Genomic DNA, 1,000,772 nt, shown 5'->3' with positions numbered 1-1,000,772 from the left:
GTAGAATCCACTCTGCTAGCTCAAAGCAGAGCATTATCAGATCAACTGACTAACCAAAGAAAGTGTATTAATCACAAATTTAACTGAAATTGACTTGAACCTCACATATTCTCAATAAAATCTAACTGCATTTTGAATGCATGATGCAAAATAACTGGATGAGAGTTTTTGCAAAACTACCTTATTTTAAAATAGAAAAAAATTATAGTTTTTTTATATAAAAAATTAATTAGTGCTCCCTAATAAAAGATGAATTGGACCTTCAGAATACTCAAAGCAGAATTTTCCAGCATTAAGTATTTTCAGAGAACAAAACTGAAGCAGAGATTTAAAACATTTTATTATTTCCATATTGCTAAGGCTGGTCCTTTCTTAGGTTGGTTTTAATTTTTTCTTTTTTTACCTGTTCCCTCAAGATTTTCTCCAACAATTCCTGTAGTGGTAATGGTAGAGGCTTTTGAAAAGTTACTTATCACCTCATTAACAGAGATTAGGAAGCTGTATTTTGCTCTGGCTCTTGTTGCTCTCCCTGGCCTTAGCAGTTAGAGTGCAAAGAAATCAGAGACAGAAAGACAGCCATTCAAAGGTTTCTTGAAAATGCTTTAAGGCTGGCCAGAGCATTTTTATTTGAGCTATTATGTCCTATGTTCAGAATACAGAATATAACAGTCTGTGTTGAAACTGTTGTCATGGCACACTGAGCCATTACTATGCTACCATTTTAAAATAAAAATTAAACCTGAATTCTTTAAATGCAGTTATAAACAAATGCACTTAGTAACTTGTTATTCATTTGCTCGGAGCCTTTCCATCTTTATTAGCTATTCATCTTATTTAGTTTCACAGCCTTCCTATGAGATCAAGGTATTAATCTCCTAATTTTATAAATTTAAAAAAAAAACACACACACAAGTAAAGAGATTTTTAAGTTGTTCACCAGTAACTCCATGGTGTGCTAGGAATTGAATGTAAATTTCCTACCTTGTGGCAACATTATCTAGCCACTAACCTTCACTCTCAGGCTAGTTGGCAAAGACCAAAAAAAAAAAGTGAAGCCTACAGGAAATTATTAGACAATACTTAAATATTGAGAACCCGATATGCATCAAATATCAGCCAACTATCCTGGTCACCAAATGTTTCTCTGACTTAAAGCCACATTTATGACCAATTTCGTATCCTTTCTATATATGTGTCAATTGGGACTTATTAGCCAACAGTATGGAGACTAGTAGAAGGCATAGCGCACTGGAAACAATGCAGTCCCTGTATTTTAGAGATTCTGGGAAATGCTTTTTCCTAAGTTTCACATCTCATCACGGAATCTCTGTGGTACCTGGGTAGGCACTGTGTCTAGTTTCGTATTATTACTTCAGAGACAATAAAGTCCCTCTGGTGAGGAGCAGTCTGACTCTGGAAGGCTCGGTCCTGACTTCAGTGGTGACAGTCATTCTACAGATTATCCAGAAACTGGAAAAAACTTACATGAGGATTAAAGTTACAGCTCTGCTCTGCCATAAACGTCTCATGGTCACAACTGTCTCCCCTAATGCTTCCTAGGCTGTCAACTCACATCGCGCCCACAGTTCTCACTCAAGTGTTTTTAAAAGAGGCTCTTTCTCTGCTGCTATTACCTCTTGAATGTTCACACTTGGCCTTCACAAGAGGGACTTAGGAATTTATAGTACACGGACACCTCTGAGTAAGAAAAATGGATGTCCTCCTCTCTGTTAAACTAAATAATAACCCTGTGCTAGTAGCAGCTTTAGAACTAGATTGTCAAATTCCCATTACATTTAATCCTCTAGGTTTAAACCTATAGGACTGGAATTGTATTTCTTCAACTGATGTTCATAGCTTCCAGGTTGTGTCTGGATGAGAAGTGAAAATGTTAGGTAAACATCTTGAAGGCTAAAAACAAATCTGGTTATTTGGGGGATATCCAGGTAACAAATTCAAATTCACTTTGAAACTGAACGTTTGAGGTCCTGTAGGCACAGCCTCTACGTTCTCATATGAATATGTAAGAAGCAAGAAAGTGACTGAGCTTTCATACCAATTTCGTTTACCCCAGGAAGTTTCAGCTCTCATTAACAGCTCTGTAGTCTCTCATTTTGATGCTTCTCTATCTCTATTATTAAATCCTAATGGTTTCCGATGGTTTTTGCAGGGTTGGATTGGGCTGGATTCAAGGTATCTAATGCAGATTTGGCTTCCCTTTGTTTAATTGTGCGTTTCGATGAGGAGTAGCTTTCCTAGTAGAACTGGGAATACAGTCAGAATAGACTGATGTGTGAATGAGCAGATGGGAGCCTGACCTTGTCTGGATGAACTGAGTGGGGGGGGTGGGAGGGAGGAGGGGGAGAAATCAGTGGCCTGATACCTAGCCTCCATCTCTACTTTCAGTTTAACCCTGTCCTGTATGGCTTTAGAGAGAGACAGGGCAAGTCTGGAATTCCAGTTCTGTTCATTTATGAAAGAAGCTGGGCAAGTTACCCTGAGTACCAGCTTATTCATCTGAAAGATGAAGACCAGATGACTGTGGTGGGTATTATAGGATACATTTGTATGCCTGGCACACCACAGGCATTCAGTAAAGACTAACTGTAGAACAGGTCAGAAAACAGTAAACTTTACCCAGCTGCCAGCTGAGACATAGGCATGTTTATCACCAGTCTCCCCTACTAAGCTCTTTCAAGTGGTCTAGAGCCATAGAAATATAAATTTCATAAGGGAAAAAAACTGGAAAGTTCATTTCTCCATTCAAAATACAAACAAAGAGGAAGCAAAGACATCAGCCCATAAGGTAACTCATGTGCACACCGCCATGTTGCACAACAGAACAAGGTATAAGCCACAAGGTATTCTGAGTTAAAGTATTCTGGAACTTGAGAGAGAAAATATTCCTTTCAGCTGAATTATAAGAAAAATATTATATGGAAAAGCTAAGTTTAAGCAGGGGTTAACTGGCAAACTTGCATTTATGATAGTGACTAATTCAATTTGACTAAAGCATAGACTGGATGAAAGGGTAGAGTGTGAGATAAGACCAAAAAAAGGTAGATTTGGACCAGGCTGTTGAGCATTAGAAGGCCAGGATAAGGAAGGCGAGATTCTTCAGCAAAGGGATAACATGATGGGTATGATAACAGCTTCACTAAGAACTGGCTCATCTGGAAGCTTTGAGAAAGGGAGAGTAGAAGGAAGGAATAGCAAATCCAGTGAGGAGGTTGCACAGGTGGAAGACTGCAACGTGCTGATCTATGGGGAGAGCAAAGGAATTAGGAGGAAGGAGCAGATTCAAGAGCTGGGGAGGAAAAATGTACAGAGATTAGCAAATATGCTGTTAATTTGTAAAGAGATGAGGGTAATGTGATATAGTGTTTCAAGCTTTCTTTTGTTACACGGAAAAAATGTATGTTCTGTCTGGCCCGGCTGGCTTGGCTAGGTGGTTGAACATCAACCTATGAGCCAGGAGGTCATGGTTCAATTCCTGATCATGCCATATGCCCAGGTTGAGGGCTCCATCCCCAGTAAGGGGTGTGCAGGAAGCAGCCGATCAATGATTCTCTCTCATCATTCATGTTTCTATATCTCTCTTCCTCTCTGAAATCAATAAAAAAATATTTTTAAATGTTATATTCTGTCTGATTCTGCCTTTATTTTCATTAGAATAATGGCTATGTTTAGCTTTATGTTAATTAACTGCTTAATAAATGTGGGCTGTTTATTATTTCACTAGGAATCAAAACAAAATTAATCCTATGTATGACTTCTCTGTTTTATTCTCCCTAAGGGCACTAGACTTTTTTCATTCCTAGAAGATGGTTCTCAATCCTGGCTGCTCATTAGAAACCCCTGGAGAACATTTACAAAATTCTAATATCTGGGCTCCAGTCCTGGACAAAAGAATTGGAATCTCTGGGAAGTGGACTTGGGCATCAGAATTTTCCACTTTACTCTCCCCAGTGATTCCAATGTGCAGCTTCAGTTGAGAACTATTGACCTTGACCTAGATATACTATTGTCTCTAAATAAGCATGCTTGCTCACATTGCTGTCTACACAGTCTCTGTAAAACTCACCGAGCCCATTCATGATGGTTCATGTCTAAGTCATAAATGAGGGGCAGTTCCCTAGAATTCCCGGATAGTCAGCATTCCTTGGTCTTTCCCCACTCCATACCACTCCACCTTGGGAAAGTTATGTGCCAGATCCTACTGAAGTACAGACATGAGAAAAATCAGCCTGAAGATAAAGCAGACACCAGACACCACTGATAGCAGAGAACAAAGACAGAAAGAACATGGGTCCTTGGTGAATGGAACTACTTATTGTATCAATCAATCCAGAAACCTAATCTACCACTGGATTTCAGGTTATACGAACCAAGAAATTTTACTTATTATTCAAGCCACGTTGAGTTGGGGTTTGTGTTTCAGCCAAAAGACTATCTTATTACATTATCACTCTTTAGTGCTCTTGAAATAAATGGTTTTAGATCTTATCTGTTGATATCAGACTTCAGAAATGACAAACTGCAAACCTGAAATGTGTCATCTTTTATGGAGTACCCAGCAACGATAATCTTGTCTTAGTGGCATAAATACTGGGGCTGTAAGTGCTGCATAGCATGGAAACTTAGACTTTGAAATCTGACACATTTTCCAGCTGTATCCTGACCATGTGACTGTATTCTTTTGTTTTTAGCAGGAGATGAAATTTCCTCATAGTTTTATTTCAATGAATTTTTAAAGAAAACAATTCCAAATTTTAGTCTCTGAATATGCCCCTGAAATTTAATCACACCTATATTACCAGAAACTACTATTATCTATTAAGCACTATTTGTTGAAAATATACTAAAAATCCATTTCTTCAAAAGATGCTTAAGAAACGAGTGTGAAAAAAGGAAAATAATATATACATAACATATAATATACATATACAATTTATATGTAAATATAAATGTAGATTATTATATATAATATATATGATAAGGAAACTCTGAAAGGAAGAAATTATGAACAATGTTTAATTTCAAGGGGAGTAGGGGGCCTGAACAGATGAGGATATTGGAGGAAACATATTACCGTAAACTTTTTATACTTTCTGGTCTTTAAAATAATGTGATTATATTACCTATATACAATTATAATTAAAATATAACTTTAATAAAAACAAATTTACTTAAAAGTTTTAAATATACTTTTTACCAGAAGAACTCCCATATTAATTAATTATTCTACCAGGAACCCACCAACATGAGAAACCCCTACCATCTTCACTAAATGCCATATCAGCCTTTTAGCTAAAACAACACTAAATGAGAAATTTAAAAGCCTTTCTGTGGAATGTTCTTTTTAGTGATCCAATTCTATTAGGACATCCAAAACATTAAGCAAGCTGCCAATGACCCAGAAACCACATCGAGGAAACAATGAATGTCCAAGATGGGATAAAGGGAGTAAAGGGAGAGGAGACGGTTAAAGGTGAACAAAAGAGGCCGAGTTGTCATTCCAGCCCAGAACATCTGAAGAATAAGCCAACAACCAGGTGTCTTACAAAGAGCGCATGGGTATTGGTTGGTCATGGCTCACTGAAGGGTTGTTTGCATTCCTGTCCTCCAACTTATTCCAACCGCCATTTCAACCAAGACCTTGTTCTCTACTTTCCCATCCCTAGGGATAGACAATGGAGTCCAATCTAAAAATAATAATAATAATTCCAGCTAGCATTTATTGATGGTTTATTATACTCATATCCTACCAAGAATATATTTCAGGCTTAAGCTAAGCAATTAGGAGGCACTCGTAAATACAACCAGATCACTAATAAACCTAATTTTTAAAAATGTGACCCTTGGCCGAAACCGGTTTGGCTCAGTGGATAGAGCGTCGGCCTGCAGACTGAAAGGTCCCAGGTTCAATTCCGGTCAAGGGCATGTACCTGGGTTGCGGGCATATCCCCAGTAGGAGATGTGCAGGAGGCAGCTGATCGATGTTTCTCTCTCATCGATGTTTCTAACTCTCTATCTCTCTCCCTTCCTCTCTGTAAAAAAATCAATAAAATATATTTTTTAAAAAAATGTGACCCTTGAATAGATTTGTATATCATACTACAGCATCATTTTATAATGGCATAAAGCTGCTAAAATAACTTTGGCAACTATGTTAAAACATAGGAAAATACATAACAGATAGGATTAAATTTAAAAAAGTAGAATGTCAAATGGTATGTAAACACTTTATAATAATGTAAAAATGTGCAAGTGGATGAGGTAGTTGCATTAGTAAGTGGGATTTCAGGTAATTTTTTTTTCTTTTTCTCAAAATTTCTTTCATTCTTATTTTTACCGCATGCATTATTTTAACTTATATCAGTCAGCAATAGACTCAGCTGCATAACAAGATCCAACATATTGACACATTAAACAAGATTGCAGCTTATTTCTCTGTCACATTACAATCTAAATATAAGCTATGCAGAGCTGATAAGATGGTTCTAAACTATGTGCTACCTGGAAATTCTGTTACTGAGAATGACAGACGGGAAGTTGGGAGTCAACTAGGCTATTTTTGCCTCACTACTCCTTACTTTTTCTAAAGGTATGGAAATCAGCTTGCAGTTGTTTTCAAACACATGTTAGCTGCATGCTCTCCACCTATCCTTATCTAATAACTAGTCCCTTAAATCAGGCACATACTGCCACTGCTCTTGTCACCGGATTAAGTTTTATGCTTTCCCAGAATTTCATATGACTGGCTCCTTCTTATCATTCATGTCTCTGCTCAAATGTTGCCTCCTCAGATACGCCATTCCTGAACTCCCCTATTTAACGCAGCCTCTCATACAAGCGCTGTCTTTTACCTTGTTCTTCCCCCCCCCCCACCCCCATAGTCTATCATTATTTGAAATCGGCTATTTGTCTTCATATTTGCCTTCCCACAATTTAAGTTCCATGGGACAGAGACTTTGTTTACCTCTGTATCCTCCCAGCTGGTAATCCAGCACCAAGTACACTGACACTCAGAGGAAGAAGACAAAAAATGTTGGATGAGTAAGTGAATGTTCAACTCTGCAGTAACTTTAGTGTTAAAAGAGCCCAGCAGGGTAATAATGTAAGATACTTGGCAATTACCAGAAAGGTCTCGTGTTTTCACTTGACCTTAGAAGTATTGAGGCAGGGTGGGGAGGGGGTGGAGGGAGGGTGTGTAAAGATGTTTTGTAAACTAGTGGGAAAATATCTGATTATTATCTAAACTCATTTAATCTTGGAGGACTAATTCAAGATGCAGGCATATGTGTCTCAATAGAAATAGGGTACCACTCAGTTCCATTAAACCCCTTCATCCAAACTTCTGGCCAGCTCATCTTCCTATCACCTTCAGAGTTCAAGATCACAGTTGGTGGCCTTAACAGAAATCACCCTAACTAGATCTGTAATAATGAATATCAAAAAATATTGTAAGTGAATTGTTATTTTTCTTCCTTCCAGTCCGAGGCATGTACAATACCCACTGAATTCAAGGGTACATCCCAGGGTGAATTAATCTGTGGGTGAGGAGAGTTAGTAGTGCTGCCATCTAAAAGGGAGATCTTTTTCTAAATGCAATTTGCTGACTTTTCTACCAAATTTGGCATTATGTTAATGTTTAATAACAGCTCTTGGTGCATGCCTTAAAGATAAGCCAGTAATAAATTCTTTAAATATGCATAGGAGGTACTTCTGAAAAATGCAGAGCTAAGTAAACACAAAATGTGAAGAGATACTCTTCCTCTAAAATGTCAGTAATCATACCTTCCTGCCAAGGTTCAGGGGACGTTGAGGGTTTTAGAGAGTGTCTGGCATGTTAATATTGCTAATGGATCCTTGTGCCGAAAGCATATAACATAATTCATTACATATTATACGACTTCTTGGCATGGCACATAGGAGGCCACTTGAAAGTCAAATTATTCATGTTATTGCTCTGGAGTGACACAAAGCTTTAGCTTTCCTATAATCATTGATTTAAGAAACCTGCTCTTGGGAAAATAATTTTTTAATAGGCTTGAGAACTAAAACAATCACCAGTTTCCCAAACAGAAATCATTGCTTTCCTTGTAAACCAAATCTTTCTCTTGGGTTCCAAGTTAGTCAATGGTGACACAATCCTTCCAGGCACTGGGGGAGAGGGGGTATCTACTGTTTCCTCCACATTTTCAGTGTTCACAGAAAAGCTCACTCGTGCCCTCCTCATCTACTTGTAATTAGGTAACAACTAATAGCTTCTTAACCTTTCTCCCTACCAACAGCATACATTTGAGTTCCTTTCCTATGGCATTCCAGGTGCATTCCAACTTGGATTCATTTCACTTTCCAGCATTCCCTCTCACTACAGACTCCCCCAAGCATAAAATCATTCATATCGCTGTGTCATCCATCATATGGTCCGGAGTCTGAATTGCTAAAATACTATCCCTTTCCGTCTATTCCTTCTTCCTGTTCATCTTCTACTGCTCAGTTCAACTCCTTAGTTACCTTTATCCAATACCATCAGTAGGAACTTCTACCTTGCTCCCATGACATTTTGTTTGTTTATAATAAAATTTAAGATATTTTATTATTACTATTGTTATTATTAAGGCCTTACTATACGCCAGACACTTTCTAAGCAAGCATTAACCCCCTTAAGCATCACCATTATTATTCCATTTTTCAGAGGCCTCTACAAGATTTACCCATTTAAAGCCAGGCAGTTGGGGAAGCAGGGAATTGAAATCTAGATCCTTGGACTCCAGAGAGCATTCTGCCTGATACTACAATTAATATTCAAAACTCTGTCTCTCCATCAAAACTGTTAACTCCTTGAGATGTTGTGTTGTGCCTTCTTTGTAGCTCTGTATTTCCAGTGTCTAGCACTGAGTTCTGTGCATCATAGCTGCTCAAATTCCTTAATGATAAACAGAAAAGGGGATGTGGAAGTTTGACGATTCTGACAGGGTATAGCTTTCTTACACCAGTCTCTCTTCCTTCCATCCACCTCCCCAGCTCATTTGCACAGATTACAAATTTGCATATAATCCATAAAGTGGACGCTGCAGCGATCACAGAGCTCCGAGGCCTGCATTTGCTGAACTATCCTGAGAAGTGAGGCAGAAGTACCACATGATAAGCAGCCTAACACAGGCTCAGTGCTTGAGAGTCAGCTAGAAATACGACCATGGTTTGAGCTAATTTCCACATAACTGGCAACAGTTTTGTCGAAGCTACAAGCATCCCAACCCTCCAAGCATTACTGCCATAATATTTATTGGGCAATAACAATTGCTAGATGCAATTCAGAATGTTGAATTGGACATCATCTTTACCCGGGAGACTGGTAATTTAAATTCTACAGACCGACAGAAATGTAAGGAGTGCCCCTGGACCTTGAATGAGGCACTCAGCAAAGATGCATTAACTTGTTCAGGCTGCTGTGATAGCATTTGGTGTGCTGGAGTAGTGACTTGCCATATAGACCTTAGTGTCCCATACAAGTTAGCACAGCTTCTAAAGGTGATTAATGCGCTAACAGAGCTTATGATGGGAGATCAAAGATGTAGCCACGGTTGGCCCTAGAAAAAGATTGTAACCGAGCTAGAAATATAAATCTCGCCTCTCCTAATAGCATCACCTTCTGCTCTCTGGTATGCGCCCTTTTATTCCACCAGGCTCCATCCCATTTCTAATTTCAACTAATCTCTGCTAAACATTTAACTGGCCATGGGCCAATTAATGCATTACATGTTAAAGTTAATTTTAATTTTGATCAAAGTAATACATGCACATCGTTTAAAAAGTAAAACATGACAAAAAGCAGTCCTCCAGCTCACCCCTTCCCAACCTCTAGTCCTGTTTCCTTGAGTTGTCCACTTTCAATTCTTTTAGCTGTTTCTTTTGATGTTTATATCCATTTTATAAATAAAGTGCTTATACTGTTTCTTTTTCTTAATTTTCAAATTTTAAACATTATTTATCTACTTCCTTCTGTGGAACACAAAGAACCACCTCTCTTAACGCATCCCCACATTCCTTCAAAAACATGCACACACAGCCGAAACCGGTTTGGCTCAGTGGATAGAGCATCGGCCTGCAGACTGAAAGGTCCCAGGTTTGATTCCGGTCAAGGGCATGTACCTGGGTTGTGGGCACATCCCCAGTGGAGGATGTGCAGGAGGCGGCTGATCGATGTTTCTCTCTCATTGAAGTTTCTGACTCTCTATCTCTCTCCCTTCCTCTCTGTGAAAAATCAATAAAATATATTAAAAACAAAACATGCACACACAGACAACAGGGGGATGAGGACATGAGTGGGGATTAGGGGACAAGGGGGCGATAAGGACACATATGTAGTACCTTAATCAATAAAGAAAAAAATTAATTAATTAAAAAAATAAAAGTAAAAAATAAACGCACACATTTCCCTTCTCCATCTTTCCAATATAACCATCACATGCATTTAGGCTAAATCCATAATTGAAGTTTACATAATTATGATTCTATAATTCAATCATGCACTATAATGATATCTTTTGTATAACTTTTTATTTCCTAAGAATTTTTACTTTCTTCTATTTTTTTTTTTTTTGGTTGCTTGATTTTCCACATACCTATCATCAACTCATTCTCAAACTCTCCATTAGAACTGAAAACTCCTCTCAATGTAGTCAAACACCTCATGTAATCTGTCGGCAATTTGTTTCTTAGAGATGTCCCTATGGACTCCTCTGTCTTTCCATTATAATCTGGACTAATTGTTCTCTAGGCAGCTGGACACCTACCATTGTGGGGTTTCCCTTTGCCATCATCCTGGGAATTCCCTTTGCCTCCCTCCTGTGTTAGGTCCTTAATCTTTTTAACTTCATGCCTCCCTCTTTCTCATTTTACTTATTCATTTCATGGAGCATATCCATCCATATTTTTTTGAAACAAAAAGTACAGGGGCAATAATTCTGTAGAGATCTCACATATCTGAAAACACATTTACCCTCATGTTTTGACGCATACAGAATTTTAACTTGGTAAGCGTTTTCTCTCTAAGTTTTTATAGCATTTATCCATTGTTTTCCAGTGTTTAACATTTAATAGACAGAGAAATTGAGGGGCTTTGCAGACAGTGGCAAAACCAGGCCTCAAGATCACACCTCTCTAATTCCAAGTTCAGAAATATTCTTCCCCTATAATACCCAACCTCTATTTACTCAGGTATGGAGGAGATAAAATGAAATTACTTTCAGCAGTCATTGTAATTAGAGAAAGGGCTCACTGGTAGACCTAAAGCTTGAGTTAAAGGGCTGAAGTTATAATGGTAAAATAAGTTATAATACGTACTTAATTTGAAGCACAGAACCCCTCAAATCACAGGGCAATAACTTCAATTTCTACCCAGTATGTCAAGCTGGTAGCATGTCCTAAAGCAAGGGTGGGGAAACTTTTTTTTCTGCCAAGGGCCATTTGGATATTTATAACATCATTTGCAGTTGCTAACAAAATTATCAACTTGAAAATTAGCCTGCTCTATTTGGTCAAACATTTCATTAACTCACCCTAATGCCTTGGCAGGGCCAGACCAAATGATTTCACCCCAGGGGTCGGATGTTCCACACCCTTGCCCTAAAGTTTCTTGGGACTCCAGAGAGTTGAGTGTTGGGAGACAATTCTGCATGGCTCGCTCACACTTCTGCACGTCTTACAAGCAGAAGCACTCTGAACTATCGTTTTTAGGAAGCATGTGTAGCAAACAGCCATAGGAGATGCAGATAACTTCTCGCTCTGGAGCAAAGAGCAGGTTTTGCTTTCAGTCCTGGAAGACAGTGTCTCCTTCTGGAGGAAAAGGCAGCCCTGCTTACTGCCTGTTGTAAACAGTTTGGGCTCCCTAAATTCAGGGTTGCTCACCTATAACACTCATCAGTGCATGTGCACTTGCCACCTGAAGAGGTTCACATTGCCCAGCCTGAGTTGAGGCTCAGGGGACTGGTACACATGCTGATACCACTAGCGCTGTGAGCAATAAACTGTCCGTGGTTTCTGACCCAGAAGCATCATGTCTTCTGTCAGCGCTCGTGAAATTGTGGCAGGCTAACTTCTTGGCTTGCAAGTAGGATACAGGTTCAGACCCTTTTAAAAACTTGAGAGAGATATATCCAAAAGTATTTAGAAGAAACATTTTGTGGAATATGTAAAGTTAAAAACGGTTTCCCTTTAATTTTTTAATTTTTTTATTTTTATTATTTTATTTTATTTTATTTTTGGGGGGGATGGCTTAGGAATACAGAATTCAGAACCAACCACAGCCTCGGAGCCTGGAAATTAAACATACTTTAAATTTGGCATCAACAACTTTAAATATTTTTGCATTGTACCTAAAGTGCCTATGTGTTTCTTATTAGTATTCAATATTTCTATCATCAAGTATTCTCTATTTTTCCAGAGCTCATAACAAAATATTTATCCTCTAAAATATGACCATTTGGGAGGCATCAGGAATAAGGATCCCTTACAATTAACTAAAAACTTCAAGGACTATTTCAATTATTTCTGTAGGCCCAAAGCACAATAAAATCAAGTGTCTTAGAAACCCTCCCATAAACTAAACCACAGTACCCAGAATATCTTTTTTTTTTTTTAATATATTCTTATTGATTTCAGAGAAGAAGGGAGAGGAAGAGAGAGATAGTGACATCAGTGATGAGAGAGAATCATGGATCAGCTGCTTCCTGCACGCCCTGCACTGGGGATCGAGCCCGCAACCTGGATACAAGCCCAGACCGGGAATCAAACCGTGACCTCCTGGTTCATAGGTCCATGGTCAATCACTGAGCCATGCTGGCGGGGCTCTCTTCCTTCTTTTAAAATTGTGAACCGCTTCCTGTTTCCTGTCCCTGCTTTATTTTTCCCCATGCTTAAAACCTCCCTATGTAACCTATTTTCTTACATGTTTGGCTTATGATCCCCCCCCCCCCCCCCCCAGGAGGTAAGTTTAATAAAAGCAGGGATTTTCCTCTGTTTTTCTCATTGTTATATCTCAAACACCCAAAAGAGTGACAGGCTTATGATGGGGCCTCAATAAATATGCACTGAATAAAAGGATAAATTATTTTGTTATTTCATGTTTCTTTGGTGCTGTATTAGCAGCTTGTGGCTTTTGCTGCCAAAACAAAACAAAAAACAATGTGAACTAAATGTGGTATCCTGCTGGCAGCATCTACCAAAAAGAGGTAAAACTGCCGAAACCGGTTTTGCTCAGTGGATAGAGCGTCGGCCTGCGGACTGAAAGGTCCCAGGTTCGATTCCGGTCAAGGGCATGTACCTGGGTTGCGGGCATATCCCCAGTGGGGGATGTGCAGGAGGCAGCTGATCGATGTTTCTCTCTCATCGATGTTTCTAACTCTCTATCTCTCTCCCTTCCTCTCTGTAAAAAATCAATAAAATATATTAAAAAAAAAAAAAAGAGGTAAAACTCCTGTATGAATGGAGCCACTTGCTCAGAGCCTCATAGTGAAATAAGGGGCTCCTGCAGAGCTCCTAAAAGGATGCGCTGCATATAAGCTTAACCAACGGACACAGACACTAGGAGGGTGAGGGCATGTGCAGGGGCGGGGGGATGGTCAATGGGGGAAAGAGGAGACATATGTAATACTATATGTAATACTTTAAATAATAAAAAATTTTTAAAAAGATTATGTCTTCTTGGAAAACGAAATAAATAAAATATAACGATCATCTTGTGCGTGAAGCATGAGATTCTATTACCTCTTAGTATCCATAACTACAGCATTATGACTGGTCATAAAATTACCTAGCCCTTTCTAATCTGTCCATTGACTAAATCTATAACCTCCCAGGGTAGTAAATCCCACAAGTTGGCCATACCTTGGGTGAAGAAACATTTTCCTTATGCTTTTTTATTCTAAATTTATATCAGCCATTAATTTTTACAGAAGGAGCAGCCCTTGTCTTAATAGTTGGAAGACACAAAATTAAGTAAATTGAGCCTGCAATAAGGATGTCATATTAGTCATTTTGTGTGGTCATGTTCCATTTATCATGAGAGCATGTGGCTGTGCTAGAAAAAAATAAAATAGCTAATTGTTTTCCTTTTAGGTTTTCCCCTTCATGGGAGGATAGAAAGGAAAGGTCAGGATACAGATCAAGAGAAAAGGGAGAAAATGAAAACAAGAAACATATGAGACTGTCCAGATCGTGGACTGCTATCATTCTACTTGGGGTTTTTTTTAATTGCTATGATCTAAGATAATAAGATAAAGCAAATTGATCCAATCAGTTTTAAAGCTGACTTCTCCCTCGGTGACCATAATGAGCATTTGACTACTTCTATCCCTTTGGTTAGAAGCAAATGAAAGGAGGATTTGCTCTTGACAGAATCTTGTTCTTAAGGCTAAGGTTGTCTTTAAAACCTGTTAACAACGTATTTTCTATTATAATGACTGCATGGGATTTGGGAGTGTGTGTCATTTTTCACAGGCTGTCGTCCATTTCATTGAAAGGTGTAAGTCAGCCAATAACAGGCAGTTTGCTGCCGGCCACATGGTCAGTTGGGGTGGGGCCTCGGTAGGATTAAGCCTTGGCATGAACAGGGATTGTTCGTGTGTTTGCATGTTTAGCTTTGGTCATTCAGAAGACCTTTCCTCACTATACTAATTACACATTTTTGTAAGAACACAAGTGTCTCCATTATTAAAGGTTAGGCTTCCAATGAACTCTTTTAGGGGTAATGCACAGTTTTAACACAAAGCAAGAAACGGTGGACATGAATGTAACACTGAAACATCCTGCCACCTGCAGTTTTTAGAGAATGGAATATGTGCACCTCGATGAACAATTAATATTGTAAATTATAATATATCGTTGATCAATGTCTACATAGGTTGGCACACATACATTAGAAAAAAACCATCATAGCTGGGAAGGATTTTGCAATCCTATGGTACAACTCGAAGATTTTACAGAAGAGGAAATGAGAACCTGAGAAGTGAAGTGATGTGTTCAAGATAACAGAGCTACTTAGTGGCAGGAGGAAGGGTGTGGCAATCGTGCTAACTTTCAGCAGCAGCCAAGGATGCTGCCTGAGTCATAATATCTGGAAAGAGAAGGACTTTCTCATATGTAACCAAAGGCTGGCCAATTTAAGATTACTCAAGCCCAGCCCTTGCTGGAGTGGTGCAATTGATTGGAGCGTCATCTTATACGCCAAAAGGTGTCAGGTTGTGGGTTCGATCCCCAGTTGGGGCACGTGTGGGAGGCAACCTATTGATGTTTCTCTCTCTCCCTCTCTCTTCCTTTCCCTAAAATCAATAAAATAAAGTAAAATAAAAAGATTGCACAAGCACAGAATAATCTGCTCCTCTTTATCCAGATCTGGAGCACTAGAAAAACGATTTCACCCTGGACACGATCAGAGGGAAAAGCAACTTACAAATTTACAAGGAAAGCACGGAAGTACTGCTCCTTCCTCAGTGATGCCCCTGCTAAAAGGTGAGTAGAGTAGAGTAGGGTCTTTTCAGCAGGGTACCCTTCGATGAATATGGCAACACTGATCAGCATGTGGATCTAATATGTACGAAAATATTATTTCCCAAATCATATGATTCCAGTTTTCTTTATATTATGGCACATAAGTATGACTTTAGTTCACATACTATGGGTCCGGCCAGAGGCATGGAATCGTTCCACTATTGCTTCTGGTATTGCTAATTTTCTATCCTTTAGAGATATTTTTATGCTTTGTGTGTCATTCTGTCACAGGGAGTATGTTGTAATGAGTATATTTATGAGTCCAGCCGCTGGGAGTGGGAACTGATGTATTATGTAGCCTTACACCTCGTGTGCAGCTGAATTATAATGCAGACCTTAACAGCCAAGAATTCTGTGTTCAGAGAAAAAAAGAATTCAAAACATAAACCATGTTCTCGACAGTAGCCTCGAATACTGGACATTCATAACCCACAAATGCCCAGACTATAAATTCGCAAGTTGCATTAATATGGCAGTAAAAGTCACTCTTCTCAAAGCTGCATTTGTAAAATATTTATAAATTCACTTGGTTGTTCCTGGCAAATAACTACATCTGTCAGCTCTGTCTTCCTGCTCCCAACACAGCAGGGCTGGTGTCCTGTTTAATTCACAATATGTTCATAAAATACTATTGGGGGAAAATCAAGATGGAAGATATTTTGTTCTAGGGGGAAATATATCTGTTCCTCCAATGGTTTGTGTTACTATTTGATCTCCTGAGATTTTCTTTCTCATCAAGGCTTTATCCCTGAACAAGTTTTCATTTTATGGGACTTATCTAGTTTCCAAATTAGCAAGCTAACCCCTGTGGGGTTTTCTTTAAAATCCCACATTAATATGCACAACGCAGTGTACTTTTTCAGTCCCAAGGTCAATATGTATCAATGTCACATGTTGATGGAATTTTCTATGTATCATCTCCCTGTAGTATTTAGGAGACCCTTTACATTTAGAGGGCTCTCTGGATAGACCTGTCTAGACAGTTGTTTATTTGTTTATTTTTAAGATAGGAGAAAAATAAGAAGAGAAAAGACACCAGATTGTATTTTCCTACAGATATATGCCACCTAGGGCTAGTCTTTCCAGTCCACTATTTCTGAAAAACGCAAACAGACACACCAAAAATTGCCCTCCCAAATCATACCTACTAACAAGCTGAGTGCTTGCCCACAGAATGTGCTGTTGTGTTGATGTTTATATAATTTTTATCTAGCTTTTCATTTCCTCCCCCGCCCTCCAAAAAAGGATTTATTTACAATTGAAATATATTTGTTATACAAAGCAGTTAAAGGTGATATCAAAGATATAAAACACCATATAGTGTTAAGATCTTTAAATTTTTTTTCTGGGTAATGTATCCCTTTGAAAATCTGATGAAAACTTGGGGCTTTTTCTCCACATACACATACAACACACACTTTTGCATAAAAATTCCTTAGAGACCACCAATACTATTTCATAGATCACCACAGAGAACGAGGAAAGAAAGTGTATATTGGGAAACTAGAGTAAAATTAAGCTTGGAATTTAGCTCTAATTGTTGTAGCCAAAGCGAAATAGAGAATTCAGTGGGTTGTATAGATCTTAATATGTACCAGGTTTTTAGGAAACACATTTTAAGAAGAAATTTCAAGCGGATGGATCTCTAACTAATTTTTAAATATTCAATGAACAATGTCTTTAACAGTAGTTTTGCAAAGGTGCAAAACTATTTTTCACATGGCCATGTTTACATTATCCCCTTCATAAATCCTGAGGATGTCCTTATTAAATAGTAATTTTTATGAGTATTACACCAACTGAACCTAGGTAACCCAGCTTCTGTATCTGACCTGACATAGCAATGAACAGTTTTCCTCTAGAGCAGTGGTTCTCAACCTTCCTAATGCCGCGACCCTTTAATACAGTTCCTCATGTTGTGGTGACCCCCAACCACAAAATTATTTTCGTTGCTACTTCATAACTGTAATTTTGCTACTGTTATGAATCGTAATGTAAATATCTGATATGCAGGATGTATTTTCATTGTTACAAATTGAACATAATTAAAGCACAGTGAATAATCACAAAAACAATATGTAATTATATATGTGTTTTCCGATGGTCTTAGGCGACCCCTGTGAAAGGGTTGTTCGACCCCCAAAAGGGTTGCGACCCACAGGTTGAGAACCGCTGCTCTAGAGAAAGCTCCAAGGCTCCCAAGGCCCAGTGTGCCTGCAGTGGCCTTCCCTGAACCAAAACGCTTCAGCATCCGTGGGGCCTCCTGGGAAACTGCGCAGACTCACCGACCCACACACCCGGTGGGCAGAGCCTCGGGTGGAAGGAAGGCACCAAGAAATACGTGAGTTTAGGAGAACTAAAAGCTATAAATAGGTTAGAGTGGGACTGAGGTTTTGCCTGTCTTAGTTTCTACACACTGGGGACAATCCTACAGTGCATGAGTTAGCCTTTTTTCATCCATAAAGTTTATCAGTCAGGTATGTCGCTTGGGAATAAGAGGAAACTAATTCTTACCAACTAGTCCATCACTGAGGGAAAGAAGAACTGGTCAGGGAAACCTTTATTAGATCACTAGACAGAAATGGATTGCCTGATTATATGGACCCACCGATTGCTATTCTAGTGATTAGCAGCCCAAATCATACACATATACATTTTTTTTTAAAAAAAAATATATATAATGTAAGCTTCTTTTAAGCATTATAGAATGATGTCTTACCAAGCAAGAAGAGCAAAATTTCTTGTTAAGATGCTTCAGACAGAAAGACCTGAAATCATTTGTCTAAGTAATGTCAAAACAGCCATTGCTTCCCTCCATAAGCGGAGTGGCATTGGGATTTACTCTGTGGGATTCGGTTAATTTTGCGCTTGGGCTTGGAAGAACTGGGCTGCACATTCATACCATTGCCTGGGCCACGTTCGGTGGCTAGAACGCTTTAAGAACGGCAACCTTTCTCCAGAACTTTCTTTTGAGTGACATCTGGGGTGAATTAGATTTCTGTTCAGGCCCGGCTTCAGCTACAGATGTGGAGGTGTAAATGTGCTTTCCAGGAACTGTCGATTATATGGTCATGATGCAGACCACTTTTATTAGGAGCTCAAGTACCACATTTCCAGAAATATGAAGAATGACAGCGAGGAAAAAAGCCTTTAGAGCTTAAATTACAACCACATCTAATGAACTCAGAGGTGCTTTTCACTTACGAGGGTATTGCTTTTCAACTCCTGTAGCTTAAATGAATCTAGTGATCATAACAGTAAATATGGGTTCCAAAGGTATCCCAAGAGGTATCATTAGTCCCATATTACATCCTTTTCTAATTTGTGCACTTTCCATGTTTCAGGGTTTCACGGGACTGCTGAAACCCCAGAATTTCATGTTTCCCTCAGCAGTCTACAATAACCCTTACTCTGAATGACATGTATTATTTCCTCGGCAAACATGTGATGTGGGGAGCTTAGTAAAAGATTTATTAGAAGAAACGGCTCGATGTTTTATTTCCTCCCTTAATTGAATACATTATTGCTCTGTGTTTAGAAATGCTGTGTTGATGTATTGCACCTCTGAACAACTGTGCACATGCCATCTGTACAGGAAGGGTTATTAGACTACAAATCAGGATACAGATGTTGGAGGAAATGCAATGTATGCTAAGTCATAATACATTACAGCACATTGTAAATCTATAAATCACGGTGGTCCAGCAGGTTTTTACTTTTAAAAAATTAGATATTGGTACTTATGAAAATGAAGAAACTAGAAGCCCTCTCTTCCATCATACATACGGTGGATAGGTAAAGTGATAAGCCGCTGAGGTGGGTGCTATGTTCCTGGAGATGGGAAAAGGACTAAGTAACTTCAAAAGGAGAAGCTCGCCTTCTTATTCCTTATACTAGTATAAAAGATCCATAGTTAAAGTAACACTCAAAAGCGAACACGCAGATAAGTCTTCTGGGAGTGCAGATGATCACATCTGTATCGATCTAGTTCACAATTTTAAATCTCACCTTCTTATTCCTTAATAGTAGTGCAAAAGATCCATATTTAAAGGAACACTCGAAAGCAGGTAAGTCTTCCGGGAGTGCAAATGATCACATCTTTATTGATCTAGCTCACAGATTTAAATTTTCATCCATTTATTCAAAGAGCATTTATTGAGTACCTGTTATGTGTTAGATGATACTATGCTCTAGGGTTTTATTAAAATGAGATTCACTTGTATTATTTTGCTGCAAGGGCAGCTGTTGAACTTTCCTTTCTTTCTCTAACTATGTCAAGTTCAGGCCTAATATGAACAGACTGCCTCCAGAAAGTTTACAAGGCTACACCAACTACCTCATTGGTCAAAAGGACTAACAGATGAAGCTTGGCCACTGCAGCTGGGAGAATTGCTTTCCTGAGAGATGATGTGTTATTCTTCCATTCGATTCTCGAAACTATAACTCAATTGTATCAATCTTAAATAAATAAAATCTAGGATGTTCACACTTTCGAGAGGGATTAGTGTTCTGTAGATGTATTGATCTTCTGCACTCTTCTTAAAGCATCTGGGGGAATCATTAACAGCACTTTCTTCTGGTCTACTTGCCTGTCATCTGAGGCTCTTCCAGCTCTCTACAAATCTCTTTGCGCTTTATTCACCATGCTTATTCTATAGATAAAGACCTAACATTACTGGCGTTTATGATCGGGAGACTTAAGACTTTAAGAATTAGATTAGATCTACTTTTTAAATAGGGTATAGATTTTCAAGACAAAGCAATCTTTTCTTTCCCTGGAAATATTCAGAAAAGAGTCTGCCTTGGGTCAAGCATCACAGAAGACGATGATTCAAGAAACCACTATAAAAATGCACATATCACCAGGAAAAGAAGAACATCTTACTACCCGTTAAGCAGAGTCAAGCAGATGATTATTATTAACCATATATCACATATGGACAGCAGTTAAGTTGCAAGGCACTGTCATATACACTGTACTATCTCATTTCCCATATGAAGGAGGGTATGTATTCATTCACGCCTCAAATAGTTCATGAATGCCTACTAGATGCCAGGCATCACACTATAGTGCATAAGACACATTCTCAGCAAGCTTACTTTCTAGTCGAAGAGTAAAATGTAAGCCACTTAGATCATCTAACATGCTGTAATGCAGACATGATGAAGTACTGAGGCAATACGGGGTTACCGGTATTATAGCCTCATTTTACAGAAAAGGAAACTGGTCAGTAGTATTAATATTGATAGTACAGGGTAGTTTAAACAATTATATGAGAAACTGTATCAAAGTACTTAGTACAAAGCTAGTCCATAGGAAGAACTCCATAAATGTTATTACTGCAGAGGTATCGTGGACTAATAGAAACATGGAACTTTTTGGCTTGGATCTTAGCTGGTATACTTCTTAGATGTGTGGCCTTGGGAGAGTTGTATGATCAAATCTAGATCTGTTTCCCAAGGGCTAAGATGGGAAGAACAATTGTAACCATTTCCAAGGGTTGTTATTGTGAAATAGTTGTTGTGAGGATTAATTTGATATACATGATCAAAGCTGGGAGGAGGGCTAAAAATTTTAAATCACACCGAGCTTCTAGCCGACTTCTCATAAAACAGCGCTATGTGGCCCTGAAGCGTGAGCCCTTCTGTTTCCCTGTGGATAGGAGAGTCCCTACAAAGAGTTCAAGGTAGGAGAAAGCAGCAAAGAACATTTGGCATCTTGAGAATTAAGGGGGGAATTGGCCCAAATGAAGGGGGCCCAAAAGAGAGAGAGAGCATGGAACTGGGGGTGAGGGGAGGATGTAAATGGGTCAGAGTGGGCCAAGCAGAGGGAAATGGCTCTGAGAAGACAGGAGGAATATGTCATCCACACACCTGTACTTTTTCCGAAAAGAGATAATATTTCCAATAGGTCTGATCCATATTTTGCTAAGTGGGGCATTCTTTTTTTGTTGTTGTTAAATAATTCTTAAAATGTTATGAATAGAGCTTAACTAAGCAAGTGTATCCAAAGTAGTCTAATAATGGCCTTTGAAGATGTTTAGTAGAAACATGCCCTTTTGCCTCATTTGGGTTCCCACAAGGGAACTGTTGGACATGAAATAGAGCCAGTAATGCTCTATAATATGTCCCATGAGACCTACAGGGTTTTCATATTTACTACTTTTCATTTATTTATTTTTTGAATGAGTGATTTCAGTGTTCTTTCTGTACATGATGGGATAGGAAGTGGCTGAAAACAGAGTCCATATATGATCCTCAAAGTGAACATGGCCTAACAATGTGACTAGTAAGAGCGGCAGTAATAGAACTAAGGGAATTCCATTGTCTCCTAAGTAGCAGCCACTCTGATAAACCCCTCAAAACACCTTGCTATATTATTTTTGAAGCATGTCTTCTCTTGGTAACTGAGCAATAAACAATCATGGAGTTTTGGAGCTAAAAGGGAAGATCAAATAATTTAATCCAATCCCCTTATTTTATTATTTTTTATTTTTAACTTTTAAAAATATCTTTGTTGTTGAAAGTATTACATATTCTCACTTTTTTCTCCCATTGACCTCTTCTCGCCCACCCCAGGCCTTCAACAACCTCTTGTCTGTGTCTATGGGTTATGCATATATGCCTATTAGTTCTTTGGTTGATCTCTTCCCACCCACCCACCCCTGCCTTCCCTCTGAGATTCAATAGTCTGTTCCTTATTTTAGACTTGACAGTATTTAGCAGCCATATATAGTAAGGGTACTTCTGTCTTAATTCAGAAACAAGAGGACAATAATTGCAAACTCTTATTGAACATTTATGGCGGGTCAAGCACTAATTGTATTATTTCTTTCTTTCCTCACAACAACCCTGTCCAAAAAGTCCTATTTTAAGAAGAAAAAAAAATCTCCATTTAGGTCACTCAGGTAGAAGAGCCAGAAATTAATAAAGCTCTAGGTTTGAATGAAATCAAAGCATACGCCCTTAATTACTAATACTGTCTGAGATGACTCAGTAGAAAGGATGCTTGGGCTCTAGCACCAACTTTCATGGTAACCTGAGACATGGTTTTGGGAAGTCACCGCCTCTCTGGTTCTCAGTGTCCTGATACTGCTAGAAAGAGGAATCGCTTCCATCCAGTGTGTCCCACAGTATAACTGTGTGTGTGAGATGAGATGATAGAGATTAGAGTTATTTTTAAAGTATTTTACAAATGTAAGGATAGGTCTAAAACTGGAAAATAAAACAGTGGAGTACAAAGAGACATCTCTACAAGCAAGAAGGTATGTGGCTGGTTCAATAGCAGAAAATCAGTCCATTCACTTGTCAACATTTTTACTCACTAGTGGGCATGGAAATGTCAGCTGTGACCCAATGTAAAAGCAGTTGTCAAATGAGGACAGGAAGCTTTGTTTCCTGGACAACTGAGCTACTCTACGACCGAGTTCAGAATTAGGCCTCCATTCACCCACAGGGCAGACAGTGCGGGTTCACGGTAGGGTTCTCAACCTCAGCACCACTGACCTTGTGGGCCAGATCATTCTTTGTTGTGGGGGGCTGTCTTGTGCATTGCAGGGTGTTTAGCAGCATCCCTGACATGTACCCACTCAATGCCAGTCGCACCACACACACACATTGTGACAATCAAAAATATCTCAGATATTGCCAGAAGTGCTCCCTCCTCCTCTCGGTTGAGAAACACTGCACTAGAACATTACAGTAACTCCATTGGAATGGATGTGAACTGAGGGAAAGAAAGAACTAAGCACATTATTTTAAATACTATGAAATTATGAAGATTAAAAAATATATATGCCCCAAGTAGACAATTACCACATTATCTACTTCCAAGGTGAAACCAGTCATTACGAAATAGCATTGTCATACAGCAGGAAATTAGTAAATAGGTATCTGAAGAGAAAAAGAGAATAGGACATTAAAAACAAAACAAAGCAGGATGGGGGATTTATTGAGATAACATACCATACAACTCACCCATTTAAAATGTACAATTCATTGATTTTTAATATATTCATAGAGCTGTACAACCATCACTACAATCCAATTTTAGAACAATTTCAGAGAATGGGGGAGTTTTCACCTGTGGTTTCATTGCTGCCAGTTTAAGGGGTCTCTGTTCTTGTACTAGAGAAATACTGGAAGCCTTTCTCCAGAAATAAACATCCTAACCAGCAATCACCAAGTGGCTGATTGAAATGTGAGCCTAGCCCTGACCAGGTGGTTCAGTTGGTTGGAGCACTGTCCCATACACCAAAAGAGTTGCAGGTTCGATCCCCGGTCAGGGCACATATGGGAGACAACCACATATGGGAGCAACCAAGGTTGCTCTCTCACATTGATGTCTCTCTCTTTCTCTTTTTTCTATGTCTATTTCTATTTCTATTTCTATTTCTATTTCTATTTCTATTTCTATTTCTCCCCCTCTCCTTCCTCTCTCTCAGATCAATTTAATAAAATTAAAAAGTGAGTATATTTTACTCTTTGAGAGCCTAACTTCCTGTGGGAAAATATATATATGGTCTCTCCTCTTTTATTACCTCTGTAATTAAACTGGTTATGCTGTAGGCTAAATTTATTACATTTGGGAACATTTGGAGGAAAAGATTCTTTAAGTTAAAGCACTCTATGTGTAATTACGGATTTCTGCTGTCCATCATTATCACTAAGATGACTCATAACTAGTGTAGCATGTCTAGGCCAGTTCAGATCTTTGGCAGCAATAATAAAATCCTTTTAATTGCCAAGCTCCAATAGGTGACCCTTCGACAAAGGCACTTATTGTTTGTTCTATTAGCTGAAACCAGTCTTTGCATACGTGGACACACAAGCTTGCAACATGGAAATTTTTATTCTAAGTTAGGTGCTATATTTTGCATATGAAACAAAAGCTGTTTAAGTATATGTGGGAAATTCGAATGTATTTCCTTCATGAAGAACATTAATCTGTAAACAAAGGTCTAATTTGAGATTGTCTAAAAAAGGCAAGCACATACCCTCTGATATGCTGCTCAGTCCTCTCCCCTCCTCACCCCGTCCCAAAACTCTTGTGAACAAAAAGTTGTCATAGTACTTGAACCTGATAGAATAATAATGGTATTTCAACAAAAGATTAAATGCTAAGAAATTCTCTCCAAAAAAACAAGTTATTCATTTATTTCTAAATCAATATGCCAGCAAAAACAAGACTATATTTGATCTGGCAAACCCTCCCATGCTTTCAGATCCGATGAAAAAGGAAAAGGAAAAAAAAAAAAAGAATTCTTCCATATTCTTTATGCATAACAAGAGCACTCATTAGATGATGTTTGTTTATATGCGATGATGGCAGAGTGTTTATTTTAGATTGGTTCAGTGCTTGGCATTGGAAGGGCAGTGTTCCAGAGTCTTCCCCCAGTTCAATCTTAAACAACAGTCCTTTTGGTCTTCCATGTACTAACTTGGCTCAAACTGTGCCATGAATTAGTTTTGTATGAAGGCTACCATAAAAAAAAAAAATTACTACAGAATGCTCCACTGGCAGTTAGAGCCAGTACAAGCTAATGCAAGCAAGTTACGCAAGTTAAAATAAACAGCAGAGAATTGGGTGTGAAAAAATATTAATCAGGTATATCCATCTGACTGCTGTAACTTTAAAACATCTGCAGAGTAAAGCCAGTTTTTGTCAAGGTCACTTACTGTTCAGAAAAAGCTTTTCAACTTCAACAAAAATATCCAAGAAACAAAATAAGGGTGAAAAATAACATTCAAATAGGAGTGTTTCGTTTTATGCCACTTGTAAGAGGCAGGGTTTTCAACCTTAATGTGAGCTTCCCAGGTCTTTCTTCCTCTCTCCAGGCGCCGTTCTGCTAAGTCTTAGGCCTTCAGACAAAGAAGATATTTTAAAAATGAATGAGCACCCATATCGCTGACACGCTCAGAGTCGAAGTGGCTGTCACTGGAGGACGTCTCACAACCTGCTTGCCCCCAGACAGTTACCCGACAAGCATTCCTTGGAATGTGAAGACTCTCCTATTCCCATTACGCTGGGGCAGTATGTCTTCAGAAAGCCCTTGTCACATAGACATATGCGGTCTGTAAAGATAGACACCACGTGCTATTTGTTAGGATCGTCCCTCTCGGTGTCCATTTTACTCACCTTCTGTTTGGAGAGATTAGATAGCTAAACACATTTCTTCAGAGCACAGACTCTGGAGTCAACACTTGGCCTCGTCACTTAACCTAGTGGTGTGACTCTGGTCAGTTTATCCCAGTGCTTGGCAAACTGTAGCTCGCGAGCCACATGCGGCTCTTTGGCCCCTTGAGTGTGGCTCTTCCACAAAATACCGACTTCTGTGCATGGGCCACGAAGTTTCAATCGCATTGTACGCGCGGGACCGCATGTGATATTTTGTGGAAGAGGCACACTCAAAGGGCCAAAGAGCCACATGTGGCTCGCGAGCTGCAGTTTGCCGACCACTGGTTAATCCTATCTAATAAAGAGGGAATATACTAATTGACTTCCCCGCCCTCAAAGATGGTAGCACCCACAGCCGATAAGGAGGGAATATGCTAATTGACCGCCATGCCCTCAAAGATGGTGGTGCCTACAGCCACAAGATGGCTGCACCCAGTCCCCACACCCCTGCCAGGGCAGCAGGCATGTGGCAAGGCTGGGCCTGCCCCCAGGCAGGCCCAGCCACTCTGCATGCCTGCCTCTGGTGACCCCCCAGGCCCCTCAGCCCCCCAGCCACCCAAAGCTGCCCGAGGCTCAAGTTACCAGAGCCGGCCAAGGCTTGCACTGCCGGCAGTAGCAGCAGCAGAGGTGTGATGGGGCATCACCTTCCCCTGATAGCCGGGTCGCCTCCCGCCCCTGAGGGCTCCTGGACTGTGAGAGGGGGCAGGCCGAGCTGAGGGACCCCCCTCTCCAGTGCATGAATTTTCATGCACAGGGCCTCTAGTCTATAATAATAAAAGCATAATATTCTAATTAGACTGGACATCCTTCTGGCCGGCCTTCCGGATGAAGCTGGGGCTGCAAGGGAAGCCCAGGTCCTGGGTGCCAGAGGGAAGCTGGTGCTGGCAGCCAGGAGAAGGAAGGCCTGCTCTTGCATGAATTGCGTGCATCGGGCCTCTAGTACTTACATAGTAGCCTTTCCCAGGACACTAGGGAAATACTATACAAGTGACAGACACAGACATTGAGCTTATTGGCAATGGAAGAACAAAATGATGGGCTGCTAATTCCTAACCAGGCAATTGGAGCAGTCCACAGTTTCTGGGTATTTGTGGCCCTAGTCTAGGAAGGTCAACATAGTTTCTCAACTATAAAATAAGGACAATACTAATAGTACTTATTTCAAAGAGTTTTTAGGAGGATTAAATGAGATAAAAAATATAAGGTACCCAGCACATGACTGGCACACAAGAAGAGCCTGATATATATTATCTATTTTTGTTCTTAGATCCTTATGAGGCTCTGGCAGCAGGAAGAGAGAAGGAAAAAAGAGGTAGGAGACCACCCAAGGCAGTGGGGTGTGTACTGGCTGGAGAATCTTTTATCCCTGATTTACAATGAGAAAGAAAAGAACCACTGGGATTCTGCAATGGATGCATTAGAGCAAATGATTAACCAGGGACACCCAGCTTAAGGTGGCAAAGTCCTGTGGATCCTGTTACACCGAGTTTCCAGGACTCCCCCTACCCCCAGTCTGGATGTGTAGCCACTTGGGGATCCATTGGCACATGAGCCAGATATTGAGTCTTCTCTGAGCTACAGCTGTTTCTCTCTCCCCTGGTAACAAAACTCCAACCTTTGTTCAGGTTGTTGGCAGAGATACCTGGATTTCAGGAAGGTTAGGTCCCTCCCTACCTCTACCACAGGGAATGAGCTGAAATAGGTCTAAATCAGTCATAGTAACTCCTTCCCCTTCTTCAGGGAATGGCCAAAGAGTGGGCAGATGATCCAATTCTGGCCAATGAGACATACTGTAAGTCCCCTAGGGACAACTCTTTTCCTAACATATATATATATATGATTCCACAAGGAGGACATTTCTACTTGTCCTCCTACTTTCTGTCCTAAAAATGGATGTGATAGCTACCACCACAGCAGCTGTATTCTGGCCAGGAAAAAGAGAAAGGAGTTGGCCTGGAAATCATTAGATCAACACAGGTAACTGCCTACCTCCAGACTTCATGTAACAAATATGAAATCCCATTTGTTTAGGCCTCTCCAGATGAATGTTCTATTCCTTACAGTCAAATGCATTCCGATACAGTGCTTTGTCTGCTTATCTCTTATCACTGCCTGAACCACCTAAGAGATGGGCTCAAGCCATGCTTTCTACTTTATTTGAACAAGGATTTTAATACTCAACCAGAAGAAACCAGTCTGTTGACCTGCTGCTCTAATGTAAAAGAACTGATCATATCCTGCAATAAGAATGTTGCACCCAACTGGTTTCTTGGTTGAAAACCCAGGTTAAGCAGAAAGGTAAAACCAAATAGTCTCTTATCTACTTGCTTCTCATCTCTCACTTGGCAGCATGTAGCTTCAAAGAGACATCAAAGAATGCCACTCCATCATTTCTGACAGAACCACATTTGGGATGTAAAAATATGCTGAAATTTTGTAACTCTTTGGGCTCCTTGAGCAAGGTGGGATGAGCCACTTGTGTATCTATGGCCTTTTCTCCTCTGTCATCTGCCACCACCCTCTCAGGCATCAGTTGCCACAAGCAATCATCATCCTTATTACTCCAATGCCTTACATATGGATGCTGACTGACAATATCTCAGAGTGCTTCTATAAATTTTCTCTCCCTGAAGGTTCACAACTCTGCCGCTTACCAGTTCTATCAGCCCCATAAAAAGTATTGTGGAGATTCTGAGGGAAGAAATCCTCATTTTTAAAGAGAGATGTCATTTCCTTCCTTCCCTAAGTCTAGCTCTGCTTCAGGCACTACTGACCTCCTGCTATCTACTGAGCACCACTCCACTCCTGAACCAATTATGAACCAGAAGCGAGAGGCCGGGTCCCTAAACTGCTTGGTTCTAGGAATTAGCCTTGCTGCCTATAGCAAATTAAAAATTCACACGTTGCTCTAGCCCAGTGATTCTCAACCTTCTGGCCCTTTAAATACAGTTCTTCATGTTGTGACCCAACCATAAAATTATTTTCGTTGCTACTTCATAACTGTAATGTTGCTACTGTTATGAATCATAATGTAAATATCTGATATGCAAGATGGTCTTAGGCGATCCCTGTGAAAGGGTCGTTCAACCGCCAAAGGGGTCGCGACCCACAGGTTGAGAACCGCCGCTAGCCAGTTTGGCTCAGTGAATAGAGTGTCGGCCTGTGGACTGAAGGTTCGATTCCAATCAAGGGCACATGCTCAGGTTGCAGGCTCGATCCCCAGTAGGGTGCATGCAGGAGGCTGCTAGCTGATCAGTGATTCTCTCTCGTCATTAATGTTTCTATCTCTCTCCCCCTCTCCCCTCCTCTCTGAAATCAATAAAAAATAAGTTTTAAATTTTCTTATCACATGTTGCCCTGGCTGGTGTTGCTCAGTTGTTAGAGTGTCAACTTGTGCACCAAAGGGTCCTGAGTTCAATTCCCAGTCAAGGGCACATACCTGGGTTGCAGGTTCAATCCCTGGCCCTGGTTGGGGGCTTAAGCAAGAGACAACCAATCAATGTGTCTCACATCAATGTTTCTATCTATCTATCTATCTATCTATCTATCTATCTATCTATCTATCTATCTATCTCTAACTCTATCTCCTCCTCTAACTCCCCTCTCCCCTCTTTCCGTCCTTGGTGAGGATTAAAAACAAACAAACAAAACCCATAATCCAACTATATGCTACCTACAAAAGACAAGGGACTTCTTGTTTAATGGGTATAGTTTCAGTTTGGGAAGATAAAACTTTTGTAGATGGGTAGTGATAATGGTTGCACAGCATTAAAAGTACTTAATATTACTAAAATGTACATTTAAAAATAGTTAAGATAGCAAATTTTGTTATGTGTATTTTACCACAATAAATAAATTAAGGAGAAAGTGAATGAAGTATTGATACAGAATACTGCAACATGGATGAATCCTGAAAACATGATGCTAAGTGAAAAAGGCCAGACACAGCTTATATGATTCCATTCATGTAAAATGTCCAGAATAGGGAAATCCATCGAGACAGAAAATAAATTAGTGCCTGTCAGGGGCTGAGGGAGGAAGAATGGAGAATGACTGCTAATGGGCACAAGGTTTCTCTTGGGGTGACAAAAATATTCTGAAAGTCCATAGGAGTGGTAGTTATGCAACTCTGTGAATACACTAAATACCACACAATGGACACTTCAAAAGTATGAATTTTCTGATATGTGAATTATATCTCAATAAAGCGGTTACATAAACAAAACGACCTTTCTCTTCACAATGTTTCTAGAGCTAGAAGACTAATGTAAGATGAGGCTGAGACGGAAACTTCGGCCTTCTCCTTCCTCCCCCAGTGGTCTCCCCAGTACTCAATCACTCTGTCACTGCCACCCCCAGGCACTCACCTGCTCCATCAGCCCCCAGGAACAGGAACAGGTACAAAGGCAGCAGAAAATCACTTTCCCGAGTTCCCACTCCTGGGTCCCCATTAGGTTAGAGACAAACTCTGCCCCCGGAACTGCCGCCTCTGCCTTGGCTTTGTCTAGGAAAACTTTCTCCTCATAAATCACAGTAATGCAAACAGGAAATGTAAATTCTTTCATGTTGTCTATGAACTAATGTTTCATTTGGCCTTTAATATTTTCTTAGAGATAACGGCAATCTGAGTTACGAATTTTTTATTTTCATGCCATTTAGACTTTAACGCATTCATTTTTTCCTCTTACTGCTGACCAGTGAAAACTCCTTTCTTACAAAATATAGATGTCTTTGCGATGTTCCTTAGATATTCTAACTTTCAGAGCCACCATATATCCATCTTTGCTTTTCAACAACTAATCCTCGGAAAGGGGAAAACAAGATAATCCCTTATTTAAATGATTGCTGGAAGAGAATTAGTACAGAATAGCAGGCAACTCTCACAACTCCATCATTCAGAACTTGCAGAATTTTTAAAATAATATTTCAGAAAAATAAGTACTTTAATATTTGGACAGCAATTTTCTGCCTCTTTTAGGCTTCCGTGGTTGAGTCTGACTGCATGCCAAACACTGTGCAGACACTTCACAATATATTTTCTCATTTCATTCTCATTCCAATTCTTCGGTCAACTCAGGAGACTTCCAGTCTGGGCAAGGACCAAGAGTAGAAAAAGAGGGCGGGCATCTGGGAACTGAGTTAGTGGTACCTTTCTCTCAGTTTGCTATACTGCCTGAAATTCCATCATTAAGTTTTAAAGGCTCTTCTGTCTGGTTTTAGAAAGTAGATCCTCCGTAAGCCATAATCAAACATGATCTCAGTCTCATTGATTCTGGGAACTCAGACTAGAAAGAAGAGAACTCGAGGCTGAATCCTGCAGTTGGGCCCAAAAGGCTGTCTCCGTGTGAGGATCATTGGTCATAACTCCTATTTCCTAGGAGACCCAGGCAAGTCTGCAGTCTACAAGGTCAGGGTGGCTTTCGGAGCCCCTGTTTTCTTGCTAGTTCATCTCCTACCTGCTATTTCACTGGCTTCAGCAAAAGACTTTTTACAACCTCTGTCCACCCCTCACTAACGATCAGAATGTTTCAGTGATTTGCCCAATATCATAGAGTAAGTGGTAGAACCAGGATTTGAACCCTCACCAAGATGTTCTTACCACTCAATATTCTTTTTCACCCTAGTAATACATTTCCAAGCAAAGTTTAGGAAGTAACCCAAGAATGTTTTGTTTGATGTACCCCCAATTACTTACTTGACTTTCTGAATACTATTTCCCTAAATGAATTCTCAAATACGACTTTCGGATGCTTTATTTTTACCCAGGTGAAAAATGACTAAATTGCTGGCTTTCTCTGAATACCATCAGTTTAATAAAAATCAATAATTTAAACTAAAACAATGAAGATTTAACCTTGGAATTTCAGGCACTATTGAGGATGAAGGCGAGTCCCAAGTATGACTAATGGATTTAGAAGAAATATCTTAACCTTGGAAAATATCAAAGACCCTTCAGCAAACTGATACATCATTTCAGAATTGTATCCCTAGAAATAAAAGTGTGACTCGAAGAGAATTTTTCCATGATCCTAATTTAAATCAGTAAATGAATGGGTTCAAGTCCCCATAACATAGACCATTTGATGGGATATTTTATCAAAAAATAGAAGAAAAAAAAACAGCATTGCTACAGTGTTTCAAAAAGTGAAATAAAAAGGATCATTGCTGGATGACATTCTTTATTCTTGATTTAAAGAAAAGAGAGGGGGGAAAGCCCTGCTTTTTAAATTCTTTTCAGTCTAGTTTCCTTGACAAACCTGTTTGATGGGCATCAGAGACCTGAAGCGGAGCTTGCAGGGAAAAAGTAGCCATCATTCATGCTTCATTGGATTTCTATGACAGAATGATCACATTCTGCAGAACCTGGCATAAGCACATCATTATTAAGCCTTGCTTTAGCATTTCTTAACTGATCACGGATGCTGTGGTCCTTGGTGGCTCCTCTCTGCTGGCACTGTTTGTAGTTATTTGACCTTTTCTCAGTGGATAATCCACACAAAAAGGCCTAATTACTTCCCCAGCTTTGACCAGCCAGCAGTGTGAATAATCAATGACACTCATTTAGGTATTGCACAATCAGATGCTTATGGTGTTTAAAGAACATTTTTCCATTGACCTGCCACAGCTGTAGGACAATTACAAGCAGTAAAGCTGCTGTTGTAATCACAAGATGACCAAGTGACCTTGCGGGTTTAAAGTTGATGGCTGGGGCCTTGACTGGAGCATAGTCACATTACAGGACATATTTTGAGAAAGAAAGGAGGCTTCATTGTATGCTAATGTGACATGCTGAGCCCCAAGAGCAATGTGCTGAAATATTGACAAATCAGAAGACTCATATTGGCAGGTAAATTCAGTATTTGTATCCCTGGCTTCAGCTACTTCTTCCTTTTGGTACATATAGTATGCAAGTAATATTGGGGGAAGGGAGTTGAACTCTAGGCAAACCTCTTTCTACACTTTTTCTTAAAGTAAACATGAAAGTTAAATGGAAGAAAGAAGCTTTCCTATATAAATAGATACATAAAGATTCCTACAATGTTAAAATGTTTTAACATATTCAAATTACAATTAATCCTTATCCACTCTCACGCCACACTTTCCTCACAAAGATCACTATTAAAAAGATAGGAAGTTGCGCTGGCCAGTGTGGCTCAGTTTGTTGAGCATTGTCCTGTGCACCTAAAGGTCTCCAGTTCGATTCCTGATCAGGGCATACGCCCAGGTTGCAGGTTTGATCCCTGGTCAGGGTGCATAGCATATGGGAGGCAGCTGATGGATGTTTCTCTCTCATATCGATGTTTCTCTCTCCCTCTCACTTTTTCTCTCTCTAAAATCAATAAAATAACAAACATATGAAGTCTGGGGTTCTTTGAAATTCTGACTAGTTATCAAATTACATATAAAGCTGAATTATAAAATAAGTTATAGGAAAATGGAATATGACAACATTTTCAAGAGTGCATTCCTGGGAATACTACTCCCTGGAAAATCCTTTGGAAACAAGGAGTCGCCATCTAATAAATTCAGCAAATGCAGCATAGTACCGTCCTCTTGGAGATTTACAAGGCACGTTAGCATATCAAAGGTTCTGGAATGTGTTTCTCCAAACAGCTTTGGGTAATACTAATATATAGGGGTTTTTTTTCCCTATTGCCATCTTATAGGAAAACAAAATTTGTAAATATTGGTTCTTGGCTCAGAGTGTCAATGAGTAGACTTTCTACTTCACTTTTGAATTCTCTTGAGATTTTCATAAAGTTCCCTTAAGATTTTCATAAGGTTGTGTACATACTTATGAAAAGGAACACAAAGTAAAATCAATTAAAAGGAAAAAAGGCAAGAAAACAAATTGACAGGACAATAAAACAGTTATGCTCCTGGCAGGAAAGATGAAAGATGAAGGAAAGAAAGTATCCTGCATGGAGGATATAAGAGAAGAGAGTCTGGGAGAGGAAAATGTCCCAGATAAAAGGAAAGGAGGGGAAGGTCAGAAGTAATGGCCCACACCATGCTCTCCGTTTCTAAACTGGAAGGCTGTCCTGATTTAATCTGGCAAAAGAAGGCAAACCAGCTCATCGGCATGCAATTGATGATTCACCCAGCCTGCTGTCAGAGGCGGCCCTGTCTAAAGACACAGTAAAGAATGAGGGAAAACAGGCAAAACACAGTGGGGAAGGCAAGCAGGCAAATCCCCGAAAAAACACACACAGCGAAAAGATTACACACTGGAGGGTGTGATCTTCATTGATCCCAAGGGAGCTAAAGCTTTCACGTTAGGGGCTCCTGGGAGATGTAACCCAAGTTTTTACCGATCCTGGAAGAAGCTGATTCATAGTGTTTACAGAGAATGGCTGTGTTTTAACCATTACTGTTCATCTCAGCAGGCATCCCTGTGTTGTCCTTTAGGGAAAGGCATGCTCGAGTGATATGTATCACTCTTTCCTTATTCATGCTTATTGCTTTGTTGGAAACTGAGATCTATAATTCTCTGGATTCTGCAGGATGAGGGGAGATCTTGCCCCTTATTCTGCAGCACTTTCTTTCAAGGACCCAGTAACTGTGCAACTGGTTCCAGTTTGCAATACGTCTGGAAATTTTTCCAGCCTTTGGAATCCACTGATTTCCTCCCCAAACATTACTTCTTACATGTTGCCAAACTGTCAAGGATATGAGGTTATTACTAAGGTCAGTGGTGACAGGCAGTCAGAAACATAAGGGAGCGGGTGTTGGGAGGCAGGGATAGCAGCATCAGGTACGTTTACCCATGAAAATTGCTGAATAAGTAATTTCTTTGGCAATTCTGAAAAACTCAACCTCGTAATTAAAGGCATTCCAGTGAGTGGGGCAAGACTCACTGTGGGGGACGCGTTCAGAAGAATTGCTACCCTGAGTCACACATTTCACCTTCAACCCCACTATGCTTGTACATGGCCTTCATATAAGTGGTAGCATTTTAGATCCCATTCTAAGTCTAGGCCAGAAAATTTCTACAAGAATAAACTAAGAAGAAAAAGGTTGAGAAAGCACACACCCAGGAAATAAAAAATATATATGAATATCTGGCTTCATACTGATTCCCTGAATACTAGGGATGTGAAATTTTGAGACCTAGGCGATGGGATATGTACTACGTGCAGCAAGTTTTTAATGCTTTGTGGATGAAGAAACAGAGGCACAGAGAAGTTAGATGACTTGACAAAGATCATAGTATGTAGCAGAGTAGACCATAGAGCTGATCTAAATTTAGTGCTTTTGATTTCCACTGTAACACAGTTCGCCTTAAAAAAAAAAAAAAAAATCCTCTGTTCATTATAGGTTATAAATCATGTGACAAATATACCAAGACATTTGCAGATATAGCAATCAAACTTGCATGTCATTCTTTTTAGTATAAGAAAATACCACGAGGAGAAACCAAGATGGCGGCATAGGTAAACACCAGAGTTTGCTGCCTCGAACAACCACTTCAAAAATATAACTAAAAGACGGAATGGACATCATCCAGAACCACAGGAAGGCTGGCTGAGTGGAAGTTCTACAACTAGGAGGAAAGAGAAAAACATACCGAGACTCAGAGGAGGAGCAGTGCTGAAGTGAAATACTAAGGTGCGGAGCGGGCTGGCAGCTGAGGGTGCGGTTGTCGTTTTCAATCGGGAGGGAGTCTCAGGCTCTGAGCTCCAGTTCCGGGCGAGTCTCTAGGGACCCAGACTCATACGGGAGAAGCGGGACTGTCTGGCATCGCTCAGAACCCTAGGGCAGCTTTCTCTCCGTGGCGCTTGCAGAGATTACTGAGACACTGAGAAGCAGAGCCTCTGAGGGCAAGACTGAGAGCAGCCATAATTGCTAACCCCACCCTGTTGATCCTGTGGGACCCGCCCCGCCCAAGCCCTGCAGGGAGACTTTTGCTGGATAGCCTCAGGCAAAGGCTAGATTAGCACCTCCCTAGAGATCCAGGAGCCAGAAAGCCCAGAGGTCAGAGTGGGACCATCCAGTTTGCAGCTCAGTGGAACCATAAAAGACACACTCAGGGGGCAGACTCAGTGAGCACCAAAGCCCCATCGAAGCAAGTCTAGCCCCAGAGGGGTGTCTCCAGCACAGAAGTTCTCCCACTGCAGACACAGCTGATTCTCACAGCCAATTGACCTGGAGGTCAATTCCTCACAGTGATAACTACAACAATCAAGGCTTAACTACAACAAGAGTGTGCACAAAGCCCACAAGGGGTGCACCAAGAGTGTCTACCTCAGGTAATTTGGACACTTAGCACAGAAAGGCACTCTATCGACACAGCGAAGCATAAAAAATGCCGAGACAAAGAAACAGGACACAAACAACAGAATTGGAGGAAAGAAAACTGTTGGATATAGAGTTCAAAACCACACCTTTAAGGTCTTTAAAGAACTGTCTAGAAGCCGCCGATAAATTTAATAAGGCCCTCGAAAAGACTGGTGAGACTGCCGATAAATGTAGTGAGATCTTTAAGAAGACTGGTGAGACCACCGATAAATGTAGTGAGATCCTCGATGTTGTGATAATGAACCAACTAGAAATTAAGCATACACTGACTGAAATAAAGAATATTATACAGACTCCCAACAGCAGACCAGAGGGTTGCAAGAATCAAGTCAAAGATTTGAAATACGAAGAAGCAAAAAACACCCAACCAGAAAAGCAAAATGAAAAAAGAATCCAAAAATACGAAGATAGTGTAAGGAGCCTCTGGGAGAGCTTCAAGCGTACCAACATCCGAATTATAGGGGTGCCAGAAGATGAGAGACAGCAAGATATTGAAAACCTATTTGAAGAAATAATGACAGAAAACTTCCCCTACCTGGTGAAAGAAATAGACTTCCAAGTCCAGGAAGTGCAGAGAACCCCAAACAAAAGGAATCCAAAGAGGACCACACCAAGACACATCATAATTAAAATGCCAAGAGCAAAAGACAAAGAGAGAATCCTAAAAGCAGCAAGAGAAAGAAACTCAGTTACCTACAAGGGAGTACCCATAGGACTGTCAGCTGATTTCTCAACAGAAACTTTGCAGGCCAGAAGGGAGTGGCAAGAAATATTCAAAGTGATGAATACCAAGAACCTACAACCAAGACTACTTTATCCAGCAAAGCTATCATTCAGAAGTGAAGGCCAGATAAAGAGCTTCACAGATAAGAAAAAGCTAAAGTTCATCACCACCAAACCAGTATTATATGAAATGCTGAAAGGTATCCTTTAAGAAGAGGAAGAAGAAGAAAAAGGTAAAGATACAAATTATGAACAATACACATCTATCAACAAGTGAATCTAAAAATCAAGTGAATAAATAATCACCAGTATGAACTGGTGATTGTAATAGAATCAGGGACATAGAAAGGGAATGGACTGAGTATTCGGGGGGGGGGGTGGAGGGGTGTGGGGGTGAGGGAAGAGATTGGACAATAATCGTGCACCTATGGATGAGGACAGTGGGTGGGGAGTGAGGGCGGAGGGTGGGGTGGGAAATGGGTGGAGGGGAGTTATGGTGGGAAAAAAGAGTAACTAATGTAATAATCTGAACAATAAAGATTTAATTGAAAAAAAAAATACCAGCTTTACTATATGTATCCAAAAAACAGAAAAATACTAAAATAGTTATGTCAGAGAAACGTCACCTGAACCCGATCTGTAGATAATAAAAATTATTCTTAGCCACATTAATTCAGTTGAGAAAAGATGCTTCATATATAACATCCAAAGTGCCAACCCAAAATAAAAAACAGCAGGATGGCTGCCCTGGCCAGGTGGATCAGTTGGTTGGAGCATCTTCCTGTATGCAAAAAGGCTGTGGGTTTGATTCTCGGTCAAGGCACATACCTACGTTGTGGGTTCAATCCCCCGTTGGGGTGCGTATGGAAGGCAACCAATGGATGCTTCTCTCTCACAAATAAATAAACATATCCTCAGCTGAGGGTAAAAACCAAACCAAACCGAAGGATTGTCATGTTGAAAGCATTTGCCCTGCATTTGTGTCTCCTTAGGGTTGCACCATCCAAATCCTCTGGGCATTATTTGGATAATCTAGAGAAGGACAGCTAATTTTCTAGTGTTTGTTGTTTTTGTTTTTGTTTTTTCATTAAGCTGCTATGTACAAGAGAGCAGCTTCTCCATTCACAGTGAGTTCCTCCATAATTGAGAAACCAATTCAAAGGAATGCTTTTTAAACTTACGGCAACTTAGCAACTCATTATTGTTAATTTTTTTATTAAACCATTCAAAGCATTCTTGACATAAACAAAATTTCCTTTTTCTAATCAGTCAGCACATCTGAACATTAAAGCTTGTTTGATATTGGTTGTTTGCTCTGGGTTATTTGGCCACTTTCATAGTTAATAGAGTTTGGGAAAGGAACTGTAAGAAAGTTTCTGATAATGCAATGAGTTTGTTTACCAAGTATTTCCAAGAAAAGATTTTGGTCAGTCACTTGGGTGTTTTACTTACAAGATGCCAAAAATCTGAGTGCCACAAATATATTCTTGCTCATTAAATAAATGCTAAAAATTGGACTAGATAAGTGATATCAAAATATTCATAACATTGCTTCTTACGAAATTGAATTCCAAGTTCCAGTTTAGCTTGCCAGGAACACATCTCTGCTCAGCCTCTTGGCTGAAAAATCTATCTCATGACCCAGTAAGGCAGCTCCCTCAGCAAGAGGTAGGCATTCTTGAGAGCTGGTATTCTAACTCTAAATTTAAAATGGGAAGAAAAATCTTTAGGGCACATATTGCCCTAAGATGATACAAATTGTGATCCAAGAATGGTGTGGGGACAGACTTTCCATAAACTCCTGCATGAGACTAGTTAGAACCAGGTTGTCCTTACTCTTTTTTTTTATTTTTTTATTGATTTTTAGAGAGAGAGAGAGGAAAGGAGAGAAAAACATTGATTTGTTGTTCCACTTATTTATGCATTCACTGGTTGATTCTTGTATGTGCCCTGACTGGGAATCAAACCTGCCACCTTTTCATATTGGGACAACGCTCTAACCAGCTGAGTTACCTGGCCAGGGTCTGATGGCTGTCCTTACTCGTAGGAGTACATGGCAGCCCTGACTACGCCTCTGAGTCATACCAGAGCTCTCTCATCCCTATAACATTCAGGTCTAGGACATTAACCTAATCACCATAGGCTAGGGGTGGTTCTAGGGCTGAATGTGGTCACAGAAACAGGCTATCGGGATCCTCTTAAAGATTATCCCGTCCAGGGGTACTCAGACTTTCCCAGTTCAGAGCACTATCAGTGTCTTAGTCATTTCTGTCATGGTATCTCTTGCCATAAAACAGTAAATAATAGCCTTATTTATTAAGTAGTTAGGCCCAAACATTTAATAAGTATTTATGTCCTAACAACTTAGTGGCTATTTTATTAAATACACAAATTAAAAGAAAATCGTATTTTTATTTAATTCTTAAACAACCACAATTGCTTCCTAATGTGTGTGCCTGTTTGGCACTGCACATCTAAAGCCTTGGGGTCAAACTGGGTGCCATCACCCTCCTTTCCTGTTCTACGTTGATTTTCACTTAGTACTTTTTTTTTAATCACAGTCAAGGACAACTTAGCAAAAATATATGACATCAAAAGAAATGTAGCATGAGCTAAAATGTGAACTATTTCAAGCTAGCATTTTGCCTAGTATATGAAATATGGAAATTATTACTGTATTTTCTTTGAAATTTTCAGATATTTCGCAACTCTTCCATGAGCTCATTGAAGCACCATAAGGCACTTTAGCACATAGTTTGGGAACTGCAAATCTAGATGAATAGCCCATTTCCTGGATTAGTGAGACCAAGAATTGCTAAAGAAAATTTCTAAGATCATCCAGTTAATTATAGGCTAACTCAAAACAAGAAGGTGTGTTTAAGATACTGAGAATTTAGCCCATGTGCTTATATTGAACTAGATGCCACAGGTCTTGAATCTGTGAAGTCAACTTGTGGAACTACCTCCCAGAGCATTCCTGTCTGCATTCACTACTGGATGGTCTTCAATATACTGATAAAGAAACAAGGTGCAGCCCCAGCTGGTTTGGTGCAGAGCATTGGCCTGCGGACTGCAGGGTCCCAGGTTCGATTCTGGTCAAGGGCACATGCCCAGGTTGCAGGCCCGATCCCCAGTAGGGGGCATGCAGGAGGCAGCCAATCAAAGATTCTCTCATCATTGATGTTTCCATCTTTCTATCCCTCTCCCTTCCTCTCTGAAATTAATAAAAATATATTTTTTAAAAAGAAGAAGAAAGAAAAAAACAAGGTACAAAGAGGTATGGGACTTACCTAAGAGAACAGAATTACTTTTAGGAGCAAGAGTAGCTAGCACCTTCTGCCTGGCCCTTCTGTCCAGAGCTTTCTTCATCCTTCCTTCCCTAATCTAGAGATCTTCACTCCCTCTTCAAATACTACTTTCTTCCTCCTGGTTTCTCCTATTTTTGACCTGTAGTAGCACTCTACTTCCAGGAAGCACCAGGCCCTCATTAGGCCCAGCTACTACATACAAAATCTTAGATACTGTGATAAAAGCTGCTAATTATCACTCAGTATTCATTCCTCCCTCTTCCTTGTAATAGAACATAAAATTTTTATTGGGCTCTCTACAATAAAGGTTACATTTTCCAGACTCCTTTCGCGACTAGATATAGCCAAATTACTCAGTTCTGGCCAATGGGATGTAAGTAAAGTAATGCATACAGTTTTTGGAAAGTGTCCTTAAAGAGAGTGGAGGTGCCTTTATTTCCCCCTTCCTCCTCCCGGCTGGCTGAAATGCGAGCAGGATGACTAGTTCAAGCTGCCATCTGGGACCACAATGTAATAACACATTCTGTACTACGTAAGAACAAGTCCTATAGATTTTCACTGTTACACGTTTAAAATATGTAAAAACGTAGGACACATAACTTTAGGCACTTGTTAGAAGTCTATGCAACCACTCACTATTACCCACTTGAGAATAAACCGGTTTACCAAACCCTATATTCTATAAACCACATGACTAAGTACATTAAAAAGTTAATATATTTTCATAAGGCATGCTTTACCAGGTAAGTTTTTTGAGTAATGTTTATGAACACACCTGATTTGAGAATTTTAAGCTGTTTGAGAAATACAGATTGAAGGGAGTTTTTAAAAACTGATTATTTTTAAAGTACTCAAAATTCCTTTACACTGTTTTACTCTGTTTAGATAATCACTACTGAGAAGAATTTATCTAAATACTAAGCACTTCACTTGATCACAGAAACTACTTAAAAGACCTAATGGAAGAGTGTTTACGTTATGAAAGATAATATGATAAGATAGTTAATGTAAGAACCAGGTATCTTATTAAATAGCTCTTCCAAGAAGGGCATGTACTAAGTACTTCTGGGTTCTAGCTTAAACATATAAACAAATGTAAAATAAACACATTAATATTATAATTATAAAAATTATAAAAATATTGCTAGCAATTAGATACTCTGTACACCCCAAATATATTTTTCCATATTATTTTCCCAACTCTCTCAAACCTGGCCCATATATTTTTTTTAAATCCTCACCCAAGGATTTTTTTTTTCTCCTCATTGATTTTCATAGAGAGAGAAAGACAGAGAGAAACACAGATGTGAGAGAAACACATTGATTGTTTGCTTCTTACATGGCCCCTGACCAGGGCTCGGGCCGGGGAGGAGCCTACAACCTAGGTCAGTGGTTCTCAACCTTCTGGCCCTTTAAATGCAGTTCCTCATATTGTGACCCAACCATAAAATTATTTTCGTTGCTACATCATAACTGTAATGAGTCGTAATGTAAATATCTGATACGCAGGATGGTCTTAGGCGACCTCTGTGAAAGGGTCATTCGACCACTGAAGGGGTCGCGACCCACAGGTTGAGAACCGCTGACCTAGGTACATGCCCTTAGGTGGAATCGAACCCGAGACCCTTCGGTCCGCAGGCTGACACTCTATCCACTGAGCCAAACCAGCTAGGTCATGGCATGTATTTTTTAAAAGTCCTAGAATTTATATGAATTGCTTTTATTTGAGGATTTACACTGGTATTTAAAGCTCACCTGATTTATGATTTTATTCCCTAGCACACTTACATTGGTATTCTTTGGGCTTCAGTTTTAATACTCTTGGCTCAAATGATAATCAGTTTGTGGCAACTAGCATTTTAGCCAGGGAAATAGATTACAAACGATTTCCTTTTACATCCACTTTCTAAAGAGAAAAAAAAAATTTGCTATTTTGTTTAATTCTAACTCTATTTTAAATTGTGCCTTGAATTCATTTAGAAAATAATGTTGAAAAATCAGAATGGCTAGGAGTATTTACCTGCATCCCTAATTAGACTGGAATGGCTTTTCTAAGAAGACTGCAGGCACTCTACCTGTTCTAAGTGAAATGTAGCAATTGCTTCTCAAATCACCATCATGAGAGCATTATGCTATTTTATCTGCCTATATCCTACTTCTGCTTTATGTTGTTGTTATATGGGAGCTCTACAGGAGTATGTTTTCTATCACCGCAAAAGCCAGATAAAATAGTTTAACTACTACATCAAATTGGGGAATTATGTATAGAAATTGCCTGCTGCTGTCTATAGAGTATGTCTGTAAAAGATAAAAGCATTTTTCTCCTTTTAGAGCGAACACTCCCAATGCCTTCTTTGCCTCGCATATAAATTATCTTTCAAGGGACCAGGTGCAATGGGCAAAGAACTGGCTGCCTTCCCAACCCAGCTTTGTGTTTTGATTTCTAAATGTACTTGTCGAGTTAGGAATCACAGAAATGCAGAATTTAGAGTTTAAAAACACCAAGTCAAGAATTGTTTTCCTGCACCTTTTGCCTTAGGGTAGAGAAAAGGGGGTGGGGGGGGGGCTGCCTTTATTTATTTTTTTCATGTCAACTGAAATGAACTTAATTGCTTTTCCTGTGGATCTGTCTGCCTGCACAGGTGGCTGTGAGCGTCCTCTCCATCCCCACTGATCCATATCAGCATGAACCTAAGAGGAACCTAGAATTTGGAAATCAGGTTAGATATCCAGGTGGCTCTCTAGCTTTGGTCCAGATACAGGATGAACATGCTTCCATTGGAAACATTTGTGACGTGATTAAATCATCACTATCCAGCAGAACACCAGTGAAATAGTGGCCCGTTCCTCTCAGACCAGTTTGGAGCCAGACCCACACTGAAATGGGATATTTGGGTAGAGTTGACACTCTTTAAGTATTTCTTCATTGATACAATTTTGAACTCTCAGAGGCCTGCTCCAGAGGACTCTTGGTAGGACAAATCTGTTCTGACTAACTAAGAAATGGCTAGCAGGTAGGCTGGTTGAGGAATTATTGCTCAGAAAGAGAAACTAGAACTGCTCTATCGTCTGGTTTGTACACATGCCACCATTATCCCTTCTATATTCCTATACCCAGGATGCTATAACCCAGTGAGAAGATGCTTCTTAGAGTCTGTTCTTGTTAAGGAGGTGCAATCCTGAGGTGACTTACAATCTCTCAGAATACTATTAGTATCTTTTAGACACTAGTAGACCTGGAAGCTGAAGAAAGACATGGAGCCTTTGCATTTGTTGTTCCCTGACCTGAACATTCTTCAATGAGCCAGCTCCTCATTCTTTGGGTCATCGTTTAAATGTCACCTTCTTAAAGACATATGTCCCTTATGAAGTAGAATCCTCGAACCTCCATCTCTAGTTATTATCCATCATAGCACTCTGCTGATCTCCTTCAGGCAACTATTACAGCCATAATTACTCTAATTGCACGCTTGCTTTCTAATCTCCTGTCTCTCCTCCCTTGAAAGCTTTAGCAATGGAAGCTTCATGAGATATATTGTATTTCCCGGACCTAGCAAGTCCCTGGAACATAGAAGGTACTCAATAAAATTTATGGATGAATGAGTACTGAAGATTACAGAGGAATTTTACTTAAACATTTAAGATGTTTTCTTTTTTATAAGTATATAAATCAGCTTTTACCATATTATTCAGCAAAAACAACTCTTAAAAAAAATCTTAGGACTTAGAAGAAGAAAAAAAAAAGATTGCTTCTTGCTTACTTTTTATATGAGCTGTTGACTGGTTGTGGTTTTGCTCCAATAATCTTCATCCCTAGCCCCAGGTTGAGGCCATGGCCCCTATCTGCTGCATGCCTGGGGTCATCTCATTCTCGTGGCAGAGGGAGAAGAACAAGAGCTGTTGGAAACATATGGTGTGTCTTAAACTAGGATCTGGCATATAGCATTTCTGCTTACAGAAAGATGTTCTCTTATAAGGTACTGGGGAAATAATATAATCAACCACAATAGAATAGTGCACCAAAACCATTACTTATAAATAATTAGTAACCTAACTTTGCTTCTATTTCTGTCCATTTGCTCTATATTCACTGGGTTTATTGGAATATCAGAGATCTTCTATAAGCTAAAACTGAAGACTTGAAGGTGAGTGGTTCTTTCATTCTGTTCCCTTGCCTGATTATATCTGTAATTCCCAGGTTGTGGCCTGAGTATTTCCTAGGAATCTACATGTTCTCACCTGTACAATAGAAAGCGAAGGGCCTCAAACTCCCAAGTGACTCCAGTTCTGCCTGTTCTGAAGCTAGCCTAAGAAGTTCCTTCCCTCAAAAGACGTTCTTCCCCAGTCACAGTAAATAACTGGAATGCATGAAGTAAGGCTATATCTGGCCTAAATCCTAAGGGTGACATTTAAGTAGTAAACCTCATCCTATATACAAAGCATTAACCTGAGGCTCATTATTTAGTCATAAATTGGTATGTGTTCAGTTTGAATGCTAACTTGGGTATTTGTTTATCTCTATTCTCTAATTTCAATATTTATAATTGATTCTCTAAAAGTTTTCTTATTACATAGGTAGAATTGTTGGGAATGCCTATTTAAGATGAAAGTTTTGAACTATGGTCTTGGCCAAGGTTAAAAGTAAAATTAAACCAAAAACAACTCTGAACTGCCCTGGCCAGTTTTATAGGGCAGTGGTTAGCGTGTCGGCCTGAGGACCAAAGGGTGTTGGGTTCGATCCCTGTGTGGAAGGCAACTATGAATATTTCTCTTTCATGTCAATGTTTCCCTCTCCCCCCACCCGCTTCCCTCCCTTCCACTCTGTCTGAAAAATCAATGGAAAAAATATCCTCTGGTGAGGATTAAAAAAACAAAAACAAAACTCTGAACTGAGAACTTCCATGTTGAAAGTTTCTTGTCTTATGACCTTTCTCCAATCATGTGGAATTATACCCTGTAGAATACTGTGGATAATATTCTTTCACAATTTACAAGAAATTTCCTTTTCAAATCTATTTACAATATAAATCAACATACCGAAACTTTCTGTACATTTTTGAAAATTGAAGATATATGTGTAGGTGGGAAATTTTTTAAAAATATGTGAATTCTATCTAGTTTGCTCTGTAAGTGCTATTAATCACATCACCCAGGAGAGTGGGTACAGAACTTGAGATCAAAGTCCCTCCATTTCTATAGATATTTCCTTTAGGTCCAAGCCAAAGACTGTGATTACCATCTCGCTGAGAATTTCCCTGTTTATGCTTTTGGCCTCTTTCCAAATATCCTCACTTCCCTTATCATTTCCTTATAAATCTCATTTTCCACATTTTTTTGTCATTTTTATTATCTACCACTGAGCCTGGGCAAGTCTTCACTTCAGTTTAGACATTAAAGCTTATAGAAGGCAACAAAAGTATGCATCCGGCATATAAACAAAATATGTCCCTTTCACAAGGTTTTCGCACTGAAATTAAAGAAATTTCTCAAGTTCCACAAATTTGGATTTGTGTGAATTCCCTGGGGAACTCCAAACAGGAACTCTCACTTCACTCAGTTTCATTTCTTCAGTATTTAAAGCATGCAAGAAAAAAAAAAAAAAAAAAAGCACAATAGTCTGAAAGAAACAGGATCAGGTTCATTTTCTGTTCTTCTTCTTTAGAGACAACTGCATCCATTTTTATCATTTTAGTACCTGCTCTGGTTCAATCAGCTTCTCTAACCGCTGTGGAATGTGAAATGTCTACATGAGATTGTGGGAGACCTTTTTTTCTTCCTAGAGTCACTACCAGATACAAACAAGGTGATATGTCCCTGAATGCAACTGTTGCTAAACTGTGAGCAAAATAAAGGGAAAAGAAAGACTGATTTAGATAATACATCTAAGATGCTTGTTGAGTGAAATGTCAAGTAGATTCATGTCTTGCCTTGTCCATCATCAGCCAATCAATGACACTTGAACCTGGATGACCAGGTCAACTTGCTACCATTGCTACCAAGTGGGAGAGGGCATGCATAGACCACCTCTCAGAATGACAATTACTATGTAGAGCTATGGTAATTCCACAAGCCCTGGTCATTGTCTTGCTTAGCAAGAGGCTTCCTATGCTCCCACAGCTAAATACCAGCTCACTCAGGTCTTGACACAAGGGAAACAAAAAGACCTTTGGGATATCAACTCCCTGGTGACTCAGGTCTGATCAAAATTGAATTTCACTCTGTTTAGAACAAGTCTGAAAAAAAAGAAAAAGAAAATAAAGAAAAAAGATGAAAGCAAATGAAGCCTTTGAGTGAGCTGTGTTCTGTCTTTTGCATATAAATGAATATGAATACAGTCAATACACAGACTTTTGCCATCTTCCTCCCACTCCCACCCAACTCAGTGACATTTATTTTTTTAGTGACTCAGACTAGAATGTCATCATAAGAAATAAATCCATCATATTTCTGTTTAGGATCAATACTACATATTTACCGTTAATTTGTCATGCTTTCATATGTGTACTTGTTGTAGCCTGTAATCCTTAAATTTGCTCTGGAGATTTGGAGATTTCATCAAATTCCCAAGATCAAAAGCCTTAAAATTTTTGTTTGCATTTACATGCAAAGCTTACAAAATTCTCCAGGGAAAATGGTGGTAAGAGCATTCTTCAAACTCTTGTTAATTGTTAACTGTCAAAGCCTGAGGGTGAAATCTCAGAGGTTTGTTTTAACAGGAGGAAAAAAACATGAAGTTAATTTTACGTTTTCTTAAAACTCAGTGGAGAACATGAACAATATTTTTCCTCTTTAGCTCACTTAAAATATAAGTGTAAGTGTTAGAAAAAGCTATAAGGGCATATGAAAACACCAACTTGTTTTCTCTCTTTGAAAGACAAATGTAGAGTCTGCCTGGGTCATGACTGAGGCAAACTAAGTGGGAAGGAAAGCTGGTGTTTTAGGTGCGTTATTTTAAATTACTCAAGTTCCTAAAGAAATTTTCAGTAACAACTGGTATTTTGATCATTCTAATGCTGTTGAAAAATAACATGTAAAATTAGACTACTATGTATTTATCCCTAACATTAGCAATAAGCTGAAAGACACAGATATAAATTATATTTTTAAATCTTCCTGTCTTACTACAGAATAACTTAATGACCAATGCTATTGTCTGAAAAAACAGTGCTAAATGAACCGAATACAGAGACCTACTATTTCAGCATTTGAGAACACAAGCTCAAATATATAGTGTATGCATTTATTAATATATAATTTTATGTATTATTGTCTTTCTATAAAATAAAATTGAATTAGTTATTTACAAAAAGAAACAAAATCCATTTTAACAGGCACTTTTTTAAATAACTATTTTTTAAATCTCATTTGTATAATAATATATTAGAATTATTATGAAGGACTGTTATATGAACACCTCCCAAAAATACTCAGACTTTTGCCCTGGCCAGTGTGGCTCAATTGGTTGAGTGTGTTCTGTGCACCAAATGGTCACCAGAATCTCAGGGCACATCAGGTTGCCATTCGGATCTTCAGATCCTCTCTCTCTCTCTCTCTCTCTCTCTCTCTCTCTCTCTCTCTCTCTCTCCTCCCTCCCCCCTTCTCCCTTCCTCTCTCTAAAATCAATGAAAACATCTTTTTAAAAAATATTCAGACTTTTTAATAAGTTTGATGTTGGAGTTCATTTATAGTCAAAATCCCAATAATGATCCCAGTAGATATGGATGACATTCTCTGCCAGAGACAAGCTTCAGAACTGGCAGGATTTCCACAGAAGTACTCAATGATAATGATGGCTCTAACATTTTTAAATCTCCAGATCAGGCTATTTTAAAAATTAACACTATTGAAGAAGAAAACCATAAAGATGACTTTCAAAAATGCAAGTCTTGTTTTGTTTAGAATAGTCTACTCAGAAATATTTACTTCCACTCAAAAGGAAACAAACAGTGACAGAGAATTTCGCCTGCATAGCTTACTTTCTAATATTTCCTGTATATAATACATACTGCTTATTCTAACATTGCCCATCTTATATTTCCTGAAGACGTTGAATCAGTGCAATTTCATGCCTAGAGATTTTCAATGACTGAACGATTGGTGACTGAACGATACCAAATTGTGTTTTTAGGAGGAATAACTGTCCAAAAGGAACTCATTTACTAGTTCACTTTCAGCGTAAACGTTTGTCATTTACTTTCCTTATGTTCTCTTTAACTGTTTATTGCAATTAGTAGAACTACTTTGCCATTTCCGTTTGTTTTTCTCTGATTGGCCAGAGCAGTAACGTTCTTCCTGGAAATGCCAGTCAGGGGAATGAGAGAACGTCCAGGACTATACCCACAATGAAGTGCTTTGGCCTAAATACAGGCATTTTAATTGAGTGTGTGTAGGCACAGACATTTCTTAAAAGCTGTGTGAATATTAATCTTCTTAAACTGCAATTTCAAATTAAGATGCTATTGAAAATTTACAAGAGTATTTCCTTAGCTCAACTCCGCTATTTTAACCCTCTGGGAAGGACGGAGGCCTAGGGGGCAGGTCATACACAGACTCTGAAAAGGCTAATAATTTTACTCCAATTGCCCTTTTCTTTTGGAATTTGCTATAATGCTCATATACTCTTCTCTGAGGAAAGGTAACTCTATCAGTTTAAATTGGTAACTACAGTGATGATAAGGAAATATTTTTCAACATTTTGGATTCTTTGGAGCCAATAAGGCAAATTTGCCACTGGGGGTGGTCATGAGCAGAAGTGTAAACAAAGACCCTTTTCTCTGTACCATTTACATGTTAGTGATATTTTAGGTACATGACATAATCCTGCATAAAACCTGACTCACACCCAGCCAGCTTGGCTCAGTGGTTGAGCATCGACCTATGAACCAGGAGGTCATGGTTCGATTCCCAGTCAGGTCACATGCTCAGGTTGCTTGTCAACTTGGTCTCCAGTAGGGAGTGATCGATGATTCTCTCTCATCATGGATGTTTCTCTCTCTCTCTCTCTCTCTCTCTCTCTCTCTCTCTCTCTCTCCCCCTCTCTTCCCCTCTGAAATCAATATATATATATATATATATATATATATATATAATCACTGGAGTTTGAATAAATTATATGCAATTTAGCTTCAGCATTAACTGAATTGTAATCTATTATATTCTTTGAAAATCAATTGTTGATATAGAGCTACTCTCAATTTATGAATATTTGAATAATCAGAATATTCTATTTTCTAACTGCCTACCAGTATTAGAGATGATGTTTGTAATAAAATGCTCTTAAAATTTGGTAGTTGATCCTCCATTAAAATTCCTCTTTTTCCTCTATCATTTTAATGTATTTCTTAAGATGCTGCTTCTAATTGAGATTATCACTCTCCTTGTACCACAATGCCTAGGATTCTTTTATTCAGCTCCTCTTTGCAAAGATTCCAAATAGCATTTAATATCAAGCACTCTGAAGTTTCCCTCATAAAAAGGCACCAAAGGGTAAATTAATTATGTTTACTCTTCTAAGATAACACAGGGCAAAACAAATAGATCTTCCTTTCTGCTTACCCTTGGCAGCCCAGCTCTCTCTTTGAATGAATCCCTCAGCACACCCAAGTAAAGACAAAATTAGCTCTAAGAGCTATTGAGATTAAATCAACGATATTTTTCTCCCTGAGACCTCCCTTGAAAACAATGTACAATGATTCTTGTTTTGAGAATGAAGATTAACTAGTCACCCAGAGCGAAGCTGTGTGTGTGTGTGTGTGTGTGTGTGTGTGTGTGTGTGTGTGTGTGTGTGAGACTATGGGGATTGGGAAGTGCTAGCAGTGGTAAGGTAGGACAAGGACAAGAGGTCCTATGGTGGGGTGCTACCAGGTAACATCTAAGCTTGAGAACTCAGAATTAGATGCCCTGTGCTTTGCACTGTGTGCAAAACAGTTTCTGCAGGTTGCTCCATATAATTGTTGTCTCACAAGACTTAAATTTTACACTAACTAGGTATATTAGCTTCCTATTAGTGCTATACCAAATTGTCACAAATTTAATGGCTTAGAACAACATAAATTTCTTCTCTGATAGGTCTGGAGCGCATAAATCATAACTCAGTTTCACTGAGCTAAAGACAAGGTGTCCTCAGGGCTGGTTCTTCTGGAGGCTCTGAGGGGACTCCATTTCCTTGATTTTTCAGCTTCTAGTGGCCACCTACATTCCCTGGCTTTTGGCACCTTCCTCCATCTTCAAAACACATCACTCCAACTTCTGCTTTTGTTGTTATCACGTGGTCTCTCTCTCTCTCTCTCTCTCTCTCTCTCTCTCTCTCTCTCTCTCTCTCTCTCCTGCATCCCTTTTAAGGACCATTGCAATTACCTGAGGCCCACACTTATCATCCAGGAAAATCTTCTCATATCAAAATCCGTAATTTAGCCCTGACTGGTTTGGCTCAGTGGATAGAGCGTCGGCCTGCGGACTCAAGGGTCCCAGGTTCGATTCTGGTCAAGGGCATGTACCTTGGTGGCAGGCACATACCCAGTGGGGAGTGTGCAGGAGGCAGCTGATCAAGGTTTCTAACTCTCTATCCCTCTCCCTTTCTCTCTGTAAAAAAAGTCAATAAAATATATTTTTTTAAAAAATCCTTAATTTAATCACATCTACAAAGTCTCTTTTGTCATATAAGGCAACAGCCACGGGTTTCCGGGGTCAGGCCGTGGACACGCATGGGGATGATTGCTTAGCCTACTACACTCAGCCAGGGGTGCCTGGGCTGATGATGAGGCTATGGAAGTGAGCTGGACTCCCCTCTACATGTAGCTGTAAAGCTCCATCAGTCACATACACATGGTTTTAGTGTGCAAGGGGCAGAGACTGAAATGGGCATTTTCAATCCCCATAATTCATGGTGAAAACAACAACAGGATCAGAGGAGGTGTACAGAAAAAAGAAGGCATATTTGGGCTCAAATGTAACTCATCTCAGAGACCGACTGTATCCTAATATAGTGCAATTATTATAAAGTCTAGGTCGGAGACAGGATGTAATTTTAAATAACTGGTGTTCTAATCACAATGTCTACTAAAGGAAGACGCCAAGCTTAGGAGAAAAATGAGGTGCAGCTCTGATTACTTTAAGGATTCAATGGAACAGCTTATGTAAGACACTAAGCGTAGTGTCCAACACTTAGTGAATGCTCAAAACTGTTAATTATTATGATGTCTTCCGATTCTCTGAGATAAAAACTATTTCCTTTCCCTCGGCTGGCAATGATGAACCTACATATAGTTCCTTCCCTGTCAAATAAGCACTTGCATTACTACCCCCGGAGAGGGTGCTGACAGTGAGCTGAGGGGAATCTTAGAAGAAGACCATCCCCAGCAGACCGCAATCCTCCCCAGCAGACCGCAATCCTCCCCAGCAGACCGCAATCCTCCCCAGCAGACCGCCAGCACAATCTGACACGCTTTTCTTTCCTAAGTTGACCTCCTTCCCCCGGGTTAAAGTTGAGTAGCCGGGCATTAGCTGCTACTTGGAAAAGTGCTGAGTGGCTGATGTGTGCTGTCAGCATTGTCCAAGGCCAGCCGGAGAATGTCGGCATGGCTCCTTTCTTTCCACTAGCTTTTGGCAAAGACTTACATTGTGATGCTTAGGGAAGTGGGAAGTGATGAAAACGCATAGTTCTTTCCAGCCGTATCACACAGCCACTTAAAATGCCATCTTCCCAATAGTTACTTGAGCCAGTAGAAACAATCATGAAAATGACCAAGGAAAACCATCATTTGAAGGAAAATTTGGTCATTACACAAATTTAAAAATCAGTCTTTCTGTCCCGTATTCTCCCACTGACCTGCAAAAGTTAATGGCACCTACTCCCCGTCTGTAAAAAAAGGGGGTAGTCATAATTTTTGAAGAAAATATTGCAGAAAATATGCATCTATATAAAAACGAGAAATACTAGTAATAGGTAATTTACCTTAGGGAGTCTTATCTTTGTTCTGACTTGACACAATTTAAATTCATCACTGGGCTTGATGGACTTCACTTTTTCTTTCACCCCTCACTATTTTGAACCCCCAAAAGTGCTTTGGCCTTACTATCCACTTTCATTTTTTTTAAAACTTGTGACATTTCCAGCAAAGGCAAAAGAGGCAACCATCCCTCAAGTCAGAATTATCCATCACTCTCCTTCTTCCAAAATCCCTTTTTCTTCTCTCAGAAGTATCCTCTTCGTCCCTGGAATCCTGGCAGCCAAGTCCTTTGGGGCTCTGGTTTGCCTCCAGGGAATTATTTCTCTCTCTCTCTCTCTCTCTCTCTCTCTCTCTCTCTCTCTCTCTCTCTCTCAATTTTAATCCACTTGGTTTTTGTGTGAGATACAACAGACGCAAAAGGAGGTGTTATGTTTTGCTTATTAAAAACCCCACTGGACAATGCCCCTCTAAAATATTTGAAAAATGACGCTAGCCCACTAAAATGTTTTTGTCCTCTAAATGGTATTGAAGAGACCATCTCAGGTCCCACATCTCAATAAGCAAGAATTATAGAGTGGATCAAAAACCTAAGACTTGGTCTTCTTAGTGAAAATAATGAACTCCCGGTTATCTGAACTGCTATCCCTTGCAGATGATCAACACAAATACTCAGGTCAAAGTTTAGTTGAAAACAGTTAACTCCAGAGTTGAGAAAAGGAAGGGGAGATCAGGTAATGAAATACTTAAAATTTTAAAAAGTGAGAATTAGTGTTCCCTCTTCAAGGTTATCAATTCCATGGAGGGTTAGGGCAAGGTAAACCGCCTCTGCATGAATTATTATCCTGTCAGAGAGTGATCACCCTATTAAATAGGTTAACCACCTAATCCAAACTCAGATACAGAAGGATGCATCATAAGGGGAAATATATACGTGAAAATGAAAAAATATGTTATATGAAATGTTAAAGTTCAGGGTACAGGGTGATAGGGGAATTAATAAGTAACAAACTCAGAAGGAAAAGGCAACCAGGACAATATTTATTATGTCCGTTTAAAGACCAAGACCTATTAATATTTCCTGCCCCAGGCTTCAAAATTGTTCTCACTCCCCTATAATCTTCTAGTCTCAGACAATAAGATTATACATACACGTACAATCATCCAGTGAGACAATTGGATATACAATTTCCTATTTCCTCTAGGGTTTCCTAGCAGCGCTTGAAATCTAATAGAAACAAAACGTTATGAAGGAAAATGAGTCTGTACAGTCCACTTCAGTCTTAATTCCATATTGTGTGCTTAAAATGCTCCTATTATTCATTTGAATATCTATGTCTACTAGGTAATACAGAGAATGATTAATATGTACTAAGGAACAGAAAGGGAATTGGCACCCCCAGTCATGACCCTGACTGGAGTAAAAAACCTGCATGGGAAATCATTAATATTTCCCTGCTCCTGCATGGCCAACCTCATGCTGAACAATAGTTCTCTTTTTTTTTTTTACAATCTTCACCGAAGGAGTGAGGATATTTTTCCCATTGATTTTTAGAGAGAGTGGAAGGGAGAGGGGAGGTGAGGTGAGGAGAGAGAGAGAAAGAGAGAGAAATGTGAGAGATAAACACATCAACTGGCTGACTCCCATATGCGCCCTTGAATCTACAACCCAGGTGCGTGCTCTTGACCGGGACTTAGACCCATGACACTCTGGTAAGACCACCAATGCTCTAACCACTGATCCATGCCCACCAGGGCAATAGTTCTCTTATATATATTACAAGACATTGGACATAGAAACGTGGTTTCTTAAATAAAATGGCTACCACAGCTTTAGAATTTAGCCTGATATTCAAGGCCAGCCCCCCCCAACCCCCCCCCCCCCCCACACACACACACACACACGCGCGCGCGCGCATTGCCCAGTCTTCTTTTCCAACCATATCTCTCAGCACTTGCTATGAAAACTTTCTACTCCAACCAGGCTAGCACACTCCTATTCCCATGCATATTCCCATCTCACTTATCTTGGGCTACCTGAAAAATAAATGGAACATCATCCAATATCAATCCATTAGAATAAGATATCATAGAACCTTGGTACTGGGCATGATTTTTGAGGTCACTTGGTCTCATCTCCTAATCTACAATTGTTCCCAGAAGTGATCCAACAGCTAATTTTAGACCTGAACACCTATTTTTTTCTGTTTTTTGTTTGTTTGTTTTTGTTTTTTTGTTTTTTTTGTTTGTTTGTTTGTTTTAAATATATTTTATTGATTTTTTACAGAGAGGAAGGGAGAGAGATAGAGAGTTAGAAACATCGATGAGAGAGAAACATCGATCAGCTGCCTCCTGCACATCTCCTACTGGGGATGTGCCCGCAACCCAGGTACATGCCCTTGACCGGAACTGAACCTGGGACCCTTGAGTCCGCAGGCCGATGCTCTATCCACTGAGCCAAACCGGTTTCAGCTGTTTTTGTTTTTTTATTGTGAGCTTTACTGCCATGCAAATTATCTTCAGGAATAAAGAAAGCAAAAGGAACTTGGAGCCTTGTATTGAAGAATCACTGGTTAACTTATGCTAATGGACAGAATTAAGGGAAGTGGGGACATTGGGCACATGTAGAGCCAGAAATTAGTTTCTGATACTATTCTCCAATAAAAGGAACCAGGGCTCCTTGAAGAAATGGCTGGTTCTAGGACTGATTTGGGAAATATACAAGATGAGTGTGGAGCATCTTGTAGTGCCAGAAAGTAAGGAAATAATAAAAAAAACCCACAGTGATCGTGTATGCCAATGAGCCACAGGAGCCAATGGAAGGAGTCTCCAAGGGCCAAAGCTGAAACAATGTGAGCAATAAAAGATAGCATTGAATTAAAAGCCCAAAAATTAAATAAATATCCGTGAGTCCATACTAATATAAAGGATTAAGTAAATACAGATGAATAGACAGACCTCCTGTTAGAAGAATTTCCAATAATTTACATAAATATTCCACCCTCACAGAAGGACAACCCCCCACTCCTTCAGTGTACGCTATCCATAGTGACTGACTTCCAGAGAATACGGTAAGGAAAGGAGGAAAGAGATGAACTTTACAGTAGAGAAAGCTGACGAACACTGCCAGCCAGGTGATGAAGGCTGTCAATAGTGATAAGTCATGACGATAGTATATACCCTTGAAATAGAGTGATAAAAATTTATCTCTGTGGTCTCCCTCCTAAAAACACATGACTTTGGTCTAATCATGAGAAAACATCAGACTAACCCCAATTGAGGGATGTACTACAAAGTGCCTCACCAGTACTCTTCAAAACTGTCAAGATCATCAAAAATAAAAAAAGGAAAGGAAAGTCTGAGAAACTGTGGCAGCCAAGAGGAATCTAAGGAAGAGACGTGACTAAATGTAATATGGTATCCCAGATAGGATATTGGAACAGCAAAGAGAACTTATGAGAAAACTTGGGAAATTTGAATAAAGTATAAACTTCAGTTAACAATAGTCTATCAATATCTATTCATCAATTAGGACAAATGTACCACTGCAATGTAACAGGCAAAGAATAGGGGAAGCTGGGTGTGGGGAACATGGGACTCTGTTCTTTGCAATTTTTCTATAAATCTAAACTATTTTCAAATTAAAACTTTATTCAAAAAACACAGCAAGGGCAGTGAGGAGTTTGGAGAAGTTAGTGGGCAGTGGGATGGAAAAGAAAGGAGAGGATGGAAATATGGAGCCATTCAAGAGGAGCCTGAATCCAGTTGAAAGTCAAAGGGTTCCCAGTCCCAGAGTAACCTGGGTTCCCCTGGGATCCTTCTACAAGGGATGCTGGCACCCCTTCCCACTCCACCCCAACCCCAGCCTGTTTACCTCTCAGTCCTGGCCTCCGTCCTGAGAAGACACTAACAACAGGCCACTATGGTTTTAAGTAGAAACAGAACAAGGGGAAAGTGTTAAGAGAAGGAAAAATATACTGAAGGCTCTTCCCTCTTTCTTCAGATCTTGTCTCCTTCCTTATCTTCTCTTGAAGAAGGATAGGCAAGATGATGATGATGATGATGACGATGATGATGATGATGATTTCAGAGAGGACGAGAGAGGGAGAGATAGAAACATCAATGATGAGAGAGAACCACTGATCGGCTGCCACCTACATACCCCCCACTGGGAACCAAGCCTGCAACCCAGGACCCTTCAGTCCACAGGCCAACGCTCTATCCACTGAGCCAAACCATGTAGAGCAAGATTATTATTGTTAATATTGCCGATATGTGACTTAGAGTTTAATCAGGTAAACAAGCCACTAAAAGTATTTGAAACATAAGAAATTGGTAACACAAGTGAGAGAAGAGCTAACCTGTAAACTGGAGACAGTGAGGCAGACCAAGATCAACAAAAGCAGGAAGCCACAGCCCTACCACCCCCTAGCCTAGAAGGTCTTGACAGGAGGCAGTGGCTGGGGCTTGGGGAGTGGGGTCACCTCACAGAAGCTAGAACTGCAGCTGAAGAAAGTTGCTGCCTGAGGCAGAGCAAAATAGCTAAATACAGTGGCTCCTACCTTCCTCTTACCCGTTAGCCTCCCTCGTTCACTCAGAAGCAAGGGGAATGGAGCCTGCAAAAGCCTGCCCTCCTGTGTAATGCGGGCAAAGCAGGGCAGGCTGGGGATGAACCTGGAGCAATGGGAGCTACACATTAAGCTACTTCTTTAGAACTACTTCTAGTCTGATGCACAATGAGGTCTGGGCAAAACCAGCAGGTTGTGGAGGTTTTTTAATTGGGAATTTTTAAAACCTTTTTTATAAGTACCTTCTGTGGTAAACATGAATGATCGTTCCCATTTTATAATGGGAAGATCGGAATGGAGCTGTTTGTATGAGATCTCAGAGAAGGGCTGGAGGAAAGACAGAACCTGTTTTGTTTGCAGCACCATTTTCTGTTGTTTCACCTTTTCGCCATTTTGTTACGCAGAGGATCAGTGACCGAGTTACAACTAAAACTGGGAACGTAGTGCTTTGTCCAATAAAATGATTCCTGTGCCAAACTTAGCTTTGGAAATAGTAGTTTGATTGTTTCCTTTAAAGCCGGGATTTGCTCTGGACAAAGCAATAGGTCCACCCATGATAAGAAAACAAACAAAAATGACAAACAGAGGAGCCAATATTTTATAGTTTCTGCTAATGTCCAGTCACTCTGGACATAGGCAGCCAAGAAGACTCAAATTAAAAGATGCCACATATAAGCAGGTAGAAAAAAAAGAAACATCTAGCAAGTTTTCAGAATATATCTCGTCTTTCTAGGAGTCTTGTAGCATCTTAAATGGTATTTCTATTACAAAAGTCCCCTAGAAATTGAATGGACCCCAGGGAATGTCACAGCCTCTTGTTCTATGTCTTGTGTGACTGAGTCAACTGGATTCTGGCTGACTTAGCAATACTCTGAGAATCCAGGAAAAGTTTGGAAGTTCCTTTAGTGTGGGTGGGAAAAGCGTGTCAGAGGTGACACGCGAACTCATTTTTTTGGTTGATTTTTCTTTGTTAAATGGCATTTAAATATATAAAATAAATATCAAAAATATAAGTCTTTGTTTTACTATGGTTGCAAATATCAAAAAATTTCTATATGTAACACGGCACCAGAGTTAAGTTAGTGTTTTTCAAAATGCTGACACGCCGAGCTCAAAAGGTTCGCCATCACTGCCTTGGACTATACTGCTCTTGTCTGAGCCACCCTGCAGGTTTCATACAGGATCCTTCTCTGCTCTCCTTGGGATTGTGGGGAGCTGGAGGGAGGGAATTTGTTTTTTTTTTCCGAGGACACTGAGACACTGTGAATTCACAGTACAGGTTTGAAAGGCTATTAGATTCTTGGGGTGCTAAACCAAGAGGGTAGAGAGTAATGATGATGGTGGTAAGAACATAAGATCTGGAAAGACAGGGAGCATATTTTATAGTTCCAAAAGTGATAAATACCTATGTATGAAAGAATTTAATGTGAAATTCACATGAGTGTTGGATCCTCAAACTCTAACACTAAGCTAGTATTACTAGAAGTCTACTGCCCCAAATTTAGTCGCCTCAAAACACTGTACTCAGACATAAAGTTTAGGAAGAAAATGATGGTGCAGATTTAATAAGGAGGTATAAATAAGCTTTCTGCCTCTCAAGATATTTTTCAGTTTAACTTCATAATCACTGAACACCAACGTAAGTTCTATCGGACTTGAACTCCATAGATGCAAATAGCAATCCTGCTGAGCACAAGCATTCATTCAAATTGAATTGGAGTAAAGCATAGACTTGCCATCTTATTATGTACAAATGTGGAATAATTTTATTTCATCTAGGCAAGGACAATTTATTATGTTTATCACTGCTATTATTGTTGTTTTATAAAATTCATCCAACTGCATATCAATCACTTTAATAAGAAGTTTATTTTGCAAACTGAACTTAAACCAAAAGTAAAGCTGCCTTTGAACTTAAAATAAAAGCCCTTTGAAGGGATATAAAAATCACCCCTGCTTCATAACCTTTTTTTTTTTTTCTGGAGAACTTCCTAAACTGGATAAAAGACTCACTTTGCATTTGCAAACAGGAAATTCTACAAGCTCTATACCAAGAGCAAAGCTTAGTTATTAGGTCAGTTGCTTACACATATTTTTAGAACAAGCATTACTTCAGCATTTCAATATTGGCTAAAACAGCTTTAATATTCAAGACAGGATGTAAGATGCTTAGCTGATCCAAATGCCAGTCTATGGATCTGAAAGACTAAAGATCACATCACTGGAAGGTTGACAGAAGTGACACTTTGCAAAGTGCCAATGATTTATGCCAATGTCTTGCTTGATGATACTGTTATAGACAGCACTGTCATTAAAAAGTCCCTGCTGACTTCCTTGTACATTTATGGTGCACAAATTATAGGTGAGCCCAAAGATCGAACCCTCCCTGCCTTTTAGATTTCAGTGGCCATGTATTTCTCATTTAGGTTAGTTATCGCATGCACCCCCTTTTTTGCCTGCTTCCTTGTTTCATCTGTAAACACGGCAGTGAGAAGGCCCGGAATGAAACGAATCCTGCTAGGAAATGTGAAAGTTAGACACACGTTCCCTGCAACTCCCACATCCATAAACTGGAAGGAATATTTTTCAAGTAGCCAAAGTCGTTCACAGTCTGCTCCTATTAGGACAAAGACACCTAACACAGTTTCTAAAGAGCGTATTTGGAGGCAAAGCTGTGGAGTAAACTGTCAGGATTACTATGGCTTAACATTTGGCGACGCGCGTGAAATTCTATCACTGCGGGCGGCTCCGGCATTTCCAAAACAGCAACGAGCAGATGAGGTTATTCTTTTAAGTGCTTACTTTATAAATTTTTCTGCTTCTCTTCTCTCTCAAATACTTATTGTGTAAATAGAACCTAGTTTTTAGAAATACTCTGAAGGAATTTTAAATGGCATTGTTCTAAAATCCCATTTACTGGTACAGAGACCATTTTATCTTGTACTTGGGAAAAAAAATACTCCAAATCTTATTAGCCAATCTCAATTTACTGAAGTAAAATGAGATTAAAGGAACTAGCTGCTATTTCTTTTTAACACAGATTACAATAGACTTGCTGCTTTTTCTTTCTGAAAAATGTCAGACAAGCTCAGAAACATGTGTATGTACTAATTTGACTACTTTTAGTCTCTTCATCTTTACCTCACAGGAAAATAGATGACTGAAAAAATAGTGTGGAAAGAGACTGGCCCCCAAATAGTATTTAATTGCAGCTCTGTTATTTGCAGTTTACAGTGTTGGTTTGCTCTTTTCTTAGTATGCTATTAAATACAGACTATACTAAATTGGATTCATAGAATACTTTAAGGCCAAATTTTTCTAAATAAAAACCATTCAAGGTGAAAATTATATTAAAAACTAAGATTTATAAAATAAGAAATGCCTTTCAATTTTTAAAAAAAAAAAGAGAGATGAAATAGAAAGCTCAACCTAAAATAAACCTATAGCAGTATTAAATCAAGATTTCCTTTTCAGCAAACCAGCCACATTGATAATTAAAATACTGTCTCCTGGAAGCAACAGGGGCTGTCAGCAAGGAGACCAGGGAAACAAAGCTTCAGCCACAGGGACTGGGGTTTAGGAACAGCTTCAACCACCGTGGGTGCCAGTGCCCAGCGGAGAGCTGAGACACCGGGCTGCGCTGGCTGCTTGACTACATATCAGAGACAGCACAGTAGACCAGCCTGTTGTAGAGACGGTAGAAGTGGGGGCGAATGTTAAACGGTGGCCCCAAAGTAAATGTTATTAAAGTATTTAACTTTTAATTATACAAATAACACAATCATACATTCTCCTTATTTAAAAAAATAAACATAACCAATAAAGCCAAAATTTACTCCAACCCTCTGGATCAGTGGTTCTCAACCTTCCAAATGCCCCGACCCTTTAATACAGTTCCTCATGTTGTGGTGACCCCCAACCATAAAATTATTTTCGTTGCTACTTCATAACTGTAATTTTGCTACTGTTATGAATCGTAATGTAAATATCTGATATGCAAGATATATTTTCATTGTTATAAGGTGAACATAATTAAAGCATAGTGATTAATCACAAAAACAATATGTAATTATATATGTGTTTTCCAATGGTCTTAGGCGACCCCTGTGAAAGGGTCGTTCGACCCCCAAAGGGGCTGCGACCCACAGATTGAGAACCACTGCTCTGGATGCTCCAGACCTTTTTAAGTTCATTTACATATTGGAAATGACCTAAATGCCAACCAACACAGGAGGATGGCTACAGATGATGGCTCCTACATACCAGAAGTACTATGCAACTTCAGATTTTTTTATGCACAAACATGGAAAGATCTCTAAGACATACAGCTGAGCAAAAAGGAAAAAAAAAAAGAAAAATTACGGAATGAATATATCTTATGATATCATTTATGTGAAATAGGTCATTGATGTAAAACATTATTAACACTCATCTCTGGGAATCTTCTTGTGGATCCCAGCACCTCTGTCTGCCCCCATCTTTAGCACATAATCGTGGGTCATCTTGTAACTTGTTTTTTGGTATCTTACACTAGTAGTTAATTTTTCATTTAAGGGTACTTTCAGAAACCCTCATAGCACCAAGAATGCCCAGAATAAGCATTCAGTGAATACTATTTACACAAATACTTTTATGCATAGTAAGACTGGTGATAAAAGGTCACAGCTATAATTCCTGGAAGTTTATTTTAATGGGATTAGAATAATGTGTCATCTTATATAAATGTTTATTCACCTTCTTTTCATAAGAGAAAAACAATGACATTTTTGTTTTACAACCTTTAAAGTTGTCATGAATATAGAAAGGCTGCTGGTCCATTTCCCACTTGCTGGTTATTAGTAATCATTTACAGTACTTAGTAAAAACTATTTTAGAGACTTTTATTTGTGGTTGTTTTTTCTCTGTTGCTTATTCACCATGTGGCCTGAGAGAAAAGGACATTAAAAAAATTTCTCAGCCCTAACAGGTTTGGTTCAGTGGATAGAGCGTTGGCCTGAGGACTCAAGGGTCCCAGGTTCGATTCTGGCCAAGGGCATGTACATTGGTTGCGGGCACATCCTCAGTGGGAGTGCGCAGGAGGCAGCTGATCAATGTTTCTCTCTCATCGATTTTTCTAACTCTCTATCCCTAGCCCTTCCTTTCTGTAAAAAAATCAATAAAATATATTTTTAAAAAAATTCTCAGACTGGTAATTTGTACCTCCTTATAAGTATTTGTCTACAGTTTAAAACGCACACTTTACTTTGCCTAAGCTAAAGTATAATTTCACTTTATCCATCAATAAATGGCATTCAATCAAATATGGAACTTGAATTAAATCATGGGGTGAGGTCTCTGCCTTAATAAAAAATTTTACCACTTTTTCAAAACATTCAGCTTGCTCCTTGTCACTGAACAATTCATACTTGTAATTATTGTCCTAACCTAAGGAAAATAAGAGAATGTTTTGTTTTGTATCTAAGGACTATAAAGCCTGCCGTCAATATGTCCCACGCTGTAATAACTGCAGATAATCTAAAAACATGCAAAAAATTATTTATTTTAACACAAAAGCATCACTCAAAGTGTAATTGACCAAATTTTAATTCTGTGGATCAAAATTTAATGGATCACCTTGGCCAGTGAGGCTCAGTTAGTCCCATATACCAAAAGGTGGTGGGTTCGACTCCAGGTCAGAGAACATACCCAGGTTGCAGGTTTCATCCCCAGTAAAGGCGTGTGCCTACCGATCAATGTTTCTCTTTCATACCCATATTTCTCTCTCTTTCTCTCTCCCTTCTTCTCTCTAATATCACTTTCAAAAATCTTCAAGGACCATCTGCAAATAAATACTTAAATAGTCCTCAAGTTTACATTTCCTCTGCCTTTCAGACTGTATTATTTCATACATAATATAATCAAACCTTTTTAGTTATAATCAACCTCAGTCTAACTTCCTGGCTATACCTCCAGCCATTCCTGAAAACATACCACATGCTCCTGTCTTACCACATTTCTCACTTGCTGGGGCACTTTTCAAAAAAAAAAAAAAATAGATATTTGCACATGCTGTTTCTTCTACCTGTGATGTCTTAGCTATTGTTCTTTGTAAACTCCCATGGATCCTTTCATACTCTGCTTCAGTGACACCACCACAGTGAAGCCTTCCCCATCGCCACCGAGCAAGGAAAGTTATTACATGCTTTGCACTTTTCTCCTCAATAGGATTTACCTTATGCTACTGTGTTTGTCTGTTTATTAGCTTCTGAGTTTCTTGATAGCAGGGACTGTGTCTTTTTTATATCTGTATTTCCAGAAACTAATTGCAGCACCGACCTCAAATAGGTGTTCGCTACATGTTGACGGCATCAACAAATTTCTTGTCATTTCTTTTCAATGTAATTGTCCCAGATCAGTTAGCATAAGTCATGTGATGGCTACAGATGCAAGGATGTGGAATGACCCTGTAAGCCAAAGGGGCCTAAATGGACACTAGTAGGAAGTCTGCCTTGGCCTGTGAGCAGGAAGTTCACAAAAATAACTTGTTTCTTTCGAAAAGCAACATTTCTCCATAACACAAAGGGTCTCAGTTCACAGCCTTGAAGACAGAAGTTCTTTATTCCATTTTACATACACAATCGGCATTGAAAGAAAAAGGACCTTGGGATCTTAACCTACAAAATGCAAGTTTTCATTTGTTTAAAAAGAAAAGAATAGAGAAAACAAAACTGAGGAAGGGAGCCCAGAAAAAGGGTCTCAAATTATCTGGGAATTAAGCCAGCTATCTCAGCGTTCCGACTGCCTACGAGCAGACAACATGCGATAGGAATAGCAGGAACAGGCCCCACCATCTCCTCTCAGGCAGGCCAGTCCTACTCAGCCTATAAATACGTCGTGTTCTACACCGGTTCAAATTGAGCCTTCAGTAGCTGGGGTGCAAGCAGCGTGCTGAGAGCTCGCTGCCTGCTCACTCCTGCACACCTCCTTGCCAATCGCTTTGTTTACAGTGCAGGGTCTCCAGCAACCGCTGAGAAGTCGGCTCTTATCTAGCAGCAGGTGTCTAAGGAGCGCTTCTGGTAAAAGCACTTCATGAGTGTGTAGAAAGGGCTTAGCAGCAGGGCCATAAACAAGTTAATTTACCATAAAACTGAAGAAGTTTAAGCTTCTGGCAATGTGTTGTGGTTTTTTGTTTGTTTTTGTAAAATTTGCAAAAATAAGATACTTATCCTCGATGAGGTAAGACCACTGCCTCTTTCCACACCGACTTTCCTTTCATCACATTTACTTTCATATGAAGGTATCCCAGAGAAGCTACACACATTTGGAGATCCACGGGGAAGCGAAGTTGGTGATAAATTTGGTTTGGCCTAAGTAAGATATTTATGTGATTTGCATTCACATCCATGTAAAAGGAAGTTATTACCAGCTGTTCCCAAAATAAGAATGACTTTCAGGAATACCTCTACCACCCACTGTGCAAACACATACCGTGTCGGGATATGAAGAGGCAGGGCCAGATGTTGTTTCACCCTATATTTGGATAGTATGATGGAAGGTACTACTCCCTGTTCCCCAATTATGTTTACACTATGTCCTCTGTGCCTTTGCTTTTGTTATTTCTTCTACCTAGCTCTGCCTTCCCACTCCTCCAATGAAACTCTTACACAAGATCTGATCAAATACCATCTCCTCCATGAAGCCTTCCCAAGTATGTAATAAATCTCTCCATCTGTTTTCCATCCTATTGCCTTTGTTTGTGTCTTTATTTAAAAACAAGCAAATGCTAACTTGTGTTGTAGTTATTTGTGAAAGGGACTACTATCTCTTCTACTAAATTGTAAACTCTTTAAGGGCCAGAAAATGTCTTACTTAAGTTCGTGCTTCCCAAAAATGGTGCCTGGAAAATGTTGATGTGAACTTAATTTTCTGGATTGCTCCGTTCTTTTGCTAACATGAAGCTGAATATATTTACTTGTTTCATGCACTATTTCTGCTTTAGAACAGGGCTCCCCTACAAAGATATAGAGATTGAGACACAGATATACATACATATCACTGATAAGTAAACAATTAAAAACCTAGTAATCTCACTCCTAGTGGCTTCATAAAATGAAGTTCTAGGTAGTAAATTAATCTTTGCAAGACTAAGGGCTTAAAAGAAGACAGAAAGACCATTGAAGGTCACAATTTGCATATTGATCTAACTGTATGCTTATTCTCTTACAAACACGTAATTAACTTTGTTTTTATTGAATTTTGGTTCTAACCCAATTTTATTAATCAGAGTTTCACTGGTAATTTCAGTGAAGTATGAGAGACAGGTGTAAGCTAAGAAGATTGCATGTATACTAATCTATCTGTCTAATAGATTTAATACATACTGAATGCATTATTTTGTAGGCATTGGATTTCATCAATAGCTCTGTTCTATTCTTATATTTCATGGGACATGAACTATCTTACAGGTAAGACTAAATTTAGTCAAAAAGGTATCACACAGAAGAGATAAAAAATAAATAAATAAGCCATAATTAGAAGCATCAATTATCTGTTATGAAAACAGGATAATTAATGGTAGACATATGACTTTTCCCCTAAATATTGGAGTTTTAGAAATGTCTTTCTGTAATCAGTGGCAGTAGTGGACAGGGTGCTGACTTGGGAACCCAAAGACCTAAGCTGCATCCCAACTGTTCTATTTATTAATTCTATGACTCTAGGTAAGATGGCTTAACTCAATAGCTCTCACGTGCTATTGGAAATAATGATATTCAATATTAACACTCATTATGTCTACCATATAGGTCTGTTTGAAGAGTTGATGGTACTCATTTGTTGATTTACCAGCATATATTTAGAAGCTAGGCCAGAAAATTAATATCAAAGCAATTTGTAAATTTCAAAGACCTCTAGAAATAAAGGAGATTATTTAATTGAGGAAAATATTTGATTTGGCTACTTAATATTGCAGTAAGAGACATAACTGTGGAATTTTTGACATATCTTACTAAACAGGAAAATGACCGCCATTTTAATCAATACAAAGTCCTATTTCCATGGCTTAAGTAAAAGATAAATATTTAAGCATTTTCTCCCTAATCTAACACCAACGCTGAACTCATTATACATATGTAGGAAATTCTAAGTATATGTACATATGTGTATATATACACACATACATAATGTATTTATATATACATAAAATGTGTCTATTTATGTATGTGTATATATACATGCATATATACATAAACACCACACACAAACATAACTAAATGTCATATTTTAAAGACTCAGGACTTGCACATAGTTGAATTCTAATGCAGTTGAATTCTAAGAACTTTTTTAAAAATATATTTTATTGATTTTTTACAGAGAGGAAGGGAGAGGGATAGAGAGTTAGAAACATTGATGAGAGAGCAACATTGATCAGCTGCCTCCCGCACACCCCCTGCTGGGGATGTACCTGCAACCAAGGTACATGCCCCTGACCAGAATCAAACCCGGGACCCTTCAGTCCGCAGGCCAACACTCTATCCACTGAGCCAAGAACTTTTTCAATAACATTTCAAGAGGACACCAGCAATTTTCTAGTCATTGAAATATTAACATCCCTTTACTAAATAATCCAATATTTTCACTATTAATCACTGCCATCAGATTAAATCTGGACTAAATGGCTCTAGTGGGAGAGCAAAAGTCAGAAACACATCCAGGATGCCCTGGGAAGTCCAGGATATCAGCTAATCAAAAACATTTATATGGCTCCCTCCTTTGTACAGTTAGTCCTAATTGCTATACAGAGAAAAAAGAAGAAAGAAAAAAAGAACAAAACAAACAAACAAACAAAAAACAGAAAAACAGTCCCCAACCTTGAAATGCTCACAATTCCACTGAAAAATCAGAAAAGACATGGGAAAATGTCTTCAGAAATCATTCAGAGAACAGCCCAAGTGCAAATGAATACCATATTGTGTAGCTTTTCTCTTTCTTCAGTGTCTCACTTGGGTCTGATCAGAATAATCTAGAAAAGGTGAGAAGGAAGAAGGGAGGGAGGGAGGGATGGAGGGAAGGAGGGAGAGAGAGAGAGAGAGAGAGAGAGAGAGAGAGAGAGAGAGAGAGAGAGAGAGATATGCTGGTCACTAAATTGAATGCTTTACTTGAAGAAACAGACTCATAGTGTTTAAATGGTTCCTAAACAAGGTCATAAATCTAGTAAGTGACATAACCAACTTTCAAACCAAAGTCGGTCTGATTCCAATTCCCTTAACCACTACACCATATGGCAACTTGTAAGAACACTGAAAATTGTTAATAACGTTACTGGGCATATTTTTTGAGAACTCTTAGTAATTGTTGAGAAAACTCTATTTAGATTACTTCTATGGCCTGCCCATACTACATGAAAATCACTGTGGTCAACTGAGTGCAAAGGGTTTAGACAGTGAAGATGGATCTAAATAGAATCCAACTGACATTGAGGTGAAGGGATGTCAAAAGGCTAAGTTAGTAAGAGCTGCCAAGACCCCCGTCTGAACAGAGAACCAAGTGAGAGTGCAAGGAAGAATGCTGGGCTGGATGGTGTGGTGAGAAAAAGTAGTCTTTGTGACAGCCATGCACTACCCCATCCAGAACAGGCTCAAACTCCAAGATTGCCCCAAACCAACTGACAGTCTTAGGATCAAAGGATTCCCTCTTTTCTGAGCAAAACATGCCTCCATGCCTTTTTACATGCTGTTTCCTCTGCCTGGAACACTTCCCTACATATCCCTGGCAAATGTTTATTTCAAGACCCAGCTAAAATGTCAGATCAATGGCACTGCCTTCCTTGACTCTCCAAGAAAAACAGAATCACTGGTAGTTCACACCTCTGAGAGAGAGAGAGAAAGAGAGAGAGAGAGAGAGAGAGAGAGAGAGAGAGAGAGAGAGAGAGAGAGAGAGAGAGAGAGAATTCTGATTAACTAAATTTATTTATAAATTGCTTGATTCATGTAACAATGAGTGTTGTACAAGAATGCAGGTTGTGCAAACTACTTTTTCTTTGTTTTTGTTACTTCTTACCTGAGGATTTCCATTGATTTTTAGAGAGTAAAAGGGAGAGGGAGAGACAGAGAGAAACATCAATGTGAGAGAGACACATCAATTGTTGCCTCCTACACGCGCTCCAACTACAGCCAGTGATTGAGCCTGCAACTGAGTATGTGCCCTTGACCGGAATGGAACCCTGGACCCTTCAGTCTGGGGTCAAAGCTCTATTCACTGAGCCAAACCAGCTAGGGCTAAACTATTCTTACAGTTAAGTAAGTAACCATTCTTAAAGCCAGGCTATCCCTCTAAAAAGTTTGAAATCATATACACATTTAGAAAATAAAGACATCACTACTGCAAGTGAGCTACATCTTTTTTTTTTCTTTTTGTTGTTGTTGTTGTTGTTGTTAATCCTCACCCAAGGATATTTTTCCATTGATTTTTTAGGGAGAGTGGAAGAGAGAGGGAAAGATAGAGGGAAACATCAATGTGAGAGAAACACATCAATTGGTTGCCTCCTGCATGAGCCCCAACCAGGACCAAGGCCCGGGAGGAGTCTGCAACCAAGGTACATGCCCTTGACTGGAATCGAACCCAGGACCTTTTGGTCCACAGGCCAATGCTCTATCCATTGAGCCAAACCAGCTAGGGCTGTACTACATCTTTACTTGAAGTGACAAAGTGCTCTGCCCCTCACTGTAGGCCAGGGGGCATGCTCATTCTCATTTTGAAGTACTAATCTAGAAAAACCTTTACACATTTGAGGCACCAAAGGGTATCTCATTTACCTTAAGACTCAACTGCCTCTGAATATGAAACACTGTGAAGAAGCTACATGGTGAAGTAGAAAAACCACTAGTTTAGCAATCAGGAAAACTGGATTATAGTCTTAACTCTGTAGGTTTTCAAGTCACTGAAATTTGGGCCTCAGCAATCTTTCTCTAAAATAAGACAGTCACCTCTAGGTGGTTTGGCTCAGTGGATAGAGCATCGGCCTGCAGACCAAAGGGTCCCGGGTTCGATTCAGTCAAGGACATGTACCTCAGTTGCAGGCTCCTCCCTGGCCTGGGCCCTGGTCAGGGCTTATGCAGGAGACAACCCATCAATGAGTTTCTCTCACATCACTATTTCTCTCTGTCTTTCCCTCGCTCTCACTCTCTCTAAAAACTCAATGGAAAAGTTATCCTTGAGTGAGGATTTTCAAAATCTATATATATAAAAGGCTAAGCAACCATCCAACCTGCCAGTAGGTATGATGCACACTGACCACCAGGGGGCAGACGCTCAATGCAGGAGCTGCCGAGCTCCAGTGACTTGGCAGCTGCGGTTCTCTGGTGATGCACCCGGAACCAGAGAGGAGGGAGCCCCGGAATTGGGGCTCTGGTTCTGGGTGCATCACCAATTCCAGGGTGCATCACCCTAGAACTATCCTCTTGCAATCTGGGACCCCTCAAGGGATGTCAGGGAGCTGAATCAGCTGATACCCGCAGGCCAGGCCAAGGGACCCCAGCTGCCGGAGGGACCCCACTCACTCCACAGATGCCCTTTGAGTTCCGGCACCACCCCAGGTGTGGCTGGCTGGGGAGGGACCATGGGAAGTTGGCTCCAGGATGTGTCCAGCCTGTCTCACCCAGTCCTGCCCCACCAGCCACCTTCTAATTGATTTCCTTTCAATGTGCAGGAATCCTTGCACTGGGGCACTAGTAATAATAATAAAATAAGAAAGTTGATTAGACCAATTGTCTTCTCAGGTCCTTTTTTGCTTGACACCATATTGTATGATTCTATTATAAAATGAAGGACTAGAACTCAATGAGCAAATTCAGAAATAGGCTCTGCAGGTAAATATAACAAAACAAAAAAAAACCAACACTACAGGCATATTGGGGACAAAGAGAGAAATTTGAATATGGACAGGTTGTTGGATGATATTTGAGAATTATTGCTAATTGTCTTAGGTATAATAATGATATTGTGGATAGGTAGAAAAATTTCCTTACTTTTAGAAAGTGTTTGCTAAAGTATATTGGATTGAACTGTCATGATATCTGACAGTTATTTGGGATGGTTCAATAGATAAAGGCAATAAGCCAAAATATTAACAATTAATGAATCTCAGTGAATATAAATTCCTGTATGCTTTAAATTTTATCAAAATAAAAACTAAAAAAGAAGCTCTTTTTTGTACTTAAACATGCTACAGGATGGCCTAGGAGAATAATGTATGGGGACTGATGTACCCTTTTGACCTAGAAGTGTACTTTCAAAACCAGGTTGCTGACTTCCCTGGGGTTCCGTAGATGGGGAAGAGACAATGAGAAATCCAGCCCATCACAAAGGTATCAGTGATGGCTATCATCACCTCAGCAAATTCCATACCCTCAGTAACACAGTGCCCTCAGCCACCATCTCCAGATCAATATGGCTATCAATGACAGATGGCCAAAGCATCCCTGTCCACTCAGGTCATTCATAGTTCACATTGTCCGACAGGATTTAGGAGTCTTGTGTCATTAGACTGTCTTTAGAAAACAACCTAGCCATTAAAGGCGGAAACAGTAATGTTGTATGTCAGATAGCACACTGTTGACAGTTTAAATATACTCAGAAAGCTTAAAATGGGTTGATTTTCTGTGCACTACAATTACATTTTTACTGGCGGAGAATGTATCATTAAAACGTAAATGCATGTTGAAAGCAAAGCTATAAAAAGACTTTCTGTCACAAACCATTTCTAGACACACCATACCAAGGAAGAAAAAGTAATATTGTTCCGCATTGATTTGATCAAAATTGTAATACCTGTGGAAAGAAGGGACTTTAGTTCAAATGTAATTTTTAATGTGGTTTATACTTCCCAGAATCTGATTTGGGATCCATTTAGTTTGGAGACAGCACATGAACTGGTCACCCAGCTGGAAAGAACCCTTGCAGAAACATCGCACAAGGACACCAATAATTTTCTAGTCATTACAACATTAACATCCCTTTACTAAATAATCCAATATTTTCACTATTAATCACTCAGCCTGTCCCTTGAGTTACCTAAGGTAAGGTATCACCACCTCTTCCTCAAAAGGCATGAGTGTGTAAGCAACACAAATATTGATGAGGCCCTACATAGACTACGAATAAGTATCTCTTCCCTATTTCAGTCCTTAAATAAAGCTTACTCATTAGTAATTGGGATCTAAGTACAAATAGTTCTGCGAATAGTTGCTAAATTAGTTATGGATGCACAGGGAAATCCATTTAACTCATTTCAAGCAAGACCTTGGAACTCATTTAGCCATTTATGTTTATGACATACGAATAACAGATTTATTACTATCATGGGGCAAATTACTCCTTGTGCAAGTACTACTGCCTGTGTTTTCTGAGGGTTGGACTTGGCCCAAATTGTAATGACTCACAATATTTTCCTTCATGGCAGGATTTCTGCGAACAGTTGCTTTAAATTGAAAAACAGTCCCAGACTTGTTGGGGGGAGACTGAAGGAAGAGGATGGCTTGACACTGGTGAGCAATGTGGTCACTGAATACAATGACCTAGTTCTGGGCAAGGAAAAGTCACAAATGCTCCTTTTAGAAAGAGAAATATGTTTAGAAAGAGAGAAAAATGATGTCGTTAGGAAGAAACTTCCTTCAGGCAGATCTCAAAAATAAACTGGTAACATTTCTATGGTAGTTGCTATAACACTTCCTCATCGACAAGAGAGAATTCAAGAAGAAAAGAATCGTGTCCTCTAGAAAAAGCAATGGGAAGCCTCTGGCCCTCCGTTTAATTTCTTCTAGCTAGACCATGAAAAGTTTTCTAAAACCAAGTGTCTTTTGAGCCTCCCTTCTCTACCACTAAGAGCAACAAATACAGCTGTGCAAACAGCAGGAATGTGTGTTCCTGTGGTAAGATGCTTGCCCTGGCCCTTCCTGGGGGAATTCTCTGTCAGGCATGTGCACAATCCTCTGAGTCAGCAGAGGGTGAGGAGGTGCAGGCAAAGGTAAATTCCAGCCTGAACCAGTAAAAGAAGATATTAGGCAGATTGGTAGGGATTCTTGGGCAATGAAAAGGGAAGATTCTGATAGCTGACAAGAAGGAAGGAAAAGATAGAAAGCCTGGAAATTGGAGCTGCCAAACATACAAGCTCAGAAGGTGAGACATACTGCTCTTCCCTTCTCATCCTTTTTTTTTTAATAATAATATATTTTTAGTGATTTCAGAGAAGAAGGAAGAGGGATAGAGAGCTAGAAACATCAGTGATGAGAGAAAATCATTGATTGGCTGCCTCCTGCATGCCCCACATTGGCGATGGAGCCCGCAACCCAGGCATGTGCCCTGACAGAGAACTGAACTGTGATTTCCTGGTTCATAGGTCGACACTTAACCACTGAGCCCCACCGGTCAGGCATTTCTCATTCATTTTTATATCTTTCCTTTTAGTCATTTTGTCACCTTATCTTTTCACTAGTGAGAACATGGGCTTTGGAGATGGTGTCAGGGTTTAAATCTAGTCCATCATGTACTGTGTATGGTTTTGATAATTTACCTAATATCTCTAAACTTCAGCTTCTGCATCTATACGATGGATGGAATGACCTCATGGAGTTGTTGTAAGGATGAAATCAGATAACATAAAATATACAGCAGGTGTCTGGCTCATAGTGGGTGCTTAAAAATGTGTTAGCGTCTTTCTCTCCTTCTTTTACTCTTTTCATCTATATTCCTTTTTTTTTAACTTTCGTTCACATCTGCTTGGACACAAAACTTGGGACACTTTACTTCATCATTCACTTTCTATGGGTCAGTAACCTTGGATAGAAAAATTTCCCAATCCCTAGAGTAAATAGGACGTTCAGTCAAAAGGGCTGATGGCCTTCATGGTTGTCTGAATCCCAAAAGACTTAAGTTTCCTGTTGATCTGATGGAGAACAATTTCCATAACAGGAAGTTTCAGAGAATCTGGGAATTAGAGAAGAAGGCCTGGCTCCTCTTAACCAGAGAGTGTTAGTACTTGGATTCCCTCTCAAGCAATGTTACAGCAGCCGGCAGAGGCTCCAAGGCCCTGGGCAGACCTCCGCCCAGCCCCTGGGACAGGCCGTGTATACCCTCCTTTGTAGCAGTGAGACCTGGGCTCTAGGGGGCTGCTTTATTAAAAGCAAGTTTCAAGAGCAGAGAAGTGTGGACTGCATCCATAGACAATAAGTTCTGTGTTCAAAGTGAAATGAATCATAGCTCAAATCCAGCGTTAGTTAGTTTTGAACCAGAAATTCGAGTACTGTGACGTGTGTGTGTGTGTGTGTGTGTGTGTGTGTGTGTGTGTGTGTGTTGTGTGTGTGTGTAGCAAAGGTGGTGGGATAGGTGTCAGGGAAGGCACCCCAAATTCATTTCAGAAAGCAACCACAATTTAAAAAAAAAAAAGAGCAAAGGGGTAGGAGAGAGTGAGTAAGAGGAAGGAGGAGAGAGAAGGAAACATCTACTCAAGGGGAAGCGGGTTCTCTCTTCTTAGCCTCCAAGAGAGCCCTCCCTCAGTGGGCAGCTGGAGAAAAGCACTTGGGCAGGTTGCCTATAGTGGGCAGCACTGCTGCCCGCTCCCTCCTTCCTGGAGTTCCTCAGCCCCTGGCTTGCTGGGCACATCTTTATTCTATTCCTCCTGCTGCACCCGCCCTGGTCAGTGTCCAGAGTTCATTCCTTAGAGCTCTCACTCCAGAAGCACTATTTGAAGAATTTTACTGATTTCCATAGCTTCTCTTGCCCCTTAAATACTGACAACTCCCAAATACACATTCTTTTTTCTTAAACTCCCGATCAGCTCTGGCCAGTGTGGCTCAGTTCGTAGGAGAGTCATCCATGCACGAGAAGGCTGTGGGTGTGATTCTTGACCAGGGCACATACATACCTAGGCTGTGCATTCAATCCCCACTCAGGGCAAGTGCGGGAGGCAACCGATCAATGTATCTCTCTCACATCAGTGCTTCTCTCTCTCTCTCTCTCTCTCTCTCCCCTTCCCACTCTTCCTAAAACTCTTCCCACCATCCACACCGATCTACCAGTTCCCAAACTAAAAGCAACTCTGAAGTCATTTTTGATTGTTTCTTCTTCAGCTCCCAAGTCCATCCTATCACCAGGCGCTGTTGGCTCTACTTCATGACTCTCTCTCCAGTCTACACTCTTCTTCCAATCCTATTGCTACTGTTTTAGATAAAGCTCTCATCACCTCCCACCTGGCCTCCTAAATAACCTCTCTGTTTCTGGTATCTTTTCTGGACAATTTTTGTATCAAAGAGAACTTTCTAAAATATAAATCTAATACTTTCTCTTTTAATAACCTTAACTTCTGATGGATCATCTCTGCTTCCAAAACTAAAAATACAAAGGTCTTCATAATCTTACTTCAATCTTCTTTAACATTCCCCATCTCTTGCAATTCCCCCTACAACATCCCACAACCCTTATTTCAAGCCCTACAGTTCAGCCACACCAAGCTGCCTGCCACTCCCCAAACACATGACCCTTGTTTTTCTCCTGTACATGTTCTGTTCCCTCTATATGCAAAGCTGTTCCTGCCTGGTGAGCCCTCCACCTTTTTTAATATTCAGCTCAAATGTCACTCTTCTATAAAGCTTTCCCTCACTGCCCAAGAAATTTCATCTACTGTGGCATCTTTGGTCCTTTACCAGGGCACTTTTCAAGATGCACTGCAAATACTGGTTTATATATTTATCTCCCTGGACAAGTGATTTGAAGATTGTGAGCTCCTGAAAGACAGGTATCAGCTCTTACTCCTTGTGGTGTCCCCAGCTGTTCACTAAACCCTCAATAAAGGCTAACGGATATCAAGAGAACCAGCTTTCCACACAGAGAAGAACCAGAAAGTGCTGCCCTTTCCCAGAGAGAGCGCCGCAGGCCCATGGGGTCAGCCTGGGGTACCAACCCACAGCTGGAATAAGATCAGCATATTTCCTTCAGCCTAAAAGAGGGGTTGAGAGAGGGTACGAGACAGAGGGGGGGTGGGGGAGAGGGATAGATGGCCACTCCTTTGATGACTCAGTGTACTTTTCCCACATAGACAAAGAGACCTGATTCCATGGTTACAAAGTTGAGGACTAAACAGAACCTTCTCACAGTGCTCTGTTTTCAGTAGATACTGAAAAGCACTTGAATAAATTAATATACAGGTAAATGGTATCTAGTTGGATGAAAATTTGCATTAAAAATTAAAAACTGCGTCTCTCATGTTAGTTTTTCTTTCTCCTTCTCTCTTTCTCTCTCTCTCTCTCTCTCTCTCTCTCTCTCTCTCTCTCTCTCTCTCTCCCTCCCTCCCTCTCTCTCTCTCCTCCCTCTCCCTCTCCCTCTCATTTTCGCCCTTCTTTATTTAGCTGAGATCATTTCCGGCAAGCAGAGAAAAGTTAAAATGGCCACTGGGAAATTTTTCTAGCCTCTATACTCAAATACCCTCTGGAAAAATACACTAGATTTACAACCACAACATATACAACTGGGTATCTTAACTGTAAATCTAATGTAGTGATTGTTCCTTTAGATATGTCCTTAATTTTACGTGAGTGACAAATACACCCTTTAACGACTATAGGTTCTAATCATTTCCAAATGACTGATTTTCACTGCATTGCTACCGTACATTTTCCTTATGTAAATAACTAAATATTTCTAAATTGCACCATTAGCATAGAGGAAAACATTTGCTATTTATTTTTAAATGTCTGGGGAGAGGGTTATAAGCATATTGCTAAAAAATGAGCTTTATAACAATTTTGTAAGCATGTTATGTTTGAAAATACACTATTTACCTAATGGAAACTATAATATTAAAACCCGACAAGCTTCTATAAATTTATCCTTTTAAAATGTAAACTATTAAAATATGAAGAGAAATCCTTTTTATGCCAACCCCATATCAAAGTCCTGGGGATTTTGCATTTATACGGAGCAGAGTTCATGAACTCCTGCTCACCATGTTAACAATCTACCAGGATTTCTAAAGACTCAGCAGGGGTTAGAATTAGAAGGCTCTGCCAGCAGCATCAATAACAGGAACAGTGACACTGTGCTCCTCAAGGAGGGCTCAGCACATTCAGGGACTGGAGCCTATAAAGGAAAGAAGTCTACAGTCAATAATTCCAAATAAAATCTAGAGGGACACATTACTTCAGATTTGGTTTGGGGGAATTACATATATGGGTGTATGTATGATCTGTGTTAGTATAGTATATATATATTATGTCATGACAACCATATTCATCTTAAAGAGGCTTACCACTTAAAAGGACTTTTGAGTTCAAATTTTTGTCTGTTTTTTAATGTGTTTTTTAATATATTTTTATTAATTTCAGAGAGGAAGTGAGAGGAAGAGAGAGAGAGAAACATCAATGGTGAGACAAATTTTTGTTTTGATTCACATGAAAAAAAAAGATGTAAACAAAACCACAAATATTTCTCTTGGAGGCAAGAAAATGGCTAACTCACGAAGGAAACCTTTTGGCTACACCCCAAGCAATTTGGCGTGTCCTGTGCCAACGCAGGTGGCAGGTCAATTCAGAGATATGAAAACAAAGGGAATACACCTCAATTTATATATACGTTAGAAGCTCATTTCAAAGCATTTTTGAAATAAATGAAACTTTGTACAATACAAATTGGTTGCCTATGGATTTTCACAGGCAAGAAAACATTTCATATATTTTTTAAAAAATTGTTACCCAATTACCTATCTTCACTCCCTTTCCCATAAAAGTGTGATTTTTTGAAATGGGTTCTGGGGGCTTGGTTTAAAAAATGGCTCAAGAAAGGACAATATTCGAATGTTAAGGCCACGTTAACCATTAGCGCTCTGCTATTTTCCCTTCTCTCTTTGGAGGCCTAAATAGTATAAAAGGTCTTCGTTTCCTGTTGCTGCCTGTGGCAGGAAGAAAGTAGATCACATTCTACCCGTTTGTTTTTGAAGCTGAAGGAAAATGACAGTGATGGCTAAAGGCAGCGTGGGCTCTGCGTTGAGATTACTCCATATCCGTGATTTGCAGTTGAGTCTCGTGACCTTTAATTTTTAGCAAGCTCAAACATTATAAACCCATACATTTACAATGCCCACGTCTGTTGTTCTTTTAGCTCATCATCCTTGTAGTGGTTATTCCACACTAAACAAAGACTTCGTGAGATTTCATGGGGTTCTTGTTAACTATTCTCCAATTAGGCTAAATGATAACCTCAATTTTTTATCCTTGCAGGTAAACCTGCTTCGATAAGTCTGAACTAGTGATTTCACAATCATCTCAATCTTCTCTGTCCCTAATTCCACAAAGCAGATCCACGGTAGTCATGGCAATTTTTACTAGGGAGCTAAATTGTCTTTTTTTCTAAATTACCATATGCACAAATTCTGCCTGTAAGGAAAGAGCTATGTTATTTGCAGCCATGGACAAGCTATTTGTATCTAAGACATTCAAAATGACAAAAAGTTGAGAGAGAGAGAGAGAGAGAGAGAGAGAGAGAGAGAGAGAGAGAGAGAGAAGAGAGAGAAAGTTAATAAGTTAATGGGAATATATAAGGGAAATTTATCAGAGTCAGCAAGTTTTCTTCCTTCCTTAACCATGCAAACCAGGAAATTCTTTTGAACAATAACAAGTTTAAAAGTATATTCCATTTCATTATCAATCCACAAAACGTTTGTGTAACACATAAACTATACATTTGTATTTTTTTATTTCATTTTTAAGTATAGTGATAATCTTAACAGATGAAAATGGATCCATATTAAAACTATGACATAAAATCACACATATATGGTTATTAACTTGAGAAAACAGGAGATTAACCTGCTTCTTGATGTTGTCATCAAAACAAGCATTTAGTAAACTGCTAAATATTATATATTTAAGATATATAATGTCCTTTCTATTTTAAATACTTTACCCTTTACTGAGGTTTTTTATTTGATATGTGTCCAAGGTACAATGATAAATCTTCTCTCCTGCTCTTTGATAAGATGCCAGAGCTTTCTTAAAGGTTTAAGAATAGAGCTGTTGAACTATTTTTTTTCTACTGCAAGTTATATATGAGAGTTGGTAGCAGCCTGTTGAAAGAACTTTACCTGTGGATAGCAGTCCTTATCTCACCTCTATCTATCATGCTATCAATTTCTTTATTCCAGGAGTTTACCTTTGGGCAGCTCATACACCAGCTGTCAATCTTTCCTCACCCCGAGACTTCGCAGCAAACCAAGCTCAGGTGTATTGAAGCTTCACAAGAATAAATTGTTTTCCTTTCTCCAACTAGGACAGGTGTAGTCAAAGTGCAAGCCTCCGGCATTCCAGATGTGCTCTGTCACAGTGCAGCCAGAGTGTTTTTATCCCTGCCTCCCAGGTCACGGCTTCTTATCTGGAGATTTTCTAGATTTTGCTTCTTGTCCTAGCTTTACCTTTGCCCCACACACCTCTCACTAAGGCAGATTTGAAAAGACTGAAACAACCCAAATGTCCATCTGTAGTGGGCTGGTTAAATAAATTATGATACTCCATAAATGAATTACTAGGCAAAGGAAAAGGAAGGAAGGAAGGAAGGAAGGAAGGAAGGAAGGAAGGAAGGAAGGAAGGAAGGAAGGAAGGAAGGGAGGGAGGGAGGGAGGGAGGGAGGGAGGGAGGGAGGGAGGGAGGGAGGGAGGGAGGGAGGGAGGGAGGAGGGTGGGGGGTAAGGAGACACTGAGAATGTTCTCTATGTATTGGTATGGAGAGATTTCAAAGATATATTAAGTGAAAAAGGAAAACACAGAATAGCATTACCTTTCGTATTAAAGAAGAAGAAAAAAAAACATTTATGATTGCTTGTATATTCCTAAAGAAATTCTGAAAAGATATATTAAAAACCAAACACTGGTTACTGGGATTGGGGGTGTGGGAACTAGGCATGATGAAAGACCGGTGAGTGAGAGAACAAGTTTCATGATATACCTTTTTTTACTTATTTTTAAACTGTATGACATATTGTCTATTCAAAAATTTAAATTAAAAAGAAATAGTGGCTTTATTTAGTGCAAAGGGGCTAAAAGAAAAAAATACTAAGAAAGTCTCATTCTTAGTCAGCCTATTGACACTATACAGACGGTCCCTGACTCAGAGTGGTTCGACTGAATGATTTCACCTTTACGATGGTAGGAAAGCGATACACACATGCATCTTTTCCAAAGCTAGTGACATGTGGTACCACACTCTCTCGTGATGCTGGACAGCAGAAGGCCGCCACCCTCCTAGTCAGACACGTGACCACAGGGTAAACAACTCATACTCTACAGCAGTGGTTTTCAACCTTTTTCATCTCATGGCACACATAAACTAATTACTAAAATCATATTTTTTGCCAATCTGACAAAAAAAAAAGGTATAATTTTGATTCACTCACACTGGACAGCTTTTTAAAATCCTCACCTGAGGATATATTTATTTATTTTAGGGAGAGAGGAAGGGAGAGAGAAACATCAACCAGTTGCCTCCCACATGCGCCTGGACCAGGGAATCAAACCTGCAACCTTTCGGTTTACAAGACAGAACTCCAACCAACTGAACCACACTGGCCTGCCCTGTTGTCGTTTTGTTTTTTGTGGGGTGTTTTTGGACAATCTAAAGGAAAAGAGGTCAGTGCCCCTGACTAAATACTCAGGAATTGCATGTTTTAAAAATTCTTGTGGCACACCAGTTGAAAACCGCTGCTCCACAGTGTGCTGTGCTGCCAGCGCTGTTTGTGTGTTGTTCTGAGCACGACCGAGGTAGGCCATGCTGAGCCATGATATTCAGCATGTTAGGTGTGTTACATGCATTTTGACTTATGATGTTTTCAACTGACGATGGGTTCATTGGGATATAATCCTGTCATAAATGGCGAAGCATCTATAGTCTGATGTAGAGAATGACCAGGAAATTAAAAAAGAAAATTTAGAAAAGTACCTGTGAAAGAAGCTAGGACCGGTTCTGGTTGAAGAATGGGCTGAAAGACCTCCAAAATATTATCTACTAATCCTATGGCGTTTTACTGGTTTTCATCCATGTGTTAAGAGTGAGCAGAAAGTATGCTAAAGAGGACTTACATGGCAGTAGGATTGGACACGCTCTCCTTGAACATTTTCTTCAATTTTTTAAAAGACACCCGGGGCACTGCCTCTTTCGCACGCAGGTCAGATTCCAAAGGCGGAAGGTGAAGTGCAAAACCCGGAGCCCTGGAGCAAAGCCAACGCCAATGCCGAAGCCAACGCCAATGCCAACGCCAAAGCCAACGCCAACGCCAAAGCCAACGCCAACACCAACGCCAACGCCACCTCTCCCACTTAGTGGCTGTATGCCCTGTGTGCACCATTAAGCTGCACGGTGCCTTGCTTTTCACTGCTCAGTGGGGGTCAGAATAGTGTCTATCTCATAAGGCCACTGCGAGGACTAATCGATACACGAGAAGAACTGCGCCTGACTCCAGTAAGAACAATGTGAATGTCTGCTACTTTACCTGCTTGCTGTTTACCTTTCTTTAAAAGTGCTTCCTCCCTGGCCTAATACTCACCCTTCCCATGAACCCTTGTTCTTTTTTCTCCTTTTTCCTTCCTTCTTTCATTGAAGATTATTTTAGAGGAAGGGAGAGAAAAGAGGGGGGGGGGGACATTAATGATGAGAGAGAATCATTGATCGGCTGCCTCCTGCACAACCCACACTGGGGATTGAGCCTGCAACCTGGGCATGTGCCGTGACGGGGAATCCAACCGTGACCTCCTGGTTCAATCCAACCGTGACCTGCTGGTTCCTAGTCCAACGCTCAACCACTGAGCCACGCCTCCTTTCTTTTTAATGAAAGGATGTAATCAGTCACTAAAATACTCCCACGGCGTTTCTGAGATAAGATCATCCCAAAGAAAGATATTCATAAAGGAAGAAAGTGTGGGGAAATTCAGATTAAGAATAAGGACATAAAGTTAACTCCTTACCTTTCTAAGCCACTTTGTAAAGCTATATGTTATCTTATTTGACCCTCCTAGCAACTCTTGAGACTATGGGGGTGATTTTAAATAAAAAGGCAAAGGCGGTTAGCAGGAGGGCGTGAGGCCAAACTGCGTGTTACAGGCTAGCGATAATGTCTGACTAGCTCAGTTCAACGGTTCGCTGAACACCTGCGAGAGCTGGGCACTGTGCTGACCTCCACATTCCAAAATGCTCTTCGCTACAGTTTCCACGGGATAAAGCATCTCTCCGAGTTTCCCTCAACTTGATGATCGTGCTACTTAAAAGCTACTGTGACATCATGGAATAGAAAGGACCGGGCATTCCCTGGCAAAAGATCTTGGGCTTCCTGAGCATGGGTAACTGACTTAACGTCTCTAAGCCACTTTTCCCATCCCTAAATGTATGAATAACACCACCAGGTGGTTGTAAGGGTTAAACAAGAGCATGGATATAAAGGAAGTTTGTAAACTATCAAGTTCCATAGCAGATATCAGATACTGCTCCCCGACTTAGCAGTGGAATGCAAGTTCAAACCTAGGTGGGGGAGGAAAAAAAAAAAAAAAAGGTGACCTGATAGGAAAACATCCCTAGGTCCTCAACCCTTAAAAGACCTCCCAGGGAGCGTAGCAAGAGTACAAAAACTCACACTGTCTCCCCTGCGGAGGGTACCCACTGAGCCAACAGGGGTAGGCAGCATGGGTCAATCCCATTTTAGCAAATGTATTCCTTTCCATTTGCTCCAACTGGTGGTAGGAGGTGAAAGTTGTGGGGGGAGGAGGGGGATGGGGAGCAAACTAGACAGCTGGTGCTACACGAAACAGAAAGATCTGTTTTACCTTAAAAAAAAAAAAAAAAAAAAAAAAACCTGTGGGAAATCGTGGGAGAATGAAAGAAGCAAGCAAGTGCTTGGGGCATTTCAGCTGGTAAGTGAAAGAGAGAGAAACTGCCCCAAGACAGATGCAATCCACACCCTCCATCTGCAATCGGAGAGAGGCTCACATGTCAGAAGAGAAGTGTGTCCTCCCGCAGGGGGATTGTGAAGGCTGTCAATGTTCTAGCCATGAGAAAACAAAAAATCTATATAGAACATTCCAACATGTGGAGGCCTGATAGAGCTCAGAGCAATGTTCTATGGGAGTTTGCCTCTTGCGGGCTTCTCGCTTGGACCGGGAATGTCAGCAGGAGGCACGCTTCCCAGGGAGGGGAGGTGGTGTCTGAACCTGCTCAGAGGCAGGCCCGCTGCTTCTGATTTAGGGAGTCAGTAGAGCGAGGCAGTTAGGTAAGCCGACTGTCAGTCACCCCGCCTGGGTCCACATCCCAGCTCCTCTGCTCAGCGCTTAACCTGTGGGAGTTTGAATTGCTTTCCTTTGTAAGTTGCTTAACGTGGCTAAGCTTCAGTTTCCTGGTGTATGAAATGGGGGCTAATCATAGTCCCTTCCTCAGGATGCTGCCGTGATTAAAGAAGATCATGTTTATAAAGCAATTAGAAAGTGCCTAGCATCTAGTAAGTAGTTAAACGTTGGCTAGTATTATGGTGTTGTTACAAGAGGCAAGTTCGCCAGCTTACCTCAGTTCCTAAGGCTGCGGGGGTGGGGAATGTTCATATAAGGCCCTTGGAATCCTTTGATCTGGTCCCAGGCATTAGGAGCGAGTTCATTAAATGTTTGACCGAATACAGCGGGCTGATTTTTAAGCTGATAATTTTGTATGGCCCCTGAATGATGTCACAAATATCTGAGTGGCCCTTGGCAAGAAAAAGGTTCCCCACCCCTGGCTTAGAGACTAGGGAGTTAGAGTGGAAGACAGTGAAAACTGTCCTGTAGCATCCAACCGAAGAACAGACCTTGCACACTCACTGGCAACTGAAGAAAAGTGTCACGCGTTTGTGTTGTGAGCTGTTTTAGACAACAAGTTGAACATCTGCATAGAAAGGCAGCCAATCCCAGGGAATACCTAGCATCGGAGCTCGGTTGGGGTTCCGGCTCCTGCTCTCACTAGCTCTGTGGTCTTGGGCAAGCCAGATAAGCTTTATGCCTCTGTCCTACGTTTGTAAAATGGGGTGACACTAACAGTACCCATCTCATGGTGTTGGAGTGAAGATAAAATGAGACGATGCATATCTTAGTTCAGCCCTTAGTACATACAGCCCTGGCAGATGGAAAGCACTTAATCATTGATGGCTAATATGGCTTCCTCCGCTGCAAAAGAAAAGAATCAGCGTTGTTTATTAATTTAATTTAAAGCCCACCTTTCAGAGTAGAGAAGCAAAATATACTCTCTTTTGGGAATCAAGTCCTACTCTCATCAGAAGTAACTTTCTCTTTTATGGTTTATCAGTCTTGCCCTGGCCATGTGGCTCAGTTGCTGGCCATCATCCCTTGCACCAAGAGGTTGCTGGTTTGATTCCCAGTCAGGGCACATGCCTAGGTTGTGGGCTCCATCGCCAATAGGGGACGTTCTGCTCTCACATCCATGTTTCTCTTTCGCTCTCCCTCTCCCTTTCTTTCTCTCTAAGAAGCAATAACAAGTTTAAAAAAGGAAAAGATTTATCAGTCTTTCCTAGAAAGAAGCAATTTACCCGGGGCACTAGAATACTTTTAGATGGGCCTACCATGCAATCTGGCTTTCATTAGTATGCTTTCACTAAACTGAGCAGAAAATTTATCTGAGGTAATTGAAAATTTTGAATTGTCTCTGCGAGCTATGATTAATATTCTTCCCATATTTATGTGTTGTGTTTTATAATTAAGTCATAGTCATAAAAGCAATGAGGCAAACGTCTCGAAAATTCTAGCAAAATAAAACAAAACTCATTTGCTTAAAGGTTTATCAGCCTTATAAAATTCATTCTGCATATTTTAAAATTTTGCCAATTCAGTAAAATTCAGTAGATGCACAATTTAAAAATGTCTATTAAGCACATCAGAAAATATAAATACACCCATTCATCTAGTCAGTCAATGTTCCTGAATGCCTACTATGTGCCAGACACTGCCCTCTGTTTTCAATCAAATATTCCATATTTATTCACTCTTACAAAGGTCTTACATTTATCATTATTATCTACATATCATTCAGATTTTCGCATGATCCGATAATATTGCAATCTGATTAAATCAGCTAAATATTCCAAACTCTGTCACTTTAAGAATTTGTAACATTTTCCATTAACATTCCTCTCTGGTTTTATGTACTTGACTGTGCTGTGGGATGCAGCATAAATTATCTGCCTTCAGCAAAACGAACAGCTGAAATGCACTGCCGCCTGACAGCACTCGTTAGGCCGTGAGCTGCTGTGAGCACACACTGTGCTGGTGATTGTCTGCCTTCCACTTGCCTCAAGAAAGTCTGTAAGTGGTTCAAAACGTGAGAGTTTGGCCACCCGGTACCCAAAATGAGCCCAGTACTTTAGCATCATGCTTAGGAGTTAATTAATAAGCCACAGGCTTTTCAGCAAAAGCTTTCTAATAGAGCCTAAGAAGAGGATAAGTCTATTTTTAAAATACAGAAGTCATTGTTTACTTAGCTAAAAATTCTTCTTAAAATATCACCTCTTGCGGTCTCCCCATCCATGTCCCTAGCCTAGCCTGTCTAGAAGACCCTGCCTCCCTGCTCCATCTCCTCCTCTGTCTCCACACCACCCCAGGGAATTTTCACATAGCCTTGGCTGGGACCAATCTGAGCACTGAGCACACTCTGGGTGCTTATTCAATGCCCTTCTGACCTCTCGCAGCTTCTCCCGGGTCATTTTTTTATACATATATAGTTACTGGTGTCTCTATCTCTCTCTTCAACTCAACTTTGAGTTTGTTCATCTTGTGTTTCCCATAGTCCCTGTCTGTTAATGATCAGGTGAGTGAGCCTGGGTTGATACATTCACACATGATGTACCTCAATTTCCTCATCTAGCAAATGGGCATAGCAATATCTGTTTTGCCTAACTGGAGTTTGTCATGCCATCAAATTAGATAATACTTGTGAAAATAAGCTTCGAAAGTACTACACATGCTTTTGGAAGTGACTTGATGATATTTATCAAGAGCTTTAAATTTTGTCATTTTTTTCTTATTCACTAATTATACTTCTAGTTATCAATCCCTAAGGAAAAAACTGTATATATGGAATAATTTTAAATACAATTCAAATATTATTTATAACAAAAAAATAAAATTATATAAACATCCAACAAGAAGATGGCTAAGTAAATTACTACATATTGACTCATTAAACATTATTCACCAGTTTTTAATCATAAAAATTATTTTTAAAAATGATATAACAAATAACTTGAGAAATATTTAAGATGCAGTATTCAAAGAAAAATGAGTACCAGAATTGCACATCTAATTCGACAGGTGTGTACAAAAAAATCTACTCACAAAAACACTTATTAGGAGTAAGTACACCAAAATACTAATAATATTTGGGAATAAAAGGGTAATGAGTATCGTTCCTCTTTATGTTCCCTTGCATTTTCCAAATATTGCATAATAAATACATATTACTTTGAAAAGAAAAGGTTTGAATAGCTTTGTGTCCTTAGCTTATGTTATTTTACTATTGTATATAGGCTCTGGGATTGATCATTTTCTTAAATTAGAAAATAATAATTACATTAGGGTATGTTGTATTTAAGCAACCAAGAAAAGGTTTTAATCGGATTTACTCTGCCTGTACTCAAAAATAACCTCAACACTTTCAACCAGTGAGTACCAAGTCACTCCTCTCCTCTTTGTTAGTCAGATGTTCACGGTCAGCCACTGTGAGGACCTTCTGTCTTCTAACTCTATAGATGAGTGCAAGTGCTAACGTTGCCTTTAGAGTAGTTTAGACTCCGAAGCCACTTTTTACTTTCACTTTTGAACCTTGTCTTTCTTAAATAGAGTTATTATGTTTGAAAGAGTCATCTTTGCTCATGTGTTCAGCAAGTTTAAGTATTTTTCTAGGTTACCGTCAAATGCCAAGGTTAATAAGTTTTATCAAATGTCGTTCAGGCTAGTAAATGTTTCCATACTGGGGAGAATTTTTTTTTCTTCAAAAAGGAGAAGAAGAAGGGAGGGGGAAAAAGAAAGTGTCTACTTTCTTTTCGTCAAAAAAACTCATTCCATAAAGTCACATTTTGAAAGTGAATGGTTTAATGCTACCTTAAATATAAAATTCTATTTATTTGCTTCTCATTTTCAGGAACTTTTCATGAACTCTTTTTTAAAGCACATCTCATACTGAAGGTTGTAATTCCCATTCTCTTTCTAGTAGTATCTATACTGACTTAACTTAGATAGAGAATAGTTTTTACTAACAAAGAAAGAAATCTAACCCTTGTGTGTATTCCATACCCAAACCTTCCTTTTAGAGCACATGGATAAGAAAACGGCTTCGTTTGACTAGACCAGTGGTCGGCAAACTCATTAGTCAACAGAGCCAAATATCAACAGTACAACGATTGAAATTTCTTTTGAGAGCCAAATTTTTTAAACTTAAACTATAGCGGTAGGTACATTGTTATTAACTTAATTAGGGTACTCCTAAGGCTTAGGAAGAGCCACACTCAAGGGGCCAAAGAGCCGCATGTGGCTCGCGAGCCGCAGTTTGCCAACCACGGGATACCATTACTCTTTCCGAGGTGAATTTTATTAATATGCTTTTTCACTGAATTTGTCCAATCACATCTAATTGACCCAAATGCCTCATCAAGCGCCGAAATCAGGTCAAGGATATGAGCTGCTAGTGATGGTATTTTAAGAGAAAACCAAATGCAGTGAAGCTAGACCAGCTCCTATTCTGTCAAAACACACCATTTCTTGGGCACACACATGGTACAGTTCACCAGCAGGCGAAAGTGATAAGCTGACAAGGCAGCGCATTCCTAGGGAATGGTTTGGCTGTTTTGATGATGGGTATGCATTCATACCTTTTAAAATAAAAATACAGTTAATAATAAAATCAGACTTTTGATTCACAACTAGGAGATTTAGAAATTACCTACCAACTATAGATAATCATGTAGATCTTTCATGGGTGAGAATGGTGTCTCTTTTACCTCTTCCATCCAGTATCTAGAACATTACCTGCATATAGTAAGTTCTCAATAAATGTTTGTTAAACCAGTGACACAACGTTTTAAGTAAAAGAATTTTAATAATATGCTTTGCAAAATAAAAAATATGAACATATACAAGACAGATAGCCTAAAAATATACCTTTTTCAAGGATCCCCAGTTAAATTTCTATCAGGAATGGAGCCTGTTTCAGAAGTTTAAATACAGGACAGTTTTGACTTCTATAAAGATCTCAGTAGCTTTAGTATCTCAGGTAAGTCAACTAGCTCCTGTCTGTACATTTTCTTACTGTGAAAGTGGAGATAATGCTACTTACTACTTCACAGGGGGTGCTGTGTGAATTAATTGGTTAATGTTCTTAAAGCACTGCCTAAGTGCTAATGTTATCATTAGTGTGCACTGTATATCTCTGTGCAATTATCTGCCAACTTAAAATTCTATGGCTTGCAAGGGTGTCTCACTCCTGGAATACTTACAAAAGGTTAAGGAAAGTTCAAGAAGTTAAAAAAAAAAAAAGTACATGGACTAAGTTAGGGTAGAAGAAAGAGAAATTTGGAATTTGGCAGGTTTTATTACATCTTTCTCGTTACATCAAGTTACATGTTTCTTAGACTAAAAACCATTGAACTGTGCATTTTAAATGGATGAATTGCATGGTATGTGAATTCTATTTGAATAAATCTATTATGAAATAAATCCAACCTCATCATCACACCAAAATAAAGTTTCTACTCCTTAAAAGTGTGGCTCATTGTTCTAGAAGAAGAAAAGTTCTTATTCACACACATTTTGAGTTCAGATATGCTTGTACATTTCTTGATTTAAGAAATCAATTTTCAATAGAACTAAGCAATTAAATTATGCATTGAGATAAAGTTATAACTTACTTGTGCCAAAACCAGTTTGGCTCAGTGGATAGAGCGTCGGCTTGCGGACTGAAAGGTCCCAGGTTCGATTCCGGTCAAGGGCATGTAACTGGGTTGCGGGCACATCCCCAGTAGGAGATGTGCAGGAGGCAGCTGATCGATGTTTCTCTCTCATCGATGTTTCTGACTCTCTATCTCTCTCCCTTCCTCTCTGTAAAAAATCAATAAAACATATTAAAAAAAAAACTTACTTGTAATAATTTCATTATTAAGTATAATAGTTGTATATTTGATCTGATTAATTGAAACAATCTATCTTGAAACCAATATGACCAGATCCAATAATGCCTATCTTTGCTTTTGGCTGCTATTAATATCTTAGAATATTTTGGGGGAGAGAAATTCTTGAATGCACAGAATGAAATTTCAACTGAATAATAACAGTAGTAGTGTAGTAGTAGAAGTAGTAGTAGTAGTAGTAGTAATACCTTACATTTGTATCATGATTTATATTGTACCAAATGGCAAGAAAGGTGAAGAAGGGTTTGAGACTTTACCCTATTCGCAAACTAAAAAGTCAGCCTGCCACCATGTCATGGATGCTGGCAGAAGACACAGGACTCTTGGAACAGAGACAAAGGATAGTTTCTTACTGACAGAACAGCATCATTTTCTTGTGCCAGTTCTCCAAGCCCCAGTCGCCACAAGGTAACACAGCAAGGGCCAGGACACACCTGCACACACAGTGTGGGTTGTGTTAATGGATAGGAACCCTAACACCATCTTTTCCCTCGGCTTCAGAGAGAGGCACTCTCTCTTCCAAGGCTGTTTGCAGTACCAACAGTCTTGAAAAAACAGTACTGAACAAAAGGTTGGCAATGGCTATGCTTACAAGCCAGGCAGAAATGTTAGGGAACCAATGAGAATTATGTCCTAACACTAGGATGACCATATATCTTGGTTTGCTTGTGACAGCCTTGACTAATTTCTACTGTCCCAGCTTAATTATTAATAGCACCCCTTTCGCTCTCACAAGTGTCCCAGTTTGGACCAGAAATTCTTAAGAAATTCCTCTGATCTAATCAGTTAAGATTTAGGTCAACCAAATAAGAATGGAGGCCAACACCATACACAAAAATTAAGTCAACTCCTAGCCAGTTTGGCTCAGTGGATAGAGTGTCAGCCTGCAGACTAAAGCGTCCAGGATTTGATTCCAGTCAAGGGCACATACTTGGGTTGCAGGCTTGAACCTCAGTTGGTGGTGTGCAGGTTGCAGCCAATCAATGATTCTCTTCTCTCTCATCATTGATGTCTGTATCTCCCTCTCCCTTCCTCTCTGAAATCAATAAAAATATATATTTTTTAAAATTAACTCAAAATGGATTAAAGAGCCCTGGCCAGGTTGGAGTGTCATCCCACATACCAAAAGGTGTAACTGTGTGTGATATGGATGCTAACTAGACTTATTATGGCGATCAATATATACAAATATTGTTATGTTGTATACCTGAAACAAATATAATGTTATATGTCAGTCATATCTTAATTTTAAAAATGAATGGAGGCCATATGTCAAATCATGTACATCATTTTAATAATCACTAAATAAAAGGGACTTCAAGTACTTATCTAGAATGAAAAGATTATTTAGGAAGAATTAAAAATTGAATTGATCATTAAGACAAGCCACTAAAAATGGCAACTGAAGCTTTCACATAGCTAGTGTAATATTTATATTATTTTGCTCAAATACTTGTGCAGCTTTGGTGAAAAGCCTCAAATAATTTTTGCTCCAACTATCCCTAAAACTAAAAAATAATTTTCTGACTTTCCATTTTTAGTTGTAAAAAAATATTAAAAACATCTAGTGTATTTTAGTTGCATCCATTCAATCCACTCCTGCCAGGTTCTCCATCCTCTCTCACCCTTCCGGACAATTCAAGCTGTTTGATTCCACTTTCTCCTCATCTCCTTCCCCTCCACTCTCACCCTGGGGTCAACTCTGACCCTTGTCTCTACAATCAATCCTGACCTTAGACAATAATGATTTAATGAGTTTTAACTCAATACTATGGAAACAAGCTCAACTTATCCCTTCGGACTGGCCCAACTAGTCCAGTTTCGTCGAGTGTACTCTAGTCTTATTCCATAGATCAAATCTCCATTTATGGCATGTGAATCCTTGATGGCCTCATTCCCTGAATTTCAGTTGGTATTTCAGTGCCTGGGGTTATGAGCCTGCAAGGCTTTTGTCAGGCCCCTCTCAGGGAAGAGAATCCTGCAGCAGATCCTAAGTCCCAAGGCAAGGGTTTTGAAGTACTAATCTGACCTTGACGATTTTCAAACACCACAAGCTCCTGGATTCTCTATACCTGTCTTCTGCATGCCTGTTGAAGAACACCATTATCCCCACATGAGACTGTCACGATACTAGTGTATATAATTTTACTGGCATATCTTTCACCTCAGCTATAATGGAGAGCCCAACAGCTTGCACATCCTCTCTAAACCCACCCAGTCCCATGATAATGATCATTTCAAAAACCTCAGATGAATTACAGTTTTATCCTTCCCACCCTGCCATTCTGCCTCAGGTGGCCTGTTTGTACCTGACTCTATTCCGAAACCCTTTGAGAATTTCTGTATTGCTGTTCTCCTTTCACAACTATACCTAAAGAATTAGTTACATGACTCCACGGGTTCTCAGTATGAAGTCAAGAAAGTTTAACAAAATGTCTGTGTTGCAAAATAATTTCAGTATATGACAGATTCTGAGAATGCCTGGACTTTATGAGTTTAAGAATTTTCAATTCAGATAGGTCTTTAGGGAATTATTTAAATCTCAATGTAAAATAAAATGATAAAAATCCAAGTAAAAATTGTATGTATATGATGATTGCAACTATGTAAAAAAACATTATGGATGTGAGCAAAGCCTGAAAAACAATCTACAAACAGCAATGCACTTTATACACAGGTGAATAGTTAAGTCAGCGTAATGTAATTATGGGATTCTTTTATTTTTCAAAAATATTCACTTTTGCATTTTGATAAGGAAAATAAATATGTAATATAAGGAATGATAACATTAAATAATATTTGCCAGTATGCTGAGATAATTCAATGACAAATAGTGTAGTTATCAATTATTCCTTTTTAATGATTTCTTTCTTAATCAAATCTTGGTTTAGCTGTGTATTGTAGAACATGCCCCCTTTCCTATGCACATGTGTATTTTCCAGAGACCCCAAAAGGTTAACAATTGTGATATATCATTATATACTAACAGTTTGGTCTAATGGTTAAGGACTGATTCAGCAATCTTAATATCTTCCTCTTAGTGCTATGACCCTGGCAAACCACTTAACTCTATCACCTCAGTTTCTCTCAAAATGAATAATAATTGTTGAATTAGGAAAGTACCTACAAAGTATATTAATAGCCTTTAGTGATAAATGAGAAATGAATATAAACTAATATATTATAAAGACCCAGTTCAGCTAGTCTTCTAATATAATACATACAATTTTAATTTGATAAAAATGTGCTCTTAGATTATAAATATGACTATTGGCTATGGAATGCAAATTAGACTATGAGTATATTAAAATACTTTGTTAAATATCAGAACATTTTGACATAAATTTTCAATGAGAAATATAGAATGACATGTAATGACATATAATTGTTTCCATGGCCCAAAGTTAGGATTTACAATTATAAAAAGAGGAATTGTTAATTGGTTAAAAAAAATGACTCTTAATATGTAAATGGTATCTCTAATTTAAAAATGTAAAGTTAAATTTAAGATGTATAATGGTAATTCCACAGACTCACCAATTGTAATGATACTCCCTCAAAGATCCTGCTTTTTCACAAGTTATTGCAGAAACATTGCAGCAAAGATTAATTACATTCTACTATCTAAAAAGTATACATTCAAGCTGTTAAATGAGTGAACAGAGATCTATTATGACTTTAACAAGAACGTTACTCTCCATGGGGATTACTGCTATTAACAGTAGGAAATGCGTCATTTAAAGACATTAAAATTGAATGGAAATGTTTTCACCCATTTAAATAAAAGTCCTTGTTCTTCACAATAACACTTGTTTTTGCTAGCTTCTTTACTATAGGAATTTATGCAAAATTTTTCTGGTTGTGCCATTTCAGATGACTTTTATATTTTTAAATCTCTGTATTCCAATTTTTTTTCTTTAGAGACTAATAGAGAGGTATCAAATTAATATAATACCTCTCAATCAGATACATGAAGACTCCAGCCACAAACATTAATAGCACTATTAGCTACGTATTTCAAGTTTAGGCAAACTATTTACATTCAAGGAACTTAGATCCTAAATTTATTAGCTTTCTTCCCATATTTGCTAGATTTGATGTTAGGAATTTGATAAACATAAAATAGATTTGTCAATATAAAAACATCAAATGAGCCGAAACCGGTTTGGCTCAGTGGATAGAGCGTCGGCCTGCGGACTGAAAGATCCCAGGTTCGATTCCGGTCAAGGGCATGTACCTGGGTTGCGGGCATATCCCCAGTAGGAGGTGTACAGGAGGCAGCTGATCGATGTTTCTCTCTCATCAATGTTTCTAACTCTCTATCTCTCTCCCTTCCTCTCTGTAAAAAAATCAATAAAATATATTTAAATATATATATATATATATATATATATATATATATATATATATATATATCCCTAGGAATAAATTTAACCAAGAATGTAAAAGATCTGTACTCGGAAAATTATGTCACTGAAGAAAGGAATTGAAGAAGATACAAATAAGTGGAAGCATATGCTGTGTTCATGGATATGACGAATTAGCATCACTAAAATGTCCATACTACCCAAAGCTATCTATAGATTCAATGCAATTCCTATCAAGATACCAATGGCATATTTCATAGAGCCAGAAAAAATATTCCAAAAATGTATATGAAACCACAAAAGAATCCAGATAGCCACAGGAATCTTGATAAAGACAAACAAAGTAGGAGGGATCATGCTGCCTCATATCAAACTATATTACAAGGCCATAGTAATCAAAACAGCATGATACTGGCACAAAACCAGACATATAGATCAACCGAACAGAAAAGAGAGCCCTGATAAACCCACGCCTTTATGGCCAATTAATATCTGACAAAGGAAGCAACAACATACCATGGGGTAAAGATAACCTATTCAACAAAAGGTGTTCAGAAAAATGGACAGATACTTGCAAAAAAATGAAATTAGACCATCGTCTTACACCATACACAAGCATAAACTCAAAATGTATTAAAGACTTAAATGTTAGACTCAAAAACCATAAAAATTCTAGAAGAAACAATAGGCAGTAAAATCTTGAACATTTCTCATAGAAATATTTTTTATGATATATCGTCTCAGGCAAAGGAAACAAAAGGAAAAATAAACGAATGGGATGAAGCAAACTGAAAGATTTTTACCCAGCAAAGGAAACCATCAACAAAATGGAAAGACATCCCACTGCATGGAAGAACATATTCGCCAGTTATACATCTGATAGGGGGTTAATATCCAAGTTTATAAAGAACTTATAAAACTCAATACCAAAAATACAAACAATCCAATTTTTAAAAAATGGGCAAAGGACCTGAATAGATACTTCCCAAAAGAGGACATACAGATAGCCACTAGACATATGAAAAGATGTCAACGTCACTAATCATTAGAGAATTGCAAATTAAAACCAAAATGATATCATCACACACCTGTCAGAATGGCTATCTATAATAATAAAAGTGTAATATGCTAATTAGACCAGATGTCCTTCTGGATGACCTTCTGGACAAAGCCAGGGCTGTGAGGGAAGCCTGGGTCCCGGGTGCCTGCCGGTGGCCAAAGGAAAGCCTGGGTCCTGGGTGCCAGAGGGAGCCAGTGCCGGCAGCCAGGGGAAGGAAGGCCTACTCTTGTACGACTTTTATACTTTAACTACTTCTGTATAATTTCAATATTTTCAGTGAACCAATACTACTTTTACATCTTTTTTTTTTAATTGGGATGAGTCCTAAATCTATTTGTGGTTTCTCGATCCTAATTGCTGTAACTTTCAATGAAAGAGTAATGAGCTAACTCACTTGTATCCAATTTAGTAGTCAATAGAAGCATGCAGCCTGCAGTTCAAAGCAGAATCGAGAAACATCTAAACACATATATCATCTCCCTAAAAAGGTACCTGACCTTTTTCATCAACTTTTTAATATCAAAATGTTGGGCAGTTAAAGGAAAGATTATTGTACTTAGGAAATAGGATGAAAGATATCAAACTGTTTGCAAAGTTATTGATCAGCTCACATTCAAGATAAGAATAAAGAGTAAATTGGAAAATGTTAAGTACCTATTAAAAATTACTTACACAAGATGAACTAATTAATCAATAGCAGAAACACAACCATTTGTAACTAAATATATATTTTCATTGACTATGGCTACGTACAGCAGCACAATGACACATAGGGAAGAATCCATGCATCCGGCTTGGTGATCATATCTATCTGCTGAATTGCTGGAAATCAGAGTCTGAACTCTCTGGATATACTTACAACGAACATGCATTCATTTATTCACTGACTCATTCAGTAACTCTTTATTGAGCAGCTACTGCTGTGTCAGATATCATGTGAGTCTAGAACAACCAGATATTGGTCTTAAATATTTCCTGGGAACCACCTATGTTTTTAGTACTCTGCTAACTATGGTGGTTATTTTATTTTATTTTTTTTAGTTTAGAAATCTTTGAATAATTTATTGGAGTTTTAGGTTTCTTATAACATTTTGCCTAATGTTGGCTAGAGTGATGTCTACACAATGTCAAAACATGTGGTAATGCAATCATTTCAGTAAAAATGCTGTCATTTTGTAAGAGAGAAAAGGGGGAGAAATTCAAACTGATATTTGAGGTTTGTACAGAGTAAATAACTGATTTTTTTATTATTATTATTAGTTAAGGTATTACAAATGTGTCCTCATCCCCCCCATTAACCCCCAACCTCCCCCCCCCCCAACTATGGTGGTTATTATAGAGGAATGTGGAGAGGCAACTTTCACCAACTATCATCTTGTACAATCAGCACTTAAAACAGAGCTTTAAGATTAGAAGGAATATTAAAGGAGTCATTTTTTACTTTTTTGGAGTTGTTATTTTTTAATGAACTGATAATTCTGTTAGACAGTATTTATTTTCTTCCATGGCCTTACTTGGGCCACTTTGCAACCACAGATAATTTTTCTTTATTTTAAAATTTTACAAGTACATGAAATCCAGAAGTTTAGAGATCATTGTCCTAGGGGTCATCTAGAAAAGATTACCTATTAATCAACTCAATAGATTATGCATAGCCTAGTCAACTCTATTTCTCACAAACTCTAAGGAAAGTCTTAAAGTGTCGTCTCTAATTTTTTTAAATCACTAAGATGTATTAGTATTTACTTAATATTTTTGTAGATGGTATTAGTAGTATTCCAATTTTAATTTTGGATGTTGACACTAACCCAAATGTGATTTGTCACTGCCTTGGCTTTCTCAGAGAACAAATAGGGGAAAAAAGTAAAGACTGAGAAACCCTGTTATTTATTTTGTGGGAATGTACCAAGAACAGTCCTACAAGTCATGGGATGAGTCACTGAATTGCAGAAGACGGCATCTGCCAAGGTTCCATTTCAAAAAGCTAGCATTTCTATAGCTCCCTTTGTTCCTCCCTTGCTGTAGGGCAGATGTCTCACACTATTTAGAACATCAAATAGTGGCTAAGCATCAGGACTCAATAATTTCACTGTCAAATCGATAGCTTCATTTTTATTTCTCTTCTAAAATATATGTTACCTCTGATTTTCTTCTTGTATCATTTTTCTCTTGTAATGCTGCTCTTCTAAAAAATTTTTTTAAATTTACACAAGATTCATCAAGCTACTTGATCTGGGCTTTGTGATTTCCCCTTAAATACATTTCTTTATGAGCATGAGCTTCTGGACATTATATAAGCTATTTGATTCCAGCCTTGATCTTCAAGGAAATTTTCCACTGTGCTGTAATTGTGGTTTCTTGCGTGAACCTGCTTAGAAAGGAATATATGGCCACTGGGACCAAGCCTTTGTCCTCAGCAGTATTTCACACCTTGATAGAGTTAGAATCATCTGTGTGCTGGCTTCTTAAACACATGGAGGCCCAACCTCAGCTCAGTTCAAATGAGACATTTGTGCGATGGCACCCAGACATACAGGGTGGGGCAAAAGCAGGTTTACAGTTGTAAGTGAAGCACAGAGTTTATTCTTGTATTATCATTTATTAATTTACTAGAGGTCCAGTGCACAAAATTCGTGCACGGGGCGGGGGGGGTGGGGAGAGTGGGACAAGTCCCTCATCCTGGCCTGCACCCTCTCGCAGTCCAGGACCCCTCGCCAGCAGTCAGACATGCCTCTCACAATCTGGGATCCCTCTCTCCTTACCACCCACCTGCTCGTTCCTTACCACTCAGCTCACTGCTCTTTAGCGCTGCCGTGGAGGCAGGAGAGGCTCCAGCCACGGCCGCTGCGCTCGCTAGCCACGAGCCTGGCTTCTGGATGAGCGGCACTCCCCCCCGCCCCCTCCGTGGGAGCACACTGACCACCAGGGGGCAGCTCCTGTGTTGAGCATCTGCCCCCTGGTGGTCAGTGCACCTCATAGCGACCGGTCGTCCCTGTCATTCTGCCTTAATGATCGCTTAGGCTTTTATTATATAGATAATTTGTGCATAACACATAAGTAATATATAAGAAATCAGATGACAAATAGCAATACCACTTGCTTGCCCTACACACAAAAGACCTTGACAGCTGCCTCTCTATGGCTCTTCTGTAAAAGATACAATGGTTTGTAATGGTTTGCAGGGCCTTTATTTTCTTTCCTGCCCATGACTATAAGTCCAAAATATACTCCCCAGCTCACTTCAACTGCCATCTCTCCATGCAGCCATCTCAGATGACAGAATCTGGAAGTAACAAATATTTTCCTCTTCAAAATTCCCATATTCCTTTTATGATTATTTCATGTTCCACGTTGTGTTAAGGTCTTATCTCCAGTAAACTATAAGCTCCTTGTAACCAGGGTCCTTGTCATTTCTTCTATAATTTACTCACAATACTTAGCACAGTGCCTGGCATGTAACAGAAACTCCATAAATATTGTCAAATGAATAAATCAATAGCTATATCCAGCTGCTCTTTCCACCCCTGCCTTGTTTCACCTAGATCAATAGCAATGGAAATGCTGCCAGAGATCAAAGACCCATGGGACCTTCTGAATAATAGGTTAGGGAACAAGATTCACTGGCAACTTTGTAGAAACTATACAAGATATTTTACTTAAAGAGATACTGCTAAAGCACATGTCTAAACTTTGATTTATAACCTCTCTGAAAACAATCCTAATCGAATTTTTAGCATCAAAATTCTAACCACAAGTTTCTTTTGGAACTTAGTTATCCCTGCATATCAAACTGTACATAGAAAATGGCTCAAGCTAACCAGACTAGGTTCCTGTATGGAACCCAAGATAGCATTAATAACATTAAAATAAATTTTGAGCTTCACACTCATTTTATAGGTAGTTTTCTAAGAAGATCAATTGCTAGAAAACATGCTGAAATCTCAAAGGAGAAAACCTTAATTCCCCAATAAAAAGACAACTGTTAAAGATGATCGGATTCATAAAGCTGGCAGCTGTGATAGCTTTCAAATGTCTCAATTGCCTCAACAGAAAGAGAGCCAAAGTCCTGTCCATGTGAGCATAGAACACACCTGGCTTTTTAATTCCTTCTTATTGTTTAGAATGCTGCAGTCTTTCAAGACTGTGGCTACTCCTAGGCCTGGTACTGGGTCGGAGGCATGTTTGGCCTCTATGGTTTTAGGAGAAAGGAGCTCAAGTTCCTGATGCTCCGGAATATTTGGATTTTTAGCTGAGTCATTCCTAGTTGGGTTTTTTGTTGTTGTTGTTTTGTTTTGTTTTGTTTTGTTTTGTTTTGTTTTGTTTTACTTTGTATCTCCTCTCTAAATTTCTGGGGACACGGTATCATCTTGGTAGAGGTAACTTGCTTTCTGCATGTGGTAGACATGTTTTTGCTTCCCAGGATAACAATTCCTAAATTTCCATTTGGGGATCCACTCCAGCCCCATTCTCAATCCATGACTAAGCTGATTCTATCACTGGACTTGGGGGTAGAGTTTAAGACCAAGACTAAGTCAATCAAAGCATCCCATCCCCCCAGCCACTGATTGGTTCCTAGGTAGGCACATAACCGAAATAAGACCAATCGGGGCCAAGGAGGTTCAGGTCTTGCATTTCTGTTTGTGCTATGGGAAAAGTGGACTCTTTCCCACCGGATTTGAAATTTGATTATGTTCTTGTAGTTGCTTGAAACCATCATGTACAGCCATAAATTTAACACAGCAGAAAGTAGCCATGTAACCACTGGAGGTGAAAGAAAAAGGAAGATAGTTTCTAAAGGCATTATGTGAGCCCTGAGCAGCTGCCCTTGAAGCCTGTCCCTGGCCTTTAGTTGTATGAGTACAATAAATTACCTGAATGTAGCTTAATCGCTCCCTTTCATAATGAAGCTATACTGTACCGTCAGATGACTTGACAGCATAGCATTTTGTAAGGTTTTCACTCCAAAGGAAGATGCATAAACTTAAAGCATAACTCTTATATATCAAAATACATGAATGAGTTCTGAAAAATGTGGCTTTGTGGCCATTAAATGTTGTGATTAAATCAACCAATATTGCATGCCTACTGTGTGATTGTGCTAGGTGCCAATTACAGCAAGGTCAGGGCAGGTCAGCAACGGGGAATCAACGCAGTCCCTAAACGTTTCCATTTGCTCAATTGACATATATAGCTCTGTTTGAGCTTTTTATAACAATAAGTTTTCAGAGCATTTCAGTAACATAACTGTTACTGGCCCAACCCCCTCTTGGATCATTAGGAGGTCCAGTGACACACCCAGGCTGGGTTAGAACAGGGGTGGGGATTTGCTTAAGGTTTCCCCTGGATCCTGAGCTTAGAACAAGGAAGATCCTAAAGGTAACTTCCAGAAAGAAAGCTGAGGCCAGTCAAATGATCTCACTAAGGCAATAATTTGAGGGGAATGGGTACAGAGTAAAAGAAAAACAAGTGGGAGCCAATGGAGAAATCAGGAGTAACTGGTTGGAACAGAAGATTTCAGAAGATGGAGAATCTCAGAGACTCAGGTTATGACATCTTCAATCAACACCTAGGAAAGGGCTGTGAACGTACCAGGCTATTTCAGAAAAAACAGAAGAAAAATATTGTAGAATCGTCATTATTTTTACTGCTTTAGTGGAAAAAAAAATTCACTTGTCTAAATGGAAATCAAAGGGCATCGGGAAGAGAAAAAGAACCCATGGATTTCCTATCCTATTACACATTTTGCTTCTTTAGGCTGTGAGATGGAAATAGCGGATTAGCAATCAACACCATTCCAACTCCCCTCCAGGGTATCTTCCAGTTCTGCAGAGACTAAAATGCTAAAACAAACAAACAAAAAACCAACCACTTCCCTATATTTCCTTGCAGCAAGAGTTCTGGAATCAGGACCCAACGAGTACTAGTAGATGCAATCACGTGAGATCTGGAAGCTAGAAGGGAGGTGAGAGCAATCTCCCTGCTGTTCTCTCTCTCTTGCTGCTGGCATGTAGGGTCCGGGAGGGGAGAGGTTGGGCTTTTCAGCAGCAGTGTCCAGTCACTAGCTTTGTGAGGCTGCTCTGACGGGCTCTTGGATCCCACAGTTCCATGGCAGCCTCCTGATCTCCCCATGTACCTGGTCAAGTAGCAGCTAACATTTCAGGCCAGTTCAGCCATGTTATTCTGGGAGTTACTCCTGAAGGCCCAACACTGAGCTCACAACTCCAATTTTATAAGAACATTCCTTATATTTAAATCTCTTCTTAAAAGGGCTCGCATGGTTTCTGCTCCCGGAAAGTGGCCCATGAAAGATTCTACTCCCTAAAGCATCACAGATTTGTGATGAGACACAAGTCAAGCCAAAGATGAATCCCATTTACAGGGAGGTGTCTTTTGGGCACAAAAGACGGTACTTAAGAAAACACACTGGGGTGTATGCAAATAAGCAAAGCAGCAGAACAGATACATCTCTGCAGCAGCTGGTAAGTCTTACTGTCTGTCCTTAGGTAGAAGGGTTTCCATGGGACGCACTTCCACCATGACAAGCCACCCGTTTAGCAGTGTTAGCCAAGTTAATGAGGTCGCTGGTACTCACTTATTGCCATTTCCCCATTGTAGGCACTTGGACCCAACGTGAAACGTTATTACATCGAATAGGTCTCCAAATACAGTGGTCTGGTTGAAATGAAGCTATTTGTAAAGGTTATGAATCAGATTAAAAATCCTCATTTGTCACAGTGCCATAGAGGCAATACTCTTCCCTTAGCCGTGGATCCCTCCATGCTTTTCAGAGAAGGACTATCACATAAACCCAGATTACAACATTATTAGAAAGCTTTACCAATTAGTGTATGCAGATGGCTACCTGTTTCTCTCATCAAAAGCACAGCAAGGAATAACAACCATGAAATGCCATCCCTGGAAAAGCATGGGCTTGAAAGTAAATGCAGCAGTTGAATCTAGCACTCCGCAACAGCCCTAGAGGGAAGGTGAGTCAGCTAAAATTTGGTATTTGTAACGATTTTACTCAAAAGCACTCTCATTTTTTCAGCAAGGCAAATAGGAGGCAAAGGATTCTTCCTTCCCCACCCCCACCCCCAATGAAGTCAACGTGGGAGCTCCATCTCTAACCTGTGTTTAGCACTGTCTCAGGGTCATAAATGCCCCCCCAAACCCCCCCCCCCAAAAAAAAAGACCAGGGAGTCAGTTCCTATGGAACTAACAAAGTGGCTGACATATTTCAAATGCAGGGTCTATTTACAAGCTGTAGTGGTCTTTAAAAAACTGAAAATCACAGAGACTTCAGAGAAACAGAGGATTTTATGATTATTTATTGTTTATAAAGAACATTTTTATATGTTTTTATTCATTTTAAAGAGAGGAAAGGAGAGGAAGAGAGAGAGAGATCAATGTGAGAGAGAAACATCAGTTGCCTACTCACACACCCCGACCAGGGACCAAACTCGCAACCTGGGCATGTGTCCTGACTGGGAATTGAACCAGCGACCCTTCGTTGCATGGGACGATGCTCAACCACCACACCAACCAGGGCTTTATAAATAACCTCTTAAATGTATTTTACACTTGGAGGAGATTGTACAGAAATCGTCTTATTTGCATTTTCACTAAATGACTAAACATTTTAGCCATTATGCATATGCTAAAAGTACAAATAATTTGATTTTGATTTATACCTTTTTTTAAAGGTGAGTATATCCATTTTTCATTCATGAAAATCTTAGGAAAAGAAGTATTACAAAAGAGAAAACAACCCAAAACTCTCTATTTTAGTCACAGAAAGCTAATGAGGTAACCTGCATCCCTATTGCTTAGCTCCTCTAAGTATCTACCTCCTTACTAACAATTCTGCTTTATTAAAATAACCACTTCACATAGTATTTCTGCAGCAAGAGGGCATGGCAATGAGCCTAAATCCGTATTCTGCAACTCTGTATGTGTGCTTCCCTTAGCTTATCATTACTGACCAAATTATAAAGATTTAAGCAAGAAATTTAAAATGTAAGCAAGACTTAGAAATAAAGAGCTACCAGAACAAAACAAAGGTTACATTTTATCATAAAATGTGTGTGATTTTAACAACTCTAGAATATATTGTTCTAAAAAAAAAAGAATATGTTGTTCCACTGCTGTAAAATTAATTCTTGATGTGCATATAGGCAAAATGTATATACGCACAGTACCAATATTTCAACACATGACCAAATTAAAATACTGAAAATAGTATAACAACTTATACATTGTTCTTTTCTAAATCTTAACTTGACAAAGCAGGGAGCAGCTGAAGTAAACATTAAGAGTTCACAACTCTATTTCGAAATATAAAATAAAAGAGCATGGAGCCGGTCTCGCTGTTCGTCACCTACGTGTATAGCTCTCCCAAGTGATCCTGCAGTTGCCACACAGTGGGGGCCTCCAGGCCTGTTAGATATCCGGTTCCTGTGCTCTGCAACATGTCTAACTCCCGCACCCAGCAGAGCTCAGGGTCATTCTTAGGTCATGGTGGTTAAAGATGGCTGTCAATTCACTGCCTGAGCGAGGTTTCAAGTCTCCTTTATCTCTGTTATATTGCTGATTCCTATTGATAGCTTAGGAAATCAACCACACCATCCATATGCACCTTAATGGTGTGCTTCATAGCACCACAGTGACTGGATTAAAAGCTCGGGGTGTGCTGTGTTTGAAAGAATCTGTTACCCTTTGAAAGCTAAGAACTGGAACAAATATACTTTCACCTGAATAAACAGTTATGGTTCTATGGGTGCCTTGCAAATTTAAAAAAACGGGGGTTGTAATAAAACAAGTTGAAACTAGCTGATCCTGCCTTTCCTCAATGCAAAGGTAATTATTACTCAGTCAAAAATATGCAGTGAAAAGTGTAATTGCATGAGAAGCCATTATGATCCTGAGAGTATCCACCGGGTGTTTGTATTTTGATGAATACCCTTTTGGATCCCTATGGCCGCGCAACTTAATGTTTGTCACAACTCCCTATGGCTAAGGAGAAAGACAAGCCTTAATTGTAAATTTGCACATGCTTTATTGCAATGCAATGGCATGAACACATTTAACAGGACTGTCATTCCATTTAATTACTCTGATTCTGACACGGACCTACCACAGATAAAATTGATGGCATGAGTTATGAGCCCATAAAAAATCACTGCCTTCTCTTCAAGGGGTGAGTATGAAGGTGTTCTTTCATATTCTGTACAGCTATCTGCATTAGGTGCAGAAAAAAATAAAGCATGGTAATAGGATAGCCATCCTCAAATTGCTTCCTTCCAAACTGAGTTATGCCTGTCACATGACAGTGATGCATGGTCAGTTATTTCTTAGCTTACCTGGGTAAGATCTGTGACATCTAAAGAAAAATAAACAAATAAATAAGTAGACAAGTGGACAAAAATAGAGAATAGCCTTTGCCAGATTAATCCTGCACTTAATCTCTATTAGATTTGCAATTCATCAGCTTTTTCTCAGTAATATTTGATGGTACTCATTACACTTTAGCCTGAGACATGTGGGGGGAAAAGCTCAGGATCTAGACACTAAACTGAAGGGTGTTTTTTTGTTGTTATATAGGAGGTATGACAGGGTATGCCAGAAATTTTAAACACAGTAAGGAGAAGTCAGCAGCTCTATTCAAGGGGGGGTGGGGGGGTGCAGCACCTGGTATCTTGGCATGTGCTGCCGAATAGAAAGGTGCCAGATACTGGCTAGAATATATGCATGTTGAAAGAAAAGCTTTAGCAGCACAACATCAATGTTTTATGTAGCCACATTAAACTGTCTGCTACTTGAGTTCATTTTCCACATTCTTGCTTATGACTCACTAATAAAAGAAGCTAGTATCTTCTTAAAATATCTCCATAAGCCTCCCTCCTCTGTCCATGGAAAAAAGTCCAAATTTCTAAATACATCTATAATTCGATTACCCAAATAAATGATGAGTCAAAGCATCTCTTTTTTCGGCCTTTTAAACTTGAAACTGTCATTGAAAATAGGCTCACATTTATTTATCTATTGATCAAGTAGAAATCATCAATAAAAATATTATACCATGTGACTTCATCCCAAGATTCCTTTGTCTTTCAATTAAGAAATGGTTTTATGCTATACCAACAGGGTAAGATAGAGGATTAAATCAATAGATTATAAATTATATGTAAAAGAAAACATCAGGTCACTGCCCTGATACAACAGATTTATTATTAAAGTAGGTAACTCCACAGCAATTCACTATATTCATTTTTATAAAGTAAGCGGCAGAGAGAGATCAATGATAACTTTGGCTTGCTGTTGCTTTTAGTGGTTCATTTATAATAGCTACTTATCTCCTATTATTTTAGCTTGCTATAATAATGTCAAGCCAAGAAAGAAAGATAATCACCATTATGGGAATATATATTTAATTCGAGTCTGACTGACTATTCCTTAACCTGATTCATGTATCTTGTACAGTGGCCAGAAATACTCTATAAAGGCAGAGTGATTCTTGGGTACACATAAAAACTCCATTATACATTCTACATTAGGGTTAGAGTATAAAAAAATCTGGCAGTTTTGGATGTAGTTTCATAGACATGTTCCTAGATGAACAACCACATTGCAAGGCCCACCCATAGCCCACCAGCACAAACCTGCCTGCTTCTGTCAACATGGAGAATAACAGCCGAATCCCAAATGGACCCGTTGGCCTCACTATGTTTCCTGGAAACTATCTCTGACAATATAAAGCACATTTTTGCTCCAGACATGCAAATGGGCCCATACTCCATTTGTAGATTGCAGCCACCTTGCCATTCTTGAATTAGTTTCCTACAGGCTTCCAAAGGCTGTCTCAAATGAAAGAGAATAAACGCACCGATTTCTTCTGATGAGACTGAAAGAGAAGGATCTTCACCAATTCATGCCCTAGAGATTTTCTTCCAGGGAAACTGGAATTAAATAAATATTGAATCAGGGAGGGTTCCCCCCCACCACCACGATTTCTTAGTGATACAGGAATGATAAATTTTTAAAACTCATGTCTTGCCCTGGCTGGCTTTGCTAAGTGGTTAGAGCCTCAGCCCCTGGACTGAAGGGTGGTGGGTTCAATTCTCGGTCAAAGGCACATACCTCGGTTGCAGGTTCAATCCCTGGCCCTGGTCAGGGTTCAAGCAGGAGGCAACCAATCAATGTTTCTCTCTCTCTCTCTCTCTCTCTCTCTCTCTCTCTCTCTCTCTCTCCCCTTCCTTCTCCCACTCCCCATCCCCCTCCATTCTACTCTCTCTGAAAATCAATGGAAGAAATATCCTCACTCCTCAGGTGAGGGTTAAAAAACAACAACAAAAACTCATGTGTTTTTTACAACAAAAGGTGATTCCACTACTGCTTGCCCCTGTTGGTTGTCTTGTTACTGATCACTCCAGACTCTCTACACTTCTAAATTGCACTATGAGTGTTGAATTGCACATGTAATTTCACTCTATTTAAAAGTAGAGGTTACTGCCCTGGCCAGTGTGGCTTAGTTGGTTGGGGGTAGTGACATGCACTAAAAAGGTTGCTGGTTCGATTCCTGGTCAGGGCACATGCCTGGGTTGTAGACTTGATCCCCAGTAGGAGGCATACGGGAGGCACGCAATCGATGTTCCCTCTCTCTCCTTCTCCCTTCTTTAAAAATAAATTTTTTAAAAAATAGAGATTACTAATATTCAGAATATGTAGAGAAATCCTAAGACTCAACAACAGTAAAACAAATAGCCTAATTAAAAAATGGTTGAAAACTTGAATAGACATTTCTCCAAAGATGTCATACAAATAACCAATAAACACATGAAAAGATGCTCAATATCACTAATCATCAGGGAAAATCAAAACTACAACAAGAGAACACCTCACACTCATTAGGATGATTACTATAAAAAAAAAACAGACAATAACAAGTGTTGGCAAGGATATGGAAAAATTGAAACTCTCATTGATGGTGAGAGTATAAATTGGTACAACCAATTTAGAAAAATGTTCGGCAGCATCTATTAAAGCTAAACAGGCAGTGTCAGTCCAGATCTGTCTCTTGCTTCAACAGTGTTTGGACGGAACAGACCCAGGGATGCCCCTTCTTCCAGCCTCCAGCCACCCTCCTGCATCTTATCCAGTCACCATCTTCAGAACCACCTCCAGAACCAGCCAACACACCGTTTTTTGTTGTGGTGGTTTTTTCTACCTTAACTCCTTATTGCCGTAAACCTTGAGCTCCCAAATTCGTCAGGATTATTCCAAGGTAGAGTCAACCACTTGGCCAACCGGCATCTGCAGGCCTCCCACACCTACCTCTCTCTGGGCTTCTATTACAACTGCAACTATGTGGCTCTCGAGGGCGTGGGCCACCTCTTCCAAGAGTTGGCGGAGAAGAAGCGCGAGGGCACTGGAGTCTCTTAAAGTTGCAAAACAAGCGCGGTGGCTGCGTTCTCTTCCAGGATGTGCTGAAGCCTCCCCAGGACGAGTGGGCAAAACTCAGGACACCATGGAGGCCGCCCTGGCCTGGGAGAGGAACCTGAACCAGGCCCTTGTGGAGCTGCAGGCCCCGGGTTCTACCTGGGCAGACCCTCCTCTCTGTAACTTCCTGGAGAACCACTTCCTGGATGAGCAGGTGAAACTCATTAAGAAGATGGGCAACACCTGACTCCCCTCTGCAGGCTGCCGGCCCTCAGGCTGGCCGAGGAGTATCTCTTGGAAAGGCTCACCCCAAGCACGACTAGAAGCCTTTGGAGCCCAGAGGCCTTTGAAAGGCCCCTCTGCATCCCCTGGTGTCTGGCTTTTCCCTGAGCCTCTCCCTGAAACAACGAGGCATTGTTTTAACCATCCTAAAGCCCTCTCCCATGCATTGGATCAAATAAAACACTAAAGCATTTTGCAACAGTAAATAAATAAATAAATAAATAAATAAATAAATAAAAAGTTAAACATATGCCTAGCCTATGATCCAGAAGTTCTACTATTAGGAATCAAAAGATATAAATGCATATTCTTGAAAGAACATTGTCAAAAAACATCAACAAGAATGTTCATAGCAGCTTTACTCAAAATAGCCAAATATTAGAAGCAATCCAAATGCCATCACAGTAGGATGGACAAATGAGATGTGGTATGTTCATACAATTAAATACTGTACAGTGACTTTAAAAGTAATAAATTATTATTACTAGGCATAACAGGAATGAATCTTACAGATATACATTAAGGGGGAAAAGCCATACAGTAGCTATTGTATGATTCCATTGATATGAAATACAAAACAGATAAGACTAAACAATGGTAGAAGTCAGAAAGTGGGAGATCTAGATTATATCTAATTAACTTCCCTGAAAAATGTAGTCCCTCTGCAGGGAAGTCAACTTTTTTTAAATATATATATATTTGATTTTTCACAGAGAGGAAGGGAGAGGGATAGAGAGTTAGAAACATTGATCAGCTGCCTCCTGCACACCTCCCACTGGGGATGTGCCCACAACCAAGGTACATGCCCTTGGCCGGAACTGAACCTGGGACCCTTTAGTCCGCAGACCGATGCTCTATCCACTGAGCCAAACTGGTTAGGGCGGGAAGTCAACTTTTTAAAGTGCATACATGGCCTGGCTGACATAGCTCAGGAGTTGAGTGTCACCTATGAACCAGGAGGTCACGGTTCAATTCCCAATCAAGGCAGATGCCAGATTGTGGGCTTGATCCTGGGCATGCAGTGTGGGTGTGCAGCCGATCATTGATGTTTCTATCTCTCCCTCCCTCTCCCTTCCTTTCTCAATAAGTCAATAAAAAATATTTTTAAAAAATAAAAAATAAATAGAGTGGCCCTAGCCAATTTGACTCAGTGGATAGAACATCAGCCTGCATACTGAAGGGTCCGGGGTTCGATTCTGGTCAAGGCCATGTATCTTGGTTGCAGGCTCCTCCCTGGCCCAGGCCCTGGTCAGGGCTCCTGCTGGAGACAACCAATTGGTGTGTTTCTCCCACATCAATGTTTCTCTCTGTCTTTCCCTCTCTCCCTAAAAATCAATGGAAAAATATCCTTGGGTGAAGATTAACAATAAATAAATAAATAAATAAATAAATAAATAAATAATAAGTAAATAAAGTGCACACATGTAAAAACACTCAGATCTTAACAAATCCTATAAAGCAGTGTTGGTGTGCAACATAGTTCAAAACATTTTTCTCACAAAATTTCAAACATGAGCAGTTGTACCATACTTCTCTCTAAAATTGAGACTTTAAAGGAGTGCTAAGTCAGTGGCCCCTAGTTCCCCTTTCTATGTTCTGTTTCTACCTAGATGACCCTTTGACCTCCCATCCTCTCTCACCCCCACTAAACCTCAAGCACCAACTTTTCTCTGACCTCCACCCCCTGTCAAAACAGAAAAGACTCTAGTATCAGTTATTTACACTTTTTGATTGACTGATTGGTTACACTTTAGCTTCAATGAGCTTTAGTCAGTATGTTAATTCAAGCAACATTTATACTTAAACCATTTTACACCTCATTGTATAATGAAAGATCAATTCTCCATTGAAGAGTTTTGAGCTTCAATCTAGTAAGCAAGTAAGAAAATATTTTGGAAACAAGGAAGAACTTGAAATCACACTTTGTGTTCCTAACCCTGGGGAGTCATGAGCCACAGAGAATAGCTGACAGGCTACAGAAAAAAACACACCAAAGAACTGTTCCCTCATTCACTCACTCATTCACTCATTCATGCATTCAACATTTATCAAGTGCCTACATGTGCTAGTTGTTACAAACAGAAAGAATAAATTATTAATAATATGGTCTCTTTCTTGAAATATTTACAAAGAAGAGTCACAAATAGAATTCAAAAATTAATAGAATTTAAAGTCCCACAAGGAGAGATGCTCTGACAAACAGGAAATGCTAACGGAGGACAGAGGAGCCAGGACTCACTCTCTCTCTTCCTGAGAGAAGGGGCCAGAATGGGTTCCCTAGTCTTTTGGCCAAATGGGAGATGGATGATTACCTTTCTTGTGCAGAGGGAACTTAAGGCAGCAGAGGCTAACGCATGGCCAGTGTCTCCTGCAGCCACAAACATAAACACAACTTGAGCTGTGGCAGCAGCTGGGCCCCTTCTCTTCATCTGCAGTCATATGGGGAGGTCAGTTGATGATAAGCCTTGCCAAGATGTCCTTAGCCACTTGTAGGGGAGGACAGGTGCAAGCACTGTCATACAACTTCATACACAGACTACACTTGTGTCAGGATGCACCAGTGGAATGTACGTTTTATCTGTATCCATTGAAATACTTATCACTAGGTTTTGCTCTATTGGGGTCTTAAAATTTCGAAGACTCGTTAGTGTAAAATTTAGAATAACAAATAGAAAAGATTGGTAGTCAAGTAATGTCTGTGCCTCACTGTAGCAGTTGAAGGCTTCCTTCTGGAAGCTTGCCAGAGGCACAGACTTTGTCCCTGAATTCTAACAAAGCCAGGTGTGTATACACAATACCCAGAGCTGCCCTGCACCTCCTTTGTTCAATTTTTTGGCCTAAGCAACTTTATTAGATTTTTTAACTCTCCCCTTGTTCCAAAATTTGCAGGTGAATAGGTTGTGTCATGAAACATATTTGATCTTATCTTAGTTAGTGACTAATAGTTTTATATCACACCCATATTTTCTGCGGTTCTAAAACACAGCCCTCAAGCCCCTATTATTCTAATCTCTGAGAATGTAAGAATGAATATTCATTCTTTTTCTTTTTCTTTCTTTCTTTTTTTTACCCTCACCAAAGGATATTTTTCCATTGATTTTTAGGGAGAGTGGAAGAGAGAGGGAAAGACAGACAGAAATATCGATGCAAGAGAAACACATCAATTGGTTGCCTCTTGCACGTGCCCTGACCAGGGCCTGGGCCAGGGAGGATCCTACAACTGAGGTGTGTGCCCTTGACCACAATCAAACCTGGGATCCTTCGGTCCACAGGCCAACACACTATCCACTGAGCCAAACCGGCCATGACTGAACATTTATTCTTTTAACAAGCATTTATCCAGCAGTGAAGCAGGTGGTTAGTTGTTTCCCAATACCCATTTTCTCCTTCCATTTTAAATGGCTCATGGCCAGCCATGAGAGACAGCACATCCTAGTATCCTCTGCAGCTGGGTGTGGCCATATGACTAAGTTTACCACAATAAAATGTGAGTAGAAGTGATATATGCCACTTACAAGTCGTTTACTTCATAGGAAATTGCTTGTCCCTTGATCTCAGTCTATCCCTCTTCCTAAAAACTTGAGTGGAAATATGGGAGTAACACAGCTTTAACCAAGCAGACAAGACCTAAGGAATGTTGGAAAAGCAAAAATGGGAGAAACCCAGATTGTGAATGACCTCATGGTGAAGGCAACCCGCCAGTCTGGGTTCTTACATTCCTCTGAAATTCTACATGCAAGAGAATGAAACTTCGGCCATATTTGAGTCACTAAATTTTAAGTTTCTTTGTTACAGCAACTTAGCCAGACCCTAGTTAATGTAAACGTTCATTCGATGTCTATTGAGCATTTACTATGTGACAGGAACTTCACATTTCTGGGGGAAATATAAAATGTGAAGAGACAGAAAAGTCTCTGGACATAGTTTTACAAAAATGTAAAACTACATTTGCAAACTGTGGTAAACGTGTAAAGGAAACAAAGAGGGTTCGAAGGTAAGGCCTCTCTGAGGAAGCATCATGTAGCTAAGCTCAAGGTCATAGGGAAAAATGGGGTATGGGGACTCATCCCAGGTTGCAAGGTCAATGGGACAAAAAAAGAGCTTGGCTTTTGGATGGAACTCAAGGTGAACAATGTGAGCTGTGTGGCATAATGAGGAAAGGCTCTTCCTAAATGTGTGTGTGTGTGTGTGTGTGTGTGTGTGTGTGTGTGTGTGTGTGTTACACACATACATGTACATAATAATAGCATAGACACATTGAGTTAAATATGGGTAAATTATCTTTGCTTTTATAGTTGCTGCTAACTCTATTTTCTTTTCTGAACCAGAAACTTCCTCTAGTCTTGCACATATACCAGTACTGAATCTGGAAAAATTTTGAGACCTTAAGAACTCTGTCTGAGTTATAGCACCCTTAGACTTTCAGATCCCCTTTTTCCTAAGCACACAATCTCCCCAGGGTCATTTCCATCTATTGTGTCCTCCTTTTTCATCATTTCTGATCACAAACACTTGAAAAGCCCCCAAGTTTCTCTTATTCTTACCCTCTTCTCTTTTCATTCCCTTGATCTTCACAGGAAAGCTGGGGGCATGAATTTTATGTTGACATTTCCAGACACTTCGTCTTCTGCAGCAAAAGTCATCATAAAACCCAAGTCACATGTTGATCACTGTCCCAACCATAAGTAAAGACTTACTCTCAAGGTAAGTTGGAGAGAAAGAAATATCACCTCTAATTACTCTATAGGACTTTGATAATAAAATTCTCAATGTCTAAGTTCTAATAAAAATATTAATCAATAATGTGATATGGCACAAATTAGTAATCATTATGTTTCGTAATTATTTGTACACTCCTTCAAAAGGGATGGTATCTTCTCTCTTCAAAATTTTACATCATCCCTGAATAAGTTTTCATTAATTAAGGAGCAAAGTCATGAGACAGGATTCAAATATAAGGCAGCAAGAAAGAAACCAGAGTAAGGAGATGAGAGAAGTTCCAAGAGGGGGAAGGGATGAGGTTAGTGGAGGTCAGGAAGAGGTGAAGCCAGAAGGAATTCCTAGAGCCAGAAGAACAAATCTCTAGGTTCTTTTGAAGTTCACCTGCAGCTGATAGGTACCGAAGCATCACCCACCTCACACAAACTAGATGCTCAGTCAGGATCTGGACTGGATGCCTTCCTATCATTCTGAAAGAAAAAAGAAAAAAATGAGTGAGAGAGAGAGAGAGAGAAGAAAAGGAAAAATTGGGTCAGTCAAACAAGTTAGAGGAAAGAACACATACAACATTATGATGTATTAAGATGAGTACTCAGCTGTTCAGAGAGAAGGGGGTTGGGAGCTGGGTAAGAAGGGTGAAGGAATTAAGCAAAGGAAAAAAAAAAAAGAAAGATTCATGGACATAGACAACACTATGGTGATTGCCAAAGAGAAGATGGAGTGGGACGAGGTAGAAGAGGGTAAAGGGAGGGGATAAATGGTAATGGAAGGAGATTTGACTTGGGGCGGTAAACACATAATACCACATACAGATGATGTATTGTAGAATTGGGTACCTGAAACCTATATAGTTTTATTAACCAATGTCACCCCAATAAATTCCATTTAAAAAGATAAAAACAAACAACTAACCTTAAAAAAAGATATTCCACCTTAACTGAAATTTCACATCAAATAACCCGCAAATAAAACAAACAAACAAGAAAAAATGAGTGCTCAGGAGCCAGACTGCTAGGTTTAAAAGTACGCTTTAGCATTGTCTAGTTGGGTGACCTCTCCCTTCAGTTCCCTCTTCTTTAAAAAGGAGATTATAGCCCAAACCGGTTTGGCTCAGTTGATAGAGCGTTGGCCTGCAGACTCAAGGGTCCCAGGTTCGATTCCGGTCAAGGGCATGTACCTTGGTTGCAGGCACATCCCCAGCAGGGAGTGTGCAGGAGGCACCTAATCAATGTTTCTCTCTCATCGATGTTTCTAACGCTATATCCCTCTCCCTTCCTCTCTGTAAAAAATCAATAAAAAATATAAAAAAATAAAAATAAAAAAAATAAAAAAAAGGAGATTATAATCACCCCTACACTTCATAGCGTTGTGGAGAGGATTCAAAAGAGCCATTCCATGAAACATGCTTAGCCCAGTGCCTAGCACAACATAAACTATCAACAAGCCTCAGCTACTTTTGTACATATAGGCTCAGCTTCAGGAGAATAACTACTCATGATTATAAGATAGGAAAGCTGTAAAATAAAATAAAAAATAAGTTCCCTTCTACAACTCAGTTAGATAAATTTGTGTTTTCTACGTGGGCAAAGAAAAGAGCCATCTTCAACTCTTTTATGTATTTGTTTAGATTTAACAAGGCAAAAGGGTGTGCATGAAAAGAGCCCAGGGCTGGGGAAGGAGAGAAAATGGAATCTGAAGAACCTGTCATCTGGCCCATCTTATACAGATACTTGCTAAATCACATAGCCCAACTTTCATCGCACAATTCCAGGGCACAGCCCACAGGCCCTAAAAATGTCAAAGCACCATCATTTGGTGTAACACACAACACACGTATCAGGATTCTTAATTGTAAACAAAAGAGACTGACTACTGTTGATTTGATTGAGAAAGGAACACTTGAGTAACTCTGAAAATTGCTAGGAAGACTGGAAATCCAGCTTGAAAAATGGAAAGCTTGGCAGCCAGAGCTAAATGTCAATCATAGAGCCAGTCTGGTGAGTAGACAACTGTCCCTGCCCCAAGTCCTGACTCTGCCACCTGCCCTGCCAAACCACTAGAACTGGTTGCTGCTAGACGCCATCTCTAGCACCTTCACCATGGCTGTGCTGGAAATAGATGAGGCTATTGAGAGCAAAAATATGGCCTTTTCTGACTCACAGTGAGAAATTCCCTGAACATAAAAGTTCAGATGTTGGCCAATCTTACAGAAAAAAAAAAAAAAAAGAATGAAAGAGAAATAAAGAAGAAAACTATCTGAGGCAATAATTCATGGTACATCTACTGTTTTAACGAAACATTAAATAAAAATTATGCCATAGAAACACAGATATTCTTTATGATATAACGTAAGTGTATCAATGAGTTTGTTTCTGTTTTGTTTGTTCGTTTCTTTTGTTTTTAGATTTCACACATAAGTGAAATCATATGGCATATGAAAGGAATTAAGAAGTAGAAATTGTCACTTATCAAAATAGTCATGTGGATGTAAAGTACAGCATAGGGAATATAGTCAGCAATACTGTAATAACTATGTGTGTGTCAGATGAGTACTAGGGTATCAGGGTGACCACTTCATAAGGTATATAAGTATAAGTGTATAATCCCTATGTTGTACACCTGAAATTAACATAAAGTCTGGATCTCTCTCACAGAAGGAATATTTTTTATCTAAGATAATGAATGGCAAGTTAAATCCTGTGGTCCATAGAGAACACACCAATGAAGCCAGAATGCCCCCTCAACTTCCATGGTCTCTGAATCAAGCAGCAACTAAGGGAGCTAACCTGCCATCGGAGTGGCTGGGGCAGGGCAATTAAGAAGCTTGGCTTTCTTCTTGGTTTTGTCTCTACCTCATCTGTCAAACCATATACAGAATTTCTGAAATGGAAGAAATAAAGTGGATTGGCCAGTTTCTCTTTACCCATGGGATAAAAGGGGTCTGAGCAGTCAGTTACCCTGTCTGTAAAATTCATGGAGGCAAGCAGGAAGGAAGAAACCCTCTGGCCATATATCTCATTATTCAAACCTACTTGTTCTTAATAACTTTTAGATCTTCAGTATTTAATTGTTATTGTAATTAATTACTGTAATTACAATAATTAATTATTAATGTTCTTAATATATCTAGCCTGAGATTAATTTTTGCCTGCAATTCTTTTTTAAAATGTTTTTCTTATTGATTTTTAGAGAGAGAGGAAGGGGGAGGGAGAGAGAGAAATAGAAACATGGATTAGAGAGAAACATTGATCCACTACCTCCTGCACACCCCACACTGGGGATCGAGCCAGCAACCCAGGTATGTGCCCTGACCAGGAATTCAACCAGTGACTTCTTGGTGCATGGGTTGATGCCCAACCACTGAGCCACACCAGCCGGGCTGGGTACAATTTTAATACCCATTTACATTTATATTAAAGATGTAAGAAAATATTTTCTTACCACTATTGCCACTTGGCACCACGCTGGGATTCAGTTTCTTCACCTGTAAAATAGAAAAACCATATTAGATGACTTCTAACATCCCTTTTTGTCTTCCTTTCTGTCATTTTGTAACTAACGAATATTAGAAATATTGTAATGTTTATAATTATGCAAAGTGCTTGTTCACTTATAAACGTTAGAAAAGTAGAAGGAAGCAAAGTTATGCTCTTCTACATATCACCCTTAATCTGATTTTGTGTCCATTGAGTTCTGAGAATAACTGGCTTCTAAAGACTGGCCCTTTTTAGGCCTCGTGATATATTTCTTCAAAGTCTTGGTGAACCTACTTCCTCTGCTTATTTTTAGTCAATAAGTGCTAAGAAGTGAACTCTGAAGACCAGCTCTTTTGGGTGAACATGAATTGTTGTGGGGGTTTTTCCTCATTAAATGTAGATTGTGACTAGGTTTGCAGTACATAAAATAACTAATGAAAATTGTGGGGCTGAATATCATGCACTCAGATGTTTCCAGCCATATGGATATTAGCTTACATAAAGACAAAATATCTGTATTAAAAACTGGATATTTCCACTCTAGCTGGTTTTGTTCGGTGGATAGAGTGTAGGCCTGCAGGCCTAAGGGTCCCAGGTTCAATTCCAGTCAAGGGCATGTACCTTGGTTGCAGGCTCCTCTCTGGCCCTGGGGCCCTGGTCAGGGCTCCTGCAGGAGGCAACTAATTGATGTGTTTCTCTCACATCAGTGTTTCTCTCTGTCTTTCCCTCTCTTCCACTCTCTCTAAAAGTTAATGAAAAAATATCCTTGGGTGAGAATAAAATAAAATAAAATGTGGCAAATTAAAAAAAATGAATATTTCCATTTTTATCCACATACTGGGTGTGCTACAGACATAACTTGTGAATGAATATAAATGGTTTCTTCCTTCTCTCTGCAAAGAATTAGCTTAATCAATTAGTGTCAGATATGGAAAAAGCCTTTTATTGTTAAAGTAATCCCCTCATTGACTTTATTGTTAAATTTGACCTCTCTTTATTTAGCTTTGTTTTCACTCAAATATTTGTCAATTGCTTATTTCCCCAAGAATGCATAGTCACAGTTTACATGTAAATCTGGTATTAAACAGTCAGTTTCTCCAGCTCTCTAATTCTTTGCCAGCAAGCAATTACCCACCATAGGACCTCTATCAACAATGATAGCTTGGTCACTCCTGTGTGGTTGGCCCTGTGGAGAAGCCCTACCACACAGTGGATAAGAGTTTGGGCTCTGGGTTCAGTGGACAAGTTACTTAACATCTTGTCACCTCTCCATTTCCTTATCTGTAAAATCAAAAATAATAAAAATGCCTTCTTCTTGGAGTAAAGATGAAATGACTTAATGTATGTAAAGTATTTGACGTAGCATTGGAAATTACTTGGCTCAGAGTAGTCCTGAGTAAATACCAGATTTTCAGCATCCTGAAAAACCACATAAATTTTAGAGGATAAAACTTAAAAGTCAACAAGAACAACTACCTTAGTTTGTACTTTAAGAACCTGAAAGTAGGGGAAGGTATAGAAAGGTTCCGTATGGAAAGGATAAGTGTCCTACAGGGATTGTCTTTTTCTGTTACCGGAAGTCCAGGGCCCTGCGTTCAAGAAGCTTAAGATCCTTTTGGAGGAGTCAAGACTATAGGTCCGTGGGCAGTCTGGTTCCTGGTCCCTGCGTGAAAGGTGAGTTCCCAGGAGGGTCTCAGCTGAAAGCGTGGGAAGTAGTACAGAGAACTTTCTGAAGAAGTGAGACTTGGGGCAAGGCAGGGCTGGCCTCTGCGAGGGAACAGGGAGAGGACAGTGAGAAGGATGCTGCCCAGACTGGAGGGGCCCTGGTCTCCCAGAGGCACCCAGCGTTTAGAAACTTCGACGCCTCACACTGCAGCCCACCGCCACGCTCCCGAGCATCTCCGTGGAGCTAGAAGGGGAATGAATGGCACTCAGTTACACCGGTTCTGAAAATATCTGGGAGGATGGAGCCGGCCGAAAGGAGCACCTCCCTCCCGCTTTCAAGTCTGAAGAACTTGAACTGGAGGCCAGGCTTCCGACGTGAATGCTTTCTCTTGGGGCGAGAGGCGTTCGTCCGCAGCGCTGGGCTCGCGGATGGAAGCCGGAGGCCCTCCCAGCCCGGCTTCCCCTTCCCCGGAAACACTGGGGAACCCTGAGGCCTCGTGGCCCCTGGGGAGGAGCCCCGATTAAGGCTCCATTCACTGCCATCCCACCCGACTCGCTGGGACCGCACCCCGCACCCCGGGGAGGCCCTGACGCTGCGCCCGCCCCGCTGCGCGTGGGTCCCGGAGGGACGCGAAAGGGAGCGGCGTGCGCTGCAGAATTCAGAGAGAAGGCGGGGAGCCGAGGGAGGAGAGTGGCCTTCACCTTGGCGTCGCGGCTCCCTCCATCCTGCGGGGGCCACAGGACCCGCGTCCTCCCGGGCGGGCGCACCGGCCGGGCCGCCGAGAGGCCGGCGCTGAATCGCGCGCGACGCCGAGTTTCCGCGGCCGCGCGGCCCCGCGAGCTGAGCGTGAGCCCGGCTCCCCGCGTGCTCCTCGGGGTGACCCGTGCCCCGGACCGTGTGGCCAGGATTCAGGAGGGAGCAAAGCCCCTGCCCTTTCCAACCATCGCTTTCTGCATGGTTCTTACGGTTCTGGGCGATCTCCCTTTCATAAGGAAGCAGGTTACCATTTGTAAACAGCCAGCACAGCTAAGAGCATCCCAGTCTGAAAAGAAACAAAGTCACTCAAAAATTTTCCCTTTATTTTCTGTTGCAAGCAGTTGCGTTTTTGTTATTGCTTTCCTCCTAACCAAGGAACCACGCCAGCCGAAAATGAAAACGCAAAACAACCTGATTTCTAGAGATTAGCTTTTGGGACTGGATATTTTACGAACACATTTCCAATACTACAAAAGTTAATGGACGGTTTAAAAAATTGGAAACATATTTTGGTTGTGGCTGGAAATGTTGAAAAAGAGACGTTGGTCTTTTCATTTATTGCCCATAAATGCAGTCTTTTGGGAATAGTTTGCAGGATGTAATGGGGGTTGGGACGTCTCCCCCCTCCACCCACTCCCCCCCACCCAAAAAAAGGCCACAGTGTTCATTGGCTAAAGTCTGCGGAGCAGAGTTGCTTGATTGATATTTGGCTTGCAGTTCTGCAATCGAAGGTCAGCTACAGTTGATGACTGGTGTTATTAAAAATAAGGATCTAAAACTCCAGGGATTCCAGTTCAGCTTTTCAAATACTGACAGCCACAAATGCCCCTTTGGGCAGCTGTTTCTGTCTTCTGCGATCAGTAGAACCCCACGGAGGAAAGGAAATGTAGAAAGTCGTGTTACAAGGAAACTTTACTTTCCTTGTTTGGGCTGGTGTGTGTGTGTGTGTGTGTGTGTGTGTGTGTGTGTGTGTGTGTGTGTTAGATACATAAGTGGGTTGTAGAGAAAATTAACAAATATGGACCAGAACAATTCTGGAGGCTATGCTATGCCACAAACCAACCAGAAACAAACAGAAGGAGGGGGGGGAAGATGTGGGGCTAAGGCATCTCCTGGACTATTTCTTGCATCTCTAAGCCCTTTCCAGCTGATACCTCTTGACAATTTAATGGAGGTTGAACTTGGGTGCAGGCAACTTCTCTCTCATTTATTCGCCCCCATTTATAGATAAAAACAACAAGTGTATGTGTTGAATCTTACCTGCTCTATTTCTGTCTTCACACTTTAAGAACATATGTCTTTAACAGCAAGTAGCCTAACGTTTGATTGTTCAAACAAGATGGCAGAAACATTCAACTGGGATTCAGTAATCCTGATGGCCTCAAAATAGAGGTCTTGGCTAGTAAACCAGAAGAGGAAAAACAGAAGCCATATCCAGCCTGAAACAAATCACAGAGAATAAATGCGAGAGGGCAAAATCAAACCAGGAATTCAGAAGTAAGAAGTGCATTGGCCTCCGGTTCTAAGCCACCCTGGTTTTACTCTGGGCTCCAATTCAGAGCCATCCACCTCTGGGTGCCTGTCTTTCTGATAAAATAAGAGGTTGGGTAATGGGTCCTTTTCAGTTCTGAGCATCTAGGTGTAAGCAGTCCTATGGAAGAACTATTATGTTCTCTCAGAACTCAGGAGGGGAAAAAAGGCAGGCAAAATATAGGCTTATCTACAGCAGAGGGTCACCAAACTCAGCCATCTAGTGAGTAGCTTATCTGATAGGAACTTGTTAACTTGTGTCCTTGTGTGTATTGAAAAAGCCACAGCATTTCTGAGAGTTAAGAGACATATTTCGAAGTCCCTTCCAATATAAAGAAAGATGTTGTAATGTGCCAATTTCAAAATTTTAAAACAAGGTTTGTTTGTCATTCAAAATAGTAAATTAAAGACTCAGACTCCTAGAGCTTCTACTGCAAAAATGATTATTCTTCAGGAAGAAACACGAACAGCAATGACCAGTTTTGCTTTGTTTTCCCAGTCGTGCTCAGCCATCAGAAAAGCTTAATAAATCCCTATTTAGTATGCATTTATGCAGTGATTACATGAACTTTGACCTCTGGAGAGCTGTAGCAATTAGCTTCAGCATCCAGCATCTTCTCCCGCCATTCCCTGCTGGCTTCCTTGGGTCTTCCTTTTTCATCTCAGTAATTCGTGTGCTAGGAGAGCGTAAAATTTTAAAGTTGACTTTCCACCTGAGGTATTTGCTTCAGCACAGTTCAATTCCCCCTCTTCACCTCCCTCCTGTCTAAACAGCCATTTCAGATGGATATTGGGGCTCTGATTGTCGATATTACTCAAACGCAAATGGATTTCAATTCAATCTTGCCCTGTACTTTCGCAAAGAAGATAAACTCTAATGGCCCAAAGAGCTTCATTTCATAGCTTGTGGCATCTGAAATAAATCGGATCCCTTCTGTCAGGCTAATTTAACGTTTTTTAAATATTCAATGTAATTTATTTTAAGTCAAATGAAACCTAGTGGATTGGCAAAAAGCTAACAGGAGGAGGCAGGAGAAGGGCAGCTGGAAGCTCCACTCCCTCCTCCTCGCCCTCCCCCCCCCCCCAAAAAAAAAGAGCCAGGAAGGGAGATGAAAGTGCTTTAACTTTCTAGTAAACACTGTTTAGCAAAAGAATAATAGGAAAGTTGCCCCTTTCCCAAAGAGGGATGGAACTATAATTGTTGCCTTCAGCGGAGAGCTCAGATAAACCGCTGGGACTCATTCTAAAGTGACCCATCACTGCATTCATCTCTTCTTGAACTTTCAGTGAACCTGAGATTAAACAGGGGTGAGCAGCTAAGCAGTTTGTTGTTAGCAGCCTTTTCAACAACCCTTTCAGACTGAGTAAATATTGATCGGTTTGAATCTGATTGCCCCAGAGGAAAACACCACAGCATCTGAATAGCTTCCAAAAGTAAACTTTCAAAGGTGAAGCTGAGAACAGACTTCAGAGCCATGGCAGGATCTCAACACAGCCTAGTGTGGGGACTCCCAGAATTTTGGGAGTACTTAAGTGTGATGTGAGCGAAGAGAGGAAAAAAACATTTGAAAACTGGAATTTGATATTGCCTTTATCCCAAGTCCCTAACTGAGGCCCTTGTCCTTTTTAAATCTATCAATAAAATGTTATTTTCTGTTTTTCCTCTTTTGTCATTTCAGTTACCATAGCTGTCATTTTTCAAGATGCTAGCTATGCTCCTCAGAGACCAAAACAGAAAAAGAGAGACCTTGAAATAGAATGTGTTAAGCGCCTTTGATTTAATCGATTGGGACAACTACAAAGATACAAATGTTTTTCTTGTTGAAAGGTATATTAATGTTTCCTAAATGTGTTGCTTATTAACTGATTTATTCCATGACCTATAAAAGGCTTGGGATGTTTAGCCATAATTTATCGTTCTCTCTCTCTCTCTCTCTCTCTCTCTCTCTCTCTCTCTCTCTCTCCTACATTAAAACCAGCACCTTAAAGATTGGAATCTCCAGGATTCCAGCCGGTTGGGCCCAGCTTTTAGATATTGAAATCTCGGCAGTGGCATGCAAATGACACTTTAACACATTAAAGTATTTGGAAACCAGCCATCTGTTTTGCTGTGTGGCCTTACACTAATAAACAAAAGATACTGTATAAGGGAGGGGGGATGAAAGAAAGAGTTGGCTCACTTTGAAGTTCTCACCCATCCACTTGAATCTTTTAGAAGCAACCCCAGAACCCAGGAGCCGAGGGAGGGCACAGGGTGCCCTTGATATGGCCGCAGCAACTACGCCTGCAAAGGCCAGGCTTTCCCCCTTTGACCGGGAGGTACAGGAAATCTCATAGGTGCTCTAGGAGGCCTGTGAATTTCACGTTTTTGTAGGATTCCCTCCCCCAGACTCCCAGCCCATCCTTTGTAAAACAGCCTTTGGAGAGGAAGGAAGTCATATGTCTTTATTTGTTTGTGATGCTGCAAATGTTGTGCTCTACCCTGGGGCTTACTTAAAGTCTCTAAAATTGTGTGAAAGTGAAGGAAAATTGGTAAGCAGTGTAGGAGAGCCACTTGGAACTCTTTGATTTGTTGGCTTCCTCTGTTGGAGAAACACATGTCTTGGTTGGAAGCAACTTGAACAGTGAAAGACTTCAGGGCAGCTTCCACAAGTTATCCTGGAAGAACCTGTTGAGCCCAGAGAAGAAAATCACTACTGTTTTCCAGGGTTATGTGACATGGGATGAAGAACTGAAGACCCATTACAGCCAAGATGGCTGTGAAATCAAATCTTAATGTGATGGGAATGAGATGTATAACTTAGAGGGGATGGTAGGAGGTGGAGGGTGGCAGGAAGGGATAGATAGACAGGACGAATGGGAGGAGGGATGTAAAGGTTTACTGAAAACAGACCACACTCAATTTAAAGGGTGGAATATATTGGAGCGCCGACAATCCAAAAAGAAGGAAGAAGGGTGGGCTGGGGTCCCCATCCTCAAATAGCTTTATACTGGAGCTAATTAAATGTGAATCTCTTAGTTCTTGGTTCACTGATGTGAGGAAAGACTGACTGAAGAGTTTCAGCTTTTAAAGGGGGTTCTGTTTATATATACGTCAGCATTCAGTTGGAGGTGAAAAGGTTAGCACTTGACCCAGGAAGTACCCATGTTTGTTTCAAAAATAGAACTGCTTTATAAAATTCTTCACCAGTTTTTCCATTATAAACTTTGATTATAATAAGGGGACTACTGTTATTTTAAAGAAAATCAACCTATTATAGACATTGGTTAGGTGCAATTACCCTCTTAGGGGAATCTTCAATTACATAGTGGAAAGCACTTTTTTTTTTTTTTTCCAAAAGAAAAGTCCCATCTCTTTGAAAATGCACACCGTCCTTCTCTCCTTCCCCACACAAAATGACTCAACTTTGTAAGAACCAACAAACTGTAGCCAAGCCAAATACACGGATCCTTAAGCATACCTGAAACTTGAATATATTTATTACAGACATCTTAAGACCCGTAAACTCTGCTCTGGATCACATCACTCCAGGATCTCAGAGCTGTTCATGATTGTACAGGAAAGGGGGAATATTGTAGGCTCACAAAGGATAACTGATAGAACTCAGTGTGGTACTTCAGGGACACCAAAACATTGTGCGACATGCAAAAGACTATTCACGAATCACACAAAATATACATTCATTGTGCCATCCATCACATTAACAATTGAGCTGAAAATACATCCTATCCAGCTAAGATAACTGAGGAAGGAAGAGGCTGGTTTGACTAATACCTTTAGGTTCTAAATAGAGTGTGGCCAGAGAAACAAGAAAGGGTTTGGGGATGGGGAGAGACTGAAGCACAGGCAGCAAGGTTTCTGAACCTTGTGGTCTGCAGGCCTTCTTAACTCACTGAAAGAACAAATTGAGGCTACCCTCCGAGGCATCTGATTGAGTTTAAATGAGGGCTTTTATTTTTAACCTATCATCACATATAAAATTGTACCAGCTTTGAGAGTTTGCCCACCCTGTTTGAATCACTTAATCTAAACATTTCTAGAAAATCTGTATAAAGATAAATCTCTCAGGACAAAGTATTTACAACCAGCAAACTCACACACAAGAATGAATTAAATTAAAAGGTGAATTCATTGTGTAAACACGCCCATAGTGCATCTCTTCTCAGGAGCTCCTGGCTCTCTCCTTTCTCTTTACCCCACTTTGAGGACAAAGTAGGGGAGTTCTGTAAATATACAGATAGATAAAAGATGGGAGGCCTCCCTTTGGCATGTTTCTGCTGGCAAAGGAGACAATTCTCCAAAGGGCATCTAAAAGGAACAGTAGGATCTGTGGAAATCTTCTAAAAGTAGGGGCCCTCAGAAAATTGGTACGGGCACCCCATCTGCATTAAGAAGTTAACATACACACCCCTCCCTCCCCAATCAAGCATCTAGTCCAGAATTCTCAGTAAACACATTATCCTGCCCAGGAGCGTCCCAGATAGGATCAGAAAGAAAGAGAGGGACTGCAAATGGAAAGGAAGATAAGCTAAGAATGTGCTTTGAGTAAGAAGTCCCAGCCTGAGGAGTCAGAAGCCTGGGCCGCGGAGTGGAGTTTGGGGCTGGGCGGGCCTCAGTGGGAGGTAGTCAGAGTGTCGGAGGTAGAAGACCCCGGGGAAGGAACGCAGGGCGACGAGCCAGACTTCTCTGAGGACTCCTCGGCCTTCTCCTCGCTTCCCGGCGGGGTGGCGGGAGAGATGGGCAGGAGGCCCTCCTTCTCTCGTTTCTTCTGCTTCATTCGGCGGTTCTGGAACCAGATCTTCACCTGGGTCTCGTTGAGTTGCAGGGACGCGGCGATCTCCACCCGGCGGGCGCGCGTCAGGTACTTGTTGAAGTGAAACTCCTTCTCCAGCTCGGTGAGCTGCTTGGTGGTGAAGTTGGTGCGCACTGCGTTGGGTTGACCGGCGTAGCCGTACTCTCCAACTTTCCCTGGGGGGGAAGCGACGAGAGAAAAAGGTAAATATTTAACAATCCATAGGAGAGCCCCTGTAGGTTCAGAGCAATATTCAGGTAAGGGGGAGATCGAGAATTTCTCCACACACCCCGGGCTGGGGAGGGTGAGTGATGAGGTGTAAAGTGTTCATCTGAAGTCAACCATTAGTGTGGTCAGACCGGTGATGAATGGAGCCCAGAGATATTACCAGAACAGCCTCACGCACGCACACCTACCCACTTCCTACTTCCAGAATCTCTCCATCTCAGCCCCTCTGCAAACACCACAGTCCCAGGGGCTCCTTCGCCTCAACACACACCTGGGCAATCCCCCAATGCCCTACAACACCGGTGGGAAGCAAGTATTTTTTAAAAGACAATTTATTAATTGCCCTTGGAAACTAAGCATACTAACTCCTTCCAGAATCATCACGGAGCATCCGCGGAATGGCAAGACTGACCTGTTTTGGGAGGGTTTCTTTTTACTTTCATCCAGTCAAAGGTCTGCGCTGGAGAAGAGGTCTCTGGTGCTGGGGAGCGACAGGCTTCTTGGTGGCTGGCGTGGAGAGGGGACAAGGAGTTATTATACGTGGCCAGGGCCAGGCTCTGGTGCTCTTGTCCATATGAGTGGTGAATGTACTGAGGCGATCCCACCGCGCCCCCGGCATAACCCTGGTGGTGGTGGTGATGTTGGACCATGGGAGATGAGAGATTTCCAGAGTAAACAGCGGGAGCGCACGAGGGGTACCCCCCACTTACTTCTGCTTCCTGATTTAACGTGTACGGGCTGTAAGGCGCGCCGAAGTTCTGCGCGCCATAGCTTGGACCACAACTCGAGTGGGAGTAGGACACCCCCAGGTTCCCAGGAGTCTGGTAGGTGGCCGGCTGGGGGTGGTGATGGTGGTGGTGGTGGTGGGGCGAGCTGATCTGCACCCCCCTGCCCACTAGGAAGCGGTCGTCGCCGCCACAGCTGTTGGCACTGACCGCGCACGACTGGAAAGTTGTAATTCCATGGTCTGCGGGATAGGCTCGCGCGGAGCAGGTCCCCGAGTCGCCCCCGCTGAGGATGGGGTATTCCAGGAAGGAGCTCATTCTTGCATTGTCCATCTGTCACTGAGTGACCGGGTCCTGCGAAGCCCTAGGTGACCGTGCCAACTTTCTCACTTCCTCCATGGGGCCGGAGAAGAAAAATGATATGAATGTACAGTGCGCAGGAGGGGGGGGGGGGGGGAGGGCGGAGGGCGCTGCGAGGGGCACGTGACGGCGGCAGCCAATGGCGGAGCCTCCTGCGAAAGTTTGCTGGCTCCCGCGGTGATGGATCACCGTTTCTGTGGCATTTAAATCCCCGGCGCTCCTCTGTCCGGGTGACGCGCAGTCGCCCCCCCAGGCAGCCCGGGCGGCGGCCGCAGCTGCGGTGGCTGCGAGGGCAGATCCCGAGCGCTGGGGCGAAGGGGAGCACAGGCTGCCTTCTGCGCGCCGGCTCGCTCGCCCCCCCTCCGGGAGGTGGGGGCTGGGAAGCACCCCCTCCCTCCCCGTGTCCGCCCCCCTCCCCGCCGCGCACAGAAAAAGGAACTGACGAGAGGTGAGAAGGGAAGAGGGCTCCGCGCCCTCCCGGGTGGGGACTCAGGGGGCGGGAGCTCGGGTCGCGCCGAGCCGGAAGGGCAGGATCCCAGCCAGGCTCCCCGGGAGCGCGCACAGCTCTGTCCCTGCCGCGGTGCCTCGGGGCGGTGAGGGGCGCAGAGCCCGTGGCGAGGACTGGGCTGGGCCGCCAGCTCTCCAGGCCCCAGTGAAGAGGAGCGTTCCCAGGGGGCTGGCTTGGAGGAACCGGTGGGGGTGGAGGAGACATGGGCCAGAAAAGAAACTTCCCTTTTCCGTAAGGGTCTGGGAAGCACCCTCCCTCCCCCCACCTCCCCCACACTGAGCCTCGGAGCCCCGGAGCTTCTGTAATTTGATGCCCCGCAGCCGGGGGAGCCCGCGGAGCCGAGGCGGCCGAAAAAGGCCGGGGCTGGCGGGGCTCACCGCCCGCCCTCTCTCCTCGCTCTCCGCCCCTTTCTCCTCCCCACTCAGCTCTGCTCTGGGAGCCAGCCCTACGCGATCCCGAGCAGCGCGGCCGCTGGATTTTGAGGGGAAGGAGGCGGGGGAGAGAGATGACGCGAGCAGACGTGGCCTGCGTGGGGGCCGGGCCGTGCGCTGCAGGCCATCTGCCGGCCCCGCTGGACCCAGGAGCCTGCGCTTTGGGTGGGGGCCTCAAAGGCGGGACCACAGGTCCCACAAAGTACGCTGACCACCCCCTCCTCCGTTTCTCGCTTTCTTAGGGAGGGACGTTAGGAGTTGGTAGAGCTTCCTTTATTCAGCCCCCTCCCGCCCCCCCCATTCTACAGCACGTCTGTAGTGGGGATGTGGGCTGGCAGGTGGGAGGGGCGGCGGACAGATGGCTGATGGTAAATGGGACATTTTCTTCTCCCAACACCACCTCCTCCGCTTTGTAACTGACGTAGTTAGTTCCTTGTGTGAACCTCCGAGTCTTTCCCTAGAGAGACGAGTGCAGATCTGAGCGTCATCCCAGGCCAGGGGTCCTGTTCTCCATCACCCCCATCCTACGCTGATGCTGACGGGTCGTTAATTGCTGTTTACTATTAGGTTTCGCGCCGACCCTTGGCTTGCAGAGAGAAAGGGCCAAGCAGAGGCCGCGAACTGATGCATTCTTAGGCGAAAGAAATGCAGAGGGCATCCGGGACGCTTTGCAGCGACTGATGGATAGGTTTTACTCTGATCTTGTTTACCTCATCAGAGCCAGACAGATAAAAATTACCTGAGGCGTGGATGTGGGGGTCCCACGCCCCTCTAGCTTCCCCTCCCCGGCTAGAAGAAGGAAGTTTTGCTTAAGGCAGGCACAGTTCAAAGGTGTTAGTGAACCTTTCAGGTTTCTGCGTTCTGTTCTCCACATACAGAGGTTTCCCCAAAACCTGTCCCCCCAGAAGGGAACACTTGCGGACATTTGATTATGGACTCCCTTCAGTAGCAAAGAAACATTTCCCCTAAACATTTCCTTTGGGAAAGGTATTTTCATGTGGCCTTTGACCCATCCCCAATCGCAGTTAAGAGGGCGCTCCGGCAGGCGAAGTCACTCCTGCCCCATTTCAGCGCCAGGGGAAAGTCATCCTGGAGGAGGGACTAGGCTAGGCGGCCCTCCTGGAGGAGGCTTCCTTGGTAGCGCCAAGGCCTGCAGCGCTGGGGAAGGAAGGGTCTCCGGTGGGGGAGGAGGCGGGACTGAGGGGGGTTGTGCTGGCTTTGCGCGGGCGATCTGCTCTCCCAGCCGAAGCTCCAAGCTCGTGGGTACCTTCTGCCCCTTGGCCTCCTCTCTGCGCCTTTCCTGGCCTTCAAGGCCCCGGGTTGACGCGACCCCCTGGGCCGCAGGGCTTGTGCCACAAAGCCATCCCGGGACACCACCGGCCTCCTCCTTCTGCGAGCTCTCTGCTCCACGCCCCTCTCTCCCTCCCTGCGCGGCACTTCTCAGGGCCAGCAGGGGTGGGTGCATGTCTTGGCACCGCAGGCAGGCACTGGCACACGGGCAGGCACGCGAGCGGGCGGCCCACCCGCCTCCGCGCACAGCCCCACGCAGGCCCGGCTCCCGCAGCCCAGCCGGCTCCGCCCCGGCTGCCGCCCTGCGCGCTCCTCTCCCGGGAGCCGCTCACAAAGACGGCCTCCCTGGCCCCGAGCCCGCAGGCTTCCGTAGCTCCGGCCCTTCCCCACCCCCACAAAGTCCTGGGGCGCCTTCCGCCGCCGGCAAGACCCTCAGTCCTCCCGGCAAGTAGCCGGCGCCCCCGGACTCGGACTCGAGCGCAGGTCCCTGTGAACGCCCGGGGAGAGAGGGTGCCAGGCGAGTTTGGTCGCTATTTAAAGGACCGCCGGCCAGCGGCTCCAAGCACCTCTTTCGGGCTCTTCCACTCGGAAGGGAAGGAGCGAGGAGCAGGCCAAACGCCGCCCGCCGAGGCCGCGAGCTGCTCACGGCACCCGCGGCTCAGCCAAGCCGTTGTTTTAAACGAGCAATAAAAATGAATTATGACTAAACGCCTTCTAACTTAATGCTTTCGGACGGGGATCCCCGGCAAATACGTAAGAGGATTTTTATTTGTGCATGTGTTCCTGCAATTGATCTCTTTGATGACATTCTCATTCATAGAAAGCGTTTGATTTATGAGCGTAGGACGAATCGCAACCAGCACAGAGGCTCAGCCCTGGCCGCTGCCGGGCAGCCCCGCGCCGCGCCGCGCGGACGGCAGGAAACCCGCCGGGGTCCTCGCCAGCCTCCGCCGCCACCGGGATTTAGGAGGCCACAGGGTGGGGGAAGGTAGGGGGCAAACCCCTGGAGAAAGATCCCGATTTCATCATAACTTACAAGCCTGCGCTCTTAGGAGCCGGGCTCTTAAAGCAACCCGCCCCCACACATGTTGCTCTGCGTTTTCTCACGGTGAGGAGCCGCCTGCACCGAGCTCGGGAAGAGAAGCACAGACGTGGGGAGACATGAGCCGGGGGGCAACAGAACCACCCGGGAACATACCCCCGTTCACATTTTATTGATATTCATTGAAAGTGCTTGTACGCTTTCTCTCTCTAGGCTACTTAATTGATAACCTAGGGTGCAGAAACACTTGGTTTTCCATCTCAACTGGCTAACCTGACTTCAAAGCTTTAATGCCCCATTATTTGCCATATAAACAGATTTAAGAATGAAATATTGATTTTTCTGGCCCTGAAAAAATAATAAAAAGAATCCTCGAATGACTGAACCGGAGGGCTGGAAAGAAGCCTTTCTGAGGTGTATTTTCCAGCCAGTGACCATCATTTTTTTTATGTTGTTGTTTTTTTCTCCCCCCTCTGTCTTTTAGGACTGTTTGCTGGACCCATCCACAGCTGGGAGACTAATCAGCCATACTGAAAATGTTCGACATGGGTGGGGGAGGGGGGAATGTAGCTGTTTGAAACAAACGTGTATAAATAAATGAATTGTTGACCTGGAGATTGGTAGCTTGTTCAAGAAAGTCCATGTCCCTGGAGTTGGGGGTTTCTGTAGGCACTTTATTGCTCCACTTTCTAAAGCTTGGGCTGGGCCCAGTTCTGAGGCTTCCTCATCCTGTTTCTCTGACCAAGTTACATCTATGGCTTGAACCTCTACAATGAAAAAACAAATCCATTCCCCTGAAAGAAAGGAAGAAAGAAAGAAAGAAAGAAAGAAAGAAAGAAAGAAAGAAAGAAAGAAAGACTTCTCAGATGCCCTAACCATTTTCTGGATTTCTTTTCTGATGCCGTCTATTGAAAATTTTGAACATGCCCCCTTAATAAATATATTAAAATTGAAAAAGAAGATGAATTGTGACCAGAATTTTATTTACCAAGTTAGACTAAAAGGAGAAAAAGAAACCATTAGGAGCTTTGAGAAAGGAGGGGGAGAAAAAAAAATAAGAAAGCTGCTTATAGCAAAGGAGAATTTATTCTACCAAAAATACGCATGACAATGCATCCTAATGTAATACAAAAATAAAAAGAAAGTGAAGATACAGTTGTATGGTCACTTTCTTGCAGGCCTCATATATTGCTTTCAGTAAATCACAGAGGGGGGTGTTGGATTAGATTTAAAACAACTAAAACTCCACAGTAACCTGTAAAAGATGCCTCTGAGACTGGGTCGGGGGACTCGCTAAACAGAAAATCTCCAACATTTAGAGGAGGAAGAGGGTAAAAAATAAAATAAAAATCAACTCTCAGAATAAAAGAAGGCCAAACCACCTGGTCAAAGGGGTTTTTGTTTTGTGATGCTTTGTTTTGCTTTAATGTTTTTAGTAATTCAGATGCTGCAAGTCAATTGTGGTGAGTGTGTCTGTGAAAAAGTCAAAGCTGTCAGCTGAAATATCTACAGGGCTGTCGAGGGAACCCGGCAAGCTGGGCGAGACTGCATCTGAAAGCTGCAGGCAGGAATCTGTGGAGAAAACGCTGAAGTCCTGCAAAGAGGGGACCTCGAGGGCCTCGGGACTGTCATTGTTTAGGCCCGAGCCACAGTTCTGGCCCATTGTTGACAAGCAGTTGGGAACAGTGGGTGACTGGTGCTGAAAATGTTTCAGATTTTTCTCATTGCTGGTTAAAGGCGAAACGGGGAAACTCGGGGAGTCGCCATTGTGTCCGTTGGGAGCCTGCTGCTGGGAGAGGGCGTTCTGCTGGAAAGTGTAGCCTTCCCTCTCCAGAAGGGCCCCCGAGACGCCGAGGGCTTGCTCGAAGAGCGACTTCTCCTCCTCGTCCTCCTCCACCTTCTCCGAGTCCTCCAGGCTTTTGAATTTCCCCTCGCTGTGCTGGTTCTCCTTGCACTGGGTCTGCCTCTTGTGCTTCATCCTGCGGTTCTGAAACCACACTTTCACTTGTCTCTCAGTCAGATCCAGCAGCGCCGCGATTTCCACCCTCCGGGGTCTGCAGAGGTACTTGTTGAAATGAAATTCTTTCTCCAGTTCCAAAAGCTGCGTGTTGGTGTACGCCGTCCTCAGGCGCCGGGAGCCCCCTCCGCTGCCATCGGCCACTTCCAGGGACTCTGCGGAAAGGGAAACCAACGAGAGACACGCGCACAGTTGGAGGCGGAGGGGTCCGAGTGGGGTTAGTCCACTGGAGAATAAATATAGCAGAAAAGATCAACGGCAACAAAATGGCCGCCCCTGGATGCAGCAGAGCTATTGTGCTGCCTTTCCTGGGAGCCCAGCCCGGGGACACCCCATCTCTCCCACCTCCGCCCGATTCCTGCCTGCAGCTCCCCCCAACCTCTCCATCCGGGAGCAAACTTTATATTAGCCACACCACAATTTATAATTAATGCATCAGCTGCTTAGCTGAGCGAGAGCGATCTATCACTCTTCATTACTGTCAAAAAGCCAAACTCTAGGACAACTAGACAAGAGGAGGTCAGTTCCAACTCAAATAAATCATCCCACATTTACACAAGTTAGGGAAAGTTCCTCCCCCCTTCTTAAAAATATATATGTCTCCTTGCGGAGCGCAGGATGCCTCTTCTCTCCATCAAACCCACTCCTGAGCCCACAGAGGAAGGGAAGGCAGCCAAGCATCTCCTCCTTCTCTCCCAGCCCACGTTCCCCTCCCCCCAGAACCGCTCCCCGGGCAGCCCCGGCGGGGAGCGGGGTCCCGGGACTGGGGGCCAGGTCTGTGCACTGACCTTTGTGGCCGAGGCAGGCAGGGCCGGCGGCGGCGGCGGCGGCGGTGGCGGATGCGGGCGGCAGCGCGGTTTTCTTGGCCGCCTTCTTCTCCTTCATCCAGGGGTACTCGGGCGGCTGCAGGGCGCCGGCGGGCCCTGGGCTGCCGCGGCTGCCCGCGGGGCTCGGCTTGGGGCGGCCGCCGGCGCCGTGGCGAGGGTGACTGCCCGGGTTCAGGCTGGGAATGGTCTGCTCAAAAGGAGGAGGAATCAGTGTCGAGTGTGAAAGCGTCGAGGTCTTGATTGATGAACTTTGAAATGTATCAGCGACAGGGGGAAAAGATGTCAGGCACTCAGCGAGCGACGGCTGGCTATTGATAAAACCAATCTCTCGCTCAAATTCGTAATTCATGGCCTTCTGCTTGGAGCCCCCTCGGAGAAAAAGTTCCCTCTTCTGGAGGGGCTTTGGGGGGGCGAGGCCCGGGAAAAAGGCGAGTGCGGAGGGGAAAAAAAATCTATCATAGAAGATCGCTGCTGGGGTGTTTTTTTTCTAATTCACTGATTACAGCCGTATGGGGACCGCGCTACTATTAAACTATTGAATTCATGGAGACAAGGTTGAAATTGGACCGAATTGGCTGTCACATGATTGCTTCTGCCCAATGACAATTTGGGCTTTAATCAAAAGAAGCCACTGTCTGTTTGATTGATCCAAAAAAGTCGGGAAGGAACGCCTCATTGGGGGCCAGCGAGGCTTTATTTACACTTTTTTCTGGGCAAAAATACATTTATGTGGGTGTGGGTGGGGATGCCCGGGAGTGCGTGGGGGCGAGGGTGCCTGCCTGCCTTCCCAGGCGCAGCGACCTGGTGTGTGCGCCTGGCGCTGCGTGTGAGTGTGCGAGTGTGGAGTGTGAGCCGGCTGCTGGCCCGCCGGCGGCCGCCCTCCGCCTCCCCCGCACACTCCGCGCATTGTTTGGGACTGTCGGGAAGACGCCTCGCACCTCACAAATCATTTAAGCGCCTCAGTTTGACGCCTGCAGTCATTAACAAAGTAATCCATTAATCTTCAAAGTTTTGACACCCGAGGGCCCCCATCCCAGCCACATAAGTTCTGCTAAGGCAGGAGGAAGGAGCAGAGGGAGAGGAGATGGGAGAGAGAGAGAGAGAGAGAGAGAGAGAGAGAGAGAGAGAGAGAGAGAGAGATCCATTTTGGGGTTCCCCCTCTTTTATTTCCCTTTTACTCCTCCGCCTTTTCCCAAACCGTTTCCTGGATCTCAGAACTGATCTCCTCTCTGCCCTAGTCTTCCTTCCTCTTTCCTTCTTTTCCTCTCCCCCCCCCCCTCCTCTCCTCTCCCCCTCCCTGTCTCTCCTCTGTCCACTTCTCCTCTCCCCCCACCCTCGCAGGCCCTCGCCCCCCTCCAAAAGCCCAGCTCGGAGTCCCGCGCCCCCAGACCCGACCCGGCCCATTGTTAGCTGGCTTTTCCGCGGCAGCTTTGCGTCTGGCTCCAGGGGAAGCGGAAAACGCGAGCCTGCTCTCCGAGCTTCCTGCGCCATCAACTTTTCAGGAGTGGCTCGAGAGATAGATGCATGTGCCAAGCGAGACAACAACCCCAGGTCCATGTGTTCAAATCCCTGTAGCCAGGGCGGCGGCCAGCCAAGGAAATGCTGCCCCGAGCAGCGCAGAGCAGCGCAGAGCAGCGCAGTGGTGTGCGGCTCCTGGCATTCTGGGTTTCATACCCATAGGGCTCGGGCGCGGTGAGTATTTCCAGGAAGTCTGTGGGAAGTTAGCAGCAGCGAGGGAGAAGGTGATTGTTCCTTTTCTTTCTTTCTTTCTTTCTTTCTTTCTTTCTTTCTTTCTTTCTTTCTTTCTTTCTTTCTTTCTTTCTTTCTTTCCTTTCTTCTCCTTCCCTTCGTCTCCTTGGCGCTCTGATTGGGAGCTTGTTGGTTCAGAAGCAGTGAGTGCTCTAGCAGCCCGAATTGTCTCCCACTCCTTGGCCACCAGGGATGTTTGCACTCGGGCTCTGTTGTGGGAAACAGCACCGCAGGTGAGACAGGGCGACCCAAGGAAGAATTATACAGGTTCTCTTTCTCTGTTCATTCTCTCTCCCCCCCCACCCCCCAATTCGGAGATGTGAGACTGAGCGTATCTTGGACTGTGCTGGAGGGTTCAAAAGACAACACCCTTAGGTACCAAACAATAACTTTTTAGAAATCCACCAAGCCAGAAAGAAGGGAGGAGGCTGAGAGAAACTGGAGGGTATCTCTTTTCCCCCAAACCCTGAGGAGGAGGATTCGCCTTCGCTTCCTTTGAAATGGACCCAGTGATCAGGCTCCCCCAGGCCAGCAGGCACCAGTGGCAGGAAAATAAATCATTCTGATGGCTGGGGAGAGAGAGGTTGGCGGGAGAGAAAACTCGATGTAGGAAACAAGCAGGGCCGAGCGAGGCGCAGGGAGAGGATTCCATCTCTGAGGCCGCATCAAAGGGGGTTTGGGTTGGAAATTGATATAAAGTGCCCTCCATCGTTGACTAGCCCAGAGCATTGCCTTACAGATAGAGTTGCTATGTTGGAAAATGTGAGGTTTTTCAGTTTTCTTGCTTTTATTCCAAACAAAGCTCTGAAGGAAGTCTGGGTGCGATCAATCTTGCTCACCAAAAGCCTTGACAGCTTCTGGCCCTTAAGAACACATTTCAGCTTCGAGCTCTTTCCAAGATCAAATGTGGCCCAGCAAAGAGGAGAGCAGGAAACGCAAGTAAACAAGGAAAACTAGTCTTTTAAAAGATATTTTTTGGCAGCGGAAGGAGTTATAAGGCTGCTTTTAGGAAAGTGCTTTTCGGACTCTGGGGTGGCAGCTTTTGGCATTTGCTTTTACCAGAAAATATTGAGGACTTAAGGGGAGGGGGAGCTCCAAGAGGGAGCGTAGCTGCTCCCACATCACCGAGGCTTTGTCAGGGGCTGCGTGGGTGAGAGGTTTCTGCTGCCTCAGCGGCCTTAATTCAAATACCATCTGGAAGAAAACCCTTTTCTCTGGCCATTCAACACAAGAATCTTCTCCAAATCTATTACTTTAACTCAGGAGATATTTTAATAAGGATTTCTTTTTAATATCTAGGAAGCTAAGGGTGAGATCGATATTTTTTCTTTGAAAGCCACAATGAATGTCTCTGGCAAGATGTGGAAAATCATATTGGAGACTCATTTAAAAATCTCTGCCCTGGAGGGAGGAGGAAGCCTCCAAACCAGTCCTCCCTCAGCTAAAGAGTAGATTTTAGAAATGGGTTCCAATGGTGGTATCTCAGAACACTATTCCTCTCTGAGGATCTCTCTCTCTCTCTCTCTCACTCTTGCTCTCTCTCTTCCTCTCCTTCTCCCTCCCCATCTCCTCTCCACACTGTTCCTTATTTTCCCAGGTAATTTTAATTGTATGCACTTCTCTTAAATTATTATTTAAAAGAGGACTCTTGCAGCTGTTCATCCCGCTTAGCTTAGATATGAACAACCAGAAGGGCGGCAGCTCCAGTCCTCACAAAGACTGCTTTTCCAGCCTCCATGTTTCTGAGATTTGCCATATTTCAGCAGGGAGGTCGGTGTGAGGTGGGTGCTAATCCACTTCTTCCATAAACTCTTTAGAAAGCACCTCAGGACAGATGTGGGGAAAGCACCTCTGGCTGTGAGAGAAACAACCAGATCTTTACAGCTGCCCAGGTTTGCATCTTCCGAACCCTTTTCTTTTTCTTAAAAAACCGTGAGGCGGTTTCCTAAAAGCAGCTCCTGCAGGCCCAGCCATGGCTCCAGTGCCTGATTCTACGGACCATCTGAGTGAGCTTCTGAGGGGGAGATAGAGGCCAGAAGATGGATATTTTGGATGCAAACAAAATGGCGACACCTCCCACCTCTGCCTCAGAAACATAGAATCCAACGAGAAGGGGGATTTATTTCTCACAGCAGATGCTCCTGATCCCCAGACGCAGGTGGTTCCTGGCTTCCAGCTTGGAGGTGGGATGCTGATGGGGATGCAGTTCTGAGGTTTGCACTTTCTGAATTTGGTTCCTTCTCTGAGCAATTCTTTAATCTGAAGATGAAAACGCTTCCCTTTCCTGCGCTTGTCTCTGCCTTTCCAGCCAGCCAGTAGGCAGCCCAGGAATAGAAATGTAATGCTTAGCTCCTGTAGCATCAAATGAAAGAAGTTCTTTTAAAAATGCATTTTTATTAGAAAGATATTAATCTCCTTTCTCTCTCCCCCCTCCCCCTGAGGCCAGAAAAAAAAAAGCGAGGAGGGAAGAAGGAGAGGAAATAAATCCAGGGAATGCCAAATCCTTAATTCCGAGAGGAAGCCGATGCTGGGGCTGCAGGAGTCCAGGGAAGGGCCCAGCCCTTCTGGTGATGGAGACTGGGTGAGCCTCTCAGTCTCTTCCGAGCCGCCTCGCTCCCCATGGCCATTTTAGAAGCGCTTCTTTTCTCCCTCCGCCGGATAAAGGACCGCGAAGCATCCGCGGAGAGTCCGGTTGCTCCCCGAAAGTGCTCGACACCCTCTGCGGCTGGCGATTTCCCAGGTTAAGGCGTTGGCTGGTCCGCTCTGGCCGGAGGATGGTCGGGGACAGGAAGGCAGCCCGCCTGGTCCCTGGCGGGGCTGCCCGACACCTGTGCGCCCCCCGCCGCGCCGGGTCGGCTGCCTTTGTTTCTCCCGCACTCGCCTCTCCGCAGCCCCCGCGCCCGCCCCGGGCTCCGCGGCAGCTGGGAACCAGGCAGCGCAGCGGGCTGGCCCTCGGCGTCGCCGGCGTCTCCGCGGCTGCAGCCGCCCTAGCGTTCGCCGGGCTCCCGGGCCAGGCCCCGCCAGGCCCCCGCCGAGCTGCAGGGAGGCCTCGGCCTGCCTGGCCGTCGCCTCCGCCTCGGTTCCACGAGGAACCCCATCTTCGGCCAAAGAACCCCTTCCGAACGCGGATATTATTCAGAATAAAAACTTTTATTTATTTTTTTGTTTTGTTTCTCAGAGTGTGAGCAGCAAGGAATGTAGAACTCTCCAAACAAATCTAGCATTTTTCGCGTTTACAGATTGTTCTCTTCAGTTTCGCCGGATGTTACAAACTTAAATCACTGTTTTCGAAAGCTGGATCCTCTCTGGTATTATTGCATCATTACCTTTTTTTTTTAATAAAGAAATTACATTTCCCTTTCAAATAAAAAATTTCCTATGTACGCCAATACACCATTGAACAAAAGGCCCAAGAAACCTTCTGAACAACCAGGGTACAGAATTTCTTTAATATAAATACGAACGGATGGGGATAAATAATATTTAAAACTTAGATTATTCAATGCTTGCAAAAAAAATATAAATAAATCTGACTGTTCACCAGCATACACACACGGAAAGACGTACACTTAGTCATCCTCACACAGGGAGCCCCTGTTTCAAAGCGCCTTTGATTTTTTTCTCGCTCTTTACAAGAAGTGCAATAAAAAAACTAAAATTAAAAAAAAAGTAATTGCTTCCCCTCGGGAGCCACAATGTACGAACAAATTCACATTGAAGAACTCGGCTAGAAAATTTGTTCATATACCCTGTTTCTGATCAAAGAGTAGAGAAGGTAAAGGGTGCGGGCCAGCGGCCGAACTGGGTCGGGAGGAGATAAATATCGCTACTGATACTGACAGCCATTCCAGCAACCAAGATTGCTACGTCACATAAACTATAAAAACGCGTTACCAAAGAAAACAAAACGGGGGGAGGGGATGGAAAGGGGTGGAAGAGAGAGAAAAGGGAGGTGCAGGGAGAGAACCTTAAGACAAAACAAAAAAAGCAAACGAAGAAGAAAGGTGTGGGGGGGCGGGGGACTCTCCTGGCGCGCAGCCCCGAGTCCACCATCACAGGTGGGTGAGCTTGGGGGCTTCCTGAATTCTTCCCTGAGAAGGATGGTGGGCGGTAAGGTCCGTGTAGGTGGGGTGCGGCTCCCCTGGCCCAGGCCCATGATGGTGGCCGCTGCCCAGCGGCCCAGCACCCCCGTAGTCCATGGCAGCCGAAGCAGCGTGGGGGAGGTGAGTTAGGCCAAAGAGGGCCGGCCCAGAGTTGCTCATGGGCTCCACATAGCTGCCCCCCACGAAGACGGGGCTTCCCTGTAAGTGTGGGGTCCCATAGCTGCTGTTGCCCTGGAGGCCATGCCCGTGCGGGTCATAGTCGGGTGTGCCCCCTGCGCCTGCCCCTGCAGCTGGGTAGCGCTTCTGTGGGGGCGGCGGGGGCGCGCAGCTGGGCAGAGGTGCGGGGTAGGAGGCAGGGGGCAGCCCATAGGTGCCTTGGGGGGGCTTGGAGAAAGGCGGGGGCGACTGGGGCTCGTAGGGGACACTGTTGACCAGCGAATGCATAGAGTTCAGATAGCCGCCAGCGCCTGGAGGCACTGGGCTGCGACTTGGGGACTGGCCCCCTGATGACGTCAGCATGCCCTTGCCCTTCTGATCCTTCTTGTACTTCATGCGGCGATTCTGGAACCAGATCTTGATCTGGCGCTCGGTGAGATTCAGCAGGTTGGCCATCTCCACGCGGCGTGGCCGGCACAGGTAGCGGTTGAAGTGGAACTCCTTCTCCAGCTCCACCAGCTGCGCGCTGGTGTAGGCCGTGCGTGCCCGCTTGGAAGACGCCTGCCCAGGCGGACTCTTGTCGCCTGCGCAGCTCTCCCCTGCCGGGACAGAAGAGAGGAAGAGTGGTGTCAGGGGCTGTTCCCCAACCAGACCCCTCCTTGCTACGAACCCCAAAGTGCCCTCTATTTGTCAGGGCCCAGAAAGGGTGAGGAGGAAGTGCATGCTTCCTCCATCCTAGTGGGAAACAGTGCTGGTAGGTAGCCCCTCATTCAGTCAAATTGCAAATCATAGGCGTCTCCAAGGGGGTCAAGGACAGAAAAGCAGAGCCCCCAGTTTGCCTTCCTGGTCTGTACTTCCTTCCTGAGCTATTCACTTTCTGTCTCCTTTCTGGGCCTGTAGGCCTATGACTAGAAGCTCCCTGTGGGCAGGTCTCACCACCTTCATTCCCTTCACACTCGCTGGAATGTGGGCCACCTAATATACACTCAATAAATCCTTCCTCCAGTCACTGTCTGCGTGGACAGCTGCCTCAACTGGACACATAACTTCCCCAGTGGAGATGGTGGAGCAGGAGCCCCAATCCGGAAGACTTCTCTGCTCAAAGGAAGAGAACCCATCAACAGTATCCATTTCTGGTGGAGAGGCCCAGGCCCCTGATGCTGGGTCCTACTAATTAGGTTTCTCATGTCATCAAGCAGCCTGCCCCAGCTTTGCCTACTAATATTGTGTCCTCCCTGGCCCCCATATCCGAGTGCAGGAAGGTCCCAGATTCTCAGACTAGAGCACTGGCAACTGGAGAAGGCAGGGGCAAAGGTAACTGGGATACTGGGAAGCCCTAAGGCCTAGGGCCTATCATCCCCTGGAGTCGGGTTCCAGGATGCCCATGTGGTTCCCATTAGGATGACAAGTCTGAATCCCCTCCCAGAGGAGATCCTGGCTGCCTTCATTGTGCTAAGTCTGAGGGGGGCCTTCCCAGAGGCAAGGCAGCCACTCCATCTGCTGGAGCAAAAATTAAAAATAGGCTGATTATAAGCAAAGCATTGATTCTGAATTGGAGGGTGATTAGACCTGCTTTTACTCTGACACATTGCAGTGTGGGGTGGGTGTCACTATTGCACTAAAAATAAGGAATTGTACGAAAAAGAAAGTGGACCTCATGTTTGCTCTGCACAAAGGTCCTAACTCCTAGAGTAGAAGTGATTCCAAACTCACTAGGCCCACTCGCTCTTGGGGGAGTCCAGAGAGACTTCCATTAGGTCTCTCTGGGGGTTCCTGTACACATACATAGTCCTGTCACCTCCCTAGTTGCAAAGACTCTGGAAACCTGTGTAGGATAGAGTGGAGGAGCAGTGGGTCCTTGGAAATGTTCCAGCGCTCCAAGCCGTGCTGGCTGTGCCTGGAGCTGGCTTGGGAAACCTGGAGCCAGGCCAGAGGACCCTCCTCCAGAAGGCACCCCTTTACCTGAGCTGGAGCCGCTGGTTTTCTGCTTTGTGTTCTGCCGAGACTCCTTCATCCAGGGGAAGATCTGTTTGGCCACGGTGGGCGAGTTGAGTAGGGGGCTCTTGGCCGCACTGGCAGGGGTGGGGTTGCTGCTGGCATTCTGAGGTGGGGAGACTGAAGATGGGGCTGGGGGCGCGGCAGGAGCTGGCGCAGGGGGCTGCTGAGGTGGTTGAGGCTGCTGAGGGGCAGGGGGCGCAGCCTGGGGCGGTGGCGGGGCCAGGGGTGACTCGCCCAGGCCTGGGGGCTGGCTGGGCGGCCCGCTCAAGGTGTGCAGACATGCCTCACTCAGCTCGTGCGCCTTGGGGTGGCCCCCAGCGCTGGCGGGTGATTGGAGTGAACAGGCGGGTCGGTGGTACTCGCCCTCCGCGCCCAGAGCTGCGGACGCCGAGTATGGCTGCTGGCTGGCATTATAAGCGAACCCGTTGGCTGCCTGGTAGGGGTAGCCACCGTAGAGCGCGGAGCTGTCGTAGTAGGTCGCTTTTTGCATCGCGTTGTTTCACGATCTTGATCACACACTCTGACAGGGGCTTGACTCCCGTGAGGGCGCACATTGGCACGCCCCCGCGGTCACGTGACGCTCCGCCGCCAATGGCTGCCCCGCGCAGACCTGGGGGGGTGAGAATCGCGCGGTGAGGGCTCCGCGCAAATCCATCTTACTCTCAATAGCTAAGTGACATGAAAGCCATAAAAGAAAAAGTGGTCAGCAATATTTAGCTGCACGACTTGGCCCCGGGCGCAGAGAGTCGCGCTATAAAAAGCCGCTGGAATTTACTGGCGGCTACAAATATTTGCTTAACTTGCGTCTGGAGTTGGGGGGTTTTCCGGGGAGAGAGGAGGAGAGTGAGTGAGGGCTGGGAGCTGGAGTCCAAAAGAAGAAAGGCCTGATGGGTTAGAAAGGGACGGGGTTGGGATCCTTCTTTTCCAAGGAAGAAGAAATTCAGGGTGTCCCCTCCTCTGTGCTCCGGCACCTCCTCCAGCGAGCCCCAGGTTCCCCTCCCTCTGGAAATTTTGGAGAAGGGGCAAGGAGGCAAAGGGGAGTCACCATTTTTTTTTTTCTCCAATTCTCGCATTACCACTTCTATTTGCCAAAAGAGCCCTGACAGGGAGTGATGTCCCATCCACCCCCATTTTGGATGTTCCAGAACCAAAGAGAGGTATGCACAAAAAATGTTCAGGTAATTGCCCTACTCGACCCTACTGAATTTCAGAAGCTGAGATTGTTAGGCAGTTATTCTCCCTTGTGCAGGGATATGGCCCACCTCCAAATGAGCCCCTGTGGCTGAGAAGGGGAGAGAGAAAACTTTAGATGGGATATCCTGTGTGAGGAGGGACCACCACCAACACCCACTCCAGCAAATCAAACTCAGATCCTGGACAGTTTTACTCCTCTCCTCTTCCTATTTCTCAGGCATGTCCCAGCAAGCCACTCCCACCTCTTCTCCGCTGCTGAGAAAGGTCCCCAGACCCTCCTGCCTTGGGTTTTCTGAGGTGCTGTTATTCAAGCAACTATCAAATTCTACCTGTTAAAACATGATGGATTAGAGAAAAAAACAACCCACCAGGAACCTGAAAAACCAGCGTTCATCTCCATGACCACGGCTTGAACTCTCCTTCCAACTTAACGATAATAGGTTCTGTCTCAGAAACTGCTATGTAATTTGATGTATGGGGGTCATTTGGCTCTGGACGAGGGATGGGAGCACAAGCCATAAAATCCTGCCAGAGTTCCCTGATCTTTGTGTGCTGTTGTTGTTGATATTTGTTACTTGGCCTATTTACCTGCTTCAGAAACACCAAGTGAAGGGCAACCCTGGAAATCTAAAAAGTAATGGAAAGCCCTCTCAAGCCTTTTTTTGTTTTGTGTTTTAGAAAGCAGTTTGCAGAAGTGAAATCTGTCCCCCACCCCCACCCCCTCCCCCCCAACTCAACCTTTGCATGGTCAACCTCTGGTTCTGCTCAGAAAAGTTCCATGTGAGTTCACATATTCACAGTCACACTCTGACACACTCAGAATGTTAGCATCTGACCATTTAAAGAAAATTACAATGACAAATTCATGAAGAAAATGGTTTACACTTCACACCCCCAACTCTGTGTATTTGAGTCCTGAAGTTATTCAAGTTTTCCAGGAATAGCAGGCACTTTGTTAACCAAAAAAAAATAATGTAATAAGCATCTACTAGTGATGATTACACTGTAATTTTGTCTTCAATAACGAACTCCTTTGAATTTCATTATTAAACCAACAATCTGACCAACATCTGGAAAACAAGCACAATTAATTTTCCAGATCCTCAATTAAAAATTACAGCATCCCTTATCCAGAGCCATTGTGCATGATCTTGAGCCCTGGAGTATTGTTTCTCTTTTGGAGATAGAAAGCTACAGATACCAAAATCAAAAGTAAATAAATGATCAAATAAAATTTAAAACTGAATAGCCCTTTAACGTCTGTTTCCTGTTCTTTCACTGAAAACAGTTCCTATTACATTTGGCAGTGTTAATGTCTGCCATCATAAATTTTTAAGATACTAGGCTTGTGTAAAATAAAACGTCAGGTTAAGAAAATTACTCCAGACACTTGAACAGCAAGATATTAGATAAAACAAAATTAAGTTGATTTTGAATGTGCACTATTTCAAGTGAATTGCTAACCCATTATCATAAGCTACACCGGCCTGCTGTTTACTAAGTCTTTTTGTCAAGTTGTAAAATAACAAAAATACCTTTTAAAATCAAAGAGCAAACAACCCACATAAACTTAAAATATGAATTCACCTCCCAGACCCCACTAAAGCGCTTCCTATTGTTTAAGGTCAGCAGATAACCAGCTAGGGCCCACACAGTCCACCACCCCCAACCCAGCCCCCAAAGTTTACAACCTAGTAAAGAAGTTGGAGATTTGCCAGCCAGGAAACTTTGCTTTGCACCCCCAAACAAGGGCTGGGGAAGGAGCAGATTCCTCCGAGAAGATCTGTCTCAGTAACCCCCAGGTGCGAGAGCTGAGAGTTGAAGAGGCTGAGTTGAGTGCGGGAAGCAAGCCCCATTGTCTCTCCGGAAGATCTGCCCAAATTTCAACCTCTTGCCTTCAGCCACCGCTCTCTCTTTCCACTCCCGCCCCTTCCTTAGCCTGCCCTCACCCCGAGTGTAACTGGGAACGCGGGTACGAGCCCCCAGCGCCCCTTGTCCACCCCTCCCTCCCTTCCCAGCCCCGGAAAGTTGCGGCTGGGCTAGGGGAGCGGGCAGAGGTGGGGGCGGGGACGGGAACGCGGCCTGAACTCGAAGTGTAAGGGTATCAGTCACTGCCGGGAAGGAAGCTCGGGCTTGTGAACTCTTCTTGAACCGAGATCTAAGTCTGCGGCCATAAATCACCGCGACGTACACTCCGCCATTCAGCGCCGAGAGCGCCGGCGGCGGCCCCGCTTACCTTAACTTCTGACGAGCGCCGCGAGCGCAGGCTGGGCTCGGGCTCCGGCCCCGGCCCGGCTCGGCGGCCCGGCCGGGTCCCCTCGGCGCGGGATGGGCACCGAGCCTCGGCATCAGCCGAGACGGCGGGCGGGAGGGAGACCCCGAGGCCCAGGCGCCCAGGCGCAGAGCGTGGCCGCCTCGCTGCTCCGGCACCGCTCGCCCAGGGCGGACTGGGGCGGCTTGGACCCCCCCTCCCACCCACCCCACCCACCCTCCCCTCCCCCACACCCCCGCCCCCTGCCCTTCCCGAGGGCAGCAGCCGTGGCCCGGAGATAAGCGCTAGCCGCGCGGGGCTCCGCCTGGGCTAGTGGCACCGACTTGGGTATGTTTCTTATGAATATTACACGCGGAGCAGCGGCTGGTAGGGGGTGCGGGGGGTGGGGGGGTTGGGGCGGGCGGGAGGGGAGACCGAGGCGGCTGGGGCTGGGGCTGGCGGGCCCGCGTGGGGGATGGGGCTGAGCGAGGGGAGGGCCGGGAGCGAGGTGGGGAGCTCAGCGGCGGCGGGAGGAGGGCAGCCTCCCCCCGAAACCCCACGCCCTCCCTCTCCTCGCTCCTGGGCGTCACTAAAGTCCAGGAAAATTATGCTAATGAGGACAACGGGCTCTCACAAAGGGGTCTCTCGCCGGGTTCTATTTCTTAGGAAGCCGTTTGAGAAACCGTGTCACCCTCTGCCCCAGACACTTCCAGTTGAGGGGCGAGGAGAACAAGAACCAGAGAGAGTCCCCCAGACTTCGGGCGGTTGCCCTCACCTGCCACCCCTAATCCAAGAACCACAAAGCCAATCTCTGGGGGGCTCGGCTAGGGCCTCCTTTCTCGAGAGACCTCCCCACGAGCCTACAGGGCTGCCCGTGGTTATGTTTCTAGGCAGAAACACGGAAATCCTGGCAGCCGGGAGCGAAGGAGCCGGGAGATGCACGGTGGGGGGCGGGGAAATGGGCAGCCCCAGGCTCAGGTACGCACAAGGTTCCAGAAACCTGGGCCTCCGGCCCTTGTGTGCGGGGGTCACAGGACAAACATGCAGGTCACTCACAGGGAAGGACTGATAAAGCTCTGACCCCAACAGCCACCGACATCCACGGTACCACCCCCACCCTAGTCAGTGGCACACAGGGAAGCTGAGCTGAGGAAAGGCCTGAATGTGCCCGCGATATTTCCACAACTTTAAGGAGGATAGTCTCCCTCCCTCCCATTCCTCGCTCAACTCCCCAGATTCAGAAGTGAACCCTGCAAGGGTATGTGTGTGACAAAACGGGAGAAATGGAGCTTTCGTGCAATTCTAAGGTGTCAACGGCCGGTCCTTCTCAAAGGAAGGTGTTAAAAATATAAGTAGTATGTTTAAACTGTCAGGGAGCCAAAGTGTCACCTTAGAGCAAAAACAAAGCCAAGGGAGAAGGGAGAAATCAAAAAGCACTCCGGGCCAGGGTGGCCTCATGCATACCAATGGTTTTTGTCATTTATGGCTGGGCAAGATTTATGACTCGGCGCCCCAAAGCTGTAAACAGAGCACAAAACAGCAAACACTTGCTCCTTATGGCATATTGCAGCAGCTCAACTTGAAAGGGGGAGCCGGGCCGCGTAGGAGGCGAGAGCCGGCCACAGAAATCCGCTCGGCGGCATTTTCTCTTCAAACTGTCCAGGTCCGATGTGGCATTTGAAGAAAGAAGGCGTGGGTCAATAATCAACCCGCACTTTCTCCTCCAAACTGCTGACGCGACTCTCATGCTTCTCAACTCAGCCAGCTGCCTGCAGGGACGGCCAGATCTCTGTGAGACCTGCCAGGGAAGGGATGGCCCGGCCGCGGGATCGAGGGCACCGAGGTGAGGGCTGGAGCGCCCGGGGCGCACACCTTTCCACCAGCGCCAACACTGTGCTGGGCAAAATGCGGGGCTGGACCCGCCAAGCTGGGGAGCCGGGCAGCCGGGCAGCCAGGGAGAGCTGGGACAGGAACGGGGCCCGGGTGGCTTCTGGGCGCGGGCTGCCGCGGGCAGAAGCGGGGTTCGGACCTCAAGGCTGGAGTCTGGCGCCTTGGGTTCAGGCCTCTCTGCTGAAATCCAAAGTGTTGGTTTTTGAAACAAGGCAGGTGAGGTGATTAAAAGATACTAATTTATAACAGCTAAAGGTCATTTTTTGTTTATTTTTTTTAAAGAGGAAAATCCCTCCTGTCAATGTTTCATGGCCAGAAACTACCCTTTGCTGCTGCTGCTGTGTCCTTTCCAGGCAAATCCCGCAGCCATGCACCCGGCTCCACCAAAACCACTGAGGTTTTCTTTGCTAAGAAGACTCCATGGCTCCCCAAATTCCCCCCAAGTCCCCGTGCTCCCAGCCTCCCGCCCTCGGGGACCAGAAGAAACCCTGTTCTCAGCACTAGAAGAATATTTGGAACAGCGAGGGCACGCTGCTGCCTTCTCAGGGGTCTTCTTGTGAAGTGTCTGAGAGGCCACCGTGGCTGGAGCGCTGGCTGGGCAGCCAGGGACCAAGGTGAGGAAGGACTGTTGGCAAGAAGAGGCATCAAAACCCCCAAATGGGGAGGAAAGTTCATGAGGAAATACACTTGCCTGTGAGGGTGAGGCTGGCACTGGGAGGGTGAAAAGAGGCTAAGCTTTCTTATAGCTACAGTTTAGCTGTAACAGTAGCCCTAGCTCTTTCCTTGGAGGAAAAGCCGGTGCTCTCTGTATGTGGCTGCTGGTTTCCTCGCACTGTGCACACTTTTGTACAGAACCGGCTGGAGAGCCCTCCCTTAGATACTTATTCTGCTCGCTAGTACTGAAGCAACAATAAAAAGATGCCTTTAACAAACCTCTATTCCCTCTCTTGTTCTTTCTAGTGAAACTATATTATTTATGAGTCTTTAACTGGGTCAAAAATGCGCCAGAACTGGGTCATAAATCAAATGAAATGCTGACAAGTAATTGAACAGCAATTAAAGCTTACATTTTATTTCTAAGGGGTGTTTTAGAGCACTTGAAACGGCCTCAGTTAAACATGTTACTGCCGAGGCTGGCAGAGGGGGAGGGTGGAGCAGCCCTTCCATTCTAGGGAATAAATCCCACTCAAGTAGAGTAAGCTTCATTTGATTTTTTTCAAGTAGAAAGAAAAAATAAGATTTTTTTTAAAAAAAAAGTCACAGGGCAAACCGGCTTCCTGACTGTTGGTAGGCACCCCTTTCTTCTGCTCCGAGAGCTCTGGGAGAGGAGGAAAGCGAAGTTTCCCTCACCTTTTCCTGGAGTTCCCATCTCTCCCAGGAGCGCTGGGTCCCCAAAGCCCAATTAGTTAGGGCTTTCCCAGTAATTTGGAAGCACACAGTTTCGCTCTCATCTGCCTCCATTCTGGCTGCAGCACCATTTCTGGGGCTTGGAGGCCGGAGAAAAGTCTGCCTCTGCTTCCTGCGGACTCTGCCTCCGGACTCCCTCCAGCCCACAGTGCCCCGGCCAGTCCTCCCACTCTCCAGGCCCGCGGCGGGTGGCCGGGCCACCCTCATTACCAAGCCCAAACCCAGCTCAGGCTCCCTCTTCCCTCTGTCTCCCCAACATTCGAATAACAGAGCTCTTGGGCACCCAGCACGCTGGCCACCCCAAGCCTCTCCTAAATCCGAGCTGTCCTTCTCCACCCCTACCGGGCAGAGGGTGTGCGGAGAAACAAAGGCGTGTCCTGGGGTCCAGCTCCTTCCATCCCGTGTGTGAGAAATCGCATTCTGCAACCCAGCACTGAACAAAGTGGCCTGAAGCATCATCAATAAAATGGCAGCGCATCTGCACACTCATTGATTTCCTTCTCCCAGCTGCTCCTGCTGCCCTGGTCAGCCCTAGCCCACCATCCCTCACCGGCAAACAGCAGCAATGGGGGGAGCAGCGATTCTCTTTCTCCTTCACTCAGCGTCCACCCCCTCCAGGCAGTGTCGCCTGGGAGAGCAGCGCTGGCCACCTTAACCTGCGTGGGCACTTCGGGACCCTCCCTCCGCCTGGGGCTCCGCTCCGGGTCTCAAGCCCCGCTGTAGTGGACAAAGCCACACTAGCACTGGAAGCTACCAGGCCCACCAACTAGCACCCAAGTGCCCCTTCCTTTACACCCCTGGACACTTTTCAGGGAATTAAACTCAGTCTGAGGCGCTACTGGGGATCTTTCAAATGGTTTCGGTTCTAAAGGAGAAACAAAGGAAGAGATGGGCTGAGGGTCCTGTCCCTGAACCAGGGTCTCCTCGCCTGACCTTTGTCTCTCACAGCCATAACTCACTCTAGATATGAACAATCAACGGAAATACCTTAAAATAAATTCCATCCTCCTGGCGTGGCCTCGAGTCCCATCGGCTAGCTGGCCCAGAGCCGCTCCATGAGTGCTGAAAACTGCAACCCGCTAGGAGAGCACTCTCCGGAGAAGGGGAAGGAGAGGAGGAGGTGGGTGCGTGGGGGGGGGGGGGGAGCCTCTATGTAGAGAATCTAGAAAACGTAATCACAGGCGAAGCCGCCCGGGTCTCAGCTCCAAATGCCACAATAATGTGCTGTATTATGTGCTCACGTGGTCATACGTCAACTTAAATCCTTTTATTTGAAATAGGGAATCACTGAAGGAACTAGGTTTCCAAGCAGCACATTTAGCTTTGGGGGAGGGGAGGAGGGGGACCGTGACCCGCAGTAGGGAAGAGTTTTGTCTAGGGCAGTTAGTTGCTGGGGGCATCTGCCCCCCCCCCAACATGTGCCACACAAGGCCAGTTATCTCTCTTATATTTCTTTGCACTTGATACAAACATAAGAAAACAGCAATACTGTCCCCATTCTTAGAGACCACGTAACTTTCCTTACAGTTTTCCACTCACAGACCTGCCGAACCCAGCACACCCAAGCACTCTCGCCTCTCTGGCCAGTACATCAAAAGTCAAGGCCCAGGCCCTGTTTCCAGAAGAAAACCCAGTAATGGCTGGCCTAGTAGTCAGTTGACTCTCTCATGGCCTGCCATTGTATGGAATGTGCTAACACCCACGCCTTACACCACAGCCACTGTAGAAATGCAAAAGGCCCATAATTACCTGACAAAAGGCTAAAGTCCAGTTGCTTTTGTTCTTTTGGATGGGAGCCCCGTAGGAAATAGGTACTTAGCTCTAGAGTGGTGGGTGGGTCAGAGTTTTATAGAATCTGGAAGGACCCAGTGCCCGGGCCAAACCTGAACTTATACTTTTCCTCAGTGCATAGCGGAATGATACATGAAATTATAGGCTTCTAATGATGAAAAACGTAAGGGGAAAGGATCTCATTGTCTTTGCAAGAAGAGAAAAAAAAATTCCTAGCATCCCTTGAATTAACTAACCTACTGCAAGGTAATCTGGGATCCTTTCTGTTCACCCTCCCCTAAGACAACTCTGTGTCCACCAGCAGAAAATGAACTGGACCAACTCTTCTCAGGAGTAACCTGGCTGAAATAAATAAGACCACACACACACACACACACACACACACACACACACACACACACACACAGTCCTGCCTTCTGCTTGGTGACAGTCTCCACTGATTTTAACATTTCACCCTCTCAGGAGCTAGCTAAAAACTTCCTCTTTTTGGATCTTAGTTTCTGAACTTGGGAATGCTCTGAGGTGGAGAGATCCCCATGTGATATTCTTTTGTTCCTGGAGAGCGGGTCTTCGGTTAGCTAGGCCTCTCTAAGCATGAGGACAAACTTGTAGCAGCTGCAGGAGGCTGTGCATGATTCTTCCCGCCCCTCCCCTCCTGGCCTGCAGGGGAACAGAGAGGCCTAGTGAGACTGTAAGGGCCTCAGGAAGGGGGCCTGCTCTTGAGGGTATCCAAATAAAAGGAGGAGACCTCACACCCCCTGGAAGGGAGCCTGCCCTAAGCTGGTGGCAGTGGCAGTATTCCAATGAGGTTCAGCCTGTAGTATAGCTAGGAGAGAACCTCTATGTCACCTTTCCCAGCTCTGACCTAAGCCACAAGCTGGAAAGTATGCATCTAACATGAAAACCTGCCCTCTCAGGTTTGGGGGTGGTGGACAGGACCAAAAGCTGGTTTCCACAAAGCACTCTCCAAGGACTCAGACCAGAAACACACTGTCCTCTGCTCTTCTTACCCATCACACCCAAATATTTTACACTGAGCTCTCCTGACAGCCTAGAAAGAACCTGCAAGTATTGCCTAGTTGTGGGTAACCTCCACTCTCCCAACCAAAGTTTTTGCGGGGGCTTCAACTCAATGATGAGAAGGGGCCCCCTTCAGAACTTGAAGAACCCTCTGGAGCAAACTGAAATTCCCAAGGCCATAAATCAATGGGAGAAGTGTTTGGTGGTGCTTCAGAGAAATGCCTTAACACCAGCAAGGCCCAGAGGCATCTCAGCTCCAGCCAGGAGCCTCCAAGCCGCTATTAACAGCCCAGTTAATGCTCCAACTGCTGTTTAACAATTAACATTACTGACCTGGGGTAGGATACAGTGATTTTGTGGGTTATAAAGGAACATATCTGAGGAAGTCTCAAGAAATTTAACTTTTGAGGTGAAAACAGCTTCCCCAAGAGAGAGCTTGGGCTGGGCAAGCCACCAGAGAACCCGCAGCTGAGAGTCCTCCTTCCCCACTCTGAAATCTGCTTTCCTGGAGCAAGGCTATGGGCCATTTAAACTCCCATTCCAGAGACCAAGAGCGAAGATGCTCAAGTATCTAGGCACAGGCTAGGAGGTCCAGCTGCCAGTACCGCTCCATTCACTCTCTCAGCCCCTAACCTGGCCAGCCTGGGCTGGGGACACATGCCCTGGATCCAGGCCACCAGAGCCAAAATAGGCAGAAAGTTGTCTAGGAAGGAGCAGGTGACTCAGGATGCAGAGCTTTAGTCAATATTTGCAAGGCTGTTGGCAGATTAGATATATCTGTATTCAAACACTGCAATCTGATTTCTCTGTCAAAAATACACTTAACATGTTTCTCCCCTTAGTTAACTCTAGTGGTTTTTCTACTCAGCGTCAGGTTAGGCCCTCTTAGCCCACTTTTCTTTGGTGGAGGTTATAGATCATTATTTAACATGAGATAGTTCCTGTGGGTGCAACTGCACTACAAATGGGCTCCGAGTTCTCTGGACACACACGAATGTGTATATCACTTTATACACATGGTCTCAAACTCCTGCAACTGTTTATACACGCAATGATAGTGTTGTGTGCAGAGATGCAAATCAAATGTTCACACTGAGTGGCAAATTCCTGAAATGCTCTGTCTATACTTGATCTAAATAGACATACAGTAGCTGAGAAAGTAACCCAACTTTACTATTGCTCTGTTTACTTCCTAGCTAATAAAATAAGAATTGTATCTAAAACACCATATCAGCCATAGAGCATCTCCAACAGCATGTTGCAATAAATTAGCAACCTAGTCTCTATTTGGAGAGAAAATTTTAGGGAAGACTGAGGCCTAGGGAATAGAAAACAAAATCTCAGAAAACTTTTTAAAACAAGTAATTCCTCAAAGAACAAAGCAAACCCATTCCTTCATACCAAGCTTAGGGAAGCTATTCCAGCAGCCCCTCCCCCAAATAGGCACGAAATTTATGGATCTTTTACAAGGTAATAAACCACAGTAATTACCTCCCTGCATCCCAAACTAAGAGAACAAATTAAGCCAGAACTGGAAAAGAATTTTAAAGAGTTTTCCCTTGTTTCAAAGAGGAAAATAAAACGCTGAGATAGAAAACCTGTGCTTTTCCTGTAGGAAGAACAGCGGGTCAGCCTGGCTAAAGGAACCTGCGACAGTCTATACTTTGGAAATAAAGCAACTTCCCTCTCGCCAAGGAAAAGCAAAAGGACCAGAGACACTGCGAGGCGGTGAGCCCAGTTTCCTCCATGCAGAGCTGGATTAACCACAATTTCCGAACTCACAGTCTCCGCAGGCGCCGCCAACAGTGGACAAGTAGAGCGGCCCACGCAGCGGCCACCGCCTCCGTGGCCTCTACTGGCTTTTGCCCTGCTGTTCCATGTAGCGATTTGTTTGGAACTTGCTGGAAGAAACAAATACATCCTTCTCACACCCCCGCCCCCCAAGCACATACATCTTTGGTCTCTGCGACCCACCGCGCTTTCAGCAGAACGCCGGCTTTTGCGGGCTCTTTGTCTGCCTGAAGCCTTGCATTCGCGGAACTTGCAGCTGAAAATAACCCAGCTCCAAAACTCTTCCGAAGTTAAATATTGACCAGAGCCTCTTTCCCAGGGCTGCAGCTGCCTGGGAGAGCAAACTCCCGCCAGAGGCCCAGTGCAAAGCCCCAAGCGGTGACGAGTGTGGGCGCAGCGCTTACCTCCAAAGATATTTAAGACTGAACCCCGAATTGTCTCCAACTCCGGAGCGCTCAGGGAGTCGCCTTTTCCGGTGTCCGGGCGCTCTGCGGATAAATAAACAGCAGAGGGTGAACGGTGGCTGCGAAGGAAGGGAGTCGGAGGACCGGAGTTGGAAGCGCGGCCGTTCCGGGCGCCAGGGTGGCCCCCGGGGTGACGCGGACACGGAGGAGTCGCCAGGGCATTCGTCCATGCGGCACACTCATTGCTCGAAAGGTTCCCGTCTACAAATGGCCTGAAGATGGTGATTTATTTTTGTAAAATAAATACATACTCCATCTCCGCACCCACACTCTTCCTTTTCTTTCTTTATATAGGGGGCGGGCAGGGGGAAGGGGGAAGAAAATGGACGAGGCGGAGCGAGATGGGAAGGTGGAAGGGGCTTTGCCGCGGGAGCCTGCTCTGCTCCGAGAGCTCCTCACGCACCTCAACTTGGGGAATGTGAATGCGCGCTTTATTTTCTTTTGCTAACAAAGGGAAGCCTTGTCTGGGAGCGTTCAATCACAGACTCTCCCGAAACCTCGCTAATAGTGTTCATTTCTGTTTGGCGCGAAATCAAACTCCAGCTCAGCCCATAGGCCACGGGCAGCCTTGAGAGGTTTTGTATTTTGGTTCATTCAAGCCCTGGGCGGGTCACTTCTCTGCCCCAGTGGGCTGCCCAGTCCCTCACAGCAGGCCAGCTATGGCTGCTGGAAATAGGGGGAAACTGGGAAGGATGTGGGCTGGGACAATACCCAATCAAGGGGCCCTATCCAGCCTCACCTTGCACAGTGGGGACAAGCTCCTAGATGCCCAAATTCTGCTACCACCGTGTCCCTCAAGATATCTGCAACCCCTCTCTTGCTCTCTAGCTAGCAAAAGGTCAGCCAACTTGAGGGGTCTGGGGAAGACGCTGGGGAAGAGGCGAGAATCGTCCTAGTCAGTGAGCTCTGGCTTGGAGAACTTCTCCGCTGGGCTGCACTCTGCCAAGTGGATTGCTTCCACAGCCCTGTCCCTGCCCCACTACCCCTTCACCCAAACCCGAATAGCCTCCCACACTCTGGCCTGCCCCAAACCAGCCCTCAATGGCTGTCTGGCAGCCATGCAATCCTGCTGATAGTACCAGGAGCAGCTACCAAATACCTGACAGGTCCCCTGACCCCCACCCAGGCTTCCCAGCCCCCTAGCACACTGAACAAGTGGCCGCACACCTGAAGCTGGCTGCCCTCAGCCACCACCGCCCAACCCGCAGCCCCCACCCTCCACCAGGCACTGGGGACTCAGAACCCATGCTGGGCCCCTTTCTCTTGTTCAAACTCGCCCTCTGTGTCTCCAAAGGCAGTGCCCCTGTGGCCTTGGAGCTCCTGGCATGACCCTGAGTGAGGTGGAGCTTAGCCATACAGCACGTTGCCACTCAACTTCATCCCAGAAAGACCGGCTATGCCACCATCTGCCAAGCCACCCCCACCCGGGGACGCTTAGGAGTATTGTAATTATTATGGTTATTATTATTGTTGCTATTTCCTTATCCCCAAGTCAAATATTCATGACTGCTGCTCCCCATAAATCGTTCAGGCTAATGAGTCACAAAGAGATGTTGCCCAGGTCTCTCCCTCGCAATGGCCGCCGCCGCTGCTGTGGCCTCTCTCGGTGGTGTTTTTGGCGCTCGCTTGCTCCCTCGCTCGCTAGCCCCGGCGCGGGTGATTTATGAACACCGGGAAAATTGAACAAAGCCGCGCGCCTGTCCTGTGGTATCTCTGCAGCCTTCCCCGGTGTGAATCAGAACATTACCAACTGTCTGCGCTTCCGTCCCACTTCATCACCAAAGCCAGGCTACGACCGCAGAAAACCCGAGCTCCAACTCACATTTCCCCGGCCGCGGTGCACTCCCAGGACTCGCAGAAACCCTGCAGAAAGAGCTCCCAGACCCAGCATGGGCCCGCCAGCTGGGTCCTCCCCGTGAAGGGCTCTCTCCGACCCTCCTGAAGGAGTTAAAAGCCTTTAGAAATAAATCTGACGGTGTGTGTTTTAAAAAATCAAATAGGAAGTTGGGGGTCTTACTTCTGAGAGAGTCATTCCTAGTGAGGCCCTGCTGACTCCATCCATTCTTGACGATCGGCATTAATTATTTAATGAGTCACGTGACCCCCCAGGATTACAATTTCAATTTCTCCCTGGAACAGGCCTTATACCTTTATCTGCTGCCACCAGGGTCCTTGGTCGGCTTTTTAGTTCCCAGACCTCCAGAATGCAGACCCCCTTGCGCAGCTCTGGGGCAAGGGAACCCCCATGGAAATTCCAGGGCAAGCATAGCAGAATGAGTCAGTCTGGAACTATGAGAATTGTAGACAGTGGGGTGTCCACTGCTCTCCCAGTCACCCTGACCCTGACATCTGTCACCTCCTGGGCTCAGAGGTCAGCCCACCTATCTCAGCACCCTTCTAACCTGGAGAAGCACACCTGTGGCCCTTCATGTCCAGTGTGAACCCAGACTCATTGGCCTTCTGCCAAGGAAAGATGCCTGTGCACTTACCCCTATCCAAGGTGGGACCAAATCTATAACTCATTAACATAAACAAAAATGGGAGGGGGAGCATTTAGCTGCCTCAGTTTCCTCATCATCAGTAAACTAAGATGGGACCAAAATGGCCTCCAGATCTCTTTTTCCTAAGATATTCTTTCAATCTGGGATCTCCTTTACTCCCAGAAATCAATTCCAGAGAGACTGGGGCTGACCTGAAAGGGGGCAGGGGTTACTCCATAGGTTTGGGGCCTTGAGAATAAGACTTGACAGAGTTCCAAGACAGAAATTTCAGATGAGAATATTTCACAACAGCCCCGGCAGCCTCCTAGGTGCTATCAAAGAGTTAGAACACAGGTCTCTCTTCTTCCTCCTATTTTTTCCAGCCCATACTCTTTGAGAGAAGAAGCAGCATTAGTCTTGGGTCCGAAAATAATACAGAGAGGAGCAACCACTGGAGGGGCAGGGGTTGAGCAGGGTGAGCCTGTGCGCTCCAATAGAGGACCTCACCTGGGCTAGGGATGCAGAGAGTGTCACGAACAGCTTTTTGCTTGCACAGAATCCACTCATTCAAATGGGAAGCCCCAGGTCTCTGTTTGCTACATTGATTCTTTGAGTTTTTTCTTTCTTTCCATTCTAAAGAATGGTTGATCTGTTTCCATGTTAAACTGCTGGAGGGAAGGCAGTGGTGGGTGAGAACAGCACAGTTTGGTAGCTTAGGGAAGCAGGGAGAGAGAGAGGAGGAGGCTTGGTGATACCCACCCCATGGGGAGGGGCTGAGAGGTGGGGGAGGATGTGGACACCCTGTGACAACTGAATATAAAGTCAGAGATGCTGTGCAGAGGGCCCACTCCCCATATATCTAGGTAATCTTCCCATGAGCTCCATCCTGGGTATTAAGTACTCTACTCTGCCTGTCACAGTTGAATTCCTGCTGTAATAAAACACCGGGTATATCGTAGATTTCAGCAAAACTAGGAAAGAGAGCCTGCAAAGTGCCATTTTTCTTCAGGGGGGAGACTCTTAAGTACTTAATTCAAACTGTGACCATTAAAGTGTCTCCTATCCGATTTAGGTTGATTTCAGATGTTGACAAAACTTTTATCTCTCCAGAGTCCTGCACAGCTTGGCTATGTGACTAAAGCAGATGAGTGTGTGTTAGAGGGAAGGAGAGAGAAAGAGAGAAAGGAAAGAAGAGGAGAGCCTGTGTAAGGGTCATTTTGGCAGCAGAAGTATAGAGCTCACACAAAATACTACTGTCTTTAAAGGTCAAGGGTTTGAGGGGCCAATAGAGTTTGCTTTAAAAAAAACAACAATTAATGAGATAGAAAATTTGTCCTCTGGGTGAACTCTTATGGTTGCCCTAGCAAAGGGCAGACAATGCACGATTTTGAAGCACAAAGTGGGATTTTCTAAGCTGTTATAACAAGCTCCTTTAAAAGACCAAATCTGAAACAGGCAAAACACTAAAGAAATGGCACAATCATCTGGATTATTTGGGAGCATTTTGACTTGGTAAAACTTACCAATACCTTAATAATCAACACAATTTGGGTAAAAATTCCAATTTTGCACTGGAATATAAACACACACACACACACACACACACACACACATCTCCATCCTTTCTCTTCATTACCCCTTTTAGCCCCATACAACTGCCTCTAGTATGTAGCTAATTAATGCTCTCATCCCCTTCCTCTACTACAAAGGAGAAATATAAGAATTTACCTTAATTGATGACAATCTGCCATGTGAGGTTTTGCAGCTTGACACTCAATTTCCACCAAGAGTCTAGGCATTTTTTGAGCAGACAGGCAAGATGCTGCGTCTTTGCCCGAGACCACGTTATTTGCAAGAAGATCCCTTGCTTCTTCACAGACTTTTCCCAGAGAATGCCTTTCAGAATTGCTGTTGAATTACAAAGAAGTATTTATTGTATGAGGTGATTAATGATTCCTGGGAAAATTGCTATTTTCAGCGTGATTTAATTTCGTTTTACAAGTGCGTGTAGTAGAGGAAGGGTTAATAAGTCTCTGCAGCAGATGCAGTGACTCTAGAGATCCCTGGCACTCATTCACACCTTATAAAATGCACTTTATGCCAGGTTTGGCCTGCCTGGGGTAGGCGGGCACTTGTTTGCCCCTGAGTTTTCTTGGGGAGAGATGGAGGCCCCTCTGAGACTGGGATCCATCACTTCCCTCTCAGATCTGGTTTGTTCATAGGTAGACAGCAGCTCGCCCCTGCCTGTATTACACACAGGCAGTAGAGTAACAGCACTGACCACTGGCCCAGGGTTCACCACTGAGGGGAAAATGTGTTTAAAACTCCTCCGTTATTGCAGAGGTAGGTGAGCGCCCCCTCCCATCTCTGCTAAAATTATTACATGAACTAAACATTGCCCTCAGTCAAGGCCAAGTGACAATTCTAATAATTCTAATATTCTGGGGCTAGTGTGTGTTGTTGTGGGGTTTTTTTGTATCTTGTCCCTTCAGTGACAACCAAGTCCAAATTCTCTTGACTGATTAGTAAATCAGTAAACAAATGCTAGAGTTATGGAGATTATGAAGCAGATTTTATTTTCAACCTTTTAAATCTAGGTCTCTAGGTTGGGCAGAAAAATCTGGGAGCATTTGAGGCAAGTGACCCTAGTTCAGAGTTTGGCTTTCTTCCAGTGTTGAATACTCCCAGGTCTACCTTGCTTTGGGGTGCAATTTAGGGTGTCATTAAGCCTTTTATTTCCTCAGAAGAAACTCTGGAGGGTATACTGGGAAAATCCAGTTTACTTTAAAATTTCTTGCTTCAAAAAAGAAAGAGCATAAGAAAGAAGCAAACAAATAAAAATTCCCAAGCTATGGTTAGCGAAGAGAGCCTTCAAAACAGCAAAGAAACAAAAAGCAACCTCAACCCTTTACACAAACTATTTTTCATCTCCAGGGAAACAGGCAGATGAAGTGCGAAGGTGCCATAAATACCAGAGGGACCACTGCTTTCCAAGTGTGCTCAGAGTTCAGCCAGCAGAGCAGCTGCAGCAGCTCCTGGGCCCGCAGCACTGCACGGTTTCACCTTTCACTGCACAGAAGGACACGTTTCTGTGCCGTACAGAGACTTGAAGCCTGACAGCCTGGCCAAGTTTGGGAAGAAGAAGGAGCCCTCTCAGAGCTCAAGAGCCTTCATGCCCTTTGGAGCTTTTCCCACCGTGGGTCAAACTTGACAAGAGTTCAGCTCAAGTTGAACACACTCACACACATTACATGAGCAGTCAGAATCCAAGTGAACACAACTCAAGCCATCTACAAGATTTCCTCCCGGGCAAGGGCAAGCACTTCAATCCAGAGCACTTTTTTTTTTTTAATTAAAAGTAGGAAACACACAAATGTGTTTTAGAACTTTAATGTTTTTTGAAACAGAGTTTATTCTCAGCAAGGCTTTCTATATAGCCATACCACAGTGTGTACAGTTGGACATGGGTCTAAATGCACTCCCCTCTCCCCAAAGACTGTGCCTCAGAATAAGACAACAATATCTCTACAACAATATTTTAAATAAATTCAAGGAAGGGAAACTATTGTGTCACATCTACCATCGAGGTCTATACATTTGGAGAATTAAATAATCCTGTGAGGTCCACAGTGTCTACTCATGTAGTATTCAGTTCAAGACAAGCTTGTATGAGCTGCCTTAATGAGGGAGGAGAGACAAGGAAGGTAGGAAAGGGTCTGTTTTCTTCTGTTTGCAACAAATATACATACACAGGTCCTTCAGCAGGCTCAAAAGTATGTGATGCCAAGTGGTCCTTCTCAGGTACCCAACCCTGGCAGCCTTCCTTAGGCCGGCAGGTCGCTCCACCAGCCAGCATCCTGGCCACTGGCCTCTCTTGGGTGGCAACCAGCACACACTCTTACCGGGAGAATGTCCTCTTCTTTTTATTACACTTTTCATCAAGTTGGGTTTTGTTTTGGGGTCTGCTGTGGTCCCGACAGATGGACGGACGGGGAGGGGTGGGTGGGGAAAGGGGCAGAAGAGAGGAGAAACGCAGAGGAGGGAAAGAACCGGGTCTAGATCTCCAGGAGGTTATATGGAGGAGGGGATGGGCGTGGAGGCAGCCTGGTGGGGGTGCGGGTGCGGGTGCGGGTTTGGGTGGGGGCTCTGAGTCTGTGCTTTCCCCGGCGGGCCTGCGGAGGAGGAGGCCGAGGCCGAGCTGGAGGACCGCATCTTAGTGTTGGGCAGTTTGTGATCTTTCTTCCACTTCATCCTCCGGTTCTGAAACCAGATCTTGACCTGCCGCTCGGACAGGCAGAGCGCGTGGGCGATCTCGATGCGGCGGCGCCGGGTCAGGTAGCGGTTAAAGTGGAACTCCTTCTCCAGCTCCAGCACCTGCTGCCGGGTGTAGGCGGTCCGGGAGCGCTTGGGCTCCCCTCCGTGATACCCGGGGTTCACTGAGAGCCCAGAACCCCGAGGGGGGAGCCAGCCGAGGCGGAGGGAGTGGAAGGAGCGGGGAAGGAGGAGGAGAGAGAAGGTGGGGTGGGGAAGAGCAAGGGGACATCATCATTATATAATAACCTGACACCAAGTTCACGCAAGATACATACAACGGCACCGAAAGTGTTTCACGGGCTATTGACCACGGGGGACACCCGGGAGCCATCGGACCGGAGCTGGGCCTCGGGCTGCGGAGAAGCTTCAAAGACACATGGCCCGGAGCCGCTGCCAGGGCCGCGGAATTTATGGGGGCGGTAATTGCGGCCCTAGCCGTGCGGCGTCTCGTAAATCTCCCCATAAAGGGGCTCCGGGTACAAAAGGGTTCCCACACTGGGCCCGGGCTGCGGGCGCGCGCACCCGCACCCACTGCAGCTGGGCCGCCGGGGCGCCCCTCCCGGCCCTGCCCTGCCCTGCCCCTGCCCCTGCCCCGGGGCCTCGCCTCGGACCCCGGCCCAGACCCTCCCGCGCCTCCCCAGCGGCGCCACGTACCGGCGCTGACATGGATCTTCTTCATCCAGGGGTACACCACGGGCTCCTTGCCCTTCAGGCCCGGCGGGCTCTTGTCGGCCAGGAGCAGCGGGCACGCGGGGGCGCTGCCCCCTGTCGGGACGCCCGGGGTGGCGGGAGCCTCGCAGCGCCGCGGGGGCGCCGGGGGAGGCGGCGGGGGCTGCCGCCCGGGAGGCAGGACGTGGCTCGCGTGCAGGCCGTGCGCGGGGCCCTTGGCGTGCGCGGGGGGCTGCTCGGGCTGCGGGGGCCGCCCGGGGCTGGCGCCAGCGCGGTAGCCATAAGGGTAGGCGGCGTCGGCGGCCCCGGGCACGGGGTAGAGCGCGGCCGCGGGGTAGGAGGGCTCGCGGGCGGCCCGCGGCGCGTAGTAGGAGGCGGGGGGCTCGCGGCCGCCGCCCGCGTGGGGGAGCTGGGGCTGCGGCGGCGGCAGGTGCTGGGCCGCGGGCGCGGGGGGCTGCTGGTAGCTGGAGCCCCCGCCCGGGCCGCCGTCTCCGCCGCCCGGGCCGCTGTGCTGCGCGTACTCCTCGAAGGGAGGGAACTTGGGCTCGATGTAGTTGGAGTTTATCAAAAACGAGCTCATGGTCATTAATTTGTGAAGTGCAAAAATACTAATTTTTCTCGCGTTGTCGTTTTTCTGGGCTCGCCGAGGCCCCTCCCCCTCCTGCCTCGCTTCCCATCCCCCCCGCCCCCCCCGCTCCCGTCCCCTCCCCCGCTGTCAAGCGCCCACCCCTCCCCCTCCCGCCGCCGCCGCCAATGCCACCAAAGTTCGCGCCGCTCCTCCCCCGCCCGCGCCCGCGCGCCCCCACGTGATCCGCCCCCGCCAATGGGAGCGCGGCGCGCGCGGACCCGGATCAGGAAGCGCGCGGGAGGTGATGGATGCTGCGGTCGGGTCCCCGGCGGAGGGAGGGAGCTGGCGCTTTGGTTCCCCCCGCACAAGCCCCCCAACTTTGAGCTCCGCTGGGAATTGGGGGGCCCTCCAGGCTTCAATTCCCCTCGGACGCCCGGGCCGTGCCCCGTGAGCGCCCCAGTCCCGGCCTAGGCCTCGGAGCAGCCAGGCGCCCGCGGCCAGCGCTGACCTCGGGCCCCGCCTCGCCCGGCCCGGCGTCCTCCCGGGTTCGAGGCCGGCTGGGGGAGGGAATGGGTTGGGATCGAGGAAATAGTCTCATTTTAATCCCGTCCCCGGAATAAAACGAATGAGGTCGATAGACCTGTTTTCTCCCCAGCTGGTCCCCTTGCCCACCCTCTCGCGGCGCCCGCGCCCGGGTCGCCGCTCCGAGAAGCCTGGCAGGAGCCGCGAGAGCGGGTGGCTGAGCAGCCGAGAGAAACCGGCCTGGAAACGTGCAGCTAGGCCATCCCGGTGTGGCCGGACGGGCGCGTTTCGTGCTGCCTTTCTTTTAGAGACAAAATCTGATGGCGGGGCCGGGGGCCTAAGGACACTCAGAACCTTCTAATAGCACCTCCTCTGATGGAGGTGTTGATGTGAGAGTTAAACACTCGCATTTCCTAGGCGCGATTGGGAGACAGGAGGTGGCCGGGTGGGGGTGGATAGGCGCGGCGCCTGCACAGAACTGAGCGTTGAAACCAGCAACGTCCCATTTCAGAACAATCCCTAAGCAGGAACAAGCGGCGGGGAGAGCGCACTGCCCCGTCTGATGGCCGGCGAGTCTTGTCCCGCTAAGAAGATTATGTCTTGTACTTTGGACGCTGCTCTGTCAGACTGAATCTCAGGGTAAAGTTCTGTTTGCAGGACAGCCTATCATTTCTGCATTGCTGGAAATTAGCATATTAACGATAATAGTAGCTCTGGAAAAGGGGGAGAGAGGGCTGCTGCCTGCCATTTGGTAATTGAAATGTGATGGGTAAACTAATTACACCATTATTAACAAATAAATTACTTATTAATTCCACCTAATGTTGATCTTTGCATTAAATACTGATGCCTTACTCCTGTTGTGTACTTTCCTTTTCTGGGTCACAGACACACCTAGATCCTCTACATTTCAGCCTAGATGAAAGCACGACAAGCCAGAAGAGTCACTCTTCTGAAATACTTTCATATTGGCATGTACAGCCAGGACTTTTTTTCAGCTGGTACATCTTACTTGATTTTTCAAAGAGCAGTATAAACAGCCTTCTCACAACTGAGTCTGGAAGGCAGACAAGGAAAGCTACAGCCTAAGCCTGGAGACACTTCAAAAGGAACGTCAGTTCTATCTTCATTTATATCGGTTACTCATATGAGTTACTAAATGCTGGAATATCCATTTGATGGATAGTCATTTAATGCTTAGCCACATAAAGCCTATTATATGGGACTAATCTTTAAACTAATTTAGGAAAAGAGGTTTAAAGGGGGATCATGTTAGCTTTTTAACTGGAATCACCCTGAAGTGGTACAAAGAGGTTTTCCACATTCGCTGTGTGTCTGTGAAGAGTGCTGTCCATCGACATGGGGTACCCTGAATTTTTTTTTTTTAATGAAATCTGAGCCACAGACAGAAATCAATGCTGAGGGTAATCTTTAGACATTCTCTCTAGATTCCCGGGGAAATCTAGCCTGTGATACAGCTGCCTAAACCAATATCTCTCTACAGTAAGAAAATATATATATATATATGCTGAATATATAACTTGAATAATATATACATAATATAATTTACAAAATTGGGCTCGCTAAGCTTGCAGGAGGGGAGGAACATGACAATGAAATTTTGCCGTCATTCTTTCTCATGGCATCAGCCTTGAGTACTAGGGTCTTAACCATGTTTGTTTAATGTTATTTACAGACACAAAAACACAAAGTTCATGTTGTTTAGCCTCAGAACCTTCTACCAGGTTTCTATTTTAAAGTATTAACAAGGCATGGGCACTGTTTTGTATATGGTTAGCCTAAACGAGTTAACTGCCCCTGTGTTTCATGTGGTTATATTGCTTTAGGAAGATGGGCTTACACAGAATCCCCCAAGGCCTGTAACTTGTCTTTGTGGTTCCTATCATAAACACAAACGGAGCCAGGACCACCAAGTGTTATCTCACACACCGACATTTTGACATTTTACTGCAAGATTTATGGCTGTAATAAACAATCTCAGTACCTTTTCTGATCCTTCCACAATCTCCCTGTACAAGCCACAGCATCATTCCACTGAATTAAATAATCTTTTGAAAAAACATTTTTTAAAAAACCACTTCTTGCCTTTACATAAGATCCAGGACACCAAAGTAAAGCCAGAAAGAAACTAACTCAATTAATACATAAACCGAAGTTTACCAGCAGCAACTCGCCCGAGAAAAAGATGGGATGCTCTGAAATGGAGCAGAGAGGGAGTGTGCTAATCTTCGCACACCAACTGGCTCCAGTTCCAAGCAGGGTGGAAGCATTATCCTTTTCTCGGTAAGCACATTTGCCCATTTCCACGTGCAGGGATAACATATATTCCCAACAAAGGCTTTCTTAAAATCCCATTAAATGAAACAACTTTTCATCATGTCCTCGAATCCCAGATGGAGAAGGAGAGCGAAGGGAGTCCAAGGGAGAGGGAGGGCGAGAGGAAGGCAGGGTTTGCAGCCTAGTTTGAATCTGATTTGAATCATTTTGAATATCTTTGGAATAGCCTGCCCTCTTGAATGCAACCCTGTCCCAAGATTCAAAGTGACCGAACAGTGACACCGTGTGCATTTTGTTTCTTATTAATCTTACACATTGACAGTCTTTGTTAAATCACAAGGCGCGCCCTTCACCAGCCGACATTTTCATATTTGTTAGACGCGCTGACCTGAAGTTCACCTCGGCCTTGGACTTTGCGCTTCTAAAAGGTCTATACAGTGTCTTTTAGAGAGCAGGGTCTTGGCCCAGGTCACTCCTTCTCGGGGGAAAACCAAGGAGGGGTGGGGGAGGGAAGCAAAGGAAATGTAAACGTTATGGAATGTATTGACTGTATTTGTCCTTTGTTCTTTAGAATGAGTCCTTCAGACTGACTGCTCATCTCTGAGTGCACGCGGGAATGGCTGAATTTCAGAATGCCTGATGGTGGCCTTTGAGGGCTCTCCCCCACCTACACTAGGCACATGATTTTAGACAAGCAATACTTTATCATCCATTTGAACCATTAATTGTTTGGGGGTAATTTCCTTGCAGTAGTTTATAGCGATGAGCATGATAAAGACTGAAATTTATACTTGCATTATATATGAATTTTCACCAGGATTGTGTAAGAGGCCTAATAATCAAGATCCTCCAAATAAAAAACGTATGCACTCTAAAAGCAATAACTTCAGGTAACTTTTTCTTTTACTTTAAAAACTGGCGAAGAGGTGTCTATGATTATTGAATCTGACATGTTTCTAAGGCGTGGGACATTTTTAACCAATAATACAATAACAAGCTTTTCTCAAAGGGACACATAATTGTCTTGGTGAGTAATAGCGGGGGTTTCAGTTTTCTCCATTTTGCTAGCCCAGATGTGGTGAAGTGTTCACTGCTATAACAGCAATCACCACAGTTGTTCCCTTTCTTGTTTTCATCTGGCACACCCCCATTTGGCTTCAAGCTCTTGGCCAGAGTGAAAACTTTACACATCCAACAGTGGAAGCAATCTGATTACTTCCACTACGGCACTGTTTGGGAAATATTTACCACTGAATGTCCCTGGCACCAGCAAATCCAATCAACCAGAATATATTGGGATGATCTTACACATGCCTAACAAGACTCTGCATTCTGAGTAGTTAAATTAACTTATCTCTATAGTTAAAAAAGAAAAACCTAGAAATATTTTTTCATCTTTCTCTTCTCTGCTTCCCTACAATGATTACTTAAAGATCAATACCTGGAAAAGGAAATCACGTCTCCCAGAAAATAGATTCTAATGGCACCAACACTTACAGCTAATATAGGTGCATGAGAAATAAAATAGTGTTTAGCTCTCCAGTTGCAACTCGCACAGGAGGCATGGTTCCAGTCGGCTTCCTTAACACACTGTTCCCTTTCTTTCCCATTCTCCCACCCTTCCTCCTTAGCTCGCTTCTCCTCTCCTTAGCTTTTATTCCAAATGTGTTTTTAAAGAGTATTTTCTGGAGAACAGAAGTCTGTCACGGTGCTCTGACATTTCTGGATTCCACCTTCCTGCTCAAATGGCATATTCTTTACAGTGTGGCTATTCACTTATAGATTGTAGCATTTCTCTTACATTCAGTGTAGGGTTAACAATAACCGTAATGAAAAGTGTCCGACAACAGGAACATTTTCAGGGTACCAATGAGCATTTTCTCACTGCTGGAGGGGTGGAAGAACCCTGTCCCTTCGGGGGAGGGTTTCCGTTTCCTCCCTCCCCTTCCCAGCTCTAAGAACTCTTGGCATTTAGTGAGTGGCAATTTCAGAAAAAGCATTCTGTGTTTGAAAATTGCAAAGAACACATTTTGCAAGAAATGCGTGTGTTTGCCCTTCTCTCACACACTTTAGGGATCATTATGGGCACTAAAAAGAGAAATGGCAAATCAAAATCACTGTTTTCAAATAAAGGAAGTTTCCTGCCGGTTCTCTTGCCTTTGAAGGTACCACGGGGCATTGGAAACTTGCTACGTTATTTCTTAAAGGTCCGCTGATGACTTCTGAGCTTTTTTATTTTTGGACACACCCGAAGACTCCTGGTTCTCCAGCAATCTAAGGTGTTGGTTTTTCAGTAATCTAAGCCTATTTACCTGCTGCTATTCCCTCAGAATGGGAGCGATAATTCAAGATGAAATACAGCATGTATTACTCTTGAAAAGAGGAATTTTCTATCCTTTTCTCCGTAATTGAGGTCATTCAACCACGAGGGTTCACCTGGAGTCCATACCGTGATACACGCGTCACTCCAAGCCATTTTATCTTTTGTGCTGATAGTCAAGATCGCAGCTCTAACATTGACATCAAACTCTGTCTGGGCAGATGACTAAGAGTGCTGCACAACGTAAACTTTTGACCCTCAACTTTTTGACCTGCAGTTGCAACGCACTAACCACAAAGATATACAAAGCTGTGCCTTTTCTCTCAGGGGAAGCCCCCCCTCCCAGGATCTCAGGGATGCCCTACTTCTGCCACAGCCTTTTAGAACAAGAGGGTGCACTAGATGTGTGTGTGTGTGTGTGTGTGTGTGTGTGTGTGTGTTTGTGACTGTATTTCCTGCCAAACCAGCCTCCTACTTCTTTTTGTCAGCACTTAAAATAGGAAAGAGATTATTTTCAAATCACTCATCATTACATTTACAAGGACAATTGGGAGCAGGGCGGGGGAGCCTCACAAATAGCAAAAGGAAAAAGAAGATGGGGGAAAGCAGGTAATGGAAGTTGGAGACATTTTTCCCCCTTTATTTAAAAATAAAGACGCAGCCCTAATTGTTGGGCGAGCTGGCCCAGGCAGGCGAGTTGACTGTGAACTTGTACTAAAGCGTGCTCTGCTGGCGATTCCTAGGGTGTGCAGATTTATCTTCTCTGCATTTACTTAACCCGGCAGTGAACTGCGCGGGCGTCATTTGTTAGGTGATGACAGACTTCACCTCTAGCAAGGGCTGCTTCACAAAATCGCAATAATTACCCAATAACCTTCATAACAAATATTATTATTGAAAAGGCCAGTTTGTGGGGAGGGGGCATGGTGGGGGAAGGAAGCTTTCTTTGTAAAAAACAAACAAAACAAACCTAGGCAAATCTTCTAGTTCTGGGGCTTTGAATGGCCAGGACTGAGACGCCCCACTCCTGTGTGGGCGGGAGCCTACGTTGACCCCCTTAGCCCTGTCTGGAAGCCCCATTTATAGTTTTGTCATTGACTAGAAAGAAATTCTGCCCTAGAAGCCAAAGGGATAGAGCCACACGGTTCTGTTCTGCACTCTCCATGGTGGGCAAACCTCAGGCAGACTCCCAAGCTAAGGCAGGGAGAGGCTTCGAAGGGCATCTTTTAAGCTAAAAGGGTTGTTTTCCTCTCTAATAGCCCATCTTCAAGGATGTAATTTGCTCTCCCCTCACTAATTGTTTGGATATAATACTCTTCACATCTCAACAAATGAACATGACTCCGTTTCTGGTAGAAAATTCTGTCTTGCTCTCCCAGAGCCGCCAACAATGAAGCAGGGAAAGAGCAGAAGAAAAGGAATCTTGGCATAATGTTGTGGAATTAGACCATGGAAACCCTAACAAACCCCTAAGTGAGTGTGACCAGAAGCTTCCTATTATATTTATAGTTCAGGAAATATTGTCTCTGCGGCTTGTAGAAACAAACAGGGCCCTGCACATTTCAGACACCTTCTCCTTTTACAAGACACGGAACACAGACAGACACTTCTGCCACCGGCTGAGGCTCGATGTCTTCATAAAGCTCTCAATGACAGATATTTTCTAAAGAATTTTCTCTGCAAAAACAACCCAAAAGAATGCAGGAGAAATAACTTATCTACAAAAATGAGCAGATAACCAGCCATCCTCTTTACTATGCTTCCTGTGAAAATAGGAAGAAAGAAAAAAATTTCTCCAGGAATGCTCACGTAGGTCTGACTGGATGCTGTGTGTGTGTGTGTGTGTGTGTGTGTGTGTGTGTGTGTGTGTGTGTTTAAGTCATTTAACTCCATGTGAGTTGGCCTGCTCCTTAAACTCTAAAGTTTTATGAAGATTACAGCAGACAGAAATAAGCAAGCTGACAATATTTATAGCCTCTAAGTCTTTTAAATCATGGGAAAGTTTCTCTATATTGTGTGATGCTGGCTATGGGTCCAACAGCCTTTCTGCCCATTCCCACACCCCAGGGTGGGATGTGGCCACGGAGGTGGTATGGCCACTTCCTCCACGCAAGTTACTCAAGTGAATCTGCCAGCGGCCCTATCACTCTTTTTTCTGCTACTAATTTTAGTCATCAAGAAATCACTCAAGCAAGATCACCAAGTGAGCAACTAAAATAAAACCTTCACCCAGCATTTTCCAATAAAGAACCCAAAACTCAGAGCAGCGAAACAGAGACTCCAGAATTCTTACAGACACTTAAAATAAAAAAGACAACCCAAAGAGAGTTTCTATTCTGGTCCCCACCAAGGTGCAGGCACGTTTTCCTGAGCACTGGCACCGCAATGCTCCCTCTCACAGGGCACAAAACATGACCTCAGGGATCTTCCTTGCCACTCACTATTCAAGAGAAGTGGGACTTGGAGGAGGGTTTCGATCTTTCAGAAAACTTCCCAGGTTTTGCTCTTTGGACCTCTGTCTTTGGGAACATCTGTTGGACTAATGTTGGGTAGGAGTGGCCTGTGTACAATAAAGTATGTAGAAATTCCAAATCTACACTTTAAGTTTTTTCACTTGGAGCACTTAGTACATATCTTTACCAATGAGCACTTGCAGAAAGCTACCCAGTTCCCAAGGAGAAAAGCATGTGGAGGCAGAAGATCCCATTTTTTGTTTGTTTGTTTCATTTCTAAGTTGGAAAATTTGGCTTAATTCCTCAGTCGGGATGGGGGAAATCCGCAAGGTCCCATGTGAGTACCCATCCAGAGAAATACCCATCCTGAGGGACAGGCCACAGCATCCCAGCCACCGCTCTGCCACGGAAGAAGGGGGGCGGGGGGGGGGGGGCGAGGGGTTGGGTAAGGCCAAGCTGGAATTGTACCCAGGAAAGATTTCTTTCACCTTACTTCACCCATTGGTGCAATATTGGGGACTGTTTTGGAAATCATAGATTATGTAAATTTCCTGGGATCAAACAGAAAGAGCAGCTAACAAAAGAAAGGCGGAAATCTCCTACTGACAAACGACCAATTTCTTCCCTCAACTACCCTTTATGACGTGTCAGGGAAAACAACCTAATGGCTCTGGGGACTTTTAAGTTGGGCGTTGAAGACACCTCGATTTCCCCCAAAACTTTAGGGCACAGTTGGGAAGAATTCCCCCTGTATGTTGAGGGGGAGTACATTTCTCTATCTTTAGAGTTATCTAAGGGGGGGGCGCCTTAGTTGCCTTTTGAGGGCCCTGTACATGGATGGTTCAAATTCTACAAAAGAAGAGAGAAAAAGGAAAGAGAGTGAAAAGAGAGGCGAGGCGGAAGAAAAGAAAGCGCCGTAACTCCTTTCATTTAGCCTGGGGATTCAAAGACTAAAGTTAAATCCGGCCATAAAGTTTATTGCTTCAGACTCACAGGCGGGTGAGAACAGTCCCACCGAAATAAAAAGAACGTGCAGGCCAGCAAGGTTCAGGGCCTGGGCCCGGGGCGGGGGAGGGGTGGGGAGCCGGGGTCCCCAGCGCCCTGGGCTCGGCCTGGCAACCCAGGGGCCCCGCCGACCTCTGCCACCCTCTGGCTCTCTGGAGCCGCCTGAAACCCGGCCCGAAGGCGGCCGCCTCCGTTCAGGGCTGCCAAATGACCCAGGCCCCGCGAAGACATATTGCCACAGCCCCACAAGGAGTCCCGCCGGAGTCCGCCTCGGCAGGGCCCGGCCTGGCCTTTCTTTCCAACTCCCAAGCTCAGCGCGGCCCTGGCGCCCGAGCGCGCCCCACTGCCTCCCAGTCCCCACCCCAGGGCTCCGCGACCCCCCCAAGAACCAGGACCCGCCAGCCCGGGATGGGGGCGGCCCAGCCACGAATCCACACGCAGGCCCACCGCACACAAAACTCATCTTTCTGCAGGGCGAGCGCGGCGGAAGTCATTGCCAGCCGCGGCCCCGCAGTTAGAGGCAGGCCTGGGGGTGCGCCGGCCCAGGCGCGGCTCACCGCGTGGCCCGCGGAGCAGGCTCCTGGCGCTGCTGGGGCGCGGAGGGAAAGCTGGCGGGACCCCACCCCCCTTTTGAATTCAGGGGCAACCTCAGAGTTACTGACCCAGAGACAGAGAAAGCGCCCGAGAGAGAACTCCAGGAAGAAGAAAGTTTTCAGGGTACAAATAAACTCGAAAGTGCTCAGGAGGCGAGCTTACCTTAATTCGGAGGGAGCCATTTTTCAGAGAGTTTTGAGAACTTGTGGTTTGGACACTTCTGGACCTAAAATTGACAATTTGAATGACCAGGCGGCACACGTAGCCTGCAAAAGAGTCAAATGGAGTCCAGCGTCAGTGAGATTATATGTTATGTGGTATATAATGTTGGATGTCAACTCCCCAAAACCATAAAACTTACTTTAATGGCCCCACGTGACGTTTTATAGCCAGTGAGCCGATCTGTCTGTGCTATGGATGATTTTACGATCTAATTCATAGACAAAACCCTATTCATTTGGCACCCAAATGTCATATAGCCGGAACTGGGGCTTATAAAGTTTACTGTTTTATAACTTTTAAAAGGAACGAAGGCATCAGTGTAAGCAGTCGGTAAATGTGCAAATCTCTAGTTGTGCTTTAGCCGCCCTGAGGAGTTTCCCAATCGAGCTAGGATGGGGTAAGTACCTTCCATTTGTAGCAAATTAATTGTAGCATAAGAAGCCAACTGGGTTCAGGGTGAGGCGTGGGAAGGGGTGCCTGGGTGGGTTAGAGGCAGCGAGTTTGGGGGCCACAACTTGGCATAGCAGCCTCTTCAAGTGGAGGCCCAGGATGGCCTTAGAAACAGGCAGCATCTGTGTGGGCCCCGTGGGCCGCTAACAAAGCCCTGGGCTCTTCCTCCTCTCTCTCTCTTCCTCTGTTTCGTACCCAGCAAGTTTACTTGGTTTCCTCAGAGATGGGCAGGTTGGACTCAGGCTTTGGGAACACCTACAGCTTCCCACCTTCTGTCCTGAACTTTCTGAAAGGTCAGAGTTAGGAAGGCTGTGGGTCAGGGTGTCCGTCTGAGGTCTCCTGGCACAGGCAGGCTGCTCAGGTAGCCTCAGACTCACCCGCCTCCAGGACTGGACAGACAGACAGAGGAGCAGAAAGAGCCGCTCACTATTTGGCACAAACCAGACCAAGAGAACTTACAATAGAAAGTTTATTTTTTGTTTCCAGTCAGTATTTTTTTCCTTAAAAACAAATACAAAAAAAAAAAAAAAAAGCTGATCACAGTTTGCTTAAACAGCCAGACTTGGACAATATTTGTAACTTTGTTCACAAAAACATACATCACTGAAGCTGCGCTTATCAGAGCCACTTCCAGAGTTCGTGCAAAGGGTCCTACAAAGGCACGCAGGGACACACCGCTCGGGGCCACAGTTTTCGTCACAGAGTCACTAGTCACTACACGTCAAACAAGTTAAGTTGTGTCTCATCAAGTCACCGCTACAACAGCATTACTTACACAAGGAATATAGGTAGTTTGAATAAAAATATCTTTAACAGCTTGGAGCTATTGAGACAGGAACACTTCCACTCACATGCACAGTTAAACAACTGGAGTGCAACACACAACATTGGCACTAAACGAGGTCGAAGGGGGACTTTTTTGTGTGTTTTTTTTTTTCTCTTTTCTTTTTTGTTATAGTTACTTCAAGTAACACAGCTTGCTTCATATAAATAAGTTAAAACATCTATTTTTTTTTTTTCAAGACAAAGCCATTCAGGACAAAGAGATGAACAGAAAGCAGATCTACTTATACAGGCGCTATAATGGCGATAAACAGGCTCATGATTAAAAGATGAATTGGGGCAACGAGAACAGGGCTTCTTCACAGAAGGAACACAGGGGTTTCAGAAAGTCACCTTAGCACTGACACTACGCGGGGCGCTAATACTGCTCAGTACTTTAAGCGCTCAAACACTCAGGGGCGGAAGGCCCCTCCTGCCGCCGCCATGCTCATGCTTTTCAGCTTGTTATCTTTTTTCCACTTCATTCTCCGGTTTTGGAACCAGATTTTAATTTGTCTCTCGGAGAGGCAAAGAGCATGCGCTATTTCAATCCTCCTTCGGCGGGTCAGGTAGCGATTGAAGTGGAACTCCTTCTCCAGCTCCAGGGTCTGGTAGCGCGTGTAGGCCGTCCGGGCCCTTTTGCCTTCCGGGCCGCCTATGTTGTCTGCAACAGAAAAGTCAGCGGTTTAGCCACCAACTCCTCAGCCCCTGGCCACCAAAGTCCGCCAGCTGGACGAGCCAGGGTCCTGAGCAGGGAACAGGAGAGAAAAAGCTCAACAAGTCCTCCCTCTTCGCCCCCCCCCCCCCCCAATTTCCTTCCCTCTTCCTTTCTAGAGAGAAAACAATACGATTTGGACTCTGGGAACAATCAGGCCATCTGAGGCTGGAGCTGCGCCCCTGAGGATCCCTCGCTCTCCCCCCCAGCCCTCTCCTACCCTCTGGCCCTGCCCTGGTGCCCCGAGGCGAGGGCACAGCCCTTCCAGGCTGCCGTTCAGAAACCCACCAAAGCAGGGCCCTTTTCTGAGCGCCCAAGTGGCCTCTAGATCACTCTCCCTTAAAGTTCCAGCCCCGAGAGCCGCCGCCTGTTCCAGCCTGCACGCTTGGGGCGCCTGCTTTCTTTTTCTTCCCTTTCCTTTCCTGCTCTTCCTCCTGCCCCCAAACTTCAGAGTCCCGTCGGCTCTCGCCGGGATTATGCCCCCCCAAAGCCCCTTTTCGGGGACTCTAATTAGTAACGCTGTTTCCCCAGCGTAGCCCTCCTCATAAATTATCCGTCCTGACAAGCCCGATTCACAGCCCCTACTGCCATCCTCTACCTCTGCGCCCTGCTTGGCTGGCCTGACCCGGGAGCGCGTTCCGAGGCGCTGGGGTTCGACCTGGGTTTTCTCCTTTCCCCCCTTTCCACGTCTAAACTTGCCTATCCAGCGGCTCCCCTCACCACCACCACCCCCACCCTGAGAACGCAGGGCGCTGCGAAGAAGAGGAGGAGGATGGAGGAAGGCAGGGAAGGAGACCGGCGGGGAGAGGCTCCACGGGGCTGGGAGAGGCGAGACCAGGAGACAGAACGGGGAGAGAGGGCGGCAGAGGAGAGAGGGAGAGGGAGACGGGGAGCCGCGCCCCCGCGGCCGCGTGGATTTAGAAAAAGGCTGGCTTTACCATGACTTATGTGTAGCTTGCGCATCCAAGGGTAGATCTGGGGTTGGGCAGGCGGCGCCGGGCTCGGCTCGCTCTGCGCGCTCGCCTGCTCGCTGCTGGCGGGGGCGTCCTCCTCGGCTCCGGACGCCGTGCCAACCCCCTCTCTGCTGCTGATGTGGGTGCTGCCGGCGTTGGCCGAGGCGCTGCTGGAGTTGCCCAGGGAGTTTTTCCCGCCGTGGTGGCTGTCGCTGCCGGGCGAAGGGGCCACGGCGGAGCAGGGCAGCGGGTCGGGCGGAGGCGAGTGCGTGGATGTGGCCGGCTGGCTGTACCTGGGCTCGGCGGGCGCCGCGCTGGCGCCGGCCGCGTAGCTGCGGGCGCGTTCCCCGGAGCCAAAGTGGCCGGAACCCGAGCGGCCGACGCTGAGATCCATGCCATTGTAGCCGTAGCCGTACCTGCCGGAGTGCATGCTCGCCGAGTCCCTGAATTGCTCGCTCACGGAACTATGATCTCCATAATTATGCAACTGGTAGTCCGGGCCATTTGGATAGCGACCGCAAAATGAGTTTACAAAATAAGAGCTCATTTGTTTTTTGATATGTGTGCTTGATTTGTGGCTCGCGGTCGTTTGTGCGTCTATAGCACCCTTGCACAATTTATGATGAATTATGGAAATGACTGGGACATGTACTTGGTTCCCTCCTACGTAGGCACCCAAATATGGGGTACGACTTCGAATCACGTGCTTTTGTTGTCCAGTCGTAAATCCTGCCTGATGACCTCTAGAGGTAAACTCGTGCACTAATGGGGGAGTTGGGTGGAGGCGAGAGGGGTGGAGCGCGCGCCCCGGGCGCGTGCCCGCCGCCCGCCACCGCCGTTCAGTCGGACTCGAGCGCCACCCGCTGGAGGCAGGGCTCATCGCTCCGCTTCCGACCCGGGGCTGCAAGGGCCGGGGTCGAATTGAGGTTACAGCCCATTATGGCAAAATTATTGCATTTCCCTCGCAGTTCCATTAGGATGTACCAATTGTGAGGCCGTCAGCTGCCGATCGCGTGCCCGGCGAGGATGCAGAGGACTGGGGGGAGATGGTGACTTGGATTTTATTTACAACAACTTTATTTCCCCGCTGTGCAGCCCCTCTTATTTTTATGTCGAGGTTGGGGTCGGTTCTGCCCGTCACGCCGGCAGCTCTGAAATTTGAAAATACAGATATCACCTTCAGGGGAGTGGGGGGAAGCCATTTAGCCAATTGGAGAAATAAATCCTGCCCTGGGCAGTCGCTACAATTACGGCTCTGTTTTTGGCGAGCGCAGGAGGGACAGTGTCCCCGCCGCTCTTAAATGACAGGCGTCTATTAAAGATAGCTTTTGTGTAGTGTTTCTCCGAGGCGAGGTCACATTCCACACACTTCTATAACCAGATTCGATTTTCCTTTCATGTAAATTTGGCTTTTCGTGTCATTAGCTTGCTGTTTGCTTTGCTTTAAGGATCCAGCCTGGAGAATCTTCACCACTAGGTCTTTTTCCTGGAGCCAGGCGGGCCCCAAGTCGGAGGGGTTCTAGGTGAACCCAGCGAGCGGGCCGAGGCTCCCCGCAGCTACGGAAGCTGCTTGAGGGCTGGCGATTTCTGGGCCGCGTTATTAGGGTTTTGCTTAGTCCTCCAGGAGTGAACTGAGGACGCTAAAGGAAGCATTTCCAGACAGTGCCTCGCATCCCCGTAGTTACTTTCCTGGGTTCTGAAAGATGAAAGTAAACCACAAATGCAGCTGAAAGGCAGGGGAGGGTTTCCCCGCTGGAGGCCCTGCGTCGCAGACAGCCCTGGCAGGCTGGAAACCATGATTCTTGCCGCTCCCACGGCTCTGGGCCCCCTCCTCGGGTCCCGAAAGCGCTGTTGGCACTGTCGGAGGCGAGGAGCTGGATTCCCGAGTCCTGAGCCTTCGGGAGCCCAGCGTGTCCCGGGCTGTGCAGTTCCACCCGCGCTCAGGTTGACTGGGCTCGACTGAGGCTCCTTCTCTTCCACGGACGGTTGTGCGGGGCAGAGAGGCTAGACTCTCCGCGGGGAGGGGAGCCTTTGTTCCTGGAGCTCCTTCCTGTCTGGGGGCAGCCTGGGAGGCCACCGCAGTGCTGGGGCCCCAACCTTTAGGTCCCCTCTTTGCAGTGGCCAGAGTCGATTTGGTGGTGCCCTCCGGGACTTGGTGGCGAGGGACCGGGGCCAAAATGCCCAGACACCAAAAGAGGGTGGGTCCCGGGGTTCTTTCCTCTCCAGCAACCCCGAGTCCCGTGCCAGAGGCGTGCAGAGGCGCTACACAAGACTCAGGGACGGATTTGGGGCGCGCACTGGGATCCGGAGCGGCTTGGGCAGCCTTGGAGAGCGGGATTGTGTGTGCAGTGTGCCCCGCTCCACCGCTGGGATTGGCTGTTGTGTGTGTGTGTGTGCGTGTTATTGTTGTTGGTTTTTTTATGTTGCTGCTTTTTTTTTTTTTTTGTAAGAAATAAATGCTCAGGCGTTTGCAAAGCTCCGGGCTCCCCTGAAGCTGCGTAAGCCCCCCAGATGGTAGCAGGCAGGGAGAAAGGTTGGGGAGCAGGCGAAGGCAAGGGAGCAAAGCCGAGGGAGGTCGCGCCACTGGCCTGGTCCCTGCCCAGGCGCCTACTCGCCCGCTTTTGCCTCAGCTTCCTCCCCGCTGGGCTGTGTGGAATTGATGAGCTTATTTTCCTTTTTCCACTTCATGCGGCGGTTCTGGAACCAGATCTTGATCTGGCGCTCAGTGAGGCAGAGCGCGTTGGCGATCTCGATGCGGCGGCGCCGGGTCAGGTAGCGGTTGAAGTGGAACTCCTTCTCCAGCTCCAGCGTCTGGTAGCGCGTGTAGGTCTGGCGGCCTCGGCGCCCGTGGCTCCCGTACACAGCACCTGCGGGCAGAAAGGGCCAGGCGCCCGTGAGCCTGGATCTGGGCAGCTGAGCCAGTCAACCCCGCACCCCAAGCCTCTGGGCTGGAAACCACTCCGCCTGCACTTTCCCCTCTCCCACAATCTTGGGCCAAAAGCCTCCAGATGGGAGAAGATTATTTCATACCAAGCGAGATGTTTTCCACCTAAAATGACTTGGGGTGGGAAGTTATTGTTTTTTAAAAACCTGCTCAGTACAAAACAAAATTACAAGCAAAAGAATATAACGGGCGTTCTTAATTTGGGGTACCTAAGTCATGTTTTGTGGGAATGCAGTGTGTGTATGTCTGGGAGTGGGGGTGTGGAACCCTATGAGTAGGGTAGGCACCCTGCATCCACATATGGATGTCTGTGGAGATGTGACTGTGGCCAGGCATCCCAGGACGGCTGGAGAAGCACTCAATGTGCTTTTTGGGAAATTAAGAATGGTCAGCCTTCTCAGATCTTTGCAAATTCCCCCAAATTGTATGGCCCCATCTGAGAAATGCAAAGCTTCCTTGAAAAACAAAACAGTGGATGTTAAAGCAAAACACTGTAAGTTTTCAAATTCGCATGAGGCACTGTCCTGCTCCGAGGATTCCCTGTGGAGTTTTTGGGAGCGATGGGCCAACTGGGGTTCCTGGAAATGTAGGACTGTGATGGGCTATTTGTTCTGGTGCCAAAGGGGCCCGTGGGTGGGGGCTCCCTCCAAGCTGGGTGACTGGGATGCGGGCAGGGTCTTAGAAGGAGGCAGAAGTTGGCTGTAAGTGAGCAGTTGAGTGGAAGTGGGAGGAGGGGAGGGAGGAGAGAGAAGAAATACTGCAACTGGGGATGTGGCCCTCCAAGGCTTTGGGGTAACCCTGGAAGAGGCCAAATAAGGGCCTCTTTCTATATGAGTGTATGAAGGGCAGAAAGGAGAGGGGGGTGGCAGGTGAAGGGGAATCAGCAGTGATGGGTGCAGAAGGCCACCTGGGTTTGGGAATCTGAGCAGGGTGCTACCTGGGTGCAGTGTAGGTAGGATCTCCCTCCCATCCAGCCTGGCTTCTCGTTAGTTTGCCCCTGTCTTGGGGCTCACATAGCATGGCAATGACCCCCCCCACACACACACACACACACTCCTCTAAGGTGTCACCTTACATGGACACTAGTGCCCTGCCTTCACTCTGCCTCAGCTTGATTGCTCCGTTGGGAATGGGTTGGTATTTTTTTTAATCTCTCTTTTTTAAAGCTAAAGAAACTTTGTTCATTCTTTTCTCCTGTCTTTCTATCTTCCTTCCTTCCTTCCTTCCTTCCTTCCTTCCTTCCTTCCTTCCTTCCTTCCTTCCTTCCTTCCCTGCCTCCTTCCCCCTCTCCCTCCACTTTCTAGGGGGGAGGGTGCTGCAGGGAAATGTCTTACCCGCACAGGAGTTCATCCGCTGCATCCAGGGGTAAACAGGACTCGTGTACTTCCGGTCGGTGCCTTCGTCATGGAGGGCTTTGCCCGGCACGCTGCTGCTGTCGGATTTGTACTGCTGCTCGGGAGAAAAGTGCAGGTAGTCCCCGGGGCCCCTCTGCTTGCCACTGCCCGAGGGCGAGGCGCCACTGAGGTCCTTATCAGAATAGAAACACGAGGCCCCGTACTCGTAGGACGCCCGGTTGCAGGCCAGGACCGAGTTGGACTGTTGGTAGAAACAAGGTGAGGTGTACGTCTTGTCCGGGAGGCTCGACGCCCCGTACGAGGCCGGGAAGGGCCTCAGCGCGTCATAGCCGGCCGGGTAGAGGGGCAGCTGGCCCAAGAAGGAGTCCTGGCCGCTGGGCAGGCTCCCGGGGAAAGTGGGATTCACAAAATAGGAACTCATTTGCGCGCCCCTCTGCAGGACTGTGATTTGTTGTGTATTAGTACATCTGGCTATAACTATTAGTAGTCATCGAACTGGTTTGTTTCTGGATGGCCGAACGCCAAAAGCGACAGCAGCAAATCGCACCAGCTGACGCGGCGGCGGCCAATGGGAGCGAGCGCCGGAGCCCGCTCCCCGGGGACCGCGGCGACCGAGGCAGCAAAGTTACAAACAGCCCCCAGCCCACCCGCCCGCCGCCCTCTGGCAGATTGATGGGCGCGCACAGCCGGCCGGCCCGGCTCCCTTCCCCAACGCCGGCGGCGGGCACGGCCCTCAGGCCGGGGTAGGGGCGCCCAGGCCCCGCCAGGCCCCGCCAGGCCCGCTCTTTCCTCCTCCCCTTTTTGCCTGGTTAGGTTTTGCTGGTTTCTCTCTCCAAACAGGAACCCTGACAGCCCCGCGCCCGGAGGGGCGGTGACGAGTGTGGCTGGGCGCTGTGTGGCCGGCCCTCCCGGCCGGGGTGGAGTTGCCCCTCCCCCTGCGCTCCCCTACCCTTGGGTGCGGGTCCCGAGCTGGAGACGGGCTCTGAGAAACCAGGCCTGGGCCTCGCTCCGCACCCCTGCGCCTGCGGAGCCACTGCCTCCCCCCTTCCCCCATCCCCCCTCCTACCCAGGGCTCGGGCCTGCCAGCCGCCGAGGGCGGGAGGCTCACCTGGAGCGACCAGGACGCGGCCAAAAGTAGCCTCTTACCCGCCGGCCCCTCCTCCCACGTACAACACGACTCCTTGGAGTCCCGACTCCCGCCCCTCTAAAGGCCAGCGACTGCCTAGCCTCAAAGCACCCCCATAACCTGCGCCCCCCGTTCCGCCTTTGAACCCAGGAACCAAGAGGCCCGAAACCACTGGTTACTGCCCGAAAGGGACCTGCGGAGCCGCGGCCTGGAGACGGAGCTCTGCCGCCGGCCGCCCGCGGGGCCCGCTCCCCTCGCGCAGAGCCCAGGGAATCGCCCTAAACCACCTGGACTGCTCAGAACTGAGACAGACCCAGATGTGGAATCTCTGTCCTCATTCCAGAGGTTCGGGTGACCAGGGTCCCTGGCCCAGTCGCTCGTACAGGGCAGCTCGCCTAGGCCCAAGGCTGCGGGATAATGGATGTGCTTGGTGTCTGGGGCGCCCACGCTGTCCTGGGGTGTGTCCTCTTTCCTGGGACTGGTCTGGGGCCTGCCCGGGACAGTCGCTCCGGAACGCGGACAAGCTGTCTCGAGAGCTCAAGGAAATCGCCCGAATTGCTTTCACGGCAGCCCCAGGCCTGGCCTTCCCCAGACAGGACGAGAAAAGCCTGTCCGAGCTGCGCTCGCTTGCCTGAGAGGTGCCTTGGAGAAAGTTGACTTTTACAACGCATGGATCAGTCTCATTTTGTGAAATGGGATTGTTTCCAATGGCATTTTTTACGACTGTATTTTTGGGGCTTGTAAAACCCCCTTGAATTAGCTTTAAAATCCTCAATTCTGTGGAGATTGAAGAAACACTATTTATATGATTTGGTTGAATTCCCAGAGGGTGATTATAAGCTCTGTAAAACTCTGGCAAATGCAGAGAATGGGGTTCATACTTGGGGGTGGTGATGCCCCTTAGGAATCTGGGAACGATTTTCTTAATCTCTTCCTTGCTTTTTAATTTTTTTCCTCCCTGCCCTTACTTCCCCCAAAGGGAAAAAATTGGGGGGAAAAATACTAGGCCTAGGTTATTTAGGTGCACAGAGCCTAGCGTGCACCCCTGAAAGCGGCTGTTGCCCACCTCTGGGGGCTGTGCCCAGAAGCCTTCTGGCTGTGTGTGCCCCAGTCAGTCCAAGCTGGGAAAGTTTCTCCTTTGCATATATAAACAGGGCCTGGCAGGACAGGATAGAAATTTACATTTCCCTTGCATTTCTTCAGGGAAAGGATTAGATAGACGAAAATAAAAACTCAAGAGTCAAGAATTTTTAAGGGAATTCTTTTTTAAAGCTATTTTCCAAGAAAATCATGTTTGAATTATTGTTTCTTAAATAAGACCACCAGAGGACAGTGATTTCAAGCAAGATATTATGTAAAATTAAAAAAACACCATTTGAAGATGTTGATAAATGATTATGTTTATAATTCTGCTTCATTCCTCCAGGTTCCACACATTGGAGCTGGTGGCAGTTTACTACTCTTATTATTTGTTATGGTTTGACCTGGATTCTCAATCTAATAATGCTCCCAGCCAACAAGAGAATTTGATTTCTCAGCTAAGAGCCAAAAAAACAAAACAAAACAACATTATATTTCTAGTTTCTATAGGCACTAAGATGAACAAATATATTAAATTAAAATCTCCACACGTTAGCCAAGGCTTGTACATATCATGTTGGCAGCTGCCCAAATCTATTTCTCCAACCAGTGACTATATATATATATATATAGAGAGAGAGAGAGAGAGAGAGAGAGACTCAGGCAAGAATAGGAGCCCCGGATGGTGAAGGGAGCCTTTACTGGGATGATGAGAATGGCCATCAGGGCTCTCTTCTCGGTCAAAGCCACACAGAAAGTCCACTTACCTTTCAGCTGCTCTTCAAGGGGGACGGGATGGCGAGCAGGGCCCCACAATCCGCCCTTTCCCTGGGCTGCCCACTGAGCTCCTTGACCTCGGCCAGCCTGGAGGACGGTCTGGCCTGCCGGTGTGGGGGGACCTTGAAGGCCACCTCCTCCACCCTGATCTCTAGCCCAGGCTAGAGCCCACAGCACACAGGTGCGGCCTGTGCTTGTCAGGGGCTCTCGCCTGGACCCAAAGCCCGCCTTCCATGCCATAGCCAGTCCTCCTCGGGGTCAGCCGGGCCCGCAGGCCTCAGGCTACCAGTGGTCTCTGTGATTTCAGAATCCCAAAGCGCTGAGATCCCCAAACGAGCGTGAGCCCCCAGGGCGCCTTAGGACGCGCAGTTTGGACAGAAGCAGCCATGACGTGCCAGGCGGCCTGTGCAACCAGTCTCCATGGTGCTGGGGGGAGGGGGACCCGAGTCTAGTCGGGCGTCCAGCTCCTGTCAGGTGGCCAAGACGGGGGAGGTTCCCGGCCAGTCAGGCCCTGGGAGACCGCCCCTTAAGTCCTCCCTCGCCCCCCTCTCCACGGCCTGCTTGGGAATCTCTGAGGGGCCCGAGCAGTCCTCGCGCCAGGCTGCACGACGCGGGGCTGCGGCTGCGTCGGTCCCGGCGACGGCCACAGCGTGGCAGCAGCGAGCCGCCCGGGCTCGGGCGCAATAAATAATGGGCCCGCGGCAGCCGCAGTCAGGCCGCCCGCGGCCCTGCGATGCAAATGCGCCGCTTTATCCTCCCCGAGTGCACCCTGAGTGCACCCGCAGTGCCCGCGGGCGCCCCGGGCCTCCACGGCCCCTTCTCCATTATCTAACGCACATCAAGGTAGTCTCTTCAGATGGGAAAACATCAACAGCCTAAACCAAACACAAAAAGAACTCGAGCCCAGAGCCTCAGGGCGGTTTCTGGTTGCTGTCCCAGGAAGCTCTCGGGGCAAATCCGACCACAAGGCACCCAGACCCAACCGTGACCGGGTCTGTGCCACCGCACGACGTACAGCTAACCCCGCGGCTCCCTCCGCGCCTCCACCCGGGAGGCTCCACAGTCCCCTCCCCGCTTCCCGAAGGTGGGCCGGTGGTCGCCGGCTCCGCGGCGCCGAGGTCGGTGGGTGGGGGTCCCCCTATCGCCCAGACTCGGTTTGCGTCCTCCTTTCAACCTTCGCTGCGGCCCCTGCCCCTCGCAATAACATCACTCCACCGAAACTTCCCGCCAAGCAGCACCCAGACATTAACCCCATCTTCTCCTCCAACACAGAGTCCCACCCGCGCACCTTTCCCTCTCCCTGCGCTCCTGACACCTCTCTCCTCGGAAAACCGCGTGGAGGGAAGCAGTCGCTCAGCAGAGGACTCTGGCCGGATTAGTAAGTTGTTTGCTTATTCCCCACCCCCCTCATTCCATCTTTCTCTCCACAAACCAAATCCCAGGGAATAGAAGGCGCTGTGCTGATCTAAAACGCCAGTCGATAAGGGCACTTGGCCCTCGTCTCGTCCCACCTTTCCAGGTCGGGAACTGTCCCCAATCGTTGGGGATCAACTGAACCAATTGGGTCATGAATGAAAAAAGAAAAAAAAATCCAAACCCGAGAGGCGGGGGGGGGGGGGGGGGGGGAGCGCAGGGTGCAGGGCCACCTCCTCTGGGGCTAGGCCAGGTCGTCGCTGGGCAGGGGAGAGAGCTGGGCTTGTGCGCCCGTGCCAGGGCGCGGTGCCACTGGCGAAAGGCGGGCATCCGCTGCCACCGGGAGCCAGGAGAGGAGGGAGTGCGAGCGTGTGTGTGTGTGTGTGTGTGTGTGTGTGTGTGTGTGTGTGTGAGGGGACGGATGTGAACCGGTGAGGGTGGGTGACGGGTAGTATGCCCCTCTCCAAAGCCACCCTGGGTGCCCTCACCCAGGCCGCCTGCGCTGGGTGCCATCTCACCACCTTTGCTCCTGTCTCCCCACATGTCTCACCTTCAGATGGCGGCTCCCAGAAGCTCCTGCCCCTCTGACAGCTGTCGCTGGGGCAGCCCGGGGAGACGAATCGTCCTCTTTCCTGGAGCCAGAGGACGCAGGAAATTAGCCAGGTTGCGAGTTGCAAAGAGGCCGCCGCGGCGCCGGGAGCAGGGCGCACCCCACCTCCAGCGGGAACGGCCGGGCCCGGCCAGCCCGGGGCCTCGCCTCGCTCGCCATCGCCGGACAAAGCGCAGCCGAGCCGGCTGGAAGGCAGAGCTCCGAAGCAGGCAGGACGGAGCGGAGCACAAGAATGCGGCTCTATTCTCGCAAGGGAAATTATAAAAAAGTTCATGTTCACGGTTCCCATCCACATGACCGACAACGGCCAATGGAAGGGCCGAACAACTCATAAAGTTGTATTGCAAAGTTGTAAATTTTCATAAACAACAACGGATTTATGACCCTTTCCCCATCTCTAAGAGGAGGCAGCTCTTACACCGGCGCCATCTTACCACCGAAGCCGCCCCGACTTGGGGCCGCAGGTTTTACAGACGCAGTTGAGCCAGGTTTTATTCAAAGAGCAATAAGAAGGGGGGCCCAGCCCAGGCAGGAGCCTGGAGTCGAGGTCCTCGCCCACCCCACAGCTCACGCTGTTCTCTGCGGTCCCCACCGCCCCTCGCCCCTTCCCCAGCCCCTCAGCCTTCCCCGCACCCAGGCGCCCCCGCCCAGGCTAGCAGTGGGGTCTGCGGGCCCTGCCCCTGCCCCTTCTCAGCCGCACTGCTGGGCTCCGAGCAACCCTCGCTTAGCCTGAATGCGGGGTGGGGACCGCGTCAGAGGCCCTGAATTTCACCTCCTAGCCTGGCGCCAGGTTCAGGGCTCATGGAAAATTCTCGGGATCAGTCGCAGGGTGATACCCCTTTGCAAGCCCACCCCGCAGCCTTAGAGGAAAGAGCAGATTTTGGATTTTGGATTCGCTCTTGGAATTTATGGAGGTTTTTAGGAAGGTTCATAGAATAGAATGTACCTATCGAAGATTCCGTTTTCAGAGTATCTGGAAGATGTTTGTGGGCATACACACAAACCAGAAAAAAGTCTTCACCCAGAGAAATTCACATATACAACTGCGGACACACAGAAATGCATACACTCAGTTATGGACACGGAAATACACGCAATTATTTACACACAGAATCACGTTCACTCAATTACAGACACAGAAATACATATAATTGTGGACATAAAAATACACACACACATACACAGAAATAGATATACAAAAAGAGCTACACACATACCTATGCAAACCCAGACAAAAAGGAACTCAACACGCATACACACCAATTCACAGACGCCCAACACTTGGACCCTATTTGTCCTTCCACTTTTGCTTCCCTAAAGCCCCTTTGGACGCGCACAGAGCCAGGGCGTGCTCTCTGGCCATAATGACCCTCTTCCCCAGCCTCCCTCCCCAGATAAAACAGTCCACATTTCTTTGTCATCAAGCATCTTTATTTTTCTGTTACATAAAACACGGTTAGCTGGGCAAGACGGAAAGCATACCTTCCTGTTCCTGGAACCCGAGGCTAGAGCTGAGAGGGACGAGGGGGACGCAGGACAACACGGAGATGAAGGGCACTGGGGAGGGCATTGGCTCTCTCCACCTGCTACAGAATTAGCTCAAGACAACACACCATGCTACATGGTCACCCCATTAACGCATCCTTCCCATGTCACAACATTGCCTTACAAATGAGCTCCAAGACCATATAAATGACAAAAAAAATCTTATTCAAATATACAATATTTGCTATTGTAGGAAAAGTCAGGGTGTACATATTCAACACGGCTGGGCAGTGGGACACAGGGGCGGGGAGGCGGGGAGCATCTCTGCAGTCCTACTAAGCAGCAGCTAACTCAGAAACCTGCAGCTAGCTTGGGAATGCTCCCCTCCAGAAGTGGGGGGTGACAGTCCTGAACTTGGAATATCCAGGCCAGAAAAGAGGGATACTAGGTTGCAGCACTTAGAATGCTTTGGAATAAATATATTATTTTTCAATTTAAATAGAAGCCAATGCCCTGGTCCCTGAACCCCAGCACCTTCTCAGCATAGCCTCAGGGACCCCAAAGGCTGCCAGCCACAAGCAGCAGGGGCCTGGCCTGGGAGGGGCCGGCACTAGGTAGCAGGCGAGCCAGCGAGCACAAAATAGGTAGTTTGGGACAAGTAGGTAGTATTGAGAGTCAGGTCCTTGGCCTATAGGGAGGTGCCGGGTGTCTGCCAGTGTTGGGACACTCTGGGCTTCCTGGGAGTGGAGGTCCGCTGGGCTGGGCCCATAGGTAGTTTGGGGTGCCTCTCTCTGAGGCCTGTGCTAGGTAGTATTTTAGCCATGCCAGCGCAGAGCCAGCCGGCCTAGGGATGGGGGGAAGTGTCTGCTGGGGGGCCTCGGAGGCAGAGGGGACCCCCAAGGGGACCCAGTCTAGGCGGCTGCTGTCCAAAAAAGTTGGGAATTGAAGTGGATAATGGGGTAGATGGGGTACAGGTTGGGGACTGGGTTGTTTTTTTTTTTTTTTACATTTTCTTTTTATTTTTCAACTTTTGTAAATAAAATCAAAGAGTCTCTAAAGACGCTTTCCGGACTGTCTGGTGCAGCCCAGGCCCCTGCTCGGCCCCTCATTCCTCCTCCTCTTCATCCTCTTCTTCCTCCTCATCCTCGTCCTCCGCCTTGTCTGCTGCAGTGGCGGTGGCTGCTGCTTCGGGCACGGGCCCCTCGGGGGCTGCAGCAGCCGCCGGACCTTCGTCCTTATGCTCTTTCTTCCACTTCATGCGGCGGTTCTGGAACCAGATCTTGATCTGGCGCTCAGTGAGGCAGAGCGCGTGGGCGATCTCGATGCGGCGGCGCCGGGTCAGGTAGCGGTTGAAGTGGAACTCCTTCTCCAGCTCCAGCGTCTGGTAGCGCGTGTAGGTCTGGCGGCCCCGCTTCCTATCAGGCCCTGCAAGCAGACGTGTGGACACACGGACACACAGACAGACAAGCGGATGGGACCATAGTCAGGACAGTGCCTTCATCAGGCCACTGACACAGAGCTCGGCCCTTCCTCCGGCTGGACCCAGGGCGCGCTCCCCTCTGCCTGCGCCCCGCTCTGAGCTGGGGGAGGAGCGAGACCGAGAGGGGAAGACCCCAACGGCCGCGCCAGACGCACAGGCAGCTCCCTGAAGAGGGAAGGCGCAGAATCCCCAATTTACAACCGCGCTTTCCAGCCGGCTAAGCTTCCACAATGTCCTGCTTCCCCCTGACAAAGGGAAATTGTAAATATAGAGTGTGGGCGAGTGGGAGACGCCCCGCTTTGGCCATTCAAAGACCAGTGGGGCCGCTTCCCTGACTGGCTAGGCCAGTAGGCGACCCTAGGCAGCCCACACTCCAGGGGCCCCCTTCGTCCCTAGCAGCCCGCGCCCACATCCCGGGACCTCCCTAGGTCACTCCAACCCTCTGTCCCCGCTCCAGCCCTCCAGCCCAGCCTTTAGATGGCCCCTGGCACGGGGGCTTGCGAGGGGCCCTGAAGGGTTCGGCTCTCACAGGTTTTGAGAAAGAAAAACCAGGCTGAAAGGAAAAGGAGGAGGGAGGGAGAGAAGGGCAAGGGAGGGAGAAAGAGAATTGCGAGCAAACAAACTGAACGTTAAAATTCCAAGGCAAATGGAGTTAAATAAATTTACGAGGATTGAACCCATTAATTGGGCCATAAAAAGTTTTATGAGCCTCATTTACATACAATGCTACGGGTTCTCCACGCTATGGCGCCTCGACTCTAATTAGAACCAGAGAGGCAGCGCCGCCAGAAGTCAGGGGGCCTCCCGCCCGCCCGCTCGCAGCCGCCAGGCTCCCAGCCCCGCTCGCTCCAGCCCCGCTCTCCCGGCTCCCAGCCGCCCGGCCGCCCGGCCGCCCGCCCAGCGGCTGCGCCTACCTGAAGACCGCATCCAAGGGTAGATGCGGAGATTGGCCTCGGCCGGACCGTGCAGCGCGCCCTCATCCACCTTGTCGCAGGCGCCTTTGGCGAGGTCGCTGCAGAGCCCGGGGATGTTTTGGTCGTAGGAGGCGCAGGGCAGGTTGCCGTAGGCGTCGGCGCCCAGGCCGTAGCCGGACGCGAAGGGGCTCTGGTACAGGGGGCTGTTGACATTGTACAAGCCCGGCACGGTGGACGCGAAGGCGCCGGCGCCCGCCCCGTAGCCGCTTCGCTGCGAGTTGGGCGCAAAGGAGCAAGAAGTAGGCTCGGCATTTTGGAACAGAGAAGCCCCCGCCGTATATTTGCTAAAAAGCGCGTTCACATAATACGAAGAACTCATAATTTTGACCTGTGATTTGTTGTCCGGCAGCTTTCAGTGTCGGTTTTACGAGGTAGCGTGATATATGATAACATTACACCCCCAGATTTACACCAAACCCCATTTTCTTTTGGACGGAGCTCGCCGCAGCACGTGACCGCCCACATGACCGCCTCCGCCAATCTCCGCAGCCCTCACAGGTGGTCTTGCTCCGCGGGGCCCGCGGCCGCCTAGAATGGAAGGGGAAAGGGCTCCAACGAGTAGCCCACGCCTGTGCCCGCGCGTGGCCGGCCGGGCGCGTCCTGCGGAGAAAGGACCCCCGGCTCCGCGGGGCCCTTCTGACCGCCGCCAACCTGGACGCCTGGCCTGCAGAGGCTGCGCGGGGCCGACAGGGCGCGACCGAACCCTGGACCAAGCCTGCGGGTCCTCTCTACCCACTGACCCCGCCCAGGGAGGGACTCTGCACCCCGCGCACCCCAAAGTGGCCCCTTGGGCAAGTCTCTGCGCTGGGTGAACCGGCTCTTTGCCCGCGTCTCCTCCCGCCCAGGTCCCGCGGGCAACGGGCTGACTTTGAAATCGGATTCAGACGGGGCCAGCGCAGCGTCGTTTCCAACGGCAGCGAGAAGGCCACTGCAGACTGGAACCATGTGGTTCGAATAAAGTCAAGGTCTCCGGGCTTCCTTTCCTTAATCAGGGCGCACTGTTTATCTGCCCTAAAGGAAGCGTGAAGTATTTACCTGTTAATGAGCCTCATTCGCCAACAGATTTACTAACGTGGGATTCCCTTCCCTCCTCCTGGACACTGCTGGCCCCTCGGGCTCTGTGCTTTCGCTTTGGGCACCTGCCTGGCCTCTGGCAGCCCCCAAAACGGATGGGCATTCTTTTGTCCCCCCCACACACACACACACCCAGCAACCCTGGATTCTCACTGGCTGCACCAAGTCTCCCCCAGCTTGGAGGAGCCCCAGGCCCTGCAGCTTTCGGGTACCACTTGTATCCTGAGGTTTCTGGGAGCCTTCCCTGTGGCCACCCCTGCGCTTCTACCGCTCCTCACGGGCCTGAGTGCCTGGGAGCAATAGATGCTGTAGAGCAGTTTGGGGAGGAGAGAGGGAGGCCCAGGCACCTGGGGACTGCAGCCCACACTGGGTGTCCTTTTCTTTTGGAGACCCCCCTCCCTCCCGAAGGCCACCCAGCTCTAGCTGCTTCACCTTTCCCAAGATCAGTTCACCAAGAGTGGAGAGCACAGTAGTCACACTCCCTCCCATCCAGGCCCCCTATGCATGGAGCTTACCTTCCCTAGCCTCCAACCCCTGCCCTGGGCAGGGTTGGAACAGCCAAAGTCCCTGCCGTTCACCGCTCCTTTGAGGGTGATGGGGCGAAGCCTTCCCCCTAAACGCCTCGTAAACTGCCCAGGCCGAGCTGGGAGCCTGGCCGGCAGGTCAGGACGCCTTTTACTGCTCAGCTCTATTGCACACCATAAACCCGACCTCACAATGGAATTGCCCCGGAAATTCTCCTCTAGATTATAGAGTTTGGTTCTTTTTGCACAAAGCGCTTCCCATCACTTTCTGAGGGTCCAGGCCGCCCCGGTTCACCACACCCTCTCAGGGGGTCCTGGGAGCACAAAAGGCAGCGGAGGGCTCAGACCCTGATGCGAAGGAGCCCCAGCTCTGGCCTAGTGGATGACCTGGTGCTGGTGGGGAGGTGGGGGCTGTAGGTGCAGGTGGGGTCAGGGTGGTGTTCCCTGGAGGTACAGGGACCATGGGGGCGATATCCGGGGTACCCTCCATGGCAGAATAGGATGCTAGCTGTCTTGCTTGGGGAAAGGAGGGGATACGTCAGGAAGGGAAGAAAACACAAATATTCCAAATAGCATCCATTTCTGGCAGGAAATAAAACCTCAGAAAGTTCAAGGAAGATGAAACAAACAAGAAGGGGACTAGGAGATCAAAGAGGAGGAATTAGACTGCTTTCGACCAATAAATTGTTCCTCGAGTGACACAGCAAGATGCAAGGAGAAAGACCCCGGCCACAGAAGGCTGTCTGTCTAGACTCGCGTGGCTAAAGCAGCAATGGCATTTCAAGTAGAACCTGCCTAGAGGGAGCTGACCCAACAGAGAGAGTGGGGAGCGATTTCGGGGAGTGCAGGCAGGAACGCAGTCCTGGCCAAGAGCTCTGAAAGTCCCCACCACAGGCTCTTCTCTGCCTGCGTTTGTCTCGGTCTCGGGCAAGTCCAAACAGTCCTGGCAGGACACGCTGCCTTTCTGCCTGGGCCAGGCAGGATCCAGATACTTTCCCGCACGATCCGGCCTCTCTGGACCCATGTCAGCCAACGGGGCCAAGTCCCGCGGGTGCTGCAACCTCCCTTTCGTTTCTGGCTTCTCCCTCCCCTCCGGCCTCCAGTGGCAGCCTTTTAAAACGAAAAGGCCAGGCAGAGCCGGGCTGGCCAGAAGGCCTGTGTGCCCGCGTGTTCTTGAGCCATTGGTTTCCTACATATTTGGCTGAAAAGACACCATTGCCCTGGGTTATTCGTGATCATAGTCACAGAAATACTCCCTGACGCGGCCGAAACAGGCACGTGTAGACGGGGTTCTCCTTGCCCCCTGTCCTTAGATAAAGACGCGGGCCTCAGCCGCCTTGGCGCTGGGTCCCTGTGTGCCAAGCAATCTGTGTTTCCCCGACTTTTTGTTATCGGATTGTCCTCAACATTTAAATCCAGCCAAGAATGTAAACCCAGCTTTCGGGCAGCGAGTGGAGCCTGCCAGAACTCTGCGGCTTCTCTAAAGAAACTGCGGCTGCGGTTCCTATCCGCGCCCCACGAGCGACCCGGGCATCAGCTCTCCGTCCAGTAAGCAGCCCCCAGTCATGGCAGGGGGACAGGTCCATCCCCGAGGAGTGCCCAGGAGCTGGGGCTGCCAGGGGATCTCATCCAGGCGGCTTCTGGGGAAGCGGGTCCTGGGCAGGGCAGCCGAGCTGGGAGAGCCACTTCCCAGCCACAGGCAGGCCAAGGGCAAGAGAGGTTCCTTCCGCCTGGCAATGCAGGAGGCCTCTGAGATGCCCCGGCCTGCACCTACCTGGGCTCCGGGACCTGGGGAGAGAAGCAGTGGCCACCGACCTGCTCCTTTGCCATTTATCTGTAGCGACATAAACCGACCTTTCCATCTGCTGTGGGATGCCGGGCCCCGGACAGCGCTTGGGAAGTTATAAAACCCTTCTCGCCATCAGCTGCTGTGAGACACCAGGTTATATAATGAAATGTAATGAAGGCGTGTGTCTGTAATGCCAACGTGTGTATATAGACAGAGAAAGGGAAGGAGAGAGAGCACACGCGGGAGAGGGAGGAACACCCCCGAGAGATGTCAGCCAAAATCCAGTCCCCCGTTTTATAGCGTGTACAGCCGGCGATGCAGGCTGTAAACATTTTGTGGGCTTGGCAGAGACTCTTACAATCCAAATAAACGCGCGGTGCCGTGTTCACAGGCTGGGGGTGCTTCTTCGGAGAGTCCTGTTTGCTTTTGCGTTTTCTCTGGGAAACTATGTTGCACCCGGGGCTGCTTCTCAGCTCTCGGGGTGCCTCCTGGGAGGCTCCGGACGGACGGGCAGGTTCTCCCCGAGGGTGGGGGGCGGGATGGGCCTGATGGGGTCCCCTCCCTCCTCCTGGCTCCTGAGCAGAGGATGCCAGAGCAGCCTCAGTATCTCCACTGTCCAGGAAATTCAGCGGCGAGAGAAAGCAGGAGCGGCTTTCGCGATGTGAGCGCCTATTCTGGAGCTAGGGTGTTATTTTAATTCTTTTAAACATCACCTTTATTTTAGAATAACCAAAGCAGTGCCTGGTCTGTCCCCAAGGATGCCCATTTCTAGGCAACTCGGCCGCCCGACCTACACTAAACAGACCAAGAATGTCTACCCCCCATTTCCAGCCGCTTAATTTTTATTGTCACATATTCAAGGCAGCCGAGTCCCCGGGTTCTGGCTCACCCGTGGGTGCTGACTCCTCCGGGGCTTTTGCCAGGGCGCAGCCTCTGGGGGTCCCCGGGCTCCAGGACCTTTGGCCCGGTTGCGCCCTCTGCACACCCTCTGGGGGGGTCACCAGGTCCAGGGGGGGCTGTAGGCCGTTAGTCCCGGTGTCTGTCCGCCAGTCAGCTGGGTTCTCCGAGCGCGCGCTGCACCCAGGCGTGTCCGGGGCTGGAGACCGTGACCCCAGCCGGGTCCGCGCGCCGGGAGCTGCAGTCCTGCCGGGCTGGGCCCCCGCGGTGGAGGGGGCCAGAGGGGGCCGGTCCGCGAGCCCCCGCCGCGCCGCTCGCTCGTTTCCCAGTGAGGCATCCTCCCTAGTGGGAGCAGGACGGGAAAGTACACCGCTGCTGTGCACTCAGATCTGGGGCTCAGGTTCCAGAAAGGCTCGCGTCAAGTCGACATCTTAGGAACTTTCCAGGGTGGCGGCGGCGGGAGATGGCGGCGTGGGCGCCTCTTGCGTGGAGTCACACTGCCATCTGCTGGCCGGCTCGCAGCACTGCAGCCCTCGCCGCCGCGCCCGAACTTCGTCGGCACCGCCGCGGGCCCGGCGCCCCACTCCCGGAGCCCGCGAGGCCGGGTCCCGGGGGAAGGGGGGGTCGAGGGGTCTGCGTGGGTCCGGAATCTGCGCTGCCGAGAGGGCAGTGCCCATAAAAGAGGGCTGTTTCCGCAACCGCTTTATCGGCGGCAGACAGAGCAAACAAATGAAAGGGCTTTGGTGGAAAATCTTAATTGGGGCTGGACAGTTGTAAACTCATTAAGGGCCGAATTCCAGACGGTTCGCAGACCCGGCCTTTATGGCGCACCCTGCGTGCCCATTCTTTGAAGTCCCTTCTGTCTGCAACAACACAGGGCGTCCAACCTGGCGGCGGGGTGGGGGTGGGGTGGGGGGGTGAGGGGCGCCCCATCCCCGGCGCGGCGCCCTGGTTCCCCTTTTACGTGTCCGAATCCAGATACCTTTGCAGAAGTCGCGGGGGATGAGGCGGGGGGGGGGGGGGGGGTGCCGGGAGCAAGAAAAGAAAAGGGGGAGATGAGGCCGAACCCTCCGGTCACATCTAGAAGGCGCTCGGGCTCCGAGGCTGTGCCGTTCCCCCGCAGCCCTTTACACCCCATAAACAGTAACAGCCCTCATTTTCTTTTATGGCGCTCCGGCTCCTCGCTTGCCTGGGCCCTGCCTCTGCCAGGACTTGTGCTCGGGGAGGGGCGCGCGGATCAGGGCCCAGCACCCCCGGGCCTCCTGCCCTACAGGAGGTGGGGGTGCAGGGGCGCAGGCCTTCGTCTCCCGAGAGCTTGCGAGCTTCCAAACATCTGTTCCCGAAGCCACGTTGTTGGGGCGATCGGGCTCCCGTTTCCCTCTTTAGAAAGCAGGCCCTCAGCTCGTGGTCCCGCTGCCCCCCCCCCCCCCACACACACACACCACCACCAGGGAAGGCCCAGCAGTCTCCGTTTGGGCAATTCTTGGGGCGCCAAGATGGAAGAGTGGTGCTGGCCAGCGATACCCCAGATGCCAGCCCAGTTCCTCAGAGACCTCCTGGCCTTCTGGCAAATGGACACAAAGTGGGGGACCCGGGCCTCGCCGCCCCGTGTTCCCGGCTTTCCCCCGCCTTCCTCCTTTACTCCGCTGTTGGGGCTGCTGAGCAGCCGGCCTGTGTGAGCCCTCAGGCCAGCCCGTGGCTCTGCCGTAGGTTCCAGCTCCCCAAAGCCCCGCAGAGCAAAATGGAGGTTCTGTCCTCTTCCACCCCACAGGGCCCCACCCAGAGACTATCAAGGCCCCCCTGCCCCAGGAGAAGATGCAAAGAGCTGACCCGCAAAAATAAAATAAAATAATCAATATATTTTATTTGGCAAAAAGTTAAATATCTCAACACAACAATTTGGTCAGTAGGCCTCGAGGTAACTATTGCAAAATATACAGTGTATGTTCAGCCCCCAATGGAAACCCCAGATTCGTCAAGAATACAAATCTACCGTAGCCCACTGGCAGTTTCACAATGCATAATTTATTATCAATAAAATTAGCTCCATTACAGTATCACTTTCCCCCAGTTAAAATTAAACATAAACCATAGGTAGTCACCTTCTGCACATACGTATAGCTCCGAATTTCCTCCCTGTTTGTCTGGTGCAAACACAGTATTCAAGCTGGTCTGATTGCTTTTTCTTTCATATGTGGATTATATACACTAGACCAGACAGGTCTATAGAGCATGTAGAAACTAAAATGCCTGGATTTCAAAAGTGGAGAAAACCATGAATCTATGCATCCCAGAGAACCCTTTCTTTAAAAAAAAAAAATTATTTCACTGAGAAATCCTTACAGCTAATTTACAATCAAAGGCTAACAGCCTAGTTATACAGAAGACATATTCCACTACAGAGCTATACTCTATGCAATTGTCTCCCCCTCATAAACAACCTGAGTTCAAATTGAATTCTATCTTTCACAATCACAACGGGTGTGTCACCCAGCACAGAAGTTTGAGTCACAAAAACATAATTACCACAATAAAACACAGTGTTCAAGTATCGGGCAGATCGCTCTGCCGAACAAAGAGCAAATTAAATTAACTACACAGACTAAAATCTATACAGCCCGCAGTCAACAGTTGTGCATTATAAAAAGGTAGTTGGGTTTTTTTGTTTGTTTGTTTGTTTTAAGTCAGGAACAGGTAGATTTTATAAAATATATACAAGGTAGCGTACACACAGCCATCAGCGCTAATGCCCCCTTCTATTTATTTATTTATTTATTTATTTATTTATTTATTTATTTATTTGTCTTAACAGAAAATGGAAAGCTTACAATACCTCCTCCATGAAAGCGGCAGGCCAAGGAGCCAGCCTGAGAAAGGTTTGCCGGGGGGAGAGATGAGGCCTGGAGTTTGGCCGCTTTGTGCGGGGGTGCTGGAGGCTTGGGTGGTATGGGGGTGGGAGAAGGGGACAGGCAGTCCTTTCTCTTGCCCTCTCATTCCATCTGCTTTCCGAAATGAACTCAAGTAGCATCACTCGTCTTTTGCTCGGTCCTTGTTGATTTTCTTCATTTTCATCCTGCGGTTCTGGAACCAGATCTTGACCTGCCTTTCAGTCAAGTTGAGCAGTCGGGCCACCTCGTACCTGCGGTCCCTGGTGAGGTACATGTTGAACAGAAACTCTTTCTCCAGTTCCAGCGTTTGATGTTTAGTATAGGGGCAGCGCTTCTTCCGCGTGGAGCGAGCGTGAAGCCAGTTGGCAGCCGGGTTGCCTGCGGGGGTTGTGGGGGGAGAGAAATGGGATTTAGAAGGAGAAGCACACACCCCCCACCACCACCACCTGGGCTGGGGGCTGGAGGATCTCCTGGGGCCTCCGGCCACCGTGCAGGATGCTGCTGAATTGGTTAGGGAAGGCGGCAGAGCCTGGGACACAATGGACCCCTGGCAGACAGAAGCGGGACGGTCACTTACAATTGCGCGCAGTAAAATCTCCGCTCCCCTCCCCTCGGAGGCCCTCCTTTCTCCTCCTCGGTGCTCTTGTTCTTTCCTCTCCCCACCCACTTTCAGAACATTGTGTGATGAGTGAAATTGGAAAACGGATCTTCTTCTTGCCAGGCAGGGGGAGACCATGCTGCCCTGTATTCGCGTGGCAAGATTAATATTCTCTGCTCCCCCGCAATAACGCTGCGTCCTCCCTTCCCCACCTTTCCTTCTGCTCTCCCCACTCCTTGTTTGACCCTGGGAGGCCGTGGGAGCGCGCAGGCCTATATTTGGCCCCTAGGAGCCCCAAGGCGGTTGATCACTTCTCCAGTTTATTAGAATAATCTGGCCTGGGGGCCCTCATGGCCCGGTAGCTTGCAGCCTCATCTTGGGCAGGATTTACACCGCCACCGGCTGACGACAAGTGGAGGGAATCGGCCGTCTTCCCCAGCGTCCGGGCGCAGGCAGGCAGCCACCGCTCGGGGATAATTTAGTCACAAAAGACTCTGTGACGGACGCTGCTTTCGAAGAACGGCCCAAAGGATCTCGGTCCTGGTCCGGGGCAGCAGCGAGAGGGTGGCCGGTCTTGGCGCTGCCCGCAGCACCGCCCCGCCCCCTCTCTCGGTAGCAGCCACCTCCTCCCCCCAGCCCAGCGGGCCGCTTGTCAAGGCGCTGTGCTGTGGACTTGGGGCCTCCGTCCGAGGAGTCCCAAACAGCAACTTCTGGCTCCGGGCCTCTGCTCGGGAGGCTCCCAGGCGTGCAAAGGCGGGCTCCAGAGAAAGCTGGCGGGCTGGCAGATCCGGGTGGCCAGCGTGGAGGCGGCAGCCAGTTTGGAGGGAGGAGACACTTACTGGGATCGATGGGGGGCTTGTCTCCGCTGCTCTCATTCTCAGCATTGTTTTCGGAGAAGGCGCCTTCGCTGGGCTGTTTTTCTCTATCAACTGGAGGAGAACCACAAGCATAGTCAGTCAGGGACAAAGTGTGAGTGTCAAGCGTGGGACAGTCACCCCTTCTGGCCGACAGCGGTTCAGGTTTAATGCCGTAAGGCCGGCTGGAGGGCAAGCCCGCGAAGGAGAGCGCACCAGGCGTGGGCTCCAGCCAGGAGCGCATGTACCTGCCATCCGGCGCCGCCGCCGCCACGGGCGCCTGGGGGTGCACATAGGGGTGGTGGTGATGGTGGTGATAGACCGCGGGCACCGTGTTGGCGCCCGCGGCGTGCACCGGGTTCCAGGAGGCGCCGAACACCGCCGCCTTGGACTGGAAGCTGCATGGGCTGAAGTCGGGGTGCTCGGCCAGTGCCGCCGCCTGCCGGGCGGGCTGACCCAGGGCCCCCGAAGCATAGCGTCCGGCGCCCAGCTCGTCCGAGGCGTCGGCGCCCAGCAGGAAGGAGTCCACATAGTAGTTGCCCAGGGCCCCCGTGGTGGCCATCGCCGCACCCCGCGCCCTGCCGGCCGGCCTGACCCGTGGAAATTATGAAACTGCAGATTTCATGTAACAACTTGGTGGCACCGGGGAGGGAAGTACAGTCACCTAATAAGTTGCCGGCGCCCGCGCCCCCATTGGCCACGCGCGTCACGTGGCCGCCCAGCAGAACAATAACGCGTAAATCACTCCGCACGCTATTAATGGCCCGGTGTTTTGCAGTCATAATTTTTATAGCAAAAGCCATATGTTTTTATGCAAAGAGATCGCAGCGCTCAACGATCGGGTTTGTTTTAATTGTGGCCAACGAAGATTAAAAGATCAAATCTGGCCTTGCGTCTGGACTCCCTCCCCTTCGCGCCGCCACCACCAGACACACACTTCTTCAGCGGACTATTTTATATCACAATTAATCACGCCATCAGCCCGGCGCGGGCCCCGCGTGCGAGTGCGGCCGGCAGAGCCCCCCGACATAAAATTAGACAATAATTGAAGCCATAAAAAAGCAACCAAATCGCATTCTCGCTCTACTGTATTTAAATCTATATTTATATTTCATAAGGAGTTATTGTTTCAGAAGCCACACAGGCTGGTGGGAAGTTGGGAACGACCAACAGATTCGTTTACCTCGCCGTGGCTCCCAGTTGTAAAAATTTACGAGGACTTGGAAAGGTTAAATTAGACTGTTGTGTTTGGTTGGCGGGCTCCCTGTAAATAATCCCCCGCAGTCCCCGGAGATGCGAGTTTACCCGGGGTGGCTTCAGAAAGTCAAATTCAACGCAGTAGCCGTCCCAAACGGAGCCGCCGCGGGCCCTGCCGGGGCGCGCTGGCCAGGGACAGGCCGTCCGGAGGACACAGCCTGTGGAGGGCCCCTGGGGTCGGCCTGACCCGATCGCAGGGTGTCCAGGCAGCTCCCAATGTACCGCTGAGTCTCCAGCGAGCGTCAGACCAGGGAGCAGCCAGCCAGCGCTGAGCCCAGTGTTTGGGGGCCTGCTGGGGCCAGCGTTCCATGACCCCCCCTTCCCTTGGACACAGCTGGCGCCCCAGCCCCGTGCTCCGACCTCCGAGGCTCTAATGCTGAGTTCTGCTAGTCGCACTCCCCTAACCCGAGCTGCAAAAAAGCCCCCTACGAGGCAGCATAACAGGCGAATTTGGCCTAAGAGACCTGGCCGCTCAGTAGTCACGAGGCCCGCTCCGGAGAGGCTGGCCTCCGGGCCCAGTATGAATCCTTCAGGCCTCCCTCCTTCTGTCCTTCCTTCCTTCCTCCCTTCCTGGCCACTGCCCCTGGCGGGCCCGCCTGGCTAACCCACGCGGCCCGGCGGCTCAGCGGAGTTACAAGACCCAACGTGAGGCGGCCACAGCTCAAGGCCAGGGCCAGAAATTAAACCGGGGAGGGGCATGGGGCATTGACTTTAATCCCATCCCTCAGCTTGACCAGATTGAGGAGGGTGCTTCTCACCTCCCAAAGCCTTTCAGGGGTAAATTGGCCTCTTTGTTAATTGGAAGGAAGAAAAAACCCCACCAAATACAAGCGGAAAGCAGCGACTCCTAAAAAACGGGGTAATTAAATTCACGTGTGAACACTGTGCCTGCAAGAGTGTGTTTCTCATTAGCCCACTTCCCTGGCGGCGAGGGCGGGCGGGTGGACTGGGCTGCTTCCATCTCTTGTTTTTTTTTGCCTTCAATCTCCCCAACAGTCCCAGTAACCCCTCCCCAAACCCTGATACACCCCTATCCCTCAATGGGGACCTTCAAATGTCATGCTCTCCCCCCAGCTGAAAAGCCACAGGGAGACCAACCGGGTCCCTCTCCGGAAGAAGGAAGAGGGAAGTGACCAACACAATAAACTCCTACCACTGGCCAGGGGGTCCTGGCCACCTCAGTTCCCTCCCGCACTAATATTTGTCCTTCCCGTATAAAGTCCTCCGGGCTATTCCCATCCCCTCCACAGCCCAAGGTGTCCCAAATATCCCGCAGTTTGGGGAACCTCTGAGATTTTCATTAAGAAAATTAACCCGGAGGAAACCTTCACTCCTAATTGTAATTGTCTGCAAACGGGTTGCCTTTTCCACTTTTTTTGTACCCAGAGAAGACACGAATTATTTATAGTATTTTTTAAGTAGAAAGGCCGTCCTTTAAATAGCCTTAGCCCCCCAAAATTGGACAGCTACTAAGTAATTAGCAGGGCTTGAGTGTTAACTGATCCTCACTGGTGCCTAAAATGGGGGGGGGGGGGTGTTCCAAAACCAAAAATATCCCTCTTCAGCCCAGAGGTTTGAGGAGAGACCATTCAGGTTTTTATGTCTGCTTTCATTTTGGAAGTAAAAGGGGTTGTGTGTGCATAAAGAATAAATGGGAGTGGTTACAAACTGTCTCTTTTTGCCCAGAGTTCTAAAACCTTGGCCTCCAAAACAAATCCACTACTCGGGTCCTGAAAATGACAGAGGCGTTGAGGGTAACACCGTGTGGGCCTTTCAGATAACAGGACCCAGAACCGGGGCTAAGAAGTGAAAACAGTGCCGGGGCCCAAAGCTGAGCAGTGCTGCTGGATGGAAGCAGCCCGAAGGCCCCACGTGCGAGCGAGTGGGTGGGGGCTGGAGAGGGATGGAGGTTGTTTTTAGCTCCCGGTAAAAATGAGACTCCTCCGACTGGCTTCCAGCACAACTTGAATACGGACTCGACTTTGTATTCCAATGGCTCAGGAATTTAGAATTCCTTTCCCCTATTATTTGGAACACGGTTGCTAGAAGGGTCCCTTTCTCCAGCAGTCTTCTGCACAAGGATGCCATATCCAACATCCCCTGACTCTGAACCTGATAGAAGCTACTGGCAAGCAAGCAGCCAGTCTTTGCCCTGGCGAGGCCCCCTTATCGCGGTTAAAGCCGGAGCTGAGACCTGCAGGGCCCGAGAGCCCAGGAAGCTTCCGGAGAGTGCCCTCCAGGAGCCTGGCTGAGCCTGAGCCCAGGTCCCAGCCTCCGGCCTCCAGGGAAGCTGGCGAAGGCCTCCTTGCAAAAACCTCGGTAATGCTCCCCCAGCGGATCGCCCGGGCTGCTGTTGCTGACCGATGGAGTAGGAACGCAAGGCCGCCGCCATCCGGTCGTGATCATAACCGAGGCCGTGTCTGCGCTCAGATCCACAGCCCGCGACAGACGCCCCAGCGAACCCTTCCTTGTCAGAACACGATCTCTACTTGAGAGTACAGAGAGAGAGAGAAAAAATAAGACAGCCTCCACCCTGGCTCTTCCCAAGCCAGCCCTAGCTAGGTCCCTCCAGAAGGAAGAGCTGGAGAGAAGAGGAAATGGAGATAGGGAGGGAAATGGACAGAGAGATCAAAGAAAATAAACAGAATTGAAGAAAAGGGAAGGAAAGAAGGGATGAAGTAAAGAAAAGAGGGTAGAGAAGAAAGAGGAAAGAGGGAAGGAAAGAGTCCACAGCGGCTCCTGGGAGCGGAAAGCGGCTACAAGAGAGAAGGGTAAGTGACAAGGCCAGGATGCCAGCCCCCGTCTGCCTTGTCCGTTCTAGTTGGAGCGGAGTGTTCACTGGCAAAGGGATCTTTTCTTATTTCCTGCCCTGGATTGGGGCTGATGCTGCCCTGGCTTTGCAGGAGAATGGCGGGGTCCCTGGTCAGGCACGGGCCATGAGCCCGAGAAGCTCGGGATGGAAGTGTGCGCCCCTGACCTTGAATGGCCCCGGGCCCAGAATTCCTACCACGCCCCCGGCGTCCGCTAAGGCTCAGCTAACCTGACCGTACCTGCAGGGGCCAGGTGGAGATGCGGGTGAGGCCAGCAGCCTGCCAGAGCTCTGAGAAGGAAGCAGGGACGAGGTTCTTGCGCGGGGAAAGCCGAGGTTGCCACCACAGGCCTGGCACGACCAGAGCCTGGATGCCCCGCCCGGCCCGGCCTCCGCGCGCACAGGTACCTGGAGACGATTTCAACTGAAGTAATGAAGGCAGTGTCGTGCTGTCGAGAGAAAGGTGGATCCCAACAACAGGAAACTACCTAAATCACCGACCAGTTCTGGTGCTTGCCCGCCGCCGCCACCGCCGCCGCCGCCGCTGCAGCCGCCGCCGCCGCCGCCGCCGCAGCCAAGGGAGAACCCTGCGATCGCACCCGGCCCGGCCCCTCGCCAACCTGCGCCCGCCGCTGCCAGTGTCCGGGGCTGCCGCTAAGGCATTACGGAGGGAGAAGCCACCGGCCCCTGTAAGGTAAACCTTGGAGAGGGAGGGAAGTAAGTTAACAGCGAGAGAGGAAAATAGAAGGAGGGGAGAGAGCGAGAAGAGAGAGCGAGCAGTGTGCGCGCTGGTTCCCCAAATCTTGCAGCTCAGCAAGCGGGCGCCGAGCGGCGGCAGCCCTGGGAGACTCACAAGCGCCAGGGACAGCCCCGAGCCCGGCTCCCTGTCTGGTCTCGGCCTCCCGCGCTCGCTCCCCACCGCTCGCTCTCCCCCTCTCTCCCTCCCAGCCAGGCAGCCAGCCGGGGCGCGCGCTCCCGCGCCCCCTCCCCCCTGCCGTCGCCTCCCCCCACCTCCCGCGAGCAGGAAACGCGTGGCCCCGCGGAGGGCGACCAGGTGGGGGAGGCTGTGCTGGGGAGGGGGGGGGGGGTCCAGGCAGCCCGGCCGCGGTCTACCTAATCGCTGCCTCGGACGCTAGTGAGGCGCTGTGGGCCCAGCCTGCTCCCGGGATTCCTAGACTGGGGGTCATCTAGGACCAGGGGACCCACAAAATAACCAGCCTGTGCGAGCCTCCCTGGGGCTCCCGAAAGAAATCCTGTTTGGCTTCCTCTGTCTATGAAGCTCCTCTCTCAACTGAAACCACCGGTCCAAGACAGCCACAATCCAGATATACTAGCAAGTCATAAAACTGAACAAAAGCCGACAAACCTTACGGCACCAGGGCTATAGGGCCCAGACAAATTACGACTGTCTAGGTAATATTTAAATAGATGCCTAAAGTAATTGCAGGGGGCGCGGGCTAGTCCTCCTGTTGTAAAAGTGGTGGACGGGATAAAGTGGAAGGTGAAGATAAGAAGTCAAAAAAAGAGGTAAAATTAAAAAGCTTCATTCCACAGCTTTTATTCTTCTATAAGAACATAAACATCATCTTTTTTTTTCCACGCACAGCAGCATTACAATATTAATTTATTCTGATTTAAGATTAGAAGTAAATAGAGCTAGAACTAACATTTATAATAACGATAGAATGCATTTGCATAAAACAAGATTGGCAATTTTTCATAATAATAGACATTTATACAGATTTGCATTTATAGTTTTTTTTTCTTTTTCTGCACCTACAGGTTTGACCCTTTTATGCATGTAACTTCACAGTATAAAGGAAACCAAACAATGTCTCCCTCTCTAGTCTATTCCGCTTGCCCCAGCCCTCCTCGGCTTCCATGAATTTTGGAAAGAAAAAAAAAAAAAGGAAGAAATAAAAAAGGGGGGGGACAAACCTCCACAAGATAGGGAGAGTTGTGGTGTGCTTGTCTTGTGTTACCAGTGGTAACGATTACTTTATGACAAAAATCCACTAAATCCACATGTATAAACAGAACTACATCAGATTATTTATCTATAGCCAGAGGATATGGAAATTCAGAGGAAAGGGAAATAATTTAGTCCCACAATGCAAGACCTTACACAAACTGGAAGAGGAGTTTCCTTATCCTGGTCTTTTTTTTTCCCCCTTCTTTTTTCTTTCTTTCTTTTAAAGCTGGGATATCTTACAGAGGAAGGAAAATGTCATCTTCCTGACTCCCTCCATGTTCCAATCAGCCAAAGTCAAGCCCTTTTGTCAACCTGTATGCCCATGCTCATAAGCCCTTCTCTTTGCCAAGGAAGAAAGGAAGAAAGAGAAAAGAAACCCAAGGGCCTGTATCCCCTGATTAAACACAGCCCAACACTTCAGGCCTGGGGGCCCGCTGGTGGCTCCTTGCACCATTGACCTCAGGCCAGACACCTCAGCGCCTACAATGGGACCTGGCCTTCCGGCTGGGTTTGCCCGGCCCCCCGCAGGAAACCAGCTCCACCGGGAGCACAGGGGCCATTTTGAGCAGTGGAGTCATCCAGACGACAAACCATCCCAGTTCGCACTTGACACTTGGGACAATCTTTATCTACATAGGATTTTAGAGCGATATGGCTTTACCCCAGAACACAACAACAAAAAACCAGCACCTAGCAAACAGACAAAGAAACAAAACGTCAGAACAAACCAGCCCTGCACTGATGTAATGGCCAGCGAAATGGCGAGTGTGGGAGGGAGGAACGGGCGCCCGCACAGGTGCGAGTTCCTGGGAAGAGGCTGAAGACAGAGGGAGGAGAATGGCTCTCTGGAAGCAGGGGGAGAAACAAACAAAAACAAAACGGCATTGCCTGGAGCTTCATCAGGAAAAATTAAAGTTGGCTGTCAGCTCCCGGATCCGGTTTTCTCGGTTCATTTTCTTCAGTTTCATCCTGCGGTTCTGAAACCAGATTTTAACTTGTCTGTCCGTGAGGTGGACGCTGCGGCTGATCTCGAGGCGCCGCTCTCGAGTAAGGTACATGTTGAACAGAAACTCCTTCTCCAGCTCCAGCGTCTGGTGCTTCGTGTAGGGGCAGCGCTTCTTCCGGCCGCTCTTTGCCGTGAGCCAGTTGGCTGCGTTTTCGCCTTTGGTATTGCCTGGCATTTTAAGGGAATAAAGAGAAGGTTAAATCCAGGCAATGCGGGCTGACTACCGGGGTGAATTTGGGCCTCCTCTGCCACAAGAGGGATGCCCTAAGTCACACACACAGAGGTGTGCTCCCCGCTCCCCGTTAGCTTGCTTGCCCAGGAAGAGCAGTTCCTCCAAAAGGAACGTGCAAAATCCAGTGGGCCCCCAATCTACACCCACCCTCCCAATTCACATTTTCATCCACTTCTTTCCAAACACCTGTTTTAGCACAAAGCTGCCAGGTGCTTGCAGAACGAAGGGCCTGGGAGATCAGGCCTGTATACCTTGAACTTAATGCCTTATTTTTTCCTTTGAGTTGTGCCCCAAGACATACAAGCATTTCCTGTAGCCCCCCAGCCTGGGGTCTGGGGTGCTTACTTGGTAGGGGGTTGGGCAGCATAGCTGTGTCTCACTGCAGCCCCCTCCTTGCCCAAGGCCTGGCGAGGAGAGGAAGACGGACATAGTTGGGACTTGGGGAAGGCATGCACACACACAAAAAAACTGATTGGGGTCAAGGGCCTGCCTGCCCTCACATCTCTCCAGGAGCCAGGGACATGCAGTCTGGCGACTCTGAGTTCCAGGGGAAGCGAAAAGGTCCCTCTCTGCCTCTCAGCTCAGGGCCCCGGCTCCCGGGCCGCATTTGCCTTTCTTCTACCCGCAACAAGGATTCCCGCCCCTGCAGCAACTTTGAAAAAAGCATGGGGGATCGTAAACTCGAACTTCGCCGGTTAATGGGCTTATTTATTGGTGCTGGCGGCTGCTTATTTTGGATGCCTTACAAACATCCGTGCTATCTGCGGGCGAGACACTTTCCCTCCCTCCCCTCCCCCGCGTGGGCCGCGCCTCGCAGCCTGGGCCCAGACCACGGGTGAGGGTGCTCCGGCCCACGGAGGACATGCACGAGAGGGGGGCTGCTCGCCGGGATCCTCGCCCCCAGCCGGGGTGAGCTGAGGCCAGCGCAGAGGACGTCTTGGTGTGGGGCACTAAGCTGGACATGAATTTTTACGGCGTCCCCACGCCCAAATATTAAAAAGCAAGTTCACAAGGTCAGGCTGCCTGCAGCTCAGGCCAAGGCCGGTCGGCTGCTGCGCGGACTCCTGGCTTCCTGCTCCTGCCCTGCGCTGGGCAGGCCTGCCAGCCTGCCCGCCAGCCTGCGGCCCGTGACGCGCCCTGCTTACCCAGGGAGTCCTTCTCGGGCGAGGCTTTGCTGCTCTCGGAAGGGGCCGGGGACAGCTCCTCGGCGGCCGAGGACGACGCGTGCGCCTCCTCGTCGCCTTGCGAGCCCCCGCCACCGCCGCTGCATGTCAGCGTGGGGGGCGGCGGCGAATCGAGGGCTCGCTCCTTCCGGGCTGCGTCCGCCGAGCCGGAGGCCAGCGCAGGTGGCGGGTCGAAGCCGCGCCCGGGGGGCTGCGAGGGGAACGGGCCGGCGCCCAGATGCTGCGCGCCGCCGCCGCCGTAGCCCTTGGCCGTGCCGTAGGCCTGGGAGAGGCGGAAGTAGCCGGGCACCGGCACCCCGCTGGAGCTGCCCAGGGCGCAGCCGTCGGGCGGCGGGCCCCGCGGGAAGGGGGCCAGCTCGGCGGCGGCGGCCGAGCCTTTGGGGCATTTGTCCGCCGCGTCGTAGAGGCAGTAGGAGCTCTCCTCTTTGATGTTCTGCGCGAAAGAGCACGAAGTGGCCTGCGGCGGGGGCTGGGGTTGTGGCGGCGGCGGCGGCGGCGGCTGCTGGGGCTGCGGCGGCGGCGGCCCCTCCGGCGGCTCCATCCGGCAAGACCGGGGCGCCTCCAGCCACAGGTCTATAGGCGCGGGCGGGTAGCCGTGCGAGCCGGGACCCAGGCCCCCGCCGCCGCCGCCGCCGCCGCCCGGCGACGCCGCCTCATTGCGCTTGCCTCCCAGAGCCGGGAAGAGCCCGCAGCTCTGCAGCCCGTAGGGCAGGTCGGCGGCCGGAGGCAGGTAGACCCCGCCGTGGGCGAAGTAGCCGCCGCCCCCCGTGCCGCCGCCGCCGCCGCCAGGCTCCACTCTGCCGGAGCTGATGAGCGAGTCGACCAAAAAAGAGTTCGCGGCGGGGCTCTCCGAGCATGACATTGTTGTGGGATAATTTGGCGAAGGGAGCAGATAGCCCTTTCTGGCTGACATTTCTTGTGCAAAACATGCTGAATACGATTAGCAATCCCCCCGCACCGCGGCGGGCGCCCGCAGCCAATCCTGAGCCAGCGTTGCCGCGCGACCACTCCCAGTTTGATTTCGTAGGCTTGGGGCCGCTCTCCGAGGGCGCCCTCCGAGCCCGCGATTGATATAAATATGTAATCTGTATTGACGGACCGCGAGACGCACACCCAATACCTCAGCCCCAAGGCCGGGAGCTGCGGGGGCCGCCCCGAAGTGGCCGGGGTCGGGGGAGGAACCTGGCCCTGGGGCTCGCCCAGCCCCTGCCCTGACTTGAACCCTCTTTGGAACTGTGTTTGCAGGGTCCTGCGGCCCCGCGCTGTGAACCAGCGGGGTGTTTATGGTGCGCACCCTGGCCTGCCTTGGGTGCTCCCCTTCCTTATTTCGGAATTTGCCACTAGCTCTCCGTCCACTCTAAACTCCGAGGGGTCCGAGGGGTCCTCTCAGGGCCTCAAGCTCTGTCCATTCAGGTCTGGAGCTGTCTCCCCAAAGTGGCAGACCTGGCCCTAGGCCACCAGGACCCTCAGAGTGAGTGCCTGAAGTCCAGAGCGACTGGAAGCTGGCAATTGCCACTTAATGTTTGCATCCCACACAGAATTTCCCCCAAAGTGTAATGCCCTGGCCCCCTGTACTCTCCTCTGCCAGTCTGTGGGTCTAGTTGGGTTCTTGGCCTCTGGTGCCCATACCCGCTTGCTCCTGGGTGGACCTTGCTGGGCTAGCATGAGTGGGGGGTGTGGAAGGAACTGGCAACCTGAAAGACTCCTCCGATCCCACTCTGAGTCCAGGTCCAGGCACCCCCAGCCCCATCACCCAGTCGGGCTCCAAGCCCTTCCAGGGAAGTGAAAGGAACGTTGGTCTTCAGGCAGGGTCTCTGGCTTGCCCTGAGGGAGGACCAGGAGGGGAAATTCGGAGGAGGGATGGCCAGCAGACACCTCTGACACAGTATTCTCGAGTTCTCCCTTCAGCCTTGGCATTCACATGCTCCTGGAGGCTACCTGTGACAGAAACCAGTGTCACCACACTCCTGCTTCCGTCCCCTCCTTCCTTCCTCCTCCCCTCCAAACCCGGCCAGAGCAGCCCTCACTCCCGCAGTATATGCATTTTAAGGGGGCCCACGGTGAGGAAATCTGTTCCCTGCGAGGCAGGGCCGGGCTCCTGGCCCAGAGATGGCAGCCTTTAGGGGATAGGCCCTTTGCTGAGCAGACCCCCAGGTCTCCTTCTTCCTTGGCTGCCAGGACCTGCTCTAAGTCAACTGGAAACGGCGGGCCCTTGGCGCTAGCCCCCAAGTGTGGGCCTCATACTGGTCTCAGGAAACTAGACCTTTTCCGGCCGGATCCAGTGGAGCCCGGGAGGTCGCGGCCTTGCCCCTGGCCTGCGGGCTACAGCTCCCCAGGATGCCCCAGGCCTGCCTGCCCCACCAGCTCCAGCCCCTGCGGAGGCCTTGACTGGGGCTGCTGCGCGCTGAGATCCCAGGCAGCCAACCGGCAGGGCTCTGCGCCGCGGGGAGAGACCCTTGCATCCCGGGTGATTTGTCAGGCACGTAGCCTTGTTCTTCCAAGTATAAACCAAGTCCAAGGAGGAAGTGAAGCCTGAGAGGACCCAGGAAGAGCTCTCAGGAGAGTGGGCGACAGCGCCCGAGAGCTGGCTTCTGAGATGCAAGCAGCTACGGTCTCTGTGGGAGCAGCTACTGGGAGCGCAGAGCCCCAGGGCCGCGCCAACGCTTGCGCTGCGCTGCGCTCCAACCACTTCCACCTCTGCTACCCGAGGTTACTGGCTCTGTGGGCTGGGCATCCGGGACGGAGAAAAGGGAAAGGGAGGAAGCAAGATCGAGAGGGACAGAAGGTGAGAAGAACGGAGGGAGAGGAAAGTGAGAAGGTGATAGAGCAAGCCAGTTCTTCCCAATCTGACAGGGTCTTGAGGCTGCGGCATCCATGCAGCAGAACCAAGTGCGGGAGATTAGGAACTACCCTTCACTCTCCATGTCGCTTTCAGGACAAGACCAAGGCACATTCTAACCTGGCGAAGCCCCTGAGGCCCACGAACTTGAGCACAGAAAGGTGTCAGAGCGCCTCAGCCTCGGGCCCTTCTCCGATGGGCCTGGTCCTTGCCGGGCTTGCCTTGCCAGGAGGGTGGAGCTGACAGGACTGCTGTGCTCAACAGTGCTGCGGAGAAATGCTGGGCTTTGCCCCCCAGTGCTGTTCATGCCTCTCCGGAAAGCTCTGCCAAGTGGAAAGTAGGTCACAAGAACGAGAGGGTTTCTTGAGGAAAACACGAGCCCCATCAGGCCAGTGGGCCAGGACTTTGTGCCTTTTCAGACTAGAGGCAGAAAGCGATTACCCAGACCACAGGTTGGGAAGGGCCAATGGCCATAGGATAGGTTGCTTGAGAGGGGCGGCTAAGAAAATAAAGTGAAAGACTATGATCAAAACCCGTCTTTCTTCACCTTTTTGGAAGTTAAGATCCCTTTGCAAAACTAAGGCCAAGTCCCTCCTCTTGACCTGCGGAAAATGGTAGTCTGTGCATTCCCACAATTCGACCCATCCTTTTCCAGGAGTTCAGAGACCCCTCAAAGCCAAGGCCCTCCAGGATGTTCTAGGACTCTCCCGGAATTCAGCTCCCCTGATGATCGGACTGGTCACACAAGCCCAGTGCCCTGTGTAAGCAGCTCTGGCCTGGTCTGATCAGGGCCCGGTAGGGTGGCCAAATGGGCTTCTAGGCTGTATGGGATCCAAGAGCATGCACATGCCAATCCAAGCTACAGAAGTCAGCTTGATGCTGCATCTGCTGCAAGAAGGCTCCTGGCTCCCAGACCATGGCATTGGCACTTGGGCCTTCCCCGATCTTTGGGGAGAACTGGATGTTTTTCTCCAGCATTATTCTTGCACCCCACCCCTTGTAATAAACCAATTGGGATGTTTCCTTTGTGTTGTTTCTTGCTTTGTTTTTTTTAAGCGTGTAAACCTATGTGAGAGCCCCTCTCTGACCTAGGACCACGGCCCAACCCCAAGCTGGGCCTGCAGCGCCGAAAGCCAAAGAAGTGGCTGCGGGTAAGCTTGGGACGCACACTGGCCTGCTGGTTGGAACAAGAAGGTATCAACGTAGCAGAAGCTCAGGTTAAGCCCTCTCAGTCGGTCTGGAGCTCTCAGCATCCCTGACCGCCCCAAGGCTCCACACTCCCCAGACTGTAACGCCGAGGTGTTAGCTTGCTCAATAGACTATTCCATTTATCGAGCGCCTCGGCTTCCCTCAGGTGCCCCCCGCCCCCGCCCCCTTCCAGAGATTAAGAAAAGCGATTCAATTGCAGCAAGGCTGGCTGCAGGACACACTCTCTCCGCTTGCCCGTTTGTCTCTCTTCCTTTCCCCCTCCTTCCCAGCTGCTGAGTTTCTCCCTCGCCTTCTGGATGCCTTTGACCTAAAACTCGGTGGCTGCTTGCTTCAACCAGGCCTGCCAGAGCCCACGTTTTATTTAGGAGTAAACATCGCCTATTTCTACCTGGTAGTAATACCCCTCCCCCATGGCTGTGGAGCCAAAGTAAAGGCCAGCCAGGCGAGTGGAATAAACCCTTTGGCGATGCAGTTCACCGGACAGCGGATTCCTCCTCCTGAGAAAGCCCTTGCAAACCACCACAAAAATCAAACTGTTATTACAAAAAGTTCCTTAAAATGTACTAGTTCCTGAGATTGAGATAGGCAGTAAACAGTTTCTATCTGAATGTTTTTGAGACTCAGACCGGCCATAGAGTTGGGCTTTGGCCCACAGAGGAAAAATCATCGCTACGTTCACATATCCGCTTTAACAAAAAATTCTGGACTGCCCTGATTCCTGCATTTACTGCAGAATTAGAAAAAAATTTTATAAGCAGTGACATTCTTTTCCACATCATCTTTAGGAATAGTAATATTTCCAGGGATATTTGATGTATTTGCTTTGAATCAATCAGGTGCAAAGCAGCCCGCTTTTTTTTTTCTTTTTCTAAATCCAACAACTGAACTGGTCCTGTTCTCCTGATAGGGGGAGTGTTGAGGCCTTTTCACGCACATCCTAAGCTGCAATATTCTTAGTTTTGTCCCTAGTAAACTGCCTCTGTCTTTGAAACTCCTGGCAGCTCTGGGATTTTAGGGATGGCTCAGGCTGCAGAGAGCGCCGCGTGGGTGCCCACTCCTTGGCTGCCTTATTCTGGCAGACTTTGGGGGCCTGTGCTCAACAAAGACTAGTGACTTTGGAGGTGAAAATTTACACATATGTACACACACACACACACACACTGGCAGCACTTACTTTCTCTAAGATTCCCCCGTTCGCCCATGCACTGCATGCTTGTGAAAAAAATAGCCAGCTCAAGAAACCATATGAAAACATATTGGAATAAAGATGTTAATACAGGAAAAGAGGGAATTTGAATCTGCCCTCCAAAATGTAAGTGAAATGACTATTTTGAAATTGTTTTAGGACAACCCTGATGGAGGGATGGTTGACCCTAGTTTGTCCTCGGTGCCAGCTTTTTAAAATATATAGGCATTTGCCAGTACAATGGTAGCATCCTTGCAAAATATGCAAAAGATCTCAATTTTACATCTAAGAAATTGCTGCAAAATCCCAGCCAGGTTTATAGCGGTACCGTCCAAATAAGTGGCAAGACTTATCTGGAAGCCTTGGAAATCAAACGCCACTTTTCTGACTTGGCCTTTTGGGGAACAAAGGTTTCCCGCTGGCTGCTAGGCAGACCTAGAGACCGCACCTGGTTGGAAACCAGCGACCACCGCCGTCTGCCCCAGGGAATAAGACCGCCCCAGCGACCACGGTTGCTGACCACCTCATTGTTTGAGTAGAAACTTTTCTGTTTTCCCCAGTCCCGCCATCTCTTTCTCCCCAACACAAACCCCTATTCCAGCACCGCCCAGACTCTTCCTCTTAGATGCCCCCCATCCCTGGCTCATCCATTCTGAATACTTTTACAAAATGGATGGGTTGCCTTGGGTTTTTAGCGGCGCAAGGAGCTGAAATCGTCAACTTTCCCACTTAGGCCTCCCCTTTCCAACCTTAGGGAGCTAGGCGGAGGTAGGTGGGCTGACCACCTATAGCGTCACCCGGGAGCGCACAAACCCAGCCACTCTCCCCTGCCCCGCTCAAGCATCGGCCACCTCCCTACTCCCGCCCCAGCCCGTTTGAAATCGCTAAACTTGTGGCCTCTTACCTGGACACATTTCCGAAGAAATCCCTGCCAAGGGACAGCTGGCTTCTCCGCGCCAAGAACGCCCGCGAGGCCTAGAGAAGGCGCGTTGCTTTAAATGACAGCACCAACCACATCTTGCAGGAGAGCACCCCTTTTTTGAGATGGAAGGGAGCGGGACAAGTGAAATAATGTAACGTGCAGCTCTTAGTATCAGGAGCGAACAAAGGCCAAGAATCGCGCTGGGGTTCCCGGCTCCCCGGCGGCTTTGACATTGATCGGAAGTGCGCCATCTCGTGGCGGCTGAGCGCCTACGCCGGGCCCGAACTCCGACCCGAGCCGGGAGAGGGAAGCAGGCTCCAGGCAGAGACAGCGAGAGAGAATGTGCCCAGCCCGCTGCTAAAGAGATCTCACTTTTACATCTAAGAAATTGCTGCAAAACCCCAGCCGGGTTTATAGCGGCGCATTCCAAATATGCAAATTGGCCGGCCCCGGACGGGTTTACGACCACATTGTCACAGCCATCGGAGGATGGGCTTTTATAGGGCTCAGAAATCAAACCCTCGCCCGCTCGCCGCCCGCCCGCGAACAGTCCTTCTGGCTAGACTCTCTCTAGCAACTTGGGAGACTCTGGTTAATCTTTAACCATCCCAAAGGAAGTCTTTCCTTAAACCTTGGGCTTCCCTGCCCACCCCCTCCCTGTCCCTCTGGAGAGGCCCTGTTCACCTCTGTGTCTGTCTATCAGCCTAGACATTCATCTCCGGGGTCTGTCCCACTCCCCTTTGAGCTCGAGGTTCCCAGTCGCGCCAGTTAGACAAACACACAAACAGATAAACAAAGCGGGGCCTGGGGCCTGGGGCCTGGGGCCCCTCTCCAAATTGGATCCCGTCTGCTTCTCTGGCCCTGCCTGGGTGGCTAGGGAGAGGGTGGGGTGGGGGTGGGGTGGCAACAAAAGGCTCTGGCCTCTCCGCCCTGCCCCTCAAGGTTATGGTGATGGTGATGTCCAATTTTAAGGCAGAAGTTCAAAGGCAGGAAACAAAGAAGAAGCGAAGAAGCGGCATCTTTCTTTCCCCAAAGGGAAAAGGCAATGTCAGCTGGGAGCTGGCGAGAAAGCACCCTTAGAGACGCTGAGAGTCTGCTCTGTCTTTGGACCCAGACCCTTCTCCCTCTTGCTGAAGGGTTCCCCAGGGCACCCTACAGTGGTTCCACTTCAGTCCTGCTGGTCCCGAGGTGAGGGAGCCCAGCCTGGGGTCAGATCCACTGACCACGTAAGGCCCAAGGTTTTCTCTCAGGGCTGGGGCAGTCAGAGGATGAAACCCCATATTCCAAGTCCTGACATACCCTATTCCTGGGACCCCATTTCCCCAAAGGACCTGGCCAGTCCCTTGGCTTCCTAAGCCTGGCTTCTAGTGGAATTAAATCCTAAGTCACCTCCCCACCCCCTCAGGGGCCTGGTAACTTGCCCCTTCCTTGGTGTGTGTTTGTGTGTGTGTGTGTGTGTGTGTGTGGGGGGGGTGATGGGGTAGACATTTGGCAGTAAAAGGTGAGCAAGGAGAGAAATGTCACACCAGGACCCAATGCTCAAGTTTCCACAGTCTTTATTTCCCTTGTGCCCTGTCGCTTGTATACATGCTGCGACATCCGTGATGGGCGAGAACAGAGGACAGGCCAACACTCCTTTACAAGCAGAGCCACCAGACGTTTCTTAGCACAGGGAGGCAGGTTCAGTGGGCGGGGGCCCGGCTTTCTCAGCTGAGGTCCCCGACACTGTGGGGCAGAACTACCTCAGGGAAAACCCCCAACGCTTTCAAAATATTGCAAGAAATTAAAAAGACCCTTCCCAACCCCCTTCCTGCCCCCTCTTACACCCCAGAGGAAATCAACTAATGGCAAAAAAAAAAAAAAGTATTCAAACAAAATAGGTTATGGTTTCTTTATTTACAAGTCTTTTGAACACCATCCCTGTATGAAGCGTACATTCAAATATTCTTAGCAGTGAGTGAGTTTAACCGTGGAACACTGTAAACAGATAGAGCCTTTAAATATTTTCATCATCTTTTTCTCTCTCTACATTGCATCTTTTAAAATTCGCTTTGGTTCCTGCAGGGAAATATATATATAATATAATATTTATCTGTTAAAATAATTCCAAATCACTCTTGAGCTCTTGGAAGGTCGCTGGAAACTTCCAAGCTCAGTTCCGGGGCCTTGAAAGATAGAGTGTGGCGCTGGAACCGGGTGTTTTGGGGGACTTGCGCCCCTCATAGCTGAGGACTGCTGGCCGGGTGGCTCCTCTGCTGAACAAATCCAAGCTTCCATTAAGTGTGGCAGAAGCTTTGCCAAGCTGCTGCACTCCACAGGCATTTCCTGCAGAGATGTAGGGGCCAGCGCCTGGGCACAGCCTCTCTGCTTTTTGATGTCTTCCACCTTGGGGAGTAGAATACTCTGCAAGCAGGCTTTAGGCCTGCCTGAGCGGAGGCCAGGGCGAAGACCCTCTTGGCTAGGAAAAACTAGGTGGGCTGCAGGAGGCAACTGCTAAGAAGCTCAGGATTGAGACAGTGCAGTGAGTGGCTAGGAGGAGTGGAGGACCACTAATGCCACCTAGAATCGTAGGGTTTTTTGTTTTCCCTCAAGGATCAGCAGCCCTCTCCCACCTCACAGCCACCTTAGTCCAGTCACCTTTCACACTGGCTCTGGAGAGTAGCCCCATTCTGGACATCTAGGCACCCTCCCCTTTCCTCCTGCTCCTGTCCCCAAGCTGAACTGGTTTTGGAGATGGACTAGCTTCTTGATGCCTGGGGGGTGGACAGGCTCCAAGTGGAGGGTCCTGGGTGGGGGTCGATCTCCAAGGGGCCTGGCAGGGGGCCCAGTCCCTGGTGGAGACCACACCCAGCCTGAAGCTCCACAGTCTCCAAGAATGAACCACCAGGGGTCCCAAACCATTCATCCTAGTTGATGCACAATTCTCTGAATCCAATCATTGTTAGGAATCTTAACCACAGATGCCCAAGAGAGTCCCGGCCGCCTCCTTGGAGGCTATCTCCCTGTGGTGGCCCCTCTCCTGCACACCTCCTCTCTTCCAAAGTCACTGTGTGGTGTGCCTTGACCTGGTCAAGGGCAAAATCTGCATATAATCTCAGGCGTATGAAGCCCCCCACCCGGTTCCAGCTGGCTGGAACCTTAGAGGAGTGGGTTGGCCGAGTAATACTGTAACCGGTCTCTGTTAATTTTTTTTTCCTTCATTCTTCTATTCTGAAACCAGATTTTGACTTGACGGTCGGTGAGGTTGAGCATGCGAGAGAGCTGCAGGCGCTTCTCTTTGTTGATGTACACGCTGAAGAAGAACTCCCGCTCCAGCTCCCGGATCTGGTACTTGGTGTAGGGGCAGCGCTTTTTTCGGGTGCGCTGGCCACCTGTGGAGGGAGGAGGAAGAGGCAGGGAGTGAGCCAGGTGTGGGGGCTGCAACCCATCCCAGAGCCCCCAGAGGAGGAAAGGGGCTGGCCCCAGGGACTGGAAGCCCTGCCCAAGCCCCTTCAGGGTCTCCCCAGACCCCTACCTTCAGGCTTCTCCTGTGGTCTGGGGGACTGGATGCAGGCGGAGGCTCAGCCCCAGATAAAAGCCAGCTCCCTAGATAGGCCCCCAGGGAGGCTGCTGAGGCTGCCTCCAGAGCAGAACGAAGGCTCCTCACAGCAACAGGCAAGTTTGAGCTGGGAGGCCACTTTCAAAGCAACGGAGTGGGGGTAGCGGGCGGCCTCCAGCCTGGCCAGACTAAACAAACAGCCACCCAAGGACATTTCACCTTCCAGCACCTGGTGGCCAGTTCGAGGAGGCTGTAAAGGCAGCCCAGGCTTCCCGCTCATTAACATCTGGGGCGGTTGCCGGTTCTTTGTCAGCCCGAGTCCCGGCCCTCAGTTCCTTGCTCCTGGGCCAGCCTCCTGGCCTCCAGGTCAGGAGAAGGCGGTGGGAGCCCCTACCCCGGGCCTTCTCAGCCCAAGGACACACAGCCATCTGGTCCCCCCAGGGCAGGGCTGCTTGCTTAGATGGGTGGAGAGAAGAGGGGTTCCCCAAGCCTCTGGAGGGCAGGCTCCACCCGCTCCCCCTTTGGGGAAACCTAAAGAAAAACCCGCTTTTGACAGACCAAACAGAGACTGAGTAACAAGCGGCTGGACAGGAGGCGGCACGTAATTGCCACCGCGCAGGAGGAAAATGGCTTCCTTTGGACAAAAAGGCCAACTTTGGGTTAATTTGTTGCTGTTAATATATTGCTCGAGCTAAGCGGGCTATTTTATCCATGCAACACGCTTCCCGCGCCATCGTTAAACAGCGACGCCTTTGAATCCCGGCCCGGACTGGCGAGCCGGCGCAACACATGGTTTTTATAAAAATCTCCGGATTACCTCGCTATCAAAGGCTCCCGGAGCCCTCGCAGGGGGAATTTACAGGCGCCCACCTCCGGCTCCGCAGCCCCTGCTGGCCCCGCTCGGGGTCGAGCTGCCGGGCTTGGGCGCGGAGCAGGGGAAAAAGGGAAAAAAGGGAGGGTGTTTTCTCGCAGGCATGCCTGGGCCGGTGGGTATTTCACGGCCAATTTCAGCACTCGCCACGTGATCCCGCCTTTTATAACGAAGTTTTGTTGGGGGAAACCTAAAGGCCCTTCATAAACCTTATATGCTTATAAAACAGCATATAAAAATTTAACAGCGGCGCTGCGCTAGGTTTCCAGCTCCCCTCTCCTAAGGCGCAGGGCCCTGCCTTTATACGTACTGGAGCCGCCGGCCCTGTCCTCAGTGTGGCCGGAAGACGACTCGGGGCTGCTGCTGCTCTCGGGGCGCCGCCGCCGCTCCTTCTCCTCCGCCGCCGCCGCCGCCTCCCGGCAGCCGCCGGCGCCGCCGTCCGAACTTGAAGTTGCCGGCGTGCCCGTGGCCGTCGCCGCCGCCGCCGCCGCCGCCGCGGAGGTCGCCGCGGCCGCCGGGGCCCCCTTGTCGGCGCTCTTGTCCCCGGGGTAGTCGGCGGAGGCGAGGTTCTCCGTGGTGCCGTAGGCCGTCTCGAAAAACTGGTCGAAAGCCTGCGGCAGGACGCCGTTCCTGCCCACGGTGCTATAGAAATTGGACGAGACGGCGGGGGTGGGGTGGTGGTAGACGTTGGCCGAGCTCTTGGCCAGCACGTCGCCAGGCACGCCGGCCGCGCTGGGCGCCTGCAGGCAGTCTCTGTGCGCGAGCTCCTCGGCGGCGTAGCAGTGCGCCAGGTTGCCGCGGGGGTGCCACTTAGTGGCGGGCTCAATGGCGTACTCGCGGAAGGTCACCTCGCGCACGGGTTGGACCTGGGGCAGGTTGGAGGAGTAGGAGTATGTCATTGGGCGCGAAGACGGGGTCTGGGGCAGGAAAGAAGGGAGGCTGGAGAAATCTGGACCGGAGACGTAGTAAGTACAACTTGGCAAATACATGTTAGAGGAGCAGGGACCACGCTCATCAAAATCCATCATTGGGCTACCTTGGGCTCTCCGCGGTAGCCGAGCTTAACATGATTCTCCGCTGCAGCTGCCTCTTTGAAGCGGATCCGTGAAGTAGAAATTTGGAGACGTAAGCTGACGTGGAAATCTATCCCCATCCTTAGCAGGGAGGTGCTGGTCATGTGACCCGATGTTGAAATTGACAAGCTGCGAGCTAGTCCCGGGCCTTTTTTTTTTTTTTTCCCTCTCTCTCTCTCTCTCTCTCTCTCTCTTTCCTTTTTTCCCCCCTCTGCCCTCCCTCCCCGGTTTCCTTTCTTTGTAGCTACCTCAGGGGAAGCAACAGATCGTCACTCGGTGTTCTCACCGAAAGCACGTAATCGCCGGTGTAACTCATGTTGGCTGGGGGGCCTCCCGGCGCGCGCGGCGAGGCTGGGGTGCGCCCCAGTGCGCTCAGCGGCACGGCCCCGGCCCTCCAGCGCGCCGAGGGCGGTGAGAGCTCCGCTCCTGCCACCCGCCACTCCCCGGGTGAGGGGCGCCCCGCGCTGGGGGCCGCCGGGTGGGAGCTCGGCGCTGCGCGTCCCGTGCGTGGTCGTGGAATCAGTCCGCCGGGAGGATCGCGTTCGCGCCGTCTTCTTCGCGGCCCCCCTCCCACAGGTTTGCTCTGGGCGCCGCGGCTGCCTCAGACCCTGGCTGGACCCCCTTCGGGGCCAGGGCCCGCAGCCCGGGATGTGCCTGCCTCGTGGCTCGCCCGATTTGCACGGTGCCTTGATTACACGCTCGCATTCATGGTCACTTCCGAACCGCGTTAGTGCCTTCCGTCCCTAAACCGCCAACGACCAGGGCGGCTTCCCTCGCGGTTTGTCAGGGATCCGCAGGTCCCGGAGGGCCTTCGTCTCACCCGGGATCCACCTCCCCTGCACCCTCCCTGCTGGCCTCCTCACCCCACCCCCTGTCCTTGGAGAAGCCCCCTCCTCCTCGCTGCCGGCCGGGGTTCGGAGTCGCTCGGCAGAGCCCGAGGCGCGGGGGCTGCGCAGCCGCGCGCCGGTCTGCCCTCCGCCTGGCCTTGTAAAGCTGAGGACTGGGGAGCCGGGCGGCAGAGGCGAGCCCGAGCTGCTTCAGAGGCGGTGACAGCCAGCCGAGGGGTCTCCTCCTAGGCAGGCTGCACCCTGGGGGGCCCGCCAGGCTGCGAGTGAACTCCAGAGCTCTGGGGGAGGTGGGGCCAGTGAAGAGGGAGCGAGGGCTAGGGAGCGGCAGAGAAAGGACTACCATGCCGCCTCTCCTTCCGTGCAAAGCGTGAAAGCCAGGGGTGTGCGGGGCAGACACTCGGAAGGTTCTGCGCTTTCCTGCTACGCATCCCACAGAAGAAACACAATGCAAAGAAAAGATGCGCTCCCCAAAGTCCCAGCACCTTGGGTGACAGGCCGCCTTGAAAAGGGTAGGCTTAAGGTAAAGATAGGAGACCGAGGCCACAGGGGCTACTGGGAGTCTAGTTTTCTTGGGAAGAGGAAAGAAAAAAATTGATGGTGGAAAATGGCCACTATTCTGCAGGGTTGAATGAATAATGCTCGGGAGGATGGAAAGAAGTAGTAGATTAACCAGGCATGGCCAGGAGCTGGGAGGGGCCCGCCCCGAGGCCTCCCCACACCTATCTTCTCGGAAGAAGCTGGATGTCGCTGAAGCAAAGTCGAAAATTAAAAAGAATAACCTTTTCCCTTTCCCCATCCAGGAAGTAGCTGAAGGTATTTATATATCTTGGGGAGATTTAGAGTATAAACTCTAAGATCTTTGGTATTTAAGTGTCAACATCGATTTATTTATTTATTGCTGAGCTGACTGTAACTGACTCAATAACAAATCTAATCATGTATTGCCCTGGAAAAGGAATATTCTCATTATGTATTTTCTCCAAATGATGGCTCAACATTGCATTTGAATGTCCGCTGTAAATATCAATAATATCGAGTAATTACTCTGTAGTGGAGTAAACTAATTTATTAGCATGAATGTTTATGCGGCTCCTACTCCCCTCTTTACAAGGGTAGCTTATCACAAATCATACTTCGCAGACACATTGGTTTAATGAACTCTTTATTCCGGGGTTTGCTGCAGGAACTTTCACGCTCCTTGAATCTCTGAGAACTGAACTCAAAATTATTTGTTCGTTTTGAGCTTGACATATCTGTCCACTGTGGCTTGTGCAGAGGGCAGTGACAGTGTGAGGGAGAAGGTCCGGTGGGAAGGAAGGTTATTGGGGAGAGGCAGCTTGAGACCTCTTAAAGCTGCAAGTCACAATTATGGGATTGCTCTACAGCAGAAGAAAAAAAGAAGGAAAAAAAAAAAAAAAAACACCAAAAACTTAGATTTCCAGCAGCGACCCACAAGGCAAAATATTTATTTCTCTACAGTATCTCTTTCTTGGAGACGTCATATACAAGGGAGGAGAGGTTTTCCAATAGCAGTATTTGAGCCATTCTCTGGCTTGATGTTGGCTCTCCCAAACTCTCTCCCAACAGCCCACCCAGTCCCCGCCACCCCCACCCTGGAACAAAAGGAATGCATGAGGGGTTTCAGTGACTGTGCCATAACAAAGGCGCCACCACTGCGGGGCTTGCCCCGCCCCTGGGTGAAGGCAAACAAATTCTTGCACTTGTATTAGGGCTTTTAAGACTATAATTGAACCTGGGGGCGTCTAGGGGAACTGAAAACAGTTCTAGACAGACCTGGGGTTTTATAGCAGTTTTGGCAGTCAACTTCAGCTTGTGCCTGAGCAGACCGGCTGCTGTGGCCCGCCAGCGGGGACGCCAGGCTGCCTCCCCCAGCTGCCTGCAGCCCCTCTTCTAATTAGCTCGGTTTCCCTTGGTGCCAGGGAGAAGGGGTCCCCACAGGAAGGTGGGTATGGGGCTGTGCTCTGTTCCGCATAACCAATGCCTCCGGTGTCCTTGAGAGCCAAGCCGAGAGGGTGCCGCAGGTCTGGAGCCCATGGGTGTCTGCAGGAGACAAAGGCGAATTGCCCAGGAAAGGCTGGAGCAGGGGAAGTGCTCCGGGAGTGGCTGGCGGGGCAATTTCAAGGGCTGGACAGAAGCGGGGTGCCGGGTGGGGCTTGTCGCCTGGAAGGGGGCGCGTAGGGGCGCTGCCTGGAAGATGATGAGGGCAAAGGCTTTTGATGCCAGGAGAAGGGAAAATGCCTGGAACGGTGAATGCTTTAGTTCCCCGGCAGGGACAGGATGGGGGTTCTCAGATCCCCAACGCTGCGCACTGTTCCCAGCCCCTGCCCCTCTTGCCCAGGAACGTAATGACTGTGTGAATGTTTGGTGGTGGGTGGGTGGGGGGAGAGGGTGGGCGCAGCTCTGAGGATCAGGCCAAATCTTGGGGGAGCGCGGGAGGCAGAGCTGCGGGGTTTGGACTTTGCTCTAAGCCTAATTGACTCTTCCGCTTTGTAGGAGGCCCCACAGCAGAGCTGAGCCCACCCGACTCCGGGGAAGACCTAGTGGGGGCTAAGGCCGCCCTGGAAGTCCAAGTCCGAGTTGCATTTCTTGAAGAGGCTGAGCCAGGCAAAGCTTAACATTGGCCCTGGAGACGGGTTTCCCATGAGCTGTTCTTTTTCAAGAGCTCCACAGCGCGGAGCCATCTCCAGAAAACAATCCTCGGCGTGTATTTCCTTTTATCGTCAACCCGGAGCCCCACGGCAGCTAATGCAAGAGGCCAAAAATGTTTTGGAGGAAGAAAAACAAAGGCAGGAAGTGGCGGCGGACTGACGGTGCGTGTGTGTCTGCGGAGAAGGGAGGGAGCCGTTTCAATCTCTTGTTTTTCCAAACTTCTCTTCTTGTTGTTTTTCCAAACTTCAAGGTCTAGGCAGCCCTCGCAGGGCCGGCCCCGTCGCTCCCCGCGCAACATTTTGGAGATGGCCACCCGGAGAGGAGAAGGCTGGCGCCCGCGCCAACCTCGTCAGGCGGAAATGGCTAACGAGGAGATTTGCGCAGCAGAGCAGACCAAGCCTTTCCAAGGCTCGTTTGATTTGGCCCTAATGTCGGAGGGGGTAGTTGGGGGTTCTGCAGCGCCTCCGGATCCTCCTGGGGCGGGCTGAGTGCGCCCTGGCGGTGATGGGGTTATTCTTGCGCCCGCGCTCCACGCGCCTTCCTAGGCGGGATGTTGGAATAAAGTGTGTCCAGGTGCCTCTGCCCAGCACTGCCGCCTCCGCTTCTTCTTGCAGCCGATGGGTCTGGGCCGCAGCTGGAGGGCGGTTGTTGGCGGTGCCTGGGATTGGGTAGCCCTGGCGCGGTCAGTGCGCACTGGGATAATGTGAGGCCTTTCGCTGAGATTGTTGTGCTCGGGGTATTTCCAGCAATCATTCTAGGGACGGAGCCCAAAAGACTGCCACTTGATAGGTGGCTTAACACTCGCTCACTCCTAGGGAGGACAGAGCTGGGGGTAGGGAACACCTCCCGACTCCGGGGTTCCCAACCCCAATGGGCCCTGTTGCTAGGCTGCCTTCTTCTTCCTTAGGACCAGCAGTGACTCATTGACCCCCAAATCTGAGAATCCAAGGTCCCTAGTGCCTGCACTTGCAACCCTTTGATGGCTCTGTGCTTAGTCCGTAGTGTGAATGCCAATACCAAGATGCGTTCACCCCATTCCCACCATGGCCAGTCCAGTCTCTTTGCACCTACTGCTCGCCTGTCTCCCGCCCTGCCTCTTTCCAGCCCAGTTTCGCCTTCTTCAGTTTCCTGCCTCTTCTGATGCATCTCATAGGCTGAGCAAGAACTGAGGTGCCACTGGAGGGCACCCAATACTCAAGCACAGAGAAGGGGACTGCTAGGTTCCAGATTCTTCCTCATTTCAGGCCTCCTCCATAGAGATCTATCCGAACTGGATTTCTCACCTTCTTCTGAACACTCCATTCCAAGGCCCTACATCGTCCTTTTACTCTTCCTTCCTTTCTTACCAGCTCTTCTGCCTTCTCTTCTTAGGACCCAGCTACTGCTTTTCTAGACCCAGCAATCCTGGATGACAGCCAGCCTGGGAGGAGTCAGGCCCTCTTAACAGACAGAAACTCTCTCCCCAAGATCCATAGTCATTTATCTGTGGATCACTTATCGAGCGAAACCAATTTTTTTCTTCTTCTTCTTGCTGGTCTGAGCCTCTACCTTCCTCTATCCTTAAATGTCACACCTGTTTCTAGAAAGCTATACAGAAGACTATTTCAACCCCGTGACCATACTGCACTCAGGTGCAAGAGCCAGCTGGAGGACCCAGGGTGGAAATGGCCATAGCATTCTTTGGGGGGGGGGGGGGGCAGTTCGAGCAGGCCAAGCCTCTACCAAGAACTCTCTCCTTCCCAGTGGGAGGAATCCTGGCTGGGGGTATGTTTGTCTTCCTTGGTGAGTTTGGGAAATGGGCCAGTCAATTGGCAGATCAGAGCCAATCTATCATTTCCAGGTGCTGTCCGAGCTGGCGCTGAGGCTGAGATGAAATATCAGGAGACTCCCTGCTGTCATTGCTAGGTTGGGGCAGGGGTTAATTTATCCCTCAGGCTTGGCAAGGCACCCCACCTGTCCACAAGCTCCTCTACCCTTCCCAAAAGAACAGAGACAGGTAATGCCTTGAACTTGACCTTTTGGCTGGTTCTGACCTACAGGTTCAATCATCAGAGGTGCCTAAATATCTGAAGAAGTCCACATCCTTCTCCTGGCCTCTAAGGGGTGGGGCATAGGGCTCAACTGAAAGCCTTAGTCACCCAAACAATCTGGTTATTATTTAGTTTAGTGGACCCAAACTGATGGGAGGAAAAGGGCTACTTTCCTTGAGAAGAACTATTATTTTCATGGTTGTGTACTCATTAGAGATATCCCCCCCTACCAAGTGGGAACAAATGGGATGGGGGGGGGTGGATTTTGAAGGGCAAAGCCCATGTTCTCAGCGTGTGCCTTCCATTCTCCCTGGAGCTTCGGCTCAAACGGGTTCCCCCAGCCGCTTGTGTCTGCAATAAAGGGGACAAATGAGGGCGGCCCAACCAGAAGGTCAGCTCTGGCCCTGGGGTCTTGGTCCCCACAGTTGTAGCCCCCAGGAGACAGCTCCTCAAGCTCCTCTGTTTCTACTCAGCCACAATGCATGGTTCATATTCCAGACTTGAGAAGGGCGAGCCCCAGTCCAGTCCAACCCTGCCCTAAGAGTCTCTGCCACATGGCCCGCAAGGCAGTTCTGCGACGGTACCCATCCACCGGCAGTCTCTCCAGTGGCTAGTGTCCCCTCAAGGCCCTGCTCCACCATGCAGCCCTAGGGATAAAACTCAGCTTTTCTGCTTTCTGTGTGTGGGGGGGGGGAGACAAAAATCTTTGATTCACCTGGAGCAACAAGCTCAGCGTCAGACCAAACTTACACTGTTTGTGGACCGCTGAGCCTGGTGTGGTGACCTGCTTCCAGCAGGCCCTGAAGGGGCTTGCACCTCAAGAACACAGTGAGGGGGTTCTTGGGGCCCGGGATCAGGGGCTTTTACCTTTGGCAAAATGCACCTCACTTCCTGACCCAGATTTTAGGCAGAAGAGGAAGGGCATCAAAGGGCTCACCAAAGGCCTGCCACGCATTGAGGTTGGCGGCTGGACTCAGGGACCTCAAGAAAGGCTCCCAGCAGGGTCCTTGCTCCCTCCTCCTATTCTGGGCCCAGTTGACCTGATGGCCTTACCCGTCCCCTGTTTCTTGTTTCTACGGGAGTTAAGGACTCAGAACCCTCCGGATCCAACCATGTTCAGTCTCTCCACCTTGCAATTGCAGGCGCTGCTGCCTCTCACCAGGGCTAGGCCTCACGCTCTCAGCCTCCTGGACCCTGCTCTTCCAGGACTCCATGTGGCACAGCCCGGGCCACCCCACCGCTGGCGGCGGGGACTTTTCAATAGGGCTGGGGGGGGATGGAGAGAAAGAACTTCTGCCCCCAGTCCTGGAGCCCGGGCTATCAGAACCTGCTTGCCGCGGCCGGCCAAGTGTGCATCCCGCGCCTTCCTGGGGCCGCCGCTGCCACCGGCCCTGACCGTGGTGGCGGCGATGGCGCGGAGGACTTGACCTTTGCTGCTGACAGGGAGGTCGCTCTTTGAGCTGAAGGGAGGGGGATTCGGCTGTTTCCAGCTTCTCCCGCCCAATAGCAGCCTGGACAATCCTCCCCTGCAGCACCGTTCACCCCCATTCCCCCCTCCATTTCGTGCAGGGTCCGCCGACCCTCAGCCTGAACAAAGCCCCCCAGCAGAGTGCTCACCACCTCCTTTTCGAGCTCCTGTCCCCAACTCCCCGAGGCCAAAGGCTCCGAGTTAAAGCCCAGCAGGCAAGGCCCTCCCCATCGCCCTCTTCTCTCGCTTGACCCCGGCCGCCCTCAGCCAGCGCCAGGGACTACTGTGGGTGCCAACCGGCCCCCAGGTCGTGCCAACTTTGCGCGCGCGGGGTCCTGGCCTCGGGCTGCAGGCGGCGCCGGGCCGAGCGGAGCGGAGCGTTGGCGAGGCGCTGGGCGCGGGGCGCGGCAAGGCCGGAGGCTGCTCGGGGCCCAGGCGGAGACCCGCGGCTGCCGGGGCGCCAGGATTCGGCTGCTCGCGTCCACGACGTGGCCCTGTGCGCCCAGCTCGCTCCCGCTCCCTCGGATCTCACCCCACCCCTTGGCTCCTCGGAAAACGGAAGTGTTTGGTAGAGAAAAACACGGTTTCTTCTCAGCCCATCTCAGAACCCCTTTGAGAGAAAATGCTCCTGTCAAGTTTTATTTCCCGTGGCAAACCACCTTCCACGCTGCCAGGAATGAAGGCCGGGAGAGATTAAATACCCGATTCTTCTCCGGGGAGGGAAGGGCGGGGCGGAGAAGGTTGCCCCCGCACAAAACAGTCGTTTCACTCGGCTCCTCCTCATCAAATCAGCCCGGGGAGGCCCGCGAAGGGCCGCTGGGCGGCGGTGACGTCAGCTGCAGCTGCGGGGCGACTCCCCAGCGCGGGTGCCCCGCGCCCCCGGGGCCGCCGGCGCGCGCCTGGGGGTCCAGGGCCTGGGCCTCGGCCTCGGCCTGCGTCCCTGGGCGTGCCCGCGAGCCCCAAGCGAGGCCGGCTTTGCAGGGGTTGAGCCTCCATTTTGAGTAGAGGGTTCAGGGACCAGCGTGGAGGGTTTGGGGCCTCGACCTTGTCCCCGAGGGGCGCGCTCTGAGCCCGCGGCGGCGCTTGCCCGCGGGTCTGCGTCCCGCACCCGGGAAGCCCCGCGCCGCCGCACAGCCGCGCACAAGGCTTGACCGCCTCCGAGGCGCCCTGGTCACAGTTGTGCCTGGTGGACCCCGCTCTTCGGCGGCGACGGGGCCGTGCAGAAATGAAATTGGCTGTGGCCAGGCCTTGCCTGCGTTGACCGAGACATTTTTCTGGGCCGGCGTCTGTTTTCTTCCCTTGAAAATCCAATTTAAAATAGCAAACTGCGCCTCGGCCTTCGTGGGCGGTGGGCAGCTGCGCGAGGACGGAAGCAGCCCGATCAGAAAAGTGGGTATTTTCATCAAGAACGAAGTCGCCTGTTATTCACGGCGGCCCCGCTGATGAAAACGTATGACGGTGTGCCCGTCCCACGCTGGAGGCAGAAAGCGCCGCAGGCCTCTCGGATGGCGCTACCTTTTCGCGCAGGAAAAATGGCATGGGAGCAACTCGCTGCGCCTTTCTCTGATTCTTCGGGTCTCGGGCTGCTGACACGCATTCGATCAGCTTTAAAGGAACGCGCTGATCAGCGAGCCCCCGCCGTCTCCTCCACAGAGGCCCGCACATCCGAAGGGGCGCCCCTGAGCCCACCGAGGCTGCAGCTGAGCAGTCCCGGGGCAGCCTCCGTCTCGGTTCTGAGCCTCCAGCCTCGCGTCTCAAGAATCCGCAGAGAGGACGGGAGAGGCCGCATCTTCCCCAAACACACTCAGCGGGGTGTAAGCGGTGCAGATTACACGGTGAAATCGCTGTCCCTGCCCGCACACCGCACTATCACCCTCAGCGGGATTGCACTGCCCCGTAATTTTTAAGAAAACATTTCAACTAGGTTAAAAAGTTCTTAAAAATTCTTCCTTAAATTTTTTTCTCTCAAAAAACAAAACAAACAAAAAACAACCCACACAATTTAAATGCATGGCTTCAGCTCTGCATCGGGCATTAATAGTAGTGAAATGAAAAGTGACATTTTACAATCACCCACTTAAAACACCGTAATAAATGTGACAGCATTAAGCGCAGATGGGAAAAGTAGGAGTTTTTCACCCCCTGAATTCCATATGTACAATTTTTTTTAATGGCAACATGACAGGCCATTACAGGATTTAAAATCTTTGCTAGCTTCATAAATGAAAACGGTGTCCAGGCGTTTGCATATTTACAATGTCTTATGCGGAGAGTTTCCCTTTAAAGAAGTATACTCAAGTCAGCTTCAACAGCACTATCCCAGGGTCTGGCGTTATTTTCCCTATATGGTGGCATCCTCCTGAATGTTTTTTTTTTTTTTTTTCTCCCTAAAGGTTTAGACTAATTGATTTGGGGGCATTAGGGAGCCATCATAATCCAGGCTTACTTCAGGTTGTCTGGTAGATCCAGGGGAATTTTAAACAAGAGGGGAGTTAGGTAAGATCAACATTATCAACAACCATTTTAGAACAAAGAGAGGGTAATAAAAAAAAACAAACTCTGAAATATCTTCTGTCATTAGTTTCAAAAACTGCAGAGAGAGGAGAGAGAGGAAAAAAAAAAATGACTACTTTACCCAGAGTTCCTGCAGTGGCGATGGCTGGGAAAGGGGCGGTATCCGCTGCAGAGCTGCCGCTGGCCTCCTTCCTAGGCCTGAGGCTGCTAGGATTTCTTACATCTAAAGAAAAATACCCCCGTCAACAGGACAGTCCCCTTTGGAGCTATTCGTAAACACACAGTTTGATCCAGTTTTGAGGGGGATTTCCCACCACTTTAAACATTGGGGGCGAAAGCTGTGACTTTGGAATGATGGCAGCTCATTCAGAAATGGAGTCCTGTGGCCCAACACTTGGGGAGGTGGATCCGAAGCATCATTTTCATTTGTTTCCACAAGTAGAGTCCCCAGGGCAGCAAAATTTGATTGCCCTTCAAAAGGCCTTTTCGTATGTATGTTTCAAGACCATGCTGTTTTTGAGGACAACTTTAGAGATTCTCTAATTCTCCATCTATAAACAAGCTGTACGTCTTTCAGTTGGAGAGGTTTCCATCAGGTTTGAAACCAACCAATATTATTTTCCATAAAATGATGAATATAGTTCTTCTGGTCACAATGGCTTTCCTCTAACATAAAAATAAAATTAACCTCAACTCAAAATTCTGCATCAGAAGGCTCCTTGGTTCCACTAACATTGCAGTACATATGTGCATAGCATGGATTCCACAAAAACACATTACCCTCTGTGTATAGTAAATATATAAACATACATATGTATTATTTATTACTCTAACCACAGCCCTGATGTGTTGTTGGGGGTCAGAAATAGTAAATATAGTACTTGTTATTATTACAGTTTTGATGGTGGTTGTTCATATTAAATGTATATATTTCTTCCACAAATCAAATGGCAACTCTGCAAACATCAATATAAGCTTGCCCACCTCCCAGGAGCAGCACTCAGCTCTGAGCTATCCAGGATAACTCTCCTTCTGCATCTGTATTATGGTCATTTTGTAGACATGAAATCTTTAAGCTCTTCGTACTGACCTCTTAAGAGGTGGGTTTCTTTGAATCTCTGAAATGTAACTCTAGAACTCTAGAGTTACTGAGGCATCTGAACCTTTTTATTTGCCGTATAGTCTCCCCTATAGCTGTAATTATGATGGTAGACCACCTTGGAGGGTGAGGCCCAGGAAATAATGGTTATTTAAGAACACCTCTTAGATTGTAACAAAAATGTACAGCTTTAAAGGAGATCTGCAGAAGTCTGACACAGAGCAAGTCACTATGAAGACAACTTGAACTTAGCCATTAAAGAAAAGGAGCAAACTTCATCATGTAAAGTACATTTTGCACCTCAACTCTAGAAATTACCTTAAATTACAACATCTCAGGTCATCAGTAATTAATGACACTATATCTGTACAGATTCTACAAATATATATATATATATATACAAGCACACACAAGCACTGGTCAGCATATATGTATACACATATATGATCTATATTCACATATGTACAGACACATGTATAACTTACATATATTCAAATTTGCTCCACCTGGAGCCAAAGAAATGAGCACTAAATCTCTAAGGAGTCAAGAAGGTAAGACCTTTTGATTCCCTTGAAGCTGAAGAATTACAAGGAAGCTTGTCAACGCGAGGTGGCGCCCTTGATCTACTAATCCAGCCGAGGCCAATTCATGAGCTGTCAAAAGTCAAGGTCACAAATTGTCTTTTTTCGTCAAGGTCAAGGTTTAAGGCCTTTCCTAGTCCTGTCATTTCAACAAATATCAAAACCTGCCCTCTCAGACGCATGCAGACCCAACAGCAGATTTTAAAATACGACAGCTTGGTATCGCTGATACTAAACAACTGGTTTTCATTTTCTGCAGGGAGCCTGAGAATTTATACTATCTCTTCCTCCTTTTTTTTTTTTCCCTCCTTTTCAGAATCCATGGCATTTTAACCTTTCTTGAGGCACTTTTCTAAAATTTTAGGATTTTAGTTATGAGGGATTTCTCCCTTTGCTTAAAAAATTTGTAGGGGGGGAAAAAGCTAAATAGAAAAGAATGGTCCTTGGTTTGTGTGGGACAAACCTGCGCCTTTTCCTTCTGTGCAGCGCACGTTTAGCATGGGAAAATAATGAGTGTTTCCTTCAGATTTTAATGGCAGTGACTACTTTATTAACATAATTAACACCACTATAGCACTATCTACAGGCCTAAGGTTTTTTTAATTATTATTTTTAGTTGAGATATTTGGAAAGCAGGTGCACAAATACATTTTCACAGTGTGCTGAATGTCTTTATTTACAAGATAGCATATTATAGTGAATATGAACAAATGACTGTGCTGACTGAAATAACTGCTTGATTAAAAGTGTGCTATGAAGATGAATTCCTAAACTTTCTAATGCGGTCTCATAACACAATAAACAAGGAAAAATATGAATCCCTTAACAGATCACAATATAGAATGTAAACATCTAAATGTTTCAGGGTAATGGATTTCCATTCTAAGTTTTCCAAAAAAGAAAAATCATTTCTTCCGCAATATCTTTAATAAATATTGGGAAACAGCAATTTAAATGAAAAAGAAAATTAATTATATTCAAAACAGAGTCCACCATGTTAGGGTGGCACCTCTTAGATCTCGAGATCTGACATAAAGTGAATTCTGTGAATTGTCTGATGTTTTGAATATTAAAAAAAAAATGAGATCAAATCCTTTGGAAAGTAAATTATATCAGGGCAGAAAACATACTCCAAATGCTACAAAATATGCTTGTTATAAGCAAATAAAGATTATTATCAGAAGGACATTCCAAACTTGGGGTTCCCTTATAGCCTCAAAGACTCAGCTGGTTGTATTACTACCAAGACAAACAATCCTTGGCGGAGCTTTCTCTCCCTATCTCCCTTCATAGAAAATAGTCCACAATCATTACTTCAGTACCTTCTTCTCTTTCCCCCTCTAAATCTATACGTGTTCTGCAGAATATACAACAATGGTAGGGTTTCAACTGAGATTTACCTGAGCCGTCACTTAACATGCAAAGGGGATGCGATGGCGAAGGACAAGCAGATGTTTACAACAGCCTCTTGCTTTTGTAACCAGTTTTCGGATTATTACCATATAACATAACGTCCTAAAATATAACGGTCACATAAATACTTACAGGATTTCAGTAAATGCGTAACTTATCTGAAAATGCATATTTGGGGGTTGACATTTGACACCAGAGTTTGTCATTTAATGGTCTGGTGGGGTTGGCGGAAGAACTGGCAGTCTTCACCATTGCTTAAAGTTTTAAAATAGTTGATTCCACCAAGGAGAGAGAGATTCCCCACTCAGGAAAGCGAAATGCCAGTGTCTCTCTTTCTCTTTCCCATTCTTCAATTATTATTAAGCATTATAATCATGATCTGGGTAAAGCAATGAGTTCCGAAGCGTTCTCTTCAAGTTGCCTTCTTTCTCGCTTTTAATCCATTAACTAGTGGTCTTCAGTTTGTTGATGACTTTTTTCTCTTTGACCCTCCTGTTCTGGAACCAGATTGTAACCTGCCGCTCGGAGAGATTCGTGGTGGCCGATATACGCCTCCGTTTGTCCTTGGTAATGAATTTGTTTGTAGCGTATTCCCGTTCGAGTTCTTTTAATTGCACCTTGGTGTAAGGGACGCGCTTCTTCCTCCCCCGCCTGTAGGAGCTGGCGTCTGAGGGATGAGAGACCACGTCTGAAAGACAGGGGAGAAGGCAAGTTACACAGGGAACGCGGGCCAGGACACAGGGGACAGCTTGATCTGAGCTCTCCGCCTTGCAGCGCGGGGCTACTCTTTGCCACGCACTGCAAAATCCAGCCTTTTGCCCAAACCTGGAGGGTCAGTGGGGAGAGTGATTAGTTCTGCACTGAAATGGAATTACCCAGGACTCCAATGACCGTCCCAGCTAGGCCAGCAGCGCACCAGGGTTCCCTTGATCGCCTGGCCTACAGGCCCACACCTTAGCACTGGGCTAAGGGGACAGCACTTCGACGCCTAGCTCCTCTCTGTATTCCCCAACCCCTAACACTTGAAGCTTCTACAATGAAGCCCTTTCTGAGAGAATGGAATACGGGCAATTTAGTAAACCGTTTCCAGGTCAATTTCCCAGCTTTAAGTCGCTGTCAAGGGCTGGGGAGGGCGGGGCACAAAGGGAGAAGGAAACCAGCCTGGGTCCCAATAAGTTATTCCACCCTTCCCTCACCCAGGGAGAGCCAGGAGCCAGCCCGGCTCCAGGGCAGTACGCCACAGCGCCAGTCAGCGGGGTCGGGCTCCCCAGGGTGCAGCGCCGCCGCAAGGGCAGGTCAGGGAGAGACAGCAACGGGGTCCCAGGGTAGCCCGGGAGCAAGCGGAGGAGAAGCTGCAGCCCAGCCGGAGGACCAGAGCTGAGAGGGGGGGGCGCCATTTACCGGGCAGAGTGGACTTCCAGAGGTGGGGAGGCTGCGCCTGCTCTTTAGGGCAGTACATTTGGCCGTTCCAGCCGTTGGGCAGCGCCCAGGGCTGGTAGCTTTCCATGGGAAGACCCAGGGGTTCGTGGCGAGACTCGCCGGGCCCCCCGAGGCCAGGCACCACCGGCATATCCAGGTAGCCAGGCACGGGCTGGTGGTGGTGGTAAGGCCCGGGCGCGTAACCCTGGTGGTAGAAGGCGAACTCCTTAGCGCGGGAGCTGAACTCCTCGGCCGCCGGGCCGGCGGTATCCATGTACTTGTCCGCGAAGGCGGCGGCGGCCGAGGCGGGCTGCGCGCACGACTTGATGGCGTTGGGGTGCGGGCCCATGCGGGCGCATGGGTAGTAGCCGCTGCCGAAATAGCCGTAGGGCAGCGCCGCGGGCCCCGACGAGCTCTGCGCCGCCGCTGAGCAGGGACTGCACTGCTTGGCCGCCTCGGCTCCCGCCGGGCCCGCCGGGCCGGGCCCTCCCGAGGACGAGGCTGCCGCGGCCGCTGCAGCAGCGGCGGCGGCGGCGGCGGCTGCGGCGGCGGCCGACGGGGGCGCCTCCCCGGGCGCGCTGCTGTAGGCGGCCGCGGCGCCGGGTGCCAAGGGCGCCGGGTGCGCCATCAGGTTGCGGCACTGGTTGGCCGCGGCGGCGGCAGCTGCCGCCGCCGCCGCCGCCACCGAGAAGTTGCCCCCCGCGGCCGCGGCTGCCGGGTGGGGGAAGCCCCCGCCCCCGGCCCCGGCTGCTGCCGCCGCCGCCGCTGCCGCCGCCGCCGCCGCCGCCCCTTCCATGTTCTTGTTGAGCTCGTCGGCCACGAGGCCGCCGCCGTTGTCGTAGAGAAACATGACGGTGGGCTCGATCCAGCGGGGGTGGAGGAGCACGGAGGCTGTCATAGCCCGAGCCGCATGGAGAAGACCCCAGTGGCGCTGTTTTAAAAAGCCCCCAAGAAGTGAAGAGCGCGCCGCGCGGGGCCGGGGCCCGAGCGAGGGGGGCGGATCGCGCCCCGCGGGGTCGCGCCAGGCGGCCGCCCATTGGCCCGCCCCCCTCCGCTCCGCCCACGGCGTATGCAAAGCGGGCGGCTCCGGCCCTGGCCCTGCGCGGTGCACCCGCGGTCCCCGCCGCCGCCCGCGAGGTCCCCAGCGCCAGAGGCCGGGCACCGTTCACCCAGGGGAGAGGCCGGCGCCGCGGGCGGGCGGTGCAGTAGAGAGGGAAGGGCCGCCTCCCCGCCGCTCCCCTTCCTTTCCCTGATCCCAGGGGGGCTCGGAGCCGTGTAAGATTGGGAAGGGACAGGGGCGCGCTGCTGGGTTGCGACGTGAGGCGGTGGGGACAGGTCGGGTAAACCTGCGGTGTCTGGGGACGGGAGCGTAGCGAGGCACAGTGCAGGCAGGGCGTTTCTTGGGGCCGCGGGCGCTGTTTTCTTTGCAGGTAACTACGCGTCTTTCATGGACATGAGCGCTTTCCGCCTCCAGAGCTTGGCGATTTAGCTCTTTCCAGGGAAACAGTGGCTGGGCGGTTGCGGATGCGCCTGGCTCCTGAGTCCCAGGACATTGCACTGGGAAGCTTGGACGGCACTTAGGAGCTCCTTCCCCTTCCTTGTTTACAGTGCCGGTGGGCAGTTTCACACACTCACACTCAGAATGACCCATCGCACCCACACCGACACACACTCAAGTGCACCCTGATCACACATTCACACGCATGTATACAGACTGTTCCTCACTCGGCACCAGTAGCCACTCTTCCTTCTCCAGAGACTGTGAGGTGGAGAGAGACATGTGTGTGCCCCGTTCTCCAGGGCTCCCACGCCTCCAGCCAAGCTGGCCAGTCCTGGAAGGAGTTTAAGAGAAGCAGGCTGGTGGGGTGCTGGCTGGGACTCAAAAGAGCCCCCCTTCTGAGGCCCGAATGAACTTCATAAAGCCTGGGCAGGAGCTGACTCGCCAGGTACCTGGGCACTCCTTATCGCACTCTGTGCTGGGACAGGAAAAGGGGGTTCTTGGGGGCCACGTCATGCCTTCCCCACAGCAGGATGGAGAACGCTGTTTCCACCATGCAGACTGCCCAGGCCTCCTCCATCCAAGAACCAGCCTGAGAAGCCTCCCCTCTGTGCCTGGGGAACCAAACCCTTTTCTGAGGGCCCGGTGGTGGGAAGTTGGTGCTTGAAGAGCCAAGCAGACGCCATAATTTGACGAGGAATTCTGGGGGTCTTGTCGCGGTGGAAGCGTATGCTTCTGTTTGCGATGGTGGAGGCAGTGATCTGGTCAGAAGCCCAGAAGGGGAACATGCGTTCAAAGTGAAAGTGGGCGCATTCCACGGGAACATAGGGGTGTCGGAGCGCTCCAGTCCCTTCCACCCCAGGTGGGCTGGTGAGCTGCCAGGTATGGACCTGCCGTCTGGTCCCAGCTTGCAGACTCGGCCCTAAACTGGGGGCACTTTGAATATCCCAGCCCCTGCATCCCCACTCCCATCCCGCCTCTCTGCTCTCCAAGGCTCCTGGTCTTCCTGCAAGGTCCAGACCAAGACGGCTGGGCTCCGGCTTTTATCCATTCTGATCTCCAGGTTTGCCCGGACCAATGTAAGTGTTGCCCAATAAAACCTTCTGTGACCCCCCCCTCCCATCCCCTTCATCATACACACAACCAGTGTGTCCTTTCCCTGCTGCCTTAGCTCTGGGTAAATATTGATTTGCCCCCAGTTTACCTCCTCCCTGACTGTCCAGTTGCAGACTAAAACACCGGCCTCTGTAGGGACCTGATTTTTGTGTGACTTTCCGGGGCCTGTTTCCCCCTTCCTTCCTCCAAGCGGCATAGTAAAACTCGAGGTGACAAAGAGGCAGGGTAGGGTTCAAGGCCCCAGTTCCTGACGACTTGAGGGCTATTTTACATACGGGTCAGACAGGGCTGGAGGCCAAGGTCAAGTTGAACATTGCCAGTCTAGCCAATCTGAGAACTGCCATGCAAGCCTGGAGACCCAGGCAGCTGTGAAAGGCCCACCGCCCATCTCCCCTCACTCCTGACTCTTTTCTCCTTGGGAATTCTTATTTCTGGCTCTGTTCGGTCATGGAGCAGTTTTTGCTGCCTTTGTGGAGTTTTTCGGGCGGTGTTTACAGACTCTTCTTCTCTGCCTCCGCCCTGCTCTTGGCTCAAGCTTCAAGCCTCTTCTGTTTTCTAGCCAGACCTGGAATAACGAAAACACAGCTCGGGGAGCCCCCACTGAGCCGGCGCCTGTGCCAGCTCACCTCTGGCCATGGCGCAGCTGCCGGTGCACGCAGCGGCCAAGGCCAAGGCCAGCTCCACATTCCTCCATCCCTCTCCCCACTTCACCGGAGACCGAGCCCTGCGTGCAGAGGAAGGGCCCCAGCTCCACAGACTGCCAAAGTCGACTGGGTCTCTCCTCACCAAAAATGGTGAGACAGGATGCTGAGGAGCCCCCCCGATCGAGCGAGCAGGTTTGTCTGGGAGGGACGGCGCTGGGGAAAAGCTTTGGGTTGCATCTCAAATTAGGCTTTTGTTCCTACGTGGCGGCCCCGCCAGGGAAGGGCTTCCAGTCTGAATTATTTATTGAGCCTCGTGGTGGATCTTTCGTGGTCAACTTATCCGGATAGTTTCTTACTCCTCTATCAACTTTCAGACACTCTCCAGACATGGTTACTTGGAGGGAGGCAACCTGTGTTCCCTTTCCCTTCATGTCTTGGATCTCCATAGAGGAGATGATTGTTCTGTCAGGCAAGTCAATGGCGTCCTGGCATGCCGTCACTGTTTTTAAAAGTCTGCAGGCTCCGCGAGATATAGAGCTGTAGCCACTGACCAGTGGGGATGGTTTATGGAATTTGAATGAGCTCCGTGAATAATTTTGGGTCTCAGTTTCTAGGATTTCTACTCCCTTTGAAGCAAGAAAATCTCTTTCTCTCCCCTTCTTGTCCTTTGTCAAGGGGCGTGAGAGATTTGTGAATGGTTCCCAACACCATTTCTTAGCCTCCTAGCCCTGCCGGCAGCCACTACACTGACTTGCTGTGGAAAAAGAAAGGTTGCAGGGCAAGGAAGAACTCGAGTGTGCCTGGGAAGCAAGCACAGAACCCCAGCGCACTTCTTTTTCCGAACAGCAAGATCAAGATTCTTGCCTGCTCAGCTAGTTGGTCCTGACCCTCTGTGTGTTTTTTGTTGTTGTTGTTGTTGTTGTTGTTTTGTTTTTTTGGTGTCTACCAGACTCAGTCAGGAATTCCTATGGGGTTGCAGAGAGGTGCTATCCACTTGAAACCTGGCAATAACCATTTTATCCCTTTGTGAGCTAGGTTAAGGAAGCCAGGGCACCCAATGGGATCTGAGGGAGGAAGTGGCCCCTTGAGCAAGAGGGTGACAGGGGTGGAGGTGTGCCCTGATGTCCCCCAAGGGGGCCCTGACCGGGCAGAAGGGGCCAGATGGGAGGATGGTGGCCGGCTAGGGGCACAGCCTTTGTTCCAGGAGCCAGACCTTTCTTTTGCCAGACCCTTGGCAGGCATGGCTTCTAGCCTCTTAGGGCCAGTCAGGGTGCCTATGGGCCTCAGTATCCTGGAGTCTCCTTCTGAAGAAAGAGATCTTGGCTATTTTTTTTGGGGGGGGGGACGGTGGGGGACTCCTTACCAGCCTGGGCCATGGCGAGCTGGGCTCCTGGGGTTAGAAGAGAAAAGGACAAAGGGAAACGGGGTTTTAATCGAGTTTGATTTTCACTAGCAAATGAAATTTACCTGCTCTCACTCTAACTGGGAGGAGGCTGTCAGCACTGCTCCCTGGCGCTCTTTCTCTGCATCCATCCAGCATTAGGATAAACATTCCTCCGTTGGTTTTAAAGACACTTTGTATTTCAAGATATTCATGTGTTTCTAATGTATCCAAGCAGCTTTACGAGCGGCATTTGCAGAACATCTTAACCCTCTCTCTCCCACGGCAGGAGGGGTGGGGCTGCAGAGATAATGGCAAAGGAAGAAAGATATGGAGGAGGGAATGGCAGAGAAGCCGAGGCTAGCTTAGCAGGAAAGAAAAAGAGATTTGGGGGAAAACAACTGAACAGGAAAGAACCCGGGATCTGCAGTCCACTAGACCACCTGGGGAAGAGACAAGTGTAGGCCGTTCTGGTCACAGTGGGCTTTGTGGGTTTCCCCACCCTTATTCCACCGGGGTGGAAGCTGCACTCTTCTCTTCTCTTCTCTTCTCTTCTCTTCTCTTCTCTTCTCTTCTCTTCTCTTCTCTTCTCTTCTCTTCTCTTCTCTTCTCTTCTCTTCTCTTCTCTTCTCTTCTCTCCTCTCCTCTCCTCTCCTCTCCTCTCCTCTCCTCTCCTCTCCTCTCCTCTCCTCTCCTCTCCTCTCCTCTTCAATTCTCTTCTCTTTTCTCCTTCCTTCCTTCCTTCCTTCCTTCTTTCCTTCCTTCCTTCCTTCCTTCCTTCCTTCCTTCCTTCCTTCCTTCCTTCCTTCCTTCCTTCCTTCCAAGGAGGAAGGGTAAGTTCTGAAGAGACCTGAGCTGAAGCTGGGCAGTAGGCAGGGCAATGGCCTACCCTGAGTTACTTGCTCAAGCTTTGGTTCTAGCTTTTTGTGCATTTGGAAGCATTAATGAGGCAGCAAAAGGCCCAAGGCGGTGGGGACAGTTTTTAACTCTGGGAAGTCATGTGGCTCCGTGGTGACCGATGCTCACAGTGACAATGGAAGTGCAAGCTCCAGGGAGACCCACACAAACTGCACTTGGCCATTCAGATCCCGTCACCCCCTGGATGTGAGGACAGCAAGTTTGGGGAGGAGCAGCTCTTTAGATGTGGGGGGAACGGGGGTCCTTCAGTGCCAGGCCTGCCAGGCCTTCCAGGCCAGCGATGCACAGCGCCTGGGAAAGGAAGTGGCAGGAGCCCCGGGAAGACCTCCGTTGCAGTGTTGTTCCCAGAAAGTTCCTGAGCAAGGAGAGGGCCGCCCCCACCCCCGACCCAGCTCCTCTGAGGAGCAGCCGCCTCTGCACAAGGCCAGCCAGCGCACCCAGACCCCCCAGGGCTGGCGCAAACTTGCATGAGGGGCGCCTTCCGCCTCTGAGACTGGCCGCCGTCGGGCTCAGGGAGGCCTGGGTGACTCCGCCAGCGGCGGCGGTGATGGTGAGGGAGTGCTGCCTGCCCCGACGGGGCCGCCGCTGCTCTGCCCTGGACAGGACCTGGACGCTCAGCCTCCGGTCAAAAGACCAGAGCAAGCGCCCGAGGCAGGGGGATGGGGGGGGGGGGGAGCGCTCGCCTGGCCCCTGGACTCGGACCCACGCCGCCCAGGGAGTGAGCTCCCCGTCACCCGGCCGGGCCCTGGGAGCGCGCGGGGCGGCCGAGGAATCCGAGGAATCCGGCGGCTGCGACGTGGAGAGGCCGAGCGGGCTGTCCCGAGCTTATCTGTCCCCGCGCCCGCCTCCGCCCCCGTCCTAGCTGGATGCTCCCGCCCGCAACAAAACAGGAAACCGGCGCCGGGCTTCGGCTTCATTGTGTCAACAAATAGAAGACAGTGGAGAGTCTGAAGGAGCCGGGGGCTTTGCACCAAGCCCGCCCCGCCGAGTCCCGGCTTTTTCTCGCGGAGAAACCGGTGCAGCAGCCAGGCGCCTGGGCCCGCGTGAGTCCCTCTCTCCTGAACCCTAATGCCCCCCCACCCCCCCACGTTCCGAGTCGGGTGGCGAGTTCCTAACGCCGAGAGCAATGAAGGAGGGAGACTCACCAGCGCAGCCCCGGGGGAGGGGAGTCAGAACAGAACACAGAGGTGTGAGCAGACCGGCCCCAGCGCGTTCCACGCTGTAATCACGACGTGTGTGCCTCGATATGTACACGCAGATTCACGCACCCAGTGCCCACACACAGTGGGAACGACACCCCACGTCGCGTGGGTGAAGCCCGGGCATCCGTCCGGAGGAGACATAGTTCACCCTGTCCGACCAGCTGGGTGACATACTTGGGGTGGCTGGCGTCTTCCTGCCCATTCTGAGATTTCCTCCCATTCACCGTCCCCTCCCCAAGCGGCTGCGTCAATACACCTGTGCCCGGTGGCAGGCGAGCCCCGACTGGCATTTACCTGGCCCGGGTGTCCTCCCCGGAAACTCGGGCTGGCCCTGGGGCCCGGCGCGGAGCCGACCGGGGTGCGGACGCCGCTCAGGGCGCAGTCGCAGCTCCTTTGTCCGGTGGCTCCAGCCCCGCTCAGCCCAAGGCTCAGGGAAACGAAGCAGCTCAATAAAAACTTTGGATATTAGTTTTTATGGGTATTTGCACTCTGGTCCGAGGAGCTGAGTACGGAAGCTCCGTTAATCAGCCCCACAACCTCGCGTTTGGATGCTCAGTTTATGGGTGGGGACAGGGAGATGGCCGGCTGGTCCCTGAGAAATGAGCGGGGAGCAAGGTCGTTTTCCGTTCTTGAAAAACAAGGTTAAATGAGTCCCTCCAGAGGCTACCCAACTGGACTGTGTTTTTATTTGAGCCTCCTGGCAGGGACAATTTTTCCACCTTTGCCTAATACAACATTTTAAAAAAATCTTTTTTATTATGGAATTTTCCAAATGCACGCAAAAGGCGAATGAACCCCTATATACCCAACTCCCACTATTATCATTTTGTCTTTCAAGTTTCATCACCCACGTCCACTTTTTTTTTTTTTAGTATTTTATAAAGAATTCTAGTTGGGAGTCGAATCATTCCATTCTCAACTAAGGTTTTGAGGATAAATTTCAAGGTTGAGCAAAATTGCTCAATAAAAAGGAATCCTTCCCATGCTTGAGGGTAAGAGGTCAGTGTGTTTGAACTTGAATTGTTCTGATCACAATCTAGAGAGAATTTCAGGGTCCACCCTAAAGGAATCTGGACAAAAAAGGGGCTTGGGGTGTGAGGCATCTTGCTAGAAATTGTATGTCTCTTCTTTTTCAAACACACATACAGGGAGACTCATGCTACCCTTTTGTGTGCCATCCTTTGATAGAAGATTTCTACTGCTGCATCAGGACTTGGGGAAGAGATGGAAACCATGGCTTAGTCCTTTCTAGGTCATTGGTTGGCATATATTCCCTTCTTATCGGACAAGTGGCAGTGTTGTATTTCAGCACACCTCTTCCCCTGGTGGAAACCAAAAAGAGATTTCTAGTGATTATGCCAGGAAGGGAGTGTTTGTCAGAATTCATAGCCCATCATAGCCACCACAGTTTTCAAAAAAAAAAAAAATGCAATTCAGTGTATTTTCTTTACAATCTCCTCAGCGGTAATAGATTTTTAAATAAATAAAATCATTGTGGTTTTAATTTGTTTTAATTCAGTGGTCTGGTTGACAATGAGCATAATCCTCCCCAGCAAATTCTGAAGTGTGGTTTAGCGAAAAGCCTGGGCAACTTTAGGAAGCAAAAAGGCGAACGTGAAAAATAGCAAACCCTTGAATCTGACCGGTCCCACTCACTCCATAAGTTCGAGCCCCAGTCGCCTGAGAGGATATTTGTCAGCCTTTCTGAGGCCAAATGTTGGGTTATTTTGCATTTGGATGGTTTATGGTTCCTTAATCAGCCCCCCCCCCCCGCCCCTTTTTTGAGGCATTGTTAAATACCTGGGATGCTCTTATGGTAATATGTGCTAATGCAGCCGCTCTTCACATCAGAGAAGAGCTATTTGGCTAAACTCCTAAGGAGTGTGTAAATTAAACAAGAGAGGTCCGAGAACCGAGGTCATATCACTCTTGAACAATTCCCACTGCACCCATCAGGAGCCACTGGAGATGCTGCCCCAGTCCCTGCCCTGTGGCCGAGGGGCATCGGCAGATTGTTCCCTATCAGGGCTTTGGGCACAGCCGCTCCTTCGGACAACCGTCATCTCTTGACTCCAGGATGGAGTTCACCACAGGGTTCCGGTCAGGGTCAGGCTGGGAACTGCAGAAGTGAGCGGATGCCATCACAGAGAAGCTGGGAGACACAGAGGAAGGGAGGGGTGGGAAGGCAACAAATAAGAAGCAGAGAAAGCATAATTCCCAACAAAAAGTCAAGCCAAGGCAGCCCACGGCAGGCCTGTTTTTAAAGCTCTGCAGAAACATTCTCGGCAGAAGCCTGTTCGCTCAAGAAGCCTGGCTGGGGCCCCGCTGGCGAGGAGCGGGTGCTTAGGCTGCAAGCCTCCCTGTGGCTCCTTTAACTGCACAACAATAATCTGTGATTTGAGAAACCGTTTGGAGTCCAGGATTAAGTGTGGGCTTGAACTTCTGCCCACGGAGAACCCACACAAGGAATTCTGGCTGCTATCAGCTGTCCCGGCACAGGTCTTGAGCCCGACTTGGGACAACCAATCGAGCCTGCTAGCAATTACGTGCTCTCAGCCACTTTTAAAAAGGCCATATTTCTTTACATTTCTAGGACCTAATGTGGGGTTATGTCGGGTCATGGGACCCTTGGCTGGTGCAAAGTAATTTGATGTCATTGAGAGCCAGCAGACTCGTTTGTCACCCCGTGGAATAGCTGTCCCCACAGGCCTGAGATGGGAGCAGAGCAGAGCTGGCTGGGGCTGTGGGATTCAGTCGAGGGTCCAGTGCTGGCTTAGCTGGGTGGGCACGGAGGGGACTTCCTGGGTGACGTGTGTTGGCGTAGGGAAGTGAGGGGGCCAGCTGTGCTCCGAGCATGCACATCAGCCTGTTGAGCTCCTGTGGGACCCCAACTGCTCCAGGCCCTTGGATCTCAGGTTCATCTCCTACAGAATCCAAAGCCCAGCTTTCCATTCCCCGAAGTTCAAGCTGGCTAACACAGCTGCCCTGCTTTTTCCCATCCGCACGCACCACTGCTCCAGCGGTCTACACTGGATTCATAACAACTAAGGGAGCCTGCCTACCTGTGGGACAAGGGTCACCCCGCTGAGAGATGCCAAAGAGAAGTGGGCAGAAGGGGCCAGAACCTTATACCCCTTTGGGGATGGACTTCGGTGTGTGATAGGTCTGGCTGAACATCCTGGGTTTCAGGCATTTGCCCAGAATGGCCACATCCACTATTTCCAGTTACTTTCAGGGGTTTGTTTTTTTTTTTTTTGGGGGGGGGAGGGTGTAGAAAAGTGGTCAGAGGATAACAGAAAGCCAAAAAACAAGTGTTCATGAGCTCTCCTTTGAAAATCAGGGAGGGGCCAAGCTTAGAGTGTGAGTAGGTGTGGAGAAAGCATCGCGATGGGCAAAAGGAGGAGGGGAGGAGGACATTTGTGACAGCCCGGGCTGAGCCTGAGGCTGGTTCCTCCTACAGAGGGAACTCTCAGTAGTCATCCCTGTCCCCTGCAGCCCCCACCCCAGAGGGCCTTCCACCAGGAGAGCTGTAGGCCCACATCTGGGGGCTGGGGGGGGGGAGGGGGGAGGGGTCCTGGGATTCCCGCAGTGAATATGTCCCATGTGTATCCCTTGGCTTCCCAGTGCTGCTCTTCCTCCCAGGATGATGCAATAGATGGAACAAGACGGGAAACAGACCCAGCCCAAGTGGTCACCCAGGAGGCCCAGAGGAGGGAGACCCGCCAGGAGAGATGCTGCGACTGGCAGTTCCGAGGCAACGGGGAAGCCTGCAGGGAGCCCGCCTATCTTTTCGGCTGCCTTCAGGTTAGAAAGAGGCGCTGGCTGGCGCTGCAGAGAGAGCTGAGGTAAGAGACAGCATTCCACGTGTGGGACTCATTCCCCAGGGTCCTGAGAGGAGCTGGGCCTCATAGAAGTTAGGTAGTCTGGGCAAGAGCAAGCCCCCGATGGCCCCACAACGGAGATGGGGCGAAATCCCGCCTGCAGCCCTGGGAAGCCGGCTCCGCAGCTCTGCAGTGCACCTGGCCCACACCAGCCGGCAGGTGGCGAGGGGTCTTCAGCCTCACCTGATTTCTGCGGTGATCTCTTGGTCCCCAGAGTGACTCAGGACCCTAAGGAGAACCCTCATGTGGTCGCTCCAGGTGTCTGCCCGCTCTGGGCCCCTGGGCCCTCAGCTGGCCTACCAGTTCCTCAACCTGAGAGAACTGGACCTGTCCTCTCCCAGGTGGAAGTCGCTCTCGGCCCTGAGATCTTCAAGCCCGGCCGTGCTTCGAAAGGGCGGCCAGGGAAAGCGGGTCTTTGGTCTTCGCCCTCCCACGCCCACCCCATCGGAGGCAGTCAGGTCGCAGCCCGCAGAGGCAGAGGATGCTGCAGTTCCATCCTCTTCCCACTAGATGTCTTCCCAGAATTGCAGGGGGCTCTCAGCTCCCGGTGCCCGAGACTCGGTTTCCCCCGCTGCTTTGGGAAGTGTGGTGTTCTGTTGGGAAAGCAGTTTTCTTTTTTTCTGCCCCCTCCTCGCCCCGCACTGTAAACCCTGGCTCTGGAAATCCACCGGAATCAAACTCTGGCTCCCTGCGGGCCTGCGTCGGGACCACTCTCGCCATTGGAATCTTTTTATGACCTTTGATGTGTTTAAATAACATAGCAAGGCTGAGTCCACACCTCGGATTAAACTTTAATCGGCAGCAGTCAAGGTCGCCCAGGTGGTAAACGCGTTTCCTCCGACGTCTCCTGGCGGACACTGCGGGGCCGAAGTCTGGGGCTGTGGCTCCCACTGTGCCCTCCTGCCCCTGCCCAGGCCGGGTCGGGCCCAGGACCGGGCCATCCCATCCAGCTCCAAAGAGGACTGAGGAAATAGAGTCGGAGGCAGACACCCAGGGTGGGCTAATGACCTGAGCACAGTTTTTATAGCTACTAGACAGAATAGTTAAAAATTCCAAGAGGCACTTCCAATTTCCCCTGACTCCCGAGAGAGAATGGTTGTAGATCCAAAGTCATGGTCAGAGCCTTGATTATTTCCCCTAGGTTGCCCAAGGAGGGGTGGGGGAATTGCTGGTAATGACAGTGCAGCCAAGTTAGCCCATTTGAGGTAGGCGAGGATCTAAAACCCAGGCTGTAGAGACCCTGCCCTGTGCCAGGACATACAAGGCTAGCCTGAATTTCAGCTTGTCTGACTCACCAGGGCTGAACATAATTTTCTGAACCAATATAGTCATCATGGAGAATCGTCTTGGGCAATTATTTACAATCCAAGGCCAGGGCAGCATGTATAGTGAGGGCTACTGTGTGCTCTTAAAAAGGGGATGTGCACATAGGGCTGGAAGGCTCGACAAGTCATCAGTAAAATGGCTTCCTTTGGGGAGAACTGAGGGTCAGAGGGTCCTGTAGAGAATTCACTTTTTGCTATAAATTCTTTTGTGTTGTTTATAATATGTACTAATTTCATGTGTTAGCCATTGAAGCAACGCTTTTCAGAAAATAGGGGGCCCATTTATCTCAGGGCCCAACATCCTTTTGGCAAATTCCCTCCACATATCAAATCAGATGTGGATTCCGGGGAGTCACTAAAATAAGACACCCAAAACTTATGGGCTATGCAGTCAGATTCCCATCTCCTGGGAGGGGTTCTCCTTTCTCTGCTGGGCTGGCTCTGACCCGGAGATGAACATGCCAGCCCTGTATGTAAAACCCTAGCCACTCAAAGCAACAGGAGAACTCCATTGTCTCAGAAGGAATTACAGCCTGATTTCAGAGAGGAAGGGAGAGAGAAAGAGGGACAAAAACATCAATGATGACAATCATGGATCAGCTGCCTCCCGGATGCCCCCTACTGGGGATCAAGCCTGCAACCCAGGCATGTGCCCTTGACGGGAATCGAACCTGGGACCCTTCAGTCTGCAGGTGGACCCACTGAACAAAACCAGCTAGGGCAAAACCTGATCTTCAATTTTCCCTGCAATCCCTGGGCACCTGAGGGTTTATAGACAAGGTCCCTGAGTCCCACAGCCCTAGCCATGGTGTGAATAGTAAATCTTCTTTATGTGTGTATGTGTATATCTGGTGTGCCAATTCTTGTCCCCGAGTTTCAAGCAAGGAGTTCCACATACTCGACTGGGGTACTGACTCACTTGGGTTAGAGATAATATGACCACCGACTAAAGTTAGTGCTTCTTCGTGGGGCCTTGTGGGGGCTGGTAATGCTCTCTCAGGGTCTGGGTAGTAGTTACATGAGTGCACACACATATAAAAATCCAGCGAGCTGGGTGCTTACGATTTTTATGCTTTGCTATATGTAAGTTATATGGCAATAAAAAAATTTTAAAGTGCTTCCTCATAACGACCTGCAAAGTAGGTCCCGAGGTTGTTATAATCGTCTCCGTTTTCCCGACGAGGCAGCTAGAAGATTCAAGGGCAGCTAGACCTTCCCGGCTCTGGGGGCGAAAAGGATCCCTCCCTGCGTCCTCCCCCGAGAATAGCTGCTTCCACGGGGAGCTCTTTCTTCAGCAGTTTTCTCAGGGAGCGGGAAGCAGCTCAGTCTGCAGATGCTCCTCTCAGGGTGGCTGTGCAGCGGCTTTCTTCAAACCCTTTAGCCTTTGAGCGGGGACACCATGGGGAGGCCGCTGTACCCAGAGGCCGTGGAGCCCAGAGGGCCCCACTTCTGTCCCTCTAAGGGGGAAAAGGCCTCTGGGGCTAGGAACTATTTCCTTCTTATCCCAGGCCCCCTGTCCAGGCGCACCCTGCAGCTGAGCCTGGCGGCCTAGAGGCCCCCCCCCCCCGCCCCCAGGCAGCCGCACCCTCCTTCCGGTGCTGCCCCCCCCCCACCCCACCCCCGTTTCTCCAAAGCACAGGGTGAGGAGTGGGGGGCGCTCTGAAATAAAGGTGGCTGCCGTTAGATGGCCGAGGACATAGAGAGCGGTTGTTATTTATTCCAGGCACAGTCGCAAACGGCTTCCAAAAATATCAGCCGAGATATTTTATTGTCCGGCCTGTCTGCAGCCTGTAATTATGCGTTCAAGATGTTTAATGTGTGCAAATGCATTAGCCGCTTTCGCTCGTGAAAGCCTCGCGGGGCGCGGGGCGGCGGGTCTGGAGCTGATTACGCGGTACAGTCGCAAACACGACGCCCTCTCACTGTACCCGCCGCCGCCGTCACGGGCGGCTCGGGGCGTTTACGCGGACAAGCTGGGTTTTCCTTCTCTCCCGCGTGGTTCGAAAGCGGCTGCTGGGCGGCTGCTGGGCCAAGTTCAGGGTCCCGCCGGGAGAAGGCGGCGGCAGGGGAGCGGAGCGCAGCCCGCGCGGGGCCACCGAGGCCGGGCCTGGCGCGGGGCCGGGCAGGGAGGCGGCTGGGCAGGTGGCCGGAGCCCTGGCGGCCCGGGCAGCCCCCGGGTGGGCAGGGTCGAGCCCTCCCCCTGCTCCCGGCTGTGAGCTCTCGCGTCCCGCCTCCCATCAGGCCGCCTCCGCGCCCCGCAGACGCCGGCCGAGCTGCGCCGGGTGGAGATGCGACCTCTGGGCCAGGCCTGGGCCCGGGAACAGTTCTCAGGCCGAGTCCTGGCCGGGTGGGCGCGGGGTCGGCTCTCACAGGGCTGACCCCCACCCCGCCACCCCGTGGACGTGCTGTTTTGGGGCCAAGAGTTCAGCTCGGGGGGGGGGGGGGGACCCCCGCCTCCGCCTCTCGGGCAGCGGGTCAGGCCTGGCACTGGCACCTCCCACGCCGCCACATGGACACCTCGCCCCATATTCGGGCAGTGGCCCCACCCGCCGGTGAGAGTGGCCAGAGCAGGGACAGCAGTCCTGGCCGGTGCCCGGCCCCCGGGGCGGGGCGGGGGGGGGACAAAGGCGCACGTCTGCCGGCCACCAGCTGCCCCCATCCGCCCCACCCCCCCACCCCCCACTGCCATTCACTCGGGCTCTCAGGCCAAGAACAACAAGGCCGCGTCGGTGCGGGCGGCGCTCAGCCCGGTGCCGCCGCCGGGCCGCTGGGTGGGCGATCGCCTTCCCGGTGGCGGGTCGGGGCTGCCCGAGGGCTCCTTTGCTGGAGGCCCCGGGACTCCGCGCAGGAACCGCCCGGCAGGTTCCCGTTAGTGCGAATTCCGCCGCCGGCCTGTGTCCTCTCATGTCTCCTTAGGAAACGACCAGATTTTGAAACTCATTTTAGGCCGCAGATTTAAAACCAAACAAAAACATTTGGTGCTCCCTGCGTGTTGCAGGGCACGGAAGAAAACCTGGGTGGGCGACGGAGGCCTGGCAGGCTGCTGCGGGCCCAGGGCCTGGGGAACAGGCTGGTGTGGAAGGACCCGGGAGGGTGAGATGATCTCAGGCAGGGAAACACTCGCAGAGCAGACAGGGGGACCGCCAGAGGGATCTGTTCCTGCTCCGGATGAATCATGCGGGGAGAATCCCTGCCGGCGGGAGTTCCTTGCGCTCAGACGCCCGCCCGGGGTCCTCAGATCCAGCCATGGTGGGGAAGTTTCTAACATGTGATCTCCCAACCTCCCCCTTAAGGGTGCAGGCTCTGCTACAGGCGATGAAAGGGAGGCAAAAAGCCTCGTGGGGGTCCTGCAACCCAAATAAACGCCAAGCTTTGGTGCCTGGCATAATGCAGTTGCCAAGGCTCCCAGACCTGGAGTTTTGCAGCAGCTAGAAATGTGAGGACAGCAAGACCCGTGGTGGGAGGTGCAGACCAAAGCTTTGAGATTCTCTCCCATTGTTCTTTCTCTCTCCCTTGTGTCTCCCTTTCTCTTTCACATCTTTCCCCACTCAGGGGGGGGTCAGGCCTCCAATTACCAGTGGCTTTGCTCTCAGGCCCTAGTTGGATGGGATGGAGAGACTGGGAAGTTTGAGGCAGAGTTTCACTAGTGGTTCAGATTTCAGAGACCCCCAGAAGTGACCACAACACCTCCCCCCCACCCCCCAAAGAAACCTTAACCACATTCAGTGCCTCACAGGTTTGTGGTCTATGGGGCTTTACAAAGGTTATCTTCTAACACAGAGGTTCCTGGTTGCCTGTGAGGCTAAGCAGAATTTTGTAAGCAGGAGGGGGCAAGGGTGGGGTGTGGGGAGCCAGTGTTTCAGTAGATTTCCTGGCCCAGTGTAAAATTAGTGCTGATCGCAGAAGGCCATGTGCTTCTTATTGCTCTTTTGCATGTAATTTGTCATAGAATCAAGGGTTTCTAAGTGCCCACACAGCAATTCAATATTTGATCCTCCCTCTGGAAAGTGACTGTGATCAGGCCCTCCTTGCTCTCCTCTGCCTATTTTTCAGCTCAAAGGAGCCCACAGAAACACAGGGGGGCCCAGGAGGAGACTCTGGCCTTTGGAAAGATTCTGCCTGGGACCCAGAATCCAGAAATGGTGAGTGGTTTCTCTGTCTGGGGCTGGGGGAGGGCTGCTGGGCTGGACTGCCAGGGGGCCTCCCTTGAAGCTGCGCCCAGTCAGGGACTGGGGTGGGCCCTCAGGAAAGTGGGTGAACAGGGCCACCTGGAAAACCGAGCTTTCTCAGCTGACGAGATTCCCCGGAGGAGGAATTCCCTGCCTGGGAGTGATTGTTGCCAATTCCAGTTCCCAGATTTGGTTTTTCTGGCCCAGGAAAATTGGAGCCTTGTTTAAATCTTTTCGTAGAAGTTATAGACTCATTCTTCAGCTTTCTGTTTTCTATTAGCCAAACAGAGACTTCACGTAAGATAATCTTGGTTTCTCCCTCCGACCTCTGGAACATGTAATTTGGGGGAGATACTGTATTTAAAATGCCAGTCCCCATAATGAGCCCAGCTTAGCAGTGTGAGCTCCCACCCTCCCCTTAATGAACAGTGCTGTCGAGAAATAATTTCACTTTGATCTAGTTTGTGACCTGATTTTTTGGCTTAAAGAAGACTGGGCGGCTAATTGGATTCTTCAGTTGCCTTTAATCTCCACCTCAACACTTGGAACCTGACCAAGCTGAATTAAAACAAGTCTGATAAACAAGATGTAGCTGGCTCCCAGGTTAACAGCAATGAGAAAACGCCCCCACCACTGTGGAGTTTAATGATCACAGCGAGGTTGGCACCTCACAAAAAACATGAGGCTGTAGGCCCCAGAACCTGGAGCACGGAAGTCTTCAGAATCCTTTCCCCTTCCCTCCCGACACCCTGGATGTGGTTTAATTAGAAGGAGAAGGCGAGGCCTAGAGGGAGGTGGGGAAGAAAAACTTACAGTTGGTGAAAGAGGCAGGGTTGGGGGGTTCATCTCAAAGGGAGGCAGGACGTTGAGGAGACTTTGTCCCTGGGAGAGGAAGCAGGCCCGGCCTTTGAGGGCTGGACAGTAAAGACTGCAATTTGAATTTCCAACTGTGCTCCAAGAGTGAGCTGGTGCAGAAGGGAAATAGGATATGAGGGGCAGGGTTATGCAGCCTGAGGGGCTGGGAATCCTGGGTTTTATTTAATCTTTTCACATTCCAGGATTTTGTGTTCTGGAGGCAAAGCAGAAGGAGGAAGGAGCTGGCTGGGACCTCCCCATTCTTAGTGGGGGGCCTGAGAAGGGTTCCCTCCTGGGCTCCCCTCCTGATGCTCCAGTTTGCTGTCTGCTTAGTAGCTGGAGAAGTTCGAAGGGACTATTAGTACTTGCTCCCAGGCAGTGGGAGTTTGGATTAGGTCAGGATCTCTCAACTAAACACTACTGATGTTTTGGGCCGGCTAAGTCTTTGCTGCCGAGTGTGTCCTGTACACTGTAGGGTGCTAAGCAGGATTTCTGGACTCTATCTACTAGATATCAGTAGCCCCTTCCCCAGTTGTGACTATCAAAAATATCTTGACATTGCCAACTATCCCCTGGGGGCCAGGGATTGCCCCCAGGTGAGAACCACCAGTTTAGGCCTCTGTGAGGCAGGCATTTCTGGGGAAAAGGTGGTGTACTTTGCTTAAAACAAATGATCTCTGTAGGGTCTCAGAGAGCCTGGGGAGCAGGATGGAGGGTGGCCTTTCTGGACAGCTGGACCATGAACACCTTCTCAGGGCTGTCTTGAATTTCCACTGAAACACCTTCATGAAGCCTTTGAACAAACATGTAGCTTCCAGGGCATATAACCCAAACCTTTAGACACACCAATCTAGGAGGAATGTGCGTGTAAGAGATGCTGGGGGAGGTGGATCCAGCCTTGAGTAAAAGAAATCTCCTTTTCTTAGCACACCTGGCCTTCCGGTGGGAAATGGTGGAGCTTTGTGTAACCTGTGCTTCTGGGTGTGTCTGGGAGTGGAGAGGCTATTGAAAATGTCCAGGTGAGAGTTGGTTCCTATGATGCCTTTAGGCAGATTCTTATCCAGTAAGGGGTCCTACAACTCATCTTTTCCCTCTGCTTCTCAGACCCAGGCAACCTCATTCAGCAACCTCTTCTCACCTAGATGTTCTGGAAACTGTAAGGTCCAGGAAAGTGTGAGTGTGGCATCATTTATTGAACATTTGGCATTATTATAATGCTGATGGAAAATCATTTAAAAAATAATCTCAACCAGATTCTTCCTCCCTGCCTCCTTCTCCGTCCTTCTTTCCTAACACGTGCACGTTAAACACAAATTTAAAAAAAGTAAAGATAGAGAGAAAAGGTTTAATTCACAAGGCAGTTCTAACGGGCTTGGCTATCAATAATAAGAACAGGGTGAGATTGGATTATATATAATCACAGGCATCCGTAGTCTCTCTCTGGAATAGGTGATTCCTTAAACAAGGCTAACTAGGCACCCAGGAGGCAGGGTCTCCAGATGCAGTAAGCTTTAGGTATTTGAAAAAAAATCACTCATTGAGTGCTTAGAGAGTGCTAGCCATCTTACAAATATTAACTCATTTAATTCGCCAAACTGTTCTAGGAACTATCGTGATCATTATCCCCATCTCACAGAGGCACAGCCAGGTTCAGTAATTTGCCCAAGGTCATCAGCAACTAAGGGGCAATAGCAGGCCTGAACCCAGGCATTGTGTCCAGGGGCCTTGTTTTCAACTGCTAATCACTGCTGCTTCCTGTTAATGCACTGGGTAGAGACAGCGCCCCAGGAGGGAAGCTGGGGAGGTGGGCATCTCGGTACTAAGCAGGTAGCCACTGCTCTAGAGGCCTCACTCTGACCTTCAGAGCCAGAGTCCCTGTTAATAGATGGGTCTATTAATAGATGCTTTTCTGATCGTTGCAAGTAAGTTATGGGAAGTGTAATGCATAGCCCTAATATTACTACCTCAGAAACACAGGAGATGTAATGAAGGAGGGAAGGTTGTAACTATAGGGAAACACCGATTCTAGTAACAGAAGTCAGTGGCAGCCAGAGACGTTCTCCCAGGTTTCCGGCCCTGCTGGTGGCCCCTCCACCAGGCTCCATGCAGGCAGGAACCCCCCAGAGGAGGAAAGGGGCCTGTTATAGGAGTCATCAACCTGTCACCACGGCTAGGGTGAATATGGCTTCTGAGTTGGGGGGAGGGGGTGGAGGCTTAGTATTTAGCACCACCAGCTGCAGGCAAGGGGGAAGGGGCTGTGGAGTGGGACTGGGAAGGGGAGGCTGGAGGGGGAGCAGGCCTCTCCCTACAGCCCTGGAGCAGACATTTATTGAGTCAGCAAGGCTCCTTGCTGGGCACTGCTTGGCAAGGTGCTTGGCACCTAACATGAGAAGGGGTACTTACCCTGAAGGAACCTTCAGTCTATGCATGTTTGGGTTGTGTGTGGGAGAAAGACGGGTGACTACACCAATGATGGCATTGAAGGCTGAGACAAGAACTCAGGGACAGAGTGGCATGAAGAGTGTGTTAAGAGTGTGCAGCCCTAGCCAGTTTGGCTCAGTGGATGGAGTGTTGGCCTGCAGACTGAAGGGTCCTGGGTTCGATTCTGGTCAAGGGCATGTACCTCGGTTGCAGGATCCTCCAGGGTCAGGGCCCTGGTTAGGGCACATGCAGGAGGCAACCAATCAAAGTGTTTCTCTCACATCAATGTTTCTGTCTTTCCCTCTTTCTTCCTCCTTCTCTAGAAATCAATGGAAAACATCCTTAGGTGAGGATTATAAATAAATAAATAAATAAATAAATAAATCTACTGCTTCTTTTTGAGAGAGAGAGAGAGAGAGAGAGAGAGAGAGAGAGAGGAGAGAGAGAGGAGAGTCAGTCTGTGGGGAGTGGGGGTCTGCTTGGGGCAGGCAGTGAGAGGCTGGGGTGTTTGTCCTGGACCTAGAGGGTCAGAGGGGGTCCTCTCTGGTGGAGAAGCAAAGGGCATGTTGGGAACAAGCACAAGCCCAGCTGGGCTCAAGGTCAGGACGGGAGGGGAAGAACTGTCCAGCACCCCGACGTTCCAGATTCTGCACTTCGAAGGGATTCTCTCACTGAGCACGCGCAGCTCTGCTATGACTCGGGACTGTTGTTCTTCCAATTTTGCAGATGAGGAAACTGAGGCAGAGGAGCAGCGACTTGTGCGAGGCCCCACAGCCGGGCGCAGGGGCCCTGCGAGGACCCGGGAGCCGCCAGGTGCACAGGAGGACTCTCGCAGCTCAGGGCGGGGAAAGGGGGCCCAGCGGAGGGCTTTCGTTCGTGGTTCGATGAAGAAAAAGCTGCTCTCACGGTTCTGGATTCCCTGCCCCAGCATCGCGTCCTGGGAAGGACAGCCAATCGCGATGAGAAGCTGGGTCTTCTTTTCCGAGGACGGTCACCGGGCACCAGGTCGTGGAGGCCGGTGAGGAAGCTGGGAAGGCTCCGGGGGACGGACGCACGGACAGAGGGACGGACGCGGGCGGCCGGGAGGGCAAGCACCTGGGAATACCCAAGCCCAGGGAGCGTGGGGTGGAGCCCGGGGACCGGCAGGGCTGGGCCAGGCGCGGCGAGTCCTCCTCCCGACCGGGGCCGGGTCCTGGGAGCTGTCCCGCGGCTGCAGGCCGGCTGAGCCTCCTCCGGCCCGCTTCCCCGCCCTGTCCGGCTGGGTCGGGACGGCAGGTACAGCGGCCGGAGCGAAAGGGGACTGTGACCCTCCCCCTTCCAGCGGGGCGAGAGGCACTGCACTCAGCTCTGCGACTTAATCAGCTGCGTGACGGGCAGAGCCGTGCAACTTCTAATCTGTAAAGAAAGGTTGATGACAACACTAACAATACCATTCCCTACGTGATAGGATCAAATGAAGTCATTTATTCCATGGACGTATGTGATGTCCACCTGCTATACGACAGGCGCTGTGCTAGGCTCTTTTCCTCCTAAAATACTTATTGTTTTTTTCTATTTGTGCCTTTTTGGATACATTTAATTGAAAGACGAGGTACAAAAAAGTACATAGCCCTAACCGGTTTGGCTCAGTGGATAGAGCGTCGGTCTGTAGACTGAAGGGTCCCAGGTTCGATTCCGGTCAAGGGCATGTACCTTGGTTGCAGGCACAACCCCAGTAGGGGGTGTGCAAGAGGCAGCTGATTGATGTTTCTCTCTCATCAATGTTTCTAACTCTCTATCCCTCTCCCTTCCTCTCTGTAAAAGATCAATAAAATTTTTTTTAAAAAAGTACATAAATCATAAGATCAACAAAATATCACAAAGTGAACACATCTGGGCCACAGACCAAGAATCCAAAGATAGGCAGCACCTCACTACCCGCTAAGGTAGTTATTTTCAAATAGTTATTTTCATTCAACAAATGAACAATGCTGTGAAAGGTCATTGCACACAGACAATAGAGTGCTATGAATAAGAGGCCCCTTGTCTAAGGTAGCTGCTTGCTGCTGAGCCCACGGATTTATCTGAGTACTTGCTTCTCCTCGATCTTCAAGGGAGTAGAGACCTGGGTTCTCACCTCCGTCCTCTCACGGAACACCGACCGAGGCGCTGCCTGTGGCCTCTGGTCTCCTTGGAGGAAAGAGGGGCTGGCTTTGACTCTGAGGACCCTTCCTCCGGTGGCTAATGAGAGTGGCTTGGGTGTAGCTCAGAAATAATAGGATGCATTTGGAGTGTGACTTGTTGCACTATTTATTACTAAAACAAATCTTATTTTTTAATGTTTTTTTTAAAATTGATTTTAGAGAGAGAGGAAGGGAGAGGGTTAGAGATAGAAACATCAGTCAGCTGCCTCCTACACACCCCCTACTGGGGACTGAGCTCAAAACCTGGGCATGTGCCCTGACCAGGAATCCAACCAGTGACCTCTTGGTCCATGGGTTGATGCTCAACCACTGAGCCACACTGGCCCAGCTAAAGCAAATACTAGTATGTTCATATCAAGGTGAGTGTCTCCAGCCTGAGGCTCATCATAAATTTGGGGCCTGGGGTTCATCATAAAACCTCAAAGAGGTTCTGCTACCTTAAATAACAATTGGAGATTTCTTTAGAAATCGTTAGAGGGGAGCGTCTCTACCTGTGCAGGCAGAATATTCCTACTGAACCGTCTCCTCAAGTACTTCTAGGTGGTAGGTTGGAATGGTCCATTGTCATTGGTACAGTGTGCTGCCATGGTCCAACCTAACAATTGCAGGGGGCATGGGTTCCAAAGGGTATTTGCCTACCTGTTCATTCCCTGTTAGACAGGGTGATGGGTAAAGTCCAGCCTCTCTTCCTAGGCTGCCTGGCCAGTGCTCAAGTCAACCTCTGCAAAGACCAGAAACCCTACTCCGGCAGAACTGAGTCCTTCATGCCACCAGTTTTCCCCGAGGAAGCCAGAGGTCCTCAGACAGGAGCAGCCTCAGGTGTGGAGAACATGGCAGAGTAGCAATTCCTTACACAGGAGTTGAGGTTTACAATTGACAAAGCACTGGCCATTTTCTCCATCTGTTTCGTGGGTTTACTACATCCTTCCTTGGGTTTTGTTTTGTGATGATGGAAGGGTCCAGAACATGTACATTTTGAAGTGCAAGGTGACTCTGGCTTTAACTTTGGAGTCACGCCGACTTAGATTTGAGTCCCCACTCTGCCACCTACTTGCTTTGTGACCTTGAGCAAGTCTGTTCACATTTCTAAAATTAAGTTTTGTGTTTTTTTGAAACTCAACAATGGTTATCATAATATCACCTAGATAGCCCATAAGAATGTTGTGAAGTTTAAGTTCTATGATGCAAATAAAGCACTTAGCTCAGTACCTCGACTAATGTAGGTGTGATAATGGTTAGCTTTAATTACATGTCATTAATTCTGTTATGTAATATAGTCCTTATATGCATGGCAGAAATCGTTCTGATTTACAGTGATAAAACAGGAAGTATAGAACTACTAACATGTGCTACATCATGGATGAACCTAAAAACACAAGCTAAGTGAGAGAAGTCAGACACAGAGTCCACCTATTGTATGACTCCATCTCTCTAAAATGTCCAGAAACGGTAAACCTCGGGATGCAGAAGGCAGATTAGTGGCTACCTCAAGCTGGAGGTGAAAAGAGAGATGAACTAGAGAAGGGCACGAGGGATCTGACTGGGGGGATGGAAATGTTCTAAAATGGATTTATTGTCATGCGTGCACCTCTGAATAAAGTTATTAACAGTCATTGGATTGTACACCTGAAATAGGTGAGTTTTGTGATATATAAAATATATGTCAATAAAGTTGTTTCAGAAACTCAGGAAGTATCACAGAAGAGAGAAAACAAATTCCAGGTGTCCAGTGATGTGTTCTTTAGACTACAGTGCAGTCACTTGCCTGCTATTGGGTGGGAGAGAGAAGGCAACCAGCAGGGGAGGAGTTACTGTTAGAATCTCCGTTACATAAGGGATGGAACCCAAAATAAAAATAAATAAATGATGGAACCAAGACAATTTGAAGAATGTGAAGATCCTAGTGTCTAAGGAGAGGTGAATGGGAGAAGAATAAAGTGTTTTGTTTTTCTGGGGGGGGGGGTGGTGGAGGCGAGGAGGGGTTAAAAGACTGCATAATAATTGTGGCTTTTATTAAATTCTAAAAAGCATTATATTCTAAAGCTATATTCTAAAAACCTTACATAAAAGCTTTATGTAAATCACCTCATTTAAACTGCACAACATATTGTAAAATTCACATTATCTTCTTTTTGAGGTGATGAACTTGAAGCACAGATAAGTAAAACAATTGGACCAAAGTCATAAGCTAGTAATATATGGCAGAGTTAGGCTGGAACCCAGGTAGTCTGTTCCCAGGCCCCTGCATTTGACTGTGATGCTATTAATGCATATGAAAGAGGAGAGGGATGCCACGGGTCTGGAAGAGCCTGAGATTTTGCCTAAGGAAATAGGATGTTGTTTCATGTATAAATAAGAACCATACCAGCCGCCTGGTGGGGGTGGGTCCTGTTTATTGCTGCTGGGTGCCATTTGGCTATATGGTTATTTAAAAATGCCAGGCAATTCCTTCATTTCTGCTCGTTTGAAGTGTGGCTATGCTCATTTCTCAGAGTATGAACTGAGCTCATGTTTCCGGGATAACATTCAGACTGATTTAAACAATTCCAGGATTACAGCCTAACGCACAGTCCCCGCCCAGCCTCGCTCACAGCGCCCTTCTTCAGCCAGAGTGCCCGCCCCACTCCAATTCCTGCCCCTGAAAATCCTGTTCAACTTTCTAAGGCTCTTCCTCCATAAAGTATAAAGCCTTTCTGGGTTAAATAGAAACAAAACCATGTTTTAAAGATCTGCTCTCGTGCTTTGCTGCATTGAGAGAGAATTTGTGCAGCTAGAGGACAAAACAGGCCACATCTACACAGATCTCGAGAAGTAATGGATTCAAAACTGCAAAGCTTTCAAGGGCCAAAAAACACTGTACGTAATCTTTTCATCTGAATTGTATGAATAGATTAAGGGGAAGTAATATTCTCACTTCTTTCATTCCTTTGGTTGAAAGGATTTAAAAGCCGTTTGCACTTATAAAACAGGCAATTTGTAAGTTGAAAAGAATGCAAGTTTCTTGGATACAGTTCAGGGAGAAGAGATTGAAGGGCAAATTAACATAATAATAAAAAGATCAGAGAGAAGGGAACAAGTGATAACTATCTGGTGGTCTTAGGATGGGGGAGGGGTATGGTTTTTTAAAATCTTTATTGCTTATTTTTGTGTGGGGGAGATACAAAACTAATGCATGCTTATTTAAAAAGGAAGCAAACTTTGCAAAAATATATAGTGTGGCAAGTTAATGTTCCCCATACTCCCCTCTCACCATCACCCCGAAGATAGACAATGTGACGTTTGGGTGCATATCCCCAGATGGATGTGTACATAAATACACATATATTTGCTATAGAATCACCCATCAAATAAAAAGTCCCTAATCATATCTGAGTTGCAGACATTTAAGTTCTTTAACCAATGTAGAATCGTACCATCTATTATAACTTACTTTTTTTTTCTTAAATTTAAGGTAAGTTTAACCCTGTTTGCTTGTGAACAAAGAGATCTCCTTTAATATAGAGTATTTCTCATTATGCATACTTGTTATTTACTTAACTATTTAATTTATATGTTGATGGACAGTTGGCTTATTCCCACTTTCGCATTACCACTACGATGCTGTAGTAAACATTTTTAACACACTGTATAGGAAAAAATTGAAGAGGCGACAAAATAAGAGTAAATTCATAAATGTCAAAATTGCCTCCAAAGAGGTTTAATCTTGTTTTGTTTTACGTGTCTCACCAATAGTGGGAGCACGGCAGTGTCCTTAGACGCTGCCGTCTATCTTCAGAAGTTCTTTTGCACAAACTGAATTATATGGAAAATAGGCTTCTTCATTTGAACTTGACAGAGCTTCATCTTTGTGGAGGGCAGGCTAGGATAGACGAGGGGGCCGGGAAAGGATGACGCCAGGGACCCCTGCGGTGCGTCCGAGGGGTGGGGCAGGTCGGAGTGAGGCCTCCCCCCCCCCAGCCGTCCCCCCCCCCCCTCCGCCCAAATCAGGATGTCTGCAGGGCTCCCCACAACTCACAGGGGTCCGACACCGCCGCCTGGAGCCCAGGGCTTTCTCAGCAGATGGAGAATCCATTTTTAAACCCAAACAGGAATAGGCTTCCACTGTTGCTCGAGTCCAAGTTCCTCCCGAGGAACGGATTCGCGTTAGCTTTCGCAGGCCCCGCTGTCCACCCGGGGGCAGGAAGTGGCGCGCTCTGGGGTTTCTTGCGATGTCACAGGCACCCCGGCAGCCTGCACCTGCGCCTGCTGGCGGCGCTGTTTGCAACCTGCAGCCCCGCGCATCTCCAGTGTGGCCAGACCCCCAAGATGTGTCTCAAATGTGGCAGGACTCAGGAGGCGGGGACCCACAGGGTCCGGTTCCTGCCTGCTGCTTACTCTTTTTTCCTCCCGCCACAGGCAGGCCCACCTGTGGGTAGAGGAAAATAGGCTCCAGCTGACCTATACCCTTCGGGTGCGCTGGGGAAACTGAGGCTGGGGTCGGACCAGCCAGCCCAGCCTTGGCCAGGACAGTTGTGTCCGTCCTTCACGTGGGGGACGCTGCACTCCCCTCCAGCCCCAGGTCCCCAGCTAGTTCGGAGCTTCCTTGAGTCAGTAGACTGTAGATGTCTCCCATAGCCCTGGAAGGCCACTTCTGACCTACAGTCATTGGCCAATACAGAATTTCTTAACAATTCAGATTAGGTGCCAACAAGTGAAAACACTGAAAATGAAATATCTTGCGCCATGACCAGCTGGAGCTGAGAATCGGCCTCCAGTCTGCTCAGTTTCTGACATCTTTCTCGTTGCTACTACCAGGGTGCTCCCATTGGCACGGGTGTTCGTCCCCTGCGGGGTCACGAAATGCCATGGCGGGGCACCCTGGCAACAAATCCTCTTACTTCCCCTGATACTTGATGCTGTGAATTGGTCCAGGTCACCCAGGGTGCGGCAGAGTTGGGACTGGTACTCTAATCACTGATGAAAGCCCAGGAGAGTGAAGAGGCTTGTCCAGAGTCACCCTAGTCATTGCAGGGGCAGAACTAGAGCCAGCTTTCCTGACCATTGGCCCACTTTCCTGGCTGCCCATGGAACTTCGATAAAACACAGCCAGTGGCCAAAGATGTTGCACACGACCATGACCTGGGCTCTTGGACTTTTGAGTTAGTTATTGGTCAGAACAACGAAGCTTCCCTTGCCCCCATCTACACCTACAGAATGGAGAGAAGCCTTAAGGGAGTGGCATGTGTCTTACTTTCAGGAACTTCACAGAACTGTGGGCAGCTGTTCCCCATCCTCATGCACAGTCTGAAAATAGACCTGGCCAGTACTATAGCAATTATACTTGAATGTGCTAATCTGATCGCATTGAAAAATCCATGCATCTAGCCATCAAGGGAATTTTCCCAAACCTTCATACTTGCCAACTATAGGGTGGATGGAGACCAGAAAAGTAACAGCCACGTCACAGTGCCAGCCCTGTCATAATTCTGAATTCTGTCCCCATTTTTCACTGGGGAGCCAGGAAGAATTGGCTAGACTAGCAGAGGGCCTACAGGGGTGGAGACTCCCTATCATAAAACCAGCACAGGGAACCACGGTGGATGGAAAATGAGTTGTTAGAGATAATAACTGGTGTGGGAAAGGAGAAATGCTGCTGAAATGGTTTCTTATTTTGCTTAGAGGCACTTCCCACCCCAGGCTAAAGCATGTAAAAGAGCCAGAGACCATGATGTGTCTCCATCAAGGAAATAAAAGTTTGAGGCATTTCTGTTTAGTTCGCATATGGAATAGCTATCCGTAACAGCATTAGCTCTTCAGACATATCCTCACCTCCCAGCCCTAAGTGAACTGCTTACAAAAGATACATTTTGTGTGTGTGAGAGAGGCTCAATTTGGATTTGCAATCAAGGCGGCTTAACAGTACCCACTCCATATGAAATTACCACCCCATTTTACTAAGGTCCAAGATATTTAATAGCTCACTTACGGTCTCATGACAAATTGAGAACAGAAATAGAAATAGAAATAGAAATAGAAGAGCTGGCTGTTTTTCTCAATTGGTTTTCTGAGAAAGGCTGGTTCATTTTCTACCTCCAGAAATACTTCTCAGTTGCCCCCTTCACAATCCCTCTGTAATGCTGCACTTAGGTGACATCACTGCCAGGTAAAATGGTTTTTATTTTTTTAAAGTGGCATATTGTGCATGTAAAAATAATTAGGCCACTGGTTGTGCTCTAGCAACATTTTCTCTGGTTCGGCTGCCTGCCTGGAAAAAAAGGTTTAGTGTACCCTGAAGTTCTACGAAGATGTTGTGTAATTTGTCAGTGGAAAATATCACACTCACACACACCCTTTTATCACCACCCAGAAAAACTTGGGAAATTCACATTTTCTTTAGAGTGTCCTCCCTCCCCCCTCCCTCCCTCCCTCCCTCTCTCGCTCATCTTTCTGGCTCTGCTTTGAATTTGGAAAACATGACTCCATAGTTTCGCATTCTCTTGTAGGCTTTGGTCCTTCAGGTGTGCTGCTCTATGACATGACGTTAGAGACCAAGGCTTTCCCACCTTGTTGCTCTGCTATATGTAGGCCCAGGAGGTCAGTAGACAAGCTCCAGGCATAGGACAAGGGAAAAAATAAAGAAACCCTGTGCAAAGGGTTTATATAGGGGCAGGCAAACATGGGTTTACAGTTGTGAGTACTCAAAACACAATTTATTCTTGTAGTATTATTTATTAATTATTATATTATTTACCATACAAACAACTGTAAATTTGCCTACCCCTCCTAGACATTGCTCTCTTTAAAAGAAAGTGCCTGAAAATTGTCATGTGACATTTCTGCTGAAGCCCAACATCACATGGCCAGTATAATGAGGGGCAGAGCTGATATTAGAACCCAAGCAGTCTAACTTGAGTCTGTGCACTTAACATTATGCTAAATTGCCCCTACAAGAGGGCAGTGATAGTACCTTATTATTATTTTATTTTATTTATTTTTTATTCTTTTTTAAAATAAATTTTTATTCATTTCAGAGAAGAAGGGAAGAGAGAGACAGAAACATTGATGATGAGAGAGATAATCATTGATCGGTTGCCTCCTGCAGGCCCCACACTGGGGATCAAGCCCACCTGGGTATGTGCCCTGACCAGGAATCGAACCTGGGACCTTCTGGTTCATAGGTTGTCACTCAACCACTGAGCCACATTGGCCAGGCCCTTATAATTATTTTACAGATCACCTGCCTATGCCTTTACCACAAAGGGACCGTTCCATGATCATACTAGGTATGTCTGATTATCTTCGCACTATCCCAGATCCCAATGAGTAAAGTTACGGAAAAGACACAGGATCACAGATGCTATCTGTGATGGTACTGCAAAGATGCCAGCCAGAAAATCCTTGATTTCAGTTATGCATTTACCATGTCCACATTTGTTGAACAACAAATGCATGAATGCACCCTAGCTTTTCTGCACACTTATTTACTTGTGGGAAATGTTACCACCACATAGGGAGAGGGGTGCAAATATATTATTGGTTCCCTAGTGTCATTCTTCTTTACTTCAGAGCCACTACTGCATCTCACTCAAGTGTGTAATGACCCCAAGAAACCAGAAACACCAATCAGAAAGGATATATGCACCTCTATGTTCATAGCAGCACAATCTACAATAGCTAAGATTTGGAAACAGCCTAAGTGCCCATCAGCAGATGAGGGGATTAAAAAACTGTGGTACATCTATACAATGGAATACTAAACCACTATTAAGAAGAAGGAACTTTTATGGTTTGCAGCAGCATGGATGGAACTGGAGAGCATTATGCTAAGTGAAATAAGCCAGTTGGAGAAAGATAAATATCACATGATCTCACTCATATGTGGGATATAATGATCAACATAATTTGATGAACAAGAATAGATCCAGAGACAAATGGTAGAGGAAGGGAGGGGAGATAGAGAGCAGCCAAAGGACTTGTATGCATGCATATTAGCATAACCAATGGACACAGACACAGGGGCAGTGGGGGCTTGCCCAGGGTGAAAATGGCTGGGGGTTTCGGGGTCAACTGGGTAATGAGACATATGTAAAACTTTAGACAATAAATAAATAAATAAATAAGTATAATGTTATGCCCGGCTGGTGTGGATGAGTGGTTGAACATCCACCTCTGAACCAGGAGGTCATGGATGCATATGCCCAGGTTACTGGCTTGATTCCCAGTAGGGGGCATGCAGGAGGTAGCCAATCAGTGTTTCTCTCTTATCATTGATGTTTCTATCTCTCTCTCCCTCTCCCTGACCACTCTGAAATCAATAAAAAAAATATTTTTTAAAAAAAGAGTCTACTGTTGAGAAAGGAGAATCACAGACACAGTAGGGTGAAGCAGGGACACTGTCCTGGTGGGACCAGAGGGAATTGGCGTGTATTGAGCACCCACTGTAGGCCAGACACTGTGCGAGGCCCTTTCATTTGGCATCCTGTATTATCCCCCCTGACAGCTGCCTCTTAGATCTGACACCCTGCAGCTTTGGTCTGCTCAAGGTCACAGGCCAGTAAGTGCCAGAGCTGGGGTTCAAGCTCAAGTCTGTCTGATGTTCCAGTGCATGCTCTTACCTTGTCACCAGTTGTTTTTGAACATGTTGGTTGGACAAGTTTAGGAGCACTCCTCCCCCACAGATTCTGTTCTCACGGTGGTTACAGATTATCTTCCATCTTCCCAAAGGTCCCTGGGATTTGTCTCTCTCCATCCAGACCTCGCTGCACTTTAGATCAGCTCCTTACTGCTCTGCTCCTGCTGAATCAGAAAATCTCAGTCCAAATAGGTTCAGAGAACAGACTGATGGTTGCCCGAGGGGAAGAGGATTGGGGGGATGGGTGAAAAAGGTGAAGGGATTAAGAAGCACAAATTGGTAGTTTCAAAATAGTCATGGGATATTAAAGTACAGCAGAGGGAATATAGTCAAGTGTTGTAACAACTATGGTGCCAGGTGGGTACTTGAAATATTGGGGGGAGATTTTGTAAGGGATACGATTATCTAACCATTATGCTGTACACCTGAAACTAATACAAAATAATATTGAATGTCATCTGTAATTGAAAAATAAAACTAAAAAAATAAAATAAATAAAAAAAAACAAAGGAAAAAAAATCTCAGAGTCTATATCCATAGAGAAAATGGATTCATAGTTATTGGAAGTAAAATTTGCTGTTCACAAGCCTGGGATTTCCTCTGGCTCCCCATTTACTAGCTGAGTGACCTCTGGCCAGTTGGTCAACCTCTTTATGTCTCAGTTTCCTGCCTGTAAAATGGGAGACCCATGCTTTCCTCTAAGGATTGTAGTGAGGCTTAGAGCCTGAGCAAGTGGGGTTTTTCTCTTTCCATTGCCTGTATTAGGAAAAGATGAAGATCGTGATGGAAGGAAGGTTCTGATAAAAGGAAAATTGGCCAATTGTTGGAGATAATCAGGCTCTTCAGTTGTTGATGGGCCATATTTAGGACTAAAATCATGGCCTGACTGCTGCCGCTCATAAATTAAAGTGCAGACCCACTCCTGAAGGCCTAGGTAGGACCAGGGCAGACTTACATCCTGGATCTGCGTTCCTGTGGCCCTTTCCATGCCTATTTTTAAAACAGTGACCTTTCTTTCCTCTTCTAATTCTTTCCAAGAACAGTAAGGCTGACTCCAGAATAATTAGGAAAACATTCCAAAGTTGACATATTGCCAATAATGAAAGTTATGAAACAACTTTAAGTCCATTATAATAAAAACTTGCATTAACAGCACATTATATTGAGGCTTGATGCACAAAATTCGTGCATGGGTCCCTAGGCCTGGCCAGTGATCAGGGCCAATTTGTGGGGCAATCAGGGGGGCCCCCAGTGGCACCCGCCTTGGCCAGCCTAGGGCCTCCCGCTCGCCGGCCCTGCCCCCCACTGCTGCCAATTGCTTCCCTCTTCGGGGTGACCAGCAGGACCTTCGGCCACCTCTACCCCCGCTGGCACCCACCTTGGCTGGCCTGGGGCCTGCAGGCTGGGGGCAGCTCCTGGGTTGAGCGTCTGCCCCTTGGTGGTCAGTGCGCATCATAGTGACTGGTGGTTCCACCGGTAGTTCTGCTGTTTGGTCAATTTGCATATTAGGCTTTTATTATATAGGATACTTTTAAAATATTGGTCGTATCTCACAACTGTTTGCCTCCCTTCGTGCATGTATCAGTATTGCTAGGCTTTAAGGATGGGGCAGCAACAAAGGATAATTCATTCATTCTGTGGATTTCACTACATAAGTCATACTCTTGCCTGTGAAGAGTCTGAGACTTTGATCCTTGTTGTGGCTCTGTGACCTTGGTCAGGTCCTCGGAACTCCCCGAGTCTTGGCTTCCTCAACTGGAAACCGGAAAGAATAACTCTGGCCTCTTCTGCCTCATTAGGGACATGGGAGGGGCACAGGAAATGCTGGACAGAGAAGTCCTTTGGAGCAACCTAAAGTAATAGTGTGATGTCAAGGATTAATATGATGATGCATGAATATAAGTTTCCAGTGAAAATGAAAGGAAAAAATAAGAAACAAAGATAAAGATGTCAAAAGGAATAACAGTGTTCCTTGCTTTGCCTGCCATTCATCAGCTGAGTGATTTTAGAGGAGGCACTTAACCTTTCTGGGCCTCAGTGTTATCATCTGTAAAATGGGGATTATATCCATAGCTGCTCTTCCTATTACACAGGATTATGGTATCAAATGGGACAGTGGATGTGAAAATGTTACTGGAATAATAAAAGACCATCTAACCATAAACCATTATTGATAATAGTAGTAGTACTGCCTGGTGAAGTTGCAGTATTCGCAGGGCTTAGACCAGTTTAGTCACCTTTGGAAATGAAATCAACCCTGTGAGATCACAGGGCGTGGCCTGTTAGCTTCTGCAGACGGGTTGAGTCCAACGAGTAGCAGCCTGGCCTCTGGCATCACACTGCTGGGATTCAAATCTCATCCCTACCACTACCAGGCTATGAGCTTGAGTCAGCTTTGAACCCCTCTCTGACTTGGTTTCTCCACCTTACCTCATAGAATTGTGAGGATTGGTGATACAATGCCAGCAAACCATTTAGAACAGTTCCTATATGTGGGTATTCTTGGTGGCACCTCGGCCTCATGTTGCCTACTTTATAACATTAGCCATAATGTTGCCCTAGCTGGTTTGGCTCAGTGGATAGAGCATTGGCCTGCGGACTGAAGGGTCCCAGGTTCGATTCTGGTCAAGGGCACATGCCTGGGTTGCAGGCTCAATCCCCAGTAGGGGACATGCAGGAGGCAGTCAATCAGTGATTCTCTCTCATCATTGATGTTTCTATCTCTCCCTCTCCCTTCCTCTCTGAAATCAATAAAAATATATTAAAAAAGAAAGTTAACTTATTAAATAGCATCTCAGAGTATGTCTGATACTAAAAAATCTGATGAATGAAAAAGCATCTACTAAACCTGCTTGCTTTTAACCAGCTACAGCAGATGTCTGAATCGCTATCTTGAGATAGCAGAGAAGAAAAATACTTATATATCTCAAGCCTAAGAGTTTGCAAGCAGGAGGTGCTGGCAGAATCCCTGGGGTCCCTGCACATAGTCTTTGGGGAGCCCATAGAAAACCTATTTCTACACCCCACTTTTCCTTGTTCCCAGGCCCTTTTTCCATTCTATTTGTTCTCTGGCCGGATAGGGGTGCCCAGACACGGAGATCTGCTCTTTTTCACTCTGCAGCTAGCAAGCCAGTCCCATCTCAAGGCCCCTGACTCCCTTTTGTGAGAGAAATCTCTGGGCAGGGCAAGTTTTCCACCTGCTCCTGCTGTTTTAGCTCCAGAGCAGTTTCTGATCTGCCACCGACTGAGGCATGTCCTTAGTGGACGAAGGAGATGAGTGAGGAGCTAAATGAGATAATGACACCACTAGGCACTACCTTACCTGAGTGCACAGATGCATGGAGGCCATAAAGCGGAAAGAATGGGGGTGAGTAACAGAGACATAAAATTCTGTAGCAGAGGTCAAAAAAACAAAACAAAACAAAACGTCACCAGGCATTACTACCACTATTATCAATAATAGTTAACAGTTGGGTGGTCTTTTATTATTCCATTATTTTTTAAAAAGCCATTCCAGGCATAGTGAGGATCACAGCAACTTAGAAACCAGGGTGATGAAATGAATCCCAAACCAGAGAGTGCTGAAACCAGCGAGCGCCCCAGAATCACCTGGAGGGCTTGTTAAAACCCATTGCGGGCCCCTGGCCAAGGCGTCTAGTTCAGGCAGTCTGAGGCTTTACCACTCTAACAAGTACCCAGGTGATGCGCGGGCCGCACTTGAAGAAACATTGTCAAAGCGGACTAACGGGTCCTTGAGCCTGAGAAGAGTTGCCACGAGGTCACACTGTTTATAAATTGGCCTCGGAACTAAACGAGGCTCAGGAAAGAACCGCGGGAGGTCTGTGGGGGCAATGCCTGAGCCTCCACAACAAACGGGGCGCAGGCGGTGCATTGGGTTCGTGATTGGTCAGACTGACCAGGGGCATCTATAAGGCACCCCAGCCCTGTGACCCTCCTATGACAGCCAGCCTGGACAGGCTCGGGGGTGCGGTTCTTCCCTTCGAAAGGAGCTGCTCGCTCCCGCCAGCCCCTCACACGTGCAGGGTTAATTACGGGTCCCAGAAGCCCAGGCTAAGGGGCTCCGACCTGCCGCCCATCCCTCCTGGGCTCCAGCGGGTGGTGGGCGCTCGGGACGAGGTGAGGCTTCCTGCAGATGGAAGAGGGGCTGCCCCGGGGGGACGGGGATGTGCCGCCGCCTCGGCACCAGGGCGGGAGGGGAGCCAGCGCGGATGCTGGGACGCGCCACGATTTCCGCCTCTGGCGGTCGGCAGTGGGGGGCGCACCAAGACAGCAGTTCGGGAGCTGCGCTTTGTCACCGCGGCGGCGAGGGGCGGGAGGGGAGGAGGGCGCAGAGAGGGCCACGGACCCAGGACGGGGCGGTCGGCAGGCTCCCAGGTCGGAAAGGGACGCTCAGGGCTGCATTTGGCTCGGAGGCCAGGTCCCGGCCGGGTCTGTGCGCGCACTCCAGTCCTGGGCTGGGGACACCCTCGTCCTGGACCGACATCCCTCCTGCTGTGCCTCCGTCGCGAGGAGCCTCCCAAAGCCGGTACCCACGCTCCGAAACGCTCCGCCGCAGGCGCGCGCCCTCACCCGCTGCGAGCCCAGCCCCGGGGACGGGGACCGGGACGGGGCGCACAGTCCCTCCGCGTCGCGGCGCCCTCCGGCCCTTCCCGTTAGCAGCCACCCTGCCCCTCGCGCCCCGCTCCTCGGAGACTTACGGTGACAGCCAAGCTGGCTCCGGCCCTCCGCTCGCCTGCGGCCGCAGTCGCCAAACGCACCGGAGGAGGTGGCCCCTGTCCGCGTCTTTCGGTGACGCCCAGGGCACCGCGACGTTGTCTGCCGCGTTAGGGACCGTCAGCCTCGGCCCCGGGGTCACAGCCTAACGTCGGAGAGAGAATCGGAGGCCGCGATTTGGGTTAGAATCACAGCCCAGCCAGTTCCCAGCCTCTCTGAGTCCGTTTCCCCCGGCACCACGGGCTCTGACCTTCAGTAAGAAGGAGCGGGCTGGTCTGGGTCCCCCCGTAGGAGGGGGCTCTGTAAAATCCAATCCCCAAAACTCACACAAGAGTTTTTTCCGTTTCGCCCGAGGGAGCGGCTTAGCCCGCCCGACTGGTCAGACTTCCTCGCCCGCGGGCGTTCTTCTACCCCCCACTCCGGCGCCACCGCGTCTCCTGACCCCGCGAGGCCGAGTGGGGAGAGAGGAAGGGGCTGCGGCCTCCTCCTTGGCCCGGGAACCAGGAGAGACAGACGTATGGTCAGTGAACACACAGACACAGACACAGACTCAGACAGACCCGCACCCAGGAGGGAGCATGCAGGGCTAGTTGAGTCGTGGACGAGAGATCCCTCCCCGTAGAGAGTGCGCCCAGATAGGGATCACCGGGTGGGACCGCCCTGCCGGGGCACCAGTGGGCGGGCTCCCTCTTCCAGGGCCAGGCTGGGGGGGGGGGGGGGGCAAGGGGCAGGGCTGTCAGGCGCCTTCGGCCTTTGGCAGTCCAGCACTTGGAAAGGACTTGTGGGGAAATTAAGTCTATTCAAAACAAACGGAAAAGGTACTGGCCTTTAGCTCTTCCCCATGGAGAAAAGGAGCGCATGGTGCCCGGGACCTCATGACTCCTAGCTCCCAGCACTCTGGATCCCCCTTACCCCAAGGGACGGCCAGTCCTGCTTCACAGGAGAAGCTCCAGACCCTCCATTCTCTGCCCCAGGTGCAGCTCCCCTCCTGGGGCCTAGGTTTTGAATGGAGGTGTGCGCAGTGGAGTCAGGAGGATGTGCTTAGTCCAGGAGTCAGTGTGGGAGGCCTGGCCAGGCCCTCAGGTTTGATCACTTGGGCCAGTCAATCCTTGTGAGGGAAAACACCTGGTAAAGCCACACCCCCATCAAAGGGATCAGGCAACTGTGCCTGGGGTTGGGTGGCTCTAGAGGGGCCGTAGAGGGTAGGGGAATCTGGGAAACTGAAGGCGAACCTCAATGCGTCTATACATTGAGCTTTGCCAGAGGCGTGAAGGGGCCACGACTCTCACAAGGTAAAGCTGGCTGGCTGGGGAACCCTGGTGAGTTTTGCCCCTTTCCAGATAGGGGCTCTGGGTCTCTGGATTGTGATGGTCAAAGAGCACGTCTAGACTTTGTCTCTTAGGGTCTCCAGAATCAGCTGCTGCAGTGACATTTTTTATATTTTCCCACCTGCTTGATCCCTCCTCTCCCACATCCCTAAGGGTGGCCCCTGCCTCCCTGCAGGCCCCTGCACAATCCCCACCAGCCTCTGAGCTCTGTTTCAAGAGGGCAAGGCCTGGAGTTCTTCTCCGGGAAGTTTCCAAGTGGTTTGGGGCCCATTTTTGTTCTTTCCTTTCCTTTATGCCCAAAGCAAGTGACCAGAGGTTAGTTACTTGCACTGCCCCACACCTCCCATCTGTGAATTCATCTGGGAATGAGGAGGAGGAGGGGGAGGAGGAGGAGGAGGAAGAGGAGGAGGAGGAGGAAGAGGAGGAGAAGGAGGAGGGGGAGGAGGGGGAGGAGAAGGAGGAGGGGGAGGAGGGGGAGGAGAAGGAGGAGGGGGCGGAAAGGCTTTGGCAAACACCGCAAGTGGCGTTTTTGGAAGGAAAGGCTCACAGTGCAATGCCTGGTGTTTTCCAATAGTTCCAGCGGAAGCAGAGGGACGGGGGTGAGTCCTCACTGTCATGTGTATATGGCCTCTTCTCTGGGCTTTAGATTTCTCAGCTGCAAGAGAGGGATGCTTGGTAATATCTTCCTCAGGCCTGTTGTGCGGAGGGAAATAGCTAAGCCAGATGAAATGCTGGTAACAGTGACTGCTCTTATCATGTGGGGTTTCCGGGCTTCTAGATGGAGTTTCTTTTTGCCCGCATGGGAAATCGGGGGGGGGGGGGCAGGTGAGGACAGTCCATGTATGTAGGCCCCGGGCTTTCTCTTCTGAGGGCAGGTATGTACTCTTTCTGGGATGCCCCTGGATCCACCCAGATCCCAGCAAGGGCTGGAGGCTTGTGGAGGGCTGCCTTATGGAGGGTGAAGGCACTGTTGGGTGCGGAGGCATCCCTGCCATCCAGGGAGGAACAAGGCCTTGGAGGGAGCACTGGTCCAGGATCTGATACTCAGCCAGGCCCTGGCCATTTGAGTCAAGTCCACTGATCACCCCATCACGGTGGAAGAAAAGGTACTGCAGCCATTTGCGGTCTTTTAAGGGAATATTATGTAGATTAAGCAAGAAATGGGCATCAATGCACTTTGTAATGAAAGCAAAATTCAGGACAATAATGGTGAAGGAAAAAACCTGTATCATCTCTGCTAGGATGGAAAGGGGGATGCCTGGGACTTAGGGGGTTTGGGGTTGGGGAATTGCTCCTTGACCAGAACGCTGCCCTTCTAGTTGGTGACTTGAGGCAGGAGCAAGCCTCAAACTTGAGGAGGTTCTCAGGGCTCCAGTCCTGCCCTGGGTCCTCCAGCTCTGGGATGGGCAGGTGATGGATGTAGGGATGTGGGCTGCCCAGGCCTTAGTCCCCAGCTCAGACTGGGGGAGCTGCAGGCTTGGGCCTCCAGGAGCCAGGCCAACAGATGAAGCAGGAAGAGCAGCTGCAGGCCTGGCTGACTCCAAGGGCCTGAGGAGGAGGAGGCAGCGGGTCCAGGAAGCACCCAGTTTCCTGTCCCAGAAGCTTGGACCTTCCATTCAGGAGGTGCAGAGAGAAGGGGGCACTTGTCCTGCCTGCCTGAGGGAGAAACTGCGCTCTGGTCCCCACCAAAGGCCCACGCAACCCCCCAACTTCCTCTGCAGGTGGGCAAGGGGATGGGGAGCGGTCCAGGTGTGCTCTCCTGCCTGGGGGAGCCAGGCCTCTGGAGGGGCCCATCCCGAAGTGCCTCTGTGCTTTGGGTTCCCAGATGGGCTGCAGCAGCTGCCAGAACCAATTCCAGAAGTCCTCCCCTCCCCTCCCCTCGCCCACCCCCACACACGATCCCCGCTTTGGAGACACAGTGGTTGGGGGGAACTTTGAGGGGCTCCCCAGGGCTGAAAGATGACCAGGGCCCAAGGATCCACAGCTGGGCGATGCTTGTTGCTTAAAGAGAAGCTCTCTTTGTTCTGGCGTTTTACCAAGTGAAGAGCAAAACCAAATTTTTTCTCATCAAACTTTTGCTGGCACAAAAGCAGCCAGACCGGCTCCTGGAGCCCCGTGTCCTTGTGTCAGGTCTCCTCGCCCTTTCCTTTCGGCTGGGACTGGCGATGGCCTCTGGGAGGCCCCGCATTTGGCTGGAGAAGGTTCTGGGGCACCGACCGTCCACCGCGGGGTCTGCAGGCCCCAGAGGCATCACTCCCCACCCCTGCCTGCTCTCCGGAGCCGGTTTTCCTGGGAAGCGAAGCGACTCCAGCAGACGGGATCGGCGCTTGTGGTGGCCCAGGCCCGGCTTTCGATTCCATTTAACTCGCCGTCAGCACCTTATCTCCGCGTCGCCTCCCGGGGTCCCCACCCCTCCCCCGCCCGTCCCCGCCCCGGAGGAAGCAGAGCTGCGGGCTTTTGAAGTCCGAGAATTTCAATCCCAGAGGAGCCGCCAGGACCTACGCTGTCACCCAGTGGGGAGGGGACAGCAGGCCAGCTTCGCGGGCAGGGGTCCTCCCAGCCCAGGGAGGTGAGAAGCGTTGGGGGCTGGGCCAGCCCCCGCTCCGGCTGCTGTATCACCCCCTCTCCAATTCCAAGGGGCTGCCCAGATCTGGCGGCTGTCTGCCACGCTCCCTCTATGCATTTACCCTCCTTCGCGATCCGCGTTGGGAAAAGCCTTCCATTCAGTGATAACCACGCTATTAAAATACCCCTAAGCCAAAAAAAGTCCTCAGAAAGTGTTTTCACCTAGTCTCTCCCCCCTCCCCCAATTTTCTTTTCCTCGAGCTACAAACCCCATCTCTCTTCATCTGATGTTGACGACAGGATGCTGTGGGAAGTGACTTTTGGTTACATTTTCCCTCCTGTGCGGGCTTGCAATAGGCCCTAAGGACCCGGGAAACTGAGGCTGGAGTGGGGAGGGGTGGGATGGAAGTGGGGCTGGTCCTTGAAGCTTCACATCCCAGCTGGGAGGAGGCAGCCCCCTCCCCAGAGAGGCTGTATCTGGCCTGGAGCCTCCTTCCTCCCAGCGGCCGGGGAAGCCCCCTCAGTGGGGCCAACCGGGAAGATGCCAGTGACACCTCTTGATCTCTCAATCCCGCCGCTTTCATCAGCAGAAAGGCCCCAGCAGAGGATCAAACGCGCAGCGCTCCCCTGAATGCAAAGCGGGCGGGAGGAGCCTGATCCTTCTGAGGAGGCCCCACCTGGGTGAGCTGGGGGGGGGGGGGTGCTCTTCGAGAAGGGGGAGGGCCCTGGGGGAAGGAGAGGGTGGGCGACCCAGGCCCAGCCTAGGGAGGGCCCCACCCAGGGTGGGTAACACGCCCTCCCACACAGATGCTGGGGCCTGACTGTGACAGGAAGGGGCTAGGGCAAGCAGATGGTCCCCAGGCGCTCTGGTCCCCAGGCGCTCGCGGCTGGCTGGGAAGGGAAGGGCAGACAGATCCCCAAAAAACCACCGCAGCAAAAGGCTCTGGGAGCTGATCCCCTCCACTCCCAGCCACTCCTCTCACCTTGTAAACATCCCCAGGATCTGGGGGCTGGAGGGCTCAGCAGATGGGGGCCTTGGGAGTCCCAGGGCGTGGAGAGGTCTATGCAGACACTACCACCCAAATCCCTTCCCCTGGTTAACCGGCATCTATGAATAAGGGGGAGAAGTTGGAAGTAGGAGCCAGAGGGGTATGTTCCTCTCCTTGAGCCCCTGCTTCTTCCACCTCCCCCACTAGCCCACAGGTAGGAAGACTGAGGCAGGGAGAGAGGGGAAGAGCAGAGAAAAAGAAAAAGGAGGAGGAGGAGGAGGAGGAGGAGGAGGAGGAGAAGAAGAAGAAGGAGAAGAAAGCAGGAGATTGAAAGACAAAAAGATCACCACCGAGGGACCTTTCTTTAGAATTCCAGGATTGGGGCTTTGAATCAGGGCGTGGAGAGGGGCAGCCTCAGTGGTTTAGCGCTAGGAGGGCTGAGGAGTGCGGGAAGGAGAGCTGTGGGGCCGCAGTTCCGGGGAGGCCTGCCTCTCACCCTCACCTGCCTGGCCTGGCAGCTTGCTCCGAGCTGGCGCTGTTTCCTAAAGGTTCTGGCTCCCCTTCCCCGGAAGACCTGGCGGGGAACCTGTGGGGGCTACTCCTAAAGGCACCATTCGATTCCATTTAACTCACCAAGTACAACACGCCCCGCCCCAGCTCTGCGTGGGAGTCCCCTCCTGTCCTCAAGGACTCATAAGAGCACCCAGTCACTTGCTCTTTCTGGGCATTTTGGGTGACGTCTCTTTCAGGACCAAAGGCAGGGGAGGGGGGAACCCTGTGAGTGGAACCTCTGCTGCCCAGTACTGCCGCCCACGCTTGCTGCGCCCCTGCCCCAAGGCTCTGGTGAGAGCCGTGCCTTCGGGCAGCAGCCTCTGGCACGGCCACTGGAGGGGCCGCATTAGTCGGCGCCTCTTCCCTTGAAAAACCTGTTTTGGGGGGAATTCGTTGACTCTGAATGAATACCTTAAACTACGGGTGAGAAGAGGCCACTCTCAGAACCGCTCCCCACCCTACATACCTGAGGTGCAGGCGAGGCCCCAGCAAGTGGGAAAGCGATTTCTTCTACGAAGGAGCGCGCCTGGAGGTCAAGCCGGGCAGTAGAAACCTCAGGCCACCTAGAAGGGGAGGGGAAATTAAAAAAAGAAAGCAAATACTATGAGTCAGCAGCCTAGGCGGGTCTTTAAAGAAAAAATTTAAGACATTTATCTCCAGCCCCGTGGGGAAGAAAAATAGCAAAGGTTGTTCCCAGGAGGAGGGAGATAGCTAGGTAGGGATGGGAGGAGGAAGAGAGGAGAGGACACCCCAGGTTCAAGCTCTCCAGACAGCTCGGGGAGGGCGGACTATGTTGTTCGGTAGCTTGTACAGAGACTCTGGAGCCGTGTGAGGTTAGCTCGCCAGGGACCGGCGGTTGTAATAATGCCCGGAGCAGCGAGCCTTGTGACTCGGCCTTCAGACCCCTAAAATAGGGTTATGGGTTCTCTTATCTGTGTCAGATCAAGGCACCAAGCTAAGAAAACCAAAGCCGAAGCAACAATAAAAAACCTCAAACGCGTATTCAATTACCGAGCCCGCAGCCCCTGCGGTACTCGCGGCGCGCACGCAGCTCGGCTTTCTTCCTGCGGAATCGCATTTGCATCCTCTGCCTGGTGTCTCCCGCGCTCAGTGTGCGCGTCTCTCTGCTTTCACACTCTCCTCCCCATTCGAGCGAGGCCCACACCTGGCGCATCACTGCCGAGCCATTAGCTGCGGGTCTCCTTTCATCTCCGCCGTGGCAGACGTTTCTATTTATCCACTTGCGCTCGCCGAGTGGCGTCACCAGCGGTACTGTAATGACGATTGCAGCGGGAGGATGACAGCTTAGAAGAAGAGGGCAATGGGGCTTCCTCCCAGAGGCGGCGCGGCGCAGAGGAGCGGGCGCATCACAAGGTGACCCCAGCTCCCCACCGCCGCCACCGCCGCCACCGCCGCCACCGGCCACCTCGCGCTCTGGCCGCTCCGCGCCCAGCCGGCCGCCTGGCTTCTCTTTCTCCCTCCCGCGGCCAAGATCTGTCGGACCTCTGGGGACCCAGGGAGCAGGGGGGCTAGGAGCTCACTTGGGGCTTCCCCCCTCCTCCCTCCGGAGGTCTCTGGGATGGAGAGCCGAAAGGACATGGTTATGTTTTTGGATGGGGGACAGCTTGGCACTCTGGTTGGCAAGAGGGTCTCCAATTTGTCCGAAGCCGTGGGCAGCACGCTGCCGGAGCCGCCCGAGAAGATGGTGCCCCGTGGCTGCCTGAGCCCTCGGGCCGGTCCCGCGGCCTCGCGGGGGAGCCTGGAGGAGGAGCCGGTGGACGGACTAGCAGGAAGCGCGGCGGGGCCGGGCACCGAGCCGCGGGCAGCCGGGGCAGCCGCGCTCGGCCCCGGACCGCCGGCCCCCTCGGCCGCCGACAGCATCTCGGGCCAGGGGCAACCCAGCAGCTCGGACACGGAATCGGATTTCTATGAAGAAATCGAGGTGAGCTGCACCCCGGACTGCGCCACGGGCAACGCCGAGTACCAGCACAGCAAAGGTAGCCACCGCCCCCTTTCGGGCCTCCCACCGCGCCCACCTTCCACCTCAGTTCTGGAGGGAAGGGTGACTCCCTTCTCCCGGGCAGGGTGGCTGGGGGCCCACTTGAGCAGTTCGCCCCTGCTATCTGCGCCCTCGTGGGGTCTCCTGCGCTCAGGCATTGGCGGGACTGAGGGTGACAGCTATGCTTGGGTGGGTGGGTGGGTGGGTGGGGAGACGAAAGCCCTGGGATTGAGGGGGATTTAAAATGCACCCCAACCCCCCCAGAGTTTTGTGGTTCTGCTTCAACTGCCTCTGGGAGATACCTTCCCCAGGCGTGAGTGAGATCAAACGCGGGTCCCGGCAGTTTGTGGCTGGCGGGGTGTAAGGCGCATCCAGGCGCGGAAGCGGGGAGTCCATAAAAAACCGTAAAATCGAGGCTGAGCCGGGCCGCCTGGGTGCTGAGGCCCTTCGACCAGTTTGCACGTCGGTCAGAGGTCCAAATTACCTTGTCACTTCCCTGGCTCGGTGGCGCCAGGTCGGAAATGGTCCCAATGATCTAATTGCCTTTGGTCTCCGGTTGCATTTGAAAAGGCAGAGCTCTGGCCCGCCCCCTCCCCCTTTGCTTCCCAGTCCCACTTCTCCACCCAAAGGAAAAGGAGCTGCAGGGGGCAGGAGCCCCACCCTTCGCTGGGTTAGGCCCAAAGGAGGGGGCTGTCATTTGAATTGGAGACCCCCTCCCTGACCACGGGCGAGTGTGTGTGTGTGGGGGGGGGGGGGGACCGCCAGGAGGGGAGTCTCCCGAGAGGGTGGACAGCTAGAGGCCCACCAGCAGACTCCCCCACAAAGCTGCTGTGGCGGCGGGAAGAGCCAGCTATGGAGGGAAAACCACCCTGGCCTTGGCAGCCAACTCCTTGTTGAGCACTCACACTCCCCATTCCCACCTCCACCCAGACTCCCGACCGCAGCGGCCTTAGAACAGCTCCTCCACTCAGACATTCTAAGGTAACAGGGTACCAAGCACACTCCAGGCCACCTTGCAACACATGCCTCCACACAAAGCAAGAAGACAGTCATGCCAGCATCCCACAATGCACCAAGACCAGAGTTCACAGCGCCCCAGTGGATGATGCATCACAGTCTGTTTGCTCGTCAGATACCACAGCTTGCCCACTCCTGGCAACGGCCAGCTGCGAGCTCAGACGGCTGCATCTCCCCTGTGCCCGGGGCAGGTGTCTGGGGGTGGGGGGAGGGGTCTGGGCTTATCCCCGCAGGCCGTCCAGGCCTAGGCCGCTATGTGCTCCTCTGCATGGTGAGCCCTGTCCTCCCTTTCTGGTTCTTGAGGTCCCCAGCACCCCAGCAGAAGCAGTTACTGGAGGGGGACCCCTTTGCACCCCGAATCCTCAGCCCCACATCAGCAGCCTTTTTGTCCGTTGTGTTGTGTTGTGCTCTTGGCTCTGGGCTCCCTGCAGGGCCGGGCTCCGAGGCGCTGACCGGCAGTCCCCAGGGCGGCAGCGAGGCCCCCAAGAGCACCGGCGGGGGCTCGCAGGGCAGCCTGGCCTGCAGCGCCAGTGACCAGATGCGCCGGTACCGCACCGCCTTCACCCGGGAGCAGATTGCGCGGCTGGAGAAGGAATTCTACCGGGAGAACTACGTGTCCAGGCCGCGCAGATGCGAGCTGGCTGCCGCCCTGAACCTGCCAGAAACCACCATCAAGGTATGCGTTCCGGCCCGGGGAGAGGGGCGCGCCCACTGGGCAGGGAGCAAATGCCACTGCCCGGTCCCTCACGTGTGCGGGGCCAGGCACCGGGTCTGTTGGCTCCCGCCCACCTGGCGGCTGGGCTGGGGGTGCAGGCAGGTGTGGCCGCTGTACCTCCCGACAGTCCTCAGGCAGCCACCGCTGCAAGAGGTCAGCTCTGTCCCTTCCGAGCGGAATAACCAGCAGGGATGGGTGCTGCGATGCGACAAGGGAGGGTCCCAAGGGAGTGCGATTGGAGGGGGCTGTTTGTGCCACCTCAGACCCGTGGAGTCCCTGGTCCCCCACTAGCGCACTGGCGCCCGGGAGGCAGGGCGGACCCTGGGGTCTCTCTGAGCCCCTCCTGGGGGTTTCCAGCTCCAGGTGGCGGTGGGGGGATCGGCGTCGTCCCCTGCAGGGGGCAGGCCTCCGGGCCCAGCCTGCGCCTCTCCCCCGCAGGTGTGGTTCCAGAACCGGCGCATGAAGGACAAGCGGCAGCGGCTGGCCATGACGTGGCCGCACCCGGCCGACCCCGCCTTCTACACGTACATGATGAGCCACGCGGCGGCCGCGGGCGGCCTGCCCTACCCCTTCCCGTCGCACCTGCCCCTGCCCTACTACTCGCCCGTGGGCCTGGGCGCCTCCGCCTCGGCCGCCTCGCCCTTCAGCGGCCCGCTGCGCCCGCTCGACACGTTCCGCGTCCTGTCGCAGCCCTACCCGCGGCCCGAACTGCTGTGCGCCTTCCGCCACCCGCCGCTCTACCCCGGGCCCGCGCACGGCCTGGGCGCCTCGGCCGCCGGGCCCTGCTCCTGCCTCGCCTGCCACAGCGGCCCCGCCAACGGGCTGGCGCCCCGCGCCGCCGCCGCCTCGGACTTCACCTGTGCCTCCACGTCCCGCTCGGACTCCTTCCTCACCTTCGCGCCCTCCGTGCTCAGCAAAGCCTCCTCCGTGGCGCTGGACCAGAGAGAGGAGGTGCCCCTAACCAGATAAGGGGCTGCCCGCGGGCTGCCGGCTCCAGGACGCCCGGTGGGGGGGCCGGGGACTCAGCCAGCACCGCTCCCCGCCCCCTGGGCGCCGAGGGGAAAGAAGGGGCCCCGAAAAGCACCACCAGGACTCGGCCTCGAGGAGGGACTCCCGGAAGCGGCCTCGGCCGGCCCGTTGGGGCAGCAGGGGTGGGACTGGCAGGCAGAGGCTGAGCACCTGCCTCTGGGGCGCCCCTCTGGGCCCCTCGTCATCGGACCCCCTGCCCCTAACCCGGGTGGAGGCCTTGGCTCCAAAGCTAAACAAACTTAGCAGCAAGAGCAACGAATATCCAGCCCCCCAGGCCCCTCCCCCCCACAGGCCCTTTCTCACCCGGGGTACCCCCCCCCCCCCAAGTCAAGCCCAAGCACTGGAAGGGGAATTGCTGTCTCTCTACAAAATGCTGTGTGCGCAGCGCAGGTAGAGACTACCCTTGGCCAGCTTTCCCGGGGCGGGAAGGGCTGTGGATGGCAATGCACCAGCCATCGAGGGGGAGTGAGAGAGATGATGTGCTGCCACGGGGAATCCTGGGCCTCCATGGCACCTGGGGACTCGCTGGCCTTCCTGGAGCCTCACTTACACGACACCTCCTGGTTCTGCCATTTACTAGCACCTGATCTCTTTCCTCCTCGCTTCTCCATCGCTCTCAACTTGCAACTCCATCTCCAACCCCCTCCGCCCCTGCCGCCTCCCCCGCCCGCCCGCCCGCCCCCCCCCCCCCCCCCCCCCCCCGCACATTTTGTTCTAAAGTTGGTAGGAAGGCTGCAGACCCCCCAGGACCCCTTGGCCCAACACATCCTGCTTAGTAAGTGATGTGTGTGTGAGGAGGGTTCATGAATGTTGAATGTATAATAATGCTCACCAGAGCTGAGCTGTTAACAAGGCGCCCAGGGAAGAGCTTAGGGAGCGGGGCCTCATCCCCCTCCCTCAGTATCTGCAGGCAAATCAGAGGCGATTTCCAGCCTTTGCCTGCACCAGGAGCTTTCCGGCCTTCCCTTTGTATTTGGCATCTCACATCATTCTCCCTCTCATTCTCCCAAGTTGCCACTGGAGCCTGGCTTTCAGATACTAGTGGGAGCTTCTGCCCATTCGGGGGCACTTATCTTTCCCCTTCACCAGGGTCTGCTTGGAGCCACCCCCAAACTCTCACTCCCACACTCATTCTTGCAGCCAGAGTGAGGGACAGGAGACCCTGTACCCCCCAATGCAAGCTTCCCTCTGGCTGGGAGATAGTGGTTCATTTGGTTTGGTTTTCCTTTGAAGCCCAAAGAATTTGCTGTTACAATTTGTTGACCACATTGCAATAAAAGCTGGACATGATTCTCACTTTAGCATTTTAATTTTTTGGCAGCAGGCAGGAGCTTGACTCTTTTTGAATTGCTAGCTCAGCCATTTGAGGCTTGGGCAGGGAAGGAACCAAGAGATGGACCCCCAGACAGAGTCCCTCAAATCTCTGCTGGGACTGGCAGGCTCCTCACGGTCATGGCACAGAGGTGGAGAAGGCAGGCTCCCAACTGCCCCAGGCGTGGGTCTCCTTAGTTCTGTGCTTGGTGGGCGCCTTCCGGGCAAAACTGGCAGAGCACTGACCCCACTTGGTGCTCCCCCCTGCGATGCTCCCGTCTCCACTTGCTCCAACCGTCTGAGGAAAGGGACTGAGCTGTAGTTTCCTGGCCCCTTGGCCAACCAAGTAGAGATGAACGAGGCAGTGAGGGTGGAAGTGAGTCTGAACATTAGGGGTCAGGGAGATGAGGGAGGAGGAGATCTTGGTTGGGATGGAAGGGTCTGCACCATCCTCAAACTGGCAGTCATCTCCAAGGATGGATTTCTGGGCTGTCAGGGCCAGTCTCCGCAGCCACCTCACTCCCATCCTCTATCACCAGAGAAGAGCCACGTGGCTGCCTGGCTGCCTCTGAAGTCCTGCTCCAGTAGGCTGGGTCCTCCTGGACCCAGTGGGTGGATCCATGGGCAGGTGTGGGCCCCTCAGTTGGCCTTCACCCTCCTTTGAGGCCCAGAGCAAACCTTTCTGCCCACAGTGCCTCCTGCACGCCCCAGCACCGCCTTGTGCTGAGGTCTCCACGGCCCCGCAGCCTCCTCTCCACTCCCTGCCCCGCCCCTGCGCAGCTCCTTCCGAGGCCCGGAAGCTCCCGGTGCCAAATCCCGGCAAATCCCGCGGTTACTACGAGTTGGGCCAAGAGATTGCTTGCGACAGGTAAATGGGCTGCGGGTTGCCGTAATGCCAGGCGTATTTTCAGTTAATAGGGAGGGAAAATGAGGTGTCTGCAGCGATATTGGAAAGTACAAGATCGATGATCCGGCCTCGTGTCCAATCAGCAGCCTTTAATTGACTGTATTTTCTGGGTAATTGAGCCTCTCTTCCTCCAAATTGAAGTGGAAGATGTAACAATACATCTTGCCAGGAGGAATTACTCATTATTTCATAATGAAATTTTCCTTTTGCCAAGGTTTGCGGTTTGGCGCTGGGCACCGCTTCTCCCACTCCCCCCCCCCCCCACCCGTGCACCTGAAAACGGGTTTGCCCGCCTGCATCTGCAGCCACAAGTGGCCTGATACCTCCATGGGCGGGGGAGGGGGGAGGGGGGAGATAACCATGAATAAGACACTGCCCCTCCACGGGCGCAGCCATTTCACCTGTAAAATGAGAAGGCAGCGGGGCTGGAATGGTATTATCGTTACCATTTTTCAACGTGCTGAACGCCTGTTTAGCTTTGCCCCGTTTCCATCCCATTTTGCAGGTGGGAAAACAGAGGCTCCTGGTCTCACACAGCCATGAGTGGCCCACACAGCTTTGAGCTTCCCGCTCCCGCTTCCTCTCCCGCTTCCTCTCCCTTGTCCTGAGCCTCTTTGGGGCCCATAGGCCAAGGTCACCCCTCACAAAGTCTGACACCTCACTTCCCACTCCCACTCCCTGGGCTTCTCAGCCTAGTGGAACCAGGAGGGCAGGGTCTGGTAGCAAAGACCCGCGCTCCATCTCGGCCAGCCCAGCCCAGCCCGCAACACCAGCCACCCCGCAGCCCCAGTGCGTGCTCAGCGCGGCCCGTCGCTCGCTTGTTAGCGAGTGATTGATTGCCTTATTAAAGCGTGTTCTTGTAAGTGTGACCAAACTGATTGCATTGCATATGTTTGGGATAATGCTCATTTTAAACAACAGGATAAAGAGGATGAGCTCGGCAGACGAAATGATTCTGGCCAGCAGCTCCCTAACTCTGGCATTAAATTGCCCAGTTACATAGCAAATCACTTGGTTCCTCCACCCTGGTCCCCATTTTTTCCCTGGCCTGCAGTTTGATCGAATCCTGCAAGGTGGTGTGCCCCACGCGTGGCTTCTCTAGTGACCACATGGGCTCTGTCTTCCCAGCGGAGAACCCTGCAATCCCACCGCCCAGACATCCAGTCCTCCTGCCGCATCCCAGGCGGAGGGCAGAGGAGCTCAGAACCCATCCTTTCTCCCTCGGCCTCCCAGGGGAACGTGGCCCTAGGCCGGTGATGGCGAACCTTTTGAGCTCGGCGTGTCAGCATTTTGAAAAACCCAAACTTAACTCTGGTGCCGTGTCACATATAGAAATTTTTTGATATTTGCAACCATAGCAAAACAAAGACTTATATTTTTGATGGTTATTTTATATATTTAAATGCCATTTAACAAAGAAAAATCAACCAAAAAAATGAGTTCGCGTGTCATAGGTTCGCCATCACTGCCTAGGCCGTCACTGCAAATGGGAGCCCAGGTCCCCTCAGTAAATCGCACATCTCCCCACCCCACCCCCAGACCTTTCCCGAAAGTTTAAAAGATCCTTTTGTTTCCCAGGCTTTTGTTTCCCGCTCACTCGGTTGCTTCCATTATTCCTCCATCGAGAAAAGCCCCGCCACCATATGTCCGCCGAAGAGCAGAGCGTGGGTGTCACAGCGGACAGTTGTCGAGGATGGCCAGACGGACGGCATTCTCCAAGTGGGAAGAGCTTTTCTTTGGTAGCATCCTCTCCATGCGCATCGCCCCGAGCGAGAAAGGGAGGGGTAGGAGCTATGAGTGATGGGGAGGGAAAGGAGGTTGGGGCAAAAAATTGGGATTTTTTTTTCTAATTACTATACCCTCAACCAGGTTCTCTGTTTGTGCCTGGTGCCTAACAGACATTCTCAGCGGCCGTCACCCACTCCAGTCGACTTGCAGGGGAGCCAAACTGCTGGCAGATTGAACTTCCTGAGGGACACCTTTGGGATAGGCGGGCATTCTGATTTGTTCAAGATGCTGGAGGTCATCGGGACGCGTCAGACGCGATGCCACTCTTCGGAGGGTCATTTGCAAGTGCAAGCACACGCATTCGTTGGCAAGACGCAGCTAGAATGTGTCTGGATAAGCGACTTGATTCAAATGGCAAATTTCTTCCATCACTCAGCTCCTCCCTGGCTCTGCGGGGCAGGCGCGTCAGACTGCACTAGGGCGAAACCAAGGCCCAGCCCGCCATTTGTGCCAGCCTGAGGGACCCCCGAAATGTTCACCCTTGGGCGGGGGGCGGGGAGGAGGGGTGGGAAGCCAACCCAAAACGGGTGCTACCGTCTACAAAGCAAACAGAAACTCAAAGTCGTTTCCAAAATCGCCTTCTCAGCAAATAAGTGTGTGATATTCTGAGCCAGAGCAGGAGAGAGAGAAAGATTGCCACTTAAAAATAACATGAAAGCATTAAGTAATTATTTAAAACAAGGCTGTTTAGAAAAATATTTGTATTTATTGCAGCTGCTCAATTGGCCTCGTTAAAGTCGGCAAGCATTTAAATTGTGTTACAATCTCATTTAAATCCCCTCCGTTCCAGCAGGCTGAAGAGCTTGAATAGACCAATCACTTCATAATGATGATGAATGAGAAATTAATTCAGATACAAGCAAGACAATTTAGGCCTTCATCTGTTTAAATAGCCTTCCAATATTATTCGCGATTGCGGGTCACAGATTGAATCAATTGTCCAATCTTGTGAAAGTCATATCCTTGCATCTTCATCCCGATTATTTATAGCGCAGCGAGGGCTGCTGAAAGGTATACGCTGTTAACAGGGACAATTACTTAAAGGGAAGCGTTTATAAAATGGAAAACAAATGCCGGGGTTAGGAACAAATGGGATCAAAAGCAGCCATTCCAGTCTGGCTCCCCGAGGGAAGGGAGCGGCGCGGCTCCCGCGGGGCGAGGGGCGCTCGGGGCCTCCCAGGTGAGGCCGGGTCTGCGGGGAGCGCCGGCCTGCGGGTGCCCGGGCTGCAGCCGTGATTCCGGGCAGCCTGACCTCGTGGCTCCAGGTCGAGCGGAAGCCGCTGCCAGGCCCCCCGGCGGCAGATGTGGCCCTTCCCCGTCTCTCGGGAGCAGCCCACGCAAGCGACCCCAGAGCGTTGCACTTGGTGCCGGGGTCTCGGCCACCACCGGGCACAGACCCCGGTCCAAGCGCTCAGGCCGCCGTCGCAGAGGCCGGGAGGCCGCGCTGAGCGCAGGGGCGGAGGTGCTTGGAGGTCCCTGGACTCGGGAGGCCCAGCCTCCTCTTAGACTCTGGGAAGAACCCCCACTTCCTGAGGGCGCCCCCCCACCTCCCGCCGCGGTTCCTGAACAGAAAGCGCGCCTGGGGTCGCTGCACCTCTTTTCGAGCCTAGACCCCTTCCAGGCCGGCTTCTCGGGGCGCCCTCGGGCCTTGGAGTAGCATCCCGTTCTCCAAAATAAAAATAAATAAAATAAAAAGAAGCGCCCCATCCTTCCCCAAGCAAGCGCCCTCCTCATCTCCTGAAATAACCCCTCCTGGCGAGGCAGCTCCCCGCCTGGTCACCCCGCGCCTCGCCTCGAGGGAGCCCAATCCTGGCGAGGCGGTCATCATGACTTCGAGGTGACATGTGCCTCCCCTTGCTCAGCCGGGTCAGGCAAAGACGCAGAAAAGTGGGCGCCGGGAGATGGGTTTGCTCCCGCCCCCGTCCCGCCGCCCCAATCGGTACACGCGTGCTTGGCCATAACTGTGTGCCGCATCTACGCGGGCTCTGGGCGCGGGTCCTTTCTAGGAGGCGCTCTTCGGAGATGTAAGCGAGGTGGCTCGGAGCGGAGAAGCGGGAAGGGTCATTGGATGCGCGGAGCCTGGAGCAGGAGCCAAGAGCAAGAGGCTCGCAGCGCAGACGGCCCGGCGGCCACGAGGCACCGCACGCGCGCCGCTCCCGGCAGCGTCGAGGTGGTTTTTCTCTTTTCTTCTTCTTCCTCTGTATTTCTGCTTTGAAACAAAAGCCCAACTAATGGATTCCTGGCGCTCTGAGGACCCACTCCCGGGAACGACTTTGATGCATTGCTGTCCAATTAGTGCATTTAATTGGTGTCCTCGGGGACGGGCTGCCCGGAGCTGGGACACAGCCTCCACTCGCCTCTTCTGCACACTGAAAAGGTAAAATTTATAACGCGCTGTAGCCATCCCTTGGGAGTTCGCGCCAGAGAGGAAGACAGGGAAGGAAGGGAGAGATACAGCTCAGTCTTGCAGAGCCCAGGCCCTCTAGCCGAGGGGATAGTGGGTGAGGGTCCAGATCACCCGGTCTCTCCTCAGTGGGGCCTGGCGGGAGGGCTCCCAGGCTGAGTCTGAGGATTATGAATCTGCTCGCAGAAAGGCCAAGGGAGAGTGCATTGTCTGTAGAAGCCCACTCCATGTGGTCTCTCCCCTCGTTAATAATGGCTGTTTGTTAACAAGGATGTGGAGGTTAAATAATCCGGGTGGAAGATTAAACACTGTGCCTCATCAGGACGCTGCGAGCAGAGCAGCACACAGACCTGTGCAGGAGCCACTGGCTGGCTGGAGCCTGGAGGAAGGTGGGAATAAACAGCCTGCAAGGAGCCCTGGCATAGAGGAGGGGAGTTCTGTGCTCCCTTTTCGGGGTGTCCCCCATACAGTCTGCACAGGCCCAGCCCCTAGGTGTGTTGAACAGAAAAACCATAAAGGAACCAGCCCCAATGAAGTGTGGATGCCAGACCTTGGAGATCAGAAATGGAGGCCTGGGTCTGAATCCAGGGCCCCTCTTTGAGGAGGGGCTATCTGCAGCCCACCAGGCCTCCCAATGTCATACATCTGGGAAGTAAGGGACATTTGTACCACATCTGTAACACTGGATTCGAAGATAGAAGATGAAGTTGTAGCTTGGGCTCTGCCCCTAAATAATAGCTGTGTCATCTGTATTGCACTGTTTTCCTAGCTTCATTTTCCTACTGTATAAGATGGACAGGAGACAGGGCTTGATATAGATGACGTATAATATTCCTGTTTCTTTCCTTCAGCTCACACCAGCATTAGGGATCTGAGCACCTATCAGATACTCTGTCTCCACCCCGTCTTGGAGGGTTTAGTCAAGGAGGATTTTGTTCAGCAAATATGTGAGAACCTATTAAGGCCAGTCACTGTGCAATATATATTCTTTAGCTGTGAGAGTAGAATATCAATTTGTATATCCCTGAGTGGTGTTGATGGGGGAGGTGGTGGTAGTGATGGTGGTGGTGGAGATGGTTGTGGTAGTAGTGATAGAGATGGGGTGGTAGTGGTGATGGTAGTGGTGATGGTGGGGATAGTGGTGATGGTGGTGGTAGTGGTGATGGTGGTGGTAGAGGTGACGGTGATGGTGGAGATGGTGGTGGTAGAGGTGATGGTGACGGTGGAGAGGGTGGTGGTAGTGGTGATGGTGGCTTTAGCCATGGGAGATTTCAGTGTTGGCTTCACATTAGAATCAACTGCCCTAAACCAGTTGAATCTGACTCTTGGAAGTGGAGGTCTGGACATCTGTAGTTTTCAATGTTCCCTTAGGTGGTCCCTTTCACTGGTGTAAGTGAAAACTGAGAACCACTGGGGAACGGAAAGCACAGCTTGCAAGTACTCAGTAAATTCTATTAATTGTAACTGAACTGAGGTTGGGATTAATAGGAAAGGAGCTGGGCCTCTTTTTTATCTTTAAATATACATGATCCACTGACTAAGCCAAGTTTTAATAGTTTGGATATACTACATAACTAGAGGTACCCTGACACTTCAGAGCCAGGAGTCACCCTCCAGATCTTTTAGCCAAACTATTTCACTTTGTGGGTTTTTTAGTTTTCTGTAGGTAAAATGGACCTTGTCTGGCTACTGTGGACTTAGAGGAGGCAAAGGATGTTGCATAGGAAATATGCCACCTCTGTTCTCAATTTATTTTGATGTCAAGGTTGGGGTAACTGCACATTTCTTTCGTATTCACTCGGGCAGTGCTGACATGTCCAGATCCAAAGGCCAAAGCTGCTTCCTAAAGGCACTCCAGAACCTTCATTGGAAGCTGTCATTCCAGTTGCGCATCCTGGGGTCAGCCAATGAAATTAGTGAAAGGGAAGGTGCTGAGAAAAACAGGGTAAGGGACACTTTCACCTAGATGTTACCTCACTAAACTACCAGGAAGGAAGTAAAGGAGGAGTTACAAGCTCCCCGTGCAAGCTCTAGAGCAGTGGTTCTCAACTTTCCTAATCCCGTGACCCTTTAATACAGTTCCTCATGTTGTGGTGACCCCCCCAACCATAAAATTATTTTCGTTGCTACTTCATAACTGTAATTTTGCTACTGTTATGAATCGTAATGTAAATATCTGATATGCAGGATGGTCTTAGGCGACCCCTGTGAAAGGGTCGTTCGACCCCCAAAGGGGTCGCGACCCACAGGTTGAGAACCGCTGCTCTAGAGGGAAGCTTGCACATTGTGCCTGGGGTGAGGTTTGGGTGGGGGGGAGGGGCCCTCGGAGAGCGCCACCAGAACTGGCCAAGTGACTTTGGGAATCATGATTGTTTAAGATCAGAGATAGGGTCTGGGGGTGGCAGTGACTCTAAAAGAAGTATGTGTGGAAATAATCCTGCACCTCCGAAGAGAATCTCTAGAATTCCAGGAAGTGCTCTTAGTGCTGTCTGAATAGGGTTTGCTTCTGAACTGCCATGATATCTGTGCAAAACAGCCAATAATTCTACTTTCTGCAGGAAAAAGAGGTTGTTTCTTTTTTTAAATATAGATTTAATTCAATGCATACATAGTAATTCTTAAAGTACTAGAGACATCTTGGTAAGGATGCTTTCTCTCTGCTGCCATGGCCAGAGGCTTGCCCTTGTTGGGACGTCTGGATCAGATCACAGGAATAAAGAGGGAAGGAAGGAAAAGTGGAGTGTAACTGTGAATCTCAGTAAACCACTCAAGCCACAGAGCGGGCTGGGAAGACAGGAACCACCACGTGGGTCTGGAGGCCCACACTTCGGGTTTGAGCTCATTGTGTAAAGTGTGCAAGCTCTCGGTCACTTAGAATTCCCTAGAGGAAAGTCACTGATCACACACCTAGAATATACTGATGACTCTCCCCCAGATCTGGTGCCCTTTTACTAAATTAGAATTACCATTTGTCCTGCTGAAAACCTCACTCTTATTTTATCCACAACAGGGTTTCAGTAAGATGTGACAATGGGTGCTCTCCTAGTTTCACTGTATTTCCCGTTAGTGGAGGAATTGGGCTTGGGGATAAAACAGCCGGAGCACCACAGAAAGTTAGGTGACGTCACAGGACTGTCTGCTGGAGGGTGGACATTTAATGGACTGTTCTGTTTGTATGTTACAGGATTGCCTCTCTCTGGTTTGAAAGGATGGAGTGAGAGGGTTACACAGGCTCTGAGAAATAGCAGAGGGAGGTTCTGGGTTTTGTTGGTGGCATGTGCTGGTTTCTGGGCTATTGGTGGGGAGGACTGTGTCAGGCTTTTGATTTCTTAAACTTTGTTTTTCTTATAACCGTCAGACAGTGAACTGAGGTTCAGATCCACTCCCCATGACCCATCTCCTCACAATACCAACCAGTAACAGTCTTCAGATCAGTCTCCACAATAGTAGGATGGTTTCACAAAACCCTTTCAAAGGTATTAGAAGCTTTTTAAGAGGCAGTTTCTCCTGAAGGAGAGTTGTGAATTTAACTGAATGTGACATTCTTTTCTTTTTCAATTACAGTTCTTTTCTTTTTCAATTATATTAGTTTCAGGTGTATACCCCAGTGATTAGACATTACATAACTAAGTGATCATCCCAATATTTAATATAGTATATGCAATATTAGGTTTACAGTTGGTATATACAAAAGTAGGTTTTACAGTTGTTTGTATGGAAAAATAATACAATAATTAATAAATAATAACACAAGAGTAACCTCGGTGTTTCATGTACTCACAACTGTAAACCTACTTTTGCCCCACCCTGTACATTTGCAGATGTGTGGTATTAGGTTTGCCTACTGGTGAATGGTATTTTATATCAGTGATGATTTTTAGATTGATTCCTATCTTCAGTGATCAACTGTGGACCCCTTAATTTTTCTCTACATCTGTGAAGTTAAGTCCCAGTTTCATAAAGACTTAGTTTTGCCCTTTTTCTACAATGTAATTTGTAGACATTGTGTCTAAGAAATTGCTGTGACTTACACAAGAATGTTTAAATGCTTCATTGATGGACAATCTTGTTGGTTAAAGGAAGTTGCCTTGGTTATTGGCTAATTTACAGGGATTAGAACAAGTTCTGTGCTTTATTCCTTCCTCCCTTCAGAGCCAATTATTCCAATCTCAGGGCAGAGCAACACATTCTTGGGAGAAGGGGTATGTGAAATAGCCTCATTTTGGCTTTTCTGCCTTTAATCCCACTTTTCAGGCCATGTCTCATCTCCCATCACCTTGAATCATGAGATATACAGTGAATGGACTGGGCCCTAACAGTGCTCCATGGATGGAGTGAGGATAATTTATTTCCAAAATTTTCTTTATCAGTTACTTGATACAGAACAGTAGGTCAGTGTGTATGTTGATTTTGTGGGAGGTGAAAAATTAGTGTTGATTTTCTGGAAGGTGAAAACTTAAGCTGCTTCATTCTGTTTATTTCAGAGGAAAATGTTTACCTCAAAAGCTAAAAATGAGCCCAGTTAAAATGAATATTCATGTAAGAAGGTTAAATGTCTTTCAAAGAGTTAAATTTTAACAGAGTACCTTCTCATTTCAAGGATTTTATAAGCACTAGTTATACATATATAAGGAGTTGATAGAAATAGACTTAATTTTATGTACTTGGTGAAAAGAAAGCTCTATTAAAAGGAATTGTGTATTTTGAATCATACTTTGCTAATGATTTCTGTTATTTTGGAAAAACGTTCTATGTAAACAATTTTGATCTAAAACATTGGAAATGTAGTTTTAGACTTCCAGTATCCGTGTCAAGCAGTATTCACCATGCTTAGTCTCTGTGAATTTAATTCTCCTACTGTTTCTTTAAAGAAGGTGATAAAATGGACAATCAACCTATATGTTTTCAATTCCCACTGAACACTACCCTCACAACGATCCCTGCTCACAGTAAATTCTGTGGAATCTGCAACACTGGTTTTTGCTGTTGCTTTAGAGAGTAACTGGAATTCTTCAGCAGTACGAACACTTCCTCAAACAGCTCAAGTGGAAGTCAATCAGGATTCATAAGAGAAATAGTTGCTTACTCAATAACAAAAGAGGCAACCTGATGTAATGGAAAAGGTGCCGGCTTTGAAACCGGGAAGGCCTTTGAGGAAGAATACCTACCCAGCTCCTCTGTAAAGAGGAATGTAAAACTGATAGCAATGCCACAAACTTCCTGCCTCCCCCTAAGGACGAGTAATTAGTAACACACCTCCTTCTAACAACTCCTGTACCTGAAGATAAGGCAGGACGCTTTGAAGTGCAGACTGTGGCAGCAGGGCTGGTCTGCCCTGGGGGCAATGTATTACTTACAACCTTTATGCAGTGAGAATTGCAAATTGTACCACTAAATAGATAAGCTTCAAATCCTGTTGGATCATTTTGAATTTGGAATAGCAAGTGTAAAGACGTTAGAAGTCATGGTTCCTAATATATAATGATGGAGAAGATTTGACTTTGGGTGGTGGCACACAGTGCAATATACAGATCTTATAACATAGAAACCCACACCTGAAACCTATATAATCATATTAACCAATGTCACCCCAATAAATTTAATTTTAAAAGGGGGGGGGGAGAAAAGAAAAGAATCCATGGTTGATTCTTCATCGTGAGTTCTTTGGGGAAAAAACAAAACAAACAACAACAAAAACCCAGCGTAGGCCAGTACCCAGGAACCTCAGCCACAGGCCAGGGCCACTTTCTGGATATGGGAGGCCTTCCTTTCTTCCCTTTTCTCAAGAGTCCTGGGAGGGTTTTCAGAGGGTCAGTTTGGGGGTTTGGGTTGGAAGGGACTTCCTTTCTTTTTAAAATATATTTTTATTGATTCCAGAGAGGAAGGGAGAGGGAGAGACAGAAACATCAATAATGAGAGAGAATCATTAATTGGCTGCCTCCTGCACACCCCTACTGGGGGTGGAGCCCACAACCCGGGCATGTGCCCTTGACTGGAATCAAACCCAGGACCCTTCAGTCCACAGGCTGATGCTCTATCCACTGAGCCAAACCAGCTAGGGCTAGAAGGGGCTTTCTTGAGGCCCACATTTTTATAGAGAAGGAAACTGAGGCCAGGAAGGGTAAGTTAATGACCAATGAGATACTTTAAGTATAATTAAGAAAAAGCACTTTGTTATAACAATCTGGACAAACAGGACCTCTCTTCATTTCCGTTTTTGTTTACTCACACTTTCTATGCCTATCCTTCACCCTGGCAGCTGATTTATAGGCTGACCTTTGACCTGGACCAGTCCATAGATTTTGTGGGTGAGTGTTCTCATTTGCTTTGCATTCAAAGACTGACCTTCTCCTTGCCTTTCTGACTGGTTAAGACTCATGGCCTAGCTCAGTGATGGCGAACCTATGACACGCGTGTCAGAGGTGACACGCGAACTCATTTTTTTTGGTTGATTTTTCTTTGTTAAATGGCATTTAAATATATAAAATAAATATCAAAAATATGTCTTTGTTTTACTATGGTTGCAAATATCAAAAAATTTCTATATGTGACACGGCACCAGAGTTAAGTTAGGGTTTTTCAAAATGCTGACATGCTGAGCTCAAAAGGTTCGCCATCACTGGCCTAGCTGAATCCCAGGCCCTTGGGGTCCCAGGCAGGGTGAAGTTCTGCATTCCATACAGACTTTCCCAGTGGGAATGGGAAGACCAGGCTCCGTTGCTATGGTTACCCTCTTCAATGATACTGATTATCAGGGACCGTCCTTCCTCAAGAACTTGGCTTCTACCTCTTCCAGAAGTCATCCTCTACTGAGTGAGAATGGCTGTTGAACTCTTCACGTACTTTCTGGACATTTATCTTGAATTCATCCTGCCTGTATCAACAAACTCACTTGAAATTTTTCCAAATATCAAGTAGGAATCTTTACCTTTGAATCCAGTTCAAATTTAGACTGCAAATCGAATCTGTTTGTTCTGTGTTGTACAATGTGAATATTCATATAACTAAATTTTTTTAAATCATAAAATTAATATAGGCTCAAGGAAAACCCATGAAAACTGGCAAAAAGGAAGTAAATCTTTATTATTAATATTTAGTGTGCTCCTTTTCAAATTAACATTTTTTTATGTCTATTGATCTTTAAAAATGTGTCTTTTGGCAGATGCATAATTATATTTTAAGCTGAGGTTAATTATGGGTGGATTTCAGGGAACACCTGAACTCTCTGAAATTATATGTAAAATTGTTTGTACATGAAGGCATATAAACTTTTTTTCTGGGGAGAAGGCATACTTTCTTTTTTAAAAATATATCTGTATTGATTTCAGAGGAAGAGAGAGGGAGCGATAGAAACATCAATGATGACAGAGAATCATTGATTGGCTGCCCCTTGATCGCCCCCTACTGGGGATCGAGCCTGCAACACGGGCATGTGGACTGACCAGGAATCGAACCATGACTCCTGGTTCATAGGTCAACGCTCAACCACTGAGTCATGCCAGCCGGGCATACTTTCTATCAGATACTCAAAAGAATCTCCATGACTCCAAACATCTTAAATATCTAAGTTTGCAGTATCTATTTTGCATACTCTAGACGAGCACCTCCTGGAGACATGGGTGAATGCCAGTATATTACTGGGACCTTGCTGGGTTTTAGCATTTTAACTTTTCTGTCTGCATTGGAGTTGGCTGTCCTTGTAAAGGATTAGGTCAGACTGTCTCTATAGCATGTAAGCAGTTGAAGGCTTCTGGACAACCACGCAACATTTTAATTTTCATGATTCTGTTAGATGTATGTAGTGGGAGGAGCCAGAGGGGTCACTGTTCAAGGTGACAGTATGTGGGACATATAGACAACCAGTATTTCCAGATCCCATAAGGGAAGAAGGTCTGATCTGTGCTGGGTTTAGAGTTAGTCTTCAATATCACTACTTAAAGCTGTTTTAATGTAGTTACAAAAATAGAAAATATGTACTCACCACGTGGCAGATAATGTTCAAATAGTTACATGAATTATTTCACATAATCCTCTCTACAGCTAATGAATCAAGAAAGGTTATTATCTCCATGTTACAGATGAGGCTGCCAAAGCTTGGAGAGTTTGTTAGAGGGGAGTCAGAATTGGAATTCAGGCAACTTGGTGCTAGAGCTGGGAACCCTAATGTCTATATTCTGTTGCCTCTCTTGGCAGTAATGGCACAAGCTAATACAACCTAATGTTTTCATATCATTTTACCTGCTGCCTGCTTGCAAGTATATTATTTCATCTCCTCCACATAATCGTGCTGTTGTGGAGTCAACAAATAGTTATTGAATGGTTTGATGGGAGACAGGCATACTTAGCATCTCTCTTTGATAAACTAGGTAAGTGACTCTCAGAAATCTTTGTGGTTTTCTAAAGCTCCCAATGACAGAAAATGAGAAAACAGAATTTGCACCCATGTGACTCTACTCCAGCAAGCTTGCCAATGAATCATAGCTTATCACAGACCACCTTGTTCTTAATGTTGAGAATTTGTTTCCAAATATTTGGAAAGGTTTCTGAAAGGGCAGTTGATTTTTATAAGCACTTGGTGGTTTCCAATGATAGCAGATAAAACTAGACTTGGTTTGATTTGCTTCGATCATTCATGAGAACAAGAAGCAAGTGTAGCCGAAACCGGTTTGGCTCAGTGGATAGAGCGTCGGCCTGCGGGCTGAAAGGTCCCAGGTTCGATTCCGGACAAGGGCATGTACCTGGGTTGCGGGCACATCCCCAGTGGGAGATGTGCAGGAGGCAGCTGATCGATGTTTCTCTCTCATCGATGTTTCTAACTCTCTATCTCTCTCTCCCTTCCTCTCTGTAAAAAATCATTAAAAAAATATATTTAAAAAAAAAAAAAAAAAAAAAGAAGCAAGTGTACAAGTGAAAAAAAAAGAGAAGTTGATTTACTTGTTTTGTATATGTGATCTCATAAAAAGAGCCCGAGAAACTAATGAGATGAAAGAACCTAATTTTCTAAAGATTTATCTTTATTCTGAGCATTGTGCTTATTATGTCATTACAGGACTCTTTCATTTCTGTGCTTTAAACATTCCCTCTAGTATTAACGACATTTATCGCTCATCACTGAAGATAAGTGTCCCATTGGAGAGAGACATGAGCAAGATTTGTGGAATCTATCAGACTTGCAAAAGAGAAAGGTGACAAATAGGAAGATACTAAGAAGGGAAGCTATTGAATATGTAGGTAAGGTGGCTATATTATCAGTCGTTCACCCTTTTCAATAAAAATGTGGGTCTAACAGACCCAGCGAGACTTTTTAATTATCCTTATTATTAAAAGATTTTACTTACGTCAATACAATTGATAATGAAACTGCTCAGCAATAGATTTTCAAGATGCTGTACTTTACACAGAGCACATCAAATTGATTTTTTCATTTCTAGGTATCACGGTTTAAATGTTTCTCAAATGCTGTGCAAAATATTGAAGATTTCTGCAGGAATTTCATCCAGCATGGTATATGTGCCCTGCAACTGGGCTTCCCAGTGGGGCCATCCATTTCTGAGAAACAATTAGTATTGAGTAATTAGTTACAGAAAGTACAAGAGGGTATCCCAAAATACCAAGGTAGAAATGCTTGACAATTAAGTGCGAATTATTTAACAACGATGCCATGTGGTAATGTGGTATTTTTGTAATCAGCATTTTGATCTTTCATACCATTTGATATTTTTAACATACTAGGGACAGTTTCATGTGGGTATGAATATGTACATGCACACATATTTACACATATCATTTATTACACTTTAAAAAAGTTAACTTCTATTTCAAATGATAAAAGTAATATATGTTCATGGAAAAAAATTAAAACTATACAACTGGAGTTCCCCAAGCCAGAGGTAAATAAGGTTAAAATTTCCTGCTAGCAATGTTCACTGTCATATGTATATATATCTTTTAAAAACTCAACAAATGTGATTCTAATACTGTTCAGCAATTTGCTTTCTTTAGTAAACGGTGTCTAAGCTTCATCTTTCTACATCTGTACGTATAGGTCATGTTAATTTTTTTTAATTGCATACCATTGTAAGAATGTACTCATTTATGAACTAGTTTCCTATTGATGGACATTTTTTGTAGTTTCTGTTTTTTTCTTTCTTTCCTAATGCAAACCTATTCATAAGAATGCTCATTATACCATTATCAATCCACATATGTGCATGTACACTGTTGGATGGTTGAGTAACTTCCTAGAAAGGAATCCCTAGGTAAAACGGTGTGTGCATTTTTAATGAACTAATTTTGTACATTTAAGAAAATATGTGCTTAAGTTAAAAACAAATCAATCTGTACAGAAAGTGAGAAGCACAAGTTCCCTTCTCAAGCTCTGACCACCCCACACCCACATTACCATGGTTAAGAGTTTCTTAGTATCCTCTTATAACTTGAAAATAATATATATTTTATATATGTGCATTTAAAAACACAAGTGGGATGATTCAAGATGGGATATGTTCACTTTGTATTGCTAGGTAGTGTGAAATGGGCTCTTCAGAAAGACTGTATCTCTTACATTGCCATCAAAAGTGTATGATAAAACCTTGGCTACTTTATGTCTGATCATGTTCTCCCCCTCTCTTCTGGGCTACTAACAAGAAATAATTGTGATGATGTCCAAATAAATCCAGTTCTGGAGAAGACCAGAAGCGAAGGCATTTATGCCCACTTTGCTAGCACCTATACAGAAGGCGAGGCATTTATTTCCGTTGATACTTCTAAAAACAAGTAAAGTACTATTTTTAAGTTCATGAAAATAGTCCCATGGATTTGTACTATGAGAATAATTGGAAGGACCAGCACCAGGAAGTTTCTGATTTCCTTAAGATACTCTTTCCTAAATGTCACCAAGTTTTATTCTAATATGATTCATAGGCTGTGACTCAGAATTGTCTGTGTTCTCTCTGGTAATGATTTGAACCATATCACATAGTTAAATGAAAAAGATACATGTTTATGGGGCCATTTCTCTCTAAGTCTCTTTATTCAAAACTATTTTGTGTGGCTTTTCTGCCAGCCCACTACTGATAATTGCGTATGAAAGTTATATAAGGTGGAGTACACTTAGGGTGGAGTAAAGCTTATTGAATGATATGGAGGGAATAGTTCTTCTGGTGGAGAAGAATGAACATGCTTGTTTTGGGCTTTTGCAAATACATATCTGTCTGCTGGATTATTATTAAACTAGTTTGTTATTTAGCATCCTGGGTGCTCAAAATATTTTATTTCTGTTACTTTTTAAAAAGTTATACTTTATTGATTTTTTACAGAGAGGAAGGGAGAGGGATAGACAGTTAGAAACATCGATGAGAGAGAAACATCGATCAGCTGCCTTCTGCACACCCCCAACTGGGGATGTGCCCGCAACCAAGGTACATGCCCTTGACCGGAATTGAACCTGGGACCTTTCAGTCCACAGGCTGACACTCTATCCACTGAGCCAAACCAGTTAGGGCTTATTTCTGTTACTTTTTAAAAATGATTTCAGAGTGGAGGGGAGAAGGAGAGAGAGATAGAAACATTAATGGTGAGAGATAATGATTGATTGGCTGCCTCCTGCACGTTCCATACTGGGGATCGAGCCTGCAACCCAGCGATGTGCCCTGACCAGTAATCAAACTGTGACCTCCTGGTTCATAAGTGAATGCTCAAACACTGAGCCATGCTGGCCCGGCTAATTTCATCTTTATAACCAACCCATGAAATAGGTTTTATTATCCTCTAATGTGAAAACTAAGGGTTATGCAGGTTGCCTCATTCAAGGTCAAAATGCTGATAAGAGGCAGAATCAGGGTTTCAATCCAAGTTTTTGATTACAAGTCCAGTGTCTGTTCTATCTCATTCTCTAATACTCTCTCTTTGGCTTTCTGTCAGTACACATCAATATTTATTCCCCACCCCTTTCAAGAATTTTCTGGAAATTTGCCTCATCCAGGAGTCTGTCATTGTTTCCTCAGTGCTTTGTATATACTTGGAATTGGGTCATTACAGATTGCTTTTTATGATGGTAATATTAATTGCAATTGGTTAATTGATCTCTGGTAATTCCATTTCTCCATGGCCTGCCCCTCCAACCAGATTTCAGACTTCTCAAGGGCATGAGCAAGCCACATATCCTTCTTAGTATTTTGGTACTAGCTTATAATGCTTAGGAAAAATGCAGTAGGTGATTAATTGATGCTTATCTAATAAGTGGACAAATAAAATGAGAATTTTGCATTAAATATATATATCTGACTCCAGATAATTCTCCATATCCTTTGATTTCATTCTTATTTATATTCACAAAATCTAAATGCTAATAAACACCATTTGCTTGTTTGTTTGTTTTTACCACAAAAATTCCAACATAATGAGGACACATTTGTAATACCGTAACTAATAATAATAATAAAAAAAAATTCCAACATGTTCCCTATTATGGTAAGTACTGTATTTGATAACCTTTCTAATTAGCATTACATTTCAACTGCCTGTAAAATGCCCCATTACATATTTTTCCAATAGTTCCTGACAGTTTAGATAAGTAATTGTTATTATGGATTACCTGGTGACTATCATTAAATAATTAGAGAGACTTAAACATGCGTAATGCTAATTAGGGAAGTTATCAACTATGGGCAGTTAAGATAATAGGGAACATGATGGTTGTGTTTTGGAACTGCACTAAAAACCTGGCTACAAAGGATATGGATGAAGCTTTTGTGAATTTAGTGCCCTAGGAGGCAAGGAGCCATTCTACAATGGAGAATTCGGCACAGCAGAAAATGACTTTGTGAATTGTACCCCTTTTTTTCTGTCACTCTGTTAATAACTGACTGTGACTGCCAAAATATTTCTCCGAGACGCATCAGGCAAGCACAAGGGTCAAGTCCAGAGCAACATAAAGCCAGAGAGGGCCCCTTATCTGTCCCCTTGAAGCACTCCCCAAATCAATATCACGATTTCCAGCCTCGCTACCATAGACCTACAATCTATTAGGCCTCTACTCAACATGTTCTCTTAGGTGGTATTTCTTTTTCTCCCTGAAGAAATGGTGACTGCCTTATTAAGAAATCATCCAAGATTGACCCAGATTCTCACAAAAGCCACTTGACCCTGAACACTGATTCAAGCAGTTCCTGAAATGCTGGAGAACTGTTACAGCATGAAAGCAAGTAGCTTCTCTGAAAGAACATGACATGGTTTGGGAACATTTAATTTTTTAAAAGAAATATTTCATGATGCCTTCTATCTCTAGAAGTAGGTTTGCTGGGAGTGGTGAAGGAATAAATGAATTGTTTAAATGGCATTTTAGAAGCATATGAAACACCATGCAAAATTTTGCATGTATATGTGCATTTTTCTTAGAAGATCTAGAGCTTTCATCAGATTCTGCCCTTGAGCCTTTTGATAAATGTGAGATAGATGCCAGGCACCAAGGAAGAGTTCCAAGTAAGAGACTTAGAATGCTCTATTGTTAATATTGGTAAAAAAAAAAAAAAGCTAAAATCCAGTGGTGAAGCAAACATTACCATATCATAGAGTTCTTTTTCATAATTATGAGGCAAAGAGCAATGGAGATAGCAGGCTCAGCTCAAGGTCATTATTGTCCATCAGGGGCCTGTTGGCTGCCTAGAGAACTATTCTCTTGGGAGAATAGAGAGTGGAATTTTTACTTCTCAGTCACACAATGTTCCAGAAATCTCTTGGCCACTTTGACACATGCAGTCATGACTCATTTTATAGAGCCAACTTTTAGGTAGGTTTCAGGCACATCGTGCTGGAACAGGGTTAGCTCTGAAATGATCCTATCAGTGGTTCATATGGTTGCATAGCTGTGTTTTAGTTGCCCCTTTTCCTCTTCACCCAATCATAACTGAAGACCCAAATTGTATGTTCAGACACTTGAGTGTCATTTGATTTTATTAAATCTTGCCCATGATCGTAGTGGTATCAGGGTCTGGAAAATTTCTGCTTCTTCATATCAGAATAAGATAAGCAAAATAAGGATTATAAATTTGGCAGATATTTTTTCTTTCAGATGAAATAAAAGCATCTTCATGTAGTCTGCCCATTCCCCAACTTGAGTGTCTATTTAGGTGTGGCTGGGAAGGTTTGCTCTCTCCTATTCAAATTGGAAGCTATTTTCTGGTTCATTCTTTCATTCTTTTACTTTGGCAAACATCTGTGGTATGTTCCTGCATGAATGGGCTGGACTGTGTGCTGTGACAGGAGCAAGGAAGGCTGGTGTCCTACCCATGCCTGGGCTGTGGGAGGAAGAAAGCTTATCATGGGAAGTTACATAACATAAGCACTGAATAGCAGTTCAAGGCAGCCTTAAGGGAGACCTCACAGGCTGTCTATGAGCCCGAGAGGCCCCTGCAGGAGATGGGACTTGAACTGAGTCTTGAAGGATGGCAGCGAGGAGGTAAGGAGAATATGTCAAGGGGGGGAATTGGTCCAACCAAAGGGTTTGGGTTGAGGAATGCAGTGCTTGTGCCCATGTGTGCACACATACACGCACATGCATGTGTTTAAAGCAGAGGAGAAAACTAGAAAGGCAGACTAGGAATGGATCGTGGGAGACCTGCAGTTTTAAGGGTACTTAAAACTTGATCCAGTAGATCATGGAGATTATGAGAGAGGTCATTGAGGGCTCGAAGGAAGAAATCTGTAAAGCACTTTTGTAAAGCACCTGTGATGATGTGTCAGGCTCTGTGTTGGTCCTTTACCTACACAAATAATTTAACCTCAAAACGACCTCTCCAGGAAGCATCCCCATTTTTCAGTTATGAAAACTAATTTAAAAATATATTTTATTATGGACATTATGCCCCCTGATGAAAGTAGGAAAATCACCTATGAAATAATCTAGCCCATAATGGGATTTCTATGTGATCAAGTCTAGATACTGATAATTGTTTACAGGACAGAGCGGAGGAGTATGTGAAATGATGATACACCAGGATGTGAACAACAGACTCCATAATGAGTGAAATGGTGGGATTAAAAGGAAAAGTCTAGAGAAATTTTTTTTTAAAAGTATAATGAACCCACTATGTATTTATCACTCATCTTCAGCAATGATCAGTTGTGGCCAACTTGTTTCATCTTTACCCCTCACTTTCCACCCATCACTAATTATCTTGAAGGAATCCTAGTCATTATATCACTTCATAAATATTTCAGTGTGTCTTTACAAGACAAAGACTTAAAAAAACACACATAATCACAATACTATCACCATACATAAATTAAGTAATAATTTTTAAAATATCACCAAATAGTCATTATTCATTTTTTGATTGTCTCATAAATTAAAAACAAATAACTTCTTTTGCCTCAATCAGAAACCAAATGAAGTCTATATACTGAAATGGGTTCCTATGTCTCTTAAGTCTCTTTTATTAAAAAAACTCCCCATTCCCCTCCCCTTTTTCTTGATATTTATTTGTGGAGGAAACCAGATTTGTCCTTAGACTCTTCCACATTCTGACTTTGCTGATTTGTCCCCTTGTTCCATGACATGCTCCTGTCCCTTGGTTTCCTGTGAACTGGGGCATCACTGGCTCAGATGACGAGTGTGTTCCTTGGCAAGGATACTTACAGTTGGTGGTGTGTATTTTGTGGCGTGTGTCTTCTAATTTAAGCAATTTTATAGTCAGGAAGTGAAGAAGCCCTGGAGTTTCCACTGAGGTCTCTCTGATCCCAAACTTGTGCTCTGGCCACCCCTCCCATCGCCCTCTAAGATCCATCCAGCTGGGAAGAATGAGAGGACTTGAAGGGCTGGAGGCTGGGAACAGGGAGACTAATTCATCACAATGCGCATGTACTAGAGCTAGACAGTGCCCTGGGCAGGAAGACGGCAGGCTGCTGGCATAACGGTCCAGGAGGCAGTGACGAAGAGGAGGACTGCAGATCCCTGTCTCTCTGAAGGAAGGTGCAAGCCACAGGATCTTGTAATGTTTTGGCTCCAGCAGTTAAGTTCTAAGGCGTCCCAGGCACCTGGTCAGGCGGAAACTTTTAGGTTTCTGGGATTTCTGAATGCTCTGCTGAGCTCTTGGGGTTAAGGGAGGGATCAGAATTACCCAGATGATTAACAGATAATTTTGATATCTCAAAAATACTTTCTTTGTTCTGCCCCTTTTCCCAAAACGAACTTGAGATGGAAAATTTTTCCCTTTTAAGTTACATACTTACTCTGTTTTCGGGTAACAGCATTACACATTCATTAAAACACACACATACAACTTCCATCTCAGTTTAACATAGAAATGCCACACAACAGAGCCTTGGTAGAGGTACAGATAGAGGGAGGGGTTTACCCGGAGCTGATATTTAGTGTTAACTTGCTCTGCCTTTGAATTTGTTTGGCATATGTTCTATTGTGGTCAGAAAAAAAACCCCAAAACGATACAGATGTGATTAAAAATAATTATAACAAATGGCATCCCTATTAGACACTCTAATTTCTTTTCATTTAACAATATATCTTGGAAAGTGAAATAATTAGTATATAGGCATAGTTTTATAGTTATAATAGATTATTATATATTATAAAGCAAAAATTATTTGTAGCAATACAATGTGTTGTAAGTTTATAAAAATGTTTATGATTACAGAACAGTATATTAACTTTTATATACAATATTATATTATTACACACTATGCAATTATAAAACAATTTTAGTCATTGTATATAGTCATTGCTTAGAGATTGTAATCATGGAGGTAAAAAATAAAAATCACAGTTACTATTAGTTGATGGGTGGGAGGCTTATATGATTCATTAGACAAGTAATCTGTGTGCTGTTTTGTTCTGGGAACCCCAAGGCGCTGTCTTAATCCTGCTATTAGTTTATCCTGGCTCTGGCCTCGACTGGCCCACCAGACAGCGGTCCAGGAGGCTCTGGCACGTGGGCCTTCTCAGGATGCTTATTCCTATCATGGGCGGAGTGCTGGGCAGTGGTTCTCTTTCTTTTGTCCCTTCTTTTGCTTCCATGGACTAGGAGATAGCATCTTCTTTGCAAAATAACTTAAAAAATATTTCCCCGCCAGTATGTTGAGAGATGTTGTGACAACTGTACTTGTCCATTAATCGAGTACCCCGGTGCTGGGACTGAAGTGAGTCTGAGCACTGAGGTTCAAGCAAAAGTAAAAGTTCTGCAATATGTGTTTTTCTGAGTAACCCAGTGCTGACATGAAACTCACTCACGTCGACACTCCGATGGGATCTCTAGTGACTGCGAGTCCGTGTCCCCTCTCCAGCTGGGAGGTGGTTTGGAGGTCCTGCTGCAGCCGGAGACTGATCACTGGGTGTCTGCATTTACCTGTAGTTTCCTTAAATGTGGTGCACAGGCCACGACGCAATTAAATGCCCCAAACTGCCAAGTTCAGTTTCTGAACGTACATTACCCTAGGCCTGACTTGCATATTAAAGACATCCACTAAACACACAAGTTTATGTATAATCTGTCTATCTGTCATCTGCACTGATCCCAAGTATACCTTATTTTTTAAAGTAATTATTTAAAAGGCCAGACATCACTAGATATGGAACTTAGAATTATCAGAAACCGTACTAATAATTAGCAAAACAAAAGCCACCCTGGAAACTGAGTTCACGCAAGCATATTTCTGCCAGCTTGGGTTTTACTACATGAACACATCTGCAATCGTTTTCTCAAACAGAGTCCATTCACAGATATCTGCCGAGCTTCATCAAAACAAACAAGCCCCTCTCATAAGAGTTAGCATATAAAGCGAGGGTGGACAGAGCAACAATCTTTTCCCCAGGGCTCCCTTTTATCAAACGACCCTGCCCAAAGAATAGGGGCCAGTGTTTTATGTTTCAAGTGTACCATATGGCATGATATGAGTGCACTTTAATGACTTATTAGCATATTCTTCCAACTAGGCCTTCTGAGTTAAACCAGCTTGACAAAATCTGAATTTTAAAATATTTGCACGAAACCTCATGGAATAAACAGGGCTCGGTGATTTGTTTGCTTTGCTAGTAGATGAAAGGGAAGCTCATTGAACCTTCATGACAGTGCTCATGAAAAACATCAGGTTGGCCACCTTCTCTCTAGCCCTTAGGAGCGGAAGATTTCTGGAATGTCTGCAGCGTTATTTAGCCGGGTTTTTCTCCCCTGGACAAAGATCCCCCGCTCTGCCTAGATTCTGTGCTTTAAAGAATGCTCACTCTGTCTTCGGTGACCTTGATCTTTCCTTTGTGGGGAATGAGATGCTCTGGCTGAGGTCTAGTTGCCTGCCTGCCTCATTAAAAAGCCTTTTGGCATTTGGGGGAGGAGCAGGCACCAGGTCAGGATGTGGGGCTTCTCACTGTGGCTTGGCTGGGGAGTGAGGTGAACCTAAGAGAAGTCATGTCTCTGTTGTGACTGCTTGAATGGTCTCTGAAAATGGGGTACATGAGGAGGAAGGTGGACAGAAAAAGCTGTCCACGCTACCTAGGCAAAGGCAGCTGGCTTCTCTGTTTGTGTGCTATCCTACACGCTGAAGCATTTTTCTTTTCAGATTTGTCTGAGTGTAAATGTCTCCTTTTCTCTTTTTCCCAAGTTAGTTCTTGGTACATTCTGTGGATCAGGATGTTGTTGGTGGAGGCTGCCAGTGACCACATATGATGAAGGCGACAATCTTTGGTGACCCCACAATAAGGCTACCTTGTCATCTCTAGTGCAACAATATCATAGGTTTGCAAATACTGATTTCCCTCTAGGAAACCTTTCTAGTTTATGGCAGACGCTGCCACAAACCGCTTTTCCCTAGCTATTTTCTAGTAAGAGGTAACCATGTGACACGGTTATGGCCAATGAGATGTAAGTGGAAGTCTGTTGGATAGTTTCTGGGAAAGCTTTTGCTTTCCTGGTAAAAAGAGACAAACTTTGCTGGCCTGTGCCTTGCCTTTACTTCTGCCTTCTGGTGTGGAATGTAGATGAAATGACTGGAGGTGTGCAGCTATCTTGCAATCATGAGATGACCAGCAAGGAAAGAAGCCAACACACTAAATATATGAAACCAATAAATTGATTAGGAAACCGAATCCAGAGTGGCTCAGCAACTTACTTAAGATCAAACAAGTAAGTCCACTTACTTCAAGGATTGTGTTCTTTATATTTTGTTAATAAGTCAAAAGGCAACACTTCTTACTGTTATTGCACTCTTACTAAATGCCAGACTCCAACTAATCTTTTAACATGTATTACTTTAGTGAACCTTTATAAAAACCTGGTGAAATGCTGTGAACGGAATTGTGTCCTCCCAAATTTATATGTTGTAGCCCTAATCCTCTGTGTGACTGTATTTGGAGATGGGACCTTTAGGAGGTAATTAAGGTTAAATGATACCAGCTAGTATGGCTCACTGGCTGAGCATCGACCCATGCACCAAGAGGTCGCTGGTTACATTCCCAGTTAGGGCTCGACCTCCAGTAGGGGGCATGCAGGAGGCAGCCGATTGATATTTCTTTCTCTCTCTCCCCACCCCTTCTTTCCTTTCTCTCTAAAATCAATCAATCAATAAATAAAATCAATAAAAAAACATATTAAAAGTTATTCTAAAAGATTAAGTGAGGTGGTAAAGGTGGGGCCTGGATCTATTAGGATTAGTGTCATTATAAGAAGAAATACCAGAGTGTTCCCTCTCCCTCTCCCTCTCCACTCCTTTAATATTTAATATTTCTTTAACAGCAGCCAGAGCACACTGAGGCAAGAAGGTACTATTATTATGCCCATTTTGCAGATGAGAAAACTGAAGATCAGAAAGACTGAGTATCTTTATGGTCACAAAGCCAGTAAATGGCATTTTTCCTTTCTTCAAGAGATGGTATCCCTGTGGCCAGTATGTGGTCAGTTTTATTGGTGAGTTTATACTTCACTTTCTAAAGATAAAACAGATTTTACCTTTAGAAATTTGTTCTTATCTCTCCATTGAGAGCTAAGTAGGCTATTTTGTGCGAAAGAAAGCACTTTATAAACCAGAATATGCCATGCAGATTCAAAGTCATTCTTTTTAAGAATCAGTTGTGTATTATGCTAAGCAAAATAAGCCAGTCAGAGAAAGATAAGTATCACATGATCTCACTCATATGTAGAATCTAATGAACCAAATAAACTGATGAACAAAAATAGACCCAGAGACACAGAAGCATGGACAGACCGTTGAACCTCGGCAGGAAGGCAGGGGAGGGTGGTTGGGAAGAGATCAACCAATGAACTTGTATGGATACATGCATAAACCGTGGACACAGAAAATGGGGTGGTGAAGGCCTTGGGGGAAGGGGAACAGGAGCGGGCAGGGAGAGGTTAAGGGGGGAAAAGGAGGACCTATGTAATACTTTCAACAATAAAGATTTTTAAAAGATATAATAACCAAGGAGAATCAGTTGCGTTTCTCGCCTTCATGCTGTTTGCCTTAAATTCCTACTTGTAAGTTTCCTAAAGATCCCAATCAATGAGAGTGATTTAAGAACAAACCAGGTCAGTTACACTCTTTTATCTCCAAATAGAACCAAATCTCCGAGATGCAGAGGCCTTTCTTTCTGGTCATGTCCTCCTATATCTCCCTCTTCGTGTCCTAGCTAAGACCCAGCTCAGTTAGCATGTCAGAGGGAAGGGCGCCCCATCTCAGAAATCCGACCCGGACCGGCCGCGTCTCCAGCCACATGTCCAGCGTTTTTCTGGAACCCTCCCCTCCACGGTCACCCTATTAGAGCCTCCATTGCGGCATGTCATCATCTCCTTAGCCTTCTTTTCTATGGTCACAAACTCAAGGGACGGCAATGCCGGCAAATCTCTGAAGCTTAATGTGCCCAATGAACCCGCGTCTGCCACGGACAGAAGCCTGTACTATTTATGGCACCGAGAAGTGAGAAAATGTCCCCTACCCTGGGTATCAGGTAACTCACACAGTTCTGCCAAAGTTTGGTTGTGAAACACGAAGCCTCTGAAACCCGGTGGTGTTAAGTGCGCACCAAATATTCAATCCAGACATGTCGTGCTTGAACTATTCTGGGGCTCATAAACCTTTCATCAGAATCAGAGGTGAAATATTTGGCCTTATTTGTAAGTCCCATATTTCTAAAGACCTTGGGGGCTCATTTAGTATTCCCAGCAGAAAGGTCATGAGGTGGGTTTGCAGGGGTCCTGGCTTCGTGGAACTGATGACTTCAAGCAGGAGATACTTTCATGATTTTCCAAGAGCCAGTACCTGGCTCCTCCTGCACGTGGCCCACTCTGCCCTGTGCTCGCTCCCTAACCACCCCTCCCTCCAAAGAAACCCTGAACACAAACACTGTTGTACAGGGCTGCTCACAGCCCTTACATTTTCTGACCAAAACACTGGCACCTTTATTTAATATCAGGGAAGGAGCCTACACCTTTTTAGGCAAGTTGTATTAGAAAAGGCTTTGCAAATGGTTTTATTGCTGGAGGGGAGGTGATGTAATTTCATGAAACCTGGAATCCAAGTGCTGGAGGGGTCCTTAGAGATCACCAGTCCACCCTTAGTTTTCCAGATCAGTGCACGGAGGTCCAGACAGGTGAGGGGACCAGCCCAAGAGCTCCATGCTTTAAGTACTCGCTCCTGGGCCTCAGGCAAATGACTAAACCGCTCATGGCCTCCGTTTCCTCATAGAGCAGGGGTGGGGATCCTTTTTTCTGCCAAGGGCCATTTGAATATTTATAACATATTTCGAGGGCCATACAAAATTATCAACTTAAAAATTAGTCTGCTATATTTGGTCAAACACTTAATTAACTCACTCCTAATGCCTTGGCAGGGCCAGACCAAATGATTTTGTGGGCCTCATAAGGCCCGCAGGCCAGACGTTCCCCACCCCCATCACAGAGGTTCTGAGGACTGAGATAATTCACCCAAAGTAATTAGCGCAGTGCCTGGCAGAGTAAATATTAGCCACAGATATTACTGCTACTGCTATTCTTTCCCAGATCACTCATTTCTAAGTTTCACTTTCCCAAGCACCTAGCTCTGCCCTTATGTGACCAGCAGGACACCCAAATCTGGGCCGCAGGGGCTGTCTTATAATAGGATGCTGCGATGTAGTCTTGGAGACTATAATTATCGTACTTTCTGAAATATTCAAAGCCTCCCGAGGTCCCGAAACCTCATGAACTAAACATCACAGTAGCCCACTCCCAGATTCCCATTATCTCACAAGCCAAGAACTGAATTTTTACAACAGAGGTGAAAACCGTTTCCCTCATAAACAAGCTGCGCAAAGTCACTGGAAAGCTGTCTTGATGCTCTTTCCCGAAGACTGGCTCATTTCTTGCTTGATGATTTGTTAGAGCTGTTTGGACAAGCTGGGCCCATTATCTGCAAGTGTTACCTTTTCACTTGCTGACTTCGCTGCCTGGAGTGTCCTTTCCTTATGCAGGCCTCCTCGAAGGTGGTGGCACTAAATCAGGCCTCTGGAGGATTGTGAGCTTTCTCTCCGGGAAGGTCACCTCCGAACACACCTGCCCTCTGGGATCCTCCTTAGAAACTGTGCTGTCGCTCTCTTCTCCAGAAAGGAAGTGGGCAGGAAGGAGCCCGTGGCTTGGCCCATGGCTGGCAGACAATAGCTAGCTTTTCTTGAGCACCTACTTTATGCCAGGCTTTGTTTTAAGGATTTTACATTTATTTTCTCCTCAGCCCTACATAACAACCTTATGGAGTCCTTTTTTCATTTTGCACAGGGAGAAATGGAGGCACCGGGATTAAGTAACTTTCCTAAAGTGACACAGTGCCGGCAGGAGCTGGGACGTGACTCCCAGAGCTGTGCCTTGCAGTGCACGGTCTCATCCAGTCTCATCTGCTTCTGGGCAAATCAACCGGGACTTCATTCAAAGCAGGGGTCAGATGTATTAACTTCCTCTCCTGCCCAGCCTCACAGATCCTAGTTGAGATTGTATTATAAGAGAATTTAGAGATACAGCTTACCCCTCTGCCCTGCTCCCTATAGTCTATTCCCTCCCTGCTCCCCTCCCCTACCTTAGGTAGCTAATGTCATAGGAGGCCTGGGGTGTATTTTTCCCTTGAACGCTTCTGTGCTTTAACTACAAATGTGTGTATTTCTATTTAATATATAGGATCATTTTGGATGCTTGGGTGTTTTATGATACATAAATGGGATACTCAATAGCTTGTTCTACAACTTAAAAAATTAATATATGATTCTGAGTTTATTCACATTGATATATGTAAATCTAGTTCATTCATTTACCTGCTATGTAATATTCCAATGTATAATTAAACTCTAGTTTATTTTTAATTTCTGCTATTGATAAATAGGACTGCTATGAACATTTGTTCATATCTCCTTGGAGAATTTCTTTAGGTGAGAGTGGACGAGCTAAGTTTGTAAGGTGAACTCACTTTTAATACTGCTACCTGGAGATGCCCACAGTGAGCATCCATCCCTTTTCGGCCAGGCCCTTCTAGTCAAAGCCAAATAGTTACCCAGATAATTCAGACAGGAAGTCCTTGCCCAGGTAATTGTTGTAAAAGCAAATATTGGAAATGACAATGAGATAGGAAATTACTGAGAAGTTTGTTACCTTGCTGGCATACCAAGAACACACAAAAATTATTTTGCTCTTAATATCTGATATTGAATTTTTACTATTGCCAGACCTTGCATTCACCATAAATTATAGATTTTATTCTCTCAGCATTTCTATGAGGCTGATATTACCCCCATCTTATAGCCACAGCAAATGGGGCTCAGGGCACGTAAATCACTCGTCTAAGGTCTCAAAGCTGGTAAGAATTAGTGGAGCCAGAACCCAAACCCCGTTGAGGGGACACCAAAGTCTGTTTTCCAACGACTGCCAGAATGCCTCCACACACATATAATTGTTTATTTAGTGATTATAAGAGAATATATTTTTAAGTATCAGAAATGTATCAATTTACATATTAATTTTTATAACCATACCAGTCGCTAAATATTTTAATATCATTCTAGCTCAGGGGTGGGCAAACTTTTTGACTCGAGGGCCACAATGGGTTCTTAAACTGGACCGGAGGGCCGGAACAAAAGCATGGATGGAGTGTTTGTGTGAACTAATATAAATTCAAAGTAAACATCATTACATAAAAGGGTACGGTCTTTTTTTTTTTTTTTAGTTTTATTCATTTCAAACGAGCTGTAGTTTGCCCACGGCTGTTCTAGCTTCTAATTTTATTACTCACTGCCCCCCTAAACCTGACTGATACTCTACTTAAACCAAACCAGTCACTCTTACCTAAATACACCTTGTGTTTTCCTGCCTACTGGTAGATATACTTTGGCTCTTGAAATGCTGAGGGAAGTCCTCATGTCACCAGTTCTGTTTTACCACAGCTCAGTTTAACAAACATTTATAGAGCAATGACTTGGTAGCAACTAAAGAGAAAACAGTAACAAGGAGACTGGGAATGATGGGAAATTTTGGGACGTGGCTGTGTCTCGAGTTTCCACTCATTGGCTGAATCAACAGACTTGAAGGGCTCCCTTCTTCACTGTGCCCTCTGTAGGACACCCCGGTGCCTCTTTCTCCTTGAAAAGGAAAGAAAACCACCTAAGCTGTGTGAGTGTGTGAGTGAACTGTAGCTTGCTGAACAGTCTTAAGAAGATAGAGGCAGGACAGCTTGTTTCTCTTAGAGCAGCGGTTCTCAACCTGTGGGTCGTGACTCCTTTGGGCGTCAAACGACCCTCTCATAGGGGTCGCCTAAATACATCCTGCATATCAGATATTTACATTACGATTCTTAACAGTAGCAACATTACAGTTATGAAGTAGCAACGAAAATAATTTTATGGTTGGGGGTCACCACAACATGAGGAACTGTATTAAAGGGTCGCGGCATCAGGAAGGTTGAGAACCACTGTCTTAGACCCTCACCAGCCTCTTTATTACCTGAAGGCAATTGGCATCCTCCCTTCTCAGGGCCTTTGCTCAAGCTCAACATTTCTTCACAGTGGCACTCATGACATTCCTGGTTGGATAATCCTTCATTGTGAGGCGCTGTCCTGTTCACTGTAGCACGTTTAGCAGCATCCCTTGGCCCTACCCACTAGATGCCAGGAGCATCCCCACACCCAGTCCTGGCAATCGAATATGTCTCTGGACATTGACAAATGTCCCCTGAGAATCACTGCTATAGCTGTCCTGCCTGGCACACTCTTTCCCCAAAGATCCATGTTTCTATCTCCTCGCCTCCTTCAAATCTCAGTGCGGCTCATACCCCACTGAGGCTACTCTGACCACCTTATTTATTAATGCAAATTGTCCATCTCTTAACTCCCTTGTATTCCATACCCTTATCTACTTATTAATTTTTATGACCATCTAATGTACCACACAATGTACGTATTTTTATGTGTTTATATTTGTTTGCTCTCACTATCTCCTTGAGCAATTTTGTTTCTTGATACTTTCTAAGCCGAGAGAGCAGTTCCTCACCTGTCCAAAAAAAATTAAATAAAAATACATATGCAAAGATACATAGTGAAAATCTACTTCTCACTCCTGTCCTCTGTGCTCCCAGTTTTTTTAATCCCCAAACTAAGGAGCCAGTTTTTTCTAGTTAGTGTTATATCCTCTAGAGTTTCTCTATGCAAAAATCAAGCAAGTAGGAATATGTATTTCTTACCAAAGCTTTCATTTTATATTTTTTTTTTACAAAAAGTTGGCACATGTGGACACCTGTTCAGCACTTTCTCTTTTTTTATTTAATTAACCTTATATGCATTTTGATAATAGTTTCTTTGTCTAGGAATTTTCTTGTCTAAGATTTTTGCTTCCATGTTTGAACATTCTCTCTGTGTCGTTAAAACTTGGAGATCCATGGCCTAATAAATACTGCCCGGACCTGCCTGTCCTTTAATAGAGAAAAATACTTGATTTGCCCTTTAAACTGGGATCCAGATTTCAGCCAGACCCCAGCCGGGTGTCAGCCAGTCACAGGTCTGCCTGTCCTGTTTCCTGCATGAGAGCGATTCATTGACTCAAGTCCATATGTCATTTGATTATTTTGGATTATGTGACAAGCTTCCCCTCCCTTTTTGATATAAATTAAATTGGTTCCCCCTAGGACAGGGGCACGCTTTGGTACTTCTTGGAGAGCAGCCAGACTGAGTGAGGACACAGACAGTGTTGATCTGGACCTGTGGCCAAGAATCCCCGAGGGCCTTCTGGGCAGCATTTCCAGCAGTGGCTGTAGGAAGGGCTCCGGCACAAGTAACTCCTCACACAGCTCCGACTGCACTGGCGGTGACCTAGACGTGCGTTCATTTAGAACTGGTAGCTCTGGATTTCCGTGCAGGAGAAGGGCTCTCTCTGCCCAGTTCATACAAATGATGGGTAATCCTGAAAGGCAGACACCAGGAGGCCCAGCGAGATAACCCGTTGCCTTAGGAGCCTAAATGTTCAAAAGGCCCCGGAGAAAAAATCTGGCCTGGTGCCCATGGAGTGACTCTGTGATGGGCACTTCATCCTGTGGAAGCAAGTGAGTGCTGTGTGTTTTGAAATTAAGCACTTAGCGATTATTACTTTAGAGGTCTTAAAGCAGTTAGGTCTCAACTTATCAGGCCTCAATGTATGACATTTCACGTTAGCCAAAACGACTGTATTTTTTAAAGACCTAAAAGATAAAATACATACCAACCTTTGAAATTGTAAACAAAGAATTAGAATGACAGATCACTGGTTAAAAGAAGCTATTATCTTGGATGTACATACAAAGGATTCTCTTCTCATTTGGGAGGGGACATGGTCAGGTCACGATAATTAAACATCGTTTTTTCTCTCCGTAATTCCAGAAAGGTTAACAAGAAGTTACAGCAGGCACAGAGAACAGCTGGAACATACATCTTTCAAATGGGAAAAACTCGTGTCCTTAATCATAGACGAACCCGTGAGGAAATACTTTAGAAAAGACTGAACTCATCCATCCTTTCATAGAAAATGCAATCTAATCAGTCCTCCGAGGAAAGCAGAGGGGAAGGATTAGGAAGAATAGTCTGTGTTTATTTTTGTCTGGGATCTATAGAAGTGTAGGTTTATGATTTGACTTGGGCTCTTGCAGTTAAAATGGATGGTATATATGTAACAGCACTCACTGCCAGGCTGGGGCAGGGCCTCAGTGGTAAGCAGTGGGCCTGGGCCTCCAGAGCCCCAGCTGTGGTCATTGTCCCTGCTGCCTCCTGCCGTCCCACTGTCACTGACTCCCATGACAAAGTCATGGTCAGATGTTTAATAACCATATTTAGTTATGGTTTCCTGGGAAGAGAGCTATCCATTAGTTTAGGTCTTCTTTATTTTTTAATATATTTACTAATACAGTTTATTTCAAGCTTGGAAACAACATTTATTTTTTGCAGTTTTATCTCAGATCTTTGGTTGGTAGCGTGTTTTGGGGGGTAGAAATCTATGTACTCATCTTTTTTTTTTTTTTAACAGCTTTATAAGATATATACCATATAGTTCACCAATTGAAAGTATACAATCCAATGGTTTTTAGTATATTCACAGGATTGTGCAACCATCACCAAAATGTAATTGTAGAACATGCTCATCACTCCACAGAGAAAGTCCATGCAGTGAGCAAAGTTACTCCCCATTCCCCAACTTGCCCAAGGCTGGGCAACCATAATCTACTTTCTGTAGCTGTCGATCTGCCTATTCTGCCTTTCACATGGTTGAAATTGTTCAGTATGTGGTCTTTTGTGACGCTTTCTCCCCTTGGCATAGTGTTTTCCAGGGCCATCTATGTTGTAGCAGGTGTTTGATTAGTGAGCAACAACCCATTAGATAGATACACTACGTTTTATTTACCCATTCATCAGCTGATGGGATTGGGGTTGTTTCTACTTTTTGACTATTGTGGATAACGTTGCAGTGATCATTCATGTACAAGTTCTTGTGTGGATGTGTGTTTTCATTTCTCTTGGGTACATACCTGGGAGTGGAATTGCTGGGTCATATTTATGTTTAACATTTTGAGAAACTGTCAGACTATTCTGTTTTTTTGTTTGGTTTGTTTGCTTTTTAAAATATATTTCTTTATTGATTTCAGAGAGGAAGGGAGGAGAGAGGGATAGAAACATCAATGATGAGAGAGAATCATTGCCTCCTGCACGCCCCCTACTGGGGATCGAGCCTGCAACCCAGGCATGTGCCCTTGGCCGGAATCGAACCTGGGACCCTTCAGTCTGCAGGCTGATGCTCTATCCACTGAGTCAAGACGGCTAGGGCACTATTCTGTTTTTTTATAGAGTGATGACTGTAGGCAGGGGTCTCTGTCAGGATTTGGATAAACAGCACATCTGTGAAATAGTGGGGGTCATAGTTGTATTTGCATCTAACAGAAAAGCCCTCTCGGGCAACTAGAAAATGTTCTTTTGCAATCTAAGGGTTTCTTCCTTTAGTCCGTTTTCCCTTTCTTCCTTCCTACGTCCATTCTCAATTGTTTTATTGTCTCATCAATGTCTATTGAGCCAGGTTACTAATACTGAAGGATTACAACAAGAGGAAAACTAGATAAACAGTTATGAGAGCACCGTCAGACACAGAAATGCACATTGGGCCATATTGACCTAGGCCTCACAGTGCATTCTCCAGGTGAGTACAGTACTGGAAATACTAGGAGGAGGAGAAAGAGGGAGGAGGAGAAAAAGGGAGGAGGAGGACGAGGAGGAGGAGGAAGAGGAGGAGGAGGAGAAGGAGGAGGAGGAGGAGGAGGAGGAGGAGGAGGAGGAGGAGGAGGAGGAGGAGGAGGGGGAGGAGGAGGAGGGGAAACACTCCTCTCCGAACAGTGGTTTACATAAGTATGAACATATGTTTCACATGCTGTTAAGATACAGTACTGCACTGATCTAGTCTTAGTCATTTGCCATCTGGCCTGTACCCTGTCTTATCCTTGAATTCCAGTTTACCTTGGCTGACCCATCTAACCATAAGGCTAAAATCCTGAGAAGAGAAACCATACTCCTGCTCAACTTGTCAAAGAAGGCTGAGTTCACTAGGGTCCCATCTTTCCCGGGTGGGATCGGGGAAATACCCAAGCACTTTGATGAATTACCGTGAACTGAAGATCCCGAGCCATTGATCAGCTTTACTCCACCTCTCCCCACCACCCCGTGGCATGAAGAAAGCAAAAGTTTGATAAATTAAACCTCAACTTTCAAGGCTTTGAAAAGGTCTGTAGAAAGATTTTTCTTTCCTATTTTAATGCTTCATAACCCTGATTATAATAAATACTGCTTACTTCATGTCTAATGGGGCTAACATCATGTATGATAGCACTATATTGGAAGAGACATAAAAATAGAACAAGAAATCATTACCAAGAATGCAAAGCAAATTTGAATAATCAGCAAAGTTTAAAATGAAATATTCCTAGTTGGTCTCACATGCTACTTGCCTAATGATACTGTAACTGTAACATGTGATATAAATGAATCTAGAGCTGTTGAAGGCGCAGCAGTGGAGAGTCACTTTTTCCTCCTTATAAGGCTCAGCATGACTCCTCTGCCTATACCTGGGCATGTGCGCAACTCGGGAAACTCTTGCTTCCCAGCATGCAATGGGCACCTACTCTTTCTGTCTGCCCAGCACCCACTTTCCTCTTTTCTGGTAACCTGATTCCGTCTTGAGAGTGGGGATCCCACTTTCTTCTAGTGTGTGCTATTTGGTGGGACTGCCCTGCCATCCCTGGTTAAGCAATGGTCACATGACACAAGGATAGCCAATCAGATGTTCCCTCTGGGAAATCTGAATCTTGATGGAGCCTGGAAGACAAAGGTGGCATTTATTGACTCCTCCCAACAAAGGTGCCCTGAGAAGACTCCTCACAGCCTGGAGATACTCCAGTCCTTGTCCTTCAGCCTTTCCAGATTTTTCCATTAAATCCCTTTACCCTCTTGTTAACTTTGTCAATTCACTGTAGTTGCTTGCAACGAAAACCCAACTTGATACAGGGCTTCCCTGTCCCTGAGGCTCCTGGTGCGGCAGTATGAGTCCAGAATATTAAACGTTTGTATAGTTAATGATACACATTACTGTGTTGCTTTCCAAATGAGTAGTACCAGTTTATCATGCAACCAGTAGTACAAAGAATGCCAATTTAGCCACGACTTTACCAGTGTCAGATGTTATTATTTAATATCAAAATTGTTTTATTTACAAGTTTAATTATACCATAAATTCTGGGATTATATTTAGTATAACTTAAATTTTTGATGTTCTATAAGAGCCTACAGAGCAGCAGGGGAAAATACAAAATATCTTATTATGCTCAGAATTCTAAAGAATGTTTTTACACAGGCAGAGTGAAAAATTGTGGAGAATTCCCTGGTTGATTCCTGAGGCATACCATTGCCACTTAATGGATCTCTCTATCCTCTCCTCTTCAAAACCTCATGTCAAATCTATATTCTGTTTCATTCTAAGGCATTGTTTCAAAAGGAATTTGTAAGATGCAAATTTTGATGCCCCTACAGGACAGCTATGTGTTTAGAATAGTGGTTGACCCACCCCTAACATCAGGGGAAAATGAAAATCTTTGCTAATTAGGTACCTTTGTAATAAGGAAATATGATTTATATTATGCAATCAAATATGAGCATTTCTTTCATTATAAGCTGCAATTCTTCTTTGTTATGAGAAAGCAAGAGCTAATTTTATTTTCAGATCAATAGTTGATGTGCTGAGTTAATAGATGTGAAATGTGAATGTAGCATAAAATAGCAAGTTAGCCTGCTTGAGTTTGGGCACATCTTTCCAGTCTGCCCACATGGCTGTGGTCAGGTTGCATGAATCACAGAGCCTGCTGCTCTGGAGTTTTCTGGATTACACAGTCCTTCTTGGTTTGAGACAGGCCTCCTGAAAAATCACAATGGGACTCTGAATAAATGCTTTCATCTCTTAGGCCTGCCTCATAAAATTGGTGTGGTTCTGAAATGTGTTTTCTCAAGCGGTGTGATGCCTATTTGCTTTTTGCTGGGCGGGCTGAGCCAATAATGATTGCAATCAATAAGAAATGCTTTCATCAGTAGAGTTTTATGATAGCGGCTTTAAGGGTCTCCTGACATGAGATGAACTCAGTTAAGTTTTATTGGTAATTTACCAGATATACTTCACGAAATATACTCAGAGGAGCTCAGAATTCATTTTCATCTGCAACCACTGAAAGCCTCCAAATATTGTAAGAGACTGAAACCCATTTCCTACCTGGCCAAGACCTGAAGGTGCCAGCCCACACAGCCAGCAACCAAATGTCTAAATCCCAGTTCTTAGTGGGAAATTGGCGAGACATATTTTCAATCCCAGCTTTATTCCTCTCCTTTACCTGTCTTTCCTCCACCACCCCCCTGCACACACACACACACACACACACTCACTCACTCACATTTGCATACCTTAAGAAAATAAAAATAATTTCACAAATGTTTTCCTTCTGCTCATCTATATTTTCAACATTATTATTATTATTATTATTATTATTATTATATTATATTTTTTACCCTCATTCAAGGATTTGCTTTTATTGACTTTAGAGAGAGAGGAAGGGAGAGAGGGGTGGAAAGGGGGGAAGAGAGAGAGAGAAGAAACATTGATTGGTTGCCTCCTGAACCTGCCCTGACTGGGTACTGAATCTGAAACCTAGGAATTGAACCTGCAACATTTTGGTGTACGGGATGATGCTCCAGGCAACTGAGCCACCTGGCCATGGCTCAACACTATTATTATTTTTAAAATGTATTTTTATTGATTTCAGAGAGGAATGGAGAGGAAGAAAGAGATAGAAACACCAATGATGAGAGAGAATCATCGACCGGCTGCCTCCTGCATGTACCCCACTGGGAATGGAGCCCACAACCAGAGCATGTGCCCCATCCAGGAATCGAACCGTGACCTCCTGGTTCATAGGTCGATGCTCAACCTTTGCAGGCCAGGCAACACTATTATTTTTATGAGAAAGAAGTTATTTTTAATTTCAAAAAAATTCAGAAATATATACTCTAAAATGTTAATAGCTTTTTTCCCCCTGGCTGGTAGGATTATGAGTAATTTGAAATTTTCTCCCCCCCCCATTTTTATACAATGAAACTATGCTATTTTTGTAATTGAGACAAAACAATTTCACAATAAAAGTAATTAAAATTAACTCCACCACTCAGAAAGAAGTAGTGCCAATATTTTGGTATATACTGTTTAAGTCTTCTTTCCTATGTATAGAATTTCAAAAATATAGTTACAGCCATACTGTACTGTAATTTTGTTTTAAACCTTACCTCATATCTTAAGCATCTTTCTACATCCCTAATATTTTGTCCACAAAATCATTTTAAGTGACTGCCCAGTAATCTATTATACAACTATAACATAGTTTATTTAAACAATTTACTGTTATTGGGTAACTATGTTTCGTATTATCCCGGTATTAAAAATTGTAATGACTAGTTCCATTGAGGGAATTCCTAGAAGCAGAACTGTTTGATCATGTCTTTTTTTGTAGGTCAATTTTTAAGGCTTGTATTCATATTGGAGACATAAAGCATAGGGTTCTGCTGGTAGAGTCACCGCAGTGGGAACTTGAAAGCAGTGAGGACCTGAGAGGGAACAGGAGGAAAGCAGTATGGTTCCTGAGACCATGGGTCTGGGTTGTGTAATGAGGAGTGTGAAAACTATATAAAGGTAAATAGAGGTAAAGCCATGGTAGACTCAGATGAGGCAGAGAGTTACTGTGGATGCCTGAATCCACCATCCAAAATCCAGAATTTATTCTTGGCTTTGACCCTTTTGCCCAGGCTATTAGCTGAGTTCCTGATCCTACTCTCAGTCTCATTGCTGGTTTTAGGTTTGTTTCACCTTTGCTTTGGGCTGCCATTGTAATCTGTTCAGGTTGTATACTGTGCATTCTAGGGGACACCTCTCATTGTAGTTTGTGACATGTGCCGTGCACAGCCTGCACAGCTTTTTGTAATGGCCTTGGTCCTGCCAACCTCTTTATTGAGGTCTTACCCTTTTGTGACTCAGAAGAGCCCTTGATTCTCAATCTTTTGAACAGATCCTAGACTGACTTTTCACATAAACCCCAAATACTACTCCCATTCATTTGAGAGGGTTGCTATTAAGAATGCAATAGAGGAGATTTATGTTCTGGTTAGAAATTTGGGCAAAGCAGTTCATTCATACTCAAAGTAGGTTTCTTTTCTTTTTTCTAGGACTTTTTTTCATTTGTCTTGGGAACAAGCTAGATTCAGAAGCATTAAATAAAACTGATCTTAAAAATTAAAGATAGAAAAAAAGATCCAACTACCTGGTGTGCAATCTAGCCATCCAAATCCTAAAACTTTATGTTCATCCATAATATTTTCTCCTTAGAATAAAAACACCGGAGTGTAATAGTAAAGCAGCAGGGACGCACTGGAGAGTGAAGTTATCACCTGTCCGCGCGAGAGGAGACATTTAGAAGCACTCTACTCTTTGCAGCCCTCTCTATTATAAAAGTTTCATGATAAATTCATCTCCAGCTAATGTCTCGGGTGATTTAAATATATGGCAGCAGAGTCTCCAGTGGTCAATTGAGGGATAATGACTTGAAGAACAACCAAAGTGGATAGAAAAGCCTCTTAGTTCAAGCTTTTTCTTTCTTTTTGAAGCAATGGACACATCTGTCACAACGGAAAGGAATAGCTGAGGAGGGAAAGGAGGCGGGGAGGCAAAGGGAAAAGATAGAGTCGACTTTTGTGCTTACGTAGTCCAAATAAAGACCAAACAGCGTGCAGCACATGTCATGGTGAATGTCCAACTGGAACATTTCTAGCACATCACAGTGCTGGTTGTAAACGAAGAAGTTTGTTTGGCATAAAGAAATCTTTAGATATATCTTGTAAGATGGATGGTAACAGGAGACTGATCTCTAAAATCTGCCTTCCCCTCCCCCACCCCCCGCCACCCCCCTTCCCCCGACACACACACATTCACTGACAACTGTTATGATCTTCCATCTCTCTCTGTTTTAAAAAATATCAAAAGCCTCGAGGTTGGAAACCTTCCTTCTTTTCACTCTCAGATTTCCCTTCTCCTTCTCTCTGTAAGCACAGTTGCCAGTTATAATCAACTTCAGAACTCCTTTCCCTTCAAAACACGTTTACAATGATGGGACTTTTTTTCATTTGTGAAATGTTATCTGTAAGTAACTTTGAACACTCATCTTTGTTATATATTTAGGAGTACTTGACAATAGGTGTCCTCAGGAAAAATAAAGTGGAAGTCTGAATGTCTGAATAATGAGTATTTTATACTAGTTTCAAGTCAAGGAGAGTATCTGATTTATGAAAAACATATGTAAGTTCTATTAGACCTTATATTCTTTGGAGAGAGAGAGAGAGAGAGAGAGAGAGAGGGAGAGAGAGAGAGAGAGAGAGAGAGGAAGAAAGAGGAGGGGGGGGGAGGAAGGGAGGGAGGGAGGGAAGGAGGAAAGGAGGGAGGAGGAAGTAAGTTATTCCTTGCATTGGAACATGGAAGGCTCTTAGTAAAAGTCTTATATTTACCACATTCTCTCAATGATTTTAAGATTTTTCTTTTTATCACTGTTTTTAAGCAATCTGATTATGACATGTTTTGGGATAATTTTATTTGGGTTTCTTGTGCTTGGTTTTATTGAGCTTCTTGGATCTGTGGGTAATGAAATTTGGAAATTTTCATCCATCATTTCTTCACATTTTTTTGTCCACTCCCTCTTCAGGGATTCGAATTACATGTATATTAGGCCTCTTGAAGTTGTCACACAGTTCATTGATACTGTTTCCTTTTCTTTTTGTATTTTCTCTCAGTGTTTTATTTTTAAAAGTTCCTATTGCTCTATCTTCAAATCCACTAATTCTTCCTTCCGAAGTTTCTAATCTGCTATTAATTCCATCCAGTGTACTTTTCATCTCATAGTTTTCATCTCTAGAAATTTGATTTAGATCATCTTTTCTTGGCACATAATGTCAAATTTTAAAAACTTATTTTGAAATAATGTTAGATTTATAGAAGAGTTGCAAAGATTGTTAAAGCATTTGGAACTCTTTGATCCTTTCAGGTCTTATTTTTCAGCTCTTTTAGGCAGGACCAGAGCTTTAGCCTAGGGCTAATTTTTCCACTACTGAGGCAAAGCACTTCTGAGTACTCTACCAAATGCCCGGGTAATTGTGAGGCTTCCCTTGCTGGCTGGTGGGAAGAGGAACTATTCCTGGCCCTTAAGGATTTCTGGAGATTGTTTCCTCTAATCCTTTCAGGGGCTTTTTTTTTGCCAGCCTCAGGCGGTCTCCTCATCCACAGGCTCTACTCAGTACTTACTTATCTGACTCCTTTGCAAATCTGGGAAGTTCCTCAGGCAGTTTTCTCTCCTCTGGGGCTCTGTCCTGTGTGTTCTAGCTGCCTTGGCTTCCCTGTGTTCCCATCTCTCCCCAGTGCAGGGGGATCTTGGGGCTTTTCCTGGGTTTCCTCTCCCTAGCCTGGCAGGTATGAGGTCATTACAGGGCTCATCTTGTATGTTTCCCATCTTTCAGGGATTGCTCTTCTTCAATGTCTTATATCTAATGACTTGAAAATTACATTTTGCTTTTTTGTTTGTTTCAAGCAGAGGGTAAATCAGATCCCTGTTATTGTGTCATGGCCAGAGCGTAAGCCTCAGTAAATTTGATAAATTTTGTTTAATGAATGAATGAACTCTGTCCTGTCCTGTGAATTAAAATTGTGGGAGCTTTTATGTTTTGTTTTTACTGAAAATTGTTCTGTTTTTTGAAAAGCTAGATTAGGGAAGAACAATAGCTCTTGAGGGCAAAGAAGTTGGAACTATTTGATCTCTTGTCAGGAGACCTTGCTGTAACAGATAACCTCTGACCATTTTATTTTTCTATCTTTGTTTCCCTTTAATAAAAATGGAAAATCCCAAGAGCCTGATTGGTCCAGCTTGGGCCACATGCTCTTCTTTTGGCTTGAGAGTGCACTGTGCCTTGGTTGACAGTTCTATCAAAGCCGCATAGTGACAGGAAGGCAATAGGCAAACTGTATCAAACAAAGGAGATGGATTCTGTGCAGCCAAAACAATAAATGTCTTTTTCTTATGAAGGTGTTTTTTTTTAGTGCTGAAATCTTATTGGCTCATGATATCATGAACTTGCAGGTAAACGACTATTGCTTACTTTTCCTTATACTGTAATACATTTCTAATGTTAGGATTCTTAGATGATTGCTGTTCCATTCTATTATCAGGAAAATGGAACAGCACTGCTACACACACTTGGCTTCTAGTCTGAACTCTTAAAAAATGCTCTTATACTTAATATATTTTAGCACCAAGATGGGTACAAGATGGGGCAAGCCTAGAGGCCTCTGATCTGGGAACCAGGCCAGGTTGGGTCAGGTAGAGAGCATGATGTGAGGGTAAGTGGTTATAAGTGAGAAGGTTCAGAAAGGATAGTTGGAAAGGTGTGTATGTGTGTGTGTTGGAATCCAGGGAGCATGATTAAGATGTAGGCCTGGGGTGTCTCTGGTACCCAGACAGGCAGATTGATGGAGCACATGTAGAACCAGAGACTAGGCATTCAGGTACAATGTAAACTGAGCTTAAAAGAATAAACAGATACCTTATTCTATTAGACCAGGAGACCTTCCAGGAGACCTTCCGGACGTCCTTCCGGACAAAGCCATGGTGGCGGGTCTGGGGCAGAGGCAGTTAGGGGTGATCATGCCAGGAAGGGAGGGCAGTTGGGGTGACCAGGCTGGCAGGGGGGGCAGTTGGGGGCGATCAGGATGGTGGGTGGGGGGACAGTTGGGGGCAAGCAGGCTGGCAGGTGAACAGTTAGGAGCCAGAGGTCCCAGATTGTGAGAGGGATGTCCAACTGCCGGTTTAGGCCCAATTCCACAGGTATTGGGCCTAAACCAGCAGTCTGACATCCCCTGAGGGTGCAGGCTGGGCTGAGGGACAGCCCCACCCCATGCACGAATTTCGTGCACTAGGCCACTAGTATGTAATAACAGTAAAAATTGCATAGGATATTCAATATACTAAATGAGCACAATTAACACATGCTGAAATTGTCACTGCCCCTATTTGTCTCTTGCTTACCAAGTTTCTCTTGTTTAGCTGCTACTAGATATGAGTCATTAGGGATAGACGACCTTTTAATATTATTACAAAGGACAGTGACTGGTTTTAAACAGTGACCGATGGACCATTGATAGCTACATCTATGTTAAGTGGACCTCACCTGAGCTTTAGTTTAATCAATTCCATAGTTCAGCCCTAGAGAAATAAATGGGGATCTTGAAACACAATCTTTTTTAGCTCAATTCCAAAGACATTTCTACACTGATTAACTGCCTCATGGTTCAATAGCTTCCAGAAAAACTCCTATTTCTTAAGTTGCTTGATACTCAAGTTTTCACCCATTAAATATACATGTTAAAGAATTTCCACTTTTTGATTCTTACTCCCTACCCAGTTTGGGAGCATTCTTGAAAATGACAATGAGAAATCAATGCAAGGGGGGATAACTGACGGGTAGACAACCCATCGGATCTGTGACGGTCTCTCGTACTGCTTGTTTTGGGATAACCAGAGTAAATGAGAGGCAGTTCCGAAAGCCATTTATTCTGTCATGTTTTCGGGGGTTAGAAACAAAACCCACAGCAGGATTAGCAGCAATGAACTATTTCATGCCTGTGACTTAAAGATAGCTACTGAGCACCATGTGGTGTTCAAAATTCCTAACGTAGGCTTGGTAAGGTAGGAACAGGAATGGATTTGGAGACAGAGACCTACATTTGTCCCCCAAGTTTAACAATTACCCGTTTGACTCAGCTTTTCTGAGCCTTAGTTTCATCACCTCTAAAATAGAGATACCTACCTCACGGTACCTCAGGGCTCACGGTGCAAATTAAATAATATTTGATGCCAGGGAAAGTGCTTTGTAAATTATTACATGGTTTATACCTGAGAGATATTTTAAAAAGAGAAACAATAATGTTCCATTTACTCAAGCAAAAATCTCCATACCAATCTTGGCAGTAGACTGGAGGAAGCAGGCTCAAAGGGAAAACATCTGGAAGGATTACAGCGAATGAATAGTTTTTAAATGAAACAGCGCTGATTTATTAACAACTTGGAAAAATGTAGTCTCTTTAAACGTTTTCTAAAAGTTAGGAGGGGGTTTAGATGCACAAATGTGTCACCTGTCCTTCCCAGCTCTGGGCTCACACAGGGGGATACTGGTCTGAGACTAATTAAGGAGCTTGTGGATCTGTACGCAAGCACAGCCAAGCTGGGGAACCGGTTTCCCACCGCAGCAGGCTCGCTGCCTTCGCTATGGCAAAGTTCGCATAAGGCTCTGTTACCTCCGGAGAAAGCGTGGTCACCTAGCAAGTTCTAACTGGCTCAACCCTGCCCATATTTCCAAATGGCCCACTAGAAAAATATTTTCCCTCTCAACGAATAAGCCCCTGTGATCTCAGTTTCTCTCCGTGCCCGAATCATTCAGCTCTAGCCGCAGAACTGGACTCCAGCTGCTCGTATAGAGGGGGCCCTGTTGACCTTGAGCGGGAGAATTTGTATGTGTTGTAATACGGATGTCATTAAAATATAACATTTACCCGCTGAGAACAACATTATACTATTTATGAAACCATATAATTTCAATAACTAAACTCAGCAAGATTTTATTGCTCTCTCCACCTGTAATCACAGAAGTGCTGACTCATCATTCCTGCACCCCTGCTTTCCGAGATGCGGCCTCACTGAAACCCGCATCGAGTCTTGCTTTTTTCATCATTCTGTGTAACCTTTTTTTCCCCTTCTTCTTTGCAGTTAAACAACCCCCTTCTAAAAGGTTATAATTAATCAAAGGCTCGAATTAACACCAGGGAAACTTTTGTGCCACAAAATCCTCGTGCCTCCATGGTTAGAAAGGGCTATATTTTTAATACCATGATGATAAATTAAAATTCATGAACGTATTTAAAATTTTTATAGGTATTTTAACAGTCAATTTCACATTCTCTGAAGATATACTAAAAGAAGACTTCTTTGATGAACTGAGTGACTTCTTCCTTATTTCCTTACCCCCTTCTCTGGCTTATTTATTTTACTTTATATTGCGCGCGCGTGCGCGCGCGCGCACACACACACACACACACACACACACACACACACATATACTTCTTCTAAATAGCAGCCCCTTTTTATTGGAATGTTTAAATGATTGGTATCTCTGTTAAGGGCCTTTAGCTATAGTGAAGTGACCATTTATACTGCATTACATCTTTTTTAAAAATATATTTTTTGTTTATTTCAGAGAGGAAGGGAGAGGGAGAGATAGAACATCAATGATGAGAGAGAATCATTGATTGGCTGCCTTCTGCATGTCCCCTACTGGGGATCCAGCCCACACCTGGAATCAAACCCGGGACCCTTCAATCCACAGGCTGAAGCTCTATTCACTGAGCCAAACCAGCTAGGACTGCATTACATCTTGATTCCCCCCCCACCCCCACCCCAAAGGGAGGGGGAGTAATAACTTGCCATAGAGGAGTGGACAGATATTTCACCCAACGCCTCCTTCACTGAACCACAGCTGACATTCACACGGTTAAGGAGAGAAGACAGTATGAGAACAGCAGAAAAGTTCATTGTCTGTGCACCCGACCCACTGTATTTATAATCTCACCAACTTTGTTTGTTAGTATGTTGAGGGCATGTGAAATGTCTTCCTGGCTTCAACTGTGGTCTGAGTGTGTGTGTGCGCAGAAATACGAGGATTGATAGTTACCAGTTACTCACGCCACTCTGATCTGAGAAGTTTTACATCATTTACAAATTTGTACTAAGCTGTTAGCCACCATCATGCCCTGAAGCAGTTACTTCCACAGGTTAATGATGTGTTATATAAAGAACGATTTCCTCTTTTATTCTTGGCACACTTGCCTTTTAATTTCATTTAGCAACCACTTTGTCTTCCGTGGTAGAGGGTGTAGATTTAAATGGACTCTCCAAAGTTTGATAAAAACCGATGTCTGTTCGCCATGCTTTGAACTGTACTTCAACCTTCATAAATGGAGTTTACTGTTTTCTTTTGAAAGGGAGGATCATAAAGAATATTTGATCATTTTGGTAAAGACAGGCTTCTCTTAGTAAAAGAGATGGTATGTAATGAAATGACATTTATAACCTAATGTTATTTAGATAAAGCGGGGAGCGGGGGGGTGGGGGGGGGAGGACCCCAGCAGGATGTCACTGAGGGAAGAAAATCTGAAAAAGAAGGATCTCTGATAAAACATGAGGCGCCTATTCTCATCTTGCTGTGTGGGATCTTGTCATTACTTGCTGGGGAACCCTGGCAAGCCTGTTCAGGCAGGGACTGGCAAACAGATTTATTAATCATTTCAGGAAAAATGAAGAATGCCTTCAAAGACAACACCCTCTTAGCTTCACAGAACCTTTTTAGGTTTGACTGTTAATAAGGTTAAATAAGAGATGGACAATAAAGATCTTGGAGCAGAGCTTATTATGAGAAAAAGTACACATTAAGAATCTGGCTCCCCCACCACTTAGTTCAGCACTCTGTCCACATTCTTCCATTCAGATTTTTTTTTTTTTTATTGCTGTTTGCTTAGGGGAAAAAATGTCCCCGGTGAAAGAATGTGGGCAAGACTACATTAGTTGCTCCCAACTTTGTAGTTCTCTGCTGATTGGCCTTGTAGGCCGCTACTGGCCAAAACCCAATCTTCCCCTTTACAAATAAAAGAGGCATCTGCCAGCATTGTATTTGTTGGGCCTCTTCTGAGCCAATCAGGACCGCCCTCGATGGAGGGGATGACGAGAAGTTTATAATGGGATCAGTTTTGTTTGCAATTTGTTTCTAATAGATGCCAATAAGCCAGTTAACTAGGCTCCAGTTAATGGACATTTTATTGTTTCTCTCCCCGCCATGCACATGACCTTCCCTTAGAAGCATTCACAGTGCCCCCAAACACGTATCTGCTGCCTGGTAGCCGCAGGGCTCTCTGCTCTAGAAAACCTGCTCGCCAACCCCCCGGGCTGCAGACCAGACCAAAATACTTTGATCATCCTGTCAGTGGGAAATTTACAGCAACATTCGGGCTTTTGTTCCATGTGTATTTCTCCAAATATAATATCTCCCTCAAGAAATCAATGATAAGCTGTTAAACTAAAGAGCATGGTAACATCCACAGAGCAGTAAATTAATGGTCTTTTGTGGATAGATGGTTACAGATTTCATCATAAAAAATGGATAAAAGATTACATATCACACAGAGCGAAACTTTTAATAACTCAACATGACTTTTCTTAATGGGTTTTATTCATTTTAATCATTATAGTGTCAATGATGATTATAGCCTTATTAGATTGTAGTGATTGAGGGGCCTGTTTATGAGATATTGAAAATCTCAGGCTGCTCAGAATAGCCCAGCAGCCTGTGTGGGTTTGATATGTAACTTTATCTGGAGGAGCAGGGCTTGTCAGGAGAGTTTCAATTAATACTTTTACTAAATTGCTCCTGTCTTTAGTGACCTAGGTCACAGATGACTTAAGGATTCCACAACATCAGCTTTTCAAAACAGTTGAGCTGTAGCATTGTAAATCAAAGGAGGTTGAGAGAGTGTTTAAATAAGGTAGGACCAGCAAAGGCCTCGTGAAAAAGTGGCGTAAGTCCCTCCACCTCATTTTGCAGCCAATAGGGTCCTCTTTCTGCCCTCATGGTGCCTCCCCAGAAAGGAGTTATTTCAACAACAGGATATGAAATTGGCCACAAGAATCTGGAAGTTAAATTCTCAGTTTTTCCCTCCATGTCTGGACGCATGTTTAAAATGAAAGCCAGGACTCTATTAATGACTCATAAAGTGCTATTCCACTGAAATGCCTCAAGACAGCACATCCTCAGAAAATTATTGTAACAAAGGTGGCAGTGCTGTCCCTAAAAAATAAACAGACAAACAAAATCCTGCAAATGAGTACCTTAGTGGAGCCTGGATCATGACACCATCTGGCTGATACCCTCCTGATTTAATATTGATTCTTCAGAATGTCTATTCCATTACAAACAATTCTGTCACCTAAAAATTATTCCACATGTTTCACGATAATGGAAGCCCTATATAATAGGCCGAGGAGAAGCAGTGCATCATGGTGCCATAGCAGAAGACCTGGTTTTGCATTTGGGCTACCTCCTTCAGCACTGATGTTCTCGGGACAAGTGACTTACACTGTCTGTCCTAGGCTCCATTTCTTCTTCAGTAGCAATAGGAATAATAATAGTACTTGTTTTGCTTATCTCCTTCTCTGGATTATTGAGAAACTCAATGAACCCACATTTGTGCTTAAGAAGCTGTTTTCAACTTATTCTTTAGACCTCCACTAAAATCATGGGGCCAGGTGACCTGACCTTTCTACAGGGTTCAGTATTTAGGTAGAAAATGTCAGGTGATTTGATGAAGATCTTGAAAAGTCAAATTCAATCTGAGTGTAAGTGATGTAGCCCCAATCATTTGAAAAACAAATAATAAAAAATCAACAGGAATCTAGAAGAGGTTCTCATTCCTTTTCTGGAGGAGGAGAGAGATATTTGAATTAAAAAGTATAAACTTAAAAAAAATTAAGAGGACATCACAACAAGTAGAAATGGCTTAAGAAACACAAGTATGTATGAGTAGTGTGTCTCTGTCAGATGGGCAGAGCTGAGAATTAGTCTTAGTCTAGATTTTAGCAAAAGAGAGAGAAACCAAGGGTTGGGACAGGTGGGCAGTAGACAAGCAGCAACTGGGTGTTGAACGTTCCGGTGAAAAGGCAACACACAGCAAGGAGTGAGGTGGTCTAGTGTGGGGAAGAGCATGGGCCTCAGGATCAGACAGCCCTGCTCCAATCCTTCTTCACCTTCATCAGGATGGTCCCCAGCTGCCAGTCCTATTCAATATCCACTTACCTACCAAGGGATGTATGTGGATTCAGTCATGTTTATATCTGCTGGGGTAGATATAGTCTACTTAGTGGTTGGGGACACTCAAATGGCCTCAAAGTTGTATTCCCTTTGTCTATAGACTTCTACTCTTGATCTACACACTCGCTCTGGGAAATTTCATTCAATACTAGGGCCTTCCTATATACTAGTCACTCCCAGATTTCTGTCTCTAGCTCCAACCTTCTCCTGAGGTCCAGACATAACTTTCTAATAACTTTGCCTTGCTAACCATCTTTGCTTAAGTATGTCCTAAATCTACGTTTCTCATCATTCTCCTTCTTTCTCCTGAACTCCTTATCTTGGTTGGTAACATTTCCATTGACCCAGGTGTTATGGTCTGGGTATATCCCCACCAAATTCATACGTTGAAGTCTTAACCCCAATGTGATAATACTAGGAGGCGAGGCCTTTGGGAGGTGATTAGGTCATGAGGATGTAGCTCACATGAATGGTATTAATTCCCTTGTAAATGAAACTCCAGAGAGCTCTCTGATCCCTCCTGCCATATGAAGACAAAGCAAGAAGATGGCCACCAATGAACCAGGAGCTGGGCCCTCGCCAGACACTGAATCTGACAACACCTTCATCCTCCCACCTTCCCAGACTCCAGAAGAGTGAGACATAAATGCTTGTTGTCTAAAGACACCTAATCTACATTGTTTTTGTTAGAGCATCCTGAACATACTAAGATATCTGGTGATTAATTTGGGAGTCACCTTCCACTCCATAGCCCTCACTCCCAAAATCCAATCACTAAGCCTTGTCTAGTCTAATCCCTTACTGTGGTAATTTAAAATACATTTAACAAATTCTTTGACAATCCTCCCATTGAAGGTGGGTCTATGTCTTTTCCTCTTGAAACTAGACTTCTCTGGTTGTATTGACCAATAGTGTGGTGAAAGCAACACTATGTGACTTCCAAGGCTAACCCATAGAAGGTGATTCAGCTCCCACCATGCTCCTTGGAGCTCATCTGCAAAAGGCCTTCATGTTATGGGGAAGTTCAAACTATCACATATGGATGAAGCACGTGGAGTGGCCCTGAGACCACATGAAGAGACAGAGATGCTTGACTTGCGCTCCCTCTGCTTTTCAGGCTCTAGCCATCATCAGACTACAACTATGATAGCCCTGCCTAGACAGACTGCCTGGCTGAGCCCTTCCCAAAGTTCAACCCACAGAAACCACATGATGTGATAAAATGTTCGTTTTTGTTTCAAGCCACTTATTTCTGGGGTAAACTGTAACATATCAATAGAAACTGGAGTAATTACCATCCATCTCTCTCTCCCATCCCATCACCACCACCTCAGATCAGGTCCTCACCACCCTGCCTGGCCCAGGGGTTGGCACATAGGGGCCCAATCAACGAATTTGGCTGAATGAAAGCCAACTTTTTGAGCATAGGCTTTGTGGTCAAGATTTGGATCTTAAATCTAATCAGGCTAGAATTTTGACAACAGATTTCTCCCTCCATTGTAAAGTTGCTGGTACCCGACCCCGATGAATCCAAGAGCTAGGGTGAGATATATACCTCCACCAGAATGGAAACAATGACAGGGAAAACAAGAGGTTCTAAAAAATGAGCATGATCAAGTCCCTAAGAGTGATCTGTTTGAAGTCGGTTCAGATCTTTTCCCCCAAAATTTACTTTTTGTTGTCAGTTGAAATCAGTCCAGTTACTTGAATCTTTTTCTACAAAAGAGCAAAACAAAGATTGCCTAACATTGTTCTTTACATGCCAGCTGGCGAACTCCATTTTCCACTATAGACATTTAGGTTTTAACTTCTGTGAATCCTTAGACAACACTAAAAGCATCCTGAGAGCTTCTGATTTACACATTCACTGAGAAACAACCTTCTGATTCTTATAGCCTTTTACATGTTCCATTTTTCAATTTTATCTATTGGAATGTTAACTTTTCAGTCCTTTTATAAATTGCCTATTAATATTTAATTTCTTATATCATTGTATTGTTAGCAGATAACCACAATCACTACACAGAACAATAACAGAAGATGCATTAACTATCAATGGATGAGGACACAAATTGATAGCAAAAGTAATACACATGAAAAATAGTCTGTCAAGCAGCATCGGCCTCAATGAGCATGAATTTACAGTTGTGTACAGGGGGCACAATGGTTCTCATTGTTGATTCATTCTCTGATTACTCTGTTTGTACGGTAGACAAAATGGTCTAAATGAAGGCCAAGATAATAAGTGAACTACCTATCATCTCTTTTCTTTTTATTCCAAGCTAAGAAATTGGCAGAAAGAGAACAGTAAATGGAGATACCTGCTGGTTCTGTGTCATAGGACTCTTTCAAAACATGGAGGCACTGTGAATTATTTAAGACAGAGAATAGAAAGTAGGACTTTGCAATTTTACTGAAGCTTTATTTCAAGTTCCTTTACCCACACTCCAACCAAAGTAATCTCAGGCTACGGGTTTACTTTCAGTAAAAGGTAGAATGGTCAAGTCAGGAATGAATGAAAGGGTGAAGAATATTGCAGGTGCAGGTTGAGAACTCAGAGGACTATTTTCAGTTAATCAGAGAATCTCTGATTTTAGACCTTAAAGAAGCAATTTTGCCTGCTTGACATCTCTACTCAGAGATCCCACAGGCATTTTAAATTCACCATATTTAAGATAAGACTTATGATTATATTCTTCCCTAACCATTCCATAACACAACAAAACTAACCCTGTTCCTTTTCATCTTGATTTTCTTTCTTGCCTTAATTGCACCGTAATTTTTCCCCTTGCTGGTGTTCATAATCTTACTTCCTGTTTCTCTGTCGACTTACTACTGTATATCCAATAATTGCTGAAAGACACACATTTACCAAGAAGCAGATGAAGCTAAAGTTCAAAGCCCCTCTGTGTACATGTCTCTCTTCCAGGGCTCTGCCAGGGCCCAGCAATGTGTTTTTGTAAAATTTGGAAAAATAAGATGATTCAAGTATCCTTTGCCACTTGAGCTTGAGAATACGTTTATTTGGGTTTAATGGGACATGGTTATGTGTTTTGGCGGCACTCCTGTTTATATTTAGTTATTGCTAGTTGTCACAAAGTAGGGGATGGCTTCCAGTATGTTGGTACTGCCCACGTGCTGAATCACCTGTTTCAAACCACAAAGAAGCAAGGCTGGGGTGTATGGTGCTGGGCAGGTGGAAGAGAAGCAAGATGCAAATAAGGGAGACCGGAACTGGTCTGTGGAAAGTTCTTTCAGCTTCTCAAACACGTAAAATTGCAAGCATTAACACCTGGTAAATATATTAGGTCTCTCGCATTGGGAATATATTCTAAAATGCAGTGTACACATACAATTGAGAATTCACCAACATCTCTTTTTCTTTTTATCAGCTTGTGTTTGTATGGCACAAACCTGTAGCCAGACTATCAATAGTAAGTGTGTCCATAGCAACTCACATGTGAAAGGAACTTAACAGAAATGTTTCTCAATTTGAAAACAATCCTAATAGCTTACATAACTTCACCAATAATTAGTTATGAGCCGACAGAAACTTTTCTAAACTATCAATGATAGAAAAAAATTTTTATCAACCAGGCTAGAGAAAAGACTTATCTTTCCATTCTTTCTATAGAGAGTTCTATTAATAAAATATTGGTCATGTGAAGAAGCAATCAAGGAGTATACAGTCAGAAATATACACAAGCAAGAATCAGACATTTATCAGGCAGTTCATTTAAAACAAATATGGGTATGTTTTTTATGCTAGTGGTAGTCAGGTTTTCAATTTTGTAATTTGTTATCATTTCAATTCTCTTGTTCTAAAAAAATTAACTTTTATGCTGAATATTTTATTCTTTTTGTTTCAAAATAAGTCCTAATTATATAAGCTTCATACCACACCAAACATGGGTTCACCCTGGCCCAGCCCTACAGGGTCTTCCTTCACGGTGTTTCTTGATTCTGTCAGCATTGGAAAGAATATCTTTGGGATATAGAGTTCTTGCCTCTATGGAAATATTTCATCAGGGTAAAACCTGGAGGTGGTATTACAAGATCAAAATGCAGAGACATTTATGACACCGATGATCTTGTTTTTCAAGGATTTGCATAATTTACATTGGGATTGTAGTACAGGTTTGTAATGATTTCACCTTGCAGCACTGAATGATGTTAATTTTCTTTTTTTTTTTTTTGCCACTAGTGAGTTGTTCCTATTGATTTTTTTTTCTTTTTTTGAAATTGAGTGTCTTTATTTGGTCAGAGGAAAGAAGAGAAACCAGACGATCTATGTGAATAAAATTACTTTACATTTTTAGATGAATGGTGGAGGAAGGATTATATGGGGAGAAAAGTTTGAGTGGATTTGATGCAAATTATAAATATAATTTGATACACAAGTGTATCAAACTCTTCATACCCACACAACTATTACCTGACAACCAGGCTCAGTTGGCTAATTGGCTGAAGATGTGCAGATGCAAATATTACTGCTCTATCAGATGTGTAATTGGACAGCCTCTACCAATTAAACAAGGCAGCAAATTGAAGGGGTCCAGGAGATAATTGATTCTCCAAATTAGTAACTCAATTGGCCAAAATTATAATACCTGTTGAAGTTCCCTTAAATTATGCTCTAATAGTAATTAGAGGCTTTGCCTCATGGTCTATGAAATATCTCCCTTTGCTGATGAAGTACTAAGGGACTGGTAATTTAGGCAAATAAATGATGATTGCCTGATCAAGTTGTTAAATTAATATAAAATGTAATGGTAGTAAATTCTCCGATAAAAGAAAATGGTTTAATATCTCAAGTGAGAACTAGCCAAAAATACATTCTGCAAATATTTGGATACATTTTTCATAAGGTCCAGCAGCCCATTCCATTTTGCAGGTTTGCTTGATAGGCTCATTGAGCCATCCTTTTTCTTTTACTATGGCAAAAAGTAATTGTGTCTACTCTATGCCTTTGTCATACCTAATTGCCACTTTATTGTTCCCGAAGGGCAATTGGACTAAGACTTTTAAAAAGCTGAATTTAAAATGACTAAAAAGGATTTAGAGAAGAAACCCAGAGGCTGCAGAGCCCTCACAGCCTGGTGTTATTTGCTACAGTTATATTTCAAGGTAAATTACCAACAATCATACATTGTTGAGAGAGAGAGTAATGGTGCTTTCCCAAGGTCTAAACCTTAAGAACCACGCTTTCACCCTTGTGTGAGACATAGCATGATCTGGTTCTCTCAGATACCTTTCCCGCCCAGCAGTGTCCCTAACTTGAAAAAGAAAACTTCTGATGTTGAGCCGGATACACAAAGGAAAACAAGTCTGAAATAGAAACGGTTGTTAGTCCACACAATGGGAATTCCACTTAATACGAAGCATTTAGAGTGTGACAGGATTTCTGGCATCTTTGTAATTATGGCTCCTGGTTATTTTATAAAAAAAGAAGATTATGGCCCAGTCTATGCGCCCTAGAAAGAAGTTTCACTGAAAAGCAAAATGGGGAGCACCTACTAATTAAATTGCAAGACTGAGTTTTGCGCAAGGATGCTTTTGTATAGATGAATAATTTGGCTGCCTTGAACACAAGTTATAGTTGAAATTATTCCCAAGTCTCTTTAATGTATAAATAGAATCTAAAAGACTAACCCTCTACTGCTGCAAAAGCAATGTAAAAATTGAACATGATTTTTGGAATATTTTTCGACAAAGCAAGTTTCTCCTGGATCGTGGGTAAGCGCACCAAGGAAGGAGGCTGCATTTTCTGTGTTTAGGACTTACTAAGAGTTAGCGGCTCTGAACCTTAATCATTGCAATTCCAGTTGGTCTGCCCCAAGTCAAACACAAAATTGTATTTTAAAGGGGTGAGGAGATGCTTTAAAAATGTTTTCAAAATAAATGTTCTGAATGTCAGTTTGGTTTCTGGGTTAAAGTGCCTCTAAATTACCCAGTTCTAAAATCGCATTTCAAAGCTTCTGGAAACCCTGTCTGGGGCCTGTCTAGACCTCAGAATTGGCCTGGTTTGTTTTAAGGTTTCAACAAGGCCCCAGCCTGCTTGGTTTGCCTAACACCAGGGAGCCACATGTGTGAGACATGATGCAGATTTCTAAGGTACTGTTGTGGCTTTGGTTTTTTTCATTATACCATGTGTGGAAAAATAATTTAAAATATGATATCATGGTATGTTTCTGGAATTGCATCATCCCTTGTCTTCAGGTCCTCTTCAGTGAGGAAGGGCAAAGCAGTGGATCCCAACAGTGAAGAGGGATAAGAGACCTGGCTGCTAGTCTGACACTGTTACTAACCCACTGTGGGACTTTGGGGAAGTCACTCAACCTCTCTGGGCTTAGGTTCTGAAATGAGGATATTCGGAAAATAACTCTGTATAGTCTCTTTGGTTCTACGCTTCTATGATAGTACGAAAAGGGCTGACGAGTTTTCTAAATTTTACTGTTGATGCTTTTACTGGAAAACAAACCAACAATTCAGCACTAATTATATACCAGGCAAACCTGAAACTTCAAAAGGACTTAGCAGCTGGGCAGTCATGAGTTCGTAAACAAAGGTTCAAGGAAACCCAGAAGCTCATGCAACTAGGGCACCAAGCCAGTTGGGGTCATGCATCTGTCACAATTGGTGTTGACAAAAGAGTCAAACTGAATATACACATTTAAAACATAAACACACTTCGGCTATTTCTTAAAAATAACAACACTGTTTTGGAGAGAACTAGAACATGGATCAAATCAATTAGCTCATACCTTAGTGGTTCTGCTTTGCATGCATTTGACAGGGTGGAACATTCATGAGTAGCTATATTTAAGCCCCTGGCGGGGCTGGATTGTGTAATAGTCTGGCGTGAGTGACTTCTTTAATTACTGCTTCATGTGGCACCTGCAGTGGAGTGCTGTGGGACTAGGGAGCCAACCTCACACTGAAGGATGGAGGGTGTCACTAATGTTTGTTGTGTGAGCCTTTGAACTTAGACAAAGCAAGTGGGGCAGTGACTGGGGACTGGAGCACTGGGCATCATATTGAGCCCTGCTGTTCCAGCCAAAGTCATTTACACAGGAGTTCCGAGCAAGGAGGCTCACAGCACTGGACAGTGTACCACTTCTGGCATCTCCACCCTAATTTACGTGGTTCTTGCTGTGAGAGAAAACAACCTCATCTAAAGAGAGACCTATTCAGTCTTTCCTTAGGCAAGAATAGAGGAAGTCTTTTCAGGAAACTGAGAAAAACCATTCTTTTGTCTCTAATAATAACTACTGGACAGACTCATCGGCTAATTGCGAAGCTCTCTTCTCACAGACTCATTTGGTGATGTGAATTTTCTCTTAAAATGTATTCCTGGCCTGGCTGGTGTGGCTCAGTGGTTGAGTGTCAACCTATGACCCAGGAGGTCATGGTTCAATTCCCAGTCAAGAGCACATGCCTAGGTTTTGGGCTCGATCCCCAGTGTGGGGCGTGCAGGAGGCCGCCAATCAATGATTCTCATTATTGATGTTTCTATCTTTCTCTCCCTCTCCCTTCCTCTCTGAAATTAGTAAAAACATGTTAAAAACAAAACGTATTTCTGAAACTCTCTCACAAGAGAATTGCCTGTAGAATGAAAAAATGAATAAAATCTGTAAGAACAGTGTTTCACTTTTTTAAGAAATTGAGGTGCCATTCATGTAACACACAACTAACCATTTCAAAGTGTACAATTAGGGGCATTTAGTGCATTCACAAGGGTGTACAATCATAACCTCTCTCTAGTTCCAAAACCCCAAGTTATCATCACACACCCATGAAGTAATAGCTCCTCACTGTCCCTTCCCTATCTCCTGGGTTCCCTCATCGACTTTCTGTCTCCGAATGCATTTTAAGTCTTGAGTAGCTAGTTTTATTCCAAAGTACTCAGCTCCTAAAGGGTAAAAAGGGAAAGAATGTGGATCTGTCGAAAGCAGATTATTAAATAGTTACCTGTCGGGGCCCCCAGCTTCCTCCCCTGAATCACAACCACCTTGGAGCACAAAATGAGCTGCCGACCAGGCGGGGAAGAAGGCTGTCCATTTAGGATTCCAGGAAAGGCATAGGGAGGGCCGAATACATGGTTTTTAGTTGGAATTTGCCCACATTCAAGGGGATTATGAACAAAGTGAGGAATGTGCTCCTGGCTGCCACCGAGTTATCAGTGTGGTCAGTCTGGCCCGTGAGTTTGCTAACCTCTCAAAAGGACACCCTTGTGCTCCGTCCAACATATTGAATCTGTTAAGCACTGAAGAAAACTGGACTCTCGGAAAAGTCGGTGCTTAAATCTGCGGGAACCTGGACACTCGACTCTGATCTAAAATCTCGGAGGGAGGTGGCTTGGTTAGCAGGCGCTGTTAGGGAGCCATTCTGAAGCTTCAAGAACCAAAGAAGAAATCACCTACCTTTCCTCCTCCTAACTCAGACAGTGCCAAGTCCTATAGCTGAAGTGAAAATATTTCCGTACAGGCGCAAAATAAGAAACAAAACCCAGGACCCACAAGAGCGGCCCTGTGGCCTTGCTTCTTCATGAGCTATTTTACAAACCTGTGGACTCTAGGAATGTGAGTTTGGAAATAGAAAGGGAAAATAACCAAAAAATGGAAAAAAAAGGTCTTTCTCCCCCTCAGGCATTATTCTTCAGGGAGTGAAAAGAGTTTCCAGATACCTGCACATGTTCTAGGATTATTTAAGAAATCTTAATAAACCCACCCCGTTCCCTTATTATCCCACAGCCTAGTCATTTCCCCCCTTTACAGTGAAGTACCAGCTGCACTGCATAGAGAAATGCATGGGTTTCATCTAAAACCTGTGGTTTTTCTTAGGTGAACTCTTTTTGGACTCACATAAAGTAGCATTATACATCAAAATTTTAAAATTTCCAGCCCATGAATTTTTTGTAAAGTAACTTGCCTTCCCCTATAAAATTATACGCAGGTAATGCAATGAATGAAAACTATTTTTTGCCATCTAGGTTTTAAAATTTGTCAGGACTGGCCAAAATTTGCTTCATTGCATGGGGTATAAACACTGTTTTAAGAGAAAAAGGAGAGGTACAAGCAAATGGGAATGTAGTTTGTTTTCTTGCTTTTGAATTTTGCATTTTCTCAAAGTCTAGAAATAAGAGAGCAAGTTGGAATGGGTGTGCCCAGGGCAAAGGGATGAGGAAGAGGAGAAAGGGGGGAGGGCAGTCTACAGGGATTTCCCTAGGGCTGGGTCAGGACAGGTAATGAGCATCTGAAGAGAGAAGAGCTTACTGCCGGCTGGTGACTGTCTCCCCTACTGGAAATCCCAGGGAACCGCAGGTAGGATTTGGTGGAAGGCAAGATGGCTTCACAGGTGTGTGACTTGTGCAGTGTCACAAGGCCTGGTGATCAGAGGCCCACACTTGGTTTAAGGCTCTGTCAACATCTTGACATTCTTAATAATTCTCTTTTTGAATTTGTGTTTTGTATATAAAGTCTGATGGGACATGGAGCATGGGCTGAGCATTTGAGCAATATTCCCGTTCACTGTTCCTTAAGCCCCATTCCCATGTCCGGCTGGTGATGTCTCCTGAACACAAAATTCTGGTGGGCCATGCCAGGGAGTTGAAAGCCCCACGGGGCCAGGCTTTCCATTCAGAAACTTGCTTTCCAGAATTTGCTTCCAACGCAGGAAGACGTGGAGTTCTAGAAAACACTAATGACCCATTGAACTCGGTAGCAGTCACCACGTATACTGAAAATGATGACGTAAGAGGAAAGGGGAAGACAGGGCAAACCGCAGTTCCTTTTCTGTCAATCCCTCCCTCCTCATCAGTCAGCCAAAGCCAAACCATTTTGTGTAGCGTTTTCACTGCTCTGGTAAGAACAAAATACATATGCATGAATGAAGTGCAAAATAAAAATTGTGTTATTTTGGTGATTCTGCATATAAGTTCAATGCTCTTATATTTTCATTTAAAACTGGCACTGCACAATATAAAGATGAACAGTAAAATTCATGCTAATAATTTTTAAAATTGACATTTCTTTTTATTTAATTCAGTATATGGCAAATAAGAGCACATCACAACAAGTCAAGAGACCCAGAAAGAAAAGGAAAAAACTTTTAACTTAGTACTTTTAGTTCCCCTGTTTTTTGAACAAAGAGCCCCACAAGTTATGTGGCTGGTCCAGCGGAAGGCGTGCAGTGCTAAGCCTCAGGGGTGTAGTTGGAACTGCAAAGCTGATCTAATTTTATTTTTAAAATGACTCTAAGTTCCTTGAAAAGACAATTCCTTCTTTTTTCTTAATAATTTTCTTTAATACCAAATGCCATGTTTCTCCTCCAAAGCACTTTGTCCTGCTGTGTTTCCATGAGATAGGCCCATTTTCCAGATGAGAACAGGAAGTTCCCAAGAGTGGCTTATCCTTGGTGTCCCCTCCGTAGGTGGGTGCAAGGCCTGAGAGCTCACGTCCTTCTGTTCTTGGCTGGTTCCTATGAATCTCATGTTCAAATTCATCATTTTATGGTCCATTAAAAAACTTCTTATAAAAATCTTTAAAAGAACATTCACATTGTAAATTTTTTAAAAGTAACATGAAAAGGTTAAAAAATTTTTTTGGTGACTTTTTTTCCAAAGGCCTAAAACCCACAATTGAATATTATTATAATTTTAGGTGTCATTTGTTACAGCTTGCATTTGCTTTCATGTTTGTAACTGGGGTATACTAATCTCAGAGCTATAAATACTTTTTTTTATAATTGTACGTGGAAGCTGTTCCCTGGGTTTGCTCTGTTAATCTTCTCTTCTGACATTAATTTATTGGTTTGTTCTACATATTTTATAAAATCCAACCCTTGAAAAACAAGCCTTAGTAATTTAGTTCCACATACACTTTAAAACTTATGAAATGGCTAGATGTGTTTCATTTATATTCTTTATTATTCATTTGACTTACAAAGTATATAGGCATGGAAATTGCCTGTCAGTTTTACTACTGAAAGCTCTAGCTACTCCTACTTAAGATTAAAGTCATTCTTTTTATCACTCACTTTCCTGCAAGAAATTCTCTGTGTGGGGGGAAATTGTCAGTGGAGAGGGTCTTATGTGGACTTCCAACCCTTTATCCTAGATTATAGTAGGATGTTAAGTCAGGAAATGACATATCGGGCAGGAATCAGTTGTGCTCCCTCCCAAGTCTATTTTAAAGCACTTTCCATTTTAAATATAGCAATAAAATATCAGCCTCGAAATGTCTGATAAGGATAAAAGCAATAGATCCAAATCCAATCTAAATCTGACACTGCCAGGAACAAGAATTCACATTGGTAAGTCAGGACTCATTTATGGGGCCATAAATGGGTGGGCCAGCTATAATTTGGGTATTAAACTTGTAAAATATATTGATGGTATGTAAGAGCTAAATAAATAATTTACTACAAGAAAATTGGAAATCTTTACTTGGTACTTAATTGACCAGTGGGCCTCCCAGGTTCTCGATGGTTCCTTGCTCTGCATTTGTGTTTTCCACAGGCTAGATTTTTCCTCTCCTCACTTCAATTTAATTTCCCTCTGCAGTGAATGATCACAAGTTAGTGCATTTCTGAAAACACACGGTTTCCATTTAAAATTCTGCCAATCCATTAAATGCCTTTGACAATTTCATTTACCATTTAAGAGGATAAATGTCCCACTCTGTTCTGGGATTAGACAAATTTCTTTCTGGCCCCCAAAAGGTCTCTTCACTTCCACATCTCGATTCCTGTTCTGAGCACAGAACAGAGAGGAGTTTCAGTGAGGTGTTTTAAAGAAGTCACTGTACCCTTCTGTTTGGGAGTCTGCTGAATGAGGAGAAAAATGGCGCTGGAAAGCTCTGTCACTGCTTCCCACACATCTATGAGAGGCTAATGAAAAGAGAAAGGAAATGGAAAAGAAAACGGAAACGCAAGCTAAAGCATTGTCACTTATGCATACACATCCAGAAAAACAAGTAGATTTCTTGAGCACATCACAAACTTATTTGCCCTAAGAGAAAGCCTATCTCATATGTACATAACAATGACATGCTTCAAAGGGCTTTTGTAGCTTTTGTCTCTTCAACTCTAGCGATGTTCCCCCACAGTAAACAGGACAGGTATTATGATGTCCAGTTTCACAGAGGAGAAAACTGGGGTTTGGGAAAGTTGGGATTTGTACAAAGTAAGCTGACAAGGCTGGAGCCTCGAACCAAGTTCTTCCAGATCCCAAGTTGGCTCCAGTGTGAAGAGTCATTTTTTGTTTTCAGCTCCAAGCAATAGAAAGGCCAGTTCAAACAAGCTTAAACAATAAAGAGTTGCACCAGCTTATATAATGGAACGGTCAGAAGGAGCGGGCTACAGGTGTGGTTCCTTCACGTGTTGACTTTCTCTGCAGTTCTTTCTCCTCTGTGCTCTGACTTTGGCTTCTGCCTGGCTTTTCTAATGGCTAAAAATGGCAGTCAATTGTGTCTCAACTTTGTGTCTTTAGAATGGGGACAATATCTTTCATGGAAGGCTCTGTGAGAAGTTAATGAGATAACCTAAGTGGTGCCAAACCTACTTGAATGAATACGTTGAATTCAGCTACAGCACTGAACGTCAAGTCTACAGAGGCCTTATTTTATGCCTCTTACGCCTTTCACCCTGAGTGAGTAATGTCAAAGAACAAAGTTCACTGTGATTACATCCCCCATTCTCACAGAAGGCTGGGCTGGGACAGACCACCGTTCTCACAGGAAAGATCTGATGTGGCTGTGTGCGTGCACTTCTCTCTCTCTGTCCCCAAGTCTCTCCCTGGCTCATCCTCTTTGTCTCTGTCTCTCACACTCACACACTCTTTACTCTCAGCAACTTGTTGTGCATGATGGAGGTATACATTAATTACTTTCAACTGATTTTCATTTTACAACACATGGTTGTAACCACAAGTATGGTTAAAACAACTAATTGGAAGAAGATTGGTGGCAATCAATGACAAGTTTAAATTAAAGAATGTGTTCCCTTTAAGTGCAAATATATTACTTGTAAGCATATTTTATGACTGGAATTAGAAAGCAGGGTTCCTGCTGGGCCAGCTTGAATCAACAGACAGACTCGCTGTGATTAAAGCAGAGGCCCATGGCTGCAGCCAGAAGGCGGAAGTCCTTAAAGCAGTTCTTCCTTCTAAGTAGATGGGCAGGCCCTATCAATCTTTAACTAAATGCTGCCTATCACGCTGGCAAAGAATTACGATGACTGTAATGCTGGTAAGGGGAAGCAGGCGTGCTCATGTTCTACTGGTGCACTGTGAATTGAGATTCTCATCTGAAGGCATCGAATCAACTGTGTATCATCAGTGAAGAACTTACAGATGCAAATAGTCGAAAATATAGATAAAAATGACTTAAATAAGAAGAAAACTCATTACCTCATATAACATGATGTCCAGAGGAGAGAGAGCTCCAGGGCTGGCTAAGTGAGTGGCTCAGTGGTCATCAGGGTCCAATGTCCTTTCAGCCTTTCGGCTCCACCATCCCCCCACGCTGGGTTGTCCTCATGATTAATTCCTCGTGGTCACAGGATAGCTGCAGCTGCTCCAAGTATCACAGACTCAACAACGTACATAAGGCTGGAAGAAAGAACGATCCTTTTTTATGTCTCTGCTTAACTGGAAGAAAACTTTTCAGAAGCCTCTCTGCCTGATTCTGAAAATCTTCATTACACAGCTCATTGGCTAGAATCCTATCACATGCCTATTCCAAACCCTATCATTGGAAAGAGAATGAAATTACATGATTGGCTTGGGGCTGGGGAGAGATTTGGCATCCTTTGGAGTCCAGATTCTCAATATCTGAATCAGATGTGAATTCATTTAACAAGTGAATTCTCGCTGTCTAGGCATCAACAGGACTTGCCACCTTCTCTAAGGCAGTGCTTTCCACATCATACCACACATAGAAAATCCTAATACTTGCATGGCACACTGGAATACATTGGAGGGGATAGGGCAGCTTATATCAAGCTTGGTGAAAATAATAATTACTTTTTCTTTGTTATATAATTATGAGAGGAAAATAAAATAAGAAAGATTAACATTGATTTTGTATAAATCTTACTTTTTAAGTTTTTTATTGATTTTTTAGAGAGAGGAAGAGAGAGGGAGAAAAACATCGGATCAGCTGCCTCCTGAACGAAAAGAGCACGGGCCCTTCAGCTGCCTCCTGCATGAGGAGGGCGGGGCCCTCCGCTGCCTGCTGCCTCCTGCACTCCCTCCACAAATCAGGAGACCTCTGGGTGCTCGGGACAACGCTCAACCGAGTTACACCCGCTGGGCCTTTTTTTAAGTGTTAAGATGAGACACTTGAGCTTGCTTCCTTAGAAGAGTATTTTTCTATTTTTGGTTTTATGTTGGAAATGGCTACCTTCCACAAGGCTTTTAACAATGATCCCTTCACACACTTTAGGTCACCAGAGAAAGACTGTATTCTCAAAGTAGGTAATAAAAAAAACTTTAAACCCTTTTACAACCATTCAGAAATTTTCTGGAGTTGCAATTCTACTTAAACATTGAACGGGGGTTTTCCTTTACTTTCACTGACAAACATAATGCTGAAATTTCTTTTATTAATCTGAGTTTTAAATTCATTTCAACATTTTCATAGCAAGCCTTTCAAAATAACAAAGTTCCCATGTGCACATGCAATGTCAGAGCAGACACTGGTGCCTAGCCCAGAAGCTGCTGAAAGGGCTCTGACCAGCGTGACCTAGGTGGTTGCAGCGTCCTCCAGTCCCCAGGAAGGTAGAGGTACATACCCAGGTTGTGAGTTCGGGGCTCGTGCAGGAGGTAACGGATCAATGTTTCTCTCTCACACAGATGTTTTTTTCTCCCTCTCCCTCTCCTCCTTCCTCTCTCTCTAAAATCAATAAAAACATATTATCAGGCCCTAGCCAGTTTTGCTCAGTGGATAGAGCATTGGCCTGCAGACTGAAGGGTTCCAGGTTTGATTCCAGTCAAGGGCATATGCCCAGGTTGCGGGTTTGATCCCCATAGGGGGGTGCAGGAGGCAGCCATCAATGATTCTCTCTCATCATTGATGTTTCTATCTCTCTTTCACTCTCCCTTCCTCTCTGAAATCAATAAAAATATATTAAAACAACAACAACAAAAAACATCAATGAGGATTTAAATAATAAAAACAGAAGCTGCTAAAAGGGCACCTCATCTGCAAACAGAGAGGCGTATGGTGTATGTGAAGAAAATGGTTTCCACCCCTACACTGCGGTGAGAATGTAAATTGGTACAGCCATTATGGAAAACAGTGTGGATTTGATTTGTGGTTGTTAAAAACAAAATTCAACTGAATAAATTTTAAAGTACTTATTGGATTTACTCAGTGATTCATGAATAGGGCAGCATGCAATCTAGCAGATAGCAAGGAGCTTCAATGAGCTATACAAGGCAAGAGATTTTATAGGCAGAAGGGAGCAGCAGAAACAAGGAAGTTGTACTGGGCAAAAATGTAGGTTATTTCAAGGTTATTTTTCTTAGAGGGGATGGCTGGGGTCTATCAGGCAGATAGACTACCTAATACTGACCAGGTGATTCCTGACTGGCTTAAAATTGCATTTCCAAGAGTCAAAACTTGCCCTTACTGGTTTGGCTCAGTGGATAGAGCGTCGGCCTGCGGACTGAAGGGTCCTGGGTTCGATTCCAGTCAAGGGCATGTACCTTGGTTGCGGGCACATCCCCAGTAGGGGGTGTGCAGGAAGTAGCTGATCGATGCTTCTCTCTCATCGATGTTTCTAACTCTCTATCCCTCTCCCTTCCTCTCTTTAAAAAATCAATAAAATATATACATATTTTTAAAAAGAGTCAAAACTGTAATTAAATCTCAGTTTGGTGATGTCGGGTTTAGCACAAGTGATTCCATTTGGGGCCTATTGTCTTGTTTTTAACATGGTGAAGCTGAGACTTGAACCCAAGTATTCTGTCTCTAATTACTGTCCTCTTCTTGTCCCCCAAACAAGGCCTTCTTATCATTTCATGTCACTCATCCTCAGCAGATTAGGGTCAATCTCATTTCTGAGACTTGCTTTTTCTAAGAAAACTATTGTTATGTTGATAAACATACTTGCTCTTGGAAAATTCCTTTTTATTTGGACTAACATCCTTTCTTTGTAATGAAGCCCATTTTTTCCCCTCGTTCTTTTCTGGTAAAAGTGTGTGGGGGGGTAAGAAAAACCGTAATTAAATTTATTGAGTATTACTATGTTCAAGGCATACTTACATGTCTGTCATTATTTAATCCTCACCCTAAATTAATGAGGTAGGTACTCTTATAACCCCATTTTATATAAAAAGGTTTTATTTAAAACCTTGAGATACAAGGTTTTAAATAATTGTCCCAAGATAAAATGACTAATAAGTGGTTAAGCAGGGATTTCAACCCATGTGGTTTGAGTCCAGTATCCTTGTGCATAACTCCAGTACCATGTTGACTTAAATAAGGAAAGAAATCCCTGACAACCTACTTTTTAAAAATATTTGAAGTAATTCCTTTATTCTGTTCCTTCAAATAAACCCAGCTGCTTTTGTAGTTTTTCCCAGATCTTTCCCAGTTCGTGAGTGTGTGTGTGTGTGTGTGTGTGTGTGTGTGTGTCTGTCTGTCTGTCTATCTCTCTCTCTCTTTCATTAGTTGCACACCAGCCATAAACACATTTGGGAGCCTGTTTCTATGCTGTTTGACTCCTGGGTTATTACTTCGACTGTGGCAAAACTATTATACTTAATATGAGTGTAGACCTTCGGGAAGGTCTGTGAGGTCCTGCCTCTTCAAGACCAGCAGGAATGCCTCCTATACTCTGCTTCCGTTCTGTCCAGGCAATACACTTCTACTCAGAAGTTCACATTACATAAAGACTCAGCCAAGCATTATTCTTGAGGCTGCTATCACATTTCTAAATATAACGAGTAAAAAGATTTTCTATTGTTTTGAATAATTTTCAGGTTTATTCGTGTGGACTAATAAAAATAGAGTAACATCAAACGAAAGTCAAAACAGTCAACTGAACCTGTTTCAAAGACTTGGCATTCAGGGTTACTGAAGGGAGTGGGATAAGCCCCGGCTTTCAGGCTAAGGAGAGGGGCTTTCCTTGTTATTCCTGAACACCCAGAGCAATTCTGGGCACAAGATTAGGAAACAGACCCAGGGATCACCCCAGGCAAAGGACTAAAACTTCTTCCTAATTGGTTCTGACGATCCCTGGCTATTATTATTGTCCAATTTCCCCTTGGACATCTCTCTGCGGAGCCTTCCCTGATGCCCTCGAATTGGGTTAGGTGTCCTCCTCCTGTCTCTCCAGGTATCTTGTACTTGCCCATCCTGCTGAGTGGCATGGCTTCTGTCCTCCTGCTGGATTGCAGGTCCTTATGGGCAATGACCTTGCCTTGCCCTTCATTGGATCCTAGTCCTACCTAGTAAAGGGACTCATTCAGAGATGCCCAGTAAATATTTAGTAAATGAATGAGTGAGACCCTATTAGTGGACACTATTTTGTTTCATTTCTATGAAAAGGCGACCCTATTTTCCTAAGTTGGTGAACATAATTAGAGTGTTTTTCTTTCTGACTTCTTTTAATTACATGGATCGTGAAAAACCACAACATACTAGTAAAAATGAACTGGTTCGGAACATCCCTCCCAATTATTAGCAGCTCCCAAGGATTCTACAAAGCATTTCTGTGGTGCTCTCCCTGCCTCACTGAAGTTTCCACAGCCTGGGCCCAGAAAGGACGTCTAAGCGGTGGGGGGAGATCATCCGTGTGGTAGGGGCCTGCTTCCTTAAGCCAGGCTCCCAGCCAGGCCTTTTTCTTCCACTGTTTCCCAGAGATCAAGCCAGTGACTGCTTCCTGCCCCCTGCTGAGCGGGACTGGGGGGGCTGATGGTTTTACTGTTCTTCAGTAATCGTGTAGATTAACAGCTGCGTGTTCGGTAGCTCGGGGCCTCCCTTAAATTGAGAGGGTTGGAGACGCACATTCCACAAGCGGTTGGAAATATCTCTGCCCTGGGTTCCTTATTAGGAGAATGTGGCTATGGCTCTGGGCTAGACCAGAAATAAGGCAATGGTTTTGATGTCTTTTGTTTCACGCAGCCCATAAAAAAGCAGCCTTGCCTCCCTGTCCGCACTTGCTTTGGGCAGATAGACCCTCCACCAGGACTGCCCGTAACTTTCCCTCTCGCCAGCCCTCACTGTTACCTGCTACGGGGTATCTTGCAATATCCTGTTTCATTTTGCAGTAGCATGTAGCACCCTTGTGATGCCCACCCCCACCCGCTCGCTTTGAGACCCCAGTCAGGAAGCCACAGAGTGTTGTCTCCATGTGGTGCATGGTTCACCAGCCTTCCGGCCATTAAGGAGCTGCAGCTGAATTTTGTGATATGCTTTCCTGCCTTTGAGGTGATTTTAGGGAATTTGTGGAAATCAAAGTCTCCTACTGGTCGACAGGCAAGAGTCGGGTAGCAGAGGCCCTGTGCGGTTGATGGGGTATTTGATTCTTTTTCATTCTTATTAAGCCCTGGGAGACTCAGAGTCCAAACCTGAAGGACAAATATATTTTAAATTAGTTCTTAGGGTCTCAAAACGCTGGCTACAAGTACAAAGAAGTTAATGGTCATGTAGGCATTTTTACTTGCATCTCAGTTTTACAGCTTCGAATCCTTATGTGAGCCTATCTGGGCTTCTCTTTGGCCAGAGATGCTAGAGAACTAAGCTGAGGAATAATAGAAATAGTTGAAGACAGGTGACCTGCAGAAAGACTGTAAGTCTGTTTTGACTTTTCTCAGTCAGTACAAGCTTGCCCTGGGGGGTGGGGGTGGGGGTGTGTATATGAGAAAGCCGTACCTCAGTCTAGAAATGTCTGGGGCCAGCACAGAATGAAGAGCAGGGTGACGGAAGCCTTTGTGGGGGTTCAGAAGAAGCCACCTAAAGACTGCCTCGTGGTATGCAGATTGTCTGGAGCTTAAGGCAGTTTTAGCTTCCAGGTCAAGAGAAACTTGTGCTCCTCACTTTAACTACCAGAACTTGAATTTAGGAGCCTTGCTCTAAGAAGAGGTTATAGGCCACAATCTCTTTTTGACCGCCCTGTATGGCAGGGCAAACTTTTATTTACTGAACACCTGCTTTTCTTATCCTGCAACGAGCCTTTGCAGCCCCCAAGGTGCATCACCTCATCCCTTATGCCACCCTTTCCGTCTCTGAACCTCTCCTGCATGCAGGGTCTCTGACTCTCACATGTATATGGGGTTCCCGTACATATATATGTATTACATTTGGTTATTTTCTCTTGCTAATCTGTCCCATGTCTATTAGGCCAGTTAAAAGAACCTTGAGGTTAGAGGAAATTTGTTCCTCCCCCACATCTTCCTCCTAATTCTGATGTATTCACCCAGGTGGAATGTTTCTGTTATGCTTTTCTTTCTTTTTTAAACAATTATGAACATGAATATATGTTTGTTTGTTTTCTTAACATGTGTGTATTGATTTCAGAGAGGAAGGAAGAGGAAGAGAGAGACAGAAAAATCAATGATGAGAGGGAATTATTGATCGGCTATCTCCTGCACACCCCAAACTGGGGATCAAGCCCGAAACCTGAGCCCACAACCCCACATATGTCCTGACTGGGAATCGAACCATGACCTTCTGGTTCATAGGTCGATGCTCAACCATTGAGCCACGATGGCCAGGCTGAACATTTGTAATATGAAGAAAAAAGTCCTTTTGAAGATCTTTGGGCAGTATGCAATATTCAATATAAAAAATGGTGGAAAGTCAGATATACACCAGCATATATTAACAGAGAAGCATAAGAGATGTATGATGTCCTCAACTAGTACCAAATAAAGTGATAAAACAGATATTTGATTAAGAGAAAGTATAAGAAGATAATCATTGCTAAAGTTAAAAAGGTAATCCTGCCAAGCTTTAGAGCATTCTCAACCTTCTGCCCCTTTAAATACAGTTCCTCATGTTGTGACCCAACCATAAAATTATTTTCATTGCTACTTCATAACTGTAATGTTGCTACTGTTATGAATCGTAATGTAAATATCGGATATGCAGGATGGTCTTAGGAAACCCCTGTGAAAGGGTCTTTCGACCGCCAAAGAGGTCACGAACACAGGTTGAGAACCGCTGCTTTAGATGATTTCATTTAAGGCAGTGGTTCTCAACCTTCTGGCCTTTTAAATACAGTTCCTCATGTTGTGACCCAACCATAAAATTATTTTCGTTGCTACTTCATAACTGTAATGTTGCTACTGTTATGAATCGTAATGTAAATATCTGACATGCAGGATGGTCTTAGGCGACCCCTGTGAAAGGGTCGTTTGACTGCCAAAGGGGTTGCTACCCACAGGTTGAGAACCGCTAATTTAAGGGGACATCAATCCTGATGAGAGATTTTGACCTACAAAGGTTCCAGTCCTTAATGGTGAGATTTAGTGCCCTATAGTCACTGACATATACTGGGGTGTGAGGTGGACTTCCAATGTCTAGCTATCATGGCTGGCATCAGGACATAAGGCCGGCCCTGCTTCCCTGCACATTCTGGAGTACGTCCACACCACAGCAGAGGAGCTGCAATGGCTGTGGCTTCTGTGGGGTAGCCAGTGTCACCAGATGATGCGCCACTCAGGAGAGGCAGGTGCTGAAGTGCTCAAATTAACACCCAGAGCTGGAGAGGCACCTTGAGGCTGAAATTTTAAAACTTGTCCGGAGACAACACTGTGTCACCTTGGGTTCCCTTGAAGGAAAGAGCAAGTCAGTGTTTACTCCTTGCTCGGTAGGTAATCTTCTCCCAGAAGCCACAGATTGGTGGGCTACACCCCCAACGTTTCTGGTCCAGGACATCTGGGGTCATCTGTATCTGGATCAAGTTACCAGGTGATGCTGATGCAACTGGTCCATGCACCACACTTTGAGAACTGACCTCGGGGAGAGAAGGTGGAATGTGTTTTGCAGCAAAGAGAATCCAGCAGCTGCCCAAACTCAGCTGGCTTCCTTCCTACTCTGGCTTACTTTATTCTTAATACGCTCCCCATTTCATTGAAGGGTCCTGGGCCATTCATTCATGGAAGGAACCCATTTTTGCCCTCTAGGCTGGCACTCCTTGTGGGTGAGGGGTAGGGTTTGTAGTTTGTCAAGTATGAGGAGCTCAAGATTTTGCTCCCATGGTTGTTTGTAATGGACAAGAGAAGAACTAAGTTCCCAGAGGTGTGCCCTCTTTGCACTGGGTATTCAGCACTGGGAAGCACAAGGAAGTCCCAAAAAGAAACCCTACACAGAAGCTCTGGAGGACCTGTAACTAATGGGCACTTGTAAATCTAAGGGTTTCCTACCAGGGTGAATGCCTTAGGTAGAATGCTCATTAAACTGTCAGCTAGCAGAGAGGTGTTGCTCCTGGGAAGAGGGTCACAGCATCCTGGGGTGGAAAGAAGCCTCCCCCAGGCCACCATGGTCCTCTCCTGCCCAATCACTCACCACCCACCCTAGACTCAAACTCTATTTCCAAAGCCTTTCAGAGGATTTTACAACTCTCCTCCAACTCCACCAGGAAATTATTTATTTTCCCCAATTAAAAATATATATTCTTTTTAAATCTCCTGTTCCCTCTTGCTGGAGATCTCTTCTGTGGAAATTGGGAATGGTAAGCCACAGTCCACGGTAGACAAGTTCTTCCTATACTTCAAGTCCCTTGTAAAATCACTCCTGAATCTTTATTTTCCCTGTTTGTTTCAATATTTTAAAATTCCACATTTATTATTACTCAAATAACACTTGCACACAGTGAAATAACGTCTTTATATAGCACAAAATAGCATATAATGAAAACATGAATTCCTTCCCCACCTCTGACCTCTTGGCTGATTCCCTAGAACCTCCAACATTTTCATATGTACCTACCTGAAGTCTTTCTAACCTAGTAACTATTAATAACGTATTGAAAACTCTTGATTCTCAATTTCAAACAATATATTTTGACACCCTGCTGTGAAAATGAGGAAAATAGCAAGACTGCCTATTGCCCTCTATACGTTACTGCCCTTGAGTATTAGCTCTCCTCACCCATTATGCTCTATCTCTGTCAGTTTAGTTCTTTCTGGCATTTATTACAATGTCTAATTATTTTGTTTGTTTGTTTGTTTACCTGTTTGTTCTTCAAGTCCCCCAGCGGACTATAAAATACTTGAGGCCAAAAGCTTTGTATGCTTTTGTGTGATCCAGAAGAGGCAATACAAAAAGAGTGCCCCCCGCCCCCCCCCCCCCCCCCCCCCCCCCCGCCAAAGAGGTGAGCAAGCGTTATAAGGGACCTCTGAGATCACTTAGGCAACTCTCCCACTTTACAAGTGAAGAAAAAGAGCTCCACTCTGGCCCTACATCATATTGCCTGTGAGTGACAGAAGCTGGCCTAGAACTCAGATCTGCTCACCCAAGACTTTTTCCAAACTCCAGGCTCCCTCGAAATGCACCAAAATATATAGTTTACATCCTAACACCATGGTAAGGTTCACACTCACACAACCAATGTGGAAAATATTTTTTTGTTATTTCAATTGCCATCACTCAGCACCTTCTAAATGACATATTTGAAAATAGCTCCAATATAGTATACTATGTTAAAGGATGATAATTTCATACGTCCACACAATAACCTCATAACTCTTTACAGATATATACAGAATTTCCTGACATAGCTTGATTGAGGAATCGAGAGGGAAAATGCCCCACTGTAAGTTGGGAACCAAGATTCTAATAAGTGACATACCCAAAGACACTTAGAATGGCAAGAATTGATTCCAGAAAAGAATCTCTGTTTCCTGGCAACCAGCACAGTACTCCCTGAAGGGCACTTTGAAGGAAAGTTCAATCAATGGACGGGTCAAATGTTTTCTTTTTCAAATGTCCATTTTGCATGTAATGGCTGCTCTGTGTAGACTTTATGGGGTGTTCTTCTCTTGTTGACGAGATCTAGGGTCCTTCTGCACAAATGCGTGTGGTGAGGGTAAGAAATTACTTTAACTGAGTTTATTGGCATTTCTTAGAGCATATGAGTTCAAAGAAAATTATTACAGGTAAGAGCTCTGTCCGTTAAAACACCACTATATAGATTACATAGTGATATATATGGTCTGAGAGACATCCAAGAAAAGCTCAGTACAGATCTTGCCAATTCTAAAGACCAGCCTTTATAACAGGTCAGTAAATCTTTCTTCTGATCCAAAAGTCACCTGCTTGGCCTTGATCATTTTTTTCAACCTGACTGTCTTCTCACTAGTGGAAATAAATGAAATATAGGAAGGGTGCTATACTCAGATAGTCCTTGGTTTGAACCTGGGCTTAGCTGTGTCAAGCCTTGATTTCTTTAGCTGTGGGCAGAGTGGAATCATACACTTTAGAGGGTTGATGTGATACTTCAGTAGGGCCATATGTAGGAATTTGCCACTTGGTATGTACTTCAGTTGACCAAAACACCTTACTGGTTGTCAAAGATTGGCACGGAGGTCTAGACCATTTGGAAAACAGAACTACTGCTATATCATCACTTGTGTTCAATTAGAAACTTATGTCAGTTTCTCTGTTAGAGCTCAAAATTCTCTATTAAATGTATTTAATAACACCTTATGACTTGGAAACTGGTATTTTTACTTAGAAGGAAAAGTGGAGTCATCAAGAAGTAAGGTCATAAACTTCATGCTACAGGTGTCACTGGCCAACTCTATGGATGAGCAGCTCTTAGAAGTAGCACTGGGGGCCACCTCTATGAGTGTGGAAGGGGTGCTGTGGATCCTGGAGCCTTGGTGCTCTGGAGAGCTATAGAGGATGAAGTTCTTTAAATTCCCAGTCACCACACTGCAGACATCCATTCCCCTACCCATTACCATTATTATGCTGTATGCTAGAAATAATGAATAAGAGGAAGACAGGCCCATGAGGAATAAGCCCAACTAGAAACAGTGAGTTGCCATTTCTAACTCACTCAACTAATGTATGGAGCACTTACAGTACGCTAGACTCTGTGAGTGTTAATGGGAGGGACACCATAGGTGAATCAGTTGCAACCTGTCCAGTGCAGAGCTGAAAATAAGTAGGAAGGATTGTGCTGTGTTATCCTTAGCCAAGTTAACCTGGACCTCAGTTTCCTAAAGTATAAAAAAAAAGAGGGCTGGGCCAGGTGATTTTACTTCTCTGATTGATATTTATAGGCATTTACCCTATGTTCCTTTAAAAAAAAAAAAAAAAAAAAAGCTCTAAAGGATACAGGGATATAAGAAACAAACATTTTAAACAATTTTACAACATCTTAATTTCCTCTATAAAAAGACTTAGGCTGAACTAATGATGGCTTCATCCAAGAAGTCAATTTTAGCTCAACATTTAGGTGTCATTGTGGGAGCGTCCCAAGAGCCTCAACCATTCTTTCCCTTTTTGTTCCTTCTGGTCTACTGCTGCTCCGAGATTTCCATGTAGATTTTTTTCCCCCTTCTCTTGCTGCCTGCTGCTTCTTCCATATTGTTTACTGCCTGTGTTAATTCACTTTTATTTGACCCCTAGCATCATCCATCAAATTCTCATGTGGTCATTAGCATATCATTGTTTTAGTAGGGGGCTCAGCAGTTCCTATCGATCTCTGGCCAAAATTCCTGTTAACTCTTGCAGCTTTTTCTTCCTCCCTCATTTGGCTCTAGATCTTTATGGGTGATATCAGCATTTACTCAGCTTTCCCCATCCATCCTCATACCCTCCCCCTCCCAATCTCAGCTTTCAAAAATGAACAAAGTGATAATGCAGTAGACACTATATGTTAAGAAAACCGGGATTTTGCTTATTAAAGATGTGGATCTGAATTTGGGGGGGGGGGGGACGGGGACTTATTACATTCAATGAAGTTACATGTGAGCTAGGCTCACAACCTATGATTTTTATTGTTAAAATTAGCAGATGAAATAAAGATGATAAAACACAATGAAGAGGGAAATGCAACTTGAGAATACGTTAGAAGTGTTAATTCAAGACATTTCATTTTTTCTTCATTAGCCTCTCTGCAATTAAAAGTACAAGCTAGCCCTAATCGGTTTGGCTCAGTGGATAAAGAGTCGGCCCTCAGACTGAAGGGTCCCGGGTTCCATCCTGGTCAAGGGCATGTACCTCGGTTGCAGGCTCGATAATTGGGGCACGTGCAGGAAGCAACCAATCGATATGTCTCTCTCTGTCTCTCCCCCTCCCTTCCAATCTCTCTAAAAATCAATGGAAAAACATCCTCAGGTGAGGATTAACAACAACAAAAGCTAACCGAAACTAAAGAATTAGGATAAAAGAAAGATATTTTAAAAGACCCAAATTTTTTTAATTATCAGACATTCCCAGGTTTACTCAAAAGTCATCCCTATCCAATCTGGACACTGAGGGGGCAGGGGTGTGACAGATACAGCAAATTGGATGTTGCCCGTTCTATAAAACCTTCATTTTCACAGATGGAGATCAAAAGGAAAACAAAGCACAAATCAACAAACAGAGGAACATAACAATTGAAAAATGGGGGTGGGGAAGAGTGCCTGAGGAGACTTGAAGGTACTAAGGTCTGAGGAGATGCCAACACACAGGTATTTGAACAAAGAGCGTTCTAAGGTTAAAATAATGATGTTCTTTAAAGGGAAAAAGTACTCCCACCCCAGAAACATGTTTTCTGAAAGAGCCTTAATATGATGCAGAAGAAATGACCAGTCAGAGAGAGTTCATAAACCCAGCTCTAGTGAGGAAATGTAAGTCCTCACAGGGACGGCTTCTACAGCCAGAGATGAGATAAGCCTGACTCACGCTTAACCTCGGAGATCTCCTGTCCTCTGGCTTTCTCTATGCAGCCACACTGATCCCTTACTCTTCCTGAACATTCAGGCATGCTCCCACCTCAGGGCACCATACATGCTGTTCCTATCTGCAAAGCTCTTGCCCCAGAGTCACATATCTTGCTCTCTCATGTCCTTTGGGTCTTTGGTTTAGTACCACCTTTTTTACTGAGGCCTTCCTTGGACAGCCTACTTAAATATGAATGCCCTACTCCCACTCTGGCTTTTATTTATTTACTAGTGCCCCGGTCCACGGATTCATGCACATTGAAAGGAAATATTTTAGTATCGCTATTCGCCCTTTCTCTATAATAGAAGTGTCAACCAAATTCACAATCAACAATGACAGATCGAAACACACCGGTGCGATTGGTGCCAGCGAGAGATTGTTTGCACCTGGCTATAAAGCAAATCAGGTTCCTGGGCTGAAGAAACTCCAAGGAGGCTAGTCACTAGGGAGAGGAAGCCGGGCGTTGCTATGTGACGTCATTACCAGCACCCACAGCGACTGTTTCTGGGCTGGGCTGTGGGCCGCATTTTGTGCCATGGGGTCTTGGCAGCGCTGGCTGTGATTTGGTGGGGCATCGCTCTGGGGTGGTGGCAGGGCCTGTGTCCCACTTGGGGGAAGCCGAGTGTTGGTTTGTTGTGCCATTTATTTTTAAATGGCCAGTGCGTGTCATGGCAGCTCCTGTGTTGAGCATCTGCCCCCTGGTGGCAATCATAGTCACCGACTGGATGGACACTTAGCCTTTTATATATATAGATTCCCCTTCCCCTGACAAAACCACCATTTTAGTGATTTATATTTCGTTAATTATTTGGTTTGTTTTCCAGCCCTCCCTCCACAAGAATGTAAGCTCTATGAGAATAAGGAATTTTGCCAGTTTTATTTAGAGGTGTAACCCCAAGGCCTAGAATAATGCCTGGCATATAGTAGGTATTCTGTCTCTCTACTTGTTAAGTAAATAAAAGAATAAGTGACCATATCTAAATAGCAGAACTAATCCCTAGTGTTATAAAATTATTATACTGCAGGCTAAATATATAAATAGAACACATGTGTATATTATCTTCACCCCCTCTAAAAGAATATGAAAGGCATAAACTCATAAGGACTAAGAGAACAAGAGAAGACAGCAGAATAAAAGAGATTTCAACAACATTTTGATGGCTGTTAGTCTTAACTATTTTGCTGGGCTGGGAAAAGCTGTCACATAAGCCTGCAGTAGAGAAAACAATTAGAAACCATTAGAAACTGTACCAGGGTCCTTACACAGGCTCAGAATTTGGGGGTATCTTCTACCTCCTATGTACTTTTCTCAGAAAGCTACAAGACTCTAGTAACTAGAGGATGTACTCACTAAGAAAAAGACCGAGGATGGATGAAATGGGGCTCCAGCACAGAAGAGAGGTCCGGCCTGACAGATGGTTAGCAGGCCCAGGGAGCAACCAGCCCAGATTGTAGCGGGAGAACAAAAGACTCCAAGGTTGATGTCTTCAAAAAAAAAAAAGGAATTGATCGGTAACTTGGCTTATTTGAACATACAGAAAGGAGATTTTACAGTTCTGTCAGAAGATTTAGGGTTCAGTTCGCTATAGGGACCAGGAAAACGAAACAGGAAAAGCAATTATTCACTCCAGGGAAAACAAAAAGTTGTACAAAGGAGGAATGGAAGAGTCTTGGAACATGGGTCAGCTGCCAATACTATTTACTTAGTCATCACAATACTACATTGAGAGGGAAGGGGAGGGCAAGTATTTGATGTATGTGAGGAAGTGACAGGAAAACAACAACAACCTGAATCTTCCATAGCTGGGAGTCTGTAGATCTGATCTAAAACAGAAAAATAAAAAAAAAATAAAAACCAGCAGGAGACACATATTATTTACAACTATGGAGATAAAAACAAGAAGAAATGGCTAAAAATTAAAAGTGGGAACCTCTGGAAAGCAGGATGAAGGGGAGGGAGGGGTGAGACAGGAACTGTAGGTTTTCATGATAAGACCTATAAGCCTTGAGTTGCTAAGCTTGTGCACGTTATATTTGGATATAAATAAAAATTACCAAGAGGAACTTATGCTTTTATTACTCATCTCAAGGGAAAGGTTTTGAAGTTAGAGGTGTTCATCGTTGGAGTACCCACATATATTTATTCAATAGCAAACGAATGAGAATGAGAGCTGTCGCGAGCTTGTTTGAGAGTTTAAAATACCCCAGGTGGACCGATGAGAGGGCCTGCACTGGAAACCAACTGCAGGACGCCCAGAAAATACATGCCATTGTGTGCCCACCACAATGGAGCCCTGGGGCTTCTGCCCGGGTTAACCAATTACACAGGCTGGCAGAGATTGCTCATTTCCATAAAGCTGACTCCACAGATTTAAAAAGTCCTGAATGGGAAATAAATATGCTGCTCTTAATAAATGTCGAGTTAAGGTACAGTTAATATAGTTAAATGTGAAAGTGTATAAATGATATATTTTAATAGCATTCAGAGCACACTTCAGCATTGAGATAAATGCAAACTTAAAAAAATTCTAACATCCTCTAAACACATTGCCTGATCATAGCCAATGATAAATTACCGAAGAAAAATGTTATTCTGCAATGTTTTGAAGATTAAGTAGAGTATGAGTGAAATTAACATTGTGCGTAAGCGAAGCTGTGACTGTATTATGTCAGGGTGGTGATAAAATTGCAAAGGGGACAGAATTAGAGTTTTATGCCACAGGAATGGAAGTAGTTTTCATTTTAATTGTTTTTCTTGAAATGGATTGTTTCTGTAATACACTATATTCTTTCCAGTTCACAGATGTTCAGGAGGGATAAAAGAGTTATAAAATATTCTAATGAGAGCTTTTAAAGTAGCTTTTTTTGGAACAGAAAAAGAACAGCCTAAAGAACTCAGAATTTTTAAAGTACAATAGAGCATTCATATTGCAAATTTAGTGATTCACATTTTGCAATATGGAAACACAAATGGCCTTTTGACATTTATGCCAAGGCTGACCTTTTAGTCAAATAAATCAGGCTTATTTAGGAGATTCTTTTTTTAAAGTCAGGTATGTCCACAATTCTATTTCTTTCTTCCTCATCTCATCTCCTACTGGCAGTCCTTATGCCTGGCATCAGAAAGGCCCCCTTTTCTCTATCACATAAACATGGCTCTGGGCTTTCCCTAACCCAGGTGAGTGAATTTGTTGTGCCCATGAGTCCGAGGCTCTCAGCCATCCCTCTGCCACCGTCAGAGACCCCTCCCTCGCACTCGTCCCGCAGTCTCTACCAGGGACTATGCAGAAGTTCAGCTACGTCCACACGACCTCACTACTAATTCCACACTTGGGATTTCTCTCTCCTTTCTCCCTTCTTCATATTGCTTTGGAGAAAGCCATTATTTTTCCACGATTCTTTCTAAAGCTGCTTGTACTCTTTGGGCTGCATACAAAGGCTTCGATTTATCCTCATGGCCCTGATTTTTCTCCTTTCTGGGCACGTATATTGTGAGATGGTTAGAGTCCTTTGGAGACAAGCATTGAGATTAAAATGTCACTTTCTACCCTTACTTATTAACAAGAACAACAAATATTTACTGAGCGACTACTCTGTAGCAGGCCCTGTGCTGAGCTCACAATGTTGAACAGGACAGAATGGGCTCTGCCCTTGTGAAGCTTACAAGCTGGTGAGCAGCACATCCATAGAACATACAACTGAAATGAATTAGTCAGCAAACCCAGGAATTCCAGGGATGGTAAGTGCTGGGAGAAAGAAGTACAGGGTGCTATACTTGCACAGAACTGGGGTATCTGACCTCATATGGGGCTGCGGGGGGGCGGGGGGGGGTGTTAGGAAACGTTTCCTGGAAGCAGTGACATTTACATAAAAAGCTCAAGAAAAAGTAGGAGTCAACCATGGGAAGAGTAGAACATTGCAAAGGCCCTGAGGCAACAGGCACATTTTTTGTGGTTATTCAAGGGGCTACCAGCCAGTTGACGTGGCCCTCATGCTGATTTTAAATGTCCCTTTGCAACAATTTACAACCTTCAGGAAATGCTGGCATAGTCTCACAATACAGCAGTATAAAATGGCAAATTCTTGGAAAAGTTAAATGAGGCCTGGATTTCCAAACCATTCTGCTGATACTTATGCCAAATGGGCCTTTTTAACATGATATATTTCACTCATTTGTGCATATTTATTTTTTATTTTTTAGTTAATGCTCAGCTGAGGATATTTTTCCATTTATTTTTAGAGAGAGTGGAAGGGGGAGACACAGAGAGAGAAACATTGATGTGAGAGAGACACATTGATTGGTTGCCTCCAGCACGCACGCCCCAACAGGGGCCAGGGATTGAGCCTGCAAAAAAGGTATGTGCCCTTGACCGGAATCAAACCTGGGGACCTTCAGTCTGTGGGCCAACGCTCTATTCACTGAGCCAAACAGGCTAGAGCTGTGCATATTTCTACTGTTTCATAAATAAAACTCTCTGGAATACGCATCGTCTGCTTTCTAAGTGGAATGGAGGTGCCAGATAATCACATCCTCTAAAGTTTTGTCTTACAGAGGCAAGTAGCTTGAGTGACACCACATTTAAGTATTTTAGCATACTTTAGATGTAGAAAAGCCAATCACGGTAAATTCCACCTCCACCACCACTGATGTGAGAAAACCCAAACTTCCCAAACACACTAATTCATGCTGGATCCTTCATTACAAATTTTTTTCTACACAGTAGGTTCCTATAATTCATTCACATAAAGGCAGCTTTTCAGAAGTTAATCTGCATATTATGCGGCAGGCATGCCTCTCATTCTGCATGAAATAGTTTAACTAATTTTTAATCATGTGGTTGGAATTTAAATGTTTTTCTAAGGAGATAAAAGCCCTGCGTTTTTACATCTGTAATCAGAGCGTAGAACAAAATAAAAACCATCTTTGAAGTCAAGAAAATTTAGTCCTGGATAGCGAACAAGAACACAATGACTGTCCATTCCCGCAGTCCTGGGCTGGGCTGCGAGGTGGGTGGCTATGGGTGGGGGCCTGCTTGAGCACGCAGGTCCCACTATTGCCGGGGCTTCCTGTGGGTGACCGAGGGTAGCTGGCTGCCACCTGTGATCGTGTCCACCATGTGCAATGGCTCCCTGCTCACTAGGATTTCCCCCAGGCCTGGTGAACCGTCCAACCAGGCCGAACTGGGTGATTGACAAAGCACTGCTGGACTGGAGGGGTCCTAGGAAATCATGTAGCTCAGTCCTCTCATTTGTTATGGATGAGAAGGCAAATGACTCACCCAGGTTCATAACAAAAGGAAAACTGGAGTTGAGACTATTATCTGGACTTCTAGCCCAAGACTCTTGCTCCCCCTGTTACCATAACTCTTCATCTCTTTATCTCCGGAGTGGGGATCCACCAGGGAGTTAACCTGCCAGTGAACCAGTTCTGAATGAAGAGTGACCGTGGAAAACTCTGGGCTTCCACAACCATAGCTGGGTTTGTCAAGAGGCCGACGTAACCAACCCCAGGCTTCTAAGGACTCTCCTGCTCCCGAACCCAGCTCCCATGCTCTTAGCAGGGGTCTCCACCTCGCTGATTCTGCCCCAGTAGAAACCTGAGGACCTGACACCTTCAGCTCCCACATGCACAGCCACGCTGGGCATTAATCCTGATTTCCCCCAGGAAGAAGCCACAGCTGCCGGAGCGTGTTCTATCGGCTCCACATCACAGCCTGTAGCCAGGAGAGCTGCCAGCTCCCTCCACAAAATTGGGAACTTTGTGGACCCCACGAGAGGCCTTATTTATTACAACTCCCAGAGAAAGCAGACTGGGCAATAATCGTCAAAGTAATATTTACCCCTTAATAACTGCCTATTTTTATACCGGTGTTAGAGGTTAATAGCAGTGTTATTTACTCCTCTGACAAAAAGAACTGAAGGATGTGAAATGTAGCAGTCAATAAAGCTGAACAGTCAGATAAATAACATTCATATTATTTCCTGACAAATCCTTCTGCAACCCTGGGATATAAATAACCCTAAGCAAGCAGTTCCTGCATTACAAGTGTACTGATGTGTAAAATGTAATTTTAAAAAGTGCTTCAAACCCTAGAAGCAGTGGATTCCATGACTATATACATCGGCAAACAACCTCACAATGTGTGAGCCCTCTGGGAACACACGTGCGTCTCAGACACACTTGATATCATGTGTGCATGTCAATGTGGTATCAATGTGTGTAGTCACTGCCTCTCATTTCCTCTCCACGTCTCTGCTTTTCTTCCTATCTCACAATGGCTCTTAGTCTCCTCCTCTCATGCTCTTAAATTAGAGCCCACAAAGGCTCTGTGCTACTCCCAAGCTTGCTGCTCTCACATCTTTCTTAGGTGATCCTGTCCATCACCATGGCTGCCTCGCAAATGTGTATCTCAGGCTCAGTCTCTGAGCTCTAACTCTGGCTCCTTGGGATTTCCACTCAGATGTATAATACACATCTCAGTCATGGTCTGGCCATGAGGTCGCTCTAAATTCTACCTGCAATCTGCTCCCCACTCCTCCAACCCCTGCTGTCTCCCCCAAACCAGCAAATGGCTCCACTTTGTTCAGTTAACTACCTGGCACCCTTTTAATCACTCTCTGATAGTCACCTGCCCCCTGCCTGGTATCTAATCCATGAGCAAGTCCTATAAACTTTTCTTCAAAATGCATCTGGAACCCATCTATCCACCCTCTTTTTTTCTGTCTCCACCACTCTCCCTGTCCACATGCACCCCTTTCTGCTTTCCCAGCTTCCACTCCAGCCCCTCGCTCATTCTCGTCCCAACAGAGTAAGCTTTTAAAATGTGAGCCTACCCGTCTTTCCTTGGCCTGCAGACCCTCCTAACCTCTTCTGCCCTCAATGTCCTCTGGCCACAGTGTCCGCCTCTTTGATCCTCAAACAGGTCAAGCACATTCCTTCTGCCCGGAATGCTCTGGAGCTGCTGGTTCCAGGCTGGCTCTGCAGGCCCTCCTGGCTGTCCAACCACTTCATCTAAATAGATGCAGCACTACCCCGTGCCACCCATCACATCACTGTTACTATTGTCTTTTTTTTTCCTTTCAATTTTTGTTAATCCTCACGCAAGGATATTTTCCATTGATTTTTAGAGAGAGTGGAAGGGTGAGGGAGAGACAGACAGAGAGAAACATCAATGTGAGAGACACATCAATTGGTTGCCTCCCGCACTTGCCCCGACCAGAGCCAGGGATTGGAGCCTGCAACCAAGGTATGTGCCCTTGACTGGAATAGAACCTGGGACCCTTCAGTCTGCAGGCCAACGCTCTATCCACTGAACCAAACCAGCTAGGGCTGTTACTATTGTCTTCATAATACAATATTGTCTTGAAATGATATTGTTCATAGATTTGCTTACATGTTATCTCCACTAGAATGTAACCTCCATAAAAGCAGGGCCCTAGTCTGTCATCTTCAACACTGTATATTCAGTGCCTAGGAAACAACTGGGCACACAGTAGGCATCTGGATCAGCTTGCTATGGCTAACAAAAAACCCACAGATCTGGTGACTTAAACATCAGAAAATTTTTTCTCAAGAAGCTGGAGGTTCTGAGATCAAGGTGTTGGGAGGATTGGTTTCTTCTGATGCCTCTCTCCTTGGCCTGTAGACAGCCACCTTCCCTCCAGGTCTTCACATGGTTTTCATTCTGTACATGTCTGTGTCCAAATTGCTTTCTCATAAGGACACCAGTTATATTGGATTAGGGGCCAGCCTAATGATCTCATTTTAACTTAATTACCTCTCTAAAGGCCCTATTCCACATACAGTCACATTCTGAGGTATCAGGGGTTAAGGTTTCCACATATAAATTTTGAGGGGACACAATTCAGTCCATAACAGCAACTAATTAAAAAAAAGTGATGATTATGGAAGCTAATATTATTGAGAAATATTATGTACTTGACATTGTTTCAAGTACTTTCCTGTATTATTTTACTCTTCACTATTAAGAGTGTCATTGTTATCAATTCCATTTTCCAGATGAGGAAACTGAGACATGGGAAATGAGATGACCTGCTGGCAGTCACAGGTTGTAAATGTAGGAGCCTGTTTGATTCTGGGACCTGAGACCTTCCCCATTACCTTGCACTGTTCCCCTGTGCTTGCAAATCTCTGATGAATGAATGGATGAAGGGAGAACATACAGCTATTGAGGGTGCTGTCAGTGCATGAACACCAAAGGCAGTACCCAGTAGCCAAGAACACCTAGTATCTTAGGTTCCCGTCTAAAAATTATTTGAAACAAAGTATATTAAAGGAATCTATATAATATCCTCAGTAAAATGAAAATTAAATTGGAAAATTAAGAGGAACAAAAGAAACAAGAAACAAATCATGGACACTAATAGAGCTGCTGAGATTAAACATCAGTTTTGACTCTGAACTTCCCTAGTTCTTTTATTCAGAAAGAAAGCATCCCAGTTCCTTAGCAAGATAAAGATGATCCTGGTACATGCCTCAAGCAGGCTCTTACACAATAGAAGTCACTAAGTGACACTATGGACAATGGTCTTTCAGCAAATTCAGGAAAAAGACCAGCGGAATTTTACTTCATAAGGTGTTCCACTTGCATCTTCCTGAAAGCATCCATATTCTTTTCTGCCCATCAGTGACATTCTGCGATCTTGCTCATTCTCAGTTTACTAATCCACTCTGAGTCAGGCCCAGCAAGTCCAGAGTCCTCACTGACTAGCCACCTTCATACCAATTAGGGGGAAGTGCTTGGCTGCTCCTCCACAGAAACTCACAGAGGGTGGTTATCTCGGGGCTGGAATGTTAACTGGCCTGCCTTTTCAAAGAGAGGGGCTGGGTATATGCAAAAAAATGGAATCTTTTTTTTATTTTCTTTCTAAATTAGGATGGGAGTGAGAGTTGGGAAGGCCAGGGAAATTAGCTCTCCTTATAAAAATCAGTTCCTCAAAGAAACAACTGACACAGACTCCAGCCTCAGAACTATAGTGGGCATCGCCTGCAAAAGCCCTGGCATAGGGCCTGCCATTTGGTAGCATTAAATAAGTATTAGTTATTATATTAGTGGCTTAGGAGGAGTGGGAATTCTGACAAGGTGTTCTCCCTAGTATTTTCAATAATATGGACACAGAATAGGTGTTTATGAAATTGTGGAATTTCTAGTAAAGAACAAATTGGAAAGATATTTCCAGAGACATTTTGAAAATATATATCTATAGCCTTACTAATAATCATAAGCCCCAGTTGTAAGCATCTATAATTTTACTCTGAGACAACAAAGATGTGCAAAAAAATTATAAATAAAGATGTTCATTATGAAATTATTGACAATGAAACAAGAAAAGTAGGGGATTAAAAATCTATAAAAATCATGGATCAAGACCGGAAAATTCTGAATAATACTATATTCCTCTTTCTGAAACTGATTTTTCTTCCACTTAACTACCTTGGTTTCCATAACAGCATCTATAAGCCTATTTTATTATTTTCCTACTGTCCAACTATTTATCATGAAAATTTTCTAATGAACAGAAGAGTTTAAGGAATCATACACTGAACATCTGTGTACTCATCTTTTCAAATCTACAATTAGCACATTCTTTTAAAAGAGCAGTAAGGCAGCCCACCTAAGGACAAACTATTTAACTCCTTCCTTACTAATGTACATCTGTGCTTCTTCCAGTTTTCGGTGTTACAAAGCACCTTAAAAATCATCTTTGTACATAAACTGTTGTGTATATGTACAAGTAGATCTGCAGTATAAACTCTTGAAGGTGGGAACTGAGTCAAAAGATATATGGATTCTAGATATTGATGTATATTGCCATGCGGTTTACCAAAATGGTTGCAACAAGAGGGTAGGAGAATGCTTATTTCACTTCACATATGCCAACAATGGTACCATCAAACTTTTAAATAGCTTACAATCTTGCAGATAAAAATGACATCTCTCTTAGTTTGCTTGGGTGCCATAACGAAATATTACAGACTGGGTGGCTTAAACAACAGAAATTTCTCTCTCACAGTTCTGAAGGCTGGATGTCCTGAATTAGAACGCCACCATGATTGGATTCTGATGAGGGCTCTCTTCCTGGTTTGCAGATAGCTGCTTTCTCCTGTCATCCCATGGGAGGGAGGGAGAGAGAGAGGAGGGAGGAAGGAGGGAGAGAGGGAGAGAGGGAGAGAGGGAGAGAGGGAGAGAGGGAGAGAGGGAGAGAGGGAGAGAGGGAGAGAGGGAGAGGAGTGCAGGTGGGTTAGTTATAGAGATCGGATGACTACTCCCTTCTCCACTAGGAGTCCCTAAAAATCATTCCAGATAGAATGATTGGGCAGGTTAGGGAAAGAGGGGAAGGAAAACACAAGGATGCTACGAGAAACTGATAGGAGCAGCTGACCTGGAGAATGACACAGTAAGGCTTGGAACTCTATTTGTTGTAAATATCAGTCTTTAAAAAACAAATACTGCCAAAGGATTCGTAGTCGGCAAGCCTCATCCTGGAAACTTCAGGCAGCTACAATCTGGCATCATGTAGCACATCATCACTGTCTCTTCTGCAAATTTTGGAGAATAAAAAGAATTGGCTAAAACAAATAAAACCTCATAACATCCCCATCGGTTTGTAATCAGTGAATACTGTAAGTGCAGGGGGTCGATGGCTGTTTACAGAGTATGTTATTTTATATATCTTGTAGGAGAGGTTGAGAGGATTCTGTTTAAAAAAACTGCCCAAATAAATGATTTACCAGGGCAGCCAGAGATCAAAGAAATTGCTCAGAAATTGCATCTAAGGGCACCTAAAATTGTAAGTTTATGGAAGTCCCCAGATCCCCAAACCTTTTATGACTTTTATATTAGCTAACCACTAAATTTTCAAAGCAGTGTGGCTGCTGTGGGTTTAATAAGCACTGCCCACTCAACCCCTCCTCCCTTTTATAAATATAAGGGTGATGCGGCTGCGGGTATTTTGAATATATGGCAAATGTCATGGAAGACATACCATGGAGCAAGGTTCGGGCTGGATGGTGGAAATTTAAAATTCTGATGAGGAAAAAAAATTTGACTCCCCCAAAATCCTCTATACTTTGTAACAAAATGATAGGAATTCTGCCTAGGACATACTCTTACCTAGGGTCTTCATGGAAGAGCACAGCGGAGGCTAAGTAGGTCCAGAGATTGGAAACTGGATTGAATGATGGAAGCAGGTGGGGCACTCATTACTCCTGCCCACTGATTGAACTAGAAAGCAACCAGAAAAGTTCCCCAGCACCCTCAGGACTTTGAAGAGTGTCCCTGGAGCTAACTGATGTCCCTCCTCCCAGACAAGCCATAGTCCAGTCTAAAAATGAGAAAAAAATTAGGTGGGGTAATGGTTCTCAAAGTGAAGCAGGGAATCTTTGGGGTTGGTCCCTGAGGTCTTTCCAGATGGTATATAAGGTCAAAGCTATTTTCCTAATAATACCAAGGTACTATATGTCTTTTTCATTCTCATTTTCACACAAATGACCATCAACAGGACTGAGGGAAGAACCGCCCGCCTGAACATTGCTCAGATTACAGAATCATGAGCAAATAACATGGTTGCTGTTTTAAGCCACTGAGTTTGGGAGTGGTTTGGTTTGCAGCCGTAGATAATTGAAATAGACATATTGGGGATGCATGCTGATGCTGATAGTATTGGTGATCTTCATTGGACATCACCCTCATTTTTTTCAACCATCTAGGGACTGGGTTTGGGTATCCACAGAGAGAACAGGGAAAGGGATGATTCAGAACCGACTTCCTGACATGTTGATAATTGGAATCAGAAAGTGAGGCTATGAGCCGTCATGGTTTCCCCTCATGGACAGGGCTAAACGTGGTTACTGACACTTGAAAGAGATTTCTTCTGATGAGTAACAGCAAATTCATAGTGATGCTGATGACAATGGTGATGTGAGGAGGAGGATGGTGATGATGAGTAGGAGGATGGTGACAATGGCAATGATAATTGTGTACTGAGGATAGAGCATGGTCCAAGGACTCCAGAGTCCTGAACCAAGAAAAATGACTCCTGGGGATAACACATTGTAGTGGAGAGAGTGCAGGCTTTGGTGACAGAAAACATGGTCCACGTCCTGGCTTCATGATTCTGGACACATCATGCTGCCAGCTGAAGCTCAGTTGCTAACTGCTAAATTGTACTCCCTGTCCTTCCTCCCAACAGAGTTTTCATGAAGGTCAAGTGAGAGTATGTGAAAGTGTTCTATAAACTGTAAAGTAGCACGCAAAAGGGAAGAATACTAAGATAGAGGTATGAGGTTGCTGCTAAAAGGAGTCTTCTCTCTGCTTAAGCAGATCTGAGAAAACAGAGCAGACGATGAAAGCCCTTTCTGCAAGAATTTTTGAGTTTGCCAGTGGGAGTTAGCATGCTGCCCACACTATTGCTAGCCAGGGAAACTGATGTGGCTCAGCAAATAGATACATGCCCCCTGTTTCCTGATGTCTGGAGAGTGTGGCATTTTCTGTTTCACCGTATCATAGATAAACCAGTCGATATCGCCTAGACCTTCAACGTTGTGCTAGAAATTGGACATGAGGGCTAACGAAGAACAAGTGCCTCCTTCCTTTCTAGCCTGTCTGTGGTAGGCAGAATAATGGTCCTCTAAGGGTGTCAGGGGGAGCTGAGTTTGAATCCTGCCCCTGCCACCAAAAACCTCTAACCTCTGAGATTCCCTTTTATCATAAAGGTGAAATGGAAGTACCATTTTCTGCCATTCTTGGTACTGTTATAATGACCCAGTGGAAAAAAGTTTATGAAAGCACTTCAAAAGCACCAAAATAACATCTGCTTGGATTTTTGTTGTTGTTGGTTTGTCTTCCAGACAGAAATCTCTGCCCATAAAACCTTCCATAGTGATGGGACCCTGATACAAACGCAAGAGTCCATTACCTCATCGGTTGTGTGCCGCCTTAGCTCACCAGCGAATTCCTTTCTTCTCCTTTCCCTGTTCCCTGTACTTACTTGAGTCCTTTGCCTGAGGACTTACCTTTGTACCAAACTTTAGTCTTCCTTCCTAAGTTGTCTGAAGGGGTCTTGAGAGAGACCATTTAATGCAGGGGTCCTCAAACTACGGCCTGCGGGCCACATGCAAATACAAATATTGTATTTGTTCCCGTTTTGTTTTTTTACTTCAAAATAAGATATGTGCAGTGTGCATAGGAATTTGTTCATAGTTTTTTTTTTTTAACTATAGTCCGGCCCTCCAATGGTCTGAGGGACAGTGAACTTGCCCCCTGTTTAAAAAGTTTGAGGACCCCTGATTTAATGGATGGGAAAGTAACCACAGGGTGAAAATGAAGTTTGTTTTTTTTTCTGTTCCTCCTAATTTTGGCAACACTACTCAGATTGCTACTCAGAAAGTTACTGAACTTGGGGTTCTATGTTAGGGATCAGATTTTTGTCTCCCAATATGTATTTTCTCTTCTATAATCAGGGCTTTTAACTGGGCACATGGCTACTGAATGAAAGACCACATTTCCCAGCCTCCCTTGGATGTGGCCATGTGACTAAGTTCTGGCCAATGGGAGATGAGAAGTGATGTGTGCAAATTCTGGGACATTTGCATACAGAAAAGGAACACAAACTCCCCTTCCTTTTCCCCTTCCTGCTGGCTGGAATATTGATGTGATGGTGGTTGTTGGAACAATCATCTCAAGATCACAAGATGGAAGCCATGTGTCAATAATGGCAAACAAGACATCAGAAGCAGCCTGGGGCCCTGATCCTGCCAAGCCCTCCTACCTTTGACACAAGACAGAGAAATGAACTTCTCTCTGACTTAAGTCACTATATTTGTGGGTCCTTTGTGATGGTAGCCTGATATATATCACAACGGGGTTATAAGAGGAATACTTCAAGGTCTATAGCTTCATTCTTTTTGAGCTTGGGAAATTCCATGTCTACTCTAGATTTTGCTCTAAAACAGGAAAAATTCAGATACTTTCCTGTGACTTCCTCCTTTTGCGTCAGTGTTCACCACTACTATTATTTCTGCTGCTGTTATTGTTACATTACCATTGCTTTAAATACACCAGAGGATATGAGCATGAGCAACAATAACTACAACAAAAAAATAGATAAGTTGGACTTCATCAAAATTAAAACCTTTTGTGCTTCAAAGGACATTATCATAAAAGTGAAAAGACAACATAAGGAAAGGAAGAAAATATTTGTAAATCATCCATATATATAAAAAGCCTGTGGCCCTAACGCCGTAACGACCAAAGACTGGCACAGGTGGGCGGGGCTGCAAGCAAGGCAGGGCGTGCATAGGTGGGCGGGGCCGCACGATTTCATGCGCTGGGTTTCTAGTATGTCAGCCAAGAGTCTAGTATCCAGACCAGGGGTCCTCAAACTTTTTAAACAGGGGGCCAGTCCACTGTCCCTCAGACCGTTGGAGGGCCGGATTATAGTTTAAAAAAAAACTAGGAACAAATTCCTATGCACACTGCACATATCTTATTTTGAAGTAAAAAACAAAATGGGAACAAATACAATATTTGTATTTGCATGTGGCCCACGGGCCGTAGTTTGAGGGCCCCTGATCCAGACTATATAAAGAATTCTTAAAGCCCCCAAACATAAAGTTAATCCAATTAAAAAGTGGGTAAAGAACTTGAATAGACATTCATTTCCCAAAAGAAGATATCATCAAAGGCCAACAAGGACATAAAAAGGTGTTCATCATCATTAGTCATTAGGGAAATGCAAATCAAAACTACAGTGGGATGCCACTTCATACCCACTAGGATGGCTATAACTTTTAAAAAAAGGAAAATATCAAGTACTGGCTAGGATGTGGAAAAATGGGAATCCTTGTACACTAATGGTGGGAATGAAAATGATTCAGCTGCTATAGAAAACAGTTTGGTGGTTTCTTTAAAGTTGTTTCTTTTAAAGTTGAACCGAATTACTACATGATCCATTCCTAAGCATAACCCCAAAGAACTGAAAACAGGTACTCAAACAAATCCATGTACACACATGTTCATAGCAACACCATTCACAATAACCCAAAGATGGAAAAAATTCAAATGTCCATCAATGGATGAGTGAATAACACATGGTAGCAGAAACATATAATAAAATATTATTCAGCCATATAATAAGGAATGAAGTATGGATACATGCTATAACCTGGAATACCGTCAAAAACATTGTTAAATGAAAGAAGTCAGACACAAAAATGTCACCTACTGTATGGTTCCATTTATATGAAATATCTAGAGAGGGGAAATTCATAGAGACAGAAAGTAGGAGGGGGAGAATGGGAGTAACTGCTTATTGAGGTTTCCTTTTGGGGTGATGAAAATGTTTTGGAACTAGATAGATGTGGTGGCTGCACAACATTTTGTTGTTGTTGTTAATTGTCACCCAAGGATGTTTTTTTCCATTGATTTTTTTAGAGAGAGTGGAAGAGAGGGAGGGAGGAGGACAGAGAGAGAGAGAGAGAGAGAGACAGAAACATCGATGTGAGACACATTGATTGGTTGCCTCCCGCACATATCCCAGCCAGGATGGGAATCCTGCAACCCAGGTATATGCCCTTGACAGCAAATCAAACCTGCGACCCCTTGGTCCATGGGCCGAAGCTCTAACCATTGAGCAACCGAGCAGGACTGCATACATTTTAATGTACTAAATGCCACTGAATAGTTCACTTTCAAATTAACAGGTTTAACTTTATGTTATAGGAATGAATCTCACCTCATTAAAAACTAGAAACAAAACACCCACCGTGAGGCCCCAAAGCAACAGTGTTGTTTGTTTCCAGAAAGACAGTCGGCAGTACAGGGGTCTGCTTGAAAGGAGAACCTGAACCATCTGAGCAACCAGACCGCTACTGAGCACCTCTCCTCCCCCAGGAGCAAATGCTCCTGCTCCTGCTCCCAGCCATTCATTAGGCTCCAACCTGCTACTTGTCAGGTACCATTAGTCTACAGGCATCCAGGGGACTGGAGCGCCCTTGCTCTTCCTGATTATTTATTATGTTAATGAGAACATGACCACAGCTCTGAGGCAGACGCTGCTGGATGGATATCTAGGCTGTACTCAGGGGCAGGTGGTCTGCACAAAGTGCTGGGGAGGGGTTCCCACCAACAGGTCTGGTTTCAAACCCAACTTTGTCATACACTTGCTCTATATTCTTAAGAAATTCAGTTATTCTGAGGCTGAATTTTCTCACTTTTAAAATGGGATTAAGTAACATTTTTCTTAATTAATTTCAATAGCCAGAAACTGATTGCTTATCAACACCTCCCTTGCTATCCCCCTGGTTCGAGCCACTGTCATCTTCTGCCTTTGCCCTCTCCCCAACCGACTGTTACAATGTCATAAGACTGGTCCTTTTAAACAGAAGTCAGACTATGACACCCCTCTGCTCAAAACCCTCCGGAGCTCTCATCTCAGCTAGGGTAAAAGCCAAGTCCTTACAGTGGCCTCCAAGGACCTACATGGTGGGATTCTTGCTTCCACTCTGATCTTATTTCCTACCACCAACCCTTTCGCTCACTTTATACCCAATGGTCTCCATTCTATTCCTGCCTCAGGACCTTTGCACTTGCTGTTTTCTCTCCATGGAAAGTTGCTCCTGCCTCAGCTCCTCCAGACCTCTTCTCAAGTGTCATCTTACCAGCAAGGTCTTCCCACCCTAGCATTTCCTATTCCCCTTCCCTGCTTGGTTTTTGCTTTATAATACAATGCACTTTGCCTATTCAACATTTAACTCCAAACAAACATATTTTGTTTATTTGTGTTTTTCTCTCTCCCTAAAATAGTGGTTGGAACACAGTAAGTGGCCTATAAATATTTACTGAACAAATGGATTAATGAGTTCTTTTGAAAATCAAGGAAGACAATGAATGTGAAAGTACTCAACAGGTGTACAGTATTTTATTATCGACATCAAAATGAAATTTACCTCAAAAGGCCTATCCGAGGGGATCTTTGGAGAAAACAGATAACAAAATTTAAATTTTCACTATTTAAAAAAATCTCCATGAACTCAAAGGATATTTTAGGATCCAAAAGAACCTCTGTTTTTAGACCCTCATCATTAATAATCTTGCCAGGATTCGTTTTATTAACCTTAACAATATGGACTTCAGAGGAACAGATTCCTGATACATGTGAGTCGAAGGAGCCCAGGTATTTCATAGCCTGTGTGGGATTTTGCAGACATATCAGATTGGCTTTGTATTTGCTCCCGAAAAAATTAAATTAGGAATGGAAGTAATTTGGCTCAATGAAAATAAAAAAACTAAAAAAAACCCTCAAAGTAGAGGGGGGGAAAGGTCAAATCACACTGAGGTCAGGGCTGCCAGGAAGGTTCCTTCTTAAAGTCTTATAAATAGAAGGTAATTTCTAAAATGTCAAGGGTTTCTTGGCTCAATTAAAATTATTTGTAGCACAATGGCTGAGACCAGGGAGTGCTTTAAACCGGGGAAATGCAGTAACAAGAATAATAAGCAAGTAGGTCATTGTTGTTCAGAAGTCTTATTTAAATGGGGAAGAAGTTCAATCATGTCAGATGCTAGAAAGGACCAGTTATAAAGGGAAGAGGAGCTATTTTCCCTCCGATCCCGCCCCCCCCTTCCCCACTTAGAAAGAGGAAACAGCCAAGAGCCATTTTGCAATCGAAACAACTTCATTCCATGTCCATTTGGAAGAAAGAGCCATAACTCACGGCATGCGCCTTTAGGACAGGCTGGGGAATGGCTGGGAGGCAGCAGCCCTGCGCTAAGAGCATATCACTTCTTTCTAAATGTGTTTTGGACTCGGGGGCTGTCATCTACTAAAGGATGAATTTTGCAAATATTATGAACTTATCCATTTGGGAAGCAAAAACAAATATCGGCTAGACCCAGCTTTTGTCAGAGATAAATAGTTCTTTACATAGCACGCCCAGGAGTGCTCAGAGCAACCTTGCAAATTCCAGGGAAGTGTCAGTTCAAGCCAGAGGCGTTATCGTTTATTGTCAACAGGAACTGTCACCACTCAGGGCCATAATCGGAAAAATCACTGATGATGGATGCTGACGGCAATGATGAGTAGTCTTGCAATAAACTTAATTAAAATAATGAAGTGCTACTGCATGCACCTTAGTTGTGGCTCAGGCAGGATAATGTATACGTGCCACAAGGAAGTCACCAGCCAGCATGGCGTTCGTATTTCAAACCTGACACAACCGGGGAGCCCCAGAGACATGTATGTGATTCCCATGGTCCCCTCCCTCGCCTGTGAGGCCCACAGTTCCCATCCCTCTTGCCCACATAATTGTTGGAATAAGTGCAATGACAGGAGGTCTGTTTCAGCTACAAATCCAGCCCGAAGATGGTGGGGACTGTCTCCTCCTGGTTGGCCTTCGCGGGGAGCTGCTTACCAAGCTCCGTGGGGATGACAAGTTGAGCAATGTGTGTTCCCCACCACTGGCCACCTCCCCACATGCGGCTCTTTGGCCCCGTGAGTGTGGCCACGAAGTTTCAATCGCATTGTACGTGCGCGCCCGCACGTGGTATTTTGTGGAAGAGCCACACTCAAGGGGCCGCAGTTTGCCGACCACTGGCCTAGACCATCCGTTCATTTTCCCTCCCAGAGTTTCTGTTAGGGGTAGAAATAGAATATTGGGGACCAATATAATTATAAAAAATATTAACCATGATCAATATTAACTGTGACTGTTTTGTTCTGATTAAAGAAAACACATTCTAACCTGGCTGGGGGTAATATGCAGGACCAGGACCGGGGAGCTCACCTGGAAATTTGGCCCATCCTCCACATCCAGGAGCTGCCTATTATCATGGAAAGATTAACAACCTTGTTATAGAAACTAGAGGTGCCAGCCCTTTGCAAACCCCCAGCCCATATTGCCTGTAAGCTGCCCATTTTGCATACCCATCCTTATCCCTTTTATCTACTTTCCCATGTAATCTTCATCCTACCCAATATAAGCCGCTGGCTTATGTTGAAAAGGAGAGCAGATTTTTGTGGATGACCTGCTGCTCTCCCATACTGTCAGCATTATCAGAGTAACTGCTCATATATGACTCAACCCCGTCTCTGCTGAATTGACTCAAGTAGTGACAGGCAGCCCGAACCCATTGATTGTCCGGTTATACTTCTGCTTTCCTTTCGCCTGTTCCTTCAGCACTTGGGATGTGGAGGAGACAGGAGGAGAAAGAATGAAAACCTTAGAGCAGCAGTTCTCAACCTGTGGGTCGCGACCCCTTTGGGGTTTGAACCACCCTTTCACAGGGGTTGCCTAAGACCATCGGAAAACACATATAATGACATATTGTTTTTGTGATTAATCACTATGCTTTAATTATGTTCAATTTGTAACAATGAAATTGGGGGTCACCACAACATGAGGAACTGTATTAAAGGGTCACAGCATTAGGAAGGTTGAGAACCACTGCCTTAGGGGGACTTCTGAACCACCCAGGAGGCCAGCCTCAGGCCCCGTCCTGTGTCCATTCCACATAATTGGTGAAGGCCTTAAAAACACAAACAGTTCTCATCCACAGGGGGAAGATCAAAGGGACATTCATCCACTCACTTGACTTAGGAAAAAAACAAAAAACACACCCAGCACAAATTGTGGGCTTTTAACTATCTTGTGGGACCAAAAGCCTAATCAGAGTGCGGAGGACTATAAACATGTAGGAAGGGAAGCAGACAGTCATTAAAATCTGATTATGAGCCCAGCAGCACTGATAGGGCCTAATGGCCACCTCCCTGCAGAGGGACGGGGTGAGAGAGGGGAGAGGGAGTAAAATCCGCCTGGAACATCTTTCCTTCGCACGCAGACAAATTCAGAACCATCCGGGTTGCTACAACTTGCTTCTATTTGAGAGAAAAAATGGCCCCAGTGGTTCATGGAATATTTTTCCTTCTGCTTGTTGATGAAACACTCATTGTAAACCAATCACAGGAAAATGCAGGCTCTCCCATAGCAAATCATAACAACTTTCTCTGGCTACTAAAACTGAGATTTGTTTCATTCATTCAACAAATACTTATTGAGTATCTGCTACATGCCAGACTCTGTTCTGGGCATGGCACTGCACCAACAAGACAGCCACATAAGCTGATAGAATTTACATTCCAGTAGAGAGACACATAATAAACATAGAAGCAAAACATGATTGTGTTAGAGGGGAAAACATAATGTAGGGAAGGAGGATAGGAAGTATGTGTAGGGGGTGGCTTCAGTTTTGCTAGGACAGCCAGAAAAGGCCACCCTGAGAAGGGGACACTTGAGTGGACTAGAAGAACTAGAATTGGAATCAGGAGGAAATATCAGGCCAAGTTATTTTAAAAAAAGGAACAGGAGTAGCATTTATGAAAGGCCACCCTGTGACAGGCACAATGTTAGCCATGTTACCTATGTTATCTCTTTCATAGTGCCTTTTGTTGGCACTCATCTAATTGCAACAAGTTAGGGTTCAAGGTCAAATATACTTGGGCCAGTGCCTCAGGGTGTTTGTCACCCCGATTCTGAAGCCCTCATCTAAATGACTCAGATGAGTCACTCTTGGATTAATATCTTGCCTTCAGCAGAGCAAAAACACACATTCCCTGGACCCACTTCCTCTATTCTATTCTTTTTTTTTTTTTTTAATATTGATTATATTACCCTGGGCACTATTGACATTTGGACTGGATAAGTCTTTGTTGTGGGGTTGTCCTGTGCATTGTAAGATGTTTAGCAGAATCCCTGGCCTCTACATCGAATTTGTCTCCAGACTGAGACTTTGCCCCGGGGGGCAAAATCACCCAGTTGAGAACCAGTAACCTAATATGAACTGAACTAACCTAGAAAATACATGTATTTAAGAGAAGTTCAAGATCCCTGGGCACTGATTCGGCAGCATTCATTCAGCCACTCTTTGGTGAACCTCTCCCATGGTCCAGGTGCAGTACCACGAAACTCCAGGTTGGCTCACACCCATTTTTTGCCACCTGTGCCTACACAGCAGGTCCCTCCTCTTTGGCTTCCCTGCCACGAATCTGCCTCCTGCCATACTGTATCCATCCTTCACTCAGTTTCTACAAAGAGATCCGATGCTATCGCTCCTCTCTTTAAAAGCCTTCAACACTCTTACAGAATAAAATCCTAAAGCCCATCACCATGTCCCAGACCCTTCATAGCCGGCCTCCATTTACCTGCCTCGCCTCATGTGCACACGGCACGGCCTCAACCTAATGCTCCAACCTCCCCTTCTGTGTGTCTCAAATGAGGTCCTGTCCTCTTGCCCTGACCACACTCTCCACTCTACCTCAGCTCGACTTTGTCACCTTTAAGTAGCAAAGACTTCCTTACCCTTTAAGGCTCAGCCTCCAATCTCATCTCTTCAGCTAAGTCTTTCCAAACATTCCCCATAGTACCTTGATCTGCATGCTTCTACTATTGGACTGTATCTCAGCTTGTTCGTCCGTCCGTCCGTCCATCCATCCATCCATCCGTCCGTCCATCCAACAAATGTCTGTTTAGCACCTACTATGTGCCAGCCACTTTTCTAGACTCTGGGGATCAAGATCTAAACAAATCTGGCAAAAAGCTATGTCTTCCCTGAGCTTACATTCTACACGGGGACCTAGGAAATAAAATAAGTAACCAAACCGATATCAGCCGGTCATGGTACCAGGTGCGACACAAGGTTCTGGGACTAGAAATGAGCTGGGCCCAGTCCCTGCCTTCAAGGAGCCCATGGTGATGGGAGTGGGGAGATCAGGGGGTTGGTGGGAGAGCAGCAGCGGGGGGCTGGAGGGGAAGGAGGAAAACGCACTTAAATGCTACGCCCACGTGGGAGGGGTCCCCACGATCACAGAGAGGTCAGCGGGCCACGCCTGAGGCCTGGGGGAGCTTAAGGGGAGCCCTCTGAGAGGCGTAGGGCACCTGCAGGGCGGAATGCAGCCGAGGGAGGCCCAGCCCAGAGGTGAACAAAGCAAGGCAACAGAACAGTTTCTAGGAATGGCCTGATCGGATCGCCATCCACATTTACCTCAGGCCAAAGTTGTTCCGTGAGCTCCAAGGCCAGCTGACAAGCGGTGGAGACAGGACTGAAAGCCGAAGGCCACACTCCCGACTCCTGTCCAGCTCTCAAAACCCGCCACTTCCGGAATTCCTGAGCCCCTCGCGTGGGGCGGGACTTCCTGTGGGAGGCGGAGCTAAAGAAACAGCACGCCTTCATCCTCCTAGGATAGACCTCACCTGCACGTGGGTCACATTTCCATAATGCCGCTGTTGAGGGAACCCTCAGGGATAATAAAGGCTGTCTCCCGTGCCTCCCTCCCCAGAAGTGAGAGGTAAACCAGAATACGTAAAATAAAGAGGCAAAAATCATTCTGAGAAGTCGACATTAAATTGACAAATAGACCCTGTGGGTTTTAATGGCCCTGTTGGTCTGAATTTTCTCCCCATCCTGCCAAGGCTTCAGGGATGTGCTGCCTTTCATGCCCGTGAAATAGTTAATCTTTGCAACCAAGGTTCCAAGTGGGAGGTTTAAACTGGAGATCAGCCCGCTCTGCGTGTAGGTCATTTAAGAGCTCAATCTCATCTCTGAAATATAGATTAGCCAGGAGAGTATGAGTTCAGCATTTCTGTGTAATGTTGTTTCATTGATCCTGCAGGCCAACTGGACATGGCTTCAGACGGATACCTAAAAATTAGGTTGAAAACTTTCCCATCTTTTAATATTTTATAACCTGTCAGAAAATCAATTATGGACTCTGCCCCCTTTCAACGCCCGGTTTCACGGGAGCCGATGTTTAACCAAAGCGAGGTTCTTTCCTCTCCTTCACAAAAAGCATCAGGCAAGTTCAGAGTGAATGATGACTTCAGGGGAATTCTTGGATTTGTAAAGATTTAGAGATGAATTGAGTAGCTTTGACCTGCCAAGTCTGGAGCTTGGGTTTCTCTCTCTCCCGTGCAATAGCCAGAGACAGACTCCCCTAAACCCTGGAAAAGATCAGGGAGCCAGAGGTTAGTGCCGTGGGGACCTAGCCATAATTTGAACTTGTCAAATATTGTGATATATTTCTTCAAGCCCAGTGAATCACAAAGGGCTTTCTCTAAAACCCATCCCCTTTTCGCACATGCATATACCTTTTGGAACACAGCCTTTTGGGTTTAAAAATAATTTCTCATTGTTTTGTGGTAGAAGAGGATTTAAAGGAAAGAAAAACATGGGTAGAGATATACTGAAGTGATTTTAATTTCTTTTTTGTCTTTTCTGTATTTCATAACATTTATAATATTAAAATGTATTCATTTTATAAGAAAAATGTAAAATTAAAAAAAAGAAAAGAACTTAGATAAAGTCACACCAACAGACACCAAGAACCTGTGGTGAAAGAGAGTGGAATTCATTTTGGCATCAGGTTAACAATAAAAATTCCACTTCCATCGCATGGGAGTTATTAAAGGAAACATACAGGTACTGAATGGCCATAGTCATCACAATGAACTTCAGTTTGCCTCATGGAAATAGGTATGTTAAGCATTCATGTTCAAGAAATGGGGTGAGGAAGGAGAGAAAGGAGGGAAGAAAAGAGGGAGAAGAAAAGGATAAAGTCCTGGGCTAGGAAGAAAGGGAATAAAAAGAAGAGGAGCTGAAGAGTCAGAAAAAGAAAGTGAATGGAGTCAGATGGCTGTGGAACCGAGAAAGTGTTGGGGTCCGCGTAGGGAAATCCCGGCCCCCTCACACCCACGTTAATTGCAGTAAGTAGAGCAGCAGTACAAACCCCTCCTCCCTGGTGGTATCTATGGCTCAACTAAATGTTATTCTATAAATGGAAGTAAACGCTTGCTAGCTATCTTATGCTGACATTTTATCACCAGAACAGGCCTGGGAGAAAGACACCCACAAGTAGTGCCTTTGGAATGTTGGCTGAAGCTTCCAGAATAGAGATGTCAATCACTTGCCTCTCTTTCCGCTTTCTAACAAACTATAGACTGAAAACCAACAGCCATACATCTATCACCAGCTGAGTCTCTCAGAGCTCCCAGCGGCTAAAAGCCTGGGAAGTCTTGGGAAGAAGGTGATGTGTTTAGCCCGGGGTACAGGGTGAGTGAAGTGTTTGCTGGTAGAAGCAAAGGAATTGGAGCGGTGAAGTGGACATGCTAAGTCACAGTGAACTTGAGTTTATCCAATAAAGAATATGTTCGATTTCCCCTTTCTGCCTGTCTATTTGATTCTGAGAACTCACGTTGTTTTTTTATTGCATTTGCCAAATTTTCCAAGTCCCTGAAATCTGTTATCAAGCAAATTAACTCAGTTTTTTTTTTTCTCTCAACGGGAGGGACCGTATTATTTTCTTATCGCCATTTGGCAAGGACAGTTTACCTTGGATGGGGAAAATATCTAAGCGGGTTTCACAAATCCCACCTCTCAGTAGTAATGGGACCTTGAGCAAGTCAATTTACCTCTCTCTCCCTCGCCTCTAAAATGCAGAAGGTAATACTACATACCTCATGGAGTGGTTGCAAGGATTACCCATGTTAATGAACTTAGAAAAGTGCCCTGCATGACTTTAGTGCTCTGTGTCCACTATTATAAGTCAATCGTCAGCACGTACAGCAGTCCCCTTATCTGAGGGGGATACGGTCCCAGACCCCAGTGGATGCCTGAAACCTCAGATAGTATATATATACTATGTTTCTTCCTATACATACATACCTATAGTAAAGTTTAATTTATAAATTAGGCACAGTAAGAGATTAATAACAACAGCTAATAAAATAGAACAATTAAAACAATATATTGTAATAAAAGTTATGTGAATATGGTCTGTTTTGCAACATATTTTACTGAACATACAGCATGAAAACACTTGACAAAGGAATGATTCACATCCCGGGCGGGACAGAGTGAGATAACATGAGATTTCATCACACTACTCAGAACGGCATGAAATTTAAAACTTATGAATTGTTTATTTCTGGAATTTTCCATTTAATATTTTGAACTGAAACCACAGAAAGCAAAACCTAGGATAAGGGGGGGACTACTGTATTTTAAATACCTGTTGTGTGCCAGGCACCATGCTGAACACCAGGAGTAGCTTATATTCTAGTGGAGTAGTGATAAAACCATAATAGAAATAACAATAACAATGGCAGCTAATACTTATTGAGAGTATGATATCCATAGTCTAATTTGATCTTCATAATAACCGTTAGAGGTAGATAATATTTATAGCAGAGGAATCCACAGGCACAAAAAAGTTAAGTCCCCTGATCCCATCCCACAGTTGGTGAGTGACAGAGCAGGGCTGGAGCCAGCCACACGGCTTCTGAGTCTAAGTCTTCACCACGCCTTTCTTTCCTTTTAGTGGAAGGTGGGCTACTTTCAAATAACAATGGTGGTTCTGGCAACAGCACACCCACCCTGTCCCTCCACATTAAAGAATCGCTGCCCAGCCTTCCATTTCTTTTATGCCAGGCACAGGGCTTTGTGGTAGCCACTCACTTAACATGATAAAATCAACTACCTAGTGCAAAGCATGTTCCCTGCTGGTCGGAGGAACAACTCAGCATTTGAACGAACATTTAGCACAGTTCAGTGTAGCCTTCACGCTGGGAGACAAGCGCACATCTCGAGGCCTACCCCGAGCCAATCACCAGAGAATGGGTTAATTGGTTAATCATATAAATTACAATCACTTAATCATTTTAATCACCATCAGCCAATTAACTTAGAGTTATGAGCTCTGAGCTAACAGTTATGCAAATGTTTGTTCCACTGTAGCCTATTAACAGCCGTATTTTCTCCATCACGCTGGCAGAGAGTGATGGGAGGGAGAAAAGGAAAGTGAGCATTTGTGGAAACTTCTTCCTGTTGGGTTATAATGAAGCGCTCAGTGGGCAGAAGCCCCCAGCACAGTGATTTCTTTATCTTACTCAATGTGTCCCCTGAGTGGGTTAGAGGGAGGTCCCCTGAGGAAAGTGCAGGTCGGCTAAGAAACTGTGAGTCAAGCCCTAGCCAGTTTGTCTAGTGGGTAGAGCATCAGCCTGCGGACTGAAGGGTCCTGGCGTTCGATTCCGGTCGAGGGTACGTACCTCAGTTGCAGGCTCCACCCCGGCCCGGGGCCCTGGTCAGGACACATGCAGGAGACAACCAATTCATGTGTCTCTCTCACACTGATATATCTCTCTGGCTTTTCCTCTCTCTTTCACTCTCTCTAAAAATCAATGGAAAAATATCCTCATTGGTGGGGGTGGGGTGGGGGGTGGGAGAGTGTTAATCGGGGAAAAAAGGAGACATGTAAAACTTTAAACAAACAAACAAAAAATGATACACATAACATAAAAAATATATATCAGGTGAGGATTAAAACAAAAAGAAAGAAACTGTGAGTCAAGACTAAATTGAGCATTCTGTTGCTGGGGGTGGAGGTGGGATGGGGGGCTCTGCTGATTGCCCAGGGTGCTGGCATGTTCCAGCTCAGGAAACTGAGGACCAAATGGGTTCATGACTTAGCTGCTGCCTTTCCTCCACTCGGCAACAGGGAGTGTCCACTGATAATGCAGATCAAGTTCAAAAGGAGTGTTCACCTGTACTTGTTCATTATCATCTATAGTAATAAACACTACACAATAACAAGGAAGACTATATAGCAGCTCTGGGAAGATAAGTCATCATCAGTTGACCAGAAATTTTGAAGAATACCTGAAACATTAGTGATGTGGAGTAGATGTGTTCTATATATCCATTTCCTCGTTTAGTGCCTGGCACATGATAACTGCTCAGCAAACACGTGTGAATGAATGAATTATTCATGGCCAAATGTGAACCTAAGAGCCAGAGAAAGGAGAGTTCTGATCTGTTTAACATGGCTGAGCTCTGCACACAAGCAGGTGCTCGTGTGCATAAGACGGCTGGCCTCTATGGTGCAGCCTTCTGCTTGCTTTCACCTCCCATAGGACCTAGTGAAATAGAGCTTTCTGTTGGGTGGTCAACCGAGTAGACTGGCTCATTTGAGAGCCTTCAGCTGTAATATTTTCAAGTGCTATGACAGTGAGGAACAGTCAGAATTTCAAAAATAGAACTAATTTTGTCAGAAACGTGCAGGAAGTGACATCGTTTTGCTGTTCCTAAAAGGCACATTGTGACTATGGGAGCCTAGTCTTTCTTTAAGGAATACCTTAACTGTCCCTGAGACTTTGCCTGCCTTTGCTGGTTAGTTAAGCATAAGGCTGGGGTTGGACCTTCCTCATTTCTCACACACACACACACACACACACACCATGTTTGTTACAAAATTGCACTCATTCACTTAATAATGCCTATTGAACTTCTTATGTGCCAGAGACTAGGCAAACAGCACTGAACAGCAAAAAACTTGTGACATGACGACAAAGTGGTTTTGGATGCAGAGTGGGAAGGTCAATTCTTGAAGGCTGGCATAGTCTTGGAGAACTTCCTGCAAAAGGTGAGGTTTGATTTAAGGAGAAAATGGGTAGATGAAGAGATGAAGGTAGGGAACTTCAAGGAGAAAATTAATTGGTATCACAATTTATAATACATACATGTCTGAATAATATCCACATCAGTATTGGAGTGATAGTTTGTTTGTTTTTTAAATTTTTCAATTTAGTAGTTTTTAGTCTGAAAGAAGTAACTGGATTTGTTTGAACTTGTTTACACAAGGCCAGAGTTGCCTCACCCCCAGGCTGGTGGATCAGTCAACATTTCTCATAGCTTCCTGTTTGACCTGAGCCAGTGGCATCTCCCCTTTTTCTCACCTGACTTTTCTCTTCCTCAAACAGGGAAAGTGATATTGACCTAACCTACCACTGCTGTGGGGAAAACTGATTAAAATAAAAGATGGCAACACACTTCAGAGAGTGAGGAACTGCTGTAAAATGCCTAACAAGGAGCATGCTTCCTTTAGTGAGACACAGAAAACAATGAATAGAAATGGAAAATTGGACAAAAGTCATATAAAAAGGTTTTAAAGATTTTCTTCCTTCTGCATTTACAACACTCTATTATTGACTTTAGATTTTTTTCTTGCACTTAATTAGTCAAAAGCCAGGCGAACACTCTCTAAAATCCTTTTCCGGGTCAGACACTAGCTGGAGTCCATATTCCTAAGGACAGAGCCATTGGACCACTCCCAACTTTAATTACTTTTTCTTCCCAGTTTTCATAAATACTCAGCTTGCACTATATTAATTTGATCTTGCAAATATAAGGTCGTTTTGTTTGTCTCTGGAGATGCACCCACTTTCCTCCCCATAGGTTCCTAAATTCCTGGGGGAGGTGGGGAGAGCTTGCTTAGTGAGGATGACAACTCTTTTAAGATATCTTATAAAATGTGAACAGCAGATTCAAAACTGTTTCTGACTCCAGCACCCATGAGGTGTGGTCAGGACATATGCCCTGTTTGGTTCAAATTCCTCTAATTTTTCATGGTTCAGGACACAGTTGAAACTGACCCTAGGCATTCCCTGGACTCCAAGTTTGACTTGATGTACATAACATAGGACAGTTTGTGTCTTAGTTTGAGCTTCCCCAGAAGTAGACCCAGAGACAAGGATTCAAATGCAAGTCATTTATTTGGAAGGGGTAGGGAACACTAGCAGGGAAAGGAGAAGTAAGACAGGGAAGGTGGCCAGTAATGGGTGAGTGTCAATTTAGCCAAGTGTCGCAGTGAGCGACTGGAGCTGAATCTGGGAAACGGTGTAGGGCACGTGGGCCTCAGCTAGCCCACCGGATGGCGGGTGAACCAGGGTAGTTAGACACCAACTCCGGTCCGTCACTGTTTGAAGGCTGCTGGGGGTTGTCAATTCCTGGCAGAGAGCTTTGCTTAGTTCCAGAAAGAGCTCTCGGGCTTGGAGAGGCAGGTCCTGGCAGTAGGAAGTCATCCTTGTTCTTGGGCGCGCAGTGAAACAGCGGGTGGAGGGCTAAGGACGACACAGGACGAGCAGCTGCTACAGTCCGAATCACAGCTTTTGTATTTTTTGCTGTACAGTTATGTTTTCTTAAATCCAGCTCTGGAGTACACATCCTTTTAACATGCTGCGCGATGAAATGGAAAGCTCACATAAAGCACTTCTGCGTAACAAAATATGACAGTTGTGGCGAGGAAAGGCACTTCAGCGACTGACTTGTAAGCGGCGCTGGCTGCTTTCCTCGCGGAATACCGCCTTTGACTTGAAAGAACAACCAAAACCAAGTTACACTCAGGAGTTTTGTAGACTTCTCCCTGAAAGCGAACAAAGTGAGGCTGTCACTTCAAGGAAAACAAGTGACAGTATTTGTTGCCAATGATAAAATGTGGTCTTTCAAGTGAAAATTAGAATTTTAGAAAAGTTGTATTGGTTTCTGGGAGTTTGACAGCTTCCATATACTTACTAGTAAAGCATTTTCTGATGAGATTAGAGGTAATAGCAATGGATATGATTTTTGAAAATATTATGCAATAAAATATTGAATGTCCATTTTCCAAGTGACCAATCTGTGATGTTTCAAAATCATGCATGAGTAAAAGATCCAATCAAACAGAGATATTAATGAATGTTAATGTAATAGTGTATGAAAAGTTCATTGATAATAGGTTTAGATTCCACATTGCAAATAACATTTAAGAAAGTGCTACTTGCCAAGTTTTGGTGTAGTATAGAAGAATATCCACAATTATAGGAAAGGCCATTAATATCTGCATAAAAACCAATTTTTTAATATACCTCAATCAAACAATGGATTGCAACAGACTAAATGTGGAATATAACAATTAAGCTGACTTCTATTTGTTCAGCTATCAGAGAGACTTGCTTAAATAAAAAGAATAATGTTATTCTTCTCACTAATATTTTGTTCCAGAAACTGGTACTTTTTCATAAAAATATGTTATTTATGTTGACATGAAGTGGGCTATTATTTTTATTTTAAATTAATTCATTGACATTAAAATTTTAAGATATAATACAGTAAAAATTCATAAATATAGCTTATATAAAAATAGGTTCTTTGGGATCCTCAATATTTAAGCAAGTAAAGGAATCCTATAACCAAAAGGTTTGAGAATTACATAAAATAATGAAAACCATCTGAATAGATAGCTGTGTCAGTGTGCTCAGTTGCAGACGACAGAAACCTCTCTAGCTAGTTTAAACAAAAAAAAATTTATTTAATAATGTTATAGGTTTGGGTTGCCCCCCAAACCTAGATGTTTCCTCTACCATGTTTGTGAAAAGGTGGATTCCATGTCTTCTTGCCAAGAAAAAAGTGACATACTTTCAATGCTAAAAGTGCATGCAATGCAGGTATGTATCATGCTTTAGGGTCCCAAGATTTGTAAGATAATGTGAAAAAAGGAGAGGACATTTTAAAGTAAATTTCACCTTTCTTGTGATTGTCAGACATGCAACTGTTCCAGAAGGAATACCCTGAGATGGTACAATTGATAGTGATCTCATACTTCTAGTTGCAAGACACAAATGGGCCTGCGGTGAATCAGAAATGGAGCCATGAAGCTGAGAAATGTTAATGGTCTGAAGGAGCCATCATAAACTCCTATTTAGACTTTTAATACAACTAAGAAGTGGCATTGCTGCCAATAAGGATAATGAATGAAAGCCATGCCTTTTCCAATTCTCCTAGGTGGAGAGAGAGAGAAATGAGGAAGAACAGATAGAAAATAATGTAACTGTCTTAATTTTTAGCAAAGAACAGTCGAGGTTCCAGTACCCAATAACTAAAAGGTCTATTCACCTGTGGTTTGAAGAGAAATTCTCGCCACTCATTCATTGTGTTCCTGGGAAGGGAAGCTCTTTGAAGGCAGGCACTGGTGTGTCCTGCTCATCTTTGTACCCCCAAGTGCCTTGCATAATACTTGGCATGTGGTAGGTACTCAAAAAATACAAGTTAAAGAAGTGAACTAAAAAGACGTTCTTGCTTATCTTTTATCCTATAGCCACTCTGCATTCTTCAGAAGCCCTAATACTTTCATAAATGTGTGCCTTTGCATATGAACCATTCTATTCAATACGACAACTAATAGAGCTTCCACTAACTGTACTGAGCATGGGCAAATGGCGCAGATATGCCCTTAAAGAACTCTTGGCTGATCAGTGTTATTGTGCCAGTGCTTCTCAGACTTCCATGTGCGAGTGAACCCCTGGGATCTTGTTAAAATGCAGATTCTGCTTCAGTCAGTAGGAGCAGGGCCTGAGATTCTTCATTTCTAACACACTCCCAGCTGATGCTACTGCTGTTGGTCTATGGCACTTTGAGGAACAAAGCATCTGGCACATCTGATTGTGTCATGGCAACTGGGGAGGATGACTCTGTCAACAAACTGAGTCAGAACTTGGTTCCCTTCCATGTATAGACTTAGCCCTGATCATACACCCCCAGAGGTGTTTGAGTCCCAGTGTGTACGCCTCCCAGCACAGATGCCTTAAGGGGTATAGAAGAGACAAGATGGTGAATGCAATCTGGGTGCTGAAGGAAGGTAAGGCATTTACATTCTTTGCATCTGCGATGGAGTCAAGGTCTCGGAGTATATCATTTTTCTTTTCCATCCCTGCAGACAGTTGAGCACATTCTCATTGTCACATCTAGTTGAGGCATTTCATAAATCTGCAGGGTAATCATTTAGAATTTAAGTTCTTTCCCACAAGAAGTGTTCATAGAAGATATGAAACTTAGCAAAATGCAAAGGATTTTTCCCCCATATCACAAATGTGCTTCCTCAGCAACTAACAACTTTCAAGTGATCTGTCACACTTTGCATAATTAAATCACGGTCCCAATGGTAGCAAATCACTGCAGGGAGAGTTAGACAGCACTAATAGAACAAGGAGTATGAAGGGGAAGAGTTTTAGTAAATCTCTCTTTCATCAGGCTAATTACTCCATACTAGTGAATGGAGGTTGAGGAAAATAAACTCTTAATTTAGATCCACCAAGATAATATTTACAGACTCTAAAGCACCAATGGGGGAGCTTTGGAGGTGTGTGTGGGGGGCGGGGGAGGGGGAGGGAATCTCTGCCATCAAGGAGCCTGCATACTCATGAGGAACAAAAGGTCAACAAAATAGAGTTCATCTATGGTGTCAGGAGCACCACCTAGATAATATGATAATTACAGGTTGGTTGTCATAAGGGCCATTTGATAGAGTCATTTCAAATAAAAATTTTCATGTCCACTTTCCTTTTTGTTAATTGAATTTATCACCTCAACCACCCAACAGCATGACTTCTTCATCCCTTAGAACTGTTCTCCTCCAAGACTCTGATCTTAGGTTCAGTTCCCCATTGTATCGCTGTCACTGTCTACTTTTCCTGTACCTCACTCCCAGTTAGCATCACCAGGTCTTGCCATGTTTTCAAATAAGTGTGGTGATTCAGAGCATATAGGAACATAGACTCTGGAGTCTGACCTTCTGGGTTTGTGTGACCTTGGTAAGTCACCTAATTACAGTGTTCTCATCTGAAAAATAAGGATAATGATAGTACTTCTTCAGAAGGTTGGTGTAAAGATTAAGTGAATTCAGTAATACATGCAAAGCACCCAGAACAGAAGGTGGCTCCTAAGCAGGTGTTTGCTCTGCTTACAGCCATTTTTCCTTATTCTCAGAGTTCATCTCCAGCTCTATGGCTACCCTGTCTCCTGATGACAGACAGTCTGCCATGCCTGTCTTCTGTAGCCCTAGAGACCCCTGAAGTTGGTCTTCTCCACTCCCACTGCTAAGATGTCAAGTATTGTTAGAGAAAGATAATGTCATTGACACCTGTTGGTATGTCCTGAAAGGGCGAGGACTACGCCCTCCATATTACCCTGGGTCCTCCATTTTTTGGGCAGAGCCATGTGCTCGGCAAGGCTTCTTCCCAAAAGCCCCAACCCTCTGCTAGCCACACCCAGGATTTCTCTGGACTAACCAATGATAATCAAGGGAAGTGCACGCCATCAATATGACCACATCCTGTGTAATGAGACACCGACTCGCGCCTGGCCAATCGGCGGGGCCCACAGTCCCCTCTCCTGCCCTTACTCCACCCCCCTATAAAACTCCTCGTCCCATCAGGCTTCGCTCTCTCTGCCACTTGGCTTGCCGTTGTGTCGGTGAGTGTGGTGGACGGGGAGCTAGAGCTAGCTTGAAATAAAGGACTCTTTGCTTTTGCATCGGACTGGCTGGCTCCCTGGTGGGCTCTTGGGAATCTTGAAATCTGGGCATAACATTTGGGGGCTCGCCCGGGGCTCCCAAGACCATCGAGGGACCCCCAATCCGAAGAGTCTGACGGACCGCAGTAGGTGTCTGTGTCATTGTGTGTTCTGTTCTGTGCGAGCTCGTTTCTGGAATCTGTAAGTGCCTGAGGGGGTCTAGGTGGACGCACCATAAAAGACCACAGGCGGGGGAGAGTTGGAGGACGTTCCGCTCCCCAGGAGGGATGAGTATGCCCCTCGCGGATCGGGGGAGAGTTGGAGGACGTTCCGCTCCCCAGGAGGGATGAGTATGCCCCTCACGGATTTGAGACGAAGCGGGTCGCTCCCGCCGGTTTGTTGTAAGGCCATCGTCTGGTTGCTTCCATGGAGTTGGAAGGCTGTATTTTCGGGCCCAGTTTAGTGTTCTGTGTTTGTACTGGACGGACGTTATGGGACGGACTCAGACTTCTCCTTTGGGTATTGTGATTGATCATTTCAAGGAGATTGGGGGAGGCTTTAGAGCTCCCTCAGGATTTGGGAAGTTGTTATTGTTTAAACTCTGAATAAATGTCTGGTGAAAGTGTGCGGGTGTGGAGGGAGGGGGACTGCCCTCTCCCCTCCTTTGTGTGGTGGTCAGGTGGCCATCTGAGTGAAGATCTGTGAAAACAGGTCACCCCCTCCCCAAGTAAATGCATCTGGGATTTCTGTGCACATGTAAGGAGAAAAGCTGGCTTAAAACTAATGTGCACACCATCCGATTTTGGATAGAGTTTTGAGCTGGAATCTCCTTTCAAATGTGCAGGATGGATCCCAAGGCTAATCATTCACCCAGGGAAAAAAAGATGCTAGCTAAATTCTAGCAGCAGGATTGGCATTTCCACAATAAAGAAACAAACAAAAAAAAACACTGGTCCTTTTTTAATTAAGAAAGCTTTTCTTAATGGAGGAAGGAGATAGTCACCTCCTGCCTGTAGCAAAATCTTAAAGAATGTGGTCAATTTACAACTGAAAAGACCAGGTAGGCCAAAAACCTGTCTTGCAAGGCTCAAATGTGGTTTTCCAGAGCCACTTGAAAGTAAAAAGTAATTTGCCTCATGAAAAATCTAGAAGACAGAATTAAATCTGTTGGTTAAGTATTGAGAAATGCTGAATATTTAACTTGCCAGCTAAAAGTTTAAGGTTCAGATTGAATTGGGAAAAATTATGTAATTGTGATAACTAAATGCCTTTGCTTATTGATCTGATTGAGAAGAGAGGATTGATTATGTGACCTCAACTGAAGATTTTTGATGCAAGGACCAGTTTAAATTTAATTTATATTCTTTAAAATGATTATAAAAGGTATAAACAGCTAATATATGCCTAAGTTTAACCTAGGTTCTAGATAATGTGTTTACCCAAAGCTGTGGTTTAAATTGCATGCTGTCTCTGCTTAACTAGTGAAATTTCTGTGTCTCTTAAAAAAATTTTGAATGTATTGCTAATCACCTAAAAATTAAGGCTAAGAGTTCTAGCTACCTGGAAAGCATGGCCTTGGTGTGATAGGAGGAAAAAAGAAATGTTAAATGGATGGTAGACCAGTGAGCTGGGACTGGTCACTAATGGTGGATTGTGAGAAGGGCTGTATGTGGCCTAACTTCTCCTTCCTTGGTACCCCTGAAACGTCAGAGAGTACTTCTGGCCTTGATTTTCCAATGTGTTTAATCTGTCGATTTTGTTGTTTCGCCGAAATCCTCTTGAAGGACATTGAATGGTTCTTTCCTTCCTCTTTAACTTTTGGGGGATTGTGTGAATGGATTACTGATGTAGATTATCAAGAATCTCTAAGGGACTTGTTCTGTATCTCGACACAACTGAAACTGATTTGTTGGTATTTTGTGGTATAAATGTGGCATGCACCTCAAAGTTCTTAATGGGGAATGTATCTAGTTATCGTGCCTATTTAGTCTTGATTTCCTTGTTCAATATGAGTACCATTTCTATCTGGATGAGACATAGGTCAAGAATCCTGTCCTGGGACGTGGGAAAGGGAGGCCTCCACATCTGTTCCTGTCAGGCCCCCCATCAGGGGACTTGGGCGGTGTTCCTGTTATCTACTCAAGATCCCAAGACTGTAAAAGTACTTGTTCACTGAAAGGGTGTAAGTATAAATGTTTATTTGATGTTTGTATGTCTACTTGGGTATAATTATTTGTTCATGTAAGTGTGGAAGTCTGTGGGGGAAAAAAAGGCACACGCTTGATTTCTTTAAGGCTGAGTGCTCTGACCGAAAGCAAAGCGCCCCAAGCGGCTTTCCCCAAGGGCACTTGCTCTATCAGAGGTGGAATTGGCCAGCCTAACTAGTAAACATCTCTGTCTGTTTGTTTGCTGGAAACTTTGATTTGCTATGTGATATTCGGTGCTGGGTTGGGATTTTGGAATTCTGGGGTAGATTTAAAAGGTATTTGTGGCTTTTCTAGTCTGATTGGGACATTTAAGGGTGGGGCTCACAGTTCCTCAGGGCAGAGATTTCATGGGCCCTTCCCCCTGCCTGTGCTGAATTAAATAATACAGGCCAGTGTCATTTGGCTTGCTGGTTAAAGGAAGACAATGGACCTTAGAATCTGTAAAGGCAGGTGGGAATGAAGCTGGTCAAATGTACTGAAGGGGTTTGGTACCTGTTGCTGCTAGCAAAGGAGGGGCTGATACCCACTTCTAGCACACTCCCTTGAAAGAGGCCTGGTTGCTGCTCTGCCACAAAGGGAACTGGTAGAAAGGCAAGAAAGCAGAGCGCTGTAACTAATAAACAGGGTTACCTAGAAGCCATCAGGACTTTGAAGTTCTCCAAGAGAGGAGGAATCTGACTTGGAGACTGGCGGGGACTGGGTGGCTTTTCTTTAACAATCTCTTTCCTTGAGAGGGCTCCAGAGAGCGCACGAGGACATTTGGCCGCGCCTCCATGCCATCTACGAGACCGAGACCGGCCCAACCCCAACTCCTCATCAGCACAGACCAGGAGATTGGGTCTACATCAGAAGGCACCACCAGGAGACCCTAGAGCCATGTTGGAAGGGTCCCTACATTGTGGTGCTGACGACCCCCACCACTCTCAAGGTAGACGATGTCGCAACCTGGGTCCATCACACTCACGTCCGGTCAGCAGATCCATCCATGACCCGGAAAGACTTCATCACCAAATGGAGCATCGATCAAGATCAATGCAACCCGCTCAAGCTCAAGCTATGGCGTGCTCAACCTGCCTGATGCTGGTAACATGACTCGCGATCACTCCTATCACCAGGAGCCCCCACAATACTGTGTAATACACTTAGATAATGCCTGCATCTTCATGGACATGGCTCCAAAGAGACAAGGACAATTTATAGGATCACATGTTTAGTAGCAGAAGATTTGGCTGCCTGAAGTGGCCATGATGCCAATATTATGTTTCATTGTATTGATATGTTGTATTAACCTTTGATTCTTTTGCAGGTTTGAATGTATGTTGGCTGTCCTGGAAGGGAGCTGTGTGGGATGGCCCCCAAAAGTAAAGGGTGTCTAGCTGCCAAGAGGGCAGGTGCCCAACTGGGCAGGGAAGGGTGCCCATCAGGTTTTGGTCTCTGTTGAGAGACAGCTAACAGTTGGCAGCCTGTAATACTGTCTTGTAGGCCTGAGTCACCATGCCCATGTCAGGGGTAGTATAGCTGGAAAAAGCCTGTTTAGAATAGAAGGTCTGAGGCATGGTTATGCATAGAAAGAAGGTTTTATGCCAACAGTTACTGTTTTGTTTTAAATCCATGAAAAGGAATTAGCAAGGAAAGTAAGAAAATCTTAGAGTAGATCAGTATGTTTTTCTCCTTATGTAATTCCTCCGAAATCTGGCAATGCTACATGGCAATACATTTCTTTGCATAGATTCAATAAGATTAGTTCCTAATAGTGGTTTTGTTAACGGAAAACTTTGACTGGAGTATCATGTTTTAAAGAGCCCTGTCTGAGCTCTAAAGACTTGAAGCCAGTAAAAATGCCACGAAGAAAGCCTGGTATCCTGCTTGGGAGCCCTGAAGATGGCTGGCACTGGAGCATCAGGCCCATGCCCTACCATCACTGGCGGTTGGTAAGAGTAGAAAGGGAGCAGTAAAGATGCCTCTGCATCCCTGAGGAACCCCCACACACTCTGGGCCGCAACAAGTAGGAGGGCTACTGAGATGGGCCTTAAAGCCTGGAGCGTGGGCTCAGGTGGAGTTGCTACAGGTGAGGGATTCACCTAACTCAGCAGATACTGCAGGCAGGCCTGATGGCAGCTGGATGGCTTGGCTTCCTCGCCCTACGGGGCACATTAAGGTTCAACCATGAAATTCCAGCAAAGGTAGTCAGTTACCATTCTTGTTGTATTTATGCAAACATCAGGACAGTAGATAAATTAGTCTTGATTTGGCTTTTTGATAGCCATGGAGGAATTTTAAGAAGAAAAATCCTATTTCAATAGAAGTTGTTAAATCTAAAATGGTTTCTTTCTCTTCCACCAGACCATTTGTTAAGCTTATAGGGATAGTTCAGTTAATAGTTCTGTGTGCCCAGTATGGGCCTCTAGCAACGGTGGAATAGAAATGCAGTCCGTCTCATGATTGAGCCGGAAGTTCCAAGACAAGGGGGGAATGAAAGGGCGAGGACTACACCCTCCATCTTTTCCTGGGTCCTCCATTTTTGGGCAGAGCCATGTGCTCGGCAAGGCTTCTTCCCAAAAGCCCCAACCCTCTGCTAGCCACACCCAGGATTTCTCTGGACTAACCAATGATAATCAAGGGAAGTGCACGCCATCAATATGACCACATCCTGTGTAATGAGACACCGACTCGCGCCTGGCCAATCGGCGGGGCCCACAGTCCCCTCTCCTGCCCTTACTCCACCCCCCTATAAAACTCCTCGTCCCATCAGGCTTCGCTCTCTCTGCCACTTGGCTTGCCGTTGTGTCGGTGAGTGTGGTGGACGGGGAGCTCGAGCTAGCTTGAAATAAAGGACTCTTTGCTTTTGCATCGGACTGGCTGGCTCCCTGGTGGGCTCTTGGGAATCTTGAAATCTGGGCATAACATGTCCCTCAGGCTCATTATGATCCCTGTTCTTTGGAGCTGTCCCTGGTACACAGAGGTAGGCTTCCTGACCTCGTCCCCTATCAGTAGCTGATTGGCCTAAGAACAGATTACTGGCCCATGCTGGGCCCGTCATTCTCTCTCACAGGAAGTTGGAATAAAGGCCTTGATTTGAGCCTTATTAATGACAGAACTTTAGAGAGAGGGTCCCTGACCTATTCATGCTCAGGCCCCTGGCATTGCCCTGGCTCCCTCACTTTTCTTGGCTTCTATTGAGATACCTTTGTGTCTTTCCAACATGTTTCCTTGAGCAACTTTTTGAGTTCTTCTCATATGCTGGCCAGAGTGCATGTCTACCTTCTACAAACCAAAGGAACCTCAAGAAGCACCTATGAGGTCTTCTACAATGTTGTGCTACTTAATCTCAGATGGTCCATCACTATAGCTCTCCTTTTTTGACTCCTTGGGCAATTCCCCACAGCAGCAACAGTTTGAAAATTTCTCCACGCAGGACTCACTCAACCTTCCCCTACTCCTTAGTACAGTGGTTCTCAACTCTGGCTGCACATTGGAATCACTTGGGAACCCCTAAAATATCAATGCCTGGGTCCCATGCTTAGCAATTTTGATGTAATGGGTTAGACAGCAGCCTAGATGATTCTGATGGGCATCTAAGGTTGAGAACCACTCCTAGCTAGGCTGAGACTATGTTACACAAGCTCCTTCAGCAGACTTGGCTTTCTCCAACAATTTTCACTTCTGCTAGTCCCTATTTCCTTCCTTGAGGGCCTCCGCTGGCAAAGAAAGTACCTGCCCTAAGCGAAGGCCTCCGCTGGCAAAGATTCCTCCAGCCAAGCTCCTCAGAGGAGCCATTAAGTGCTAACCCAAACTAGGAAGACTAAAGGATATATTTATTCTCCTGGGCATCACATGTCTTAGTTATTGCAATTAAGATTTTGTAATGAGTGGAAAATGTGTAGTAATAATAACAGCAAACACGTAATAGATATTTATTACAATAATACTAGGCACTGGATGGGACACTTTCCATATGCATAGACATTATCTAATTTCCACAACCACCCTATGAGATAGGAGCTATTGTTGCCACTGGATAAATGAAGAAACTGAGATATATATAGTGAGACTCAAAAAGTTTCTCAAGGACGTCCAGCTGGGACAGAGCACCGCTGGAATTCAAGAAGATCAATAAACATTTTCATTGAAGGAACATATACATGTGTGTTTTGTTCTAACTTAAGACGTTATCTACATATGGTTTACTCCGGGTTTGATTCTTTTATATGGCAGTCTGACCAGAATTTTAAAATTCAGACAAAAATTAAACAGCTGCTATCCCTTAGCTTACAATAACTTATTTCTGTAGTAATAGCTCCCTCCTTTTTTTAATGAGAAAGAGAACACGGAAAGGTAATTGACAGCATTTGATAGTCTGTGTGAAAGCCAACAATTGTCTAATCTTACCATGTCATATGCTAATGTTGATTAAATTTAATACTGAGATTTTTCAGCAAATGAAAAGAAAAACTTTAATCTCTTTGTATCAGCCTAGGAGGGGCCATTTATGGAATTTTTGCTGTTTGTAATTGACCGCTGTTAGAGCAGACACTGTATAATGCAGTTACTCTGGGTGATTATTTTCTGTGTTCCTTAAGAAATTACAAATTACTCTGCTGAGCCAGTCTGTCCGAGCAGACGGTGGACTCGCCAGCAGAGTGAGGCCACTGCAGTTCCCACCGTCATAACTAGCTCACCCTGGTGACAAACAAACGTGTGTTACCACCCTGGCTACAAAAAGCAATTGACTGCTGCTCAATTAAGCAGAAATGAGACTGTCACTCACGAGGTGGAGACGTGAGAATTGCCTTATCTGGTTCTCAATAGCAATTTGGGTTTTTGGAAGTTATTTTACAGTTGTAATTACAAAGGGAAATGAAGTCTGCTTTGTAATGTTACCAGGTGCTCTGCCTTCCATTATAACTTTGATGAATAGCCCCCCAGAGCAAACTCACTGGCTGGTCTGCTAACTGGTTTTATTACATAAATACAGGAGTGAAAAACCACAGTTCAACTGAGGCAGCATCTTCAGACCTAGGGAGGTGGCGGGGCTGTCCTCATTCAAACCTTTACACAACAAAATCCTTTTGGGCCAAGAAAACCGCATTCCACCTAGACTTTTAACTTAAAAAGTAGAGTTCATGAAATGGAATCAACATATTGCCAGGAGCTGAACTCTTCTATGAACATGTTTTGGGTCCCAGGGAGTTGCTGGAGACAAATGCCATCCCCTGATAAGCTCCACGCCCCACTGGCATCAGGGAGAGCAGGACATCTCTAGCTCTGCTTATAATTTCTCAGTCAGACCTCAGGTAAGTCCCTTCACTTAATGGAGTTTTCTAAAACTAATTCATGTCTAAGGAGAGCTATAGAGAAAAATACTATAGAAACAGACCAGAGCAGAGTTTTGGGTCCCTAGGATATCGGAAGGGACCTGGGCAGCCTAGCTGTCCAGTCTCCTGTTTGCCAGTGGGAAGGACTGAGGGCTTGGGAGGTAGAGTGACTGCCCTAGGCCATCAGGTCAGTTTGTGGCAGGACCAGAGAGAAAAGCAAGTCTCTGAGTCTCAGGCCAAGGGCCCGGACTGGAAAGCCTTAAGTGCTGAGTGGAATCCAATGCAAAATTCACAATTCACTCCTTAAATTTGACAGACGGTGGGTTGCACAGCATTTACTGTCTGTTTCTCAAAAAGAGCATTAGCTAATGGTCAAATGGTCAGGCCATTCCCCCTTGGAGTGAGCATCATTGTCATGTCTATATTAAAGAGGGCACTGATGATATGACATTTTTATTAAGCATGTGCCATCTGTCAGGTGCTGCCCTGATCTGTAAGCTTTCTAATGGGATCCCCACCCCCCTTCCCAAATAAATGAGGAGTGGGATCCTTTCATACCATTCTGCCTAAAAAGTTTCCTTTAAATCTCAGACACAACAACGGAACTAACCAATGAATCTTCGTCTCCCAAGTATTTCAGAAACTCTACACCTCTGGTGGCCTGAGCAAGAAACCACTTGCAAAGAATAGGGTTGGTGTGCTAAGAGCTAACCTCTGACCCTTGCAATAAACAAATAGTAAAGTTGTCTTTTGCTAGTCAGTACAAAACTCCCTCTTGCTGCTCTAAAAACCATTTGGAATTGGTCCAGCTTACATATCTGTTGGATGTTTAAGAAATAGATTAAGAGGTCAGCAGGGAAAAGGAGACATCTCCAGATGTTGTCTAAATGGAAAATGGTAAGAAGAAAGGAGCGGGGGTGGGGTGGGGTGCGGCTAATCAAGACCACAGAACCAGAGAAGCCCAGAGTCACCAGGTGAGGGAGCCTGTGACAGTTGAGATTTGTTCAATTGGGAGAAGCAGGAAACTCAAGTCAATGGGATTAAACTATATTGGGCAGGACCTCTTAAACTTTCAAGTGTGCAGTAATTACTGGGGGGTGGGGGTGGTCATATTAAAAGGCAGATTCTGACTCAGTAAGTCTGGGATGAGGCCTGAGATTCTGCACTTCTAGAAAGCTCCCAGGTAATGCTGATGCTGCTGGTTTTCAGATTACACTTGTGAGAGTATTCAACAGGCCATGCCCCTCACAAGGCAAATGTAGAGACAGGTGCTTCAGCATTCCTTATCCAGAGGCTCTACCTTGTCCCCAAGAATCCAGTGTCTTTCCACTTCTCTGCACTGCTGGCTACAATGTTCATATAATAGCTCCCAGGTCTTGTCTCTTCATTCTTTTTTTTTTTTTTTAATAAACTTCTTACTGATTTCAGAGAGGAAGGGAGAGGGAGAGAGAGATAGAAACACCAATGATGAGAGAGAATCATTGATCGGCTGCCTCCTGCACACCCCCTACTGAGGATTGAACCCACAACCTGGTCATATGCCCTTGACCAGAATTGAACCCGGGACCCTTCAGTCTGCAGGTCAATGCTCTATGCACTGAGCCAAACCAGCTAGGGCATTATCTCTTCATTCTTATCCTGTAAGTGAGAGATTGCCAAGCAAAACTTGGAAAACCAACATGATTGCACCAGCTGAGGCCACATGTCCACCCATGAGCCAACTGAATATATAAAATTTGCTAAGCCCACCAGGCTCAAGTTGGGTCAGGTAGTAGGTCCCTGCAGCAAAAGGACTCCATGGCAGGAAGTGGCTAAGATAAAAAACTGAGTTCTATAGGAGGAGGCATAGAAGAATGGATTGTTGGTAGACGATCAACAGAGCTTTTTGTTACAAGTTAGTGAACATGTGGGCTGGCTCTGCATTTCTTGTCAATTTAGATCATTTGATGCCCTGAAGCTTTTCCTCTGTGTTTGCAAGATCACACTGACAACCCCACATCCACAGAAGGTTCTGCCAATGCCACCCCCCCACACACACACACACCACCACCGCCAAAACACACATGCACACTCATAATCCACTCAGTAAAGGAGGTAAGACAGAGATGGGGCATTCGTGTTTCATGGGTGAAATAAGTTTTCCAGTCTCCCTCTTCTACATTATGGATGCTCTTCCTTGCCCCTACCATTTGTACTATGTTCCTCCAAGATCCAAATGCTTTTTTTTTTGGTGGGGCGGGGGCGGGGGGACCCAATAAAATGTACCTATCCTGTGTTTCACTTTCCAAGGTGACCAACTAGCTGAACTGAAAAACTACTTGATACCATATGTGCCCAACAATGAAACGTGTTCTTCCCACGTATAAGGACCAAGCTTATACTTTTAACTGGTGTCCTCTGGAGTTGCAGGATCTTGAGTGAAAAGGGCCGAGCCCACTAATGGAACTTCAGGCATCATGACAGGCCCCTGGAAATGACATTTTGAGGCAAAGGGGCTGTTTATTGCAAGGCCAGGAGCTTTTGGGAGTCCCTCAGGCCACAGCATATTGGTAGCCATGCATTCTCACCCAGAGCGAATGCTAGCCCAAGACCAGTGGAAAAATGAACTGTCAGATTAAATGCTATTTCCTACAAGGGAGCGTTCTCTAATTGTAGCACACGCACACACCATCACCACCATCATAAATAAAAAAAGCATGTTACTCACATCTCTGTTTACAACTTATCTCACTCCAACTGCTGCTATTTTTGTTTTTCGCAACCACATTGTAAGTTCCTTACAGGTGAAATTTTCAGGGTGCAAGCATGGTACCTGGTACAGGTACCTGTACAGGTGCAGATATTAAATATATGTGTGTAGCCAGTGGAATTGAAGCGGTGAGGGCAGTCACAAACTCACACCAAGATTCTTGCAACGATTACTCTCTCCTTAATAGAGATACTCTACAATAAGCATAACTAAGAATACCACTAGTGATTCACTTCACGTATTTTTGAAATTGAAAAATACTATTAGAAAGAGTGATTTTTTTTCCAATCCATCAAGAATTATACTCCAGAAGGGGAACTCAATAATAGGATCATCGATTTAAAATGAATCAAATATAAATATAGCTTGTCCCCACATTTATAACACCCTTCTCAAAGAAAGGAAGGGAGGGAAGGAGGAAGAAAAAGAGGGAATGAAGGATGGATAGAGGAAGGGGGCCAGGAGGCAGGGTAAATACCTTGGCTGCTGAGCAACAGGACTGAATAGTAAGTTATTTTCTCCTTCGTGGAGGTCCTTATAAGATAAAATCAAAATCAAAAAATAAAAAGAAGAGTCTTTTGAGGATTACATACTATTGTTTGTATATTCTATTAAATCTCCACGTGGGAAATAGCCAAAGCAACCAGCCACATTAGGAGTGGAAAATGCTAGGCCTCCCTACAGAGGCCAGAAGTGCCAACACTGAAATTGTCCTGTGTAGTTAATGTCATCAACTCTGGCACAACTTTGTTTTGCACCCAGAGGAACCCTGGGTCAAGGGGGAGTTAGAATGATCTTTGCTATCCCAGTAATCTTGCCTACTATTTATTTTCCCCCCAAACTGGCAGGAACATTATTTAGATTTTCATTTTAAAATGTGTTAAGTTTGGTTTAACACTGGTTTAAATGATTGGATATTGGTCCAATAAGAGAATAGTTTTAGGTATAAACTGAGATTATAAAACTGTTTCAGAATCTGCTTCCACAGTAAGTCGTAAAAGCTGCCATTTTGCTCAGAGAACCACTGGAGATAATCGTCAGTTCCTTAGGGCTGGCTGAGGAAGTAAAAAGCGTGGGGGAATGAGATATTTTTAGCTTTCTTTCCTCACAATGGGCAGTATTATAATAGAAAAAGGACATAGGAGATCAGCTGACATATTGTGTTGCTCCATGTGAATGTAAGTTCTCTCGGTTTTTCAGCTTCTGCCCGGTTGGCTAAAGGTCTAGCTGGGGCCAAAAGTCGGAATACTCACACATGGCTTCTCCATGTGGCCTGGGCTTCCTCCAACCATGGTAGGTGTGTTCCAAGGGCAAATGTCCTGTCAAGAAGTGAATTAATTGGAAGCTATATCCTTTCTATGACCTCGCCATGGGTGGGCAAACTTTTTGACTCGAGGGCCACAATGGGTTCTTAAACTGGACTGGAGTGCCGGAACAAAAGCATGGATGGAGTGTTTGTGTGAACTAATATAAATTCAAAGTAAACATCATTACATAAAAGGGTACGGTCTCTTTTTTTTTTAGTTTTATTCATTTCAAACGGGCAGTTTGCCCACGGCTGAGTCCTAGCCTCATAAGTCCATTGATTAAGGCAGTCACCCCAGGATTCTAGGGTAGGAAAGACCTCATCTCTTGGTGGAAAAGCACCAGGCACATTGTGAAAAGGACATGTGGGTTGGGGTAAAGGTATCAATGGGGCCATCTCTGGGAAACGCAGTCTGCCATACTATCCAAGGGGGTAGAGGTTACTGCTAGTGATAACATTAATGCTTGGAAGGTCTAATAGACATGGCTATTGGCATACTTTTGTTAAATCCCAGACTAGCCTTATGCAAACTCACTGAAATAGGTAAGGCTTATCTTCAAAGATGTCTCCCTGGCCCTAGGCTTCTACTTTAGTACTCTATTATTGCTTCCTTCTCTCCCAAGGCCATAATGCCTCCTAGGTGCCCCAGGTAAGTCTTCATGGGAGGGAGAGGAAAAGTTAAGATGGCTAATAATGTTAAGCATTTTTTCATGTGCCTGTTGGCCATTTGTATATCTTCTTAGGAGAAATGCCAATTCAAAACCTTTGCCTATTTTTTCAATTGAGCTGTCTTTTTTTAAAGATGGAATTGAAATAGATATTTAAAAAAATTTTTTTTTATTGATTTCAGAGAGGAAGGAATAGGGAGAGAAAGATTGAAACATCAATGATGAGAATCATTGATTGGCTGCCTCTTGCATGCCCCCTACTGGGGATGGAGCCTGCAACCCAGACATGTGACCTTGACTGGAATTGAACCCGGGATCCTTCAGTCCCCAGGCCGGCACTCTATTCACTGAGCTAAACCAGCCAGGGTGAAATAGATCTTTATATATTCTAGATATGAGTCCCTATCATACATATGATGTGCTAAATCTTCCTCCCATATTGTGGGTTGTCCTTTCATTTTCTTAATGGTGTTATTTTGAAGCACAAAAGTTTTTAATTTTGATGATGCCAATTTGTTTATTTTTTCTTTTGTTTGTTTGTGCTGTAGTGTAATATATAAGAAACCATTGCCTATAACAAAGTCACAAAGATTTACCCCTATGTTTTCTTCTAAGAGTTTTATAGTTTTGGTTGTTACATTTAGGTCTGATCCATTTTGAGTTATTTTTTGTATATGATGTGAGGTAGGGATCCATCTTCATTCTTCTGCACCTGGACATCTAATTGTTCACGTACCATTTGTTGATGAGTCTACTCTTTACCCCATTTAATTATTTTGGCACCCTTGTCAAAAATCAACTAACAGAGCCGAAACTGGTTTGGCTCAGTGGATAGAGCATCGGCCTGCAGACTGAAGGGTCCCAGGTTCGATTCCGGTCAAGGGCATGTACCTGGGTTGCGGGCATATCCCCAGTAGGAGATGTGCAGGAGGCAGCTGATCGATGTTTCTCTCTCATCGATGTTTCTAACTCTCTATCTCTCTCCCTTCCTCTCTGTAAAAAATCAATAAAATATATTTTTTTAAAAAAAATCAACTAACAGAAATGTTTGTGTATGTTCTTTTTTCCATAAAGGTCCATTAATTTAGTTCACTGTTCTATATGTCTGTCCTTATGCTAATACCTCACTGTCTTGATTACTATAACTTTGTAGTAATTTTTGAAATTTAGACAAGTGGATTTGTTCAATTTGTTCTTCATTTTCAATATTGTCTTGGCTGTTCTAGGTCCCTTGTATTTTTATATGAATTTTAGGATCAATTTCTTAACATCTGCAAAGAAGTCAGCTGAAACTTGAAAAGTATTGTGTTGAATCTGTAGATCAATATGGGGACTATAGAATTATGTTCATAAATTCACAGACATACTAGTGAGCAAAAGAAGCCATCATAAATAGTACATACCATGTAATTCCACCTGCATAAAGTTTAAAAACTGATAAAACTTACCTATTGCCTTAAAAATCAGGATTTCCCATTACGATGTTGGGTAGTAACTGGGAGGTTGTACATGGAGACCTCTGGAGTCCTGGTAACATTCTATTTTTCCAGCAAGACATTGGTTAGACAGGTGAGTTCACTTTGTGAAAATCCATTGAGGTGTCAATTTGTGGATTTTTCACTTTTCTGAATGTTATATTTGAATGCACTCTTTAAAAGAAGAAAAATTGTGTTATTGAGAAAATGTGTTAATTATCAAATACTCATTATTTACTAGCACGTTCTCTGTATATGATGTATTTCTCATTGTACTAAGGTGTTTTTTTTTCTTTGCATGAAATATTTTCCTTGTGCATACTTTCTTTATATTGTAAGATTAAAATTTCATCTAATAAGTCAATAGCAGAATTTAATTTTTCATTTGCTCTGGACTGTATTCACTTGGGCAGATAACACAATCTGAGTTCCCAAGGGCTATAAGATTTTAAAATCTACCACTTCTCCCTCAATCCCTTAATGCTCAGATGAAGAAATGCCCCAGCTGTAGCTGGCCCCTTATGAATTCATTGTAAAAGAGTTTCCCTATACTTCAGAAAGCAATTCGGAATTCTTCATAATGAAAGGTTCTATATAAAGAAGGTAATATAATGGACTTGGCTTTCAACTTCTTTCATTTAAGCCTTAACAGAAACATGAATCTACTATATTAGCATCATAAACCAATAGGTGCTATATAAATGCTGAGTAGAAATATTCTGGGTGAAGAAAATTGCAACTATCACCATGTATTAGCTAAGTGCTTTACCTAGTATTATGCAAATGAGGATTAATAAGGCAATTACACTTAATTAAAATAGTAATAATAATGCTACATTCCTCTACATTCTTTCAAGTCTCTTGGAGCCCATTGACTTAGTTATTTGGTGTGTGTCTGCCACCTAAATCCCAAGCCTATTAAATGCAAACTCACATGAGATTCCTCTTTGGAATGAAACAATCCTCCTCTGAGTTGGTACCTAACAAAAGCTTCCAGAAAGCTAGGGGGATAGGAGTAAAGGAAGCCCCTTTCACGCACAAGATTCACTAGATACTTTGAAAGAGCCCCTCACATTTGAAACAATACTCCCATGCCCCGGGAAATGTATAATACTGCCTAGAGCAGTGGTGCTCAACCTTCTAGCCCTTTAAATACAGTTCTTCATGTTGTGACCCAACCATAAAATTATTTTCGTTGCTACTTCATAACTGTAACGTTGCTACTGTTATGAATTGTAATGTAAATATCTGATATGCAGGATGGTCTTAGGTGACCCCTGTGAAAGGGTCGTTCGACCGCCAAAGGGGTCTTGACCCACAGCTTGAGAACCGCTGGCCTAGAGTTACTTTGATGCTCCTCAGCATTTTGATGCTTCTTTAGCGCTTCCCAACATTATGACCATCATTAAAGAGTTGCTGGTTGTCATGATAGTGACAACCAGAAATGGCCAATGTTCTCCCTACATGAAGTCTAAAAGTTATTAGAACACTTTTGATGAAAGTTGTGCTAACATGAATCATTATCAACATATTGTTCTTTCTTTATTACATATTTGGGGACTGAGAGGGGATTTCCATTTCTATAGGAGCTGCAGAACAGATAAAAATGTTTTGTGGGTCTTCAAGTCCAGATTTACATAGAAATGTACTTTTGGAGAAATCTACAACTCTTAGTTTTGTGTGTAGGACAGACGAACTACTCTACTGTGTGGGTGAAAAAATGGAAATCTACTTTTATGTCCCATTTTTGAGCTTTACTGTGATGGGATAGAGCACAGTAAGGCAGGCTGTTTGCTTGTTTGTTTGTTTTTATACTCAGCCCTCTGTATCAAATGATGTAAACCACCAATCTTTTTGTAGGAAGTTCCAAATTTCACTTTGGATAGAAACAAATTTGAAAATAGAGTTGGGGAGAGATCGCACAGACTGGGGAGGATGAGAAAGAGAAGATGGTGAGCAGCTGCTCTATCTCACTAAAGATAGGGCCAGGCTCAACTTGAATGGAAGGGTGGGTTTGTATGTTTCTGAAAGGAGCGTAAGTGAAATGTCCAAGTCCCTCACCTCAGGGAAAGCACAGAATGAACCCCATTCTTGTCTCTATTCCTGCAACATCACAGAGGCTTTATAAGACATAGCATATTATGTGCAAGAAGATCCTTGTCCTAAGGGTAGCCTGGTGGGTTCCAAAGCTCTTTCTGCTGTGGAATACTTTGTTCAAGGAAATCTTAACATGAAACCCCAAATAGAAAACAAACGAAAGCCGTCCAAGGGGACCCTCAGCAGTCTGTTATCACTGCTCTAATCTAGTGGAATCCATGAGGTGAGGTCATTGTCAGTGAGATCCACACAATCTTTAGTGACGTCCTCATGAAGAAGATGGGGCCTGAACCAGGCTTTGCATGGCCAGTAGACTTTGCCTGGGTGATGTGTCTCTCGGGGTTCAATGCAGGAAAAATAAACCACTCCAGGCATGTCAAGCAGAAAGGAATGAAGTTCAGAGAATTAGGTGCCTTCCAACATCACTGGAAGGGCTGGAGTTGCATAAGCCAGAGGGGTCTTTAGGCTAGAAGTTTGGTTTCAAGGTCACACCACAGTGGTTGTGATTCAGAGGTCAGGAAACTGCCAGGAACTCTATTGCTACCACTGTGGCTGCTGCAACCACATCTGTCAGTGTCTGCTTGTCAGACGGCACCACTGCAGGAAGACAGCCTCTGCCTCCTCCGTCTTCTAATCTCCATGCAAGAGCATCTCATTGCAGAACCTAAATTGCATCCAGAACCACAGCCTCAAGGAGTCTGAAACAGAGCTTTTAGCTTTCCAGCTCCATGACACAGTAAGGGACCTAGAAGACACTGACTGGACCTGGTCCAGAAGAATCAAGGGTGAGGCAATGTTGGGAAGAGCCTGGTAGAGGTGAAGCGGATGCAAACTGGAGGACAAATTTAGCCAAGTGAAAGCTGCAGTTGTGCTGGGAAGTCAGTAAGAAGCTCCGGGCCCCCAGTGGATCAATGGAGGTGGAGGAATCCCCCACTCCAGAACAGTTGAAGAAGAGCTGGAGCAGTCTTTTATTTCTCTATTGTTATAACATAAGGAATCTATGTTTGTTGTAAAAATATTAGAAAATACGTAACTCCTCACCGCCAAAGTCACTCACAATCCCACCATCGGGAGATAAGCTGCTGAATCTCTTTCCAGATATTCCAGGGTATGTGTTTTTTTACAGTAATATCATGGTTTTCAACTTTTTCTTTCCTTATGAACAACTTTACACATAACAAGAGGCCCCCTAGTGACATTGCCAATGTCTTAGCAGCCACACTGTCAATAGTATGCTGTTACACAGAGATGCCTCCTGTTTTATTTAAGAAATACTTTATTTAAAGCTCCTCTTTGTTGGACATTCCAATATTTTAGATGAAGAGTGATGGAATGAGTACAAATGCAATATTTCAGAGGAGGTTTGAGTTGAGAGGTGTTAAAAGCAAAAACGTCCATGAAATGTGAGGCTCACATGTTACAACTGGAAGGAACTGAGAGGTCATCCTTGTCCACCTCCCCCTGTTAACAGAGGGGACCATCGAGGCCACATTTCACTTTTCTTTTCTTTTTTAATTTAAAAAACTATATTTTATTGATTTTTTACAGAGAGGAAGGGAGAGGGATAGAGAGTTAGAAACATCGATGAGAGAGAAACACCGATCAGCTGCCTCCTGCACACCCCCTACTGGGGATGTGCCCCCAACCAAGGTACATGCCCTTGACTGGAATCGAACCCAGGACCCTTGAGTCTGCAGGCTGACGCTCTATCCACTGAGCCAAACCGGCTAGGGCTATTTCACTTTTCTTTACCCTAAACTCCTTGTTCTCATTCTCTGCCTTTCTTTAATCTGTCCTAAGCCTTGTGTACAATTCATGTTAAGACTCAAATCTTAACAGCAGCAACTAACAGAAAACATGATCTAAAGAACAAGGTCAACAAAAATCCTTTATTCCAATTTCTGTTCAATTCACCTAGCTTTTATGAGCGACTTCTCTGTGGCTAACACAGTGTTTTGTGGGGAGAGGGTGTAAAAAATCAGATACAGACCATCAAAGCACCGACTGTCTACCAAGATGAGAAGAAACCTTTCAGTCATGTGGAGGTCCCTGCTTGTCTTTTCTGTTGGAATGGCCCTGGGTCGCAGGCAATTTCTTCCATAATCCCTTCACCTCTTGGGCTCTGGTTGTGAAAAGGCAGAAAAGTGAGAAAGAACTGGATATGGTTTCCAGTTTTCCAGTACAGGAACATTTAAGACATGACCTTGAATAATTTTCTTGTCTAGACATCCTTATTTATTTATTTATTTATTTGTTGGTTTGTTTGTTTGTTTTTAAATATATTTTATCGATTTTTACAGAGAGGAAGGGAGGGGGACAGAGAGTTAGAAACATCGATGAGAGAGAAACATCAATCAGCTGCCTCCTGCACACCCCCTACTGGGGATGTGTCCACAACCAAGGTACATGCCCATGACTGGAATTGAACCTGGGACCCTTCAGTCCGCAGGCCGACGCTCTATCCACTGAGCCAAACCAGTTACGGCAATCTTTTTATTTTTTAATAAAGCAATAGGCGGTTATCCCTTGTGGTTTGTAGCTACAGTTCATTACCAAAAGAACGCCAGGCTTTCAACTTTCAAATGGTGTTACATCCTCCTCTGTTGCCTCTTTCTAGGTCAGGTTTCCCCATCTCGATCATCCCTCTCCACATAGTGATCACACATTGCATGTTTCAAAGTGTTCGGTTAATCATTCCACTTTTTCCAAGAGAGTAGCTAACTCTTGATATGCTGCAGGTTTTGAAAGAGTAAATCTGCCAATAAATAAACTACCCAGACCAAAAAGCCATCCCACAAATTCTCCCAAATGGAGCTGAACTGTAAGCAGAGAAATGCAGCAATAACAATCACACGCTGCCTTGGAGCTCCTGGACCCATAGGTCCACTGGCCCAACTCCAGTGGGAATGAAGCCTCCGCTTGTCCGTCCCTGGACACTTGACCCACACCTTCTGAGCTCTCAGCTGGATGCATCTGCAGCCGTTTGGGGATTATAAATTCCGAGCATGGTTTAAGATCTGGTCATTTTGCCCTGTTGTTCTTGTATTCTTCCTCTTTGATAATTTGTAGCTTTTAATTTGTCTGGTCAGAGGAATAGCTCTTAGCAGATGGTTGTAATCAGTCCCTAGGGGTGAGCCTTGGAGGGAAGTTGGACGAGAGACTCCAGCAAGGATCAAGGATTCTGTGACTCACTCAGCTGGACCCCAGGCCAGGAGTGAGGGTGCTGATTGCTTCCAACCTGTTCTTCAGTGAGTCGTAAATGTCATTGGTCTTTCTTCACATGGTAGGGATGCTATCCACATAAGAGAACATGAAAAATAATATGTACTAAAAATGTATTCGCAGGATCCAAATTTATGCGTGCCTAGAATTGAATTGTTGAGTCCAGTCCTTTTGTCATTCTTCTTATGCTCAAGTTTTAGTAACAGGATGTTTTCAAATAGTTTACATTTCTCCTGGGACAACTTCCCTAACCAAATAGCTGGGAGTTATTTAGTTCTGCTCAATTCTTGTTGTTTCCAGTCCCTAGATTTAGGCCATTTCTGCAAGCAGGATCATGCATTGAAGATAATGGGATTTTCTTGTCTGTCCTGAAGGAGAAAAACTATTAGATCAGTGGGAATTTTGCAGAGAACTTTATTAAATCCTTGAATGTTAAAAAGTTTAGTTAATTGGCATCCACATATGATAGAAGCAAATTGTAGCTGGCATTCAGAATATGGTTGATGAAAATGTTAGTGCTTATATATAGATGCTCCTTGATTTACAATGGAGTAGCATCCAGAAGTTGAAAATCATAAGTTGAAAATATTGTTAAGTTGAAATGCACTTAATACACCTGGCCTACCTTAAATGTGCTCAGAACACTTACATTAGCTTGCACCTAAACAAAATAATTTCGCTGCTGCTGGCCAGGATCATGAGAGCATATTGTACCCATATTGCTAGTCCAGGAAAAGATCAAAATTCAGAATTTTAAAAAATATATTTTTATTGATTTGAGAAAGGGAGGGAGAGGTATAGAGAGATAGAAACATTGATGAGAAACAGTTGGCTGCCTCCTGCATGCCTCCCACTGGGGATGGAGCCTGCAACCCAGGCACGTGCCCTGACCGGGAATCAAATGCGTGATCTCTTGGTTCATGGGTTGATGCTAACTACTGAGCAACAGAGGCTGGGCTCAAAATTCAAATTTTAAAGTATGGCTTCTACTGAATGGGTATCACGTTCACACCATCATAAAATCAAATCATTGTAAATTGGGGACCACCTCTATTTGTTTTATTAATATTATTTTATGTAATGTTATTCTCTAAGAAAATTATATTTATGAGGCTTTTGCTTTTACCTCTAAAGCCTTTTACTGTACTCCAAATTATCTTTCATTCCTTTTCTAATTACAAAGTATATCTTTATTGTGGAATATTTAGAAAACTTAAAAGTACCTGTGATTCTTCAATCTTGGGGTCATTTTTTAAAAAACAGTCAATGGTGCCCTGACTGGTTTGGCTCAGTGGATAGAGCGTTGGCCTGAGGACTGAAGGGTCCCGGGTTCAATTCCGGTCAAGGGCATGTACCTTGGTTGTGGGCACATCCCCAGTAGGGGGTGTGCAGGAGGCAGCTGATCGATGTTTCTCTCTCATCGATGTTCCTTACTCTCTATCCCTCTCCCTTCCTCTCTGTAAAAAATCAATAAAATATACTTAAAAAAAAAAAAGACAGTCAATGGTGAACATTTTTTTTTTTAACTCCTCACCTGAGGATATTAGCCATTGAGTCTTTTTTGGGTTTTTTTCTTAGAGAGAGAGTGGAAGAGAGAGGGAAAGACAGAGAGAAATCTCGATGTGAGAGAAACACATCAATTGGTTGCTTCCTGCATGCACCCCAACCAGGGCCTGGGCTGGGAGAAGCCTGCAACCCTTGACTGGAATTGAACCCGGGACCCTTTGGTCTGCAGGCCAACGCTCTACCAACTGAGCAAACCAGCTAGGGTAGTGAACATTCTTTGAAATCTTATACAACTTAATTTTTTCTGAATTAAATACTTTCCCATTTAAACCCTGCTTTATTCTTCTGACAAATCTTGTTCTAGCATCAGGGCTCCATGATGCCACAAATCAAATGCCACAACTCCCAGTTCTACCTACATTGACTCCTCTTCAGAAAAGTGGACAAGAAAATATGGGCAAGAGGTGGTCTAGCATGGCTCCTCTCACTGGGGCCTTGGTTAAACCACTATTTCTGTCTTAATGTAATATTCTGTGAATAACATCTAGAACCATGCATGTGATTGAGGAGATCTCTCAGTACAAGACATATGTATTCAACAGGTATCAGTCCTGGCTGGAAGAGAGTCTTGAGAAATGAATATTTGGACTTGGACATATTGCTTTTCGAGGAAGAATGGTGTTTCTGAAATCAGGGGCAAAAAAAATGAGTGAATATCCAGTAGGCAGCTAACCGGGCCTGCAGGGGAGATGTTACTCCCAGAGGAACTTGGGACAAATCTGGGACACTAACCAAGGGACTCTAACCCAGGATCCCAACAGCTTGGTGCTAAGTAGACTTATTATGCATGTTTCCCCCATATAAATCCAAAAGCCAATCAACAAGACAGTTATTTTTTTAGAATTGGTCAACACAAGTAGTAAGAGATGAAGTAATATTCTTTTTTTTTTTTTTTTTTTTTTTTCGCCCTATGCTTGTCTCCAAGACCTGAAACTGAGAGCCACCAGTCAGTCAGTCAATCACGGTTCACTGGGACTGCTGTAGCACTGGGAAGTAATATTCTTGAACAGGGCCCATGGAGCTTTTACTGAATCATGGAGATGTATTTATGGCCACATTCACCCCCTATCTCCAGCAGATACTTTTCAGATACAACTAGGCCAAGATCCATGTCAAGAAATGTTTATTCTAGAACCAGTAGTTTTTCACACAATTTCTAAACTGAAAGATATACTCTGGCTAATAAATATTAGATACGGAAAAAATTCTGTTTATTTAATTCAACAGATTTTTATATTAGTATAACTTAATTATGTAGGTTTGGATATGTGTGCATATCTTACCTAATAATAGACAAACATGTAAATTGACCATCCCTCTGCTATGCTCACCAGCCAATCAGGAGAGTATGCAAATTAACCCAATAAAGATGGCGATTAATTTGCATATGTAGGCGCGAAGCTGCAGAGCAAAGACTGAAGGCTCCTGCCGGAGCGAAGGCCTGGGTCCCGGGTGCCGGAGGAAAACCGGCCGGCAGCCAGGGAAGGGAAGGCCTATTGCACGAATCTCTTTGTGCAATGGGCCTCTAGTATATATATGATTTTGTAGGACATTATTTATTTAATGGGCTTCAAATGTAACTTGATTCTAAAATTTCCTCTAAAGCTACATTTCTATGACTTTTTCTTAAGCTTACTGGTACATTTTCCTATCTCAATTTCAAAGTAAAGGCATTCTCCAGCCAATACCCTCCACCTTGAACCCACTCTAAGCTAAGAACTTGCTAATTATCCATCACCTCCCCATTCTTCACCTTGTCTTTCCTCCTATTTATCACTTCTATTCACTCGCTCTAGCTTATAGATTGGGAGAAGTGTCTAGAAGCATAAAGGAGATTTTATTCGGATCAGCAGCTGTCACAACAAGGTTTTGTTTTACTGCAGCCTTGCCCTTCCTTGCTCTTTTCTGCAAGGGAGTGGCTAATTGCCCAGATTTCTAAGATCTGGGGTTTAAAACTCCACCTCTCTAGGCTGTACCTATTACTGGATGAGATAACTACATTGGCAGAGGTGCACATAGCTGTTTTGATGGCAGAGGACATTAATTTGCAACCACTGCTGCACAGAATGAAGGAAACTCAACTGCTGCCCCCCTGGGAGAAGCCACTTAGGCAAGAAAATAAATAAGAGGATTTTGATTATATTAGGAACTCTTAGGCTTGTGCCCAGGGACGCTCCATCTTTAAACTCTTGTCGTTTTTTGTTTACACAAAAATTATAATGGAAGAAAAAGGGCTCATAGTTCTCTGTACAAGCATTTCACATTTTAAAATGTTTCCATGTTCTTTCAGGGTAATGCAAGCCACAACTTGCATTACTTCATCTCATTAAATGAGATAACAAATGCAAAGGGCCCGGCATGGTCCCTAGCACATAGTAGGCCACATAGAAATGTCGTTTTTTCTTTACGTCTCATTCTTTTTCTTTACATCTCTATCTTGTTGCCCCTGCTTCTTTCCAGAAGTCATATCGGAAGAGAATTCAGAATTCCAGCATGTCTGCGCTGGTTGGTCAGAACCAATGAACATAACGCCCTACTGCTGGGCGTCAAGCACTCCCTGCACGTGCTTGTGGGTGAAAGACTCTTCATTGTTGGGTGCAAGGAAGCCATGTTCATGCAGTTTGCTCTTCCCCCACCTGCTACAGTTAGTTCTACAGATGGAGTGTTGGTCTATTTGCGGGAGAAATAATAACGCACATAAAGAACTTTAATAATAATGCTGTGTGCCAGGTACTAGATGATAATACTGTAATAACCATTACTAGTGTAGCTAATAATTACTGAGCACTTATATGCCGAACCCTGTGCTAACTGTTTTTACACACTCAATCTACTTATTTACTGAATAGGCCCAATGAAGTAGGCTCTAATCTAGAAACATCTTTATCTCTTTCAAACACAGTCTGTCAGAAAGGGGACAATATCAGAGTCCTGTCTCTGCTGGTCACTTCCAATGATTTCAGGTATGACAAAGTCCAGTCCAGACTAAGACAGAGCTTTAGACTCAGATCAGGTTTAAAGCTGCCTGGATCCTAAATGGCTTCCCAGTTGCCATCTGCAATCCCCGTGAAGACCAGCTGTGCCTGACTTCATGGGCTGCCCCTGTAATTGCTCAATATCCTCCTCTTTATTTGAGCAAGCTGGCAACCTTACAGCCATCCTTTCCTGACTAGAAGAAGATGGGCAATAAATTCTCAGCAGAGCTTTTGAGAAACAAGACAGTTTGGCGGCAGCAACCTCACTGGCCACCACCCAATTGCTCTGGCAGGAACTGGCTGCCTTTCTCTACCTTTCTCCCTGGGAGAGTTCATGTGTTGTTGTGATTTTTTAATTATCATCTGTTTGTGTGAAGGGATGCTGAGGCTGAAGTTTCAGCCAGGCACCAAGAGTTGGGGGGAAGGGGATTTTTTTTTTTTGAGGAGAGTATTTGGGGGGAAAGTCTCACCCTTGATCATGAGAGAGGTTCTGCCCTCTCACCTCCAGTGAGGCGGGGCTACTGGGCAAATTAAATATGTAAGTCCTGTGAAGTGACTCTCTAGCTTCCTCTTTCAGTCTGTTGGGGCCATGATTGCTTGGTCCCTCTTTGTAAATCCAGAGGGATGTCTTGGTCCACTCTTTCAAATGTTTGGTTCCTTATCACAGAATGGCTTCATCTTGGGGATTCTGTTAAAAGCTGAGACAACAGGATAAATCCTCTCCCACATTCTGGGATACAAACAATATCTAACTTAATTCTCAAAACAGCCCTCTGAGGCAGATAGTAAGATTTCTGCACATTACAAATGAGGAACTGTGAGGAGAGTCAAGATCTTATCCCAGATCACACACTGAGTAATGCTATTACAGGATTAAAACCCAGGTTGGTCTGACTCCAAAGCCCATCCTTCCCACCTACCCCGGGCCGAGAAGATACCATATCATAGCCTGGGCAGGGTAGTGGGGGTGCCCACAGTGGCTCTGCCTCTGATGGCAAGGGCTCCAGGGAGCCTAGATGTAAGAATCACTTGGGAGGTGGTGGGAGACAGGTCTGCAGAGAAAGGCTGAGGCCAGATTGTAGAGGGCCTTGAGTGTGGGATGTGCATTTAAAAATGGTGGGGGATCCATAGACGAGTGGATAAAAAAGCTGCAGAGTATTACTCAGTCATAAAGAAGAATGAAGTCTGACCATTCGCGACACCATGAGTGGATCTATAGGGTATTATGCTTGGTGCAATAAGTCAGTCATAGAAAGACAAATACTGTATGATTTCACTTATATGTGGAATCAAATGAACAAAATAAACCAACGAACAAAATTGTTGAGTGCAAGGTTCATAGACACAGAGAGCAGACTGGTGGTTGCCAGAGGGGAGGGAGGTCCGGAGGACTGGGTGAACAAAGGTGAAGGGGTTAAGAAGTACAAATTGGTAATTACAGAATAGACACAGGAATGTAAAGTACAGCATAGAGAATAGAGTCAATAATATTGTAATAACTATGTATGGCATCAGGGGACACGAGAAATATCACGGGGAAAACTTTGTAAAGTATTATAATTATCTAATCACTATGCTGTATACCTGAAACTAATAAAAAAAAATATTGAAAGTAAACTGCAATTGAAAAAAACAACACATAAAAAACAACAAAGCAACAAAACCACATAAAACAAGGAAAAGGAAACTACCAAAAAAAAAAAAAAAATGGCGGTGACGTTCAGGCTCTGCCAGAGATAATGGGAGTCATTAGAGTTTTGAGCAGATAGTGAGTCCCTCGTATCCCTTCCTCACAGGTTGTCCAGGTGGTGGAGTGGGAACAGGTGGAGGGAGCAGGGCTGCAGTCCGAGCATATGGCAACCGTCTGAGGGAGAGGGATGAGCCCGGGAGGCAGTGCTGGCGGGGATGGAGGAGGAAGGACTGGTGCAGGAGGAAAGTGGTGACCTGCAGCGCCCACCAGTCCGCACACACAAAGCATGGAGGCAGGGACGGGAAAACAGTGTGAGCGCTCCCCAAGGTGCCCCGGAAAGAGCAGATCCACAGGCCTGCCTGCGAGCCCAGCCCAGCTGGCACACACGACAGAGAGGCGCTGAGCTCTGCAAAGGTAAGACGGGGCTCAGCAAAACATGTCCCTGCAGCATTAGACAGCAAGGCCCAAACATGTGTTTGCAATGAATTCCTGGGCTGCTAACATTTAACACAGCTAGTGACCTGCGGAGACTTCAGATCTGGGGACAAGAGCTACCTGCAAATCTTCGTTATTACTTGAGAAGCATGCAAAGGGAGCCTGGCTGGCTCACTTCTTTTCCTCTTCTTCAAATGTACATGCTGGAGTCTTCAGGGTGACGGTGTGTGTGTGTTCACATCTAAATCGCCTTCTCCCCGCATTCAGTAGACCCCTTTCCCTGCCTGAATCCAGTCATCTTGCAATGCCTAGGAAACTCCAGGTCAAGCACGAAACTTCTCATTCTAACTCAATTTTTGCTTCTATTTAAAAGGTCCATGAGGTAGCACCCACAGGTCAACTTCTTGTTCAGCCATAGGTCCCTTTGGGCTGGGATAAGGGGTCGTGTGAGTGTCTGCCTTGGGCTCCCAGATGAAGTCCGCATTGCTGATCCCACCAGTCCTTGTGATTGGTCCCCTTCTTGCCCTTCCAGTCTCACCTCTTATCACTCACGGGCTTGCTATGTCCCAGCCTTTCTGCTTCTTCACACCCAGAGGCAGGGGCACATTTTATTCTTTCTGTTTTTTTATTTTTATTTTTATTTTTATTTTATTAAATCTTTATTGTTCAGATTATTACATTTGTTCCTCTTTTCCCCCCCCCATAACTCCCCTCTACCCAGTTCCCACCCCACCCTCCTCCCTCACTCCCCACCCACTGTCCTCATCCATAGGCGCACGATTTTTGTCCAGTCTCTTCCTGCATCCCCCTCCTCACCCCCCCGAGAATAGTCAGTCCACTCCCTTTCTATGTCCCTGATTCTATTATAATCACCAGTTCATTCTGTTCATCAGATTATTCACTTGATTTTCAGATTCACTTGTTGATAGATGTGTATTTGTTGTTCAAAATTTGTATCTTTACCTTTTTCTTCTTCTTCCTCTTCTTAAAGGATACCTTTCAGCATTTCATATAATACTGGTTTGGTGGTGATGAACTCCTTTAGCTTTTTCTTATCTGTGAAGCTCTTTATCTGACCTTCAATTCTGAATGATAGCTTTGCTGGATAAAGTAATCTTGGTTGTAGGTTCTTGGCATTCATCACTTTGAATATTTCTTGCCACTGCCTTCTGGCCTGCAAAGATTCTGTTGAGAAATCAGCTGACAGTCATACGGGTACTCCCTTGTAGGTAACTGAGTTTCTTTCTCTTGCTGCTTTTAAGATTCTCTCTTTGTCTTTTGCTCTTGGCATTTTAATTATGATGTGTCTTGGTGTGGTCCTCTTTGGATTCCTTTTGTTTGGGGTTCTCTGTGCTTCCTGGACTTGTAAGTCTATTTCTTTCACCAGGTAGGGGAAGTTTTCTGTCATTATTTCTTCAAATAGGTTTTCAATATCTTGCTCTCTTCTTCTGGCACCCCTATAATTCGGATGTTGGTGCGCTTGAAGCTGTCCCAGAGGCTCCTTACACTATCTTCGTATTTTTGGATTCTTTTTTCATTTTGCTTTTCCGGTTGGGTGTTTTTTGCTTCTTCGTATTTCAAATCGTTGACTTGATTCTTGCAATCCTCTAGTCTGCTGTTGGGAGTCTGTATAATATTCTTTATTTCAGTCAGTATAGGCTTAATTTCTAGTTGGTTCTTTATCACAACATCGAGGGTCTCATTAGATTTCTTGTAGATCTCATTAAGTTTATCAGCAGTTTCTAGAAAATTATTGAGAGACCTTAAAAGTGTGGTTTTGAACTCTATATCCAGTAGTTTGCTTTCCTCCATTTCTGTCATTTGTGTCCTTTTTCTTTGTCTCCACATTTTTTATGCTTCCCTGTGTTGATACAGTGGTTTTCTGTGCTAAGTGTCCTCTAGGGCCCAGTGGTTCAGCCTCCCCAATTACCTGAGGAGGACACTCTTGGTGCACCCCCTTGTGGTCTTTGTGCACAGTCTTGTTGTAGTTAAGCCTTGATTGTTGTAGGTATCACTGGGAGGAATTGGCCTCCAGGCCAATTGGCTGAGAGAATCAGCTGTGTCTGCAGTGGGAGAACTTCTGTGCTGGAGACACCCCTCTGGGGCAAGACTTGCTTCAATGGGGCTTTGGTGCTCACTGAGTCTGCCCCCTGAGTGTGTCCTTTATGTTTCCACGGAGCTGCAAACTGGATGGTCCCACTCTGACCTCTGGGCTTCCTGGCTCCTGGATCTCTAGGGAAGTGCTAATCTAGCCTTTGCCTGAGGCTATCCAGCAAAAGCCTCCCAGCAGGGCTTGGGTGGGGTGGGTCCCATAGGATCAACAGGGCAGGGATAGCAGTTATGGCTGCTCTCAGTCTTGCCCTCAGAGGCTTTGCTTCTCAATGTCCCAGTAATCGCTGCAAGCCCCTCCAAGAGAAAGCTGCCCTCGAGTTCCGACCACTGCCAGACAGTCCCACTTCTCCCGTGTGAGTCTGGGTCCCTAGAGACTCACCCGGAACTGGAGCTCAGAGCCTGAGACTCCCTCCCAATTGAAAACAACAACCGTGCCCTCAGCCGCCAGCTTGCTCCTCATGCACCTCCGCACCTTAGTATTGCACTTCCGCACTGCGCCTCCTCTGAGTCTTGGTATGCTTTTCTCTTTCCTTCTAGTTGTAGAATTTCCACTCAGCCAGCCTTCCTGTGGTTCTGGGTGATGTCGTTCCATCTTTTAGTTGTATTTTTGAAGTGGTTGTGTGAGGCAGCAATCTCCGGTGTTTACCTATGCAGCCATCTTGGTTTCTCTATTCTTTCTGTTTTAAATGTCCTTCAAGGGCCAGCACCATGCACACCCCTCCTTCTTCACCCACTTCCAAACCACCTTTAATACCTGGGGTAGGTGACACCTCTTCCCAGAGCCGTTTTCTCGCCCACTGCTCTGAGCTTTCTTCTGTGTTCACAATGGCTTGGTCACAACACTTTCACACTGTGTTTTAAAGCATTTTTCTCCATATTATAAAAGTCACTCATACTTTTTATAGAAAATTTGGACAATACAGAAAAGCTTATAACTTGGGGTTATAAGCGCATTTTGATGCATTTTTTTCAGCCATATTTTTATGCATATATTTACACATTTTTACATACTCAGAAAAGGGGAAAAATCAAATGCTGCTAAAAAGACAAGGAGAATATTGAATGAAAACAGTTCAGTGCATGCAATGTTTCTAGGTGGCTGGAAACTTTAATAGGCAGTTCAGAAAATGTAAAGATCAGATTGTAAGGGGTGTGTGTGTGTGTGTGTGTGTGTTAGCACCAGTTTAACAAAAATATGTGCTGGGAAGTTAGAATTTAAACAAAGCTGCTTATATAGCTTGTATTCTCCTTTTTTGGCATTTTATTATGTTCTAAAACTTTTTTAAAAAGCATTTCTAGACTATAACCCTCTGTTTTATCATTCTCACTGTATTACATACTGTTTGCTTACTTTTTGGTACCCCCTACCAGACTCTGTGCTTATTCAGTGCAGGACCTGGGAATTTTATCATTTTATATCTAATACCTAATACAGCCTGTTTGGTTAGCATGTCATAAAATGAATGAAGGAAAGATTACCTCACTCTTCCTGAATTTTTTACTCAGTCAACCAACCCCTGACTAATTGTTATCTACTGCTGAGCTGTCTGAGACTTAGCGTGAGTCCACAAGCCACGTGCCCCTTCAGGGATGAAGGCCGGACTCTCCCAGCTGCTGGGAGTCCTGCTGACGAAAAGCTCTTGGGGACTGTCTCTCCTAAAGGGAGCTGCTTTGTCCAATGTCACCCCCTTTCCCACGATGGCCTGCATCCAGTCCATGGAGGTATAAAGCCCTGGCCCCAGTTCCCCAAATGCAGACAATGCCGAGGGATTTTCCCAGCTTCAGAACTTCCCTTAGTGTCTGCTGAAGTCACGAAGACCACTTCACAGCCCAATAATGCTTCCTTCTTTCCTTTCCTCAGGGGCTAAGATCAAGAGCAACCCCCCAACCCCCCCCCAGTAAACTTTCTGCACTTCAACCTCCACCTCAGAGTCTGCCACCTGGAGAATCCAACCTACAACAGGAGGGATCTAGAAGACGCCTACACACACCCCTAACTTGCATCTTACTTCCAGATTATAGATTGTAAACTCCTTGAACAGAGACCATGTCTTATGCATTTCATAGCACTGGGTCTCACCAAAGTTTCTAATGCATAGAACACTTGCAAATATGCCCCCCAATGAAACGTTAGCAATGAATGGGGAGGGATATGTGAATAAGGGGTATTCTGAGTGGCATCAGCTCAGTGTTGATAGCGAGTAGAATTAAAGGCAAGAATGATTAATAAGTGATTCCCAAGGTTCATGTCTGAGAAACCGAGAAAGGGAGATGCTGCTGGGAGCAGAAGTTAATTTTGTGAACAATTGGTTTAAATTAATTTGATGTAAACATGTTGCATTTGGTGTGTGCAGAATCTTCAATGGAAAATTTCTAATGGGCAGTAGTTGATCTAGAACCAAATCTTGTGTATGAGACAGTTTAGAAATGTAGATTGAAGCTGTATAGATTCACACAGAGGTAATAGTTGAAGCTGTGAAAATAAGTTTATAAATTCCAAGACTAGCAGATGGCCCTTCAATTAAAGGAGAGAAGAGGGTGCATTGAAAGGAAAGAGGAGAGGTCAAGTAAAAGGCTCAGTATGTGGCAGTGTCTCCAGAAACAAAAAGAAGAAAATTTTAATAGTGATTTTATCCTGTTACTATGGCTCAAGCCATGTGAGCTGTACACTGAGTTATCTGTCCCATGATGTGAATATAGTAGAGAACACAGAGACAATGCAGAGAGCAGGGCCAAACTCCAGGGGACAACTGATATCCTCAGAGTAAGAAAAATATCAAGATGATAGAAAAGGGGAATATCTAGTGAACAATACAAAGCTCTTGGAAATTAAATACATGATAACAGAAATTTTAAATGTAATGGATTTGGAAGATAATTGACTAACTCTTCCAGAAATTAGAATACATAGGCAAAAATATGTAGAAGTTAGAGAATTAATGTGGGAAGTCTAATTTCTGAAAGATAAGACAGATAAAATGAACCAGAGATTTATTAAAATATATATACTAATAAAAGGGTAATATGCTAATTAGACTGGGTGAACTAGACATCTTCCGGATGTCTGACTTCCTTCTGGACAAAGCCACGGTGGCGGGGGCCAAGGCAGAGGTGGTTAGGGGCGATCAGGCTGGCAGGGGGGCAGTTAGGGGGTGATTAGGCCAGCAAGCAGAGGTAATTAGGAGTGACCAGGCTGGCAGGGGAGCAGTAAGGGGGCAACCAGGCTGTCAGGGGGGCAGTTAGAGGGTGACCAGGCCAGCAGGGGGGCAGTTGGGGGCAATCAGGCCTGCAAGCAGAGGCAGTTAGGGGTGATTAGGCAGGCAGGCAGGCAGGCAGGCAAGCAGTTAGGAACCAGTGGTCCTGGATTGTGAGAGGGATGTCTGACTGCTGGTTTAAGCCTCATCCCGCAGGGATCAGGCCTATACCGGCAGTTGGACATCCCCCGAGGGGTCCCGGATTGGGGAGGGTGCAGGCCAGGCTGAGGGACCCACTCACCCATGCACGAATTTTGTGCGCCGGGCCTCTAGTATATATATAAAAAAATTATAGAAGAAAACTTTCCTGTAGGATGTGAGTTTTCAGATTGAATGGACTCAACGAAGGCCAGCACAATGAATGAAAATGACCCAAAATAAAGTCTATCATCATAATATTGTAGAGTTCTGGGGGTAAAGAATAAATGTCTTTGAAGTCCTAAAGGAAAATAATTTCAAAACTAGAATCTCACACCCAGCTAAGCTTTGACAAGAAAGACAATCTCAAAATGTATCTTCCATGTATCATTTTCAAAAAGTTATCTTTGGTGGAGGATATGCTCCACCAAAAAAATGCAGTTAAGAGAGAGTATAACCCCTAGACAGAGACAACAGTGTGGTGACGGCCAGAGGGAAGGGGGTGGGGGCTGGGTGGAGGTGGGCAAAGGGAGGGGGGTGGGGGATGCGGACATCTGTAATAGTATCAACAATAAAAATGAAAAAAAAAAAAGAGTAAGGTATGACATTAGCAACAATAACAACATATAAACAAACAAAAACCACAGGATCCAAAAGAAAAGAGAAGAAAAAGGAATTCCATGGATGATAAGGTGGAGGAATATGAGAGGGCTGAATTCTGATCTTCCATAGCAGGAAGTTAATGAATAACACCCATAACTGAAAAAAATTTTTAAAAAGCAGTAAAATATTGTTACTGAGAAATATGACAGTACATAATAGAGAAACAGTTAAAGGGATGAAAGGAATTTCCTGGAATCTCATGGAAACAGGAATTGGAAGACAGAGTGAAAAAAAATGCTGTTTTTCTTTCTTAGTCTTGTAGTAGTTATTTGACTTTTAAACTAAGCACACTTATTACTATCATACAAATTAAACTTAAATGGCAAAAGGTCCATTAATATGCCAGAAGTAATCTGTAAATTGTGTGCAAAAATAGCCCCTCCCCCACACTATTAGAAGTAGTATTTCAGGAGCGAAAGTGAGCCCCTCTGGTTTGTCTTTCTTCCTCTGCAAATGGCTTTTGGAGCCAATTCTTGGGAGCCCATCAATCTGCCAATTAGGAGCAACTGCAAGATTAACAGCAGGAATCACGACTGCAAGGAAACAGTTACCATCCCATAAAATTATTGCCTTTCCCAAATTAGAATAAACCTGTCAAGACAATGTTTAACTGTCTTTATGTAAAAATCAAAACGGTCTGACTCCAACTGACAAACAGACTCTTCCAACTTGTCTGCCACGAAGTGCTCCCTTAGTAAGTCGTATACTTCAAGTGGCATTTGCCGTCTGGGGATATGCAGTTGGCCAGCCCACGAATCCAGAGAGCTGGCTGCCTCCGGCGCACGATAGAATAACTGGCTCATTTCGTTATCCTGGAAGTCCCTGCAGGCTGGGTGGATGTCGCTCCTGCAGGAAAACTATGAAGTAAAATATCATCGCACCCTCACTGATCAATAAAACAAAATAAAAAATCTAGCTCCTCCACTTGGATGAGAGGCAATTTTCTGTGGCTTCTCATAGTTGCTAGAACTTCACAAATACACATCCCCCAAACCACCAGATGAGACCAATTGGTACAGTACTAGCTATTTTTATGTGCTGCCTCATCCTTTATACAAAGTATCTCAGATCACTTTAAAGTGAGAGGGCAGAATGGAGAGTGTGAGTTATAAAGCCTGAGGGATCAGGACTAATGCTGCGGAAGTAGGACATGGCCCTCTAAGGCTTCTGGGAAGGAAGGAAGACTAAGAGTCAGATGCAAACCACACTGGTAGGCCCTGGCAGGGACAGGGGGAGAGTGGTAGCGGGAGCCACGCTTCACTCCTGAGCTGAGGAGCTCACCATGAAGGAGTGATCAGAGCTAGAAGACAGACGTACACTACAAGGGCCTTACGCTTATAGATCTCTCTTGGCAATACTTTCCTTATTAAGATCTTTATTGAGATATAATTCACACGCTACACACTTTTATACCCACTTAAAGTATAAAATTAAGTGGTTTTTAGTACCAGTATATTTACACTATCGCGCAAACATCAATTTTAGAACATTTTCATCACCTCCCAATAAAATTCATACCCCTTAGCAGTCACTCTCTTTCCCCTTCCCTACCCAACACCCAGTCCTGGGCAATCACTATTCTACCTTCTGTCTCTATACCTTTGCCTTTTCATATAAACAGAATCATACAATATGTAGTCTTCTGTGACTGGCTTCTTTCATGATGCCTAAAGCTTTCAAGGTGCATCATGTTGTAGCAGGTAGCAGTACTCCATGCCTTTTTACGACAGAATTATATTCCACTGTATGCATAGACCACATTCTGTTTGTCCATTCGCCAGTTTCCACTTTGGGCTGTTATTAATGCTGCAGTGAACATTTATGTACAAGTTTAATGTGAACATATGTTCCCAATTCTCTTGGCTACATATCTAGGAAAGAAACTTCTGGGTCACGTGATAACTGTGAGAAACATTTGGAGGAACTGCCAGATTGTTTTCAAAAGCACCATTTTACATCTTCATCAGCAATGTATGAAGGTTCCAATTTTTCCACTTGTTATTATTTTTTTAAAATATATTTTATTGATTTTTTACAGAGAGGAAGGTAGAGGGATAGAGAGTTAGAAACATCGATGAGAGAGAAACATCGATCAGCTGCCTCCTGCATACCCCCCACTGGGGATATGTAACCAAGGTACATGCCCTTGACCGGAATCAAACCTAGGACCCTTTAGTCCCTAGGCCAACACTCTATCCACTGAGCCCAACTGGTTAGGGCTCCACTTGTTATTACCCGTCATTTATTATAGTCACCCTCATGGGCATGATGTGTTAGCTCATGGTCCTGATAATCTCTCATCTTTACCTTTGTTCCTACACTCTCATGATATGTAGGCATTAATGGCCAGCAGCTTTTTTATTAAAATTCCAAGACGGAAAGGAAAGAATTAACAAAGAACTCTTGAATTTTGGTGCACCTCTTAAAGTTGTCCACAGACCCCAATTCTTGGAAGAAAATTTACCCAGTAGTTGAAAAGAGTAAACACAGATATTGAATAAACTATACATCATTGCTATTCATCGCATATTATGACCTAGTCAGGACATACATACCAACACAAAGCTGCACCATGTGCCTTGGAGGAAATTAAAAACACACTGGCTTCTTATCACCAAGGGCTTGCAGATTCTGGAACTGGTAATGATAGAATAATACTGTTTGCACACAACTTTACAGGTTATAAAGAGCTTTGAAATGCAATTCTCTCTCTCTCTTTTTTTTCAGAAGCTGAGAGTTACAGCAGCCAGGACTCTGCACAAGCAATCAGGGGCTCACCAGAAGGCATGACAGAGGGAAGATCTCTGACAGGACACACTTGGGGGGCCCCACAATGCAGGGAGGACGAAGAGCCAAGAAGGACTGATAGGCTGAGAAGGAAGTCCAACCCATCCTGATGCCACAGGTAGAAGAAACAGCTGGATACAGCTGGGCCCACTGGGGGGCCTTGGTACCCAGACAGGCCACAGAGGATGGGGGACCATAAGGGAGAGTGCGTGGCATGCACCAGCATGGCCTCATGGGCCGACACTGGCTTTCCAGGGCCAGCTAGCTGCCCATCCTTCCATCTGTGTGCTTTTTCTGTAAGTTGTTTTCTGAAACACCCTCCTCCAACTTCCACACCACACCGCCAAAGGCATTATCATTCAAGACAGTGTCACTTGCTCATTGAAAACCTTTTTCCTCTCATCATGGCTTATAAGCAGGCAGCCAAAATGCAGTGTTCAATGTTGTTCCCAATCTGACCTGACCAACCACATTTCCCAGCTCCTCTGCCACCCCTTCCCCTGACATTTGTCATTCTCCCCACATACTCTGCAAAGCCTTCCCTGACTCTAGGCAGAACTGATTGTCCCTTTGCCTGTGTCCCTCACCCTTTGCTTTACAGCATTATTTCCCTCATCGTCATTTAGCATGTAAGATGCAAAGCTGTGTACATTTCAGTTTCTCACATTGTGAAGTCTCTGTAGATAGATCTTTGTATCAACAGTGCTAGAGTGGGTTATCCAAGTGGCAATGTACCAAGGTAGTGTACAAACGAATGGGTAGATGAATCAATAAGTATATTTGCACAATTAATGCCAGACCAATTTGGCAATATTTAGAGAAATACTGCCTTGGACAAATGTTATGGCTAAGAGGTCATCTCCACGTCATATCAGAACAATTGGAAAATTGTGCTTATGCTTACAATTTTGTTATCAAGAAAACCCATCTAAACCTATGTAGACTTGCTTCTATTAGAGCTTTCTTTTGCTTAATGTTCATAAAGGATATATAAGCATTATTCAACCAATAAATGCAATAATGATAAAATGTAAATGAAAAAAATGAAAGCATGCAGCTTCCAAGGCTGAGCTGTGAGAAAGGCTGTTTCTGCCCTGGTGTGCTAGACATGCTCCTTCTTGGAACCCAGATGATGCTATGAGAAGCTCAAGCCATGTGGAAAACGGAATGGAGAAAACTAAAGTGCTCTGGTCAACAGCCCCAGCTGAACTTCCAAACAACCATCACCAATTTCCAGCCATGTTGGTGAACCAGCTTCCAAGTTCCATATCAGGGAAGCCCCCAGTTGATGACAGCAGCCCCATCCAACACCACATGGAGCAGAAGAACCATCCAGCTGATCCCAGTCAACCCTCAGAGTCGTGAAATACAATATATAGCCATTGTTATTTTAAGCCAGTAAGTTTTGGTGTGGTTTGTTAAGCAGCATAAATAAGTGAAACAACCCTGATCTGGAACCAGGCAGGTTGTATTTACCACAAAGGGAGGCCAATTCAAAATTCTGCTCATCCCTAGGAACACCACAGTGGGATAGAAATAAGACGTTCTGCCTCTCAGGAAATTCCCAAGAGAAAAAGTTAGTTTGCTGTGGAAGAATTAATTAGAACAATGCAGTAAAGTGAGATAAACTGTGCTATATCAGCAGTGTCACTGGCAAAGTGTGCAAAAAAACAACCGTGCCATTTAAGCAAGCAATCCAATTACTACAATATGCACAAAGTGAAATAATCAACTTGCAGTTTGATGAGAAGAGTACATAAAAATCAGTAACTATAAAAAACACAGTGGAATCAATAACGTTTATGAAAATGGAATTCGTTGTGTGTGAATGTGGGTAACAAATGCACAGCATGTTCCATACTTATGAAATGAGAGGGCCACCTTCAGAACAAAAAGTTAACAAATACTTATCTATGGCTTGATTTGTTTTCATTACATATAGGACTATTGGGTTTATTCTAACTTTTAGATTCTGCTTTCGCCCAAGCATCTGTCACTTGCCCATTTGCCTCCAACCTAGAGGACTCTGACTTAACAATGTCCACTTAGCATCACTTCTGTGAAGCCTTCCTTTATTTCTCCTGCCAATAATTATTCATTTCCCAATGATACTTTTTGTTAAAATAGCATTTATTGCTTTGTTTCAATTACTGGTTACATGAGCTCATTGGGGGCAGGACTAAGCCTTATTCAGTTTGGTGTGCCCTCAAATGGGTAAGACTTGGTCCCAGGAATGTAGAACAACTACATAATGGGTGTTCAGTATTCAGATGGATAAATGGATGGAAAGATAGAAATAAGGTTAAATAGATGGGCCTGTGGACTACCCTTAAATTGTGACTTACAGAAAATCACAAGAATTGGAAAGGCAGGATGTGAAAAATTAAGTGATGGCTTGAGAATGTCTTTAAAGGAAGGGCTTAAGCATGTGGGTACCATTGGAAGAAGAGGTTGGAGAGCCTGAGTTGAGGCACAAGCTCTTTTAATTTAGATTTCATATTGATGTGGGGTAGATTTTGGGGCACGGTTCAAGTCTATGGAAAGACCAAGACCACCATTGGTATAGGCATTGGAAAAGTTATTTGCAAAATGAGTTTGGTTGGTTCTCAAAAGGTTAGTGGTTGGTGGCAATACCTGGTGTACCCAGAGAAGTCCACTGGGGCTGAGAACAAAATGAACTGATGGGGTTTGAAACTATCCCACTGGGGCAACAGCAGGAAAGCATCCTGATTTCACAGCATGGACACCTCTGCAGATGAGGTCTCTTTTTTCCAGAACAGTGTTCTCAACAAGGTCTGCACTCCGTTCCTTAGAGACTTTGATTTGATTGATTTGAGGACAGACCCCCTCAGTATTATTTAAAATCTTCCTATGTTTTTTTTCTATAAAAAATGTTTTTATTGATGTTAGAGAAAGGGATAGAGAGATAAAAACATCAATGAGAGATTAACATAGATCCGCTGCCTCCTGTGTGCATCCTACTAGGAATCCAGCCTGCAACCTGGGCATGTGCCCTGACCATGAATAGAACCAGTGACTTTTTTTTTTTAATTCATTTCAGAGAGGAAGGGAGAGGGCAAGAGAGATAGAAATCAATGATGAGAAAGAATCATTGATTGGTTGCTTCTTGCACGCCCCACATTGGGGATTGAGCCTGTAACCCAGGCATGTGCCCTGACCAGGTATCAAACTGTGACCTCCTGGTTCATAGGCCAATGCTCAACCACTGAGCCACACTGGCCAGACTTCTTCGGTGTTTCTAATGGGCAGTCAGGATTAGGAATTACTCATTTCTCTAGAACAGTGATGGCGAACCTTTTGAGCTTGGCGTGTCAGCATTTTGAAAAACCCTAACTTAACTCTGGTGCCATGTCACATATAGAAATTTTTTATATTTGCAACCATAGTAAAACAAAGATTTATATTTTTGATATTTATTTTATATATAGTGGGGCCTTGACTTACGAGTGTCCCGACTAACGAGTTTTTCGAGATACGAGCCGTCTCTCGGCCGATTTTTTGCTTTGAGTTGCGAGCTAAAATTCGGGTTACAAGCCAGCTTCAGATACCCCACAGCTAGTTGGCGCAGCAAACATCACAGTGAATGCCACAACATCAGCCCAGCATCACGTCTCACTCGTTCACTATTGATTTGACATATGAGTAATTTGAGTTACGAGCTCCGTCATGGAACGAATTAAACTTGTAAGTCAAGGCCCCACTGTATTTAAATGCCATTTAACAAAGAAAAATCAACCAAAAAAATATGTTCGCGTGTTACCTCTGACACGCATGTCATAGGTTCGCCATCACTGCTCTAGAAGCTTACATTCAGATTCAGATATGATGACAGGGACCAGCGTGTACAGGACACTCTGGCAACAGAATAAAAACACTGTCTGCATATGAAGAGAGCCACACTGAACATACATGAATTCAGCTGACATTTACTGAGTGTCAGTGATGTGCCAGGCTGTGTGCCAGGGGCTGGGATACAGTGATGTGCAGTGCTCAAGGAGTTTATGTAAGTCTAGTTAGAGTATTCGATGTTAAATAATAAACACATATGTAATTACAAATTGTGATAAGTGCTGTGGAGGAAAGAGCAAGATGCTATGATACAGAATAATCCACTTTAGATGGAGTCAGGCAGGAGAGGAAAGCAAGGAGCAAGCCCCATTTAGGCTGAAACCTAAGAATACAATTCAATGGCACAGGTATTTGAAGAGTTTGGGGTCACATTAGGTTGTACCACATGAAATTGCAGAGATTTAACCACCTATGGCCTACAAAGTGGCAATTTCATATGGTTCAACCTAACATGAACATGTAATCTGAGCAGGAACCTGGGAGAGAAGGCAGGGGGTGTTCTACTTTCATCAGAGCAGGGATGGATGGTAAAGATGAGCGATAGCCACGGCCAATGGAAGAAAATGTGCAACTTCACATTACAAAAATAGCACTGGGATCTGAGCAAAGTAATTAATGTTTACAGCATCCTTTGGATTTTAAGTACCCATGCTTGTTTCAAATCACTGAATTGATGTTTGGGGGGAAATCTCAACTTCCATGATCCCCCCTCCTTCTAAAATAGAGGTGGAGAGGGGCTATTGTTTCCAGTGTTGGTCTTGGGAGTTGCGCATTTCTGAGTGAATCAGCCAGTCCATCTCCATGTAAACCACAGTGTTGGATAGGAAGTGTGCCCATGTTCCAGTTACCACTCATGTTCCAGTTACCATGACTGCATAACAAACCACCCAAACTTGGTGGTGTAAGACAACAACCATTTATTATGCCCATGGATTCCAGCAATCGCTGTTGGAAAAGGCACAGTGGGGATGATTCTCCTCCACTCTGTAACGTGTGGGGCCTCAGCTGGGAAGGGCTGGACAGCTGGAGGCTAGAATAGCGGGAATTGGAGGATCCACCTCCCAACTGGGTTCTTCACTCATGGTCTGGTGCCTGAGGTGGGATAAGTGGAAGGCTGTCTCAACCAGCCCCACAGACTGGACTGCCCCACAAAGCTCAGGCTTCCCACAGCCTGGTGGCTGGGTTCTGACCGGAATCAGAGGGGTCTGGAGAGGGAGCACTCCAGGAAAATCAGGCTGGAGCCACAGGGCCCTTTCCGACCTTGTTTCAGGAGTCACAGCGCATCCTCTGCCCCGTTCTATAAATAGAAGCAATCACCGCTCACCCAGATCCAAGAGGGGGAGGGGGGACCAAAACCCTACCTGGGAAAAGTGTCAAGGTCACAGCCCAGAAGAGCACGGGGGATGAGAGATGTTACTGCTTCCATCTTGGAAAATATAATCTGCATGAAGTGATGAAAGAATAGCACGAGAGAGGCTTTCATGGGGGAGCTAGGATCATTGTGTCTGTGCAAAGTGAAGGTGAGGGCCACTTGCCCCTGCTGCAAGGAAGCAGTTACTGCACCCAAAGGCGTTCCTCTTGCCACAGGGTGCGGAGAAATGCTGGTTCTTCCTGGGGGGATGGCGACACACACCACATTTAGAGAGACAGCGGCCTTCTGTGGGCAGAGCTAGAGCTTTACTGAGCATAGTGTGTGTGTGTGGGGAGGGGAGGGGGGGGGCAAAGTCTTCTAAAAAAAATCAAAGGTTCGGCTTGAAAAGACTGTGTCTAGAGCAAACTGCAGAAGCAATAATTGGGATTTAGTGGCCTGAAGCAAGAAGCAGATGTCAAGATTTAAGGTATCATAGACTGCAGCCCGGAAGGAAAGAGCAAATGGAAAAAATACCCTGAACTTTCTCAACTGGCAAACGGGATGCGAATTTTAAAAGACTTAGCCCATTCATTCTTCTCCAGGGTGTCAGTTAACTAACAGGTTTTAGCAAACCAGCAGCATTTTAAAGGTTCAGAGAGAGCGAGGGAGCCTGGCAAAGGCTTGGGAAGTGAGGCCTTGCTTGGAGAGCACGAGAGGTTTCTGAGGGACCCTCGAAAGCCTGATGTACCCCACACCCCAACACAGCTCCCCTGATTCTGAAGAAGGAGGTCCACGTAGAAGCAACTCCTGCACTGCAGGGGGCTCTGTGATCCCCACCACCCGGCTGCTGCCCAGTGCAGTGGAGCCAAGTGGAGGTGGCCAGCCTTCCCGTGAGCCCCTGAGGCCTCCAGGGCTGCATCCTTAGTGCAGCCCATTTGCAATGGACCAGGGTTCTTGGTGACTCCCTCGATGAAGCCACAGCCGAGGACCCCCTTCCACGTCCACCTGCTCTGACAGACTGAGTCAGTAGGCCCCTGGCATGGAGGCGGCACCCATGCTGGACGCTGGCCACTTCAGGACAGTGATGAGACCCTGAGTCAGGCAAAGGTGAAGCAAGGCCTCTAACTCCCAGTGTGCAGTTCTTGGTGGAAGACAGGACCCCTTGACTGAAATCCTTGGATCGGGAAATGCCTTCCATCTCGGTGCCTACATAATTGTTTGCAGGCTTCCCACATGGGCCGAAATTACCACAAAAGCACACACGTTTGAGCCAGAGAAAATTGGGAAATAAAGACCTGAACCAGAGCAGCAGGACACTAAACCGTTGATAAAATCCAGCTCCTTGGGTTTCTTTGGGGCCTGGCTCCATCTGATTGATGCTCATCTGGCCTGGGCATCCTTGCAGATGGCTGTGGCCTGTCTTACCCCAGAATCCCTCTTCATGCTTGGCTCAGATGCGGCCTGTGTGCCCAGGAGGACTGCATCTGCCTTACATAAAGATTTTTTTTTAAGAAAGATGTTTTTCTTTTAATAGGGAGCTTGTGATTTTTTTAAAAAATATATTTTATTGATTTTTTACAGAGAGGAAGGGAGAGGGATAGAGAGTTAGAAACATCGATGAGAGAGAAACATCGATCAGCTGCCTCCTGCACAGCCCCCACTGGGGATGTGGCCGCAAGCAAGGTCCATGCCCTTGACTGGAATCAAACCTGGGACCTTTCAGTCCACAGGCCGACGCTCTATCCACTGAGCCAAACCGGTTAGGGCAGGAGTTCGTGATTTTTACTTCGACTCCTGACTGCAGTGGGGATCCCAACCCAGGAAGGACTTCCCTGGACTCCGGCGTGTGAAGGAGACCTAACTTGCCCGCACTTCCTGGGTGCCAGGACCCTGCCAGGCGGTGAGGGCATCATCGCACCTGATCCTCACGACATCTGCGAGGGCTGCTCCATCCTTAGCCCCTTTCACAGAGAGGAGACAGGTTTCCGAGGAAAAGCGAGTCACCTAAGCTCACCTGGGCAGTGGGACTCTGCCACCTGATTTGCCTCAGGCTCTTTTAGGAGTTTTTCAAACAACAAAAACTCAAAAGGTGAAAATTCAAGATTCCAGTTCTTGACCTCCCCCTCCCCGCCAAAGTCCTGTTTTTTATCTCAGTGACACGGCCCTGAGATGGCAGGCCAAGATGGCACAGGGTGGAGGAGATCAAAAGCCTCTGGCTATGGTGGTACCGGGCACACGCAGGGAGAGGGCACTTCGGTCACCTTTTCCTCACCCTTCCTCTGGCTAAGCCTGTCCTCTGGCTAAGGAGATGCGTTGACGGGTGATCTGCCTGAGTGAGACACGCAGACTATGGCCGTGTTCAGGTGACCTCGGGCTGGCTAGGCCTGCTCCTGGCATCTGCTCTGGCTTGGGATGCCCGCTCCTCTCTATCCCCTGGTGCCCAGTGCTGAGTGTCTCCTCCCAGGGCAGGTCCTGCGTAGGCTCCTCTGGCTTCTTGCACCTTCTCCCAGCAGGGAGACCGCCAGCCCCGAGCTCATCAGTCTCTAACGAGGTCCCTCCCGGCTTTAACAAGAGCCCGTGCTGTCCAGGGGCTGCCTGGAGTCCTTACAAATCTTTGCTTTGAAATCCCCGGAGAGAAAGAAAGGTGCCCTCAACTTCTTGCCTCCTCACCTTTAAAGGAATCCCGCCAACATCTTTTCCAGCCCCCACTTTCCAAAACAGAAAATGTTCTTTGCAATCCCTCTAATTAACAGTGTGTTTTTATTTTTCAATATTTGGTGGTCGATTTAGTGTAAGGTCCTGGGGGAATTTCAACAACACGAATTAAACAGAAGCAGCTGGAAAGTGGGGAAGGTTTCAGCAGAGTTTCTTTTCTCTCTCTAATTGGCCGCAGCACAATCTGTAACAAGGTGAGTCTAATGCTGTTCTGCTGAGCGAGGGAGAAAGTTTCATTTTTATTATCCTTTCAAGAATATCTAGCAAATTGGCAGGGTTGGGTTTGTTCTCCTCCTCCCTCCCCCTAATATAATGAAAAGGAGAAAAAAAACCCATTTCTTTTCATTTCTGAGGCATCATCAAGTGTGGGGCTCAAAGGAAGACACAGATATGACCCTTTCATCAAGTCATTGCCTTGCTCCAGAGCCGGGGTGCGGGGACCCACTTTAACCCCCCAGCATGCAGTGGTGCCCCGTCCCCAGCCGGCCCAACGCCAGCCTGAGTCCACTCCCCTGGGCAGCCCACAGCACCTCTCCTCCAGCCACTCTGAGACACCCCCTTGCTTGGTTGGGCCAGTTGACCATCTACTTCAAACAAGCTATTGCCTTGATCTCTGGACCTGTCAATTACCTGCCTCAAGCCTCACCTCCATGAACCTTCCCAGATTAACACAAATGCATGAGACTACTCCATTCTGTGGACTCCATGCTCCCCTGCACTGCGGGGCATATTGTCCAGGAGTGACCACAGCAGCATGGACAACAAGCTTCAAGCTTCATAGACAGACTGCAAACTGCTAAAACTATTATTATATACTAGAGGCTCGATGCACAAAATTAGTGCAAGGGGCTCGGCCCTCGCTGCCTCGAGGCCCCACCCCCCACCCACTGGTCGTTCTGGAAGGTCCTTCTGGAAGGTTGTTCTGCTGCCCGGTCTAACTAGCATATTAGCTCTTTATTATATAGGATCCCCAGTAGTCTTATACCCGGTCAATTAAAAAGCAACTAGATATAGCTTTAACAAAAGGCAATCTGGTAATATGAATAAAAAACTTAATATTTTTGTAGGCCCTTTGACCCACCAATTATACCTATAGTTATATAGTCTCAGAGGAAAAATCATGTATAGAGGAAGGCACATTAGAAGTATTTATTGCTTCTAAACATTGGAAATAATCCAAATGTCCAACAATAAGAAAATGGCAGAATAAATTATAGAGCAGCTATAAATGGACTATTCTAAAGCCATTAAAAATGACATTATATAGTAACATTTAATGACAGGGATAGTTATTCAGATTATATTGTTAAGTTAAAAAAAACAGGCTTCAAATTAATGGTAAACGTTACTTTTAATTACCTCACTCTGGCACAGAAGAGTTAAAATAAGGAAATAGATAAGTTAGAAGGCCAGAGCTCCCTTGTTGGGCAATGGTCTCTTCTTGATGTTAGATGAAAAAATTTTTAATACGGATAAGCAAAGGAAAGGAAAAATTAACCAGATTGCTTCTATCCACATATAACCACACTTAGCATTTTGATGAGCCCCTCCTATCTTTTTATTGTGAGTGTACATTTATGCACAGGGGTGATTGCATGTCTCATATGTGTATACTTTTACTATTCTTACAGTCATTATCCTAGAGATTACAATACATCACTCTTTGATTGATAAATAAAAGTCTATTTTTTTGTATTTTTATCTACTTCTGATAATACAAAAACCTTAGGACTCTGATTTACCCTTCCCCACCCCATTCTGACCTTATGTAACAGTGTTGCCATGCATTTCAATTCTATACATATGTAAACTAGAGGCCTGGTGCACGAAACTTGTACATGGGTAGAGTCCCTAGGCCTGGCCAGCAATCAGGGCTGATCAGGGCCTTCTGGCTGCTGGCTGGGGCCTTCCTTCGTTTTGCACTGTCCCCTGGTGGTCAGTGCATGTCATAGCTAGCGAGCAAACTCCCAGTCTCCTGGTCGAACTCCCAAGGGGACAATTTGCATATTGGCCTTTTATATATATAGATTCCACAAAGCATTATCATAATCAATATTTGTGTTCCCTACATATTTACACTTTCCACTGTTCTTTATTCCTTTCTACACCTCTTATTTCCATCTGTGATCATTTTCCTTCTGTGGAAAAAAAACCAATCTCTAGTATTTCCTTTAGTATATATCTGCTGGTGAAAAACTCATCCATTTTTGGCTAAAAAAGTTTATATTTCACCTTTAGTCTCGAGGGATATTTTCTTTCTTTTTTTAAAAACAAAATAAATTTTATTGATTTTTTACAGAGAAGAAGAGAGAGGGATAGAGAGTTAGAAACATCGATGAGAGAGAAGCATGGATCAGCCGCCTCCTGCACACCCCCTACTGGGGATGTGCCTGCAACCAAGGTACATGCCCTTGACCAGAATCAAACCTGGGACCCTTCAGTCCCCAGGCTGACGCTCTATCCAGTGAGCCAAACAAGCTAGGGCTCAAAGGATATTTTCATTGAATATAAGATTCTATGTTGGCAGTGATTTTCTGTCAATTCTTTGAAGATGATTTTAATAGTTTTACTCTGATGTGCCTAGGTTTGTTTTTTCTTTTATTAGTCCTGATTGGAGTTTATAGTAATTCTTAATCTGTGGCATGATGTCTTTCATTGATTTTTGAAAATTCTCAGTTACTGTCTCTTCAAATATTGCTTCTGCCCAATTTATCTTCTCTACATTTGGGATTCTAATTAGAACTTCTCACAGACTCTCCTTTTCCTTTATCCTTTCTTCTGTATTTTTTATCATTCCAAGTATTTTTCATGACTTTTCAGTTCATTAATTTTCTATTTAGCTGTGTCTAATCTTCTACTAAAACCAATGAGTTCTTAATTTCCGGTCCTAAAATTTTTAGTTCTACAGTTTTCATTTGATTTTTCTATGTCAAAAATCTCAACTTTATACTTTATATCTTTGAAAATATGATTATTTAAAAATATTTTTTCAGACCTCCATTGTCTAGAATCTCTGTGTGTCATTTCTCTTGATTTTTATTTGTGTGTGTTTCCCCTTGTGTGCTGGTTTTTGATTGAGTGCCTGAAATTAGTTATTAAAAAAATAACATGCCCTAACTGGTTTGGCTCAGTGGATAGAGTGTTGGCCTGGGGACTAAAGGGTCCCAGGTTCGATTCCAGTCAAGGGCATGTACCTTGTTGTGGGCACATCCCCAGTGGGGAGTGTGCAGGAGGCAGCTGATCGATGTTTCTCATCGATGTTTCTAACTCTCTATCCCTTTCCCTTCCTCTCTGTAAAAAACCAATAAAATATATTTTAAAAAAATAACAGAAAAAACTTAAAGTTTAGGATGTTATCATCTGGAAGCAAAGATAAATCAAAGGACATTAGCAATCTTGGATCCCCTGGGTCCAGACTCAGAGATGGGAGGATTTGAAGCTGAGTTTCAGGCACCTTGAGAGTTCATTTACTTCTGGTTATCTTTGCCTCCAGGATACAGATATTAAGGGCTGTCAATCCCATTATGGAAGGCTTATCAGGATCCCTCACCTTGGGGAGCCTTAGACTCCCAGTTTTATCTCTCTTCACCTTGGGAAATCTTAGACTCTTAGTTTTATCTCTCCGTGTCCTGCTCAGCTTCTCGAACTTTCAACCACCTTTTCTGTAATTGGCAGAAGTGACCCTAAATGCCACAAAGTTTCTATCTTCTCCCAAATCTTAACCTGGTAATTCTTTTCTGCCTTATTAGTTCTTTAATGCCTTTAAGCAGATTTTTAAAAATGATCCTGTCCAATTTTTCTAATTGTCCTTAACAAGCAGATTGATCCAAATTTCTTACTCTGCCACCACTGAAAGCAGAAGCCTGTCACCCATCATGCAATTCAGTTTTTAAAGGCTTCCTATTTTTTTACCCTTGTCATTGGTTAATTGGTCACAGTCTGTTTCTTAATCGTTATTATTGAATTGGTTATTCTTTGTTCCTTTGAATCTCAAAATATTTACCAGTAAAAACTGCAGAAAAGTATTCTGCCTGGGATGATTTTAGTGGCAAATAATGGTTTAAGGATTATTCCTCCTGTGGTTCATCTACTGTTCCCCACTTTACTGGTCAGAAACTGATCCATGATATTGGTTGGTAAGTCAAGGCCCAAGATGAGATTGGCTTCCGATGTCTCCCTCAGTATAGACCACTCTGCCTCTTCCTCCCTGAGGTCTCGTTCTGACCAAGGGATGAAAGCCAGTCACAAGCAATTCTAATGCACTGGGGCTGGAGAAAAAGGAAAATACAGCCTTGGATTCCACACTCCAAATCCCTGGGAATCAAAGCTGAAGTAGCCACATGATAGTATTTTAATTTGCCTTTTGCCCACCTCTCACTTGCATTGGTGAGAGTTATAGCTATAGGCCTCCTTTCTGTCAGAAATTCACACAGTTTTGTTGCTGGTACTGAATTTCGTACCTACCAGAGAGAGAATCTAATGTTTCCTTCTCAAAGGTCAAGTCTATCACAGTTATTATTTTCCAGTTTGAGCTGATTTTAAGAACAGCCTTCACAAGGAAAGAGAACAAGGTGGCATTCTATAATGGTGCTTCCCTCGCTAGGGCTCCTGATGAACAGAAGGAGGTCAGGGGAGCAGGTGGGTGCAGTGGAGTCAAGGTCTTTGGGGGAGGAGCTTCATGCGCTCTGGCTGCTTAGGGAAGCGTGAGAAGCAGTGGTTTTCTGTGCCCCATAGAGAGATATTCAAAACTGACATGACCAAGGGCCTCTAAAGTTTCAGGATATGTAATATATTGAGGCAATCTTTTTTCTTTAACTTTTTAAAGAGCAGAACTCTGGGGTGTTAATAAATCTGTTCTCTGTCATCAATAAGTTCACTCATTTTGCTAAACGAATAGGTTCTGAATAATTTTTTTGACTCTGACAAGAAACTGTCAGGTTCCACCAGAAGGTAGTATGATGGAATTTGGTCATCATTCTAAACTCAGCAGGTATGTTTCTTACTGTGCAATTTCCAACAACCGTGCTTTCCATCGCTGCTGAAGTCTGCTGACGTTGTGGATGCATATTTTGCTATTGAAATTAGAAGGCTAACTCTTAATTGAATGCAAATGTTAGACATCATTTTCCTTGTACGCATTTTCCTGTGCTGACCAAGGCCCGTCAAACACATCCTCTCAAACACGAGCAAAGCCCCACCAGGGTAGAGGTAAGAGTGAGATGGGATGTGGAGGGAAGACAAGGGGTGCGTTACTGCCAATATGAAAGGCAACCTTGGATCTGGTTTAATGAAATAAAAAAGCACCAAATAAAACTGTCAGCTCTGAAAACATCCAGTAGAATGGACATTATTTTTAAGGGGGCCGGGGGGGGGGGGGGAGGCTCTGCCTCAGTGGTATTATCATCTGAGTTAAAACTTGGGCAATGGCTCTTTCGGTCCATTACAATTTGTGAGCATTTACTGCCTGAGATAGACTGGGAGCCTCACCAGGAGCTTTTAGTGCTTGGGGGTAGGGAGGTCACAGCTTCCCAAACTGCAAATTATTTTAGCGGATACTCTGGACAGAAGGGAGTGAAACGAGCTTGGAGGATTTTATCTTATTCTCTCTCTACCTGGTGTTTATCTGCATGGGACACTTGGGTGCTGTATGGGACACCTGGGTAAAGCAGGCTCTATACCAGCCCCATCCTTTACCTGCCTCGCCTGTTTAGTTGTATTCTTAGTGAACTTCAAAGCCTCTGTCAGTTTGCAACAGACATGAACACAACTCCCCATGATAAACACGAGTGCGTCGTGGGGGCTAACCACATCCCATGTAACCATTTTAACCTACTTCACTATTCAACCAACTTCTTGAATCAATCAACAACATAGTCTTTAAAACGATGCCAACTACCAACCAGACCACTCATATCGGGGACATAAGATAATTTTAAAGATGTCACATTGATCATGTCCTCTGAGTCTGAAACATACAGGCATTGACAGCACACAGGTTTTTATTGGGAGACAGCAGGACAAGATATTTGAAAACGGAACTCAGTCTTATTGAGTATCGTCCATGGGTCAGATGCTTTATATAGAAAACTCTTGCATCTCATTTAATTCTCTGATAGCTCTATGAATTGCTTCTCCATTTTACAGATAAGAGAACTAAGCTTCAGAAATGTTAGCATGCCAATTACTGGCAGTGCTGGTAGTTGAATATAAGCCTTCCATACTCCAGAGCTCCTATTCTTTTCCCTGTCCTGCTAGACCAGTGGTTCTCAACCTTCCTAATGCCGCGACCCTTTAATACAGTTCCTCATGTTGTGGTGACCCCCAACCATAAAATTATTTTCGTTGCTACTTCATAACTGTAATTTTGCTACTGTTATGAATCGTACTGTAAATATCTGACATGCAAAATGTATTTAGGTGACCCCTGTGAAAGGGTCGTTCGACCCCCAAAGGGGTCGCAACCCACAGGTTGAGAACTGCTGTGCTAGACACTGTGCCAGATAATGGCAGTTCTCTCTAATCATCTCCCCTCCCCCGCTCCCCACTTGTGTTCTCCTGGCTGCATGCAGTAGCTCTATTCTGCTTTCCAGGGCTCTGTTATGCTAGGGTCATATTCGGCTGCTTATATACAATCATTTGTATTCCCTCTCTAATAACCAGGAGGCCCAGAGGTGGCTAGAAGTAAGGATGGATGGATAGTTTGCACTGGCCAGGCCAGGCTTCACTGACAATTTAACAGATGCGGGAACACGCAGGGGTTCCCGGAGTTCTGTGATAGCTCTTCCCATATTTCTTCCACTTTCAAAGCCAAACCTCTCACCAGCTGACTCCACCTGGCCAAGCCCGGCTGCAAAGAGCCTGATAAGGAGACCCAGGCACAGAAAAGGAACCAAATCACTGGCCGATACTATAAACAAGCTAAGCCAAGTGAGTACACTTGTAAATGTGTCTCTGTGTTCAGTTATAAAAAATAAGTTCTATCAGTTTTTAAGACAGATTCCAGAAATGAAATGATTGAGTTTACTATGTGGCAGATACTGAGCCAGGCACTAAACATGCATCTTTGTGAAGTCTTCCAACTCCCCTGTGAGGTGGGTGCTGAGACCATCCCCAGGTTAAGGTGAGAAAACTGAGGCCAAGAGAGGCTGTCTCTTGCGCAAGGCCACGCACACTGGGACGTGGTAAAGTGGGCTTGGAACTCGGGCCTGACGGCTTCCTGGCCCAACTCTACTGACTCAGTGTTGCGTGTTCAAATGCAGGAGGCAAGTGGAGAGTGAAGGATGGCTTTCAGCATGATTTTCAAAAGTCTGGTTACAAATTTATAGAATAAAGTTGGTTTTCAAACCTATCTCACTCATCTCTATTACCCCAGGCTAACAAGATGAAGCGAGGCTTCTGCTTCCCGCTACAGCGGGTTTCTATGTTCCTGCAGCTTGGTTGGCACAAGCAGTGTCTCGATGCACCAGGCTGGGACTCTGGCGGATCTTTCCTGGCAGCGTTCTGATACAGCCAGGAGACGGGGACGTGTGCTGACACCGACTACAGGCCAGAGCCTGCGCTAGCAGCTTTCCACGTGGAACTGGCTGTTTAGAGGGTCTCTTCCTGATGCCCTGAACTTGGCCCTGGGGCCCACAACAACGGGCGCCAAGTGCTCTTTGTTTCTAACTCAGGAAAACTCAGGAAAGCTTCCGTACATTGGAGTTGGGCACCACCCTCATAGCCACTCCAGGCTCCCTAAGGGTGGCAAACTGCCTCACCACGAAAGTCCCCTTCCCTCCATCCTCTCCTGCTCTGGGGCCCATGGAAGTGGAGCGCATGGGAGCTCTGGCTCTGTTCCTGGTGAGCTAACAAAGAGGGGGGGCGGTGTCAAAAGTATCCTATATAATAAAAGGGAAACATGCAATTTAGCTGTCCCTCCACTATGCTCAAGCCACACCCACCAGCCAATCAGGAGTGAGTATGCAAATTAACCCAACTAAGATGGCAGCAGCCATGGAGCTGGAGTGAGCAAGAGGCTTGGGTTGCCCCCAGCGATGGAGGAAGCCAAGCTTCCCGCCTGCCCTGGCCAGACCTGGACTCTGCTCAAGGCTACAAAGTTTCAATAATAGAAGATAAATAAATCCCAGATACCTGCTTCCAGCCTGCCGTGGCCTCCGCTCAAGCCTACAAAGTTTCAATTATAGAAGATAAATAAATCCCAGAAAAAAAAAGAAAAATAGGAGAGGCTGGGAGCTTGGGTCGCTGGGGGGCATGGCCAGCCTGAAAATGGCCCTCAGCCCCTCACCCAGGCTGGCCATGCCCCATGAGGTGAGGGTGCCCGTCAGGGGGGCTTGGACAACCTGTAAACAGCCATCAGCCCCTCACCTAGGCTGGGCAGGCACCCCATTAGGGACCCCTACCCTAAAGGGGGTGTGGTCAGCCTGAAAACACCCTCAACCCCTCACCCAGGCTGGCCAGGCACCCCAGCAGGACCCCCACCCTGATCCGGGACACCCTTCAGGGCAAACCAGCCGGCCCCCACCCATGCACCAGGCTTCTATCCTATATAATAAAAGGTAATATGCAAATTGACCCTAATCCAGAATGACTGGGAATGACTGGTCGCTATGACACACACTGACCACCAGGAGGCTCAATGCAGGAGCTGCCCTCTGGTGGTCAGTGTGCTCCCACATGGGGGAGCTCTGCTTAGCCACATGACAGTCTGATGGCTGCCAGCACAGCGGTGGTGGCCTCTCCCGCCTCCTCAGCAGCACTAAGGATGTCTGCCAGCTTAGGCCCAATCCCCCAGGGAGCGGGCCTAAGCTAGCAGGTGGACATCCCCTGAGGGGTCCCAGGCTGCAAGAGTGCACAGGCCGGGCTGAGGGACCCCCCCAAGTGCACAAATTTTTGTGCACCAGGCCTCTAGTTACTAATAAAAATTGAGGGTGCTTATAAGAAAAACTGGTATCTCATTCATTCATGTATTCTTTTGTTCATGTATTTATTCATTCATTTTCCCAACAAGCACAGTATTTAGTGAGTCTTCACTGTGCTAGGTGCTTGGGATACATCAGGGATAAAACAATGGTCCTCGCCTGCATGGAGCTCCCATTTAACTGTGTTCTTAGGCAGTGGCCTTGCTGACCGGCCTCATGCCGGCCCGACTGGGAAGAAGTGAACTAGAGAGATGTTTATGGAAAGAGAGGGAAGAGGGAGAACATCCCAGATTCTCACTGTTGTGTGTCGAAGATGCAGGTGCTACCACGTGTCAAGAGGCCTTCTGAGAGGCAGGGTGCTGCCCCCTTGTCACTGCTCATCTAGAAGGCTCCTCCTGCCTGGAAGAGGCTGCCAGGTTCCCTTGAGAGAGACAGAATTCACGTGACCGAGCTCGCCTAAGGAGTGCAGGTGTCCTACTTGGCCTCAAATGGATTTTACTGAAAGCCTCTTCCTAGCAGTCTTCACAAGCGGCCAACCGCGCAAGTCTCCTCTTCCTCCTCAGCCTAATCAAATCCATTTGGAGGCACAGAGGGCATGGCCTCCCCTTACACCCACATCCATCTGGATTACCCAGACAGGCCCTGGGGTCCTGCCCAAGTCACGGTGAGACTGTCCCAGCCTCTCCTCTAACACTTATCAGAGCTGGACCACTTTTGGGGGTGGAATCTATCCCAGGTGACGTTTACAGGAGTGTGCTGAGCTGATCTCGTGTCCAGGAAGCAGGGTAAGGCTGAGGACCTTGGCCTTGACAAGGCAGGGTGCAAAGGCTGAAGGTTGTTACTTAAATCCAAGTTCCCAATCAGGCAACTCAGTGTCACCAGTGTTGACAGTACTTAAGAACATCTCTCACAGGCAGAACGAGGCTGCTGTGAGCCAGAGACACAGACCACTGTCCACCATCAACTCCCTGCACCTTCCAAAGGTCGGGGTGGAAAACTTCCGATATCATTTCATGTCATGTAGGGGCTGTTTATTTTCAAAGTTACCCTGTGTCTTGCTCTCCAGTTGTTATCTATCCATTAAGCAATCAGACTAAGCAAAGGTTTTCTTTTGACATTTTCTTCACTCTGAAATTTAAGGAGAGATTACTGACGGCAAAGAGACGGCTGATGGTTCTGAAAATCAGAAATAAGAGTGCGATTACGCGGACCAGAGCCGAGTGTCTTCCCTCTCTGGAAATAATGGTCTTGCCATCTCTCAAGCAAATGGCTGCTAACTAGGAGAAATTTCAGAACCTCTCCTGAAATTGGCCCAGTTCCCCTCCTCTACCATTCCCATCTCTCTGCAATGGAAGGCCTTGGAAGGTAGGTTCCCTCAGGGCAGGGCTTCTGTCTGCCTCAAGCACCAAGGGATGCTGGCCCTGGAACACACACACTCACTCACACACACACACACACACACACACACACAGCCAGCTCCAAGGAGGTCCTCCATAAACATATGTGGATAAATATTTGTGGTCAGAATCTGCAATCTCTATTACCTTTTCCATGATGATTTGAAATAATCCTCCTTTCTCTCTCAAATAACAGAAGGGAGAAAAACCTTTTTTCACATAATTCTTAACTCAGAACCTATTTCCTTCATTACATCCTTCACCATTTAGAGCAAAAGAAGCCTTAGGTCATCATTTCCCCATTAGCTGAGGACAGCCAGGGTTCACTTTATATGAATATTCTTTCCCTTCCCCACAAAGTAATTACCTAAGATTTCTAGCTAGAAGAAAAAAATGGTATAATTTCCAACCTGGAAACGGCATTGCTCATTAAGGTTGAAAAAGTGACTGGGGCTTGCTGAATCCTATGCAAATCAGTCCTGATGAGCCCTTAACTAATCTGTTTACAAACCAGACCTGCTAGACAGGCCTCAGTGATTTTCTATCAAAGCAAAGCATTGCTCTTTAATGGGCATCTGGCTGTCCCTGAACGGGTAGTTTAAGCAAAGACCCTTTCCTTCAAAGCAAGATCAAAGGCTTTATTAGTCCTCAATGAGTGCATTATTTCCACTTACTACCTTCTTGTTTGCAATTTGTGTTTATTAACAGCACTGTCTCAGGTTTGCTTTGTGACTTACTAGTTTCTGAAAACAGGATGGCAGTTTTATGGAGCATAGTATACATTTGCGGAGATTATGTGGCCTATAATACATAGAATGGCCCATCAGATAGGACATTAGGCAAAGAAAATTCTCTGCAAAGATGACAATACCTGACCGTGCAGAATTCCTTTATGATTTCTGTTGCTTTTTAAAGAGGAAAGCATCTGGTACACCAGGGCTCACACAAGAAAAGATTCCCTCACTCCGCAGAGCTGGAGATGAGATAACTGATGGAGGGAAGTTTCTTTGAAGCTTACATTTTATTTCTTCTGAAGAGATCAAGTATGTAGAGCAATACCCTGATGCGGGATGCCGCCGGTACTGGTCCAGGAGAAGCACCACCAGGTATTGTCAGAAGAGAGCAGACAGATCGTTTTAAAAAAAAAAAAAAAAAAAAATAGAAACAAGAATTGCAGCATGTGACTAATACCGCTGAATTCTTCCAGAGTCCTCCAGCCATAGTCTCCAGGGGGCCTGGTCCTAACACAGAGATTAGAGCCCTACCCTTCACTCCCACCGCCAATTTATCTTAGGAGGATGAAGCTGCCAAGAAAACGGCATCTGTTAAGATTTGTGGTGACACAGGTATACAAGCCGGAGGGTGTCACTGACCTATAAAAGGAGCCAGACTAAACCGCCGTGAGTGCAGTGCAAGGCGGGGAACATGCAACCTCGGGAGGGGTAGCTTTTAATGTCCCTGGTTGGACCTGCCAGCAATTAAATGGGATGGCTAGGAAAGGCCATCATCAGGGATCAAGCCACTGTTCAAAGTCATATCGGTTTTTTAATAGTGCACTGGGTTTCCTGACGCTGACACAAGCATAAATTCACAGGGATACAAACACACTTGTCAGAACCCCACAGGGAGACCCCTACCAACCCCAAGTGAATCGGGCTGAGAGTGGTAAGCCAGACGACAGGGAAACTACACCCACCGTAAATCTTCTAAGTCCCTTTCTGCTTATCACCGTCTAAGTGTCCTTGATGGCTCAGTTCTGCCACTGCAACTTTGAAAAAAAAACACCAAACAGATGATATGTATTAAGCACCAAGTCATCAAAAAAACCCCACTGCCCACATAAACAGTATCAAAGTGATGTGAGAGAGGCTGCAGAAAGAGGACATTCGGACCACAAAGTCTAAGCTCAAAAAAATTCTAACCTGGAGACATCAGGACTCCTAGAACTTGGGAGAAAATGGTTCCGAACATCAGGTCTGTAACTACATAATAAAACGTGTCCTCAATGAACATTCGCACAGTCTCCATAATATGGCAGTTGAGGCCCAGAATACAGACTCTTTATCTTTCATGCTAGTGTCGTGTGTCTCTTGACTGGCTGGTTCACGTTAACTGTTTGTATCTGCTTTGTCTGAAATAGGAACTTTTCATCGCTGAGACAAAGGGTCAATTCTAGGCAAAAGGAAAGGCCAAATAAATGAGTTAGGAGCTAGCTAGTAGAGCATACTACATTAGCACAAATAAGCTATCAGGTCTCTGTGGTCATCTTGGCTCATTAAAGAGACAAAACTAAACCAAGCAAGGAGAATGAATCATGTTTGGCACTTACAGAGAGCAGGTCTGGGGTCAGGGTTAAGGTCATTAAGAGGTGGAGAGAGGCAGGGATTAAAGCTACACTCACTCTTAGGGTCTTTGAGATTGGAACGCTAAGGGGAAATTTCTGGAAAAGGCCTCAAATAGTCCTTTTCCATAGAGTTACCATGGAATATTTCAAATTCTATCCACACAGGGAATGAAAACTAAGTTCAACTGGCATAAAACAAATGTAAAATCATGAACTTGATGCCATGTGAAGGCTGCTCAGAGGGGCTGGAAAAACTCCATCTGGAAGCAAATTAACTCTTTCAGGTCACAAGGCTGTCTCCTAACAGTGTCAGGGGAGTAATTCACTTCCAAACGGCCCGTTCATTTTTATAAGGAGAACTGGTAACAATTATGCCCAATTTCATAGGACTTAAAGGGAAACTAATGGAAGACTTTTTATTTCTCTGAATGTGACAACATCAATGAGGAGTTTTCTGTGCTCAGATCCTGTTTGGTACTGAAACAATATTTGTTCTAACCTCCAATAATCCCAACTCGAAAGCATTTTAGGCATTTATCATTTTTAATGACTGCGGCAAATGCCAGAATTTGTCCTTTTGAAGATAAAATGCTACATTCAAAAAAGTCATGGGATTTGCATATACAGCCAAGGCTGAGAAACACACCCCAAACCTGCCCTTTGATTTTATGAGTCTGGCTGTGAGGAAGGTTTCCACAGTCGCTCATTCTGCCAATGTCATTATTTTACCGCGCAGCCTGCCAAAATGCAGCCCGTAGCTAAGCTTGTGTGTCAGGTTTATTCAAGTGGCTCATTCTAGATGAGCCCTCTTGCCATCTCTTTACCCGACATGACGGACTATCATTAATAAAAACGTATTGATCCCTGAATCTGTTCCCGGCTATAAAAAAAAAAACCACACAACACCCTAATAAATGAGATGGCTATATGAGCAATAAATAATACCTAACCAGAGAGAGTCCAAAAACTGTCAGGAGCGCATGCTTCACGTTTTCTTAAACCCTTAACTAAGAGGAAGCAGAATTTCAGAGCTAAAATAAACCTTGGAGGTCAGCGCAATGCTCTCATTTTAAAGAGAAGGAAAGTGACCCACGATCCTGCACAGGCAAGTGCTGACGGAGGGCTAGACCAGCTCGCCTGCCTCCCAGGCAGGGATGGTTCTGGTAAGCAGGCCACTCGGAACCCTCCCTGCAGGCTGGCTGCAAAGTGCTTCTGCTTTCCTGTATTTTCCTATTAACATTCCGAAAGAGTCAAATTCTCTGCATAAAGAAGCCTGCATCCTTTTTAGGTATTCTTGAATTATTAAATGATGAAAACAATTACACAGTAAAAGGTCATCTGCAATCTCTCTGTCGCCAATGAGAGACACTTCCTTGTGCGCATGGCGGAGATGGACATGCTAGTTTATGGGTCTGACACCTTGCATGGCACGTTACAAATCCCCATGATGTCCTTAAGCTCCCTCTCCAATTGAGCTGAAAGATGGTTAAAAACCCCACTTGGGCAGCCGACTTCCCATTGGCTGGCCATCTGAGAATGCTCCAGGGTACAGTTACTGCTGGTAGTCACGGTGCTGTATTCCTGAGCAGCGGGCTTCTCACAGCCGCCTGGGGAGAATGTATGCACATGGGTAATGCTGCTCAGATCTGCCTTTCTCCCCCACGGCCTGCAGGAAGTGGACAGATCACACACATTTCTGATTGCTTAGCATAAAAGTCAAGTTCAAAACCCTGCAATGAAAAAGATGGCTAAGGAGGAGGCCCCGACCAATGTGGGGTTCACCTACATTTGGGCTCAGCTGTGGCTGCACATAAGCACCATCATCATGACGTCAGATCAGTAGGACAGCAGGAGAATCTCTCAAACACCTAACTTCAAGGAATCCCTCGAAGAAATCAAACCTGTGTTATTCTGAGATTCATCTTACACCTCAAGGTCTATGTCGCAGGGTATGAAAGACTGCATTTGGAATTGCTGTGCCCGGTTAAGGGAAATTTGTGCATGCTTATTTGCATGCAAGGTGAAGTTTGAAGTACATAAATGAGACAAAGGCTTACTACCAAAATTGCCTATTTTTCCCCATGAGTTTCTTCAGGCAAACAGCATAAGCTAACCCTTTGACTAAGAAAACTTTGTAAAAGACCCACCTCCTGCCAGACTTCTTGGGCAGCTGTGTATCGTAACTCAGAGTAAAAGAAACTGGATCTGCCAAGGAAGAATCTTTGAGAAACGAGTTTAGGCCACTAGTACGTCATCTACCATAACCCAATGTCCTAGCTCCCAACCCCTCATTCACACCTTGATGGAGCTCTTGCTCAATGCCAGGTGCTGTCAGAGCTCACTGTCTGGTGTGGCAGACAAGATGGACAGACTAGCAAATACAATGTAATAGGATAGTCCCATGACATAAGACACAACCAGGAGCTATAGGGACAGAGGGGCAATGACTCAGCCTGAGGTGGCTGAGGAAGGCCTTATAGAGGATACAGTGCCTGAGCTGGTCAGCCAGGAGAGGCGAAGGCCATTTCAGGTGAAGGAAGCGGCATGTGCAAAGGTCCTAAGGTGTGAGAAGCAGGGCATGCCTGGGAAATGACCAGTGCTGGTGAAGTAAAGTGGGAACAGACCACAAAGGCCCTGAACAGCATGCTGAGGAGTTCAGACTGCATCCGAGGCTCCGGTTTTGTGCAGGGGAATGACGGGGTTTAGATTTCGGTCTTAGAAGGACCTCTCACACTGATGTGAAGGATGAATTGAGGAGGAACCAAATCAGTGGCTAAGCAGCAGCTGCGAATCTATTGAGACCAAGATGAGTGGGTGCCCACAGCTGTGAGGCTGGGGGAGGGAGAGAATGGGAAGTGAGTGTAAATGGGCACTAGGGATTTTTCACGGTGAAGGCAATGCTCTCAAATTGGATTGTGGTGATGACGCCTCTCCTGGCTGACCAGCTCAGGCACCATATCCTCTGTAAATTTACTGAAAGTCACTGAGTTGTACATTTCACACGAGCACATTTTATTGTATGTAAATTATATCTCACTGAAGCACTTAGAAATAAAAGAGAAGCAACTGTAGACTGAAGTATCCTAGACAAGAATGGATGAGGGCATGAGGAAGGTGCTAGAGATTTAGAATTTGCTATGAAGAATGGATGGAGAAGGAGGAGTAGTCAGGGAGGGTTTCTGGGAACCTGGAAGGGACAGGGACCAGGAGAAGCAGGTCTGCCTGGGAGGATGGGGAGCTTAAGGTTCTGATATGCCAAGTTGGAGGTACCTGTGGACCCCACACCTGGGCAGGGTTTATCAAACTGCATCATAGACACAGGGGGCCGATAATTCTCCTCGGGGGCTGTCCTGAGCACTGTTAAGATGCTTAGCAGCATCCTGGGCCTCTACCCGCTATATGCCAATAGTATCCCCCACCCCCAGTATAACAAAAAAAACTGTCTCCAGACATAGTTTGTCCTATGTCCCATGGGGGCAAAACTGTCCCAGCTGAGAAGCACTCACCAAGAGAGAAAGATCTTATCTCATTATTTCCCCCCTTATTTTTCAGAGATATAATTCATATACCACAAAACTCACCTCTTAAAAGTGTACAATTCAGCTGTGCCCTCGGCGGTCCCGGATCTGTCTCTTGCTTCAACAGTGTTTGGACGGAACAGACCCAGGGACATCCCTTCTTCCAGCCTCCAGCCACCCTCCTGCATCTTATCCAGTCACCACCTTCAGAACCACCTCCAGAACCAGCCAACACACCGTTTTGTGTTGTGGTTTTTTCTACCTTAACTCCTTATTGCCGTAAACCTTGAGCTCCCAAATTCGTCAGGATTATTCCAAGGTAGAGTCAACCACTTGGCCAACCTGCATCTACAGGCCTCCCACACCTACCTCTCTCTGGGCTTCTATTTCAACTGCAACTATGTGGCTCTCGAGGGCATGGGCCACCTCTTCCAAGAGTTGGCGGAGAAGAAGCGCGAGGGCACTAGGAGTCTCCTAAAGTTGCAAAACAAGCGCGGTGGCTGCGTTCTCTTCCAGGATGTGCTGAAGCCTCCCCAGGACGAGTGGGCAAAACTCAGGACACCATGGAGGCCGCCCTGGCCTGGGAGAGGAACCTGAACCAGGCCCTTGTGGAGCTGCAGGCCCCGGGTTCTACCTGGGCAGACCCTCATCTCTGTGACTTCCTGGAGAACCACTTCCTGGATGAGCAGGTGAAACTCATTAAGAAGATGGGCAACACCTGACTCCCCTCTGCAGGCTGCCGGCCCTCAGGCTGGCCGAGGAGTATCTCCTGGAAAGGCTCACCCCAAGCACGACTAGGAGTCTTTGGAGCCCAGAGGCCTTTGAGAGGCCCCTCTGCACTCTCTGGTGCCTGGCTTTTATCTGAGCCTCTCCCTGCAACAACCAGCCATTCTTTTAACCACCCTGAAGCTTTCTCCCATGCATTGGACCAAATACAACAATAAAGCTTTTTGCAGCAAAAAATAAAAAATGAAATAAAAGTGTACAATTCACTGGCCTTCAATACACTCACAAAGCTGCGTGGCCATTATCACTATCAAATTCCAGAACATTTTCATCACCCCAAAAGGAAACTTTATACCTATCAGCACTCACTCCCACTTCCCTCTACCCCTCTGGTCCCTGGAAAGCAATCATGACTTTGTCTCTATGGATTGCCTATTCCTGACATTTCACACAGAATCACACAGTATGTGGCCTTTTGGGTCTGGCTTCTTTCACTTAGTTTGTTTTCAAGGTTCATCCATGTTGAGCATGATCAGTGCTTCATTCCTTTCATGGCCAGTCTTCCGCTGTGTGGATACATCGGTCTGTTTATGTCATCATCAGTTGAGAGACATCTGGATTGATTCCACTTTTTGGCTATTATGAATAACCCTGCTATGAACCGTCATGCACAAGTTTCTGTGCAGACATTTCATTTTTCCTGAGTATACAGCTAAGAGCGGAATTGCTGGATCATGGGGTAACTATGTTTACCCTTTCGAGGAACTGCCAAACAACTTTTCAAAGCGGCTGCACTGTTTTATATTCCCCAGCAGCATTGTACAAGGGCTTTAACTTCTCCACGTGCTGAACAACACTTGGAATTGTCCTTCACTCATATTTTTTTGTTTCAAGTTTCCAAGCAAGCATTTAATATTAGGCTACATTGTTTATGACTACTTTAATGATGAAAAAACTAATGGTCAGAGAAGGGTGACAAACAGGTCATGCTTAGAGGTTAGTAAAGTCCTTTCCAGCATTATTATTTACTAGTGGCCCAGTGCACAAAATTCGTGCAAAGGGGGGGTGTGTCCCTCAGCCTGGCCTGCACCTTCTCCAATCTGGGACCCCTCGGGGGATATCCGACTGCCAGTTTAGGCCCGATCACAACCGGCAGTCTGACATCCCTCTCACAGTCCAGGACTGCTGGCTACTAACTGCTCACCTGCCTGCCTGCCTGATTGCCCCTAACCACTCTGCCTGCCGGCCTAATTGCCCCCAACTGCCCCCCCCTTCCAGCCTGATCACCCCAACTGCCCCCCTTCCAGCCTGATCACCCCCAATGGCCACCCCATGGCCTGCTTGCCCCCAACAGCCCCCCCTGCCAGCCTGCTCACCCCCAACTTCCCTCCCCTGCCAGCCTGATTGCCCCTAACCGCCTTTGCCTCAGCCCCGCCACCATGGCTTTGTCTGGAAGGACATCCGGAAAGTCTCCCAGTCTAATTAGCATATTACCCTTTTATTAGTATAGATTATTCTATGTTGCAAAACTATGATTAACTCCAACGCTGCTAATGGCAGTCTGACACATGGCCTGTGTGTGCTGGTTTTAGTTTTCAGAGAATCCCCCTCGCTTGCACTCTTCCCTGCTCAACCATTCAAAGACATCAACTACTTGGCAAGTGTCCTCTCTCGTTTGTGCACCATTATTTTTCCCTCTTTATTTAATCATTGCACTTCCACCAGCACAACCCATAGTCTCATCTTAAAAACCCAGAAAACTTCCCTTGACCCCATATTCCCTGCCAGTTATCTATCCTGCTTGTCTGTTTCTTTTACAGCAGAACTCCTTGAGTTGTCTCTCCTCATCACTTCCAATTTCTCTCCTCCCATTTTCAGTCCCATTCCCAACACTCCATCCAAATACTTGTCAGGGTCACCAATGGCTTTTATTTTGCCAAATCCGAATGATTCATTCTCAACCCTTCATTATTCATGTACCAGGAGCTTTTGATACAAAGAATCATTCCCTCCTTAAAACACTATCTTCATTTGGCTTCAGGGACGCCACTCCCATTTTTTCCCTGCCTGACCTGGTCACTCCTCCTCAGGGCCCCTTGCCAGTTCCGCCTCATTTTCTCAACCACTAAAAGTCATAGAGTAACACAGGGCATGGGCTTGGACCTCTGCTTTTCCCTACTTAGATGGCCCTGAGGCACCTAAAATAAACTCCTGACTTTTTTCTCCTAAATCTCTCACCATCTTCCCCAGAGTAAATGAAAACTCCTTTCTTCTATCTTCTTTACCAACCCTGAGGCTATCCTGGATTCCTGCCTTTCTCTTATCTGTTGGTGGCTCTTTTTAAAATACATATATTTTTTATTGCTTTCAGAGAGGAAGGGAGAGGGAGAGATAAAAACATCAATGGTGAGAATCATCATCGACCAGCTGCCTCCTATATGCCCCACACTGGGGATCAAGCCTGCAACCTGGGCATGTGTCCTGACCGGGAATCGAACCATGACCTTCTGGTTCATGGGTCAATGCTCAACCACTGAGCCATGCTGGCTGAGATGTTAGTGGCTCTTTTATGTTCAGAATCTGACTCCTTCCTGCCTCCTCCATCATGAACATTCTGGTCCCAGCCGCCACCATTTCTTAACTGGATTATTACAATCGCCTCCTAACTGGGCTCCTTGCTTCCACCTTGACCCCAAAATCCATTCTCCATACGGCAGCCACACAATCCCTTTAAAAAGTAAGTCAGAGCACATCCACTCTCTGCACAAGATCCTTCCTGGCTGGCTGTGACAGGGTGTTTATAAAATGATGTGATGCCCCTCCCCGTGTCCACACCTACACAGTCCCCTCCCGTGCGAACTCTGGGCTTGGCCAGGAGACTTGGGGTAGTACAGCCATGAGGTGAGCAGAGGCTTGAAAAGTGCTGTGTTGCTGCTGGGAGCACCACCACGTGAACAAACTCGGGGAAGCCATAGCGGAGTGAGGCCGAACTAGATCCTCCAGTTCCAGAGGAGGTGACCCAGTCCAGTAGAGGAACACAGCCAACCTAGAGAATCTTGAAAAAGAATAAATGTTAGTTATTTTAAGCCAATAAATTGGAGGTGGCAGTGTATCAACGTTTGGCTCCTGCTGATATACTGCTCGTTTCACTCAGAATAAAAGCCAATGTCCTCACACAGCCTACAAGACCCTGCACCCCCTCATGTCATGACACTTCTCTTACAGCCTCCTGGTTATTCCTCATAGCTAGTGTTATCCTGCCTCAGGCCCTTTGCACTTTCTGTCCCCTGCACTTACAATGTTCTTTCCTCACATCCTGCATGGTGTGCTCCCTCCTTTTCTTCTCTGCTCAGATGTCACCTTATCAAAGAACATCTCCCTTACCACCCTAATGAAGTACCCCTGGTAATCCCATCCATCCTCTTTGTCCTCCCCTCTCCCCCATTAGTCCTTATTATCACCTGACATGTGCATTAAACATTTATTTCTTGTCTGTCCCAACACCTCACACACATGTGAGAGAGCAAAATTTATGGTTTACAAGGGCAGGATTTTGTAGTTATGTTCATCACCATGGCCCCAGCACTTGCTATAGTGCCTAGAATTTTTTTATCATCAGGAAAATGATGGAAGTTGTCCTTCTGCCAAATTTGGTGTCTAGGTTTATATCACCTGGGACATTTCTAGGAGCAGAGGTGGGGAAAGTGGCAACTGTGCTCCATGTTGTTAAGTATTACATTTGATGCAGCTGGTTTTCTATAGCACTCACAACCTAGAAACCATTCAAACAAATGTGACTAAGGGTTCAGGTAGAGCAGCAGGGTGCTGGCTTGTCACTGGCCAATTCCCCTCCCTTTTTCCCCATCCTTTCCCCATTCCTCTGTTACACCCGTTTTTCAGACCACTTGATTGTTCACTAAATGGCTGGGAAGACACAAAAACTCCAAGAAAGAATTATCAGCATAGAAATTTATTCAATTTCAAAATAATATGGTTCTATTTAGAATACTATAATAATTATCTAAAGCAAATATCATCATTGGCTCTGAAACAGGTCTAAAGATGTCATTCTTTTGAAGTCAAAAATATGTAGTAAGAATGTACAAGGAAGAAAAAATATAAAAACAAGTTTGCTGAGTATGGGGAATTGTTACAAGGGGGACACACTAAGATACTGTAACGGAGTCCAAATTATAAAACATACAGCAAGGAGTTCTCCTGCTTTATCTATTCCCCAGAAAGTAACTCAGTAACCTCAGTAATGCAAGAATACCACACCTGATAAACAGGAGAAGCTTGCTGAGGGACACAGGTAGTAATCACTGTATTCCCCCTTTCTCTAATCCCTTCCTCACACCGAGTTCTTTTTTTCCTTTAAGATCAATTTTGTCCTGTTGGAAAATATTTGGTTTTATTTGTAAAGCGGTATAACTAATATCCTGATTGAAATAATCAATGATTTAGCTGAAGATGCTCAAGGATCACACTTTTGAAAAAGGTCAATCAGCTAATTAACAGAGACCATCGGGGGCTTGCAGAAAAAAAAATTCAGATAATGTATGTTTGCTAAATAGATAAAAATAAGCAGTAAAAAATGGGTGAAAAACCCATTTAACTGTGACCTAGACAATCCGAAGCAGACAGGTGACCTTTGATTAAACTCTTTTACTTGTGGAGTGAACAGTGGGGAGGCTCCGAGACAGAGTTTGGTTTCCAAGAGTGTCCAGGGCCAAAGTGCCAACTCAGAAGGTCTCCTCCTCTCGCAGGAACTGGAACACGGACGAGAAATCCTTCTTCGAGTAGCCCTTTGCACACATCATCCTGTAGATCTGATGGGCCTGGCTGCCCAGGAAGATTGGGCTCTTGGTGTTGGTGGCGGAGTCCTGTGCTAATCCCAGATCCTAAACCAAACAAGGCAGGAGGGACACGCTGAGACTGGGAGGAAGGCTCATTTTGAACTGTGGCTCCCAAGGCTTTGGTTTCAAAGAAGAAAAAATGAAGTCTGAGAACAAAAGATACTTACAAGCACTATGGTAAATTATATGTATATGTACATTTTATAAGTGCTTTCGCTTATAAACTGCTGCAAAATTGCTCCAGCCAGAAACTTTGTCCCCCTCCCCTTCTCCAGACCTATTTGTTTTACTTTGACTTTGCACAAGGGTGAGATCACACAGGCAAATGCTTTTTCAGGATCTGCAGAAGCCTGTACACCTAAGCCAAACCCCATTGTGGAATTACTGGATATTCATTCAATCTCTTATTCAAAAATATTTAGCAGCCACTATGTGCTGGGCAGTGTTCTAAGTGCTGGTGATACCCAGTCACTGTTCTGTGCTTACTGTCTGGGGGAAGACAGACTCCAAAACAAATCCTAAGATTCCAGACAACAAGTGCTGTGAAGAAAAAGAAAGCAGGGTGAGGGGTTAGAAAGTGATGGACAACAAGGGGTGGGGTGGAAGGAAGGGAGTTCTGATAGAGGAAATGTTTAGGGAAGACCTCCCTGAGGTGGAGGCACTGGACCTAAGACCTGGATGTTAGGGAGGTAGTAAGTGCTCTGGAGAGCTGGGGGAAGAGTTTCAGGCATTTGGAACAGCAAGGTCAAAGTCCTGAGGTGAGACATGGTGTGCATAGTCAAAAAATAACATGAAGCCAATGAGGCCGAATTAGAGCAAGCCAAGGCGCCGGGAGGCCAAGGGGCCGGGAGGGCAAGGGGCTGGATGGCAGAGGTGGAGCATGGAAGCTTTAATGTCTGCACTTGAAGTGCAATGGGACAACCATCTTCACATCTCATAGACTTCATCCTGCTCCTGAAAGTTTCAGAACATATATGACTGTTTGAAAATAGATGAAGTTAACATTATAAAGCTTCTACAGTTAAACTATAGCTAATGGATATCTACTACCATAAAAAAGGAATCTTGTCCAAAGTTGAAATATCTGAAGTACATGGCAGACAAGACAGGTGTGCATAATTGAAACAATATTCCCCTTATTTCATTTACTTGTGATTTTATTAGAGCTGCAAATAAGTGGCAAAACCAACTTGATTTTCTCCTTACCATTACCACGCTCACTTCCCTCACCAAGGGCAAGTCAACAGCAATGAAAGGGGAAAGGCAAGAAGCAAGATGAGAGCTAGTTCTACTCTTTGCAGAACATACTTGATAACTGAGCAATCACTGATACCATCCACTCCAGAGAGAAAATGATTCAAAGAAAAAACAAGCAAACGTTAAAGAATGAATTAAACCTCTAGCTTCTTAAATATGTATGATGTCACAGGTACAAGCATTATTTTATGTTTATTTGCATAATTTTCACATGTAAAGAAGTAGATCTGGAAAATCTACTTAACCTTAAATTCTTCTACAGCTTCGACTAAAAAGCAAGTTGAATTATCACCCACACACTTAACAAACGTGGGAGTGCTCATGTGCCGACAGGCAGGCCAGCCTCTTGTCAACACCACTGAGCAGCACACCTGTAAGATGTTTTTATTTTTAAATGACAGAGAAAAATCTACACAGGAAAATGGCACTTAATTTCTAACCTATTAATAAAACTAGAATGTAAGAACTCAGAAAAAAATAACATATTGAGCAGACAACACTACTGAGAAAAAAATCTATTGAGAGTCTTTCAAAGAAGCAAGTAAATTATTATTCCAAATAAGAGTTCATAAAACCAAAAAAGAGAAACACAAATGCCTTGGTGGCTGCTCCTTTAACGCATGGACATTCTTAAAAGAGAGAGGTGGCCTTTCAGTCCCATAATCCTAAGTGTTAGAGAAAGAAGGCGTCCTTTGAAGCTTCCTATACAGAATTTAAGACAAATGAATATCCCACTTCACTCATCAAATAAAATATTTACAAACTCATGAGCTCAGTGGGGGATCCAGGAAAAATATAAAACAATTGCTAAAGGCTTCAATAAATTAATGGAAGACCAACGTATGTTTTACAAGGAGACAGACATATTGGGGGAGTACCAAGGGTCATCATGGTTTCCCATAAGCTGCTTCTTAGTGCCCATCAGAAACAAGCTTCTCGGCTCTGGAGTTCAGAAGGAAGATCTAGTTTCTGTATTGACTATGTCCTGAGTAAATACATACAATGTGTTAGAATTTTATGAGTTAAGACCTAGAAATAAATGCACAAGCCTCTACTTCAATGACCTGCTAGCATCATATTCCCTAGCACAAGATTTAATGGCAGTTAAGTAAAACATCTCTTAGTAAGCAAAGCCCCGATCTGCCCAACAAGCTACGGTGGCTTTAATCATTGTAGCATTGAGGGGGATTTCTTTAATCTCTATCAATTTATCTGCACAAATCTAACTGGCTGTGGAGCGTTTTTGCTAACAGCTCTCTGAGGTAATAAAAGATTTTTAAAAGTTCCTCTCTAAGTGCTCTCATTCTAAGCAAAACTAAGAAGTACTCTTCTTTATAAGGGAAATGACAACTGCATTTCATAGAAGAAACGAGAATAAAATAGTAGTATCCATGTGTTTCACACTGTGCTGCCTTATGCTAGTAGTTGAAAAAGCTATCTTTTATTAACAAGAAAATCATTTTAAAGGAAGGACCTTTAAAATAAAAGTGGCAGATTCCTCCTGGGCAGGGACACTGGAGAAAATGACTCAAGAAAAGGTGTCCAGCTGAGGAGAGGACAGGTCTGGAGAAGAGCTCCCGAACAGAGCCAGCCCTGCAGAAGAATGGGGCTGCCCAAATCCATCCCCTCTGATTAGAAGCTTCCTCCCTCCTACACTTGACCTGTTAGCTGCTTCCTCTGTTGGAACCCTTAGCAGAATTTTAGGAACCAAATAAGCTAAGAGGTCACAACCCACTTCATACAGATCCAGAAAGGAAACCGGGCGTAAGTGTGACTTTCATTCTTCCATGTGCCCTGACAAATCCCCCTGCAGAGCTGATGAAACAGGGCACCCTAGGGGCTGCCTTCTGTTTCCAGCGACAGCCCCACAGCATAACTGCAAAAGCCCATGCGGAGGATGTGCAAACCTCAATACAGGGAGGGAGGGAGGGAGGGAGAATTCGACCATTACACATTTCCCCTCTCTTGGGAAGCCTTTGCATTTACCATACCTTAGCCATGAGTGTTGTTCCAAATCCACCTTGATAGTTATTAGCCGAGGGAACTCCATCCATCACCCCAGGTACAGGATTGTAAGTGTCACTTGACCAACACCGTCCTGAGCTCATATTTAGGATTTTAGCCAATAGTTTTGGGTCAAGCCCTAACCTGTCAAAGATCAAAGAAAAGAAGTGTTAAGTGTCAAAATGTACAAGTCATGTGTGACTTATTTACCTATGAGGATGCTCCATCTTCTCTCTCCATTTATTTTATGTCTTCAAAAATCAAAGCAGATTGATGAGAGTGAAGAATCCAATCTTAAATTATAAGGTATTAAGAGCTAGTGATCAAACCATTCTGAGCCAGACATTCTGCAATGAGAGAAAACCTTCTGCACTAATCTACTTCTAAGAAATAACAGAATCGCAGAGAAGTGCTGTTGGTTTATCACACATAGGTTTTCTATGAAAAAATAAATGTCTTTCTCTTTTGGACGTTATGCATTATGTGTCACATAAGAACCTTAAATGAATATGAGTTTTACATTCTTTATCCACAAATGATATATTTCAGAAAGAAATATGGACAGAGAAACTAAGCATCATGGGAGTCCGTGTGCATTTTCATGTCTGTTTATTCTTTTAGCGTTTCTGAGAATACATGCAAGAGATGAGCCATGGGCAGTGAGTGAGCTTAAGAGAAGTTATCATTATAAAAGAAGACATTTCTTCCTGCAAACTTTTCCTTGTTTATTAAATCTTCTTCAGACAATCTTGCTTATAAAGCAAGTCTGCACCAAGTTGTGACATATGCTATCTATTCGAAGACATGCATTATAGTTCTGGGTCAACTGCTGATAAGGTTACTGATCCTGATAAAACAAAGTTTGCCCAAGCGGAAACATCATTTGTTCTATCACTGGGCTGATGGCATAAACGACTGTTCACTGTGGACCCAGAAAATAAAAGAATCAAATGCTATATTACTTTGATCCTAAGTCTCAATGCAGTTTGGGAAGTACAGTTTTGCTAAGTATCACTAAATCCATTTTTTAAAAAAACCTGCTGCTTTTCCTTAAAACCAATCTCTTCAAGAATAATAATAAAAAAAGACTAAAAGGAGACACATATAAATGTTAAGTAAGCTGCGCATTTTGGCATGTTTAAGTTCTTGTTTACTTAGTGTGTTCAAAATATATGTCTGCTTACTTCCGAAGTGGAGTAGCATGACCAGTTCAACATTCTGCCAGTGTTAGTGCAGGGGCTTGGGCTAACAGCAGGATGTATGTGGACTCGTCATGTAATAAAACTGCTCTGTGATATCACAAGATAGGCCAGCTACATGAATTGATATGGTGGGTCCTGTTCTAATGAGAGGGTTTTCCTAAGGATTATAAAAGATATAAAAGCCCCAATCGAAACTGGCTATCACACATTCTGTCCAACTGTGGATTGCTGGGAAGGAACACAACAGTTTTAACTGTCAGTTATATATGTGCCAGTGAAAAAACCTGTTTCATTCATTCTTTTATAAAGATCAAAGTTTGTTACATGTATAGTTTGCTACTGGATGCGTTCTTTCCCCTTTCAAATAAAATTAGGCTCTCAATACGCTGTTGCAGCAGGTGACTTTGGAAAAGAAAAAAGCAATGTGCTTAGGGAAGAACTGTGAAAAGCAAACTCACAAATTAACAACAACATAATTTGCCGCACCTGCTGATATGTTCGCTAAGCACAACGTCTAATGTGTTCCATGAGCAGGAATATTTTAAAGGCCCCACAACATCGCTTTTCCCTTCCATTTGGAATATAACTTAGGGGTTTCCTAATTTAGATTCTTTTAAAAACGGTTTATCACACTTAAAACAGCAGAGTTGCTCCCCTCCTTACAATCCACCAGACTATACGTAACAGTACCTCCCCATAGTTTGTACTGCTAAAGAAATTCAAGCCTTGTCTGTAAGCCTCACCAAAATGGTAAGCAAGGCTTATTATTCTTTGTAAACCCCTAAGTTTCATTTTTCTTGAAAGTTCAAGGAAAAACACTGGCAATAATTTATGAAGTCCTTTTTGATGAACACATTACTATTTAGAAGCACCCTGATGGGCACGCAAAAACGAGGCGGCAGTTGTTGCATGCTCACTTCTCAATCAGTTGCCTCCCACCATGCTGATTCCCTTTAGGAGATAGCGACTCCCTCTCCGCTTTTGCTCCAACCCCCCCCCCCCCCCCCAGCATTAAAAAGAGCAAGTTAGAAGTGTTTTGCATTTCATCTTTCTGAAGGTTTTTTCACTGGCACATATATAACTGACAGTTAAAATTAGACATGATATTAAAATCAGTTGCTGGAGTCCTCTGTCTTCCACTGAAACCAGCTCGAATACACAGTAATTGTCATTCAGAGAGTCTATCCTAGAACGTCATGCTTCACTGGAGAAGACTGAGTTTCCATCTGAAATCAACAAATTAATCCAAGACAGGTATCTGAAAGGGCAAGTTTAATAGGAAGCAGCTACTGGGCTCTCAACCATGATAAAATGTTATTGCTGTTTCCCTGTAAATTGGCTGGGAACATATGATACTTTCTGCATAAGAGCCCCACTGCTGTTCAGGAGATATACAGCTCAAGCCGTCAAAAGGATGACAGTCTGTCAGTCCCCATAATAACTTGCCACTGGATGTAGTTCGTGAGTGCACACGTGCATGCATGTGGCATTGCAATTGCTGGAATGTTCTCTGATATAAACAGAATGAATTCATTGCTCTGACCGCATATATAATGCAACTCATATAAACGTCACTGTGTCAAATCTACTCACCTCTACAACACAAGAATTTTAAATGAACTACTGAAAGAAGTAAAAATGCAAAAATTGTAAAAAAAAAAAAAAAATTAGAGAACCCAAATGTTTACCTTCGCTGTAAGCAAGGCTTTTAAGGGCCAAATAAGTTTGTTCACTTTATCGTCTCTGTAGCTATCTATACTGTCGGTTTTACATAAGAACAAAGCCAATGATTTCACTAAGGTGAACAGCTCTAGAAGTGAAACATCTAAGACCAAGTCAATCTTAGCCAGTCACTGAGTGACTCATCTAATGCTCACACCGATCTTCCATGCGCAGGTGTTGTATCTGCTGTACCTGCAGCCAAGGAGACAGAGTAAAGGAGCTAAGTCCTGTGACTGCCCTCCAGGAGTGGGCCAGTTAAGACACACACCCAGATACCTTTGACCTAAGACAGGAGAAGTCAATCCCTCCCTCCCTCCCTCCCTCCCTCCCTCCCTCCCTCCCTCCCTCCCCATCTGCTTGACAAATCTTCACTGAGTGCCTACTATGTGGTAAGTATGTTAAGATATGACAGTGAGCAGACAAAGCCATTCCCCTTCCTGAAGCTTGCATTCTAGTTGGGAAGACACAATAAACAAACATACATACATACACACACACACACACACACACACACACACACATATATATATATGTATATATATATACACACACACATATATATGTCTATGTATATAAAATGCCATCTAGTGAGAAGTATTATGAAGAAAAGGCATGTAAGTACATTCAATTCACATATTAACCACTACCACCACCATGTCTTCACCACCATGTACTGAGCAGCTACTATGTGCCAGAATCTGTTTTTAAAGATTTACATGGATTAACTCTTCCCTACAACCCTATGTAAAGATAATATTATTTTTGTCATTTTATAGATGAGAAAAGCTTAAGTTCGATGGCAGAGCAGGGATTCAGACATCAACAGACACCCAAACTCTTACCATCCTCTGAGTCTCACTGGGTCATGTGGGTAGGGAACTTGATAGCCAATCAGCCAATCTGATGGCACTTTATCAACTTATTAGGAAATTGGGTCAAACTTTTACTCCAAACCTTTTGCCATTTGCTAAATCTACTAGGGTATACACTTAAGGCTTCAGTCATCACAAAAAAACAACAACAACAACACAAAACAGGCAACATCTTCTAAGGGCAGGAGCCCAGAATCTAAAATTATTCTTGTGGGAAAGTTTTCATCTTGAACAGCCTTCCAGAAGTTCAACTGTTAAGCTTTTGGTGGAAAAAGACAATATGGTTGTTGCTGGAGGGGCCTGGGCCCTGGTTGGTAATGCAAACAACTACTACCACCACTATTGAAAATAATAATAATAATAAAAAATTCCTGGTGGAGCACATATAAAAACAAAACAACACAACTCAACTATCAACGCTGTTGCTATGCAGTGCACAGGGACAAAAGCTCTAATGCAAGCAGGGCACTGCGAGGGCCATAAAACTGCATCCCAACTAGAACCCAATCAGAAGGGAGAAAGGTCTAGTAAAAAAGAACCCCAAGATACATTGTATACCAATATTTTTTATAGTTCACTTTTTTATAGCATTTTAAACTTTCACTAACATCCATAAAGACTCACTATAAAAGATCATAGAGTCAATAAGAGTTTTTAACTGTAAGATTTTATTCTTCCCTTTTCTTTGTTTTTAAAGGAAACATCAGTGTTCAGGAAAAATACTGACTTATGAGAACAAAATTAATCAGAAATGATCACTTCATAGGAATAGGTGGCTCAATTTGTAAATGTTGACATTAATGCTCTAAAAATGTTCACTTTGGAGTGAGCAGAATATAAATGTGGCTGAACCACTTTGATGCTGTACTACTTTGTGGGAATTTACTACTTGGGAATTTATGCTCGCTGATGCCAATTTTCCCTTTCACCTTGCAAAGCTCAATAAATTGTGGCCGCTCTCTATACTCTATTAGAGAACAATCCTGTCATTTTAAAACCATGTCTGTAAACCATGGAGAAGAGACAACAGCAGAAGCAATCATTTTTAGGACTTTCAAATCACTGAGAATCTTTGTAAGATAAATTGATAAAATCCTAATGCTATGAAAATAAGCAATTCATTAATACAATCTGAAGTACCAGAAACATAGCTCATTGTAACAGTTCAGTAAAACTAGCGAGTTCTTTGTGTACAAACACACACACACACACACACACACACACACACACACACACCCACACCAGGAATAGTAATGTCTATAGAGTTTTGGGAAAAAACTAAATATTTAAAAGTTCATATTTTTAAATACTGTTTTTGACATTGTGGATCAAGGCCAATGATAAGGGAAATTTTATTTATTGCTTCTGCTTTTAATATTTCTATTTGGAATTTTATCACTTTTCATTTTTTATTTGATAAACCACTCTAGTAGCTAAGTGTATACATTTCATTGCATGCATTTCATTCAATTCATTTGATTTTCATACTCTTATTTTTTTTGAGAGAGAGAGAGAGAGAGAAACATCAATTGGTTGCCTCCTGTACGTGCCCCAACCAGGGATTAAACCTGCAACCTGGTGTACCGGAAGATGCTCCAATAAACTGAGCCACACTGGCCAGGGCCATATTATTCTTTATTAGCTGATATTTGGAGTTGGACTTCCACAAGCATTTACCATATAAAAACTTCATTTGAGAATGGCAAATGATCATCTAATAAGAGTTCTGCTGGGAAAAGTATTTGAGAAATGCCAGAGGCTACATCACTATGCCTAAGGAACATCCCGACTCAGTGATGCTCAAGGTAAGAAGCAGAATGTTAAATAACAGGCACAGATAAAGAGGAAGTTTTCAGTATAGTATAACCTAGGTTCATCCAGGCTTTTACTTTTTACTGTGTTTTCATTTATATCCGGAAAAATGAAGATAAAATTCTAGAGCTGCACATGCATACTAATACTCTAATCTTACTGTCAACACCAATTAATTTTGAATGCGATTTTGGTGCCAGAAATTTATATTTTCTTCCTCCATGAAATTAGTCTAGACATGTAAACAACTTACTAGTAACCAGTTCTTCAATTATGATAAGTGACCCATAGCCTAAAACTGACTACAATACAGAAATAACAATGAATAACTTCCTATACACACTACCAGTTTTATTAAAGCTTTGTACAGATATGCTAAGTTTACCATCTTACAGACACTCAATTTTAAAATGTAAATGGTACAGGATATTGATAAACCAATTAGCGCTGATGCAAAGCAAATTCCTCTTTTATCTCAATTACAACATGACAACTTAATAGGTCAAGATAGTTTAACATCTGAGACAAGGGCAATTCAATAAAACAACAGCATCTTGATATGGTAATTAAGAGGAAATGTGAATCCATTACTATGTTTTTAAAAATATCTCAAGTACTTAGGCTCTTTTAATTGCTTTTATCAAAAGTTGTGATATGGAGCACCACTCTGATCTGTTATATGTTTGGTATGTAGTTTTGGGAAGTGTGAAAAAAATCCGAATAAAGCATACTGCTCTTCAAGCATTTTCTAAAGTAAGAAATATATATTTATTAAATTCATTAAATAAAAACAATAACAATTAATTGATTAATCAAATGTAGCATTCCTAACCTTCAAAAAATTACAGGCTCAAATTAAGACATTAACCTTAAGCATTCTAAGGGATGATCATCATCGTAAGAAAAACAGAATTAAGCCAAGTATGAATGTCATTTTATTTTAATGGAAAGATATGCGCTTAATGTAAAGTGACAAAACCAATGACAAGTTAAAAATGAAAGATGTATGCCATCCAGTTTATCCAGGGAATAAGCAACTACAAGCCCTTATAGAGTAGATTTCGGGGACTACATTTAAAATAGATACATAAAACCAGTCATGGGGTAGCATAACACTTGAATTCACTACACATTAATGCCGTGTTTTATACAAATTTGTCCTGCACTGCCAAAGCGTGTTTAAATTTTATAGTAAAAGTGTTTCTTGCATTTTAACATAACAGGAGAAATGGAGCTTCCACATAAAAAGGATAATGTGACTTCGAATATACAGCACAATGCAGTTTATGGCTATGGCAAAGAATATTCATGCTCTCCAGGGTCCTATTGGTTGTCAAATAAGCAAAGTCTATTTAGTTCAATAATGAAGTACTTTCAAGGTGTTCCTGGATCAACTCATTTATCTCATGAACAATTTTTTTCAACATCTGAAAAATCAAATAGGAAAGCTCATAAAAATTGTACTATTCAACAAACCTGATCCCAAGATTCATAGCTTCAGCGGTTCCAATCATACTAATAGCTAACAGCATGTTGTTGCAGATCTTTGCAGCCTGAAAAGAAATTGAGGACATAGTAAATACCTTTATGTTCAAGTTATAACTCACAGGAAGTTTTTCTTCACCCAATCCCGCATGCTTCTTTCTAACAGTAAGAACATTCAACAATTGCTTCTCTCCACTGGGAAAGGAACATGGTGCTGTGTGCTTCCCTCTGAGCCTAACACACTATCCCAGAGCAGGGGCTGGGGGCAGTGGTATCTCTCTCACTAGGTAAGAACCCACAGAGCTCCTCCTGTGGGCTCAGTCTGAGAGGGGATACTGATCTATGCAGCATGCCTGCTCTTAGAAGGATGGGGCTTACATTCTAATTAGGGAAATGGGAATGACGCTGAATGAGAAGGCAATGAACAAACCAAGGAAACCAAGTGGTAAATTGTACAGTAAAGGCTATAAGATAGAGACAATAGCTGTTCAAAGAAATAAGATCACTGAGGTAGGAGCAAAGAGGAAGTGGAACCTGAAGCCACTTCTCAGAAGGCCAGGCAGGATTTCATCAGCGAGAGAGAGAAAGGAGGAGAGCAGGGGGAAGGTAAATATGTAAGAGCATGGGATGTTCTTGAGAACAGGAAGAAAACTGACTCATGTGCCCAAGTTTTAAAGAATGGTGAGAAATTTGATAGCTAAGATTAGGGAAGAGCTATAAAAGCTAAGGGAGGGTGGAGAGTTAAAATTCATTTGACATGATAGGAAATAGTGATCTATTCAAAGTTTCAGAGCAGGGAAGTACTATAATGATACAAGTGTCTTGATGGAGTTGGTTTCGCTTACACTGTTGGGCAGAATGGTGAACCTGGGATGCCATTAGGCTTCGAGCAATAAACGAGATGTTAGACAATGCGAGAAAGATTGGATCAGGAAATATCTGGTCTGGAATATATCTGAATGGACAAGACGGTCAACAATGAGAGCCACTGATTCAAAAATCAATGGAACTTGGAGAATGACTAGACAAGGGCACGGAGACAACTGACATATCTAAGATAATACCACAGTCTTGAGTAAAAGCACGAAGGGACCAGTGACCAGGATAGAACATTAAGAGGAGGGAGTGTGAGTGTGTGTGTCTTGGATGAGAGGGAGATGAGCAGCGTGATTTCAGAGTTCTGAATTTTCATTCACCTCTATCTGACTAGAAAGTTGATATAACATATTTCTAAATGAAAACTATTTTGTTTTCAAGAAAAAGATTAAAATGCATAGATTACATCTACCTGACTATACTGCAAATAGTTGTAGCATGTAATTTGAAAATTAGAAGGAGGATAACAACTCAGGTAACATGAGCACTACAAACAGAAACAGCTTTAAGAATGATTTCGGGGGTCACTGGGATGATATGTCAAAATATGAAGGATGGAACTCGATATCTTTTTTTTAATAAAAAAAGTTGACTAATGTCTGCTTAATTCCAACACGAATGAAGGGAATTTAATTTATTTCAAATTAATTTAAGAAAACTTGGGCCAACAAAACATACACAGATTGAACAGAGTAAGTAGGAATAAGAACATGGTCAGGAATGAGAAATGAACATTAGCTAACTTTACACCATAAGCCAGGGCCATTAATATGAATGAACATGTTACCTGTCCGGTCCCAACAGCACCACAGTACACCACATTGGAGCCCATGCAGCCCAGCAACTCCTTGGCAGCAGCAAATTCCTCTTCGACTCCTCCCACCATGAACGTGAGGTTCCCAGACCGAGCAGCTCCCACACCTGAATGGTTTGGGGTAAAGAGAGAGTGAAATGAGAGACAATTCCCAAACCAAATGAAAACATCTTGCTTTCAAATTATATTTGTTAGGTATGTGCAAGACACTCTAAATTTCTCCTGGAATATTTTAATAATCAAGTATCATGTAGGTTAATCACAAGCCAAAAGAGGCAGATTTAGTCAAACCCTCAATTCATCTTAAATATTTAGGCACAATCATGGCAGGACAGACCTAGGAATTTGAAATGTGAATTTTATCATTCCCATGCATCTCTTATGCCCCTAAGAAACCTACTCAGTAACAGAAAGTGTATGAAAAAGGTCATCTGTGCCCCACCAGCATGGGAACAGCCAGGGAGTTTACTGCCTGAGTCTGAAATTGGGTCTCTGGCTCACACGCTTGCTTTCCACACATTATCTACAGATGAGATCCACGAAGAGCGACCGACTCTTTCTCCCATAAACAAAGTAGGCATTTCAGTAAGAAAATAGTTGCTTATTTAGAGTGATTACAATGATGTGCACTTTTGAATATTACTTGATTTTTCTTTTACCTCCTGCTATCTACCTTTTGGGTAATTCATTCCTAGTGATATGAGCAGGAAGAAGAAATAAACTAACACTGGTTTTGCCAGTCCTTAGCATCTTTTTACAAGAGTCTGATGCATGTTCATTAAATGAAAATGAGTGAAGGAACAACTTCTACTTTAGCACAGAAAATATGTCCTAGACTTACCCTAAAAGGGTGGGAAGAGGGGGTGGCAGGGAAGGGAGCTTTATTCATCCACATTTTTATTAACTGTAAAATAAAACCAAGGGTATTATTACTGTTTTTGGTATTAGAGAAATCTTAATTCAAAGTTTTCGAGTCAGGTTTTGTTGTTCAAATCCAGGAAAGTATGAGAAGAACTATATTAGTACAATTTTTGCCTTTACAACTTATTTTATAGTACAGCTAGGAATAAAGAAACCCTAATTGTCTGCCCTATGTATCAAATCTGGCCATTAGAATAGACAGCTGCAAGTAATGGCCTACTTTTGAATTTAATTTATTCAATGAAATACATAGTTTTTATACATAAAAAGCCCAAGTGAGGAGAGCTTTATTTCATTCAAATTGTGAATATTTTGCAATTGCCAAATCAAGTAGCCTTTCTATTTTATAGGTCATGCTATTTTTAACTAATTATTAAAAGCAAAAGAAGTCAGCATTATGTTAGCCAAACAATTTTGGAAGAGGGAGTAGCCACATGTGAAGGCCTGAGAGGCTCATACATACAGTTAAATTACATTATTTCAAAATATTTTCAGACACACTTCGGAGTTGATTATGTACAAAACCCCAATTATAACAAATGCTTTTAATTAGCTAATCTGTGTCATTTGACCATTCTGATAACATTGACGTTTAAGTGACTATCATTTTTTTAGTTTCTAATTTATTTCACCAAGATGGTAGATCGTTAATGTTTTACAATTATTCTTCTGATTTCTATAGCCATTTTTATTTAAACCACATAACCACTCTTACTTCTAATCCTGTTGATCTGACTTAGAGAAATTAGGCAGACAATTTAAGTCAAAGCTTACAAACAAATCCAGCACTATCCATCATAGGTCACTAGCTTTGTATCCAGATTACAGACTGCTAAATAGCTTCAGAGAGTCATTTATTAAAGGAAAAATTAATGCTGACAATGGTTCTCAGCTGGTTAATCTTTTGACAGGTGTACTTTCTCACTTGTTCAAACACATATTTCAAAAAGAAGAAATAAGTTACTTAAGCAAGAGAAGATCATAAAAGCAAGACTAATTCATCTTTTAATTCAGAGGTCTATGGTATTCCTACTCTTTCTTGCTCTCACTGTGGCGGTACAATTATTTCCGACTATCATAGCCTACATTCCAATGTAAGGGTCTAAAGTGGGTAATTCTAAAGTTCTGGCATTCTTTGAGACTGAATCCTATCTTTCCATACATATTCATCTAACCATACAATATTATCAAACCTAGTCCCACTGCAAAGGCAAAATTCAGACCTAAATGATCCTAAAATGAATGTAACCCTTTTGAGCTTAGAAAATAATATCTAGAAAGTTGGAACTCTACAGCTGTGTAAGACATCTTATAGATTTCAGAAGACAATGTACACATTTTAATGTTTATCAATAATAAATAAATTTATTACATTGCCATGCAATTTTAAATAATTCAAGCCCACTTCCCCAAATAGAAAAACATGGAATATATACTCAGGGAGCTGCTAAAATATTGGGAGAAGTATTTATTTTACCTTATATTCTAGTAACTGTATATACAAAACCAAAATACATCGAGTTCTTAATTCTATTACAGCATTTACTGCGCCTTATTAAAATATTTTATTTTCTTACCTGATTCCTCCATTACTCTATAAGCTCTGACAAGGTCAGCACTGGGTCTTGTTTATGTCAGCATTCCCAATAGCTACCATGGTGCATGATACATTCAATAGCCAGTTGTTTGGTAAATAAATTTCTGAACTTAGTTAAAGGAGTAAAGGATCCAGAATGGAATATCTGGTTTGGGGATGTGCCCCTTGCTGGCTGTTATTATAAACAAATGACCTATCCCCCTTGCTGGCTGTTATTATAAACAAATGACCTAACTTCTCTGAGTCTCAGTGTATAAAAAATGGGGAAAGCATTAATAACTTCTTCTGAAAGTAGCTGTGAATTTATGAACATATGTTGTAAAATACAAAATACTATTTAAATGTAAGTCCTTTATACTTCACTAGAGGCCTGGTGCACAGATTTGTGCAGGGAGGGGGGGGGAAATCCCTCAGCCTGGCCTGCGCCCTCTTGCAATCTGGGACCCCTTGGGGGATGTCCGACTGCCAGTTTAGGCCCGAATGAGCAGTGCACCAAGCCGCAAGTGGCCAGGGAGGAGCCTGAGCTGGTGCTGGGCACAGCGCCACTCGCACTCATCCCAATCGTGCCCATCCCAGCCCGCTGAGCCTGCTGCCGATGCTACTGAGGGGATGCTGTGGCCACTGCGCTTGCCAGCATGAGCCTGGCTTCTGGCTGAGCAGCACTCCCACAGAGCGCACTGACCACCAGCGGGCAGCTTCTGCATTGAGCTTCTGTCCCCTGGTGGTCAGTGCACATCATATTGACCAGTCATTCCATCGTAACGCTTAGGCTTTATTTTACAACTTCAATTGGTGAGGTGGGAGTTTAATCTTTATGTAATACCTGGAGTCCTTTCAAATTTGGTTATCTAAGCTCTTGTCTTCTCTAGGATAATTTTAGCCTCTCTGGCTTAATCTTAGCTGGCTGGAGGTGGACCTATGAACAATGGAAGCAGGAAGCCAGCCTAGGAAACACGAACGTGGCCCATGGCCAGTGATGTCCCGATGACAGTGAAGTCCTCCTGAGACATCTTTCAGTGACAGCACAGTGTATGGGAAAGTGACAAGAATGCTGCCCTTGTTTGGTTTCATTCACTCAACAAAATTAACCTACTAAGATCAAGCCCTGCCGAACTGGTTTGGCTCAGTGGATAGAGCGTCGGCCTGCGGACTGAAGGGTCCCAGGTTCGATTCCGGTCGGGGGCATGTACCTTGGTTGCGGGCACATCCCCAGTAGGGGGCATGCAGGGGGCAGCTGATCGATCTCTCTCATCGATGTTTCTAACTCTCTATCCCTCTCCCTTCTTCTCTGTAAAAAAAAAATCAATAAAGTATATATAAAAATGAAAAAAAAAAAAGAATCAAGCCCTGTTGCTTATGGATGGATAGCCTATATCCCTGCTCCTAAGAAGTTACAAACTTGTGATCCAACCACTTCTCTCCCTATCCATCACTTCCACCCTGGACTGAGCCATCACTGTCTCTCGCAAGGACTACTGTAACTGCCTCCTTCTTGATCTCCCTCCAGCTCTTGCCTCCAATCTATTCTCCATGCAACAGCCAGAGGGATCCTTTTAAAACATAACCTAGTTTATGTTTCTTCCCTACTCTCAAGCCTCCAACGCACTCCATCTCCTCAGTATGAAATCCAAGGTCCTACAAAGCCAACCTCTCCCATCTGTTTCACACCATCTTCTTCAAGGCTCACTGCTTTCCAGCCACCCTGGCCTCCTTGCTGTTCCTGAAACAGGTCAAGGACATTCCCATCTCAAAGCCATGCACTTGCTATTCCTTTTGCCTGGAATATTTTTCCCTAGATATTCATGACTTGTTTCCTTCACTCCATTCAGGTTTCTTCTCAAAATTCATTTCTTCAGAGAGGCCTTGCCTGACCAAGTTAATAATCTAAAATGGTACCCCATCACTCTCTACCCTCTTTTCCTGCTTTAATTTTGACAGCATTTATTACCCGCCACCTGTTTACTTAAATGTCTCTACTTATCTGTTTCTGGTCGTGTATTCCCCAATAGTTCCATGAGAGTAGTGACTCTGTCGGCTCATTCACCCCATATTTACAGTGTCTTGCACATAAGAGATGCTCAGTAAATACAGTATTTGTTCAAAGAAAGGGGGAGGAGGCAGCAATGACGAAGGGAAGTTATTCTTTCTGAAGCACTCCTATGTTTATGTTCCAGCAAATAGGAGAGCTATGGAACTCATTGCATTTTTCCTTTTTGTTTGGAGTCATAAGAAGCAGTAACTTTCTCTTCTATCTCTTCAGTTTCTGATTTTTTAAATTTTTATTTTTCTGGTTAATGAATTCTAACCCCTTCCCTGGTTTCCTCTTCTACCCCCGGCAATAAAAACTATGATGCTACACATACTGAAAACACTCTACAGAGGCTGGGATGTGCAATGATTCTTCATGTATCCATGACTCGCCTGGGCTGTTCCATCATATGAAATTTCCTTCCCTTCCCTCTTTGCCTGGCTAATTCCTGCTTATCTTTCAAGACAACTCATGTCAACTCTGAGAAGCAATTCATGACCATGACTCCCTTTCTCTATTCTTATAACATTCCCAGTAATAGCTCCAATAATAAAGCACTTCTAATCAACGTTTTTTTCTGGGGTGCCTCATTAAGATCCTTCTAGGCATGAGCTGTTTGATTCTTAGCACCCAGCACACAACATTTCTCTGATAAACAGTCATTGTCTTTTTAGGAGATAGGCAGTGAAGAAATCAATGACTAATAAAAATGACCAAGAATACTAATTAAGACTAAGTAAAACGATGTTTTCTAGCTTATCATAAAAGCTCAACTTTCATTTATGGTTGCATAATCACGCACAAGCATAAGTGCACATGTATAAAGACATTATCATGAAGACGTAAAATGAAGAACATCTGATCTGAGTTAACTGACCTGGAGTGAAGGTCACACCGCTTGGACAAGTTACAATACCTTTCAATATAAATTCCTTTACTTGAACATGGTGATAGAAACATTTGCCACACTTACTTTGAAGCTCAAATGAAAGAATGCATTGAAGAGATATTTTACACAGTTATCATACAAATGTTATGAAAAATTAAACACAGCAAGTAAATCTACTTGGCTTGAACATGTCAAAATCTCTGGCCTACCAGTAGCAAAGAACTGGAATCTGGAATTCAGTCTTATTGAGAAGCGGAACCAAGAGTTGTGACAGAAAAACTATTCTGCAAGAGTTGCTAACTTAGAATAACCAGTAGAACTCAAAATAGGACATCACTTTCAATTCTATGGCTACTGGGAAGAGGCCTTCAAACCCAAAGAGGGAAGAGATGGGGATCTAAAACGTATATTAAATGATGTGCTGACACATGCCAGCGTGGAAATGAGGATGCCCACTCCCCCAGCCAGGATGGAAAGGAGGACCACCAGGCCCCTACCCAGTCCAGAGTCAAGGACACCCAATTCCAGCTCAGTCCACACTAGTATGGCCCTAGGGGCTCCCCCACCACCCACAGCCACAGCAGCACCAGCAGCGGTGGTGGGACCCCAGCCTCCTCCTCTGGCCACAGGCAGATGGTAGGTAGGATCTTCAGTTTTTTTCTTAAGATTCATGTCTTAGAGCAGCCGTGGGCAAACTATGGCCCGCGGGCCGGATCCGGCCCGTTTGAAATGAATAAAACTAAAAAAAAAAAAAGACCGTACCCTTTTATGTAATGATGTTTACTTTGAATTTATATTAGTTCACACGAACACTCCATCCATGCTTTTGTTCCGGCCCTCCGGTCCAGTTTAAGAACCCATTGTGGCCCTCGAGTCAAAAAGTTTGCCCACCCCTGTCTTAGAGGCTATCTACTAACAGGCAGCATCTCAAAAGGACAAGTGTCAAGCCAATATAATTTTTTAAGATTGTGGATGGCTAGAGGCTGGACACAAACAGCTTGCAGGTGAGAGCGGTGCCAGTCATACACGCCGTGTGTGCAAGGTGAGAGGACTTGGTCCAGCGACCACGGAGGTGTGCAAACTGCGGAGTTCTCTGCAGGGGATTTGCATCAGGAGGGTATCTGACATCTCCATGGCCTTCAGAAGTGTCTGATCCAAAATACCTCCTGAGCTGGGAGGATGGCCTGGAGTGCCCTGGTGGTCAAGAGGAGAGGCTGCCCTTGACGAGGGTCCACCCCTCAGCCCCACCTGAATGAAACTTCAGAGACTAGACGATTTTTCCTGGAGCCCTTCTCCCTCCCCTGCTCTCCTCTGCTCCCATGTTTGTGGGAGTTATTAAAATACTTGGTTCTCGCAAATTTTGTAATAAACTGGAAACTCCAGAAAAAAATTAGATATGTCTTTAATACTGTAAAAATCTTGCGACCAAAGCGCTCTCATTGATATATAGCAAAATGTAGTAAATCACTTAATTTACTCAAAAGAACTTAAATGTTTTAAGCAGCCTGCCATCAAAAGAGACCAAGAAGGGGACCAATGGGACTTGGATTGCAATGTGAGCCATCTTTAAAATGCAATTGTTCTAATCATTTTCTACAGATGCAGCCTCACAAGGGGCTGCTGTCACAGGGACCATTTACGACTTGTTATGGTGTCTCTATTGTTTACCAGCGACATTCGCTGAAAAAGGCGACAGCTGGAACAGAAAGCTGCTACTCAACGAACAATATAATCCCGTGAAAGTAATCAACAAATTTAAGGGTGTTAATTAACTTTACACTTTATCATGTTCAATTAGTTGTCCTTTCTAGAAAAGATTGCCGTGCACAATCAGTTTAGAGCGTGCCATGTTTGATTTGTAAGTGATCACTGTTTCTGTTTCAGAGTCCATGTCAGATGTTCTCCTGGGTTTTGGTGACACAGATGAATGGCTCTGCACATGTTAGGGGGTGATCTGGTTTAACATAAGCCAACATAACATAACCCCTTGTTAACACTATCTCTGTATTATCCAAGCTGGAAATGGAAGAGCAAAAACTCAGTACTATTCTGGAGTCAGATAAACAAAGTTTAGTTTGTTTTCCTGAAATAAACAAAGACACAAATACATGGAGAATTAAGCAATTTTTCATCATTATTTTTCAAAATAGGACTTGTCTTTCAGGGGCATGTTTGGGATCATTTCCTCCCAGCAAGATCTCAAAGCTCTGCTACATTATGCAGAGAACACCACCGTATCCTCAGACTTTGCATAATGCACAGCCTTCTCCATGGCAGGTGAACAAATGGTAGGGATGTGCTGTTAAGTACTGGCTGGTGTTAAATTCTAGAATGTGACTTTTAAATCCAGAATCTGTATTGTATAAGAGTGGAAAACCTGCAGGGAAGTATATTAATCTATGAATGCAATGCGCCTTTTTGTTTACCTTTTGTGCACCTGTTCCTACTTGCTAATAAGACAAGGAAAAGCTCATGATGGAGTGACACTATATTCAGTATTGCATTTTAATGAAAGTCACTACAGTTCCTCTGAACTGATAGAGCTTTGCATCAAAATATTTCCTAAGTCATTGATGAGGTAAACAAAACCCAAAACTAAGGTTTGGCAGGAGATGTCTATCTTTAAGCAAACAAAAGCAAGGGACATGCATCTATCTCTTAAACACACCTAAATACATACAATTTTGAAACATCTTACAAAGCTAAACCTTGCCTTTCTACACTAGCTGTGTCCTTCACAATACAAATTAAACACATATAAATAAGCTACAGCTGGTTAGCTAGTGATGGCAGACACAAGGACAAGCTGAACTACTTCAAAATAGAAAAGTTGTTAACGCTGAAAGCTAATAATGTCCTAAGTTAAATATTAAAGAAGGAAATTATAGGCTATATCTGAAACAGCTGAAACCACAATACAGCATAGCAGAAAACATCCGTTTTCTGCAGAAGATCTGCAGGGAGAAGGGAAGCGGTCGATAGATCCTTAAATTGGAAGCAAAAGCCGTTCTTCTATCCCAAGTTGGCAGCTGCTCCATTTGCAGACCTGGTTCATTATTTACCCATAATGACCATCAAGCTGCAGTCAAAGTCAGATCACAACAACTGTCAGCAGCTCTTTTAATTAGCCTTGTTTGAATTCAGATAAATATCACAATAGACCTGCTTATGCTGAAAGAGCAACAGAATGTTCCGCCTGGCGCTGGGCTGGCTTGTGCAGGAAGGACCAGCGCAGTACGGGGACCGTCAGACAGAAACGCAGAGTGGGGTTTTGCAAGGGTGGGTGGGGTGAATCAGAGAATGAATTGGTTTGCTTTTCATTTATTTTGAAAATCAGTTGAAAATGAATTCTCTGACATTCACCCCAATTCTAGATGGTGGATAACACTGGATTGCAATGAAGCACGAGGCTCCTGAAAGCTAAGTATCTGCAGTCCAAGGGAAAAGTTAACTTAATGTCTGTGGAGAATGTGATTTTCAAAACTCCCATCTTGTGGATAATGTATCTTCCAGCTTTAAAAATCATTCTTAATAGCCAAATAAGAAATCTTGCATTCAATAGCTTACAACTTCAATGTCCTTCTATTTTACTTTTTTTAGAAGTTGCATTATATTCTACCATTTTCTGTGACAGGAATCAGATATGTACCTATACATTTTTCTATACATTGCTTGCCTTGTACAGAATTAACAATCACAAGGTAAAACAAGGCTAATAACTCAATTCTAAGCAATCCAATTACTGCCATATTTCACCCCACTCTGGGAGTTCCCCCCCTCCAGTTTGCCTGAAAGAAAAACAAGTGTTATTCAAATCTATCTTATTATTTTGTTGTTTGAGCACTGATGGCTGAAGAGAGGTATACTGAAGTATCCTACTATGATGGTGGAACTTTTATCAAGTTTTCCTGTGGTTCCACACTTGTTTGCTTTTTTCTTTTTGGTAATTTTTTAAAATATATTTTTATTGATTTCAGAGAGAAAGACAGAGGGAGATAGAAACATCAATGATGAGAGAGAATCACTGATTGGCTGCCTCCTGCACACCCCCCACTGGGGATTGAGCCTGCAACCTGGGCATGTGCCCTGACCAGGAATCAAACCGTGACCTCCTGGTTCATAGGTCGACGCTCAACCACTGAGCCAAGCGGGACAGGCTTTTTGGGGGTAATTTTATTAGGTACAGTACATGATGTTTTTAGAGAATGTCTGCTGAAGTTTTCCTTTAGCTGATAATGTCTCTATTTCACTTCCACTCATGAAAGATACTTGCCATATGTAGAATTCTGGTTTCAGCACTCTGGATATGTTGTTCCACTGCCTTCTGGGCACTTCCTGGCTTCTCTAGAATCTTTCAAAACATTGTTCCCCTGTAATGTATCATTTTTCTCTGGCTGCTTTCAAGATTTCTTTCTTTTTCTCTGGTTTTCAGTAGTGTGATCATGATGGATCTGGGCATGGATTTCTTTGAGTTTCTCTTGCTTCTGGCTGAGCTTATTGTATTTGTAAGTCTGTCCTTTTGTCAAAATAGGGTAGCTTTCACAGTCATGTTTTCTTCAAGTATTTTTTTTCTGCACCTCACTCTCTCATCTCCTTTTAGAATGCTAATGGCAAAATGTTAGACCTTTTGATATTATCTCACAGGATCCTGGGGCTTTGTGCATCCCCCCCCCTCCAAGTCTTTGTTCTCTCTTTTGTTCAGAATAGATATGCCACTTCTATCTTCATAATTGATTTCAGAAAGGAAGAGAATGGGATAGATAGAGACATCAATGAGAAATCACTGGTCGGCTGCCTCCTGCACACCCCCCACTGGAGATCAAACCTGAAACCCTGACCAGGAATCAAACCATGACTTCCTGGTTCATAGGTTGGTGCTCAACCATAGAGCTACACAGGTTGAGCACCACTTCTATCTTCTTTTTCGCGTACTCTATCCTTTGTAAGATCCATTCTGCTTTTGAACAAATTCAATAATTTTTTTTTAATTTCTGGGTATTGTATTTTTTAGTTATAAAATTTCAATTTGGTTCTTTTTTATAGCTCTATTCTGTTACTTCTTGGAACATGGTTATAATAGCTGTTTTTAAAGTCACTGCCTGATATGAAACATCTGCGTAATCTCAGGGTTGGCATCTTGACTGTCATTTCACTTGAGAATTTATCAGACTTTCCTGGATCTTTCTATGTCAAGTAATTTTTCATCATACCATAGACATCTGGAATATTGCATGTTATGAGACTCTGGGTCTTATTCAAATTCTATGAAGAATTTTATGTTTTGCTTTTTGTCCATTTGTTTGTTTTACCAGGCAATCAACCTGGTTATGGTCAAGCTACAAATCGCGACCTGCCTTCTGGGTGCTATGGGTCCAAAGTCAGTTCAGTTACAAAGTATTTGAATCTGTCCTACATGTACATCAGCCAGGGGCCAGTCTGACACGTGGGAGGCTGTCTACCCTGTAGTTAAGTTCTTAAGTCTTTTGGGGGGATGCTGTATGGCTCTGGGGTGGTCCCCAAAGTACATGTAACATTATGGGACGGACCCCTTTCTTGAGTTCTCGGTGAACCCCAACACTCCAGTACCCCCACACTTCCAATCTTCTCTTCCTGATCCTCTAGCTATAAAGTCCTGCAATTTCTGTAGTAGGTTAGTCTCTAGGGCCAAGGAGCAGAAGAATAAAGATAATAAAAGCATCAGAGATTCCTCCACACTTGGCCCATATTCCTCTGGTCAGAGAGAAGGATTCTCTTCCCTCAAAATTTTAAGTGTCTGCATAGCCACCACTGCCACCACAGGAGTAAGGCTTGTCCTGTGGCAGAGCTGGGAGGGAAAAAAGAGTATTTATCCCCCACTCTTTCTGTCTCATAGGCCCCTCTTTTCTGCTCCTTGGACTAGAAAGCTCCCCTCTTAAAACTCCCCACTCATGCACAGTTCCAGAATTCATGTTGCCTTTGAATCCAAGCTGGGAGGTACAAAGAGAGGAAGAGGGCTTCAGGAAATCGCTGGCAAAGCTTTTGCACCTCAGCTTCTGTTTTCCTTTTCCAATCTATTATCATTTACTTTTCAGAGTCCTCAAATAGCTGTTCCATTTGTTCTGTCCAAGGTTTTCTGTTACATTCATTAGGAGAAAAGGGCAAAGTGTTTTCACTCCATCTTAACCAGAACAGGAACCTACCCATCATTCTTGAAAAAAAGTTTTGCTGAATGAAAATTCTAAGTTGACAAGTTATTTGTCGGTACTTTTTGTCCATATTATTCCACTGTCTTCTGGCTTCCACTGTTGCTCTTAAGAAGTCTGCAATTTACACAAAAGACTACATATTGTATGAATCCTACATACATATTTACTTTTATTGTTAAATGAGAGTCTAGATTAGATAAAACAATAAAAAAAGAAAGTAAATCAGTTATTACCTTGAGCTGGGGGAAGGGAGTGACTACAAAGGGGCATGAGGGAACTTTCTTGGGTGATGGATATATTCTATATTTAATTATGATGTTTAAGACTATATACAATTGTCCAAACTCATTTCTAAACTTAAAATGAGTGAACTGAACACAAATTATACCGCAATAATTCTGAAGGGCAGGAGGAAGACTGGTATCTGTCTGTTGTTCTTTTGTAGGTAATCTGTCTTTTCTTTCTAGTTGTTTTAAATATTTCTCTCCTTATTGGGATTTTCCAATTTTACCACAAGTACACAGTAAGATTTCTTTTTCTTTAACTCCTATTTGGTGTACCTTGTACTTCCTGTTTCTGTGGATTTATGTCTATCCTAGAAAATTCTCAGACATTATCATATTGACCATTACCCACAATTTCACTTGGAACTCCAATCAGATGCATGTTTGACTTTTTTCTTTCTAGCCATGTACACATGTCTCTCAACCTTTCTTTCATATTGTCCATCTCCAAGTCTTTCTGTACTACATTGGATTATTTCTCTAGATCTCTCTTCCTATTTACTAATTCTGTCTTCAGTGCCAAAGGCCATTTAACTCATCTATTGATTCTTAAATTTCAATGATTTTCTATCTAATTTGATAGTCCCTTGTTCCTTGTTCATTTATATTCAATTCTATCTTTTATTTCTTTAAATGTTTTATATATAGTGAGTTTACATTCTGTTTTGGAAATTTTAGTATCTGTAGTTCTTAGGAATTAAATTTGTTCCTATTGACTCTTGGTCTAATGACTTGTTTTATGTGTCTGAATTTTTTTTTTTTTTTTGAGCTCATATTTACTGTGCTTATTATTTGTGAATTTTGCCAGTTCCGGGTTGAGGATGATTTTCTCCAGAGATAATTTTTATTCATTCTGTGGGTGACAGGCCTTACCAACTCAGAAGACCTTAATTTTATTAGTTGGATATTTTTCCAATTGGGTGAGTTAAATTTGAACTCTATACCCGTGGGATCACACCTACTGTTTCAAAGATTCAGGGGAAACTATTTTATTTCCCAACCTATAACCAGCACAGTCAGATTTCCTAATTAGTTTCTTTCACTAGCAGGCAGATTATCCACAGGCCACCCTTTTCCCTGGGGAAATGGCCTCTAGTTATTTTGGCTTTTTGGGGGAAGAGCAATGGGAAGCAGAGGTCAGATTTCTCACTTGGTGAGAACACAGGGCCTAGCTTTCCATTACCCCCATGATTTTTCACTTATAAATATTAATCCCCTAAGCCCCTGGTTCCTGAAATTAACATGTGCCCTCCAGGGTAGCCAGAGCTTCTAAAGCAGCAGTTCTCAACCTGTGGGTCGCGACCCCTTTGGGGGTCGAACAACCCTTTCACAGGTGTTGCCTAAGCCCATCAGAAAACACATATATAATTACATATTGTTTTTGTGATTAATCACTATGCTTTAATTATGTTCAATTTGTAACTATGAAAATACATCCTGCATATCAGATATTTACATTACGATTCATAACAGTAGCAACATTACAGTTATAAAGTAATTTTATGATTGGGGGTCACCACAACATAATGAACTGTATTAAAGGGTCGCGGCATTAGGAAGGTTGAGAACCACTGTTCTAAAGGGTTTAGCACTCTAATTTCGGGTTACTAGTTAACTATTTGGTCACTGAGAATTTCCCTCATTTTTTTTAGGAATTTGACACGCATTAAAAATATGGGTTGTTGTTGTTTTGTTAATTTATTCAACACCTGGGTGTTGTATGATAGCATAGTACTTTAATCCACCATACTGCCAGAAGCAGTAGATATCTATGTAAAGAAAAAAAATGGGTCCTTAAATGTCAAAGGAAAGGTAGATTTTCATCTTATTTTTATACCAGGATATCCTTAACTCTTTTCTGATTATAAAACAGGTTTCACCTTTACCATTAGTACCTGTATTACACAAAAAATTTACAAATGAATATTGCTTTTATGGCATCTAATTTCACAAGTGAAATTAAGAAATTTCATCCAACTAGTGAATCAAGTTTATGAATATTTTCCATGAAAGTAATCTAAAATGAAACATTAGGTGCTTGAATCTCTAGATCACTTTAGTTTTGTGCTTTCCTATTTGTTTTATACATCTCATTCAAAATACTCTACATAAACTAAATATTTACTGAATATTTTCTATATACAAGGAATCTACTCTTGTCTCTTCAGGGTATACAAAAATAATTAAGACCAAATTCTTGCTCAAATTAAGTTTTGTGATCTTGACAAGAGTTACTGTATTATAAAATTAACTTTAATACAAAGAAAATCAATTGCCGTTAAAATACTCAAAATTCAAAAGAGGGAAACATCACATTCCTTTGTGATGGAAAAGAAAGTAGGAGAGCCTTCACTAAAAAGATCACATCAATATGGGCCAGGAAAGATTATTAAGATTATGACATGCTGGCAGGAAATTATTTGGAGCAGAGAGAGAAATTCCGGTGAAGTGAATTGCAAAAGCAAGTATGTAAAGGTATATAAGTATGGGGTCTGTTCAGAAAATAGTAAGCACCTGAATTTGGAATCATTAAAACTTTATATATACTAACTCTCACTTAATCTTCCTCAAATACTCCTTTTGGTGCACAGGATAACACTCCAACCGAGGCACCTTGCCAAGGAAGGCAAAAGGTTATTTTTAACTAAATTCTCAATTTCTTCGAAATAGAGGTAGGCAAATACAAGGGACATCATTTCAAAGTATAAAATACATTTTCCTATCACTTAGGAGATTTAAAAAAAGAACTATCTGTATTCCCAGTGATATTGCAGACAGTCAAGAAAGGCAAGTTGACTGTTATTCCTTGTGTTCAGACAGAACTCATCTTACTAGACAAAGGCCTATGTTTTACCAAAAAATTTTCAGCAAAGTATATACCACCACCTTCCCTAATAGCAAGATCCTTAGCATTTAAAATTATTTTAATTTTCTAAGAATAAGATTGTAAAGCTAGACACCGTGCCACATAGGGTTTTTGGTTGGAAATTTTAGAGCCAACCAACTGGACTCAACAGAAATGCAATGTAGGTGAGGAGAGAACACAGGTGCACAAGGCACTACAATGCGAGGTGGCGTGGTAAATGCCCTACGTGTAATGGTGGCTCATAGGAAAGGTCACCTGTACCTAAGGAGGATGCTACAGGAAGTTGGACTTAGAGTTTGACAGATAAAAAATGAGGAAGAGGTTAAAAACCCAGTAAAAAAAAAAATAGGCATAAACAAGAACCAGAGACTTAAGTAGAGGAGGTACACAATTAAGGCATGTGGACATAAATACTAAGAAACAAGTAGAAAAGCAAGTTGGATCCAGCCTGTGGAGGGCCCTGCGTGGCAGGCTGAGAAGACTGGGCAGCTTGGGTGAACAATGTATCAGCTGTGTGCCTTGTGCAGCAGGAAGCAAACCTCAGCCCAGTGAGCACAGAAGCATAGCAGTGCCCAGCAGCCGGGGTGGGAAAGGCAACGAGAAGCAGAGGAAGTCTGAGCTGTCATGTGCTGTTATACCTGCTTTCTGAGCAGAATGCACAGGACTGTTTTCAAGAAGAGAGACATGTGCACTTGTTCAGTTTTAAACTATAATTTGGAGGCCTCCCTTGGGCAACCAGCAGAGCCTTTAATGAAGAAAACAAATGTTTATCACTTAAGTAGGGAAATCTGCCTTTTCCTGAATGGATTTGGGGCTAGAGAGGCTAAGGCAGTAATGGCGAACCTTTTGAGCTCGGTGTGTCAGCATTTTGAAAAACCCTAACTTAACTCTGGTGCCGTGTCACATATAGAAATTTTTTGATATTTGCAACCATAGTCAAACAAAGACTTATTTTTTATATTTATTTTATATATTTAAATGCCATTTAACAAAGAAAAATCAACCCAAAAAATGAGTTCGCGTGTCACCTCTGACATGCGTGTCATAGGCTCGCCATCACTGGTAAGGAGAGTCATCTCTCGCAGCAGAGGTGGCAGCAGCCGGAGCACACTTGCATGCATGCGTACAAGCTGCCCTTCACTGCTTGGCTCAGCCAGGGTTCCTTTCAGACATGCGTAAGAGTCACATTCTGCTACTCACTAATCAAGGCTGGGAAGCTTGAGAAAAAATATTCAGTCACTGAGGAAATAAAGCAACTGAATCATATTAAAGAGGAAAGGAACCCAAAGAAGGGAGGAAAGAAACCAGGTGAACAGAGCAGAGAGCAGAGATGGGGACAAAAGAAACCAAAAATGAAGCAAAAAGACTTTAGACAAGGGGAAGAGGGAGGAATGGATCAGAAAGAACCATTACCTCTGTGATCACATAAATGTAACTTCCATTGACAGTGAATCTTTATTTTCAAAAGAACTTTTGGTCCATGAAAGGAGTGGAGGTGGTAACAAAGTTAATTACATCTCATAATTGGTAATTAAGACTAGATAACAATGCCTTTGGCAATGTACTACTCTAATGATGGAGGACCAGCATCTGAGAAATATAATGGTATATTAGCATAACCACATATGCAAAGTACATAGAACCACTGCCACAGTTAACGTGTCTTTGAATGATTAAATATGAATTCATAATTAGAAAAATCCACACTGTAATTTATTGGCTTTTCTGACTGTTCTGGTTCATTAAAAGTTGATTACTAAACACTGACCTCTAGTGGCCCATAATTTTCTAATGCTATATTGTTTCTCTTAAAGAGTCGGCTTAGATTCCAAAAACCTATTTACCCTAAATAAGGCTCTTACTTTGAAGATGCTAATATTCCTTTTCTCTATAAAGGGAAATACTTCTTTTACCTACTCTTCCCTCCTTAAAATACATTCTGTTGGACAAATACAAAGTGCTAAAAAGCTCCCAAGTGTCACACATTCATTAACAAATCGTGACTGAGCACCTATCCTACATGCTTGGGTGTTTTATTAATACTTGGAAACTGACTCCATTCATTCTGTACCATCCAACCATAAAGTAAATCAACAGTAATACAAAAGTCATGCTACTATCTGTTCACTGCCTATACACATAGGACATACTGAAAACATTTTAACTTAAAATTCAAAGATGCTAGTAAGTTCAGGTTCACTGCATACCCAACTTCTGAGGTTTATCTTAAAAGGAAATTGCTTAGCAACTGTAAAAAAGAAAAAAACCTCACCACAATCTAGCTCATTTCTTAAATTTTTCTTAAAGAAGAGATTTATATAAAGACTTCTCAAAAAAAAAGTCTACTTCTATAGCACATAAATGAACTTTCCAATTATCATCTCTCCCTTAAAATACATATTTTTTAAAGTATCCATATGCCTATAGTGGTAATTTAAGTTAAAATTAAACCCAACTTACAAATCTGTAAACATATTTGCTTTTATTACCCAGGTGTACTCACTATTAACACAAGGTTCCAGAAAAGCTCATGATATGAAGAAGAGACTTGGGTATGTTGGTAAAAGAATTACACATCCCTTCATGCCCTGAAATCAGTCAAAGTATTGATCCTGGTTCTCTAAAGCAGTGGCAAAGCTGCAGCATCCTTACACAAAGTGACTAAGCCTCCAATAAACTTAAGATGTAAACAAAGGAAACTACATACCTCTTCATGTGCTATTTCTACAGAACACATGGGTATGGGTGCCGATTGTTTTCTGTGATGATTTAATATAGTAGCTGGATAACGAGTTATACCTCTCCAAGAACCGAATCACCATTTAATTCTATTATCAACAGTTCATGACCCACCAGCACGAAATGTCAACCTGATTAATGTAAACACTGCTGACCTCAAAAACAAAAAACAACCCCTTACTCCTATTACTAGCATCTACTGTTCTTTAGTATTAAATTATAAAAACCAAATCTTTAAATAAAAACAATATTTTTAAAGAATTTGGTATGCAAATGTTGCTGAGTGGTATAGAGTTGGTAGGGTTCTGAAAAGATAGAGTTGAAAATAATACTTAAGTATAAACATTTGCTACAACTGAGGGAAACATTTTTTGAAGGTACATGATTTTATAATTTTAATATGTCATTTAAAATATTTGTTTTACTTTCTTAAACAGACAGCATACTAGGGTTAGAGTAAGATACCATTTTGGTTACAATGTTCGCCATTAAACTCTTACTTCTTACACACGAATTTCAAAAATAACCAGAGGTAAGATCAGAAGGCTCTAAAAACACTGATTTTGGAATGTCACATTTCTTTCCATGAGCAAAGGAGTAAGACTACTGGTATGAAATATTTCATTTTCTCGGTGTAGTTGTAGTATAGCCACTTGAAATTCAGCCTGTGTTTGTTTTACCCTATAGGCCATTTTTGATTGGATATGAACCTGAAAGCCTGGCATTTCAGAAGAGAATATTTAACGCTGCCATTTTAAGATTCCTGTGAGGTAACAGAAAAGTATACTTCCTCTCATCAGGGTTCAGAAGGGCTCATTAGATCACCAATTGGACAACTGATTTTTACTAAAAACAGAAACAAATTTTTGTCACTACCGTGAGACAGGTTTTCGGTATATACAAAAAGAGAATTCAACACTGCTTCTTTGTACCTGGTGTAGAGGCTGGGACTCTAAGGAAAGCATCTGAGAATAGGCAGAACAAGTCAAGATTCTCTACAACTGAATGCAAACCTTCCTTTTTTAAAAAAAAAAAAAAAATCAGAATCTGTATGGTAACCAAAAAGGTTTAACTTGAAACCAATATTAAGGAAACAATCGGACAAATTCAGAAGGAAGAAAATTCCATCAGACAAATAATATAGACTCTAAAAATGTAAGCCTCATGAAAGATTTTTTTTAAGGGAGAGTATGGGAACTGCTCTAGATTAAAGAAGGCTGAAGAAACATGACAACTGAATGTAATGCATGAACCTTTATTAGACACTGGATCAAAGAAAAGAAAGAAGTCCAGTTATTTGGGGTATAATTGAGAAAATTTGAATATGGGCTATTTATTACATGACTGAATCAATGTCAAATTTCTTGTGATGGTAGTTTTGGAATGATATAGGAGAATGTCTCTGTTCTCAGGAGATTTATGCTAAAAGTCTATAGTTATGGGGTGAATGGTTTTGCCATAAAGAAGTATTGGCAGGGGAGAGCCTATAAATTGAAATTAGGAATAGAACAAATAATTCAATAGAGTACTGATCCACATATAAATATAATCTCTTTGTACTCATTATTTAGAAATGTTTCATATGCATTCTATTTTTACTGTGTCTTTTTAAAAGGCAGGAGGGATAGTGCCTTTGGGGGTCCCCAATCTGTCTCTTGCTTCAACAGTGTTTGGAATAGACCCACAGCCCCCCCTTCTTCCAGCATCTTATCCAGTCACCACCCTCAGAACCACTGCCAAGACCAGCCAACACACTGGGTTTTTTCCCTACCTTAACTCCTTATTGCCGAACAACCATGAGCTCCCAAATTTGTCAGAACTGCAGGCTGCGGTCAACCACTTGGCCAACCTGCATCTGTGAGCCTCCCACACCTACCTCTCCTGGGCTTCTATTTTGACGACAACAATGGGGCTCTAGAGGGCGTGGACCACTTCTTCCCTGAGTTGGCAGAGAAGCAGCACAGTGGCATTCTCTTCCAGGACGTGCTGAGGCCTCCCAAGATGAGGGGGCAAAACTCAGGACGCCATGGAAGCTGCCTTGGCCTTGGAGAGGAATCTGCACCAGGCCTTCTTGGAGCTGCAAGCCCTGGGTTCTACCCTCTCCTCTCCCCTCCTCTTCCCCCCTGCCCCCCAGTCCCTCATCTCTGTGACTTCCTGGAGAGCCACTTCCTGGATGAGCAGGTGAAACTCATCAGGAAGAGGGGTGACACCTGACTAACTCCTTGATTTTGGAGCCCAGAGGCCTTTGAGGGGCCCCTGTGAATCCCCTGGTGTCTGGCTTTTACCTGAACCTTTCCCAGAAACTACTAGCCATTCTTTTAACCACCCTGGAGCATTGGACTAAATAGAAACAATAAAGCTTTTTGTAGCAAAAATAAAAAATAATAAAGGCAGGTCAGGGAGGAAAAATTCTGACCCAAAGACCAATACTCGCATCTTGATTTACAAAAGATACTTTCTTGAAACATGTGAGTCAAATATCTATAAACTGAGTAATTCTTCATTAATTTACATTATTATAGGACCGAGTTACTCTGTACTCTGTCTCCATTTTTACAATCAGTACTGCGTATGTATTTTCTTTCCCTAGTAGCTCTGTGTCTGTCCTGGTAATAGCTTTCCAAGTAAATGACCAACCACACTAATGGTGTTTGTTCTAGGGTACCTACCAGGGCATTACGTATAGAAATTACCTAGCTGAGTTCCATTTCAGGGTTGTTTTACAAATAAAAACTCAACCACCAAAAAAAAAAGCAGCTTGGTATTTTTATCCTCATACTATTTGACTCAGAACAGCCCGGAGGGCTCACAGCTATTTCTATAACACACTGCCATGCTACTGAGTTACAGCCCATGAAAACCCATAATGCTTACTTCCACACTTAAACCACACTGCAGTACATTTTCAAAATACATGGGAGTCTGTTTGAACAGCCACATTCCTATAAATTAGGATTTGGGGGAAAGAGAGAAAGAGAACCAGAGGTGTCAAGAAAATAAAACTTTTCCCCTGATTTTAATGGAAGAAATGTAAAGGTCGTAACAGATATTACTCAATATAAGAATCCCCTCCCCTGCCTTCTTAAGCAGATGAGAAAAAGTGATGGTGCAGGAACTGGACTCAGGTCTTCTGAGCAGCAGTGTTGAATAAAAAAAAAGATCTGGGTTTCTACAGGTCCAATCTTTTGTGAAACTGCCACCAATGAAATCCCTTTGAAAAGAAAAGCTTAAGCATGTAGAAATCAGAAAATTCCCATCTCTTAGTAACCAAAAATATCCAGGTAACTAGGATTATCTGCATAAAAAATTCCAGAAAAAAATTTCAGGTGCGCATATTTGTAGGGATTCAATAGAAAACTCTTTAAACCAACTGTTTAAATCCTCATCCCAGCACATGCTTGGAAAGAGGAAGAAAGGGAGAAAAGAGGGAAGGAGGGATGGAGGGAGGGATGGAGGGAGGGGGAGAGGGAGGGGGAGGGGGAGGGGGAGGGGGAGGGGGAGGGGGAGGGGGAGGGGGAGGGGGAGGGGGAGGGGGAGGGGGAGAGGGGGGGGGGGGGGAAGGGAGGGGGAGGGGAGGGAGAGGGGAGGGAGAGGGAGGGGAGAAGGGGAGAGGGAGAGGGAGAGGGAGAGGGAGAGAAGCGGAGAGAGAGGGACGAGTGAGGGGGAGAGGGAAGGAGATAAGAAGGTAGTGAGAGGGAGCGGGGAGGGGAGAGGGAGAGCGGGGGGAACACCCATGTAGAGCGAAAAAAAGTCAATCAGCTGCCTTCTGTAATCGCCCCAACCTAGGCCAGGGATGGAACCTGCAACCCAGGTAAGTCATGACTTGTATTTTCTCTGTGAAAGTAAGAAAGGTCATCACTGACTTTGGGGAAGAGCTCTAGAGGTTTGAAGAGAGAAGAGAAGGTATGAAATGACTGTTCAGGTGAGGGAAAAGGTGAATGAACGAAGAAAATGAACTGTCAAACAGCATTAAGAGCCCACTGAGATTAGTGATCATTAATTTGAAAGTGAATCCAGGCCAAGATGGTCATCCATTTACTCCAAGGCAGGTGCAGGGGAAATGAAGAGTTGGACTTGACCATGGAATATAAACCAGGCAGGAAAGGAAGTCAGGACGTGAGCAGGACAGGGAGGAAGAGGCTGTCGATTATTCTGCTTCAGTTATAGCTCTGCCATGCACTACCGTCAACTATATTATCTTCCTAATATTTGAAATGCTCTTCTTTTAAGTTTACTCAATGCTTTGTCTTGTACAAAAGGTAGATTTCTTGATTAATTTGATTCAGAAATGACCAAACATAGCCTATAAACTTAGACTCTTTTATAGTTCAGGAGTTATTTGCTGGTACTTCAGCATTTAAAGACAAAGACAGAATATCATTTTTCATTCCTACCAAAAAGGAAGGAGACTCTATTATAATAAGAGATCTGGAAACAGAGACCAATTAAAACAGATTTGGCTTCTTGTGTTCTCTGATAAAGGCAGATCCTCTAGAACACCGGTTCTCAACCTGTGGGTCGCGACCCCTTTGGGGGTCGAATGACCCTTTCACAGGGATCACCTAAATACATCCTGCATATCAGATATTTACATTACGATTCATAACAGTAGAAAAATTACAGTTATGAAGTAGAAATGAAAATAATTTTATGGTTGGGGGTCACCATAACATGAGGAACTGTACTAAAGGGTCAGGGCATTAGGAAGGTTGAGAACCACTGCTTTAGAAGGATTATGGTGCTAGATTTTGCCCCCAACTTTATTTAGAGTGAAGCATATTTATTTGAGAGAAGATAGACAAGGTGCTTCTTTTCTCTTTGGATATAATTAGTATTTGAGATTAGGAGCCAAAAGACTTACTGCTTTGATTTAGGATTTAGATTTAGTCTCTCTTTAATACACACACACACACACACACACACACACACACACACACACACACACTAGAGGCCTGGTGCACAAAATTCGTGTGGGGGGGAGGGGTCCCTCAGCTTGGCCTGAACCCTCTCCAATCCGGGACTCCTTTGGTGGATGTCTGACTGCCGGTTTAGGCCCAATCCCAACCAGCAGCCGAACATCCCTCTCGCAATACAGACTGCTGGCTCCTAACTGCTTGCCTGCCTGATCGCCCCTAACCACCTTTGCCTGCTGGCCTGATGCCTCTAACTGCCCTCCCCTGCCGGCCTGATCACCCTTAACTGCCCTCCCCTGCTGGCCTGATCACCCTTAACTGCCCTCCCCTGCCAGCCTGATTGCCCCTAACTGCCCTCCCCTGCCAGCCTGATTGCCCCTAACCACCTCTGCCTCGGCCCCCGCCACCGTGGCTTTGTCCAGAAGATGTCCAGTCTAATTAGCATATTACCCTTTTATTAGTATAGATATTTTTATTGATTTCAGAGAGGAAAGGAGAGGCAGAGAGAGATAGAAACATCAATGATGAGAGAGAATCACCGATTGGCTGCCTCCCGCATGCTCCCTGCTGGGGGTCAAGCCTGAAATCCGGACATGTGCCCTTGACGAGAATCGAACTCAGGACGCTTCAGTCCACAGGCCAACGCTCTATCCACTGAGCCAAACCAGCTGGGGCAGATTTAGTCTCTTTCGAACAGAACTATCACTTAACTATTTATTCCTCAGTTGGTATGGTAACCATTCTTCTTCATTCTCCTTGAAATATTACTGTACTAGAGGCCCGGTGCACAAAAATTTGTGCACTCGGCAGGGGAGAGGGGGGTCCCTCAGCCCAGCTTGTGCCCTCTCGCAGTCTGGGACCCCTCGGGAGATAACGACCTGCTGGCTTAGACCTGCTCCCGGGTGGCAGAGGGCAGGCCCAATCCCTAGGTGCAGCCCCTGGTCGGGCTCAGAGCAAGGCCGATTGGGGAGTTGGGGCGCCGCCCCCTGTCATGCACAGAGCAGGGCGGATTGGGAGGTTGCGATGCCACCCTCAGTCACGCTCAGGGTAGGGCCGATTGGGGGGTTGGGGCACCGCCCCCGTCACACTCAAGGCAGGGTCAATGGGAGGTTGCGGCGCCACCCCCTGTCACGCACAGAGCAGGGCCAATCAGGGGGTTGGGGAGCTCCCCCCGTCACACACAGAGCATGGTCGATCAGGGGGTTGGGGAGCTCCCCCCTGTCACGCACAGAGCAGGGCCAATCAGGGGGTTGGGGCGCCGCCACTGTCACACTCAGGGCAGGGCCGATGGGGAGGTTATGGCTCTACCCCATCACACACAGAGCAGGGCCCGTTGGGGGGGGGGGGGGGCGCCGCCCTCTATCACCCACAGAGCAGGGCCAATCAGGGGGTTGGGGCGCCGCCACTCTCACACTCAGGACAGGGCCAATGGGGAGGTTATGGCTCTACCCTGTCACACACAGAGCAGGGCCCGTGGGGTAGGGGGGTTGGGGCGCCACACCCTGTCACACACAGAGCTGCAGGGTGATCAGGGGGTTGGGGAGCTCTCCCCATCAGGCACAGAGCAGGGCCGATCAGGGGGTTGGGGCGCCTTCCCCTGTCATGAACAGAGCAGGGTGGATAGGGAGGTTGTGGCCCCACCCCCTGTCACACACAGAGCCGCAGGGTGATTAGGGGGTTTGGGCGCTGCCCCCTGTCACGCTGATCCCGGTGCCAGGAGGCCTCTCAGCTCCACTGATCCCGGTGCTAGGAGGCATATTACCCTTTTACTATATAGAATAGAGGCCTGGTGCATGGGTGGGGGCTGGCTGGTTTGCCCTGAAGGGTGTCCTGGATCAGGGTGGGGGTCCCCACTAGGGTGCCTAGCCAGCCTGGGTGAGGGGATGATGGCTGTTTGCAGCTGGTCACACACCCTTCAGGGTGGGGGTCCCCACTGGGGTGCCTGGCCAGTCTGGGTGAGGGGCTGAGGGCTGTTTTCAGGCTAGGACTGAAGCTCCCAACTGCTCCTTTTTTTCTTTTTTTTTTATTCTGGGCCAGCTTTAGCTCTGAAGCTTTGCTCCAGCTCTGAGGCCTCAGCTGCTGAAAGTAGGTATCTGGTTTGTTTAGGTTCTATAATCGAAACTCTGTATCAACTCCAGCTCTGAGATCCTGGCTCGCTGAAAGCTGGTTTCTGGGGTTCTGTTTAGCTTCTATATTTATTACAATGTTTCTTAAACTGCAAGCTCAGAGGCCGGCAAGGCAGGCAGGGAATGTTGCAGTCCTCCGTCACTGAAGCAAGCAAGCCTCATGTTCAGGTTAAGCTGCCTGGCTGCCGGCCGCCATCTTGGCTGGCAGTTAATTTGCATAGTGCCCTGATTAGCCGATGGGAAGGGTAGCGGTCGTACGCCAATTACCATGTTTCTCTTTTATTAGATAGGATGCTTTATGAGTCCACAATCCCTTTCCTACAACTCTGTCATACAAAAGTCTCTATAAGCGAAAGACATTTGACAATAAAACCTTTACCTGAACTGATGTGTGGTTACAGTCTTCATTTATTCTGCTTAGTGTAAACACAGATGCATTTCCCTGCAGAAATAATGTGTGTGACTACAGAGGGCCCTGTTGTGAATGTTACATAACATATGGCAAGTATACAGTATTATCTTTCGAAAATCTGAACACAAAACTCACATGGCTCCAAGAGTTTTAAGTAAGGGATTGTAGTCCTGTTTTGTGTTTTGTTTTGTTTTTCTGTGTGTGTGTGTGTGTGTGTGTGTGTGTGTGTGTGTTTCCTTTTTTATGAACAGGACTCAAACTTCTGGCTTGGTCACAGAGTTATAATAATTCACTTCCATTTACTGAAAGATTATGATACACCAGACACTGTTTTCTTTGTTATTTTTATTTAATTGAACACTGGGGAATGACTCTTTAAGTCCCAGAGATCTTGAAATTTATGAACCTTAATCCAGGCTTTCCCCACCTCAGAATCCATTCATTTGGTCTCCCAGAGTGAGGAGCTGAGCTAGCTTTTCCTTGCGTTCATCGGGTGGTTTTCATTTCTTTTTAATCAGAGGTAGCATGTTATATGAGTAAAAAGCATAAACCTTAGAGTCAGCCAGGCTTGGGTGTGGATTCACTCCACCTCTACCAATGACTAGGACATGTCCCTTGACCTTTTTGGTAGACCATTTCTACATCAGTAAAATGTACTTACCTCACAGGGCTGACATGAGGATTAAATGAGAGAATATCTGTCAAGTACCCAGCTATTTTATAAAAGTACCTGGCCAAGAACTTATGTAACTGCAGCTTATTAAATGTTAGTTTCCCTTACCTATCTTTACCACAAGGTATGTGCATGGTGCTATTTACTTCTTGTATTACAGCGATTAGTCTAGAAGACATTTTTCACATAAATAAGATAGTCACATGATACACTCTTTTTCAAAGAACCCTTAATTTGACTTCAAAGGAAGCTTTACTAATCACAGAATGTCACAGAGACACTGCTATATGCAGAAGTTTAGAGCTGAGAGAGATGTTAAAGGGAAGTAAATACAGCTGACCCTTAATGCAGGGGTTGGGATGCCAATTAGCACGTATGTTGTATGTTACATACACTATATACCTTATTCTTACAACAAAGTAAGCTAGAGAAAAGAAACAAGAAAATCGTATGAGAAAATACATTTACAGTACTGTACTATATTTATTGATACAGTAAGTTTACGGCATTTGTTTACAAGATAAATCATCTATCAATACCTACATCAATAGTGTCCTATATGATACAAAACACTGTAGATGTTACATATACTACTAACACTAGACATAAAAAAAATGAAAGAAAATGTGATAAAGAAATATTTATTAAAATAGAGAGAGACTCACAAAGCAGGCAGACAATGTTGGTGGTGGGTGTTGGGAGGAGGTGAAGGGATTAAACAAAAAAGAAAAAAGAAGAGAACAGAAAAAAGACAGAACTCATGGACACCAACAACTGTGGTGTCAGATGAGTATTAGATTTATTGGGGGGATTACTTCATAAGGTATGTCAATGTTTAATCGCTTTGTTGTACACCTGAAACTAATACAATAATGTATCTCAAGTGTAACTGAAAAATAAACTTTAAAAAATACATATGCATCCTATGTAATAAAATCCTAATATGTTAAGTGTCTGACCATTCGACCGTTTGACCAGTTGCTATGACATGCACTGACCACCAGGGGGAAGATGCTCTTACTGGTAGGTTAGCTTGCTGCTGGGGTCCAGCCAATCAGGACTGGGCGAGACAGGCTGGACACGCCCTGGATCCCTCCTGTGGCCCCTCCTCAGCGAGCCGGCCCTGACTGGTCCCGATAGGGGACTGGGCGAGATGGGCCAGACATGCCCTGAAACCCTCCTGTGGTCCCTCCCCAACCCTGATCATGCACTAATGGGGTCCCTTGGCCTGGCCTGCACCCTTTCACAATCTGGGACCTCTGGGGGGAATGTCGGAGAGCTGGTTTCAGCCCAATCTCCACAGGCCAGGCCAAGGGACCCCACCGGTGCACAAATCCATGCACCAGGCCTCTATTTTATATATATATATATATATATATATAATTGAGCACCCCAAAGCTTTTGCTTATGTAGATTACATCTATCAGTATTTACTATATTATAGATTAAAAAAGAAAATTTTAAAATATTTAATTCACTTAATAAACCCACTACATGGTAACATTTTTATGAAAAATAAAAAGGCTTTCCAAAGCAAAAAATAAACTGCTTTACAATTTTGCAAATCTTTTTCATTCTCACTTGACAGAAAACAGTTGGATTTTCTTACCAGACTGAATGCAGAAGCAGATATACATAGGTTGTTTTGGTTGAAGTATATAAAGAAAAGCTGGCCTCATACAGATACATGGTTGGAAAAAGGAGAAGTATTTTAATAACCTTGTCAAATAATTGTGAATATCCTTCTTTGATATTAAATCAAAACCTGACAAATGGTGATTTATTAAAGTCTAGTTGCAGTGTGGAATCTGAAATTGTTAATAAACATTTTTTAGTCTGTTACATTAAAAATCTGTCTATTTTGCACTTCAAGTGAATCTTTTACCCAGTCATAATTCCATAACATCATACAGAGATCTTCCAAATTGCCAATATACAGTATTAGAAATTCACATTCTTTAATAGAACCACAAATCTCATCATGAAAGTCTTTAGTTTTAGGAAGCTATCAGGTTCATAGAATCAGGTATGTTTCCAAAAATTCTAATTTTTGCTTGAAATAGCCAATTCTATCATTGGCAACAAATATTGCCAGATGCTTTCCTAGAAGTAGCAGGTTCACTTTGTTCTTTTTCTATAAAATGCCACGTCAGTCATTCTTTTAAATAAAAATGGTGTTCTATGAAAAAGCAGATAGGTCAGCTGGCAACTCAATCACAAAAGTACTTTTCCTCAAGACAACCACAGTACCACTGCAGCAGGAGTGTCTTGTGCTACACAGACTGTTAAAAAAACACATGTATGCAAAGGTCGAGATTTAATAAAATTAACAATTTTTACTGCTTCATCAAGGACAATCTTAAGTAAAACCACATGCTATGGCAGTGAAGGACACAGCACCACAGTCTTGAGTCATGCTACGAGCTAAAAGTTTTACCCGCCAATCCTTTTGTACTGTGAGTGATATTAGTATTATTATAAAACTAATTTTTACCTCATGGTCCTCCTGGAGGTCCATGGATGGTGCACTGAGAACCATTGTTCTTAGTAATGCTAAAAGCACATTCTTACAGCTAAATCTTTACATACACTCTTAATTTGGGGGAATAAGCTCTTAGAAGGAGAATTACTAAATTACTTACATATTTTTTTAAGCTTTTGATGCATACATTCAAACTGTTCTCTGAGTTGGTTGAAGTAATTTACATACCCAACAGCAGTCTATGAAGCTATACATTTCCCCTCCCTTTGTTCAGAACAGACTCTGAATCTTTGCCAATTTGAAGTTTGAAAATCTAACTCTCTGACGGTTCTTCTAGGCACAAAGTCCAAGTTGCTTCAGTATGAACTGCTCTGTTCCATTAGAATTTGGTTGTACTACAAGTAAGTGAGCTTGGGGCTTCTGACAGCAAGTTTCTCATTTTACTGGAAAATGCTTCCGCAGTAAGTGGAGTTTTCCTGTCCTTAAAAAAGTTGTATTGTCTAGTTACATAATTTTTTCAGAGTGGAAATGCTGTAAGATGGCAAAATTCTCAATTTAAGAACACAGATGTAAACTTTATGAACAGCAAGCACAAAGCTGGCCTTCTTCCACGTTTATTCTAATCTGAGAAGACGGATGGTTGTATATAATTCCTCCACACAAATGCAGTCCACCTGGAGGTGGGGGTGGGGTGGGGAAACCTGAGCAAACTGACTTCATACCAGTTCATTTTCACCCATTTTCTCTGCAGTTTATTCTTTAAACATGTTGCTTTTTAATTATGAGCAATAAATCAAAGACAAATTGTTAAATTATCACCGATTTTCCAAAAACCAAATATGCCCTTGTTGCAAATATGCAGACAGAGGGAAAACATGAAAAGCAATATTCTTTTCCATTTCAAGTGACAGTCAACATTGGCTCTCAGGAAGGTGGACAACGTGGTTTCAAGGTTTTAAGAATACAACCTAATCCATAATGACTGTCACCTAAAGCAAATGTATTAAGCGGGGTGCGGGGACATCCTCATGTGAAGGAGGGAAGCCACTCTGGAAGGTGTTTTAGCTTTGTGGCTGCAACGGTGACCACCTCTACTTTCCTAGGACAGACTTCTTCAGCTTAACAACCCTCGATGGTGACTTGTGACATTCTCCTGCTGGTCCCTGCAGGTCCAATACCCTGACAAGCCATTATGAAAAGACTCTCTTTCAGGGCCACTGGCTGTCAGAAGCCACCAGCTGGCCTGCCACAGCCCTCCAGTCGCCAGGGTCCAGCTGCCAGTCTGGGCGGTGCTGTCCATGCTGAGCAACGTGCCACCCAGCTGCTGCATGGCCACGTCCATCTGGAGCTCTCTAGCTAGACAAATCTCTATGCCTGTCAGATCCCTTCAGCAGGCCTTGTTATGCAAATTCAATTACTCAAGTGTGCCCTATTACTGCTGGCTAACTGCTCCTACAACCAGTCTCACACTGACAGTCAGTTCACATTTTTTGCTCACCAAAAAGTACCTCATTTATTCTTGCGTTGCTATTCCCTTGTATCATTAAAGCTGAACAGCCAAAGTCCATGGTATTCTAACCTCTCTGCAGTGGGCTACTGTTCTCCACAAAGAGCTCAGAGGAAAATTAATTACAAAAGAAAACCTTCCCATCAGACATGAAGTAGTGTTAAAGCGCAAGCCTCCTTACACTTGACAGGGATGGTTTTACTACCAGAAATACAAAATTTAAATCTTAATGACCAAAAGAAAAATCTGGTATAACAAGTTATACTGGACCCAAAAAATGAATTATAACAGAAAATGTCAAAGTAGTACTTTTACTAATATCCATTTTTAAATTAAAAGGAAAGAAGTGACAAGAAATGTTATCAGTAAACTCCATGATGATGGCACTGCCTTGTCTCCGTCCCCCACTGCCCTCCCCAGCCAGCACCCTCCCTCCCCACATTTTTCTCCCTCCTCTGCACATACCCTCTTCACCACCACTCCCATTAGGTTTCTTTCTCTTTTAATCACTCATTTTAACCAGCCAATAATTTGAAGATGATTTGGGATATGAGTATTCAAAAGCATTTAACTATCTCTAACCCTTTCAAAAGACAACTTAGAAAAAAGATTCCACCGGGATAGAGCTGTCACTCAAAGATTCTCACCCAAGTAATGTCATCATAAAATTAGACATTTTAAACAACTGAGAAGTTAAGAAAAAAAGATGAGTGTGTCACCAGTTGCACTTGCACACTAGCAGTTTCTATGACCTGAGCATAGTAGTTTAGAAGGGGAAGAGTCTAAGTAAATGTGTGTTTATGAGTCATACAAATGCCAACGCAAATTCAGCTGAAACAGGTACTACGGAATGCAGAATGACACTGGCACGCCAGCCCCCAAGAATGCTTCCAGCAGGGAATGTTTAGGATCTTTACTCTGCAAAGAACCAGTCACTGTTGACTGTAAAACTGAAAAGAATGAAAAGACAGCTGGCCAGGCACAAGCCAAATTTAAAACATATTTCAGGTTTTAAAGCCTGTAAGACAAGAGGGGGTAGGGGACTTACTGATTTTAAATATATGTAATAAAATATATAGTATTTTTAAATATACCACAAAACCACCTTGTTACCTGAGAAGATGATTTACTCAGTCTTAATTCTATAATTTTGCTTCTAGAAATTATTAACATTTCCTCAATTATTTCTGAGAAATCAACATTCTGAAAGAATAAGATGTTTTATTCTCTCATTATTTTACTGTTTCACCCTATTCTTGAGGAAATGGGGAAAGGCATAGTGCCTATATGCTGCTAGACCTTGATATGCTTCTTAAAGCCCTAAAATCAAACTGTTTAGGAAATGCTTCTCAAATGCTTCATTTTAAATGATTTTTAAAACCAAATACCTTTTAACTTTGAGGGACCAAATTTTAAAAGTAACACAAGTTAAAATTAAAACAGTATGCGAACTATTTCACTCATATAGCTATCCCACAGTAATGGCATTTTTTAAAGTGAAGGAATGGCCATATTAGGAAATGCAGTAATACTGAAAATGTTTCTTCTTATCTAATAAAATATTTTATCAGTATGTTATATTTCCACTTATACGCTCAAATTAACAAAAAGGGCAAGTGAAGTATACTTCTAATACATTTAGAAATTATTAAAATGTTTATACTTAGGAGAAACCTTAGATTTATTTTAGTTGTTTTCATTTTTATGGTATAATGGGGTTCAGAACATGCTATTCCAAAATATGGCACCTGCACATATTGAATATTTTCAGCCAAAGAAACCTAAGACACAGCCGAATCAGGAAGGACTCTGTCACTTCCCCTTGTCCCCCGATGTAGTTCACAAGACCGCCCGCCCCACACCCAGAGGAAAGCAGCAGCCTTATCTCCAAAGACAAGGCACTCAGAGAGGAATCCCAGTGGACAGGACTTGCTAAGCTTTCCAGTTTACTACCTTTGTCCTATCACATTTTCCCACCACTTTGTACTCTTTCACATTCAGGTTTGACCGTTTCTTTGGGTTTTCATTTCTTTAGGAGACTCCCTATTACATAAAACAAATATTAAATATATGTGTAGCCTTTTCTCTTGTTAATCTGTCTTCTGACAGGCTCATTTACAGGGTCCCTGCCAGAGAACTTAGGAGGGTAGAAGGAAAAGGTGTTTTATTTCCCACCCTTACAGTGGGTAACATCTTTTCCTCCAAATCTTCATATACAAAGTGAAAATCAGTAACTAGGACTCATCCTTACACTACTCCTCTAGGTTCTCAAATTCTTATCAGCTCAATGAGAACTTCACTTTTTTCCTTCTTAGTAATTCCAACAGTGGTCTTAATAATAGGAGTAACTAACACTACTGAGAACATACTATGGATCAATAAAGACTCTAAAGGCTATTTAGGAGGTATTATTTATAATGTCCATTTTACTAGTGAAGAAACTGAGTCACAGAGATGTTAACCCTTTGAGTGCCAACCAATATCCTAGTAACTATGCTAAAATGGCCAAGGCATTTTTGCTGATTTTACAGCAGTTTAGGAAAAAAATTATGAAATTAGGCAGATAGATGCCAGTGGTCAATTATAGAACTACAAACATTTGGCATCATAAGTAATCTGCGCTTAGGTGCCATCTGTCAATAAAGAGTGAACTACTAGCATCTAATAGTAACACTGCAGGAGGAGCGTGAAAGCGCTCCCAGCACTTTTGGGGAAAAACAGGTGGAGCACGATCGTGCTCCCCGGCACTCTAGAGGTTAAATAACTTGCTCAAGGTCAAATGGTCAGTGTGCAGCAGAGAAACTAACTCCGAACTCCAATGCCTTCGATTTATTGTAGTAACTAAGAGAAAAGTAGAAGTCACCCACTTGGTATAAAACATTCACCAGATAGTAAACGTAGCCTGGGGAAAATATTCCTCTAAATATGAATTAAACTGAAGACAGTTATGTTCTCTGAGAGGCTTTTCTCTAAGGCAGGGACTCTGGTTCACTCTGTAAATGCGTGAACTTGCCCGAGTCTATACAAATAGTAAGTGCCCTGATCTTGAGTCCTGGCCCCAAACACCAGGATCTTCCCATCAACCATGCTGCCCCTTCTCCAACCTCTAAAGTCTTGTTTTGTGAAACACAGTGTGATTTGGGTTACAACATTCCCATGTAAAGAGTAATGTATGTCTTGTCTTTCCACTCTGATTATGTTAGATAATGCTGGTAAAGTCTATTCTGAAGTTGGGGTTTTGGTGAGAGAATAAAAAAAATAAGGAAAGACAGAAATTCATTAGTTGATTTTCACAAAAACTAAAGGCCTTAAAATTGCATTACAGAAAGGAGTGTGATTACTCGGGGAGATTCAATGGTTATGTTTTACAGACCAATTAAGAGTTTTCATTTTATACATTATTTCATTTAAAAGCCTCAAAATAATTAACATAGACTCAGTATTAATACTCTTACTACTTTTATTTACATCCAGAAAAGCAGAAGCTCAGAGAATTTAATTTACCCAAAACTACACGACTAGTAGAAACAGTGGAACGCAAATCTGTCTTCAGATTCCTAATATAAGCACTCTTTTCAGTTTATCCAATGTACTTTCATACTGTAACTACTTTGCTGCCCCACTAGTTAATCAGAATTTACAAAGCAAAAACACTGATCCCCAATTTCTTAATCATCTGAATAGTTTCTTCTTGATCCTTTCAGAAGCATAAAGCACAAATATAAAAGTTTCTCGTTGAATTCAGTCAGTCAAAAACAAGCACTGTACTTTAACAGACCTCTGGTTCTCAGACTTTCAAAGGAACATCTGCTATTACTTAACAACACCCATCTGATCCCTTTAGAGCAGTGGTCCCGGCCCAGAAATCAGGATTTTAAAAAGATTCCCAGGTGATTCTAATGTGCAGCCAAGGTTGAGAACCACTGCTTTAGAGCTTTACCTCTATCTACGCCTCAGCTGTTTAGCACTGGGAAGGTATCTGTTAATTCCTTCACAGTCCTAGATAAAGATCTCACTTCTGTAAACCTGAAATATCACTTTCTTCAAAGTCTGGTCATAATATTAGCACCTGGAATTAGAAAAGCACTTTCTTGAAATTTGTCTTGTTTCTTGAGATAGGACTCAAAAAACTAAGTTACCATATGGCCCAGCAACCCTCTTCTGAATATCTACCTAAACAACTGAAAACATTTATTCACAAAGATATATGCACCCCTATGTTCATTGCAGCATTATTCACAGTTGCCAAGACATGGCAACAACCAAAGTGTCCTTCCATAGATGACTGGATAAAGAAGATGTGGTACATATACATAATGGAATGCTACTCAGCCATAAGAAAAGATGAAATACTGCCATTTACAACAACATGGATGGACCTTGAGGATATTATGCCAAGCGAAATGAAGCAGTCAGAAAAGGCAAAGAGTTACATGATTTCACTCATATGTGGGATATAAAACTGAAACTTATAGACACAGACAAGGGTATGGTGGTTACCAGAGGGAAGGGGGTGAGGGATTAGTGAAGGGTAAAGGGGGCCTAATATATGATGATAGATTATTTGACTTTGAATGGTGTGCACACAATGCAATACAGAGCATGTATCATAGAAATGTACACTTGAAACCTCTATAATCTTATTAACTAATCAATGTTACCTCAATAAATTTAATTTTTAAAAAATTGTAAAAAAAAATAAAAAGTAAAAGAAAAAGAATAAGGGACTTGGATAGACTAAAAAAAAAAAAAAAACGTACTTTCTCATCACATTTAAAAGATATTGCCATGGCCTAGCCAGTTTGGCTCAGTGGATAGAGCGTCGGCCTGTGGACCAAAAGGTCCCAGGGTTTATTCTGGTCAAGGGCATATACCTCAGTTGCAGGCTCTGCCCTGGCCTGGGCTCTGGTCAGGGCGTGTGCAGGAGGCAACCAATCGATGTGTTTCTCTCACACTGATATATCTCTCTGTCTTTCCTCTCTCTTCCACTCTCTCTAAAAATCAATGGAAAAATATCCTCAGGTGAGGATTAACAAAAAATAAAACAAAATAAAAGATACTGCCATGAATGATTAAGTGAAATTATATTTCCAGCCCTTCAATTTCAATCCTTGACTATCTCCATCAAGGAAGAGAGAAATGGTTATGGGGGAAGAAAACAGCTCAGGATAAATGCTAATACTGCAAAAGAACTACCTTAGTTTTTCTTTTTAAGGGACTTAAATGATAACACTATCATATTTTAGTTTCAAATGGTCTCATCTAAGTCTTTTAAGTTTTTAATTTTAAGCTAGCTTCCAGTTTCTCTAAAAGGAGGCACTATATAAATTCAATTAATTGAGTACAATCAAGATTACTGAAAAATTCTCCACAAATCTCATCTCTCCCTAGAAGTAAAGTATAAGTCTGGTGAGCACCTGAGCTCTCTTGGCTCACTTACATAGCCCACTGCAAGTTGTGACTGCCTCCAGGGGATGACATAGGCCTTTTCATTATTTAGTTTTACTATATGCAAGCATTTACACATGACATAAGGCATTTACAAAAGATGGTACTTTCTTAGAAGTACAATTAAATCTACCTTCTTGAAATTTTGTCTAACAACTTACTTGTTAATCTAGGTGAAAAGACTTTATTTTTTTTTTAAATATATTTTATTGATTTTTTACAGAGAGGAAGGGAGAGGGATAGAGAGCTAGAAACATCGATGAGAGAGAAACATCGATTCAGCTGCCTCCTGCACACTCCCTACTGGGTATATGCTCTTGACCGGAATCGAACCCAGGACCCTTGAGTCCGCAGGCCAACGCTCTATCCACTGAGCAAAACAGGTGAGGGCAAGACTTTATTTTTTAACGAACTCATGGGCTTCTAAAAACGAAATATACTGCTATCTTAATTTCTCATGCTATTCTTTTTTATACCCCCACCCCACTCAATGTAAATGCTCTTCTAAATATAGTGATTCTGGAATAAACTTTATGGTGTCTTGCCAATCTGGCCTATCTCAATTTTTGCCACTTCCTTCTCCATTTACAACCAGAAACATCAAAATCCAGAAATATCAAACTGCCATACTTCATGTTTCTGTGTTCTTGCACATGCTATATTCCATTTGCCTGAAAACATGCCTCCCCATCTCTCCGTAGCATGTTTCTACTTATCTTTTAAAATTCAAATTGGACCTCACCTATTCCAAAATGCCAACCATGAGATATCCCCAAATGGATCAATAACTTCACTTTGTATGTTTTGTATGTTACATTCAGCACAATGTGTTATTTTATGAATATGCATCTGCCTGACCTAATACATTATGTTGACCCTGAGGGCCCATTCATCCCTTTCGGCAGAGTACATGACACACAGGAGTTGCTCACTAAATGCTGTCTGAATGAAAGGATGTTGAAGAATAAAGAATAGATATCTGGTGAAAACAGACTGGATTTTCATTCAGGTCATGAAACAAAAAAGGAGAAGATGAGAAGAAATGGAGAACCGGATTAAAACAAACTACTGAGACCCACTTGGATATTCATTTAAAAGCTGCACCTCCACCTGACTCCACCCATCCTATGAGTTGTTTTTGGTGAATTTTATAGACTGACTTCTTGTAAAGCCTAAACCTCGGGCACTTTTAGGAAAACAACCAAAAACACAATCATGTTACCATTTTTCTCGAACTCCACACCACAACTCTGCCTGGCCTACTGCACTAGCCGCCCAATTAGTCTCTCAGCTTTTACCCTCACCCTGACTTTAAAATGACTTCCACACTGCTGTAATATTTTAGAAACCCAAATCCGATCATGTTGCCTCCCTACTTATAACTTTCTATGGCTTCCCACTATTCTCAGTATAGAGAACAAAATGAGTAGCATGACTAAAAGGGTCTTGATAGTCTTGCCTACCCTCTCTTTCTTCAGCCTCATCCAATACCACACTTCCCTTCAAATGTGCTGCCCTCAGCTTGGCATGTTCTTCCCCTGTGCCTACCTAGTTCATTCCCTTCCTGAAGGTCACAAATCAATGGTTAGTGGTTCCAACAACACTTTCCTAACCTACAAGAAAACCTCCCTATTTAAACACTCCTACAGCAAATGCATCATAGTAATAAAAATATTGTACAGCTTTTCATGATTGTAAGATTAATATCTGTCTCCCCTCAACTAGATTATAAATTCAGTTAGGACAGGGCCTGTGCCTAGGCCAACTGTTCATTTTCCAGTGCCAATGCAGTGTCTGACCCATACCAGAAGCATAATAAATATTTGTTGAGGAAATGAATAATGAAAACACACATTAAAATAAGAATGGGCTACTTCCTCAACATAATTTTTTAATAATCTCCCTCAAACCCAAAGCTACCACTGTGTTTAAGATCAAGCCCATAAAAGTGTTTTCATTAAAGTCAGGAACATGACAAGGGCACCTGTTATCACTACTATTATTCAAAATTATTCTGGAAGTATTAACCAAAGTAACTAGTTAAAACAGGAATAAGAGATCTAAAGCTTAGAAAAGACAAAATTATCATTTTTAGAACCAGAAAACCCCAGAGACCCACTGAAAAATGACTAGAAACAATTAGAGAATTCAAAAGCTAAGCAGAGTTCAAATTAATATGTAGAAGTCAATATTTCTCACATTTATAAACAAAAGAGTAATCTAAATCTTTACCCTCATAGCTTCCACTATAATTCCAAAAGAGTCAAAGGTTTACATTTTAAAAAATAAATTCAACTAAAAGAAAAATGTGTAATTTTTTTTTAAACTTTAGAATCTTGGAGAGGGTATGGCCCTTCTAAACAGGACATAAAATTCAGAAGCCATAAAAAGTAAAACTGACAAATTAAATTAACCACATAAAAATTCAAAGCTTCTGTATTTCAAAAAGTACTACATATAAACAAAATGAATAAATAAAGGACAAACTGGAAGGAAATATCTGCAATAAATATATTTACTCATACATATTCACACTCATTAAAATATAACCTCCCTAAACACAGAAAGATATGTATGGAGTGTGTTTTCTCTTTGATGTATTCCCAGGCCTAGGCTAGTAGTTAGTATATGGTAGTCAATAAATATTTATTGAATCAATGAATGAGCATTTAATACTCAAATATATCAATTAGAAAAGATCAATGCTTAGCACAGTGCCCAGCACACTCTATTCAACAAATAGCTGCTGAATGAATGAACCCAGTAAAAACATGCCCAAAGGACAGGAAGGAGCAATCACTGAAAAGAAGAAATACAAATAAATGGCCAATAAACATTCTTAAAATGCTCAAATTAACGTCATAATTTGAAGAAAAGAAAATCAAAACCACTCTAACATTTTTAAACTATCAGACTAGAAAAGAAATGTACAGATAATGTTGCCAAGAGTATGAAGAAATACTTTCTTACACTGTTGATGACAGTATAAACTTTGGTGAAAATTCTGCAACATCTACCAAAATTGAAAATACACTTTTTTTTAAAAAAAAAAAGAGAAACAAATATTTGAGTCACAATTCCATTGCTTAGAATTTCTCTTACTGATAAATGTGCATATACATGGAAAGATCTATATTCAAGAAAATATTCAGATTTTCCTCTTTGCAATAGAAATCTGTCTACATAATAGAATACTCTGTAGTAATTAAAAAGTGTAAAATAAATCTATTATACATGAAAAGACATTAAAATATATTAAATGAAAAAAATAACTTGCAAAAAGAATCTCCCCCCTACCCCCGTTGTTTTTAGAGTGGAAGGGAGGGAGGAGGAGAGAGACAGAGAGAGAAACATCTATGTGAGAGAGATACATCAATTGGTTGCCTCCTGCAGAGGCCCTGACCAGGGCTGGGGATCGAGCCTGCAACCAATGTACATGCCCCCTTCACAGGCCACATCATTGTGGGAGGTACTGCCAGAATCGCCTTAATCAAACTCTTTTGCATTCTATACATCACATGCTGTAACCACAGTCAGACCTGAGTTAACTTCAAACACCACTAAGACCATCTCTTATTCCAATGAGGGTTTCCCCAACACCAGTTTAAAAAAAAAAAAGACTTAAGACTATGGACACTCCTATTATTTTTCACTGTGTTGCCCCTAAATATTAAAGCTAGGAATACATAAAAGATAAAACATAAAAGATAAAAGAGCTGGAAGAGGGAGTTTTACAGGTCAGACTATAACTTTACTATCAGTTATGTCCAGCTGATCTAGAGTGGGAGTCACTCAAGAAAAAAACTCTATCTTTGAATGCCAGGTAATTTGGTAAGAACCTCCTACCTGAATTAATGAACCCAGTAAAAACATGCCCAAAGGACAGGAAGGAGCAATCACTGAAAAGAAGAAATACAGACTAGAAAAGAAATGTACAGATAATGTTGCCAAATTCTAAGCAATGGAATTGTGACTCAAATATTTGTTTCTCTTTTTTTTTTAAAAAAAAAGTGTATTTTCAATTTTGGTAGATGTTGCAGAATTTTCACCAAAGTTTATACTGTCATCAACAGTGTAAGAAAGTATTTCTTCATACTCTTGGCAACATTATCTATACTTTTCTTTTCTAGTCTGATGTATAACAAGTTTGTCAGGAGGATTCAATCAATCAAACATTTATTTCACCACAGTAGCTAAGTGGTGGCTAACATCTTCCAATTCCAGTGTAGATAAACCACAAACTGGCATAAAAGCTAGTAGAAGCACATAATTTTCTAAAAATACTACTAGTTAAATTAATCAAAATTGAAGGAACAAAGATGTGGCCAAAGAGAACAATGCCTCTTAGAATGTTAGAAATATGCCCAAAGAAGTCTTTTTTAGCAATGAAACTATGGAGATATATGCTATATAAGATTCAACACCATGTCCCTTGCATAAGCTTTCTGTGAGCACAAGAGACTTCTTGTGCTCTCATCTATATATATAAAAAGCCAGCCCCCAGAACGCCATAACAACCAGAACGACTGGTCGCTATGATGCCCACTGCAGCCAGCAAACTGGCCCCATGTAGGGGTGGGGCTGGCCAGCCAACCTCCCGTGGCCCCTCCCCCCAGCCAGCCCTGCCCCTGATTGGCCTATCCCACTCTGATCGAGGGCAGGGCGGCCGGCCAATGCCCCCCCATGCAGTCCCTCCCCCTGCCGGCCCCACCCCTGATGGGCCCCACCACCAGATCGGCCCGCAACCCCTCCCCCCAGCCAGCTCCACCCCTGATTAGTCCCCCCACTCCAATTAGGGGCAGGGCCGGCCAGCCAACCACCCTTGACCCCTACCCCAGGCTGCTGGCCCCTGACCAGCCCCCCACACCCCATTCAGCCCGCAATGCCTCCCCCGAGCCAGCTCCACCCCCCACCACCCTCCCACACCAATCAGGGGTGGGGCTGGCTGGCCAACCTCCCACGGCCTCTCCCCTTGCCGCTGACCTCCATTGTCCCCCACCCCATTCAGGGGCAGGGCTGGCTGGCCCACTGCCCACAGCCCCTCCCCACGGCCAGCCCTGCTCCCAATCAGCCCCCCCAACCCCAATCAGGGGCAGGGTCCACCACCAATTGCCCACGGCCCCTCCTCCCAGCCGACCTGGCCCTGATCGGCCCTGATCGGGGCGGGCCAGCTGACCAACATCCCACCGTCTCCTCCTCCCAACAGGCCAGGCCCCGATCCACACTGATTGGGGCTGGGCCAGCTGGACCCTACCAGTGCACAAATTCGTGCACTGGGCCTCTAGTCTTTAATAATAAAGGTATAATATGCTAATTAGACCGGATGTCCTTCCAGACTACCTTCTGGATGAAGCCCGGGCTGCGAGGGAAGCCCGAGTCCCAGGTGCCAGAGGGAAGCCGGTGCCGGCAGCCGAGGGAAGGAAGGCCTACTCTTGTACAAATTTCGTGCATCTAGCCTCTAGTTCTTTTATAAAATAGGAACAATTTTTCATTATGTAGACATCTGTCCCTGTATGCTCTGAGGAAAAAGTTCTGACTATTTCTACCATTTATATTATTTCAGACAAAACTGATCACCATTTCTGGGTTTTATCCCTAAACTTTCTTTAAAGAAAAAGCAAAAGCTCAATTGATAAAGACACTCGAGGTGTAGCGGAGGCTCTGGCTAGTTCTCCGCTTGTGGTGTGAACAGGGTGTTGGTGTGGTTGCCCCTTCTGTCCGAGAGAGAAAGTGCTATTAAAAAAACATTTAAAAATATCAATCCTTTGATGCTTCATTTTCTTTTAAAATTTGGAGGTATTGAAACATTCCTCACCCATACCTTTTGCATATTTCAAATAGACCCACATTAGAGAAGAGAGCGCAGATGAATGTGGATGGACATGTGGCGAGATGACCTGGGGGTCTAGCTCGGACCCCCTTTTAATACAGACTGACATTCCTACAAGAGAATACATTCCTACCATACATTCTGCACATGTTACGATCCAGATGTTGTTAGAGCTCCACAGTAAAATAAATATATTTACTTAGAAAAAAAAGGAATAAATAACTTACAGAAAAAAAAACCCTTCAAATTCAAAGCTCTTGATATTCTACTCTCATCTTGTCACTTCATTGCACATCACTGTCAATGGGTGTCCTCTCCCAGCCCCACCCAGCATGTCTTTCTCAAGGAAAATTTCTTACATAAATAAGCTCCAAAGAGCCAAAGTATCAACTTACAGATTGTTTTTAAAGCTTAAATTTATTAACCACCTTTGTGGTAAACAATGAATTATGAATACTGCTGGGCAGCCTTCTTAAATGACAGATGTTTTTTGTTTTGTTTTTTTGTGTGTTTTTTTAATGACAGATGTTTTTTTTAAAAAAAAAAAAAGACACACTCTACCTTGTATAGCAATTGATATTGTACATGAATTGTCTTAATTTAATAAGCCTGCTGTTACAAATTGGGCCTTTCTACGTTTTGTGAAAATATCGAAAAGAGCATATTTGACCTATTCTGGCTGTAAATGGTTAACTTCCTGCAACTGCCGATGAACAGCGAAGTGTATGTTCCTGCTTGTGTACAACTGTTTTCAGTGCTTCTAAGAATGAGTCTAAATGTTTCTTGAAAATCAGCCAGGACCAAATGCTATTGCAGACAAAGCCAATAAAAATTTTGGACATCTTTTGGGGATAGTAAGTTTGGAAGAGAATGCAGTACATACAAGCAAACAACCAAGATTTTGGAAAAGATGTACATAGTGACATCTGGTGCATGGTTTTGAGGAGGATTTTTGTCTAAAAAGGAAGTGTAACCTTTCCCCCACAGACCTGAGAGCTGTGCCTTTCCTATGCAATATTACAGACATTACATCGGAACCCAGATGGCTGTATTCACATGTAGGTTTGGGCTGTAATCGAAACAATTGGACAGATTAAATGTACATGGAAATGAGCAGTCTTACTTTTGTAGTTTTATATTATACAATAAAGTTAAAAGATGAAAAAAAAGGGAAAATAAATCTCAATCATCAATGAAAAATACACCTTCTTATTGCTGACCTGCTGATGGGCTTGCTTGTCCCATAGTTTGAATGCTATGATTCCATTTTCTTCATGAAACTGAAGGCAATAGTAATCTTCCCAGATCAAACTTCCACCAAGCAGTTTTAGTACAACATTTATCATACCTAGCAAGCCACCAGAGGACAACTCCATCTGCTACAACAAAACAGAGAAAGATAAAGGTCTCCAAACACTTAATAGCACTTTCCAAAAAAAGGGCCATAAACCTAACACCACTGAAAGAGAAATGCAATCTGCACTTTGCAGACCTAGACAGGAATTGCTTCAATACTATCTTTTTCCCTCTTCCTTGCCATAAAAAACTACCCACCCCTAGTTGTGATGTACTGATCTACATCCCAAGACTCTTAGGAGATTAGGAACCCACAAGTACCAACAAAGACAGGAAACAAGGACCTCTTTCCCACACAAACGTTAAGAAAAGCAAAAAGTATGCCCACTCAGAAGCATGACCAAGACAAAGTGGTACAACTCAAACCAGACATATACCACCATCATCGCCCCTTCAAACAGAGGTTAGATGCAGAACACCTTAAGAGAATATGAGATTTTAGATCCATCCGTTTTAGATTATTCTTGGGAGGGAATAACTACGGAGCCCTTCAGAAAGCAAACACCGTATCAAAAACGTGTTCACATGTGAGTATACACCAGTAACAGTTCATCAAATCTGTGGTTTGGGGTCCAGAGGGAAAAAAGTTTATTAAATGCTTTCCTTGTGTCCATTTTAAAGAAGGTTTAAAAGTTAGGAACCTTGTTTAAGGAATTTCAGCAGAAACAGATGCAATTGATTGATTTTCAACCTAAACTTTACTTTATATCCTTTACATTTATGTTAGTTTTAAAAATTATGATTAAAATTAAGCATGAGAAAGTAATGCAAGTAAAATTAAATAGCAATTTTTCAAGAGATGAGGGGCTTCTTTTTTAGGAAAGGTTTTCTTTCCCCCCTCAAAAATGGTTCACATGACAAACTGTAAGTCCCTTCTGTTGGTCCCTTTGTAATTGTGTACACTGTGGTATCAACATATAGCAAATTCAAAAACCTTTAAAATTCAGACAAGTAAAAGGAAGGATATCACCTTCATTTGTACTGCCAATGGTGGGGGGTGGGGATTTACAGAGCTTAAGTTACTATGAAATATGGAGGAAATAACAGAGGAAAATACCCTCCATTCCTTAGAGGCTAAAATCTCGTTTTGGCGGGGAAGGGAGAAGAGCCAGGTGAAGATGCACAGCCACACAGATGCAATCTATGATGTCAACAGAAAGCAGGGCATTAAACCACAAACAGCTTATTTCCACAGTACCTTTTCCCCAAACTCATTCCCCAGGTGTGGCTCTCATATTCACATGACGCATACCACAAATTAAAAGCCAACAACTCCTTATTTTGAAATTTATACAAAGTTTATTTTGGTGATCAACTGTATTGTAAACATACTTAATAAGGGGTGCTCAGCCAGGACATCATAATTACCATTCTGAAGCTGTTTTTTTCCTATTTTTTTCAACTTTACGCCCACATACAATTGATAATGCATGCAAATTCTCTAGTTCTCTCCCTTAAACAACAAAACAGAATGGGTATTCTTCTTTAGGTTCCTTATTTTTCTTTACCCCCCTTCCTACAGTTTTTCCATATTACCTCTCCTTCCTGAAAACAGTCACATGTTCATGTTAGTGTACTTCCTGAAATAGCACAGTTCACCCTTTTAAAGTCACAACCTCAATCTGCAACAGACACATCATCTCTTAAAACTGATGTACAGATAAAGATCAAGAATTGCTCATTTTTTTCTGATGATGAATCTCATTATTATAAGCTACTTTGGTTGGAAAAGATAACATCACTGAAGTCAGGCAAGGCTAAACTTAACCTTCATCCTGCCATAATCAGATGACCCACTAAAGGTCCCTTCTAATACAACCAACAACAGGAAAAGAAAGAACAAAACCATACAAAAACAAGACTTGGCTAAACTCCAGTTTTCATCACTATCAAGTTAGACAATTTTCTGACCAGCAATAATCATCAGTCCCTTGGAACTTTACCTCAGTAAGGGTTAGGGTCAGAATATCTTTTCTTTTTTAAATTTTTTCCCCCCAGAAATTTCTTGCCAATATGCTCTGCCTTTCTACCCTCTCCTTTCATGGCAATGCATCTAGTAAGCATTTCTAGAAACAATTTGGTATATAACAAGTTGGAAATCTATGGAATAAGAAAGACTAACAAGTGAAAGAATCTTCACATATGACTTCCAAAAGAATCTGGGAACTGGTACAAGGCCTTCCCTGTGCTCCGAGCTAGAACAAGAGTTGGGGTTTTTTCCCCTGTTGAATACACCAATATAAGGGGAAGAAAGGCCTCCTCTTCACTCTTTCTAAACTGATGTCAATCATGTTTTAAGCTAGAAATCTATGAGGATGAAACCAGACATACTTAACCACTTGAAATTCTCATCCTTAGAATATGCACAACAGGAGGTGGGTGGGTTCAGTTTGTTTTCCACATATACATTAGCCTTTCCTTCTTCAGCATACTTGATCTTTATAAAATGCAGGGGGAAACTGGCAAAGCAAAATGTCATAGCCCTGGCTGGTTTGGCTCAGTTGGTTGGAGCATCATCCTGTGCACCGGAAGGTCATGGCACAGATCTAGCAGGTTCAATCCCCAGGGCAATGACCTAGGTTACAAGAGGCAACTGATCGATGTATCTCTCTCATATCAATGTTTCTCCTCCCCTCCTCCCTCTCTAAAGATCAATTTTTAAAAAATATATTTTATTTATTTTTTACAGAGAGGAAGGGAGAGGGATACAGAGTTAGAAACATCGATGAGAGAGAAACATCCATCAGCTGCCTCCTGCACACCTCCTACTGGGGATGTGCCTGCAACCAAGGTACATGCCCTTGTCCGAAATCGAACCTGGGATCCTTCAGTCCGCAGGCCGACACTCTATCCACTGAGCCAAACCGGCTAGGGTTAAAGATCAATTTTTTTTAAGTGTCATAAACATATTTTCTTATATCCTTCAATGAACCTATGTTTTATAGTTAAGCTATAATGAATATGGGTTTGTTCGTATATGTTTTTTTAAAACATAATCTGAATTAGGTACAGAAAGAATCTTTCAGAGAGTTATATTTAGATTAAACTATTAAAAACACACATACCCCATTACTCTTAAAGACCTTCTGTTAAAAACTACTGACAGATTTCTTTTCATAATATTACTGAAGAACTGTATTTGAGAGGTGTTTAAAATACTGACAAGATGAAAATCATCAATTCCCAATACATTATAATTATTTCAGTAAAACACAAAATGATAATCATAATGTCAAATTAGACTAAATACAACCCTTTATTATTATTACTATTATTATTGAGTAATAAGCTTTGATACACTGTTAGTGGTAGGTCTTAATGCTGAATACTATAAACATACTTTAAAAAGCATACATGACCTGGCTGGTGTGGCTTAGTGGTTGAGCACTGACCTATGAACCAGGAGATCACAGTTTGATTCCCAGTCAGGGCAAATGCCTGCGTTGTGGGCTCGACCCCCAGTGGGGATTGTGCAGGAGGATGTTTCGCTCTCATCACTGATGTTTCTCTCTCTCTCCCTCTCCCTTCCTTAAATATATTTTTTAAATAAAATAAAATCAATAAAAACATTTTTTTTAAAGTGTACATGCACCCTGAGACTCCCACTAATATTTTGTAAAAGCCAATTTTTGGTATTTAAAAAGTTGTTGAAGTATATTTAATTAAATCACTTATATTGGGAAATAAAAATTTTGAAACACAACTTAAAAGAGAAAACGTATGTGAAACTGTCCTGTGTACACATACTCTGACTACATAACTAAATAAGATAGCCTTTGGCTCTTTTTAATACCAAAAATTCCAAAAGACCTTCCAAGGAAGTTGTTTTAGAAAGTTTGAAACTTGTGGTTTTCACTTCTGTTTCCACATTTTCTTGTCCCTTTTATTCCTGTGGTTGACTAAATTCAAGCATATAAAACTAAAAACTAAATTGCTTTAAATTACCTAAGTGGACTCTTTCAGTCAGCTAATATTTTTTTCTTTATTTTGGTGTGGGGTTTTTTTTTTTTTTGGGGGGGGGGAGGGGCGTCAATGAATGATGGTATCAATGGAGCATGAAAAGTATTTTCTTTTATTTTATTTTTAAATAAAATAAATCAAAGTTTTCTCATTACTTTATCACCAAAAGAAATCCCAAACTTAAAAGTACTAGTCCTAATATAAAATCCTCTACCTAAAATGTCTTTGTTACATCAGGCAAATTCTTATAATAACTACATGTGGTCATATCATTCCTAAATGAGCCTCAACTTCCTCACTAAGAAAAATAAGGGTAATCTGCATTTCATGAGGTTGCTATAAAGACTAAATGTTTTAAAGCACACAAACCATCCAGCACGATAGCCTAAACATCTTAGTTGCCTTCTTCTAGAAAATTCTGTATTATGAAACTTTTTAAAGGTAGTTCAAGTAAAACTACTTTGAATGCACTTATTGATAAGGCTATGTGCTTTTTTATGCTTTCCACTCCATTAAGATTGTCAGATTTCCTCCAAGGAAGGGAGGAGGTGTGGAAGACAAGCAGCAGACAAAAAACGAAACAGAAAAACAGCGCAGATGTTGTCCTTACTTTCATTCTTTTAGGTATTTTTTTTAAACTTGACTTTTTCTCCCTCTTACTACCTATTTTTCCAAAAAAATAAAATTATTTTTTAGTCTTTTTGTTCTGAAAAAGTCAAGTTTAAAATTAAGCTGATACCATATGCCAAAAGTATACCTAAAAGTGATACGGTATCTTGGTTGTTGAGCATTTCACAGTGTGAGGCCTCACTCTTTAAAAATAAAGACTAAAATTACTGACGACTAGGCATTTTCTCAGTTATGAATTATTTCACACCACTTGAAGGTTTTACTTGCATATAAAACTAATTATATGCAAACACTCTCTCTTCTTTATTCTCAACCCTGCCTTTTTTTATGGCACAGAATTCACTGATGACAAACTTTTTGGATCCCAGTTCACTTCTAAACACCCCAACACTCACCCACCCGTGAAGAGATGCCCGAATTGTGTGGAGTTGGAACAATACATCTGCATTGCGGGTGGATTTACATCAGACACAGCCAGGCCTGGGAGCAGTGTGCAGTTTTTTCCCCCCATTTTCCTCTCCCACTCCTCCCCTCCCTTTTTAAAATTTAAATTACTTTTTAATTTAAAAACTTCCAGATGTTTTATTACCTTGGCAGCTTTACTTTTTCTCTGGATTGACTAAAAGAGTAAGTTAAAACAGTTTTTGTCAGGTTAACGGTTTTTTCATTTTTACATATGTATCTGATAACCAGTATCCACAGTGTCAAAACTGATAGTAATGTTACATTTTACCTGGCTAACTTATGTTTGGCACAATTTCATTGTTTTTTTGTAACCTAAATATACAAAAAATAAAAATGCTGCTTTACGTAGTTAGCTGTTCTCAGATCATTTTTATCAGCAGCTGCACACGTGCTTCCTAGGGATATAAAAGGATCTGATGCTTACTTCAGAGCTTTTCCTTATGCTTCTTAGAAAACCATACAATACTATACATGCAGATACAGTAAGTCATTGTCTTCTTATGTAATATTCACAGAAAAGTACTGAAATTATTTAAATTTTAAAAATCTAATATTAACAATACTGTAAAGCCTAAATGCAGCTCTTCATTGAGCCACATTAACTGTCACCTAGTCAGCAAAGTCAAAGTTGTTTTTTCCTAATTTTCAGGCATGTAAAAAAGAATTAAGTACGATAACTATCTTCAATAAAATTTATAATTAAAGCCATCTCAGTGACTAAAATCCTAACTTTCCAACAAATTTCACTAATTATTTTATCTAAAATCAAATAAGTTAAGCATGTTCCATCAACATACTTTAAGGTATAAAAAAATAATAACATATGCAAAAACTCCCCAACATATGTACATGATATAAATTATTAAGAATCACATTTCAAATTAAAAAAGAAACACTTTTACCTATGAGACTGCAGAAGTATGAGTACATAATTTTAACATTTACTTTCTGCACTACTTTCTCTTCCCTTCTCATCCTAGTTTCCCCTGTGCTCCAACACATACATAAAATAGATCATTAGGGCTAGTGGTATTTTAGTACACAGCCCCTCCTCCTCCACTTAGACAGTCTTGCCTTTTATATGTATGTGGAGGTTCCCATGGTAACACTCACTTACACCAATACTATTTTCAACTGAAATGAGAGAAGCCAAAATCTAAATGCTCCATTACTGAATTGCATACACCCAAACAAGCAAGAATTTTTTTCCTATTATTTTTTTTTTAATAAAAAGGCAGAGTTCTGGAATTTTGGCAAAAAAGTCATTTAACATTATAGAAATAACTAGAAAAACAGAATCACTGTAGGCAATTATATAGAGCACATTATCACATGAGACTTGCAAGTGTTTATTCTTACTGCATAAAACTGATATGCTGAGCTAGGCAGCTTAATTATAATTATGAATAGTTAGTGTAATTTTTATTAATCCTAGTGAATCAAATTCTTTTTTTTAATGCTGGCTACAAAAAACACACACACAACACACAAAAAAAAAACCTGGTGAGAAATTCGAACAAAACAAGCCAAGAAGCAATTCATGGACAGCAGGAGGCAATTCCAGAACACAGGCACAATCTATAAAGAGAAACCAATACAGCTTTTTGATGTTAAATAAGTAGAAATATCAGCATACAACAAAGCTAAGAAGCAGGCTCTTGTATCAGGTTTAAAACTAAAATATTCAGGGTTAAATGTCTTGAGTACCTTTGTCTAGACTACTTTCAAATGTACAATTTTCATAATTTTTAAAATAAAGTTCTCTCTTCATAATAATGAAGGTTTTATATATTTAGTTTTAGTACAACACACATTCTAACCAAGTTATTCAAAATATAGGGAAGAGAAGGGTGTGTGTGTGTATATGTGCCCATGCTTAAAAACAGGACCATCAAGGTGGGGGGTCAAACTTTTACTTTGAAAACATATACGTTTCTTAAACAGACTGTGAACACTAAGAAACCTCAGAGAAGAGGGTAGAGCATAAAATGAGTACCATTTCATAAAGCTTTTTGATAAATGATCAAAGCTAAGCATTAAGCATCTCTCTGCATGGCAAATACATTTTTTAAAAGACTAAAAATCAATAGAATGTACACCGAACCTTATTTACTAACAACGTATCATAGCATCCAGATAGTTGGATTAAATAACTTATGTGTTTGTAAAAATAAAACATTAACACATATTTTAATGAAAAAAATCTTACTTTTATAAAATTTATGAGAGCTTTTTTTTGTGTGCTTTACATATCACTTTCTTAAAATGAGTTGATTCAAAAGACTGAAGAGAGTCCCTCAAAACCAGTACAGGAAACTGCAGGAATTTACTTTCCCCAAAACAGCGTCTAAAACGTGAACATGAATGGCCTAATGAATCATAGTTCGGCTTGTGAGAAGGACTAACCTACACCTTTCAGAGGTCTTTCCCTCCTTTTATAAATTCCCATACAGTGAAACCTGCGGACACTTTTTATATAAGGGCTGGGGTGAGTGTGAGCGTGTATGTGTATTTGTGTATTGGGGGGAGTGGGACCATGCAGAGGGGATTTTTGTAACATTTATACGGATCATAGGCAAGATCCTCTCTGAAGTGTTTTAAGAAGCAAAACAAAATAACCAACTGTTAAATGTTCATTTACTAAACAACAAAAAAGGCTATCCTCTGCAAATGTTTCAACATTTTAATTTACTTTCATTTCAGTATTAACCACCTAAAAGCAAATATTTGCAGAGTTCAGAAATCTTTTCAGTACTTCAGAGATATTTAATCAACTTTCATTTAGTTGCTTTTTTACATGAATTTCAAAAACAAAATGTAGAGAACATATTATGACCTCCCGCAAACAAAAAAGAATGTATTTTAAAATCCTCCCGTTATCACAAGCAGGTTTGGATGCAATGCCATCTGGTGGCACAGAAAAACTCTTAACTAGGCTTAGGTTTTTAGAAACAACTGTTCAATGAAAGCTCCAACCATTCCTTTTGACGACTCTATCCTCCTCCCAAACAAGTTATTCATCTCAGAGTTTAAGAATAAACGATGATTTTTAAAACTTTAAAAATTTTACGCAATTTACTGCAGGTGCCAATTCCTCAGTGTTTAATTATCAAAAAAGAAGCAAACTATTTTTCCCCAAAAAAAACCTAAATTGTCACAAAGCTTTCATTTTTAAAAGATGAAATGTTTAAGAATGGGGGAAAGGTAGGGATGGAGTAACTGAGCTGCTTTGTAAAATTACACTGTATAATTAATTCCATGGTAAGAATGTTTTTATGGTGTGTTTTGGTGACCTTTTATTACCATCAAGTTCACAATGCTGGTGGGCTGCCTTTTAATCCCTCGGCAGACAAAGGCCCTAAATAAACACAGATCCCTTCCTGGGAAAAAGTCCACTCTGGTTAAATGGTAAGGAAATGAGTAAATCATTAGTAATCTTTAAAGCCAAAGCTATAAACTCAAGTTACCTTAAGTTGAAATGAAAGTGTCCTGCAAGAGTTTCAAAGTTCTGTCACAGATAGAAATCTCCAGCTCTTGACTCCAGACTAGGCGCCAGCTGATAAACAAACAATTTAAGTCAAGAGCTGGAGAATTCCCAGCTTTTTCATTTAATGGCTTTGGCCAAGAGTATTTATTGCCTCCAGTTTTATTCTCACTTAGCTCTAAGAGGAAATTTAAACTCATCATTATCTTAAAGCCCCATATGCGTAGCAGTCAGCTCACCTGATAGAGCTCGGTACCAGTTTGAGTCTCTACTAGAAGTGATGTAATAATGTAAGCTAATTAACTATAGTTTTAGGTTGACTTTTTAACAGGCTAAATAAATTTTGTTCAATATAGTTTATATTCCCACTTGGGGTAGTAACAATTCCAAAAAAATTTAACTTTACAGTTTTATTCCAAACTACTAGCTAAAATGGAAAAAGACAATGTAATCTCTCCTGTTCCCCCACATGCTCCTGCCCTGCATCCATCCTCTCCCTTCCCTCTCCTTTGAATGTTATATAAAGCAATTTTTCTGTATAAAATGTACACTATTTCTATTAACTTCAAAATAACCACTGTTGCTCAATCTATTTCCTAACAGAGCAGCGTGCAAGATATAAGATGTAAATGCCTGATCATGAAAAGCTGTTGATTTTATGAGTACTAATAAGAATATAAAAGTACAGTCCAATCACAGACCATGAGATACTATCAAATATTTCTAAATGCTGTTTTTAAACACTTCCTGTTAAAGATTATAGATCTCAAAGTCAGAATTATGTTGTTTTTATTCCTTTCTCAAAATTATCACTTTTATTTATTTATTTTTAGAGAAAGTGGGAGGGGAGGGAGAGAGAGAGAGGAAGAGAGAGAAACATCAATATGAAAGAGACACATCGACTGGTTGTCTCCCACACAGGCCCTGACCAGGGCCAGGGGAATTGAGCCTAAAGATATTTGACAATTACAATACATCAGCTACCCTTCTTCCTCTAGCTGCTTACCTAATTAAAAAAAAAAAAATGCTGCAGAAAAATTTTATAGCCTGAGGTAAAGGGTTAATAAAATACGATATTAATGCAAAGAAAAATTCTTTCCCTCCCACTTCTTAAATTTCAGAATGTTTTATAAACCTATCTTGGCTGGAAAAGCCAATTATTTCAGTTTCTGCCAAGACTATTTTTCTACTCTTTTAATATATGTACACAGTACATTAAAAATGTTGGCCACTTGAGAATAAGTATTACCCACACATAAGAATTAGGGGAAATGAAACATAATTAATGATGAAATTATTTGGATGCCTCAGACTATTTCATTTAAAAATAAAACCCTAAGAGATTGCAATCGAGAAAAATGATGACTACACCTAACGGTCAACAACTCAATAAAAAAAGACGTCAGGTACAAATCTTAAAATTCCTAATACTCTTCTAAGAGTCCATATCACTCATATCACTGGACATAGTTTGAACTAAATAACCAAAAGCCAAAAAATCCTCTACTTTGAGGTCAAGTTCCAATCACTTTAAGGCAGAAGAGAGAAGGCAAGTCGGCTACCACTTCACTGGCCATGATGGGAGGATGAGAGGATGACTACTATGAAATGTGCATGTAAATTTAAAATTCTCACAAACAAAGCACCTAGAGGAGTACAAAACAAAATAGAATTGTATGGCAAATGTATGCAGAGAAGAATTTAAACTCAACATATTTTTTACCTGCTAACATTATCATACTGTCTTAAGAAAATCAAACATCTAGAAAATAAGTCTGATCATGGTTTGATCATGATAACAAGGCATGATATCATGTCAAATTCTTAATTCCATTTCCTACACCCCCTTCGCCTCCCCCCCCCACCCCCACCCCCGCCCCCAATGCTATCCAGGGATCACAAGCCAAACAAAATAAAGACATAGAACACATAAGGTATACTGGAACTAATTTCACACTGCTTAAGAATCAATAGATGTTAATGCAAAATAAATTATACATTAGTAATAGCTTCAGATTTACTTACTAAATCTATTTTACCTTTATGTAAACACCAGTAGGCAGTCATGAACTATGTCACCAGACCCAATTGTGTCTGGTCTGACTCACATCCTGAACGGCAATTAAAGGACATTAAAAATACCGCGGGATTGCTTCAGGTAGGACCCCTGCCTTATCCCTGCACTTTCCAACATAAGCATGTGAAGAGAACACAGTGTCCCTCCACCACAGGACAGAGCCGGGCAAGAGCAACCCTGGTAATGGTTACTCAACTGGAAATTGCAATGCAATTAAAATCTTGCCTGCAGATTTGCAGATGAGAGAATTTGAAAACTGCAAGAAAGTAAATTCTTGGACATAAACTAGGTTGTTGTTAGCGATAATACGACTAATATTAAATGATGGCAATAATACAAAACCTAAGTGAAGTGATCACCTTGGCTTCTCTAACCCATTCTTCTATTTTCTTAGGAGACAAATTATTAAAGCTGCCTCAACCATGTTATCTTGGGCAGTGAGTCAGCAGTCTTACTTAAACGTGTTAAAAACTCATTAACACATTATATAGGGGCTCTTGTCCATGACACTGTTGTAAGGGAGTCTTATGCATGCCAAAAAATGTAAAAGAAGTTTTTATGGGCACCTCTTCTCTGGGACTAATTTCAAAGAAATCTTTGTAATTTATTTACCCTACATTTCTGAAGTAATTGTGCTAACTGGAGAAAATCCCAGGCAAAAGGTATCCTCCAGACACAAAAAGGATACCTAATGGATACAAGGTAATAAGTCCAGGCATGCCCCTTTTTATTGCGCTTTGCTTTATTGCACCCCACAGCTGCTGCGTTTTTTACAAATTGAAGGCAAGACCCTCCACCAGCAAAAATATTATGACTTGCTTTATCGTGGTGGTCTGGGGTTGAACCTGCAATATCTCCAGGGTATGCCTGTGAAATTATGGGTAAATGTAAATGGCTAACATATTTAACCCATTTCTGGTATATCAGTATTGATAAGTCTTACGTCATTTTTAAGAAAATGGATTTGCCCATTAAACAGTTAAAGAAAATTTTAATTATTTCAGTTACTAAAACTTTATTTTTTATTTTATTCTTAATTACAGTTTATATTCAGTATTATTTTGTATTAGTTTCAGGTGTATAGTACAGTGGTTAGACAATCAAATACTTTACAAAATGTCCCCCCCTATTATTTTCAGTACCCACTAGGCACCATACATAATCCTATCGAATAAAAGAGAAACATGGTAATTGGCGTACGACCGCTACCCTTCCCATTGGCTAATCAGGGCAATATGCAAATTAACTGCCAGCCAAGATGGCAGCCGGCAGCCAGGCAGCTTGAAACTAACATGAGGCTTGCTTGCTTCAGTGACGGAGGACTCCAACGTTCCCTGCCTGCCGCTGCAGGCCTCTGAGCTGCAACTCTAAGCAACCATGTAACAAATATAGAAGCTAAACAAAACCCCAGAAACATGCTTTAGTCCCAGGCTTCAGCCAGCAGGATCGCAACATTGTAAGAAAAGGCCAGAAACCTACTTTCAGCAGCGGAGGCCTAAGAGCTGGAGCCAAGCCTCAAAGCTAAAGCTGGCCCAGAATAAAAAAAGGAAAAAAGAAAAAAAGGAGCGGTTGGGAGCTTCGGTCACCCCCAGCCTGAAAACAGCCCTCAGCCCCTCACCCAGACTGGCCAGGCACCCCAGTGGGGACCCCCACCTTGAAGGGTGTGTGACCAGCTGCAAACAGCCATCATCCCCTCACCCAGGCTGGCCAGGCACCCCAGTGGGGACCCCCACCCTGATCCAGGACAACCTTCAGGGCAAACCAGCCAGCACCCACCCGTGCACCAGGCCTGTACCCTATATAGTAAAAGGGTAATATGCCTCCCAGCACCAGGATCAGCGGAGCCGCGAGGCCTCCCGGCACCGGGATCAGCACGACAGGGGGCAGCGCCCAAACCACCTGATCACCCTGCGGCTCTGTGTGTGACGGGGGTGGGGCCACAACTCCCTATCTGCCCTGCTCTGTTCGTGACAGGGGAAGGCGCCCCAACCCCCTGATCAGCCCTGCTCTGTGCCTGATGGGGGGAGCTCCCCAAACCCCTGATCGCCCTGCGGCTCTGTGTGTGATAGGGTGCGGCGCCCCAACCGCCTGATCAGCCCTGCTCTGTGTGACGGTGCAGCGCCCCAACTCCTCCCCCCCACGGGCCCTGCTCTGTGTGTGACGGGGTAGAGCCATAACCTCCCCATCGGCCCTGCCCTGAGTGTGAGAGTGGCGGCGCCCCAACCCCCTGATCGGCCCTGCTCTGTGGGTGATAGAGGGCGGTGCCCCAACCCCCTGATGGGCCCTGCTCTGTGCGTGACAGGGGGCAGCTCCCCAACCCCCTGATTGGCCCTGCTCTGTGCGTGACAAGGTACAGAGCCCCAACCCCCCTGATGGGCCCTGCTCTGTGAGTGACAGGGGGAAGTGCCCCAAGCCCCTGATTGGCCCTGTTCTGTGCGTGACTGGGGGTGGCGCCGCAACCTCCCCATCGACCCTGCCTTGAGTGTGACAGGGGGCGGTGCCCCAACCCCCCAATCGGCCCTACCCTGATCGTGACTGAGTGTGGCATCACAACCTCCCGATCGCCCTGCTCTGTGCATGACAGGGGGCGGCGCCCCAACTCCCCAATCGGCCTTGCTCTGAGCCCGACCAGGGGCTGCACCTAGGGATTGGGCCTGCCCTCTGCCACCCGGGAGCAGGCCTAAGCCAGCAGGTTGTTATCTCCCGAGGGGTCCCAGACTACGAGAGGGCACAGGCCGGGCTGAGGGACCCCCCGCCCCCCCAAGTGCACAAATTTTTGTTCACCGGGCCTCTAGTCCTATATAATAAAAGGCTAAGATGCAAATTGTCCCTGGAGTTCAACTGACCAGGAGTTAGATGTGTGCTGACCACCAGGGGGCAGTGCAGAACATGGCGGGTGTCGGCAATGTGGTGCTGGTAGCGGGCAGCAGTGGAGGTGCTGCCAGCCTCTATGGGACCCAGTGAGAGCCAGACTGTGGTGGGATGGTGGAGCAGGTGAGGGGGCGGGACCCGGATTGCCCCACCAGTCGCCCCACAGATGGCAACCAGCGGCAGGAAGGCAGGGCTGGTGAGCAGGTGTCACCAGGCCAAGGCAGGTGCAAGCGGGGGCCCGATCTCCCCACCACTCACCCCAAAGATGGCAACCGGCGGCAGTGGTGGGGGGCAGGGCTGGCAAGTGGGCAGTGCCAGGCCAAGGCGGGTGTGAGCGGGGGGCCCCCGATCACCCCAGCGGTCTCCCCACAGATTGGCCCTGATCGTCAGCCATGCACAAATTTTGTGCACCAGGCCCCTAGTTACTACAATGTTAGAAATGCCCGGCAATTGTGTCACGGGGATGAGACAAACACGTGAAACTGCATTGGCAAGGTGAATCTACTTCTGCAGAAGGGTGCATGCCAGCTGAAAATCATGGACAAAGCACACTCAACGGAAAGTCCATTCGGGATTTATTCTAACTTGGTCTGCCCTGCCCCTCACTCTGACTCTGACTTGATTGGTCAGAACTCAAAGCTCATATTCACATTACTGCACAACTGGCTAATTCAGAGGAAGGGGCAGGGTAAAGCAGAGCCCAAGATGGTGACCCTCTCCTTTCTTTGACAGAAAAGATTGCTGGTTCACGCTCACAAATATTATTGACTCTACTAGAGGCCCAGTGCACGAAATTCGTGCACAGGTAGGGTCCCTAGGCCTGGCTGGTGATCAGGGCCAATCCGGGCCTTCCTTCCCCAGCTGCCGGCTGCCAACCAGGGCCTTCCTTCATTCTGCGCTGCCCCCTGGTGGTCAGCACATGTCATAGCGAGCGAAGTCCCAGTCTCCTGGTCAAACTCCTGAGGGAACACTTTGCACATTAGCCTTTTATAAATATACTAGAGGCCCGTTGCAGGAAGACTCCTGCAAGAATAGGGCTTCCTGCGGCTGGAGCGAAGCAAAGAGAGCGAAACCCGCTGAAGTAGGCTTAACTCCCGCCTCCACCGCCTGGCTTGCTTCCCTCCCACCTCCGCCGCCTGGCTTGCTTCCCTCGCGCCTCCGCCGCCCAGCTTGCTTCACTCATGCTCCACTGCTGGGCTTGTTTCCCTCCCGCTCCGCCACCCAGTTTGTTTCCCTCCTGCCCCACTGCTGGGCTTGTTTCCCTCCCGCTCCGCCGCCTTGGCTCCGTTCCTGTCTGTGCCACCTCTACTTTGCTCCCTTCTGCAGCGCTTCACTTCCTTCTACATTGTCTTCAGTCTTCGCTCCCAGCCGGTATATGCAAATTAACCGCCATCTTGGTTAGGTTAACTTGCATATAGTAACTCTGATTGGCTGGCGGGCGTAGCAAAGGTACGGTCAATTAGCATATTTGTCATTTATTAGTGTAAACTAGAGGCCTGGTGCACGAAATTCATGCAAGAGTAGGCCTTCCTTCCCCAAGCTGCCAGCACTGGCTTCCCTCTAGCCGCTGGCAGGCACCCAGGACCTGGGCTTCCCTCACAGCCCTGGAAGGACATGCAGTCTAATTAGCATATTACACTTTTATTATAGACTAGAGGCCTGGTGCACAAAAATTTGTGCACTTGGGGGTGAGGAGGGGTCCCTCAGCCCGGCCTGTGCCCTCTCGCAGTCTGGGACCCCTCAGGAGATAACGACCTGCTGGCTTAGGCCTGCTCCCGGGTGGCAGAGGGCAGGCCCAATCCCTAGGTGCAGCCCCTGGTCGGGCTCAGAGTAGGGCTGACTGGGGAGTTGAGGCGCCGCCCCCTGTCATGCACAGAGCAGGGCGGATTGGGAGATTGCGATGCCACCCTCAGGCACGCTCAGGGTAGGGCCGACTGGGGGGTTGGGGCACCGCCCCGTCACATTCAAGGCAGGGTCGATGGGGAGGTTGCGGCGCCACCCCGTCACGCACAGAGCAGGGCCAATTAGGGGATTGGGGCGCTGCCCCCTGTCATGCACGCACAGAACAGGGCCCATCAGGGGGTTGGGGAGCTCCCCCTGTCACGCACAGAGCAGGGCCCATCAGGGGGTTGAGGAGCTCCCCCCTGTCACTCATAGAGTAGGGCTGATAGGGGAGTTGGGGCACCGCCCCCTGTCACACACAGAGCAGGGTGGATCAGGGGGTTGGGGCGCCGCCACTGTCACACACTCAGGGCAGAGCCAATGGGGAGGTTATGGCTCTACCCCATCACACACAGAGCAGGGCCCGTGGGGGGGGGGGGCGCTGCCCTCTATCACCCACAGAGCAGGACCGATCAGGGGGTTGGGGCACCTTCCCCTGTCACGAACAGAGCAGGGCAGATAGGGAGGTTGTGGCCCCGCCCCCTGTCACACACAGAGCCGCAGGGCCATCAGAGGGTTTTGACGCTGCCCCAATCACGCTGATCCCGGTGCCGGGAGGGCCCGCGGCTCCGCTGATTCCGGTGCTGGGAGGGCCCGCGGCCCCGGTGCTAGGAGGCATATTACCCTTTTACTATATAGGATAGAGGCCTGGTGCATGGGTGGGGGCCAGCTGGTTTGCCCTGAACGGTGTCCTGGATCAGGGTAGGAGTCCCACTGGGGTGCCTGGCCAGCCTGGGTGAGGGGATGATGGCTGTTTGCAGCTGGTCACACACCCTTCAGGGTGGGAGTCCCCACTGGGGTGCCTGGCCAGTCTGGGTGAGGGGCTGAGGGCTGTTTTCAGGCTGGCGGTTGACTGAGGCTCCCAACTGCTCCGGTTTTCTTTTTTTTTTTTTTTATTCTGGGCCAGCTTTAGCTCTGGCTCCAGCTCTGAGGCCTCTGCTGCTGAAAGCAGGTATCTGGTTTGTTTGGGTTCTATAATCAAAACACTGTATCAACTCCAGCTCTGAGATCCCGGCTGGCTGAAAGCAGGTTTCTGGGGTTTTGTTTAGCTTCTATATTTGTAACAATGTTTCAAACTGCAAGCTCAGAGGCCGGCAAGGCAGGCGGGGAACATTGGTTTCCTCGGTCACTGGAGCAAGCAAGCCTCATGTTAGTTTCAAGCTGCCTGGCTGCCAGCTGCCATCTTGGCTGGCAGTTAATTTGCATATTGCCCTGATTAGCCAATGGGAAGGGTAGCGGACGTACGGCTAATTACCATGTTTCTCTTTTATTAGATAGGATAGATTCCCCTATGCTGTACTTTAGATCCCTGTGACTATTTTGTTACTACCAATTTGCACTTCCTGCCACCTTTTTCACAAAGCTCCCCAACCCCCATCCCTCTGGCAACCATCAGTCTATTCACTGTATCTATGAGCCTGTTTCTGTCTTGTTTGTTTGTTTATATTATTCTTCAGATTTCACATATTAGTGAAATCATATGATATTTGTCTTTCACTAAAACTTTAAATACCACCAAATTAGACCAAGGAGAGGCTTATTTTATTTCATATTTTTCAAGTCTCTCATACAAAGATCAATGCCACAAAGTACTTTTTAACTTTATAATAATAGAAGTTGATAAGTTAAAAAGAATGAAAAAAATCATCACATAGTATAATTCTTTAAGAAGAAGAACCCATAAAAATGAATTCTATTAATCATGTTAAACCAACTTATTTCAAAACATTAAAAACAAATGAAATCAGACTGGGGAAAGACTAACATGTATGAATAAACAGCACACACAATACTACTTTGTAACCAAACAGCTTGTCAGAGCATCAAAGACCTATTATGACAGCTCTTCCCCCTCCACACATTATAAACCACAGCACATTCAGTTATGAAATTTGGTAAAGAATTTGCTTTTGGACAGAAATAGCACTGTTTTGGCCCAAAGCCAAGTAAAAGTGCCAAGTTATAAACCTCTCTAAGAAAATGCCAAGTCCCTTAACTGTAATGGCATTAGGTGCCAAAATATAAATAATTTTTGTTTTTGTGGTCCCTTTACCATAAATTAGATACAGATCTAGTGGAAAACACAGTAGACATCCAGCTCAGTGAGCAGAAAAGGCCAAGCTGCACACTTGATTTTAAAAATGATGATGGGAGCCTAGTGAGGCTTTCATGAAGAAGTCGCCAACAAGGCGAGAGCTAAGAGAAACTCCTTTACAGGTTGTGTGCTCGCTGCTCTGCGGTGTAAGAATACCTCAAACAAATCACACAAATGCAACCCAGCCAAGTAGAGTATAAAACTTGGTTTCCTGGTAGGGAATTGTTATACAAACACGTACACACAAGTTCAATTTATTTAATTTGACATTAAACCCTAACTGGAGCAATACAGCTTAGCAAATCAGGGAGGCTTGCCAGCACAGAGAGCCCTGGGCGAACTGCAAGTGCCACTTCAGAGTGACTCCACTCAAGGTCTCTACGCAAATCTACAGACATATTAGGCAATCAGTGAGTTTATTCTTCAATTATTCAAGCACAGTTAAGTGCTCTAATTATGCCCTGAGAGCAGACTGAACAGTCCTGGTCATTAGTCACAAACAATAGTTTTTAATTTTTTTTATGTCTAGCATTCATTATACCAGAGAGCTGATCAAATTGAAACTAGCTAGCTCTGTAGTAACAGACCCATTCCACACTTAGAAAAAACATGCCTGTATCCAAGATAGTGCAACTAAACAACAGTGGACATTAAAGAATGATCACAATTTTTATAAAAATGTGACTTACACAAGACATTTGACTAAATTAGGGCATCATACTTATGAGGCCAGTGTCATGGGCTAACTTACAAAATGCCCAGTTAGCTTTACTTTGGAAACCACAAACTGTTCAACAAAGGCGTGATTTAAACATGGGGGGGTGTCACTGCATAAGTGCTTCAATTTAACAAGTGAGTGAACTAGGGGCACAGACAAATGTTCCAGAACACACCCAGTTTGTTCAATGTCTCAGAGCCCCGCAGAGCAGTCACGGAAACACCCCTCGGGCCGTGCACCCACATCTCTGCTCAGATGTCACTTCCCCAGAGAGGGTAATCTGCCGACTCCACAGAAAAGGGCCTCCCTTAGTCTGTTGCCTTAATGGTTTACTCTGACTTTTTTTTCCTTCATAGCACTTATCATTGAAATTATCTTTGTTAATTTGTTTATTCTGTTTCTACACATAGTAAGCTCCATGAGGTAAGACTCTGAATATCCTCAAAGCTGTTAAGTCTAGTGCCTAGAACATATCTAGCACATATGAAGCACTCAATAAATGTTCACTGTGTGAAAGCAAGAATGAAGAGTGCCCCTTGCAAGCAAGGTGTTATCAAGTAAAACAGAAATAAGAGTCAGTAAACAATCTTGTAAGCTTTATATCAATAAAATAATTGTAAGTATAAGACATTTCAATGAGAAAAAATGAAAGCCTTCATTTTTGAAGTTCCTTTCTCTCTCTACAAGTTCTAGGACCTCCCTAATATCCAAGTTAATTTGATTTGGGGGGTGTTTTTTATGAGTGGTTTTTTGTGTGTGAACTTGTTTTAATTTATTAACATAAGAAAACAAAAAATGACACTAAATGGGATGCAAGAATTATATGAAATAACCAATTGTCTTTCTTGCCTGCCTAAAGGATATTTACTAAAGGACTGTCAAATCAAATTCCAAATCCTATTGGTTCCCCTCAGATATCTATCATCTATGATATTTTCAGTTGATCTTTAACATACATGTTTACTAAAAATCCTTCTGTTGCCCTGGAATCAGTACAAAATTCAAATCTGGTGTTACTCCCTCCCTTTAAATATCCATAAAGGTGAACATAAGATAAAGGCCAAAATATTAATAGCCACCCAGATAGGACAAAGACAGTGTTTCTTTCTCCATGCTGCCTAGCATGTTGCTGTGATTAAACTGTTAGTGAAGCATTCATCCCTTTTGGTTGTTAAGTATTGGAAATACTACTGTACTGCATTATTTTTCATTTGGTAACTTTGCAAATCATTTTATTAGTATGTTTCCCTAAATTTTAAACTTCTAATATAAGGACTTCCTCTTTAAGTTGTTCTGAATATTATTCTACTTCTTCCTAATCTCACCACCTAGATCACAACCACACTTCCCAATAGCATCTAGTAATAAAACATAACATTTTAAACACAGTGAATACTTACTATCTGACTGATGATAGAATGTAGAGGTGGTTACTTAGTTTAACTTGAGAGAGAAGTCAATAGTCTGAAGATAAATAACCTGAAGAACAGCTTGGAAAGGAGAAATAACTGTAGGAAGGCCCCAAACATTTAATATTAATCTTGAATTTAAAAAAGTAGAAGACTTGATTACATCAACCATACTTTATTAAATGGCCACCAGGAAGTACAAACTGGAGATAGAAATGAATAAGACAGAGTCTAGTGGAAGAAACAGGCACAAACCTAAGCATAACATAGTGACCCTCACACTAGTATAGATACCACACAATGGGAACACAGAAGGACATGGAAAATAGCCTCATTCTTGCTATATAAGACAATCCTTTCATTCATTTGCTTTCAGGTATAAGCCTGTGCAATTCTAAGTCCTCACACCTCAAAACATATCCTGTCCCAGTCAAACCTGAAAATGTTAGAGATTTGTCAAAATACCACTTTAATTTTTCTTTTCCTGCAGATTTAGCTGGTTAACCAGTCAGGTGGGCCTAAAAAAACTCTGGTTCTATCCCAATCCATCAGCAGAACAAAAGACTCCTGATAGCCAGTTAATAAACATACCAGGACAGGACTAACACAGGACTGATCTGATCTCTCCAGGGTTCTGCAGGTTCCAGCATAACGATCTCTAAACCATTTCTACAAGAGAATCTGAGCAGAAATGTTCGGCCTCTCTGAGGTTAGAAGCCAGCCTCTGAGGGTTGGAAAAGCAGGCAACTGCTTCCCTCACACCCCACAAGTTTCACTCCATGGCAGTGCCTGTCAGCTAGCAACAAAGAAGACAAAGAAGCCACTGAGGTAGATAAAATTCCTAGAAATAGGATAAACAATAGGCAATTACTATGAATAAGAGACAAGGCCATCACAGGATGAAACTAAAGGGAAGGTCTGCCAAAAGTGGAAAAGCCTTATGTTGAGTTGGGAGAGTAGGATTCTACTTCTAGATCAGCTATGAAGCTGGAGAGTCCTGGGCAAGTGACCTAACTTCTTTAGACCTAAACCTGTCATCTATGAAATAACAGAGTCAAATTAAATTATTGCTAAGGCCCATCTAATCTAATAAAAGAGAAACATGGTAATTGGCGTACGACCGCTACCCTTCCCATTGGCTAATCAGGGAGATATGCAAATTAACTGCCAGCCAAGATGGCGGCCGGCAGCCAGGCAGCTTGAAACTAACATGAGGCTTGCTTGCTTCAGTGACCGAGGAAACCAACGTTCCCTGCCTGCCTTGCCAGCCTCTAAGCCTGCAGTTTAAGAAACATTGTAACGAATATAGAAGCTTTCAGCAAGCTGGGATCTCAGAGCTGGAGTCAGAGCTGAAGTTATACATTGTTTCGATTATCTACTTTCAGCAGCGGAGGCCTAAGAGCTGGAGCCTCAGAGCTAAAGCTGACCCAGAATTAAAAAAAAAAAAAAGAAAAAAGGAGCGGTTGGGAGCTCCCGTCACCCACCAGCCTGAAAACAGCCCTCAGCCCCTCACCCAGACTGGCCAGGCACCCCAATGGGGACCCCCACCCTGAAGGGTGTGTGACCAGCTGCAAACAGCCCTCAGCCCCTCACCCAGACTGGCCAGGCACCCCAGTGGGGACCCCCACCCTGAAGGGTGTGTGACCAGCTGCAAACAGCCCTCAGCCCCTCACCCAGCCTGGCCAGGCACCCCAGTGGGGACCCCCACCCTGATCCAGGACACCCTTCAGGGCAAACCAGCTGGCACCCACCCGTGCACCAGGCCTCTATTCTATATAGTAAAAGGGTAATATGCCTCCCAGCACTGGGATCAGCGTGACAGGGGGCAGCGCCCAAACCCCCTGATTGCCCTGTGGCTCTGTGTGTGACAGGGTGCAGCGCCCCAACCCCCCCGCCCCCACGGGCCCTGCTCTGTGTGTGACAGGGTAGAGCCATAACCTCCCCATCGGCCCTGCCCTGAGTGTGAGAGTGGCGGCGCCCCAACCCCCTGATCGGCCCTGCTCTGTGGGTGACAGAGGGCAGCGCGCCAACCCCCTGATGGGCCCTGCTCTGTGCGTGACAGGGGACTGCACCCCAACCCCCTGATTGGCCCTGCTCTGTGCATGACAGGGGGAAATGCCCCAACCCCCTGATTGGCCCTGCTCTGTGCATGACAGGGGGCGGCACCGCAACCTCCCCATCGACCCTGCCTTGAGTGTGACAGGGGATGGTGCCCCAACCCCCCAATTGGCCCTACCTTGAGCGTGACTGAGGGTAGAATCACAGCCTCCTGATCGCCCTGCTCTGTGCATGACAGGGGGCGGCGCCCCAACTCCCCAATCGGCCCTGCTCTGAGCCCGACCAGGGGCTGCACCTAGGGATTGGGCCTGCCCTCTGCCACCCGGGAGCAGGCCTAAGTCAGCAGGTCGTAATCTCCCGAGGGGTCCCAGACTGCGAGAGGGCACAAGCCGGGCTGAGGGACCCCCTCCCCGCCCCCTCCGAGTGCACAAATTTTTGTGCACCGGGCCTCTAGTTCTAATAATAAAGCCCCACTCTAATAGCACAAGAAACACTTAAAAGCTAGACATACTGCCCAGCTATCCACAGAATGGGACTCGGACAGGATGAGCCAGGACTGAGGGGACTGGGGAACTCTGGCTGGATGAGGCAGGGCTAAGGGGACTGGGGGACTCGGGCTGGATGAGGCAGGGCTGAGGGGACTGGGGGACTCGGGCTGGATGAGGCTGGATGCTGCGGGGACTGGGGAACTGAGGCTGGATGAGCCTAGATGCTGCGGGGACTGGGTGAGGCGGGGCTGAGGAGACTGGGGGACTCCGACAGGATGAGCCAGGACTGAGGGGACTGGGGGACTCCAGCTGGATGAAGCGGGGCTGAGGGGACTGGGCACCACCATCTTGTGGCTGTGGGCACCGCCATATTGTGAGGATGTGACAGTCAATGAGCATATTCCCTCTTTATTGGCTGTGTGCACTGCCATCTTGTGAGGGTGTGAAGGTCAATTAGCATATTTCCTATTTATTAGATAGGCTGTAAATGCATTTTTTAAAAAAAGTTTAAGTTAAGAAACATGAGGAATAGAGAGTAAGGGATAAAATGGGGAGCTATCGTAAGGTTTTATTCAAATTACCTGATCTATTCCATGTTCAAGATTGATAAATATGGAACTTCTATAAAACCGTGGGTGTCTAAGCCATGCTTTACCCAGGTTCCCTTTCCTTAATTTTAGTTAAAATGTAATGATTTTTAAACCACTCTATTTAACTTACAAAAAATTTCCTCTATTTTATATTAACTGAGCAAGTTGAGCCATTTATAACCTACCATCCTATCTAATAAAAGACAAAAAGGGTAATTAACTGGACCTCCGCTACGCTTCCCATTGGCTAATCAGCGAGATATGCAAATTAACTGCCAACAAAGATGGCGGCCGGCAGCCACGCAGCTGAAGCGAGCAGGAGGCTTGCTTGCTCCAGTGATGGAGGAAGCCAAGGTTCCCCGCCTGCCGCGGCCCGGCTCTGAGCTCTGAAAGCAACAGCTCCAAAAGCAACAAAGTTTCAATTATAGAAGCTAAACAAACTCCAGATACCTGCTTTCAGCCAGCCACGGCCTCAGAGCTGGAGCGAGCAGTACGGCAACAAAGTTTCAATTATAGAAGGTAAATAAATCCCAGAATAAAAAAGAAGAAGAAGAAAAGGAGAGGCTGGGAGCTTCAGTCACCAGTCAGCCTGAAAACGGCCCTCAGCCCCTCACCCAGACTGGCCAGGCACCCCAGTGGGGACCCCCACCCTGGAGGGGGTGTGGCCAGTCTGAAAACAGCCATCAGCCCCTCATCCAGGCTGGCCAGGCACCCAAGCGGGACCCCCACCCTGATCCGGGACACCCTTCAGGGCAAACCAGCCGGCCCCCACCTGTGCACCAGACCTCTATCCTATATAGTAAAAGGGTAATATGCAAACTGACCCTAACAGCAGAAAAACTGGGGATGACTGGTCACTATGACACACACTGACCACCAGGGGGCAGACTCTCAATGCAGGAGCTGCCCTCTGGTGGTCAGTACACTCCCACATGGGGGAGCTCTGCTCAGCCACAAGCCAGGCTGATGGCTGCCAGTATAGCAGTGGTGGTGGGAGCCTCTCCTGCCTCCTCAGCAGCGCTAAGGATGTCCAACTGCAGCTTAGGCCTGCTCCCCGCTGGCAAATGGACATCCTCCGAGGGCTGCCGGGCTGCCAGAGGGATGTCTGATTGCCAGCTTAGGCCCGATCCGCCAGGGATCGGGCCTAAGCCAGCAGGTGGTCATCCCCCGAGGGGTCCCAGACTGCAAGAGGGCACAGGCCAGGCTGAGGGACCCCCCCCAACCCCCCGCCGAGTGCACAAATTTTTGTGCACCGGGCCTCTAGTATTAAATATAACTGAGAAGTATAAGCTTCTATTATATACTTCTATTACAAATTACATGATGACCATGTGTCAAACAATAAATTAGCACAAACCATCTCTGCACAAAGTTTCCAATCTATAAAATGGTTCAGATTCAAGTGTATTTACTATTATAAATTAGCATTTTTTTGCAGCTTAAAACTACAAACTAGGGTTTAAGAATAGCTTAACAGGAACAAAAGAGTAATCTCAAACTTTTATCACACAAAAAAGACTATTTTAAAAGTTAAAATAACATTTAAAAATCAAATTGGCATTCTTTATCATCAAATGGTAATTTTAGGCCAGCGGTCAGCCTCCAGTGGTCTGAGGACCACTCGTGGTCCGTGAGGTCCGAAAGGTTGGCGACCGTTGTTTTAGGCTATATTCTTGAAGCAAATAAAGATCAACAGCAAGATCACACGTACCATACCAATTTTCAAATTCAATTACAGAACCACACAAAGAAGAAATGTTCAGTTTCATTCCATTCTATAAAAAAAAAACAAAATACACCAACACCAAGCTTAAAACTGCTTATTAGTATTTTGTGATCAAAGTGCCTTTATCATTAACAATAAAGAATTTTTTAAAAGTGCCTAAAGAGAGCCAGAGAGAATAAATTTTAGAATATAAGTATTCCTGTTACTTGCAGATTTTTAGTATTTCCTACAACTTTTGTGATATTATACTATGTTAGTACAGTTTTGATATTATGTTTAAAATCTTTTTTTCTGGAAATATTAATGTTTATTACATGTAATGTTATAGTTAAAATCGTTTTTCTTGAAATATTGTTTATTGCATGTAACATTACTATATTTAAAATCATTTTTCTTAAAACATCAATGTTTACTGCATGTAACATTATATTTAAAATTGTTTTTATTGAAATATTAAAAAGTGCCTATATCACTATTAACCAATCACCCCAATAAATTTAATTTACAAAGTTAAAATTATAAAAATCACACAATAAAAAAAAGTGCCTATATCACATTGTAAATCTTTTTTTTCTTAAATAGGTTTTTACTGATATTTTTTTAGGAAGGGAGAGGTAGAATGATAGAAACAACACTGAAAGGAAGGTCAATCGGCTATCTCCTGCATGCCCCTACTGTGGATCAAGCCCACAACCCAGGCATGTGGCCTGACCAGGAATCTAACCAATGACCTCTTGGTGCATGGGTCAGTGCTCAACCACTGAACCACACCAGCCAGGCTCATATTGTAAATCTTTACTCCTAAATCCTACTTAACCAATTCCATATAACAATTAGAGGGGCTAATAATTACTTATACCTCCACCTATATTAAAAAATGTTTAAGATGCCCTAACCAGTTTGGCTTAGTGGATAGAGCGTTGGCCTGCGGACTGAAAGGTACCAGGTTCGATTCCAGTCAAGGGCATGTACCTTTGTTGCGGGCACATCCCCAGTTTGGGGTGTGCAGGAGGCAGCTGATCGATGTTTCTCTCTCATTGATGTTTCTAACTCTCTATCCCTCTCCCTTCCTCTCTGTAAAAAATCAATAAAATCTATTGAAAAAAAATGTTTAAGATATATAAGATGCCTTTACAAGACCATTAGGTACTTTATGAAAAAACAGAAACTGATTTAAATTAATATATTTTGTTATTTCTGAATTCCAAAGCCTACAATCAAGTTTAATATAATTAGAATAAAAATGCTATTCCACTATCCAATGCTATCTTACCTAATAATAGACAAACATGTAAATTGACCATCCCTCCACTACACTCACCAGCCAATCAGGAGAGTATGCAAATTAACCCAACAAAGATGGCGGTTAATTTGCATACGTAGGCACGAAGCGGCAGAGCGAAGACTGAAGGCTCCAGCGAGAGCAGCGAAGACTGAAGGCTCCAGCCAGAGGAGCAAAGGCCTGGGTCCCAGGTGCCGGAGGAAAACCAGTGCCGGCAGCCAGGGGAAGGGAAGGCCTATTGCATGAATCTCTTTGTGCAACGAGCCTCTAGTACAATTATAATTACACTAGTGACCCGGTGCACGGATTCATGCACATTGAGAGGAAATTAATTAGAAGGTGGCTGGCGGGACGGGACTGGGAGAGACGGGCCAGACACACCCTGGAGCCAACCTCCCACAGTCCCTCCGCAGTGTCTACAGAGTGAGCAGGGTCCCTCCAGCAGGTGGGGTCTCTCGACCTGGCCTGTGGGGATCGGACTGAAACCGGCTCTCTGACATCCCCTAAGGCAGTGGTTCTCAACCTTCTGGCCCTTTAAATACAGTTCCTCATGTTGTGACCCAACCATAAAATTATTTTCGTTGCTACTTCATAACTGTAATGTTGCTACTGTTATGAATCATAATGTAAATATCTGATATGCAGGGTGGTCTTAGGCAACCCCTGTGAAAGGGTCGTTTGACTGCCAAAGGGGTCGCAACCCACAGATTGAGAACCGCTGCCCTAAGGGGTCCCAGAGTGTGAGAGGGCACTCTGCAAAGTTGCTGTTGTAGAGGGTGTGGAACACAAACACAAGTATGCAGTAAACCAGATTTGGGGCCGACAGTGCCCCAGCAATAACATAACCCATGGCTGAAAGTGAAATCACATGGCCCCGCAAGGAACCGGCTCCCTCCTCTCTGGTTTCAGGATGTGTCACCCGAGAATCGCCACTGCCAAGACACTGCAGCTCGGCAGCTCCTGCATTGAGCATCTGCCCCCTGCTGGTCAGTGCACATCATAGGGAATGGTCGGACCCTTAGCATATTAGCCTTTTATATATATAGAAGATATGTATTGTATATATATATACATATACATGCATATGTGTGTATACATATGGTATTTGAGTACACAATTTGGAAAATTAAGAATCATGGAAATAATACCCACAATCCTGCCATTCCAAAAAACCCAGATACCCACTATTAATATTTAATATAATAATCAGCTTTGAGAATTTTATTAGTGGGTCTCCTTATTCTGACTGAGATGATCATATGATTTTTAAATGTTAATGTGATGAAATGTATGTATAGATTTTCTAATATTAAACCATCTGTGCATATATGAGATAAACCAAACTTGGTTATAGTGTTTGATTTTTTTTATACATGTTTAAATTCAGCTTGCTGGTGTATTTTTTAAGTTTTTCATTCTACATTCATGACTGATATAGACCTATAATTTTTCTCTCACAATCTTAATCACTATGCTTTAAGTATGTTCAATTTGTTAAAAAAATTTTTTAAATTTTATTTTCATTATTGACAGTATTATAGATGTTCCCATTCTCCCCCTCCTACCTTTGGCGCCCTCTACCCAGCTTAACAGCTACTTTTGACAAGTAGAAGTAGGTGTGCATGTATTTTAATACCACTTACCACCAGAAACAGGGGCATCCATGAAAACTGCTCCCATTTTCTCAACTTCTTTGGCCAATTCTTTTGAAACCGAAGGATCAATAGTACTGGAATCTATTAATAGTGAGCCTTTCTTCACTTTTCTAAGTAAATAAATAAAAATATAGTTTTTCAAAAACACTATAGTTTTAAAAATATAGTTTACAATGCTGAATATACATTTCATGCAACTACCTATAGAACCAGAATCTGCTAAAAGCTGCCAGATATCAAGGTCATCTTTGGTTTAGTATTAAAGAATTATCAGAAATGGTTCAAAATCTCAAATTCATTTTCAGATCAATTATAGCTTTAAGTAAACCAAAACTCTTTCAAAGAAACCAAAATAATCTAATAAACTATATGGTATAAATTCTGGTTTTAGATGAAATACATACTAATCACAGTAAAATAGGTAAGCTAAGATTTAAGCAATTTAAAATATCTATGAACTTTAAAAGAGGTATTTGGTAGGATTTATATATTTTTTTTAAAGTAGCTGAGTCTCTTTTAAAAGTAATTTATTTGCTTTCAGAAAGACATATTGCAAATTTCAGATATCCATGTAATTTCTACTAGGTAGAATATAAGCAATTGAAATTTAGCCATTTGCTTCAGGATGGCGTATTCTTTAATAACTGTAACTTTTTTAAAGGCAAATTAAAATATCAAACAGGCAGAAAGGGAAATGTAGGAATGGACCTGGAAATCTCACAAAGTCTTTTTGTTCTTTATAGTAAATTTATATACATTCTTTGTTTAAAGAGGGAAATAGCCTTCTCATATATCATATTTCACACCAATATTTAAATGGCATTCTTATAGTAAAACATTTTTGTTTGTATTATAAGTGCAGACAATATACCTAGATAGATAATTCCTTTGTACTCTATGATATCACTGGCTAGGAAACTCTGACCTAAATTATATTTTATTTAAAGGACTATGATTAACCTTTATTTTTTTATTTTTTAGTTAATCCTAGCCCGAAGATATTTTTCCATTGATTTTTAGAGAGTAGAAGAGAGAGGGAAAGACAGAAAGAAATATCGATGTGAAAGAAACACATTGATTAGTTGTTTCCTTCACACGCCCTGACCAGGCCCCAGGCCAAGAAGGAGCCTGCAACTAAAGTACATGCCCTTGACCAGAACTGAACCTGGGACCCTTTGGTCTACAGGCCAACACTATATTCACTGAGCCAAACCAGCTAGGGCAGTGGTTTTCTATTCTTTTTTTTTTTTTAAATATAATTTATTGATTTTTTACAGAGAGGAAGGGAGAGAGACAGAGAGTTAGAAACATCGATGAGAGAGAAACATCGATCAGCTGCCTCCTGCACATCTCCTACTGGGGATGTGCCCGCAACCAAGGTACATGCCCTTGACCGGAATCGAACCTGGGACCTTTCAGTCCACAGGCCGATGCTCTATCCACTGAGCCAAATCGGTTTCAGCGGGCAGTGGTTTTCAATCTTCCTAATGCCACAACTCTTTAATACAGTTCCTCATGTTGTGGTGACCCAGCCATAAAATTATTTTCGTTGCTACTTCATAACTATAATTTTGCTACTGTTATGAATCATAATGTAAATATCTGATATGCAGGATGTATTTTCATTGTTACAAATTGAACATAATTAAAGCATAGTGATTAATCACAAAAACAATATGTAATTATATATGTGTTTTCAGATGGTCTTAGGTAACCCCTGTGAAAGGGTCGTTTGACCCCCAAAGGGGTCGCAACCCACAGGTTGAGAACTGCTGAGCTAAGGTATATGGTAACCTTTAATTAAAACTTCCCAAGACATTAATCAAATTATGACTGGAAAATTAGTACTGAATAAATATAAGTATTAAAGGAATATATAATTTCTAAATACTACAGAAAAGAAAAATCTTCCTATAGAAAAAAATAGCACGCAAAATGTTTGTAACAATTTCAGACATATAAATTGATCTGGCCCAAATGCAATAATTGTGTGTGTTCCACAGGAAAAAAAATCAGTATACTCTAATACAGATCACCTCAATACGTAGAGTTTCACTTTATGCAAAAAATTAAGTTTACCTATCTTCAGTGATATTATTTTTAAGATCTTAAATCTTTAAAAAATGGGAAATCATTTAAAAAATTATGCATGCACTGGATGTGGAGAAATGATCCTGACCCAGAAGAAAATAAAGAACCAATCATGAGAAGCAAATTATCGTTCAATGTAAAGCCAAACTCTTTCAAAGCACGCCCTAAATAAGACTGCTCTGGTAGTTGGCCACCATATTCCTTAGTAAAGGATATTAAATGTAGGATTTGTCTCCACCCAAGTTTTCAGTAACTTTTCCTTGAGAGGTAAAGCAGGGCCATAATTGGAACAGACTAGGTAACAAGGTAGGTAGGTCACCTCAGGACCACACACACTGTGCTCCATCCAAACTAGTATCTTTCAACACTCCCTGAAGCTAAATATTTATCTTATCAGTTTTCTGTCTAATATCCAAGTGTCTTTTGCTTTCAAGTTTGTTAGTTTTCCAAAGCAATTCAATTTCCAAAAACTTCAAATTTCATATTACAGCTTCATGAAATTAAACCCTTTTGTTTTAGCCCTTCATGTATATTCAGAGCCTACCCGTTTGTTCTACTTCTTTGCTGAAATTCAAAAACAAAACAAGTTAGGAACAGGAACCAGTAAGAGCAGAAAACTAAATTGGGAATTCAACCACTGTCATCCTAACATAACCACAAGGGTTTGGCAATAAGCAGCAATTAGCCAAGAGGTTCTGGAAGCCAGGGAAGCAAGGCACTGGCTAGGGGAAACTTTGACCTAAATTATATTTTATTTAAAGAGCAACTGCTAACCTTTAATTCCAACCCCTCAAAGTTCTTACTGCAGATGTGCTAACCCAGAGGACATACAATAACTTTTTATTACACAATAAAATGTTAAATAATGGTGTTCTTTCCAATGTTTGGTTTTATTTTTCATCGAAACCTTTTCCTGAATTTCTATAAACCATATTATGCTTGTAACATTTGTGGAGTTTAACATGCAAACTTTAAAAGTCTCTTAAACATGTTTCCAATGAAAGCATAAGTTTAATGCAAGAGTTAAAGGAAAGAAACGGAAGCAAAAAAAAAAAGTGTTCCCAAAAGTCACATACTTGACTTCAGTGAAAAAACAAACCCTTTACAACAAGAGAGAAACCACATGATTCACTTTTAAGAAATAAGAAAACAGTATGGAAAGTTTTAACCAGCATAACTGTAATTTCTTAGTAGTTTCAACAAATGTGAAATTCACGAACTATCATAATGAGAAAATATCCACAGTTGAGAAATACATACTTCAGAATTCCATTTGCTCCGGAATAAGCTTCTATTGCATTCATACTGGTGGGCAACATGGTAATAATTCTGTCAGCTTTTTCAGCTACATCTGCTGGGGAAGACACTACCTTTAAAAAAAAATTTAAAAGGCACATTTAAATCAAAATGTAGTTTCTAGAGCAAAAGTAGGATCTACTTTTTATGCATGCTGATAACAGTGACAGTGAACAAAACTCATCCTTGATTCCAAATGACAAAAAAAACCACCAAAACGTTTACTGCCTAAATCAGAGTCCGCTCTTACACACATACAGCTGCAGTTTATATGTTATCAAATGTACTGTTTATTTTTAAAAGTGTGAAGTGAACCGAGGGGGAAAGGGCAAAACCCAACAGTCCTGGGAACAGACAGACTTCTCAGGGATTCCTCCAACTTTGATTTTTAAACAGCCTACTTTTTTGGTAGATACTTTGACTAAGGAAAACATTCTAATACAACAGGGGCTGGTTACCAAACTACAGGGTTTACCGGTATTTCAATGGGCAGCAAAATCCCCTAGTAAAATGATCAAGTCCAGATCCTCTAGTCCAGCCGTGGGCAAACTACGGCCCGCGGGCCGGATCCAGCCAGTTTGAAATGAATAAAACTAAAAAAAAAAAAAAAGACCGTACCCTTTTATGTAATGATGTTTACTTTGAATTTATATTAGTTCACACAAACACTCCATCCATGCTTTTGTTCCGGCCCTCCGGTCCAGTTTAAGAACCCATTGTGGCCCTCGAGTCAAAAAGTTTGCCCACCCCAGTGTCTAGTCTCTATTTTCATAAAAAAGAAAGAAAGAAAAAAAAAGCCCTGGCTCACGCGTCTCAACAGCTGGAAGGTTGGCCTGAGCACCAAAGGGTCACGGATTCAATTCCCAGTCAAGGGCATGTACTTGAGTTGCAAATTCGATTCCTGGCCCCAACTGGGGTGCATGTGGGAGGCAACCAATTGATGTGTCTCTCTCACATCAATGTTTCTCTCCTCTCTCTCCCACCGTCTTTCTACTCTCTAAAAATCAATAGAAAAAATATCCTTGGGTGAGGATTAACAAAACAAAAAAAGAAAGAATTCTGCCTGTTTCAGAAAAGAAAAGGTCAGGACAAGGACATGAGCACTTCCTGCACTGACTGTGAGTACTACCATGAAGGCTGAGAGCATAAGCTACCAAGACTCATGTGGAAACTATATACAAGATAGACATACAAATACGCATCAAGCTATGCTTTCATTTCAACCCTCATTTCTGCTTCCATGATGACCAGGAACTGGCTGAAAAGTTGCTCTATTCAATCTCTATATGTGTGCATGCCAGCATGGGTGTACACACCCTTACCATACCCCAACCTCTTGATCTCTCTCATATATACACCTTGATTCACCTGGCCAACCACTCAGCAACCAAAGAAATCAAAAGAGACCAGGAGCTCACTCCTTGACTCAAACCCTCCTTTAACAGAAAGAATCCACCACCCAATTGTCCCCAAAGCTCCTCTAAAGCTCTCTCTCTCTTTAGAAAAAAACAAAAGATTAATAGGAGGATAATTAAAGATTTCTCCATAGAATGATTGGCATATGTATTAGAAATTGACATATTCTCTACTAGAGAATATTAAGTGACATGTAAGCACCTTAGGAATGGAAGAGCCAATGCTTTTCATGTGGTGAAAATACATGTAACATTTTCTTGTAGTCTTTGATCCAGAGTTGATGAAAAGTGAAAGAATGGGAAACCAAGCACAGCGTGTAACCTAAATATTATAAGCTAGATGTAATTTACATTTCAATTTTCCATAACAGACTATCACCTACCTTCTAAATAAAATTCTAGATAAATGTGGTTTTAACATAAATTTCGTAAGTCATACTTTAAAATTTCAGACACTCAAGTATCCCCAGCACCTTGTATATTAACATTAAGTGATATCAAACATCTCACATCTCAACAAAAACAAAAGATATTCTCTCTCTTTTAATGTTTCATTTTAAAGGCAATATAGCATTTTAGAGTCTATAATGCGGCATATTTAATATATTTTGATATATCATAGGGATTTGCCACAAATAATTCTGGGAAAAAATATTTTTTCCATCAATTACAAAGAAACACTTAAGTTGCCCTGGCCAGTGTAGCTCGGTCATCCTGTGTACCACAAGGTTGCCGGTTCGATTCCCAGTCAGGGCACATGCCTGGGTTACAGGCTGGATCCCCAGTGTGTTTCCCTCTCACATCAACGTTTCTCTTTCTCTCTCCTCTCCTTCCTCTCTGAAGTCAATAAAAATATTTAAAAAGAAGAAATAATTAAGTTAAATGAACACCCTTCCTACACCCAAATAAATTCTGAGATTCAAAAAGAGGTAACTATTTCCTGGCAAACAGTTCAAGTTCTCTCAAGAAAAATATAGCTCAGTAAGATGAAGAAATTAAAAAAAAAAAAAAGTTGTAGGAATCATAGTTCTCTATTCCTGGACTGTATCAAGGATATGGGTTACACAGAGAGCCCCCATCTGTTCATTTCTACTTAAATAAAGTAAACACAATGCGAAAACGGTGGCATACCTTTCAGTGGCCTTTCCTCCTATAGCAGATCTTCCAGGGACTGCAGTAAGCCTTAAGGTCTTAGAGTCAATTTTAGACTTTCTCTTAGGAATTGAGAGAGACTCTTCCATGGAAGGAAATTCAATTTCATCTAGATAACGCCTTGAGCGGTGCCCTCAGGGGCACCAACAATTAGCTCACAGACCTAAAGATGCTTCACACCTCCAAGATTCTCATGCCAATGAACTGGCAGTGCCAACTCATGCAACTGCCAAGTGCATGGGGTGGCCAATCAGCCCCCTGCATCCCTAGCATCTGCTTCTTGGGATGCTTGTGTTGCCAGAGGACCACTAACCCCTCAATTATACAGGAAAGTAGTGTCAAAGTCACAGGTCCGGAAAAAACACACAATCATAGTGATAGCTGGAATGTGATCACTGTATTGGCCACAACTGCACCCTAGCTAATGACTAGATACAATTGGTGCATTATAATAAGTCTCTAATTTGTACTACAGAAGGCATGTTTATTAGACAGATAGACGTGTGTGTCTGGCTATTCAAATCATCTTGCCTTCCTTGTGATAACTTCAAGAGTCTGAAATAATTGACTGACAAAATTTGGCCAGGACTCAAAAGCTGGAGGGAAAAAAAACAACAAAACCTTGTTGCCTGTCTGACACTAACCACAAAAAGGAGCCAAACTAATTAAAGTCCCTTCAATTCCATTTGCTAATTGAATGGATAAGCAAAGATGGCACGGATCAGTGAAAGGAACTCTAATTTGGGAAGCCAGACACGCAGGTTTAGTTACATACAGTTCAGCCACTAAGTAATGTGTGATTTTGTGCAAATCACTTAACCTGTCTGGCTTCAGTTTCTGAACCTACAAAATAAGAAGAGTCATTTGGGTTATCTTTAAGGTTTTCTAACTCTAAAGTAGAAAGAAAATGTAGGCAAAGAAACTTTCATATTTAGTAACCTTAAGTTCGATGAAGGTACAGCCTCTGTAAAAAAAAAAAAAAAAAAAAAATGGAGGGGTGTGCTGATGGGTTGGGAAGCACCTGCAATGACTCAGAACAAATGTATAGCATTAGCAGGGCTCCAGTACACCTCCGCCTCTGTGGACAGTCACTGACCTGGCTCACTCTGGGCCATGGCTATGCTCAGATCGTCATGGCCATCCCAGAACAACCTCTTGCTAATTCCAATTGCCACATTCTTATGTTATTATGAACTAGAGGCCCGGTGCACAAAAATTTGTGCACTCCGGGGGGAGGGGTGGTCCCTCAGCACGGCCTGTGCCCTCTCGCAGTCTGGGACCCCTCAGGAGATAACGACCTGCTGGCTTAGGCCTGCTCCCGGGTGGCAGAGGGCAGGCCCAATCCCTAGGTGCAGCCCCTGGTCGGGCTCAGAGCAGGGCCGATTGGGGAGTTGGGGCGCCGCCCCTGTCATGCACAGAGCAGGGAGATTGGGAGGTTGTGATGCCACCCTCAGTCACGATCAGGGTAGGGCCGATTGGGGGGTTGGGGCACCGCCCCCTGTCACACTCAAGGCAGGGTCCATAGGGAGGTTGCGGCGCCACCCTCGGTCACGCACAGAGCAGGGCCAATCAGGGGGTTGGGGCACTGCCCCCTGTCACTCACAGAGCAGGGCCCATCAGGGGGGTTGGGGCTCCGTACCCTGTCACGCACAGAGCAGGGCCAATCAGGGGGTTGGGGCGCTGCCACTCTCACACTCAGGGCAGGGCCGATGGGGAGGTTATGGCTCTACCCCGTCACACACAGAGCAGGGCCCGTGGGGGGGGGGGGGGTTGGGGGAGCTCCCCCCTATCAGGCACAGAGCAGGGCTGATCAGGGGGTTGGGGCGCCTTCCCCTGTCACGAACAAAGCAGGGTGGATAGGGAGGTTGTGGCCCCGCCCTCTGTCACACACAGAGCTGCAGGGCGATCAGGGAGTTTGGGCGCTGCCCCCTGTCACGCTGATCCCGGTGCTGGGAGGCATATTACCCTTTTACTATATAGGGTAGAGGCCTGGTGCATGGGTGGGGCCAGCTAGTTTGCCCTGAAGGGTGTCCTGGATCAGGGTGGGGGTCCCCACTGGGGTGCCTGGCCAGCCTGGGTGAGGGGATGATGGCTGTTTGCAGCTGGTCACACACCCTTCAGGGTGGGGGTCCCCACTGGGGTGCCTGGCCAGCCTGGGTGAGGGGATGATGGCTGTTTGCAGCTGGTCACACATCCTTCAGGGTGGGGGTCCCCACTGGGGTGCCTGGCCAGTCTGGGTGAGGGGCTGAGGGCTGTTTTCAGGCTGGGGGTGACTGAAGCTCCCAACTCCTCCTTTTTTTCTTTTTTTTTTTTTTTTATTCTGGGCCAGCTTTAGCTTTGAGGCTTGGCTCCAGCTCTTAGGCCTCTGCCTGAAAGTAGGTTTCTGGCCTTTGCTTACAATGTTGCGAATCTGCTGGCTGAAGTCCAGCGGTATTTGTTACAGAGTTTCTTAAACTGCCAGCTCAGAGGCCTGTAGCCTCATGTTAGTTTCAAGCTGCCTGGCTGCCGGCTGCCATCTTGGCTGACAGTTAATTTGCATATCTCGCTGATTAGCCAATGAAAAGGGTAGCGGATGTACGCCAATTACCATGTTTCTCTTTTATTAGTGTAGAAGATAAGGATGACTCTCCTTTACCATAATCTTAATTTTGACTGCAGGAGATTGGCTCCCTTGTGTATCATGATATCTACAGACTTTATAAGTTTTTGTAGCCAATTTCTCTGGATTTAGATTCATTCAGTGGTTCTCAGCCTTCTGGCCCTTTAAATACAGTTCCTCATGTTGTGACCCAACCATAAAATTATTTTTGTTGCTACTTCATAACTGTAATGTTGCTACTGTTATGACTCGTAATGTAAATATCTGATATGCAGGATGGTCTTAGGCGACCCCTGTGAAAGGGTCGTTCGACCACCAAAGGGGTCACAACCCACATGTTGAGAACCGCTGATCTATATGCTAGTACACATCAATGACAGCTGTGCAATACAAAGAGTAGAAGACTAGATAAATTAAAGACAAAACCTGCTTTGCTGAGTGAGGGGAAGGAAAAAAGGGTGAGGGCATCAGACCCTGAGCTAATCAAAAGGAATTGCATCTCCTTTATGCATATCCATTGGAAGGAGACCATTAACTAGTTGCTTTACATTAAGAGGAAAAATTTCACTATCTCTTCTTGACAAAAGTCACAGAAGTCAAGCTGAGCACTGCTTCCCAGTAACTGGGTAAGATAAACTTGCAAAGAAGTAGGATGAGCATGACCTTGGTTTAATTTGCCACTTTGTGTTTTTTAATCTTCCCAAGTAGAAAAGCATACACTATGCTTTAAAAACTGACAAAACTGGTTTGTGCCTGTATCTTGAAACATTTGGTAGACAATGATGGAGCCCACTCAGCAAGAGACTTTTAAAGTTCTCATTTAACAAGACCTGAGTGGATGCCAGATTAAATCCTAGGAGAATTATTTAAGCAGACATGTTCAGCCTTACAACCCACGAACAACAGGATGCTTTCCAAGTTTTTAAAGAGAAAACAAAAGAGAATCTAATTAAGCCCAGTTCAACCAGAAAACTCATGCAGAAATGGTGTAAGACTTTTGGCACAGATCAGTGGCATCTCCAGGGAAATTCCTTAGACAATGAAAATAAAAATGAAGCACAAATCATATGCCCTTGATGCTAAAAGAGAAATCAGTATCTTCTGCAAAATACAAGTGGCACGGAAGGGATGGTGCAGAACATGTTCTTAAGCAGCAATGCTGTCAAATCACTATCTCCTAAAAATATGTCTACATTTTCTTCCACAGCACCCTGGACTCAATGACTCAGCCAAGGCAGTATTGTGTCTCTCTGTGTGGTGTTAGAGAGTGAAGATTTGGGAGAAATATGGTAGAGACACAACATTCATAACAACAGTAGTAATACCACACACTTACTCTGTGCCAGGTTCTCTAGCACAAAGAGGAAGGTACTATTACTATCCCCATTTTATAAGATGAGAAAATTTAAGTAGAAAGAAGTTAAATAATTTGTCTGAAGTCACACAGCCAGCACAAGGAAGAGCTGGGATTTGAGCACAGGCAATCAGGTTCCAGGGCTTGTGTTTTTAAAACTGCTACATTCACAATTTACTGATTTATGATTTCTAATATACCAAGGCCTAAGAGTTATCATGGGTTATATTCTCAGAAAAGATGCTAGAAGTTGAAATGAGGCATGTAGGTTAAACCTGAATTTCCAATAGAAATAAGGATACAATAAAGGGATACTGAAAGAAGAATGCACAATTTTTTTTTATGAAAATGACTACAAATAATATATTTAACCAGTTATAAATGCCCTATTAGATTAGGCTAACATTTAAAGGCATAAATAAGTTGGTTAAATACAGTGAGGTAAGACATATGTAACATGTCAAAGTTTTGATTCCCTTCAGAACCCGTGTATAATTTTTCACTACTAGGTAGAGCTTGAAGAAAAACCTCTGGGGTTGGAACATTCCAAAGCATTTCTTCGCCTGGATCTGCAAGTGCCCAACTCGCCCCTTGAGGGGAGGGAGGATCCTGCCTGCAGAAAGCAGGGCTAAGAGCAGGCAGAAAGGAATCTGACTACATCTGTGCCCAAAATTCAGCTGTGCTGGGATCAGACCACTCCCCAGCTCTTCAGTTATATAAAACAGTAAATCCCCCGATTTTGCTTTTTAGAAAAAAATAAAGAAGAAATAGCACTTCTTCAAGGAGATGTCCAAAGATCTTTAGAACCAGTTGACTGCTTTTGATCCAGATATGCCTATTTTGGTACTTTTTCTCCCTAAAAATTTCCCACTAACAATACAGTAGGCACTAGGAATCAACTAGCCAGCAATTCTGCAATCTTTGGGTAGGGGGAGGAACTCTTTTCTTGGACTACCATTTCATCAGCTGCACTTGACATAGTAACATATGGGAAGAAGGGGATGCCTGTCCTTAAAATGTAATAGTCAACTCAAATATAGTCTGAATTTTTAAACCCTAACCCCTTCATTGCACTATTGTGCACAATAGCAGGAAGTTTCAAGGTTTTCACCTCCATTTTTCTATCACATCCCTAGTCTTGACTTTGTCTTATAGTAGAATGAAACTTACATTTTATTTTATCCAAAAATATTTAAAACTAAATATGAAATACTGACATTTTACTATATAAGAACTTATTCATCCAAATTAACGTTACCTTTTAAAGTAACATTCCTAGGAGATGACATTGCCACTGTTCAGATGACATTGCCACTGTTCAGAATGTTTTTTAAGCTGCTAGCATAAATCATTTGTCAACGAATGTTTTCATTTTATTATGACATGATACTTCCCCTCAGGCCCAAAGCTTTTTTACCCTTTATCGCTCTCCATTCATCTACCCTCCACTTCTGGTATTATAATCAATACTCAGAGGACTTCTTAGAGCTGAGACTCTTAGGCCAGCAGAGATGTGAGATGAGCTGTGGGAAAGAGGATTCTGTCTGCCAGGCTTGCTGCTTCAGTGTGAACCACACACAGAATTTTTCCCACCATGTGGGGGGCAGGGGTGGGTACTGCACACCAGAAGCTAAAACAAGCCTTCATTCTTCACCACTCTCGAGGGGCAGCTACCCAGAACCCAGCTTCTTTCCTTCCTCACACCCACTTACGTATCTCAGGGAAGATGGAAAAAAAGAAAATGTAATAATTCAGTCTGTGTCCCAGAACCTTCTCATTTATTTTCAGAAATCTGAGAGACCTTGTCTCCATAACTTTCATTTCACTTCTGTTTGAAGGTGATTAAAGATTATACACAATGTCGGTGTAGTTTCCTACCAGAAATAAAATGACTCTTAACCGTTATTTATTTTTTTCCTCCTCAAAAAAATCTGTTTCAGCACTTTATATTAGAGTCAAAATACAATTTTAGTAGAAACATCCTTGTAATGTTCTTTATCTTGCGACCTGAGACACATCTGATACCTTGCCATATCTGACTCAAACTATTTTATTCTACACAGCACTCCTAGACACATGGCAGGGACTCAACCTTTATGTGTTAACCTAAAGTAGAAATCTCTAGGAACCTGGGAACTGAGGCTTCCACCTTTAAAGAAAATTGCTTCTTTATCCCCATTTTTCATCTGGATAAATCTACTTATTCTGCTATTCTGTTAAATGTGTACATTTCAGAGAGAACTTCCCTAATTGCATTCTCACCCAATATAGTGCACATTTTACTAAAGACTAATGAAACTCTTTTTCTTTTGACTTATCCATTTGTAAGCTATGCTGAACTGGTACTACAATCAGTTTTCAGAGATTGTAATGGGCATAGCAGCCACCGCCTTACCCTGAAAAGTTCCTTGACACTCATACAACACCACTGCTGTCCCCATATGACACAACGACAGGAAGGGAAGTAGTTGGAGAATACCAATTCTGCAAATGGCCTCTCTCTCTAAGTTGCCTCAACCTGCTCTTTACATAGGCATTGCATTTCTCAGTATTTATTTCAAGTCTATTAACCAGAAGTTGACTACAGTAGAAGTTCGGTTCTCAAACATAATTCATTCCGAAAGGCTGTTCAAGAAGCGATTTGTTAGAAAATGGAATCATTTTTCGCCATTAGAAATAAATGTATGTTGAATTAATCCATTCCAGACCCCCAAATGATTCTGTTTTAACATTTCTTATATACAGTACATGTCTAACGTATCGTTTAATCTATACTTTTTTCTTAAATTTAAAGAACCACCCCTACTAACCTTAAACAAATTTTTCATATATCATTGCCTATAAAGTGCTATCACTTGCTGCTTTTTGTTTAATCAATTAACAAAATTTTTTCTACCTATTCAATTCCCTGTGATTGTTGTCTTGTGAGTACTTTCACACCCTTGGCAATATTAGCACTCTGGGTGGCCTCTTTATGTTTTAAATTGTGCTAATTGTCACCAGCAACAAAAGAGTTATCTCCTTTACCATGCTTTTTGTCCTGCTGAAGCATCAGCATGAAAGGCTTGTAAGGTCAAAAACTGAAGTTTTGGTTGACAACCGAGACAATTTTTCTGTGAACAACTTGGTGGAGAACCGAATTGCTCGAGATAGGAGACTTTTGAGAAATGAGGTTTGACTAGTTAATAGTATATTTTTTCTCTCACTTTCTATATTTCTCAGAAATTTTTTAGTATTCTCCCAGTTCTGGGATTATATTAAACCCCCAGTTGCCCCTCTACAACTTGTAAAAGAAGTCCCTTCATATCTTGAAAAAACAAAACTCTAAATCCAGTTAACACGTGGCCTTCTGTGTATATATATATACCATAGACGGAAAGAAATAAAATGAGCAATCAAGTTTACAACTCCATTGGGTATACCAAGAAGCAGTCACTTATTTGAATGTACATTCATTTTTAAACATCAAAATCTTAAGAAGAGACCTTACCTGTTCACCTGCTTCTCGAAACTCTTTGCATGCATCAGGGAACACATCATAAATAACGAGGGGGTAGCCATGCTTCATGAGATTTTTTGCCATTGGATTCCCCATGTTGCCTAGTCCAATAAATCCAACTGGAGTCTTAGAGGCCACTGACCTAGAACACACTGATTTCAATGCATTACTTTCAATAAGAGCAGGTAACATTTTTTATTGCAAACATCGTTTAACATTAGTAAGCCAACTGTTTGTGTGTTTTTTTGTACCCATCTCCCCGTTCCCTCCCCTTTGGCAACCATCATCTTGTTCTTTGTATCTACTAGTATGTGTCAGTTTGGTCAACTGTTACTTAGATGTTTTCCATTAAAAACTTTTTAAAGACTAGTTTTTAACTAATGATCTAATCACATTTACAGATATTGACAATGTGCATGCAGACTAACTTCTACTTTAGTTTTTCAGGAAACAATAATTTTTAAGCAATCTCTTTTCTAGAACATCCCTTTATCATCTTATTTTTTTTTCTTTTTTAAAAAATATATTTTATTGATTTTTTACAGAGAAGAAGGGAGAGGGATAGAGCCAGAAACATTGATGAGACTGATCAGCTGCCTCCTGCACGCCCCCCAGTGGGGATGTGCCCGCAACCAAGGTACATGCCCTTGACCTGAATCAAACCTGGGACCCCTGAGTTCGCAGGCCGACGTTCTATCCACTGAGCCAAACCGGTTCGGCTTATTATTATTTTTTAATCCTCACCTGAGAATATGTTCATTGATTTTTAGAGAGAATAAGGGAGGGGGAAGGGGATGTAGCAGGAGAGAGGAAGGGGGAGAGAGAGAGAGAGAGAGACTTTATCATTTTTAACAATAAACTTTAAAATGTTATTTATAAAATATATATTATGTACTTTATTATATGAAGGTTTCTAGATTCCTCATAATTATATTTATTTCATAATAATGCGTATAAAAAACAGAAAGTATTCAATAAAACCTATAGTTTGGACAAGGTCCAAAAATAGAGAATTTTTTACATCCCCTCCAATGGTATAAAAAAGTCTGAATACAATGTTAACAAAGGAGACTGTACTTCAACCCAAAGTCACAGGTTTATAAATAGGTTCTAAGAGCAGGGGGACACTTCCAAAGGCTTTAAATGGCAAGGTTAACAGTCCCAGGACCTTGGGTTAAGGAGTCGGTGCCCTTTCAGAAAAGAGGCACTTCCATTTATAGGGAAAAAGTCCTTCTTTTAAAAAGCTATATGCTAGTAGTTTTATTTGATTTTCTTCTTTTTCACAAAAGTATTTTTTTTAATATATTTTATTGATTTTTTACAGAGAGGAAGGGAGAGGGATAGTTAGAAACATCGATGAGCAAGAAACATTGATCAGCTGCCTCCTGCACGCCCCCTATTGGGAATGTGCCCGCAGCCAAAGTACATGCCCTTGACCAGAATCGAACCTGGGACCCTTGAGTCCGCAGGCCGACGCTCTATCCACTGAACCAAAACGGTTAGGGCACAAAAGTATTTTTGAAGTCACACTCTGGCCAGACAGAGCAGAGAGGCTCTGCATTGCCATGAAAATAATATTAGAGGTTATTTCAGTTTCTGGAATTAGAAGTCCACTCAACAAATATTGACTACATCGAGTTCTACGACAAAGCTCGGAGACAGACACTGATATGGGCCTTGCCCTTGAAAAGTTCAGTCCAGCCAGAAAGAACGAGAAATAACTCCTTGTCTTGTCCCCTATCATTTCCCACCTTATTTTTCTTTTTCTTTCAAGGGCTCCAGTTTTAAAACTGTGTAGTGTACAAACTAACCACAGTCACTCTTTTAAGTTTCAAGTCCTCTCAACTTATGAATCTCTACTTTCCTTGACCTTAATCTACATGCAATGAGATTTCTTAAAAGCAAATTATTTGAAGCCCTGATGCTTAAGAATCAGAGGTCTTCTTGGGTTAAAAGCATATTTAATTCCTTTTAACTTGATGATCATCTGTACCATTTCCATTAAATATGGGTGTCATTCTTGTGCATCATCACCTCACCAATGCACGGTTTAAAACAATGGGTATAAAAGGAGCCCCATGCCTGACTTTCTGGTCCACAAGAGGTTCAATGATGATGATAAACAGCATATTCATCAGTAGAACAAGAATCAGAGGGGGTTTATATCAATCAGAAGACTAGTTCAGCTTCTGAAATATTGACAGGATAGCAATTCCTAGTGATGAGGTCTTAGAAGAGCTGAAGTAGAGAGCTGATGTTAGTTGCTGAGGTTGAGGTGAAAGCAATGAGGCCCTTGGCGCTCTCCCTCCAGGGAGCACACATGTACTATTCCCTTGCCCCTCTCCTTCCCCCACAGGTGTGCATCTCCTAACCTCTGAGGGACCCCAGAAGACTTGCAACTAGGGGAGCAATGGGCAGTGGCAGCCAGGCTAAGCCCCTGAACCTGTCTCCAGCGCCCCTTTTCCTCTGACTTCTCAGTGAGCCAAAGCAGCCCAGCCAGGGCTCTCCTGTTGCTTCTTCTATGCTCTTCCTTGTTTCACTGTCCTAAGTATATTTTTGCTTTGGCCAATAAATTCTTGCTGGCTTTTCTAAAAAAGATAAAAATTAAAAAATAATGAGGCCTTTGCCCTGGCTGGTGAGGCTCTGTTGGTCGGAGTGTTGTCCAGGACACCGAAAGGTCTCAGATTTGATTCCCAGTCAGGGCACATGCCTAGGGTTCAATCTCTAGTATGCTGCATATGGGAGACAACCAATCGATATTTCTCTCTCTCCCTCCCTTCCTTTCTCTCTCTCTCTCTCTCTCGAATCAATAGAAACATGTCCTCAGGTAAGGATTTTTTTAAAAATCTATTAAAGTTAAAAAATTTTAAAGAATAAAAAGAATAATCAGGCCTAGAATTTTAATTGGCCAAAATAAAAATCAATGAAGATGAAGTCTTTAACAAGGGCTCTGTTCTCTTCATAACATCTTTGCTTGTGGCTAAGTTCAAGAAAGGGTTATATAATTAGGTGATTTGATGTCATAAGAGAAGAGTTTATTTACTGACAGTGATATTTAAGAACTCTCAGTTTAGAAGGCTGAAATTCCTATCCATGCAAGGTTAATTCCTAGATGTATGCCCTTGAACTAACAAGTTACTTAACTTCTGTAGACATTTGTATCAACAAGAGTAACTCATTCAGAAGGTTATTGTAACTACTTGAGATAATACATGTAAAGCATTAAACAGTGCTTGGCACATGATAGTGAATAAGATTTGCTACTTTTGCTATCAATGGTCAAGAAGTGGCACAAGGGTACAAGTCATATGCCAAATGTCTAAGGAAACACAGATTTTAGTTAACGTGATGCATCAGAAGGTGTTCTTGTACAGTATATAAGAATATGTTCCTGCCCGGCTGGTGTGGCTCCTGCATCGACCCAGGAACCAGGAGATTACCTGTTCCATTCCTTGTCAGGACACATGCCTGGGTTGCAGCTCAATCCCCAGTGGGGATCGTACAGGAGGTGGCCAATCAATGTTTCTCTCTCATCAATGTCTCTTTCTCTCTCTCTATCCCTCTCTTTCCTCTCTCTCTAAAAATCAATAAAAACGTATTTTTAAAAAAGAATATGCTCCCAAAGGAACAGATATTCAAAGTAGTATAACAAAAATATTATCCTAAAAATTTTCAAACTTAAATAATGCATCTTCCGCATTATGCTAAGCCAGTCAATGAAGGAAAAATACCACATGATCTCACTCATTCATGGATAATAGAGACCATTATAAACTTTTGAACAATAATAGATACAGAGGCAGAGCTGCCTCAAACAGACTGTCAAACTGCAGCGGGAAGGCTGGGGAGGGTTGGGGGACAGGAGGGCGGGGGGTAAGAGATCAACCTAAGGACTTGTATGCATGCATATAAGCATAACCAATGGACATAAGACACTGGGGGATAGGGGAGGCTAGGGGACTGTCAAGGCCGGGGGGGAAAAAAGGACACGTATGTAATACCCTTTGTAATACTTTAAGCAATAAAAAAAAAAAGAATCTGGGGGAAAAAAAATAATGCATCTTCCTTTAAGTAAGTCACACACATTAATGTGTAGAAATAGTAGTACAGTTAGAAAACAGCTAAAATCAAGCTGGTAGAAAGTCAGTCTACACAATACAAAGGAGATACTGATGAGTAAAGAAGCTAGTTGGAGCCCTAGCTGGTGTAGCTAAGTAGTTAGAGCGTCAGGCCTCGAACCGAAGGGTCGCTGGTTTGATTCCCGTTCAAGTGCGCATACCTGGGTTATAAGTTCATTCCCCTGGCTGGTTGGGGGCACATTCCAGAGCAACCAATTGATGTGTCTCTCTCCAAAAAAAAAAAGTTACTAAACTAAGGTTGGAGACTTATTTTATAAAGGCTTTCACTTTTGAGTCGTTATTTCATTATTTTAAATTTTTATTTATTGCTATTGGTGGGGCGGAGAGAAACTATAGAGGGCCTGTGTGTGCAGATTTTTAAAAATCTGTATAAAACTAAATTTACTTACCTTCTAAGGTAAAATACAAAATTTACTTTTATTAAATGGCGATCGAATAGTAATATATGTAGTTTAATATTGCTTATTTTTTATTTCCTTTTTGATACTTTAAATATTAAGAGGTACTATTAACTGGCAACTTTCAGGTCTCATTTTTTTAATGTAGTAAATAATTATATGGAGCGTTATAGCACCACCATCCATATGATATAAACATCTTAAACATACAATGGAGACAAATAACCCACAGAATTCAGAACACTAAATGTGTTGCTATTTGAACATGGTTCTTTTCTTAATGTCTCTAGGCTCCAAAGTTGCAGGTAGATTTTTTTTTAAGACTCCAATTCAAAAAACTTAACAGTTTTGTACTAAACTATTAACAAAAACATTTAAAACAATTACTGAGGTGTTTTTAAACAATCATCACAAAAAGAACTACTTAAAATTTATCATAAATCTCTATTCATAGAGCATCTCTGTGTCAAAGGACCCAAGGAACAAGATCTCGTGCTGAAGCAGTCTAACCAGCATTATGGAACAGCATTCCAGTTTACAGAGACGGTTATTATAGCCTTGGGGCCCAGGCTCTTCTATCACGAATTGTAATAACTTTAAAACCCCAAAAGGTGCATCAAGAGTTCATTAAAACGTCGTTTGAACACATTATGAAACCACAAAACAAATCAAAACGGAAAGAACTGCACCTTCATGTGAAAACTGGTTGGACATTTGCTACTGTGGAAAAGTGACTAATCCATTTTTTTTTTTAAGTTTCTCTAAAGTGGGAGCCTTTTTTTTTTTTTTTTTTTTTTTGTAGCTCAGAACAGTAGCTCAAATAGCAGTTACAATAAAGTTTGGCAGGTTCAGTGAGTTTGTATCTTGTTACTGTGATTCTGTATCAGACATCTGTTCTCTTGCATCACATGGAGGAAGCCTGCCCTTCTCAAGTCAGGGAAATTCATTCTTCTGCTTAGCTTTTACTGAGAGGGAGGAAGGGGAGCTATGAAGACCTCAAGTCCTAAACTGCTGTATCTTAAATCAAAGATTAAAAAAAAAAAAAATACAAAGGCTTTTTGAGAATCCAGAGTATGAGCTTGCAGTGCGGTGCTACAACTCTCACACTTTTACAGGAAAACAATGGCAGTGTCCTCACAGATCAAGCAATTTTTCAATTAGAGAGAAACCCTGGTGTGCCAGGAAATGCAGGAATGAGGAAGAACCAAGGACTAACGGTCTAGATCCTGCTGGATAGATGCCCTAATTCACTTGCCCAGGGAGCCTCAGGTTCTTCACCTGGAAAATGAAAATGATTTTATCTCTGTGGGTCTAAACTCTAAAACCTGTCTCTCCCCAAGTCCATGCTTAGCTTCCCTAACTTGTAATGTACTGGGGAGAGGGAGGGAGGATAGGTCCGGGCCTCGATTTTGAGGACGTGTCAAGTGTTTGGGTTAATAATTGGACAGAAGTGCCACCTCCGGGGAGCACAGTTCCAAAGAAGGGGCGGTGGGGAAGCCCGCCTCGCGGGTCAAGGGTGCGTTACAACTTTGCTCGAACGACTTACCAACTGATTGGCATTCACACCACTTGTGTAAAACCATCTTGTCCGATTAAGGTGGTTATTAAACAAAAACCAGGCCCCGCTGCCCAAGGGAGCGCGCCCACCCTGGGGGTGCACCCCAGGGGAGCTAAATGCCAGCCGGCGCTGCAAGGCCGGGGTCGCAGGGGTGAGTGCGAGGTCGCCCCGGTGGCTGGGCGGACTGGTCCTCGAGCCCTAACTTACTCCAAAGGAGCGCGCCCCGGACCCAAATATCATTCCCTTTCACCCCAGGTCCTCCCACCCCTACCTACGTCCCGACAAGGGCGCTGAACGCCATTCACCTGGATTCGGGGCAAGGGTACTAGGGGGAAGGAAACACAGCGGCGCCAGACACCAGGCCCTGGGACCAGCCAAAATGTGGGGTGGTGAGCCCCGACCCAACCGCAGCGCCTCCCGTGAAAAAAGACCTCTTGGGCCGTCAGGTCGCGAGAAGTGGGCGGCCGGAGGAGGGACGGGGAAGGAGGCGCGAGGTCCTTACCCGCTGCAAGGCTGGCCGCTGCCGGCCGCTGCCGGCGGCTCCAGTACCGGAGGCCGGAGGCGGCTCCACGGAGCCATAAGGAGGCTGCCATGCTGCCCCCGCCCCGCCTCCCCGCTGTGACCTCCGCCGCTCCGGCTCGCCCACTGACTGCGAGTGTACGCGGCCAGGCGGGCGGACACCGCACCGGCGTGGACCGCGCGCGCACGCGCTCTGCAGCTCGGGGCGGGCACCCACCCGCGAGGGGAGGAGCGCAGCACCACAGCGGCACCGCCCGTCAGGACAGGTGCTGTCAATCCAGGGAGCGAACCAATCAAGATTCGCAGGTCCTCGCCCTTTGAGAACCACCAATAGGAGGCTTTTGGATACTCTCATCAGGCGCCCTGGCCCCGCCCCCAAGCTCCTCCCTCATTTGCAGACTGCGGGAGTTCCCTTGTTTACCAAAAGGCGGAGGGTGTGTGGGAGGCGGTGGCTGTCGCTCACTGACGCCTCCTGCGAGCACCTGACTCCCAGAGCTACTCCCGCAGAGAGTTGTAACTGCACGCATTGCCTTCTTGCAGCAAATAACTAAACTGTGACTCGCAGCTGCTGCTGCAATTTTTAGGTAAGAGAAGAAATTCCCAAGTTTTACAAATATGGGACCAGTCTTTAACTGCAATAATACGTGGGTCTCTTAATGCTAGCAGTAGTACTCTTAGTGTCTGTCAGTTCCTTGGGAAACCATTGACAGAAACCTACCATAAATAACATAACTTTTTAATTTATGTGAGTTCATTTAACCCAACAGCTTCTTTCATAAATTTGAAAAAGAGTAGGAAAACAAGTTGATAATATTGTTCTCTTTCAAGAGTGGCATTACTAGGAAGTTATATTCTCTATTCCAATATATATATTTCTCCAGTGTTTTAAAATTCTGCATCCATTTTGTAAGCAAAACTGAAAGTACATGAAAGTCCAGAAAATAGTGTGTATGTGTATGTGTGTCAGAGAGATTTATTCATTCTTCTGTCTGTGGTTGATGTACATATTTGAATCTCAACTCTTTGTTGATAATTGCGGGGCTTTCCATTCCCCAGACCCCATCAAAGAATTGGGAGTCAGGGACACACCAAAGCAACACTTGAATCCTTTGTAGAAGGGTAGTACAGGAGGAAGGTGAATGAGGAGTAGGGCAATAGGAACCCCAGGATGCTCACTACCGTCCCCTCCCCAATTCATTTTATTTACTCATTTGCCTAAATTGTGCTCACCCAACCTTTTAATCTAAGTAGCAGAATCAACAGATTTGACTTTCACCTTTTGCCCAGTCACTCAGGGAGTTGGAAGTGCCTAAAGAAAAAGCAAAGAAATTGGATAATTTCCATGCACACTCTCTCCTGGTTCTGGGCATGCCAGCAATGTTTCCAGGAACTGACTGGTACAAAGTGCAGGGTTCCCATTTGTAACTGATACAAAAATCAGTTTCCTTCTTTGGCTGTCTCTGCACCCTGACCCTCTACCCCATACCAACCAAAAAGAAGGAAGGAGGAAGAAAGGAAAGGAAAAAAAATCATGTCTACCGTTGAACAGTCTCCTGGCATTTTCTACCTGACCCTCTCTTCTTGTTTTATTTAGGTTTTAGCTAGAATAGACCTCCTGCAACCAATAAATGTAGCTCCCAGGACAGGTTTCTATAATTAACTGCTGAAATGCGCTTGCCTTTCAACTATGTCAACCTACATAGCAGAGCTATTTACAACGCAGGACAACATAGCAATTGATCTACCAGCTCCTAAAGTTTATATCCCAGTCCTCCTGAGATTTTATATCCAATCAGATTGTTTTTGTCATTTTTATTGTGAGCTACTGTTTTTGTTTCTCTAGGTTGTTTATAGGGCTCTTTTCTTGAAAATTAGTACTACTTTACAAAAGGTTGCCTCCTATGAACAGTGAGTGTTCTCTTAGGACTCCAAGAAGGGCTCAGAAATAGGAGCAGGCAAACCTGAAGCTGGGCATTGGGTCTTTTTAATTTGCTTTTTTTTTTTTAACTGATGTGATGGCTTTGAAAAGGAAGTGAGTGGCATTAAAAATTTGATTCATTTTGCTCAACCAGGATCAGGGCATAAGTCACAATTTCTCCGTATCCCTACACCATGTAGTTTAATATCTCCTCTCAGAAGCCCTATACTGATTTATAAATTAAGGTTCTGAGATTTTCATGGAACTTTATCAAAAGCATTATGATTTTTAAGGATTACTATTTGAAGGTGATTGCACATAGTCTTGTATTTGCAAGGGCAGTTCCTACCTATGGCTGGCTTTCTTTATTCGATTGCCTTCCTGATATCTTTGTATAAAAGGCACTGCAACTTCTCCCTAAGTCTCAGCTACTAGTTTTGTTTGAAATTGTGTTTCTGTGCATTATAGGCTCTTCAATTCTGCTTCTGGGAAGATGGGATAGGTATATTTTTCCCTATCCTTCCCAATAAATACAACTAAAACCTCTGAACATCTATAATAATAAAAGCATAATATGCTAATTAGCCCGGCGACCTTCTAGACCAGTGGTTCTCAACCTTCCTTATGCCGCGACCCTTTACTACAGTTCCTCATGTTGTGGTGACCCCCAATTTCATTGTTACAAATTGAACATAATTAAAGCATAGTGATTAATCACAAAAACAATATGTAATTATATATGTGTTTTCCGATGGTCTTAGGCGACCCCTGTGAAAGGGTCGTTCGACCCCCAAAGGGGTCGCGACCCACAGGTTGAGAACCGCTGTTCTAGACGAAGCCAGGGCTGCGAGGGAAGCCCTGGTTCCGGGTGCCAGAGGGAAGCCAGTGCCAGCAGCTAGGGGAAGGAAGGCCTACTCTTGCACGAATTTTGTGCATCAGGCCTCTAGTTATATATAAAGCAGGTGGAGAAAAGAAAGCATGCCAGCTAGGGACCTCAGGATCTAACAAGGAACAGAGTGTTAAGTTCTTGGGTTTTCATTTAGCTTTATGTTTTCTTATTGGGTATTAGAAAAGCCAAAACCCAGAAACCTGAAAATGCCAACAGGCACAGACAGAAATGTCCCAATGAAAGGCTACTCTCTCTAGCCAAAGGATGAAAAAAGAGGCAGCCTACCAAGACAGATGACTTTTAGAAAATAACCACTCCACTGTAGACAAATGCCACACAGTAAAAACCTATGGTCCTCTCCACCCCCACTGTGCTAGCAAAGGCTGAGTGAAGATTTCTAGATTTGCACACTATTCTGGCTATCTAATGAGACACCCCAACACCCTAATGCCCTAATCCCCCTACTTAACCCACCAGTGTGTGTCAGAGAAGGCCCAATAGAGAACCAGGACTGAACATTCCCACCATTGGCTGGTAACAAGGACCCCTCCACACGTGCCCCTCCCCCATCCCCAAGGTGTCACTGGAGACGTGGGGAGCCTGGACTTCCACCCCGACCTGACAGTAATGAGACACCCTTCCCTGTCCCTGCCTGGGTAGAATCAGAGGAGGGGCCAAGTGAAGAATCAGAACTTTGATCACTGCCTAGTATAAGGAGACCACCCCTCCCCACAGTGGTGCCAGTGGATGCCACATGGGGGGCAGTAATGAGGCACTCCTACCCCTGCCAGCTAGGGAGATATCAGAGGAAGCCTAGTGGGTAATTGAAACTCCCAGTCCACCAGTAATGAGGAGCCCTATTCCCATCCAGTGGTGTCAACAGAGGCCAAATAGAGAACCTAGACTTCTACTCCTGCCTGGCATTAGCAAAGATGGTGCTCTCTCTAGTCCCCTCCCTTGCCAGAGCAGTGTCTGGAAAATCCAGCTAAAATAGACAGTTTAAATAAGATCCAGAGTGTCATAATACCCAAAACGTCCATGCTTTAATAGAAAATCATTAATCTTATCAAGAACCAGAAATCTCTCTAATTGAATGGGTGGTGTGTGTGTGGGGAGGGGGAGATATGTCATTTCAAGGTGACAGAGAAGTTAAAATTACCTGACAAAGATTTTAAAGCAGGCATCACAAAATGTTTGAGCAGTTAGAACACACTTAAAACAAGTGAAAAAATAGTCTCAGCAAAGAAATTAAAAGTCTCAGAAGATATAAAGAAGAAATTAATGGAAAATTTAGAACTGAATAGGTGTCTCTTTTTGTTTGTTTTGGTATTTAAAATATTTTTTTCCTCACTTGAGGATATGCTTTTTGTTGATTTTAATGAGAGGAAGAGAGAGAGAGAGAAAGAAACATCGTTGTGAGAGAAAAACATCAATCAGCTGCTTCCTACGCACCCTGACTGGGATGGAACCCGACACCTGGGTATGTCTATGCCCTGACCAGGAATTGAACCCACTACCTTTCATTGTACAGGATGACACTCCAACCAACTGAGCCACACAGGCCAGGGTAAACAGGTGGCTTTTGAGAAGTCTACATCAGTTGCCAGTTTTCCACAAACTATTACCCTTAGCTTTAGTGATATGGGTCTCCCACCCACATTCTGTAATGTCAGGTGTATCTAGGGGGTTCCAACTCTTAACTCTATAAGAAAGAAAATCAAACCAAAAATCAAACTCACATTCAAGTCTTACACCAGTGGGTTCTGTATATTACTTTATGTGTTGAGGGTTTCTAAGACTAGTTTTAGGGATTCGCTGAAAGAACCCAGAACTGAATATAGTGAACCGGTCACTATGATATGCACTGACCACCAGGGGGCAAATGCTTAATGCAGGAGCTGCCCCCTGGTGGTCCATGCGCTCCTCCTGCAGCCCCTCCCCCTGGCCAACCTCCTACCACCCTGATTGGCTCTGATCACCAGCCAGGTGAAGGGACCCCACCTGTGCATGAATTCGTGCACCAGGCCTCTAGTATAATCATATTCATGGCTGTGATTCATTACAACAAAACGTCACAAAGCCTTGAATGTAGTAGTGGGGGCCAACTCAGACATAATATTTAGGATTTTGTAGACTTTGGGCCACACATTCACTAGCCTACCTGTCACACTGACTAGCCTCTAGGGCAGCGGTTCTCAACCTGTGGGTCACGACCCCTTTGGGGGTCAAACGACCTTTTCACAGGGGTTGCCTAAGACCATCGGAAAACACATATATAATTACATATTGTTTTTGTGATTAATCACTATGCTTTAATTATGTTCAACTTGTAACAATGAAATTGGGGGTCACCACAACATGAGGAACTGTTTTAAGGGTCGTCGCATTAGGAAGGTTGAGAACCGCTGCTCTAGAGTAGCACTGCGCAAAAGAAATACGATGCAAGCCACATGTCATTTTAAATTTTCTAGAAGCTGCATTTCAAGACAGTAAAAGAAACAAGTGAAATTAATTTTGATATTATATTTTATTTAACCCAATATATTAAAAATGTTATCATTTGCTCATACAATCAATATTAAACGCTATTAATGAGATGTTTTACATTCTTTTTTCATGCTAACTCTTTGAAACCTGGCAACTGTTTTATATTTGTAGCACGCCTTAATGCAGACAAGCCACATTTCAAGTGCTCAGTAGCCTCACATGACCAGTGGCTACCAAATTGGACAGTGTGGCTCTAGAGCAGTGATGGTGAACCTATGACACGCATGTCAGAGGTGACACGCAAACTCATTTTTTTGGTTGATTTTTCTTTGTTAAATGGCATTTAAATATATAAAATAAATACCAAAAATATAAGTCTTTGTTTTACTATGGTTGCAAATATCAAAAAATTTCTATATGTGACACGGCACCAGAGTTAAGTTAGGGTTTTCAAAATGCTGACACGCCGAGCTCAAAAGGTTCGCATCTCTGCTCTAGAGAAAGGCCAAGAGGTCACTCAGAATCCAGCCATTGCCACAACTGTCAGGCGGCTGACGACGCTGCAATGTATGCTATTCCTAGGCATTCATTTGCAATACAAACTGGTGCCTCCAATGCCATTGTCCCAAGGAAACACTTGGGCAAGGTGCCCTGATACACATTCAGTAGTTTCACACGGACAAGAGCCAGATGAGCTTAATTAAAAGGGTACAAAAACAGCTCCTCACCGTGAAGTCCTAAAGACCCCACCTAAACACACACACACACACACACACACACACACACACACACACACACACAAAACCCTAGCACTTAGCATGTTTAGAATGAAGCCCTAAGTCGCTATGGGCCCCTAGAAGTTAAGGCTGTAGTCTTAATTCTTCCAATGGTTAATTTTAGGTTTTAATGGGCTTTGAGATCAAGTCGGAAAGCTACTCCATCCCATGTAATCCATTAAAAAACCTGGATTGTCCTACAGCCTCACAAAGATCGGCAAACCTCATCCAGTGACACCAAAGGAAATCCCTACATCTGTCCATGGTTGGCAGCACTCTGGGAACACCCTGACAGTTAGTACATGGTGTGAACTGGGAGTAAAGAAGGCCTCTAGTGAAACTATAGCCAGTTACATGTCCCAGCAGACATGACCTGGATCCAGGCCTTTCTGCTATGCCAGGATGCAAACTGAGCGGGGCCGCTGGGCCCTTTCAAGAGAGCTGTTTTGACTCAGTAGGGACTCTAATAGTCCCATATGCAACATATCTTCTTTCATTCGTCAGACAAATGCAAGATACCTCTGGCTAAAAGATAAGTCAATGATCCCCAAGGAGCTATTATTGCTTTTCCTGTCCCCTAAGCCTGTTAGGGGACAATGTCATGCAACTTCATCATACACCTGCCTTTTTCTCTGGGTCCACCCCAGGGGTAATGGAGCTATTGATGAAGATAGTTTATATATCACTTCTACCTGCTCACACTTGGGCTGAAAATTCTATCATGCACCTGCAAAATGCAGGAACAGTACAGACCACCCTGCTCCTACAGAGCTCTTGGGGGGAGCCATACTTGGAACCCCTCTGTAAGGCATTTCAAATCCAGGTCTACTTCCCATTCCCACTAAATCCATGACCAAGAGTCCATGAACGGAATGTCAGAATAATTCAGATTTAGGCCATCTTCTTAAGAGGGCAGTTGCCCTTCCTCGAGCAGCCTTCACAGTCTGTTCTCGGTATTTATGAGTCTGTTTGCGTTGTGTTTGTTTATTTGTTTATATTGTTCTTTAGAGTCCACATATAAGTGAAGTCAAATGGTATTTGTCTTTCTCTGACTGACTTATTTCACTTAGCACAATACCCTACAGGTCCATTTATGTTGTCGCAAATGGTAAGATTTACTTCTTTTTTACAGCCAAGCAGTATTCCATTGTGTAAATGTACCACAGCTCTTTTATCCACTCATCTACACAAGGGCACTTGGGCTCCTTCCAAATCTTGGCTATTGTAAATAACACTACAATGAACACAGGAGTGCACATATTCTTTCCAATTAGAGGTATTGCTGGCGAACCAATATTGACTCTAAATTGGGCTGGGAGAGACAGCATGTCCATGGTAATTTTTACTTGATCCTGTTTTTGGCAATGAAAGATTCTGTTGCTCATTTGTCAGACTTATTTTTGGGGGGTGGGGAATGTTGCTTCTTTCAGTTGTTTCTCTGTAGTCAATCATTAGCGAGGGAAAATTAAACCTAATGAATTCCACTTTGGAGCTTATAATTATTGCATATTCACCATGGCAATCATCATTCTATATTCCCTCCAAACTTGACATTCTTGAAGAATATAGTTCTATTCCCCTAATGGCTATATTCTAACTAATAGGATAATCTAACAAATGATCTATTCTGTATCAAATGGGAGAGCATCCTATAAATTACATCTTTTCAAAGGTCATATCATGATTATTATTACCAGGCTTTACTCTGTTACTGCAAAGGATAAGTTAATTAGTTTTCTTTGATAATAATTTTATGAAGTAGGATCATATTGTGAAGGCAGCAGTGAAAAGGCCTTTATCATAGCATTGAGGAAAACTAGGGTGGGAATAATGGTCATTGTTGTTGCCTATAAGGCACCTAGTTCCATTTCCCTCCCCTTCCTAACAGTATCCTGATTCAGGTATCAGTATGACTCTTACATACATCAGGGGAAACTCACACCCAGCTCCAGAGAAAGATTGTTTTGAATTAAGATGATCCTATCTCCTTGGTTACAGTGATGGAGCTGGAACTCTGAGCTGATCTGCACATGCATTCCTCTGGCCACAGGGACTGCTTCAGGAGCAACATGGAAACGAGCTTGGATGAAAAAGGATGAGAAGAGACGTGCAGAACCTTCTGAGAAAGAGTTTCCCTCATTCTTACAAGAGAATCACAGGAAGAAACACCCTCTTTTTCTCTGGACCTTGAGGAAGGCAGATTTTGCCATGGGAAAAGTCAGTGTAAGGACGAATCCAACAAACAGAGGAATAACAAACAGTCTTGGCAGGCAGGATTAAGTTAAACCTGAAGCGTTCTCTGCTCTGGAATTCCGTTATGTGGACCCGTGAATTCCCAGTTACTGAACCAGTAAAAAATTAGTTCAGTCTGAGTTTCTGTTACTTTCAAGCAAAAGTATCCTAACTGCAAAGGTGAGTTATTTTTTATTTTATTTCACTTTTTAAATATTTTAAAGCTGGAAAAGTGATAAGCACATGGTAAAATTTAAGCAATATGAAAGGACAAAGTAAATGTTCATCTCATTTCAAACATTATTCACTTCCCTAGAGTCAACCACAAGTAAAGTTTCACAATGGATGTGTGTGTTCTAGTTTCTACTCAAATAGAAGCACAATATACACATTGTTCTATATCTTGCTTTTTATTATTTATGTATCTTGAAGATCATTAAAATCATATATATAGATTTATCTCATTCTTTTTAAAGGCTGTACAGTATTGTGTGAAAATACCGTAATTCAAAAAAAAAAAGAAAATACTGTAATTCCTTTCATCGATTCTACTTTTTGTCACTATAAATAATGATGGCATGGTCATGCTTAAATTTACATATTTGAATAAAGATGTAAGTATAAACTTGAGGATAAATTCCTAGAAATTGGATAGCTGGTTCAAAAAGTATATGCATTTTATATTTTAATAGATATTACCAAAATGGATAAAAGGAATTTTGGTAATAGCTATTAAATTATTTTTCTCCTGTTTATTGATCTAAAATTTGATATCATAATAAAATAGATTGTTTTTCCTTGTGCTCAAAATTATGCTGTATTTTAGATTGATTAATATTTGAACCACAACTTTATTTCTGTTTTTTTTTGTTTTTTTCTAGAATTTATAATTGCCTTTTCCCCCCTAAGAAAAGTAGCATGCCTTCTTCAGCATGCTCAAATATCTTCCAACACCTTATTTATTCTATCTGTGACATAGAATCTGTGCCTTTCTTATGACAGATATTCTTTTTTTGGTCCCCACTGAATTCTTGTTCTATTTTGGAAAGATATTTCTAGGCCTGCAGCACTCCAGTCATTTGGTATTTCTGCTCATTGATCACTGGGTTAGGTCCATGTTTTCTGTATTGCAGGTCATTTTCTTTCTGATTTTCTTCCCTCTTATTTTTTCTCAAATAAATACATCAAGTAACTTCTAAGAAAGGAAGTTCCTGAGTCCTTGGCTATTGTTATCTTGTTCTGTTGACCAATTGACAGTTTGACTCCAAGTTTCCAACCCCAGAATATCTCTGAGGGTTTACTAGACAGATAACTCCTATGGTCCTCCCGATGGTATCTGGCTTGTGGCTTCCTTCCCTCTGTTCAATCCATCACATGGTTGCATCTCTTTTCTGACGTCCCTAAAAAAAAAAATCTTCATCTGTTAGTGATTCTCATCTTATTCTTTTCATTCTTGGGATTTCATTTCCTTTTTTTTGATTTTTGTTCCTTTACTTTCATTTTAATTGCAGCCAGATCAAACACATGTGCACCGTCTGCCATTCAAGTGGGAAGCCTCTCCTTAATTTTTAGAGTCTCAGAATAATTGTGTTGGTTGTCATCATGCAGAATAATTTACCTGCCTACTTTTTCTAGCTCATGGTGAGATCTAACCTCTTATATAATTATAAGAAAGTGAGCTATTTAGGTGGGAATGAAATGTCACCTTTCAGAAATATTAGTTACATAGCACTTCAGGGTGGTTTTAAAGTACCAGCACAGACATTATAGGAATCCAGTTGTCTATTTACTACCAAAGCATTTAAGGGAATGAAGCAAACAATGAATGGGTATTCCTATTAAGCATTGGTAACAGCCTGAACTTTTTGTAGGCTGTTGGAGTGTGACTCAGAATGGAGTCATACTAGTCTGGAATTAAGTGGGTGTGAGTGAAATGAAATGATGCATTATTCATATTTTCTTACTAGCAATTCATTATAAACATATAACCTATAAGCAGTGTTGTGCTAGTAAGTTTTTAATAGCCAACTCTACAGGGGTAAAAAGTGTGTGTGTGTGTGTGTGTGTGTGTGTGTGCGCGCGCGCGCACGTATTTAGTATTAATTTTATAATATAAAAGATGTGTGGCATACAATTTACAAATAATATAACATATACAATATTTATTATAACTCCCATATAGTCAATGGATTCTTACAGAATTATTTTGTTGACTTTTGCCAAGCTTTTGTATCTGTAGCCAACATATGGTTGCAATTGAACTATGATTTGACAAATGGAGTTACATCCTAATATGCTAACTCTTTTCCTAATAAATCTATTGTCATTATACCTGACATATGTAGTCAATCTTTTTATGACCAGCTTGAAAAATTCCTGAAAATTTAAGTTATCTCTTGCAAACTGGCACAAGCCAACTCCAATACACCACTGCCTATAAATTCCACTTCTCCAACCTAGGGCTTAAAAGGAGAACCACTCTATTTTTGTTTTTCAAATAATACCCCTCCGATATCATTAAAAAATGTCTTTCTTCTCTGTAAGCCCCTATTTCTAACCAATGCCCATCTCCCACCATAAGAAATCCATATACATTAGGGACTGGGCAGTTAGCTTTACTTACCTCCAGAAGAGACACTAGAAATCAGCCGGTCAACTAAGGTGTCATATTGGGCTAGGGCTAGGCTGTTGCTGGCATCACAGCCACATGGTGGCGCAATTGAAACACAAGAATTGCAGTTGCCTCAATACCCCCTCCACACACTCTCCACCCCCACCTCACCCTACACCCACCCCGGGCTTGGCCCCCAGTCATGCAGAACTTTATAGTGAATCCGCCTACATCTCCTCTAAACACATAGCATCCCTCTCCCCTTTCACACACTTTTCCTTTCAGTGCAGGAAATTCCATCACTGTCAACAAGCCCATGAGCTTTCTGCTTGCCTAGAAGTTATATAACAAGACCTTCCTGTTTCATCTGTCTGGGTAGATGACCTACTTGTTGGCCTCTAGTTTTTAAAACCTGTTATCCATGTCTCCAGGGGCCTCCCTGTCTCAGATTTACCTGTGATGCAGGTAAATCTTTGAATACCAGTCCAGGGCCTGGAGAAGTTCAAGGCCTTTTTATAATATGTATGTCCTTCTTTATTTGTGTTTTTCTATTTTTTCACTGCCCACTGTATCCACAGGGCCTGCTAGGTTATGTTCCACTTTGGACCCCAAGGGGAAAACTCCATTCTTTGTCATTTTTTCATAAGAAATCCAACAAAAGTCAGGGTTTTTGTGTTTGAGCAACTTCATTGAAATGTTCTCAATTTTATATAAATATCCCTTGGATGGGCTCTGATTTACCTAGTTTGCATCATGTGCCTAACTCCAGGCCAGTGTATGGTTAGGAGGATGGGATAGTATGACCTAGTATATCACATCACAACTTCAATGTTGCAGGAGTATGATTGGCAGCTCAAAATTGCAAGGAGTGAGGGAAGTGAAATACTCCAAAGAAAGTAAGGAAATGTTACCGAAAGATGAAAGACAGAAATGTGGAAAGAACAAAGGCAACAAAAATCCACCTTTGGTAGAAATTTGACTTTTCCTCATAGTTAGTTCTCTCTTTTTGGATGTTTTTATCATTCCTAGAGAACAACAGGGAAAAGTATGCTTTGTGGGAAAGAACTGTAAAGTGAAAGCATGGTTAGCATAAAGTAATGCTGAAGGATATTATTTGAAGCATTCCTTTGAAATATTAGCTTCTCTATTATGAAGCATAGATTTTTGTTCAATTAGTATTCTCCAAGTAAGGCACAATTTTTGCACGCTTTCAAATCCTTTGACATGTGGTATTACTTTAAGTTTTTGTTTAATGTGATATAATTTAGGACCTTCAGTGGAAACATTAAATCAGAAGATGCCTCCTACTAGTTAGGTAGAAGCAAAAAATTCAAAATAATCTCAGTGCTATTTACTCACCCCACTATTCCAGCTCTACAAGTTTGTGTCGTAGAGGCTTTTTCATCTCTAAAAATTCATATCTAAACATGAGAATTAGGTCTTGGACTGTGAGCTGTTACATAAGGAGAAGCATTAATAAAGGAGTCCCTTTGTCATACTGAGTTTCTGGAATGCCTCTTGCTGTTTGATCGTCTTCCCATAGGAAGACTATCTTGTATTCTGGGGTCTTTGTAGCATGTGCATTCTCTTTTAAAAAGGGTTTAGAATAGCAGACTTCAACCTGGGCACTCATACTCCTAGGGGACATGAAGACTTTCCAAAAACACATCGTGATTGGATAGTTTTAAGGCAACCTACTTTCAGATTCTCAGCTCCTGAGTCCTGCCAGTACCCCCCTTTCATGTTCATCCTTCTCCCCTCACACAGAAGAGAGACATCTCTCTCCCAACCTGAATCTTGTCTTGGTGCGTTGCTCCAGGCTACAAAAATCTTGGAGGCAATTCAAAAGGAATGATTAAATGTGTACTGCCTCTGAAGAAGAATTCTCCCATTCCCCACCTAAAAATGAAGCCAAGAGAGAGCCTCAGTAAAAAGTACTCAATTTCTTATTGATGGCAACTAAATGGTGTTTGTAGCATTTTTATCACACAGTAGATTCCATGCATTCACTATACTTTTCTAACTTAGTTGTCCTACATGCAAGTACATGTTTTTAATGTTGTCTGTCTTCTGTGCTGTTCCTGTAAGTTTGCTATTAAAATACATTAAACTATAAAAAAAAAAAAGTACTCAAGTCTTATTTTATCTAGGCAGCCAACTCTTGGCAAGTCTCCAAGCCTTCTCTCTGTATCTCTCTCTGTGTCATTCAGGTGGAATTAGGATTCAGAATATATTATCCCAATCGTTTAAATTTTAAAATGATAGACATTCAGTCTGATTTAGCTGATGAAGATTGGGTTAACAATAATTATATGGTGGACTTTTTTAATAAACTGAATGAGCCCCAAGGATTTGATAAAAACAAAGTTGGAGTATATATTCAGATTACAATACACCAGGAAGTACATTCTCTGCAATGATTTAAAGTTAAAGATAAACCATCTTTAGATATCAATGTAAAATTTTCAAGGGACCCTATGTTTTCCAGAATTCTTTCAGAATTACATATGCAAATAATTTTGAAGACCCCTGGTCTAAAGAACCAGGAAATCACCTCAGACAATTTAAATTCTTCATTAGAAAAATATAATTGTATGACTTACAACTATAATTAACTATGAAAATTGTCCTATTTAAAAGAAGAATGTAAAAGAATATACCATTTTAGTAAAAACTCATACTTAACTAAGCTAACATTTTTCTTAGGTTCACTTAATTTTTGTCACCTTAAGTCTAATCAAATGTGGGTTTCTCCCTGTTAAATATAGTTTGGTCAGAGGGCATATGAAAGCTTTCCATTCCATCATCTTGCAGCCTGTTTGTTTAGGTTGTTGGAGGGGATTGGCTAGTTCTTAAATTCTATCTTCCCAATTTTAAGCCTATTAAGCCTATATTTGAACCCCCACAGACTAAAACTTTCTGATTATAGTTCTCCTGATGGTGGTTCCCCTCACCCCCATCCCATCTCACCCTAACCCCCGCTAATTATCAAAGAAGAAGAAAATAGCAAATTTTCCAGACTCTGGTAGCTCTCATGACTATGTCTACCCTATGAAAAAGGAAATTACAGAAGCACCACTAACTTTTACCCCTCCCCCCTTTCACCTCTGCTGCTTAGATACCTTAGGGTCATTGAACACAATACGATGCAAAATTAATGACTGAGGTTTGCTTCTATTAAAATGCCAGACGGGTTTACTGACCCAGAGCCAACCCAATTTTCTACTACCAGAATTTTCCTCCCTGTTTCTAATAACTGAAAAATGTTGAAACATATAAAGACATTGTAAACACTTAGCAGCACCGTTTTCTAACTTCTTACCCATTAATTAGCTGCCAACTGAGAGCAAAACTTAGCCAGGGACATGGAGACCCCTGAGAACAAGAGGGAGAGAGAGTAGAGGTGACTACCAAGGGCAAAGGGAGATGTTTGGAGAGTGAGTGTGCCAGGGACAAACTTCCTATTGAACAAACTTGCCTCTGGCAGGCCAGTCTTTGAGGACAAGGCCCTCTTTAACACCACACTTAGACTGGCATAACCTTGGTTTCAGGAGAAATAATTTCTTAATGTACATTTGTAGTAGAGGGTTCATTTTAATTTTGTGTTTCTGTGTTTAATTTTTATTTTCCATCTGCGCTGTAAACTTAAAGTTACTTCCTATCTGCACTGTTACTTAAAGCAGCAAATTGGCCCAACTATATCTTTGAGCACAGAAATCTAGTTTTCAGAAAGATAGTCTACCTTTAGAATTTGAGGGGTTTCTCTTATTTCCTCCAGTTTCCACAAGATTTTTAATGTTATGCCTGTTTCATCTATAATTTGTGTTTGTATCCTGTAAAGATGTTTTTCTGTTCACTCATTTGGGGAGTAAAAACTCCATCAATTTTTTACCCCCAAAAAATAATCCCCAAAGGGTAATTATGTATTCCCTGGGGTGATAGGAGCATGTTCTGGTCTCATCCACGGAGGCTGCGGAGCACAGTCTGTGCACAGTGAGTAATTGTTTGTGACGATAAAGCCATAAATAAGCAAAATTAAGAAAGTGTGGATTCATTATCATTAGATAATGCAATGGTGAACTTGTTACTGGAAAGAAACGACTTAATTATTCATGCAATATATTTTAAAACGATAAGGGAACCTTTGGTTTGTAGAGTAACTCTTCGCCAGCTCAGACTAAATGAAGATTTAAGTGCAGTTAAGGGCATGCATATGCCCTGGAGAATAGCCAGAGTCATCTCTTAACTGGCTCATGCTAATAAGGATACGGAGGTCACAGAGGAATTCACTGAGACTTTGCCTACACAAAGCCCTAATGTGGTCAGTTTTGAGACAATGCCTTACAAATATGTTCTCGGCATCATGTAGGAATAATCTTAATTTTAAAATATCAACATGGTCTACTTTTTAAAAAAAATATATGTTTTATTGATTTTTTTAAAGAGAGAGTAAGGGAGTGGGATAGAGAGATAGGAACATTGATGAGAGAGGAACATCATCGATGGGCTGCCTCCTGCACGCACCCCTACTGGGATCAAGCCTGCAATCCAGGCATGTGCCTGACGGGAATTGAACCAATCAAACCGGTGACCTCTGGGTTCAACATGGTCTATTTCAATTCCCACCATTCCTCAGCAGGTACTGCTATCTTGAAAGCTTCTGGTTTCCCCAGCCTTCTTAGGTGAAACTAACAAATATTAAAAGATACACTGGATTACTTCTTCAAAGTACTAAATCTACTTTCCCTCTGAAGAGTAATAGGATGATGCATCAAAAAGCAAATTGCAAACCAAGGGACTGACTAGACATTTAAGATGAAATGTGGAATGAGAAAGTAGAGACAAGGAAACATATGGATGAGGAATTATCTTGTTTGGAAACATAAATTTAAAGCATTTCCTTGATGAACTTCAGATCAAGAGTGAGTTCACTCAGAAACAACATCCAACTCACTCAACCCACCTCCTGCCCTCCCCCCCTGGCATAATGGAAAGAATGTTTAATAAATTATATGTAAAAGACACCTCCAAGCTTCAAAATGAGATGGGTAAAATGGGATATAAAATGATATGTGTCTCTATGTATGTGTAGAGGAATAAGAAAAAGTTAAATTCTTATCTTTCGCCTTATAGGCAAGTTTATGATATATTAAGTGAAAATAGTAAGTTCTGGAGTAATGTATATAATAGGATTGTATTTCATGGGAAACAAATGCAAAATTCAATCAGTCTCTCTACCTTTCTTCTTTTTTTCCATCTATGTGTATGTGTAACCTATATAATTGTGAACAAATTATATAGGTTTGATTATACTATATAGTTTGTGAAAAGATGCATGCCAAGCTTTTAACATGTTTACCTTAGATGACAGGGACAGAGTAGAGAGATAAGATTGGCTTTTTGATATTTATAACTTTGTATTATTTCAATTGTTACAACCAGCCTTTATTAGTTTTATAAGGGGGGAGGGGTGGTGAGAGTCAACCCAAGGACTTGTATGCATGCATATAAGGCAAAACCCATGGACACAGACAGTAGCGGGGTGAGGGCATGTGCTGGGGGTGGAGGGAGGTGGGAATGACCAGGAGAGGTCAATTGGGGGAAAAGGAGACATATGAAATACTTTAAACAATAAATAATTTTTAAAAAATTAAGTAAACTATATAAAATAACATGAGGCTGGCCCTGGCTGGTTTGCCTCAGTGGGTAGAGTGTTGGCCTGCGGACTGAAGGGTCTCAGGTTTGATTCTAGTTAAGGGCATGTGTCCAGGTTTCGAGCTTGATCCCCAGTGCCGGGGGGGAGGGGGGGATGCAGGAGGCAGCTGATCAATGATTCTTTCTCATCATTGATGTTTCTCTCTCTCTCCCTCTTCCTTCCTCTCTGAAATCAATAAAAAAAATATTTAAAAAATAAATAAAATAACATGAGGCTGAGTTTTACACAGTGTGTGGATTTAGTGGTAAATGTCATACCAGTTCAGGATTCATATGTAAATTTTCTAAATTTTATCTAAAAAAAAATCCATATTCATTTTATGGAGATTAAAAAGTATAGAAAACCACATACACACAAAGAAAATAAATATCATCAATAATTCCAGTCCCTAGAGATAGATGTTATTAATGTTTTGGAGTAATTATTTTCTGGCCTTCTTTTCTTTCTGTGTGTATCCATGTGTTTATGTGTATTTTTAAAAAAACACAAAAATGTCACACACTGTGCATAACCTACTTTTTAAAGTCTAACAAAAGTAAGTTTTGTGAATAATCAAATATTGCTTCTTGAGTTTAGATTTGACAAAAACTAAATAACAGTAATTTAGACACAAAAGTAGGCAGTTCACAGGTGGTGGGTTGGTTTCACAAAGTTAGAACTGTCTACCTAATTGTGGGGCCCAAAGAAAAAGAGAAAATGTGGGACCTCTTGCTTAAAAAGTAGGGTATGCCTGGCCAGTGTGGCTCAGCGATTGAGTATCGACCCAGGAACCAAGATATCACTGGTTCGATTGCTGGTCAGGGCATATGCCTGGGTTGTGGGCGCTATTCCCAGGAGGGGGTGTGCTGATCAATGTGACCTTCATCTTTATACTAATGTCAGTTTTAAATGCAAATATAAGAACATGTAATTTGTATATGGAATCCCTGAATCCCATGATTTGTATTTCATTAGCATGTGCATGCATCTGTACCTGGTTCTTACCAAAACAGTAACAATGCTACACAGAATGAAATCAACTATTTTTATTTCACTTCTTGATACACATGCAGTACGTTCTACCAACACTCTGACTTCAGCTTACTGATGAGTAAGAAAGAAAGACTGCAAGGAAAAGGAACTATGGGTTGTCTATCTTTTCCTTCTCCATGTCACCATTTACAGGATAAGTTGTTGACTACTTCAGGGAATTAACATGAGTAAGAAATGATACATGTTTCTGGGAATACCATTGCCTTCTTTCTTGGTAGCAAGTTCTGGTTCAAATGAGAAGTGTGGCCTCTAGGAAGTGTCAGGAACCCAGCTTAACATGTTAAGCGCCATGTCAGTCACCGGTGACTGAAACGGAAAGGAAGACAAAACAGGCTTAGCGCTTAACATGTTAATCACTTTTAGATATAACACACTTTTCTTGTCCTTGCTTTGAGTCTCGCTGAACTCTGGCTCATTGGGGGACCACTGGAATTCCGAGCTCATGGGGATATAGGAATACAAATGGAGCAACAAGGAACAACAAACAAGCATATTGCCTGTACCCCTCTTCTCACACCGATGTTCTGTCAGACCTCACAACACACAAGTTCAAAGAGAAAATTAAGAATTTCAAATAGCAACAATAGAGCATTAGCCAAGCAAAAGGCCCTTCTGAGCAGGGGTTCTTGTGTAACTGCATAGTTTGCGTGCCTGTGAACCAAACATCCAGCAAGTGCAGTGACCGAAAGTAACCTCCCAGGGTGGTGATCGGATCATAAATTCCTATCTGCGTAGGTCAGGTGATAGTCACGCCCAGGCCTATAACTTTTAAAACAAAAGGTTAGTCTTTGCCTTGAACAAGCCCTGTCTGTTGTTCTTGTGCTTCTAGTTTAACACATCTTTGAAAGGCCAGAGTAATCCTCTTTTTCAGACCCCTCAGAGGCATAAGCACCCTCAGTGGAGCACATAGTCTTGGGAACTATCCAGAAATCCAATCATAGATATTTGCTCACCTTGCTTTTTTCACCTTCATGTAAATTTTCCTTACATTCCTGCCTTAATTCCAGATGTATAAAAGAAACTGCAAAACTGTCATTCTCCAGAACATTTGAGATCTTGCTTCCCAGTGTGTCCTCAGTTTGGCTCAAATAACCTCTTTTAAAAATTCTCTACAGATTTGGATGTTCTTACATCAACATGCCCATCCCATCCTGAATGAAATTAGGAAGTTACTAAGAAATATAGGTTAGTTGATATAGATAGGCAACTAATTGTCTCTGCCTTGCCAACCTAAAGATAAAATTTATTTAAACAAATTTTTTTTTCTTTAATCCTCACCTGAAGATATGTTTTTATTGATTTTTAGAGAAAAAGGAAAGGAGAGAGAGAGAGAAACACCTATGTGTGAGAGAGAAACATCAAATGGTTGCCTCTTATATGATCCAATCTGAAACTCAGATATGTGTCCCAACAGGAATCAAACCTGCAACCTTTTGGTGTATGGGATGATGTTCCAACCAACTGAGCCACCCAGCCTGGCTAATCAAATCTTAATTTTTATATATGTGGGTTGTTTCTTTTTACCATTATCAATATACTTTACAGCCCGGCTGGCATGGCTCAGTGGTTGAGCATCCACCTATGAACCAGGAGGTCACAGTTTGATTCCCAGTCAGGGTACATGCCCGGGTTGCAGGCTCAATCCCCAGTGTGGGGCATGCAGGAGCCAGCTGATCAGTGATCCTCTCTCATCATTGATGTTTCTATCTCTCTCTCCCTCTCCCTTTCTCTCTGAAATCAATAAAAAATATATGTGTGTGTGTATATATATATATATATATATATATGTATATGTATATTTTTTTAAATATACATATGTCATTTACAAACTTTAAAATTGCATCTTTAAGTTTTTAAAAACTTATTCCTAAAGCATATTTCTTTGGAAAAAATATTTCCATGAACTAAATTAAATTAAACACTATATACTTAATTACAGTTGCAATAATAACGACTGTTGTTTTTCTTTTTAAAGAGGGCAATTAAACATACTGATATTTGTCCTGACATGAACACTGTGTGGATGGCTGAAAATAAACACATGTCAAAGTATATACCCAAATAATCTGTCAATATCAGGATGCACTGTATCATCCTATACTAATATTATCTATTGCTAATATTGAATATCAGGATGCCTTCTATAATTTGATTTTAATGTTATCAAGTTTCTAGTATTGAGTATACAGATGCATCATGTCATCTTGAATTAATATTATCTATTTGAAATATGCCAGAACATAAAACCTAAGTGAAAACTATTGTTTACTTTTGCATTAACATTTGCCTAGCATATAATCAAGCTGTTCTTTACTTGATGAAAACTAGTTCTCTGTTCAGTGTTAGTAACTCAAGACTAAAATAACTTGAATGTTCTTAGCTCATTGGTCACATCTTTGCCAAGCTTATCAAATTATTTCCATATGAAATGTAAAAAAAGAGTTTACCAGCCTCCAAAACATTTTTATTTGAAGTAAATAACCAGGAAAGAATTTACTTATTCTAACTATTTTTAACCAATTCTTAAGTGACAAGAACTTGTAATTTATTAAACAGAAAGAACAGTTGTCTGCGTATTTGGATTCTAGTATGAGGTTTTTCTGAATGAATTTGGGTACAATTAGATTTCAGAAATGGAACCATTAAAATCTGAGTATTACGAGCAAACTGTTATTTATAGAGTATAGTTCTACATACTCTAACATTTTGTCCTTCACATATAAATATCTGCATACATGCACCATCTGAGTGTATAAAATTAAACTACCTGAACACCTTTAAAAAATTAAAGTAAAACGTTAAAATGTCTATAAAAAGAAATTCATTAGAGATTTCAAAATATCCGTAAGTGCTAAATAAGGTTTCCAGAAATCAGTGATTATGCTGAAACGTGTCACAAGGGGAACTGTTAACAAGAGTTACTTTGCCAATGGTAGGAAGATTGCCAACCTTTAATTGGCTTTAAAGTTGGTGTTCTATCAATGGAGTATTGTAAAAGGCAATAATGCCCACATTTATGATTTAAGCCTGCACCGGGAACTCTAGATTTGACTAAATGTGGCAGTATGCATTAGTCCTTCTAATTAAAAATATTCAAATGCCCACCTTTTACATTTGGTTAGGATGTTGATTATCATGTTTTTATTAAAAAACAGCAACAAAACAAAAGATGTTTGTTTCCACTTTACAATATACCAGTCAACACCCCCCCCTCTCCACCCCTTGCTTTGCTATGCATTAACTCTTTTGTCCTAATCATGTGGACCTAATGGAAATACTGAGAATAGTTCTGAAATAGGCTGCTGGGAAGATGGGATTCTACTGAATGAAATGAAAATCTGGCATGGCATTATTCTTTGGATTCTATAAGGGAGGTGTCCTTATTCATAAATGGAAATGAGAGATTATATTGTCTTTAATAAGCAGAGTAAACAATGCTTTCTCCATTGGTTTCTAGGTTTCTGTGAATTCCTAACTCCTGGACCCTGATCCTGAGGCAATGCAAGAGGACGCATGAATAACAATCTGAACAAACAAATATCAGTACACTTCCAGTCAAACCATTAAGAGGGAGGCCTCAACAGCAAGATCATTTTCCAAGTGTGTGGGGCTTCAAGAGTGGGGAGAAGATCCAGTGAGCCTTTCTGAGGGCACTCTGTTTAGTATTCAGTATTCGGCTTATTAACCTGGCAGTCCTGTCCTTCTGACTTGAATAGTTTTGTGAGTTAAGGATAGTTTACAACTTTTCTGACTCTTGCAGGTGACTCATTCATCAGATGGCCTTTCTATACCAGCCACGTGTTTCCCACTCCTCTTCCTCCTACTTCGTGTGACGTTGCACATTCCACATTTTAGCTCATTGAGCATAAGAAATAGGCAAGGCACATGCGGTGACCATAGCTACCAGGCCCCTGTGGCAGACACTGTTGGCTGTCTTCCCAAGGTCATACCAAGTTTCCCAGCTTCCTTGCTGGCGTGGCTGTCTCCCCCAGCAGAGACAAAAAATGCCAAGTACTCGCATTCTCAGCCTCCCTGGTGACCCCAATTCTGGCCAGTGATGTAAAGGGAAGTCTGCTTGGAATTTATGAGAAAGAAGAAAAGAAAGAACGGTTTGTCCTCACTCCCCACCCGCTGCCTTTCTGTTTTTAATGTGATTGTGTGAAGATGTGATGCTCAGAACCCAGGAGGCCATGTTGTGACAATGGGGGTCAAGATCAAGAAATTGTAGTGCTGGCCTGGGTAGCTCAGTTCGTTAGAGTGGATATGCCAAGGTTGTGGGTTCAATCTCTGGTCAGCGCACATACAAGAATCAGCCAATGAGTGCATAAATAAGTGAACAACAAATCAATATTTGTCTCTCTCACCAATCTCTCTCTCTCTCCTCTCTCTCTCTCTCTCTCTCTCTCTCTCTCTCTCTCTCCTCTCTCTCTCTCTCTCTCTCTCTCTCTCTCTCTCTCTCTCTCTCTCTCTCTCTTAATCAATTAAAAAACAAGATCAAGAAATTGCAAAAAAAACAGTGAAGGGAAACAGAGTTTGCCACCCCAAAGTAGGCCTCTTTGCAATATTATTTTGAGCTGATCAATTTTAACAAACGGCAGACATGGGCAAAGCTCTGAAAACTAAGTACAAGTAATCCTTTTAAAGGACATTCACATTTATAAGGGAAATCTCCATTCGTAAGGGTGATTCCCACACTGCCAGAACTTGAAAGGCAGAGGATAATTTTTCCGCCCTAACACCAGCGTAGAGCTTTCTGGACTTTTGTTCTGTGATAAAAGTAAGTTATTTTTCACTTTAAAATTTTATTTATATTTTACTTCCATCCAAAAACATCTTAACTAATATTTACTCTTAAAATCAATATAGTTTGCCCACATGAACAGACTGATGATTCAAGATGACTTTCAGGCAGTTCATGGTACCTACCTGGTTATTTCTCGATCCAGTTTCTTTGTTGCTATGGAAAAGCAGTCCTCAACCAAAGGTATGAGGCATGATAGTAAGAAGCTAGGGAAATTCCTTGGCAAGTAGAATGGGGAAACTGAGACAGCTGATTTAAACTGGCCTCATCCAGCACCCAGACTCACTTGCCTCCTTCTCCCTTGCACATCCACTCCCTTAAGCATTAAGCCCTGAAGACAGTGAGGTTCTGATCAGCATCAAATCATCTTAGGAACAAAGCCTCAGGTCTATTGACCACAGACACAGAGTTTTGGTCAAACTAGAGATAGCATCTAGGCCAGCGGTTCTCAACCAGTGGGTCGCAATCCCTTTGGGGGTCGAACAACCCTTTCACAGGGGTCACCTAAGACCATCAGAAAACATATATTGAATATATAATTACATATTGTTTTTGTGATTAATCACTATGCTTTAATTATATTCAGTTTGTAACAATGAAAATATATCCCGCATATCAGATATTTACATTACGATTCATAACAGTAGCAAAATTACAGTTATGAAGTAGCAACGAAAATAATTTTATGGTTGGGGGTCACCATAACATGAGGGACTGTATTAAAGGGTCGCGGCATTAGGAAGGTTGAGAACCACTGATCTAGGCCTTAGTTGTGTTTCAGCTGCAGGCTCATAAAAGCAGCAGAACCAGACAAAGTGACACCAAGGCCGACACCAGGACCAGATGCAATGATTAATGACTCCCCTACCTTAGCACCAACCAATCAGTAGAGACCACGACCCAGATTCTGTCAGTTCATTTTGATGAATCAGCATATTAAAAGACACACCTGCAAAGCTGATGAATATTCTATTGAGATTCTCCCTGGAAAACGCCCCTAAAATTCCTGCCTTTAGAAAACATAACTCTTAAGACCAAGGACCCAGCGCACACTCTCTAGAGCACTCCCTAGCCTTCTTTTTTCAGGTGTGTATCTTTGCTTTCTTTCTCCTAAACTCTAAGGGTCCCTATGAGACTTGCAACCAAGAGGGCAGTGGGCAGCAGCATCTCGTGCTGGGCTAACCCTCTGAACCAGTCTCCAAGGACCCTTCTTTTGCCTCTGTAACTTGTTTCCTGGGTCCACACAGCCCAGATGATTCACTTCTTCTGCTTCTGTGACTTTCTTTCTTGCTGAGTGTTTCCTTCCCACGTCACGCGTGGATCAGTGTAGTAGAGCTCGGGAAGTATGTCTCAGCGCTGTGGCTGTTGCAATGGTGTGAGCACACTCCACCATGACATGCTTCCTCAGCACACCAGGAAGTAGCAATGCCCGCCTGAACTAACTCCTAGAGCCACGTGCATAGTACCCAGCCTTTCAGCCATTGGTCACCTATAGCAATGTGTCTCCCTCTGATTGGTTGCCTATAGCAACGTGTCTCCCTCTGATTGGTCGCCTATAGCAACGTGTCTCCCTCTGATTGGTCGCCTATAGCAACGTGTCTCCCTCTGATTGGTCGCCTATAGCAATGTGTCTCCCTCTGATTGGTCCCCTCATGCTATATATGCCCCTGTAGTTCCTCAATTAAACGGATCTGCGTCAATGAACCTGGTCCCTGGAGTCGTGCATGCAGACGCCCTAGCGCGTTGGGGCTCCGTCGTCCTCACCCCCGAGGGACCCCCTGCTTCAGATCAGGTTTCAGGACCTGGAAGCGGAGCCGCACACAAATGAAAGAAAATACACGAGATAATTTGGAAATATTGGGGGACCAGGCGAGTAAGTCCAACTCAGGAGGAAGGACTTCCACCTGTGCTCAGGTCTTACCAAGCTTTTATTGATCTGGGATACCCCCATAGCATAGCCCTTAGGCAGGCGACCCCCCTAGCCCATCAGCAAGGATTTACATAATAATAAATGGGGGAGTTGTTTCAGCTACCACTGTCTGGAAAAACAGAGGTGGTGCCTAGCTCCAACCTTTGCTAGGGCTTCAAAGGCACCCAGCCTTGGGGGGGGGGGGGGGGAGGTTCTCTGTCTACGCTTATCAGATAGTGAAGACAATAAACTGTTTCCCACACTTTCTTCTTTTTTTTTTTTTAAAACCTCACCAGAGGATATATTTTTATTGATTTTTGAGAGAGAAAGAGAGAGGAAGGGAGAGAGAGGAACATCAATATGAGCAACATGGATTGATTGCCTCCTGTATGCACCCCAACCTAACTGGGGATCAAACCTGCAACATGGGTATGTGCCCTGACCAGCAATAAAACTGGCAACCTTTTGGTGTATGAGATTACGCTCTAGCCAACTGAGCCACCTGGCCAGGGCTGTGACTTTCTTTTTAAAGCACCAAGGCAACTCTCCGAGCAGTCCACTTGAATCTTCTCTTTTAGTGTACTTAAGCTTCGCACGCTAAGTAAACTCCCTCTCATGCACTAGAGCTCTTGGCTCTGATATATATTTTTTTTTTTTGCTGAACTCAAGAACCGAGAGCAACATTGCCAGTAACAGGTATACATGTCATTTGTTGAGATTTAAGTAAAATCTAAATAGAACAATGGTTTGTTAAACAATTTATCCTTTGTGACAAAATTCACCCACCCCAACACTAATGCAATTTTTGTCCTTGATACTTCTATAAACATAAGACAGAATGCCTGTGGACATAAAAATGTGTTTCTCAGAAAAATAGACATTTAAAAATCATGGTGGATAACATCGTTTGTGGAATGTAAAATATGAAAAGACTCCTCACTACTAAGAGCCAAAAGTAGTGATAAGAACTCAAAAAGAAAAACAAAATTGACTTCCATTTTTTTTGTTTATGCAACTCATTCTCATGTAATCACAAACTATAATAAAAATTGTAAGTATTTAAACTTGAGGTTTTGAGTTCATCTCAAGAACATTGGCAAAAGGAATCATTTTCATCTTTTCTTTGAAAAATTGGCAAAAACCTACTGTCTCCCATAAACATAACAATTATTTGTTTAGGCAGGAGGATAAAATATGGAAAGGATATTACATTTGTTAGGAAATTGGCTTCAGAGTCAGATCTATCTATCCTGAGGCTATCACTAAATTAATTTGGAGCTCAGATATCAAACCTTAACTAAATTACCTTGTCTGATAGTCTCTCCCTTCTTCTGTTGGGGAGGAAAAATTATCCTCTAACCTTTGAGTTCTCTGGCAGGACTTATAATCAAATTAATATGAAACAAATTGGAAGGAGAAAAACATTAAAGTTTAATAACATGCATGCCTCTTGTATATACATAAGAGAGACCCAGGAACACTGAGTAACTTGCCAAAATGGCAGAAGCCACCACCAGAAATACCACCTCCAGCTAAAGACAAAAGAAGTTATGGGAGATTACCAGGGAAAGCACAGCAGACAAGGGTAAGATTGTTATTCAGATTTAAGTCCCTGTCTTCTCCTTGATAATGAAGGCAAGTCTGGCACAGAGAGGGAAACTATACAATGGAAATAAATAGTTTTCCTTACAATTGGAAAAGACCTTTACAAAGGGTAACTTTGATTTTTCAAACTATCTCCCATCCCTGCTGTTTGTTAAAATTAACCAGCCTAAAATAATGAATATCCCAAAGTGGCATATGTTGGGCTGGCAAAGTCTGCTCCCCTTCACTGTAACTCAAAAGTTATTTTAAAATTAAAAAGTTTATTTAAAACATTTACTAGGCTTATGTCCTATATTCTCCTAGTGTGTTCCATGTGCTAGTGACTACAGTCAAAGATCAGACTTGCCTGGCTGGTGTGTCTCAGTGGTTGAGCATTGACCTATGAACCAGGAGGTCATGGTTTGATTCCCGGTCAGGACACATGCCGGGTTGTGGGCTCAATCCCCAGTGTGGGGCTTGCAGGCAGCCGATCAGTGATTCTCTCTCATCATTAATGTTTCTATCTCTCTCTCCCTCTCCCTTCTCTGAAATTGATAAAAATATATTTAAAAAAAAAAAATCAGACCACCCTTGTTCATGCTCAAACCATCAGGCCCACATTCCAGACAGGAAACAGGAAGGGAGTGGTTGGACCAGAACTTATTCATATGACTGGAGAATTGTACTCTTTTAGCTGAGCACACTGTTGCCTGAGGGAGGGGGAGGGGAGAGATAATTCTGTTACTAAGAAAGAAGATAAGAATGGATATTGGGTAGGCAACCAGCAGTCTGCACAGACCTCCACGTGACAATGAAAATGAAGTTGAAGCAAGGACAGTGTTCCTCTAGGGAGCATGAGCATGAAGTTTGCAGTCTGGTTAAAACCTGGATTTGATACTACTTCTGCTACTTATTAGCTATAGGGCCTCAGGCAAGCTACTCTCTGAGACCTAATTTTCTCTTGAATAAATGGGGAGAAAAAAATGTGCTTAGCAAGGTTTCTGTGAAAATTAGCTGAGATAATAAGAGGAGTTTTTAAATTATCTGCTGAAAGGTGATTATTAAGAAATATTTTTTATTGATTTCAGAGAGGAAGGGAAATGGAGAGATGAAAAATCAATGATGAGAGAAAATCATCGATTGGCTGCCTTCTACACCCCACTGCACCCCACTGGGGATTGAGCCCACAACCTGGGTATGTGCCCTGACTGGGAATCAAACCCTGACCTCTGACTCTCAGCCACTGAGCCATGCCGGCTGGGCTGAAAGGTGATTTTAAAGGAGGAGATCCAGGGTAGGAGCTGTACCTAGAAGAGACTCCCAGGACAACTTCATGTTGAAAGGAAAAGCTAATTGGTTCTCACAGGTCTGAGAATGGTTTCCAGTGGGCTGCTGACAGTAGGTTTTTGCCTTCTGGGAGGCCCCAGAGTCTTTCTGCCATAGTGGTCAAGTTCTCTGTGATGGTTAATTTTCTGTCTCAGCTTGGCTGGGCCATGGTGCTCAGATATACGGTCAAACATTATTCTAGCTCTTTCTGTGAGGGTGTTTCTGGATGAGATTAACATTTAAATAAGTGGATTTTGAGTAAAGAGACTGCCCTCCATAAGGATGGCCTCATCCAATCAGTTGAAGCCTAAACAGAACAAAACCTGACTTCCCTTAAGCAAGAGGGAATTCTGGCCTTTGGACTTCAACTGCAATGTCGGCTCTTTCCTGGGCATCCAGCCTGATGATCTCTGGACTTGAGCTGAAAATTTTGGATTTGTCAGACTTCGAAATTGCTTAAGCCAATTCTTTAAAGTCTCTCTCTCTCTTGCTCGCTCTCTCTCTCTCTCTCTCGCTCACGCTCTTGCTCTCTCATACGTGTGTGTGTGTGTGTGTGTCTTTTCTATTGGTTCTGTTTTTCTAGAGGAGCCTGAATAATACATTCTCTAACAGAAAACCCAGGGATTAACTTTACTGTAGCCTCTTTGAGCCTAGTTTCTCTGTTGGGAAAAATTGCCCTTATTAACACATATCATTAAAATATCATGTATTTGATATTATAAGATGATGACTCAATAACAAGAATACTGGTTATAGTGAGCTTCTGTTATGAAGGGTCAGTGGGGGGTGGGGAATGAACTCTTAGCTGTGTATAAATATACCTTGCCTACTCCAGCTATTTTAGGACAGACAATACCATCACACATAAGGTAGGGACTATATAAATTAAATGTAATATTGACTATATGTTTTATTCATATTACTTTTCAATACTGAGCTGGTGATTTCCTGGAATGCTTATTAATGTGAAAATTAATTGCATTTCTAAAAGCTTTTTGGAGATTTTAAAATATAATTTATTAGCAAATACAGCACAACCACAAACACTTTCCAACTGTGAATACATTTATTCATCATTCCTTGATACTTTTTCATCATACATCTCAAAGTGCATTCTTAGTATTTGGTTGGGAAAACTTCAAGTTGGTGCTGAAATAAAACTATTGAGCTGGATGTGATTTTTCTATTATCTATATTATAAAAACCCTGTGGCCCTAACGCCATAACGACCAAAGACTGGCGAGCATGGGTGGGCGGGGCTGCGCAATTTCGTGCACTGAGCTTCTAGGAAAATATAAAATTCTACATGTAATGATGACCAATTTACACAGGCAGACTAGGTAAGTGAGAAAGAAGTGATATGTCCATTTATTATTCCTGAATAACTACTTTATGACTATATGCAGGCCTTTTGATTATAAAGTAAGAATTAATTTTCCACTAAAGACAATATATAGCTTTTCTGTATTTAGATGCTTTTGATCACTTAAAGCTTACTGCTTTATTTTTAGCTTTTGCATTATAAACAGCTCAAATCATTTTATGAATCATACCAGTACTCTTCATAACATTCCCTTGAGCTATGTTGGGAATAATCTTTGGGGAATATAAGGTTAATGCAATTAATTTATTAATATAAGTATTTACATATCATAAGAGAAATACAAACATACTCTGAGTGTGTTCAATTCTTAACATTTTTACTGAGATGTAGGCTAAGTAACAACGACAATTAAATAAATGTCTTTTATATATTTTTTACCATTGGTACCTCCTATGCAAAACTTCATGTTTATGAATGTCTAAAAATATATGCTGATGATTAAATTTATAGTAAACACATACACAAAACATTACTATATTTTTCCTATGTATGTAAATGCATGTGGATAATCTGAAAGGATGCATGCTTAATTGATAACAGTGAATACCTCTGGAGAAGTAGGTCTGGGATCAGGATTGAGCTAATGTTCTAAAAGGACTTTAGCTTTATCTACAATATATAGTATATTCATTATTTTAATAAAATAATTTTTTAAATGAAGATGTTTAATGTGGTTTTTCTTCTTTGCAAAATAGAATTGCTAACAGTATTAGCCATACCCATCAACTGGGTCCCTGTAATCTCATATCACTACTTGTGACCTTGGTCACCCAATAGATGATATATAGACTCTTCTTACCACAAAGAAATGGACATGAGAGAGATTTATTCCACATGAGGCTTCCCTCATATATAGATAATGGCCAAGACAAATAATTGACCCACATAGCTCTTAAGGCTCTGTTTAGAGTTTTGTTATGCTATGCCCAGGACCAGGGCAAACACGACATGCAAAGATGCATGAAAGTAATCTTGTTCTTAAGGAAAGGCAGAGAGAATGGGCAGACATAAATTAAAGAATGAAGATAAAGTAAGAGAAAAGCGAATGGAAGTCTGAGCCAAGTCCCTGGGAAACACAGAGAATGGGGTAATGAATGATGCTGAGGACTGAGATGAAGAAGGAATCAGGGAGCAATTGTTGGACATTTAAGTGGGTTCTTTTTTACCCCCAGTTCCAGAATTTCCTTTTTTTCCCTTATTGATTAAGGTATTACATATGTGGTCTTTACCCCCCCCCCATGATCTCCCCCACCCTCCCACTCATGCCCTCACCCCCTCCTCCCCGGTGTCTGTGTCCATTGGTTTAAGTGGATTCTTAAATCAAAGTAGATGAGTGCTCGATGCACAGAAGATAATGGGCAGAGAGTCAGGCAGAATTATTAAACTCCCTAATCAAAGACTGCCAGGGGAGCCTATTGATGGTCCAAAGCTGGGTGTGTACATATTGAGGAAGGCAGAGCACAACTATTGCGGCATCTCTAAAAGGAGGAGTCAGGGAAGGTCACTCAGAGGCTGCAGTTAATCATCAGATGGTCTTTGGTGACAGGAAGGGTGGTCTGGGCAGAAGTTGGTCAGCATTTGTAAATGAGGTGAACTGGAAGAGCCATTTGTCCTTTCTATAGAACATACGAGTCTGCAGGGTTAGATTAGTTCATCTGAGGTCTTACTTGGAAGATGTGCATCAAAAGGAGCTCGGGTTCAATCACTTTGATCTTTAATAGTGTGTGTGGCACGTTGTGCTTCAGTGCAGTTGTTCTGTTTTGTGAGGCAGGATGCATTTTTCAAGCTGCATTTCTGTTTCATTTCTCAGGATCCATTTGTGCACATGTACAGGGCACGAAAGGCCATAGCCTGATTATAAGTGTTGCATGAAAATAATTACTGAGATTGGATGTCAGCTCTAAGGCCAGGCAGTGATAGATGTTTTTCTGTTCCTCGTTGCCTAGCAGGTCCCTGGGACTTTATTGGCAGCGGGACCATCCAGGGCTTCAGAGTGTGGCAGGATAGCAAGAACGAATCTGTGAGCGCTCTGATGTCAGAGCCAGAGAAGTGTGTCCAAACAGGTTGTCAAAGCAGGGAAAGCCTGAGATGAGGATGTTGAGCCAGTGTAAGAAAGAACAAAGAATAAGTTGAACAAGTGAGATTCCTAGTGATGTGCTTGCATGTAATACCAGAGGCCAAGAAGTCTGTTAAAAACCCACACACCAGATAAGAACTACATGGTCTCTGGAGTTCTTTCCATATCCAAAACTTAATGTATTCAAAGGATAAAAGACAAAGGATAAAAGAACAAGATAGACCAGATAGACATAAGAGGAAGAGGCGATCATAAAATACATACAATTTTATCAAGAATGGCTTCCTACCCACTCACTGCAACATCCCCTTGATGAGTGGTCATGTGCCCTTTCCATGAACTACTTTGAAAGGGGTCCTATACTACTTGAGAATGTGTCCATTTGTGTGTGGACAGTTTTAATATCACTGGAGGCGAAACTGGATCACCTGTAATTTCTGCTGATTATTTCTGCCTCAGGCACTATCTAGCATATAGCTTATCTTCCACACAAAAGAGACCGGCAAATTTTTGAAGGAAGTGCCCAATTTTATCATCTCACCAGTGTTCCTTATTTCTGGCTAAAATTTATTTAAAATTTTTCTTTCCATTTTTATTCTGATATACACAGAAATAAATTATAAACATACATATAATTTTTGATTTTCTATAGTTTGGATATTGATAGATATTTTTAAACAGTTAATAACCTTTCTTCATTTTAAAATAGTATTAGATTCATAAGGAAAGTTGCAGTAAAATTACAGAGTTGCCATTCACCACACACCTAGTTTTTCCTGTAGTTAACATTATTATGGTAGATTTGTTATAGCTAATGAACCAGTAAAGTCCACACTTTACTCATATTCCTTAGTTCTTACCTAATGTCAAAAAGTTCACATGCCAGTTTTCTGACCTTTATAATCCTGGTCAAAGTTCTCTTTAAATGCCCAGAAATAAACATGATTCTCCAGAAATAATGTAGCTAGGGCAGATCTCTGATAAGAACTAAATAGTGAACAAAAATAGAAAGGGAAGGGTTGGCAAACCCCAAGGACAGATGTGAGGTCAACATCTAGGAGGCTGTTTCTTAAAAGCTTCACACTTCTCATTGGTTAACTTATTTAGTCTTCCCCAACAGGCAAGGAAATAAGTGCTGTCATCATCTCCATCTTTAGAGAGGCTCAGAGAGATTACTTAACCTTCCCAGGGTCACACAGAGACACCAATCCAGGTGTCTCTGACTCAGACACTCAGTGTACCTCTCACTAGTATATATTTTTTCTTTCTTTTATTATTTTTTTTGTTTTTCTTTTACTAGTATATTAAAAAAAAATGCCATGTCTGCTATCCATGAACCACTAATTGCTCAGAAAAGATGGCAACACGAGGGGCATTTAGCCATCCTCTGCAGGTGGGTTCACCTATTTTAAAAAACATTTTAGTTCCTACGATGTGGCAGAAATGGCTGCATTTTGCAGGAGGGACTTTGGAAAGAAAAGAAGGGCAGACTGGGGGATCGGGCTCCAGCTAGTAACCAGGCTTCCAAGACCAATAAATGCTGGAAAACTTGTTTTATCATGTGATTGGAATTGGCAATAAAGAGGAACTATAATTAGGAAACCAATAGTACCCAAATCCATAAATGTGCAATTTGTACTTCTAACTAAGGTGAACAGGACATTTATCAGGGTTCAGAGGTAAATGGGTGACTCTTAGGAACCTCAAGGTTAAAAACCACTGGTTCACGAACTAGAAATCAGGCAAACTTTTTGACTCGAGGGCCACAATGGGTTCTTAAACTGGACCGGAGGGCCGGAACCAAAGCATGGATGGAGTGTTTGTGTGAACTAATATAAATTCAAAGTAAACATTATTACATAAAAGGGTACGGTCTTTTTTTTTTTTTTTAGTTTTATTCATTTCAAACTGGCCGGATCCGGCCCGCGGGCCGTAGTTTGCCCACGGCTGAACTAGATTCTATGTGGTTAAGAAACTATAAAGAAAATCCTTTCTTAAATCTTTTGATATAAATTGCCCATTTAATTGCTCATGTAAAGTAATTGTGATACGATAAGCATGTAGTGATGATTGAAGCCACCATTTATTATGCCTCTGGTACTGAGAGCCAATCTCTGCCTTAAGTGCTTGACATTCTCTCATTTAATCTTCAAAGACTGTGAGGGAGCTATCCTAATCACCATTCCACAAAGAGTGAGCTGAAGCTTAGAAAGATTAAGCACTCAGTGTTAGTAATTTAGTATTGAGCCAAAGTCTGAGGCTGGTCTGTCTGACTCCTGGATGGGGAGGAATAGGGTACACTTTACCTGCTCCAACATAAGCCGTATATGAGTTGGGGAAAGTGTGATGAGTGGCTGACCTTGACCAGGTCCACCACCTGGGTTTTGGAAATAAAGGTGTCCATCAGAGATGAAACAGACAGAAATGGTCAGCTAGTCCTGGGATGTACCAATGTGTTGTGTTATGAGGGTCCCATGGTCCAGGTGCCAGGCTAGAACTTTAGGCAAAGAAGCTAAGCCTCCCCTATGAGTGGATTGATGAGTTTGATATGTTTTATTCCAATAAACTTATGAAACCGTTTTTTTTTTTTCAAAGTAATAGGAAAAGCTGCTAGATACATCCAGGTATGAGGAAATAAGCGTTACCTACCCACGCGGGTAGGGGGAATGTGAGAAAGATTGGGGAGATGGAGACATAAATACAGGGAGAAGGAGGAGGACAAGCCTGGTGGTTGTCTTCTGAAACCACAGGGTGTTGTCTTCCTGCACGAAATAATGATGATAAACATTTTTTGCGTACTTACCAGATGCATGCATTTATGTGAGCACTTCACAACTCTGCCAAGTAGGTGCTATGTACATGAGAGAGTCTCACAGAGGCGAAGGAATTCTCATAAAGTCACTCAGGTTTGTCTGGCTCAAAAGCTAAGAATGTATCGTATTTCTTAATCCATGTATGTATCACCCATTGTTCAGGCTGACGTCTCTCACGGAGGCAAAGAAAGGTGTGGAGAGAAGGGTCGCGGATGATCTGAAATAGAGTGTTTCTGGACAGGGCTCTCAGGGAAACCTATACAGGCAATTGTTTAGCTTGACTATGGGCATGACCTTTGTGTTTTCCTTGCTTACGTTCCTTTGTCTTCAGTCAAGTTTCTTTGGAAAATTCCAGTCTGCTTCCGCTGTACTGAGAGAAACAATGTTCTTTTGTTTATGCTTGAGCCAAAAAGTGAGAACAACACTTTCTCTGTCAGGGGCAGAGGGCGGGTGGCATGGGGTAACAGTTGATACAAAGTGAGAGAAGCCTAAAAGGGAGACGCTGTGCACACACAGTCCTGGGTCCTTTTCTCCCGTGTGTATTGTGGCAAGAGGGAGGGCAGGGAAAGGGGGCAGGTGCCTTTCCACGTGTGTAGCTGTCCTCTCTTGACTGCAGATGCTCTAGGTGAAACAGGCATCCTGTGGATCATATGGAGGGATCCTTGGGGGCGGGGGGGTCTCTATAGAGGAGCTCATCACTGTTTCTCCGATTTGGGATACATGAGCCTGGTGTCTTTTAAAGTCCATCAGTTCCTTCCTCTCTCCCCCTTGTTGGGGTCCTCTTGCCCCACAGGTAGTCTTCTTGGGTCGGGTACCCTCAAGATAGCGCCAACTTGCTTGTACAATCTTTTTCATTGTACACTTGGCCAGAGAAACTTCCACAACCTTGCCATGCCTGTTGGAAATCTGACTCATTGATAAAACAACTGCGTTGTAATTGGCGCACTCATGTTTTACCAGCTAAGCCGAAAACAGTGCCATCTCTGAGAACATCCACTGTTCTGCGTTAGCAAAGAAGCAGGCTGCTCCTCCTTATCATCACCTCCCAATTCCTTTTTCTTCTGCTTAAATAGGCACAGAGAGTAGATGAACAATTCCAGGGCATAATCCTAACGTCAGCCAGAAAATGGCTCTCTTTTTGCAGGAACTTCCCAAATTTATGAATGGACAGTGGTTCTTTCACTGTTCTCATGCGGCCTGTGGCGGATGGGACAGGAAGAAGCAGGAAAAAGCCTGGTGGAGTAAGGGAGCTCACAATCCTGATATATGATTTTGAATTCTTGGTTTTTTGTGTATAAGCTGCTGGTGACAAGGATGATCATTGGAGTAGCAAATCTAGCTTTGCTTTTAGCAAAATCGGAGGGCACATATCTGAAGGCTTTCTTCAGAACTGAAGGTGGAAAGTACAGATATCGGCTTTTGCATCTAATGTTCTCAGCTTTAGGGTTTGCCCAGCAATCAGAGGCAACAGGAACAATTTTGTTCAGCATTCAATTATGTGCGTTACTGCAACAACAAAGGCACAGAAATGTGCTTTTCTCAATTATAGGGTCAATGTGAGAGTAAAATGAAATAGTGTAAGGGCTAACAGCCATGGTAGCTCTTAAATCAGTGGTAGCCATGAGAGTTCGACAATCCCTAATTTGAAATCTGTAGGGCCAACTGTATTCCAGAATTCAGAAGTTTGGGGGTTTTAAATTTGGTAATTCTACATATTATGTAGCACCTCCAGGGGGTCTGGAGCGAAACCTTCTAATCAAATACATTTATATTTCTGCAGTGAAACATATAAATAAGTGGTTTAAATAAAGATATTAAGTAGTCTCATATCAGGTCTAGTGATGACCTGCCCCTATATGTGTTCAGACCAGTATCTGGTTTTGGCATCAAGGGAGTTGTGATTATATTGTCAACTTTCAGAGTTCCTAAAATATCAGTTTCAGACACAACATTATGAACTTGAATGAATAATACAAAGTCTTTGTTCAAGGAACTGAAAACCAACAAAACAAGTCACTGGACTACAGTTATCTTCACTGCCAATTCCCAACAATGCATCATTGATCCTGCCCTTTGCAAAATAAACTGCTTCATTTGACCCATTCATGTTTTACGGAGCTAGCCTAAAACAATGCCCTTTCTAAGTGCATCTACCACTCCGGCTAAAGTATTTGGTGTCTAGCAGACAGACCTCTTGGATGGCTATAACAGTACCGAGATTTATTAAATGGTGCCCTGCTGGTTAACAAGCATTCATACAACTCTGAAACATGCCTCTAATTATAACCAGGGAGCGTCGGGCACAAGGCTAAGTTCATTGGGAATTATACCCACCTTAAAGGACATAGAGTACACCTCTTATTATTAGTCCCTTTAAAGTATTGCATTCTGGCTACTATCAGTTGCTTTATATATGCCACGGAATTTGGCCAAGCTCCAGGCAATCAAGGATTCCTTCTACTTTTGAATGGCTTTTTTTTTTTTTTTTAAGTTTAAAAAAAGATAGAATAAAAACTATAAATTTAATCCACAGAGTTCCCAGATTACTTAAGTTTATTATTTAGCTTGAGATATTTACTACCAATTAATTGACTCATTTAAAATAATATACTGTAGAAAGCTTCATGTTGTGCTAAAAATATTTTAATATTAACTTACTAGAGTAATACGAGTGATATTTTTAGCACAATGTTTAAAGGGTCTTAGAGCTTTAGAATTGAAAGACTATGTTCGTAACCTCCATAGATTTGGCATGAAATATAATTTTAAAGAAATATTTAGGATGATAAACACTCAATTTAGATAGTTATCCCTGTAGGGAAGGGAATACAATCTCAATTGTATTGAGAAAAACTTATTCTTTAGACTGGATTAAAAGTACATGGGTATTTATTGTTCTTCATATGTTTTGAATGTCTCAAATATTTCATGATAAGTATATATATTGCATTATCTCATTTAGGTAAGGGCAAGAGAAGCACAAAATATATTTGCATGTCGAATATCTTAAAAATGACCTACTATTTAATCCTCAGCCATCTTCGATGGCTTTGCTTCCCGTGTTCTCTGATATTTCTTGAGTATTGAATGCCCTTCATGCTCAAAATTCTTTATAGGAATTAGTTGGTAGACAGAGGGAAAGGCCTGCAGACAAAGTGTCTGTGGAAAATGATTCCATTCTGAATGTGAAATTTGACATTTTATTCTTACAGGGAGATTGATAGCGCCGGAGGGACCCCCGGCCTCCTCCAGAGGCCTCTGTGATCTCATTTCTGCCTCCTTGGTCCATCTGCTCTTCTACGTCTCCTCCAAGCCTTACCTTTACATGATGCAGAAATCCGTCATTGGTCATGCTATCTGCATCTCTTCTTGTTTGCTTCCTTTCTCATGGAAGCTATTGAAGTAAGGCATCATTATTACATGAGAGAGGCCTTTCCCAGAATCCCAGGCTTTTTCCCATGAAACGTCATATGCTGTAAGAACCAGAGTCGACATCAGTCATCCTTAACAAGATGTGGGAACCCAACTATGGGCCTATTTGACAGACAGAAAAATCTCCTTCAAAACAAATGGTAAACAAACATTATGAAAATGCTTTTTTAGCATGGGTGACACAAATTTAGGATATCCAACCGTGTCTCATATTAAAATTTTTTTCTCTTTTTAGATATCATCCCAGTAATTATATAACATTCCATTATGAGTGTAGTTCAGATAATAAAGGCCTTTGATATCATGTACATAGGTGCTCTGTATAATGCTTGCAATATGAGTGTTCTTAGGATCTTAGAGAAGTATGTTTATTTCTCTGAAGTGAAATGTGCTAAAATTAATATCTTCAAATAAACTCATGATTTTCAAAATGTGTTGCTTCGTGAAGAGGAAACCTAGGTGTTGTTGGAGCTGCTTATCCTTCCGCCTGTGGTCTGCTCTTTGGGGAATGGGCCGCTCTAAGTCCTTTTGGCACAGTAGCTGTCTCTGCTGTTAACCCCCCAAAGAGGTGTGGAAAACACCAGGAGCAGAATCAAGGAAGAATAAGAAATCAAAGTCTGGTGAGAGTGTCCAGAACTCACAGTCGAGAGTGTTGTCACATTAAATAGGGTAAAGGAAAGAGACTCAGGGGCTGTGTTTTGCACAGCTCTGGTTTGGTGAATGAAGACAAGACCCTGGTTTTATTGCTTCCATGGACTGGTCAATTGTTTGTGAATCTGTGTAATGTGTTCTGAGGAGGTTGGACCTACAGCTCTAAAGATCCCAGAGTAAATTCATTTATATTGAAAAAGCAATCCAAAATTATCTCCTTCAAAGGATAGGTTGGTTACATATCTCCAGCAATGAAATACTCAAGCTTGGAACTCCCAAGTACACATCCAGTAATTACACACCAGAGAGGAGACTTCATTCAGGGAAAGCATAATTTATTCGTATTTAAACATTCCTTTACTGTTTGACAATGCAGTGATACCAACAAGGGGTACCAGGGATTTATAAACATTTGTCTTCATGCCATCATGCTGTAGAAAGCAGCCAAAGTGCTCACCTTAGATTCTCTTAGCCCCTTCCTCACAGACAGGGAGGCACACACATTGTCAACGACACATGTAGAATTAATGTGTCTCATATCGCTTGGCCTCCTGTGAGAAAATCACAGATTTCATGGCTCCTTCTAGCAGTTTCAGGAGTCCTGGCAGCTCTTGCAATCTGTAAATGTGGAAACTTCATTAATTCTAATTAAGTGTCAGAAATGAAAATCGAAAACACACAAAGAGGCTTTTCCTTAATAAGGAATGTTAACAACATGTGACCTTAGCTGTGTGACAAAGACAGTACTTGTACTAGAGGCTAAGGTGTGGGGACTGTTGTGGAGAGTATTAAAAGTGCTCTGAAAAGGAAATTTCATTATTTTTAATGATAAGTGTCAGGTGGGAGAAATGGGTAAACTGCTTTTTGTTTTTACTTTAAATACATTGAATTTAAAAAAACCCATAAATATACTACTCTCTTCATAATGAAAATGAAAATTTATAAATCACCCAGAAGATATGATCAATGTAAATAAGCTGGTGATTTAGACACCTTTACTTTTTAGCTTATATTGTCAATCGAATGTCTATCCTACAAATCAGATAATTGCTAAATCTCCACCTTAATTTCTTCAGATTAGATACAGTGTAAATCATTAATCCAGGCTACAAGGTAATTTTATTATATAAATTTAAAAATAGCTTATAATAAACCAATTAAAGAAGTCTTTGTGTGCGTATTAAACATACATAAAATACTGCCTGGTGTTTTGCTAGAATCACTCTCAAATTGCTTTCAACGCTGTATTCTCCAGAACCTTCTCATTGAACCTGCAGCATCTGCTTTGGGCCTTGCAGTATGGGTGGGAGTTTGAAGATAGTGGGGGTGGTGGAAGCATTCCAGTAGAATGTACAGATGGGAAAATGTGAAACATATTTTAGAACGTGTCGGTCCAGTTGGAGTTGTGGAAGAGGAAGTGGTGAGAGCTGAGGTTGAAAAGTTAGATTGGAATCAGGCGGTGACAGTTCTCGATTGCTATTCTGAGTTGGCACAGGACTCAGAAAATAGTGGGAGAGAAATTATTAGGCATGTGCATCCAGCCTTGCTCAGCTCTCTCACTCCATAATGTGGTTCTGAGCCAAGGAAAGAATTACTTCTGATATCCAACCTTGATCTGTTCCTTAAGCTGGTTAAAAACAAGACTAACAAGTTGTGTGTGTGTTTGGAGAAACTAGAAGCCTGAATCCTTGAGGTCAGGGACCTTGTTCTATTTATTTTGATATGCTTAGCACCACACTTAAAGTTGGCATGTGATTATACTGCTTATTAACTGTTCATTCTGGTTTTTATCTTCTCAATCATTATGTAGAAAACAATAAAGGTAGGACCAAACCCCATATATTACCTTATTTTTCTTAATTGTATTTTTAAATTACAAAAAGACACTGAACATGTATAACCAAACACAATGTGTTGTATTGGACCTTGGCTTGAAAAAAAAGAAAAGGTACAAAAGGTATTCCTGGGATATTTGGAGAAATTTGAATATGGTCTAGATAGATGAGGATATTATGAAATTATTACTCATTCTTTTGGTGCCTATAACTAACTTTCAAATGTTCAGCAACATGTACAGAAATAAAGCAAACATATCAAAATGTTACTAATTTTTGAATCTGGGTGGATGATATGTAACTATTCATTTTACTATTCTTTTCCTTTCCTAAATGTTTGAAATTATTCATAGTAAAAAGTTCAGAAACCTTTTAATTTGAAAAATATACTCCATCAGTCAGTGTTCTTGGTTTCTAATAAAGAAACCAACTCAGGCTAACTTAGGGGGGAAAAGTCTTTATTAAAGAGATAGTGGGTAGCTCACAGACTCTTTGGGAAGGCTTGAAAATCATACCGCCCTACAGGTCTTATGAAGAGCTCCTTGCCTGGCCCCTAGTGATGTCACAGCTGGTTCAGGTAACCCCACCTGAGTGCTGCAATTTCTGATATGTCTTCCTCCGGAGTAGGGCTATAGCTGCCAGCCAGCTGCTGCCTCTCCTGGGCCAGATTGGATTCTGTAAGCCCCTGACTCATGTAGCCCATGCCCTGACCACAAGAGACTATGGAGCCTCCTTCCCTCCCTCCTCCCCAGCGGCGCTCCCCCCTTGCTCCCTCCCTCGCCTCTGGGGAGGAGGGAGGGAGGAAAAGAGGCAGTGCCAGCATCTCTCCTCTCTCTCTCTCCTCTCTCTCTGGGGAGGAGGGAGGGAGGAAAAGAGGCAGCGCCAGCATCTCTCCTCTCTCTCTCCCTTCGGCTGGGATCGAACCTCAGGCCCTTGAATCCCAAGACCAATGCTCTATCCACTGAGGCAAACCAATCTGCACTCTGCTTCTCTCTTTTTTTTTAGGGCCTAAAGTAGAGGGTTTCAATCAACTTCTTTTTTCCGGTAGACTACGACCACTTGTTGAGCTTAAAGCCCTCACATTTGCCTCTTGTTGATCGCTGAGAGAGAAAGAATTCGACAGGGCCCCTAGAGTTACATTGTGAAATCCCTACATGAGGAGAGAGAAAAGGAGAATATGTCGTCTTTTTCCACGTCTCTAATATTGAGAAATATTCCCCCGAGAAAATTGGGGAGGACAGACAGGGACTAAGGTTATGGGTGTCTAGCTCCTGATAAGCCTTCTCAAACTCTGAAAGAACAGGCTAACTCCCTGTGGACTAAAAGGCATCTCTGGTCAGCCTCAGTCTTGAAGAATGTCTTGGCTTAATAGTCCTTTTCCAGAGAGCAGATTGCCTGACTTAGTGAAGAAGTTGCACCATGTGTATGTTTTCCATCCCATTCCTCTGACCTCATCCTCTTAGATTTCTTCTCCGCAAAGCCAATTGAACAGTTGTATCTCAGACTCAGGCTCAAAAACCAGGTTCATTTATTTGCTTCAACATAACCCCTCAATTGAAAATTGAAAACAATTCAGGAAGGAAGACTTGCAACATAAATGGCACCTATGAATGCTCTGGAAATTAATCCGTTATACACATCATTCTTTTTTGAGGTTGTTTTATCTTCCTTCTAAAGAACTCAGAAACTCAATGGCAACTTGAAACAGAACCCAATTTAGTCCTGTCATTAGACCAAGAGGGTTTTATTCTCCCTGGTCCTTTGTCAGATTTTAAATGGATGTGGTTTTATTCCCCTTCTCATCTAATACTGGAACATATCCATCTACAGAAAGATCTCACTTTTAAATGATGTTCTTGTATTTCAAGAGACCTTTTACAAGGGAAAAATAATAGCTCCCCTCTAAACAAAGCTCATGGCTGGAAAGTGAGTCTATTTATCTCCAAAGATTCAACAAAATCTTACAAAGTGTCGGGCCCAAATTCTTGGTGGCTAAAGGAGGTGGGGTTCAGAAGGTGGACATGACTTGCTCAGAGTCACATAGCTGGGTTAGTGTGTCACCTGTGTACTTTCTTTCTTCTCATAGCTATTGGGTACTTTTCCTCGAAGTGAGACCCAGACTCTGGTTGGAACAAGAATTCCTGTCCTATGCTCTTCTGAGATATAGCACCCTAGAGAATTAAAATGTTCAGCTGTTGCCATTGTCTGGTGTAAATCTCTCTACATTCACCTGTTTCCCTTAGGAGAGAGTGGCTCACTGGACCGTGGCTGAAACCCCCACATAGTCCAAACCTTGGTGATCTGTTTGGTTTATTCTCTCAATGGACCTCTTCTCTGTACCCACACACCCACTCTTTCCATTCCTTGTACTGTTTAAAGTGCCTCCCATCACAGGGTCTGTGCATTTATGTATTTCCCACATTCAATCATCCTAGCCCAGTGGTCGGCAAACTCATTAGTCAACAGAGCCAAATATTAACAGTACAATGATTGAAATTTCTTTTGAGAACCAAATTTTTTAAACTTAAACTATATAGGTAGGTACATTGTTAATAACTTAATTAGGGTACTCCTAAGCTGGCCTTTGCTAAAAATGTCCTCAACCTGATTGAGGTATGCTCGCTGAGGTCGACCCCTTCCAACTCTCCCATCCACACTCGTCTTGTATACTGGTTTCGTCTATCTCCTTTCGTTCATCCTCTCTATATGTCCAAACCATCTCAACATACCTTTCTCAATCCTCGACACTACATCTTCTTTCACTCCACAACATTCCCTAAAATTAACCTAATAAACTTTACTTAAAGTTTTAAGTCTTAGTTAAACTATAGGTACGTTGAATAAAACTTGATATCATACTTAAAAACAAAACAAAAAAACAAAACAAGGGACTATGGGAAAGCACGTAGCTTGCATTTCAGTTTCTAGAGTGGAATGCTTTGCCTGCTTCATAAGGTGAGGAATTATCCAGGAATAGCAAAAGTGATTCAGATGTGTTGGCCAAGAACAATAACAAAATTCAACTGCTTCTTCAATGGAAATAGATGTCTATATTATTAAAGGTAAAAGTTATACTTCCCAGAGGAAGTCACAGTTTGACATGCAGGCATGGGTGTGTGTATGTATCTATTGAAAATATTGATAACATATATAGATTCTTTACATAACAATAATGATGGTAGTAGCTAATGTGTACAGAACAATTTCTGTGTACCAGATACCATTTTAATATATTTTTATATGAATTAAAGTATTGCTCACAATAACCCTATAAGATAGATACAAACATTAATATTTTCGTTTTTCTATGAGGAAACTGAAGTTCCAAAGGTTAAGTAAATATTTAAACTATGCAAGTTCTCAGAGCTAGTAAGTGGTGCAGCCAGGATTATGAATCCAAATAGAGACTGTGCTCTTTAATGATAGCCTCTCTGATAATTATTGTTCTATTGTTGTGTGTATTCACATATCCGTATATTGGAGAAGGTGAAGACAAAAGGCAGTAACAGCTGGAAGGAAATACAGATCAAGGGAATTTTTAAAAAATTAAGTAAAGAATCTAGTACAATGTTGAAAAGATACTCGGAAAAATTCAGTGGAGATGGAGGGCTTGAATATATGATGATACAGGATTCCTGAGAAGGTGGGAGGGGATGGGATCTGTGGGAATAAAACCACATTTCAGCCTAAAACTTTGATTCCACCTTTGTTAAAATTAAAACTTTTAATATTTCCTCGAAATAACTTTTATTAATTAAAAAACCCCACATTGGTATGCAAGTGACTCAAAAAATAAAGGTATGTGATGAGAAACACAGAGGGAAGAAGGAACCTTATTGACATTAAGTGCCTAAAGAATTCAAAGTACTGTGTTGGCTATTGCTCTTCTCAATAAGATAAGGAAGAGAGGTTATCAGGGGTGGGCAAACTTTTTGACTCGAGGGCCACAATGGGTTCTTACACTGGACCGGAGGGCCGGAACCAAAGCATGGATGGAGTGTTTGTGTGAACTAATATAAATTCAAAGTAAACATCATTACATAAAAGGGTATGGTCAGGGAGAACCAAGATGGCGGCATAGGTTAACACCGGAGTTTGCTGCTTTGAACAACTACTTCAAAAGTGAAACTAAAAGACAGAACGGACATCACCAAGAACCACAGGAACGCTGGCTGAGTGGAAGTCCTACAACTAGGAGGAAAGAGAAACGCATATGGACACTCAGAGGAGGCGCAGTGCTGAAGTCAAATTCTGAGGTGCGGAGTGCGCGGAGCGGGCTGGCGGCGGAGGGCGCAGTTGGCGTTTTCAATCGGGAGGGAGTCGCAGACTCTGAGCTCCAGATACGGGCGAGTCTCTAGGGACCCAGACTCAAACGGGAGAAGCGGGACTGTCTGGCTTCGGTCAGAGCAAGTGCAGCTTTCTCTCTGAGCTTTGCAGCGGGTGCTGGGACTCAGAGAGGCAGAGCCCCTGGGGACAGGACTGAGAGCCGCCATAACTGCTCTCTCCGGCCCACCCTGTTGATCCTGTGCTACCCGCCCCGCCCAAGCCCTGCACACAGGCATTTGCCGGATAGCCTCAGGCAAAGGCTAGATTAGCACCTCCCTAGAGGACAGAAGTTCTCTCACTGCTGACACAGCTGATTCTCATAGCCAATTGGCCTGGAGGTCAAACCCTCCCTGGTATTAGCTACAACAAGGTTTAACTATAAGACTGCGAACAAAGACCACTAGGGGGTGCGCCAAGGAAGCATAACAAAATGCGGAGACAAAGAAACAGGACAAAATTGTCAATGGAAGATATAGAGTTCAGAACCACACTTTTAAGGTCTCTCAAGAACTGTTTAGAAGCCGCCGATAAACTTAATGAGATCTACAAGAAAACTAATGAGACCCTCGATGTTATATTGGGGAACCAACTAGAAATTAAGCATACACTGACTGAAATAAAGAATATTATACAGGCTCCCGACAGCAGACCAGAGGAGCGCAAGAATCAAGTCAATGATTTGAAATGCGAAGAAGCAAAAAACACCCAACCGGAAAAGCAAAATGAAAAAAGAATCCAAAAATGCGAGGATAGTGTAAGGAGCCTCTGGGACAGCTTCAAGCGTACCAACATCAGAATTATAGGGGTGCCAGAAGATGAGAGAGAGCAAGATATTGGAAACCTATTTGAAGAAATAATGACAGAAAACTTCCCCCACCTGGTGAAAGAAATGGACTTACAGGTCCAAGAAGCGCGGAGAACCCCAAACAAAAGGAATCCAAAGCGGACCACACCAAGACACATCATAATTAAAATGCCAAGAGCAAAAGATAAAGAGAACCTCTTAAAAACAGCAAGAGAAAGAAACTCAGTTACCTACAAGGGAATACCCATACGACTGTCAGCTGATTTCTCAACAGAAACTTTGCAGGCCAGAAGGGAGTGGCAAGAAATATTCAGAGTGATGAATACCAAGAACCTACAACCAAGATTACTTTATCCAGCAAAGCTATCATTCAGAATTGAAGGTCAGATAAAGAGCTTCACAGATAAGGAAAAGCTAAAGGAGTTCATCACCACCAAACCAGTATTATATGAAATGCTGAAAGGTATCCTTTAAGAAGAGGAAGAGGAAGAAAAAGGTCAAGATACAAATTATGAACAACAAATATGCATCTATCAACAAGTGAATCTAAGAATCAAGTGAATAAATAATCTGATGAACAGAATGAACTGGTGATTATAATAGAATCAGGGACATAGAAAGGGAATGGACTGACTATTCTTGGGGGGGAAAGGGGTGTGGGAGATGCGGGAAGAGACTGGACAAAAATCATGCACCTATGGATGAGGACAGTGGGTGGGGAGTGAGGGCGGAGGGTGGGGTGGGAACCGGGAGGAGGGGAGTTATGGGGGGGAAAAAAGAGGAACAAATGTAATAATCTGAACAATAAAGATTTAATTAAAATTAAAAAAAAAAAAAAAAAGGGTATGGTCTTTTTTTTTTTTTTAGTTTTATTCATTTCAAACTGGCCGGATCCGGCCCGCGGGCCGTAGTTTGCCCACAGCTGGGTTAGATAATATGAACATTCCAGTGACCTCTCAGTTGCACAAGGAACAAAGAACACTCTTAGGAGCCAGGTGGGGCAAAGGTCTTACTAAAGTATAAACTTCTGTAGGGTCGGTTTCTTTTTTTTTGTTAATCTTCACCCAAGGATATTTTTCCATTGATTTTTAAGGAGAATGGAAGAGAGAGGGAAAGATAGAAAAACAACGATGTGAGAGAAATACATTGATTAGTTGCCTCTTGCATGAGCCCTGACCAGGGCCGGGGCTGGGGAGGAGCCTGCAACCAAGGTACACGTCCTTGACCAGAATGGAACCCAGCACACTTTGGTCCACAGGCCAACACTCTATCCACTGAGCCAAGCCAGCTAGGGCTCAGTTTCTTTCTTTCTTTTTTAAAAAATATATTTTTATAGATTTCAGAGAGGAAGGGGAAGAGAGAAAGAGAAAGAGGAGAGAGGGAGGCAGGGAGGGAGGGAGGGAGGGAGGGAGGGAGGGGGAGAGAGAGAGAGAGAGAGAGAGAGAAACAACGATGAGGGAGAATCACCAATCAGCTGCCTCCTGCATGTCCCTACTGGGGATCGAGCCCGAAACCTGGGCACGTGCCTATGACCAGAATCGAACCCAGGACCCCTCAGCCTGAGGGCTGACATTCCATCCACTGAGCCGAACTAGGCAGGGCTCGGTTTCTTAATATCATAAGTTATATAGTTTCTTTCTTTGATAGTGCAAGAAACTTCCCAAGACACTCAATTTTAACATCAAAGTTTTTGCATAGTATTCCCAGACATCACCTTTAGTGACAGAGTATGTGGTGACCACAGGGTCTATAACATGGTTGTTACAAGATTGCACTTTATTTGTAAGATTAAAAAATCCAGGGAATTTAGGGTATTGGAAATAATATTAATGAAATGATAGTCCATGGACTCTGAGTTGGATAAGGAGGGAAGTATTAAAAGAAACTTTAACGGATTAGAGATCCTGATGAGTTTGAAAAATAGACTGGGCATATTTTTTTGTTTGTTTTTTCTTTTTTAAAAAATTCTTTATTGTTGAAAGTATTACATATGTCCTCTTCCCCCTACCCCCATTAACCCCCTCCAGCAAGTGGGCATATTTGAATAAGCAAGTTAGAAAAATAGAATGTTGTTGTCAAAGAGCAGGTTGCTTGATTTTGAAGGTGAAACAGTTTTAGGTGATGAAAGGGTCTAAGACTCTACCTTAGACTCTAAGTCTAAGGTATGGAAATAGGTATCTGGAGTGTGGAGTGGATTCGATTATTGGAGATGAGGGATTAAAAAGTTGAAAAGGCCAGAATGTTGGCCTTTTGATTTTAATCTCATCCAAGAAGACACTGATGGGCTGAAATGGAAAGAAAGGTTGGGCAGTACGTGACAGTCTTCAATGAATGAGGAAGAGGGACTTGGAGATCAGGTGACAGCAACAAGGAGGGAAGAGGGGGTAATAACTGATTGGCATGCACCTCAAAGGAACAGTTTTTTTTACAAACATCTGGGAGAGTAATGGCAAGGAAACAGAAAGAAGCAAGGAGTACATTAAAACCATCTTCTGACATATGGTAAGAGAAAAAAACAACCCTACTTTAGAGTATTTTGAATATTCTTATGTATCATACCAAAACCTGTCATTATTCAAATCTCATACTTAAAAAACTCCTTTTTTTTAAAAAAATTAAAGGTTTACGGATGTATTATTTTGAAAAGAAAGAATCATTTTTAGTAAAGGGAACCTTTCATACAAACTCTAAGGAAAACCACTGTCCAAAAGATGAGAATGGCTTATTTTGCCTGCTTTGAAAACCTGTAATATTTCTATAACATGCCTATTTGAACTTATTTTTTAAAAATGTTCAACCCCGCCCTGACCAGTTTGGCTCAGTGGATAGAGCAGTGGTCCTCAAACTTTTTAAACAGGGGGCCAGTTCACTGTCCCTCAGACCGTTGGAGGGCCGGACTATAGTTTAAAAAAACACTATGAACAAATTCCTATGCATACTGCATATATCTTATTTTGAAGTAAAAAAAACAAAACGGGAACAAATACAATATTTGTATTTGCATGTGGCCTGCAGGCCGTAGTTTGAGGACCCCTGGGATAGAGCATCGGCCTGAGGACTGCAGGGTCCCAGGTTCCATTCTGGTCAAGGGCATGTACCTTGGTTGGGGGCACATCCCTAGTAGGGGGTGTGCAGGAGGCAGCTGATCGATGTTTCTCTCTCATCGATGTTTCTAACTCTCTATCCCTCTCCCTTCCTCTCTGTAAAAAATCAATAAAATATATTTAAAAAAACACACACAAAAAACCAAACAATTCCTATTACATTACCCTTCCAAGGGTCCACATTACCTTTGGTAGTAGCTCCCAAATTTCGGTAAATGAAAAAGTCATAAATGCAAATCCGAACGGACCCTCTTTGGTTGCGACTACGTTTCAGAGCAAAACCACTGGGCCTAAGAAAGGGGAGGATCCGGGGAGGGGGAAAGGCAGGCTCAGACCTACGAGGGTAAAGTGAGCGCCGGCCAGACTGGTGGGGGAACTCGAGTAGGGGAACTCTCCCCTCTCCCAACCCGAGGCGGCGGAAGGGGCGGACCCATGGGCGGAAGTGACGTAGCCGGCTTTGGGCTCTGAAGGGAGGCGTAGCCGGTCGCTGGAGGTGGCATTGGTGCCGGAAGAGGTTCGGCGGTTGATGGCGGCTCCGTCTCGGGAGCCTCAGTAGGACTCCCCGTTTGTCCGGGAGCCCCTCCCTGGGTAAGCGCTTTGCCCAGCCCGGCGCCCTGTGCGCGGGACCCCAGCGGAGCCCTTTGGGGGCTCGGGAGACGCCCCTCAGCTCCTAGACTCTAGGGCCTGGCGGGTCTCGGGAATGGTCTCCGTGGTGACGACGCACAAAATGACGACGCTGTCCCCGTCGAGGACAGCCTTTCCTCCCCGGCCGCGATTGTGACAGGGAGTGGGCGAATTCAGTTGGCAGTGGATTTGGAAAAAGGCGACGGGTGGTTGCCCCACGCCGCTGGGCGGCCGGGATAAGCCTTCGCGAGTTGGGGGAGGCGTGTGGGACGTGGCGCTATGGCGGGGGCGAGTGGCGGGGGACCCCCGAAGCAGAAACGGGCCTGCCCGAGGCTCAGCTCTGGGGCGAGTGGTGTGTGGGTGCTGCCGGCCTAGGTAAGTTTGGGCAAATCTCTAGGTCGAGTCCGGGAAGGACGCTGGGGTTTGCTGGTGCGGACGGAACGCCAGTGTTTTGGTTTGAGTCGCCGGTGGAGGAGGCGGAGACTCCCTGCGCCGCCCACGGTCGCGGCGGGCGGAGTTAGCCCGGTCTCGGGCCGCACCTGGGGTGCGGGATTAGATAACGCTTTTCTCCGGCTGTTTATAAATGGCTCTGAAGCACAGTGTTCCCGGGGGAACTTAGCAGATCTCCTGGGAGAGAGTCACATCTTCCTTTGCTTAGGCAACTGTTGTTGATTTCACAACTCTCCTTCCGGTCCACCCGACACTCCGTTGGGCCGCAGTGTGTTGACACGTCGGGAGTGTGCGCTCCTCGCTTTGGAAAATTGTTGGGGGGCGGGGGGGGGGGAGGGTGGAGAAGTGTGTGTGCGTGTTTGTTGATAAACATATATTACCCTATTCATAATAACTTTGCTTGAAAACACTGTGGCATTTGACCTACATGTAGGTTTCAAAAAGTAATTATGGATTACTATTAAGTCGGGGATTTAGATAGAAAAATCCAAATTTTTCAACTGTCTGCTTTCCGCTAATTGCAAGGTTTCTACAAACCGCGCACGGACAATTACTAATTATAGTTTTGGGGCTCAATTCCAAAAAGATTTTAAAGAGATTACTTGATTAACCAGTTAATCTAAACATGGGTTAGTTGCCTTCAGGTGACATTCGGGTGTAGAGAAGGCCTTAGTTTTGTTCTTAGCAAGGGTGAACTTGATTTCTTGAAGGATTACTTGGTTACATTTCTTACTAGGTTTGGGTGTTTTTTGTTTTTTTTTTTTCAACTTCAAAGAACATTTTGTAATTTTTGTTTTCTATTTATCACATTTTTTAATTGTACACTTCTGTATACAGTTATGGCCTCAGCCATTTATGTAGAATTAACCAGTAAATTCCTTTTCCTTAACAAAATAACAGGTGTCTTGGAATTTTAAGTTTCAACTTTTTTAATGATGTTAAATAATTATGAAAGATCCTAACTACTTTTTTCTATACTACTATGGCGGAATTATCTCAGGTGAAGTTTATTGGATTGTATTCTTTTGCAATTTGCATACTGTTAAGTAAAATTTTGGCTGGATGAACGCCTGGCTTTTTAGTTTATTTTGCCTCAAATAAATCCGTAATAGAAGAGAAAAACAATTCTCCCCTCTAATATAGTATATGGGCCATGATCGTAGCATTTTAGAAACCAACTTTTAAAACAGTCTAAAATAGTAAAAAGTGATGTCAGTGACCCCTGAGCAGAGAACTCACCTGTAAAGAGTTTTGGAGGTAGATCCCTGTCAGAGTGCAAATTAACAGATGGGTGGCTTTTCTGCCTCCGAGAAAGAATGCTAGTAATATTTTTTTGGTGTGTAAACTAGCTGCTAGTCTTTGTTTAAGTTATAGTTTGAATAATTGGAAACTATTAAAATGTCAGACATTTTATCCTTCATGTATTTGTGTGTCCTATAGGACTGAAGTTTGGAGGTAATTATAAATTTTATATATTTTTAACTGAAGATTTAAAAAAATAATTTTGCTAAGTTTGTTAATCACTACTTGTAATGCGTTTTCACTAGTAATTTTTATTTGCTGTGGTTTTACTTTTATTATGGAAAATTTCAAACATACATAAGGAGAACAAAGTAAAAAGAACCATTGTTTTGCTAATCTTGTTTTATTACCTCCCTCAAACATTTTTTCCTCATTGAATTTTAAAATAAAATCCAAGACATCAGGGTATTTTACTTATAATTAGTTTAGCATGTTTAAGTGATGAGAACTTTGAAAAAATACAATCATCATAATCATATCACACAAAACAAAATTACCTTATTCTTGAATTCTAATTGTTAGAACTGGAAAATTATGTAAAATATTTATTTAAAAAGCTTAATTTGATTCTGTATATTTAATGTATAGAAGTTTTTAAATATGGTCTATTTATTTATTTGACTAATGCTTACATTTTTTGGGAGCTAGTCAAATAAATTGAGTATCAGGAGCCACTGGGAAAAATACTAAGATCTGTTTGGGGCTTGAAAAAGTTCCAAGAGGAAGAAGTAAAGATAATATTGAAGTGCTCCCGTTTCCCCAAATTTATTTTAGTTAACTGAATGCCCATTGCATATTATTTACCCTTTTCCTTAAATATTGATGAATCCCTAAATAACAAAATTGGCCAAAGACTTTATAGTATAAAGTTCACAACATAACACATGTAAAGGAACTCTAGAGATGTTAGGACTTTAGAGACTATATTAGGAAACCTGGAAGAGGGCACTGCAGACAGCATTGTTTTTGTTTCCCAGTTAAATGTATCTGGTCCTTTAGTTTGGGGAAATTTTTACTTAGCCTTGGTTTGCATCTTAATGTACCCATGTTTCTTGAGATGTGCTTTAGAGAACGGGAAGAAACATTGGGTATTGGTAAAGCTGCTTCCACTTCCCCTTGTGGATAGTGGCCATATTTCCTCTCCAGCTGAGGATGCAGTTTGTTCTTTTTCTCAGTATGTTAATGAAGTTATACTTCCCAAGCATTACCACAAGGTGATGCAGTGATTTTACACTTTTCCACTGGGTGGTGTATATGTGTGTGCATGTGTGAGCATGCATAGTGTATTAATTTGCCTGTGAATCATCTTGCTGCATTGGCATTCTCAGTGAATTTCAACATTTTAATAAGTTTGGCTATCATTTTACTCCCTGTCATCTGTGTGAGGAGAGAAACAGAACTATATGGGAATTAGAAATTTTCATTTTACTACTTAAAATGGGTCAATTCATGTTGTAATTATATTCAGATTACATTTATCCTTAACTTTTTTGTGACTAGAAGATATTGGAATTTAATTTTAAAAAGTAAGGTGGAAACAAGAGTGGAATAACTTGTAAAATTTTTATAGTTCTAATCACATTGAAATTTTTTGAAAAGGTTGGGGTGTTGGAGAGGGATTAATGAAGATTATTAATAGGATGATCACAAATTATTTTACTCTTCAGGTTTATATGCATCATGAATGTATTTAAAGTCTGATGTTAGGGTTTTGTATTAAAAACTTGAATTTGTGGGGAGGGTTTAAAATGAAATTTGATGTTTATATGTTTATTTAAAGCATGAAAATACATTTATATATGCTGGTAAAAATTCAATCAATATAGTTAAAAGTCCTTTATTTAAACATATGCTTCATGAGTAAAGACTTAACTATATGGTGAGTACTTTTTAATCCCTCTTGATGCATTATAAGCATATCTAAGTATATATATGTATACTTTATGCTATTTTATACCTTGAAAACTTTTCAGTGAAGTAAAAGTGTAAGGTTGGATTTTGGATTTTTAAATCACTATTGTAATGGAGGTTAAATAAGTTTAAACTCGGCTCCCTTGTTTTATAACAAATACAGCTTTGTTGATTTAGTTTACTTTAGGAAATGTGTTAAGTTTTAAGAAAAAAAAAAAGAGGTTTTATTTTTATTCCGCTTCTAATTAAAAACATGGGTAACTCATTCTAAGCTAGCCTTATTTTCTCCTTACTGAATGTCTTCCTCAGAGAATCTTAAATATTCAGTCTTTTCATAGAAAAATGTTACTGATTCACTTGCCTCAGTTTAGGTAGTTGTATCTATTAGAAGTTTGTTCAGTTGATTCAGTTACAGTTTTTCTTAGTATCTTACCAGTAGTGAACATTTTTTTCAAAACTGGAATCTGAATGGTTTTTTTTCCTTTATGAAACCACTGACTTGAAAAGAGGTTATCATTAATGACTTCATTAGCATCATGACATCCTCCTAAACCCAGATTAGCTCAGACAATTCAAAAAGAAAGTAATAGAACTCTAGTTATTTTAGGCAGGGTTCCAGTGTTTATAAGTGTGACTTTTTTTAAATTTTCCTGGAGGTTTTGGGTTACCAGCTGGGGAGTATTGACAGTTAAGTGTTTCTGTGAAATAGGTTGCTGGTAATAGAACCTTCTTGTTAGTGCAGAGATAGCTAGGGAGGATTAATCCTGAACACTCTCTTTAGCTCCTAATTCTGGCAAACCACAAGTGGGGAGAGTCTTAACAGACAACCAGTCTGGTATTTTACCACAATGGCTTTCAGGTTCAGGATTGACAGACTCTTTATGGGATAGCTAATATGTTGTTTTAATAAAGCATCACTTTTAACATAACAGAAGCAGAGAAGACACACAAAGAAAGTGCTTGTTGTTTCAAAACCTTAAAAATTTGCCTTAGTATTTTAAACAGGTCAGCAAAAGAAATAGTTGTAAAAGCATATTGTCTTAGAACTTCCTAGCAATAAAAACTTAATAATTATGAAAATACTAGAGGCCCGGTGCACAAAAATTTGTGCACTTGGGGGGGGGGGGGAAGGGGGCGTCCCTCAGCCCGGCCTGTGCCCTCTCGCAGTCTGGGACTCATCAGGGGATGACCACCAGCTGGCTTAGGCCCGCTTCCTGGGGGGATTGGGCCTAAGATGGCAATCAGACATCCCTCTGGCAGCCCGGCAGCCCTCGGGGGATGTCCACTTGCCAGTAGGGAGCAGGCCTAAACTGCAGTTGGACATCCTTAGCGCTGCTGAGGAGGCAGGAGAGGCTCCCACCACCACCACTGTACTGGCAGCCATCAGCCTGGCTTGTGGCTGAGCAGAGCTCCTCCCATGTGAGAGCGACCTGACCACCAGAGGGCAGCTCCTGCATTGAGAGTCTGCCCCCTGGTGGTCAGTGTGTGTCATAGTGACCAGTCATTCCCAGTCTTTCTGCTGTTAGGGTCAGTTTTCATATTACCCTTTTACTATATAGGGTAGAGGCCTGGTGCACGGGTGGGATCTGGCTGGTTTGCCCTGAAGGGTGTCCCGGATCAGGGTGGGGGTCCCGCTTGGGTGCCTGGCCATCCTGGATGAGGGGATGATGGCTGTTTGCAGCTGGTCACACCCCCTTCATGGTGGGGGTCCCCACTGGGGTGCCTGGCCAGTCTGGGTGAGGAGCTGAGGGCCGTTTTTAGGCTGGCAGGTGACTGAAGCTCCCAACCTCTCTTTTTTTTCTTTTTCTTTTTTAATTCTGGGATTTATTTACCTTCTATGGCTGCACTGGAACTGAGAGCCGGCTTTAGCTCTGAGGCTCAGCTCCAGCTCTGAGACCTCGGCTGCTGAAAGCAGGTATCTGGGTTTGTTTTGCTTCTATAATTGAAACACTGTTGCAGCTCCAGCTCTGAGGCCCGGCTGGCTGAAAGCAGGTTTCTGGGGTTTGTTTAGCTTCTATAATTGCAACATTGTTTCTTAGAGTGCAGCTCAGAGGCCGGCAGCAGCAGGCGGGGAACCTTGGCTTCCTCCATCACTGGAGCAAGCAAGCCTCTTGTTCTCTTCAGCTGCCTGGCTGCCGGCCACCATCTTGGTTGGCAGTTAATTTGCATATTGTCCTGATTAGCCAATGGGGAGCATGTCGGAGGTACGGTTAATTACCATGTTTGTCTATTATTAGATAAGATGAGCAGAATCTTACTGTTGTGCTTGCCATGTAGAAACTTCTTTGATTTGTGAAATAAATTAGATAAATTTGGTTAGCAAAAAATGTTGTTCCTATTTTTTTCATTATTTTTTTATTTAAAAAAAAAATACATTTTATTGATTTTTTTACAGAGAGGAAGGGAAAGGGATAGAGAGTTAGAAACATCAATGAGGGAGAAACATCGATCAGCTGCTTCCTGCACGCCCCCGACTGGGGATGTGCCTGCAACCAAGGTACATGCCCTTGACCGGAATCGAACCTGGGACCCTTCATTCTGCAGGCCGATGCTCTATCCACTAAGCCAAATCGGTTAGGGCGATTTTCTTCATTATTATAGTCTTGTTTTGAAAACTCAGAAGCAAGTACCATAGGGTTAGTTTCTTATATGTATTATAGAATGAGTGATGATACCGGTTCTGTGTCACACTGTAGAGATAGCTTTTTGAAGTAAATCCTCAGTTGCTATACTAGTACTTTTGAAAAAAAAAAAAAAGTAAATCCCTTCCCCCCCCAAAAGTATAGCACAGAAAACATTTGGATCATGTAGATTTTTGTAGTCTATTTTAACTATTCATCTGCTATCCAGTGCTTGGTGTTCTGTAAGCCAGTGAGCATTTACTGAATCCATTATAGATTTCTACAGTTTGTATTTAATGTAAAACAATATATTTTTAATCAGTAACTATGTGGAAATTAATGGGAAGAAAAAATGAATACTGGAAGTCAAGGTAGGATTATTGAACCCAGAATGAAAGGGTAGAATTGGTATAGGTAGAGAGGAACAGATAGGCTGAGCTATTTTAAGTATATCAGCTGAGATTTTACATGGTTTGAGAGATCTGAAGAAGCATGTACCAGAAGCCAAAGAAGACAGTTTGGGTCTAGGTCAGCCGTGGGCAAACTATGGCCCGCGGGCCGGATCCAGCCCGTTTGAAATGAATAAAACTAAAAAAAAAAAAAAAGACCGTACCCTTTTATGTAATGATGTTTACTTTGAATTTTTATTAGTTCACACAAACACTCCATCCATGCTTTTGTTCCGGCCCTCCGGTCCAGTTTAAGAACTCATTGTGGCCCTCGAGTCAAAAAGTTTGCCCACCCCTGGTCTAGGTATTAGTGGAAATGCGTGAGCGATGGTAATGAAGACTTAGGTTGTTGGGTTAGGTCAGAGTCTAAGTAATAGTTCTTTGTCCTAATCACATACAGGATTAAGATTACTTGAGAAAGATGCTAAAAAAAACCAAAACAAAGTGTTCACATAAATGTGCCCACACCCAGGTCCCACTTCCAGAAAGTCACTGTCTTTTTCTTTTTTTAAGGCCCCTAAAGATTCTTATGTGTAGCTAGGGGATCGCAAACATGGGTGAGGAATGCAGGCGCTGAGAGATTAGCATCTGTTACAGGAGCCAACAACCTAGGAGAGGGAGGGATGGGTTAGGTTAGGGAGTAAAATGATGAAGTTCAAAGGTCCAACATAGAAGCTGTTGGTTGCAAAAGAAGCAAAGAGCTAGGCTTTCCAAGAGAGTTCATAGTTTGTTTTTTATTTTGGTTTAAAAGCTTTTTAGCTCCTATGTAACTTTCTGAGTCATATTGGAAATTCTTTATTTCCCAATTTGTCTGTGTCTTTATATTTAATCACATTTTAAAGGAGGAATGCCAATATTTAAAAGTACATGTCTTCTCAAAAATTATCATGTAGATATCAATATAAGTTGCATTTAATGATACATTTTCTGAAGATTAAAGTTTTTCTTAGTTGGGTATCATTCAACTTGTGTGATTTACTTGTTTCAGATTCACAATGACATCCTTTCAAGAAGTCCCACAGACTTCCAATTTTGCCCATGTCATCTTTCAAAATGTGGCCAAGAGTTACCTTCCTAATGCACATCTAGAATGTCATTATACCTTAACTCCATATATCCATCCACATCCAAAAGATTGGGTTGGTATATTCAAGGTAAGAAAAACTTTCTTCCTATTTCTTCCATCTGGGTACACTCTATTTTCTTTTACGCAGTTGATCAGTAGCTTTACTTGCTCTATCTTCACTCTACATTCAGGGTCATTTTTATAACGTCAGATATAAAACATTTACATTTGTAAATGTAAACATTTTGTATTTAACAGTGGGATAGTATACAACAAATGTTGGAAACTTGAATCCAGGCTTTGCTCTCTATGATCAAAAGGATTGGCTTCACTCAAGGTCATGTGAAAAAATTTTAAGAATCTTTGTTTTCTTTTTCCATTTTCTCCTTTTCTTACCTGAAAAAATGAGAAGAATAGAGCAGGGTAATGAGGTTGAGGAAAGGACATTCCTGGCAGGAAGATGGTATAAGTAAAGGCACAGAGGTGAGAATGTTTATGAGAATGAGTAATTTTAACTAGAACAAAACTTGACTTAGGTGGTGTAAGATAAGGTTGGAATTAAGCTTCATTCTGTCTACAAAGGACCGAAGTACTGGCAGTGGGAAGTCTTTGTAAATATAGGTATGTAGGTTGATGTGTGGAATAGACTGCATGACCTTTCTTATGTTCTGAATTTTTTACTTAAAATTATAACCACTTTCTTATTAATATAGCTCTGAAACATTTTACCTTGTGGTGGGACATTTATGCTGTTTATGATATTTCTGTCTAAGAATCAGCATTGCATCCTCACATGTATGTGGCATTTTTGCTGTATTTTTCTTTTAAATAGAAAGGACCTTTACTCTTGATAATACAATATTTGAAAACTACAATATATAAAAAAGAAAGTGAATGGCTCTATCCATTGTAGCCTCCACCTTCCCCAGAAATAGCTTGTAGTTAAGTTTGGTATATATTTTTCTAGATTTAAAAATTCATAGGCTCATTTTCTGTATTTCTTTGTAGGTTTTATATTTGTACACATATAACCAGAAAATATATTTTCAGTGCCTTTCCTATTGTGTCGCTCTCCCTTTATCTCCTCCCCCCAAAATAGTGCCCCCCCTGGACCTCAGTATCTCCCTTTCCCTCCCTCCCTCTTTAAAAGTGCTTTAAAAAAAAAAAAAAAAAAATATATATATATATATATATATATATATATATATATATATATAATTGATTTTTTTACAGAGAGGAAGGGAGAGGAGGATAGAGATTTAGAAACATTGATGAGAGAGAAACATCGATCAGCTGCCTCCTGCACACCCCCTACTGGGGATGTGCCCATAAGCAAGGTACATGCCCTTGGCCTGAATCGAACCTGGGACCTTTCAGTTCGCAGGCCGGTGTTCTATTCACTGAGCCAAACCGGTTAGGGCTAAAAGTATGCTCTCTTCACCCTAATGTTTTTCTTTCTCTCAATGTTTCTCTAGAACTTATTAATATCTTTATTTTTGCTAGGTAACCTTGATGTCCTTCTGATCTTCTTTACACTTCCTCTCAGTTTCCTTTATGAGCAGTACATCTTTCTTTATTTTTTAAGAGCAATACTTCTTTTTTTTTTTTTAAATATATTTTATTGATTTTTTACAGAGAGGAAAGGAGAGAGATAGAGAGTTAGAAACATCGATGAGAGAGAAACATCGATCAGCTGCCTCCTGCACATCTCCTACTGGGGATGTGCCCGCAACCCAGGTACATGCCCTTGACCGGAATCGAACCTGGGACCTTTCAGTCCGCAGGCCGACGCTCTATCCACTGAGCCAAACCGGTTTTGGCAGAGCAATACTTCTTATCCAATATGTTTTTCTAACAGATTAATCCTAGTTAAAGATTTTCTTTTTCTTCCATGTTACCCTTGCTTAATTTACTTTTTTGCTTTTATTTCACTATTGCATTAGTAGAAGAATGATGCCAGTACTATTGTACTTTCCCAAACTAAACTATGTGAAACATCCATTGTTTTGGTTCCTTCCTTACTGTAGATACACCTACACCCTTTTATAACTGGATTAAAGTGTAGCTCTTAGGAGCAATACATTCTGAAAGTCATAGGTAACTTTATAACTGTTCCATTGTTCAAAATGTTGTCAGGAGATGGTAGAAGCTCTAGGGGATATGAAAAGAACTGTAGAGTCAGTTCACTGTCCCTAAAAGTCTGTGTGTCTTTGAACTAATATGATAACACTGTGTGTCTTTGAACTAATGATAACACTAACATGATAATGAAATTCGTGTACAGGGTGTGTGTCCCTCAGTCCAGCCTGCACCCTCTCCAATCTGGGACCCCTTGAGGGATGTCTGACATCCCTCTCACAATCCAGGACTGCTGGCTCCCAACTGCTCGCCTGCCTGATTGCTCCTACCCACTCCCCTGCCAGCCTGATCGACACCTAACTGCTCCCCTGCCAGCCCGATTGCCCCTAACTGCCCCTCCTCCTCCCGCTGACCTGATCACCCCTAACTGCCCTCTCCTGCTGGCCTGGTTGCCCCAACTACCCTCCCCTCCTGGCCCAGTCACCCCTAACTGCCCTCCCTTGCCAGCCTGATAACCCCTAACTGCCCTCCCCTGCAGGCCTGGTCCCCCCCAACTGGCCTCCCCTGCAGGCCCGATTGCCCCCAACTGCCCTCCCCTGTAGGCATGGTTCCCCCCAACTGCCCTCCCCTGCAGGCCTGGGTTCCCTCCAACTACCCTCCTCTGCAGGCCTGATCGTCCACAACTACCCTCCCTTTCAGGCCTGGTTCCCCCCAACTACCCTCCCCTGCAGGCCTAATCGTCTACAACTGCACTCCCTTTTGGGCATGGTTCCCCCCAACTACCCTCCCCTGCTGGCCTGATTGTCCACAACTGCCCTCCCCTGCCAGCCATCTTGTGGCGGCCATCTTGTGTGTTGGAGTGATGGTCAATTTTCATTTTACTCCCCCCCCCCTTTTTTTTTTTTTTAGATAGGATGTAATTATCATTGATGTGCTAGGTATTGTGCTAAGTGCTTTACAGGGATTATTTTATTTAAAAAACACACACAACCCTTTGAGATTGTTACCATTATCTCCATTTTAAAGAGGAGGAAACAGAAGTAATTTATTTGAAGTCATAACTAGAAAGAGGTATTTTCTGGTAATCTGACCTATTTCTTATACACTGTGATTAACAAAAATTACCACTTAAGGAGTACTCACCATGGTCAGGCACTCTGCTAAGTGCTGCTTTTATATTTATCATCTAATTTTATCTTCTAATAGTTCAAAGGGGAAAAACTTGAGCCTTAATAGGTGAGGTAAATCACTTACATCACAGATTCTTTAAACTTCCTTCTTATCCGTAAAGAGATGAAAATTATGTCTTTCAAATGTTTTTGACCCTGACACACACAAATTCTGTGATGCGACCTAGCAAGCAAAGGTGCTTGCAAATACATCTGAAACAGATTTTTTATGAAGCAGTACTTAGCTGTCATGTACTCTGATCCTTTTCTAATTCTATATAAATCAAAAAGTTAATGTCATGAACCACTAAATTAATATACTTCCTACTGGGTTGTGACCTACAGTATGAAAACACTCTTTTGGAGACTAAAGATTGTTAAAATTCTTCCAGTGGTCTGCAATCTCTAAAAGTAGGTCAATCAGAATTAAGAATATACTTAAAATTTAACTCGGTGGAGTATTATTTCTTGGAATATTACTGGCAAATAGAAACCTAGTACCTATTTTACACATCTCTAATCCATACTTAGCACGCTACAATTCATCTGGATAATACAGACTGAGATATGTAATGTATACATGTTGTAAGTTGAAAGTGTTTTAGAGATAGGACATAGGTAGTCTATTTTTGTATATAAACATCTTGATAATAAAGGACTTTTTACAAAATTTACCAATTGGCTTTAAGCAAGACTTGCTAAAGGTGAAAGATCAGTGAAGTTAGTGGATTTAAGGGGCAGGGCTCTAATTAAACACTTAACTTTGAAGCATAAGATAATGTTTAAAAAACCTGTTTAATGAATTCAAATTTTAAGCAAAATTTAAGTTTTTCTTTTTGATACTAAGATTTTCCTTGAGAAATTGGATATCAAATTGCATTTTAATACATATTAGAAACTCTACTGTTTGATTTATATAGATTTTTTTATAGCATTAGGTTACAGCTTAATAAAAAACTATAAAATCTGACATGCTGGTTAAAATATTATGATTTGTAAGCATATTAACCCATGTCTTAACTTTAGGATGCAGTAAAAAACAATATGCTATAAGATATCACTCTATATTAAACTTTTTTCTAATAATCTCCATGTTTTCTTTCCTTTAGGTTGGATGGAGTACTGCTCGTGATTATTACACATTTTTATGGTCCCCTATGCCTGAAAATTATGTAGAAGGATCAACAGTAAATTGTGTATTAGCATTTCAAGGTAAGAACTGAAAACTGCAGAACTGGGTGAAACTAGGTATTTTATTGCTATTAAAAGTGATGTACCCATTGTAATTGTCTACTAAGGCATAGCCAGCATACCACAATTGAATTAATTAGTATCTTTTGTTTAGCAAAAGTCATAATGTAAATATCTACTGGCAAAAAGAAACCTAGTACCTATTTTAAACATAGGTCACATGATATTTTATGTAGACATTATAAAGGCTTTTGCTTGTTAACTTTCATTGAAGAGTTGATTTCTTATCAGCTCTTTACCTTTGATGTTTTTTTTCCCAAATGAGAAAACAATGCTATTACTCATGTTAGAATAATGTAACAAACTATAGGCCCAGTGCATGAAATTTGTGCACTGGTAGGGTCCCTAGTGGCTGCTGGCTGCCGGCCAGGGCCTCCATCCCTTCCCCCAGCTACCTGCCGCCACTGGCTGGGGCCTCCTTCCTTTCCCCTGGCCAGCCCACCCCCTGGTCCAACTTCCCAAAGAACTCTGGTGGAGGGGACAATTTGCATACTATACTTTTTTTATATTGGATGGGATTAGAGGTGAGAAAAAGACAGGGATGGGCAAAAGTAGGTTTATAGTTGTAAGTATGTGAAAGTTTATTTTATTATTTTTCTATACAAAAATGTTTCTTCTTTTGGGTTTGTCTGATGCTTTGTCATAATTGCACTGAGGTTGTACATTTTCAGGAAGAATACCAGAGAACTAATGTTGTACCCTTCTCAGTGTATTGTATCAGGGAGCACTATGCCCATATATCTTATTACTGGTACTAATCTTGATCACTTGGTTAAGGTGGTGTCTGCTGGATTTTTCCACTGTAGAGGTAATAGTTTTTCTTTTGTAATTAGTGACTATTATAGGGAAGTTACTTTGAGACTAAGGAAATAATCTTGTTTCTCTTCAAACTTTTACCCACTCATTTTAGTATACATTACTGAATCTTGCTTAACAATAATTATTGTTGTTGTATTTGTCTGGTGATGCTCCTCTATTCTCATATTTCTTGTATATTTATTAGTTGGAATTATGTTAGGAAAAGTCCTCTTCACCGTGGACTCATGGATACTTATTTTATTCTATGGAATAAAGTCTAATACTATCATCATTTTTTTGCTCAAATTGTCTTAGCTTTTTTTGATCCTAGGTAACTCCATTCAGGTCAGCTCCTGTGTTTTTTTTTTTTTAATATTCCCTTCATCCTCCAGTGCTTTTTTTTTTTTTTTAAATATATTTTATTGATTTTTCACAGAGAGGAAGGGAGAGGGATAGAGAGTTAGAAACATCGATCAGCTGCCTCCTGCACATCTCCTAGTGGGGATTTGCCCGCAACCCAGGTACATGCCCTTGACCGGAATTGAACCCGGGACCTTTCAGTCTGCAGGCTGATGCTCTATCCACTGAGCCAAACCGGTTTCGGCCTCCAGTGCTTTTTAAAGGACTTCTTTCTTACTTTCAAGCCCCAGATGATGTTCTTGGCTTACCTTGTGTTTTTCTCTGCCCCTCTCTCTTATTTCTAAAGAGAAAGGCCAACTATTTTTTAAAGAATGAAATCAAATGAACTAGATATCATAAGAATGAGACTGAAAATTTTAAGATATGGAAGAATAACAGCCATAGTGATTACAGATTTCTGTTTAATAGTAACATCCAAGACAAGGTGAATGTATTCATTTTTTGTAGGTTCATTTCATAGTCATTTAATGCTTCCTTTTTATAGGTATTCCAGAATTTTTATATTCTGTATCTGCCCTCAATATTTCTGAGGTCTTGATATAGGATATAAAGCATGTGTATAATGAATGGTAATACAAGGTATATTGTGGAAGTTGTTTTTCTTAATGTAAAAAATACCATGGGCGTTTTGGAGGGAAGGGAACTTAATTTTGAAATAGGATAATCCAGCAAAATTTGAAAGAGAAGGTAACAATTGAATTGAAGAAAGAAGGAACAAATAGTGAACACACATTAGTGGCCTGGATGGTATAAATACGTTATCTATAGATACTTTGGAACTCTAAGATAGATGGCTTGGAGTCTGCTTTACAGCTAAGAAACTCTGGGGCACAAGAGGTTAAGTAAATAATAGTTAGTGGTAGAGCTGGAATTCCAGAATAAAATCTGTGTAGTTCCAAAGCTTTTTTGTTCTACAGCATCAGTGGACCTCATCATCTTTTCTGCTGTTACACAGTTTACACGTGTAGCATATTCCTTTTGTTAATATCTCCCTTTTACATGTAATGAATTGAGGGAAGATTTCTTTAAATGGCATGTTCTCACTCCTAATAATTCTCCTAGATTTTCATGCTTGTTTTTCCCTTGCTCCTCCTCCAGCCTTCCTCTCCTTGAAAACTACATTTTGACACTCTCCCAGATGACTTAGTTTTGCTCTAGTGAAGATTTGGGAAAAGGATATTCTGGGAATATAAGCTTAGATCCAAGGTAGAAAAATTCGGGCATGTTAAGGGAAGAAGGGAAAGTCTAGTTCTGATAATTTATGAAAAAAAGGAAGAAAGACATATCCTAAATGCCTAGAAACAGGGTCAGGAATGAGAGGACGTGACAAATATTGTTAAAGTAACATTTTATAATAGGAAGTTTAATAATTTTTGGTTAACTTCCTCTTAGGATATTACCTTCCAAATGATGACGGAGAATTTTATCAGTTCTGTTACGTTACCCATAAGGGTGAAATTCGTGGAGCAAGTACACCTTTCCAGTTTCGAGCTTCTTCTCCAGTTGAAGAGCTGCTCACTATGGAAGACGAAGGGCATTCTGACATGTTGGTGGTGACCACAAAAGCTGGCCTTCTTGAGGTTAGTACCAACAGTGAGTTAGTGATTCATAGGTAATTTTAAAAACAGAACATGTAAGAACACAGGTTAATTGGCATTTTAAGAATTCTTATGTTATGCAGGTGTATAACCTAAAAAGCAGATGCTTTTAAACTAAAATAATTGAAAAATACTTAGTGTATTTTTTTTCCTGTTTAAAAATCTTTATTATTGAAAATATTACATATGTCCTCCTTTATCCCCCATTGACCCCCACCAGCATGCTGCCAGCCCCTACCTCTGGCCTTCAACACCTTATTGTCTGTGACCATGGATTATGCATATATGCATAACTTAGTGTATTTTTGAAATGCTTTAAAAGTCTTTTTATCACAACTATGTTATTGCTTTCACTGTGGCAGGGACTGTCCCTAGGCTCTAGAAGTGTTTTGTGCATAGTAGATGTGCAATAAACAACTATTGAGAGAATTTAGACCTATAGCTTTCCTAATATTTCCTCACCCCCAACCTTTCTTCGGTGGTGCCTACTCCATTAAGTGTAGAATGGTAGAGATTTGGAAGGTGAAGCTGGAGGGAAAGTAGTGTACAGCAATAAATCTGTCATTGGATGTGAACTTTATTTTACTGTACTATGGAGCATACTCTATCCCAAGTGTGGCAGTGAATCAGAGAAGCATCCCAGTCTCAAGGTTTAAGTTGAATATCTTTAGAATGATTTTTTTTTCCTTGTCATCTGATCAAATGAATAAGCTTGGATTAACCATAACTGAAAAAAGGTGAAAAACTTCTCACTATTTTTTTAAATTGAATATTTGGAGTCATTGCATTGGCTCCAATAGAAATGTACTGTGTAGATGCTCTAATAATGCCTTATGTCTTAATTTTTAGTAGTTACTGAAGAAGAAATTAGAACAACATTCTTTCAAAATATTTCTCAATATTTTGAAATACCCTAAACCTAAGTACTGGAATGTTACATTTGTGTTTCTGTGAAATACAGCTTCTTTAATTGGTTCAGCATCCATTTTTGATTACTTTATATTCACATTTACTGACAGGTCATTGCTTTTCTTTATAGTCAGATGAGCTTTTTATATGTAAATATTTTATGACTTTGATTTTATCTTATTTACCTTAATAAACTGAGATTAGAGAAAAAAGACAAGAGGTTATAGATAACATACTTTATTTTTTTATTTTTTTGTGTGTGAATTCTTCCATATCTACCCTTCCCCCTTCCAGAAATTCTTCTCTTATCTTAAATAAAGAAATGTAACTTTTATAGGCTGACTGAAACATTTTGTGTTGACAACTGCCTGATGATCAAGGTTTTTAGCCTGGTATTTGAATGCTAGTCAAAGATGCTGAAACAAGCCCGGCTCTTAAGAAGAATGCAGTTAGTTTACATTGCAGCTTTTTGAATACTTGCTAGACCACCCTGACTTCAGGGCCACTAACAGAAGAAGGGGCGTTTTGACATCTGCATCTCTTATGCACGTTTTCTAAGTAAATTGGGACACCATAACAATTTATTTCACTTCTTCTTCATAAAGAAATGTAAATTGCTGTCTCTTAGGGAAATATTTCTGAGATAAAATGTTTTTATATTCTGACCAAGTTTTGGACAAGTCTTTTAAATTTTCACATTCAGCAAAATCTTTAATGATTTTATCTAAAACTGCACAAAAATAGTAGATATGTGAGACATTGTCTAGGGTACTATTGACATTAAAAGTGATAAATAAAATATAATGCTTCAGTGTGTGAATCTTGACTGGATCCTGGAGTTTTTAAAAAATTACTAATTTTCTTAACTATTATAATGGTAGTGGTTGAATAGGAAATTGTTCTTATTAGGAGATGCTTGCTCTCAGTAGTTAGGGGTGAAGTGTGCAATTTTGTTTCAAATGGTTTAGTTCCCCTCCTCCACAATTACATCGATAAATTGAATACTGAATATAAAGGGAAATAAAATTAAAATGGCAAAATATTAGTGAATTTAGGTGATGGGTATATGGTATTCATTGTAAAATTTTAACTGCTATGTGCTTGAAAGATTTCACAATACAGAATTGGGGGCAGGAATTTGATTTGTATACATTTTAATCTAATTTGAATTTATGTGCCAATTAAATGAATCACTGGGTAAAAGTGGTTCTTTTATAATGTTCCTTTTGCAGTATATCAAGATGTATCTATATTTTAAGCTATGAGAAAGTTTAGAGCCAAAAGCCATTATAAAAAATAAAATAGGCAAGGTATGAAATACGTTCAGTAAATAAATAAAGTTTTCTCTTTTGAGGGTATTTACTCCTGTCATTTTCATTTGGTGTGATGAATGAGGTAGAAGGGTCATTCTAAAAACTTATAGCCATTCAACTTCCATAAAAACCATTTTAGACTTCAATCAGTTTGGTTCCATGACCCTGGAAAATGGACTTGGGGTCTATTGTTGGGCATACATTTTATTTATTTATTATTATTTTTAAAATACATTTTTATTGATGTCAGAGAGGAAGGGGGAGGGAGAAAGATAGAAACATCAGTGATGAGAGGGAGAATCATTACTGGCTGCTTCCTGCACACCCCACACTGGGGATCGAGCCCACAACCTGGGCATATGCCCTGACCAGAATTGAACCGTAACCTCCTGGTTTATAGGTCGACACTCAACCACTGAGTCATGTCGACCAGGCCATTTTATTTTAGCTAAATGTATACGATGCCTCCTCTGAGTATACAATCTTCCCTCATTAGAGTCAGTGATGTCTGCCTGTAAGAGAAGTGTTAACCATTTTAGGTCCCTTAATTCATTAATTTTTTAGAATATTAGAGTTTAGATTTCCTGAACAGAATAACTATTAGTGTTTCCATAATAATTAATATAATGTTATAGTCCGCATTTTAGTCCTAAAATTTGCATTTATTTATAAAGTTTTTTTATTTATTTATGCCACATAAAAGGCATCACATATTGAAATTTATTCCTAATACCTTATTTAAAGAACCCTTTTAATAGTAATCCCTAGGTGAAGGCCTTATGTAACATAAGAAAGTTCTTAATAGATTCAACGATTTCCCATAATTTGCATTCAGGAAGAGGTATACATTTTCTTCCAAATTATTACTCAAGATATGCCCAGAGTTAAGTCACTTATGAAGCCTTATCTTTAGTACTGACTTGAAAAATGATCAGTAGGAAACATCATAATAAAATTCATTAGCTGTACTTTTAATTTTTTTCTTCTTTGCCCAACCAAAGGAGGCTTCATGAACTTTTGATTCATGAACTTTTCTACCTGAATGCTAAATAAGGCTATTTGATATGAAGTAGAATGTAAAAATTCTTTCTGTGAATGTCTTTACTATTTTTTTGAAATGGGAAATCAATTTGTAACATTATAGGATTATTTAAAAAAAAAGACCCAGTATGAGTTTTTTTGTTTTACAGTTGAAAATGGAGAAAACCATGAAAGAAAAAGAAGAACTGTTAAAATTGCTTGCCGTTCTAGAAAAAGAAACAACACAACTTCGAGAACAAATTGAAAGAATGGAAAGAGAACTTAACCATGAAAAAGAGAAATGTGACCAACTGCAAGCAGAGAAAAAGGTTGGTTGAGTCTAAGGGAACTGATAGTAGTTGATAGCCTGAAACCTACTTTTTACAAGAACTGAACCAGTTACAGTGAGTGAAAACCCTGTGTTGAAAAACAATAGCATTTAGACAGATATTTATACAGAAACAGATCAGTTTCTATCAACCTTCTATCACAACTTTTTTTATGTTGTAAGTGATTAAAATTTTGGATTTTTTGTACCAGGCTTGATGACATAGTGCCTGACAACTGTTTCTAGATGCTTTATATCTAAATGTAGAGTATTTGATTGATTTTGAGGGGAGGGCTTGGAAATACACTTAGGAATGATAAACACTGAATAAGGGAAAATAGAATAAAGTAGTTAAATTACTTTTCCAAAAATCAGAATTCAGTGAAATGAGATGTAGTATTAGACAAACTTTTGAAATCCTTGATGTGAGAAATTACATAAATTATCCTAAAAATATCTAATATTGGTGCAATTTCTTAAGCTAAGAAAAAAAGAAGTGTAAGTATAAAATAGTGTGGTTTCATTAGAGATACAAATGGATTTTAATTAGTAGCTGAAAAAAAATGGGAGAAAAAAGTGAGTGTTAACCTTGGTAGTATCATGAAACATGATTTGTCATTGGGGTAACATTGAAAAGTGCTATGTAAAATATGAGAGTGACTAATTAAATTTTTTTTTTCTCATTTTCGTTGCCTGCCCTCTGGTGGAGAAGTTAGTGAAATCAACAAGAGTGTATAAAAATGCAAGAAAAAAGTTAATTTAGTATATGTAAAGTTGAATGTATGTTACAATTTCTGGTTTAGTTTTTAGTCTTAGTTTATAAACTTTGGAGGGGACAAATTTGGGATTAAAATTTAAGAATACATAGATTTCTGTAAGATGCATATTTTATCATACTAATTATGTTTCTCAATACTTTATTGTTGTTCTTTCTTAGGAACTTACTGAAGTATCAGAAAATTTAAAAATGGAAAATGAAGAACTTAAGAGGAGATACAATTATGCTACATCCAAAGCTGTCAAGCTTGAGGAAGATATTCTGTTAGTGACAAATAAAGCAATTGAAAAAGAAACTGAATTAGACAGGTATTTCTGACACTTTTAAAAGATATCTTTATGTTCTAAAAATGTTTTAACAAAGTTATTTTGTCTATATTAATGTTACATGACCTTAACCCAGTTTAAAGGACAAACTCAGGAAGGCCCAGTGTGAAAGAGAACAACTTGAATATCAGTTGAAGACAGAAAAGGATGAGAAGGAACTTTATAAGGTAATTTATTCTTTCCGTTTCTGTTACTTTTCTATTGCTGTATAAGAAAATTACTCTAACACTTATTTAGTGGTTGGGAATTGGGAGCAGCTTAGCTGAGTTTTTACAGCTCAGGATCTCTTGTGTAGTTGCAGTTCAGGATGCAGTCACCTTATGGCTTTTTTGGAACAGGAGGTTCCATACATTTAAAGAGTAAAGTGCAAGAAGTATGCTAATTCATTTATCTCTGGTACTCTTTTTTTTTTTTAATATTTTAAAATTTATTTTAGAGAGGAAAGGAAAGGGAGAGAGAGAGATCGAAACATCAATGATGAGAGAGAATCATGGATCGGCTGCCTCCTGCATGGCCCCTATTGGAGATTGAGCCCACAACCCGGGCATGTGCCCTTGACTGGACTTGAACCTGGGACCCTTTAGTCCTCAGGCCAATGCTCTATCCACTGAGCCAAACCAGCTAAGGCATATCTCTGGTACTCTTAACCAAAGCAAGAGAACCCTTTATAGTGGAAAGTAGTTTTGATTTGTATATCTGTTGTGAGCAAATGAACAGCCACAGCCAAAGTTTCTGGGAAAAATTTATTGGGTTAATTAACAACATATATATTTTCAGGCATACAGAAAATAAGTGATATAGTAGTTTTCACAAGCAAAAATTGAATTGCTTAAGATGTTTTCCAGAATCTCATTATGCTTTTATATCTGAATCTGTCTGTAACCTAATGTTTTGCCAAAAGAACAACCAAATCCATTTGTGATTTTAAAGAGAAATTAAAATCATTAAATCAAAGGAAAAGACCTTAGAATTATTATTATTATTATTATTATTATTATTAGTGTCTATGGAAAGTTAAAAAAAAAAACTTAGAAAAGCTGTGTTGTTAATCCACATAGTTAGCTAGTCACTTGGCAGAACTTGTGTCTCCTGACTCCAAGTCTGGTAAGTCTTCCCATTCCTTAATCATATTTGGGTTAGAGATAGACAGTGGTATTTTAAACTTGGACTGACTTAGGTTATGGAGTTAGAATATTCTTGACATTTTTAAGCACTGTTACAGGTCCATTTGAAGAATAGAGAAATAGAAAATACCAAGCTTGTGTCAGAGGTCCAAACTTTAAAGAATTTAGATGGGAACAAAGAAAACATGATTACTCATTTCAAAGAAGAGATTGGCAGACTACAATTCTGTTTGGCTGAAAAGGATAGTCTGCAAAGGGCTTACCTGCTTACCACCTCAAGTAAGGTAAGTACTTTTGCAACATGTATTTGAAGATTGTAAAACATTATCTCTGTTAAATGTATACAATATGATGGTTTATATTTTTAATCTTCTCTCCCCCAGCCCTTTCTTTTGAAGAAGTTCAAACTTATAGAAAAGTTGGAAGAATGAAACAATGAATACATATTCTCAAATAAAGGCAAACTGTCTTTATCTCCCCCATATATATGCCTTTTCTGAGCCATTTGAAAGTCAGTTGCAGGTATTATGACCATAATACCATTAGCACACCTAAGAAATTTAACACTGATTTTTAGTATTCATTTTGTATATAGTTCTAGTCTACATTCAAATTGTCCCAAATATGTTTTTATTTAACCTTTAAAATTTCTTGATCCAGGCGTGGTCAAAGATCATATATAAATTTAGTATTGTGTTCTTGGTCTGTTCTAATCTATAGTAGTGTCCCTATACTTTTTGTCTTTTTTGACATTGATACTTTTGAAGAATTCAGGCTTGTCTGAGGGAATGTTCCATAATTTAGATTTGTCTGTTGTTTTCTCATGTCTAGATCAGGTCAAACATTTATTTTTGGCAAGAAAAGGCATAGGTGATGTTTTGTACATTCTGTTGCAGTCATACCAAAGGTCACAGTGTTAATTTCATTCTTGATCATGTTAGGTTTAACTCATTTGTTTAAAGTTATGTTATGTCTGCCTGTCTCTTCATATATCAGTGCCTTTCCCTCTGTGATTATTGAGTAAATCTGGGATAATACTTGAGATCATGTGAACATCCTATTCCCCAGTAGTCTCTCACCCAGTGTTTTTTATCCCTTGATGATCCTCACCTGCATCAGTTATTACTTTAATGATTGCAAAATGGTGACTTAAAAATTCTGTCATTCCTTTCACATTTATTAGTAGGTATTCCTTTATAATGAGGAGAGGTTCACTATTGCCATCTCCCCCTTTATTATATCACTATGGTCTTTGAATTCTTTTTTGTTCAGTGTATTATGTTATCATCATTCTTTTTTTTATACCCAAATAGTCCCATATTTAGCGAGGGGGAATCTTTCAAACCTGCTTTTGTGTCTTCTTGATTCAATCCCTTAATGCTTTGAGTGCTTTTTGTTTTGTGGCACAACTGTATGTTAACAGCTTTAGGGATTAGCCATTTTTCCAAGGAGCTCTGTTTTTTTTTTTTAGTAGGGAATGGTATTTTGAAACTGGATCCTGTTGCTACTAGGGGTGGTTTCCTTGTACTTTCATTAAACATTTTGTGTTTAATTTATATCTTTACTTCAAATCTAGGACCTTCCATATCTTTCTCTATTTTATATTAATACTAGAGGCCCAATGCCCAAAATTCATGCAAGAGTAGGCCTTTACAGCTCCAGCTGCCTCTCGGCCCCATCTCCTACCTGCACCTGCCTTGGCCTGGCACTGCCCTAATCGGCTGCCACACACCCTGGTTTCCCAGTTCTCTGGAGCCCCGCCGGTTGATGGTCCCACAGAGGGTGGTCTGGGCCGCCTCCTTTGGGGCGATCGTGGAGTCTCCCCATTGATCACCCTGCCGGCCGGTGGCCTGGGCCTCCCTCTGCGGGGTGATCGTGGGGCGAAGTTGGGGCCCCCTGACCAATCGCATTGGCACCCGCCTTGGCTGGCCTGGCACTAGTGGGTGTCATTGTGGTTGTCTGGACGGTTGTTCCGCTGTTTGGCCATTCGGTCGATTTGCATGTTACACTTTTATTATTATAGATCTCTTATCAATGTGAGAACCCTTTTTCCAAAACATCATTATATTTGTTTTCTACCCAGCTATATATGCCAATAAATTCAGAATTATGTCAATGCCACTTCCAACAATAAGTCTGCTAAATAAAATTAAGATCTATTCCAAAACTTTTCATAGAGTATATTTCACTAAGGAAGTATAGGACACTATGTTCAGATTACTTGAATTAAAATTTTAAAACTTCGTTATGAATTTGTAGTACAGTTCAGTGTATTTGTATATATTTAAGCTTAATATTAGTTTTTATAATCTTAACCTTTTGATTTAATTTTTTGAATATGTGAAATAGTTGCATCATACAAAAGTCAAAATGATATAAAAAATTTACTCTGATGTCTCAATCTCTTCCTTATAAAATCCCTGTTTTAACTTATACCCATAGGTAAACATTTTCTTTACTTTCTGCTTTTTTTTGGAAAAATTAAGCTTATGTGCAGGTGTTGGTGTGCACATACTCCTTTTGATCCCTTTCTTAAAAAAAGATGCCATGCTATATATATTTTGTACTTTGCTGTTTTTCATTTAACAATATAAACTGGAAATCATTCCATATTAACTTATAGAGATCTTTCTAATTTTTAAAAATGGCTGTGTAGTACTATTTTGTGTAGGTTTACATTGATTTATTAATTTTTATGGATGAGTATTATGTTGTTTTCAGTAGTTTGCTGTTAAACACGCTCAGACATAGTTAATATAAATGTCAGACATACATGACATTTATATTTAACTAGAGGCCTGATGCACGAAATTCTTGCAAGGGGCTTGGCCCTTGCAGCCGCAGAGGCTTGCCTTGGCCCTCACAGCCCTGGCTTTGTCCGGAAAGTCATCTTGAAGGACTTCCAGAAGGACGTCCACAAGGTCGTTTGGCTGTCCAGTCTAATTAGCAAATTACGCTTTTATTATTATAGATGATTAAGGTCCAAGTTACTTTTCAGTGTATTTAACGTGACAGATTGCAAATGTAAAGGTGAAAGTGTATTTGATTGCTTATTCGTTGTTTAATAAAATGCTAAAAATTTCTCTAAATATCCTTTTCTTATTAAAGCAAGACTTCTGTGAGGAAAAACATACAAAAGGAATACCTGGAAAAATGATTATTAATTGTTAAAACTTTTTTAAAATTATAAAAGCAATACAGTATCATGGTAATAAGAGAATTCAAGTAGTACATGAAGGTACAAAGTAAAAGTAACCCTCTGGGAAGAGATCAACCAAAGAACTTGCATGCATATATGCATAACCCACGGACACAGACAACAGGGTGGTGAAGGCCTGGGTTGGAGGGTGGGATGGAGGCAGGCTAGAAGAGATCAATGGGGGAAAAGAAGGGGACATTGTAATACTTACATCATTATATAATTTTTAATTTTTTTGGAAATGTACTTAATGAAAATGTGGTTATATGATATTTCAGAACCTATAAAAAATTGAAGGAATGTCTGGGCATCTTGCAAAAGGAGTAAGCATACAGATCTTTTCTCCTTCATTGCAACAGCTGTGTAGTGTCTCTCTTTTACAGCTACTTAGTATGTAATCAGTTTTAATTGTGTATAGTCTTTATTATAAGCATATTGCAATAAAAATTATTATACAGATATCTAGACATACACATATAAATCTGTAGCGTAAATTCCTCCAAGTGCAATTGCTGGGTTGAGTGTTAAAATATTCAGTTATTTAAAAAAAGTAATATACCAGCAGTATATGATACATGCTACTGTTTGTAATGGCTGCGTAGACTTTCATTGTGTGGAGGATGTATCAATTTATTTGTAGTAAATTCTCATATTTTTAGACATTTAATAATTATTCATTATATTAATATTTTATTGAATTCCTGTAAAGTTTAAACCTATGTTCCTACCCGTTATTAATTTTATTAGAAACTCATGAAAAATTGCTACATTAAAAGCCATGTGCTTTTTAAAGGTGTTCATGAATGTTGCAAAAATCTGATTAGCAAGGTTATACCACTTACAGATTATGTAAGTCCAACTGTTTGTAAATTTGTTGATTTTGCTAACCCCATCCTAATATTAGAGTATTACAGTTCTTTAAGCTTTAACAATTTGAAAGATGATGAATGGTATTTGTTTGAATTTTTCTATTTTATTGTTCATGAGTTGAGTATTTTCGGTTTGCATACTAGCCATTTCTTTTTAAAAAATACCATGTTCATGTTTTTCTCCAGTTTTATTTATTTATTTATTTATTTATTCATTTATTTATTTATTTATTTATTTATTGTTTGGGGTTTTCCTTATTGATTAGAAAAGCCGCTTATACCAGTGGTCAGCAAACTGTGGCTCGCGAACCACATGCTGCTCTTTGGCCCCTTGAGTGTGCCTCTTCCACAAAATTCCACGTGCGGGCGCGCACGCACAGTGTGGTTGAAACTTCGTGGCCCATGTGCAGAAGTCGGTATTTTGTGGAAGAGCCACACTCAAGGGGCCAAAGAGCCGCATGTGGCTCGCGAGCCGCAGTTTGCCGACCACTGGAAAGTATTATTATTCCCTTCTTCACTACCCCTTTTTTCTATTTTGGTATATGAAAGCTGACAATATTTATATAGTTAGATCTAATACTGTTACACCTACAAAGATTTTCTCCACCATAACATTACATAAATGATCATTTACAATTCCTTCTAAGGAGCTAACAGTTTAACAACCAAGAATGGGTTTTACTTTTTCTGAGCTTACAGTATTTTTAGTACAGAGATGAAAATAGGAAAGTTGAATGAACTAGATTTTTTGAGCTCATAATGTCTAGTTAATAAAGGAAATAATTTTATGGCAATTTTAACTTTTAACGATATTTTTAGGCTTAAGGAATGCTTAATTAACTTTTCATTTCCCCAGTGCCTCATCTTTTCTATTTGCATATCAATATTTTTTAAAAACTTAAGTTTTACCAAAACTTAAGTAATGGTATATTAATATATTGGTTATTTTTTAGGTTAGATAGTAGAAACATTGTTTAACGAAAATTTTTTTAGTTACATCCTGGCTGGTGGGGCTTAGTTAGTTGGGCATCGTCCCATGCACTGAAAGGTTGCCCGTTCGATTCCTGGGCACATGCCGGTTTGTGGGCTTGATCCCCAGTAGGAAGTGTGGGTGAGGCAGCCAATGTATGGTTCAATATCTCATTGATGTCTGTCTGTCTCTCTCTCTCTCTCTCTCTCTCTCTCTCTCTCTCTCTCTCTCTCTGTCTCTCCCCCTCCCCACTCCCTTCCTCTCTCTCAAAAAAAAATTGAAACAAATTTTTTTGAGTTATAAAGTTTTTGAAATTATTTTTATTGGTGATTGTAAAAAATGAGGGTCAGTACTTCCAACTGGAGAGATTCTGGGGGACAAGAGCTTTCATTCTGGTCTCAGTCAGGCCATGAAAGCACTGAATATGTTGCCTGAACTTCCTATACTTCAGTTTACTTGTGTATAAAGTGGTATTAGTGATATTCAGTGCATAGGTTTGTTATATGTGTATTCTGTGAGGAAACTTAAGTCACATCCCTAGTTTTTTCTAGACATATGCTTTAAGTTCTGAATAGAAGAGCAATATTTAACTTAAAATTTTTGATTTGTTGAAATATGAGTAAAAATAGTTTCTGCTTGTATTTTTTAATTGAATGTTTTAATTACAAATATCCTTATCTGCATTTCTTCAGGAAGATACATTTTTCTTAAAGGAGCAACTTCGTAAAGCAGAGGAGCAGATCCAGGCAACTCGACAAGAAGTTGTCTTTCTGACTAAAGAACTTAGTGATGCTGTAAATGTGCGAGATAAAACGATGGCAGATCTACATACTGCACGCTTGGAAAATGAGAAAGTAAAAAAGCAGTTAGCTGATGCAGTGGCAGAACTTAAACTAAATGCTATGAAAAAAGACCAGGTAAAAGCAAGTTAATTTTGAGTTTCCATTTTGATCAAAACTTATAAGAGTGAGTTACGTTAAAATAAATCAAGTCAGATTCCTGATCAGAATTTTAAGTTTCCATTCATTTTGTTTAGTCATTGAAACCTCTTGGTTTGAAATTAAGGTATGCTTTAAGAAAAACTGCTGTAAGCAAATTCCTAATGGTTAATAAAAGCTGGTCTATTATTGCTAATTAAACTTTCTGATGTCAGGCATATATTACTTTGTTGGAATTTCTTATTTACTAGCTGCATAAAAGGTATTATGGTTATTTAACAGAGTAATACTTGCTCCTCAGGAGGTGGATTATTCTTCTCTAGTTTTTTAATGAATCTTAGTTGTAAGAATATAGAGCTGGATTTATTAGGAGAACTAATTAATATGGCCCTATAGCTAAATCTCCAAAATAAAAACAGAAGCCTGGCCCGTGTGGCTCAGTGACCTATGAACCATAAGGTCACGGTTCAAGTCCCAGTCAGCGCCCATGCCTAGGTTGTGGGCTTGGTCCCCAGTAGGGGTGGTGTGCAGGAGGTAACTGCTGATCAATGATTCTTATCACTGATGTATGTTTGTTTGTTTGTTTCTTTCTTTCTCTCTCTCTCTCTTTCTCCCTCCCTCTTCCTCTCTCCCTCTCTCTCCCTCTCCCTCCCCCCGCCCTCTCCCTTCCTCTCTGAAATCAATAAAAACATATTTAATGATAAAAAAAGCCAAAAAGAAAAAAATGAAAATGAAGTTTGAATTTACTACTGTTATGATAGAAAATTTTTATCTTTTTCTTAGAGGAGTTGTTTATTTTTTTTTTTAGGAAAAAACTGATACACTGGAACATGAACTGAGAAGAGAAGTTGAAGATCTGAAACTTCGTCTTCAGATGGCAGCAGATCATTATAAAGAAAAATTCAAGGAATGCCAGAGGCTCCAAAAACAAATAAACAAACTTTCAGACCAATCAGTAAGTATAACAGAATTCATACATAGTGAAACATTTCTTATCAATATTTTTGTTTGCAAATCAAATCATCATATAAAATAAAAGCCTAATATGCAAATTGACCAAACGGTGGAATGACCGGTTGCTATGATATGCACTGACCACTAGGAGGTAGATGCTCAATGCAGGAGCTGGCCTGCAGGCCCCAGGCCAGCCAAGTCTGGTGCCAGCGGGGCCCCCCTGATCTCCCCGCCAGTCTCCCCACAGATCGGCCCTGACCGCTGGCCAGGCCTAGGGACCCTACCCATGCACGAATTTCATGCACTGGGCCTCTAGTTTATTATATTAAAAATACCATTCTTTTTAATATAATTTACCTCTGCTTGATTTCAAGTCATTGGCCTAATACTGTAATGATTAAAATTTTTTTTTTAATCCTCACCAGAGGGTATTTTTTACATTGATTTCTAGAAAGAGTGGAATGGAGGGGTGCTGGGGCGGGGAGAGACATCAGGGTGAGAGAAACGTATGGTTTGGTTATCTCCCACATGTGCCCCTACCAAGGGCTGGGAAACGTGCAACTGAGTTATGTGCCCTTGACGACTGGGAATCGAACCTGCAACTCTTCATTTTGAGGGCTGACACTCTAACCACTGAGAAAAACTGTCCAGGACTGTAATAATAATTTTTTAATATCTGGTATTTTTATTTACTGGAGAACCAATGAAGGAAGCAAGGGCAATAGCAGGGGGAAAAAGAGCCTTCTTTTCACCATTTTCCTCTTAGGTTGATTAAATGTATATTTCACTTAAATATTCATTACATACTATCGAGTCCCAAGTCCCTCTTTGTGACAGTGACGTTTGTCTTTGGTGTGGGGTTCACCATTTACAAATTGTCATTGGTGAGTTCTTTCCTCCTATTCATATCCACTAGATTAGGAAGAGTTAAAAATCATCAGCTAATTGTTTTATATTCCATTTGAGGGTGGGAAGGCAGATTTAATAAAATCAATTATAATGCCCCTGCTTTGATGTCTGTGTGTTTTAATGTGGGTCCCCAAATTGTGCTTAAATACAAGGTTTTTTATGTAATGGAGTCTTGGAAGTGAAGAAACACATTTAAAACCCGCAGTTGAAAAGCACCACAGTTTTCTTTACTAACCACATTTACTGTAAAGACAGTTTTATTTTCTGTCTTTTTTGAAATCTGAAAGGAGACAAAAGAAGCAAGAAATGCATGAGATAAAGTAGGAAGGCTTTTGTAAAGAAAAAAAAATTACACTTTAACTATGAACCAAATGTATAGATTTTGGTTTTGGGCCTTTAAATATATTATGACTTTGTAGTAGAAAACTTGTGAGATTTCTACTTTGGTGGTCTTTTGATGTTTTGACAAGTAAAAACATAAGGTTTTCTCTTTTGTAATATGAGTAAAGTGGTGTGTGTAACTTTAGTCTTTGCTGGCTTTTAGGACAGTTAGTAGCTTTGTGGACTTTCAGGATTTTTTGATATGATTATTTACAGAATGGCTGAAGGGTGAAAATAGAATTCATTTAATAATTTATTGTTAACATTTTGAATAGGCCATTAACAATAATGTCTTCACAAAGAAAATTGGAAGTCAGCAGAAGGTGAATGAGGCCTCAATAAACACAGACCCAGCTACTACTACCTCTACTATAGGTGTAAAGCCACTATCTTCTGCAGGTAAAAATGTTTTAGACTTTTTGTGTAGTGTCCTGCCTTAAAAAGTATTTATACTTACTTATATTGCCTTATTCCAGGAGTAAGAATTTTAGGGAGTTTATAGAAATCTTTATAGTATATTTAAGGAATTGAGGCAAAGGGAAAGTAAGGATCTAAAAGTTAAAGTCATGCATGTGGTGAATATATAAAATGTGAGTGTGAACTAGTGTTTATCTTCATGAGAATATTCACAAGTGTTAAATGACCTGGTGTTTGTAAGCTCAGATTTGTATAGCTTTGGGCTATAGGACAAAAGCCAAGAATTGAATTTTTAATTAACATTCCACTAAAATCTATGGAATTTTGAAACATTTCTCGCACTTCAGTTCAATTCTGTTAGGGGGAATAACTTGTAAATCCCGGTTGGTGTGTCTCATCTCTCTCTCTCTCCGGCTGCTTTGGATCAGTAGGGTACTTTTCTCAGTGTACTTGTCAGTGGATAAGATAAATTTTTTTATTAGTTTATTAATTTATAGAACAGAATAGAGAGAAATAATGAATACATGAACAACATGTAAATTTGAATTAACTCTAGGATTTTACTTTTCCTCATTTTTTTTTTCCACCCTGTGTTAATGATTTAGCAATAATGAAGATAAGTACTAGAGTATCTAAAAGTATATTTCCACATGTAATGTTTGGGCAGTTGATGTGTTATACTTTTAAAATGTATTGTAAATTTCCTCTATTATTAAATATTTAATTAGCTTCAGCTGCTACAGAACAAGATCCTGTTTTAAATTTCTGTACGTCCTCTTAGTTACCTACATGGTGTTGTACAATATTTACTTAATAAAGACCTAGTGAATAGTGATGAAAGATTGGAAAAATGATTTAAAATGTTTTCTCAAAGAGTACGACTTTTCTGCTTATCCTGTCTATTCAGTTATATAAATTTTTGTGCCATTTAGAACTATTTTTAGCTAATTAAAAAAAAAAAAATGATCCTTTCATTACTGAACATGAACTTGGTTCTGGCCAAACTGACATTTAAAGACTTCTTACCTAGAGTTTATATATATATTATCCTACTTTGTTTGTTTAATGTATGAATATATATTTTTTAAGTAGGTGTTTTTCTTCTTCAGTATTCCATTTATTATATTTCACAGTATCCTGATCTTTAAGTTATTCTGAACAGGAAAATAATATAAAGAGAAAACTAATTTTTAATGACCTTATTTTCTGCCTTGTTATAGCCGAGACAGATTTTGACATTGTAACAAAAGGACAAGTCTGTGAAATGACCAAAGAAATTGCTGACAAAACAGAAAAGTATAATAAATGTAAGCAACTCTTGCAGGTAAGCTAGCCACCTTGTAAGTGAAAGACATATTTATCAAATGTAATGGCTTAGGTTACCTTTATTGTTTCGATTGATGGGCGTCCTAAGGTTTCTTTTTTATACAGCAGGTACATGTACTGGTATTTCGTTTAGCTGTTGAGAGGGCGTTGTTGTGTGTGCCTTTTCATGTAGATCTGTATGTAAAATCATGGTCCTAAAATTAGTTTTTGTTCACCTAACGTACTTCTCTTGATAATGGGCAAGTGATTGAGGTTGGATATTGTTTGTCTTATTATCAGGATACATGGAACTTTATAAAAGAGAAGTGCTCCTTTTACATTTACTGTAATAATAGTAAAGATTTCTACCAAATCTTAAAATGACCAGATTTGCAAAGTGGAAAGGGAACATTAATCAAATGAGTTGTTGCCTTTACAGTGTTACTTACTTTGATGATTTTAAACTATATTATTAAAATATTTCAGTTTTGTAACTGTCTTGGTAGCATTCACTTCTAGAGTATGTAAAGGACAAAGGAAAAATGCTTCTCATTTATATCTGATTTGGAGAAGGAGGAAAAGCTATTTTGTGTATGTGATTTTTGTTTGTTTAAATATTTTTTTGTGTCAGTTTCTTTGCATGTGGAGAGGAGAGGGATTATTTTTCAGAGCTGGAGAAGTGCATATATTAGCTCAAGGTTACTAGAGTAATTTAAAATATTTTATGCTACTGCCTTGTAAATAATATTAATGTGATTTTTTAAACCAGATTTTAAACTGAATGTTTATGTTGCTTCAGATGATCTTTCTTTCTGTGGAAGTGTTGATTAGTACAGTTTATGCTAGAGTTCAAAGTAGTTATTTATGATAAGGGACTAAATTATTCATTAAGTAGAAAACAATTCTGGATGAATATTAAAATTTCATCATGTACTATTGAAAGGAAGATAGATTGTTCCATGGAAAGTAAAACCTTCCTCAAGGTACATTATTTTCTTTTACAACTGTGTTGAAGTGCAATTGAAATCCAATAAACTGCACATATTTAAAGTCTGTAATTTGATCACTTTTGCCTATATAGTTGTGAAACTTACAACGTCAGGGTTCTCTTTTTTGTATCTGTTCGCAACTCATCCCTCCCTCTGTCCCCATCCCTGGGAAACTATTGGCTTGCTTTCTGTCACTATAGATTAGCATACTGTTTGTACAGTTTCTGTAAATAGAATCATATGGTTTGTACTCTGTTTCCTGTCCTCTTTCAGCATAATTTTTTGAGACTTGGGTATGTTGTTGCTTATATTGGTTCTTAACTCCTTTTATTGCAAGAATTCAAATCTTTACTATTTTAAAAATTGGGTTATCTTACTGAGTTTGTGTTCTTTATTCTGGCAATAAGTGCTTTGTCTCATATATGTGTAGTAATTATTTTCTCCATTCTGTAGCTTGCCTTTTCATTTCCTTAATGGTATTTTTAGAAAAAGTTTTAATTTTGATGAAGTACAGAGTATCAAAAATTTTTTTTACTGTTTTAGTCTTTTTATGTTCTAAGAAACATTTACCTAATTTAACTTATATTTTCTCTTACCTTGTCTTCTAGAAATTTTATAGTTTTACATACAGATGTATTAGCCATTTTAAGTTTATTTTTGTGTGTAGTGTGAGGCATGGTTTGTATAGTATGGTTAATCAGTTGATTTAGCATTCTTAGATGAAAAGACTTTGTTTTCTCCATTGACTTGCTCGAGTATATTTTAAAACTTTTCACCTTGAACAAAAATCTTCAACATGAAGTTGGCCACTTTACCTTTTTGTTGTGTTTGTAACTCCTCCCTTTTAACATCTGAGTTCCAGAGTAGAGCAGTGTATGACAAGTCAACCTAGAAGTTGTCTTGGTCTGGAAATCCCAGAGTTTTATTTATCAGTGTCAGGAAACAGTGGCACTAAATTTTTACTACCTTCCTTTACAAAAGTAATACATGGTTATTGTGAAATATGGTATTATAGGAATAAAGAATAAAGATGGTAAAAAGTACCATCATGACCCTGATACCCAGAAATGAGCAATTAATTATTTCATATTTTTCTATACAGTACTACATAGACATCATATAAAATTGTTAAACAACTTTTGAAACAAAGATAGGATTACACTATGTATTTTGTTTTTGCAACTTGCTATTTTCAGTTAATGAGTCTTGACATTTTTCTTTGTTAATTCCATTATGTGCAAATAAAGTGATTTATTCGATCTTCCACTGACAGACATTCGGTTATTTCAATTTTTATACTGTTACAACAATATACATTTAGCATATACCTTAGTATTTTTTTTATAATTTAAGTTCTTTATTGTTTAATATATTACACAAATCTCCCCCCCCCCCCCATTGTACCTTAGTATATTTGTGTGTAGATATTGGCTTTATATGGATTTAAAATCTTTTGGTAATTTAATAATTTTATTTAGGATGAGAAAACAAAGTGCAATAAATATGCTGATGAACTTGCAAAAATGGAGCTGAAATGGAAAGAACAAGTAAAAATTGCTGAAAATGTAAAACTAGAACTAGCTGAAGTAGAGGACAATTACAAAGTAAGTTTAATATTCGTATAACTTAAGGCATAGTTGCTGGTACTTTTGAAAATGTGTTATCTATAATTTTTATCAATCCAATGCACTTTTTATGTTTTATAATCCTCACTTGAGGATACTTTTTTCATTGATTACCAGGTCCAGGGATTGAGCCTGGAACTGAGGTATGTGCCCTTGACTATGAGTGAAATACTGTAGAATATGTTTTTGCCAGTGTAACATAAGCCAACAAATAAGCCTGAATGGTAAATGATATTTGTAAGAATGTTAGAAAAAAATTAGCAGGCTGTACAGCTAATTTATAAGGAAAAAGATATTTTTCTAAGGAATAAAGTGTAATCTTATATATTCTAAGATATATATGTGTATGTATTAGAGCAGTGGTTCTCAACCTTCCTAATGCTGCGACGCTTTAATACAGTTCCTCATGTTGTGGTGACCCCCAACCATAAAATTATTTTCGTTGCTACTTCATAACTGTAATTTTGCTACTGTAAACAATATGTAATTATATATGTGTTTTCCGATGGTCTTAGGCGACCACTGTGAAAGGGTCATTCGACCTCCAAAGGGGTCACGACCCCCAGGTTGAGAACTGCTGTACTAGAGGCCTGGTGCACGAATTTGTGCACCATTGGGGTCCCTTGGCCTGGCCTGTGGGATCAGGCCAAAACGGTCTCTCCGACATCCCCAGAGGGGTCCTGGATTACGAGAGGGCTCAGGCCAGGCGAGGGACCCCACTGGTGCACGATTGGGGCTGGGGAGGGATGCGGGAGGTTGGCCAGCCTGGGAGGTACTGCAGGAGGGCGCCAAGGCATGTCTGGCCCATCTTGCTCAGTCCCAATTGGTTGGACCCCAGCAGCAAGCTAACTTACCTGTCGGAGCGTCTGCCCCCTGGTGGTCAGGACATGTCATAGTGACTGGTCGACTGCCCCTTGGTGGTCAGTGCATGTCATAACGAGCTGTTGAGCAGTCTTAGCATATCATTAGCATATTATGCTTTGATCGTTTGAATGGACCAGGTGACCAGACACTTAGCATATTAGGTTTTTATTATATAGGATAGTTTGGCATATTTTTGTGTGTGACTAAATAAAGGAAGTTCTAAATTATTTAACTTTACTAAGGCATAACTAATTGTACCTATAATTTAATTTTGAAATGTAATATTCTTAACGACACCAAGAATTCCTTTAGGTTTCCCCTATTGGGATTGGAGCAGGTGGCACATTACAGTGTAAGGTAACTTTACTGGTAGTCCTTTTATTATCTTACTAGAGGCCTGGTGCACAAAAATTTGTGCACTCGGGGGGAGGTGGGGTCCCTCAGACCACCTGCTGGCTTAGGCCCGCTCCCCGGGGGATTGCGCTTAAGATGGCAATCAGGCATCCCTCTGGCAGTCCGGCAGCCCTCGGGGGATGTCCAGTTGCCAGCGGGGAGCAGGCCTAAACTGCAGTCGGACATCCTTAGCGCTGCTGAGGAGGCAGGAGAGGCTCCCACCACCACCACTGTACTGGCAGCCATCAGCCTGGCTTGTGGCTGAGCAGAGCTCCTCCCATGTGAGAGCGACTTGACCACCAGAGGGCAGCTCCTGCATTGAGAGTCTGCCCCCTGGTGGTCAGTGTGTGTCATAGTGACCAGTCATTCCCAGTCTTTCTGCTGTTAGGGTCAGTTTTCATATTACCCTTTTACTATATAGGATAGAGGCCTGGTGCACGAGTGGGATCCGGCTGGTTTGCCCTGAAGGGTGCCCTGGATCAGGGTGGGGGTCCCGCTTGGGTGCCTGGCCATCCTGGATGAGGGGATGATGGCTGTTTGCAGCTGGTCACACCCTCTTCATGGTGGGCGTCCCCACTGGGGTGCCTGGCCAGCCTGGATGAGGGGATGATGGCTGTTTGCAGCTGGTCACACCCCCTTCAGGGTGGGGGTCCCCACTGGGGTGCCTGGCCAGTCTGGGTGAGGGGCTGAGGGCCGTTTTCAGGCTGGCGGGTGACTGAAGCTCCCAACCTCTCCTTTTTTTCTTTTTTTTTAAAATTCTGGGATTTATTTACCTTCTATGGCTGTCACTGGAGCTGAGAGCCAGCTTTAGCTCTGAGGCTCGGCTCCAGCTCTGAGACCTTGGCTTCTGAAAGCAGGTATCTGGGTTTGTTTGGGTTCTATAATTGTAACACTGTTGCGGTCCTGCTCACTCCAGCTCTGAGATCCCGGCTGGCTGAAAGCAGGTTTCTGGGGTTTATTGAGGTTCTATAATTGCAACATAGTTGCTTAGAGTGCAAGCTCAGAGGCCAGCAGCGGCAGGCGGGAAACCTTGGCTTCCTCTATCACTGGAGCAAGGAAGCCTCCTGTTCGCTTCAGCTACCTGGCTGCCGGCCGCCATCTTGGTTGGCAGTTAATTTGCATATCTCGCTGATTAGCCAATGGGAAGGGTAGCGAAGTTACAGTTAATTACCATGTTTCTCTATTATTAGGATGTCAGAAGAAATTTTGAAACTTTTGTTTCATGATATTACTGTTTCTGAAATTCTTGTGGATATTTTCAATGGCTGGCAACTTCACTTACCACTTATAAAGCTGAATACTGAATTTATATGAAATTTTATTTTTGAAGATTGACAAAATGATTTGGTAAAGACTTATTGAAGCCAGTTATTTGTAAAGGACTATATTAGCTATTAGTCTGGTGATCTTTCATAAAGTAAGCTACAATGCTATTCTTAAGGAGTTTGTGAACTAGTAGGGATTTTTAGAAGTGTAAAGGTGATATTCACATTCACAGCCTAGGTTATCATCTGCAAACAATGGGGAGCTAAATAGTATTTTCACTTCATTAATGACCAAAATGAATATATTTAAGGTTATAACAGCTGGTAAAGGTGCTTGGCTTTTTGTTTAGTGCCCTTACCCTTATTTTTCACTGTTTACAGACAAGCACTCATACCAGACAAGGCAAACCGTGATGAATAAGTCGGAGTTCTTTAGGACTATTTTGAATTAAGAGTTAGACATATGGAGAAACCAGACCTTTGTAAGACCCAGTGGAGGGGAGAAGAAGCAGAGCTAGGAAAAGAAAGCCACAGCATTCTAAGCCAACAGATAAGCGTTGTTATCCTGTATAATAAAAGCCCAGCAACGGAATGGCAGAATGACCAGAATGACCAGTTGACCAGTAGCTATGACGTGCACTGACCACCAGAGGGCAGATGCTCAATGCAGGAGCTGCCCCTTGGTGGTCAGTGTGCTACCACAGTCAGTGTGCCGCTTGACTGGGTGAACGGCTGCTCCTGCTGTGAACCCTGGGCCACGGGCAGGAACCCGGGCTGAGATCGTTGACTCCTCACCCCCTAGCCTCCTCCTCCTTGCTCCTTGCTGCCTCCTCGCTCCTTGCTGCCACCTCTGGGCACCCGCAGGCCTCACAGTGCTCCCTCCGGGTTCGCAGAGCTGACCCTGGAGGCTGGGAGGCAGGTTCATGACCACCGTGGGACTGAGGCCTACTCCGCTGCCTCTCAGTGCTGTTGTCCCTGAGCCTGGCCCTGACTGGGTCCCCTGGAGGGGTGAGTGCTCCAGCTCCATTGAAGCTGCAGGACCAGGGAGCAGCCGCTCAGAGGGTGGGTCCACAGCTGCTTGGCTGACCGGGATGAGCAGCGCTCCCACAGTGGGCTGATTCCCGAAGGTCACGCTTCCCACCAGTGCATGGGATTTGTGCACCAGGCCTTTAGTATAAGTTTGGAGGTCAGAAGTAGAGAGCATCATCTGGGAACTGTAGTGGAGTAGATGAGACTTAAAAGACAGATCAAAGCCAAATTTGGGTGCATTTTGCTGTTCAGACTTTTCTAGGGAGAAAATGGACCCAACTAGAGTGAGTCTGGGAGTGCAGAGAGGATTTATAGGTGGGAAGGGTTTTTGAAGGCAAGAAAATGAGGTGGAAATATTCTTAGGATGAATTGCTACCTTCCTTGGTCACTTACCATTGAATAGGACATGAGTTTATCAAGGAAACCTTTGGAAGACATTCTTATGGGACAAACTGCTGAAGAGTAATCTTATTTGTATTTGTATCTATAATGTTTATGCTGTAGTAGATGAACAATGGGTGGTTGAATGAATGAATAAATGAATGAGAATCTGAAAATTTTGGGGAGGGGAGGAAGAAGTGAAGGGAGAAGCATTCTAACATAATTCCTAGCTTCAATCACAGTAGGCTCTGAGATTGATAATATCAATTAACAAAAATAAAATTAAAAAAATAGGAAAGTAGATTTGAGACATTTTGCCCTTGCAGGGCAGAAAGATAGCAGTGAAACATGTCTAACCATCAATTAAAAAGGCAGATTTGGAACTTAAGAGTGTGGCACATGAGTTAATGCTTGTGATTTATTCCCATGAGGGTTATAGTTGAAAGCATAGAAGAAAGGGAGTTTTCAGAGAGAATATAGAGAGGAGAAGCCAAAGAAGATACTTTGGGGAATAACGTATTTGTAATTGTGAAGAAGTGGACACACAGAGCATGAGAGAATGACAATGTTGGTGCAGTTTCATATAAAAAGGAGAGAAGTTTTAAAAGTAAGGGAAATTGGTCAGTAATGACAAGTAATTCACAGATGTAAAAAATAAGAACCAAGGAAAACATATGGATATGGTAATAACAGTATAATATTTCTTGAAGTTTAAGGAGAGAGTAGATAATGAAAAAATTAATTACAATTTTTTTTCTTTATTCAGCTTCAATTGGCAGAGAAAGACAAAGAAATAAATGGTCTAACTTCACATTTGGCAAACCTCTCCAGGGAGAAGGTATTGAACCATGCTCTTTAAAAAATGTTTTTGTATGTAATACAGCTTTATGAAGAGACAGTTTTATAGTTCATGTGAGGGTGGTTTTTTAAAAAAATAGTTAATGAATAAAGAAAACACTGTCGAGACTCTTAGATGGAAAATGTTTTTTTGTTAAGTATTTTAAAATATTTTACCTCATAGTTTGAGAAAATGCTTACATGTTGAAACTTAGCTTAGTCTTTATATTTAACAATAAAACAGATTTTACAATGTTCAAATTTAGGAAAATAGTAAAGAAATTTTAAAGTCTATATAATGTATTCATCTGGTTTTCTTTTGTAATAGGAAATGCTTTAGAAGTTGTTAAATGATTTATAGCATGACCTAACATTCAATCAGAGCATACCTTTGTATTGTAAAAAATGCTTGTTTGTGGTCCTTTTGGGGGGATGTTTCTATTTCCTTTTAGAAGTCTATGAAGATAAAACTCTTTTTATAATACTACAATATTATTTTCTCAACCCCTCACACCCCACTCCCACTGTGTTACATTTGCACACTGTGTGCAAAAGGAGTGGTGGGAAACTGCTGACATACTAATTTATGCCAAGGCAGTAGCATTAATAGTTACTGTAGTCATCCCACCCATGCATTCACAGTTTAAAAGAAAAAAAAGCTGCTTTATTAAAGTTTGATCCTGGGGTATACATCTTTTAAATATTCCGTGTGATGAAATGGGAAGTACCCCCAAAGCACTTCTGTTGCCTAATGAAGTACAATGGTTATTTTAAGGTAAAGCACTTGGGCAATTGCTGGAGTTATAGGCTGAACTAGCCTCTTTTTCATGGCATATTATTTCTATTTTAAAGAATAACTAATAGAATTTGTTTTTTTCAGACTAGGGTATATGGCAGACATTACTTGAAAAGAAATGAGTGAGCTTGTTACTTTAAGGAAAAAAAATTGATAGTATTTGTGTCAATGATAAAGTTCAATCTTTTGAGCAAACTAGAATTTTGGGAACCTTATATCTGCTATCATAAGCTCGATACTTCCCAAGGCTTACAGACTTACTAATGAGATTGGTAATATTAAAACTCTGAGGTTAAATAACTATTTAGTGAAATGTGTCAGCATTTGGAAGATCTTCATAATTCATTGAACCAATCTGTAGTTTAAGTGACCGATGATAATATTCCAAAATGGTACGTGGTAAAAAATACCAACAAAACACCACTCAAAAGTGCTAGATAGACCTCCAGGTTGGATGACATGACTGTGATAGGTGCAAAATTATGACTTTTCAAATCCATCACTTTCCTCCCTACATGTCCCTTGGCATTCCGTAATGAGGAAGAACCTTCCTTTGCCCTCATTTATGTTCCAGCAACAATTCTCTGACATCAGTCAACTGGATAGACTACAATTCAGTTCATCTTGGACACCAACTATTCAAGTTATTGCAGACCCAGTTAAGGGTTCAGCCCCACGTGCTCCCTGCTCCCCCTTCGATATTTTGCTAGAATGAATCACAGAACTCAGGAAAATACTACTTATGATTATTACACTTTATTATAAAGTTGTATTATAAAGGGCACAACTCAGAAACAGCCAAATGGAAGAGATGCATAGGGGCAAGGTGAGGATGGAGAGCTGCAGAGCTTTCATGCTCTCCAGGCATGTGGCACTCTTAGCACAGTGATGTGTTCATCAACTGGAAGCTCCCCAAACCTAGTGTAAATGCTTTTAATATGGCGTCTCAGTATACAAGTGTGATTAAATTGTTGGCAAAACAATTTAACTCAGTCTTCAACCTCCCTCCCATCTCTGGTGAGTGCTAAAATTTCTAGCTCTCTGTAATCATGTGCTTAGTCCTTCTGGTGACCAGCCCCTCCCATGAATCTATCTGAGGGTCCACCAGTAGTCATCTTGTTTGCATGAATTCAAGATGGTCTCAAGTTTAAAAGGACTTGTTATGAACAAGACACTCCTATGATTTAGTAAATTCCAAGAGTTTTAGGACTTGTGCCAGGAATTGGAGACAAAAACCAAATCGATTTTTTTATATCACAAAGTCTGTATATGTATGTAAGTATATATGTCTTTTTAATTTTTTTTGAGGGCCTGTGTCTATCCATCTCTATCTGCGTACCTACTTTCCTGCTTTCCTACCTGATAGATAATCATCAGTATAAACTCTTTTTAAAAAGTCAGTGGATTAGAATTTGTTACTGTTCTTAATTTGATGTTCCATAGTCCTAGATTTGGTTAGGGAGAGCACCTTCAAACTGTTTTCTGATATGTCTAGGTATCAAAAGAATGCTTTTGGTTTTTTGAGCACTTCATTTCTTTACAACACTGCAAGATAGTCTAGCTCCTCTTATACATTTCTTACCTCATCTTTGGATTGGCCATTGTTTTATAAGGAAAAAGCTCTGGTCTCACTCTGAAAGCAGTTATTTCCTCAAGGAGGTGTGATTCCTTACTAACGTAGAAATCAAAACAATGGCCTAGGTGTGCACATTTTTACTGGTTTTTATTGCTTCTAGATTCTTTCAGTGGACAGAAGTAGGAAACATTTACATTTTAGATAAGAGTTTTAGTCCAGGTTCACAGGGTTCTTCCTTGCCTTCCTCGATTGCTATTTGTACACCTTGTCCACAGTAAGAATCCTGGCACTGAACAGTGTCAATATATCTATTTACTTGCTAAATCCAGTAATCCATGTAAAATAGTTTCAGAATTGCTCGCACCATACCACTATGAGAAGGAAACCTACTAAAAATAGAATTCAAGATTGTTTGCAGTTTTTTGTTTTTGTCCACTAGGCTCTCAGTATATTGTGTTCATGTGTTACTTGGCATTAGTTTTCTCTCCCCCTCCCTCATCTTTCTCCCTCTCTTTCACTTTCAGTGTGTGGTAACACAAAATAGCAAGTGGGTTAAAAAAAGACTGCAGCAATTAAACTGTGGATTAAAGATAATTAAAGCAATAGGAACACAAATGAAGAGTAAGAAAATTTTTATTTCTGGTATAAGTTTTGGTCAGCTGTACTATAAATTTAAAATGATGATCAAATCAGATGTGATAAGTTGAATACATATATTCAAATGCTTAGGACAGCTTTTTGAAATACGTATTTGCTTTTGTTACCAGCATTCGGATTCTTGGGTTCCCCAAGAGAGAAATAAATCAAAAGGAGGTCCTAGAGAAATTTCCAGATTTATTAAGATTATTTTCAAGCACAAGGGTGGCAGCACAGAAGAAAGGAAGGCCCTGAACTGACTGGCTCCATGTGGCTGCTTTTATAAGCTAGGGACAAAGCAGGCTTTCATGAAAAGACAGGCTTGTGGGATTTTTCATGTTAGGGTAGGAGAAGCAAGCAGTTGGAAGATAAAATTCTGCCATTATTTTTGAGCAGGGAGTGGAGGGGTGGTGACATTCTTGTGGTTGGCTTATCTGTGTTTCTTCTGGCCATCTGGTATCCTTGGGATCCCAGGTACAGGTCTCTGCTGTCTCACTTCCATGATTGTTAATAAGAAACCTAACTTTTAAGTATATATTGTGCTTAGAGATAATACTAGAAGCAATCATGATACTTTATTTTTATACATTTACATATCCTATATAATAAAAGGCTAATATGCAAATTGACCAAATGGTGGAATGTCCAGTGGCTATGACATGCACTGACCACCAGGGGGCAGACACTCAATGCGGGAGCTGCCCCCTGGTGGTCAGTGTGCTCCCACAGGGGGACCACTGCTCAGCCAGAAGCCAGGCTCATGGCTGGTGAGCGCAGTGGCGGTGGCAGGAGCCTCTTCTGTCTCCATGGCAGTGCTAAGGACCCCTTGGGGCATGTCCGACTGAAGGCTTAGGCCGGCTCCCCGCAGGCCTAAGCTGGCAGTTGGACATTCCCCGAGCGGTCCCAGACTGCGAGAGAATACATGCCGGGCTGAGGGGACTACCCCCCACCCCCACACACGAATGTATATTTCATATATAAAAATATATATAAAATATGTTACATTTTACATATTTATATATATATATATATATATATATATATATTTATTTATTTATTTTAAAGTTTCATACATGATTTTGAAAGAGAGACAGTCCTGAATGATTATAACCATTTATAAATTTTGTGGTGCTATAAATGGCTAAAATCACACATGGAAAGTAATATGATGATTGTATTAACCAAATGGTGTAACAAATTGCCCAAAAACTTAGTAGCTTCAAACAGAGACTTTCAATCTTTTTCATCTCATGGCAGACATACATAAACTAATTACTAAAAATCATGTGGCACACCAAAAGAACATATTTTTTGCCGATTTGACAACAAAATAGGTATAATTTTTCACACCAGATGGCAGTTGTTCTGTTGGCTGTTATTTTTTTACTAGAGGCCCGGTGCACGACATTCATGCACCTAGGCATGGGAACGGGGTGGCCCTCAGCCCAGCCTGAGCCCTCTCGCAGTCAGGGACCCCTCAGAGGATGTCTGCCTACCACGTAGGTGGGAGAGGCTGTTGCTATCACTGCTGCGCTCACCAGCTTCTGGCTGAGCGGTGCTCCCCTTGTGGGAGCACATTGACCACCAGTGGGCAGCTCCTGCGTTGAGCGTCTTCCCCGGTGGTCAGTGTGCGTCATAGCAACTGGTTGTTCCTTGGTTCAGTTAATTTGCATATTAGCCTTTTATTACATAGGATATAGGATTTGACAGTCTAAGGGGAAAAGTCAGTGCCCTTGACTAGATAGTCAAGTATTGCATGTTTTAAAAATTCTTGCAGCGTACCAGTTGAAAATCACTGGCTTAAAACATTTGTAATCGCACTTTCTGTTAGTGTGGCTTAGCTGGGTCCTCTGGCTTTAGATCTCACACAAGACTGCAATAGTCAGGGTATCACTTGGGACTCAGTCATCTCACAGGTATAGATCTACTTCCACACTCACTGAAGTGATTGTTGTCAGGATTAAGTTACTTGGGAACTATTGGACTGGGGGCCACATGTCCTACACTGCCATCCTCCATGCCTCTGTTTTTGACTCAGATAAAAAAGTTGTATAAACCATAGGCAGTGTAACCTTTAAAAATGTAAAGCTGACCGACCACTCCTAATGGTCTTCGCAATCAGAATATAGGCCAAAATTTGTAACATAGCCTCTCATATTTTATATGACTGGCTTCCATTTATCTCTAGTTCCACCGTAAGCCATAATTTCCTGTTTCACTATCTTCTATGTAGAACAGTGGTTCTCAACTTTGCACATTAGAATCACCTGGGAATCTTTTTAAAATCCTGATTTCTGGGCCTCATCCTCCAGAAATTCTGTTTCTTTGTTACTAATGTTGTGGCCTCACCCCATAACAAAGAAACAGAATTTCCGGAGGATGAAGCCCAGAAATCAGGATTTTAAAAAGATTCCCAGGTGATTCTACTGTGCAGCCAAGGTTGAGAACCACTGATGTCGAGTCTCTTAGTAGTTCGCAAACTTAAACTTGCATCAAAACCACTTGTATTGCTATTAAAACACTGATTTCTGGCTCCCATTCCCAGAGTTTCTGATTTAGTAGGTCTGGGGTGTGGTTTGAGATTTGCATTTCTAAAAAGTACTTGGTGCTGCTATTGTGGGACCACACCGTGAAAACTGTTCTGGTCACCCAGGCCTTATAACTCTCCAATTGCTTTCTCGTCTCAGGACCCTCATTTATGTCCTTTGCCAGGAATAGTCTTGTCTATAATTCTTTACTTTGTTAAAACTTTTTTTTAAAGAAGAGTTTAAGCATATATGAATATAGAGAGAATAATAAATTCTGTTGAACTTCTCACCCATCATCAGTAATTGTTACTTTTGGCCATCTTACTTTATTTATCCAACCGTAATACCCTTCCCTCCTTTCCTCAGTGATATTTTTTCAAGTATATCCCAGAATTCAAATTATTTCTCTCTCATTATTTATAACTATTCCTACCACTCTTGACTTACCCTTAAGTTCCAGATTAAATGACTCTTTCAGAGAGGCCTTCTTTGATCTCCCAGACTAAATTGGTTTATTCTAGGCACTCTGCCTGGGTCTGTTTTCAATGCTGAACAAAAAAGACTTAGTCCTAACTTTGTAAAGAATTGGGGTAGAGGTGAGGGTTCTGAGAAAAACTAGGGAAGAAGACAAAATTAAGCAAGGCCTTGGAATAGCACATAGAAATTATTTTAAAAACAATCTTTTGAAGCCCTGGCCGGTTTGGCTCAGTGGATGGAGCGTCGGCCTGTGGACTGAAGGGTCCCAGGTTTGATTCCGGTCAAGGGCATGTACCTTGGTTGCGGGCACATTCCCAGTTGGGGGTGTGCAGGAGGCAGCTGATCGATGTTTCTCTCTCATCGATGTTTCTAACTCTCTATCCCTTTCCCTTCCTCTCTGTGAAAAATCAATAAAATATATTTCAAAAAACAAACAAACAAAAAAACAATCTTTTGAAGTAATATAACACTATAGTGTCACCAGCAAGAAAATCACTAGTAACATAAGACAGCAGATAGAAAGTAAACTGGCCCTACCTTTGATGCATTTTATAGGGTGGGGGTATTAACTGACAATAAACTGCTGATTCCTGTACATTTCTTATAACAAACGTTGTTCTAAGCAAATGCTGTAAATTATGTTTGCCCCATTTTGTTTATTCATTCAACAAATATTTAACTTCAAATAAATAGACATAATTCCTGTCTTCATGGACCTTACAATTAAGCAGAAGAGGAGGCAAATGTCCGATAAGTAAGCACATAAATATTAATTTCAAATTATAAATAAGTCCTATGAAATAAAAATACAGGTCCCAGGTATAAGTTTAATAGAGGAACTTAAGTCCAGCTGGTGTGGCTCAGTGGTTGAGCGTCGTCCCATGAACCAAGAGGTCACAGGTTCATTTTCCGTCAGGGCACATGACTGTGTTGCAGGCTTGATCTCCTGTAGGGGGCGTGCAGGAAGCAGCCGATTGATGATGCTTCTCTCATCAATGTTTCTATCTCTCTGTCCCTTTCCCTTTCCCTTCCTCTCTCTCTAAAAATCAATGAAAACATATTAAAAACAAAACAAATATTAAATTAAAAAATTTTCAAATGTTCCTTAACACTAGATACCTGATTAGTGATTTTTCTGAATCATCATTTTTATATTTCCAGATGACCTACTTTCCATCTGAGAATGGAAGAGTTTTCTATATATAGTAATACTTAAAAATAATTAAAATATATATATATACACACACACGCACACACACACATATAGATGTGGAATATATACTTACTAGTATGAATCACTAGAGGCCCGATGCACTAAATTTGTTCAAGGGGCTCGGCCCTCGCAGCCGCGGTGGCTTGCCTTGGCCCTTGCAGCCCTGGCTTTGTCTAGAATGATGTCTGGAAGGTCATTCAGCTGTCCGGTCTAATTAGCATATTACGCTTTTATTATTATACATCAGTAGAAATACAGCATTTCTACTGAAATGCAATAATAGCATGATGATTAAATAATGACCCCGAAGAACTGATCTTATAAAAATAATATAGACGACCATTTGTTTACCTTTTTGCTATAACTTAGAGGCTGCCTGGAAGTGATAAAAGAAAAAATTAGGAGGATTTTATACCTTGAACAACTTGTTCAGAGTTGAAAGTAATTCAAAACATTTAATGTCTGTTCTCCCTTACTCTCACAGCATCACATGTGGCAGATAAGAGCAATACATTGTTCCTTCTATTTAACAGTTGGAGTACGAATAATTTGTAAAACTATGGCTACTGTGAGACATTTTGGGGCCCTGAAGGAAAAAAGAAAGATTTAGGCACTCTCTCTAGCAAAGGAAAACCAGCAAAGCAAACTTGTGTTCCCTGGAACTGAAATTGTCAAAGAGGACTTCTAACAAAATCTGTTTCTTAAATTGTGGAGGCTTTTTATTTTAGAGAACTGCAAATCAGCTTAATATTGTTTTGCTCAGGTAAGATAGCTACACTCATGTTAATGATTGTTTTTTAAGATAGGGGAGGAGATCCCACATGGGTTCTTTTTGAAAAATATTTTTTATTGATTTCAGAGAGGAAGGGAGAGGGAGAGAGAGATAGAAACATCAATGATGAGAGAGAATCATTGATTGGCTGCCTCCTACACACCCCCTACTGGGGCTCGAGCCCGCAACTGGGACATCTGCCCTTGACTGGAATCGAACCAGGGACCCTTCAGTCCACAAGCTGATGCTCTATCCACTGAGCCAAACCAGCTAGGGCCCACGTGGGTTCTTGACCAGTTTTGTTGCAAGGGTATTTTGACAGTCTGGTGAAGTCTGTTTTCAGAAAATACTTTTAAATGAATAAAGCAAAATATATAGAACCACAAAAAAATAAATTCTAAGAAATAGTTATCAAAATATTTTTTAAAATTTGTGATATATGAGTATATGTGCTTGCTTATTAAAATGTTAAATAAGGTTTAGTATGTCTATTTACCATAATTTCAAAGTAGTGATTAATAGAATGGCTGTTTTGAGACAGCTGCAGTGACATATGAAATGAATATATCTGTGACTTCTGTAGGTGACAATTAAAGGTACAGCAACAATTGCTGTATTTTTTTTTTTTGGCTACATTCATAAAGAAAATGCTAAATGTCAGTCAGAAGTTAGTGAGAAGATATTAATTTTCCCTCCCTTCTAAGTTCATGGATCTCCTGAATTCTAAACATGGACCCTTTGGGGGCAGGGGTGTTGTGAATGCAAATTTAAGAATCTTCTCTTAAGTCAAGAGTTGAGACTTCCAATTTGCCAAACAACCTAACCATAGCTATTTTGGCCATGTCTCTTTATCCCGCCTCCAGTTTCCCCCATGAGAAATCCAAGCTGCTTATTACTGGTCCTTTTCTTACCCTGCATCCTACTTGCAGAGGATTTATGCATTTTTTTATGGTAGAGGAGAGGATATTAACTTAGAGTAAATTCTTTATTAGGTCAGAACTCTCAATGAAGTTGCTTGACTGTACCAGTGCATGCATATAAATCTTTGCTGAAACCCTTGACTCCATTTAAGTAGTTTATTGTTTGCCCACAGAATAACTTAACCATACTCCTCTAATTAATTTGCCTAAACTTTTGCAGAAGTATTTTATCATCTCTAACTTTTTTGCTCCTTTTGTACCCTTTTTCTATTTTCTCAAATCATCTTTGAAATATTTTTTTACTTTCTCTTTTTTTTCTATTCACAATTCTGAGCTATTATAAATAGCATGTTTGCAATTTTTGAAACATAGCAGATGAGGGAGCATCTATTGAGGGACTGTTGTGTTCTAAACATCCCTGCATTTATCAGTAGCCCTCTGAGGCTTGGAGAAGATTAGTTTCTCAGGGTTATTAGTGCTGGAACTGGTGAGCAAATTAGGTTAGTCTGATGTCATGCTCTATCTCCCCTGCCCCCAACTTTTTAGTTTCAAGTATGCCCAGTATAGCTTTGCTAGATTAACCTTACAAAGACCAGTTTACCATGTTGTTATTGTTCAAGAACCATTAGGCCCATTGTAGTAAACTGTATGACATAGATTTGGCACATTTGACCACCAACCTGTCTTTTTAGCTACATCTCTCCTCCTCTTCATGCATCCTATGCTCTATCCATATCATTCACTTACCAATCCTGCAATATGTTACACATGTCTTCTGTACTCTTCATGTGCTTAGGAGGAGCTTTACAATCCTCACCCAAGTGTATGTTTTTATTGATTTTTAGAGAGGGAAAGGGGGAGAGAGAGAACATCTATCAGTTGCCTCCCATACCTACTCCAGTCATGCCCCAGTTGAGGATTGAGCCTGCAACCTAGGTATGCACCCTGATTGGGAATCGAACCCCCAACCTTTTGGTGTATGGAACAACGTTAGAAACCAACTGAGCCACCTGGAGGAACTTTATTTTTTTTTTAATCTTTATTGTTCAGATTATTAGTTGTTCCTCTTTTTTCCTCCCATAGCTCCCCTCCACCCGGTTCCCACCCCTCCCTCCACCCTCATCCCCCCCCTCCCACTGTCCTCATCCACATAGGTGCACGATTATTGTCCAGTCTCTTCCTGCATCCCCCACACCCCTTTCTCCCCCAAGAATAGTCAGTCCACTCCCTTTCTATGCCCCTGATTCTATTATAATCACCAGTTTATTCTGTTCATCAGATTATTTATTCACTTGATTTTGAGATTCACTTGTTGATAGATGTGTATTTGTTGTTCATAATTTGTATCTTTCTTTACCTTCTTCTTCTTTTTCTTCCTCTTCTTAAAGGATACCTTTCAGCATTTTCTATAATACTGGTTTGGTGGTGATGAACTCCTTTAGCTTTTCCTTATCTGTAAAGCTCTTTATCTGACCTTCAATTCTGAATGATAGCTTTGCTGGATAAAGTAATCTTGGTTGTAGGTTCTTGGCATTCATCACTTTGAATATTTCTTGCCCACTCCCTTCCAGCCTGCAAAGTTTCTGTTGAGAAATCAGCTGACAGTCGTATGAGTACTCCCTTGTAGGTAACTGACTGTCTTTCTCTTGCTGCTTTTAAGATTCTCTCTTTGTCTTTTGCTCTTGGCATTTTAATTATGATGTGTCTTGGTGTGGTCCTCTTTGGATTCCTTTTGTTTGGGGTTCTCTGCGCTTCCTGGATCTGTAAGTCTATTTCTTTCACCAGGTAGGGGAAGTTTTCTGTCATTATTTCTTTAAATAGGTTTTCAATATCTTGCTCTCTTCTGGCACCCCTATAATTTGGATGTTGGTACGCTTGAAGCTGTCCCAGAGGCTCCTTACACTATCTTTGTATTTTTGGATTCTTTTTTCATTTTGCTTTTCTGGTTGGGTGTTTTTTGCTTCTTCGTATTTCATTTCTTTGACTTGATTCTTGCGATCCTCTAGTCTGCTGTTGGAACTCTGCATAATATCCTTTATTTCAGTCAGTGTATGCTTAATTTCTAGTTGGTCCTTTTTCATAACCTCGAGGGTCTCACTAGATTTCTTGAGGGGCTTACTACATTTATCGGCAGTCTCACCAGATCTTTTGAGGGTCTTACTAAATTTATCAGTGGTTTCTAGAAAGTTCTTGAAAAACCTTAAAAGTGTGGTTTTGAACTCTATATCCAGTCATTTGCTTTCCTCCATTTCTGTCATTTGTGACCTGTTTCTTTGTCTCTGCATTTTTTATGCTTCCCTGTATTGGTAGAGTGGCTTTGTGTGCTAGGTGTCCTGTAGGGCCCAGTGGCTCAGCCTCCCCAGTTACCTGAGGTGGACACTCTTGGTGCACCCCCTTGTGGGCTTTGTGCACAGTCTTGTTGTAGTTAAGCCTTGATTGTTGTAGGCATCACTGGGAGGAATTGACCTCCAGGCCAATTGGCTGTGAGAGTCAGCTGTGTCTACGGTGGGAGAACTTCTGTGCTGAAGACACCCTTATGAGGCAAGACTTGCTTCAATGGGGCTTTGGTGCTGACTGAGTCTGCCCCCTAAGTGTGTCCCTTATGGATCTGAGGAGTTGTAATTGGATGGTCCCACTCTGACCACTGGGTACATTGGCTCTTGGATCTAAGGAGGTGCTAATTTAGCCTCTGCCTGAGGCTACCCAGCAGGAGCTACGAAGAGATCTGCAGATTCCCCTTCCTTGTTTGGGGTTTGGAGGTGCCCAAATGAGGCCCAGCTGTGAAGCAATGCAAGCTGCTGTGGGGCCTTGGGCCTTCTCTTGGAAGTTCTGGGTCTGTCTGGCCCAGCTGCAGTTTGTTAGGTAATTTTCAGATTGCAAAAGCCTCTACCGCAACCTGGGTGGGGCGGGGTCTCAGGGAAACAACAGGGCGGAGCAAGCAGCTATGGCTGATCCTCATCCTACCCTAAGAGGCCCGGCGTCTCAATGTCCCTTGGTAATCGCTGCAAGCACCCCCGAGAGAAAGCTGCTCTCGAGTTCCGAGTTCTGCCCGCTGCCAGACAGTCCAGTTTCTCCCTGTATGAGTCTGGGTCCCCAGAGGCTCACCCGGAACTGGAGTTCAGAGCAGTCGGGGGCTTGTGACTGCCTCCCGATTCAAAAAGACAGCCACGTCCTCAGTTGCCGGCTTTTGCCACGTGCGCCTCCGTACCTCTGCACTTCTGCACCTCCTCTGAGTCTCAGTGTGCTTTTCTCTTTCCTTCTAGTTGTAGAATTTCCACTCAGCCAGCCTTCCTGTGGTTCTGGATGATGTCCGTTCTGTCTTTTAGTTGTATTTTTGAATTTGTTGTGGGAAGCAGCAATTTCTGGTGTTGACCTATGCCGCCATCTTGGTTTCTCCTGGAGGAACTTTTTTTTTAATATATTTTATTGATTTTTTACAGAGAGGAAGGGAGAGAGATAGAGAGTTAGAAACATCGATGAGAGAGAAACATCGATCAGCTGCCTCCTGCATATCTCCCACTGGGGATGTGCCCCCAACCCAGGTACATGCCCTTGACCGGAATCGAACCTGGGACCTTTCAGTCCGCAGGCCGATGCTCTATCCACTGAGCCAAACCGGTTTTGGCTGAAGGAACTTTTAATTCCTGTATTTCTTCTCACACCTAAATTGACTTGCATTTTTCATGTTTACCAGTTTTGCTCTCAAAGATGAGTTATTCCATTTTAAGAACATTTATATATATAAAAATTTGTTAACATAGAGTCTTATCTCTACTCCCAAGGGATGGCAGTCAGCAAAATCAGCTTAATTTTACTTTACAGATGAAATTATTTTCTTATTTCCTTTATTAATACATATTTGTGGTTTTTTTTTAAAAAAAACAGGTTTATTGAGGTACAATTTACATGTAATTAAAATGAATACATTTTACATGCAATTTGATAAATTTTTGGCAAATACATAGTTCTATAACTACCATTACATTCAAGCTATAGGATGTTTCCATTACTGCACAAAATTCCTCATGTTCATTTTTATACTCCTCCAGCAACCCCCAGTCCCAGACAACCACTGATCTGCTTTCTTTTACCATATAGTTTGGCCTTTTCTAGCATTTCATATAAATGCAAGCATGCAGAATTGAACCATTAACCAGTTCTTGGACATTAATTCTTTTATCAGCTGATGGACATTTGGATTATTTTGTTATTATGAATAATGTTGCTATTAACATTCTCATACAAGAATGTGGACATAGTTATTTTTCTTGAGTAGATACCTAGGAATTGCTGGCTTATATGGTAGGTGTATGTTTTTAAGAAGCAGCCAGATTGTTCTTCAGTATGGCTGTATCATTTTGCATTTTCACTTCAATGGATGAGCATTCCATTTCTCCATAGCCTCACCAACACTCGGTAATGTCAGTTTTTAATTTCTGTCATTCTAGTGGGTGAGTAGTGTTAACTCATTGTGGTTTTAGTTTTAATTTCCCTGATGACCAGTGATGTTGAGCATCTTTTTATATACTTACATTTTTATGTAAGAATATATAAGAATCTATATTCATATATATTCTTTGGTGAAGTGTTTGTTCAGCTCTTTTGCCTATTTTTTAATTGGTTGGTTGTTTCTTGGTTATATTTTGTTTTAAAAGTTCTTTATATATTCCAATACAATTCCTTTGTCATATATTTTGGAAATATATTCTCCTAATTTGTGATTTGCCTTTTCCTTTTTAAAACATATATTTTGAAGAGCAATAGTTTCTACTTTTGAAGTAGTACAGTTTAGCAATATTTTTCTTAGCGATTCATGCTATAAGTGTCCTATCTTAAAATTTTCCCTAGCTCAAGGTCACAAAGATTTTCTCCTGTTTTTTCTTTCAGTAGTTATAGCTTTATTTTAAATATGATGTATTTAAAATTATATTTTAGGTATGGTATGACATAGTCAAAATTGGTTTATTTCTATACAGATAGCCAGTTTTTTAGCATCATACGTTTAAGAGACCATTTTTTATCTCCATTGAATTACTTTTGCATCTTTCTCGAAAATTAACTAAAAGTATGGGTATATTTTTGGACTCTGTTAATAAAAAAGATTTATATCAGGGGTCAGCAAATTAAGGCTTAACAAGCAAAATAAGTCTTGTGGCCTTTTTCTTGTAAATAATGTTTACTAGCACATGGCCATGCCCATCCACTTAGGTATCCTGGTAGATTTGAATAGTTCTGACAGAGACTGTGTGTCCTACAGGCTGAAAATATCTAGTATCTGACATTTTATGGAAAACATTTGCCAACCCCTGATCTACATGTTTATCTTCGTGCCAATACTATATTCTCTTGATTACTATAGCTTCATAAGTCTTGAAATCAAGTTGCCTTCCAGCTTTGTTCTGCTTTTAGAAAAGGGGCTATTTCAGGGCCTTTGTAATTTTTTACTATGTTTTAGAAATCAGCTTGTCAGTTTATACAGATGCCTCATAGGATTTGTGATTGGGAATGCATTGAATCTATAGATCAATGTGGAGGGAATTAAAAGCCTAAAAATACTAAGTTTCCTATCCATGGATGTGGTATATTTTTCTAATTGTTGAAGTTCTCTTTAATTTCGCTCAGTAATGTTTGTTTTTAATGTATAGGCCTTCCAAATCTTTCAGGAAATTTATTCCTAAGTAATTTTATTGATGCTAAAATGGAATTGTAAAAATTTTCCTTTTTAAGTTGTGTGTTGCTTATATGTAGAAATAGAATTGATTTTATATATTGACCATGTGTAGTATTCACCGTGCTAATAAATTCATTCATTCTTCTAGTTTTAATAGATTCATTAGAATTTCCTATGATCATGACATCTGTGAATATAGTATTACTTCTCCCTTTCCAATCTGTCTGCCTTAATCCACTGATTAGAACAGTGATGGCAAACTTTTGAGCTTGGCGTGTCAGCATTTTGAAAAACCCTAACTTAACTCTGGTGCCGTGTCACATATAGACATTTTTTGATATTTGCAACCATAGTAAAACAAAGATTTATATTTTTGATATTTATTTTATATATTTAAATGCCATTTAACAAAGAAAAATTAAAAAAATGAGTTCGTGTGTCACCTCTGACACGCGTGTCATAGGTTCGTCATCACTGGATTAGAATCTCTAGTACAGTGTTGAATAGAAGTGGTGAGAGCAGACAACCTTGCCAATATTGATCATAGGTAGGATCATTTCGTTTTTCCCCATTAACGTTAACTAGAGGTTTTGTAGATGTCTTTTATCAGAGTAAGGAAACTCCTTTTTATTTCTATTTTGTTGAGATTTTTATTTTTTAAATCATGAATGACTTGAATTTTGTAAAGTATTTCTTCTGCATCTATGGAAATATGTTTTATTCCTTAAACCTATGAACATGGTAAATTACATTGATTTTTGGATGTTAAACTAAATTTGCTTTTTCTGACAAAACCCACTTAGTCATCATGTAGTATTCCCCCCTCACACCTGAAATAGTATTTAAAAAAATAAATTTCTTAATTGTTTGATAGGATTTACTAAGGGAACAATCTGGGATGGTTTTTTGGCTTTTGATTATTAATAGCTAATTTTAAGAGATTCAGTTTTCCCTCAGCTCAATAAAAAGTGCACTTTCTTGACACCAATAAATTTTAAAATTTATTAGGCTTTATTCTGCTTTCTGATTTTGTTATATGTGGAAGAGGCATTTATGAGAAGTTTATAACCAGCCTTTCCAAGTGTACACTTTAAATATATAGTAGTCTCTCCACTTGTCCTCAGGGTGGGGTTGGGGGTACATTCAAAGACCCCAGTGGATGCCTGAAACTTTGGATAGTATTGAACCCTATATTATATACAAAAGCCCTGTGCATGAATTTGTGCACGGGTGGGGTCCCTTGTTCTGGCCGGTGATAGGGACCAATCAGGGCCATCGGGGTTGGCCGGCCGGGGGGACGGACTGCAGGAGGTTGGCTGTGGGAGCGCATTGACCACCAGGGGGCAGCTCCTGCATTGAGTGTCAGTGCTCATCATAGCAACTGGTAATTCAGTTGTAAAGGTCACTTAGCCTTTTTATCTATAGACTAGAGGCCCGGTGCACAAAAATTTGTACACTGGTGGGGGAGGAGAGATGAGGAGGGTGTCCCTCAGCCCCACTTGTGCCCTCTCACAGTCTGGGACCCCTCAGGAGTTAACCACCTGCTGGCTTAGGCCCACTCCCCGGGTGGCAGATGGCAGGCCCGATCCCTCGGTGCCTGCCCCACCTCCCCCCCGGGTCATGCACATGGCAGGGCCGATCTGGGGGTTGGGGCACTGCCCCTGCTTGGGTTGCACACAGGATGCCCAGGTGGGCCAGCCGATCACTGCTGCCCCGCCTGGCTGCCCTGGGTCGGGTCGCACACGGACGCCCGCCGCCCCGGGTCGCAGATAGCAGGCCCAGATGGCGGCAGGGCAGGCAGGATGGCGCTGTCCCGCCCAGCCTGCAGTATGCAAATTAGCCGCCATCTTTGTTGGTGGTTAATTTGCATATCACGCTGATTAGCCAATGGGAGGCGTAGCAAAGGTACGGTCAATTACCATGTTTGTCTATTATTAGATAGTATAGTGATAGTTGTTTCCTATACCCATATTTCTGTGGTAAAGTTTGGAGCCATTATTAAGTAAAGTAAGGGTTACTTGAACACAAGCACTGCAGTAGCATAACAGTCTAATAATCAAGATGGCTACTAAGTGACTAATGGCAGCAGTGGATATGCTGAAAAGAAATGACTCTTGTACTATGCAGTACAGAACAGGATGGAGTGAGATTTTATCATGTGCAATTTAAATCTTATGTATTGCTTATGGAATTTCTTCTTAAATGTTTTGGACAGTGGCTGACCATGGGTAACTAAACCACAGAAAGAAAAACTGGATAAGGGGGAACTACTGTAATAGGGAAATAATTTTACAGTTATATTTTGGCTAAATATTTAATGCTGCCCTTGTTATAAAGTATTTGATTACTTTGCCTATTGCCTTTGTTTTTGTTAATTTTAGGAACTTAAAAGGACTCTAGAAAATCAAGCAGAAGGAAACATGGAAGGTCAGAATTCCCAGAGTCCTCAGCAGGTCTCACAGGGGCTGCACACATGCTCTGAGCAAAATGGTCATGTTTCTGCAGTACCAGATACACAACCAGTTCTGCAATATGGTAATCCTTATGCAACACAGGAGACAAGAGGTTATTAAAATATTTTTAGTTTGGGGTTAGCTGAATTTGGAGGCGGTTTTTTGTGTATATCTTTGTGGGATTAGAGAACTACTGGTACAGTCAATTCTAATAGAAACATTATAATGAGCAGTTTTAATGCTTAATACTAACTGGCTTCATCCAGAAGTGATATGCCATGAATGAATAATCTATTTGCTTATTGCATATAGTTCTTATTTTGAGTCACGTGGGTTAAAAATATATTTTCTTGATGAGCTAAAATGTTTTTTTGTATAGTTTGTCATGGCTATACACAGCAATTCTAATTTTAGTACCAGCTTTTACCCTTCCCTTGCAAAACATTTTTTTCAGATGGAGCAGATGGTGCTTTTTACCCAGATGAAATCCAAAGGCCACCTGTGAGAGCACCTTCTTGGGGACTGGAAGATAATGTTGTCTGCAGCCAGCCTGCTCGAAACCTTAGTCGGCCTGATGGCTTAGAAGACCCTGAGGATAGTAAAGTAAATTGAATTTCCATTTTCTGAGCCTGTTCCTTTTTTCTCTCCTGTATAGAGAGTTATGTGGTTATGTGTATCTTGAGAAAATATGTGCTTGTGTGTACACATGATTTTTTAAAAAAGCATGCTTGTATTTAAATTTGAAAGATCAACCTTTAATATGCTTCATATTTATACTTTAGGATTATACTAAAATAAAATATTAAGTTTGGAGAATGACCTCAAAATGTTAACAGAAAGTTTAATTAAATTTTTTTTTAATTGAAATGTAACTGACATATGACACTATATTAGTTTCAGGTGTATACATGATAATTCGATATTTGTATATATTGTGAAATGATCACCGTTAGTCTAATTGACATTTGTTTTTCTTAGTTTTTCCCCTTGTTATTAGAACTTAAGATGTACTCTTAGCAACCTTCAAATATACAATACAGTATTATTAAGTATAGTCACAGATACTTTAATCTTTATTTTCATGAAGTAATTTACTCCTTTGATGCAGATGTAGTAGACCGGAAGAAGCAAACTATTATGATATTATGCTGCAGTGTACATCTTTTCATTTTAGCACTTACAGCCTACTTTAAATTTTAAGGTGGACTCTTTAGTTAGCTAGAAAAAGAGGGAAGTATATGTATTATTCTTTTTCAGAGATATATTCTTTTAGACATTGTTAGTATTTAACCTCTCAGCAGTACAATACTGATAATTAAATTAGTTTATGTAGTGTGTCACTGTTTTTATTTCATTTAAGGGATTTCTTTATTTAATAAATAGGTTTTTATCCTCATAGCAGCTCCTTCTGAATTTCCTGTGCATTAATAAGAATTTAAAAGAAATGCTTTATTGTGCTCTTTGCAAGTACAGTAGTATCATGACCTGTTTCTCATTTAATCTAGTTTGCTGCATTTAATTGCTATTAACCTTTGCAGAAACTGATCAGTGTTCAGACAGACATGATTTTAGCCCTAGTGCTCAACACTCATAATGGAGAAAAATGTATTTCTCTCTTTTGCCTTTTGGCCTCCTATGTCCATTACTGGGAATAATTAGGAAAACTGTCAGAACTTTTGTAGCCCATTTAAGGTCTAGAGTATCATTTTACTGCTTTTTCAAACCTTTATTTCACACTTTGCATATTTAATCTGATCATTCTTGGCACAGATGTTACATGTGACAAGCCCTTCTCTCCCGTAGTCATCTGCTTCAGTTTAATTAGCAGAATGTTCTTTCTGATCTGTGTGCTTTGCCCTTCTGCAAACCCATGAGAAGCAGTGTTAGAAGCTTGTGCTCATTTGCTGACATGCTTATTAGATTTGGTAATGAGATGGAAGGACTCTTAATAGGCACATCTTGGGTAATTGTATTTTGCAATCAGAAGATTTTTCACATTATACAGAAATTTATTTTTATGTACATTCAGACCTTTTTTTTTTTTTTTTTAAATTGTCATTAGAACAAAAAACACACACATCGCTTGCAACTAAAGTATTTGAGTTAGTAATTTTAGTTAGAATATAGAAAACAGATTTGGGTTGACCTGTTCCTTTTCTTTGGTTCTCTTCCCTGGGAGTGATGAACAGCCACAGGACCCAGCATCTTTGAGTCAGGGTTGAGGTGGACTGCTCTTACGGCCTATTCTTGCCATATCTCCTCCTGTACCAGAAACTGGTCAGCTTTCAGATCAAAAACCTTTTTTGACTCCCTCTTACCTAATTAATTGCAATAGCAGTAACAAAATTATCATGAGGTGATGGCAACAAACATTTCTATAGCTCTTTTTGCCAGCTAATGTTTAGCTTTCTAAATATATTAACTCATTTGTTCTTTGTAGCAGTCCTGTGAGGAACTATTCCTGTTTCTATTGAGAGGCATTATGAGCCAGCTTAACTGGCTTGCTTCACACTGCTGGTAAGGTACAGCAGGATTTGAGTCTAATCACTTTGGCTTATAGAAGCTGTGGTCTTTAACCATCTATCAACTACCAACCAATCAAATAGGCTAAAGCAAAGTTTCCCAAACTTTCTTCTTTCAGGGCATCTTTACCATCAGTACCTCATAAGTGGAATCTTTTTGTGATTTACATGTTTCATTTAGCATAATGTCCTTAAGATTCATCCCTGATATAACGTGTCAGAATTTCCTTTGTTTTGAAGGCTAAATAATAATCCATTGTATGTTTATGGTATACCTTGCGTTTATCCATTCTTCCATCGATAGACATCAGGTTGTTTCTACCTTTTGTGTATATGCTGATGTGACAATAGGTGTACAAATATATCTGCTCCAGTTCCTGGTTCTTTTGGATCTATAGATAGAATTAGGATTGCTTTGTCATATATAGTTAGTTATATTTCTACAATCATTGCATTTTGAATTCAGTATAATTAACCCTGTTTTATTGTCCAAGAGATTAACCCATTTTAATATTATTTGTTTGATAAGAAAATAACTTTTTTCATAGACTAGATTTTGAGTTGGGCATCTAATGAGAAATGTGCAATTCAAGTAGAGCAGTTTACCATAGCTTGTTTCATTTGCTTAATAACCAATTTGTGGTGGAAATAGTATTGTGCTGATGGGTCTAGAGATTGATGAACAAAGTAAGTGGTTTAGACTTTTGGAGAAATTAAAATTTAAGAAAATTAATTATTTGGAACTGTTCATAAGTAAATTTAAGTATGGTACTCCCAATAAAATTTGCTTACAAGATTATTTTAGTTTAGCTAAAGTACTAGGTACTAACACTTTAAAGTTCTTTTGGGTTGACATCTTTCAGTTCTAAAACTTGAGTACTTTAGTTTTGGGGTGGAAATCTTTCTAACCTGCAATACCTGATTCTCTGCCTTCTTAAAGAATACCTAACATAGCCTTGATGGCTCAAGTTCATTAACTTAAAAACCAACATTAAAAGTTATGTGTTTTTGTTGTTGTTAAATCCTCATCCAAGTATATTTTTTCCAGTGATTCTAGAGAGAGTAGAAGGGAGGGCATGGGGAGAGAGAAAGAGGGAGAGAGACAGACAGGCAAACATCCATGTGAAAGAGACACATCGATTGGTTGCCCCCTGCATGTGCCCCATGGGGGGCCACTGGGTAGCGAACCTGCGACCCTTCGGTACATGGTCTGGCGCTCTAACCACTGAGCATGCCTGCCAGGGCAAAAGTTAGGCTCTTTTGAGAGGTAAAGGTGTTAGCTCCAATGCTGAAATATTATTGGATGTTTTGAGTTTGTCTCCTTTTCTCTTTTGTCCAGTAGCCATTTTTTTTATTGCTGCTGACAGTGGGCCTGCTTTAACAGCCTCACTTCCCAAACTAATTGGTTATAGTTAATCGCATTTGGAAACTAACTGCTGTTGATAAGTAAAATAGAATAAAAGCAGTATTTGTGATATTTGACTGGTCATTTTGCATGTCAAGGTTATGAGAGACTTTATGAATTGTCTATCATAGAACTTACTGTATACTTTCTGGTTTTGAACTGTTCTCTAAGTGATTTCTTATTTCATGGGAACTTATGTCTCATAACACCTAGAATTCTACTCGAGTCCCTCACTTGTTTTATTAAGTAACAGGTGATAAAAGATATGGAATAATAGGGTCATCATTACCAAATTATATATGACTTAAGACTACTAAATGTAAATTGCTTTCCCCACCCCCTGGTATTTTATGAGCAATCTTAATATGTCTGTTGGCTGATCTGAGTCTAGTGCCTTAGCTAGCAACAAACTATTGTTAGCTGATTGATTTGTGGAAGCAGTAAATTATTGTAAGCTATTAGTCATTATAAAACGGGACATTGTAAGATTTTTGGGTTCTATTATATTTTTGGCCTCTGGAAAGTTGTTGTTTATTATAAATATCTGTGTCATTAAGAATTTTGAAAAGCAGAATATCCAGACCTTTCCTTTTTATCTTTTCCAATTATTTTTTTAAATGCCACTTCAAAGACTTTATTTTTTCAAAGAAAATGAGATTTTGTTCATTATTTGATATATAGTAGTATAAGCAAATTCAATGTTTTAAATATTGTTACTGTCATGCATGTTAAGTTTAGTAGATTCAACTACTATATTATTTTTTTCCTCTTTGTATCTATAGATTTAAAAGGTGTCTGGATCTTTTATCACTTAAAGGATTTTAACTTTTGAAGTCTATGAAGTACGTTTTATTTTCCCCAGCCCCTCATTATCTATCTTGTTATTTGTTGCCCACATATATCCTGAAGGAATGATAAATGTAAACAAGCATTTTCTCATGTGATGAACAGGAAAGAAGAAGCCTCTCAAGCCCTTTATTGGACCATTCAGGAGGGGATAATTGTCAGAATAATAGCCATGCTCCCCATCCCCCTAAAAAAAATCATTTGTCTTGTTTGTTCACCAAATACACTTTTTGGGCACCTCTTCCTGGGACAGACTTGACTACTTAGCCCATTAATAGCAGCCTGGGGGCAAGCATGACTACCCAGCAATGTAAGAACTCATCAGTGCCAGCTCTACCTGTTTATGTGCTGTTTGTTTAGTACATGAGAGCAGCTAACAGCTGCTCAGAGGAGGGAAGCAAATGGGCACCTGCCATGATGTAGCTGCTTTTGATGTAAAGTGAGAATCTGTGTTTGGCTGTTGATTTAGCATGTACAGATCTCTAAAATCTAAATCCATGACCACAGGGATGGGGGCATGGAAATTGAGCAATATTTTCTTTCAGATTGAAACTCAGGTTTACAGGTTTTTAGGATTCTTCATTGACAATCAGTTAATCAAATATTTGATTTTGATTTTTATTCTTTTACAACAGGGTTTTGAGGCCTATAGTTTGGGGCTTTGCTTTAACTTGGTTTTCCAGTTGGAATTGTCTGTGTGTACGTGTGTGCCCAAGGACGTATGTGTGCAAACTCGTATTTAACTAATTTTCATTTATGTGTAATTTCTGTATATTTTGCAATGAGTGTAAGTTGTCAAAGATGATACTGTCTGTCTTGCAAATTAAGTTACTAAATGAGAGTAACAGGGAAAATAATGCAGTGTTAAGATTTTTATGGAATCATAAAAAGAAAGTTACCTACATGTAAGTTCAAAAAAGTTCCTGATCTCTATTGCATTCACACATACAGGTGTGGTATACTCTCCATCCCACTAAATACTGCTTTTCATTTCAGGACAGTAATACTTCATCCACAGTGAAATATTCTGTAAGAAATTATACTTTCAAAATCTAAATAATTCGTAATAGAAGTGAAAATTTAAAAAGTGCAGTCTTAATTTCTTTATACTATGCTTGATTGAATTGAAAAACTTGTTTGGTTTCATTTTTCTCAAAAAGTTGCAAAATTATTTTTTGCTAGGAGGATGAGAATGTGCCCACTGCCCCTGATCCTCCAAATACGCATTTGCATGGGCATGGGACAGGCTTCTGCTTTGATTCCAGGTAATTTTTCTCTTTCTTATGTAAAATGTGGGTTATATAGAACATGACTCTCAAAGTTTGGTTTCTGCAAACTTGTTAGAAATGCACGTGATTAGGGACCTACTTCATTCCTTCTGAACTTAAAACTCTTAGTGTTTTAACATGCCTTCCTGGTGATACTGATGCACAAAATCCTTTGAGAACCAGTGCTGTGGACACACTCAAATGAACACTGTTGGGAATGATAAGATGTATTAATTATAGGTTTACCAGTAGCATTTGTTGTTAGTTAAAAATTGAATTCTTGTCAGTAAGCCTTATTTCACATAATATAATTGTATTTGGGGGACTTTAATGAAAAAAGGTTTTTCTTTGTCAATCTAAATGTAAAAGTAAATTTAGAGGCTTTATAAATGGTTTACACAATTGTCAGTAGCAACCATTTAGAAGCAGAAGGTTTCTGGAGTAACTGAAGACTTTGAAGGTAAATTGTTTAGTATGAATATCAGCTTAACTAGATAAATGTAGCCTTGTCATATTCTGAAGACTATTGTTAGATATTTATTAGAAATATGTAATTCTTTCATTTTCCTATTTCTTTAAGCTTTGATGTTCACAAGAAGTGTCCCCTCTGTGAATTAATGTTCCCTCCCAACTATGATCAGAGCAAATTTGAAGAACATGTTGAAAGTCACTGGAAGGTGTGCCCAATGTGCAGCGAGCAGTTCCCTCCTGACTATGACCAGCAAGGGTTTGAAAGACATGTACACACCCATTTTGATCAGAATGTTTTAAATTTTGATTAGTTACTTTTTATTATGAGTTAATAATACAGTTTAGCAGTTTAAAAAAATCATCTCAAATAGACCACTAGGAGCCCACAGGTAATCACTTCCATGCACCCTCTCCCATACTCTTCTGACCAAGATCTACTTTGAGTTTGGTGTTACTAGGGTTGGGGGTCAATGTTTGGCTTATCGATAAATATAATTTTAACTTCTTTTAATCTTACCTGCTTAAGAAAAGAAGCTCTTGGGTGTTTGTATTTTCATTTATTCCCCAGTTTGAAAAATTATATGACTAAAGGAAACAAGGATTATTCTAATGTTACTGCATTGGGAAGAAAAAGTATTATAGTTAATTATTTAGCAGAATATTTACAAGTTTCTGTTGACCTTGTTGGTTGAGCATGACTACTAAATATTATGTAATAATAAAAAGCATTTATCATAACAGTCTTGCAAAGTAATTCTTTGAATACAGAAATTTGCATAATTTAGCCCATGAAATGATGTTTTTTTTAAGCCTCTTAAGAAATGGAGCTCTGTGTAGAATGAGATCACATGCTTGCAGTATGGCAAATATTCTTTTTATATTTGAAATATTTGCTTTAGGAATTAAGGGAAGGCATATTTTACTAATTTTGTGACTAAATTTTTTTTAGAATAGCCAGAACAGTTATGTTTAAGCCATCTTAAAGTTATTATTTCTATCCAATGGGAAAATGGAATAAGGTATGTTGTACAATTGTTTCATATTATATGTTCTACTAAATAGTGGTGTTTGTGGCATAAAATCACAGGAAATGTATCCTTATCTTTTTCACATTTTCCTAATTAGAGTATAACTTTGAAATAACATTCTCAGTGATTAAAAATGTAATATGTAAATAAGTTGTGTTTCTGCCATGTATAGTATTCTCATTAACATTAAAGAGGACACATTTTTGGAGGTGATTTTATTGTCAAATTTATTTGTGATCGTTTTTCATTAAGTCTAGCATCTTGAACATCTTTTTTCATCTGAATTTTTAAAATGTTTTTGGAACTGTATTTCTCTTTTATACTATCAATATTAAGAATTTAAAGTATTGGTTTGTTTATTCTGCTGCTGAAAATACTCAAACTATTTAAGATGTTAAGTCAACAGTCAGTGTGGTTGCATTTGGGGTGCTATATATGAACTGTATCATACATCTGTATTTGTTTCTAGGAGCGGAATTTGTAAGCGTTTCAATAGCTCAGTTGGTAGAGCGGAGGACTATAGGCTATGTCTAGGAGCAGAATTTGTCTATTGTTGGAATCCTTTAAAAAGGCGTTTTAGTCTAGGGAAACCAGATGTTTAGGACTTCATATTTTAGCTTCCTCAAGGTCACATGATAAGCAGAATATTTCAGAGAAAATGTTCAGTGATAGAGCATTTTTATTGCATTAGTTAGTAATTATGGACCATGATGACCTAAAAGTCTTTGAATATTATAGTACTACCACCAGTGAAATAAGATTATTCATCTTAGTAGTCTTGGACTTGAGTAGCTTTTTACCTCAAGCTGGAAAATATCAAAATAGGTTCAATTCCACTGTGGTCTGAGAACATGCTTTGTAGCATTTATATTCTTAGGAATTAAAGTGTGTTTTGTGGCTTATAATGAATGGTCTTTCTTGGTGGATGTTCTGAGTGAACATTGTGTATTCTGTTGTTGGATAAAGGATCAGTAGGTCAAAACAATAGTTACTATAACAGTTAATTGTTGATGCTGTTGAGTTTAAATCCTTACTGATTCTCTAACTGCTGCATTGCTAGAGTGGTGTTGCCATGTCAAAGTAAAATAGTGGATTTCTTTCTTTCTTCATCACTTTTTGCCTCCCATATTTTGATGTGCTGCTGTTAGGCAAATATTAAGCAAAAAATTAAATACACTTTACATGCTGAATTCTGGGGGGTGGGTGGGGAAGGAAAGGCAGCCTAAGGTAGAACAAGGCACTGAGGAGGTAGAGTAGTTTCCGTGGTAAACTTGATACTGGGTTTTCATGATGGATGCTAATGAAAATAAAGAGCCATGTTTATTTTGGGTCAGAGACAGTTTATTTAAAATGCAATTTCATCTACATTTATAAGCAGCTTTTCTTGACAGGATTTTGATTCATTCAGTTGTCTTCAGTTCTAAAACCTCTGTCGCTTTCAAACTTAATGTGCTCTGTCCCAAACAACAAAACATATGAAAATATAATTTAAAGCACAGTTTTCACAGACACAGTACAATACATTCACTATACACGGTATAACAAAATATTCCCATCCTTACCTTTAGTAATACTGTCACAATGAATAAGCAAGTAGAAGTTGGAATTTGTTTTATAGTTGAAAGAAATGTTAACATGCACAATGACGATTTTATGACTGTTTAGCTGTTGAACTGCTGATCCAGCCTGCAATTTCTTGCACTAGAAAGAGCAAAAGCTAAATAACTGATGGCCTAAAAAATTTTTGGTCAATTATAGGTAAATGTGTAATAGCCAGTAGGGCCTTCTTATGCACCAACTAATGGCTTTTTCTGTCTAGATCACCCTTTTCAACATACAGAATAGCACTGTATATCAGGACCAAGACCATGCTTCAGAGATCTGAGGAAATTTTTAAAGGGCAGTGTCTTTATAAATACTTAAAAATCCCTCATTATGAGGGATTCACAACTTAAGAATATAGAAGCTTACTCATCTGGCTAACAGAAACATGGGAAGAAAGTTATTTTATAAGCAATGCAAGTTTGCGTTTTACCAGTTTTGTGAGCAGTTGGCCACCTCAAAGCAATTTTTATTGCATAATTAAGCAACTGGTAAACTCATGTTCAAGGAATAGCACTTGGGAGAAAAGAACACTCAAGGCATGACAGTATTGTTGGTGAGAAAAACTTCAGGAATGGTCCAGACGTAGAGTTATTATAATGGGTCATATATTAGTCATTCTTTGACCACCTGCTGCAAGAAAGCACTTAATTCTCAATAAGGCTCAATTTCATTTCGGCAAATTGTTTTATAAAGCTAAACAGACGTTTCCAGTGGAACACAGACATCTACAATGTGATAGGAAAAGTGCCTTTAAAGTCTAAACACAACGAACATGAAGAGGAGGCAGTAGGGGCCTAAACAAAAATGTTCCCCTTTGAACCATGCTTGGAATTTTCTTATTTGTAACTCACAGGTTTGTTAGGGCAGTGGTTGTAAGAATTGGCAACACATAAAACATTAAATCTGTTGGCAATAGAGAACTACAAAGTGCTTTAAAACTTCACCTAAAGATGAAGATAGAAATAAATTTTACACAAAATTTGTATGTATTTCAAAATGTTTCCTAACAGATTTCAGGGAAACATATTTCAATAAATTGGTACCTTGTTCTGCAAGTATCAATAGACATAAATGGAATCCCTTGCACTCAATAAGTGTTAAATTAATGAGTGAACTGAACAGACTATTTATTGTACAAAAACGCCATTTATAACAAATAATTGGTAAGTCAGATGGCAAGATTTTCAGCTTTTTAAAGGGCAAAAGGACTTGCAAGATAATATAAAACACAGAAAAGCATACCTTTTATGTATGTTATTTAAATATGAAAATATTTTTAGCATATGTTAAACATTCTTTCTTAATTTATATTTCAATTACCTAAAGTCTTTCTACTCACAAATACTCCATTATGTAAGGCATGATAACCAGTTTGATAATGAAGGTATTATTTTGGTTTTGAACATAGTTAATGTGTTGAAAAAACCTCAGTCACACTACAAATCTTGGGGGTGGGGGGAAGCAAACCTCTGTGCCAGTTCTTCCTCCCCCAACTGCTATCACTGCAATACAACTGAACAATATGCAACATGCCCTCAACCATATTTGTTTTGGGGGAAATGTGCTGAGAACCTAGAGCTTTTTTTTTTTTTTTTTTTAGCACCTTATATCAAAGTAATGAAAATGGATATGATGATTACATGTGCAAATGTACAAAATCATTAACTCTACAAAGATACATCATTCCAAAATTACAGAAAAATTTAAAGCATGCATTTACTTCTTTAAAGGGTGGCTGAATGCTTCCCCTGAAAAAAGGTGGCTGTTTTCAAAATCAGCAACTGCTGGTGAGGATTCCTTGGCACAGTTATGACCAGCATGTTATTGCTGCATCTTCCTGATAATCTCAGCCGACACCGGGGGATGGAAATTGATTGTGTGGTGCCGCAGGCCCTGAGCTGTCTTGTAACTCTTACCACAACGACATTTGAATGGTTTGCGGACACGAATCTGTGTTCTGTGGCCATTCTTAGCATGGTACTTTATGCCATTCACATTCTGTGGAGAAGATAGAGATACCACCTATTAGATGGAGTCCTATAATGTCCGTCCACGTGGGAAAACGTCAGTGGCTCTCGGATGCAGCTGTGCACATGGGGTCACCCCCACAGCTACCTCAAGGTGATTCAGACACGCCTCACTCTGAAAATGAAAGGACTGACTTCACATTGTATATAAAATATGTACTTGAGACTCAGAGGCTGTATAGAAGCACAGTTCCCTCTGCATCTTTTTTCTACTCTGAAGAAAGTTAACAATGGGCAATTATATAAAAATATCCTCAGGCTGCTCCAAAAAAAAAACAACTCTAAAGGAAGAAAACAAGGCAGGGCAGTAGAGTTGCAGACATGTATAAAATGACAGCTGGGGTGCCGGTCCCTCCTTTACTGGAATTCCTGTCCGTTTTCTACTCTGCGAGAAGTCAGTGTCTCTGCCATGGTGGGAACTCCATGCTCACAGTAAGTAATACTGAGCAGACTAGTATGTACTGCATTCCAGACTTACAGTGAACTTGAACATCTTCAGATTATGGAAGTCTCAGCACAGAAGAGCCCTAGACTTCAGACTGGCCTGCAGATCTTATGTGGCACCCAAAACATCTAAATGCTTTCTGCTAATTGGTTTTGCTCACTTGTTAGCATATCCTATGTAAGACTCCATGGCTAGAATCACTCTACAGATGTAATAGCTACTATTGCTCATCCCATTAGATGTGAGTAAGTGGGCCCAGGACACTGACTCACTGATGGAAGATTTAAGAATAAATGGCAGAGGTGATACTAGAGCACAAGTATTGGAAAATTCCCATCAGCTGTTGCCAGATTAGGGCCTAAGAGGGGAGAGGACCTGAGATGAAGTTGTTGAGCACAGATCACCGGGGGAGTGGGCTGTTTCTGAATCTAGTCCCACTGAGCCCGGTCCTGTGCCCAGCTAAAGCACTCCAGCACCGTCTTCTCTACCTTCACAAGTGGTCCTTGGTGAGCTCCCAGAGAATGGGACGGACTGTCCACTGCTATTTCATGAGCATCTAGCACAGTCTGGTATTTGAGTGAATGAATTGGTTGGAATGTGCAATTCCTCTGGGAAGAATTGAGAGTTGCCATTAAACAGTGGTTACTACTACTTACATTTCCTTCTTAGAGTTTCACAGTGCTCACTGGTACCTTTAAAAGTTTTTGGTAGAGAATCCTGCTTGACTTCGTTGAGCCCACCGGTGCCAAATAGCAACCAAGTGGTGGTGCTTGAAGTCTGAAGGTTGTCCAGTGAGTTGATCACAAGGACCCTTTGCCCTGAACACCTACCTGCTCTTGGCCTTCAGTCCTTGGCCCTCCTGCATCAATCCCTGTGTGCAGGGCGAGGAAGCACCTCACTAGTCTTCTAAAGGGAGTAAGAGCTCACTGCAGTGGGACAATGGCAGATCAGACCCATTAAAATAGTTACAAGGGTAGATATGCCGTGTCAGTCCCCTGCTGGCCCAGCCATCCCTCCAGACTCCCAGGCACGTAAGGAAGCCAACTTCCAGCTCTAGCCCCACCTGGTATCTTGCAGTCATGAGAGACCCAGGTGAGAACTCCCCAGCTGGAGCCAGGCAACCCAGAACCATGGAAGGTAATGGGTTTAAGCTATTCGAAAGAGGAAGAGTTAATAATACATTTTTATGACCATTAGAGAAAGATCAACTTTCCAAGTAATAGTAACATGTTAGGCAGTCTCCTGGCTCACAACTGCCAGAAACTTGCATTTGCCTGCTTCATAGCCTATTTATTAGCGCAAGATATCACTGAGTGCCTACTAGGGTCACTCTCTGTGGATGGAGGTTACTAAAACATTTCATGTCTCTGCTCTCCCAGGGAACTTGTTACAAGAAGGATCTTTAAAAATCTAACTACCCCTGTGCCCAGCAGTACCACGTGCACCTCGTCAGGGAACAGAGGACCAATAATAAACATTGAGCCAGGAAGCAAAAAGGCATAGCAGTGCCCAACAGGATCCGGGCCTGAGTGTTTACAGTAATTAGGTGAGGGAAGCTTTGAAATCAGATTACCAAAGCAGGTCCAATACAAAGCCAGATGATCAGCGCTCACCAGAAGGGCAAACCCAGGTTCTCTGCTCCCAAATGGAATATGTATGTGGTGGTGCATGTCTGCCTGTGAGGAAAACAGCCAATTCCATACATCAGGCTTATTAATCTGAAAAGATGAGCTGCACTTTTGGGAATACATGGCCCAAGAACTTAAGACCTACCTTACCACCTTTTTCTCTGTTGCTGTCATTTAAAATTTTCACAAGTGTCAGAGTACACCCTTACCACAAATGTTAGTACTCAGACTCCAGATTTCCACATTCTATTCACACACAGAGGTGGGAACTCCCACTTTATAAGACTTTAGAGTCTTAAAAAGATTCACTTAACGTTTCTAATTGCAGAGACCTTAAGCTGAGTTTGGTCTTTAAAAGTTAACAAATAATGACAGGCAACTGGAAAATGAAATGCTTAAATCCTCTGACCTCTGAAGAGAGGAAAGGGAATTTAGCTTCAACAGGGTGTGGAAGGTAGCTGACATGAAAGTCTCCTGCTGATGGCTTGCTGCCTCATTCAATACCAGACACGATAACTCCCTGGAGTCACAAAGCTGCTGGACGACAGAACTGTAGTGGGACCCGGGGGTGCCCGATACCACAGTCGGCATTTCCCCCCACAATTCCACACCTACGTAAAGTGCCAGGTGCTCACTCCTTAGTGCAACTGGATGGTAGGCTTTGGAAAGTCTTGGGAGTTGGGAAGGGTTGGGACACGCTGTCTGGAGAGAGCTGCCTGTGGAGTACAACAGTCTGCCTCAGGGCCAGCGTGGAAGGGAGGAAGGGGCAGGCCAGTGGGTACAGGGCTGTGTAGGTGGGCTGGGCAAGGTTGGCATCAGCTCATTTCCATGCCAGGAATGACCTGCCCAGATGAGGGAACTGGGCCCGACAACAATTTAGAGTCTTTTCTCAAAATTCCACTTCAAATCAAATCATGAAACCTAAAGTCAAGCTTGGCCATCGTGTCCTTAACACGTTAAGCGCCATCTCAGTCACTGGTGACTGACACTATACTTTCTGTCCGGACCGGTCAGTCACTGATGCCGGCAGCATATTGTGAAGTCGGATATTGCGGGCTAAACAGAGGAAGACAAAACAGGCTTGGCGCTTAACGTGTTAACTGTACTTGATCTTGCTGTCTGAGGCTGAGTACGGTATGTGACACGTGCCCTTGATAGAAAAACCATCACTGAATTTCCTGCAGCCCTTGATGTTCTACAAGCCCTTGAAGTTGGGGATTTGATGAGGAAGCAAAAGCTGGGGGTCATGGTGGTGAGTTTGGAATTAGAAGTAAACAGCATATGGAAAGGTCAAGACAGCTTTAGCCTACGAGCGGGGAGTCGGTCTGGGAACCGGCGGAGGTGGCATTTGCACCTTGAAAAATGCGGCGAAGAGGGCATCCTAGGCAAAGGAATTAACATGGGAAACTGCGGAGACTTAAGTGTCCTGCGGGTCCCTCTCTCTTGTCCTACTCAGTATGAAGCCTGGGAAGTGAAGATACTTGTCTTTAAGTTCTGCAAATGCCCATGAAAAGGTGAGGAAAGCTGATCCTGAGTCAGTGCCCAAGACACTGTTAGAGAATCCCTGACAATGGGGCCGATAGCGGAAAGATGTGATGTTAGCCTTGGGAACAAGGTGGCAGCACTTCGGAATTCTGCCCGACGCCACAGCACGAAGCACCCCGTCCAGCCATCATGCAGTAATAAGGAGCTCCACTGCCCGCGGCCAGTCACTGCCCCGCAGAAAGAGGCGGACGGAGCTTCAGGGGAGATGACACGCATTTCTAGCACTTGGTTAGGAGGAGTTACATGTTTGTTCTTGTCCCCTCTATCTTACTAGACATTCTGGTCAGAAAAGGAAACTCGTACTTCCCTTGTGGAACTTAGGACCGTGAATTGCTACCACCCCTGTCATCTGTCAGGGATGCTGAAGCAGTCCAAGGGGTCCCTCAATTTTCGTTTGGCCTTACATGGAGAAAAAGCACCCCCAAAAGCCCTATGCCCAGACCTGGACAAATACTAGAGGAAGTTACTAGAAACCCAAGAAAAATAAAAGCAGAAGGATAGTGACAGAAATGTCCAGGGGGGAGGGTATAAAAAAGGAATGAAGCTGGAGATGGGAAAGGGAATGCCCCATCCTCGAGCTAGAATACAGGGTGTAGCGTTCACTGCAGGTGAGAGGAGCCTCTGGAAAGCAGGCCGCTACAAGGACAGTGTTCCCTGGCAAACTCTACTCTTGGAAATGAAAAAAGGGAGGGCAAAACAAAACCTCTTTCTGCAATGCAGAGCTGCCTCTGGGAAAAGAGCTTGTCTAACAGTCCCTGGGGTCTGGCATCCTGTCCTCTCCCGCTTCCCACCACCTTCTGAGACCTGTTCTGACCTGAGCAGGGCACCCCCGTGCGACTCCTCTCCATTCTGGAGTTTCATTTTAGTCTAAACACAGCGCATCTGAACTTGCCACAGGGAGGTGTTCACAGTCCACAGAGCCGGTGAAGTCTTGGGCCACTTACCTTGCGATACATTTGTTTCATTCTTTTGTCAGTAGGTGGTATAAAAAGTACTGAAATAGATTATTTTTTAATGTTCAGAGACACATACTTAAGAAAGAGCAATGTAAGTGCTTATGCTATCACACAATTTTTAAGCTTTTTAAAAAAAGTCAGTTGCTGAGCTCTGGGAAATTAGCATATCAAATGCACCAGATATGTTTCTGATTCTTATAATTCTATCTCAGAGTTGGATTTTAAAGAGCTGCTAACAAAGTTTGCATTAAAAAAAAAGTTTGCATTAAAAAAAAAAGTGTCCTCAACCCACACTGGCTTGCTGTGGGTGTTTTTCTCGTTTTGTCTCATTGAGGTTTTTAAATAAAAAATTTAGTGCCCAGGCATCCTATGACACCAGAGTCAGGTCCTCAGAGACATGGCCCTGTGCCATCGACAGAGAAGAGAGGATGCTGAACCTGAAGTGGGTGGTTTGGTGAGAAAAATATCAAAGGCCCCTTTTCTCCTGATCTCCTTTCATGCCCCTGGGGGGCAGGCAGCAAGAGCTTTCTCAGCTGGAAGCTAAATACCCGACAGCACTTCCCAAAAGGGCTCTGTGAGCCAGGCCTTTGTGACTTCAAAGTGGTCTCTGTGAGCCACCTGGACAGACCAGCACTGGGGAAGGTGTTTGGCAAATAAATAGGTGACACGTTTTGTATTCTGACTGATACGGCATGAATCTGAAGAATATCAAAGGTATGGTCCTCTTACCAAGAAAAGCTCTTGGCCTTCAGCTCCACATGTCAGTGGAGGGGAAAACCCACTCAACACCTAGAGGGCAGGCATGTGTCCCAGTGGGCACCGGGCACCCAGCGGGCACAGGAGAGGGACGCTCTCAGGACTGTCCACTCTTCACCAGGAAGAAGGGGCTGCTGTCTGACATGGGACTTGCCCTCTCCTGTATGGTCAAGCCAAGTGAGGTGGGACCTTTACCTTGTATCTCTTTTTACATCCAGGAACTGGGCAGGCAAAAGGCTTCTCCTCCCCTCCGTTCATGCACATGGAGCTGAGGATGGCCTCGGAGCTGATGGCGCTCTCTGTGGTCCAGGACTCATCGCTGTCCGACTCCTCGTAGTCCACCTCCTCCTCGTCGTACTCACTGCCTGCAGGGCCACAGAGCAAGGCCTGTTAGGAGCAGCCACCTCCCCGCAGGTGACTCTGGCCCCAGAGGACAGGAGGAGCCAGGGACCCAGGGGCAGGATGAGGGCATTCCAGGCACAAGAGCCGGCAAACATTATCTGGTCCTGGGACAGGCCTGGTGGGAAGGTCTCTGCATTCCCATCTAAGAGACCAGGTTAAGGACTTCCCACCAATCCATGTCCAGGCATTGGCTGAGCAGGAGCTTGAACTCGGTTCTGTGGCAGCCCAGGCTGTGATTGCAAAGGTGCTGGGAAGCCTCGAAGCCAAAACCAAAGTGATCAATGACAACAAACTCCTCCTACCCCAACACACACAGACACAAGCTGCACCTGACATTGCCCCCTTAGTTTGATCCTTTGTTGGTCTAGTCAATGCAGGAATCTGTGGGAGGGGTTACATTTTACACTTACTAGGTATTTGCCTTTAGTGGGGATGAATTTCAGATTTTTTTTTTTTTTTTATATAGGTTATGCTGGAAAGACCATGAGGAAATTTGGAATTAAAGGGGGTTTATCCAGAGCTAGGGGACAGAAATGCCTGGAGCTCTGGGCAAACTGTCAGGGTCAGAATACAGCTCCAGCCCAGGGAAGACCACCCCTGACCCCAGGGAGCTACCCCACATTCCCTGGGAGGCAGGGAGGGTAGGCCCCACCCCAGTCAGATGGCTCAGGCAGGAGCCGGGATTCTCCGTATTGCTGAGGTGAACAGCTCTGCTGGTAGTTGAAGTTAAAATCTACTTCACTGACTTCTCCGGGCGGCAGGGATGGGAGCCACTTCACCAGCAGTCCCCTTTTGCTCTTTTTAAATGAGGCCCAGAGCCATTTATTTTGAGCTTTTGCACAATACAACCCCGAAGGACATAATTCTACAGATCATAAACAGTGTAAAATAATATGTTGACAAGTCCTAATGCATTTACAAGCCCGGTGGAATAAATAGGAATTATAGCACAACATTAATAAGACTTATATGGTAGCAATTACAGTTGTGAAATTCATCCCCCAGGTGTGAGGCTAAATTGCACCAGGGGCCTGCCTGGGTGCTCCATGGGCTCTCTGCTACATCAATTATTTCAACACCAGATATTGGCACTTTTATTGGGTTTCATTTTAATAGGCATTAATAGGATTGTTTGAAGAGCCTGTTGAGCCAGGAACAAGGACGCCAGCATCTGAGGCTAACACTTAAAAGAAGGAGCCGGGGAGGAAGGAAGGGACCTCGGGTTGACTGAGTGCCTCTCATGTTTCACGCACGGTAGACGCCTTATCTCATTTAATCCTCAGTGACTCTGTGAGGTGGGGATGACTGTCACTTTCATATGTTTGAGAAAACTGAGCCCTGAGAGGCTCAAGAGCTTATGCATTCTCAATGAGCCATTAAGGGTGGTCGCTTTTCCCCACACCACTTCCTGGCCCCCAATACCAGCAGCTCTCTGACGGGGTCCCAACCTCGTTGCTGGTTCTTCACCATCTACCACTCAGATGGAATTCAAAGTTGTCTGTTTTGAAACTCATGGATGGTGTAGAAAGAAGTTTGGCAAAAGTGAGGCCCTGGAGTTAACTGGGTTTTGGTGAGCCCTGCTGTACTTGGCTGTGGCCCCCAGGAATGAGATCGCTTTGGAAACACAGGAGACAGCACAGGGTCCGCGCCACATGAGTTTGAGCAAGTCTCGAAATGTGCTTTTAAACAGGGCCTTGTTTAGGACGTTTCACTCAAACAAATGCCACATGCTGGCGCCCTTTAAATTGCTTGTTAGAGAACCAGACTCGCTATTTCGCAAAACTCCTCCAGCAGGGCTTCGGGAGGTCAGAATGACTCATTTATCCATCTCATTGGGCTCATTTGTTAACCTGAACACCAAGAACCATGCAACGTTTACGATGGCGGGAAGGCCTCCGACCGAGGAGGGCTTAATGAAGCCCAGCAGAAGAGAGAACCTCAGAACTCCACCGGATCAAAGGAGCCAGGTCTGAGGGGTTGGTGCTTTGGGTACAGCCACCTGCAAGCCACGTGGCATCCACAATCATTTCTGCAAAATTTTGCGAGCAAAGATGATAAAAAGTGTTTCCTCTGTGGGAAAGAGGGAACGCAAACCCAACACCCTGTCTGTCGATGTAAGTAATTGGGGCAGGGAGTTAGGTTGGAACAATTTGGAGTGTGAGAGTCACAGGAAGCATCTACTACCCAACTGGGGCCCAGAGCCGGTGTCTGGGGACTGCCTGGCAGGCACCCCCAAGGCCACCCGCCTAGCAAGCTCTGTTAGGGAGCTGGGTCTGGAGTCAGAATTTTGGAACTAGGAGGAACTTAAAGGGCCACTGAACACACATTTTAACGTCTCAGAAGTCAGCCCACGGTCACAGTGACAGCCGTGTGTTTGGGGCGTCCTTCCTTCAGGCTACTTGGCTCAGGATTCTAAGCAGGAAAGGTCACTTTGGCACATACCCATTCATCTTCATCAACCCTTCCTCCTCCTCCACCCGCCTCCTTTCTGTAAGTCAGCCCTGAATCCTGGTGAGTGCCACCTGGGTGGGACTGGGTGTTCACAAAACAGGAAAACCTGCTCTCTGCCAACACCCCTCCCCACATTTTAATATTCGAAGGGTCCAGAGGAAAGCTTTCTCACAACTAAAGAGAATCCACAGGCCTAAATTAAGAAAAACAAAGATCCTATGGAAACAGCTTCGTTAGAACAACGGTGCCGGGTTAGTGTCACATACCCTCTGAGTTGAGCCACCTGGGAAAGCTGACAGAGCAGGGACCAAAGTGAAGACATCCCCTGTATTTAAAACAGACCGAAGGACTGGCTCAGGTTTCTCATTCTGATGAACCCGTTCTCGATTAGAAGACAACTGACCCACATCTAAAGGGGCCCAAGGTCAGAGGACACAGAGGACCAATGGGCTGCTGGGATGCCGGAGAACACCCTGTGAGGTAGCCAAACAGTCATCCTGGTAGGATGGTTCTTGTTTTTGCTGAGGCTCAGTTACAAAATTCCATGGCTCTGAGGCTTTGCCCCAACCTTCGTCCCATAAATCCTGGGATTTTTAGTGCGCCAGCGGGCAGAATAGGATTTCAGGAATTCATAGGTGGCATGATAGCCCAAATGCCTGGTTTTTAGATTTGCCCTCCTTTTGCTTTAAGCCATTTGTTCCTTAAATTCTGGCATTTATCTGCCTACCTGAACCTACCTGCATTTACTTGGATTTATTTTTCCAGTGGGAAATTGTAGCTGCCCAAGAATGAGCAAGTTTTGAAGTTCTGGGAGCAGGAGGAGTTGGGAGATGTCGCTGCCATTTAGGTTTGGGTGGTGGGGGTGGGGGCTCCTATGGTGCTTGGATAGGACCCAGTTTAACAGAGGCCAAAGCTGGGGTTCAGGAGGTGAGGGGTTGCCAAGGTCACTGGCTAGAAATAGGCAGACTGGACTGGTACTTGGGTCCTTGGTTCCAAAGTTTGTGCTCCTTTGATTTCTTTTACAATTGACCATGGCCAGTACCAGGGAGATAAAGATGCAACGCAGTCTGAATCACTGGGGAGGGAGGGAAATGGACACATCGGGTAGAGCCACCCACAGCCGCACGTGGGGGCAGTGTCTGAGCACGTGGAGGTCCAGTCTTTCAAAGAAGAGTTACCTGAGTTGTTAATTTGCAGACTCTTAGACATTATTAACCAACTTTAAAACGACATTGACCAGTGTTAGAGTTTCTACAGGAAAATGTAGCTTCACTGTCACATGTAAATATTGGTGGCCACTAGCTTCCTTGGATTGAATTTTCCATTTTCACACTCCACAGTTGCACTGTCCCCACAGGGGGGCCTGAACTGGGCAGAAACAGCGGCTGAGAGGCACTGTGGGGGCCCCAGGAGCTCATTTCAGCATTTCAATTTGGGAAATGAGAAAACTTAGCTAGGACTTCATGATAAGACAAATATATTGCTCAAAAATGCCTACTGGTTGTCAACAAAAGAAGTCAACACCAGAGCTGGTTTCACGAATCACATGAAACTGCAAGGCGGTGCGGAACGCCTGTCCACGCACTCACCCACCTGGCCTGAGTGCCCAGGAGCCTTCCAGTGCTTCTGCCGAGCTCACTCTCACCTGTCAGAGCCATTTCCAATCTTGTCCCCTCGCCTCCAAGCTCTGCCCACCTTGCCTTTTGCTCACCCTTTAACCTCTGCATTTGGCTGCAATTCGTTTTAGCACCTACACTATTCTCACTCTGTATTCATAAACATAGTGACATATAGATAAAAATAAGTCAACCTTTTCCAGAAACCCAACACGCCACATTTGTCTTATAACAGGTCATTAATATTCATGAAAAAGTGATAACTGCAGTGACAGCAAATTAAAACTCTCCTGGGGTGTCAAATTCTGGCAAATACATTAGCAATGAGTTGCCTTTCTGCCTTATAGATTTATCACTATAAATTAGCTTTAATTGGTACTGACCCACTTTATAGGAGCTGGTGCAACAATAGTCTAAATGAATTGGCAATAGACAATTATGAGGGAAGACACACTAACGGCTCCAGGAACCATGAGCCAAGTCTTAAATTCCTGGCCTCCTTGCTCCTGGCCTCAGCTCACTCCTGGAATGTCGTTTCCCCCACCCCCTCCTTGGCTATGGAATGGGTCCTTGCTCTCCAAGCTGGAAGTGATGTCTCCTTCGTAGGACTAAACACTCTAATGAATTATTAGCTCTTAGTATCCCATGGTGCCCAGGGTGTGCATACATTCAAGGCGCCAATGGACATATGTTTGTTGAATGAATGAATGAGAGAATACCCTTCACAGACTTTAGTGGGGGATGGGATGCAAAAGTACACAGCCTCCCCCAGTCTTAAGAAAAGAATACTAGATTATCTCGCTTGCTTCCACCCACAATGGCTTCCCACAGCGCAGAGCAGCCCAACGTTTTCTCACGACCTCATTCCAGTCACAGTTGCTTGGATCTTTAATATCTGGAGGACTTTGTTTTTTGATAAGAAAACTTAACTACTTATACTTGGTTTAGTGCTAAAATTTCACACTTACAAATCTATTTAACAAACATTTCTAAATATTCAGAATATTTCTTTAATATTTATTATTTAATATTATTAAATAGGAAGGTAGTTTAAAATTTTTTATTGCATTTATTGGGATGACATCCTATATAAGGCTAATATGCAAATAGACTGAACGGCAGAACAACCGAACAACCAGTCGCTATGACGTGCGCTGACCACCAGGGGGAGCGCGTGGAACACGGCAGGTGTCGGCAGCAGGTGGCAGAGCGCGCAACATGGCAGGCATTGGCCTTGGCAGGATGGTGGAGCAGGTGAGCAGGGGCTCCAGACCAACAGGGCACCGGTCCCTGTCATTGGGGCGAGCATCTGATGGTTAGTGAAAATTCTTTGCTCCTGTGCACTGTAGTCCCGCCCAGCGCTTACACCTGCTGCTGGCCCTGCTTGCACCCACTGCTGGTGCCAGCCTAAATTGTTCCACGCCTTCAGCAGGAGCAGGACTGCCTGCAGACAGGGGACTGGGGGCTGCAGTGGGAGGGGCCAGGTGGGAGCAAAGAGGATGGGCCGAGACCAGCCCCTGTGCCCACTGCAGCCTTGCAGCCCCCAGTTCCTTTCAAGGTGCATGAATTCGTGCACTGGCCCCTTCATTGGTTAATAATATAATTTTATTATAGGTTCCAGGTGTACAATTCTAATACACCATCTGTATATTGTATTGTGTGTTCACCACCCAAAGTCAACTCTCCTTCAGTCTCTGCCCGCCCCCCCTTTATCCTCTTCTACCTCCCCACCCCCTTTCCCTCTGGTAATCACGATACTGTTGCCTGTGTCTATGAGTTTTTAATGTGTTTTTTTTTGCTTAATCCCTTCACCTTTTTCACCAGCCCCCCAATCCCTCCCTGTAATAGCTGTTAGTCTGTTCTCCGTATCTATGAGTCTTTTTCTATTTTGTTTGTTCATTAGATTCCACATATAAGTGAGACGATAATGGTATTTGTCTTTCTCTGACTGCCATAATAAAATAAAATGCTCATACAGATTTCAACAAAATTATGTCAACGTTACCATTTAGGTAGTTAAGCTTTAAAAAATATCTTAAAACAGAAAAACAGCCCTGGGGGCCAGCTCAGTTGGTTAGAGCACCTGTCTGATTCTCCAAGGCTGCACTGCACGTTCCATCCCCGTTCAGGGTGCATTCAAGAATCAGCCAATGAATCCATAAGTAAGTGGAACAACAAATCAATGTTTCGCTCTCTTTCAAATCAATACATTAAAAAAAATTAAAAACAAACAAACACAAAACAAGCCCTAGCTGGTTTGGCTCAATGGATAGAGTGTCGGCCTGTGAACTGAAGGGTCCCAGGTTCAATTCCAGTAAGGGCACATGCCCAGGTTGCAGGCTCGATCCCCAGTAGGGGGCGTGCAGGAGGCAGCCGATCAATGATTCTCTCTCATCATTGATGTTTCTATCTATATCTTCTCCCTTCCTCTTTCTGAAATCAATAAAAATATTTTCAAAAGACCAGACAGATAATAACAAATTATTGCACAAGTTGGTCCTATAGCTTTGAATTATTTTTTTCATTATTTCTGTTCTTAGCTTTGACCTTCCTGGGGTTACAAGAATCTGGAGAAACCTAAAAGAAATGAGGTGATTGTGGTCTTGGGAAGGCGGGGCTCTGGGTGACTGACCAATTGACTCTTGGTCAGGACACTCAGAACAAGATGACTCCAGAGTGAGCCTGTTGGCAAGAGTTCATTCTTTTAGATTTGTGACAACATGGGTGGATCCAGAGAGTATGACGCTGAGTGAAATAAGTCAGACAAAGACAAGTACTATATGATTTCACTTATATGTGGAATCTAAAAAACAAAACAGAAACAAACTCATAGCTACCCAGAACGTACTGATGGAGGGCAGATGGGATAAGGTTTGGGGGAGATGGGTAAAAAAGGTGAAGGATTAAGAAGTACAAACCGACAGTTACAAAACAGTCACGTGGATATAAAGTACAGCGTAGGGAATATAGTCATAATACTGCAATAATTACCAGCATCTGTGTGTAATCTACGTACTGTGTACTTAGGAGTTACACTAACTTAATACGATGCCAATGTAAGGGGTCGCAATCTGCGATGTGCACCACACAACAGCTTCATCCTCCATGGGAACCCGGTCAGCGTAACTACACACCCCACACCAACCCTGTCCAGGCCGAGCCCAGGGGGTAACGCAGGGCTGGGAGCAGGCTGCCTGGATTAGGACTCTGCTGTGCTCTTACTCCTGGCGCCTCAGGCCAGTGATTTTACCTCTTTATGCTCCATGTTGTACCTGCAAAGGGCAAGTCACACCAGAGCTGACCTCACAGGGCTGCTGTGAAGATGGCATGATCTGATACGCAAAAGCGTTTAATTCCTGGCACACCCTTATGTACCATATTAGCTCTGCATGGCATTATTTTAATCAGTAATTTAAAAAGGTCTAGACTTGAAGGAAATGACCAGGGATCTACAAAACCTCTCCAGAAATTGCCCGGTGAGTCACCTTCCTAAAATGCACTCACGAAACTGTCCAAAATTAGCGTACATTTTCAATACAATGGATTAGGATACGGGTTTCTAAAGAGAAGGGTGTATCACTTCTCTTACTTCCACTGATTCATTCACTGCGCCGAGACCCGGGGATGGGAGGCACGTGGCCTCCTGCCCTCGCGGTGGGCAGTGGGGATGCGGGCCCCCCGACACTTCATGGTCACATCGCCAACCCCTCCACTGGGGGCGCGCCCTGCCTTTGATAACGTGAACTCAGGCAACACTGGGAGCCAAGGCCCGTCTTTTCTGAAACAAGTGCCACTTTTCTCTGCAGCATCGAGGGCTGCATCCGGTGTGCGTCCCCCGCCTGACTGTGAAATTAACGTGCGATATTTCCAGAGTGCACCCACGGACAGCGTGAAGGCCCTGCCAGGGCCAAGTGCAGGGCGGAGGGCTGGCGCGCGGAGGGCGATCGATCCGAGAAAAATGCGGCCATAATCAAGATGAGCGATAAGGAGGGACCGCCAGCCGAAGCCAGTTTCCGCCGCAAACGCAGCGCCGGACACGAGATGTCGCCACGGGAGTGCCGGGCGCTGGGGCGCATATGCCCCGAGATCACGGAATGTTCACACCCACAGCGGAGCCCCCGTAGGAGCTGGGGCTCACACTTTGTCCCGCGTGGAAGCTGTAGCCGGTGCCGCATGAAAAGCAGGTTCTATGGATCTTTCTGATTTGTCAGAAGGCTGCTGGCCTCCTGTCAGTGCGGCTTCCGAAGGTGGCGGGCACCTCGTGGGCACTCACTGTGCCAGCACCGCCCTGGAATCCCGTGGGATGTGCGCGTGGCAACCCTTCCCAAAGGTGACGGGAGAAACTGCGGGTGCAAGGACCCCCAGTCAAAGAGCGCGTGTGAAGCAGGTTATGGAAACGGGCGGCGTCCTAGGCTCAGGCTTAATGTAAGGGCTCCGGCGAGAAGTGGGCCTCGCGGCCTTGGCGCCCGAGCAGATTCATTTCCTGCAGCCGCCCCTGCAGCCGGTTTTGGAAGGCAGGGTCTCCGTGTGACCTTGCAGTGACCTTGAGGATGCTTTCCCTATTATTTCTACTTCAGCAGCGTTTCACGCTATCGCAGAGGATACTTCTAAGCCCGACAGCCTGGGTCCTCACACCGGCTCCATGACTCCCTCCATGACCCTGGGCAGCTCACTCTTTACGTCCCAGGGTTGAGGGCCTTAATTCGCAGGGGAGGGCTTCCCCCTCGGTCTGCCCCACAGCACTGTCTGCTGTTAGTAACATCACTGGCTGAGCCACACGTGACCTCACAAATTAGAGTCAACCAGGACAGATGTTGCTCAGTGCCCCCTTTTTAAAAAAATTAAATATATTTTTATTGATTTGAGAAAGGAAGGAAGAGGAGGAGAGAGAAACATCGATGATGAGAGAGAATCATTAATGGGCCGCCTCCCTCATACCCTCCCCTGGGGACCGAGCCCACAACCCAGGCATGTGCCCTGACTGGGGATCCAACTGTGACCTCCTGGTTCATAGGTCAATGCTCACCCACTGAGCTACCCTGGCCTGGCCTCAGTGACCTCTTTAAGGCCCTGGGTCAGTGATGAACCCCAGGAGCAACGAAGGTCAACAGAGATGCCCAGTTTCCCCTGCTCGGGGCAGTCAGGTCGGCGTGGCTGGTTCCTGCCCCTAAGTGCCTGTCCCCGTGCAGTTCCCATGCTCTGTGCTAGCTGGCTCGGCACCCCACCTGCCTCTCGGCTCGCCTGGCCTGCCTGTGCTTTACTCCAGCTCCTCCAGACTCATCCACCCACGTGCTGTTGTTGGCCACCCTCACTGGGCTTTCTCTGGAAGCACCCAGAGAAATGTGGAGGCTACTCTGGCCTGGTCCCGTTCCACCTCCTTGTCCCGGCCCATCCTGGCACCTGTTCTGTGACAAAGACATGGTGGCCCTTCCCTGGAAGACTGCATTCTTCTTTGAGATGGGCACAGGTGATTTCAAAAGAGGGTTGAGTGTTCCCTATTGCCACGACTTGCAAGCATCAACCCTGGCCATGAGAGGTTGCCCCGTGACAGGAGGCGGGCCCCTGGAGTCAGACTGCCCAAACTCACGTCCTGTTTGTGGGGTCTTAGGAGACTCAACTCCTCAAGCCCTGGTTATCCACCTGAAAACTGTGACATTTCTACCTGAAGCCGCCAAGGACTGGCCCGCATACAGAAGAGACTTTGCCTGGCAGACAGCAGAGTCAGGACAGACCCTGGACGGGTGGTCACACGCACCGCCAGTGTGACGTCCGTCTTCCTCGCTCAGAATAGACGTAGGTGGGCGCTTCCCTTTCCCTCACCCCCGTCCGCTCTTCAGTTAACTTCAGGGTCTCTCTGAGGGACATGCATTGTTAGCTGGAAATCCTGCATTTATGGGCCATCTCTTCTCATGTGTTTACAATACATTATGCCTCACAGAACGATGCCCTATAAATGCCACATGACGTTAAACAAGAGGTATTCCCAGGGCGCAGGAACAAGACTAAGGGTTTATTACTGGACATCTATTGAAGGCTGAAGATAATTACAGTCATGGGCTATCAGTCCGCAGACACGCTGCAACGGAAATAACCGAAGACCGTCATTCAGCCCAAACCCTCATGAGGAAATGGACGGTGATCTCTCTAAGGGTCGGACTCCCATATCATCAGGCGCTTAAAATCTGTCCCACCTGAACTGCCCGTGGCCAGTCTGGATGGGGTGTTTAGTATAATGAATGAGGATCACCAGATGTTTTGGAGGCTTAGACAGCTGTGTCTTGATGGCACCAACCCGGAGGTGCCAGCGTCACAGCGTCAGCTCGGCTTCCCCCTTCTCCCCGTATTTCCTCCCCCATGTTCCCAAGACAGATGACCTGAGGGGCTGCTCTGGCCTGTTTTCCAGAATCTTATCCGGGAGAGGACAGGCCAGAAAGACGTGGGAAGGAAGTAGGCTTTGTCCATAAACAACAACAAAAATCACTACCTGGGCACCATTTTCTTTCCTTTGAGAGTTAGGAAATGGTATTTCTGTCAAGATCTGACTCTCTGAGCCAAGTCAAGGAAGAATTTATTTTGGATTTCTGTGCTCATGTTCTGAGACCCTCCTAACTGGCCCCAGCTCTGTAACCTCCTTTATCAAGCCCTTCCCCACCATGAGCTCCCGGGCCTCAGTCTCATCCTCTGTGGGAGGGGAGGTGGACACAGAAGACAGGTTCTTTCCAGCCTCGCACTTCTGTTATTTTATGACCCAGTGATGACACCACAGCAAAGTCAAACCTGGGCATTTTAAAAAAAAATATAATTGATTTCAGGAAGGAAGGGAGAGAGGGAGAGAGAGACAGAAACATCAATGAGAGAGAATCATTGATCGGCTGCCTCCTGCACGCCCCCCACTGGGGATCGAGCCCACAACCCAGGCATGTGCCCTGACTGGAAATGGAATCATGACCTCCTGGTTCATAGGTCGACACTCAACCCCTGAGCCACGCTGGCCGGGCTGAGCTAGGGCGTTTTTAAATCAGTCCGAATGTATGACCTGCCATGAGCTCCTTTCTGCTGGGCCCTCCCAGGAGGTTTTCACTACTATGTCCCTCTTGGGTCCCTCTTCTGCCTTTGCTCTGCCCTCCACCTGCCCTCAGGATGCCTTCAGGGCTACCCAGTTCCAAGAGCGCCTGGACTCTGTTTATGCTTTTCTCAAACACCCATAAGTCCCAAGTGCCTGAAGTCATACATTCGGACTGAGTGGTAAACGCCCGAGCTCGGCCTTGCTGCGGGGTCATCACTGGGTCATAGAATGATAGAAGCTCCGGCTGGGAAGAACTCAGTCTTGCGTGCCCACCTCCTCTCTCACAGAGGGAGAGACCGAGGCCTGGGGAGGTGACCGTCCCTGGTCACTCAGCGAAGGTCCAGGCAGGGGTGGAAGTCTGCACCCCAGTCCTGGATGCCCCTCCCCTGCCAATGTCCAGCCAAGGGCTTCCTGGGCAGGTAAATGGGAAGCCGGGCATTTGCCAGCCAGGTGACAGGGACCACCCCACATTTCACACATGTGGCACATAAAGGAGTGGCTCAGGGTCACACCCAGTCCCCCAAGGTCGAGTCCATCCAAACAAGAGGCCTATGTGCTTTTCAGAATGTGCAGTGAAAGTGCACTTGTTCTGAAACACTGCAGGTTTTTCCTACGCCGTTTGACCACGTCTATGTATCCCCAGCTATGATCTGTACACACAAGCCCAGCTTCATGAATATACAAGGAATAAGAGGTTTAATCACATCTCTTCAACTGTCCCTCTGTGTCAAGATAGGAGGGAAAAACGAAGGTGAGAAGTTTCAATCCTAAGTTACCACATCACTGGATAACTTTCCTGCCCCAGCCTCCTCCTCCGCTATGGTTTCAAGTTTGATCTGTGGCCAACATTAAATCCAAATGGTCCATTTCTCACATCCATCCTGGCCCAGAAGTGTAAAAGTCAACCTTGAAGAAACAGTCCTGTGGGCGAAGGGCGTGGTGTTTGTAATGCGACTATGACAGCCCTTAGCCAACCTCCGTTTATCAGCCTGCTTCTCTTTGCTAGTTTTCCCCTTGCTTTTGTTTTGCTTTGTAAGGAGAACATTCCTTTTTATCCAAAGACAAACAGCGACCCTTTGCAAGTGCCGTTAAGTCATATGTCATCCGCAGTTTTCCTAATGGGACAATCCACGTGTCCCGGACGGCGAAGGAAGCATTTTCCAGCTCCTAAATGAGGATAAATGAACAGATACTCAGCAAGCCTTCAGGGGACACAGAAAGCCTCCGGAATGGGCCATGTCAACGAAGTCCAAGCAACCTGCACAGCTTGCATTTGTAAGTGGCCGTTTCAAACTACTTTGGAGGCATCATTGTCAAGGTTTGGCATCCATGAGAAATGTTTTATGTGATGACATTTTTTCTAAAAAGTGGATATTTAGTCCTAGCTGGTTTTGCTCAGTGGTTAGAGCATCAGCCTGCAGACTGAAGGGTCCCAGGTTCGATTCCAGGCAAGGGTACATGCCCAGGTTGGGGGCTCAATCCCGAGTGGGGAGTATGCAGGAGGCAGCTGATCGGTGATTCTCTCTCCTCATTGATGTTTCTCTCTCTCCCTCTCCCTTCCTCTCTGAAGTCAATAAAAATATATTAATTAAAAATGTCTTAAAAATAAAAAATACATGAAAAAAAGAGTAGACATTTAAAAACCCAAACCACAAATATGTATAATATGATGCCCGACTGTTTGGGGGTGGGCCCTCAAATTAGAAGGTCGGGAAGATAACGTGGTTGTCCCTTTGCCACCTGTTAGAGGCGACTCGTCCTACAGGCACAGGCTGCCGCGTGCGCTCTGTTCAGCAGGACTCAGGTTGGGAAACGCAGCCAGAACCCTTCTGAGGTGTTAAAGCAAACTTTGTAATGTCGCCGAGTAAAGTGCAGGGGAAGCTTTACAGCCGCCGAGTGCCCGTGGTCTCTGGAAGCCATTCCGAATTCTTACATAAACGCTCTCTCCCCACCGCCCCTCGAGAAAGACTCTGTTCCCCACAGAAAAAAGGCCTTTCCATCATGAACAGCCGTCTGTTCCACAGAGCACAGGAAAAACCTGATAAACCGAGCCGCACAGCCTGGGCCGTAAACATATTCTCCCCCAGATTTCCACACCGCCGCATACACAAAGCACCAGCCCTTAGCCACTTGCAGAACAACAACAACAAAAATGCACTGGGTTTCCTGCAATTAAGCCGCGGGGTTTTACAGTGCAATTTTATTTATAAGGAAAGAGTAAATAAATAAATATATCAACGGGCGAACAGACCCCTCCCGCCGAAGGCCGATTCTGCAAATTAACTCCGAGGCCATAAACGCCGTGCCAGCTGGAGCCGGCCCGCGCTCCGGGCACAGGCCGCCAGGCAGGTCTGCGGCGACAGAAAACAAAGTGGGGCATTTTCCACCTCGGCCGGCGATGTTAATTGAACTCTGGCAAATGTTTAAAGATTTCGTTCTCCGTGTTCAAGAAAGAATTAAAAACAGTCGAGCCGGGGAAAATGAACATCTGTTACTGACTTACACTCGCAGCCACAATGAGAAACAATCATAATCAAAGTGATTTTGCTTCCTTGCTAGTGAGCTCTGTAATCTTAGGTTAAAAATACAATTGCGGACGCTGCTTATTGTCTTTGGGGCTTCTCTTCTGATGGCTGCTTGTAAAACGTGGTTTACGTGAGCCGAGTTTTCTTCCGTTGGAAGAACAATATGAGGAAACGGGCTTGCGTAGAAAGATAGGGGCTGACTGCCGGGAGCACCTACGCAATCGAGCCTCGTTTTACGAAGCTATGAAACAGTAGTCGAGAAGTGTTTTATATTTCGGAGTTAAATACACTTTACAGCTGTGTAAAAAAACCCAGAGCCATACTGGGCCAAACATAAACATTCCAATGTCTGCAAGGTTTACTCCTGCGGGGTAAGTTGGGCAGGCTCCTATGGCCTGGGCGGGGCTGGGGAGCTACGCAGAGCAGCGTTGAAAAGCCTTTCACATTAAGTCATTTCCTGTCCCACATGCAGAAATGTCATCAGGAAAGCCAATCTATTGCCATAGGTTCACCCCGGCTATTGAAACAACTTCCTGACCTGCCAGCCCGCAGCCTCTCTGCCCTCCCATCCATCCTCCTCCCGCTGCCAAATTAACATGCCCCCAAATAGCTTTAATCCATAATATCACTCTTCTCTGATGGCATTAGTTCCTCCTCTTATTAAAAGGGGCTCCCTACCGCCAACTCTATTAAATGCAAACGCCTTAGCCTAGCATTTTAGGTTCCTGTATCTATGTGAGCGCTTCCTGAATCCAATGCACAGCCTCACTGGTCCCCAAACCACCTCCCTGCTGTCGGCTAGGCCTGGGGGCGTGGAATACACAACACGACACCCATGTCATTGGCTCCTCTAACCTGCGCATCCTTGGAGACCTCTCTCAGATGCTACTTTCCCAAGTAGAATGACTTGTCCTTCCCCTGCCTATTGTAACCCTCGATGTAAGGCTCTCGGGTTCAGCATCTAACAGGAGCTTTATTTGCACACTTGGCTTCCTCCACAACTAGAGCCTCGTGCCCCCGAGGGTGGTGGTTCTTTCCATGCATCTCCGCAGCCCCACAGCATCAGCACTGGGTCTGCAACCAGTCATCAGACCCAGGCCTTGCTCGTCTCTCCTCTGGAGTTGGTAGAACACTTTCTGAGGCTTGTCCGATACGCTGCTGCCAACGTAGGTGCAGATACTCTGAAGCAATTACATGTGGACTAGAGCCAGTCATGCCCACTTCCATCAATATAATGTGTAATTTGGCTGAACGGGTTCACCAGGCGTGGATTCCAACTGGAATGGCCATCTTAATCGGACCCTTTTCTTGGTCAGGGCAAAAGGGAATTCATTGCTACTCATTACTTAACATGGTTTTGGAAGCATCTTAAAACACAGTGTAAATGAGCTTACCGAAGTCCAGCACCGCCTTGTCTGCTAAAGGTCTGAGGCCACTGCCCGAGGAGGCCAGCCCACCTGGAACCTCTCCTTGAGCTCCAGCCAGCTCTGGCCCCTTCCCACACCAGGGACTTCACCCGGGTACAGGTGATGAGGCTGGAAAACCCCCACGAGAGAAGACGGGACAACAAACCGTTATACCCTCAGCAGAACGTGAGGCTTTTTCTGAGGTTTTGGAAAATAAGTCTGGACACTTTCCTTTCAATGTGGTATTAGTTCTGCCTACCTCTCCCTTCCCTTACTCCCTCCACCCTCCAACTCCCCCCCCCCCCCCCGCCTCCCTCCCCCACAGGAACAAAAACCAGAAATGCGGAGGGAGCTGCGATGTTATTCCTGGCCCTCATGTGAGCAGAAAGTGCCATAAATCTCTCAAAAAAGCTGAGGCTCATGGGGTTTCCAGAACCAATCCTCCAATTTACGAGGATCCAATCACTGAGACAGACATCAGAGCCTTAGGTGCTTCTGAAAGACGGTTCTGTGTGGGAACCTTCCTGCCACTTAGGGCAAAGCTATTCCTTTCAGGCTCCTCACCTGTTAGGGAAAAGCATCAAAGAGGCATGGCCTGAATGAGGGCAGGCGGCCCACCTTCACTTCAACTTCAGTGACGTGTCTGGGAAAACTGCTCGTGGTTCCTGGGCAGTGACACATGGCGAGAGGCGGTGGGTGGTGCTGCTCAGCACCTGGGAGGAATGCTGCTCAGGCTCAGGTCACCGCGGCCGGCCTTGGATGGTGTGGGGCTGGTGGTGTGGCATCGCCTGGGAGCTGCTGCCAGCACCCCGTGCCCGGCTCCCCTCCTGGACTGTGACTCACCAAATCTAGGGTGGGTCCCGGAGGACCATCCTTTTAAGATGCTCCCAGGTCACTGGGAAAAGGTGGGGTACTACAGCCTCTCGTGACAGAGGTGGTTCAAGGTCATGGTTCTAAGAGAGTCCTTGTGTGCATATTGCCTTAAAAACCTGCTCCTGCTCCTTCATGCTCAGAAAATGGCTCCATCACCCACTCAGCTGCCCCGCAGAGAACCCAGGAGGCACTGCTCTTTCCCTCCAGGTCCCCACTCCCTCCTGCAGGCTCTTCCTCCACGTATCTGAGTCCACCCACACCTGCACCCTGCGGTCCCAGTGCCACTACTGTCACCCCTGATCTGCTGTATGGATTCCCCCAACCCATCAGCCATTCTCAGTCCCACCGCCCAGCAACATTCACTCATCAGGCAGAATCATCACTTTCAAATGTAGGGCAAACCACCACATTCCTGGTTAAAATCCTCTAACAGCTTCCCGCTTCACTTAGAAAGCAGGGCGCACGCTTGTCCTCCGGGCACTTCCCCCCTCCCCACCCATCTGAGCCAGCCAGACTCGCATATCCTCTTCTTTCCCTCCATCTAAGAGGTACTCATTCTTAAAACTCAGTTGAGTATCACTGTCTCGAGGTCTGTGACTTCGCGCCCCAAGTCTGGGGCCCCTTCCTTCCCTGCATGCGCAGAGCTTGTCTCTGTCGGGGAACTCAGCCTCCCGTGTGGATTTCATCATCTGCCTCCCCCCACTAGTCTCTGAGCTATGGGAGGACCAGGGTCATGTCTCCTGTCTCTGCACATTCATTTGACGTGTAGTGGGCATTCGCATGTCTGTCCTGTGTGCTAACAGACTCCCTCTCCTAGTTATGCCTGGAAAATCATCGTCCCAGGAGCATGGGATGCACTGCGTGCTCCCGAAGGGCACATGGAGCAATTCATGTTTCACTCTTTCAGTCGTCGGGGAGGAGTATGCTTTGGAGAAGGCAGACCTGGCTTAAGGTCCAGGCACCTGAACTTACTAATAGAGCAGTGTGGCCTTGCGCAAGTTACTCAGCCTCTCTGATCCCCCTCCCCCGCTCCCCCCCCCCCCCCCCCGCCGTAGTTTCCATTCACATATGATACGGGGATTGAAGAGCATGGTTAGCAAAGCACCCAGCATGTTCTAGCTGCCCCACATGGTGTTGGACAGTCACTCTCACTCCTGCAGGCGCGCAGGTGCGCACACCACAGGCGAGCTTCAGTATCCCTTGCCAAGTGGGGTAGGGGGCAGAGGGTCTCTCTTCAACCGATTTCAGTAACTATTCCATAAATCCTAACTCCTGATGTATTTGGCTCCTAAGATAATCTCTGTTTTAACATCATTTCTGAAAAGTTTACTCTACTGGACCCAGTAAAGTTCAGTCACCTGACTTTGCCTCTACCCTTAGGAGACTCAGGGCAGGCCCTGCCCTGTCCACCCTTTCCCTCCCGAGTTCACACGGTTCCATTTTCCAGCCCCAGCTGTGCTATCATCATGACAACGGCCAACACTCTAAGTACCTCGAGAGGAGAGAACGCTGAGTTAGAAGTCTGAATCCTTTTAATCTCTCACTGAGTAAGTTTGCCAGCCTAGTTTCTTTTATTTTGCTTTCTTTTTTAAAAAAACATGTTTTTTTATTGAGATTTAGAGAGGGAGGAAAGGAGAGGGATAGAGAGAAACATCAATCGGCTGCCTCCTGCTCACCCACTACTGGGGATTGATCCTGCAACCCAGGCATGTGCCCTGACCAGGAATCAAACCAGTGACCTCTTGGTTCATGGTTCAGTGCTCAACCACTGAGCCACACCAGCGGGGCTGCCAGCCTAGTTTCTTAAAATATCATACATTAAACTGCTTTTATCTCATTAGTCAATAATTTGGCAATCAGGAAGTTGGACCATTCTCAAAATAAACTGTAAAAATAAAATCCCAGGTAGTGTCCCAGGTGTGAAACGCAGGAGATGGAAGGCTGTGTAGAAGTCGAGAGCAGGGAGTGTATAGAAGGCTGTGTAGAAGTCGAGATGGGTGTCGGTTCTGGGGTGTGGAGTCGGTGGGAGTTTCCATTGCTTTTCCCAGAGAGAGGGCGGGGCCCAGGTGAGAAGCGCAGGCTCCCACAATGAGCGCTCTGTACTCCAAAGCCCTTCAGCGGTTTCTATTGCTGCTTTGTAGCTCGGGAACCCCAGCTAGTGATGACTTTACGGGTTTGTACGGTCTAGACAAGGGGGTTACTCCTTGGTGAGATCGGTCCTTGGGGAGGTTACTGCGCAGATTCCCACACAAGTCATTACCACTGCGAAGGGCAGGCTCCCAGAGGGCGCTAGGCTACGGGGCTTTGGGGCTTTGGCTGCGGCTGCGGTTGGAAAGCCAGTCAGTACTCTCCGCTTTATCACCCGTCAAAACAAGGACAGGAAAGGGAAGAAGAGCGATGGTGAGAAATACCAGCCGAGATGCTCAGGGAGAACAAACACTGCAGGCTGCCCCAGCTCCGACTGAGGGCCAGTCCCTCTGAGAAATGAGGAAACTGACCATCTTCTGCTCCATGTTTCCTACGGAAGAGATGTCAGTTTTCTCAGCAACCGTAGCGCGTTAGAAGCAAGCATGCAAAGATACACGGGTTTAAGCTGGGGCTGGGTAAAATGCTTCCAAAAATATCAGAGGCTCGTGGTGCTAAAACCCAGAGGAACTCACAACTATTTTCGCCTCAGGTTTACGGGACCAGGAGAGGTAGGTGGCTGTACGCGTTCCTTCCATACTTGCAAGAAATAATTTTCACCAACCCCAGAGAAAACACTCGCGTAGGAAACCTTGGATTCTGGTCAGCTGACTCTCTGGGAGGGGAAAAAAAAGGCCTCCTGTAGAGAGAAAGCGGGGCCTGCACCCCCAAGCTTCACATCCAAATGCCAAACAAGTTCTGGTAGGAGATGGTCTTCTCCACAGGCGCCTTCCCCACACCTGCGTGCGGGCCGTCTTCTCTCCTCCCTGCCTTGCTCTCACTTCCTGGCACAAACACAGGCTGCTTTCTCACTGGTCTTGCTGCTGGGACACGGTCTCTTCTCTTTCCCACTGCGTTCCTGAGACTGTGTCTTCTCCCACTTTTACTCCATTCTGATGGACCTAGTGATGGTCTTGCGTGCTAAGTGCCTAAGATCAATAGCGAATTTCACAAAGGAGAAATTTCTGCCAAGAAAGGCCTGTGGAGAAAAGGCATTTCCCCCTCCTTGTGGTTAAACTCTAGTGAGGGACCTTGTGCTCATTCTGAGCATGGGGAGTCTGGGGACATCCCAGGGTCCGCAGGCCAAGAAGAAACTGTATGGGTCAGGTCTAATGAAGTCTCATGAATGGAGAACTAGGAATATAACACAACTGATTATGAAAGCACACTCAGTGTCTTGTAAGAAGCCTGGACTTTGGTATTGTTTTGACCAATTTGGCTACATGACCTTGGGCTTGACACTACACTCATATGAGGGAGTCTAGATCATTGGCTTTCGAATGTCTGACCATGACCCAGTGAAAAACTAACATTTTATATCACAACTCGGAAAACCACACACAAAACTAAAAGTTTCCCCAGGTAATACTTATCGTTACCAAGTGTGAAGCATCTATTTTCTACTTTTTCTTTAAATAAAAAACATGCTTTCTTTTTTTAGAGAGAGAAAGGGAGAGGGATAGAGAGATGGAAACATCAATGAGAAACAGTAATTGCCTCCTGTATGCCCCCTATTGGGGATCTAGCCCAAAACCTGGGCACATGCCCTGACCAGGAATTGGACAGGGACCTCTTGGTTCATGGGTTGATGCTCAACCACTGAGCACATCGGCTGGCCTCTACTTCTTAAAAAAAAGAATGCTGGTCACCACTTACGAATTTCAAGAGCCAAGATGATCTCTTCCTAGCTCTGATGCTACCTGCCATTGTGTTTTTTCTCCTCTGCTTTCTTTAATTGGAAGGATTTGGGGCAGTAATGCACCTCCTAAATTCAGGGATGTTAAGAAATGACCACTTACATAATGAAGCCACTGTCTCACCCACCTGCTACTCTTGCAGGAATTCTTTCCCACGGGTGGAGGAGGAGTGGGAGCAGCTCTCTCTCTCTCATCTCTCTGTCATTTTAAAGAGAGCAGTAAGTGGAACTGGCCCCTTTCCATCCAAGTCATCGAATCTTTGTTCTTTCTAGGCAACAAAGTGGTTTGAGGCCTCCCCAGTCATAAGCCAATGACTTTTACCAATTTGTATTAGTCTCCCATTTTTCCTGAATATTCTAAAGACATTTGCACTGAACACAAAAGGCCACGAAGACACACATGTTACAGCAATACTGCTGCTTTGTCACTGAATAAATTGAGGCCATTCAGAGTGCTTCACAGACATGTGGCTTTGAGGTTTTTGGTTTTTTTTTCATACTCTTGATATTCTCACACTGACCTTGATCCCGTGGGCACATCTCTGAGAACCGGATTGGCCCTTTGTGTGTTTCCCATATCTCCCCGATCCTTTCCTTAGAGATTTAAAGGGACCACCCTACCTGGTGGTTGACATTCAACTTGCATGGTTCATGGCCCCAGGATGGAGCAAGTGAACTGGCTCACATGGGAATTAAACCCATGACCTCAGCCTTATTAATATCATGCTCAGGCCACTTGAGCGAACTTCAGGTCATGGCCTTTGGGCTGGTGAGCACCATGAACACAGAGGGAAGATAACTGATGATAAGCCTCAAAGAACAGGTGTGCGGAGCAGACTCGAGCATCTGTCTCTGAACAGGAAAAGAATCTATAACAACCATTAGTTGGGCACCTACATAACCCTGTGGTTTAGCAGGTTAACAAATTCAGGCCCCTTAGATCACCTGCTAGACAGGAACCTGATATCCCTCCGAAGAAGCCACGGACTACCATCTTCTGGAAGCTGAAAAATGAGGCTGCTGGTAAGTGTTCTGGGAAAATATCTATTCGCTTTTCAGTCCTGTCCCTTTTCCAAAATATACTAGTGTATGATAGAGAATACAGACAGTGTGAACCGAAATCCCAGGAGGCTGTGCGATGCTATTTTTAAAGAGGCACAACCACCACGAAGTTGAAGCTCCTTCAAGTGTACGTTTAGCATAATTCACCTTCCAGTTTGCCCTGCTTGCCTGACAGAATGAAATGGCCCTGGGTATCAGAATGCCACCTTTACAGCTCTAGCCCAAGGGCTCTCACGGGGCGAAGGACAAGCTTTCTAGTCTTAGCAAACCTTCCTCTCCAGAGGATGCCAGGAAACAGACCTTTGTTGAGAAGCAAAAAAGGAAGGGGAAAAATCCTTTCTGGAATATTTATTCCTTATTCATTTCAGGAAACACGGCCCTATAGCTTATTTACAAATGTGTTAACTGGATTCTATTAAACTTTTAATTTGCTATTTAATTGCCAAGTAGCATGTATTAGTTACCAAGGATGTATTTATGTGTCTGTAATGCATACTCATTATATAGTTATTCCAGAAACTCTGACTTATTAAAAAAAATTTTTTTTAAATCCCAAATTTTATATTTGCAGTTACTTCATAATTTTAATTTTATGGTTTTCGTTTCCAAAAGGGGCTTATTCATCTGCGAGGGGAAAAGCCCCGGGGGCTGAGGGGTGTGCCCACAGGTGGTGGTAGGACCCTCTCCAGCCTGTCACAACCAACCCCCAGCCAGAGCCCTTGGCAGCTCGCTCCCAACGGAGCGGCAACATTTTCATTTTCTGCTTTTAAAAGTGAATCATTTGTCAAGTTTTGTTAGTCTTAAGAAAATAATTTTCCTTCTGGTACCACATAGCCTGTTCTAAATTGCACACTTCCATTACTGAAACCAAGTGGCTTTAATTAAACACTTTTTTCAAAGACTGCTTCCCTCTAATGGCAGTGAAACACTGTTCACCGCATTGAGTTCTGCCAAAACTCACTTCATTGGGTGACTTTCAGGGCGACTTTCAGCACAATAAAGGCTTAGAACATTGTGTAATAGGAGAAAGTGACCATTTAAGGGGGTGGTCTGGGGGCCTAGTTAAGGTACAGGATCTTGATCATGTCCCCAAACATCACCCTAAATCGGCTGCCCGGCATTGTCCACATAATTGCTAGTGCATTAGACTTGGAAGGCTGCACATTCTGCCTGCAGATAGAGCCTTGGACAAGCCAATGGGCCAAGCTTGTCCAGGTCCCTCCGCCCCTGGGCTGAAGATTCTACGCAACTGCTTTCCAAGCACTGTGGCTGGAACTTTAACAGTAACTGTTACAGCATAGCTCAGAGAGTTCGCAATGGCTCACTGGAAACCATGATGTTCACTATCATGGTTTCTACAAAAGAAATCTTCTCTACATGTATTTTTATTATTTGAAAATTATGCTAATTTTTTTTAAAAAATATATTTTTATTGATTTCAGAGAGGGAGAGAGAGATAGAAACATCAATGATGAGAGAGAATCATTAATCAGCTGCCTCCTGCATGCCGCCTGCAACCCGGGCATGTGCCCTTGACCAGAATCCAACCCGGGGCCCTTCAGTCCACAGACCAACGCTCTATCCACTGAGCCAAACCAGCTAGGGATAGACAATGGCAGGCACTATTTAGCTACTTTACCCCAAGTTATCCTGATAAGCAGAGAAGCAGTTTCTCCCAGCATAGCCTGCTCTGGGGCCTGTAACCACCTGGTACACCCTGGCTGCCCTTTCTGTCTTTAGGAAAAAAAGGGATATGTAGATAGAAAAGACAGCACACGGGGGCATTATCAGATGTCAAATGCCAGGCGTCCCCCCTTTTGATTTCTTGGGGGTGATTTCCTATGTGTATTTCCATACCAAAGAGAGCATTACTAATTCAGCCCAGCGGAGTATGAAACACATCTTGGACCTGATGAGATCAAGCCGACTCGGTGCTGGTTTGATGAACAGACATGAACAGGATTTGGTGGCACAACCAGCAACCCTGCCTTCCCCGACACCAGACAGGACCCAGCAGCCCGTCTCTCCCTCCTGTCACACACCACCCCTTCCCTTCGAGTGCGCTTGCGAGATGTCTGAACACAGCCTTGGGAAGCAGCAGAAGCACAGAGATTCTGTACCTTGATTGTCTTTTCAGCAAGAACAAATGAGCTCAGAGCATTCCCAGTTCTCTGCAGATTCTTTCTTTAATGCCGTGCGGCTGGGTGTGCCTGGGGATCATTCCATTGTTAAAACCAGGCCCACATGGAAAAGACATTAAATACGTTCACTGCCGTGATACCCACCAAGTTGAAAGGGCTCCTCCGATTTTAATATGCCGGGTTTCAGAGGGGAGGGGAAAAGAGAAAGGTTCTTTGGAGACACACACATTTGGTCCAGCGACGAGTCCAGCAGGCGTTAAATCTCCATCACCTTCCCGGCAGAGGCGTGCTGGGCCCGAGCGCCTGTGGGTGTTTTCAGGGGCATCGCACCATTTCCCCGGCCAACAATAGGCCGCTCCCTTGAGCGCTCACATTTCGGTGCTGGTACTCGCATTCAAAGGAAAATGACCGAGAAGTGTGCACTGATGGCTGTTGGCATGCAAGTGAGCGCGGGGCCTCGGCTTAAAGAGACTGCGTTCTTTTTTCGGAGAGGGTGTGAGCGGCACCGTCTGTATGTGTGCCCTTTAAAATACCTTTGCCTTGTGATGGCTCTTGATATTTTTTTGGCCAGTGCAGAGACCCCTGCTGGGACACACACACACACACACACACACACACACACACACACACGGCAACAAGGTTCGAGGGCTAAAGCCTTGCCATTCACGGTGTTTCCAGCACCAGGCGAAACATGACAGGAAAGACCTTCGAGACTCCTGGTGGGAATGCTTAACAGTATTCTCACTATTTTCACTGAGTTTGGTGAAACAATAACTGTGAATAGTATATGTGAAATTTAGGGTTATAACTAAATGTCAATGGTTAAGTGTGGTACTGCTAAAATGGCAGGCCTCAAAAATATCTTCATCAGAAGGTAAATTATGGGCACCTTTCTCTTACTGCAAATATTGAATCAGAAGGTAAGCTGCTATCAAGTGGCTGCCTGTTACAGAACCTGAGCTTGATGCGGGCTGAAAATGGGCAGCGTTCACTTTAAAATTCTCAACATTGTGAAGCATTCTCTACATTTTGAATATTGGGAGACCCAGATGCTATGATTTTCTATCAGTCATTCATCAACTCTAACTGGGACCTAAGACCCAGGGTATGGCAACTAGCTTTTTCTCCTCCTCCTCCTCCTCCCCCTCCTCCTCCTCCTCCTCTCCTTCCGTCTCCCTCCCTCCCTCCCTCCCTCTCATGTGTATGTTTTGCAATTGTTTTATGTGGCTGCACGGCTGTTTCCTGCATGTTCCTAAGCTAAGAAAGCGGACACTAAAGGATTCCGTTTACGGTCTTTCTTTAATGGGGAGGAAATTCCAGAGATTTGCCTCCTCTAACTACTGCATTTATTTACTTCCTTTGTTCTTAATGACTGTTTACAGCAGAGGAAATGTACTTGCCGGGCCAAGGAATGGGTGGAAGCTGTGGGCTCTGGTCCCTCATTTCTGCCTGGGCCACCAATTCCTTTTTTTCCAACTGAGGTAAATCCATACAGTACAAGGCACAGATATTAGTTACATAATGAGATGGGTCTGATCGGTGTCTGCCTTTGTGTAACCAAGACCTCAGTCAAGGTCTGGACTGCAGCCAGCACTCCAGGGAGCTCTCGTGCACACCTTTCCCCACTCCCCTCCCCTCGAGTCCACTGCTGTGCTGATTTCTATGGTCACAGGTCGGTCGGCCTGTACTGGAATTTCATATGTGCCCTCGTGTCTGCTTCTTTCACTCAGCATTATGTTTTGGAGATTCACCCATTTTTCTGTGTAGTAGTACTTTGTTCCTTTTGACTGCTAACTAGTATTCCATTGTACAACCAGATCCCATTTGTTTATCCATTTACCAGCAGATGGACTACTGAGTAGGGTGGGCTACTGGGAACAGAGCTGCTGCATACATCCTTGCACCTGCCTCGGAGCAGCTGGGGGAACAGCGCCCTCCAGGCAGCTCTGAGAGGAGAGGCATCAGACCACACTGTTCCTCCTCCCAGCCGAGGAGACGGTCACACGGCTTCTTCAGGCCCCAAGACCAAAATGACGTTGGCCTGTAACTCCCCTCCAGGCATTGACCCAGGAAGAATGAAAACGTATGTCCACAAAACACAGGTACCAGGTGTGAGGCCATCTAGCTCTCAAGCAGCAGAACCAAGGTCTGGATCCAGGTCCTGCTGAGGCCAGAGGCTCTCGCCACTTTACCTCCCTGCTCCCAAGTGCTGGAAGGCGGCCCAGGCTTTACATTCCACTCACTGTCAACATATCCAGGGCTGCTTACCAATCTCCAAGCTGACATTCCCAAACGACCATGGCCTATAAAACGGGGCCCCAAACCACTTCCCCACCACTCTCACTTTCCTCCTTCTCCCTTGAAACGTACATTTGTCTTACAAGATCTAGACATTTTCTGAGTGTGAAGATACCGCGTATCGCCGCACTAAAACAGCAGAGAGAGAATGACCCCGTGTGTCTGCCTTGCCTTACTAAACATCCATGCTGATAATTTAGTCCATCTGTGTGCAGGTCACATTCATGAGGTGTCTGTCCTACACGTGAGTAAAATGCTTCTACCAAGAGATGTAAATTCTAATTTACAAGGATTAGAGCAGTGGTTCTCAACGTTCTGGCCCTTTAAATACAGTTCCTCATGTTGTGACCCAACCATAAAATTATTTTTGTTGCCACTTCATAACTGTAATGTTGCTACTGTTATGAATCGTAATGTAAATATCTGATATGCAGGATGGTCTTAGGCGACCCGTGAAAGGGTCGTTCAACCGCCAAAGGGGTCGCGACCCACAGGTTGAGAACTGCTGGATTAGAGAAAAGCTGTTGGCTTTTCTGTGTCCCTGCACAGTGCCTCTAACAAAATAGATGCTCAGTAAATTATGCCAAAGGAAAAGCTGCCAAATCCTGGTGGTGTGGAAACCAGGATCAACTCCAGCTGGGCACCACATGGACTTAGGCAAGTTATCACTTCCATGAATCTTCATTTCTGTGTCTTAAAAAAATACGTTTTAATTGATTTCAGGGGGGGGGGGAGAGAGAGAGAGAGAGAGAGAGAGAGAGAGAGAGAGAGAGAGAAACACCAATGATGAGAGAGAATGTAAGTCTTCTCTGAGACTTTCTGCCTCCAGCATCCACCACACTGGGGATCGAGCCCACAACCCAGGCATGTGCCCGACTGGGAATCGAACCTCCTGGCTCATAGGTTGACTGGGCAGTTTCTGAGTCTTTAAAGTGGGCTACGATAATGCTTGCCCTGTGTCCCATCAGGGTTAATAAGGATCAGCTTAGACGGTGAATATGCATGTTTCTGTGCACTATAAAGGGCTGTAATCTATTCTATTATTAGTAGTAGTGGTGGTAGTATTACAAATCACTGATTTGATGGTTTTCTTCAAGTAAAAACAACATGTTTTGTTCGGAAGCTCTTACAAATGAAACAGTCATTAAAATACTATTTTGAGGTTGCCATCCTTACTCTACCAACACTCTGAGTAGCAAGTGGAGATTAAACACAAGTGGCCACCTGAGATGGTGAGGAAGGAAGCCAAATTAACCACAAGACACTCAGGAAGCAGGATAAAGGTTTTACAAGTCAATCAACAAAGAAGATGAAAGAACAATGATTAGGACAAAGTGGAGAATAAACAAACAAGCAAACAAACCTCAGGCCAGGAAAGGGTGTGTTAGAGACCCTGACCCTAACTAAGCCAGATAATACTGCAACTGCTGGACAGGGAACCATAAAGCTTTTGAATAGGAAGGTTTTAGAAATGTTTCCTAGGCCTCATGCAGACATTCAACTCTTCAGGGCAGGACCTGCTAGAAATACCAAACCGTGGCCTCAGGAATTTCATAAATAGGTCACAAAATTCAGTGAGGCTGAAATAGTTTGCTTTGCTTTTCTCATTTTCCACCATTAAACCGGGTAGGATTTATCTCTCCACGATTTTTCCTATTTCATTCTCTTCTTTTGGATGAGTGGGGGAGGTATGTTATTTTAGATCTTACCTTAATTTATCTTTTTCTTCTCTGAGACTTTCTGCCTTTACTAAGCCTATTTAAGTTTATTTTGCCTTCTAAAAATGAAGGCATACGCTTCTAAATGTCAAGCATAATTCCACCAGTTCTATAAGTCTGTGTTGCACAGTAATTTCCACCCTGAGGGAAACATTTACTTTCTAAAATGACTTGCTATATGTCAGTCTCTCCTGAAAATTTCAAAATCCTTATAATTTGAATAATGTATTCCAAGAAGCCATAAAAGCATGTTAAAGGTGTACTATAAGGCTAAATAGCAGGAGACACAGGGATATGACATGAAATAACACAATATAGAAACTTAAATAATGCATTAATAGATATAAGCTGTGACTTCACTGTTATTATAGGTAGCTTGGACTAGAAAGTGCACGTGCGCGCACACACACACACACACACACACACACACACACAGATTTCATTTCCTTGGGTGCCTTTCTCTGGTTTAGTACTTGAATTTTTCCCCCCGAGTCAGCCAAAATATATATACAAATATTTTCCAGGAGAGACTATGCAACGCTATTATAACCCGAAACCCGGCCAACTCTTTCCATGGCTTCTCCATTAAGACACAAGCGCGCATCTGTTCAGTCCCCTTGGACTCATTTCCAAGGCTAAGCGAGTGGCTGCAGTCACCTTCTCCAGACAAGGTGGAGATATGTTAACCCAAGCAAGAAAATACAGCTAGGACAACTGGACGGTCACACTGCAAAGCAGTGGTTTCCCAACTCTATCTACAGGTGAGAGTTAACCCCAGAGAACTTTTTAAAACCACCAGTGCCAAAGTCCCGCCCACCAACCAAGTCAGAGTCGCGGGGTAGATCCCATGCAAAGGGTTGAAAAATTCTCCAGGTGATTTCCATCTGAGAGTCACTCTTTGAAGAGGTCCAGTGGGCAAATATGGGAACAGGAAAAAAAGAAATTACTTTCTCAGCTAAACTACAGACTCTAATAACCAAAACAACCTGCTGGCTAAAGGCCCTTCCTAGAGAATGACCTCCTTCCCCCTAACCCTGAAAGGCCATGAAATTAATCTGAAGGAAATAAATTGATTAATTTCTCTTTTTGAGGGGACAGGGAAGCAGGGTCAGAGCCATTTTGTCTGGATCTTCTGGTTCTATGTACTGAACAGTTGTTTTAGTTGCAAAAGTAATACAGGCTCATTTTAGAAAATAGGAAAAAGAAGAGTACCTGTTTTCCCATCACATTAAAGTAACCACAGTTAACTTTTTTGAAGTAAAAAAAAAAATAAGATTGGGATCATACTTCATATGTAGTTTTATAACTGGATAATGTCACTACACAACCTTTGTTGTGAATGTCTGTGGAGCAATCCATTGTTTGCAGTGGCCAATATTTATTTATTAGTGATTGAGTTTTGCTTTAGGATGATTCACAGACATAGTTAGGCCCCTGATCCCTTGAACTACAAACTAAGTAAGAGTAATCTGGTAAGTATTAAAAGGAAAAGAGAGTGGTGAACAGGTAAAGTGGGGCGTGTGGAAGTCTGGATAGGTAGCATTTGCTAATTTCACTGGTATAAATACTCTCCCCATGGCCAATTTCAAGCTAATCCTTTAACTGGTTTGAAAACCGGAATATTTAACAACTAGAGGTCCAGTGCACAAAATTCGTGCAAGGGCTTAGCCCTTGCAGCCCTGGCTTCGTTCAGAAGCTCGTCTGGGCGGTCTTCTGCTGTTAGGCCATTCGATCGATTTGCATATTATGCTTTTATTATTATAGATTGGCGCTCTGGACTCAGCTCCAGCTCACCCTTAAGGAAGACTCTGACTCAATGAAACCAGCAAATTCTTCAGTTCTAACAAGCTGACGGCAGCATAGTTCCTGTGAGTGAGGGTGAACCACAGTCCCAGTGTCCTAGCAGGTGCTGTATTTCGGGTTTGGAGCTGACAAGTAGTAATTGGGGCAACTACAGGTCTGAAGGTCCAATAGTTTTTAAAAAGGTCTGAATGTGGACAGCAAGTGTGAGTCCACTAGAAAGACCACCTTTTTGAACAGGTAAACATGAGGTTTAGTGCAAGTTGACCTTCCTAAGCCTCTATATCTTTGATCTGTACATGGAAATTATAGTGTTGTCTCACTGGGGCCGGTGTGAGGATTAAAAACAGCACCATACCTAAAGTATACGGTAAGCACAGCCAGGAAACACTACAAATGCCAGCTGCCACTCCTCCTTAGAATTATACTCCAGATATTCCCAGGAGAAAGGTATGAATTGTTTTAACATTTTATTTTCAGGGAATTCAATTATGTTTATCTTTCAATTCTATATCTTTATGATTTAAATCAGAGATTTGCAAACCATGGCCTGTGGGCCCAATCAGGCCTGTGTTTGTAAATGAAGTTGTACAAAAACTTTTAATGGAACACACCATGCCCATTTGTGTGTGTAATTCTATAGCTGAATAGCTGAAACAGAGACCCTATGGCCCGCAGAGCATGAGACATTTACCATCTGGTCCTTTATAGAAAGTGTGCTGATCCATAATTTTAACCATTCTAACCTTTGCTTAAGTGAATACTTTTAAAATACAGATATATATAGATATAAAATCAAGCAAATAAGGAGAGGAAATGAAAAGGAAGAGATGACAAGACCCTCCTAGGATTTGGAAATTCCAAACTACATCTTGGTTCCAAGAATACCTAAGCAATACCCAAGACTCCAGATGAAGCTGAGCTCGGACCCAGTCTCGTCACGACAGTGAACTGTAAAGAATGTTTTGTAGCCCTGACCGGTTTGGCTCAGTGGATAGAGCGTCGGCCTGTGGACTGAAGGGTTCGGGTTCAATTCCGGTCAGGGGCATGTGCCTTGGTTGCGGGCACATCCCCAGTGGGAGGTGTGCAGGAGGCAGCTGATCGATGTTTCTCTCTCATTGATGTTTCTAACTCTCTATGCCTCTCCCTTCCTCTCTAAAAAATCAATAAAATATATTTTTTTTAAAAAAAGAAATGTTTTGTAAATGAAATGTTCCAAAGATGACTTACTTCTGGACCAGGAATGTGCCTTGAATATGGAACTGGGGAGAGTAGATTCAGAAGGCAGAGACATGGGCTATTATTTATAACCTGGCAGCGAAAGTGACTGAAACCACATTAGTCAGGAAAAACAAGCTGATCTCTCTAACTACAGGTAAAATAACATTTCCAACATTGAAAAATGTACACAATCAAAATTGTACAGGGTAGGGGTTTAAGAAACCATTTCCCCTGCTAATTTTTGATGTTTACATGGAACATTCTTCAAGCAGCAAATAACTTACCAATGATCTTGACAGATTGAAAGTGATACATCTTTACCACAACATAAATTAATCCTCCCAGTGGGAAATTGCTAAAATAGGCAAGGTGTCAGAAAGATTTCTTTAGGTCTGAGGGAAAGGAAATGAATGATTCCATTTCTCCCGAACATTCTTACATGAAAAATAATAAACTCTCACTTTTAAACTGTCTTGATTTTCCTGGGGTTCTAAGGAAACTTACTGACTGAGGCAGCCATGGTTATCTGGTGCAGGGCACGAGCCAGTCAGTATTAAGTCATGTATAAAGCACACCCAAGCCCTGGCCAGTTTGGCTCACTGGATAGAGCATCAGCCTGGGGACTGAAGAGTCCCAGGTTCAATTCCAGTCAAGGGCATGTACCTTGGTTGCAGGCACAACCCCAGCAGGGGGGGTGTGCAGGAGGCAGCTGATCGATGCTTCTCTCTCATCGATGTTTCTAACTATCTCTCTCCCTTCCTCTCTGTAAAAAATCAATAAAATATATTTTAAAAAAAGCACACCCAGGTGCATAACTGCCCCTTAATTCATATTCTGTATGAATAAATCTTCATAGAAATACTCAGAAAAGACGATCACAGAATTACATTCTCACAGCATGCCTTAGATTCACACAGTAAATGTTACACAACATGCTGGAAAGTAAATCTTCACAGAATAAAGTACAAGGGAAGCATGGGGGCCGATGTAAGGAGGGACAAATGCCCAGCACAAAGGAACCGACTCATCTTCTATGGAAGAATGACCCTGATCTGTTCCTGAAGCCACCAGATGAAGACTCCAGATGGCACAAACATTTATAGGACGCCAGGTGCATACATGGGCTATGACGTTAGACTGGTACACAGAAATCTATGGAACAGGTGTACTTAGTAACTGGTGAAGGGAGCTGTTCAGGTAGGAACTCTGGTCCATCTGCCTCTGACACCAATCCTGTTTCCACAATGCCCAACCCTGACAGAACACAGGGTGTCTGTCCGCCATGAGCCCCCGAGATGCCCCCAGGAAAAGAGGTCCCAGAATCAGAGTCAACTAAGTTTGGGAGATTTTACTAAATTCTCCCACTGGAGAATAACAATGTATACGAAGGCCCTGCCTTAGAGAATCCAGTTTTCCTTCATTCAACCCAGCATCTCCCCACACGCATTAGGGAGTCCTTTCCCAGCTGCTCCTTCTCTCTCTGGTCACTGCCTTGCCTCCCACTCATCATTCAAGGGGAGCCTTCCCTGATCCGCCAGGCTTCTCTCTGGGTGCTTTCACATCACTGAGTGCCTCCACAGAGCACTTGTCATGGTGACAGTGTCATAGTTATTGGTGCATTTATTTGGTTAATACCTGCGCCTATACTCCAACTGGGGAGAAGGAAAATATATTCCCTGCTTCCCAGTTGGGAAAAAGAAAAGGAGGGACCTTTCCAGCTTCTTTCTACCATCTTTCCTCACTCCTGCCCCCGGGGAGCAGTGACTCAATGGATCTCTGAATTGGGAGAAGTACGGTGCATGCTCAGTGGAGGGCCGGGGGCCCACAGATCTGCGCACACTGCGGGGCAAGCTCACAAGGGTGATTTAGGAAATAAGTTAACCTCTCAGGAAGACCTACAATGAAGCCCAATGGCTACGAATCCACACTCCATCCAGTAGGCTGGCTTTCAGCACTAAGTAACTTGATTTTGAACTTCACCCTGATTGCTGTTTTATTTTTCAGTGACTTGCACTTTGGGGAGGGAAAGACAAGAGTGTGCTTGTGGGCCCCCTAGAAGGCCAACATCTTCCATGAGGCCCAAGCTCTTCGGGACAGGAACGGGTCTCCTTTGCCTGGCGGGAGAGGCGCTCTAAATATTCTTATAATAATCATTTTATTATGGGAACTATTTTCCAGAAGCAAAGATTGGGAGACTGGTGTCCTGAACCACTATGCACTCATCACCCAGCTCCAACAATAATCAACACGTGGCCATCTTTTTTGTCTACTCCTCCACCTGTGCAAACCCAAGCCATCCTATCCCTTTGCACATAAGACATGGTAAGGGCATGAAAAGTATAAATCCATTATTGCATACATATGATGAACAGTAATTCACAAATATTTCTTCAATCGTAAGTAGATGAATGAACCAACAAATTCTACCCGGACTAGTAAAGGGTCAAACAGGTGGGTTTGAATCACCACCTATCCCTGGCCCCCAGCACACATCACACACACACACACACACACACACACACACACACTCACATTCCCTCTTCGCCAGGGGGTAGAGCCAAGCCACTCACCTGTCGGGGTGCTGCTGCGGAATGAAGAGGAGGGCGTGATGGGCGGGGTCACGGGGGGAGTAAGGCTTCCACTGCTGTGGCGCGGCGGCGTGGACACATTCCCCCGAGACACGGAGCTGGACAAGGTCAGCGAGAGCTTCGGCTGGATCTTCTTCTTGAGGGACTCCTGCTCCCGGCGGGCAGCGTCAGTCATGAATCTGAAGGGACAAGGGCAGGTGAGTGACCGGGCCATTTACAGAGCAGGAGGACTGTGACAACTACCCCGAGTCTGGCAGATGCCCCCTCCTGGGAAAGGGGCTTGTTCACAGGTCTGTCCCACTCTCAAAGCTCACAACAGACCCGTTCTCCTGCACGATGAAAGCATCTGCTAGCTGGTTGGTTTAAGGTCCCTCAAAGCCAGGCCCGTTTCTTCCCTAGGCAAACCCTCCTTGTGGGAAACTCACATACAGATTCCACCTGCACCCGCAGCAGTGCGTCAGTGACAAGCCCTGTCCTCTCTTGGGAGGTCCTCTCTCTTCCAACCTGCGGAAAGCCCACCCATTCTCAAGCTCCCTGCCACGCCCAGGGAGAGAGGGCTCTCTTTGTAGATAGGTTAGCATCATGGTCACATGAAAACTGATTCTTGTGTCTGACTCTGGGTTCTCATATTGTCCTTCGGGCTTTTTAATGTTTTTCACTGACGGAAGGCCTTGTCTCCGCAGCCATTAGCTGAAAGGAAGGAGCCCAGTCCCACAGATGTTACTAGCACACTGCAGACCCATTCAGCGAGCGTTTACGGAATGACCGAGTCAGCCAGCCCAGGAACATTCAAGAGGAAGGGATGAGCTCAGTGCAAGGAGGAAGAGCACTACTGAGGATCTGTTCCTGCTGTGATTTTATTGCCCATAAAGGCAAAGGTGGGCTTTCCTGACAATTTCATCTTGGGAACTTCAAAATTATTCTTTCAACACTCCTCTTAGGTTAGTAGTATTCAAACTGTTCTTTCCTCACTGTATAACTTAACATTTCATAAATTCATCCTATATAATAAAAGCCTAGGTGGCGTCACGTGCGATGTTATCACAAGATGGCTGCCACAGATGGCCACCCTCACATCATCACAGGATGGCTGGCAGGAGAGAGCAGTTGGGGGCGACCAGGCCAGCAGGCAAGGGCAGTTGGGGGTGACGAGGCCAGCAGGCAAGGGCAGTTGGGGGTGACGAGGCCAGCAGGGGAGGGCAGTTGGGGGTGACCCGGCAGGCAGGGGAGGGCAGTTAGGAGCAACCAGGCCAGTAGAGGAGGTAAGTTGGGGGGGGGGAGGGTGTGATCAGGCTGGTAGGCAGAAGCGGTTAGGGGCAATCAGGCAGGCAGGCAGGCGAGTGGTTAGAAGCCAGAAGTCCCAGATTGTGAGAGGAATGTCCGACTGCCACTGGGATCAAGCCTAAACTGGCAGTCAGACATCCCCCAAGGGGTCCCGGATTGGAGAGGGTGCAGGCCGGGCTGAGGGTCACCCCCCCTCCCCATGCATGAATTTCATGCACTGGGCCTTTAGTGTAATATAAGATTCAAAACAATCTATGAAATATCTCTTACCTAAAGAGCAAATATCTTTTTTGTATTGTTATTTTTAAAAATATATTTTTATTTCAGAGAGGAAAGGAGAGAGAGAGAGATAGAAACATCAATGATGGGAGAGAATCATTGATTGGCTGCCTCTTACATGCCCCACGTTGGTGATTGAGGCCACAACCCAGGCATGTGTCCTCACCGGGAATCAAACTGTGACTTCCTGGTTCATAGGTTGATGCTCAACCACTGAGCCATGCCAGCTGGGCTGTATTATTGGCAGGCAGACTTTATCAACTGCGTTTTTGAAAACTGCAATGGAAAGCCTAATGAATTGAGTGTTTGAAAGCATCTGGGTAATAAAACTGGCAGCTGTGCCCACTGCCCAGGCTAAAAACAGAACATAACCAACCCCCTCAAGTCCTCTATGTACCCTGTCCCCCTCCATCAATTGTGTTTTGACTATTTCAATACAATTCATCATAAATGCCACTGCACTTAAACATGCTGTTTCACTCAACCCGTTTCACATCCTGCCTACAAAACTCCCTAACATTTGTCTTCCTCACGTTCTGAACTTTGGGACGTCAGCAGATAGTTCCGACGCCTGGTAAAAGCTGAGAGTTGATCAAACACCCAATGAAACAATATTACAGTATCGTTACAGTGTCTTAAAGCGCCTACTTTTGTACTTGGAGCATGAATGGCACATTTCTTGAATGGCTTCTGCAATACAATCTAGATATATAAACTGCATTTTATATGCAGAACTGAACTGCAGTAAAAGCTACATGCTTCGCCTTGAGCGCTTAGGTTGGTGCTACAGGATGGTGGTGATTTAAAAAGAAAGGCACACTGCACAGCAGAATTGTTTGCACCCGGTAGCAGGTACTCGTTTCTTTTCAGATGGCTCTGCTGCTCTTAAACCTGCCTTTTTATCCCCTCTCCATAAACTTCTACTCAAAATGTGGGCTCTCAGAGAAAAGCAAGGAGCTAGTGCTGTCTTTATTATCCTACTAGCGGCCGGTGCTGAGCTTCTCAACATGGGGTTAGCAGTGTGGGCAAAACCACAGGCCAAGCCTATGCTTCTTCCAGGAGGACCAGTAGTTCTCAGTGTCGGAGTTCAAGTTCCTGTTTCAAATAGTCAGATAAACACAGATATGCCATGGGAGAGAATGAGAAACCTACATCTCACATTTTGGTGAAAAGTATGGGACTTGGAGTAGGCCAGGGTCAAGTCCCGGCTGGGTTACTGACTACGTGATTGAGGCAAGCTGAGAAACCGCTCTAAACCTCAGTGTTATTTTCTGTGAAATGGGACTAACAATTATAGGTGAAGGGTTGACATACATCTGTTCCCTTTCTGCAGGAGAATTTGATCTTTGGTTAATTTGGGTACCCTGCTAAGATACGTCAGCTGTGCTCCTCAGGATGAGACTGATCCAAGACTGGTCCGTCACACCTAGGCCGGGAGGAAGGAGAAGTCCACGCGAACTGGTAGGAAGACAGAACCCTGGGCTTCCCGAGCATGGGGATCTTATCCCAGACACATCCCGGTGGGGAACTGGGAGCGTGCCCCTGGAATGTTACCGAGCCCGACCCCCTCTTCCACCGGGGCAGCTCCCACCCCTGCCCCAGGGCCATCTGACTCGCATCTGAACAGCCTGCCTGCACAGGACTCCACGGAGGCGGACACTGCCTGACTGTCAGTTGTGGCTCTGCCCACCACCCCTCTAAACAGACCCAGTGCCCACTGTGGCCCTGGTCGTCTTGTGAGTCTCAGTGTTCACGGTGTGAGAGGACCGCCTGCTGGGGACCAGGGCAGTGGGAGTGCTGACCTCATGGGGCTGTGGTGAGGCCTCGGTGCCTGTCACACAGGAAATGGCTCAACACCCAGAGCTGTTATCATTACAGAAAGCTTTATAATGAGGTTTTATCTCCACCCCTTACCCGACTCCAGATTGCCTGAGGGCATGCTGCATGTCCATGGCTTTCATATAGCATGGACTATGCAATGGCTGACCTACTGGGCATCAGCCCAGACAGTCACAGGCGCGTCAGACAAACTCTTGTCAAAGGTGGGGGTTCCCTCCATGTCTTCTCCCACTCTGGTTAAAAACTATCAACAGCTCATGCTTTTTATTGTAAAATAAATGCTCTCCTAAGCACAGATATAAAACAACAGCTACAAATAACCACAACAACACACTCGTACCCCCCACCTTGGCCTCCAAGCGCGTTAGGTTGGCTGTGGGCGGCAATCTGTTTTGCCATGTGTCTGCTGAGTGTTTTCTGGCCGCGAGAACGAGGCACCGTGTTAAAAGCACTAAACATGAAACCCCTGAAGCACTCTGCCTGCCTTTCTCTCCCTCCACCTCCTTCCTTCTCTCCTGGATGGGTGGCTATGAACTTGCAGCTAGCCCATGAGTCATGGCAACCTTGCCCTGCCACGACCCATGGTGGCATGATTTACTGTCGGTGGGAGCACGCACAGGCCTGGGCACATGCGTGCCGTGGGAGCACGGCTGAAACTCACCAGCTCCTCACTGGCTGTGCTGCCCTGCTCCTCTTCCTCCTTCACTTATCAACCAGGACTCTGCCTGCTTTTGGACACATTCAACCCTAAAGTTTCAAAGCAATATTCCATCAATACAGGTTTTTGTCAAGACCATCTTGTGAGAGTGAAACCTTACATTTTCAGGCATTTTGTGAGCCCCCATCACTAAAATTAAATTATGTTAATTTAATTAAACACACCAACTATTAAAATTTAAATTATGTGAACTTGTAATTAAAGTAAGTATATTAAATACAAAGGCAGTAATACTCAAAACTTGTTGGTTCTTAATTATTTTACTTCATTTTACTATTATTTATGTGGTTGAGGTTATTTCCTTTAGTATGGTCTCTGTTTGGTAGAATTACTACCTAATGGTGGGCTACTGTGACTGCTCTCTCTTCCCTACTCTGCCTGTGGACTTCTCCTTCAGGTTATGTCATGTGGTAGCTTGACATTGGCCATGGAGGGAGTATTGCATCATGGAAATTGGCAATTATTACAAATCAGGGCTTTCCCTCTCTCCAAGAGTCAATTATCAAACACTGACCAGTACTTTAACTTTGTAGTTATTTTTTCTTTAATGAAAAAAAAAAAAAAAAAAAAAAGCATTTGAGCCAGGCTCCTTGCCTCCTCACTAGTCGGGGAAGGAATTAAGAATGGATAAGAAAGGCTTCTTTTCTTTTTAAAAATTATAAAAACAATTCATCTCAGTTTATAGAAAAAAGAATTTTGAAGTTTCCTGGTTCCCACATACAACTATGGCTGATTTTTCAGGGTCTCTTCCTTCCAGTATTGCTTTTCCACAAAAGGGGAAACTGAATATTCTTAAGGGAACAACCCCGTCACCTACGGGTTCATTCACTGCTGACTAACCGCCGGGAACCTGTGGCCGGGCAAAGCCGTGTTTTCGTTTGGAAACTGAGACTGCCGAGGATTAATTTGAACTTTCCTATGAATCAGAAATGCCTAAGTTACTTTAATTTAATATGGTCATTTGTAGTAATATTTGTTATTGCTCGGGGAAGTACATATTCCTTAAGTAAATTTTCAAGACTCCGTTATAAATCTCTGAAATCCTCAGACCACAACGCTCATTCAGTCCGACATGTTAAAGGTGGAAACACGAATGTAACACCACAGGGGGAAATGTCAACTGCCGGTCCGGGGAGACCAGCGTCAACCACAGACTCAGGAAATTTACGGAACTTGCTGGAGCCTGGGCAGAGCCCCCACTGGCCCCGCATGCTGTGGCCGGAGTCCTGGGCCTGTGTCCTGCTGGGGGAATCCACTGATGGAAGTGACCACTCAAAACCTGAGTCTCTCTCACAAACACCTGGAAAGAATCCAAACTCTGAGACGTGTGGCGTGGCTGGGTGGCTATTACAGGACTCCGCGAGGGTGTGTGATCCCCGGGCCTGTGCTGCGTGGCAGGTCTCGTTCTGGGAGGAAGAGGTGGTGGCCTTTGGAAGAACCCCTCCCCATTCTGGCTGTGGGTTTTCTGCTTGTTAAAACATTGGGTTTATGGATATAGGGAATATATCACCCCTATTCCTCCCCACCTCCAATGGAAAATGATTCCAGCAATAGTATCATGCAGTGTTTTCCAGACTTTTTTCTTCTTTTTTTTAACCTCAACCCATTATAAGAAACTAGAGGCCCGGTGCACGAAATTCGTGCAGGGTGGGGGTATGTTCCTCAGCCCAGCCTGCACCCTCTCCAATCTGGGACATCCCTTTCACAATCCAGGACTGCTGGCTCCCAACTGCTCGCCTATCTTCCTGATTGCCCCTAACTACTTCTGCCTGCCAGCCTGATCACCCCCTAACAACTCCCCTGCTAGCCTGATCGATGCCTAACTGCCCTCCCCTGCAGGCCTGGGTCCCCCCCAACTGTCCTCCCCTGTAGGCCTGGTCCCCCCCCCCCCCCCCGCAACTGTCCTCTCCTGCAGGCCTGGCCGCCCCCAACTGCCCTCCTCTGCTGGCCATCTTGTGTGTTGGAGTGATGGTCAATTTGCATATTCTCTCTTTAATAGACAGGATGTTTCCCTAGTGGGAGGCTGTACACACCTGAACAGAATTAGGTCTGCAATTGCAATTCTGACATCTCCAAAGCTCTAAAACTAAACTTATTTTCTTATAAGTTCGGCAGTAAAACTCACTGGGAGACAGACCCTGACATGAATTACTTACAAACGACTTTCAACTTTATTTATTGCATTTACTGTGACTATTTATATGCTTCATGGCACAAATATTAATGTGTTTGATTACAGGGGGTGCCTCCAACCCTGCAGGGAGTGTTTTGTAACATGAAGTATTTGTATCATATTACCTTTCTGAAATCAGACAACTTGTGAATTACAAAACCTATGTGGACCCAAAGATAAGATGAATTTTCTGTAAACGTCTGGAACAAAACGTCATTAAACAATCCTTACTGCATGTGATATAAGCTGATAGTTTCCTAGTCTATTTCATTTTAACAAACTCTCCTGGTCATGACCATCGCACTGATTTCTTGACCTGCTAATAGGACATGGCCTGCAGATTGGAAATAGTCAAGTAGCAGTTGAGACAGTGGGTTTTCGAGGTAGATCCTATAAATTGAATCTCTGCTCTATGCTCTCCAGCTGTGTGACCTTGGGTATGTTATTAACCTTTCTGTGCCTCAGCTTTCTCACTTCTCCGTGATGACAACCACGGGGCCTGACTTGGAGCTGTGGGGGAGACTGAGTTGATGCACATGAAGCACCTGGAACAGGGCCTGGCACGTCATGCTTGACAAAGGTAAGGTTCCTATTGCATGGTAGATACTCACAATGCTTGTTCTGGAAATCCTAAGTCACAAATGTTTCATCTCCAACACTCACATCTCCCATTTGGTTTCTTCAGAGCTGAATCACTGGGTAGCAGGATAAATACTGCCCTCATGAGTTTGGCTGTTCTGAAAGCAACGAGCCGCCTTTCCTGCTTCTGTGTGCATTTATTAACTACCACTGTAAGCACAGGAAACCCAGGAAGGCAGCTGTAGCAGTGAGAATACAGACAGAAGGTTCTCTCCTTGGGGACAGCATGCTGGGGGCCATCTATAAACCCACACACCTCCTCTTCTTTACTTCTTTGCCTTGACTTTTAGAAGAAGAACCAAACTGTAGAGGGCCTTTAGGGCAGGGCGGGCCACAGGTGATGGTCCATGTAGCGAGCTGACAGAAAGCGTTCTCTCTGTGCAGTTCAGGCCTGGCCCCGACCAGAGAGACCCATAGGCTGCTCCGGTTCCCCCGTGGTCCACAGCCAGACCTCTGCACAAAGCTTCACATCCTTCGGCTTTATCTCAAGTTCAAAAGCTTGGCTCTGCTTTTTCAGTGGCCCTTTGGGCATTGCCATTTTTCAGTGAAAACAAGTTTGTGCAACCCACACAGCCTTTGAAGGAAGCTGCCGGGAGCTGGCTGGTAGACCGTGAGATCCCGGGCACTCCCAGACCGGGTAACGCCTCACTCCAGAACACAATCCATCTTCCCGGTAGAGTCCAACCTGTGCGTGATGGATCGCTCTCTCCTCCGACAACTACTACTACGTGCAACCCAGGGCGAGGATGGACAGAAAGCCAGCGAGGAAGCAGAACAACCCGCAGGGCACTGGAACAGAGGCTGTGGGAACGGCCGTGGGAACCATGGGTCCACTTCAGTGTGTGCTCATGTGTGGCCCACATGTCAGAGGGTCTGGCTGCTCTAAGTCTCAATGTAATGGTGGCTTTCAGAACGCACACCTGCTAATAAATTTACGGGGTGGGTCTTCTTGTTTTAGCAGCAACTTAAAGCCACAGTGGAGCTGAGTGGGTATCCGGTGCAAACAGCTTGCCAGGGAAACGTGACCCGAGAGGGCCAGGGGAGGAACCCGTGTCTGCGTCCCGTTGTTGACATCGGGGGTCTTGTCTGGTGATGTGGGAACTTCATAAGTGCTCTTCTCTTCTTTTCAGGAGACGGAAGAAAAGTTAACACTGATTCCAGAAGGTTTCTAGTAATGTTTTGAGCAATCCTGTTTCACTTCTCGTCCAGAGCAGCTATTTTTGACTTCACGATCTGAGGCCTGTGGGGTAGGTTTGGAAGCTCCATAAAACCTCTGCAGTGTCACCGAAATGCTGAGCCTCTTTCAACATGTTGCTGTTAAAATTTTAATGCTAAATAATAAAACCAAAAGCAGCGCCAGGAAAAACCCACACCGTCTGATCAGATCAGCTTGACACTTAGCTTGGAAGGGTTTTTATGTTGTGTGAGTTTCATGATATTCACGTGGGTTGTGGGCATAATTTGCGAAGTACCCAGCCAAGGAATCGAATGTTGTGCTTGGGTACCAAACCAAAACTGACAGATTTCTTGTGTTGAGGCATTATTTTTTTTTCTTTTATCCTTTCCTTACTAAGTTTATATCTGACACCCCCCAACCCCAAAGGATATAGTTCTGGTCTAATTTGCATAGAATAAACTAACATGAAGGAAAGCCAATTTCACATCAAATCTTGTAGCTAAGGTTGCTTGTAAATGTTCACTTTCTTTTGGGGACAGGGAGACGAGAAAAAAAGAGGGTAAGAAAAAAAGACAAGAGGTGATCTTTGTCTTATCTACTCTCTTGACAATCATATTTTATTTCTTTTTCTTTTTTTAAGGGGAGCCACAGTTAATTTACATTCTTTATAGTACAGTAGGTCCTCGGGCTATGTCGGGGATCCGTTCCTACAGCACGACGTGACGTGATTTTTGCCATAGGTCGGAACCCACCTACATAAGCACCTGTGTCACTCACATGGCGCACATACACAGCAGTAATGAAGTGAAACAGTAAAAAAAATTTAAAAGAAAGATAATTCCTGACCTTTACTAGTATTAAATAAATAATAAAAAACATAAAGCACATATGTATATATGTCGAAATGACGGAACTTTTTTTTTTTTTTAAATAAATGGGAGATGGAGACGTAACCACAAAATGACGTATGTCAAGTCTGACGTAACCTGAGGACTGTCTGTATACTATAGCTTGGATATTCTAAAACTCTTAAAAATGCCTGTTTAATAACTAACATCGGATTGCCAATTTTCATTGCCTAGTGGTGCACCTTATCGAACCTCTGGTGGTCTTTACTGACAGGTATGAAGACATTTACCAGGTTACTAGCTACATACTATTCTAGGGGATGTGTTTTTTAGATCCAGTGAAGGAACCACATCTGGAACAGGCTACAAATGGAGTCTTCCACCACCTTACTACCTTTATGATAATCCTCTGTCATTCTCCAAGACCCACCTGTCATCTGCACAGTCCAAAGAGATAAACTGAATGAGGATGTGATAGGAATCACTGTTCCTACACCTTTCAAGTCTTTGATGGTGGAGCAAAGCTCATCAATTCCTCCAGGAACACAGTATTAATTTTGGGCTACTCACTATCTTCCATTACTAGTCTCTCACTAAAAAGAAAACCATTTGGCCGGGGGTGGGGTTGGGTTTGGGCTAGAAAAGCTCAATGGGGGAGAGACGGGGACATATGTAATACTTTCAACAATTAAGATTAAAAAATATAGGATAGACATAATCTTGGGAAAAAATAATCCTTTCTTGAGAAAGACTTCTTCATTCTGAGATTATGATAATAACTAGAGCCTGGTGCACGAATTCATGTACGGGTGGGGTCCCTCAGCCTGACCAGTGATTGGGGCCAATTGGCCAGGGGAAGGGACTGTGGGAGGTTGGCTGGCCATGGGAGATTGGCTGTGGGAACACACTGACCACCAGGGGGAAGCTCCTGCATTGAGTGTCTGCCCACTGGTGATCAGTGCACATCATAGCTACCAGCCGGTTGTCCGGTTGAAACAGTTGCTTAGGCTTTTATACATATAGATAGCACAAGACAGGAAGCATTTTACTTAAATTAGCTTTAAGATGCAGAGAAACTACAATATAGAATTTTATCATTATTTTGTAATCACCTCTGTACATTGTAAAATATTTATAATGATATACTGTTTATAATTATTCTCCAGATACAAGTTATTAAAAATATCCAACTTCATTTTCTATCATTGCTGCAGCTAAAAATTGAGTTTTAAGAACGTTGACCAAAATGGAACTATTATGTTTAGGAGGAATCATTTGCAATGTTCTGGGCTGACTGAAAGACGACAAATACAAAAGCACCCACATCCAGTATCTGCTGCTTTCCAAGAGCTGGGGGAGGTGAGAGTAGCCAGGGTCCTCCTGAAGGAAGTGCACACAGTGGGGCAGATGCTGGGTGCTTCCTGTCCCTGGCCTCACCACCCCCTCGCCCCCAGGCCACTTGGGGACTGCAGACCAACAGAAACACATTCATGAACAGCACCATTCAAAGACTAGCAGCTATTCTGTGAATAGTACTTTGGAATCACTTTTTTTTTTTTAACCCAATAATCTCTTTTCCAGAATTTTAGCACTCATATGAAATTCGTGCATGGAGTGGAATAACTGCAATAATGAACAAAATCCCATTCCCGAATATCATGACTTTGTGTATTCCCAATAAATACCGGGCATTTGCTCACAGCTAAGGAATGATATAGTTAATCTACCTTAATGAAAGCTCTGGTTCAGATGCCAGCAACCACTATTTAAGCCACAGGTCAGCATAAATTATCAGTGAGGCAATTAATTTTGATTTACTTTAGCCTAGCTAGAGTAAACCAGGGTCTTTTTTTCATGGTCAATGCCAAGAAGAAAAACCACTTCTGAAAACTATACCCACAAATCTTCGGTTTGGAGGCCAACTGGAATACCCCTTTTTTTGGCAACTCTCTATCATCCTTTCCATTCCCTTTCTGCTTTCATCTAATTAGGAATAATGTTGGCCATTTCTTACACATGGTTTTCATTGCTAATTTGACATCCGTGTAAAAACCAATGAACAAAACAAAGAAGTTGCATTTTATGAGGTTTTGTGGTACAAGCCTACAAATAGCTTTTGAGTTTTTCTTGTTTTGCCTCCTCTGGAAGTAAATTAAATGAGTTATTTGAGGTTTCCATGTAAACTGCTAATGAGATGATGCTTAACTCTCCCCATAAGCTGGGAGAAGTTTAAAAACGCAAGAAAAAAATTAGACAGAGTCTCTGGAGTTCTTGTGCCAGTATCATTAACGGCTCTGAACACAGTCTGGCAGTTAAAAGTCTAGGTTCTATCTAGAGACAAACTCTCCATCTGACTTACGAGGTATTAGAGCTCGAACAAATTGCTTACCCTCTCTAGTCTTGGGATTCTCATTTACAAAACAGAGGTCACCCTAACACCTACTTCCACGGGGATTTGTCAAGATCTTATTAGATAAACACATGAAAAGCACCTGGGTCAGCAATATTCCCACATATGTCAGGAGGCCACTGAGTCTTGGTCTTTCCACTGGTGTTGGCTCTATGCTCCTGACTCCCACCTAGGTTAAACATGCAACAGCCATCTGACTGGTAATTCCCACATAAGATGTTATTGGTGGGTGAAACCTATGCGGTCCAGATGGACTTAGATCAATGGCTCCCAACCTTTTTTTGGCCATGTCCCACCTCAGCATCTCTAAAATCCTGATTGCCCTCCCCGTGACACATAATTCTTATTATTCAAAAAGTAAACTCCTATTCATGTGGAGGAAGCCTAAAAGGCCATTAACTTGGTCTAAACAAGCTTCCCCAAAACATGGCACCCATGAAAGAGAAAAATAAAAGAATGAAAGGACAACTGAAGTACTGAGGAAGAAATCACTAAGAAATTATTTAAAAAATAATAACATGAAGTGATATGAAAAAACAGCAAATAAAGTTTCAAAACATATAACAGAGAACTGAAATGCATAAATATGTCACAATATATATTTATATACTGTATATGAGGCCCTAGGACCATAAAAAATGCGAAAAATTCACTGTTAATAACTCATTCTCGAATTGCCCCCCCTTAAAAATCAAATTGCCCCACATTGGGAACCACTGACTTAGACAGATATCCACGCCTGGGATCAAAGCCTCTGTTCCCAGACAAAAGTACTTCTCGGATGCTCCCACGACAGTCTACTGAAGTGATCTCTTCTGACCAGGTAGGCTGGGTGGCGGTCAACGTTTAGGAAGGACAAGTGACTCCAAGTGAATCTAGCACTGGGTATGGGGCACACTGGAGGGCTCTGGTTAATGTTAGAGCAGGGGTCCTCAAACTACGGCCCGTGGGCCACATGCGGCCCGCCGAAAACATCTGTTTTTTTTTACTTCAAAATAAGATATGTGCAGTGTGCATAGGAATTTGTTCATAGTTTTTTTAAAACTATAGTCCGACCCTCCAACGGTCTGAGGGACAGTGAACTGGCCCCCTGTTTAAAAAGTTTGAGGACCCCTGTGTTAGAGGACTCAATGTCAGAGGAGATCTCAAACGGGGGGGGGGTGGGGGGGTGGTTTATGCCATGGATAGCATGCACAGTGCCTCTAGAGCAGTGGTTCTCAACCTTGGCTGCACATTAGAATCACCTGGGAATCTTTTTAAAATCCTGATTTCTGGGCCTCATCCTCCGGAAATTCTGTTTCTTTGTTATGGGGTGGGGCCACAACATTAGTAACAAAGAAACAGAATTCCAGGAGGATGAGGCCCAGAAATCAGGATTTTAAAAAGATTCCCAGGTGATTCTAATGTGCAGCCAAGGTTGAGAACCACTGCTCTAGAGCCACTTATGATCCACTCTGCTCGAGACAGCCATCCCAAATCAGTCACGGCCCTCTCACCTGTGGTGCTTATGGATTCAGCCTTAGAACCCTCATCACCACACCCTACAATGCCACTACCCACTGACTAAGGTGATACACAGCTGAAAGTTGTTATCCCTGACTTATATATGCACCACTACCACTACTCCCACCCCCTCACACCTACTCCCCACCAATCCACTGATATCTCTACAAATATCCCATTGTAGGCATTTCCTAACCCAACTGGTACATACTTTGTCCGTTTTCAGAGAATTAGGGAGCAAAGATGGCGGAAAATAAACATGGTACCAGAGAGAAAGCTACATCCAAGGCAAGGGCTGTCCCCACTAAACATATTCCGACAGCTGCATGTATTCATAAATACAATGACAAGGCCACCTGCTCATTCACATTTATTTTGGTGTATATGTGACTCACTTATACACAGAGTGGCAGCCAGTAGATTAGCACTGTTTAGGATCTGAATGGAGCCAACAGCCTTCTCCCTTCAATGATTCATCCACTTAGGCAGTGAAACTCCTCTGGGGGCAAAGTCAATCTATACATGGGCTGTCTCTTCACAAAACATATGTCACAAGCTTACAGTCTTCAGGTTTCATGGGCCTTGGAAACTGATTTTATTCAAAGCGATTTTCCCTCAACAGGAATTCAATTAAGCTGCTTCTGGACTAAAGGGTTTGGTGTTCCCTGTTTCCCAGGAGGCTGGCACCTGGTAAACGTGTTTGGGTATTTGGCACACACATCTGAGGGCTGAATAATCATTTTTTTTTTTTTTAAATCAAAGGGATCTGAACTTCTTTCTGAGTTAACCCCATGAGTTTGTGGATTCTAAAGATATCTGGAAAACTGTAAACTGGGTGTAAATGTTGGGGTGATCCCTCACTGGTTTGGCTCAGTGGACAGAGCGTCGGCCTGTGGATTGGAGGGTCCTAGGTTCGATTCCAGCCAAGGGCATGTACCTTGGTTGCGGGCTTGATCCCCAGTAGAGGGTGTGCAGGAGGCAGCTGATGGATGTTTCTCTCTCATCCATGTTTCTAACTCTCTATCCCTCTCCCTTCCTCTCTGTAAAAATCAATACAATGTATTAAAATAAAAAAATTAAAAATATATTGGGGTGAGAGATGAGGGCACTGAGGAGGCAATAATTTAAATTTTGTACTAGAGACAATTTCCAAAGCACACAAAGCTAGAGAGAATAGTATGTTGAATTGCCATGTTATCAACCTTTTGCCATTTTGTTTAAACTTTCTCCCCACCTTCTCCCTCTTTAGGCCATGGTTGTTCAGTTATTTCTCATCCTGTGTTCCCACAATCACTTGAAAAATACATAGGCATAAAAAATGGAAGAAGAGTAAGGGGGAAATTTTTCATCATAAATCTTGGGAAATGCCTAATAGAGTAAAAATTGACTAATCTGGTTATTAACATAACTGTAGGGTCTCTTTCTCTCTCTGACACACATACAAACACAGAGCTAAACTACAATGTTTGAAATATGTGAGTGCTATCAATCAGAGTGTATATTATTGAGTGACACAGTAAAGGTTTCTTAATTTGGAAGGTCTGAGCCGATGCGTCCCAACTCTTTTAGCTACGGGGACTGTTATAATGTCGAAGGGTGTACTGCTTTGAATGTTATTATGGTATCTCTGGTGTCCTTAAAATTAGGGGAGAAAAAGGAATAACACAAAACTACTGTTCAATATGGCTTTGAAATGAATTTGTATTTTACAAGGTCCCCTATGTATCCTTCCCCCACAAGTTCCACTGCAAACTGGAAATTTACAGGTTATTTGAAAACACACACACACATACACACACGCACATTCACACATACACACACACACACACTCAGGGTGTGTGCATGTATGTGTGTTTAAAATTCTGAAGAATGTCACTGTACTTAACTGCTAATGAAGTGTTTCTTGGAGGGGCTTCCAGGCCTTCTGTTGATTTACAACGAGCAGCCTTCATTTGTATGCCAAAAGCATGCACTAATCCTGGGCATCAGCTGCTTCCCAGAAATGCATGTGCCCCTCAATTCTGTTTATCCTGCTGGTTTATTTAGCAGAGCTTTTTTCACAGAGAGTGCAGGCCCCCGTTCCAGTCTGGCCAACCTGATTATCCCAAATCCCTAATTAGTGTAATTAAAGCTTTAATGGATTGCAGCCAGGATATAAACCATGCAAAACCCCTTTAAACTCGGTGCTTGATGAGTGTGCAGGACTGGTCCAAGCCAGAGGGCTTCCTGTTGATGAACTGAAAGCCCTAGACACCTCTGCACCCCAAAGCCAGGCCATTTCTAACACCCACGAAGCCTCATCAGGTACGTGCATGCAAACCAAGCCGCCCCCCAGTATCTACAGAGAGGCAGAAGCAGACACGACACCTCTTGTTCCTATGGATGCTAACCTCGCGGGATTATTCTCCCCTCATTACGTCCTCGGAAGGAACAAGGCTGATGCCCTAATTAAAACAATTCCAAGCAACCTGGGAGAACCTCGTTAGATCTTGCAGAGCTCTCGTGTGTGAACCCTTCTGAGAGGGGAGTGCTCAGTACTTTTCCAATAACCAAACCCCACTGGTCTATAGCTTAGATCCCAGTATTCTTAGGTGTCCCTACAAAGTGGCAACTGACCCATTCCTTAATGGGTCACATGACCTAAGCTACCGTCAAATATCTAGCAGTTAATATTAGAGAAGAAATAAGGGAAAAGTATCCTTTTTTTTTTTTTAATCCTCACCCAAGGATATGAAGTTTTCATTGCTTCTAAAGAGAGAGAGGGGAAGGGAGAGAGAGGAACATCGATCAATTACTTTCCATATGGGCCTGACCAGGGATCGAACCCACAACCTGGGCTTGTGCCCTGACAGGAAATCCCTTCAGTTCATGGGATGATGCTCTTAACCACTGAGCAACACTGCCAGGGCCAATAATTTTTTTTTAAAAGCCTGTTCAGTATGTACTATGCTAACTGTCTTGTAACTACTACTTACCTTATCGTCAGGAGTTATTATCAGTCCCATTTTACAGATGACAAAATTGAGCCTCAGAGACATTGGGTAGTTTGCCCAGGGACTCGCAGCTAATAAAATGCCATAGGAAAGATAACAAGCAAAAATGCAAAAGCTCTGTGATGTCCAATCCAACAGCCACTAGCCCTGTGAGGCTACGGAGCACCTGAAATGTGGCTAATGGGACTGAGGGACTGAATTTCTAATGTTACTTCATTTTGATTAATTTAAATGTAAAGAGCTATCATATCGGGCAGTGCAGAACAAGAGCACATCTTCACAGAAAGTGCCATTGGCCAGTGCTGTGACAGCTGAGAAACACTCAGCTACACTCGGTACGCTGGGCTTGAAGCCGTGGTGGTTCAAGGGGTGTGAACGGACAGATCAGTGATCTAGATTTAGGAGCTGTCCCAGGAGTCACCCAAAGGGAAAAGAGGAGAGAGGACAGGAAGAGCCAGGGGGACGAGGGCTGAGAAGAGAGCTGTGGGGGAACAGGGGGGAAATGCCTACATTGTAGACAGTAACCTTGGAGGAAGAGGAGCCTCCAAAGTTACTGAGAAACAGAGTTCTTAGTGTCTAGTTCTTTTCTACAGTTTCCTGGCTTATAGTTTTTTTTTTTTTTCAGGCTAATTTATTTCTCTTATATTTTTAGGTGAGCATTTGGGGAACAAATATATTGCTTGAGACGGAACATCTTTCTTTCGTAATGAAAAAGTACGCTGATTTATTCATTGGACTGTTTGGTGCAAAGACATCCTCCCTTTGTGAAAGGCGCAGTGTTTACGTCCTCCAGCCCCGCCGGGCACACTGTGTACAGAGAAAGGTTCACACGGGACCCAGCATCACGTGGCTTTGGTGCAATGTCCAGGAAGTGGTTCAAATGCAATTTCAAACTGTCCGCAAACCCCCTTAATAATGAGGTCCCAAGAATTGCTGAAATAAAAGCTTGGATGCAGGTCCCTGCGGTGAGGGGCACCTGACAATGATTTTCACTCCAATGTCCCCAGCAGTTGCCTGTGGGTGTAATGGGGGGTTTTGCCCTGGGTAAAAAATGTCTTCCTGAAGTTATCTGGTTCTGTATTTCTTACCGTAACCAAAGTCACCCAGAGGGAAAGTCTAATCCTTTTCCTTATTGGGAGTGAAAAGTCTGCTCACCATGCCTTGGCCGTGAGGAATTTCACTTTAGTAAGAACTCAGACCGGAATGTTTTCCCTTGGAGGGGGTGAGAAAAACCTAGGTCCAATTTACTCCCATATTCTTTATCTTTGAATTGATAGGGTCTGGAACTCCTACTGACTTCAAAAGGACAAATCTCCCCGGCACCATAGATGGAGATGGGCGAGGCAGAGAGGGAGGCTGGAGGAGGGGTAGTGAGAAAGATACCAGCAAGGCCATAAATCCAGTTAAAACAAAAACCTTGAAAGTTAGTGTTCTGAAAAGCTATTAAAACATTTCCTTTTTTTTTTTTTTACACAGGGCTTTGGTAACTACTCACAGTGCAAACAGCACGAAATGCACAAAGCAGAATTTGTGAGAGAGGAATTCTTGGAATTAAGATACATGAAGCATGCAAACAGTGCCAGCGCTGCCCATTAAAACGGGGAAAGGTGGAGGATGCCGATGTGAAGCGCCCAGTCTCCCCATCCTCTCTGCTGATAGATGCAGGAAGTGTTTGCAATCGGCCCTTCAATGACATACAGCCAGCGTCTGCCTCGGTTACGCAATTAACCACACTTCCCTGCGTCTGCCTCATTCCCCGGGAGAACATGAGGAATTTGTGAGGACACATTACATCTTTCAGGATACTGGGGAGCCATTTAGCAGACGATTCACCGAATGGAACCCCAGTGCTTTTGAAAGAGTTAATTCACCTCCTGCGGGTGACTGAGAACATGACTCATCAGGCCTAATGGGACCAAAGGGAGGTCATTACCCAATAACTTACATGATTTTCTTTTTTTTTAGTAAGCAAATTGACTTTTTCTGATCTTTTCACTTTAAAATTTCTACCACCACAATGCAATACGTTGCTAACAAAACAAAACAGGAAAGAAAAACAGAAGGTGGCCATAGCTTTTGGACCAGTAGGACAGGTGAGGAGAAAGTTGTGTTTTCTAAGGCCTGACTTATCTCACTCTCACGGACAGAGCTGGGAGGGCCGGGCCTGCGCAGCTTCATTGGGGCAGTGAGGATGATGGGCGTCCGGCTCTAACACGTGCTAATTATATGCCTGCGATCCAATTTCCCATTTCTCTGGCCTTCAGTTTTCTTGTCTGTAAAATCGGCATTTTATTTACTCAGTTATTTATTTCCATTGGTTATAGAAGAATGAAAAGTGGCTTTCCAGGATATGCAAAGTGAGATAAACCAGAATGAATAATAGAAAGGGCAGGAGAAGTAAGGCAAAACCAAGGCTGGGGACAGAGCATGGAGGCAGAAACGGGCTGGAACAAGCTGGAGTGAGAATGCCCCATGACATCGTTGTTGTGTGGGTCGAATGTTCCTGACAATCCTTGTACACTGGAGAGTTCTGAACGAATGTGAGGAATTGGGGTGGCTATGGAGTGAAGGACTGTGTGCTATGATTCCACTCAACACATCTGCATGGGGGTGTGCGGCTGAGGGAGACACAGACAGGAGTGAGACAGGGTCCTGTCCGCAGCAGGTCCAGGGAGTCTGAGGGAGGCACAGGTGATCCTAAAGTGAAAGGTGGGGAGCGTGAGGGGAGCAGGAGGCGGCCGGGTATGGTTGAGCCCGGGGCTTGGATACTAAGAACCTCACCTCCGTAGTTTATGTCTACAGGAATTCTGTGTGCCCCTGCTTCCAGCCCATGTTTCTGACTCCCTCGTGTGTTAAGAATGATGGCCAGGAAAACAGCCTCATGCCTCTTACTAAAAATGGAAAATCCTGCTCACCAGCCAAGGACCTGAGGGGCATGCGGCCAACACTGACCTCGCCATTCGCCCATAGAGACGTACTCCTTCTTAAAAAGGACTGCATGACAGTGACTTTCACTTTCACACGGGGTTCTTGTAGAATCTTAGCTGTCTGTTCAACCTGGACTCCATCTCATGCAAAACAGTCCCACAGAAAAGGGGCCTCTGAATTTCCCACAACAAGCACAGGGCTTCTCTGTCATTCAGAACCTCCCTCTGGATGCCATGCAACTCTCTACCTGTGGCAGCAACCAGACCGCCATTTACTTCAAGGATTTCAGCCAGGAGAGAGGAACCAAGATGGTGGCGTAGGTAAACGCCTGTACTCGCCGCCTCCCACAACCACATCAAAATTACAACAAAAATACAGAACAACCCTCATCCACAACCACCAGAAAGCTGGCTGAATGGAAGGCCTACAACTAGAGAGGTAAGGGAGAAGCCACACTGAGCCTGGTAGGAGGTGCGGAGGCACGGGACGGGCTGGCCCGGCACCCACATGGGCCGCTTTTTAATTGGGAGGGAGATCGTCTCCGTAGAGGCCACCCGGAGGAGCAAGGGGTCCCAGCCCCAAACCAACCCCCATCCAGACTCCCAGAGCTGGGAAAAGAAGTTCCTGGAACTAGTCTCAGGCTGTAAAAACCAGCAGGCACTGGGGCTCAGTGACACAGAGGTGCTGGAGACCTGCTGTTCCTTTTAAAAGGCCAGCACCACAAACTGAACTTACAAGGTCCTGCTTCCTCTGAGCTCCAGCACCAGGACGAGGCTCTGGGGGACACAGACACATACGAGAAGGAACTGGATTATCTGGCAGCAGGGCAGGAACTCGGGGGCAGCTTTTTCCCAGGTGGAGGTGCTCCTAGGGATCATTGTTCCTGTGCTGGGACCTCCACAGTCACAGGACTGACTGGCAGCCATTTCTGTTTGCTTCTCTAAGACCCCGCCTCATCCAATTTACAACCCCACCCAAGCTTTGTATAGCAGCTGTTGCACATAAAGGGCCTGTCCTTGCTCAGGGTAAAGTCACTCCAACGAGCTGCAGCTGGGTCAGGGAGCCCAAACCTATCAACAAAAGGCCCAAGACCCAGCACCAGCACCAGCCTGTCTTGCTTCATACCTGGGCCTTGTCTGGGCACTTCCAAACCTGATACACAGAGGAGGAATCTGCAGATCCCTCTGTAGCTCCTGCTGGGTGGCCCCAGGCAGTGGCTGACTTTGCACCTCCCTGGAGACCCAACAGCCAGGGGAAGACATGAGCCCTAGTTCTAAAGCAAGGATTAGATGCAGCGCCAGTAACCAGTAAGATGGCAACAGCCAGCCATTTCAGCTACACATTCCTGGTGAGAGTTTACTCTCAAGATGATCCCTCTGAGCAGGCCCTATTAAAAAAATAATTACCATCTGCTAGTCTCCCTCTTTTTTTTATTTTTTATTAAACTGGTCATTAATTACTGGTAACAACTAATTTTGTCTGGATTTTATTGAGTAATTATAAAATAAACAGGGGAGGATACCAAGCTTCCTGCCTTGCTGAGGGCAGAAACTCTCTATAATGCTACATTTCAAAAGGGCACTGTAATAAACCACCCGATTCCATTTAATATGGTAATTATAATTCTCAAAATTCATCCTTCCTGTGGTTAACGAGTGCCTTCTTTCAGCTTAGCTCAGCCTGGCTTCTGCTTGGGTCATTAAATAGCAAGCTAGTTTTCACCCACTGGTAACAATAGATCTTTCATGGCTTATTGCCTAATTAATTGAGGTGCATAGTGTGATCACTACAACTTTTAAAAAAATTTCATATTCTAGGTATCATCTAACAATACGATATTATTGTAGAGTCATTAAAAATGGAGGGAGTTTAAATGTTTTGATTAGAATAGGTTCATTATTCTGGGTAAGGTAAGGTGCAAAGTCTTACTAATGTTTTTCAACTACAACAGTTAGGTTAAAAACATTTGAAACAAGCTATTAATTTAATAACATGCTCCCCCTAAACAAATCATAACTCATTTCTTTTTGCTGCAAAAGTAATTGAGTAATGAATAATGAAAATCACCTCACTGAAAAGGCCGTAAATATGTTGACTTTATTATTAATACTGAATTCTGGTTAATAAGGCAGCTATTAAATTTGAAACATGATGGACTTGATTTATGGATTATTCAAGAGAACAGGGAAATATTATCTAGTGAATACCAGGGTTCTTGCAAGAGAAGATCTGATCATAAAACAATGTGGAATTCCACTGACATTTCAGTTCACGTTTTTAGAACTATTTGTGCCTCACATGTTCCTTAAAAGAGTTCATATGTGTCTCATGTGTGTGTGTGTGCGCGTGCACACACACATCTGAGTGAGGAAGTGGGGGAGGAACTGACTAGAGCTTCTGCATGCTGGTGAATTGGAATTCTCTGTTATTGATTTGGTCATTCTTAGACTCTTTCTAAAAGAAGTTTGTAGCCGAAACCGGTTTGGCTCAGTGGATAGAGCGTCGGCCTGCGGACTGAAAGGTCCCAGGTTCGATTCCGGTCAAGGGCATGTACCTGGTTTGCGGGCACATCTCCTACTGTGCAGGAGACGGCTGATCGATGTTTCTCTCTCATTGATGTTTCTAACTCTCTATCTCTCTCCCTTCCTCTCTGTAAAAAAAATCAATAAAATATACTTCTTTTTTTTTAAAAAGAGAAGTTTGTAATAAAATACCATGAGGACATTAGTCACACCTAATAGGTGGTCAGTAGCCTAAGTCTCAAATAAAACAATTTAGTGATGGTTCAGGGAAAAAACCACACTCAACCCATTAAATGTAAAGGAGACTAATGGAATTTCCCCCCCTCCTATAAGTAGGGTTGCATTGGATTCTTCAGTTATTCACAGTAGTTATGTTCCATAAAGTTGCTGCAAACACAGAATCAGTGAATAATGAACCACCGTGGTAGCAAGTACTGGGTTTGCAAAGACATTTAGTGAAATGGCAAATTCACAAATTCCGAGTCCACAAATATGAGGAGTGACTGTACCTTATACTATGGCTTATGCTGCTCATTCACTCACGTATTCCATTTGCTTATCTATTATAATTCTTCTTCACTTAGAAGACAATCTCGCCCACTCATAGGCCCTTCAGGCAATGGCACGGGCCAGCGCATACATACTTTATTTAGTAAAGCCTGAAACATTTCTGGGAATTACTAACTTTCAGGAGAATTAGGAAAGTAATTAGAGCTTCAAGTAATATATATTTTGGGGACATTTCAAGTTCTTGTCAGACATTTCCTTATGTATCTACATATTTCAAAGAAGGGCTTCATTTCATGCTAAGAGACATTAAGAACATCCTGGGTTTGTATAGCTCCAAATCATTAATGACATTTTTGATATAAACGATTTCACGAAAGATTTCTTGCCTGTTACCATCATGGGAAGGATATTCACAATGTAATCACAGGGTAATGTGTAACACCTCTCTCTAGGAGAGTTAAGATTCAATTAAAATTTTTTAGTAGTTGCATTGGGATCTGAGCCAAAGAGCACAAATTGATGGCCTTAAAGAATGCTGACCCAAGATTAAAAAACAGGATTTCCCATGGCAACCCAGACTCCCAGGTCCCGTTGGAAACCTGGCATCACTGGGCCCACGTTCTTCCACAGCAACGATGAGCTGCAAGTAGAGAACCTGATTCCCACGCAAGAGCCATGTGGGCTTTCAAATTCACTCCCTATATTTCTAGCACCCTGCCAGCTCCACTTACTGAAATAATTTGTCTGACATTCCTAAGCACTTGAATTTCCTGCTCCTTGGCCTAGAAATACAAAACTTCAGCAACACTTATTCAGCAAATGTTTATTAGAGGCCTACTATGTGCTAGATGGTCTTACCTTCTGAGAATAGCCAAATAAGCCTCCACCCAATTTACAGAACCTGAACGAGGTAGACAAATCAATATCTCAACAAACACAGGAGCAACAAGTAGATCAATGATTCTCAACTGGGGAAGGGAAGAGATGAAGCTTTAAAATGTACTAAAAGCCGGGCGGGCGTGGCTCTGTGGTTGAGCATCCCGTGAACCAGGAAGTCATGGTTCAATCCCCAGTCAGGGCACATGCCTGGGTTGCGGGCTCGATCCCCAGTGTGGGGCGTGCAAGAGGCAGTGGATCAATGATTCTCTCTCATCGTTGATGTTTCTATCTCGCTCTCCCTCCCCTTCCTCTCTGAAATCAATAAAAATATATTTTAAAAAATTGTACTGAAAAGATTTTGGTTGGCAAGGGATTGTAAGAATCAGATTCCTCCATGTGGGAGTTGCCCCTGTGCATAAGCAGACATAAAGTAAAAAGCCACAATGTTAGATGGCGTTTGTAGGATGTGCTGACTATGAGAATGTCACTTTAACTACTTGGATAGGGAAGAAGTGGATTCACTTTGGGAAGGTTTTTTTCTTGTATTAAGTTGGACATAGAAGGCCTCTTGCTTTGCTACATGCCTTCTTTTAAAAGATCCCATGATGCCCTGGTTGAGTGGCTCATTTGGTTGAAGCATCGTCCCGTACACCAAAAGGCTGTGGGTTCAATCAGGGCACATATCACATACTAGGTTGTGGGTTTGATCCCCGGTTGGGGTGTGTATGGGAGGACACCTATCGATGTTTCTGTCTCTCTCTCTCTCTCTCTCTCTCTCTCTCTCTCTCTCTCTCTCTCTCTCTCCTTTCCTCTAAAATTAATTTTAAAGAACACACACCCACATATCCTCATGTAAGGATAAAAAAAAAAAGATCCTGTGATGGTTTTCGAATGGCCTTAAGTTGTTCTTCAAGGCTTATCTGCCCCACGGAACATGTATAGATCCATCTGCAGAGGGGCTAGTTTATGAGCTAATGTGTCATTTTCCTGGGTTTCATAACTGACTTAGTTGACATGTTCTGTTCTAAGGAAGGCCTGGCTATGCAGGGGTGTGAGCACAGACCTATCCATCGATGCTCAGGAGTGGACAACGAACCTGAGCTTGTTTCATATCCTTTCCTGAATCTGGAGCTGTCCCTGACACTGAGCTGACTAGAGTGCAAAAGTGGAGCTTTGGTATGTGAGCTGTGTAGAGCTGGAGAAGCCATGAGCTAGTGGAAAGGGCAACTGCACAGCCAAAGGGGTCTCAGAGTAGAACAAACTAGCGGGGGGCAGTGTTTCAGGCCTGTCTGATCCCCAAAGAAGAAGCCGCCTCCTGGGAACTGTGGCAAAGCATGGAGAACACTCACTGCTGGGGGAGAGTGGCACTGCAGCCTGGATGCTTTTTGCTGCAAGTAGTCTCATTAACACAGTAGGTGTGATCTATGAAAGTGTTGGGCAGAGGTAATTTCAGGATGGTTAGTGAACTCAGTAGCACCCAGGACTTGACTCCATCTATCTTTCTCTTCGATCATCCCTTGCATGTTGGATGCTCGTCTCCTGGTTACAAAAAGGCCGAAGCATCTCCCATTATCACAGCTTTTCATGGGGCCACAGGCTAAAAAAAAAGGGACATTTCCCAAAATGCCTTCCTTCCCCCTGCAAACAAGCATGTTTCCCCTCATGCTTTATTGCTAGATTTGCATCACATTATTAACTTTACATCAATCAGTGGCAAGGAGAATGGATTTCCACCCTTAGCTGATTCAGGTCTGGGGTGAAACCTAAGAATCTGCATTTCTAGCGAGATCTCAGGTGTTACTAATGCTGTTGGTCTGAGAACCATGGAGCTTGGACCATTCAAGATTTACGAGCTGAACAAACTTAGGGCCCTTCCAGCAAATGAAAAGGGGAGGGAGACTTTTGGGTGGAAACCAGCAAGATCTTTATAGCACGGATGGTGTCTGTTGAAACACTGGTTAGGGTGTTTGCAAGCAGAGAGCTTGAAGGAGACGAGCAACTTGTATTCCCAGTTTTCTAGCTGGAAGCTGAAACCAAGCAAATTACTGAAAATCCCCAGAAGGTGAACTGGAGATTTTTCAGCTATGATCGGCTTGTATAAGAGAGAGCTTTATTTACTGAGTACGCCAACCAGTGTATTCCTGCTACAGGTTGGGTCAGTCACTGATGCTGTCCCTACGAGTCTCTGGCTCTCCAGTGTCTGGTCACACAATAGGGCGTGGCCACATGACTCGGTTTGGCCAGTGACATATGCGTGGCAGCGATGCACAGCGACATTTCGTCTTGCTGTAGTGATTCTAGAATGTGAACCAAGATGAAGCCTTCCTCAGACTAGGTGCCTGTGTCACTAAAATGAGCAGAGCACCCCCAATAAGCAAAAAACAAGCTTTTGCTAAGTCACCCAGATCTGGAGGTTACTTGTTAAAGCAGTATAATCAAGCCCATCCTGACTAATAGAAATATATAAAATTTTTGTACCACATTTATACTCTTTGTTTCTTTTAGCCCAAATACCCCTCCCCCCTTTAAAAAAATATTTTTTATCGATTTCAGAGAGGAAGGGAGAGAGAGAGAGAGAGAGATAGAAATATCAATGATGAGAGAGAATCCTTGATCAATTGCCTCCTGCACTGCGGATGGAGCCCTGACAGGAATAGAGCTGTGACCTCCTGACCCATACGTTGATGCTCAACCATTGAGCCACACCGGCTGGGCAATATACCCCCTTTTAAAAAAATACTAATAATCCTCAAGCCCTGGCTATTACATTTTCATCATCACTCCAGCCAACATTTATCTTGTGTGGACACCAATTCCAACTATAAGAAACTCACAAGGCTCAGTACTTGGTGATTTTATAATGGGCTGTATATAGTAATATCACTTTGCTGATTAGGTCACAGTTTTGGAGATCAGAGATCACGTCCCAGCATCTTTTGTATCCTCTTGTGAAAAGGAAGGAAGTCAGCAGCTTACAGATAGAATCTAGCTGAAGAAGGGCACAGTCAATATTTTACAGTATTTGAATTTTTCCATTTATTATTTATAGTTATGGAGTGTATTTTGCCTGCACAGAGTTATATTCAAAATTTAAGAGCAGAGTTGCAAGCAGCCACAGGGTTGCTTCATTAATTACTGTAGTTTTTAGCACCTCTGGAAATTTCCATTTCTCTGAACAACTGGACTCTATATTGGCCTGTTCATGACATCTTCTCCAAATGGACTAAGGAGTGGAAAACAGTGGTGATAATTTAGGGGGAGAAATTAAACTAGTGGGATTTAAAATGAGATGTGCTAAGCTCACATTAAATTTTTGCTTACAAACGGGCAATGGCACTAATTGTTGAAAAGGAATGCTAAAGCATGTTTCGAGCTTCATGAGTCTCAGTAATCGGAATCGGGGACTACGTGAACTCGCCTGGCCCTGCCCCCTGCCTTAGACGCTTGCTTTCAAGCATGCAGAATGTCATAGGCCTTAAAAGCAGATGGTCATAATAATACACACAGACCCGGGTCATGGGCCTCTTTAAATATTCAACATGGGTGGGTGCACGATCCTATGAGATGGGCTATCCAATTACACTTCACAGAATTACAACTTTGGCGCTCTCAGGAGAGAAATATTTTGGACCTTGCTTCAAGCTGTGACTAGCTAGAAACTGAAATGGGAAAGTTTGCAGGGATAAACCAATACGAAATAAAGATCTTTAGTCAATCATGCTCAAACCTGTGATGAGATTTTTTTAAAACCCTATCATTTCATTTTTTAAAGGTAAATGTATTTAGTAGGTTGGGCTCATCTAAGAATCTGCATTTCTTCCAAGTTCCCAGGTGATGAAGATGCCGTTGGCGTGAGAACCCCTGAGCTTAGATGCAAACATGTCAACAGTGCCCTAAAGTGCTGTGGCTGCCTATTTTGTTGTCCAAAACAACTACCAGCACTAGACAGAGCAAGTATGAGGGCACAGCCCATGATAACAGCTGAAGGAACACCAACTTTGCTGAAAGCACACACAGGTTTGGGTGAAGTCTCAGAAAAGAGGGGTGACTTAGGGTTACCCGAGAAGGAGAGGGCTCACCTTCGTGCTGACTGTCTACGGGAGCACTCATGAGGACTCGGACGCCACAGAGCTCAGGAGGGCCAGGGCTGCCAGTGCTCCGATCTTACCCATCAGTTGGAGAGCTATAGGCTGGAAACAGGCTCTGACTCTAAAGACCACTAATGGCATTGCATATACCAGTCGAGGAAAACGTACTCCTTGTTTCCAACATCGAGCTTACTTTCTGTGCCTTTGTGTAGTTGCCTGCCCCTTACAGTCCCCCTTGATGCCGCCCTAAAAAAGCCAAGCAAATGGATGCATCTCAGGTGCAAATGCCTTAGGGCAGGGGTTCTCAATCTTCTGGCCCTTTAAATACAGTTCCTCATGTTGTGACCCAACCATCAAATTATTTTCGTTGCTACTTCGTAACTGTAATGTTGCTACTGTTATGAATCGTAATGTAAATATCTGATATGCAGGATGGTCTTAGGCGACCCCTGTGAAAGGGTCGTTCGACCGCCAAAGGGGTCTCGACCCACAGGCTGAGAATCGCTGCCTCAGGGGAAGTGAGCACCTCCTCACCAAAAACCCCTGGCCCTGACCTAAGACTTGTCCGCAGGATTGTAAATTATAACCAAGAGTGAGGACATTACGGTCATGTTTTCTTATACCGAGTCCTTAGTGTTTAAAAAACTTCAGCCTCATTTGGCAACTGATGCCTTGTGGGGAGCAAAATCACTTACATCATTAAAACTTCATCAAGTAATAATTTTATTACCGTTGTTGACATAAATAACGGCAGGAACCAAGTGCGGAGTGATCGATTTGTTCCTGATATCTCGAGGGAGTAATGATTTAGCTCTGATCTATAAAACCGGGGCAACTATTTATTTGAATGGCAAACGGCATATCAACTACCCACTTGGGTGTGTTTTAATTTGCTTTAGGGTTAGCACATTCCATAGCTGAATATATAAGCAGGTCTGTTTCGAAAAGAACCTCTCACATAACAGCTACGTCTGAATGATGATGTGTCACATGGCATGTCAAATACTTTTCTGCTTTCCTCTGCTTCTCCCCCTCCCCTCAAAACACCCCAAACCTATTCTGAGCTAAAATGAAATTCTGCTAAGATAGGAAAAAGGGAGGGGGCGCATGTATAAACATGAAGCTACCCGCTCTCTTGCAGTCCACGGGAAGTGCCTCAGTATTACAGGACACATTTTTCATTAATGTCCCCCTGCCCCCAATTCTTCTACCAATAACAAAAAAAGATACAACCTGCTAAGGTAGATTCCCATAATATAATGATGGGAGGGGAAATATATGGTTTAATACAGAGTGGTCTAAATACTTGTCAGTGGAAAAAAAGGAGAAATGGCCGCTTTAATTAATCTCCTAATGTAAAACACAGCTGCAGTAACGTTGGCAAGTGTCCCCGGCCCGTTTTAAATTTGTGACATGAAATCATGCCACTTAATTAAGTCTTCATGCACAGAAATATATTTTATTTCCTCTTTTTATGGAATATCAGCATTTAAAGCTTTCTATGTATGTGTGTACACGCTTTATAAATTACTTGAAACGGGGGGAAAATCGGACGACTACTAACCAGCAGGCACAAGGTACCAGTTTCGGTTTCCATAATGAAATGCCTTTTCGGTGGCCTCCCACCGCGGTGTGAACTAGCTGTAGGCCAGTAAACGAATCCGGACAGTCATCCGATCTCAGGCTTGGTCTCAAAACCCAAGGAAAAGGACCTGGCCCACAATTCCTGCTCTGTTTACCAGACTGCAAGCAGCCCGGCTGCTGAAAGGCCTCTGGGCCGCCCCTTCCCCCTTCAGCCTGCACAGCTTGCTTTTTCTAGGAAAACACGGTCTTATGGAGCCCTCTGCAGGCTGGAAGTTTTGTAGGCGCTTACCAGCCCAGTGCCTCTCGGAGTGGCAGTAAAGGGGGAGTCACAAACTGCACTCATCACATCTCATGGGAAAGGTGTTTGTCACAAGGGCAGGCTGACACTGATTCTGCCTAAAGACTCACTGAAAACATAACACGTTTGACAACTCATTTAAGGCACGCTGCCTTGATGGAAAAGTTTCTACAGGCCCCTGGGAACGTAGGGCACGTATAACACACTGCAGAGTGTCTGGGACAGTATTGCAATCACTGTCATCACAGCGATTCTTAAGATTATCCATGAGGCACATGGGACTCGGAATAGCTGGCTCAGAAACTCCGATTCCTTGCACATGTGGGCTTTCGAGCCAGGAACCTGGGAAGGAGAAACTGGAAGTGAGCTCTGTGGACAAACTCCATGACTTCTCAGCCAAGTTTTCATCCTAATGAATGAAGTGCATGCCTAACAAAACTCAGTGACTTTCTCCAGTGTTTCAGGGGTGTTAGTGTGAATTTTCACAGGGCGTTTTATATTGTGTTTTCAGCTTTTTTGGATGGAGCGAATGGAAAACATACTGACAGAAAGCTATATGTAAAGAAAGGTGAGGAAGCACGCTGAAGACGGAACGAAATAAAGCATGATTTTGTTTTCATTTGGGCGGTATTTCTCAAACCACATTTTATGCTGGTTATAAAATATTCCTAAAGTCAGCAAAATAACCAACAACTTTTAATGGGAAATTTTTTCATCATATTTTCAAGTCGGCAAAAGGACTAACAGCTTTTTATAGTGGGCGATTTTATTTTTTCATAATAGTAGTCAAGGGAGTATTAATTTAAAAGAGGAAGTATTTGGCCAAAATATTTCCTTTTTACTGAGTTTAATTTGTGTCCAGAGAACCCAGAGATACATGCTTGTAATGACTCAAAGGGGCCGGGGCTGTCCACCCCCAAGGCTCTCTCCCAGACAGGAAAACAGCCTGGCCTCCAGCCGCCTGGAAGCCAGGACAAGCGGAATCCTAGGAAGATGATATGCTGATGAAACAGAAGCTGATATTACATACGATACAGTTTCTTTCCTCAGGACTTTTAACCAGTTAACGGGGTCTTTCGAAAGACCTGCAGGGAGTTAAGGGAGGCAGTGGTCTGGGACAAGGACCAAGGCTGCTGTTTTCTGCAAATCTCTAGAAGATTCTCAGGGGTTCCCTGGGGACTCTGGCGACAGTCTGACTGACCAACCGTGCGGTATGTCCCACGGTCATTTAATACAGCCGGCGGCTGCTTTCCCCAAGGACACGCATTGAGTGTTGGAGGTTTCCCTCATCTCCTCTACTCAGCGGTGTAGACAAAACCAGCAGGTTCGTAACGTGATGTCAATAAAGTGTGGGTTCCAGTAAAACAGCCCTTCCAAACGAAAACCCCAAATCAAAACGGTGCGTCTCCAGCTCTGTCAGCGTTCAGAAACAAGTGCTCTCAGCAAGAACTGTTGACTAGAGCAGTTGCTGGCGCCTGTGGGATGTTTTCCACACCCCGTCCCAGCCTCACAGAGCCCAGGGTCAGACACCACTCTACCCGCCTGGCGTCGGCTGCCAGCCTCAGCCTCCTTCCCTGGGCTCATCTCCCACGGGGAGGCTGTGGCCCTGGGAACTACATGCTTCTCAGCAGGTGTGGGCCTGGTGCCGCCAATATCTACAGCCATTCCTGGCGCCCCTTCTCCCCGCATTCCCCCATGCCCAGGCCCACCAAAGCCTGGCCTGCACGCAGACTGGGCCCACCGGGAGGGGACAGGTGATGAGGATTAAGTCGAAGGTACTGCATATCTCAGCACAGGGAAGGGAATGGACACCGCACTGGCATGATGTAGTGGCTAAACCTAAACCCGAGAAAGCTCTAGACCGAATTTTGAACACCAGGAGACTGAGGGAAGGAGAGGCAAATGCAACACATCTGGGCGGGATGGGCTCATTGGGGTTCATGGGAGAAACAGGATGAAATGAATTAGTTTGGGTCCAAAGTGCCACTTAAAATTCACCCACACATTGTGCTGGGCGTCATTCCTGGGCACAAGAAGTGCCTCCTTCACCTCATTCTTGTGGGATGGGAGTGGAGGGCTGGGCTGTTCTGGTCACTCCCACGGTCCGTCCAGGTAGCTGTTTCTTAGCCTTCATGGGCCTGAAATCACAGTGCCCACCGTTTGCTTGCAGTCAAAGTGGTCTGACAACTAGGTATTCCGAAACGAAACATTTTATGGCTTTTTCACTGTAAAGCATAAAGATTTTTAAAAAATCTCTCGCAATAGGTAAGAGAATGAGAACAGAATGAACTAGCTTTTCCTTTGGAGAAGCCAGAGAGGTCATATTTTCAATGATTATTTAGACAACTGTCATCTGACAATGGAAAGAGGCAAGAAGGTGGTAAATGTTATTTCCACTTGCTGTCATAGTACCAAGGAAAACAGGTGCCATCCAAAGTGTCTTCTCGCCCTAGCTGGTCAGGCTCAGTGGATAGAGCATCGGCCTGCAGACTGAAGGGTCCCAGGTTCAATTCCGGTCAAGGGCTTATGCCTGGGTTGTGGGCTTGATCCCCAATAGGGGGTGTGCAGAAGGCAGACGATCAATGATTCCCTCTCATCATTGACGTTTCTCTCTCTCTCTCCCCCTCTTCCTTCCTCTCTGAAATCAAATGTATATACATATATATAATTTTTTTAAGTGTCTTCTCACTTTCATGGAGCCATGTGCATCCTCCGGGCAAACCTGCAGTTTTAACCTGCCTTCTGCTAAGACAGGGACAAGCTCAGCTCTAGGTAAACATGATCCCAGAATCGCTCTGGACACAAACAGCACCAGCCACCACGGACACAACGCTTTACAGACACAGCAGGGCTAACTAGAAAGTGACCAGAAAGTTTAAGACAAATGCCAGGACACAACTAAAAAGGCGGGCTCCCCTCCTCACCGCTGCCACCTCAGGGGGCCACGGGCACCTCTCCACGGTGCTGTCATTTCATTACTCAAATATTTTAGACTTCCTCTTGAAAACAACTTTAGAAAACACTGGGGCTATCACTGAGGGTGAAAACTCACTATCACGGAGGCGCCAAAGGCCATTTGTCATCACGTTTGGAGAAAAAGGCGAAGGATTCAGCCTCTAAGACCTCAAAGAGGAAAACTCACACGGGGAACTCACCAGCGCAAACCAGGGAGGCTGGTGGGGAGTGTGAATCTCATAGGCTTGGAAATGGCCTCTGGAGGCCGTTCTGAAAGGCAGCCGCAATGTGGTGTGAGCAATGGGAGACTCACTGAAATGGACCTTCAAACCTCACCCAGTGTGACACTTTAGGGGACAACAGTCATTTGGATGTACACACTCTGGAGAGAGAGAGAGAGAGAGAGAGAGAGAGAAACATGCCCATCAGAGTAGTCCTTAAAAATCATGGTAGCCATGCCCTGACCAGTTTGGCTCAGTGGATAGAGCATCCGCCTGCGGACTGAAGGGTCCCAGGTTCGATTCCAGTCAAGGGCATGTACCTTGGTTGTGGGCACATCCCCAGGAGGGGGTGTGCAGGAGGCAGCTGATCGATGTTTCTCTCTTATCATCCATGTTTCTAACTCTCTATCCCTCTCCTTTCCTCTCTGAAGTCAGTAAAGATATATTTTTAAAAAATCATGGTAGCCTCTCCTATGTCTGGGTGAACTCAACAGAGGTCCCCTCGATGCAGATCATCTTTATTCTAGGCAGACACTTGGTCGTCTTTGACACTTTCATGGTGTTGCCAGGTCAACGACTTAGGTGGATTTTTCTATGAACTGAATCAGATAATGCCCGGGTCTCCTAGAAGTTGAGGGAGGCAGGGGAAGGGAGAAACGGGGAGTCTGACACCCACGCTACTCCCAAGTGTGGGGTCTGTGATGAGTAGCTGAGGTTGCTCCACAAGTTCCCCAAGGTTCCCCGAGACAGCAGCCACAACCCTCTCCTGTCAAGAATTCCTCATGGAGTCCCTATCCCGGTGCTCTCCCCGGAGCTTCTATTTCTACTCTTTAGTTTGGAAATGAATGACGAAGCCCCCATCATTAGGAGGGTCCTTTAGAGACACAGTCAACGGTGCATGGACTCCGGAATCATGCTGTGTGTCCCAAATCCCAGCCTGACCTAGTCCCTGTGTGACCATGGCCAAGTTTCTCAACATCTCTGTGCCTTAGTGTCTTGGGAGTAATAGGATTGCTGTAAGCAATAAGTGATATAAAGTGCTTGAAACAGTGTCTGGCATATGCACACACACACACACACACACACACACACACACACCTATACATACCAATATGTACTCAACAAATGTACTACAGTAGTTTTATTATCATAGTACCACATGTTGCCTTCTACAAGTAGTGAAATTTTAATGCCCTTTCCCCTTAATCCCCAACTAAACTATAAGCCTGCTGAGGGGTAGGGACCACGTATGGTAGAGTCATCAATCCATACTTCTTGTAAGAATAACACTCTCGCAAGACTATCTGTATTTAAAAGAAAAAAAAAAAGAACTATACAGAGAGGTTACAAAAAGAAACAATTCACAGCAGTGAGTTTGGGAACTCTATTGAAGTAAGAGGTCCTCAGCACCTTTTAAATCATTCCGAGTGCTAATGAGTATTCTATAAGAATGTCAGAACCAATTCTGGAAGCAAGAGTTTCTTCCCAGAATCAATTTTCAGGGGCCCTACAATGAAAACTTCTCATGTTACATGCTATTGATAAAATGAAATAATAATTGGATCTACAAGGCCCACATGCAACATGAGGTCATATAACTTCATGTCAACATGTTTACGTATTATCTGAACAGTTCACTTGTGTATACTTAGTCATATATTTATTGAAAAGTAACACAGACTTGCACCAAACTGTGTCAGATGGTATGTAACTGCTCCACTTAAAATGTTCAGATTATTTTGAACGGAGGGATTTATTTTCTTCTCATAGCTTTTGGGAGTCTGGACCTATCTGGTTTCAGTTAGGCAAGTCTTTGGCCAGCATTTTCTGGTACATTTGAAACTGTTGAACAATGAAAAGTAAAAACGTGTAATTGCCAGGGCTGCTTAAGCCTAATGCAGATATAAACACAGTTAAGAGCTCTTTATTTAGGTTCTGCTTTATTATTCTTAACTTTCATAGTCATGTTGAATCACAATGCATTAACAAATTTTTATTAGCTTTCCCAGTGGAAAGCCAGTTGCAGGCAAGGGCTTTTATAACTATCACTAAAGAACGTCGCAGTTGATTTTAGATTTGCCTTCTAACACAGAAGAAAACAGGATTGTTAAAAGCTTGTTTTGCTAAGGTCTAATTTGGTATGCTCTGACATCCACTAATTCTTTCCTTCGATCTTTGCTAGCCCTCTCCCCCGTACTGTGCAACTCTCTGCCTTAACCATCCTTGAGTCATGCATGGCCTCTGAACAGACGGAGCACATGGCAGTCAGCGGCACCAGGACAGGGCCAGTGTGCCCCTGGGGCTCTGAGTCTAAGCATGGGCAGGGAGTGGGGTGCTCAAGATTCGGTTTAAACCGGCAGCTCAGTTTTCTTAAAACTCCTCCCTCCGATCTCTTCTTCAAAACCTGTAATAAAGCAGTCTTCTAGGAGCCAACTCCATTGGAGGAGCCACTACATTCTGCTTTATGATTTACTTAGTGGTTAAAATATTGCCCTGTGATTTAGGGTCAGGTGGCTCCAGTGGGCAGCCAGGCATTGCCCGGTGGCCTGTGGGATGCCCAGCATATTGTGTGCTCTGGCCAGCAGGGGGAGGGACAGAAGTGGCAGCTGGCCGGCCAGGAGCCTCTCCAGCAGCCACAGGCAGCAGGAGAGGCAGACAGCAGGAGGGGAGGGTGATTCTGCAGACTTCAATGAAGACGCTCACTACAGGGTGCGCTGCCGATCACTACACAGTATATTAACCACGGAAGTTCCTTAGCTCAAACTCCAGCTCCTTGACTACAAGCAAAGGTTTGCAGGGAGGAGAGTACAGAGCCTAAGAGTGAGTTTGGGTGCGAGCTGTGTGATCTTGGGCAAATGATTTTAACCTCTTGGGTATTAGTTTTTGAGGTTTGTAATACCTGCACACCAGAGGGATACTGTTAAGAATTAAATGAGATCAGGCATATAAAGCTGTTAGCAAAGTGTACATCAAATCCAATATTCAATAAATGGCAGCATTATTATTATTCATGAGACAGTGTAATAGAAATTTTTTAAAAATCATATACTGTATATTTTTTAAAAGCCTGTAAAGATGTACACCAAAATTCTACACCCTTTTTGGAAACCTACCATCAATCTCTGGGTGATGAGGTTATAGAAAATTTTCCTTCTAGTTGCTTTTTTCTGTATTTTCTATAGTGAACGTATGTATTACTTTAAAAAGTGTTTTTATTGATTTCAGAAAGGAAGGGAGAGGGAGAGAGATAGAAACATTAATGAGGAGAGAGAATCATTGACTGGCTGCCTCCTGCACACCGTTTACTGGGCATTGAGCCCACAACCTGGGCATGTGTCCTGACCAGAATTGAACCGTAATCTCCTGGTTCAGAGGTTGACACTCAACCACTGAGTATTCATATGGCCGGGCCATCCGAATTACTTTTTGATCAGTATAAAGGCATTATAATACTAAAGGGCATCTTACATGAAAATAATAAAGAAATGGCTACATATAAGAACAAGATGAGAAAACGTTACTGCGAGCCTCCCATGTGTCCTCCTGGGTGGCCTCTGGCACACGCTGCCTGTCCTCCCTTCCTCCCAAGAGGGACATGTCGCAGGTGGCCACAATGACGTTAATTAAAAAGGGCACATTTGCAGTGATACAAAAATGGCAGTACAACATACATATGTTCATTTTTGATAATTCTGTTGGTTGAGATATATTTAAAGAAAAAGGGAAGATCAAACTTTTCTTCATGAAAAAAGAAATGATGGTTTTTTCTGATGTTTGAGAACAGCTGGGGAAAGTGCCTTAGGTGACTACCACCCTGGATAAAATGACGTGTGGGTTGCGTCAGTGCACGGATAGTTACAATGCTGTTTGAAGTAGCATAGTCTTATGTCTATGGCGAGTCAGAGCTGAGAAAAATACTGTGCTTGATAAGCCATCATAATGCAGTACCTGATGACAAGTCTTGCTACGTAAAATCAGACATGATCTTCTATAAATGCAGGTGGCAAGTGGCACAGGTTATGGTCTTCCTCATCTCTGAAATCAGCCTGAAACGCTAAATGAAATTTAAGATTCCCAATTTGAATTAGACTTTTTTTTTTAATAAAAGACTAAAAGTGAAGGTTTCAGCCACACATGGTTTATCCCAAACCATTTTAATGTGTATCCATTTACTGCAAACTCATCTTTTCTTTAAATAACTATAGCTAGAACTAAATCATGACCAAAGATGAAAAACGAAGTCTTTCAAGATGTCACAATGAACTTGGGGATGATATATTTAACAAGATTCCTGCCTCGCTCTCCTGCAAACCTTATAGCTGATGAATTTAGCACCATTGGGTGGTGATCTGGGAGGCTACTGAGAAAAACGATTCTTTTCTTCTAGCTTTGAAGTTTACATACTAACCTACATTATTTTTTTTTTTTACTTTTTGTTATGCTGATATTTTTAATATTCTGTATAAATAAGAACATGCTGAGTCAGAGATGTGGAACTCTGATCTATAAGATCTGGCAATGATTACTTTCATTCACTGGGCATGTTACCAGGATGGGCACTCTTAACAACCCAGTGACGCAGCTATTATTACTTCTATGCTCCAATAAGGGAAAGGGGGCTAGAGATGTCAAGACATCCAACAATGACCTAGGTCCTATATAGTAATCTGGGATTCAAATCTGGGCCTGTCTAACTCCAAAATCCATTAAGCCACTCATCCTTCTACAAATGTAAAAAATTCTAAAGTGAACATCAATCAAAAAAAGAGGTAAACATCCAATCATTTGGTAGAATTATTTTTTCTAAGTTCATAATACTATGCTCTTCACACTTAGAAACCTTCAAAAACTCCCACACCCATTCTGATCTGAATAAACGAATACTGTGGAGGCCTTTGAAATCTTAGGAAGAAATACCTTTACTCGTATTCACTTATCACCAGGAGATGATTCAAAAACTTCCCTGTTTTGTCTCATATTGATCTCAGCTCAGATAACTTCTCTGGGGAGAGTCTTATTTTTAATGATTAGACTTATATCCTTTTTTTATGCCTTTCCTTTTGCTTCCGAATTGGACTATTTAGAATCTCTCCTTTTCCTTTTCTTAGTATTCCTAGATTATAAATCTCCACAAACATTTCCATTTACTTCCCTATCTTCTCTAACATGTTTTTAGACCATCAATAAAATTCAACATAAGCAATCAACTACTGAAATTCAAGTCCCCAGTTACCCCTCACGATGGCATTTTTCCCTTCATTTGTTTATCGCCAATGTTCAGGATCCCGGCCACATTACAGTGAAATGAGCTTCAGGGGTTAAGCGGGGGCTCTGGCCACTGTGTAGAGCGCTGTTTCTTTGGAAAGTGCACTATTTTCCAACCAACTGATTTATAAATGGATGTCTGGAATCCAACCCATTAGTAAGCTAGGAGCTGCCTGTAAATGGGAAGTGCATGAAGTAGAAGTTGCCTTTTCTGATTGGTTTAGCATTCTGTGGCTATGCTATTCAAAGACTTCTCACATACTCGAAAGTCACTGGGCCGGTCCTGGGATTGCTCCCATGTGCTAACAAAGAGCTCCTCCCAGTCCTGCGGGTAACAGGGCCCGTAAGTGGATTCACAGGCACAGAAAAGCCCGAGGCACGCATGAGCCAAGAGGAGTCCACGCTTCCATTTCAGTTTGGTAAAAAGCAGGAACACAGAAGCAGAACTGAGACCAAATAATCACCTTTCCAAAAACACCATCTCCATCCCTTGAAACTCTACCTTCTTTCTTTCACATGACACCTTATTTTGGGCTGGGTGGTGGCAGCTGTCTACAAAGTTTCTGCTATAATTCCAAAGAAGATCCTCCGATGGAAGAACTACAATGGAAAACTTCATCACAAAGCTCCTCAGTAACATACTAAAGGAAAAGTCGTCACGATCCTTTCTCGTCTGTTTGTCCTTGGCTATAGCTTCTGCTCCAGGAACTATGAACTCGATTTGATTCCACAAACATTGACTGAGTCCCTACTTGGGGCTGGCACTTGGGGTAATCACAGGTTAGGTATTAAAACAAACCCGAGTTTCTCACCTCAAGGAGTTTACAGTCCAATGGGGGAGAGAAATACATACAAAACTGAATCTAATTTGAGGCAAGTGTAAATATAGCAAAGCAATTAAATGTTCCCTTCAAACATGTAAAAATTTGAAATTTCACTTTTTTCTTTCAGTAAACATACTCAAATCCTCACTCCTACGATTTGTCTTTACACGTGGCCCCAAATGCTCCTGACAAAGTCGGTCAAAGAAGAGCAAATGCTCGCTAGAATGCTCTCCAGTCAGTGGTGAGTACCATCCAACCCACGGCTTAAGAGACATGCAGTGCAGCCTAACTTTGAATTCCGAAAGAGAAGTCAAAGACATGAAATAATCATTAGCTGACTAATAGCTACTAACAATATTTTCCCAAAATGATCCTCTGAGGGCTGAGAAGAACTGATTGACATGTAAGCTCCAAAAAAACAGAAGCACTGCTTCTAAATTTGGAAAAAAATCTACAGTAAACTCTCTCCCCAACCCTCCTTTGGAACTCTCCAGTTTACTAAAAACAATAACACATGAATATTATAATGTTGTATTTTAGGGAAAAGTACAAAGAAAACTAGGTATTCTGGCTATAGATTTTCTTCCCAAGATGGAGAAGTTTTGATCTCTGAGTCACATTTATGACAATAGAGCCATAGTTAACTACAGATTCTTTATGGCGTGGTGCTTGAGGATATACTGTATTTTTGCACACTTGTGGACAAGATGTTGACTTCATTTTACAACCAACATCTTGTCCACATCAGGGGAGCTTTCTCACACAGACACGCATACCATGTGGGCTACCTGCTGAGTTCTGGCAAGCTTGGCAGACTGCAGAGCATAATGGGAAGGCAGTTGGAGTGGAAAAAAACCTTCCTGGGAATTTTTTAAGTGGTTCAAAAAGGGAGGAGGCAGGCTGTTTCCTAATGTCCCATACTGTGAGTTGGCATGGGGAAGATAATCCAGGAAATGAGATGTAAAAACTGTACACAGGTTCCTTAACAGAAGGGGCATTTTGCAAATAGCCAACATGAAGAATGCATTTCTCTAGGAAGCCAACCACTTGAAAGTTTTACTTTTTAATTAGCCACATGGAAGTTGAAAGAGCTGGGAAGCATCATTAATTCCACATGGAGATCTTAACCAGTTGCGCTCCCAGATCTCGGCGTGCTCACTTGATAGTTAAGGCACACGTTCAAAGTAACCAAGTGGGAGAGAGTATGTTCAATGAGTAATATCTTAAAGAATGTAAATTAGATGAGGAGTATCAGGTAAAAGGCACCTAAACGCAGTATTTGATTTTTCTGTTTTGGTGTAATGTTTTCCCTCCAGGAACTAATGTGGCTTACCAAAGCAGAATATAAATCCTCTCCTAGCCAAAATGACAGAAAAGAGAAGAAATGCAACAGCACCACCTAAAGGGCACTTAACAGCCATAAAAACTAAGCAGAGGTTACAAAGCAGCAAGGACTTTTCATGTGGCCTGGAGGCACGGTGGACGAGGCTCACTATGATAAACACAGTTTCTCGGATGGCACATTGCGGGGCAATCTCTAGAGCAGCTACATTCTGGCTCCATATCCTGCCTGAAAAATTGGACAAAATTAACCAATCCACAGAAAAGGTCATTTTGTCAAGTTCAAAACTCAGTTGAATGAACTTAAATGGATCACAGACCTAAATGTCAGAGCTAAAACTATAAAACCCTTAGGAGTCAATCCTCCTGACCTTGGGTTAGCAATGGTTCCTTAGATACAACACCAAAGCCACACACACACACACACACACACACACACACACACACACACACACACACAACTGGACTTCATTAAAACTGAAAATGTCTGTGTTGGAAATGACAAATCAAGAAAATGAAAAGACAAGCCACAGAATGAGAGAAAACATTTGCAAATTATATATCTGATAAGGAACATTTAAAGAATTCTTAGAACTCCATAAAATAAGATAAATAATCCAATTTTAAAAATGGGCAAAGGATTTAAATGGACATTTCTCCAAAGAAAATATATAAATAGCCAATGAGCATATGAAAAAAAATGCTCAACATAATTAGCCATTAGGGAACTGCAAATCCAAACTTCAGTGAGATTCCGCTTCTCACCCACTAGGATGGCTATGATCAGACAGACAGACAATCATAAGTGTTGGTGAGGAATGGGAATCCTCAGACACTTCTAGTGAAAATGTATAGAATTATGGAGTTGCTTTTGGGAGTTTGGGAGATCTTCAACATAGAATTCTATGTGCCTTAACTTGTGATTGGATAATCAAAATATGGTATGTCCAAACATGGGAATATTATTTGGCAATAAAACAACGTATCTACATGCTATTAACATGGGTAAACCTTGAAAATATTATATTAAGTGAAAGCAGCCAGTCATAAAAGGCCACACATGACTCCATTTATATGCAAAGTCCAGAATAGGCAAATCTATAGAGACAGAAAGTTGATTAGTGGTTGCCTTGGGCTGGGAAAGTGGGGGAATAGAGTGAAAACGAATGTGTATGTGGTTTCTTTTAAGGTGATGAAAATATTATAAAACTAGATTGTGGCAATGGGCACACAACTCTGTGAATATACTAAAACCATTAAAGTGTATGCTTCCAATAGGTGAAATATAGGCTCCATAAATTATATCTCAATAAAGCTGTTAAAAAGATTCAAGTGAAGAGTTTTCAACTGCTACTCACTGGCAAAATTAAAGATGTTATTTATATGAAAACTATAAAATTTCCACAGCCTTTGTGATCCTGCAGGTTCTAAGCCCCACCACCATGTTGGAGGAGGAATCAGTTACTCCTTGGTGAGGTCACCTGGCTGTCAGCAGCAGAAGTGGGACCAGAACCTGGGGGGTGGGGAGGGGTCAGAGTTCCATGCAGACCTGGGGCTAGGGGGTGTGACAAGAGCACGTGGAGCAAACATTTAAGGAGGTGCCACTCTCAGTGCCTTGCTTGCCTGGCCCAGCCCTGGTTCTCTGTGCATGGAAACATGCTCTTGCCACAGAACCTCCCCGGGACATGCAAAACAAGATAATCTGTAAACGGGAACACTTCAATGATTGTTAAAGCTTCAACCATCATTCCTCATTTGTTTTTCCTACACATGTCATAAAAAAAGCGTTTCCCCCCCCTTTGTTTTCACTTTAGGGAAAAGAGAGATGACCCAAAGAATGAGGGGTTAAGCAGAGTTTGGAAGGAAAAGCAAGTGAGAAAAAATGCACGCTTGCCAAGAGGACATGTTTTCTCTGGTGACCAGAAGTAACAGCGCTGCCTATTTTAACTATTTCATTTAGCATGGTCTTCACATGGTTCCTCCAGCCACCAGTGCAAGCAATCATTTGCCAACCCTCTTCCTCATCTGCGTCTATACCAACACGCTTCATTTCCATTGGTCGACTTTCCTTGTGATGTCAATGAATAAAAGTTTCCATTATGGAAAACACAGCTTATCAGTGGACACAGTCTAATGATACAGTATAAATGTTGAGTTATTGCTACTTGGCAGTGCTTTATGTTTTATTTGCACATTTATGCACTCTCTAAAGAAAGCTCAGCACGGACCCTTTACATGTCGCTTGGTTTATAACCAATGCACAGACTCAGGTACCAAGTTTTCCTGAAAGATTATGGAGGCTTTCACCTTTACTGTGTCCACTTGTTTACTTCTCGGGAGACTGATAACAGGGGAAGGCAGTAAAGAGTAAAACGCGCTCCCATGCCTACCTCGATGACCTATCCTGCTTGCTGATGGTCTAGAACGGCCCCAAAGCTCAGCCTTGCTGTTCACATGTTCTCATTGATTTGCTGTTATGGAAGAGACCCTGTTCCCTATCCCCTCCGGAATGAACCGCGTGCTTCAGCTAAACATATTTTCATACCATTCCCTGCTTTACTCATAGCCAAATATTTGTAATCACGACATGCTTGGTAACTCTGAGTTCAGGGATCCCATTACACAGGAAGTTAAATAGGTGCCCGGGCTTTCCTGTTCCAACGTTTAGTTTTGCTCTGTTTGTTTTCGTAGACGAGCACATGACTCATTCCTAAATCTCAATGGGAGGCTCTGCCAAGGGTGTCAGGCTGTCTTCATGCACTTATTGTTGGGTGTCAACTAGAGTTGCTAAAGCTTGGCCAACTTCCCTTTCTGGATATACATCCTACAGACCCAAAGACCTGGGCATTAGGAAGAGAGCTCTTGTACCCAAGCCATTTACTCCACAGGGAAGCAGGTGAGCTTAATGGATAAGGACTCCAGGAGAGGAACTTCAGGCAAAGTTTGAAACCCCACTCTGCCCTTTATTGCCCTGTGTACACTGCTCAGCCTAGCCGGCCTGCTTTCCTTAATTGAAAAATGGGACCAACAGAATGCCTACTCCATTGGGTTGTTGTGAGGATTAAATGAAGTATAAAGTCGATACTCAGTAAAGGAAGCAACTACTTTTGCGGCTGTTGAATGTCTGCCTTTAGGATGCTTCCATGACAGACTCTTGCTCTGGTCTGCTCAGAGGTAAACAAAATATGATCCTTCTCTTCCAAGAGCATATGTACTAATTAGAAAATGAATTACTGCCTTGAAAACACTAAAAAAACAGTAGAATAGGTTTACTACTTACAAATAAGAAACAAAATTAAGTCATCAGTATTCCCTCTTGTTTTTATGGGTATATAACAATAGAATCAATATGCTATGGAAAACCTTTGTATCCTCCATTAGGAGATCTCATACACCTGACTGAATAGGACTGTCCATTAAAACTCGTGTTTGTTGGTTTTTAAATGCTCACCTGATATGTTCCTTTACTGATTTTTCAGAGAGAGAGAGAAAGCGGGGAGGGAGAGAGAACCATCAAGCAGTTGCCTCTCCCACATGCCCAGACCAGGTGCCAAACCTGCAACCTAGGTCTGTGCTCTGACCAGGAATCAAACCTGCAACCTTTTGCTGTTTGGACAATGCTCCAACCACCTGAACCACCTGGACAGGGCCCAAGTTTCATTTTTACTTGTCGTAATAAAAGGCTGTATGCATCCTCAAGTGAACCTTGATATATATTTTTTAATCCTCACCCAAGGCACTATTCCTAAACATATTTTTCCATTGATTTTTTAGAGAGAGTGAAGGGGAGAGGGATGTGTGTGTGTGTGTGTGTGGGGGGGGGGGGGTTGGAGAGAGACACACACATTGATTGGTTGCCTCCCATTTGCACTCTGACCAGGGCAGGGGATCAAGCCTGCAACAGAGGTATGTGCCCTTGACAAGGAATTGAACCCATGACCCTTTGATTTACGGGCTGATGCTCTAGCCACTGAACCAAACTGGCCAGGGCTGAACCTTGCTATTTTATATCTTTTTCTCTTAAGGAAGTTTAGGTGATATTGTACGTAGGAGCATGGCTCATTTTGCCCTTAACTTTTCAACATTAACTCTTTCCTGAAACGCAACACCAAGGCATCTGTGTTCATGTTAAAATCCTCTGAGAACTGTTTCTCTGTCCTTGATCTATACAGCAGCTCTTTGCTACTGAGCCTCCATGGAGATTCAGAGCATGTTAATCTCAGCTTGGCCTCTCACTGGAGCTACAGCCTGGGGCACCCTATACATCTCTGTGCCTTGGTTACCTCACCTGTGAAATGGGGTTAATACAGATGTGAGGATTAAACGGATTAATACAACACAAAGTGCTTTGAACAGTGCCTGGCAGTAAGTGCTCAATAAACAGCAGCCGTTGTTGTTAATAGCTGTGTGGTTGCTTTTAACGATTCTTTTTTAAAGACCTGAAAAACCAATTTCTGCCCCCGCGTGGGGAGTGCGCCTCGCTCTTGTTTCCACCATGGCATGCTGCCTCTTTCACCTCCATCACTGTTTAGCTAAAAACCAGACGCTTGGGCCATGTCTCTAAAACACCCCAGTGTTGCAGAGCCAAGCAGCAGCTGCTGTGCCATGTGGTTTGAGGAGCACAGAGCAGACCTTTCCGCTCCAAAATACACCAACGAAATGCTACAGTTGGAGATTCATTACGTGGGGACCTGGGGAGCCATTTGGTTATCAGGAATCCAGGGCTTTAAAAACACCAGGATTCCTGGGAGGAAGAAAACTCTTCCGTTATCAGCTCACCACTTAGCGAAGGTGAGCTGAGAGGGAGCTGAGCCAAAAGAGGTGGAGAGAGTGGCTCGGGGGCTGGGTAAGGACTGAGAACCGGGGGATAATAGTGGGACGCAGAGCAGGATAGGAGAGAAAGCCTCACTTATTTCCAGGGTCCAGTTCCCAGGCACTGCCTTGGCCCCAGGACTCGGAGAGCGGCCAGCCAGGCTCGAGGGCGCTGGATCTGGAGAGAGGGTGCGGGCCGTAGCAGCTGGCCCTGTGCCCTGTCCTCGCAGCCAGTTCACCTCGGCCTTTCGTTCCCCTCCACGTCCCTCTGACGGCAGTTTCAGCACTGAGCAGGCTTAGCAAAGCACGAAGGCGGCCTTTGAGAGATGGGGTGGCCCTGTGGGTGAGGCCACAGGCTGCTGCCCCCTTGCCAGCAGCAACCCTGATGTTGACTTTCTTACATCTGGCACTCGCCACAGGACTTGTTATACAGGGACTGACTGGGCTGTCTCCCAACTTCATGAGAACCTTTGTGAGGACTCAGATCGGTTTTCATCCCTGTGCTCCCATCATGAAGTCTACATGCTATGTTTACTGAGATGAGTAAATCAGAATTGGGGGCTGTTTCCCTTTTTGCCTGTAATTACCCCCATCACTGTCTAGCTAAGGGTGAAAGCTTATTCTGTGGCCACCAATGAAGACGGGTCTGAGGACTGAGGGACTGAGGCAGGCAGTGGGTCACACTGCAGGGTGGGGCCAGGACCCCCCGTGCAACAGCAGCGAGCAGCTCCCAGGGTCCCGGGAAGAAGGAAGGCTGAACCCTGCCCTGGTCTCCCTGTCTGCCTCTCACCTGCTTGTCAGGGAACACTGCCCCAGTTCTGAGCACCCCTTGTCTGTGCCATTCGAAATGAACCCAGGAACACTGAGTCCTCTTCAGTGTTTATTTGGTTAAGCTCCTTGTGAAGGCTGATGAAAGAGAAGACACCTTCCTGCCATGGCCACCCAACGCCTTCACACCTCTCCTCTCCTCTCGCCTCTCCTCTGCCTGCCCTCAGGCCCAGCCCCCCAGTTGCTCCTGACCTCTCGATGCCTCAAACACCCTTCACCCGGTCCCGTCACTGTCACTACCTTACATGCCCTTTGTGACCTAGACCCACCTCCATTCCCTGCTTCAGTCGAATTCATTTTACTTCTGCAGCTTGCATTCCTGTGCACAGCACACGAGCTCTCTCTGCTTCAGGGGTTCACCTACATCTTCCTACAGAGAATGACAGCAAAGCACCAGTAGGCTTTTAACAAAGCCTCTCTGATGACGGCAGCGATGTGGCTGAAATCCCTCAAGTCTGATGACAGCACCCAGTCGCCAGGACGGCCCACACCAGCCACTGACTGCTGGTTCTGGGGCGGGGCGGGCTCCAGCAGCTGCCTGGGCCATGGGTCTTCAGAGGGGTTTCACACCAGTGTGGCAGCCCTTGAAATTCATTTTCTATGAAAACCCAAGCCTCTCAGTTTGATAAACAAACTGCACATTTACTATGGGTTCTGGATCTGACCTTTCACACTGGTTTTGTCAACATAATTTACTGTATTCATAAATACTAATGTTCTCATTTGCTTCCCTATCTTTAGTGTACTGTAAATTATCAGCAAGTACATAAATGTCTTGGCCTGGGAATACAGTGGGCTGAAATGACTTCCTTTTCCCTTTAAAGACGTTGCATGTTTTTAATGGTAGGTGTTTCTAATTAACTTGAAGTGCCATAAACTGCCCATGTATGAACCAGAGACAAGCGAGTTGCATGAAATTAGAAGTACAGTATCTGATTAATGTTAGCAAATTAGGCACGCCTTCCAGAGGCACAATTTCTCTGTTTAGAGTTATTATCTTATTCATGCAGAGGTACCAAGGCTCCTGGAACAGTCGTGCCAAATGAGCCTTTCAAAATTCTTTTTTTTGGGGGGGAGGGGAGGGCATCAATTAGGAGTAAGATTTCAAGCTTTAAAAAAATTTCCACTCAGGCCATCTCAACATAGCATCTCCTCTCCTCTTCCTTCATAAATGAGCTCGATTTGGGGATCTGATCTTTTTGCCAATATCAGTCCAAATTAGCACTGTAAATATTACAATCAAATGTTACCATTTGGCCTAATTTTCTTTCAGCCTGCCGTTAATCTTTATTCAGCCTTAATGAGTATTTATTGTGCGGCCCTGACAGCTTGCTACTGCTGTGATAAATTATCTGATTCAAGTCCGATTAAAAATGCAACCCTGAGTGCTAATTATCTCAACAGATCTGCTTAATAATAGCATTTCTTGTCAATTATGGACTCTCAGCATGGGTGTCAATAGCAACAAATGCGCAGGCCTACCTTAGATGCTGACTTCCCATAATGCCCTTTTACTCGCCATATGTAAATCAGAGCGCTTCTGTACCTGGGGTGACCTTTTATTAGCAAGCTGTCAAAATGATGAAACTAGCCACAGCAAAACCCCCACCACCGTACAATTAGGGGCTACAGCTTAGGACAACAGGAGGTCAATCAGACACGGCTAATTATGATGCATCTTACTTATGGCCTGTCCAGCAGGAAGAATGAGCTGTTTTTGAAATTTACGCCAGCGTATGCATGACCCACAGGAGGGAAGCCACTGAACGCAGGGGCTGGAGAGGTGGAGACACGGAATTGCACAAGTCTACAATATTTCAGGGCGTCTGGGATCAAATCTGAGTTCAATTTCAGCTCTGTCACTTACTTGCTGTGACTTGAATAAATCACTTCAACTGGAAAATGGAGCTGACCCTGTGCACCTCACTGAAGGGGCTCTGGGGGCGGGGGTGAGGATCAAGAGGTACCAAGTGTAGAAACACTCAGCCTGGTGCCATCACATAGTGGGTGATGAATATGTTAACGTTCTCCCCCTTTGCCTATTTCTGTTCCCAGGACCGAGAGAGCAGGTAACAAACGCTACCAGCAACATTCATGAAGCTCTGGCTATGTGCCCTGATCAATGTCTTCCATGAATCCTGCCTCCTTTGCCATCCATGGTCAGAACTAAGGAGAACAGCTGAGCTGGAGACCATTCAGCTCAGCCTCAGGCTTATAGGTGCAAATGCCTTAAATGACTCACTCCAAGGATGACTCTTCTCAAAGGCTATCCGAAGCACACACTGTGCGCCCTACCTCGGTAACAGGAGTGTTGACTGAATTGAGCATCTACTCCAGGCCAGTCACTGTGGGAGTGCTTTACATTGTTTAATCCAACAATAACCCTCTTCTCACCTTCCCCCTGGAGACCAAGAGATAGTGCAGAGAGGTGAAAGGACTTGCCCAACATCCCACAGCTAGTAGATTCCAGTCCCCAGGCTTGACTTGAGAGCCAATGCCCCCACTTCCCAAAATAGGAGGGACCCCTCATGATGTATTTTAGGACAGATGCTTTTAGTAGAAAGGGCCGGAGAGGTTGACACTGGCCTGAGAATGTCATTCTACCCCACTATGTGGCATCCTATCTAATAAAGAGGGAATATGCTAATTGACCCCCATGCCATCACAAAGATGGCAGCACCCATAGCCAATAAGGAGGGAATATGCTAATTGACTGCCCGCCCTCAAAGATGGCAGTGCCCACAGCCACAAGATGGTGGCACCCAGTCCCCTCAGCCCCCCAGCTGCCCAGGGCCAGCCTGAGGCACAGGCAAGCCTCGGATGGCAGCTGCCCAGCCGCCCAGGGCCGCCCGAGGCTCAGGTGACCAGGGCTGGCCAAGGCTTGTGTTGCCAGCAGTGGTGGCAGAAGAAGTGTGATAGGGCGTCGCCTTCCTCTGATCACCAGGTCGCTTCCCACCCCTGAGGGCTCCTGGACTGTGAGAGGGGGCAAGCCAGGCTGAGGGACCCCCCCTCCAGTGCATGAATTTTCATGCAGAGGGCCTCTAGTTTTAATTATAAGGAAAAATAAATACTGTCTTTTGGCTCCCTGCTGTGACAAACCACAGAGTCCAAGAGCAGGGGCTAAGTCTGAAATAAGCCTCGGTCTTTTCACGGGGAGTGATGTGAGGAGAGCTCTATTTTGTCACAGGACCTCAAGCATTTTCAGCCTTTGGTGGTAATTTTGGGGGCACAAACCTCTTCTCCCCTGGCTTGTACCCCACAGAGTCCTTTTTTAAGTGGAAACAACATCACTGCTTGTCGCCACCTTCCTGCCTCACCTGCGCGCTCTCCACAGGCTGACCTGTCAATAACCCAGAGTTGTACATGGGTTCCAAGCATCACTTGAAGCAACCTCCTCAGAAATGGTTCTGAATTTTCCCAGATTAGAAGGGCACCATCTCAAGCAAATGCCTAAAATACACATGTCCACGTTTCTTACATCCGGATCATGTGGCCTATGTGCAAAGGACAGAAAATCCATCCTGTTTGGTGACCGCCAAATGACATGTCCCCAGTGGCCACACCCAGGATAGCTTGCAATAAGGATTTAGGAGGAACCATGCAGGGGGAAGGACAGCAGTGTAGCACCTCCACTGCTAAGCCAGCCAGATGCTGTGTGGCTGGATGGCTAACGAGGCCCAGATGAGAGTCCCCAGGCAACAGATGCAGAGATGCAAGGGGAGATGGAAGAAAGGATCACGAGCATTTCCTTCTCAAATCATGTGTCCCCTCTTCCCCGACACCTCGAGCCTGGCTCATTATTACTTCCTTTACTGATGATCGAAAATCAGGAAGCAAGTCTTTCCCTCGAGAGGATGCCAAGTTAGTGCCACGAGGGCGTAAATCAAGTGTTTCATAAACAGTGTGTGGGCTAGTTCTCCTTCCAGCACTGAGGTCAGCCACCTCCCCTCACGAGCCCTTGCTGTTTCCCAATAAAGTAAGTGCGCCTACGTTTTCTTTGATGAGTGCTGCCAAGTGTCATTTGGGGTGTGGTCCACAGCACTTTCCCTAGGGTAGGAGCTGAGACTTATCGTGGCCCACAGAGGTCCTCAGTGGCCTAGTTTTCCACACCCTGAGCGTCTCATCACCTTGTTCTGGCCTGGTGAACCCGGATTTCAGCTGGGAATAAAACCTCAAGGGCTATGTCTGTCTCCTGACTTTCACACTCCCTTTGATTCCTATGACACCATGCAATGTTGATGTGGAAATTGCTTGGTACCACTTCCCTCCTTGGTGTGTCCTTAAGCATGCATTTAAATTCCACACAAGGTTTCCAGGAAACTATGGAAACACATCCCCTACAGACAAGCTTCGTGTGAAAATTATTGCCCCACTGGGCAGAGCTTAATGGTCCGACAGCATTTAACTCTCTCTGAACACTACAGGGAGAACTAAATCTTTCCAAACACTTGGTAACAAGGAACAAAATGTAGGTACCCGATCAGCTATGAGAGCCATACTTGTATCCTCCGTATCCAAATCTCTATGCATGAACCCAGTTCATCGGAAAGTGTGGCTCCAAGGCCGAGTCAACAGTGCATTTGGAAGTCACAGGCCTGCGCTTGCCTGCAGACTGATCCCTTATTTCTCTGGGTATCAACCGTTTGCCTTTTGGCTGCCTATTATGAAGAATATGCCTGTCGACACACTTCTACTGAAAAATTAAGTAATCTGAAATACAAACTGTGACTTAAATGGTGAACTCCATAATTTGTTTTGTATGCAGATGCCAGATTTGAGCAGCTATTATCAATTTTCATTTTATAATGTTGACCACATCTTAAAATTTAATTACGCCTGCTATTTATTTCCCACTCCTGGTCTCAGGCCAACAAAAGAGTTCCTTGAACTTGCCTGCAGCATATGGACGCAGGATTTCATTTATTGTTTTTGGTAAAGTCACGTTCGTCCAAAAATCGTGCAGGGGTCACACGAGAACCTTGGGTGCTGTCATTTGCCTGAAGCTGTTTCCATTAGCAGGCGTATCCGTAAAAACACATGTCAGCAGTTAGCCCTCCAGCACTGTGAGCAAAGCCAGCCCAGGGAGCTTCATTTCTATTTTGGGTCCTTACTGTCCTTCCAAGGGGCTGAAAAAGATTGTGGATCGTTGGGCTCTGCAGGAAACCCTTGCCTAATTTCTGTTTTTCTACACCCTTTTTGGAAATCTACCATCAACTATGATGGGACTGTTAACATTTTGCATTTCAGGAAGTAATCTCTGACACCTCCCCACTATGCATTGTCAACAATGTCATCCTAAAACTATCATAAGACCTACAAGACAATAGTCCAGTGATGGCGAACCTATGACACACGTTTCAGAGGTGACACGTGAACTCATATTTTTTTTTGGTTGATTTTTCTTTGTTAAATGGCATTTAAATATATAAAATAAATATCAAAAATATGTCTTTGTTTTACTATGATTGCAAATATCAAAAAAATTTCTATATGTGACACGGCACCAGAGTTAAGTTAGGGTTTTTCAAAATGCTGACACGCCGAGCTCAAAAGGTTCTCCATCACTGCTATAGTCTTTCCATCTCAAATCTTTGGGGATATATTTGAGAATCCAGTTTGGTACTTCTGAGGCACTGAAAAAAAAAAGCTTTTTTCTTTTCTTTTAATATATTTTTATTGATTTCAGAGAGGAAGGGAGAGGGACATAGAAATAACAATGATGAGAATCATTGATCAGCTGCCTCCTGCTCGCCCTACACTAGGAACTGAACTCACAACCTGGGCATTGAACTGTGACCTCCTGGTTCATAGGTCGACACTCAACCACTGAGCAATGCTTCCCTGGCAAAAAAAAAAAAGCTTTTAAAAAATCTTCCAGGGCCAGAGTTTAAACATTCAGCTGCTGGGCTCACAGTTAGAAAAACTAAGTAAAACAAGAAGCTACTACTCTAAACAGAATTAAGGGTGTGGGTCCTGGCTTTATACAAAATTGTGTCAGTGCTAGTGCATATAGTATCCAGGGAAGTCCAGTAAGCCATGCCCAGCAGGAACTTTCTAGATTGTGAAAATCTCTCCTGATTATCCCCACTGAGCATCCTTCTGAGCGGCCCCTCCCGACTCTGACCTTGAGGTAGACCTGCAGAGCCCTCTCTGTCCCAGGGTGCGAGGTTCCCTGGCACGTTGGATCTTTTCAGCACTTTCCCCTCCTCCTCTCTGAAAGTTACCACTGCTTCCCCAACCACGTCTGCTTATACCTGTCCCTTTCTTAGGACTACTCGCTGCTCTCCTGAGCAGTAAGCAACACACATCAGGGGTCTGGTTCATCAGCAGTTTTCAGGATGAGCTGTATCAGCATAGCCTGGGTACTTGCCATGTAGCGACTCTTGGCTTCCACCCAGTCCTATGTGATTGTATGTAGTCTGAATTTGAGAAGCACTGGCCTGGAACTAAGAGACCTTTCTTGAAAGGAACAAACTTTGGAGAGCTCATGAGTGATCCTGGAATCTGGGACAGTCCTCAGAATACTGGCAACCACAGCTGCCTTCCAAAACCTCACAGGTAAAGCTTTGTCTAATCCTCTAGTAAATTTCATTATTCAGTCTAGAAGGGGAATTCAATATGCTAGTTACTACACACCAAGTAAGCATACAGTTTTGAAGACTTAACCCAAAGACGATCTATTTACTATGGCAAACCGAAGGCACTTTGGGATCTTGCAGTGTCACGTCCCAGCTGACAAGGACTAGAGAGGAAGCAGCCTGTTTTACCTGAGTTACTGGGAAGAGAGTGGAAGAGCCTCCATGGTTCCCCATGGTTCCCTCCATAACCACTCCTGTGGCCTTGAGAACACGAATGCTCACAGGGCTGTGCCTTCCAAAGCCCACTGGGAAGACCAGAAAGCGGACGCCCTGCTGCACATCACCCCTTCTCGAGCGGAATCTCTCGAGGCTGGCGCCAGGAGCCTGTGCCTTTAAGATCTCCCCCGGCGATTCAGGCTTGGAGCCAAGCGGCCCAAACGGGAGGGTGCCTCTGGGCTAAGGGCCATTAACTCCCGGGATCCAGGACCCAGGACCGCCTTCCGCCCAGTGGGCGGTCTGGCTCCCCTCTTCCCGGAGCTTCCTGTAAAGCCCCCACACTTAGCCTCCCAAGGGAGCCCTCCGCTTCCAGGGCCCAGGCACCCCAGGTCCTGCCTCTGGGATCCAGGGTCCAGGCGCCCGGGATCTGCGCCACCAGCAACTCGTCCCTGGAAAACCTTCCAGAGCCCAGGACCCCAGGTCCCAGCGTGAGAAACTCTCATATTCTCACTCCCAGAGCCAAGAAACCCAGGCGCTCCCAATTCCCAGCTTTTGGGCTGCGGACCCACCCTGGGGCCTCGGACTCCCCATCTCCAATGGCCAGGAACGCGGGTGCCGTGAGCTCACAGTGCCTGGAACCTCAGCGTTCCAGCCCCCCTTCCCCCCATGGCTGCTACGCAACTCGCAACTCGCAGCTCTAAGGGACCTCGGCGTCCTAGGCAGGCGCCGCCAGCTCTCCCTGCTTCCAGGCGCTGAGAAGCCCTGGGGGCGTTCACTATGGTGGCCGACCCGCCACATGGAGACCCCAGAGGGGCTGGGGCGGTGGAGCACACCGCCAAACCGAAACCGAGCAAACCAGGCGCGGCAGGAGGCAGCCCCCCCTCGAACCCGGTGCTCAGCTGCCTCCGCACCAACCTGCTGCTGCTGATGACCATGCTGTTCGTGTTGGGGGGCTTGCTGCTGGGGCTGGGGATGTCCAACGCCGGCGGCGTGACCATGCTGGGCCCCTCGCACCTGGCGGCCTTCGCCTTCCCCGGGGAGCTGCTGCTCCGCATGCTGCAGGTAGTCATCCTGCCGCTGGTAGTGTGCAGCCTCATCAGCAGCACCGCCAGCCTGGACCCGGGCGTGCTCGGGCACCTGGGCTGCTGGGCGCTCCTCTTCTTCCTGTTCTCCACGCTGATCGGGTGTATCATTGGCATCAGCCTGGCGATGGCTCTGCAGCCCGGCGCCGCCCTCGCCGAGGCCCAAAACGACACGGGTGGGAGCTCCTCCACCCCGCAGGACTCCGGCAAGTCTATGCTGGATTCTATCCTGGATCTTCTGAGAAATGTATTCCCTTCCAACCTGGTGACTGCAACCTTCCGCTCATATGCGACCTACTACGAAGACGGAGATTTCTACGGAACCACGATGAAGGTGCCTGTGGGGCACCAGGTGGAGGGCACGAACATCCTGGGCCTGGTGGTGTTCTCCATGGCCTTTGGCGTGTGCCTGCGGAAGCTGGGGCGGAATGGAGAGATACTCATCCACTTCTTCACCTCCTTCAACAATGCCACCATGGAGATGGTGTCCTGGATCATGTGGTACACCCCCGTGGGCGTCTTGTTCCTGGTGGCCAGCAAGGTCATGGAGATGGAGGACATAAACAAGCTCTTCACCAGTGTGGGCAAATACGTCCTGTGCATCATGCTGGGCCACGGCATCCACGGGCTCCTGGTGCTGCCCTTCTTGTACTTCATCCTCACCAGGAAGAACCCCTACCGCTTCCTGTGGGGCATCCTGACAGCACTGGCCATGGCCTTCGCCACTTCCTCCAGCTCCGTCACTTTGCCGCTGACCATACAGTGCGTGGAGAGGAACGGCATCTCTAAAAACATCTGCAACTTCATCCTGCCCATCGGGGCCACTGTCAACATGGACGGAGCCGCCCTCTTCCAGTGTGTGGCCGCGGTGTTCATTGCGCAGGCCAACAGGAGGCCCTTGGATATAGTGATGATCACCACCATCCTGATCACGGCCACCGCCTCCAGCGTGGGCACCGCGGGCGTCCCTGCTGGAGGTGTCCTCACTCTGGCCATCATCCTTGAGGCAATCAACCTGCCGGTTGACCTCTCCTTGATCCTGGCTGTGGACTGGCTAGTGGACCGGACCTGTACGCTCATCAACGTGGAAGGTGATGCCTTTGGGGCGGGAATCCTCCAACATTTGGTGGATCGGGGAAAGGCTAGTAGTGGCTCAGTGCCCCAGCTGCTCCAGGTGAAGAGTGATAGCTCTGTGGCTGCAATGCCGATCTTCACACACTATTCAAGACCATCTAAGGATACCGGCAGCTCCAAGAAGAGCTTAGTCATGTAAGCCCCAGCAGGGACCTTCCCTGCTCCAATGGGGCACTTTGGATATTCAAGTCACGAGAGATGGATCAACGGACAAACTCATTCTCTAGCAGCCCTGCCCGTAAACTATGGGGAAACACAGGCCCCAGCCTCCCTTCCCAACCTACCTCTTCCCAACCCCATATCTGGGAGGCCTTGCTACTGGGATATATGTGTATGTGGGTATGAATGTCTCCCCAAATCTCCCTGGTCCTCAACTCCTGCCCCCACCCAAGGTTAGGAACAGCAAGATAGAGAAGTAGCATCCTCCACGCCTTATCCTGGAAGCCTGCCTGGCTTCCCCATCTTGGGGCACAGGTCGCCACATGGAATTCTGACCTCTTTGATAGCATGTTCCCACATGTGCCAGCTCATTTGCTGGTTATTTTGGTGGCTGTAGCTGTGTGTGTGTATGCATGTGTATGTGTGTGGGTGTGCTGTGGCTAGATGGTACATCCCACCCTGTCCCGGGAACTCTGGGTAGGGGGAGACTGAGGAAAAACACTGCTGTCACTCCAGAGGACATTTTTTTACCAATAAAATTGTCAAGTATTAAAAAAATAAAAAGATCTCCCTAAGTGACTGAGGAAGGGCCATACATGGGAGCCACTGTTCTAGCCACTGAGTGGCTCCAAAGTTGCTTTTTAATCTCAATCACACATATATTGATACACAGAGATTTAGACTAAGAGGAATTGTGACTCTAAAGGCAAAGGAGGGTTTTGGCTGTGTCAGTCCTTGAGGTTGTAAATGGTTGGTCTATTCATTACTCCAATATGGAAGGGCAGCAGGTCAATTTTAAAAAATAATTATCTTAATTATTGAAAGTATTACAGATGCCCCCCCCCCCGCCCCCATTGACCCCTTCTAGCCTGCTCCCTCCTCTCCCACCACAACCTCAGGCCTTCAGCACACTATTGTCTGTGTCCGTAGGTTATGCACATATGCTTATAAGTTCTTCGGTTAATCTCTTCCTATCAACCCACCCCCACCTTCCCTCTGAGATTCATCAGTCTGTTCCGCGTTTTTATGTCTCTAAATCTATTTTGTTTATCAGTTTTTTTGGTTCTTTAGATTCCACATATGAGTGAGGTCTTTCTCTGACTCCCTTATTTCGTTTAGTATAATACCCTCCAGGTCTATCCATGCTCTCTCACATAGTATTTCATGGTGTAAATGGTCCACAGTTTTTTTTATCCACTTATCTACTGATGGGCACTAGGACTCTTCCCAGATCTTAGCTATTGTAAATTGTGCTGCTAGGAACATAGGGGTGCATATATTCTTTCGAGTTTCTTAAGGATATATTCCTAGAAGTGGGCTCACTGGGTCAAATGGCAGTTCCATATTTAATTTTCTGAGGAAACTCTATACTGTTTTTCATAATGGCTGTACCAGCCTGCATTTCCACCAGCAGTATACTAAGGTTCTCTTTTCTCCACATTCTCAAGCACTTGTCATTTGTTGATTTGTTGGGGGTTGCCATTCTGACAGGTGTGAGTGATAGCTCATTGTCATTTTAATTTGCATCTCTCTGATTAACGACTTTGAGCATTTTTTCATATGTCTCTTGGCCATTTGTAAGTCCACTTTGGAGAAGTGTCTATTTAGGTCCTTTGCCCACTTTTTTATTGGATTGTTTGTCTTCCTTTTGTTAAGTTGTATGAGTTCCTTATATATTTTAGATATTAAACCCTTATCAGATGTATCATTGGCAAATATGTTCTCCCATACAGTGGGCTCCCTTTTTATTTTGCTGATGGTTTATTTTGCTGTGCAAACTTTTTATTTTGATGTAGTCCCATTTATTTTCTCCTTTGTTTCCCTTGTCCTAGGGCAGTAGTCGGCAAACTGCAGCTCGCGAGCTACATGTGGCTCTTTGGCCCCTTGAGTGTGGTTCTTCCACAAAATACCACGTGAGGGTATGCACGTACAGTGCGACTGAAACTTCGTGGCCTATGTGCAGAAGTCGGTATTTTGTGGAAGAGCCACACTCAAGGGGCCAAAGAGCTGCATGTGGCTCGTGAGCCACAGTTTGCTGACCAGGGCCCTAGGAGATGTATCAGCAAACATATTGCTACGAGGGATGTCTGAGATTTTACTACCTAGATTTTCTTCTGGGATTTTTATGATTTCATGGCTTACATTTAAGTCTTTTATCCATTTTGAGTTTATTCTTGTGTATGGTGTAAGTTGGTGGTCTGGTTTCATTTTTTTTTGGCATGTACATGTCCAATTTTCCCAGCACCACTAATGAAGAGACTGTATTTCTGTTTGTTTTGTTTTTGTTCCTATTTATTTATTACCTCCCACCCACCCACTCTCCACTGCCTTCCGTCCCAGATTCCTCACTCTGTTCCATGCTTCTTTGTTGAAGAGACTGTCTGGACTCCATTGTATGCTCTTGGCTCCTTTGTCAAATATTTTTTTTAAAAAAATATTTTTATTGATTTAAGAGAGGAGGGGAAAAGGAGAAAGAGAAACATCAATGATGAGAATCATTGATGGGCTGCCTCCTGCATGCCCCCTGCTGGGGATCAAGCCCGCAAACTGGGCATGTGCCCAACTGGAATCCAACTTGGTACCTTCAATTCTCAGGCTGACGCTTTATCTACTGAGCCAAACCAGCTAGGGCTCCTTTGTCAAATAATAATTGAGGGCAATGGCTTGGGCCAATTCCTGGGTCCTGTTCTATCTATCCTACCTAATAAAAGAGAAACATGGTAATTAGCATACGACCGCTACCCTTCCCATTGGCTAATCAGGGCGATATGCAAATTAGCTGCCAGCCAAGATGGCAGCCGGCAGCCAGGCAGCTTGAAACTAACACGAGGCTTGCTTGCTTCAGTGATGGAGGAAACCAATGTTCCCCGCCTGCCTTGCCGGCCTCTGAGCCTGCAGTTTGAAACATTGTAACAAATATAGAAGCTAAACAAAACCCCAGAAACCTACTTTCAGCAAGCCGGGATCTCAGAGCTGGAGTTATACATTGTTTCGATTATAGAACCGAAACAAACCAGATACCTGCTTTCAGCAGCGGAGGCCTAAGAGCTGGAGCCTCAGAGCTAAAGCTGGCCCAGAAAAAAAAAAAAAAAAAGTAAAAAAGGAGAGGTTGGGAGCTTCTGTCACCCGCCAGCCTGAAAAGAGCCCTCAGCCCCTCACCCAGACTGGCCAGGCACCCCAGTGGGGACCCCCACCATGAAGGTTGTGTGACCAGCTGCAAACAGCCATCATCCCCTCACCCAGGCTGGCCAGGCACCCCAGTGGGGACCCCCACCCTGATCCAGGACACCCTTCAGAGCAAACCAACCGGCACCCACCCGTGCACCAGGCCTCTATCCTATATAGTAAAAGGGTAATATGCCTCCCAGCACTGGGATCAGCGGAGCTGCGAGGCCTCCCGGCACCGGGATCAGCGTGACAGGGGGCAGCGCCCAAACCCCCTGATCGCCCTGCGGCTCTGTGTGTGACAGGGGGCGGGGCCACAACCTCCCTATCGGCCCTGCTCTGTTCGTGACAGGGGAAGGCGCCCCAACCCCCTGATCGGCCCTGCTCTGTGTGTGACAGGGTGCGGCGCCCCAAACCCCCCCCCCCCCCCCAACCGGCCCTGCTCTGCGTGTGACAGGGTAGAGCCATAACCTCCCCATCGGCCCTGCCCTGAGTGTGACAGGGTGCGGTGCCCCAACCCCCTGATCCGCCCTGCTCTGTGAGTGACAGGGGGCAGCGCCCCAACCCCCTGATTGGTCCTGCTCTGTGCGTGACAGGGGGTGGCGCCGCAACCTCCCCATCGACCCTGCCTTGAGTGTGATGGGGGCGGTGCCCCAATCCCCCAATCAGCCCTACCCTGAGCGTGACTGAGGGTGGCATCGCAACCTCCCGATACGCCCTGCTCTGTGCATGACAGGGGCGGCACCCCAACTCCCCAATCGGCCCTGCTCTGAGCCCGACCAGGGGCTGCACCTAGGGATTGGGCCTGCCCTCTGCCACCTGGGAGCAGGCCTAAGCCAGCAGGTCGTTATCTCCTGAGGGGTCCCAGACTGCGAGAGGGCACAAGCCGGGCTGAGGGACCCCCCCCCCCCCCCCCGACCGAGTGCACAAATTTTTGTGCACCGGGCCTCTAGTATATATATCAAAGCCTAATATGCAAAGTGTCCCCTTAGGAGTTCAAGTGACTTGGAGTTCAATTGCTCATTATGATGTGCACTGGCCACCAGGAGTGGCGCAGAAAGAAGGAAGGCCCTGCCAGCAGCCAGGGAAGGGAGGCCCCAGCGGGCAGCCAGCAGCCTCTAGGGACCCATCTATGCAAAAATTTCGTGCACTGGGCCTCTAGGTGATTTATATGCCTGTTCTTGTGTCAGAACCAGGCTCTTTGGATTACAGTGGCTTTGTAGTATAACTTGATATCTGGTATTGTGATCCCTCCAACTTTGTTCTTTTTTCTCAAGATTGCTGTGGTTATTCGGGGTCTCTTTTGGTTCCATATAAAGTTTTGGAGCACTTGTTCTAGATCTGTGAAATATGTCATTGGTATTTTAATAGGGATTGCGTTGAATCTGTAGATTACCTTGGGTAAAATGGACATTTTAATGATGCTAATTCTACCAATCCATGAACACGGTATATCCTTCCACTTGTTTATATCATCCTCTGACTTTTTTTTCCACAATGTCATGTAGTTTACCCTCCTTGGTTAAGATTATTCCTAAATATTTTATTTTTTTCCTTGCAATGGTAAATGGGATTTTTTTTTAAGTTTCTCTTTCTGAGAATTCATTATTGGTGTATAAAAATGCCATTAATTTCTGGGTGTTAATTTTGTATCCTGCTACACTTATATTTGATGAAGTCTTTAGGGCAGTCTATGTACAATATATTGTCATCTGTGAATAATGGCAGTTTTACTTCCTTCTTTCTAATTTGGATGCCTTTTATATTTTCTTCTTGTCTGATTACTGTTACTAAGGCTTCCAGTACTATGTTGAATAAAAGTGGTGAAAGTGAACATCCCTGTCTTGTTCCTGTTCTTAGGAGAAATGGTTTTAGTTTTTGCCCATTGAGAATGATGTTGGCTATAGGTTTGTCATATATGGCCTTCATTATACTGAGGTATGATTCCTCTATTCCCACTTTGATGAGAGTTTTATAAAAAACTAAAAGCCCAGTGCACAAATTCGTGCACCTTGAAAGGAACTGTGGGCCACGAGGCTGCGGTGGGCACAGGGGTGGGTCTCAGCCTACCTTCTGCGCCCCCCACTCTGGCCCCTCCACTGTGGCCCCCGGCAGCCCCGCTCCCATGTGCTGACGGCACTGGTCCCACTCGCACCCACTGACAGTGTGGAGCAATTGGGGCTGGCGCCAGCAGCAGGTGCGAGCAGGGCCAGTGCCATCAGCAGGTGCGAGCAGCGGCTGCTGCCCCAATTGCTGCTCAGGAGCAGGGGGAGGTAGAGAAGCCCTCGGGGGTGATTGGGGCTGGTGCCAGGCACCGGCAGTGGGTGCAAGCGGCGTCTCTGATGCTGGCAGTGGGTGCAAACACCCACTGGCAGGACTGTGGCACGTGGGAGCAAAGAATCTTCAGTAACCACCAGAGGCTTGCCCCGATGACAGTGACTGGTGCCCCACCTTGGTCTGGTGCCCCCGCTCACGTGCTTCACCATCCCACCACGGCCAATGCCCGCCATGTTTGTCCATGCCCCCTGGTGGTCAGTGCATGTCATAGTGACCAGTTGTTCGGATGTTCTGCCATTTGGTCTATTTGCATATTAGCCTTTTATTATATAGGATGGGTGTTGGAGTTTGTGAAATGCTTTTTCTGCATCTACTGATCATGTGATTTTTGTCTTTTAATTTGTTTATGTGATGTATCACGTTTATTGATTTGCAAATGTTGTACTAGCCTTGCCTTGCTGGAATAAATCCCACCTGGTCATGGTGCATGATCTTTTAATATATTGCTGGATCCAATTTGCTAATATTTTAGCATCTATGTTCATCAGGGATATTGGCCTGTAATTCTCTTTCTTAGTAGTGTCTTTATCTGGTTTTGGAATTAGGATAATGCTGGCTTCATTAAGAGATTGGAAGTGTTCCTTCCTCTTGGATTTTTTTGGAATAGTTTGAAAAGGATAGGTGTTAATTCTTCTTTGAATATTTGGTAAAACTCCCCTATGAAGTCATCTGGACCAGGGATTTTGTTTGCTGGAAGTTTTTTTTTATTATTGCTTCTATTTCATTAGTTTTTATTGGCCTATTCAGATTTTCTGATTCTTCCTGATTCAGTTTTAGAAGATTGCATTTTTATAGGAATTTTTCCATTTCATCCACATTGTCCAGCTTGTTGACATATAGTTTTCATAGTATTTTCTTACCATCCTTTGTATTTCTATGGTGTCATTCGTTACTTCACCTCTTTCATTTCTGATTGTATTTATTTGGGTTCTCTCTCTTTGTTTTTTGGTGAGTCTGGCTAAAAGTTCATCAATCTTTTTTATCTTTAAAAAGAACCAGCTTTTGGTTTTATTGATCTTATGTATTTATTAGAGGCCTGGTGCACGAAATTCATGCATGGGGGTGAGGGGGTCCCCTCAGCCCAGCCTGCACCCTCTCCAATCCGGGACCCCTTGAGGGATGTCTGACTACAGGCTTGGGCCTAAACTGGCAGTTGGACATCCCTCTCACAATCTGGAATCACTGGCTCCTAACTGCTTGCCTGATCGCCCCTACTGGCCCCCCTGCCAGCCTGATTGACCCATGCAGCCTGCTGCTCAGTCGTTTGGTGGTCCCTCACTCCCCCCCACCCTCCCGCTGGCCTGTTGCCCCACACAGCCTGATGCTCAGTTGTTTGGTCATCCCTCACTAACCTCCCTGCTGGCCCTGTAGCCCCACTCAGCCTGTTTGGTAGTCCGTTCGGTTGCAATGGCCCCTGGCTCTTTATATATATAGATTTTTTTTGTTTTTACTCTCTATGTAATTTATTTCTGCTCTGATTTTTATTATTTCCTTCCTTCTACTTTCTCTGAGATTTTCTTGTTGTTCTCTAATTCTTTAAGTTATAGGATTAGATAATTTATTAAAACTTTTTCTTTTTTAAATGTTTTTATTAATTTTAGAGAGAGAAGAAGAGAGAGATAGAAACATCCATTAGAGAGATACATTGATCAATGGCCTCTTGCAACTACTCCACTGGGGACTGAGCCTGCAACTTGGGTATGAACCCTGACTGGGAACCGAGCCAGTAACCTATTGGTTCACACACTGACACTCAACCACTGACCCACACTGCCTGGCCTTTTTTGGTTTTTGAGACAGGCCTACAGTACTGTGAATTTCCCTCTCAGGACTGCTTTGGCTGTGTCCCATCGATTTTGGGTTATTGTGTGTTCATTTTCATTTGTTTCCAGGAAGTTTTTTTATTTCTTTCTTGATCCCTGGTAACCCATTCATTGTTTAATAACATGCTTTTTAACCTCCATGTGTTTGAATGATTTTGAGTGTTTTCATTGTAGTTGATTTCTAATTTCATGTCATTATGAGCCGAGAAAATACTTGCTATGATTTCAATCGTCTTGAGCTTGTAGAGACTTGTTTTGTGTCCTAACATGTGGTCTATCTTTGAGAATGACTCTTCTGCACCTGAGAAGGAAGTATATCTGCAACTTTGGGGTGAAATGTTCTCTACATGTCAATTAAATCAATCTGACCTAGTGTGTCATTTAAAGTTACTGTTTCCTTGTTGATTTTTTGTCTGGAAGATCTATCCATTGAAGTCAGTGTTAAAGTATGGGGGTGTTAAAGTCCCATTCTATGACTGTATTGCTGCCAATCTCTCCCTTAAAGTCCTCCATAAGATTTTTATATATTTAAGTGCTCCTATATTGGGTGCATATATGTTTACCAGGGTTATATTCTCTTATCAGATCAATCCCTTTAGTATTATGTAGTAATGTTTATTGTCTCTTGTTATGGCCTTAATTTTGAAGTTTATTTTGTCAGATATGAGTATTGTTACCCCAGCTTTTTTTTTTTCATTTGCATGAATTTTTTTTTTTTTTTTGCATCTCTTCAATCTCATCCTGTGTGAGTCTTTGTTCTGAGGTGGATCTCTTGTAGAGAGCGTATATTTGAGTCATATTTTCTTATCCATTCAGCTACCCTATGTCTTTTGATTGGAGCATTTAATCCATTCACATTTAAGGTTATTATTGGTAGGTACTTATTTATTGCCATTTTAATTATTTATGCCTATGGTTTTCTATTTCTTCTTATTTTTACAGCAGTCTGTATAACATTTCTTGCAATGCTGGCTTGGTGATAATAAACTCCTTTAGCCTTTTTTTTTTTTGGTCTGGGAAACTCTTTATTTCACCATCTATTTTGAATGATAGCCTTGTTGGATATAGCAGTCCAGGTTTCAGACCCTTGCTTTTCATTACCTTGAATACTTTATACCATTTCCTTCTGGCCTGTAGAGTTTCTGATGAAAAATCAACTGACAGCCTTATGGGAACTCCTTTGTAGGTAATAAATTGCTTTTCTCTTGCTGCCTTTAATATTCTTTGTCTTTAATTTTTGGCTTTTTAATTATGATGTGCTTGAGCGTGGGTTTGGGTTTGTCTTGCTTGGGCAGCATGTCACTTTACTTCACAAATATGTGCTACCAACGAATGCCACTGCCCTAAGGGGAAATGTTCTGAGTAGCCTTGCTACCTGTGACCGCTGCAGCTAATCAGAAATGGTGTATTATTTGGTTTTAGGAAAACTTGGTTAAAGTCTAGATCATTTTAGAGTGGAATCATGAAACAATTTGTTTTGCCCCTCTCAGGTGAAAATAAAAAGTTTATGTCTGTTATATGTGCCATTTTAACTAATAAAGCATGTGCACTGCTGGAAGCAAATTCCAATAGTTAGCATAATAAATGCGAGAAGTTTGTCAGAAGGCTGATGGACACCTTCAGCAGGGCTGAAGATCTGCATATTATCGCCTGCTGCCAGACTGCTGAGGGCAGTTCCCCCAACCTGATGGTCCTTTATTGTTTACCAAACCTTACCTTTTTTTTTTTTAATATATATATATATTAAATATAATATAAATATAATATATATATTTTTTTATTGCTTAAAGTATTACAAAGGGTATTACATATGTGTCCATTTTATCCCCCAAACCTTACCTTTGATATGTATATCTGCTTTGCTAAAGGGCAAAATGTGGGAATAAAAAGCCCTGGGTCCAGCGATTCAGGGAGCTCACTTCACTAGAAAGTGGAACCTCCCCTGGCTCCCCCATGCCTCCCAAATTTATATTTCATCTCTAGTTATTCATTTTCGAAGCAGACCCTTCTCCAGATTCCTGAACCCTTAATGCGGAAAGACCCTAGCAGTGCATTTTGATTATTTTCAGAGAGTATCTGCTTGTGTTGTTTGCTAGTAGGAAAGATTATGTAATCACTATTCCATGAGGATACTTCTATGTCATGTTTGCAAAAATAGTTTTAAATGCGTTTTAATTTAAAATGATTCCAAAATTAAAATAATTGTCGTGTATTTTGCTCTCTGCTTACAGTTCAATTTTATCACTGGATGTACTTTTCCTCTAATGGATTTATAATCATTATGTAATAGTAACCATCTATAACGAACAATACAATAAGAACAATTAGTATATCAGGAATCTACCAGACAGTAATTTTGTTTGCTGTGTTTGCTATTTGTGACTCACAAGGGCATCTGCTTCTTTCAAATGAATCTGCTTTAATATAACATTTATTTCTTGACATTTCATATAATTTAGTCAAGTCCATACTCCTTAATTTTTTCCCTTTGATCCATGATGATCTGTAAACCAACCAACTATAAAATTTGAAATGTAGCAAATTTACTCTTCTTTCTCTCCTTCTATTTGGTTATTTACATCACCAGTCACATATGGTAATAAATTGCCATCACATCCACTCCTCACTGTGGATCAAAGCCTTGGAATACTCGATGAAAATTTATTAGGCCTCTGCCCACTGATTCCCACCTGGCTGCTCACAGTACCTGCCGCCAGCATTGCCTTAGGCTGGCTGGAGATGGAGATGAAGACTCTGATGACTAACAGCTGGGCATCTCAGCCAGCCAACCTGGCCTCCATCCTCCAGGGTTGGCCTCCACTTGCCTTCCTATTTCTCTTTCCTCATCTTACCTACATCTTTGGTCAACTTGTAGCAGAGGCTGACATGGATGCCAAAAAGCTAGAGGGGATGCTGGGGGCAAAGACGCTGAGGCCCATGTGTTAACAAGGGTGATGCGTGCTGCTCAGCTGGGAGGTAACGAGGACAATCTGCAACTCAGGGAACCCAGGCAGAGAAACTCTTTGAGAGGCTTTCCTGGGAGATTATAAAACCCAGGGGTGCTTACATCTGAGCATCTTATTTACTCTTCTTTCTCTTCTTCTATTCTCATGCCATGGTGATCCAGCTATCACCAAAGGATGGTCAATAAAAACTACATGCTGGTACTGGGTAAAATTTATATAGGAGGCGGAAAATATTTTATTTTCCCCCCTCACATAAGTCCCATCTAATCAAACAAATCTAGCAATAAATATTAGAGACTTTAAGGTCCAAATGAGCATTATTTCTACATTAATTTTCCCCAGTACGCTACAATGCCTAAGGAAAAAGAACCCAAATGGAAACCTTAGTAATAACCTCTAATTACCTCACAGTGATAACTTAGCATTTGTACAAATGTGACTTTCCAAGGGTTGGAATAATCCCAACAGCCTCATATTTTGAAGATCACTTCAGGCATGTGAGAGCATTTATGACCAAGGTATAAGCAACAGGGACACAGCGATGGTTTTTTTTATGTTGGTAATGTACAAGGGTTTGTAGGCAGATTTCTACAACTTTCAAAATATGGAGGAATCTAGCTCAGTGGTATTCATCAGTTCTCACAACAGTGATATTAAACAAGCTGGAGTCCTTCCTATGAGATATATCCCTTTCTTGGGGGGGGGGGGGAGGCTAAAGAAAGAATAAAGACTCCTGCATTTAACATATCATACTTGAAGACAGTGGTGGAGTTTTAGAGCTCTATTTTTGAAGCTTTCTCACCTACACTCATAGCACATTATGTGTGTTCTACCCCAGGCCTGTGATGAGAAAACTTGATAACTGAAAGGGCGAGGGCTATGCCCTCCATCTTACCCCGGAACCTCCATGTTGGGGCAGCCGCCATGTGCTCAGGAAAGTACCTTCTTCCCAGAAGCCGGGATTTCTTTAAACTAACCAATGACAAGGGATATGCGCGCCATAGAGATGACCACATCCTGTGTAACAAGCCCCGACTTGCGCCTGGCCAATCGGCAGGGCCCACAGTCAGCTCCCCTCCCCTCACTCCACCCCCTATTAAAGCCCTGATTTTCTCACGGGTGGCACTCTGCTTCCGGTTGCTGCGTCGGCCGGAAGGCAGGGTTGAGTTAGCTAGCTCAACACAGGACCCTCTGCTTTTGCATCGGAATGGCTCCCTGGTGTGGTTTTTGGGGATCTTGAAATCTGGGCATAACAATAACTAATGCCATTAACTACTACCTGCCCTTAGAGGAGACCCATTTTTCTGAATACCAGGAGGCTATGACATAAACTAAAATGTGCACCCACAAATTTACAAGGCTCAGTAAGAGGCTGCATTCAACAGGCCCTATTACCGCCCATAAAAGCTGCTCCCTCCATTAGTTACATCCTTTGCACCATTATTTAGATTGTTCCTTTATGCTGTTTACCTGTAGGATTGTTCAATTCACAGCCAGTCAGATAAATTCTTCAGAACAATGTTCCTCCACATCAGGATTTGGGGGGGGGGCCAAGGAGAGTTGGGGAAAAATAAAAGAATTGGGAAGAAAAGGGTTTTTGATAAAAGGCGATTCTCCACAGAAGTATCCTGGCTTATCTTGCTGACCCTCAGGCACCATCTGGTTTCCATGATCCTCTCCATAGCTGTGCCCACCTGGCAGAATACGTGGCAGTGTTCCTTTTCTATTTGGTACCGGAGGTCCCACACTGCCAGCTTTTAGATGCATGTGTAGTCCCGGGATCAAATTACATGCAAGGAAATGCCACCATGCTCACGGTATGGTGCCCACCTTTGCTGCATGGGTCCTGGCCCATAAAATGGGCTCTTGTGGTCACTGAGCATCTTATTTACTCTTCTTTCTCTTCTTCTATTCTCATGCCACGGTGATCCAGCTATCACCAAAGGATGGTCAATAAAAACTACATGCTGGTTCTGGGTAAAATTTATATAGGAGGCGGAAAATATTTTACTTTCCCCCCTCACGTAAGTCCCATCTAATCAAACAAATCTAGCAATAAATATTAGAGACTTTAAAGTCCAAATGAACATTATTTCTACATTAATTTTCCCCAGTACACTACAATGCCTAAGGAAAAAGAACCCAAATGGAAACCTCAGTAATAACCTCTACCTCACAGTGATAACTTAGCATTTGTACAAATGTGGAGGTGATGGCAATTGAAATTCTTCCCCCTCGCCAATGCCAGTCTTTAATAAGTACCACCTCATGGCTAGGCCAGTTCGCAGGGTTTACATCAGGAGCCTCAATTTGCCCTTTCAGATTCAGGTAAAACTACCTCCCTGTAGTCTCCTAATTCCAATTTAGAAACTTTCTAGGATTCGTGACCATGGGATTTCCTTCCTTTTATTGAATACTTAAGAGCCAGACCTATCTTAGAGAGATTGCCTTGCTTTTTATCAGAGTTTGGACACAACCTCAGCCCAATCCACTCCCCTTTGTTAAACACAGGTGTCCATTTGAGTTTCACACAAATCTGTTAACATTTTCAAGGTTCAAGCTTTTGTAGTACTGTCATGAGCATAACCAATGAGATTGCATATACCAACATGTTTTTTGTAATCTGTAACATACTACAGAAGGGGTTACTTGGGTCAGCTAGATCTCAGAGTGTGAGACTTCCCCTTTTCTTTACAGAGTTGTTGAGTCCATGCAGCCTGAAGTCACAGTGGGACACCCAGTGGCCACTCTAGACAGTTGACAGTGAATCATTTGAAGGCCTCAATATGCAAAGCTACTTCAATTGTAAGATGGTCCAAGTGTCCTTAAGTATGTCTGGAGCCATCTCCCTGAAACTCCATCCTTCCCAAGAGGGGCTGGGATTGTCCAGTGGCCCCACCTAGCGTGATGAAAATACATCTATGGAAAACTATCCATAAATGACCACTATCATGCTCATGGGACCTTTGAGTAAGTCTACATAGGCACCCATTTTACTAAAATACGGGCTTTTTATGATAATGGTCCCAATAATCATTGACCTATAGTAATCAAATACTGTAGATCAAACATTGGGCTGGTATTTATGAAGTCATTTTAACTCTGAGCCAAACTTAGGTAACAAAACCTGAATTCTACATCGTCCTACTAATAGTCACTAGGTGCTATGAACCAGATAGCTAATCCAATACTTGGCCTGCAATGTGCTGCCAAGAACTACACCAAGCAGTGGTCACAGCATCCATTACTAATGGGTCCTCCAAGGCCAAATGTAGAACACGATAATTACAAATCAATGCAATAAGTTTCTATTAAAAATCTGAATTTCACTCACAAAAAAGACATCTCTTGCATGCAAGTGGGTTTATCCTTTTTACTCTAATTATTTGCAAATACAAAATAGGCCACTACCGTTTCCTTTTTAAATGATATTTAAATGCTTGTTTGAGTTCCACAACTGTGCCCATTCTTTTATGATAGGAAAAGGCTTAAATAGGACTTAATTACTTCCATTTACCCATCTTACTCAGGAAGCTTGGCTCAAAGCCTGCCACATAGAAAGGGCTCAATAAACAGTTATTATTATTAAGGCATTTCCCCTATTTAACTATGCTCTTTCATTTTAATCTGGGTGCGATAACTTCCCTTTAGGAATACTATTCTGGCTCACCCTTTGATGTTTTATAATGCTCCTCACCTTGACATTCCTTGATGCATTAGGTCTGCTAAGACAAAAAGAATAGTTCTGTTACCCTACTGAAATGTATAGGTCTCTATTTAATAATGCATTTTTAAAAAACCGGGTTCTAAAGCATTTGCTACCACAGTGTATGCAAATACAAAGGAAAAGCATGCATTTGAGATGTTAAAGCATAAGCCTTGTGCTTAGTTGTCTGATTTTCATGGGCAACCACACTTGCTTTGAAGCTATAAGAGTCTAAGTGTGCCCATTCACGCACGATGCATTAACTCATTCAGAGAACATTCAGGATTCTGATACTCAGGATTCTCAATAAATACTTGTAGAATGAAAAACTGATTCATGTCAAGGTTGCTGGGGTGGGACCTCAGAGCAGCTGCATTACCAACAATTCACTTCAATATCACAATGAGTTTGTGTTCAATTCTAGGGTGTAAATGTGGGTAAGAAACGGCCCCTTCCTGCAAGGAGCCCCTCATCTAGTAGGGAAGGCAGGTCTGCAGAAAGACAGATAAACATAACTGCGTACACAGCACTCAGCACACAGGCGTAATTAACTCTAGGGGTGGGGAGAGGTCAGGGAAGCCTTTCTGAAGGTGGGTTTGAGGGGTCAGTTGGAGTTTGACCAGATAGAAAAGGGGACGAGGGCACTGTTCCTGGCACTCAGTGGGATGGATCCTATGCTTCGCGTGTGTGACCATTCCAAATTGGGGGTCTTGTCCCGCTTTCCACGAGAGGCTTTGGTAATGCAGACACAGCCCATGAGTACAAAATCACATTCCAATCCACGGATTTGGTTACATTCAGCCCCAGGTCCCAGAAGTAAAACCAACAGCTGAAACACAGCTCTAGCGAAAAGCTAGCAACCCCTTGGACCTTCCCAAAGCGGCTGAGCTTCAGCTTGGAGTGGAGTTGTCCTCTGGATGATGAATCGTCGAGGAAAAGGGAGTGAAGAGGGCTGTAACCAGCCACAGGGCTGCGAGCTGAACAACAGCATGTCCCTTCTTTATTAAAATCAGATGTCATCCACGTTCGCCTGTGCTCTTCCCTTTATAAGCACAGGCGAAGAAATGCGTTTAAAACATGTTCAGGAAAAAACACATTAAGATATTTTTATTCTTACGAGAGTGCAAGCATGTAGGGATTTGAAGGCACCTGCTATCAATATTCATTATGAAAAGTCTTACCTATTTGATCCCTTAAATGTTACCAAATGGAACCACATCCTGATCAACAAAGAGCTTCATGAGAAAGAAAACCATCTTCAGCACAGAGAAGAAAGGGTAGTTTCTTTTGGTGGCTCGAAGGGCAGGAGCGTGGGATGTCAGTTACAGTGTTAGCACAATCCTGAGCCTACTTTATTTTAAAAGCCTGGAACAAAGATGTGACGATGCTTCAAGTTCTACCAAACTCAGGTTTTTCCAGCTGGCAAACCACAGGCTAAGAATGTAGGTCGCATGAGGCTATATCGCCATCCTAAAAATATTCTCCACCAGCGGGTACTTTTTCGAGCCCCTCTAATCCTAAGTGTAGGTGGATAAATTTTAAGCTTCAACAACATTTTAAGGTGTGGGCTTTTTTTTTGTTAACTACAGCCAAGCGGTAAAAGCTGTCCAAACCAAATTCTGCATTTACTGAAAAGGTAACATTTGATTTTAAAATTGATGGGTATAAAAAGGATTTACAAACTTCATGCCGAACCTAAAATGTGCTGCTTTAGTCACCAAGGCAAATGACAAATCCAGCCCTTGCACACCGCACTTAGCATAAGTGCCTGACTTTATTGCAAGCTCAGCTTTGAGAGGGTAAGAGGGGAGGGAGCAGGTCCTAAGGCCCTGTGGTTCACTGGGTGCCTGACCTCAGAACTGACCTGATCCGACAGGTCCAGGCCCTCAGAACCTCTACATAGACCTCTGAGCATGCGGTGTTTTGCTGAGAGGGAGGCGAGGGCGGATTAAAAAAAGATGAATTTAACCTGAACAACGGGAAAACAGGCTGAAATGGATGTTTAAACCCCTTTACAGATCAGACCAAAGATCCTAAAAGACATACCTATCATAAGCTATGGGCTGGGTCTAAGAGAAGGTGACCTGCTTCTCCAATGCCCCGGGGAAAAGATGGGCTGTGTGTCTCAGACAATTATAATGCAGCCAGTTGATACTGGAGATTTCATCCGAGAAGCCAGAGCGATAGTACAAACACCACTCCAGCATGGTGAAAGGTGCTGGAGGCTGTGACAGGTGACTCACTGGACCTCCAACCTCTGTCCCACTCTGATGTCCTGCTAGACCTCCCCCTGCTGTGTGCACGCTCATCCCTCAGCCGGTTCTTCCCAGGCAGTCTGTCCAGGAACCAGCAAAGACGAGGCTTTCCATTTCTAACTGCAGACATCCCAGAGCCTCTGACAGATGTCCTTTTGCTCACCTGTGTTAGGCAGCCCACCTCAGGGACCCCACCCATTATAGGTCCTATAGGTAAACACATCGGTTCATAAGTGCCCTAATGTTTTCTTTTCCCTGCTTCCCTTCACTTAATTTCCTCCCCAACTACTCTGCCAGCCTGGCTGGGGATGGGTGAGGTCCCAGCGATTATGCAGCGTGGACGAAGATGGCCCTCGGGAAGCTCAGTGCCTGTTGTCATCTGCAGAGAGATGCCTAGCTATGGAACCATCGAGCCTGGGAACATTTGCTTAGGATGACGGCTTTTGTGGGAACCTCTGTCAGCATCAGCTGTCCTCCACCCCAAAGGAAGTCTAATCTAGAACTCCAGCAATTTGTCATTATCATGACTGATCAGCCCATAAATGATGGCCAAATTCAGCAACTCAAAGAAAGGTGGCTTAGCCCTGGCCAGTGTAGCTCAGTGGTAGAGTGTCTACCAGAGCACCAAAGGGTCACAGGTTGATTCTCAGGCACATACCTGGGTTGCAGGTCCATCCCAGGCCCGGGTCGGGGTGCATGCAGAAGCAACCAATCAATGTGTCTCTCTCACATCGATGTTCCTCTCCCTCCCTCCCATCTACTCTCTCTCTCTCTGAAAAAAAAAATAATAATAATGGAAAAAAATATCCTCAGGTGAGGATTAACTAAGAAAGGTGGTTTAGGGGACCGACCTGTAAGTGCAAAAGTGATGACCGTGAAAATCAAATGAAAGTCGAGGTCCATGGGTGGAGGACAAGGCAAGCTGGGCTCCAACCAGTGGAAAAGACCCCTCTCTAGGTACCACACTCAACTCTCCAAGCTCAAACAGGACCCTTAATTGACTTCTTCTAACTCCATGACAATTAAGGAACCTGGCCAATAAATTCCTGTGGTTTGGCCTACATATGCTTCTTAAAGTACATATTAGTCTTTTACATATTCAGTGTTGGTTTCTGCCAGATCTGTGAAGTAATAGAAAAAAGCGGTAATATGTGAAACACATCCTTTGTAACTCATGAAAATCAAGCCAGCATGCATTCCCTGAATTCAGTGTGTTTTTAGAAAAGAAGTGTAATTTATATCGTTTCATTTATAATGGTGCTAAGTTAATGCTCTTGGCTGCTTTTGACAGAGACCTTTCCAATCGGACTGACATGATTTGTTTCCCTGAAACACTTTCTGTACTCAAGGACTTTTAATTAGCTTTCGAGAGAGTGTTCTCCTGACGGACATCACCTCCCCAAAGCCTTGTAAGTTTCCTGGCTTCTAAAAGAGAACAAGAAGTTGACTCAGATTCTTCCAGTTTCAGGCTTTCTGTGGGTCAGGACCAAATTGCTGTTTTGCGAAATTGGGTGTGACTCCTAGGGACTCATGGAGACAGGCTTCTTTCTCCGCCCTCTCACCCCAAACCCAAACCCAAACCCAAACCCACTCAGTGATGTGGCTACATTTTTAAATTTTACAACTGATGGGGAGGGTGGAGAAAGGTGTGTTCTTACACAAAAATGTCAGCTGTAAGAGGTAATAACATTTGAGACCACATTAGGCATGACCTTGACTTAATGAAGCACTTCCTAACGGGTTCTACAGTCAAACTAATGTGGAAAGCCCTACTCTAAGCAAGGTTAACACATTGTTTGCGGGTAGTTTTTATCGTGCGCTAACAGGTGGCGCGGGCCATTTTTGCTACTTTTTTGCGCAAATGGCAACGTTCAGTAAAATTACGATAACTTTAGTTTACGTATTTATACGTTACCCGCGCTCTACTACACTGGTAGAACGTATAAATACGTAAAACGTGTAAACACGTTTCCCGCATACAATGTGTTAATCAGACATCTTCAGTAAAAAAAACAAGTTCTCGGCAGTTTTCATTTGTACTGTGAATCTTTAAAATTTGCATCATTCATCGTTACCTATGACATACAGCACTTTCCAAACTTAGTTGACCATAAGATCCTGTGAGGAGCATCTGGTGGAATGTGTGTTCTGAAGAACTCCCTCTGGGATATGCTGACTTCACTTACTGAATTAACCGAGCGCTGGAGGGATGAGCAGATGAGCGTGAGTTTTGATGGGGGTGGGTAGGTGTAGTGTGGATGCAGCAGGGGAAGGGGGGCCAAGAAAGTCCTGGAATTGGGTGCAGAGATCTTACAGGTTTTGCACAAGGATCAGAGCCTTGATTCAGCTCCAAGAGTTTCAAGTACAGAGTAGAAGGTGACATGTGGGCTAACACGGGACCCATCTAATTTGGATATACCCTTTACCCTTCGTGTTTCTGGGAGAGCAGCTGACCCACTAGTTACATAAAACAAGAGATCCTGGACTCAATTACTTCTCTCTCTGGTTCTGCCATGTGTCCAAAGACCCCTATTGACAAGACCACACTCTTTAAGGTTATGACTCAAACATTCAAAATTATCAAGGAATGCTATCAAGGATGGTAATGTATTAGCTGTGATGAGCCAATGCCCTTGAACCTCATGAAGAGCTCCCTGTTACTCTCTATCTAATGGCCCTCCACTGGAATTGTCATCCATTGCCCCCATTCTTTACCCTCAGCCATGACACTCAAAGCTACTGAGAAGGCCCTTTGTGGAAGGCGGATAGGTCCAGGGAACACCAGGAAAGTCACCCACCCAATGGCCAAAAAGGAGGATGGGATGAAAACACAGTCATGCCAAACTTAATCTATTTTGGCTAAAACCAGGCCTAGCTGCTGTGGACACCTGCCTCCATGTCACAGGGCCAGGGCGTACGAGAAGAATATCTGCAAATTGTTAATTCAACCGCTTGGGGACTGGGAAGCCAGAGGAGCAGTACAGTCTGTTAAAGTGCTATCACTGAAGTAAGAGCCTATTCATCTGAGATCCCACAGAATCCAGGCTGCACGTGAATAATGGCCAATCATACCTTTGAGAATTTCTGTTTCAGTTTAATTTTAAATATATTTTTATTGATTTTGAGAGAGAGAAAATGAGAGAGAGAGAGAGAGAGAGAGAGAGAGAGAGAGAGAGAGAGAGAGAGAGAAACATCAGTGATAAGAGAGAATCATTGATTGGCTGCCTCCTGCACACCCCACACTGGGGATCGAGCCCGAAACCCCAGGCATGTGCACTGACCAGGAATCGAACCGTGACCTCCTGGTTCATAGGTCTATTCTCAACCACTGAGCCACGCCAGCTGGGCCATACCTTTGAGTTTTAATAGAAAAATTAAAGTTTGTGCTGCTGATTGAGTTCTATTCTTCCCTGACTCTGCATTTCCTCTTCCTTCCCCTCTAGCGACAAAGGCCCGTGTGGCCCTGCCATACGAACCTCCCTGGGTTCTCTCCTGGGTAAGTGACAGTATTCACATGCTCAAAACGCTCCCCTGTGACCTACGTATGGGCACACTGGTAGGACATCATGATGTTGGCCACACTGATTTGCTAACTTGCTAGCTTTTGTATTCCAGACATTAGGCCTCACCTAGCACTTCAGACGTGGTCTTCAGTACTTATTTCACTTATAAAATAAATAAACTTATTTTGTGACTTTTATTTTCTAGGAAATGGTGACACTTGGATAATGTGCAAGGTGGTCTCAGAGGAAGTGACGTCTTAGGCTGGTTCATGTCATGGTGATGTTTCTGCAGGATTTCAAGTTATGCGGCTGGTAAGACGTGTGAATTTCCAGAACATCAGACACAGACGCATAAAAAACGGATGACTAAAAACTGACTAAAAAATCAATCCAAACAGAGTGCTTCGGGTGACCTGGGGCACTGCATTGCCTTCCGGAGCCCAGCTCCCTCGCTGTAACATTCTCCAGCTAGAAGGTCCTCATATTTTAAGAAACTATGTTACAAATGCCCTGCTCCACACCCAGATGACTGCAATTATACAGTGAGATTAATGGATTCACAGGCGGTTTCTACGGATTTAATGGCTTCTTAATAGAATAGGGTGCACACACAGCTAGACTGCTATGACAAATCATAAAAGCTTTTTAATAAGAAACCTCAATTAGTTAATTAAAATTTACTAATTGAAAATTCTAAGAAGAGCATGTAAAATATTCCAGACCTCTAGGTACAGCAATAAAACACGTACCTAACATACCTACCAGACAAGTACTACGTATCTATGCAATTGGAGACCTCGGTCAATGAACTAAGAAATGAGAGAATAGGTCGCCACACAGAAACCTTGAGAGCAGCCTAATACGGCAGGAGTGAGGGGAGGAAATTATTATTATTTATCACACAGAGAGCAGGTGGGAGGAATAGGGCCACCCTTGTTAGTTTACTAATTCCTTACTCTTCCTCCACCTTTACAGATTCAACTCCCTGCAGTGGCATAAAGGCTTATTTAAAACATAACATTCTTTTAAACCAATTTTATATCTTTTAACATCTTTTCCTGTTCCCAAAAAGATGCACTTGATACTCAAGAAAATGCTCAGAATACAGCTCACTAAGGCGGTGGATGCACTGTCTCTATTAATAGCAGTTCAAATGCTGTAAACATCTTTTAAAATGCCACACAACCAGCTCCAAGTCAAGGAGGAAGGCGGACGAATGATAACGGTGCTGTGGGACATTCCACTCATCATTGTACACATGCCTAGAAACACTGGTGACGGCATTCAAGAGGTTTTTTGCTTTTGTTTTTGTTTTTTCAGGGAAATAGTGCCCCCAAAGAAAGCTGACTGTAGGAGCTAGAGATGGCCAGAAAGACGGGATTTGCCGGAATCCTTCCTGGATAAATGAAAGAATGGAATGCCGACTCTGACCAGCTCTAGGATATGCACTTTGTTCATTAGACATTTTTTTTATGAAACAGGAAAGCGTTATCCTTAAAACAGTTTCAGGAGGAGCGCCCGCCGGGGGTTCTGCATTTTCCTGGTGCACCCATGAGATAGTATTTGAGAATCTAGGGTTCAGGGTGCTCTCAGGATCTTTCCATCATGGGTATCAAAGGCTTGTGATCACTCAGAGCTGCTGGTCCAGTGCTTGGGACCTAATAGACCCAAGTTGAAATCTCAGCTCACCTAGCTTCAGCTTCCCCTTCTATAAAATGAACGTGGCGTCTGATTAAAAACTAATTTCAAACCTTCCTGCTTTCTGCACATCAACTTTTTGTTGATATGAATCCCCAGCAGTCCTTTAGGTACAATATCCCGATTCACCACAAAATGGACATTCTCACTCAACTTACTGAGAATTTACCAGATCCCACACTAGCTGCACAGAAGAGGAAATATACATATTGATAAGAAGTATTAAATAACTCTTCTTCAAAATTTTCTGATGGTAGACATGCTTAACTTTGCTGACTCTCTGTTAGAAGGGGGTGAAACCGCTCATAGTGGTACTTGGGAATGTACAGAGATCAACAGCCTTAAGGGTGGGGAAGGCCAAACTCACAGGACACAGGCTTCACTATGAGAGGCTGATCCAGCTGGCTGTAATGATTGGGTGATTCACAGCCGTCCCAATCCACGAGGGACTTCCAAGACTTGGATTTCTAAGCACAGAAGGCTTTCCTGCTAATCCTGGACTCCCCAAGGGAAAGGGGGAGCCAGGGGATCAGAAATGGTGGCTACGAGCGATATTTGGAATCCCACACGGAATCCAGAACTAACAGATCCACAGAAGAAAGGCAGCAGGCTCTGCCAGGCCATAAATTAATTACCTTTAATGGCCAGGCTCAGGGTAAAAGCAAATAGACACCCAAGCACTCCCCTATCTGCTGCTTTCATTTTGGTATTTAGCATGAGAGTTAAAATCACTTTTAATCAGCAAGACAGGCAGTTGCTTTTAAAACAGGAACATGCTGGAGAGAGAGAATGTCCCCTGATAGTGCAGGGAATTTGAACTTTGGCCCTGGTTGTAGAATAATCCTACACATGCCTGTCTGGAATACACTACAAATCTTTTGCGTCCCCTCTAAATCAATAGGCGAAAGTCCTCCAAAGATGAACAGAAATGATTCGACTCACCACCCTTTCTTTTAGAACATCCCTATATGGGGTTCACAGTCACCTCTTGAATTGAATAAATGAAGCAAACAGAAAAAAGCCGGCTTTTAGAATTAGGGAATTCAAATTCTGAAGTATACTGCTTATTGGAGTGGAATTTTTCAGGGGCCGATTTTCTGTAAATCAAAGTGAACACATACTAAGACTGCACATTTTCTGGGGACTCTATCCTCATATACATTATGTGTAATGGCATACAGTATTCTGCAAACTTATTTTCTATTTGTTATGTCAATGGCAATTTTAGAAGTACAAAAAATCACCTTTCTCCATGTCACAGGTAAATTTCTATTAATTCTAAATTGGAAACAATGTAGCTTTTAGGATTATATTTCCACCAGTGAAGAGGCTCAGAGCTAATTTTTGGAGGAGAAAACAAAGACTTAGTCTTTATTTCGTTTCACATTCTGAATGGTCTGTCCCTGCCCGGGTGGTTAATAGTAAGTTAAAATGGTGGCAAGGGAGCAGCTTCCAGTCCTGGGCTCTCACACATAAATAACCGCACAAGTGATAGCACACGAACTGATGTTTGTAAATGAATCCATTTTAAATCTACCAAACTGAGATAGATTTAAGGTTAACTATGAGAGAGAGAGAGAGAGAGAGAGAGAGAGAGAGAGAGAGAGAGAGAGAGAGAGAGAGAGAGATTGAGAGAGACTTCCCTGCCTTTCCTGCTATCGTTTGTGGTCTGGAACTGATCGTGGCATCTGTGACTGAGTGTGTGAGTATGTGTGCATGTGTTTCTTTTTCTAACATTATCAGCATGAGAACAACTAGAAGTACGCTGTAGATTTCCCAGAAGAAGGCAAGACAGCTGTGACAGCTACAGGGTTTCATTTACAGACACCGACACCGCACATTTCAGTACAGATCAGACCCAAAGGTCAAAATATGTACATACCGTTCGTCAGCATGAAATTGAAGCAAAGACCATCACTCTTGACAGCACTAAAATGTTGCGTTTTTTATTTTCTCAAGTTGTCTATGCCCAGAGCAACTTTATTCCATGATTTTTTTTTAAAGAACACAAATAAGCAAACAAAAAGGCAGGCATCCAATAAAAAAATGCATCCATTCTACTTGCAGAATCCATGCTAAAGTAGCACTGGGGGCAGCATGAGAGGAAGATGTGAACATGTTTATTTTTATGGTCAAGTTGTCTCATGCAGCAGAGATCCATATGCTTTGCTTATAGCTGATATTAACGCACAAATGTCTATTACCCGGGTTTCTGACATCTCAAAATTACTGCCTGAGATGAATACGGGCTGTGGATCGCAGCGTCCTTAAATTTCCCCAAATCTGACAACATTCAGAAGACTGGCGAGTGTCTCCCCACCTAACGACAGCTGTATTTCTAGGTGACATCTTTTTTGCGGGACATTTGGCTATATTCAATAAAGTGCTGATTAATCTTTCTTGTTCTTTCCTCCTGACAAGGAATGACAGCCCCTTGTATTTTATAAATCTTGAGCACATTAGAATTTGCAAAGTCGAAAGACTAATGAAAAACAAAAGAGGAAAACAAAGCCAAAAATCATAAATCCTCCCTGACTCGAAGGCATTCCTCCCTTATCCCTAAAAGAAACCCGTTCCTGCACATCTTGTTTGCATTTAACTTCTGAGGTTCGTCTTGTTCCATCTCTAGAACAAGTCAGGCGGCAGGGTATAAAGATATGACTACATGAATAAAAACACATGACCACTGTGGCCGCTGCACATACGAAAACAAGATGAGACAGAAAAATATGAACTGCCAAGTGACATGTCACTTGGATACATGTGTTTCTGTACTTCGTCATGAATGTTCAACTGGAAAGCTACTGGAAGTATCGGAATTCTCCTTCCCTGGCTATTGCAAAACAAGAAGGTAGCATCAGGAGAAGCTGATGATCTGTGAGCAGCAGAACGGCATCACTTCCCCGTTCTAGAAGATTTGCTAAAAGAAAGGGTGTTTGACACATTAACACTGCACAATGCGCTCACAATGCCGCAAGGCTCCTGCTCACACCACGCCAGCTTCTTCCGAGAAGGTGCCGGGTTTGAGTTTAACTTGGGAAGAGAGAGCTGTTTTTCTTTTATCCCCACCCCGCCTTTCTTACACCAGCCCTACATGATTTACAGTATTTTTATTGCAAACATAGTCATGAAACCTCGCTTTGTGCAGACTGAAGCAGCAAAGAGGGAATTGGTGTGGTTTGGCGGTGGATGGAGGTGAAGAGCGAGTTGCAGAATTCTATTCCTGTCGCAAGTGAGGAAAACGCAATTCAAGGCTGACCCTGGACCCGGCCGTGCTCACGGGTGTGGGGACTCCTATGAGGCAAGGACACAGACAGACAGTGGCGTGTGGGTGTGGCCGCACCTGTCACGAGCTGATGTGCATACAGCATTACCCCCTTTCCGAGCCCCTGTACGTGCGGACGAGAGGCAGGAGGACACAGTCTGCCACAATCGTCACGCGTGGCCCAGCCTTTCGTGGGAAAGCCAGGCTTGTTTTCTCTCTAATATCAGGTGAAGCTTTTGAATCAACAAAATTCTTAGGAAACTCTCCAGGGACGGTCCTGTGTGACCTTCCCGTGGAAACCTGCTTAGAAAGTTCTGCATTCCTTTGGAGGTCTGGGATTCTGATCAGGTAACTTGCAAAGAAGCAGTGAGAGCAGCAAAGATAAAAGGGTTTAAGTTCTGACAAGAAAACCAGCTGGGACATCCAGGTTAACTGTGAGTTGATGCAGATGGGGATGCTCCCCACAGATCTGAGGAACTGGCTGGTCCGGGGCCACATAACTTCTAATCTAAGAGATTCAAAAAGGCCCAATTACCATTTCTTATCACAATTTCCCACTTAAGACATCTGCTCATTTTGGAAGGGTTGCAGGGAGAAAATGGGGGGCTAGACTGAGGGGCTGTTGAAAACAGAGAGGAACAGACATCAGCACACAGGGCACCTGGAGAGCATCAGGGCAGGCCCTCTAGGCCCACCTGCACCCTGTCTGGCCACATCCTACCCTGAGGCCTGGGAAGAGAATGGCTCATGGACACCTGTGGGGTTCTCTGCTTGGGCACAGAAAGAAGAAATAGAATGCAGGGACATCCCAGTTTTCTGACTGCCTGCTCCTTCTTATGGTGGTAAAGGGAGGGATTCAACAGACTCATTCTTTTATCAGTAAAGAGATGGACTCATGTCTTCTTACTAGCCATATTTGTGAATGCACATTAGCCTACCTATTATTGCACAGCAATCTAGAAAACACATAAATGAAAAAGCAAAATTTAAAAACAGTTTCTCTAGCATCATTTTAAAGCATCTGTGGATAAACACTTGACAGGACACACAAAAGCATCTTATCTGATGAAATCTAAATGCCATTTCTTTCCCTTTTTTATCCCTATTATTATTTTGACATTTTACATAGCAAAAATACAGAGGAATGATGGATCAAAAGTAAATTGCTCTAAATACCACTAAACTAGTAAACCACTGGATAACTAAACTTGAAAAGACGGACAATGCAGAGTGTCAATGAGTATGCGGAACAGCCAGCAATCTTGTGCCTGTAGGAGAGTAATGTAGTTCAACTCCCTTCAAAACCTGTGCAGCTGTTTCTAACAGCTAAATACACACCTGTTCCATACCTCAGCAATTCCACTGCTAGTAACAGACCAAAGGGAAACGAATGCTATGCCCACAAAAGACTGATACAAGAATGTCCATAGATTCTCTATAATAGCCACATACCATGAACACTACAAATCAAACAAAAACAAAACATGTACTAATACATGCAATAATATGGATGACTCTAAAAAACACATGTTGAGCAGGAAAACTCAGATCCAAATGGGAATTAAATGGAAAGACCACCTGAAATTCCTGATTGATTAGCTTTGCTATAAGCTGTATTATTCTGTACCTAATAGAATGAGTCCCATAATTCAGTTCACATAATAAACTCATTAACAGATGGGAGAAATGACAGCCAGGGCAAAGCTCTGTTATTCTGAAGATGGGATTCCAGAGCAAGGGTCTGACTTTTTGTATTTGACATATTTTAGGAGCTACAGGTGTTGTGTGACCTAGGGGATCAGAAATTGCAGGGTTTTCAATAGTTTTTCACATTTCAGATTTCTTCGATATCATACACAAATAAGTTCTTGCCTCTTTAAAACTCTAGAAAATAAGCACTTGCTGGCCTTAGCTGTAGAGAAATCTATGCCAAAGACCAGAAATAATTTTTTTTAATGGGTCAGTGAGCCAAGAGCATAATGTGCCTTTATGACTAAACACATTCCGGCTTTGAGTTTTAAAAAATACGGCTGCTGTCTAGCAAAGATTAATGCAATATAGAATCGGCTTTTCATCTCACTTGTTTGGCCCAAGAGAACTGTACATCACTGAATCTGGTTGGTGCTGAACACAACGATAAAACAAGCAGGAAAAGAAAAAGGGAGTGCTTGCATGGGCACAAATGAAGAACAGATCGAAGCAACTTCTCAGCTTATTTGCTCCAAACGAATCCGCCCCAATAATGAAAACTTAAATCAACTCTGAACCAGCAGTGGATTCGATGTTTCCTGGGAGCCTGCAGTACAAAGGCACCTGTCGCTGTCACACACGCCTAGAGAGGAAGCATTGTAACATCGTCCTCGAGGTGTGAGGACGAGGACACCACAGCCTTCCTGCTAACCTTTGCTTGGGCAGAAGGCTACTTGGGCAGTATTTGACAGACAGAGGTGAGCACACGATTTGCTAAGGTGATGCTGTGCTCTCTGAGAGCTAAACCATCGTTAGACTCTCTCAACTTGAAATGAAAGATGAGTCGGCTAAGCCAGGCACAGTCAAGGGAAGATGTATGCAGACACTGCCGAGAAGACAGGGACGATTCCAAAAGCCAGTTCTCATCTCTGGTCTTGGTATGCCGCATCCCACCTCATTAGGGGAGAGAGGGAGTTGGCAGGAATTGATCGTATGGGGGCCCCACCATCTGGAAATTACATGGGTCCATGTTGTCACCTAAATCTGCAGGGACATTTCAATGACCACAAGGTGGAAGCCGCCGGGAAGGCTTCTCTGCAAGTCCTGCTTGTCGAATATCATGTTTACAGCCACAGCAAAGGTGCAGAGTGAACGGATCATCAAGGACAACGCGCTAACTCGCATCGAACAAGGGGAAACTCCTGGGACAGGACAGACACGAATGCAATGACCAGAGACTAAATTGCCACCTGCTTGGGGCTGAACGAACAATCCTCCTCGCTTGTTGTTTGGTTTTAGCAGCAACTGGAGACGATGACATAAAATACAAGCTAGCACTTCAATTAGTCTAGTTTGGAAACCTCATGCAATCTTCATGTTCAATTAAAGAATGAGATGAGAGTAAGGCCTGAGCTGTAGGTTTTTAGGGGCAGTGTGTATGACGCAAAACGATGGTGTTGGAAATGAAGAGACCTGGGCTGCATCCTGAACATGCCTGGATTCTGTGCAGTTTTGAGAGAAACCATCTGACACCCATGTTACTCTCTGGGTGATCCAGAAGAAGACAGAACAGGGATACACAACTAGAAGATACAGTAATTCAAATCTCAAGTCTGTCATTTACTAGCTGTGTGAACTTGGGCAAGTCACTGAATTTCTCGGATCCTTGTAAAAAATGAGGTCAGAGCCATCTTTTATAGTAGAATCATGGCTCAATGGAGAAAATGTGTGATTGTATAAGAAATTAGGATATTTGGGTTATTTGTGAAAGTTCTTTGTCAAACAAAATGCATTATGATACACACTTTGTTATTATTTGCTTCTACCTTATACTCCACAGGGCAATGTGATGACATGTTAAGTAAATGAAGTTCTTATGGAAAGCAAGGTGATAGTACGGGGAAGCACTATGACGTACAAGCCAACACAAAGACTTTAGAATCACATAAATTTGGGTATGAGCCCACGACTTAAAGCTACTTAATAACTATGACATCTGAGGTGTCTTAACCTGGGGTCTGTGGACCCTAAGGGGCCAGGGGTAGAATTCAGGAGATCTGTGAACTTAGATTTAAAAAATTTATATCTTCAACTCTGTTAACCACTACTAAAATGTAGCCTTTCTTTCAACTATGAATATAGGCAGCCAATCACGGTATTTCCACAGTATCAAAATATTGTTTATACTTCTCACTAACTTGAAATTATGGGAGCTATTAACCTGGCATCTAAGTTTCTTTTACTTAAGGTCTTAATAAAGAAGCACATGCTACCACACCACAAATTTGTTATTTTAATATTTTGACAATACATTTTAATATAGTTGGTTTTCTTTGTAATCCTATATATTTTAGTTTATGGATTTAAAAACATTATTTTTGGAAATAATCCATGGACCTCAACAGCTCACAAGGGGTCCAGGGCACTAAAAAGGTTAAGTGCTCTCACAACTGTCCCGGGTTCATTCTCTTTGGTGTAAAAGGGCGACAAGAGCTGTTGCAGGGTCATTGTGAGATTACAGATGACACTGTCAGGTCTACTGCCCAGTGCCCTGCACACAGTAGGTGTTCATCCAACAGAATCTACTCTGCGTTGAAAATGATTAAACAGGAAGTAATTCTCTGTATTACACATTCCATTCTACCTCAATATGACCATTTCGATAAAATGTAGTTTTGGTCTTTTAAGGATTTAAGGTCAATGCTCTCTGATGACTATCTTTATTTGTTCAGACTGGATGGACCTGTGTTGTTTGGGATGAATGGCTGTGCTGCTGTCCTGTCTAAGCCCAGATTGCCTTTGCTGGAGACCAGACGTGAGAGTCTACCCTGTGGCTGAGGCTGGAGGGGCCTTTCTGGGGACACGGGGCTGACCTAGCTGCACTGCTTTAAGCCAACAGGCCAGGGCTTAGCCATGGTGTCAGAGATGAGAACACATTAGCAGAAACTGAAAACATGGAGCTCTTGTAAAGCTTGTGAGTGAAGGGCCTTCAAAGGCAAGACTAGTACGTAGGCTCAGCATAATGACCCTCAATGTGAGAAAACTAAGTAATGTTTCAACTCGAGTCCCAAACCAACAGTCTCAGCAATATGAGCATCCTGCAAATGGGAGTGCATTAGAGCTACAAAGGGAAGATTCATGGCCTCCTTAATTAACTCCGAGGTGCTGTGCATAAGGGGAAAATGATAAATCAAGTGGATTACTGCCAGCGATCTGAATTTCCAAATGAAATGAGTGGTATAGTGCCTCAAGTCATTCTGTGAATGTGTATAGTGGCGGTGGAGGGAGATCTCCAAGGTCACACCTTATGTTGAAATTTGCCGCTATACACAGTATTCCCTGTACTTGTCAGTGTGAAGAGGCAGGAAATAGAAAGATGCATAAAACAGAGAATGGGAGGTACATATAAAACTGTGACTGTTATTCATGCATGTATCCAAACACGGACTGAGCACCTTAGGAGTTCAAGGCACTGTTCTAGAAGCTGAGGACACAGTGATGACCACGATGACAGAGTCCTTGCCCCCACGGAGCTCACATTCTCCAGGGGAGGCAGGCACTCAACAACAAAACACTTTCCGGTGCTGATAAGTGCCAAGAAGAACATGAAAGCGGAGTAAGGGCACAGAGATGGGTGGACGGGAACTATTTCATTGGTGCTCAGGGAAGACCTGCAGTGCAGGTGACATCTGACCAGACACCTGAAGGAGGTGAGAAAGTGAACTGCGCGAAGCTCTGATGGAATAAACAGCATCCCAGCAGTGGGACCAGCAAGGAGAAGATCGGGGGTGAGGATGAGCTGGGTGTGCTTAAGAGTAGGATCTGTGGTGAGGGTGGGAGGCGAGGTGGTGAGGCTGTAGAGGTGAGGGCCCCTGATCACAGAAGCCTTGTTGGCCATGGTGAGGAGTTTCTCTTTTATTCCAAGTGTGATAGGAAAGGCACTGGCAGAAAAGGGAGGCAATCTAACCTAGATTCCACTAATGTAGAAATACAAAGAAATATTGGCCTGTAGAACAAACCAGGGGTCAATCCACACTGCACCACTGTCAATATTTATTTACTTAATTTTAATTCTTGTCCGAGGACAAGCTTACAGAGAGAGGAAGGGAAAGAGAGAAAAATTGATGTGAGAGAGAAATATCAATCAGTTGCCTGCCATACGTGCCCCAACCTGGGATTGAACCCGCTACCCAGGCATGTGCACTGACCGGGAATGGAACTGGCAACCTTTTGATACACAGGGCGATGCTCAACCAACTGAGCCATTCCAGCTGGTCTCCAGCACTGTTATTTACATAAACACATGCAAACAGATCTGGACACAACCTTAATGTCCACCAATTAGTAGTGGAAGAGTTGAATTGTTATACATTCATATCTTAGAAATTTACATAGCCATTAAAGAATGAGTTAGAGCTATCTCCCACTTTGACCTAGAGAGATATTAAATAAAAAACAAAGAGAAGTGTATATTATATGTAGAGAGAGATCTGTATATTTGTATATTATATATTTCTTTACCTCTCTCCATCTCTCACAGTTTTATACAAACAAATGTTACAAACAACCAAACCCCTATATATACTAGTACATGCCTGCATTGAGGAAGAATGTAGATGGGTACCCGCTATTACATTAACACTGCAGTGTGAATAAAGGAGCCAGAGGAGAGGGGTTTGAGGCCACAGAGACCAGGGATGGCTGTGGAGCACAGGCCATGGTGCCAGCTTTGAACAAGGGAGAGAAAAGGAAGCAAACATGGATGAAAGACCCAGATGAATTCGAAGATGAGGGAGGGAAGTTGAGACTGAACCTGGAAATGGGAAACACTAGAAACTGATCAATTCAGCAAGGTTTTAACTAGGGATGAAGGATTACGGGACAGTCTTGAGGGTCCAGCTGCGATGGGAAAGGCTGTGTTTGCGGTGTGATGAATCACACTGCTAGGTGCTTTTCTGTAGTGCCTCTCAGCAGCTAGCCCAAAGAGAGAGACAAATGCATCTGAGGCTGAGATTGGAGACAATGGGTGGGCAAGGACATTGGGGCACGGGAATTAATCTAAAATGGTAAATTCAAAGTTAGTATCTAGCAACCAGCCTGCGTGTGGAGGCAAAGAAGAAGGGCTGAGACCTTAGAGGTCTCAAGACAAATATGGCAGAAAAGGAGGAGGCCATGGAGACTCGGATCAACAGGGAAATGTCCCAGGTGGAGATACTGCAAGTATAGTAGCTCTTGCTTAGGACCAAGTTTAATAAATGGGTTTCTACAAAGGGGGGGCAAAGGAAATACAAGTCTAATTCTAGATAGTTTCAGTATCACTGAATCTCTACTGGCCTGTAATAAGTTTAAAGATTTTGAAAAAAATAAAGCAAAAGAAAAGAAAAGAAAGTAATGCAGCTTTGAACTGGATGGGAAGACGTATAACATGAAGATGCCATAAATGCTGATGGGTGGAGATAAGACTAAAAAGATGGTCTGATGTTGAGTTGTATAAGCAACCTGTTTTAAAACAATAATTGCCCTGAGAACAACCTGTAGATGACAAAGTAAATTATACCAGGAGGCCTAACAAGCGAATCAGATCCCCCAGCTCTGCCAAGACTTCCCTCTTCTACCTTGTGTTTTATGCCAGCAGCACAAGCTACTTGTCGGAGCAAGCCGGAATGCCACATAAGCGCACCCTCTAGCTTCCCAGTGTCCCTCGAAAGTGCATGTTTTTTGCAGAGCACAGTGAGCAAGCCAAATCAGGTTAGAGACATTACACGGGAAGCCTGGCAGGCAGCCATCTCGGCTTTGTTTCAACCGATGTCCATAAAAACACAGGCTACGAAAATGGTAGCACGACGTCTGGTGTTTGAGATCTAACAGCATGCAACATGTTTATGGCATGCATTAGGCCACAGCCTTCAGTCTGGGGCTGGAGCACACAGCAGAACTTCAGATCTGGTGGACAAAGAAGGGAAAGAGAAACGCATGTCTTGTACTGTAATAAATATGACTGCTCTCCGAAGACCACAAACAGGTGGTTTCATGAAAAAAGAAAAAAGAAAAAAAAGCTTACTGCCTTTAGATTGAAAAAAAAATCAAATGTTCAGGCTTGTTTGTATAAAATAAATAAAAGGCCAGTGCACACTTGGCTAATTACAGCATTTTTTATGAGGCTATGACAGACTATAATCTGGCAAAAATGAGTCCAACTGAAACAGCAAGAGTGAGGGTTTGGGGGAATTAGCTGAGGTTTTGGAGTGGGAATAAAAGTGGGAAAGAGGAAGAAAGCTTTCATTAAGCAGTTCACATTTTGGTAGGAGGATTGAAAAAAAACACACAAAAAACAACCCAGCATCCAGACTGATTTTATTTTCATTCAAAACAACCTCTTCTTTAGCATATTTTTCCTTTAGGTTCTTGAACACATTTATAATGACTGCTTTAAAGTCTTTGTTTCCTAAATCTAACATCAGGGGAGGGTCTCTATTGACTGCTTTTTTGCCTCTCATTTAAGGGTTAGATTTTCCCGTGTCTTTCATGTCTAGTAATTTTTTACTGTACATTAGACATATTTTCATCGGATTCATTCCTGTGAAGACTAGTGGTTTTTGTTCTAGCAGGCAGTTCAGTTTCAGGCTGATCATGTTGAACCTGTGTCAGCCTCGATTTATACTTTATTTGGTCAAATCTGCGGAAAGCCCAAAGTGTTTTCCACGACCTTCTAATTTGTTAGGATTCACCTCCAAACTCTGTCTCCTCTGAAACTCTTATGGGGCCTTGGTTTTAGGTGTTGTTAGGGTGTCTCTAGAGCAAGCAACCCTCTAGGACAGACTTCTTATTTCTAATTTGAGGTCTTTTAGTATCTCATTTGGAAGATTAGGGTATTAAGTTGTTTTCATGCGGGCTGAGCTGGAATGCAATGCCTACCAGCACCACTTGACCACTGGTCTCACTGTTTCATCCTCACCCCTGTTGCTACTGCTCTTTGGTAAGACTCAGTCTCACCCTGAACAGGTATAGTCCACCCTCAGCCATGGACTCACGAAGGACCCCCATACAAACTTCAATGGCCCCTTTCTGCACCGACGCCTCATCACCAATGCCCCTGTGCCACCTTACTTGCTCCAGCTCTGCCTTCTCTCCCTCAGCTCATGGGACTGCTCTGCCTGAACTCCAGCTCACTCTCCTGCAAGAAGGAAACTGTCCTCAGGGAGTGAGTCCAGTGACCACAGAACTCATCTCCCACGCTTCCATTGTTTTGGGGATCTCAGTCTTGTGCTGCCTGCTTCTTATCCTGAGCCTGAAACCCATTATCTCATACTTCTGTCCAGTCCTTTATGGTGGAAGAACTAGTGATGGCCAATGCACTTGGATAGTAGAGGCTCCTGGATTCTCACAGAAGTGTCCCTAGGGTTCCTAGAATCACTTATTTATTCACTGTCCCACAAATTCATTTACACTCAGAGAAAAGGGCGACTTTGCATGAACAGAATAGGAAGAATAAAAAGACCTATTACTTCTATACCATTATGTCACAGGCATGGTTAGAGGTGCTTTATATGCACTAATTGATTTAATACAGTGAGGAAGATATTGCTATTAACAGAGATGAAGAAGCACAGGCCGAGACTTGCCAACTTGCTCACATAGTTTGTAAAGAGCAGAGACAAGACTCAGCTAAACGGGCTGATTCCCGAGGCCATACTATTGCCTTCTTTCTCAAAGAGAGAAGAGAATTACATTGCAGTTGGGGGGTAAACAGCGATGGTTTCTAAGCCAAAAAAAAAAAAAAAAAAGCCAGCTAGGTGCCCCGGCAAGTCATGAGAAGTAAATGGGTTCCTTATTAAAAGTGTAGAAATTAATGGAGTTAGCAAAGGCACAATTTTGTCCTCCTCCTCCCCAGTTGACCATGAGAAAAAAAAGAGAGCATTCTGTATTTGGATCAGAAACAGCATAGAAAGCTGTCCTGAACAAAAGGCTCCAGGGTTCCTCAGGGGAGCCGAGGATGTAGGTGGAAGTGATAATTCTAGCAATGCCTGACCCGTATATGTGGAACTAATCCCATCAGATGCTTCAGGAAAAGGTGCTCTGGGATCAGGTACATATAAGAATTATATTATCCCTCTGGAGATCAGCATAGGAGAGGATCTGATAATCTCGTGGTAAAGAAACCTTTTTTACTTAACCCTGGATTTCCCAAACTTAATCAACCAAAGAACCCTTCTGTGAGTAACTCAGTTGTGTGTGTGTGTGTGTGCGCACATATGCATGTGTGAAACTGGCAAATACCCCTTGGAATTACTGTTCTCTGAAATCCATTTCAGAATTTGCTGTTTAACTTTAATAGCAAACACTAGACTAAATAAAAATCCATTTCTAGGAGGTCAAACCTAACTGCTATTGTGCCAAGCAGTGCAGGGAATTTGAGTAGAGCTGTCGTTTAGGTATAAAGACTATTATATTTTTATTAGTTAGTAAATGACAAGGATTGGGTACAAGAAGGTACCGACTTGTGCCTAGACATGATATTCCTTCACAGCTTATCTACAAAAATGCTATATATATTTAAAAAATTTAAAGTTAATTGGGAAACTTCGATTTATATTATTTTAACAAAAACAGTTTGTAGAGAAGATAGTATAATTGATAGCCATGACAATGTATGTTATATCTTTAAATTGTCACAGTTATTCATTTCTAGGGTATCACAAGCTATTAATTCTCTATCTTGTCACCTGAACTACACTATAATAACCTGAAGGAAATATCCAGATGTAAGCCAGGGCTTGGCATCAGCTTTCTTATGGAGGCTCAGCTGACTTCACCCTGCAGCTCCCCTAGCACCTTGAGAAGTGGTGGAGGGAGTTTCCTGTGTGCCCCCGGCTTTGCCCTTTCTTTCCTCCTGATTTAAGGTGCTAAGGCGTCCTTTCCCTCTACAGCCAAGGCCTGCTAAGCTGGATGTGCCTTGCACACTCATCTCCTGGTGGCATTATGTCATTTAGGAGTTACCGGTCACCTCTCATAACATTTTTAGCTTCTCCTGTCTCCTACTGTTTCATTTTATTAGGCGCTACCCTCCAATTATTTACAGCCTGGGAATTACTCTTATTTTTGTATGTGTTCCCTCTGTCCAACTGTCTTATCCAATTTTTCCATTGGTTTTCCAAATTCTCCTCTTACTTTTCCAAACTAGTACTTTCCTCTCTGATAGCCCAACGAGTCAGGCTACACAATGATTAGAAGCACAGATCCTAGAGCCTGATGGGGCAGATTTGAACCCAGTACATCCCCCCTCCGCCCTGAACTAGGGCAAGTTATTTAACTTGACTGTCAACGTCTGCACCTGTAAAATGGAGATCATCATAGCACAAGGTGTAAAAGTATTATTTTCGCTTTTCCTAGTATTATTTCTTCCATATTCTCGCATTCAAAATCTTCTAGTTTTTCTTCTTGTCTTTTACACTTTATTTTCCAGATGCATAAATAATATACAGACTAAACAATTAAATTTCCCATTACACAGACTTGTCATTGTTCCTCACATCACAGAATTAGCAGAACTTCCTATCCTTACAATTTATATCCATCTTTTTTTTTCTCTGCAGAATTATTCCCACAACCTTCACTAATTCATTCAGTCTCCCTCATTCTCATTAAACTATTTCTGTTTTAAATGTGTGCAGGTATTGTAACAGATCTATTTTTGAAGGAATTAAAGGTTTGTTCGACACATTATTGCCGGGGTCCAACCCCAGCAGGTCCAGGGGTCCCCAAAGGTGTGGACGGAGTCGGCGAAGAAGGAATGACATGGAGATAGCATTCAGTTGATCAGCAGCCTAGCCAGGATCTCTAGCCAAGTTCTGGTCAGGATCTCCAGCGAAGTTCTGGTTAGGATCTCCAGCCAGGTTCTGTGTCCATGTTCTCTTGCTAGGTTCTCCAGGCAGGTTCTGTAGCCATATTCCCTCGCTAGGTTCTCCAGCCAGGTTCAGTCACCAGGTTCTAGTCAGGTTCTCTTGCCAATTTCTGTAGTCAGGTTCAGTCCAGGATCTTTTGCCATGTTCTCTCCAGCGAAGTTCTTCTGTCTCTAGGTTCTGAGTAGGTTCTGTGTTCTTCGTTCTGTCTTCTTCTGGTTCTGTATTCTAAGTTCTGTCTCTTGCTGTCTTATTACATCTGTATTTATACCAGTTGATTCAATCCTATCAATCTCTATTACAAAGGTTAGGGCGTTTCTTATCTCCATTCCAGGGAGTAAAGATTATGTAGCTTAAGCATGATTGTTCGTAGTTAAAGTGATTAATTACCCACCTGGCACTTAGTTAAGAGGTTTTATTCCCTCCCTAACTTCAGGGGAAAATCCCTACCTGGGGAAACAACCTTTCTCAGAGACCTTGGTTAAAACACATAGTGCCAAGAAGGTGAGCAAACATATTAAGAACAGTATGCCATATATGCCAGGTCCCTTGAAACAGCAAGCATGGACCGGCTCCCGGCACATTATGTTCAAGAGAGTGAAGCAACATTAAATAGACATAAATAAAGGATCCAATTTCTACTCAATTCTTTTCATAATCCAAAAAGGTAGCTCCATTTTAAGGATCCAAACTCTGTTGATTACAGTCAATGTTATTGCCAAAGAAAGTTTCGTCTCAATTTTGACACATCCAAAAGTCCATTAGAGTTGGACAAATGGATATATGAGCAGCGAAATATTAATTCTTTTCCTGCCTTCACTGGTCAGCAAAATTAGACTTTATTTTCCCCTGAGGTTTAAGAAAAAAAATCTTTTACTTGTTCAATTTTTTTATAGTCCTCCTTTCTGCTGTAGTCAGGATATTGCTGTTAAGCAGACTTCCTTTCTCGTTTTAACCCACATTGGTCTCTTCATGAATCCATACTGGCTTCGTGACGTCCAAGGCATCCCTTTTGTAACAAAGGCCCTAATGATTCCTTTTAAGCAGATATTCCCTCTGGCCAGACGTGGCTTCCTCCATGCTGCTGCCTGTTGCTCTGCCCTCTTCCATTTACTAGGTGTTTATTTACCATCTACAAACAAACATCCAGAGGGTCTACCATGTGTTAAGTACCATGTTATGAATGTGGCACTGTCCAGAAAGGGTTCCCAAGAGAGGAGGGTTGTTAGCAACCTGGGCAACCTTCCATACACGGTCCCCTTCACCTAGAAGTCACTAGTAAAAGTGTCAATCTCCATACACTAGTCTACTTTATCAGCTAAGATGGCATGTGGTAAGTCCTCTGATTTCTCAGGCCTCTAAATACAGTGATGTGATGGGTTCAAGATGCATCCTCTCCAGACCCAAATTCTAGTTTATAGCAAATATAGAAAATGGAGGAACTCACTAAATGACATCTTCAGGAAGACAATCAAAAGAAAACCCGGGAGGAAGGAGCCTCAGGTGGGACACCTGACCCTTCTCCGGTCGCTGTCAATTGAAGGGACTGTGCCAGGTTAAAAGAAACGAGGGAAAAACATGTAGGTGCAATGCAGTGTTCTGGGTTGGACACTGGATGAGACAGACAACTGTAAAGGATTTGTTTGTTTTATCCGGGAAAATCTAAATATGATCTGAGTTAGATATAGATTACATTCAAGTGTACTGAAATGGAGAGATCAATGACTACAGAGTAGGTTGCAAAACCGTTTTCCCCCCCAAATATATATACAAATAAATACACAAATAAATACAAAGGTAAAGACTGTGATAAATGTTAGTTTATATTAGTTCATTAGAGGAAGGCACGTTAAGAAAGACATTTGAACTGAAACATAAAGAGTAAGTGGGAGCTGACTAGCTGTCATAAATGATGAGAGAGGATCACTGACTGATTGCCTCCTGCACGCTCCCTACTGGGGATCGAGCCTGCAACCCGGGCATGTGCCCTTGACTGGAATCGAACCTAGGACCCTTCAGTCCACAGGCTGATGCTCTATCCACTGAGCCAAACCAGCTAGGGCCAAATATATTTTTATTGATTTCAGAGAGGGAGAGAGATAGAAACATCAATGATAAGAGAGAATCATTGATTGGCTGCCTCCTGCCTGCCCCCTACTGGGGGTTGAGCCAGCAACCTGGGTAAGTGCCCTGATAGGGAATTGAACTGTGACTTCCTGGTTCATAGGTCAACGCTCAACCACTGAACCATGTTTTCTTGTGTTGTTTTTTTTTTAATAACCTGAAATGTGTTAAGGTATTATTAGTAGTGATAGCTGGGTGGTGGGAATGTGACGTTTTAATTAAAAAAATTTTTTTGTTTGATTATACTTTATAATTTTCTACAATGCTGTAATAATGCTGTATGGCTATAATAATAAAAGATTATTTTAAAAAATGACTCATTTTCTCCCAGAAGACTCATCCAAGAAATCTCACACCCACTGATTACGCTAACTCTCTAGGATTCAGGCATATTCCACTGCACAGTTTATGCTAAATTATCATCCTTGAGTCAAGTTCTTTGGTAGTGTTTTGTATGTGGCCCTGGTCCCTATTCGACTTCTTGTGTATCCCAAATCACACCTGGCAGAGTATTTATTCTTTTAAGAATATTCTTTAAAATATTTTTTTTATTGATTTCAGAGAGGAAGGGAGAGGGAGAGAGAGATAGAAATATCAATGATGAGAGAGAATCATTGATCAGCTGCCTCCTGCATGCCACCTACTGGGGATCAAGCCCACAACCTGGTTCATAGGTCAACGCTCAACCACTGAACCATGTTTTCTTGACTGGAATCGAACCCAGGACCCTTCAGTCTGCAGTTTGACACTCTATCCACTGAGCCAAACCGGCTAGGGCCAGAGTATGTATTTCTTTAGTGAGTATAACACCTGTGTAATGAATAGATCCTTGCTGCCATCATGGTTGACAATTTAAGCAGGAAGAATGAACGTGAAAACCTCATAGATTCTTATTAGAACAAGGCTTGGTATCACATGAATTTGTATATATCCAGGTAACATATTTTACCTAAAACACAATAGCCTCATCATTAAAAAGTTCTACCTAATACCACAGTTAATCTATAAGCCTATTTATCCCATCCTTCACTATAACTAGGCTAATTAACATTCACATAATTCTAATGTATAATTAAAGACTTTTCCAAACCATGCTAATCACTGGAAATAACACATATACATCTTTATTTGTACCTGATGTGATTTTAAAGGTGTTCTACTTTAAACATCTCAAAAATTATGGGTCATGATAAACTATAGATCTTTTCTCTCACTTTCAGGGAAAGCTGATAAGTAGGAAGCACAAAACAGATATGCAAATAGATGCTTATGCTAATGAATCCTTTAAAAACACGCTTCATAAAAGAACTTGACACAGCTCAGTCAACTCCGAAGCTCTCTCTAGACAAGACTGAAGCGAGTTTTCTAAAAAGGCATTAAAATGAAACAGTACAAGTAACTCATTCCCAGCTTTCCACTTCAGACCCTGACCCTCAGCTCTGGTACCAATGACTGCCAACACACGCTTTGTTGTATATAAACAAGGGAGAGTCAATAGAAAGTCATGCACTGAATTACGAGCAGAGTTTGTCGTTCCCATTAAAAACCAGTTTGCTTGTGCTTTGCTTTTCTCTCTTCAGGGGTGTGAGTTTTCTTTACCCAAGCTGATTTCAGGTTCTCTCCAGAAATCACTGTCTCCTTAAATTATCTGAGTTGGCTGAAACACCAAGTCCTCTTTCAGACTTGATAGGTCAAGTTCTAACTGTTCTCCAAACTCGTGCTCACATGTTCACTTTCAGTAAACACTCACAATAGTTCAGTTGCTGACAACGTTTTTACTCAAAGATGAGCTTCTACTAAATAGCTTTCTGATACTGAATTATTTCAATGTGTTATATCCTGATATGTTCTGATACTCCAACAATGTCCTAATTCATAAAATGCCTCTTCACCCCAGCGTTTAAAAGTTTCCCTCAAACATAAATCCATTAATCTCCCAGACTGCCCTATGAAGTCCAAAGAGTATATTCGAACTCTGCATACAAAATAGTTCCCGAATGAGCTTATAAATCAGTCGTTTTCAGCCATATGCACAGAGAACTAACTACCTCCTGCATCTCCCCAACAGAGACACAAGAACATTCCATATAAAGGTTGATTTTCAATCCTCTCCTGTAAATATTTTAAAACTGAAAACATTGTTTCTACTGTCAGACGTTACAGTGAAAAAAATAAGCATGTGGCAGATATGAGGTTGCTATAAATTCTGTAAACGGCTTACCTATTAATGTAACTGAGGGCAACATAGGTTGGCTGCTGTAATTCTTGTTTTTCTAAAACACGTGGATCTGTATCTGTAATAAAAAACACAATTATGATTTTCAGCTTTTGCATCAGAATATATGAGCCTACCTAACATAAACTAATAAAGGCTAGACAGAGAAAAAAATTAATTTACTAGTAGTATACCTCTTTTTAAAGAAAACTATGCAAAGCCCAATCGTTTGTCCATTCATTCGCAAATAACAAGATATTGCATTACTTTTCAAGGGAATTCCAAACATCAACAGTGATAAAATGTCCATCTGTCACGCAAACTCTTGCACAATCCCCCTCATAAATATTGGTTTTCACTGCTCACGGTTACAATGTTGGCATGGTTTTCGGTGGTTAATCGGCCTAAGAAAGAAAGTCTCTGTTAATTATGCTCACTTCAAGGCTGGAACAAATTAGTTGCCATTGGAAAGAGCCATCAATTTGAAAATGTACGGGGCATTGTTCTTGTTTGCTGAGCACGTTTCTGGATTGGGATTCACGTTCCGGAGGGCAGCTCTTCAACGTTCTAATTGTAGAATGAGTTTATTATATCTTCTCTAGGCTCTCGATCAGAAATCCTCACACTGGTTTGGAATCCACAAACACCACATTCTTCAGAGGGGCTTTTCCTCTCCAAGACACAGAATTCAACGCCAGAGCAGCCTCTGGAAGGCTGCTTCTCACAGCACCAAAAAACACACACAAACAAACCACCAAAACACCCGCACTGCTAAATATGCAAACACAATTGTTTATGCAGTAAGATTGGAGGAAGAGGAGTGCATTTTTGTTTTCTCAGAAAAAGGTTCAGACATTGCGCACAGATTTCTTTTCATTTTAACCTCCTTTAAAACCATCGCATTGTTATAACTCTTCCAGCTGCACTTGGCAGTCACACCTGCTTTGATGTAACGACAGATGTTGTTTCCAGCACCTTGGTACAGGAAGTGTTTCCTGCACGCGGTAGAAGATCCACCCATTAACTCCAAAAGGCGTTAACAGGGGATGGGCAGGGGTGCAGGCACAGTGGCGAGGAGCACGGGGGCAAAAGGATAGCATGAAAATCAATCGACAAGGCTTCCCACTGGCAGATTAAAACTGGACAGCGGTGGCAAACTTATTCCTGGTGTGCTAATCACGTCACGTTCACTTGACTCTTTCTCCTCTGCCAAGAATTTCTGGGACATTCTATTCACAAACCCTGCTTTCTGGGTCTTTGCCATTGTAGGTCCTTGAAAGCCAAGTTCTGAAACAAGAGACAAAGATTCTCTGAATGGCTCCTTCAAGTCGGATCTCAAGGGTTTGACAGCACAAGTGAGGACAGAGAGTAAGTCAGCATTTGCTCTCCTACAACGGTCACGCTGTAGCTGAGACTGTCTGCAGGTCACTGGTCTAGAACTCCCCCCGTGGTTCTCCAAATACACGGACAACAACCACTCTTCAAGGGAAACCTGGTTTTCAAACACAGCCCATACTCACACTCATCTGCTTGCTGTGGCCCCAAAGTATGTCCACATTTCGGAGAGGAACGCTTTGTGCACTTCACTCGTGCTCACTGGAGAGGAGGCAGTGGACAATGCTCACCAGGGAAAGGTGTTTTATTCCTAAAAACGGTCCATTGGAATGCTGGGCAGGCCATGTGTGCAGATGGTGACTGACAGACCAATCCTGCAAGCTCTTTCTAGGTGCTTAACGAAGTGAGGCACGAGAGATTGGAGAGAGAAGCCAGGAAGACGAAGAGAACGGAGAACGATGAGAAAGAACAGGGTGATGATTGCAAATGTCTGTGCGGAAAACATCTCAAAAACTCACAAAACCATTTTGCTTCAAGTTTAGGAACAGATGATCGAGATGCTTAGCTTTTGAGACGGGGCCTGAACCTGAGTCATTAAAACTCATTCTTTCAGAGAGACATCTGGTGTGTTATTTTGAAAGAAAAGAACTTCGTTCTGAATCTAAAATGTGTGTATATAAAGGGGAAAGAGTTAAGAGGCCAATTGACATTTTTATGTCCTCCACTTTTGCCTTTATTTTTGTAACTGATGCCCAGTATAACAGTATTCCCACAAAGCATCTTTTAAAGCTTTCCTTTGCTTCCAAATTATATAATTTTTGAAATATTTTCAATATTACCTTCATAAGCTACCTTTACTTTTTCTTTTATTAGTTTGTATGTGTAGATGTACACACACAATTTGTATTACTCTCTTTTAAAAATATGTTTTTATTACTTTTTTTTTTTTTAAGAGAGGAAGGGAGGGGACAGAGAGACAGAAACATCAACCACTGCCTCCTACATGCCCCCTACTGGGGATCAAGCCAGCAACCTGGACATTTGCCATAACCAGGAATCGAACCAGTGACTTCTTGGTTCATGGGTCGATGTTCAACCACTGAACCGGGCTGTATTACTCTTTTCTTCTTCACATTTCAGTACCTCTCTGGAAAAGTGGAAGAAAGTATCTTATGTCCAAACAAAATGCTGTTGGCCATTGACATTCACACAAACTTGTAATATTGCTTCCCAAAGAATCAAGAATGTTTGCCTTCTATTTGCAAAGCAGGGTTTTGAAATGTTTTCTTACTTTGTTTCACCACCTTCCATTACCTGGACTTAAGCTCACATGCCCTGAAATTATGAATGGTGAAATGGACTTCCAGAAGCTTCTAAATGCCACCCTATCCATGACAAAAAGGCTGCCTGGAAGCACCTCAGGCAGGATTCTCCTCTTCGTCTAGGATGCAGACCCTGGTACCTGACAGGAAAGCAGAACTTCCAGAGAGACGCCCATCAGGCCTAAAATATCATGTCCACATCTGATGCTTCCTTGGGCAACCTTTTGAACATCCATTAATGCTTCGAGTTCTTAAAACGAAAGGAGATCCTTGGTGCCCATAAGTCAGGAGAAGCTGCTTGGAGCCTCCTCACACGCTTCCTGGCTGACTGGTTCGAGGTAACCCTGACTCACCACTTTATGGACTGAATTATGCACGTTACCAGCATGAACTGAGAATAGCACTACTCACTGGATATGACCAAATTCAGTAAGGACATCCATATGCTATGTGCCACACCACTGAGCACTTCTTCACTTTAAGTTGCTGCAAAAAGAAATGCGATATGAATTGCGCTGGCTGCCACACACAACCTCCCAGATAGTTCTCCTGCTTGTTTGTTTACGATGCCAATAAAAATATGAAACTGGAACATTGGCTGCTATTGCCCAGAGATATAATCCGCCTCCCGTAGATGGGCTGTGGGATAGAAACACTTGGATTTCCATGGCCACGTGATGCTCCTTAGGTTGGCAACTGGCAAGGATGCAAGCGTTTCTGTAAGTGGCTGCCGTCTTCAGCCACACATCGGCTCGGCCACTTTCCTATACTGAAAAGAGAAGGAAGAGAAACCAACCTTTTCAGCAGGGCGGGGTATAGCCAAAAGACACACTGAGAGGTTACTGTTTTCTGCCTCACACCACCTCTTGCACACTCACAGAGTTCAAGTTCACCGAGGGCTAAGAGAATTCAAATATTAAAATGGATTTGAAAACACCCAAGGGATAAAAACCTATGGGCTTGCTTCAAAGTTTCTGAAACACAGTGTCCTCTCAACGAGACTCCTTCCTGCAGAGCTAAGCCTCGTCTATCGTTCCCGCCTGGTCTATTGTTGCCGCCTGGTCTATTGTTCCCGCCTGGTCTATTGTTCCCGCCTGGTCTATTGTTCCCGCCTTGCACAGAAACAGGCAATGAGTGGAAGCTCCCATAACTTCCAGTGGCGAAGAAAAAAGCCAGGACGCTGACAGCAATAAGAAAGGTCGACATTCAGACCCTTCTCAATAGAAATTCTGTTTCTTTGTTATGGGGTGGGGCCACAACATTAGTAACAAAGAAACAGAATTTCCGGAGAATGAGGCCCAGAAATCAGGATTTGAAAAAGATTACCAGGTGATTCTACTGTGCAGCCAAGGTTGAGAACCACTGCTTTAGCTGGTCTACATTGCTGGAATTTCAAATACGTGAAATTCCTTATAATAAGAAAGTCGAGCCCCGCTGGTATGGCTCAGTGGTTGAGCATGATCCATGAGCCAGGAGGTCACTGTTCAATTCCTGGTCAGGGCACTTGCCTGGATTGCAGGCTGGATCCCTGATGCTGGGTGTGCAGCAGGCAGCCAATCAATGATTCTCTCTCATCATTGATGTTTCTATCCTGCCCCCTCCCTTCCTCTCTCTGAAATCAATATTAATAAAAAAAAAAAAAAGAGCAATAGTACCTCTCAACGACATTGACAAGGTCTCTGTCAGCAGTGAGCTATTCGCAGGCTGGGAGGCCGCAGTGAGGGGCAGATGCGATGTCACGCACCCTGGGAAGGCCTTCTCTAAGTGTGCATGGCAATCGTGGGAAGCCTGGGAGGCCGTGGGTGGGGAGCAGCGGGCCATTTACAGCTGGAAGGCCCTGGAGAGGCAAAGGCCCACCCAGCCAGCAGAGTGATTTTGAAGATCTGGGCTGGATACACCGCTTTTCCTTGGACTCACTCGGTAATAATTAATGGGCGCGGTCTGGTCACGGCCTTCCCCCAGCAGTGGGATTCACGAAGCCACAGAGTTTTCGTTTACTCAGCACGGCCTTCCCCAACGTCCCGGCCGAGCTTGTCACATCCCCCCTCCCGTCTCTGCACCATTTCAAGCTGGCACTATCCCTGTACATATGTCACTGTGCAGGCTTTGTCCCCGCACATCATTTCTTTTCCCTGCTTCTCAGAGGTGAGGACTGTCTGGGCCTTCATCTCTCCAGCACTGAGCTCAGGGCCAGCATCAGGAGATGCATATAATTACTGACTGGATATGCAAATTAATTTTAGGATGAGAAAATGGAAGACTTGGGTCAAATGTGGCAGATGGGTCAAGGGCATTTGTTTCCTTCACCATCCAAGGTCCTGCTAAAGTAAAGAAATAAACTCCCAGGGATAGAAGGAAGGGGAGACATCAGCAGATAAGTGATTCCGACCAGTGCCTTGAATGACGGATCCCCTTAGGCCAGTGGTTCTCAACCTTCCTAATGCCGCGACCCTTTAATACAGTTCCTCGTGTTATGGTGACCCCCAATTTCATTGTTACAAATTGAACATAATTAAAGCATAGTGATTAATCACAAAACAATATGTAATTATATATGTGTTTTCCGATGGTCTTAGGCGACGACCCCTGTAAAAAGGGTCGTTCGACCCCCGAAGGGGTCGCGAGCCACAGGTTGAGAACCGCTGCCCTAGAGAGTAGAGGAAGCTACAATCTCCAGTACCCGCAGCAGGGGAGACCCATGATAAAAGAGGGGGAACCCATTGCCAAAGCCTCAGGGAGGCCGTGGGCTTGAAGGTGCCATGTACGGCGACAGGCAAGGAAGGGAAGGATCAGGGCTGAAAACAGAAGCGTTGTTGAAAAGGTTGATTATCCACAGACACAACCAGGGGAAGAAGCATAGGTGAGGTAGACTGGGAGAGTACAGGCATACCTCACTTTATTGCTCTTCACAGAAGTGTGTTTTTACAAACTGAAGGCAAGGCCTTCCACTAGCAAAAAGGTTAGCGCTCACTCTATTGCGCTACTCCTTTTATTGCGGTGGGTGGAAGCGAACCCACGATAGCTCCCGGCCTGCCTGTACAGTGCTGAAAACAGGGATGGAAGTGGAAATACGCCTACTCCGCGGTTCCCAGGGACACTGGCAGCCTGACAGGGAGATTCCTTGCTGATTAAGTTAAGTGGGGCTCGGAGAAGAGAGTTCCAGATGTGGACATCTGGCTCTCCCCTAATTAAATGATCTCCCTACAGTTAAGCCCCCGGTCAGCAGGCTCCATCCGCGCCTCCACCCAGAGCCTCTCATCAGCTTTTTATTGCCTTGGTCTTAAATACGAGCCAAGAACAGTCAAGGAATGATCATTAGACATTTGAGGGAAAGTCATGAACATGAACGGGAGACACTAAAACAAACAAATGGTGAGGAGGGAAGTAGGGGGCAGGAGCCAAGAAATAGACAAAATGATGCTGGGAAGGGTACGTGACAGACCTACTGACACAAACCCACTTAACTGTGGGGCTAGGACCAGAAAGCCCTGTGTCCTGAGTCTCACTGGGCCAGCGTTCTGACCAATAAGAAGGTTGCTTGTCCTCTCAGGCCAGCTCATTGCCACCGTCCAATTGCAACACTGGACTCACACAACCTTTACAGCTCTCTTAAGAGCCCAGCACAGTTCTGCTAAACTCACTCCATGTTCAGGGCTGAATCTGATGAACCAACAATTTACAAAGACCAACTTTTAATTCATGGCTAGTTTACTTCAGCTGCTGAAATACGTATTTCTTGTTGGCAATGGCCCTTTCAAAAAAAAAAAAAAATCCCACAATTGCACATAACCAGCCTTTAAATGGATCAACTTTTCCTTAGTTTATAGACACGTCATTTGAAACTTTTCCCAAGCCATAATTTCCATTACAGGGCAGTCAGTGCAAATTACAGTGAGATCCTTGCCTTCCCAAATTCAATGTGGAATCCAGACGCAGTTAAGTGTTGCTGTAAACTTTACGAGTTAAATATCTGAAAGTCAGGGACACTGTGCAGCCCAATAACACCATCTATTAAAAAAAGCATTCGTGTTCACATTCGTAGCCCAAGTTTTCCTCCACAAGTGAATGAATAAACATTAGTCAACCGAGGACCCTGTCGACAATATGCGGGGAGGCTGATTTATAAACAAACACGGCACGTTGCAGCCCTGTGGTATCTGGCATGGCAGTTTAAAGTTATTAGAAATAGCCTGGTTGGCATGGCTCAGTGGTGGGCATCAACCTATGAACCAGGAGGTCAGGATTCAATTCCCAGTCAGAGCACATGCCCGGGTTGTGGGCTTGATCCCCAGTGTGGGGTATGCGGGAGGCAGCCAATCAATTATTCTCTCTCATCATTGATGTTTCCACCTCTCTCCCTCCTCCCTTTCCTCTCTGAAATCAATAAAAATATATTTATAGTTATTAGAAATAGACAGTTCTGACTAGGGTGCTTTCTAACTCTTTATCAGCCCATCATATTCCTAGAGTCATTGACTGCTTGAGAGTGGTAACTATCTTCCCTAAGTATAAGATGTGGAACCCGGTGTCTAAGACACTCTCAGCCCACCCTCTTTAGTGGTGACAGGGAGTAATCTACCCACTCAAGCTCTCTCCCACCTTGTTACCTGTGACAAGAGAGCCTGCCAGAGACCATCGTGGCTGCCAGATATGCCTGTGAAGCACACAATCTGCACACCCGTATACACCAGCCCTGGAGACTGGGGTGCTGGGATTATACAACAATAAAACTCTTTCAAACAGGAGTAAGGCCAAAATGTGGTTCCCTTTAATCCAACATGCATGTGTGCACATACACAGACATTTACATGTCTGCTTCCCCAGAAATGAGCCTGATGGCGGAACCAAATAGCATGTAATACAAAGACCATAGGAGTTTCCATGTTACTTCCTCCTGTAGGAATAGCAAGTACCTGCAAGAGAAGATTGATGCTGGTGGGTGACACTAAGGGCCAAAAGAGAAGGCAGGGAAATAAGGCTCCTGAAGGCCTTTCTTCAAAGCTGGAGGGAAATATTTGTTTATGGAAAGAGACCTTTCATCCCTTTGCCTAAAACTGTTTGCCCAAGGAAATCCTCCCCATCCTCTAAGGTGCTGGTCTACATACCACCTCTACCATGTGTTGTACTACATATATTTGCTAATCTGTCTCAACACCCCACCAAAATGGAAGCTGCTTAAGGGACAGATCTTAGAGGCCACAGATCCTCAGCCAGGGCTCACTGTGATGTATGCCGAGTAAATGAATGCCCTCGATATGCATAACACAAAAGACACAAAGAGAAGCACCCAGCTCATACAGTTCAGGAAGAAGAGGAAAATAGACCCATGTCTAATGACTGTACCGGCATCTACTTCTACATGAAGAAATAGATCCCGTTAAGCACAGATGTTCAGAGGGCTACAAAATAATGCAAAATTCAGAATAATGGAAAGGGGTCAGATAGCTCTAATTTGGGAAAGTCTAATTTGAACTGAGTTGGGTTTTGAAGAAATGGAGACAAAGGGAGTCATTCATAGGTGAGATTAGGGAATCTAAAAATGGCATTAAATTTGAGGCAGAAAGCACACGTGAGAAGTCTGTGGGTTCTATGGGTAGTAGAGCTGAAGAGCCAATATTCATTAGTAACAGAATATTTTTATTTATTTTTAAAATATATATTTTAAAAAATATTCTTATTGATTTCAGAGAGGTAAGGAGAGGGAGAGAGAGAGAAAGATCAGTGATGAGAGAGAATCATTGATTAGCTGCCTCCTGCATCCACCACTGAGGATGAAGCCAGCAACCCAGGCATGTGCCCTGACTGGGGATCAAACCGTGACCTCCTGGTTCATAGGTCAAGGCTCAACCACTGAACCATGCTAGCCAAGCCAGAATATTTTTAGAGATACTTTAAAACTGTGGTTCTGAGGCATGGGCATGCCTCCCCACCCGTGAGCAATCCCCCCAGCCCTACTCCGGGATGTTTGGCAATGTCTGGAGACAACTGGGGAGAACCCTATTGGCATCTAGTGGGTTGAAGTCAGGGACACTGCTAAACATCCCACAGCACACACACAGAACAGTCCCAACCCTGCCCCACCCCCTGACTATGAACTATCTGGCCTAAAAAGGTCAATGTCAAGAAACCCTGCTTTGGAGCCACATGAATATTATGAGAAACAGAGCTCTTGTTCCTAGACTTCTGTGGATGACAATTTCTGTAGTTTGCTCTGGTCTCAATCAAGAGGCCAGAGGGCAGGTTAGGAAGCTACAAAAGAAGAATGATAGGAGAGGTTGTTTGAACTTAGATAAAAGCTGGGACCTCTGAACAGAGACAAAGAAACTGAATTCATTCTCAGAGAGACATACTGAATTCTTGTGTGCTACTTGCTCAAGGGAAATTCTAAGCCAGCAGATTCACAACTGAGCGAGACAGACAACCCACTTCACAGTGGACAACGTCAGACAGACTGATGCATGAGTTCAGAAAAAGATACTAAGTGATGTAGGAAGCAAGCACGATTCTCTGTGAGAATCAGAGAAACTTCTCGAAAGAAGATTTTACATGTGCCTTAACCCAGACCTCCAGGCACAAAAGGTGGGTAAAGGGAGTCAGAACAGAGAACGGTGAGAGCAGATGAGCAGCAGCAGAAACGAGCAGGGACCGGGGAGGGGTTCGTGTGAGTCCTGCAGCTGAGACTGGGCCTGTGTCCTGGACGGTTGGAAATGCTCCCCAAGCGCTGACTTCCTTCTGTAGACAGTGGAGGGCTGGTGAAGGTGGAAAGTGATATGGCCCATGTTTTAGAAAAATAACCAGTGGTGTTGTGGAGAGTGGTGGAGAAACCGGAACCGGAGATGTAAGATTTGGTGAGAGGAGAAATGGAAATACAAGATTCTTTCCGATGTTATACCTCTGAGTGCCTCATTACCAAAAGTAAGGCAGTAAGTAGAAAGTGAAGGGGTTTGACAGACAAGAAAAGGAGGTCTGCTTCTGATGTGTGGTGAGACGGTTTGCAGAACCAAGGAGTCTGGGCCTCAAAGCGAGATAAAGGACTTATGGTACAGATAGGAACGAAGGGCTGAGAATCCCATCCCAGCGCCACACATTCCTGCAGGCCCTGAAACCAAGTGCCCCCCGAACAAAACAATGCTGCACAGTAAAAACCCGATTACTCGGACTGAAACCCTGGTTATCATATAGCTCAGCCAAGCAATCAGTAGGCATTGGTTGAGGGCCGACTAGGTCTACTAGAATCCTAGCAGAGATAAAGAAAAGCCAGAGGTTGCACCACATTTGAAACCAAGTAATCAGTAAATTTCACATGGCGTGCTATGAAAGATTGGGGTGGGGGGAAGGGAACTGAGTCATAACTAATCCCGAGAGCAGTATTTTATATGATCCGGTACCCGGGCCTCTAGCACTCACTACTGTGATGAGCCTCTCCTTGGAAAAGCTGCTCCCCTCTTGGTGTTGCTTACGGTAATAATGCAGCGCCACACAAGTCAAACTGCCTCAGCTAAAACTAGCAATATAACCCGTTTAAGTATTAAAGTGTGTGTGTGTTTTCTTTTTCACCTGTGAAATGTCCATGAGGATAGTACTTTGGCCCTAGGGCTAAAATGAGGATGAACTAAGCAATGTGTTAGCTGTAGCTACTACTCAGTTCTTTAGCTCATAAAATGTTTTGAAATTCAACTCTGCACGATTGTGGACTATCCCATTTTATAGTCAGTGACACAATGACACACAGAAAATCTAGAAACTCGGCATTCACATAACGTGGCAGAGAATGCTGGCTGCCATCAGACACAGGCATACTTGGGAGACACTGTGGGTTTGGTGCCAGACATCGCAATAAAGCAAATATAGCAATAAAGCGTGTCACACATTTTTTTGGTTTCCCAGTGCATGTAAAAGTTATGTTTACACTATCCTGCAGACTACGAAGTGTGCCACAGTATTACGTCAAGAAAGCCCTAATATATATACCTTAATTAAAAACCAACATAAAATATATAAACACCAATATATATATACACCTTTATTGTTATGGAATGTAGTCAACAATATTGTAATAACTGTATGGTGTCAGGCGAGTACTAGATTCATTGGGTTGATCACTTTGTAAGTTATATAAATGTCTAATCACTATGTTGTACACCTGAAATTAACATTGAATGTCAACTGTAATTGAAAAACAAATTTAAAATATGAAAAAAAAAATATTCCATTGCTAAAAAATGCTAACCATCATCTGAGCCTTTAGCGAGTTGTAATCTTTTTGCTGGTGGAGGGTCGCAACTTTCATTTGTAAAAAAACAACTTGGAAGTGCAATAAAGTGAGGAGTCCCTATAGTCATTTCCCCCTTCTATCTCCACAGTGCTTAGGAACATGGCTGTCTTATATAAAGACTACATTTCCCAGTATTCCTTGGGCCAGGTACAGCCATGTGACTAACTCTTGGCCAATAAGACATAAGGCTTCTGAGACGCCCCCTTAAAAGTCATGTGCCTTTCTTTGTGGTATCTTTTTCTGACTAGATGAAAGGATGACTGGAGTTTCTGCATCTACTCTGGATATGGGATAATTTTGAGAATGGAAGTCATACATGGAAAAGCAACACAACTCACTGTTTGCAGGGTTTTCAGTTACGCATAGCCAAACTGAATCTTACCCAAAGCACAGAACACCCAGAATGCTAGTTTATTTAGGTGGACCTGAAATATATAATATTTTGTGTCTCGCCTTGTTTTTCTGGATTAAACACAGACACACAGACACACACACACACACCTCTGTTTAAGAATTTATCATACTAAGCTCATGGAAAGAAAATCAGACCCATATCACCACAGCATTTGTGGCTCACTCTTAAAACTGGGATAGTTAAAAAATGAGAGGCAGGGGGAGGAAATCATCATGTCGAATTATGGATCCTTTGGTGGCTTTAGGACTTTCTCCAGAATTGGTTATTAGTGGGCAATAATGAAGCAAATTGCACATGCATATTATTTCTGAGTTATGAACAATGCAACCAGCAGTAACCTTTGAAGCTGTCAGGATCTTTTCAGGCAAGCAATTAAAGTGAAAAATGAGAGAGCACACAACTTCCATCACCCAATACTACATGTAATAACACCACCAACAAACACTGACATAAGAGTGGGACTCAGTCTGAATATTTATTAATGCAGATCTGTTCCCATTTGTTCCTCTTTTTTTCCCCTGTAACCCATCCCACCCCTATCTGCCAACAATTCTTTTCTTTAAAGGGCAGCTCTGACACCTTGAATTGCATTCACCTGAAATCTACATATGCTGTGGCATCTCTCCCATCTGCACCTAAACAAATTTCCATCCCTTTCCCTTGACCAAAATATAAATGTGGCACAAGCTTGGATTCTAGAGGAGAAAAAGAGTAAGTCCTAATTGGGAAAACAAAATCAAGATTAAAGTAATCAACTAATATTTACAGAAAGCTCAATATACATGTCAGGTATTGGGTGATAGACCCCAAAGGCCCCTTCCCCCCACCAAAAAGGTTCTGTTCTCAAGTAGACCAGACTCTAGAGCAGTGGTTCTCAACCTGTGGGTCGTGACCCATTTGGTGGTCGAAAGACCCTTTCACAGGGGTCACCTAAGACCATCCTGCATATCAGATATTTACATTACGGTTCATAACAGTAGCAACATTGCAGTTATGAAGTAGAAACAAAAATAATTTTATGGTTGGGTCACAACATGAGGAACTGTATTTAAAGAGCCAGAAGGTTGAGAACCACTGCTCTAGAGGATTTAAATGATCTAGTGTAAAAAATACCTGCTTTTCTGAAGTGTAGGACTCACTCATTGCTTGCCTCTGTTTGTGATTGAAATGCTTGGAAGGGCTCAGAGAAATGGCAGGGATAAGCACAAAGGTGAGCTGGTTGGAATAGGTCATCCAAGCTGAGAAGAAACCTCTGTGCTGAGTCCTACGACCTGATGCCCATGGGTCCTATAAGCAAGTTTTATTTCATTTGGTTTCAGCCATTTCTATAGCACCAGGTACCTACAGACCAATGGTTCTCAGTCAGAAGTGCCTGTTAGTGACACTTCGCCAGTTTTAAAACAATCCGGTGCCCAGGACCCATCTCCAAAGATTCTAATATGTAACCGCAGGTGATAATCACTGACACAGATTCTGTAACTGCAGGCGACCATCGCTCACGCAGACTCTGAGAAGGCTTAGAAACCGGAAAGGGGACCGAACTGGTTGGGAAAGTCAAACCAAACCGCTTGCATTTTTCTCCAAACTAAAGGGGCAATTGTGAAACTGGAAGTGAATTACTCAAGGCAACTTGAAGGTTTTATAAACAAATCTAACATCCAATAAAATCTTTTAAATTCAGACTTTACCTGAGACACAGCCCTACCTTTTGCTTTCTATACAGAAAGTGTCAAGCTTAATAATTATGTAGAGAGGTTAGTGTCTTCGTATATTTTTAAAACCAAGTCACAAACAAACAAGCACCAGCAACCCTTGCATTGTGAGCTGTTTCCATCTATTCACAAGGGCGTTCTGACAAGACCTCCGACTAGGAATCTTTTTGGTCATTGATTTTCTTTCTTTATAGTGTGGTCCTAAAATTAATAAGACCGCATCACTTCAAGCATTCTGTGGCTCGGAATTTTCTGTACTTCATATTGGCTGAAACCAGTGTGGTTTTCCTGTGCTGTTATTATTCACCTCAGTTACAAATCAGGTCATAACCAGGCATATTAGTTTTGCATTTTGGAAGCCAGTCAAGGATTTGGCAAAAGGAAATCACCCGTATTACTTCTCATCTCCCAGGGAAGCTGAATCATTGCTTTAAAATAAGAAAAAGTAAAAAAGAAAAAAATGCACAGAGAGAAATAGCTGAACATCTGGACGGCGAGTGACCGAGTATTCTAAACGAGTCATCAAACATGAGCGCGCACATCGGTCACAGCTTCCTGGGCTCGAGGTCTGGTCCACGGAGCTCTGCCTGGCGGGCCCCCGGATCACTCACACCCACCGTCTCCAGGTCCAGACAGCAGCCAGGGGCCCGACGTGCAGGCTCGTGGGCCACAGAGGTTATGCAGCGGTTTTAGATTCATCTCTCCCCATCCTGTGCGGGCTGTGCCTTCATTTTACTTGCTAACGAGCAGGGGCACATGCTGGGCTGCAACTCAGCTCCATCTTGCTGATGGTGTGAATCTGGGCATCTGGGAAGGCCCTGGCACCCGGCAGATGGCTCCTGGCAGTCTTGGCTTTTGTGGAGGAGTTCTGGGAAGCTCTCTGGACCTTGTTGCCCTTTGTTTTTTTTTTTTTTTTTTTTTTTTTTTTTTTTTTTTTTTTAAATAAGGCTTTACTTTCTTTAGACAGGCAATATAATATGGTAGTTAGTTATGGTCACAATCTGCTACTTACTGTGTGACTGGAGCAAGTTTCTCAGCCTAAGCCACTGTTTTCTGGTCGTGATTCAGAGTTCCTACACACTGAGGTTATCAGGAGGATTAAGAGAGAGAGAAGCCACATGCGGCACCGGACTCAGTGGCTGGTACGTGGTAGATGCGGAGTGTACTGTAGCTATGACTATCGTTATTTCAGGTGGTCAGGTCTGAAAGCATGTAGGGTTTACACTGTGGGACTACATTGGTGATGGATTGTCTTAAATAGCACTACTCGGAATAAAGGTTTCAGTGCCATTACTGAGTGCCCAGCAGCAGTCGATACAGAATGTGCGTGGACAGGCCTCATGAAAACCCTGTGGGAAGCTCTCTCCCCCAGCCCTTTCCCAACGGACACTGTGGGGCTCAGAAAAGCCCCAAAGGACAGGACTGGTCTGACTCCGCTCCGGTCTGACTGCCAAGTGGGTGCTGCTGGACGCTGACCACGGCCTGTTCGTATCCTGATTTAATATCAATGCTCTCAACTGCCAAGTGGCTTTTTTTTTTTTTTTGCACTAAAATCGTGTTTCGTGGATAGAAGCACCGCAGTGGAAGCACCGGGGCAACTGTGAGGAAAAGCAGAACCTGTGACGTAGTAACTCTGCTCGGACATCGTGACTAGGCCCGTGCCTCTCTCCAGTTTCTCCCTGGGTGAGGGAGTTTGAAGAACTCCAGATTTGGAACCAGAAGATACAGGTTCTAGACCTGGTTTTGCTTCTCACTTGCAGCATCTAGCAAGTCGATTTTCTCCCCTGGGAAGGGGAGACAGGGACCGTGCACCGCCTCCTGTGTTGCAAAGGCTTGTCCGTCAGGGCACCGGGCACCGGGCACCTCCGATTGCGAAGCCAAGCACAGAATCCTGAGAGGGACGTACATCACAGAGAGGACTGAAGCAGGTCACCAATCCTGGCCACAGACCAGGGCCTGGGACACCACCCCTCTGGGCTCCCGGTCGAATTGGCCATCTTTGACTTTCAGGGCTCAAGTATCTGAATCGCAGATCACGCGCCTCCTGCAATCGAATGAAGGTGTGGCCAGCAAGCACAATACACTGCCATCCACGTTGAACTGAAAAGCACAGAACACTTTCCTAGAAATAGGCCCCGGATCAAATTTTCCCAGGGCACCAGCGGCAGGCTTAGGCCAGAAAACAAACCCACGGCTGCTTGTTAAAGCAACTCAAGCACTGGATTCTACAGCTGTAAAAATACAGCGGTTTAAAATCCAAGCCTCCAACAGCCACCCAAATCGATGCTACCCTAGGATTACTCAGGGAAAACGCACGCCTTCTCCTGCTACTCAGCTCAGAGGTTTCTTTCTTAAGAGACCCAGGTAAGGAATTAGGAACTCGCCTCTTGCATTAGGTTTCCCCCCGAGTGCAGTGGTTATGGGGTCACAGCACCGGGAAGGAGGGGTTCCTGCCATCCCCAGGAGCATGCGCAGCCGTGCAAATGGGATGGCAGCAGTGACCCAGGCGGGGCCTCTCTTCATCGCTAGCAATCAGACCCCTGGATCCTGGCCGGGAGGGATAAATCTGGGTGTCAGAAAGTGGAACACACTTGGGTTGTGAACCAGTGACTCTCCGAGGCATTTCTGGAGCAGAAGTAAACAGGAAACCATGGCTTCTGAAAAAGCACTCTGTTCTTGGAGAAGAGGGGCCTAACGATGGACGGGTCCATCTACCTGCAGCCCCTGGGCACAGTGTGAAATGACACAGCAGCTAAACATGATGTGGAACAGAAAAGGACGTTAAGTAAAAGCTGCCGAAATCTGAGTAAAGGATGAACTTCAGTTGACTATCAGTTGGGTCCGTCATTGTGACACATATACTATACGACTAGCATACGATGTTAGTAACAGGGAAAACTGGGTGTGGGAATATATACCCCGGTTCTGTCTATAACTTTTTTATACATCTAAAACTATTCTATAATAAAAGGTTGTTTAAAAAATAGGGAACGGATGCTCTGAGACATTTGCTAAAGCAAGACGGCAGATACAGCGTGTCTGGTGCATTATTTTCTGCATGTTTGAAATATTTTATAATTTGAACTTAGAAAAGTTACACACATGCTCATACATTGCAAACCCCTCCCCCGAAAAGGACTGTGTGTTTAGATAAGGACGCTGTGCTGGAGGCAGGCCTGAAAGACACCCTTGTCCACCCGCTGCTTGGGACCCTTTCTATCTGAGCCTCCTTGGCTGTTCTGTCACAAAGAGGGATCCCACCACCTTCAGATGATCCCATGTCCACCCCAGGCTCTGAGTCTGCCTGTCCCCTCGCACCCACCAATGGTTCTTCCACATTTCCTCAGACTTGCAACCCCACAGAGCTTACAACTCAGCCAGCCCCGCACATGCCAGCTGAAAGCCGCCTTAAGAGGCTGCTCCTCCAAACAGCATGGCTTTTTGATGAGGACAAAAGAGAGCCCCTGAGCCCAGGGGAGTGAACTGCACGCTGGAATTTCAAGGCACTGCGGCAGACCAAGCCCAGGGACATGGCACACGTCCCTCTGTGCTTCAGACGGGACCGCGACTGATTGGAGGTGAAACCATCCCCTGTTCCAGTGGGTGTAACGAGCAGTGCTTCCCGTCCGTGCCAGCCCGGAGCTCTTGACGTCGTGGAAATTAACGCACGGATTTCTTACATTTTCCAGCCACGGAAGGAGGCAGAAACAGGCGGTGAACGGCGGGGATGGGAATGCAGAGGAAGGGGGCCGGGGCCCAGACTGCCTGTAAACTCAACGCTAATCCCCAGACCAGCCACACGGGCCCGGGGCTGCTTATTTTTGCTCAGCTGTTTGAAGGCCAACACCAAGGAATGTGAGTGGCAGCCAGCTTTCCCCTGACACCTCTGCCGTGGGTGTCACCCAGGCCAAATGAGTGAGGGCGAGTGGAGGAGCACCCTGGGGACGTTATTTCAGAGTTCAGTAAATGGAACTGAAAGTTACTGGTTAGTTTTCTAGACTAAACAAGTCAAGATCTGGGACCCACCGGTCCCTTATCTGTGCCATGATCTCATTCTGGACTGTTCCCCCTCCGCAAATCCAGCCCATCCCTACAGGGCCCATTAAAGACCTACATGCAGCCCAGGGCTCACTTTCACCTCATTGTTTCTTTCACTCAACATATCTTCATTAAACACCTACTATGGGCCAGGTACCATTCTAGGCACTAGAAATACAGCAGTGAACACGAAAGAGAAAGATGGCTCTTCTGTCTTGGAGTTTCTATTCTGGGAGGGGAAAGGTCAACCAGGAAATAAGCAAAAACATACTAGCATATATACTGTATCAGTAAGAAAACTAGGACGGGGGTGGGCAGGGAGGAAGGGCAGAGCCACCGCTCTCCTGGGCCCTTCACTGGCACTTGGCATATACTATTGCTGAACTTGGTTAATGTCCGTGTTGCCTCTTCTGGGAGATACCCTACATCAGCGGTTCTCAACCTGTGGGTCGCGACCCCTTTGGCGGTCGAACGACCCTTTCACAGGGGCCGCCTAAGACCATCCTGCATATCAGATATTTACATTATGATTCATAACAGTAGCAACATTACAGTTATGAAGTAGCAACGAAAATAATTTTATGGTTGGGGGTCACAACATGAGGAACTGTATTTAAAGGGCCAGAAGGTTGAGAACCGCTGCCCTACATTTTCCAAGGACAGGGGCTGTTTCGGGCTTCTCTCAGCACAGGATTGTGTACCAAGTTCAACCAATTCTGTTGCTTGAAAGAATCTATAGGATGCAGCCGATTGCTGTTTTAGACCCCTAGGCCTTATGGATGCACAGGACAGGCAGGGGTGAATCAGGCGACCTGGACACCAGCAGTGAATCACTCATTCTGCATGGATCTGTCTCGTCCCTGTCTCCCTGGCAGGGGCAGCACTGACCAGACACCAGGGAACAGGCCAGATGCGATTCCTGCCCTCAGGGTGTGCACATTCCAGTGAAGAAGGCAGCCAAGAGGTAACAAACAGGAAGTGACTTCAATGTGCGCCGTTTCTATGAAGAAATGAGCTGGGGGATGAAAGGGAGAAGCACAGCAAGGAGGTCGGGGAGGGTGATGTGAGAAGGTAGGGTTCCAGCCAAGATCTAAGAGATTAGAACAGTGGTTAAAAACCTTCTGGCCCTTTAAATACAGTTCCTCATGTTGTGACCCAACCATAAAATTATTTTCGTTGCTACTTCATAACTGTAATGTTGCTACTGTTACGAATCATAATGTAAATATCTGATATGCAGGATGGTCTTAGGTGACCCCTGTGAAAGGGTCGTTCGACCGCCAAAGGGGTCGCGACCCACAGGTTGAGAACCGCTGGATTAGAAGGAGCCGCCGGGCAAAGGGCAGGTTAGGGGTGAGGCTAGGACAGTGAGAGCGAGGTTCCAGGTGGAGGAGAGGCCAGGGCCAGGCCTGGAGGTGGGGATGTGCTCAGTCAGTGCAGGGAGGAGGCTGGAAGAGGGCAGGCACCGGGTCCCATAGGCCCTCAGGGGCCAGCATCGGGGGTGTGGGTTTCACTCTGGTGCAATGGGAAGCCACAGAGCAGTCTAAAGAGCAGGAGAGAACACGAGATTTGTATCTTAAGGAGATCCCTCCAACAAGAGCTCCCCAATCAGGGTGACCACATGTCACAGGTTGTCAGGGACCATGTTCCTTTATGCCTGCTGTCCCAGCATGTTATTAATAGCACCCCATTTCACTCTCCAAAGTCTTCCAGATGAAAAGAAAAACTGTATGGGCAGCCTCTCAGAGCCCACTATTATAACGAATACGATCCACTCTTATATAAAACACGATTCTCTCTGCAGTCATGTTCTCCTCAGACCGAACACAGCAGAAGCTGAAACGACATCTACAGTGTCTGAGAGAGCCAGTCCTCCAGTCCTCTACTTCTAAAGGGTCTGGCTGTATTCTGGGTTTTTAAAGACAGGAAGACAGAAAATTCTGTGACGTTCTCTCCATGATGTAGCTCACGTTTCACAGCTGCTGATGGGAAAACTCTGCCACGGATCACACCGATGGTGTGCGTGGCTCAGCCGTGGTCTGTCCTCACTCCCCATGGACAAGTACTGAGATGCTGAGCGCTGTTCGCGAGGAAGCCTGCCCAGGTCCCCAGGAGCCCCAGGTTACACAACCCGGGTTCTCTAACCTCTCCGCTCAGGTCTTATTTCTCAGATGTTCCGTCATCCCCGGGGCTCTCCCGTGCGTCCTCGCCAAGTTCTGCACTCGGACACCGTGCTTCTCAAGTCCCATTCCAAAGCCCTCTGCTGCTACCGGGGCAAGCCTTCCCAGAAGCCTCAGGGCCGTCCTCCTCCCCGCCTGGGCCATGAAGCGGGGAGCTGGAAACAGCCCCCCACACCACGCGTTACCTCCTGTCTTGCTGTCACCTGTCCTGGATCAGACCACCTAAAGAGAGGATTAGGAGTAATCTTGCCAGCTGGGGTACAAAGGCGCACATGGGTGGCAACCTCTGTCAGCTGGGATTATACCTCCTTCTCATATTCCTCTGTTTTAGAACCACAGAAAGCCAGGGTAGAAGCAGCCTGAGCTACACTCTGTGTATTCGCAGGTTTATGGAAGACTGATCTAATGAAGAGCCCTTGGGAGGGCTGGAACGTGTCCTGCACCAGGGCCCTGCTCTCTGCTTGGCCACCCTTCCCTCCTTCCAAGGAAAGGCCACCGCCCCATAGTTTCCCCTTGACCTTCATGTACATGTCTTTGCCCCTCTTGACTTGATTTTGCTTCTTGAGGGCAGAGAAGATATTTACCAGGGCTTTGTGTTGTTTACAACATGGTGTCTTCGGTGTAGCCAGGACTCAACAGGTACTTGCTGACCAGGCCACACACCAATCCCTCCTGCATTTTATGAAACAGACAGATGAACAAGAGTCATGGTACCAGCCTTGGGGTGGGCGCAGGCTCTGGGGACAAGCAGACCCAGGTCCAAACCAGGCTCTGCCACTTGTTTACTAGCTACTCACTAACTGAGAAGTGGGCATAATATGCCCACTTCCCTTGGAGGTACAGGAGCACGCCCAGGCCTCAATACAATGCTTTCCTGAGCACCATTTTCCCGCCCTTGCTGGCTTTACTTAGTTAATATGGGTTGTTCCTTCTTTTTCTCTAGGTTAAGGAGCGAGAGAAAGAAAGAGAGAGACACACACACACAAACTAAAAAAAAACACCAAACAACCCACCAAAAACCCCTCTCAGTACTATTACTATCTATACCAGTCCGCCCCCATCCTTAACTACTTAAAACCCTCCTTAGAAAGAGATAAAACCATTATCTTGCAAACTTTTAAAGGTGCTGAGCTAACACCTAAAAGAGGGGATTCCTAGGGTTACCTGTGACTCAGGTAGGAAGCATTTAAATTTAGGGAGAGAACTCAGAGACCTGAGAGAACCGAGTTTTCCCAAAGGGAAGCGGAGCAGGGAAAATGAATCAGAAAGGCAGAATGTGGGCTAACCCTGCAGCAGGAGGAGCCAGGCCACCATGAGCAGCCTGAGCACCCAGGACTGATACCATACTGACATCTTGTGGTGACAAGTGTTATGACACGCAGGGGGCCCCATAGCCACCGTGGGCCTGAGACTATTCCTACCATCTGGCAGTTTTGCAGCATGTAAAGAAAACAGTCACCGTTTTCGCACCGTGGAGACCGAGGTGAGGTGGCGGCTGCTGCATCGAGGAACATGCGGGCTGGCCGGCGGCTTCACTGTGACATGGGCGTTTGTGCTCCTAGTGGAAGGGGCTGGAACCTCTAATAAAAGCCACTGTTTTCAAGCATTTGCACCCCTCGGCTGAGCAGTCCTTCTTAGCTGGCACCTGAGACTTTGGGTCAGAGGGTTACTGAAATGAGCTGGTTGTTTTAAAAGTGACATGAAACCTGCAGCTGGAGCTTTCAAATACCAACTGGACTTCCCCTCAGGAAGTCTGAGAGAGGAAGGAGGCAATAGGAAGAGGAGCGGCTTCTTCGGGACTTCAATATTAAATTTCTCCTCACAACCAGACTCCGCCAGAAACCCTCCGTGGTGCACAAGCCCCCGTCGTAGGGAGCGTCTCTGCAGTCACAGCGCTTGGGAGCCCCGACGGGTCCCGGGGAGCACATGGTCCAGGAGGCGGGGGTACGGGCCCTCCCAGAAGGCAGAGGAGAGGCAGAGAGAGGCGGCTGTGGGCCAGGGAGCCCTGGGGTGGGATACACCAGGAAAGGTTTTCACAGAAGCGCAACGTTGATCTTTGGGGGCACACAGAGATGGGCATGAAGGCATTTACAGAGGGGCACGGGGTGAAGGTGGGGGTGGAGGTGAAAGTCGCAGGCCTTGGGAACCAGACAAAACAGGATTCAATTCCTAGGCCTCTCACTTCCTAACTGTACGTCTGAGCATATGTCTCAAGATCTCAAAACCTCATTTTCTTCCTCTGAAAGGCAGGGTGGATCCTCCCTTTCATATTGCAGGCGTGAGGAATGAATGAAATCCCATGTAAAAGGGACGACTCAGCACATACTAAGGCCACACAAATCACAGTGTCACTGTTAACAGCTGCAGGGGGCAGCTGGGACGAGATGAGCAGGAAAGGCCACCGCCGCCTGCTGAAACCAGGGTGTGTGAGCACGGTGGGTGTATGGCAGACAAGGGCATGCGAGGGGGGACTGGGGTGGGAGAACGGAGGGCCCCGAACACCAGGCTGGGGCATTTGAACAGCTCTGACTTCCTCTGGGTCCCAAAGTGCCGCCCGAGTCTCCATCACTGAGTTGTATCATCTCTCCATCCCAGGCCCCAGAGGTTATTTCGCTTCCCAAAGGCACGGGCCACATGGCTCAGAGCACCCCGCAGGGCTGGGTCGTTTCTGGCAAATGAATCAACCTCTCTTGGTCACAGGTTCCTCATCAGCAAAATTCAAATAAATAACAACACAGACTCTAAAGTAGTGATGGCGAACCTATGACACACGTGTCAGAGGTGACACGCGAACTCACTTTTTTCGGTTGATTTTTCTTTGTTCAATGGCATTTAAATATATAAAATAAATATCAAAAATATAAGTCTTTGTTTTACTATGGTTTCAAATATCAAAAAATTTCTATATGTGACACGGCACCAGAGTTAAGTTAGGGTTTTTCAAAATGCTGACACGCCAAGCTCAAAAGGTTCGCCATCACTGGTCTAAAGGGTCGCTGTGCCCAGAGCCACACCTGCAGGCAGCAGTCCTCTATGAAACCTGGTCTCGGAGACCCAAGGATACGCTTGGGTGACATCAGGGAGGACCGCACAATCTCACCACAAAAAAATCTGGTAAGGGCCTTGCTCAGAAAATCAGGCTAGCGTCTTCATTTCTCAGCATTATGTAACTCCCCAGTCCTTCAGCGTCGCTCCAGAAACACACCACAGCGGTGCTGCCCTTAACTGCTTTTCCAGACCAGTCTTTCCAAATGTCCCCCGAAAGAATGCAGCCGGCACCACCTCACCCTGATGGTCCTAGCAAATGGGTGAACCGCACTGCAAAGAGACGGGTTTGCTCCCACAGCGGCCTCTACCTGCCAAAGAGGTGTGGCTGCGGTTCCTGGGCAGAAAAACATGGTCTGTTTAAGAGAATAGCTCTTAGGATATTTTTGGTCATCATAAAAAATAATGGCTATGCCTATAGGAACAGTGAAATATCTGGAAAATAAACGTTACCCCTTGTCAACCATCCAAACGTGGTTCAGCTTGTGCAGTTTGCTGTATTTCCTCCTCGTCTTCTTTTTAAAATGGGGTCCATCTTATTTTCACCTTTTATAACCTAAAGATTTTGGTTAATATTTCTCTCTTCATAAACACATGACAAGCACTCATTTAGTACATGAAGCCGTGCTTGGCCTGACGGGGACCGCAAAGGATGTGCGAGGTGGTCCGTGGTCTCCAGAAGGCTGTGCTGGAGCCGAGGACACATGACAACATGGAAAAGAAATTCAACGAAAATGGCCATAAGGGGTTCACACCTAAACAAGGTGGCCCAGAATGGTCTAGAATGGTCCCGAGGGGGGTTCATGAAGGAAGAAACACACACCTGATCCTGGAGCACTGTAATTCCACACATAATTCTGAACTGCTCACAAATCTATTCATTACTCCCCTTTCTCAAGAGGGAAACTTTCCCAGAATGAGTGACTCATTGAAGTCATTCCCATTGCTATGCCTTTGCTATTATGGACAAAACTGAGCTCCTGCAGAAACAACAACAACAACAACAAAAACACCTGCTTCTCAAAATACCCTAAAGGTGCCTAAAAGTAATTCAAAGCAATTTTTAAATTATCTTTTTATTCATAGGAAAACCAGAACTTTGAGTAAAATCAAGAAGTTTTCTGAAGAATTAGAAGTGAATTCTGAAATTCCAGAATCCTGGTGTCCCAACAATACCAAATGCAAGAGATAATGTACACATATAGCAAGAATAAAATTTTTAGGGAGACACAACCCTATTCTACACACCATCGTGAAGTTTGGAACCACTGAGCAACCACACTTACCTCGGGGGAGAGACTTTCCCGATTAGCCTGTGTTCGCCTACGTGTTCACTCAGAAAGTGCCTCTGAACAACACAAGTTTGAACTGTGTGGGCCCCCTTATATGTTGGGCTAAGGAACATGGATGTTGTGGGCAGATGCTGGGCTAAGGAACATGGATATCATGGGCAGATGCTGGGCTAAAGAACACGGATGTTGTGGGTAGATGCTGGGCTAAGGAACACGGATGCTATGGATAAGTGCTAGGCTAAGGAATGAGCACCTGGAAGGGGCAGTCTATCAACCTGGGCTTGGAAAATGAAAGGGCTTCTCAGAAGAGCTGACACTAAGTTGAAGGAAGAATATAAGATAGTCAGGTGAGGAGCAAGAGGTGTCTAGGAAGAAGGACTAGCATGTTAGAAGTTCTAGAGGAGAGAAACCATGGTAACATCATGGAAAAGAAATATAGTGTCCTCATAAAACAGATGACAAATCTGTTAAAGCTAAAACTGACTTCCTCCAATGGATGGCTAATAAGGGCTGAGCAGGATCCAAACCCAGGCCATTTGAAAATATACTCTGTCTCTCAAGTTGGAAGACAGTGTGTTTGCTAGAGAAGACTGCTCAGGAGCCCACAGGGCCTAAGATTCCACCCTGAAACCATACCCTTAACTCCACAGCCTTCAGCTCTGGTTCAGTGGCATACTTCAGTCTTGTCAGTATGGCTCTCACAGCACCAGATGTTGGACTGAGGTGAAATGGAAAGATTTCTGGCCAGGTTTCTGAAACCCTAATTCTAAACAAGCCTTCTCTAGTGGCTACGGGTTCCTGAGAGATGCGGTGGGGCTGAGGTTATTTACTCTGGCCAAACGCACACTGTTATTACTCAGAGCTTCGACCCCAAACTTCACCACGGCTCTGGTAAGTCAGGGAGGTCTGTGTGTCCCTGACGCATAAGAGTGGTGATCATATAATTTACTGTCCTCTGAAGGTGAAAGGGACATTATCAATAAGCCACCAGGACAAATGTGTAAACCAGGCTGAGCCAGGACAAAGCAGAACTTGTGGTCATCTGGTCATCAGCTTTTACCTTCTAGCTTACGGCCTAGATGAGAGCGGAGTCTGGAGGCCTTGCTGGGTCTGGTCCCCAGGCCTATAACCTCATCCTGTTGCTAATGGCAACAAGTGGTTGCTAAAGATGAAGCTCCAGGGGGCGGGGGGATAAACTACAAAAGCATTCCTCCCTAAAACCCAGGGCTCGCCTGAACCATCTGCCCTAAGCCTGGAGCGGGATGTGCTGCAGTAGAAACGGCCTGTTCATCTTACTACATCTAGGCCTAGGCCAAGAGAATGTCCTCCGCAAATGAGGGACATAAACATAAGAGAAAGGGAATTCGGTGCAGACACAAGAACTTCTAACATTGGGGCACCACAGTGACAGTCCCTGGCACTGTGGCCAATAAGAGCCCTGAATTGGCGCCTCTATCAGCTCGTTTCCCTCATGCCTCAGGTTCCTCCTGACTGCCTCCAGAATAGGAGGTGTACGGGGAACATGGATCTTCCTAGAATGGGCTGGGCATGTAAGTCCTAGGTGTAAGGAAGCCCGACCGATGGCGCCAGGGTCATTAGTGCAATGATTCAAAGCACCGTGCAAATGCTGGTTTTTCAAGTGTGCAAACATAAACGGCCTTTATAATTTGCACATTTGTACAAAGAATACACAAGTCTCAAGGAGATCAGCCAGAGCTGAAAGACCCAATACCCTGTCTCTAACACACAACTCTACCTAGGAGTCACTTACTAGATGTTCTCTCCACTGAAGACAACCAAATTAAGTGTTTTTCAAATGACCAGCATCAGGAACGGGAGCGAGCAGCTCCTTAATGCTGAAAGTTAAGAAGGGACGTCCACAGAGTGGCTGGGGTCTCGAAGCTCACCCCTCCTCACCCCAGTTCTCCACGGCATTGCGTCGGGAACTAATTTGATTTGCTGTCCCAAGTGGGCTTCCCACCTTCCCCCATTCACCAGCACGTCTTTTTCCATTTCCCATGTTTAAAAACAGACTCTTTAATTTATGGGCATTTAGGGCTGGTGAAAGTCTCCAAGCCCCAGGCTCACCACAGACTCGGCCCCTAAATGGTAACAGCTGAGTGGGCTTGTGTGCGTGGGGGTGATGGCCCTGTCTCCCATCCCTGAGAAACAGCGCCCAGGGACAGACCTGGTGACCTCATCCCCAGGCCAACCTCACAGGCAGCCCCAGAGGGGCTCACTTAGGGCACAGTGACACTGAGAGGGAAATTTCTTTCTTTGTCAGGAAAGTGGATCTGAAAGTCTGGCCCTGGGCTGTTCTGGTCTCTGCCAGGAGGTGAGACACTGATGAGGACAGCCCCACACTTGCAGATTCTGGTCCCTTTGGGTTATAAAACTCTCCTTTTGCGAAACGATGCTGTCCATATAGGGTACATCTGTTTTTTAAGTCTGTAATTGGCAAGAGAAAAAGTTAGCCTCAGTATGTTGCTAACATCTTCTGGGTCCATGAAAAGTGAAAGTCTGAGGAACACGGCTTTAGACCCAGGACTTTCAAAGAGCAGAGAAATGGTAATGGGTGGAGGGAGTGGGAAGAACACTCTGATGTCAGAAGGCCATTCTGTTCGGTGCAGCATGAACCTAAATGAATATGTAGAGAGCCAGGCAAGAGAGAAGTCTTCAGCACCTACTCACTTCACAGCACTATCTCAGTCATCCTCACCACTACGCTGCCAAACAGATATTGTAGTTTCCATTTTACAGCTAAAGGACAAACATAAAGGGGCAGTGATGGGACCAAACCCAAGGTAACACCACATGATTGGTGGACCGCTGGGATTCAGCACCAATGCCTACTTCCTCCCGCCACCATCCACATGTGAAGCGGGAAGGCAGGGGCCTAAGCTCTTTGTAGTTCACGTTTGAACCACAATACAGCTCCTACATTGTGGAGCGAGTCCACTTCCAAATTGAGCCGATCTATTGAATTATAAAACCAAGGTCAGGAAGACATTGCAATGGAATTTTGTTTACTCTCTGTAGTTGCTGATCAGTTTACTTGAAACTTTGGTCTCTGCAATTGCAAAGGCCCTGGAAGTGAACTTCATTAAAATAGACCCAAGTTCAGTACGAAACCACCACCTCATCTCAGATGTTACTCCACAAAGGAACATCATCCAGCCAAATCTAAGTTCCCCAGGTAGCCACCACCCCTTTTTTTCTTTACCTTTGGGTGTTTTATTGCTTGTTGCCAACTCCAAAAAAGGTTAGGGAAGGCTAAAATAATTGTCCCTTAAAACTATCAGAATTTAAGTGGGAGGATTTTGAAAAATATGAGGACCAAAGAGTTCACTTGCGTCTTTACCTAGGGGTTTAATTCAACCATGTTATCACTACTTTCCAACATGGCACAAACCACATCATGGCTATATCGTTAGAGTCACATGGCATTCAGTATTAGAGCATCAGTAGGACTGTATACAACTGTCACAAATAATGACAGAATCAGGCATCTCGTTGGGAATGTCTCCTTTGACTTAGCAACTCTGTTAAGTGTTGGTTAATAATATCAGGCAACCAGTCATTCATTCAACAAAACATATTGAATGTCTATTAAATATCACCCATTGTTCAGGGTGACAGGCACACAGAAGTGAATTAAAAATAAAGACAAAAATCCTTGCCATTACGGACTTTTCATTTCTAGATGCAGAGACTCACGACCAATAGTAAAAATTTTACTTCTTAAAATTAAAATGAAAAATTTAAATAGGATATTTCCAATTTTGAAAAGTTTCTTTTTCTCTTTTTTTAAAATATGTTTTTATTGATTTCATAGAGAGGAAGGGAAAGGGAGAGAGAGATAGAAACATCAGTGATGAGAGAGAATCACCAATTGGCTACTTTCTGCACGTCCTCTACTGGGGATAGAGCCCGACACCCAGGCACGAGCCCTGACGGGGAATTGAACTGTGACCTCCTGGTTCATGGGTCAATGCTCAACCACTGAGACACAATGGGTAAGCTCTTTTGAACAGTTTCCATGGTACATAGAAGCCCATAATAGTTGCTCAAATTTCTTATTTTTTCATACTAAGGGGAAAATATCTGCAAAAGATTTAAAATGACATACCCAACTTGAAGCAAAACCATGCAGATATCTTTTGTTTTTATCCATGTTCCTGAAATACCTTTCGTGAGTTTTTTCACTTCGAGAGATTGAAGTGATTCAAGGGACTGTGTTGATTACTTTAGGAGGATGGTCCCAGGGAGGAAACCAGGTCCCACCACAGGACGCCCTCTTGGGATGTCCTGCCAAGCCCGAGTTCCTTCCTATAAAGCCAACAATTCATTTTTGTGCTAGACCGTTACATAGGATGGCAATATTTTATTCAGAAAACTTGGGCAAAAGCTTAAGAAATATCTTAAGAATGAAGGTAAAAGAGTGAGGGTGAGGCAATGCACTTTAGAGTAAGTATCTGATATATCGCACTTCTTTTGTTGTAAGGAATTACTAACAGACGAAAAGTAAAAATCCCCTCTTGGATAATCAGCTATCAAATACATGTAACAGAACACACTGGAATCATGCATCTCTTCCATCTGGCTGTTCCTGAGTTATATCCTTTTAAAATAAATCTGTGATCCCATGAGTTAAAAAAAGAAAAGAAAAGAAAAGAAAAGAAAAGAAAAGAAAAGAAAGGAAGGAAGGAAGGAAGGAAGGAAGGAAGGGAGAAAGGAAGAAAGAAAGAAAGAAAGAAAGAAAGAAAGAAAGAAAGAAAGAAAGAAAGAAAGAAAGAAAGAAAGAAAGAAAGGGAACGCAATGCTACTTTTGTTATTTTTCATTTCAAGTCACCAGAACCAAGTCCGCTGGCAAAGTGAAGGAGCATCCAATCCTCCAGGTGCTGACTAGAGTTCATTTCTAAGTAGAAAGCAAACCACAAGGATAAGGCAGAACGTTCAGACGAAAGTGCTGAATATTCCTTGAAAGTCAGGCATTTGCAGTCAAACAGAGCACTTCCTGGCTGAAGCACTGGCCTCAGGTGTATCTGGTTTAGAGCACCCTTACTTTCAAGATAGAAAAAATTAGTAAAAGCTAATACCACAGGTTGGTTATATCCCATCAGAGTGTAAAAGCATGTGAGCGGGTGAGCTTCAGAGAACATGGACAAAGGCTGTCGGTTTTGCATCTATAGATTTCGATCCGAGAAAAGAAGAAGGAGCAAGAGCCCTTTAAGAGGGTGGTGCATGGATGTTGGACAGAATGTTTTTAAAGAAGGGTAAAAAAGTGTTCAGTTGAAATAGACATATATAGAATGCAGCCTCAGCCCTGACTGCGGAGCAGCTGGAATTTTATAGGCCTGTAGAAGGCAGAGACGGAATACCAACAAATCAGTGTGGGCAGGGGTAAGAGATAAACAGTTTTAAATATCTTGTACAACTAAGAGGTTTCTGCAGCCAGGTTCACTGCCAAAAGGAGACTTGGACCATTTCAGTCTGGTTATTCCAATCATAGGGCTTCATGTAACCACACAAGATACAGCCATGCCTGCCTGAGAAAAGCAATGATGCTTGTGCAGGTAATCTCCAAGGTGACCGTGACTTGCTATGGGCAAGGCTGCAGAAGTAAGGACTGTTAATCCTTTCAAGTTTTGGCTTTCATTCTTCTTGGAAGGGACTAAGGAAGGTCTTATAAATTTCACATCATCTATTTGTCAGGTTGAGACTTGCACCACTAAAAAAAATGCATGAGTTACTATGAACCTTTCTACTATTTATAATGTAAAATATAGGTCATCAGTTACCATCTTGACTTTAAAATAGTATTTATTTATCATTGTGTTGGTTTAAAACTCAAACTTTAAATAGTCTCTCTCTCTTTGGTTTAGGGAGACAGGATAATAAAAGCTGTGATCTCTATTTTGGTTCTGACCAAACGGATTTCACAAACATTTACTAAGAAGATTGTCAAGTCTGACCTAAACTGCTCCCGGGATGAAGATACAAACCTTCTTATGATATATTCAGATACATATATTAATCATCTTCATTCTTGTGTCGTGATTCATACCAAGATCACCGTTACCATGAAAAGTAACGAGAGTTCATAGACACTGTTTCCATTACCCAAGGTACGAACCTCTTCATGGCAAAGCATGGTTGCTCTAAGTGCATTTACCTCTAAGCCCATAAACATGTCCTAAAAGCCCTCAAGAGGGTCAGGTATTGAGACTTCTAGAGCCATAAGGACACCTATCCAGGATCGCCCTGTCCTCTCCATCTTTTCCGTATCGATGGCACCTTCATTCAGACCCTGGAAAAGAAGTCAGGTTTTCTAAAGAAAAGCGATCAGAAGGTGAAATGGGCAGGAGGGGTCGAGGAGGATCTTTGTGGTGCCACTTCTGCCTGTGTGTCCACACCGTGAAAGTCCACAGAAAGCAAACACTGGCAGGCAGGGGAGCTTGGATGATGAGTGGGTTTTGGCGGAGAAAAAGAGAAGGCATTTTGTGGGAAGACCCTCACTCCCAACGCCCCACCCCTCAGCCCCAGATTGCTTCTGAAGGCAGGAAGCCAAGGGCAGGACAAATAGGGACCCAGTGAGACCTGCCCTGATGACAAGCACAGTTCTGTAGACAGACACCATTGGTAGATAGATAGCCTGCCGACATACACTGTAAATAGGCACCGTTTGAATGAGTATAAGTTTCCCCTTAGGAAACCGGACTTGCTTTCTCTGATAAAGCTCCCCTGGGGAGAGGCAAGCATCAAAGCCTTGCCACATGGGGGGACTGGCACTGGGAAAGAATGAGGAGGCTCTTTCTGCCTATGGAGGCTTTGGTTTTCCAAGAACACCCTGGAGTGTCTCACATATCCACAAGCAAAGACTGGGGACTGGTTCTCTAACTGATCTTTACAATGAACCTAAAGGGAAGTTCCAGGTATGGTCTCTGTAAAACCTTATCCTGGATATGTAAAAATAAAATCGGTAAAACATGTCACTTACGGCCTGATTTCCTCGTAGCTCTCCCATGTACCTTCTCCTTCCCCTCTTCTCTAACCTGTGCACTCTCTGTCAGAATCGAAAAAGAGCCCCCACATCTTTATAAACCAAAGAAAGAAAATATGCATTCTTTGAGAAAACTAGATAAGAACTAGGGTCTGTAACTTGGAAACTGAAAAGAGAAGTGATTGCGCATTCTTTGCACGGAATGGAACACATCTCCTAAGTTCGGGAATTAAAGAAAGAGAAAGAAGAAACGGAGCTCCGCTGGGCCTTGCTGCAAGTCTTCTCTGCCCTGGCGTGTCTGCAAACAGCGTGCTTCCCTTCGCAACAGCTGGAGAGAGTCAAGCCCACTGCCTCTTCACTGGCTCGGCGGCCTCTTCTGTTTGTGGTAAGTGAAACCTTATCTTCACTCGAATGGGAGTGTGTCCAATGTGTTTAGAATAGGAGCGAGGCCATCCCGAAGCCTTGTGCTTCACTCATTTCACGTGAGGTCTAAGAGCCAACGCAGAAAGATTACGGGCCTTAAATAGTTAAGTTTGGACAGTTCTGGTCAGGGAGAGACTCGGAGAGGCACTGAGCTTCCATTATGGCATTGGAAGTTCACAAAAATGAAAACATTTTCTAAAGAGCTGAAGAGGAAGCCTCTGGACCCGGAGCCCGGTGTGTGGTGTGGGATACAGACTTGAGATGAGCAGCGTGGCAGAGGACAGTGGGAACGGGCTGGTGACAGCAGCAGGTCTGGGGCACAGGAGGAGCAGAACGGGGCTCTCCTTGTTCATGAGACACCCAGAACCCAGGACTGGTTGGCTCTAGGGGACACTGGAGTTGCATGTATCAACCTTCCAGGCACTCACAAAATTATTTGGAAAGCAAAATTCCTGGAAAAGAGAGGACATCTTACTAATGAACCTTGAAGGCTTGGAACATTGAAATTTGGGGGAATTACTGTAATGTGACCACAGGACACCCTCAGACCCCAGCCGAGGAAATCAAGGACACACCAGGGTTAACCCTGTATGCAGGGCTTGATAGGATTCTTTTAAATGCCAGGCTGCAATAATCTACCCCTTTCTGTCCTGATTTTGAAATAGCCCTGATTTCCTAAATTATAAGACTTTGCCCACTGGGGTCCCAATGCCTTTAAAATAGATAGCCAGGGGAAGAAGATTTTGAAGCACAAAAGTAGTCCTTCTAGTTTCTTTTGTGACCAAATATGTCAGTGGTTCTCAACCTTCTGGCCCTTTAAATACAGTTCCTCATGTTGTAACCCAACCATTAAATTATTTTTGTTGTTATTGTATAATTGTAATGTTGCTACTGTTATGAATCGTAATGTAAATATCTAATATGCAGGATGGTCTTAGGCGACCCCTGTGAAAGGGTCGTTCGACCGCCAAAGGGGTCGCGACCCACAGGTTGAGAACCGCTGAAATAAGTAGCTCTTACTACTTGCTCTTTGGAGTATTAGTAAGCAGCCTTTGCGGGTGGTCAGTTACAACTGCAATAGAATTTGAAAGAAGATAACTAACATATACACAGCGATTTACAAGTTATGGAATGTAGCATTTCATATTCACAACCTCTTCATAGGAAAGATATTCTCATCAAACCAAATCCTGTCCCATTCCAAAAAGAGTTTACAAAAGAGGCTTCTTGCCTTTCATTCGCAGATGAAAAGAATAGAGGCCCAACCCCGAAGGTGATTTGCCCATGCTCACATACCCAGGTGTGTAGCCAAGCTGGAATCTGAACCCAAGTCTTCTGATTTCAAATGCTATGATCTTCCTAGAACAATATATGAATGATACCATCAAACGCCCCCCTACCCCTCTTTAACAGAAACATGGAACTGGATGAAATATCGAGAGATAAATCCTGTTTCCTCTATTCACTCAGAAAGGAATTTGTTATTGAATAAAAGGTAAACATGCCATGTCCTCTGCAAACCAAGTAAGAATTTTTTACCAGCTTACGTATGAATGAAACATCACACAGCCGGTAAGACAGGGGACTTGCAACATGAAGCCGAAAATGTAAAGGCTGAACAATTACTGAAACTTCAAGATTATAGACGCATATTAAAAAAAGAGACAGTCCAGTTTATCTGTAGGACAGTTTAAAATGCCCAGGGCGGCATTAATCTTAAATCAAGTGAAAAAAGCAGACAAAGAAAGAAATAAGAAATTCAAAAATTAAAAGGAGCATCATTAAAAATAACTGGTTTAGAAATATTTTCTGAGAAAATAAAACTCTTTAAAACAAATGAGCTACTCAGTTAAGGCATCTTCCTTCCTAATTACTGATTTTGTTTCTTGTTTTATTTTTGGGACGAGGGGCCAGAAGGAATAAACTGAAAGATAGGATAGAGACAGAAATGATGACATGCTTAGAAACTGTTAGCATGTGCTTCGTAGAGAGTATACAGAACGACAAAATGTAAATCAGAAAATATGTAACCGGGTACATTTTCCTCTGGCTGGGCTTCCAAAACCCATCACAGCTTCCAACTGTTGTCCGAAGCAATTCTCAAATTGAATTCTAAAGTAACAGCAACTGAGACCAATTCACGCAAGACGGCGGTGTAAGTAAACGCCTGCACTCGCCGCCTCCCACAACCATATCAAAATTATAACTAAAATACAGAACAACCATCACCCAAAACCGCTGGAAAGCTGAATGAAAGGCCTACAACTAGAGAAGAAGAAAGCACACTGAGCCTGGTAGGAGGTGCGGAGGCACGGACAGGCTGGCCCGGCACCCACATGGGCCGCTTTTTTAATTGGGAGGGAGAGCCTCTCTGCAAAGGCCACCCGGAGGAGCAAGGAGCAAGGGGACCCAGCCCCACACCAGACCCCTAGCCCAGGCTCCCAGAGCTGGGAAAAGAAGTCCCCATAACTACAGGCTGTAAAAACCAGCGGGCACTGGGGCTCAGTGACACAGAGGCTGCTCGAAACCTGCTGTTCCTCTTAAAAGGCCGGCACCACAAACTGAACTTACAAGGTCCGCCTTCCGCTGAGCTCCATCACCAGGGCGAGGCTCCAGGGGACACAGACACATACGAGGAGGAACTGGATTATCTGGCAGCAGGGCAGGAACTTGGGGGCTGCTTTCTCTCAGGGGTCATTGTTCCTGTGCTGGGACCTCCCCAGTCGCAAGGCTGACTGGCAGCCATTTCTGTTTGCTCCTCCCTCGTGGTTACCTAAGACCCTGCCTCATCCAATTTACAACTCCACCCAAACTGTGTGCAGCAGCTGTTGCATATGAATGGCCTGTCCTTGCTCAGGGTAAAGGCTCTCCAACAAGCTGCAGCTGGGTCAGGGAGCCCAAACCTATCAACAAAAGACCCAAGACCCAGCACCAGCACCAACCTGCCTTGCTTCATAGCTGGGCCTTGTCTGGGCACTTCCAAACCCAATACAAAGAGGAGGAATCTGCAGATCTCTCTGTAGCTCCTGCTGGGTGGCCTAGGGCAGTGGTTGACTTTGCACCTTCCTAGAGACCCAAGAGCCAGTGTACCCAGTGGTCAGTATCAGACCATAGCAGATTACAACTCTACACATCCATAAGCGACACACTGAAGGGGCAGACTCAGTGAGCACCAAAGCCCCACTGAAGCAAGTCCTGCTCCATAGGGGAGTCTCTTGCATAGCTGCTCTCCCACTGTAGGTGCAGCTGGTCCTCACAGCCAGTTGGCCTGGAGGTCAATTCCTCCCAGTGACACCAACAGCATTCAAGTCTCTACAACAAGACTGTGCTCACAGCCCACAAAGGGGTGCACCCAGAGCTCCCAGCTCAGGTGACTGGGGAGGCTGAGCCACTGGGCCCTATAGAACACCTACTACACAAGGCCACTCTGCCAACTCAAGGAGACATAGCAGCTCTACCCAATAATAGAAATAAACACAGAGAAGCAGCCAAAATGTGGAGAGAAAAAAAACATGTCACAAATGAATGAAATGAAAGAAAGCAAACTCCTGGATATAGAGTTCAAAACCATGGTTATAAGGTTACTCAAAAATCTTCTAGAAACCTCCAAAAAAAAAAAAAATGGAAAAGGACCAGTCAGAAATTAAGCATACTGAAATATAGAATAATATACAAGGATTCAACAGTAGAGTAGAAGATTCTGAGAATCAAATCAATGATTTGAAATATGAGGAAGTAAAAAACACCCAACCAGAAGAGCAAAAAGAAATAAGAATCCAAAAATGTGAAGATAGTATAAAGAGCCTCTGGGACAATTTCAAGTGTACCAACATCCACATTATGGGGTGACAGAAGAAGAGAGAGACCAAGATATTGAAAACCTATTTGAAGAAATAATGACAAAAAATTTCTCCTACTTGGTGAAAGAAATAGACTTACAAGTCTAGGAAGCACAGAGAGTCCCCAAACAAGAAGAACCCAAAGAAGACCACACCAAGACACATTACAATTAAAATGCCAAGGGCTAAAGATAAAGAATCTTAAAAGCAGCAAGAGAAAAGCAGTTAGTTACCTATAAGGGAATGCCCTGTTAGCTGATTTCTCAACAGAAACTATGCAGGCCAGAAGGGAGTGGCAAGAAATATTCAAAGTGATGAATAGCAAGGACCTACAACCAAGATTCCCCAGAAAAGCTATCATTTAGAATTGAAAGTCAGATAAAGAGCTTCACAGACAAGAAAAAGCTAAAGGAGTTCATCACCACCAAACCAGTATTATATTAAATGTTGAAGGGTACTCTTTAAGAGGAAGTAGAAGAAAAAGAAAAAGATAAAAAATATGAACAACAAAATGGCAACAAATACATACCTATCAACAATGGAATCTAAAAATCAAAATAAACAAATAAGAAATCTAATGAAAAGAATAAACTGTGAATAAAATAAAAATCAGAGGCATGGAAATGGAACAGACTGATGATTCTCAGAGAAAAGGGGGTTGGGGGGTGGGAAGAGATTAAACATAAATCTTATATGCAAATATGCATTACCAATGGACACAGACAATAGGATGGCGATGGCCTGGAATGGGGAGGAACTAGTTGAAGAGGGGTAATGGGGTGGGGGGGAAAGGGATATCTGTAATAATTTCAACAATAAAGATTTTTAAAAAGTGAAAAAAATCTAAAATAAAATGAGGCCCCGGGGGTTGGGTTTTTTTTTTGGGGGGGGGGGGGGAGAGTAACAGCAACTGAAACACTGAGGACAGAGCAGAGACATGTATGATGATAAATGCGAAAATAAGAAAAAATTAAACATAGTTGTCAAATATAATATCTTTAATCAGGCAAAGGGTATATTTGTGACAATTTAGCAAAAAGATAATTCTTTCTCCTAACAACAAATAAAGTCAAGTTGAATCCCTCTAGCCCAGTGGTTCTCAATCTTCCTAATGCCGCGACCCTTTAATACAGTTCCTCATGTTGTGGTGACCCCCAACCATAAAATTATTTTCGTTGCTACTTTATAACTGTAATTTTGCTACTGTTATGAATCATAATGTAAATATCTGATATGCAGGATGTATTTTCCTTGTTACAAATTGAACATAATTATAGCATAGTGATTAATCACAAAAACAGTATGTAATTATATATGTGTTTTCCGATGGTCTTAGGTGACCCCTGTGAAAGGGTCGTTCAACACCCAAAGGGGTCGCGACCCACAGGTTGAGAACCGCTGCTCTAGCCTCTTTATAAGTAAACTAGAGGCCCGATGCACGAAATTTGTGCAAGAGTAGGCCTTCCTCTGGCCGCCAGCAGGCACCTGGGACCCAGGCTTCCCTCACAGCCCCGGCTTTGTCTGAAAGGTCGTCTGGTCTAATTAGCATATTATGCTTTTATTATTATAGATGTATGCAGCTGATCGTTCAGGATCCTTGCAACTTTACTCAGGCAATTACAGTCATTTCTTTGTCTTGATGCATTAGTGTGTCAAAGCTTTGGGGGAAAATAAAAGTAAATCAAACCTTCCCCAAACCAGTCATTTTAACATGCCGCTCTTTGCAATAATTACGGTTCCATTACACACTAACATTCACTGGGACAGCAGCCCAGCCTGGGATGAACTTCAGGTTCAAGTCTACTTGATAAATATTTATTACCAAGCCGCTTACATGATAACAAACTAAAACATATCTCGCTTTCCACCATGAACATCTTCTTATGTTTCATACTGTTATCAGGGACATTCATGTTATTCAAGAGTATCAGTAACATAAAGTTCTCTTTTTGTTTATTTCTCCTCTGCTGTCACAGTCCCGGCTCATTTTGGGGGAATAACCAGAATGCAAACGTAAGTGTTAGACTCATGCACCCGGACTCTGCAGGCAGCTTTGGACACGGAGCATCTTGACAGAAGCTTGAGGAGGGGGGCCCACCTCTGGAAGGCATTTGGGATTCTTCAGAAGGTGTACAGGCAATTGTGGGGCCACCCAAACAGGGGAAGGGAGGAAAAAGGCCTCCCCAATGTGGACCAGTGCCTGTATCCCCTTCATTAGACATCCAGAAATTTCTAAATGCCTGGGTGCTCTGGGACGTGGGGTGGAGAGGGCAGGGCAGTATAGCTGGGTTCACAGAACAGCATCTGAAAGACACACATCACTAGATGGGAGACAGCAAATGTCTAGTAACCCTACAGCCGACCATCCGCATCTCAAGCACAAACGGATGGGCCAGTATTTCTGTTCAACTCTCCAATGGGCACAGCTCGGTGGCCCGAGTTCCTTTAGGAAGATTCTCATCTGGGGGACAAGAGTGGACAGCTGAGCAAATCCTTCGTGGGAGCAGAGAGAATCAATCTGCTCACAGTTTGTCTGGGCACATGCAGACTTTGCTTAACTTCTGCCTGCTCTGGCTGAAAACACAGTGCTGACTGAAGAAAAAGACAAAGCAGCGAGACTAGATGCACTGATTACAATAAATATTATGTTTTCTTGCAAGCGTCCTCTGCAATAAGATACACAGCCAAGGAATTTAAAGAAAACATCCATGGGTCTGCTTGGTCAGAAAAAGATCAGTTACTTTAAGTTACAATTAAGCCAATTTTAATTTAATTCTCAAGCAGTTCTTTAATGACTGATCTGTGACGTATTATAAAAGCTTAGCAGGCCACATTTTGATCTCGGTTGAGTTTTTAAAAAATATGTTTTTATTTATTTTTATATAGAGAGGAAGGGAGAGGGAGAGTTAGAAACATCAATGAGAGAGACACATTGATCAGCTGCCTCCTGCTTGTCGCCTATTGGGGATCGAGCTCACAACCTGGGCATGTGTCCTGTCTGGGAATTGAACCCAGGACCTCTTAGTTCATAGGTCAATGCTCAACCATTGAGCCACACTAGTTGGGCTTGGTTGAGTTTTTTTAAGTTAAAATTACTGGGGTAACATTGGTTAATAAAATGATATAGCTTTCAAGTATACAATTCTATGATATAGCATCTGTATATTGCATTGTGTGCACACCACCTGAAGTCAAATCTCTGCCCATCACCATACTACATTTAACTTCCTTTCATATAAAATTTTCTGAAAATGATTCAGGGAAAGAGAGGGGACAGAGTGAGATAAATGTGAAGGAGGGATCATGAGAGCCGCATTCTTATTCCCAAATTCAGTAACTAGCTGTGAGGCCTTGGTTGGGTCATGTTACTTCTCAGAGCCTCAGTTTCCTTATCTGAAAGAAAAGAGAGATATTTTCCAGTTTTATTTATATGTGAGTTTTTCTTATCTCAATTTCCTTATAAACTGGGCCCATTTGGTCAAAACAAACCCTGTTTCTCAATCCTGATCCACAGGATCATACAGTGTCCAGAGTTAGGTGGGATGGAGAGGTTCCCTAATTCAGCTCTTACCGTGAACTCCAGAATATCCAGGCCCCCCCAACCCCCCACATCCCCAGCAATGCAGGACCTGCTTTGTGGTCCTGCCATTCTGACAGTGCAAATGATCACAGGTGACCTATGACAACATGCCTCCATTCAATGTCTACCTGTCTCTTCTCTTCTCTCCTCTAGTCATGTATGTCCAAATTGCTGTACTGGGAATGGACAGCGAGATTTTGGAATTTTCATTTCCAATGTCGCAACATCACAATTTTAATTAAGAAAAGACGACGTTGTTTTCCTCCAATGGAAAAAGCTTGAAACTCAGTTGACAATTCTTACAAAAGGTACTAAACAAAGGAGGGGGGAAACCAAGGAGAACGAATCCACCAACACCACATGCGGGGCAGGAAGAATGGGAATTTTCCATGCAACAGAGATTGTCCATATGGACAATTCAAGGCCACAATCATTCCCCGCCCCCCAAGTTTATATGTTGTACATTTTCTTTCATCTGAATTATTCGAATTTTATTTGTGTCCCAGTTTCATTCAGGTCCCCAAATAGACCCCACAAGGGGTTTGTAGCTGTCCTTCTAAACACCAGATCAAAAGGCCTAATTTAAGTAAGAACTCTGACTTCACAATGCCTAGCAAATAGCTTCTTATTGTGCTTGTATTAACATAACTAATAGATACATGCTAATTCTTCAAAGTTTTATGGTTCTAACACTACATATCTATGTAGATTTGGACTTGCTAAGCAAATGATTCATATAATTTTCTTTTTATAAATGGACTAGATAAAGAAAGGAAAAGAAGAAAAGATAAAAACTCTACTATTGAATTTATTTTCCTCCAAGCATGTGTAAATAATGGAGATCATCTTTTTTTTTAAACAAAACTGTTTAACATCTGCTTTTTATAATGTTGTTATTTCTTGTGAACACTCCATGTTTGCAACTCTTGTTCCCAAGATTTACTTGCAAATATTGAATAACTGAAATTCCAAAAAAGGAAACATGTGCACACCTCATAACTCCAGGAAATTTTTGATTAGCTGAGAGCTGGAACCCAACCAAACAGAATTCCATATTATCTGAAGCCTGTCCTTCCCACAGGACTTTTATAAGAAAGTTGGAAACTATGAAAAAAAGCAAAAGACTTGCTGAACATATTGGCAGGTCAGTATAGATCAGCCTGATTGTCTTTATTTGGCACACTTAACGCAGAGCCAGTACACAAGAAGAACTAATGTTCAGGATGAACCCTTCTCTCTGCCTCAAATCTTTTTGTTGAAAAAAGTAGATTATAAGTAGATAGTACCTATCACTTACCTCTAAAACTCTACTGCTTAGCACATTGATTACACCTCTATATTGAAATATTTGTGTTAGCTAATTAATAAGTAGTGGTAATTAGGAGGCAAAGATGTTTAAAGGTTTGTGATCGTACAGTTTATTGGAATGTAAGGTTGTAGAATTTTAAGGGACCTTAGAGATCTATTTAGCCCTCCCTCATGCAGGAATCCTCCAAGAACATTCTAATGCTTTTAAAAATAATTTGGTATCCATACTGGGACCATATTGGACACACACATACAACATCTCACCACCTCACAAGATTTTGATGTGAAAAACATATTCATCTTTCAAACAGGGAAACTGAGGCTCAGAAAATGAAGGAAGGAAGAAGAAAATGTCAGAAAAAAATTACTACAAGCTTTTGCCAATTCTTTTCTATGGTTAAGATCCAAGACTCAACAAGAACTAAATCAGAGAAGATAAAAATGTGCCTCCCCTCCCCCTATTCAATCAACTTTCCATAATTAACTTATTGAGATACATGTAATAAGCCAAGCCAGCCCCTGGGACACACTGTGCACATAGATGTTGTTTCCTCTCTTCTCAGTGTGTTAAGAACATCGCAGTGACAGACAAAAATAGTTAGGACCTGTTCCCAATTTCGAAAATTCAGGCATTAGCACATACCAGTAAGTAAATAGAGTTACAAGGAATGCTAAAACCCATTCCCCTAAGAATTATCAGTACAATTGTGTTTTTTATTTTAAAATTCAGTAAGTGTGTATGCTTCCATCCCCCATCCCCAAGAGATAAATAACTGGAATGACCGAATACAGCCCAAAATACAGACATGGGAAAAGGGTGGCAGTTTTGACTTTGAAATGCACCATTCTTGTCAGTTAAAGTCAGAGTAAAGCATTAATTTATTCTGAAACATTAATTAACTGGAGCTTTTTTGCATTTAATTTTCTCTGGCATTTTGGAATCTATTCTCAGCCCTGTGGAAATGGCAGGTCTGATGTTATTAAAGTTAGCCTTTCAGAAAGTCCTCGAACTGAAGACTCCAACACATTAAAAAATGCTGAGAGCCCAGATAATGCAAATCTAAAGTATTATTAAAGGGTATTCTTTACACAGGAAAGAAAAATCTTAATTTCATTAAAAATGAATTCAACTCTTAGGAAGGTTTCAATTTTATATATTACCTGGGCTCTTCAAACTCCTCTAAGAAACAGCTAAAGCCAGTTTCATTTCATAAATCAATTAACAAATTAATTAATTCAAATATCTATTGAGAGCCAAGTACATGTCAGGCAGGTGTTATCCTGAGTGGAGTAAGCAAGGTCCTATTTTTGTGAAGCTTACAGTACAGATGGGAAAATGGCCAATAACAAATAAGAAAATATCTAAGAGTGATGAGAACAATAAAGAAAATAAAAAAGGTCATGTAATCAAGAGTGACTGGGATGACCCCTCTGAGAAGGAAGCACTTACAACAGTCAAGTCTTACATGATAAAATCTGAGCTCAGACAGAGATCGTCTGGTGTCACTGCGAGAAGGCAACACTGAGATTGGCAGGTTTGAGGAGCAGGGAGGTCACAGTGACTGAGCCCCATGGCAACTGATGGCAACACCTACTGTGACAGGGAAGCCTGGGAGAGGAATACCTGTGCCCACACTCCCATGTGCATGCATGTGTGTGTGCATGTGTGTATGTGTGTGTGTGCTTGCGTGTGTGTAGAAGTGTGGGGGATTAAGGGTTCTATTTTTGAACATGTCAAGTTTTAGATGCCCACTTACAAGAATGCTTCAAATAAATAAACAATAAATGATAGCAATTAAATCATCACCCAGAGTAAAGAGGGAAATTCAGAATGGCTTCTGCTGACTACTGCCATGTTGGATAAGAGAACATAGTTTTCTTTTCTCTTTTTTTAAAAAATTTTTATTGAGTTTATTGGGGGTGACATTGGTTAATAAAGTTATATAGGTTCCAGCTGCACAATTCTATAATATATCATCTGTATAGTGTGTTGATTATTCCCCACCCCAAGTCAAGTTTTCTTCTGTCACCATTTATATCCCCTTACCTACTTCTACCTTCCCCCACCCCTCTTTCCTGCTGGTAATCACCATACTGTTGTTTGTGCCTGAGGTTTTGTTTTTTCTTAATCCCTTTACCTTTTTCACCCAGCCCCCCAACCCCCTTCCCCTCTGACAGCTGTCAGTCTGTTCTCTGTATCTATGAGTCTGTTTCTATTTTGTTTGTTTGTTTATTTTTGTTCATTAGATTCCACATATAACTGAAATCATATGGTATTTATCTTTCTCTGATTGGCTTATTTCACTTAGCATAGCACTCAGTTTTCTAACAAGCTTTATTCCATTATGCAAGTCACCTTAGATACTCAACTGAATCAAGCAATATTTAATGTAATGTGCTTCAAGTTCAATGTGGTAAGCAAGTCATAAAACATCTATGAAAGAAAGTCCTTTAAGAACCACGTAGATTATTTCTGTTGTACAGTGGTAGTGTGCTCTCAAAGACATAAATTCTGCCACAGAATGCAAATCAGCAGGTGTCCTACATGGAGGTGGCACATTTTTTAAAGTTAAAATATATACAACAGAAATTGTGTAGTAGAAATTAGAAGCAAAAGGCGTTTAGTTGTGCCTCACAACACAAAGAATTATTGTTTGGCTGATGAACGTCGGTGTGTGTGAGCATGTTTGTGTGAGCGCTCACACGGGTGAGAGTTGATGTTGGCTGACAGTGGAAGGAAGGAGAATTGACCTCCTTTCCAAGTCAGACTGTCCCAAATGACTACACTTCCTTACTTGGGATTCTCTGAGGTTAAATTTTGATGGATTGATTATAGACTCTTTTTTTAAAGGTGACGCAGACGTGGGAAAAATGAAACTAGACATCTCACTAAAGTGTAAAATTATGAGGCAGCACAGAATTCCATGAGCACATCTACTTCCCAAGCCTCGGCCAATAAAGTATCTCCAGAAGCCAATAAAATACTGCTGCATCTCGTGCCTCTCCATTTTCCAAGACATTTTTGTGTCTGAACTTCATTAGCCTGAGGGAAAGACTGTCACATACTTCAGATTATTTGAATTTGTAGATTATGACTATAATACAGACAAGGGCCAAGAGTTTTGATTCTGAGCATCGTTGCCAACATTTAGGGAAGGGCCACCTTATCCTTTATTAGCAAATCTTCAGAGGAGAGTGTTCCCCTATAGCATAGCTATCTGACAATAAAGAGCCTAAAAACTCATCCTGAGCATCTCAAAAACAGTCAGTACTCTCACACCTACAAATGCTGACCATGTTCTTTGAAAACTGCTAAGGAGTAATTTTAACAACGGTTGGACTTTCAAGGAATGGCTCCCCTCTCATCCTATAGGAGGAGAGAAAGCCTCTCTACTTGGGCACAAGAATCTAGATCATCCTATGAAGTGCTGTCTTCAACCATGTTTACTAGTCCAGTCTAAGATGATGGGGTCACTGCACGAAAATAACATCCTGGGTGCCTGAAAGAGACAGTCCTCTTGGTGGGCAGAAAAGTAAACACTACAACCAAGAAGAAGGAGGTATTGAAGGCACACAGGATGGGCTTTGAAGGACAAATAGGAGCTGGGTTAAGAAGGTTGGAAGACAGAGATGGCATTTCAAAGACGGAACCCACTGTGTGATGACCAGGAGGCAAGATGGAGGGTGATGTTTGGGAAACAAGTAGCATCACCCAATTACAGCATAAGGTGGGCGGAGGAGAGAGGAGAGAATGAGGCTGAAGAAGAGACTGTGGCCAGTGCCCCACAGAGGACCCTGGAGGTCTTGCTAGAAGTTATCATTTACCCCGAAGCACATGAAGATGAATTGATGTTTTGCACATTTGGGGTGTCATATGGTGGAGTGGGGTTCCTGACATGACCAAGTTTGCATTTTAAAAATAGCACTGGTAGCAGATAGGGTGACTAGGGGCCAGGGATGTGGCAAGGCTGGAAGCAAAGTAGAAGGATAAAGTAAGTAATGATCGTTGAAAAACCCCACCAAAATGACAACCATCCTTTCACTACTGCTTGGTAGGAGGCGTCTTTTGTTAACAGTTTTCCTGCTGGTTTCCTGGGCACTCTAATGTATTGTACTATTAGTGTGAGTGCTTTGTCTATCTGGCAGAGGCTTCTGGGGTACTAGGATCCTACAAAAATAGAAGAGGGATATAAAACTGCTGCAAAAGACCTGCATATCACAAGGAATACATTGGGATAGTGAATAAAGGTTCACCTTGAGAAGGGGAGCTAAGTCGGTAAGGAAGAAACTAGGAAACTGACAATCTGGCTAGCAGATAGACTTCTATAAAGGATGGCTGCCTGCTAATGGTGGACCATTAGCCCCCTTTACCCCACAAGACGTGCTCTTGGAATGCAAAAATCCCAAGTGTTGTGAGACCGTCTCTCCCCATGTGACCTACCGCCTCCAATGTTCATCTCACGTCCAGCTCCTCTGAGAGTCAGAGTTTGAACTGCCCTCCCTTAAGCCCCATACCTCCCACCTCCACCAGGTCAAGCCCAACAATATTTCTGGTCATCTCTCTGCCTATTAATGGGGGCTGCTTTTTACTCATCTTTGTGTTATCACAGCCTGGCACATGGCTCAGTGTTTGTTTTAAGAAACAGTGTCAGTTAAACTTTGCTTTAAAAATATTGCACGGCTACTGGGAAACACAGTCTCGCAGGTCCTCAGGAAGTTAGCCATAGAATTCACATATGACAGGCAATTCTACTCTTCGGGATATACCCAAGATAATGGAAAACAGGTATTCCAACAAAAACTTGTTCACAAATGTTCATAGCAGCATTTTCCACAATAGCCCCAAAGTGTAAACAATCCAGATGATGTCCATCAACTGATGAATACACAAAATGTGGTATAGTCATACCATGGAATATTATTCAGGCATAGACAGGAGTGAAGTACTGATACATGCTAAAATGTGGATGAACCTTGAAAGCATTTAAGTGAAAGAAGGCAAACACAAAAGGCCACATATTGTATGATTCACTTATATAAAACTAGAGGCCTGGCACATAAATTCATGCACTAGTGGGGTCCCTCAGCCTGGCCTGTGGGATCAGGCCGAAACCTGCTCTCCAACATTCCCCAAGGGGTCCCAGATTGCGAAAGGGCGCAGGCTAGGCCAAGGGACCCCACCAGTGCACAAGTGCGGGGAAGGACCGCAGGAGGGCTCCAGGGCGTGTCCGGCCCATCTCACTCAGTCCTGATCAGCCGGACCCCAGCAGCAAGCTAACCTACCGGTCAGAGTGTCTGCCCCCTTGTGATCAGTCCATGTCATAGCGAGCGGTTGAGTGGCCTTAGCATACCATTAGCATATTGCGCCATACCCAGGTTTGCTAGAAATGGACAAAGTCAAGCAAAGCCTTTAGTCCTCAACATTTGCAAAATTGGAGTTGCACTAAGATGGCCATCTGACAGCTCTTCTGCTCTAACGTTTGAAGGGTAATTTACTGGGATGTGTCGGTCCTACGCATGGGACACTCCCCAGCAGAGAATGGGCACAAGGATGAGAGTGCCCCTTCCTCCAAAGTGTCCGCACTGTCCTAGCTGAGGGCGTGATCTGCTAGAGAATTTTAGGTCTGTCAGCATTCTCTCAAAGTTCAGCAAGATAGCAGGAGTTACAAAAAAAGCCAGTAACCTCTTCTTCTAAGAAAAAACCCCCACACAAAACGCCCACAAAATGTATTTTTCTTTGGTTTTTAATTAAAATTGACCTTTCTGAATCTATGGCTGGAGGCTGCTATGGTCATGAAAAACGATGTCATTTACTGGTGATGCTAACTATGGCAGTACAATGAGAAAGGTTATAATCGTCGCAGAATGCCTAGGTCTCTACACACCACCTACTTGTTGGGGCCAGGGAAGGGGGAAGGTAGGTACAGATTAAGAGACATTACAACCACATGGGCACAAAGCACTGCCCCAGCATTACTTGAAACCCAATTGGCTGGGGTATTCTCAGGAATTTAGCCTCAGCTTTTCCTTTAAGAAGTTCAATTGTCTGAAAGAGATGAAATGTTGACACCAGGGGTCACCAGCCTCTTAAAGTCTGAATGAGGTGAGACCAGTGCCTCGCCTAAGGGGTAGAAAGGAAGGAAGGAGAAAGGCTGGGAGGATAAAGAGGAAGGTGAAAATTAAGGGGACATAAAAGAAATTCATTTGCTCTGCCTCTTTAAAGAAGGTGGGGGGCAGCTGGTGGGGGTGGGGAGGAGGAGGCCAGCCAGCCAGAGTGTGTCTACAGAAATGCAGCCGAATGGCTAAGTGCCCCAGAGCCCATATTCCCGAAAATCCAAAATGTTTTCTTCTGCCAGGATCTGACTTCCCTGGAAGTCAACCCAGACTGAATGACAAATGAAGGGGAAGCTGCCAGGGGGAAAAAAACAAAACAAATAAACCTTTCTGCGGGAGACTTGGAGGAAAGCTCTGCTGAGCCGAGATGAAACGTTCTCTGCTACTGTTCCTGCACTCCGGATTATTCAGCCTTTAGGGGTGCGGGGAGTGATTATAATCAGAACAAGAAATGCCTAGTAGCTTAGTGACCACCACACAGACTGAGCTGCTAGTAGTCAAATCAGAGCGGGAACAGTGGTGAGACTGAGGCTGTTAGGGACACTTCACGGTACATGTGGATTAAAAAAAAAATTTTCCCCTCAGCTTTAAAAATCACAAACCAGCATTTGCCAATTTTTAAAAAGTGAAAAAAATCACTCTTTAATTTACCCAAATCAAAAGAAGTGTAAAGTTAGAAAGTGACTATCCGTGAACTCCTGCTACCTCTCCTAGGTTAATGCCAACAAGCGCAGCGATGAGCAACCTTCTCTAACTTCTTCAAAGAACAAGCAAATTCGTAGCAGTCTGTACCACAATTTATATCTGCCTCTTGTTGAGTGCTTACTACTGCGCCCAGCATGGTGCATGAAGTATCCCATCTACTTCCCACCAAATCCTTAGGAGGTATAATAAACATCCCCATTTTTACAGATGGGCAAACTGAGGTTTAAAATCATTAGAAAATTTGCTCAAATTCACCCTGCTTGTACATGACAAGTCTATTCCAGACCTGGGTTTTTAACCATTATGCTGACACAAGGCATCTATCTATTCATGTCGAATTATACAAAATTAGTTTTTGGTTTGTTTTTTTAATGGCTGCCTGGTAGTACTAGTATATACATTGGATACTCCAAATTTTATTTAACCTGTTCCCTTAGGGAGGGATTTAGGCTGTCCTCAAGTTTTATCCTAAACATTGCTGCACTGAATTTCTTCGTATAGCAGAACTTCGAGGTGAGAAGCAGGTGTGCTGTATGTTTGGAGAGGTGCAGCCTTCCAAGGATGTATGAGAATGCCCTTTCTGACACACCTTCCCACACACTGGACACTATCAGTCATTTCAATTTTTGGCAACCTGGTAGATGACAGTGGAATCCAACAGTGGCTTTTCCCTGATGGTAAATGACATTGAAGGTATTTTGATGTTTATTTGCATTTTGTATGTGATTGGTCAGATCATCTCCACACTTTCCTATCCCATGGTCTTTCCATACTAATATGTGAGCACTGTCTATAAATCCTGAATATTAGCCCTTACATATGCTTCATATATATTCTCCCAGTTGGTTATCCATCCTTTAATTTTATAATTTATAGTTTCTCTCACTACAATTTCATGAACCTGAATTTGTTAAACATTTTAAGACTTAAGGGTTTCTTGTCATGCTTTTAAAGGCCTTCTCCATGACTATAAAAATATATTGCTTTATTTTCTTCTAGAATTTTATAGATTTGAAATATAGTGTGTGGCATTAAACAGGGATCTAAAATATGTATTTTTCCCAAAGGGATTGATGGTTGACTTAACACTATATATTAACCATTCCATCCTTTCCTACTGAAAGTTTTATCTTTGTCATACATTCTTATGGACCTATTTATAGCATGTTTTAGAATCCCGTATTTCAAATTCCGCCAAATTATTTCTTTTAAATATATTTCTTTGCCATTGTTGCTTATTTATCCTTCTGTATGATTTTTAGGAGCAACTTGTCAAGATTTAAAAATAAATTCTATTGGGATTTTATTGCCATCGTACATGTTATATTAATTTGGAGAAAACTTATTTTAGAAAACTGAGTTCCTAACTAGAAGTAGAAAGAATCTCTGTTTATCAACATCTCTGTGCTTTACTTCAGCGAAGTTCTGTTGTTTGTCTCATATATATTTTTTGTTAATTTCACTTTCATTTCTAATAGATTCTGATGCAATTATGAGAGGTTATCATATTTTCCATAATACTGTATATGTGGTTAATGCTATCATATGGGAAAAATACTCATTTTTCTTGATTGATATTCTAATGATGAATCACTTTTACTGCAGTTTTATTGCTTTTCACCAATTGCTTCTGATGTTTATCACATTTAGCATTTTATCCTATTAACTGAGTGAATTACACTGCATTCCTAATAGTGGCCTACCCATACCCTCCTAGGCCAAGAGTAAAATATCATAGTGTGTTATTCTTTTGGTATTTTACTGCATGTGGTTTGCACTTATATGATAAGTGAGATGGCTCTATATTTTTTGGTCATATTTTTGTCTGGTATAGGTAACGAGACTTATTATGCTGGTCTGCAGAATAAACCTGGATGCTTCCTATCTTTCTCTGTGCTTTGGGGGCATACAAATCATCAGGAAAAAAATCCGTACCTGGTATTTAAGAGGGAGGGCAGATTGGCTACTTTTCAAAAAGAATTAGGTAGTTGGTTAGGATGGAAATGGAAGGTTGGATGGCTAGACGGACAAATGAATGAATGGAAGAGTAATTTTCCTCTATGGTTATTTTCTATTCATGTGTTCCTTTTTGGTTCAACTTTGATAATTCATAATTGTTAAATTTTCATATTCAGAACTAAAAAGATAGGTGCATAGAAAATTCTTGCGAACCTTTGGTTATATCTCCAACCAACTCAGTCACACTGGCCCAACCACATAAAACTTTCGACTGTCCCAAAACTTAACTACTAGTAGCCTACTGTTGATCAGAAGCCTTACCAATAACATAAACGGTCAATTAGCACATATTTTGTATGTTTATGCATTATATACTGTATTCTTACAATAAAGTAAGCGAGAGAAAAGAAAAAGTTATTAAGAAAGTCACAAGGAAGAGAATATTCAGTTACAGTACTTATTGGAAAAAATCTGTGTAGAAGTGGATCCACGCAGTTCAAACCCACATTGTTCAAGAGTCAAATATTTTTAAATTTCCAGGTTGTTAGACTGGGGGAATGCTGTCCTTGTTGCTAACAGCTAGAATCACTGCATCTTGTTTGAAGAACCTGGCCTATTCATGGTGTATATGTTTTGAAATCTAGTCTTTTTGTAATCTGATCCATATTCCATTTTTGTGTCACACTGAAAGAATGTGTTCTTTTTGTTGTGTAATGATACTCTCATTAAAGCAAGTTTGTTAACTGAGTTACTAGTATTTCCTATATGCTTTCTTTTGTTATTAATTCTCTGGGAAATTTCTGAAACTGTGTTGTTTGTTTGTTTGTTTGTTTAAAAAAAACTAGTTATATTTGAAATGAATATAGGTGCTTCCTATAAACAATTATCTCTAGTTTAGTAGAATTCTACACTTTCTCCTGCAAACTGGCTTCTGAATATTAATTTTTCCAGCCCCTTTTGCATACTTTCCTTCTGTTTTCACTTTTAACGAACACATCTTCCCAACAAGCTCACCCTCCCACCTACTCTACAGCTTAGAAAATGTCCTAGGATTCATATACATGCTCCCTACAAAGGTCAATGCCACAAAACAGTGTTGTAAATGACACAGTCCATCAATATTTAAAGACTGCAAATAAGAACAATTAAAGTCAACTAGTAACTCAGAGTAAAACAAAAATTACAAGGAAGGAAATCACACCTAACATTGATCTAGGGACATCAGAATCCCTACCATGTGGTTTAGTGGTAGAAACTAAACACTAGTGTGGTCAAATGGAAAAGAAAATATGCTCATTTTTTTTGTTTTGTTTTGTTTAAAAGTTGGTTCCCTGAATCTTTGAAACTGCAGGTTCACCCCAAGGGCAGGTCTCATGTGATGTTTAAAGGGGAAAAAAATTAAACTTGTGCACACCTCCTATATTCAAGATCATTAATAAAAAGCCAAAATGTTTAATTTGCTCGGATGTTTCTGCTTTTTGTCATTTTTGTATAGTTAACAGGATCATAATTTAAGTAAGTCACACATTGTAAATAACCTGGCTATATTATTCTCTCCTCCTTGGTAATTAGACCACCTTTTGTTACAAAGAATCCTATAAACCATTTAACCATGAGTGGTTGTAAACTGCTCGTATTAAAAATTGGGTGCTCCCCCCTCCTAAACTGAATATTACCAAGGAAACTGCATGCCTTTTCATCTCTACTTCATTTTCGTTTTATTTGAGTTTCTGGAATCAATTTGATAATTTGATAATTGAAATGCAGGCATAAAAATCTACTATAAAAACTTCGGGAAGAAAGTAATCCCAATTGACACTGTCACTTTCCATTGGTGCGGAGGAAGCGTGAGGGTGGCACACAGATTTGTCCTTTACTCGCCAAGCCCTCGCCTACCCAGTGGTTTCTCCTGCCTCCTTTGAAAATGACAAAGCCATCCAGCACAGGAGGAACTCCAAGAGCATTTAACAAATTAACCATTGTCTCTGCAGTGTCACAAGGTGAGAAAAGCAACATGTGGCTTTGCGTTATTTCAGATTACTTGATATGCTAATCAGTCAAGATGTTAAAATCAAACAGGCAAAAATCATGCTAAGACTCCCAGTCTTAGAATAAAGGATACTCCCAAAGTTGAGGAATCCTTTTTTCCCCAAATAAACAGTGACAAGTATGGAGACTATTTTGTGTCTATTGCGGCAAAAAGTACATCACATTAAGTTTATCATCTCAACCACTTTGAAGTGTCCAGTTCAGTAGTGGTAGGTATTCAAACATATGAACAAGACTGTGCAACGTATCTCTAGAACAAAACGCCACTTTGATGCTCAATCAATCCCATTTATCGTAAACAGAATGCCTGTCCTATTTGCTTTGGTATAAAACTGACCACACAACAGTTACAGAAGTTGAAGAAATGCAGCCTCAGGAATCTACCCTTTTACATTTGACAAATCCCAGTGGTCTTTTCTAACAGCTGATGTACAGCATTGAACTAGCATGTAGCAATGCCGTTATCAGCAAATGGAATAAAAATGGGCCGCCTTCCTGTGCATAAAGAGAACATGGTTCAACTATTTTGGCAAACTGCACTGACCTGGAGGACCCCTGCTCAGACCCAGCAACCCCTCCCCTCATTCATTGGCTGACAAGACCTCTATTTGTGGTTTGTTTGGGGATGTTCTGGCCACACTAAAGCTACTTGTAAATATTCCCACTGTTTCCCTTTGAGAACCCCAGGGCTTGGTATAAAATGTGATCCTCTCACGCTTGGGGCCATTAGGGTAAATGTGCAAATGTGTTTCCATAGCCCACTCAGAAGTCAGCTCAGGAGGAGGTGCAGACTCGGAGACACCGTCTGCCTTTCTTCCTGCTGTCCATAGCGGTAACGCAGCAGCCGGCTTGCTGGGGAAGGAAGGAAACTGAGAAGGGGCTGGCGGGGGTGGGGGGAGGGGCCGGGGGAGGACTTACCCCGTGGGCTGGTCCACCATCCTCCCCTGGAACAGGTACAGCGAATGGTGTCCACATTGCACTCAGGGTAAGAAGTCCCCCAAAAAGGCACTGGACCTATTCTATATCTCCATCTAGATGGTGTTCACATGGATATACATGCAATACAGATTTGTAAAAATGAATGGGTGCACTTAGGATTTGTGTATTTGATGTCAATAAGAGTGTTAAAAATTATTTTAAAAGTTCCCAATCTAGACTTAGTGAATAACGAAGTGGCTCCAATTCATTCCCTTCAGTAAACTTTTGCAAGGAATGACCTGACCTCTCCAAATTCCAACCCCTCACCTTTCCAGTTCCCTTTCTGCATCACTAACATGTTAAAACCGCCCAAAGTCCAGATCTGGTGACGCCACACCCCAGCTTACAAATCCCAGACGGCTCTCCACAGTTTATGACTGTCTACAGACCCCCAGCCCGGCAAGTGGCTGGCCCCACACACTCTGTGCATCTTAGTTCCTCTCCCTTCCCTTCATCCCTGTTCACATTCCCATCTCGGACTGCTAAAACCCTACCCATCCATCTCTCCCTTTCCAGGGTCCTCCAAGTGGATAACACAACAGTAATCCAACGAACACTTGTTTGCTATGCATTTGTTAATAACCTTTTAATCTAACACTATTTATCACAGAATAAGCTCCACCAAGGCAGGCCCTTTGGTTTACTCACTAGCCTGTCCCATGCACTTGACTCCATTGTGGATGGGGCTCCTGGGAGGGCATGTCTTTAACTTATAAAAATTAACTGCAAAATGCAAAGGGCAACGATTGGCACACGGTAGGCACATAACTGAGAGCTTGTTTCCCACACACTGTGCTTTATATGAGTCATTTCGAGCCCTTACAATATGTCTAGACCAGGAAACTAGAGTTCAGAGGTGTTAATTAACCGGCCCAAGGCCTCCCAGCTCTGGACAGTCACCTCGTCTTCCTCTGAATTCTCAGAAAGCGACGTACCACGACTGTGTGCGTATCTCCTGCCTGCTAGTGCTGGTTGTCCGCCCCTTCTGGTTTTCATTCTGTGGAAGCAGAGTGTCCATCCATCACAGTAGCCTCTGAAGCCTCCAGCTCAGCTTTACAAGGTAAGGGCTCCATAAATACCTACTGAGCCACAGACGAGCAGAGGATAAAGGGGCAGAGAAAGTATGATTTAGAGCAGCGGTTCTCAACCTGTGGGTCGCGACCCCTTTGGGGGTCGAACGACCCTTTCACAGGGGTCGCCTAAGACCATCGGAAAACACATATATAATTACATATTGTTTTTGTGATTAATCACCATGCTTTAATTATGTTCAATTTGTAACAATGAAAATACATCCTGCATATCAGATATTTACATTATGATTCATAACTAGCAAAATTACAGTTATGAAGTAGCAACGAAAATAATTTTGTGGTTGGGGGTCACCACAACATGAGGAACTGTATTAAAGGGTTGCGGCATTAGGAAGGTTGAGAACCACTGATTTAGAGAGTCTCAAAAAATAAAATAAAAAAGGAGCATGCAATGCAATAAAGCAAAATGAGCACTAATTAGTAAAAGGAGGCAAGTTAATTAGTGGAAGGAGACAGTTCCCAGCACGTGTACATGACAGTAGAGAGCAGCTCCATTGTGGATGGGGCTCCTGGGAGGGCATGTCTTTAACTTATAAAAATTAACTGCAAAATGCAAAGGGCAACGATACACTAAAGGCAGCTTCATTTCTTGTACTATTTGCGAAAAAAAAACAAAAAACCCCACACACTACAAAAAACGGCCTGTGTAGGCTGGACTGAATGCATTATCTGAATGTGAGCATGAAATTTCACAGAAGAATAAATCATTCCAAACATTTCTCTCCATAAGAATCATGTCCACACATGTCACAAGAGCTAAACCAGTGGATTAAGTGAAAAGCAAACACAGCTTATGAAATAAGGAGAGGTCCCCGGCTTTAACCTCGGACGGGGCTCGGATTACTCTTTGGCAATAGCCAGAGTGGCTGAGCACTACCCTTCTCTTTGTCTTCCGCATCCTAGCAATTCCCAGCGCACACCCTCGTCCCCCGGAGTGTGCGCCCGAAGCACATTCCCAAGTCTGCCCCCCTTATCTCCATGACGCCGTAAGTCACTGATGATGACATTTGGAAACACACCCATCTCTAACTCGAGGACAATTTATACTACATTTTATGAATAAATACCAATACAAATGTTTTGTGCCTTTCAGGGATAAGATTTTTGAGCTGCTATCCTAGAACATGCAAAAATGTTAAGTCACTAAATTTGTTCTGGAACACCTGAAAGAGAATTCACATGAATGTGGCTATTTTTTCTCAATTTCTCAACAATAGAAAGTAAAATTAAAGCTAGTTCCTAGGGAATCATTGTCTGTGACCTTCCTCATTGAAGTGACTGTAAAGCCCAGTGATTGCCATTCGTTAAAGAGGGGTTCAGGGGACAGGTGGGATTTTACCAGTGACCCACGTCTTGGTAAAAAAAACACAAAAAAACACTCCCTAAAAAAGGAATTGGTAGTCAAAGGAAGATTCCAACCTGATTATTGTAAAAGTACATCCATGACTCTAACCTATGTGTCTGCCTGATGAGGTTTTTAGACATTTTATACTCTACTTTAGATCTCAGTACAGGCTAAAGAGAGAGCCCACAAATACGCCTAGGGAATGACAACAGCTAAAATTGACTAAGTGTTCATTATTGTGACAAGTCATATCAAAGCACCTGATATGTATTATCTCATTTACTCCTCACCAAGCTATGCGGTAAAAACACCTGGGGCTGGTATTTTGTTTTCACTGTGGTAAGGTTTTTGACTCCTGTTTGTAAGGGTGATAGGCTACCCTGGCAGTTTTTAAAGTCAGTTTTAATAAGGACTTGTCTGTTCCATCTAAGATTTAAAATGTTCTGGCCTTAAATTAGTTCAAAATATTCTTTTATTATATTTAAACTAGAGGCCCGGTGCATGAAATTCGTGTATGGAAGGGGGGCGGTTCCCTCAGCCTGGCCTGCACCCTCTCCAATCCAGGACATCACTCCCGAAATACAGGACCACTGGCTCCTAACCGCCCACCTGCCTGCCTGCCTGATCGCCCCTAACCATTCTGCCTGCCTGCCTGATCGCCCCTTACTGCCTCTGCCTGCCTGCCTGATCGCCCCTAATTGCCTCTGCCTTGGCGCCTGCCACCATGGCTTTGTCTGGAAGGACGTCCGGAAAACGTCTGGTCTATCTGGTCTAATTAGCCTATTACCCTTTTATTAGTATAGATGTCTGCCCTAACTGTAGATAATACAGTTTTCCCTTTACTAATAATGTTTATTGTCACTTTTTTCTTTTTGTTTTCCTTGATTAATCTTGAGAGAGGACTGTCAATTCTATTAACCCTTTCAAAGAACCAACTTTTGGCTTCTTTGATCCTGGTTAGTGTAACAACAAAAAAATGGTGTTTTGTGTTTTTTTAAAATTGATTTTAGAGAGCAGACGGGAGAGAGACAGAGAGAAACATCCTCCCCATCCAGGGATCTAACCCAAAACCTGGGTATGCGCCCTGACTGGGAACTGAACCCACCACTTTTTGGTGTACTGGATGACACTCCAACTAACTGAGCCACACCAGCCAGGGCAGTTAGTGTAAAATTTTAAAAAATTCCCCTCAATTCTTGCATTTATTGTTTCTCTCTGACTACTTAAGATCTTCTATTTGTCCTGGTGTTCTGTAGTTTTACTATCTAGTTATTGATCTCTTTAAGATTTTTAATCTTATTTGGGATTTGCTGGGTGCTCTGAATATGTGGACTGGTATCTTTCATCATTTCTGGAAAATTCACTATTCTCCTTGTCTCTTAGCCTTTCTTCTATATTTTCCATTTTTTTTGTCCCATAATAATACATTCTGAACACTTTATTCAATCTTATCTTCCAGTTTATTAATTCTCTCTTCAATGCTGTCTAATCTGTCATTAAACTGCCTTTTGAGCTTTTAATTTCAATTACTATTTTATCTATATAATTTATGTTTTCTTTTTTCTCAGGATATCTTTGTCACTTTAATACCTTGCTCCTTAGACATGTTTCAACCTCTCCCTCCATTTTGAAACATAGAAAACATACTTTATATGTTGTGCTGGATAAATTCAATACCTGCATTGTTCGCAGGTTGATTCTGCTGACTCTCTTTTACAATGACTTATTTTCTAATGTTCTGAGGTCTTTGAATGGGAGCTAATATATTTTAGAAACTCTCTGTGAGGGTTCTTTATGGTCAAATTAAAGTGGGCTCCTCCACAAAAAATTTGCATTTGTTTTTCTGCTAGGTGCTGAGACTACCAACCTGGTACCTCTTTAATTCTTAGTTTAATGTTTTTCTGACTATCCAGCTAGTGTGAATTCTCGCTGTAAATCCTTGAGCTGTCTTCAGGTTACAAATACTCCAAGATTTATTTTTGCTCCTCCACATAGCTCTAAGTTTTAAGTCAGAAAATTTTCCTTGGAGAAACCTGTATTTCTTTTCCACCCTCGCATTACCAAGAGAATGTAGTTGAGGGGTTTCAGTTCCAGGGAGAGAGGAGTCTTCATTAATCATGCTGGCTAGCTTGGGTGGGTCCAGGGTGTTGCCTTCTGTGGCCCTGGAAGTTATAAAAAGGTAAAGGCAAGTTTAAGGTGAAAGTCAGCTTGCAGTGCTCAGCTTGTTTCTCTGGGTTTCCAAATTTCACTTGGCATTTAACATCTGAGCCTTATTTCTGTCTCGTCAGATTGCTGCTGCATTGAAAAAGAATCAATTCCACCCATCCTGTGCGAAGTATGGTATAGAGGGGTTCGGAGCGAGAGTTCTGAAACCAAACTGCCCAGGTTGAAATGCCTGCACCGTACTTATTAACGAGGTAGTCTTGAAAAGTTTTTAAAACCCTCTGCCTCAATAGTCCTATTTGCACAATGGGAATGAGACTAGTACGTGCCTCATATGTGGGTTTTGTGAGGATTAAATGACAATAAATGTTAAGCACTGAGGACATGCCTGGCCATAGCCAACACTAAAAAAAAAAGTTATTATCATCATTACTGTTAGATGGTGGTGCTATGATAGGCCTTACAATGCAGATTTTCTGCTCAATAATAGGGCTCCCCTGTATTACCATTTTGTAAAATGAACCTCTGCCAACTTTAATTTTCCGTGAACATTTCTCCCAGTGTGTTCATTTTTCTGAAGCTTCTATTTAAGAAATTACACAAAACATATAAGTTTATGCATAACATTGAATGGCAGACACACTTCACTGAACACTCCTAGTTACCCACTCTTATAATTTAGGGTCCAGAGGGAGCACAATGACATGAAAAGATGTAAGTTAAAAAACCCAAAGAATAATTTCATTGATGCTTAACGGAGGGAGCCAGCTGTTGCCATCCAGTATAAAGGTGAGCAACTCCATGGCATGCTGATGGGAGAATGGACTGAGGTTTGTTAAATATGATTGTCCCTTGCTCTTACTAAGCCTACAAACAAGAAGCATAAGAGTTTTTAGACCTAGAGCATCTGTTTTTAGAGAGGTGAAAAGCTAATATGCTAGAAATAATGTAAAAAGGCATGCAATATGCATGTCTTTAATCTTAATCATCAGAGAGATGGCTTTTGTAAGACTAGTATTTCCTGATTTTAATAACTGATTATTTTTAAAATAAACTGTCAAAATCCATCTCTCTCATGAACTCAATTTTAAATTGCGACTTAGTTTTTATACTGCCAGCACTGATGGATTCTTCGGTTACAAAAGAGAGAGTGAGCCCTTGGAGGGAAATCAGCTCTTTTTTTATTTGTTTCTCATTTTTTCTCAACAAGACAGAACATCTCTGGCTACATTGGAATTTGGGATTGTGCCAGTTATCAGTTGATGGTGGCTCAACTCCAAACTGGCTCTTGAAGCATTTCTTCTTTACAATGAGCTCAATGCTAGGATTTACCAGTAGAGGGCGCTGTAGGGACATTGCAGCGGTTCCAGCACACAGTGCTACCATCATCTTGGTCCCTAGGCATTGCACACATATGAGTCCAGAGCATGCACCACGCAGCACTGTCCTGGGCCTGGTAAGCAGCTCCTCACAGCCCTCCTACACAGACCCTGTATGCTGCAGGCTGTGCACCCACAATGGACCTTATTTCCTTTGCCCACCAGGCTCAGTAAGCCTGTGCACAGAGTGCTGTTTCCTGCTAGCCCAGCAACTGTGGGCCAGTGGTGGCCCAGGCAACCCGGCAAGAAGGACCCCCTTCCAGTGCATCCTCCCTTTGGTACTCCTCTTCAGCTTTGCGGGACACTTCAGAGTTCTAGTTACAACTTTATAGTTACTCTACCTTAACTTAATAATTCTTAATAATAACTGCGTGATTTTTGTCTCCTGGCTTGACTGAGAATGACTGACAGTGGTTGACACTCATTTCTGAATTTATACAGCTGTACTCTTTCCTCTTCATACAGCACAGCCTCTATCAATTAAAGAAAAAATGGTCCTTTTGACCTAGCTGGTTTGGCTCAGTGGGTAGAGCATTGGCCTGAGGACCAAAGGGTCCCGGGTTTGATTCTGGTCAGGGGCACGTGCCTTGGTTGCAGGCTCCTCCCTGACCTGGGCCCTAGTCAGGACTCCTACAGGAGACAACCAATCGATGTGTTTCTCTCACATCAATATTTCCCTCTCTCTTCCACGCTCCCTAAAAATCAATGGAAAAATATCCCTGTGTGAGGATTTAAAAAAAATAAAAGTGGTCCTTTAATGTACATTACAGCTAACATACTGGCCAAGCATACTCCTCACATGTTTTAAAAATCCTTGAATAATGACAGGAAATGTCTCCTAAGCTGATTTCATTCTTTTCTTCTATCAGATGAAAGAATTCCAAGCTCAGCCCCTCATGTGCCCAAGCATTTAAAGGCAAATCAATTATTTCATCCTCTTTTAACATCCTGTTCTTTCTTCCTTTCACAAGGAGGACACAATCTTTGTCATATTGGAAATCCTTTTAATTGGATGGGAATTTGAAAATCCTAATTACTTCCAGAGTAACAACTTGCCACGAAGATACTAAAAGTGCATTTAAAAATATGGATTATTTGTCCATTTGTTCAGTGTGTTTGTGGACTCAGTATTAGACAGACCACAAACTAGGTGCCATGGCACAAGAAGATGAGTGAGGCACTCTCCCTTCTCTCCCCTGGAACAGGGCCAGACACAGGTGAAAAACTAGAAGGAAAAAGGAGACCTGGTAGCAAAAGATAAAAGTTTCCCCAGAGAATCACCCTTGTAATCACTGGTAAACATTACTAACTATCTCTTAAGTATTACTAAATACCCATATATTTGGGCAGGGGGGAGAGGGAGGATGAACTAACCTCAAAAATTAAAAAGTTTCATACTACAGCCATTTGGACTCAGGTTCTTAAATGAAGAAACTGAATTAAATCTAAAAAATAAAACAAAGCTATACACAACATAGCCGTCACTCTACAAAAACAGAAAGAAAAAATACAATATGCTTCATTTGCAATATTTCCCCGTTCCTTGGTAATGGAAACAAGCAGATATCTGGGATTACAAAAATTTTTTAGGACATCCAATTCACCAGGCATGCAAATAACTTGACATTTTACAACTGTAGCTTCAGTAGCGTTTGAGATCCCCTGAGTAAATAGTTTCCAATCTCTATGCATCTCCTTGACATGTGAGGGAGGCCTCAAGAAATGCCACCCTCTGAAAGTTATCACAATGGAATTTCAAATGTAATGAGCTGCATCTCATGTCCACGCAGAGAGCGTCATCAGCACTGCAAGAAATGTCCTATTCTCCCCCCCCCCCCAAACAATTCTAAAGGTCACTCCAGTCGAATGGTGATAAGTAACTGCCAAGAATATTTTTTAAATTAGCCACCTTGTAAATTATAATTTTTAAAAAATAGAAATGACTGAGGCAGGCAAAATTTATATGCATCATGAAAAACCAAAGATATGGAACTAACACCCTTCGCTGACCAGAAAAATCTAGCCATCTAGTTTCGTCTTCTAATTTTGTTAATTTCCCACAAAAGTATATTTGAACCCTCAGCATTTGCTGCTTTAATCAGCCAGCAGGAAAAACATAAAATTTAAAAGAAGGAAATTATGTAAAAAATATTATATAAGCAAATGCCTTTTTAATTCTTTTACCCCACCTCGTGCACAGAAAACACCATTTCTGGAAATTGGTCCTTATTAACCAGGAAAGAATGAAAAGAGGCATAATCTGCTCATCACCCACTTAGCAGAGAACTAGTTTTTAAAATGAAAACCTGAAACAATGCATTCCACAAAGTGGTTGCAAAAGAAATGCTGTAAATTTTTGAACTAACCTAAATGACAGTCGAGAAAACAAACTGTCAACAACCCCCAGTAGTTAAAGGCACTTCCCCCACACTTCACATCTGCCCAGTGATCCAGGAATGTGGGAATAGCAGGAAGAGATCTTATCATCTCATTTGGGCTTCTTGACAGATTATGAAATCCAAAACCAAATAAATTTCTTTTTTTCTCTAAGAAATGCTCTGTGGCTGGCCTCATGAGCAGGCAGGATCAATAGGGTACAATATTAGGGGCACTTGGACGAATAAGATTCTGAAATCATGCCACTAGAGATCCCTTCCACGGGGTTGTATGTTCTAAGAATCTGAAAGTTGGATGGGCATTGATATATCATTAGTCCAAACTCATTCAAGGAGCATATCTGAACTCCATAGGGGTTAAGTTCCTTTAGGGAAATGACAGGGTCTTCTTTACCTCCATAACCCCAAGAGCCTGGCAGACAGTAGTAAAGCACAAGTTAACTGTAATGTTGGTGAAACGGCCAAAGACAGTCAGATGACTTTCTCTCTGAGCCCGACAGAGAACCCTCTGGAAACAAGACTCTGGAGAGGGAAGTTTTGAGTAAGAAAGAGGAGGGGCTCCAGGGAACCAGCCTTGGGTCACAGAGATAGAGAGTGAGAGCTTGGGGTAGAGGAGAGGGTGGGAGAAGGGGGAAGTGCCCCCAAGAGAGCATTCTCCAGGCAGAGTGAGGGAATGGAAGGACCACACTTGGTTCATTGCACAATGTTTCCCAGACCCCCCTCTGCCAATGAGCGCACTGTACGTGTCGCCGTCGTAGCCCAACATGTGCTGTTCGGTCGGTGCAAGATGCCTTAGAAATTTTGCAACTCTTCTGAAAAATTACCAAAGATATTTTCATGGTTAAAACGTTGTTCATTAGGTTAAGTAAAATGACGAGAGTTTAATGTGAAAGCTAAAAGAAAATCACCAAAGCACCTCATGGCCCTTTTCCCCCCTCTCCTAGGAAATTCTAAGTTATACCGGGCCCATATTTGAACTTCTTTTTAAATGAGAAAAAAAAAAACCGAGGAAATAAAACTACCACATATTTCATTTCTGTGTTAGCTCGACTGCCTGGGGCTATTTCTTCTTTCTCTTCCTTCCCCTCACAATGTACCTTTTAAATCTGACACAAAAGTCAGGAAGGAAAAAAAAAAGAAGAAAAACTGAGCTCCGTCAAACACATTTTTACTTGTGACCAAAATACCGGACCAGATGGACTGCAAACTTGCCAAGAGCACAGCTAAATATTCACAGGAGAGCTAAGCATGGAACGTAAGCATGGAACTTGCTAGTTCTTTTTTCTCTGATTTTGTTTTTATTCCACCAAAACCCGGGGCTAAGAAACACTGAGGAAATGACCCCCAGGCAGATTCCCCATCTTTTGCTTAGCACGTCACCTAAGTGTCAACACCTTAGAAGCACTGAGTTCTAACCCAAAAGATCACAGAAACACATCTCTAAGGCTGCGGAGTTTCGCCAGAGGCATTTCAAAACCTGCTGAATCCTGAAAGAATGCTGCTGGGGCTCTGACGCGCTGGGTCGGAGCTGGGAGCTGGAAAACATCAACCACAATGATGCAAGCCATCAGGGATCACAGGGTCCCGCGAAAGTACGGGGAGATCTAGGCAGGAACAGAGCTGCCCGTGCTCTTCCTCGTCACCATCTAACAACACAAACAACACTGACCAGAGGACGGCTGTTCTGCTGATCCTGTTCTTGCCTTTTTAACACTCTAATTGGGAAAATCCACTTTATGACCTGAAGAGATGAATGGCCTTTTTAAGAAAGGCTTTCCAAAAACACCCAACAAAATCCTCCAAGGATGGCCCCACTCCCCCAGAGCCAAGGGAAGCAGCGCGTACCTACAGACTCAGCGCGGGGCTGCGCTCCCACCAGTTAGCTCCTGCACCTGCCTCACCCTGAACCTGAGGGTCCCTGACAAGCTGCTGCCTTCCATCCTCAGCCAGGAGACACCTGGATGAAAACCCAGAGACAATGCTGGAGTCTGTGTCCACTTGGGCAAACTAAGCAGAGCTTTACTGCCCAGTAGGCTCACGGCCGCCGAGGCAGGAAAGGCTGGGTGCGAGCAACATGAATGGGCAGAAGGACAGCCCTCACTCAAAGTGTTTCCCTGCCACTTCAGTGATGTCGGGGCAAAGCTTCCAGGGACGATGACCTGGGCATCGGCAGGACTGAACGCTGCTGCTGTTGGTTGTGAAACTTGGCACTATTGCTGCCCTGATCCTCCCTGGGACCACCTCGGGCTCCTCACACCCCACAATCCAGCAACCCCAAGGGACTTCAACACCGAGGGCCCCAGTGTCTCCTGGGGGCTGCCCCTTCCACGCCAGGCGTTAGGCACTCTGAGTATAGACCGGGGTGGGCAAACTTTTTTGACTCGAGGGCCACAATGGGTTCTTAAACTGGACCGGAGGGCCGAAACAAAAGCATGGATGGAGTGTTTGTGTGAACTAATATAAATTCAAAGTAAACATCATTACATAAAAGGGTACGGTCTTTTTTTTTTTTTAGTTTTATTCATTTCAAACGCAGGCCGTAGTTTGCCCACGGCTGGTATAGACCCTGTAAACTCTGGAGTCAGGCGATGGAGAATGGGTTGGGCAAAATGTCTCTTGTTTTCAGCCCAGTCTCACAAAAGGAGAAAAATAAAACGAGGAGGAAGATGGGCTTTGGCCAGTTAGAAAAACATAATGAGTTGGAACCAAGTAGGGGAAAATCAGTTTGAATTTGGGAAATCTCAGTGTCCAAAATGGTTGGATGGGGGCCTTTGGGAGGGGCTCCATCCAACCTCCAAGCTGCACAGCTGGGTTAAGAGATGCCTGCCAGCGGCTGGTCAGTGCTTCGGCCTCTGTCTCTCAGCCTAGTGCCCTCTCCCTGCCTCACTCTGCTTCTCCTGAGTTGTTAATTATTTTTAAGACAAAACTATTTCTATTACTTTCACATGTACCTGAAACTGAGCTAGGAGAGGAACAATATGAGATGTTCTCCCATTAAAATGCCAGAAAGATCTCCAATTGGCATGAAAGTAATCAGTAAACACAGAAGTTTCTAATGTACGCAGAATTTATTGATTCCTTTAAGTTAACCATTCCCCTTGTTATATTAATATGCTAATTAATACATCTTATTAATTTCTCTAATAAACTCTTTCCTCAATTGCACAAGTGCAGACTTCCCCACAGACCTGGCCAGGGATCCCAGTGCTCAACTGCCATAAATGAGATTTAACCCCAATAATAAATTAGAATTTTAACCAGGGCCACAGGAAAATCTCATGAGCAGAAAATGCAGAGGTTAAAATTCAGGTCTCCCCACCCTGTGTGTAACACGGAACAGAGAAAGAACAGGCCTAGGAAATGTCACTTAAAAAACAAAAACAAAAAGGAGGAGGAGAGAGAAAGAAAACATGAGTCACTGATAAACAATCTGTTGACAACCGTGTTAGAAACCATACGAAGTGTGTTGGGATGAACAGTTGCCCGCAGTTTCCCTGGAACTCGGACAAGCTGGCTGTGATGGCATAGACAGATGGCCGGGCCATTAGCTGACTCATCCTTGAGCGCGGTTGCAAAACGCCGCCTGACATCATGCAACAGCACAGGAAGGGGTGCCGCACACAATGGGATCGAAGTCTCCGCTGGGGAAGTCCCAGAGGGTGGCTTCCACTTCCACGATGCTCTGGGGGTTCTGGAAACCAGGCCTCGGTTCAGCCACCCTGGCCTCAGCTCACAGATTCTCAGAGCAGAAGGATCTTCTGTGTCCTCCAACCTGCCTTCTTTTTCTTTTCTTTTTTAATATATTTTCATAGATTTCAGAGAGGAAGGGAGAGAGAGATAGAAACATTGATGATGAGAGAGAATCATTGATCAGCTGCCTCCTCATGCCCCCTACTGGGGACCGAGCCCACAACCTGGGCATGTGCCCTGACTGGGAATCCAACTGTGACTTCCTGCTTCATAGGTCGACGCTCAACTGCTGAGCCGCACCAGTCGGGCCCAACCTGCCTTCTGTACAGACCAGGCAGACGAGACAGAATTGCGGAAGAAATGCAACTGTGTCTTGGAAGCTCCTGTGCGACTTGGGCTTATGGAGACTACAAACATCACGCTTCTACCCACCCTGCAGGCGACCCAGCAATCTTCGCCAATGCCACACGGAGGAGGCCCACATCTGACCTCAAACCAAGCAGGGAGGCAGCAGGCTCTCACAATCAATTTCCACTTTCAACCCCAAGTGTTTCCCAGTCATTGCTTCTGTCTTTCATTTGGAACTACCCAAGCAGGGAGAGAAGGATTTAGTTCGCCCCAGCTGTGCCATTGACAGTCACGTGCACGGGCCCTTAGCATTAGATTTGGGCACTTTATTTCTCTTGGAGGCACGGGGGACGGGGGCGGGGGGGGGGAGCTTGATGTTCAGTTCACAGCACTGGCAGGGCTGAGAGTGTACCAGTTTGCTCAAAATCTCATCCCCCCCCAAGTATTAGCAGACGGATGACGGTCCCCAGAGAAGTCCCCGCCGGCCGCGGCCTGCCGGCCCTTGAGCTTTTACACCCCTAATCTTGAGGGCTGCAGACCTGGACTAAAGCTGGAAGCCAGGCTGCTTGCCTACGGACACCCCAGGGCGCCTCCTCCAGATGCCCCTCCCTCTCTGCTGGCTGCACTTTGGAAAAGTCTCCTCAGACGTGGAGAGCTGGGTCCAGGTGGGGACCCAGGAGAGAGAACCTATTCTGCTGCTCTCTCCTTGCTCGACCTCACCCTCCAACTGCTGTGAACCTTTCCCCCTTTGTTTTCAAGCAATTAAAACTACAGCTTCCCATCATCAGTGTGGTCCCCACACACAATATCTAGGGCGGTGTTTCTTTAAGACTTCCTGTATCTCTCTCTCCGAAAGACGGAAAAAAGTCTAGAGACACCACATCCCACAGGAACGGGACCTGATTGGTTTTCATGCCTGAAAAAGCCATAACACTTGGAAATAAGAAGTTAAAAACATACATGTGGCCACATTTTTCCTCTCCTCTTGCTTCCATGTCCACATGGAAAAAGAGAAGAAAAAACCGTAGATATTTGCAAAGGTTTTATGAAATATGAGCTTTGGCTGAGCCCATGTTTTTGAAAATATTTGAACCATCCAAATAGAACAGATGTTTTTGTAAAACTTTCCACCATCCGGGCGCTGTCGTCCCCTGCGTGATCTGCCCGACGTCCCGCCCGTGGGCAGGCTGATGGTGGCAGGGGATCTGAAGAAAGCTCCCCAAGTCATCCTGCCCTTCGTATACTTGAGAATAAGCCCTTTCCCCCCCACCCCCTTTTTTTCTACCTGCTGAGGCGGCTCTGGCATCTGAATGGCAACGGGGGGCCAGAGGCAGAGCGTGAAGCCAGCGGGAAGATACCAAGCTCTCTCCACAACATTCATCAGTGAGGCCTGCAATTTCACCAGGACAAGGCTTATTTCTTACTGTGTCCTGGAGCAGCAAGGTCATCCAAAATCCCCATTAAAATGTGAGCACCCAGCCGGCGTGGCTCAGTAGTTGAGTGTCGACCTATGAACCAGGAGGTCACGGTTCAATTCCTGGCCAGGACACATGCCCGGGTTGTGGGCTTGATTCTCAGGGGGATGCAGGAGGCAGCCTATCGATGATTCTCTCTCTTCACTGATGTTTCTATCTCTCCCTCTTCCTTCCTCTCTGAAATCAATAAAAACATATTTTAAATGAACAGAAAGAACCCTGAGCTCCTCGAGGGCACAGACTTGTGTTTCTCGTCCTCTTTGTGTGCCTAGCACGAGCCCACTGCACACACAGAGCCGACACACAATAAATCTGGTTGGACTTCAAGCCACGAATCTCGGTGGGAACAGGGCCACGACCAGCAGGCATCTTAACTAGAACTGGTTGCCAGGTAGAAAGCAAGATAGACAGTATTCCTACATGGTGAATGCAGCTGCTTAATATGGAACCGGGTTGGTTTCCCCCCATTAAGAACCAGCCTCCCTGTGTGTAGAAATATCCTACATGGCAGCCAATAATGCGTGTGACAGAGAAGGTCCCAATGTTAGTACTTTCCGCAGAAGTATTTTTAACCCCACTCCTGACCTGCCAAGATTTCTCCAGAACCAGCCCCTCACCATTTGCCACCCACACAGACCTTCCATCCAGTGACACGCTTCTAGCTGATTAAAGGGTTTGGAGGTGATGACAAAAATATGCTTGGTTTACAGAAACAGGCAACATGGAAGGGCACATCTGTGATCAGAAAAAGCACAAGTGTGTGGAGGAAGCTGCTTTCAATTTGCATCCGGACGGCCGGGTTCAGAGGGAGGGAGTGGCTGCCCCAGATGCTGATGGCAGAGCCTCCTGAGGGGTCCCCTCCATTACGTGTTGGTGTTTCTTACTCCGAAAACATGGAACAAAGCTACTGACAGTACAAAGGAGCTGGTTTCCCCTCATTTTTTCTTGTTGGAAGACAGAACATGTTAAAAAGAACTTGATGATCTTGTAAGCGTAAGGTAAGAGTCTATTGAACCCAGTACCTGCATTAAACACGGCTTCCATTCCAAAACCGGCAGAATGAACAACTCCCAGGCAGGCAGGGGCTTGAAGGAAGTGCAGGCTGCTAGCACACCCTGGGTTCCACTATAACGATGGTGGATATGCCGCAAACACCGCTTGCACTTTAACCCTGCCTCTGCTGTAACTGCCCTGGAGCGTTATCCCGCTCTTTCACTTCAGCGAGAAAGTGTGATAATGTTGTCAACCCGGGGTGTAAAACTGACTTGAAACAAGCGGCTATAATCAACTTCCCCCGGCCCAACTGAACTGTATGCGAGTGTGTAATAAATAATTAATGCAATTAAAGAAATGCATGGGCCCACTAGAGAGCTTAATCTGTTCAAGCTGAAGAATAAAGTTCATTTAAAATAATTGTTACCACATTTACGGATGGGTATGACTCTACACAACTCCACGCTTACAGAGCATAACACAACTTCCAAAGTCAGGCCATTGATGGAAATTGGCATCGCTTCGCCTTGGAAACATACAATTCTCATTTAAACTTAAAAAAAAAAAGTAACTGTAGAAATGAGAAAATATAGAAAACATTAAGAAGAAAATATTAACAGCACAGCCGATAATTGCACTCCCTTCCACCACCCCGAACACCTCTGGTACACTGGGCAGTAAAGATAAACACGTAACAGGCTGTTTCAAAAAGCTGGGATGGGGTTAAGGGATCAGGGAGGATGAGTTTCCCTTTCTTTGTACTGTTTAAATGTGTTATCGTGTACATGCGTTACAATTTTAAAGGAACTAGTTTATATGCACATGCACGTACCTTCCAGACTTTTCTCTGGGTACATATTTTTTTAAAAAGCTGAAACTGCAATTACATCGTGGCAATGACAGAAAACTATTATATTTAGGAAAAATAAAAAGACAACCTCTCACCTTGTTTCTGTCCCCTTCCCAACCTGGGGAGGGTACAGGGGGGTAGGGGGGACCCCAGCCTGAAGATACACGGCTTCCACAATCAGCACTGAGTGTCGGTGTGGGGAAGGGATGGATGTGTGACCCACAATCTTTCAGACAAAATCCTATTGTTATTTGGGTATCACTCATTAGAGTTGAAGAGGAGCTGCCCAGTTCCCTAAGTTTTTAAACAAGCCATCAATACCTAGAAAGGCCACAGACACAGAGCTAATAAAGCCACAGCCTGGCTGGAAACCCAGCCTCTCCATCCCTCAGGACTCTCCCCCCCCCCCCCCCCCCTCCCGTCCCGTCCCGTCCCAGCCAAGGCTCTGCTTTGTAGGCTCTGGTATCAGCAGTCTCACTTCTGAGGCGGTCAGTCCTCAGACCGGCCCTGCAGTGTGGGGACCTCAGGAAGCTCCCCCAAGTCATGACCACGGTACTCTTTGGACCCCAATCTTTTTTTTTTTTTAAATATATTTTATTGATTTTTTACAGAGAGGAAGGGAGAGAGATAGAGAGTTAGAAACATCGATGAGAGAGAAACATCGATCAGCTGCCTCCTGCACATCTCCTACCGGGGATGTGCCCGCAACCCAGGTACATGCCCCTGGCCGGAATCGAACCTGGGACCTTTCAGTCCGCAGGCCGACGCTCTATCCACTGAGCCAAACCGGTTTCGGCTGGACCCCAATCTTAACATTTGCTTTATTTTCACTTCAAAGCAGGTTGTTGAGCTGAGTTTGGCCTTAGTGGTTTGGCCTGAAGTGTTTGCCCTTCTGCTGTGGACAATCACACAAGGTGTACTTAAAACCACTGAGGTGACACCCCTGCCCCCACCCCGCCAATTTTTGGGTTAATCCTCACTTGAGGATATTTTTTCCATTGATTTTCAGAGAGTGGAAGGGAGGGGGGAGGGAGAGAGAGAGTGAGAGAGAAATATCCACGTGAGAGAGACACATGGATTGGTTGCCTCCCGCATGGGCCCCCAACCAGGGCCAGGGATTGAACTTGCAACCCAGGTACGTGTCCTTGCCTGGGAATCGAACTTTCGACGCTTTGGTGTGCAGGCTGACACTCTAACCACTGAGCAACGCTGGCCAGGGCGGTGTACCCTTTTTTGAGGAATACTGAACCCTTACGTGTCATCATGCTGACTATATCCATTTATTCCCTCCACCCTCCTGGGGAAGGCTGGCTGGCAACCCCATGAGGGACAAGCATTCTGTTGGGGCTGGTTTCAGAATAACTAACCTTCCACAGGCTGAAGGCCCTGGATTTGTGAATTCTTTTTTGCAGCAAAGGGAGAGAAGATTCAAAGACAATCTCATGATTACATGATCAAACCTAAGAAAATTCGATAATCACAAATGGAAAGAAACTGTATATGAAAGAGGAACCCAAATGCCAAATAAACTTAGTTGTTTAAGTTGAAATACATGCTCAAAAATAAGAGGTTTTTTCCCCCCGTTAAAAAAATCAGAGGTGAGGCTTCCCCTCCACTGTATTCTACCACTTTCTCATGCTTTATAAAAATACAGCCAAGTAACTATTACACAAGACTCGCTGCAAATTTCACAGAGCCTCGCATTTCCCTGTGCTGCGCTAGACTTCAGGCTTCTGGGAGGGATCTTCACATTATTTGGCAAAATGCATACTTTGCCCAGGTAAGCTAACAGGTCAGCGTCTCAATGTGAGAAGAAGGGCCATTAAATGTTGGTTCAGGTCACCAGATGAGGCTCACTTGTGGCTAAATTTAATTATCTTTCCAATTTTTTTTTTTTGTGGTCAAATACACATAACATAAAATTTGTCATCTTACCCATTTTTAAGTGTACAGTTCAGTCGTATTAAATACAATCATAATTTTGTGCTACCATCACTACCAGCCATCTCCAGAACTCTTTCACCTTGAAACTGGAACTCTGTAGCCATTAAACAATAACTCCCTATTGCCTCAGCCCCTGTCAACCGCCATTCTACTTTCTGTCTCTGAGTTATTATTCCTTTCATAGGAATAGTTCAAAGTTCAAGTTGTGGACTAGAGCTGAAACCTGAAATGGGATTTTAATATTATGCATAACATCTTAAAAGGCCAACAGGAAAGCAGTATCCCATATGAAGCAGAAATGCAAGAGAAAGAAGAAACAAAAGAAATTTATAGGGCTTTGAAACAAAGAAATAGAAATACATATGTATGTATATATTCAGGGCCTATTAAATGATAAATGTTAGAAGAAATGAGTCATTTGAGTAAGCAATCAACTTAAATTTAGCAATTAGGAGTTTATGAAAGAATATTTTCATAGTTATGCTGATGTTTAAATTTTGCATACTATTTCTCATTAATGAGGACATCCCGCCTTGCCCACTGTGTGGAATTATTTATTTTTCAATTGAAATTGGATTGACATTATTATACATGCCCTCATTTTAGGACAAAGGCTTCCAGTCACTGGAGATGCCACTGTGAATCCCACGGGTCCAGAATGTTTTTAATGAGTGGTCCAAGTGTTTACAAGAAATGTCAACCGTGAACAACAATAACAACTCCTCCTGAACTATGTCCTCATTTTCTGGAAAGAAATCAAGGATGAAAGGATACATGACCCTGGAAATATTATCTGCTTTTAGAGAACTGTGCTAAGAAACCAAGCAGGGCCTGGAGAGGTGGGTAAGGGCCTAGTCTTTGGAGCTGAGCTGGGCTCAAATCCTAACACCTCACTTCAAACTTGTGACTTGGCAAATCACCGAATCTCTCTGAACACAAGTGTCCTCAGATGTAAAGCGAGTGTCTGTGGAGTGAAGATGTTTGGAACAATGATCTGAAATGAGGAACAGAAAGCTCTCATTCGGTAGTAAGTTTTCTCGCTATGATAACCCAGCATCTTGGGGACTAACAGAAGTGAGCTCCTCCCTTACTCCTGCCCCACAGAAGCTCATTCACTCACTTACAGTAAGTCATTGGCTTGACAGTGAGCTGACCTACTCCTAGAATATGAAAATTATTGGTTAAATAATTCAAAAATACACATATAGAGTAAACAAACAGCTTACCCTCATTCCCATTTTCCCTTTTCATCATGAACGATTTGGTGTGCATTTTCCCAAACCTTTTCTATGCACCTATAAAGGTATATTGTAGTTGGATACTTTCCCCCCAAAACAGAATCACACTTTACATACTGTAAACAACTTGCTTTACTCAACAATATATAATAGGCAACATTCTTTTTATAGTGTCCTACAGTGAATGTTTTATGTACTCCTCATATTAATAGATATTTAGGTGAATCCACTTTATTTTTTTCCATTAAAAGGAAAAGTTGACCTAAGTGGTCTTGCTAAATACTTGATTGATTTGAGACTTAACCTGACACTAGCTACTTTGATCAGAGTGACATCAGATCATAAATAAGGTCACAATAACATAACAGGAGGGATGAGAGAACTTCCATTGGCATTTGGAAGATTTTTCTCCTCTTTGACTCAAAATGAACGCACTGCACAGGAACGCCTTCTCCCATTCTCAGTGCAGAGACACAGCTCAAATGCTTAAAAGTACACGTTTAGGATTCTAGACTTGGTTTAACTCAAAATGGCCTTGATTGGATGGGGTCCCTCCGCTGTATTAAAACCGCTCTAATTGCATTCTTCAAGCCAGCTGAAAGCTGACAGCTTCCGCCCCCGGCTCATTATCAGAGCACTTCAAGGGGCTCCATTATGCACAGAGCACCTGGTCCAAATTTATTTCAACGGCCCAGGGCAAAATGGGAAGGTGCTTAATGTTCAACCACAATGGTGACATTTTTATGAGATAGCCAAGGTTCAGAAACAAATAAATGAAAGGTTTGAAAGGAGCACGAACAGAAACTGTGACAATAAAAATTCAACATTAATATATCAATTTTAAACCATATACCACCCATACACTTGGGGTAAGGCCAAAGGTTCAATGTAGGCTAAACAGAAAGAATAAAAGATGGTGGTGGTGGGGGAAGCCAATAGCCAACTTCTCCCTAAAAGATGGGTCGAATGTTTAATTTAAGGACATCATAATGAGATGTGGATAGTGAGTTCTGGTTAGGATAGCGATTATCTTATCCATCTGCACCAACGTGAGAATCAAAGACAACTCAGCCAGAATTTGGAGTCCCAAATGTCTCATGTTCGTACTCTTTCTCTAAGCAATTGCTTACCTAATTTCTGTCTTTCTCCCTTTTAATGTTTCCCTTTTGGAAATGAGTAAGTTAAACATTCCTTACACAGATGTTTCCATAAGAAAACACTGTGCAAATATGTATTTAGAACTTTTTAATAAAGGGATAATAGGAAAGTTTCCCAGGTAGAACCTGGCAGGTCCTAAGTAAACATCACATCCTATTGCATAAATCTGTATCTAGACTTCTTGTCAAGTGGGATTTTGCTCTCTGCAGTTGAGCACTTGCAGAGGACTTGGTACACAGACGACAACCAATTGTAAAGCCTCCAAACCCAGCTGCAGAGCATTAGGGAGCTCTACCCTCCACCAAGACTCTGTTTAAAGAAACGTTTAAAATAAATATTTGTATTCTTTTACTAAACACAACAATGACACTCACATCAGGACCTAAGAAAATGATGAATGAAAAATGATAACACTGGCACTTTACAATGGGAATGCTGACTACACTGGAACTCTACAGATTTACTAAATGTTTAGTCTCTTAAGAGAAAAAGAGGAGGATAATTAATCAACTACACGAGGAAAGTTTTTTTTTAGCTATTAGTTGCTTTTGGTATTGTAATTTTATCTTTCTCAAGCATTTTCCTTATTAAGCCGACTATACAATTAATTGGCCAGACTATAAAGGCTTTAATTATTTTACTGATTTAAAAAGGCAATTAGGCAGCACCTATTTTTCACTTATTGATCGTACCTACTCCAGTTCTCAATCCGAATTCATGAATCATTGGGCAACTGGTATAACCACAGGATGCTACTTGAGCCTTTTCCCCCCCAACAAATGAATAAAAGCCCTTAAAATTAATTATCTGATAGAATCACCCTAATTACCAAAAAGGAAAAAAGAATAGGTGGCAAAATCCCTTTATAATAAATTCTGTATGTAAGTCACCCAGCGAAGTGACCACTTCTGGGACCGCCTGCAGCTACTGCAATGCTCAGTCTTGGAATTTGGGAACTTGATCTGGGTTTTCAATAATGGGGGTTTCATTTAGTTCTGACTGAGCCTTGCTTGAGCCTTTACTGGGTCCGGCTGTCTCCTTTGAAACCACTTAAAGGGGTGGAGCTCTGGAGTCCACAGGGAATTTCCCAGCTCACCATGGAAACTGAAGTAGTTATGTGAATTTCCGACATCCAGGTCCAGGTTTCTTCTTCACTTTGACCCCTCTCGTTATCTTCCCCACCTCCTACCTATTTATGAGCTACAATGTAATACAGATAAAAATACCTGAGACCACAATGACAGCTGTCCATGGGGCTGCTTAGAAGGCAAACAGTCCTAGCCTTTCCCATCTTCCCAGAGCAGGACACATGGGAGGGGGTGGGGGTGGGGGGTGGGGGTAGAAAGCTTTAACAAGGTGCTGTGTCAGATGAAACATTTGAGAACCGTTGCCATAGAACAGACGGTTTCTAGCCTTTGTGTGGCCCCCCAGCTCTACTTTAGGAGGTCACTGGAAGGATGATAATGCACCATTTATACGCAGAGTGGTATGGTGGAAAGAGACCTAGATTCAGGTAAGAAGACTGTGCTGGATTCAAGCACTGGATGGCATTCAGTAGCTGTATACTGAACACAGTCATCTTTAAGTCTTCCCAGATTTCATTTCTCCATCTATATATAACATGAGGATATTTATGCCTGCTTTACCTGTCACAGAGAACCGCTGAGACCTCCACACACTCATATATAAATTGTGTGTAAAACACTCTGTAGATTGAAAACTAGCATTACAAACTTCACTATTTCTGCAAAGGCCATTTCCTTCATTCAATCACCTGTGCTGCCCTCTGGTGGTGAATGAGCATCAGTGCTACTCAAAACTGACTGAATAGAAGATATTACTACAAGATTATTTTTATGAGACTAACTTTTGATTGTTAGGCTTGTGGAACATACAAAGGATCTAGTTGTGTTTTTCTTTTAATCTTGATTCCATAGCAGAGCCTGAATTTCAGTGGCACAGAGAAGAACTTTAAGGAAAGAATTCTAAATTTGTGAGCAGCGAATCCAGACACTATATTCCTACCCAGTTTTTTGAACCACTAGACCAGTGGTTCTCAACCTGTGGGTCGCGACCCCTTTGGTGGTTGAACGACCCTTTCACAGGGGTCACCTAAGACCATCCTGCATATCAGATATTTATATTACGATTCATAACAGTAGCAACATTACAGTTATGAAGCAGCAACAAAAATAATTTAATGGTTGGGTCACAACATGAGGAACTGTATTTAAAGGGCCAGAAGTTTGAGAACCACTGTATTGACCATGATAAACCAATTTTTGGAAAGTGTAAAGTACTGGACAAACAGGGAACTTCTCTCGGGAGATCAGCTGAGTATTGGTGAGAAGTCTCACCCTCCCGCCGTGTTGAACACAGACATTCAAGCCAGTGGAATTATTCATGAATTGTAGGAACAATAGGCCATCCAAGTATTTGCCTGGACTCTGGAATAGCAGGCTTTTAGAACCACAGAGTTCTCCTCCCTTTCCTTATACAGCCGACTCTTGAACAACACTAGTTTGAACTGTGCAGGTAAACTTATACATGTTTTCCCCCCAATAAATACAATTGGCCCTTCATATCCTCGAGTTTTGGATCTCCTGATTCAACCACCCATGATAGAAAACAGTATTTTATCATTCCTAACCATGGTTTCCCAACTACAGATTTTCAACTGAAGATTGAAAATACTATTTCAATCCATGGTGGTTGAATTCACAGATGCAAGTGGCCAGCTGTAGTTTAAGTTTGGGGCCAGAGGTCAAAAGTTATACATGGATATTTGACTGCATGGAGGTTGGCAGTCCTCACTCCTTCATTATTCAGAGGGTTCACTGTAGTTATGAAGTGTAAAATCCGGGTAATTGAGAAGACTTACCTAACTTGGGCTGTGACTCCTGAAATCCCATCACACCCCCATCACACCAGGCTTCCGTCTCTATCACGTCTCAACTCACAGCCCAAAATGCATCTTTATTCCCATCTTTTTGTGATACTGGTATACAGAAATGAGAAATATGTTGAAAAATACTCAAACACTAAGCCATGTGGAGCAAAGTAGAATTCCGATGTTATCTTTTAAAATAATTCATTTTGATAAATCATGAAAGTAGCAAGTGTCCTAACAAAAATATTACTTGTGCCCAGCCAATGTAATTCACCTATGAACCTGCACAGATTTCTGGCTTGATCCCTGGTGGGGTGGGGGTAGCCAATTGATGTTTCTCTCTCATGTTTTTAACTGTCTATCCCTCTCCCTTCCTCTTCTCTAAAATCAGTAAAAACATAATTTAAAAAATTACTTGAGTGTTTACCTGTGGGTTAGCAAATAGTAAAATAATGCCAAAAATGACAGCCAGATAACAAGCAAATCAGTAAATGCTGATTGATGGATTGAGTGAGTGCTCAAGAACTTGACTCCTCTCAAAAATGTTTCATTAAGAAATATTTAACTATACTCACTAGCAGCAGACCCTGCTTGCCCCTCCTAATCTCATCACGAACACCACCATGCTGTTAACCTCCCACAGTGAGTCAGGGACGTGATCTGTTAATGAGGGGCCGGTACTGAGAACAATTGGGTAAGCTGGTAGATTTGGGGGGACATGCAGAGGCCTCGGAGAAGAGCCCAGGAGAAGCGGCTGGCAGAGGCAGGGGATGCTTTGCATTCCTTCGACCTCAGGGCAGCAGAGAACACAGTCGGAATGTGACCGAGTCAAGTGGAGGTTTTGGGGACAGACTGAGCTGAGTGTTCCCACTCCTCAGTAAACCTTGAACGAGCACTCCCCCTTTATGATACTGACAGCAGGATGAGGGAAAACACATGCAGGTAAAGCAGTAGCCGGAAGGCAGAGCAACCCTGTCCAGCTCTAACAGGGAGGATGGTTGGGGAGGAGCCTGAGGGGTCTACACTAAGGAGGGTGAGCAGGAGGGGAAGAATCTAGAGCTCTGGTTGCAAGGTTTGGTCAATAAGGCAACTTAACTGCTCGATCCACTCACTGGTTCTATCCATCCACACTGCCTTAGGGGTTGCTTTTAGGGACTTAGAAGGGACTTGGGTCTGGGGAATGCAGTATCTACGCTCCTAGGTAATGGTGGGACCTGGGGCATTTGTACTCACCTCTGCTCTACCCATGTGCCTTGGCCAGGAGCCTGAAACCGCCTGGCAGGAGGTGGGACCAGACCCGAGGCAACAGCGACACCAGGAACTTAGTAAAACATAAAGGCCAAGGAGTCTGAGGTGCTCAAAACCTCATGGAGAATCATTCAATAGGCATTTAGACTTTGGTTTTCCATCTTCCCAAACAGGAAAAAAATATTTAACAGACTGAAAATTGTCTATTTCTATATATTCATATATTAGGACATTCTTTTAACAACAAAACTCTGCACTTTTATTCTTTCTTAGTAAGATCAATACAGCATAGCTCCTCTTACTCTACATACCTGGCTGATAGTAGAGTTTAATAAATGTTTACTGAATATATCAATGACTGAAGGCAATATAAGGGGCTAGATAAAAAGATCTCAAAAAGTGTTTTCAACTAAAAATGGTACATCTTCAACCTGGCACTGATTCAGGGCCCTGCGTTGTTACTCAAGCCAACTGGTAAGTCTAATGCCTGCCAACCTCAGAATTACAGGTTCTGCTTCTACATTTCACATTTCCCGGCAAGGAGTCTAACACTGTAAAGCGAAGAGCTTGTTCTGGCCCAGGGTGATGATATGAGGGCAGAAGCAGTTATGAGTATATTTTGATACATATTTCAGGCACTAGAAAGAGGACGGGAGTATGTGCCCACCCTGTGTCCGCCATACTGCAGCCCTCTCTGCCGCCTGCTGAAGATTCTGGAAAAGTCCTCTTGCTGCTGGGCGCTCCAAGAAATGTTCTGTCCTGTAATGGTTTGTTACTGATGCCTTAAAGGGAATGTCCTACTTTCCAAAGGAAGTAGGAGGAAAGGGAGGGAGAAAGGAAGGGAGGAGAGAACCTAAAACTCATCCATCATTGCAGATTAAACAATTTTATGGCACAACCAAGCCCCCCATCCCCCAAAAGACAAAAACAAATGAAAAAAGCACCCTTTCAGTCAGGCCTACTAGTGGCTTTGGAACCAATTACGAAGTACTGCAAGACGACTTTTTCTTTTCTTTTCAAGACGACTTTTTAAATGAAAACTCTTAAGCTATCTAACAAGTCCAGTAAACTGTGGTAGCTGAACACCCACTTCAGAAGTTCGGGTTCTGACCCAGCCTCCATCCAACCCACTCAATTTCCAACACAGTTGACCGTGGCTTCCTGGCCTCCGCTCCCACAAACCTGCAGAGCCTTCCGCACACTGACAACCGTGAGGGGTCCTTCAGTCCTTCCCTGATATGTCGCGGAAACCCCAAACTCCTGTGGGCGACCCATCCTCCCGTCCCCACCATACGGGTGGGCATCACGATGCAGTCACCACGCCTCCAGAGGGGACAGAGATGGCCTTGGGGCAGGTCCTGGTGACTTCCTCTCACGTCAAAATAAGAGTAAAATTATGTTCTCATTCAGAAAGGATGTCTGTCGTCCTATCCAAGGTGGCTCACTTCACGGTATACTGTCCAAGGCCTGCCTATTTTAAGCTTCGTCCTAGAATTCTGATAGACTTTGACCTAAAACATGACTTTATGTGGCTAACTGGCATACACAGTCCAATGACATGAATACTGAATGATTTTTTTAAAATGTCTTCTGATAGCATAACCATGTTTACAATGTTCCCTTCTGGTTTAAAATACATGACCCAACACCCAGGTGTAAAGTATTTCCTTAGGAAAACAGCGGAATAAAATGAGCAACAAGAAGCCCTCTTTACTAGTGAAATATTTCCTTTTTAAAATGTAGAAAACTTGAATTTTTTTATTTGCGGCTTAGGTCTTCATAAGCACACAAACAGGTAAGTGGAACACTTAGATCTGATCCTTTAAATGTCCCAGGACGAGGGACTCATTCAAAATGTCATCCCGAGGGATGTTTTGTGGCTGAGTTACAGACCCCTCCAAAAACGGGCTTTACAGGGAAGTGCTGACATCACGCAGCGATTGCTGTGCGAACAGCCTAGTATTCAAGGCGCATTATATTTATGAGGCAGGTACACGTCTGTAGCCATTAATCACAGAACCACATTGGCAGATTCGAGGTTTGAGGTCCAGCAAAATTAATGCATCTCATTTCTGGCATCATTGAGACCAAGAAGAAAATCTGCAGGCGTTTTATAATCCTAAGGTTTTGACGTTAGTACAGAAATCAGGACAACGGTCTTGCTGAAACATTTACTTACACCTGCTTGGCCACGTTCTGCACACATGCCAGTGACTAGAGAAGGTTTTTCCTCCAGATAATTCATGAGGAGGACATGCGTTTGCACAGACACAGACTTAAATGCAGGACCATTACAACCAGGAATTCTGTGTATCCGTGCGCCTCACCTACACAGGGGCCTCAACAAATTGTGACTAATTACCTAGGAATATCCCACTCTTAAAATATAATTCAACATTCCTACATAAAACAATCCAAAATGTCAGCACTCTGTCTTTATGACATCATGCCATCCCAATAATTCGGTTTTACAAGTAAATTCCTATTATACATTAATAAGGGCTGTTGGTGGCTCAACATCTTGCCTTCCCAGTAATGACTCAGTTGAAGGCAATTAGGGAAGCCAGGTGCAGCTGAGTTGGGCACTCATAAACGTTTTTAAATTTTACTATTTCCGTTTGATTTTGGGGGAGTGCATTCCGATCTGCCCAAATTAAAGAGGAAGCTGCATCCGTGCCTTTCAGCTGTGGTGTGTTCTGACCATTCCCGATAACGCCCTTTAAAATTTCTTTTTCTCTGCTCCTTAGAAGCCGATGATCTGAGGAATTCAAGTTTCACTCTGAATATCACCATTCCACAGCCTGTCAGAGTGGTCTCTCTCTCTCTCTCTCTCTCTCTCTCTCTCTCTCTCTCTCTCTCACACACACACACACACACACACACACACACACACACACACACAGTCCCAGGGTAATGGGGCAGCACTTTCATTTAAGACTTTCTGGGGCAACCCTAAGTAGTAAAATTGATGCATGAAAGAAAGAACTTTACTCACTTTGTTAACATGTTTTTGTTGTAATTAGCTTGGGTCAGTGAAGGAGACATCAAATTAAAGTTTTATGTCATAATAGGAGCGATGATTTTCCCATTACAAGAAAATCAATTTCCTTCTACAAACTACAAACACTACATAAAAGAATTAATAAGTGCAAAGACTTAACACATCCGAAGCAAGAGAAAAGGTTACCTCTGATGATGACAAGTACCCTCAGAAGTAGAATTTTAAAAAGAGTTAACAACTTGCCCACGGCCGTATTATGAGGGTGATGTACCCCTGGGAAGTTTTCCTACCAGAATGACACGCAGAAAACACGGGTTCCTTTATTTCACCTGCTATGGTTTTTCTTCTCTTTACTAAACTGTAACTCATGCTAGTCAGTTTAACTCTTTTTTTTAAAAAATTGTTGAATGCTATAAACAGTTTTATGAAACCAAATGACTGATTTTATAAGATTTTCTGTTCTGTTTTTCAACAAGTTAGATGGATATTCTATATATTAATGATCTGGTAACAAAAGTAACTATGTACCAACTGCCAATTCAAGGACCGACAACATCGTGAAAGGCTGCATGAACCCTATTATTGACAATAAGATGGGGTTTGCTGATTTCCAGGGCACACCTGCCAGAACCATCCCAGGAAATAAACTCAGAGGGACTGACTTGGTCCAAAGGCCCCCTTTAAAAGTGAAAAAAGAACCATATTCCATTTCATTGCAGAGGGCAACATGGACATGATCAGTCTTCAAAAGCAATCCCTAATTTTCTTTCTTGGCTATTTGGGGATTTTCCTCTTTGTTTGCTTTTATATTTTTAGAAAAACCTACTTTTAGCAGAACAAGATTTAAAAAACAGAATGCTGCAGTACTGCTTCAGAAGATAATCGTTCAGAAACGCACTGAGGCGCATTAATAACTCCTCTCCCCTGTTCGCAGGAGAACATCGCATAAAATAAGACCGTCTGCACACAGTCATCTCTTGCTTCCTAACAGAGAACAGTGTATTGGGGACTTATTACCTTAGAATGCAATCATTACCCACGGTCTTTCAAAGTTACCAACAGAGAAGAGCCCTTTGTCGATACGAAACAAGAAGCACAGAAGTCTAACCTTCTCCTCACGGTCAAGTTTCCTTTCTTTGCCTTGATCAACGACTGTTCTCCAATAGAAAAACTTTTACAATGCCAGTTTTAAAAGAGAAAAAAGAATAATCACCATCAGTATTCTCCTATATTCTCTTTCTCCTACTTGCTTGTTTGTCCTTGTGGGAATGCGGGAGGTAAAGAGAGCAGTTTGATAAAGGGCCTCTATTTCCTTCAAGCTGTTCCCCAGACAAGCCTGTTTCCCAGTGGGTATCTCCCTGCCAACTTCCGCACCGCATCCCGAGCCCTCCCGCCTATCAGACGCCCTACATGGACAGACAGGGCCTTGACCACCAGGGGCTCTCACAACACCCCCTTACCAGAGCCAAAGGCCATGCTGGGTCAGCATTGGACGCTACCACTTGCTGTGAAAGGGTAAGTGACGTAGGCACATGGTGGCCCAGAGCAGTTCTGACTGAAACGGTGTGAGAAACGGTGTTCCACAAGTTTCATCACTTTTTAGAGTCCAATTTCGTCATTTCTCTCTCTCATGCCCTGCTAAATCTTCCTGTTGCTGTTGATGCTGAGATATTTTCCTGTTAGGAGCTAGTTTCCCTACAGGCCCCCAGTGTCTTATAGGGAAATGCAGCAATCCATTAATAAATGCTGCTTATTGGTGGCTTGCTTCTTGCCATCAAGGTGCAGCTAGGTTGCAGGTCATTAGACCTGGGGCTCCGCTGTGCAACATGTTTTTCTGTTCCTTAATTACATGAGAAAAACCTCAGTTAAGTTCCAATGTTAATAGGAGTGCTTCCTGCCACAGAGATCAAAGTCAGAGGTGAGTGTGACGTCCCCTCTTCCTTCTCCTTCCAAACCGGACCTTCCCATCCCCCAAAGCGGGGGAGGGGGGGCTGTCTCTGTTTTGGGGAGAGCCTTCTGACCCTCCTCTGCTGGAACACTGTTATTTTCACCTGCCAGACCATCATTATTCCACTAAATCACTTTTGCATCCTGGTGCCTCATGGATTTTTCCCCTCAGCGGGGATGGCTATTTCTGTGAGCTTATATAAGCTTTCTAAGGATAAATTCATTTTTAAACTATGAAGGAGCTTGATTCCCATGTTAATGCCCTCCTCCAAGGCTATTTGAATTTATCATCTCTGAGCTAGGAAAATGGTCATGTATTCATATCACCAACCACTACTGGTTTTCAACAAGAATGAAAATGCTGTCCATGACATAGTCCCCATTTGGATCTACCTTCTCATCAGATTGCATTCCAGTGAGCCATGGAGGGAAAAGAGACTAAAGCAATAATAGTATTAGATATTTAGGGAAACTTAAAATATATTTAAGCAGCTATAGTCTCTTCCTTGTATAGTAACTACAGTTTGTCAAAATTATGCTTCTATAAAAAAAATAGAGATAAGAGAAACAAACTCAATGGTAAAATTATATAATTCAGACTGAAAACCCAATGTTAGATTTAGGTCCCCAAGAATATAACCACAGACACCCCAAATCCATCATGGCACCCATGTCATTCAAGGGGTTCGCTATTGAGCAGGTTACTTAAACTCTCCAAACTGCAGTCTCCTCAACGGTCCATCAGTTTAATGAGTGACACCCCCCCCCCCCGCCCCCGCCGCCCCTCTTTGGGCTGTCGTGAGGATTAGATCAGACACTGCTAGTGATGCGCTTAGTGCACCTCACACACCTTAGGAACTCCATGACTGTTCATGATCGTCATCATCTTCATCGGGATGAAGCATGAACCTCTCTGTCCGACAAAGATCCAACGCCCGGTCAGAATGCAACTTGAATATGGGTTTCCTCCAATATCTCTTCCAACTGTTTAACTTGCCCATTCTTTATCTTTTTTTTTTGTAATTTTAATTACCAAGTCAAAGCATAACAATCTACAGTTGACTTGACTTTCAATATAAATTCTAGGCCAATAAACATGCCAAAGGAAGATTATTTTAGGGTCCTGATGCATTCTTTTTTAAAAAATGTGTTTTTATTATTTCAGAGAGGGAGGGAGAGGGAGAGAGAGAGATAGAAACATCAATGATGAGAGAGAATCATTGATCAGCTGCCTCCTGAACACCCCACACTGGGGATCGAGCCCACAACCTGGGCATGTGTCCTGACCAGGAATCGAACCATGACCTCCTGGTTCATAGGTCGACGCTCAACCACTGAGCCATGCTGGTGGGGCCCGATGCATTCTTAACCCCAACACTTTCTATTCTATCTATCTCACTCTGTATTTGAATCATGTCATCTGAGCATCACAACGCCCTCTGAAACAGGTAAGATTGCTCTCAGATCATAGAGAAGAATGTGCCTTAGCTGCTTAACTTACCCAAGACTGCAGGCTAGTAGTTGACTGTACCAGATTGAAGCCACTCTCTGACTTTTAACCATGCCTCCTCATCCTGTTTGTCTTCCTTTTCTCTACTCAAGTCACCCTTTCCTCCTATGCCATAGATTCTTTTATTTATTTAAAAATTAATTAGAATTATTATTACTTTCTTATTCTGTCAGGTGAAATAACATCCTTATGATTTTCATATACTTTGGAGAGTACTTTATTCTACCCTCCTAAACTTCAACTTTTCATTATGTCTCAAAGAAGTCTATATTTTCCTGAATATTTAATGCTTCCCTCTAACAGTCATGTTATTTTTCACAATTATTAAAGCCACAGTTGTTAAACTAGGTATTTATGAGGCATTTTCCCTTGCTCTGAATGTGCTACCATTAACAATTTTCACCACCAAGAACATTCTTAAAATAGTTCAGATTTTTTTATTTAGGTATTACTCCCATTAAGTCCACTCTTGGAGAAAAGGCAATAAGGTTTTAATTTCTCGTATGCTCTTAAACTCAACTTAATATTAACCTGGAAAAATAAATCCTGAATGAAGATCTCATTGTATATAGAATATGATCAAAGGGAAATCTGCTTAATGTAAAATTGGTTTATTACCTTTGGGTTTTAAAATTCAGAAATAGACTTCAACATCCAAATCTCTATCAGAATAGCCAGTGTGTGTGTGGCCTGACCAGGAAAATATTCTCTTGTTTTAAAGTACTGGGGCCCTTAAATCCCATTTTACGGAACTTAAAGAACTTAGCTTTTATCTCGCCGTGCCAATAGGTCTAAACCTTGCAAAATCAATTTAGCAATAACATTGCATGTATTTCAAGTGTTGTCACGTCAAGAAATTTATTTTTTGCTAGAATGGCTTAATTACACAAGTACACAGTAAAATTCGATTTCCAGTTAAAAGAGGTTAAGAATTTTGTAACCTCTGATCTTTCCTTTATTCTCTCATTGGGGGCACATTTAGAGTGTTACATATGACCCTAAATATGTAAGAACACATATAAGTAAACTAACTAACTAACTATATATATATATGGCACCCAAAGGATAGGGATTCATGTTTAAATCATCAACTTTAATTCGTTTCAATTAGTATTTTTTAAAACTGGCAGCAATAATCTAAATGCTAATATCCCATGTTAGGGAAAAGAAAGCAGAGAGCCATACTAAACACTGCCAAAGTAGAAAAAGAAAAGAAGAGAAAGATCTCACTTTCAGAAAGGATACCTCCTTATTTGGGCTTTCCCTTAGTTAAATACTGAGTTTGACTGAAGTTGGATGTTATACTTTGTGTTCAGATAGTGTTAAAAAATTATAAGGGGGAACTGTTTAAATGACTTTATAAAACTGCTTTTAGAATTTTCTATCTAGAAATTTCCATCCCTAGGCAAATAATCAATATGTTGCTTCATATCATTTTAATCCCTTTGTCACCACATGTCCCTTGAAGAATTTCTACAGGGTGTTCCAGTTAGTTCTAGTTCCACTGGTCGAGTGCATGTGAAGGAGAACCTATAGGAGCACATCTTTTAAAAACATTCTTTATGGGTGACATGTCCATATCTGACTTATCACCCCCTATCTCCCACCAGGAGCAGATCAGTGAATGCGGTGTTGCAAACCAGAAGGTAGTAACTGAAACACTTCAGATGAAGTTGGTGGTTTTGCAAACTTAGCAGGATACAGTGCCTTCTGGGGAAGGAGCTGAGGGACAACATTCCACTTCACTAGACTGAGCCCAGAGCAAACCCCCACTGACCAGGGAAGCTCCCTTCTTTTCAGATGCTGTAGCGCCCCCCTGTGGCAATGCCTGCACACAAGCCTCTAACATGAACACCGTTTAGAATGGGTCACTGACCACCCACACAGTAAGGGGTGGGGCTCCGAGCAGGGGAGGAGAGAATGAATTCAGTGCTCAGTGAAACTTGCTCCTTCCCCATCAGGATCCCTACATTCATGTGCAAGTATTTGCCAAGCACTACGAGCACTTCCTAAGTGTGGAGACATCAGAGGGCCAGACCAAGGCCCCAGCTCTAGAAAACTTATATTCGTGTGCAGTGACAGCAGGAGACAATGAACCATGTAAACACATAAACAAGATCATGTCAGATAGTGATACCTATCCCGTCTCAGAGGTCACAAAAAGTGTGAATGTCCAAAATGTGGCAAGACTATGAAATATATACAAGTCAGCAAGGGGAGCCTCTGAAAGAGAGGTCAAAGTCCTGTGGCAATAGACCCTTGTGGGTGGTATTTGTTTGTTTTTGTTTTTTTTGTTTTTAATGAAGAAAGAATCTATAAAAGAGCTGTCAGCCTTTATCCATCCTTTACCCAATATCCATCCTTCCCTTTCTCCATTAACACAGATCTCTCATGTTCACCCAGAATAAAGGCTACATTTGTCAGCTTCAAGGTTCCACAGCTGACACGTGGTGATGTGGAACCTGAAGGACCACTTTACCAAGTGTCAGAGATCACCATCTTTCCAGGCCCATCTCCTGGGCTGCCCTCTCTGCCCGAGGTCTATAAAGCCACCTCGCCTGGGCTTACGTCCTAGACTTAAACTAGTGTGTGGCCCAATAGATGTTAGTAAGCCGGATTGCCACCTGCAGAAAAGCAGCCACCTCTCCTACAGGAATGCCACCCGGAAGAATGAACCACTGGGCACAGAGCACTTGGACACTTACGGAAGAAGGAACTAGGGCAAGCAGACCCCAAGCCTCTCCTTCCAAATGGGACACTAGCTCCTGCCCCCACCCCCTTCTTCATGTTCCTGCTCACAGTCTTCTAACGACACCTCCTTTCCTCCATTGCCCTCGACTTTCCCATCAAACACCTTAGTAAGGCAGCAGAGGATAAATACCCAGAAATATAGCTGAAATCCCACCATGAAAGCAGCCCCAACAAAAAAAGAAAGAAAAGAAAAGAAACAAACAGGCACCAGAGAAGTGCACAGTCCTTACCTGGGTGTGGCTAACCCCTGACAGCCACGTGTTCCCGAGAGTGTGGCATCTCCCAGTTGGAGCAGCTCCCTGTGGCACTGAGGCCAAACCACTCAGACTAGTTTTTAAGGCTTCACCAATCTATGCCATCTGTCCTCATGGTCTTTGTGTGCATCCAAGTGCAAGTCTTCACTCTCCATCATTTTAGACATTCACTCCTTCTTCCAGACCTCCTAGGCCAGATGCCCTGCCTTTCTGCCAATCCTCACCTCCTGTTCTTCCAGCCCAGCTTCTGCTACCTTCCAACACACAATGATGGTTCTCTTCCCTGTCCCTGGGTCCCCATAACATACTAAGGCTATCTTAGACAGCTGTGGCTGCCATAGCAAAATACCGTAGACTGTGGTCTAAACAATCTATATACATAAAAGCCTAATATGCAAATTGTTCCCTCGGGAGTTCAACTTGGACACTGGGAGTTTGATCGCTTGCTATGACGTGCACTGACCACCAGGGGGTGGCGCGGAACGAAGGAAGGCCCCTCACCAGCAGCCAGCAGCCAGGGAAGGGAGGCCCTCGCCAACAGCCGGAAGGCCCCAATCGGCCCTGATCACCAGACAGGCTGAGGGACCCTACCCGTGCATGAATTTCATGCACTGGGCCTCTAGTAGAAATATATTTTCTCACAGTTCTGGAGGCTAGAAGTCCCAAATCAAGGTGTCGGCCAGTTCGGGTCCTGGTGAGAGCCCTCTTCTTGGCTTGCAGACGGCCACCTGTTCCTTGTGGCCTCACGTGGCAGAAGAGCTCTAGCATCTCTTTCTTTTCCTATCAGATGAGGGCGCCACCCTGTGGCCTTATTAACCTTTATCACCTCCTCACAAGCCCTAGCTCCAAATACAGTCATGTTGGGGGTTAGGGCTTCAACATAAGAATTTGGGGAGACACAAGCATTGTCCATAGTAGAGGGAGAGTGGTGTGGGATGTAAGACACTACAAGGGAGAGGGGTGAGAACTTATAGAGAAGCTACTATAAAGAGAGCAGGGGGGCCCTCGCTGGTTTGGCTCAGTGGTTAGAGCATCAGCCTGCAGACTGAAGGTTTGTAGGTTCAATACCCGGCCCCGATCGGGGTGCATACAGGAGGCAACCAATCCATGTTTCTCTTTCACATCAATGTTTCTGTCTCTCTGTCTCTGTCCCTCCCCCTCCCTTCCTCTTTCTCTAAAAATTTATAAAAAAATATCCTCAGGTGAAGATTAACAAAAAACAAGACAAAACAAAGAGAGGGAGGAAGCGGGGACTGTGCTCTGGGGGGTGGGGGTGGGGGTTTGGAGAACGAGAGGGCCAGAGTTGGGTTTACCCAGAGGGCTGGTGGTGAGGAAAATGGTTGTGTGGAAAGCAGTGGTGTTATGTGATGAAGCACAACAGAACAGAAAACAAGAGCCAGTGCTTGCTGTTACTCTCTGAAGGTCACCAACACTTGACGGGACCACATAACTGGGATATGGCCTTTCCTTGACTCCCTTATAAAAATAATGGGAACCTGTCATACACATAAACTTGAAAAAGGCTAGTATTCACGGACTGAGCTGAAGAAAAGCATGTCTCATCAAATTAACTAGTACATCTTCTAAATGCATTAAAATGACATATAGAAGGACTATACCTTTCACAGCCGCGCATACTGGTTGATTAAGGAATCAAGAAAAAATTAAATTCATAAAATAAAATTGCAGCTCAATTCTGTTCCGGACAAATTATTTTCTTATCAGAGAACAGTCAACAAAAGACTTGTAAAATTTTTCATTGTCAAATAATTTTCTTTTTTTTTTTAAATCCTCAAATCACATCTCTGAAATAAACAACTTTTGGAAACACAGCAGTGAGAGGCTCAGTAAAACACTGACTTACGCTGCCCTCTGCTGGTGCATCGACCACATTGCAAGTTCCTTAGTTTACAAAGTTGCCAAAAGGCAGTTCCAGTATTTCGAACCAGCAAATTCAAGCCTAATTACTAAAAACAGGTTGTGGAAAATATTACAAAGTGGCTTAAATACCATCTGCACCACATCAGGCACACATTCCTAATGAAAAGGGCACATGTGTGGGAAGGGGTGGTGCCAAATCACATCTGCTAACCTAATATAAAGGGGTTTTTAACTGACTCTTTAAAATATGCATTAAATTCACAATAACGCCTTTAAATTCTCCCCCTTTCCCACCCAACCTCTGCCATGCCAACCAACTTTTCGGAAAACAAACAAATATAGTAAAAAAAAATTAAATCTTGGCTTTTCCAATGCATTTGAGCTTCTGCGTAAATCAGCTTAGCAATATAACTGCATGTTACTGCTCTTTGCAAAATTCGTTTCCTAATTATAGACTTTTGAAAAAAAATTTAGAAGCTGCCTATTTGCTAGAATATTGCTGAAAACATGCTGCTTGTTTAAACACACACACGCCTCCATTAAAATGATTACAGCATCATTCAAAAGTCTAAAGCATTTATTAGGTGTCTCTAATTCCACATTTGACTAAGCCCTGTATAAACAAGTTAAACCAAATCCTCGCCTCAGAGGTTGTTTCCTGAAATAGATTAGGTAACACACCTTGACACAATGGAACAAAGAGCACAGGTACATTAACTTAAGTGAGCGCACCTACATTTTGTCCTGAGGCAAGCAATGGCAGCGTTCTGAGCTGGATGTCCAAGGGAAATCACAGTTGTCTAGAATCTGAACAGGAATGTCTATGGAAAAAGATGGGATTCCAGGTAACTAAATGCAAAGGAAAGGCTGGGGGCCTGAACAGAGGAGGCAGCACAGAACTGTGGGACAACAGTGGTGAGGAAGTCAATCTTAGAAATTCCACACCACATCTTTACTTGGGCAGTATTTTCATTGGCCCAATACAGAGACAGACTAATTTTTTTAGTTATTGCCTTTGCCCAGGATTCATAGGCCATTTTGTTATACTGCCATTTAAATAAAATGTGGGTTTTCTGAGCAAACAAGTAGTGAAAGGATTCAGTTAAGAGAGGCCTGTCAAGAGTTACACCTGGTATTGGCCCCTGCTAACTTCTCTCCTTGGGGTCATAACCCTGAGGCCAGAGAGAGGCAGGGGTCAGATCAATAGAGCTTTGAGGTTCTGAGTTTACAATTCCACGCTGGAGAGGTGGATACCTCCTGGAAGGGGCCTGGGGATAGCACTTTTGAGTGAAACTCAAGGCCAAAGTAAGCCAGTAAGTCCCAACCTCCTCCACAGCGGATCCTGAGGCAGGGAGGGGACATGTGAGGGAGGAATGCAGGTGAGCCCAAGGGGAAGGGCTGAGTCTAACCTGCAAGTCAAAGTTAAACCGGCAAAGGAGATCTTTATTAAAGCCATGCCATGATATCAGCTACAGGGAGGGGATGGAACTTAGGTAGGCAGGAAGCTGTCCACATGCAGACAGTCCTATCCCTAAACATACTTCTCTCTCCAGGTGGGTACCAGGTCCCCTGCCTAAAACACTTCCTTTGTACCACATGACAACCCACAATTCAGATTCTGCATAGGGGGTGGTGGGCAAGGTTTCTTATTGGCGTGTTTAAGAACCTCCAGGGAGGGCCAGTAGTTTTAAAAAGCATTTTCAATAAATCTGGATTTTCTGTTTGTTGCACCTTTTTATATATATACTAGAGGCCCGGTGCACAAAAATTTGTGCACTCGGGGGGGTGGGGGGGTCCCTCAGCCTGGCCTGTGCCCTCTCTCGCAATCTGGGACCCCTTGGGAGATAATGACCTGCTGGCTTGGGCCTGCTCCTGGGTGGCAGAGGGCAGGCCCAATCCCTAGGTGCAGCCCCTGGTCGGGCTCAGAGCAGGGCTGATTGGGGAGTTGAGGCACCACCCCTGTCATGCACAGAGCAGGGCGGATCAGGAGGTTGCAATGCCACCCTCAGTCATGCTCAGAGTAGGGCCGATTGGGGGGTTGGGGCACCGCCCCCTGTCACACTCAATGCAGGGTCGATGGGCAGGTTGCAGCGCCACCCCCTGTCACGCACAGAGCAGGGCCAATCAGGGGGGTTGGGGCTCTGTACCCTGTCACGCACAGAGCAGGGTCAATCAGGGGGTTGGGGAGCTCCCCCCTGTCACAGACAGAGTAGGGCCGATAGGGGAGTTGGGGCACTGCACCCTGTCACACTCAGGGCAGGGCTGATGGGGAGGTTATGGCTCTACCCCGTCACACACAGAGCAGGGCCTATGGGGGGGTGGTTGGGGCGTCGCCCTCTATCACCCACAGAGCAGGGCCAATCAGGGGGTTGGGGCACTGGCCCCTGTCACTCACAGAGCAGGGCCCATCAGGAGGGTTGGGACTCTGTACCCTGTCACGCACAGAGCAGGGCCGATCAGAGGGTTGGGGCACTGCCCCCTGTCACGCACAGAGCAGGGCCCATCAGGGGGTTGGGGCGCCGCCCTCTATCACCCACAGAGCAGGGCCGATCAGGGGGTTGGGGCGCCACCACTCTCACACTCAGGGCAGGGCCGATGGGGAGGTTATGGCTCTACCCCGTCACTCACAGAGCAGGGCCCGTGGGGGAGGGGGGGTTGGGGCGCCGCATCCTGTCACACACAGAGCAGGGCAGATAGGGAGGTTGTGGCCCCGCCCCCTGTCACACACAGAGCCGCAGGGTGATCAGGGGGTTTGGGCGCTGCCCCCTGTCATGCTGATCCCGGTGCTGGGAGGCATATTACCCTTTTACTATATAGGGTAGAGGCCTGGTGCATGGGTGGGGGCCGGCTGGTTTGCCCTGAAGGGTGTTCTGGATCAGGGTGGGGGTCCCCACTGGGGTGCCTGGCCAGCCTGGGTGAGGGGATGATGGCTGTTTGCAGCTGGTCACACACCCTTCAGGGTGGGGGTCCCCACTGGGGTGCCTGGCCAGTCTGGGTGAGGGGCTGAGGGCTGTTTTCAGGCTGGGGGTGACTGAAGCTCCCAATTGCTCCTTTTTTTCTTTTTTTTTTTTTATTCTGGGCCAGCTTTAGCTTTGAGGCTTGGCTCCAGCTCTTAGGCCTCCACTGCTGAAAGTAGGTTTCTGGCCTTTGCTTACAATGTTGCAATCCTGCTGGCTGAAGCCCAGCGGACTAAAGCAGGTTTCTGGGGTTTTGTTTAGCTTCTATATTTGTTACATAGTTGCTTAGAGTTGCAGCTCAGAGGCCTGCAGTGGCAGGCGGGGAACGTTGGAGTCCTCCATCACTGAAGCAAGCAGGCCTCATGTTAGTTTCAAGCTGCCTGGCTGCCAGCTGCCATCTTGGCTGGCAGTTAATTTGCATATTGCCCTGATTAGCCAATGGGAAGGGTAGCGGTTGTACGCTAATTACCATGTTTCTCTTTTATTAGATAGGATATTTTTATTGATTTCAGAGAAGAAGGTAAAAGGAGAGAGAGAGAGAGAGAGAGAGAGAGAGAGAGAGAGAGAGAGAGAGAGAGAGAGAGAGAACCAAACCAGCTAGGGCTGTTTGTTGCACTTCTAATAATACAGATCACAGCAGCCGAAATAGCTCAGTTGGGAGAGCGTTAGACTGAATAATACAGATCATAAAAAGTGCCGAAACCAGTTTGACTCAGTGGATAGAGTGTCGGCCTGTGGACTGAAGGGTCCCGGGTTCGATTCCAGTCAAGGGCATGTGCCTGGGTTGCAATCACATCCCCAGTGGGAGATGTGCAGGAGGCAGCTGATCGATGTTTTTCTCTCATCGATGTTTCTAACTCTCTCTCTCCCTTCCTCTCTGTAAAAAAATCAATAAAATATGTTTAAAAAAAAATACAGATCATAAAAAGTAAAGTTCAACAATATCTTATTGACTGGTGAAAACCTTGGGGTTTCAAAGGGTTAACAATCAACCCTACCTTACTATAAACTATAGGCATCCCTCTGGTTCAGTCCAGACCACCACAATAAAGAGAATATTGCCATAAAGCAAGTCATGATATTTTTGCTGGTGGAGAATCTTGCCTTCAATCTGTAAAAAAAGTGCAACATCTGTGAAGTGCAATAAGGTGAGGCACAATATAGGTGTACCTGTGGATCCATCAGGATGCTCTCCTCCTAGTAATGCTGCCCACATCCCTCCACAGTTCCCTGGTTGGCTCTCCTTCCCAATCCAGGCAGAAGGTATGAGCAATCTCTCTCACACCCAATAATCTGGCTTCACTACCTCTCTCTTTGTTTTCAGCAGACAACTTTGCTTCCTACCAACCATCTATATATATAAAAGGGGAATATGCTAAGTAACTGACCGTCTGATTGGTCACTATGATGCGCACTGACCACCAGAGGGCAGATGCTCAACACAGGACCTGCCGGGACACACACTGGCCATTTACAGAGAAACGGCACCACAGACCTGGTGCCCACAAAGCAACATTCGGCTTCCCCCAAGTGGTACACAGGCCCCGCCACCACCTCCAAGTGACAGCCCACCAAATCACAGCTGACCATGCTGAGACCCTATGGCACAAAATGCGGCCCACAGCCCAGCCCAGCCTGGAAATGGTCGCTGTGGGCGCCGGGTAATGATGTCACGTAGCAATGCCTGGCTTCCTTTCCCTAGCGACTAGCCTCCTTGGAGTTTCTTCAGCCCAGAAACCTGACGTGCCTTATAGCCAGGTGCAAACATTTTATACTCTAACCAAATGTCTGGGAAGCATCTTCCCATGCCTCATCTCATTTGATCCTCACAGAAGACCTGGAGTAGGTAGATAGGAGACTTGGTAGAATCCTATTTTCTTCTCATTAGCCAGAAAACAGAGATTTAAGAAAGCTTAGAAACTTGACCCAACTGAAAAGAAGTAAGAAATGGTGGACCTTGAAAATGACTTCAGGTTTTCTCACTGCACAGAATAGGGTCAAGCACTGCTGCAGTTAAATATTTTACTCTTTGCTCTCCCTACATGATCTACAATAATAATCTGCTTCCTGTTGATATTTACTGCTGTGTTGCTGACAATTACCTGAAAGAGAAGTTGGGGTGCTTTACTGGGCTGGAAAAAGTTTAGCTTAATCAGAAAGCAGGTCTAATTAAGCAAGTTTATTCTATATATATATAAAAGGTAAAGTTGACTCACGCATGAGCAATACCTAAAAGCTCTCGCTGGTGACAATCGCACACGTGTGTTTCAATCTGTCATTGTCTATTGTGAATTTGGTTGACACTTCTATTATAGAGAAAGGGCAAATAGTGATATTAAAATATTTCTTCTAATTAATTTCCTTTAAATGTGCATGAATTTGTGCATCGGGCCACTAGTGAAGAATAAGCTGTTAGCAGCAAGCTGCTCAGCTCTTCGCCCCCACACTTGCAAAGTTCCAGCATCTATACCAGGCCTGTCTCCCTCCCTACCCTGACATCTTTTAGTTTCTCGTCCCCTTCTGCTTCAGGGCCCTTTAACTGCCCCATCAGCATCTTTGCCCATTAGTATTTAAACCCACTTATTTACTGGTCTGACCACCAGTAAGAAAACAAAAGAAAACCTTCCCCAACTCTCTACTTCGCAGCCCGATTCTACAAGCCTGGTCCACACAGCTGCCTCCCTGTCCTCCCCACATCCACAGCACTCTCCCTGCAGACTTCCGAGCCCACTGAGCCGGCTCTAGCTGAAGTCACCAAATGACCTTTTACTAAATCCAATGGACCCCCTTAATCCTTCTAAACTTTGGCAAATGCAGTGTACCAAGAGCCTGTCAACCCTTCCTGAAATTCCTTTCCCTTTTGTGCATACACTCACCTGCTCTGCCTGCCAGTTCTCCACCCCTCCTCCTCAGTACCCTTTGGGGTCTCTTTTCCTGCATTTGGTTTTACCCTCATCCGGGCTCTCTGCTCTTTTAAGAGCATGGACCCTCCCTTTGGGCAAGCATATCTAGCCCTAGGGTGTCAATCACCACCTATGTGACGTTGCTGCCATGATCTATACCCCACCTTTGATTCTACTGGAATGTCACTCATCAAGTATGTCAAAACCCACCTCATCACCTCAATCACAGGTCTGCTCCCCGTTATGTATCCCCCACTTCAGCCGAGGTCACCACCATCCACTTGAATGCCCAGGCCAGAAACCTGGCATCACTTTGTCTTGTCACCAGTCCTCAAGTCAAGATCAAGTCCTAGCCCTTCTAACCTCCCAAATGAGTCTTGAACCCAATCATGCAGGCCATCGGGTGAAGGACACGGGTTCAAACCCTGCCCCTGCCATTTACACTGAGGTGACTGGGCAAGTTCCTGGCCTAGGTTTCTCAACTGTGCAATGGAATAAAATGATATACTTCATAGATTAATAGTCACAAATCTCCAAAGGGAATTTTGAGGATGAAATGGGCTAATATAGATAAGGCACCAGAGCAGCACCTGGCACAGAAGTGCTATGTAGGGTAGATGATGCCCTCGTGGTGACCATGGTCATCATGCATCACCACCCTGGTCCAGACCCTCATCACTTCTCACCTGGACGACTCAAACCCCTTCTAACTGGCCTCTCCATCTCCAGGTGGCCTCCCGCCAATCCAGCTTCCAGAGGTGGCCAGAGTGATCTTTCTAAAATGCAAACCTAATCGTTACTCCTCTTCGTACAGCTGTTTCCCTTCTCTTTACTGAGACTTGCAGGCTCCTGCCCTCCCTCCACCCCCACCCCTGCTCTTGCTCTCCAGCCAGAATGAGGCCCAATAAGCTCCTCTAATGAGCTATGCTCTTTGTGCTCTAGACCAAGGCTGGGGTATTCTGCAGCTCTCCTCACACCTGCTTTCTCTTCCAGGTCCTCCAATAAGCTTTCACTAACCCCCCAAGTCTGGATTCAATCCCCCAGTAGCCACCAAGGAGAAACTGTACCTTGCAATTAGTTAGCAATTGCACCTGCCTCTTTACTTGTCTCAAGCCTTAAGAAAATATAAGCTCCCTGAGCGCAGGAACCATATTTGTCTTTTTCAATTTTATATATTCAGATCCTACCCAAGAGCCTGGCTCATAAAAGGTGCTCAGTCAGTACCTATCAAAAGACTTTAATAAACGCATCCTACTAAACACAACTTCTCTGATAGAATGCAAATTCCATTTTGCAGCGAAACAGTGTTCATTTTTTATTTCAGGGTCCCTTTGACTACAGCATCCCTAGATTTCCACCCAGATTCTAGTTTCGCTGAATGCAGGGATACCTCATCCTGTGTCCCACTGGGAATAAGGGAAGGCAGGGATTCACAATTCAGCATTCGATGGGAATAGATGATAAAAAATACTGATGATAATGGCAACAGAACACGAACTGTACATTTACAACATGTTGGGGGTTGTGCTAAGCATACCATACACTACACTTCATCTAATCATCATCAGGCAACTCCGGGGAGCACACCGGTCACTCCCAGGGCATCCGAAGATCTGTAAAGGAGAGTCCACTAACGATGCCAAATTCCTCTTCTGAAAGTGTCCACAAAACAAAGCTAAACGCTCTCAACTAAATGGCCTCTCCCAACCCTCTCTCTGCCACTGTAGGCAGCCTTGAGTCACTCTAACTTTTCTCTATAAGCCTTGGGGGGAAGTTAGGGCCAGGACTGAAGGCTGCCAGCCCACTTCCCCCGGCCTTTCTATTACTGCTGACATCTGAGCCAACGTGGTTAGAATAATCTGGGAATTATTTGTATTAATGGAACTGAAACTTTCCTCTTCTTTCCAAAAAGGATAGTATACTTTGTCCAAATGTCCAATAGCTTACATCCTATAGTCAGCCAAAACACCCCCAGCCCCCAATTTTAATGCTACAGGGTTTGGGACTTACAGAACCAAATCAAAACACTTGTATTCAGATTGACTGCAACAAAATTCTATGAAATTTTCACTGTCTAGTCACAACCTCTAGCAACATTAAAATGCATTTGTTTGTTTGTTTGTTTGTGTTTTGTTTTTACAGCTAATAAATCCCAGTTTAGGAAGGTTAAATCTCCTAAGCTTTGGAACCTTACCAAAATGGGGTAGAGCAAGCGTGCAAGATAAAACAGCTTTTAAACATATTTTCAAAAGCCACCCAGTGTCAAAACAGAGCTGATGAACAAGAAGGGGTCTTTGCTTTCCAACTGAGAGACTGGCCTGTTCGTCTCCACCAGCTTGGTGCCTAGAGAGCAACTTGGCCGGCTTCAGTTTCAGGAAGAGCCAGAAGTTTCTGTGCTCGCTAAGGGAGGAGAAGCCCACTAAACATCCTGTTCTTCTTAATAGGCCTGCTGATATATATCCAAGTACTTGAAGTCAATGTTTTGAGAGATGCTTGCTTTATTCTGTTAATTAAGCTGAAACCTGATGTTGGACGGAAGAGAAATGGACAGTGTGTTCCATCCTCCCAATTTATGGAAAGGGAAGGAGGCAAGTGGTGAAGAGCAGATGCGTGGAGAAGCCCATCCGCGTTAGTAGACGACAGTCCTGCTTCTGTGCACAAATCACGTTCAGGGTGAACTCTAAACCAGGGTTTATGAAACCGCACATACGAGCATTTCTATGAGCCACGAAGCCGACACGAACTCTGGGTTTTAGATTGGTGTCTCTGGGCTGGCCTAAACAGTCTGTAACGTAAACCACTGTGAAGCCAAAGGAAGTGTCTTCTTTCTGAAACCATGGATTGTTCACGTAGACCTTAGGTGCACATAACTAACAAGAGACAATTGTTACTGAGTGCGGAGGTTTCCACTCATGAGAGGGAATGGAAGGAAGTTAGGCTTCAGGCAACACCCCAATGCCAAGGGTGATTCCACAAGTTTACTTTAGTTCACTTGTTCCGTATTCTAGACACAGCATGTCAGGCTCAATAAGCGGCATGATTCGTTTCCTAGGAAAGAGCTCCCTGTAACTTAACCCACCACAGAAGGGCCCTTATCCTGTGATCACCTAAGGGAACACGAGAATGGAAAAGAAAACAGAACCACAAGATCATCACCAACATGCACTGCTTTTAAAGTCTCCTGCCAGTATCCTAAAAAGCAAAGTTCTGCTTGGAAGAGAAGTACCAGGAGGATATCTGAACCAAGTTTGTAGAACATGAGCACCGGACCACCACGAAGTAGGTTCCAGGCATGTGTGTGGAAACGCTGTGCTCTGTGTTGGGTCAAAAATTGGAATGAGCCCTGGACAGTTTGGCTCGGTGGTTAAAGCATTGACCTGTACACGAAAGGGTCACAGATTTGATTCTGGTCAAAGGCACATGCCTGAGTTGCAGGTTCGATCACCAGTGTGGGGAGTGCAGGAGGCAGCCAATCAATGATTCTCTCTCATCATTGATGTTTCTATCTCTCTCTCCTTCTCCCTTCTCTCCGAAATAAAGAAAAATATTTTATTTTTAAAAAGGTCATTAGTACACAATCATCTTTTGAAAATATATATGTCCACTTACATAAGCCTGGAAAAACATCTAGACAGAGACAAATAACAATTTGTGAGCATGGTCATCTCTGAGTTCTCCAATTATTATCAATGACTTTAACTATTTCTCCCTTTGCTTATCTGTTTTTCTGATTTTTCTTCAATGAACATATATGACATTTATATAAAAGATATATGAGAACAAAATAGTCATACAAACTAAAAACAAAAGCATGGCATACTTCTGCTGAATTGATGAAATTAGTGTAGACATTTATAATACAATGTGAGAAGCTTGTGACCACATAAAACAACACACAAAGGGCAGGTATGAACAAAGGACTTTCAAGGCAGAAAGACAGTGAACTTGACTTTGAGCCCTAATCCAGATGTTTCCCAGCCATGGCCCTTGTGAGCCTTAGTTTATGAACAACGGATAGACTTTGTTTTGACCTGCAGCAACACTGATAGCAATGATCATGCCCTCCCTTCCTGGAACACATTGACTTAGCTTCCTGCTCACACCTCCCCTGGCTTTCCTCCCGCTCCTCAGTGGCAGCTCCCTCTCTGTCTCATTCTCCCTTACTAGTTCCCCTACCTCTTCCCAGTGCCCAGGGTCAATCCTTGACCTCTTCTCCATTCTATCTATTCTCACCTCCGAGGAGATCTCATCCAGCTTATGGCTTCAATTCCATGTATGCTCCAACTCTTCCTAAATATCTATCTTCAGTTCTGACCTCTTCCCAAAATTCCAGACTGGAATATCAAAAACTGCCCATTGGACATAATCATTTGTCTAACAGGGCAACTCAAACTTAACATGGCCCAAAATCAGCTTGTGATCTCCCTCCAGCCCTCAAAAATCTGCTCCTCCCAGTTATCCTCATCACAGGTAATAATAACCAAATATTTCTAAATGCTCAGGTAAAAAATTTGGAGTCATCCTTGTCTTCTTTCTCTCATGCCTTAAACCCAAACCTGTTGACCATATATGTAAAATATACTCAGAACCCTACACTTCTCACCACTTTCATAGCTATCACCCTGGCTCAACCATCATCTCCATCCTAGATCATTGCAATAGCCCCCAAATCCGTCTCCCTCCCACCCTTGCCCAGTCTATTCTGAACTCAGCAGCCAGAGTGATAACTATTAAAGTATCCATCCATCATGTCACTCTTCTGCTCAAAACCCTCAATGTCTCTGCATCTCCCACAGATTAAAAGCCAACATCCTTGCACTGGCCTACATGTGGACACCCCCTTCCTCATCTCCCACTACCCCGTTCTTCACTCACGCCAGCCAGTGGCCTCCCTGCAGTTCCTCAAACATACTGGATAGGTTCCTATCTCAGGGCCACTGTACTAGCTGTTCCCTCAACCGGAAATACTGTTTTCCCAGATAATCACCTTTTTACCTCCTTCAGGTCATTAACGTCTTTCACCAAGGCGATCCCCCAACCACACCATTAAGTATTGTAACAAAACTCCCCCAATAACACACACTCCCTATCCCCTGTTCTTACTTTTTTCTATAGCAGTTTCACTATCCAACGTAACTTGTATTTCACTCACTTCTTTTATTTATGATCTGTCTTCCCACAGCTAATATAAGTTCCACAAAGCGGGTCTTTTTTATTGTTTTGTTCCCCACCTAGTACCTAGAACAGGGCCTGCCACATTGCAGGCACTGAATAAATATTTATTGAATAAACAAAGGAGATTAAATGGTACCTATCCTTACCTCTCTCAGAGTTACATAAAGGACACAGGAAATAAAGAATGTGAAAGTAACTACTATGGCTGAAACCGGTTTGGCTCAGTGGATGGAGCGTCGGCCTGTGGACTGAAAGGTCCCAGGTTCGATTCCGGTCAAGGGCATGTACCTGGGTTGCGAGCACTTCCCCGGTGGGGAGCGTGCAGGAGGCAGCTGATCGATGTTTCTCTCTCATCGATGTTTCTAACTCTCTATCTCTCTCCCTTCCTCTCTGTAAAGAATCAATAAAATATATTTAAAAAAAAAAAAGAAAGTAACTACTATGTAATTTGACACTTCGATAAGTATGTGAGTAGTGTTACCACGATCATTGTTATTATATTGAAGATGTGTCCCTGTCTTGCCAGTTATGGCCTGAATCAGTCCTCCTTGAACTACAATTCTTCACCTCCCTTTTAGTTATCTACTTTAGTACAAAGTCTGATATCTGAGAATTTGCACAACACTAGGATTCTGGAAAGAATCAGGTTCATAGATCCACTCAAGGTCTAATCGTACAAATGATTACCTTACTCACAAATTGGGTTGGGACTTTTGTCTTCTCTTGGAGAAGACTAGTGGGAGGGAGAAGGGAGATTAAAAGATTAAGCATGATCACTTAGGAGTGTCCGACCTCCCTTTACAGAATGTCATAAATACCCGCTAAGCTCCAGGCAACGCAGGGAGAAGACTGTCCTTGACTTTTGCTGGGCCTTGATGATACAACCATGCCTCACCCAACGTGGATTTGTGTGTAAACTCTCAATGGACAAAAGGTTGGGTTCAGCTCAACCATCTCCATCTGGAAACCAAGAGTGTACAAAACACTCCATTAACTCCCGGAGCTACAGAAAATAGCATGTTTTATTATGGCACTCCCAAAATTTTGAACACACCAGAGTTCGAACCCTCTTCTAAATGCAAACGTCTCACAGTCGGTAACAAGCTCAGCTTGAAGACAAATTTGCTAACCTCTATTCCATCTTGGCTAGAAGGATTATTTAAAACTCCTCTCTGTGAGTTCCCCCAAAGCCATAGCCCTTTAGAGGCCAATAATAATACCTTTACTTGCAAAACTAACATTTAGTTACTGTGGCTAAACTGCAAAGCACTATGAATCCTGGGGAGGAGGATAATTAATCTAATTGAGCTGAACATATAAGGGCTTTCAAGTGGATAAAACTGCACCTTGGAAATTAAAAAAGCAAAAACGTGCATCCTGGGACCCCTGAGCCCAGCAACAGTGCCAGCTCCATGTAAGGAATGGGCAGAGGCGGAGCTCGGGCAGTCTGATCGAGCTTCACTCTTACCTGTCAGCTATGAAACTTTTCATCCTAGAAGTAGATTTCCTCCCTCACAACCTCCAACCCCTTTAGAAAGAAGCAACTCATAAAATCATAGCCTAAAGGTCCTAACATCAAAGTTAGAAAACTGACCGATTTAAGACGTAAGCAGCTTAATTGTGAGATTTCGCTTGTCGGCGACATAACCAAGCCTGACCTTGTTCTTCTCACATTGCTGGGTTGAAACTGCGTTACCCAAGAAGTGGGAGGAAGAAGAGAGTTCATCAGAAAAAAATTACACAATTTTTTTCCCCCAGAAAAAGCATTCCTTTTCCATGGTCTGTGACTAATTACATGAGAATACTGCATCTCATCCTCATCAATCTTGGCCTCCCTATTCTTTATTAAAAATAAAACAAACAAACAAAACAGCCAAATTATTTTGCATCTGGACCCTCTCTAAGGAGTAACATGTTCCCAAGAAGGATCGGATGGCCAGGGAAACTGTTTCAAGGGTGTGACACAGGCAAGCTCGTGATCCATTCTGCTGGACCATTCATCCAAGCACACAGGGAGGTTTTCAGCAGGTATCACGAAGAACCCCACTCTGCTGGTATCTTACAGCTTCCTTCAGCATCTGAAATCCTCTATTTATTATAGTGAAACTAGAGAAAATGAATGAGTCCATACTAGACCAAAGGATTACAAATATAGAAATCCCCTAATATTCTGACATGACCTTTTTTTCTTCAAATTATTATTATTATTATTATTATTATTATTATTATTATTTTGGCACTTGCTGTTGACTCCACACTGGGTTTGATATTTTCATCACACACAAGTCAGGATATCTGGAAGTTAATGTTCCAATAGTCCCTCCTCCCATTCACCCCTTACGGAGACGTGCACCTGGCTTGGTGTGCCTCAGTGCACCCATCACAGCATGTGATCATTTCAATAAATAAAACTCAAGGGCAACAAGACAATGCCAGGTTCTTGGGAGACACAAGATCTGACACATGTTAATACTTCATTATCCATCCAGGCCCTCTGCCAAGCAGAAGGCACACAGATCACCTTTCCACATAAACACTGCAGGCCTTTCTTGCAATGAGGATCAAGTCCAGTATATTTATTTCATTTATCACACGATCCTTTTCCCTCTACTGTAAAGAGATTCAGAGAATAAAAGCTTTGTTAGTACAGCATTATGCTTGAGAATTCTAAACAAACCAGGGAGGCAAATTACTTATGGTTTTCATGCCAAGCATACCGCAGACAGGCGCCATACAAATACTCCTTCCAGCTTAGAACACCAGTCATGCCTCTCGGAAATGCTGTTCTCTACATGAGCAAGAGACACAGATGCCATTGACTTAGGAAAGATGGGTCCACATGTTTACACGTCACCTCACAGGCGGGCCCTGTAGTTCAGTGGGTTGCCCAAGATTGGGACTGGAGAAACCTGAGTGGTTACAGGACATCCTTAGATCCTGACACATTCTGAGTTTAGGAATTTTTAAATAACAATTATATCCCAGTTGCTTTATCTCAGAAAGATGGAATGAAAGTGACTGCAAATGTATAGCGACAACAGAAATATCTAAACTTTAAGCAGTTGACAATGACTTGAGCTACAAACATCAAATTAATCTATCACCCAAACCTTCCAGTCTTTACAGATGTGCTTTTAAACTGTCCCTAAATACCAACCAACCCCCCAACTCTCCCACGAGAGTGCGTTTCCAGTTCTTACTGAGTTAAGTTTGTCAGGAGGCATTTTTCATCATGCAGAGTTCTAAAACCTTTCTTTTAAAGTCCTTCTGTTTATTTTCAAAACCACACACATACTATACAGAGTGGCTGAGACAAGTCACCACAGAGAATACAACCAGGACTAGTGTCCGTCTTTGCACCAAATGCTTGGAGTAAAGAAATGTGCTTCAGGGGGCAGAGGACGTTCTTGGCACCTGTAACAGGTGTGCTTCTCACTGCAGGTGGATGAGACCTCAGCTGGGGATGTGTTTCATGATCTGCAGCATGAAACCGCCAGGAATCGGAGGATCTAGTGTCTCAACTGGCTTCCAAAGCCAAAAATTACACTGTTGCTGTCTAAGCCAGAGAGCACCACCACCGACCGGCAGAGACAAGATAAGATGTGAGATTAGGTAAAATGAAGTCAACCGAAGTTACACAAACAAAGGAGGAAAGGGGCAGGATGACCTCATGGGTTACAACCTTCTCAGAATAAGATGCCATTCTATAATGATTCAAAGGAAAGAATACGGAGTCACAGCTAACGCTATTGGACATACACACCTAACTTAGTTTACTGTCAAAGAACTCACACAAAGCTGTACGTTCCAGATCCCAAAATAGAATTAAAATAATTTCAGAGGGATGATTTATTAAACTGATAGTGACTTACAAACTAAAACAGAGAGACATAAATTCAATTTAAAAAAACACAGAGACATAAGACTACAGGCTTATGTGTCACATCTTACCCACACACATCTCGCTTTGCTGAGCTGAAAACCACATGCTCTGTAGGACTACACAACACCTTCCCAGGCTGCAGCGTTTACGTGGGTGGGATGATGTGATTCTTCAGAAGACAGGCTTTGCCAGAAGGCAGAGTGGTAGTTCACCTGAGCTAACAGCTCAATTCTGCAACTACTTTTCCATATCATCTTTACTGCACCCATTTGTTAATTCAACAAATCCTTAGCCAGCACTTCCTCGGTGCCAGGTATTGTGCTCTCAGCATTGCTTTCCCAGCAGACACAGTTGTCCCCAGGCCCAATTCACTTCTTTGTTGGATCAATTTTCCAACCTCTCGTCACGTTTACTTTTCCAGTGATGCCCAAAGCATTCAGTCCCCAAGGCCACCAGCATCCTAGCTTCCTCTTGATGCTCCTTTTATTACATTTTGGTGGCAAGAGAGCCCACATCCCTGGTGTCCAAGCTCATCTCTCGAGATAATCAAAGCAGCTCATGTTTTTTGCCTTCTCTCTTCCTGCCAATTCTCTCTGTTCCTCTACCATCCACTGACTCGGCATCTGTTGACCTTATCATCCCATCAGGCACCTTGATCGGGAACGGCTTACCCCTTTCCTTATTCAGGCAACTCCGAAATCCTACCTTCCCTACTCAGTTCTTCTGATAATGATCTAAGCACCTATCTCAGTGTATCAAGCACCTCCCCATGACAAAGCGTCTGTAATAATACTACTGAGCATTTCATAAGGCACTTCCAATTACCCCATCGCAGCCCATCCTCAAATACACTGTGAAATAGGTATTAGTTAACTCATTCCACACACAAGGAAAACAAGCTGTATAGATGAACTTGTCTGAGATAATACAGCGAGCGAGGGCCTGAACTGGGACTCAAACCCTGTCACTTGGTTGCTAAATCATGAATCATGACTTCCATTCCTTGCTCTTATCTCGGCCAAACCGTGCTCAAGAAAAGAGAAGCATGATCAAAAGGAAAAAATCGACTACAAAAATTATAATTACAATGTTTAAGAGGAAAAAGGTGGAGTTTTGTTACTAAGGTGGGAAAGAGATGTATATTCCAAAAGATTAAGATTTAGGGACTTGCCCACATGTCTGGCCACAGAGTTGCCCAGTATCTCAGTTACCACAAGTCACACTCTAGCCCATGAGCCTGGCCTGGCAGGATCTTCCAATTCCACCCAAAAGCTCCTGTTTTCCCTTTATTCTTTGAAGAGCACAGTAACTGGAAAGAGGAATGCTTTACATCTACTAGGCAGAGGACAGGCACTCTGATTTTCTTGCCTACAGTTTCCCGAAGACACTACGCAGCAACTACATCTGGTTGAAGAAAGGAGGACACTGACAGTCAATCTCAGCCAGTTTCATGTTTGATGACAATCATGTATCCAATTATTCATAGGTAAAGGGATAGGGAGTTGTTTTTTCTACTTAGCTAAGTAATGCTAACTCAATGACAGTCAATAAATATTTTGGATGAGTCTATGATAGGTCTGCCTGCACCCTTGCCAACTCTGATTATAGGCAAAGGGATAACAAATAGAAAACGCTCATGGCTTCCATGATTTTACTATCTGACTCTTGGAGATATTTCCCATTAGGGTTTTGTTTCATCTGTTAGGATTTGTTTTAATTTTATTTGCTTATTTCTTCATTTTTCCTTCATTCTTTCATTCATTCACTGAGCTTTTTATCGAAGTAGAACATGCAAAAGAGGATTTGTGATAAAATATAAAAATGAGCCTTTATAAAATATCACCCCTTTCTACCACATGACACCTGCATGTCTTTGAGAAAGTCACAGTACCTCTTGGAGGAGGTTCTTCACTAGTAAAAGAGGGATACTAGAGTAGACACTATTCATTTTAAAGTGGTTTTCTGAAAGTCAAATCAATTGATGAATCTGAAAGGAATTTAATATTATTAGCATGGATCTATATGGCTCAGAAAAATCTAGTAGCAAAAAGTATATATTTACATTCAAGAGACTTCCTAGAGGTATGTATGTGTGTGCATTACATGCACATGTGTTATCATGTGTTATCAGCACCTGTAGTGGGAATGGCTTTGTGACTTCCAGGTAGTATTATCATTACCCATGTGCAACTATATTTCTGCAAGCGTCCAAGGTCAAGGTAGTAACAAAACTTGGCAACAGCTGCCTATGTACCTGAACTTGAATTGTGTGAATATTATGGTTTTATCCCAACATCTAATTTTCAATCATTCCACCTCTAGAGCTCTTCCCCCCCGCAACTCGCCCCGGCCCCCACTTTGCTCTTGTTTCAAGAGCGTGACTGGTGGAGAAGATATTTGAAACTTCCCAAAACTGTGATCAGTGATCATGGGGTGTTATCACCTCACTCTGCTGGTGACAGAAAAGTGGCTGAGAGTTACATGAAACAAGTCCCACTAGGAAAGAACTTCCTGATGAAAAACTTAGTGCCCTCCAGACTGGCAACTGAAAGGAACCACGAGTTAGTGAAGGAGAAGTCCCTGACATAACCAACGAAGGCAGTTTTATTAGCTTCATTCAGTGAAGCAAAACTTGGACCAAAAACTTCATTATTCAATCCAGATGCTGGTTTTGTAACATTCATGTCAATGATGAACTGCTTCAATTTTCTTTTATTTTGAATATGTAATATAAAGCAGACAAATCACGACATTAATAAAGGCATTTAAATTAGTAGAGTTGGTTTGAAAAACAACTGAATGTAGGAGAGCTGTTTCCAAAAGTTTATTGCCCAAAGCATTTCTTTTTCCTTCTATAATCATGTCACAAAAGAAGCACAATAATGGGTTTAAGACAAGATCAATTATGGTCAGCAATAAAATGACCCTTTAGTGGCAATTAGCCCCACATCTTGATTACTGTCAGCTCAAATAATCTGGTCATAAGGCCTACAAAGTACGATGCTCATCCATCTCACACAAGAACAAAGGAGAGCCAAGGAGGCGGAGAGGCAAAGGAGGCCGACCACACAGACCTCAGTCTAAGAGAAAGAAACTGCCCATAAAAACGTTTACTAAGCACAAACGTTACTTTAAAAAAAGGTTTGCTGATCACCTTTCTCTTAAAAACGATTATTTTCTCTCATGAAAAGAATGGTGAGGAACAGGTCTCAACCCCTGAAACAAAAGCAAGGATCTCTGGCGGAAAATGCAGCCAGGTGGATCCTGGGAGAAGGTGGGAGTAGACAGTGGGGAATGGAGTCCAGAAAGACTTTGGCCTTGGGACATCGTCCCAAAAGGAAAGGGGCTGTTTGAGGGGCAGAAACTGGTCCTGTGAACTGCTACCCTACAAACAACGCAGTGGAATCACCAGGAGGCAATTTCTGTTGATATGGTCTGCTGCTCCATGGATACAGAATTAGAGAACTTCAGAGATGGAAAAGATCAACACTTCCATTTTCACAAACAAGGAGACTCAGGAGCAAGTAGCTAGGCTGAAATTTCTTGGGACTAACTAGTGGCAAAGTCAGTTTCCAATACACATGTCCTGATTCCTTACTTACTGGCTTTCTTCCTCCCTCAAAGTATGAGGAGGCTTTGAAGAGCAGTGATGAAGGACTATTATTGCCCAGGAATCACTGAAGGCTGTCACAATTATGAAAGGACATGCTGTTCTTTTGCCTTGAATGTGCCCATTTGGTGAGTCAACACCAGGGAGTTGCAAAGGAAAAATCTACATTCCTATGGGAACTATCAACCCTATTTACAACATCTACTATGGACCAGACATCAGTGTTCCTTCGCCTCACAACCCAGGTATCTATAGTCTCATGTTACTGAAAAATGAGGCTCAGAGAGGCACCATCCTTGCATATGTTCACACCGTGAGGTAACGGCAACCTGGGTTCAGACCAGCTTTTCTAGTCCCTTGAAGATACTTTGCTTTCTCCTCTACTGCTGGTCCTTGAAGTTTTGCAAAAGAAAGAGGTCCCCATTCAACTGATTATGAGAGAAGCTTTGCTTCATGGAAATATCTGAATCATTCTATATGAAATAAATGGGTCCTGAACAATGGAAGGAAGCTTCCAAAATCTGGGTCCAAACACGAGCCTTTTCAGCTACTTAGCTAACAAGGGAAGTTCTTGCAAAATTCCAACTTCTCCTTCTATAAATCTTTGAGATCTAAAGGTCCTGGATATTCTGTTTATTACTCTTCTTTTCTTTTTCAAGCAAAAGCCAAGTCCCACAAGCAGAAGAGGACAACGGGAATCTTAACAAGCAGGAGTGAATTTCCACAGAGATGGTCACCAATGTAAGAGCCCAACAAGGCATAGAGAACTTCATTGTTCCAGCTTGCAGCCTTCTATGGCTGGCCGGCATCCACCGGTGCGCTCACCTTCTGGCAACCACCTGCCACCTTTACCTTCTGGAAACATGGGCGGGCACGTAGCCAGCCTAGAGAATCTGCTCTCTGACTGAACAGAACACCTCTCATCTTCCAGCCGGACCAGGACTTGCTGTGGGTTTGGCATCAGGACCTCTCTGCAGCTTGTCATCTCCTGCCTGCAGGGAGGCTGGCCTGTTTAAAGCTAGAACATTCCAAAGGGGCCTATTCCACCAAGAGAAGACCAATGGGTTTGAGCCTGCTTTCCTCAATACATAGATTAGACAAACAGACGTGCCATCAGGCAAATGGGGCGTGGGGTGCTCTCAACAAAACACAACCAACCTCATTTTCCCAGTGACTTCTTAGAGTTTAGTTGCAGGTTCTTGGAACATAAAAAGGATGGGTTCTGCCTTTGAGAAGTCACGGTCTGCTGCGGGGACAATACCCTTGAAAAGATGATGGCAGTTTTAGGTGGTAAGTGTGAGAAGACATGGATATACCAAATGCCATAAAAAATAGGACAGAAGGAGTATGGAAGATTCGTCAAAGAAGGGGCCACAGAACCTGGGCTTTTGAGTAGGAGTTTTCAAGGCAACAAAACAGAGGTTCGGGGACCATGCCAGTAGAAGGGACAGTGTGTTCAAAGGCTCACGTTTATGAAGGAGCCTATAGTCTAGGAGAGTGAAGGAAAGCAGTGTCTATATGTGAGGGGGCGGTGGGGACCGGGAAGGAAGCATCTCAGAGACTGTTACAAAGGGTTTCTATAGGCATCTAGGAGTCAATGAAGGCTTTAAAGCGTGTTTAGCATTTTTATTTTTTTTAGAAAGCAATTCTGGCAGACATGCCAAGTGAGACAGCCCACATTAGTGCTGCACAAGAAAATAAAATGTGAGCCACAGAGCCAAGCCACATATGTAGTTTTAAAATTTCTAGTAGCCACATTTAAGGTAAGAAAAAAAACAAGTGGAATTAATTTAATAATATTCTTTAACACCCCAAATTCAAACTATGATCATTCAACATGTGGTCAATATTTTAAAAATTATTAATGAGTTAGTTTACATTTTTTTTCTTCTCATACTAAGTCATCTAAATCTGGCACATTTGCAGCAAATCTCAACTGCATGAGCCACATCTCTAGTGCTCAAAAGGCAGATGTGGCCAGTGGCTACCATACTGAACAGCACAGCTCTAGATAAACCAAATATAAGACCCACTTAGGAAGCAGTAGTCAAGAGTCCAAACAAGAGATGCTCAAAATGTGGGCGGATTCTTTCCAGCCCTTGGACATAGCTAAACTGCCACTGAAATGTGACTTTACAAACATGTAACTTGTTTTGAGTAGGACATAATTCACATGGTTCACAAGTAGAAGTAATATGCCAGGGTATACATAAACAGTGTTGCTCCCATCCTTTTTCTGACTGCTCCACCCCCACCTACCCAACAGAGGTAACCATTTTTATTGAGGTTCTTCTGTTTGTTCATACTTTCCATGATACTTCCTTCATGCAGAGACAAGCAGCTATGAATACAACTCATATATTTTGTCCACTTTCTATTCCAAAGGTAGCACACCTCAGTCTGCTCTCTACCGTGTTTTTCATTTAATAACATATCTCAGATATCTTTCTACTTCCCTGCATAAAGAATGTCCATGTTCTCCAAAGACAGAGAAACAGCAATCAGACTATCAATCCCCACAGGGAAAGTAGGGGAGGGTTGGGGTAGGGGAAGAGATCAACCAAAGGATTTGTATGCATGCATATAAGCCAAACCAATGGACATGGACAACAGGGGGATGAGAACATGAGTCGGGGAGGGAGGATGGGGGTTAATGGGGGGATGAGGACACATTTGTAATACCTTAACCAATAAAGAAATTAAAAATAAAAGAATGTCCATGTTCTCTTTAAATGCTACACAACATTCAACTGTATGGATGTATTACCACTGTTCATTTCATCAGCCTCCTGGGAATGGAGTTGTTTCCAATCTTTTCTATTTGAGTTGTTTCCAAACTTTTCTATTACAAACAATGGTCTAATGAAAAACCTCCTATATATGCCACTTATATGTATTCAGATGTACTTGCAGGGACAAATTACAGAGCCAGATCGCTAGGTCAAAGGGTAATTGCATTTGTGATCAAGATAGACACTGCCAAACTGGCCTTTGGGGGTTGTGCTATTCTGTACTCTCACAAGAAGTACAGTGACAATTTCCCCCCATCTGGGCAACAATATATGATTGTCACACTTTAGAATTTTTGCCAGTCGGATGAAGTGAGAACTGTTCCTTCAGTATACTTTAAAATTGCAATTCTCTTATTATATCTGAGTCTGCAGATCTTTGCTTTAGTTTAAAAACAATCTGCATTTCTTGTTCTGGGAATCATATGTTCATGTCCTTGGCCTATTTTTCTGTGGGTCTGCCAGTCATTTTCTTATTCATTTGTAGGAGCTCTTTATATAGAGAGATTATCCCTTTGTTTGTTGAAAATATTTTTTCCACGATTGCCATTTGTCTTTTGAATTTGCTTGCTATGCTTCTTACCAAGTACATTTTTAATCTAAATTTAGTTAGGCTTGCCAATCTTTATCTTTTATGGTTTCTGGATTTTGAGTCAGTTAAAAAAAGCCTTCTTGCCCTGCCAGTGTGGCTCAGCAGTTGAGCACTGACCAGGAACCAAGAGGTTGCTGGTTTGATTCCCAGTCACAGCACATGCCTGGGTTGCAATCTTGATCCCCAGTAGTGGGCATGCAGGAGGCAGCCAATTGATGATGTTCCTCTCTCATTGATGTTTCCATTTCTCTATCCCTCTCCCTTCCTCTCTCTCAATAAATAAGTGAATATAGATGAATGCCAGCCTGGCAGGTATCCTTCTCTTGGTCTCTAGGGTGGAAGAGGATGCCTGAACTGTGCACAGGTCTTCTCCCCTGGAACCCATGTGCACGTTCCCAGGCTGCCTGATGACTGGTGAGAGCTCTGCCCAGCTGAGGCCTACCAACCTGGAAAAGCCACCTGACGGGTGGGCGTGCCCAGTTCTGCACTATTGCACTCTTGCCAGCTCTCCACTCCCTGAAGGTTGCTTGAGACCTCAGTGATGCTAAACAACGAAATCCTAAGCCCATAGATTTTCCAACTCTCCATTCACTGCCCCCATGAAATACGGGGCTTCCTTAATTGTGCCATACCAGGGCTTTACCCTCCACCCTGGCCAGGGAGCAGCCAGGGGTCTCTTTGAAGGATATATTTGGTGACAGCAGGAGCACCAAGTAGATGTCAGATGGAGATGCATTTGAAAGTATCCACATGTCCAAAATCAGAAGAACCCCATGAGAAACTGGATTTGGAGCAGGCTAGTAGAGTCTAGAAGTCATCTTCAAAGTCATGAGATGTAGCATGATGTATGCATGCCAGGATTTTAAATAAGCCCAATTTCCATCCCCCTGTGTCCAAGTGATTTCCACCCCACAAGTCATCAAAACTCACAGGGAAATGTGTGATCATTAAGGTTTCCTGAAATCTCCCAGAAGTGAAAGGCTCGTTCATCCTTTGCTTGAACTGGAAAAAGTCACATTTAATAGAGCATAGTCATGCACATGTGGCCGGCGTAGATAAGAGTGAGCCATGGTCAGTGTTTCTCTGTGGGGCCCAGAAGAACTGGTAGTACTTAATTGGCCACAGATTATGAAGCCCATGCTCATCAAATTAGACTGGAGGTAATTGCCCTACAGATGTTGTTTCAGGCTGCTGTTCCATTATTCACAAGTAAATCTGTGCACTCACTTTATAATAACCCCTCCAAGTCGTAGCCTTTTGGCATAACTGAATCCCATAACCTTGGAAGCCATCAATAGTTCCTTCTCCAGCTATCTTTGCACCTTTAGGGGAGATTGGTGACAATATTCACAAGGAAAAGAAAAAACTTAGTTTTCAAAATCAAAGAATGTTCCTTACATTGCTGAAAACTTTTGAAATATAGAGACTTCCTACCTACAGCAGCCAGCAAGTTAATTTCTATGAAAGTAAATGAATTGTTAAAAGCAGGAAAAAAAATTCTAGGCACCTATCTGAAATCTTCTGATTTTAGCTTCTTTGGGGAAAGAGACAGATTCATGCCTGAGACAAAAACCAAATAACATGAGTTCTTCACTCTGAGATACAGCCGTCAGTCTTCAATGTGCCCCAAATCTACTGTCCCTGCTTTTCCTTCCATGCAACAACCCCCCCACCACCACCCGCAGACAGCACATCTCCCACCACCACCCCCTCCCCAGACTGACCACCATGTCTGGAACATGTTCTGTGGCTCAGCTGATGTGATGATCTGAACGAGGCCTATCAGAACTGGGCCACTGCGACCCAGGTCAGCCTAACAGGAACTGCTGACCCACACCGTAGGCTGGGGCTCTTTCTGTCTCTCCTGCTTCCAGCTGGGACTGGTTCTGGCAACTCAAGTGACACTGGGCCAGTGAGCAGGATTTAAGGAGCCCTCCCAGATCTGCAGAAGAGGAAGAGACACAGGCTGGGGGACTGCAGGGCCCAAGATGTCAGTGCAGCTGAGCTTCCAATAGTTCACCAGACCTGGACAGATGTCACACTAATGTGCCACTGCTTCTAAGGTTAAGTCAACCCTGGGGCACCACCCACTCAGTAACAGAGCATTCATTCATTCATCCTTTAGTTAATAATGAGTCCCCGCATAGGTGTAGGCCAGAGGTCCTCAAACTTTTTAAACAGGGGGCCAGTTCACTGTCTCTCAGACATTCCACACATGTGCACTGCGGGCCCGGGATGAGTCGGGTGCTAAGCAGGACAGGCAGCAGCGGCAAAAACACCTGGGGGGCCGGATAAATGTTTTCAGCGGGCCGCATGTGGCCTGCGGGCCGTAGTTTGAGGACCCCTGGTGTAGGCAGACACATCAAAATATGGCAAACCTAGCAAACTTCTATTAGCCTAACCCACTGAAGTATGACCTTCCATGAACTGGAATGATGGGATTCCTTCATATAAGTGACATTTCAGACACACTAAACACACCAAGTTACTGATACCCTCTCTGTCAGAAAATGCTCCCCCTTTGATCTACCAGGGAAAAAGTTATATTTATACTTAAAGCTACAGCTGTCACATCCCTAGGAAGCCTTTTCCAACTCCCCCAGTCTTCTCAGAAGGATTTTCAGCTATATTTCCCACCACACCTCCTTTACTGCACCCTCCTCTAGCTGCCCTGCCCTCTACTCAGTTCCCGCCTTCCACATTGAGCTCCTTTCTACATTCAGACCTTTGCACATGCAGTCTGCTCTCCTGAAATGTTGCAACTCATGACCACCCCCGGCACCATAGCCCCTACTGTGCAACCTTCATCAAACTAAGCCTCACCACCCTTCAGATCTCAGGTGAACCAGGAAAGCTATCCCCATCCCCAGCGTTATTCACACCTTCACATTACATGCCTTTCCTGCTCAGGCCATTTTTCTTTATCATTGCAACCATAGTGACTAGCTCAAAGGCACACAGTAGGCATAAAAAGTATTAGCTGAATGAATAAATGACCTTCTCTATAGTATTTGTGTCACTGAATTCCAATTGCCCATTTGTGTATGGGCCCGAGAGATTGACTCCTACAAGCCACCTCAGAGTCAAACACTTCTCCACAATTCATTTCAAAAGGGAAATGGACATTTATACCTATCACCTACAATGTGTATAGCCACATCTGGAAACAATGGAGGGTAAAAATAAGGATCTTAAGAACCTAAGGTTGATGACCCTCATGTATTACTGAGGTCATGAAAAGTGGCCTTAGCATATATCTAAAAAGGTTGATATAAGAACCAAAAATAAAGGTGTGTGTGTGTTAAGTATTAGTGAATGTTTCTGATAAACTGTGACCTAACCAGAAAAGTCACAACCAAATCCCATTTCCTGACTCCTTTTCAGTTGATGTTTTGACCACTGCGTGGAGATAGCAACGGCTAGTTACGTTGGTGCCAGTTCTTGGTTAGTGCCCTAAAACTGACCTGAATTGTGTCCACCAAAATTCTTATGTTCAAGTTCTAACCTCCAATATCTCATAATGTGACTACATTTGGAGATAGGGCCTTTGAAGAGGTGATTTAGTTAAAACCAGGCTGTAGGGTGGGCTCTAATCCAATCTCATTGGTGTCCTTATCTCAGAAGAGGAGATCAGGACCCAGACACACAGAGGGAAGAGCATATGAAAACAGGGAGGAGATGGTTACCTACAAGCCAAGGAGAGAGGTCTCAGAGGAAACCATCCCTGCGGACACCTTGATCTTGGACTTCTAGTCTCCAGAACTGTGAGAAAATCAACTTCTATGGTTTGAGCCAACCAATCTGTGGTTCTTTGTTACAGCAGCCCAAGCAAACTAATACAGTGCCTAAGCAGCTCTTGAGGGAAAGAAGGGATGTTTGCAAAGTACCCATTGCCTGCCCCACTTTTCTTTTTTGTTTTGTTAATCTTCACTCAAGGATATTTTTCCATTGATTTTTATAGAGAGAGTGGAAGAGAGAAAGACACAGAGAAATATCAATTTGAGAGAAACACATTGATTGGTTGCCTCCTGCACGGGCCCTGACCAGGGCCCAGGCCAGGGAGGAGCCTGCAACCAAGGTGCATGCCCTTGCCCGGAATCAAACCTGGAACCCTTCGGTCCACAGGCTGATGCTCTATCCACTGAGTAAACCGGCTAGGGCGCCACCCCACTCTTTACAATCCTAGCTGCTGTCTTCTCTCCAGTGCCATCCTTTTTTCTTTATTTGACAAATGAGCACACTGAGGCACAGAGCCACAGAATCAAGGGGCTGGAGCAGAACTTAACTCCAGGGCTACCTGCTTCCAAATTCCTGTCTTCTTAGTTATCCCTTAGAGAATGGGCAAGATCGCCCTGTGAGTCAAACTGAAGAACCAGATGAATTTGTATGCATTACCCAAGTAACCTGATTGAAATACTGTGAAACAGATGTGAGTAGGAACTAATTTGCTTTTTAATGAGCATTTGGACCCGATCAATATTACAAATGCTAAACTGCAAAATGTCATTACAATTTAAATACAACTGCCCAGTGATTGGTTCAAAGAGGCACTTCTACTGGGCTGAAAATGTATTTTCTCTTCATAAGAGCAGGAGTCTATTATGTAAAATTGTCAAGAAAATTTTAATTGCACTGCAGGAAGGACAGATCCTGGCCTAGCCCACAAGCCATGGAAAAACAGAGAGAAACAAAATGGGCTGAATGCCTAATCAGCTGTCTGTCACTTTCTGAATAATGACGACTATTCTAATTATTAGTCACCACACTGGGAAGGTGCAATTATGGAGCAGGGATGACTGCTTTAATTGCTGTTGTGTTAACCCACAATTCGTGAAACCTTTACAAAAATATGACTCAGGTTCCCATAAGCTACAGAGGAAAAAAAATGATTAACAGTTAAAATTCAGTTTTCCTCACTAAAACATTTTTTAAAAAGCTTTGAAGTTGTATTGACAGATATGACTAACAACTGTAATCACTGAAGTAAATTTAGTAAAAACGATCATTTATCTGTCACAATTTACTGAGGGAGCATAAGCAGTTCAGTAAATGTGAAGTTAAGTGAAAGCAAAGATAGAACCCAATTTTTAATGAAATGTAGAGCATTATTAATTGGTTTCCTAGCAACAGCCAGCTAAAATGACTTAACACGTCTGCTCAATCATATGCAAATATAAGTATTATCCCTTAAATGTTGATTATAGTTGGTCTTTTCAGATGCAAATCCAATGTGTAAAGTGAATGTAAATGTTGATAATGCTGATACAAAAAGATCCCGTGATCAACATCATTCTGGTGTTCCAAGCATCAGAATTAAGAATTTCCCTTTGCCAGGCCAGCAGGCTTGGCTCAGTGGTTGACCTTCAATTTATGAACCAGGAGGTCACGGTTCTAGCTGGATCCCCAGTGTGGGGTGTGAGGAGACAGGGGATCAATGGTTCTCTCTCATCACTGATGTTTCTGTCTCTTCCTCCCTCTCCCTTCCTCTCTGAAATCAATAAAAATATATTTTAAAAAATATTCCCTTTGGACCAACTGCAAGATACCTGGGCTGCCATCTTCCTTTCCCTGTCCTCTCTGTCTCACCTTACCACTGCCCACACACCAGTGCAATCGTTAGATAAACTAACAAAGTGATATATAGCCTGGCTTTGCTGAATCACATTACAATTGTTTCTCATGCTTTCAGCTTACAGTTCAATCAGAGGATGCAAGGGATTTGTCAACCCAACACAAAGAAAAGTTGGTCTGGTTGCAAGTAATACCAGACCTTTAGGTGATTCCATCAGAGGCCACGTAGACAAATTCCCTTCAAAACTGCCAAATACGGCACTCCTTCAACCTCGTTCCAGCCTTGTCCTGCAATTCAAGAGAAGCTCCGGCAATAGGGGCACCAAGAAGAGACACCTATAGGGACAGAAAGGGTGTAGCCCCTCAAAATCACCATCAGGCTCCAAAGCCACCATAATAATACACCATTCCAAGCAAAAGCAATGTGCTTGCTAAGCTTTCATTTACTCAAGCAACACATATTTATGGCATAACTAGTGACCTGGTGCATGGATTTGTGCACACTGAAAGGAAATTAAATGGAAGGTGGCCTGCAGGGCGGGACTGGGCAAGATGGCCTGGACATACCTTGGAGCCAACCTCCCGTGGTCCCTCCCTGGCATCTGCGGAGTGAGCAGGGTCCCTTGGTCTGGCTATGGGGATCAGGCTGAAACTGGCTCTTTCACATCCCCTAAGTGGGGTCTTGGAGTGAGAGAGGGCACTGTGCAAAATTGCTGTCGCACAGGGTGTGGAACGCAAACACAAGTGTGCAGTAAACCAGATTCAGGGCCGACAGTGCCCCAGCAACAACATAACCCACGGCCGAAGGTGGAATTGCAGGGCCCAATGAGGAATCGCGCTCCCTCCTCTCTGGTTTTGGGATGCATCACCCAAGAACCGCCGCTGCCAAGTCACTGCAGCTCAGCAGCTCCTGTGTTCAGCATCTGCTCCCTGGTGGTCAGTGAGCGTCATAGTGACCGGTTGGACGGTGGGAGGGACACAGCATATTGGCCTTTTATATATATAGACTAGAGCAGCCGTGGGCAAACTACGGCCCGCGGGCCGGATCTGGCCCGTTTAAAATGAATAAAACTAAAAAAAAAAAAAAGACCGTACCCTTTTATGTAATGATGTTTACTTTGAATTTATATTAGTTCACACAAACACTCCATCCATGCTTTTGTTCCGGCCCTCCGGTCCAGTTTAAGAACCCGTTGTGGCCCTCGACTCAAAAAGTTTGTCCACCCCTGGACTAGAGGCTCGGTGTATGAAACTTGTGCATGGGTAGGGTCCCTAGGCCTGGCCAGTGATCAGGGCCGATTGGGGCCTTCCGGCTGCTGGCCAGGGCCTTCCTTCATTCTGCGCCGCCCCCTGGTGGTCAGCGCACATCATGGCGAGTGGTCGAACTCTGGAGGGGAAAATTTGCATATTAGCCTTTTATTATATAGGATTACAATTTATCAGGCAATGACCTAGGTGCTGGACAGTGGTGAATAAGAAAATAATCCCTATCTTCACCTTCTTAGTGAAGGGGAGAGAGAAGTCAAGAAACACATAAGATTTCAGGAAGTGTTAAAAAATAGGGTAATATAAACATTTCACCAGGCTTTGCCTTAATTCCTATTGACTCTTAAAGAGAAATATCACTAGAACCTCATTAAGCTGGGAGTCTAAAAAGAAAATAAAAGTGCCCAACAGTTTAGTTCATCAAAGTGGAGACAAATGTCAAAAAGAAAAAAGGTGGCCAACCACTCCATTCAAAAGAGGATTCCCCGTTATTTGCAGCATCTAATGCCAGTTCAAGGAAGCTTTATAAAATTTTGAGTTAAAAATCAACAGGTTATACATGTGACTGCAGTCTGGGTTGCTAAGATGTTTCTTTTAGGCCTGGGTTCTGGAAGCAGCATCAGCAATACCTGGGAACTTATTAGAAATGCCTATTATGGGGCCTAGCCCCATGCTCACTGAATTAGAAATCTGGCATTGGGCCCAGAAATCTGTGTTTTAATCAGCCGTCCAGGTGGTTCTATGCAAGCTAAATTAGAGAGCCACCTTCCCCAGCCAATTCAGCAAGATGGTGTGTCTCCGAGTTTATGCTTAGCACTAACTTGCTGCAGATTATTTCAATCAACAGCAAACCGAGGATCTTTGCACTGTACCTTCAGCATGATGGCATGCATTCAAAATAAACACACTAATTTGTGTGAATTCCTGACACAGTAACTTTTTCCAAAGAATGCACCACTCAGGACACAAGATGCTGATTTACTGATTTCTTAAAATAACCAATTGTTCCAGCTAAGAGAGAAATGAAAAGAAGAAAGATAGTTACTCTTTAGGAAACTCATTTGGTGTAGCCTTCTGAGAGAGGGTCTGATAGTCACTGAGTTGTGGGATCTAGTCTCTCTTCCTGGACCCATTCCAACACTGTCAGGGCTCCATCCTAAACCACAGGTGCTCCCTAGGGTGGCGACTAGAGGATCTTAAAGGAGGACTCGCTGTAAATACTCCAAAAATCCTTGCTGAATGAATGACTCCATCGAATTCTTATATTAAGAGAGAACACTTAATCTCTTAGTGTTCCTGACAATAAAACGAATGTGTGTGGGCATCCGTTCAACAACTTTGAAGATGAAAAAAAGAATCTAGGAGATGCTTTAAACAGAAGAGTGAATCTCAAATGAATTGGGCATTAGAATAATTTGTGATGCCTGATAAAAATGAAAATTTTGGGGCCCCTTTAACAAACATTTGATTCATGTAAATTGGGGTCCAGCATTCTGCCTGTTGAATAAGCACATCTGGGTGGTTTGTATTTAAATTACCAACATGGTAATTTCTTCCAAGGGGTATTAAAAAGGGGTAATGAGAGAGGTGTTTTTTTTCACTCAGGAAAATAAAGCAATACTACAGCAAAAGTACTGCAAGTTCTTTTTCTCTATGTGTGTGTCAAAGCTGGAGAATTGTAGTTGGGAAGAAGTTTGTATATCTTTCATTAAAGTAACTTTTGACGAAGTAACTTCTTCTGATTACAAAATTACACATGTTCTTTGGGGGAAAAAATGGAAAAGTAAAAGGGGGGAAGTAAAAATACATACAATCCTGAGATTACTTAGTGCATTATATTCTTTCAGATAACTTGCTGACTCTACATACACACACAAACATACACACACACACACACACACTTTTTATTTAAATAGTGGGGACAGAGTACATGTAGTTATTGTATGATGTGTTTTTTATATCTAAAAACACTGTCAAAATCCTTCTACCATTCCTTGATTCTTTTAAGTATAAAATGACAGAGGTCTAAACATTAACTTTACTGTCTAAGGGTTGTTTTTTAATCAAGAAATTAAAATTCTATTCATGTGGCCACTGCATAAGTACAAATATTTGTACCATTTGTACAAGTATGCTAAAAATCTCATTATTGTTTTTATTACAATGATTTAACATAGATACAGTTTATTAGTAAGTTTTATTAGTTCATTAGTTCATTTTAATGAATGTATATACATTACTTGAAGGCCTGTAGACATATATACAGTGTATTAATATAACAAAGTATTTACTTTAAAAAAATTTATTAGGCCAAGGTTTTCTAATTGAATTCAAAGGGGGCTAAAAGACTCTGCTGAAATAAAATTGAGACCAAACATTTTTTTTACATGCCCTGAGAGTCTGTAAACTTTAATTCTATTCAATCAGTCAGTGGTCAAAACATAAATGCATTTCACAGAATACACACACCATAACTTGAAAAGCAAATTCTTGCGTATTTTCTAAACATGAGTTTATGTGACTAGCCCACATTCATACTCCCTATAGGACCCGCTATCAGAGAGCCTGCAATGGCTGCAACATTTAGTAGCCACACAAACTTAAGTAAACCCTTTCATTTTTGTATGCTTGTTCCCTCATCTGGAAAATGATGCTAATAAATAATATCTGTTTTGCTGATTTCCAAGGGCCAAGTGGGATAATACATGTGAAGCTCTAAAGTACTACTCCAACGTCATCCAAAGTCCAGGTGGGAGCTAGCTCTCTCACGGTGCTCACTCACCATTTCCTCCCACCACATCCCTTAATCTTTTGAACACAATAGGAGATTGGACAGAATACAAAATGTATGCATGTTGGGCCACAGAACAGGGAATAATTTAACCATATAATATTTGGCTTGAGAACTGCTTTACAATTGAATCCCACGCCAGGATTCCTTACTATGATCATGCCAAGTCAAAGTGATGTATTGTGGGAATTCTTCAAGTAACAGCTCTTTGAGAGTGATGGGCATGGTCACACACTGGGCTTATCATCATCAAGTCAAAGAACCCACCATGACTGGAAACAAAAATTCCCAGGCCTGACATCAGATAGTCTAAGTTTGTAATGTAACCGAAAAAAAATTTTTTTTTTTTTTTTTAGTTTTTAATATATTTTTATTGAGTTCAGAGAGGAGGGGAGAGGGAATTTGTAACCGAAAATTTTTAAGATGCCCTGACCTATCACAATAGTTTCTAAGCCAAATTATTCTGTGTTAAAAAATCTTTAGTTTAAAGTATTACACATATGTCCCATTCCCACCCCCTGGCCCCCATATTGATCCCTTCTGGCCTAATTATTCTTAACATTAAAAATTACTCAATCGTTTCTGTAAGACTGAGCACCCTAAGTACAATATGATTGAACTGTAGGTCTGTGATTTGTACATTCACAAGGACAGAAAGCCCTCAAAATTGTTCTCAGTCACTTCAACAAAAACATCTATATAAATGACCTGACTATGCACAACCAACTTTCCTCTTGGTACCCAAGGTTAGGGAAATAATGAAAGTTTGGCCAGCCCTTTCCAAAGCATGTTTTATTTCACCACAATCTTCTCTCCTTACATAAATAATACCACAGTAGGCACTAGATGGTTATAAAAATTTTAAACATCCTGAAAATTATAATTATCATCTCATTTTCCTTCCCTTTTTCCTGTAGAAAACAAGCAAAAAGGACAGATATTTGGCCCCTCCACCCTGCCCCCTGCATATATTGACAAAGCTCTGGACACAAAGACACAACATTCTTTTGTTCATTCAACAAATGACCAACTAAGCATTCTCAGCACCAACCACAAATCTGCAGAGCTTATCCCAGAGCAGTATCCTACAATTTGCTAAGAGTTCTGTAACCATTCTTTTAGAGAATCAAATATTGCCTGATTTTTCTAATCTCTGGGTTGGAAAACCGGGCTGTGGCTTTGCCATGGGCATTCTTTCTCAGAGGTTTCCTCTACTGAAGCAACAGCGTGGTTCTCTCAATGTACTACTGTTTGGTGCAATTCTTAAAATTCGATGCAAGAAAAAATTCAACACAGAAACCTTCAAATTTATTGTACTAAGCAATCTCACCTGGAACACATGGGTCCGGGGCTGACCACATACAATATTGATTAAAAAACACAATTCTTTGATCATACTGTTCTCATGATCAGATGTTTCTTGGCTAAAAAAAACACTTTAGTTGGAATCCCAAGGAGAATATCATTATATGTAATTTTCCTACTAAAACTGATGAAATGGAATAATAAGTGCTCGTTTTGTAAAACCTGTGAGTTATTGGTCACCTGATTACCATTAGAGAATACTAATTAGGGTAAACAGTATGTGGCAGTCTTGGCCTGAAAGACAGTTAGCAACGAATTCATTAGGGAGAATGAGTATCAGCAAGGCTCCGCTAATTTATAACACTGACCGCAACATGAAATCCAGTCGTGTTCCAGACCCAGAACTCATTAAAAGTGCAATGGGAGAAGAGGGAGCGAAGACTGTTTTTGCTTACAAACTTGAGGCCTTGTGGGAACAAAGTATCAGGATACCCATAGCTCAGGGGGAAACCAGGACTGCCCATAAAGATTTCAAAGGAGTCAACTTCAAGGACGAGGAAGGATTCTTGAGGGTGGTGAGGAGAGGATTAACTGAAAGTTATAAAGTGAAATGATTGCGAAGGCAATTTGAGCTACGCATAAGGAAGCAATTCCCAGCCATAATTTTAATTAGGAGCCCGGAGTGATCTTCTGTGTGATGCTGGCCTTTCAGCATTACCATGATGCAGAACTGCCCCGCCTCCATCTGCATGAACATAGAGTGCAAGTGAAACAGACACAGGAACAAAGGTCAACCATCCTCCATTCTTTGTATCCCCCCAACTGCAGGTGCAACTTCCCAAGTAAAATACCTGTGTATAGTTAGCTCTCAATTCATAGTCAATTGACAAACAACTGATGAAACCAAAGAGCCCCCACTCTCCCACCCTCACCCCCCAACCCATCTCTGACCCGGCACATTTCTCCCACATACGGGACTTCCTGTTGTGCTGCCAAAGGACCTTGATGGATATACACAGAAACCCTGAGAGAATCAGCGAGTGGAAGAGAGGAAGAAGCCATAAAAAACAGACCCTGCTTTAACCACAGACGCAAACTCCCAAGCAAGCAAGGCTGGGTCTCCCCTTTCCAAAAAATGTCATCCTCCAAGCCTCGAAAATTGTTTACTCATCTCTATTTTATCATCTGGTTCATTAAAATGAGGTTCATTTGGCTTAACAAACACTCTTCTAAAAAGACAAATAATTCTATAAGCAGGCCAGAAAACATACCCTTTTTATTCACTCTAGGGATCAGATTTGCTCTCTGGCCACCAGCTGTAATTGGCTGCCTGGAAGAAATGAGAGTTTTAATTGAGAATGGTTAAAAGGGGAAGAAAGGTGAACTGCAAGACAAGGAAGGACCATCCTATATAATAAAAGCCTATGTGGCGTTGTGTGACACCCTCACACGACATGGTCATAAGATGGCCGCCACAAGATGGTCACAAGATGGCCCACAGGGGAGGGCAGTTGGGTGCAACCAGGCCTGCAGGGGAGGGCAGCTGGGGGCAATCAGGCCAGCAGGGGAGGGCAGTTAGGGGGCGATCAGGCCAGCAAGGGAGCAGTTGGGGGTGATCAGGCTGGCAGGCAGGCGAGTGGTTAGGAGCCAGCAGTCCCGGATTGTGAGAGGGATGTCCGACTGCCGGTGTAGGCCCGATCAGTCAGACATCCCCCAAGGGGTCCCAGATTGGAGAGGGTGCAGGCTGGGCTGAAGGACAACCCCCCCTTCCAACCATGCACAAATTTCGTGCACCAGGCCTCTAGTAGGGATATAACAGAGAAGGGGGACCACAATGGGGAAGAACATTAAAGAATCAAAAGAACACCTGCTGCTTAGATAAAGAGGTAAGATAACGAGATGATGACACAGACAATGTACAAGGTGTGTTTACTTTTTAAAATCTGTCAGAAAAGGAAACAGAAATTTTCTTCTTCTTCTCTTTCCCCGGCAGCAATGCTTTCAGGATCCGGTTTCCAACCTAGTGTTAATACTAGAGTTCAGCTTCAATTTGAGATAAATGGACTTTTGTGCAATAGCCTTGCTATTGGAACTATTTGCTGTGATAACTCCTTACTGTGACCTACCAGCACCCCACCTCCCTATTCAGCCTCACTCACAATGTCCCAGCCACACAAAGCTTCCTCCTGTTCCTTGAACAGGCTGACTTGTTTCTACCTCAGGGCCTTTGTACTTGCTGCTCCCTCTGCCAAGAACAGATTTCTTTCTGGAGAGTCTTGTGCATCCCTGTGATCTCAGAATAAATTTCACCTCTTCAAATGGGCCTTCTCTGACCCATTTAGCACCTTCTATTTTGTATTATGAACAAAATTCATATACAACTGTCTGTTTTGTATTGTTCCCACTGCCTATTTTATTTCCTCCTTAACACTTAGGCCTATCAGACACGCTATCTTGTTCATTTATTTAATTGTACATCACTCATCTTTTCACTAAACTCCAAGTTTTCATGAAAGTGGGATTCTAATCTCTTGCTCACTGTCCTCTACTCTGTACCTGGCATGTAGTAAGCTCTCAATATTGTTTGTTTCAAAAAGAACTTTAACAAACATATGGAACACTACCTCTCTTTTTTTAAATTTGGAGATTTCTCCATTATAAAAAGCATCAAAATCATATCCAATGAAAACCTTTAAGTAAACATATATGCTTTTAAATTCCAGAGTTAGAATTGTGTTAAACTTACCAGTAATTCTCTTTCACTGAAGAAACACAACATGACCCTGGTTCCTCAGGACCCCCAATAAGAGCCCAGTCTAAAATGATTTTTATTTGGGGGCCTATAGTGACAATATGAGCCCCATCGTTAGGGAATTTCTCAAGGATATGAGAACAGAGGATTGAAACGTGTATATATGTGTGTGTGTAGGTTTGTAACTCCAAGAGTATATTGTCCAATCCTTGTTTACACTATCATTAATCATCTTTCATTTTGTATTACAGTTATTTATATGCATATTCTCTCTCCTGGATTGTAAGTACCTTGAGGAGTAGGACTCAGGTCTGATTCTTCCTACCTCCCACACAGTGCTTTATACATTACAGGCCCTCAATAGACACTGCCCGGATGCATGAATGATACTTCCACTGCTACTCAGAAGAAAGCAAACTGAACTATCCTGTCTGCAGGTAACAATTTTTCTAAGTGATGACTGGGTAAGTCGAAGGCACTAATATTTCCTTCTAAAATAATGTCATCATTTACTATTGAGAGATAGACTATTATTTGAAACACAAACAGGCACATGTTGCATTGCACACACACAGACACGCCAGTGTGAGTGAAAATTAAACACAGAAATTTCAACATGGAAAGTTCTAGGCCCAATGTTTGTGTTCCCCCAAACTGAAGGGTCCTCTCTCCTCAACAGGCTACATACCTAACAACAGAACTGTGTTGCTACTACAAACACTAATGAAAAGGCAGATATGAGACAGAGCTTTCGCCATGTGGCACAGAGTTTACTGTTTAAGCTGTAGGGGCGGCCACATGTTACAAGTTTTACAACTGTTCTTATGTCGGTTAATTGCTTCTAAGAGCAAACGGCACCCTGCCACATGCTTGTAGCTGCATGTTCTTGGGCTATTTTAATCAGAACGGGCCTGGATTTATAGCAAAATAACTTTACTCAGGACTTTCTGCCAAAATCTTATCTGATGAACACCCCCCACACGTGGACATCTGGGGATGGCGTTTCGAGGAACTGTTCTGAAGAACGTGGAGGAGATGTTTTCAAGGGCAAAAGAGAGCTTCAAAAGACACAAGTACTTTTTAAGTCTGATCAATAGCAAAGAGCATTCACTGTAAAATGCCTCTTAAACCCTCCTTTCAGTGACATTTACAGCAACTCCAAGACAAAATGCTTATAAACAACCTGGTGGTATGCTGGCTAAGTGATACCAACATAAAATCCTCTGTGTTTATCTACGTATCTAGGTAGAAGGAGGTTATCCACAGATTCATCTCTAGTCCTCTTCTTGTATTAGCATCTCGTGCTATTGTACCGGCTCTTTTATTTTAAGCAACACCGTGTTATGAAGTTTCTGCAAGCTGCTGAAATTGGCAACTGTACAAATACCTTTTTCCATTCTATTTCATTTCAGGAAAAATATTCATTTTCCCGCAATGTATGGATAGCACTGCCAATCTACACTGCTGCTATGGAAGCCGAACAACATAACAACAACAGAGCTCATAATCTGAGTAGGGACTAATGACTACAAGTTCATGCACCAGGTACTGTGCCGAACAGCCTGCATTTTTTATTTCACATAGCCCTTACAACTCACTTTATTTTACAGATGAAGAAACTGGGACGCAGGGAATTTAAGAGATGTGTTTGAGGGCGACAGCTAAAAATAAGTGGTAGATCTGAAAGAGTGGAACCCTGTTTTCTAACTGTAAGTTCACTACACTAAACTTTTTCTGCCTCTGGTGATTTCTTTTAAAAAGATTATATATATCTACACTAATAAAAGACAAACATGCAAATTGACCATACTTTTGCTACACCTTAAACCACGCCCACCAGCCAATCAGAGCGACTATATGCAAATTAACCCAACCAAGATGGCGGCCGGCAGCCACGGAGCTGGAGCAAGCAGGAAGCTTGGTTGCCCCAATGATGGAGGAAGCCAAGCTTCCTGCTTGTCACGGTGATCTCTGAGCTTCACTCAAAGCAACAAAGTTTCAATTATAGAAGGTAAATAAACACCAGATACCTGCTTTCAGCTGGCCGTGGCCACGGAGCTGGAGCGAGCAGGAGGCTTCCCTCCTGCCCGCCCTGGCCAGCTCTGAGTTCCTCTCAAGGCTACAAAGTTTCAATTGTAGAAGGTAAATAAATCCCAGAATAAAAAAATAAAAAAAAAGGAGGCTGGGAGCTTCCATCGCCAGGGGGCTTGGCCAACCTGAAAATGGCCCTCAGCACCTCACCCAGTCTGGCCAGGCACCCCAGTGGGGAACCCCACCCTGAAGGGGGTGTGACCAGCTGCAAACAGCCATCAGCCCCTCACCCAGGCTGGCCAGGCACCCCAGCAGGACCCCCACCCTGATCTGGGACACCCTTCAGGGCAAACCAGCCGGCCCCCACTCATGCACCAGGCCTCTATCCTATATAATAAAAGGGTAATATGCAAACTGACCCTAACAGGAGAATGACTGGGAATGACTGGTCACTATGACACACACTGACCACCAGGGGGCAGACGCTCAATGCAGGAGTTGCCCTCTGGTGGTCAGTGCGTTCCCACAGGAGGAGCTCTGCTCAGCCACAAGCCAGGCTGAAGGCTGCCAGTACAGCGGTGGTGGTGGGAGCCTCTCCTGCCTCCTCAGCAGCACTAAGGATGTCCAACTGCAGTTTAGGCCTGCTCCCTACTGGCAAGTGGACATCCCCCGAGGGCTGCCGGGCTGCCAGACGGATGTCTGATTGCCAGCTTGGGCCCAATCCCCCAGGGAGTGGGCCTAAACCAGCAGGTGGACATCCTCCGAGGGGTCCCAGACTGCAAGAGGGCATAGGTCGGGCTGAGGGACCTCCCCAAGTGCACAAATTTTTGTGCACCGGGCCTCTAGTGTGTGTGTGTGTGTGTATAATATATTTTTTTATTGACTATATATATATAATATATATATATATTATATATATATATATATGTATGTATATTATTGATTTTGGAGAAGAAAAGAGAGGGAGAGAAGGAAATGGAAATATCAATGAGAGAGAATCATTGATTGGCTGCCTCCTGCACACCCCCTACTGGGGACCAACCTTGCAATCTGGGCATGTGCCCTGACCAGGAATGGAACAGTGACCTCCTGGTTCATAGGTTGATGCTCAACCACTGAACCATCCTGGCTCGACCTCTTGTGATTTCTTAAATGGTAAGCCGACCTCCGCAGGAAAAGAAATGACCTGGATATGTACAAGGATATGGCCTGTGCCCGTCCAGCAAGGATGAGTCTAGAAACAGCAGTGTGTTTAAAATCGAGATAGAAATAACACCTCCATTGAGGTGGCTGTCATGGGTGTGCCTTAAGCAGAGTTGAATATATGGTAGGACTGGACAGCTCAAACCCACCAATGTTTAATGCGTACCTGCCGTACCCTGGCCACTGCAGCCTACGCCAGAATCACAGAGGTAGCAGCGGCCTTGTCTCCATGGGTTTGCAGTCCAGTTAGGGAGAAGGACTGGTAGGGATAGCAGTTAAAATACTTCATGAAAAGACGCCATATTGACACAAGTTGTCCAGGCACAGGGGTGTGATGCTAAGGAACTGCCCAGAGGCTCCCATAGGTGCTGGGTCTTGAGACTGGCCCTGAGGGAGCTGGCAGTGAGCTGACAGGACAGGCTGGAGGGCCGGAGGTGGATGGCTGTACACACTGGAAGTCTGTAGGAAACAAGGCTGGAGGCCAGAAAGGAATAATGGCGTGTGCCACACGCTTACTCTGTGTCGGGCGCTGTGCGAAAGCACTTTACTGACCAGCAACCCGGCAGGCTAGGCATCCTGATGCCATCTTATGGGTGGCGCAGCTGAGGCACAGAGGAGGACAGTGACTGGCCTGATACTGCTCAGCACAGTGGTAGGGCTGACCTGAGACTCAGGACATCCCTCCCAAAGCCCACAGCAGACAGGTGTACTGCCTGGCCTCTCGGGGTCCCACACGGAGACAACATGATAGCAACCTCTCCCCAACTCCACGGAAAGCAGGAGGGCTGGACTAGAGGCATGAGGCCAATGGGCTGCTGAGATGGAGCATTTTCTCAGCAGCCAGCGCCACCTCACCAATTGTTCCTCTGTCCTGCCAGGGCCCTGCACAAGCCTGTGGCATCCCAAACCAAGCGGGTGAAGCCTACTGGGGCCAAGAGGCCTGCAGCAAACCAGAAGCACTTTTGCTCATGACTCCACCGAGCTCCTCAACAGCATTTATCAAAAGCAGCAGAAGCTCTTCCTTGCAAGTCCCTGTCTCCCTGGGAGGTGGCCGAGTTCTCAAATGAGTTATGCATATTCGTTACTTGTGTATCCCCAAGATGCAGATGCTTTCGGAATCCCCTCCCCTCCTTGCTGAGGCTGTTTCTCAGCGGTTACTGGGTGAGTGGCTTCTGCAGTGCAGCCAGGAACTCAGGAGGGCCAATGTGGGTCCTTTTCCATCTGGCAAATGCGAGTGACTTGGTGACATGCAAAATGTTATTGTCTGTATCCTGGGAATGAAGAGGAACTGAGGACTGGTGGAGGGGGGCACCATTACTAGTGTTAACCCATATTTATTTAGAACATAATGGGTCCTCTTCTAAGAACCTTAGATGTATTAATTCACTTAATTGTCTCGACAACCTATCGGGGTAGATACAATTATTACTCATTTTCCTGATAGTTCCACACCTTGCCCAAGGTCATGCAGTAGTGAGTGGTAGAGCCAGAGTTCAGTCTGGGGTAATCCCACTCAGAACTCACCATCTTAACATCTATCTCAAGAGAAATACGTATTGCAGAACCATCCCTACCATGTGTTACAAGCAGGTGTCACCACTCTATAGGGCTTACGTGCTTATTACAAAAAGGGAGTGAAATGCAGATAGAATAGCACACGTTCTCAGAGAATCCTGATGCTGGTGGAAGCTACAATGGAAATAAGAGCCAGAAGCTACAAACAGACCCAGCCATACCAGAAAGGCACAGAGAACAAGTTAATAATGGCCTAAATACAGCGGCATCGCTTCAAATCCAACCTATTATTAATTAATTTATGTATTGCCACCAGGGAGGCGGCAGCTAGTATTAAGTTAGATTAAATTATGGAGAAGCTTCAGCGTTGCTGTGACTATTTCAACAGTAATTATTAAGTTGCTCTGCCTTCCCTCCCTAATAAAAGCCCTTTATTCTCATTCTCAGAATGCTTCACTGTTCACCTGTCGCTAGCGTCTTTTGACAGGCATGACAAGCTTTTCAGAGTAGACTAAAGACACTTTTCAAAGAGAACAAGGAAATCTGATTTGTAAATCCTAGGAGGCTTCCGATCTAAACTCGGATCTCCGAAGAATATTCACCTCCTGTTTCCTCCAAAAAGGGTACTGGGTCTCACTGCTGTGCTGAGTATATACTTGCCAAGACTGACAGGCTCTGAAGGAACAGGGAAGGGAGCACTGGGTGAGCAGTCCGAGGGCCTGGCTCACTCCCAGACTTGCCTCTCAGGCATCTGTGAATTCCCCTTAGTGTGCACATGTAGAGAACAGAAGCACCTACACGACCTACCTCCGGAGCACGCAGCAGCGTGGGCGGGAAGGGAAGCTAAAAGGAGGTAACATACATGAAAGTGGCGTGGAAATGACAAACCTCACAAGTGTGAGCTGATTCATGAACTAGTTTGCCAAACATTGGACTATTATATTTAATATTTAAATGAGTTAACAGATTAATTAGGTTGTGGTAGACCTACCAGGGCAGGGCTGGGTCACTACCCCTTGGCCCAGCTCTGATGACCTCTTGCCCTACTACTCTTGCTTCATACCAGAGATAAATTGCCCAACTGCCTATAGGGACACCTGATCCTAGTTCAGATTCTGCCACTGAACCTGCTTTAGTGAGCTCCTGACTGCCTGGGGACCTGACGGACCATTGTCTGTCTCTGGCATGGCCAAACCTTTCTTCCTAGGAAAAGACCAAAGGAAGCTCCTCACACAGGCTCATTCCTTCCCCCTCTGCACTAGCTAGCGGGCCAGAAAGCCTGTAGTCATTGCTTTTCCTATTGCCCTGCACTCAGTAACTCATTCATTCAATAGACTTACTGAGGACCATGAAGACAACACCTGCCCTCAAGGAGCTCCCATGGCACAGGAGGCCCAGCCCTGGGGACAAGCACAGATATTCGGAGAGTACACTGGGGGATGGGGAGACATAGGTCCCCGCTGTTTCAGGACAAGGAGGCAGAAAGGAAGACCGGGAAAGGTTGAAAGCTTCTAGAAAGGTTGAATGAAGTCACTAAAAGTCCCAGTTGCCCAGAAAACAGGCAGAGAGCAACATGATTGAGGTGTCAAAAGAGAAGAGCCCTCACAGTGAAAAAACACGAGTAGCATATTTTTACTACTGTCTAGGAAACACATGCCTGCCTGGCCCTTGTCCCACACCCCACTGTGGTTCTGATTCAGGTCTGGCTGGGGAGAGAACACACATGCCCTTACGAGGCTCTACAGGTGATTTTAATATCCGGCCCCCAATAAATTCTGTTGGTGCTTGCAATATTTTTCACATCACGGAACAACACAGTACTTGGTATTTATACAACACATTGAATTGAAGTAGAGGTGATTTGGCAACACCTACGTGGGGATTGGTTTAAAAAAAAAACAGCTTTCCTTCTTTACATTTCTACAATAAGAAAAATAAAATGCTAGAAAGGATATTAATCTTTTGCAACCACTAAATTCAAGAAATTTAGAAAGGGAGCCACAATTTGTCCTGTTAGAACTTTTTGAATGGTTGTAGGCAATATTAAATGTTTTAGCAGTTAGAAATTCACAGCCTGAAATTTGTGGGTAAAACCCGTTCATGGCACACAATTTTAGAAAACTCTCAGGTTATGTTGTCACAGCTTTTAACTGGGGGTGGAACAGAAATTCACAGGCTTCAGATATGTCGCCACAGCTCGTATCCTTTTCCAGTGAAATCCCCAGTCAAACGTTAAACAGAAAGTCGATCTAGGCACAGTTCAGAGGCATGTGACTTCGAGAAAATTAAGTTCACAAACAAGATGAACAAGCAGCTCCCACATAGGAAGCCTGACACCCAGAGGAGAAGGTTTCGGAAAGGATCTTTTAAAGGCTCAGCTTTCTGAGCTCTAGAGGTGGAGCCAGAGAACCTGCCCGATGTTCTGTAGGTATACATGGTGGAATGCCAGAAAATTCCTGTAAGGTGTTGGTCAGAGGCCAACACCACGCACACCAGGCCAGTTTCCTCAGTAAAAGGCTGTATTTAGAGTAACATCAAGTGAACTCCAACAAGACTCTCCATTCAACTGTTAAGTTATAGTATCTACAGACCCAAGATCAAACCAGGCATTTTCTATGCAGCACGCCTTCAACTACAAGGCATAGGCCAAACTAATAATACATTTTTATTTGTATTCTTATGTATTTTTTAAAACATATTTTTATTGATTTCAGAGTGGAAGGGAGAGGGAGAGAGAGAGACATCAATGATGAGAGAGAATAATTGACTGGCTGCCTTCTGCATGCCCCACACTGGGGATGGAGTCCACAATCTGGGCATGTGACCTGACCAAGAATCGAACCATGACCTCCTGGTTTATAGGTCAAACACTCAACCACTCAGCCAAGCTGGCTGAGCAATAATACATTTTTTTAAAGTCCTGATTTTTGCATGTGGCCACATAAAGTAAGTTCAGCAGTTATTATGAACTCACCCGCAGAAAGATAACACAAGTTCCAATGTTGAGTACCTGACAGATACGTTAAATATCCATAGTTCTCTTTATCTATGGCTTTCCAACTTTTGACCACAGCCTGAACTAAGAAACAATTTTTAACATTTCAACTAGTATACCTACACATGGAAAACTGAAAAAAAAAAAAATTCAAACACTCTTTTCTAATTTCTTTCATTTTAAAAATAAGACAAAAATTATACCAGTCATGATATACAAGCTATTACTGAGTTTACAGTTAGAGAGAATACCACAGTCAGAAAAATATTAGTTAGGTACATTATAGTATATATGCACAGTGAAATAGGATGTAGCCATTAAAAGAATGAGGCAGATGTACCATTCATATGAATGATGTCCAAGGTAGATTATTAAATGAAATAAAACTAATTTAAAAATGGTTGGGTTCGCTTCTGAAGGATGCTCCAACATGTTTTCCCTCTTCTTTGTCAACAGGATATGAAAAAAATCACACAGAAAGAGAATTTCTCAAATGGCCATAAAATTATGTGGGGAGCTTGGTGAAATTCCTGGGCGCCATCGCTGGGGATTCTGCAGTGACAGACACTAGACCACAGCTACCACCTGTGTAGAAATACTTCCTGGCCAGAGGCCTGGCAGTGTGAGCCGGTGAGGCTCCTGACAGAGCCCCACTTAGGAGGAAGACCGCAGGGAGCCCAGACTCCCAGGGTCAGAAATGAGTCCTATGGGCAGTGGAGGAGGTGCCTCAAGTACTCCTGAGGGAGTACATGAGACCTTTCTACTGTGGGCATCCTTCCTTCTGTTTCTCCCCCACACATCCCTATTTTTAGCTCTGAGCATGGACTAAGAGGCCAAGTACAGAAGGAAGTCCTGGTGTTGAAATGAAGTTTCTCCCTGTGTTTGCCCCTCAGAGCCAGAGTACGTCTCAGGAGGCCACCCAGGGCCCTGCTCGCTCGAGAGCCCTTATTCAAAAGAAATGGCTCTTCTGCAGTGTGGCTGGCAGAGAGCAGGTTGGATTTCAGCACCCGACCCCCTCCCACTCACGTATATGCAGTGAACAGCCTGCATGACTGTATCACAGTGGTTCTTAACCTTCCTAATGCCGCGACCCTTTAATACAGTTCCTCATGTTGTGGTGACCCCCAACCATAAAATTATTTTCGTTGCTACTTCGTAACTGTAATTTTGCTACTGTTATGAATCGTAATGTAAACATCTGATATGCAGGATGTATTTTCATTGTTACAAATTGAACATAAGTAAAGCGTAGTGATTAATCACCAAAACAATATGTAATTATATATGTGTTGTCCGATGGTCTTAGGCGACCCCTGTGAAAGGGTCGTTCGACCCCCAAAGGGGTGGCGACCCACAGGTTGGCAACCCACAGACTGAGAACCGCTGCTGTATCAGATGTAACCCAATTCACTGCGGTGGTCAACCCTGGCCCTGGTCTTACTCCGTTCAGGAATAAAAATTACAGGCACCGTGTGGGAGTAGAAAAAGCACCATGTTGGGAGTCAGGAGAGCTTTCCATCCCAGTCCGGCTGTGTGACTGGGACATAGGCACTGGGCCATGGCCCGCATTCTCCTGAGAGACAGAATGAAGGGCTTTCCCTGACCCTCAGTCCAGCCCAGTGATGGCGAACCTATGACACACATGTCAGAGGTGACACGCGAACTCATATTTTGGTTGATTTTTCTTTGTTAAATGGCATTTAAATATATAAAATAAATCTCAAAAATATAAATCTTTGTTTTACTATGGTTGCAAATATCAAAAAATTTCTATATGTGACACAGCACCAGAGTTAAGTTAGGGTTTTTTAATATGCTGACACGCCGAGCTCAAAAGGTCCGCCATCACTGGTCCAGCCCTTGGGGTCTTGCCTCACCTTCTACAACTCCATGTTTCCTTCTCCACATCCCGGCTTGACTGAAACACGGCTACTGGCACAGGCCACCAGGCTGTGCTGTGTGGCTGCTGGCCTTTGTGGAGAGCTGTTCCCTGCTTGGAAAGCCCCTCCTGACACGAGTACATTTCACTCACTGGTCCATATTCTTCAAGGTCCAGCTCCAGCTCTGTTTCTCTGGGTAAGCCTTCCCTGGCTTCCTCAGGTACGGTCCTCACCACTGCACCTTGAATAGACACTCCTCCTCAGAGCAGGTGTTCCACTGAATTGGGGTTCTCAGCTGGAGTGTCTGTCTCCCCATCACAGGCAGGGACCACATCCTTTGGAGACAATGTTCCACTGACCACACAGTGTTAGGTGCACAGACACGGCATGTACTGTAGGAACGAATCAATGGCAAGACTGTTTCTTCTACCCTCTGTGGAAGTTATTGAATGTGTCCCCGTGTATCAAGGAGAGGAAACATTACCTGTACCTATGTCCAGTCTTTGGAAGCACAGACAGATCCTTTTAAGTTAAGAGAAAATGATATTATACATAAGAGGCCTCTATGGTGTATTTTCATCAATGCAGCCCTTTAAAAACATAAGCCAGGTCTTGTTTCATTATTTTATTATCTGTCTTTCCTCCTAAAATGTAAGCTCCAGAAGGGCAGTCAATTGCATTCATTGCTGAGTCCCCATCACCTAAAGCAGTGTCTGGAACCTAGATGATGCTCTGTAAAAAAAGAAAAAGATGTTGAATGAAGGAATGGAGTAATAAATGAACTCATGAAGATGAAAGGTGCTTGTGTGTGGGGGGGGAGGGGGGGGGACGTGAAAAGAAGGGAAAGAATTTGAATCAGATTCTGCACTGCTAAGCATGTTTACAAATTGCTTTATAATCACTAATTAGCTTTTCTAAACCACATCCCCTGAGTAGGCAGGCCTATCCTCCCAATTTTAAGATAAGGGAATTCAAACCCAAGGTCACACAGCAAATCAACTTCCCCTTCAATGCTGAGTTTTGAGCTGGTAATAAGAGTGAGATTAAAGATACTGATGATTTGTAAAAGGTTGAAATATTAGAGGAAATAAAAGAGTTCAGGGCATGGGACCAAGAAAGCTTTGCATATATTCTCAGCACACTGCACGAAAGAAAAGCAGACTGCTCTGTCCGGAACCATACGTACACTATTCGTACAACACTATTCGGTCATCAGTTTCCACAGTCCTGAGAGGCAGACATTTGCAAGAAACAATGGGAGCTGCAGTTTAGCTCCAGCGTCTCAGGCCCAGCTGCCAATCAGCAGTGACACCACTTTGTCACACGGAGGCTGGGCTCATGCAACACCAGGGCCTGCACAGGCGCTTTACAGGGAGAATGCAGGGGGAAGAGAGAGGAGAAGACTAAAACACCAACTAAAAAAAGAAAGAGTTCATCAAATAAACAATAGGCTGACATCAAAAATAAAAATATATACAATCATAGTTTAATCACTGTATAATCTTCTAGCAGCAAAAATGCTCACGCATATTACAAATGAGACTCTAAATTATACTTCTCCCCCCGCCCCCCCACCCCAAAATAAAGGAAATGGACAGATGAAAGAAAGAGTCCTAATCATTCCATTTCAGTTTTTTTTTTAAAAATACATTTCATTGATTTTTTACAGAGAGGAAGGGTGAGGGAAAGAAAGCTAGAAACATCGATGAGAGAGAAACATCGATTAGCTGCCTCCTGCACAACCCCCACTGGGGATGTGCCTGCAACCAAGGTACATGTCCCTGACCGGAATCGAACCCGGGGCCCTTCAGTCTGCAGGCCGATGCTCTATCCACTGAGCCAAACCGGTCAGGGCAGTTTTTTGTTTTAATCAAAATGAAATTTGCTGAAACCTGGCTGGATGGTTCAGTTGGTTCGAGTGTTATCCTGTACACCAAAAGGTTTGATTCCCAGTCGCAGCACACACCTAGGCTGCAGGTTCAATCTCTGGCCAGGGCATGCGTGGGAGGCAACCAATTGATGTCTTTCTCTCACATTGATGTTCCCCCCCTGCTTCCTCTCTCTAAAAAATCAATAAAGCATATCCTAGAATGAGGATTTAAAAAAATTAAATTTGTTGAAAAATCATAGCTGGTTTCCCAGCATTATTAATAAGTCCAAGAAGGGAAGAGTACAATGTACATTTTGACTCAAATTAGAAATTAATTTTGGTTGGTCTTTTTCAATTTACTTTTTAAAACATATTTTTTATTGATTTTTGAGAGAGAGAAAGGGAGAGGGAGAGAGCGAGAGAGAAACATCAATGTGAGAGAGAAACATTGATCCACCCAAACCTGGGCTGGGGACCAAACCTACAACCTCTTGGTACACAGGAGCATGCTCAATCAACTGAGCCACACTGGCCAGGGCTCAATTTACTTTTTATGTAGTTGGAGAAATGAGATCAATCTCGCTTCTGTTTTAACAATTAGTTTCCACTAAAACATAAAAATACATTTGACACTGGGAGAAGGAAAGAGGTCACAGACTGCTGAACAGGGAATGGAGGAACAAAGAACATTCGGAAACAAGGAAGCCCATCCTCAACAGTCCTTCAAGACTGATCCACATTTCACCAAGTGGAAGGGCCGAGCACAAGGTAACTAAAATGTCCAGGGCATTGGCAGGGCTGGAGGCAAGGCCAAAGTGTGAGATCTCTGCTTCTCTGGGTCCTGAGGGTATGACTCTAGGGCAGGGGTGGGCAAACTTTTTGACTCGAGCGCCACAATGGGTTCTTAAACTGGACCGGAGGGCCGGAACAAAAGCATGGATGGAGTGTTTGTGTGAACTAATATAAATTCAAAGTAAACATCATTACATAAAAGGGTACGGTCTTTTTTTTTTTTAGTTTTATTCATTTCAAACGGGCCGGATCTGGCCTGCGGGGCGTAGTTTGCCCACGGCTGCTCTAAGGGAGGTGCTCTAAGGGGTCATGCCTCCCAAAATACTGGAAGCAAATAGGAAATCATATTGAAATGGAGACAAGGAAAACCCAAAGCTGGGGATAAATTATAACCCGACCCTGTGGCTTAATCACTCACTCAAACTGCAGCCCATATAATGTCAGATGAGGCGTTCCTAAACATTTAGCATGATAGCATCTTCTTGACATCCAACAAAACTGAAAATGGTTTGTTACTAATTCATCTTCAAAGGTGCATGAAAAGCGATCTGACGCTTTCACCATATTAACTTTTAAAAACAGCTTTACAGAGATTGAGTTTATATAAAATCCACCTATTTTTAAGTGTGCAGTTTGATGAGTTTGGGCAAATATATACACTTGTGTGACCATGATAGCAATAAATAAATAAAAAAGAGAATATTTGCATCACTCCCCAAAAGTTCCCTGGTGCCTCTTTGTAGTCAAGCACCTTTCTCCATCCCAGGCCTTGGGCAACCAGATCTGTTGCTATGGTTTTGCCTTTTCTAGAATTTCACGTAAACAGAATCATCCAGTGTGCAGCCTTGTGCCCGGTTTCTTTCACTTAGCACGCAGTTTTGAGGCTCATGCATGCTGCCGTGTGGGTCAGGAGTCCCACACGTTTTTATTGCTGAGTAGTATTCCGTTTCTTCATGTCACTTCCACATGCTTCCTAGAAGCCCTACCGTAATCCCTATGCTAACATCCTAAATGTTATTTCTCTACATTCCTTGATTTTGTCCTCTGAAGAAATGTCAATATGGCTTTGGTCACATGGCCAGTACAAAAAACACCTCCTGTCAGGAGGGTCACAATCATCAAGCCAACAAAAACTGAAGCACACAGTTGGAAATAACTAGCCATGCTGAGGAAAAGAAGGCCAAAGGTGAGAAGCCGACATCCCGACGAAATCTCCTGACTGTAAAACGCTGAGTTATAGGGAGAGCCACTTCCTCACTGATCAGCTGATCAGCATTTCTACATGTTGGGAACAATGACACACCTGACCATTGTGAGGGGTACATGAGACACCCGCCTGGCTTGTGAAGTTTCAGGGTATTTAGGTATTTCACATGATTGGATTTTTGGATAACTGAAATTTATCTTAAGTGCCGTTAATTATAAGTAAGTACTGAAAGGGTACTAATTCCATGCCTTATTAAACAGTCTACTGAACATAATGAGCTGTTTACTAGATGCACAATCAGCATTATAAATAGTCCGATGGCGCTAAGCTCTTGAACAGAGAGGTCCTCAGGGGTTACCAGACTTGGGTCTTCCTATTCTAAGTGGCCCCAAAGTACTGTTATTTTAAGTGGAACTTTCCATCTTCTTCCTATGGTAACTGGCAACCTTGACACTGTTGCTATGTCCTTGCTACTAACCTGCTACTAGTTTCCCTTTAAAAATAATCATAAAATATCTCCATGATACAGAAAAGTCTTAGAAAATAAGTATCTCCCCTCAGACTTTGAAACTGTTCACAACTGATGTATTTGTTTCAGAACAATTTTCAATACAGTAAAAAAAAAATAGCTTTTTTGGTGAATTTCGCCCCCCCCCTTTTTTTTTTTTTGCTGTGCAGCTGAGTTTGCCCAAATATTTGTGAGCATACATATACTCTGGAATGTCACTTTTATGACATTTTGTTCAATGTGTTTTTTAGGCTGCTACATAAGCACCATTGTTTTAGATGCTGATTAGAAGAGCAAGTGAATGTACCAGTTATCGAACCCATCCCATGTCATCATTACTCAAGTAGGATATTTCTGATTCCTTGCTACTGTGCATGGACTTCAGAGAACATTTTACTCATATAGTCTAACTTCCCGACGTTTAACCTACTCAGAAAGCATATGTGAGCATTATCTGGCTTGAAAGTGACTCTGTGGTATCATCAGAATGAGGTGTAAGGAACTGTTTTACTCATCCATCCATTTCTCCATCCATTCATTCAAAACACACTTACCAAATTCCTACTTGGCACTAGAGACCTTTTATTAGTAAAAAAGTTAGAAAGAGTAAGACATGGTTCCTGCCCCCCATAAGCTCACACACTAGCCAAGGAGACTTGAAACATCAGAGAGCGGCACAAAGGAGCAGGGCGAGTCGTGAATTTGCTACGCCACATTGCGCAGCCGATGCCTGCAACTCAGCCTGTGGGAGGCAGGGAGTTTAAAGACAAGTAAGGCTGCCCGTCCACTGATACTGGTTCTATGTACTATTCTGTTCTGATATTAACAAAGAGATGGTATCCAACTTTTCCCCCCTAATCCAAAGGCAAGCATAGCAAAACGATAACTTTCTCTCTCTTGGTACCAAGCACTCTCACTGTCATTTTCGGTGAAGGAAACAAGACCTTTCTCATAACAGCAGAGAGCAGTCACAGGGCTGGGCTGTTGCCTGTGAACGCCGCCTCGCAGGCAGCCCAAGCTCTCCTATTTTAGCAATCTGCACCGATGACAGCCCCCTTCTTGCCCTGTCAAAAAATGCATAACAATCCTCCTTTTTTTCTTAATGCCTATCAGACTGGAAACAGGGCCGAAGAGGTGTGTCGCCAGTGTCAGGAAAGATGTACACAGAAAAAAGAAAGAGCAGCAGTTCATGCCTGAAGGTCAGACGTGAACAGGCAGGCTCAAAGGTCCCCACCCTAACCCCGGTCTCTCAGAAATGTGGGGCCTGTCCTTGTGAGCTGCTGCCAGACCTTCTGGGCACGCCTCCTTCCCTGGTGGCGTTCTCAGCAAGAGACAGGGAAACTAATCTAGAGTGGAATAGGAAGCAATGGAAAAGCCCGAGAACATGGGTTCAAACAAATTCCCACACAACTACCCATTTTTTTCCATTTGAATCAGCGGGGAAGGAAACAAATTCACTTCTCTTTAAACCTGGGAACTGTCTCAAATAAACGTATCAGCAGAAACATCTGATATGGCAATGAGCTGAATAATTACTAGGTAATTCACGTGTTCTTAGCAGTCATTTTTTTTTAATGTTTTTGATTTTAGAGAGAGAGGAAGGGAGAAGGGAGAGAGAGAAACATCAGTGGGAGAGAGCAACACTGATGAGCTGCCTCACTCACACTCCCCACCAGGGATGGAGCCTGCAACCCCAGCATGAGCCCTGAACGGGATCGAACCAGCTACCTTGAGGTGCACAGATGGACACTCAACCAACTGAACCACAGCAGCCAGGGCAGCACTCATTTCGTTTTCTTTGCAATGTCAATGCTCTTATTCTAGTCTCTTCCCCACATGCCCCTAACCCAGGGGTGGGCAAACTTTTTGACTCGAGGGCCACAATGGGTTCTTAAACTGGACCGGAGGGCCAGAACAAAAGCATGGATGGAGTGTTTGTGTGAACTAATATAAATTCAAAGTAAACATCATTACATAAAAGGGTACGGTCTTTTTTTTCAATAGTTTTATTCATTTCAAACGGGCCGGATCCGGCCTGTGGGCCGTAGTTTGCCCACAGCTGCCCTAACCCCAACCCCCATGAAATGAACACACTGTTTGTAAAAGTCTTACACTGTTGACTGGGAAAAGCACCTTCCTCAGCAGGAACCTCGGCAGGAACACCCGAGGACACAGATGCCCTCGTGGTCACAAGAGATGGTGCCCTGGACCGGTGTACCTTCCTCTGTGCCCTTCCCAAGAGCATCGTCAGCCTCAAGGAGCTTCTAGACTCTCCGTCAGGGAATGGAGTACACGAAGGGAACTGATCATTCTACTTGGAGAGGCCTGTCCAGAAAGCTTAGAGGGCGGTGCTCCAGGGGACCCTGACAGAAGTGCCATCCTGTCCAAGGGTGGTGATGAGCATGGGGAAGTTAGCAAGGAAAGCAAAGATATGGAAGGGACAGTCGCGGAAATGCCAAGAATTGGGCACAGCTGGCCTTCAAAAGAGTTGCTCACCGACTTGGATTTCACAAAGCAGGAGTTTAAAAAACAAGTAATGTCCAAAGACGGACCCAGAAAAGGAATGATTCTCTATTATCATCTTCATTTCATAAAAGAAACAGCAGTTTAGCTGACCAAGGGCATTGTCTCAGAATAAAGGACACAAATGACAGGGTGTCTCTGTAATTTTCCTCATTTTGCCGCAGACCAATGGCAACGATGTCATGAGCTGGCGCAGGTCTGCACTTTGGGGCCGGGTCTCCACAGAGCTCAAGACAGGTGTTCCCTCTCCAAAGAGGCGAGCAGCTCTCTCCTGCTTCACGCTGGTGAGAGATTCGGAAGCACTCAGGTTGGTCCGAAAGGAGGCCAGTGTGGCTGCAAAGTGCATGCGCTTCATTTGCCACAGGCTGCCCGGCCTCTAGGCCCCTGCCGTGGCCTGACAGTGACTCTTTCCAGTGATTTCAGTGTCTCTAGGCTGAATATAAACTCATAAACTATTTTAAATTACTATGCATGGATTCAATAGAAGGAGCTGTTACAAATTTCATGTACAAGGAATTTCTACTACAAGTAAAAAATGTTTAAGTTATAGGTTAACAAAAATATGATATTAATTATACAGAATAATGTAATAAATTGTGTAAACAAAGAGAAACTATATCCAAATGTTAACAGTAACAGGCCTGGGAGGGGGGATTATAATGTGCTTTATGTTTTATGTCTTCTAAATTTTCTACAATTTATGTTTGTATTTTTCGATATCTTCATTTTCTACAATACTTTAAAAAACAGGATAAAATGTATTTGCCTTTAGAATTTTGAGGGTGAAAACTGAATTTTTAAGAAACATAAGTTGAAATTGTTATAAATTGCCACAATGCAGCAAAGGTTCACAATAATACTCTTTACTAGTAAAAAACAAACAAAAAAAGAACCACAACTCATGTGGGCATTTACTTACTAATCATTTTTCTTTCTGCTTTAGGATATCAGGCACATTATCATTATACCTACAGATTCCCCCCCAAACAAATCAGCAGGTTCTCATCTTTATGCGGTTTCATCTGACAGGATGAAGTGAGTTTCAATTTGACTAATTATTTCATCACATAGAGGTGAGATCCAGCCAGAGCTGTTGATTAAGCAGATGATCTCTTATACTTAAAAAAAAAAAAAAAAGGCTACAGAGATCAGCTCCTGATGGGTTTAAAAGGAAATGAATTAGATTCATAACACGCTGTCAAACCTCCTCTGTATAGTACTTTCCCAGAGTTAACCACATCACTTCAACAATTTACTACAATTCATCCAGATACTTTAAAAGTTCTACATTTAGTATAAAGTCCTAAAGTATGAACTGAAAAAAGTGGCTTGATTTACTTCTCATGAAACTTTGCATCTAGTTCCTGGTCTGAGTAAGCTGCCCTCTGACCCACTGACACCCCACCCACCAGTGACTCCAATATGCTCACCCCCATTAGCACATCCCTTTTCTCCAAGCTTTATTGCATTTCCTCCAATTCTTACTAAATGCTTACTCTATGCAAGACACTATTAGTGTCTTCTATCTCCCATCGACTCAGACGAAGGGGAGAAAAACATCAGAGGCTACATAGGTAAAAATAAATCTTGCTTTAGTCTTCCTTTGCAAAAGAGAAAGATAAAAACTCTGACTCAGGAAATATAAGAATAATGGAGTAAATGTGGCAAATTAATAAAGAAAAACAGATGAGGCAGCAATGATTGAAGAAAGGGTTACAGATACAGGAAAACGAGGAAGGTAGAAAGTGTGAAAAGTGGAGACAGTGAGAAAAATGACAGAGTGAGAAAGCCCAGAAATGATACACAGATAAAATACGGCTATACAAAGATTACTGTTAAGACTAAATGTTTTTTGCCCTAGTTCTGTGGTTGGCAAACTGCGGCTCGCGAGCCACATGCGGCACTTTGGCCCCTTGAGTGTGGCTCTTACTTACTAAGCCTTAGGAGTACCCTAATTAAGTTAATAACAATGCACCTTCCTATATAGTTTAAATTTAAAAAATTTGGCTCTCAAAAGAAATTTCAATCGTTGTACTGTTGATATTTGGCTCTGTTGACTAATGAGTTTGCCGACCACTGCCCTAGTTGGTTTGGCTCAGCAGATAGTGTGTTGGCCCACGGACTGAAGGGTCCTGGGTTCGATTCCAGTCAAAGACATGTACCTTGGCTGCATACTCCATCCCTGTCCCCAGTGGGGCTCTGTACAGGAGGCAGCCAATCGATGTGCCTCTCTCCCAGAGATGGTTTCTCTCTCTCTCTCTCTCTCTCTCTCTCTCTCTCTCTCTCTCTCTCTCCCCCCCCCCCCCCCCCCGCCCTCCCTTCCACTCTCTCTAAAAATCAATGGAAAAATACCCTCGGGTGAGGATTAACAAAACAACAACAAAAAAGACTAAATGTTTTTTAAATCTGTGTTGCATTTTCACAAGTACAGAGAAGTATTATGTAGTTTCTTAGTTTTTAAAATTTATAAATCATATAAAAGGTTTAGGAGCTATTTGGCTAATTTCCAACTTCAAGAGGCCAATTTCCAGTTTATGACAATTTTGCCTTTGAAGCAAAGATGGAGAAAAATGCTTCGGCTGAGAACAGTCTGGGATTGCCTCCAACCAAACTGTACAGCCCAGGATTGCCAGGCCAACCGCACACCCACCCCTGCAACATAAATAATAGAAGAAAAACCAACCTACTGGGCAAGGGTCAGCTCCCCTTCTCCTGCACTTCCCTCTGCCATATGCGCCCACTCCCACCAAGCACTAGTCCATGGAAGCCAATGCAACCTGCTCTTCCCACAGCCCCGTGCCTCTGCATGCAGTCACTCACGTGGAAATGTTGGCCCTTCTCATGTCATTCCTCCTTCTAGACCCTGCTCAGAGGCTGTCCGTGCTGCAAACCTAACACCGTTGCCCTAGGAGCAGTGTGGAGCCACCAGTAACCCCCAAAGTGAGACCGTGTATGCTCACCTTGGAGCTCACAGTTCCCAACACTGCATCAGCCCGGGAGTGGCGCCTAGAAAATGGGTTGATCAAATAAAATTAATTAAATGAAAATGTCTGGCTCTTTTGCAAACAAATTAAATTTAGATTAAAAACATGACTTTTATACTAAAAAAAAATGGTAACAATGTTTTTCACAAAATGTCTTTTCCTAAAGTCTACATTCAGATCATGATTGTTTTTTTTTTTAAAGAGATGACTAACTTTTCTATTGGGGAAATTTTCATTATTAATATCCTGAGGGATTGTTCAATTCTAGATGGAGATACCAGGAAATTCTACCTGAGGCAAACTGGCCCACTGCGATCTCCATTCTGAACCCACATTAACCCTTTTCGGTCCAACATCGAGGCTGACTCGAAAGACCAGTTTCAAAAGATACCACACTATGAAATGTTTTAAAGAGTGAACTCTTGGATTGAACATACTTAATAATATAACCAGTGAATTTTTGGTTTAAACTTTAAAATGAGAACATTAAAAAGTTCAACATTCAATCCCGTCAATTAATTTGGACAAGACTGTTTGAATTCCAAAAATAAAGTTGGACCACAAAGGGTTAAACCATCTATTCCCTCTTCCTTGACAGGCCCCATAACTGGAACTGTGTTCTCTTCACCAAGCTCCGCATTACCAGTCTCTCATCTCATCTCATTCAAGGCTTCCAGAGACGTCCTTTTCTGAAGCCCTGGTCTGTAGGCCTATTTCACTAAATGTGACAACCAGAACTGATGTGGTCCAGCAATGACCATGATGGGGCCACCACTCACCATAGCCAGGATGTGATACCCCTGTTAAGGACACTTTGGAGGCCTGCAACACCTTTGTGAGGACCCAAAAGCCCAGAACTATTTTGCATACTATATGTCCTCTCCTGCCCCCACTTGCCTTCTCTCCATGTTCCCCTGCAACAATCATCATGAAAATCTAAAAGAAATGCCCATAAAAACTTCTCTAGGAAGAATCCAGGGAGAACACCGGGAAGTGCCTGGGTCCTTCCACAGTGGGACGGAGGAAATGAGTGGCAGCCCTTAAAACAGGCTTTCTAAGGGCTTGGGGACTGGTATCCTGCCTGACCTCCCACCCCCAAGAGGATAACTGGCCTGTATAGGGAGAAGCTGCAAAGCACAGATGAGCTTTTGCTACAATCCCACAAATTGATCCCATAATCAGAGCCATCCAACAATAGAAGGGAGCCCAATGGACCTGAAAGGAGATGATGTGCCCTTAATTATTACAATGGTCAAGAGTGGCAGAGCCATTTGTCAGGATTCCTATGGAAGAAATGTCGCATGGGGTTGCTGGATGGGTTTGAGACCTCTAATGACCCTTCTAGTACTTAAGATTCTACACTTATACAGGCCCTTCAAGATCCCTGGGCATCCTTAATCTCATTTCTAGTGCCCTGGCGTAAGGGCAGGACTCAAACATTCACTCAGCAATAAACCAACTAACCAAACCACATTTACTGAGCATCTCCCGATGCCTGCCACTGCCTATACATACAGGTGTAAAATAAATTCCATTCACATTCCCTACCCAACTGCACCCTTTAACATTTTGCTTATACCTTACTAATCTATCGCTAAGCAACTTGAGGATCTTGATTACCATTAATATGAAGCCACTACCTATCATTTATTAATTATAATTCCTCAGTTTCAAAATTTCTGTAACATCAATGACCACAAATATCAATTTCTTACTAAGGTGAAGCCTACATACTAAAATAAAAAATGGGTTCCTATGATAGAAAAAATGGTCTTTTCTCCTCAAAGAAGATTATAGTCAAAACAGACAAAACACACAAGAAAGGGCAAGAACACAAACATTAACAAAGAAAAAGCATAGAAGCAGATACTGTAATCTGTTTGCAACTGCTATTTGCCCTTGTTCACTAAAACCAAAAAAAATAAAATTGGCCTGTGGTTTACTAAATTCAGTTTCCAGTGCTTTTCTCACCAAACCACTCTGCAATCCCATCAATCTCTAATAAAAATGATTGGGAGAGGGAGGGAAGAGAGGCCGCAGTAAAAATATACTGTATATTTTCTGGACTGGATGATGAAACAGAAGGTTTCACTTCTTGTTTCAACTATTCTAGCACCTTCTCATTTTACTCAATTTCAGGCCCATTAAAGGGCCTGGGCAGTTGGACAGAATATGAAGAGAACTCATTTTGAGAGAAGATTAAAACCCACACCAGTCATAAACTGTCTTCAGTTACTGTACACATCAGTCAAACCAAACCATCCACTCGGGGTGTAGGGCATTCTGCAGAGCTCTGGAATAATACCTCCCTCTTCTGATGGAGGTTCAAGTGCACTAATTACCGAATGTGCTGCCTCGGTCACAGGGTCTTCATTCTCCCCTTATAAAGAGTGTTTTAGTTTTGAGGCAAGAGGAGAAATTCAGATGGGAAATGAGTAATTTGGGAACCTCTTACAGCTCTCTGGCCTGCAGTAAGTAATCCTTTCTTCCCCTTTCAAAGTCCATCAGCAAAGGTATTGAACACAGAAAGCAGGGCCTGGTGGCTCGTGGCCCTGCAGCGAGAAGAGCCTCCACCCAATTCTGAATTGTCACACTCAGGAACAGCCCCTGCAAAGGAGACCCAGGGAAACAACGGAGTCAGGTCGTGAGAGCCCAGAATGTGTGCGTATGGGTGTGCGCTGGTGTGTGCAACTACAGAAGGAGAAACACAAACACCACTTTTGGAGGATGTGCTGTAGGGCAGTAGAGTATGGTTTCTGAATCCGGGTTCAAATTCTCACCTGGCCTCCTACTGGGTAGGCCTCATGCACATGAACCTTGCAATGTTTCAGCTTTTTGATCTGTAAGGTGATCAGGAGGTCATACAGGCTAACACAGGTATTGTCTGAACTGCACTACCTCATATAGACAGATCTACCTTTGACAGACACAGTATTCATTCGACCCAAATTGCCACTCCCTCCAGCAAACCTGTGTTTTGTGGCTGCCAAGAACTGTGCAACAATATACTTACATACCAAGTCACCTAAATCGTTCTGCTGGAGCCATCGCTCCTTAACCGAGTCCTTGCTTGTGAAAGGTTCTCTTGGCCCTGTTTACGTTGGACCAGCATCAAGCGTCTGTTTTCCTCCGCATCTGAAAGTCACTGGGTCAAGGCTCTCAAGGCCCCTTTTCACACAGAGGAACCAGTCAAGGGCTGAAAACGCTCTGTGTGGTGGTGGTGCTGGTGGTCGCCTGGCCAATTTCGTGGGGAGTCACTCTGTGGCTTTGGCAGAGTCTGCCACTGTCTGCTGGAATAAATCCGGAGCCAAAATATGATTTGTCTAATTTGACTTGTGTACATTTTCTGAGTACAAGAGAGTATTGATAAGGAATCTAGGTAAGAGGAGAAAATGTTTGTTGATGGCTCTGAAAGCACAAAACGTTCATTCAGTGAAGGGGGCCGTGCCCTCATTATAATTATGTATTAAGATTACATCTTCTACACCAGTGTGCTGCAGAATTGCCTGGGAGCTTGTCAAAAAACAAATTGCTGGTCCCACCCCCATAGTTTGTGATTTAGTAGGTCTGAGGCAAGAGGACGCGGTGTTGAGAATTTGCATTTCTAATACAGTCCTGGTAGATCCTGATGCTGCTGGGCTGGGAACCACACTTTGAGAACCACTGCTCTATAAACAGGAGTAGTTCCTTAGCAGTAAGAAGGTTCGGGTCAGGTCATAGGACACAGCACACTAGCAAGAAAAGAAGGGGTGATCATTTTCACTTTATGTTTATTGAATGAATGCATGAGTCAACAAGCAGATGAGTAAGCCTGCCTCCATCAACACCACATTCCCCATGTTTGTTTATATTGGAACTATTGAGCACTATACATAAATCAAGATGGCCTGCAATGTCCTTCAACCAATGATAGATTTTAAAAGAAAAAGACTATAACACACACACACATACACACACACTACGTGATAGTCTGCTAAACGTACCCCAACATCTATACTCTCCTTCCTCTTAATAATAGAAGCCTCACAGTTTTAGCTGAGCTAACGATTGCCCATTTGCAAACTATATTTCTCCACCTTCCTGCAGCTATCTGTGCCCAATAACAGGTCCTTCTTTCCATAGGCTGAAGAGCAGATGTGGCGAGAGGAGGCCAGCTTCAAACCATGGAGTCTGGGACCACACTCTGGAGCAGTGGTGGGAAACTTCTGAAGGACCAGACAGTGCATTTATTAGCTTTGCAGGCTCCTCACAGATGCAGTAAGAATGAGTTAGACTTAATGAATTTCATCCTTCCTAGATAAATGACCTATTATAGTGCATAATGCATACAAACTGAGAGTCTACAGTCTCAGACTTCACTGCTTAAACAATTTTTAAAAATTTTCACCTCAAGCCCTGATACTTCACATACATAAAAAATCACTAGAAAACAAAGTGCTTTGAATTAGAAGAAACTTTTCTTAGATTAGATTGTGATCTTTTAAAAAAGCTACTTCAGTTTCATTCACAATAGCTAAAACAGAACTTAACAGAAGGACAGGGTGCTGTCTCCAAGGTGGTGAAAAATGGGTTCTGGAGTGGGGCTGAGAACCTCACTCTGTTTAGCTATAAAGCACAGATATACGTTAACAAATAGGCAGTGAATCCGTGGTATTAACATTCATAGGCTGGGGGAATAGGAAACAATATCTGAATTAGTTCCTGGGGAGGGGTTCAATGAAAAAAGGTTGCAAGATAGGTTTACATAAACACCCCATCTAAAACAATATAGACTGAACTCCCACTGTCAGTCTCTATACGCTCTTCCTGCTTTACCTTTCTTCTCTGTACTAACCACTACCTAACATGACATATTCACTGCTGTGTCTTCTGGGTCCCCTCTATAGAATGTAGGCCCAGGAGAGCAGGGCCTTTGTTCACCGCTGTGTCCTCAGCTCTCAGAACAGGACAGGTCCGGGATTGGCAAGGCTGGTTGTGTAAAAGAAGGCTGTCGGATTAGATGTTCTCAAAGATTCCTTCTGCTATAAATTTCCAATGATTCTAAGATGCCCTTAAAAGCATGGTTAGTCACAAAGGAACATTTTTTATCCATCCCAGGAGGCCATTCCTTGCATACCAAAAGCATCTCATGAGAAGGGGGCCCATGTATACGCCCCCAGGGCCAGGACCAGCTGTGTTTTAGGAAGCCTTCTGTATATTTATCAAAGCAGCCCCCTGGTCAGAAACTTCAGTGTAACAGAGCCTCATGTTGTATTGGGTGTTAATGAAAAGATTCCAGGATTTCTGAAATTATCAGCAAGATATGATATGGGCCTTTCTTACTCACACTTGGCTTCTCATGGTCACGATGGAGGTAGGAAACTGTTTGGGAGTCTTTCTTGGAGAAGGAAAGTCCTGAGCTGCCTGTATGCAGCATTTTCAGACCCGGGAGGAACCTCAGAAATCATCCATTCCAGCAGCAAGTGTAGCTCTAGATCTCAAAGTCCAAGTTTGAATTCTGGTTACTTTCTAGTGAGTGACAATGGGCAAGCTATTAACCACTCTGTGGCAAAACTTCCTCATCTGTAAAAGCAGAATAATAATAGGTGTACCTCCCTAGGTAAATTAATTCATGCAAAGCACTAAGAAGAAGAAGAATGCCTAGCACAGTGTAGACATTCAACAAATATTAACCATTATCAGTACAAGTACCCTTTTGGTTTTTATTTTTTTTTAACTTGAAAAATCCTTTAATCTAAGAAAACCCAAAAACCCTATATATATATAGAACATGAAAACTACTACAGTTCTATAGAAATCCTAGAGCCCAAAGGGCACTCTTAATCACTGGCTTTTTAATACACATATTTTACACATAAGCCCAATACTACACATATTCTACTCCCCATGAAATGGAGATTCAAGGTTGAAGTGACCAGTCAAGGTCACACTAGAACCCCAGTGTCAACTACTGACTCTTGTACCCTATGTCACCAGGTGCCTCCTCGTTATCAAAGATGTGTGTGTTGAAAGGACTTTACCGCTATCACAGGAATGAGGGGTCATGGGTGACAAGCAGAAACTGGAATGCACAAAGCAATGCGCTTGACCTTCACAGAGAATCATGCAAATCACCAAGGCCCTCAGTGCAAAGCAGAAAATCCCTCCACAGCATCCCTAGTAGAGGTTTATGTAGCCTCTGACTGAATTATTTCCAGAGAACCCACTGCTTTTCCTGATAGCCTTTGCTGCTGACTAGCTGCAGAAGCTAGAATGAGAAGTAGCATGTGACTATCCTTCATTTTTCAGGAATTTCACCTTTCCTAGGGCAGTATGGTGAAGGCCTTGAAGTCAAGCATGCCTGGCTGTATAATCTTGATGAGATTATTTACCCACCTTAAGCCTCAGGGTCTTGACCTATAAAATGCAGATAATAACCAAACTTCCTTTGCAAGCTCTCTGAGAGGGTCAAAAGAGACAATGCATTAAATTGTTTTTAACAGTCTCTAGCACATAGCTTGAGCTCAGTAAGTTGTAAATCCTACTAATTAGTATTATAACCACCCACTCTTTCCTCATTAAATTACTAGACCATACATTAGCTATTCAACAAAAAGGCAAAATTCTCTAATGCAGACTTGTTGGTCCAGGGCAAGAATTTGCTAGCTGTCCTCCAAATCAGGCCCTCCCTTCCTCCATAGTAATAGAAATAGCTGGTGGCTACATGCGTCTGCACCTCTGCAGCTACATGTGGCCATGCAATTGAGTTCTCACCAATGGAATAGGAGTGGAAGTGACTGGTTACCCTTGAAGGCCTGGGCCATAACATACTGTATGTGTACTCTTTTCCTTTCCCCCAAGAGGAATACAAAGGTTCATCTTCAGGAAAGGATCCCGAGTTTTTACTATATAGAAGAGGAGTGGACTGTGGGGGAGCAGAGAAATCAGGTGGAAGGAACCTGAAGCCCTGAATGGCTGCCTGGAGCCAAGTAGCCTATCCACCCTGAATCCTTATATGAAAGAAATAAACTTCTTGGACTTTTAATCTACGCAATGTTGGGTCTATTTATTATACTAGCCAAGTCTTTTATCTAGAGTGACCACTTCTTGAGAGCAATGAGTTAGCTGAAAATTTACAATACCTTTGAACAAGCTTATGGTAAGATCGCAGCCACAATCTGAGAGGCAACTCAAAGGATGGGCATTAGAAGAGTATTAGCACAAGTATTCTTTACATGCCCTTTAAATCATGTCGACACATGTGAAAATTAGCCTTTATACTATACTATTTTCAACTCATCTACAGTAACATAAAGTTCTTCTGTCCTTGAGTGTGTAGTGTCTAATGAAAGGAACAGCATCAATCCCTCTTAAATCCTTTAAATTCCTTCAAGGTTTCAAAAGTCTTTATTTCAGGCAAAATGTGAACTTGAAAAAGAACAACTAAATCTATTTTTAGGAGCAATTTAATCTAGTCCTTGGAGTTAAAGGCTTTATGGTAGAGGATACATGTCTGTATACAGTTTAGTGGCTATTGGTTAAGTCCCTATATCATAAACATAGTGCTACTGCAGAATGGAACACAGAGATGAAGCACAGAGTCATAAATCATGCCTTTTGGAGGCTCACAATCTAATGAGGAAAAACAGAAATCCTATCCTATATAAATAAAAGGATAATATGCAAACTCACCCTAAAGGCAGAACAATCAGAAGGACTACTAGACTAGTCACTATGAAGTGCACTGACCATCTCTCGGTCCCTTTCCCTGGCCGGCAGGCTCCCATCGCCCAATGGCGAACAGGGAACCAGGATGGGTGGCAGCGGGGGGCAGGGCAGGCTGCGGGCAGCCAGGGAAGATGGCCCTGATCACAGGCCAGGCCTAGGGACCGTACCCGTGCTCGGATTTCGTGCGCTGGGCTTCTAGTACTGGAATAACAATAATGGAATATTGTTCTAGTACCTCTGATAATAGAGAATAATAAAAGCATTTTTCAAATGTTTAACATGTACCAGACACTACACTGAGATTTGCCTCTTACTTAACCTTTGTAACAGTATAATAGGGTAGATACCATATTCCCTATTTCCCAAATAAAAAAATTATACATTAGTAAGTTGCCCAAAGTCACAGAAAAGCCCAATGAGAACTTGGGATGTCCAACACCAGTGAATGTTCCCTCAGCCACCAAAAAGAGTGATGTACAGTGGGAGAATGGGGGTCCCAACTGGCAAGTCAGCTCTTTTTCATCCTGTGACATTGGCTCAGAGCTGGGGGAAAGCAAAGGGGTATAAGATCCACGTGGCACAGCAGCCCAGGGCTTTTCTGAAGCTCTGAGCTGGGAACAAGCATCACAGGAAGGGTCCCAGATGTCTCAGCCATGCCAAACAGCTCAGGGACTTAGAAAACAAGCACAGAGCACTGGGCAACCCCACTTCAAGCCTCTGGGTTCTTCAGTAACCTCAGAATGGAAACCAGGTCATCTCTAACCAGAGAAGCAGATTCCCTGTCCTTTGTGGCTAAGCAGCAATTATTCCCTGCTTTTTCTAAGCCTCAATTCCCCTGCTCATTCATTCCTCACTGGGGAGTCCCAGTGTATGCCTCCCAAGTTCTCTGGGAGGTTGGGGGTTCAGCAACCTCGTGTTTATACAGTACTGTGATCACTTCAGGGAGAGATTTGCATCTCCTTATTAAATTTCAAATCCTTTTGGACTTTTTCTATTTCTGATAAAAGGTATCTGTGATAATGGGTTACTGTTTGCTCACATCTCTCTCCCTTTCCCTTAGGGAGGAATCAACTTCCTGGCCCTATCAACTCTGCATGTGGCCTCCAGACTTGATTTAGCCAAAGGGATGTTATGGACATGACATGAATAGAGGCCTTAAATGGGCTTCTACTTATGCTTTGGTGGTCCACTCTGAGAAGCGCATGCCCTGAGTAGCTGCTGCCCCTTCAGCCTGGTCCTCAGAGGGAACACATGTCAGCTGATGTGTGCCCAATCCATAGCAGATCAGCTGGGCAGCAGCCTGAAGCAGAGCCGCCCAGCTGAATCCAGCCTCCCTCAGCCACATGCAGTGTCCCTGCACACAGGGAGCATGAGAATGAGCGCTTATTGCTGAAAGCCCCTGAGTTCTGGAGCAGTTTGTTATGCTGCTTTCGTGTGGCAGTAGCTGACTAATGTATCATCATTGTATTAATTAGAAATTTAACAGATACAAATACGTACATGTATTTCTGAGTATCTCACAGAAATACATGGATGTATTTTTTCCTTGAATTTCATTAACTGCACAGCATCCTGCTATCCAAAACATACCATTTCTCAATTAGTTTAACAAAGATACTGGCAGGTTAGAATACAGAGAAGAGGTTCATATGCCTTCAATCAAAACAAAAGTTCACCTTGCCAGTGAAATGTTTACACTAACCTCTCCCCATAAGATGCAGATGTAGAAGACAAAGCAGTATCTATTTTTCATGGATGAGCTACATGGATGAGAAAACATTACTTTTCAAAATAATAAAAGGTATTGATGGTGAAATACTGTGTTCAGGCTCATGGTCTATATAATCTCCCTCAGAAAATTTTCTCCCTTCTGTCAATATGTTTTAAGTTACTGGTTTCAAGAGCATTCTCTCCTCCCCTTCTGCCAACACTTATATCCACTAAAATCCAGGTAAGATTTCACAAAACTCCTGAAGAAAAATGTTAAGAAACCTGTAGGTTCCCAGAGTTTGCAAACTGCACCCAATATTATTTTTAATGCATTACTTTAATGCTTTATTTTTAATGCATTATTTTAATGCATCATGATTATTTTTTTTTATATTTTATTGATTTTTACAGAGAGGAAGGGAGAGGGATAAAGAGTTAGAAACATCGATGAGAGAGAAACACTGATCAGCTGCCTCCTGCACACCCCACACTGGGGATGTGCCCGCAACCAAGGTACATGCCCTTGACTGGAATCGAACCTGGGGCCTTGCCCCAGGCCGACGCTCTATCCACTGAGCCAAACCAGTCAGGGCACATCATGATTATTAATAATCCTCATTTTCACTCCCACTCCAGAATAAAATAGCAAAACAATAAATGAATTATGTTAGTCAAATGTATTACGTTAGTCAAAAATTTGTATTTCAAGATAGATTTCAAAATATAAACGGGGCTTTTAGAATTGAAGAAAAAGCAAACTAAATTCGAAGTGCTCCAGAGGCCATCAGGATTTCCAGGTCTCCAGAGGGCTTTGAAGGTGGCACTGGGGTCCTTGAGCTATTTGAATGTTACAAAAAGCATAGTGGAAACTGTAGCCATCATAACCACTGAGGGGGCTGGACTTACTGCAACTCCTCTGTGACTCCGGCTGACACACACATGCGCAGGCCCCTGACCACTGCTCCCAGCCCTTCCCCCACCACTCTCCTCACTCCCTCTGTCCCAGTATACCTTCCTCCCTGCTACTCCTCAAGCATACTTGACACTCCTACTCAGGACCTTCATCCTTGCTAGTCCCTCTGCCTGGAACAAGCACCCAAAGGGCTCATTCATTCCCCTACTTCATTGAGGTCCCTTCCAGGTGCCTCCCTCTCAAAGAGGCCATCCACCCCTGACTGCCTTATCTCAAATGGGCCTCTCAGCCTCTCTCTCCTGCCTCACTCTATTTTCTTCCCAGTGTTATGACTTTGAAATTATCTCATGCATTTGTGTTTTGTCTGCTTCTCCCAGGATCAGGGACTTTAATTGTGTAATTCACTACTGTATCCCAAGCTCTTAGGTAGTACTCGCACAGTGCACTCAGTAAGTGTTTAATGAATGTATGAATTGGGAGTTTTAGATGTCACTGCATGAAATAAAATAACAACAGAAAAACAAAACATTTAATTACTTTGAAATCAGGTTGTTTGTTAGACAAAAATCTTTCAAGACATAGAGCCCATAGGGAGGGAGAAGGAAAAAAGAAGGAAAGAAACCCTCAGTAATACTGGTAAAAGGGCAGGAAACCATTTATTTAAGTACTGGTAAGTCACATGAGCCTGGACCAGCTTGTGGATTGGATCCGGGCATATTTTCAGAAGGGGAAAACCAGTGACAATATATTCTACAGGACTGAACATGATCTCAATGGCTGTCAAATACCATTTAGGAATAAAGTATTTTAAATATTCCTACAATCAGTAAACAACTCAACCACTGCCACTCCAACTTTTCAGACAAGGCCTCTCCGGGACTTTCGTGTGAGACTGGCAGCATTTGAGTATGTGACATCTCAAGGACCATTATTAAAGGGATGCACAGCCACTTAATGAGGAGAAAATGGCATTTTGTTAGAGACCTTACAGCCATGTTCCTGGCTTTTTTTCATCAAAGTCCCATAAATATGTTTGAATGACTCACAATAAACCTTGACAAATGATACATACAAAATCATCTCCTGTTTTTCCATTGCTTAGTTGGTACATGAAAAAATTACGTCTTCTGTATTCAACTGAATAAACCTCTCTAGTCCCTTAAAATGCCTTTTCTCCCAAATAGAAAATTCTATTTATCAAATATGGAAGTCATTTTTGTCATCACATGATCTAATGTCTCAAAAACTTCAATCTGGATAAACAATACTAAATTAAGGCTGGTATATTTTGAAACAGCAAGAATTTGTGTGTGGAATGTTTTAACAGCTCATGGATTCCTAGGACCACTCAGTATGACTTATACAAACACCAACCAAAACTCTGCCAGGGAAGTCAAATTTCACTCACCATCCCAAACTAAAAATGCTTAGCGAAACCCAGAAATGTATAAGGTTATTTTGATTCTTAATCTGAGGACTGTGGCCATGGTGCAGAAAGATGGCACAATCACATCAGTGTTAACATTCATGGGGTGCTTCCTAGTTGCCAGCCCCTTCATACACATGTTTTGCTTTAATCCTCATAACAACACTCTGAGGTAAACACTCACTATCCTCTTCTGGCAGAAGTTGAGGCCTACAGAAATTAAATGACTTGGCCAAGGTCACCTAGCCAGTGGGATTCGAGTCCTCCACAAGGCAAGGAAGGGAACTGCATGAAGCTTTCTTTTCTTGAAAGTTGACCAGAGTTCCAACAGCTAACACACCAAGTGTAAATGGCATCTCACTAAAGACAGGTAGTATTATTGTTCCCATTTTAGAGATGAAGAAAATGAGGCACAGAGAGGTATAGAGCATGGCAAAAGGAGCAAAGCCAGGGATCCAGATGAGACAGCTTGGCTCCCGGACCCATGAACTGAACCATTGCTCCATGCTGTTCTCTCCACTCCTCTGGGCCCAGCTCTGTTGCTCCCCCATGACTTCACATCACCTCAGCTTCTTCAGCCAAGGGATGAGTTAACTGGACTGGATCATGGCTAAGTTTCCTCCCGGTTTTTCAGTGATACGATGCTCAGACATGTGCAAAATGTATTCTTACCATGATGCAAACACTCAAGATGGAGTTTTTGAGGGATCCTGCTTTTTTGTCACCCAGTGGAGGGAAATGCAACTGATGATGATCTTAATACACTCTGAGGATCGAGGTTTGTGGTTCAGAATTTGGTATAAACAAAAAATTTTCAATCACAAAGTTTTCTTATTAAAGTACAGTTAACCATTTCATAAAGAGAAATGGAAATTTAAAAAAAAACTAAACTATTTTTTCTATGATGCCTCTGTAGTTTATGTAGCTTCCTTGCTAGAAACAAAAGTCCTCAGAGCTTACTAGTACATCTCAGCATTCATATGAACTCCATTAAAACACATGGCCTTTCAATATCTCTTGTTAAATACCGTGATTACATGGAGTAGTTTTCTTGCACAATATTTGAAAACCACCTGTATTAGTTGCTAACATTCAAAGACAGATTCCACATAAACATCTAGCTCCTAGCTTCTCTCTCTCAAATAATAACATTACTGAAAGGATCAACCAGGCAAGGGCCTGCACTCCAACATGCCAACACCAGGCTGGAGGAGCAATGGCTGCCTTTTTCAGTGAAGCAGGGCTCTCCAGTTTGCCAGCGTCCCCACCACTCCCACTGACATTGAACTTGGTCACTTCACTCATACATGTGTCCTGAGTGAGAGATCCTCAGGCCACAGGCTCCCCATTATGAGCATGTCTGCTGTACAAAGTACATGAGATATTATTACATCTTCAAACTTGCTCTACGGTAAACAACTGCTTCCTGTAAAACTAAAAACTACATCTATAGTAAGGAAATGCAATAAGGGTCATGCCTCTTTAACAGTGGGAGTCACTTTTAAAATTCCATAATCCTTACAATGTCAATTATTTCATTAACTAGAGGCCCGGTGCACAAAAATTTGTGCACTTGGGGGGGAGGGGGGTCCCTCAGCCCGGCCTGTGCCCTCTCGAAGTCTGGGACCCCTCGGGAGATAACGACCTGCTGGCTTAGGCCTGCTCCCAGGTGGCAGAGGGCAGGCCCAATCCCTAGGTGCAGCCCCTGGTTGGGCTCAGAGCAGGGCCGACTGGGGAGTTGGGGCACCTTCCCCTGTCATGCACAGAGCAGGGCAGATTGGGAGGTTACGATGCCACCCTCAGTCACGCTTAGGGTAGGGCCGATTGGGGGGTTGGGGCACTGCCCCCTGTCACACACAGAGCATGGCCCATCAGGGGGGTTGGGGCTCCATACCCTGTCATGCACAGAGCAGGGTCAATCAGGGGGTTGGGGAGCTCCCCCCTGTCATGCACAGAGCAGGGTCAATCAGGGGGTTGAGGAGCTCCCCCCTGTCACTCACAGCGTAGGGCCGATAGGGGAGTTGGGGCACCGCTCCCTGTCACACTCAGGGCAGGGCGGATCAGGGGGTTGGGGCACCACCCTCTATCACCCACAGAGCAGGGCCGATCAGGGGGTTGGGGCGCCGCCACTGTCACACTCAGGGCAGGGCCGATGGGGAGGTTATGGCTCTACCCCATCACACACAGAGCAGGGCCCGTGGGGGGCGGAGGGGGGGTGTTGGGGCCCCGCCCCCATCACACACAGAGCCGCAGGGCGATCAGGGGGTTTGGGCGCTGCCCCCTGTCACGCTGATCCTGGTGCCGGGAGGCCTCGCGGCTCCGCTGATCCCAGTGCTGGGAGGCATATTACCCTTTTACTGTATAGAATAGAGGCCTGGTGCACGGGTGGGTGCCAGCTGGTTTGCCCTGAAGGGTGTCCTGGATCAGGGTGGGGGTCCCCACTGGGGTGCCTGGCCAGTCTGGCTGAGGGGTTGAGGGCTGTTTTCAGGCTGGGACTGAAGCTCCAACCCCAACCGCTCCTTTTCTTCTTTTTTTTTTTTTTTTTATTCTGGGCCAGCTTTAGCTCTGAGGCCTTGGCTGCTGAAAACAGGTTTCTGGCCTTTGTTTACCGTCTGTATTTGATACAATGTTGCGGTCCGGCTGGCTGAAGCCCTGCTGAGTAAAGCAGGTTTCTGGGGTTTTTTTAGCTTCTATATTCGCAACATAGTTGCTTAGAGTTGCAGCTGAGAGGCCGGCAAGTCAGGCGGGGAACGTTGGAGTTCTCCGTCATTGAAGCAAACAAGCCTCCCTGTTCACATCAGCTGCCTGGCTGCCGGCCGCCATCTTGGCTGCCAGTTAATTTGCATATCTCGGCCCTACTCTGTGAGTGACAGGGGAATTAGCCAATGGGAAGGGTAGCGGTCGTACGCCAATTACCATGTTTCTCTTTTATTAGTGTAGATGTACACCAGTGGGTTCTCAACATGGACAAGATATTACAATCAACTGTGTAATGTTAAAAAAACAGATCCATACCCAGCGGCATGGCTCAGTGGTTGAGCATCGATCTATGAACCAGGAGGTCACAGTTCAATTCCTGGTCAGGGCACATGCCTGGGTTGTGGGCTCGATCCCCAGTGTGGGATGTGCAGGAAGTAGCCAATCAACGATTCTCTCTTATCACTGATGTTTCTCTCTCTCTCCCCCTTTCCCTTTCTCTCTGAAATCAATAAAAATATTTTTAAAAAACCAAAAACCAACACACAGACTCTGGCCACCCCGGGTCAGTCACATAAGCTCTTGGGGTGGAGCTCAGGCAGCTTCACTTTTCTAGGTTCACCCAAGTGATTCTGATGGCGACCCAAGATGAAAACTCCTGACTTAAACTCTACTGACATATAAGGTATGACTTAGAAATCAGTAAGACTATTTCTACAAGCCACAGATAAGAATAATTCTCATGACTTTACAATAAACATTACATAAACACTTAAGATGCTATGATCTTTCCAGATTTTGACAAAATAATCTTTCTTTATTCCAACATCTGAAGAGAAATGTACACATAACATCTCCTGACCAAAGATTTTGTTTAATGTTGATATATTTTAACAGCAGATGTTTTGGTGTGGCTCCTGGAAGCGATGAAGTGAAGCCAGCCTAGGAAAGGGGGTTTCCAATGCAGGCTGAACATTGAGACGCCTTCATTTCAATCACACATTGCCAACCATTGGGCTGAGTTGGTGCCAAAATCCAGACGTCCAGTGTTGGAAACACCCTATCAAAAGATCGACTGAGTAAAGATCTACAACCTGAACTATTTACAGGTTACTGAGGGCCTCTGAAACGCCTTGCCTGTCTTCTCTCCCAAGGAAAGGAGACTTAGAAAATTTAACCTGGAATTTCTGAAGTGAAGGCTTTCAGTAATATGTACTTCACTTGAGTTTATAAACTTCAAAAACCTCATTTCCTTCATTTGATGTTTGATACCTAAGGAAGCCTGGGCATAATTTATGCTTATTACCATGGTGCTCAGTTTACTTAACAGTGAGCTGTACAAATATGTCCCCCAAATTCCCCTGCTTTTGCCATTACTTACATAATTACACCATCTACTGAGAATCAGGCAGCCAAATTAGCGTTAGAAAGACTCCCACTGGATGAGATAGGTAAGGAAAAGGGTGCTTCAATTTCAAGCCCCCATGTGCTCCACCATCAAGGTCTGGTGATGGGGTCATGTGACCTAAAGTGTGCTCTCTTTGTGAATGCCACCAGGGAAGGGTCTGGCAGGGAGGGCTCTAAACACATGCCAAAAGCAACCATTATAGCTGAGTCCTGTTAGGTACCACTGGCCAAACACATTTAAAAAATAATGTACATGAGCATAATGCCAATATTTTAATTTTGAAAATCTAAGTAAAAGAGAATTTTTAAGTGTGTATAGTGTTAGATATTATGTTTGTCAGGAGCCCCCCACTCCCGGATAAATATCACTGAAAGAGAAACCTGGTTAGCAGCTTTAGACAGTTCAGTAATTACAACCATGTTAGAACTGCCAAATGATTGTTTTCAGTGCTGTGACTGTGATGATGGGATGCTCATGCACCCTCCTACCCTACATAAGCATTTTCTTCAAAAGTCTGGAAGCAGTTCTGTTTCTACCAGAAGGCAGTCATCAAGTATCTCCCCAACTAGCCAATTGCTCCCTTTGGAAATCAGCCTTTCAGTGTGTAAGACGCATTGGTACCCAAGAGCCTTCTATTAAAATGCAAATATCCTATAGAAGGTTATAACTTAGGCTGGGAAGAGCAGGTGCTAATGTAGACAGGGACACCTGAGAGCAAAGTCTGCCCGGCTGTGACTTCAGGCTAGGTTTCTGGTCTGTCTTGCTTTATGTCTGTGTCAAATGGGACTAATACTGCACTCTTAGCAAAGAATATAAAGCAACTAGCCCATGCCTCCCTAGTAGGCCCTTCTAGGAAGGCACTGGCTAGTGACAATTTTATACTAAAGGGGGATTATCAGAAATATCCCAGTTTGAAAAGCCTGGAATCAAGATTCAATAATCCAGGTCTGTTTAGCCTCAGAGTCCAAGCTTCTCCCCACTCCAATCCCTTGCCTCCCTTTCTACCAAAAACCCCTAGCAAAGAGGCTGGAGGAAGCAAGATATACTTTGCCCTAGCATTGTTTAAGCCCTGAAATGTTCTAGGCAACCAAATATTGTAGGTAAAGCAAGAAATGACTCAACTAATCTTCATAATATCCTTAACCTGGAAAATAACTAACCAAGCTCAATTCCAAAGTATAAAGATAAAGACACGGGTTTCCTTTTCAAATCTTTTTAAAAGTCTTCCAATTCCCTTAATATTAACTACCCTCGATTAATTGCATAACTGGTATTGAGCGTATACCATGAACATATACACAGAGACATATATGTATATCATTCCTCATATATGCACACCTGCAGAGAAGATCCGTTTCAAAGACATGTTTTTCACTCCCCAAAGTTACCCTCTCAACTTACTCTTTTCCCAGCCCTAGAAGCACTTCTCGGGTTTTATTTTCATTTCATTTCTGAAAACACTGCTTGAAGAAGAGGCTAGGAAGAGGACAAGGCCCAACACTGCAGGAAGGGGCTGTGTTTCTGCAGGAGGCAAAGTGACAAGTAGTGACCACAAAGTCTGATGTGGGCAATCCTGGCACAGAGGTGGGCAGGTGCTGCAGGGCAGCGGAAGGGGCCAATTGTAACAACGCCGTCTTAGCAGGTAAAAGAGGCTTACTGTCCTGAGGGAAAATATTTCTGCTTTACATATAGTCTTACCAAAATAAACATTCTAGTTCATATTTCACTAGGTAAGGTATTTAACAAATATGGTAGCATTCTTAACTCCCAATTGGACGAACTTCCAGGATAGGGTAGTTTACTTCATAGTTTTGCAGTGAGGGTGAATTAGATACTGAATGAAATTGTTCAGAACAGTCTCTATACAAAGTTCAGACTCACTGTGGGTACCAAGAAATGGACCCAAGTTCTGTAAGGCCTGCAGTTTTAGACCCTCTTTATGAAAAAAAAAAAAAAGCAAGGTTACAAATACAAAATGCTTACAAAAGTGATCTTCTGTCACAACAAAGTACAAAATTTTAAAAGCTGTCATCACCAAAACATCACAAATTCAAATCCAGAAAAACAACCAAGCATGTGAATTAATTAACCACCTTGCACACCACCCTAAATGCTTCTTTTGGGCTGCACACTCTTTGATTACTTCTTACATGACAATGATTTATATTAATATTTTCTATGAGATGCAAAGATAAATGAGTCTTTCCTCAAATGTGGGTGGTTGAAATTTGTATTTAATTATTGATAATTCAGAAAAGTTACTTTCAGACTCACAGTTCTTTATTGGTGATGCTATAAAATTTTTAGGATGGTTGTCAAATTTGTAAATACTTCTATTAATTTTCTTTCATATATGAGCCATGAGAACTCAGGGTACTACAAACTTTCTTGTGCACTGACTTTAAATATTCTTTGTGTTGATGACACTCATTAATCAGTTTGTCAGTAATTATACACATACACACACACTCAAATCAAATGAGCAAGAAATTTAAACACAGAATTTAAAAATGCTGCATTTGCTCTGGCAGTTGTGGCTCAGTTAGTTGGGCGTTGTCCATGCACCAAAAGGTTGCTGGTTCAATTGTGGGTCAGGGCACATGCCCACGTTTTGGGTTTGATACCCAGTTGGGGGCATGCAGAAGGCAGCTGATCTATGTTCTGCTCTCACATGATGTTTCTCTCTCTCTCCCTTCCTCTCTCTCTAAAAATCAATAAAAATATTTTTAAATGGTGCATTTATAAATATATATTTGCATCATAACAGAAGGAATGTCCATATTAACTACACTTAGATAAGACTTAACCTCTACTTACAATTCTATACATCTAAAAAGTAGAATTTTACATACTAGCTTCTGGCTCCATACATTCAAACAGATTCCTATTAGCAGATGTCAACAGTCTAGGTTCATGCTGCAGTGCTACCTTTGCCCCTACCCCTGCCCGTGTGTAAGGACCCTAGGTGAGCTGGCACAGCAGATGGTGTTCCTGGGAAGTGATTCCCACATTAGGATGGCTAGGAATAACCTACATAGACACACTGAGCTGTATAAATACATCCCACTAAACCCAAACTAAAGGTGTTCCCCAATTCACTTCCCCTTAGCTATGTCTCAAAAATACCCTCAACTACGATGTAACTGACCCCAAGGAGAAATGTTACAGAGGGAATGTCAGAGTGGAAACGAAAGCATTAATCAATTGATATTAATCTTACTTTTTCAAGTTTGACAAGTTTTGATCCCATGAACACAGTGCTGTGCACACTAATAGGGCTCCTCCAGTGCATGGAAAGGACTGGGTGGCCCCTACCAATGTATTAAAAAATGGTGAAACATATATTGTACAAGTGAGGAACCCTGGGGTTTGAGCTTCATTAGCTTCATAATAAATTTGCCTCTATGGTTCCTATTATTATTCATCGTTTATCTCAGTCTGTACATGTCTAGTCTCTCCAAATAAATTTCAATTCCTTGGAGACAGGAAGTACTGTCTTAAATATTAGCATACAGGAAATACTAAAAAGTGTGTATGGTAGTTATCACTATCCATACTAATCTTGACAGAGACAGAGAGAGAGAGAATGTATGTATAATAGAAATGTATGTTTGTATTACATATACATATACATATATACATGTGATATATATATACATGTAAATACATATGTACATATATTATTTACTAATGTATTATATATATATTAGGGTCTTACTTATATATAATGTATGTACATATGTAAAGGAATATATATTTACGTATAAACATATATACATTTATCTATGCATTATGTATATACATCAATTCTACATATAATACCAACAGAACAGTGAGTCTTTCCAGGCTGATAACATGGTGTCCAGATCGTGTCCCTACAAGGAGGTCTATCTCAGGAGAAGGTCACTCTTATAGCCTAGCAGACAGTGAACAGGGCTTCCTTTGGGAAGCCACTGTGGGGGGTGAGGCGAGGGCCATGAGGAAACCATCAATGTTGGTGCTGGACAGAGAGTCTGCAGTTAGTGACTCGAGAAGAGTCATTGACTCCTGTCAACATGGAGACAGAGCCACTGGGAAGACTCCATCCTTAAAGAGCACATCCATCAGTCTGGTCTCTGCTTGCAGCGGGCCTTAAAAAAAAATAGGTGAAAACGAATGCAACATTTGAGGGCTTACTGCGAGCAGAAAATATACATTTTAAAACTGATTTAGCCTACTAAATGAAAGGCATTTTTAAAAACAACTATATATATATACACACACACACACACACACACACATTTCTGACATTTACCATTTCTGATTTTCAGATTCTAAATAAACATTTGTTATTTAACACATTAGCCAGGTCAATATGAAACAAATCGACTACCCCATCATGAAATAAAATGTATTGTCTGCAATCCATCAAGTATTTCTTCCAGGGTGCCTGTGACAGGTCTGCACTGTCCAGATCTGTCAGGGGTAAGGAGGGGGCAGGGAGAGAAATACAAAGGCATGTCAAGTATGGTTCTGTCTTCAAAGCCAAAGCTGAATAAAAGGGAGGATTTTAAAAATATATGTATTTTTTATTGATTTCAGAGAGGAAGGGAGAGGGAGAGAGATAGAAACATTAATGATGAGAGAAAATCATGGATCGGCTGCCTCCTACTGGGGATCGAGCTCACAACCTGGGCATGTGTCCTTACCAGGAATTGAACTGTGACCTCCTGGTACATAGGTTGATGCTCAACCACTGAGCAACACCAGCCAGACAAAAGGGAGGATTTTTAAGGGAGTCAATAGCATTGTGTCCTTTTGGACCTCAGTCTAGAATACAAGGCCTCTGGCTTCCAAATAGTCCTTGGAAATAGGAAAGCCCCTCTCATCAGATGTCACAGCCGGCTCCAGCCTTGAGGCTTCTTCACTGCCATCAACAGGAAGAATCAGGTTTTCTGAATACAGCTGCCAGTTTGCATTTCCAGAATTGTCAGGATGGGAAGTGTCTCCAACATATACTATATGTACTCTACAGGGAGCCACTTTCCAGAGAATATGGAAGGCTTTTGTCAACCCAGTCCGTTGCAGGCAGCAGGGTTTTCTGTCTGTATATTTCACACATCAGAAGACACATACACCAAAGGAAAATAATCAGAAGCTGCTTGTGAAACTTATGAGACAGGATGTTCACTGGCAATGTTTCATACAGGGTGAGCTGAGTGTTTACAGGTGAGATGTGGGCAAAAGGAAAAACTACTGAAGATGGTGTTTTAGAGAATGTCATGCAGTTTTAGATTTAGGTCCTCCACCCCCTAGTGCAGTGATGGCGAACCTATGACACACGTGTCAGAGGTGACACACGAACTCATTTTTTTGGTTGATTTTTCTTTGTTGAATGGCATTTAAATATATAAAATAAATATCAAAAATATAAGTCTTTGTTTTACTATGGTTGCAAATATCAAAAAATTTCTATATGTGACACGACATCAGAGTTAAGTTAGGGTTTTTCAAAATGCTGACACGCTGAGCTCAAAAGGTTCGCCATCACTGCCCTAGTGTATATGTAGTGTGCACAAGCGTGTGCATACGGTCATGCGCATGCACGTGTGTACACACACACACACACACACACACACACACGCACACACTTAAAACTTCCCTGGCTCTGTACCTGCAACCTTCTTGTGAACCATGGGAGGAAGCAAGAGGGCATCTTGCCGCCAAGCCACAGGGTGCAGGCAGAAAGCAGGGTAAGAAGTGACAAGCCTTTCATACATTCATTTTTTCATTCACTCATTCCTTCTCCCCACAGGAAATGTTCTCGTGGGACTCTGCCCAGAGGCCCAAGACACAGTGCTTCTTTTCAGTCCTGGGTTTTTTCAAATAAACACAGGCCACAGGAAAGGCCATGTTGGAAGCCACTGGCCTTGACACCACTTTCCAGTCCACACCGACAAAAGCTGTTGCCAGCATCTGAAGTACCTCTGGCCACACAGAAGAGAAAGTGGCCAGAGGCTGCAACCCCAATGCTAGACTGTCGAAGCATTCTCCTGTATAGTACACGATTCTCAGTCTTTCTTGGGAAGGGCCTGATGATTTTACATAGTTGTGAAATGTCCCGAACAGTATCACAAGTAGGTGGACACACCCCACATTCTGTTAACCTCTAATGTAGACATTCACAGAAGGATTCCAAACATACTTATTTAGTAACACACAAAATGGCAAAAAATTGGGTGTTGATCATTTAATATTGCAGATGAGAACTTTGCACTTATGAGCTCACTTAATTCTCATCAGCCACTCCATGGGTCAGGTGCTGGTCTCATCCTCATTATACAGAGCAGGAAACGGAGGCACTGTGTATTTAAGCCATTTGCCCACAATCAAAGAGCTGACAAGTGGCAGAGATGTGTATTCACACCCATATAAGCTGGGTTCACTCCGCTGCCTCTTAGATGATCCTCACCTCAAGAGTTCAGTTACTTCCTGAAGGAGGAAACACAGTTCCATTGTGTCTGGAAGGGGATTAAGGCTGGTACCATCTAGTTGCTTACCTATTTGACAATATGACAGGCACAGCTCTGCGTACCTGTCTGAAATTCAAATTCCAGCTCACACTTTCCAGCCACGGAAATGCAGGCAAGCTATATAACCTTTCTGTGCCTCAGTTTGCTCACTTATAAAGTAGAGATGATAAGGGCCTAGTCCACATCGTACACCCACCTATTTAGTCTATCATGATGCCTCTCAGAGAAGATAATGCAAAAGTTCACTAAACTATCCCTGGAGCCAAATTCTACACTACTGATAGTAACTTCCTTATTTTGCTTTCCAGAGACTTTTATCTTTATTAATTACACGGTTTACAAATCTACCCTATGAAATGAAGCAGCATGGATTTATTACCTGGGATTTGGGGATGAAGAAACTAAGAGGTAGAGATTCACACAAAACCTGCTGACATTCAGGGTCAAGAACCACCAAGTCATAGCTACTGTGAGCCACTATTAGTCAGTAATACTCCATCTCCTATTGAGGCCTCCACAGGAAAACCTGAGTCACCAACAGCAATGCTGAGGCTCCTAACATCTGGGCAATGTTTCAAATGACCTGCTGGTTTAGTACCATCACAAGAGTAACTGAATTGGGCCAGATTCTGTGTTTCAGTTTAAAAGGTGTGTCCTGCCCCAGGGCCTTTGCACTCTCTGTTCCCTCTGCCTGGAACTCGATGTTCCCTGTATGTCCTCATGGCTAACTCCCTCACTTCTGTCAAGGTTTTTACTCACCTATCAGCTTCTCAGTGAGGCCTATCCTGACCAGTCAATTAAACATTCCAACACTTCCTCCTACCAATCCATCTCAGCCTGTTCTAATCTTTCCCTTTTCCATACCACCTTCCAACATATTATGTAATTTACTTCTTATTCTGATAGCTTGTTGTCTATCTTCCACAACCAGAACATAAACTCCCCCAAAGCTGGGATCTTCATTCACCGAAAAATACCAAATGGCTAGAACTGTGCCTGGCAAAAAACAGGTGCTTGATATATATTATTACACAAGTAAATTCAAAATGCACAGGCACTTTTACAAATGTACCAAATAATCAAAGATTTCACAGCACTGGGATGCATGGATGGAGAAGCAGGCATTTCATGGGTCTGTGACATGACCTTCAGTGCTAAATTTAGTGCTCTTGCTGTTTCTGTAATTCCTAGTTACCAATTTAACTTCACCTATCTAGGATATGCATGTCAAGAATGTTTGGTTTTTGTTGTTGGTGGTTTTTTTTTGTTTTTTTTACAAACTCAAGTATCTACTCACAGGTAAGAAGCAAACACATCCTGATCAGCTTTTCCCTTCTCCAGGAAATAGAGCCAGGATAAAGTGACAGGGAGGCTGATGCAGAAACACTTCACAGTGACAGGGCCATGGGGTTTCTAGGCAATTTAAACTGGGGGAGGGTTTTACTGGCCTACTCAGGCTATACACAGAGATAGGTACTCCCCTACTAGACAGTGATGACACACAAAGAAGAAAACAGGAACACAGGTGCAGCACTCTTCCAAGAGAAAGGAAGAGAGCTAAAACAGCGGCTGGTGAAAATCATACTTCCCTTAGCTGTAAAGCCCCAGGTCCTTGTTCCTTATGGGTACAGGGAAATAATGTAAAACAATAGCTAAGTGTACATGTGTAAGATAAAAGAGACAGCTACACTCAACTTAATGCACTTAAGCTGTACTAAACAATACAGTTATAATGAAAACTATGGGCCTTGTACACTAAAGGCCTTGAAAAATCTGTCAAGCAAGAAACATGCCATAGTCCCATAAACCTTCATTTCATTGCTGCTTAAGGGTTTTGACTAGTGGCTAAAAGGAAATAATTCAGAAAGGTCCCCAAGATGGAAATGCCACCTAACCATATCTCCAATACTCTTATGATTGCTAAATAGAAAGCTCCTTGAGAAAAAAATTAAAGATAATATTAACATAGATCTCTTAGCCATCTTTTCATGCATCTTTCTAATGTGGCCACTGGACAACATGGACATGAAATCAGTAAGTCAATCATTAAAAACAACCACCTAACTGGCTCTAAAAATTTAGACTGAACCACAAGCAATAAATACCACTTAACAATAGATCTTTCACTAAATACTGTGTCTGATATATTTTTACTCATGTCTCTTCATCAAAAGCATAGTTATTTGACACTGACTAGAAATAAGGATTTTTAAATTCTTGAATAAGGTTATTTTTATTCTTTCTTTCTGCATATGGAGCTGCTGTTCGAAAGTAAGGGGCCTCTCCTCAGCGGAGGAACACAATAATTTAAGAGGGTCTCTTCACCCTGGGAATTTCTACTGTTTGTTCATTTTAACATTTACTTTTCCATAAAGTTTGCCAATTTCAAACTACTTCCAAAGTATAGTCATTGTTAGCCTTGCTACACAGTTCTCCTAAATCATAGCTATTGTTATAAACTTAATTTTTCAATATTTTCACTAAGAGAAAAATACTGGCCTTTTGAAAACGGTCATTACTTAAAAGCTGAGTTTAAGAAAATTTATGGAACCCTTAACCCTCTTAAAAAATGTTTGCACAATCCTTAAGACAGTTTCTGCAAACTTAAAAAGCTCTTGTGATTCACCAACAATTAGCTTCAAATCATCTACAAATTTGTTACAGTTAATCCTCCATTTTAATAAATTTATACTTTCTTTTAACCAGCTAATCTAGTACGCAGGCAATGTGGAAAGGTTATTTTACATTAACTAGTTGAACCTGAAATAACTGTTAGCCAGAGTGAATGAACTATGCAATGACAACCTTCCCTAGATGAGAAAAGACTATTTATTTACTTATATAATATATATATTTATTTACTTTACTTATTTAGTTATTTTTCTATTTATTATTGAAGGTAAGGAAAGGAACTTGAACTAACAAATTTCTATTGGAACTTTGCATTATGGGAGTTTTAGTATTATTTTAAACTACCCATCATGAAAAATCTGATTTATCCTTTAAGCAACTTCAGTTATGACTATTCAATTATGAAATGAATCAGCAAATTTGATAACTCCATTAAACTGCTTTTAAGATGACCAAAACCTGCCAAGCTCTTCAGTCATACCTTTATCAGAGGAGATGGCAAAGCTATTAAATGGATGTTTAAAGCTAGGTATGTTTCAAAAACCTGGTCAATTACTCATCAGGATTATCTTTTGAATGGCATTATGTAGATATTTTGAATGACTTTTTTTTAAAACCATTCATCCCATTCTAAACAAGCATTCAACGCTTCACAAACACCCACTATGTGCTAATAGAAAGCATTACTCTAAGTAAAGGAGCTTAAATCGGCCTTGTTATTCGTGCATAAATACACAGCAGTCCTGATTTATTCTCTCAACTTTGTAGAAACGTGAGCGGCATCCACGTGGCTGAATCCATACCATTCATTTGGAAATGACTTTCTGGGGCAATTTACAGGTTCTTTGGATTAGGCAGCCCCGTTGGGGCATCACCTTCACCTTCCAGCCTACACAGGACAACTCGTGGGCGCTGGCCACACCTTCCGCAGGTGGCTGGATCGCCTGAGCCAGATGAAGGGACCCATCACCCCACGCTGGAGCTCCGGATCGAAGTGTGCAAATGTGTGCAAGGACTTCTTCGGATTAAAGGACTTGTTGAAAAGCCCCGGGGCCCTGAGCAGGAAAGGAAAGCGGCCACCCCGCGAGGCGCCCCCTCCCCGGCGGTCCCCGCGGCCCCCACGCCCCGGGCGCCGCGCAGGCCGCCGCCGCGTATCCGGGGCACGGCGGGCGCACCTCGGGCCTAGCTGCATTTGAAAGGCAAATCGCAGAGCCCGGGAGCATTTAAATGCCCGGCCGCGGGCCCGGGGGACAGCTCTGCAGCAGCCGCAGACGCAGGGCCTCCGGGTCAGCCCGGCCCCGGGGCGCTGGGCGCGGCCCGCGGGTGCACTCGGGACCTCAGCCCGCAGCGCCCCGGCGTCCGCGCCAGGCCGGGCAGGGGCGGGCGCCCAGGTCCCCGCGCTGGGTCCCCGGCTCCTCCAGCGACGGCCGCCGGCTCGGCCCCCTCCCGTCGCACCACACCTAGCAACCGGCGCTGACAGGACGCAGTGGCGGCGGCGGCGGGAGGAGGAAGCGGAATGGCTGCCGCGGTGGAGCCACCCCCACCCCCCGCTCCCACCTCCCCGCGCTGCAGCCGCCGCAGAACCCTGACAGCTCGAGCCCGGGCGGAAGCGGCGGACGCCGGCCCCCTGGCCCCCCGGCGCCCCAGGCCTCTCAGACCACCGGGCCAACTAACTCCGCGCCCCTGCCCAGCCCCGCGCCGCCTGCCCACCGGCCCCGCCGCCGCCGCATCCCCCGGCGCCCGCCCTCCTCCCGCCGCCCCCGCCGCGGCGCACCCCCTCGCCCACCGCTCCGCAGCCGGCGCGGACGCCCCTCGGAATCCCCCAGCTTGCCTGCCCGCCCGCGGCTCCTCGGGGCGCCCTCCCCCGCCCCCACCCTGCTCCCCGCCCCCAGGCACCTCGCGCCTCCGTATCCCGCCACCCCCACGCCCCGGGCTCGCACGCACCCTCCCCGCCTGCCGCCGCCAGCCTCCCTCCTGGCCACCCCTGGCCATCCTGGGGTTCTCCCCTGGGCAGGAGTTTCCTGGCACCGGGCACCCCCGCCCACCCCCAGGCCATTTACCGATGTGGTTGTCCTCGATGTGCTCGATGAGGTCGGCCAGGGTGGGGAAGTGGAGTCCGCAGCTCCCGAAGCGGCAGGTATTGGAGAAGAAGGAGGCGGCGGCGATGCCTGTCATGGTGCTACATGGAGAGCCCCCCTGGTGTCGACTCTGCGAGCGCCGGACGGGCGGGCGGAGGGAGGGAGGGAGGGCGGCAGGGTGGGGTGAAGAGAGGAGGGGCTGGGAGAGGGGGAGAGAGGCGGGGTGAGGGGCGCGGAGAGGACGGGACGGAGGGAGAGGGGGCGAAGCGATGGAAGGAGCGCGAGGAGAGACTGGGAGGCTGAGGGGAGGCGGTGGAGGCGGCGGCGGCAGCGGGAGCGGGAGCGGCGGCGGCGGGAGCGGCGGGGGAGGGGGGTGAGGCCACCGCCGCTGGGAGGAGGGATCAGGGCGCGCGGCAACAGCTGTGCGGCCCCAACCTCTGCTCCTGCACCAAGGCCTCACCTGGGAGCGCCTGCCATCAACTTTTATCTCACGGGCCTGCTCTTCGCAGTTGGTAATAGGTGCAATCTGTTTGGAGCCTCCTTGGTTATGTATATTGCATTCTTAGTATAGACTAGTACACATCTATTAATTACACATGCATCCAGCCATGGGGAGTTACCCAGGCCCCTCTCCAGGACATTTGCTTGCACTTGGCCACCTGTCTAGGTGTGACACTGACATTCACAGGGGACCCAGGAAAGGTAATTGTGTGCACCTTACTATCTAAACCTTCTTTAAAAAAAAAAAAAGGCCCTATTCTCTGGAGGTTTGTACTAACTAATTGATTTTAATGAAGTTTCCCACTAGGCCAGAAGAAAATCTTAGCTTTATTTAAATTTCAAAGTAGAGTGCTTGATTACCAAGTGCATTTATTAGCCTGTGTTTTACATATGTACCACGTTTGTTATATACCCTGCTGCTTTTGGGAAAACAGAAACTGAAATGATTTTATTTCTTCCCAGATTACAACCCCCCCACTTCCCTAACTCAGATCTGGGAATTAACCCATCTGTCTCCCTGGGAGCAAACTGTCAGAGGAGAAATGACAGTGCATTGGTTAAGGCTAGAAGGTCAAGGGACATATTAACTCTTCATCTAAAAGAGAAGGGATTCCCCAATCAATCAAGGTGGCACCATCCTGTAAGCATTTCAACCAGAATGTTGACCACTTAAACACTGAAGTTGAATTTGGTAGCTCCCCTGAAAACAAGCATTTTCCCAAGACTCAATTACCTCATTGTCCCCACCCCCACCTCAGTTACACTCATATTTTTGCCTGTTAAGTGTGTGTTCCTCTATAGCAGTGGTTCTCAACCTTCCTCATGCCGCGACCCTTTAATACAGTTCCTCATGTTGTGGTGACCCCCAATTTCATTGTCACAAATTGAACATAATGAAAGCATAGTGATTAATCACAAAAACAACATGTAATTATATATGTGTTTTCCAATGGTCTTAGGCGACTCCTGTGAAAGGGTCGTTCGACCCCCAAAGGGGTCGCGACCCACAGGTTGAGAACCGCTGCTCTATAGCATTTTTCTAAGTGCCTAAGGAATATTACATGATGAAGAGCTTATGATCCAATAGTGCCTTTTAAAATTAATGCAGGTATATCAAAATTAGCATTTTTCCTTTGGACAAATTTCAGTTACCCTCTTGGTGCAGATATTTAGAGAAATAGTATTCCCCTCTCCATAAACTATACTCATCTATAGTGTTATTTCCAGTAATAGGATTGTTAAGGTGTTTCATTTGTGTGTTCAGAGTAAAAGCATCGCAAAGTTTTGCAGCTACAATACTTGGGCATGATGAACTCCCTCACCCATGACATTTTCTCTTCTTGCTCCTTTCTTCTGTTTCCCAGCTCACAAGGTAACAAACTTATGCTGAGATGAGAGTTGGGTTGGGTGAGGCCAGGGCAGTTGTGTTGTTGAAGTTCAGTTTGGTGCCAAGAATGGTTTCCTGGGCCCACTTGGGGGTGGGGGCAGGGCCCCAGTGGGCCTGATAATCAGCCAAGGACCCGGTTGGCGGGAGACTGGAACTAGGGCCAAACAGGGATCTAAAGAGCAGGAGTTAGAATTCTAGATCGTGAATTAGAATTTTGGCAGCTGTGCAGTGCATTCAGTTGCCCAGGCTGGGAAGGCCTTCAGCTAAGAGCCGACAGAATATATGGCAGACACACACAAACCAAAACAGGACAGGGAAAGAAAATGCAAAGGCTTTAGTCCAATAGGTGCCAGAACAGCTTCCCCCTAGAGATGTGTTAGGCACCCCCACCATGCATTCTCCAGAGCTCTGAAGAAGCAGCAGCTCTGTCCTCTGGAGGAAAAACTGTCAATGGGGAATTAACTCCAGAGAAAGTGTGGAGAGGAACAGAGGTAGTTCACGAGAGAGAGCTCAGAGATGGAAAGTGCCAGAAATGTGTAGGTGAAAGATGAACGAAGTAAGGAGACTGGGTTTCCACTAATTGCTATCAGTTTCAGTATTCCTAAAATAAAACCTTGATTGGTCAAATTTAATAAATAGATTTTGATAACAAAGGAGTCAACATAAAATAAATCAATATTTTTATTTTTAAATTAAATTTTTTTCGTTACCTTGGGCAATTACTAATTTTTTTGAAAGAGAGTCTTTTTTGCATGTAATAACCCACTTTATCAATTCTTCATATATGAACTAAAGCTCTACTTATATGACATCTGATCATATTTTTTTATATGTCCACACTCTAGAGGCATTTCTGGTCTTTATATTAGGTACAAAGTCATGGTCTTTAAGATCTGGAAGGTACTCTGGCCATCAGACCCACTGATTTTATAGATGAGGTAAGGATGCAGTAAACTGAGGCCAGAAGCCTGGAGTGAGTTCTCACCAGGCACACACAGTCTGTTTCCTGTCTGTCTTCATAGTGCACGCAGTAAGGCAACAATAGACAAAAAAAAAAAAGGGGGGGGGGCAAAGAGTAACCACAGGCAAACTTTAAAAAATTGCTTTATAATGGCATGCTTACACCATTACATACTAAAAATGTTTGTTTCAGATAAAGTCAACACTAGATTATAAAAACATAGAACAAACCCTTCAACCTATTATGTCCAAGAGAAAGTGATGGCTGATATACCTCTGTGTTTTCAAAAAACATTTGACTCCCTGATTTGGGTAGTAAAGATACTTCAAAGGAAAGGGACAGTGAGAGAACTGAGGGGTCAGAAGGATATGATAGCAGCTGTGGGCTAGAAACCATTTGCCTATCCCCAGAGCACTGTGCCTCCCAGTGTGTTGGCCTAGACAAAGTATGGACATATAGTGGCCCCATAGCTTGGTGCTTAGCATTACAAATGATCTGGTATCCAATCACAGTTACCCCAAACTCAGCATGGCCATTACTCAAATTCTAGGTGCCAGGAAGGTCTAAATCTATTAGCCTAATGGAGCCATTTGAAGCCACCAAAGGGGTCTGTTTCATGCAGTTGTCTGGCCTCCACATACAGGACTCTGTTAATCTAGGGATACACTGATAATCAAAACCATGCACTTCCTGTGCCCTGTGTGGACATCTGTTAATACTACAAGAGGATGTGTATGAACATTGGATTCTATTTTGAATGTAACTCTCCATACTGCCTTCCACTCTCGGTTTTCTGGATCATTCTGCCAGTCCTCTTAAGGGATCTTTCAGGTTTTCCAGATGGAAGCAGGATCCTAGTGTGGCTTGAGGCATTCCTTTACCGTCACCACTGTTTAGATGGAGCAGATCATGAACCCAGGTCTTTTTCAGCTCATGCCAGCCTATGGCCATTTATAAGAACTTTTGATACTCCCCAGCTCTTGAAGACTCAGGCTGCCACTTCTGCCAACAGCAACCTTTGCCTCAATTGGATGTTTTCTTTAGGTCCCACCTTCTTCCAAGGAGGACAATGTCTACTCCAGATTTTCTTGTTTATTATTTATGCAACCAAGTCTTAAGCTCTTTGTATTGATTTTATCCCAGCTCAGAAATGAATCAGCTTTATCTGCTCTCTGATGATTCATTCTCACTTTGGCCCCCAGTCTCATTCCTAGAACTAAGGTTTAGCCTTAGAAAGAGTAACAGGGGTTCTCTGGTTTGACGCCACCAGTGACCAACCCTCAGGGGCATTATCCCTTAGTTCCCCACCTGGCAGTTTCTGCCTTATTGGCTATATACATAGTTATGACATTGCATTTCCAGCTCCTTGCAGTATTTCTTCAGAACTAGATTAATGAAATACCCAGCTGATGACTACAGTTTTAACTGAACATCACAGGCCTACCCCCTACTGCAGTCTGCCACACTGCTGCCCGATGATAGCTACAACCCCAACCTCATGGGATAAGGCCAGCCCAGCCTGCAGTTTAAATAAGAGCATAAGAACAGCCACACCATCAGTATTTCACTGGTTCTTTTTTACATGATTGAACATCTATGCAAGGCTCCTGGTGCACAATTGTAGAAGGTGTTACTTATAAGGCAACTGCATTAACAGTGACCCCAGGATTTGTATAACCCTTCAGTCCTGATCCAAGGGATACACATTGAATAAGACAAGAACAGTCTCTCCTCATATGAGGGAGTAGCTAATGCTTTGCAGGGTCCTCCTGAATCGGTCCTCAAAGCCTGCCAGTGTGGCTTAGTGGACTCCATGTACTGTTCTTATCCTCTTGGCTGCTCTGGTGTCTGCCATTTCCCTCCTGCATTAGATTATCAGCTTTGGCTATAATGGAGTCACCAAGGCACTAATACTTAAAAACAACTGCACAACCTTTCTGCGCAGACATGTGTCCTGGGCATTACTGGTGCTCACCCAGCAACGCCTAGTGTTGAAGATTTTCTGTCTCTTCAGAGGCTGCTAGCACCTTTTTTTGTTTCTTTGTTTTGGTTCTAGCTTTTTGAGGTTTCACCAGCTCCCACTTTTATAATCCTTTCCTCTGGGACTCAGACAAGTGTCAATGGAGACTGGGCTGGAGGATCAAGTTGGGAACACTGCTCCCTGATGTCACCTCCCCTGCTAGAATCCCTCAGCACCACCCTTCACCGTCAGAATAAGCTTCCCATTCAATGACCACCATAACGGAATCTCTGCAGAAACTTCCTAGCCCAATTTCCTTCAGTCCCTCAGTATCCTGACATTTCAAATGCACTCATTGTACACGCACAGGCCACCTTGCCTTTGCAGGTGCTGTTTAGCCCACCTGAAACATTCTTCCTCTTCCCTCTCCCCCACCAAACACACTTCAGCAGCTCTGCTATCACCTCCTCCAGGAAGCCTTGTCTGTTGAGCTACATGCTTATCATCTGTGCCTCAGCCAAGCTCCTTCTGCATTAGATTTTTGACTGTTGGTTTACTTGTCCTTCTTTTTTTTTTTTTTTTAATATATTTTATTGATTTTTTACAGAGAGGAAGGGGGAGGGATAGAGAGTTAGAAACATCGATGAGAGAGAAACATCGATCAGCTGCCTCCTGCACAGCTCCTACTGGGGATGTGCTTGCAACCAAGGTACATGCCCTTGACCGGAATTGAACCTGGGACCCCTCAGTCCGCAGGCCGACGCTCTATCCGCTGAGCCAAACCCGTTAGGGCTTGGCTGTAGGTTTTTTTGTTGGTGGTGGTGGTTTTTTTTGGTCTTGTATTTTTTTTAATTAAATATTTATTGCTCAGATTATTACAGTTGTTCCTCTTTTTCCCCCCCATAGCTCCCCTCCACCCGGTTCCCACCCCACCCTCTGCCTTTACCCCCACCCCACTGTCTTCATCCATAGGTGTACGATTTTTGTCCAATGGACAAAAATTGTCCTTCTTCTTTAAACTAGTGGTTCCCAAATCGTTTTTTTTTTTTTTTTAAATATCTTTTTATTTTGACTTCAGAGAGGAAGGGAGAGGGAGAGAAAGAAATATCATTGATGAGAGAAATCATCGATTGGCTGCCCCCTGCACGCCCCCTACTGGGGATCAAGTCTGCAACCTAGGCTTGTGCCCTGACCAGGAATCGAACCCTGACCTGGTTCCTAGGTCAACGCTCAACCACTGAGCAGCACCGGCAGGGCCCAAACCTTTTTTTTAATAAAAAATATTTTTTTTTTATTGATTTTAGAGAGTAAGGGAAAGGGAGAGGGAGAGGGAGAGAGAGAGCGAGAGAGAGAGAATCATTGATTGGCTGCCTCCTGCATGCCCCACACTGGGGGCAACCCAGGTATGTGCCCTGACTGGGAATCAAACTCAGGACCCTTTAGTCCACAGGCTGATGCTCTGTCCACTGAGCCAAACCAGCTAGGGTGGCCCAAATGTTTTTAATCATGAACCTCATCAATAAAAATTTTAAACTTGATCTCACCAATATTTATATTTTTATTTATAAATTATATATAGGCACTACTATTCAAATATAGTATTTATATTACAAAATACATCAGATACTTTAAGAAGATAAGTTTTTCAAAACAGAAATGGAAGGTCTCATTATCTTCATCCCACACCCAGAGTATTATCTGACCCCCATCTTGGGATGACTGCATTATAGTTTGGAGGCCACTGATCTAGTCTTCTTGAGAAAAGGGACCATTTTTCATTGTGCCTGCCTGTAGTGCTCAATAAAAGTTGTACAGGGGTATAATTTAGCACTGTGATAAGGCAATGCACTAAGATTTCAATGCTGAAGCAATTTCTAACAATTTCTTACAGTTCTCCTTTTATGTAGCATCAGTGGAAGACTATCTTCCATCATCTCTGAGTCTGGATAGATTACAATAGTTATACCTTCCCATGATCATGGCCCAGCCTTTAAGAAGACCTCTTTTCAGGTCCAGCAGTGTCACTGCACTGTGCCCCTAATAGGCACTTACAAAGTGCTTGTCTCATTGGTTTTGATGGCACTAGCTTCCTACTCTCTGCTGATGCAGACAAAGCCATTCAACTGGACAGAGATAAGCAGAGAGGCATTCAGCCATGACATGAGATCTGACACTGGCTCTCCTTTCATTTGACTGACTAGGACACCTTTCCCTTTCACAGAAGTTCAAGTTCATCATGATGGTTGTTTTAAATAACATTCATTGAGTGCCTACTGCTGTGTCAGGCATTGAACTAGATGTATTAACATACAATAGTTTTTAAACCCTCTGAGATAGATGGATGCATTATGTCCAAATTGTGAATGAGGAAAAACAAGACCCAGGTAAATAAGGTAATTTACTGAGATCCATAAAACTAACAAGTGCTAGAACTAGGATTTGAACTCAGGACAGCCTAACTCCAGGATTCTCTTCTTAACATAGATCCATACTTGCATTTGAGTGTGATAGATTATTTTTCTATTTCCCCTTGAATTTGGGAGAAGAACCAGGCTCTTGGACAGAGGTAGGATCATGCTCACATACCACACAGACACTAAGATTGGGGGCAAAAGCATCCTCTATCTCAAATGCACTTAGGAGGGGTACAAGGGTCAGGATGGGGTATTGATGATGGAGGGGGCTTGGGGCGTCCATCAGGTATTGAGGCTCTTGGCTTGTCTTTTCCCTTTCTTGCTCCTTTGGAAAGTACTTTCATTGCTGCTGCCTAAATACCTTACTTTAAAATTGAACTTTATACAGAAATAGGACTTTGAAAAGATACTGGTGTTTTGCTCTTTAGCTAGTTCCCAACTTACCTTTCATTGTGTACCTTCCTTCTGTTGATATTGGGGTAGAGAGGGGAACACCCGCATCACCTATCATGTGGAAAGGTGACTCTTTTTGCTTTTGTCATGGTCTTTGTCGCCTGTGTGTAATGACTTTAACCATGTTGCTCTTCAGCCAATTGCCTGACATAATCTTATTTGCTGTTGTAGTTTTAGTTCCATAGAACAAACAGCCCTGCTAAATGCCATCTCACAGGGCCCTGCAACTCAGCCCCTTCTCTTCCAGAGCTGGATTCATGTGGAAGCTAGTGTTACCTTTCAGAAAATGGACCGGATTTCAAAAATTCTACAGGAAGGACTTTCCCCCTTGGTTTTATAACTAAATGTACCTTTCTATAATTTTCATCCTGGTGTGCTTTTGCCAACATCTGTAGTGCCTCATTATATAATGACTTTTTAAAAAAAATTTAATTTTAGAGGTCTCAAACTCAGAAGTATTAAGGGCTAGGAAAAGGAAGTAATGAGAGAAGAAGGAAGTATGTGCGTGCATGTGTATGTATTATGTGACTGGTGGGGGCCAATGAATTGGAGAACACTATTCTCCCAAAACACTGGAAGGCAAAAGAGTCCCATCTGCAGGCCATATTTGGCCCATGAGCCACCAGTTTGCAACCTCTGTTTTCTCTTGCATGTCACAGTGCAACAGTTAACTTACTTTCACTATCACAACAGCCAACAAGAGTCTGAATTATTTCTAAATTGCTCAATACCATGAGATTAGGTGCAATCTAATTTTTAGTGCAGGTAACTAGAAAAGGACCCTTTGCAACTGAAATAGAATCTCTAACAGGATGTTGGAGCTGCCCACTTCTTGGTTCTCAATTTCTCTCCAAATTTCCCAGTGAGTCTTAAGAAAAATAATTTTCAACAAGCTGAATTTACTCCAAATTAACCTAAAGTGAGGGCTACATATAGATGCTTTATAGTGCCTGACCAGTCTCCAGTTAAACTTTAAAATAATTAACTAAAACCTTCAATTGGTAGGCTTGGTCTTCCCTGTCGTTGAGTGTCCTGTTCCTAGGTCTGCATTTCAAGGTCATGTTTCCTGGAAGGCATTTAAAATATATGTAGTAATCTAACATTTTAGATTATAATTAATCTTTGGTATCAGAGCCAACTTCTCTCTTTTACCAATCCCTTCTCACCCATCTTCCCAATCCTGTACATCCCCCCATTTTTCTTCACCTTATCCCCTCACCCTCACCACCACCCCTAACCCCCAATACCTTTTTGAGATTGATTCTTGAATAGAGCCTGGGGCACAGAAAATATTTGGTACTGTTTTTGAGAAAGTTGTACCAGAGGAGAGAATTTGAGAAAGAAATACAGTTAGGAAAAAGGAAATTGGGAAAGAAAAAGAAAAGGGGGGGGAGGAGGGCAGAAACAAAGGTTGAGATCTTTTGGTCTTCTCTCTCCTGTTCACTCAAAGCCATGCAGCAGAGAAATCCTCCTCTCTGACCACCCTTACTCAGTCTGCCCCTTTCTCAACCACAGTCAAGTCCCTACAAAGATTCAGCATCCAAAAGACCCAGGTCCCAAGTCTAGTTCTATCACTTAAAATCCACTGATCTTGGGAAAGTCAGTCACTCAAAAAGATTTCCTTGTCTGGATATAACAGTCCAGATCCTACCTGGGTCCCAGGGATGAAATGAGATGGTGCATGTGCAAACACATTGGAAACTAAAATGCTAATCAAAGACAAGACATTATTATTATCCCTGAATCTAGTGCTCAGATGGTATGACATGTGGTTTCCTCTTCTCACCAAATGTCCTTAGATTTCTTGGGGAAGGGGTGAGTGGTACAGTCTAGTTCAGCAGCGAGGCAGACCTTCATGTTGGAGGAGAAAAAAAGCCATTTACAATTGCTAACCAGTGCTATTTCTAAGATCTCATGAGGATGTGAAATCACTTTGGAGCATACCTTCTCTGTTCTGGGACCTTCCCATTTGAGTGAATCCTTTTACTTATGTAAACATAGTAAGAATAAGTACCCTTTATTCCGGGAGAAGGAGCGACAGGAGTTGTGTTTGCTTTGTTTTGTTTGCTTAACTAGGCCTTGGGGCTTCAATTCTGCAGCAGATGGGGTCTTGCTACCAAAATGACTGGCTCAGAAGTTGGACCCAGAGGTCCCAAGAGTTAAGCTTTGAGCTTTTATTCATGGTTGTCTAGTTAGAGGCTGCTCTCTTGTCCTCATGTGAACAAAGAAGCATGTAGCTCAGTTGATGCTGGCAGGTATCTAATGACCATGAGGGCCTTCTTCCTGAGGATAAAACCAACCTGGCAAACCACAGAGTTGAGAGATTTCAGAGAACTGACTGGAGCTCTGCTAGAACTGTGCTGATCTTTGCAGTTACACAGGCCAAGCACTCACCTTTACAGCCTAAGCCAGTTTGTGTTGGGCTTTATAGTGCTGGATGCTGAGGGCAAGGTCATCCTAAATGGTAGTTTGAAGGTTTTCGGAGAAGGTGTGGAAATGTCACATAGCCTTTAGGAAGCTTACTGACAGGAAGCTGCTCTAGCCTCCTGATCTCCTCCACTGAGTTCCCAGTTGTATGCATCCTTCTGATGGGCTGAGGGACACTGATGAAAGGGACACTGCTGGAGGTGGGTGCCAACAATAGGCCTGATCGTTCATAAAAAAAGGACAGCTGGAGTGGGTCGTAGCATGGGGTATGGATAAAGCGGTATCACTTGGCTGATGAGTGTCAATATAGTCCAAGTTCAGTTTTATTAGATGTTGCCAAACCACTTTCCAAAGTGGGTTTGCCAGTTTACATACCCGCTCTCAGTGTTTGAGAGTTCCCAGGGCCTTTTACTTTGGCTTTGCCCACAGGCTCATTAAACAAGGTGTTCTGGTTTTACTGGAGCACAGCAGCTTACAAACAGCAAATTAAAAGGTTGCTACTAGAATAAGACATACCAAAATGTATACACATACACACAGCCCACAAAAGCATAAGAATGCAAGTAGCATAGCAATTTGGGGTAATGGTTTAGAGGTAAATACATTTCAGTTATCTTAATTAAGTTATTAAAAATGCCTGAGAACCTGCTGGTTCTAACCTGTCCTCATGAAATAGGAATATATAAGCACTCCATCAAAATTTCCTTTCAGTATCCATAGTGGTGGAGTTGGGAAGGGAGTTTGTGTGTGTGGGTGTGTCGGGGCAAATGGTGAACAGGTAGAAAATGGTAAGAAAGTTTGGTTTCTACACAAGTAGCAGCCAGTCAAAAATGTTCCATTACATTAAATGATTCAATATATGTTGATGAAACAGGCAGTAAGATTTCATAAGATCTCCACTAATACTTGGTATTCATTCAGTGAACATTTATCGATATGCCAACCAATGCAAGGAACAAGATGATGATTTTTTTTTTTTAAAAAAAAGGTCCCTGTCACAGGTAGGTCACAAATCAATGGAGGAAAACAGAAGCATTTTCTGGACTTGGCCCAGAAATGCCAACTAACTAGAACTGAGAAAATAACAAGTACGATAATAAGTTCCAAAGCAATTTAGGAATACGAAAGAACATACAGTGTGTGGGTGATTCTAGAGACAAAAACGCAGAAGTTATTCTTCTATTTTTAAAAATAGCTTGCTCTGTCCATTTCTAATGCTACTGAAATAATTAAATGTTCATTGGTATTTCATTTGTAAATCACACAATGAGAAAGCATTTTAAAGGCTCTTAATATGGCATTCTAGAGAAGACAGCATAGACTATGGAGCCAGGTTTTGTGGGGTTCAAATCTGGAGTCTGCTATTTACTAGCTGGGTGACCTTGGGTATGTGACTTAACCCCTCTGAGTCTCAGTTTTATCTGTCAAGTAAATACTTATTTCACAGTGTTATTGTGAGGATTAAATGAGTTAATATCTGACACTTTCAACCACCCAGAAAAAAGCTACATGTTCAGTTGGATCTGGATTGGCCATGGAGGAGTTCAGTGGTTTGCTGAAATCCACTCATGTCTGATGAGTCAGGAAGACAGATGTACATGGCTGTCCTGGCACAGGTCCACTGCCAACCTCCCTGGACAATGACACTAAGGGAATCTGCAACCAGAGGGCCTGGATTTTCTCTCTGACATTGATGCAGGGAATTCTGCACTTTCATGGTACTTAGTTATGGCCTAGTTGTTTGTAAATTTGGCCAAATACTCCTTCTGCCTGCTCTATGTACTTGTTTGTGAGACAAGTAATATGTCCTTTTATTAATTCCAACATTCTCCCTGTCAAGCTCTGTAAGATCCCCGGCTCCACTGCCTGGAAATCCAGGTTTCTGTGATGGCCACAATTGTAACCATTCCAGGCATGCCTTCCTTTTAATTTCTCCAGTATCCCTGCTCCTCTGAGTCTGTCCTATGGTGTCCCCCTTATCCTGACTCTGCGTCATTTTTGGAAGCCTGTCCCTCTTTCTAGCAGTTTTGAAATGATGCTAAACTACCAGGACTGGCCTTAACAGATCATTAGAATTAAAAATTAAAGGCTAGAGAACACTTAGCAGATACAAAGTGCTACATAAATATGAAATAACTAGTGGCCCGGTGCATGAAATTCATGCACCGGTGTGGGGACTCCCTCAGCCCGGCCTGCACCCTCTCTAATCGGGGACCCTTTGGGGGATGTCTGACTGCAGTTGGACATCCCTCTTGCAATCTGGACCGCTGGCTCCTAACTGCTCACCTGCCTGCCTGCCTGATCACCCCTAACTGCCTCTGCCTGCCTGCCTGATTGTCCCTAACTGCTCTCCCCTGCCGGCCTGGTTGCCCCTAACTGCCTCTGCCTCGGCCCCCACCACCATGGCTTTGTCTGGAAGGAACTCAGATGTCCAGAAGACAGCTGGTTGAACCAGTCTAATGAGCATATTACCCTTTTAGTAGTATAGATAGATTACATAGGATAGGATTGCTTAAATCAGGGTGGGGGGTGCTTTTTAGCAGGAGGAGATGCTCTTGGCAGACAAAAATTCATAATCCCTATATCTGGACTGATAGCTAGCCATATGCACTATACTGCCAAACCAGTCATTAAAAAAGTGAACCACTGCCGTAACCGGTTTGGCTCAGTGGATAGAGCATCGGCCTGCGGACTGAAAGGTCCCGGGTTCGATTCCGGTCAAGGGCATGTACCTTGGTTGCGGGCACATCCCCAGTGGGAGGGGTGCAAGAGGCAGCTGGTCGATGTTTCTAACTATCTCTTTCCCTTCCTCTCTGTAAAAAAATTAATAAAATATATTTAAAAAAAGTGAACCACTTTCTTACACCTTACACCAAACAGCTGTTGCTCTTAAAACCCCTCCTCAGCCCCTACCTTAGGTTCTGTCTTTACAGTTCACCCTGATTAGGTTCTGATTGGTTGGTTTCTATGCCAGTCAGTGTCAAAAGCTCCACCTCCTAGGCAGCCATGGGCTCCTCGCACTTCACCAAGATTTGGTTCTGATTGGTCGATTTTATGCCAGTCAGTGTCTCTGGGCCTATCTCCAGGCCTGATCAGAGAGGCGTGGCTGATCAGCAGTCCCCTCGGAGTCTCAGAGAGAGAGGCGTGGCTGCTGTTCAGGCCTGGAGAGAGAGAGGTAAGTGCTGATCAACAGTTGCCACAGAGGCTACGGATCAGACCCTGGTTCTCTCTCCAGGCTTCTCTTCGGGCCTGATCCTCAGCCTCCTCGGCAGTTGGTAGCAACGGCAACCCAGCACCAACTGCAGGACTGACTTCTGGTCGGTCGAGCATTCGGTCTTTTTGGATGTTACGGTCCCTGGGTTTTTATATATTAGGATAATGCTTCAACTATAAAAATGTACATTTTACTGCTTTTATGGCAATATAGGTTACCTGATTTGTTTGTATCTGCAAAGCATTCTTCTTAAGTACTAAATTCATCCTGCAACATTTGGAAATATATATTACCAAAGCCACTTGTTGTCTTAACTAACCATTCAGCACCTGCTTTTAAATGTCTAGGACTGTTGTTTATCTCTCTGCAACTGTCAACTTTGGTCTCAAAGCCAAACTGCAGAACTTTAGATTGTTTTCAGCAAGAAAAAGTTTAAAAATATGAGTAATTAAAACACCATGCTACTTATAGTTTCCTTCATGCAAATTAGCTAAAGTGCTCTTCAAAAAAGCAGGAGGGACGAAGCAATTTACAGGTGGTCCCACTGCACTCTGCACCACCTCTGCTCTGGGGAAGGTTCACCCTAAAGCTAATGGCATTTCTGATTCATGGCCCTGAAACCTGCACACATCCCTCCCAAGTCCTGTGTCTAATACTGTGTTCTTTTGAAGAGTTCCCCCTTAAAATTGAATAAGCATCAATCTTGACAAAGCCTAATTTTCCCTGTTGGTGCCACAATAATGGTCACACATGGCTACTGGTACTGGGACAGCTTGGATGTGTTCTGTACTCAGCATCAAAATCTGTCTTGCTAAAGATTGCGCACTACTTGTCCAAATGTTTATGCATTTGCTGACCTAGGGCCTAAGACACTATCTCCATCTCTGTTAGTCAGTCCCTGTAAGCTGAGAAATCATTTCCAAAACTTCTTCTTTAGAATCCTGCAGACTTGAGAACAGTAGCTCAGGCACAGGCAAGAGAAGACATTTTTAGAAGCTATTCCTTTAATTCATGGTTTATCAGCCTCAGCACTATTGACATATTGGGCCAGATCATTCTTTGTTGGGGAATGGGGGAGGAGGAGGCTGTCCTGTGTATTATAGGATGCTTAGCAGCATCCCTGGCTTCTATGTACTAGATGCTGGTATCAACTCCCCACCACATGCTTCATCTCCACACCCCCTCCACCCCTTTCACCAAGTTGTGACAACCCAAAGTACCTTCAGACATTATCAGATGTCCCCTTGGTAAAAATATCCCCTGTTCAAGAAGATCTGCTTAATGGAACATTCCAGCAAATACCCTAAGATGGAAATTTTTCTTTTCTCTCAAATAACAAGATGGGCATTTTGCTGCTCGCTGGCAAGACTTCCTCTACTCCAATGCAGGCATGACTTTTGATTGACAAACTCAAAAACTAATTGTTATTCATAGATGACAGGATCTCATACATATAAAATCCTAAGGAATTCATACACACGCAAAAAAAAATCTATTAGAATTACTAAATGAGTTCAGCAAAACTGCAGGCTACAAGATCAATATGTAAAAATCAATTGTATTTCTCTTCACTAGCAATGGATAATTGAAAATGAAATTAGGAAAACAATTTCATTTATAAGAGCATCAGAAAGAACAAAATACTAGGAATAAATTTAACAAAAATAAGTGCAATATCTGAACACGGAAAAACTAAAATGAAACATTGTTGAATGAAATGAAAAGACCTAACTAAATGGAAAGATATCTCACTGGAGGACTTAATATTGTTAAGATGTTAATACTCCTCAAATTGATCTATAGCAATACAACCCAGATTTATCAGCTTAATTCCTTTTTTAAAAAAGCCCAGCTGCCATTTATTGTTTTTGGCAGGAATTTAAGAGTTGATCCTAAAATTCATATGGAATATCAAAGGACCCAGAATAGTCAAAACAATCTTTAAAAATAACAAGCGCCTGGCCAGTGTGACTTAGTGATTGAGCATCGACCTAGGAACCAGGAGGTCATGGTTCGATTCCTGGTCAGGGTACATGTCCAGATTGCGGGCTTGATCCCCACGGTGGGGTGTGCAGGAGGCAGCTGATCAATGATTCTCTCTCATAATTGATGTTTCTGTCTTTCTCTCTCTCTCCCTTCCTCTTTGAAATCAATAAAAAATATTTTTTTAAAAAAGAAGAAGAAAGTTGGAGGACTAATATTTCTCAATTCCAAAATTACTACAAAATTACATAAATCAAGCCAGTGTGGTACTGGCATAAGGATAGACATATTGATCAATGGGATAGAATTGAGAGTTTACATTTATAATCCAGTGGTTTTCAACAAGAATGCCAAGACAATTCAATGAGGTAAATAATAGTCTTTCAACAAATGGTGTTGGAACAGCTGCACAATAATAACAACATAAAATGAATGAATTTGGACCCCTACCTCATACTGTATATAATTAATTAAAAAAGAATTAAATGCCTAAATGTAGGAGCTACACACATAAAACTTAAAACATAAAAGTAAATCCTGGTTTCTCAGATTTGACTCCAAAAGCAAAAGCAACAAGAAGAAAAAATATATAAATTGGATTTAATCAAAACTAAAATTAAAATGTTTGTCCTTCAAAGGACACCAACAAAAAAATTTAAGGCCAGCTTAAACATAGGAGAAAATGTTTGCAAATTATATATCTGATAAGAGACTTGTATTCAGAATATATAAAGAACTCTTACAACTCAACAATAGAAAGACAAATAATCCAATTTAAAAAGAGCCAAAGATTTGAACTGACATATCCCCAAAGACATGGCCAATAACCATATGAAAAGCTGCTCAACATCATTAACTATCAGGGACATGCAAATCAAAACCATAATGAGATACCACTTCACTTTTGTTATGATGGTTAAAATAAAAAAATAAAAACATAGACAACAGCAAGTGTTGACAAGGATGTGGAAACACTGGAATCCTCATACATTGTTTGTAGTAATGGAAAATGGTGCAATTACTTCTAAAACAGTTGACAATTCCTCAAAATGTTAAGCATAGAATTACAATGACTCAGCAATTCTATTCCCAGGTACTGAACTGAACTTTGACAATGAAATACGATAAATATGAATGAGACTTAAAAATATGTGCCCACACAAAAATTGGATATGAATGTTCATTGCAGCATTATTCATAATAGATAAAAAGTAGAAGCCACCTAAATGTCTATCTACTGATGAATATATAAACATAATGTGGTTTATTCATGTTGTTAAATATTATCTATACTAATAAAAGGGTAATATGCTAATTAGACCAGGTCAACCGGACATCTTCCGGACGTCTGACTTCCTTCCAGACAAAGCCATGGTGATGGGGGCTGAGGCAGAGGTGGTTAGAGGTGGCCAGGCCAGCAGGGTGGCAGTTAGGGGAAGGCCAGGACAACAGGGGGGCAGTTAGGGGGTGACCAAGCTGGCAGAAGGCAGTTAGGGGGTGATCAGGCCAGCAAGCAGAGACAGTTAGGGGCGATCAGGCAGGCAGGTAGAGTGGTTAGGGGCAATCAGGCAGACAGGCAGGTGAGCAGTTAGGAGCCAGTGGTCCCGGATTGTGAGAGGGATGTCCGACTACCAGTTTTGGACATCCTTTGAGGGGTCCCAGATTGGAGAGGGTGTAGACTGGGCTGAGGGACCCCCCCTCCCCGCATGAATTTCGTGCGCCAGGCCTCTAGTCCTATATAATAAAAGCCTAATATGCTAAGTTTCTGACCATTTGACCAGTCGCTATGATGCACACTGACCACCAGGGGCAGATGCTCTGACTGGTAGGTTAGCTCACTGCTGGGGTCTGGCTGATGGGGACTGGGTGAGACGGGCCGGACACGCCCAGGAGCCCTCCTGCAGTCCCTCCCAGCCCTGAATGTGCACTGGTGGGGTCCCTCGGCCTGGCCTGCACCCTCTTGCAATCCGAGACCCCTCAGGGGATGTTGGAGAGCTGGTTTCGGCCCAATCCCCACAGGCCAGGCCAAGGGACCTCACTGGTGCACGAATCCGTGAAAGGACCTCTAGTTCAGCAATAAAAAGGAATGAAATATGAATCTGTGCCATTACAATGCTGAACCTTGAAAACATTATGCTAAGTGAAATAAGTTAGTCACAACTGACCACATATAGTATGACTCCATTAAATGAAATGTTTGTAATAGGCAAATCTATAGAGACTGAAAGTAGATTAATAGCTGCCAGGGATTAGGGTAAGGAGGCAGTGGGAAGTGACTACTAATGGGTATGGGATTTCTTTTGGGGATAAACATGTTCTGAAAATAGTTAGTGGTGATGGTTGCAAAACTTTGTGAATACGCTAAAAACCACCGAATTGTATACTTAAAAAAATAACCTAAGCCCAGCTGGGCTTCTGTGGCTCTGTGGCTGAGCATTGACCTATGAACCAGGAGGTCATAGTGTGATTCCTGGTTGGGGCACATGTCCAGGTTGTGGGCTCAATCCCAAGTGTGGGGTGTGCAGGAGGCAACTGATGAGTGATTCTCACCCATCATTTATGTTTCTATCCCTCCCTCTCTGAAATGAATAAAAATATTTTAAAAAACACCTCAAAAATGACAGAGCAGTTAGAAAGAAAGAAAGAAAAAAAAGCTAATCATTTAGAGAGAAGCAGGATGGCTACAGGAACTTCATGAGAGAGGGCCTTATGGGGAATGAAAGGCTATGGGAGGATGATGCAGCATGTCCTGACTAGGGGCAGAGAAATGCCTTACCATGTTATGATAACAGATGCACTAAGTCTCCCATAGGGAAGGGGGCTGCTGGGGATCCTGCTGCCTCCAACTCTCCCCACCTTGTCTGGGCTATGAGTTAGTTTGATGAAACTTTAAGATAGCACAGAAGGGAGTCACTGATAAACACACAGAAAAAGCCCCAAGAAAACACTTGCTTACAAAGTATGATATGCCAAATGTAAGGATAACCAGACTAGGGCAAAGGACTCCTTGCCTCCTTCATTCCTATAATAAAAATGAGGTTTCCATCCATGAACTGGACACTGACTATCTATGTCCATTCAGGCTATTATAACAGAACTAGAGGCCCCATGCATGAAATTCGTGCAAGGGGCTCGGCCCTCACAGCCATGGTAGCTTGCCTCGGCCCTCATAGCCCCAATGGCTTGCCTCGGCCCTTACAGTCCTGGCTTCGTCTGGAAGGTTGTCCAGGAGGACATCTGGTTTAATTAGCATATTATGCTTTCATCATTATAGATTAGAGGCCCGATGCATGAAATTCGTGCAAGAGTAGGCCTTCCTTCCCCCAGCTGCTGGCATCAGATTCCCTCTGGCACCCAGGACTCGGGCTTCCCTCATAGCCCCGGCTTTGTCCGGAAGGTTGTCCGAAGGACATCTGGTCTAATTAGCATATTGTGCTTTTATTATTATAGATACCTAGACTGGGTGGCTTATCAACAACAAATTTATTCCTCACAGTTTTGGACACTAAAAGCCCAAGATCATGACTCTGGCTGATTCAGTGTCTGCTGAGGGCTTGCTTCCTGGTTCATACACAGCTGCCTTCTTGCTGTGTCTTTACATGGCAGAAGGGATGAGAGGGCTCTATGGAGTGTCTTTTGTAAAGGCACTAATCCCATGATTGGGGCCCCACCCTCTGACCTAATCATTCCCTGAAAGTCCACCTCCAAATGTCATCACATTAGGGATTAGGTTTCAACATACGAATTTTGAGGGGCACAAGCATTTAGTCAGTGGCACAAACCTTGTTCCTGCTTTTTAATGTGTTATAGAAATCTACTTTCTTTGTAGTTTGTCCCCTGTTCATTACATTAGATTCAGGACTGATCTTTTTTTGTAGTTTATTTAAAATATAGAAAAAAGTAAAGAAAAAGGTACTAGAGATACAACAGTAAATCGAACAGATCCAAAATCCCACCCTTGTGAAACTTATAGTCTAGTGATTAAATGCTAAGCCTTTTGGGGGGGCTTTATATATACCCTCATTAAATTCTTGTGACAGCTTTGTGAGAGAGCTACTATTACAATCCCTATTACTGGCGAGGAAAGCTAAAGCTCACTGAGACCTCATTACATGCCTAAGCTCACACTACAAGGGAAAGGTCACAATTTGAACCCAAGCAACTAACTCTAGGGCCCAAGCATTTAACATAATGCACATGGTTTCCAAACTGTGTGCCGAGGTACCCTAGAGGGCTATCAGGAATGAAAGGCCAATGCAGGAGCTTTTCTTTTTTTTTTTTTTGAATCCTTATTTGAGGATATGTTTATGGATTTTTAGTGAGAGAGAAAGGGGGAGAGAGAGAGAAAGAGAGAGAAACATTGATGTGAAAGAGACACAGAGACACACCTACCTGCTGCTTCCTGTACGTACCCCTGACCAAGAATCTTACCCACAACCTAGGTATATGCTCTGACTGGGAATCAAACCTGCAACCTTTTTGATGTATGGGTTGACACCTCAACTAACTGAGCCACCTGCCCATGGCAGGCGCTTTTACTTTTTTAGGGAAACATAGACATGCCAAATACCACATGAACTCCTGCTCTTAAGTTGTTCTGAACTAAACTAATACATAAAGCCTTTAGGTATTTCTTTTGATGTAGTGACACTGTGAAATATTATGCTAAAGGCACTGTGAACTGAGAAAGTTTTGGAACTTCTGTATGATGCTATTGTCCATTTACCTGTCTGGTACTCCCTCTAGACCAGATGCTCTTAAAGCAGCCTGGTATATAGTAGGGCGGCACACCAAAAATGGTTGTTGAATGAATGAACGAATGAATGAAGAGTAGAATACAAGTAAATGGGAGATATATTATGTGATATAGATCACATATAAGTAAGTAGCAGGGACAACAGAGAGAATAAATGGCAGAAGGGTGCAAGATTTGGGGACTAGAAATCATGTGGGGAATGGGACATAAAAGCAGTAGAGTGAAGTAGGAAGGCCTGTGTTCTCTGAAGCCAGACCACCTGGCTTTGAAACCCAGATCTGCCACATACTAGCTCTGAGATCCTGGACAAGTTACTTCACTTACCTGGACCTCAGATTTCTCATCCATAAAATGGAGTTAAAATAAAATTGTTGGGACAGATTAAATCAGTCTACATGAATAGACTGCTTAGAATAGTGTCTAGCACATGGTAATTGTTACATATGTGCAGTTTGATATTACTGGGGATATATTCAACCAGGTTTATTTGTTTCTAAGAAGAGAAGAGAATAGCCAAGTTGGTGGCAGCTAGGGTGACACATTATCCTAATTTGCCTGAGATGAAAAGGCTTCCCTGGAGATGAGGCTTGCTGTGCTAAAACTAGGGAAAGTCCTGGGCAAACTGAGACAAGTTGGTCACCCTGGTAGCAGCTCATCTCTTCATTCCTGCAGGAAGTTTGAATGTAGGCTTGTTCCTGGCTCAGGAGGGGGTCACTTCCTTGGCAGGTCCAGAGGAGGTAACAGTGAGGGATTCAGGTTGTTTTGTGGCTGAACAACAGAAGGCAGGAAGTGTGCAATTTAAGGCAGGAAGGCATATATGGTTTAGATTTATGTCAACGCTATCAGAACAGAGAAGATCCATCACTATCTATCTCTACAAGGCACCATGTTGCTCTGAACGTGTCTTCAAGAGCTTTCAAAGAAGAGGAAACAATTATATTTCATTACATTTTCTAGACAATTGACATGATTTAGAGATTACTGAGCCATGTGAATATATATAGCAAAAAATCTTCCCCACTCTTGTCTCGTAGTCAGCTCCTTCCAGAGCCTCTTCAGCCACATGCAAGAAAATACAAATATACATTTGCTTTAGCTGACCTTAGGAGTGGAAGCAAACATTCTGGAGAAGCTACACTTGAATAAATGGGCAACTGAGAGCCACTCTCACAAAGACTGTTCACTTTGGGGTCCACTGAGAAACTGGGGTTTGGGACCTACGGACCTGAGTGAGAGGTGGTGACAACATCAAAGCCCAGCCTTCAGAGATGACATCTATGCCTCTCCACTCTCTTACTTTCATATAAATACTGTAATTTTTTACTCTTTCAGTGTTGAGATTCACAGCCACTTTTATATGGATTAGTCCTACTATTTTCAATATTGTTGGTATTCATTTCATCCCCCCCCCCCCCCCCCGCTTTGTCATATTATCAGTTCAGGATGTTTGACACCCACCCCTTGAGGTAATGTCACCCTCCCCTGTTATCTGTTTCTAACTGGTGGTTTTAGTTTTGTCATGACTACTTATATGTTTAGGCACATGTCAATTTGGCTGCAAAAGTTGTGCAAGACAGATAAAGAAGATGCTATAGGTGTGGGTTGGGTTTACCTAAACATTTTTCTAACCCTCTGCCTTTACCCCCATATGTTATCACCCCTTACCTTTCTGCTTGCCATTCTATGTCCTCTCTCTTTTCATTATGTTTAACACTTCTTACATCTCAAAAATTCCATCTGAGTTCACTTACATTCTGAATGCATTGCCTTCTTTAGAATTTCATTGAATGAGGGTCAGCTTGTAAGACATTGTTTTTGTTTCTTTACAAAGGTCTTTATTGACCTCTTTATGGAAAGTTATTTTCACTGGGAGATAAATAAAATTCTACATTGGCAGCTATTTTCTTTCAGCACATGGAAAATATAATCTCTAGTAAGTGTATATTAGAACTTATCACTCTATATTCCATGCCTCTTAATCTCTTTTCCATTTCCCCCATCTTTTTTTCTCTTGCTATGTTCTGAATATTTTCTTCTGTCAAATGCTACTGTTAACCCCATTTATTAAGTTTTTAAATTGAATTTTTAGTTTCACTTCTAGACACTCAATTTAGTTGTTTTTTAAATATGTTGGACCATTTTATATACTTTCTATATCTGCAGACATTATCAAGCTTGTGTCTAATAATTCCAATATCTCAATTATTTGTGGATCTATTTCTACTTTATGTTGTTTCTGCTTTCTCACTCTTTAAAAATAATATATATATATTTTATTGATTTTTTACAGAGAGGAAGGGAGAGGGGAAGAGAGTTAGAAACATCAATGAGAGAGAAACATCGATCAGCCGCATCCTGCACACCTCCCACTGGGGATGTGCCCGCAACCAAGGTACATGCCCTTGACTGGAATTGAACCTGGGATCTTTCAGTCTGCAGGCCCATGCTCTATCCACTGAGCCAAACCAGTTAGGGCTGCTTTCTCACTCTTAATGCCTAATTTCCTTTGGTGCTTGGTTATTTTTGACTGTGTTGTACTCATTGCCTTTGAAAAATTACATGTGGTAGTGCTTTGAGGCCAGGAATAAAGGTGCTCCTTCTAGAGATGATCTGTCCTTGTTGTTGCCATACACATACCTGTACTGTCAGTCTAGGATTACTTTAAACTAAATTCATCCCTTGAAGTACCTTAGGACTACCCACATGATATAACTTTGAGGTAAAAATCTTTATAAGGGCCACTTGGTGCTTAAAAAAAATCGCAGAATTGGGTTTCCCCACTCTCTATTCAGCCCAGAATAAAAGCAACTTCCCTTATATTCCCCTGGGGTTGGGGTTAGTGTTGATTTTATTTCTGGTTCAGTCTTACCCTGGGGTTCCTTCTTGTTGTGTGGGTTACTGTCCCCCTCTGGGGTGGGCTTGAGGCTTTGATTTCTTTTTCACCCTAACAAATAGTCAAGATTGCTGGGATTTAAAAATGACCTCAGGACCTAAGTGGCTCCTGCACTCATCTCTTCGGTTTCTTGCTTTTGCTTAGATATCTTTTCCATTTGTTGGATTTTCCTGTTTCTTTCTGATAACTAATGCTTTCTTGATATGGTTGTGTTAGACAGGGGCAGGGCTTTTACTTCTGTCTGGACTGTGCTCCCCAAAAATGGAGTGGAAAATCCAGATTGGCTCCTGCTCCCTGAAACAGGTGGACATCCGTATGAATACCTCACTGCATGGCTGGTGCTTAGAGTGGGCAGACTGCACACGGTTCTGGGGACGAAGGCCATTTTAGAATGCAAACCCTTCTCTGAAAGCTAGCTTAGAGACCAGCTTCCTGATTTATTAAGCCAAGATTTTTGAACTCCCTGTTGTGTCTTTCAGTAGATGAGGGTAGAATTTGGCCCAGAAGGCGATGACAGGAGATGGCATGCTGGGATTCTCAACAGGATACCTGTTTACTAGCAAGTTGAAGTGCAGTCCTTTTTGGTACCATTTGCAAACTATTTACATATGTTTACTGATATATAAAAATTACTTTTATTTGCTTAATAAAATTTTGTTTATTTTTTAGACTGCTTAGATAAAAATGCTATATTTCACATTTTTTTGAGGAGGGTTTTGAAAAATTTTTATTTGATATTCTTCTGGTCAAAGGAATTTACTTTTGTTAAGCATGGAGAAAGAGCTCAGTGCTTGGGATGTGTTTTTTTTTTATTTTCAATTTAATGGCCTGGAGTCATATTCTGTAGCATATGCTTTGGATATTCAAATGACTAAAGACCTGGATGAAATAATTTCTTATTAAATCACTTATATTATACACATGCATAACTGACATATTTATATTTCCCTAGAGCCCATCACAGTTCTCCAAGCATTAAGTGATTATGCAAACTTAAATGTAGAAGTCAAACTTAAGAACAAACTTTAAACAAATAAGATCCCTTGCTTCAGGTACTTCATTTAGGAAAAAAAAAGTAAAGAAACTCACTGTAGCTGAACCAAATAATTTGAGATCCCTCTCAAACTTCCTATGTCATTTGTAAACTTCAATAGGAACTCTATAGAAGTATTTCACATTGCAACAATATTTATGCTTTTTATTTTTGGAATAATTTCAATATTACCCTAAAGTTGCAGGAATAGTTCCACCAACACCTATATATCCATCAGAGACCCTATTCAACTTTTCACCAATTGTCCTAGCAACGTTCTTCATAGCAAAATAATTCAATATGGTATCATCTGTTGCTTTAGTTGTCATACCTCTGAAGGGAATCAACGTTTTGCTACCACGAAGCTGCCTTTTCAGGATATTGATTTTAAGCTGTTTATTAAGAATCAAGACTTAGAAAGAATCATTGAACCCTTCCCCCTTTCCAGCCCAAGATATTCGGACAGAGAAGTCTGCTTTAGGAAGGAAGTCTTGGCTTCATTCTTTAAGAATCTTCACCCTAGCACTGACCAAGGAGACTCCCAGCCTGTTAGTTAGATGCGCTGTGTCCCTTGGTCTGTAACTTGCCCAGCAAGAGTTCTGCCCTGTATGTTCCTGCTCTTCCTCAACTACCTGTAAAAGCTGAAAGATGTATAAAATCTGAAGAACAGAGTATCTAACTGCCTGCAAATCACACGTTCTCAGTTCTGAAATCGAATACCCCATCCACTCCCCCTTCTCTTTTGTCCAATACTGTTAAATGTAACCCAGTGTTGCCTCACTGTCTTTGGAATTTTCATGCTTCTGTGAAATCTCCATGCTCAAATATTAAAATTTTGATTGTCTCCTGTTAATCTGTTTCTGCTGGATTATTAGCTCAGCTAGAAGAATTCAGAAGGTGGGAGGAAAAGCATTGTTTTTTAGCCCCCACACCTCCTCAGTCTCTTTCAATGCAAGAAAATTCCATAGTCTTTCCTTGACTTTCAGGACTAGGACATTTTTTTTAAAGACTGCAGGGCAGGTATTTTGTAGAATGCTCCTCAATTTAGGGTTGTCTAATGTTTCTTTATAATTAGATTCAGGTTATGCATTCAGTTTTGGCAGGAGTATCATGAGAACAATGCTAATTTCTTTTTGCATCCTGTCGGGTGGCACATAATTTTAGTCTGATGATGTTACATTTGATGTTACACTTGAATAATGTAGTGTCTGCCAGCTTACTTCACTAGAAAGCTATTCTTTCCCCCTTCATAATTGCCTTTTGTGAAGAGATACTATGTAAATATCCCTTTTGTCATCTAACTTTTACCCACAAAGTTTAATAATATTATGTTTCTTGCCTGAATTGATTATTACTAAGATTGTCATCAAATGGTGATTTTTAAATATCTTTTACTTATTTTATATTTAATAGCTAGCCTTTTACCATTCAGAATAGCCTTTCCCCCCATTTACTTCACTTGTTTGTGTAAATCTGTATGGACTCCAGGATCTTTTATTCAATGGGCTCTATTCCATTCCTCTCACTAAGTATTTTGATGCTCTAATTGTCTCAAATTTGCCCAATGGTTGGCCCTTCAAACAGGCTTCTGCATCATTTTGACACACCCCTGTCATTTTTTGAGTCCCTCATTACTTCCTGACATCAAATTACCTTTCATACTCATCTTATGTTTTTGTGGCTCTGCAAGGTGACTGCTCTGTCAGGTGGCTCAGCACTCCAGGCTACTTTGACCTCATCATCCCTCCACCTATGATGCTACCAGGTTAACACAAATATCCAAGGATCTTCGAGGCAGGGGGAGAGAATGCAAGATGACCAGCTCTAAGGTACTTTCTGATGGAAGGAACACATATCAATTCTGCTCACTATTTATTGGCTAAAAAAATTCACATGACTACTCTTCATTTCAAAGGGGCAAGAAAGAATAATCCTTTCTACTGCCCATGAGAGGAGAATAAAAAATATTGACAAACATAGGAATAATTACCACTAAGACTTTTTTCTCTGAACTGTTAAAAATAAAACTAGTGCCTTGCCAGTGTGGTTCTGTGATTGAGTGTCGACTTATGAACCAGGAGGTCATGGTGCATGGTTTGATTCCAGGTCAGGGCACATGCCTGGGTTGCAGGCTCAATCCCTAGTAGGGGTGTGCAGGAGGCAGTTGATCAATGATTCTCTTTCATCATTGACATTTCTCTCTCTTTCCCTCTCTCTTCCTCTCTGAAATCCGTAAAAATATATTTTTAAAAAATAAAGCTAGCAATATTCAGATTCATCTTTTTTTTGTAAAAAAGATTTATTATCTATGCATAACCATACATTTTTTTGAGATCCAAGATAATTAAGGTAAAATTCACATTATAGCAACTAAGAAAATCATTTTAAATTATTTACTTCCAAATTTATATGGACTTAAGTCTGAACTTAAAGATGGTTCAATGGGGGCTAAGAATAAAATTAATACGTTTTTCTCCCACCTTCTTAGTTCTTCTAGCTGGGCTAATAATCAAATTAACAGAAGAAAATAAAAGTTTTTATACATGCAAATGGGGAATTCACATAAGCTTGAAAATTCCAAAGACAATGAGGCAACATTGGGACATATGATATTTTTGAACAAGGGAGAAAGGGGTATGAGATTTTAGAAGTGGGAATAGGTAGTTGAGGAAGGGCAGAACATACCTGGCTGGCAAATTATTGCTAGACAACTCAGAGACAATGGGACACAGTGGGTATCTAGGCTAACAGACCCCTACTGAAGCCCTCTCTTTACCACACTTAATTCAAATTAGGCAAAAGTGAACATCCTAAGATTTCCTTCCTAAACAGATTTTTTCTGTTTGAATCTCTTGGGCAGGAAAGAGGGAGAGGGTTAAAGGTTCTTTCTAAATATTGTTTTTTTAATAAACAGTTTAAAATAATACCCCAAAACGGTAGCTTCAGGGTGGCAAAATTTTGGTTCCCTTCAGTTCCCATAGTTACTACTCAGAAAAATGTTTTAGTAAATATTCCGAATGCTAGAAAGCTAGCTATTAAACACATAAAATAAAATAAATTTAAATATTGCCATTTGGTGGCAATCTTAGTAATATTCAATTCAGCAATTCATAAACCAAGCCATGCTTTAGGATCACCTGGGAGGTTTATAAAAATAATTGCCTTGCCCTCACTCAAAGAGACCCAGGTATAATGGGCTTGGGTGGAACCTGGATAGCAGCGCCGGAGTCTCCCCCTATCCACGGTTTCACTTTCCGAAGTTTCAGTTATCCTTAGTCGATGCAGGTTTGAAAATATTGAATAGAAAATTCCAGAAATAATTCATGAATTTAAATTGTGGGCCATTCTGAGTAGCGTGCTGAAATCTCACGTCACCTGATTTGTCCTGTTTGGGATATGAATCGTCCTTTCATCTGGTGTATTCATGCTATGTACATGCTCCCTGACCATTAGTCGCTTAGTAGTTGTCTTAGTTATCAAATCGGCCGTTTCAGTATCACAGTGCTTGTGTTTAAGTAACTCATATTTTACTTAATAATGCCACATTCACATAACTTTTATTACAGTACTAGGGGCCCGGTGCACAGATTCATGCATTGGTGGGGTCCCTCAGCCCAGCCTGTGAGGACTGGGCCAAAACCGGCTCTCTGACATCCCCCAAGGGGTCCCGGATTGCAAGAGGGCACAGGCCAGTCTGAGGGACCCCACCGGTGCACGATCAGAGCTGGGGAGGGACCTCAGGAGGGCTCCAGAGTGTGTCTGGCCCATCTCACCCAATCTCAATCTGCCGGACCCCAGCAGCAAGCTGACCTACTGTTTGGAACATCTGCCCCCTGGTGGTCAGTGTCATAGCGACTGGTCGAACTGTCAAAGGAATGGTCGGACACTTAGCATATTAGGCTTCTACTATATAGGATAGTGTTAAAATTGTTCTATGTTATTATTAGTTATTGTTGTTAATCTCTTACTGTGCCTAATTTATAAATTATCATAGGTATGCATATATAGGAACAAACATAGTTCATATAGGGTTCAGTGCTATCCCCAGTTTTAGGCATTGAAATTTCCAAGGGGCAAGAAAATTTCAGGGTCTTAGAACATGTCCTCTGTGGATAAGAGGAACTACTATAGTTTTTAAAATTCTCTGGTGAGTCTAATGCAAAGCCTGAGTCTCTTTCTGACATTGTTGCCCCCTGCCAGTCCTTTACCCTGTAGCCACCTTCCCAGGGGAGCCCTCCCGAACCCCCCAGGTCTAGGTTATGTGCTCCTAAGTCTCTTTGAATTTTCTCTACCATATCCTTCATCACACTGCACTATATTAGCATGGATGCTTTGCTGTATCAGGCTGTAAACTCTATAAAGATCAGTTCATATTATCTTCACTTATTGAATACCCACCTCCTGGCATGATGCCTAACACCTAGCAGGTGCTTGATTCACGTGTGTTAAATACATTAGTAAATTAGTACATAAAACTGGACTTAGAGCTGTCATTTTGCTTTCTGATCCAGTATCGAGCTTATGGGTACAGATGTAGCACTGGGGAATTGGCTTATCTGTATCCTTTGTAAATGACTAAGATTGAGCTCTTGTAAAAAGATCCTGGCCTAACTGCACCATGAACCTTTTTTAAAACTGAACAAAAATAGGAAGTAAACATATGTGGTGTTTACTGTGATTACTTGAACTCAGTTGAGGGTTAGACACACTCAGGAACTTTTCTTAGGAGAATCAGAAATAGCTAATCTACTTGCCTCCGCATATTGCATCTGTAGGCATTTGGATAAGATAACAAATAACAAGCATGCCTCCTCCAGGGTCAAGTATAAACTTGTCTGTTGTTCAAGGACCTTCACCTCTCGCTGCCTGCCTTTCTAACTCCTTTTCCCAGTTAAGTAGAGGTGGAAAGTGCTTAGATTTTGAATCCAGAAACCAGGGAGTCAAACCGCTGTACTGCTATTCTATTTGAGAAGACGGGTGGCTTTGGCATTTCTCTGAGCCCCCGTTTCCCCAGGGGAAACATGACCCACATCTCACAGCTGATTTGAAGGTTAAGTGAGACACTGCATGTGGCGGTACTTTGAACACTGGAAAGCCCTATGCAAATGCTGCTGTGGTTAGTTGCCAAAGAGAGCTAGTGATGGATGCCGCACTCACCTGAAGTTCCTTGGCTTGGTGCCTTCCTCAGCCTACAATATTTTTTCTTCACATTTCTGTCTGTCCAGTTATGCTCAGTGACTGACAGTGCTTTCCCTCTTGAATTGTTATTTCTTTTTTTATGAAATATATTTTTACTGATTTCAGAGAGTAAGGGAAAGGGAGATAGAAACATCAATGCTGAGAGAGAATCATTGCACGCCCCACACTGGAGATTGAGCCCACAACCCAGGCATGTGCCCTGACTGGGAATCAAACCTCAACCTCATCGTTCATAGATCAACTCTCAACCACTGACTCACACTGGCCGGGCTTAAATTGTTATTTCTAATGGACCCCACCAATGGATGCAGTGTGGATTACTGTCTTTTCTGTTGTGTTATAAGTGGAAAACAACAGGGTAAAAAGGAAAGTGATGCTCCCTCACATTTGCCCACCAATTTCAAATGTGCTTAGAATTATTAATTTAATAACTAAATATTAACTTTACTAATTTAATAGTGACATATTAAATTTACTAATTTAATAATTAAACTTAACAATTTAATAATAAATTATTAACTTAACTAATTTAATAATTAAATATTAAATTTACTAACTTAATAATTAAATTACTTTTAATTATTACTATGGTACTTCAAAGCATATTTTGTAAAATTCATAGAGTCTGAGTAATCTGAAACTTGCCCCAGTTAGCCTGCCAGTACATCTTTGCCGAGAAATGCGGCAGTGGAATCCTGAGAGAATGATTTGATCTGTGGGTCAGGGACAGGAGGATTACGGAGGATTTTTATGTGTTTTTAGAATGCCTTTCTATTTCAGGAGAAAAGTAATACAAATTCCATTTCACAGAAGCAAGTGGAGTTAGATGGGAGAATTACTTGTTTAGTGAAGAAGTGAATGTTTACTCTAGAATGCTCATTATGTTTATAAATATTAAGTACGGAATGAAAAGAATTTAGAAGGCAAAAGCAATGTTTGCCATTGAACTTTTAAAAGCTGAGGTTGACATGTAATTGAAAATATTTCAACTGTGTGAAGGCCTATATTAATTTTTGCATGATAACACTCGTTTTCAGGGTTTCCTGTTGAGATTAGAGACCTATACTAGCATTTACCAGCAGAGTGTCACGGAAGGCTGATTCTGCACGATGCTCTGTGACAGAAGGTTTCTATGATGGAAGGTTTCAAAATTAAACCAGTTGGGTGAACCATGCATGCTCCCATCCCTATCTTGGAGATTCACGGTGCGTACATGTCTAATAAAACTCTGAGCACTGCGACAGTCGAGATCCTGTTTAAATTTGTTTCACACTGTCATCCTCCAATTTCTTTGACTGTGGAACCTTTTTAAAAATTATTATTATGACACCTATTTACAGCTGAAAACCTGAGTGTGCTCTGGGGTGCCCACTGGGAAACTCTGAATCGCATAATGGATTAAATATATTCACTTGCCCAGCTAACCACAGAGCATCCTTTCTGGAATGGAGTTGCAGTGCAAATTATGTAAATTTCTACATAGAGCATACTATGATTTAAACCTAACCAGGGTAATGAGGGCCTTTTTAGGGTGGAGAATGCCTTGCAGGGGAAGGGTGCCATATCCTTTCCCTTCCTCTCTCTCTTCTCATGCTTTTGGCTCCAAATTTTTTCACACATATTGAGTTGACCTCCTCTGCAAAGTGTGCTTCCTGGAAATTTTTCGTGAATCAAAACTGATGCTGTTCTTTGACATGCAGGACTGGAGACTCCACCTCTTTCTCAATGATTGTCTACAGTCAGAGACGCTGGTACTTGGTTCCAGCTCATTCACAGGGAATTTCCATGGGGATTGTGGGGAGCTTCAATTAAACCTTTTAAAATGTAAAAATAGGCAGGAGAGAGAAAGCTGCTCTCTCCTGAGGCTCTGACTGGAATCACTAGGGATATCATATTTTGTAAAGGGTCTCACAGCAATTTTCGGTAATTAGCTCTCAAGCGCTTTGCGGGTGAGAAGGGTTCTTCTGCCTAACAGAGCAGGTAAAGCAGGTCCTGGGCACAGGTCCTCCCCACCCAGTCATCCTGTCTTTTATGACTAAGAAGAGGAGTCTGGTTATCAGGAGATAACTGGCAGTCTTTGCTCTAATACAGGTGTGGGGAAAAGTAGGTTTACAGTTGTAAAACAAATAAATACAAATAATAAATAAAGAAGTTCCACGTACTCACAGCTATAAACCTACTTTTTCAACCCTGTATATCTTATGCTTCTGTATTATATAGTAGAATGTTAGTTTTAGTCTGTTAACTGATTGCATTTTTTTATTCACTCAATGAATACAGGTCAATGTCTACTGAATGTCAGGCATTGTGTTAAATGCTAGGGGTACAAAACAAGTAAGATACAATTTAAACTAGACATCATCATAATTAAAAAATTTGTGCACTAAAAGATACCATTAAGAAAGTGGTTTCCTTCAGCCCTAGCTGGGTAGCTCAGTTGGTGAGAGCATCATCCAATATGCCAAGGTTGTGGGTTCAATCTCTGGCCAGGGCACATACAAGCAGCAACCAATGAATTCATAAATAAGTAGAACAATAAGCCGATGTTTCTCTTTCTCTCTTTCTCTCCCCCCTCCTTCCTTTCTCTCTCTAAAATCTATACATAAATTTAAAAAAAGAATAAAAAGGGAAAAAGAAAATGGTTTCAAGAGAATGGGAAAAGTTTTTTGCAAATGATACATCGAATAGAAGAATTGTAACCAAAATATAACCCGAGTGGCCAGATTATTATGACCAGTCAGATTATTATGACCACCCCATCAGTACTTCATTGGGCCACCTTTTGCCTTCGGTACTACGGCGATTCTTCTTGGCATTGACTCCAGGAGATGTTGAAAGGTGATGCGAGGAATCTGACACTGTGCCTGATGAATAGCACTGTCCAGTTCTGTGAGATTTGATGGTTGTGGAACCAGCTGCCTGATGGCTCTTTTAACTTCGTCCCACAAATGCTCAATTGTATTGACATCTGATGATTGTGGGGGCCACCTAAGCAAGGTAAAGTCTCCCTCATGTTCTTGAAACCACTCCTGCACAATATGAGCACCATGGCATGGCGCATTGTCTTGTTGGAAGAAGCCATCTCCATTGGGATAGGCCATCAACATGATAGGATGAACTTGATCAGCAATAATACTTAGGTATGTTGTGCTATTCAGATGTTTATAATGATCTGGCCCTCTAGCAACTTCAGTGCGAAATTATAGCTAATTTGCCTACAAACGTCAGGTGGTCATAATAATCTGGCCACTCAGTGTATATAGAACCCTTACACTCACTAATAAAAAGACCAAGAATCCATTTAAAAATTGGGCAAAGGATCTAAATAGACATTTCTACAAAGAAGTTATCTAAGTAAATTAAAAAATGCTCAACATTATTCATCATTAGGGAAATGCAAGTCAAAACTATAATGAGACACTACTTCACACCTACTAGAATCTATACTAATAAAAGGGTAATATGCTAATTAGACCAGACATCTTCCAGATATCCATCCGGACATCCTTCTGGACAAAGCCACGGTGGCGGGGGCCAAAGCAGAGGCAGTTAGGGGCCATGAGGCCAACAGGGGAGGGCAGTTAGGGACGACCAGGCCAGCAGGGGAGCAGTTAGGGATGATCAGGCCAGCAGGAAGAGGTGGTTAGGGGTGATCAGGCAAGCAGGCAGGTGAGCGGTTAGAAGTCAGTGGTCCCAGATTGCAAGAGGGATGTATGACTGCCGGTTTAGGCCCGATCCCACAGAGATCAGGCCTAAACCGACAGCTGGACATCCCCCGACGGGCCCCAGATTGGAGAGGGTGTAGGCTGGGCTGAGGCACCCCCCACACCCTGTGCATGAATTTCGTGCACCGGGCCTCTCGTCTATAATAATAAAAGTGTAATATTTAATTAGACCGGGCGTCCTCTGGATGACCTACCAGACGAGGCCCGGGCTGCGAGGGAAGCCTGGGTCCCAGGTGCCGGAGAGAAGCCGGTTCTGGCAGCCAGGAGAAGGAAGGCCTACTCTTGCATGAATTTCATGCATCGGGCCTCTAGTTGTTATAATAAAAAAGGTGAAGTTGGTGAGGATATAGAGAAATTGGAACCCTCACACTCTGCTATTGGAAATGTAAAACAGTACAGCTGCTTTGGAAAGCAGTTCTGTTTTTGTCCCTGGCAGTTCCTCAAAAAGTTAAATGTAAAATTACAATCTGACCTAGCAATTCCACTCCTAGGAATTGCCCAAGAGAAATAAAAACATATGTTCATGCAAAAATTTCTTTATAAATGTTCACAACATCATTATTTATAGTAGATCCAAAATGTAGTGTACTTATACAATTAAATATTCTGAAGCAATAAAAAAGAATGAAGTTCATGCTACAACTTGGATGAACCTTGAAAATGTTATGCTGAGTGAAAGAAGCCAATCACAAAGGACCATGTGGGGGCTAAAACAAAAATTAGCACTTTTCCTCCCACCTTCTACATTCTTCTAGCTGGGATAATAATCAAATGACCAGAAACAAATTCACAGAAGAAAGTAAAAATTTTAATACATGTGCATGGGGACTTCACAAGCATCAAAATTCCAAAGACAGTGAGGCAACACCGGGTGATATTGGGCAAAGGATAAAATGGGAGGGGAGAGTATTAGATTTCAGAAGTGAGAATGGAGATTTAAAGACAGATAGTAAAGGAAGAGTGGAACACACATGGCAGGCAAATTCTTGCTAGACAACTCAGAGACAATGGGACAAAGGGGTATCTAGCTTACAGGCCCCTGCCTAGAGCTCTCCTATTTATCATAATTAATTAGGCTAGGGCAACATCCTAAGGTTCCCTTCCTGGAGTAGGCCTTTCTATCTGAATCTCTTGGACTGGAAAGGAGGGAGGATCTGAGTCTATCTATACTAATAAAAGAGTAATATGCTAATTAGACCAAACATCTTCTGGACATCCATCCAGACGTCCTTCCAGACAAAGCCATGGTGGTGGGGGCCGAGGCAGAGGCAGTTAGGAGTAATCAGGCTGGCAGGGGAGGGCAGTTAGGGGCGATCGGGCCGACAGGCAGAGGCAATTGGGGCGATCACGCTGGTAGGCAGAGGCGGTTAGCGATCATCAGGCAGGCAGGGGAGCAGTTAGGGGCATCAGGCAGGCAGGCAGAGTGGTTAAGGGGGATCAGGAAAGTGAGCGGTTAGGAGCCAGTGGTCCCAGATGGCGAGAGGGATGATTGACTGCCGGTTTAGGCCCGATCCTGCAGAGATTGGGCCTAAACTGGCAGTTGGACATCACCTGAGGGGTCCCAGATTGGAGCAGGTGCAGGCTGGGCTGAGGCACCTCCCCCCACCCCATGCACAAATTTTGTGCAGCAGGCCTCTAGTTTCTTTATAACCAGCTTAAAACCAATATCCCAAAAGGCAGCTTCAGGGTAGCAAAATTTAATCCGTTTCAACCACACATTGTACGATTCCATTTACATGAAACATTTAGAACAGGTGAATCCATAGAGGCAGAAAGTAGATTAATGATTGCTTAGGGCTGAAGAGGGAAAATTAGGGTGATGGCTAAGAGATGTGGGGTTTCCTTCACAATTCTAAAATTAATTGTGGTGATATATACACAACTCTGTGAATACACTAAAATGATTACATTGTACACGTCAATGGGTGAACTGTATGGTATGAATATAATACCTCAATAAAGCTATATTTTTTTAAAGACATGCTTTGTGTCAGATTATGAAGGATCCTATATGTCAGTGCTTAGGAGTTTGGTGTTAGTGTTGCAATGGTTCTCATACTGTGGCCCTGGACAAGCAGTATCTGCCTCATCTGGGAACCTGTTAGAAATACAGATGGTCAGGCTGTACTCCACATGACCTGCACCAGAAACCCTGGAGGTGGGGCCCAGCAATCTGTGTTTGAACAAGTCTTCTAGGTGATTCTGATGCATGCTCAAATTTGGGGGCCACTGGACTAGAGAATAATAAAGGACTGAGGATGCTATTTCAATAATCTAGGTAGAAAATTATGGAGAGCATAGGTGGCCTGAAGTAAGGGAATAGAAATGGGGATAAAGATTGATTGGAAGGGAAAGTGGAGTAAGAGCAACTCTCTCCCCCACCTCAAATGATCCTGCTCTTAAAATTATTTTATCAGATATATCCAGAAATGCTCCTAAAAGGGTCCTAATATACTTATCTATTAAAGCAGTGAGTCAGGAGATAATGGTTAAAGTTGATGGAAAAGAACCTGACAGTATATTTAAATAGATAATGGCAGTACCCTATAAAAATAACTAAAGAGATAGTCATTAACATTTTTGGAAGAGAGGAGAAAAAGAGTAATGAAAATAAATTAAGTCTTTATCCTTTTGGCAATCTTTTGAATGTTCCTGAGCCTTTTGAATGATAATTTCTTAAATTGACAATTAACTGTTTGAAAAGAAACATAAATTTATGTAAAGAACTAAATCCAAAAATGGTTAGAAGAAATTTTCTCTGATGAGGTGGGTGGGGTGGGTCTCTTAATTATACAGCCTTCTGTACTTTAAAAAGTTAGAAAATAAAGGTTTATTTTTAAAAAACCCCACCAAAAACCTCCTAATGAGGCAGATTATATTCTCTATTAATCTCACTAATCTGGTCCCTCTTGAGGTTATCAGCTATCGTTTATGAATAAATCTGAAAAACCAAGAGTTTTAAGAGAAAATGCCAGAGATTTAAATTTAACCTGAGGAAACAGTCATCGCACTCTTTCAAAGCCCATCTCACCCAGAGAAAAATGCCAAGTAATCTTAGGTATTTTCATAGCCTCAGTAACTAATATCTTTTTAAAATACATATATATATTTATTGATTTTTAGAGAAGAAGAGAGGGGGAGAGAAAGAAACTTCAATGATGAGAGAGAATCATTTGATCGGCTGCCTCCTGCACGCCCCCTACTGGGGATGAGCCTGCAACCCAGTCACGTGCCCTTGACTAGAATCGAACCTGGGACCCTTCAGTCCACAAGCCGATGCTCTATCCTGAGCCAAACCAGCTAGGGCAACTAATATCTTTTTGATGTGCGTTAATACCTCAAGATTCTTGATTCTTTAGTTATTTTGATTGTCTAACTTTGTGTTGCTCTTGTCTCCCAGATGTGAAACATCTCTCTCAATAGATTTGTTTCACTGGGTCCACCCAAATTAGTAACATCTATTGGTTCCTTAAATGCATGAATTCTATGGGTTCTTATACTTCACATAGATGACTAGACATCCCAGGAAGCCTGGAGCACATTCCAATCTGGCTTTCAGCTCCATCATATCTCCAAAGCTTATCCTTTCAAAGCCTGTGTGATCTTTGTGTTTCTAGACTTAGTGGTCAATTCTTGGTGCACGTCTTATGCAGCCTATCAACTTCAGTGGTCATTCACTCATTCGCCACCTTTACTTGGCTTCCAGGATCCTACTGTCTTGGCTTTCCTGATTGCTTCTTTTCAGTCCTCTTTGTTGGTCACACCTTTAAACACTGGGGCCTCAGAGATCAGTCTTCAGATCTTCACTCACCTACTGGTTCCCTCAATGATCTTATGGAAGTCTCATGGCTTTCAATGATATCTTTATGTTGATTCAACTTTTTATCTTCAGCCCCCATTTCTATGAATTCCTGACTTGTACTTTCAGCTACCTATTCATTGTCTCCAGCTGGGTGAATAATCATTTCAAATTTGACACATTCTAAAACACTCCCCCTGCCAATCATTATTCTTTTGCAGAATTAACCAATTCAGTAAATGGAAATACACTTAAGGCCAAAGGACATGGACTTATCCCTGTCCCCCTCTTCCTCTCATACCCCAGCTGTGATCCATCAACAATATGAAAGCTCTTCCATCGGATATATTCAGAAGACCACTTCTCAGCATCTCCTTTTCCATAGTCCTGGGTCAAGAAGCCAGCATTTCAGCCTGTATTATTAACTTAAATGGTCCCCCTGTGTCTACCTTTGTACCTTTCCCATTCTTCACATAACAGCCAGAGTGAACTTCTTAAAACATACCAGTACACTGGATCATGTAACTCCTCTGCTTGAACACTCCAATGGCTCCCACCTCACCCAGAGGAAAATGCCAAGTT

At 43.9% G+C, this 1,000,772-nt stretch overlaps 16 protein-coding genes and 8 long non-coding RNA genes across 72 annotated transcripts; 8 read left to right on the top strand and 16 right to left on the bottom strand.

The window, feature by feature from the left end:
* Positions 1-111,072: 111,072 nt before the first annotated feature.
* Positions 111,073-116,586, bottom strand: LOC118666389. The gene is made up of 3 exons (XR_004970958.1): positions 116,500-116,586; positions 114,098-114,140; positions 111,073-111,126 (listed from the first exon to the last, which is right to left on the bottom strand). It is a non-coding gene; the product is annotated as an uncharacterized LOC118666389 (long non-coding RNA).
* Positions 116,587-121,552: 4,966 nt separating this feature from the next.
* Positions 121,553-124,260, bottom strand: HOXA1 (homeobox A1). 2 transcript variants are annotated; one of them, XM_036327814.1, is made up of 3 exons: positions 123,816-124,260; positions 123,518-123,612; positions 122,917-123,053 (listed from the first exon to the last, which is right to left on the bottom strand). In XM_036327814.1, the coding sequence occupies exons 1-2, from the start codon at positions 124,161-124,163 to the stop codon at positions 123,553-123,555; spliced, it is 408 nt and encodes a 135-aa protein (XP_036183707.1). In that variant the 5' UTR covers positions 124,164-124,260; the 3' UTR covers positions 122,917-123,053; positions 123,518-123,552. The 2 variants fall into 2 exon arrangements, with proteins under 2 accessions (XP_036183706.1, XP_036183707.1); XM_036327813.1 differs by having other exon boundaries at positions 121,553-123,053; positions 123,518-124,256.
* A 90-nt stretch (positions 124,261-124,350) lies between these two features.
* On the top strand, positions 124,351-128,421 carry LOC118666100. The gene is made up of 2 exons (XR_004970841.1): positions 124,351-124,638; positions 127,946-128,421. It is a non-coding gene; the product is annotated as an uncharacterized LOC118666100 (long non-coding RNA).
* An 18-nt stretch (positions 128,422-128,439) lies between these two features.
* Positions 128,440-131,563, bottom strand: HOXA2 (homeobox A2). The gene is made up of 2 exons (XM_036327812.1): positions 130,267-131,563; positions 128,440-129,633 (listed from the first exon to the last, which is right to left on the bottom strand). The coding sequence occupies exons 1-2, from the start codon at positions 130,652-130,654 to the stop codon at positions 128,894-128,896; spliced, it is 1,128 nt and encodes a 375-aa protein (XP_036183705.1). The 5' UTR covers positions 130,655-131,563; the 3' UTR covers positions 128,440-128,893.
* A 71-nt stretch (positions 131,564-131,634) lies between these two features.
* HOXA3 (homeobox A3) lies at positions 131,635-167,613 on the bottom strand. 7 transcript variants are annotated; one of them, XM_036327802.1, is made up of 7 exons: positions 167,505-167,613; positions 154,328-154,507; positions 153,107-153,264; positions 150,060-150,143; positions 149,647-149,765; positions 138,276-138,921; positions 131,635-136,912 (listed from the first exon to the last, which is right to left on the bottom strand). In XM_036327802.1, exons 6-7 carry the CDS (start codon positions 138,799-138,801, stop codon positions 136,107-136,109), a joined length of 1,332 nt encoding a protein of 443 aa, XP_036183695.1. In that variant the 5' UTR covers positions 138,802-138,921; positions 149,647-149,765; positions 150,060-150,143; positions 153,107-153,264; positions 154,328-154,507; positions 167,505-167,613; the 3' UTR covers positions 131,635-136,106. The 7 variants fall into 7 exon arrangements, with proteins under 7 accessions (XP_036183695.1, XP_036183692.1, XP_036183694.1 ...); XM_036327799.1 differs by lacking the exon at positions 149,647-149,765; XM_036327801.1 differs by lacking the exon at positions 153,107-153,264.
* Positions 141,985-144,579, top strand: LOC118666096. Of its 2 annotated transcripts, XR_004970839.1 has the most exons (3): positions 141,985-142,104; positions 143,327-143,599; positions 143,929-144,579. It is a non-coding gene; the product is annotated as an uncharacterized LOC118666096 (long non-coding RNA). The 2 variants fall into 2 exon arrangements; XR_004970838.1 differs by lacking the exon at positions 141,985-142,104 and having other exon boundaries at positions 142,251-143,599.
* On the bottom strand, positions 155,910-158,232 carry HOXA4 (homeobox A4). The gene is made up of 2 exons (XM_036327808.1): positions 157,568-158,232; positions 155,910-157,035 (listed from the first exon to the last, which is right to left on the bottom strand). The coding sequence occupies exons 1-2, from the start codon at positions 158,166-158,168 to the stop codon at positions 156,671-156,673; spliced, it is 966 nt and encodes a 321-aa protein (XP_036183701.1). The 5' UTR covers positions 158,169-158,232; the 3' UTR covers positions 155,910-156,670.
* A 1,304-nt stretch (positions 167,614-168,917) lies between the features above and the next one.
* HOXA5 (homeobox A5) lies at positions 168,918-172,943 on the bottom strand. The gene is made up of 2 exons (XM_036327807.1): positions 170,490-172,943; positions 168,918-169,500 (listed from the first exon to the last, which is right to left on the bottom strand). The coding sequence occupies exons 1-2, from the start codon at positions 171,382-171,384 to the stop codon at positions 169,250-169,252; spliced, it is 1,146 nt and encodes a 381-aa protein (XP_036183700.1). The 5' UTR covers positions 171,385-172,943; the 3' UTR covers positions 168,918-169,249.
* HOXA6 (homeobox A6) lies at positions 171,526-175,827 on the bottom strand. Its single transcript, XM_036327809.1, has 2 exons — positions 174,783-175,827; positions 171,526-173,371 (listed from the first exon to the last, which is right to left on the bottom strand). The coding sequence occupies exons 1-2, from the start codon at positions 175,222-175,224 to the stop codon at positions 173,112-173,114; spliced, it is 702 nt and encodes a 233-aa protein (XP_036183702.1). The 5' UTR covers positions 175,225-175,827; the 3' UTR covers positions 171,526-173,111.
* LOC118666097 lies at positions 174,934-180,212 on the top strand. The gene is made up of 3 exons (XR_004970840.1): positions 174,934-175,061; positions 179,059-179,164; positions 179,756-180,212. It is a non-coding gene; the product is annotated as an uncharacterized LOC118666097 (long non-coding RNA).
* Positions 180,213-181,486: 1,274 nt separating this feature from the next.
* Positions 181,487-184,908, bottom strand: HOXA7 (homeobox A7). The gene is made up of 2 exons (XM_036327810.1): positions 183,689-184,908; positions 181,487-182,719 (listed from the first exon to the last, which is right to left on the bottom strand). Exons 1-2 carry the CDS (start codon positions 184,065-184,067, stop codon positions 182,400-182,402), a joined length of 699 nt encoding a protein of 232 aa, XP_036183703.1. The 5' UTR covers positions 184,068-184,908; the 3' UTR covers positions 181,487-182,399.
* Positions 184,909-190,038: 5,130 nt separating this feature from the next.
* HOXA9 (homeobox A9) lies at positions 190,039-195,992 on the bottom strand. The gene is made up of 2 exons (XM_036327798.1): positions 192,358-195,992; positions 190,039-191,298 (listed from the first exon to the last, which is right to left on the bottom strand). Exons 1-2 carry the CDS (start codon positions 192,932-192,934, stop codon positions 191,060-191,062), a joined length of 816 nt encoding a protein of 271 aa, XP_036183691.1. The 5' UTR covers positions 192,935-195,992; the 3' UTR covers positions 190,039-191,059.
* Positions 195,993-197,980: 1,988 nt separating this feature from the next.
* Positions 197,981-201,986, bottom strand: HOXA10 (homeobox A10). The gene is made up of 2 exons (XM_036327797.1): positions 200,794-201,986; positions 197,981-199,584 (listed from the first exon to the last, which is right to left on the bottom strand). Exons 1-2 carry the CDS (start codon positions 201,743-201,745, stop codon positions 199,310-199,312), a joined length of 1,227 nt encoding a protein of 408 aa, XP_036183690.1. The 5' UTR covers positions 201,746-201,986; the 3' UTR covers positions 197,981-199,309.
* Positions 201,987-208,541: 6,555 nt separating this feature from the next.
* On the bottom strand, positions 208,542-212,653 carry HOXA11 (homeobox A11). The gene is made up of 2 exons (XM_036327795.1): positions 211,708-212,653; positions 208,542-210,359 (listed from the first exon to the last, which is right to left on the bottom strand). Exons 1-2 carry the CDS (start codon positions 212,423-212,425, stop codon positions 210,127-210,129), a joined length of 951 nt encoding a protein of 316 aa, XP_036183688.1. The 5' UTR covers positions 212,426-212,653; the 3' UTR covers positions 208,542-210,126.
* On the top strand, positions 212,231-216,577 carry LOC118666088. Its single transcript, XR_004970837.1, has 3 exons — positions 212,231-212,362; positions 215,833-216,149; positions 216,239-216,577. It is a non-coding gene; the product is annotated as an uncharacterized LOC118666088 (long non-coding RNA).
* Positions 216,578-223,991: 7,414 nt separating this feature from the next.
* On the bottom strand, positions 223,992-227,410 carry HOXA13 (homeobox A13). The gene is made up of 2 exons (XM_036326988.1): positions 226,495-227,410; positions 223,992-225,781 (listed from the first exon to the last, which is right to left on the bottom strand). The coding sequence occupies exons 1-2, from the start codon at positions 227,408-227,410 to the stop codon at positions 225,537-225,539; spliced, it is 1,161 nt and encodes a 386-aa protein (XP_036182881.1). The 3' UTR covers positions 223,992-225,536.
* A 41,053-nt stretch (positions 227,411-268,463) lies between these two features.
* Positions 268,464-271,584, top strand: EVX1 (even-skipped homeobox 1). Its single transcript, XM_036327097.1, has 3 exons — positions 268,464-268,881; positions 270,332-270,576; positions 271,054-271,584. Exons 1-3 carry the CDS (start codon positions 268,464-268,466, stop codon positions 271,582-271,584), a joined length of 1,194 nt encoding a protein of 397 aa, XP_036182990.1.
* A 172,026-nt stretch (positions 271,585-443,610) lies between these two features.
* On the bottom strand, positions 443,611-546,457 carry HIBADH (3-hydroxyisobutyrate dehydrogenase). Its single transcript, XM_036327794.1, has 8 exons — positions 546,266-546,457; positions 539,660-539,820; positions 529,614-529,723; positions 526,251-526,372; positions 456,530-456,663; positions 454,858-454,934; positions 447,761-447,917; positions 443,611-444,557 (listed from the first exon to the last, which is right to left on the bottom strand). Exons 1-8 carry the CDS (start codon positions 546,354-546,356, stop codon positions 444,399-444,401), a joined length of 1,011 nt encoding a protein of 336 aa, XP_036183687.1. The 5' UTR covers positions 546,357-546,457; the 3' UTR covers positions 443,611-444,398.
* A 289-nt stretch (positions 546,458-546,746) lies between these two features.
* Positions 546,747-568,293, top strand: LOC118666085. The gene is made up of 3 exons (XR_004970836.1): positions 546,747-546,866; positions 554,351-554,764; positions 567,401-568,293. It is a non-coding gene; the product is annotated as an uncharacterized LOC118666085 (long non-coding RNA).
* A 15,945-nt stretch (positions 568,294-584,238) lies between these two features.
* LOC118666082 lies at positions 584,239-594,395 on the bottom strand. Its single transcript, XR_004970834.1, has 2 exons — positions 594,177-594,395; positions 584,239-584,538 (listed from the first exon to the last, which is right to left on the bottom strand). It is a non-coding gene; the product is annotated as an uncharacterized LOC118666082 (long non-coding RNA).
* Positions 594,396-594,430: 35 nt separating this feature from the next.
* TAX1BP1 (Tax1 binding protein 1) lies at positions 594,431-657,646 on the top strand. 6 transcript variants are annotated; one of them, XR_004970831.1, is made up of 18 exons: positions 594,431-594,578; positions 602,336-602,501; positions 606,771-606,873; positions 609,523-609,710; positions 613,141-613,299; positions 614,236-614,384; positions 614,479-614,569; positions 615,625-615,810; positions 621,257-621,481; positions 622,311-622,457; positions 624,022-624,145; positions 625,384-625,487; positions 627,936-628,061; positions 632,781-632,852; positions 649,822-650,005; positions 650,348-650,496; positions 654,603-654,662; positions 655,849-655,931. XR_004970831.1 is itself a non-coding variant. In XM_036327754.1 (18 exons), the coding sequence occupies exons 2-18, from the start codon at positions 602,343-602,345 to the stop codon at positions 656,714-656,716; spliced, it is 2,313 nt and encodes a 770-aa protein (XP_036183647.1). In that variant the 5' UTR covers positions 594,431-594,578; positions 602,336-602,342; the 3' UTR covers positions 656,717-657,646. The 6 variants fall into 6 exon arrangements, 5 of the variants coding, with proteins under 5 accessions (XP_036183647.1, XP_036183646.1, XP_036183645.1 ...); XM_036327754.1 differs by lacking the exon at positions 654,603-654,662 and adding an exon at positions 656,515-657,646 and having other exon boundaries at positions 649,822-649,867; XM_036327753.1 differs by lacking the exon at positions 654,603-654,662 and adding an exon at positions 656,515-657,646 and having other exon boundaries at positions 649,822-649,975.
* A 1,120-nt stretch (positions 657,647-658,766) lies between these two features.
* JAZF1 (JAZF zinc finger 1) lies at positions 658,767-963,738 on the bottom strand. 36 transcript variants are annotated; one of them, XM_036327789.1, is made up of 10 exons: positions 963,468-963,687; positions 927,004-927,251; positions 916,077-916,163; positions 915,415-915,473; positions 910,920-911,058; positions 908,981-909,117; positions 794,181-794,253; positions 699,425-699,621; positions 666,591-666,760; positions 660,604-661,036 (listed from the first exon to the last, which is right to left on the bottom strand). In XM_036327789.1, the coding sequence occupies exons 6-10, from the start codon at positions 908,994-908,996 to the stop codon at positions 660,860-660,862; spliced, it is 633 nt and encodes a 210-aa protein (XP_036183682.1). In that variant the 5' UTR covers positions 908,997-909,117; positions 910,920-911,058; positions 915,415-915,473; positions 916,077-916,163; positions 927,004-927,251; positions 963,468-963,687; the 3' UTR covers positions 660,604-660,859. The 36 variants fall into 36 exon arrangements, 34 of the variants coding, with proteins under 34 accessions (XP_036183658.1, XP_036183682.1, XP_036183665.1 ...); XM_036327772.1 differs by lacking the exons at positions 908,981-909,117; positions 910,920-911,058 and adding an exon at positions 850,247-850,347 and having other exon boundaries at positions 963,468-963,686; XM_036327778.1 differs by lacking the exons at positions 908,981-909,117; positions 910,920-911,058 and adding an exon at positions 794,442-794,578 and having other exon boundaries at positions 963,468-963,685.
* LOC118666520 (neutral amino acid transporter B(0)-like) lies at positions 751,932-753,509 on the top strand. Its single transcript, XM_036328965.1, has one exon. The coding sequence runs from the start codon at positions 751,932-751,934 to the stop codon at positions 753,507-753,509; it is 1,578 nt and encodes a 525-aa protein (XP_036184858.1).
* Positions 892,777-895,111, bottom strand: LOC118666084. The gene is made up of 4 exons (XR_004970835.1): positions 895,054-895,111; positions 894,858-894,946; positions 893,931-894,023; positions 892,777-893,296 (listed from the first exon to the last, which is right to left on the bottom strand). It is a non-coding gene; the product is annotated as an uncharacterized LOC118666084 (long non-coding RNA).
* Positions 963,739-1,000,772: the final 37,034 nt, after the last annotated feature.

The sequence above is a fragment of the Myotis myotis genome, unplaced genomic scaffold (genome assembly GCF_014108235.1).
Source record: "Myotis myotis isolate mMyoMyo1 unplaced genomic scaffold, mMyoMyo1.p scaffold_m19_p_11, whole genome shotgun sequence".
Taxonomy (NCBI): domain Eukaryota; kingdom Metazoa; phylum Chordata; class Mammalia; order Chiroptera; family Vespertilionidae; genus Myotis; species Myotis myotis.
Note: the sequence above shows the minus strand (reverse complement) of the source record. Positions and strands in the feature narration are given on the sequence as shown.

Bases quoted from the DNA above. Each gene is read 5' to 3' on its own strand.
- HOXA1 (XM_036327813.1), bottom strand. From the start codon at position 124,163: ATGGACAATGCAAGAATGAGCTCCTTCCTGGAATACCCCATCCTCAGC. The intron at 123,054-123,517 runs GTCAGTCTTGCC...CTTCCCCCCCAG, and splicing joins AAGAAACCCTCCCAAAACAG to GGAAAGTTGGAGAGTACGGC.
- HOXA2 (XM_036327812.1), bottom strand. From the start codon at position 130,654: ATGAATTACGAATTTGAGCGAGAGATTGGTTTTATCAATAGCCAGCCG. The intron at 129,634-130,266 runs GTCAGTGCACAG...CCCTTTCCGCAG, and splicing joins TGCCTGCCTCGGCCACAAAG to AGTCCCTGGAAGTGGCCGAT.
- HOXA3 (XM_036327802.1), bottom strand. From the start codon at position 138,801: ATGCAAAAAGCGACCTACTACGACAGCTCCGCGCTCTACGGTGGCTAC. The intron at 136,913-138,275 runs GTAAAGGGGTGC...CTGTCCCGGCAG, and splicing joins AACCAGCGGCTCCAGCTCAG to GGGAGAGCTGCGCAGGCGAC.
- HOXA4 (XM_036327808.1), bottom strand. From the start codon at position 158,168: ATGACCATGAGCTCGTTTTTGATAAACTCCAACTACATCGAGCCCAAG. The intron at 157,036-157,567 runs GTACGTGGCGCC...CTGGGCTCTCAG, and splicing joins GAAGATCCATGTCAGCGCCG to TGAACCCCGGGTATCACGGA.
- HOXA5 (XM_036327807.1), bottom strand. From the start codon at position 171,384: ATGAGCCCTGCCTCCAGCGGGTGGCGCTCGAGTCCGACTGAACGGCGG. The intron at 169,501-170,489 runs GTAAAGCCAGCC...TTTCTGTTGCAG, and splicing joins CAAGCTACACATAAGTCATG to ACAACATAGGCGGCCCGGAA.
- HOXA6 (XM_036327809.1), bottom strand. From the start codon at position 175,224: ATGAGTTCCTATTTTGTGAATCCCACTTTCCCCGGGAGCCTGCCCAGC. The intron at 173,372-174,782 runs GTAAGACATTTC...TTCTGCCCGCAG, and splicing joins GCGGATGAACTCCTGTGCGG to GTGCTGTGTACGGGAGCCAC.
- HOXA7 (XM_036327810.1), bottom strand. From the start codon at position 184,067: ATGAGTTCTTCGTATTATGTGAACGCGCTTTTTAGCAAATATACGGCG. The intron at 182,720-183,688 runs GTAGGCGCAGCC...GTCTGCTTGCAG, and splicing joins CCCTTGGATGCGGTCTTCAG to GGCCTGATAGGAAGCGGGGC.
- HOXA9 (XM_036327798.1), bottom strand. From the start codon at position 192,934: ATGGCCACCACGGGGGCCCTGGGCAACTACTATGTGGACTCCTTCCTG. The intron at 191,299-192,357 runs GTAAGTGTCTCC...CAACCCCCGCAG, and splicing joins CAAGCCCCCCATCGATCCCA to GCAACCCGGCTGCCAACTGG.
- HOXA10 (XM_036327797.1), bottom strand. From the start codon at position 201,745: ATGTCAGCCAGAAAGGGCTATCTGCTCCCTTCGCCAAATTATCCCACA. The intron at 199,585-200,793 runs GTAAGCAGGGCG...TTAAAATGCCAG, and splicing joins GCCCGAGAAGGACTCCCTGG to GCAATACCAAAGGCGAAAAC.
- HOXA11 (XM_036327795.1), bottom strand. From the start codon at position 212,425: ATGATGGATTTTGATGAGCGTGGTCCCTGCTCCTCTAACATGTATTTG. The intron at 210,360-211,707 runs GTACGTATAAAG...CTCCCTCCACAG, and splicing joins GGACAGGGCCGGCGGCTCCA to GTGGCCAGCGCACCCGAAAA.
- HOXA13 (XM_036326988.1), bottom strand. From the start codon at position 227,410: ATGACAGCCTCCGTGCTCCTCCACCCCCGCTGGATCGAGCCCACCGTC. The intron at 225,782-226,494 runs GTAAATGGCGCC...CCTGTCTTTCAG, and splicing joins CTGGAAGTCCACTCTGCCCG to ACGTGGTCTCTCATCCCTCA.
- EVX1 (XM_036327097.1), top strand. From the start codon at position 268,464: ATGGAGAGCCGAAAGGACATGGTTATGTTTTTGGATGGGGGACAGCTT. The intron at 268,882-270,331 runs GTAGCCACCGCC...GGCTCCCTGCAG, and splicing joins CGAGTACCAGCACAGCAAAG to GGCCGGGCTCCGAGGCGCTG. The intron at 270,577-271,053 runs GTATGCGTTCCG...TCTCCCCCGCAG, and splicing joins TGCCAGAAACCACCATCAAG to GTGTGGTTCCAGAACCGGCG.
- HIBADH (XM_036327794.1), bottom strand. From the start codon at position 546,356: ATGGCAGCCTCCTTATGGCTCCGTGGAGCCGCCTCCGGCCTCCGGTAC. The intron at 456,664-526,250 runs GTAAGTGGTATT...CAAACCATTCAG, and splicing joins GGATGCCCCTGTTTCTGGTG to GTGTGGGAGCTGCTCGGTCT. The intron at 447,918-454,857 runs GTTTGTTGAATA...GATCTTTGACAG, and splicing joins GCTATGAATCTTGGGATCAG to GTTAGGGCTTGACCCAAAAC.
- TAX1BP1 (XM_036327752.1), top strand. From the start codon at position 602,343: ATGACATCCTTTCAAGAAGTCCCACAGACTTCCAATTTTGCCCATGTC. The intron at 614,385-614,478 runs GTATTTCTGACA...ACCTTAACCCAG, and splicing joins AAAGAAACTGAATTAGACAG to TTTAAAGGACAAACTCAGGA. The intron at 628,062-632,780 runs GTAAGTTTAATA...TTCTTTATTCAG, and splicing joins AAGTAGAGGACAATTACAAA to CTTCAATTGGCAGAGAAAGA.
- LOC118666520 (XM_036328965.1), top strand. From the start codon at position 751,932: ATGGTGGCCGACCCGCCACATGGAGACCCCAGAGGGGCTGGGGCGGTG.
- JAZF1 (XM_036327763.1), bottom strand. From the start codon at position 926,662: ATGTACTCGTGTCAGGAGGGGCTTTCCAAGCAGGGAACAGCTCTCCAC. The intron at 699,622-794,180 runs GTAAGCCGTTTA...TTGTCCCTTCAG, and splicing joins GCCCTCAGTTACATTAATAG to ATTCATGACTGACGCTGCCC. The intron at 661,037-666,590 runs GTAAAGGTCCCA...TCTTCTCCACAG, and splicing joins GATGTAAAAAGAGATACAAG to AATGTGAATGGCATAAAGTA.